We start from the raw sequence: 937424 nt of genomic DNA, 5'->3' as shown, positions 1-937424 counted from the left end.
TTTTTGCATTTAATTTTTTTTAATTTTTTTTAATTTTAACAATTTATTAGGGGCTCATACAATTCTTATCACAGTTCATACATATACATACATCAATTGTATAAAGCACATCCATACATTCCCTGCCCCAATCATTCTCAAGGCATTTGCTCTCCACTTAAGCCCCTTGCATCAGGTCCTCTTTTTTTTTTCCCCTCCCTCCCTTTTCCTCCCTCCCTCATGTGCCCTTGGTAATTTATACATCGTTATTTTGTCATATCTTGCCCTATCCGGAGTCTCCCTTCCCCCCTTCTCTGCTGTCCCTCTCCCAGGGAAGAGGTCACATGTGGATCCTTGTAATCAGTTCCCCCTTTCCAACCCACTCACCCTCCACTCTCCCAGCATCGTCCCTCACACCCTTGGTCCTGAAGGTATCATCCACCCTGGATTCCCTGTACCTCCAGCCCTCATATGTACCAGTGTACAGCCTCTGTCCTATCCAGGCCTGCAAGGTAGAATTCGGATCATGGTAGTTGGGGGGAGGAAGCATCCAGGATCTGGGGGAAAGCTGTGTTCTTCATCGGTACTACCTCGCACTCTAATTAACCCATCTCCTCTCCTAAACGCCTCTATGAGGGGATCTCCATTGGCTGACACTTGGGCCTTGGGTCTCCACTCTGCACTTCCCCCTTCATTTAATATGGTATATATATACATATATATACACATACATACACACACTTATATTGTTGTTGTTTTTTTTGCATGATGCCTTATACCTGGTCCCTTGGCACCTCGTGATCGCACTGGCCGGTGTGCTTCTTCCATGTGGGCTTTTTTGCTTCTGAGCTAGATGGCCGCTTGTTCACCTTCAAGCCTTTAAGACCCCAGACACTATCTCTTTTGATAGCCGGGCACCATCAGCTTTCTTCACCACATTTGCTTATGCACCCATTTGTCTTCAGTGATCCTATCATGGAGGTGTGCAGTCAATGATATGATTTTTTGTTCTTTGATGCCTGGTAACTGATCCCTTTGGGACCACTCAATCACACAGGCTGGTGTGTTCTTCCATGTGGACTTTGTTGCTTCTGAGCTAGATGGCCGCTTGTTTATCTTCAAGCCTTTAAGACCCCAGTCACTATCTCTTTTGATAGCCGGGCACCATCAGCTTTCTTCACCACATTTACTTGTTCACCCACTTTGGCTCCAGCCGTTGTGTCGGGAGAGTGGGAAATGTTAAGCTTTGTCCATAGATAACCTCAGAGTCAAATTCTAGCACTGGCCATCCAGCTAAGGTTTCCAGAGGGGACAGCGTCGGGGGGTACTGAGAGAGGGTTGGGATGGGAAGTGGCTGGGCCCCTCCACATATGTCTCCTGCCTAAGTCGTAACGTTCACATGAAGAACTTCTACCTCCCAAGATGTTTCGAAAGGTGAGACATTCCAGCAGGTATGTTTGGGGTTAAAGATCATCAGTGACTATTTCTATATTTTTTGCTCTATGTCTTTCTCCTCATGCAGAACGCTGAGAATATGTGATCTATAGTGAATGTGCAGTCATGTTACCCAAAAAGCCAAAGAAACGAATTACATCCCATAGACCTCTCTGACCAGGTCTCTTCTGTTTCCAGCACCTCCCTGAGCGAGAGAGGAAGATCTTTCCAGCAGACGTTTGCCAAATGCTACAGGATGGTTGGGAGTATCCCCAGGAGAGGCTGTCAGCTGCAGGTCAAGTCTGTATAGGCCAGACCATGGACTCTGGTTAATCATCTTTGTTTTTACAGGAATCCATAGGTTATCAATACCGGTTTTCCTGAAGGTTCTAAATAACATGTCATTTTCTACATGTGGCTTAGCGCTTTGTGAGCGCATATGCCTGTTGCTTTAGCACCAAACACAAACACACACTGTCATGGGAAGGTGATGTGCAAACAAAGCAGAGATGCATGTTGGCCCTACTGTCAAAGATTTCCACACCCTTCCTGGGGCCCGTGGTGGTGTACTGAGAGTTACTGCTGTTAAAGGTTGGGGGCGGGGAGTGGGATGGGCACTGAATCAATCAGATGCTATTTTTAGGAACTAAAAATATCTCAAAATCAGCAAACACGGTCAGCTAGTTTTCTTGGTTCCAGCTAGGTAAAGAAAGTCTCTGATGAGGGACAGCATCCTGGACAGCTTCAACTGTAGATTGGGAAGAAACTAGAGCAGGGATTCCCAAGCTAGTCTGCACAGCAGACTCACCCGGGGTGGAGGAGCAGGGACCTGAAAAAAACACTGCTGTCTCTGACCCACAGAGATTGCAGTGCTGTTGGTCTGGAGTGCAGCCTGGGTTTGGAATCTTTAACTGATCCTCTAGCTATCTATCCATGTTCCCGGACCTCATGATTCTCAAGTTTGAGAGCCCCTGAGATACAGTGTTTCTCCTTTTTTGATGGGATGGAGATGGTAGATGGAGGACTGGGAAAACTCAAATGCAGCTCCCTGAGAAAGAACTGTTTCTTCATCACCATCCGCTCACCAACCAGTACAGAGTTGAGCAAAACCTTCCTATGCTGTGTGCCCAGGGAGCCGTGCCTGATCCTTGCCCCGAGAGCCAGGAGGACAGGAGAACTGAGTTCCTCACCAAGCATCTCTCTATGCCCAGAGATAGGGTGGCAACATGGGAAGTGGCATTAGAGGCCAGACTTTGCCATCTTGCTGTCTTTTTTCCACCCAGAGAAGCGCCTGCTGAGAGGCCAGCAGACAAGCTCACTGGAAGTGAACTCTTGAGTCCCCCTACCTACAAATGTCAAAGGACAAAGTGCACCACTGAGGTCGACCCTATTTGCAGAGTAAATCTAGAACCTTCTGATGTGAATCTTTCTCTTCCTTTGGGTTGCTCAATTCTTCTAGAGGAAGAAGTGCTCCATCAAAAATGAATATAAGAGCCTGGGGAGGTGGTGAAGGGGGGGGGGCGGGAAGAGACTAATCTGTATCGCCAAATTTAGTGATCTAGTACTGTTTCGTGAAATGAACTTTCCCTTTGCCACCCCTCCTCCTGGCTGCTTCTATTAGGGATTTTTAATTTCAGAGATTATATTTCTCTTCAAGACCTCTGAGAAACACCAAAGCAGGTGGTACTTGCAAGATGGTATCACTAAGCTTGCTGATCACCATAGACATTCTTGTGCCCATCTCTTCATATGGGTTGAACTTAGACAACTGCCAGCAAGTACACAAAGACAAAAGTTGTCTGTTAAAGATGTTTGGGTTTTGTTTTCTTGGGACTCTTAAGGTTTCCCTCCCCTCCTCTTCCTTCAAAGGTAACATACCAGGGATTTGAGGTTGGAGGGAGGGTACGCAGGATTATGGATGACTGAAGATCCAGGTTAGCCTTCTTCCAAGTCCAGATCATGCAGGGAGGATGGACAAAAGTCAGGAGGTAGAGGACATGGGTTGTAGACTGCTCACATTCAGGTGACCGCTGCATCACCTGTTCCCAAGCCCACTGTGCCTGTGCTCATGACCCTGAGATGACGTACCGCCAACATGACTGTAGTAGGCGGAATAATAGTGACACAAGGATAAACAGACCCCAACTCCTGGGACTGTGTATGTTACCTTGTAAAGAAAAAGACCTTTGCAGATGGTTAGGGATCATCCATGTAGAGTTATCCCGGGAGGGAGTAGGGTAGCAGTGCCTTAAGTTCAAACACAGTGTCCTCACAACAGAAAAGCCAGGAAGACGATGCATATAGAAAAGGAGAAAGCAAATGAAAATGGAAGTAGAAATTGTGGTGAGGCAACCACAAGCAAAGGGATGCTGACAGCCACCAGAGACGGAGAGATGCAAGTGATGAATTCTCCTCTAGACTTCGATTGCAGCCCCACTGACACCTTGATTTCAGCTTCCAGAATCGTGTGCATAAATATGTAGTGTCATAAGCCACCATGTGGGTGGTCATTTAGTGTGGCACAAATGTGCACTTTGGATTTATTATAGAGGTGACCCTGTGCTGGGCATGGGCAGCAGCCAGGAGAGCCAAGGAGTGACAGTCATCAAACCAAGTGTTTCTTTGTACGAATCGCCCTGCAGCTATTTCTATATTTTATCTGAAAGAAACAAAGATAGAAATGCCTCGTTGCCTATAACAAAGGACTCATGTCTGTGTAACCGCAGTGAATGGGCACAATATTGAAATGTTCAGTCCATTTTATCAGAAAGGCTATGATCTGCATGGTCAGCAGTTTGAAACCACCAGCAGCTCCTTGGAAGAAAGACTGGGCTTTCTACTCCCTTAAATAGTTACCGTCTGGGAGACAATGGACAGTATAAGATACGACGTAAGAATAATAATATGTAATTAATCAAGGATTCACAAGGGTGGGAGGATGGGGAGGGAGAGGGGTGGAAAGCTGATACCAAAGGCTCAAGGGGAAAAAAAGGAAACAAGTTTAAAATGGAAATAACTTATGACTTAGCAATCCCTCTACTTTGTTTATTTCAGAGAGAATAAGAGCCGTTACACAAATAGAATTATGCGCACCCATGTTTCTAACACTAATGGATGAATGGAAAAGAAGCTGTTGAACATATACACAATGTGATACAGTGCAGCCTTAAACAATAAAGGTGTGTATTAGAAAAAAACAATAGTTACAGTCTCAAAAACCCACAGAAGTTGGCTATGAGTCAGCATTGAATCAATGGTAGTGAGTTGAGAGTTAATAGGAGAGGAGAGAGACATTGAAAAAAATATAAGCAATAATGGTTGAGAATTTCTCAAATGTGATGGAAGACAGAAATGTGGGTACAAGATGTTCATGAACTCCAAGCAGAATAAATACAAAGAAGAGTCTGCCCAGGCATGTTATAGTCAGACTGCTGAAAGGCAAATATCCCTCTGGGTCCTTGAGGCTCTCTCGCCCCCCACTATCATGACCCCAGTCCTGCCTTTCACTTAGGCCTAGAGCAGAGCAGGTGCACTGGTACAGATAAGAGCTCACAACACAAGAAATCCAGGTCAGATAAACCCCTCAGGAACAGAAATGGGAGTAGCGATACCAGGAGGGTAGGGGCAAGGTGGGGAGAAAAGGAGAAGAAGGGGGAACCAATTGCAATGATTGGCACATAACCAACCACCCGGCACCCCGGGGGACAAACAACAGAAACCATGGGGGAAGGGTGACAGCAGTTGGTGTAAGATATGAAAATAATAATTTATAATTTATCATGAGGTTACAAGGAGGGGAAACAGAGAAGCTGATACCAGGGGCTCAAATAGAAAGTAAATGTTTAGGAAATGATGATGGCAACAGATGTACAAATATGCTTGATACAATTGATGTATGGATTGATATAAGAGCTGTAACAGCCCCCAATAAAATGATCTTTTAATTAAAAAAAGACAGCAAGAGAAAAACACAAGTAGGTTAAAAAGTGAATGGAATAAGATATTCCTATACATGATTAAGCACCAGAAAGTGGGAGTATGTATATTAATAATAGATTTATAAAAATGATTTGCATCTAATTAAAAAATGACTTCCTTTTATCATGAAGGCAAGTTGGATTTTGTCACCAGCCTTTACTGCGTTGCCAGATGATTGTGGGGCGCTTACATTTGTCCTATTAATGTGATCCATTATATACTTGATTTTCTAATGTTGAATCATCCCTGCATTCCTGGGATAAAGCCCACTTGATTAGGAAGATAATCCTTGTAATATGCTTCTGGATTCAGTTTCACTCATATGAAATACCTAAGATAGGCAAGTAGAGAGAGAACAGAACTTAATACAGGAGCGCTGGTGGCATAGTGCTTATGAATTGAGTTACAGTCCACAAGATCAGCAGTTTGTAACCACCAGTGGCCCCATGCAAGAAAGACTGGGCTTTCTGCTCCCATTAACAGTTACGGGGATAGTTCCCTATGAGTCGATATCAACTCCATGGCAGTGAGGGAGGGAGGGTCGGGGAAAGGGGATTCACTGTTTAGGGTGCATCACATGCTTGTTTATGGGGATGGAACACGTGGCAGTGACTATTAGGGATGGTTGCACAAAAATGGTTGAGTACGTTGGTTCTACTGAATTGGACACTTAAAAATGATTCATCTGCATTTTCAGTAATAAAAAGGACACTATTTCTTAATGACTCAGAAGGACATGATAATTACAAGTACGCATCGCCCAATAACAAGTTCAAAATACATGAAGTAAAAGTTGAGGGAATTAAAAGGATTAAGTAAGAGATGATACTCAAAGTTAAACTGATGATCTAGTATCCTTCTGTGTTAGTCTGGGTAGACTAGAGAAACAAATCCAGAGACAGACACTCATGTGTGTAAGAGAGAACTGTATATCAAAGAGCATTTATACATTAAGAAAACATCCCAGCCCAGTCCAGGTCAAGACCATAAATCTGATATTGGCCCACATGTCCATTACCAGTCTGTAAATTCCTCGTCAGACTCATGCAGCCATGCAGTGACGCTGAATACAGGAAGATCAGAGAACAGTGGGTGGAAAGTCTTGTGGATCCAGTGGTGATGGAAGCATCTCAGTGCTGGCATGCCACGTGGCTCCTCCAGCTCCTGTACACTGGTTCTGTCAGTGTAGTTCCTTGTGGCTTGTCAATAGGAATGTTGCACAGGGAGACAAGCAGAGAGTATATCTGATCTCCAGTGAGCATTTATGTCCTTCCTGCCTCCAAGTGAGGTCATCAAGTTGCGACCTGATTGAAAGGCTAGACTCTACCCCTTTGCAAGGTGACGCTATCTAACTGCCACATCTTCAGTCAACAATGGATAGGATAATTAGATGAAAAGTCATCAAAGATGTAGAACATTTTAACACTTTAAATCACCTTATAAGAATTGATCATTTGTAATAAATAAATGTTTAAAAAAAGAACTGGTAATTTGGTGAACATTCTACCCCAAAGATGCATGATAGAAGTTGGCAAGACCAATGACTTCATTGTAAAAACATTTCTCTAACAACATAAACAGCGAATATACACGTGGATTCACCAGACAGAATACACAAGAATCAAATTGGCAATATCTGTAGAAAAAGCTAGTGGAGAAGCTCGCTGTCAGCAGCCAAAACAAGTCCAGGGGCCACAGGGGAACAGACTAACAATTGATCATATTCAAGTTCAGGTTGAAACTGAAGAAAATTAAATCAAGTTGATGAGAGTAAAAAAACCAATATAATCTCGAACAACAAATATCTCCCACCTGAATTTAGAAAACACCTCAAGAAGAGATACCATACAGGGAACACGAATGACAGAAGACCTGGTGAACTGTGGGAGGACATCAAGAACATTCGGTGTGCCAAAAGTAAAATGTATTAAAAAGACAGGAGACCGAAAGGTTGAAGTGGACGTCAGAAAAGACTCTGAAACTTGTGCTTGGACATTGAGCTTTAAAGCAACTGGAAGAAATTATGAAATGAAAGAAGTGAATAGGAAATGTCAGCGGTTAGTGCAAGAAGGAAATGTAGAGCAGTAGAATGTAGCGCGGGAAGACCTGGAGTTGGAAAACCAAAGGGGAAGGACTCACTTAGCATCGCTCAGGCTGAAAGAATTGAAGGGGAAAAATCAAGCCTTCAACTGAAATATTGAGGGAGACCATAGATAAAATATTGAAACATGCAGGAAGCCTCAAATTAACATGGAAGGAACACACAGAGTTGCTGTTCCAAAATATAATTAGTCCACACTCAAACATTTAAAGAAATCACATACGATCAAAAACCAGTGCTATTAAAGGAAGGAACTCAAGCTTAGCAAAAGAAAGAAAAACCAAGGTCCAGGGATTGGCAGGATGCCAAGTGAAATGGTGTAACAATCCGAGGAAGCATTGGGAGCGCTCCCTCAACTGTCCCTAGAAAATTCAAAGACAGCTACCTGGTCAGCTAACTAGAAGAGATCCATATTCGTACCCATTCCAAAGAAAGCTGACCCAACAGAATGTATAGATTATTGACCACTATCCGTAATACCCATGTAATGAAGTTTTGCTGAAGCTCATTCATGAATGGTTGAAACAGTGCATTGACAGGGAGCTGCCAAAAATTCAAGCTGGACTCAGAAGAGGATGTGGCATGAAGACTGTGACTGCTGATGTCAGGTGAGTCTTGGCTGAACACAGAGGATACCAGAAACATACTAATGTGTCTTTGAATAACTATGTATTTGTGTGGATCATGACAAACTATAGTTAATATTGGGAAGAACGGGAATTCCAGAACATTTTACTATACTCGTGGGAAAACTGTCCATGGACCAAGAGGCAGTGGTTGGAACAGAACTAGGGAATATGGTATGGTGTCAATCCACAACGGTGTCTATCAGGGTTATATCCTTCTATTGGGAGCTTGTACAACTAACTCATCACAATCCATCCATCCATCCATATGTCAAGCACATCTGTGCATATGTTGCCATCATCATTCTCAAAACATTTCCATTCTACTTGGGCCCTAGGTATCAGCTCTTCATTTTGCCCCTCCTCCCAGACCCCCCTCTGACAATTTATAAATTATTATCATTTTGTCATGTCTTACACTGTCTGACATCTCCTTTCACCCACCTTGCTGTTGTCCATCCCCCAGGGAGGGGGTTATATGTAGACCCTTGTGATCAGTTACCCCTTTCTAAGCCACCTTCCCTCCACCCTCCCAATAGCACCCCTCTCACTACCGGTTCTGAGGGGTCATCTGTCCTGGATTCCCTGTGTTTCCAGTTATTATCTGTAGCGGTGTACATCCTCTGATCTAGCCAAATTTGTAAGGTAGAATTGGAATCATGATAGTGGGGAGAAGGAATCATTCAAGAACTACAGGAAAGTTATATGTTTCATCATTGCTACACTGGACTCTGACTGGCTCCCCCCACCCCCTACTAAAAGGGGATGTCTGGTTGCCTACAGATGGATTTGGGTCTCCACTCCACACTCTCCTCATTCACACTAATATGATTTTTTTTGTTCTTGGATGCCTGATACCTGATCCCTTTGACACCTCGTGATTACACAGGCTGGTGTGCTTCTTCCTTGTGGGCTTTGTTGCTTCTGAGCTAGATAGCCACTTGTTTATCTTCAAGCTTTTAAGGACCCCAGACGCTATATCTTTTCATAGCCAGGCATGATCAGTTTTCTTCACCACACTTCCTTATGCACACATTTGTCTTCAGTGATCGTGCCAGGAAGGTGAGTATCATGAATGCTAGTTTAATAGAACTAAGTATTCTTGCATTGAGGGAGTACTTGAGGTCCAATGTCCATCTGCTACCTTAATACTAAATCTATAAATATATGCACTTAGATCTATTTCCCCACCATATACATATATATTTACATGTGTACATGCCTGTATTTAGCCCTCTGAAATGCCCTTTGCCTCCTAGTTCTTTCCTCCATTTCCTTTTACTTTCCTCTTGTTCTACTATCATACTCAGCCTCATTTGGGTTTCAGTAATTCCTCTCGGGTACATTGCCCTTTATCAAGCCCTACCAGACCTCCCTACACGCCCCCTCGCCACCAATTTTGGATCACTTGTTGTTCCCTTGTCCCTGGGTTTGTTATCCCCCTGGAACTGCTGGCCCAGATGTTTCCTCCTCCAGATTGTTTATCCTGCCTATCTTATCTAGATAGACTTGCAGAGATAATGATATGTATAAAAACAAGACAGAGCAAAATAAAAGGACAAAAGAAAACGAAACAACAAAACTCAATGACCCCCCAAAAATAAAAGCCTATAAATAGCTCAAGGTCTATTTGTTGACCTTTATGAGTGTGTTCCGTTCAAGTCTGATGGGGTGCCACACCCTGGCCCCAAAGCCTATTTGGTACTCCCTCAGGACTTCCTTGCTCTGTTCCCCTTGCTGTTCTGTTGCACGCCCTTAATGTTTTGCCTCAGTGTGGTGTGGTCAGATCAGGTTCAATTCCTACAATGTGTCTCCAGTTTTATCCCCCATAGAACTGTGGGTCAGTGAGGAATGTCATGTCTCACAGTGGAGCCAGCTCTCTGGTTCTCTCTGTGGATTGGCTGCTCTGAGCAGGGATATCATCCTCAAGGCTCCGTGGGCCAGGTTGTGGTCCACTCTCTCTTCCTCCCCCTTCATTTGCTTCCGTGTGCTCTGATCAGACATGCCCCTCTCCTGAGCTGTAGCTTCAGTGCTGTCCTCTGAAGTAAATTCTTCTAGAGGAGGGACGGCTGTCCATGTAGTTGGGATTGGGGTCAGCTGCTCAGACCTCTCTCTTGGTTCCTTGCTTCATGCCGGTATGTTGCATTCACCTCTTGGAGCACCGGTTGAAGTCTGGTCCCTCTTTCCCTATAGAGATATAAACAATACCCTCCCCTTGGGTGGGTTAGTGCCCTGTTCCCCCACTACTCATTTCTTTTTTCTCCCCCCCCTCTTTTTAATTGACTACCATATGTATCCCTGGAATTGGTCTGCCCCTGCCATACTACCTGGACCTCACCCCAGGAATGTTTGTATACAGTAGCTTTTTCCCTATGCCTCTTTTGCAATTTTTTTTTAAAGTTTACTTCAGGGGACTCATGTTGTACTTGTCCTTTTGTGCTTAGCTTATTTCACTTAGCATAATTTCCACCAGTTCTTCCCATGCGGCGATGTGCTTCATGCATGCATCACTGATTTTTAACAATGCGAAGTACTCCATTGTATGTATGTACAATTTTTTAATCCACTCGTCTGTTGATGGAAATTTGGGTTGTTTCCAATTCCTTGCAATTGTGAACTGTGCCGTGATAAACATTGAAGCACAGATGTCTGACCATAGTTTGTTTCTTGCCTCTTCTGTGTATATTCCAGTAGGGGGGGTTGCTGGGTCATATGGTAGCTCAATTTCCACCTGTTTTAGATATTGCCGACTTGGTTTCCATAATGGCTATACATACCTACAGGTCCACCAGCAGTGGATGAGAGTTCCTATCTCACCACAGGCACTCCAACACACATTGCTTTCTGATTTTTTTAATTGGGTTATCTATGAGGGTGTTAAGTAGTATCTTATTGTTTAATTTGCATTTTTCTTATGGCTAATGATAGGAAACATTTTCTCATATGTTTATTGGCCATTTGGATTTCTGCCCCCATGAAACTTCTTTTGAGGTCCTTTGCCCACCTTCTCAGTGGAAAAGTAGGTTTTTTTTTGTTTTTGGAAGATAGCAGAAGATTGTAGGTTTTAGTAATAAGACCTTTCTCTGATGTATCATTTCTAAAGATGCTTTATCAGTTCGTGGGCTGTCTTATTGCTCTCTTGGTGAATTCTTTCAATGTACACAGGTGCTTTATTTTCAGTATATTCCACTTGTCAATGTGTGACTCATCTGTATTTGTATCCTTGCCTATTTCTGATAGCCTGTGTATTTATTCCCTGAGCCAAAGTTCTCAGGTTTGTCCCAATTCCCTCATTGATGGCCCTAATAGTTGGGGGATTTCTGTCAAGGCCTGTGATCCACCTTGAGTTTCTTCTTGTGCATGGAGTGAGATAGGATCTTGCTTCATTTTTCTGCAGGTATATATTCATTTTTCCCAGCACCACTTGAACAGAGCATCTGCTTCCCATTTGATATTTTTTGGGCCATTATCAAAGATAGTTGTCTGTAGACTGATGCTTTTACTTCTGAATTTTCAGTTCCTTTCCATTGGTTGGAGCATCTGTCTTCATACCAATACCATGTGGTTTTGATCACTGTGGCTGTATGATATGTGCTAAAGTCAGGTAAAGCAATCACTCCCACTGTGTCCTTCTTCTTGAGGAGTTCTCTGCTAATTCTGGACTTCTTCCCTCTCTATATGAAGTTGATAATCAGTTGTTCCATATCTTTGAAGAAAGATGAGAGTAATTCTATGGGGATTGCAGTGAACTTATATAGTACCTTAGGCAGAATTGACATCTTTACTATATTGAGTCTTCTAATCCATGAGCAGGGGATATTCTTCCATTTGTTGAGGTCACTCTTGGTTTCTTATAATAGTGCTCTGTAGTTTTCCCTTTATAGATCTTTTGTTCTTTTAGTCGGGTCTATCCCTAGATATTTCAGTTTGTGCTTGGCTATTGTGAAGGGTACCACCTTTTTGATCTCCTCTTCTGTGGTTTTATCCATTGTGTATAGCAGTCTGATAGACTTCTGTTTGTTGATCTTGTATCCTGCCACTCTGCCACATTCCTCTATTGCTTCCAGTATTCCCCTTGTGGAGCTTTGGTGATTTGCCATATATAAAGTCATATCATCTGCGAATAATGATAGTTTCACCTCTTTCTTCCCCAGGCGAACATTTTTGATGTCTTTTCTTTGTCTTATGCTGTTAGCTAAAACCTCCAGTACAATGTTAAATAAGAGTGGGGACAAGGGCATCCTTGTCTGGTCCCCTTTTTTCAGTGGGATTGTGTTAGTGTTTTCTCCATTGATTACCATGTTGGCTGTTGGTTTTTCCTATATAGCTTGTATTATCTTGAGGAATCTTCCTTCCATTCCTATCTTCTTGAGTGTCTTAAACAGGAATTGGTGTTGGATGTTGTCCAATGCTCTTTCCGCATCTATCAATATTATTATATGGTTCTTACAGTTTTTCATGTCAATGTGGCGAATGATACTAATGGTCTTTCCTATGTTGAACCATCCCTGCATCCCTGGTATGAATCCCACTTGGTCATGGTGAATTATTTGTTTTATATATTTTTTGCATTATATTGGTCAGTATTTTGTTAAGGATTTTTGCATCCATGTTCATTAGGGATATGGGTCTCAATTCTTGTGGGATCCTTTTCCAGTTTTGGTATCAGAGTTATACTAGCTTCATAGAAGGAGTTTGGTAGTTTGCCGTCTTTTTCTATGTTCTGGAAGAATTTGTGTAGGATTGGTATCAGTTCTCCCCTGAATGCTTGGTAGAATTATCCTGTAAAGCCATCTGGTCAAGAATTATCCTGTAATGCCATCTGGTCCAGAGGAATTTTTTGTTGGTGTTCCCTTGATAACCTTGTCTATTTCTTCTGCTGCTATGGGTCTGTTGAGATTCTTGATGTCCATCAGGGAAAGTCTAGGGAGGGATTGTTTTTCTTATAACTTATGCAGGTCTTCCAAGTTCTTCAATTCATTGGAATACATTCCTTTGTAGTACTGTGAAACTATCCTTTTGATTTCATTAGGGTCTGTTGTAATGTCCCCTCTTTCATCCCTCATCCTTGCTATTGAAATTTGTTCCCTCATTTCTTTGGTGAAGTTTGCCAGCGGTCTGTCAATTCTGTTTATCCTTTTGAAGAAAAAGCTTTTAGCAAAATTAATTTTTCCTTAGTTTTCTTATTTTACCTCTTCTGAAATTTAGCCCTGATTTTTATTATTTCTTTTCTTTTGCTATTAGTAGGATTGTCCTGTTGCCTCTTCTCTAGTTGCTCAATTTTGTGCCAGCATATCAATCATGTCTCTCTTCCTTTTTCATGTGTGCATGTATTGCTATGAAACTTCCTCTGGTAACTGCCTTTGCTGTGTCCCAAAAGTTTTGGTATGTTGCGTTCTCATTCTCATTGGTTTCTAGAAAATTCCTAATTTCATCTGTGATCTGGGCCAGTACACACTCTTTTTGCAATAAAGTTATTCATCATCCAATTGCTTTCTCTTGTTTTCCCCTTCCTTTTCTTGATTTCCAGCCTTATGGCACAGTGCTCAGACAGAGAGGTCTGCGTGACATCAATGTGCTTAAACTTATGCAGGGTTATGTCGTCCTTAAGTTTTTCTATTTCCCTTTGGTGTATGGCCTTTATCTCCTCCATCATTTCATCCTTTTACTGTATTGTTTCCCTCATAGCTTGTATGACTCCAAGCAGCATTCTGAAAATGTCTTTCTGTGGCAGATCAATGTCTGATTCCTCTATGCACGTTGTTAGGTTCAGGACATCTTCTGACATTACCCTTTGTTTCTCCTGTTTTTTCCTTTGAGGTCATTGCAGCTTGTTGCTGTTTGTGTTGCATTGTTTTAGAGGAGCCAGATGCCATTTTCCAGGAAGTCGAAGAGCACTGGCTCTCTCTGGGAGATTTGTAGGAGAGTGTCTTCGAACTGTCTGTAGCTAATTGCACTATGGAATTGGCCTACCACTTTATCCTCCTGTGGCTTCACTATATCCCCCGTGATCCAGGATTCTGTTATTTCAAGGGCATGTTGGATGGTCGTCTCAGAGGATGCTGGTTGTGGACCCATGAGGATGGTGCTGTACTGGGTGATCTCACAAGAAGCTGTGATAGTGTGGCCCATGACAGCTTGGTTTGCCACAGATATGGTGCAGGGGTGCCTGCTGAAATGGGAGTGCCACAGAAGGCTGGTGGGTTTTACACTTTAGTGTAGAGCACCATGGATGGTGGGTGGAATTGCCCTGATCAGGTAGATCACCGTGGAGGTTGGGCAGAGGTTTCTGCAGCAGCATGGAAAGTTGGTGAGTGTTGACTGAGCTGCCTTTGGCCATGTCGGGCACTATGGCAGGTGGGAGGAAGTTCCCTCAGTCACGTGGGACCACAGAAGATGGTTAGGAGCACCCCTACCCATGCAGGCAGGATTTCCCCTGAAGAAGGTGAGTGGGATATCCCCTACCATGTGTTAAGCACTGCAGAGCACAGACAGGTAGAATCTCCCTAGGAAGAAAGTGGGTGGGATTTTCCCCAGAAGAAAATGGGCAAGATTTCCCCTGGTGAAGGGTGGGTGGGCTTTCCACAGCTTTGGGTTACACTGCATAGGATTGAGCTCTCCCAGCTGGTTGGAGGGCAGGCATAAATGCCCTAGACTAAGGGGATGGTCTGGAGATGGGCAATGGTGTGTGAGAGAAAAGGGAAGAAAGAGAAAAAGAAACTAAGCCTGCTGAGACTGTGGGGGACACAGAGAAGAGAGGTAAACAAAAGTAACTGTACAACTGAGTCCTGATCCCTGAAGGTGGGACTGGAGGGTTTTAAACCCTGCCCCGATGTGGCAGCATGCTGTGGCCGTGTTGAGATAATGCCCCTGCACCCGCTCCAAATGATCCCAGCTCCGGAGGAGACAGTGGCATGTCTAAGGTCAAATGCTAGCCACCGTCACTGTGGTAAGCCAAAAGCCCCCAGCTCCTCAAAACCTAGTGGATCTGTTCCACTTTTCTTTATGATGCTCCTCCTGTGACCTGGCAGTGTGTAATTTCCTTCGCAGTAACTCTCCCGTGCTGATTTCGGCAGAGTGCCTCTGGTGTGTTACTCTGTCACCATCTTCCCAGAAGTCCCTCTCACCATCTTCCCGGAAGTCCCTTGGGTTATGTCCGTTCACTATACGAATTCAATCTGTATGCGGAGCAAATAATTCAAGAAGCTGGACTATACAAAGAATGCAGCCACAGAATTGGAGACTTACTAACAACCTGCACTATACAGACGACACAACCTTGCTTCTTAAAAGCAAGGAGGATGTGACGCACTTACTGATTGTAAATAAAAGGGTGCTGCCTTTAGTATGGATTTCAAACCAATGTAAATAAAACCAAATTCATCCCTACTGTACCAATCAACAACATCATGATAAATGGAGAAAAGATCTAAGTTGTCAAAGATTTCATTTTGCTTGGACCCACAATCAATGCTCATGGAGACAGTCAAGGAATCAAATGATCTATTTGGGTGAATTTGTTGCACAAGACCTCTTTCATTTGTTGAATATCAAGGATGTCACTTTGAGGACAAAGGTACATCTGACCCATGCCACGGTATTTTCAGTAACCTCATATGCATGCAAAAGTTTGACAATGAATAGGAAGACCAAAGAATAATTGATGCCTTTTAATTATGATATTGGAAAAGAATGTTGAAATAAAAAACAAATCTGTCTTGGAAGAAGTGCAACCAGAATGCTCCTTAGAAGTGAGGATGGCCAGACTTCACCTCACACAATCTAGTCCTGTTAGCCGTAGAGATATCATGGAGATAGACATCATGTTGAGTAAACTAGTGGGTCAGTGAAAAAGACCCTCAATGATATGGAGCAACACAAGGGCTGCAACAATAGGCTCAAATATAAAAACAATGGCAAGGAGGGTGCAGGACTGGCAGTGTTTTGTTCTGTTGAACTTAGGGTCAATGTGAAACAGAAACAATTCAATGGTTTAACAACATTTTACTCCCAAAAGTAGAGTACACATTTTCTCCCCAAGAATGCACATCATATAGTTACCCAAATAGATCATACTCTAGTCTATAAAACAAAGTCTCATAAAAGTCTAAGAGATTGAACTGATATAAATCATATTCTTCAAACACACTAAATTAAATTAAAAATCAATAATAAAATAACTAAGAGAACTTAACTATTTGGAAATTAAATGACACATTGCTACATGATCATTGGAACAAAGAAAAAAATCACATAAGAAATTAGAAAATATTTTAAATTGAATGCTAATGAAAATATAAAACATCAAAAGTTGTGGCATATACTTAAAACTAGTCTTAGAGAAAATTTAAGTGTTAAATGGTTATATTAAAAAGAAAAAAGGGAAAGTAAAACAGAACATTAAGCCAGAAGAAAGGAAATAGAAAATTAGAGCAAAATTCAGTGATATGGAAAACAAAAATAGTACAGAAAATCAATATAACAGAAGAGTTTCTTATGTGAAAAAAATCTGTAATCCTTTAACCATGTTCATGAAGAAAGAATATAAACGACTGAAGTAAAATTTTAGTTTATTTGCAGATGTGATTATGTTTTAGAAAACCTTAAGGAATCGACTACTAGAAATAAGCTACTAGAACTAAAAGTGAAGGTAGCAAGGTTATATGATACAGGTTCTTCCCTCTCTCGGGGGAAAACACGTATTTATGTATATTAGCAACTAAAATGGAGAAAATTAAAATTTTAATTCAACTCCATCTCCAAGAATACTTTAAAAATACTTAGGAATACATTTAGCAAAATAAAACTTGTACCCTAAAGAAATACAAAACATTTCATAGGTTGGAAAATTCAATATTGTTAAAATGCTATGGTTCTCTTAATTGATCTCTTGATTCCAAGATCCTAATCAAATCTTAATTTTTGAAGAAATTGATGATCTGATTAAAAAATTTATTTGGAAAGTCTAAGGACCTAGCAGAGCCAATCGATTTTTAAAAAGGACGAAGATGGAACACAGAGCCCAAACTACTGAAATCTCAGAAGAAAGTAAACAGGATAAAATATTTGAAACATTGGCTTAGGAAAATATATCCAAATAGGACACAAAAGGCACTAGCCATAAAAGGAAAAAAATGGACTTCATCAAGATGAAAAGAAGACAGACATAAAGTCAAACACACAAAAATTCATGACTGCGTTTGTATGAAGTACTCATAAAGGCTTACTGTTGCCTATGACAGTAAAAGGCACAAGGAAAACTTCTTGGACTAAAGCAACTGGTCTGTAATTTGTGGTGGATACATGACTGTATACAACTGCCAAAATTCATTAAAGTGGACACTCAAAACAAGTGAATTTAATTGCATGTAAATAACACCTGAATATAGCAACAATAAAGGCAAAATAAAATGCTTTCAGATAAAGAAAATTAAAACGGCATCTCCTGCCGATCTGCGCTGTGAGAAATGCTAGGAGAAGTTCCCTTCAGGCGAAAGGGAAATGATATCAGATGAAAGCTCAGATTCCCGGACAGGTGAAAAGAACTCAGAATGATAAATAGCAACTGAACTTTAAAAGACTTGTTTTCCCTCTCAATTTCTTTATGCTGTACAGAACAGTAAAGCCAAAGTATGAGATTGTTTACTGAGCTGTATAATGTATGTAAACTAATATACATGACAGGCATATAAAGGCAGGCGTATGGGTAGTCCTACACTTGTGTATTTTCCAGAAGTGGTACAAGAGTAACTTTAAATGACAGAGGACAGTTAAGTTGTTCCCTATAGCAACTTATAAAATATAAAGAATTATTACTTAAAAACCTATAAATAAAGGAAAAGAAAATCTTTTAAAAATAATCAAAATTAAGATCGGAGGGTGAAAAGAATAAGGATATAGATAAATCATGTAAAGAATAAGAGTATAGATAAATCATAATTGTCTAATTATTTGAGTTGTTAATTTTTGGAATTGCATGATACATGGAGATGCTTATTCTACTATATATATATATGACTTTCATTGGTCCTTCTGTTCCAATTATTGTATGTGTTGCTAGACTTAAAAGATTGAATTTAAAAGACTGTTCTCCATGTAGTAACAGTACAACCACCCAAACCCATAAGGCAGCAAATTTCAGACTCAGCATCATTTTCACCACTGGGATCAATGAAGAATGTCTGGAATCATTGCTAGCACGTCTTATTTAGTGGGTTTGGAGGGCAATCTCTGTTGGGACAGTGGTGAAGAACCCCACCAGGGGACAGATAGGGCACACTATTAAGGTTAGTCTTCGAACCTGTATGGGGTGGTTCCACTCTGGCTTATAGGGTCACTGGGTCGGAATTGAATTGGCGGCAGTGGGTTTGGTTTGGGTTGGTTGGAGGGCAATCTGGCATACCAGCCCAGTGATATTGGCACATGGTCAAGTTTGGGAAGCTGATTTTAGGAACAGAGTCTATGGAACACCATGTGTAAGCTTTTTGTCTCCTGTGGCTTGCTTATGTCCCGTTCTAGGATTCAAGCAGCGTGACTGCACCATGAGGCACTCTGTCTCTGTTCTCATAGCGGGACTCCAGCAGTCTTTCTCCAGGGCAGTGGATTGACAGTAGATCCCACTGCCAGAGTGAATTGTTTTAGTGTTAAAACATAACCCCCCTGAGAAAGTGTTCTTCGCTAACTACAGATCGCCTGAAGCAAGTCTTTTGCCTGAAGCACTCCCTGCCCCCTTTGCCAGGGCCAGCTCCATGGGCTGCGATACCTGCAATCACACAGGGCCCAAGGGGAGGAGGTCCCACACTCAGTTTAGTGCTCCTCTGTCCTGAACGTCTGGCTAATTTTGCCTAGAAACTTGTGTTCAGTGAGGCAGGCTGTGTGTGACCATGGAGTATATACAGGAGGAGAGAGGCGCAGTGTGCCCACCACTCCTTGCCCATTGACGTCGAGCCTTCCGGATGATGTCTGTGAGCAGAGTGCCAGTGGACCCGCAATGCAGGCGAATACGGCAAGATTCAAAGGGAGCAGGGTCAAGTGAATGAAGCACATCTACAGCAGAGTGCATGACGATATGGAGAGCCCGGGAAGCCGTGATATCCGATTGAAACCAGAATTGTTTCCAGTGCAAAACAGCCAATGGTATTCTGAGAAACAAGAGCAAGGGAAGAATCTCAGCATATCCAGATTCCTCTCCTGTTTCTGTTGTGGACTAGGACTGACTTAGAAGTAAATCAGGGGGCTCTACAGATGGGGGACATAGGGGGAGGGTTTCTGCCACATTGGAAAATGACATGATTTATACAATCCGGCACCCTCTGCCTGCTAAGGACCTAGATGGCATGCCTGCTGGCCTGGGAGCTATCAGAGGTCAGGAAACCTGACCCAGGAGTCCAGGCCAGCTCTGATAGTGACAGAGTCAAGGTGCTTGTTCCAGGAATTCTTTTGGGTTGAAAGGGTGGCTGGGGGTAGGTAGGGTGGCTGCTTACGGAAGGAATTTCCACCTGTCCAGGGGTAGCCTGTGACCTGGCACTGCATGTTCTGCTGGTCTGATGAAGGGGAGTCCACACACCTCCAGATGTGGGGGGATTGCTCCTAGCGCCTGATCCACAAGGGCAAGCCCCGAGCCGAGGAAGAGCAGGGCAGGAGGGTGTCATGGGCTTCTAGTTAGACGAGGGTGGGGGCTGACCATTCCTCTGGCTGCCAGGACAACAGTGTGTAAAGCAATGGAGGGCCCACCTTTGCTGTGCCAGGCCACAGCTCATTAGCATAGGTTCCCAAACTTATTTGACAATATTGACCCCTTTCAGACAACAAAATTACAGTCCTCAACATCTCACTGGCAATTAACAACCTTCATGCTAGAGCCCTCAGTCCAGGAAAAAGTGTAAGTCGCTGCTTTTGCAGCCCCGTAGATTGTTCCAGGGTCTCTAAGGGCTAGTATCGTTCACTTTGCGAAACACTGATCCAGATGGAATGTGGCTTACAAATGCTCGAGATGGCCCTGTTGCGTTCGGTTAGAAAACTCACCTTCCATCTCCTTTCTGGCCATTTTTGTTTAGTTACTTTGCCTAGTCAGTGTTCCACCCACTTCTCTATCCTTTCCTCTGAAGCTCAGAGGAAGCACTTCTGTGTGTTCCACTTGTTGTCTTGTGTCTTTATTGTAGAGGGTCTACATTGCGCATCTTACATGATCAGCCATCTTGCCAGAAGTCTCGATCTGACTTCCAAATCCTCTCTGACCCTTAGACTGACTCATCTTAGGGAGCATTCAAATCCTGAATCTCTTCTGGGGTGTTATTGGTTCTCTCTTTAATCTGCTCTGGAAAACTGAACCCATGATTGTTTTGGCAAGTTGGTCCCTAGTTATCCTTTCCTGTCACTCTGATTCCCCTGATGCTCTTGGAGAAATTGGTAGATGGATGTATTCCAGCGTATACTGGTGGATTTGAAGGGATATGCGGTCAGCTAACAGTGACACAAGATACTCAGATCCGAACCCCTGAAACACTTTATATGGTAAGAGAGACTTTGCAGACATGATTAAGATAAGAATCTTGAGCTAGGGAGATTATTTTGTATTATCTGGCTGGCTCTAAATGCAATCATGAGTGTCCTTATATGAAGGAGGGAAAGGGGAATTTGACTACAGAAGGCAATATGGTGATAGAAACCAAGTGATTTGAAGATGCCACATTGATGACTTTGAAGATAGAGGCCACGTGCCAAGGAATGCATGGATTTATGCTGTAGAATCTGAGAAAACTAGGCAATAGAGTCTCCTCTATAGTCCCAAGAAGGGCGTGGCTCTACCAACACCTCAGTTTCAGCCCACTGAAGGGATTCTGAATTTCTGACCTCCAGACATGTAAGAGAATAGACGGGGTTGTTTTAAGTCACCACACGTGTGCCAATTAGTTAGAGCAACTGCAGGAAACAAATACAGATGGCCATGGCAGTTATTTATATGACTCTCCTAGCTCTGAGGTAGTCATTGAACGAATGGTTAAAAATGAGCTCCAAGGTCTTTTGTTTCATCCACAGCCGCCATAGCTTTCAAAAGAGCCAAGGAGACTTTACAGAGTCATCCAGATCTAAGGTTACTTGTAAAAAATGTTGAAGAATTTCATGTGCACTGACCCAAGTTCCTAAAAGAAGAAATCCATTATGAATGTATTTATTGTAGCACTCCGGGTACAACCAGATGAAAACCACACAGCAGGCGAAACTGAGAAAGTTTCTTATAAAGCATTGCTAACTATGATGAAATAAAAGGCAGCTATGTGGTAGACTAGGGCCCAGAGGAAGTCCCAAAGGACAAACTGGGAAGATTCAGACCTTGTCGGTGATGTGGCTCAGCTCACCAGTTGGTAGAGCAGTTTGCTGGTTTGTTCGGGCCAAAGCTGGCCTGCGGTCTCTGGGAAAGCAAGTCAACCTCCTGGCACAATGGCAGGGTAGCAGGCAAGGAGTGTGCATACAGGGTGGGCTGCTCAGTGGCTACACAAAGGCTTGTAGTGGGAGTCAGGGGGCTGGTGGGGACCTTCAGGAATTGGTTTTCAGGGCAAGAGAGCAGCAGAAAGGTTATCACCAGGCCATGGCTGCAGAGTCACCGAGGGCTGTGTTTGGGGCTCATGGTTACAGAAAGTGCCACTGAATGTGCTCTGGCTTACCCCCTAATTTATAGTTGGAAACCATAGGAGCCCCGTGCTTCTGTGATGTGTCTCTTGAGAAAGTTTAATATCATGTCCACATTAAAGGGGAAAAAAGTGGTTTAAAGGAATTTTGTTATATATTAACAGGCTAATTTGGAGTTGACACAATAAATAAATTACACATTTGCATACACATATACTAGGAGACTTCAAAAAACTCATGAAATAATTCCATTAGCAGTCAGCTCCATTTTTTTTTTTTTTTTTTGGCCAGGGACTTTTTGAAGTGCCCCTTGTAAATTCCTGGCCAGTTATTCATAATTAATGCTAAAACATGACTCATAAAGTATGAAAATATTTATGAAAACATAAAAATATGACTATTTTTTCACAGTCTCCTTAAAATGGAAGTGGGGTGGCAACTGCTCCCTGGCCTGAACGAGAACTCTAGCAAGGCAGCATTTAAGGACGTCTCACGATGCTATGACCTCTGTCGCTGGGAGGGGGGCCCGGCACAGACCCCGGGTCCCTCCCTTGCCGCTCCAACGTTTCTGACGTGCTGTACTGGGGAAGTTCATGAAAGATGAGTTCAGGAACCATTCAGCTCATCAAAAATGTCGTTGAAAGTAACAGAAGCAGACTCTTGGAGATCAAGGCAGAAACGTTTATTAGAAGGATGTGGTGAATAGTGTGGGCCAATCGGTAAGGAAACAGGGCTGAACTTCTCAAACCAGCCACTGCCTTGAAAAACAAACAAATTCAGCAGCTGGGCAGGGGATGGTAGCAGATCAAAAGAAATAGGACCAAATGCAATGTATAAATCTTGACTAGATTCTGAGCAAAAAGGGGGGCAGCTATAAAATACACTTTGGGGGGACAATTGGGTAATCCAAATATGAGCCACATACTCTAGGATGGCCTTGTTGATTTTCTTAGACACGATCATATCATAGGAAGATGAAGAGAATCATTCCTTCTTGGGAGACGATGAAGTATTTAGTAAGAAAAACGATGAAACCTGAAAGTTCCAGTAATTCAACTAGAAATGTGTAATAAAAACCACTGCCATCCAGTCAAGCTGGGCTCCTTGTGACTCTGTGGGGCAGAACAGCACTTTATAAGTGCGATTTCTGAGCCTGGAAATCTGGACAGCTTCCAGCAGGAAGCCTGACCCTTCTGGGGCATGGCACGAGGGCTTGAACTACTGACATTTCAGTGAGCAGACTGATGCTTAACCCCCCAGGGCACCGGCTGTATGCCTGTATTTGTGTTGGTGCCTGTATCAGTGAGCGTTGAGTGTGGCGGACAATGTACCCCACCATGGTTGAAGCCAGGTGCCCAATTTATGAGTATTCATTGTACTTAAAAATATATGTACATAAGTGCATTTTTGAGATAAACATAAATAAAGAATTTTCTATTTTAAAAAAGGGTTGAACGGCTCAGAGAACCATGGAGAAGGGTGAAGAACCAGGCTCAGGGGCAATTAATACCTCAAAATGATGCCCCAGACCAGTTCTAAGGAGAATCCTGCCAAGCCTTGACCCCTGGTAGATGCTGCTGCTGCTCCGGGGCCTACGGGTTTCTGCTGATCGTGGCTGTGCTGCTAGAGTCACCCCTTCTATCCAGCTCAGGGGGTTTCCACTTGGCCGACAAATTAGCACCACCTGTGAGTGTTAATGGAGGATGCCGGGACCAGACATCCACCTGCACTGGGTTGAAGTGGGGCCTGGACTTCCCAGGTACTTCCAGTATGCAGAAAGGTCTCCGCCCTCTGGAATATAGAAATAATCCACTTGGAGGAAAACATTCAGGTTTGGTGGCCCGAAGCGCTACCATTACTAAATGAATATTGCTCAATGTGTCAGAACTGAAACAATTAAATTGGAAGGGATGAATGATCTTGTACAGGGAAGGCTAACACAGTCCTGTCATGGTTAAAAAACAAAGCAAACACCACTGAAAGGATCAGGCTCAATTATAAACGGCTAGTGTAATGTAACATAACGGACGGGGGCTGCCATTTTACATACTTCCCAAGGCTGACTTAGACACCAGACTGTACAGCAGATGGCTCAGCTATTCACACGGAGCTCCGTGTTTGGAGCAAATGCAGACGGCATTAGGACCTCAGGGCTTGGAGATTCTAAACGGAGAAAGCAGCCAGCCCATGTGGTCTGCCCCTGCCCACTTGGCCTCCCCCACAGCTCAGGGGGAAACACAAATGTTCCTGAATGTGAATGTACAGCAAAGTCCCATTCCAGAGCCCTGGCTCACCAAAGGTAAACCTTTCTACCTGTTTCCCTCGGTGGGTGGGTGGGGGGTGGTGTGTGTGTGTGTGTCACGTGCGTGGGGGGGGGGGGGGGATGGAAGCCTGTTTTCACTGACTGTCTAGCACTACAGACAGCGATGAAAAAAAAACAACCCAAACCCAAATTTCATAAAGGCTCAAGATGGTTTCAGAGCTGACGTGGAGGTGGAGAACCCCGGGCCTGCTCTCAGCCTTGTGCTGGGTCAGGAGACAGGAAGGCCCTCTGTGGATGAGCAGGGAGAGGCGGTGGAGGCAGGAAGCCCAGCCAATCACTGGAGGCCGGGAGGAAAGCAGGAGCGGCCAGCGAGGGCTGAGATGGACAACTGCGACAGCCTCTGCCCCTGCCCCTGCCTCCTCCTCAACTCTTCGGCCTCCCGCCTCTGGGGCTTCAGCACAAAAAACGGCTGCCCCCATGGAGGGTGGGGCTGAGTACATTCCCTGCGAGGCAGGAGAAAGGGAACCTGGCTCCTGCCCACTGTCGGCGCTCCAGCGTGAGGAACTATATCCCCGCATCCCTGCTTGAAAACCTGAGCAGCGGTCTCTGTACAAGTTCCACGAGATGCGGCGAGCAGCTTCGGAATGATGTTGCATCAAAGATCAGGCCTGTGTGCGCTGGCCCACATCTCTGCGCTGCCGCCCGTGATGGGCGGTCCACGCCAATTCACACTAGAAATGTAGCCAGTGCAACCGGAGAATGAGATTTTTTAATAAAAATGACCACAACCATTTTGACTTCTAGGTCAAAACCAGTAGGTCCTTCAGGGTTCCTCTCTTTCTTTACTAAGAGAAAAGGGGGGGTGGGGGTGGAGGAAAGGGAGAGCGTCCACAGACCCCAGGATTCTCCACGTTTCCGGGGTGGGGTCTGAGGGAAGGGAATGGGGAGGAATCTGGAGATTTCAGTGCGCTCTGTGAGCCCACGGGAGTGAAACGTTGAGGATCTGGGTCCCTCGCTGGGACAGGCGGAGGCCTCTGGCACACACAGAAGCTTGGGCCACCCTCGGGGAGGATGCACGGAGCTCACCAGCCTGGCAGGGAGCTGGAGGTGGAGGGCTTACTTCCGGACACTGCTTCCAGAGCTCAGCGAGGACCTGGAGGTGGAGGCGGTTGGCAGCCCTTTCTGGGCACCAGCAGACAGCACAGGCCCTTTCTTTTTGGGGATGATGGGCTTGTTCTTGCTTCTGAACACTTTGCTGGGATCCAGCTTGTTCACGAAGGAGTCGGTCTCTTCTGCGAGCAGGTCTGTGTTATAGGTGATGGGCTTGTACATGCTGAACCACTGCTGTAGGGCAGAATTGGGAGGGAGAGTCAGGAGTCCAGGGAGGGAGTGTAGGGGAGCCAAAGCAGAGGAGCGGAGATGGGGTGGGGGCCATGACTCAGAGAGACCCGTCTATGAAGAACTGCCTTGCAAAGCTGTTCGCACTGGCTTTGGGTGAGTAATGACAGCGCCGTCAACTCTGGCTCCCTGTCCCTCACACAACCCTCCCCGAAGCCCCACACCTTCCAAAGAATTAGAAACCCACTTCTGAGCCAGTGAACCCTAAGCCTGGCATTGCTGCATCTCCGGTCTCTAGGAGTCAGCAGCCTTTCCATTGTTCTGCCCCCTGCTAAGCCTCAGCCCCTCCCAGGAGGGTTTGGCTGTCTCCTCCCCTGGGGAGCTGTGAGCAGAGCCTGAGCCCAGCTGCCAGGGTTGGCGCTCTCTTCCTTACTGGCTCTTTGGGCAGTGGAGGGCAAAGGACATGCAACCTACTGACCTTTCCCTGACCACAACCTCCCGGAACATTGACCCGTAGCATGTTGTCAGGGTGGGACACTGGAGGAGCATGTATTGATGGGGACTGAGCTCCAAGATCGCGTTTGAAGTGAAAAGAGCAGGAAGGCACAAGGTGAGCCTTCAATGACATTCCTGCGTTAGGCACACGGGACAGGACGACGGTGTGGACGCATGCATGCTGCCTGCTGGGAAGGACGTGGGCCCAAGGCTGCCTTACAGAAGTACAGCAGCAGGTGCAGGTGAGAGCAGGGGGACCAGGGGTTCTCCAGCCTTTCTGCGTGCCCAGGAGGCCCATCTTAAATGATCTCACTGAAGCCCAGCCCCAAATACACTCTCCCAGGTGGTTCTGACGAAAAGCCATGCATGGTCACTTAGCTCGATGGGTGTCATGTGCAGTGGCCCACCTCTGTTGGCATCGGGTGCCTGGCTTATTGAAAATGCAGGTGCTGGGCTCCCCGCAGACCCTCTGAACCAGACAGTGAAGTGGGGAACCTGCAATTTAAGCCTTTCCTCCGATTCCTGACTCAACCCGGTTTGAGACCGCAGGGGTCTTTGCCTTACCTTTGCCTGTGGGCTAATGCCATAGCTGGTGAAGGCATACTGCCACTGGGGCAGGCCCAGGTGAGTGATGAGCAGGCGGTAGTAGGCGGTGAAGGTATCTGTGAGATGATGCCAGTATAGCGCTCGGTCCAGGAACCAGATCTCGGCGTCTTGTGCTGATGCTGAAAGAGCAGACCGAGGAACTAAAGGATGAGGGTGGCAGGACACGTCCCCTCACCAAAACCGAAACTCACGGCCACTGAGTTGATTCCAACTCAGAGATTCCCCCCACCCCGGGGGTTTCCTAGACAGGAGCTCTTTACAGAAGTAGCCAGCGCCACCCTTCTCCTTTCACAGGTGCTCCGGGCAGTTTGAACTGCTGTCCCGGAGGTAACCGCTGGGCCATCAAGCTCCAATGGGGACTCATAGTTTTTTTTTTTTCTTTTCAAAAAAAGGTCCAAGAGTAGAGAGAATGTGAAATAAAATGTAAAAGTCAGCATTTTTCTTCTAACCTCCCCGCTCCATTCTCCCATGGCTACAGCAGCCAGATTCTCTTTCACAGCTTCTCCAGGGACCCCTCTGCGGGCTCTGTCCATTGGGAGGCGCATTCAGGCTATCGGCACCCCTGCCCCAAGCACATACACTGTTGACTCTGCTTTCCTGCCGGAGAACCACTCCGAATGGCCTGGCTTTCATGGAGAGGTCTGTCTCAGTCTGGCCCCAGTCACAAGGCTGGGGGACACCACCTCGGAGGAGCCCGGACCAGCCCCTCCCTGGGCTGGTGAGCGGGAGGGCCTGGGCCCAAGTGTCCTCCTCTCTCAGCTCTCTCCCTCTTCATACATTTTCACTTGTATCCAGCCATTCTGCTAAACCGCCTTCCCGGACGGCCTGCTCTCTTCCCCAGTGTCCACACTCCTCTGCCGGCTTTGGAAAGCTTTTCTAGAAGCAAGCAACTGGTTTTCTGGTTTGCGCTCCTCCGCACTCACCCAACCGACAGCCAGTACTGCACTGTCCCACAGCACCCATTTCCCCCTTTGCTTGGACGCTCCCTTCACCCCTCAAATCCCTCACTTTGTATCTCACTGCCACTCATACTGGAGGGCTACTTGGCTAACCACTTCTCCAGCTGAAATGCTCTCTTCTCCTGTGGGGATCATAGGTGGACAGACTATAACCTGCTATCCGTGTCTTCTTTAGGGAGCCCTGGTGGCATAGTGGGTTATAAGTTGGGCTGCAGTTGCAAGGTCCGCAGTTCAAAACCACTACCTGCACCTGGGCAACAGATGGCTTTCCACCCCTGGGAAGAGCTACGGCCACGGCAAGCAAGAGGAGCAGTCCCCTAGGGTTGCTACGAGCCGGACTTGACTTGATAGCACTGAGTTTGTGTCTTCTTAGCCCTCCCAGGCAGAGCTGCTTGAAGAGGCCTGGCCCTGGAGTTTCACAGGCTGTAGGCATGGGGAACAGGCGCTCCAGCCACTGCCCAGTGAGCAAGATCGTTCCCCTTGATTTCCTATCTGAGGGTCTTAGCTTGAAGTCTAGTGATTGAGGCTTTTATGAATTAGCCTCGGGACAGAGCACACGACAGAGAACGGGCTTCCAGAGGCTGATCTACTGCACGAGCCAACTAAGTCTAGACTCTTTCACTGTTTTCAGTTCTTCCTTAACATTATCTTAACCCTGTGCACTATTTGACAGTAACTCACACGTGATAATGGCTTAAAAGGCTCCTGTAAATTGGCTTAGAGGGGGTTCTCAGAGAGGACCAGAGGCCTCTGGGTCTTGGCGGCAGCAGGAACGCTAGCAGCGTCTCAGGCCACAGGTGCCTGTCCTGCAATTTAGGGCTGGTGAGAAGGCGCAGCCACGGCCATACTCAAATGACACGACCAGTAAATAAGTGGGTCTCACCTGGTTTCCCGTGCTTGTAGACAAGGCAAACTTTGCCGTTTCCATTGCAAGAATCCAGCTCAAATATCACACTGCGCGAGTCAAAGTGAGGCTTCTCTGGCTGGTCCTCCCCAGCTGCAAACACACAAGGGAGTGGTAATGTCCAAAGACACTAGTGGAAGCTTGGACTTATCCACCCAGCTTGGCTAAGATGACAATGACAGTTGAGTGGAGAAGGCCACACCTCAGGCATATTTTTACACAGGACTTTCAAATGTTGGCCAAATGATTACTATCCTTGACATGCCTGGTTTGCACCTGTGAGCGAGGCCTCCTGTCTGGGCTACCTCAGGGACAGTGGCACTTGAAGAACCAACCAAACGCTTTGGCATTGACACTATCAAGGAGGAGTAATCTGAATGGCTTGATGCCGACATAATTTTTTGTTGTTGCTATTTCTCAGACAACTGTTTTCCCCTCACTTACAGTGTTTTAAGGTCTTCTGATTAGAATCTACATTTCCTAATAGGTATATTTATAATATTTCACCATAGTGTTATAGAATGCTAAGTCTGGTTCAGTTGACAATACCTATTTAGAAACCAAGTCTCATGGAAAAAGTTTTTCTGTAATAATAGTATGAGGGTCACATGAGAGAATTTACAAACCTAAGAGAGATTAGAAATTTCATAAAAATATTTTTATTAATTTATATCTGTCCATAAATTTAAAAACAAAAATAAACTAACATCGAGTTAATTACAACTCATAAGACCTTCTAGGGCAAAGTTGAACTGCCCCTGTTCGTTTCCAGGTCTATAAACCTTCACGGGAGTTGAAAGCCTTATTTTCTCTTCCATGGAGCAGCTGGTGGTTTTGAACTGCTAACCTTATAGTTAGCAGCCCCAAGAGTAGCCCACTACACCACCAAAGTGCTATATATCTGGGTATATACATATTCTATATACATGCGTGAATATTCCTATTCCTAATTTACATTTAAATTCCATCTTCAAGATTGCTTACTGTAGAATGGGGCATCTTTGATTTATCCTAACAATATATTTGCACATTTCTTTGGGTTTCCTACAGAGATAACGATACCAACTGTAAATAAGGACTTCGCCTGCGTGTTGGTTCATCCTAGAAAGCATTGAGTGCAGAGGGTGCCAGAAATGCCTTTCACCGGCCTTGGCTCCGTGGGACAAGAGGGCGCCTGGCCTTAGCTCCGTTCTCTGTTGAGGTTGGCTTGTTACCCAGTCAATTTTTACGCGTCCAGCCTCAAGGGCACGAAGACTCAGCTCAACAACTCCTGTAAGTTTTAGGGGTTAGAGCGCTTCAGCACAAACATCTGAGGCCAAGGTGACCTTCTGTCCCTAGATCTCAGCGTGCTGGCTCTCCCAAGGGTTCACCACTTTGAAGCGCTGCTCCTGGACCGTCTGGTGCGAGTCCCCAATCGCTCGTCCAGGAAAGGGAGGTAAACCTCCAATCACTTCTCTCCACCAGGACTTCAATGAACCCCCAAGGCCTTAGTGTGGGAGGCGGTGCTGGCTGTCTACTCAGCAGTACTTACCACCCCACACCGCCCCCGCTAGTTAGGCACTGGCACAGCTCAAAATGCCGCCCTCCTCAGACTCGCGTGACGCTGTCCCGTTTCGGCCAAGGGGAAGCAAGCAGAAGTTTGGGGGAGGGTTATCTGAGAAAACGATTGTTTTCTTTACAAAACGGGTAGTCTAAGAGGCACTTTTTGTTGCTATTGTCCTTAGGCATTTATTCTTTTTCCCTGCTGGGAACCTATGCTGGCGTGTGGAGGGCGAGCCCACACCCCTCAGCTGTAGGGATGAAAACCATTCCAAAGGCTGTGTACTGGAAGCCGGGGGACCCTCACTGACTACCGCCAAGCAGCTCGTTAGCCCTAGACTTCTTGGTATGAGAAGAAACTCTCCTGTTAAGTTTAGAAACGTCTCACTAGGGTTCTGCTTTATGCATTCAAACCTGCTTCTGACAGACGTCCTCCTCACGTCTACTCATCTGCTCATGGGTCTTAGCAGCCACTTGGCTTATGAGCCATTTTACTCAGACGTGGCAAACATGCAGGGAAGATTCAGATTACCATGTTCCCTGAGTGCTCTTCTTAATGTAAGGCTGAGGGCAGCTGTATCGAAAACATTTCTTCTTACACCAAGTATTCATGACATGCCTGTTATATGCCAGGTACGGATCAGAGTGCTGGGAACAAAAGAGACCAAGTGCCAAATCCTGGCATTTTTAATTCACAAAAATATTCTTTGTTGATAGAGGCTAGTCTTTGTTTACGCTTGCGGTCCTAAGAAGGCAGGAAGGGGGTGATTTTGGTTTGGAGGCATATATTACAATGTCTCCAGGAGTCTTGCAGGGCTGCATGTTAGGCTGCTAACCACAAAGTCAGCAGATGGAATCCACTAGCCCCTCGGCAGGAGAAAGAGGCTTTCTACTCCTGGAAGGCTGACAACCTGGTAAACCCGCAGGGGTAGGCCTATGCTATCCTTTGGGTCACAGTGGTCGGAATCGACTCCCTGGCAGTGGGTTATTACAGTGCCCTGTGCCTCCCTGTAGTTCTCCCTGGGGGAAACAGGAAGCAAGCAGGATGACTTCGAAGCCAAAGCAGAAGTGGCTCTACATACCGTCGTCGATGTCATCCTCCAGGTCTGCAAGGGTCGGTGCGCTGGGGAGTGAATACATGGAAGACTGGTTGAGTTGGGTCAGTTTGGAGATGCTGTTAATTACCATGCTGCCCAGTGGAATGACGTTCTCTGTGGGAACATTGAACATAATGAGCGACAAGGAGCAACAGCCCATTACAGTACTCGGCACCAGGGCTTCAACTGGAGTCATGTAAAGCCCCACGGTTGTGTCGTCTTTGGAATAAGGAATCAGATGAAAAGTAAAAATAAGAGCGTTACTGCATTACAGGCCCAAAGTACTAACTTTTCATGAGAAGAAAAGGGGGGAGCATCTGGGTCACTGGTGAGCATCCCCAATGCAGGTGTTAGGGTGGAATGCTGGGAAATCTAAGCAAGGGCCTTTGTTTGGGAAAGGATGTAAAACTACTGCCCCTCCCTGCCTCCTTTGCTTCACCAGCATTCTGCAGTGATGCTTTCCCCAGGAGCAGTGCTGGTGTTAGGCACCACCAAGCCACTGTTGACTCTCCCGGACGCCGTGTGGTGTTCCGGGCTGCAATCGTTACAGAGGCAGCAGGCCCGGGACTTCTCTCATGGAGCTGTTGAGTGGGTTCTAACTGCCAACCTTTCCGTGATTAGCCAAGTGCCTGTTAAAAGATTCCCCAATGCAAAATACTTGTCATTCCTTTTAATCCATGCAGAGAGCAAGACAGCCTTCTTGTTTGGTTCCAGTCTTCTGTAATTAGAGTGTAAAGAAGGCAGAGTGCACATGTCTTATCTTGCAATGTAGGGCAAAGGACGTAGGCTGGTATCCAACACTTAGAAAAAAACAGTAGTGGTCGAAGGCAGGAATGCCTTCAACATATATACACATACACACATTTTTATATGGTACATATAGCACGTCTAACAAGAAAAGACCACTTAGCAGGTAAACATCAGAAACTGCCTCTGCTGCCTTTTCTGTTACTGACTTAAGTGATTCTCTAAAGAATGGGCTACGAAGACTGGGGTTGGGAAAATCACATCAGAGAAAGTACTGTTATTATGAACAGGGACTCATTCACAAAATCTTCATGAAACACTTTCCCTCTGAGGCAGGCTTAGGGAAGGGCTAGACTGCCCCCTTGAGGTGGGCAAGGTAGCCTCTGACAGTCAGCGTGGTCTCTGTCTGCTCGCGCTCCCCCAAAGGCCACGTTACAGATGATAAGGACAGTGTCAGGGTCACGGAGGAAACGACTGTAAGCTCAAAGCTGGCTACAGGTTCCTGGTTAAGCAATAAAAAGTGCCTCTGGTTGATGCTGTAAGATTGAGAAAGGCAGGCTTGGGGAATTAAAGAAAAACGGACCCCATCTTAGAGGCTTGAAGATAAATAAGTGGCCATCTACTTGAAAGCCACAAAGCCCACATGGAAAAGCACACCAGTCTGTGTGATCATGAGGTGTCAATGGGACCAGGTATCAGTCATCAAAAAATCATATTGATGTGAATGAGGCGGAAGGTGGAGTGGAGACCAAAGCCCATCTGTAGTCAATTGGACATCCCCCTTCAGAAGGGTCACAAGGAAGAGACGCAGTCAGGGTACAGTATAGCACCAACAAAACACCCAAGTTTCTTCTACTTCTTTAATGTTCACCCCCATACCTACTATCATGACCCCAATTCTACCTTACAAATCCAGCTAAACCAGAGGATGTACACTGGTACAGATAATAGCTCGTAACACAGGGAATTCAGGACAGATAAGCCCCTCAGGACCAATAATGAGAATAGAGATACCAGGAGGGTAAAGGAAAGGTGGGAGGAATAAGGGGGAACTGATAGAAATGATCAACATACAACCCCCTCCCAGGGGTCAGAGAACAGAAAGTGGGTGAAGGGAGACAGTGGTCAGTGTAAGACATGAAAAAAAGTCAATTATCAAGGGCTCAAGAGAGAGGATGGGGGAGGGAGATAAAAAATGAGCTGATACCAAGGGCTCAAGTTGAGAGAAAATGTTTTGAAAATGATGGCAACATATGTACAAATGTGCTTGACACAATATATGTAGGTATGGATTGTGATTAAGAGCTGTAAGAGCCCTCAGTGATTAAAAAAAGAAGAAAAATGGACCTCAGATGTACAGGCAGGAGGCAGAGGCCAAGTGGGGGGCACTCTGTTCTGTAGAAGTGCTGGGCAGTGGAAGTCACGTCTTCCTCGCCCCAGCAGTGGGAGGTGCAAGTGGCTTCCCAAAGATCAAACTAGATCTAGGGATGTGGTTGGAATCCAGAAACAATAAAGGTCTCTGGAGGGCTGAGAGATTTGTGCCAGGCACGGGGTTTCGTCCAGAGGCTAGAGAAGGGTTTCCTGGCTTATGAAATTTGACATATACCTTACATAAATGTGCAGGGCTGCCTTTCATGTCTACATAGTATCTGCAGTCTCTGACCTGTACGATGTAAGTTCCCACACCCACCACCAGGTGTTTGCTCTGAGGCGGAGACCTTGGAACAGGTAAGTTTGATGGAGGTGAATGATTACTGCTATCTTCCACCCTCACCCAATAGACAGCCTGTGCACTGTGCTTCAGGAAGTACCAGTCAGACTGGCACGAGATGAGAGCAGTGGTGGAGTGAAATGCTGGCGGTACTTGTTCGCTCTGGGAGATGATCGAAGCTGGAACACTGCGCTTCAGGCACACCCACGGGAACCATCCAGACCCACTGGCTCGCATGTGGGAAAGGCCCCCAGAGTCGTCTCAGGAAACCTCCCAGGCAGGGACACACTCCCCTTCAGCAGGGGGCAGACTCACCATCCAGCCTCACACTCCAGGTCATGTGGAAGCCATTGGTCATCAGGTAAAAATTCTTCAGATCCTCTGGCAATATACAGTTATTTTTCTGCAATCACAAGGCAGCTGAGTGTTAAATCAGGGCTGGGACAGATTGCTTACCATGTTTCAGATCTGGGCACTCGGAAGACTAAGAAACAATGCTGCAGAGTGAGGTGAACAAAGCAGAGTCCCTCGTTCGGTCTTGTTTCTGCCCCAGCAGACAAGGGCGACCAGTGTCTGTCTGCTCTGTCCTGATGCCTCAGTGGTGAGCGAGTGGAGAAAGCTCAGGAGGGACTGGCTGAGGAGGAGGTTGAGGGGAGATGGAGAGAGAGAGAGAGACATCCCAAGCAAAGTTTTAGAATGCTAGAGCAAAGAAATTATAGTCAGGTTTCATTTTAGATCCAGGCTCATAAATTGTTTTCTGAAACAAATTAGTGGAAAAATGAGAACATTTTAAAAGTAGGGCGTATGCACTTCTAGAACATTTAATGTAATTAGCCTGTCTCAGTAGATGGGGCAGTGCTTTAAAAGCAACCAAAAAACAAGATACATGAAAACATTCATATGGATAATCCACGCTGGTGGTGGAGAGAACAAAGGAATATGTTAATGTTCTTTCAGAAAGTATGAAGAGCAAGCGGAAATTCTAATTAAACAGCCTTCATGTCTGTGACCAGTCTTCTTCAGCCAATCAAGCCACTAGTGTGCTCCGAAGTCCGAGTTCTCCCTTCCCTTTCCTGGGTCCCTTATGGCAACTTGTTGACGTCGTTACAGAGCAGCGGTTCTTCATCTTCCCAACGCCGTAACCCTTTGTGGTGACCCTTCCCCCAACCATAACATTATTTTTGTTGCCACTTCCTAACTGTAATTTTGATACTGTTATGAATCGGGCGACCCCTGTGAAGGTTCATTCGACCCCCAAAGGGGACGCTCCTCTACCCACAGGTTGGTAACCGCTGTTACAGAGGCAAAGGGGCCACATGTTAATAAGTCTGCCAGAACTTGTGGCTTTGGCAACATGACCCTAACCTCTGTTTATGCCAGGTTTCAATAGCTCACACTGTCAGTCAGTTTTAGGTACCAATACGTTCAGTATCTCAGGATGATCTGAGTTCACATCTGCACTCTGCCACTATCGCTTACCCTGTCAGAGAACACTGGGAATATAAAACATGGTCAAAGGGGATGGAAGGCCGTGGGGACCTACCAGTCTCCATCTGACCAGTAAGCATCTTCTCTTCTGTACGTTTGACTTGTGCTCTACATTGCTCTCTTCCAGAAAGATTTGGTTTAAGGCTTAAAGATGCTCTCAGTGCAATCGTTTCAGGAGTTCATCCAGCCTCCACGGGTTTTGGGAGGAGGAGAGAAGACCAGGATATCATTCTGATTTGATACCACAGCATTTTCAAGAACCATCAATGAGAAGATAGTCAAGCTCACAGGCTAACCAGTAGGATTTTTTGTTGTTGTTACTAAATGGACAACAGTTATCATCTTACAGAAACAATGTTTTAATTTCCTAGATCTGAAAACTAGACAATATGGTGTTTGATTCTCTGGCTCCTTGGATGAAATTTTATTTTCTAGGTGTTTAGTTACTGAAATTTATTTTAGTTACTGAAATTTAGCTTGCCTTAATTACTTCCCTGGCTGAGTTCTCTGTGATTTCAGAAAGGAGACATATGCGCATGCTGAAGGCTTTCTTCTGCACTAGGAACTCTGGGCACAAGAAGGCTGTAGTACTGGTCTGACAAGGTTCTTGGTCCTTCTCTGACCTCAGACCAGCATCTACTCTGTGATTTTGGTCACTAGTGCCATCTAGTGGTACAGACGTGGAAGCTATTGCTTAACACCTGTGTGTGTGCGTGTGTGTTTCATAAGGGAAACTGTTTATTGATTCAATAAATGTGTGAAACCACTGACAGTTTTTTAGGAAAATAAATGTTTTTCATTTGTCTTTTTATAATGTCATTGAGAACATTCATATATATACACCAATCCCCCAATTTCTACACGGACAACTCAGTGAGACTGAGGACATTCTTCAAGTTGGGCCATCATTCTTAGCCTCCTTCTCTGAGTCGTTCCTCTCCTGTTAACGTAAACTCAATGGTCCCCAAGGTTCCTATCTAAACTCTCTGTTTATTGCTATCAATCCGATCCCAGTACAGATTTTAAAAGAGCCTGATGCTCAAGGCAGACACTCTTTACTGCTTAAGCTAAACTATTGCTTGATTTTAAAAAGACGTCTGTGTGTGTGTGTGTGTGTGTGTGTATGGGTCCCACCCCTCAAAAAACAAACAAACCAGGATGTGATGTGAGGGGGATAGTGCATTTGGAGTTCATTCCACCTGGTCAATGTTAATCAAACTTTCGATTGAGAGGTTCTGAAAAGGTAGCATACTAATATGCAACAAAAGCCTGGTTTGTAGCAGATGGGGGACTGGTTTTGCCATGACAATGTACCTACTCACACAGCCGGCTCAGTGTGCCAGTTTTGAGCAAACACCAGCGCCTCTCTTGCCCCATATACCTGACCCACCTGACCTTGCTTTGTGTGACTTCCTTTTGTTTCCCCAATGAAGGACATGAAAGGACAGTGATTTGAGATGTAGAAGAGGTGAAAAACAAAACAAAAAAAACAACAATGGGGAGGTGCTGTCAGTTATCCAAACAGATGAGTTTGAAAAAGTTTCCAAGGGTGAGGTTCAGTTAGTATAGAAGGGGCCAGGCCAAATTCAGGGATACATATGATAGCCAACTAAAAAGGAGGGGGGAAAAAGAAGAAATAAATGGGTAGCGGGGGAACGGGCACTAACCCACCCAAAGGAAGGATATTATTTATGTCTCCAAAGGGAAAGAGGGACCAGACTTCAACCTGGTGATCCAAGATGTAAATGCAACATACCATCATGGAGTAGGGAACCAGTAGAGAGGTCTGAGGGGCCGGCCCCAATACCAACTACGTGGACAGCCTTCCCTCCCTCGAGAAGAATTTATTTCAGAAGACAACATTGAAGCTATAGCTCAGGGAGAGGGACATTTCTGATTAGAGCACGCGGGAGCAAATGAAGGGGGAAGGAGAGTGGAGCACATCCTGGCCCACCAAGCTTTGAGGATGATATCCCTGCTCAGAGCAGACCATATGGCCGGTCCCTCTATGAGACATGACATCCCTCACTGACCTATAGCCCTACAGGGGACAACACTGGAGACACAGTGTGGGAATTGCGCCCAGTCTGACCCCACAAAACCGAGGGAAAATACCAAGGGTGTGCAACAGAACAGCAGGGGAGTAGTGCAAGGAAGTCCTGAGGGAGTACCAAAAATAGACTTTGGGGTCAGGGTGTGGCACCCCATCAGATTCAACCAGAAAACACTCCTAAAGGTCAACAAACAGACCTTGAACTATTTACATGCTTTTCTTTGTTTTGTTTTCTTTTGTTTCTTTGTTTTTGTTCATATTATTATCTCTGCAGGTCTATCTAGGTAAGATGGGCTGTATAAACAATCTAGAGGAGAAAACAGTGGAACTGATGGTTCCGGGTGGACATGGGAAAGGGGGAGGTGGGAGAAAGGAAGTGATGTTAACCAACCCAGGGACAAGGGAACAAACAACAAGTGATCCAAAATCACTGGCGAGGAGGGTGTAAGAGGCCTGGTAGGGCAATGTAACTGAGAGGGATTACTGCAACCCAAATGAAGGCTAAGCATTACAGTGGGACAAGAGGAAAGTAAAAGGAAACAGACAAAAGAACTAGGAGGCAAAGGGCATTTCTAGAGGTCTAAATACAAGCATGTCCATATGTAAGTACATCTGTATATGATCATGGGGAAATAGATCTATGTGCATATATTTATAGGTTTAGTATTATGGTAGCAGATGGACATTTGGCCTCCACTCAAGTACTCCCTCAATGCAAGAACACTTTGTTCTATCAAACTGGCATTCCACGATGCTCACCTTCCCGACATTATCGCCCAAAACAAATGGGTGCATAAGAAATGCGGTGAAGAAAGCTGACGGTAGTGGCTATCAAAAGATACAGCATCTGGGGTCTTAAATGCTTGAAGTGAAATATGCAGCCATCTAGCAGAGAAGCAACAAGCACACACGGAAGCAGCACACTAGCTTGTGTGATCATGAGGTTGAAGGGATCAGGCATCAAAGAACAAAAAATCATATTGTGAATGAGGGGCAGTACGAGTGGAGACCCAAAGCCCATCTGTAGGCAACTGGACATCCCCTTACAGAAGGGTTGTGGGGAGGAGAGGAGCCAGTCTGGGTACAGTGTAGCAATGATGAAACATACAACTTTCTTCTAGTTCTTAAATGCTCCCCTCCCCACCCCCACTATCATGATCCCAATTCTACCTTACAAATCTGGCTAGACTAGAGCATGTACACTGGTACAGATAGGAACTGGAAACACAGGGAATCCAGTACAGATGAGCCCCTTAGGACCAGTGGTGAGAGTGGTGATACTAGGAGGGTGGAAGGAAGGTGGAGTAGAAAGGGGGAACCGATTACAAGGATCTACATATAACCCCCTCCCTGGAAACAGGAAAGTGGATGAAGGGAGATGTCTGACAGTATAAGACATGACAAAATAATTTATAAATGATCAAGGGTTCATGAGGGAGGTGGGCGGAGAGGGAGCGGAAAAATGAGGAGTTGATACCAAGGGCTCAAGTAGAAAGCAAATGTTTTGAGAATGATGAGGGCAACAAATGCACAAATGTGCTTGACACAATGGATGTATGGATTGTGATAAGAGTTGTATGAGCCCCCAATTAAATGATTAAAAAAATGCTTCCAAGAATAGAATCACAGATTTGACAAATGTATTAAGTGTAATGGAGGAGTACTTTGAAGGTGATATGTTTTTTTTGTCACAAAATTTAAATACATAGTTTTTGGGGGAAAATCTGGTTTTGGGGGGTATGCTCCCTCAAATATATGCTTTTATTGTGAATTAGGTGAAGGTTTATGGAGAAAACCATAGTTTTACATTCAACAATTCATACACATATTTTTTCACTTTATGTGGTTAATTGTCTCCATGAGCAACTGGCTCTTTTGCCATGAGTCCAGAAGAACTAGATGGTTTGAGTTTAAAAACTTCTCATTGCGAATTGGGTGAAAGCTTACAGAGCAGGTACAGTTTTACAATTTACAATTCATAGGCATTTTGTTTCATCTCATTCACGGCAAGCCTCTCAATGGAACATCACTTATAACTTCCATTTCCTGTTGCCATTCCTTCTTGCCTCATTCTTCTGAGGTTTGGACTTAGGTAAATGCTACCCCTTTGATCTCAAAGTTCATTCTTCTAGGGTGTGCACACTTCACTGCCTCTTGCTCCCTCTCTCTGCCACACGGCTCCTTTTCCTTTGAGGGGCCACTTGAGCAGGGAGGGGTCTCCGCGGTAGATGCAGGACTGTTGGCAAACAGGGCATGATGGGCTGAACTGTATTCCCCTCAAATATGTGTTGGAACCCTAATCCCTACACCCAAGGGAATAATCATATTCAGAGCAGCGTTTTTTGTGTGATGCTAACAGGGCCACAGCAGTGCAGGGCTTGTCTGAAAGCTAATCACTTCCAAGTTGTAAGGAGCAGGATAATTGTAGGAAAGACAGATGCCACCTGAAAACCGCCAAGGAACTGAGGAATGTTGGAGATACAAAAGTTGGAAGAGACAGGGTCTTCCCCAGAACAGAGAGCCCCCCTCCTTAGCTGGCTCCCTGAATTCAAATGTCTAGCTTCCTGAACGGCGAGCAGAAGTTTCTTTCTTTCAAGTCACTCACTTGCGGTATTTGTGACAGAGCAGCAATAGGCAACTGAGACGGGGATTCGGAGCGTGACAGTGGATGTGTACGTGCTGGTCCATGCTGGGCGGGCTCTTGGTGAGCACAGCTGGATACGCGACCACTCAGGAAGCCCATCGGGAACAAGAGCAAACCTTACTGGAGGCGTGGGGCAATGTGGACACCTTAATCTGCTAGAAATCCCCGCAGGCAGGACCTCAGTGGAGTGGAGAAAAACCTGGGTGGCCTTTGGAAGCATTAGAGGAGCAGAGCCCTCCAGAAGATTCGCTAAGGGCAGTCTGGAAAGCCCTATGGAGGGAGCTGGATGGCCTGGTCCACTGGAACCTTTTGTGGAGCTGAGGGAGGTTTGGTACCCTGCAGTCAGAGCTGACTTGATTAAGACAGCATACTCTGCCCCAAATTTGTTCTCAACACAAAATAGTAGCCTCCCTCCATAAATCCATGATTACAAGAACAAAAAAGGATAAATACTGGCTTGTGTGGGGTACCACATGTCTTGATGCAGCTCCGTGTATGGCAGACGCTCAGACAACTCCCAGAGCAGCAGGGCCCCAGGCTTAGCGAGGTACTGGGATGTTACAGTCAGGGGAATTAGAAGTCTTCGTACCTGAAGCCTTTCTGCTTCAAGAGCCTGTGGGTGAGATCACGTGACTTTCAGGAGTGAGGCAAAGAGGTGCTTGTGGGAAAGAAGCTGGGTGACCCTGGGGAAGTTCTCCCCTTTCCGGCATTCGTTGTTTTTTAAATCGAACCCGCTCGCTATTGGTTCCCCAAGTCCTCGGATATGTAGTAAGTGTCCATTATGGAGGAAATATGAAGCAGGGCACTGGAAAACCAGGAATGACACAGACGCAGGAGACTGATGATGTCCATCCACCTTCCTCCTCTATCTCCTTGACAGACTGCTGATTCTGTCTCTGATGGAAACGTGTCCAGCACAATACTTGTTCTCCGAGCCTTGCCTGCCAACCAGTGCTGGGCTTTAGAATGCACACAGGAGTCCAGTGAAGGGGCTCCTAGGAAACTTGACTTTCCTGTTCAAAGGTGACAGATGCGGCTGGCAACACCCCTCACCTCTTCCTCCTGCCTGTTGCAGTCCTTTGCTGCCGTGCAGGAAAAGCCCCGGAGAGTTGGGATGGTGGTTTGGGGGTGGGGGAGGACGAGGGAGGAGGAGGGGGTCTGGGCTGATCAAACAACTGCAGCAACCTTCTACTACCTGAGTTGTTATGCGAGAAAACATAATTCCTATTTGTTTAAGCTATTGTTGGTTTAATATTGTATTTCTTTAAGCCAAACATATTCCTAACTTCTACAACCGACAAATGAGGACATGACAAGCGCTGTGGAGTTGCCAGGGCAACAGCAACTGGGAAGCACTTGTCAGGTCTAAGGAAATCGGCTGTGCTTTAGACTCCAGGGAAAGAGAAGGCTAGGTAGCGAGATGGTTAACTGAGAAAGGCAGGGAGATGTGAAGTGAGAGGGCTACTGTTTGGCAAACGAAGAGTGATCTGCTGAGTTTGAATGGAATGGACAAAGAGAGCCTGCAGACGGCTGGAGGGTGGCTGGCTGGGAAGTGAAGGAAAGGGAGGAAGGGGCACACTGTAGGCCACTGAGCCTGGATGGCCCACCACCTGCTTTTGTATAGAAAGGTTAATTGGTCAACGCCCACTCCTTTCAGTATTCTCCATGGCTGATTCCAGTGCTACATTAGTAGATACATAAATCCTGCAACACAGCCCATAATGCTGAAAATACTTACTATATGGCTCCTTAAAAACAGGTTTGCCAAGTCCTGAGTGAGATGCTTTGTTTTCTTTTTAAACATGTGTGACTGTGCAGAGGACAGAGGGACTGACACAAGGCCGGAGGGCTGTTTGATTTTCATCTTAAAGAGAACGGAAAGGCTTGGGCATTTTTAAGATCTTTGGGGACGCTGCCAGGATAGAGGGAGGGATTGAAACCAAGGAGAGAGAGAGGGCTTGCCATTGGAGGAGAAGGCAGAGAGAGATTAGAGGCTGGGGTTGGGAAGTCACAGGTGACCCGGTGTCTGCAGGCTGATTGCTCCTCCCAGGGAAGCTGATGATGCTTCATGCCAGGCAGGAGAGGGGCAGCTCTGCAGTGAAGTTCAGGACCTGCTTTCTGCAACAGGGAGACAAAGCCGGCTGAAGAGAGAGGCGATATTCTGGCAAATCATTTGGTCTCTGTGGGCCGTCGTTTTACCATCAGTAAAATGAATTTTTATCTGGGGACTAGAGTGTCTAACCAACCCAGAATTGCAAAGCACTCTGCAACTATAAAATGTCACGGAAATGCTTAATAATAATACAATTCTCCTGGCAGTGGGCGCTGTGGGAATTTAGAGGCAGATGCTTCCGTGGTTCCTGAAAGATGAAAAGCATTGTGTAGACATTAGATAACACTAACTACCATTATTACAAAAGGCACCGTGCACATGAATCACATAACTGCACGAAACAAGGCGGAGTGAAACGGCTTTTGAAAGAACAACAACAAAAAGGATGGGATACATTAAGAAATAGGATGAGATTGTTCCCTTTTTCTCTGAACCTCAAGGGGCCGCAGCAGGTATATATGGCCATTTAGGTTTTCAACCATTTCTTCCCGGACTCGCTCCAGTCACAGAGCATTACATTAGAGCGGACGAGTCCGCTGACAACACTGATTCCAAACCACTTATTTTCCAGATGGTGAACAGGAGGCTCGGAGAAGTTCTGTTGTGAGTCAAGGGCCCAGAGCTGGCATTCAGACTCCCCTCCTAGCGGTATGGTGCTGCCGCCCCCCTCATCCCCTCCTACTATCCTGTTAACAAGCTTCCCAGAGCGCTGTCTTTGCCAGGGGGCCGAAGCAGGGGCAGTGGGCCTCTGTGGGCTGACTCCCTAGTGGTGAACTAGCTCGGCGACTCAAGGAAAGGGGGGCAGCTTGAGCATACCCAATGCGCCCCAGAAGCTGTGTGCACTTAACAAGCAAGGCAAACCTGGGTTACTTGTGCTTACTCACTAAGGTATAGTGAACAGTTTCTTTTGTTTGTTTTGTTTTTAAAAAGGATAAGATTTTATTGAGGTTTTTTTCCGGCTGAAAGTTTACATAATGAATCAGGTTTTCATTAGACCCTTTCCCGTTTCCCAGTGGTTAGAGCACTCAGCTGCTCACAAAAATGTCAGTGGTTCAAACCCACCAACCACTGGCCTCTGTCGCGATTGACAGCCTTGCAAACCCGATGGGGCAGTTCCACTCTACCCTATAGGGTCACTGGGAGTCAGAACTGACTCAATGACAGTAGGTTTGGTTTTATGCTTTAGCAGGACAGTTTCTATACAGATTGTTCAGGAGACATTACACAGATACATTTTACAGAGTGCGATGACATTCTCTTTAACTGCATTCCAGTTCTGTTTTGAGAACTTTAGTTTCCCTGGCCCCTTATTTTCTCATCTTTGATTTAGAGTTATTATTACTATTATTGTTTTTTGACAGAGTATCATAGGCTTGGGGAATACCCTTACTTTGGTGTGTCAGTCAGTTATTTGGTTAAGAGATCACCTCAGAGGGATCGTTTTAGTTCAAGGTATAAAGAGTCTATCACGGTGACAGTCTCAGGAGTTCCCGAGTCTCAACTGTCCATTCGTCTGGAATTTCAAAGAACTTGAGTTCACTCTGCGTCTCTGCTGTGGCACTGGGTGCCGTACAGCTCTGCTGGCTTCAGGGCAGTCGCGGCGGTGGCTTGTGTGGGCTGTCAGCTCTACAGACAAGCGTCTCCTCTTTGGGGCCTTGGTTGACCCTTTCACTGTGCTCTCAGTGAGTAGAGACCAGTAACGGCATCACAGATGGCTGCTTGCAAGCTCTTTATCTATTTATTTTGCTATTATCAAGGAGGAGTTCCTTTTACTTGGGTCCGTGATCAATGCTCCTCTTCCGTGGAGACCGGAACCAGGGAGAGCGACAGTTCCATTCTTTTGGCTTCTGCCTTTTTTCCAACCTCACAGGACCTTCCTATAGAGCCAACTCCTCTTTTCCAATCTGCAGTCCCTGGCGGGGTCAGAGTACTCAGTAAGCATGGTAAGCACGGGCTTACTTGTGCTTTTATGCACTAATTGGAAGCGAACAATTTCATGTGGAATTATTAGATTAGTAAATCAGTACAAGTAAGCCTGTTCTTACCTCAATTATTGGGTAAATAGGTGTATCCTGGATTTCATATACAGAAAATCATGCAAAACAAAGAAGTACAACAACGACAACAACACAATAAAAGAAAGTTTCAGTCTAAAAGAGAGCAGAATATATTAGAAGCTGAAACAACTTTACAATGAGTCGCAAGGGAGATCAAATGACAATGTGTTCCATTTGAATCTTACCACCTGTGCCACAATCGACACTACAATGCCCTCTGTCTGACAGCAAGGCTACGTACGTTCCTGGACTGTGGTCGCAGGGCTGACCACAGGCTTCGTCCGAGTGGGGGCCCTGCAGATGCAGTTTGGACTTCTGCCGTCATCCGTAGCCTCCCGCAAACCCAGTGTTCACGTTACGATCTGATACCATTCCCTCTTTCAGATTTGGATTGTATTTTTTACAATCCTTGGATCACTAGACTGGCGTGTTTTTTGTATGTGGATACTGCATTTAGATGGCCCCAGATGTCATTCTTTCCCCGGGTCAGTTATCACCTGGTTTCTTCACCACACTTTGCGACTGCTCCCATATCTTTAGTGCTCTCTTCATGAGTGCGAGTACCGACTAGGCCCACTCACAAGACATTCTTCACCACAAGCATCTTCCCTTGGTGCAAGTGCAGATTTTAAGTCACTGAAAAAATTTCAAGCCTTTTCTTGCAGTAAAGTAAGGCTGAATAAGAACCATATGCACCCGTTCCAACTAATCTATGCATTTGACTTAAAGACTCACTTAGCAACGGACTTTGTTCACAGCTTGTACACACCATCACTCTGCCCCCATCTTCTGTGTTTTGTACATTAGCATTCAAGCATCTCACAGGTATTCAGAAAACCCATACCTACCAACTGCTCATATGTAAAAAAAATAGTGGTCCCTAACACTGGGAGCCCTAGTAGCACAGTGGTTATGCAGTGGGCTGCTATCCTCAAGGTCAAGTAGTTTGAAACCACCAGCTGCTCTTAGGGAGGCAGGCGAATATTTCTACTCTAAAGAGTTACAACCTCGGGAACCTACAGCGGCAGTTCTTCCCTGTCCTCTAGGGTCTCTATGAGTCAGGGTAGACTCCAGAGCAGTGAGTCTGGAGCGTTTTGGAGATCCTGATACTGTTTGCACTTCAGAGATGGCATATGCTACTACCCTTGGATTTGAGATATTTCAAGTAAAGGACTCAGGAAAATGGTAATCAATGTATCTCATTATACTGGGTGTTTCACACAGATATGCCCCTCAGTGGGTATATCTGAAGAAAATGTCCCAGTAATTGTCCCAAGTACTAAAAAATTTCTCTTCACTCATGCATTCTTATTAATCCTTTCAAACCTCTAATGGCTATTTATCCAGCTCTAGCAGACATTCTCCTCTTGTGAATCTACTCTGAAGGACAACCCAATGTTACAGTGCCTAGTTCTGTGAGCTTAATAATCTCAGGGAGATCCGATGCAGGCACTAGCCCAGACAAGCAGCCGTGGAAGGTATACTCACAATGAATAAACTACAGTATAATAAATAAAGGCACAAGGTTCATGGCTTCTCCTGAAAGAGTGCTAAAGAATATGCAGTACAAGACACCAAGGTAAAATATGCCTCTGAAATTACTTCACTAATTAAGAGCCATAATAGGACAAGGCATTCTGTCCCCTGTACCTCCCACCCACCCATGTCTAAGGCTTGGGTTTCAAGCAAGGGATGCTCAGTGTCTTTAGCAGACAGGGAACTACCAGGAGCCAACTCTCTGAAGGTCGTGAGACAGTTCTCTCTGACCTAAAGTCTATAAACCAGATGAGGAAGGATGTCTGAAACCATCTGTTTTCTCTCAATGTCACTTCTAATAAAGCCAACAAGGCCAGAGTAGCTCCAGAAACAGACTCGTTCTAGATCAGCCGATGAGAGAGTTCAACAAATAGGCACTGTCTGGAAATCCCTTTTGTTGTTATAGGCTGTGAGGGTTAACGGAGTCGGGGCTGAAGTGAGCCCGAGAGAAAAGTGGTGCTGAGCCAAGGTCCAGGAGAGAACCCCCACTACAGCTGGAGGAGCTGTTGGCCCGCCAGGGAGGGAGAGGATGGCAGGAAGGACATGTGCACACATTCCTGGACTGGCTGCTGAGGGCAAGAATGCCTCAGTGTTGCCCTCCGATCGAGAGGTTGTGTGACAGGCTCAGAAACAGGTAGCTCTGAGTTCAAATTCAGATTCTGCTACTTGGCAGCTATGTGACCCAGGGCAACTCACTTAACTTCACCGAGCCTCAATTTCTTCATCTACATCACAGAAATAGAAATTACTGTGTAACTATAACTTTGTTATAATTATTACTTTGTAGGATTAAATTAAGTAAATTATTCCATACACATTAGCAGGCACTCATTGACTAGCAGCGTAATTTCCTTTTTTGGGGGGTTCTTTATTTTTTTAATCATTTTATTGGGGGCTCGTACAATTCTTATCACAATCCATACATCCGTCCATTGTGTCAAGAACATATGTACATTTGTTGCCATCACCATTCTCAAAACATTTGCTTTCTACTTGAGCCCTTAATATCTGCTGCTCATTTTCCCCCTCTAGCAGGGTAATTTCTTGTCCCCTACTCAAATCTATTTGCCACTCAGGAGCCACTGAAATTTTCCCTTGCCAGCTCTTTGCTTAAAACACCCCAAGGAAAGGATGAGTCAGCTAGGGTGCAGTACAGCACCGATAAAACCAACAGTCCTCTAGTTCCTTAATGCTTCCTTCCCCCCACAATCATGACCCCAGTTCTTCATTACAAGTTCGGCTAGACCAGAGCATGCACCCTGGTACAGATATGAGCTCTCGACACAAGCAATTCAGGACAGACAAACCCCTAAGGAACTGTAATGAGAGTAGCAATATCATGGGGATAAGGGAAAGGCGGGGTAGAAGGGGGAACCAATCGCAATGATTGATGCATAACTCCCCCCGCAAGGGGGACGGACAACAGAAATGTGGGTGAAGGGAGACAGCGGATGGTCTAAGATATGAAAATAATAATAATTTATCAAGGGTTCACGAGGGTGAGGGAGGGAGGGAAAAAAGAGCTGATACCAAGGCTCAAATAGAAAGAAAATGTTTTGAAAATGATGATAGCAACAAACGTGCAAAAGTGCTTGATACAATTGATAAATGGATTGTTATAAGTGCTGTAAGAGGCCCTAATAAAATGATCAATAAAAAAACAAAAACCATCCCCATGGTTCCCCTTTGCTCTTAAGTTGATCCACCGAGTCCTGCATGGTCCTTACTGACCCTTCTTTGCTCTTCTGCCAAGTGACCTTGCTTACATGCTTGGAACAATGCTCATTCTTCCTGTCTCAGGGTCTCTGCTACACAAGCTGAAAGTCCCCTTTCCCCAGACCTCTTCTGCCTGCCTCACAACTTCGCATGACCTCTTTGAGACATTTCCTAGAACCAGGCTAGGGCTCCTGACATTCTTCCTTTTCCTTTCTCAGTCCTCGGTCGGGTCTCTAATTCCTCTTGTAATGGTTTGGGGTAGTAATGCCAGGAGCTAAGCAATGTGTCTTTTGGGATTACCCACAATGCCTAGGGCTCACCACCAAGCATGGCACATCTTACAGCTTAACACTTTTGTTGAATAAATGAATGACAGTTCAGGGGAGGACTGGGAAGCACTAGCTAGTGAGCAGGTAAATTCATCCCTGTAATAAATATTTTGCTAAGCATTACTTTTAATATTTTTTATCTTCCTTGCTGTATTTTTACCTTTGTGATATACAACTTTGAATGTCTCCCGGTCCTCATGCCATAGTGGGGCTTAAAGAAGATGCTTCAGGTGAGAGAAATGGTAAGTAGACTGGACAGTAACAGAGAGAAGAGTGCACTCTACGGTGGGGGCACACCGGGCCTTAGATAAGAACAGGTTTCCTGCCCTCCTCTGTGCTCTTTTGGGGGTATTTAAGCTGTTGGCAGTTGAGAACCCCACAGAAAACACTTACTTGTTCCCATGAAGAAATCATATGACGTTCAGCAGGCAACTTCTCTCTGATGGCCACCTCTGTCACTCCTGGGGAAGATTCTGGAGAAGGACAAAGAGTGTGAGTAAAATTGCACTGAGCTGTGCCGGAGCCAAGCCATGGTATTTTCAATCGCCTCCTATGCGTGTGAAAAGAGGACACTGAATAGGGAAGATGGAGAAAAGGGGATACATTTGACTTATGATGTTGGCAAAGACTATGGAAATTAACATGGACTTCCAGAAAGACAAACATATAGGTGTTGGAAGAAGAGCAGCCAGAACGTTCCTTACAAAGAAAGAAGGTGAGGCTTTGTCTCAAGAACTTTAGTGGACATTTTGTAAGGAGAGACCAAATTCAATCCAATCCAATCCAATCCAACCCAACCCAACCCAACCCACTGTAAAGTTGCTCTGACTCACAGCAACCCTACAGGACATGGAGAATTGCCCATGTGGGATCCCCAAACTGTAACCCATTACAGGAATAGAAAACCTCATCTTATTCCCAAGGAGCAGCTGATGGTTTCAAACTGCTGGGGCTTGTAGTTTGCGGCCCAATGTGTTATGTACTATCAGTCCCTTGAAGACGACGTCATGATTTGTAAAGTACAAGGTCAGCTAAAAACAGGCGGATCTTCAATGAGATGGCTTGACAGAATGGCTGCAAGAGCAGGTTCAAATTTGACAATCGTGGGGATGGCGTAGAACTGGGTAGTGTTTCCTTCCATATTACATAAGGTTATGGGTCAGAACCAGCTCATGACACCTAAAAATAATAGCAGCAAGAGGTGCAATTTGCCTTCTCTCCTACATTTGTACACTAGAACCTGGAAACTTGTTGATGAGACAACTCCTAGGGTGAACGCAGCAAGGACTAGTTGGACCTTCGGTGGTACTTGAGTCCATAATTTAGGACCTAATAGAAAGGGCACCAGCACAAAGTGCTCTATACTCAGTTGTCTTTCAACCATTTCGCTTGTCGAACAAAGAACAGAGATTCTAGGTTGCTCGTAGTTTTTAGACGGCACTTGTCAGCTTAATCTATACACTTATGACTCGGTGAAAAGTAAAAAGGAACAGCACCTTTTAACAATGCAGTCTGATTTATATACATATATATATACACATACATGACACGACACCAGAGGTGGATTTCAGTTCGAGGTTGAGGATATCTCAGGGCAGTCGTTTGGGAGTCTAGTCTCTAGTGGTATAAGCCTGGATATCTTATTAGGAAGGTGAGGTTCTGGACCTTATTTTTCTCCCAGTCTATTAGAACTCACTGAATGTGGTTCTGACTAGACAGTTAGTCGTGGTATTGGGCACAATTTAGGTGTTGTTTATATTCAGAAAGAGCTCAATGGATTCCATGGACTCAGGACCGATTTAACAACTGTAATATTCTCTTCTTGCCTTATCTAGCCCTGTTGTTCTTTTAAAAATCATTTTATTGGGGGGTTGTTCAACTCTTATCAGAATCGATACACACATCCATTGTGGAATAGCATCTTTTACAGACATAAAACTGGCTTTCTTTCTTTTTTCTAAACTACATTCTTCATGATGATTCGCTCTAAGATTCTCAGAATTTTACTCGAGGCTAATGTAGAAGATGGATTCCACGAAAAACATATCAGAGTGAAATCAAGCCATGTTTCTAATTGCCACTCAAAACAGGTGTGAATTCCAGACAATCTGGTCTTTCCTTAAGGAGTTGTGCTCTATCATTTACTCTGAGGTAAACAAGAATCCAGCTGAGGGGTAATACAACATGCTTCAATACTTCCTCCCACATTCTTCATTTGTCTGCGGTTACCTGGATCCAAGATTTTGAAATCCTTAATATAAGGCTTGGAATTGTCATAAAAGTCCATCCACGCTACCCCTTTGTCACATCACTAAGTTTAATTTCCATCGCCATTACTAAATTCCAAGCCACAATCAACCGACAGCTTGGATGAGATCATAACCACAAACCCTTCCTGCTTTGGTCTACCCTTAGCAAATTCCCCCCCTTGAGCTTTCCTATCGGACCTTGCCTGTCCTTACTTTGGTCTGGAAAAAAGGCCTTATGATGCCTGCTTGGTTTTATTTTCTTCCACGTCACAGTCTAAGCCCATGCTTCAAGGTGTCAGCTTTCTCCCTATCTCCATCCCTCACTGCCCCACAGAACCAAGTCTGTACTCACCTTTAATTACGCTGCATCTAGGAATTAGAGACCTCTAACATGGGTCCCTGAGTGTATGCATCGCAAACTGTCCTCCAAGTTGTCAGCTCAGATTTTGGGATACAGCAACAGCTTCAAACGGGAGGTAGGACTTCTGTATTCTACTCATTTCAGTCTTGCTTTATGGATTCACTCGCTCTGTGACTGTGGGTAGGTCTTGATGCCCCTTTCCCGTCAGTGGGATGGGAATAGTAACAGTACTACATACCTTGCTAATGGAAATGCAGAAAGTACATTTTGTTGAGAACTTCTGCTTCTAAGGGATATTGGGCTGTAACGTTCTGTTTGGGGAATGCCTTTGCCTCATTTTGGTGTCAGGGTTAATCTCACTTCATAAAATGATTTGCTGTTGTGTAGCGTTCTCTATATGCTAAAAGAGTTTATTTCCTAGTAGTGTTTTATCGGTTTCTTTCCATAAGTCTTTTGTTTTTACTGGTTAGGCTTATTTCTAAGTATTCAATCTCTTATACGGCTCTTGTAAATGTAGCTTTCTTAATCTCTTTTATAGAGCTGTCTTCCTTGGATACAGGAATTTCCTTTCCCTTCTATTCCGATTTTGCTGAGAGTTCTTATGTCTTTACTGACATGATATAGTTTTTTCCTTTTGTTTTATTTACATGGTAGATTACATTGGGTTATTTTTTCTAATGTTGAACCATCCTTGCCTACCTGGTATGATATATTCCTTTTGTGATTTTTTTTAAATTCCACTGGGTAGGATTTTGTTGAGGATTGTTACATCTGTGTTCATAGCAGATTCTGATCTGTAGTTTCCTATCTTGGTAATATCTTTGCCTGTTTTTAATTTATTTGGGTTATGCTTGCTTCTGGAATAGTTTGAGTAGAATTGTGTCAATTTTTCTATGTTTGGCATAATTCCCTGGTTAAGGTGATTTTTTTAATGACCTGATCTATTTCGTCTTTTGTTTAGGGTCTGTTGAGGTTTCTAAATCAGTCTATGTTAGTTTAGGTAAGTCGTATGCTTCTAGAAATTTGTCGATTTCTTCAAGGTTTTCAAATTTGTCAGAGTGGTCCACCATCATTTTGTTATCTTTATAATTTTACTCGGCTCTATTGTGATTTCATTCAACTAGTTTCCTTTTTTGTTATGTTATGGGAAAGTACGGTGAAAGCATACCATGTCATATACCTTTTCTGATTTGAAAGCATTCAGTACCCACCTTGTTTTGCCTGATTGCATCGTGGCCCACGTACAAGTTCTGCAGGAGCACAATTAAGGGTTCTGGGACTCCCATTCCTCACAATGTTGTCCATAGTTGTGATCCACAGTTGAATGCCATTGCATAGTCACAAAACACAGGTACACATCTTTCTGATGTCAACAATAATCTCTCATTTTATGTCATACGTGGAATCTGGGTTGAATTCCTAGCAGTTCCTTGTGGATGTACCGCTAAAACCAGTTTTTAAAATTATCCTTTGCAAAATATTACTTGTGTGTGATATTACTGATATTGTTCCACAATTTCTGCATTTTGGCAGCTCACTTTCCTTTGGAAAAGGCATGAATTTGGATTTCTTCTGTTTGTCAGGTAGCTGTCTTGCAAAAATCTGTGCACTCATAGGTGAGTACGTGCAGCACTGTGTCTGCTGGTGGAAATCTTTCATTGGTGGTGGCAGTTCCTGGAGTCTTGTTTTACGCCCCTGGCTTCAGTGCAGTGCAGACTCCTTCCTTCAGGACCGTCAGTTCTTGATCATGCTACTCTTGCAATGGCTGCATGGCTAACAATTCTTGTTGATACCGTGACTCTGTGTGCTCCTTCCTACTTTGGATACTTCCTGTGCGGTTCAATATTTTGGCTTTAGAATCCTTCAACCTTGGACTTTGCATCTGTTCCCTGGCTCTTCGAGTTTAAGAAAGGCCAGCTCATGATCTCCCTTTTGGTCTTCTAACCCCGGTGGTTGTATAGCTACTTCCTTGTTACCGTATGGTATATGCTTGTGTATAAGCTGAGTTTTTCAGCACATTTTTAGTATCATTTTTAGGGGCTCGTACAACTCTTATCACAATCCATACATCCATCCATTGTTCAGCACATTTTTGATGCAGTTTTTGTGCCTTGGCTGATATTCGGGCCAGCGTATACTTGAGAATATACAGTACTTTGTCACCTCCAACTGCTCTTTGAAATCCTGTTTTGCCTGTTTATTTCATTTCTTCCTTTGGTTTGTGTCTCTGTGTTCAAGAGTAAGTTTCAGAATCTCTTCTGACAGTAAACTGGCCTTCCCTTTCCTTTAATGATAATTATGGCTTTATGATTTTTGATGTCCGTGATGCCGCATCTCCTCATCCTGTGATCTGTGGCTAGTAATATTCACATCTATTCTTCAGAGGGTCTCTAAATTCAGGTGGGATATTCTACAGGTCAGATCTTGGCTGTCATGAAATTTTTTTTTTATGTTTTTTATCCTCAACTTGAATTTGCATCTGAGCAATTGATAATCTGTTCCCAGTTGGCTGCGGGGCTTGTTCTTACTGATGATACTGGGTATCGATGGCATATCTCTCCATAGATGTAGTCAATTTGGTTTGTACATATTCTATCTGGCAAGATTACATATATAGTTAATTTCCTTTTATGATATTGGAAAAAGGTATTCACAATAAATAAGTGGTTGATCTTATAAATTCTATTATGCAATCTCTGGAGTCATCTATATGACTAATGCATATTTTCTAATTGCTGATCTTTTTATGTTTACAATTTTCACATTTCATTCACAAGTAGTTATTAATATATCTTGAGCAAATGTTTGATCAATTTCAGAATGTAGAAATTAGTAATTGTCTTCATCTTTGGCATTAGTGGTGGGCACATACATTTGAATAATAGTCATATTAATTGATTTTGCTTGTAGTAGGGGTATGGATATTAGATTACCATTGACGGCATTATACTTCAGTTTAAATCATGAAATGTTCCTTTTCACAATGAACACAACACCATTCTGCTTCAGTTTGTCATTCTGGGCATATCAGACCAAGTTGTCCACTTCAACATGGCAAATTTCAATTTCAGCTCACAAATGACTAGCATTATCAATATTTATGCATCCCACTTCATGTTTTATGACTTCTAATTTTCCTAGATTCATAGATAATACAATTCATATTGAGTAATGGATATTTATAGCTGTTTCTTCTCATTTTGAGTCATGTCACATCAGCAAATGAAGGTCCTCAAAGCCAAAATATTAAGGTTCATAGGAGCCAGAATATGACCTTGATTTTACCCCACCTGAATTCCAAGAAGATCTCAAGAATAGATTCGCTGCACTAAAGACCTTATAAGCTGTCGTAGGCTTTCAAGAACATCAGCCATAAAGCAAAAGGCCATTAAAAGATGGGAAAGAGAGAAAAGATCAAAGTGGATGTCAGAAGAGACTCAAATTTGCCCTTGATCCAATAGCTAAAGCCCATGGAAGAAATGATGAAGTCAAAGAGCTGAACAGAAAATTTCAAAAGGCAGCTGAAGAAGACAAAAAACATTGATGTAGCATGTGTTAGTCTGGGTACTTTAGAGAAACAAATCCACAGAAACTCAGGTATAGAGAATTTTTAACATATAAGTGTGCATCAAGAAAACATCCCAACCCAGTGCTGCCCAAACCCACCAAGTCCAACATTAACCCATTAACCCATTTGTCCAACATCAGTTCACAAAGTCCTTCTCCATCTCACAAAGCAGACACAACGATGCTGACTACAGGAGGAAAGCTGAGTCAGTGAAAGTTGAAGCATCTCAGCGCTGGCAGGGATCTCCACACGGGTGCTCCAGCACCCAGGGCTGCATCAGGGTAGGTCCATGTGGCTTCTTCTTGGGGATGTCTTGCAGGAAGTCAGACTTGCAAGCTGAAGCAGGGAACTGCTAAGACAGTTGTACCCTGGTGTAACCATCACAAAGCTAGAGACCCGAGAACTAGAAAGGCGAGGCTCACTGAGCCATTTAGCCCTCTGCCCTTCAATTAATCCCGCATGTGTTTATTGGCCAGGTTGGCACAATAAACTAACTTATAGGAAGATGAGAAGAGCACATGCCGTCATGTGTCAAAAGAACTACTTGACAACCTAACATGTAAAAAGCATGTGACCGAGAACTAATGGAACTGAGGAAGAAGTTCAAGCTTCACTGAAAGCATTAGCCAAAAACAAGGCTCCATGTATTGATGAAATACCAAATGAAATGTTTCAACAAGCAGATGAAGCACTTTAAACACTCATCTGGCTATGCCAAGAAATTTGGAAGACAGCTACTTGGCCAACTGACTGGAAGAGATCCATACTGTGTCCATTCCAAAGAAAGGTGGCCCAACAGAATGCTCAAACTCCAGAACAATATCATCAATATCATATACAAATAAAATTTTGCTGAAGATCATCCAACAATGGTTGCAGCAGTAGATTGACAGGATGCTGCAAGAGGTTTAGGCCAGGCTCAAAAGTGGATGAGGAATAAGGGAGGTCATTGCTGATGCCAGACAGATCTTGGCTGAGAGCAAAGAATACCAGAAAGATGCTTGCTTGTGTTTTATTGACTATGCCAAGGCATTCTACTGTATGGACCACAACAAACCATAGCCTTGGGAAGAATGGGAATTCCAGAACACCTAACTGTGCTTGTACAGAACCTGTGGATCCATCAAGAGGCAGCTGTGTGAACAGAACAAGGGAAGACTACATGGTATAAAATCAGGAACGGTGTGCCTTAGCGTTGTATCATCTCACCATACTAATTCAATCTGTATGCTGAGCAAATCATCAGAGAAGCTGGATTATATGAAGAATGTGGCCTCAAGGTTGGAGGAAGGCTTACCACCTGCTATATGCAAATAACACAACCTTGCTTGCTGAAAGTGAGGAGGACCTGAAGCACTTGCTATGAAAATCAAGAATTGTATCCTTCAGTATGGATTACAACTCAATGTAAACAAGACCAAATCCTTACAACTGGATCAATGGGTAACATTATCGTGGATGGGAAAGGCTTGGCTTGCCAAAGCTTTCATCTTGCTTAGATCCACAATCCATACTCATAGAAACAGCCGTCAAGAGATCAGACAATGCATCGCATTGGGTAAATCTGCTGCACAAGACCTTTTTAAAGTGTTGAAAAGCAAGGTTGCTTTGAAGACGAAGGGGCATCTGCCAACTCATGGTGTTTTCAATAACCTTATATGCACGTGAATTGTGGTCACTGATTGAATAAGGAAGACCAAAGAAGAACTTATGCGTTTGCATTATGGTGCGGGCTAAGAATATCTATAGTACCACGGACTGCTGAGAGAATAAACAAATCTGTCCAGGAGGTTCCTCAGAAGCAAGGATGGTGATGTGTTGTCAGGAGAGACCAGTCCCTGGAGAAGGATGTCATGCTTGGTAAAGTAGAGGGGCAGCAAAAAAGAGGGAGACAAAATGGCCCGGCACCGTGGCTGCGACAACGGGCTCAATAACTGTGAGGATGTCACAAAACAGGGTGGCATTTCGTTCTGTCGTGCATAGGGTTGGTACGAGTGGGGAGCGACTCGAGGACACCTAAAACCAACAGCACCCCCAGGTCAGCAGCTCAGACTCAGCAGTGGATCAGCAAGAGAAAGATGATGCAGGGGCCATGGTAACGATTTAGCATCTCAGAAACCAGCGCAAGTCGTTCTACTCTGTCCTGTACGGTCACCTTGGCATCAACAGTGGCAGTGGGCTGGGCTTGGGGTTTGTTTCTCTGAATAAAGTGACACACGCACAAGCACATACACACACACACACACACACACACACACACACACACACATTGAAGGGTCCAGGAGAAGTTAATTTCAGGAAAAATAAGCTAAAACAGAGATCGGTAAACTGCGACTCTCGAGCTATATGTAGCTTTTTCGGTACATACATGTGGCTCTAAGTAAAACTGAAAATAGTTAAGCATATTTTTGGCTCTCAAATACTTCTTAAGTTGTTGAGAGGGGCAAGTTTGCCGACCCCTGATCTAGAAACTTGCGAAGGCCTTTGAGCCAAGTGAAAATAGGATCAGAAACACAGATGAAAGCACATCATGGAGGGAGTTGTGAGCTAGGACACAGAATTTGAATTTTACCACAAATGTTGGAAAGACATCCTTTTGGCCTGCTTCCAGGGCCACTGCTGCTGCCTTCTGTTTATCAGGATAACCCCCTATTTGGCTTTCAAAAGCTAGTATCCTTCCACTGGGAAACCTTTGATTCCTCAGGTAAGATCAATCCCCTTTTCTGTGAAACCTTTGAGTAGGAACAGATGAATGGTCTCCTTTCTTGGAGCCCTGGTGCCACAGTGGCTACAGCACTGGGTTGCTAACCACAAGGTCAGCAGTTCGAAACCACCAGCCAATCCGGAGAGGGGCAAGGTTTTCTACTTCCTAGAGTTCCAATCTCGGAAACCCACAGGGGCAATTCTACCTTGTCTTAAGGGTCACTGAGTCGGAATGAGGTCAATGGCAGTGAGGTTGGAGTTGTGGCCTCCTTTCACACGTTGTGAGTTGCCATTGCATTGATTCTGATTCAAGTGGACCCATGGTGTGTCAGGGTAAGGCTCTGCTTCATCCGGGTTTCGGGGCTAGGGCCTTTTAGGAGCAGCCAGCCAGGCCTGTCTTCCGAGGTGCCCGTGGGACTTTGTGCACCACCTTTCCTGCCGTCCATTGCTGTGGAGTCCATACTGACTCATTAGGACAGAGTAAAATGGCTCCTTAGGGTTCCCAAGGCTGTAAATCTCTATGGAAGCAGACTGTCGCATCTTTCGCCCTGCTGGTGGGCTTCACTGCTGAGCTTTATGTTAGCAGCCCACTGTGCACAAGGCACCTAAGTGCCGCCGTTAGAGGAACCTAGCATTTTCACTCAGACGGTCTTTTCCATCAGTGCACGCCCTGCGTCTAGCATAGCGATGAGTGCTAACCAAATGTTCCAGAAGGGGAAGACAGTCTGGGGGGCCAACCTGGGCTCTTGTGGATCAGGTCAGGGGCGGCGCACAGAGGCCCGTGGCAGGTGCTGATCTGGGAAGCTAGCTAGCAACACCTGAGGCCGGGCCGGGGTTTCCAGGGCACGCCTCTCCGGAGACCCCACCTCCCATCTGTCAGGGGCTGCTGTCCCTCCTTGGCTTGTGTTCGCCCCTCCTTCCTGGGCCCCGTGGTGGGTCCTCGAGAAGGGCTTTTGGGCTTCCCGAGTAACCTCCTCTGGGGCCGTGTGCCCGGTGCACCCAGGTGCTCCTGTGTCCTAACAACGGAAGTCACCTTAGCGACGGCCACGCGTCTGTCCGGTCCAGCGCGGCGCCGCTCCCCGCGCTCCCGTCCTCTCCCGCAAGCCGCCCCGCCCCACTCACCTAGGATGCGGGTGATGCCCAGGGTCAGCTTCTCCAGGTGCGGCTTGGGGGACTTCTCGTCCATGGCTCGCGCCCCCGAGCCGCGCGCGGCCGGGAGAGCGGCGGGCAGCGGCGGGGAGAGGCGGACGGGCCCCCGCCTCGGGGCCTCGGCCGTCAACTTCGCGGCATGCCGGGAGCTGTAGTTCTCGGCGCCTGCGAGCGCGGCGGCCCAGAGATGCGGCTCGCAGGCCGCTCGGGGGGCGCTCGCTCGCTCGGCCTCCCGTTCCCGCGGGGCCCACCACGGCTCCACAGCGCGCCGTCGCGACGCGCCGGTCCCGGCGCCGCCAGCGTCCCGCCCCGCCGGAGGCGGCGGCCGCGCAGGCGGGGGCGGGTCTCCGCGGCGGGCGGCCAATGGGGGCCGAGCCTGCAGGCCGGGGCGGGACGGCCCCGGGGCGACGCGCAGAGTGGCGGTTGTTTCAAGATGGCGGACGTGGCGGGCCCCTCCCGTCCGAGCTCCGCCGCGTTCTGGAGCCGGGACTGTATCCTTGGGCCGCCCGCCCGCCCAGGGGCGCAGGCGCCCTCCCCGCTTGGGCGAGGGGCGTGGGGCGGGGTGGGGCCGAGTGCTGGGGGGAAGCCCCGCGCTAGCCTCGGGACGGGCGCGGCCCCGGCCGGCTTCCGCGTAGGTGCGGGGCTGGCCCCGTGCTGAGGTGTTGGGTAGGTGGCCGAGAACGGGATGTTGTCGCCGGGCGGGGCTTTCCAGGTGTGGGGACACAGCACAGAGGTTGCCCAGGCCCACACGATGATGGTGAGCTCCACAAAGGTGGCCGATCGTCCGTGGCCCCGCTTGGGCTGGAGGGTTGGGGGGCTCTCTGCTCCTGGCGATCCTCCTAACTGAGCCTGTGCGGAGCGAGATTAAGGGCAAGGATGGTGGCTGTCTGGACAGGACCCTTGAACTTTGGACTGGACAGGTAGCCTTTCTGCCTTGGGTTAGGAGTGGCCTTTGCCTACACTGCTAACAGCAAGCCCGGATCTCGTTGGGCTTTTAGTGGCCTGTCAGGGATGCTCTATTTCCTTCATGGATTTTTTCGGGGAGGTGTTGGGCTTGGCGATAAGGGCCCAGGGGTACTGGCTACAGCATAGGATAAGAATCTCTGTACCTGGAAGGTAGTGGTCACTTGCACATAGATTGTGTTGCACCGCTGGCAGGGATTGCCGTTCTTAGAGTGGAGAAGCTACAGCGACGGAATGTAGCCTGTGAGAACACTCCAAGTTCAAGTCCTAGGAGGAAATGTTCGCGTGATAGCAGTGGTTCTCTCTCTAGATAGAGGCGAACTGTCCCCATCTGAGCTAGTTTGATTCAGATCACTTTGTAAATTGTAGAGAGACGTTACATGAGCAAGGAGGCTAAGCAGTATCTTGAGAGGTATTGCTGTTACTCTTGGCAGAGAGCTTCTATGCGCGTTCTACTCCAGCCTCAGGGAAAGCTACAGAACTGTCTGATCAATTCCTCTTCAGTTACTAATATGCAAACGTCATTAGCTGGAGAGGGGGACCTTTTCCCCCCCTTCTGCATCTGGGTTTCTGTTATGCACGTAGTTACCACTTGTATATATGATACGTTGGTGAGATCAAATGTGATCACTGTGGATGAGAACAGCTCTAGTGATCTGCATGCAGTTACCGATGTTATTCCTTAACCTTGTTAGTAATGCAAAGGGAGTATGTGCACCGAGAACACCTGAGCTGGAGTAAGAAGCTGGGAACATGGTTTGAGCCGTTTCTCATAAAACTGCCTCTCCCTGCTGATAGGCTTTTGTGGTGGAGGAGAGACTGGAAGATTTTTAGCTTACTGTGTGATTCATTAATCATTTCTGTAACCACTTACATGGTTTTGGCGATTACTCTTAAACTTGCTCTTATAAGCAGTGGAATTCTTCTGATATAGATTAAATTAAGCATCCTCAAACTACAGCCCATGGGCCACATGCAGCCCACCGAGGACATTTATCCAGCCCGCCAGGTGTTTTTGACCCGTTTGTTTTTTTACTTCAAAATAAGATATGTGCAGTGTGCATAGGAATTTGTTCATCTTTTTTTTTTTTAACTACACTCCGGCCCTCCAACGGTCTGAGGGACAGTGAACTGGCTCCCTTTTAAAAAGTGTGAGGCCCCCTGGATTAACTGGTGTACACAAGGCAGTCGTCTGCAGTGGAACTGAGTAAGTTAATAAACAGGTGTGCGGACTGCACGTAAGCTCCTGGTGAGAGGAGCCTTGTGCTGGCAGCGTTTTTGCTGTTGTACAGTCTCTCCCTATTTGTTATGGACGTTATATATTCCCACTTATCTCTTACCGTTTCCCTTACTCTTAACATTAATGTAACCCATACATCTTCCCTTTGAAAGTGAGGGAAATGGTGGCGATTACATCCTACAAAAATTCAGATGTATGAAAGGACTTACAAGGTTACTCATCAACCTTGGCCTTCCCAGCCTGTTTTACATAATGACCACAATGACTAACACCCAGTCTCATACGCTTATATTTCATTTAAATCTCTATAAGGCATGAAACCAATGTCAAACGCAAACTCCAGATTTCTTATTGAATGTTTTCTTAAAAGCACAATGATAGTTAGGAATTGTTTGGATTTAGTCCTGTGTTATTGGATCTTTATTTACTTACCACATTGATGCCTCCCCAGACTCCCTAAGAGCCTTTTAATAAAACTTCCAATAGAAAAAAATATCAAAAAGTATGTGCCTGTAATTTGAAAGATTTTTCAGTGTTTTGCTGAAATAATTGGAGAAGTGTGATTAAGACTTTCCAACTGTAGACGTTTTGATCACGTGGGGACAGATCATACGTCCTTGGGAGCTCTGCGCCTCCTTGCAAGTATGATTCAGTAGCGCTGTTTTGCAGAAAGTCTGCCTTAACACTTAAAGCGGAGCCAGTGACTATACCGTGCTTTCACTGTGTGGCTTAGATGTAGACGGCTTTTCCCCCTTCATGGTAGTTCCAGAAGAAGACAATTCTTTTCTTTTAAAAATTATTTTATTGGTAACTCTTGCAGATAAAACATTCCATAGTTCAATTGCATCAAGCAGTGGTGTACAGTTGCAACCGCAATCAGTTTTAAAACAGTTTCTTTTAAGAAGACAGTTCTTTTACACTGTCCAGCATTGATTGCATAACTGCACTCAGTGTATTTGTAACTTGATATTGACAAGGATGAATTACAGTGGACCTAGGGAAAACATTGGCATAGCCGTTGAGTTTTCCATTAAAATGGAGACACGTAAATGTTAAAATGACACTTGCATGCCCTCACGTCTCTTCTAACTGGTGGAATCACTATTCCATGTAGGGCAGAGTAGAGCTGTCCCGTGGCATTACTTAGGCTGTGTTCTTGCCTGATGCATTTTGCCCTGTCTCTTTTCCCTTGGAACAACTTGTGAGTTCAAACCGGCCTGGCGACCTTTTGGTTAGCAGCCCATTGCTTTGTACTCAAAATAATAGACTAGGCTGGAAAGTTACTATGATCAATAACAGCTACGTGTGCATGTGTTATTGAAGTGTTTAAACTCAAGGTTAGAATGGGGTACAATACCAATAAAAACCAAACCAAACAAAAACAAAACAAAAAAACCCCTCGCTGCCATACAGGCAATTCCAACTCTTCGTGATCCTCTAGGACACGGCAGAACTGCCCCTGCGACTTTCTCAGACTAGAAATCTATAAGGGAGGAGAAAGCATCATCTTGGTTCTTTCTCCCAGTCAGCAACTGTTGACTTCGAGCTGCTGACCTTGCAGTAAATAGCCCAATGTATAACCCACTAAGCCACCAGGGCTCCCGTAGACTAGGGTAGAGAGAGTAGAGTGTACAGTAGAGTAGAGTAGGCATAATTAAGTTCATTTCCTTCAGATCTTGGTGATCTGGAGTAGAGATGCTTTCTACTACATCTTGCCTAGGCAGTTTCTAATCACTTTAACTCTGGGGATTTGGATAGAGTGGTTTCAGCACTAAGGATGCTCTCAAGCTTGCTGTATGAGGGAGCTTCAAAACATTTGTGAGAAATTCCATTATGCTTCAATTTCATTTTTCCATCAACTCTTAAGCTCCATCATCTTCTGCTTACTAAAGCATGTCCAAAGAAATCCAAGTAAAGCGAAGATGGGATATGGAACCTACTAATAGGCTTGTTAGACACTGGATATATATTGTATATCTTTAACTTTCCCATAAAACAGACTTTTTTGGGAAACTATGTTTGAAGAAGGTAAATATTTGGGTTCTTATGGTAATGAGATAAAGATAGATGGCCACTGATGGATAGATTGAATGTAGACAACTTCACATATATTTAGTCTTCTCGTTTTTTTAAAATTAACTCCATTTTTATATAGTTTTGTATTTGAAAAGAAATTTGGCGTGGATGTAGATAGAAGTCAGATGCTTTGACTGCATATTGTTAGTGGTATAATGAGAGAAAACTCACACCGGAAGTTGTTGGACAATGCCTCATAAAATTAAATGTCAAGAATATTTTTTCTTAGCTGGTGTACTATAGATCGTGCTTGTACAAATACTCATCCTCTTGGTGCTTACATTTTAGTGAGATGAGATGAATCTTGGGATCAGTAATATAAGTCTAATGGTTGTAGGTGCTACAGAGAAAAATAAAGATGGAAAAGGGTTATTATTGTCGGGGACAGATAGAGGCTCAAGGGCAAGTTGGTAGCAAGGAGAATTTTGCAATTTGAAGTACATAAATGGGTAGGAAGTAAAAACCTTAATCAAACGACAGATGACTTAGAGGTGAGTATTGTAAGTTGTGAAGATATCTGAGTAAAGAGCTTTCTGGATAAAATAAATCCGAAGTGCAAAGCTCGGGTAAAGGAGCTTACACAATTCATTAGCAATAATTAGGAAGTGTAGACTGAGTACGGCAAGAGTGACAGAAAATGAGGTGAAGGAGACATCACGGTATAGTGAGAGGTAAGGTCTCAAGCCTGAAGACATTTTTATATTCTTTGATTTTTAATCTCAGTAAGAGAAATCCTTGGATTGGTGTAAGCAGAGAGGTGACATGGTTTGACATATGTTTTTAAATGATAATTTAGGCCCCCGTATTAGGATGGGCTGTAGCGGCTTCTGTGTGGAAACCAAGCAGTTAAGAGGTTAGTGCCATGGTATTGATGAGAGCAGATGGGAACTGAAATCAGGAGGTAGTGTTGCTGGTGGTGAGACATGATTCAGCAGTAGGTAGAGTTGAGGGGAGACCCAGTAAGAGTTTCAGGAAGTACAATATAAGCCAAGCAGGACTCGAAGTAACTTTGTTTTTTGACGATTGTTTTAGATTTTTCTCCCTTGGATGCTTTTTCCCACTTGTGTATTGCTAACACATAATTAAACGTCAGCTTTGGTGGTGTCTTGGTTTAGGTCTGGACTATGAACTGCAAGGTCAGCGGTTCAAACCCACCAGCTGCTCCAGGAGGGAAGATGAGGCTATTTGCTCCATCAAGACTTAGTCTTGGAATCCCTAGCTAGGGTTGCTATGACTTGGAATTACTCCATGGCAGTGGGTTTGTTCTTAGTTTTATTTTTTTTACTGCATGTGCAAGGCCTCGTACTGGTTCCGAAGGGACATTAAAAAAAAATCCGTTTTTGTTGTGGAGGGGCCTGCACCCATTTGTTGTCTAAAACCTTGCTTTGTTTGCGTGTCACAGACTTTAGAAACGCTCCCTCTGCTATCAGTTTTTGTGAAGGATGGAGTCTAAGGGTTTTTTGTTGTTGTTGTTGTTGCTGTTTATTTACTTGCCTCTTATGCTCCCAAAACTTTGTAAGCTCTATGCTAATGTTTGAGAGGGAATTGAAAGTTTAAAGTCATCAGGTTTCAGCATAAACTTTTGGAGCTGTGAGAGTGAGGCTGTTGAGAACTATTAGATAGCAGCTGGCAGCTCAGACCATGAAGTCTTAATATTCCTAAACTCCTGATAGGAATTCTAGGTATTTCCAATAAACATTCCCTGAAAAGACTCTCCATTATTCGGCAGATGGAGAGGGAAGTCAAACTTTGCCATTTTAAACATGTTAACAAATCACTAGATTGCTCCAGGAAGAAAATTGCAAGTAATTGCTTTGTAAAATATTGGAAAACAGAATGTGACTTGGTTATGTCTGGGCTTCTAAGCACAAGGTCAGCTGTTTGAAACCAAGGTCAGTCGCTCTGCTGGAGATAGACAAGGCTTTCTACTCCAGTAAAGAGTTAGAGGGGAAGTCCTACCCTGTGACTATGAGTTAGAATTTACTCGATGACAGTGAATTTTTTATTTTATTTTTTTCCTTTTGGGGAAAGAACATTACATTTTGTAATTTTCAGGATCATTTGGGAAAAAAATAGATACTTTCTTCCTGATTGTATAATGGAAACTCATCGAATTGTGGACATTAGTGCATTTAGGTATATTGTAGTTTTAAATAAAAAATTTTGGGGGGAAAGAAAGCTATCTTTCTTGTTATGTTGATCTTTTTCAATAGAAGTGTCATGATTTGACCATTTCTAAATTTCTTGTTGAAATTAAAAAGAGTTCTTTTGTCTTAGATATCTGCTACTTTTAAAATAGCAGGGCTTCTTGGGACATTTGTGAAGGCACTTTGGAAGAATAAAAAGTGCCTTTGTGCTTGCGTGATTGACTTGCCCTCAAACGGTGTTCTTCAAAGTGAAAGCCCATCTTGAAATTACTCATGGTTCATGCCTAAAATAACCTCTCCAATACTCAACCGACTGGAGGCTTAGCTCCTGCTTACAAAAGGAGAGGAAAAGGAACCTCATAGAAACATGTAGATGCCCAGATTGTAGGACGCCTCACTTAGGAATAAGATTGAATAGACATGTTGTGGAATAAGGCCTTCTTCCGTAAAGTTTATCAAATTTTTATAGAACATGTAAGAACAGATTTACAACGGTGTGATTTTTCTCTCATTAAACAATCGTGTGTGTGTATATATATATATATATATATATATACATAATAATGAACTTTAAAAGAATAATGTTACATTTAAATCACTTCTTTTATTCTATAGTTTTTGTTGTGCAAACAGGAACCCTGGTGACAAAGTGGTTAAAAAAGTTAGCTGCTAACCAAAAGATTGGTAGTTCAAACCCACCAGCCACTCTGTGGCAGTCCACTTCTGTGACGAGTAGCCGCCATGGAAACGCCAGCAGGCAGTCTGTTCCATCCTTTAGGGTTACTGTGAGTTGGATTCGATTCTCTAGCAGTGGGTTTGGCTCTTTCCTGGTCTTGTTCTTGAAAGGTCAAATGGAGTGACAAATCATAGCAGAAGTTGAGAATTCTACAGCAGCATCTGAATTTTGGATAATCTTTTGTATTATTTTCCTTGATGTCCTCCTGCACAGTCTCTGATGAAGAACAATCGGTAGTGTATGTTCCAGGTATGATTTTTTAAAGTGCTAATTGGTAAACTTCCTTTGTTCCTTTGTGTTGGGAGAAGACTCAGACATTTGGACAACTTTGCTTGTGTAACTAGAGGTGGAAGAATTCACCAGGAGCTGAAGTGTGTTTTTGGAGTATTTAGCATCTCCCTATTAAGGGTTCAAGTACTGGCTCATCTTTGGAGCATGCTGGGCAAGTCAGCTTTTGATGGACTTGTATATTTTATTCATGTATTATAGACAAGAGACTCTTTTATTCTTAATATAATGAAAAACAGCTCAAATTTAACACTTCAGAGCAAAGTGTGAAAACCTCCTGATACAGGGTTAATTGGTTGTTACGAGATGAGTAGTAAAATCCAACTTTTGAAGGCAGTCAAATGATGGGAAGAATAAACTCCGTACTTAGCCCAGAATTAAGGCATCCATGCCATGTTGTTATTTATTGGTTCTACTGGGACTCATGAATGTTCACACAACCTTTAGAAACCTTTCAGTGGAATCTTAACCTGTTTCTTTAAAGTCTTTCTTAAGAAAGCTTTAAAAGGACATCCATAAAGTCATAGTCTTCTTCCCCATCACTTCCCATGAAGCAGAGGCTATCAAGGAAGAGGCTGAGGGGGGAGAATGAGAAGGTATGAACTGGAATTTTGTTTGATGGCCATCACTAGGAATTACTGCAGTAGGAAATGACAGATCAAGACACAAGTCGATGAGTCCAAAGGCTGATGTGAAATGTAAGCCTTCTAAGGCGACTGCCTCTTCCATCTCCATGGAGTCTTTCAAAGGTGCAGGAGATTCACTTGATCAACAGGTGAGTAATTTCTTTTTTCTTATTCTCCAGTCTTCTACATTTCCCCTCCCATCTGAGCAGTAACTGCTACAAAGGTAGAAGAACCCTTGAAAGTACCTTGGATGATCTGCCAGCCTTTAACAGATGCTGCTGTTCGGTGCCATTGAGTAGTTCCTACTCCATGAGTGTGTGAACCAGGGCAGGAGACAGTGCCTGGCCCTGCGCCATTCTGACAGTCCCTGAGGTGGCAGGTGTCCACAGGCACAGACAGCCTCATCTTTCTCCTGCGGAGGGGTGGGTGGGTTTAAACCACTGACCTTGTGGCTAGCAGCCCAGTGGTGATCTGACAGTGCCATCCAGGCTCCTTGGTTTAACATGCAGTACCTGTCACATTCTAGTGCTTCAGTGTACTGGAGGGTACAGTGGAGGGGCAGCGAAAGAGAGGAAGGCCCTCCATGAGATGGACTGACACAGTGGCTGCAACGCAGGACGGTGGTATTTCATTCTATTGTGCCCAGGGTCGCTGTGGGACGCAACTGACTCGATGACACACCTAACAACAACAACAACAACAATTGTCTGACTGATAGATATTTGTGAAAAGGGGTTAATGGGTATGACGACCCTTCCTGGCATGAAGTCAACACTAGATCTGTTAGATATCATTATTATTGCCCTTTGATTTAGTGTTCTTTTAGATCAGCGGTTCTCAACCTGTGGGTCGTGACTCCATTGGGGGTTAAACGACCCTTTCAGAGAATTCACCTGATTCATGACAGTAGCAAGATTACAGTGATGAAGTTGCCACGAAAATAATGTTATGGTTGGGGGGTCACCACCCCATGAGGAACTGTATGAAAGGGTCGTAGCATTAGGAAGGTGGAGAACCACTGTTTCAGATGAATTTGAGAATATTTATAATACTTCGAATACCGCTGGCTGCCAGCCTTCATATCCCCCTAAGTAGCAGGTCCTGAATTATGGCTCAGTTCCGTGTATGAGGCATTGTTCACGGACAGTGCTGTCTCTGAGTTCCTTCTGTGAACTTCTCTGTGTCAGGTTCATAATGTCTGCTTGGGAACAGTTCTTTAGACTGTTTCAAGTTCACAGTAAATCTAAATAAAATTGTTACATAGTATCTTACCAGATGAAAGCTATCAAATAAATTTCACCTTCTGAACTTATTCAGTGGAGCCCTGGGGGTGCTTAAGCATTGGGCTGTTATTCGCAGGGTTGCCAGTTAAAAACCAGCAGCATCTCTTCAGGAGAAAGACGGAGTTTGTACTCCCACAAACAGTTTCGATCTTGGAAAAGCCCAGGGGTCTCTATCCGTCAGCAGTCTCTATCCGTCAATGGCAGTGAGAGAGTGAGTACTTATTTTAAGAGGCTTCTTGGAAAAACTTAGAACTTGTTTTTGGTAAAAGTTAACCAAAAGGCCTTATGTTTTCTTTTTCAGAATTGCCTCAAGGAAGGAATAAAGAGTGCATCATTGAAGGATTTATGTCTTGAAGACAAAAGGCGCATTGCAAACTTAATTAAAGAACTGGCCAGGTGAGATGAAAGCTTATATGAAATGCATTATTTTGTGAAAGAGATCACTCTTTGGTGATGTTATTGATATTATGGAAGCAGAAACTCTTAGGAAAGAAGATATTCTGTGACACTAAAAAAAGTAGAACAAGAGAAAGAACACAAAAAGAAACATGAGAAGCAAACTACTCTCCGGTTAATAATTTCTCATTTATTTAGCACCCTAAATTGTTTGGTGGAAATCTTTGCAGCAGTCATCTATCAGGAGGGAAAAATCTTAAAACGTAGTTTTACTCTTAAAAAAATCATTTTATTAGGGTCTCATACAGCTCGTATCACAATCCATACATACATCAATTGTGTAAAGCACATTTGTACATTCGTTGCCCTCATCATTCTCAAAACATTTGCTCTCCACTTAAGCCCCTGACATCAGCTCCTCATTTTCCCCCTCTCTCCCTGCTCCCCACTCCCTCATGAACCCTTGATAATTCATAAATTATTATTTTGTCACATCTTGCCCTGTCCCATGTCTCCCTTCCCCGACTTTTCTGTTGTCTGTCCTCCAGGGAGGACGTCACATGTAGATCCTTGTAATCGGTTCCCCCTTTCCACTCCACCCTCCCAATATTGCCACTCACACCAATGGTCCCGAGGGGATCATCTGCCCTGGATTCCCTGTGCTTCCATTCCCATCCGTACCAGTGTCCATCCTGAGACTTTCACAGTTTCAGTTTGTGTTAGGCCGATGATCCATTTGGGTTATTTTCACGTCTGGTATGAGAGATGGATCTTGCCTTATTCTTTTTGTATCTGGGGATTCGGTTATCCTAGAACCTGTAGTTGAAGAGATGATTCTTTCCACACTGAGTGGACTTGGCATCCTTGTTGAAAATCTATTGGCCATGGTCTAAGGAGTTATATGCAGTCTCTCATTGCTATTCCATTGATCTATATGTCTCTCCTTCTACCAGTACCACACTGTTTTGATTTGTGTAGTTGTAGTGCAGTGAATTACTTGATATGGCCCTGGTAGTATAATCTTTGTAAATTCTGTCAAGTGATGCTTTGTTGTTGTTGTTGTTGGGTGCGATTGAGCCAACCCTATATGCAACAGAATGAAGCACTGCTCTGTCCTGTGCCATCCTCACAGTGGTTATGTTTGCACCCGTTGTTGCAGCTACCATTCCAATCTGTGACCTTGAAAATCATCCTTTTCGCTAAACATCTGTGTTATGAAGCATGATGTCCTTTTCAGGGACTGGTCTTTCCTGATTACATGTCACTGTTTTAGGACTAGGTGGTGAATAATAAGCACTCAGTAAGAGAGCTGCTGATAGGTAAGTGTGTGCAGTTAATTACAAGGCCAGTGGTTCAAACTCACCAGTGGCTCCTCCAGAGAAAGATAAGGCTGTCCTGATGCCATAAAGATTTACAGCCTCAGAACCCTGCATAGGATAATTTTGAGTCTCGAAATTGTGTGTGTGTGTGTGTGTGTGTGTGTGTGTGTGTGTGCCTCTTATATAACTTTGGTTAAATTGTTAAAACTAAGAAATTAAATAAAATTGATTTGGATTTTTCTAGTTTTTCCAACTCTTACATTATTCTGTTCCAGGATCAAATTCCGTATATCCCATTGTGGTTAGTTGTCATGTCTGTCCTCCAAATCTGTGACAATTTTTTAGTCTTTCTTGGCTGTTCATGACCTTGAATCTGTTGGAAAATTCTATCATTTTGTAGAATATTCCTCACTTACTTGGAGTCTTATATTTTGCTTTACATTAACCCTTTTTTGTGTGTGGAAGCTGAAAACAAAAGAGAAAGAGTCAATGAAAACTCAACTTCATTCATTTTTTTTTTTTGGTAAAGGATATTTAGATTTATTTCCTTGTCTGAAAAAAGCACATTGGCATGTAAAATAACACCTGCGTCTGTTGGGTTCTTCCTACCTAGCCTACAATATGGATTTTTTTTAATGAGTAGATTTTTTAGTAATTCTTGAGCTATGAGAAAGTATTAATAGATGATTGTAAAGTTGTTTGTATTCATGTCTGCTGACCAGACGCAGGAAGATTGAAGAATGTGTCCATTCTGATAAAGATCATACTAAATGGGGGAAGGTATTTGAAGAGCTAGAAAAGTGTATGTATTTTCAATAGTGAATTTTTTTATATACTGAAGACTTTTAGCTGTTCTGCAGATCCACTTGCATTCCTTTGGAGCAGAAAGTCCCTGAGTGCCTGGCATCCACAGCATGTTTCAGAAGACTGTAATATCCAATAGCTCTCAGCACACCTCCCCAAACAGGTAGCATGCTTTTCAGTTGCAGGGTAATAAGCTAAGTGAAGGCAAAGTAACAACCCAGAGTACTTTTTAAGATGTTGCTTCTGAGGTATAAAGTATAAAATGTAGCTTTGACTTTAGCCACGGGAGGTGGGTAAATTTTATGTGTACCCAAATGGTAAGAGTGGCTTACCTGTACCCAGGAGGGATCCATTCAGGAGGCCCTCGCTACTCAGTATCTTTAGTAGTACCCATTAAAAAAAACAACAAACTCACTGCCATCAAGTTGATGCTGACTCATAGCAACCCTGTTTGACAGGGTAGAACTACCCCTATGAGTTTCCCAAATGAATAACTCTTTTCGGGGGTCAAAGGTCCCATCTTTGTTCCACCGAGCAGCTGTTGGTTTATCACTCTAGCCTTGCAGACCACAGGCCAATGCATAACCACTGTGCCACCAGGGCTCCTAGGTATGAAGAAATAAAACAGATGTCCTTACAGTTGATGATTCTAAATGGCAATAAATATGAAAAAAAATGATATTGAATTGCTTAATATGGCCTTCCCAGTTATTCACAATCCTGTCAGTCCCAACGAATGATTGGGTGGGAGTGCAAATATGGTGCGTGGGGCCTGTCATAGAGAGTGGACAGCCTGTTAATAATGCAAATAGGGATCATGGAACCTGGCTATGCACAGAGGTGCTCAGAGAACCATTGTAGTTGTCTGCTAGGTTTAAAAAGAGGACCAATTCCAGAGTAGAGATGGATTTCACTACTACTAAGAAGAGGAGCCTCGTGTGGACGGTGTCCTTTGGACTCAGGGTCACTGTGCTGGGAACCAGCTTGACACAGGAAACAGCTATCACACCAGAGAAGGCACTACATTCGAAGTTGGAACACTGGCAGAAAGATGGAAGCAGCAGAACCAGGTTATTGGTGCCAGATGATAGTTGGCTTCCCGATCCACAAAGTAAAGTGGCTACAGCGGGTATGCCCACCCATGGGGCGATAGAACCAAGTGCCTTTGCACAGGAGGCTGCCTGGTGGACCTGGGCACCTCTAGGCACTTGACTGTGGAGCTTTGTAACATTTGCTAGAGCTGAATAGAGTTTAGGTTATACTTGAGACCTGTCCACAGAGCCCCGTTCTCGGAGGGCTGAGAGGAGTCTGTCCTCATTTGGAGGTGGGGGCGGGGGCAGGGGGAACGCGGTGCATGTTGAGGAGAGCTTGTTCCCGGGGTCTAAGAGGAGCCCTACATGGCTGAGGAGCTGAGCGCAGCCCTGCCCTGAAGAAGGGAGATTTTGCTTACATGCTTCCTCATCCTGGTACTGTGGTTCGGTATGGTCTGTCCGTTCTGTGTGGCCATTTCACAAATTCTGGAACCCAGCAGAGTCAGAGAGTGCTACAGGGGGTGGATGGTGACAGAGATGGTCAAGAGGCCGGAGAGGGGAGCGGTGCCTGCCCTCCACGCCTCAGGAGTCGGCCTTGTGCTGGTGCTGCTCCTGAGGCTTTCGGGGCTGAGCTGAGGAAGCCTGATGCGACCATGCCATTTTAGAAGACTTGCTAAGTTCGAAAGTGGATTTATTCAAACAAGATGAAAGACAGTAGTGACAACCCATTATAAGATGCTTGAAAATAAAGACAGAGAAGACATATATTTCAGAGTAACACTTACTGGTGAAGCTTCAGATGGAAAAACAACACAGGTTCTACCCCGAATGTAAGCCAGCAACACAGGCACTCTTAATAATCGATAAATACCTCGTTGGTAACTTGTGATATGTTCCAGGAACTCTCTTCATTTTTCTTAACTACACTATTAGGAAGAATTAAAATTTACAAGTCAATGGAGAATAGACACCACAAGGTAAATTGGGAGTATTGTAAATGACTCAGTGTGTGGAAGGAGAATGCTGAAGGACAGTGTGCGGTATGGGTTCCAGGTGACAGAAAGGGCTTTCCTGAGGTGTCCAGCATTGATTTACATTTGCAGAAGGAAAAATGGAGCACCGATGGATTTTTCTAAGAGATGCTTGGATCGAGAAATTCTTTTTGTTCAAGATTGTAGAATTTAATGACCTCAGAAAGTTGATTACAGTGAGCTTAATGAATAGTTGGCATGGATGGGAAAGGTAGCATCGTTCACAGGGACATGAAAAATGAGTGGCTTTGAAGGACATTGTCATTTACCCCAAGCGGTGGTGATAGATCTCCATATGCGCGTTTGCGCTGTTCTACTGAGAGTTTTTTTTTCAGATGTAAAGCGGTACCACAGACAGAATAATGCACAGACCATGTAAACTTGGTTTTTAAGGGGGTGGGGGGAAGCTTCCAAGTAACCTTGGCCACTGTTGTAGTTTTTGATGTATACAAGCCAAGTTCCAAGAAACTGGGCAAACCTCCACTATTTCATGTCCTGCGCCCAAACTGTCAAATACTGCATGGTTCCCCTGTGGATTCATGCATACTAACTCACTGCAAACCAGTGGTCTTTTCTAGGAGCAGATCTCTGATTTTTCCCAAAGGACAGTTTGCTCTCTCTCGGTGACATTACTCAGAAGAAAAATAGAAAGTGCAGCAGCATTAGTTTGCCAATGTAAAATGAGTAGATAATTATTATTTTATATTTATTCTGCTCTTTTATTTTGTTGAATGAATTGTAACTTATTCTCCTAATTAAATGTGTTTTGCAGTACACTAGGAAAGCTAGACTTTAATTTTTCATTGACTCAGAATTTTGACTTCTCATTAGAAGCCTTTGTAGATGTGTGGGGTTGGGGCTGTAGGGACATACACAGTAGTCTTTTAATGGCACACACAGAAAGTTTCAAGAAAAGATAAGGAACTTTTAATTTGCCTTAGGTGGAAAGGCATTCTCCGAATGTCAGTGGAGTTTGAAACTGCAGGAAGGTTAGTATGCTGAAATACATTTTCAGCTGGTCTCTTGTGAGCTGTATAATTCAAGGAATATATATAATTTAGTTACTAGTGTGCACACAAAAGAACAAACAAATCTGTCTTGGAAAAGGTATAGCCAGAATGCTCCTTGGAGGCTAGGATGGTGAGATTTTGTCTCATCTATTTTGGCCATGTTGTTAGGAGAAGGACATTGTGCTTGGTAAGTAGAGGGCCACAACAAAAGGAAGGCCCTAGCCAAGAAGGATTGACACAGTGGTTGCAACAGTGGACTCAAACATAAGAACAATTGTGAGGCTGGTAAAGGCTAGCCATATTTCATTCTGTTGTGTAGTTGGTTGCTGTGAGTTGGAACCGACTGGACGACATCTAGTAACAACAACAGTGTGCACTCAGTAACTAATCCTTCATGTGGTGCTGGCCAGACCCTATCTCCTGATAGAAAGCACTTTTTCTCTAGCAGTTTTTTCTTCTCTTCTGCCTAGCAGTGGAAACATAGAGTGCCATAAAGGTGTCGGCAATGCCCTCTGAGCTAGCTGGATCTGCTCAGAATGAACTTGGGCCACAGTGTGGTTATGAAAAGCGAAGGACCATCACCACGGTGGGGCATACCATTTGAAGCATAGGCAGTAGCTGTTGGGTCTTTCTGCGGTGGTTTTATATTGGTGGGTTTTTCTGCCCATGGACAGGGTGTTATGCTGATTAGTCTCTTTCCTAGTGACTATTGAGCAGTAGGAAAGTGCAGTCCACTCAGCTTTCTTAGACCGGGCATAAACAGGAGGAAAGTAGAATCATTCATTGACAGGAAGGGTGAAGAGCAATCTTTTTATGAAGTGTTAAAATAAAAACTCCATATAAGAGTATTTATTTAGGTTGCTGCCTCAAAATCAGAACTGTTGCTTGAATAATGACATTTTAGATTTGCGGATTCTCAGGTTAGTGAGAAACAACCCTTTCACAGGGGTTGCCCGATTCATAACAGTAGCAAAATTACAGTTATGAAATAGCAACAAAAAATTTTATGGTTGGGAGGTTACCACAATGTGAGGAACTGAATTAAAGGGTCACGGCATGAGGAAGGTTGAGGACCACTGATCTAAGACATAGTGAAGGTAACCAAATCATGTTGAGTAATTATTCATACTAGCTCTAGCAGAGGCCAAGACATTGCATCTTTACTGTTTAATATACTCTCTTTCCCTCTTTTAACTTATCATAATTCTATAACACTGCTGGGATAGAGGCATCTGACATCCTCTGACTTCACAAGGTGAGCCGGAAATTACTGTCCGTATCAGCCCAGGACTGATTCCTAGTCAGCGGTCAGCCTTACTGCTCTCTCTCTCCAGCCTTTTTACCAGCATCGACATCACACACTCTGCTTCTTTGGTAAATTTGCTGCAGTGCCCTCCCAGAACTCACAAACCACACTCACACTGAGTGAGGCAGAGCAGGGAAGTAGCAGCCACCATTCACATTGAAAATGACTCTGGGTATTTTGTCAATCAGAATAGCTTCTTAATATTGGCCACAAACACCTTGTTTGTTCAGCACCACCCTACCATTTGGTACTTACAAAGCTATGCTTAGAAAGACCATGTAAAAGCAATCAACTGCACTTCGTGTTACAATTACACAAATATATCTTTGTGTTAACAATTAAAAAATAAAACTGCAGGTAAAATATAATTCTTTGGCACTCTCCCTGCTGGCCCTGGGTGTAGGTGGGGCTTGGTGTACAACTTGGGTGTATGTGGGGCTTGCTTTTATAACTTCTAGTTTTGAAGTAATTTTAGAATTATGGAAAAAACTACAAAAAATTCTATAAACAAGAGGCTTCAAAAAGTTTGTGGAGAAATGGCATTAAAGGATTATAGAATTTTCCAGGCTTTTTGAAGCCCCCTCTTATTTTCACACAACTTTTCTTACTGTTAACATTTGCATGTCCAAGAAACTAACATTGGTTTAACATTATTAACTAAACTGTGGACTTCATTCAGGGTTCATGTATGACATTCCACTAGTGTTATTTTTCTGATCCAAGATCTAATTCAGGATCCAATATAGTCTTCCTTGGCCCTGTCACCATAGGCTTTCCAATACATCATGGTCCTTCAGCCTTTCAGTGAATGACCTTGACTCTTGTGCAGAATACTGATCAGTTCGTTTACAGGCTGTCCTTCAGCATGGGTTTCTGTGATTGTCTCTTGATTATATTTAGGTTATGCATTTTTTTCCTAAGATAGTATAGAAGTGAAGTCTTTTCAGTTTGTCATACCAGGGGCTATGTAATACCCGTATAGTTGACCACTGAATAATGTGGGTTTGAATTTCATGAACCCATTCACTTATATTCGGATTTTTAATCTGTTGCTTGAGGTCAAGTGTTGCAGGTAACCAGCTACAATGTTATGTGATGCTAATCATCTCCACATGACCAGGTCATCTCCACACTATACATGGCTCACGTTATGTTGTTCAAGAATCAACCGTAGTTATACATGGAGTTTGACTGTATGGGGATCGCTAATTCTCACGTTGTTCAAGGGTCAGCTGTATATCTTTTTACTGACAATATCAACTTGGCCGCCTCATTAAGGGACTTTCTGAATTTTCTCCACTTAAAACTCCAGGAAGAACAAAAACAAATGCATCAGTCTTAGAAGAAATATAAGGGGAATGGACCTCATAAACGAGGATGGCAATACTTTGGAAATGTCATCATAAAGGATATCGTGTTAGGTTTAAACTCAAGTGAAACCCACTGCTATCAACTTATAGCCACCCTAGATAGGGTTTTCAAGGTTGCAAATCCTTATGGGAGCAGTTTGCCTCATTTTTTTTTCTCCCACAGAGTAACTGGTGGTTTTGAACTACTGACTTTGTAGTTAGTTTAGTACTTACTGAGAGCATTGCCAGAGCTCTCTCTATTTGGTAGGTTCATGAAAATGAAAACCCTCAGTGACATGAACTGACACAGTAGACTCGAGTGGGCTCCAACCTGACAGACCAGCTTACATGCAGTCAGGCGCTCTACTGTGCAGTCGTTTCCCTTCTTTATTTAATAAATGCCTTGGCTTTATGGATTATAATATTTTATTGCCAAAATTGTTCATTTGGGAAATTAGGAGCTGTTTAATTATGGCCACTGTGACATTTCACAGTGTCCTTGCCTTTCTAATTCTCTCTCTTCATTTTCCTTTCTTTGCCAAAGAACATATTTAATATTTTTAAGCCATTAGGTAAAATATTAGATGTGAAGTTCTAGTAAGTGGCTCTTATTGGAGTATTGAAGTTCTTTTTTATTCATACTTTATTGAAGGTTTTTATGATGAATAATTGTGGAATATTTTCAGATACTTTTTCTGCATTTCTTTCAATGATCTGCGTCTACTTAGGTGGTTTTGTCTATGATCCAATTGATTGTTAGATGTAAACCATCTTTGCATTCCTATAATAAATCCCAGTTGATCATGGAATACAATTTTTTTTTGAATTTTCTGGACTTGATTTGCTAGGTGAGGATATTTGTACTAGCATTCCTAGAGACCTTTTGGGACATGTATTGCTATGTCAATGATTTCCTAAACTACCTGTATCCCTTTAACTCACTGTCGACTCAATTCAGATGAATAGTGACCCAATAGGACAGGGTTCAAAGGCTGTGATCTTTATGGAAGCAGATTGTCACACCTTTCTTGCCCAGAGGGGCTGTTGGGTTTGAATTGCTGACTTTTGGTTAGCAGGAGAGGAGCGTGCTTAGCCGCTGCACCACCAGATTCCCTTTGTGCCCCTCGAGGCAGTGCGTTTAACGAACATTATGAATGGAATTTTGACATGACACCCCCTGCTCCCCTTTCCTCTTAAAAAAAAAAGAAAAGAAACTTGACATCCTTTATCACTAGGACCTATGACTCTTGCCTTATTTGGAAAGATTCTTTGCAAATATAATTAGTTAAACTAACACCAGGTCATACTGGACCTCTCTGGGCATCATCTGCGGCCCTACCACCCACCTCTGACAGCTTTTAGATATGAATTCGTCTTGTGAACATTTTTGAAAAATACTTTGAGAAGTTAAATTAAGCGGTGTCACCAGGGAGGGGTTGTCTCTCTTAGGGGCTTGCCTGGGTGTGTCGTTGATGGAGATTACTGTAATTGGGGACAGTACGGGGGGCCTCATGGTCTTGAGTCATGCCCTAACTGCCTTGGTTGGAAGGTCCTGGACCAATCTTGTAAGACCTTCTATATAACATATTGTACGTGTCCCAAACATGGGCCTGCTTTGTCCTCTCTACTCCTACCTGTAACTGTGATGTATTGATTTGCCACTCATTATGAATTTGTGACATGTTCCTTTGTTCTATGCCTTATTTAACTCGTGTCCTGACTAAATTATCTATGCCATTATGACTTCATGCTAATGGTAACCCTCAACAGCATGTTATATCTGTGCCTTTGCATTCTTTTTGTCCCCTTTAGGAATTAATAAATATCCCCCTTAAGTTATATATATATATATATATATATATATATATATATATATATATATATATATGCTGACGGTTATGTCTTTCTTATATTATAAATAGGCTTTTGTTTCTCAAACAAAAATTTACTGATAGACCAACAGTGTTATACAATACCCTTCTGTTCAGTTTTAACCTTTATCCCTATTCCTTTTTTTCTTATTTTGTAAACTTTGAATGAGAGAATTAGGCCTTTTAATGTTAGTTTTGATCTAAGAGTGCTTTAATGAAGAATGTAGATGGTGATGTCCTTTTTTTTTGGTTGGACGTAAACAAGAATGATTTTGGTGAGACAATCGCCAAATTATGAATATCCAATTTACACATAACTCATACTTGCTCTGTAATGTTATATAATGTTCTTTTTCGAAACAATTGACCCAAGCTCCAACTACAGCAAATTCATTACTATCACCTTCACTTCCTACACTTTTCAGTGACTGCGTGGCCAACTCACTGCCATCAAGTCCTTTCTTCCTCAGAGCGACACTAAATATGCACCTGTTCAAGTGTACCTACACAATCTTAACGACAGGAAGGATGGTTTGTAGCCCCGGTAGTACTGCCTGTTGATGGCAAATCTTGAAGTGGCTTTCATAGATGGCCTGCATTTCACTCACTCACTGCCATCTAGTTGGTGCGGACTCATAGCAACCCTATAGGGCAGAGGAGACCTGCCTCTGTTTCCAAGACCAACTCTTTACAGGAGTAGAAAGCCCTTTCTGATGGAGCAGATGATGTTTTTGAATGGCTGACGTAGCAGTTCCCAAGCCAACAACATGTAACTGCTAAGCTTCAGGGCCCCTACCAGCTAGCTGCCCGAGAAAAATGAGGCTATCTGTTCTGATAAGGATTGACAGCCTCAGAAACCCATGCCCTATGAGTCTGAGTTAACTCTATGGCAGTGGCTTTGGGGTTTTTGTTATTAATAAGTAGGAAGTTAAGAGATTGCATTCCAGGAGCAGAAATACTCAGGATACAATTCATTGTGCAGGACAGACTCTTTTCAGTTGTCTTCTCTATGGTCCTCCGGCCACTTAGCCAGTGTCTGCCTTGCTGTGACAGAGTTACAGAACTCTTGGAGCACTGTTGATAAATGCCCACAGGGCACTCCAATCCACTAGAAGTCTCAGCCAAAAGGCCCTAGGCTCAGCCATTGCTTCAGCAAGCATAGCTCCCCATATAAGTGCCTGGAGGCACCCCCTCCCGCAATCAAACCTTAAGGCACTCAGCTTCCTTCCACTCCGTTGGTGTTGCAGCTTTCTGTCTCCTGCATCTTGGAGGCTCACCATACAGGGGTCCCCTGGCTCTTCTCTCATGATCTGAAGATCCCACCCATCCCAGCTGTGAGAATGGCTCATTTTATACTAAGTAGATGGCAAAATGGACTGATCCCCTCTTTAGAGTTCCAAGTTTTTCCCATTACAACTGTTTCACCAGTCACTCACAGTTGACTCATATAATATATCAGCATTTCCTCCCACTTTCTCTTATCCAGACCCAGTAGAATCATTTCCTTTGGTGGGAGTTATACAAAGTCGGTGGCTAGAACAACTGTATCAAGCACATCACTGTACCGGAGGAGTTTACTGTTAACTAAGTATTTATGTCGCTGGAACATTACTTAGTGATTAAAAACTATTTGGAGGGCCCTTTAAGAATGAGGATGACACTACAGAGAACCATTTTCAATTTCCTTTTGGTTATTCCATAACTGAATACATCTGCTATGGTTGTTTTTGCCTATGGCAGGCATCCAATACATATTTTAATAAATTCATGAAAACAGAATGTTCCTTATCTGCTTATGGAGTTTCCTCTTTAGATCCTCCTTAAGTTTTGCCAGTCTAAACGGGGCTGAGTGTTGCTACATATTTCCCCACCTGGTCAGCGTTTATTCTCTCCTCAGGGCAGGCCTCACTTATTTCATCATTGCTTTCAAGTGTTTACAGATCTTGCTCTCCTTTGATTTGCATTGTCTATTTTTATACCCACTTTTATGTGTTTTTCCTTTTGCTGTATTTCTCTTAACTACTATGGCTATAGGTTTTGTTTCAAGTTTTGGTATTATATGTCTTATACCCTAATCAGACATTTGATAAATTTCTATGATCCTCATATTTCTAAAGGAGTAGACAAACCGAACTCCCGCTCACTGCCTCCAAGTAGATTCCAACTCAACTCACAGCAGCCCCTATGAAACAGAATCGACCTGCCCGTGTGCCTTCCCAAGGCTGCGAATCTCGATGTGAGTAGAAAACCTCATCTCTCTCCCTTAGAGCTGCTGGTGGTTTTGAACTAATGACCTTGACGTTAGCAGCCCAACGCTTAGTCCACTACCCCACCAGGGCTCCTTACTGGAACCTACAGGATGTTTGTATTATACATTGTTAGGGAAAGTATGGAACTCCAGAGCTTGTGAGGATTTTAAATGTCTAGTGTAACCTTTTCCTTTACAGGTAGGAGCAGTGATGTTCAGAGGGGTAAGCAGACTTTGTCAAGCCCAGCAAGTGCACTGGTCTTCCGAGTCCCAGTTTGGGGCTTCACTTGAGCTGGAGCAGTTTCTTTACAGAAGTGTTTTAGAAGCTGGTTAGAGACCAAAAATAAAAACATTGAAATGTTTGACATTTGAGGCAGAGTAGGATGACAGAAAGATAGTAAGTAGTGCAGGTGTCTTGAGAGAAATAGCGAGAAACGGCAAGAGATAGGGCCAAAGGAAGCAGACTAACCTATAGCAGAGTATAAATTGGTGGATGTGTGTTTCTGTTTAGTTGTTCTGGCGCCTGCTAGTTCTATCAGTGTTAAGATTACCCTCCGGAAGGCAGGAGGCAAGTCTCATTCATGGACCTTGTAATATACGAAGCTTGAAATGTCGGGCACAGGGAAATGATTTGAATGTAGCTCCATTGTACGAGCACTACTATGTACCATGTGCTTTTACACAGAGTATTTTAAAAACAGAATGTATTCTGTTCAAAAGCCTGCAACTGCATTAATGCCTGTATGCCTCCCAGAGGGCCAGTGGTGGAGGAAAGCCTCTGGGATTTCTCCTAGTCAGAAGCAACTCTGGTAGAGCTCACAGAAAAGGTTAGGTAGTGTTCCCTGTGACTGTCACGGCATATGTTCTTGTGTGATCATATAGATGTAGTAGTTACATAATGGGTGTCAACTTGAGACTATTAAGAGTGAAGGGGTAGAGTCTAGCCTGTCAATCAGGTCGCTGCCAATGAGGCCTCTCTGTGGGCCTGGCCTTCTCCTGAGGATTCTGGGAGCTCCTGTCTTCCTCCCTGGAGGTGGGACACACACTTGCTGTGACACATTCCTGTTGACAAGCCACATGAAGTGATGCTGATGGCAGCCAGAGCCTTGAAGTTGGAGGAGCCATGCAGAGACCCACGCCAGCGCTAAGATACTTCCACCGCCTCTGGATCCATAGACTTTCCATCCACTGACCTGTGATCTTCCTATACTTGGTGTCATTGCATGTGTTGCATGAGTCTGAAGAGGAATTTATGGACTGGTATCAGACATATGGGCTAATATTGGACTTACTGACTTAATCTGGACTGAGCTGGGATGTTTTCTTAATATACAATTACTCTTTTATATAAAGCTCTTTTTTATACACTTGAGTGTCTATGAATTTGTTTCTCTAGTCCACGCTAACATATTATGGTACCGGAAACGGGGTACTAGAGAAACAAATCATAGAAATGGAGAATCGATGCTTATTTGTTTGCTGCCTCGTGGTAGTTTTTCTTCTTTGGCTAGCTAGAGGTCAGATGTGGCCAGGCAGTTCACTGGGTAGTTTTCTGGAAAGAATATGGGAAGTTAAGGTTTTGAGTATTTTGTTTGGTTGTTGTCTTTGGTTATTCCTGTTTGAAATGGCAAAAATGAATATGATTACTGTATATTTGGAGTTCAGTGGATGAAATTGCTCCTTGAATTTCTCAGAGCTGCTGAGTGAAAATGGCTGAGAGAAGGTCAAAATGGCTGACCCAAATCCTGCCGCTGGCTTGTTTCAGCGAGGTCTAAGGCCATATTTTATATCAGTGGAATAGTTTAGATAAGGATTAAGATAAATATGGATACTTAGAGAGCTAAGTACCAGTAACAAAGATGTAGGGCGCCCTGATGGCATAGCTGGATCAAGCACTGGGCTGCTAGCCGCAGTTCAAACCCAGCAGCTGCTCTGGGAGAAAGATGAGGCTCTCTGGCCTGTAGAGATTTACCGCCTCAGAAATCCACAGGTCATTTCTACTCTGAGATGCTGTAAACTGTTAGCCGGGGGATTTTGGTTTTAACAAAGACAAGAAACGTTAAGATCTCTATTCAGAGTTGCATGAAAAATCAAGATTGTTCTGAAATATGCTCTGGCAACTTTAAAAATAAGGTCTGCTGTTGTCATTTACCAGAACCCTGCTGGGGTAGTAGGCTCAGAGTGCTGCTAACTGCAAGGCCAGTAGTTGAAAACCCCTAGCGCCGCACGGGAGAAAGATGGGACCTTCTGCTCCCATCAGAGCGTTCCTCTCGGAAACCCACCGGACTCTTCTTCCTGGTCCTGGGTCATTAGGAGCGGAAATTGACTCAGTGGCTTTGAGTTCGGATTTTTCGTTTGGTGTTTGTTTACCCTTTGAAGATTTTTTTCCTTTGGGTTCTTTTGATGGGATTGAGTAGAACTGTTTTTCAGAGTTCAAACGGCAGTGACAATACTTTTGAGGTTATTTTAAATTTGTATAATACATTTATAAAGGATAAATACGGTGCAAACTTTCCGTTACGTTAGCAGCATTTTTTTCCCTCCCAAGTCCAATTATTCACATGCTGTTGAGAAGTGAAGGGTCAGGAAGATGTGAATGGGGAGACCCAGATGCTATTTATTTCACTGGCAGAATCCAAGTAAAAGTGTGAGAGAAAAAAATAAAAGTCTAAGTAAAAATGAATGGGTTATGCCTGTTTGAATAATAGGGAAAAATCCTCTTCTAAAAATTGGAATATTTGTCTTCCTGGCATTTTAATTGGGCACCTGTGTCCTACGTTGAACTTGAGATTTTGGTTTTTGTTGAAATCATTTTATTGGCGGCTCTAATGGCTATGGTAACACTCCATACATCAATTGTATCAAGTACGTTTGTACGTATGTTGCCATCGTCATTTTCTAAACATTTACTTTCTCTTTGAGCCCGTGATGAACTTTACATTTTTAAGACACTTCTGATGATGCATGTTTTAGGTGAAGAAGGATTGCCTTATGGAAGATTTTTTAAAAAGGACGAGGAAAGAATTTAAGTGGCAGAGACGTCTAGAAGATGTCCAGTTTGGGTAAAGGCGCCTTTTCTCTTACACTGGCGCACTGTTGGTGGTGCTTGAGCCCCTTCTCTTTCTTTCAGAGTCAGCGAGGAAAAGGAAGTGACGGAAGAACGCCTCAAGGCTGAGCAGGAGGCCTTTGAGAAGAAGATCAGGCAGCTGGAAGAACAGAACGAGCTGATCATCCGAGAAAGGGAAGATATCCTTTTTGAAAGTCCTCTTTCTTTTCTGACTCCCTCGTGGAGAAAATGTAAACGCCAGAGAAATTATTGTTCTAATTTATAACGGAATAAATCTGCATGTGCTGCCATTTCTAGGCAATCAGAACGACACTTACCAGCATGCGCTGCCGCCTCCTTTGTGCTCGATGTGCCACCCAGCTGTGCTGCTGCTGCTTTTATGCTGTGGAGCAGATATTTGTCAACTAGAAAAGACAGCAAGGAATTTGGGCATTAAAATGTAGCCTTGGAACGTTATTAAACTCTGTTCCACTGCTGTAATTGTTCCCGAAACCTTTTCATATCTGGTGTTCTTGCTTGTGCAAACTTGAGCACTTCCAGGGCATTCTACTAGGAAACCACACACAGAGCCCTTTGTAACTTAGAGATGTTATCATTGAAAAATGTTCACAGTACAGACCATTCCCATGGAGCGTTTAGAGAATGAGAGGGTATTGTGGTTTGTACTCATTGGGTATGATTTCAAATAAGTATATTGCTGAACTTTCTATTGAATGGGTCGAGTGAGGGAAGGGATATTTTATATTGTGACATTGATATTGAAGTGACTGTTTCTAAAGATAGGGTATGGGTCAGCCACCCACACTCTTCTGTAAATGCTTAGAGGAATCATTGACTTTATTGTCAGTATGACTATTAATTATTTGAAATATTCTGCAAGGGTTAAAATGATCAGGCATCGATAGTAGCTACCTTTGTGTCAAGGGAAGCAAAGCATAAAAATAAATTAATTCACTTGGAAAGAAGTCCAAAACACAATAAAAAGTGAATTCTGCATTTATCTTTTCTTAGCTGCTAGCGGTGCATGATAGGAAATTGATATAACCTAAATTCTCAGGCTGGATTTTCTATGTAGGACATGATTGATTGTCTCCAAATTCTAAAGGAATAGTTGTTCATTTATTTCTTTCTCTTTACCACTGGACACTTTGCCATTCCCACACCGGCAGCTGGCAATCTGCTCCCTTGAAGATTACCATCTAGAAAACCCAGCGGAGCAGTTCCACTGGGCAACACCTAACGATGAAAGCTCGGTAACTCGTCTGTCATCTACCTGGCCTTGTCTGCCCTCTCTGACTCAGCAACCTTAGCTTCTCTGCCTGTGTGGTTCTTCTTGCTCTCTTTCTCTCTGGGTTGAAGTAATGTTTCAAACTGTGGTCGGCTACTTTTGTTCTTCACTGCACACAGAGTGGTGATTTGGACCACTTGCATTTTCAAGAAAAGGAAGGTAGAAATGCTCTCACTTGGAACAGGAATCTCAATTTTGAGGGTCTTTTTTCGCCTCATGGAACAGTAACTCTGCATGTAGGTGGCACCTAGAGTTGGTTCTGTGCTTAACGTTTTCAGGGCTGACGCCTCTCCAGGACTCTTGTTTTTGCTAAAGGTTGTCAGATGGCTGCTACAATTCTGGACACTACATTTGCACTAGGGCAAAATGAACAGAGCAAGAGGTCACAGCCGTTGCTTCTCCACTACCACATAGAAAATCAAATCCCAATTCTCTGATACCAGACTGTACGAGTCAATCAAATCCAACAATGATCGCCATCATTTCTGATCCCCTCTCTCTTCTTCTGACACTGACCGGCATGCAGCACTTCTTCCTCCCATGCCACTGGGAGCTAAGACAGACCTTCCAGGCTTCCAGCTCAGGACCAGTACCAAGATAGAGTCCCCAAGAGAGCAGTACTCCTCTCAGGGTACCAGCTATAAGATCAAGGGTCCCTAGGGCTCCCCTTCAACCTGGACAAGTTTGACATTCGATAATTTACTAGAACAACTAACAGTTCTAGAAAGGCCTATGTTTACAGGTATATTATGACTGAAAGGAAACACATGAAGAGAGGCATTGGATAGCCAAACCAAATTCACTGCCATTGAGTCGATGCCAACTCATAGCTACCCTGTAGGCCAGAGTAGAACTGCCCCTGTAAGTTTCCAAGACCAACTATATATGGGAGTAGAAGGCCCTTTCTCCCACTGGGTAGGGTAGGTCCCCATAAGAGGTGTATTACCATCTGTGCGTCTTGATCTATTTCACGAAGCTCGTGGAGTGTTAAAGTCCAGAGCCTTTATTGGGAGGTGGAGGGAGTCTATTATGTCATTCAAACTCTACTTCTTTAACCCTGAGGTCTGTAGATTTCCCTGTGGGAGTTTGATTTCATGATAGGTTTTTCTGGCTCAGTCAGCCTTCCCCCAGTGTGAGTCTTAAATCCTTAAGTGTGATCTGCAGTGGTCATCAAAGACACTGTAACCATTGGAGAAAGTCCCAGGGTTTGGAGGTGGTCTCTCAGGAACCCAGGACAAAGCCCCAATTCTTTCAGTTAACGCTACACCCTCCTTTCTGAACTATGTAAAGATTCTCTCAAAATTTCACCCTTTATAGTATTTCATTTCGTAGTTATTGCCTTCACGTTATTCCAGGGCCCCCTTGAGCAGTGATCAGGGTTGAGAACATTAGAGAGAAGCTTGTCCATCTTTTACATTGGAAGGCAGCACAGGAGAAAGGGGGCGGGGGAATGGAATCAGCCTCCAAGTCTGTCACCTGGGTAGGACACAGGATTGGCGTTTTAGCTAATGAAGATGTGGTATTTTGGCTTTCCTGGCATAAAAGATACGTATTTCCATCCATTGGAATTTGTGGTGAGCTGGGAAAAAGAGGAAGTAGGTAATTTTAGAAACTCTGGCCTCTGTTCGAATGTGATGAATTGTGGCATGATTTGATCATATGCTTAGCAAAAATAGATAACTCTCTGGTAACCAAACCCAAACCTACTGACATCAAGTCGTTCTGACTCATAGTGACCCTTTGTAGGGTTTCATTGACTAAATCTTTTCAGGAGCATCTTTCTCTTTCGGAGCAGCTGGTAAGTTTGCACCACCGGTCTTGCTGTCAGTGGCCCAACAGTGGACTCTTGAATTTAACAGTCAAAACTGCCCATGTCTGTGAGTGGTTTCTTTCATCAGGCTAACTGTTTAAAATGCCCCAGATGACTTAATGACTGTGTTTCACAGTATTCCCTTGATTTAGCTCAGAGGTCAGTAAATTGCTGCCTTGGAGGCAAATCCCGCTCTGCCATATTTGTTTATGTCTTGTTCCTGGCTGCCTTTGTGCCCCAGCTGTCAAGTGGAGTAGCTGCAGTAGAAATCCTGTTTTCCCACGTACATCATGTGACACACCCCTATTTTGCATATGGTAGAGTGTTTCTGCCTTGAGTATTTGTTCTTATTGTGATTAGACCATTTTTGAAAATGGAAATGATGTAGTTAGTATGGTTGGGTTTCCACCTCTTATATACCTTTGTTCTGATATGCTTATTATTTTAGAGATATCTTTAATCACCAGTAGATAATTGTGTCAATAGAGCTCTATTGTCAAAGAAGAAAGGAAGTAATGATTTTAAAAAAATGATACCCATGTTTTTTACTCCAAATCGATTGTTCAGGTGCAAATCTCCTGTACAGAATAAACCTGTCAAAGGTTAATACAGATGATTTTACAGAACATAAAACTCAGAAACATAAAACAAGGACATAATTTAAAACAATATAAATTTAACTACAGATACATTTATCTGTCATACGTGAATGATTCAAACTCTTTCATATACGTGAAATTGGATAATTTTAGATCACTTTAAAATCTGCTTCAGATGGAGGTGCTGTCTTCATGAATTCTGATTTTTGTCACTTTAAAGTTATGTTGTACCAAATTTATGGATTTTTTTGTTTTAAAACTCCCAATAACATGATTTATTAATCATCTATGAAAACACAGACCAGTATCTTTGTCAAAAGAAAGAAAAAGAGATTTTATATATCTCTGGTAAGATCAAGCTCTTGAAGGATTTGTTCTTAAAGTAAATTGGGAATTTATTATGGAAACATCAGAATTCTGGCAATTTTCCGTCTTTGACTGAAAGAAAGTTTATTTCCTGGACACTTATTTATGTAAATGAATATTCCATATTCAAAGCCAACCTGTCTGACATACCTAGTAGAATTTCCCCTCTCGCAGAATATATGGGATAGGAGAGGTCCATCTGAAGTTTAAAGAGAAATATGTGTCCAAAATGAAAAATCATGGTAGGGTATAACTATTAGAAAAGTTGGTTTATACTTGAGCTACTTCTATTTCTAGAGCACATGTCTCAGGGGGAAGATGGTATCAGGAGTTTCAGAGGAAAAGTATAGTCCAGTGACTAGAGAAGAACCCTGGTGGATTAAGGGTTACTCGTTGGTTGGTTGATAACCCACAAAGTCAGCAGTTCGAAACCACCAGCTACTCAGTGAGCGAAAGATGAAGCTCTCTACTCCCATGAAGCGTTATAGTCTCGGAAACCCACAGGGGCAGTTCTACCCTGTCCTCCAGGGTCACTACGTGTCAGTATTGACTCGCCTGCACAAAGTAGTAGTTATTAGAAGTGACGACTAAGTGGTTGTCACTGGCATAGCAAAAAACAAAACTGAAAAAACATGGTGGGTTTGGAGCCCAAATCTCGGCATTAGCACTAACACCAGCTCTCTGACTTTAGGAAGGTACTGAACTTCTCTACATCCTTTTAAACTTTATTTGTAATATGTGGATAATTATGTCTTTATTACGGGTCTGTCAAAACGGAGGCTTCACATTTTGTGTGTAACGAAGCGGCAATGTAACGAATCAGAGCAGGTTCCATTTGTGTGTTGAGATGGTTGAGGTAAAAGGTGACGCTCTTCTGATGCTCATCCTGTGCCTTTTTCACGGGCTTTTAATGGTCCGTCTCCGCTCTCTGTGGTTGAGACTCAGTGCTTTGAAGCAGGTTAGAAGTGCTTTAGTTGACATCCGTGGGCCCTTTGGATGGGTAGTCATTTTAGAAACCACTCTAGGGGGCAAGTGTTTCAAAGGATGCAACCTCAATCCTTTTAAAGAGTAGGATGAGCCAAAGGTCTCAGTATGACTGCTGAAAATGAGTTAGAGACAAGGCAGAAGAATGTAATTACTCGAAGAAACCATTGGTTCTGAATAACAATTCTGCTTCAAAGGGTATTCCGAATTCTCTGTCTACCTGTACATCACTGCTATTAAAGGCCAGACTGAGAGATGATGCCAACATTATCTGTTAGTCTAAAAAAGGGTAATACAGTACTGCAGGCCTGTCATCATCATTGCCAGCATAGCGTCTAACAATAAAACTGGATTACTTCACGGTTCTTGAGGACCAAGTCCAAGTCAACTTGTCAGACTCGTCATGTTCTCTCCAAAGTGTCTAGAAAGCCCTGTCTGGTTTCTCCAGGCTTTACTTGGTTGGAGATGTATCTTCATACGGCTGCCCTGCCTTTGCCAGGTTGCCTGTGTCCCTTCTCTTTTAGAGACACCACTCAGATCAGGAAACACCTACTCTAGTTGCTGTGCGGTCGCTGTGAGTCAGAATCGATTCAATGACAATGAAAGTGGTTGGTTTGTGTTTTTAGTTCTGCCAGTGTACCCTCCTGTTAATTTCAGTGATAACAAGGCCACCTTCACAGGTACTGGACGCTAAGACTTCACCATTTCTCTCTGGGGGATACAATTAAATCCCGAATAGATCAGACCATACTGGAGGAAGTACTCTTATAATTGAGAGGATAGAATGGGGTGAGAGGGAGGCATCTGGGGGAGTAGAAATAAATTTGAGAAAGGAAATAACTTTCAAGTGAAAAGATTTCTGCTTTTGAATTAATCTTATTAACCTTTTGTAAGAAAAAGCAGGAGATTCTGTAATCTTGGGAATAATTATAGGAAAATGAAAAAATCTGAGCTTAGAATGAGTATGATTGGCGGGGGAGAATGGCGATGGGTGGATACTTGTTGGACAGAGGTAGTGGGAATACTACTGTAACAAACTACTATGCTGCCAAACACGTTCTCACTCCCCTCCCCGAACTTTAAATTTTACTGAAGTACAGAGTAAGCTTTGCATTTTTCACATAAGAAAATATTGGCCAGCCTCAGATACTTTATAGGAAAATTAGCACTTTAAAAACAAACACATATAAATCTATAGCTGGCTTTGTGACCAGTGGTGAAAAATAACTATTAATATTATCAAATCCTAACAAAATAGTAAGTAGATTTGCTACACATTTTGCATATTCAAATACCTTGTTGCTCTTAATCAGTGGTTCTAAACCTTCCTAATGCCGCAACCCTTTCATACAGTTCCTCATGTTGTGGTGCCCCCAACCATTAAATTATTTTTGTTGCTACTTCATAACTGTAATTGTCATATAAATATCTGATATTCAGGATGTATTTTCATCATTACAAATTGAACATAATTCAAGCATTGTGATTAATCACAAAACAGTATGTAATTATATATTGTGAAATATTTACTTCTAATGACAAATTAAGTTTTGTCTTGAAGCATGGTGTAGCATGGGTAACAGTCTTCACACTGAGTACTCATATGGGCTTATCTGCATGTGGTCAGACACGCCTGGAGTTGATAGAGGAGTGGTTTCTCATTTCTATGAGTCTTAGGCGACCCTTGTGAAAGGGTCATTCAACCCTCAAAGGGGCTGTGATCCCCAAGTTGAGAACCGCTGATCTTGATGGATCTTGGTATTTATGTTCAGAATAAATATTGGATTGTACCTTTTCTTTAGGATTCTAAATAGAAATAATTTAGTGATAGAATATATTCTGTGGTACTTGGATAAAGGCCATGTATTCTATTTAAGAAGCCACAAACAATGTTGTGTTACTGATCTAATGATGATCTTTAATACTGGAGAAATTGTAATGACTAGAGGTCATTTTGTTTGTTCTGTGAAGTTATCTAAAGTTAGCTGGCTTTTAGATCAGCTTGCATATTGTTCTTACAGAAATATTTCCATAGTAATTAATGACAAATGTTTGGAAAAAGAAAAGTTATGGAAAAATGTATCAGTATATTATTAATTAAGTAGATTTGCAGACCTTCTTTTCTAATTGGTCTTCGTGTAGAAACTTCATTGAAAATGCTTCCACCCGGGGTGACCCTGCTGGCATATGACTTACCGTCATTATAGCAACAGGCAAGGAAGGGAAGTGTGACCAGCTGACAGCTGACAGCGAGGTGATGGCTAGAAGGGTAGGCTTGGCTTTCTAAATCTTGGTGTGTTTTCAGTATTATTCTGTGATCACTTTCCCTGGTCTTTATTCTTTTGGTTGAGTGTTAGTGCGTTTTTAGAAAATAATTTTTTGGCACTATTCCATATTGTTGTTTAATGAGGTTCATCTTTAGTTTTATTTCTTTGACATGCTGAAGCCTCTGCCTGTGGAAACTCAGCCTTCTGAGAGCAAATGTTTTATATTGAATGACACTGGCCTTCAAACATATGTGACTTAGGACATCTACATTAGCCCTTGTAGGAGCTCTAGTGGCATAGTGGGTTACATGTTGGACTGCTAACCACACTCAAGTCGTTCAAAACCAGCAGCCACTGCACATGGGAAAGGCTGGGCTTTTCTCCTCCTGTAGAGTTGCAGTCCCAGAATTCCATCGCGGCAGTTCGGCCCTGCCTTATAGGGTCACTAGACGTCAGAATCAACTCAAAACTAGCCCTAATAGAGACGTTTTTAAATTTTTCATCTTTTGACACTTGTTAAATGTTGTGGCCAAAAGGACTTTGTTTTTGTAAGTTGCCTTGGAACTGATTCTGATTCATGGTGCCCTCAGGTGTACAGAGTGGGACTGTTCCCTAGAGGGTTTGTTTTGATCATTTTATTGGGGGCTCATACAACTCTTACCACAATTCATACATCCATCCATTGTGTCAAGCACATTTATACATTTTTTATCATCATCATTTACAAAACATTTTCCTTCTACTTGAGCCCTTGGTAGCAGCTCCTCATTTTCCCCCACCCTCTCTCAAAAACTCTTTATAATTTATAAATTATTATTTTTCATGTCTTACACTGTCCGATGTCTGCCTTTACCCACTTTTCTGTGTCCGTTCCCCAGGGAGGGGGTTATATGTAGATCATGGTGATTCATTCCCTCTTTTTCGCCCACATTTCCCTTACCCTCCTGGTATTGTACTCTCATTATTGGTCCTGAGGGGTTTATCTGTTCTGGATTCCCTGTGTATCCAGCTCTTATCTGTACCCGTGTATATCCTCTGGTTTAGCCGGATTTGTAAGGTAGAATTGGGATCAGGATAGTTGGGGGGGGAGGAAGCATTAAAGAACTAGCGGAAAGTTGTATGTTTCATCGGTGCTATACGGCATCCTGACTTGCTTGTCTTCTCCCCACAACTCTTCTGTAAGGGGATGTCCAGTTGCCTAAAGATGGGCTTTGGGTCTCCACTCCACACTCCTCCTCATCCACAATGATGTGATTTTTTGTTCGTTGATGCCTGATACCTGATCCCATTGAAACCCGGTGATAACACAGGCTGGCATGCTTCTTCCAGGTAGGCTTTGTTCCTTCTCAGCTAGATGGCCGCTTGTTTATCTTCAGGTCTTTAAGACTCCAGCCACTATATCTTTTGACAGGCAGGCACCATCAGCTTTCTTCACCACATTTGCTTACACACCTGCTTTGTTTTTAGTGACCGTGTTGGGAAGGTGAGCATCATAGAATGCCAGGTTAATAGAACAAAGTGTTCTTGCTTTGAGGGAGTACTTGAGTAGAGGCCCAATGTCCATCTGCTACCTTAATACTAAACCTATAAATATATGTACATAGATCTATTTCCCCATCATCATATATAATTATATTTACATGTGTTCATGCCTGTATTTAGCCCTCTATAAATGCCCTTTGCCTCCTAGTTCTTTCCTTTATTTCCTTTTACTTTCCTCTTGTCCCACTATCATGTTCAACCTCCATTTGGTTTCAGTAATTCCTCTTGGTTATATTACCCTTGATTAAAGCCTACCAGGCCTCGTACACCCTCTTCTCCGTTGATTTTAGATCACTCATTGGTCCTTGGTCCCTGAGTTTGTTAACATCCACTTCATTCCCCTCCCCCATCTCCCCTATCCCCCCAGAACCATCTGTCCCGTTGTTTTCTTCTAGACAGACATGCAGAGATTATAATATGCACAAAAACAAGATAGAGCAAAACAAAGCAACAAAAGGAAACAAAACAGCAAAATGACAAAAAGAAGCCTAGAAATAGTTCAACGTCTCTTTGTTGACCTTTAGGAGTATGTTCCAGTTGAGTCTGATGGGGTGTCACACCCTGGCCCCAAAGTCTATTTTTGGTATTCCCTTGCTTCTGTGTGTTTCCCCTTGGTGTGGTGGGTCCAGGTCAGGCACAATTCCCACACTGTGTCTCCAGTGTTGTCCCCCATAGCACTGTGGGTCAGTGAGGGATGTCATGTCTTATAGTGGGGCTGGCCATATGGTCCTCTCTGCTTTGGCTGCTTTGAGCAGGGATATCACTCAGAGCAAGGCTTGGTGGACCAGGATGTGCTCCACTCTCTCTTCCTCTCCCTTCATGTGCTCTGATCAGACATGCCCCTCTCCCTGAGCTGTACCTTCAGTGTTGCCCTCTGAAGTGAATTCTTCTGGGAGGTGAGGGGGCTGTCCACGTAGTTGGGATTGGGGTCAGCTCCTCAGACCTCTCTTTTGGTTCCCTGCTTCATGCCAGTATGTTGCATTCACGTTTTGGGTTGAAGTCTGGTCCCTCTTTCCTTGTGGAGATATAAACAGCAGCCTCCCCTTGGGTGGGTTAGTTCCCTGTTTCTCCGCTACCTTTGTCTAGTTTTTCACCATCCTTTTTAGTTGGCTACCATATGTATCCCTGGATTTGGTCCTTGCCCCTGTCATACTACCTGGACCTTACCCCAGGAAACTATGTATATAGTAACTGTTTCCCTATGTCTCTTTTGCATTTTTAAGCTTACCTCAGTGGACTCATATTGTACTTGTCCTTTTGTGCTTGGCTTACTTCGTTTAGCATAATTTCCTCCAGTTCTTCCCATGCAGCAATGTTGTTCATGTGTTCATCACTGCATTTTAGGGATGCATGGTACTCCATTGTATGTATGTACCACATTTTTTTCCATCCGTTCGCCTGTTGATGGAAATTTGGTTTCAAACTCTTTGCAGTTGTGAAGTGTGCTGTGATGAACATTGGAGCACAGATGTCTGGCCATAGTTTGTTTCTTGCCTCTTCAGGTATATGTCCAGCAGGGGGACTGCTTGATCGTATGGTAGTTCAATTTCCATCTGTTTTAGATATCGCCAAATTGATTTCCATAGTGGCTGTACATACTTACAGGTCCACTAAGCAGTGGATGAGAGTTCCTATCTCACCACAGCTCCTCCAACACTTGTTGGTTTCTGATATTTTGAATTGGGCTATCTTTGAGGGCGTTAGGTGGTACCTCATAGTTGTTTTAATTTGCATTTCTCTTATGGCTAATGATCGGGAACATTTTCTCATATGTTTATTGCCCATTCAGATTTCTGCCCTTGTGAAACTTCTGTTCAGGTCCTTTGCCCACCTCCTCAGGGGGCAATTAGTTTTCTTCTTTTTGGAAGCTAGCAGAGTATTATAGATTTCAGTAATAAGGCCTTTATCTCATGTGTCTTTGCTAAAGATGTTTTCCCAGTTCATGGGCTGTCTTATTGCTCTTTTGGTGAACTCTTTCTATGTACACAGGTGTTTTATCTTCACCATATTCCACTTGTCAATTTGTGACTCATCTGCATTTGTGTCCTTCCCTATTTCTGATAGCCTAAATATTCCCTGCGCCAAAGTTCTCAGGTTGGTCCCTATTCTCTCATTGATGGCCCTAATAGTTGGGGGTTTCCCCTCAAGGTCTGTGATTTACCTTTCAGTTTATTCTTGTGTATGGAGTGAGATAAGGGTCTTACTTCATTTTTCTACAGGTAGATATCTGTGTTTTTTCAGCACCACTTGTTGAAGAGGGCATCTGCTTCCCATTTGGTATTTTTGGGCCCCTTATCAAAGATCAGTTGTCTGTATGCTGTTGATTTTATTTCTGAGTTTTCAATTCTTTTCCATTGTTCTGAGTATCTGTCATTATACCAATGCCACACTGTTTTGACCACTGTGGCTGTATAGTAGGTGCTAAAGTCATGTAAAGCAAGCCCTCCCACTCTATCCTTCTTGAAAACGTCTTTTCTAAAGTCTAATCCTGTACTTTTCCCTCTCCATATGAAATTGGTCATCAGTTTTTCTAATTCTCTGAAGAAAGATGATGGTAATTATATTGGGTTCTCTTTATCCTTTCAAAGAACCAGCTTTAGCACCATTGATTTTTTTTCCATAGTTTTCTTATTTGCCCTCTCCTGAATCTCAGCACTAATTTTTATTATTTCTTTTCTTTTGCTGTTAGTACAATTGCCCTGTTGACTCTGTTGTAGTTGTAGATTTTGTGCCAGCATATCAATCATAAGTCTCCCTTTTTCATATCTGCATGTATTGCTATAAAACTTCCTCTGATAACTGCCTTTGCTGTGCCCCATAAGTTTTAGTATGTCGTGTTCTCATTCTCGCGGGTTTCTAGAAAGTTCCTAATCGCATCTCTGATCTGGGGCAGTACACACTGCATTTCCAAAAGAGAATTATTCATCCTCCAATTGTTTGCTCTTCTTTTCTTCATCTTCCTTTTGTTGATTTCCAGCCTCCTGGCTCAGTGGTCAGAGAGAGATCTCTGTATTATGTCAATGTGCTTAAATTTATGCAGATTTGCCTTAGACCCCAGCATGTGGTCTGTCTTCAAATATGTGCCATGTGGGCTTGAAAAGAATGTGAATTCATTTGTATTTGGGTGGAGAGCTCTGTAAATGTCTATCAGGCCATATTGTCTACTTGTAGTGCTTAGAACTGTAGCCTCCTTGTTGAGTTTCTTTCCCGTGATCTATCTTTCCCAGAGAGCAGTGTGTTGAAGTTACCTACTATAATTGTGGAAGCTGTGCTTTTTTCCCCATCTTTTTGAGTGTTTGATTGAAGTATTTAATGGGTCTCTTGTTCAGGGAATATATGTTTAAAATTCTTAGTGGTTCTTTTTCTACCGTTCCCTCGAGCATTATATAGTGACCCTCCTAATCTCTTTTTATGGTTTGCACTATGAGATCAATTTTATCTGAGATTAGGATTGCAACCCCTGCTTTTATTTTGAATTGCTGTTTGCTTGTTATGTTTTTCTCCAGCCTTTGATTCTCAGCCTATTTTTGTCTGTAATCTTGAGATGTGTCTCCGGTAGGCAGCAGATTGACTGGTTGTGTTTTCTATGCCTGTCTGCTAGCCTCAGCCTTTTAATGCCTAAGTTCATTCCATTGATACTTAGGGTTATTACATCCATCTGTGGACTCTGTGATGTCATCTTATACCTTTTGTGTTGGGTGTTTTCCTACCGCCATTTCTTATCAGTGTGTTGTACCTGTGTATGTGTGTGTGTGCTTCATTCTTGACTTCTTTCCAGCCCTTAAGCCAATGCGATCTTGGCGGCTGTTTTCTCTTTGTTGACTTCTGGGTGAGATTGTTCTATGTGATGGTCTCTTATTTTGCTGTGTGAGTGCTGTTCTTCTGTCCATACTTGATCATCAAGGATCTTTTGTCGGACTGGGCTTCTTCTAACGTATTCTTTGTTTTTGTTTTTTTCTTGTCTGGGAAGACTCTTACTTCTCCATCTATCTTGATAGATAAGTTGGCTGGATAGAGTATTCTTGGGTTTGTGTTATTTTCCTTCAGTATTTGCAATATGTTACCCCACTCTCTCCTCTTCATAGTGTCTGCTGATAGGTCTGAGCATATTCTTACTTGGGAACCTTTATATGTGACTGCTTGTTTTTCCCTAGCTGCTCTCGTGATTTTCTCCTTTTCCTCAAAGTTAGATAGTTTAACTATTATGTGCCTTGGTGACTTCTTGGGATTCAGTCTATTTGGTGTTCTTTCAGCCTCCTGAATGGTTGCCTGGCTTCCATTCACTAAGCTGGAAAAGTTTTCCTCCAAGAATTCTCTCACTATTTTGATATCTTTGTTAGGTCTTCCTCCGATAATCTAATTATTCTGATGTTGTTCCTCTTCATAGCATCAAACATAGCTCTTAGGTTTTCTTCAGCTTCTCTGATGATCTTACTAGGTTTTTTAAAATGTTTGTTAAAGTCTGCTTGGCTGTCCTCCAGCAGGTGAAGATTCAGGTCAGTGGAAACATGGCAGAGTGCAGACAGCTCAGGTTGGCTTCCAGGGTCAGCAGCCCACATGGGGCTACCCTGGAGGCAGACACAGAGTTCCAGCAAGGAGGAAGGTGAAGGACAAGAGAAAAAAGTTTGCACTTTCTGTCATGTTTCCAAGGAGGCATCACCAGGCCACACCACCTGATTCATAGGTTGAACTCCACTCCCTGTGCTTTCATACAGATTCAAGTTGTCATAAGTCTAACTACTATACCTGTCCTGTTCCTAACCGTAAGTAGAAAACTTTTAATTTTTATTGAATATAATATTAGCTTTGGGGTTTTTTATTATTTTTCCCATGGTGAGAAATCTTTGTGTTTCTAGTTTGCTGAGTGTTTTTAATAATGAGCAGACATTTGGATTTTGTCAAATGCCTTTTCGGCATCAATTGAGATGATCATGTGATTATTTTTTCCCTATTGTTCTATCTAAAGATGCAACTTGAATTCTGTAATTAAATCTCAGCAGAATAAGCCTTGTCTGTGTGGAATCCAGTTTAACCATTACCTCCCCATTGTTCTATGAATGTGAGATAAATTCTACTTGGTCAAGATATACAGACCTTATACTGTGCTAATATCTGCTGGATTCAATTTACTAATATGTTGTTGAAGATAAAAATCAACAGTTTACTCCAAGATGCTCTAAGCAGTCGCAGCCTTTAAATGCTCTTGCACACTTATCCCACATGACTTCATAGACCAAACTAGCAGGACCGTTTAGTCAATGTTTCAGGTAGCCCTCAGATCAGAAAACACACACACACACACACACACACACACACACACACACTTTCCACACACTTCCTTCTGGTGTCCATAGAGTCACTGTGAGTCAGAACCAACTCAACAGCACCTGACAATAAAGGCTGTTGTGCTTTCTCCCACAGTCAAAGATCAGTCTCTTCCCCCCACCCCCAAGATCAGACACTCCCCCTCCCCACCCCACCCCACTCTCCTGTGTCTTATTGGTGCAGCATTTAGTTGGCTAAGCCACTTATGGGGCCAAGGGGAGGACACAGTTGGTAGAAAACTAAAGTTTTCCTATATTTTAAATGCTACCTATTTTTTTTTGTACTTAGCAGTTGTTCAGTCGCTGCAACTATATTACAAAATCTTCTGAAAATTTAGTCTACTAATGTCCCAGTTGCTGCAACTATATTACAGAGTCTTCTGAAAATTTAGTCGACTAATGGCCGGTAGTTTTTCATGGCGACCCTGTGAGGAGGCAGGGGTATGGAACTACTCATAGGCTCTGCTCCTGGGAATTCATTTTTTTTTAATCCCTTGTGTAAAAAAAGCTCAACAGAATGAAATGGGGGCATACAAGAAGGGGGAGGAATTCTACTTTAATTTTTAAAAATTCTCAGTGATAGTTCTGCATTGGTAAGTGGTGCTGAATCTGTGTAGCCTCATTTAAAATCACTTGTAAAGTTTTAACAGTTTATATAAAGAAATAGGCTTTGAATAAATCAGCCTCATAATCATTGTTCGTCAAAGTTCATTAGTTGTTTACCTTTTACCTTACTGATCTTGTTTAAATGGTTATTCTGACATAATTCCTTCAGCTAAATTCATTTGCCATACTACAGTGTGGTGTTCTTTTAGATTTGAAGAATATACTGAATGACTTTATTATTAATCAGTAGCAAATTTGTCCTAGTGTTCATAACCTTAGAATGGCCTTCACTTATGAATAGCTAAGTGATTCAGATGGTAATACTCTCAGTTAAATTTGAATAAGAAATAGCATTTTCTTTTCCGTATAGTTATGCCCGAGATAATGGTATTTTCGAGGTCTGTAATTTTTCAGGATATGTAAATCTAGCTATGGTATAGTCATAATAAGCAGAAGTAAACATAATATCTGAATTGAATCAGTTCTATAGATAAGATAGGAGCACTAGTGGCATAGTGGTTATGATTTGGGCTTCTAAACACTAGGTCAGCAGTTTGAAAATACTAGCCACCTTTAGGGAGCAAGATGAGGTTTTCTGCTCCCTTAAAGATGTGCCATTTCAGAAACCCACAGAGTCAGCTCTTTTCTGTCTTACAGGTTTACTAAGAGTTGGAATCGACTCAATGGCTGTAGGTTTGTTGTTGTTTTATTTTACAGGAAAGATGGTGAAGACTGACACCTTTTCCTCCCAATTTTACTATCTTTTGTTAGAATAGAAATGCCAGGTTGCTGAGCATCTCATTTTCCTCAGGATAGAGTGCCTTCCGTAAAGACTGTCTCAAGCAGCCTTTAGTCCCGTGGCCTAGAAAAACAGACTATCTAAATATCTTAATTGTATTCCACCGGTCAGTTCTTCAAGTAATTGTTAGGAGCTGTTTTATTTTTCTAGCCATACCTGTAAGGACTCTTTCCACACAAAAGCTGGTTGTAAACCCAGGAAAAGGTACTAAGAGGTTCCTCAGTAGCTTCGTGGATGAGCAGCAGCATAGCGCTGATTCCCAGAGGGCAGAGATTGCCCCTGTCCTGCCTTCCCACTTCTGCCTCCTTCTGCTGCAAGTTGTCCATGTGGTACACATTCCTGCTCTGACCCTAACCACGGGGAGCTCGGGCAGAGCTCACACATTACGAGAATACCATCCTGGGATTTGTAGATTCATTGGAACAACTCTGAACTGACAAGAGATGTTCTGCTTATAATTACTGTTTTGTGTTTCTAGAGAATACAAATCATGATCCTTATAAGGAAGAGCTGCACGGGCAGCGAGGTATAGGAAGATTCTCATTGCAGGTGGGACTGCTGTAGGTGTGTCAGCGCAACACTGCACCTTCACTCTTTTTGGGCTGACCAGAGACTTCCTGAACCTTCCTGTCCTGGGCTCTTTATTGGGCAGTCCTGTAGGATAGATTACATCCTGCCTCCCACAGCCAGGTGATATGATCAGCCTCCCTGGTGAGTCTTTTCTGTTCTGACCAGCCCCTGCTCCCCAACACAAATCTTTAGACGTGTCCTGGAAATCCAAGATCAAGAGTTACTCACTGAAGCCAAGGACAAAGGCGACCCTACTTTTGGTAAAACTAGACCATTTACCTCACTCTAGAGGTCAAGGAGCAAAAGAAGATAATAAAGGGAGGAAGGTAAGATCGACAAAAGAAGTTGAAAATCATAATTGTCTTAGTGAGAAATTTGCACTAGAAAAATTTTGACATAGAGAAGGGAGCCTATGGTATGGTGACTGAAAACTTTGACTCCCATTGAGTCAATTCTGACTCATAGTGATCCTATAGAGCAGAGTAGACTGGCCACACAGGATTCACATAATATAAAATACAATTATGAGGCTTTATTATAGAACTTAATAGGTTACCACAAGCCAGGATCAGAAAACGTTAAGGATACCATCTTAGGTCCACATAACCACCTCTTTTCATCCAGCAGCCAAGCCTCTGGTTCTTAGCCTCTTAGCCACCCAGCCCCTTGGTGTCTGCCTTTGGGAACCAGGAAGCCCACCTGCTGCTCTGTTTCGTAATCTTACAGTGTTGGTGCTGGTCCTCTCCTTTATCTCATGGTCTTCTTGCCTCCACCTCTGGTCTTGGTGTGGCTAGGCGTCTGCTAACCCTGAAACTTCAGGCAGGGAGTTCAATCAATCATGCCTGCTGGGTAGCTCTTCTTCCTTGATGGTTCCAGGGATTATCACTCTCTGCTTCTGCGATGGCTCTATTAGACTCAGGAATGACAACCCAAACCGACCCATCCCATCTATGGGTGACGCCCTTTTTACGGAGTTTCACTTTTCATCATTTGATGAGAGTTAACAGGCATGGGCAGAAGAGCCAGATTAGGACATTTCACTTCACCACAGGGGGTTTCAAATATATCCACGGGAAAATGGAATTGAAAGATAGTGGAATTCACAAACCTTTTGATTTATGTTTCAAATACTGTCTCCTGTTTTTAATGTTATCTTCTACTTGAAGTACTTTTGTTTCCGTTTTCCCTTCAGAGTGCTCATTCCCTTTTTCTTCCCCAATGAAACTTGTTCTGTAGTTTTTGAAGATACAACATAGGTAGTTTTTAAAATCTGAGGTGAAAGTACCATAAAATTAGCCATTTAGTACATTCCCAGGATTATGCAATTACCACCTCTATCTAGTTCCAAACATGTCGTCTTCCCCAAAGGATACCCCAATCCTATTAAACAGTTGCCCCTCTCTTCCCTTCCCACCCATGCCCTGTCAACCACCAATCAACATTCTCCCTCTGTGAAACAATGTAATGTTTGAAACAAAAGGTTCGTTTGGTTATGCGAGAAAGCATTAAGAGTGTTGAGGAGTTGTAAGTAAGCGTGTTGGTGAGAGAAGTCAGCTTAGGAACCCCACCATCTTACCCTGATCCGACAAGGTATAGAACTCAAGGTAAAGAGTGCAGAAGCATCACTGAAAATTCTAGGATTCGTTGGAACCTATTTAATAATGACTTCTTATGCGTCTGTGTTAGTACTGTCTTACTTTGTGTGTATTAAAAAAATGCCGAAATAACAGTAATTAAAACAAGGTGTGTGTTTATTTCTGTTTCACTTAAAAAAAGTCCAGGTGTCAGCAATGAAACAGCTGTCCTGACTCCATAGGTTTTATGACCCCAAGTTTTCTTCTTCTTTTTTTTAATCTTGCCATTTAAGGCTCCAACTATAGTATAAGAATGAGTTCATTAATTTTAAAATTAGTTCTAAATTTGGTTTTAACTTCATTTTTCAATTGTTCATTATAAAATTAGAATTCATCTTTGTATATTGATATTTTGCTCTGAATTTCTTAAATTCATATTAGTTCTAGTAGTTGTCTTAGAGATTCTTAAGATTTTATATGCAAACAATTGGGTCATCAGTAAATGAAAACAATTTTATTTTTTCTAATCTTTATGCTTTTCGTCTTCCTTTTTCTTAACATAGTGCTCTGGCTAGGACTTCTAGGAGGTTACTGAGTAGAAATTATAAGAGACATTTCCTTTCTTCTGTCTTCGGGGGAAATGTCTATTTTTCATCCTTAGATTAGATGTTAGCTTTCCACTTTTGGCATTTGTCTTTTATTCCTAGTTTGAATGAGCATTTTATTCACAGCTCTTTCCATCCTATTTATATTTACGTATTGTCCTTGGATGACACGACTGGTTTGCATTGACTCATCTAAAGGGTGGTGGTTCAAACCCATTCAACAGTGCCACAGAAGAAAGACCTGGCGATCTGCCCTTAAAGATTATAGTCAAGAAAATCCTATGGAAAATTTCTACTCAGAAACATGGAGTATTGCCATGAGTTAAAATTTGCTACAGGCAATGGATTTTCCCCCCCTACAAGGCATAATTTCTATTTAGTGCACTATTGTATACTTAGGATTTAGTACAGTACCTCAGTTAATATTTGTTGCATATGAATATTTAAACCCAAGTTAACTGATCAGAGACTATCTGATTCTTAAGAGAAAGCTTGGACTTTTTTGTTGGGGTTGCGTAATCAGGACACTCTACTACCCCCTGGAGATGGTATACCTAAATTGCAGTAATAGCTTCTTGGGAGATGAATAAATATTTAAGACCTAAACCTGCGAAACTGCTGAACTAAAGTGACAGTTACAATTTTCCAAGTAAATATATACTCATTATATGTAACAAGATTGTGTCAGACAGTTAGCAAATATTTTTCACATTTATTGGGTGCTAAAGTGTTTTTCTGTTTCCTGGATGCTAGAACCGGGCGAAGGGTCAGGGAAAGTACATAAATTAAAGAAATAGAATATATTGTGTATGTTGACAGGAGTAAGAACAGAGGGATTTTTTGTATTTGAATCCCTGCTTCATCAGCATTTCCTTGTCGTTAGGTGCCAACTAAATCGAAATTTGAAACAACAAGGATTTTTTGGCTTCTTAATATCTTGTGCTAAATATTGCAGTGAACATATTGCAGTGAAACCCAGCTTGTTGCCAAGAATAAAATTTAACTGTTGTTCTTAAAAACCCAATCCTTGGCTCCACAGAATTTGCCGAAACATAGAATTAGAGTGAGATTTATCTGTTGTACCCAACAGCCTCTTGGAATGAAACCATCCACCTTCTGTCATTGTGGTTGACCAGTAGGTCAGTCCCGATGAGCAGCAGCTCTGGAGGACCAAGTGGTGCTGTTCCATTTCCTAGGCTCTAACCTTTAAGGGAGATCCCCAGCATATCAGGGTTATACATTGACTGCTCATTGCTAGCTGCTCTGCAGTAGAAAGATGAGGCTTTTACTCGCATAAAGAATTACAGTCTCCTAGACCCACACAGACAGTTCTACCCTGCCTTTAGAGGCGGCTCTGCATCGGCATCCACTCATGGCAGTGAGTTTGTTTTTGTGTGAGTTTGTAATCTTTATGGGAGCAGATAGTCTATTCTCTCACTGATCTACAGGTAGGCTTGAACTGCTAACCTTTTGGGCTAGCTGCCAGAGCTTCACCATGGTCTACCTGGTGCGCCTTCCTGTTAAGATTACCCCTTGGTATTTTTGTTAGCTGCCTTTTAAATAATAAACCATTTTACCAAGGACATGCTAATATGAGTCTTAAAAATCATAATTCAAATATTAAAAATTCCTTATTGATGTAAAAATTACCAATGTTGGTAATTTTACCTACAGGTTGGCTCCTCTTAGGTTCAAAATGCCCTTGGGTGTGAGGGTTGGGAGTTACTGCTATCTTGTGGATAAGTTCCCTACTAGGCCCTATGATGGTAATACCCCTAGATTTTGTCTTTAAAGAAAACTGCTGAGAGGCAATAATTTTTTTTGTATGTGTCCCATTTTCATTAATGCATGGTAATTGATGGAGTTGCAGTGACTTGTAGCAGTAATGAGTTCTAAACATAATAATGCACTCTTTTCTAATAAGTGAGCACTGCTGGGGTTTAAAAGCATACTAAATCAGTTGCTTTAGTATGAATTTATTAGTTTTTTTCAGCATTAGCTTTAATAGTAGTTATTTACATAAGCGTACATCCCATTAACCGCCATCAGGGCTGGAAAACATGCTGAACTGTTCATATTTTCATATAATTATTGAACATAATGGTTTCATTTGCATTTCTAAACAGTGATGTTTCTGTCAGCCTTGGAAATAGTGTCTTTACGCAGTCCCTATTTCACATCCACTTATTTGACATCGTTAAATTTTATGCTAATGGGCTTCCCTAGAATATCATCAGTAGGACAGATGCTTGTGCTTTAATATACAAATCAGGGATGCTTTTCCATCCCCCAAATGGCGAAGGAAATAAAATAAATAAATAAGTCTGCACTTTGGCTACAGAGCCTGTCTTCCTAGAGATAGGTTTCTGAGAGAAACTTTACGGGTTAAATGTTATAATCTGGTCGTCTTCTAAAGACCCTGCATTATGTGGCTGAAGTACTCAGCTGCTCACAAAAAGGGACAGCGGTACAAGCCCACCGATTGCTCTGTGGGAGAAAGCTGTGGCAATCTGCTTCCATAGACACTGAAGCCTTGGAAACCCTGCGGGGCAGTTCTGCTTCGTACTGTATGGTTATGAGAATCGACTTGACTGTAGTGGGTTTGGTTTCTGGTATCTACTTGACTATAGAGTTAGTTTTGTCATCTGCAATGAGGAAATAAGTGTTCGTAAAGATCTAGTTGCTTATGAATATTTAAATTTCTGCTCTTGAATTGTTGATCTTGTAGTGCAAGTGTTTAGTGCCTTTGAATATATCAGACCAAAGTGTTAGTTCTGAGAGCATTCTCTCTAAATTTTTTTTTCCCTTCAGTCTTATAACCTGGAGTAGTATAGCTCAGGATACAAGTTATGCTAACACTCTCGGGGTGTCTTAGCTGTCTGTGTGCGTTTAGAAAATGCTCCATGTAAAAGTGTAGGTCACCAAGGGGAGTGCAGCAGGGGAGGCAGTGAGCATCTCACATGAGGTAGAAAGCAGTGTTTGGGAAGGGCAGGTTGTATGTGAACCCTAGTCTTTTGGGTATCTGCGTGTACTGTCAGTGAGGTTTTTCCAGCAAAGGTGGATGCTTTGAGCACACTATCAATTGGATGGAAAATTTTAAACAAGAGCAATCCACTGAAAAATTGCTCTGAGTTGATCCAAGCCTTACAGTTGTTGAGCAGGGTGAGCATGAAGCCACACCATTTTTTTGGTCTTCATGGGCCCCTTCTTTTATTCTGTTCTGACTGCTGCAAGCAGATTTTGCTGTTGACTTTGTAGACCTGCAGTGCCTGAGCTGACTCTGCACAGTTCAGAAGGCGTGCTTGGCAAGTCTAGTGAGCACAGGGCAAAGCAGCAGCTTTAAAAGGAGCGCTCCAAACCACTTGCTGAAACTATGCTGGAACTGAGAAAGCCTGCAACTCATAGAGCATACAAGGAATTTTTGGATAGAGAGTCATATGATTTCCCAGGTCTTGCAGTTTCCACGAGAACGTATGTTCTTTGGGGAATTGTCAGGGCAGACATAAAGTCAAGTTATGAAGAAACTACCATAGACGTGGAGGCCCCTAGCTATCCAATGTCACTGTCCAGTAGGTTTTTCATGGCATTTTTGTATGATCTTGTAAAGGAGTCTGAGAGTAGTACTTCTCAAGATAGCTGGGCCGTTTGAACTCTTCTCTTGAGACTATTGATCATGCTCTTCTGTCTTAGGGGGAAAAAAATAGCCTTCATTGTTGTCCGGCATCGAATATGAAAGTAAAAACCATGCTGAAAATCTAACCACAGTCACATACATAGCAATATCTTCAACTAGTCATAAAACTATTACAATTACATTTTTCAACCATAGTTTTTTTGAGTGGGGGCAGTTTGATACAAAACTAGAAAAACTTATTGTCTGTCACCAAAAACTACCACTTAATATGCAATATAACAGCATATGCAGAAGGGATTTAATAGAAATGAAAAGTCCATTTATCTATTCAGTATTAAAATGCCATGAAAATTAAGCAGACAGGCTCCCCATTAATATCATTTTTTGATTTAGAACTTTACCACCTTCCAAGAGGCAAAAAAGGGAAGCATGTTTTAAATATAAAGTGGCTGGTGTACAATTCCTGGCTTCAGAGGATAAACTAGACCAACCCACCACTGTTGAGTCTCTACAGGCACATAGCAAATCTGCAGGACAGGGTAGAACTGCCCCACAGGATTCCAAAGGCTGTGATCATTACAGAAGCAGGCTGCCAGATCTTCCTCCTGAAAGATGGGTTTGAACAGCTGACCTTTTGGCTGGCAGTCAGGTGCTTTCATCAGGGCTTTCTCAGAGGGTAAGCCCACCAAGGGGTGCTGATTCTGACTCATCGCGGTCTTATAGGGCAGAGTAGAATGCCATAGGGTTTCCGAGACTAAATTTTTATGGAAGCAGACGGCCTCATCTTTGTCCTACAGAGTAGACTCAAACTGTCAACCTCGCGTATCAAGGGGCATGCTAAACTGACCACCTGAGTCAGTTTTTACTAGATGGATCCATTCCCCTCAAGCCCACCCAATCCATACTGCTTGGAAAGAAGTCCTGATGGAGCAGTTATGCTACCTCTTTGAGGGCAGAATAGCTACTTAAATTATTTGGAATGCTTCACAGAAGTTTGTCTGTTTCCTCTATTTATATCATACAGACTCACGGATTCTTCTATCTTAGGTTGTAATTCCAATCCTAATTTTTGTGTTGCTCAAATGGTTCCATCCTTGGCCATTGCAAGGAGTGGCATAGTGGTTACTGGTTACGCTAACTGCAAAGTCAGCCGTTTGAAACCATCAGCTGCTCTGAGGGAGGGCGAAGGATGGGACATTCTACTCCCATAGGTACCGTCTCACACACTCACAGGGGTGGTTTCCTACGAGTCAGCATCGACTCCAGCGTCAGTTTTGACCGTTGGGAGCTTTTCCAGTTGACAGCTGGGTCCCTTTGACATACTCCACAGTGCTATGGTATGTTTTTGTTTTCTTCTGAGTACTTCCTTACTTTCTGACACTATAAAATGCTCTCTAGGTTCATCTTGTATAGTTTCTGCCCCGGCCCTAGAATTGGCAATTTTTTTTTAAATTACTTCTTTTATTGGAGAAATGATATTAACTTAGATTTGAGCTGTAGATACCATTTCTACTGGGCATCATTGTTTGTAAGACACTTTTCAGCTGGCAGAGCAAAGAAGCATAAATTCATAACTAACCCATGCGTACATACATATCTATAAATATTTGTGTGTTATCCATTTCGGTCTGTATTACTACACAGATCTCTCTTGTCCTTTGTCCCCTGCTTAGCTATAACTGTCTCTCTAACGGTGATCTGCCCCCATCGGGTGACATTCATTTCCTTATCCCTTTCTCCTGAATGTGGTTTTAGAGTGGCGAACTCACACCTCCATGGGAAAGAACTTTATCCACGAGGGTTCCTCGCTCGTTTCTTTTGTATTTCATCTTAGAGCTCTGCCCCATGACATTGTTTCCTGCCTTTGTAATACGCTTAGTCTTTTTGCAGTCTGTATTGCATCTGGGATCCCTCACCCTCCTAAGCTATTCTTTTTAATTTCACACATTAAGGTTTACTCTTTGTGTTGTAAGGTTATATGCATTTTGGTGAATGATCCATCATTGGAGTATCATAAAGAATAATTCCACCGACTGAAAAATTCCTTAGTGCTTCATTTATGCAACACACTCTTCACCCCACATTTAGGCCATTACTGGTTTATCATAACCTATATAGTTTTGGGTTTTTCAGAATGTCACATAAATTGAATCATAGTACCATATTTTTATACATATTTTATAACTTTTGACACATTTTCATAAACACTGTGATGTCAGGTATATATATATATATAGAGTGCTTTTAAAATATTAGTGTGTTGTATCTTTAAAAATACCTCCTGGGGGGAGGGAGCAGTTAGAAAGCCGCCTTAGGAGGTTCATGTTAAAAAAATAATTAAAATAAATTAAAAAGAAGGTTCATGTTATTTTTCCATAGATATGGTATATACCCTTTCCATACTGTTAATATGAATAAAATTGGAATAATAGAGTATGGGAATGTAACTGAGTTTGTTTCTTCAGTTATAGTAATCTTAACTAATTGAATAAAAGCAGCATTTTTTTCCCTCTTTCATGGAACACTTTAAGGGGGGTTATAAACTATAGTTGCTTCCTTTTACATGCTCAGTTTGTCATGTCTTAAGTTTAACCAGACAATTTACTTAGGGGAGGCAGTTTTGAGAAATTAATTTATTTTCACTTATTTTAAAAAATCTTATTAGTTGTTGATTATCCAAAGCCCATAAATTTTTTTATTCCGAATTTTGATATTTTGACTAATATTTGGGAGATTTTGTGTCAGGTATGAATCTCCTTATATGGGAATGGAAGGCTACCTTCTAGCTGTGTAAATCCAGAATGTCTAGTGAGTATTAATTTATATACCAAAAAAATTTACCATTTGTATTAGGGTATTATATGTAAATTGAACAGTTCTCCCATTTAAAAATATATAGTGTGGTGGCATAGACTTTATTTATAGTATAAGTTTACAAAATAATAGCTCTTCTCAATCCAAGTGTTTTTATCTATCTCAGCTTAGTAGGGACCGAGTTGAGCTAGTCAGTTTTGTGGTAGATTGTGTCATGAGCCCCAGGTTTTGCCTCTTCCTGTGGCCACTTTCCATGTGACTTGACAAATACACATATTAATCTTTCTGTTAACTTTTGGTGTGTTGTAACATACTTTGTTCAAATACACATTAAGTAGTAATGAATGTTGTGTGCTATCAAGTCAGTTTGACTCATAGTGATATCCTGTAAGACGGAGTAGAATTGTTCCATTGGGTTTCCTAGGCTGTTAAGTCTTTCTGGGAACAGATTGCTGGGCCCTTTCTCCTTTGGATCCACTGGTGGGTTTGAAATGCCAAATTTTCAGTTGGCAGTGAAGCACTTTACTGTGACACCATGGCTCAGTGAAAAATTGTGTTCTACTTTTGAGCCTGGCTTTAAAAGAAATGTCCTGGGTGTACTATACAATATCAGTATCCCAGAAAACCCACCTTATGGCTACTTCCCATCACAAACACTCCTTACGGTAGCTTTCGTGATTTATAAACTATCAATTATCTTTTGCTCCAGTATCACATTGCTTGTTTTCTATATTGTAAATATGATTATTGATATATGTTAACATCTTATGTGCTATTTAAGTCATATTTTAAAAATTTCTTTTGTTAATCTTCTCTTGGATGAAGTTTGTTTTATTATTTCATCATTCTCTATTAATTGAACAGAGTTTTTGATGGGGAAAAGGTTTTATTGTTTATGTAATAGAGATATCTTAGAAGAGCAGGATAGGCTTCCTTCCAAGCAGGTGTGAACTGGCTTGAGAAAGCAAAGCAAAGAAACTTACCTGGGTTCTTAATGTGATTAGTTGGTGGGGGAGGGTGAGGAATTGTCACATGAGCTGGGAAGGGCTTGCATGGTTTGAATTTTTACCAATGTGTGGTATAAGCAAAAGAGGGCACGGTGGGGCTTAAAAGTTGTGTCCATGTGTGAACCAAGAAATTACATTTACCTTTTCTTATTGCTGCATTTTAATTCATACTGTATTTTGACATCATTCTTAGGCCTTTGGAGAGTCAGTATTAAGGCAACCTTGTTTTATGCAAACTACATAATTTCTATTTCCATTGTTCTTCATTCCTTATTGGTTATCCATTTCCCACACCCACATGCACATATTTGATCCTTAATCGTTTCTTCAACTTTTAACAGCAATAGGAAGACACATGAAGCCTAAGTGCGTTCACATGTTTCTCTCTCCTTTCTTCTGTTGATACTCCAATTATGCCTCTCTTGCCTCTTCAACTAGATTCTACCTGTCTCTAATCTTTTCTGTAGCTCTCCCACGCTTTCTTAGTTTGCATGTTATCTACTGGCTGTCTCCTGTATACTAATGTGTTTATTCTATGAAATCCTTCTAATCAGTTTGAAATTTGATGCATTGCAATTTTTTAATTCTGGGACTTCCATGTAATATTATTTTGCAGATTCTAGTTGTTGGGTGAACTTGACCATCATTCTTTCTGTTTTCTTTACCTTTTCCTCTATTATATTTTTTACAAACACATTTTGTATTATTTTAATATTCTTATCGGGTCATTCTAATATCTGTATCAACTCTGTTTATGCATTTTATATAATTCTCTCATGATTTTCATTCATGTGGGCCTGTTTTTTGAATTGAATAAAAATATTGTATATAAACATTTAATAGAAGTTTACTCCAGAAAAAGTTACTCTTTCCTCTGCTAGGTCAATAAAAGTGGAGTCCATATGGTACAGTGGTTAAAGTTCTTGACTGCTCACTGAAAGGTCAGTGGTTCAAACCTATTTCCAACTCCATAGGGGAAAGATAAAGCAGTGGTCTTCTGTTAAGATTATACAGCCTTGGAAACCCTGTACGGTGTTTCCAAACTCTGTTCTACAGGATTGCTATGAGTCAGAATCAACGCAAAGGAAGTTAGTTATGAGTAGGTCAATAAAGTAGTGTGTATTATTAGTCTGGGTAGACTAGAGAAACAAATCCATAAACACTCATGTGTAAGAAAAAGATTTATATACAAGGGCAATTGAATATTCAGAAAACATCCCAGCCAGTCCAGATCAAGTCCATAAATCTGATATTAGCCCATATGTCTGATACTAGTTGTGTTAGTCTGGGTACTTTAGAGAAACGAATCCACAGAAACTCATATATAAGAGAGAGTTTTATATAAAGGGTAAGTGCCCATCAAGAAAACACCAACCTAGTGCTGCCCAAGCCCACAAGTCCAACATTAACCCATTAACCCTTATGTCTGACACCAATCCACAAAGTCCTCCTCCATCTCACAAAACACACACTATGATGCCGACTGCAGGAGGAAAACTGAATCAGTGAACGTGTAAGCATCTCAGCACTGGTAGGGGTCTCCATACGGCTGCTCCAGCACCCAGGGCTGCATCAGGGTAAGTTCTTATGGCTTTTCTTCAGGGATGTCTTGCAGGAAGGGAGCCTTGCCAGCTGAAGCAGGGACCTGGCTAAGGCAGCTGCACCCTGGTCTGACCATCACAAAGCAAGAGACCCGAGAACTAAAAAGGTGAGGCTCACTGAGCCATTTATCCCTCCGCCCTTCTATTAACCCCACATGTGTTTATCAGCCAAGTTGGCACAGTAAACTAACTACATCACTAGTCTATAAAATCCTCTTCAGATTCACAAAATAAATGGAATGACACCAAATGCAGGAAGATCACAGGCCAGTGGGTGCTAAGCCTTTTGGATCCAGTGGTGGTAGAAGCATCTCAGCGCTGGCAGGACTCTCCATGTGGCTTCTCCAGTTCCCAGGGCACGGGGTCTATCAGCATAGTGTCATGTGTCTTGTCAGTAGAGCCTCTCTTAGGGAAAGGGTCTTGTCAGTAGAGAGTCTCCTAGGGAATTAGTGAGCAGAGAGAGAGAAAGTCTCCTGCCTCCAAGAAGGAATACAGGATTTTCCAGAATTCTCAGGAGATAACCATGCTACACAGAGGCCTCATTGGCTATGATCCGATTAGACTCCACCCCTTCACTTGTAATCGTCTCAGATTGACACCAGATTATATAACTACCACATGCTGTCTGCCAAACTAAATATAATCACAACTATGTTAAGTGTGGGCTGTGTTAAAACCCAGTTAAGGTTCATACAAAGCTGTGTAGTTTAGTGACTGACAAAAGCGGGAAAAAAAACTATAATTGTATTAAGTGCAAGACCATGTTTCTGTAAGCCATATATACTTGGCTTTTTTCCCTAAGCCTTTGCTTTCCTCCTCTGTGCCATGTGGATCTGAAACAGATCCTACTTCCTAGGGCTATTGAGAAGGTGGGTGACTTCAAAAAAGTGCCTGTCCAGTGCTTAGCACAGTGCTGAGGCTCCCAGCCTCTGATCTCATCATTATAGTGTCTCTCTGTTCTGCCTCCTTTTTGTAAGGACCCCTGTGATTCTATCGGGTCCAGCAAAAAATCCACGGTGATTGTTTCATCTCAAGATTCTTAATTACATCTATAGACATTCTTGTTATATAACATTCATAAGTTCTGAGAATTAGGATGTGAGCACCATAGAGCAGTGGGTCTCAACCTTCCTCACATGCTGCCACCCTTTCATACAGTTCCTCATGTGCTGGTGAGCCCCCAACCATAACATTTTTGTTGCTACTTCATCACTGTCATTTTGCTACTGTTATGAATTGGGTGACCACTGGGAAAGGGTCATTCTACCCCAAAGGTGAGAACCACAGGTTGAGAATCGCTGTCATAGAGGAAGAGGCGACAATATTATCACTAGTACTGCTCATGTTTTTTAGAGAGTTAGAGAGAATTCTAAGCGTGCTTCGAATAATACTTTCTATGTATGATTGTAGTCAAATTGAGCCGTTGCGGTTATTATTCAATAAGGCAATAAATGTGTATTGGATGTATTTTAGCAACTACATTGGTATTTAACACAATGGGAATGACTTCTCTGCACATATGTACCTCTAATCCAGATCAAAGGGTATCTTTCTCATTTCTATGGATTCACATTCACTAATTAAATTATTTTATAAGGTACTTAGGTCCATGCGTTTTATTTGTTGAACTGCATTTTAAGCTCTTGAGCAATGGATCACCTCTCCATTTCACTTTCTATTTGCTTCATCTATTATTGAACTCAATAGGATAGATACTCATTGACTCACATTTTTCTACCTCATTTAAAATCCATTTTAATATTCTGTAGGCTCATTTAATGTGATTTCCCCCCAAAATTATGAGGTAATATAAAAATACTGCCAAATATACTAAAGCTTTTTATTGGTGTTTCAAATCAGTCCTAGTTTGAAACATCTGTCAGGTTTTTTGTTTTCAATTTTGTGTCTTTGTTCTTTCGTACTGATTACCACTTTGGGAAATGTGTATATTTCTGTGTGTGTGTGTATTTTCTCATTGCTTTACCAAATACAATTTTTTAGCATGTAGTACATTTAATTTTATATCAAGGTAATAAAGGATTATTTGGTAATAGATGTTCACTGTACTAATGAGAGCTATGTGACAGTTTCCACTGGTCACCTAGCCGTATGTTGTACTCTGGTGCCTGTGCATTGCTGTGATGCTGGAAACAATTCCACCTGCAGTAGTATTTCAAGCAGCAGCAGAGCCACTCCAGATGTACAGATTTCTCTCACGTTAGACTGGGGAAGAGCTGCCTCCTCAACGTGGAGTTGAAGGGAATGATAATGGTGTGGATAGAGCAGAGCTTTCAAGACCTTTATTTGCCAACGTGTTAGGACTGAAAATCTGAAGAGACAGTTGCAAACATCCATTAATAATCAGAATGTGGGATGATTAAAACATGAATCTAAGGAAATTAGAAATTGTATAAAATGAAATGGAATATTGAACATATATTTTAGATCTTTATTAGCTGAAATGGGCTGGTATTGGACATTGAGTCAGAAATCATATAGTGGACTATGCCGAGAATAACATACTGAAGAAGAGTAAAATCACATTTATCATGAAAAATGATCCTGAATTACAATGGTGTCGTGATAGAATAATATCCATATACCTAAAAGCAAGACCAGTTACTATAACTATTATTCACATTTACATACCAGCCATTAATGCCAAAGATAAAGAAATTGAAGATTTGTACCCACTTTTGGAGTCTGAAATTGATCAAACATGCGATCAAGATGCATTGATAATTCCTGGTAATTGAAAGGCAATAGGTAGAAGCAAAGAAAAAGGATTGGTAATTGAAGAATATGACCTTGGTGATACCAGTGATACTGGCGATCTCGTGATAGAATTTTGCAAGCCTAATGGCTTATTGGAAATACTTTTTCTTCTTGAACAGTATTATTGGCACATAATCCACATATCATACAATTCAATAGTTCAGCCATATCAAGAAGAGTTGCATAATCATTACCACAATTGAAAATACCTTTTGTCAACAACATAAATGGTGACTATATACAGGAACCGTATTACCTGGAGTAGTAACCAACTTGACGACATCTGTAAAAAGGTGATAGAGAAGCTCCATCAGCAGTCAGAATAAGGCCAGAGGTGACGGGCCAGGGAGCACACTGTCAATTGCTTATACGCATTTTGAAATTTAAAAAATTCAAGTCCACAGTAGCCAAAATATGTCCTTGCCTATATTGCACCTGAATTTAGAGTCAATCTGAAGAATAAATTTCATTGTTCAACACTAAAGACTGAAGATCAGAGAAGTTTTGAGGAAATAAAGATAAGTTCAAAAATGGATGTCAGAAAAGACAGATATTTGCTCTTAAATGTAGAATAGCTAAAATGAAAAGGCATCAAATGAAGGCGCTGAATAGAAGATTTTAATATTAAATTGACACATGCAAAGATCTAGAGGAAGAAAGTCCCCCCAAAATTATACTGCTGTTCTCAAGCTAAAAGAACTGAAGAAATCAAAATCAAAAACCCCTGAAGTCTCAAATTATAAATATTAAAGAAGTCGATGGCAAAATATTGAACAAAATAGTGTAGTATTAAAACGGTGTAAGGAATGCATAGTCACTGTACCAAAAAGAAATGTCCAACATTCAGCCATTTCAGGAGGTATCAAATAATTAAGGACTGATGATACCGAAGGAAGAAGTTCAATGAGAAAGTTACAAAACAAATGAGCAAAGTATAGTTAAAAACAAAATAGTAAATACACAGAATTCAAATGAGGCACCAGAAGTGAGAAGCGAAATAACAGACAACAGAAACAGACATTCAAAGGCTTCCTATTTTGGAATTACCCATCACAGAGTAAGAAACAGCTGTATGTAAGACTCTTTCCTGGAAGAAGTACAGCCCACAAGTGCTTTGGGTATATGTTCAAGAAGGGCCAGGTTTTGGAAAGGACTTCATGCTTGTTAGAGTAAAGGGCTGGTGAAATAGAGGACGGCCCTCGAAGAGATGGCCACAGTAGCTGCAACACTGAGCTCAAACAGAAACTGAGGACGGTGCAGGACTGGGGAATACTGTCAGTCAGAACCGACTCGATGTCACCTAACTACAGCACTGAAAGGTGAACGTCACAAGAAAACTAATGTTTTATAGTCGTATAAAGTATTTGATTGTTCAAGTAGATTTGAAGTCCAAATAAACACATATAAAAGACAATAACTGAAATTTAAAATTTTAACGGGTGGTTATAACATAATAGATTAGACAAAGATGAAGAGAGAAACAGTACATTACAAGTCATATCTGAAAAGTTAAGTAGCATGCAGAGAGAAAACAACAGATACTATTAAAAAGCAAAACAGATGAAGAGACCTGAAGGATAGAATGAAGTGATCTAAGATACATCTCTTAGAGTTTCCTGAGGAGAAGAATGAAAGAAAGAAAGGGGCAATGGCAGTGTATGAAGAAATTAATAGCGAAGAACGTTTCACTAGCAAGGAACCACAAAGCTACACTTCCAGGGTGACAGATGAATCCCAAGCAGAGTAAAGAGACTGAAACTTACACCTAGAATCATTGTAAGGAAACCACAGGGGGCAAAAGAGATAAAGATCTTAGAGGCAGCCAGAGCTGACAAAGACATATTACTGTGGAAGGACCGACAATTATGTTGACAGATGGCTCTACATGAGCAAAAATGCAAGCCAGAAGATAGTGAAATGACAAATTCATTATACTGGAAAAGTAACTGCTTAAAAAAATGTAACTGCTTAAAAATGTAAAATGCTTAAATTTAGCATATTAAGAATGAAGATAAAATAAAAACATTTTTAGACAAACTCAAGTGGCCGTAATTGAACACCAGATTATATAAAAGGAAATCTTAATATACTTGAACAGACGACACCTGGTATCAAGTAGGTCTATAGTGCAAAAAAAAAAAAAAAAACCCAAACTATTTTGTTCTGTATTTAAAAAGTGCTGTAATTCAAATACACAACAATGACAGCATATAAACTAGAGAACAGTTAATAGGACTAATCTGCTTTGTAGGAGAATGACATTTAGATTTAGAGTATTGATATATTAAATATGGACGTGAAAATTTCTTGAGTAATCAGACCAAAAAATACATATTTAAAAACAAACTTCACAACTTTTCCAGGTAAAAAATATTTTAAAATATGAACAATGTGGTATAGGTAATTATAAGCAATTACTAAAGAATTTTAAAATATGACCCAAAATATCTTCTACTAGTATCAGTTAATGAAGATTCATTTCCTTATATTGGGAAGATTTAGCTTGAGGGAAAAGGAAAGTATGATAACATGAAAAAAGATGAAATAATAATTTATAAATTATCAAAGGTTCATTAGGGAGGCGGGTGCAGGGAGGGAGGGAAAAATGAACTGATACCAAAGGCTTAAGTAGAAAGCAAATGTTTTGAGAATGATGAGGGCAACAGATGTACAAATGCGCTTGACATACAATGGATGGATGTATGGATTGTGATAAGAGTTGTATGAGCCCCCAATAAAATGATTTTTTGGAAAAAGAAGCAACAACCTCCATAAATAAAAACAAATGTGTGAGCCAGAGAAGACTTATTTTAGGATAAGATTGGCCATATCACATGAAGTCTAATGCAAACATAAATTAAATTGCCAGTTTGTTCATAAATAAGAATAAGGCAATAAAGCATTTGAAACCGTACAAAGCTGCCTTTCATGCCTTATATGTACTAAGTAACCATTTGTAGATAATGGGAACGATTATAATTGGTAATTATCAATATGGCAAGGATTGCCATATACACACTAACTAGTCTTTGCAGTAAAATTAGAACTCAGAGGAAACAATACATAAGTGAATTATTTGAGTCATGAAAACACAATCTATATTTTTCTAATCAATTAAACCCATGTACTTACATGTTTACATGAAATTTATCTTAATTTTACTAATAAAAAACAATTGCTTATTTAGTATCAAAGTGTCTTGTGGTAAATTGGGGGGAAAAACAAAACAGAGCTTCAGGAATAGTAAGCGCCAGATCCAAGCTGAGTTGGTGACTCACTAATTGACCCTGGGCTGTTTACATAACCTCTCTGAACCTCTGTTTCCTTGAGTTTTAAAAAAGAATGAGTATAATAGGGGCTTACCCCCCCCTCAACTACCATGATCCGAATTCTACCTTGCAAGTCTGGATAGAGCAGAGGTTGTACACTGGTGCAGATAGGAGCTGGAGGCACAGGGAATCCAGGGTGGATGATACCTTCAGGACCAGGGGTGTGAGGGGCGATGCTGGGAGAGTAGAGGTTGAGTGGGTTGGAAAGGGGGAACCGATTACAAGGATCTACATGTGACCTCCTCCCTGGGGAATGGACAACAGAAAAGGGGGTGAAGGGAAATGCCGGATAGGGCAAGATATGACAAAATAATAATCTATAAATTATCAAGGGCTCATGAAGGAGGAGGGAGCAGGGAGGGAGGGAAAAACAAAAAAGAGGACCTGATGCAAAGGGCTTAAGTGTAGCGCAAATGCTTTGAAAATGATTAGGGCAAAGAATATACAGATGTGCTTTATACAATTGATGTATGTATATGTATGGATTGTGATGAGTTATATGAGCCCCTAATAAAATGTTTAAAAAAATAGGGGCTTACCATCAATTTCCATGCAGCTCATTTATTCTTGGCATTACAGGTAATTTTGATACGTGGCTATAGAAAGAGCCGTACTGTATTCTGTTTCTCAGTCCCATCGAGATGATTCCAACTCACAGTGACGCGATGGGACTGGGTAAAACTGCCCCTGTGAGTGTCCTAGACTGTAATTCTTTTCAGAAGTAGAGCTGCTAGTGCTTGCCAGGCGCAGCCCAAGGCTTAACCACTGTGCACCCAGCGCTCTCTGAGATAACCAACACAGAGGTCATTAAACATACTAACCACTAGCCTGAAAAAACATACAAGGAGTCACTTTTTTTTAATAATAAACATAAAGTCAGAATTTCTCAAGTCAGTGAATACCAAACTAAGAAGCTTTGCTTGAATTTTGCAGCACTGTTTCCAAGAGATGATAATAATAACATGCAACTTAATTATTTTCCTTATTAAATCACCACATGCAGTTAGGTGCCATCTGGTCAGTTCCATCTCATAACAACTGTATTTCCAATGGAACAGAACGTGGCCTGATCATGTGTTCTCAACAGTGAGGTCAAACAATTTCTGTTTGACTCCGTCGTTGCAGCCACTGTGCCAGTCAGTCACCTTGAAGGTCTTCCTTTGTCTCTGACCCGCAGCTTTAGCGAGCATGAATATTCTGCATGAAGAACTTGTTCTGCCCGCTAGCATGTCTTCACTTAGAAGTCGCGTTCTGGCGATACTTCTTCCAAAGCACAGTAGTTCATTCTTCTGGCAGTCCATGGTTTATTTGATATTATTTGCCAACATCATGATTCGAAGGCATGAGTTCTTTGGTCTGTCTTATTGTCCAGGTTTTATATGCATCTGGGGTGATTCAGTTAGGTACACCTGAGCCTTCAAAGAGAATCTTGCTATTTAACACTTTAAAGTGATCTTTTGCAGTAGGTTCACCCAATCACCTGATTTCTTGACTACTGCTTCCGTGGCTGTTGATTGTGGATCCAAGTAAAATGAAATTTTTGACAATTTGCATCTGTTCTCCATTTATCATGATTGGTTCTGTTGCAAACATTTTTGTTTCATGTTGAGGTGTAATGGATCCTGAAGATTAGTCTTTGAGCTTCATCAGTAGGTGCTTCAAGGCCTCTTTCCATTCAGCAAGCCAAGTTAGTATATCACTTGCATATTGCAAGTTATTAATGAGTTGTCATGTAGTACAGCCTCTTGGATTATTTGCTTAGCAAACCAATGAAAGAAGTGTGGTAAAAGGATACAACCTCGAGGCACACCTCTTTCATTTTAAACCACTCAATATCCTCTTGGTTTAATTGAACAACTGCCTCTTGGTCTCTGTGATGGTGTGGTAATAATTTCTTTTATAAGAATTAATGCCAATTCACTAGCCCAAGGAATTGGAGGTTGACTTAAGTCCCAAATATCCAACTCTTCCAAGATACTAGTCTGCTCCATTCCCGCCCCCTCCTCCACTTTGGTTTCTTCCCTTACATTTCTATGTTCAGTGAATCACTGCAGAAACTCACAAGAAAAATGAGGAAATATCTCTCGTGGTAGGTGCTGTTCAGTCCAAAATGCTCAGGCAGGGGGTCAGTCATATGCTGAGTCCAGAAGACCCACTTCTGGTTCTTGCTGGTGATGAGATCACATGCCCTGCTTCTCAGAGGACTCATTTTATATGCAGCTGGCAAGCATTACAGGGAATCCTATTCACAATTACACACAAATCCTATCAGTATCTTCCCCCACCTTCTTTCTAGACCCTCAGGAAAAGGTCATTTGGTGAGAATTACATTGAATATCAATGGTACAATAAACATATTACTCTTCACCAATCCAATAAGCATATAACTCTTCACCCAAATAGAATAACCTATTCTCCATCCCTGGGCTGCATCTTATTTATGCACATATAACTGGAGCCTCTGGCAGGATGTTTCCAGTATGCGTTACCTCCTATTAATCTTAATCAGTCAGTCTTTTCCCAAGTCACTCCAGAAGCAGTTTTCCTCCTCTCAGCTGCAGCATATCATTCCTTACAGCCTTTACAAGCAACAGTAACCAAGATAACCATTAAAGAGTGTGGCCCGATTCACCTCCTCTACTAAAGTCAGATCATTATGCATCCTATTCTTATTCATGAGTAGATAATGCCCACCAAAATAGGACTATAACCACAGGCATATGAAATGCAGAATTATAATATATCACATAAGGGATTATGACTGGAAGGGCCATGTTAATTGTGTATAACTCAATTGATTTCATGTGAGTATAATTCAGTGTTTTAGAATTCCCACTTTTCACATGTTATCCATAGTTTTGTTATATTCGACTCAGTCTATGCCAAGATTCACCTGACCTCAGCAATGATAGCCCTTGTTCCATGTCCTCTTTTGAGTTGGGCTTGGATTTCTGTCACCTCCCTGAGATGGGTTGCTGCCACTGTTTTTGAGTTACCTTCAGTTAAATTCTACTTGCATGTGATATTAATGAAATTGTTCAATAATTTCACATTATGTTGGATCACATTTCTTTGGAATAAGCATGAATATGAATCTCTTCCAGTAGATTGACCAGGTAGCTATTTTCCAATTTGCTTGGTTATAGACGAGCTAATGGTTAAAACATCTCCTTCGGTATTCTGTCAATTAGTGGAGACATTTTTCACTGGGGCGTTCAGTGCAGCTTGAACCTTCTCGTTCAATACCATGGATTCTGGATCATCTACTAACTCCTGAACTGGTTGAACTTGCTTATGATATATGCCCTTTACAAAAGCTCTGCTTTCTTCTTGATCATAGAGGTAGTCTCCTGTTTTTCTATCGAAATTTTTGACTGTTTGGTTTTATTTTGTATCTGCCTTGTATGATGGTGAGGGTAGGAATTGAGGTGAAAAAGAAAAATCCACCCCCCATTATAACTACCTAGTTGCCTAAATCCATTTGTTGAAAGAGTTTTCTTTACCTATCATTACTGAATTGTCTTTCATGAAAATGACTACTTCTGGGTTGTGTGTACTATATTTCTCTATTTTTTTATTTCTCTATTCTTATACAGTATTTGATTATTGTAGCTAATAATCTCAAAAGTCACGAGATGTAATTCTTAGTTCTTTACTGTAATTATTTAGACTATTTCAGGTCCTTTGCATTTTAGTATCAGCTTATCCGTTTCTAGAATTCTGACTGGGAAACTATCAAATCTATAAATTAATTTGCAGAGAATTCACAATTTAATAATATGATGTCTTCCGATCCCGGAGAATGTTACATCTCTCTATATATTTAGAATTTAATTTTTCCTTCATAGTATTTAGGTATTTTCATTGCAGAAATTTTGCTTGTCTGTTGTTAACTTTATAAGAGTTTGGGGTTTTTGACACTATTGTACATGGAAATTTCTAACAATCTTTCATTTTCCCCTTAACTCCCAGCACATGCCAATTCACTCACTCACTGTTTCCGATCCTGTTTCCAGGGGTAGAAAGGAGCAGTTGGTGGTTAGGAACTACGAACATGTAACTACTACACCACTAGGGCTACAACTTGTAAATAGCAGCAGTTTTATTGCTTCCTTTCCAATCAGTTTACTTTTAATTGTTTCATGGCTTATTTTATTAGTAGGGCCTTCAGACATTCTTACTTTTGCCAATATCTTTCCTTTTTTTAATAATTTTACTGGGGGCTCATACAACTCTTACCACAATACATACATCCATCCATTGTGTGAGCACATTCATACATTTGTTGCCATCATCATTCTCAAAATATTTTCTTTCTAATTGAGCCCTTGGTATCAGCTCCTCATTTTCTTCCTCTCCTTACCCCACCCTCCCTCCTTCATGAACCCTTGATAATTTATAATTTTTTTTCATGTCTTACATTGTTCAGTGTCTCCCTTCACCCACTCTTCTGTTGTCTACCCCCAGGGAGAGGGTTATATGTAGGTCATTGTGATCCGTTCCCTCTTTCTTCCCTACCTTCCCCTCCTGGTATTACTTCTCTCATTATTGGTGCGGAGGGGTTTATCTGTCCTGGATTCCCTGTGATTTTAGCTCTTATTTATACCAGTGGACATCCTCTGGTCTAGCCAGATTTGTAAGGTAGAATTGGGATCATGATAGTGGAGGGGAGGAAGCATTAAAGAACTAGAGGAAATGTGTATGTTTCATTGGTGCTATACTGCATCCTGACTGGATCATCTCCTCCTTGGGGCCCTTCTGTAAGGGGATGTCCAGTTGCCTACAGATGGGCTTTGGGTCTCTACTCTGCCCTCCACCTCATTCATAATGATATGATTTTTTTTGTTCTTTGATGCCTGATACCTGTTCCTATCGACACCTCATGATCACACAGGCTGGTGTGCTTCTTCCATGTGGACTTTGTTGCTTTTCAGGTAGATGGCCGCTTGTTTATCTTCAAGTCTTTAAGATCCCAGATGCTATATCTTTTGACAGCTGGGCACCATCAGCTTTCTTCACCACATTTGCTTATGCACTCACTTTGTCTTCAGTGATCTTGTTGGGAAGGTGAGCATTATGGAATACTCACTATCTTTATCATTACGTTAAATGGAGTTCTTCTGATTGTCTTTTATATCTTTATTAATATCCCCACTTTTGTTTCTGATATTGGTAATATAGTGTTTTCTGTCTCATCGGTTCTACAGTTTATCAATTTTATCTTTAAAATACACAATATTTGGCATTCTTAGTTTTCCCTCATGTCTGATTTCTCTTAGTTTATACTTTTTATTATTTTTTTCCTTCCATTTACCTGGGGGTTAATTTTCTCTTTTTCATAAGATGGAAATTGAGGTAATTATTTTTAAGCCTTTATTCATTGTTAACATAAGTATTTAAAGAAATAAATATCATTTAAGCATATCAGCAATTTCTTTGACATATGAGTTATTTAGAAGACTTGTTTTACTGATTTTATTCTTCTTTTATTTCTAATTTAATTCCTTTGTGCTTAGGTGATGCACTAGCTATAATTTTGCCCTTTTAAAATTTATTGAGACTTGTATTATATATAGTCCAGTATGTATTTTATCTCAGTGAATAGTCTATGTGAACTTGAAAAGAATGTGTATTTCACAGTTGATAGAGGCAGTGCATACTTAATATTAATGGTATGTTCTCCTGTCATTGAAGCAATAGTAATTTATAAAATTTAAGTAAAAAAATTGCCTAAAGATGTACACTGATACAGATAGGAACTGGAAACACAGGGAATCCAGGACAGATGATCCCTTCAGGACTAGTGATGAGAGTGACGATACCAGGGTGGAGGCAAGGTGGGCTAGAAAGAGGGAACTGATTATAAGGATCTACATATAACCTCCTCCCTGGGGGACAGACAACAGAAAAATAGGTGAAGGGAGACGTCAGACAGTGTAAGATATGACAAAATACTAATAATTTATAAATTATCAAGGGTTCATGAGGGAGAGGGCAGTGGGGAGGGAAGGAAAAAAATGAACTGATACCAAGGGCTCAAGTAGAAAGCAGATGTTTTGAGAATGATGAGGGCAACAAATGTACAAATGTGCTTGGCACAATGGATGTATTTGTGAATTGTGATAAGAGTTGTACAAACCCCTAATAAAATGATTTTTTAATTGCCTAATGTTAGAAGTAAAGTATAATAGAGGTCAGTATGGAAATCAGTGCACTAGAAAGCAGAAAAACTGAGAAATCAATGAAATGAAATCATCCTGATTCTTTGAGATGATCCCTAAACTTTAGAAAACTCTATACTGATCAGGCAAAAAGGAGAGAAGACAAATTACCAAATCAATAAAAAAAAAAAGAGGTGCTATGTCTACACATATTGAAACAGGAATAGAGGACCATTACGAACAATTTTACGTATGCATTTTGGCAATGTGCATCAAAGGGACTGATTTCTTGAAAGACAGAAATTACTAACTCTTTTACTCAAGAAGCAATAGATAACTTTAATGGTGTTATCTCAAAGAAATAGAAATTGTCATTAAAACACTCCCGCAACTATGTATTTCCCACATGAGTGCCCCGCCCCACCAAAAAACCCCTTCCACCAAGAAAACCCCAGATCCAGATAGCGTGGTTGGTGAATGGTAGTTGCTCACTAGAGAGTCTCACTAGTGAATTTAATCAGTCTAGGACTTTTAGTGGGGGTCACCCACACGGTTACCGAAAACTGCACCCCTAATAGGTTAGCATAAATCTCATTGTTTGCACAACTGTCTACATAAATAGATAGCATTATTGAAAGCTCCAGGCGTATGAAAACACTCATCACATCATGCCAAGAAATCCAAAGGGATTCAGAAAGAAAAAGCTACTACAGAACCTTCTGGTAACATGTAAGATTGAGCAAATCAGACTTGCTCAGTCAACGCTTTTGCATACCATCCTATGCATACTCGTTTTGAAAATAGAGAAAGATGGAATATTTCACAGCTCATTACCATAATTACCCTGATACAAAAACCTTACAAGCAGGATTAGAACAAGAGGAGACCCCTTGAGGAGCCTGAGTGACACAATGGTGGCCATAGAAGACTTCATCAATGTAGGGAATGATTGTGAGGATGGCCGAGGACCGAGCAGTGTTTCATTCTATTGTACAAAGGATCCAGACACAAGGTCACCTAACAACAACAACAACAAATTGCAGTGTTGTAAGTAAATGTGAACCATGCTCATGTCTCTTGTTTCTTGTGAATACTCATATCGGTCTCCTGGATAAGCATGGATGCAGGCCAATGACTTAGGATGTTTCTGTGGATAAGATAAATTAGTTTGGGACATGTTCAGTTTGACTTTAACATAGGTCTTCCACAAGGTTCCTGTTTACAAAGGCAGAGATTTGCCCATAACAAAATAAAAGGGAAGATGTTTGTTAATTGCAGTATGTAAATATCATACATACTCGAGTATAAGCCAATCTCAATATCAGCGCAGGCACCTAATTTTACCACAAACACTGCTTAAAAATGTTCTGAAAAACTCAGTTTATGCATGAGTATACACAGTAAACATTTTACAAACAATTTCTGAATGCCTGCTGTATTATGCTCTGGGAACAGGAAGCAGGTAAACACTAGGAGACCTGATCCATGGCCTCCTAAACCACGTGGAGAAAATGAATGAGTCAAGATATTTGTCTTATAGTGTAATATGTCCTTCACCAGAGATGTTTGCCATGTAACAGTTGAGAGAGCAGACTGTGTGGATCAAGGAGAAACCCCTAGAAGAATCTTAAAGCACAGAAAGGCCAATCAAATAAAGAAAGCAAGGAAGGGAATCCAGATAAAAGGCAAAGAATATGAAAAACCAAGGCACCCTGTGGAGATTGCTGGATTGGCAGAGACTACTGGCATAACCCCTTTCACGCTGTCTTATCGTTGTTTCCACTTCATAATAAGCAGTAAGTTTCTTCTTACAAGATTGTGATGTTTGCTTTGTAGCATTCATAACTTTCACACATAGCAGACACTCAGCAAATGCTTGTTGTAAGATTGGCCACAATATAATAAATAGTGCCATTTTCTATTGCATAGGTATTGTAAGAATTGACAGGAGCAGAGAAGGCTTTGAGTGAAAGGTAATTCTTGAGTTATAACTTGAAAGATGAATTAAAATTAATATGTCAGCAAGTGTGAAATAAAAAAGGGAGGGGCAGTCTGTACAGAGGGACATGTACCAAGATGTAAAGCACACAGAGCTGAACACTTTAATATGGCAGCTGCTAGCTATGTGTTACAATGTAAGAGTCATTAAAGGACACATTTTAAGCACCCAATTACTCCGATTTGGCTAGTGCCTACTGTATCATGCAATGCAGTTATAGAACATGTACATCATCCACAGAATGTTCTAACACAGTGCTGTCATAATGTGTTTAGAAAGCTTCAAGAGGCTGATTTGATGAGAATGTAGATTTTGAGAGCATGATGTCAGGGAAAGTTGCAAGGAAGGACATGGTGTTGGAAAGGTAAGCTTAGTCTAAGTCATTAAGTATCTTAAATGGCAAAGATGCTTAGGCTGACTCTTGGGAGGATTCAAGCTGGGTGGAGTGGAGGATGTTTGGTTTGGATGCTGAAGATGGGACTGATGAATTGATCTGATTTGTGTTTTAAAAGACTCTATTACAGGATAGAAAATAGATTGACAGTGGGAAATCAGTGTTTGAAAGCTCACTTTGTAGTCGATCAATTGTCCAGATGACAGAGATGCCAACCAGAGACAAGAAGACTAGAAGGGAAACGGATTTGATAGCTTTTTGGATAAGGTAGAATACATTCGGAGGCTTTGTTATTGGGCCACAGAGAATCTTGGATGCCTTGTTGTGCGATACTGTCTTAGTTACCTACCGATGCTGTAACAAAAATACCGTACGTGGACGACTTTAATAAATGTATTCCCTCACAGTTTAGGAGGCCAGATGGCCACATTCAGAGTGCTGGCTATCAGGGCAGGATTTCTTCCGCTGATGGCTCTAGGAAAGGTCGTTGTCTCCTTTAGACATTTGTGGCAGGTGTCCTCTGTATTGAGTTTGTCGTGTTATGATGGCTCGTGGATAGCTGTGATGCTGGAAGCTATGCCACTGACACTTGAAATATGAGCTGGGTCACCCAAAGTGAACAGCAGAGCTACCAGACCAAACACAGACTAGGAAGAAGGAATAGGCTGTGGATACTTCTGAGGAAGTATCTACCGAACACTGTGCATGTACAGAATCGAAACATTGTCAGATACTGAAAGCCTCAAGGAAAGAAGCAGAACACTCAGAGACATTGTCAGAAGATGAGCCACCTTAAGTCTGAAAGCACTCATCATGTGACTGAGGAAGAGCTGCCTTCTCAAAGTAGAATTGACCTTTGAGACCTTCATTTGCTGGTGAGGCCACTCAAAATGAGAAAACAAAAACAACTGCAAAGATCAATTAATAATGGGAACTTGGAATGTATGCCTATGAATCTAGGAAAATTTGAAGCCTTAAAAAATGAAACGTAAGAAAAGTCGACTTTCTAGGCTTTAGTGAACTGAAATGAACTGGCCTTGGCCATTTTGACTTAGAAAATCATAATGGTCCACCATGGCGGGAATGACAGACTCAAGAGGAATGGTGTTGCGTTTATCATCAAAGAGGACATTTCAAGATCCATCTTGAAGAATATTTCTAGCTGTGATAGGATATCTTTCCACATACAAGGAAATCCAGTCAATAAAACTATTATTCAAATGTATACAGCAGCTGACCAACATCTTCAGAATGAAACGAATCAAGCACGCCGTCAAAATGATGATTACGGGCTATTGGAATGCAAAACTTGGAAACAAAGATGAAACTAACAATAGTTGGAAAATATGTCTTTGTGATAGAAACGGCCATCACATGATAGAATTTGCAAAGCCAACGACTTGGTCATAGCAAACACCTTTCTTCAGCAACACAAACAGTGACTATACACAGGGACTTCTCTGGATGGAATGCACAGAAATGAAATTTGCTACATCTGTGGGAAGACACAATGGAAAAGCTCAATAGCCGACTGGAACATACCACAGACCATCAATTGCTCATATGTAAGTTTAGGGTAAAACTGAAGAAAATGAAAAGTCCACAAGAGCCCAAATAGGACCAGGAGTCTACCTCACCTGAATATCCAGAACATCCCAAGAACAGATTTGATGCAGTGAAGACCTGATGAACTGTGGGAGGACATCAAGAACATCACTCATGAAGAAAACAAAAGGCTATTAAAAAGACATGAAAGAAAGAAAAGATCGAAGTGGATATCAGAAGAGACTCTGAAACTTGCTATTAATCATAGCAAGTTAATCCTAGAGTAGCTAAAGCAAATGGAAGAAATGATTAACTCAAATAGCTGAATAGAAAATGTCAGAGGGCAGCTGGAGAAGACAAAGCCAAATATTATAATAAAATGAGCAAGGACCTAGAATTAGAAAAACAAAAGGGAAGAGCATGCTTATCATATCGTAAACTGAGAGAACTCAAGAAAAAAATTCAAGCCTCAAGTTGCAATCTAAAAAGATTCTACGGGAAGAATAATGAATAATCCAGGAAGTCTTAAGACAATATGGAAAGAATACAGAGTCACTTTACCCAAAAGAATTTGTTGCCATGCCACCATTTCAGGAGGTAGCATATGAACCAGAACCAGTGGTGTTGAAGGAAGAATTTCAAGCAGCATTGAAAATGTTATCCAAAAACACGGCTCCAGGAATTGGAATTCCAATTGAAATGTTTCAGCAAACTGATGAAGCACTGGGAGCATGCACTCATCTGTGCCAGGGAATTTGCAAGAGAGCTAGTTGACCAACTGACTGGAAGCGAGCTATATTTGTACCCATTCCAAAGAAAGGTGACCCAACAGAATGCTCAAAGTCTAGAGCAGTATCATTAATAATTCATGCAAGTGAAATTCTGCAGATCATCTAACAAGGGCTGTAGCAGTAGATTGACAGGATGATGCAAAAGGTTCAAACCAGATTAGAAGAGGATGTGGAACAAGGGATATCATGCTCATGTCAGAGGGATGTTGGCTAAACGCAAGGAATACCAGGATATTGTTTGCTTGATTATGCAAAGGCATTCGACTGTGCAGATTATAACAAATTGGATAGCCTGGCGAAGATTTGAAATTCCAGAACACTTCATTGTACTCATGTGGAGCTTGTACATGGATCAAGAGGCAGTTGTGCAAACAGAACAAGGGAATACTGCATGGTTTAAAATCAGGAAAGGTGTGTAGTTAGGGTTTTACCCTCTCACCATACTGATTCAGTCTGTATGCTGAGCAAATAATCAAAGAAGGTGGAATATGTGAAGAAGAATGTGGCATCAGGAATGGAAGGAGTCTTATTAACTCCTGCAGTGTGCTGGTGACACAACCTTGGGTACTGAAAGTGAGGGGGATTTGAAAACACTTGGTGATGAAGATCAAGGATTGCAGACTACAGTGTGAGTTACAACTCACTGTAGAGAGGACCAAAGTCATCACCGCTGTACCAATAGGTAACATCTTGCCTAATGGACAAAAGGTTTAAATTGGCAAGTATTTTGTCTTGTTTGGATCCACAATTAATGCTCATGGAAGCAGCAGTCAAGATATCAAACAATGCATTGCATTGGGAAAATCTGCATAAAACTTCTTTAAATTATTGAAAAGCAAGGATGTTGCTTTGAGGACTGAGGGGTACCTGACCCAATCCATGGTATTATGAGTCGCCTCATGTGCGCGTGAAAGTTGGGCCTTGACTAAGGAAGACTAAAGAAGGATCGATGCCTTTGAATTTCAGTGCTGGTGAAGAGTATTGAAGAAGGTATCATGGGCTGCCAAAAGAACAAACAAATCTATCTTGGAAGAAGTACAGCCAGAATGCGCTTGGAGGCAAGGATGGTGAGCCTTCATCCCATATACTTTGGAAATGTCAGAAGAGACCGATCCTTGGAGGACCGTGCTGGGCAAAGTAGAAGGGCAGCAAAAAGTGGAAGGCCCTCGACAAAATGGATTGACAGTGGCTACAAAATGGGCTCAAACATAAGAGCAACTGTAAAGCTGGCACAGGACCAGACATTGTATCTCTCTGTTTTACATAGGTGGTTGTGAGTCGGAAGGGACTCAATGTCCCTAACAAGAACAGTAGCAACAGTTTCCTTTGGAGACCCCCAGATGTCTTAGTATCAGTCTTCCCTTGGTTCTAGGAGGTTCACAATGCAGAGGCCTGTGTCCAGAGGACATTCCTGGCTCTTCTCTCGATGGTGATAGGACCTTCTTTCTCTACCCCTCTCTCCTTTCTCTAGTAAAATCAAAGGTGTCTCAGGCCATACCCTAGGGAAACTCACCTTACCTACATCGTGTGCTGTGATGGCATTAAAGGTGTTGCATCCCACTCCCACTCTAATCCTTATATTTGTTTAGTACATCAGGTCACATCATAGGGGATAATTATGCAACTGCGGCATTATCTCATTACATAACTGCCAGCCAACTGAGAAGCATGGTCCAGCCAAATTGACATAAATTAAATGGAGGACACCGATCAACCCATAACAAAGGGAACAACACATTCCATAAAGAAGAAAGGATAGCTTGAATTTTAGCCACTGTACATGTGGAATAGTCCAAGTTTAATCCATTTGAAAGTCTGGAACTACGACTTCAATTCCGTATCAGGTGCTACTGAAAGCATCAGAGTTTCGTTGGCTTTCGAAGCTTTGAGTTTGAGCTTCAAACTGTGGTTGTCCTAGGAGAACATACAGTATAAAAAGAGATAAGAGCCAAGGACAGACCCCCAACGTTGGCTGGCTGGAAAGTGATAGAGCCAGAGAACTGGGAGTAGCGAGAGCACAGGGTCGAGGCGGTATCGGGGACTTTACATGCTGAGCTGTTTGAACGCACCGGCCTCTCCTCACGAGAACGCAAAGGTGTTCTGCTCCCATGGCCATTTACAGCCTTGAGAACCCAGAGGGTCAGTTGCACTGTGTCCTCGTAGGGGCACTGTTGGGTACACACTGAGAGACGCGTGCGATGAGCTGGAGGAAAAGGGAGCGTGCTGCTGAAGAGAACCGAGGATAACATTTCAGGGCGGGTTACTGGTACAAAAAGGTCTCAGAAGAGAACGTAAAACATATATTGGGGTTTCTTGAACAGGAAGTCATTGAGGAACTTTAAGAAAAGCAACATGTTGAATTACCAAGGAGAGTCAGACGTTGAAGTCGAGGTGAGTTTGTGAAGGTTCATTGTGAGTAAGTACCCAAACTGATAGGCCCTTCACAGCTTGTAATTTGCCTTCCTTTGTAAGAGAATCATACGCCATAGTGGTTTAATTATTATAAAGATTAAGTGAGGGAAAACTTTGTAAGCTCTAAAGTGTTTTATAAATATATAATGTTATTACTTTTATGTGGAATCTGTATTTAATTTAAGGAGAGGAAATAGGAAGGAGGCTTCTAGGTAAAGACAGAAGACATAACGACATATGTGATTAGAAAACTCGGTGTTCCAGAGAACTCAATGGAATTAAAAGCATGAAGCAGAGGTATGCACCAAGTAAGACATAGGGCGGGGCTGAGTGTCGAGAAAGGGAATATTAGTATTCTGCAGAACACTTATCAGATACTTTGTCCTGGGCAGATCTAGAGTACTCTAAAATCTGAAGGTTTCCTTTTGTAAATATTGTAAAAACAGATCATTGCCTCTTAGACCTATTCACAATACTAGCATTAATTACAATTTAAGCTACTTTAATTTTTTTTCCTTTTTTAAAAAGATTTATATATTTCTTCATAACCCTAACTCATAATTCAAACTCATAACCCTAACCTAAGCATGAGGAAAAAACAGACAAACTCAAATTGAGAGATTTCCTCCAAAAACACGTGGCCACCACTGCTCCACGCCATCAAAGGCGGCATGCCAAACAAGGAAGGCTGGCAGGCTCCCCTTCTAGACACTAAGGAGTCACGATGGGCTAATGAAATGTGGTTACCTGCGCAGATGTCCAGCCAGAAAGAAAACTTTGATGGAAAAATTAGGAAACCCCAAATGAAATATAGAGTTCCGTCACAGAAATGTAGCAGTGTTGATTTCTCATGTGTGATAAATATACCATGATGATGTAAGATGTTTTAAATATACCCACTGCTCACGAACATGATTAAGTGCCCCAAACCAAGATGTTATACGAAATCACTAACTCAAAAAAAGTGGTGTTTGATTTGTGTACTTAATCTATATACCAGTATACCTGGGGTCTCATCAAAATTCCTCAAGCAAAAGGGTTGCAAGTGGATACATTTAAAAAGACCTGCTGTGTGACAGGGTGGGCTTGAGAGCAACGGGGGATGGGAAAGGCGGGTGGAAATGAAAGTTACTGAGTGCAAGATAGGCAGAGTTGGATGCAGAGGCCCTGACTGGAGGCAGGTGTGGTGGCTACCAGCGCCTGCTGTGTGTGTGCAGCCAAGCTTCTGTGCGGTCAGTCGAGTGACACAACACCGACACGTGTGACCAAACACCCTGGGCTCATGGATGTTTGATTTTGAATTACTTTTTGGTCATTATGCACTCAGAAACCTTTTCCTGTTGCCAACTTTTTCACAACCCCCACATTCAGTTGCACAGTGGCACATGGGATCTTGAACCAGCTCTGTGTTGACCGCCATCCCTCTGTGACCTGGTTGTTCCTAGAACCTCTGGTATATGGTTGGTGGTGGCCATGGAGGGGCCTCGGGGCCGAATCAAGGGTCCAGATCATTAGAGACATTAACCTGAGAGTTTTTTCAGAGTTGTCTTAACTGTAAAATCTTAGATAATAAGGTAGTCTACAAATAAAGAACAGTGTACTCTCTGCAGCTTTACTGTAAGTCAACAATTATTCCAGAACAAAATACTTACTAAAAATAAATTAATCATATTGCTGTTCTCTTGAGAATATGCCTTCTGTGAGCAGACCTTTTGAAAATAGTAAGTTTTTCGTTGATGGGACTGTTTTCACTTTAAGGAAGAGAAAGGGAAGACGCAATTCCCAATGGGAGGGCCTTTCCAAGTATCAGTAGGTACCCTGCAGCACAAAACCAAATGTGCTAAAACCCAAAAAAACCAAATGTGCTTATTTATAACCCACCCTGTTGTTAATACCAATAGTACAGTTCAAATAAATGGAGTACAGTTAGAAGCCCATGGTTGATGTTGCCTGGCCGTATTTGTCTAACTTAAACGGAATTGTTTAAATAGGGCTAACCTTCACTGCCAGCCTCTTAGTGAGATAGGATGTTTCTTTTTGCCATTATTTCAGAGTTGGCTTTTTGTGATGGGGGGTCGGGGAGTGGGGGCATGGAGATGGTGGTGGTGGAGGTGGTGGTGGTCTAATTATTGCCCTGCTGAGTTGAAGACACAGGTCTTGACTCTTGGGGGAATAAAGTGAAACCGTATAGGAAACCAGGACTGCAGTGTCACACTGCTAGGATTTGAATCTCTCTCCCACTGTTATCTGAGCTACCCTAAACAATTTTCAATACCTTTTTGTATCTCAGTTTCCTCACCTATCATTTCTTATATTAATGAATTGTACCCCTTAGGATTATGACACTCAGAAGCAATGTTTGGCATGTAATCAATCCTCAGTAACTGCTTGTTAGAAGCTCTGATGGCACAGTGGGTGACATACTAGACAGCTAACCTTAGAGTCAGCAGTTCAAACCATCTGCTCCCCTTAAGATGTATACCCTCAGAAACCCAAAGCGGCAGTTTGATTCCGCTCTATAGGGTTGCTGTGAGTTGGAATCCACTAAATGGCCTTGAGTTGTTGTGTTTTTTTTTTCAGCTTTAGAAGTATTCATTATACGAGTTTTTCTTTTGTTTTGGAATTACCAAAAGCCTTGTAACCACCCCACCCCACACCCCCATCATACTTCTACGTGTCCCTCCATTGTCTCCTAACTTACAGAGTTTCTAAAAATGGGGGTGGGGTAGTTCTCACCTTGTTCCTCGGCGTGTAGTGTTGCCCTTTTTTACCCCTTGAGATCGTCAAGATTTTCTCTTTAGCTTTGGTTTTCAGTGTTTTACTATATGGGTTAAGGATATGTTTATATCCTGCTTGGAGCTCTTAGAGATTTCTAGAATTTGTTGACTTTCATTAATTTTTTGAAATTCTCGACTATTGGCTGTTCAGCTATTACTTCTGCCCCTGTTTCTCTTATCTCTTTCTGGGATACTAATTATACATTTGTTAAACACATCTGACATACTTTTTATTTCCTCTGTTTCATTTTAGATCATTTCTATTACTTTATTGATTATAATAAATGTCCTGATACAAATACATCTTCATTTCTTGGGATTGCATTGTTTTAAAAAAATTCAGATATTTTCATCTTTTTTTTTTTGCTCATTAGTTGATTGGTTTTAATTTTTTATATAGTTTCTCTTTGCTCAAATTCTCCATTGGCTTGTGTCATGCATATGTATGACTTTTCACGGAATCCTTTAACATAATTATCTTCTAGTTCCTATGTGCTTATATTACTATCTGGGCAATATCTGGCTCTGGTTTTATTAACTATGTCGTCACTTTAATATTGGTGGGCTTTTGGGTTTGCTGCTTTTGTTTGCCTTGCTCCCCTGGTTCGTATTATTTTAATTTGATGCTTTCCAGTCGGTGTCAGAACAGTAAAGGCTGAGGTAATCGGACTTGCAGTCACAATACCACATCTGATATTGTGTAAAACGTGCGCTTAGTCACTCTGGGTAGTTGCCGAGGTGAGCTTGGATTTTATCATCATTGTGTTTCCCTGTGTGCACCAGACTTCAGATCCTCTAGTGAGGGCCCTAGAGTAATGGCAAGTTTCCCCAGTGTTTAGCACTAGTAAAGTTTAGTTCTTAAACACCAGTGTTTAACCCCTGCGTGTCGATAGGACAGGAATATCTCCTGATTTTTAAAAAATTGTTAGCAGATTCTGTGAAGGGATTGGAAGTGGGTGGAGTTTTTATATGGTAGACACCCCTGATAAGCTAGTGAGGTATCTTCTCTCTGTGTCTGATTCTTCTCAAGACTTCTAAGCCTTCTCACAAGCACACACTCAACCTTTAAAATTTTATTAAATAGTTCGGCTTTTGGGTTCTTTTAAAATAATGCTTTTTGGGCTGGCCCTCCCCTCCTTTGGGCTCTGTCGGAGGTAAAAAAGTGTTGCCATCCTTTGGAACTCATTCTACTGGCTGCTTTGTGTGGGAGAAAGAGATGGTAGTCTGCTTCCAGGAAGACTGTCAGCCTCGGAAGCCCCCGAGACATTTCTCCTCTGCTCACAGGGTCACTCTGAGTCCACAAAGACTCAGCGGCCATATGCTTTTTTAAAAAAATTTAAATCATTTTATTGGGGGCTCGTACAATTCTTATCACAATCCATACATACATCCATTGTGTCAAGAACATATGTACATTTGTTGCCATCATCATTCTCAAAAATTTTGCCTTCTACTTGAGCCTTAATATCTGCTACTCATTTTCCCCTCCCTCCCCACTCCCCCCTATCTCGTGAACCCATCATCGTCATTCATATATTATTATTTTGTCATATATTACACTGTCCGACGTCTCCCCCTGCCCTCTTCTCTGCTGTCCCTCCCCCAGGGATGAGGCTATATGTAGATTCCTGTAATCAGTTCCCCTTTTCTACCCCACATTTTCTCCACCCTCCAGGCATCGCCGCTCTCATCACTAGTTCTGGAGGAGTCATCTGTCCTGGTTTCTCTGTGTTTCCAGTTGCTATCTGTACCAATGTACATCCTCTGGTCTAGCCAGATTTGCAAGGTAGTATTGGGATCATGATAGTGAGGGGAGGAAGTATTCAAGAACTAGAGGAAAGTTATATGTTTCATCATTGCTACCCTGCACTCTGCCTGGTTCATCTCCTCCCTACAACCCCTCAGCAAGGGGTGTCCGGTTGGCTACCATTGGGCTTTGAGTATCCACTCTGCACTCACCCACCTTTTCAATGATATGATTTTATGTTCCTTGATGCTTAATACCTGATCCCTTCGACAGCTCCGTGGTCACACAGGCTGGTGTGTTTCTTCCATGTGGGCTTTGTTGCTTCTGAGCTGTATGGCCATTTGTTTATCTTCGAGCATTTAAGACCCCAGACACTATATTTTTTTTATAGCTGGACACCATCTGCTTTCTTCACCACATTTGCTTATGCACACGTTTGGCTTCATTGATTGTATCAGGGAGGTGGGCATCCACTGATATGGTTTTTAGCTCTTTGATGTCTGATAACTGGTCCCTTCTGCACCTTGTGGTCAGACAGGCTCGTTTGCTTCTTCCATGTGGGCTTTGATGCTTCTCAGCTAGATGGCCACTGTTTATCTTCAAGCTTTTAAGACCCTAGACACTATGTCTTTTGATAGCTGGGCACCATTAGCTTTCTTCACCACATTTGCTTATGCACACATTTGTCTTCAGTGGTTGTATCAGGAAGGTGAGCACACACTGATACGGTTTTTAGCTCTTTGATGTCTGACAACTGTTCTCTTCTACACCTCGTGTTCAGCCAAGCTGGTGTGCTTCTTCCATGTGAGCGTTGATGCTTCTCAGCTAGATGACCTCTTGTTTATCTTCAAGCCTTTAAGACCCCAGATGCTATATCTTTTGATAGCCGGGCACTGTCAGCTTTCTTCACCACATTTGCTTATGCACACATTTTTCTTCAGTGGTCGTGTCGGGAAGGTGTGCATCATGGAATGCCAATTTATTAGAACAAAGTATTCTTGCAATGAGTAAGTGCTTTAGAGGAAGCCCAATGTCGGCAGTATGCTTTTTGATTGGTTGTTGTACAACATCCGTTCCCTGATGGACTACCCACAAGAACGCTCTATTTTACAGATTCTTTCTCTTTGTTAGTGTACAAACAACATTCTTTTTTTCTTTTTCTTGAGGCTTTGTATATTCTAAGTAGGGCTGACCTCCCTTACTCATGGTGCCTTTTACAGACTAAGGACTAACATTTCTGGTTTTGAATTGCACAAATAGTGGAATCTTAAAATGAAATACATAGAGGCTGAGCTGACTGGATGGTAGCACAAGTTTTAATATGCACCCGAGCACTACACCGCGTTATTTTGAAGTGTGCTGCCATTGTAATGAGGTTGTTATACATTACAATGCCTTGACTGTCACATTGGAAGACCGGCTATCTTATCATTGTGCATCCAGTTACAAAATCTGCTTCATGCAGTGATGTTTTATCCTTTAATTAAGCCAGGTAAAGCAGTGACCACTTCATTTTGTATTTATTCTTCTATTTGAAATAGAATATGAAGAGCTAGCCATTAAAAAGAATCTGAATATTATGGCATAACATCAGTTCTACGGTGATTCCTAATAACTATGATTATTAAAGTAAAAGGCAAACAAACAAAAACCTTTGTCTCCAAGCATAGACTCCTTTGTCACAGTTGGAAGTTTCACTCCCCGCTGGCTTTATGTGTATGTTACTTAGTAGATTCTCCCATTGGGGACGCAGATTCCAAAGTTAAGGCAGTCATTAGGACTGTCACCATGGATTTCTCTTATTTCTACACAGTATCTGTCAAATGAAAAACAAATGAGCCAACTCCTGAGTAACGAGGTGTCTTGTCAAGAACCCAGGTTTGCAAGGAGCCAGAGGTCTGCTAGTTCTAGTTGACCTCGTCTGCTGATAGCTCGCCCTTCCACATAGTTGAAGGGTTTTTCCCCTCTGAGGTATAGAATTTGTGAAATATTAATTTATTTGGCTTTTTATTTTTTAAAACTGCAATCAAGTGATCCATAAAGAACTGTTCTTTCCTTTAGGGAATGTATGTCATGATGTAAATTTGTGAAATTGTCCCTGGTTGGCTATTTAATTTTTAGAAAAATTTTAGTTGTGTTCTTTTTAAATGGATCAGTTCACAGAGGCTTTTTACATACTTCCTAAGAGAGTGTTCTTGCATCATAAAGAATTCTACCTTGCATATTATATCACACACAAAAAGTAGAATGTATAATTGAACAAAATGAGTTATAAAATATTTAGCATGCTTACACGTAAATGTCGCATTCCTATTTTCTGTCTGTGACTCTTCTAGTTCTATCAGCTGACATTATGTTTCCCAAGGAAAACAGAGGCAAACATATAAAGGGAGCAAAAGAAGTGTTCATTTAAATGATCCCTGGTGGCATAGTGGTCACGCTTTCAGCTGCTTACTGCAAGGTCTGTAGTTCGAAACTACCAGCCCCTCTGATGGACAAAGACAGGGCTATTCCCCTAAAGAGTTAGAGTCGTGGAGGCTGACAGGGCCAGTTATACCTTGTCCTACAGGGTATCGGGCTGCCATGAGTCAACATTGACTCATCATAATGAGTTTGTTTGTTTGTTTGTGGTGCACTTATTTTCCTTGTGGTATAGTGTATTAATCAACCTCACAAATCACCAGTCTTTTAATTTGCATTAGGAAAAATTGGAGGTTTTATCTAAATATATATTTCCTTAGCTGACATAATTGCCTTAGCCCTGAGAGAGAAATGAGATGCATTAGTCACCGTGAGAGGGCAGCTAACTGTTATTGTGAGGCATCTGTAAACAAGCAACAATAATACTGGAGACACAAAACTGACGTGCCTCTACGTTTACCAGCCCTCTTGTTTATAGACTCAGGCGAAGAGACCTACTTATGATGATCCTGGAACTGGTTGCTCATCCACTTGTTCTCGGTGTCTGCTCTGGGGTCTCCAGCGCTCCAGGGCCAGCGGTTTATGTGGGCTCGGCGTGTTTTTCACGCTGTTGTCCTTCCTCAAAAGGAAGACCGACTTTTAGATTTAAACTAGTAAGTAACAGGAACTCAGAGCAAAATTGAGGGTACTGGAGTTTTTTTAAAAATCAGAAAGGGATATCTATATACATTTTTTAGGTTGACCAGTTTTTCATGATTTTTTTAGAGTGGAAATGAAGGAAAATGATACATTGATTCTCTTCCTAATTGTGAATTTTTTTAACTTTTCAAAATTGTCTGTATCTGTATGTCCCAGTCATTTGGATTTGATAGGACTTTTGACTAAGTCCCACCATTTCCCTTCTCTGCCACTGTTGTTCAAGTTTCCACCCACAATTCGGGACACCTTCTTCCTGCCTTTGGGAGCCCTATTGGTATAGTGGTTCAGTGTTGACAAGGCTGTGATCCACATGGAGCAGTGCAAACCCACCAGCGTCTTTGAGGGAGGGAGAAAGACTGGGCCTTCTATTCCTGAAAACAGTTACAGTCTCAGAAATGCAGAGGGGTCACTGTGAGACAGAACTGGCTGGATGGTATTGAGTTAGAATTTATTTTAAAGTTTTGTTCCTCCCTTTCAAGACCCTGGCTACCAGCCACTCGGACAGAGAAAGGAGAGGCTTTGTGCTATAAAAAATTAGAGTTTTGGAAATCCACATGGGGCAATTCTCTCCTGTCCTGCTATGTTGCAGGCTTGCTATGTGTTGGAACCAATGGCAGTGAGTCTTTTGGTTTGGGATGGTACAAATACTTAACATGCTACCTCCTGAGAGGATCGCAGCTGGAGTCTACCTGGAAGTCCCTCAGAAGAAAGGCCTGGTGTTCTACTTATGAAAATCCTGTGGAGCACAGTTCCACTCTGACACACGGAGTCTTTTATGAGTTAGAGCCAATCAATGGCAACTGGTTACGGTATTTTGTCTTTTTCTCCTCCTCTTTACCAAAAGTCAGAGGAACGCAGACAGTACATTCCTAAATATCCAGCCCTGTAGACACGCTCTGGATCACTCAAATATTCAAGGTCAGTTTCCCTGCCAGCTGCTCATGATTTTTTCTAGCGTAGATTCCTCACCCGATGCTTTGTGTGTACCTGGGTTACATCGCTCAGAGCAGTAGGACTTTCTCCTGTGAGGCGCATTCTCAAGCCACCCAGTGTTCACCCCAGCCAGGGTTGCCTTCCTGGTGGATGAGTGGTATGCTAACACTTGGTGGCAGAGACGTTTTTGTTTTCAAGTGATTTTTCCCTTTCTGGCCAGGATGGAGAACGCTGCCTTGTTTGTCTCCCGCGTGGGTCAGAAAGCGGAGGCACGGGAAGGCCAAGGGACGGGGACAGAATTACAGAAAGCACCAGAAGACAGTGTTGTCATTTACAGCGGTTTTCTATTCAGGCGGACATCACTTGATCAGGGTTAATTCCAAAAAAGCGCTGCCAACGCAGTTCTTAGTTCCTGCCTCCTGGTTTCTCTTCTTCCCGTGCCTGGGGTGTCATACGTATTTTGGATCTCATAAGTGTTTGAAATTTTGAGTGGGTGGTAGACTTCATGGAAGTAAAAAATGGCAAAATTGCTGAGTGTCCCTCTCTGTTTCTCCTCGCCTTCTCTGCCCGCCCTTCATCTTCTCATGAAGGTGAGAAAAACAGCTTTTAAAACAACAAACAAAAACAGAGAGAGAAAAAGAAAATGGGTACTTTGGATTCCTGAGTTAGGTGACTATTTGAAATGCATGATATTTTAGATGTAAGCCCTGGGGACTTAGGGAAGGTATGGCTTCACCTACTGTGCCCGGTATTTCCCGTCTTCTGTCTCAGAAAATGGATGGGTGAATGCTATAATGATTTATAGTTTTTAAATCCTGAGGTTAGAAGAGAGTGTAAGGTTGACAATTCTTAGTCTTTGGTATTTACTGTGAAGAGTGTAAGTTTACGTACATTTCCTCAGCTATCAAATATTTGGCTGTATCACATTAACTTTATCATAGAGCATATGTCCCCTAAAGGGACCTACCCACTGTCCTGGAGTTGATCCGGACTCAGAGACCCTAGGTGACAGACTAGAAGTGCTTCTCCGTGTTTCTGAGACTGCGACTAAAGCTTACTTGAGCAGGCAGCCTTGACTTGCTCCTGTGGAGGGCTGATAGATTTGAGCTGAGCTCCAGCCTCGCGGCTCGTAACGCAAAGCTTAGTCCACAGTGTCACCAGTCTCCTGATTAGGAGACTGAGTCTTTGACTTACTAAAGCTTCAGTGTTTCTACATGGTGACCTCTAGAACGTCGACTGTGTTAGCTTTGTATTTGAGAGAGTTGCTTTGATTAGTGCATCCCTATCCAGATCCCGCCCTCTGGTTTTCCCTCGGAGAATCTCCAAGATGCACCGTGTCTAGCTTTCGAGAGAAACTTATGAAGCATGCTAAAAGACAAAACAGCAAGCACAAACCCACAGGGGAAGCAAGAGAAGCAGGCTTCAGATGTGGCGGGGATCCTAGGATACGGACTCCCCTGGAAAGAACAGTGGAGTAACATCAACCGAGAGGTTGCAACTCTAGAAAGAATCAAGGGAATGCTTCAAAAATAACAAAAAGCTCTCGCAGAAGTTAAATGCCATCGTTTAAAAGTTGTAAGGGGGGGGGGTCATGTGATTTTTAAAATTTGACCTGGTCCCAAAAGTTTCCCAGAGAAGAAATTCCCTTTTCCCCCAAATGTTCTGTCAATTTTTGTAGCCCTCGCCTCCCCCCAATCACATTAGAACTTAGCCTGCAGATCCATGGTTAATGGACATTGGCCCAATTTCTAAGAAAAGGGGGTAATAGATTTAAGTATCTATTTCTCTGTATTTTCCTTCTGCGGTGCCTTGTGTTTATTTCCCCTAACGGACACTTACTTTCTTATAGTCTATGCCTTTATATTACCATCTTTGTGAGCTTATTTTTTACTCTCCGGAAGAAAATGAAATTAAATGTAATAAGGAGGAAGCTTTAGGAGCAAAAGCATACCTCATGGTATCAGACAGAAAGGCTTGTCAATGAATGTGTGCTTTCATTTCAGTCTTGGTCCAAGGCAGTTAGTTCTCAAAGGGCTAATTGCCTTAAAGTCCCACAGAGTGGTTTCAGAAAAAGCACCCCTTTTAGAGGGGTTGGGGTAGGAGGGGGTGGCCCAAGTGATTCTCACTCATCTTTTCCTTGATTCATTTCCCCTGGAAATCCCAGGGGAGGTACAGTCATCGTTTTCTAGTTCCCTGTTAGTCCAGAGCTGGGGTTGACAAACTACTTCCACAGTTTAATTCCAGGTCACTGCTTCTTGTTATAAATAAGGTTCTATAGAAACATAGCCTTGCTTACTTGCTTATAGGTTGTTCTTGGCTACTTTTATGCTATGGCAATAGAGTTGAGTCCTCAGAGACAATATGACTTGCAAATCCTAAAATGCCATCTGGCCTTTCCAGAAGATTACCATCATTTGAGTGGAAGTCACCCAATCAGAGGGAGATCTCTGTGTTGATGCTTTAAAAGTTGATTGATTGATTGATTTTTGATACTTTTATGAATCTAGCACAATGGTTTGTTTTCCTTTTCCTGCCTTGCTGATTCTGATCTCTCATAGAGGTGTCCAGAAGTTATTCATGAGATGGAAGATTTCACTTCAGGACTTTGTGTCCTATCTTTCTGAGGAAAGCAGAAATTTCTTAGTTCTGGTAAAATAAGAACAGGGTTTTTTTTGTTGTTGTTTTATGGTCACAGTTTTGGTTTTAACTTTTATTAAACCATTCCCCTGATCATAGAACAATCCTTTATTTTGCTCTTCTCCTGCCCTATTCGCCTTCCCTTTTGCCAAGACCGGGGTCACTTAGTGATAGCAGCGAAGCTGCACCTCTTTTAATGAGGCCTTTCAGCTTACATCTTGAGGAGCCAGAGCACCTTCCCTGGGTTGGGTTGGTTTGGTTGGGTGTGATCTGATAGAAGTCGTGGTCGTATTGTTTTGTTGATACTATTGGGTATGTTTGCAGGAGGGATTCGTGTTTCCTTGGGATTCCAGTCTAGTACTTCGTACACCACCACGCTTGTCAAAAGCCAGGTCTTGGAGGGGAGGAGATAGTCCTGCACATGGTGGAGTTTCTTGTCTTGAGAAAACAGCCTTCTGACTTGATGTACGTATTTTTGCACACATCTTAGGAAGTTGGGAGTCCTAGATGGCACAAATGATTAAGTTTTCAACTATGAACCAAAATATTGGCTGTAAGCATTGATCTTGAGGTGCCTCTGCAGAGAGGCCTTCTGATGTGTGTGTAAAGCAGTGGTTCTCGACCTTCCTCATGCCAAGACCCTTTACAGTTCCTCATGTGGTGGTGACCCCCAACTAGACAATTATTTTCATTGCTACTTCTTAACTGTCATTTTGCTACTGTTATGAATCGTAATTTAAATATCTGATATGCAGGTTGTATTTTCATTGTCACAAATGGAACATAATTAAAACATAGTGATTAATCACAAAACAATATATAATTATATAATGTGAGAGATTTATGTGTTTTCCAGTGGTCTTAGGCCACCTTGTGAAAGGGTCGTTCGATCCCCAAAGGGGTCGTGACCCACAGGTTGAGAACCGCTGGTCTTGAGCCACAGCTTTGCAGAGAGCACAACGCACAGTTCTGCTCTGCAACACGCGGGGTTGGCGTGGGCCTGCGATGAGTCAGAATGGTCTGCAGCTGTTTGGAGGGAGATAACCTGAAGGAACAGGGTCACTCTGTGAGAAATCCTGGGTGGGTGGTGTTTAAAATGATGGCGGCCTACATGTACTAACCGGGCTGTAATGGTCTTCAAGGAGCGCTGTTGGCCGCATGCAGTGCTTATTTATCCCTCATTAGCGGAAGGAAGTGCCCAGAAAGGTGTACCATTCTGCATCTGCAGTGATTTAGACCCTCATGGGGCAGTTCTGTTCTGCCCTACAGGATTGCTGTGTGTTAGATTTGACACAGTGGCATGGGCTGGGGATAAAGGTATCCAGAGAAACTCTCTGTGAAAATAATCCGATCCCAACAAAGCATATAAAGATGCCATGTGTTAAACCTTTTTTCCCCCTTAGGAGTTTTAATTCACTGTAGCCACAACACTCAGTTTGGCGATGTGTTTATTTGTAACTGAAGAAGAAAATCTTAAGTTTGCGTTTCTTTTAAAGGCATCTTGGTGGCACAGGTATTCTTACTAGGCTGCTAACCCAAAGGTTGGTGGTCTAGTCTGCCCTGTAAGGTGGCTGTGACTTGGAATCAGCTGGGCAGCAACGATGGATGTTTCTCTAATTAATGAAGTATGTCCCAGGCATGTGACAGTTTGGGCTTTTCTTGTATAAATGTCTGCTGTTTCTCACATATATGAGAATGTGTGTGTATGTGTAGATTTAAGTAATTATTTATATATAAAGGGGCTTCAAAAAGTTCATGGAAATTCCAATATTTCCCCCAAAACTTTATGTGAAGCTCCCTCGAACACGAAGCTATTCTTTTAGAAAGTAATATTTAGCTGCATTTAGTCATTTTTATCCCAGATCGCTTACACATAATATTTTGATGCTTTTTTAGCCACTGTGTTCCAAACAGTATAGTGTAACATGCTTATGAAAAAAACAGTTAATTTTAAAAAGCATTCTAGTTAATTCTCTGGTAAAATAAATAAATCATTATAACGGTGACAGGAAAGTTGCTCTCCTCTGCCAGGTACACAGAGACCGGCTGGGGTTTCTCACCCAGGTCCTCAGACCTGAGCGTGTATGTCAGTGACTACCTGGGCCGCTTGACAAAGAGCAGAGTCTGCCACCCACTGGCAGTGAGCCCAGGGCTTTGCTTTGCTTACACATGACCAGGTGACAGCCAGTGCCACCCTTTCAGACTGCCTGCTTGCTGGTGAGTGTTTTGAGTTTTTCTCTGTGGGGGGCAGAGTGGTACTGAGGAAGACTCAACCCAATCTAGACAGACTGCTAGTGTTACGGTCTGCGCTGACAAGGAAGAGATGCAGTTTACCAAGCCTGCTGTCGTAAAGCATCAGATGCAAGCCGGTGGGTCTGACTTTAGATGAAGTCAGACACATGGACCCCTACGAGACCCTGCACTCGTCTTGAGTGAGAGCAGCTCTTTGGACTTTGGTGTTTTGTCTTGAACTTACTCTCTCCTGAAAAGATTGCTTGCTTTTTATTGTGAAACTTTTTGGCCAATTCAGGTTTTGAATACAGAATGTACCCCAAACAAGGAGTTAGCCCGTTTTCTGAGCCAAGTGGGCTTTTATTTACTTAGGCTTCTGGAAAGAGCTTGATGGTCACGTTAGTGCAGAGACACAAATGACTTGGTCTAATAGTTTGATTGACAGTGGTTTTGACTATATATATTTAGGTCTTTATTTTCATTCTATTTGTTATAGCTGTTCTACTGTAATGAGCATGTGTTCGTAAAAAGCTCTGCTTTATGCAGAGTGGTGGAGCCCTGCTGGCGCAGTGGTTACTCTCTGGTCCGCAAGATTCGAAGTTTGAAACCACTAGCCGCTCCGCCCAGAGGCTGCTCTCCCCTGCCCTACGGGGTTGCTGTGCGTCCCTGTCACGTCAGTGGCAGCGAGAAAGGGGCGTGCAGAATGGTACACAGACACCTCCCCCAGGACTTGTGAGTTTACTCAGTTGAGAGGTCACAGCACTCAAAAAGGTCATCAGGGAAGCGTCGACAAAAAGAAAAGACAGGAACCTAAGACAACAGCAGCCGTTTTATACATACTGCATAGTGCAGAAAGAATAAGCAGTGCAGTAAATCCAGCACATTATTACCTTGATAAATCCAGAAGTGGTCTTGTGGGCGTGGACATCAAGAGGTTTGCAGCTTGCGAGTTACTGTGAAGTGGAGGGAGGAGAATTGTCAGAAGGCGGATGGTAGCCTGCAGCAGCATGTGGCTCTGAGCCCACAGCAAACGGTAGATGTTTGAAATGCACAGGCCCGCTTGCATTTTGTGTATTTCTGCACAGCAGGGGTCAGATGGGTACAATTTCCTGCAGGTGCCTTGTGTTGCATGTGTAAAATCCATGTTATGCTGAAATTGCTTCTGAATATATCAACTCCATATACTTGTATATATGTTTTCAAACAATTATAGCAGAACTGACTACAGGTATTCATCACCAACTCTATACTGCAGTCTGGGGTATAGGGTGCTGTATGAGTTGAACATTTTATGATCACCATATTATATATAGGCCATCCCTATATAATCCGTAGTTAAATCGATTTAAAATCTATTATTTAAAACCTTGCGGGAGCCTGCCAGACCATGCCTGCGAGCTGTATCTCCTGGCTACAGGAGGTCGTCCTTGTCAGGGGGACAGCTGGGCTATACAGGGGTTGTTACAGTGGGCAGGAAGAGGAGGCGGGGTGATGCAAGTAGCCACAGGGACTGGCGCTGGGTGCTGCCACCTTCTTGGTAAATTTGCTTTCCTAATAATGGTTAGCTCCTGTTTGCAGTCGGCCAGATCCAGGAGTCCATGGACTCCCTCCCAGGACCCTCCCACCAGCACCTGCAGCAGGGGGTGAATGAAGGCTGGAGCAGGGAACAAAGTGAAGGAGGTGGCACAGAGGGGCTCTGGGATGAGCTCTGGAGCTCCACTGCTGCTTCACACTGAGGGTTTCGTTTCTTTAAACCATTCCCCAAACCCTACTACCATTAAGTTGATTTCAACTTATAGTGACATGAGAGGACAAAACTAAAACTGTCCCTTTGGGTTTCTGAGACTTTATATCTTTCTGTAAACAGACTGCCTCATCTTTCTCCTATAGAGCGGCTGGTGCGTTCAAACTGCCGACCTCACAGTTAGCCCACTGTGCCCTCAGTGGTCCCCTAAAGAACCTCTCGGGGAGAGTCATAAATAAAAGTAGAGCGTCTTTACCAAGAGTACCTTAAGAGAACAGGGCAAATAGGCACCAGGTGTCATGTACCTGAATATGAAATGCCCCACTTTGGTGAAGGCCTGGCTTTTATATTTTATTGCAATTCAGTTCCACGGGCACCAGGGGGAGTAGTAGGTTCATGTTTCACCGCAGCACTGACCAGTGCTTTTCGTAGGTTTGCAGCTGCACATATGGTAGATTATGATCATTTTATGGTTACAGTTATAAGCAATTTGGTAGAAAATGACAGCTAAATCATGCAGTGTTATTTTATTTGTTTTAATTTTGCAATCTAAATATATAAAAAAATAATGAGAAAACAAAACCCAGAATAATTTTTACTAGTAGGAGTAAAATCTCAATTATAAGCTAGTAGTAAACACCAAAGGGGCAGATGTTTTCATTGAACAAAATATAGTAAAATGCCATTAATATTTCAAAAAATGTGAAACCCTTCCTGTGGCTTAGTCTTGTACCACCCAGTAGAGCCTGTGTTTCACTTTTAATCAATCTCGTGTGTATAATAGACATTGGAGCAATCACTGAGAGACTGTGTCTGTATTCTGGGGAGGGAATGTGTTTAACTAAATTATCATGACTTCAATTACTTATTAAAAGGGAGATTTAGCTGGTAATTGCATTGATACATACATAAATTTTTAAAATCTCTACCATTTCTTAGAAACAGAACATTACCCAAACTTTACCCCAGGAACCAGCTCTAGAAATGATGCCAAATGATTTACTTCCCAAAGCTCTATCAGAGTTTGGTCCATTGCTATGTAGACTGCTCCCTACGTGCAGGCATCATGGCCCATTGGCATCTTTACAGAAACCCATTTGTTTGCGTCAAGAGAGCCAACACTGTACCAGAGCAAAGAGCGTGGGGAGTGCCTGCTTCGGTTGGAGCTAGTATAGTCAAAGCGAATGTCAGATACGGAGGCCTAAGGGTATGTCAGATAAGGGTAAGCAGTGCACCACTAACAATCAGGTGGGAGGTTCAAACCCACCAACTGCCTCAGAAACCCTAAAGTAGAAAGATGAAGCTTTCTACTCCTATAAAGAATTGCAGTCTTGGAAGCTCACAGGGGCAGTTGTGCCCTGTCCTCTAGGATCACTGTGAGTTGGCATTGGATCGATGGCAGTAAGTTTGGTTTGGAGTTTGGAGTACACTGTATTTTTTGGTTTTTATATTTATTAAATTTACACCTATATATATGTGTGTATATATATATATATACATATATATATATCTCCTTAGATATTTCCTTGGCTTGCTCAGTATTCCTACCTGCCGATGCCCATGCAGTGATCTGCATCTCTTAAAACCCAGGCTGTCATTCTGTGTGGCCTGTGCATTTCAGAGCCATCACCTGAACTGGGGAGAGAGACAGATGCACTGCTTCATTGTTAACATCTCCAATCCAGCAAAGTGATGTAGCCTCTATAATCTTAATTCTGCTAATATATATAAATCATATCAGTGGTTTTGACCTATTTAGGGAGTTATTCACTAATGTTCATTGCTTTGAAATTATTTTTGAACAATTACTGCAAAAATAGCATAGATGGGACCAGAAAACGATTCATATGGGTGTTGGAAAACTGAATTTTAGAGTTAACATTACTATAATCTTGTTCATGCCAGTTAGGAGAAAATGAAGAAATTTTACCTTGATGGATAACATGCTGCTTAATCTTATTCAATGTGATTTCTTCATTATTGTGTATAGGTAGCCCTAACTAAATTCATTTGTATTATACCATATGCTATTTTGGATTCACTTCAAAGGGTAATCAAGTCAGAAACTAATCATGTGATATTTTTCTATAATAAAGTAAATTTCATGTTTCCTTCTAATTAAATTAGTATGCATTAGTATATATATGTCTATATGTGTATGTGTGTGTGTGATACAATGTCATCTTTCAACAAAATTATGCTAATGGTCTAAATAGAATCAGGTTGTTAAATGAAGCCTTACTTTTTGTTAGGTAAGTGTGAGAAACCAACATTTTGTTTTCAGAATACTGAAAATGGTTGGAGAAATGGGAGGTTTAAAAGTTGTCTCACCTACATTTGCTTAGGAGTTTTTTTCACCAACAGTTTGTCCACTGCACAGTGCCCAGCATACGGACAGTGGTCCCATTTGCAGCATGGGCCTGTTAACAACCGTCACATCACGCTGTTTTCCTTGAATAACTACAGAGTGGAGATTTGGAAATCATGAGCCTATCCGTTATATTTGAACTATGGTAGACTATAAGATTACGGGGGTTTGGCGGGATGGAAACAGATAAAGTACAGGGGCATTATCTTGGGGAATTTCTACGTTAATTAGATGGATTCAGAAAGGGACCACCACTTCCTGTCACTTTGTCCTGCTGTGGTGGCCTGCATGATGCTGGGGGACTAGAAGCGCTGCCACTGAAAATCCACATACCAGTCGGATCACTCATCTCAAACCAAGTGAAGCTCACTGCCATCAAGTCGATGCTGACTCATAGCGACACTATCGGACAGGGTAGAACTGCCTCTGAGTTTCTGAAGCTGTGAACTCTTTATGGGAGTAGAAAGTTTCACCTTTCTCCTACAGAATTGCTGGTGGATTTGAACTCCCTACCCTGCATTTAGCAGCTGAACACATAACCACTGTGCCGCCATGGCTCCTAGGTTCACTCACAGTGGACAGGTTTTCTGCTTCCAGACTAAGATTGATGAGAAAGACAAGCCTAGTGATCTGCTTCCAAAACTTAGCCCATGGGAACCTTCTGGATCACAATGGAATGTTGCCGCGTGGAATGCCGGAAGTGGAACCCCTTGGTGGGAAGGCATCCTCAACAGTGGATGTACATCATGGAGATTTCAAAAAGCTTGTGAGGAATCCCAGTATATCTTTTCTTCGGAACATGGGCAGTCCTGGTCTGTTGTACATAACAATGGGGACGTACCCCATACCAGAGGGAGAGACCCTTTGAAGTCAAGGAGGGAAGATGAAACTAGAAATCACCGTGTTGCATTTACCACTGGGCAGATTGGAGGAGACTTGGCAAAAACATAGTGTATCCTTAGTGGAGGCACAGCCAAACTGTCCTGGGTCACACACCTACGTTAGAAAAGAGGAAGAAAGAAATGAGTATGGATTAGTGGTTACAGAGTTGGAGCAGTGGTGGGAAAAGAGAGGAGGACTTGGCTTTGTCTGGAGCCTTGGTGGTGTCGTGGGTTACCCGTTGGGCTGCTAACCTTAAGGTCAACAGCGGCTCCACTGTAGAAAGAGGAGCCTTTCCCCTCCGGTAAAGAGGCACAGTCTGGGCAACCCACAGGGCCAGTGCCGCTCCTTTTCTATTGTGTGACTGAGTCAGAATCAACTTGATGGCAGTGGGTTGGGTTTGGTTTGCTTGGTCTGCACTTCATTGGAGCGTCCAGGAAGGAATTAGAAGCTGTGATCTTGAGAGAGAGAAAAGGACGGGATGATATCCCGAATGATGTAGATGAGGAAGAACACAGGAATGTAGGTGAGGTTTCCTTAAGAACACCGGTCACCTCCACTCAGGACTGCTGGAATGGCTGTCCACTCAGCCTCCTGCAGCTGGCATGCCCCAGGAGGGAGGGGCACCCCAGCACAGGGAATGGGATCGGACGCCCAGGTTCCCCAGAGGCCTCCACTGGTATTCTGGGGAGGAGGGAGGTGGAAGAGGGCCTCCTCCTTCAGAAGGTCTTCCGCCCGCTCAGTTTTCCGTGCTAGCGCCTTGAGGAGAGCTGGGCGTGAAGGGACACCTCTTTAGGGGGCAAGGCACAGCTAGCTCTCCTGGCCCCCCTCCTTCCCTAATAGCCTCGTGCTTACTCCAGAGTCAAACATATGAGGCACAAACACTCGGCAGTTCATTGCTCTGATGCTCCGCAGGCCCCAACGCTTGTAGTCAGCCCGCCTTCTCGCCACCTCTGAGAGTTGCCTTAGGTTTGTGTCATGCCCCGGTGCCATAGTGGGTATGCGTTGGGCTGCTAACTGCAAGGCCAGCAGTTTGAAACCACCTGGGCTCGCTTTTTACTCCCACAGAGAGTTGCCATTTCGGAAACTCACAGGCGCGGTTGTATCCTGTCGTACAGGCTCACTACGTCAGCAGCGACTCTATGGCAGTGAGTGAGTGTGTTTGCCTTATGTAGGATGCCATGGGAGAAATAGGAAAAAGTGCGATTTAGTCTGCCTTATCGGGAATCAGAGATTCCCTGGTAATGTTTTTTGTTGATGTTCTGTTCATGTTTTCTGATTCCATTTTCTGAACCCAGCCTGCTGTGTTTAGATGCTTCACATCTGTTCAAAAGAGAACGTTTTCTCTTTTCCCAGTACAGAAACTGGTAAATTGATTTTGTTGTGACTTAATTTTAAAAACAACTTTCCATAAGATGCAGGCCACATGTGTCAAGTTTAAGTAGAATGGCTTAAAACATTCACAGCAATAGAGAGAAAAAATTTGTTGGTTTTTTTTTTGACTGAACAGAAAGTAGTGGTTTTCACTATTCCATTCATTATACTTGGATTTTGTAATAGGTCCGATTCTGCTTTCAGGGATGCAGGCTAAAGAACCTCGGCTTCGGCTTGCTCTGTTCAATGTTGTCTCATATGTGTGTAGTGGTCAATAGCGTTCAAACAGGCCACTGTAACCCGGCTCCCCGATTTTAATCATGCGCTCAAACGTCCCTCTCCTGAGTGTTGGCCTCCTCCCCTGGGGCATTCCTTGAGTTGGGGGTCAGGCAGATCATCTGACCCGTGACCAGTTTCTTTAATATCCATCTGCTAACTAGTCCAAATAAGCTCAATGATATTAAAAGCCAGTGAAGTGAAGTTGTTCATAAAATGCTTTATTACCTCCAGTCTGCAGCATTTGCTGAGTCTAGATCATAAACCTCTACATAGGAGTTACTTAATTTTTCTCTGAGCCATAATTTACATTTGTGAGCGATAACGACAGTCAGCTATCGCGTCCGTCATTTTCAAAGATCTAAGAGATGAGGTTTTTCTACTACTTCTCTGTTCGCAGCTTAACCTCAAAGTGTTTGATGTGATGCCATTGTATAAGAGCGTTCGTTCCTTTAAAACAGAAGAGAACTCGCCATTTCATTTACCTCTGAGGACAATTTTATGGGCACTTCTAGTTTTACTTAGAATTATTAATATTGGGTCATATTTTCTTACTGCAATGTGCTGCAATTCCTCAAAGCCATGGCTATTGGTCTGCCATCGTGAAACTGAATTTAGGAATTATAATGTGAACGTCTGCTTACAGTCTGTGCTTGGGTAATGGAGAGGGTGACTCTCTACTTGAAGGAAGAAGAGAGAAAATCTAGTAGTTTTGGGGGTTTTTCTCATTAACTCACACCTCAATATAGACTTTCAAGCCCTGCAGGTAATATTTGGGAATTGGTGTTATTTTACTGGTCTGCCACAATACAAATGTCATGCTGCTCTAAAATCTACAATACGGCTTCCTTCAAGAAAGAAAATGGGTTACTTTGCGTCCCCTCTCATATATATATATATTTAGTATGCTATTTTGGAAAAGTAAAGCTGTTGGGCAGAGGAACAAAAGCCAAAACTCACTGCCATCGAGCTGATGCTGACTCACAGTGACCCTGTAGAAAAGGGTAGAACTGCCCCTGTAGGCTTCCGAGACGGTTGATGGCAGCAGAAAGCCCTGTCTTTCTCCCGCAGAGTGGCTGGTGGTTTCAAACTATTGGCCTTGCAGTTACCAGTCCAATGCCAGAAGAAGGGGCAAGACATAGTCTAAGGATAGACCAAGGACAGGAAGCAAGGAGCACAGTAAGAAGTTACTCTTCAACACACAGGAGGACAGTGGGCATCAAATACATGGGAAAGGGTCTGGTACTTGGATACCAAACCAACTTTTTCTTCCTGTCTGGTTGATTATGATTCATAGTGGCCCTGTGTTACAGAGCAGGACTGCTCCATAAAGTTTTCATAACCATAATTTATTTAAAATTTTAATGGTAAATTTGGGGTGGCTTATATTTCAAATCAACTACTTATCAACCCTTAACCCTTCACCTGCTCCTTGATTTCTCTTCTCCCTTTTGTGGACTACTGTCTTCCACGGCGCCTAAGTTGACAGCTCAACGTGACTATGATTTTTACAGAAGAAAATCACCAGGTCTTTTTTCAGAGGTCCCAGTAGGTGTGTTCAAACCTCCAACTGCTGGGTTAGTAATCAAGAGCAAAAACTAGCCAGAAGGTCAGTGGTTCAAACCCATGGGAGGAAAATGTGACCATCTGTATCAGTAAAACTCTGCAGCCTTACAAATCCGGCTAGACCAGGGGATGTGCACTGGCACAGATAGGAACTAGAAACACAGGGAATCCAGGACAGATAAACCCCTCAGGACCAGTAACGAGAGTGGCTTTACCAGTAGGGGAAGGGGAAGGTGAGGTAGAAAAGGGGAACTGATCCCAATGATCTATATATAATCTCCCTGGGGGCTAGACAACAGAAAAGTGGGTGAAGTGAGACATCGGACAGTGAAAGACATGACAAATTAATAATAATTCATAAATTATCAAGGGTTTGTGAGGGAGTGAGGGGAGGGAGGGGAAAAAATAAGGTGCTGATACCAAGGGTTCAATTAGAAAGAAAATATTTTGAGAATGATGATGGCAACAAATATGCTTGACACAATGGATGGATGTATGGATGGATGTATGGATGGATGTATGGATGGATGTATGGATGGATGGATGGATGGATGGATGGATGGATTGCGATAAGAGTTGTATGAGCCCCTGATAAAATGATTTTTTTAAAAAGTGCAGCCTTGGAAACCCGATGGGGCAGCTGTGCACTGCAGGGTTAGTGTGAGGTGGCATCGAGTCGAGGCAGAGTCTCTTGGTTGCAGAGACCTCACTTGGTAGCTGCGCACAGGCAGACCAGCATCATGGACGTGACGAGCAAGCATGTTACAGATAGAGAAACTCCACCTCAAGCCTATGGAGTTGGAGCCTCCTTTCTAACAAGCTCCAGAGATTTTGTGCCTGTTACCCTTTAACAAACACTGGTCTAGCAGTTCTCGTGGTAAAAGCCTGCATGGTTTCTCCCTAAGATCAAGAACACGATGTCCTCCTTCATCACTTCTCTGTTCAATGTGGCACTCGACATTCTAACCAGGATAGTAGAACAAAGGGGTTTGCGGAGACATCCAGATTGGGAAGAAAGAAGTAAGATCACCTGTATTTCACATGGCATGATCTTGTACATAGACAATCCTAAGAAATTCACCTAAGAAAAACAACTATTACAACAAATAAATGAGGCCCGCAAGTTGCAGGATTAGAGATTAGCATGCAAAAATAAATTGTATTTATTTGGTGAGCAATTGGAAAATGAGATTAAGAAAATAATTGCCCTCACAATGCTATTTAAAAAAATTTAAACTTAAAAATATATTTATCAAAATAAGTATAAAAACTTGTACTATGAAAACTACAACACGTGGCCCAAAGACATTGTAAAAGATCAAAATAAATGGGGAAACGCTCTGTGTCCATAGATTGAGAGACTTAATGGCATAAAATGAAAATACTTCCCAAACCAATCAACAAAGTCAACACATTTCCAATCCAAGCTGACTGACTTCTTTATAGTAACTGACAAGGTGACTGACTGTAGAATTCATATGGGGTTGCAAGGATGCCCAGATAGCTAACACAGTGCTGAAAAAAAGGAAAACTAAAGTAGGCAGGCTTACCCTGAGCAGCGGTGGGAAAAGAGATTGATTTTTAAAAATTATTATAATACAACAGTAACCAAGACAGCAGGAAAATACTTGAACTAAAATGAGAAGTGAACTCACACATTTATGGTCAATAATCTATGGTCTATAATTTTTTAAAGAATATCATGACTACTCCATGAGGAATGAATACTCTTCTCAGCAAATTATACTGGGACAACTAAACCAGACGGAAAGAGCTAAGTGGGATTCTTTCCTCACACCATATAAAAAATTAGCTGAAAATTGATCAGAGAACTAAATGTGGAACAAAAATGATAGAACTCTTAAAAGAAAACATGGGGTAAATTTCTGACTTTGGATTTGGAATTTTGAGATAGGAAACCAAAAGCACAAACAACAAAAGAAAAGGGGGGGAGAAATTGGATATCAAAATTGGAAGAAAAAACCCTGTTATGCTTCGATTATACTGTCAAAAAAGTAGAAGAGGCAGCTCACAGAATACAAGATAACATTTGAAAATAATGTATGAGCTATCCTAATCATGAATATATTTTAAAACCCTCTTTCATCACTGCCATCTGAGTCGATTCCTCTTCCTACCAACCCTGCACAGGGTTTCTGAGATTGCCGGTGACTGGGCCAGAGAGCCTCGTCTCTGTCCAGCAGAATAACTGGTGGCTCTGAACTGCCATCTTGTGTTTAGTAGGTCAGCACCTAACACCACAGCACCACAAAGCAATTTAAAGATGGGCAAAGGACCTAAAAGGACCTTTGAAGACATGCAAGTGACCCATTGGCAAAGGACGGATTTTTAAAATCATTGGTCAGGGAAATACAAATGTGATCCAATTCACACCTACTATGATGGTTAGAATAAATATGTCAGTAAGCATTGCCAAAGACTTGGAGAAATCAGAACCTTCAGACACTGCTGGCTATAAAATGATGCAGCCATTTTGGAAATAGTCTAACCATTCCCTAAAAATTGACATGTGAAGTGACCACAATTTCACACGTGTGCTCAGAAGACATGAAACCACATGTCTACATAGAAACTTGTACAAAAGTATTCCTCGCAACATTATTCTTAACAGATCCCAAATGTCCATTAGTAGACTAAGGGACACAATGTCACATATCCATGTAATGGAATATTCTTTGGCCATGAAAAGGAATGCTAAACCATGGTTGAACCTTGAAAACGTTAAACTAAATGAAATACCCACCTACCCTCTGAGTCGATTCCAACGAATTGTGACCCTATGAACAGAACAGCCCTTTTGGGTGTTGGAGACCTTGGATCTTTATGGGAGGAGACAGCCTCATCTTACTCCCACAGAGTGACTGGTGGGTTCTAACAGCTGACCTTGGGGTTAAGTGCTCGATGCTGCTCAAACCTGCCATACCTATACCGCTAGCCACAAAATGCCATGTACAATGTGATTGCAGTCATGTGAGAGCCCCCGATGGGGAAATGTGTAGAAATGGATTGACACAGTGACTGGAACAATGGGCTCAAACATACCCATTGGGAGGATGATGCAGTGTTTACGTCTGTTGGACAGAGGGTTGCTCTTGAGTCTGGACCAACTGAAAGACACCTAGCAACCACAGGAGGATAGAAAGCGGATCAGTGAGTGAATGGGATTGGGCAGTGAAGGGGAGGGAGCGCCGTGAAACAGCTGAAGGACACAGGGTTTCTTTTCACGGGGATGGAAGTGTTGTTTACTTGATTCGGTGATGGTTGCACACATCTGTAACAGATGAAAAATCACTCACGTGTGCACTTGGATTGGCTGAGTTGCACATATGTGAACTATAGCTCAGTAAACTTATTTCAATATAACGGAAGCAAACATTGGGCTCCCTGGTAGGGTATCGTGGTGTAAATTGTTAACCATTTTACATTATGCATTCCGTATCTGTGAAACGAGAAACACTCCTACGACCTCACAGGTTTGACTTTGTTTTCCTGAGAATTACGGCTACTTGAACCCCTCGGACATGCCGCAGCTCCACATTAGGCAGCAGTTACACTGAGCTGTCTTCAGGTACCTCATCCAGCTACCTGTTCTTGTGATCCAAACTCACTGCCGTTAAGTCAGTGCCAACTCATAGCGACTCATCTCCCCCAGAGGGGCTGGTGGTTTCGAACGGCTGACCATGTGGATCGCAGCCCAACCGTAACCACTACACCGCCAGGGCTCCCTGTGTTGCTGGTGAGAGATGCATTTAATTGTGAGATAGGTACTGGTGGATGGTGTCTGGGTCTTATAAGAGAACTCTCATGAGGAATTTGAAGAAGAGAGAATGGCAGATCCACAAAGGACAGAGCGGAAAGACCCATATGAGGACAGCGTAATGTGTCTGGCTTACTTCGTTTGGAAAGGAGATTAAGGGACCCTTTAAACTCAGGTTCCATTTCCACTCAGACGTGAATAGGCTTCCACAGCAGCACAAACCGCTCAAGTCGGAAAACAGGGTATAGAGAGTGGGAGGTATCTTAGGTACTGAGACGGCTAGCTCGTGACAGCTTTGTTTTAAAGATGAGCACACTTCTCCCGCTCTCTTGGAAAGTGTGAGGGAGCAGAATAAGGTGACTTCTCTCTGAGAAGCTTTCTGGCCGGCGTGCCTCGTGGCAGGAGCAGGCCGACCCCTGTTTGGGAGGGTTAGCTCCGCTTCATGAGGCGTTAGCTGCCCAGCTTTACTTCTCAGCCTCCCCGGCGCTAAGGAGACCAATGTTCAGACCATTTGTGGTGATCTGTATTGTCGGGAATTTACCCTTTTTGAAATTGGAAATTTTCACGTGTTAATAACTGTTAGGCAGTTTCACCTTAACAAGTAACTTCTTGTGATGGGAAAGAGCGGGGGGAGCTGGGATAACACTTTTTTGCTTCGACGTCAGTCCCGTTCCTTGAACGCAAAAGAAGCTAAACTTATTTAAAGCAGCTTTTCCAAATTCGGGGGTGCAAGGGGTCTTCTTTCAGTCCAGCTGCAACATAGCACTTTTTAAGCAAATTATAAATGTTTAATAAGATTAGAAGTAGGAAAAGATGCCTGACTTAGTAATAGAAACATTTTTGGTAACAACTTATTCGGTAACAGCTGCCATGAATGCTTGGGAAACGTCTATCCTCTTGCAGTATGCGACGAAAAAGAATTTACAAGGAGAAAAGAAAACTGCTCTCTAGGACTTGGGTAACCTACTTTTTAGAATGTCTGCATATGAACGTGTAGATTCGTGTCCTTACATTAAAAGTGGGATTACATTTTAAAAAGTGGGATACATTAAAAGTGGGAACTGTCTTGTGGGGTTTTGTTTTGTTTTCTCCTCCCTCCAAAAAGCCACAAGGTCTCACGATCTGAGCCAAACACAGAAGCTAACACAGTTTGGCTCCAAGTCTGAGGCTGCCCCAGCTTATTCTGTGACTGCCAGGAATAGGGAGGCACAGTGATGTTTCGAAAATTGCAAAGAGCCTATGAAAGCCTGACTAAGTATCTTTCCTGGGCTCATTTTTTGGCTGGTGTTTGTATGAGCAGAATTAGTACAGTTCAGAAGGTCCTGAGTGGGACATTTAACCCTTGTTTCCACTTATGCATCTCAAGATGTCATTTCCCCAGTAGATTTCTTTAATCGGGAAACTGGAAAAGTGTGGACTTGCCCAGACTTTGCCACGAATCTCTCTTTTGATTAAACGGGAAAAGTTCAGATTTATGTCAATAGGTTGTAGTCGAACACCGATGGCTACTTTCGCATGAATGTGGGGGCACTCGTGTGCAATCTTGGTCTCATACAGCTCACTGGCTCATCTTGGAATCCGCTTTCTTTTCCCCACAGCCCATTTGCAGCTTCTTCTGTTACGTTGTTGTTGCTGTGAGGTACCCATGGAGTTGGTTCCAACTCATTCAGACCTTAGTTACAACAGACCAAATCCCTGCCCAGTCCTGCGCCGTCTTCACAGTTGTTGCTGGGCTTGAGCCCTTTGTGGCTGCCACTGCCCATCGTCTTGCTGAGGGACCTCCTCGTTTTTGCCGACCCTCTTCTTTACCAAGCGGAGCGTTCCATGCTTGTGCTTCGTCCAGGACTACAGCCACCGTTCTATCTTGTGATGGTTTCGGTAGAGTCTAGACCTCAGATTCTTCGTTTTCTTCTGAGGAGATGCGCACGCTTTCACAAAAGGAGGTGATTGTGAGGTGATGAAGGTAACATGATTAGAAACCACGCTTGCTTTAACATAGGAGAATATTGTGAGATTAGAACATTTAAAAATGTTTTAGGAATTTAGTTTCAGAAGTCTTCTTAGTTAGTTAAGAGCAGCCCTTGTAGCGATGGTCCATTTCGATTACAGTTCCAAAGCTAGCATGACGTTATATAAGGACTCCTTCATTGCTATTTCTACATTCATCCTTCTAACATATATAAGGTACCTGCTGGATGCTAGAGAGAATCTAAGATGAATAGAGGATGCTATCTGGGACCACACAGGCCACGTCACGGGGTGATGATGTGATCAAATAATTTTACCTATTTGATATTTACTACAATAAAAGTGCTCAACTCTGCCTCGGATATCAGTGAAAGCCTGGCGAAGAAATGACAGGAAAGGGCTTTGTAGGGATTTCCTCGGATTAGGTGCAGACAGAACATAAGCATAATAAGCAATAAATACTATATATTTATATATTCATATCTCTATACATATATCACTGGATACATAGAGATATATGGGTATATGCATCTCTATCCATCTATATTATCTATCTAAGGATGGGCTTTCTAATTCTGTAAAGAGGCAGTTCTACATTGTCCTAAAGCATCGCCATGAGTCAATGTCAACGCAATGGCAGTGAGTTTGGTTTTTGGCTTGCTGTATATAAGGTGTAGGTGTTCAGAGTGAAGGGACAGCCTGTCATCGTGAAAATCTTTGAGTTCTGTATTTCCCTGTGAGTCTTGTGACTACTGGATTGCATTAGCACTTGAGCCAGATGGTCCTCTGTTTTCCTTCCAGGATGCCTTGAGCAAAGCATCTCATTCATGAAGCTTCTCCCACAAAGAGAAAGAAAAGTCACTGCCATCAAGTTGATGCCAACTCGTAGCCCACTACCCTCTAGGACAGGGTAGAACTGCTCGTGCGGGTTTTTGAGACTTTAACTCTTTCTGGGAGTAGAAAACCTCTTTCTCCCTGGGAGGGCCTGGTGTGTTCAAACTGCTGGCCCTAGGAGCCCAATATGTAACCACTATGCCACCAGGACTCCTTCCCACACTGGTGAAAACGGGATGACTTTTCATCTCCCAAGTTAAATGTTGGAGGAAGCAGTGGGCACCTAAGTCACATCAAGCATGTGTCCTGGCTAGGGCCACCATTAGCCTCCTCAATGCCAAAGCCCTCAACTCCCAGTCCTTCACTGCATGGCCTCTCTACAGCATTGGGCGCAGTCGGCTCCATCATCTTTCTAAAGCTCCTTTCTTGTCTTCTTCAACATCGGTGTCTTCCTGGTTCTCCTTCCTTCTCTCGAACTGTTAACTGCCATCTCTGTCGATTCTTTTTCTCTACCAGCCCTTTGCATGCTGTTGCTACATTTGGCTCTGTTCCCCTCTCAGTTTCAACATTGTTTTATTGGGCCTTAGTTAAAAGTTTGCAAATGAAAAGAGGTTGTTTGAATGTGTCAGCACTGCTCTCTCCACTTCCGCCCTGGAGTCCCTATTTCTGTCTGCCAGCCTCCCTGCCCCTTTCTGTCGACTTGGTTTTGTTTTGTGCCAACTTGCCGTGTTGGAGGTTCTGAGGAACATGTTCTTCACGGGTGTATGGTTCAGTTGACAGACCTGCTTATTGTTTGGCTGTAAACTACCCAGGCGTGGGTTCCATTTTGAGTGTGTAGGGGATCTAAGAAGAGCCATAGTCTCAAAGGTTCCATCAGTCGCTATCAGAACAATACATCTAGTCTTTCTTATGCACTTGAACTTTGTTCTACATTTTTCTCTCACTTTGCCTGGGACCTTCTATTATGATTGTGGTTCGATTGGTCATTAGTGGAAGCTGGGCATCATCTAGTTCTTGTGGTATCAGGTTGATGGAGGTGGTGGTTCATGCGGTCCATTAATCTTTTGGACTAATTATTTCCTTGGGTTTGGGGGTTTCTTCACTCATCTATACTCTGGAGGGGAAGAGACTAATACTTGTATCTTAGATGGCCGCTCATAAGCAGTTAACGCCTGACTCATTGCCTTTCAAGGTCTTCCCGTGCCGTGGTCATGCTCTGCTGACTTCCCTCTAGTGTTTTCTCCAGGAGACATCCCCTGGTTCCTCAGTCATGTGTGTCCCTTCGGAAAGTGCGCCCGCAGCACTCGGAAATGTCCCGTCAGGCTCTCGGCATTCATTACAAACGTGCTGGATTGCCTGCCATCTTTTTTGGACAGTAAGTTCCCTGTGGGAGGCAGAACTGGCTTTGTCTATCATTGTATGTCTAGCATGTAGCATTGTAGCAGATGTTAGGTACTTAACAGCGTTGGTGAACCCATTTGTTGAATGAACAAATGAATTAATGAAATCCACACACTCCTGGGTAATTTCTTCCCTTGTGTGCTGTGTTTATTCTTAAATCTCCTGCCACTCAGACTTTTTTCTGAATTCTAGGCCAGGTATTCCAATGTCCCTTGTTGGCCATCCTCACATTCCCGTGTGTCCAAAGCTGCCCGCTCCCCAACCTTTTTTAGTTTGCATGTCTTGCTTATTGTTATGTCTTTTGTCAACCAAGTCATAAGCCTCTCGTTGCCATTGAGTGGATGCTGATTCCTAGTGCCCCTCTAGGAAAGTGGAGAACTGCCCCTGTGAGTTTCCAAGACTGTAACAGCCCAGTGCTATGCTACCAAGACTCCATAGTCATAAGTCTAGTGTTTTTAAGTCTTCCCTTTCAACAAACCACAATATTTGTCACCACTAATACCTCAGGTTAGGCCTCTCTTGTCTGCTCCTAACTGGTTACTTTGATCCACCCATCATACTCCTACCAAAGGGATCTTTATTAAATACAAATTGGCTGTAAGACACCAATGGGTTAGATAAGAACAAAATCTAAACAACTTAGTAGTGTCATATTCAAGATCTGACCCCTGTTCATCTTGGCAGCCTTAGCTCTCCTTCTGCCCCGTGTGTAAGAGGTTCGTTAACCACCTCTTGCTGGGCTACTTCCACGCTCTTACCCAGCATACTGGTTTCACTTCTCTGTCGCTTTGCTCGCAGCCTAGGCACAGCCTGCCCGCCTACCAGATGCTGATGTACTTGGTTGTTAAGACTCATCTTTGGAGAATTTCCTTACCCCCTCCACTCCCCTGTTCTGGGCAAACTGACCACAAACTTCCACTTTATTATTATTTTTTATCTCCACGGTAATCTGTATACAGATGTCTCAGCCTACACTACCCTCATTTGTTCAAATCCCTCTCTAAGCCTGGTAATGTCTTTTTAAAAATAGAAGATAGTATTTCTTATCTCATTTTTATTTTTAGTTGCCCTGTAAGGTATGAGGTGGGCAATAGTATCCCCACTTTGCAGAGGAGGACGTCAGAGAACTTTATTGCTCAAAGTTATGTCTTTATTAGGTATGTGAGTTAGGATTTGAGCAAAGAATGTTTGGCACCAAAGTCTGCGCTTAAATCTAGTAAAGGGGAGCCCTGGTAGCTTAGTGGTTACTCACAGCGCTGTTAACTGCAAGGTCGGCAGTTTGAAATCACCAGCTGCCTTGAGTAAGAACGATGAGGCTTTCCACTCCCAAAAGGAGTTAAAGTCTCAGAAACCCACAGAGGCAGTTCGACCCTGTCCTGTAAGGGTCAATATGAGTTGGCATCGACTCTGTGGCAGTGAGTGCGTAAGTGAGTGAGACCTGTAAAAATTTATTAAACGACTGGATGGAATCTTTATAGGCCTTTTTTGTTTGACCTTTTTGCTGCCTTGGATGTACCTCATCTTGGTTCAAAAGACAAGTTTCTGTTAGTGTATCATCACATCATAGTTTGTCACTGATCAAGGAGACGTGGAGGTATAGGGAACTCTCAGGAGTCTGACAGGTGCTGGAAGTAGGAATATGAGAAGAGAATAAGTCATAACAAAGACAAATCCTGTATCATCATTAAAAAGTTTCTTTTCCAACGTTTTATGGACATCTTAAGTAGATAGTAAGTTGACAGAGTTGTATAGTGAGTCACCCTCTTCATCTACATTCCTCTGTTTTTAAGATTTTGCTGTATTTGTTTTGCCTCATTTCCATCAGCTATTTAAGGTAATCTATCAGATGTTTAGGTTCTGATGTCATCTTGTTTAGTACTAATTTGTATTTTGTTGTTATCAAGACATCTTTTTTGGATAGAGATTATGATGACTGATATTTTTCACAGATCATACATTATGGTTGGGCAGTGTTATATAGAATAATATTGTGTGTTAGATGTATGACATGCCTTGGTACATACCTTTCTTTAGATTCAATTTTTTATATTTTTTGTTCAAATGACCAGGATTGAGTTAAAAATAACTTCTCTTTTCTTGTAACCCCTCTCCCCAACCAATAAATGAAAACACTCTATTCACATTTTCTTATGATAAATCTTTCTAGGTAGATTGTTGAAGTCTCATTGAGCTAGGGAAGAAGGGAGTGCTCACACACACACGTGTGTGTGTGTGTGTGGTGTGTTTAGAATCTGGTGAATTAAGAAAAACATTAAAAAATTGAAAAAGATAGGTCTACTTTTTTCATATTCTTCCACATAGCATGTGTTTAAGTGAATTTGTCTATAATTTATCTTCAAATGCTGATGATATTTAACTGTTGGGCTTTATAATTGTGGTGTTTTTTTGCAGGTTAAGTTCATATTGTATGTCCAGGGTAATATGTTCACCTGCTATAAACATTACTGCTTCTGGTAAGAGCTAGAATAAAACATTATTTTTATATATTTCATAACTGGCGGATACTCTTGGGCCCACCACAAATCACTCCTGTCTTTTGGAGCTTGCTGACAAAAGGCATAAAAATTAAAAAATGAGCTAGTCTGACACAGGCGAGGTGGAATCTGAAAACTTATTAGCTTATTTAGACCGCATTTATGTCGTTGTCGTTGTTGTTTTCTGTTATGATGCTAAGTATGCAAACATACTCTTCTCATTAATTATTTTCTGAGCTAAGTCATATGTCCTTATACAGAGAACCACCTCCTCTTTCTTTTTTTTAGGGTGGGTGAGTGAGAGAGTGAGGTAGTGAGTGAGAGAGTGAGTGAGAGAGTGAGTGAGAGAGTGAGTGAGTGAGAGGGTGGGTGAGTGAGAGTGAGTGAGAGTGAGGTAGTGAGTGAGTGAGTGAGAGGGTGGGTGAGAGTGAGGTAGTGAGTGAGAGAGTGAGTGAGTGAGTGAGTGAGTGAGAGGGTGGGTGAGTGAGAGTGAGTGAGAGTGAGTGAGTGAGAGTGAGGTAGTGAGTGAGAGAGTGAGTGAGTGAGAGGGTGGGTGAGTGAGAGGGTGGGTGAGTGAGATAGTGAGGTAGTGAGTGAGAGAGTGAGTGAGTGAGTGAGTGAGTGAGTGAGAGGGTGAGTGAGAGTGAGTGAAATAGTGAGTCAGTGAGAGGGTGAGTTAGAGAGTCTCCACCTTCTCTTTCTATAAGCTACTTCTGGCTGGTGTGTGCGTGCGTGCGTTCTCGTGTGTGTGTGTGTGTGTGTGCATGGTTTATGATGAGAATGATGAGGAAATAGGTACTTTTGTAGTCATGATTGGCAAAACGTTTTAGAACAGTTATCTGTCCAGAAGCAGGTTCTGAAAATGTTAAAGAATACTGAAACCAGTCACCATTTCCAAGCCTTCATCAGGAAGACTTGTTTTAAAAGTATTTATACAGAATAATCTATTGAGCAGTAATTCTTGTACTGACAGCATATATAATTTAATAAAATATATAAGGACAACAATTAGAAATTCTCTGAAGGACATTAGGAACTGGGGATGAAATTACTACAAGAAAAGGTAAAGACTAAAACTCTCTCTTGAATGGAATATCTGTTTTTCAGTCTTGTGACCTACATACCTATGTGATCTTCACATTGAGCAATTTGCAAATTTGGAGGAGATACGAGAGGACACCTGAGGGTAGCTTGTCAAGTCTTAATCCTTAAAACTGTAAAAACAACAAGGAGGTATATGGGCCGAATGTACCCTGATGATGGCTTTATTAATGAAGCAGCGACTAAACTAATCGTACACCAAACAAAACCAACAAGACAGAAGCCTAATATTAACCCTTTTATGGCTAATATCGTTAGGCCTTTCTATGTGGATTAAGCAGCAATGATTCTTACGAGACAGGCAGCATCACATCATCCAGTGTTTGTTTTTAGTTAGCATAGCCATTCTATTGAGATGTAATTCACACATGATTATATTCATCCTTTGAAAGTTTATAAATTAATAGTTTTCAGTACAGTCATTAACTTGTGAACTATTACTACTGTCTAATTCTAGGACATTTTTATTACTTTCCCCTCCCCCAGAACAAAATTACCATCACACCAAACCGACTCTACACCCATTAAGTACTCTACATTCCTACTCCTTCCTCCTCTTCAGCCTCTGACTTCCTTTAAGCTGCTTTTTTTTCTTTGTGGATTTACCAATTCTCAATATTTTTTATACATGAAATCATGCAATATGTGATTTTATATCTGGCTTTTTGCACTTTGCATGTTTTCAAGGCCTATCCATGTAATTGTAATAGCATATATATAGATCACGCACACACACACACACCACGTACACACACGAGGGGGTTGTGTTGAGCGGAGCAGAGCTTTCACAGTAGCATTTTTCTCTTTAGGCGACTGAGCGTCGAGCAACTCACTCTGAGTTAGTGCACTCAGTGGCGTCACCTGGGAAGGTTCTCTTTGGTCACAGTGAATCTTTTGTGAAAGCAGTTCACTCAAACCTTGTTTTTTGTGATGGCCAATTTAATAGAATAGCATGCAGCTGTGAAATTTTGTTACCTATTTGGGGAAAATGCCACAGAAACTGTTGTGATGTTGAACACAGTTTACAAGGACAGCACTGTGGGGAAAATTTGAATGTATGAGTGGTTTTCTCATTTTGAAAAAGGTCAAATGTCAAGATGACAAACCTCGTTCTAAAGGTCCGTCAACTTCCCGAATGGTTGAAAATGTTGATTCAGTGCATTCGGAGTTTATTCCATCAGGTCAGACTGTTAATCAAGATTTCTATTTAGAGATTCTGAAAAGATTGTATAACCGTGTATGACAAAAAAGGCTGTTTTGTGGCAGACTGGGTACTGGTTTTGTCACCACAACAATGCACCTGCTCATGCAGCCATCACAGTGCACCAGTTTTTGGCAAAACCAGCATGCCTGTCTTGCCCCATGCCTCTTATTTACCTGACCTTGCTCCGTGTGACTTCTTTTTGTTTCCACAACTGCAGAGGCACATGAAAGGGCAGTGATTTGATGATGCAGAAGAGGTGAAGAATAAACCGAGAGGGGTGCTGTCAGCCAACCCAACAGATGTGTTTGACAAATGTTTCCATGAATGGAATCACAGACTTGATAAATGTATTAGGTGTAACGGAGAGTACTTTGAAGGTGATAAGGTTGTTTTTGTAAAAAAATTGAAATACATAACTTTGAAAAAAATCTTTTTTGGGGGGATGCAACCCCCTCGTATATATCACAGTTTATCCATTCATCTGATGATAGATACTTGGTTGTTTCTACCTTTGTACTATAGTAAATAATTCTGTAATGAACATTTGTATACAAGTAAGTACCTGTTTAGATACCTCAATTCTTACATTCAATTCTTTTTGGATATATACCTATGAGTGGAATTAGGAGGGGTCTTATCAGTAGTTCGAACCCATCAGCAACTCCATCCAAGAAAATGAGACTTTCTACTCCTGTCAAGTTCTAATCTCAGAAAGCCACAGGGGCAGTTCTGTCTGCCCTCCATGGTCACTATGCATCTGAATCAACTCCAGGGCATTGTGAATGATAATTCTATTGATTCATGGTCATTCAACGTCAGGTATCTTTTTATGCATGAGGGTTTCAATTTACTCACAAGCACTTGTTATTTGCCTTTAAAAAAGGAAAAACATCAACCCAGTAAGTGGGCAGTGGTAGGTGTCTCACAGTGGTTTTGATTTGTATTTTTTCTAATGCTGCTGAGCATCCTTGCACATTTCATGTGCTTATTGGTCATGTGTATCTTCTTTGGAGAAAGGTGTGTTCAGATCCTTTGCTCATTGTCCAGTGGAGTTTGTCTGTTACTGAGCTGTGGGAGTTCTTGATATATTCCGGGTATTGAACTCTTACTTCATATGGGGTTACCCAATATTCCGTTTTGTAGGTCATCTTTTCACCGGCGTGACCATGTCCCTTCCTTTGATGCACTAAAGTTGTGTTTTCACTTTGATGACATTTATTTTTCTTTGGATCATCATGATTTTAGTGTCATATCCAAGATCACTGTCGAATACAGTTCGCAAGATTTGTCCCTTTTCTACTACGAGTTATGATTTTAGCTCTTATGCTTAGGTCCTTGATCTCTTCTGAGTTCACTTGGAAAGTCAAATGGTCCTTGTGTTTGTCTGTATGTGAGAGAAATGTCGAGTGTAGGTCAGATGACCGTTGCTTCTGTGTGTGTGAATTCGTTTTCCTGCCTCCTCCTGCATGCATGGCTTTGTGCTCCTTTGAAGGCTGCATCCTTCTCTGCTCTCTCACTAGGAAGGGTTCCACTTGCCTCTTGATGTGGCTTATGAGAAACTGAAAAAGCATGACTACTGATGGATACTGTGAATCCCTTTTTGAAGTATTTTTTCCCTTAATTTGCCTCCTCACCTCTTCAGCTGCAGTATAGAGAATGCCAAGAACTCTTAAGCCTCTATCAGAAATACCTCTCGGAACAGCAGGAGAAGCTCACCATGTCTCTCTCAGAACTTGGGGCAGCGAAAATGCAGGAGCAACAGGTAAGCATCTGGAGTCCTCACTGGTCTTCATTGCAGCCTCACGACGTGAGACGTTGTCATCTTTTCCTTTCATTGTCTCGCAGTGTGGACTGTTCTTTTAAAACCAGTCAATGCAGCCTGTGATTGAGTTGCTGTCTCTGCCTTCCCACTTTGCTCTTCCTTCTCCTGTTCCTGGGGCCCAGAAGTCAGGAGCAATTACTGGAAGCCAGCTGGGGGTTAGTGAGAAGGGCTGGTCTTTGAAAGCACAGCAGGGAAGTGAAGAGAACCCAGTGCTCTGCTGCCTGATGAAGACAATCAGACAAGCTGCTTGATACTCAGAGTCCTTATCGACAACATTCGTACGCCGTTCCTCACTAACATTTACAGCTCTAGAATCATAAAAGTGAAAATTGGCATGTTTCACATGATTATATGAGTGTATATATGTGCTAATCACATATATTATCCAATGGCATTCATTAGACAAATGCACAAAACACCCACCATTTGCGCTATAAAGTAAGCTCAGAAGACATCGTATGCCCCCTAGGAACTGATATTTGATGTCTTTTTCATACCGATATGAATTTAAATCTTTAAATAGATTAAGATAAGCCCCCTATCTGATGACATTGTGGGGTGGACTTGGGAGGTGGGGGGTGGGCACCTGAGAAGTTGAATCAAAGTGATTCATATCCTCACCTTTGAAATGGTATCAAGTTCTTAAAATCAGACTTGAGGAGTTCTTAAAACCTTTCTAAAGGAGTCCCGGTGGTGCACTGGTTAAATGCTCAGCACTTAGCAAAAAGGTCGGTGGTTCAAACCCACCAGCCACTCCACTAGCGAAAGATGTCGCAGCTGCTTTCATGAAGATGCACAGCCTTGGAAACACTGTGGGATAGTCCTAATCTGATCTGTCAGTTTGGTAAGAGTTGTACTTGCCAGCAGCAGGCTGGGGTTTTGCGCCAGAGTGGGGTTATCCAAAGAGTGCTGTTCTTCAACTTAGAGACAACTGCCTCAGGAGGGCTGGCCCAGGGAACTACAGTTTAAACTTCAAGTTTGCACTCGGTGAAAATACTTTTCATGTCATAATACTTTTCTGAAGTCATAAATGGCCAAAATGTGAACTGGATGAATTGAACATTGTTAGCTATATTGTAATTTGAGATACTTCCTTTTGTTTTGTTCCCTGGGAAGCCACACTGGGAAGTGAAAGGGAATCAGGTAGCGGCTTACTTTGATTGTTGATAGGCATTTACCTTAGACTTAGATTCAGTGACCCAGAAAGAGGTCAGTTAGTTTTTAATTCAGCCCTCACCCATTGCTCTTTGGAGCAGACTAGAGAAAATGGTCACTTGAATTGAAGGTCATGGTTTTGACATTTGTTTTTTGCATTTCTACTTTCTCCCTCTGCATGACTTCGCGCCTTCTAGAGAGGGCACAGATGGAAGGGCACCCCAGTTTGCAAGAGTATGGCAACTGAGCAGGTGGGGCCTTTTAACTGCCTGTGAAAACACCAGCTTTCAACCTTACGGCTGCAGACTTGAGAATCAAGAGATGGTCACTAGGGGACTCGATGGACATGTCAGAGCAGGAGGCCCAGTGTTCTATCTACTTCTGACATTGGGCAAAAGAAACTTCCTTAGGTGTTAATGTGTTCTATGTTTAAACCAGTGATTTCTTTTGGAGTTTTTACCAGAGCCTCTCTTAGCCTTAAGCCTAAGGGATCAAACTTAAAAAAAAAAAAAGAAGAAGAAGCAAGTATTAGAATAAAATCATTGGCAAGTGTATGGAAAGAGTATCCCCTCAAAAGGAAGAGTATGTTGCAATTTTCATTTTGACTCAATCCTGAGAAACATTTGAAACCATGTTTTCAGAAAGTACCTTATCTTCATTGAGCATGAAACTGAGAGTTGATTGCCACTTGTAAGGACCACAAAGAAGGAAAACAAATTCCACCTTGTGTGCACAATAGCGGAGCGGTCCTCCTCCTCCTCCAGTTGTCTTTGTGACACGGTGCTCTAAGCTGAGCGAAGGTAAGCACCTCTCCTCTTTCCCGCTGAGGACTGGCTCAGTTCTGCTGATGTGAAGTCAGACCTGAGTGGACACTGAGCTGACTCTCTCTTCCCTCCTCCATCGACCCTGTGGTGCAGTGCCCTCTGCGTGCTCCCACAGGACCTGTGCCCATCCATCTCTGGCTGAGTGCCTGTCCTGCTAGTTTGGAATCATTGTTTATGCACACGTTTCCCTCATCAGGCTTTTGTGAGAGCGGGAATCAGCCTTGCTCTTCTGACCTGGTGTCAAACACCTGGTGTGTCATAAACTTTCCCACTTTTCCCATAATGACTTGCCCCGTGTTTCTTAATGTAGGTCTTGGTTACAGGCTGGCTGGATCCCCCAAATATGTTCAAGATAAGTCAGTACTAAGTACATGTTTCCATGACTCTTGGGGGTTTCTGTCACTTTTCTCAACGGTTTTATTAAAAGATGTTTTTGTAAGTGCTTACGGCTGCAGAATTTGGGGGCTACTTTCAATTCTGTGGCTATTCCTTTGTTTGTTGTTGTCTGGTAAAGTCTCACATTTAGATGTAATGATAAATCTCCTTACCACTTTAATTCTAATTTTATGTGTTTTAATATGTCGTTGATGTATAGTATGTGTTTTAGCTCCCAAAATACTGTTATTTTCAAGTTGTGGAAACAACGCTTCTATAAGAAGCTCTAGATGTTGTTGGCTGTCCGGAACTTCACTAATCCTATTCAGAAATATTCTAATTGACAAACAAAACCAAAGAGAGTGTCGTGCTCTTTGGATACCTGTAATATGTCTGTCTCTAATCGACACCTAAACTCACAGAAGAGAAGGTGTGGGCTTGCATAGGAGTGGCCGTGTTAGGCATGCAAGTCGAAGGAAAAGGCACCATTATATCAGATACCAACTTAACTGTCATTAGCCTTTTCATACTGAGCCTGGTGTTGGGGGCCGCACTGTCCTTGGCCTAAACCTACAAACAAGGGCTCGTACCTTCTGCTCCCCACGAATGGCCCTGAGAGTCAACAAGTTTTCTTAGAGAAGGAAGGCCTAGGCAGTGCACGCCTCTCCTCTCAACGAAGCCAGCGGGCTGCGGAGTTTGAACCCTGCATCCTACCAAGGTGCAACAGGGGGCTATCCAGACTCTTTCAATTCGGGGGAAAGGTGGGCTTTTCTTGGGATACGCTGGGCTATGTTAATAGGGTGCACAGGCAGTTGTTCTCTAAGATGAATTTTACTTGGAATTCTGGCATAAGAGGGCAGAACTTCCGAGGCGTGGTGCACCTGCTCGCTGTGGGCCATGGAGGGCAGGCCCCTTTCTTGGTGTCTGCTGGCACAGGGCTGGGCCTGGGTTTTCTGCAAAATGAGTTTAGAGGAACCTGAGACAGGATGCCTGTTTGCCCCAGGATGTGGGTTTTGGTGCTGCTGTGTAGTTATGGCAGCTCTGCTTGCTTGTAATTTTTATGATTTATTTCTCAAGGGATCTTGGGACCCCTCTGATGATTTAATGGGGGTCTTGAGGTCCCTTCCTGTTTCAAGTCTGCAGTCTGCGGTGTTCCTTCTAGTCCAGTATGTGCATATGCATGATGTGTTGGCTTAGTGTTTCAATGAGCTGTCAGCCCTCCCTGCGAGAGGATTGATTATGTATCCTTCCTTCCTGGTTGCCACGGGATCCTGGGCTTTCCTGTCAGAGCAGTTTGTTTCTCTACCACATTAACTTCAGATGGCTTGGCCAAATCACAGGTTCGGCTCAGTGCTCAGAGATGGCCTGCCATACGCGCCATGTGAGCTTCACAGCCGTTTCTTGCTCTGCCGCTTCCCTTTACTGTGGTAAAGGCATCTCCCAAATCGGAAACTTTGGTTGTGGAAAACCACAGAGATTTTGCGTCATTTGCTCCAGCTAATCTAAACGCTCCAATGAAATTTAAATCTGGACAAGGCCATCTCCACCCTCCACCTTTCAAAAAAAAAAAAAACTCCATTCACACATTTAAGAATATGCCCCCATAGCATATACTTTCCTCGGTGTTCGTTCTCAAATGTATACTTGTTGTTGTGAAGATCAGATGAAATTACGTATGAAACAAGATCTACTGATTGCACTAACAAGCAGGCCTTGGAATTTAGAGGCTTTCTCATTGGAGAATTCATGTTTTTTTCTATCCTTTTAGCACACTCTTGTTCCCACGTCGCTTGCACACACACGTGACTTAAAACATTCTTTAAGCATATGTTTCTCGGGGATCAAACTTACAGAATGTCAAAGTCTGGCAAATCCTCTTTTCAAAACAATGCTAAAACTAGACAAGTTTGTCAAAAGCAACAAGTTTAAGATACTGGGAATTGACCAAAGGCATTCAACAAATTGGAAAACATCAATTCAAGAACAACAGCCGAGTCTCAGGTAAGCACAGATAGTTTAGTCTGTGGTGTTTTAGCCTAGGGTTGCTTCCATCCCCTCACCTGTCTGTAGTCATGTTAGTTCCACCAACAAAGAGAAAGCTATAAAGTGGAGCTTCACGGCCCAACAGCAATCATTTTATGTGGAGCAGAGTACAGGGACCACCCTGCCTCTGAGCTTGGTTTAAGACAGTCGAGGTCTTGGCAGCCAACCAACTGGGATAGTGAAGATAACAACTGGCCTGCCCGTGCCATGTGGCTGGTGCAAGCATCGCGTAAGCAGGCTAATCAGACATTTAACAGAGAGCATGGAGGAATGTGGAAACCATGGTAGTAGGCCTTGGTGTGTTTCCACATACTTCCAGGAGGTTTTTATGGATGCTCAGGGCTCCCCACACATGTGAGAGGAGCCAGAGAGTGCTCTGGGTACCTACACAACCCGGTGTAATGTGAGCCCTGGTGCACATGGAAATGGGAAGAGAGAGGGGCGCTGACGGAAAGTAAAAGCTAGAGGAAATGAGTGAGCTTTCAGAACTTTATGTCGTCCAACCAACAAACTCTTCTTGAATCAGCAGAGTGAAAGGTTTACAGGTCCATGTGTTTGAGCACTATTGCTGTTCAAATATCAACTTCCGAATAAACTGTACTGGTGCAGAATCCACATTCATTTATTATTTATTATAGCCAAAATTATTTATTACTATAAGAAAGTATTTCAGATATCAACATAGTGCTTCTAAAAAACAGGGAAGGGTTAACTGAGTATTTCAGATGTTAGACTTCCAAAGGTATCTGTCAAAGCAGACATTATAACTATATTCAAAGAATTAATGAAATAATTTTAAAGAATTAGATTAAAGTATGACAGCACTAATTCATCAGACAGAATCAATAGAGATATAAATTATTTTTAAAAACCTCATTCAAATTCTGGTGTAACTATGCTGTGAATGAAGTGAAAAATTTAGTAGTGGGTCTCAACAGAAGATTGGAGATTACATGTTTGAGTTTGTAGAAGCACCAATATATTTGTAGCGAGATCAACAAGGTTTATCCAACCTGAAATATATGGAAAACATCAGCAGACTCTTAGATACCTATGAGAGATCATCAGGTCTACCAGAAAAACATGCAATGATACAATAGGACCTCCAGAAGGAGGGGAGACAGGAGGGGAGAGGGGCAGAAAAATCATTTAAAGAAATAATCCCTGACAACTTCCCAAAGTTAATGGGAAACATAAATCTGCAGATCTATAGAAGCTGAACAAATTCAAAGAAGGAAAAATACAAAAGGATTAACAGCTAAGTGCGACATAGTCAACTTATTTAAAACATCAAATCTGGAGAACAGTGAAGGAAATGCTTCAAAAATGATACGATGAGCATTGACTTCTCATCAGAAACTGTCAACGCCGGAGTCAGTGGGGTGACATGTTCACAGACATAAAGGGAAAACGCATCTAGCAGTCAAGCAAAAACGGTTCTCGAAAGTGAAGGTTACATGTGCACACTTATGTTCGGCAGCATATTCACAAGAGCAAAATAATGGAAGGAAACCGTTCCGTGCCCTTCAGCAGATGAATGATGAGCAAGATGGTGGTGGTGCACAGGATAGAATCCTACACAGTCACAGAGAACATACATGATGGATCTGAAGAACTAATGCTAACTAAAAGGCGTCAGCCCCATAAAGACAAATACTGTGTGATCCCCTTTTATTAGGAAACAAGAATATATGTAGTAGACATGACACAGAAAGCATGAGAAACAAGACAAAAGAGATCATTGAACTCTAGCAAATCAAAAACTTTTGTGTAACAAATGACTTCATCAGGAAAGTGAAAAGATAACCTTCAAATTGGTAGAAAACTTTGGGAATTACGTATATCAAAAGAATTCGATACCCAAAATATATTTAAAAATATCTTCTACAATAAAAAGACAAATAACCCCACCCCAATTTTTTTTGGTAAAGGATTGATAGACATTTCATCAAAGAATACAAATGTCCAAAAAGCACATGACAAGATGTCCAGCATCATTAGTCATTAAGGGTAGGCACATAAAACCACAATGAGAGATTGTTTGACCCACACTAAGACGACTTTTTTTTTTAAGGAAGGAAACAACAGTGTTGACAAGGATGTGGATTGATTGGAACACTCATTCATGGTTGGCAGAATTGTAGGGAACAAGTTTGGTGAATCCCCAAAAAGTGAAACATAGAGTTAGAACATGTCATCCACCAATTTCACTGTTGGGTATAGACTCAAAAGAATAGGATGCAGGAATACGGACATATGTCCACCAGTGTTCATGGAAGTGCTTCACAAGCAATAGAAGGTAAACATTCTCTAACTGTCCTTCGACAGATAAAGGAACAAAAAGCGGTCGGAACAATATGGAGCATTACTCGGCCATAGAGAGAAATGAGGTCGTGATACAGGCCGCAGCCCTGAGGGACTTTTGGACCGCTCTGGTTAAGTGCCCTGCAGGCACTCCAATGTGTGGACTCCACGTGTTCCAGAAGGAAATATTGCTCACGTTTGTGTGTCTGAGCCAATTGCAGCCACTGTGTCAGTCTTATCTCACTTAAGGTTTCTCTCTCTTTCTCTCCTCTCTGTATTTGTTTATTTTGGGTTAACTCTACTTTTCCAAGCATGATATGTTTGCTTTACCACGGGTCCTTCCTAATGACACAGCACAAGTAAGCAAGATGAAGTCTCACCACCCTTGCTTCTAAAGAACATTTTGTCTATATTTTATGTAAAACATTGTGCTAAGTGAAACAGATCAGTCACAAGAGGACAAAACTTGTATGTATGTATGTAGAATAGGCAACTGTATAAAGACCCAAGTGTGCCAGTGTTACCGGGCGAAGTGTGCCAGTATTACCGGGCCAAGTGTGCCAGTGTTACCGGGCCAAGTGTGCCAGTGTTACCGGGCCAAGTGTGCCAGTGTTACCGGGCCAAGTGTGCCAGTGTTACCGGGCCAAGTGTGCCAGTGTTACCGGGCCAAGTGTGCCAGTGTTACCGGGCCAAGTGTGCCAGTGTTACCGGGCTCGGGTGTTTTGTTATGTTGGTCATAGCGTCACTATGAATCAAAATTAACTCAATGGAACCGGAAAGCATTTAATTCATGGAATGAGACGGTCAGTTATCTCTCTTTTGAGCTGTATTAGCTATCTACTATTATGTAACAAACTACCACAGATTTTAACAACTGAAAAGAGTGAGGGAGGGTCAGGAATCCAAGCGGGTTCCTCTGCTTCAGTAAAATTACAGGCAAGAGTCTAGGTTCCCGCATAAAGACTTGACTCAGGTGAGGATCCACTTCCATGCTCACGTCATTGGGAGAATTCAGTTCCTTGTGGACTAGTAAACTGTAGCCTAGACTCCTAGGTGGTACTGGCTGTTGACCACCCTTAGTTTCTTGCCAGATGGGCCTCTCTATCATGGCTGCTTATTTAGTCAAAACTTGTAAAAACAAAAGGCAGTGGAAAACACTAGGAAGACAAGTGAATGTTTTCTGTAACCTAATCATGGAAATAACACCTCTTCTTGTATTCTGTTTGTTACAGCAAGTGGGTCCTTCCTACATGCAAAGGGAGAGATTTGCACAGAGTAGGTGAACTCCAGGAGACGAGTCTCACTGGGGGGCTGTGACTGACAGGAGTAGAAATCAAGCAAATTGTATGTCACAGTGATATTTTAGCACTTGGAAATTCATGATGTCTCAGGATTCTTAAGACACTATACTTAGTTTTGTGGAAATTTCCTTCTGTAGATGTTTGAAATCTGGCTGCCATTTGAATACATGAATTTGGTCTTACAGATGCTTCCATGGTCCCATTGGGTTTAAAAAATATATTGCTTTTCAGTGCTCAGTGCTTCTATGAATTATTTCCTCGTGGCTTTTTATTTAATCAGACAGATACTCAAATTATTATAGACCAATTGCTGCCCATATGATAAAGGAAATCAGGCATTTTTCTCGAAAGTGAAGCATACTGTCTTCATATCCTCAAGTCAGGCTCCATTGAATGCAAATAGATAATTATTTCGTGGCACCTTATAAGTATCATGATAATTGAAAACCAAATCAACATTTAGCATTAATTTATTCTTTCTTAATGTTAATTATTTTAACTTGGTAATTGGGTCTCAGTTCACAGTTTTACATTCCAGTTTCACATTCCACTAATATTTTTGAAATAAAAAAAATCTATTTCTTTGGTAAATCTAATTATTACTACCCAGTTATTGACTTGAAGAAATTTCTCAACTGGTAGTCTAATATTCAAAATAAAATGTATATAAAGTGAGAATTTAATTATTATTAATAACACTTTACTATATGATTGGGACTCAACAATTAATTTATGTTCATAGTCATTCTTGTTGGGATCAAGGCCATTTGCCTGTGTGTACTTGACTATTTGTCATCGGTTCTCAGTCCTAGGCCTCTGGGCGCTTATTGTATTTATTTATTTCCAGTCAATTTTGCCTTTCAGGCTGTGCTCTAGTGATCATAGGGCATCATGTGGTGAGAAAGCGATTCTGGCACTAAAAGGTTGTCTGAGCCACAGTGTGAACTAATTTTCTCTGGCAAAGTCCCGAGTTGATAGCATTTCAGTATGGTTAGCATTGTGACTCTTGGGTTTCCACTGGTGTGCAAGTGTTCACAGTAGTACTGGATTGTGCAGTTAGCATCAACACACTGAAATAAAAAATCTGACTGCAACAGAAAAAAATAGCTTTCCCCCCCATATAACATCGATGCAGTCACTGCTACACTATTTTTCAAGGACCTACCTAGGTACCAACTAAAAGACGTCCTAAATACATATTTCTCCCCATTTCTGGTGGAAATACTCATGTTCACTTTTATTTTGAGGGGGTGCCATTTTATTGAAGGCTCTTCCAATTCTTATAACAATCCATACATCAGTTGTATCAGGCTCATGCGTACGACATACGTTGCCATCATTCTTTTCTAGACTATCACTTTCTATTGAGCCCTTGGGATCAGCTCCTCTTTTTCCCCTTCTACCCCCTCCAACCCTCATGACCCCTTGATAGATTATAAATTGTTATTATTTTCATGTCTCACACCAACCACTATCTCCCTTCCCCCATGGTTTCCATTGTTCTTTCCCCTGGGGGGGAGGGGGGTGTGGTTGCGTGTAGATCATTATTCACATTTTGACCATTACTGACAAAGCAATTTGAATAGTATCCTTCAGATAACAGGTAATACCTAGAAAATGTAATATGTATTTTACTGTGTTTTCTATTTGTGGAATCAAAACTTCTCATGCCTTATCTCCCTTCAACAGCCTGTTGTTAATTAAACTCCAGACACTTCTGCAATCTGGTGTTTATAGTCCTTATTATATAGTCCCACCCACTACCTGCCAGCTGGTTGTCCTGTGGTGGCTTGCGTATTGTTACAGTGTCAAAAACGGTGCCACTAGTTTTTCAGCTATCAGCAGGGTCACCCACCCCTGGAGGACAGGTTTCAGCAGTTTCCAAACAAAGACAGACTAGGAAGAAAGTCCTGGCAATCAGTATCCAAACTTAAGACAATGGAAACCTAAGTATAACAACAGAACACTGTCCAATAAAGTTCTGGGTGATTAACTCCTTAGGTTGGAAGGCACGTTCAAAATAGAATTGACCTGCGGGACCTTTATGTGCTGAAAAGCTATAATCCAAAAGGAAAAGTGGCAGCTACAAAATCAACCAACACCGCAAAAAACCAAACTCACTGCCATTGAGTCCATGCTGACTCACGCGAGCCTACAGCATGGGGTAGAGCTGACCCTGTGAGTTTCCGAAACTGTGACTCTTTATTGCGCTGGTTCTCAACCTTCCTGATGCTGTGGCCCTTTCATACAGTTCCTCATGTGGTGGTGACCCCCAAACATAAATTTTTTTTCGTTGCTACTTCATAACTGTAATTTTGCTACTGTTATGAATGGGCAACTCTTGTGAAAGCATCATTCGACCCCCAAAGGAGTCACCACCCACAGGTTGAGAACCGCGGCTTCTGGGACTAGAAAGCCCACACATCCATTAATAGTAAGATGCACTAAAACAACGCACTGCTTCTAGTCAGTTCCTACTCATGGCAACGCAATAGAGGGTTCCCAAGTCTGCAAAGCCTTGGAAAAGCAGACAGTCTCATCTTTCTTCCACAGAGTAGCTTGGGAATTTGAATTGCCAGCCTTGCAGTTAGCACCATCAGGGCTTCTTAATGGAATGTACTACTCAAGGAAATTTGGAAGGCATCAAAAAGGAAATGGAACATTCTGGCTTCAATATTGCAGATATGGATATTTTGAGCCGAGTTGCAGCTTGAATCCCATCAAATGGTCTGCTATGTCAGGAACAACAAAATGAAGAGAAATGGGTTTGCGCCATCATTAAACAAACAAACAAACAAAACGTTTAAAGCTCTATCCTAAATCACAACAGTTAAACCCAAACTCACAGCCATTGAGCTGATGTCAACTCATAGCAACCTGTAGGACAGGGAGGGTAGAACTGCGGCCATGAGTTTCCAAGACTGTAATTCTTTACGGGAATAGAAAGCCCCATCTTTCTCCCATGGAGTGGCTGGCTGGTGGCTTCAAATGGTTAACCTTATAGTTAACAGCCCAATGCATAACCACTATGCCACCAGGGCTCCTAAAATAATTAAAAAGATTTACCAAATAACACAAAAACTACTTCTGGAGATAAACCCTAAAGAACTGAGAATCTGTTAATTAAAAAAAACATGTACACTAATGTTCATAATAGCAGCATTCATAATACCTAAATGGTAGAAACAACCCAAATGTCCATCACTTTATGAATGTATAAACAGAGCCTGGTATGCCCATACAGTGGTATATTCAGCCACAAAAATGAAGTCTGACCCATGCTACAATATGGATGCACCATGAAAACATCTAATTTGGAATAAACTATACACTAATGACTACATATTCGATGGTTCCAGCCCTATGAAATATTCAAAATACTCAAGCACATACATATAAAAAGTAATGTTTTTATGCCAGATACTAGGAACATGGAAGAATAGAGAATGACTGAAAATGGACATGGGCATGGGATTTCTTTTGTGGGCAATGAAATATTCTGTTATTTAAATAGTGGCCCTAGCTACACAATTTTGTGAATATGGCAATGAACCCTGCATTCCATGACTTTAAATGGCGAATATTATATTTTGTGGATTATGTGTCCATAAAATGCTTTAAGGGAAAAACTAAGCACATGGAGAGCCGTTCTCAAGATAGCTTTATTGTGATAGCCCTCAATGTCCCTGGTCGCTTGTTTTGCTTTTAAAACCCCATCTCCTGGCCCAATCTCACTTATTATGTTAACATCATGAAGAGTCTGCACCTTTAAAAAAATATTACTGGTTTCCTATTTATCAAAGACAAGACTCTTCTTTCCGAAATGTTTGAGCAGCATTATGATGTCTGTGTGGCTGAATCCCAGTATGATGAAGATTAATAAGGAGTAGCTCTGCTTCTGTGATTTAAAGATTGTTTGAATCACTACCTAGATTTAATTGATTTTAGATAGTGCAGAGGGGAAGATCTGTGAAAAAATATGAATTCTTTCCTGGGAAGATGGGTACAGTGAAATGAATTAAGTCACTACCTTTAATCAGCATCTATTCAAGGTTAATATCATACAATTCCCTGGGTTTTATTATTGTTTTAAGTGTGGAACTTTTTTTAAACAATAAATTCATTACCTTGACGTTGAATAGAAGTTTGTTTACCTTCCATTAACTCATATACAGCAGATTTACTTATGAAGTAAATATTGAAATGGGCTTTAAAATAGAATCACATAGACATTAATCTTTGGGCAGCAGTTGTTCAAAGCAAGGGAGGTGGTTGTCTCTATAATAGGTTTCCTCTTTGGTGATAATAGGAATGATTTGAATTAAAATATTAAATATTATCTAAGAAACAACATTTTTCACATTTTCTCCAGATGTACCCTAGTGCCGTTGCTGTTTCAGGAAGCCTTATGCAGCGACACCAAAGGGCTCTGCATTCAAGATAATCAGGCCTGGCCTAATTACACAGTGCCTTTATCATTGCTATATCCAATAGTCCATGATTCCAATTCATCTGCTAAGCACACGGCAGATGCAGTTGCAGGACTGTTGTTATTTCTAAAATTTTGATAGGACTTATCATAAGGAGGCGTTTTTGACACATGCCACTTTGCTGGTTTTTTTATTCGCTCAGTGTCTTACCCCCTCTGCCCTTTCTGCTGTACAGGCTCTGAATGAAAGGAGCTGTCCGACGAAATCTTTCCCTCCCCTTCTCCCAGCTAAGACCATTCTTCTCTTTGCTGTCATTAGCCTGCACTGTTAGTCTCATTTTCTAGTTACTTCACAAACAGTTCCACTAGCTTAAGTCTTTCCCAGTCCAGTGAAGAGGCATTTCCCTCTCCCACCAGCCATAAGCACATCGTCACCACTTGCCTTTAAAAAAATGTTTGGCTTCTTGTTCAGTTCTTCATCTACTGCAACCTGGTGTCTATCTCCTCTCCCTTGGGGTCTCCATTCTCAGCAAGGTCATTTGGGCTCCCATTGCTAAGGCGAATGGACACCTTTCAGGTTGTAGGGCTTCCTCCTCAGCAGGACTGCACCCTTGCTGTCGCGGCTCCTGAAGCTTTCAGAAGCACTATGTTAGGCTTCTCTAGAGAGATAAAAACCAGATTGCTAATAATTATATATGTATTTAGGTAGATAGATAAATAGATAACAAGAAATAAACAGTTAATGGCTCAGTGCAACTCACTCCTGTGAGACGCATTCCCTCAAGTCTTGAGGGCCGCCGGGCAGTCCTCTGTAGAGCCATTCAGGCTATCTGGGCACAGGCAGCAAACAGCAAGGCAGGTCACCAACAGTCAGCCAGATGATAGGGTCCGGCAGTCCCCAGCTCAAGAGTTGTTTTTTCCAAGAGTGTTGTGAAGCAGGTCTTGAAGGAACCTCAAATTACAGTGACACAGTCCACGGAATAGGTGTCCCACAGGTAGTGTAGCTTGCAAATTGAGGCACAGAACAAGCAAGGCAGCCGCACACTGGTCTGGTGGTCAAAGAGCCAGAGAAGAAAGGAGAGGCTCACCGAGCCATTTATCTCTGCGCCCTTCAGTTAACCCCACATGGCCATGTTGGCACAGTAAACATTAACTATCTCAAGCAGCCTCAAGTGTCCTTCAGCCACAACTGAAGGCTTGTTTTAAGCAGTTTACATATTTGACCTTACTTCCCCTCTCGACACCCCCCCACAAATATATGAGACATGTAATCATGATGATGGGGTTCAAATCCATCCCAAATAACTTTAAGTCATGTTCCTTCATCGATATGTGATTGCCAATCACTCGGCTGTGGTTTCTCAGCTGCAAACCCACCTTTCGGTGCTCTGCTCCCCGGAGATGGGGCTCTGGAGCCCTCATTTCCAGTTTCCCACTCGGTGCTCTGTGTGGCACTGCCTGTAGCGTGCACTCCAGGCGCTGGCAGGGCTGCAGGAAGGGGGAAGCACATGACCCTCCCTGTCCACTCTGGTTTCTGTGAGCATCCCCCCCCCCCCGCCCCACGGGTGTGCCTTCATTCTGGCAGTGGCTGCTCCGTCTCTTGGCTGAGATGGATTTGCAAATCCAGCCTGGAAATGGCCCTCTCAGAGAGAAGAGACTGGCTCAGGAGTCTGCCTTCCAGTCACCCCGGTGTTTCTCAAAGTGGCAATGGCAACCCCGGGAGCCACTGCGGTCATCTGTGGAGGCTGCAAAAGCTTTATCCTGGGTTATGGACTATAAGACTAGGTTTTTCATTTGCGGGACAGAAAAGCAGAATTTCTTTTTTAAAACGGGGTTGGTAGTAAGGCCAAGTAAGTGTTTGGAGACTTCCTATAAGCTTCAGACAAGCAGGGCATTTTGCTCTCTTTTTATCAAAAGCATTTTATTGGGAGTTAATACAGATATATCATTCCATCGATCAATCACATCAAGCAGCATTATACAATTGCTACTACAATCAGTTTCAAAACATTATCTTTCTTCCAGAACTCCTTGACATCAGCTCCCTTTTACCAGCCCCTACCCCCCAACACTACTCAGAAATCCTAATTTCTAGCTGTCTATATAGGTTCACCAGTCCTGGGTTTCATATACTAAAAAACAGAAACGTATAACAAAAATTCAAGAGGGTGGCCCCTGATGGCAAAACACATCTGAGATAAACTGCAATGTGAACAAACAAATAAAAAATATGGAAAATGTTGTAAACCGGATCAGGCCTCACGTGCATCAGGGGGCAGATCAATTGACAAGATTTTAACCCTTCAAGTCAGGTTTATCATTTTGATCCTTTATAGTCATCTCTCCAGTGCACTCTGTTTGCTAACCAGTTTCTTCCCATCCCTCTGCTATGGAGAGAGGGAAATCACCGGAGGCTTATTTCCTATGTAGAGCCCACAAATGGATCTTGGGCTCCCACTGCCATCCATAGCCTTCTGCAAACTGGATTCTCACAATTTACCCTCTGATACTAATCCGTCCTTCGACTTAAGATGATGTGATTTACAGTCCTTCGATGACTAATGATGGTGTGCTTCTTCCATGTAGTTGACCTATATCTTAGATGGCTGCTTGTTTAGAGACAAGCCTTTAAGACCCCAGGCACTATTTTATCTGATAGCCTGGCACCATCTAATTTCTTCACTGCACTTTGCTATAGCACCTATATTTCCTGTTTTCCCTTCCTGAAGGGGCAATGATGTAAGAACGAATTGTTCTTATATTGGATTAGCATTTAGTGCGAACCCAAAGCCCATTCCTGTGTCTATGTTTTTTGTTTTAAATCTGCCTTTAGCTGCCTTTCAAAACCTTCCTATGAATTTATGGTGCAGAGTGTTAGCAATCATCCCCCTGGAGCATAATGATACTCCATTAATATTGCCTTCGATTAGCCTCTGGTACTAATTTTTTTAAGGATAAAATAATAATACAATAAAATGATTTTAAAATATAAAAATACAAATAATAAGTAAGAAAGAAAAGACCACCAACAACATTTTAAACGGGAAGAAATTTTTGTCATGAAACAAGCAAGAAATACTTGCACGTAGAACAAATTCAGGTTGGGTTGAGAAAGGGAGGTAGAGCCGTGGCCTTCTGGGCCCTTCTCCAGATGTCTGCATCTTTTTTTAAAATCATTTTATTGGGACTTGTACAACTCTTATCACAATCCAGACATCCATCCATTGTATCAAACACATTTGTACATTTGTTGCCCTCATCATTCTCAAAACATTTGCTTTCTACTTTAGTCCTTGGTATTAGCTCTTCATTTTGTCCCCACCTCCCCGCTATCCCCCCCCTTTCACAGACCCTTGATAATTTATAAATTATTATTATTTTGTCATGTCCGACGTCTCCCCTCACCCACCTTTCTGTTGTCCTTCCTTCCCCCAGGGAGGAGCTTATATGTGGATCCTTGTAATTGGTTCCCCCTTTCTCCCCCACCTTCCCTCTACCCTCCTGGTATCGCTACTCTTACCACTGGTTCTGAAGAGATCATCTGCCCTGGATTCCCTATGCTTCCAGTTCCTGTTTGTAGCACATCCTCTGGTCTAGCCGGATTTGTAAGGTAGAATTGGGAGGGATATGCTAGTTGGGGGCGGGAGGGATGTCTGCATCTTTAAATGCCCCCCTTCCTTTGCTGCCTGAGCACTCCCGCCTGTAGTTGCAGCCTAAGTGATTTAATGGGGTGCTCTTCTTACCTTGACATGCAGTTAACAATTCTTTATTTAAAATGCTCTTGGTTAAAATAATCGATGTGGTTTCTTGATCATTCTCAAAATCTGACCAGTATGCATACCCACATATGCTTTCAATGGTACTTGTTATAAAATCCATTATACCGTATATACTCGAATATAAACCGACCCGAGTATAAGCCGAGGTCCCTAATTATTACCTGGGAAACCAGAAAAACTGATTGACTCGAGTATAAGCCTAGGATGGGAAATGCAGGATGTGAATTAACACAGAGACCAGCAGGGAGAGACGGAGCGCAGCCACAGACACATCCTTACCAGTTCAGCTGCCGGCATAAGTGAATCTCTATGGGTGCTTCTGTGAATTGGGACCATCCACGTCAGAGGACGGCTCTGATTGGTTAAATGTGAGTAAACAAATATTCAAAGCCCTGCAGTGTCAGCGGGGCTTTGAATAAACAGCGGAGGAACGTCAATCACCCTAAATGTTATACCTCGCTGGGGTACCACTGATCCGTGTATAAGCCGAACCCCAGTTCCTGGTGGAGCTGTGCGTAAGCACTCGGCTGCTAACTGAAAGGTCTGTGGCCTGAACCGCCAGCCACCGTAAGGGAGAAAGATGTAGCGCTCTGCTTCTAGAATGGCCTTGGAAACCCTGGGGTCCTACAGTCACGATGGGTTGGAAGACTCGTAATGACAGTGGTTTCATAAGGTTGTGTGTTTTTCATAGTTTATTCTTTTTACTCTATAAGCATCTGACAATACTTGTATATGGCATTTAGTAAATGTACATTGAATGCACCCTGAAGAAATATTATTCATCTTTTTCTTCTTCTCCTTTGGGTTTCTCATTCCATGTTCAAACTACAAATACCAAGAATTTAGATTTAATAGGCTGGGAATAGTCCAGCTTTCAAAGTACAATCCTCCCGCTCCTAATTATATGTATTTATATATGTATGTGTGTGTGGGTATACACACACACATACACACACATATATAATACGACATTTTGTGTGAGGAAGAAAAGAACATGAGAAACATGTGTACATCTACTTACAAAAGGAGACGTAGAAACGATAATCCAGAAAATGTTGGTTCCCTACAAGAGATAGGGTGAAAGGATATGAGAAAGAGTAACACCTAAGCATACTTTTTCTGTATAATTTTGACAGTTGAAACCTTTTAATATTCAAGCTATAAAATAAAGTCATTAAAAATGGTGGAAATAAATAGAAAACTGAAGGCAAAACTGCTTTAAAGTTGATTTTGACTTAGTGACCCTATAGACAAAGGAAGCTAACTTTATTTGGAATATCTCACCACACTGAAGGGAACAAAAAATGAATCCATGTAATTTCGTATCTTAAGTATGCAATGCTGCTATAAAGAACTGTCCATTTGGGTGACTTTAATGAGTGTAGCTTTATTTTCTCACAGTGTAGAGAGCTGGGTGTCCCTATTTAGGGTGCCATCTCTAGGAGAGGGTTCTGGCCGAGTATAGGGGAGAGGCCTTGTCTCTCGTCAGCTTCTGTTCCTTGCTTCCGCGGTGTGCATCCCGTGGCACTACATCCCTTCCTCCCCCATCTCTGCTTGCGCCTCTGGGCCTGATCTGATCGTTTGAGCTCAAAAGGTAATTGGCCTAACACTCCACCTAAATCCTACACCACGAATATCCAGAAAGCCCATTCTCAAATGAGATTGCCACCATGGCAGAAGGGTTTGGATTTATAGTACATATTTTTGGAGGACACAGCTCACTCCCTAACACTTGTGAGCATAGTGTTTGGCTGTGTACTTGTTGGCTGCTGCCCTAGTGTTGCTTCTGACTCAGGGAACACGGAAGGAAACACTGCCGGCCTGGGCCGTCCCACGCTGGTTTCCATGTCGGAGTCCATTGTCTTGTCGAGGGCCTCCTCCTTTGTCGCTGTGCTTTCATTTTACCAGTCCTGGTGGCCCCCTGAGACGGATCTCCCCTGACAACATGTCCAAAGTACGTGAAACACAGTCTTGCCAGCCTTTCCTCTAAGAAATATTCTGACTGTACTTTTCCCAAGACACACTCGTTTGTCACTTTGGCAGTCTGTGGTACTTTCAATAGTCTTAGGCAGTACCATAATTCAAACACATTGATTCTTCTTCAGTCTTCCTTATGGATTCAGTGTCCACCTTTCACATGCATATGAGGTGATTGAAACCACCCTGGCTTGGGTCAGATGCACCTGCATCCCCAAAGCAACCTCCTGGCTTTGCAACCCTTCAAAGAGTCTCGTGCGGCAGGCTTACCCAGCGCAACACATCTCTCGATCCCTGCACAGCTTTCTCCATGAGCGTCGGTGCCAGTGTGAAGAATTTCATTTTCTCTGCATTGAATTGGAACCCACAGCGAAGGCTGCAGTCCTTGATCAGCAGCAGCAGCAAGGCTGTGTCGTCTGCATATCTCAGGCTGTTAATAAGCCTCCTCCAATCCCGCTCCACATTCTTCCTATCCTCCACCTTCTCTGTTAGTGCATAACAAGCTGCCTCACAGTTTAGGGACTTAAAACAACAAATGTTTGTCGTCCAGCAAGATGCCATGAGATGGATGTAGGTGTAGCTTGCTGAGCGCTTCTGGCGTCAGGCCTCTCATGAAATTACACTCCAGCTGTTGACCAGGGCTGGTCTCAGGGAAAGCACTCAGGAAGGACCGACTCCCGAGCTCTTGCACGTGACATTTGGCAGAATTTGGTTTTTCAACATGCGGCTGGAGTTTGGGGAGAAAGGGGCCAATGTAATGAAGGAATACCATTGAAAAGGGAGCGAACCCATCAAAAGTCAGGCAGATCATTTTGTGCTGCTTTTGTGAGCCACAAATCCACTTGGCCTCCTGGTGACCCCCATTCAGTGAGTCTCAGGAGCAAACGGGGCTTTGTTTGTGGGGAAATGGGAAGAAAGGGTGGTGTGATTGGTTTGTAGAACCTCCTTTTTTCTAGGATGAATTTTTAAGAAGGGGACACATTTTCACTCAGACTGAGAGTGCGCCAAATCTCTGGAGCATGGGGACGGGGATTTCCCTGAACATTATTTAACTAGCATTTTATTCTGATCACTGGAAACAAGTCACTCCCTGCCAGTGAGTCGATTCCTACTCATAGAGACACTATAGATCAGGGTAGAAATGACCTGTTAATTTCTGAGACTGAACTTTTTACAGGAATAGAAAGCCTCATCTTTCTCTCGAAAACTGGCTGGTGGTTTCGAAAGACTGTTTTTGTGGTTAGCAGCTCAACCTGTAACCACTGTGCCACCACGGACATGTAGTTCAGCTAATTATTATGGGGCAAACAATGGGCATTTGGAGAGTCTGGCTGCCCTTTCTGTAGATAATACTGCTGGATGTCCCCTTTGTTTGCCTAAGCCACCAAAGGGAAGTTCTTTTCAGTAAGCCTTTCCAGAACACAAAGAGTAGGGCAATTTCCTAACTCAATTTTCAGAGTCACTGGGCTCAGGTAAAATTCAACATGGTCAGTTTCCACATTGAGAATTTCAAGAGACATATGTGTTCATGGCTGGCCATATTAAATCAGGCGTGACATACATTTGAAAACACACTGTCAGTGTTGTTAGAAACCATTTGTTTCACTGCCATAAATAAATTCCATTAAGATAGCATTAAAAATTAATTTTCTGAATAACAAACCAACTTAATGAAAAATCTCAATAGATACAAAGTAAAAGAAAACTATTGCTTGAGTTTTACAGATTATAACTTTAACCATCTAAAAAGCTCAGTGTAACTGTATAGCTTTTGTTGAATGATTTCGCTATGATTAGAGGGCCATGATGGATGCAGGGGAGTAGAAGGGAGCAGAGGAGAGGGAGACTTTGTGGCATATGGATGGATAAGAAAACAATGCAAGATAGTCTCCTCTAAATGCCAGTGGAGTGGCATCTTAAGTCTCTTTTTGTCAAACTGGTGAATAGTTTTGATGTTATCAAAGGTTCCTTCCAGCTCTCACTTTTGTGAGGCTAAACCCTAAGAATAATGCCGAGCTTCAGGAAATCTCTGACAGTTGGAGCCCTTCAGCTTAATTTAGGATTTGGACTTTGATGTTCAACTTGTGTTGTTAGGTGATCTTAATCTCCCAAGCCATATGAGTGATTTCTGTTTGCTAAATGAATGGATTTCATTTCAAATGGTGTACTGATTAAAAGAAAGCTCTGATCAGCACTCTCAGGAGTGTGGTGTCTTCCTGGTTATGTACAACTTTTTAGCAGTTGTGCTGTTTCATCATCAAAATATAAAAATATGTACTACTTATGGTGGTGACAAAAGGATAAACATAGTGATAATGTGCATGTCTTTCCAAATGTAACACTGATTTGCACTCTTGGGTAGATAGGGCAATTTGTTCTAAGCTCTTGCACTTGATATCACTGAAGATCATTCAGTTATATTAGGAAAAACCCCCGCCATTGATTCATTTCCAATTTGTAGCAGTCTCTATGACTGTGACAGTTGTGAGGATGGTGTAGGACCAGGCAGTGTTTTGATCGGTTGTGCATAAGGGTCACTGAGCTGGAACCTACCCAATGGTCTTGGGAACCCCAAATCGCTCAATTTCCAGTTTCAGAGATTCATTTCATCCATTGCTTTAAAAGTTATAAAGTGGCATACTCGTGCCAGTTAGGGATCCCCTTCTATGAGAGAGTAGCAAGATTAAGTAGCAGGAGCAGTATTTGGAGAGAAACAGTCAGTCTGTCAGGCAGGCTGGCTTCAATGAACATTTATTTCATGTCTCCAGACCAGCAAAAATGTTTAGGCCTACACATTTTCAAGGTGGAAGGGATAAACTTAGGCATCTTTTGAGAACTCGGGCTATGGGTAGGAATCAACTCTCAGGAGGAAAGCAGGTACTTAGCATAAACCATATTGTTTGTACAAACTGTTTAGGCACAGTGATGCACGCTTACCAGTGAGGGACTTGTGAGAATGCTCCGGAATTCTATATCCCCATGTGCCAGCCAGGGTCAGGCTCACAAGCAGGCATTTCTCGGGCTAACAGTCAAATGCCTGCTGTGCTGGCCACACACGGACACATCCTCAATAAGCATTCGGAATTGGAACTTTCATCCTGCTTTTAACTTGCATTTGTACTAATCATTGATGGAAATATGGCATACTCTACTGCCCTTTGCCTTTTGCAGCCATTTCTGTATTTGGAAAGCTTAGACACCAAATTGTCTTTGTCTTAAACCTCAACATGATTTCTTTTTGGAATTGTTTTGTCTTGCTGCAATCAGAGTTTGGTCCTGTAGTTGCATCTGCGCCTTCTAACTACCGATTCCTTCTCCCTCAGCGCGACAGACTAGCACTGCCTCAGAAGACGATCACATGAATACCTATCTATGTGCCTTTTGAGACTCAGACCTTAGACGTCAAGCGTCAGCATCTTAGTGCTGAAAAATGCTTATGTCTGTCACAGATAAAAACTGTAGGTATTAACACGGAAGATTGTGGAATAAATTGGGCTTTTAAATCAGGTCTAAATCAATGTCAACTCATGCTTTTCAAGTTATTTAAGAATAAAGAAAGTGTCTTATTCTGCAGGTGGACTCACAGTGACAGCCATTTGGTTGAAAATAATAGGCGAGAGATATGGAAGTGATGTTATTATGGAAGTGCACAGAATAGGAAGTAGATGATGCTAAAAGGAATAGAGACTGACAGAGAAATAAGACAGTGTAACCATAAGAACTCCAAATATATAGTATTCTCCATATGCTAGAAGGCCACGGAATTTCTTGTTTTTGTTTTAATCATTTTATTGGGGGCTTATATAACTCTTATCATAATCCATACGTACATCAATTGTGTAAAGCACATTTGTACATTCGTTACCCTCATCATTCTCGAAACATTTGTTCTCCACATAAGACCCTGGCATCAGCTCCTCATTTTCCCCCTCCCTCCCCACTCCCCCTTCCCTCATGAACCCTTAATAATCTATAAATTATTATTTTGTCATATCTTACACTGTCCGACGTCTCCCTTCACCCACTTTTCTGTTGTCCATCCCCCAGGGAGGAGGTTATGTAAATCCCTGTAATCGGTTCCCCTTTTCTACCCTACCCCCACCTCCACCCTTCCAGTATCGCCACTCTCACCACTGGTCCTAAAGGGATCATCTGTCCTGGATTCCCTGTGTTTCCAGTTCCTATCTGTACCAGTGTACATCCTCTGGTCTAGCCAGATTTGTAAGGTAGAATTGGGATCAAGATAGTTGGGGGTGGGAGGTCGGCAGCATTTAGGAACTAGAGGAAAGTTGTATGTTTCATTGTTGCTACACTGCACCCTAACTGACTCATCTCCTCCCCAGGACCCTTCCGTAACGGGATGTCCAGTTGCCTACAGATGGGCTTTGGGTCCCCACTCTGCACTCACCCTCATTCACAGTGATATGATTTTTTGTTCTTTGTTGCCTGTTATCTGATCCCTTCAACACCTCGTGGTCACACAGGCAGGAGGTACTTGTCTCGTGTGGGCTTTGTTGCTTCTGAGCTAGATGGCCACGTGTTTACCTTAAAGCCTTTAAGACCCCGGATGCTATATCTTTTGATAGTTGCACACCATCAGCTTTCTTCACCACATTTGCTTATTCACCAGCTTTGTCTTCAGCGGTTGTGTCGGAAGGGTGGGAGTTCACTGTTTTGATTGGACTTATTCTTTGAAGGCATTGCCAAATAAGTATTGGACTTCTAGGTGCTAGCTCAGCAGTCCATACCCAGCAGGTTTTCTGCTGGAGAAGGATGAGGCTGTCTGCCCCTCTAAAGATGTACAGTCTCAGAAACCCTACATCAGGTCACGATGAGTCAGAATCAGCTCTTGACAATGGGATTTGGTGAACAAGACTAAGACAAGTTATTGCTGAGAAACCTTGTCTGTAGCCCTCCACCAATCAGAGATGTGTTAGATACATCTAAACACATTTTTGAATGATACCATATGTGTATGAACTAAAGCTGTATTGGCTATACTTTTGATTTACCCTAGTACATGAAACAAAAATTTTTAACTTCAGAGAAACAGCCAAATCCACAATTATAGTTGGAGATTGTAAAACCAAGGAAAATCATTACATTTATAGGACACTTGGAAAACAATGTCAACTTAGAGTAATTGACGTGCTCACTATTGGTGACAGCAGCTCGAGTAGCTGTTAGAGAAAAGGAATCTGATCTGAAGTGAATAAACTCACAAAGAAAACTTCAGGCTCAGTTGGCGTTTTTTGTCAATTCAATGGTAGCTTAAAAAAGAAATAAAACCAATTTCTCCAGAATTTTTAAGAAGAGTAAATACGTCCCACCTCCTTCTATGAGGCCAGCACCACATTGATATCAAAACCAACATCAAGAAAAGAAAAACTAATACCGTTCATAAGCGTACATACTGAAACCCTAAACAAAACATCTCATCGGAGCCAGTCACGTAACATTCTAGATGATAACATTGCCATTCTTTATAGTAGGGTTTATCTTATCCCAGGAACACAGGTCTGATTGAATATTAAAATATCCATCAAGATAATTAGCCATATTAATACACTAACAAAAGAAAAAAAATTTTAAGTGGCATGGAGTTTTTATTTCTTTATTGGATTCTCTCTTTCTTTTCTTTTATTTCTTTCCTTTTTAAAATCATTTTATTGGGGGCTCATACAACTCTTATCACAATCCGTACATCCATCCATTGTGTCAAGCACATATGTAATTTGTTGCCATCATCATGCTCAAAACATTTGCCTTTTACTTGAGCCCTTAACATCGGCTGCTCATTTCCCCCTCCCTCACCACTCTCCTTTATGGCATAAACCTTTCATAATTCATAAATGATTATATTTTGTCATATGTTACACTGTCTGACATCTCCGCTCCCCTCTTGTCTGCTGTCCTTCCCCCAGGGAGGAGGCTATACGTAGATTCTTATAATCAGTTCCCTCTTTCCACCTCACATTCCCTCCACCCTCCAGGCATTGCCACTCTCACCACTGGTCCTGAAGGAGTCATCTGTCCTGGATTCCCTGTATTTCCTGTTGCTATCTGTACCAGTGTACATCCTCTGGTCTAGCCAGATTTGTAAGGTAGAATTGGGATCATAATACTGGGGGTGGGGTGAAGCATTTAAGAACTAGAGGAAAGTTATATGTTTCATCGTTGCTACCCTGCACCCTGACTGGCTCATCTCCTCCCCACAACCCCTCAGTAAGGTGGTGTCCGGTAAAAAGAAAAATCTTATAACCATCTATCTCAGTAGGGCCAAATAAACATTTGAGAAACACAACATTTGTTCCTGACCAAAATTCTCAGCAAACTGAAAATAGAGGTTACTTCTTTCCTTAAGCTGGTAAAGGACATCTATAAAACAAAATCTACAGTACACATCATACTTAGAGGTGAAAGGCTGAATGTTTTGACTCTAAGGTCAAGAGCAAGATGTGAACGTGTTTCCTCCCTGCTTCTAGTCAACATTGTACTGGAGTTGTACGGCAGTGTAATAGGGCAAGAAACAGATGAAAGGCATCCAGAATGAAAAGTAAAGTGTAAAACTTCACATATTCATAAACAGCTGACTATCCACTTGGAAAATTTGATGGGATATACAAAAATGCTGCTAGAAGTGATAAGTGAGTTTTGCAGAAATGCAGGAAATGACACCAGTGTAAAAAAGTCTATTGTATTTCTATATACTAGCAATCAACAATTTGAAGTAGGAAATTAAAAACAACACCATTTTAAATAACATTGTAGGATATGAAATGCTTAGGAATAAGTGTAACTGTCAAAGAGCCATGCCCTAAAAAGTACAAAACATTGCTCAGTAAAGTGAAAGAAGACCCACGGAGTTGGAGTCTGAGTGGTTCTGAGTTGCGCTGTGATCCTCAAGGCCTGCAGTTGGGAAGCACCAGCCGCTCCATGGGAGACACGCAGCGCTTTCTACTCCCTCAGAAACTGCTGATACATAGATCAAGTCTCAAAAGAAGTAAGTTCAGGTTTAAAAAAAAAAATCCCTACTGCATACTACATGGCTGCATTAACATAAAACTTTAGAAAAAGGAGCCAAAAACAAGCTCACTGCATGGAGTCCATGCTGACTCCTTGCGAACCCCTGTGAGTTTACTAGATTATAACTGTTTATGGGAGCAGACAGCCAGTCTTTCTCCTGGAGAAAAAAAAAGAAAAGACAAGCTGTTTATATAATAACAGAAAGTCCATTAGTGATTGCCTGTTGGACAGGTGTGTGGTGGGACGGAGGAGCCGGAGGAAGAGACGACAAAGGGACTGAGGTGACTTTGGGGATTGCCAATATGGCTCTTGCCCTGAGTTTAGTGACTCTTTCATATGTGCACTTTATTGTGTGACATTTATACTTCAACACAGTTTTTTCAATTACATACATGATTTTCCTTTAAAGTGGTATATGCCTGGTCTTATCGGGAACAGAACACATTCTCCTGCTCTCCTTCAGCGCTTTCCCCAAGTAACATATTTAACAGTACATGATATATTTAATACTCAGAAAGGAAACTCGTAAGCAGTTAGTATAGCCATTACCCTAACAACTAAATATCCCTGACAGAGTGGGAATGTTCCCATTTTAATTTCTTTTCAATGGCGTGCTGCATAGATGCTGTCAGTCTTTGTATTTTCAGACGGGCAGAAATTTGAATGAATTTTACATATAAGAGCAATCAACTCTGATGGCAGGAGGCTAAGTTTCAGTTCTGAAAATAAATTTTATGTGAATCTTTTCTCTATATAATTTGACTTTCAAATGTTTTTTAATGTGCTATCTTTATATAAACGAATACAGATTGAAGAAGCAGCTATTCAGATTCCAACTCTTTCTACCACATATGTGAACAAGCTACAGCTAATATTGTACAAACTTCATTGTTTTGCTCTGCCATAAACCACACCCTCTGACAAATACAGACAGTCATCAGCGTGACTTGGAAATAGGAAACAGTTATGTCCTACGATACAGTTCATGATTCTTAAATATTGTGTGAGGAGCTTGTAAGTGACCATTTAGTAAGCTATGACATTCCCCTTCCTTCAACTTTTTTTGAGAGTATTGATTTATAATTAGTCTTTCCCTAGAGCTTGCTGTTGGATAAATAGTATCTCTTTCTGTGCATTCCTTAAGAATGCCTTCTAAAGACCAGTTAAGAATGTTGACTCTGGAGTCAGCTTGCCTGGGTTCCCATCTCAGCTCTACCACTTACAGGGGCAGGTTGCTTAACTTCATTAAGCTTCAGCGTCCTCATCTTTTAAGTGGGGAATTCTTAATGATTATGTGTGGTATTTGTAGTTTCAACCCACAGGACATCCAGGACATTATAATGGAAATACCTCATAAGGTATCTGTCAGGATGCACTGAGTTAATGGTTTTTAGCAAATAGAATAGTGCCTAGCATGTAGTCAATGGTGTTTAACGATTAGCTTTCTTTATTGTTGGCATTTTTACTATTGTTATTATCAACTGTGAATAAGTTCAGGTGAAAAATCTAAAATAGGGTCTGTTTGAGACACTCTTATGTTGTTATTCTTTTACATTGGTAACATTCAACCTAAAGCACTATGTCAATTTAGAGATTATCAAACTTGGTTTCCATGGTTGCCATTCATGACGTACTGTGTTATTTCCAAAATTTGGGCCTTTGGAAATAAAATGGAAATCGGTGAGTAAAGGGTTTCTTGTTCTCCTGAGAATAAAACTTGGTAGCCACCACCGTCCATGTGGTTTAAAAGCATGGGGCAAGTGGCAGTGAATCAGTGGAGTGCTGTGTTTGATGCATCACGCGGGTTCCCCAGAACTGCTGGGTGTTTTAGTGGGCGAATCTGGAGGAACTCTTACAAACCCATAACCCCAATTTTTAAAATATTCTTTCTGCTTTTATTTCCATCTAAATATGACTCTTTGGTTTCTTTAAATCGTTATGAAGAGATATTCAGCCTCAGGCTGGGGAATTAGTATTTAGTCATTGTGTATGAAAAGACTAAAGATAAGGGATATCTTTTTGAATGGTTTCTTATTAGCATATTACTTTTTAAGATGCTTTATCATTTCTTTGTTATTGGAAAACTTATACAGTCTAATCTTAGAAAGCTCAGGCAACTTAGAAATATATGATGTGTAAAGTCCAAATCCTCTGAATTTTCCTTCCTAAGCAAGAACTATTAACTTTAATATATATTGCTCCAACTTTTTCGTATGTATTCTAAGACTGTAATTTTAAGAAAACTTGGCTAACACTATACTTATAATTTTTAAAACTTCATTTTAAAATTAATAATATGTATCATATATCTTCTATAGAAATATATGTATATAGTATACTAAAGATACATTTTAATGCCTATATAGTATCTTAAGGAGTCTTGGTAGCACATGATGAAATAAACGCTATACTTCGATTCCTCTATAGTTCAAATCCACCCATTGGTTCATATGGAGAATGACCTAGCAGAGCAGGTCTGCTCTGTCCCACAGGTCACTATGATTCAAACGTGCATTTGACACCACCTAACAACAGCATATGAGAATCAATGTGTGGATGTATCCTAATTCATATTATGAATCCTTTAGTAATAAATATTTCAGTGTTTCTTAACTTGGGGGATCACAAAGAATGCTGCAGTGAATTTCTTTATACATATATGTGTTCCAGGAGCATCAACTTTATTTAAAGTGGTCCAACCACATTGGGCCTCCACTCAAGCACTTACTCAATGCAAGAACACATTGTTCTATTAAATTGGCAGTCCAGGATGCACACCTTCCCAACACGATTGCTGAAGAAAAATGTGCATAAGCAAACGTGGTGAAGAAAACTGACGGTGCCCGGCTATCAAAAGATACAGTGTCTAGGGTTTTAAAGGCTTGAAGATAAACAAGCGGCCATCTAGCTGAGAAGCATCAAAGCCCACATGGAAGAAGTACACCAGCCTGTCTAACCATGAGGTGTAGAAGAGACCAGTTATCAGACATCAAAAAACTAAAAATCTTATCAGTGGGTGCCCACCTTCCTGATATGATCACTGAAGACAAACGCGTGCATAAGAAAATGTGGTGAAGAAAGTTGATGGTGCCCGGCTATCAAAAGATATAGTGTCTGGGGTCTTAAAGGCTCGAAGATAAACAAGTGGCCATCTAGTTCAGAGGCAACAAAGCCCACATGGAAGAAACACACTAGCCTGTGTGACCATGAGCTGTTGAAGGGATCAAGTATCAAGGAACAAAAAAATCACATAATTGTAAATGTGGGTGAGTGCAGAGCGTAGACTCAAAGCCCATTGGTAGGCAACTGGACAGCCCCTTACTGAAGGGTTGTGGGGAGGAGATGAGTCAGTCAGGGTGCAGGGGTGCAGGGTAGCAACGATGAAACATATAACTCCTCTAGTTCTTAAATGCTTCCTCCCCCCACCCCCACCCCCCACTATCATGATCTCAATTCTACCTTACAAAACTGGCTAGAACAGAGGATGTACATTGGTACAGATAGCAACTGGAAACACGGGGAATCCAGGACAGATGACTCCTTCAGGACCAGTGGTGAGAGTGGTGATACCTAGAGGGTGGAGGGAATGTGGGATATTAAGGGGGAACTGATTACAAGAATCTACGTATAGCCTCCTCCCTGGGGGAAGGACAGCAGACAAGAGGGCGGGGGGAGACGTCAGATAGTGTAACATATTACAAAATAATAATCATTTATGAATTATGAAGGGTTCATGAGGGAGGGGGGAGTGGGGAGGGAAGGGGAAAATAAGCAGCCGATGTTAAGGGCTCAAGTAGAAGGCAAATGTTTTGAGCATGATGATGTCAACAAATTACATATGTGCTTGACACAATGGATGTATGTATGAATTGTGATAAGAATTGTATGAGCCCCCAATAAAATGATTTATAAATAAATAAATAAAGTGGTCCAACCAAACCTACTACCATCAAGTTGATTCTGACTCATAGGAACCCGATAAGAAAAAGTAGAATTGCCCATTTGGTTTTCTGAAGTTGTAAATCTTTATAGGAACAGAAGGCCTCATCTTTTCCCCATGGAGATACTGCTTAGTTCGAACTGCTCACCTTGTGGTTAGCAGTCTAGTGTGTAACCCATTACTGCCATCAATGTCAGGGTCCTCTCTCTTTATAGCAGATGTTGGCAGTGGGAGTGCCAGTCTTTGCTTTGCACTCAATCAGTATCTGCTAATCTAATCACATCCTATTTCTGCAGTGGCAAATATTACATGTTTTACATGTTGTTTGGTGACTTCCTGTTTTCAGAATAAATCTGTAGACAAAGCACAAAAGATCCCATCGTAGTTTCTAAAAAGAAGGACAGAACAATTAGACGCTGTTAAACATTGGGAAGTTGGCAGAGAGGAGAGCAGGACGAAAGAGGCTGGGTCCTGGTCTCCTCCTTTCACAAAATGTCTAGGGGAGGGCATCAAGTCGATTTTACAATTATTACTCAAACCAAAGATGAAAATATCACTAAGAAAATACTTAGTTGAAATTCTACATCTTTCATAGTAAAGAAAATATCAGATTTCACTTTATAGCGAAATCTAGAACCATAAGTGAAGAAATACAAATTATTTAAAGTTGTGGAGGTTACACCAGAAACATTAAAATCAGAAATCAAGAAAAGGTTTTACCTAAGAAGGGAAATTGAGAGGGGAGACAGAAACTTTTATTGTTTATTCTATTTCTTTCTGTTGTGAGAGTCCTTAGCTGATGTAACTGCTTAAGGTTCTAGGATGCTAATCATACCGCCCAAAATACCATGTTTAAAACAAATTTCTCGGTTTGTAACACGATAGACAAGCATTTTTACAAATCCGTTTTAAAGTTAATGAAACAATTTCCTCTGTGAATGTCTTCCAGTGCTGTGAGTTTGTTATCTTGCTATTGAGTGGCATTGAGGTGAGAAGGTTTACAGCACTCTTCATGCTCCAGTCAGGCGCATCAGGCCCGTGGCCGAGTGCCTGGCACAGAGGAAATTTTCAGTAAAGGGTACCTATTGTTAACACAATTTTGTAATTATCCACAACAGAACTAAAAAGATTGATGGCTGGCTGAGTAATAGTAAAAGAGCTAATGACATTTGACTTAGGCAATATGCTTACATTCTATCTGCTTTATTGATTTCTGGAGATCAGCTTCTTTGAAAAGAAATTTTAAAATAGCACCAACTCTCTTGACCTTTTCAATGATAAATATTGTCTTCTATTTGGCATGTTATTTAATCCTAAGGAAAGGATACTTATAGATCTCTAACAAGACAGTCAAGCTGCTTTGAATCTGCATGTCCTTGTGACTCTGATATTTCCAAGTGGGGCCTCAAACATGGTCTACTCTGGCAAATAGCACTTGAGTTTTAACCAGTAGGGTCCAAACAGCTGGCTGCCCATGTTTGTCAGATTTCTGCTCTCCACAAACAGCTCCTCCCTGGCATGATTATAGTCATAAATGATCATGTGTCCAGAAGGCATGAGGTGATTGAGAGGTTCGCATCACTCATTCGTCAACTTTTGTTTCTTTGAGGGTGGTTCTTTTTTAAATCAATGTATTTTTTATTGTGGACTAGCGGAGGGGCGTCCACATTTCAGACATCAACTGAGGGAGTCTAACACATCAACTCTGCATTCAGCAGTGCAAACCGCTCTGTCCCACTGGTTTCTCTCTTCCTCTTATGGAATTCCCCCTGCACCCCTTATCACCCAAGTCCATTACGTCGTTGTCTTCTTCCCACCTCTGCCCTCCCTCCTTTGGGAACCTCCAGAACCTATAAGCCTTGGTTCGGGTTTTTAGCCTCATAGTAGCGGTCTCATATAACATTTGTCCTTTTGTGATTGACTAGCTTCTCTCAGCATAATGTTTTCCAGTGCTCTACATGTCATGAGGTGTTTCCTGGTTTCATCAGTTTTGTTTGTTTGTTTTAGTGATGTGTAGTATTATGTTGTATGTTCATAGCCAAACTTCTTTTTTTCATTTTTCATAAATCATTTTATCGAGGGCTCTTACAGCTCTGTAACAACCCACACATCATTTGTATCAAGCACATTTGTACATCATCATTTTCAAAACCTTTTCTTTATGCTTCAGCCCTTGGTATCAGCTCTTCTTTTTTCCCTCCCTCTCCCATGCTTCTTATTAGCTCCTCATTAGCCCTTAATAAATTATAAATTATTATAATTTTCATATCTTCACTATCCCCCTTCACCCACATTCTGTTTTTCTTCCCCTTGGGGCAGGGTGGGGGGATTTATACATCCATAATTGCGATCAGCTCTCCCTTCCTCTGACGTTCCCCCTACCCTCATGTTATTGCTACACCCATTACTGTTCCTGAGGGGGTTGTCTGTCTTGGATTCCCTGTGTTGAAAATTCTTTATCTGTACCAGTGTACATGCTCCCATCTAGCTGGATTTGTAAGGTAGAACTGGGGTCATGATAGTTGGGTAGGTGGGGGAACATTAAAGAGCTAGAAGAATCTTGGGTGTTTTGTTGGTGCTATACTGCACCCTGGCTGACTCATCCCTTCCATGTGACCTTCTGTGAAGGGATGTCCAGCTATCTATACATGGGCATTGGGTCTCTACTCTGAACCTCCTCATTTACATCGATATGACTGTTTTGGGTCATCTGATACTTGATACCTGATGGAGTCAACACCTCATGATCACACAGGTTCATCTACTTCTACCATGTGGGCTTTGTTGCTTCCCTCCTAGATGGACACTTGTTTAACTTCAATCCTTTAAGACTCCAGGCACTATATCTTTTAATAGCTGGGCACCATCAGCTTTCTTCACCACATTTGCTTATCCACCCATTTTGTCTACTGTGATCATATCCGGAAGGTATCATGGAATGCCAGTTTAATAGAACAAAGTGTTCCTGCATTATGCGTATACTTGAGTGAAGGTCCAATGTCCATCTGCTACCTTAATATTTTCATATTAATTTTTAATATACCATATTTTATATCCTAGTTCTTTCCTCTGTTTCCTTTTACTTTCCTCCTGTCCCACTTTCATGACTGACTTTCATTCGGCTCTCAGTAATTCTTCTAGTAATTCAGCTCTCAGTAATTCCTCTAGACCAAATTGCACTTGATCAAACCCCACCAGGCATTCTGTGCTCTCTTTGCCATCACTTTTAGATCTATTGTTGTTCCCTTGTCCCTGGGTTTGTTGGCTCCCTTTCCCTCACCTCCTCCTCTCCCATGTCCCTGCCAGAAACATCAGTCCATTATTTTCTCCCCAGGATTGTTACCCTGCCTATATTATATAGATAGACATAAAAATAGGAAAAATTTAAATTATAAATAGTTCTAGGTGTTTCTGCTGACCCTTATGAATGTCTTCTGATCAGGTCTAATGAGGTGCCAAACCGTGCCCCCTGAGTCAGGAATCTTTTTTCACATACCCAAACTGCTTTACCCATTCTTCTACTAAAAAGCACTTAGGCTGCTTCCAACTTCTTGCCACTGTGAATTGTGCTTTTGTATATCAACTCAAGGTCACTATTGTGCTACGTGCTTACTGAAAGAACTCGCCAACATACAAGTGAGCAAAGTACCACAAGAATTAAATGAATAAGTGAAAACAATGAAATCATAAGAAAACATACTGATGTTAAAACACTAGGACTTCAGAGTGCATATGACTTTCGGTGTCATAACTATTTGGAAATTCTTAAGATTTCAATGATATGGAACATAAATGGGAGAGGAATCAATTTGATGAGAAACAAAATCAGACTGGATTTTATAAAGTAAAAATAGCCATAATGCTTAGCTAACTGAAGTCATTGAATGTTATAATGGTTCTTGGATTTTAGCAAGGAGCCCTGTTGGCATATTAGTTGTATGTTGGGCCATGCTTAGTTAGAAACCACCAGCCACTCCTGAAGAAAACAATGAGCTTTTCACTTCTGTCAAGAGTTACAGGTTTGAAAAGCCAAGAGAGCAGTTCTACCCTGTCCTATAGGGTCACAATGAGTCAGGATGGACGTGGGAGCCGTGAGTTCAGACTTTTTAGTTTGGGGTTTTAGAAAGATCATATGAAAAAAAATCGGGAAGGAAGAACTCCTAGCCAAGATGGAATAATCCCACAATAGACCACTCTTGGTTAGAACTAAAAATTGGACCAAAACCAAACCAAACAAAGCTGCTACTAAAACTTAAAAGCAGATAGATGAATGGAGTCAAAGCTGGAAGGGGCAATTAGTGTGGGGGAAGATTTTATAGGGTTTCTCTCTCTTTTCTCTTGTCTTTGCCCCAACTGGGCAGCACATGCTGAAGGCAACAAAAACTCTGACTGTGGTAACTATCACTCTGATTAAAATCTCATTTTTTTTTCTTGGCCAATGGGACCAAGACCAAGAAAGTTCATGTTTTCCAAAATATATCTTTCCCAGCCACATAATTCCCAAGCTGCAGTAGCTGTGTAAGCAGCTAACACTCTTAAGAAAAACCTCATATTCCTTACCAAAGAAATCAGGATAAGAGCCTTGTAGCCTGGAAGGAGTGGCCAAAATCCCAAAGAAGAGAAATCTGGAGAAGTGGATCCCTTAATATTGCATATCACAGCACAAGGACCAGGGATCTGGATATATAAGGCAGACCCAAAGCAGCATGGCAAAACTTTTATTTTTTTTTATTTTAACAATTTATTGGGGCTGATACAATTCTTTTCACAGTTCATACATATACATACATCAATTGTATAAAGCACATCTGTACAGTCTTTGCCCTAATCATTTTTTTCTCTTTTCTTCTTTTACATTTTATTAGGGACTCATACAACTCTTACCACAATCCATACATATACATACATCAATTGTATAAAGCACATCCATACATTCCCTGCCCCAATCATTCTCAAGGCATTTGCTCTCCACTTAAGCCCCTTGCATTAGGTCCTCTTCCCCCCCCCCCCCCCCGGGCAAAACTTTTAAGAACTGTCCTATATTGGAGCTACCTCTGAAAGATGGGGAGAAAGATCTTGCTGGTGGAATTTAAGTTGATCTGACTGCTTGCTCAACAAAGGCACACTCCTCAAAGGATTACAGCAGGACATGGGTGCACAGTGTATAAAACACAACACCTCCCATGTCCAGGGTCGTATGCTCCGCACAAAACAAAACGCGGGAAAATAAAACCAATTGTCAAGGACAAGGACAGTCAACAAAGGCCAACCCTAAGGTCACCCATAATTTGGGATGATTGAAGACTTACTTCAGAGCAGTTCTTATGACCATTTTACACAGCATAAAGATAAACATGCTTTAAATGTATAGAAAGATAGAAGTTCTCAGAAAGGAAACAGAAATTAAAGACAATAATAAAATGGAAATATTAAAAATAATATCTGAGGGGAAAATTAACTGAGTAGACTCAAGGACAGACCCAAGATCATGAGTTTAAAGAACAGAACACAATTGGCATGACAACGAAGTACAATAATGACAATAAATTGCTAGGAGAGAATGCTACTTGCCTACCTATTACCCACGTGACTCTTCTTCTGTCTTAACTGAATGTAAATCTTATTGAAAATAGTAGTGTCCTCACCTAAATTATGTTACCAAGACTCCTTTGCAGATAGGGTGACAAAAAGATACAATTCTGGCCAGTGACAAAGAAAGGGGAAGTTCCTACATGGCACTTGTAAGAAATCTCCAGAGAACAGTGGGTAGAGGGAAGGGTGTGGAGCAAGCTCACTACCATGGGATCCTTGGTCCTCTGTCTGTGGTTTTTTTTCCCCCTCAGCCAGTAACAATTATCACCTGTCTCCACCCCCAGGGAAAATTTAGCAGCATCTGCAGACATTTCGGGCTGCCGCAACTCGGAGTTGCTACTGGCGTTTGGTGGGTAAAGACCAGGGAAGTTGCAAAATATCCCACCATGCATTGGGCAGCCTCCACAACAAAGAATGGCTTGAGAAGCTGAGAAACCTGCTCTGTGGCCCTGACCTTAAGATGCTGACTGACCTTGTGAGAACAACTGAGGAACTGAGGAACATGGAAGGCTCCAAGCTTGAGGGCGCTGTTGCGCTGTTACAGCACCCCACAGCGCGAACTCGCAGACTCCTCACGATATAAAGAAGACAACAGGCCTACTCTGTGTAAAATCCATTGCCATCCAGTCACTTTTGACTCTGCACGCCTGTATGGGACAGAGTAGGACTGACCCTTAGGATTTCCGAGACTAAGTCTTTGCAGAGAGCAAACAGCCTCATTTTTCTCCGTGGTGCTCAGCAGGCAATACTTAAGCCCACAGCATACCAGAGCTCCTTTATTTCAGTCAGTCCTAATCTGTAGTGTTGTTTCTGTATTTTCTGCTTTTAAACGCGTGCTGCAAACATTGTTTAATGACATCTGTTTTTTGCAAGATTACAGAACAAACTTCTTAATATCCAGAGTACCACCCATAAACTAAGAAATAGAAGAACTTTCCAGAAGGGCAAAAAATACTGTAGAACCACAACAGCTTCCAAGAGAAAGGGATATCAGCCACAAGCAAATAATCCAGCTCATCTAGAATTTGGCAAATAGTAGTAAAACATAACCTTGGCTGTGAAACTAAACTTCTCCCTCCCAAGGGTGTATGAAATCACTGCCTTTCTGGAAGGCATGTCACACTAGCAGCTTCCAGTGATCACTGGCTAGAAACGGGGTGTTCATGCCTGCACTCCTCCGAGTACAGACACACCCACAGAAGGCTTCAGGTGGGCTTCAGGGAGAAGTACTTCAGGTATAAGCACCAAGCTTATGTACGTTACGTTCTCTGCTCACCTGCCCCACAAAAAATAAACTTTAACTTCATAAGTTATTTTAGAATTTGCTATTTTATTTTAAAGTATACAAACAATGAGGTTACAGGGAATTGCCACAAAGCTGAATGGGCTAGGCATCCTCTCACAGATTTTAATTATTCTTACAGTTTTTCCTAATTGAAGACTCGCAACAACCATTTTAAGTAAACTGAAGCAACTCTTTCATCTTCCTTGCAAGCTCCAGGCCCCAAACAAAGCGTGAAGCTGGGTAGTGCACTGTTTAATTTTCAAATTGGATTTTGATTATGCTTTATGATAACTTTTTATTTTTATCAAGTTGCATCTCAACCTTCTGTTTGGACTCAAGAAGATTTATGGCAAATGATCTGGGTGCTTATTTGGACGCACAGGGGCAATAAATCAGTTTACCATTTCAATAAAATGTTATTAATAGAACACATTATTCTGTTCAATATTATGTTATCTTTAAAATTAAGCAGAACATTAGTGGCAACAAAACTAGTTTCAATCAATAAATTCCTGTAATGAAACCTATTGTATGAGAAACTTTTCTTTTTAAGGAAGAAAAACGCCCTTAGTTTAAACTACCAGGTTCTAACACTAGCGATGGTATTTCACAATATTTGTTAGGGTTTCTTTGTGTTTATTTTGTTGTTAAGAAGATGATTTCTTAAAAGTTTTCTTGTAGCAGATAGAGCCTGAATGTGCCTTGAATTTAAAAAAAACAAAAACATTTCTATTAGAACCAGAAGAATTTAGTTGGCATTTGACCATTCGACCTGACAGGGACCCAAATATAAGGCTCGTTGAAATTGGGATTGGCAAGGATTTTGAGAAAGTCAGGGCTGCTTCCCACAAGGATTGGCAATTTCTCTTTGGATCTTCTAGAATGTCTGGCTGAATTTCTTAATCGTTTGATATTTCAACCTGTATAATTCTGAGCATTCAGTGGTATTTAGGCCCTTCATCACGTGTCATATATTCCCCTTGAAATTCAAGACTATGTCTAAAAACAAAAACAAAACCCAAGATGACTGAAGTCACAGGCTGGACCTGCAGTCTTTGGAGACGCCCAACTGGTCACTTTGGAAAAGGAAAGCCCGGCAGCTCATTTGTTTCTGTGATGGTGCAGATAGCAAAATGGCTCTGGGGAAGGCTGCAATTTAATAGCTACGACCTTGAATGGAAAGGATTTTTCAAAGGTTTAAGTTAAAAACTTAAAAAAGTTTATTTCCGAAATACTTGGACATTGCTATGGTTTCTTGTTGTCATGGAAGCAGAATGAACATGGAGACTTGTCAAGAGTTCCAGTTTGCCCTCTCTTCTACCATTCCGTATGCATGCTGGTTTGCCCTCATTCAATGCTGATGTTGTTATTTTGTATGTTAAAATGAAAAATATTAAAAATCTAAGCTGTTGTAAACGTTATTGCCTTAAAGCAGGGTTGCTCTCCATGGTCCGTCAGTCATCTCCCATGGTTGTGCATATTATACTACAATGCTCATACAAAACAGCTGACCCCAAATCTCATTAAGTACCCTTAATGACCGTTTAGAAGCAGTCATACTTGATCTTTTTGTATTTAAAAATCTTTTTATTTTCATAGTAAAATATATATAAAACCTTCATTTTGACCATGTTTGTGTATGCGTTCAGTGGCGTTAAATGCATCCACAACGTATGGCCTTTACTACCGTCTGTTTCTAAAACATTTACATTGGCCACGCTTTAACTCTAGACCCGTTAAACACTAACTCCCATCTCCTATCACTCCCCAGCCCCTGATAACCTCTCAACAGCTTTCTGTCTTTATGGATGTGATGATTCTAGATCTTGACTGTACTGGGATAAAATTGGACCCTTGTTCTGTCTTCTCAATAATACCAAAACATGGGTATGCCCTGTTTTGTAACTTTTTGCTTGCAAGTCTGCTCAGAAATCTCTGAGAAAGAAACACTTGGTCAAATTACTTTCTGGGGCAAAACATAGTATTTGATGAATTTTGCATCCATGTTCTTGAGGAATATAGTTTATGGTTTCCTTGTAATGTCTTGTGTTGGTGCTGGTATTAGGATATTAGCCACATAAATGGATTCCTATATTTTGAAAAATGATTTTTCTACCTCATGCTTTTGAGAGAACCTGTCAGTGATGCCATTTGAACCTGAGTTTAATTGTTTTTCTACTAAAGGTTTTTAATTGCAAAATCAATTTGTTTAATTGACATAGAGCTATCAAGGTGTTTACTTGATCAGTTTTGGTAATTTCTGTCTTTCAAATAATTTGTTCATTTTATGTAGGCTGTCAAATGTATCTGCATAAAGCTGTTTGTTGTAATTTGATCTTGTGTTTTCTGTTCACTAATTCTATTGCTTAGTGGTATCTCTCATTCCTGATACTGGTAGTTTATGTCTTCTCTCTTGAACTCTCTCCAGATATTTTAATCAATTCTATTGATCTTTTCAAAGGAACAGCTTTTAAGTTCATTGCACCTTTGTCTTTTTTTTAAAAAAACTCAATTCATTTCTGGTCTAATCTTTATTTCTCTTCTCTTTGCTTTGAAGGTAGTTTTCTCTTTTTGTTGTTTCTTAATATAAATCTAATGTTGATTTAAGATATTCTTTTTGGTAGATATGTTGAAAGCTATACATTTTCCTCAGCACACTGCTTTAACTGCATTTGTTGTATTCTGATATACAGTGTGTTGATATTTGTTCATTTCAAAATACTTCATAATTTCTATTTCTACCCATGAGTTATTTAGTGATTTATGTTGCTCAATCCTAAAATATATGGTTAATCACCAAATGTCTTTACACTGTTGATTTCTAATTCAATTCTTTGACTTAAGACCAATTATTTTTAATTGATTGAGATTATTTTTTGACTCTGCATATGGCTTATCTTGATAGTTGTTTCATGTAAATTAGGTGGAGTTTTTAAAATTGCTCTCAAAATATAGTTAGTACCAAACTTGACAATTCAACATTTTTCACATATAGCATTCAGTTAGATTAATTCTATCAATCAAGGTGCACAACTTTCACCAATGTCCTCTTTCAAATTTTTCATGTCTATGAGCAACAACAAAAAAATCAATGCTTCCTAATAATACCTTTTTTCCTTTCTGTTCACCTTCCTTTTGTCTCTTTAAAGATACTGTGGCCTAGATTTCTGGCTTCCATAGTTTTTGTTTGTTTTCTTCCATAGTTTCCGATGGGAAGTCAGTTATAATCATTTTCTTTGTTTTCTGTGTGTATTTTGCTTTTAGTATTATTATTATTAAGGTTCCCTTATCACTCAAAAGCTGTTGGGAGCCGATAGCCATTAAGACCTTGGCCTCAGACACGTAGCAGAAACTTGGCCGCTTTGTAACAGCAAGGCTTTGTTTCCTGCCCAACTTCGCCCCCACATTCCAAGCTACTGTAGCATGAGCAGTTCCGATAACTGACCTTGTTGCCATTAGTCAAAGTACTGAGCACCCCTTGAACTGCAGATATACCATATTAGGAACATAGTGATAAGTTCACCCGTACCTCACCACGATGTCTTTGAGTACTGTTGCGCACCTTTTGTACCTTATTGGGAACATGTGACTGATTGGTTGTTGTACAGTGTGCGGTTGTTACACAATGTGCTTCATTGGAATATGTGCCTCCCACTTCCTTCTCTGTTGTGAATATATACCCAGAGTTTTGGCAAAATAAACGGGCTTGATCAGCACTTGTCTTGCCCCATGTCTCTCTTTCTTTTTCCCATCCAGGTTCGTTGCCCCTCCGGGTCACTGCGAGACCCTAACAAAAAGCTTAACTAAGTGCCATCAATTTGATTCCTACTCACGGTTACACCAAAGGGCAGAGTAGGTGGGTTTCCGAAACTCTTCCTCCTTACAGGAGTAGAAAGCCTCTTTTTTCCCCCTTCCCTTAATTAATTTATTAATTTTCTGTCTTTCTTTCTGGAAAAGTAGTTGCATTGGTATATACTTCACACACCATGCACTTTAACTGTTCATATGAAGAGCTTCTTCTCATTTTCATTGTTGTTAGCTCCCATTTCCCCCACAACCTCCCCTGCCATAACCTTAGGTAATTATTAATCCAGTTCCTGTCTATAAATTTACCTGTCGTGGATTTCATATGCAGAAAAATATGCAAAAACAAAGAGGAAGTAAATGAACAAAACCCCATCAATAATGACAAAACACAACAGAGAAAAACCCGTAATGGAAAAGAAAGCATAAAGTATTCAAAATTGAAACTACTTTAAAATTGGTCAAAAGGGAGATCAAATGATACAAAGTTGTATCATTTGCACTTTAACCTAGCTACATATACCATAATCAATTTACTGTGCTCTCTGTCTGACAACAAAGCTAATCACACTCCTGGCCAGAGGCCCTGGTGGTCTCGTGGGTTGGGCTGTGATCCACATGTTCAGCAGTTCAAACCACCAAGAGCTCCACAAGAGAATGACTGGGCTTTCCACTCCTGTAAATGGTTACAGCCTTGGAAACCTGCAGTGGAGGTCACAATGAGTCCGCAGTGACTTGATGGCACTGATTTTGGTTTGGTTTTGTACTATGGTCAGAGAGGATTCACCGGAGACTTGATTCTTGTGGGCCCACTGAATGAATTTTGGGAATCCACTGTCTTCCATAGCCTGCTGCAAACTAGTTGTTCATAATTTAACCTCTGATACTGTTCCCTCGTTTGGATTTGAATTTTATTATGATGGTCTAGTCTGCTATGATAGGCTAGTCCGCTTCTTCCATGTGGATTTAATTGATGCCTCACTTAGATAGCTGCTTGTTTGAAAATAACCTTTAAGATCCCAGACACTGTTTTTTCTGATAGATAGCAGGCACCATCTGGTTTCTTCACTCCACTTTGAAAAGCCTCATCTTACATCCCCAGAGCAGCTGGTAAATTCAAACTGCTGACCTTGCGGTTAGCAGCACAAAGTTTAACTCGTGACGCTAGAGGAGCTCCATATCTCTATCAAGAGCCTCACTTACTTCATGATATTGTGTCCTTGTATCACCTTCTTTGTATTTATTCTACTTCTGTCTTGTTGAGCTCTTTCAGCCAATTTGGTGTTGGCCATTTTTTTCAGGTTATTTTTCTGTCCCTCCTCCCACCCCATATTATTTTCTGTTGCAATTATAAAAGATGGTTTTATATTTTAATGAAGTTACTAATAATCTGCTTTTTGTTTGTTTTAGTATTTTTTCTTTACCTGCTTCATTTGGGATTATTTTTCAAGCTTATCTTCATGATCAATGATCTGTCTTTCTTAGGAAGGTATCTAATCTGCTACTAATCTGCTAGATTGAAATTTTCAGTTTAGATGTTTCTGTTCTCTATAACTCCCAGGTTTAAAAAATATGTAATTTGAATTTATCTCCATGTTTTCCAGTTTAACCTTGAACATTCTTAAAATATTGCATGTTAGAGCTCTTGTCTAATAATTCTATCATCTCTGTCATATCTGTGTCTCTACTGCAGAATCCCTCCCCTCCCCTTCCCCACCTCCCACCCAGGGGTTACATTTTTCCATTTCTTCATTTATATAGTAATTTTGTAGACATTCATTTTCCATTGTTCAGTGTTGCTGTTCATGTTTGTTCTGACCAGGAATGAAAGGGCCCCTTTGATCCTTTCAAAGCCTGCTCTTCAGCTGTTTATAGAGTGAGTCTAGTTTAGACTTTAGGGGTACTTTGCCATACACCTACAGGGAACTCTTTTGTGATCCATCTTGACTCTCTGTATTCGGGCAAACCTCTCCTCTCATGCTCTGTCATTATCCCTGACTCTGGTCTATGTAGAGTTAACCACACCTAGTCACTTCATATTCTCTGTTCTTCTCCTTATCTTTTCCTGTCTGTGGTAGTTACATAATCTGTTGTCAATTTGAGACTTAAGAGTCAAGGGGTGGAGTTTAGCCTGTCAATCAGCTTGCAGCTTGATGACCTCGTTTGGAGGCGCTAAGGAGATAAATAGCTTGCTGGAGGTGGGACACCGGCTCACTCATTCTCGCGGACAAGACACATGGAGCTACGCTAGAGCCCCAGAGCTAAAGGAGCCAGATGGAGACCCCTGCCACAGCTGAGATGCTTACACCACCACTGGATCCATAAGACTTTCTACCCACTGGCCTGTGATCTTTCTTCCTTCACGCAGTGTCATTGCATTGCTGCATATCTCTGAAGAAGAATGTAGAGACTAGTAATAGACATATGTGCTAATATCAGATTTGTGGACTTAACCTGGACTAAGCTGGAAGGTTTTCTTAATGTACAGTTGCTCTTTGATATAAAGTTCTCTCATACACGTGAGTGTCTATGAATTTGTTTCTCCAGTCAACCCAGACTCACACACCATCTGAAAAATGAATTTAAGGAGGAAATAGGAGAAAGGGAATGGGGAACCAACAAACTCAGGGACAAGGGAACAAGGGATCTAAAACTGGTGGTGAGGAGGGTGTGGAATGCCGAGAGGAATTACTGCAGACATAATTACTATATATTATATTATGCTATGTTGTATAACGGAATTATTGGCCAGTGAGTGCTATTGGGTAGCACCAGAATAATAATCTCTACAAAAAGAAGATTAAGTGGGTAGCACCAGGAAAATCTATCTACGCGTCTTTTGAGTAATTTTCTTGTGCTTGTATCCTTTACTGATTCTAAGTACCATTGGCTTTAGATGCGTGTTGTGCTTCATTTTGTACCCAGTGAAGATGTGCTCACCACTGCTACCCAGAGCCTGGGCAGGATTTTGTTCTGTCGCTGTGTACATAAGGCTGCTGTGAATCAGAACTGACTCTAGACACCTGAAAAAACAACACCTGCTGCAAAAGATAGCCTTTGTCTCCTTTTCTCTATACAACTAGTTAGCTTTTTTCCCTTTCCTGTTCATTAAATAATTAAATTCCTCTTATACTTTTGCTTGCTTCCTCTTGCTGATGTTAAAAAGGGAAAAGAATGTTTTTATGTTTCCTTGGAGCAATTGCAATCATACATCTATGTGGAAGTAGTTTGAATTAGTACTGATATTACAAGTTTCGGAGACAAATTTAAAATCCCATAAAAATTATTTAAATCTTCACAGCTCTGCATTTGTCTTACTCAATCTTTAGTTTTCTTTCTTTCAGATTGAATGACCAGACCTAAAAAGAAAGATACTGTCTTAAATTCTTCCTTATTTTAGTTCTCCAAGGCAATAATTGTGTTTTATTTATTCATTCATTCGGTCACTCATTTTTTTTATCTTGGTGAGTGCCACGTAGTTCCAAAGATGTGAGACTTCAGCATTGTTAAAGCAGGGATTACACTAGGGCAAAGAGAAGCAAGGGACAGTTAGCAATTTTGACAATAAGCCTATTCATAAACACTTGGTAATCGAAAGTTTATAATTGGTTTAACATCTTCTATTGATCTTTTCTTTTCTCTCATTTTCTTGAAGTTAACAACCCAACACCTGGATTTTTCCGTCCTTAGTGACAACATAAACCATAGAGGTCATCAAACTCAAGTCCCTATTTTACAAATGGCCAAACTAAGAATTCTCGAGTTGCAGAACATCTAACAAGGTCTTTGGAACTCAATTCCAAATGCACTATCCATTATTCCATGTCATCTATTAATTTTGTGACAACTAAACAATTCTCATCTTTCAGGAAATCCAGTAATGATTAAAGAATAGGAGGTTTTACCTTTTATGCGTATGGTATTTACTGCTAACCCTAAGGTAAGTAATTCAAACCCACCAGCTCTTCCTGGGAAAGGAGGTGAGGCTGTCTGTTGCCATAGAAACAGGCACTGTTGGAAACTCTTCATGGGAGTTCTGGGAGTTGGAATCAACCTGATAGTACTGGGTTGTTTTTTAGTGGGTAGGATGAACGTAAGGGAGGGGTCCTGATGGTGCAGTGGTTAAGTGTTTGGATGCTAACCAAAAGGTCGGCAGTTCGAACCCACCAGCTGCTCTGTGGAAGAACGATTTATAGCTTCAGAAGCCCTGTGGAGGGAGTTCTTCTCTCTCGTACAGGTCGCTATGAGTTGGAATCGACTCGCTGGCAACAGGTTTGCTTTGTTTGGGGCTTGGTGTGCATATCCTAGGAGCTGGTGTGGCATTTGGCATCTGTTGCCAGCAGTCTGTCATTTACACATTTTTGTGTGCCTTCTGTGAGTCTGTATTCTTTTAAACCTCATGCTTATTGACTTTAATGCCTTTTAGATTCAATATTCCTAAGTTGTGCTACAATCCCTATGGGAACTAGAATAAGTTATTAGAGCTCTCTGCGAGCGTGGCTGACTGCTACATTCTGGTGTTTTCGCTTCCACTGATGGCCTCCAGCCTCAGCTGCTGAGCACTGGAGGAGCTGAAACCTCTGGGGCCCATTAGATTTAACTTGTTTACTGCATTGATATCTATATGTTAAATGACAAGAGAGTTCAGGTTATTGAATAATTTAAAAGTCAGTACTAATTGGTGTCATATGACCTGGAAAAGGCCATAGATGACGCCAGGAGCATGCTGTGAATTTCCTATAAATAATTCATAAATTAAATGATTCATTTGCCTGGATGTCTTGCTAAACGCAGAAGTTTGTGCATTATAACTGATGATATAACACCTGAAAGTATTTAGCTCCTAATACTGGGAGGTAATCTACCTTGATGATCTTCTGGCAAAATCTGCCAGTATAGGAGAGTTAATTGCACTGGGGAGATTGCACATTTACTTGGGATGCATCTTTGGCAAACCACGCAGTGCAGCTGTTGTATTTCGTAGGTTCTGTCGGCCTCACAACTGGCCTGTGTGTGCCCTGTGCTACGAGTGCCACTTATTGTCTTTGTGGCTTATTTCACATTCGCGCCAAATGCTCTAGGGGATGGAATGACCAGCCCCCCACATAGTAGTTTAGGTTTGGAAATATTTATCTGTGTCTCGAACTACTGATTCCTCAATGAAATAGAGATGAGAGGAAGGCATTTTTAGCGTATCAGATGGAAATTTTCATTTTTATAAGACTGTTAGTGGAGATATGAGGATTGTTAACAAATGGGATGTTTGCCAGGATAGGAAATGATTATTTTTCATTAGAGAAACAGATACCAGGAAGACCTATCAGTGCCGTTGACTGAGCCTGGTACTCAGATGGATTAGAAATGACTTCTTCCTTCTCATCCAGTTAATAATAGCCTGTTGCAAGAAATAAGTACTGCATCACCAGAAGCACAGTAAAACATTTAAAAGAAAGAATTACTCTACTTTAGTTCACCTGTCTCCCCTGTGGCTTTTGATCAGAGAAGTTTGCCAGGCCTCCAAAAATCGTTTGCAAACACCTAAAGAACACCACTGTTTCCTTGTCTGTGGTGCCTCAAAAGTAACATTGCACACCTCTGTTTCTTTGTACTGTATGAGACCACAGGGAACCGCAGATTACTGTGGGATGTGATTTTTGTGCGTGGGCTCATACTTTCAGATGTGTGCATGTTTGCCTATGCTTATACAGATATGTACGTGTGCAAGACTGTGCCATGTATGTTTGTAATGTAGACATTTTGGTTTCTAATAAATACCATATCCATTTTAGTCGTACATTTTAATTATGTCATATTTTAAAAGTTGGAAAACCTTCTTCCAACTCAGAAATTGTCTAACCTTCAGTTTCAGAAAAACTCTCCTATGCCCAAGCTAAGCCTCTCACAGTTCTTTTGAAACTCTGTTCTTTTTCCTATTGGTGTTTTTCATCTGATCATTACCTTGCTTTTGTGCTGTGGATCCCGTAGCATGGCATACCGAAGATTTCTTTGGTTTCATTTCTACCTCTTCTGACGTGTAAAGATCGAGCCAAGGAGGTGGTGCCTTTCATATAAGACAAATCATAATATGCCACTGGTGTGGGGAGTTCAACGGTTTCACCATCGATTGTTTTCCTGCCTACATTTTTGTTGTTTTGAAATTTGAACAGTTTTTTTTATTCCTAGGTGTATTTCTCTGCTTCCTTTTATGATAAATAGGATTCTGTTGATTTCTGATGAAGCACTCTATGTGAGTCATTTTCATCCCGTAGGACACATGTAAATAGATAGCGCATTTCAAGTGAATCTGTTCACTCTGTGTGTGGCGTGTGTATCGACCTTGTACACTCATGGAATCCTCCCATTGGGAAACACCCCATGCCGTCATCACGTTCGCTTGGCGCACACTGCGGGGTAGAGCAGCCACTGCAGACTTGTGCACGCCGTGAGCTGAAGAGTGGCTTCTGCCTGTCTGAATGTCATGAGGTGAAAATGATAGGAAACTCACCCTGTAGTGTCCATAAATAAACTGAACATTTTATTTTTGGACATACTTGTTCATTTATATATTCTTTGTTGCTTTTAGTCTATAAATGCAGAATTTAGTAGTTAGAACGAAGACCTCAGCCTGCAAAGCCTAAAACGTTTACTGGCTGGCCCTTGTGCCAGACCCCTGCTTTATCTTTATGAAACAAACAAGCTAGAGGTGCATGCACGTTTATAGCGAAATCCTCCAAAGCGTGTCAAGTGAAAGAAATAAGACACAAAAGAATATATATCGTATGGCTGCAAATATATGCTGTGAAATCCAACCTAACTCTAGTATTGATATTTAAGCAGGCAAGTATTGAAACAAAGAAGGCTCCATGTCAAGATCAAGGTCAGGATTGTGGTTCCATTTGACAGGAGAGAGGAAATGGGTAGTGAAGATGAGGGGGCGTGGAGGGCCTTCTGCCCTGTTTCTTGGAGGGTCGTTATGTAGATCGTTTGTGGAATTGTTCGTTTTGTTTTGTGTACTTTCCTATGTGTGAATCTACATGAAAGAAATGAAAGCAAAGGCAGCCTGGCTTCATGAGGGATTCTGATTTGGAGTGCAGCAAGCATACCCCACCTCCCACATGAACTGCTCACGTGGCCGTGGGAAAGCTGGGCTGCTTCATGGGCCCCAGTTTCTCGAGTTCATGTAACTTCCTTACAGGGTTGTTGTCACAAGTAGATGTTGGATATGTAAAAAGTGCAGTAGCTAAAGTGGTAGTGTGTTCTAGGGGTGCACGGAGCAGTCAGAGTCACTGAAGGTAGCCATGGAGAGTCAAGTTCTCTCCTCAGAAATAATTTGAATAAAGGTCTTTCCTGGCCTTCATTTTTCATTTCATTTTACTTTGAATTGTTAAATTCTTGGTTTCCAAGTGACCAGTCGGAAAAACAGAGATAACCATATGACCCAATAGGCATTGTTGAGCATCACTACATACTAGAGAAATGCACATTAAAACCACGATGAGATTTTGCTGCACACCATACAGAACGGCTAAAAATAAAAACATCGATGCTACCAAATGTTGGACTAGCTGTGGAACAACTAGGATTCTTGTGCTTTGCTGTAAAATGATATGATGACTTTGGAAAACTTCGCTGCAGCTTATACTGAAAATTAAAAATCGGCCTAATTTGTGATCCAGAGAAGTAAGTTCATGTCTACGAAGAGACTTGCACAAGAATATTCATACTAGCCCTAAACTGGAAACAGCCATCTGTATCAGTTACGAGAGTGGATAAACAAAGTGTGATATATTCATGCACTGAGCTGCTACGTAGTGATCAAAAAGAACACAATTTTGATACATGAAGAAACCTAGAAGGAGCCCAAAAATCCTGCTGTGAACTAAAGAATCCAGGTCCAAGAACAACATAGTAATTTTAATCCATTTATGTGACGTTCAAGACATGCAAAGCTCATGTGTGGTTCTAGAAGTCAGACTAATGGTTACCCCTGAAGTGTGAGGAGTTGGGATTGGCCGGAAAAGGTAGGACCGGAAGGCCTTTCTGGAGTGATAGACAGTCTGCCAGTTGAGATAGGTGATGTTCTCTCTCTCTCTCAACTCAACGGCAGTTATACAACCCACTGCCTCGAGTCCACTTCAACTCACTGCGACCCTCTCAGACAGAGTAGAACTGTCCCTGGGGCTTTCCAAAACTGTGCATTTCTTAAGAAGCAGCCTGTTACATCTGTACCAACCGAGTGCTTGAACCTGCGTGCCACCAAGGCTCCTGGTGATTATGTGGGTCTAGAGCAATGCAGACATTCCTCAAGCTGTACCCCTAAGACCAGTGCATTTTATTGTATGTAAATCGTGCATCAATTTTTAAAACAACTCTTGCTTTTTCATTTAGGGTTATCCGTCTGAAAAACTCATATTAAAATCCATTTGCTAGAAGCAGCAGTTTGGGATTTGTGCTGTTAGTTTAAACCTTAGTTGGAGAAGCTCTGTCTGTAAATATCGCACAGGAAGCGTGGAGCAGCTCCAGAAAGGAAAGCACAGCTCATTCATTCAGGCCTGTGGTGACTTCCATTTGTCTCAGAGGCAATATCTATTTTCTCTCCCACTAATGAAAGAATCTCACTCCTTACATTCAAACTCTCAAAGACATACTCATTGCCATCCAGTTGATTCTGACTCAGTGACCCTCTTGGACAGAAGAGAACTACCCCTTTAGGTTTCTGAGGCTTTAAATCTTTTCAAAAGTTTACAGCTCGTCTGTCTCCAGCTGAACAACGGAGGTTCAAGCCACTCACCTAGTGATGAGTATTTCAGTGCATAGCCATTATGCCACCAAAACAAAACAGCCCACTGCCCTGGGGTCCAGGGTGACTAACGGCAACCCCACAGGACAGGGGAGAACTGCCCCAAGAGACAGTAACTGCGTACAGCGGAGAAAGCCCTTTCTACCAAGGAGGGACTGGTGGTTTCGATGGACCTTGTGGACCTCAGCCCAGTGAATAACCACGACACCACCAGGGCTCTCTAAAACAGACTCCAGCAGGAAGTTTTCTGTTGGTCCTCTTTCTTAGCAACAATGATTCAACCTAATCATAGATGCTAATATTCTTTTTCTCTAGTTTCTGTAACATTCAACCTAACATGAATTTTTCTGTTCAGCTGATACAGTCAGCATGTCTGACGAGAATGTGCTACGTACAAGACAATGGTAACAGTAATGCTGTTGTTCTTGTTGCTAGCTGTCATCTAGTTGGTTCCAACCCACAGTGACCCCTGTGCACAATGGAAAGAAACATTGACCAATCTTGCATCATCTTCACAGTTGTTCTTGGGTTTTGAGCCCATCCTTGCAGCCTCTGTGTCAATCCATCTCGATGAGAGCCTTCCTCCTTTTCAGTAACCTTCTACTTTACCATACCTGATAGGGACCATTCTGTTCATGCTCAGGTTGCATTGGGTACTGTCTGAAGCACTTAGTATGTAGTAGCTCATTTAATCATCGCAACCACCTTAAGAGGCTTGTAAGATGTTAGTGCAAGATTGACAGCTTGGGGGTGAAGTAGAAAGAAATGGAACCTCTCTCTATATATATATTTCCCAAGCAATACAACTCTGACCCAATCTGCCAGCTCTACCTTAGCAAAGTAGAGATAGTTAATTGAACTCCTCCTTAGATGATAGTTCGGAGATAATCTGTTGTAATCAAGCATGCTTCTTGACAAACCACCTCCATGACCGCCACCACAAAGATGATTGAATAAACCTGACTTCGTTGTTTATAAATGGCGCCCTTGTAAACTGGCGTCCATGATAACTGCCAGCCTTTCTCTGTACCATATTCAATTGTAAAGCACATCCCACTTTTAGTCCTCCTTGAGACCCTCGTACATGCTTACTATTTTTATACTAGTAACATATGGGTTTGAAAATATGTGATTAAAAATAGAAAAACACATGGAATCTTAACAATGTGGTGAGACAGTTGGTTTCTTGTTATTTTCTATGTCTGTGTCAGCAAATTTAGGGCATCTTTTGCATACTGAACACTGATATTATTAACCAGCTACATCAAAAAACAAACAAAAATCCCCCTGGGTTTTGCATTCATACCCAATGAACTCATCTTTCATTTTTCACAGTCCATTGTTTGCAGACTTGAGGGAAGCTATTTGCTCAAAAGTTCAGGAGAAATAAGACTCTCCAACGAGTTAGCCTTCCAAGACCAAGGTTGACAGTAAAGCAGATGGAGACGTTCCATGACATAGACCAGCGGTTCTTAATGTGTGGCCCCATCAGCAGATGTGGCATCACCTGGGAACCTGTTAGAAATGTAAAACCTCCTGCTCTGCTCCAGCCCAACTGAATTGGAAACTCTGGAGAGGAGGCCCAGCAATTCATTTTTCACAAGCCCTCCAGGTGATGCTGATCATTGGTAGAGACGATGCTTTGCTCTGCATGGTAGAACAGTGTTGACGCTAAAGTGCGGGAGTGGGCTCTCTGTATTGGCCTGTAAATGGTCATTTGCAGCTGCTTCCTATCTGGGAGGGTGTTCTGGTGGCCTAGTGGTTTACTTGTTTTGAGCTGGTAATTATAAGGTCGGCAGTTCAAACCCACCAGCCCTTCCTCTGGAGAAAAAATAAAGCTGTCTGCTCCTATGATGACTTACAATCTTGAAAATTTAGGAGAACCGTTTGACTCTATCCTATAGAGCCACTGTGAGTTGGGATCAACTGGATGGTAATTGGTAGTTGGTCTTCTGTGAGGCCTATCAGATTTTAATCACTTGAACAGCCTAATTTAAAAATCACATGTAGATTACAGCTGGAATGAAATGTGCTTTATAGTTAAATAACTGTTTTTGATTAGTATTTTAATTGAAAGTTGTTGGTTCTGTGTTCTGTAAAGATATTTATAAAAAACTCAGCTAAGATCGTCCAGTCACAGCATCCTTTTCAGTATAAGGTAAAATCTTTTACACCACAGCTCCTGCTGTGTAATGGCCAATCAAAAGGTATTTAAGGGGAGTGAATGGATTTCTTGGCTTCCTATGCAAAATGAACCATTTTGAGGCATTACCATTTAATGCTTTTGCCTTTTTAAAATCGTTTTATTAGGGGCTCATGCAACTCTTATCACAATCCATACATACATCAAGTGTGTAAAGCACATGTGTACATTCATTGCCCTCATCATTCTCAAAATATTTGATCTCCACCCAAGCCCCTGGCATCAGGTCCTCATTCTTCCCCTCCCTCGCCGCTCCCCCCTCTTTCACGAACCCTTGATAATTTATAAATTACTATTTTGTCATATCTTGCCATGTCTGACGTCTCCCTTCACCCACTTTTCTGCTTTCCGTCCCCCAGGGAGGAGGTCACATGTAGATTCTTGTAATTGGTTCCCTCTTTCCAACTCACCCTCCCTCTACGTTCCCAGTATCACCACTCACACCACTGGTCCTGAAGGGATCATCCGCCGTGGATTCCCTGTGTTTCCAGTTCCTATTTGTACCAGTGTACATCTGGTCTAGCCAGACTTGCAAGGTCGAATTGGGATCATGATAGTCAGGTGGGGGGCGTGGGGAGGAAGCATTTAGGAATTAGAGGAAAATTGTATGTTTTATTGTTGCTACATCACACCTTATCTGGCTCATCTCCTCCCCGAGACCCCTATGCAAGGGGATCTCCAGTGGCCTACAAATGGGCTTTGGGTCTCCACTCCGCACCCCCACCCCCATTCACTATGGTAAGATTTTTTTGTTCTGATGATGCCTGATACCTGATCCCTTCAACACTCGTGATCACACAGGCTTGTGTGCTTCTTCCATGTGGGCTTTGTTGCTTCTGAACTAGATGGCCACTTGTTTACTTACCTTCAAGCCTTTAAGACCCCAGAGGCCATAGCTTTTGCCTTTTTTTAAAATTGATTTTATGTAACCCTCATTATTGGCAACTCCTGAAATCACCAAAGATCTTGCTTACGCAGCATGTTACTTGTTTTTATCTCATCCTTCTTTGGATTTACAGAAAGCAGGGCTTAGAACTGGTTCATTCATACAACTCTACCCCAGAGCTACTGAGTCAAATCTACATATCACTAAGATCCCATCATGATTCTTAATGTGCTCAAATGTAGATTCTGATTCAGCAGCTCTGGGGTAGATGTGCATGCACAAGTCTCAGCACAGGGTTGACCAGGAGCCCTGATGGAACTGTAGGAGGTTTGAAAACTGACTTAGCTCAATGGTATATGTCTGTTTAGCTGTGTGAGTAAACGGTTTATTATTAAGGAGACATACCATTTGTTTATTAAAAATGTATTACTGACAAGCGCCCTGGTGGCATGACGGTTACACAATGGGTCATGAACCACAATGTCAGCAGTTTGAAACCACCAGGCACTCTAAGGGAGAAAGACAGGGCTTTCTACTCCCATAAAGAGTTAGTCTTGGAAACTCACAGGAGCATTTCTGTCCTGTCCTATAGAGTTTCCATGAGTCTGAATTGACTCCATGGTGATAAGTTTGGGGGGGGGGGGGGATGTATTACTGATGTCTGAAAAGTCAAAAGAATTTTGTTATATTGTATACTTATTTGACAAGTGGTCTTGTGATTCCTTTTAGGTATCCAGTAGGAAGAGTGCACTCCAATCTTCATCTATGGAACTGGATGGGTCCTATTTGAGCGTAGTCAGACCACAAATGTGTTATCAAGCCAAGCAAAGGCCAAAGTCTGCAAACCAGCCTTCAGCTTCAGAATTCCAGTTGGAGTTTAGGAATAATTCTGTAAAACCAGCAGCCATACATCATCCCAACGAAGGTTTGGACAGGATGCCATCAGAGATCAGAACCTTTAATCATTCGTCTCCAGGAAGAAAACCAGTTGATGTCCCTGCAGAGAAAGCTACACCAGAAGAGGTAAAGATGAAAGAATGTCCAGACATTCAACTCCCATTGAGTAAATGTTGTGGCCACAAACTTTCTGAAAATGCAGATCATGTTCCTGAGAGCAAACAGGGCTATCCTGCAAACATGGCACCTCAGTGTCCCAGGACACACTCAGCATCGTGTGGTTACTGTGGGCTTTCCTGGCCATCTTTGCTGCATGGTCCAGAGGCACTGCATCCCAGTGAAACTGATGTCAGAAAGCGACTCTCAGAAGACAGAAGGCAGCAACTTATGCTTCAGAAAATGGAGCTGGAAATTGAAAAGGAGCGCCTTCAGCATCTGTTGGCCCAGCAGGAGACAAAGCTTCTCCTCAAACAGCAGCAGCTTCACCAGTCTCGACTGGATTACAACTGGTGAGTCTCACCTGATCTTTCCGCAATGGCCGCACCTGGGCACAGAGGGCAGTGACAGCTGGCGGGTTGCTAGAGCTTCCTTGGGGTCCTGGCTGCTCAAGCTGTTGACCAACAATGGCCAATGAGCAAATTCTGCCCTCTTAGGAGGCCTTATCTTCCAAAATGCCAGCTTAGAATAATCTACTACCGAATAGGCCAGTGTCGCTTTTGGCAAATTCCAAAAATGACATCTTAAAATGATACTGCCATTCCCAAAACTGATTTGCTTTTCAGAGTTATTGTACAGCATATCGAGCATTAAGTTAAATCCGGAGTTTTCAGGGTGTCAAATCAGATTGTGACGAAGATGGTTAGATGTCATTTTCCCATAATTATTCATCATAACATAAGAAATGAGGGAAGACTTTGAGCATCAGCCTTCTCTGCTCATGAAGCATAACATTATTAACCAACTCATAAATATCTCCATATTTAGACTGTTTTTCTTAACAGTTCCTCCATTGGAACTGTTTCCAATGCTAAATTGATGGTTTCTACAAGGAATTGCTTAGCTCCTCCTGCCCTCTCTTCCTTGGTCCAACCTGCCATTTCCCTTTTGTGCACTTTTTACCACAGATAGTCCCTGGTCTAGGAATGAGAACCATGTCTGCGCATGTCTTGATGCTGAATTCGTCAGTACGTCGGAGCAGGCGCAGAACATTCTTCTTTTCACTTGAATGAAAGAAAAGGCTCCTTTTCATTGATTTTCAATGATTTTCAGACTTCCTGTGCAGCTAGTGCTGGAAGATGTTGTTTCGAGTCGAGGTTGGATCAAAGGAATGTGTGTGAATTATTCCTAAATCAGGGGTTAGTAACCATGGGTCTTCCCGTATAGACACGCTCCCCAAACAGACGTGTGTTTTGTTCTTTTATTTCTTGGAGTGAATTTTGTTCCATCGTTAGAATCTGTCTACTAATTTTTAGGTTCTAATTTCTTTGTAAGTTTCATGTTGACATTTTTTCCCTTCTGTGTAACTAGCATGCCCCTTTTTCTGGAGCCAGAAGTGATCTTCCTGTGTGTCTTCCTTTATGTTTGCACATGAGATAAGTGAAAATGAAGTCTTTCATGACAGGGTTGTGCACAGAGGTCAAGGTGGTTTCTTTTGATGACCCTAGTTGCTAGTGCTCCGGATAATGACAGGCTCTCCTGAGACCACCACTCAGTAAACATTTATTGAATGCCTCTGATCTCTGGGGAATGTTTCTAGGTGCTTAGGATAGGAAAAGGAATCGAATGTGGCCTTATTGGAGGAGGGAACAGTCTATCAAGGGAGAATGGATAATGTTAAAATCACTAATGTGTGCACTGTTACAGCATCTACCTTCAAATAATGCTAGTAGCCGTCATAGAGATCCTCCTTTCTATTATCCTAGCTTAGTTGAGAGAGCTGGAAAACACAGCATTTGAACAAATTTTGTGTACATATAGAAACTGCAAAAAATGTAATCAGATGTATAGATATATAATAGATGCACAGGGAAGAGTACAGAAGGGTTACATGTACCTTCCTTGGTATCCCTCAGTGGCCAGTCTTATGTAACCAGAATTCAATATCAAACCCGGTAGATTGACGTTGATACAATGTGTCTATGCCATTTTAACCACCACCACAACCATAAGCAGAAGCATTTCATCACCATGAAGATCTCCCTTCGCATACCTCACTTGCCATACCCACCCGCCCTCTCTGAACTTCTGCAAATTATTAATTTTTATCCATCTCTGTGATTTTGTCATTTTGAAAATGTTATATAAATGGGATTGTACAGTGTGTGACCTTTCAAGATGGGCTTTTTTTTCACTTAGCATAATGCCCTAGAGATCCATGTGGATTGTTGCATATATAATGCCTTCTGATTGCTGAGGAGATTCCATAATATGACTACCAGCTTCACCATTTGGTTAACCATTCTCTTCATGAGGAACAGCGTTATGTTTCCAGCTTTAGTCCATTACAAATGAGGCTACGATGCATGTCTGGGGTATAGGTATTTGGGTGGTCTGAAATCTTCTAGGTGCTTGCCATGAAAGCTGTGGGTGAAGCTAGTCTGCTTTCTAGACCTATGGTAAGTCTATTATTTAGTTATTTTGCTGACTAAACATATGTTTAGTTTATAAGCAACAATGTATGCATGATAAGGATTTCATATAAATATTGAAGAGATACCTTGGGCCTTGGTTTTCTCTTTTTCTACTATCCTTTTCTGGTATTGCTATCAAGGCAATAACAACAACATCCCAAACTCTTATCTCCTATCGAGTCAATTCTGACTCATAGTGACCCTATAGGACAGGGTAAAACCGCCCCTGGGAGTTTCCAGGACTGTAAATCTTGACAGGAGTAGAAAGCCCGGTCATTCTCTGGAGGAATGACTGGGGGTTTGAACTTCTGACCTGTGGATCGCAACACAGTGTATCATCCCTATGCCACCAGGACTTCTCCATCAAGGTTGTGTGCCATCAAATAGATGGGGAGGGGAGGTATTCCTTCCACTGTAATTTACTGGAGGAGATGGTGTTGAATTGGTTAATTCTAATTCTTTAAAATCATTTGGTAGAATGCCCTAGTGAAACTTTCTGGGTCTGAATTCTTTTGGGGGAGTTTTTAAATTATGAATTCAATTTTTTAATTATCATTATAAGCCCCACAAACCCACTGCCATTGAGTCAATTCTGACTCATAGTGACCCTTGGTAGAGTTTCCAAACCTTTAAATCTTTATAGGAGTAGACAGCTTCATCTTCATCCTTAGAAGTCCTGGTGGTACGGTGGGGTAACCATTGGGCTGCTAACCTCAAGGTTGGAAGTTCAAACCCATTATCCACTCTGTGGGAGAAAGAGGAGTCCGTCTGTACCTGTGAAGATTTACAGTCACTGTGAGTCAGAATCAAACTGAGGAGATAATATTTGTTACAGGGAGGCTCAAATTATCTACTTGAAAATGAGTACGTTGGGTAGCTTTATGCTTTTAGAGGGATTGCTTCATCTAGTTCATCAAACATATGAGGGGGTGGATACCCCCCCCAAAAAAACCGGAATGTTTTTTTTCTTCAAATCTATGTATTTAATATTTTTTTACAAAACAACCATATCACCTTCAAAGTGCTCTCCATTACATTTGTCAAATCCGCGATTCCATTCTTGGAAACATTTTTCAAACTCATCTGTTTGGTTAGCTGACAGCACCTCCCTCATTTTTTTTTCTTCACCTCCTTAGTGTCATCCAATCACTGTCCTTTCATGTCCCTCTTCATTTGCATAAACAAAAAGAAGCGAGGTCAGGTGAGTGAGGTGTGTGGAACAAAAGAGGCATGATGGTTTTTGCTGAAAACTGGAGCACTGAGAAGGCTGCACGAGCAGGTGCTTTGTCGTGGTGGCAGATCCAGCCCCGCCTTCCACAAATCAGGCTTCTTTTGTCGCCCACTGTTATGCAGTCTTTTCAGAACCTCTAAATAGAAAGTTTGATTAACAGTCTGACCCGGTGGAATGAACTCCAAATGCACTATGAGTCAACATTTTCATCTGTTCAGGAAGTTGATGGACATCCAGTACAAGATTTGTCATCAATCGACTTTTCACCTTCTTTGAAATGAGAAAACCACTTACACACTTGAGTTTGTCCCACAGTGCTTTTGTAAGCTGTGTGCAAAATCACAACAGATTCTGCAGCACTTTCCTGAGCAGGAAACAAATTTTCACAGCCGAATTCTGTTCTCTCAAATCAGCCATCATAAAAAGCAACGTTCTAGAGAAATTGCTTTCACACACACACAAAAAAAAATCACTGTGACCAGAGAGAAACTTCCCAGCTGACACCACTGGGTTCACTAACTCAGAGCGAGTTGCTAAATGCTCACATCGTGGGAAAAAAAGTGTACTGCAAAAGCCTCGCCCAGCCGAGCTTTTTCCCTTTTTTGAGGGGGTGCCCCTCATTGTTCTTGGTGTAGTTCTTAACTTTGTGATTGATACTGCAATTCAGGGTTTGCAGTTGTATCCCCTGTCTTATTCGTGATATTGGTAACTTACGTCTTGTTTTTTTGTTTGTCAGTTTTGCTACAGGTTTGCTCTCCTAACTATCTTTTCAAACAACTATATTGTTGTTACATTGCTTTTTTTCTAATACGTTTTGTTTGCAGTTTCATTGGTTTCTGCTAATTTCTTTCCTTTGGTTTGAATTAATCTTGCTCTTTTTTCTAATTTCTTAGGATGGAAGTATAATTTCTTGGTTTGTAACTTTCCTTTTTTCATGGAAGCATTTAGTACTTTAAATTTATATCTTTTATGTGCCTGTCATATTTTAATTTTCATTCTGATCAATATATTTTCATGTCCCTGTGAAATGTCTTCATTGCTATAGGTTACTTAAAAGTGTTGTTTCTTATAGTTGTTAGGTACTATCGAATTGTGTATCACTCATAGCTACCCTATACACAGCACAAAGGAACACTTCACACTAGTGTACCATCCACTCTGTGTTAGGCTGGGTGGACTAGAGAAACAAATCCAGAGACACACATATGTGCAAGAAAGAGCTTCATTTCAAGAAATAATTATATATCAAGAAAACATCCCAGCCCAGTCCAACCTCAAGGTCATAAGTCTGATCCTAGTCTCTAAGTCTCTCTTCAGACTCACGCAGCCACATGCAGGAAGATCACTGGTCTGGGGGTGCAACGTTGTGTGGCTTCAATGGCAGCCACAATGAAAGCACCACAGGGCTCTGGCAACAACCAGGGTCAGTCATCAGGAAGAGAAGGCAGAGGGAGAAGGGAGGTTCCCAAGGCCTTCCTTATGAGAAGGCCACGCCCACAAGGAAGCACCATCAGACTGAGAAATGATTGATAGTTTGAATACCACCCCTACATTTTTATTTATTTTTTAAAATCCTAAACTATTTGTTTTAAAATCGTTTTATTAGGGACTCATACAACTCTTTTCACAATCCATACATACATCATTTGTGTCCAGCACATTTGTACATATGTTGCCATCATCATTCTCTGAACACCCACTCTCCACCCGAGCCCCTGGCATCAGCTCCTCATTTTCTCCCCCCTCCCCCAAGCCCTTGATAATTTATAAATAATTATTATTTTATCATATCTTGAACCATTTGACATCTTCCTCACCCAGTTCTCCGCTGTCCTTCCTCCAGGGAGGAGGTTATATGTAGACCTTGTCATCTGTTTCCCATTTCTCCCTCACCCTCCCTCCACCTTCCCAATATTGCCACTCTCACCACTGTTCCTGAGGGGTTCATCTGTCCTGGATTCCCCATATTTCCAGTTCCTGTCCATGCCAGTGTACATCTCCAGGTCCAGCCAGTTATGTAAGGTAGAAATGGGATCATGATAGTGGGGGAGAGGAAGCATTCAAGAACCAGAGCAAAATTGTATGTTTCATCATTGCTACACTACACTCTGACTGGTTCGTCATTTCCCCACAACCCTTCTGCAAGGGGATGTCCAATTTCCCCCAATTGGGCCCTGGGTTCCCACTCTGCACTTCCCCTCATTCACAATGCTATGATTTTTTTTTTTTTGTCTTTGATGCCTGATACCTGATCCCTTCGATGCCTTGTCATCTCACAGGCTGGTGTGCATTTTCCATGTGGGCTTTGTTGTTTTTCAGTTAGATGGCCCCTTTTTTATTTCCAGCCTATGTGACCCCAGATTCTATACATTTTGACAACTGGGCACCATCAGCTTTCTTCGCCATACCCATGCACCCGCTCTGTCTTCGGCATTCACGTCAGGGTAGGCTGGTGTGCTTCTTCCTTGTGGGCTTTGTTGTTTCTTAGTTAGATGGCTGCCTGAATGTCTTAAAGCCTTTAAGACCCCTGATGTCATATCACTTGATAGCTGGGGACCATCAGCTTTGTTCACAGCTTTTGCTTATGAACCCACTTTGTCCTCAGTGATCTAGTCCGGACAGGCCAGTATGCTTCTTTCATGTGGGTTTTGTTGTCTCTAAGCTACATGGCTGCTTGTTTATCTTCAGGTCTTTAAGACTTCAGGTGCTATATCTTTTGGTAGCCAGGCATCATCAGCTTTCTTCACCACATTTGCCTGTGCACCCATTGTTATCAGTGATGGTGCCAGGCAGGTGAGCATCTCAGACTGCTGAATTGTTAGAACAAAGTGTTCTTGTCATATATAAATATATTTACATCTATGTATGTCTGTATTTAAATCTCTATGACTACCCTTTGCTTCCTAGTTCTTTCCTGTTTCTTTGTACCTTCCTCTTGTCCCACTATCATGTTCTGCCTTCATTACAGTTTTAGGAATTCCTTTTGGTCCCACCCCTACATTTTTATATATCTTCTAGTTGACATGAAATTATGTAACTACCCCACACACCATCATATTGAAACCGTTGCTTCAGCCACCGTGTCAATCTAGCAGGTCTTTTTTGCTGACCTTTTACTTTGCCAAACATGATGTCCTGCTTCAGAGACATCCAAATGAGGTCATTGTAAACACCATGGTTTAGGTCAGGTGCACTTTAGTGCTCAAAGCGCCATTCTTGCTCTTCAACTCTTAAAGAGATCTTAAGCGATATATCTTCCCTAGGCAACATACATTGTTTGGTTTCTCAACTGCTGCCTTCATAAGACGGATCCACATAAAATGAAATCCTTAACAACTTCAATCTTTTCTCCAGATTTGGTTGCCTTTACATTGAGTTGCAGCCCATACTGAAGGCTGCAGTCTTTGATTTCCATGAGCAAGTACTTCAAGTCCTCTTCACTTTCAGCAACCAAGTTCGTGTCATCTGCACATGAGAGACTCTTATTAAGTGGTCTTCAAATCCTGGTACCACACTCTTCTTCATAGAGACCAGTGTCTTGGGTTATTTTCTCAACAAATAGATTGACTAAGAATGATGAAAGGCTACAATCCTGACACACCACTTGTCTGATTTTAAACTGTGCACTATCCCCATGTTCTGTTCAAAGGACTGCCTCTCAGCCTATGTACAGGTTCTGCATGAACACAATGAAGTATTCTGAAATTCCCATTTTTCTCGAAGGGATCCATGGTTTGTTATAATCCACACAGTTAAATACTATGCATAGTGAATAAAACACATGTAAATATCTTTCTTGTATTCTCTTCTTTCAGCCAAGCTATCTCTGGTGTCAGCAATGATCCTTTGTTCAATGTCCCCTTCTGAATCCATGTTGAATTTCTGATAGTTCTCTGAAGATGTACTCTTGTAGCTATTGTTGAATAATATTTAGCAAAATTATATTTGCTTGTGACAGTAATGATGACATTTGATAATTCTCACAGTTTGGGGATCACCTTTTTTAAATGGTGCACATGTGAATCTTTCCAGTTGGTTAGGCAGGTAGCTATCTTCCACATCGATAGGCATAGATGTATAAGTGACTTAGTGCTTCATTCAGCTTGTTGATGTATTGATTCTTTCCCATTTTTCCATTTTATTATTGAGCTAATCCATTGAGTTTGCGTATTTTGATTATTAAATGTTTTCAGTTATTGTCTCCAAACTTAAAATTACATTTGGTTCTTCTTCATGTCTTTTATTTGCTAAGCCTTTATTTTCTTTCTTCATTTTTTTCTTTTTCATTTTTTTCAGGGTGTTCAGAAATACTCATTGAAGCATTTTTACGGTGGCTGCTTTTTGAATCATTGTCAGTTAATTCTAACATTTCTGCTATCTTGGTGACCATCTGTTGATTATCCTTTCTTAGTCAAGTTGACGCACTGCTACTTCTTGGTATAATAAACAGTTTTCAACTGCATCCTGGATATTTTGGGTATTATAGTGTGAAACGCTGGATCTTATTCTAATCTGTTTAACAGGCCTTCCCTGATCCCATGCCAGCAGGGAGTTTAGAGGTGCACTGTTATAACCCAGGCAAAATAGAAATCGAGGCGCCCAGTGGACCGTTGCTGAGGGGGATTGAGGAGTTGAGCCATGCTTTTTCCTGTGATGTTAGACTTAAACACAGCAGTTTGTAACCAAACAGTTTCTGTTTCGCTAGGCTGCTGCTCTCTGGTTCTTAACAAGACAGCGCAGACTTTCACCTCTGCATGGGTGGGCCACGTGAGGCAAACACAAACTCCAGGAAACTCACTATGGTAGTGGTTCCCGGACCCCACCTTGTCTTCTCTCTCCATTGTAGAGTCTCCTTGAATTTGGTTAGCGTGTTGTAATGCCCAGCATTTGGGGCTGCACTTAGTGAGGGAAATGTACTTTACCTACAGGTACTTTACCTTCTCCCAGAACTGGACGTCCCTGGAGAGTTTAATAAATACTAAAGAGCAAATGATTGTGTAAAAGTTAAGCAGGTTAAATGATTCCTAGGTTTTATGAGGAAACCGCCCCCCCCACCCACACACACACAAAATTTTACCTAATAATTTTTTTAATTTAATTGGACTTTTGTAGATTAGAGAAAATTTTGTTAAACAATTACTAGAACAGTCTACATTATGAGTATGGTTTGCCTGTTTTCTAGCAAGACCCTTAACATTTGTCATACTTTCTAAACTCCAATATATATATATATACCATGTCCCAGAAAACTCTCGCCTATCATCTAAACTCTTTCTTGGGCAGAGATCTCTTTGATACTAGTTGTTAAAGTAGATTGTTTCTTAGTTGTGTGCAAAGTACGTACGCAGGCAAATGTTCATCCTTGCCTTTCATGCCATCTCTTGGATAGATTCCTTAGATGAGTTCTGTTGGTTCCTAGTTCACCCAGTGTTGGTTCCTAGTATCCCAGTGTTGTACTTTGGGACTTTCCCCATCTTGTTGCGTAGCCCTTGTTTTCCAAATACACACAAACCATCAAATGCTAACTATCCCTCTGTGACAATGACCACCTTTAGGCTGATTTCTGATGCTTCCCTCATCAGAAAGGGGTCTTTGTGGCTGTGGGTATCCGCAATCACAGTTCCTCATTTTGTCAATCCTGGAAGATACCCGTAGGCCTGATAATAAAAAATTTACCCCAATCAAGAAGGGAAAAAAATCTCTATGAAATGTCTCTATATACAGAGAGATTCAAGACATTTTTAATTGAACGGCATTCACTTCTTGTTCTCCTGCTTACTTCTCTCATGTTAACTATGGTGTGGTGATACAACCAGGGCCTGATCAGTCTCACAATTCCTATTTTCAGGCTGAAAGGTGCCCTACTCTATGGCCTAGTTTTTAGGTTTGTGTAATTTTGTCACTTATGAATTAGCAGAAATTCAATCCTCTGCACGTTAGTGTCATATACTGAGTATATCTGTTGCAAGTTAATCCTCCTAAATTCGTAGCTTTACATAATCTAGGATCACCTCTCCACCCTTATGCTCCAATTTTCTACAGGAAAAAAATTTTTTTTTCCTGAGAGTAAGTTTTTCTCCTTAGAAATCTTCCCATTGTGTAATTTGTAGCTTTTCCAACTGCACCTTCTCCTGGGACTTAAATATCTTTGCTCTCCTTTTCCATTCATGTACACTCCACCTATTCATGACAGCCAGGCCAAATTCCACTACTTGAGAATTTGTTTTTAGTTTTCTATGATAATTCCAACATACATCAATCACTTTCTCACCCAACGCTATTTTTAGTTCTAGAATCCACACTTAATTACCACATGATTGTATAATGTGTAATAATTCGGAATTCAGTTCTGTTATTCTTGTTTCCACAAACACTGATGATACGTCCTGCTCTGTGCAGAACTATGTGGGAGGAGTATTGAGATGAGCAAGACTTGATTCTTTTTCTCAGGAGTTTATTATACTCGTATAATCTCAGTCTCTGATTTCTACACAATTTGAGCTTTTATATATCATTCCTGAACTTGCCATTTAAACTGCCCACTTCAATTAAATTAATGAATTTAGTAATATGTTCTATATACAAGACTTTGTTTATGCTGCTCAGGAGGTTTGGGGAAACACACTGCGAAGGCAATCTGTAATTGAATCCCAGATGAGTTGTACAGAATTATTATAGTCGTTCAGAATTTGTGGATGAGCCTGTCTTTTGGAATAAATTTGGTATGACATTAAGATTTACTTTAATTGTGATTAACAATTCATGCTGACACCTTGATATTAAATGATGATCAATAAGGGCTTTCAAAAGGATGCCGTCTCTGTGAGTCCTTTCAAGATTGATCGGAGAGGATTGATTTAGATTGCTATTCATCACTGTGCCAAGGACCACCTGAAACCCTCTTTGGGGCAAAGCAGTGTATATGAAATGAATAAAAGTCAAGGCTATCTATAAAGACTGGCTTTGGTCTCTAATTTTCACAGTATGCTCTAATTACACTGGGATGGTACTGCCTTTACCACTTAAAAAATGCATCACCTTGGATGAGTTATGTGCTTCTCCCTCGCTTTCCTTCTCTGGAAAATGGTGTAGGTAGGTGATTGTCAGGAGCAATGGGATCACAATTGTCAACTGCAGTGATTAAACGATAGCCCCTGTTGTTGTCATTACTACGGCTGCTTCCGAGGTTCCTGAGACTGCTTCTGTTGCCACTTCCATTTCATCCTTATAGTGGCCTCATTGTAATGCTGCTTGTCCGAATCGACCTGCCAACCTGTGTATGCCCAAGTATCATTGTTAAACTGCAAATTCGAAAAGAAAGAAAAAGCAAACAAAACACACTCCCCTCCTGTCCGTTCCAGTTCCCAGGAGCCCTCTAGGACGGCATAGACCTGCTCGTTGGGTTGTCTGAGGGAGTAACCTCTACAGGGCAGACAGCCGCCTTTACCGCTCTGACCTTGACGTTAACAGCCCATCACTTAACGCCCTGGCCTTGTATAGTTAGTTGCATTTGTAGGACTAGTGTCTAAAAAATGTCTTATGACAATGATGAAAATGTCCACAGTATGTTAAAAATGTTTTTATTTCTGCAATTTGCTTTCATAGTCAAAAGATGCAGTTGGTGTTTTTTTAATGCTCCAATAACACTATTTGTTATTTTTAATCATTTTATTGGAAGTTCTTACAGATATTATAAGTCCATAACTCAATAAGATCAATCATAATTGTACAATTGCTACCACCATCAGTTTCAAAACATTTTCCTTTGTCTTGAATTCTTTGATATCAGCTCCCCTTTATCCCCTCCCACCCCCACCTGGGGACCCTGGGGAACCCTTAATATATGTATATATTGCCGTATCTTACACCATCCAGTGTATCCATTCACCGGCAATTCTGTTATTCCTTCCTCGTGAGTGGGTTATGCCATCATGGTTGTTATCAGTGCCCCTTCCCCCACCCCACTTCCTATACCCTCAGGGGGTTATTATTCCCCTGACCGTTTCTGAAGGGTTATTTACCATATATACTCGTGTATAAACCAAGTTTTTTTAGCACATTTTTAATGCAGTTTTTGTAAAATTAAGTGCCTCGGCAGATATGTGGGTCGGCTTATACTCGAGTAGATACAGTAGCTTGTCTTTTGTGCGTTGAACAATCTCAATTATACAAATGAACATAAGCAGGTTTAACAAGATTGATTAAGTTAAACAAGGACCATAATAGTAGGGGGAGGCACTATGAAAGAAACATATAGTCATGTGGTTCATCAGTGCTATACCGCACCCTAGATTTATCATGCCTTCCATGTGGCCCTTCTCTGAGGGACTGTCCAATTATCTTATAGATGGGTTTTGGGTCTCCACTTTGTCCACGCTCCTTCGCATCAATTTGATTGCTTGGTTTTGAACTTCTGATACCTATTCTCATTGGCACCTCATGATCACACAGGCTGGTGTGACTTTGTTGCCTCCCTGCTAGATGGCCGCTTGTTTAACTTTAAGATTCCAGATGCTATATAGCTTTTAATAGCCAGGCACCATCAGCTTTCTTCACCACATTTACTTATGCACCCATTTTGTCTTCAGCAATCGTGTCAGGAAGGTGAGTATAATGCCGCATTATTAGAACAAAGTGTTCTTGTACTGAGGTAAGATATAGTAGAGCCCCAAGCCCATCTGCTTCCTTGTTGCATTTACATGTATATACATATATAGACAAACACACCTATCTTTATATTTTTGGATGTTTACATATACCTATCTATATTTATACCTATATATAATTTTTACTTTTTTCTTTCTTCCTGCTTCACTATCATGTTTACCCATCATTCACTTCTCAGTAATTCCTCTCATATACATTTCAAATGATCAAAAACAGCCATCACCATCAATTTTAGAACCCTAGTTATTCCCATATCCCTGTCATTATTGACTCACCACTCACTGCCCTCTACATCCTCCCTTCAACCCCCCTAACCATCGGTCCCATTGCGGTCTCCTTGGGGTGGCTTTTCCTACCTATCTTACATTGATACAATATAAGATATTGTATTATATCTCATAATACAATAAAAATAAAACATAATCAAGTAATTGTTTTTAAGACCGTACAAATAGTTCCAAATCTATCAGTCCAATCTCCTTTTCCTTCAGCGTTCCATATCATGGTACCCCCTTCCCTAACAGCACTCACACCCTTTTAGTCCTCAGCATTCGTAACTGAAAGGTGCGCCTCCTGCAGTCCCCATTGCTCTCCCTGCAGTCAGGGGTGAAGCCGTCTTGTGCCCACCCCGTTACACCTTTAGACTTATAGTGTGGACCCCTGTGAGTCGCCTCAACCACTCAGATGAGATGCCAAGTACTGACCCCTGAGTCAGAAGTCTACAATCAGGATTCCTCAGGGACTTTGTGTCTTTGCTCCCATTGCTGGTCTACTACACTCCCCTCTTGATTGGCCCTCCAAAAGATGCAGTTTCAACAGATAACTACAGAACATACTTTTACAGATAAACACAGAACAGTAAACAGAACCACAGAACATGCTTTAACAGAGAACCTACTAAGCTGCAGGAATGGACAGTGAGTGTCACATATTTGATGCTGTAGTCACGGTTAGGTGCCACTGAGTTGGTTCCAGTGTACAACAGAACAACATATTGTCCAGGACCGTGCTAGCCTCACCGCCACTGTCATGCCTGAGCCTTGGTTGCATGCACTGTATTCAGTGCCCTCATGGAAGGCCTTCCTCGCTTACACGAACCCTCTGTTTTACCAGGCATGAAGCCCTTCTCTAGGGCTGAGCCCTCTTGACACGTCGAAGTATATGAGGTGAAGTCTCACCCCCGCGCTTCTAAGTAGCATTCCAGACAGATTGGTTCGTTCGTCTGCCAGCCCGTGCTATGCTCAGTATCCTTTGCCAACACTTTAACTCAAAGGCATTTTTCTTCTGTCTTCCTCATCCAGTGCCCCGCTTTCACATGCAGATGAAGTGATGGAAAATACCGTGATTTGGGTCAGACAGCAAACACTTTAGCCTTTTTAGCAGATTTTCCAGTCTCATCTGTCATTTGATTTCTTGATTGCCACTTCCCTAGTTGTTGATAGTGGATCCAAGTAAATTGAAAAATTTAACAGCTTCAATCTTGTCTCTGCATATCATGATGCTGCATATTGGTCCGATTGTGAGGATTTTTGTTTTATGTGGAAGAGTAATTCCTATGGAAGGGTCTAGCCTATACATTAGCAAGCGCTTCAAGTCCTCCTGGCTTTCAGGAAGCAAGCTTGCTATCATGTGCATAGCTCAATGGCGTCTCAGTCTTCCCCCAATCCGGACGCCACATTCTCTCCATAGAGTCCAGCTGCTTGGATTATGTGCTCAGCGTACAGATTGGATAACTGCAGTGAAAGGATGCAGTCCTGACACACCGCTGTCCTGACTTTAAGCCATCCAGGACCCCTGTGTGCTATTTAAATGCCTGCCCTGGGGTCTGTGTAGAGGTTCCACATGAACACTATGAAGTGTTCTAGGATTCCTACTCTCTGCAATTTTGTTCATATTTATTTTCATTCATGCAGTCAGAAGTTTTTGTAGAAAAACAAGATCTTTATGGAATCATCTGCTTTCAACCAAAATTCATCTCTATCAATCATGATAGCAGTCACTCCATGTCCTATTCTGAATCTGGCTTGAATTTTTGCCACTTACCTTTTGATATATTGCTGCAATTGTTTTAAAATTATATTCAGTAAAATTTTACTTGCGTGTGATATTAATGATATTGCCTCATAGTTTTTGCAATCGGTTAAGTTACCTTTCTCTGGAATGGGCACAAATATGGCTTTCCTCCAGAAGGTTGGGCATACCTGTGTTAGTGCTTCCAGCATTGCACCATGTGTTGACACACCTCAGTTGGTACTCCATCACGTCCTGTATCTTCTTCACCAATGTTTTCAGTGAGATTTGGACTTCTTCCCCAAATGCCATAGGTTCTTGATCACATTCTATTTCCTGAAATGGCTGAATGTCAACAAGTTCTTTGTGGTACAAGATCCATGTGTTTCTTTCATTTTTCGTTGGGTGCTTTCTGCATCATTTGCTATTTGCCCATAGACTGCTGCAATATTACAATTCAAGATTTGTTGTTGTCTTCATTCCATTGAGCTTGATGTCACTATAAAACTATACTTTGTCTTATCGAGTTGACCTCTGAACTTACCTGTTCATTTCTTTTACTTCATGATTTCTTCCATTTACTTTAGCTGCACTACATTCAAATGCAAAGTTCAGAATCTCTCCTGGCATCTATTTCGATCTTTTCTTTTTCCTCCCCGTCTTTTTAATGAATTTTTTTTCGTTCTCGATGTATAATATTCTTTATGTCATCCCACTTATGTTCAGTGTATCAAATATCTTCTTAAGATGGTCTCTAAATTCAGGAAGGATATACTTAAGGGCATACTTTGGCATATGCGGACATGTTCTTTTTGTCTCTCGGCTTCGATGTGATTTGCATTGGAACAATTGATGGTGTGTTCTGCAGTCAGTCCTGGCCTTATTCTGACAGAAGAGGTGGAGCTTTCCCGTAGCCTCTTTTCACAAATACAGTTGACTTGGTTCCTGTGGTTTTACTCCAGAGTTCCACATGAACAGCTGCTGTTTATGTTGTTACAAAGAGGTGTTTGCAACGACTAAGTCCTTGGTATTCTATCATGTGATCTCCAGCATCATTTCTGTCACCAAGGCCATTCTTTCCAGCTACGAATCCTTCTTTGTTTCCAAATTTTCATTCCAGGTACCAGTAATGATCAAAGCATCTTGGTTGCATGTTTGATCGGTTTTGGAGTACAGAAGTAGTTTTCAATTTTGGCATTAGTGGCTGGTGCATACATTTTAATATTAGTCTCGTGATTAATACTCGGACTTTTCGCAGACTCCTTGTCATGCTAACACCTTCAATTCCCCTTCTCGGCATGTGTGCTGGGTCGGGCTAAATCAGGAGCCCTGTTGGTGTGGTTACTCATTGAGCTGCTAACTGAAGTGTCAGCAGTTTGAAACCACCAGCCGCTTCACGGGAGAGAGAAGAGACTTCCTACCCCAGTAGAGCTCCACTCTCAGAAGCCCACAGCAACCGTTCCATTCTGCCTTACAGGGTCGCCTTGAGTTGGAATCAACTCAATAGCAGTGAGTTTGGGTTTGTTTGTTTGTTTTGTTTTGTTTTGTTTTTATGGCTCAAATAGTGTTGACATGTAGAATATCTTCTAGTTCTTTTAGGGGAGTTATCTGTTGTTCTGAGGAAATAATGTTAGCCAGGGAGTTATTGCACCAGTTCATCTAAATTATCAGTATGAGACCTGGGTACTTGCCAGATTGGATAGGGTCAGTGATACATTGTGTTGCTAGAATTCCCATGTATATTCTGGTGATCAAAATATATGTGCTTAGCAATTGATATGGACACACTTGACATATTCAGAATTACAGATATCTTGGGTGTTCCTACATTCTCCTTAGGTACCTATAATTTTGTATATTTAAATTATATTCTAACCTACCCAATCTTCTCCTGCTTCCCAAATATGTCATAAAAAACCTATTGCCATTGAGTTGTTTCTGACTCATAGCAACCCTGTAGGATGGAGTAGAGCAATTTCGTAGGGTTTTCAAATCTGTAGATCAGACCGCCACATCTTTGTCCCATGGAGCAGCTGGTGGGTTTGAACCACGGACCTTTGGTGAGTAGTCAAACTTTTCATCACTCCATCACCAGGCTTTCTTTCCCTAGATAATGCCCATTTAAATTCCTATGACCCCAATTTGTGTTTACTTGCCTTTGGGAATTTCCAATTTATTTTTGACAGATTGAGTTTTCATTTGAAAATAAGTCACAGCAGTCTAGCTGGAAGAATATGGCCATCCAAAAGCTACCATTTAGCCTGTTAGCTTCTAGCACATGCAAAATTCTCAAAATTTACTTTTACAGGTTAAAAACGCAAGCTATGTTTAAACCTGGAGAAGTGGCTGTTGATGAAGAACTCACAAAACCTCGAAAACAAAGTCTGGAAACGAATGGAAGTGACTCTGGACCAAGGTAAATGTTTTAAAAGTACAAATTATAAAAATGAAATGAGATCTAAAAATAAGCATAAAGAATAAAATAAAAATAATTTATAATTCTACCACTCAGAGATGGTGCTTTAAGCCTTTTCCCCTATCTTTCTTTGTCTGATACTGTATTCTATATTAATAATTGGGATCAGATTATACATAATTTGGATTTTTGTTTTTCCACTATATCCTTTTTTCTGATGTCATTAAATACTTTATGACATTATATTAATTAACTAAATCAACAAATATTTGTGTGGCCACTATGCCCCAAGATTTATCTATCAGCCTATTGTTGGATAATACAGAGTTTTATAGAGTATGTTTTGAAGAAATGTTTTACTTTATCTCTACCTATTTCCTTGCTATAAATTTCTTACATGCAATTACTAGCTCAAGTAATACATGGATCCTTTCATGATTCTTGATTCATATTGTCAAATTGCTTTCCATAAAAGTTGAATTAATTTGTACCCCGCAAACAATGTTTGAGATGACTCGTTTTAAACCATTTGGGAAATTTTTAGTCATTATTTTATGAAATGTTTTGTTTGAATCTAGACTAAATTTTATTGAATGTAGACAGGGATGTGATTCACAGCTATTTCACCTGAATGGCAAACCTCTTCCTTTATTCTATTGAACAGCAATAGCAGATCCGCAACCTCTAAGACAAAGAAATATCCTGCCTTGCAGTTGGGATGGGATAAGTATGAGGAAAATATGGTCAGAGATCTGTCAAACATCAAAAGCACATTGAGGGCAGCGCACAAACATGTCGCCTAGGTTGATGAGAGCAGCACAGATGTTTGGAAGAACCCATGGTTTACGCAGCTGCTAAATGTCTGCATGACAACCTTAGTGTTTCGAAAACCATCTAACACATTCCTCTGCTTTACATGACAGGCCTGCAAGAATCATTTCCTCCCAAAAATAATCCTTTCTGTGTTGCTTTTAGTTTTTTGTTGTGAACTGGGTGAACGTTCAGAGAGCAAAGTGGTTTTCCATTCAACAAGTCATACGCATTTGAATTGTGGCGTGGATTGTAAGCCCCACGTAGAACAGCCTTCTCTCTACATCCTCCCTGTGCATGCAGGCTTCAGTTGTCCTTCTTTCCTGCCGTTTCTGCCCTTTGTCTCTGGCAGGTGCTGCTCGGTTCATCTTGTATGGTTGCATCCCTCCCTGATGCTATTGTTCCTGATAGCCCTGTCCATTGTTGAAGCACCTCAGGCTAGAGAGTGTCTAAGAGCCATAGACTTAAGGGTTCCACCTGTCTCTATTCAACCAAGAAACCTAGTTTGGTGGTTTTTAGTGATACTGCATTTTAGGTGGCACCATTTAAAGTGATGTGTCTGACCCAAAGCTTTCGTCCACGTAGTATCATCTCTAGGATAGCTTGGAAGGAGAGAACACTAACTCATTAATGAGGAGCCCATAGAATGACAGACTGGTTTGAAAAACAGAATAGTATTAATCATCATAGCAAGGAGGAATGCTGGGATAAGATTGCCAATTTACTTATTGAAATTGCTCATACCATAAGGCAGCAAAATTATAACTTATGGGTTATTATCTATCTGACCAGAAAGTTCTTGGCACCTCTAAAAAGTCAACAATCATTTACATTCCTATTGGTCTCTTACAACTCAGTATTGAGTCAGTTGAAAATATCCTAATCCAGAGTCAAAACAGGAATAAAGGGGCTTCAAAATTTTTGTGAAATGGCAACCAGTGTACAAATGTGCTTGACACAATAGATGTATGTATGGGTTGTGCTAAGAATTGTACGAGCCCCCAGTAAAATTATTTTTTTAATTTGTGCGAAAAAATATGAAATATAATGAAAATTTCTCCAGAACTTCATGGAGCCCCCTATGTTTCAGGGATTGTTGTGTTGGTTCCAACTCACAGAAATCCTAGGTACAAACAGAACGAACCCTGCCTGGTCCTGTACCATCCTCAAAATAACCCAAGCCCAGAGTCACAGCCACTGCCTCACTTTGCCTCCTCGACATCCTTCCTCTTTCTCACCGCCTCTCCAAGCATGATGTCCTCCTCCAGGGACTGGTTTCTCCTGTTAGCGTGCTCAAAGCATGGGAGATGAAGTCTTCCCATGATCCCTCACGGGGCATTTCTTCCAGGACACATCTGTTTGTTCTTTTGGCAGCCCATGGTACTTCCAGTATTCTTCACCAGCACCATGATTCAAACAGCTATTCTTTCACCGCCTGCCTTATTCATTGTCTAACTTTCATGCGCATATGAGATGATTGAAAACACCGTGGCTTGGGTCAGATGCATCTTAGTCTGCAAAGTGACATCCTTGCTTTCCAATACTTTCAAGAGATTTTGTGCAGATTTTCCCAATGTGGTGCATCATTTGCGTTCTTGACTGTTGCTTCCGTGAGCATTGCTTTGTGGATGCAAGGAACATGAAATTCTTGACAACCTCAGTCTTTTCTCTGTTTAATATGATGTTGTCTATTGGTTCAGTTGTGAGGATTTTGGTTTTCTTAACAGTAAGTTAAGGTTGAGTCTTTGAACTTCATCAGCAGGTACTTCAAATGTTCTATGATTTCAACAAGTCAGTTATGACATATGCTCATGGCAGATTATTAATTAGCCTTCCTCTGATCCTAATGCCCCATTCTTCTTCATGTAGCTCAGCTGCTCGGATGATTTGCTCAAACTGTGTAAGTATGACAAGACAACCCTGACAGGTACCGTTCCTGAGTTTAGACTACGTACTGTTCCCGTACCCTGTTGCACAACAGCCACCGGTCTGTGTACAAGTTCTTAATGAACATAATGAAGTGTCCTGGACTTCCCATTCTTCTCAGGGATATGCATAGTTCGTTATGATCTACACAATTGATGCCTTTGCCTAGTCAATGAAACACAAATACACATCTTTCTGGTATTCTCTGCCTTTCGCCAATATCTGTCCAAGGTCAGCAATGAAATTCCTCCTTCCATGTCTTCTGATTCCAAGTGGCTCTGCCTCCTACCATGTTCTGCATTGGGTGGTGATGTTCTAGAATTAACATGTTATTTTTTGTTACAGTTTCTGTGTTTCTGCTGAGATTTTTGATTTCTTTATTCATTACAAGCATATTTTCCTTTATATTAATAATAATATTAACTGCTTTAAAATCCTTGCCTGCTAATCCTAATACCTGGGTCTTCTAGGGGTTGGTCTCCTTTGACTGAATTTTCTCTGGAGTGTAGGCCCTGTTTTCTCTTTTCCAATGTGTTTCGTTAGTAATTTTGGATTATATCTTGATCATTGTAAATGACTCTGGAATTCTGTTGTATTTCTCTTAGAGGCGTTGATTTGATTTTCTTTGAGTTAGTGGACAGTTAGCATGACCGCACTTCAGCTCTAAGCATATTTCCCTAGAGCAGTGGTTCTCAACCTTCCTAATGCCACAGCCCTTTCTACAGTTCCTCATGTTGTGGTGACGCCCAACCATAAAACTATTTTTATTGCTACTTCATTACAGTCATTTTGCTACTGGGCGACCCTGTAAAGGGTTGAGAACCGCTGCCCTAGAGCAAGCTGCAGTGGAAGGAAAGCCTGTGAGGCCCTCCCCTCAGCTTTGCTGGGCTGCCTGCACTGCGCTGTCCATGGTAGCCCAGGGATCAGCCAGAGAACCGGCCAGAAGTGTTGCATAGTGTTCCCATCCCTGCCTCTTTCTTTTCCAGCTGCCTTGGTCACCCAGAAGGCTGGGGCTTGTAGCTAGCCAGACTGCTGGTTTTTACCAGAGTATCCCCTGCCCCACACGGCAATGGCCGGGGCTTGCTCTAAGGTTAAAACTTCTGTTATAGTTTCTTTGTTGGGGGGCGGGGGGGGGGTAATGGAAACCCTCCCAGTGCTATTGTCCTCTTTCAAGTGCCAACTCTGGCTCTTCCAGAGCTTACAGTTGTTACCTGACCTGTGGGAGGGCTGGTCCTAAAGGAAGGCATTATAAGAAGCAGAAGATTTTTTTTTCCCATCTCACTTTTGCCATAATTTCCTTTTTAACTTAAATTGTATGACTAAGGAAATCAAGCAGTGCATAATTGAAAAAGTCAGTGAGTTCTACAAGGACTCAAAAAATTGCAGCCTCCTGTATAACCACTTCCAGTATCCATTTAGCTTTAAAGACACACAGCTTTGACTGTTCTGGATGTTTCCTCATTTAACTGTTTTATCTAATAGCCACAGTTCTGAAGATCAAGCTATCCAGGCATTGTAGTTTGGCTTCTCCTTGTGGAAGTTGGAGATTTCCTTCTCCTACATAACGGCAACGGGGCTTCAAAAAGCCGATGGAAATACAATAAAAAGATACTGGAATCTGCTTATGAACTCTTTGAAACCCCTCCTCTTTGTTTTGTCCCTCTTTCTTTCCCTTAGTCCCTTGCTCCCTTTCTACACCCACCCCTTCATCTCTTCCTTCCTTCTCCAACGCCCTCGATCACACACACACACACACACACACACACACACACACACTTCCTCCGTCTGCCCTGTCATTAGGGAGCCCTGCTGGGACAGTGGCTAAGTGCTTGCCTATTAACCAAAGGGTCAGCAGTACCAACCCACCAGCTGATCCGCAGGAGAACGTAGTGGCGCTCTGCTTCCATAATAATTATAGTGTAGCCATATTGTAATCTGTTTACAATTAGACTGCTAATACTTAAATCATCAACTAAGCCATGTACCACACTGTTATTATATTTATTATTTTCCCTACAGTTTATAAATATTTTCATTGCCAAAAAATACTTTATTCTCCAGTAGTGGTCCCTTTTTAAATACAAGAGCCCAGTCTCATTTTATATATATATAGTATTTTTCTTAATTATGAGAATATTAATAGTTTTTAAAGCTTCTTGTATTTTCTAGTGCACTCTGTATCCTCCAACTGTAAGTTTCGTTTTTCCAAAAATTTTTCATGTTCCATTTTTATTTAAAAGTCAAACATTTTTAACCCTAAGTCTACCCTAACCCTCATCTAATCCTAACTAACTCTAAGTCTAAACCTAACCCTGACCCGAACCCTACATCTAATCCTAACCATTAATTTAAATAAAAAAGTCAAACTTTTAAAAATTAGAAGCTCTCAATATACATGAACAGGGGTTGTCAGCTGATGGCTGTTACCATGGGATATTCATGTAGAAATCCAATTGTTTTGCTTTAGGAATTCTTTCTTGTCGGTATTTATGGGTCTTTTCTCTTAGGGTGATCAGTTTCCTTAAAAATAATTCTTCTGCCTTAGTTGGAAGAAGTATTTGGTCCTTGTTTAAGCTTGGCTCCCTTTGTAGGGAGCCCAGAGGAGGGAAGAGGAAAAGGGTCCATTATTTATTATGTTGCTTTTTATTTAATCTCTCTTTTGGGAGCTTCTATAGGAGCTCTGGTAGTGCAGTGGTTACACTTTGGGCTACGATCTGCATCTTCCAACAGCTCCTCAGGAGAAAGACTTGGCTTTCTACTTCTGTAAATAGTCACAGTTACCTGCAGTGATCGCTAGGAGTCCGTCAGCATTGACTCGCTGACAGTGAATTTGGGGTTTTTTGTTTGTGCCAAATTTCTATTATCTTTTAATTCCATATTCCCACAAACTTTCTGAGGCCCCTCACATACCTCCTGTAACTTATCCAGTACTTCCTCCATTATTTCACAGCCAAGTTGTTTTAAAAATATATCATTACCATCAAGCAATACTGTAATAAGCATGCCAATTCTTGTTCATATGGTTTAGCACTTTGGGTTCTTTAGAATAAATTTTTCAAAATGAAATTTCTAGGTCAAATATATTAGAAATTATAATAGGCCATTCCAACTTTCTTTCCTGAAAGGTTGTGGCAATTCATACTTGCCCTTGTAATTGATGAGAATTTTTGTCCCTGCTGGTTCAGATGGGTGTAATGAATGTTGTAGAGAGCAGAAATCCAGACATAAAGATGGTCTTGCTTTAAAGCAATAGGTGCATCATGGCATGCATGCCCTAAATTTAAATAGTGGTGACAAAAAATAAGGTAAAACTGCACTGCTTCAGCAAAAGAAGCCGCTTTTTTCCTTGTGTCTCTATTAAGACCATAGAACCTTTGTGGTAGTTAATATGCATTATAGGAGTTGAAAGAAACCCCGGACAACTGCTTCTGATGTCTCGCAGCCAGCCATTGTTAAACCAAGAATTCTCACTCAACAGCCTTTAAACTATTTAATCTAATGTGAGCCTACCAGAGGTAAGAGACAGTGGGCACTGAGTTCATCTGTCTCCGTTACTCGCATGCCTGTGGAAATGTGCTGTCTGCACTAACCACAGAAAGAGGGAGGGGGAACACTTCAGCCTAAACAGCCTTTGTAGAACTGTTTCAATAATAATGCCTGCTGATTTTAGAAAATATAATCAAGAATTATTCTGGGAAATGACCCTCCTCCTACCTTGCAGGCTCTTTGATTTTGCCAAAAGAATTCTCTGGGTAAAATTTAATGTTAAGCTAAATTTTGTTTATTTTGAAATTGACATGATCTTAGTATTAAAAATTCTGTGTATTTAAAAGATTAAACTTACTCAAGTGAGGCATTAAGAATTTGGAACTAAAATAAATGAGATAATGAGGAAGTGAAAAACATATTTTTTATAATTAACAGCTCATTTTGAGTTAATTATATACAATTACCAAAATCTAATTGCAATTTATTTTCTATTATCTGTGGAAAGAATCGCAGGCAAGGGAGCTCACATTGCTGCCTTCCTGCATAAATGCTATAGAATGAGAATAAATACTATGTGAGGCCATAACGACAAAGAAGAGCAAACAGCAGGCCACAGCTGAGCCAAACCATTGGAAGATAATTATCACATGAAAGATGGTAATGACTTAAAAAGTCACAGGCAACTCTGATTGCTTATAGGCCCTATGGTTTGTTGTGGTGTTTTTTTTTTTTAGTTAGTTTATTTTTTGGTAATAATGCCTATATTTTAATATTAGTTTTATAATTTTTATAATTCTGCTGAGTCGTAGAACTTGGATTATATATGTGTTCCCATATAATACTGGAAAAAATTTAATGTTTTTTGAACATTGTTATGAATTGAATTGTGGTCCTCCCTCAATTATGTGTGGATGTGTGTTATAATTCCCACCCTCTGTGCCTGTGGTTATAATCTCATTTGGGAATGGGTTGTCCTTGTTATGTTAATGGGACATAATTTGGAATGTGGTCTATCTCAAGTCCAGTCAATCACTCATGGAGTAATGCAGTTATACAGACAGTTCCCAGCGCTGCAGAATAGAGACCGCTAAACACACCCACGAAGAGATTAAGAAAGGGCTTTTGTAAGAGGTAATAGTTGAAATAAGCCCTAGAAGATTTTGATTGATCAGGGGTACCTCTTGCTTGGGTGAATGGGCAGACGAATGTTTTATTTGTTCATTCATTCCAGGTAGAAAAAAAGGTTGTCAGAGTCTGAGTGAAAAGGAAGGAAAACATATTGTGTGTGGGGCACGGCAGTTAATGCTATTTTAGCGGGGCCAGAGAATAAAAGAAGAGGCTACTAAAGGGGAAATAAGCTTACATGATGAAAGATGAAAAGTTTTGACCCTATGTGATAAAGGAATAGAAAGAGGGGGAAAAAGGCAGGGAAAACAAACTAATGGATTTTTATGACAATGATTGATTTGGTTTGAACGACCACTGGAATTAGAGTCAATACTGCTAGGGGTTAATCTTTCCAGTATATACCTCAGTTTCTTTCATATTTAACTTTTGATGATGATTATATTGGCAGGACTTTCAGGGAAAACTATATAGCATAAATAGTTAAAAGGATCTAATTCTGGAGAAATTAAAGTTAGAGATTTGGATTTGGGAATTTTCTGCTTTGGGACTGCACCTGTGAGAATGAGCATTAATTTCTGAGAAAAATGTGGAGAGAGAGAAATTTAAATAGAGTCTTGAAATGCCTACGTGTGGGAATCTGAAAGACTCAGGGCGAGAGACCATGTGAAAAGTTGACAACAAAGTGGGCTGGTGCCGAGTCATGGAAATGAAGGAAGAGAAGCAGAAATGGTACTTTGAAAAGAAATGTGTTTGAGGGAGGATAAATTTAAGGCTAGAAATGACCTCAATTTTATTACTCTGGGGAGGTGACTTGGAGAGAAAGAAACTGCAGAAAATAAATAATTGATGAAGCGCAGTCCTAGAAAATGTAGCGGGATCAATTCCATTCACTTGGCAAATTCTTGGCTGTCTGCTCTGGCTTCTCTTTCTCTGCTTGCACCGGTACCCTTCCTTCTTCTTTCTACACCTTGTCCCTATTTGACCTCACCTACCACCCGTCTACTGATGACTCCCAGCTTCAGGCTGCAGGCCTGACCCTGTTCCGAACCACTAGGCTTATGGACTTCGTCATCTACAGTGACATTCCCCACTGGGCTGACAGACATCTCACAGGTTACAAAGGTAAACCAGATCCTGTTGTCCTTTTCCTCTGCCCACCTTAAGCTCCTCTCCCCAGCCTTCCTCGGTTAAACATCACCAGCTGCTCACGCCAAAAAAAACAAAGTCCTCAATTTCTTCCATAAGCTAATTTTTTTCATTATGTTCTACCTCCAAAATACAAAGGAGTACCTCCCCCCACCTGAAAGGAAAAAAAAAGCTGGGGGGAAGCTCCAGTGGGCCAAAATGTCATAGTCCACATTTTCCCCCGCTACACTAGCATTGAGCAGCTCACTCTGAGTTGGTGCCCCCAGTGGAGTCGCCTGGGAAGGTTCTCTCTGGTCACAGTGAATTTTTTCATGAAAGCAGTTTCTCTTGAAGCTCAGGTTTTTTGGTTGTGTTTTTGTTTTTGTGTGTGTGTGGTGGCTGATTTAAGAAAACAGGGTGTGGCTGTGAAATTTTGCTTCCTGCTCAGGAAAAATGCTGAAGAAACTGCTGTGATGTTGAACACAGCTTATAAGGACAGCGCTATGGGGAAAAACTTGTGTACAAGTGGTCTTCTCATTTCAGAAAAGGTGAAATGTCATGTTGATTCATGACAAACCTCGTTTTAGACGTCTGTTAACTTTTGGAAGTTCATTCCACCAGGTCAGACTGTTAATCAAGCTTCCTATTTAGAAGTTCTGAAAAAATAGCCTAGCAGTTTGTGACCAAAAAATGGCCTGATTTTTGGGCAGACTGGGGACTGGTTTTGCCACCACAACAATGCATGTGCTCACACAGCCATCTCAGTTTGCAAGTTTTGGGGGGGAAAACCCAGCATGCCTCTGTTGTCCCGTGCACCATACTCACCTGACCTCGCTCCATGCGACTTTTTTTTGTTTCCTCAAATAAAGAGGGACATGAAAGGACAGTGCTTTGACGGCATAAAAGAGGTGAAGAAAAGATGAGGGAGATGCTGTTAGCCATTCAAACAGATGAGTTTGAAAACGTTTCCAAGAATGGAACTGCAGATTTGACAAATGTATTAAGTGTAATGGAGAGTACTTTGAAGGTGGTAAGGTTGTTTTGTAAAAAAAAAAAATTTAAATATATATATCCCTCCTATCCTAGCCCATCATCAGCCCTTACTTGGCCTTCTGCAGAGGTTTCCTAAGATTTATACTATTTTTCCTTACTCTCCTAGAATCAACTTTCCATAGCAGCTAGAAAGATCATTTCAAAAATATCAATCAGATTTCTTGCCTAGAACTCTTCAAAGATTTCTCCATGCACATGGAATTAAATCTAAACTCCTTGCTTGTCACAGAAAGTTCTTCATGATTTGTCTTACTTACCACATCACAGACTGTTCTTTCCCAATACGTTAGTGCCTCCAGCCCCCATTGTACTTGCAATTTAAACTCTTCTAACTTAATTCTTCACTTTCTTCCTCGCCTCCTATTTCAGCTTCATTAGATTTCTTTCAGTATCTAATCCATGCTGCTCATAGCTGCCTGGAACATTCTTAAGCCTACTCTTCCTGGGATTATCTCCTTTAGATAAGAATTTAAGCGTCATCCCCTAAGAAGGCACTTTCCTCATCACCTGACCTAAAGCGTTTGCCTCCCACTGTTTTCTGTCCGGTATTCAATAGTCCCATGCAGCATTACCCACGCTAAGCTTTGTGAGTGCAAGGGACTTGACAGACTTGTTCACCATTGCGTCTTCAACACAGTTGGCACAAAGAAGTAGTGTGGAATAAATTATAAAAAATTGTTATCTCCACAATAAAGTATGAAGGGGAAATCATCTACTAAGAAAAAGACAGTAAGATAATAACTGGAAGATGGGTGAGATTCCTAGAAGAGTAAGCGTGTCTAGCCCATACATATATGGAATCATCTCATAAGTTATCAATGAAAAATGAAAATTCAAACATGTTTAATAAAAACATTGGCAAAGTTGCAATTTTTAATAATATCAAGTGAAAACACGAGTGTGAAGAAACAGGTACTTTTTTTTTCTTTTCAGAAAGCCAGTCTTTTAATTTCAAAAAAGCTGTGCCACACATTTCTACCGGGTGCCGATGGTCACCTGCCATACTTGCATGAGGTTATCTGTGTAACCTGCAAACAGAGTCTGGCCATCAGCAGACCAGGCCAGAGAGGTGCACTGGGGTGGTTCGGCCTTGCTGCTGGTGCTGATCACTTCTTGCTTCAGCTCATCAACAATGATCTTGCCCTCCAAGTCCCAGATCTTGATGCTGGGGCCAGTGGCAGCACAGAGCCAGTAGCGGTTGGGACTGAAGCACAGGGCGTTGATAATGTCTCCTCCATCGAGGGTATAAAGGTGCTTGCCTTCATTGAGATCCCACAGCATGGCCTGGCCATCCTTGCCTCCAGAAGCACAGAGGGATCCATCCGGAGAGACCGTCACAGTGTTCAGGTAGCCTGTGTGGCCGATGTGGTTCGTTTTCAGGTACTTTTATGTTCTACACGACATAGGAAAGTGGCTAGAGATACTTTGGAGGTCAATGTGGCAGTATCATAGCTATTGTCAGTTATCGATAATAATTGGCACAGCAAGTTCACTTCTTATCATTATCCCCTGAAATCTCCTGACTCCCTTTCCTTTATCTCCTCTTTGCAACCCAGATAGGCTTTTGGATTGGTCTAAACAAGAGAGAGTTTCTCCAGTGTCTCTTTCAACTGTCTTTAATATCACGACTAGTTAGCATGGCTGGGGGTCATCGTTATCTGACTTACGCACGCTAGAAATGCTCGCTAAAATGTCAGTGTGAGTTCAGAGACATCGCAGTATGTGCGGAGCATTGCCACCGTGAAACAAAGAGAGGAAGTTAATGCGGAGATAGCACGTAGCTCTGATACTAGACAACTTTGCAGGGATTGAGGAAGTGACTTTGCTGTCCTTTCTGAGGTTCTTTTGAGCTGTAAGGTAAAAGGATGTTTTCTCTAAATGGCTTTCTTCTAGACCCACATTTTAGCCTTTTAAAATCCTTTACCTTTTTAATAAACATAAAACTCTTTTCTTAAGCTTGGATGACCCTATGATCCAGCAATTCCGCTTCTTGGTAGGAGACATGAAGACATACATTCACGCAGAGACCTAGGTGGTCGTGGCAGCTCACAGCGTTCATTTTAGTCACTCCCTTCGTTGTAAGCAGTAAAAGGGGATGGTGCGCACACAACAACAGAAATGTTCAGCAACTGGCAAATGTAGCAATGAAAAGAAAGGACTGATGCATGCCACCACAGGGATGAAAATATCCTAACTCAAAGAAGCTGGTCCTCGAAGAGCCTCTGCTGCGCAGCTGTGTTGACACGAAACATCCAGAAAAGACACGCCTATCCAGCACATTAGTGGTTGCCTGCTGCTAGAGACAGAAATGAGGATTGACTGAGACTGGACAGAAGGCTTCCTGTGGAAATGGTGAAATGTTCTAAAATTAGATTGTGATGATAGTTAAACAACATGCTAAAGTTTAGGGGGTTTTGGTTTTGTTTTTAAAATCATTTTATTGGGGGCTCATACAGCTCTTATCACAATCCATTATATCCATCCATTGTGTCAAGCACATTTGTACTTATGTTGCCATCATCATTTTCAAACATTTTCTTTCTACTTGAGCCCTTGGTATCAGCTCTTTTTCTTTTCTCCCTTCCCTCATGAACCCTTGATAATTTATAACTTATTTTTCCGTGTCTTACACTGACCAGTGTGTCCCTTTACCCACTTTTCTGTTGTCTGTCCCCCTGGGTGGGAGTTATATGTTGATCATTGTGATTGGTTCCCCCTTCTTCCCTCACCTTCCCTTTACCCTCCTGGTATCACTACTCTCATTATTGGTCCTGAGGGCTTTATCTGTCCTAAAGTTATTTTTTTTAATTAAAATAAGTATATAAATTTACCCAAAAAAGAATAACTTAACATGAGTGACTTTTACAGTAAATAAATTACATTTCACTGTAACCTTTAAAAATCAACCTTTGTTTTTTGTGTAGTTCAAAATTTAAAATAAATAGTAAAAACAGAAGAAATTATACAAAGTTTTGCTTGCTTTCATACAACCCCATCCTTTGCCACTTCCTGTGCAATGGGAAATGTCCTAAAATTAGATTGTGATGATAGTTAACATGCTAAAGTTTTTTGGTTTGTTTGTTGTTGTTATGTTTGTTCTTTTGACAGGCCATGGTACTTTCCATCTTCTCCAGTACCATGATTCAAATGCATTGATTACTCTTCAGTCTTGTATTCAGTGTTCAACTTCCACAAGATGTGACTGAAAACACTATTATGTTGCTCTTAACACTCTTGTGTCAGTCTGGGTAGACTAGAGAAACAAATTCATAGACATACTCATATGTGATAAGAAAGACTTTATAATAGAAGAGCAATTGAATATGGAGAAAACATCCCAGCCCAGTCCAGATCAAGTCCATAAGTCAGATACTAGCCCATATGTCCGATACCAATCTATAAAGTCCTCTTCAGACTCACCAAACACATGCAAAGATGCTGATTGCAGGACAATCACAGTCCAGTGGGTGCAAAGTCTTGTGGATTCAGTGGCAGTAGAAGCATCTCAGCACTGCCAGGGGTCTCCACAAGGCTCCTCCAGTTCTCAGGGAACAGGTTTTATCAGTACAGTGCCATGTATCTTGTCAGTAGAGTGTCTTTCAGTAGTGAGTCTTGAATCTTGTCAGTAGCGTCTCCAAGGGAATGAGCAGAGAGAAAATGTCTACTGCCTCCAAGGAGAAAATACAGGAATACCCAGAATCCTCAGGGAAAGGCCAGGCCCACAAAGAGGCTTCGTTGGCTGTATCCTGATTGACGGGTTAGAATCCACCCCTACACTCTTAATCCTCTGAAGTCCCAAATTGACACCAGATTATGTAACTACCACACTTTATAGAGGAATCTCGTGCAGTAGATTTACTCACTTCACTGCGTCCTTTGATCTCTTAACTGCTGCTTCCATGAGCATTGATTATGGATCCAAGCAAGATGGCCAATATAGATAGAACCTTAAGAAAAGTAGGAGTATTCAAACACTATTTGTGAGACCTATGTATGTCTTATGCTTTTATAAGTTATGTGTAACCAAGACATTTTTAAAAGACAAATAACTAGTTGTAAGTTTACATCTTTTCATTGTCAGGGAGTTGGTTAGCGTAATAATCTAGTGCCTAGTCTCTCCATGTCTCAGGTTGGCCGGCTGTAATCCGCAGCAGCAGAGCTGTATTCTTACAGTCCCTGCTTGCCCACCTCCCTTCCCTGCCTTCCAACGTGCCACACGCTGCTTTTAAAATTAGCCAGTTTTCTGGGGATGTCAGCTAAGTAGATGATTTTAACAATCTATAGTTAATTGGCTGAAACATTCGGCTACTAGGAGCTCTCCCAAGCTGTTGCCTTCATCTGCTTTCTTTTTTTAGCAGACTGACATCAATTTGATGGCAGTGAGCTTTGCATGATGCTCACGCAGGGAAGAGAAGCGCAGAGCCCACTCCTGTCTGGTGCAGCAGCATACCCTTAGACCAGGGAGCTGGCGGCATGGCTGTGTGTCGGGCCGTTAACCAAGAGGTCAGCACTTTTAAACCACCAGTTGCTCTGAGGGAGAAGGACAGCTTTTTGCTCCCATAGAGAGTTAGAGTCCTGCAGGCTCCCAGGGGCACTGTGCGTCAGCATCAACTCAAGAAGGGAATGAGAACCCTTGGAATTGGCAACTTGCTTAGTAATACCTACATGTTCTTGAGTCAGGATAATTTTGAAATTCAAGTTTGTCACCTTGGCCTATACTGAGTGTGTTTAGGATAAATATTTTGTACAATAGCGTCATAGGTTTTTCATGGTGTGTGATTCTGTCTGGCTGTCTAATGTTTCCCCTGGGTCTGATTTATGTGAAAGTGGACAGAGGGACAGTATGCAGTGTGTATGTGTGGGGGGGAGGGGTGGGCACGCTAAGGCTCATTATCTATAAAAATTGGGGAATTTTCTAAAGAGCATGGGTGCTAGCCACTGGTTAAATACAAGGTGTTGGCTAATAAATTGAATAAATATTTATACTTGACCTGCTGCACTCAAATGGTCAGATTAGTCTACTTCTCAGCCTTTGCTCTAACCTACTTACATAAATCTTTGTGACAGTAATTTTCTTCCCAACCAGCAATATTAGTGGGATTGGGGGATAGGAAAGGAAGTAGGAAGTTTCGTTGCCACTTGAATCGGCTAGCTTTCTTTAGCCTTGCTCCCAGGTTTACGTGGGATGAATGCAATTTGACTTTTTTTTTAAGACAATAACTACCTGTCCTACTCCAATCTAAACCATATGGGTTCTTGTCACAATATGGAGCAGAAGTGGCATCTTGGATAGTGCACATTATTTCCCAGGAGATAGAGAAAAACAGCAAGCGTTGGCAACATAAGAAAATTGCCCTAGAGGTGTCAGCTGGTTAGAAAGTTTCACTTATTTTCGAGCATTTTTTAGCAGGACCCTATAAACGGATGAGCCTGAAGCCCACAACTGCAGACTGAGTTGTCACATGAACTCTATGGTAGGACCCGAAGGACTATTTCTAGATAATTGTGAGCCAAATGATAAAACACATCTTGAACCTCTTTCTCCCTCCTTCTACAAGTATGTGAGAATTTTCCATGAAAGGACTCATGAACATCTTTCTGCATCATATTTACACAATTGAAATATTGGCACACCAGGTATTTTGCAACGGGACATGGACATAAGCATCAAGGCAAGATGGGTGGAAGCCAAAAGCATTTGACCAGAAAACATCTCAAGACACTTATGAGCCTGTGAGTAGGTGGAGGCAGCATGACGAAGAGCATGATTATTAAGTCAATTGATTTGTTCTTGTTTTCAGAAGTTTTTTATGATAGGATATAAAAAATGTAGGTGCCTTAAATTGCTTTTTATTTTTGATAGTCATAGCTCCCATTTGCTTTCCTAACCAGCTTTTTTTTAATACTGACCTTTGGGTTCAGGACAATGAATACACCAATAAACACAGTGCATTCTCTAATTCAGAAAAGTTCTAGGATGTAGGAGCTTTCTTCATGGCAGAAAGTTAGCTGGAGTTTGATTTGAAGATAAGATAAGAAGAAGAAACTGTTTCTGCGCATGCTTGTTTGTTTGTTTTTTGTTTTTGTCAGAATGGGTCTGAGTCTGGTGAAGAATTTGGCTGGCCCATGATGGTTTGTGGAGGTAGATACCTCTCTCAGGAGAAGTGACCATTAGATAGATGTGAAATAGTGCTAATGCTGATCATCCCACAGGGAAAATGTTATATTGAACTCGTGTGGTTTTTCATCTTGCTCCTGTGGTAGGATTGATTTTTTTGTTGTTGTTGCATTGCTTGTATGAGGTAGTACTTCCCCTTTAAGGATCGTACAAGCTTTAATCCTTCAACCTTGAATCTGAGTCCTGGCTCTTTGATGGGAAGGATTCTTTGTTATATCACATGATGTGGTCTAGTATTGTATCAGACAGGGTCCATCCAGAGCAATAGAAGCATTAGGAGGTAAATATTAAGAGACTTGGCTTGTGGTGGGGCTGGCTACAAACTCTGAGGCCCATAGAGCAAGCTGTCGGGAAGGACAGGCTGAGTCAGGCAAAAACTGCTGTCCACAGGGGAGTTTTTTTCTTCAGGGAAACTGAAGCTCCCCTTTTACTGCTTTTAATGAAATTGCATCAAGCTCATCCACATTATCTAGGATCATAGACTTTATTTTAGGTGCCGTAAATTGTTTTTACACATCCACAAGCCATCTTCACAGCAGTAGTTAAATTAGTGTTTGATTTGTCAACTAGGGACTCAATATCACAGTCCGACTCTTAGATTAAGCCATACCTAATCGCCAAATAAAAACAATAAAGCCATTACTTCCAACTAGCAGCTGTCCTGGGTCCATCTGAAGAGGATGGTGGTGTTCACTCTTCTTTTTGAGAATCCTGACTTCAATACTGTGGTATAAAGTTAACAATTATTCATTCATCCTATGCTCTACAATAAAGGGATAAGAATTGGAAAAAAATATACCTCGTAAACCTGTATACAAACATTCTTAACAAAAATAATGAAGAAATACTTGAAGAATAATGAAGAAATACTTAACAAAAATAATGAAGAAAAACCATCATCGTCCTTATTCCTGCAATTGCTTGTGTTGAGATAGTGAGGTTTACAGCTATCCTCGTCCACCACCCACTCTGTATCCCCTTTGCCATCAGACAGAGCCCTCCCTGGTGGAGGTTCTCTGTCCCGTGGGGTAACCCACACCTTCATTCCTGGGCAGTCAGTCACCCGAATTTGATGGCTTTAATCAGCAGGACATAGGAGCACTAGGAGACAGCCTAGAGCAGGGGCCTCACACTTTTTAAACGGGGCCAGTTCACTGTCCCTCAGACCTATTGGAGGGCCAGACGATAGTTTTAAAAAAAACTACTATGAACAAATTTCTATGCACACTTCACATATCTTATTTGAAAGTGAAAAAACAAACAGGCCAAAAACACCTGGTGCGCCGGATAAATGTCCTAGATAAGTGGCCCACGGGCCGTAGTTTGAGGACGACTGGCCTAGAGAATCACAGAATCTCCTGTGTTCCAGACGTATCCTTTCTTATATCCATTGCATCATAGCCATGTATTTTACCCCTTGGTGATTTGGATCAATTACCCCAGCCAGGGCAGTAACACCCTTCTTTGCCTATTGATTCAGAGTAAAAGAACCCAAAAGTGGCCAGGTCTCAACAGTCTTACCTTATAGTTCAGTGCAATCATAGTGCCTCCTGGTCGAAGCACTTTCCCCTTTGGAACAAAAACCTCTAGCCCAACAGAGTCTAATGTGATGGGGAAGACAACCAAAGAGTCTACTAGTTGGTCACTAGGGGTAACTGTGATTGGAGCCAATGCCATTTCACCTCTTGGTTGCTGGACCCATGAGCCTGGCTGTGGGAGAAATAACACCATATATTAGATGTTGACTTCAAGGATATAAATGGCATATTTATCTTGGAAATAAAGTTGTTAAGACTGAATGATAAATGGACACGTATGTTTGGACAGCATTATTATTTGAAGTGGCAAAAGCAAACAAAACACTTGAACTCAAATTTCTATCACCAGGGGAGTGATTGTATAAATTATGGTATATTCATTACATATGATATTATTCAACCATAATGTAAGACAATTAGTTCTTGTTTATGTAGGTGATAAGCCAAAAATGCAAGATACCATACACTATACTGTAAAAAATAATTTTGTGATTAAAAGCATGTGTTGCATATAGAAATAGGTGTATATACACATATATAAGGAGAATGATGTGGGTCAATAGTCTGTCAGTATTGATTTGGGGAGTTGGAGAAGGGGAAGCAAAAGTAGAGTTCGCATAATAATGATAGCTTTATCGTATGATCCAGTTTGTCTTTATGTATGTTTTGTTGTCTAAATTGTGATTGTTGTTAAGTGGTTTCAATTCATAGCAACCCTAGCCATCCGAGTGGAACTTCCCCACAGAGTGTTCTCGGCTCTACTCTTTATGGAAGCACCACACTAGGTCTTTCTCTGGTGGGTCTGCCAACCTGATGGGTGGCAGCCAACCACAGGTTAGCCCTGAACTCTTAGCAATTGTGTCACCAGGATTCCGTGTGTGTGTGTGTGTGTGTGTGTGTGTGTGTAAAGGGAAATATGCAAGAGCCCCATCTACTCTCTGTGGATACATTTGGCCAGTGAGACTTCAGGTAATGTCTAGGTTTTTCCTCTAAGAGTTTCCTGTACTTTTTTATGTTTAATATGTACTATTTGTATCCTCTGAAAACATTTAACTTAATTTCATTTTTTAAATGAATGTTTAGAATAAAGAAAAAGTGAGTACCAAATATTAAACAGCCTGCGGCATCATTTTAAACAACCAAAGGAATGTAACATGTAATATAATAAAGCCTGTTCAGGGGGACTAGGTTGAAAAGATGGAATTACACTTTCTTCTCTTTGTAGTGGGTTTCACGTTGGTTTGCCAACCACAATATCAGCAGTTCTAAACCACCAACTTCTCTGCAGGAAAAGATGAGGCTTTCTATTCCTAGAATGATTTACAGTCTCAGAAACTCACAAGGGCAGTTCTGCTCTGTCCCAATGGCAGTAAGTTTGTTTGCTTTTATTCTGTTTTTGATGGTGAATAATATTTACATAATCCTAGCATGGTAAATAGTGTTTTGGGTTTTCAGGTTTTGGAATCAGTCTACAGACAAACACAGACGGTAATTATAGTTAAAGGATAGGGAGTCGTTGTTATGAATGCCAGTCATGTGTGGTTGATAGCATAGCTGACGGAAAGCCAGACGTGGAAGAAGGCCTTGCTGAGAAGTACCAGCTAGGATCCCAAGAGCAAAGCCAAACTCATGCCATCAAGTCAATTGTGACAAATAGAGACCCTATAGGACAGAGGACAACAGCAACCTTTTTGAGTTTCCCGAACTTCAACTCTTTATGGGAGCTGACAGCCTTATCTTTCTCCCCAAGAGTGATTAGTGAGTTTGAACCTCTGACCTTGTGGTTAGCAGCTCAATGCGTAGCCCACTACGCCACGAAGGTTCCTCCAAGAAAGTATAGAAGTACTAATTTCTTCTTCCCATCTGGTGGAGAACCAAATAATTAACTGAAGTGAATGAGCCAAGAAGTAAATTGTTCATCCTGACTATCTTAAGTACTGCTAAGAGAAGGCACGCAGACACCACCAATTGCTGGAGAAGGACATCACACCTGGTAGAGTTCTGGTCAACTGAAATGAAGGAAACCTTCCACCAAGGGTTTGAACCCAGCAGCTGCAACAATGGCCTCAAACAGAGGAAGCATTATAAAGACGGAGCAAACGTGGAAAATGTTTCATTTTGGTATCTATCAGGATTGTCACCGTGACTCAGAGCTGACTCCGTGACAACTGGGCATGACATCTGGACAACTAATAGGAGAGAATTTAAATAATAAGTGAAATATGATACGAGGAAAAATAATGTGGGACCAACTCCATAGAGCTGATTAGACCAGAAACAGAGATTTGTGCACAACACGGAGCATTAAAGTGAAACCATCAGAAGAGCTCACAGCAAAATAGAAATGGAGACAACTGAGCAAGAGGCAGGAAAGCTTTACTTTTCTTTAATATCGCGTGTGTTACATTTCTCTTTTTACCCAAATGGACACGATACTTTTTAGAAACTGATTTGCCACCAAAAACAGATGGTTAACCTAATTTCAGGGGTTATTGTTCTGTTTTGTTTACAAAGATTCTAAACTAAAAGATTGGAGGAATATACTAGAAAAATATTGATTTTACAAAAGGCATTTGGGAAAGGTCTTTTTTGGCCTTCTTATGGACAAGACAAAAGAGACATGTACTTTCTCACCGTAGAATGAGAGGGCATCTTCCCTGGAGTTCTCTGACCCCGAAGATGCTTACAGGGATATTTTTCTAGGTGGCCTGCTACAGAGCCAGCTTGAAAGATTGGAGAGCTTTTTCTTCCATCTTGACTTAGGCATCATAACCCAGTATGGTTTTATCAAGCAATTAGTAATAATAAATTCATATAAAATGTAATACTTTACAGTTTATAAAGCACCATAATTTAATCACTACATTAAGTATTTGAAATGATATAGGTTCCATACAGTCCCTTGTAAGAGCTATGGGAACTGAAATCTATGTGATAGGAGAAATCATAGAAGGACTCAAGAACATTTAGCCCCAGACCCGCTCAATCCCAATTTCTGTGAATAAGGCCCAGAAATTTCTTTTGATAAAAACTATCCAGGTGATTCTGCTAATGTCTAGTTTGGGGTCAACTTATAAGATCTTTTGTATGCTCAGGTTGTGTGTATGTTGTGTGAAATAATTTCAAAAACCTTCGTGTCCTGCTATAATGTAATGGACCCCGTAAACACTTTGTTATAATGCCATTGATATTCTCTGTAGCAAGTAATTTTTGCATATTTTATGGCCATTGGAGGGTCAAAATAGTAGCAGAGTTGCCCATTCAGGACCACAGCAGATGTCTGCCAAAGATGGTTCAGTAATGTCGTCTGCAGTCGACCTCTGAACCATGGCTTTTGATCCTTTCATGCTGTGGTTTCAGTGCCTTTGAGCAATGAGAGAGGAGCCCGCATCTCTAAATGAAGGAAATAATAGAGCTAATATGCTGCCGTGGTTGCTTTGCCATGGATCGGTGGTTGTTGTGTATGTAGATTTAGCAGGCCCTGCTCCTCCCTCTCCCTTCTCTCTCACATGCAATCCAGCATAACTAGCATTGAGGCTTTTGATGGAGCACACGTTACACAGGCACAGAAGCCCTCTTACTAAACAGCCTAGCTCAACAGAGACCAATTGCAAATTGCACAATTTAAAAATGATGGTCCATTTGGTAACTATATAATAATGCCAACAGCGACAAATGCACATGAGCAAAGCATACCAAGGACCATTGTCATTAAAATTAAAAGGAGCCATGGTGGCACTGTGGTTAGGCATGGAGCAGCTCTCTGCAAGGGCAATGGTTCAGATTCGCCAGACATGCCACTGTTTGCTCCCCTGAAGACTTACAGCCCCCGTAACCTTACATAGGATGCTGTAAGTTAGAATGGACTTAATGTCGGTGGGGTGTAACGTTAAGGTAGCATGACTGATTTCTCTTCACCTAGCCCACTGTAGTAATTACAGGCGTCCATTCCATCTTACTTGCTTGCCCAGGGCTCTTCAGGCTGTTGGAAAGCTCTGGGTCCGTGGGTGCCAGGGCATGGGCCACACAGACTACGAGACACCCCTGATTTAATAGCTCCACATTGACGCTTCTCATTGTAGCCCCTTTTCAGTGTGGGTTTTAAATCCTCTCGAGAATGCTATTTTTTCTTTGCCCAGTTTTCTTTTTTACATTCGCATTTACCTTCAGTGGATGATGATTCATTGAATATAACCCATTGGCATTAATATATATATATGTGTGTGTGTGTGTGTGTGTGTATAGGCATTTTAAAATTGCTTTTCATGTCCCCAGAGTTGTCGGTGGTTGTGAGCCAGTCCAGAGGCACCTGTGGTGGACATTGGAGAGTAGTGTGTGCATATTCTTAGCCACATATTGTGTATGAAAATACCAAGAGGCCATGTAGCTTGCTGGGAGTCCTAGACTTTCTATAGAGTGTTCGTTGATTATAATGGAAATTTTACCAGGCTTGCTGTCCGTACTTCATAAAATAATGGGGAAAGGCCTAGAGTTAAGGAGCCTTGGTGGCATAGCAGTTATGCATTAGGCTGCTAACCACAAGGTCAGAAGTTCGAAACTACCGGTTGCTCCATGGGGGGAAAATGAGCCTTTCTGATCTGGAAAGTTACAGTTTGGGAAACCCACAGGGAGGAGTCCACCCTGTTCTAGAGGGTCTCTGAAACATTGTCGACTGGATAGCAGTGATTTTTTTCAGGGTAAGCTTCTCGATAACCATTTTCTATTGTTTACTTGGTCATCAGACCCTAAAACACATCCAGAAAATAGATCTTTTTCCTTCTTTTTAGATGATACTGGTCGATCAGGTGGTTCATACAAGTTTTGTGAAAGGGCAGGAGGGAATGGCCAATTGAAACTCGTAGTAAATTTTCAAGGCGCATCTTTGCAAGTAAGTTCACTTTCCTTCAAAAGGAGGGAAATAAGCATCCCCTTCTTATGAACAACATAGTCTGAGACAAAAACCCAAACTCAACTGCCATTGAGTCTATTTCGACCTATAGTGACCCTGTCACCCGGTAAGCTAGAGTCTCTGAGGCTGTAAACCTCTACCTGAGCAGAAAACCTCATCTTGCAACCTGCGGACCTTGCGTTAGAGACCAGCATGTAAGCCCCCATGCCCCCAGGCCTCCTTATCGTCTGACATAGGGACGGTCAATGATATTTTTGAAGTTTGTCACAAACTTGTGGAGAAAGGAGGAGGGCTCTTTCTCACCCATTTTATTGTTAGTGGCAAGAGCTTGAAAACTTTCTGCCTTACCCACTGAAACCTAGGTGCATCCTTCCGTGACATGAATATTCATAGCAACTTTCTTTACAATAGCCCAAACCCGGAAACTACATAAATATTCAATAGGTACACAAAAAATGGTGCCATACCCATGCAATCAAATACTGCCCAGCAATGAAAAGGAGCAAACCTTTGATACATTCGGCAACTTAGATGCATCTCCGAGATACTGTGCCGTATGAAAGAAAGGCTCTCAAACAAGACAAACCCAGACGAAAAACACTGCATCCTGCTTGCTTCCACTGATCTGACATTCCTGAGAAGACAAAACGACAGTGCTGGAGTCCTTCACGGTGGCTCATTGTCTGCCTTTGGTGGAAACCGTGACAGTGAGTGGTTGTGATTTCTGTGGAGTCGTGTTGTGCTGTGGACCAAGGCATCTGTCAGTCTGAGCTCAGTGTGGTAGCTCGGAGGTGGAGGAGCATTCGAATGTACAGGAGGGGTTTTGTTTGTTTTGAGGTGATGCACCTATTACGTATTTTGATTATGGTGATGGTTAGACAAATCTATGTTAAGGAGCCCTAGGGGTAGTTAAGCAATCAGTTGCTAGCCAAAAGGTCACCAATTCGAACCCACCAGTCACTCTTTGGAAGATGTGGCATTCTGTTTCTGTCAATTGTTCTAGGGCCGTCTACAGAATTGCCATGAGTTTTGAAGGCAGTGGTTTGTTGCTTAGTTGCCATGCAGGCGGTCCCAACTCATGCAGACCCCATGTGTGCACGTGCAATCTGTTTCCTAGGGTTTTCAAGGATCGCCATGTCTGTCTGAGCCTCTCGTTGGGTTCGAACCACCATCCTTTCAGCTAGTAAACAAGAGCTTAATTTCTAGTCTGTCCATACCAGTCTGTACAGATGCTCAAATCCATAGAATTAAACACACCAGAAGTAATTCGTTTTACTGCATGCTTATTTTGAAAACAAATTTTAAATGGCATGGACATTTTCTTCTGCCATTGATTATCTGACATCTTCCATATTGATGCTTATTTTCCAAAGGGCATGCTGGTGATTATTTCTAAGAAGTCATCTTATGCTATAGAGCACTGGTCCTCAGTTACTTTGATCTCAGAACCCCTTTCCACTCTTAATTAGTGAAGGCCCCAAATAATGTTTCTTTATGTAGGTACTCCCTATTCATATTGATTGTACTTGAAACTGGACCCCCCCTGGTTGCCCAGTGGGTAAACACTCAGCTGCTACCTAAAAGGTCAGTGGTTTGAACATGGGAGAAAGTTATGACAGTCTGCTTCCAGAAATATCATGCCTTGGAAACCCTATAGAGCAGTTACACTCTGTTCTTCAGGGTCTCTTAATTGACACTGGCTTTGATGTTAGAAATTAAAACAAAAATTTTAAATGTTCCTTTAAAGTTAATAAATCCATCTCACCTTAATAGAAAATGTGTGTGAAAAATGTCATTCCTGTATAGGTTTGTAAATGTCCTGCGTGCCTGACTTAATAGAAGACAGCTGGAGGAGTCTCATTTGTTTCTGCATTCACTGTGTTATGATACCATGTCATGTACCTTCTGAACAATGTTACTCTACACTCATGTGAGAATGAGAGTGAAAAAGACAAGTACCATCTTAGCATTGTTATGAAGATACTCCAACAGCCTTACACCACACTTTAAGAAGCACTAGTTTAAGGAAGCTCCTTAAACTGGCCACTATGGAATGGTTTTGACAAACCCAATGGATTTGCAGGTCTTTGCCACCTTAGATTAACCTTGGTTCCAAAATTTTGAATTATATTCCCAGTTTGCAGATATTGTTTTGTTTTGTTTGGCATACTATAAACATATCCTTAACATGCATTTCTCAATTTGCACCCAGTCGTTGATAAGTGTAAAAAGAAATGACAAGGATGCTGTGTCTGACCTCTTCCACCAATACAACGGGGAAGGAGAATCTCCTTCATCCGCATCAGCACCCCCCACCCCGCCCCCGGCACCCTGCTTTTCCGCTGGAGTCCACAGGCACTGCCACAGCCACACACACCTCAAAGGCAGTATTCATATCATTAGACCTTGCTGTTTAATAAGGAAGAGGTTACACATGCTCAAGCTCTAATTATTCAGACAGGACAACCTCTTATCAGCTGTTCCCACAGGCAAGCCCCTCTGGCTTTTGGCTTCTTGGACTTTGCACTGCTCATGCCATGTTACAAAGCTCTTTTAGGGTTGCCAGTAAATGCCCAAGGCACACGCCACTTTACCATAAACCTCAGCCCCAAAGCACTCAACTCTAGTGCCATATAGCTCAGCAAACTTAACTCCCCAAACTAAGTGTCTACCTCACTCAACAAGCCAAACTCCTGCCTGAAAGCACTAGTTTTGCCTTGCTCTGTGGGCATTAAAGCCCACTGTTCGTTCTGTGCTTGGTTCTTGGTGCTTTTGCTGCTGCCCAACTGGTACCCAAACCGTCCCCTGTATCAGCTCGATCTGGCAGAAATCTTGGGAATCCAACAGATACATGCCACGCCTGGCTCTTCTTTCTTGCTGCTAGTAAATTCCCCACTTCCTGCTTCTAGGTGGTTCTTTTTTTTTTTTTAATTTTTTTATTTGAACAATTTATTGGGGCTGATACAATTCTTTTCACAGTTCATACATATACATACATCAATTGTATAAAGCACATCTGTACAGTCTTTGCCCTAATCATTTTTTTCTCTTTTCTTCTTTTACATTTTATTAGGGACTCAAACAACTCTTACCACAATCCATACATATACATACATCAATTGTATAAAGCACATCCATACATTCCCTGCCCCAATCATTCTCAAAGCATTTGCTCTCCACTTAAGCCCCTTGCATCAGGTCCTCTTTCCCCCCCCCTCCCTCCCCATTCCCCCCTCCCTCATATGCCCTTGGTAATTTATACATCGTTATTTTGTCATATCTTGCCCTATCCAGGGTCTCCCTTCCCCCCTTCTCTGCTGTCCCTCTCCCAGGGAAGAGGTCACATGTGGATCCTTGTAATCAGTTCCCCCTTTCCAACCCACTCACCCTCCACTCTCCCAGCATCGTCCCTCACACCCTTGGTCCTGAAGGTATCATCCACCCTGGATTCCCTGTACCTCCAACCCTCATATGTACCAGTGTACAGCCTCTGTCCTATCCAGCCCTGCAAGGTAGAATTCTGATCATGGTAGTTGGGGGGAGGAAGCATCCAGGATCTGGGGGAAAGCTGTGTTCTTCATCGATACTACCTCACACCCTAATTAACCCATCTCCTCTCCTAAACCCCTCTATGAGGGGATCTCCATTGGCCAACACTTGGGCCTTGGGTCTCCACTCTGCCCTTCCCCCTTCATTTAATATGATATATATATACATATATACACATACATATATACATATACACATATATACACATACATACACACACTTATATCTTTTTTTTTTTTTGCATGATGCCTTATACCTGGTCCCTTGGGCACCTCATGATCGCACTGGCCGGTGTGCTTCTTCCATGTGGGCTTATTTGCTTCTGAGCTAGATGGCCGCTTGTTCACCTTCAAGCCTTTAAGACCCCAGACACTATCTCTTTTGATAGCCGGGCACCATCAGCTTTCTTCACCACATTTGCTTATGCACCCATTTGTCTTCAGCGATCCTATCATGGAGGTGTGCAGTCAATGATATGATTTTTTGTTCTTTGATGCCTGGTAACTGATCCCTTTGGGACCACTCGATCACACAGGCTGGTGTGTTCTTCCATGTGGACTTTGTTGCTTCTGAGCTAGATGGCCGCTTGTTTATCTTCAAGCCTTTAAGACCCCAGTCACTATCTCTTTTGATAGCCGGGCACCATCAGCTTTCTTCACCACATTTACTTGTTCACCCACTTTGGCTCCAGCCGTTGTGTTGGGAGAGTGAGCATCATAGAGTTCCAATTTAATAAAAGAAGGTATTCATGCATTGAGGGAGTGTTTGAGTAGAGGCCCAAGGTCCTTCTGCCTAGGTGGTTCATTTTATACACAGCCAGGATGACAATCACAATTAACAACCTTGTTCACAATCACTCACAACTGAATCTTATCAGTGCCTTCTCCCACCTTTTTTTCTATGCCAGACCCATCAGGAAAAGGTTGTTCCATGGGAGTAACAGACTGTAGTTAGAAGAGCCACATTAAATAATTGCAGTAAGTGTATGTTTTGATTAAATTAAAATAATATGGATTTCAGAGAACATTATAGACCTAATCATGACTATACTGGTCTCTAACACAAGGAAAGGATTGATAGCATTTAACCAACTCAGAGTTCTGCGTTCTAATCACACAAATGCCCTCTAGCTATAACAGTTTTATTCAGTAGAAATAGATTCAACCTGTCCTATGTGTACCTCTCCATAAAAGACATTGGGACTCAAAGAAGAGTAGGGCATAGTTCTGTTGTTGTGTTTTATTTCAATTATTATAGAAGAATCTTCATACTTTTATTGATGCCTGTTTGTCTTAGTTTGAGAAGCCTAGTGGCTTAGTGGTTACACACTAGGCTAACTGCTAGCCGTGCTGAGGGAGAAAGACCAGGCATTCAACTCCCTTAAAGAGTTACCATTTCGGAAACGCAGGGGGTGGTTTGATCCTGCCCTACAGGATCAGCCTCCACTCAGTGGCAGTGAGTTTTGCTTGATCTTAGTTTATTTTGGACAAACATCATCATCCTCCCATAACAAACTCATTCAAAAACTGAAGCACACATTAGTTGGCTGAAAGAGCCCACCTTCTTGTTGAAGACGTGGATTCTGGAGCCACTGCTGGAAATAAATCAGCTGTCTGGTGACAGGGACAGCACAGTGCTGTTTTTCTCACCATTTCATCATGACTCCCGCCATTTTCTCAGCTCTGACTCTCCCTCCCTTGCTTCCTCCTCTCTGTAGGATAGAAACAAAAATGTAACTGATAGAACTCTAGCTACATTCTGTTGGCAAAGAGCAAATTAAAACCTAGTGACATCTTCAAGTAGGAAGTGGGCCTTTACTCAAAAATGAAGTCCACTCTCTTCTAATTTTATGTCGAGGGTCACATTCTTGTGTGAAGCAAGAATCTCTCCCTGGAGTTCTTTTTAACATAAAGATCCCAAATCCAAATTCAATCAGTGCCTCATTCACACTCTGCTGTTTTCCCACCAGGCTCACTACATCCATTAACTCTTCTCTGACATCCGTAGTGCTCTTTCTGACTCTCATGCCCCTCCTCTGCCTGTCAGTACACTCCAGGACCCTTGTTTAAAACAAACAAAAAACAACCTTCCTATACGAGTTGTCATTGAACCACTGCCTTGTCTTTTTCCTTTTGTCTAAACTTTTTTTAAGAGAACATAATTTGCATTCTCAATGTTCATTTCCTCACCTTCCATTTATCCCTAATCTGCTACATCACTCAATTAAAACCGTGCTACAAAAGCCACCAATATCTCCTCCTCATTCTAATATTCTTTTCAGACCTCATCTTCTCAGCAAGTGACCTAGCTGACCTGCCTGATACTGTTCATCCCATGATACTGCGCCTCGCTCTCCTCTTACCTTGCTTTGCGGGTGATCTCCCTGTGGACTTTGCTCCCCCTTCTCCAAAGTAGTTCAGTGCTTCCTGAGCCTGAGCCTTCTGTTCAACTATTGACAATCCCTTGTCTTCCTCTTCTCAATGGACGTCTTTCTGTAGGAGATTTAATCCACTCCTATGACTTTAGATCATATCTTGCTGATACTTTAACATCTTTATCTCACATCTCAGCTTTTTCCTCCTGAAGCCCAACCTGCCATTGCAGCTGCACGATATATTATCAAGACCAAATGGCTTCCTCACAGCCACGGAGTCAGTGCTGACTCATAGCGACCCCTGTGGGTTTCTGTGACTGTTTACAGGAGTAGAAAGGCCAGTCTCCAGAGGAGCCCACTGTGTAACCACTACACCATCAGGTCCCTCAAATTAAACTCACCCAGCTCCAATCTAGGTCTCTCTATGACCCCACACTCGCTGCACCAAAATGACCAACTTTCTCTAAAATCCTCAGCAATTGTACATACCATCCATCCATTCAGCCAACCTATTGCCAAACACCTACTACGTGCCGGATATTGTACTAAGCCTTTGAAATGTCTTGTTGACAATATGCACAGCAAAACATACACCGGTTTACTTGCTTCTACATACACAGTTCAGTGACACCGATTCTATTCTTCAAATTATGCACCCATTCTCACACACCTCTTCGGAGGAACTCACATTTACATGATGTTTCTGTGCCGGGGCCACTGGGTGGTACAAATGGTTTTCTCTTTGCTGCTAAACAAGAGGATGGTGCTTTAATACTTCTGAGAGATTACAACTATTGAAGCTATCGACTGCAGCTCAGACTGTAGACCCTGAAATACGTAGGAGCCCTAGGAACCAGATTCCACTCCATAGCAGCAGGTTCGTTTGAGATTTCATCTGCTAGAGGTCTTCTTCGAGGAACCCTGAAGGCATAGTGCTTACACGTTGGGCTGCTAACTGCAAGGTCAGCAGCTTGAAACCACCAGCTGCTCCTCCCGAGAAAGCCGGAGCTTTCTACTCCAGTAGCGTTACAGTCTCAGAAATTCACAGGGGAAGTTCTACCCTGCCCTACAGGGTCGCCGTAAGACAGAATTGACTTTGTGGCAGTGAGTTCGTTTTGGTTTTTTGGTTATTTTTTTAAAAAATCTTTTTATTGGGGCTCATAAGGCTCTTATACATCAATTGAGCAAAGCACCCTTATACATTCGTTGCACTCGTCATTCTCATAACTCACCTTCCGCTTGGGTTTCGTTTTGTTTTTTCATAGGCCCTTTTCTATGCATCTTACATGGTTAACTCATTCAGTCTTCACCGCAACTCTGTGAGTTACGGTCTATGCTATTATTACCCTCGGAGAGGTTAAGTAACTTAAAGAATTGCGTCTCTCAGAACTTAGAAATAACCTGTGCGGTATCCAGGTATTCTCTCTGACCTCACGGCTAATAACCTTAAGCACGATGCTGTTCTGACTGCCCTCGAAAGTGGCTGTTGTCCTTTAGGACCAGTGTTTGACCCGACACACCTATGGAATTTGGCATACTCCCATAATTCTCCACTAGGATAACACTTCTTTTGGAGTGCCTGTTGCATAATAACTAATGAGGAATTATTTCTTGTTACTGACTATCCTTACCTCACCCGCTTCATACACCTCAGTGACCTCGTCTCAGTTTTCTGATGCCCTTTCTCGTTTTGGTTGCTCTCTGCTAGTGCTGCTGGCTCCACTAGGGACAGGTTGTTTCCAGGACTGTCTCTTCCTGTTCCCTGTAAAGACTCAGAGGGTGCTCACTTATTCCTTTGTTTACTTTCCGTTTCCAAGCACAGAGCAGATACATAGTAGCCTCTCAGGTAATATCTAATGGTGAATGTGTTAGACCTGTGGACCATTGTAATCCTCAGGATTTTCCTTGATTGATTCTTATCAGTCAATCGCCAGGCCTTTCTTCGGATTTGTCTTACTATGGATGTTTCTCTGAAGTCCGTTAAGCATTGTAGCACTCCGTCACCCTCCACTGACAGCCGTGAGATACATTGGCCAGAAATTAAACCCATGTATCTCACATGGGAGGCAAGACTTCTACCACTGACCCTTAAATATGTGGAAGCCAGGTTTGTGTTGATGATTTTGGAGTGAGGAAATCGAAAGATCTGACAGTATATGAAATCTTCCATGTATTAAATTTTTTTCTCTTTAAGCTCTTGTCTCAGACTATCTTGTGCATTGACAGATCCATCTCTAGGAATATGGAAATTGAATTGAGATGTTGAGAAATTTCTTTTTTGTTGCTCAAGTTCTGAGCAGCATGGCTGTGTGACAGACATCTGGTTTCATATTCAGTGATGGACAAGTATGCACAGAATTGTTAACGTGAAACTAGCATAGCACAAGAAACCATTCTTTCTTTGTAGCAGGTGGAATTGAAGCACTCGCTTTGGGCTGTTATTAGACCTTCTTTAGTTACTTGAGTCATTTAGCACATCTCTGGATCTATAATATTCCACTTACAGACCAAGCAGGCCATTTTTGCTAGATTGATTCATTGACATGAATGGCTAAAGCAAATTAAATCCCATCATCACATCCCTACATTAATTTTAAAATGAATGTAGTTGATGTTAAATGGACATTTGTTTTTATTGTCTCAAAAATTGGACTTTTCCTCCACTAAAGCAGAATAATGCATCGGTGTGATGCTCTAACTTGAACAGTACATAAAGATTAGTAAATAAGGCCCCATTAGAAATACTTATAATGTAAGTAACATGAGTCCCAGTAGCATTTCTAATGTCCATTAATGCTTATTCTGAGGATTAGAGCTCATTTTACTGAGCCATTTAGTCAAACCGTGTGATTATTTAGAAAGTTAATTCATGCATACTGAAATGGAGCTTAAGTAATGCAGAAGGTAGGAGGTAAAACTCTATGGAGACGATAGTCCTTTTTGTTATTTAATGATCAGCCATAATTAACTTGCAAATTTGAAATAATTAGAACAAATTAAAGGTATTTAACTTTGCCTCCCTAAAGAAAAATTCAAATTGCAGCAAATGCAGCTTTAAATTATTCACGTCTCAGAGGTCCAGGCTAGATTTTTTTTTATAATGCCTTTTCTATGATGAGAATACCAATCTGCTTTTTGTCAGAAGGCATCCTATCAAGTAATTGTTCTTTGTGTTTAATAAATGACAGCTATTCTTCTTTGTAAAAGTATTCCAGCCTCCCAAGACTACATCAGCATTTCCTTGGCATTTTAATTCAATAAAACAAAAGGTTAATGTTTTTCTACTTTTTAAGGAATGCAAATACAAGTGGTATTCAATTGGTCCTGAATGACATTTAAAATTTGCCATTCAAACTCAGACAGACTATATCGCGATATGAGATTTGGGCAAAATAGAAAAGTTCAAGGTGCTTTGGATTGCTAGAATTTCAGTGAATTTGAAAAATGGAATATGTTTGTCCTTTCTCCACCCTATAATCAGGGACACTCAAAATTCCCCATTTAGTAGTTTATGATATTATAATGTGGATACATTTCATTTCATTATAACCTTAGCAACTTACGGGTGACTTACATGTGTATAATATTGCAGTTCTGGATGCCCTCGGCTTACCGGACACACACCCTTTGTTTTACTCTCCAGATTTTGATCATGTTACTGTCATGTAACAGTGCCAATGGATGTGAAATAAGAATAACCAAAAACTATTCTTAATAACTCCATGCAGCTGTGTGAATGCTACTGTTCTCTATTGATCACAGCCCCTCAATGAGATTTCTACACATTTTGTCTCGGCTGTGTGAAGTGATCAGAAAGATGGTCTGACAATTAGATGTTTACTTTATAGCACAAAGCACTGTGAATGGTGCAAAATACAGGCCAGTAAATATTTGATCAGTTTATTAACTGGGCTGATATCGTTGGGAAATCATTTATATAGTTACTAATTTTCATATAGCTCAACATATCTAAAAGGTTATTTGGTGAAGTTTGTCTTCTACTATTTTTGAACCAACTTTATTGAAATGTGTCAAATATCTATTCACATTTTAAAATTATTTTTAATTGGGAAAAAAATCCAATTAGTGAATAAAAACTCTTTGTTTATTTTGGATACAAAAGCATCATTAGACATGTACTGTGAATATTTTCTCCAACTGTGTGACTTGACTTTCTTTCCTTAATGGAGTTTATAAAGAACAGGAATTTTTAATATTGATAGAAGTTTACCAAGATATTCTACTGTATTTTCCTCTGGAAGTTTTACAGTATTGGCTTTTAAATTTAAGTCTATGGTCCACTTAGAATTCATTTTGGGTGAGTTATGAATTAAGGATCATGGCTCATTCTATTTCCGTTCAGATACTCAGTTATTTAAGCACCATTTATTGAAACATCTTTTGTTTTTCATTGAATTACCTTATGCTTTTTCAAAAATCAAATGAGTGTGTGCACACACATACACACACACACTCTCTTTCTTAAGGACTTCTATTCCATTAATCTGTATGTCCAGTCTTCTATGAATGCCATTAAATCTGAATTACTTCATTTTAGTCTAAATCTTCTAGCTTTGTTTTCCTTATTAAAAACTATTGCAGCTACTCTACATTCTTTATATTTTATATTCATTTTATCAATTTCTATTAAAGAAATGGAATTCTTATTGAATCAATTTAGAGAAAATTAATTTCTTTTAAATGTGGGGTGCTTCAATCCATGAACATGGTATATCCCTGCACAAGAGAATGAAACAGTGCTGGGTCTTATACCGTCCTGTTATGTTTGAGCTCATTGTTACAGTCATTGTATCAATCCATCTTGTCCGGAGTCCGCATCTCTTTTCCTGACCCCTCCTTTACTGGTCTCTCCTAGTAATATGTCCAAAGTATGTGAGCCATCCTCACTTCTAAGGAGCATTCTGGCTCTAAATTCTTCTAAGACAGATTAGTTTGTTCATCTGTTGAGCTATCTCACTGCCATTGTTTCTGAATCCAGGGTCGGCGTGGAACTGCCCTGTGAGTTTCTGAGACTGTAACTCTTTATGGGAGTAAAAAGCCTTGTGTTTCTCCCACGGAGCAGCTGGTGTCTTTCAAGTGCTGACCGTGAAGTTAGCGGCATAAAACATAACCACCATATCACCAGAGCTCCTTGACCAGCCCATAATTGCAGTACATCAGTTCTTCCCCAGTCTTCCTCATTTATTGTCTAGCTTTTGACGTGGCACAACGGAGCCTTCAGCAGGCATACCTTTGTCTTCAAAGTGACATTTTCACTTGAACATTTTAAAAGAGGTGTTGAGCAGCAGATTTGCCCAAAGCAAACCTTCATTTGGCCCCTTACTCCTTCCATGAGCTCTGATTGTGGGTACAAGTAGAATGAAATCCTCGACAATTTTCATCTTTTCTCCGTTTATCATGATGTTGTTTATTGACCCAGTTGTTAGGACCTTTTTCTTTACGTTAACTTGTAATCCATAGTAAAGATTGTAGCCTTTGATTTTCATCAGCAAATAGCTCTACTGCTCCTGATTATCATCTGCTCTCACAAGTTGCTAGTGAACCTTCCTCCAGTCCTGATGCCATGTTCTTCTTTGTATAGTTCAACGTCTCAGATGATTTACTGTGCATGTAGATTAAGTATGGTGAAAAGACACAACCCTGACACAACTTTACCTGATGCAAGCAATATCCCCTTGCTTTGTTCAAGCGACTCTCTCTTGATCTAAGCACAGGACCTGCATGAACACACTGAAGCCTTCTGGGATTCCCAGTCTTCCCAAGGTTATCTGTCCACAGTTTATTATGGTCCACATTGCTTGATGAATGCCTCTGTGGCGTCAAGAAGACACACGCAAACGTCCTCTGGCATTCTCTGCTTTGAGACAAGACCATCTGATGTCAGCAATGTTGTCCCCGTTCCAAATTCTCCTCTGCACCTCACTTGAATATTTGGCACTTCCTTGTAGTTCTACTGCCACAACCATTTTTAAATTCTCTCCAGCAAACTGTTACTTCCCTACACTGTCGATGACCGTGTTCAATAATGTCCTTACTCCGTTCCTTGGACGGGATACAGACAGGATGTCTTCCATATGCAGCGCGTATTCACTTGGCCAGAAACCTTTTAGATTTCCTAGGAGACACTAGCAAGTGTTTTCAGTACTGTATCCGTTTATTGAAACTTTTCAACTGGTATTCCATTAATTCTGGGAGCTTTTCACTGTTTTTAATAAGTCACTGGTCTTGCAAAATTCGATGTAGCATCCTTTCTGTCACCAAGGCCATATTTCCCAGCTACTTTTCCTTCGTCTTTGTTTCCAATTTACACATTCCAGTCACTACCTAATTATCAATACATCTTGATTGCATGTTTGGTCAGATTTAGACCAAGGAAGTTGGTAGCATTCCTCAATTTTGTCGTTGGCTATTGTGGCTGGTTCGTAAATTTGATTCATCGTTGTATTGACTGGTCTTCCTTTTGCATATAGATAGTACTCTATCACTGACAGCAGTATACATAAAGAGAGATCACAAAATCTTCTCTTTGATAATGAATACTACACCATTTCTCTTCAATCTGTCATTCTTAGCATAATCAATCATATAATTTTCTGATTCAAAGCATCCAATACCAGTTCATTTCAACTCACAAATGCCTAGGATATTGATCTTAATGCCTTCTATTTCATTTTAGACAATTTGCAATTCCTAGATTCCTATTTCACGCATTCCCTATTTCTGTCACTAATGTATGTTTGCACCTGTTTCTACTCATTTCATGCCTTGCCACATTATCACTGGAAAGTCTCAGAAGCTTTGCTCCACCCACATCAATACAGTGGAATCAACTTTGAAGAGGCAACTCTTTCCAGTCATGTCACTGCAGAGATGTGTTGACTCAAGCAACTTAGTGCAGTGTGTGTGTCAGGAGAGGCAGGGTAGTTGCAAGCAATATGGATAGAAGATTGTTTTCATACTACTGAACTTAATCAGATAGGCTAGATAAACAATATGGAGATGAAAACAACAGGACCGACAGTTCTTGGGGGACATGGGCGAGGGGGAGGTGGGGGAAAGGCAGTGGTGTTAACAAACCCAGGGACAAGGGAACAAGTGATCCAAATTGGTGGTGAGGAGGGTGTGAGATGCCTGGTAGGGCATGATCAAGGGTAATGTAACCAAGAAGAATCACTGAAACCCAAATGAAGACTGAGCATGATAGTGGGACAAGAGGAAAGTCAAAGGAAATAGAGGAAAGAGCTAGGAGGCATCTAAATAAAGGCATGGACATATGTAAATATATTTATGAGGATGGTGAAGTAGATCTATGTGCCTATATTTATAGGTTTAGTATTAAGGTAGCAGATGGACATTTGGCCTCCACTCAAGTACTCCCTAAATGCAAGAATACTTGGTTCTCTTAAATTGACATTCTATGATGCTCACCTTCCCAACACAATTGCTGAAGACAAAGCGGGTGACTAAGCAAATGTGGTGAAGAAAGCCTATGGTGTCCGGCTATCAAAAGATATAGCATCTGGGGTCTTAAAGGCTTGAAGGTAAACAAGCAGCCATCTAGCTCAGAAGCAACAAAGCCCACATGGAAGAAGCACACCAGCCTGTGTGATCACGAGATTTTGAAGGCTTCAGATATCAGGCATCATCAGAGCAAAAAATCATATCATTGTGAAGGAGGTGGCTAGTGCAGAGTGGAAATCCAAAGCACTTTTGTAGGCCACTAGACATCCCCTTACGGAAGGATCATGGGGAGGAGACAAACCAGTCAGGGTGTGATGTAGCAACAATGAAATATACAACTTTCCTCTAGTTCCTAAATGTCCACCACCACCCCCCTCCCCACTATCATGATCCCAATTCGACCTTACAAATCTGGCTAGACCAGAGGATGTCCACTGGTACAGGTAGGAACTGGAAACACAGGGAATCCAGGACAGATGATCCCTTCAGGACCAGTGGTGAGAGTGGCAATACTTCAAGGGTGGAAGGGAGGGTGGGGTAGAAAGGGGGAACTGATTATAAGGATCTACATATAACCTCCTCCCTGGGGGACGGACAACAGAAAAGTGGGTGAAGGGAGATGTCAGACAGTACAAGATGTGACAAAATAATAATTTATAAATTATCAAGCATTCATGTGGGAGAGGGGAATGGGGAGGGAGGGAAAAGTATGAGGAGCTGATGCCAGGGGCTTAGGTGGAGAGCAAATGTTTTGAGAATGATGAGGGCAATGAATGTACAAATGTGCTTTACACAATTGATGTATGCATGGATTGTGATAAGAGTTGTATGCATCCCTAATAAAATGATTTTAAAAAAAAAAGAAAAGTGTGGGCTTTTAAAGAAAGATTTTTTTCACTTTGGGGGAAATATGTGGAAATGTAAAAAACCTACAATGAATGCTGTAGTCTGAGTTTAGAATTGGCGATATCGGTGTCAACTCATGGTTTTCAGTATAGATAGGTTAGTTAGGCAGGCAGACAGAGATAGATCCATATATACCAGTAATTCTCAACCTTCCTAATGCCATGACCTTTTAATGTCCCCAACCATAAAATTATTTTCGTGGCTACTTCATAAGTGTAATTTTGCTACTGTTATGAATCGTAATGTAAATATATAATATGTAGGATGTATTTCATTGTTACAAATTGAACATAATTAAACAATTAAAGCATAGTGAATAACCACTAAACAATATGTAATTATTTATTGTGAAATATTTCTGTGTTTTCTTTTTTTATTTTTTTTAACATTTTATTAGGGGCTCATACAACTCTTATCACAATCCATACATATACATACATCAATTTTATAAAGCACATCCATACGTTCCTTGCCCTAATCATTTTCAAAGCATTTGCTCTCCACTTAAGCCCTTCACATCAGGTCCTCTTTTTTTCCCCCTCCCTCCCCGCTCCCCCCTCCCTCATGAGCCCTTGATAATTTATAGATTGTTATTTTTATCATATCTTGTCCTATCTGGAGTCTCCCTTTCCCCCCTTCTCTGCCGTCCCTCTCCCAGGGAGGAGGTCACATGTGGATCCTTGTAATCAGTTCCCCCATTCCAACCCACTCACCCTCCACTCTCCCAGCATCGCCCTTTCTGTGTTTTCTGATGGGCTTAGGCAACCCCTGTGAAAGGGTCATTCGACCCACAGGCTGAGAATTGCTGATCTAAGGCCTTATTAGCATAGTGGTTACAAATTGGGCTGCTAACTGCAAGGTCAGCAGTTCAAAATCACCAAGTGCTCAGAGGGAGAAAGAGCTTTCTACTCCTATAAAGAATTACTTTTCAGAAACCCGCAAGGGAGGTTCTGCCCTGCCCTACAGGGTTGCTACGAGTTGGCATCGGCTCAATGGCAGTGGGCTTGTGCTTTGAGGCCCTTTAAATGAGGGGATGAGTGATAGAGAAAGGATAACAATCGCCCAGGCCCTGCCCAGGCCTAGTCATTGGAGTTCTGCAAGTGAGTAAGACGCCATCCATTTAAAAGAAAACTGGTATTGAGGCATTTGGTTTCACTATTTTGTCTCTCTCAACTCTCACCCCACCCCTAAAATCAAGTCAGTCAAGTAAAATATAAATAAAAGTTTCATAGTAATTGATCCAATTCTTCCTAAGTACCTCAAACTACACTTAATTTTCCCAACCTTGTTTTCTGCAATGCTTGTTGCTTGTGTTGTTGTTTTTGGTCTTATCAAGTCGGTTTTCAGCTCACTGTAAATTTAAGTGACTTGGTAGCGCTTCCCCATAGGGTCTTTTAGGCTGTAATCTTGGCAGAAGTAGGCCCCAGGTCTCTCCCAAGGGACCTGTTGGCTAGGTTTGATTTTCCAACCTATCTTATGGCAGCCATGCACTGAATCATTTTACGAGCGAGTCATTTTTGACTCCTCTCCCTCATTTTACACAGCCAAACTCTCAGCAGACACTGCACATTTGAAATGCTAAATAATTTTGTAATGGTCCATTCCTTTCCATTCTACAACTGCTGCCCTAGTTCAGACTTTCATCGTGTGTTTTTCACCAGAGCTGCAGCCTTCCAACTTACCCACCTACGTTTTTAGCCCCAGATAACAAAACAAAAGCATCTTTGTTGCAATAAATTAATCCAGTGACATCCACAAATCAGTTGGTTAGTGCGGTAAGATCCTCCAGCACAGGCTCCACTCGGCTGCTCTGGAGAGCTCCACCTCTGTCACTATCAGCTCTGATCTTCTCTCTTGATGGTGACTTTTGTCACCTCCTTGGCTTTCTGTTCCCGGGATTGTCTGTCTCCAATCACGGCCATGGCTGTCTCCAGGTTGGAACTCTGGATCTCCTTCTCCTCCGTACAGTGCGCTGCACCGCTATCATGCTTCCGAGGCTTTTCGGGGGGCCCTCTGGACCACTAGTGTCAGTTTCCCACTGCAGTCCCACATCCCCCTCTGTAGCCATAGCGATCCCAGCGCACAGCCGCTCTCTCATCCATCTACTTACAGTTCGTTCTCTAAATGGATCCAGACTTTTTTTCAAAGTTCACCCTGGACCATGTCCTCTTTTTTCTTAGAGCCTGTCCATGACTTTAGTATGTGGCATTATGACCATATAAGGTGGTATTATGACCATATAGCTCCTAATTTCTATTTCTTCTGCTTTTAAATAATCATTTTATTGGGAGCTCATACAGCTCTTACCACAATCCATCCATACATACATCCACTGCGTCAAGCGCATTTGCACTCTTTTCATAGGCTGTGCAACTTTTAGTTTGTATTGATCAATTTTGATAGGAGCAACTATTACTACTCATTCCGGCCAAACTAACCAGGAACTCAGGGGCTTTGATGAGTTGTGTGATGGGAATCCTGCTCACGGAATTGAGTAATGCTCTATTCGCTTCTTCTTGTTTAGAGTTTGATCCTCCTTCTTTTACACTAACAAATCAAAGCAAACCCAGTCCCATTGAGGGCTTCCCCTCAGTGTGGCCCTACAGGATAGCGCAGCACTGGCCGGGGGCCTCCAGAGCCAGCCTTCTCCGCAGAAGCAGACAGCCTCATTTTGGTCCCACACAGTCTCAGACATATTCATGTTTAGAATCTTCTTTTAGAGTAGTTCCATCTACCAGTTCCCAGTCTTGCTTCTTAACTTCAGTTTGCACTTTGCTTTGGGTCCTGGGGAAAGCCAAAGTGCCATGAGTCTGTGAAGAACTGAACTGGGAAACAAGAGCCTGGTGTCATCATGAGGGCTACAGACAAGACTATTTCTTCTTGAAATGATGATGAGATGTAGAGGAATTTTGTTAGGGAGAGGGTAAAACATGTGGACAAGTGTTCGATTCCATCCTTACCTTGTTGACATTTTAAAGAAATTATGTGAGGACAGAGTTCACTTCCACCATATGCACGATTGCACGATCCCTTATATACATCAGGTATACAATAAATACTGTCATGACTGAAAATGAGAACCAGAAATGGATCTTAAGGTAAATTTGTGGCATTTTAGTCCCCAGTGCTCATTTTTGTTTGGTGCCTGGAACACGTTTGAGAGCTCTACGTGTTGTTTTAGCTTCTTTTTGGTACTTATGTTCTGGTTCTTCCTTTGACTTGGTGACTTCATTAGCAATTTCATAGATCTGAGTCTCATCTCCCCACTCCAACTGTAAGCTTATGAAGATCAACACCCTCTCTTCTCTCCATCTACTGTGACAGGACACACAGTAGACCATCAGGATATTGTTTAAATCATACCTTAATAAGCAAGAAGAACAAGAAGACTAGAACTCTTACTAGAGTGGATTGCATTTCGATCCATGCTGAATGTAAGCTCTTGTGTGTGATCTGTATCTCCTCGCATGCTCTCATTCACGTTTGTCCTTTTCAGTTTGTTGAAGTCAACGCAGGATGGCTGGCTGCTTGGGACATCACCATCCATCAAAATGTTCCAAGAGTCCACTAGCAGTGGAGAGCCCAGGAGAGGGAAGAAAACGGTTGGGTTTCAGCCAGAGACGGGTGATGAGGGCCTGTGGACTTGTCCAAAGAAGGACACATGCAGACCCCAAAGAGGTAAGCTGGGGGAGGAAAATGAGATGTTCTCGGGGCAGGTCACTGTGGGTAGCCACGGCTCCATGGGCTCCAGATGATTTCCCACAACCCTCCTCATGGACTACATTGTTGACACACTGGCACGTGCCTGCAAGGCCACAGATAAAGCCTCTCCTGGGTCAGTAGATTGCATGTGTTTCTCTGAGAATACTGATATGAAACAATCCCATTTGCCCTTCTTTCTGTAATCAGTGAACCGTTAGAATTATTTAGCCATGTGTATGGTCCTAGACACAAAATAATAGCAGTCAGAAAGGGCAAAACATTGAACATAAACTCCTCCTAGGAAAGTAAACCCAAGCATCTACACTCCATCCTTAATTAACATGAAATATGGGGGACGATTGAGCAAACCCACGTGTGGCTCCACATGGTGCCTACAGCACCACCTCACGAGCCTTAGCTATTCCCTGGTAGTCTTCTAAACGTCAGCAACGCTTCCTATGTTGTAGCCAGCTGCTTTGAAAGAAGTCAATTATAGATAACGTGTGACATGTTGAGCGAAGCAGTCAGCTCTCATTGTGTCTCCCAGTTGTTCCAGAGTGGCTGTTGGCTTAATCTAGTCCAGCAACCCTCTGAGCAGCGCTGGGAAAAAGAGCTATCCAGGACACCGCAGAGCGAAGCTGGTCCCCAGGCCTCTTCTGCCAGCACCTCTTTTCCCCCATCCATACCATTTTCTTTTTTGCCTTCTTTTCCCACATCATCCCACCGCTGATGTGGAAGCAACCTACGTTTTAGAGCCGTTCTAGGCTAGTCATTCTGACACGTAATAGTTGAGAAGAGGGCAGTGTGCTGTGAGACCTCGCAGGTCCTGTCTCTCCCTTTCTTAGTCACCTGCTGCCACCTCTGTCATGGTTTTTGTTTGTTTGTTTTTGCTATTAATTCTGATGGGTGTTGAAATGGTCGATCCTCTTCTGGATAATTGTGGTAGTTGCAAACTCTGGTGTCAATTTGAAAGGATGACAAGTGAAGGGGTGGAGTCTGGCCTGTCAATCAAGATATAACCAATGAGGCCTCTGTGTGGGCATGGCTTTCTCCTGAGAATTCTGCGAAATCCAGGATTTCCTCCTTGGAGGAAGAAGACACACTTCTCTCTAGGCTCACTCCCTGCAAGATATCCCTAAGGAGAAGTCACGTGGACCTACCCTGATGCAGCCAGAACCCTGGACCTGGGGAAGCCACGTGGAAACCCCTGCCCGCTCTGAGATGCTTCCAGTGCCACTGGATTGAAAGACTTTCTACCCACAGGCCTGTGATCATCCTGCATTTGGCATCATGGCATGTGTTCTGTGAGTCTGAAGAAGACTTTATAGATTGGGATCGGACATATGGGCTGATATTGGACTTATGGGCTTGGGCTGGACTGGGTTGGGATACTTTCTTACTGTGCAATTACCCTTTATATAAAACTCTTTCTTATACTCATTTGAGTTTCTATGGATTTGTTTCTCTTGTCTACCTGGACTAACACAATAATAGAGAGATGGCTAATTAGTCTGAGCTTCCGAAAGGAGTGGATCAACAATGTGAAACAAAAGCGCAAGTACATATAGTTGGACGGAAGGCAGAAGGTCTACAGACCTCCATTGCTTTAGGCCAACCTAGGAGCTTCTTTTCAGACTCACAATCTTCAAGTCGATGCTGACTCATAGGGCCCCTACAGGACAGGGTAGAACTGCCCATGGGTGTCCGAGGCTGTAACTCTTCATGGACATAGACAGCCTCTTCTTTCTCCTCAGCAGTGGCTGGTGGTTTTGAATTGCTGACCTTTCGGTTAGCAGCCCAAAACAGAATGCCAACACCATTGGGGTTCTTTTGTTTAGACTAGGCCACCACAAATAGAAATGAAATTGATGAGACATACTGTATGGGATCGGTCATCTTCCCTTTGTTTGTTAGTAGCCCTGCAGAGATAGACAACTCTGACTTCCGCTCCCTCGATCCTTAGTCATTGTGCTGTGGTTCCAACGCAAAGCATAATTTTAACGTAGTCTTCTGCTACCTTGTCAACAGATTTGTGTTATGCGTCAACTCAAAATAAAATGGGAAAGGGGGGGGGAGATAGGGCGTAATAGCAAAAGGACAAATAACTTGTGTTATTGGTTAAGACCACCACAACATTAGAAAGCAGCGATTGAAAAGGCGTTTTGGGAAAGGTGTCATCAGGCCAGCCCCTGCTAGAGTGGAGGTTAATCTCTCCTGACCCAGCTACAGGAGCTGGGAGCCTAGAAGGGCTGTGTCCCCCAAAAATCAATTTCTAATTTGAAACAAAATCATTTTTGACTAACAGGGGTTCAGAACCCATTACTTTTTGCTGTGTAGTCTGCTGACATTTCAGCACTTTCTGTTGTGCACAATGCATCCTAATCGTCATTTTATAATGTTGCTCTACCAATCAATTTACCCAGAGAAAGCTGTTACAGTTCTGCCAAGTTTCCAGAAACAGTTTTCACTCGTGATTTTATTTTTCCCTGAGCCCTGACTGCCCCCCCCCGCCACTTTTTTTTTTTAACAAAGGTTGGTGGTTGTCATGTTCCAAGAAAATGAAATGTTTTTGTTGTTTTAAGAGAATTGTTGTTTTAAGGTAGTCCCCGGAAGGCTTAGCTTTCTTGTCTGCCCATGAGAAAAGCTGTCTTGCATTCCTCTCTTCCGTTTTAGTTAAGAACCATGAACAACCTTATGGTCTACCTGATACTGGAAGGAGCTGAGGCTGCCCCTTTGGACCAATCTGTCCCGATAGTACTGGTGTGCGTGAAATACAGGACAGGGCAAAGGGACTGCGTTGGCATTTACTATAGCACCCATCCAAATGTGAGAAATAAACTTTTCAAGGTGTGCTGCGTTGGCTTGGCCGCCCTGCTTATCATAAAGGCAATGACCTAGGACGAATTGCTTAAGTTACACTGCTTGCTTTACTGCTTCCTTAATTGCCTTACCCCTTTAATGTGTCTGATTGGTGTTTGGATATACGTTTCTTCTCTGTTGACCCTTTGTTTCCTTTGTTGTTGTCCTTCAGTCGTGAGTACTGTATAGGCCATTTCCTGCAGGGCCATTAGTCTTTATTATCCATCTCTCTCCCCTTTCCCCGCTCCCATCCTCCTCCTCGCCATCCTGTTCACTCTACTGAAGGTAAGCACATAAAAAATTAAAACAACAGCAGCAACAACCAACCCTCCTGGTGCTGCGTGTCTCAAGAGACACTGTGCAAGCAAAGTATGCACAGTATTTTCAGAATGAGGAGGAGGCTTCCAAAAGTTTGTGGACAAATGTAAGGAAAAGATATGGAATTTTCCCACAAACTTTTTGAAGCCCTCTTGTACACTTTAAGAAATGAGGAGTGTTATATTTTTCTTGTTCTTACTGAGCTGTGTGGCACTGTGAAGACATTACCTGGAAAGGCTCCACTTGGGTCAAGACCTTTCTAAGGAAAGGTGTACATCTGGACAGACTTTGTCTGCATCTCCTCCCTAAGGACCAGCACTCTTAGCATTCTCTCCTGGCTCACCTAGCACGGTCCCTTCCTAAGCAATCTCTGATTCTTTTTCCTAAGATCCCTCCGAGGTGGGGTCCCCCACCCTTATGTTCAATGGCTTAGCAAAGGCCACAGAACACTAAAATGTTAGACCCTAGGGCTCAGCGCCGCGCTGTCCATTCCTAGGTCAGGGTGCAAAACCTTTCCAAAACACCTTATTACATGAAACCCTCCAGTTTGTTCTGCTTCCATGTACTCTAAAACTTGGAGGCACACTAAATTTCATGTCGAGGACCTAGAGTGCTTTGGATATACCTTATATTGTCCATGAACTTCACTTTGTCCCTCTTTTTTTTTTTTATTGAGGGGAGGAGGTGTGTTTTGTTTATAAACCTTTACTATGAATCGGTTGAAGAGTTTACAGCATGGATCATCAGTTTTACATTCAGCAATTCATATGTATGAGGGGGTACCACACACATACCAAAAAAAACCCCAGAAAACAGCTCTGCTGGTTGGAGTTTTCATAGAACAGTTTTTTTCCCCGCTAGGTGAGTATCAAGCAACTCCTTCTGAGTTAGTGCACCCAGTGGCATCACCTGGGAAGGTTCTCTCTTGTCACAGTGAAACTTTTCATAAAAGCAGTTTAACTGGAACCTAGGTTTTTGGTATGTGATGGCCAATTTAAGAGAACATCATGCAGCTGTGAAATTGTCAACAAAGTTAATGGAAGAGGCCATCGTCACTGCACCCCCCAAAAGATCAAAGATCAAGATGATGCTCATTTGTTTTTTAGATGTGAGGGGGATAGTGCATTCAGAGTTCATTCCATGAGGTCAGACTGTTAATGAAGCTTTCTATTTAGAGGTTCTGAAAAGATCGCATGACTGTGTGCAACCTAAAGGGCCTGAGTTGTGGCCAATGGGGACTGGTTTTGCCACCACGGCAATGCTCCTGCTTACAGAGCCATCTCAGTGTGTCAATTTTTGGCAAAAAACAGCATACTTTTCTTTCCCCACGCACGTTACACACCTGACCTCGCTCCATCCGACTTCTTGTTTCTGCGAATGCAGAGGGACATGAAAAGACAGCGATTTGAAGACATATAAAAGCTGAAGAAAAAACAAGGAAGGTGCTGTCATCCAAACAGATGAGTTTGAAAATGTTTTCAAGAATGGAATCTCAGATGTGACAAATGTATTAAGTGTAGTGGAGAGTACTTTGAAGGTAATGCGGTGGTTAAATAGTCTGTTGTCAATTTGAGATTTAAGAGGGAAGGGGTGGAGTTCAGCCCATCAATCAGGTCTCAGCTTGATGACCTCATTTGGAGGTGCTAAGGAGATAAATAGCTCGCTGGAGGCGAGACACACACACTCCCTGACAACAAGCCTGATAGAGTTTCACTGATGCAGCCAGAGCCCTGGGTGCTGGAGGGGCCACGTAGAGACCCCTGCCCATGCTGAGATGCTTCTTCTGTTGCCACTGGGTCCACAAGACTTTCTACCTACTGTCCTGTGATATTCCTGCATTCGGCATTATTGCATGGCTGTGTGAGTCTAAAGAGGAATTTATGGACTAGTGGTGGGCATGTGGGCTAGTATTGGACTTATGGACTTGATCTGGACTGGGCTGGGATGTTTTCTTAACATTCCATGTACAATTACTCTGTATGTAAAGCTCTTTCCTGTACACATATGAATGTCGCCGGATTTGTTTCTCTAGTCAACACAGACTAACACAGGTGATAAGGTTGTTTTGTAAAAAGATGTAAATACATAGGTTTGAAAAAAATTCCAGGTTTTGGAGGGTACCCCACGTATATATTCCTGGTTACAATTCCCTTCCACACCTTTTACCCTATAGGTCCATCTAAGCATCTACTCGTAGATCACAGCGAGTACAGGATTGTGATGTAACAGTATTTAGTACAGAAATTAAATCCTTAATATAACATACATGTAAAATGTTATTGAAGAGAATCCCAAAAATGGCTGCAGCAGTCCGTCAACAGAGAGCTGCAAGAAATTCAAATCCAGTTCAGAAGAGAGCGTGGAATAAGCGATATCGTTGGTGATGTGAGATGAATCTTGCCTAAAAGCAGAGACTACTAGAAAGATGTTTACTTGTATTTTACTGATTATGCAGAGGCATTCAGGTGTGTGAGTTACAACAAACTATGGATACCATTGCAAAGAAGAAGGATTCTAGAATACTTCATTGTGCTCATTTGGAATGATTGGCATTGAGGCTTCATGAGCACTTGAGCCATCAAGTTGAGGAAAATGAACGTTTTAACAATCTTGAGCCTTTCATAATTTGGCATATTCTGCTTGGTTAGTCTTTCATTTCCCTCCGCAGTGTTGTGTACTTCCCAGGATAGAGGTTTTGTACATCTTTCATGAAATTTCAGAGTCAGTATTTCCTGCCCTTTGACTTGGCTCTGACTCATCGCTACCTCACGTACAAGCGAATCAGACACTGACCTTGCGTCCTGCTCACAATCATTGCTGTGTTTGTGCTCCTTGTTGCAGCCACGGTGTGAATGCATCCTAGTCAAAGTCTTTCTTTTTCCTCTCTTTTTCTCTGCTGGCCGTCTATTTTACCAAGCCCTCGTAGCAGTGGGGAAGCCCTAGGTGCTATCCGGTCACTATAAGTTGGCAGTGGGTCATAAGGTTGAAAATTTAATAGCAAAAGTAGACTTCATGCTTTGGTTTCTCTTTGGATCGGGGAAATTGTCTTTCACCTTGATCGTGACTTTTTTTTTTATTATAAATGCCTTTTGTCAGTATAAGAACCTTCCTTTAGTTTGCTGGGAGTTTTTCTCATAAATGGTGCTGAATTTCATGAAATCTTTATGCCACGTGAAATAAGTCACTAACAGGTAAATGCTGTATGATCATGCATACAGTAGGCAAATGTGTAGAGACCAATGTTTCATTGGTTACCGGGAGTGGAGTCTTTGCTTATTGGGCACTGAGCCTTGGGGGGTCATTTAGAAGCAGATAATGGTGCTGCCTACAAAGTGCGGTAAATGGCATGAATGTCACTGAATTGTACTTGTAATGAGTGTTGAGTTGGCAACTACACGATACGTTTTTTTTTTACATTAAAAGTGAAACAAGGCATTTTCAAATAAACAACCTTCACCACATACCATAAACAAGTTTATTTAGCTGAAAGTGGATCAGCAACCTAACTGTAAGATCAGGATCATAAAGTCTTAGAACCAAGAAATTAGATGAAATCTCCAGAACTCGGATTTGGCAAGGATTAATGGTTAATTATCACCACTTTAATCTGTTCAAAGGCACTAAGAACATGTATTGTCTTTGTGTGGATGTGTGTATCTATGAATGTAAGTATATCGAAGCATCTAATTCTATGTATATACATAACTATAATTGTTGGTAATATTAAATCAAAGTTTATAGAAGAAACCAATCCAATTAAAAGCTAATTGTAGGTTTCTCTGGAGGTGTAATAAGGAAAGAAGCTAGAGAACTGAGAAATCGAGTAATTAAACTTGCTCGGTGCCGTGGAGAAATCACTATCAACCTTTACGGAGCCCCCTGTCCCTTGAGAATCTGATGGACGTCTGCGGCCTTCCCCCAGAACCTGAATGCCCATGTTGTGCCTACAATTCTAAGGCAGCCATACTCTCCTGGCATCCACCTGTGGGTTTTATGGGAGTCCCTGCGCCCTCTGTTGAGAATTCCCTCTTTAATGGTCCCCATCAAATGTTAGCTGTCTCCCAAACTTTTGACAAAAGAATCAAAGCAGAAAAATTAAGATAGACTGTCTAATGTTCCTGTCTGCTGGGATAGTGACTGATTTGTGCCCGTATGTGCCAGGCCCTTCACCCCTCACACCTCCCTACCACCAGGTCCATTCTAACTCATGGCGACCCGGTGACCCTACAGGGCAGCAGAGAACTGCTCCTGTGAGTTTCCAAGACCGAAACTCTATGGGAGTGGAAAGCCCTGTCTCTTTCTCTCTGAGCTGACTGGCAGTTTTGAACTGCTTACCTTGAAGTTAGCAGCCCAACGCGTAACCACTACACCACCAGGGCTCCCATCTTACAGCCAGCCAGTCGCAAAGCTTTTTGCACACCGCCAAGTTCTGCTTGCCCGTTTAAATCTCCCGTTGCGCCACTCAGTACTCTCTCCAGACAGCTATGCTAGTCGTCTCAATTCCAGACTCTACGCAATTCGAAACTCTGCCACAAGAGTAACCTCTCCAGAGACCAAGCTGGCTTTCTTTTCTGTTGTTTAATTTTATCTTTGAGGCCATGTAGCATGATGGTTAAGAGTTTACAATACAGAGACATATCCAGACTTGCACTGCATTCAAAACCAGCCCAGCTCCGAGCTGTGTGAGACCGGACATGCTGCTTGGCCGTTTCAAACTGCCTACTTCCATGTCTATAAAATGAGGACTATGATGTAATTTAAGGATGTTTGTAAGGGTTAATGAGATCATGCATATAGAGTGACTGAAAGTGATTAGCCAGGTACCAGTACATAGTGATGATCCATAAATATTTCCTAAATAAATGAAATGTTTAGCCTTGAGCTTAATTTAATGCTTCTGTTAATGTACTTCTCTCTGTCCTCATTTTATGATCCTTATTCCTTATCAGAATTCCACCTTGTACATTGTCTTTCCAAATCCTATAATCAGATATGATCTCTCCCACTTCTTAATTCCTCAGACGTTCACTATGACAGTGCAGTAGAATGGTGAAAACTCAGATCAGATTGTGTGGTCACAAACACTGACTCCATCGTTACCAGCATCCTGACCTTGGGGAGGTCATGGAGTCTTCTACGGCTTATTTTCCTTATCTATAATTAAAAGCATATAAACAGTATCTATTGCAATGACTTTTTATGATGATAAAAATAATTAACCTCAAGAAAAGGTAAAACTGTAGTGATCCCCAGGAGATGGGTAGGAGCAGCCCCAGACACAGAGTCAGGATTGCCTGCAGCTGAGGTGGAGGGAACTCTGGGAGGGAAATCTAGAAGAGTCCAAAATGCAATTGTAAGAATAGATGAAAACATTTTCAAAATCTGATCATGAGTCCATAGCTGTGTAAATATACAACTATTTCTCAAACTGTACTCTAAATGGGTTAATTATACCTCAATTAAACTGCTTGTTTTTTAAAGAATTTGTATATATAATATTATGTATGTAATACATAATATTGTATATTATATACATATAATATATACATAAAATACCTGGAACTTATTATTTTTTTTACTGACTTGTTAAAAGTGTCCTGTCAAAAGTGATTTTCACACTAATCAATAAAAAAAATAACAAATGGTGGTGAGGTTTTGGGGAGACTGGAGCTCTTATACCCTGTTGGTGGAAACACAACGTGGTGCAACCATTATGGAAACAGTGTGGCGCTTCTTCAAGAAGCTAGAAATAGAAGTGCTATATGATGTAGCCATCATACTCCTAGGTGTATATATGTATCCCAAAGAAATAAGAGCCATAACACCCATGCTTATTATCATATATTTACAAAGGCAAAAGGATGGAAACCACCCAAATGCCCATCCACAGCGGGGTGGGTCTATACACTGTGGTATGTGCGCACGATGTAATAATAAGCAATGATAAAGATCAGCAGCAAATCCACGAAACAACTCACAACATGGATGAATTTGGAGGATGTCGTGCTGAATGAAATAAGTGAAACAAAAGGACAAATATTTTACGAGACCACTATTATAAAACAAATCAAGAAATTATCTACTTTCAGGGGGAAATTATTTGATTGGTAGAGGAAGAATTACTAACTAGATAGAATATACTCGTTAGTAATGGTGAAGGGAAAGGCAATGAATAAAATAGTGTCGTGGAGGAGGGTCAGCACAACATGACCAAGGCAAAGAAGACCCTGCAAGAAACAAGGGTGAAGGATAATGGCCATAACAGAGACAAACAGTGATTCACAAGTGGATACATAGGTAGATAGGGATGCTGAAGATTGTGTTAGTCCAGGTAGACTAGAGAAACAAATTCATGGACTCTGATATGTATATGAGAAGGAGCTTTACATACAAGAGCAACTGAATATTGAGAAAACATCCCAGCCCAGTCCAGATCAAGTCCTTAAGTCCAATATTAGCCCATATGTCTGATACCAGTCTATAACTTCCTCTTCAAACTCACAAAACACAATGATGCTGAATGCAGGAAGATCACAGGCCAGTGAATGGATAGTCTTGTGGATCCAGTAATGGTAGAAGCATCTCAGTGCTGGCCTTTGTCGCCATGTGTGCTTAACCCACTGTACCACCAGGGATTCATAACAAAACTTGGCGGGCTCATTGAGAGATGTTGTCTGTAGCTACCCAGGGATTGCAGAGCTGTGTTAAACATGTTTGTTTGTAATAATTGTTCAGATAGGAACTGTAGCCCTAGTAGCAATGTTTTTTACTTTGTATAGCTTTTGAGTTCTATCTCATATTTTCCTCCGATTCTATCAGGCACCATCTAGTTCTTCCAGAGGTCATAGGTAGATGAGGCCATGGGTGCTGGCTCCTAGTCCTGTAGACTACTTTCCTATCGCAGTCTCTGGGTCCCTCTTTCCCTCTTGGTCTAGACTAGTAGAGATCAGTTATGGTGTCTTAGATGGCCGCTCACAAAAGTTTAGCACTCCACACAGCACGGACCACCCTGGGGTGTAGAGTATACACTCTGTGAACAATATTATGCCAATTCTCTGGGTTGTCCCATAAGACCTAGGTGTGATCCTAAGCTTTTACAGTCAGAAAACCATTCTCATGAGGTGCTTAGTTATATCTTAGTAGCATCTTCCACTGTGCCCTATGGCTTTGTATTAGTCTAGGTACTTTAGAGAAACAGATCCACAGAAAGTCATATATAAGAGAGAGTTTTATATAAAGGTTAAGTGCCCATCAAGAAAACATCCCAACCCAGTGCTGCCCAAGCCCACAAGTCCAACATTAACCCATATGTCCGACACCAATCCACAAAGTCTTCCTCCATCTCACAAAACAAACGCAATGACGCCAACTGCAGGAGGAAAGCTGAGTCAGTGAATGTGTAAGCATCTCAGGGCTGGCAGGGATCTCCACACAGCTGCTCCAGGACCCAGGGCTGCATCAGGGTAAGGCCATGTGGCTTCTCCATGGGGATGTCTTACAGGAAGGTAGCCTTGCCAGCTGAAGCAGGGAACTGACTAAGGCAGCTGCACCCTGCTCCGACCATCAGAAAGCAAAAGACCCGAGAACTAGCAAGGCGAGGCTTACTGAGCCATTTATCTCTCTACCCTTCAATTAACCCCACATGTGTTTATCGGCCAGCTTGGCACAATAAACTAACTACTTCAGCTTGCCTTTGAAGTTTGGAGATCCTATAATCACTAGTAATCCCAGAATAGAGTTTTTCATTTTCTTTTATTGGTTGCCAAAATTATTTCCTTTTTATGGTTCATACAGGCGCAATGACAGGAATTAGAAAAGATGCATCCACATCACCTATACCAACAGGAGGACAAAAGGCACTTGGAATTGTGAGCACATCGTCATTCCAACCAGACACCTCCCGGTAAGCCTCGTGAACTCCTCCTTAGTTTCATGTTCTCCATATGAGATCGTTTTCTGAGGTTTATTTATTAAGCATAGGGGAAAATCTTGAGAACTCCTAATAGCCCTATTCAAGAGAGTGGACTTTCTTTGAAGCATGTAGATGTGACCAGATTGAACTACATAGAGCCCTTTTCTTTATACATAAACTCATGGCCATCGAGTCTATTCTGACTCACGGAGACTCTCTATGACAGAGTAGAGCTGTGGATTTCACCTGCAAATCTTTAAGGGAGTGGAAAGCCTCATTTTCCCCCAAAGAGTGGCTGGTAGGTTTGAACTGCTGACCCTGTGGTTAATAGCCCAATGTGTAACCTACTTCGCCACCAGGGTGCCTCACATGTATACATAAGTTGTTCTGAGTTGTTCGTGGAGAGTGACGAAGATTCCCATGGAAATGAATAAATTTTGTCTTTCATCAGGAAATCCTCTTAGCCTTCAAAAATCTTCTAGGCCCATCCCAATTTTTCATAGAATGGTTATGTACTTGGACCCCAAGTTTAACTAACTACACTAATTGATCTCCAGAACTATAGTCACTCTCGCGTAGCAGTTAAAAGACTGTCAGCATTTCATTACCTCAGAGACATCTTGAGAGGTTCATCATGTAATCAGCCTCTTCTGGAGTCAGGGAAAGAACTATGTTCGCTAAGTTTTCCCATATCCAGCACGTTCCTGCCCATCTATGCACTTGAATAGCAATACTCAAAGGCTAGTGTTATCGTCCCTTGGGGGTATGATTAATGGTGACCTCTTAGCATCTTCTCCAATGACTGGCTTTGCAAGTGAACCATGTCTAAAGTGCTCATCTCAAGTCTGATGATTGTAAAGATGTATGCTAGCCTTTCTTCTTTGGACTTGGGGTAGCTTCAGAATCAGGGAAAACAACCTCCACCTCAGAATGACTGAGCCGCAGAAGCCGGCCCAGGCGTTCTAAAGCCAGTGTGCTTTCCAGCCCTGGTTCTTCATTTTGTGCCTTTAATTCTGGATCTGAGATGGGGAATTAGTCCTATCACAGAGGATAATAGTAATGACTGCCATCTAGTAAGCATCTACGATGTGCCCAGCTACGGCTTTGAAAACCCAATGGGGAAGAGAGGTTCTGTCCTGTAGGGTCCCTGTGAGCTAGAATCACTGCGATGGCAGTGGGTGTGTTTCGGTGGGAGTGCGGGGGTGGGGGTGGGGATGTGCCTAGCACTGTGCCGAGCCATTGTGTGTCACAGCCCTGTGAGGTGGTACTACCGTCACCCCGTTTTAAAATGTAGGAAGCAAAGTCTCAAGTATATGGAGCGATTTGAGTTTGTGTTTCAGGCGCCAAAGCATCTTACCTATCATACTAGGCAACCAGTGACAACCCTCCCCATGTTCAAGGTCATTCGCATTCAAAAGAAACATTAACTGAGAGCTACCCCGTTCCTCCGCCAATCCTCCTTTTTGATCTTTTTATTTTTTTAAATGTTGTGATCAGTGGCGGCATTTCGCCGGTGTCCCACAATGAGTAGTGTTTCTAAAGAGCTGGGGGCAGGGGTGGAGTGGTTAGCCACGCGTGCTCCGGGAGGGCCCATCCCAGCTTACCTTTCTTCATTCATTGAGAGGAGATAAATGGGATTTTCCGCCATAACCGTGCTTTTCCCTATTGTGGAAGATTAAAATGAAAATTTTAATACTATCTTAATGTGTTTTTGATGGTTGCATTTCAGTTTACAGATAAGCGTAAAAAAGAATAAAATGTTTTCCTAGCAAGGGTTTTGTAGGCCATCCGCTGCACACGTTTTCTGAATAGACCGTATCAACTTGGTGAGTTCTACAAGCCCAGGTTCAAACTGCTGTGGAGCTTCTTGTTTACCGCCTGATTCTTACTGAGCCGGGGACTGCAGATCAGCTGAGTCTGGATGATCGGGCACTTCTTGAGGAATGAGCGCTCGGCTAAGGAGAACCGGGCACAGCGCATCAGCTTGGCCTTACAAACGCACAGTGGCCGACGAGCCAGCTGGTCTGCGAGCTGCAGAGCTGGAAAGAAGGCCGCGACTTTGCCAATCAGTTAGTGGGAAGGTGCAGTGGTTGCGTTCCAGATTTCCGAATCAGGATGATCTGAATTCTTTGCATTTCAAAGTGTAGAAAAGGCATTTTTTTATAGACTACTTTTCAGTTCCTCGCAAACTCTCAGCGCAAGACAAGAGGTCTGTTCGCCATTCCTACAAACTGCTGAAGGCACCAAGGAGAACCAGAGCCCCTCCCTTTCACTCCGAGGTCCCACAGCTATTTCCAAGACTCGGGAACAGGGTGGGGCTTCATCAATGCTTTAGGGGGACAGGGATTTTTTGGTACCAACCCCTGAAGAGTTCTGTAGCCTCCCACATGCGTGTGGTGATAGGCCTGGGCGGGGCCAGCCCTCTTTCTCATTCATTGTTCCCTCTGCTGGCTGTCAGGGCAACGTGGAATTTTCATTCCCCATACAAGATGGGAAAAGTTGTGGCTGAAAATGTTAACATTTGCATTTTTATTTGTTGATTTATTTAAAGGACAGCCTCTCCTACAGCAATCCATCACTTGGTGACACCCCAAATATGAATAATGTATTGTAGACTTGCGGTTACAATGTGTAATAAGCGCTGGAGACAGTAAAGGAATGCTAACTATGTTGCAAATGTAATATTTATCGACTCATAAAGTTTATTGCTTGCGAGGTTCAATAATACTGACCATAGGACATTAATATCACTTATCCTGGTTTTCGCTGGGCACCTTTGTATGTAGAAATATTCATCTCTCTCAGACGAACAAAATAAATACATAGTTTACAGCACAAGCAAGGAGGGCGTGATAGCTGCCTGGGCTAAGAGCTGCAGTGCTTCCTGCTTTCCATTCCCCGTCTGGCCCAGCGCTGATCACACAACTCTGAGCTGCTCAAGCGTAAGAGCTGTGGTCCTCAGGGCCAGGTAGCTGAGCTCAGTGGTTTCGGCTTGGCTGGGATAGGTGACATCCCACCAACCTCTGCCCCAGAAAGAGGACGGGAGGGCCTTTCTCCCTCATCTGCTGGCGCCTGGGTAGCCCTGTGAGCCTTGGCTCTGAAAGGATGCAGAAAGACCTTGCAGTTCCACGTGATCCGTGAAGCCAGAACTGAGTGAGTCGCCATGTGATTGTCAAGTGAATTAGGTAGGAGCACAAATGTCACCGATCATTAACCCTCTTGTGCTTTCCGTAATTCCATGTGTCCATCGCCAACAAGAACGTTCATGCCGTAAATAGCTGACACCCAGAGCAAAAGCAGTAATGCTAATTAGCAACCATCAGCTGTAATTGTCTTCCCTATTAAGGTGGAGAATTATGTATTTCTTTGTTATAAATAACCTTTCTAATTGTACTTGATGTATGCCAATTTAATCAAAAAGTATACTTGCAACAGGCAGATATTTGCATTTTTGTAGCATTGGATCGCCCCCATTTTTTTAACTTGGGAAAAAGTCTATTAGAGCTGCATATGTTGGTGTCCTTCCCTATTCATGTATGAACGTTTGATATATCTTATATTGAAACGAAGACAGTGCCTTCTGCGATCGTGCAATGCGACAGATATCTTGTCACTGGCTTTGGTTGATGGTCAAGTTTCTGCCTCTCAGTCATATGGTGACACAAAGCCGATTATTCCAACAGAGGCATGCAGCAAGGGGATGACGCTCTCTATCCTCAGAGTGAAAGGGCGCTAACTCCTAGGAACACTTCATCTGATGTCCTTCCCTTTCCTGGGGCAAACTATGAAGAGACCAAGAGCAAGCTAGTCAAGCCATGCCCAGTGAGTGGATTTGGGGCTGTGGAGCTTTGCCAGGCTTATTTCTCAGAATACCGTTAACTTTCTACGCTAGCTCGCTTTCCCAGAACGATTGTTTCCCACATCCAGAGTTCAGAAGGAAAAAAAAAAGAAGACAACAACAACAAACCAATAGCAACTAAAATAATTAGCCCTCTCTGGGGAAATTTACAGCTTCCTCCAGTCTGTTTGGAGCTCAGACCTCTCTATACATATGCATGTGGCTCTACAGATTAAACCAGAGTGCCCTTGGATAATCCCATCTTTTCCTAAAAGCACCCTCTCCCTGTTTTTTCCACAAAAGTGCCCTCTTCCCCTCCATGTCATCTGACTTCACTGACCGTTGTCTCAGGCAGTGCCCTGCGCTCCTCTACCCTGTGCCGAGACGGGCGCACTGGATGAGCTGAAATGGATGAGAGCCAGCGCTTTCTGTTGGGCCTTTAGGTTTCACTGACAGGTATGAACAGATAAACACAATAATTTATGAATAAGATGTGTATCTGTACCCATTCCAAAGAAAGATGATCCAACAGAATGCATAAATTACAGATCGGTGTCACATGGAAGTAAAACTTTGCTAAAGTCATCCAGCAATTGTTGCAGCAGTGCATTGACAGGAAGCTGCCAACGATATACACTGGACAAAGAAAAGTCTGTGGGACAAGGATGTCATTGCTTGATGTCAGATGGATCTTGGCTCAAAGCAGAGAATATCAGAAAGAGGTTTACTGGTGTTTTGTTGCTATGCAAAGGCATTCATTCACCAGCGTGGATCATAGCATACTTCAGAAAGCTTTAGAACGGGAATCCCAGAACACCTTATTGTGCTCGTGTGGAATTTATACATGGATCAAGAGGCGGTTGTGTGAACAGAGCAAGAGACTACTGCATGCTTTAAAATAAAAAAAGGTGTGTGTCAGGATTGTAGCCTCTCGCCATATTTGTTCAGCCTATAAGCTGAGCAAATAATCGGGGAAGCTGGATTATAGGAAGAGTGGCATCAGAATTGGAGGAAGGCTTATTAACAACTTGACATGTGCAGATGGCACAACCTTGCGTGCTGAAAGTAAGGAGGAGTTGAAGCACTTGCTGATCAAGATCAAGGATGGTAGCCTTCAGTGTGGATGACAGCTCAATGTCAAGAAGACCCAAACCCTCACAACTGGACCAATAGGCAGCGTCATGATAAACAGAGAAAAGATTGAAGTTGTCAAGGATTTGGTCTTGCTTGGATCCACAATTAATGTTCATGGAAGCAGCAGTCAAGAAATCAAAAGACGCATTGAATTGAGTAAATATGCTGCCCACGATCTCTTTAAGGTGTTGCATTGCAAAATAAATATGTTAATTTAAGAATAAAAGCACACCTGACCCAAACCACAGTGCTTATATTCGCCTCCATGAAAGTTGGACATTGAATAAGGAAGACCAGAGAAGAACAAATGCCTTTGCCTTGTGGTTCTGGCAAAGAATATTGAAAGTACCATGGACTGCCAATAGAACAAACCCCTGTCCTGGAAGAAGTCCAGCCAGAATGCTCCTTAAAGCAAGGATGGTGAGACTTTGTCTCACATACTTTGGGTATAGTATCAGGAGAGACCAGTCCCTGGAAAAGAACATTATGATTGGTGAACTAGGGGGGCAGCGGAAGAAAAGAAAATTTTAAAGGAAGATCTTTACTAAGATGGGTTGGCACCGTGGCCTTTACAATAGACTCAAATTCCAGAACAATTGTGAGGAAGTCATAGGGCGGGACAGTATTTTGTTCTGTTTTTCACAGGGTTGCTGTGAGTTAGAAATGACTTGGCGGCACTTAACAACAGCAAGATGTGTTCTGCTCACTAAGGAGCCCTGGTGGTGCTGTGGGGTGAGCTTCGGTCAGCTAACTGCAATCTCAGCGGCTTAAACCTACCGACTGCTCCAAAGGAGTCAAGACTCACGGCCTCAGAAACCCTCTAAGTGTCACAAATGACTTAAAACCGACTCCGTGGCACTGGATTTTGGTTTGGCCCCCTCCAGAACCAGGGGCCACTGTGCCAAGCTGAAACCACAGCTGTGGCTTCACTGCCGCTGCTCACCTGGGTGAGCCGGAGCCGGAGCCGGCAACAAGCACTCACAAAGCTTCCCCAGCCTTCTGACAAACTTAAACTTGGTTGAGATGAACCTCCGACTGTTCACCAGATTTATGACACAGCTCGTTCTAGCCATTTCTATGAGTTCTGTTACTGTTTCTGCACGTTTCTCTGGGGGGTAGCAACACAGAACTTCTTACTACTGTACCGTCTGCTCTCCGGGGTCCTATAGCCCACTTGTAACAAGTTCCATAGTTTTCTCCATGTGGTATTTTCATTTCATAGTAAAGGAGATACAGTCCTCCTAAAAAATTATAACAGTTACTTTCTTTTTATCATCATTTTCCTTTATTCCTTATGAGGAAATTCACTTTATCATTTTACATTATCTGAAACATTTTAAGAGTTTAGCCACATTTGGGGCTGTCAACTTATGAAATTCTTTTGCAAAAAGTAGAGAAGCATATTAATATTGTTGTTTTCATTAGCCTTGAGATTTCTAGATCTGTGTTCTCAGTAAAACATCATGGCTGTGACTTTTCAGAGAATCTGAAAGGAATATGCTACTTGGTCCAAGTTGGGCAACTGGCCGATGCATTGCTTGTTAACTAACAAGTCTTACATGGGTTTCCTTCTTCGTCGTGGCTGCATGCTAAACATGACTGCTACTAAGATCGAAAGCTCTCTGTCTGCTTGCATGGCACGCATCCATAAATGCTTACAAAAGTCAAGACAAAGACATGTACATGCAAATATATATAGGAGGATGGGGAAATACATCTATGTGTCTATATTTATAGGTTAAGTATTAAGGTGGCGGAAGGACCTTGGGCCTCTACTCAAACACTCCCTCAATGCATGAATACCTTCTTTTATTAAATTGGAACTCTATGATGCTCACTCTCCTGACACAACGGCTGGAGCCAAAGTGGGTGAACAAGTAAATGTGGTGAAGAAAGCTGATGGTGCCTGGCTATCAAAAGAGGAGATAGTGACTGGGGTCTTAAAGGCTTGAAGATAAACAAGCGGCCATCTAGCTCAGAAGCAACAAAGTCCACATGGAAGAACACACCAGCCTGTGTGATCAAGTGGTACCGAAGGGATCAGTTACCAGGCATCAAAGAACAAAAAATCATATCATTGACTGCACACCTCCATGATAGGATCGCTGAAGACAAATGGGTGCATAAGCAAATGTGGTGAAGAAAGCTGATGGTGCCCGGCTATCAAAAGAGATAGTGTCTGGGGTCTTAAAGGCTTGAAGGTGAACAAGCGGCCATCTAGCTCAGAAGCAAAAAAGCCCACGTGGAAGAAGCACACCGGCCAGTGCGATCACGAGGTGCCAAGGGACCAGGTATAAGGCATCATGCAAAAAAAAAAGATATAAGTGTGTGTATGTATGTGTATATGTGTGTATATGTATATATATATGTATATATATATGTATATATACCATATTAAATGAAGGGGGAAGTGCAGAGTGGAGACCCAAGGCCCAAGTGTCGGCCAATGGAGATCCCCTCATAGAGGGGTTTAGGAGAGGAGATGGGTTAATTAGGGTACGAGGTAGTACCGATGAAGAACACAGCTTTCCCCCAGATCCTGGATGCTTCCTCCCCCAAACTACCATGATCCAAATTCTACCTTGCAGGGCTGGATAGGGCAGAGGCTGTACACTGGTACATATGAGAGCTGGAGGTACAGGGAATCCAGGGTTGATGACACCTTCAGGACCAAGGGTGTGAGGGACGATGCTGGGAGAGTGGAGGGTGAGTGGGTTGGAAAGGAGGAACTGATTACAAGGGGATCCACATGTGACCTCTTCCCTGGGAGAGGGACAGCAGAGAAGGGGGGGAAGAGAGACTCCAGATAGGGCAAGATATGACAAAATAACGATGTATAAATTACCAAGGGCACATGAGGGAGGGGGGAAAGGGGAGGGAGGGGGAAAAAAAAGAGGACCTGATGCAAGGGGCTTAAGTGGAGAGCAAATGCTTTGAGAATGATTGGGGCAGGGAATGTATGGATGTGCTTTATACAATTGATGTATGTATATGTATGGATTGTGATAAGAGTTGTATGAGTCCCTAATAAAATGTAAAAAAAGAAAAGAGGAGAAAAAAATGATTAGGGCAAAGACTGTACAGATGTGCTTTATACAATTGATGTATGTATATGTATGAACTGTGATAAGAATTGTATGAGCCCCAATAAATTGTTTTTAAAAAAAAGTCAACTAAGAGGCGGGCAAGGGAAGATTGCTAACTATTATAAATGGGACACTGCTTTAGCCTTTGAAAGAGCTGGAACCCATGTAGGGGCATAGCCTTAGGCTCTGCCTGTCACGAGTTGTGATGCCCAGAACCAAGGAAAACCAGAGCCAATCACTACCGCTAAGAAGAAGGCTAACTCAGGACCAGCACACCAAAGTAGAAACCAGGTATGCATTATATGTAGTTACTTGTCTTGTACAAACCTGTACACCACTGTGTGTATCTTAATATGCATACAAGTCCATCCTTTCTCATTTTGAAAATTAACACAAGTCCACAAGAGCCAAAATATGGCCTTGACTGTATCCCACCTGAATTTAGAGACATCTCAAGAACAGATCAGACACATTAAGCAGAATGACAGAAGACCAGATGAGTTGTGGAAGGACATCGATAGCATCACGTGTAAAGAAAGCAAAAAGCCATTAAAAAGACAGGACGGCGGGGAGGGGGGGTGTCGGGGGGGAGACCAAAATGGATGTCCCAAGAGACTGAAACTTGCTTTCAGACATAAGGTAGCGAGAACAGAAGGAATGAAGACGGAAAAGAGCTAAACAGCAAAGTGCAAAAGGCAGCTTGAGGAAAAGAAAATAAAGCATCATAATACAAAAACAACCAAACTGGAGTTAGAAAATCAAAAGGGAAGAGCGTGCCCAGCCTGCGCCAGCCTGAAAGAACAGAAGAAGAAGGAAAATGAAGTAATAAAGTCAGGAGGTGCAACGCTGAAAGTTTCTATAAGCAAAATCGTGAATAATGTAGGGAACATTAATTGACGGTGAAAGGTCAAACAAGCAGCCATCTAAGTGAGGCATCACCTAAGTCCACATGGAGGAAGCACACCGTCCTCCATGTATCAAGATGTGATACAAGGATTGCAAATTATATAATCAAAATATAAAGGAAGGAATGACATCAAAACTTAAATTGTGAACACCTGATTTGCAGAAAGCTATGGATGACAGCAGAGTCAGTATGGAAGGCCTAATAGGTCCCTACGTGACACCAATGGTTTACATTCAAGCACTAGCCTACCTAAAGGTGGGTAGTTCAAACCCATCTAGTGGCACTTCAGAGGAAAGGCCTGGTGATCCACCCTAAAGATTTGTTTTGTTGGTGTTGTTAGCTGCTATCTAATCAGTTCTGATTCACAGGGACTTTAGGGAAAAGAGAGCAAAATATTGTCTGGTCCTTTGCCATCCTCAGTCTTAAAGCCAGGAACATCATATGGAGCCGATCTCTTTGTAACAAACAGGGTGTGGTCAGGGGTTGGATTGGATTTGCTGGCAACAGGTTTGTTTGTATATATGGCATGCCAGGGGTAGAAAACCATGCCAGTCCCTGCTGAGGGAAGGGATGTTAAGTTTGTTCTTGGTGAGAGCCGCCTCTGGCCTCCACCTTGGGAGAAATGCCCCTTATTGACATCAATGCGGTCACATCCTTGGCATTTGGCCTGATGAAAGCTGGGGGCATCCTGCCATGGCCCCCCGTCCCACACTTGTTTCTGAATGCACTGTTTGGAGCCCTCTGTGGACTCTTATGAGGGTGGTTTTAAAGGTTCCTCGTCCGTGTGCCCCCCGGTATACTTATGCGGAGGGGCTGTGTCAGCTCGCTCGGAGGGAGAGTCCTCACCAACCGTCCCTCTGTGCCTACTGGCTCCACATTCCAACTCAGATTACGTTTCCCGTTGGCAAACCTACAGCCAGCTCCTGGGGTGGAAGAACCAGATTCTGGTCAAAGGTGAGACGGTGTTTCCTGCCAGGAGTAGGAGGCAGCCGTAGTCCACAGCACTGGCTTACAAATGAACAAGCCAACTGCAGGAGAACAAAGAGCTAGGGGCTCTGAGCACCCCGGACTGCAGAAGGGTCATGTGCTTTTGTGCACACTGGTGGCCGGTGTCAGCTGGGAGGCCTGCTTCCTTTACTCCTGCTCTAGGTGCGACTAGAACTCAGGGTCACTTAACCACTGCATGCGCTAATTATTTTACTTCTTCCTTTGGAGACTTGATATTGTGTATGTTTGTGTGTGTGTGTGTGTGTGTGTGTGTGTACACAGCAAAGTGTACTGATGTATGCAATCTTTTGATAGCTGATACCATCAGCTTTCTCCACCACATTTGCTTATGCACCCATTTTTCTTCAGCAATCATGTCGGGAAGGTGTGCATCCTGGAATGCCAATTTAATAGAACGTGTTCTTGCATTGAGTAAGTACCTGAGTGGAGGCCCAATGTCCATCTGCTGCCTTAATACTAAACCTATAAATATATGCACATAGATCTATTTCCCCACCCTCCTATATAAATATATTTACATGTAAGTACTGTAATGGGCTTTAATGAACGACTTCAAATTTCCCTTCAGCCTTTGATTCCCAAGCCAAGTTTCAATAGCTGATTGAGATGAATTGACTGTGACATGGACACCCAGCACACTCTTTCCCCATTATATCAGCTGTAATACCTTTTTTAGAGGGCTGTGTACAGGAGCTAGGGGGAGTCTATTAAAAATTGGTTTGCTAGTGAATTGCCATTTCTTTGGCAGTAGTAACAAGCCCATTGCAAGAGTTATATGTTAAAGGTAACATTTAAATAGAATGTTATATATATTTAGGATGTTAATGTAGCCCTGGAAGCCACCATATAAGAAGCCCTGCTTGCACAATGGTGAAGGGTTCCACTGTGAGTCAGGAGGTTGGAGGCTTGACTCACCAGCACCTCCGTGTGAGAAGAGAGCTGGCAGTCTGCTCCCATAGATTCCAGCCTAGCAAACACGATAGGGCAGTTCTACCCTGTCACGTGGGATCACTGTGAGTCAGAATCGACTGAAGGACACACACCCACACAGTAACAACCCACTTTTTACCTTAGCTACACATTGACGGATACTTTAGTATTTAGCGTATTTCCTTCCAATCCTTGTTTTTCGATGAAATACAGATTTCAGTCAGTCATGTCCTGCTTACTTACCTTTCTTTAGATTGTGTTTTTCTGGACTGTGAGGTATCTGGAAGGTAAAAAGGCAAAACCTCTTCCTCGTGTTCACCCAGCTACAACCCAGTAGCAGACGTGGCTGGGCGCGAAGTATGCGAAATGAAGTGGCCTAGACGGCCCTGTTGTCCAGGTTGATTGTAGGAATGAGAAAGCACTGCTTTCTCCCATAACTTACCTAAGAATTATGCAATGTAACCAGAGCGAAGTTTTCCCCAGAACTGGGATTCAGTGGTATCTTCCCGGTCAGCAGGAAGGGGGACAAGGGTGTTTCCTAGGAAGTGCCACTCAATGACCCGCTGTCAGATCTACAGGCAGCTTTGGCAACCATGGCTTCACCGTTCTGGGCAGCTGGAGGGTTACCTGAGGAAAAAGTTATTTTCTCCTCTGTGCCTCTCTGAGAGACCAAAAGGGTGTTGGGTTTTCACCTTAGCATAACCCATCGGCCCATTTCTTTTCCCTCCAACCTGCTATTTATCACTGATTTTGACGCAGAAAAGGGAGGTTTTGCATCCATCCCACTCTTAGATGCCCCGCTTTTTGAATTCTCTGAGGAGCCGCAAGTGCCCAGCCCAGGGTGATGCCTGAGCCCAAGCACACCTCTTGGTGCACCTAGAGTGCAGTCTCCTGACCCGCCACTGAAGTATGGGAGGGAAGCTCTGTCTTTGTCCACGTCCTAGTTTCTTTCACACATGATGTTGCCCTCAAACTGCATCGCCTTTTTGGTAACCAGCCTGTGCTCGAATGAAAGAATCTCAGATCTCCCACCAACTCCCATCTCTTCTTGCTGACAAGTCTAGCCACCCTGAAGGCTGCCTTTTGCATGTCTAAAGGTGGCGAGGTCTGTGCTGTGCTCGGAGTGAAGGTGGCAGGTCTGGGACCCGTGGGATGAGAAATGGTGGGGAGAGGGGAGGGTGCTTCTCTTTCCTGCTGGGTGACTGCTTAGTAGGTTCATGTAAAGGTTATAAAGTCCATCTATCCCAAATTGTCTTTCTCTTTGCAAGCACAAACTGTCATAAACCAGAGCTCCACCATTCCGTTTTGTAATCTTAAATCTCAAACAATGCATGGATGAATTATTTATGTTGTAGAATGTGTTTTCAATAATGGGTAGCATAAAATGAAATGAATGCATATCTATACGTGCCCTGCACTTTGTGGAGTGCAGGATCCTAAGCAGGGTGGTAACCTAGCATCGTTGTGGCCTGGGAGGATTTACAAGGCAAGCACTGCTTGGTTTGCGTTTCTGCATTATGGCCTCTGGCAGCCAGCTTACCACGGTCAGGTAACATCCTGACTCTCATCGGTTCCACAGTGCCTTTCTCTCGATGCAATCAAGGCTGAGAGCTATCCACTTCACTTGTCATTCTGGCTTCAAGCCATCCTTAATTAGACTGTAATTCACAATTAGTAGAAAGTTGCAGTTCTATAGAAATCAGAATATTTTATTTTTCAATGACCATTATCTAACATAATTTCACAAAATGATTAAGATACTAGAAAATAATGGTGCTATCTTAATTTTTTCCAATACTTAAGTTTTCCATTACTTAAAAGAAAAGGTTGGGGGTTAGCGGTGGCAACTTTTAAAAATCTATGTGCAGCTCCTAATACGATGGCAAAATGAAAAAAATTACTCTTGAATATTTTCATCTTTATAGCTGTACTAATCATCAAATTTGCTTCCCATATCAAAATCTCTGAGGTTAAGCACACTGCTTGCATAATAATAGTCTTTTACCAGAAATCTCAAACAACAACAAAAAGCCAGGAAACAATATCTCCTGACTAGTGGTCATTGTTGAAGAAAGGACCCGGCGATTTACAGGAGACTGTGTAAGGAGGCCGGGTGTCATGGTAATGATTCATTGGCTAATATAACCACAAGGTAACTGATTTGAACCCAACAGTTGCCCCACTGGAGAGGCCCCATGCTCTTGTGACGATTTTTTTGAACATTTTTATTAGCATTTCATCCATATGTCATACAATTCAATAGTTTAGTCAGACCATTCGTCTAATTATTTTTTTTAATTTTAGCAAAAATATACACAACAAAATATTCTCCAATTCAGCAACTTCTACATGTATACTTTAGTGCCGTTGAATTTGTGTTGTACAATCATTATTGACATCCTTTTCCAAATTATTCTACCACCATTAACATGAACTCAAAGCCCTCTAAGAGAATAGTCTTCCTCCTTCACTTATGGTGTGTTAGTATGGGGTGACGAGAGAAACAAATTCAGGACACTCACATATGTGTAAGAAATTGCTTTATATCAAAGAGTAATCGTATGTTAGGAAACCATTCCAGCCCAGTCCAGATCAAGTCTGTAAGTCTAATATTAGCCCATATGTCGGAATTCTTCTTCAGACTCACACAACACATGCAATGACACCCAATGTAGGAAGATCACAGGCCAGTGGGTGGAAAGTCTTGTGGATCCAGTGATAGTGGAAGCATCTCGGCACTCAGCACTGGCATGGGTCTCCACATGGATCCTCTAGCTCCAGGGGGCTTGTCAACAGGAATGTGTCGCAGGGAGACTGAAGACAGGAGTTCCCAGAATCCTCAGGAGAAGACATGCCTCATTGGCTATGACCTGATTGATGGGCTAGACTCCACCCCTTTGCAAGTTGACAGATTATGTAACTGCCACCCGCAGTAACCATATGTCAAGTTTGGTTTCTTTTCTGTCGCTTTTAGGAGACTGTTGTTAGTTGTATATGGATAATGTGTGGTATACTTTGGAGTGGAAATAAAATGGGATTGCAAAGAGGTAATGAGAGGATCAAAATCGTATAAATCAGGCTGAAGAATTGGAAAGATGTATAGAGAGCCAGAGATTTTCTTACATCATAGCAACATGATCAGATTTGCCACTTAGAAAGTGGGTTGGGGAGGAATGAGCTAGAGACAGGGAAACAGGCATGGCCTTTGTTGGGGTGCAGGGGGATCAGGTGAGGAAGTGCTGAATTATAAATTTAGTAATCTTCAGTGCAGACGAAGAAGAGAAGAACTAGAAATTGATGAAATCACTGATCTCGTTAAAGAGTAGGAGAAGACAAAACAGCTCCTGTTTCTGGGGGACTGGAATTGTAGCAAAGGCACTTGCCAACATAGAGTGATTGGCTCCTTGCTACGATTTCAGCTTCTCGCGGGTTGGATTGAGGTGTCTCTCAAGTAGCTGAGTGGAAATGGCCTGGTGCTTGCTTGTTTATTTTTGAAGAGGGCAGCAAGGCCATCTTAACCCATGGGAAGGGGAGTGGTTTAGAGCAGATGATAAGAAAGGGAAATATGATCCTGATATCATAACTATATACTGATATATTTTTGTTAAAAAGTGGTTTATAAAAACCCTATGTATAGTATCATCTTGTATAGAAGAGTAAGAATAATGGATGGATAGATAATACTTTTCAGGAGAGCAAAACGGCTGACTAGAGAACTGTTCCCTTTGCCAACGAATGTAAAGTTGACGCCTGTGACCTGTTTTGGATCTGCTCGGTGTGCATCTCTTCTGCACCTTTGCTTTGTTGTTTTATTTGATTTCACTAAGTTGCCCAATCTGTTAGTCACAGAAATGCAGGCACCGGGATTCATCCACTCTTAAGATTTTGTCAGATTTGGGGACAGGGGACAAAAGAAGCTGGTGTGTGTGTGTGTGTGTGTGTGTGTGTGTGTGTGTGTTTCAACACTATCAAAAGAGTAATTAGAATGATAGACCATGAAACTCAAGTTGAGTAAGGGCTAAAGACTGAGAAGAAGATATTCTGTCAGTGGTCCCACCAGGGTAGATTTTGATGGTCTTGTTCACTAATTTGTTCCCAGTTCTTCGAGCAATGACTATTTGAATTAATTGTCTGATGAGGCCACAGGGACTAGTTTTTTTTTATAGGGACTAGTTTAACAAATAGCTTGAAAGGTAGGATTCGGGGTTCAAGTGGAAATGGGACATTTGAATTGTTGATTTCAGAAGAGAAGCAACTTTAATTGATAACAAGTTCTAAGCTTTGCCTTTGGGAAAGGTTTGTGCCAACATCTTTGAAGTTTGAGATGGTCAAAAAACACAAGTCAGTGTTTAGGTTGAGTGTTGCTCATATGGTATTGACGTTAGCAGAGATGATGGTAGGAGTTGGAGAGGAAGACTGTGACCAGGTATTAGCACTTTCAGTGATTGTAAGGATGGAAACACATGGCGGGCTACATGACAGGATCCTTAAAGTTTAATAGGAGTTTAATGAGAGATTAGATAAATACTAGTCAAGAAGCAAAAAATGGAGCAACGGTGCTTTTGATGCCACTTCTTGGCCTGAGATATATAAGGTATGTTGGATATAAACCATTTCTATAAGAGGAATATAGGAGAAGCATTGGCCTCAGGAAAAATCCAGGTTTTAGCTAACCCAAGAAGATGGAGAGAGTACTCTGCAGAACATGCAGAGTATGCCTTGAACCACGAACTCCAGGGCTGGGAAGTAAAAGGAAAATATATAATAGCAATCGCCATACTTTGCCAACCCACAATGAATTAGAGTAGGGAGTACAATTTAAACATTAACTGATTGAAAAAAGAGAAATGGTTGATTTAATATCAAAAGAATTTTGGACCTAATGTAAGTACTCTTTAATAATACATCATAACCAATTGTGATTTGTGCCAGCTATACAAGGATGCTTCAACATTAGAACAATTGATGTAATCCATCACATAAAGAAGACGAAAAGAACTACATGATTATACCAATTGATACAGAAAATTCAACACCCATTCCTGATTTTTTTTAAAAAGTCAACAGAGTATAAATAAAAGGAAAATTCCTCAACAGTATAAAGAGTTATATATATATTTATATCCACAGCCAACATTACTCTCAACAGAGAGAAAGCATTACTCTTGCAAATAGGAACTAGACAAGGATGCTCTTTATTAAATATTGTGCTGGAGTCTTAACCAGAGCTATCATGTAAGAAAGGAAGATTCTACATCCTGCTTTGCTAAGTAGCAGGTGGTGTCTTTAAAGCTCATAGCAGCCAGCTAAGGTGCAACTATTGGTCTCTCCCTGTCCAGGGGAAAGAAGAGAGATGACATGTGAAAGACCAATGGACTAATGGACCATGCAAATGTCGGTCTCCACAATCCTGAGACCAGAAGCACTAGATGGTGCCCAGCTACTACTGCCTACTGCTCTGCAAAGGTTTACCGTGGAAGTCCTGGTTAGAGTAGGAGGAAAATGTGGAACAGAAGTTAAAATCATAAAAAGCTATCAGACTTACTGGTCGGATGGAGACTGGTGTAACCCACAGGACATTGGCTTTGAGATCTGGAACTGAACCCATACTTGGGTTACAAAAGTCTGCCATTTGAGATAAAAAAGGACAGCATTTACCTGAGGACGTGGTACAAAGGGCTAGGAAAGGAAACAGGAAATACCAGGAAGAAGTCGGATACACGATGATACATGGAGAGGATTGTAATAGATGAGTGAAGCCAAAATGCACATGAACTATTGCTGCTCTTTAACCATCACCTAATTCATAATGAAAACTTTAAGAGAGAGAGAAAGAAAGACTATTACCTGTCAAAAAATAAAAAACTACCTATGGATGAAGACATGCTATGGGATCATTCAGTAATTTAACAAATATTTAGTATTGACCCAATTCCAGATACCATTCTCCATGGGTTGCATAACTGTCGAGAGAGGTAGATAATAAAAAAACCAAGTATGTAATGTACTTTATGGGTTTTGAGTGATTAAAGAAAATAAAATGCCCCAAACACAAAGCAGGACTGTGGGTGATAGCTGTGTGTGATAGAGCAGCTAGGGAGCCTCTTTGAAGAAGCAGCGACATTAATGGATTGAGGGAACAGATAAAATCCGAGAGAAGGGCATCCTACACACCAGAGGATACCCATACATGCAAAGGGGAAGAAGTAGACATCAAGAGGAACAACATTTGGGATGGTCGTGGTGATGAGGAACTATGTTGGTGGAGCAGGATTTGGCAAAATTAAATAACAGTTGTATTTGGGGAGATTGGAGATGTCTATCACACATCCAAATGAAGTTATCAGGTAGCAGTAGGGCATGTGAATCTAAAACTCAGTGACAAGGTTGATGTTGGCATTCAGACATTTGGAAGTCATTGACAAATGAAGGTTATTAAAAGCCATGAGAAGAAAGGAGGATCTCATGGGGAAAATGTTTTGGAAATGATGATGGCAACATATGTACAAATATGCTTGATACAATTAATATATGGAATGTTATAAGAGCTGTAAGAGCCCCCAATAAGATGATTTTTTTAAAGCCATTAGAAGGGATGATATGAGAGGTAAGGACTGAGCCCTGGGGCCTTCTATCATGACAAGAACAGAGAAGAGGAGAGCTTTTTTTAAATATTTTATTAGGGGCTCATACAACTCTTATCACAATCCATACATATACATACATCAATTGTATAAAGCACATCCATACATTCTTTGCCCTAATCATTTTCAAAGCATTTGCTCTCCACTTAAGCCCTTTGCATCAGGTCCTCTTATTTTTCCCCTCCCTCCCCGCTCCCCCATGCCTCATGAGCCCTTGATAATTTATAGATTGTTATTTTGTCATATCTTGCCCTATCTGGAGTCTCCCTTCCCCCCCTTCTCTGCCGTCCATCTCCCAGGGAAGAGGTCACATGTGGATCCTTGAAATCAGTTCCCCCTTTCCAACCCACTCACCCTCCACTCTCCCAGCATCGCCCCTCACACCCCTGGTCCTGAAGGTATCATCCACCCTGGATTCCCTGTGCCTCCAGCTCCCATATGCACCAGTGAACAACCTCTGCCCTATCCAGCCCTGCAAGGTAGAATTCGGATCATGGTAGTTGGCGGGAGGAAGCATCCAGGATCTGGGGGAAAGCTGACATCTGGAAGAGGAGAGTTTTAATGACACAGCAGGACACCTTGGTAGAGGTCTACTAAGATGGCAAAAGCTGGAAAAGGAGCGCAGAAAAGGAACCCTTCACCAACCTGGTTCTGTTCTCCTGTGCCGCTTGGGGATGGGTTCCCTGAAATCATTCTTTCCCTGGCCTCGTGCTCATAAGCTCAGATGCCACATCAGAAGAGCCCCGTATGCACAGGGCCACGTCAAATCATCAGAGACTCCATCCACCGTGGGTTTTGTTTGTCTCAATATCTTGCTATCTCGGAGGCAAGCACAACTGCTGAAAGAACTCAAGGCGAACAGAAGGACGCTGCTGCTGGCTCACAGAGCCCTTGCAGTGCAGTGGTGAAGCCGCTGGCTGCCAAGGGAAAGAGGGCTGGATAGAACCCACCAGCTACGACATGGGAAGAAGACCAGGCATGTCTTGCTTGTCAAGATTATAGGCTTGAAAACCCGGTCCCATGGCCGTGCTGTGAGTTGGAATCAACTTGATATCCCCTAAAAGCAGCCAGGCCCAAACTGCTTTCTGGATGAGACTGACAAGTAGACCAGAGAAGCCTTCCACATGTAACTGCTTTCTAATGACGCTATTACAGTCAGCCTGTGTGCTATTACAGTCAGCCCATGAATATGGGCTCTGCTGAGGTACAGAAGCCAGAAAGGCCAACACAGTTCCTGCCTGTGGCCCAAACACTGGCTGAGTTTTTCAAGGGATGGTGTTTTATGCATGAGACTAACTTGAGGGTCCCCGTAAGTTATTTGAATACCAAGCAGCCCCAGGCAGGGTCAGGGTACTCTAGATCAACTTTATAGCCTGCTGTCACGCATCACCTCAGCACAGCAAGAACACACTCTGATAAACACTGCTCTTTGGTGGTATTGATACAAAAATCCCATAGCAACTAAGTTTTTTGGTTTTTTTTTTGCTTTTGCTTTAACACTTACATAATTCTGGCACAAAACTGGATGGCTTCTCAGGCTTTCATTTTTAAAGTACTTGTTGCTGTTTGGTTGCTTCGTAATTTAAAGTATGTGGTCCTTCTGGAGAGCAGAAGTGCGGTGAAACTTAGATGAACTGATTGAATCAAATTAGATGTGAGGTGCAAGGACAGTCTGAGGCCCTGCCCACCACAGACCTTCCTCCCAGGGTCATCCAGAAGAGGGGGGAGCTTCTAGAGGAAGGGCATTTTTATGTCAGCAGCCAAACCAGGAAGATAAGCAGTTGTGCTTTCCCATAGTTTAATCTGTTAAGAGGAAAAGATAGCCAGGTTGATTAAGAATATGTTCACACTGAGTTACAATTATGTATATATTTCATTTGAAATAACTGAGGTATGGATAAAGTCCATAGAAAAATAATAATTTTTCTAGCATGTAAAGGTGTGAAATCTATTTAAAATGCAGCCAAATAACTGTAAGATTTGTTTTTGTTGTTGTTTTTGAGGAGCTGAGTGAAACAAAACAATGAGAGGACAGCCTCATTTTCTTAAACGTTGACTCCCAGGTTCTGCCAGAACCTCTATTCCATGTTCAATGGCCGTGAGCACTCAATATTGCTGATTTGACAGCTCATCATGTTATGTATTTCAAATAAAATATAGTCGGAAACATAAACCATTTCCTTCCTCTACGTTAGTTGCACCGTATTATCTTGCTGGCAGATTGAAGTGGTGCTGGTATGAGAAGCCACGAGGAGGCTCTGCTGCTCATGTGCTCTCTGACTCGTCAGATCACCCACAAACACCTCCCTGGACCTAAGTTGCCTCATTTAGAATAAGAGACCCATCCCGTTATTTGTGAAGACTCATTCCTCAAGGAGTAGGAATCCCTTGTGTTTGTCAGTATCCGGTAGCCCTTTCCTTCAGGAGACACGGCTGGTTCTGTCCAATCAGCTCTAAGAAGTGCTGTGTCATGTCCAGGCTGGAGACACGCACAGTTCTTAAGTCACTCTCTCCTGCCAAGGCAGAGGTGCACGTAGTCCAAGGAGGACAGCCAGCCTCCGCCTGTGTCTACTGCAAGTATGTGGCCTAAGCAGGGAAGAAATCTGAGTCGGGTTAATCCACTGGAATTTTGACATTAACTCGTTACAGCTGCATAACTTAACTTACCCTGATCTGCTGTTCTCTGATTTTGTGAGCCAATATTTCCATTTTATAAAGATTTTTAAAATTACATTGTGTGTAATTAAGGGGTCTGTAAGGAATTTGAGGTCTACACTTTTTTCCAAAGAAGCAAATAAATGGCTATGATTCAGTTAGCCTTGAAACACAAATGCTTAGCATTACTCTACAGTTTTGTTTGCCTCTCTAAATGATCAATTTCTGATTGCTATTTATTTGGTTCTACTTTTTAAAACAGAAAGTAAGAAAGTATTGGATTCATGTAGTCATTCAAAATATAGTCAGAATCTCTCCCTAGCTATTTTAAGCATGAAGTTGGATTCTGAAAAACATAGATTTACATAGCGCTATGTATACATATTTGTAAGTTGAGTATTAAGGTAGCAGATGGACATTGGGCCTCTACTCAGTACTCACTCAACACAAGAACACTTTGTTCTATTAACCTGGCATTCCATGGTGCTCACCTTCCCGACACAATCACTGAAGACAAAGTGGGTGCATAAGCAAATGTGGTGAAAAAAGTTGATGGTTCCCAGCAATCAAATGATAGAGTATCTGGGGTCTTAAAGGCTTGAAGATAAATAAGCAGCCATCTAGCTGAGAAGCAAGAAAAAACCCACATGGAAGAAGGACACTATCCTGTGTGATCACCTGGTGTCGATGGGATCAGGTATCAGGTTTCAAAGAACAAAAAATCATATCATTGTGAATGAGGGGTTGTGAGGAGTGGATACCCAAAGCCCATCTGTAGGCAACCAGACATCCCCTTACAGAAGGGTCGCGGGGAAGAGACGAGCTAGTCAGAGTGCAGTGTAGCAATGATGAAACATACAACTTTCCTCTAGTTCTTTAATGCTTCCTCCCCTCACCTCCCACCCCGCCACTATCATGACCCCAATTTTACCTTACAAATCTAGCTAGACCAGAGCATGTACACAGGTACAGATAAGAGCTGGAAACACAGGGAATCCAGGACAGATAAACCCCTTAGGACTAATATTGAGAGTAGCCATTACCATGAGGGGAAGAGGTAGGTGGGGGAGATAGGGGGAACAGACCCAGGGGGATGGAAAACAGAAAAGTGGGTAAAGGAAGACATCGGTCAGTGTAAGACATGAAAAACACCATAATAATTTATCAATTATCAGGGATTCATAAGGGTGGGAGGGAGGCAGAAAAAAATGAGAAGCTGATGCCAAGGGCTCAAATAGAAAGAAAATTGTCTTGAGAATGATGATGGCAACAAATGTACAAATGTGCTTGACACAATGGATGGGTGTATGGATTATGATAAGAGTTGTACACGCCCCCAATAAAATGATTTTTTAAAATTCCATATATACTTCAGTATAAGCAGACACAAATATCAGCTGAGGCACCTAATTTTACCACAAAAACTGCATTAAAATATGCTGAAACACTCGGCTTATGCACTAGTACATACTGTAGGTTTTCCTTTGCTTCTGAGTCTTTAAAAATGTGAACCATCTGTAGGAAGAGACGTGTACTGCAAGCTTGCCACAGGTCCTCCAGGAAGGCTCAAACCGAGCCAATTCCTGGAGCTTGAAGCACACTCTTGGATGCAGTCTAAGCACTAGCGATTGGCTTATTACTTAAACAAAGCTATTTTGGTTGCACACCAAAACCATTGTTGAGAGTGGCAGAGATAATGGTACTGAAGCATCGCCTTAGCGCTATGAGAATCGAAGCTGCAAAATGGTAGAAGAGGCCAAGGCGTGTGCGTGCCTTCAGTGGTAGTCTGGTCTCCCCAGGGACGTGAGTCAATTACTTAATTTGCAGGACAAATGCAAATTAACAATATGAGGCCCCATTCCAAAGGCAGGTGGGGGGAAGTGCATTCAGTAAATGGCGTGGTGGCCATATCAGACCTTCGCTGGGTTCCCTGGGTCAGACATGTCTCTGTGCTCTGTCTCTCTTTGCCTATTCTGACACCAACCGTCCCTCCCACTGTGTGGGGTTCAGTAATTCACTGCAGTGGTCACCCAGCCTCACAGCCAGTACTCATGAGTAAGGAGTTTCAGTAGGGCAGTTAACAGGCAAGGAAACAGTCACGGGTTGTCAAGCATCAGCTCTCCTCACCCAGCAACCAAGTCTCTCCCTGGTCCTCAGCCTCGCAGTCTCATGGTCCCCTGGCCTCTGCCCTCACCATCCCACAATCTCTGCACGGCCCCTTTTGCTTGGTGCCGTGATCTCTGTGCCTCAGTCTGCGGTGCCTCTGTCTCGGGCTCTGCCACTTCAGACAGAGACCCAGAACGTGCTCTTCCAATGGGCCTGGGCTTTTCTCTCTCTGTCAGAGGCCTGGGTTTGATGGAGGTGTGGTTTTGTCTTTTAGCAGGCTGTCTCCCCCAGGAAACAAAGGGTGTGACTTGATTCATGCCCTCCACTAAAGCTAAGTCTTACTCCCACCCTAAGATGACCATCAGTATAACAGAGAGCACCCTCCAAAAATGAGATTACAGTCACGGGCGTGGAGGTGAGCATTGCAATACATCTCATGAGGAACTATGGCTAGAAGGACCATGTGAGTCGACTGCTTCTCAGGGCAGTTACAGGTGCTATAGCACAAAGCTTCTTCCTGTAAAAGCAGTAAGTTAACTTATAAAGTATGACATGAATACCAATATAAAACTAAAAATTGCCAAACACAAACTGAAATCTCTAGAGATATACCTGACTCAAAAAACAAAAGATTTGTATGAGGGGAAACGACAGAACACTATTACAAGAAACCAAGAGTGACCTCAACAAATGGAAGAATATCCCACGCTCGTGGATTGAAAAATTCAGTATAGTAAAGATATCAGTTCTGCCTAAGGCAGTATATAAGTTTAATGTTATCCCGATATGAACACCATCATCCTTCTTTAAAGAATTGGAAAAATTAATAACCAACTTCATATGTACAGGGAAGAAGCTCAGAATTAGCAGAGAACTCCTCAAGAAGAAGGACAAAGTGGGAGGGCTTGCTCTACCTGACTTTAGCATGTACTATACGGCCACAGTGGTCAAAACAGTGTGGTACTGGTATAACGACAGATATTCAGACCAATGGAAAAGAACTGAAGACCCAGAAGTAAAAACATTAGCATACAGGCAACTGATCTTTGATAAGGGCCCCAAAGATATTGAATGGTAAGCAGATGACCTCTTCAATAAGTTGTACTGGAAAAAAATGGATATCTACCTGCAGAAAAATGAAGCAAGACCCTTACCTCACTCCATGCACAAGAATAAACTCAAGTGGGATCACAGACCTTGAGGTAAAACCCCAAACAATTAGGGCCATTAATGAGGGAATTAGGACAAACCTGAGAGCCTTGGCACAGGGAATACATAGGCTATTGGAAATAGGGAAGGACACAAATACAGAGGAGTCACAAATTGACAAGTGGGATATATACTGAAGATAAATCACCTGTGTACATCGAAAGAATTCACAAAGAGAGTAATAAGAGAGCCCACAGACTGGGAAAACATCTTTAGCAATGACACATCAGACCTTATTACTAAAATCTACAATACTTTGCAAGCTTATAATAAGAAAAAATTTAACTGCCCACTGTAGAGGTGGGCAAAGGACCTGAACAGAAGTTTCACAGGGGCAGAAATCTGAATGGCCAATAAACATATGAGAAAATGTTCCTGATCATTAGCCATAAGAAAAATGCTCATTAAAACAGCTATGAGATACCACCTAACACCCTCAAAGATAGCCCAGTTCAAAAAGTCAGAAAGTAGCAAGTGTTGGAGAGGCTGGGAGGGAGACAGGAACTCTCGTCCACTGCTGGTGGACTTGTAGGTACTCACAGCCATCAATTTGGAAATCAAGTTAGCGCTATCTAAAACAGATGGAGATTGAGCTACCACATGACCAAGCTATTTCTCTACTGGGCATGTACTCAGAAGAGGCAAGAAACAAACCACAGCCAGACATCTGTGCTCCAGTGTTCATCGTGGCACAGTTCACAATTGCAAGGAATTGGAAACAACCCAAATTTCCATCAACAGATGAATGGATAAAAAAACTGTGGTACATACATACAGTGGAGTACTATGCATCCCTAAAAAATAGTGGTGCGTGCATGAAGCACATCTCCACATGGGAAGAACTGGAGGAAATCATGCTGCATGAACTAAGTCAAGCACAAAAGGACAAGAACAACATGAGTCCAGTGAGATACGCTTAATAATTTTTAAACAAAAAACGGGGCATAGGGAAAAAGCTACTATATACATACATCCCTGGAGTGAGGTCCAGCAACTATGGCAGGGGCCAAACCCAATCCAGGGATACATACAGCAGTCAACTAAATAAGGGGGGGAAAGAAAGAGGGGAAGAAGAAAAAAGACGGGGGGGGTTGGAGCTAGGTTCTAATCCACCCAAGGAGGGAGAGTATTGTTTATATCTCCACAGGAGAAGGAGAGAGAGACCAGGTTTTAACCCAATGTACCAAGAAATGTGTACAACATACCGGCATGTACCAGGGAACCAATAGAGAGGTCTGTGGGGTCAGCCCAGTCACAACTATGTGGAAACCTCCCTCCCCACTCAGAAGAATTCACTTCAGAGGACAGCACTGGGACTATAGCTTGGGGACAGGGGTGTGTCAGATTAGAGCACAAGGGAGAAACACAAAGGGATGGAGAGGGAGAAGAGGATATCCTGGCCCACCAAGCCCCTAGGACCATGTTGCTGCTCAGAACAGACAATGCACGGGGAGGACCATAGTGCTGGCCCCACCACGGTACAGAGCATCCCTCACTGAACCATGATGCTGCAGGGACAGCACTGGAGACAGTGCGGGAATAGTGTGCCATCTGGCCCCATCACGCTGGGGCGAGGCACTGAAGGCGGCAGAGCAGCAGGGGGCACAGAGTGATGAAACCCCTGGGGAATACCAAAAATAGACGGGAGACAGAGTGTGGCACCCCATGACTTGACTGGAAAACACTCATAAAGGCCAACAAACAGACCTTGAACTATTTTATAGGCTTTTCCATTTTTGTCAGTGGCTTTCTTTTTTATTATTGTTATTTTGGTTTTGTTTTTAGTTGTTATTGTTTTGTTGGTTTTGACTTCCTTTGTTGTTTTATTTGGCTTTGCCTGATTTTTGCACTTATTAATGTATCTGCATGTCTATCTAGATAAGATAGGTGGAATAAATAATTCAGAGATGAAAAGAATGGGACCAATGGTTCCAAGTGGAGTTTGGGGGGATATAGGAGAAGGGGAGATGAGAGAAAGGAAGTGGGTGGAGACCAACCCAGGAACAAGGGAACAAGGGAAATAAAATCAATGGAAGGCAGGTCATAGGATGCTCAATCAAGGGCAATGTAGCAGCGAGGAGTTACTAAACCTGAATGAAGGCCCAACATAATGGTGGGACAAGAGGGAAGTAAAAAGAAAATAGAGGATCTGAATTCTTCCTTGCAAGTCTGGATAGAGCAGAGGTTGTACACTGGTTCATGTAGGAGCTGGAGGCACAGGGAATCCAGGGTGGATGATACCTTCAGGACCAGGGGTGTGAGGGGTGATACTGGGAGAGTAGAGGGTGAGTGGGTTGGAAAGGGGGAACTGATTACAAGGATCTACATGTGACCTCCTCCCTGGAGGATGGACAACAGAGAAGGGGGTGAAGGGAGACGCCGGATAGGGCAAGATATGACAAAATAATAATCTATAAATTATCAAGGGCTCATGAGGGAGGGGGGAGCGGGGAGGGAGGGGGTAAAAGAGGACCTGATGCAAAGGGCTTAAGTGGAGAGCAAATGCTTTGGAAATGATTAGGGCAAAGAATGTATGGATGTACTTTATACAATTGATGTATGTATATGTATGGATTGTGATAAGAGTTGTATGAGCCCCTAATAAACGTTTAAAAGAAAATAGAGGAAAGAACCAGGAGGCAAAGGACATTTATAGAGGCCTAAATATGGGCATGTAAATATATATATATAACGTGAGGGGAATAGAATGATATATTCATATTTATATGTTAAGAAGTAAGGTTGCAGATGAACATTGGGCCTCAACTCAAGTACTCCCTTAACACAAGAACACTTTGTTTTAACAATCCAGCATTCTGTGATGCTTACCTTCCCAACATCATTATTGAAGACAAAATGGGTGCATAAGCAAATGTGGTGAAGAAAACTGATGGTGTCCGACTCTCAAAAGATATAGTGTCTAGGGTCTTAAAGGCTTGAAGATAAACAAGCAGCCATCCATCTCAAAAGCAACAAAGCCCACATGGAAGAAGCACACCAGCCTGTGTGTTCATGAGGTGTTAATGGGGTCAGGCATCTAAGACCCAGAATAAAACCATACCCAAGGTGAATGGGGGGTGGAGGGGGGGGAGTGGAGTAGAGTGGAAACCCAGTGCCCATCTGTAGACAATTGGACATCCCCTCACAGAGAGGTCACAGGGAAGAGATGAATCAGTTAGGTATGGCACCAGTGAAACACACAACTTTCCTCTAGCTCTTTGGTGCTTCCTTCCCCCCACTATCATGATATCAATTCTACCTTATAAATCGGATTAGACCAGAGCATGCACACTGACTGCTACAGAGAAGAGCCTGCAACACAACACAAGGAATCCAGGATAGATAAGCCCTTCAGAGCCAAGGAGGAGAGTAGAGATAGCAGGGGGAGAAAGGGGGAATCAATCACAATGATTTACATATAACCCCCTCCCAGAGGGATGAACAGCCAAAGAGTGGGTGAGGGGCAATGGCCACGATGTAGGAAAAAATAATCTGTAACTTTTCAAGGGTTTGTGAGGGAGGGCGGGCAGAGGAGGGAGGGGGAAGAAATGGGGAGCTGATAGCAGGGGCTCAAGTGGGAAGAGAATTCTTTGAAAATGATGATGGCGGCATATGTGCAAATTTGCGTGACACATTGGAGGAATGTATGGATTGTGATAAGAGATGTAAGAGCCCCCAATAAAAGTATTTTTAAAAAACTAAAAATCACTAAAAATTCTAGTTTTGGTGTCATAATTTCATCTAACACAATAAAGAATGATACTTTGTGAATGAGGTGACTGAATCAGATTTGTTATAACTCATCTTTATTCAGTTCCATTTATAAGATCATCAAAATTTGTACTTTTACAACTCTGTTTGAAATAACAGTTAAATCAACATTAGTTGCTCCTGGCAAATGAGCTAGCAATTAATTTTTATTAATTTTTAATTTTGAAAAGGATCTGATGCAAATGCCCCTTAGAGATTGACAATACTGGGATAAACTTCTGATAAATTGTTTCAAAACATAAATTTTAGTACATCTCAAGCTGATGGTTCTTGCAGAGCAATCTTTTTAGAAAGATTTAACTCTGCATACAAATTAATTTCCTGTAAGTCTGAATTCAACTTGAAAGTTATACAGTATCAATCAAATGTAGATTGTGGAGGTTTTGCATTAACCAGGAAATGACTTAATGTTTGGTTATCATTCAAAATACCTGTTAATGCATTCTATAAAGATACCTTCAATTACAAGGAAAATTAATTTTAAAGAAAAATTAATTTCAAAATTGTTTACCTAATTAGTACTAGACTCATTGGAAACTTTGTATGAAAATTGTATTCTTTTCCATCAAATGTAATGCCTTTACATTTACTTTCTCTATTTCTAAACCTGTGGATATTGTTTAGTGATGTTGCAGCAATTTTTAAAACCTTACAATACCCCTGTGACTGTGTCTATTTAGGAACTCATCTAAACACATCTGGTACCAATATAGTCATCAATTTCCTCTGTAGTACATTCTCTAAATTTGCCATGTCATTGTTGTGTCCTTTCACATCTATTCCAACCCATAGAAACCCTACATGACAGAATAAAACACCCCCCCACACACATAATTTTTGTGCCACATCAGACTTTTAATAATCCCTATACCTCATAGTTTATAGTTTGCAAGATCTAAGCATGGCGCCTGCTAACACCTCACCACTGAGAGGGAGGGTATACAGACCTGCCAAGCCAGTGGGTACCATTAAACACGTATAGTGCCGTCAGTACAGTTCCAGTGCACTGTAATAATCATAATCGGGAATGTCAGACACGAGATGGTAAGCTGCTTGAGGGCAGGGACCTTATTTATACCCCACAAGGGTCCTTAGTAATGGAGGATAAATGAAAGGGAAAATCTGGTATAAATCTGCTTTCTTGGGTTGGGAAGAGCCTTTGGGCACTTAACAGCAGAAGAGGGCAGTAAGATCACAGAAGATACGTGTGCTATATCGAAAAGTGTGGTGAAGAAATCAGGATATCAGAAAGAGCAGCATATGGGGTCTCAAAGGCGTATCTTTCTTATTTTTAATCACTTTATCGGAGGCTTGTGTAACTCTTATTGCAACCTATGCATCCATCCATTGTGTCATGCACATGTGTATATTTGTTGCCATCATCATTTTCAAAACGTTTTCTTCTTGAGCCCTTGGTATCAGCTCCTCATTTCCCCCCCTCCCTCCCTGCTCCCCTCCCTCATGAACCCTTGCTAATTTATAGATTTTTTTTTTTCATGTCTTACACTGACCGATGTCTTCCTTTACCCACTTTTCTGTTGTCCATCCCCCTGGGAGGGGTTCTTATATAGATCATTGTGTTCAGTTCTCCCTTCCCTCCCCCCCCCCACCGATCCCTTCCCCTCTTGGTATGGCTACCCTCAATATTAGTCCTGAGGGGGTTATCTATCCTAGATTTTCTGTGTGTCCAGCTCTTACCTGTACTTGTGTACATGTTCTGGTTTAGCCAGATTTGGAAGGGATCATGATAGTGAGGGGAGGAAGCACTAAAGAACTAGAGGAAAGTTATATATTTCATCGGTGCTATACTGCTCCCTGACTGGCCCGTCTCCTCCCTGTGACCAGTCTGTAAGAGGATGTCCAGTTGTCTACAGATGGCCTTTGGGTCTCCACTCCGCACTCCCCCTCATTCACAATGATAAGATTTTTTGTTCTGGGTCAAAGGCTTGTCTTAAAACAAGCAGCCATCTGAGCCAAGTGTGAGCTAAATCCACATGGAAGAAGCACACTGGCCATTGTGATTCAAGGGTTGTAAATGATAAAACCTAAACCCGAAGGACGGAATAGTATTAGAACTTAAATTCTGAACACCCAGTTTGCAGAGGCTAGAATGACAGTGCAAGCCCAAAATCCATTTGCTGAGTCCTCGTGGATGAAGCCCCTGGTGAATCACCTCTGACCATTGACCAGGGATGGAAGAGCCTTTCTATCAGACAGTGTGCACAGGGGAGTGGAATATTGCAGACATAGTTATGTTAAAATTTTAATATCATTTGATGTCCTTTTTGACCATTTTTAATTTGTTCTAGTCTTTAGTATTTTCCATTTTCTTTTTGATGAAGTTGTTCTCTGTTTTGTTTTGTTACTGTTGAGGATTTTGTTTTGCGTGGCTTGGATGTTTTTCTGTATGTGAAATCCAGGTTGGGTAAATCTATAGGGACAGTAACTAGATTAGTGGTTTCTTGGGAGTATCAAAGGGGAAGTTGGAGAGAAATGGGGAGCTCATAGCAATGAATATAAGAAAGAAGAAACTAATAAAATGGATTTTCATGTTGATTGAAAAACTCTTTTTAATATATTTGAACCGTTAAATTGTATATTGTATAAATTATGTCAATAAAACTGCTTTAAAGAAGAAATAAAAAAGGAAGTATGAAAGAAAGCAAATTTAAATATTATTATACAGTTCCCAGCACCCTATTCCAGATATTCAATGCTCTAAGACTCCAGTTTTGAAGTCAGTTAGAGCAGGGATAGGAAACATGGTATGTGTTCAGATGAGGCATACATAGGTCTCTACCTGTGAGCGTAAAAAACACACTATGCTGTGTAATTTTTACAATGACTGATATGCAGTGTTCAGACAGTGTCTTCCCAGGGGAATACGGTATCCCATCTACGAGTAGACCAAGCTCTACTCCCACCAATCCTTTATTGCTAGACATCCCAAGTGCTTTCTTTTTCCAAGGTGGCAGTGAGCAACCTTGTGTTTAGATCTTCGTGTACAGAGAGAAGTGTTTCTGTATGATAAATTCCCAGAAGTAGAATCCATGAGTCAGAGATGTACACTCCTAACATTTTGATACACCCTGTCCAGTTTGTCCTCCCAGAGTGCTCTTACCTGTTGACATGCCCATCCGTGTCCCTGTCTTCCCAGCCGCGTGCCGTCACTGTGCTGTTTTCACAGCATTTGTCAACTTTCCCCTTTCCCTGGGAGAGGCCAATTTAGCTCTCCATTTCCTCCATGGCCAGTGATTACAGTAAGCAGCTGTGCATCTCTTAGTCGGTGATTGGTATTGCTGTGCTGTTCCTGCTTCCTCCTGTGCCCTGCTCATTTCTCACGGTCTGGAATAGATCCTGGGTCATCAGTGAGCCCAGCAGTTTTTGAGAGTACTTCTAATCCGTTCATTCCTGACCCAGGAAGAAAGCACAGCTGGCCCAGCTCTGAGGTGCTTAGAGCAGAGGCAGAGGGGGAGGAGGAAGCAACGTTAGAGTCGTTACTGTTATCAGTATATGTCCCCTGCACAGGCTTGAAAGGAATGATAGGGTGCAGCAGGAGAGAATAGCTTCTGGGCTGGCAGTAGCGGCTTTGTTCTCAAGTCCTGGGGTTCACCTTTCCTACAGCTCCCCTAGGAGACCACAGTCTGGCCTCGAGCGGCCCGTCTCCCCCGGACTTCTCTGAGTCTCTGATCCTTGTCTCTCTGGGTTGTGTGTGTTACAGGTATGAGACATCGTTGTTGGATCTGGTCCAATCCTTGAGCCCAAAGTCTGCTCCCAAACCCCAGCCACGTCCCTCCCGAGAAGTGGGTGCCTGGGATCACAGTGTCCTCCAGCTCGGTCCTCTCCAACAGACCCGCAGCAGGATGGGGCCAGGCAGGAGCCCTGAAGACCTGGAGGAGAATCAGATTCTGGAAGATATATTTTTCATTTGACAATGAAGCGCGTGCTGCAAACTTTCCACAGGAAATGTTTAGATTTCTTTGTATACTGATCGATCATTTTAATGATTTGATTGCCAAGAAATATGTCTCTCCTTATGGGACTTAGCTCACTCGAATCCTGTTATCTGTTTCATTCTAACCCGTGGCGTGTGTGTGTGTGTGTGTGTGTGTGTGTGTGTGTGTGTGTGTGTGTGTGTGTGTGTAGGGGGTTGTGGGGAGAGGATGACCTCTTTTCCTCGAATCCTGTTATCTGTTTAATTCTATCCCGTGTGTGTGTGTATGTGTGTGTAGGAGGTTGTGGGGAGAGGATGACATCTTTTCCATGCCAAGCAGAGTAAAAAGTAAACATAAGACATTTCGCCTGGCAAGAAGCCCTTGCGTGTTCAGCCTCATTCGAAGAGCATTTCCTTGCCAATCTCCTGCTGGACAGGGTTGGCTCTCTTTGGTACATAAGAGGGGTATAAGGTAAGCCTTTCTGCTAAGCGCTCTCTAATTTAGATGCTGTCCCTTTGTAAATTAACAATTTCAGAAAAACAGACCCTTGAGCATTCTCCGCTCTGTTCCCACGCCGCAGACTTCTACCTAAGTGTAACCACTGTAATGTGAAGCTGTAGTCAGTGCCTCTTCATAACAACACGGAGGGCCAATTGTGAGGTGAGTCTCAGAAGTCATCAGCCTGGTAGCTGCCCGTCTTGTGACCAGAAGGAGCAGTGGGGACTCAGCCAAACCCCTGAAACAGACTCTACATTGCCCTGGAGAAACCAGGGGGAATACCGGCCTGAAAGTGTCTCCCACTGTGTTAGTCTGTATACATTAGAGATACAAATCCACAGAAACGCATATGTTTTATATAAAGAGTGAGTGCACATCAAGAAAACATCCCAACCCAGGGCTGCCAAGCCCACAAGTCCAACATTAACCCTTATGTCCAACACCAATCCGCAAAGTCCTCCTCCATCTCACAAAACACACACAATGATGCCAACTGCAGGAGGAAAGCTGAGTAAGTGACTGTGTAAGCATCTTAGCGCTGGCAGGGGTCTCCACACGGCTGCTCCAGCACCCAGGGCTGCATCAGGGTAGGTCCATGCCACTTCTCCTCAGGGATGCCTCTCAGAAGTGAGCCTTGTCAGCTGAAGCAGGAAACTGGCTAAGGCAGCTGCACCCTGGTCCGACCATCACAAAGCAAGAGACCCAAAAAACTAGCAAGGCGAGGCTTACTGAGCCATTTATCCCTCAGCCCTTCAATTAACCCCACATGTGTTTATCGGCCAGATTGGCACAATAAACTTTAACTAACTTACCCACCAATGTTCATGTGACTACTTCACCAATTTCTCAGGAGAAATAAGGACAATCTCTGGTTTTTTTTTGTTGACTGCGCTGTCTTTTCTTGATCCTCCCACTGCATGCACTCCTGTGAACGTCTCATGGTTGTGTTTGGCAAGGATGCCACTATGGGGAGAATCATACTTGCTGATGCCGGCAGAAAGCCTGTCACAGTCCCAGGCCCCAAGGCCCCAGGCTCTGCCCCACCACCCAAAGCAAGGACCTCCCTCCTGTCTCATTGGACCTCATTTTGACTCAAGGAACACCCCCAGAAGAACTTGGAGACCTTTTCTGCTCTGTGCTCCTGCTTGTCAAAGCTCTTTCATGAAATGGGTCCTCGGTAGGTTCTAGTGGCCTCCCAGGTCAAGTGATGAGCCTGGGACAGCCCGTGAGTGTAAAACGTTGCACAATTGGCTGTGAAGGCGGGGAATGTGCCTCTAGATACAGCCCTATCTGGAGGGTGTTCCTGTCTTTTCCCCTACCCCACCCCCAGGGCCAGACACCAAGGACGGCCTGTTCTCAGGAAGCCACATGGCCCCCCAAGTTCTTACAGTAACATTATTTGAATCTAGAGAACCCCCACTGACCAACCTCATTAGCCGGAGAGATCCAAATCCCATGTTTGGACTGCTCGTGTCTTTTCATGATGGCCCTGTTACCTCCAGCCAGCCTTCCTTCAGTTTGGTCGAAAACACTTTGCAGGCTATATATACGATGGGGTACCCAAAGAAAACCGATTTTTTTTTCTCTCCAAAGCTATGTATTATTTTTTTTACAAAACAACCTTATCACCTTCAAAGTACTCTCCATTACACTTAATACGTTCGTCAAATCTGCCATCCCATTCTGGAAACCATTTTTCAGACTCCTCTGGATAGCTGACAGCACCTCCCTCGTCTCTTTCCTCGCCTCTTCTCTGTCCTCAAATTACTGTAATGCTCGCTTGCTTCTTCCCCTCCTTACACGCGGGACAATTTTATTAGGTCTGGGAGGGGAGGTTGGGACTTTCCCGGACATAGGGTGTTCCTGGAGACACCCTCATTGACGTCCCCACGGAAGGCAGGCAGTGTAGTGCCCGCCAGGCAGCCTGCAGGAGGGCGGTGCGCCCTAGGCACTGCGGGGCCCCTTGGAGAGCGGGGCCTGGCGCTGGGCCTCCACGTCGATGGTGGGGAAGCGGCGGCTGGACCTGCGCACGCACAGGCTCACCATTGCGGCCCACCAGGAACTTCTCGAGGTTCCAACTGACGTCGTTGCGGCACCCGGGCGGCCAGGCGATCAGCTTGGGGTCGGTCCTGAGAGCGGTGGCATCATCGCTGGGCGCCCGGAGGGCCTCCCGGAGGAAGGCAAAGAGCGGGCATGCATTGGCGCCGTGCACCTTGCGCATCTCAAACAGGCAGAAGTTGGAATCGAACCCGCCGCCCCAGGTCGGACGTGCTTGAAGGAATTCAGAATCTCTTCGTTCTTGGCGTTCTCCTGATGCCCAAACTGGTTGCACCGGGAAACCTGGCAGGACCAGGCCCCGGGGGCAGAGGCCCAGCTGCACGTCGTTCATCTGGGTGTAGTCCTGGACCGCGGTGCCGCGGAGCGCCGCCACGTTCTCCATGAGCAGCAGCTGGCCCTGCAGCGAGGCCGGGCTCACGGGCTGCCCGCCGGCCCAGCACAGGACGCGGGGACCCGAGAGGTGGACAGACGTCGGCAAGAAGGAGAGCACTTCTCGGGAGGGACGCCTTTTATGTAGCCCTTAGCGGTCCCGCCCCATCCGGTGGACCTCGCCCCTCCTCCGCTGGGGCAAATCACTGTGATTTCACGCCCCTCTTCATTCTCGGAAAAGAAAAGAAGTCACGCGGCGAGGTCAGGTGAGTCAGGTGTGGGGGGCAAGAAAGGCATGCTGGTTTTTGTCCAAAACTAGGGCGCTGAGATGGCTGTGAAAGCACTGTCGTGGTGACGAAACCAGTCCCCGCTGCCACAAACCAGGCCTTTTTTTGTCGCACGCTATTACACAATCTTTTCAGAACCTCTAAATAGAAAGCTTGATTAACAGTCTGACCTGGTGGAACAAACTCCAAATGCACTATCCCCCTCACATCAAAAAGACCAAGTGAGCATCCTCCATCTTTGATTTTATTTGACACTTTTTTTAGATGAGGTGACAATGGATCTTCCACTGACTTGATTGATGTTTGCTTGCAGGATGGTAACAACAGCACCATGTCTTGTCACCAGTAATGACCTTGGAAAAGTCTGGGTCCCTTTGGAGCTGTTCTTTCAATGCACAGCATGTTCCCACTCGATGCTTTTTCCTGATCAGAACCCAAGGAGACACACATTTCACAGCGACCCTTCTCATTCTGTAATCTTCTGTTAAAATTTCCTGAACCGAGCTCCAAGATAGGCCAGATAATTCCCCCAACAATGGTCTATTGTTGGTCTTCAAGCACAAGTGCATGGATTTTGTAGACATTTCCATCCATTCAGGAAGTTGACAGGCGTCCAGAATGAGGATTGTCATCCGTCAACATTTCACCTTTTTCGAAATAGGAAAACCTCTCGTACACTTGAGTTTTTTCCATGGCATTGTCTTTGTAAGCTGTGTTCAACGTCACATTTTCTGCAGCATTTTTCCTTGAACAGGAAACAAAATCTCACAGCTCACGCTGTTCTCTTAAATTGGCCATCACACACACACAAAAACGAGGTTTGAACGAAACTGCTTTTATGCAAAAATTCAGTGACCAGAGAAGACCTTCCCAGGTGACACCACTGAATGCACTAAGAGCGAGTTGCTTGATGTTTGCCTAACAGGAAAAATGTGTACTATCATATAATATATATATATAATATATATATATAATATATATATATATAAACACACACACGTGTGTGTGTGTGTGTGTGTGAAGTTCACCCTGTGAGTGTCACAATCAGTCTCATCCCGCTTCTGGGGTAAGGAACTTTCATTAGTGCACTGAAAATGTGTGTGTGTAGTGGGGAGGGTTGGGGGGGATGGGACCCCTCAGCTATTTTCATCATTAAAGTTAGAATCCTAGAACTATCTGTTCCTCAGCCCAGGTGTCATGAGCGCCTTGGTGGCATAATGGGTTACAAGTTGGCCAACCACCAGGCACTTCCTGGGAGAAAGAGCAGACTTCCTAGTCCTCTGAAGGAGGAGTCCTCAGGGTGTAGTGAGGGACAGGTGGGGGTGCTAACCGCCAAGGGAGAACGTTTGAAACATCAGGGGAGAGAGAAAAGAAAGATAAGTTCCAGTCTCAGAAACCCGTGGGGGCAGGTTTTTTTGTCTTATCAGGATACTAGGAGTCAGAATCGACTCGATCGCAGTGAATTTGGTTGGTTGGTTCTCTGAAGTGTCAGGACCGTCTTCAGTGCACCTCTCCTGATGCTCATGCCCACCCCCGCCCATTGTGGACATCAGTATCCTACTGTGCCCCAGTGACGGGCTTCGGTGGTTCCGTTGTTTGTTTTCCTTTAAAGAACCATAAGCCAGGTCCCAGCTAAAGGATGTTTTTTGTTTTGGGGGTGGGTGGGTGTCCCTATCACATATCAGAATGGAATTTAATTGTTTCCTGAGCAACCCCTGGATGGGCAACAATTTGGAAAAACAATATTTCCTGGCAGAGCATCAGTCAGCCTATTTTAATTACTCACACTGCTTTCTGTCCCCCACTGCTTTGTCTGCCCCCCGCCCCCCCCCCCGGGGCATTCTGTGACTACTGGGGCAGTTGAATATGACCTTGTGTATAGCCTGGCATCTTCATTATTAGTTGAGCAGTGGATGTTAACATTTTAAACTATGTTTTCCTGTTCAATGAATGGACTTTATTCCGTCTTATCCCACCCAGGGAGAGGCTGCGTCTCCTCTCTGTGAGCTTCTGCCAGCAGGGAGTGGTTGGGACATGCTGGTCACGCCAGCCTCCAGGTGTGTCCCAAAGCAGGACTGGACGCACCTCTCCGAGGGCAACTGCAAATAGGGCCGCAACACTCTCCACCCTGCTAGCGCCCAGTGGGTGAGGGAAAGACCCGTCAGTGCTTGCCAAACGGAAAAGGACAAGGCGCGGCCCAGCGAAGCAGCGAAGCGCTCCCAATGCTCTTCTGTCCAGGCAGTTCCACTGCTCACGGCCCTCTGTCGTGTTTTCAGGGCTGCAAATCTCGACTGGAACAAATAGCCTCCCCTTCCCCCCACTGAGCGAGCAACCGGTGGGTTTGAACCACTCACTTTGTGGCTAGCAGTCCAAGTCGGGTCCAAAAGCTTGATTTCAGCAAACCATTTACAGTTAATCAAGGAGGAGCTGTTACTGTCACCCATCCAGAGAACACACCTCCAACCTGACAGGATTGGTGGGGTGACAAAGGTCACAGGAAGGTAGGAGCGCGCTTTCCTCACTGGGTCTTGTTCAAGCGCTGTTGGTGTGAGAGATTTGGAAACGGGACAGGCCTCGAGACAGGCGACTGGCTGAAGTCTGCCATCAGGGAGGTGGAGGCTACAGGAGATCCCGCCCAGGTCACGTTTCCTCCTCCGCTCTACGTGTTTCCCATGGGGGAAGATGTGTGTATGTACGTGACATGGTTAGTTAGTAAATTCTCTTCTTGGCTACTTGCCCCATGTGGTTTTGATATCAATCATCCTTTTATGTCTCTCAACAAATTGGTGGGGCATAGCTTGAAAACCAGAACAGAACCCCGGCTCTCAAAATGTTAGTTCCCTCAGCTCCTGGTCAAACACCAGGATTCTGTGAGAGCGGCCAGGAGGAAGGAGAAGGTGGGTCGCATCCCCGGAGGGGTTCCTGGTGCAACTCTGCTTCCTTGCCCTCACATGGACACCAAGCCTCCATTAGGTTGTGTGGATTCTGGAATGGAAGATTCTGTCTGGGGCCGCTTCTGAGTCCCTGTCCTTGTTGCTGCTCAGCAAAGAAGTATCTTCGACCTTTGAGACCGGAAAATGGTGCGATCCAGTGGGCTTTATTTCAGTGCTGGCAGAACACACACAAAAGTTTGAGTTCCTGAAATCCCCAGCTCGGAGACCAGCCCTGTAGATTGAGCTAAGTCAGAGACCCTGTGCTTCCTCCTCCCCATCAAGCCAGCCTGGTGCCTGCACGTGGACTGTGAAGCCGCCCGCCCCTCCCAGAGGGATGGCGAGCGTAGAATCATCACATCCCGCTCCCACATGGACAATGAGCTGGGGAAAGTTTGCCCTGGTTTCCACGAGGTCCCCAGGCCTTTCTCACTGTCGCCCCTCACTGCCTCGATCTGATCTAGTGTTCCAAGATGAGCACTTCTTTTGAGACTCTCAATTAGAATGGAGCATCCGACCACCATCTCTCAAAAGTGAGCCCTCACAGACCCTTGGGTCAAGGTGAGCAAAACTGCATCCTGGGGGACGTGTCAGGTCAGGAACTCCTGAGCAGTTCCTCCTTCTGAAGCGTCTTTCTGCCCATAGAGATGAAGCCACACGAAGGCACCATCCCCCAGGAAACGAGGCACGTGTCGCCAACTGACATCATGGCATGACTATCTTCTCCAAGGACTGCAAGCGCTGTTAGCCCCTGCTAAGTTGTCTTCTAGAAGACAATGGCCAAATGAGGGGAGGGCTGTCTTTAGTCAAGTGGAGGAAGCGGGAGCAGAGGTAAATCCATTGGCTGCTAATTGGAGTTCAGTCGGAATGACTTCGCCATTTGTTATCAGCGAGTCCAGCAATACTCACTTGCCAAAGATTCGTTTTCGGGTCTTCATTGGTGCTCTTGGCCGGTGTGTGCGAGTTCCTCTCCTGGGCCCAGCACGTGTTAGATGTGAACAACTCGAGCCGTGGAGCCAAGTAGTGCTGGGTGTAAAACTCACAATACTGTTTCCTAGCTGAGTGACCGTAGGCAAATATTCCCACGGAACCTAGCTTTCTCTACCTGTAAAATGAGGAAGATGTATATCTCAGTCATCCCGTGAGATATTATATATTATATAATAGAATGTATATAATCTCTCACGGGATGACTGCGAGCTTGGAATTCGAGGAGCTGCGTGTGTATGTGAAGGACCAAGTACAGCATCTGGTTGCGGGCGCTCCGACACGCATGCGTTCCACTCATGGCGGTCATGACTATTAGGTGTTCATCAGTGAACGCGCAGACATTTTAAATTAGGAGACTTTTATTAAAACAGAACACCACGAGCTATTACCGAGCATAGTATTTTCTAGTGAATGGTATGAGAATATAAATACTACGATCCCCAGAGAGGGCACTGCTGGACTGAGCTCACTTGAGCTCTCTGGGAGGAGAAGGAAGAGCAGGCGTGTGGCGTGGGCTTTGGAGCTGACTCTGCAGGGGAGAATGCGAGTGGGGCCAGGCAGGAGTTGAGTTTTCATTGATAGGAAAGCTGAAGATGTGTTTTGAAAAGATGGCGAGGGAGATCACGGCTAACATGGGAGGCATTAGAAATACACTGAGCAAAGTATTTCCAAACGCTGAAGAATGCTAAATCTCAGGCTCTGGGGTTTTAGTCTGCCAGCAATGAAAAGCTATTAAAGATTTGGAATGGTTTGTTTAGAAATATCCGGAAGCCATGACGAGCCCTCAGTAGAGGGATCAGTTAAAGAAGGGAAGGAAATATTCATTGACTACTGGGTGTTAGGCAGGGTCCTTAGATACATCATTTCAGTCACCATAGCAACCGTAAGATGTGAATGTCATCACCCTCATTTTCTAATGATGCTGACTCATAGCGACCCTATCGAGCAGGGTAGAACTGGCCCTGTGGTTTTCGGAGACTGTCATTCTTTATGGGAGTAGAAAGCTCTGTCGTTCTCCCTAGAGCTGGCTGGTGGTTTTGAACTGCCAATCTTGCGAATTGCAGTCCAAGTCATAACCACTACACCACCAAGGATCCTTCTTGAAGATACAGTAGTGTCCTTTTCCCAGCCTCCTGTGAGCTTTCTTAGCCTTCTCTGCATCCCTTATCACAACCCTGTGCTGGAAATGCAAACCCCTCAGGTTCCTCCCGTGAAGCCCACGATGCCCAGAATAAGACGCCAGTCTTATTTCTCACCAGTTTCCCAGCTTCTTGTTGCTACCGACCAACTGGGTGGATAAATGGGTGTAGAGGGAGGAAGGCAGGGTGGGGGGATGAAATGAAAGCAGTTCCCCTGGCCCCTCTGCAGGCTGTTGGCCGCTCTCTCAACACCCTAGAGAGGGAGAGGCCGTGCTGAGAGGACTTGGCTGTCTCCACTACCCTCTCTCCAGTGCTTCCCAGTGACTAGCCTTTTCTTTCCCAAAGAAACCTGAGAGTTGTCACTTCTCTGCTTTAAACTCCAGGGGACTGGATGGCTTACAGAGCAAGGATCACAGCCCTCAGTGTCCCGGCCTCCCCACTGGCGTCCATGCCCCTGTCTGCCTCCACCCGTCTGCTCCCCTCTGCAGTTTTCCAGCTCTCCTCGGACTCTCAGACGGTGTGTGCTGCCAGTGTGACTGTTTTGGCTCCCCCTTTTTGATCGTTGCTATGACCTTGCCAGAAGTTGTCAGTGTGAAGTGTACTTCATCCACCCATCATGTAGCAGCGTCATTGTGTACGCATTCCTTCCAAGCTCTTGTCGTAGTCTAGAAAGTCTTTGCAAACAGCCCACCTCAAATCCGCACCGCACATTTTGTCTTGAAGTCACACCTGAAGCCCGGAAGGCATTTTAAATTTTGTTTTTGTGTTTTTCAGCCTTACCATTTATGAGCTGTATAACCATTAGCAAGTTACTTACACCCTGTGAGTCTCCAATGTAAATATTTATGAAATTATTTGTACCAGTGGAGGTGATCACATCTGCCTTTACAGGTCTGGCATGTGAAACACCGACCGAGTTCTGGCCACTAGCCCAGGGGATAGCCCGGATGGCATGCCCATAAGGCTAGACAGGGCGCCCAGTGGAGCCAAAGGGCCTTCTTGGGGGGCCCAGGGGGGGAGGGTTCCTCAGAACCTGGAGGACCCAGAGGCCCAGAAGTACAGAGCAATAGCCATGGATGTGAAATAGATGCCCCGGCTCTCTTTGAGGCCCAACAAGCCTTCCAGGCTGGCTCGCTCCCCGACTCTCCTCTGCAGGTCACAGCTCTGCACCCTGCAGGGACCACTCAAGACCACAGCCACGAAGAAAACAGCAAGGATGCCCAGGCCTATGTGTGTGTGTGGTCCCTCACCTGCCCGACTCCGGTACACCTGTGGTTTTTCCAGAGATTCCAACAGGTGCCCCTGCCCACAGTCCTGACTTGTACCTGCTTCATCCACTGCGCGTCCTGAGTGAGCGAGCAGGCTCCCGGTGGCCGCTGGGTCAGAGGGGATGATGGACCTCGTGGATCCTTTTCCCCGGCTGGTGGTGATTTAAGCTAGGTTGGATTTCTTCAAGAGTGGAAACGGTAAACTGTGTACATTTGCTATGTTTTCCAGGGACAGTTATTTATAGAGGGGCATTTTTAACTCAAGTGCTAGAAGTGTTAAATCATGATAATAAATTCATGCTATTCAGACTTTCTTACATTGTAATAAATTTTTTTCTAAGCATCAATGAGGAGATCCATGATTCCTCTAATACACCATTATGTATTTCTTTTCAGAATGACACTGCTCACTATATCAAGTTGGAGAATAATAGGAGATTTACTGCCTTAGAGAAAGAGGGGACGTTGAGTCGCATGCAGTCTGAAGGGAGCTGGGAGCAGCAATCCCAAGCAGAACCCTCCCTGCCCCCCCCCCTTTCTGCATCTCACCCTGATGGGGATGGGGCGGGCTGAGGCAGGGCAGCCCCAGGGGGAGGAGCTGGTGGGAGTTGCAGCCTCTACCACTCTCACTGGGGACCAAGGTTCCCAGGGGGCAGCCTGTTTCATCCTGTCCAAGGGGAGAGGGGGAAGCTGCGACTCTGTTTAGAAATGGAAGCTGTGTCTTCCTTGAAGTGAAATGCCTGCCAAAAAGCCAATCTGGGGCGAAAGCGTCCCAACACAAGCAAACACAGAGAGCGCCCCTCGAGGAGATCGACTGACCTGGCTTTCACGTGGACACCCCTAGGTGTCTAGGACGCTAACCTTTTCTTTTCTCTTAAGTTAGAATTGCTTTTTAAAAATTTAGTTTTATTGACTAGTAATTCACGTACAGTGCCATGGCTACATGCTGGGCTGATAACCTCTGACTTAGCCCTTTGAAACCACCAGCCAGCCCAAGGGAGAAAGATGGGCTTTCCACCTCCTGAAGAGTTACAGTCTCGGAAATGCACAGGGGCTGCCACTTCTACGCTGTTGTCTGGGGTTGCTAGGAGACGGCAGTGACTTGATGGCAGTAAATGAGATTGCCTTCAACCCCTCCTGCATAACCCTCTCAAGAAACAAAACACCCACTGCCATTGAGTTATTTCTGACTCCCAGAGACCCTGCAGGACAGGGGGGAGCTGCCCTGTGGTTTCTGAGACTGTAGCTCTGTCTGGGGGCAGACAGCCTCATCTTTCTTCTGAGGAGCGTCTGCTGGTTTCATACTGTTGACCTGACAGCCGAAGCCCCACTGCAGTCACCACTGCACCAAGAGGGTTTCTCTGGTTGCTCTAAGGGACTCTTGATCTGATGACTGTGGATTACCTCCCCAGGGCTTCATTTAAATAACAATGAAAACAAAACACAGGGGAAAAAAACAACACCCAAGCCACTGGGGATTCAGAGGTGGGGGGAGGATGGAGGGAGCGGGGAGACAGTAATGAGTGCAAGAAGGAAGAAAGATGTTCTAGAACTGACTGGACTGATGCACATACAAATCTTTTTTTTCAATCATTTTTTTGGAGGGACATACAACCCTTTAACATGTCTGAACTATGGAAGTGTAAGATATTTGAATTATAGCTCAATGGAACTACTTTTTTTTAATTCAAGCCAAGTGAAATCAGAAGAAAATAGAAACTGGAACAAATTAAAAATAGATCAGAAGGGAAAACAATATGTTAAATTTGAACCAAACGCTGTCTGCAGCAATACACTTCCCTGTGCACTCTGAGAAGGACAGCTGCACCCCGGTCAGTGACCCGAGGGGAGTCGGTGGAGATGTCATCATGAGAACCACCCACCTCTTCAATGGCAGCTGAGCACCTCACCACTGGGCTCCCGGAGAAGCCCAGAGAGCAGACCGCCCTCTCCTATCACCTGTCTTCTCACCTCACTCTTCCCTGGGAAGTTGGTCCTGGACCAGCGGATCAATAGCTTCCAGCAGACTCTCAGACGAGTCTGATCAAAAAGTTCAGAAGCCCTTTGTCTAGGTGATCTGGCCACCAGGTACCAGAAGTGCTAGGACTCCACGCCCAGCTTCCCATGGCCGGTCACTGGAGTCAGACTGCCTGGTCAGGGGAGGGGCGCCAGGGGAAACCAGTGGTGATGTGGTAGCAGAACCCTTGCTTTCCACGGAGGACACCTGGCTTTTTACGGAGCCTTGGCAGCACAGGGTTAAATCGCTTGCCTGCCAACCATTGGCCAGCCTTTGAACCCACTAACTCCCCTGTGGGAGAAAGGAGTGGCAGCTGGCGTCCTTCAACATCACAGCCTTGGACATCCTAGGAGGCAAGTCTACTCTGTTCTACAGGAGCAAAAATAAGCAAACGCACTGTCAGTCAGTAGGTCCTGACTCCCAGGCACCCTGTGCAGGGCTGTGAGGCTGTACATCTTCCCAGGAGCAGACAGACTCCTCTTTCTCCCTCGGAGCACCTGGTCGGCTTGAACCACTGACCTTGAGGTTGGCAATCCAATGCTTCCCTGGCAGCACCACCAGAGCCGCTCCCTGGGGCCACTGTGGATGGAAATGGACTCGGCTTGCAGAGGTGTGGTTGGTTTGGATGTGGGTAAAGTCTCCCAGGCACTGGGGGGAGGGCTTTCATGAGAATATTCCTAGCAGATGTGATACTCTAGATGGGCCTAGGCCTGGAAGGCAGGATGTCCAGGAACAATATGTTCAGAGGCATGGAGACAGGGAACCCCAAAGTCAATGGTTCTCAACCTTCCTAATGCCTTGACCCTTTCATATAGTTCCTCATGTGGTGGTGACCCCCCAACTGTAAAATTATTTTCATTGCTACTACATAACTGTCATTTTGCTACTGTTGTGAATTTGGTGACCCCTGTGAAAGGGTCGTTTGACCCCCAAAGGGGCCGTGTCCCAGAGGTTGAGAACCGCTGCGCAAGGTGAACTCAGGACAGCCTTACATGCTAAGCTCACAGGGCCCAGTTTACAGCGGACATAATCCTGCTCTGACACTTGCTAGCTGAGGAACATTGTACAAACCCCATCACCAGTCCAATCTCGGGCTCTGTCTGTCAGCGCGTAAGCACACCTGCCTCGTCTGGCTGACAGTGGACGTGGGGATTGGATGAAAGGATGCTCACGCACCTGCTGGGAAAACAGCTGCGACGCATTTCATACGTCGCAGGTGCTTGTGTGTTGCTTGAGGGCTGTCAAGGGGCAGTGAGCCCCTAAAGCAAGGCAAGCTGGGGATTCCTGGGCAGCCATGCAAAGGGGGACCTGCCAGCCTCCGGCCACTGTTGTTCACTGCTGCACCCCAAGACCTCAGGCAGGGCTTCTGGCTCCCTTCTTAGCCTCCGTGGGGACTCCCATACCGTATCATGCCGACAGTTTCAGGGCGATATTTCCCTCTGCTCCCACCAACCTGGGCTGGCTCCTGGAGGAGGGGACTGACTCCTGGCTCCATCATCCCTCCTCTGGGACAAGCACCTGCATTCTCGGGGCACCTTGGAATGCCTGGCAGACACAGCCAAGAGTTGTCCCAGGGCAGAGTTGTCAAGTTGTTCATACTGGTACTTGTAGGTCACTCACAACCCTCCCGAGGGGCCCACCCCCAGGCCCCACCCACACGCTCCCCTTTCTCCTCCCCCTCCCCCTCCCTGCACTCTTCCTTTCCCACCTCTAGTTCGCCCTGTCCCTTCAGAACCAAGTAAGCAACGATGTGGTCCTCTTGTTTGGTGAGTGAGGAGAGCTCCTGGGCGGAGGCGGGAGGGGCAGTGGGAAGTTCCCAGTGTCTGAGCCTGTCTTCGCTGAGAGATTTCTCAGTGGAGGTGCAGAGGAGGTCCCTGCGATGCGCGCCCTGGGCAGGTGGCTCCCAGGCCCCTGCCCACATGATGCCCCCAGATAATGTTCAAACTGGCCACAGAGGACTTTTTTTTTTTTTACATTTTATTTTGAAGTCGGACTTACAGAAAACTTTCAGCAGGAATACAGAGAATTCCCATATACCCTTGCCCGTGACCCTACCCAAACGCCCCCACTCTGCTTTTCTCCACACCTATCTCCCTCCGAAATACCAAAGAGGACATTGCAGGCATACTGTCCCTCCTCCCCCAAAGAGTTGAGCATCTGTTTCCTATGACCCAGGACACTCTCTCGCAGAACCACGGTGCGGTGGTCCAAATGAGGGAAGTAAGGTCCTGCACTACTGCTCTCTCGCCGGACAGACCTATAGACCTCGTTTAAATTTGTCAGTGGTCCCATTAATAGCCTATAGAGCAATAGGGAGAGGGGGAGTGCGGGGTGGGGGGTGGAGAGAGCCATTTTGGCTTGGGAGCCGACCCAGGATCGCAAGCTGCATGGACTTGCTGTTTCTCTTCAGCTGGGGACAAACCATCTGTTTTGTAGAATGCTCCCCAATTTGGATTTGTCTGACATTTCCTCCTGATGAGATTCAGGTTGTGCATTCTCAGCAGGGCCAGGTGCGGTCCCAGGAGGAGCCCAGGTGGTGTCCTGGTTATGTATTGGGCTGCTAACTACAAGGTCAGCAGTTAGAAACCACCAGGAACAGTTCACAGTCTTATGCAATAACAACGATAATATAGAATTGATCAAGAGTTCATGAGGGGAGGGGAGGGAGGGGGGAAAGAGGAGCCAATACCAAGGGCTCAAGTAGAAAGAAAATGTTTTGGACGTGTTGATGGCAACTTGTGTGCAAGTGTGCTTAATACATCTGAATGATGGAGTGTCATAAGATTTGTAAGAGCCCTGCCAAGAAAATTATTAACAAATAAATAAGAGTTCAGTCTCAAAACTCCACAGGGGCAGTTCTACTCTGTCCTAAGGGGTCACTATGGGTCAGAACCAACTCCATGACAGTGACTTTGGTTTTGGGTTTCAATGTTATCTCCACTGTGAAGTTACTCATTCTCCATTTTTAATTTATAAGCACATTGAGGGGGAGATGCTTTGAGACTATGTAAATATTGTTTCTCATCAAACTGTTCGTTCACTTGCTAACTCCTACATCCATGGATTGTCTGACATGGTCCATTTAAATCTGACATTGTCTAATGGGCCTCTGCCTCTCCTCCTTGCCCAGCTGTTTTAGGACCCTCAGCTTGGGAGGTGCCACACACAGCAGCAGTGTGGAAGCCGGAGCCCCCACGCAAGGGCAACAGAGAGTCAGAATATCGGTGGTCAGCCTGGGCTCAAGCCCTAAACTGGCATGAAGGATAGGGAGAATTGGAATGGTCAGAGATCCGGAATGCCAGCTGTCCATCTTTAAAGACACAAGAGACCCTGCCCAATTGCCGGTCCTCTCAGGGCAACCCAAGCAATTGGAAGGGGGCGGGGAGACTAGAACTCCAGGCTTTCATCCAACCTCTGTACAGAGCCAGGACAAAGGGGTCCAGGCCTCAGTGGGGGCTCATGTGAGGCGTGAGGAGCCCCTAATCTCTCTGGCGTTGAGTTCAATGTTCTTGTTATTATTGAGTAAAGGGTCTACCTGGAGTATAGGGGAGCCCAGGGGCCTCTGAGGTCACCCAACATTCAGGACAGACAGCAAGTGCCCTCTGCCCAGAGTCCAGGGCAGAACCAAATGGAGGCGTAAAGCCCTCTGGGGTGCTCTCTTCTCCAGTGCTGGGCCAAGGGTCAAGGCCTGTTCTCCCACTGCCCTCTGACCTCTCCGAGGCTCCGCCCAGCTCTGAGCAGAGGACTGGGGGACCAGGACACCTGCTCGCTCTGCAGAAGAGGCAACAGGTCCAGTTTGGGAGGTCTGTATCTTCCCAGACAGCTCTGCCCCACTCTGAGCTGTGGTTAGACTGCAGGTGACTCCAGGCAGCAGAGAGGCTTTGTGGGGAAGAGCCCACAGGTGGGCATCGCCCTCACAATATACTGTGGACGGGCCTGGGCCCTGACAGCAAACGCAAATCAAGCCTCAGGTCTGGCCCTGTCCCTGTGACTTGGGGGTTGCTGGAAAAATTCCTGGGGTAGACAGTGTCTGGGTCATCAGCAAGTGGATTCTTTATACACAGGCTGTGTCTCCCCGGCCTATTCCCTGACTCCCCAAGATACCTTAAGGAGCCCTGGTAACATCGTGATTGTGTACTGGGCTGCTAACCACAAGGTCAGCCGTTTGAAACCACCAGCAGCAGCTCCCCGGGACTAAGACAGGCTTTCTCTACCCATCATCAAGAGTGACAGTGCCTGAACCCCAAACCCTGTCCCACAGGGTTGCTATGAGTTCACATCGCCTCGATGGCAGTGACTTTGGTTTGGCTCTTTGGTAAGATACCTGGTAATGCTTTCAAAGGGCCAGGGTGCTCTGTCCCTCCAGAGCCCCCTCCCTTGGGGCTTATGAAACCCTGGTCACCATGCAACCACCTCCCCTCTCCAATCTGGGCCACTTGCCTTCCAGGGTGGCTCCCCTGGCTCCTGCCCAGTTCTGCCCTGCCATTGTCTGGGACAGTCAGGGACCCTGGTACAGGAGAGCCAGAGGAACTGGCTCTGAGTGTCAGTCCCGTGACTTTCCAGCAGTGTGATCTTGGCCAAGTTACTCACCTTCTCCAAGCCTCTGATTGGTCCTTCCCCACAGGAAGTTGGCAGCAGCTTGCAGAGTCCCTTCCAGATTGTGCCCCATACCCATAACCCGCCCCACGCTGGGCCTAGAGCCTGACTAGGTGTGTGTTTTCTCTCCAGTCCCCATCCTTAGCACGGGGCTAGCACTTGGTGTTGCTACCTTGATAGTGGCCGAGCAGGCCAGGGAATAAAGAACCCTGGTGGTGTCATGGTTATGTGTTGGGCTGTGATCCATATGGTTGGCGGTTCGAAGCCAGCAGCAGCTTGGAGGGCGAAAGACTGGGCTTTCTACTCCCGTAAACAGTCACAGTTTCATAACCCCACAGGGGGTTATTATAAGTCAGCATGGACTCAGATGGTAGCTGAGATCCCAAGTGGTTTCCATTTAAGAAGCAGAACCAGCTGAGGTCCGTGCCTGACTGCTCTTTCCTACTAGTAGAGGCCTAGAGATGGCAGCCATGGTCTTGAGCAAGACTGGTGTGCTGAGAGGTTTGGGGCAGGCTGGTTGCCCACCCGGTGGGCCTCCTTGGCTCTCTAGAGGAAAACAGGTGCAGGAGAGCCCCTAGCATGTCCACATGTGGCCTTCATCGCTCCCTCCACCCTCATGCTCACAGTCCCCAGGCGGACCTCAGGGGGTTGAGGGAGAAGGTAGGGACACAGATGGACTACAGTGGGGGCGCTGAAGACCAGAGGTATCTTCGCACCTCAGAGGGTCCCAGAGGCCCCTAAAACGTCCCTTTCATTCTGAATAGTGGAGAACCACTTGCTCTGACCTTAGGAACTCTGCTTAGTGTTTTCCCAGAGTTCCACGTGCTTACACAGCACAAATGCACTGGAGCTTCAGGTGGCTGCACGACTTAATTAATAAATAGTATGCATTTCCACTGTGTTGCGCCTCCTTTTTAACACGAAACACTAACGGGATCTGTGGGTGTTCCCTGAGGCCCCCTCCGTGGTCTGCCTGCGGCCTGTGCTCCCCAGGTGGAGCTGTCCCAGCTAAGGAGCTGCTATGTCAGTGGCCATCCCCTCGCCTTTAAGAACCCCCACTCCAGCCACAAGAGCAAGGACAGTAAGGAGGCGGCTCGGTACATGGAATGACTGCGAGCAGGCAGACCGGAGACTTGGGGCCTGGCGCAGAGGACAAACAACTAAGCAGAGACTTTCACAGGAGAGGGAGGCGGGGTGCAGACAAATGAATCTTCATTTGGGGGTGATCTAAGCAAGGGATTTAACTTCGCTTAGCCTCTGTTTCCTCACGGATAACATGGGGGCAGCAGCACTGACATCACTGCGTTGGCCTGAACACAGAATGAGATTACGGCCTCTGCACACGACTAGCTATTGCTCGTGCTCCCCAGCGTGGGGCGGGCCGCCTGGTGAGGGCGCTCTCCACGGTCAGCGCCCACCCCTCAGGGAGAGACCAGGGGCAGCTGAGGGAGCCTGGGGGCCACGTCACTGCCAGCTCTGGGTCTCCAGACTGGCCATGAGGATGACATCGGAGCTGTCACACCACACACCCCAGGTCAACCAGAGACTGGGGATGCTGGCTGCCTCTAGAGAGAGGCAGGGTGACGAGTCGGGGCTGGGGTGGCAGGGGTGGGGGGAGAGCCTTTGGTTAGTTAACTGTCCCATACTTTCTGAATTCTTAAATGGGCAAAAATTCACCTGTTCAAAAACAATATTTTTTTAATGTAATGGCCGAGACCAAATGAGTATGCAGCCTGCGGCCAGATGAACCAGAAGAAGTAGGCTGGGGGTGTGAGCAGCCAGGGTGGCCCTGAGAAGGTCCTGAGGGTAAGAGAGGGGCAAGAAAGAGGAATGGGTATGGGTGGACCAGCTTCAACTCGAAGCCCAGCAAGCAACCAGGAGTAGGCAGGGACAGAATCCGTGTGCCTCATCATGACAGGAATTCTCTTCGAGTGTCCCTGGCGGGGTCGGCTTAATAAAAAATGATTTTGTCTGGTGTCAAGTTCAAGTTTGCTTCCATTGAGCTGTGGAAAGGACCACCATCTGAACTACTCATTCTTAGTATCTGTACAGTACAGTGAGAATGTAGACCTCGGAGAACTCTTGGGGCCAAATGTGCTTGTGTCCCGTTTCCTTCTCAGGAATGTGTATTATCAACCCCATTTCAGAGATCAGAAACTGAGGCTAGGGGTCAAGTAAGTTTCCCAAAAGTAGCATGGTCATTTTCACTCTGCTTTGCTAGTCTGCACCTTCCTCCTGGCCAGGGCAATGCCTGGCTATAGACCTCTACTAAAGTAGAACGGGGATGCCCCAGGAAGGGAAAGCTGAGGGGGTAAGGAAAGGCCTGGGGGCTGAGGCTGGTTGTCTGGCCTTCCACAGCTGCACTAGTCAGGCCTTGGGCATCTGAGGGTTAAAGACCTGCCGCTGGCCAGGGATGTGGGGCAGCGGAATATGGATAACCTAACAGAAGACCTGAAGGGAGAATCCCTTAGAAAGCCCGTGGTATTGGCAGCAGGGAGAAGAATGCAATCTATACAGTAAAGTGAAATGCCTATAAGGCATCTAGAGAGGCACATCTCTGGGAAGGGAGTCCGGTGAAACACATTCCCCAGGTACTGTTGCTTAACGAGCATTTCCAGAGCACCTGTTCAGAACGTGCCTCCGCAGTCTGTAGTTTGTTCTTCCCTCCCCCTCCCCGAAGTCACCCACGCAAGCAGGCAGGGGATCCACATTTAGAGAACGTTGGGCGCCAGGAACGGAGAGCCTGTCGATGGTGGCACGTCACCAGGAGCTTCTCTTGCTTACAAGGAGGTGACTTTCCTTTGAGAAAATCATCAGTTGCCCTCTGCGGCCACGTCTGACACTACCACCTGGCCCAGACTGGACGAGGTTCCTGAAATCACTGCCCAGACGGCCTCTACCCACCTTCTTAGGTGGGTAAGCAGAGTCAGAGAATGCTCGTTCACTGGGGTCTACTTCCCAGCTGCCCCTGTCAACATCCTGCTGCGTGAGCCCCGCTTGGTAGATGTAGATGGTGTATGTAGATGGGGCGGTGGGAGGGTAATGATCCTGCTCAGAACACCAAGGCAAGTCAGATCTTTATAAAAACCCAGGAGGTGGGCGTTGGCACATGAAAGGACTCAATGAACATACTGAGTATATGAAGATTCTTTTCCTCTTAGCATTATAGAGGGAGCATGGGAGAAGGAAGGAACGGGCAGACGGATGGGAGAAGAGGGGGTGGCGGAGCTCAAGGGGTGTGTAGACAGTGCTGGAGGGGCGTCTGCCCTGGGGAAGACTGTGACACAGAGGCCAGGGTGGCAGTGCCCCCACAGCAGTAGGCCACAGCCAGCCTCTCAGGACATAACGCAGCATTGAAAATGTCGGGGGTGCTGAGGTGTTTATTGATGAATTGGACTTTATCTCAGGGAGTTATTAGATATCAAAGCTGGATGGAGGGTACCCCGGGGTTCATGACGCAAGTATTTTTACTTTGGGTTACGCGCGAAAGAAGCCATTTATAACAATAAGCAAACACTTTATTCCAAAGGGGCGCTCCGAGGAGACCACACACTCTGAGTGGAATATTAGCAGAGCAGCCTAAACCATAGAAAGGGAGGCAGACATTAATGAGAACCGTGCCTTGGATGGTCTTACAAAACACTGCAAATCAGGGGGTTTCTTAAGCAGGGGATAGCGGGTGAGCTTTGAGGGTCCCTGAGCGCCCCTCCTTTAATTGGCTGACAAGTGACCAGACACTTTTCAGCAAGGACTCTGACTTGACTGGCAGAGGTTAGTCAATGATACTCCCTTCAATGTGCCGTGCATCCATTAGAGACGCGGTGCGGGGCTTCTTTTACAGAACTGGCACATTCACCTGTGGCCTGTGTTTTCAGCTCCCTTCTCCTTCCATCCCAAGGTTGCTAGCCAGCTGGCCTTGCCACCCCACTTCTTGGTGGCAGTACCCCTGGCGACTTGCTCCACCTTCTGTGGGGGGTAGGCAGAGCGTGTCCCAGAGAGAAGCAGTCATACTGATGAGGTGGACACAGAGACAGAACAAAGGCTTGGGGAAGTCCGCCGGGGATCTTTCTAGGAGGCTCCTTGGGGTTACCCCTTCTAGAGTCTCCTCCCTGGGGTCTGAGAGAGTAACAGAAGGTGTCCCAGCCCCCACTCCCAGAAGTTTCACTGTCTTTAAGTTGAAAAATGTCCAAGAGATGATGTTTTTTGAGTGTTCAAGAGACAAAACCTAGAGGCTTCATTCAATCCCAGAAAAAAAAACTCCTTAGAAAACCTTTCCACCCTGAGTCAGGGTGCCTAACCCCCAGTTTGAATGGAGTCCCGTCATTTAAAGCTAACTCATCCAACATGTCTGGTTCCCTGGAAGGGATGGAACCGGGGTCACCTGGCTCACAGGCCCTAATGCTTCTCACCCACCTTGGTGGGTGGGCAAGAGGCTTCTTTTAGGTGGGAGTGAGGGTTTTATCAGCCCCCCTCACTCAGAACCATCTCCAGACATAAGGGACTGCTGAAAGGCCAGCCCTCATTGGCTGGTCTGTGGAGGTCCTTTCTCCTCGGACCATGGTTTCACACAGGAACATGGGACTGACCCTGTGGCACTGGGAAGTCCAAGAGCGGGAGGACAGAGCTGGGCCGGGGGTCGCTCAGTACTGTGCTCCACCAGTTCCCCTGGGGAGACCACGCCCACTCTTCCACAGAAGAACAGGGCAGACAAGTGACAGAGGACTAAGGCTTTGGGTTCCAGATGCTCTGCTCTTCTCCCACCTAAAATCACACCGCGTTCCCCACCCTGCACTTCGGGACACGGAGACCTGCTGGGAGTCTGCCATTCCTAGACCAGGGCCCAAAGCTAAAGGCCAGGGTGGGGCTGCAGGTGTCCTGGGACAGAGAAACACAGTTGGTGTCCGGTGGTGGTTACATAATCTGTCATCAATTTGAGAGGCTTCAGAGCGAAGGGGTGAGTTTAGCCTGTCAATCAGTTGGCAGATTGATGACCTCATTTGGAGGCGTTAAGGAGATAAATAGCTCGCCAAAGGCAGGACACAGGCTCACTCCCTGGGAGACATTGCAGCTGACAGGACACATGGGAGCTAAGCTAGTGCCCTGAGCTGGAGGGACCAGGTGGAGACCCCTGCCAGCACTGAGATGCTTACACCGCCACTGGATCCACAAGACTTTCCACCCACTGGCCTTTGATCTTCCTGTATTCGGCATCAGTGCATGGGTTTTGTGAGTCTGGAGAGGACTTTATAGATTGGTATCAGACACATGGGCTAATATCAGACTTATGGACTTGAGCTGTACTGGGCTGTTTTCTTAATGTACAATTTCTCTTTATATAACGCTCTTTCTTATACACATATGAATGTGCCTATGAACTTGTTTCTCTACTCTACCTAAACTAACATAGTATGTGTCTGTTTGGACATTCACCTCCACCCTTTCAAGTCTCATGTCTACCCCCTCCACCACCCACCACCTACACACACACACACACACACACACACACACACACACACACACACACACACACCCTCATTCCAAAGCTGCTCCAGCTCCAGGGTTTGGGCATCTTTCTCCACACCTCTCTCCCTCATCGGTGTGTGGAATGAGCAACACTCCAGGTAGCTCCTCAGAGCAGGATCGCAGCTTCTCCTTTGTTACATCACCTCAGCCTCCAAACCTTGACTCCGAGGGCACCCTCAGAATTTCTCCATCCATGCCAATGGGGGACGGAGGACAGGAGCAGGGGCAGTCCTGTGCTGGCTGGCATGTGGGGTTTGCCCCTCCTCCTTCTTTCCATCTTGTGCTCTCTTCCCTCAACTACCTCCATCCTCCCCAGTCCCAGCTCTGCCTTCACACCAGGTGGCCCGGGCTTGCTCCTGTCAGGAAGGAAAGGGGGACTGTCTGTTGGAGCTGAGCATAGGGCCATCCCTGCCCAGGAGCCCCAAAGCATGGGCCCGCACAGGGGCTTTCAGAGACGCACTGAGCCAGAGAATAGGGAGGATGAGGATCTCCTTGTACTCCCCCCCACCCCATGACTTTCCAGAAAGAGGCTGAGAACAAGGGCCCCTTCGGAGGAGACAGGTTCCATGGAGAGAAGGCCCAGTGGTCCTTTCCCACGAGGTCGAGGAGGCCCTGTGAGAGGCACACACCACTGAAGAAGACGCCGTGTTTGGATGTTTGTTTTGTTTGTTTTAAACTGTGCTTTATTTAGGGCTAAGCTGGAGAAAGCGTCATCCAATAGTTACAGAAGGTTACAAGGAGTTTTAGGGTGTTGGGTGTGGAAAGAGCAGTTGAATTGAACTGCAGCTGTTTTTGTGTTTTGTTTTTTACATTTGGACATCCTAAAAGGAGGAGTCAAGAGGGGGAAAAAATCAAAATCAAAACATGATTCTAATAAACCAACAAAAGAGTCGGACAGAAAGGAAAAGCAGGAGGCCTGCCAGGAACCCAAGGTCAGTCCTTCTAAAGCAATTGTAAAAGCGGGGAAAGGAGCCCCGGGCCCCTCAGCCTCCAGGGGACCCCAGCCACCAGTGTGCGGCATCAAGGCAGGTGCCAAAGCAAGTCTTCCCAACGGTGCAAATAAACTATAAATAAATATGTCATACTTTAAAATATATGTGTTCTTAAATAATTCAGTGTTTTTCAGATTCTGAGTTTTTTTAAGCAATGTCTTTTTTTAACTGCTCTAAAGTCATTTACCAAAGATAAATATCGTGCTTTCATTAAATAGTTTTCCTTGTTTTTTTTCTCTATCATTACAATTAAAAGTCCTACAAAATATGCAAATTTATTTACAGAAAAACAGAGCCGGCATCATTTAAACATCCCTGTTTTTCAAAATTCCTTGTAAACAGTTTCAGAAATTCTTCAAAGATTGTTATCTCTCTCTCTCTCTCTTGTTAAGGTTTTTGTGTTTGTGTGTGTGTTATTTTGAGATGAAAGTTCCCAGTTCTCCCTTGCCCGTAAAGTCTCTGGAGCAAGCAGGTTAGGCCAGTGAAGCAGGAGAGTCAGCGAGCGCAGCTCCGGAGCGGAGCCAGAGGCAAGGGCGGCGGGCTGGCGGGCGAGGCGGAGGCGGCAGAGAAGTCCAGGCGGGCAGGCGGCCCCGCGCTGCCAATGGCCGGGCCTCCACTGGAGATGGGCAGCCAGGAGCCCGCAGGTCTGGGGGAGTCCGGCCTGGCCTCGGGGGACAACGGAGGCTGACAGCACTCGCAGGGAGAAGGGATTGATGCTCAGTCTAAACGCTACGAAAGTACAGTCCTACAACATCTGGGATTTTAGCAGGAACGCTAACTTCTATAGGTTTTTTTTTCCTTTTTTTGAATTTTTTTTTTTTTTGCTGTCCTCTAATTTTCTTCTATTATATAGGTATTTTTAAACTTTTTTTTTCCTTTTTAAAATTCTGTACAACTATTGTGGATTTAACAGGGGGAAAGAGTTAGAAGCATTTACAGACTTTTCACAACAATGATCTTGCCTTGGGAATCCCTTTTTTCCCCTCGTTGTCTTCCTCATACTTGACGGTTAATGAGTTTCCCGTATTTGTGTTGCATGTTTGTGTGTCTGCTTTCCCCAGACAGTCACTAAGATTCCGTTCATCTTAAGAGCTCCATCCAGACATATAATACAGAAAACCATAGGAAAGTGTCATTGATTGGATGAGGGTAATCAAAGTATCAAAGAACTAGGATCTTGCTGATTTAAAAGCATTGAAGCATTGTTCCCCCCCTCTTTTTTTCTTTTTCTTTTTTGTGTTTTTTTTTTGTTTTTTGTTTTATTACATTTTTCATAGAATCACTCACAGCTGTTTCAAGAACAGCCCGGAGGCAGGAAGGAGGTCCACCCTCCGCTCCCCCTCTGTTTGACATAGAGCTACACATCTGCAATAAAAAGTTTGGTCCTTTGGTCCCTAAATAGCTAAAGGAATGACAGAGATGTTCAGCGGCAGCCTCCTGGCCGCACCCTGGGGACCAGGCCCCGCCACACCGCTCGCCCCAGCCTGCCTCCAGGCGCCCATGGGCTGGAAAAGCCCCAGGGATCGGTAAGCGGAGTCTCTTCCCAGTTCCCAGCCCTTCAGCCTCACCTTCAGGTTTCATGTTGTTTTTTGTTTTTTTTGTCTTTAAAGTTGCCTTTTTTCTTTATTTTTTTTTCGTGTGTGTGTTTATTTTTGTTTTCTTGTTTTTCTTCATCATCTTCGTCTTTAAGTCATATGTGTGGTTCTCCAAACACGTGCCATCGGAACTCCATAGACGCTATGCTTTCCTTGAAGAAATGTTACAGTCACAGAGAATGTCTGGAGTCTTCAGCTTGATTGATATTGGCTGATATGTCAAAGGTGTCATCCAACAGTTCTCATTTATAAATATGTATAGAGAGAGGTTTGTTTTTTTATGTAGCCCGTTCAGCATCCTGCCCTAAAATGAAGAAAATCGGGGCTGATTAAGCCAAGAGAGGCACTATGAAATGCATCCAAACACCAAAAGAAGCCTACCTGGGGGTGGGGGGGGGATTCTGGGGGATGGTGAGAGGGAGGGAGAGAGACCGGTATGATAATTAGTCACGATCATGATAAATTAAAAAGGAAATGTACTCTTCCATTTGGAGTAAGAAACCATTGGGCAGCCTAGTGGCGATGGTGGTGAGGCTTTAGTTGTCGGGAGAGGGTTCTCCATTTGGGGTTTGGATTAGGGGGCAGCTGTATCTAAGGAGAGAATTTGGGACCGTGGGGTAGGAATTTAGAATTGACTTATCTATGAGGGGCCTAGCCCAGATACAATATGTATACAGAAGCCTAGCAAACAAGAGAGCAAAAATCTAGTAGCCCAGCCCACTCCCCCCACCCCACTCCACCCCCACCCCCCGTTGGAAGAAGGGACCAAAGCAAGATGCGATCCGGACATGAATTTTGTAGAACCCTTGCCCACCTTCCAGCCGACCACTTCTTTCCCGAGGTCAGGAACTATTTGCGAGGCTATGTATACATATGTATATCTGGATATATGTGTAGAATATAATTACCTGCACATATGTGGACATACATTGAAATGTGTGTATGTATATGCATATATATACATATATACACACGCACACACATCATAGTTTTGTTGTACATGCCAAGGAATCTAGGAACAATTCAGAATTTCAAGGGCATGTGGATGGGAGCACCTAGCAGAAGGTAGAGCAGACTGAATGATCCAACTTCGAGAAAGGGGACTCAGCCAGTTCTCTTGGTTTGTTTTGGAATGGTGGCTTTACTTTTTACGACAAGAAAAAAAATCATGATCTGACTAGAATCAGAAGGAGAATGCTTAATCACTGTGAATTAACAAATGAGACTCGTCTCCATTCTAGCAAGCAGCTTCCACTTATACATGGGGTGACTGGTTACATCAAGAAAGTTAAAACTGCAAGGCCCCCAGTTGAGGGGACAACGTCATGCGTATACCAATCCATGCTGGCAGGTTTTTCACACTGTTGATTCAACAAACAGCAAACCGTACACAGCAGTCTAAACAATTACAACACCAAATAAAATAATAATCAAATTAAAAAACACTTGTCAAGGACCCTTTTTCAGTTGTAAACAAAAAGGTGCATTTGGCTTTTGTCAGTACTGTTTGTTTGTTTGTTTGTTTTCCAAACCAACCAAAAAAAGAAAAGAAAAACCCTCCCAAGGCCCAGCCCCTCCCCCCTCCCTGCCCACCTTTAATTTAGCAAAAGTGGTTATAATACAAACCTTACAATTGTTACTGGGCTCTCTCTCAGAGGCCTCTGGCTTGGTATGCTAGGATATATATATATTTTTTTTTTTGGTTTAGAATTTTTCCCATTCTGTTACTGTATATATTTCAGGTTGTTTTGGGTTTTGTTTTGGCTTTGTGTATATGTAAATATACACACTTTGGTTTTCTTTTTCCTTTTGGAGTGAGATTTAAAATAGCCTAACTGAAAAAAGACCAGACCTAGGAAAGTGTCAATTGAAAAAGGCCCCCAAATTTCTAGAAAAAAAATAAAATCACAATATTTTCAAGTGCAAGTAAATCAACCACGCATAGATATTTTTAAGATGTTTTCCTTATTTTAAATAAACATAATAATCATAATAATGGTTTTTGCACAGTTAAATAATCCCAAGGTTGATAATTCAGGAATTCATCTTTACTTTTACTGATTTATTTTTTGTTCTTTTGTTTCGTTTTTTTCTCTACGTGACATCTAGAGAAGCATAAAAAAACGCGGAACAAGAAAAACCAAACAACAGAAAGGAAGACCACTGCAAGCACCAAGAACGAAACGAAAGTGAGCACAGCAACAAAGGTCGTGGCAGCACGAGGGGCAAGAGAATGCACGTGTGATCATGACTGGCCAATCATCAACGGAGACAACATCCAAGAGAAAACGCTCCAATCACAGACCTCCACGAAACTTGACGGCAAGTGTCATGCAACCGATTCTTAGCCTTGTTACATGACGCCATCATGTCACACTGTGAACTTTGAGTTGATTTGAACTTACGGATGGGGGACTGTTTCTCCACTCTCATGTGATTACGTGAACTTTATTCCTAGCTCAGCGCGAGACTGTGGTGGATTTGACTGGCCCTGGTTGGGTTGTTGGAATTTGATTGAATGACAAAAGAAGAAAAGATTTATATATATATATTTATATATGTCTAGAGAGAGAGAGGGGTGGGGGGACAAGAGAGTGTGGGGAGGGGGGACGAGGACCAGGTGGGGCGGGGAGGAGGGGAGTGTGGGAGGGCAGGGAGAGCGGGGTCGAGGGTCAAGAAGGGCAAGGAAGAAGTTAAAACAAAATTAAAAGGGAAAATATTTATACAGCACCAGACCACAGCATCGATCTCAAAGCTCCGATGAAAGAACAGCAGTCAAATCATAAGAAAACTGAAAAGAACTCAAAAGGATGGAGGACGTCGCAGACAGCGGACATGGTCACATCAATACGCACACGCACACGTACACGCACGGTTGTTGATGCAGACACATGGTGCGCCGTGAACAGCAGCAGAACCTCACACGGGGACGCTAAGGGCATCCATCATGCGTAAGGGGGGAGAGGATCGGGGCATGGGTGGTTTGGTGAGGGCGCCTGAAAAAAATCAGACAGCCCCTCAAACCACCTTGGCCAGCAAGCAAGCTGTCCGGTGGTCTATCCACCCTGGACGTTGCTCTCCCCGAGGTGCGCAGCGCCCGCCTCCCGCCTTCTGCGCTTCTGCCTGGGGCCAGCAGAGGGAGACTGTTAGGTGCCCGGACTGGCTGGATAGGTCAGAGGCAGGCAGAGGTGATTGGGGACATCGGTGGGCGCCATCGGCTGCTGGATGTCCTCCGGCCCCATGGCTCCCACTTCGGCCACCAGCCCTACAGCAATTGTCTCAGTGTCAGAGCACCCACCGTGACAGCCGCCGCTGGCATCTCCCTTTCACTGGACCTCAGCCTCTTTGCCTCAGAACCGGAAGAAAGTCGCTGGGTTTCCGGTTGGAATGCTAGCAACACACTTCAGCACTAGGGACTCCCTGTCACAATTCCCTCCCGTCCTTAGCGTGGCTCCCAGGGTGGCCCACGCGGCCCACGGAGAAGCCCCTAGAAGGCTCCAGGGCTCTGGTCCATTAGAGGCCCAGGCAGGCATTATAGGGAGAGCTGGAGACTGTGGTCCTCGATCTTGTCCCTGCTGCTGTCCTGTGGCTCTGTGACCCCTTACTCCTTACTTCCTCTGCTCCTCACTATCTTGCACCTGGCAGGCCCCCTCTCAAAGGCTCCGGCCTCCAGAGGAGGGTGGGTCTGAGTTCTCGTCGGTCAACCAGCACCATAATTTTGCCTTTCCACCTCCTTACCATTGCAGTGGCCCCTGCCCTGTCGCTAGGGTGTGGGGGACCCCACCTGACCCCCTCTTCAAGGCTCTCCCGTGCAGTGGGGCTGTCTGGAGGCCTGCCAAAGCAGCGGGATGCCACACTGCGCAGACTCCGACTCTGGACCAAGGCTCTGTACCCTCTGGTGACTGAGGAACCCGAACCCAGTCTCACGGGTGGCAGAGTTCCCCAGTTCTCGGGCTGCCCTGACAGACCAGGCCGCCACATCCTTACAACCCAGGTTCCTTCATCCAGGCCTTGGCTCACCACATACCCACCATCCTGAAAAGCCCCTGCTGCACCTCCAAAGCCTCCCCCAAGCCCTCAGACCCACCCACGATGTGCGACTGCCAGGACCCCCCATGGGAGTGAGAGAAGGGACTGAAAACAGGAGAGCAGAGGTAGCCCACAACTCCAGGGACCCTCTCCGCCCACCCCTCAGCCCCTGGCCTAGCCACCTCACTGGTGTGTCTGCTCCCTACCATACCTCCTACCCCCCAATTGCTTCCTCTCCCAGCCTGTCTGCTGTCCCTTGATGTCCGGGCCCCAGGCCGGGCCCTGGACATCCAAACCTGAACTGCACCCGGCCCTCCTTCCACCGCAGCTCAGTCGAGAGTCCTTTTTCCCACGCAGTCCTTTTTCCCACGCCTTCCTATACTCGGCCCAGATGCTCAGACTCACTGGGGCCTCAGTGGGAGCTCAGGTGGGGCCTCTCTTCAATAGGAGCAGCTGCACCTAGGCCTGCAGGGTCCACCCTCCCAGGCACCCTCTGGCTGAGCCTTTGAGACCAGCCCCCGCCTGGCAGTGAGGTCTCTGCCCAGCCAGGGGAGACTCTCATCAGGTCTGGGAAGTCCCGCCCCTCCATGCTCCTTATAGCTGAGCCAGTGCACATGGCAGCATGTGAGAAACAGCGAGGCTCCAGCCAGTATGGGCCAGTCCCAAAGCACCTGTATCTGGGGAGCTCAGGCCACACGCTGGACAAGGGCCCACCTAAAGCCCCAGCCCAGGGCCCAGGAGAGGCAGGGCTCCTGCTGCCATGGCCCAGTTCTCCAGCCCCTCAGGGCCTCAGCAGGGAGCTCCAGGCCAGCCTCCAAGCTGGGCAGGGGCTGGTGGGGGATTCTGAGCACTCTCCGCCTTCCTCTCTAAGCTAGCTGGTAGAGCTTTTCTTGCAATAGCACAAGGCAACATGCCCGAGCAGCCATAGGCGTGGCAGTAAGGGGGAGACAGGAACCATTTTCCCCTAACCCCTCTGCTCTGGGACCCTGACTGCCCTAGACTGTGGTACACCTGGAGTCCCTACTTCAAGCCCACCCCAGACAATCTCTAACACCACCCGGGTCCTTCCAAGCACCTGCAACTAAGGCCCAGCATGCTTTCAGCTGCCCTCTGTGTCGGTCCCTCCCTTGCTGGCAGCCAGACAACAGTCAGCTCTCACTGCTGTCCCCAAGCCTGCCTTGAGAAGACCCCTGGTCTTTTCTTAGGACCCTCCTGCTATTAAGGCTTCTGAGAATCCTGAGATGGGAAGCCTGGAAGCACCATCTGTTAAAATACCATCCGGACAAAGGAATGCTGAGAGATTACAGGTCAGCCTTGTTGCCGGAGTTCTGTCGCACTGTAGTGGCTATTATTTTAAACAACTGCTTAGGAGGTAGGTGACTCCAAAGATGTGCGCCGTCCTGACAAATCCCCTCCTGCTCTCAGCCCCCCCCCCCCCACCGTCTGAGGGTGAGAGTGGGCCTGGGGGTGGAGTCTAGCATGCCCCTTCCTGGAAGGGCTCACCCACAATGCTTGCCTGCACTATCTGATAGGACAGACACTTCGTTTCTCTGTGCTCTCTCTGGGAATAAGAATACAGCCTGCTTCCTAGGCTGTTCCCCATAAGATCGGTGCCTGGTGTAGTTTTCACCCTTCTGAAAAGACTCTGGATTCTGCAGTGGATGAAAACTTTGTACTTGAAACCACTCCTCCCAATACCCACCCAATGGTGATTGACAGCGGGTGCCGCCCTGCCGGCTAGTTCTTTCTTTATGTCAGGAAGGGCAACCATCCACTCTATCCCTTCATCCAGGAATGTCTTCTACCCAGAGGTTCTAACCTGGCTTGTGCTCTCGAGTTGCACGGGGATGCAGGAGGCTAAGGTGGACTGGGACAGTGGAGGGACAGTGCGTGGGGGCCTGAGCTGGAAGGGTTTGGCAGTAAGGTGAGCCTGGAGGAGGGGACAGCAGTTGGGAGAGGGGCAGGAAAAAAAAAGGCGAAAGGTGGGCTTGCTGCACCTGTGCCCCCAGACCCCTAGGAAGTCACTTCACCCAAGACACTTGTCCTGGAAGAGTGGCTGACTCTGTGTGTGTGTGTGTGTGTGTGTGTGTGTGTGTGTGGTGTGTGTGTCCTGGGCAGGGTACAGCTGAGCAGGACACGGTGACCACTTCCCACCCTCCATGGCCCACGTGAAGTAGGCAGACTGCAGGATAGGTCCGCACCCCTGTCTTGTGGGCCATCCTGTTATTTGGGCTGGAGAAAGACGGGCTTTCTACTCCAGTCCAGAGTTACAGTCTCAGAAGCCCACAGCGGCACTCCCATTATTCTGCCCTGTCCTGTAGGGAGGCTGTGAACTGGCTTCAACCCACTGGGGAGAGTTTTTGTTTGTTTGTTGTAATGGTACCTGGGAGAGTGGGGTACAGCGCCTCTTAAGGAGTCCTTCCCTTCTCTCCTGGATGGTTCATTGGAGGGGCAGGGGAGAGGTATGTAAAGGCCACCAGCCCTCCTGACCCGGAGAAGACCCCAACAGGCAGGCAGCTCGCACCCTCCTCCGCAGCGCCTGCTCCGTGCCAGGGTTTTCTGCCAGCAGAGACCAGGCGGCGTAGGTCGGGGGCGCCCTCTTTTCCCTGAGGTCGCTCTCTCATTCCTGACTCTCTCTCCGGAGTCCACCCCTGGGGCCTCAGGACCCTGCGGCAGGCAGATTACCGTGCCCACGGAGGCAGGAGGGACCCTAGCTGGGCGCCGGTCCAGAGGCACCGGGCCAGGGGCAGTGGGGAAGACGAGCGCAGCGGGTCCAAGGCTCAAGCGAGGGAGGTCTGGCCCACGGAGGCCGAGGAGGCGGCAGCGGCGGCGGGTCCGTCCGGTGTCCCCTCCCGATCCCCAGCCCGGCCGCACCAGGTTACCTGTGCGAGTCTGGTCTCCCCCGGGGGACGCTCCCGCCGGCGCTCAGTACGGGCGATTGGCGTCTTTGGGCCGCTTCAGCTGCACCTTGAGCCTCTTCATGCCGATCTGGAAGCCGTTCATGGCCTGGATGGCGGTCTGCGCGCTGGCCGGGTTGTCGAAGCTCACGAAGCCTGGCGAGACACGAAGGACGAGGGCCTGGGTTTCCACGGGGCCAGCCCGGGGCCGGGCAGGGAGTGGGGATGGGGTGGGGTGGAGGTCGGCGGGGCCGCGGGGCGGGGCCGGGACCGCGGAGGTCCCGCCCCTCGGGGCTCCGCCCCCCGCCGCCGGCCCCGCCTCCGCGCCCCGCGGGGCCGCGTGCCCGCGCCCCCCTTCAGCCCGCGTGCATTGAGCCCTCCCGGGGCGGGCGTGTCCGAGACCCGGCTGCCTGGCCACACCTCGCCGGTGGCCGGCTCCACTCGCCAGGGCGCCCACTCCCCCAGGTGAGCTCCCGCGGTGTGGCGGGGCTGGGAGAGGCGCCCACCCCCCCGCCCGCCCCGGCCGGCCCCGGCCCCTCTCAGCCCTCTGCTGCGGCTCGGAAAGGAAGGACACACCTGCGGGTGGAGGAGCTTATTGGACACTGTCCTCCCTGACAGGAGGGGGCCTGGCAGCGGGAGGGCACAGGGTGCCGGCCTGGGGAGAGAGAGGAGTGCGAGGGGCACGGAGGGGAGGCATCGCCACGGAGAACGGCTCCACCGGCGTTTCTGGCCGCCCGCCCTCGCGAGGCGAGTCCTCGCCACCCTCCCCGCCCCGGCTCCCGATCCTCTAGCCAAGGCTGCTCCCGGCCAGGCTCCTGGGTGGCCACGGGAACATCCGGGCAGACTCACCCCCTAGTAACCGTCCACCTGGCCCCCAGGGTGGCGCCCTGGTTACAGACAGAAGGTCTGCACTGGGAACCCACCAGACCCTCCTGTGGGAGCAAGCAGTAGGAGTCTGCTGCCCTGAAGAATGACAGTCTTAGGAAACCCCATGGAGGCAGTTGTACCCTGTCCTGCAGGGTCCCTGCGGGCTCGAATCCACCACTGGGCGGTGGTGGGTTTGGTTTGGTTTTGCACCCAGGGACTGTGGGCACCAGCCATGCCCTAGCTTATCCAAGCACCAGCAGATGGGTCCCCAGGAGGCCCTCCCAGCATGTAGTCACAGGGACAGTCATGATGAGTTCTGTGCGGGAAAGACGGGCTTGAGAATCGTCTGCGTGCCAGGCACCGCGGGAGGACTTCTCTCCCCCAATGTCCAGGAGGGGACACAGAACCACCCATGTCTCCCAGTCACCTTCTGCAACAAGCGGCTCCCACGTGGGGATGGCTCAGCACCCCCACTCCACCCCAAGTTAGCTTTTGGGCTCTTGTGTGCATCTGCTTGTATACCAGAGATACCTGTTCCATCAGCACCCCCCAAACTGGCCCAGATAATGGCTCCTTGCAAAAGGGTTTTCTGTGGGTCAGTTTACAGGGACAGCTCAAGGCAGCGGGAGGGTCCTGGGAAAATTTCCTTCTCTGCTCTACACACACACACACACACCACCACCACCACCACCACCACCACCACCACCACCACCACCACCACCACCACCACCCCTCCATACTTCTGGAAGCCTGCCACAAGCTGCCCGGTAAATTAACTTTTGTCATTCTGTATGACCGTGCATTTTCTCCAAGGCATTTCACTGGCAGAGAACTTTCTCCTCTGCCAACCGGACTTAGAGCCTGAAAACTGCATGAGCCTAAGCTTGGCTAGGCTCACGGGCCAACCTGCAAACATGCCTCTGTTCAGGGGTTCGTCCCCAAACCGTCACGGGATAGTGCTGGCACCAGATCCCGTGAGAAGCAGAGGTTATTTTCTTGGTTCATTGTCTGAGGCTCTTGGGCCAGCTTGTGACTTCTCCCCTGTCCCCACTTGGTGGCCTTTGGTCACCTCTGTTTATGCACGGCAGGGGTTGGGGGTGGGGGGAGGCTGAGAGCCCACACATGTGTATGTATGTGGCCGTATGTGCACATGGGTGGGTGGAGAGATTGTCCAGAGCCCAATGTGGGGCAATAGGACCAAGCTCTATATGCATCATCTCTGTATCAAAATCAACAGCAGTGCTTTAGGATGAGGATTATCTGTAGTTGAAGATGAGGCTTCCCTCACTTTGCACCTCCTTCCTTCATCCCATCCTGGTCCCTCAGACCTGGCTCACTGACCGAAGCCACGTCTGAGTTGTGCACTCAGTCTGCCCAGGCTGAGGTGGCCTTGAGGGTGGGTGACATGCAGTACCACCGCTCCTGCTGACTCACCCACCTCTACCTCACCACCTGGGCGAGGGGAGAGCTCTCATGGGAGAAAGCTCGCTGGGGCCCGTGGCCCTGTCTGAGGGGGTCCTTAGAAAGAGATCGCTGTGTGGTGAGGAAGAGGACGGGAGAGTGAGAAGGCCAAGGACAGGCCCAGCCTGTGCAGAGGGGCGTGGAAGGCCAGGGCGGGGACTTCCCTTCTGCACCCAGTGCTGCTTGTTAAGTGGCGAGCAGTCAGGGCAGGGATGCCCTCTTCCTCCACAGGGATGTTGGGGTGTCTCTCTCCCACCCCTCTCCATGGGCAGGGCTTAGTACACCATCTCCCATGTGTCCAGTTTCCCAAGCTGTCTTCTTGCGTCTCCCAGAGCCCCTCAGTCCATGCCTGCTCACCCTGAGGAAGTCATGTCTCCCAGAACGGGGGCAGCAGTGGTGGTCTGGTGGCCGCAGCCCTTAACCCCGGGGGCCTCCTCCCCAGGAAATCCTGAGGGATCGTTTATGCTTATTACGGAGCAAGCTTGGGGTTGACTTTAACTTAGGACCCTTTTGGGGAGAGGCAAAGGCGGTGCCTCCTTTTGGGGGAACCAGTAGTGAACATTAGCCCTTCCTGAGCCCAAGTCCCTCACAGACCCCCCATCTGACATCACCCTCATGGCAGCCCTCAGAGAACTAGAGTTGACGTGTGCAGAGAGAATTGCTTAAGAACCTGAAGAGGCTAAGCGGGGTCTTGCCAAGAGTTGGGTCCTGTTGAACCGAGAGTCACTATGAATCTGAACTGAACCAATAGCCTCTACCTGCACCACCAAGAAGAGCACAGTTGCGGCTTGGGCGCAGGCTGGAAGGAGACGCCTTGGCGACACTGGGCTGCCGTCCTGCCTGCCAGGAGCAGCACAGCAGTCCCAGCATCCCTGCCTGGGAACACGGGGCGGGGGGGGGGGGGGGGGTTCTCTACGCATGCGCGGCAGGTTTCTTCCGATTTATTCAAAGGTTTGACTTTTTTTTTAAACCAGATGCAACTGATTCCCAGTCGGCTGTGTCTACATCAGCGATTGTAATTCGTGTGGACAAAATAGCCAATGGGTGGATGCCAGCTTGTTGCTTTTGGTTTATCCAAACCTCAGACCAAGGCCATGCTCTGGGCACTGAGGCGGTGCCCGTGAAGTCCCACGCGTTCCCCTTGCCAGCCGCTGGAGACAAGACACCGGGGCAGAAGGGTCTTCCCTTCGGTGGGGTACGATACACTTTGAAACCTCAAGCCCTTCGTGTTCTGGAGAGCTGGTCTCCATGCTGGAACCCCCTTCACCCCGTCTCCCTGATACTTCTACACGCCTGCCCTGCTGCTGAAAGTTCCTACTCTGTCCTCAGTGTCCCAGGATCTGAGGGTCCTCAAGCCTTGGTGACTCATAAGTGGCTCTGGAGGAGGTAGTGGGAGGGTGGCTGGGGTAGGATGAACCAGAGAAGAGCGGAGAGGCTGGCATGCAGAGGAGTCAGGCTTCTGGGAGGACCCTGCCACTTCCTGGCGACGAACCCAAAGGCCAGGCCACCCATCAACTGCAAACACTAGCTCAACAGTGGGTCCCTTTTGGGTAGCAGTGTATTCCCAATGTTGCATGGGACAGACTCACCCCGACAAAGGATGCCCGGCTTCTCTGAGATTCACCAGTCACTTGAGCAGCCAGTGTTTTATCCAGATGGCCAGTATTAACCGGGCCCTCCCAAATCCTCCCAAAGTGGGAAAAGAGTGTGGATGGCCAAACCTTTACCTTTTGCAATTAAACGATCTCTCAAAGCTAATGAGAAGGAACTGGACTTTCTTTCGCTGGCAATACCCCACCACCACCACCAGTGGCGCCCAGGGCACCTGCCAGACCTGCCTCCCTCTCCCATCGAATTCAACCAGTGACCCAGGTGGGTTTCCAGGAAACTATGCTCACACGGTTCCTCTCCATTCAAAATCCTCCCACCTCTACGCACAGCCTGCCCCGCTGACAGAAGCCTCCAAATCCGAATGGCCACCCTCCTCTCAACAAATGCCCCTTGAGCCCTCCCTCCTCCCTTCTTCACCACCCTCCTGCCTCCAACATTTGTTGTCCCCAAGCCTCATCCTCTCTGCTCCACCTCCCTGGGGCATGCTCCACCTCCCTGGTGTCTATTTCCATCATCTGCCTGTCTCTGACATCACTCCGTGGTGCCATGTGGGTGTCTCTGCTGCTGCCGTGTGCATCTTAGCTCAGCTCAGACCTAGGCTTCCTGGCTGCTCAGCAAGGCCCAGCTCTGGTGGCCTGAGGGAGTGAGTGGGGAGAAGGGTTCACTGGGTGGCAGGAGGGGAGCAAAGAGCAGGGAGACAGAAGAGGGGAGGCGCAGGCAGGAAAGAGAGGTGGATAGAGATGGCTAGTGGGCAGGCAGGGTGGGGACCTCACTGGGCCTGAGCACCCCCACCCCCTACTCTAAGGGCACTCTAGGCTCTTACCTGGGGCTCTGATTGGCTCTGTGACTAGGGATAGATCCTGCTAAGGCCCTGCTAACTGCCCCACTCATGCTTGCCTAGAAAGAAGGTGTCCGCTCTTCTGTTTCACTGGGCTGGCAGGGGAAATCTATTCCTGGGCCTGGGGCCTGGGTGGTGAGGGACAGGGCAGGGGTGGCAGGGGAAGCCAAGAAGCTGAAAGAACTGAAGAGAGAAGGTGGCAGTGAGTGGAGGCGGGGGGTGGGGGGTGGCACCTGTGGAGAGGGGTGGTGTGAAGGAGCAGGTTAAAAGAACTCGGACACTGGAAACGGGTGTGAGCACCACCCTGTCCTAGGTGAAGCTAATTGGTTTGTTATCTTTACCCACCAAAGCATTTACTTTGGTTAGTCGCCCGATCCACAAACACTTTCGAGGAGATGACATTACCGAAAGGGAGGAACATCTGCATCAGCTCAGCGTCCCCAAACTCCTGGGGCAGATGGTAGATGAACAGGTTACAGCCCTCGGGCCCTGCGGTGGGGGGAGGGGGTGGGCAGGGGAGGAGGGGATGGCGGGGTGGGGGTGGGGGGGAGAGAGAGACAGAGGAGAGGTGAGCGAGTTAGGCAGCGGCAGCAGGGAGGGGTGGGGGGGCAAGGTTAGGAGGGAGGGTCTCATCCAAGATCGGAGGGCGGCCCAGGAAGGGTATGGGGTGCTGACCCCATGTCTGAGCTCTGGTCTCTGCTCTGCCCCTTGTGCAAGTCACTGGCCCTCTCTGTGCTTCAGTTGCCTGCTGTGTAAAGTCAATGAGTCTGGTAATGGGGGAGAGGGGCCTGGCAACTCTGGGGCTCCAGGGGTAGAGTTGATGCGAGGGTGGGGGGAGCATGCCAAGGGGTGCCCAGCCATGGCCCCAGAGATGAAGTGCTCAGGAAAGGGAGAGGCCAGTAGGCCTGCAGGAGAGGCTGCCTGTCCAGCCTCCTCCTGCTGGGTTCCTGGCCAGACATAGCCATGGCCTGGGCCAGGCCGGGGGTGGGGGTTGGGGGTGAGGGTTGGCGACGATGACCACTTCAGCTTCCCAAGGGCCTCAGCTTAGATTCTGGAATCCCCCTTGGGTAGTGCTTATCCACTGCGTCCAATCTGGCCCCCACAGTGGCCCCTCCTCTGCCTCACCCTCAACCCTTGTCTTGAGCATCCAGACCAAAATTCACCACGCAGCCTGCCAGCAGGCTGGGTGTGCAGTGATTAGCGACTGTCCCTGTGAGCCGTGTTACATAAAAGCTCCGCCCGTCTTGTTACAGTGGCCCTGACCATTCTATCAGACGTGCCAGCACTTACTCCTTACCACGACCTGGTGAGGCAAGAAGTCTTCACTGAGGAGGAAACTTGGGCCCAAAGAGGTTAAGTCACCGGCCCAAGGTCACACAGCTGGTGAGTGAGTGGTGGGGCCCAGGTCTGAAGCCAGAATGTGCCCCAGTCGTCTTCTCTCTCTACTCCACCTGCACCCCCATCCCAATGCTCAGCTCCCTCAGCACCGGGGCCTTAGCCTTTCTGAAATTTCCAGCTGGCCAATGACTGACCTTCCTCTTTTTACAGTGTCGGGAGACTCCAGAGATCTTTGCAGGTTTCATTGCCTGCTGCTTCCTGAGGTCTTAATGCTTTAAATGTCACCTTTGAAAGCGGCCTGCTTCTGTTCAATGCTCGGTGCCCATCTGTGGCGGGTCTGGGGTGTAAGAGTCGTGCTGATGGGAGCTGGGTTCGCAAGCTGAGCTTCTGAGCCCAGCAGCGGCTTATAGGTAATGTCTGAACGGCACCGTCACAGGCTGCTACAGGGCTTTCCTGGCCTGGACCAATGAGGCTGCTTCTGAAGGAATGTGCCCCGATATTCTTCCACTTCCTCCCTGCCCCTCCCTCCATCTACCACCATCCCTTGAGGCCCACAGTAGACCCCTCTCACCCCCATAGTTCACCCTGCCTGGCCTACCTCTCTAGAAGTGCTATCCCCACCCTGCCAGCTGACGACACAAGTGAGCCTGGTACTTGCTTCCAGGGGATGCTGGGGGCCGGCACCCAGTGCTCTGATGGCCCTGCCTTTACCAGTCCCCTCCAACCCTGCCAGGTCCTCTCTGGCAGCAAGCCCTCCATGGTACGAGGTAGAGGGAGTCCCCTCGGTCAGGACCCAGCTGTGAGGCCCAATCCAAGTTGCACCTCCTTCAGGAGACCCATCAGATGCCCCCACACACCTTCTGGAAGTCCCTTCTGGGGCTCCCTGAGTCTGCCGCCCACACTGTATCTCGAGGCTCACATCTGGGAGGTTCTTCTCTCCACCCAGACTGGTGCTTGCTGCCCACTCATTTCTGCCCACCCAAGCCAGGCATGTGCCTCCCCTCCTAGGGCTCTGTGACTACCCCCCACCTGCTCCCCTCCATGCTGACACCTGCCCAGGCTCAGGTCCTGCATGCTTCTGCAATTCTCCCTTCTCCAGTCGCTCACCCCCCCCCCCCAACCTCAACCACACACGTTCTAGAACTCGCAGATGGTATGACTGGGCGGTCTGGAGGAATCAGCTGGTCCCACCCAGCCTTCGGGACTTCAGGGACAGAATGGTGACTCGTCTTATGTCACGCTGTTGCCTTGGCAGAGCCAAGACCAGCCATCCCCAAGGGTAGGCAGAACCTTGGGAGATTCAGACAAAGAAAGTCCAGTGTGGCTGTGGATGTAGCTGCTGCTGTGTGGGGTGGAGATGAGCATGACACAGAAGCAGACTGTTGGCAGCACTGGGAGAGACCAGCCTTTTCCCTCCTCCTTGCCTCCTCTGGCGGCTTCAACCCGCCTCTCAGACTGTGCCCCCCACCCCCCTCACCCTCCCCGGGGCTCACCTCACACTTGCCAGCTGCCAAGCCTTTGCTCTGGCCCTTCTACCTGCCTGGGTTATCCCTCTCCTCCTCCAAAGCCTACCCAAGCCCTCATGAACACCAGGGACCCTTGACTGGCCCACACACACAGTGCGGCCCACACAGCAAGAGTTTGGCCCTTCCCTTCCGGGGGCGAACTCCCTCCCAGAGTAGAGGCTGAGGGGGCTCACATGGCCTGGTCTGAGGAGCAGGGATGCAGCAGAGAACATGCGAGAAAGAATTCAGAGTCAGATGTTGAGATCCAGGATGTTGGCCAGAGGGGCTGTTGCATTGTCTGTCGTCAGGCAAAGCAGGGAGCTGACTCCAGATTGAGGGTGGGTCAGCCAGAAGCCAGTGGGGGACAGCAGTGCAGGGCATGGGGGCCAGCGCTCTGTGGCGCTGCTCTGACTAATTGGGGCCGGAAGGCTTGTTGGACAGGGGAAGCCCTGGGAGGAGCCTTGGGCAAAGCCATCCACACTGGGCCAGAGGCTCCACTGCGCACCCTTGTGGGTTCCGGTGGCTCGGGTTGGCCAAAGGCAAAGGTCTCAGGAGGTGATACATGCAAAGTTGGGGGCCCTACGTCATGTACCACTGTGGAGGAGTGGTGGTTAGGTGAAGGTGAGCTGCCCACAGGGAGACATGCACAGAGCATTCCTAGTTGAAGCCTGGGCAGCCGCTGTGGCAGTTGAGCCCTCACACCCTCCATCCGGCTCCTTGTTCTATAGAGCAGGGGCTGGAAGGCAACCAGGGTGGAGCGAATGGTCCAGGGTCATGTAGAGGAGGTGACAGAGCTGAGACCGGCTCAGATGTGTTGATGACGAAGCCCAGGTTCTCAGACCTCCACTTTTGTGGCCTGTCCTCACAACCTGCTCATTCTGGGACTAACTTTCAGCCCACCACTCCAAGATGGCTTGCTGCCCGGGCTGTGACATGGGGCCACTGCAACTCCCTAGCCAAGTAGGCTACTGGAGGAGCTGCAGGGGGACCCTTCTGATGGCACCCTGCCAGCATCTCTGCCCCTCTCACTGAGCTCTCCCGGGGTAGCTCTGCGGACCCCTGCGGGTGGAGGCATAGCCATCCTCCTGACCACAGGGCAGCAGTTTGAATCCACCAGCCACTGGGGTTGGGGTGGGGGGGGGAGGAAAGGAGGCTTTCTACTCCTGTAGAGTTATAGCCGCAGACAGCCACAGGGGCAGCTCTACCCTGTCCTCGAGGGCCGCTGTGAGTCTGTCAATGGCAGTGACTTTGGTTTGGTCCTCATGTGGGAGAATGCTGGGTGTCAGGAGCTCTGGGAGGCCCCAGTCAGCCCCAGCCCCTGCATGGACCTTTCAGGAACTTCCCCATGGAGGCTTGCTTGGGGCATCCTGTGCCCTCTGCTCTACCTGCCCGTTGTCCTCACTGGGAGTTCCAGCGGCCTCTCCTGGCTACCCAAAGGAAACAGTGACTCCTGGCAGGCAGGACCAACTCTAGCCCACCCTGCCCCCAGCCCGGAGCATTCCTCCCCCTCCCCCTTCTGGCCATCGACCAACCCCTGTTCATCACAGAGGGAGTGGTGCTCTGGACCCCCACCACGCAGTCTGTGCACTGTCCCTTCTCAAAGGCCATAGCCAGCAGATCTGGTGCCACCAAATCCATCACCACCCTCTCAGAGTCTGGTCTCTCCCAGCTGTACTCTCGGTACCCTGGGCACAGTTTCAAGTCAGACCCCCAAGGTGAGGCCTTTCTCTTCTCCATAGGAATGCCTCTGGGCAGGGACAGAGCCTCCACTGGCTGACACCAGCCTGTCCTGACAGGTTCTTGGAGAAAACCTTGCTCGAGAACACCCAGCCTTCTGGAGACTCCGCGTTCTTATAAGTTGTTGTTGTTGTTGTTTTGCCAACATCCCCCACCCCCACCCCAGCAAGAGAGATCCTGTCTGTGGTCTATGTCACCAGCCAGTGGGGGATTCGGGAGGGGTCAGGTGTGACCCTGCAGCCAGCCCCCTGAGCTGCCCACCATGCCATCCCCAGGAGGAGCCCCTCCACACTGGGACAGTGCGCTGCATCTCACAGCCCTCACCACGCACAGGGTGGCACTTTGTGACAGAGAGGCCTGAGCCAAGGGCCAGGCCAGTAGCCTCTGGGAGGAGGGAGCAGGGAGTGGGGAAGGGCAGCTCACCTTCTCTCTGCTGCTGCGGAATCATTGGCGGTGGCTGAGGAAAGGCCTGGCTTATCTGACCATAGGCAGCAGGGTAGGCGGCTGCTGGAGGCCCAAAGGCAGGAGGCAGGAGCAAGGTGCAGGTGAGTTGGTGACCACACGGTGGAGGCAAGAAGAAAGAGAGTGTCAGTGAGAGCAGCCACATGGGAAGGGCATCTCTGAGCAGCTGGGGAAGGAGGAGGTAACCCTTCTTCCAGATGCTGTCTAGTGAAGCAGGGGCAGCCGAGTGCACACGCATGTATGCCCCCATGCTCATGTGCATGGGGCAGGTATGCTTGCATGTATGTGTGTGTATGTGTGACATGTGTGCACACGTGTATGCCCGAGTTTGTGCGTGTGGGAGATGTGTGCGTGCATGCATAGACTATGCATATGTTTGTGTCATAGGTGCACACGTGTGCATGCCCCTGTGCTGGAATGTGGGACATGTGTGCATGCATGCATATACTGTGCATATGTGTATGTCATGCGTGCAAAAATGTAGGCCCTGGTGCCTGAATGTGAGGGACATGTGTGCATGCATACACTGTGTGTGTCATGTGTGGATGCATGTATGTCCATGTGCTTGAACATGTGGGACATGTATACCTGCATGTATACACTGCATAAGTATGATATGTGTGCACACATGTATGCACCTGCGCTTGCACATGTGGGGCAGGTGTGCATGCATGTATACATTGTGCATATGTGTGCACACATGTATTCACCTGAGCTTGCATGTGCAGGATAGGTATGCATGTGTATATATAATATTTATGTGTGTCATGTGTGCACACGTGTGCTCCTATGCTTACATGTGTAGGACATATGTGCATTCATTGATACACTATGCATGTGTCATGTGTGTATGCATGAACACACTGCATAAATATGTCATGTGTATATGCATCTGTGTATATGCGTGTCAGACGTGTGCGCATTTGGAGGGGGAAGGTGGTTTTAATCTGAAATGGGACAATAGATGGATGACCCACAATGACATCATCAAAGCCATCACAGTATCCTGGACAAGTCACTCCAATTAAATGCTTGTCCCTATCTCTGGGCCAAGCTGAATGGGACTGGGCTTGGGGTGGGAGCTGGAAGCCACCTAAGTCATGAATTTGGCTTGCAGGGAGCCTGCAAGAGCATGAGTGGAATAGAGGACTGAGTCAAACAAACCTGACATTGTCCATTTCCCATCAGGAAGAGTCAGAGGTGGGACGTGCCCAGCCCCCTCCCCAGCCTGGCCAGACTCCCCAAAGGGCAGGGTGTGAGGTTGAGCTGGGGGAGAGAGGCAGACAGCTGAGAACACTTTTCCTAGTATCTTGGCTCACAGAAGCCAGCTCCACCCCAAGACCCCACCCTGACAGGCAGCCCTCAGCGGTGACTCTGCTGAGCCTTCCAAGCACCACGAGGAAGGACCTGAGCTGGTCCAACAGCAAGGCACTTGCTGGGTGAGGATGACTAGAACATGTTGCTCCTCCCAGGGTGTGAGCTGGTGACAGTGTCATGAACCCTTCCATTCACTGACCAAGCCACCAGCTAGGTCCCGGCCACTCTCGCTCTCCTCACCTCCTCCTTTCCTACCTCTGGCCGCTATGCCCCGCCTCTTCCCTATGCCCAGTCACCCTGCCATCCTGCTGCCTGGGTGTGGCTGGGGTGGAGTGCCCACTGGCTTCTATGCTTCCTGAGCCAGTGACTGTGGACTGTGGTGGGCATCAGGCCCGGCTCTCCACCCCTCAGCACCCCCTGCGGCTACGTGGCCTGGTGCTCCGTCTGAACCACGGGCACCTGGGGATGCCAGCTGTAGCTGCCAAGGCAAGTGGCCACAGTGCCCTCGTCCGAAGTCCTCACCCGCACCTTGGTTACCCTGCCAATTCGGGTGGGTAACCACAACCCCAAGGCAAGGTGGCCTACAGAGAGGGGCCTCTGCCCCTACAGCCCCTCCCCCCACAGCAGCTCCCTACCACTCCCCACCCCATCATGTAGTACTGGGCCCAGGCTGGGGATGTGAGGGGGCACCGGGGTCCGAGGAGTGGGGAGAAGGGAGGCTGGTGGATACTAACGACCTGCATATTGCTGCACTCCAGCGTAGGCCTGCTGCAGGGGGTCCGCGGCGGTGGGGCTCTGTGCTGCAAGGAATAGGGGGCAGACGTCAGTGGTGCCCGTCCAGCCCTACCCCCTACCATGTCCAGCCACCTGGGAGTCTGTGCTGGGGCAGGCGTCTGACCTAAGGACCCACAGCACCTGGACCTAGATGCTGTTGGCCTCCCCTCCCTTCCCCAGCTGGGCCCCTCACTAGGTGGAGTGTTGTCCACCCAGGTGGGATCTGAGTGGGGGCGGGTCATGCAGAAGTCTACGAAGGGTGGGAGAGGGCAGATTCAAGAGAAGGTGTAACCTTGAGGAGCCCTGCTCCAGAGAAGGACTTGGGGAAAAGGGGATGCGCTCATCCTCTGGGGTGCTTAGCAGTGTCAGAAGTAGTGGCTACAGGGCCAGCCTTAAGGACCTGGCTGAGTGAGAGATGGGGCCTGAGAAAACCGTGCCTTGCCCTCTAGCCTCCTGCTCAAAGGGGAATCCTCCAGCCCTAGGATGTTTGCCAGGGCATGGCTGACCCTCAGCAGGGACCAAGGGCACAGCCACTCAGACTGGACCACTTCGTTCAGCTCTTGAATCACGTGTCTACTATAGCCAAGAACAAGGGGGAGATCCTTGGGCTAACTCCTCAGCACAGCATGGAAAGGGCAGGAGCATGTGGCGTAGGCCAGAGGTGACTCAGCCAGTGATGACCTTGGGACTGAAGGTTGGGGACACATGCTCACCCACGGGAAGCCCCAGGCCCAGTGACCTTGGGGCAACCTTGGGGATAACACAGGGAGGAGGAGAACCCCACGTGGCGCCCCACACCATCAAGCTAACAGGCCTGGGAGCCATTAGATGAGGACAAATTCCCTAACATCCCCCTGAGCTCTTCTTCCTGGCTGTGTCCGGGAACTTCCTTTAGATCATGACCGTGGGAATGGCAGGTTCTATAGAGCCTGAGACACAGAGGGGTGCAGAGCCAGGGGCTCTCAGGCACAGTGCGGTGATGGTGGGACTTGCCTCAGCCAGCCTATCAGCTCTCTGAAGGCAAGGACAATCTGGGTGGTCTTCTTGGTCTCCCCAGCTGTTCTCCCCGCCCCCCCACTCCAAACAGAACCAAATGAAAACTGGAAATAAGGGTCCTTTTCTCTAGACCCACAGTGTGGTGCCCTCATGCAGGACATAACCTGCAGAATTTAGATGGGGCAGCCCACCCCCCACCATGCCAGGAGCACAGTAAGTGCTCAGTAAACACGTGCGACCAAACATGGGGCATGGGTGTTTTCTGTTGGTCTTTGTCTTAGGTGAGAGCTACCCCACAGGGTGACATGTGGCAGTAGGGGTCAGACTGTGCACTCAAGGGTGACCCCAATGGGCACCTGGGAAGCCCGGAGAGGCTCCCTGAGGCTGGGATGTGTAGGGAAGCACTTCTGAGCCCCTCTCTCCCCTGCTTAACGACCTCCATTAGTTACTGCCAAGGAGCGAGCGCATACTTTGAAGGATCTCGCTCATTACAGTGGCTCCAAACTCCGCTTTTAAAGATGGGAAATTAATTTTTTTAATGTACTACTTTTCTCCTTCCCTTCCCTCCATCCCTCCCCCCTGCTCTGGCAGGGAATTGTTTATGGGAGGTGGCAGATTGTTACAAATGGGGGAGAGAAACATTTCCAAACTCCACCACCAGGGAAATAGCTCACAGATGCTGCTGGGGGCGGGGCAGGAACAGGTTTGTCAAGATCCAGGGATCCAGACGGGTTTGTGGGCAGGCAGGAGTGGGAAATGCAGCCACCCAGATGTGCTGGGGGCTCTTCATTCCCAGTCTAGGAACCTGAGAATAGCGAGGTTCCTCCCACCTCCAGCTTGCTAACCCCCTTCCCTGCTGCCTGAAGGCTACAGCCTGAAGCAATGCCCAGATCCTTGTCACCCCAGCACCCTGCGTTCCAGGCTCCTCTGCCCTCTGCTCTGTGGATTGAGGGATAGATTGGGGGTGGGGGGGGCGGAGCCCTGGGATGGGAGCAAGGGTAACTCCAAGCTATGTGGGAAACCAAGAAACAGGATGAAAATGTAAGTGGCCAAAATCTCTACATTCAATCATGGCAGTGTGAGTTAGAGATGGCTCCCAATACACATTCTCCAGACTGATCATTATGCTCACAAGAGCCCCCACTAAAGTGCTGCTTTAACGATGTCTCCTACTCCTAAAACTCACAGGAGTGCTACAACCTCGTCCTCTTCTCTCCAGGAAGCAGGGTTACAGTTGTCACACCCCAGTGACACTGGCCCTTCTTAATGAACTTTATCAGGAGCCCTGGTGTCTTAGTGGGTTGCATGAGTTGAGCTGATAACCCCCAGGTCTGCAGTTCAAAACCCGCCAGCCATCTCTCAGGAGAAAGATGAGGCTTTCTGCTCTGGTAAAGATGCACAGCCTGGGAAACGGAAAGGGGACAATTCTGTCTTTCCTACAAGGTCACTTGGAGTTACCTAGCATCCTTCCCTGATGTCAACCAGCTTGCAGGTCAATGGAGTAGCTGCTTCCATTCCACTACTGTTGTCACCACTTGTGAAGCGCTGAGTTTGAGAGGAGTGAAGCCCTCCCAGCTACGGCTGCCTAGAGCTTCCTGCTCAGGGGAATGGGCAAACTTGGGATCTGGCCAAGGTGCTGACTCTGTCCGCTGTCCTAAGCACGGTTTTGTGTGCAACGGAAAAAGACCAGGCTTTCTATTCCCACAAACAGTTCCAGCCTTGGAAACGCAGGAGCTGTTCTACCCTGTCCTATAGGGTCACCATGATTTGGAATGAACTCGATGGCAATTAGTTTTTTTGGCTAGGTCTGTACTAGCCGAACTGCCAAGCAATGCTTGTCCACTCCCCTCCCCCTTTCCTATTTACCTGTAAACCTGAGTGTTCTTTTTGTTTCTGTTTCCTGATGTCTTACAGGAAAAATCTATGCTCTGATAATTTGCAGTTGATCGTCTCTATAAAGAGTCCCGGAGGCACAGTGGTGAAAGTGCTCTGCTGGAAGTTCAGCTGCTCCCTGGCAGAGAGGTGTGGCAGTCTGTCCCCGCGGAGGTAGCAGACTTAGAAGCCACACAGGGCAGTTCTACTCTGTCCTACCAGGTTGCTATGGGCCAGAAGAAAACAGCAAAAGGTTTGGTGTCGTTGGTATGGGTGGCACGAATGGTTAAGTGCTTGATCACAAACCAAAAGGTTTATGGCTCAAACCAACATAGAAGCACTTGGTAGAGAAGCCTGGCAACCCTCTTTCAGCAGGTCACAATCTTGAAAGCCCCACAGGGCAATTCTATGGGGTCACTCAGAGCGAGACTCGACTTGACAGCACCTAACAACATCAATGACAACAGCCTCTCTCTCTCTCTGAGGGCATCTCAGCAACAAGGTTCTTCCTCAACCATCAGACTGACACCCTTCTGCAGTTGGGGTTTGCTCATTTCTCTCCAATTGTGGGCTCCCTGGGGCTTTCAGGAGACTTGCTCACCCTGATCGCAGAGCATGGGCAGAGGCCACACCCTTCCTGTTTTACCGGCGAGGGAAGGGGCCGCCGGACGAGAGTGTGCTGCCTGGGAAAGCTGGGCTGCTCGTGCTTACCTGGGTAAGGGTGGATGCCGTTGGCAAACACAGCTTCAGCAGCAGGCTGTCCATTGGCCTGTGGGGGGAGGCCGGTGAAGCCGTTCACCCCGATGGGGGATGGGATGCTAGGCACAGCTGGTGCAGTGATGCCCGGAGGGGTGCTGCCACCTGGTTTCAGGGGTGAGGAAAGGTGGAGGACCGGGAAGACAAGCATGGCAAAGATTAGGAAAGAGTTCAATGGAGCTCCGCTCTGCTGACCCCTATCCCCCAGGGACAGACTCAGACCTCACACACCTGTCCTGAGAGCCATGCCTCTAGTTATTCCCCTGCTTGGAGTGACTTTGCCCAGCCCAGTACTAGCCATGATTTCCAACAGAGACCAAGTGCCCCCTACCCCATGAGGGCTTCCCTGACCGCTGACCACTCATTGACAATGCCCTTGACTTTGGCCACATTGGCTCCTCCTTTAGTACCTTGCAAGGCCAGCAGCTTGAAACCACTAGCCACTTCTTGGGAGAAAGATGGAGCTTTCTATTCTCACAAAGAATCACAGTCTCAGAAATGCACAGGAGCTGTTCGACCCTGTCCTAATAGGTCACTATGAGTCAGAAGCCACTCAGTGACTCTAAGTTTTCTTTTACCTTAGATTACTACTTCATTCTCAAAAACAAAGCTATTGACAGAGGTTCACAAATGCGAATGAGCACCATATTGAAGTGAGAGCGTGAGGACATGTGATAAACTTGGCAATGATAGAAACACCAGCAGCAAGGAAAACAGTCCTGGTGTGTGAGTGGTGTGTGTGGCACGTGTTGACCGAAACAGCCTGCCCTGAAGCAACACTGTAACCAAGTAATAATGACAGGCTGACCAGAGCTGTTTAGGAAGTTCACAGAGTAGACTGGCACAGTGTTTTGGCCTCTTAGGTATATCAATACATGTAAGCTAGGCTTACACAAAAGGCCTTTGTTACTATAACTAATAACCAGAATATCTTTATTCTAAAAAATAGCAACACGGGAGACAAGTTTGATAAGCAGCCATGCCATCTTGGTGTTGCCCCCTTCCCCCTGCAGGGTCACCTGGTGCAGTCTGCACTCCTCATGGCTCCTTGAGATGCCACTGGCTGGGCCATGGACTGAACAGGGCCACAGACTGGGCAGGAGCGTTTTCCCTGCAGACCTCAGGGTGGAGGGTTTTCATGTCAGTGTCTCTTCAAATATCTACCATTCAGACGGGTGGAGAGGAACACCAACGTGGAATTCTTGGCGCCCTGAAATCATGTTATTTGCTTTAGGGAGCCCACATCCCTAGTGATCAAAACATGGATAAGATAAACTGTCTGAGGGACAAGGTCAACTTAGGCCCAGACACCATGGACTCTGGCCCACAGACCAAAAACTCAAATAAACGCACTGCCATCAAGTTGATTCTGACTCATAGCAACCTTAGAAGGCAGGGTAGAATGGTACACACACACACATGTGAGTTTCCGGGATTATTAACTCCTTACAGGAGTAGAAAACCCCATCTTTTGCCTGAGGAGCTGCTGGTGGTTTCAAACTGCTGACCTTTCGGATGGTCAGCCCAACACCCCACACTCTCCCACCGGGGTATTATGCTACCCAAAGACAGCAACTGTCGATGGCTGACCAAAAGGCCTGATTTGGGCCCAACTGCTCTGGGCCAGGCTCTGTGCCGGCCCGGCCTGCTCACCTGAGGTTGGGGTCATGGGTGCGGCCGCCAGGCCATTCATGTTGAGGGCCGCCATCTGCTGCATCTGGGCGGCGGCAAAGGCAGCCATGGGGTTCAGGTAGCCGCCCTGCGCGACGGAGGCCATCAGCGCCGCTTGCTGCTGCATCAGCTGGGGCAAAGGGAGTGGGAAAAATATCACGTGCTTCCAGGGGACCACCCTCCCCACCAGGGGTTCGGCTCCCAGACACCAGCTTCCCAGGCTCTGAACTCAGGGCTCCGGACCTGCACCTGCCCCAGTCCCACAGAGCCCTGACCCCTGCCCTCTTCCAGCCCACGTATCTACTGCTAGTAGACAACACTTCCCTGCAGGGATGACTGGATTTGAAAGGCTGGCCCCAGGGTATCTAAAGTCTGCTGTTTGTGGGGATGCAAAAGTCAAATCTCTTAAGGTGAGCTGGACCAGCCCCTGCGGGGTGAAGTGGTCATGGATTTCTGACCCAAACTGTCCTAGCCTGGAGTTATGCTAGGAAGAAGGGAGAGGAGATTTAGGGATGTCGACTCTGGACGCCCTTGAGAGCCTCACAAAGGTGGGTGTGTGGAGGCTGGGGACAGTTGTTGAAAGTGGCCAAGGCTGAATAGGTGAGGTGAGCTTGTCTTTGTAGGGCCAGAACCCTGATTTGGCTCAGGGCCACACACACCTGAGCCGGTTGTGAACACAACTCTGAGAGGCGGCTTAGGGGAGAGGCTGGCAGAGTGGGGCCCCTGTCGAAGAGAGAAGACGGTGGACTGGCTAGGGAACTGCAGGGACATCGTGAGCATGAAGGTTTGGGGGCAACTTCACAAAACTGTGGCCAGAAGTGACCAGGGGGTGGAGGATGCCGTTCCATGAGTGGGGGCTGGCTGGTGACAAGAGAATGTCTCTCTAGTCCCCCCACCCCCCTGTGTGACTTTCTAGGGCTCAGGAGTGAGCTGGCACAAGGTCAGGGGGCTCAAGGTGATCCCCCTGGCTGCCATCTGGTCCCTCACTTCCTTAAGAACCTGAACAGCAACCCACCTGTTCCAGACAGCCACCCTCTGGACCCACTTTCTTATGCACCCACTTTCCCTCCCTGACCTCATTCCTGGCCCCATAGCACTGTAGGCACAAAAGCAGTATCTGTTGGGTGCAACTAGATCTCCCAGCCCCCAAGGGCTCCCTGGAGTGTGGGCTTGAGGACTGCCATCCCTCCTGCCCGCCAGCCCGTGGTGCCCACACTTACTGCCTGCGCGTAGGCGCCATAGGCTCCAAACGGGATCGCCATGGGGTTGAACATGCCCATCTGGCCAGCCATCTGCTGCATTCGCCGCATTGTGCGCTCCTTGTCCGTGTCTGCGAACTTGACCACCAGACTAGACGAGGCTCCCTGTGGCCGAGGGGAGGGCACAGTGAGGCCCAACGCTCCTGGGCACCTAAGCACTACCAGCCCCTGCTGTCAGTGCCCCAAGCTAGGGCCCACCCAGCCCAATTCACAGATAAGGGGCAGGGGTGGGGAGGGTTGGCACCCCAGAGGAATGCAGGGTCTTAGCCCCATGATGTAGCGTTTGCCATCTGGTGGACCTGGACCTTGTCAGTGCGTTAACATTTCTGGGGCTCAATGCCCTTATCTGACAGTCTCCAGGGGGCTGTGAGGGCCTGCCCCTCGCCCTGCCCCCTCCCGCGTTGGGCCCAGGCCCAGGTAGCAGGCACTCACCGGCATGGTCTGGCTGCCATGCAGAGCGTTGATGGCCGCCTGCGCCTCAGCGTGGGAGGAGTACTTCACAAAGGCGCACCCTGGGGGGACGGGAGAGGCTGAGCCCAAGGCCCTCCAGGGCGGGAGGGGCAGAGGAGGGGGTGAAGAGAGAGACGCCAAGAGACAGAGACAGAGAGATAGAGCTTGACAGAACATCAAAAATGCCTGAAAGCCTCCCTGGGCTGGGGGAACCCTCTTGGTGCACAGGGGATGGGCCTTTCTCCGGGTCCCCGCCCCGCCCCACGCACCCTTGCTGTTCCCATCGGGCCCGCGCAGGATGGTGCACTCCTCAATGTTGCCGAAGGCCTCGAAGAGGCGGCGCACGTCGTCCTCCGACTGCTGCTTGTTGAGCATGCCCACGAAGAGTTTTCTATCTTCTGGAACAAAATTAGGAGATGCTTACCCGGGCGGGGGGCCCGGGGCGGGCGGGGGCAGGCCCGGGGAGAAGAGAGGGAGAGCTGGGGGGAGGGCGGGGTGATAGGCGGAGCAGGAGGGGCAGGCGGGCAGGCGAGAGGGAGGTGGGTAGAGGGAGGGCAACAGGGAGCCGGAATGCAGCGCCCAGCCCTCTGGCCTCCTCCTGTCCCAAGAGAGCAGGCAGGCTGGTGACTAGGCGGGTAGGCACTGGTCCCAGCAACCCCGTACTTCCTTTCCTCTCTCCTCTGAAAGAGCTGGCACTAGCAGCTGTCTTCTGCAGCCACCTCCCCACAGGTGCCTAGATCAGCTCACTGCCTACCTTGGGCGAGCCTGGTACCCAGGGCCTTTGCCAGGCTGCCAGAGCTGGCCAGTGTGCCCCACCCACCCCCAGCACAAAGCCAGCCCCTTTGCGCTTCCTCTAGGTCTCAGCTGAAATACTCCCTCCTTACCAAGGCCCCTCCCTCTCTCCAGCTCTACTCTCCCCCACTGCTGCTTTGCCAGTCTGTCTACCCTCACCCCCCTTGGGTTTGGGCCCCAAGGTAGAGACTGGGTCTCGGGGTAGAAAAGGCCTCTGCAGAAGCAGCAGTGACCAGCACAGAAACAAGACAGAAACAAACCCGGTGGCAGAGTTGATGCCAACTCATTGTGACACTACATAGGGTTTCCTACCAAACCAAATCCACTGCCATTGAGTTGATGCCAACTCATAGTAACCCTGTAGCACGGGGTACACCTGCCCCGGGGACCTCTGAGGCTGTGACTTTCCACAGGTGTAGGAAGACTCATCTTTTTTCCTCAGAACAACTGCTGGAGTCAAACTGATGACCTTGCAGTTAGAAGCCCAACCAGACTGTAAATCTCTCCCCAAGCAGGTGGCATCATTCTCCCCGGGAGCAGCTTGATGAGTTTGAACCGCTGACCCTGTGGTTGGCAGTCCAAGGCTTATAGAGAGCATGACCAGAGCTCCTGGCACATAGTAGGCCCTCAGTGCAGAGCAGTGATTGGATGGCTTGTGTGTAAATGAGGGCACACCACATTTGGGTCTCAAAAGCTCTAACTTTACTTGAATAACCCCTTTCAGCCCCCCCCCCTTCTTCCCCACGCACGCGCACACACACACACACACACACACACACACACACCTTTGTTCTTGTCGCAAATTTTAGCTCAAGGCCACTCCTGGGAGCCTCTTCCAGAAGGCTGAGCTCGCTCCACTGCTCCCAGGCGCCACCCAGTGTTGCACACAGTACATCACACACCCGGGCTAGGCTCTGTGATTGGGACTGAGCGACTGGCAGATGCACTCACTGTGAGCTCCAGGGGTCAGGGACCTCACACGGTGTTTTTGACTCCTTCCTCCGGGAAAGGTGGCTCTTGTTCCCGCCTCTTCAAGCCACAGGGTGCTAGTGACTGCTCCAACCACCAGTGGCAGAAATGACGCCTTGGGCGACCCCAGTGAGGTCTTAATGGGGTGAGCTTCCACAGGGCTTTCTTTAGGGAATGCTCCCCTGGGGAGGGCAGCCCTGATGGTCTGGCATAGTGTGTGCCCCCTGGGTTGCTAACCCTAGAGGCAGTTTGAAGCCACCAGCCGCTTTCAGGGAGAAAGAGGAAGCTTGGAAAGATGAGCAGTCTTGAAAACCCACAGGGAAAGTTCTACTCTGTCCCATATGGTCACTTTGAGTGACTATTGACTCTGTGGCTGGAAGCTCTGGAGAGGAGTCCCTGGAGGTACCAGGCTGTGCACCATAGCAACCTGGAAGAAAGGCCTGCCAACCTAGGGCTCAGAATATAAGCCCTCAGAGCCCCATGGAGCAAAGCTCTCTGCCATTGGTGGGCCATGCTCTGGAGCCCCACCGCCTGCCCCTGACAGGCTGCTTCCCCAGCTCCCATGGCTACGGGCACAACCCATCTCATTTCCAGAGCCTCAGACTTGCCCACAGGGCTTTCTTACTCTCAGTTCTTGGGCTGGGGAGCAGGAACTGGGGAGCCATAGGATAGGGAGAAAGACGGGGTAAAGTTGGATCGAGGTTGAGGCCAGATGGGAGGAAGGAGTTCAGGAGTCAGGGGCAAGAACTAAGAATGAAAAAGAGGAGAGATGGATGGAAGGACAGAACAGAGAAAGGGAGCCTTGGGACTTTGCCACCCTGCTCCAGGAAGCAACAACTCCTAACTTGAAATTAACCCCGAGATTTCAGTCCCCAGAGCCAAACTGCCATTAAGTCCATTCTGACTCATAGTGACCATATAGGACAGAACAGAACTGACCCTTTGGCTTTCAGAGACTTAAATTCTTTCATCTTTGGGAACAGAGTTTCCTCATTCTCTGTTGGAGCGACCAGTAGACTTTGTGGTCAGCTGCCCAATATGTAGCCTACCAGGACACCAGGGTTCATTAGAGGCTTGGCAGAGTACAATACAGTCATTTAAACTTTTCTCTGCAGCCCAGGGCCTACCTGTACCCGACACCTCCCCACTCCCTTGAACAAATGGGATTTCCAGAAAGACAAAGAAGTGGAAATACCCCCTGCTTTAAAACTCCACTTCCTCCTTGGGAGAGAGAAAGGCTTCCTCCGCCCGCCTGCGTCTGATTTAAATGCAGGGACCACAGCTTGGCGTTCTCTTCTCCTGACGTCTGAATATATTCCTTTATTATCATTGTGACAGCTTTCTGATTGCATTAAAATTCATCCACACGTGCCTTTCTATCCCGCCACTTCCCTTTGGCAGTCCTTTATTCTTTCCTTTTTTTTTTTTTTGTTCTCCCTCTAGTTCATACTCTCCATCGCCTGAATCTCCCTTTATGGGGCAGTTCTCAGTTTGGGATCTGGACACTTCCTTCTTGGGGTCTAAGTGTATAACTGGCCAGGCTCCTCTACCTGCGTGCCATGGTTTCCTTAGGGACTTACACCAGACTGACCTTTCCAGAAGGCTGCCCTGAAACGAAGAAACCTGGCCCTGGACCCACTTCCTCCAGGAAGTATTCTTGGATTGCCCCCATTTAACTCAAATGTCTGAGCCCTGGTGTCGTCATGGTTACACGTTGGGCTCAGCAGTTTGAAACCACCAGTAGGTCTGAAGGAGAAAGACAAGGTTTTCTACTCCTGTGAAGAGTTAGTCTTGGAAGTCCACAGGGGGCCCTGTCCTAAAGAGTCCCTATGAGTTTCCCCCCTTAGAATTCTCAAATATGGGCACATTGCACTTCACAAATATTGTGGGGTTTAAACTAATCGAAGGTTTGTAGCAACCTCACATTCTGCGGGTCGACTGGTGTAATTTTTCCAACATCGTGTGCTCGCTTTGTGTCCCTGCCATATTTTAGTCATTCTCATACTTCTAGTCTTTTCAAAATTCCAGTGCACAATTACTAGACTACTAAACCAAATCATTACAGAAGCCAGCTTATAGGAAGAAGACAGTGGCATCAGGATGGCAGGGAGGCTTCTTAACACCCTGTCATAATGCAGAGGACACAACCTGGCTGGCTGAGAGTGAGGAGCACTAGAAACTCTTGCTGACGAAGACCAAGCATTGCAGCCTTCAGTGTGGATTACAATTCATTGTCGAGAAGAAAGCTTTCACCACTGGACCAATAGTTAACATCATCATAAACAGAGAAAAGATTGAAGTCAAGGATCTCCACAATCCATGCTCATGGAAGCAGCAGTCACGTGATCACACAATGCATTGCATCGGGCAAATCCGCTACACAACCCCCTTTAAAGTGTTGAAAAGCAAGGATGTTGCTTTGAGGACTGAGGCATGCCTGACTCAAGCCCTGATATTTTCTTCGCCTCACATGCCTGTGAAAGTTGGACACGGAATAAGGAAGCCCACGAAGAACGAATGAGTCTCAATTATGGTGCTGGCGAAGAGCACTGACAGGACCATGGACTGCCAAAGGAGCCCGAGTGGCCCAGTGGTTGGTTAAATGTTGGCCTGCGATCTGCAAGGTCAGCAGTTTGAAACCAGCAGGCAAACCGTGGGAGCAAGATGGGGATTTCTACTCCAGTAAACAGTTATTATCTCAGAAACTCACAAAGGGAGTTCTGCCCTGTCTTATAGGGTCACTATGAGTCAGCACTGACTCGATGGCAATGAGGTTTTGGTTTTATGCCCTATCCAAAAAATAAAAAAATCTTGGAGGATTTGGCAAAAAAATCATAGATACAAACCAGTCTTGGCAGAAGTACAGCCAGAATGCTCCTTAGAAACTAGGATGGTGAAAGACTTTGCTTTTCCACAGGGCCTCTGCTCCCCACCCTCCCGCCCCAACACACATGCTCTTATTCCTCTCCTCTGGGGAATCCATTTCACTTCTCTCCTTTTTAGCCCCCATTTCATTTTCTAGAACCCCAATCTAGCTCTGATGCCCCAGAAAGCAGGCGAGGTGGGGGTTCTTATGCAGAGGCGTGGTGGAAGGTGGCTGCTGGTTCCTTGGCTGGAGTCAAGGTTCTCCAGCCTCCAGCTCCCTTGCTCCATCTAGAAAGATTTGCATTTCCAAAGTGAACCCAGAAAGCGAAGCTCTGGGTGGGGGAATCCTAAGGGAGCTTCGAAGGGGATAGTTTAGCCCCTGCGCCTTTGGGTTCCAGATAGGAATACTTTGCTGGACAGGCAGGGCAAGTGGGTCCCAGGGGAGGAGGAAGAGGTCAGTGGCAGCTGAGCCAATTGGCTTGCCCGAAGCCAGCGCCCAGGCCCTAATGCTCAAATTCCAGTTTAATTTTCAAAATTTGATTCGCTCATTACCATCGGCATTAAACAATATTTCCTGCTTAAGGATAGACGGCTGCTGGGCCACAGTGAAGAGTGCTCAGATGGTTAATGCCTTTTATTGCTGCAATCTACTTTTACTAGGCTCTGCCCTCCAGCTGCAGGGGGAGGGGGCCCTGAGCTGGGGAACCCTGAGCAGGGAGCTGGGGCTGCAAAGGGCTGTCTGTGGTTGGCTTTTCAAAGGGGGCCTTGGGTGCTCCCAGGCAGCAGTTTGGAGTGTGGGGAAAAGACATTTACAAAGACCCAGGTGGAAGCCATTTCTCTGCTCTGAAGCCTTTGGCCCTGTGAGTTGGCAGGACAGGGCAGGAACCCAGAGACTTGGGAACTCCAAGAGACTTGGGAATGCCAAAGCCTGCCCTCAAAGGCCATCTCTGGAGAGGGGCCGAGCTGGGGCACTCCCTGAAGAACTGGAGAGGTGTCTTTGAGGGTGTTTGTTCACTGGGTGCCCCAGCCCCCTCGCAGTGTGCCCCCATGGATCTCAGGACCACCCTCCCTGCAGGTGATGTTGGGGCCTGAGGGTCCCCTGGCAGGGACTCTGAGGGCAGGGACTTCACTCCTGGGTCGGAGTGGGGCAGGGCCACCCCAGACTTACAGGAGGGAGCTGGTGGGTGGGTGGATCCACCAGGTAGTAGTGAGGCTACTGTCAACTCCGAGTTTTACAACGGATGGGTCGTGCACCCTTGGGTAACTCTCTGGGCCTCAGTTTCTTCCTCTGTAAAATGGGGAGGCTAAGAGCACCCACCCACCCTGGAGCATTTGTGAGGATGAACTGTGTTGAGGTGGGTGAGGCATTTCACACGGTGCTGGGTCAGAATACGTGCTCCCTGGGGATGCAGGGGTTAAGCCCTAGGCTGCCAACTGGCCTCCCTCGGCTGTAGGAACCACTCAGCGGCTCTGTGACAGAAAGGCCTGGTGATTGGTGCCCATACACACTACCTTGTGGGGCAGTCCTCTGGCTGCAGGGTCACTGTGCACTACAATGGACAGCATCTAACAAGAACAACAGGACTGTCACAACCTCTACTACTCCTCACTCCTAAAGGGAAGCAAAGCCTGGTGGCCTTGTGGGTTACACCCTGGGCTGCCAACCACATAATCAAAACCTGCCAGCTGCTCCACAGGAGAAAGATGAGGCTCTCCTCTCATTTTCTTTGAAAATGCCCATGGCAGTTCTACCCTGTCCTGTAGGGCCACGGTGGGCAGTGTTTCAGGGACCAGGCAGCTGTGCCAGTCTCCTCCAGGAAGCTATCCTGGGCTCCACTGGGCATAACTCAGGCCAGTCCAGCACCCAAGGCACCCAAGGGACAGCAGAGAAACCTGACACACCTGAATCTGTGCAGTATCCGGTTGCCTGATCAAGCCCCTGGCCTCCTCTCCTCCTCTTTGCCAGCCCCAGGAGGCCAGCAGGTAGGCTGAGGACCTCCCTGAAAGTACGGGCGGCCATGGCTGCCCAGAGTCAGGGTGCGTGAGGGCCAGTCTCCAGCCTGGGCTTAGCTTGGGTCCCTCCACAGCTGCTTAGTTCAGTAACTGCATCGCCTGGCAGGGGGCCTCTGGAGGGCACTCAAAGAGAGTGCTCCCCTTCCTCCCCCCTCCCCCTCAGAGTGACACTAGTGAGACAGAACTGTAGCTGGGGAAGGAGGGGCGGGTGCCTTCTGAGGATAAAAGCCTTCCTGCCTGAAAGAGACACCAAACCAGATCAAAGTAGCATGGGGAGCTGGGGGGAGGCTGTGTGCAGACTTCGAGGGGGCTGCAGCTCCACCAGGATGCAAATGAGGACCCTCTGCCTCTGGCCCTTGGGGAAGTGGGGCCAGACCTTGAAGTGCCAGCTTCCCTGGGGACCAGCGCTGTTTGATGTGGGAGATGGGGGGAGGCCTCTGATGCAGCTGGGGAAAGAAGGGGTCTCACTTGCATTTCTTTAGCTGCTCTGCCTTCTAAGCACTTCCTGGTCCGGCCTCTCTCTTCCTTTCCCTGCGGCCTCACCAGCTCTTCTCTCAGCTTCCACACTGGCCTCTGCTGTCTGCTCTCCACACGGTTAACACCCCATGGGGCCTGTTTGCCCCCCAAGCCACCCAGGGCCCTTGTAGTAGTCACCTACTCTGGTGTCAATTTAAGGATTAAGAGTGTAGGGGTGGAGTCTAGGCTGTCAATCTGGAGATAGCCAATGGGTATGGCCTCCTGAGAATTCTGGGAAATCTGGAACTTCCTCCTTGGAGGCTGAAGACACCTCTCTCTCTCTGCTACTTCCTGGGACGCATTGCAGCTGACAAGACCTCTGAAGCTGGAAGAGCCATATAGAGACCCCTGCCAGCGCTGAGATGCTTACAATGCCACTGGATCCAAAGACTTTCCACCCACTGGCCTGTGATCGTCCTGCATTCAGCGTAATTGCATGTGTTTCATGAGTCTGAAGAGGACCTTATAGATTGCTATCGGAAATATGGGCTAATATCAGACTTATGAACTTGATCTGGACTGGGCTGGGATGTTCGCTCAATGTTCAATTGCTCTTATATATAAATCTCTTTCTTATACACACACGTGCATCCATAGATTAGTTTAGTATACCCAGACTAACACCCCCCCACCCCCTCTCTCTGAGAGCAAGCCCAAGTCTTTGAGGCGCTCCTGGCTCCCACAACTCATGGCTCCTCGACTCCACCTGCTCTCACTCTCCCTCAACCCCTCCATCCCTACAGGACCGGGCCAATGGGCGTTGGCACTCACCGTGCCTGCTCCCTGGGACACTGTCCCAGATTTCTGCGCACACCATTCCCTCACCTCTTTGGAGTCCCTCCTGGGATGTTGCCCCGTAGTAAAGTTTTCTGATCACACAAGTTGGAATGATAACCCCTTACCCCCGCACCTCCACAGCCTGCATCACTGTATCTACTTTGTTCAGTTCTCCATTCAACTTCACCCTCTCTCGCACAGAGGCAGGCTAGTATCCCCTTACTCATTGCTGAATGCCCAGGGCCTCACAGTGCTTGGCACCAGGGACCCTTGGTTGACAGGAATAAACGAAGTCAAGGCTCAGTGAGTGGGGACCAGGAGCTGAGCTCTGGGAATCCTCCTGAAGTTGAAGGCCAACATCCCCTGGAAGTGAGTGGGCATCAGCCACAGTGAGGGTCTAGTGCAGTGGTTCTCAACCTGTGGGTCGCGACCCCTTTGGGGGTTGAACGACCCTTTCACAGGGGTCTCCGCATTCATAACAGTAGAAAATGACAGTTATGGAGTAGCAGCAAAAATAATCTTATGGTTGGAGGATCACCACAACATAAGGAACTGTATGAAAGGGCCGCGGCATGAGGAAGGTCTAGTGGGTTCCTGGGCAGGGCTTGCCAGGTGGAGAGGCAAGGAACAAACTTTTCAGGACAGCTTGTGCAAAAACAGGGAGGGATGAAAAGCACCCTATGAGCAAACAGTAGCGAGCTCAGACAGACAGGCAGACGGGGACACACACACACACACACACACACACACACACACAATCTAAATGCCTCCCTCAAATTGCCCTCGCTGGCCTCTGCCCACTGAAAGCTTGGCCCAGGCTAGAGAAGCTGAGTCAAGTCTCCTTGCCCATTCCCCCTGCCTACCGTGGCCTAGCCCCCTCCTTCATAGCATCTCTGTGCCCTGGAGGCATAATGGTTATGCGTTGGGCTGTGATCCCCAAAGTCAGCAGTTCAAAACCACCAGCTGCTCTGAGGGAGAACAACCAGGCTTTCTACTCCAGTAAACAGTTACACTCTCACAAACTCACAGGGGCAGGGCTGCCCTGCCCCATAGGGTGACACTGCTCCTCATCTAAAACAAAGTGATGGCCATCGAGTCAATTCTGACTCAGAGTAACCCTGTCGGACAGGGTAGAACGGCCCCACTGGGTTTCTCAGATTGTAACTCTTTACAGGAGTAGAAAGCCCCATCTCTCTCCTGAGGAGCTGCTGGTGGTTTCAAACTGCTGGCCTTTCAGATCGCAGCTCATGCATAACCACTACACCACAAGGGCTCCTATGAATCAGCATCAACTTGATGGCGGTGACTCTGAATAGGCTTTAGCATAGTGCAAACATAACTTTGATAAGCACCAGGAAAGAAGAGCATTCATGTGGCTAGGTTTATTCTGGCATTCTGGGAGTGGACCTGCAATATCTCCAGGGGCTGCGTCTGTCTAGCCACACACAATAATAGGAATCATAATAGTTCTCGCTTTTTCAGCAGTTGGTGTGATCAGGTGCTGAGGTAAGCATGCTTGTCACAGGTATCATGGGCACTTTATTCTTCCACCTGAGAGCCCAGCAGGACCAGAGAAGAACCCACCAAACTGAAATAACTGACCGCCATGGAGGCGATGCTGACTCATTGGGACCCTATAGAACTGCCCCTGTGAATTTCTGAGACTGTAACTATAAACGGGAGTAGAAAGCCTCAATTTTTCTCCCAAGGAGCAGCCAGTGGCTTTGAACGCTGACCAAGTTGTTAGCAGCCCAATATGCAACCCACTGTGCCACTGGGCTTCTTGAAGAATTCACAGGTGCTGTGAACTAGGGGTGAGGAAACTGAGGCACAGAGAAGGTAGGTATCTTTCCCAAGGACACACACCCAGTCACTGGTGACAGCAGGGGCACCCCTTGGTCATGATACCTTCCTGGGGTTCTCAGGTCCCCTCTCCTCTTGATCCCTCCATTTCGGTGTGAACCACTGAGAAATGCCTATTAACTGCCCTGCTTTGACAGGGCCAGACCTCGGGGGTTCAGAGCTGGGAAGGTGAGCAGGTGGGGTAGACAGCAGGTCACCTCCATCCCTGCTTCCCTAGGTGCTGCCTGTGAGGCCAGCTGTCCTGAACATCCCAGGACCCCATCCCCTCTCCTGGGGATGCTGGCCTGCAGTATCAACTCACCTGCCATCTCAGGACCCAGGTGTGCTGCTGAGAAGGTCTCTCCACGCCCTCAGGGAACAGGTGGGAAAACAACTCATCTTGGAGGCCCACCTGAAACCCAGGGGACCCTCCCTCCCTGAACTCTTGACAGGTGAGGGGCAGAGGTGGGGCTCTGAGCCTGGGGCTTCAGAATAGCCTGAGGGGTGGAGACACCAGGCCACCAGGCCTCTCTGCTTTCTTCTCCGACTTGCCAACCTGGCCCTCTGGAGTCTGCAGCCCAATGGCTCCAAGGAGAGTCAATTTTTGTTGGGACAGCGGCAGCGGCGGCACAGCCTGTCTCTCCAGGTAGTTGATTATACTTGTGATCGGCTACATTATCCTGACCGGGCGCGTGGCGCGTGCAGCAGACGGCCCCGGCGTTCTGTGGGAACTCACGGCAGTCACACCCTGTTGTCTAAAAGGGTCTCCTCTGGCGTCTGGCAGGCACACTGCTGGCTCACCCATCACAGGGTAACTTAGAGCACAACGGCACCTTTCTTCCTTCTTGTCATGCAGGAGCATACAGGTGGCCAGCTTGTCCTCAGCATTCAAGGAGACACACAAAGCAGGCCTGTGTTCCCAAGAGTGGAGGAAGTGTCTGCTGTCGGCAGCAGGGGTAGGGGGTCCACAGGGCAGGAGGGGACACTGAGGAAAACTGTTAGAAAATGCCTCAGTGACAGGGCGAAGAGCCCACTCGAGGTGGCTGCAAATGCTGGGGAAGAAATGAAAACCCCACTGATGGCCACTCGTCGCTATCAACTGGGGACCAGGGGCCTGCAAGCAAGTGGTTAGCACTGCCCTGAGACCGCCATCTCACACGGGGGCCACAGAAGAGCTTCTAGCCCAGGTTGGCCCGCGCAGCGACTCTTCAGGACCAGAGATGCCTTTGGAGGTGGGGCCAAGGGGCTCGGGGGAATCTCTTGACAGTTTTAACACTGAGGGTGGGCTTTGCTTCTTGTGGGATGATGGGGGACCGCCCTCCCTGTGGCCCAGTAGCGGTAGCTTGTCTTCCTTTGGGGATACACGCACTTCACAGTCAACGTCACTTGTCTAACGCAGGAGGCAGAGGGACCAGGCTGGGGCTGCATCTCCTAAGCCCATCCTTCAGCCCTGAATGCTGTGGTGACCCTGGATGGTACTGGGGTCTCCAAAGGCCATCAGGCTAGCCTCCTCTGACCTGGGCCGGGTTGGGAATGATGCTCCCTAGGCAGAGCCCATGGGCATCCAGCTCGGACCCACAGAGGCAGCCCAGCCTGCTGTGTGAGGGCAGAGAAGGTCCTTTCCTATGGGGATCCTTAGACCTTATCAGAGCCCACCTTCCAGGACAGCCTTCCAGGTCAGCAAGTGTGCTGGAATTTGTGTGATAACGTTTCTCACCTCCAGCTGTGAGTGAGTATCATTGGGCTTTCTAAAGCACAGGTACCCAGGCCTGTACCTCCAACACACACAGACTCGATGGGCTGGGCTGGAGGGTGACCACACGTGGCTTTGTTTGCTTGTTTGTTGGAGAGCTGCTACTCAAGAGATTCCTGGCCAGGCTCCTCCAGGCAGCTCCTGACTGCCTCTCCCCAGACACTGCACCCCTGCAGGAAGACCTCCCTCACGCTGCAGGGCTGGGGGCCTATGAGGGCTGAGAGGACATGCATCATCCACCTTCTGTACCCTGGCACCCAAGTCTGGGCATCCTCTCCCATCACTCCCAGGAGTCACCTGTGTGTGATACAAAAACATTTTGCCCCAGGTTGTCTCCTGCTTGCTAGCTCATTGTATGATCAGCTGCTTAGAAGTTTTCTCCCTGAAGGTATTCAGCCATCCAGAGCAGTCAGACTATTGTCTGTCCCACCTTCGGTGAGGCGCACACCCTACTGATGGTGTCCCTGGAGAGCCCAGAGAAAAGGTCAAGCCCACTCAAAAGGACTAAGGTTAGGCTGCCATCCTGAATCTAGGATCCACCCATCTTGTGGCACATACACCCCTAGATCGTCCCCCACCCACTGCTGTATTGCCTATGGTACAACCCCTTCCTATGACGTATGTGGTTACCTGCAATCAGGGGGACTTGTGTGCCCCTAAGAATATATAAGCCTTGATTAGAAATATATTCCCTCTCCTCCTCCTCCTGCTCTCTGTGCGGACCTGACTGCTGAGATCATGGCCGTCCCGGAAGTGAGCGTGATACCATGAAATATGTCTGACCCCTTTATTTTATCTTCTCTCCTACTTTCCGTATTCTCTCCTCTCCCTATTCTCCATGACTTCACTGTAATCTGTATATAGTCTCGCCGTACAATTGTGCCTACAGACCCCACGATGTTGTTAGGGGCCGGTTTACTCTCACACACCTGTAAAGATAGATTGTGGGGAGGATGGGAGGTGAGGTGAGGTGGGGGTGGGACACTAATGGCCGTGCAAGCCTCTCCCTCCCTCAAAATGGGGGTCCTCTGTCCTCTCTAGTTTCCTTTGTTTCACTCCTTGCTCCGCCCCCCCTAGCCCACCTGGACTCCCTGCTGTTCCCCTTCCCCAAGGAACTCGCTGGGTCCCCAAGCTTAAGTACACACTGTTAACTCCGGATGCAATATGGATTTAGATAGACAACAGAGAGATGGATGGTGACAGACATGATTAATAGATGTCAGATACTCTGATTACCCACCATTCATCTGTCAATCTGTTGTACTGTGGTGGCTTCATGTAGCTGGGGAGCTGGAAGCAATGCCACCAGAGTTTAAATACTGGCAGGGTCACCCACGGTGGGCAGGTCTCAGTGGCGCTTCCAGACTACGACAGGCTGGAAAGAAGGCCCTGGTGACCAGTGGAGACTGCCTGGATAGCAGGGGAATATTGTCTGATCCAGGGCAGGAAGACGAGGCCCTCAGATTAGAAGTACTCAAACGATGACTAAAGAAGTTGGCCCCCTCAGTGAAGTGGGTGGAGTAAAGCTCCCAGGACCCTCATGTGCTGATGGGGCCTGACTCAACATTGAGGAAAGAAACAGCTGCAAACACCCACCAGTGATCAGAATATAGAACGCACAAGTGTGAATCAATAGAAATTGGAAGTCTTCAAGAAAGAAACAGATTACTTGAAGATCAATATCGTAGGCATTAATGTGCTGAAATGGACTGGTCCTGGCCATTTTGAATAGCAAAGTCATGGGGTCTACTATGCCGGAAGAGACAAAACTGAAGAGAAACACCCATTGTCAAAATGAACATTTCAAGATGTATCCTGAAAGCCAGCACTGTCGAGGATTGAATAATATGCATATTATCCAATTATCTGTATGCTGGCAAGAAAGTCCAGTTAATAAGTCTAACACTTAAATTTATGAACCAACCACTGATTGCTAATGATAAAGAAATTGAAGTTTTTACAACCAACTTCGAAGTATACAACTGATCAAACATGTAATCAGGATGCATTGATAATAATTGGTGATTGAAATGAAAAACTTGGAAACAAAGAAGAATCAGTTATTCAGAAATATGGCCTTGACGGTCGACACAGGAGATTGCATGATGGAATTTTGTAAGAGTTAACAACTTATTGATTGGAAAGACCTCTTTCAACAGCGTACACATGGACCCCGTCTGATGGAATTCAAATTAAAGAGGAGAATTCATTGTCAACTCAACTACATCTGTAGAAAGTCAGTATCATTAATCAGATCAAGGTCAAGGTTTCAACTGTAGAACAAATCATCAATTGGCTGTATGCAGTTCAAATTAAAGTTGAAGAAAGTTAAAACCAGCCCAGAAGAGTCAAAGTACACCCAGAATGTATCTCACTTAAGATTAGAAAACCATGTGGGGAGGAGATGAGCCAGTCAGGGTGCAGGGTAGTAATGCTGAAACATATTACTTTCCTCTAGTTTTTAAATGTTTCTCCCCCCCGCCCACTATTATGACCCCAATTCTACCTTACAAATCTGGCTAGTCCAGAGGATATACACTGCTACAGATCACAACAGGAAACACAGGGAATCCAGGGCAGATGACTCCTTCAGGATCAGTGGTGAGAGTGGCGATGCCTCGAGGCTGGAGAGAATGTGGGGTAGAAAGGGGAACTGATTACAAGAATCTACGTATAGCCTCCTCCCTGGGGGATAGACAGCAGAGAAGAAGACGGGGGGAGACGTCAGACAGTGTAACATATGACAAAATAATAATTTATGAATGATGAAGGGTTAAGAGGGAGGGGGCAATGGGGAATGAGGGGGAAAATGAGCAGCCGATATTAAGGGCTCAAGTAGAAGGCAAATGTTTTGAGAATGATGATGGCAACAGATGTACCTATGTTCTTGACACAATGAATGTATGTGTGGATTGTGATAAGAATTTTATGAGCCCCCAATAAAATGATTAAAAAAAAGATTAGAAAAACCATCTCAAGAATAAGGTTAGCACATTAAATACTAATCACTGAAGACCGGAATTGCTGCGGGAGGACATCATGAAGAAAGCAAAAGATCATTTTAAAATAAATAAATAAAAGTAAAGGAGGAAAGAGAAAGACCAAACTGGATGTCACAAGAGACCCTGAAACTTGCTGCATCAATGTAAAATAGCCAACGTGAAAGGAGAAGTGATTAATTGAAATGAAAGAGCGGACTGGAAGACTTTGAAGGGCAGCTTGGGAAGACAAGGCATTGTAATCAAGTATGCAAAGATTTGAAGTTTCAAAAAACAAAAAGGAAAAACATTTCAGCATTTCTTAAGGTGAAAGAAATGAAAGAAAAAAAGCCCAATAAATCTTGATTTGCAATAATGAAGGATTCTATGGGCAAAACAGGGTTCCGGGGTAGTATATTGCGTTATGCATCACGCTGTAAACCACACGGTCAGCAGTGTGAAATCACCAGCTACGTCCCTGGGGAAAGATGAGACTTGTACTTTCATTAAGAGTTATGGTCTCAGAAACCCACAGGGGCAGGTCTGGTCTGTCCTGTAGGGTCATAATGAAATACAGTTGATTCAATGGCAGTGAGTTGTTTTTTTTTTATGGTCAAAATATTGAAGGACGTGCCAGAAGAAGCTTCAAGAACACATGGGTGTACCAGAAAGCATGAAGCCATTTCCGGCAGTAGCATCAGATGAAGAACCAATGGTACTGAAGGAAGAAGTCCAGGCTGCACTGAAGGCATTGGAACAAGGTTCAGGAATTGAGAGAGATGTAAGCCAAGAAAGTTGGAAGACAGCTGCCTGGTCAACTGACTGGAAGAAAGTCAGATCTCTCTGTGCCCATTCCAGAGAAAGATGATCCAACAGATGATGGACATGACTGATATCATGATGATCACATGGCAGGTAAAATTCTGCTGAAGATAATTCAACAATGGCTACAGCAGCACACTGACAGAGAGCTGCCTGAATTTCAAACTGAGTCAGAAGAGGACGTGAAATGAAGGACATCATTGCTGACATCAGACCGATTGGGTGGAAATCAGGGAACACCAGACAGGTATTCACCTGTGTCCTATCGGCTATACAAAGGCATTGGCTGTATTACCAGAAAGGATGGGTAACACCGCGAAGAACAGGAATTCCAGGACAGCTAACTGTGCTCATGTGGAGCCTGTACACAGAGCAAGGACACGGTTCTCAGAAGAACAAGATCTAGCTGCAACCAACTTCCCTTCCAGCTCCACCTTCCCTGCGCCTCCACCTTTTCTGGTGGGTTTGGGGTAAGCTGAGGCCACAGCTGGGCCGGCTTTCTGTGGACACCGGGCACTGACCTCTGATCTGTCCCTGAGCTCATAGGTGGGCTGAGGTTATGTCCCGTGCCTCCACTGTACCTGAAGATAAGGAAGCCGGCCTCCCACTTGCTCCCAGTGCATGCTCTTTGAAACCGGGTCCACACTGCTCTGTGCCATAAAGCAGGCTGGTAGACTGCACAGAGGTCTCTTGGCATGCAGCAGATTCAACCTGGTAGAGGGCAGGTGTCTGCCCTATGCAGACATCCATCCATCCATCCCTCGGGCAGGGGCCATGCCCTTACTGGACACATGGGAAAGCTGATTCATTCTGAGCCTTCACCACTTACCAGGCACTGCTTGGAGTACTTCCATTTTTTGAGGCAGGTGCTGGTCTCAGCCCCACCCCCCCTTTACAGATGTGGAAACTGAGGCACAGAGAAATTTGGTGACTCCTCGGGGGCCACAGAACCAATGAGCAGCAGAGTCAGGATTGGAACCCCAGAGGTCTGGCTCCTGAGCTTTCTGCATCCTGTGGGATGCGCACCCGTCTTGCTCGGCAGCTGGGATGGTGGGTGGATGTGAGGCCCCCTTGAGCTCCAGTGGGCATGTGGCTTGGGACTAGACGGGATTGCCCGATTTGCAGGACATTCTTTCTGATGACTAATGAGGCGGTGGTGGGGTTGTCAGCTTCCACAAGGGACCAGGCTGTTTTGAAGGGTGGCGGCTTATCAACGGGTGGTATGTGACTGGCATTGCTAATGACAGCTGAGCATGGTCTTGCCATCTAAGGGGACCTGGAGCCTTTCAGATTGGCAATCCTTGGTTTCCGGGGGGTTCAATGTACGGAATCCGCCATGCTTCAGATACCCACATGCCAGCCCCAGATGGGCCCAGCCAGGCAGCAGACCAGGGTCAAGGAACTGTTTGGGGAGATAAAAGAGATAGACTGGGTTCTGGAGTAAACGTGCTTCTAAATTAGCATCTCAGGTGCCCCCACAGGCCGGGGTGTCTCAGCTGTGAAAGAGGAGAGCGGAATGGGGTAGGGGGCTCCCAGGAGGGGGCCCGGGGCCTGTCAGAGGCAGCAGCACACTGTGGGCTCAGTGTGGAACTCATCGTGGTTGTGCACCCGGGATTCTCAGACCACAGGCCGCATCACCTCCGGTCTCTGGAAAAAGTTGGTGGGGCCGGGGGTGGCACAAATAAACAAACAAAAAACCTCCCTGCATTGGGTGGATTCTTCCTCATAATGACCCTAATGGACAAGTCCTGTGGGTTTCCAAGATTAGATTATAGGAGTAGAAAGCCTCATCTTTTTCTGAAGACCGGCTGATGGTTTTGAACTGCTGATCTTGTGGCTGGCAGCCCAACGTGTAACCACTATGCCACCAGGGCTCTTCAGGTGCTGGTTAGGAAGTGGGCATAAGGCTGGAAAGCTAGGGGTGGGCTCAGAGGAGAGAATGACAGACCCTTAGCCCACAGGCCTGGATGTAGAAGCCAGAGAATTGACGTTGGAGAAGCAAGCATTGACCCTCCCTCTCACCTGCAGGCCTCAAAGAGAGTGACTAAGAGTGGGTGACAAGTCCCCTGCCCTGATGGCCAGCTCAGTGCCAGCAGGGAATGTGCACACATTCTGTCCACTCCCCACTACCATGAGTATATGCCCATCTGACAGATCAGTTCAAAGAGGCTCAGAGAGGCTGTGTCACAGGCCCAAGCTCACACAGGCACTAAGTGGTACAGGCAGGACTGGAACCAGATACCTTGCACAGCTGTACTATACCTCCTGTGTCAGCAAACGGACTGACTTCGGCCTAGCGGATTTTGCCAGGCAACATCCCTGCCATCCCAAACCCAAGCCAGCCCGTTGCTTGGAGCCAATTCCGACTCAGAGTGAGCCTGTGAGACAGGGTAGAACTGCCCTGTAGGGTTCCCAGGCTGTAATCTTTATGGAATCCCACTGAGGCAGCCTGCTCCTGGGAGAGGCTGGTGGGCTCGAGCCACCAAACTTTCTGCTTACAGCTGAACATTTCACCCCTGCACCGCCAAGGTTCCTTAAGATGATCAAAGGGCCCAGAGCAGTATTTGGGCAAGGGAAGTGGAGGAGGCAGGAGGAGGGGAAGGAGTAGAGAGGCCAGAGGAGGAAGCTGGGGGTGGGGGTGGGGGCAGGGAGAGTGAGTTTGGGATCAGGAAGATGGGCTGAGATGGAGCTTGGGGGAGGGAGATTCAAGGCATCTGTAGTAAGAACAGAGTCATGTCCAGTGAGGCAGGTGTGTATGGGCAGCTGCAGCCCCGACAACGAGCCCTACCTCCACCTCTAGGCTAGCGTGAGGTGGAGGAGGCTGAAGAGGCTGGTAGGGGAGAACAGGAAGGGAGAACAGGTCCAGATAAGTGGCTCAGTCTGGGCCTCCTTGGTGGCTCCGGGGGTTTCCCTCCCAGCCCATGAGGGGCCAGGGCAGTGGTGACCTGGGCAGCCCAGGACCTCAAGTCTGCTTTGCTGACTGCCTCAGAAGCACTCCATTCACCTGACTCTTTTCCCAACGTGTGTAGCCGCTGTTGAGATATTTGAAAACCACAGATCCATTTGAAAACACCTCTGAGTTCAAGGTAACTTCTCCCCCCACCCCCATTTTGCATTCTCTTAAACAATGAATTCTCAAAGTAAAACATCTGTCAAACGGGGATGCTGATGAATTTTTGATGTTAAACGGGGCTCCTTAACCTTGAGAAGTCAGAGACTTAGGATGCAAGGTGGGCAGTGAAGGCTCAAGGCAGGGAAGCGCTGCCTGCCTACTCCCATCTCCCCATCTGCGGGGGTGGGCAAGCGGTGGGGGGCGAGAAGGGGTGCCCTAGGGCTTGCATCCAGAGACCTAGGCCTGCCATTTGCCCTCCCCCAGGCTAATCCACGAGGCCAAGACAGTAATCACTAGGACAGAGAGCTGGCTTTACAAAAGAGGTTTCATCTGAGGCTTGCCCAATGTTGGTGCAAATGATGAGTGCAGCTGAGAGGCTGGAAGTTGAAGTCCACTCAGAAAGGAAGCGCACTGGCCCACATCCGAACCTCGGCCATTGGAAACCTCTCGGAGCTGACTCTGACACACAACACGGGGTTGGCCTCAGTCTGAATTGACCGGATGGCAATTGGGCCTCTCGGATAGATCGCCTAGTCCCTCATAGCCTCACGGCAAGGCCCTGGAGTCACGTGGCTCCCTTGAACTCGGCGTTGCTTCTAAAGCGCACGTGGTGGGTAATGTGCTGAGTAGGTCTTTCAAGGACATGCTCAAACCAAACTCACTGCCATCGGGCGATGCTGACTCACAGCAAGCCCAGGGCAGGGTAGAACTGCCCTTGTGAGTTTCAGAGACGGACTGTTTCAAGGCCGGTCTTTCTCCCGAGGAATGCCTGGTGGCTCCGAATTGCGGACTTTGCAGTTAGCAGCCCACTGTGTACCCACAAGGCCACCAGGGCTCTGTTTGAGGGCAGGCACCCTTGAATAAAGCCCTTCAGAACCTGATGCTGAGGGGAGGGAGGCTTATTGATGGTGCTATCTGAGACCCAAGGGCAGATGGGAGGTGGAGATAGTTTGGACCTGGGGGCCTTTCCCTCAGGTTCCCACGTGTGAAAACCCACCCATTCTGCCTCGGGCAGGGATTATGTTTGGAGAACAGCCTCACTGACAGAGAACTTCCTGTCTGAGGCCCAGGTTCCACCTCTGCGTGCCCGGAAGTGACCCACACACGCCAAGGCTGGGAGTACTTAGCACAGTTCTTGACGTGGAGGCAGTTGCCATGGTTATTAGTGGCACCTAATGATATTTGCATAGATTAACAGACTTCAATGCAATCCCGGATGCCGCGACCTCGGGACCATAATGAAGAAATCCATTATGGAATCATCAAGTAACTAAGTCAATACAGTAATAATTTGATCCCGTATTAGCAATAATTTCATCTCCGGCTGCAAGGCAATTTCACAGAGCACACCGATTCTGGACAGTTTTATAAATCTCACCTTTGTTTGAGATAATTAATGAACAAAATAAAAATATACTGCTCTGGCATTTTATACAATAAATTAGTCATTAGTCTAAGCTGGCAGGCTGTAATAAAACTCCGGAAGACGGGTGTGCTAGGACTTTGAGTCCCTTCAAGTGGCCTGTACCCCTCTTGCTGGCCAATCCCAGGGGCTGTCGGGGTGGACAGCCAGGCCAGCACATCCCCAGGAAGCCTGGTTGGGATGATGGGACCAAGGGCTGGTGGCTGAGACCCCGCCACACTGGTGTCTCTGGGGTTTGAGCTGAGGCTCCCTCCCCAGCAGGGGTGGGCTCCCGGAAGAAGCTGGTGTTTACGAGGTTCTCTAATGGAGAAGGATGCGGTGCTCCCTGAAACATGCAGCATCATTCCTGCCTGGGAGCGAGTCTCCTTCCGGCAATAGTTAGGGTCACGGCTTCCTCCAATTCTCCAAGAGCGCCAACCTCCAGAGGATTTTGTCATGGAGGGAGGGGCTACAGAAAATCATCCACTCACCCTACCAACTGTCCAAGAGCCCCTATCCCCCCCAGCCTTGACACCCCCCCCCCACCCCTGACACACACCACACACTTTCACAGTTTCTAGAATGCTGGCAAGCCTCTGGGGTTCAGAAGGGAAGCGGTTGGGATGTGGGTGGAGAGTGAGGGCAGGCACATGGGGGCTCCGAACCCTGCACCTGGAGCAGGACTCTCACTGGGCAGGTGTCTCTGGAGACTCCACCCCACAACACCTGCAGGTCGTGAGAGAATTTAAAAGCCGGCGTGTATGACTTTCTCCCCCTCCACCCCGCTCAAAGGTCTTGGTGAAAGTGTCCCACGGGAAAGTACCAGAGACAAAGGCCATGGAGCCGCCCAGCCCTAAGCTGCATTGCGCCCCTCTTCCATTTGCCCCCACTCGGGGACACAGTGTCTGTGCACGGGGCACCCGCTTCCCAAAGCCACAAAGCCAGTCACCTGCCTCTGGGTGCAGCTCGCTCTGGATGAGCGTGTCAGTCACCAAGTCCTAGGAGACCCTCACTCCCCCACAAAGGTTTCTCACCGTTTAGACGAGTTTATTCTAAAAATGCTGCCAGGACTGTCTTCAAGATTATGAAGCTGCCAGTGTTGGAACCTAGCTTCTTCTAAAAATGGGGCCCTTGTCAGTTTCTGGGCTCACAAGGAAGCAGATGTGACCCCTACAGCTCTCAGGGTCCTGGATCCCTCTGGCCTGGAGCTGAAAGCTAATGTCTGGAGCCAGGGTGGGTCCCGTGGCCCCCCTCAGAGCTGTGTTCTCATGCCCGACTTGTCGCTGCACCCTCCATCCTGCAGACCCGTCTCTTGGCTGGGGAGGAGAGATGTGCGGTAGAAAGCAAACCTGTCTGTCCTCTCTGGGGCATCAGTCTGCTCTCCAAGCAGATGTGACTGGCGGTTCTCAGGGCAGGAGGCCATCCCAAGCAAGCCTAGTCCGGTCCGGTCCGGCCCTGTCCTGCTGGACCAAGGAGATGGGAAAGAGTCCGGCTTCCACTTCGTTGGCTCTGGTTTGGATACAAGGAGCGGTAGTTCCTTGCCCTGTGCCTGAGCTTCGTTCAGGGGTGGTTGCCAGGAAGGCAGCAGGTTCTGGGTATTCGGGCTCAGCCAGTCCCCGATCTCTGCTGGAGGGGAACCCTGGCAGCAGGGAGGGAGAGACAGCGGAGGGACTGGGATAAGGATCATGGATTCTTCCCCTTCCTTTTTGTTGTCACCAGTCATGGGGCCGATCGTCTGCGACATGTCATACGTGGACGAGGGCACCGGGGAGGCCCTGGCCACCTGCCTCGGTGCCCTTGAACCCTACTATGAGAACACCGTCATTTAGAAGTAAGCATTGATACCCCAAGAGTCAGCTTTCCAAGTTTCTATCTCTGTCTCTGCCTGGTCAAGCCCTAACACCCTAACAGGGATTCGTTGGCCAGCTTATGTGCTGCCCAGATTGTAGCTGCTCAGAGCCCTTGCCAAGGGTGGGGCTCATACCCCCTGTGCAAGAAGGAGGGGTGCTCTCAGGCAGCTGACTCATCCTAGTCCATGTGGGACCCGTCTCCCTCTCAAGTCTACATTTCTCTGAGCATTGTTGCAGAGAAATGCATAACCCCCTGTGTGCCTTCGGACCTCTCATCAAGATGAACACATCCCCTCGCCCCGGAAAGCATTCCGGGACCCCACCTGTCAACATCCCAGCCCCCTCCAAGGGGCCCCTCTGCTCTGCTGTTCCCAGCATAGGTGGTTGTAGATTTTTACCCGCTCTAGGCATTTCTACACAATGTACTTGCTCATGCCTGGCTTCTTTGGCTCCGCATCGTGTCCGAGGCTTGCCCACCACATTGTCCTGGCTAACCACATTTTGGTGCGTTGCCCTAGTTTGCTTCTGCCACCCATTTCAGAATGGCCTCTGTGTGGGTACACACACACTCACACTGGGGCGTGTCACAGAGCAGCCAAAAAAGACATGCGCACACACACACACACACACACACACACCGATGTGTGATGCCCTGCTTGCCACCCCCCTCTCCCCCCACCGGGGACACATTTGACTGTGGAGTGTGTGTGTGTGTGTGTGTGTGTGTGTGTGTGTGTGAGAGAGAGAGAGAGAGAGAGAGAGAGAGAGAGAGAGAGAGAGAGAGAGAGAGAGAGAGAGAGAGAGAGAGAACAAGCAACAAGCTGAGAAAGGCCACCCAGGTGGAGAGGCCGTGGCCCTGATCTCCCCGGACAGGCTGCTGAGACAGGAAAGGATGCCAAGACTCTGCTGTGAAGTGGCCCTGCTCTTGGTGCAGGTGCTGTCTGTCTGCTGTCGATGAGACCACTGGCCCCCAACCCCACAAGGAATAGGCTGTGAAGGGCTCAAGTGGCTGTCGTGTCATCGGGGAGTGATGGGGAACAGGAACCAAGTGTCTGCAGCCCACTGGTGGCCACAGCCTGGCTCTGATGGCCCCTGAGAGTCCATCCCAAATCATAGCGGCCCTGTAGTCAGTGTTGAACTGCCCTTGTGGGTTTCCCAAGACTGTAGCTCTTTGTGGGTATAGAAAACCCTGTCTTAGTGCCGTGGAGATAGTAGTGGTTTCGAACCACTGACCTTTTGGTTAACAGCCCGACGTGATGCATAACTGCTATATCAGAGGCATAATTTCTCCCTGCACCCTCCTTAGCACCTTCTCCCCCCCCCCCAGCTTATGCTAACAGAGCCTTTTCTTTCATTCCCTTTCCAAGCAAACCCCTCCCCCAACCATGCCCCCCAGCTTGCATTCGTCAACACTCAGGGAGCTGCCTGGGGACACAGACACCATTATCACCCAAGAGACATCTGCCTCCATGTGGGGGCTGGAGTGGGAGCCTGCCCCACACTGGGCTAAGGGGTCTGCTCCTCTCAGCTCCACGAATGGGCTGTGGATTTCAGCTGTCTGCTGGAGGCCAGGGGCCACGGGACCCCCAGGGACGGACGATGACTGAGCCTGTGTCTCAGTTGAGGAGCATCTTGAGGGTGTGTGACAAACGGTCCAGCGATGCACAGACACGCAGTCTTCTTATCCTCAGGACAACGGCCAGCACCTCCTACCTGTCCCTGGCTTCCAGCTCACCCACTTCCCATTATCTGCCCCGCACGGCAACCAGAGCATGACAGACCAGCCACCACCACCAGAACGAGTCCAAATGCTTTACAGCCGTTCTATAGGATCCTCCACCACACACTGCTCTCCCCTTACCCCTTCTCCTCTCCTCCCACAGAGGGTCCTTAACCTGGAAGTACCAGGAGGATAGGCATTTTTTCTCAGCAGCTCCTGCAGGGTCTGGCAGGCATGTGTGCTCCTGGGATATTACAATGGGGGGAAGGAATGGATGGAAGGCTTCTCTTGGCTCCCCAAGGGGGTCTGTGGCTAAGGACCACTGGGCATGACCAGACAAGTAGGGGTGTTGGTTGAGGCATCCGGAGCAGGCATCCTCCTCCATTGCCCCATGGCCCTGGGCAAACAGACAGACAGAGGCCACCATCAGCTGGGCACACAGTGGGAAAGGGAAGAGGATTGAGGATCATGAACCACAAAGGAGGAGGATGGTGCCCGGCTATCAAAAGATAGAGAGTCTGGGGTCTTAAAGGCTTGAAGTTAAACAAGCAGCCATCTAGCAGGGAAGCAAATAAGCCCACATGGAAGAAGCACACCTGCCTTTGCGATCATGAGGTGTCCATGGGAGCAAGTATCAGGTATCAAAAGATCCCAAACAAACAATTATATGGAAGTGAAAGAGGGGTGTTGGAGTGGAGACTCAAAGCCCATCTGTAGGAAATTGACAGTCCCCTACAGAAGGGTTACAAGGAAGGGACAATTCAACCAGGGTGAAGTAATGCACCGACAAAACACACATCATTCCTCCAGTTCCTGAATGCTTCCCCCACACCCCCACTATCATGGCCCAGGTCTACCTTACAAATCCGGCTAGACCGGAGTACACACATTGATAGAGAAAAGAGCTCTCAACACATGGAATCCAGGACAGATAAAACCCTCAGGCACAGTAGTGGGATTAGTGATATCATGAGGATAGTGGGATGGTGGGGGTGGGTGTAGGAGGGGGAGTAAGGGGGACCCCATAATAAGGTTGGATATACAGCCTATCCCCAGGGGTACAAATAACATAAATGTGGGTGAAGGGAGACAACAGACAGTGTAAGAAACAAAAAATCAACAATAATATGGAATTGGTCAAGGATTCAGGAGGTGGGAGGGGAGGGAGGGAGGAAAAAAGGAGTTGATACCAAGGGCTCAAGTAGAAGGAAAATATTTTGGAAATGTTGATGGCAACATATGTACAAGTGTGCTTAATACAATTGAATGATAGATTGTTATAAGATTTGTAAGAGCCCCCTAATAAAATGATTAATTAAAAAAAAAAAAAAGAAGAGGGAGGCTCCCAGGACCCCAAGAGCACCAAAAGAGAGAGCCACTGGGCACCCCACCTGGACCCAGCCAGGGGGACAATGAGGAGGGAGGAAGAGGAGACATTTGGGGCTCTGGGTAGGTCCCCCCTCCCCGTTGTGAGGATTGAGGAGGGGAGCACAGCACTCAGCCTTGGCTGCTGGTGGAAGGGAGGGCGGGCTGGTGGCTCCCTTGCTCTTACGTGCCACTGAATGTTCACAGCACAGTATTCACAGATATGTTTCCATGGCCAAGGAGGCTTCAAAGGGACTCTCACAGGTCTGTGTTCTCAAAGGCGCTTCTCTGGCTGATTGCCTGGAAGCTGGCCAGGCTGAATGAGTCACATTTCAGGCCTGTACTGCAGCTCTGGTGCCAGGCCCAGGCTGGAGAGCTGACCTTACCCCCACCCCAAACCCCCCACCCCGCAATCCAACCCCAACTGTCCTGTCTGTCTCCTCACCACAGGGTCCTCCAGTTTTGGGGATGAGAGCTCCCCCTTCACCAGGTAGCCTTCCCTGCTTCCCCTGCCCTTCCCTGGTGGTGGCCTCTGCCTGGGCAGGGCTGGTAGGGGTAATCCCGGTCTGGCAGTAATGCCCATCTTTTCTCCTCCCCTCTCTTCCAAAGTCTAGTGCTTTCTCATAGGCTTGCCCCCTCTGGCTCCCTGACCCAGTCCTTTCCTGAGCTTCTCTCTGGGCCGGACCCTGAGCAAGGGGGCAAGACATGGGGGAATAGACAGAGCCCCTGCCGGCATGGAGTCCCCCTACTCTTGGGGAGAGACAGGCAACAAGTAACAAATGATGAAGGCAAGATGGGGCGGGGGTGGCGGGTATGTGCCTTGAGGGACTGCTGGAGGGGGACTTGGGAAACAGCCGGACTGAGCACAGGATAGAGTTAGGGGTGTGGGCCAGAGCTAGGGGCTCCGAGGTGAAGTCAGGGCTGGGAGCCAGAGACTGCAGAGGTTGGGGGTGGGGTGGGGTGTCAAGGGCCTTGAAGTAAGGGGAAGTCTGGGCCAGGAAGTGAGAACCTCAGCAGGACCAGAGTGAAGCAGGTGCCTGTGGAGAGACAGAGAGACAAGCCAGGCCCTGTGCAGAACGGACTGCTGGGAGCAGAGTGGGGTGGGGTGGGGGTGGGGATGGGGGGCAGGGAAGTGGAAAGGCAAGTGGGATGGGGCAGTGGGTGAGGAAGGAGGCTGTGGAGGACCTGCTGCCAGGGCTGGTGAGATGGATGTGGGAGTGGGGCTGGAGAAGAATCCAGTATGACCTCCCCACTTGGGCCCAGGACCCCCTGAAGGTGCTCTCCTAGCACCTGGTCTTTACACAGTGCACCTACCTCTCTATCACCCAGAAACAGGAATGGTCAGGGTGGAGGCTTCAAGTGTCAACCAGCACTCCCAGGGACGTAGCCTGATACAGCCTTCCAGTCTTTGGAAGTGGCCCATTCAGCAGCAAGGCTGGGGGAGTGAATGATGGACAGACATGTTCCCTTCTCCAGACGCCCGTGGGCAGCAACGCCTGGATGGTGTGCTCTTGCTGGCCCTCCCAGAACATGGCCCAAAGCCTTGTCCACGGCCACGGAGCCCATAGGAGAGCGTAGGGATGCGGCGAGTCTGCTAATGGTTCGCTGAGCGGCTCTATCTCTATTAGAAATGATTTAAGTCACCAGCACTTAATTGATGTTATAAATATGATATTGATGGTGAGGTTTGGGAAACGCTGTGTTCGCTCTTGGCGATACATCAGGGAGCAGAGATGTTTCAGTACCAGAACAAACCTTCTACCTTGGCACTGCTCCGCTAGCCTGCCACCACTGCCAGGCCCTCCTGCCTGCCCTGGGTCTGGCTCGGGGGTGGAGGAGGGAAGGGGGCTGTGTGAGGAGGGGAGCTGGCCTGTAGGAGCTGTTGTTCCTCCCTCCCCTCCCCGACCGCCCCCCTCGCCCTCCATCACCCCTTGAGGCACAAACACAGGAGATATGGGGAATGAAGAGGCTGGGGGGAAGGTGCGGTCTGGGTTCCATGGAATTTTTGAATGTTAAAGGCCTTATTTGTAAAGTGGGCATGTGATATTATCAGTCCAGGTATCCGAACCATCCCCTCCTCTACTGTGGACAATGAACTTCTCTGAAGATGGACACACACCGCAGGTGAATCTCATCAGACCTCTTCATATGCACAATTCCTAAGCAACCCCTGCCCATCCTGTCCTTATAATGGGGGCAGTCGAGGCCAGCCTGAGGCAGTACAGACAGTCACTCAAAGGGAAAGCCAAGCCAGACAAACCAAACCAGATGCACGGCCATCGAATTGATGGCAACACATAATGACCCAGGAGGACAGACTAGAACTGCCCCTGTGAGTTTCCAAGAATGCAATTCTTTATAGGAATAGAAAGCCCCACCTTTCTCCCAAAGGAAAGGCTGGTGGATTCGAACTGCTGACTTTGGGGCTAGCAGCCCGATACATAACCGCTATGTCACCAGGATTCCTTTCCAAGGGGATAGAAGCTAGAAAAACATTCTAGATGTTTAGGAATAGAACAGCAAGCTAATTTGGGATGTATTAATCCAGTGGACCATTGATGCCTTTGAATTGCAGTGCTGGCAAAAAATATTAAGTGAACCATAGGCTGAGAGAAGAATGAACACATTTGTTTTGGGAAGACAAGCACCACCAGAATGCCCCTTGGAGGCAAGGATGACGAGACTTCGTCCATGTACTTTGCACATGTTGTCAGGTGGGACCGGTCCCTGGAGAAGGACATCCTGCTTGGTAAAGTAGGTCAACAAACAAGAGGAGGTCCCTGGGCAAGGAAGACTGAGCGTGTGGCTGTGACCATGGGCTCAGACCCTGCACTAATTGCGTGCACAGCGCAGGACAGGGTAGTGTTCTTTCTGTTTTCAGGAGGCTGCCATGGGCCAGAACCACTGATGACCCTGCACAACAGCCCAGTGCGCGTAGGTGGGTCTCATTCTGCGAGAGAAGCTGGGACTGGGCTGAGAGAGGTAAGGCCCAGATGGCTGCTGGCATCCCACACCCTGCTACTCTTTGCCCTGCCTGCCCCTCCCTCTTCCCCCTCTCTGCAGCAGCCTCCTTATTTCTGACGGGGTGCCTGCGTGTTGGCCCCGGCCCTTCTCAGGACTCTCAGGCAGTGGCGAGGATTCCACAACCTGGATTTGGGCTCAAAGCCGGGCCATGGATGGGGTTTGGTTGCCCCCACCCTGAGCTCTGTGGGCCTCCCTTCTTCTCCATGCCCTGAACTCCTTTGTGTGGAAGGCACAGAGTCCTCAGAGCTTACATCTCAAAAACTCCAAAGGGCTGGCTACCTGTGTGGCTTCTTAGCACCCTGGAGCTGGACTGGCCTTGGCTGAGTGAGATGGGTGATTCCAGAGCATGGACACTCCGAAAACTCAGGTGATCCAAAGAGCCGAAAATCCTCACGTCATGTCCGTGTGACTTTGGAATGGGTGCTGACTATTTTTAACAAACACGCACGTGCTATGGAATTGGGTTCCCTTCAAGAAAAGCCCAGAGAACGCACTGGAAGGACTCTCTGATGCCCAGTGGTCACTTCTGTCCAGTAAAGATGGGCAGACTACCACCCCCAACCCTTTGATCCTCTCCTGCTGCTGGAAGTGTTCAAATCCTCAGTGGAGGGGGAGAGCAGCGGCCATGCCTTAGACCCTCAAAATACCCACCAACTGGGGACCAGAAGGTCGTGCCCTACTTCCATCCCGGCATCATCAGTGCAGGCCCCTTCCCAGATGGGACAAGCTCACGGCCTCTCAGAGGCTTCTCTGATGTGGCCTTCTACAGGGGAAGGACTGAATACTAAGGCAGGAGAGACAAGTCACTGACCAGAGATGGCATCTGAGGACATTGTGGTAACCCTGGCTGTGCCAGACTCCTTCTGAGGGCAGGCTGGCTGGAGAGGGCTGGGAGGGAAAGAGAAGCACAGAGGAGGGAGAGGGCTTCTAGGGAGTCAACAACCTTGGCTGATAACCAAATGGTGGAAGCACTGGGAAGAAAGGCCTGGTGATCTTCTGAAAACACGAGTCACTGGAAAACCCCTATGGAGCTCTGTTCTGCTCTGTCTCCCCCGGGCGTCACAAATCGGAGCAACTCCAGGACCACTGGTGTGTGGGCTGGCTTGCTTGGCTGTGAAGGCGGCTGCACAGGCCGGGCACCAGACACACCCTGACAACCGTCACTTGGAAGGAGCCTGAGCAAGGCCCCCAAGCTGGCAGAAGGGCTGCCGCTGTGCCAGGGGTCTCAGCACGATGCCAGCCCCCAAGGCGGGGCTGCAGAGGGGGCATCTGGGAGGGCAGTGCCTGGGGACTGGCAGTGTCCTTGCCCTGCCAGGCAGGGTGTCTCCTCCCCCTACCCCCCCTCCTCCATTCTCCCTCTTTCCGGGAGAGATTAACATTGAAATCCCTACGGAAGCCTCCTTCCTCCTCCCCCCCAGCCTTCACTCCCCTCCCAAAAAGGAAAACAGTCCTTGGAAATGAAAAATGGTGCTCAGTGAAGGGTTTAAAGACATTTTGAATTTAAAATATATTTTAAAGGTCATTTTCAGCAGTAATTATGTTATAATGGTGGGGCTCTTAGCGAGAGGCAGTGTCCCACAGTAACATCCGTCCGAATGGGAAGCATAGAGAGCTAGGGTCTCCGGGGCCCACAAAGTGGGAGGGTAGGGGTGGCAGAAGAGGGCACAACACATCCTGTCCTCCCTTATTCAAGAGCCAAGGGTTCCCAGGAAGAAGAAAGTACAGGCTCAACATGGCTCCCACACAGAAAGGCCTCCCCTAGGCTTGAGGGGTTATTGAACCTTTGTGAGGGGGCACAAGCCCAAGGAAGTCTGGCCACTTGTCCTTTTTGCTTCCAAACATTCTGCCAGTAGGCCCCCATCTATACCCAGTCCCAGAGAAGGGCTCCCCATTCTCTAGCTCTGCCCTCCCCGGGGTGCCTGAGGGAGCAACTTGTACCTCTGCCCCCACCTACTGGGTCATTGTGGTCCAACAGGCTAAAGTCATGAAAACACTAGCTGTGGGCTGCTAACCACAGGTCAGTGGTTCAAATCCACCAGCCGCTGTACCGGAGAAGGAAGAGGCTTTCTGCCCTCGTCAAGATGGACAGCCCCAGCAACTGACCAGGGCACTCCTCCATGCTTCAAGTCATTACGGGTGGGACTCGTCTCGATGGCAGTGAGTTGGGAGGTGTCTCTCGAGGTTAAACCTCCATGTTTTCTCTCCTATATCCCGGATTTCAGGGTTCACTTTCTTCCCTCTGGGGGCCTCGCCCACTTTGCTGCCTCCCAGCTTGCTTCCCTAAGGCACCAAACACACGGTCTCACACACCCAAGGCAAGCCAAACTCATAGCCAGCGAGTGGATGCCAACCCACAGTGAGCCTATCGGAGAGGGTAGGGCTGCCCCTGTGGGTGTCTGAGACTGCAACTCTCCATGGGAGGAGAAAGCCTTGTCTCTCTCCAGAGGAGTGGCTGGCAGCCCAACGCATAGCCACTTTGCCACCTGGGCTCTGTGGTCACCCCTACCCCCGAGCCCTGGTGGTGCTGTGGATTAGGTTAGAGTGCCAAGGTCAGAGGTGGCTCAAAAGCCCCTCTGCGGCTGTCAGGATTCACGGTGAAGGAAGCCCCCCAGAGGGCACTTGGAGTTGAATGGCAGTGCGGCTGGTTTTGCCAATCACTTGGTGCACCGTGGGTACCCGCTGGGCTGCAGGGGGAGGGGGTGTCCCAGCCCAGCCCCCTTTGATGGAGAGAGATGGGATGGTGGCTTCCTGCGCAGTCCTGCAAGAGCTCTGTGGCCCAGGCCCAGGGGACTGTGTGAAGGCAGGAGACAGGCTCCCAGGCTGATAGGGAGAACAGGCAGCGAACAGATGGCGGGGCTTAGGGAGCGAGGGAAGAGGGTCCCTTCGGCAAGCATTGGTGGGGTGTGAGTGGATGGAGACACAAAAACACCAGCAAGGGAAATAAAGGCAGGGCTACAACCTGGAACCTGTCCCAAGCTACAGGCAATGCCAGTCCAACCTGGGAGAGGGGGCAAGCCTGCCCCCACAGGCTTCCAACCCATCCCCAAACGCCAACTGGGAGGAGCGCAGGCTGAGGGGTGGGTCCGGGGTTGGTGGTGGTCCTGAGCAGAAGTGGAATCCCCAGTGGGAGACAGCGACAGCGAGGTGTGATGGGGGTGGGGGTGGCCGAACTCCCTGCCTTACGTCCTGGTGAGGATGGAGGAGAGAGGAAAGGGCAAACTATAAAAATATCCAGGAGAAGTGCGGCGCCTGGCCCCAGTGTTATTAAACTAAGGCATTTTATAAAGCCCGAACCATTAATAACAGGCTGCCTCCACGTCGGGGTAATTTATTCAAATTGCGGGTCCGGGACGAAGGAGCAGATGTTTCAGAGCTGCTGGTGTCACGGAATGAGTTCTGAGAGGAGGGGGCGGCGACACTCTCGTGGAGGGCGGGGCGAACGCCCCTTTGCCACCCTAACCAGCGCCCCGCATTCCCGGTGATACCGTGTGAGCTGACCTCGCCCCTGGCAGCCACTGGGGTCCTCATCCAGGGCAGCTAAGTGAGGCCAACAAGGGCCAGGACATTTGCTAGGGGGTGGGGGTCCGGTAGGCCAGTCCCTCTGCCTGGACCGCCACTGCTTCCGGTCTCAGAGAGGTGGGGTCCTAGTAAGGTAGTCCCTGAATCCCGCAGCATGCACTGGAAGTCAGGGCACTGGGTTTCTTGCCAGATTCACAAGGCTGATGACTCTAGCAAGTTAGCCCCCGGGCCTCAGGGCCTCATCTGTACAATGGAGCAAAGGCACCCAAGCCCTGGGGAGGAAGAGAGGAGTGATGGAGGGAAAGGACATGTGGTTTCTTGTACTGCACCTTGTGTCATGCATTCTGGTCAACTGAGGGCTGTGCTTGGAAGCCACATTCTCCCGTCTTTCCACTGGTTCTGCCCCAGACTGCCACCAGATGGGCAGCCCCTGTGGTCGAGACCCTTTACACCACGCTGTCCCTGTGATGGCTGCCTATGGGGCAGAGACTGAGTGGGGAGTGTGTACCTAGTAGGACTGTAGTGGCTGTCCAGTCCCCTGGGTCGTGGCCACCTTAGATCTTAATGGGAAGTCAGGCCTCAGGCTCAGACAGAACCTGGCCAGAATTTCCAGGGGACTCACTGCCATCGAGTAGATGCCAACTCATTAACAACCCTGTAGGGCAGGGTAGAACTGGCCTTGTGTGTTTCAGAGACTTTAACTGTATAAGAATAGAAAGCCTCATATTTCTCCCTGGGAGAAACTGGTGGTTTCGAACAGCTGACCTTGCAGTTAGCAGCCCAATGCATAACCACTATGCCACTAGAGCTCTTTGGGGATGGGGAGGGGGTGTGGGGGGGGGGAGGAGAGAAGACCACTTAGCTGATGTCTTCATGGCTCTGAGGCCCCGTCATCCCCTGACTTGGAGAGACTTGCTTTGATGGCAGTCCTGTCCTTTTAAATTTCCACGGAGAAGGAGCTGGGTGTCCCCCAACTCACATTTCTTCCAATTCAGGATGGAAAAAGAGCAATCATCTTCTTCTCAAGCTCTTATGCAAATCTAAATGCCAGCTTATTGAGTGGGTTTGAGGTGGGACTCAGTCACATCCAGGACACCCTATAATCGCTACCTCCCCCACCTTGGGCACCCATCCTGATGTCATGCCCATTAGTGATGCGGATGCTTTGGTGGCCCCATGGCATGTTGTGGCAGGTGGCAGGTGGACAAAAGGGCAACAGTCTAGGCATGCCCCCACTGAAGGCAGACACACATCTGCCCATGGGTCTGGCCCAGAAGAGGAGACGTCACAGTGCCCTTTGGTCCCCCAGCAGCCCTGCTTTTAAATGGCAGCTCTGGAAAGGTCTTAGGGATGCTGCCGCCTGCTGAGCAGTTCAGCTTCAGTGCATCTCTCAGATGGGCAGGGCCCAGGTGCAGGGCAGAGAGGCCTCCTTTGCTGTGGCCATGGTCTGGCCTGAGGCCACCCTGGACGTGAGGGCGAACCTAGGGGCTGACTGTCTAAAACCCGGGTTCAAACTGAGGGGCCATTAAGGCCTTGCCCAGGAAAGATTGGTGTGGAGTGGGGGCTCAGCCAGGGTGACAGGGTGCGGGAAGTTGATGGCAACAGGGTGCTCCTCCTCACCCACTCCTGGTCCTTCCGTGCCCCTTGCCCACTTGGTTGGGAGGGTCCTTGAGCCTTGCTGGGCCTCTGTTCCCAGTCACTGGAACCTGCTCACAGCTCAAGGTTCATTTCAAATGAAGGAGAGAGCCCGGCCCCACACTCACGGGGCAATCAGCGTGCTCCGTGATGAATGGAGCCCGTGTCACTCAGTGAAAATGAATATTTCTTTGCGATAATGGCCAGATGGTAGCAACTCTCCGATCCAAATTAAAACATGCATGATAAATGCCAGGAAAACAGAGGAAGACAAAACCCCAACCTGGAGTGAATTCTCTCTATAAATCTTCCCCCACCCCCTCCAGCTCTCAACCCCTCCCCCCAGCCGCTCTGCTAATAGCCATTAAATTATTAAGATGAGCCGCTGCAAGGAGAATGCCAATGTCAGTGCATGGGCCCTGTGGCCCACCTCTGCCCCCTGCCTGGGGGCCTGGCTTTGGGGGCTGTGGGGGGAGCAGAGACCAAGGAGGAGGCTGCTTTCTGGGCTCTCGGGAGAGCTGGGATGACGGAGAGTTGCAGCTGGGACAGCTGGGTGAGTGGCCGGCCTCAATGGGGGGAGGCTGCTGGAGCCTGGTGCTTCTGGCCTCAGTAAGAACGTGTCTCTGCAGAGACCAGAGATGCGCACCCACTGCGAGACTTTAGGGATCAGAGGCAGCGTGGAGTTCTGAGCCGGGGTGGGGGTGAGGCAATGGAGAACAGCTGGGGCAAGCATTGCAGGGGGGCGGGGGTAGGGTGTTAGAGGGGTGTACCCTAGGAGGGCCTGAATGGTGGCTTCTTCCTAGTTGTAAGTGTCAGAGAGGGCAGGCCCAGGATGGGCAGAAAAGGGGTTTGATTTCTTTATGGGCTCTTGAATTGTGGTCTAGTTCTCATGCCTAGGGTAGAACTCATGCCTTCTGTACGAGAGAAAGATGGGACTTTCTACTCCCGCAAAGAGCTAATGTCTCAGAAAACCGCCAAGGCAGTTCTACACTGTGCGACAGAGTTTCTGGGAGTCGGCATCGACTCAATGACAGAGTGCTTTGTTTGCATGGGAGACGTGGCTTTGATTCCTGGCCAATGCGACTCAAGTCCGGCTACCATGCTTATACGTCATGGAGGCTTATGGATTGCTACACTGTGGAACCGGTCTCATCATCGGAACTTCCAGACTAACAGGGACCAGGAAGAAAGGACTGGTGATCTCCTACCACTCAGACACACAGACGGTGCTCATGTGTTGGGGTCAACTCTATAGCCCAAGGCTGCCTAGACTTACCCCTGTCCTCCCTGATCCCCACTCCTCCTCCTATGGTCCTTCTCTGTAGGGGAGCAGTCTTGCCGGGGTTCCAGCACCCCCCAAACACCAACCTCCCCTGGACTCCTACCACCTTCGGCCAATCTTCCCGTCCTTAGCCTGGCAGCCCATGGCTCCCGGTTCTTTGTCTCATTTTCTCCTTGAATCCCTCTCCCAAGCCAACTTGCTTCTTCATTTTCCGGTGTGCCACCAGGCCTGCGTACCCTTGTCTGGCCAGGACCCCCACAGTGTGCAATCCCCTCCAACACCAACAAGTTCCCTGCCTGGGTCCTCTCTGGCTGCCTGGCTGGCTCCACAGATTTCTCCCTGCTCTCTCTGTGATGCCTGGGCCTGCGCTGCCCCCCGCAGCTCCTGGGATGCGCAATGCTGCAAACTGATCTTCCTGAGAAGACTGGGAGGTTCTCTGTAGCTCAGAGCTCAGCCTAGGCTTGAAGGGGCTTCCCAGAGCCCCATGCCCCGGTCTTTCACAGCCTGCCCGCTCTCCAGAGGCAGGCAGGTACAGCCTAGAACCGCCGCATTTGGACTTTTACATCCAAATCTCCCTGGACATAGGGGCCGGCGACTTGGTGTTAGAGTGTGGTGCCCATAGTGTTGAGATGAGGCGCTCTTGTCCCTCACCTGGCTCCAAAAGAAAGCCTGTGTGGGTCTCCATGAAGCCTCATTGCCAGGCTCCAGACAGATGCATGCGAACTTTCTCCCCTGCACTTTCCACACTCAGGTGGGCCACAGATAGGCCTCATCCTGCCGTTGACTTGGCTCCCACCTGGAAAATCCTGCTGCTGACAGGGGTGAGGGGTAGGAGGATCTGAGAGCCAAGTCCGAAGGCATGGCCCAGTCTCATCTTTTGGGGATCTTGTGGTTGGCACTGAGGCCAGGAGAACTTCCTCTGGAAGTTGGCACCAAGCAAAACCCACAAGAAAGAAGACAGCATGGTTGGGTGATGTGCCCCAGGTGGGGCTGGAGGCTGAATCCTGCCTGGGTAGTCTTCCCTCCAGAAAGGGGGACACTGCCTGCCTGGCCTTGCAGGGCCGCTAGAGACCTTACAAGTTGGAGGCTCTGGAAGACGAATGGGAGGGTCCAGGCCTGGCTGGCTACATCATCTTCCTCGCCGAGCCCTGTGCTATGGCTATGAGCCGTAGCAGTTACAGTGCCCAGGCTGTTTCCGATCAGGAAGACAGGCCGGAGCATAAACAGAGAGGCAAGACGCGGGTGTGGGCCTGGCCGACTTGCTCGGAAGGATGGAAGGGATACACTCACCCAGACGCAGACGCTGTGTGCATGAGTGCATGTGTGCCTGCATGGGCACACAGAGAAGTGGTGTGCTCACCAGGCCACACGTTCCATGTCGTCCTATTCCAGAACACGGATCCCCCCTCTCCAGCCAAACCACCGCCTCAACATGATTTTTTTAAACCCCAGGGTGCCACACATTTGAATGGCTTGCCTCTATTTTCACGTCTTTGCCTGTAATAGCCCAGATCCTTCCTCTCATAAATGTCTCATCCCCACCATTGCTACATCCAGGAAACCTTCCTTGGCTGGCCCTGCCCTGGAAATTCACAGGCATCTGAGAGCTCAGAAGGAGCCCTGGTAGCTTATGGGGCTACCCATTAAACTGCTAAAGACAAAGTCAGTGCTTCGAACCCACCTGCTTTCCCACCGGGGAAAGAGGAACCTGCCTACTCCCATAAAGATGTAGTCTTGGAAGCCCCAAAGGGTCTGTTCTGCCTTCAGGGTCGCTCTGAGTGGGAAGCAACTCAATGGGGTGGGACACAGCTCTGACAAGGGGCCCTGGAGGTCAAGCCTGTTAGCTCAAAAGGTCAGCAGTCCAAACCCACCAGGCGTTCCACCACAGATGGGAGATGTGACACTGTGCTTCCAAATTACTCAGAGTACATGTTGGGAACTCCAAGGGGGCTGGTTCTATTCTGCCTTACTGGGTTGCTGTGGGCTGGAAACAACTCACCAGCAAGGGGATGCAGCTCTGGCCTTGGCTCACTGCCATTGAGTCGATTCTGAGCCCTGGCGGTGTAGTGGTTCTGCTTTGGACTGCTAACTGCAAGACCTGCAGTTTGCAACTACCAGTTGCCCCATGTGAGAAAGATGAGGCTTTGTAATCCCATCAAGAGGTAAAGGGTTACAGTCTCAGAAACCGACGGGGGGGGGGCCTGGGGGGGGCAGGTCGACTCTTTCCTGCTGTACGCCATGAGTCAGCTGAATGGCCAGTGTGCAGTTCAGGGAAGAATGGAAGGGAAAGATCATGGAATTGTTCGCGAAACTTTTGGTCCCCCTTGTGTCTGCACTCTGTTTATCACACCTGGTCAGGGGCCCTTAGTTGGTTCACCTGGTCTCTTTTCCCGCCGACTGGGCTCAAGTGATGACGTAAGTCCCACGAGAGCTATCAGTTGCGAAAGTCCACAGTTCACCCAAGTGCTCCACTTCTGACAGCTTGGGCAGGTCGCTGTCCCCTCCGATGTAGAAGGGTGACTACACCAGGGGGCGAGGAAGCAGGTAAGAGGGACCAGGAGCCAGATACTATCCCCAATGGTCTCTCTGGTCCTGCCCCCTCCCCCCATCTGGTCTACCATGCCTAGACTTAAGCCCCAAGCCCCCTTCAATCATGTCATTCCCTGACCCCAAGGCTTTAGGCAGCTTCCCTGTTGCCTAAAGGCCCCTTCTAGACAACAGGGTTGCCCTATTTTGTCCTCCCCCAAAAGCAGACCCCTAATTCTAGCCTCTGAGGGCTTTCGAACCTCTGTGTGCCCCACCCTTCCTTGTTCCCACCCTCCTCCTCTCCCAGGACCAAGCAGGTGTTTGTTAGTGTTCTGATTGCTCAGGGTTCACGCTGTTTCCAACCCTCAGGGGTCAGAAAGGCACACAGACCCCCCTCTTTTCCTCCTTGCATAGGGACCACCCTGACACTGGGACCACTCTCTCATCATGCCCCCTACCAAGGCAGCAGGCATCCTTTTCTTCAATGCCCCCACGCGCCTGGGACGTGACTCCTGGAGTGTAAGCAATGGGGTGGGACCATGTTCCCTCTCCGGGGCCATTCCCAGTCCTGTCATCAGTGCCTTCAGCCCGAGTGTGTGGTGCACGCACACGCACACACACACATCGCACACACACAGCGGCTTTAAATATCATCCACGAGCCCATTTGCAATGATTAATATCCCATTTCCCCTGAAACAATCCTTTGCTAAATTAGCCGGGGCCAGAGGGAATTTGGCTAGGAGCCTGAGTCTCAACTTAACTTTCCGAATGGATTTAAAAAAAAAAAAACCAAACCCACAAACAAAATGCAGATCAATCAACACCCCCTCCCCCAGCAGAAAAACCTAAAGTCCATTTAAGCTCAGCAGGTTTGCAGTTAATTATATTTTCGCACCTATGGCAGGAGCTGCAGTCCTATTTATAATGCCTGTCTGTCCCACTGGAGCCTCCCTCTGCCAGGCCCTCCCTAGGGACACTTTCCCAGCAGCCACAAGCCCTTCCATCCTTGCTGCCACAGCCCCCTTGGGAGCAGGCGTTTCGGTTCAGCTGTGTACACCGGAGGAGGCCTTCTGGATTGTTGGAAGTTCTTTTTAAAGGGGCTTTGGAAAGAGGAGGCAAGAAAGAGTCTTTTAGGTTTGAAGCCGGAAGGAACAGGGACTATTTAAAGTATCACCTCACGACACCTCATCCCTTGGGCTAGCTGGAATGATCTGCTCATCCTGGACCATGACTGAGGAACCTAATAGATGGAAATGGGTTGGAGTGTGGTCAGATTACTGGTAGAACTACCTGATCATCAGGGAAGCAGAGTTCTGCGTGGGCAACTGGGGCCCTTTTCCCAGAGTGCCCCCTGAGCACTTGGCTTCTATGGGCTCACTTAAGTTTTAACTTGAGCTTCCCAAGCTGAGCACTGCAATGCTTGGTCTTAAACGCAACCTCGTTGCAACTGAGTGGATGCGGACTCTCAGGGGCCCCAGAGGACAGGGTAGAATTGCCCTTGTGGTTGTCTGAGGCTGTAACTGTTTATGACGGGGGAAGCTCCACCTTTCTTCAGAGGAGCGGCTGGTGGGTTGGAACTGCTGACCTTTCAGACTGCAGCCCAGCTCATAATCACTGTGCCACCACGGATCCTTAAAGAAGAGCCCCCAATGCTGGGATTCAGGTGCACGCCAGGTGGTGTTAAGGAAAGCATTACAATGCACAGGAAGTTCAGGTGAAAATAAGACAGGCCTGGTGGAAGAAACAGGCATTCCAAGGCGGGGAGAGGGGGGTCTACGGGACGCTGAGAGAGGCTGTTGAGCTGTTATTCTTGATAGTTTTTAAACAGGAGCTGACTTATCTCAGGGGGGTGGCTGCACAGCTCCTAGGGGCCTCTATTTCCTCACTCTAGGGCCCTCCTTCCTGCTCCAGGACCACCACCACCACCACCACCCCCCGCAAGAATCCCACTGTGGGAAGGGTTGCGGACCTTCTGGGAAGGGGAATGTGGGAGAGTGGTGACCTCACAGTCCCTCTGAAGGGGATGTGTGGCACAAGGAGGGGGCTTGCTCCCCAAACGTACACATGGTGTGCATGTGCACTCATGGCACTAAGCTGCTGCTGTATGGCGACCCACCCATGCTGGGGTGGAACTGTGCTCTAGGAGCTTCGCCAGCTGCGTGTGCAGTGCCCACCTTCCAGGGTCTTCTGTGGACCCGTGGAATGAACAGGGGCAGGGCGAGGATGCAGACCCTCTAAGGCACAGAGCCCTTTAGATTCAGTCCCTGGGCACCTCATGGCAGGATCTCGAGGGGCTGGGCTGGGCTCATCTGCTCACCCTGCACTCTCCCAGGATGGGCTGGACCCCAGGGCAGGTGGACTGATGCTCCACAGGGAAGGGATGAGGTGACGGTGATAGGGCTCTTACTGTGGGACCTGACTGCTGGACCCTCGGTTTCACAGTGGCTGAGTCTATCCCTCAGCTCCAGGACAACACACAAGACCTCCACAGTCCAGTAGCCTCCTGCCTGCATCTCAGGGGGCTGGCTGTGCAAGGACCTTTCTTCCTATTTGCACGTTTCCTGGCCCTTTAGTTTTGCATTTCTATGGACTACCCAGGCACCCCCCCCCCCAAACACCTGCTTTCTTTGTCCAGAACTCACTCCTTGTAAAGCAAGCTCCTGAGTGTGAAAGTGGAAACTTGCGTATTTTGCATGTTCAAAAAGTGGAACCAGCCTGTGTGTACATTTCAGGCAAACCCTCCAAAGCACTGGCCTAGTGCAAGGGACCAAGTCGCTGGAGAAGCCTGGAAGTGAGAAGCCGAGCATCAGAAGGTCACCTGTAGACCCCATGAGCCTGGGACCCACAGGGACCACTACAGCACCCGGAGCGTCCTCAATCCTCACCCCCCATATTCCCCCCGACCCCCACCCCACCCCCTGCCCCACTTGATCTCCCAACAACCCATTGAAGCTTTCCTTGCCAGCCAGTTGTCTGTGTCTGTTTAGAAATAAAATAATGCTCGGAGGAGAGATGAGGAACTTAATAGGATTTAAAGAGCTGCAGGAACCGATGGGGCTACAGATGGCGGCGGGGGCCGGGAGGACGTGAGCAGCCGCCGTTTTATGGCGGGAAACATGGCCTCCGGGAGGGCCTCGGAGCCGCCTTGCACGCATCGCATCCAACCTCATTAGCTGGCCCAGCAGGGCGCCCCTGCCGCGTGTGTGCGCGGGCCACAGCGAGGGGGAGCCGGGCGCCCTGACGCCGCTGCCATGAATCGGACTGGGGGAGCCGCGCAGGGCTGCGCTGCGCTGCCCAGCGCAGTGACTGGCAAGCGCCTGCCTGCAGGACCAGCGGCTGCAGTCAGAATGAGTCACAGCCTTTGCACCTGCCCCCAACCTTGCTCCTGGCCTTTCCTCTTCCAGCCCAAGCAGCAGGGGCGAGGGATGAGGGGCCCACAGGGAGACGGGAAAGCTGGGAGTGGGTGGCGCTGGTCCCTGGGGCCCGGGCTGAGGAAGTGGAGGAGGGAAGAGCGAGAGTCTGCAACCGGTATATCAATGCAGGTTTTTCTGGAAGGCCCAGCAGCCTAGGGCAGGGCTGCAGAAAGGGGGGTCCTCTACCTACTCCCCCCTGGGGAGTGCCACTGCCCATCCCAGGCCCCTTCAAGGGAGGAGCCCCGGGGCCTCTCCCACCAAGGGAGCAGACCTGGGGTCTGCTTCCACCTGACATCCTGGGTGTGATTTTCATCTGTCCCCTAGGCCTCTTTCCAGCAGGGCCCACTTCTCAGTGCTAGGACCCCAGCTCCAGCTGGGCCTCACTAGTCATTGCACAGGTTGGCTGGTGACCAGCACTGTGGCCTCCCTGTGTGATCAACCTGGTGCTGTTTGGGAAAAGTGTGTGTGTGTGTGTGTGTGTGTGTGTGTGTTAGGGCAGGGTCCACCTGGCTTTACTTCTTACACAGGTGGCTGAAGAGAGACTCAGAAACTGTGTGAGACGGTGCTGAGGTGGGTAGAGGCAGATGGGGAGGTACACTGGGGTCCCTGCTCTTCCAAGCCATTCCACTTTCCCAGCTTTCTCTAGCCTACCTGGTCGCCCCCCCTGCCAGGTGGCCACCCATCTGTACCCCATCTCCTTCTGTTCTGCCCACTGACAAACCATAAAACCAAACCCATTGTCATCAAGTCCATGCTGACTCATAGCAACCCTACAGGACGGGGTAGAATTGCCCCAGGAGTCCCCAAGACTGTAACTCTTCAAGGGAGTAGATGGCCCTGTCTTTTTCCAGTGGAGCCGCTGGTGGTTTCAAACTGCTGACCCTGTAAGTCACAGCCCAATGTGTGAGTGTGAAATCCAGCACATGTAGCTGCGGGTGTTACTGTGAGCTCTGTGTGTGTGTATGTGTGTGTGTGCGCGTTTTCTCTCTCTCTCTCGTCTGCTTTTATTAGTTCACACTTCTAACGGGTGGATGGGAATGGTGGGAAGTGGGGTGGTTTCTGATGATGGGAGTCTGGGGCCTCCCTGGAGTTCGGGATAACAGCGCATGTCTGTGTGTGTGTGTGTGTGTGTGTGTGCGCAGGAAGAGCATGCTGCTAATGTCTGCTATATTGGACTCGGGTCCCAGCCACTTGTCCCTTCCTTAAAACCCCTGTCTGGCTGATGACCTGCTTGCACCCGGTGGGCAGGGAGGGCACCTGCCCCAGCCTAGGGGTTCCTGGGCACTCCACTACCTGACTCCCTGCAAGGAGCCCCAACAACCTGGCAGCAGGAGCCTGGCCAGTGGAAGGAACTGGTTCTGCCTTCTGGTTGCCTGTCTTAGACCTGTGAGGAGGGTGATGGGTCAGGGCTGCCGGGAAGCACAGTTGTGGGCAAGGGGCTGCAGCAGCCATGAGCCCATGTTGGGTGGGTGCTCATGGCCAGCCGGCTCTCTGGGATAGAGTGTGTTAAAATGAGTGCCTTGGGGGAGGCGCCCCTACCTTTGAGATGGTCAACAGGATGGTGGGTGCCTGCTACCTCTGTCCACTAGCCCTTGGTTAATGAATTGGTGTGCTGGTTTGCAGGTGACTCGGATCTGAATACAATTTGTTCCAGTGTGCTTGGGGTGGGCAAGCTCTACTGTACAGGGCTGGCCCCTCGTGAAGCCTTCTCACTCCTGATTTTCTTCCCGTGCCCGCCAGAACCCTGGCTCTTGGGGTTATTTTCCTTTGTGCCCAGGGACAGTCACTGTCGGGCCACCCTCTCTCTACGTGCCTTCAGTTCTGAATTGTGCACCCTGCGCAGATAGGTGCTACCCACCCTAACCCTTATGCCTACGGCTCTAATCCCACTGGAGAAGAGTGCTTATGTCACTGAGGTCACATCCGTAGGGTGTCTCTCAAACGGATCACACTTGAACTAGAGCAGAGTAGACTGGACCATAGGACTACAGACATGCGGGTGCAGGGGGTTTGGTGAGCAGCAGAGACCCCAATCTCTGGAGACCTAGCTGTGGACCAGTCTACACGCCCGACAACTCCCAGGGCAACTGGCAGAGCAGCGGAGAATTCCTGCTAGAGCAGAGAGAGAGCCTTTCCACTTGCTAGCTGTGTGGTCTTAAACAAGTTCCCTAACCTCTCTGTGCCTTGGTTTGTATATTACGTGGGGCTGGCAATGCCTCTGTTGTTTGTGGGTACCATTGAGTCGGTTGCCACAGTGACCCTAGGCACCACAGCGGGAAACACTGCACAGTCCTGTGCCATCCTTGCCATTGTTTCTATGCCCGTAGGCACGGTGTCAGTTCACCTAATTGAGGGCCACCTCTGGTGGTCGCATGGATCAAATCTATCTGAAGATGGTCCCCAGGAGCCCTGGCAGCATAGCGGTTCTGCCTTGGACGGCTCACCCAAAGGTCGGCAGTTTGAAACCACCAGCAAACCCACACAGGCAGTTCTACATCTACTCTGTCCCAGAGGGTTGCTTTGAGTCAGGATCAACTCGCTGGTAGTGAGTTTGACCAGTACTCTGGAGACAGTAGTTCCCTGGACTTTCTGGAGAGAGGTTTCATCCAACCCACAAAGGAATCCTCTCTCCTTGTGCTATTTGTGAACAATGCACTCAGAGGGTCCATGCCCCATATCCTTAGCATCTTTGGGGTCCCATTCACCTCAGGAGCAAAGCTCTGTAGCTGGGATGGGGAGAGGGGCAAGGGGAACTCCCTCTACTTAGGGGCCACTTCCTTTTCCCTGCCTCCTCCTTCCTTTTTCATCTGTGTCCCCAAGTCTTCCCAACTCCATCTCCTCTACCCACCTTCCTCAAGTCCTCCCTCCTTCTGCCCCCTCCCTACCCCCTCGCCCTCATCATACTCTGCACCCTCTAATTCCATTCCCATTCTCTCTCCCTGCTCCCCGTTTCTTTACTTTTTTTGGGGGGGATGATCGCCTCTCTTCTCTGTCCCCCTCTCTCTCGAAGGATTTAATGGATATTAAATTATTTTAAACCGACTTTCTTTCTTCTTTTTTTAATAGCTTGGCAATAGTGCTGACTTTGTATCCTCTCCCGGTTTAATATTGAATATGCAATTAATAGATAGATGTTTAGGTTTGGCTCCCTTTCCCGCCTTTCCACTGCAGGGAAAAGAAAAGAGCTGATTAATCTGGTTTGGGTCAGGTGTCAGCGGTGGGAGATAGATGGGAGAAAGCAGATGAGGTTAGCAACTTGAAATCAGGGAGCTACTGGATCAGAGGCAGGGGAAGGGAGAAAGGGGTTTGAGTTAGGGCACAGGCAGGGCTAGCTAGGTATTTCTGGAACTTTCTGCAGCTCTACTCTGGGATGAAGAAAACCAGTTGAACTCTGACCTTTCCGCTCCCACCATGGGGCATCTGCCTGCTCCCCTCAGAGGGCTCCATCCTTCCAGGCTCCCCCCGCTGGTTCTTCAGGGACGGGATCAGTTCTTCCTTCAAGGCTGGCTCTTAGGAGCCACCTTATGTGAGGCCTCTGCCAGCCTCTCTGGGACCAAGGTTGACACGTATTGCCTGGGGAGACCCACATGTAGCCAGAGCTGAGATGACTGGGGCCGGGGCTCAGCTCTGTGACCTCGCAATGCTTTGGGACTGGGATCCCCAAGCCACGTGTCAGCTCCTCCAAGCTCTGGAGCCCCTGAGTAGGAGGCCTGGGTGAGGCCGTGTGAGGACAGCCTCCTGTCGCTGCCAGGAGCTGGTGTCTGAGGACTCCGCACCACAGCTGGTTGCTTGTCTGCAGCCATTTTCGCCAAGAACCTGGAACTCTCAGCAGATGACCGGGGACAAACAAGGTGCTGTGGCCCACCAAGGAGACAGGCCAGCTTGTCAGTCATGCCTACACCCTGCACATAAGGATGTATGGAACCCTAAAAAGGGGGGTTGATCAGTGTTGACATTCTACCAGGCTCAAAATGAGACACCCAGAGGCAGAAGGGTGGGTGGGGGCATGGGGGGTGAGTTCACCACCTCCATGAAAGAAGAGTCAGGAGAGGAACAGCCTTTGGAACTGGGGTCCCTGCGTTGAGAACCTCTGAGATCTAGGAGCAAAAGAGAGAGCTATAGCACCAGAGGTGGCGAGAGATGGAGAGAAGTCCCTGAGATAAATGGTGGCATCCAGGGTGACAGAACCAGGAGACCTGTCAGAGCTGGGGCTTCCTCTGGGCAGGGGACTTCCTGGTGGAGGGCAACGCTTCTAGGTACTTTTCAGTGGAGTGAAAAATGCCAGCTCATGGATCGGGAGACCTGAGCATCTTCAGAACGAAGTTACTGTAACGTTTTCCTAAGCAGGGCAGCGGCTAGGCTGGCCAAGGGTAAGGTCGGCCTGTGGTCACGGCCAACAGGCTGTCCTGATTAAAAAACTACACCCTGAGTAGTTCCTGATCTTGAATTGTAACCTGTCTTCTAATAAGCCCATATCAACACGTATGGTTTGTAAGTTCTGTGTGACCATTGTAGTGGATTTAGTGAGCCTAAGAGAGAAATAGGGAGTATTGTGGGAGCAGCGGTGGATCACTCCATAAACCAGGTAAGCACTGGCTTACCTGTGCTTCCTTACTAACCTGTAGTGGCCGCTTTCATGTGCTTCTCACCCCATCCTGCATATGAGAGACTGCTCACTACAGACACCATGTGAAAGGCACGCTCGATTTCCTCACAACCGTGCGGGTGGCAGCAGGCTGGCATCCCTCCTTCCCCGCTGCCCTCTGGGGTGTCCTTCTTTCAGGCAGCTGTTCTGCCAATGGCCTGGCTTAGCCCTTGTAACGGAGTGGGCCCCTTGCTGGTGAAGAGGACAGAGACTTCCCTCAGGGCCCCTTAACCTGTAAGGAGGAGCCAGCCCCTGGGATGGGGGCAGTTGGTGGTCTGCAGAGTCCGAAGCCCTGTGTTGTGAAGGTGAGGGGCCATCCCTGAGAAAGGACAGGGCTGCCATCTCACCCTGGCCCCAGGTAGGCTGCTCAGACCAGAGACCTGCAAATGCCCCGCCCCCTGGGAGGGGGCCTGGTATGCTCTCTCCCACAGGGGTGGGGGCAGGGCTCTGCATCACCAGGGTGGCTGAGCTGCAGGAGGGCCCAGAAACCTGGCCTAGAAGCTTGGATTTTTGTCAGAGGGCCCTCTAGAGGAAGCTGGGTCCAGGCTTGGCCTGGGGGCTCAGGGAGCCCCTGGAAGCTGGGGGTGGGGTGAGTGGTCCAGTCAGAAGGCACCGGGCCAGGAGGATGTCCCCTGGGTACAGGGCTGCCCCTGATTTGACACTTGCTCTCCTCTTCCAGAGCCATGCCTTTGAGACAAGGCCATCCTCTCACAGGCTTCCCTGGCCCGCTCAGGTAGGTTTCACATGCTGGGAGCAGCATTGTGGGGTGAGCCTGGGTCTCCCTGTGCGTCTACCACACGGGCCTTGTCCCAAAGGCCAGCTTTGCCCCCTCACTCCTGTGAGCCATACTTCCCAAATTTGCCCCGTTCTGGCCTGACCCTCCCTCCCACTATGTGAAAGAAAGCACAGTTTGGTGCTCCTTGGTGACGATGCAGTGGTGGGGGGTAGAGGGGAGGCACCCTTGGGGGCAGCCGAAGACCCCAGAACATAACTGGCCCTTATTCAGTTACAGCAAGAAGCCCTCCCCATTCCCTTACCTTCATGCTGCCCCACCAATCTCAGAGATGGAAGCCTAAACCTGGTCCCCATGATCCTTCTCCACCTGCCAGGTGGCCTGAGGCAGCAGCAGGAGGAGGCAGGAGGGTGGGGACGCTGCCCCTCGGTGGGGTGGGGCGAGAGCAGGAGGAAGAGGAGGAGGAGGGGAGGGAAGGGGCGGGGCAGAGACAAGTGGGCCCTCACGTGAAGGGGGCTGGCGCAGGCAGCTACTACCTCCTCGGCTCTCGCTGTCCGCTGGCTTCACCTGGATGGGCCGGTTCATCTGCAACAGAGCAGAGGGCAGCGTTAGAGCTGGGCTGGGGGAGGGGAGGCAGGCACCCAGCACGCATAAGAACACAAGTGCAAGCGCAGGCCCCACCCACAGGCTCACTGAAGCCCAGTCCTCCCCTCTAATGTGTGGTACCCATGGCCCCATTATGCCAGAGACCCCGTAGCACCTCTTAGCACCTTCCAGGACCTCCTGCGGGCCGGTCATATCAGAATCCGGGGCTGGCGGAAAGGAGTTGTCCCTCTGGCTCTCCAATGTAGTGAGGGTCTCATTGCCCACAGCTGACCCAGGGCCCGACCCTGCTTCACTGGAGACAACCGCTCCAGGCCAAGGCTTGGGAGCAAGTCCCAGCTTGCAGACATGGCCCGTGGACCCCAGGAGGTGGCTGAGGCTCTGTGGCTTTCGACTGCAGCCAAGGATGTCACTTGTCATGGCGTGGAGCTGGGCACAACCACAGGCTCTTGGCAGGGCCTGACTCCAGGTGCTGTGGGCCACGGGCCCTGCAATTCCCCGTTCAGGCCACTAGGGGCCTCTGGATTGTGCATCAGGCCCTTCTTCCATCCCCGCCACACCAGGGTGGGCTCTCCAGCAGGAAGCTCCAAGACAATTCAAACAGTAAAGAACACAGGAATCATTCCAAGGGACTCACACTTCTGATCTTTACTGCCTGTCAGGCTTGTTCCTCACTGCTGATCTCATCCGAACTTCCCTCTCCAACACAAACCCTGAGACGTCAGCGTGGTTGGCACCCAAGCCCCCCATTTTATAGATGGAGAAGCCGAGGCACAGAGGAGTCCCTGAGCTTTCCAAGGCCAAATGGCGACAACCTGGGCCTCAGGGCTCCCAGGGTGGGCACTTTCAGCCTCCAGGTAGCTGGCCCCACCAATTCCCCACAGGTCAGGGCCAGGCCAGTCAGTGATGAATATCCCCAGGCCTCCTGGTTTGGGATTCAAAGTGAGTTGGGGCTATGTTGAGACAACTGGATGGTGCATGTCCATGACTCAGCAAGGTGAAGGTGACCCCAGGGAAGGGCAGAGCCACTGCCTCCAAGGACAGAGGCAGGAGGCAGACACGGCTGACAAGAAAAGAGATGCAGGTGGTGCAGACAGTGACACTGGGAGGCCAGCCCGTGGGGGGTGGGGGTGGAAGGGTGTCAAAAGGCACCGTCTGCCAGGGAGGCACACTTGGCATCCCTTACAGAGTGGAGAGAAAGGTGTTTTGACCCCAAGATCCCCCACCCAGGGGCAACTGTCCCTTCACAGAGACTCCGAAGATAGGGAGAAGAATGGAGGGGTGGGGGCACTGTGAAGTCCTGCTTCATTGAGCGGACCCTGGTTCTTCACAGACTACCTTTTATTCAGCCCCGAGGGAAAGGTCCAAAAAGCCTCTGGCCGTGGGACTAATGACAGAGGGGAACCAGGCCACCCTGGATTTCCTGTTCAGTGCAGACCCTTGTCTAGACTATCCCCGCGCCTGAAACAGTGCCCCCTCACTCCAGACAGGCTCAGGGCCCAGGGGTCTTCCAAATCTCCTGCCAGATTCTCCTGATCCAGACAGGCCCAGGGCAGCCCTGGACCTGACCCAACTCGGGCGATGGCCCTCTCTTGGGTGGCGCATGTCTGCCTTTCCCGGTGTGTCCAGGTGTGATTCCCATGACGCCGTGAGAAGTGGCAGGGCTGGGAGCCAGCCAGGCTGGGGAGGGAGGCACTGGGCAGGCGGAACAGAGGACAGCAGGTTTGCCTTTGCGGATCTGGACTCATTTGAACTCGGCTGTCTGAAAGAACGGCGCAAGGAAGCGTGTGCGGGGAGCATGTCCATTCTGACCAGGGGGGTGAGGCCCCTGTCAGGCTCCAGTTTCTCTGCCTGTGAGCGCCTGCCCTCCACCCTCCTCTTGACAGCATCCCATCCAGCTTTTGAGGCGGGTCCACGAGGAGAGGGCCTTCAGGGGCTTCTCCCTTGTCCATTAGGCACCTCGGAGAGACACAGTTGGGCTGCGAACTGACTTCCGAGGTAGGACACGGAGTACTCCACCCCTGGCCCCCAAAGAGCATCCTACACTCTTTAGGACACGAGCAGCTGCCATGGGCATTATATGGCTGGCTTGTCATCGCTTTCCCCCGCGTGATTAATGTGAATAGATTATTATCTTTATTTTCAGCCAAGAAAATGGAGTTTCAGAGGGTAAGAAACTAGCTCCCAATCACACAGGTGATAAATAGTCATGTCAAGGCTGCAACCCAGGCCTTGCGACACCTGCCTACATGTTCAGAGATGCTGAGAACCAAGAGGGATGGGGGGGTGGGGCTGGCGGCCAGGGTGGGATGAGGTGGGGGAATGGTCCCGGGAAGCCAGGGCAGGGCAGGAAGGGGCGTGTGGGGGAGGAAGCAGCAGGGTAGTGAGGGATTCAGTCTTAGTGTACAGTGAGGAGCAGGCCTAGCTGTGTGGCATAAACTGAGGGTCTAGTGTGGAAAGGAGGGAGGGAGCAGGGTCTCGAAGGTCTTGGAGATCTGGGGAGACCCCTCTTCCTTCCAGGGATGCTGGAGGAAAAGGCAAGGACCACCATCTCCAGTAACCCCAGTCTTCATGGCCTCTCTTTCTGCTTAGGCTTGATGTGCCCAGGGACTGGCAGGGGCTGGAAATAGAGCTCTTTCTGATGAGATGAGCCCCATTTTCCAGGTGGGGACATTAGAAGAAGGTAAATGAAGGTACCCTGAGCATGTGGTCTCAGGTGGTCAGCCATTGCCCATGTCCTTGCCTGCTAGTACTTGTGACTCACTTAGACTCGAGTGAGCCCCCCTCTGGCCATGCTGCCAGCCCCCAGCAGTATGCTTAGAGACCCCTGCACCATGGTGGGGGAGGGGCCGCTCCTCACACAGGAGCCTCTCCAACTGTACTGAGCATCCGGATGACTGAGATCTCGGGGTCTTCCCCGGCCACCCATGTACTCTCAGCCACCCACAGGGTACCCCAGCTGGCAGGGCAGAACTCAGTTAAATTGGTTCTCCAGACCCAGGGCTACTGGGCCATTGCTGATGTCCCACAGGCTCTCCGGTGGAAGCGGGCTGTCACTGAAGAGAAGCAGGGTCAGCCTGTCCTTTCTCCATTCTTTGCAGAAAGGGAGTGTTGAGTTGGGAGGCTATAAAAGCTGGAGCCGGTCTGCCCAGGCCTGTGCCTTAGTGGCAGTCACCCTCCCTGGTTAAAGCATTTCCCTTTCTGTTCAGGACTCTGGGCCCTGTCCAGCCTCACCAAGCTCTGGTTCTGCCTTGAGGACAGAGTGAAGCAGCCAGTCCTGGTCAGAGGAGACCATGGTGGGCCACGGAGAACAAGGAGGTCTGGAGGGCGAGTGCAGAGAGATTAGAGGAGGAGCCGGGGCGGAAAGAGGAGCCAAAAATAGTCGAGAAGGCCTAATTGTCAACACCTGGCCCTCCTTCTTGAAGCACCATGGTGGATCAGCGAGTTGGGTGCTGGGCTGCTAAACCCAAGGCTGCTGGTTCAAACCCATCAGCTGCTCTGAACTAGGAATATGAGGCTGTCTGTTCCCATAAATATTTATAGTCTCAGAAACCTGGAGGAGCAGGTCTACTTCAACTTGATGGCAGTGGCAGGATGGTGGAGACTCCCCGCCACTTCCTTCTTTTCTTTCGCTTTTTATCGAGCATCAGCTGAAGGTTTACGGAGCAGGTGGTGCGTTTACTTTCAACAGTGCATCCACATTTTGTTTCCACCGCCCCACTGCACACCGCTCTACATACCAGTGTTCATTGCACCTCCTCACTGGGTCCTGTGGCCATTCCTCCTTTCTTGACCCTTGGTGCCTAATCCTTCTGTAAATGCTGCCCTTTGGATCTTAAATGGTTGATTATTCTTTTTCGTTTTCCCCCTTGACACTTAAAAATTTATTTTAAAGACAAGCTTATTTATTACTTAAAAGACAGTATTATATGAAACTCAATGAGAATATACATCCTATCAAGAATTATTATTGACAAACATTATCCTATCGAAAAACCCAAAGCCAAGTAGATATTATTCAGGTAGAAAATATGTGGGTTTTTTTAAATAGTTGATTATTCTAACGTGGAGGTGAGTTCAGTTCCAGGCCTGATGTGGAATGGCCACTGTCTGTGTCTCTGTCTGACCAGTAATCTCTTTTATCATCGCTTTTATGATCTTTGGATTCTGCTCCACATTTTCCTCCCACTCACTCAGGACCTTCTAATGCGATCCTTTCTAGAGCAGGAGGGGTGGCAGCTGGGCCCCATCACCATAGTGTGGAGCCTGCGGTCCATCTGTCCATTGGACTCACTGTTCCCATGTGCCTGCTGTGTTTTGTCAATCTTTCCTCTGTATGGGGAGAGACTGGTAGTGGCACCTGAGATTTTAAGGTTGCGGTCCCTACTCACCAAATTTGGATGTAGACCTTGCTTTGTGAACTAGGTTATGCCATTGGCCCTCGGTGCCCTCGACACTCTGGGTGGGCGCTCTTCCTGTAATTGTGTCCCCTTGGACATGACTGTTGCCACAGGGGGTCCTCTGCTGCTTGGACTACAGGGTGCTCTTCGTAAGTGGCTACTGGGTGTTCAAAAAACTAGAGCCCACTTCATGGTCCCTCCTCTTTCCTCTGTCCCTTGTGCCTCTCTGCCAGTTGGGGGCCACTTGACTTGTGTCTCTGGGAACCTGGGCTGAGATGTGGGTGCCCACCTTGCTGTGTTTCATCAGCATCTTATGGAGGACCTGTGGCCTCCAGTTGCCCAGGTCCAAGCTGCCTGTCACCTAGGAGGGATCTTGTGGAGTCAGGGCTCTCTGCCTGGGTTGGGGACAGCTGCCTGGAGACATCACTCACACTATGGGCTGTGTTGTTGCTTTGAGTGGGCGGAATGATGGGGGTGGGGGTGGGTGTGAGGATGAGTCCCCGCCCGGGACTTGGTAGTCCTGGGCTCCTTCTAGGCTAGCCTCTATGGCTGAGGACAGGCAGGCAGTATGGACGCCTTCCGCAGCAGCCCCTTTAGCTCAGGCTCAGCCTCCCCTCCCCCTCCCGCTGCCACTTTTTGCATCAACACATATCCATGCATTAAACAAGACATTCCATTAATTTCTTCATCATCATAACTTAAGCTGGGACATACCCTTTAAATATTCATTCAGCTATGAAAACTGGGCATTAAAATTTTAATAATGTCAAGCTCATTTGAACCAGTCTCCTTGGGGACGATTACGATACAATTAGAATAAATACTTGGATTGAGCCGGTTGGAGGCATCACCTGTCCAGCGTGGCTCCCCAGGGAGGAAGGAGAGGCCCGTGGCTGGTGGGCAGACAGACTGACAGGCCAGGGAGGAAGGAGAGGCCCGTGGCTGGTGGGCAGACAGACTGACAGGCCAGCCGGTTCTCTCTGCATCTTCCTCCCGCTCCCCTGCTCCACGCTGGCAATCCCCTCTCCCACAGGCCTCGGCTCTGGGGCCATGCTGTAGCGGCGCTGCCCCCTACCCAGCGGGCTGGCCGTGATTGGTCCTATCGGTTCCAGTTGCTCCTCTCTTACCGGCCTGAGCGGAGGTCACTGGGCTTACTCCCGCCTCTAGGGTCTCTTCTCCCCTTTGTAAGTTGGAGATGGGCATCCTACCTGAATAGGACCTGGGGGACGGGGGGGGGGGGGGGGAGGAAGAGGACTGGCTACGGTGGTCCCTGAGGGGAGGGGGCTACCTTCTCCTGGCTGTCCCTGCTTAATAGCTGGTTACATGAGCGTTATTGAGGATAGAGCCCCGGAAGCTCCTCACTGCCCTGACATCTGCCTATGTAAGTGGTGGCAAGAGCCTAGGATGGACGTCCCTTCATCATTACCGAGCTGCTGGTGACAAGCTCATGGCCCCAGGCTCATGCTGCCCCCTGACTTCTGCACCTGAACCCCCTGCTGTGTGTCACAGAGCCCAGCGTGCTGACCCAGTGCCAGAAACAAAGGGTACGGCTTTCTCTGTGGCCATCCAATCCCCCTCTTCCTCTAAGATCTAGGCTTGGAGGCAGTGAGGGTTGGTACTATGTGGGGTCACCCCACTGAAACCGGGTACTACTCCTGATCCCGGCCCCTGTGGAAGGAACCTTGGTGGTGCCCTGGTGAAGCATTTGGCTGCGAACCTCACGGTCGGTGCTTTGGATTCGCCGGCTGCTCTGTGGGGCAAGGATGTGACACTCAGCTTAGATAAAAAGGGGCAGCCTTGGAAATCCCGTGGACAGTTCTGCTTGGACCTCTCTGGTCCATCGGAGTCTGTGTCCCCTCCAGGACAAAGGGTGTCAGGTGAGTCGCTTGTGGTGGTCTTCCCATGAGGGGAGGGTTAGGGCTTTGCTTGTTACACCAATAGGCTCATATCAACTCAAAGTGTGTCTTTTCTACTCCTAAAATGTATTTTGTTGCTGCAGAGAATAGTCATACACCAGTGCAAATAGTCCCCCCGGCCCGAATTCAGGACCACTGCGTGGGAACACCATCTCACCTGCCTTTTCTGAATCGTTCTTCCTTGCAAACAAAACCTCGCTGGTCCCCACAAACCCACAGCTCAGTCTGAGTCCCCTTCATAGCAACTCTTAAAGGAGCGCAATGCCGGAGGCAGGCCTTTCCCCACTAGTTCAGCTAAACTACTGTGCCGTTGGGCTCTGAGATGACCTGAAGGGAGATTGTTGGTTGAAAGTTTAAAGGTGCTCTCAGGACAACAGTTTCAGGTACCGATCCACCCTCTGTGATTCCAGAAGTCTGAGGCCAAAAATGGTGAGATTCTGTTCTGCAATTTCCCCCTTTTGATCAAGATTCTTCTATGGAATCTTTGAGTCAAATATTCAGTAATGGGAGCTAGGTACCATCCAGTTCTTCTGGTCTCATGCAAAGGCATTTGTTCGAGGAGGGAATCAGCCAGCCCGCCCTGCCTCTCCTCCCTCTGCTGCTCCCGGGGAATGGAGACCTATCTCATCACTCGCTGTGCCTGGGATTGGAGGCACATGTATGTATTAAAACCAGACACTTTAGAGATTTTCAAAGGGCAGATCAGGCACAGAAGCAAGGACATGCCCAAGGGGAAGATGATGCCTCTATGACGTCATCAAGGAACCACAGAAGAGAAGGAGCGAAGAGGAGGGCCTTCCGCTAGAGTCCAGAGACAAAGTCTTCCCAGAAGTGCCAATCAGGTTTCCAGCCTCCTCCAGGTGCAAGGATGAATTTCTGTTTGCTGAAGCTGCCCACGGGTGGTCCTTCTGTTCCCAGCACTGGATCACTGCGACAGGGCCTGCCTCCTCCATAAGGCTTCCCGATGATTTCAGTCCCACCGCTATGTCCAGGGCCCTAGTAGTGTAGTGGTTGCACGTTGGGCTTTGATCCGCAGGGTTGGCAGTTTAAAACCACCAGCCTACCCCTAGGAGAAAGACAGGGACTTCTACTCCTGTAGAGAGTGATAGTCTCAGAATCTTCCAGAGGCAGTTCTACCCTGGTCTGTAGGGCTATTATGAATTAGAATTGACTCAGTGGCCCCATTTGGTTTTAAGTTTTGGGTCACACAGGAAGGACCCCAAGTGAGTGTACTCTCTTGTGTGTGTGTGTGTGTGTGTGTGTGTGGTATGTGTGTGTGTGAGAGAGAGAGAGAGAAAGAGAGAGAAGACACACACACATTTGTTTGTCAAGAATGACTAGGAACCAGGCTTCTTCCTTATGGGGACCCCCACCCCAGGCCCTAGCTCAAGGAGGAACTTCCCCGGAGCGTGGCAGTAGGTGCTTGCTAAAGTTCGGCTTGTCTGACATTACATACACCGTGAGTGAATCCACGTGGCTCATCAAACCACGGAAAGGAGGGAGTGGAGGGCAGGCCCCGGGCAGAGGCTGAGCACAGCAGGAGGCAGCCATGCTAGCCTGCCCCGGCTCCTTGCTGGGGACCTGGATGGACAGGTGGGGAGTTCTTCAGAGGGCTGCCACCTGACCTCAAAGCAGAGGGTCCTGGCTGGCCTTTTCTGGGATACCTGAGCCCCTAGCCCCCTTGCTCGCTGGTATGCTTCTCCTCTGGGAATGTGTTCATCCTTATTTGTCTGAACGGGCAGGGCCGGCTGGGAGCTCAGGCCAAGTGGGGTGTCCCCAGGAGAGTATCCCTGCTCACCCACCCTTGGATGCGATTGGTGGGAACTGGGCTTCAGCTCATGGTGCACGGGATGCTCTGCTCTTTCCTCCCAGAATGCAGCACGCAGCATGATCCCCCGTCAGGGCTGCTCATGGCCATGGTGGCAGGGCAGCCCCCGCCCCCTTCACAGCAGCCTGCTCTAGCAAGAAGGAGATTAAGCCCAGGAAAACACTGGGGCCCTGTTCAAAAGGCAAGGGAAGAAGTGCCCTTGAAGCGAAAGGAACAGAAAGCAGTTTCTTTCTTCCACGGCTTCTCTCTTGACTTGTCATGGCGCTTTTTCTTTTCTTTTTTCCATTTCATGTATTTTAAGTAAAGAAGAATTGAAAATTTAAATGATCAGCATGGGTCTCGCTCATCTCTATACTGGGCAGCGGTGGTTTTAAATGCAAATACCAGAGCACCCTACGCTTCCATGGAGTCACCTGAATGACACCATTCATCCTTTGTGTTTCCCCCCTGGAGGGGGCTGGTCAGAGAGATGAAGTTGGGTCCACGCAGCATAGACACAGGACGCAGGAGGGTGGCGGAGGGAGAGAGAGACTCCCAGGCACATACACTCCTGAAATGAGCTCCCTCAGACCCGTTGGCACTCACAGGGTGAATTTGGGCCCTTCCAGGTTCCTGAAGTCCCCATGGCAGGGATGGGGTGGCTGCTGAGTCACCTCTCAGTGGCCTGAGTGAACATGTCACATGCCTGCTGAGGGCGTGATCTCAGGACATCAAACCAGCCATGGTTCCTTCCCTCAGCCCCAATGCCCAAATGCTCCAAACCAGTATGGACCAGAAACTTAAGGGCATCGTCTACTCTGCCCTAGCTCCAGCTCCTGGGTGGACAGGGTGGGTGAGACCCTCATCCCTTATCCCTGCTGACAGTTGGCCTCCATGGGCTTGCTGGCCCTGCAGAGCACTGCTGGTCTGGGAGGGTCCACCCAAGATACTACTGGGTGCATGGTCTGACCTCATACCTTCCCCATGCCCATGCCCAGGCCACTGCTGGCTGTTGTGGGGCAGGAGGAGCTGGGGGAGGCCGGCCCAAGTCCTGGGAATACACTCCACTGTCTCACTGGACTCCAATGATGAGTCCCAAATTCTAAGATAATTAGTCAAGAGGGCGACCTGCAGAGCACCGAAGCCCAAAGGGCAAGGGGCTCATGAGTGGATGCAGTGGTGGGAGTTCCTAGAGGCCAGCCAGGAGTGTGGCACCCACCAGAGTGACTCTTGTCCAGTCCCCAAATCCTCCTCCATCCAGCCAAGTAAGTGGTGATGTTCTCCCTCCAGATTAGTGCATTGTGGCCCAGAGAGACATCCAGAGAGTGCCAACCGTGATTGCTAAAATATGTAGATCCACAGCCCATGGAAATGCAAACCTCCCAGGTAAGATTTTGTTCAAGAATCTGGCTGCTTCTTGCACACTCATCGATTGGGTCAGGGCACAAACCAGCTTGCAGATCTGTCAGCTCCTCACTCCTCTCCTCACTCAGACCCCAGCTGGAGAGGTCATTGGGGTGGGAGGCGGCTAGCTGGCTCCTTGGGCAAGGTTTGAGGTTACCCCTGGTCACTCCTAGTCCCCACCCTGGCTGCAAGGCCCACTCCCTTTGCACTCTTCAACTCATCCCTCACTTCCTTTCCTACTTGCTAAGAAGTAAAGCCCCACACCCAGGCTTTGTCTCCTCCAGGCAGCCCTCCCTGATTGCATCTTCTCGGGGATACTTGTCACTTTGTGTGACATCCTCTCCAGACCCAGTCTGCTCTAACGTGGTGTAGGGAAAATACAGCATAAACAACTGACACTCTTAAGGATATTCCCACCTCCACTTCAGCATGGGCGTGCTCCTGGTTTCGATTGTGAAAAGGGGCAGACTCAGAGGATGCTAGGCATGCAACCTGGTGCATTGTGGGTAAGCTGTGAAGCACATGGGCACGGTAATAAAACCAGCTGCTGTCTAGCTGACATTGACTGATGGCAATAGTACACCAGTGCCCATACGGGTGTCAAGGGCTGGTTTCTGGGAAGCAGATCACCAACCCTTTCTTCTGTGGCAGCTCTGGGTGGACCCAAACCTGCGGGCGAGGCTGCATCACCTGGGGCCCCCTACAGGGTCAAAGGTGATGTTTATCCATCCTTCTCTGCTCTAGGCCTAGCGCTGACTGCACCTCTGGCTTGGTCCATCGAGGCAAAACCCAAACCCAATGAGGCACCGTGAGCACACTGAGCGGAGGGGGCACCTCAAGGTGGTCATTCCAGCACAGGAGTAAATCACCCAGACCTAGAGGAAGGGCCAGCTAGTGGGGTGTGAGAGGGTGGGGTCAGTTGCAAGAGAATGACTGGCTCGACTGGCCAGGTAGGGTGGCGAGGATGGAGAGAACTCTTTGGGAACAGTGGGGGGTCAGAGCATGGGCAGTGGGGTTCCAGGTGGATTTTCAGCAGAGATCTCCTTCCACTCAAGCTGTGTTCAGAGGGGACACCCAGGAGCCAGTCACATGCAGAAGGGTGGGGCCAGGAAAGCAGGAGGAAGGGCCAGATCAGGTGACAGAGGCCTAGGCCAATGCTTCACTCCAAAACCACCGGCAGGGTGGGACCCTGGAGACCAGGGTCCTCAGACATCCTTCCGGTCTGGGACTAAACTCAACCTGCCACCTCCATCTCCGGCTAAACAACAGGCCAACCAGGGGGACCAGGGACACCAGTGAGGAAGGCACAGCCATCAGCCCTGGAGATCTCAAGGGCAGCCTTTATCCAAGGATGAAGTTCAACAGGGTTAGGAAACAGAGGGGGATGGGGTGGGAATAGAAACTGAAACCCCAGAAGGAGGCGGGATCAGCGGTGTTAGGTTGCAGCAATCGAACTCAGTGCTTTGCAACCGAAAGTGTAGGGACTGGTGGGTGGAAAACGGCCCCCTCTATGAACCTTCAACCAATTCATCAGGAAGGCTAAAGCACAAACACACACAACACAAACACCCCCCACCCCTCCCAAACAAACAACCAAAGAAGGGCCAGCACCATCATGGTGCCCGTCACCATGGCCCTAACCATTAAGCACCCAACCCCCCAAGGACAGGTTGGCAGCTGGAACCCTCCCCAGGGGGACTCCTGAGAGAAGACAGGTGTGGCCATCGCACAACCCTGAACACCCACGAGGGCAGTTTTGCCCTGCACACAAGGAGTATCCCAGGGACGTCTACTCCAAGGGCAGCTAACCTGGCCAGCACCGAGGTGAAGGACAGCTCCCCAGCTTGGTTTTTCACCCATGGTTCCAGACTGGCTTCTAGCCTGGAATTTTTTTCTTGAGTCTCAGGAAGGGGTCTGGGGGGAGGCAGTCAGATGTTAGCAGTCTAAATGTTGTCCAGCCTGGGCATGAAGGGGACTCTGTCTGCATAGGCAGTGGGGGATGCGGTGTAGGGAGGGGGGTGTCTCAGTCCTGGTCCCCTCTGCTGCATACATGCTTGCTGGTCCAGGAGCTGACAACCAGCCCTCACAGTTGCTATGCAACAGGCTGCTCCTGCTCTGTGGTGTCCAAGGAGCAGCCGCACACTCAGAGCCCATTGGCTGGGGGTGCTGGGCTGTGCGTGGCGCTTCCCCCTGCTCTCCTTCCTCTTTCCCATCCCTTTCAGAGCCCCCAGACTCCTTTGTCTTTGGAACCCATCTTTGTCTGCAGTCTGATTTTCCCTCGCCCAAAGGAGCAGGGATGAAGTGCAGGAGGGGGCTGGGTTGGCACAAAGGACCTCCCCTCAGAGAGTCATCTTTTCTCTCTTTCCCTCGCTCCCCACCCCCGCCTGCTCTCTGCTTCAGTAGGGTCAAGCGTGGGGGCTGTCCCTGTGGGTAAATGCTTTCAAGGGGCTGGGGCTGGTAAGGTGGGTGAGGCACAAAGAGACATTGGATTGGAGGGGCCTCCGGGGTGGGAGAAGGTGAACTTGATGGCACGGATGGGAGCCAGCTGCGCTTGGGTTGACGCCTCTTCCCACACTCCCCAGTCAGGGTACCTGCTTTCTGGTCCCAGGCCCCTCGTCCATCCCTCCCAACGACGCACTAGGGCAGCACCGTAAGGGTAGGATGCTACTCTCAGTCTTAATTAAGATCCGCTGCCGTGGAAACCAAGCTAATTAGCCTGCATGGCCAGCCCAGGTCACTCACCTTCCTCAGGGCGGGGGGCTGTGCCGTGCCAGGTTACCCAATAAGCAAGGTAAGCACGGGCTTAGTTATGCTTACATACTCATCTGCAGCCAACAATTTCACTTTTTGCCTTCCCCACTACATCAAAGATTCTGCTCCCAGGGATGACTGGCAGCTGTCTCTCTCTCAACCCACGGCACTTTCCTACCGAGTCAAAGCCTCTTATCAACTTGACAATCCTTGACAGGGGCCGAGGGCCCAGGGAGCAAGGTAAGCACTGTGAAACTGTTCACAACAGATTAGTAAGTAAGCACAAGTAAGCCTATGCTTACCTTATTTAGTGGATAATCCAACCCTGAGGGGGTGTGCGGTTGGATTTTAAATCAACAGTGCATAATCTGGGGGGGGGCGGCGGTGGGGAGACCAAAAACCAAAACCAGCCCTGATGTAGTGAGGGGTGTGTGTAGGACTGGAGGACTAGAGTTCAGTCCAAGCTCTTCCATGGATTCCCTCGAGTGATATGGGCCCAAAGAGAAATTCGTAAAGGTCTTGGTAGCATCGTGAGTTAGGAGCTGACGCCTCAGTCCAAGTTCCGCAGTTTGCTGACCAGCTGCTCCAAGGCAGGAAGAGCAAGACAGGTACAGTCTCAGAAACCCACGGGGCCATCTGCCCTGCCCTCCAGAGGAGCTTGCATGGAGTCAATAGCAGTGACTGGGCTTCCCCTTCAAGTGTGAGGAGAGACCGGGGTGATCGTGTGCTAGGTCAGGTGCAGCTCCTACCCAACGGCCTTGGAGCTGGGACCCAAACCCCCTGCCATTGAGCGCGCTGGGCCCTGCTCTAGTCATGGATGTGCTGCTGCCCCCCCCCGGAAGGACTGGCCTGTCCTCAAGGTGCCCTCAACCAGGCTCCAGAGGACCTTCTGCCTGGCCGCAGCAACAACCATGCCTTCTGTGCCCAGAGCAGGGGAACCCAACTCCCCACACTCTTAACTCAAATGGGGGGGCACCTCTACATTTGCTCCCACCCTTGGGAGGAATGACAGGGCAGGGCATCTGAATCCACATTGGCCAGCTCTGGTGACAAGAAAGGAGGTGCCGCCTCCAGCCACGTCCAAACCCCCTCATGGGCTAGAACACAAGCTTCCCAGGGCAGGTCTGGCCTTCTCCCAGGGCTGGCCAGTCTCAGCATTTGAGTCACAGTGCAGGCCCAAGATTTGGCTTTCCTCCATGTCCAACATCCTCCAGAACGCTCCCTCCCAAGACCAGCGCCTGGCCCCTTCACCTTGGGAATGTCTGCACTTGCCCAGGTCCACAGATGATCCTCTGAGAATGAGGGTCACCTTTGATCTCAACACCACCCCCCCAAACAAGCTGACTGAATGCTCCCCACCAAGAAGGGGAGTCTCCTGGTCCATGACGGACTCAGGGACCTTTTTGACTTCCGTCAGAGCTCTGAGTCCCCCACCACCCAGGACAGGCCCCTGGAATGTGGACCCTGAGTCCCTGGACCAGGAGAGGGGGGCCTACATCCCCTTATCCCCTGTTCCCACCCCTCCTTCTTCCTTTCTCACAGGGCCCTAGGTTTTCAGTCCTCCCCCTTCCCCCACCACCACCCTGGCCTGGGGGACAGGGTGCTGTCAGACCTGTTCAAGATGTAAACAAAGCAAGTAAACAAGTAAATGACAAATCTGAAGGAAACTGGCGGTGCTGGCCAGGCGTCCACCTGAGTTATCCTCCAAACAGCACGGACATTTGCTTTTCAGAATGGGTTTTGTTCTTTAATCTCTCCCTCCCTTCCTCCTCTCGCCCTCCCCCTGCCCCTGGCTCCCCATTTCCGACTAGGAGGCCGGCCGGGCCACATCTGTGTTCCTGGCATGAATGAACACTGCTCCCTAGCCTCCAACAGGCTCAGTCACGGAGCAGGTTACGTCCCAGACAACAGCCGCACACCGCCATCAATTAACCGTCTCTGGGTAGCGTCGATGATACGCACTGATCACCACCCTCCTCCTGGAACACGCCGGGGTCCCTGGGCCATGGGCATGCCCGACTGGGGTGCCTGTGTGCTTTGGATGAGGACGTGGCCAGGCATGAGTGACTATTCATGGGAGCGTGTGCTGAGTGTGTACATTGTGTGTGTGTGAGTGCATGGGTGGCTGATGTGTGCGTGTGCCATGTGTGTGTTGTGTCGTCGTGGAGGTCAGGTGGTAGAACACAGTTTGTCCTCAGTGCTTGGCATACCTGGGACCCCGACCCGCCAGTCCTCTCTTGCTCCCTCTGAGCATCCCGTGCTGCGGTTAGCCCCTCACCTCTTTCTCTCTCCCGACGCCTCCGGCCCTTGTCTTCCTCTGCGTGGGAGCACCACCGGCCTGTGTGGGAACACCGCACTGGTTGTCCCTGACACAGGCTCTGCATGTCTCTCCACCATTGCCCCCTGCCTGCTCCACAGATCCACGTGGCCTCTAGCCCAGGCGTCCCTGGCCACCACCCAGTGGCTAGACTCATACCTTCCACAGCCAACACCTTTGCTTTCCTAGGTTAGAGTGTGTCCCTGTTCCAAGTCCCCCATTCCTTTTGCCTGGGTCCCCAGAGTGAGCTGGGCTGCCCTCTCACCCAGACTCCCCTCCATTCTTGCACCCCAGGAGGACATGCCCCCACCCCTGACTCCCATCATCCCCAGAACTCCCATGCTGGGGGTAAGCTCACGCCCCCAGACCCCTTGGAATCTTTCTGGGAGCTGCCCACCCCTTCCTGGGAGCTTTCAAGTGCCCAGCACTGCCTCCCGCCCAAACCTAGTGTCTGGATCCTTTCCCTAGGGGCCTCCGGTGACCCACTCCCCACCAGTGCTTTAGCGGCGGTGTGGCATCACTGTCGTCTTGGGAGGGAGTGTGTCCCCCGGGGCCCTGGGCCGGGGGTGTGCGTGCGTGTGTACGTGGATGGCTGTGCCTCCCCAGGCGAGGCAGCCACCAGCCGATCCTCTCCGTAAAGGTTAATTAAGAATCTGAAGCTGGCCGGCGTGGCGCGGCCGGGGATGGCGGCCGCCGCGTCTCTCCAGACCATTAAACACTAATTAGGTTTGGAAAGTCTATCGTGCTCCGAGGTCTCGTCAAGGCGGGCGCTGGCCCCGAGGTGCCCTTCGAAATGCCAGCGCTGACACCCCGACCCCCTGGCTGACCCGTCAGGCTGGCCTCGTGCCCCGGCCTGCCGGCCGCATCCCGCACTATTTCTCTCCATCTCATTGTCTCTCCCTGCCTGCCTTCCACTTGTCTGTCACAGGCCTACAATCTGTCTGTCTGCTGCCCCTCGAAGCCCTCCTTCTACCTTCAGACCTCTCTGTCCTGGGAATGCCCCTTCTGGCTCTATGCCTTCTAGGGGTCTAGAAACCACCGATTAGAGGGGGCAGACATGGCCTGGAGGCTGGCAACAGACTGACCTGTGTGTGTCCAGAACAGAAGGGAGCAGGAGGCACCCCAGGCTTGGAGAGAGGAATGTGGGTGGAGAGAATGGGGAGGCTGCCCCCAGCAGGTCCCCTGAGACTTCCCAGGTTGTCCCCTCAGCAGATTCCCTCTTGTCATTCCCTCCTCTCCCTGCGGCCCAGTGTCCCGGTCAGCCTGCAGGTGCTGCCTTATTGAAGCGATGCCTTGTTTTGAGAAGGAGCCCTGGTGTCGCAGGGGGTTAGGTTTTGTGCTGCTGACTACAAGGTCGGTGGTTCGAGTCCACCAGCTGCTCCTTGGGAGAACAAGAAGGCTGTCTGCTGTTGTAAAGACTGTCAGTCTCAGAAATGCTGTCCACAGTTTTACTCAGTCTCACAGGGTCACTCTGAATTGCTGTGGCGGTTACATAATCTGTCAGTTTGTGAAAGGGTAGAGTCTAGCCTGTCACTCAGATCACAGCCAATGAGGCCTCTGTGTGGGCATGGTCTTCTCAGGATTCTGGGAACTGCAATCTTCCTCCCTGGAGGTGGGACACAGACCCTCCTTGCGAGACATTCCTGTTGATAAGCCACATGGCATTATGCTGATGAAGCCAGAGACCTGGAGCTGGCAAAGCTACGTGGAGACTCCTGCCAGTTCTGTGATGCTTCCACCACCACTGGATCTGCAAGGCTTTCCGCCCACTGGCGTGTGATCTTCTTGCATTCGGCGTCAGTGCATGTGTTACATGAGTCTGGAGAGGAATTTATAGATTGGTATTGGACATGGACTAACATCGGACTTATGGACTTGATCTGGACTGGGCTAGGATGTTTTCTTAATATATAATTACTCTTCTATATAAAGCTCTTTCCTGTACACATGAGCGCCTATGAATTTGTTTCTCTAGTCTATCCAGACTGACACAATTGCCAAACTCAAGCTCACTGCCATCGAGTCAGTCCTGACTCGTGGCGACCCTCTCAGGCCTTGTAGAACTGCCCTCGTGGGATTCTGAGACTACTCTTATGGGAACATAAAGGCTCATCTTTGTCTGTGGGGGTGCTGGTGGTTCTGAACCCCTACCCTCTCAGTTAGCAGCCAACGGGTAACCACAGCGGCTTCCTAAGGGCTTAAGAGGACGGGCCTGTGAGGAGGCGACCTCAGGGCCAGTTGCTTTAACCTCCGGATGGACAGTGTCATCCGGGTGGGGGTGGGATGTCACTTTAGCAGTCACATTTCTGTTACCCACCCCTCCCCCTCTCAAGCACAGATCAGAAGGGATTTGTCTTTTGTGACAGAAGCATGCTCATCTCCAAATTCCCCTGCAAGAATGATCGCTGGGCTTCCTCAGGGTCCCCTGGCCATGGGGCCAGGTGGACAGTCTGTGGCTGTGCCCTTGTGACACCCTGTGAAGCAGAGACGACTTTCCCCCTGGGACTCCCTCCTAGGCCCATATTCTACCCGCCGCCGTCAAAGTGAAAATCCACCACCCACTGCCACTTCACAACTGCCACCGAGACCATTATCACCCGGGCTGTCATGTGGGCCCGCTGCTGCGGACCCAGCTCCCTAGATGTGGATTTACTCCCCCCACTTTGGGTGAGACGCTCTCCTATAGAAGCCTGGGAAAGGAGTGGGCAGCGTCTCACCATTTGGGCCCCCACATCCTCTGACAAGCAGGGCAGAATGGGGCCTGCGTGGGCACAGGAGACAGCCCAACTTTACAAGCACCAAGTATTATGATTGCATTGATTCCCATCATAAATCATATTTCCTATCTTCTGCCTCTCTCTCCCGGTGCCCAAGTTAAGCCTTGGTATTTTCTTTAGCTGCCGCCACTGCTGGGCCTGGAGATGATATTAGGATAATGATGATAAATTTTACCCGGATGCTACGCCACTCCCTCCATGTGGGGAACAGGAGAGCCTGCCCCCTCCCCCCAGTGAGTCCAGTTATGGGAAAGAGGGGCTGCCCCTCGGCCTGGGTTCGGAGGGTCCTTGGCATGTGGATAGGACGGTGCATTTGTGGGAGCAGGTATGTGTGCACCGTGACACACCTGCATGTATCTGTGCATCTAGTCATGTGTATACGAAGACCTGGAGGATTTCTCCCCGAAGTGCATTCTGTATGGCCACATGGTCAACCCCATGGTGACCAGCATGGTCGGCGGGTGAATACACAGGGGCAGGGGGCCAAGGGGAAAGGCCCACCCTGAGCTTCCCATAGGCCACTGCCACTCTTGGGATGCCCAGCGCCTTGGGACTCTGGGCCTCATTGTTTTGCTAAATGTATTACACCATATTAAAAATCCCCTCCCAGAAGCCTGTTGCCACGGGCCGGATGCCCACTCAAGGTGACCCCATGCATTCCATAGGACAACACGGTGCTACCAGAAAGGGCTCTAGACACCAGCAAGGCCCTGGCTCCAACTGCGGCTCTGCCTCTTTCAGGCCACAGAGCCTCAAACGGGCTGCCGGACTCTGCTGAGCCATAGCTTCTTCACCAAATACAGGGAATTGTAACGCCTACCACAGAGGAGCCGACCAGCTCCCACAGAGCAGCTGACAATGCCGGCCACAGATTCCCCATGCTGCCGGACTCAAAGCCTACCTCCCCCAGGAAGTTGGCCAGGATTACCTCTACCCCTGTGGGCCAGGGATCACCCAGTCCACAGTCTCCTTGCTGGGGGTCTCCCCACAGGCAGGTGTCTGCAGGTTGCATTGTCGGGGGAGTACACACACACACACACACACACACACACACCTTGGAGGAGGAGAATGAAGGGACATTAGAGTCATCCTGGGTCCCGCCGGCTTTCTCCTCTGCACAGGAGTTGGGAGTGGGTGACAATAGCTCTACATTCATGCATAAGCGTGTGCGCGAGCACACACACACACATGCACACACACACACCCCACGCATGTGACAGCCTCTCATTAATCTAAGCGGCCACAGTCGGGACCGAAAGTCCCTGCCTGTCTGATTTTTGCTGTTCGGACCCAGATGGGCAGGGACCTTGCCTGCACGAGGCGGGAAAGAGGCGGGAAAGCCTCGGGCAGTTAGTCCCTAGGAACTGCTTTCTGGGAGTGAAGACCCTGGGTCAGCCCGGCAGCGACTCCAACCCATGCTCTGAAACTGCATTCCCCAACCTGGCCAGGAGGGAGAAGTCCTTGTGTCCCCCCACCTCCACCCTAGGGAGCACAGACCAGAGTTCAGAGTTCAGGTGAGGGGGCCTGAGGTCCCGGCTGTGTGGCCCTGGGTGAGGGAGATCACAGCTTTCCTGGGAACTGGCATGCCCTCCTATGAGCCACAGGGCCCTCAAGAGGGCGCGTTGAATTTTGTCAACTCCTGCTGTGGGCTGTCCTCCATGCTGGGCTATCCAATCGGCCCCCCAGTGTCCCCTCCTTGTGGTGGGGGTGGGTCCTGTGGCGGGTGTGCATCTGTGAGTTTCCTCAGGAAGGGGGCAGGCGCCATCCTGGTGCAGAAGGCGGAGGGAGGCCCGGGAAACGTGGGCACCTGTCTGATGCAGGGGAGCATGAGGCTGGGTGCACAGGGTGCACAGTCGGACTCAAGGCTGGGGAAGGCCGCATTCATTCAGAGCCCACCCAAGTGCGCCCTGGATGCCGGCGGGAGGGCCAGTGGCACTGGGCTGCGGACAAGCTGATCTCCTCACTGGCCAGTCCACTCAGGATGAGCAGCACCGGTGCCAATGGAAATGCCACCAACCACGTGCCTGCTGGAGCCTTCAGGGCGGGGGATTGGGGTCTCTGTGTGCCTTCGTGTCAACCCCCAGCCTTCGCAGAGGCAGCATGTATGTGCGCGGGGGCTCCCACTCACTTGAGCATTCCATCCAAAATGCCCCCTCACCCAAAAGACCACCCTCACTGCCATAGACTTGACCGCGACTTATCACATCCCAAAAGCACAGAGGAGAACCGCCCCCATAGGGTTTCTCACGCGACACACTCGACTTTTGCCCAAGGAATGGCTGATGGGTACAAACCACTGACTTTTGGGGTGGCCGTCATGCGCTTTAACCACTGCATCACCAGCCTCCTCTAATGCTTCAAGAAGCTGGGGCCACAGGAGGTTGCAGCGTTCTCAGTAAGCACCAGATGGCGCTCCCGTGCAGCCTAAGGGTTGGGAGCTGGGAGGTGTGTGTCTGGCGCTTTGTGTTCAGCTGTCCAAGCTGGGGGTGGGGAGTGTGTGTGTGTGTGTGTGTGTGTGTGTGTGTGTGACACACGGGGAGTCAGCGTGGTGAGTCAGCCTCCTTATGGCCATGCCCACAACTCCCCACTCTGGGGGATATGTGCGCAAACGGGCAGATGAGTGTATGTTAGAGCAGGCACACCCAGCTTCTCACACCTTCACTTGCTTCCTCTCTGCCCTCCTTCACCCGCTTTCTGGGAGTGGCAACCAAGCCATCCTTCAAAGGCTTCTCAGAGGCCCCTCCTCTGGGAAGCCCTCTAGATCTCCCCAGTACCAGCCCCTTAGTCCCCAGTTCTTCCCACCCTGCAGGATGACAGATCCACACTATTTCGAAGTTGTCTGCCTGAGATGATTCATTCATGAATCTTCCAGAGAGGCCGAGTCTTGCCAGGAGAGGGACGTGGGCAGCACGAACAACTCACTAAGGAGCTTAGCACCTACCCCTGCCCTACGCTCCGAAGGAAGGACTGCAGGAGGCTGCTGCCCCTTGGAACAGAGGACCCTGGGTCCCTGAAGGTCTGGCAGGCTGTGGCTGAGCAGTTACCTGGTGAGGTAGGACCGAGGCAAAGGACCAGGGGGTAGAAAGAAGAGCCGGCATTAAACAGGGGCTCTTCAGTGTTGTGTCTATCCAAAAGTGGGCCATCTGCTCTCCTGGCAGGTGAGGGGAGGTGAGAGGTGGCTGTACCTTGGCTGCAGCAGGAGAAACTACAGCTAGACTCTGGGAGAACTCGGCCTCTCCAAGTGGATGCAGGGAGCGGTGCTGGCTGGGGGTTAATAGCAGTCACGGCCCTGGTGCGCACCTGCATGGCTTTCTGCTATTTGTCATTGTGTCTCGCTGTTGCGGCCCTCACCTTGCATGACCCATTGGCAAAGGGCTTTCAGAGGAGGGCAGACAGAGGCTGGGGACCTGAAGACAGGCGCTGTCACCATGCCTATTTGAAAGATGAGGAAAGCATAATTCTAGAAAGAGGGAACTTGCCCTGAGCCTAACCCTGGATGGCCAGGAGGCCAACTGAGGCGGGCCAGCCTTGCAACCCCGGCTTTCACCCGCTAGGGGCGCACCAAGGAGCCTGTCAGCACTATGCTTAAGCGCTAGGTGGCTAACCTAAAGCTTGGCCGGTTCAAAGCCATTCACTGCTCCTGGAGAGAAAACCCTGGCAGCCTGCTCCAGTACAGAGGACAGCTTCAGGCACCCTACCACACAGCATCTCAGGTGCTGGCATCAACTGGAGGCACCCCCACCATCCACGGGGTACACGCAGGACTCACGTGCTCCATCTGGAGACTTTCAGAAGGAGATGAGCCCTCCTGATACCAGCAACTCTCATAGCTTCCCCATCCCACAGGAGGATGGGGGCTTTTGTAGGCTTTCCTGCCAACACCATCCTGAGAGAGGAGACTGGGTCTGCACCCCCCTGGGACTGGCCTCCCCTCCCTGGCCCGAAAAATGAGCTGCACAGGAGAAAGAAGGCCGGCTCTTCTGGTTTTAATGAAATAGTCCCACAGAGACAGAGTGGGTGCAGGACTAGGCGAAGTCAGCCGACAGCCTGGGCAGAGAGAAGGGAGGGAAGGAGGGTGGCAGGGGCAGCTGGGAGCCAAGGGCACAGCATAGGGTCACACTGGGTCTGGAGGGTGTGACCGGACAGGCAGGGCTAGCTCCCTCTGAGCCCCAGAGGGCCTGGCCTCCAACCTCTGCCCCAGCGACCAATGAGGGAGTGATGCTCAGGAGAGATTTAGGGGGACTCCTGCAGGTATCTGTTTGAAGATATTTGGGCCAGACTTTCCTGCTGTGTGGAAGGGTGGGCTGGAGTCTAGGGGAGGAATTTTGGGGAGTGGGCTGGGTAGTGCAGAAGCATGGAGGGTGGAAACTATGGGTGGGCACCCACAAACTCCCTTTGAGTACCTGCCTTGGGGACTTGGCTTTTCTGGGGCAGGCGACCTGCTGCTGCAGACTGGAGGAGAAGGGACAGCTCAGGGGAGGAACCATGGGCAGAGATGCCAGGGGCAGAGATGCAGGCCTCCACCCCAACTTTCATCCACATCACTGGCTCCCAGCCCCTGCCGGCAGGGTGCTCACTCTGCCCACTCAGCGCCTCAGCGAGGATGGCTGCCCGGGGGCGCTGCGGCTCCCAGCATGCGCCTGACCCTCTGCGCCCCCAGGAGTTCTGTCCCAGTTCCTGAAGTGGCAGCTGGGCAGGTTACACACGTTTAATTACTAGTAATTAAAAAACTGATTACTCCAAATGGCGTCTTCCTGGGGAGAGGCACGCTGTGCCCGTCCTCCTGGCTGCACGGAGGCCACCTCTGGAGGCTAGGGGCCGGGGCAGATCACAGTCTCTGCCTGCACGGAGGGAACCAGAGCCGCGCCCCCCACAGCCTCCAACTGGCTCCCCAGGACCTGACATCCCATCATCAGAGCGGGTGACCCACACTAGGTCACAGCCCCCTCCTCATATGCTCAGGGGGGCAGTGTCCACAGTGGAGGAGGCCAGAGAGGACTGGGCTCCGATTCCCGGCTGAGAGAAGGCAGGGAGTGGGCGTGGAGAGGGAAAGGGCCTGGAGGACTGACCAGTGTCATAAATAACTTGTTCCGTCGTGATGTGACTGAGTTTTCGTGGGCACCATCTGTGTCCAGGCTCAGTCCAGGGGAGGCTCGGCTGTCTCTCAGGGCTGGCCTGGTGGGGCAGGAATTGGGTTGTGGTCCTTGGGTTAGCGCTCTGTTCAAGGCAGGGGCATCCTGAGGTCAAAGTCTCCATGGCGTCCATTGGGGCTAGGCCTGGCTTAGAAGAGCAGGAAAGTGGGACGTGGCCGAGGGAGTGAGTCTCAGAGGGGCCGCTTGCTCTCTACTCCTCCAGGGCTCTGACCCCTTGCCTGGCCCTTCGGCCTCAGTCCCCATCTCTATCCAACTCAGCCTCTTGGCCCCCTCACCCCCTCCTCTGTACAGAAGTCACTGTTATCTGTCACTCAAAGCCCATCTGAGTCTCATTTCCTGGGGGTGCAGTGGTGAGGTGACACTCCTGTCACAGTGCCCATGCACAAGTCCCCGCTCAGTTCCTTCCTCCTCACATTGACCTTTGTGGCTTCCCTTGGCAAACAAGGCCACCAAGGGCCATCCTTGTTTCATTCATTCATTCATTCATTCATTCATTCATTCACACACACGCCTCCTTTACCTCTCTCTCTCCTCTTCAGCCTCACACACTCTGTACTGCCTTATTGTCACATACCCTCTCCAGAGACCCCTGCCCCTCTGAGAGGAGACTCTTAGCGCAGAGTTTGGAGGCTGGCATGGGGACTGAAGTCATCTGTGCCAGGAAAGAGGTGGCAGGGCACACCACTGGGTGACAGAACTAGGCCTGGCTGTGCTGACCTGGCTGGCAGATGCACCTTTCTCTCCAAGGTGGAAAGAGCCAGGTACCAGGTGTGCAGGTGGGCTGCGAGCCCCGGAGCAGTGCAGGGGGTTAGCCAGCTAACCGGGGGGGTTAGAGGTTGGAGAGACAGCCAGTCACTGAAAATCCCAGGAAGCCCAGGTCTGCAGGGACACTGCCGGGTCACCACAAGATGGAGGTGATTTAATGAGAGCTAGGACCCTTAAAAAGGGTGCTCGTGGGGCATGAAAGGAGCGCTGGGCAGAGCTGGCTGTGTTGTGGGAGGGCAGGGGGTGGGTGAGGAGAAGCAGAGGTCAGAGCTGCTTAGAGGTCAAGTCAGAACATGCAGAGCCAGGTGGGGGGTGGTTTCTGTTCCCCTGAGGGGTCTTACTCTCCCAGTCTGTTCTAGGCTTGAGACCAGGGGCCACCTGGGAGGGGGCTGTTAACATCGGAAAGCAAGAGCGGCCCTGCCATGTCCGAGAGGTGGGCAGTGTGTTGGGTGGGTTAGAGGCAACTGGAGCACCAGCCAAGTCCTGGGCTCCCTTCTACAGGAAGGCGTCAGCAGGAGAGGCCCATCCCAAGGATGAATGAAGATGCGCTCACTCTCAGTGGGACCCGGGAGAAGGCTGGGCGCGAGGTGAGCAGCTAAGGCCCAGGTAGGGGCCACAGGCATGAGTGACTGAGACTTGCTTGAGGGTGGCTGATTCCATTGATTCTGAAGGACAGAGTCTGCCAGCAGCGTGTCTGCCAGCAGCGTGAGGCGGAGAAGGGCACTTGGCCAGAGCTCCAGCAAGTATAAAACCAGACCTGTGTGCCCAGTGGAGCTGAGCATGGAGTTGGGGGGTAATGGGGGGAGGTCTGCACACAGTGGGGGGCTGCTGTTGTCCAGAGCTTGTGGGGATGGGGGGCCAGGGGCTGCAGGGTAAGGCAGGAGGCTGGTGAGGGTGGGGTATAAGGAGGGACCCAGGTGAGGTGGCCTTGTATGTCAAGTCCAGGTGGGAGGACTTGGTCTCCCCCCTCCACCCCCCACTCCATGGGCAGTCACTGTGACGTACATGATGTGACTGAATTTGACTTTTTAGTGAGACCCCTGGGATAGGTGAGAGAACAGTGGGATCTGGCAAGATGACCAAAGATGACAGGCCAGGCAGAGGGACACAGAGGGGTTCCTCTGTGCTAGAGAGGCTGACTGAGGAGCGAGAATTGATAGAATTTAGCATCCAGTTAGGCAGCACCCTGGTAGCAGTGTGAGCTGAGTGTTGGATTACTAACAGCCAGATTGGCAGTTCAAGCCCACCAGCCACGCCAAGAGGGAAAGAGGAGGCTGTCTGTCTCTTGAAGAGTGAAGTCTCAGACACCCTGAGGACCAGCTCTACTCTGTGTGAAGCTGCCCTGCAGGCAGTGAGCGGACTGGGTGGGTTAGGTAGATGACAGGTACCCCATCTTGGTCTTGTCCCTAGGAGCTGTCCATACGGGAGGTGAGCTGAGGTCCAGGGGGATGGGTTGCAAAACTCCAAGTGCCATCTGACAGACCCTAAGGAGACCACGTCGGTCACCTGTGGGCCACACAGCCCCGGGATGAGGCAGCCCGGGAGGAGGCAGCCCAGGACTGCGCATAGGAACACAACCACGCAAGTCCAGGAAGCCCAGGAGGTCAGGTTCCAAACAATGCTGCTTTTGGCTTTCGGACTTCCTGACATGCCCGTTTCTGAGCGGCTCCTTCTGGGGACACTGGCTGGCTCACCTGGGCAGGCAAACCTGCTCGCCTGTGAAGGGCTTTCTGCTCCCCTTCCATGCAGCTTGAAGCCCTCACTATCCAGTCACACCCACTGCCCAACTCCAGGCAGGTCCCGCTGGGACCTGCTGTTGATCTGCTCACTGTCCCCTCTGGCCCCCCCCCAGGAGCGTCCCCCCCCCCCAGAGAACGTTTCCCCAAGGCCTACAAGGTGACCCAGAGCTCCCGGCCGGTCACATCCATTACCCAGCTCCCTCCTCCTTCTTACAAGGTTTTATTTTTGGCCAGGTAATTAGCAGAGCTCTTCTCATTAATATTATATTTAAAGAAGAAAAGGTTGGGGGGGGAGGGGGAGGGCTGGGAGGGAGGGGCTTGCGTCTGCCAGTAATTGCCTTGACAGCCAGGATCCTGGTACAGTAGTAGTCTACTTTAAGTGGCCCAATTAGCATAAGAAACGGCTCGCCAAAAGTTCTGAAGGCATCGTGTTGATTAATGCAATTTATCTTGCAAACCAGCAGCAGACAGCTGAATCGCTGCTAATGATTATGATATACATTTATACACATTATGGACAGCCAGCCTTCTCTCCAAAAAAGGGGCTCCTCTCCTCCAGCTTTGGCCCTGGCACCTCCCCACCAGGCAGGAGGAACTAGGGATAGCTCCGCCCACCAAGCCCCACCTGCCTTTTCTCACTGATCTTAGATGCCCTGGCCAGCAGTGTGAAATCACCAGTACTCCCACAAAGAGTTAGCTTTAGAAACCCGCAGGGGCAGTCCTACCCTGTCCGATAGGGTGTCTGTGAGTTGGCATGGACTCGATGGCAGTGAGTTAGTTTGTTGTTTTTGAAACGACAGAGCTGGCTTTACCAGCTCCATGTCAGTTGTGTGAGTGTGTGTGTGTGTGTGTGTGTGTGCGCGCCTGTGCACTTCTGTCCATGCTCACGCTGGTTTCCCTCTGCTGTGTGTGCACATGGGCAACACACAGAGATGATTTGTGAATCTATCTGGGAGAGAGAGAAGTGGAGCCTGCCGGTTGGAGGATGCTCAAAGCCCCGAAGGTCAGCTGTTTGAATCCTCCAGGAGCCATGGAGAGAAAGATGAGGCTGACTGCCCCCAGAAAGATGGACAGTCTGGGACACCCTAGGGAGCAGTTCTTCACTGTTCTATCGGGATTGCTGCCCACTGGGGTTAACACCAGCCAGGACAATGGCTCCTTAAAGCTAGAAGGTCCCGTGGAGGGCTCGGAGTGGGGAGATAGGGGTAGGGACCCTCTGAAGAGCCAGTAGACCTTGGCTCCCAGACGTAGCCGACAGTGTCTCTCTCCACCAGTCCAGGGTCTGCTCACTGACCTCCTGAGGCTCTCCTGTAGTCTGGTGCAGAAGGCAAGAAGAGCAGCCCCACTCTCTTCCATCAAAGTCCGCTGACCAATGGGCAGCAACCCCCAAAGGGGCCATCAAAGCCATGCCACTGAATTTGGGCTGTTTAATGGGGAGATCAAGTGTGGCACTCATCCACTTTAAAAATGAAAAACAGGGAACATAAGACCTGATTTAATAAAGGCACCAAATAATGGAATATTCTTCTGCTCTGTGTTGTGGTAATTGAAGGAGAGCAGCCGAAGAGAGGGAGACAGCTGAAAGAAGAAAAATTGTTGGGATGGGGATGAGAGAGAATGACAAAATATGAGAGAGAGTGAGAGAGAGAGAGAGAACGAGAATGAAAGAGAGAATGAGAGAGAGGTTCAAGTCACCTGCTAGAGAGAGAGAAAGAGGAAAAGGAACCGCCAAGGTGTGCAGAGAAAAAGGAGGGAGCAGAGGGCTAGCTACTATGAGACACTAAAAGACAGAGGCCAGGTCCCTGGGACATGCAGGGGAGCCCGGGGTCTGAAGAGACCATACCAGGCAACCATGAACCTGTACAAAACCAGGTGCACCATAGAGGAGGGCTGGGGTGGGGTCCGTGGAGCCTCCAAGTGGTAGAAACAGTGGGTTGAGCCTCAAACCCCTCCAGCCACCCAACTGCCATTGTGTTCATTCTGACGCACAGTGACAGAATGGCCCCTGTGAGCTTTCATGGGAGCAGAAAGCCTCCTCTTTCTCTCAAGGAGCTGGCTGGGGGTTTTGAATTGCTAACCTGGCGGTTAGCAGCCCAGTACGTAACCCACTACCCCACCAGGACACCTTGAAGGAGCGCCTGAGTGAGCTGCTCTGCCCTAGTCACGAAGACCCGAGGGGATCCCTCTGCTCTGTGCGCGTGGGGAGGCTGTGACCGGCACTGACTGGATGTACTAGATTGGTTTGGGTGTGGAGGTGTCCGTGAGGCTTCCCCAGAGGACCTGCGTTTGGCCAGGCTGACAAAGGCTAATAGCCTCCAGGTGGCGCAGAGGCAGAGAGCAGTGAGAGAGTGTGCCATGGGACAGAATTGGCCTCCTGAGCAGGGACAGACAGACAGTGGCTGGGTTGGGCTGACTTGACAGGAAGGTGGATGGGTGTAGATCTTGGCTGAGCTTGGGTGGGGCTGTACTGGACAACCCAGGAGACAGGCAAGCTTGGGGTCCAGCCCTCTGCACTGGGCTGCTGGAGCTGGCGCTGACTCAGTCCACAGTTTCCTAATGGGCTGTAAGCTCCTGGAGGGCACACAGTGTGCCTGTCCCACTCTCTGTGACCGACACATAGTAGGAGCCACAGAGGTGGACCTTTCATTCCAGGAGTCCGAAGGGGCCCCGAGTACAGAAGGCCTCACCCGGTTTACACTGTCCTGTGCAGAAGGGAAGGACGTGGGGTGGGGGGAGCAGGAGGATAAGCAAGCCAGTGGAGCAAACCCACCAGTCTGCCCCTTTGAAGGGTCACTGCCTGGGAGACCCTCTATGAGTAGGAATGGGTGGCACTGGGTTTGGGGCCCTGGTGCCTGAGCGGTTAGGTCTTGGGCTGTGACGTGCAAGTTGAGCGGTTTGAAACCACCAGTGGCTCCACAGGGAGAAAGACGGGGCTTTCTAGCCCCCTCAAGAGTTACAGCCCTGGAGGGAAAATCAGGAGCTGATACCAAGGGCTCAGGTCAAAAGACAGTGCTTTGAAAATGATGATGGCACCATATCTACAGATGTGCTTGATACAATTGATGTATGGATTGTTACAAGAGCTGTAAGAGCCCCATAAAGTGATTTATTAAAAAAAAAAACAAATGAAATGAAATTCTATCCCTTCCCCAAAAGAGTTACAGCCCCTGGAAGCCGCAGGGGGAGTTCTGCCTTGTGCCAGACTGAGTCGACGGCAGGGAGCCTGACGCCTTTGAGGGGCGGGTCATTGGTTGTGTGCAGAGGGTAGTGCTGTGGACTGGACAGCACCCCCGAAAAGTGCATGGAGCTGCTGCCAGGAGTAAAGTGATTTAGACTCTAGTGTGAATGACTTCAGAGAGGACGACACCCTCCCAGATATGTCAATCAAGTCATGGACAGGTTAGCACAATTAGCCTGCTTATTTCACCATCACAGCCTTACTGGGCTCCAAGAGTGTGTCCTGGAGGTGGGGAGATGTAGCTGGAGTGGGAGCAGGCTGGCCCTCCCTAGTCTGGCATTTTCTCCTAAGGATGAGTTAAGTGGCTTTTAAAGCCTTGGCTCCCATCTCAATGGAGAGACCCCACTCTGAGACCCCCCAGCCATTAGCTGCTCTGTTGCTGCTCCTGCTGAGGCAGGGGCGGGGGGGGGGGCTGGGGCTGGGACAGGGTGAGGACTCCTTCCTTTGTCTCAGGCACCTGGAAGCTTCGGAGGGTGGGCAGCATGCACCCTTGTGTCCAGGAGGAGCACCGAGGCCCGGCCGCAGCGTCCAGAGCCCAGCTGGGCATGCGCTCTCAGAACAGACTGGCCTGGTCTGTCCATCTCAGAGACATGAAAGGCTGTCCTCTTGGTACCTGGCTGACTGTCCTCATCCTTGGTGAAATGAGCAGAGATTCTGGGCACAGCTGGGACGGAACAGGCATCAAGCCCTCCAAGAGGGATAGAAGGCCGGACCACCACCCTCTGGCCCTTCTCCCCACCTTGACCGCCCCACGGGCCAGAAAAGATTTTCAGTTGGCCATCTTCTTAGCAGGTGCCTCTGGCCAGCAGCCAGGCAGAGGGCTCCAGCACCCAGGTTTGTTTGTTCGTGCTCCTCCTCCTCCTCCTTAGGCCAAATGGCATTTAAATGTTAATCAAGTCGGAGAGACCCAGCACTCCCCAGCACCAAACAAAGGTCAAGCCCAGCCTGCTAGGCGGTTTCTGAGATTGGCATCTTTTCTGGTCCTGCTTGCAGGACCTCAGGGCGGCCCACCCCAGGGTCATCCATAGGCCTAACCCTGCATCCTCCTCCTTCCCTCCTGACCACCTGTCACCTACACTCTGAGCTGCCTCCCTCCCCAGGCCTCTCTGCAGTCCACTCCAAGTTGCTCCGTCAAAGCCCAGCCCTGGGGGACCCAGGAGCCAATGCCCGGGAAGGGTCAAGCATGCAGTAGGCTCTCTCTAGTCCCTCAGTTCCTCTGGAGGTCCTCTGATTCTCTGGGAGAGATGCTCCTCCCTGCCTCTTCCTCTCCACAGGCTTGTCTCAGGCACGCCCTGCTCTGGCTGCAGGACAGATGCCCCTGCCCACAGCTCCGGCCCTCCCAGTGGCCTGCGGATGCACACGGGTGGGTGTGGGTGTGGCTGCGGGATGGGGTTTGGGCGAGGAGGATGCTTAGGAAATGCTGAGTAAGGGCGGGGACCCAGTGCCTCAAAACCGTAAGCAAAGCCCCTAGTCCTCTCCCAGCAGAAGGAGGGAGGGACCTTCCCACCCAGGCGGCATTTTCATGCACAGAAATAGATCACTGCCCAGGACACCAGCTGGAGCACGGAGGAACGTCCTCTCAGGCGTCCGGACGGAACACAGAGAAGGAAGAACAGACGCAATTTCCCACCAGAGAGCTTCTCTTCCGTGGAAGCCAACCCCACGGCCTCCTCGGAGGAGGAGCTGATTCCAGCGCGGAATGACACAGAGGCAGAGGACAGCGTGGAACTGCCCTGGGGGTTTCTGAGACTGTCAGGCTTCATGGGAGAAGAAAGCCCCGTCTTTCTCCCGCAGTGCTGGCCTGGAGGTTAGCAGCTCACTACACCACCAGGGCTCCTCATGGGACTCCTAACACTCATTTAGGTGCCATTCCCACGGTGTTGGTGCGCTGGGTCCCTAGCTGACAAGGGTTTGGGGCTGGGACCTGTGAAGGCTGGTCACACTCCAACTCGCCCTCCCGGCCATTGAACCCATTCGTGCTCACTGAAGGCAGAGAGCTGCCCCTGCAGAGTCTCCTCTGTCTCCATCAGAGTGATTGGTGGGTTTGGCCCGTCGACCTGTGATCAGTGATCCAGTTTGTGAGCCATCTCACCACTGATGCTCCTTTGTGAGAACTGGCAGGTTTAGCTTGGTGGTTCTCCACTTTCCTAATGCCATGACCCTTTCATACAGTTCCTCATGTGGTGGTGAGGCCCCCCTCCCCAACCATAACATTATTTTCATGGCTACTTCATCACTGTCATTTTGCTGCTGTGATGAATCGGGTGACCCCTGTGAAAGGGTCGTTTGACCCACAAAGGGGTTGAGACCCCCAGGTTGAGAACCGCTATGGTAGGAGGTGGTCACAGCACCCACCAGTGCAGCAGCTCAGCTGCCGGCAATCAGCCATTGTTGCTCTCAATTCTGACCACTGTGCACACCGTGTGTGTGATGGAGCAGAACTGTGCTCCCGAAAGGTATTCCTCTTTATGGAAACAGGTCGTCAGGCCTTTGCTTCCACAGGGCAGCATGGTGAGTTTGAACTGCCAGCCTTTAGATTTAGCTGTTGAACGCCACCCAGCCAATGTACAGGGAGGGTAATGGAAATGCAGCCAGATTTGGTTATTGAAAAACTCAAAAGCCAGGCTCACTGCCATCAAGTCGATCCCAATTCATAGTGACCTGATAGGCTTTAGGGGGTTAGAAAACCTCACCTCTTTTTCCCCACGGAGCAGCTGGTGGTTTTGAACTGCTGACCTTATGGTAAGCAGCCTGACGCATCACCACTACGTATGTCACCAGGGATCCTTATTGTTGAAAGAGTGTGGGTTATCAGCTAAAAGGTGCCCGGGGGTGTCGTGGTTAAGGGTGAGGGATTTGAACCCAGCAGCTGCTCTGCGGGAGAAAGATGTTACCTCTGCTTGTGTAAAGATTTCCTTGGGGACTGATAGTGGTCACTATCAGCTGGAGTCACCTTGACGGCACTGAGTTTGGGTTTTCTCTCTTGGACAGGGGAAAATGGATGCACTTGAACTACGGCGCAGGTGAAGAATATTAAAAGTCCTACAGACTGCCAAAAGAAGGAGCAGATCTGTCTTGGAAGACGAGCAGCCAGAATGCTCCTTAGAAGCTGGGACGGCAAGACTTTATCGCGTCAAGAGAGATGAATCCCTGGAGAAGGACAGCGTGCTGGGAAAGTGGAGGGGCAGGGGGCAGGGGGAGGCCCTGGACAGATGGAGGACAAAGGATTGACAGAGTGGCTGCCGCAACAGGCTCCAACCCAAGAACGGCTGGACCCAGCGAGGCTTCGTTCTGTTGTCCTCGGGGTCGTGGTGAGTCGGAGCAGATTCCATGGCCCCAGACCACAACCATCAGCCGTCTGGGCTGATTCCACCAAGGTTTTTCAGTACCCAAGACTTGGGCTGGACCTCAGACCCACGCACCTCACAGTGCTGGAGAAGTGCCCTCTCCACCTCTCCTGGCCTTGGGTCAGGCCCCAGCTGGCCCACCTTTGTCTGTTGGATACCAAGGTCAGGCCGGGAACAGAGTGGTGAAGCAGAAGATCTGGGTTGATCAAGACTCCAGCGTGGCGACTCTGGGTCTCAGGCTTTTCTTGGGGCAACACCGGACACCAGTTCCCAGTGTCCACCCAGGCCACAGAAGGGGTGGCCAGTACCTCTTGGCACAATCATTTCTGCTCAGGCCTAAGGAATTTAGTTCAGGACAAGAATTGGACTACTGACCACCAGCTCTCCATAGACTTCCTAGGGACGATGAGCAAAGCCTGCATGGAGGGCGCCATGTGAAAACGGTGCAATTGGGACCAAGGGCCCCTCACGCCGGGGCTGGTTTGCATCTGGCACAGGCTCTCAGACGAGGCGAGTGGGAGGTCCAGCAAAGGAAACACGTTCTCACACTGGACAGTGGCCATTGCTGTCTCCTCTTGTCCTCTGATATCTGGAATGTTCTATGCAGTGACCTCATTATGTCCACTTCGCTAAGCCACGCCTCTCGGCCTGAGCAGAGTGGCTCTGGGTTGGAGCAACAGTGGGTTGATACAGAACTCTGCTAATAGCACAAGCACCAGCCGGATCAGGCCTTTTATTATTATTATTATTAATTATTATACTACTTATGATACCCACAGCAATGCCCGGCAATGGCCAGCCTTCTGGACTCAGGCTCTCTGAGGCTTCCAAACACCTACTCCGAGTCCCACTGACGGTCCTGGCAGCATGACAAGAAGACCCGCTTTCATGCAAACAAAGAAATGAGGCCCACACTGGTAGGTTGGGGCCCGGCCCTTCAACTAGTCCTCTCCAGCTCCACTGGGACCCAAGCTTGGTTCCCATGGAGATGGTAGCCATTCACAATGTGAAGCTGCTTATCCAGAAGGAGCCCCCATGGTGCTCTGGGTTGGCTGTCGGGCTACTCTCCGAAGAGTCGGTGGTTCAAACCTCCCTGCTGCTCTGCAGGAGGAAGGTAAGGCGGGCTGATCCTGGGAAGATTTACAATCTCAGAAATCTAGAGTCACTATAAATTGGAAAGTACTTGATGGCAGTGCACTTGGTTTGACTTTGGCTATGATGGGCTAGGGCTTACAGTTGACATGCTGGGCTGCTAACTGAAAGGATGACATGTGAGTCTGTCCTCAGAAGAAAGCTCTGACAATCCTCTTCCCAAAATGTGGTCACTGAAAACCTATGGAGTGCAGGATCAAGTCAACAGCAAGAGGGTCTGCACGCTTATTCCCACCAGGAGGCTGGGCTTGGAGAGGAACCAATCCCAGGCCTTCTGGATCCCTGGACCTCTGTCCTTCCCACAGACCTGTTAGCCTGTAGGCACCTCACTCCCCCACCCTCCTTTCTCCATCTCCCAGTGCCCCGGAGCTCCTCAGGGGTGGGAGTGCTCCACCCTGCGATCCCATTTCAGAGGCATTTACAGACACCTTATTGAAAAGGCTATGCTCCCAGAGACCCAGAAGCAGGGGGCAGGGATCCTGGCTTTCAGAAGCATTAGCCTGGCTGTCCAGGGAAGGGGAGAGAGAGGCAGTGGGGGCAGTGTGTGGCTTTGATGGATCTTTGCAGACAGAAGCAAGGAGGGGGAGACGGGTCTCAGGTGGTGGTGGGGGGCATCCTGGAGGAGGTGGGACTAAGAGATGGAGAGGATGGGGCAGGTGGACAGGAGGGGGTGGGAGTGGGGAAGTGTGGGGGCGGGGGAATGACTGTACCTGGACCAGGGGTGAGGCAGGGCCTGGAGGCTACTCTGAGTACTGGGGGGCTGCCGAGGGTCCTAAGTGTGGGTGGCAGATGACGGACCCTCTGTCTGTGTAAGACGAGGGTTGTCACATCCGGCCTCAGAGGGCTGGTGCCCACTTAGGGCCAGGGGCACTGTGTTCCAGGGACCCGGGAGGCAGAGGAGGGTGAATGTAAATCACATCAGGGAGACTGTGCCGCCCCCCTCCCCGAAGAAAGGGAAGGCGAGCACGAGTGACATTTGGAGCCGTAATACCTTAAAGTCAATATCATTACCTCTGATATTTACTGTCAGCTCGTGGCACCAGCCAAGTGGGAAAGTTCATCCATCTCTCCTTACGCCAACCTCGTCGCCACGCGGCCCCCCTCCCCCTGCTCGCTGTACCTTTGTGCGACTCCACTTAATTGTCCCTCGGTGCTCCTAGCCCCCACTCGCCCAGCCCAGCTTCCAAGGGCCGGGGAGGGGAGGGTGGGCTGGGTGAGTGGTGGAGCCAGCACGGAAGGGGGTGGGGCCTGGGATCTCTGAGGTGCAGGTGGGGGGCGCAGCAGCTTGACCATAACAGAGCACCTTGCAGCTCCTCACAAAGCCTCTGATCACAACGATCAACACATAACCACCCCCTCACCCCACAAGGGATGAACAACAGAAACCATAGGGGGAGGGAGACAGACAGCAGTCGTTGTGAGATACGAAATAATAATCATTTATCATTTATCAAAGGGTTACGAGGGGAGACGGAGGGAAAAAGAGGAGCTGATACCAAGGCCTCAATAGAAAGAAAATGTCTGGAAACAAATGATGGCAACATAGGTACAAATGTGCCTGATACAATTGATGGATGGATTGTTATGAGTTGGAAGAGCCCCCAATAAAATGATCTTTTAATTAAAAATAAGTAGAAATGGAAAAAAAAAAAAAGCCCTGCTCACTGCCATTGAGCCCCTTCTGACTCTTAGCGACCCGACAAGACAGGCAGGAACTGCCCCCCTGGAGTTTTCTGAGACTGTCGCTGTTCACAGGGGTAGAAAGCCCTGTCTTCTCCCCAGAGAATGCAGGCTCGGGACATTTGGGCCTCAGGGACTCCATGTGGGGACACGTACCCTAGACTGTACAACCCAGGATCCAGGCGTCCATCCACGCATCCATACATCATTCCACCAGGTGAGAGCCCCATCTTCCCCTGGCTCCCACGCCCACTTGGGGATTCTGATTTTCCTCTTGTGCACAATGCAGCCGCGTCCGGCCATGGGCCCCACCTGTCCTCCCCTCCACCTTGCCACTTTCGCTGCTCCCGCCCCCAGCTCCAAGATGCGGCCAGGTCCTCATGCTTACAGACCCTTCCCTTAGAGTCCTGGCTGCTTGTCCAACCCTTGGGTCTTGAGCCTTCACCCCTCCTCCGCCCCCCACCTCCCCACGCAGTGACATAGCACAAAGCAGGCTGCTGGCTGCCCATGGGAGGGTGGTGGGAGGAGCCTTCTCCTTGGTTCCAGGCTGGCCTAGACTTCCACCACGCTTGCCAAGGCCACTCCACCCTCCTGGCCACTGCAGTCGCTGACCATCCATTCTCCCAGGGGCCTGGTTTGACTTCAAATTCAATGTTCCGCCATCGAACTTCCTCCTTTCTGGTGCTGGCAGCCAGCCTCTGTCCTTGAAGCTGGCCACATCATTTTCTCCCCCCAGTCTAAGGCAGGGTTCAGGGCCACCTTAATGTGGAGGGGCAGGCAGTCGCAGCACCCTCCTACCCACCCCAAGTGTGTGTACACAGGCCTGTCTGGTTGGCTTTGCCCTGGGAGCTGCCATGTTCCCTCTCGGGGAACTGCCCACCGGTCCCTGCAGGTGCCTGGGTACTATGGCTGTGCAGCTGTCCGTGAACATGAGCAGGTGCTGTGAGGACCTGGGCAGGCTGCTAGGCGGCCCTGTTTTTTGTGGGTGGACGTGCTAGTCCATGGGAAATTCCGACTTCACAGTTGTCTATCTGCCTTCTGCTTGCTTGGGCAGGTCTGAGGGAGTTTCTAATATGGGGAGGGAAGAGAAAGGCAGACTGGGTGACAGATTAGGCTCAGCAGAAGTACATTTAGTGAGGTTTCCTGCAAACTCAAACTCTCAGCCACTGAGTCATTCCAACTCCTGCCAGCCCTATAGGACAGAGGAGCATGGCCCCTGTGGGTTTCCTAGGCTATACATCTTCACACAGGAGAAGACGGCCTTGGCTCTTTCTCCAGGAGGGGCTGGTGGTTTCAAACTGCTGACTTTGAGGTTAGCAGCCTAATTAATATTCCACTACACCACCAGGGCTCCCTAAATGGGCCCTCTCACTGCCATCGAGTCAATGCTGACTCCTGGCGACCCTACAGGACCGAATAGAACTGCCCTTGTGGGTTTCTGAGGCTGTAACTCTTTATAGAAGTGGAAAGCTCCATCTTTCTCCCAAGGAGCAGAGAGTGGTTTAGAACTGCTGAGTTTGTGGTTAACGGTCCAACTCGTAACCACTAACCCCATCAGGGCTCCGGATGCATCCACAGGAGGTGAGAATGCCTCTCTTCCACACAGTCCCTCCACGCTATGAGCCCCCTTCCCTCTTCTGAAGCCTCTACCTGGGGGTGCAAACACCCAGATGTACAATGGTCTCCCCAGAATACTGCAGTGCATGACTGAGCCTCAGAGTCTGGTGGGACTGAAGCCCTCGCCCAGTCATTGCCCAAGGGCCATGCTGCTCCCCAGACGCCAGGCCTCAGGAGACACTGGTCAGAGAAGGAACAGGGCCCTGCATAAGCCCATAGGAGGCATAGGTGTGGATGCTGCTCAGCAAGAACCGGACACCGTGTGGGATCTGCAGAATCAGGAGCACGATATCGTGGGACATTTTGGTCAACTGGCACCACCTACCATATTTCTACAGACATAGCATACACCTGCATTTGTTTGTCTGTCAAGATTACCCCTCCCCCCATGAGATATGATTGCAGGTTGCTCTGCTAATTTCTTTTAGATAGCCAGCAGGTGAGGAGGAGAGGTGGCAGAGCAGCACGTGTGAGATGCCTCACCGGAGCACAGTGAGGCTGGCAAACAAGTGCAGAAGGTGAGCACCACGTGGGTAAAAAATACAGTAGTTCAAGAGAAAAATTAAAAAAAAATTTATATATATATATATGGTCGCTCATAGAGTTATGTTCTACACGCCAGTCTGGGTTCTTAACCACTTGTGAGGGAGCAGTCATCTAAGATACAACCATCGGTCTCTTCTTCCCTGGGGTAAGGGAAGCAGAAGCAAACCACAGGCTCTAGAAATGAGTCTGTAGGAGGAATCATCTACAGAAATGGTCTCCACTCCCTGGAGACCAGAAGCACTAGACGGTGCCCGGCTATCACGAGCATCCTTTCTGATCAGGGCCATGGCATTTGAACCCTGGGGAGTGGGGGAGTCAGGGCAACAGGGAACAGAAACTCACATACCCGAGAAAGAGATAAGGAAAGAGGTCCGTGTGACTGGTCAGAGAACCATCTGAAGCAATTGTCCAGAGATGTTCTTCAAACCTTAAACCCCAAACAACCTGGCAGCAGTGCAACAGGCTGGTCCCACGAAATAACTAATACGACCCCTCAGTACGGTGTTCCTTAAAAAACGTCACCTCCACAGGAGCCAGCCATCCACAATTGATTTCACACAGAGCAGAGGGCTGTAAAGGGGCAAGGAGGGCGTTGTGCAGGGTCCGTGACAACGAAGCCCCTTAACCAGATGGGCTGACCGCGTGGCGTGACAATGGACATAAGAGAGCCGCAGTGAGGACAGCGCAGGACCGGCCAGCAGTGTGCTGGTGTCAGAAGTTCCTGTGACTGGAAGGGACGCGATGGGCCCCTGACAAGACAACACGCATCACAGGACACTGCTCACTACAGTGGCTGCCAGTTTGCAGACACACAGCCTCCACAGTGCGCACTACACACAACACGCTCAGACACGTCAGTGATTGTGAAGATGGCTCAGGACCCCGCGGGGCTCCATGTGGCTGTGTGAGGAGTCACACGTAGTTGGAGCCAATTCAAGGGCAACTCAGAACAGCCCACGAATGACCGTTCTCCCAGTTTGACCTCCCCCGGGCTTCATAGTATTGGGTTCTACTCACATGACATAGATGCAAAATCTCCTTCTGCCCTAGCCCGTCCAAAGACCCCCAGGTTTCACCCAGCCTCGCAGCGGGTCCCAGAGCTGGTTGGGAGAGGACTCTGCTGAATGGGACTCCTAGCTGTCACACTTCGGTAATGCAGCCTCGGGTCTCAGGACAGCCATGTTATGCTGGAAACGCATGCTGATCTGACCAGACAAGCACCTCCTTCCGGAGTCATTGCAGCTCGTAAGTCACATCCTCTCCTTTCTGCGTGTCTGCGGTTAGTGTCTGGGCCCCCAGAGGCGAGGCCCACCATTTCTCCTCCATCATTAAACTCTATCTTGTTAGATTACAGAGATCGCTTTGCTCTGTTGAGATCCATCTTTCCTTCCTTTATTTATTTGTATTCTGACTCTGTTAACCAGCCAAGGGGTCCCTTCGGGGAGTGAGGTGCACCGGATGGAAGCCCTGGTGTTTTCACTGCATCCCGTGCATGCGAAAGTCGCACAGCGACTAAGGAAGACGGACAGAGAAGGCATGTCTTTGAATCACGGCACTGGCAGAGAATACGGAACACACCGGGGACGGCCAGGAGGAGGAACCAACCTGGCTTGGCACAAGTAGAGCCACCATGCTCCTTGGAAGAGGATGGCAAGACTCCCCCGACGTCGGATGTGCTATGAAGACGGGTAAGGAGAGCGGCATCGTGCTCGGCAAAGCAGAGCGTCAGGGACAAAGAGGGAGCCCCTCCAGGCTGTGATGACACAGTGGCTGCAACAACGGGCACCCACGTAGCGACGGTTGTGGCGGACCGTGCAGAATGTCGCAATGTTTTGCATATGTCTTCAGCTTCTATGTTGTGTAGGCTGTATGTGAATATAAGGCAGGACAGGCGAGAGGGCACCTGTACATCTGTCATCGAATGGCTGTACTATTCCTCTCAACTACAGGTCATCGGAAAATTCAGTCAGGTGGCTGTGGGGCATGGCAGGGTCAAGGGCAGAGGCAGCTCTTGGTCGGGAGATACCTCCCTGAGTGGACCCCCACCCGCTTGCCAGTAAAACCCTGGGAAGAGGTGTCTGGCAGCTACATGCCAATCTGATGATTCCATCATTCACAAGCTTGTTCTCCATTTGTCTACAAGATCCGTATGAGAAACTTATGGGGTGGGGGAAGTGGGGGTCAGAGAAGGCTGCAAGTCAAGTGGTCTGACTTCTTGGAAGTTTCCTGTAGATCCCAAAGACCCTGCCCCACCATCTATTCTAGAAGGGGCCATTGGGGCCAAGGGGCCATCTTGGCACGCAAGCCCATGTTTCCTTCTTTCTGCTTTCATGTGCAGTGGGACTTTGGTCAACAATGAAACAAACACACAAGTGTTAAAAGTAGCTAATAAACTCCAAATCAACCAACCCATTGAAGTCGATGCTGTCTCAGGGGAAGTCGATGCCTTACGGAGGAGACCTGCTCCACTGACTTTTCCTGGTTGTCATCTTTTTAGGAACATTTATAGTTTTTCTTCTGAGGGTCCTCTGGGTGGACTAGAACCGACAATCTTTAGGTTAGTAGCTGAGCGCAACACATTTGTGCCACTTATGGGCCTAAGTGGCTAAGAGGACCTTAGATAGGAAAGCGTTCTTTGGTGGGCAGGGTCTTCCTGGGTCAGGTGTGTGAGTTGCTGTGGTGTGAGGAGGCCAGGGACGAGGGAGGAGACAGGGGCTGAGGACAGCAGACTCTCAGTACATTAACATTTCCTCCCTCTTCACCTCATGCCCACCCGACCAGGAAGTTCCACAGGTTCGTTTTACACGTGGGGACTCCAGGATGGCCTGGGAGAATGTGTCCAGTTGGCTCCCCGTGGCGAGTTTAAGGCAGAGCCAATGGCCTCCCTGCTCTGATCCTCATTATGTGTCACCATGGGCCCCCACAACTGAGTCTCTGAGGGGACTTACCCTTCTCCCCACTGGCTCCTAGACCCACCTGGTTGGTCCAAGCCGGTCACTGAAAGGGGTCTCTCTCAGGCCCGTGTGGAGCGGAGGACTGAGCTCTCACACCGACCCACCCATGCTACGAAGGGGAGCAACAGCTTGACAATGGCCCCTTGACCTTCCTCAGAAGAGAGACCAGCACTGGAGAACGAGGGTTGACTAGCATTCCCAGTGAGGAGCAGACTCCAGACTCACCCATGCAGCTTAACCACAACTGTGAGCAGGGCACGTAGAACACTCATCCCACGAGTGAGCTCATGGAGATACGGGATAAGCCTGTGCTCAGGGCCAGCCAGCCCCGGAGCCAGGTACACCCCAACCCCTCCCTGCGGAGGTCAGACAGTGGTTCCCCCAGGAAGGGAAGGGGACCTCACTGGGGGGACCCCAGTGGGATCCATCAGCAAAGCAGAGGGGAGCTGGGAGGGCACTGAGCCACCAGGTGAATGAAGATGAGCTCTGCTGGGGGCTGCGAGGGGCTCAGCTGGGCAGGTGAAGGAGCCACCACCACCACCATGCCTGAGAGCTTCCCCGTGGGCTCCCTCCCAGATGGCTCATGATCTAGAGCCTCCCGGTTAAAGACACACTTCAATGAAACAATAATATTGGGACTGATGAGCCACCACACACCAGCCCTCGCCAAGTGAGAAATGTGAGCCAAGGCTGGAGGAGGAGGGTGATGGCCTGGGAGTGCTCCATCACCCAAGTCTGCAGTCACCCACGCACAGGAGGGATGGTTCTGCCACAGCCTCCCCCCCCATCTCAACTGTCCATCATCTCCCTGCAGGCTCCAGCCGCAATCCCCAGGCCAGCCCCTCATGACTCCACAAGACTAACTTCTAGGGGTGGATGGTCCCACGGTGAGCCCCCTGTCCAACCAGCCTGCGGCCTGGCTGTCCACACACCGGAAAAGGGCAGGTCCTCCTGGGTCTGTGCCCACCAGGCCACTTCGACATCCCTTCCTGCCAGTCCGAGGGGTGCAAACAGTCAATGTGCTCAGCTGCTAATAACAAGGCTGAAGATTCAAGACCTCCCAGAGGTGTCGCAGAAGCAAGGCCTGGTGACCAAGTTCTAAAAAGTCAGTCACTGGAAACCCTACCGGGTACAGCTTACTCTGATACACAGGCGCACGGTTGGTGAGTCAGAAACAACTCACCAAACCCAAACCCTCTGCCATCGAGTTTATCCCTACATATTGCGAGCTTTCTGGGACAGAGCAGAAGTGTCCTTTAGGGCTTCTGAGCCCATCTATCTCTCAGGGAGCAGACAACTGCATTGCTTGCCTGGGAACAGCTGGTGGGTTTGAATCACCAACCCCGAGGTTAGCTGCCCCAATGCTATCCCACAACCCCACCAGGGCTCTTCATTGACTCTACAGCCACTCCCCCGCCCCCAGGGGAGCTCTGGGCGTCTCAGGGGACTGTCCCCAATGAACTCTGCCACAGAAAGGCCTTCTTTGCAAGGCCACCCTGTCCCCACTTGCCTGGGTTCTTCCCCTGGCAGGGCGGGAAGAATAGAAGTGCCCACGAGGGAAGGACGTATACACAAGGTCAAGTTGAACTCTCCTCTCCTCTCTGCTTTGTACTGGCTCTGCAGCTCCGGACCAGTGGCCCTGCCTCTCTGAGTTTCGGCCCTCTCCTCTGTAAACGGGGGCGGCGGGTACTGTCAGTTGGGTGTAAGGGTGCTTTCTGCTCCAGGTGTGAGGGCACTCTGGCCGTTGGCTGGGGATGCACCTGTCTGGGTGAGCAGTGTGTCTGTAGTGTGTGGAGCTGCTGGGTGTGTGAGGCCTGTCTTCAGGTGTGTGAATCAGGTGACCAGCTTCAGTTATCCAATGACCAGTCCAGGCTCATACAGGTGAGCAGGCCCTGGAAGGGGGTGGGGGGTGGGGGGGTGGGGGAGCAGAACTGGCTATAGCCCATGTGTGTGTATGTGTGTGTGCACACGCGCGGTGTGTGACCTCCAGAACCTCCTTGCCGCAGATTATAAATATTTATACAGATATCTGCCATAAATCTGCCCACTTGGCAAACAAATGAATTGCGAAGGTAACTTTGGGGGGGCTTTACAAAAGGCCTCATTGATGGGGTGAAGAACACTGAAGGAAATGAGCTGGAACGGGACAAAGCCGGCTGGGCGGCTCTTGGATCTGGCCCGGGGCCATGTGGTTGGGTCACCTCGGACCTGTGCTCACCCAGTGGAGCCAAGACCGCCCCCTCCCCGGCCCTTGCCCCAGACTGAACTTGGTGACTTAGCACAGGGCAGATATGCAGACCACCTGGTCAGTGACGACCCTGTTTGATGAGCTTGATCCCTTTCCATGCCTCTGCAGAGAGGGAAACTGAGGCACAGGGTGGACAAGTGCAGGATGCAAAGCCACATGTGGGTGACTGCTACCCCCTCGGGGTCTGGGAGAGGGGGCTAGATGGCCCCGTTTGTGAGACATGGCTAGGACTAGGGTCAAGTTCCTTTATTCTCTCAGCCCCAAAACCCTGTTTCTGATGACCCTCTACTGCCCCAGGTCCCACACTCCGTCCTGGGAGCCACTGCTCCACTTGGATCCCTCCCTGGTTGCTTCTTTAATTGGGTCCACAAGAACTTTATTACTGGTAGCTAGTTGCTTTGCTTTCCCTGTAACAAATTATCCTAACGATGTGACCCGGGACCAGATGTTAATTGCGATGGAAAGTGATCAATTTCCTTTACTGAGCACAAGCTCCTGGGCAGGTTAGGCACGAGCAGAGGTGGGGTTCTTAATGAGGACGGCCCGAAGCATCCATCCCAGCTGCCAAAGGGGGCCTCACACTGCCCCCCTCCACTCCACCTCCTCCTCCCCAAGCCCTCACCCCTTCCCCTGCAGGGACAGTGCAAAAGCAACCCTTTCAGTCTCTCTGGACTTCCCACTGCTCCAACCCCTGTCTCCCTTGAAGTCACTAACCCCAGGAGCTCTTGGGGCTCAGGGCTCATTGCTGGCAAATGAAGAGCCCCAAAGCAAACTCACTGCATAGAGTCTCTCCGGCTGTACATCTTGATAGAAGCAGACAGACTCATCTTTCTCCCATGAAGCTGCGGGTGGGTGAGAACTGCCAACCTTGAGGCTAGAAGCAAAACACCTACCCCACGTGGCCACCAGGCACATAAGGCTTCTACTCTGACCCCTGTGGCCTCCCTGGCTCCAGCCCACCCAGCCACCTCCAGGTACCTGCTCCCACTACGTTCATGCCCACCACTTGCTTTCTCCTGCCGGGCTGCCTCTGCCCAATTTCCAGCAGTCCCTCCCATTCCTCTGGCCTGAGGGCTCCCCTGCCCACTGCACTGTGCTCCCCAGGAAGGCAGTGCGAGGACTTGGTGGCAATAGAGCCCCTCTCTCCTGATTGGCACAAATAGTTTGGGCTCAACTACTAATCCAGGCGGTTCAAACTGGCTCAGCTGTGCTGAGGAAGAGAGGCCTGGCGATTTGCTTCTGCACCGACTACAGCCAAGAGAACCTTAGGAAGCAGCACAGGAGGCTATTGGGAGTTGGAGCTGATTCCATGCCCTTTGTTTTGTTCTATTTGTTTGTTTAAGGTCTGGTTCCATCAAGACACATCGCCCTCGGGTGCTTGGGGCTCCGGGCTGGAGAAAAAGAATCCTGGGGACTGGTCCAGCTTTGATGGAAGATGGCCAAGGTCAGCCCAAGGTCCCTGCAAAGTGGCCGCGGTGCACACCTGGCTCACCTTTAGGGAGGCAGGCCATTCTTCCTCAGGTGGTGAGAGTGTGGCACAGCTCATGTTGGACAAGTCCCGGGGGGTGGCCTTGAGGGGGACTCTTTAGGGGCGCTGTGCCCCAACACAAAGCGGAGCAGACTGCCCCCTCACCACCCCTTGGGTCGCTGGTGCTGCAAATCCTCCTGTCAATTCCGATCCGCAGCAGCGCCTATGACAGAGGAGGACCGGAAGCTTCACGGGAGCAGACTGCCAGGCCTGACTCCTTCGGAGCCACAGAGGGGCTCAAACCTCCAGTTAACAGCAGAGGGCTTAACTGATGCCCCACCGGGGTCCTTCCCCTCCTGGGCAACCTGGGTTTCTATCCTGAGGATAATTTTTCTGCAGGAGGAGGGAGGAAAGAAGGTGGAAATGACAGCCAGGGAGAGAAATGCACCAGAAAGACAAGGACTCCACATGGAGCAGAGTGAGGAGGAGTGGAGGAGGCCAATGTTGTCCCGGGATGTGTGTGGGCTGTGGCGGTGACCCTGCCAGCGGAGGGACACCCTTTTGTAGGACCTCCATGCAGGCAGCGTACCATGGCACCGTTCAAGCTTCTCTGCCCATTGAAGTTCTTGGTGCCGTGTCTCCCCAGATTTATGACTGTTTCAGAAGTATTCCTGTAGCCTTCTGCAAGCCCCACTACCGTGTCTCAAGATACCTACGAGGCTGCCCTCTGTACCCATTCACTTTGTGAACTTTCAGCTGCACTCCGGCCACAGTCCCGGGATTTCACACACGCACAGGGCGGGCCATTGCTTTTTGCTTTGTTCGGCAGGTGTTGTCAAACTTCCGGGCGTTTTCGCTCCAAGGTTGCGGTGGTTATTATTTGTGAGCCGCTATCAATAACTTCTTGGGAGGGTGAAGCAGTAATTAAAGGAAGAGAAGGAGAAAACCAATAAAAGGCTTCCACCCAGCCCTTAGTAAATGTTAGACTCCTTGGCACTAGGCCGATGCTAATTAGTAATTAATTAATTAGTGAATACTGATGTAACTAATAGAGGAGCCCTGGTAGTGTAGTGGTAACACGCAGGGAGGTTAACCAGAAGGGCAGCAGTTCAAAGCCACTAGCCGCCCCGAGGGAGAAAGATAGGGCTTTGTACTTTTGTAAAGAGTTACAGTCTCAGAAACCCACCGGGGCAGCTCTACCCTGTCCTATCCGGTGCCTGGGAGCTAGAGTTGACTCGATGGCACTGAGTTTGGTTTGGGTTGTAACCCCTAATGTTGTAATCTAATGTAGAAACATTTTACAAAAGCAATTCTGTGGCTAGCATTCATCTACCCTAAGAAAGATACATTGAAACCACTTACAGCTATAGCTGTCTCATAGTATTCTATGCTTCGAGCGGACAGTGACCCTTCCAAAGGGTTCTGCAGGGTCTGGTGCGGGAGGAGGTCCAAAGGGAAGGCGTTACCACTGTGCTGGGTGGTACCAGCCCCGGCAACACAGCCAGGGGAGGAGGGTGAAGAGAACAGGGGGGCTGGGACAACGGAAGGAGCAGAGAGGGAGCCCAGCGGCATTATCGGGTAAGGGAGTTCTGCGGGAAAAAGGCCAGGCTATTCTTCTTCCATAAGGATCTACAGCCTCAGAAATCCTGGCTAGGGCCTCTAGGAGTCAGAGTCATAGAAGCCCTGGTGGCCCAGTGGTCAAGCCTTGGGGCTGCTAACTGCAGGGCCCAAAAGCCGTCGAGAGCTACAGCTTTGGAAAGCCACATGGGCAGTTCTACCCTGTCCTACAGGGTCGGCCTGATGGCAGTGAGTTTGGGTGTTGAGTTTATGAGTCAGAATGGACTAGGTACTTGTTCCCCCCATCCCAGCCCCAACCTCCAGGGTCGGGGAGGGGAGAAAGGTGCTCTCAAGGGAAAACAAGTCTCCTGGGGGTGGGGTGGGGGGTAGGTAGAAGGGGAAGGGGTCTGTGGCTCTCTTCTGGCCTGACCTGAAGATGACAGATGCCAGCCCTCCTGGAGCCACCCACACCCGTTTCTGGTCCAGTTGACCAGCTCAGGGACAAGGTGGGCTGTGAAGTCACAGGAAATGGGGAGAGGGAGCCAAGGTAGAGGCCATGAGGAACACACACAGACCCCACTGGGAAAGACAAGTGGGTTCAGAGGGGAACAGTCACTTCCTGTCTCTGGGTCCTCAGGGGGTGTGGGGACCCTTGCTTGAGAAGGTGCAAGGTTGGGGTTCTGGACCGGGGAAGGGAGAAAGATGGGTGTGTGCAGAGCAGAGGAAGGGGAGAAGCAGGGGGCAGAGAAAGGGAAGAGGGAGGGAAAAATAGAGGAAGGACCCCTAAGGCAGGGAGAGTTGGGGGTCCTCAAAGGGTGATGGACCCCTCCATCCTGGCTAAGGGCAGGCTGAGTTCTGGAGCCTTGCTGGGAGGGGCAAAGAGTGGTCTTCTTGTTCCCGCTTTGAGCAATGGGAGAGGTCAGCTCCCGCTCACTCTATGCCCCCTCCCCAGGGCAAAGTAGGCATGAGAGCGAACCCACCCACCCATCCTCCCAGCGCCCCTGCCTTGGGCACAGGCTGGGGGAGAAGAAGGCCCTGCTGGCATGTCTGGCTTCTCAGGTTGCTGACGGCTGTCCGACCCGCCCTGGCCCTGCCAGTCTGGTCAGCTGGACAGGAGGGGAACACACAGGGTCGCTGGGAGGGAGCAGGCATGTGAAGGCCTCTGGGGTGGCCAAGGACAAATTCCCCCGACTTGACAATTTCCCTGTGAGTCTACAATTCTATTAAATAGGATAATGGATTTTAAAATGCCCCGAAAAGCAGAGCGCTGTAAGAGGACGGCTTCGCTGTTATTAACAACCCCATCCTCCCCGCGCCGGGAGGAGATAAATCAGGCCGCACTCGCAGCCAGCAAGTCCCTGGGAAGCACTCGTGGCTGCGAAATAAACACATATATATTATCAACCCCAAATTAAAGCAAAATAGCACTTGGGGGTAGACCATGCTTGGATGTGTTTTAAAGGGTTTTATTAAAACTCGCCAATGGCAGGGGAATGGGTTGGGAGAAGCAGGCCGAGTTTCACATAGTAGGGCCTGCCCAGTTCTGACCAGGGTGAGAGCAGGTGACAGGTACCCACTCTGGGGACAGCAGAGGGTAGAGTCCCAAAAGATCCAACAGGCTCGCAGACGAAGACCTTGAATGAGCGAGGTCTTGTGCCAATCTTCCCCTTGGCTCCCCGTGCCCAGGCGGGACGCCCTAAGTGTTCACTTTCAGAAGCAATTGTGTAGAGGGGTGGGTGGAAGGATTGGATGGCAGGCCCTATGAGGCTCGGCCTATCTTTCTTATCTTCTCTCTCTCTGGCCCCGGGTGGCTTTTATTGTTACTCCAACTTCTCTCATCCATGCCCTGGAAATACGTGGGAGCTGAGATGAGGTGGCCATCCTAAAAGAGGCCGTGGGTATGATTTTTTTCCCTCTCGTACCTCATTAAGCTTAGCTTCCAATTACGTGTTAATGATGCTGGCTGCCTTTCGTAGGCTGGAGTTTCTGCAGTGTCTTTACATTTAATCACCTCCATCATGGCCAACTCTGGCACCGCAAATAAGAGGCCATAAGAAAGAAAAATAAAAAAATTTAAAATACAGTTCTTTGGTCCTGAATGAATGCGCAAGAACTGGGGTCCCAGTAAGACCAGACCTCTCTTTCCAAGTCCTCCCATCCTAGAGACATTCTAAGAAATTATGAGAACAGTTTCTAGTACTTCACACTGGGTTCTCTATGCTTCTTTGCTCACAACTTCCCTAGGAGGGATGAGGGTCAGACTCGGGAAAGGACTTCCCACCGGCGCTGGGGCACAGGTAAGACTAGCAAGGGTTCTTTTGAGAGATCTGCTGAGAGTGAAATGTGAAAGATCTTCCTGCTCCTGTCTCCCCCTTGGGTGCTTGGTGCAGATGCAAGAGAGACGCAAGTCTGGAGGTCTTTTGCCCCCTGGACCTGCCCTCCCCTCACTAGGTGGATGAGTTCCAGGGCACCATTGATTCAGGGTCTGATCTCACACCCGCGGCTACAAATTGAATGGTGCAGCCGACCTCACATATGTATTGCAAATCTTAAGCCCTGTGACAGGTTTCTCATCCACTTGGTTACAACTATGGGAAGGTGTGGGTGGAGTCCAGCCTCTCACTCAGGACACAGCCTACTGAAGTCTCCTTGGGAATGTGGTCTGTTTAGAAGAGATTATATGGAGAACTGGTCTTTCTGTAACCCCATTGTCTTCCTGCTCCCTTGGATCCTGCCTCTGGCTTCTGGGGCTGGTGGCTCACAAAGTCTGACCCCCCCCCAACCCCCACTGGGAGCTGCCAGCACCTGCCATGTTACTGTTGAGCTTAAATCCATGCGACCCTGCACCTACCTGCCTACGATCTCCCAGCCTCCCCTTCCCCTTTCTGCATGAGTGTGGAAGGGCCTCCAGTTCATTTGACCCATGAACTTGAGTTGGACTGAGCTGGGCTGCTTTCTTGATATATATATTTTTTAAAAGATCATTTTATTGGGGGCTCTTACAACAATCCATACATCAATTGTATCAAGTATCTTTCTACACATGTTGCCATCATCATTTCCTAAACATTTACTTTCTATTTAGTCTTTGGTATCAGCTCCTTTCCCCTCCCTCGTGAACCCTTGGTAAATTATAAAATATTATTTTCATATCTTATACTGACCACTGTCTCCCTTCACCCACGTTTCTGTTGTTTGTCCTCCTCCGGATGGGGCGGGGTGGTGGGGATATGCATCGATCATTGCGAGTGGTTCCCTCTTCCTCCTTTTCTTCCCCCACCTTCCCCTTCCCCTCCTGGTTAATTTACTTCCTCGATGGACACTATGTTCTCATACATACGAGTGTCGATGGTTCTGTTTCTGTAGACACCTCGGCCTGAAACACTCCTGTACCATGGAGCACCTCTGAGAAGCACTCAACACCACCAGCCTTGGAAGACGGATCTGATGACCTACTTCTGGAAGATCTCAAAACTAAAACTCAAACTCCCCGCCATCGAGCCCCTTCCAGTGCACAGCGCCAAGTCCTACAGGGACAGAGCAGAGCTGCCATTTGGGGTTTGGCTGTGAATCTCTAGAGGAGCAGAAAGCCCCATCTTTGTCCCTCAAAACGGCTGGTGGTTTTGAACGGCTGACCTTATGGTTAGTAGTTCACCGAGTAAGCCGCCACGGCTTTGAAAATCCAGGAGAACCCGCCGGAGGTTGTCATGAGCTGGCGTGGATTCACTCAGTGGCAGCAAACCGCGACATCTATTTTCATCTGTGGGCGTAACCCCGGGTGAGTGTGTGGGGTGCAGCTTCAACCAAACACGTTTGAGCCGTGAGCAGCACAGCGAAGGCGCAGAAGACAGCAAGCACACGTGTCTCCGAGGAGCGCAAGGCGCCACATCGGATGCATGAGGCACTTTCCCACAGTGGGCAGAGAGAGCTTCTAGCCCCCTAAACTGTGAGACGAGGAACGTGTGTCCATTAAAGTCACCCACTTGTGGCTTTTCTCAGGGAGCAGCCCCGGGAGACTCAGACAACCTCATTGCTCACGGGGCTATATTGAGCTGGAGCCAGAACTTGAGGTTCCTCTAAGCTAGTGACTTGGGCCTCCCACCTCCTCGGCCCTCTCTCCATCTCCCACCCTCTCCTAAAGCAGGACTGAATCTAAGGAGCTGCACCCCTCACCCCCAACCCCTGCTGTGGTTCATTTGAGAGGCAGAGACAGCAGCGGCCTTGTCCGTATCGTCTTCTCATTTCACTGCCCGACATTCTTCCTCTCCTCTGGGAATGACAGTGAAGGTCTTGGTTAAAATGCAGGACCTGCCTCTCAAACCCTATCCAAGGGTACCTCTGACACCCCTACTTTGCCCACCTCTGGGGAAACCTCTGCCTTCCTCAGTGCTTGGGGGATGCTAAAGTCTCCCCTCCTGCTCCCCAGGTTCAATGTCTGTGTGGCATCTCTCCCTATTCCCATACCATCCTTGCTCAATGTCCAACCCAACGCTCATGTCCTCCTCTCGTCTCTGGCTCCTTTCACTCTTCTGGAAATCATGTATTCCTCACCCATCCATTCATCCATCCATTATTCATCTACCCATCATCCACCCACCCATCCATCTACCCACCCGCCCATCCATCATCCATCCATCCACTCCAATACTGGCAACTGCCAGTGCTGAGGGCCTCTTCGATGCCAGACCCCATATGGGTGCTGACGCAAGGTTCTGTCTGGTCGCCGGAGAGCCACACCGGGGTAAAGAAGAGATACGATCAGGCAATTATGTCACTCAGTCAGGAAAAGCACCTCTCAAACAATAGCTCTGGAGGACAACTGGAGGATGAGACTCCCCCCACCCCCCACCTCCCACTGTCTGGGCTCAGCTCACTTCTCCGGGCTCCCTGCTCTGAGATCCAGGGATGCTTAATTGTATCACACGGTATGGGGGTCAAGAGGCAGGTGGATTCCCTTTAGTGCAAGGACCAAACACTCCATCATGCCTGTAGTCCTCTGTCATTCTGCTGGGGGCCGGATGTCCTAAAGGCATGGGGGGGGGGTACCCTTACTTTCTCCCTTCCTCTAGCCACTGACCAGAGTAGGACTTGGACCTGGGGTATTTCGTCTGGGCTCAGAGGACATTTTCATGGCTGATTCTCTGATGAGGTGACCCTCATGCACCTCCTTGCCTTCTGCAGCCCCAGTCCTCCCTCCTGCTTGAGCCAGTGCCCACATATTCACAGAATTCATAACTCTCTGTTCTGTTCAACAAGGGGAGGGGGGGACACGGCCTCCAGGAGTCTGATAAGGGAGGCATTTGTGCACCCCCTCCTCCCCCGGTGTCACCAAGATGATATGGGCTCCAGGGATTGGTCTCACCGCAAATCTCATGGTCCTTAAAATGCCCAGCGAAGGAAGGAGACAGCAATGAATGCGTACTCAGCTCCTGCCCTGGTGCTCACAGTGCTTTGCCCACCAGGGGCCTGAGGGGGCCCTCCGGCTGTGTAGCTGAGGCAGCTGGCCCAGGGCCACAGGGTAGGGTAGCAGCATTCAAGCCCACAGCCGCCCCCACTTTAAAACCCACTCCCATTTGCTACCCAGGCAATGCTGTTGTGACCCATCTCTGTGAGAGGAAAAAGAAGTGCGCTTCCTAGGGGGCGTGGCGGCTGGGTTTAAGAAGGAGCTGGCCAGAACTCCGCCCCGCCCTCCCCCTGCCCCTTCCATCCGGGCCTGGGCAGAGAGGCCGGCACCCCTGGGCCCAATGCTCTCTCGAGGTCCAGGCCTATGCACACATGCGCACACGTGCCGCAGCGCTGAGTAGCGCCCAGTCCACCAAGGAGACCGATCCAGCTGCCTGATCTCCGCAACGTAAGGGAAGTCTCTATAGTAAACGTGTGAGCACTTTGCTCCTAGAAAACTCAGTCTGGGGCCATTCAGTCCACAGACAGCGTTCGTCACCATCCCCCATCCCCCATCACTTCCCCAATCGTGAGTGCCAGGACCTCGACGCGTGGGCGTTTGGTGACCCAAAGAGAGGGTCACTGAAAACGGAGGAGGGTCGCCTTCAAGGGAAGAATGGATGGACAGTCACAAGGGACTCCCACGCACCGAGGACGGGAGATGGCAGGGCTGGACAGCCTCTCATTCGGCTCCCCAGGAAGGAGTCCACTGGCTGCCCCAAACATTAGCGCTGTGCGGACCAGTCCCGCAGGAATGCACGGGGGCCTTGTGATTCTCCTTACAGTCATCAGAGCGGAGTGGCTTCGATGCTACTCAGAAGGGAGAAGAGGTGATCAGCGGAAGGCCAGGCCAGGTGGAGCGACCGTCTTGGAGAGCAAGGCTCCTGACCGGGGAACACAGCAGCCGAGGGCAGGCAGGGCAAGAAAGGGCCCTGTCCTTGGGGGCATATTGGACTGCAGCTCGCTGCAGAAAGACGGACTCTGGTCAGGAGGGAAACCTGTGTGCGAGGGTTTGAGACGGCAGCCAAGATCAGGGCCCGGGAATGTGTCTTAGTCTGTCGTTGGCGCCAAAGAGTTCAAACTGAAGTGTGCAGGTTGGGTCCCTGGCAGGAGGCGATCCTCTGCCAGCTGAAATCTCTGATCCGTACGACTCTCTTTCCAGATGGTTCATGTATAATACAGCAGCCTGCACCACACAGCCCAGGAGTGCTTCCTTCCCCGCCAATGCCACGTGGCACCTGCAAGGCACCCCCACCCCCCTTCCCAGAGCCCCTTAGCATCCTTTATCTCTTCGTGCAAAGTAGGGAACTCCCTGCACACCCAAACCCTCTCCCACCGAGTCCACTCTAACTCATAGCTGCCCCAGAGAAGGTTGTACAGGGACGGACAGCCTCATCTTTCTCCAGGGGAGTGGCAGGAGTGTTTGAACCACTGACGTTGGGGTTAGCAGCAGTCCGATGCTTACCGGACAGCACCACTAGGGGGAGCTGCGGGCGAATCTCCTTTTACAGCAGAGATGTCCAGCATATGTACCGACAGCAACCAGCAACCAAGTCAGCCTCTAGACCCCCCCACCCCCACCCAGTCTCCTGCTATTAGAGCGCCTGCCTCTCAAGCCCTCTTCCTTCCTCAGGATCTCTGAAAAGAATAACTTTTCCCTGAGACCCCCCCTGAGCCTGCCCTGCCTGGGGGTCTAGGAGGGTTCTCTTCATCAAGCAGCCCTTCCAGGGTTTCCCCCACTGCACCCCCACCCCCTGCCCACTCTGAACACTCCTCCAGGGCTCTGAGCTTGCCCCACTTTACCTCCTTGCTCACTTTCTGGCCAGGGAGGGATAGTTAAGAGGGTGGGGGTGGGGCTTGGTAAGAGAGATGGATGGATGGATGGATTGGTGGGAGGAAATGGTGCAGGATGGGTAATGGGAAGAGAACAGGAGATGCCTCCCGTCTTGTGAGCTTGCCTATGGAGTGGGGGAAGGGAGCCTCTCTGTCCTTCTTGAGATGCTAAATGCTGTCACAAAACATTTATTAATATGCAAATTCTAAGTGGCAATCTGGACCCAGTCGGGTTGTGCTAATTTGCACATTAATATCTGTCTTCAGGCTGGCCTCAGCTCTGTCGAGGGGGGGTTGGTGGGGCTGGGCATAGGGATGTGGGGGGAAGATGCAGGTAGGGTGGACAAGGGGCTGTGGCCAGTCCTGATGGAGGTTGACAGGGACAAAGGCCAGTGGATAGTGGAGGGGCTGGAAGCTCTACTGCTCAGCTGGTGCTGTCCGAGATGGGTCCTGGCTGCTGCCTTCTGGCTCCTTCTGGGGTTCTGAGGTCCCAGAGAGGGATGGGGTATCTTCTGGGTCAGGGCACACTGCAGGGGCCAGAGGCAGAGGGGCGAGAGCTGGAGGAACAAGTGGGGCACACCTCAGGGCACTTCTGCTGGGCAGAGTGGACCCTGCCACCCCAGTCACACATGTGGTGTAACAGCTCTCTCTTCGGGGAACAGAATGCTGAACAACCCCTCCTATCGCAAGCTCAGCAGTTCAAATCCACCAGCCGCTCCACCGCCACTGAAAATGGATGAAGCTGTCTGCTCCTGTAAAGATTTACAGCCTTGGAAACCCTGTGGTGCAGTTCCCATCCTCTGTCCTACGGGGGCCGCTATGAGTCTGAATTGACTTGATGACAGTAGGTACCCGAATCAGGGATGGTCCTCTAGAGGCCACCCATGTGATAGGAACTCCTCTCTCTGGCTGTCCTCAGTGGCCTCATATGTCCCCCGTAAAGTCACTACTGAGTCTAGTCCATATGTCTAGTTCGGAATGCTGGGCCAGCCCCATTCGAAGTTGCTCTCCCTTTGTCCTTGATACACTTTTATTTATTTAAAAAGGCCCCTTGTCATGGGTCCAGCGAGTTGTTGGTAGTTAGATTATTATCGCGATCCAGTTCATCGGATGGGCCAGTAGCCAACTGCGCCTCTCATGCCTTTTCTCCAACTTCACGACCCACACGTGACCATTTACGGACTGCTGTATTCTCATAAGGGGCCCTGGTGGCATGGTGGTTATGAGTCGGGCTGCTAGCCTCAAGGTCAGCAGTTTGAAACCAACAGCCACCCCATAGGAAAACGAGGAGGCTTTCTACTCCCGCAAGAGAGTTCATCTTGGAGATCCACAAGGGGCAGTTCTACCCTGTCCTGCAGGGTCACAAGTCAGGGTTGACTCGATGGCAGGTGTTCTCATCTAACTATTTTTGAAACTCGGCCTCGTGTAGCAAGTGAGCTTTCCTTGGCATCCCGTCCAGAACATTTTTTTTATGACACACTGTCTGACACACACACACACACACACACACACACACACACACTTTTGCATGTTTTTCTAAGAGTTTCACGCATCAATCTTATTTCTCCAGCTCCATGAGGCCCGCTCTCCCCCTCTGTACCCTTCAGAGACTGGCCGTATTGCACATGTTCAATTAAGTAGTGTCAAATTTCCCAAGTATTTTTTACCCTTAACACATTTTAAGTTCATACCGGCCTTATAATCATAAATGTGTTATTTCTACATGCTACCCTCATAGTACTGAAGTGTGATATTTATTGTTACTGCTTAAGTTTAAATGTGGGGGTTCAGCCAGTCAAAATACACTGAACTTGCAATTCTGGATACAGCCACCAGGTGGTAGTGGTGTGTCTTAGTAGGTCCCTGGGCATCCTTTCCCAGACAACCTGTTCAGTCATCTTCCTTACTTCAATAACATTCTTGTTTTCCTGCTTTTCTGTTCGAGGCATATGGCCCCTCCTTCAAACAGTTGTTGCTTTTGTGGGACAGACAGATGTACAAAAAGACGTGTGCTGAACATAGCCAGGTGCTGTGGACGTGTAGGGAAGGGAATAATCAGCTCAAGGAAGGGAGGCCTTCACATAGGCAGTGACCCCAGAGAAGGTGAGGAGGGAGAAAGCAGGCGTTTGCCAGGAGTGTGGGTGCCCGCATCCAGGAAGCCGTCCTCTGTGGAGAGGACGCGGAATGTAGAAAGGAGCAGAGATAATGACACGGGAGGGTGCTATGCGTGGAGTTGAGGTGAGGAGCCCTGGTGTCATAGTGGTCATGCACGGGGCTGCTAGCCCTGAGGTCAGCAGTTCAAAACCACCAGCTGCTCTGCAGGAGAAAGACAAGGTACAGTCGCAGGAGCCCACAGGGGGGCAGTTCTAGCCTGTTCTATAGGGTCGCTAGGAGTTGCCATCGACTCGATGGAAATAAGACAAATGGCAGTCCACGCGGCTGGGACCCTGATGTGGGCATTCCCCCACCACCCTGGGGCGGGGAAAACAAATGTTCTCTAAAGCTAGCCACTTGCAATAATTTGATTACAGCGGCACTAGGTGGTACAGCGAGCTGATGAGCGACGTAGTGGCTATGTGTGGGGCTGCTAACTGCAAGGTCAGTAGTTCAAAGCCGCCAGCCACTCTGCGAGAGAAAGATGAGGCTTTTTATTCTCGTCTTGGACACTCACAGGGACAGTTCTCTCCTGTCCTCTAGGGTTGCTGTGAGTTGGCATCGACTTGAGGACCATGTGTCCAGAAGGAGGAAGGGGCTTGGTGACTGGAGGGGTGGCTGGTGAGGCAGTCTGGACTCAGGTGACAAGGAGCTGTCCTGTTCTGGGGGCGGCTCAGATGATGACACCATTAACCGAGAGCAAGCACAGACACTGCCCCACTAATTAGCCTTAGAAAAAAAGTCAAAATAGAACTTTTGATTGAATTAAATGAACTCGAACACAGCACCATTAAACAGGAGATTGGAAAGTCTTATAAACCAAGCCTATCAAGAAGGGGGAAGGAAAAAACCCAATACTCCCAACAATAAACTCCACCAGGGTCTACTTGAGTCTCTTTCTCAATAATCTTGAGCTGTTATGGTCCTCTAGGAGTTCTCTTTTCCTACAGTGTTTCCCCTCTAGGGCTTCCAAGAGGAAAACCCTGAACTGGGCGCTTACCTCCTCCACAGACACTGGAGCTATGTTCTCTGCAGTCTCTTCGCATGAGACGGCTCCACTGGCTCCTACGGGACAGGCTTGCCGCCCCCTCGCTCCTCTGAAGCAGCAGCACCAGCAGAAACTGGTGGGAACTGATGGGCCGTGCCTCCCATGCATCAGAGAGACACGCTCAGGGCCACGTCTGCCTGCACCCAGGGCCCTCCGAGCCAGGTTGGTGGCAGAGGGGAGGGGAGGAGAGGCCGGTGAGAATTGCTAGGCCCTGGCTTTAGCCCAAGACACAGATTTTAGCAACTGAAGGGAGATCATTCACGTGCCCCTGAGCCTTTGAGTTGGCATGACTTCTTGCCAGAGGTGGCTTGCCTGCCCTCCGACTGGTTTCCACTTGGCTGGCAGTCATGGGGATGGGGATACCAGGCGGAGGAGGGTCTGGCCAGCTGAGCCCCACAGAGACATGGAACTACTATCTGTGGGTCAGCCCCTGCACTCTCCCCTTGAACCTGCCCCTGGGTGCTGGCTGACCCCCTGGCTCTCTCCTCTCTTCCTCCCCCTCTTCCTTACTGTCTTTGCTTACAGCTCCTCTGCCTCCTCAGGACCTGGGCTGAACTGGCCCCGACGCCACCCACGCTCCATTCACCCCTTACCTGCCCACTGCTTCAGCCCCTCTTGGTGTCTAATGAGCTCAAAGCAGCAACGAACACCCTCTTAGATCTGTAGCTGTAATTCATTAGCATAATGGGCCTTCCTATGAGCACTTATTGCAATAAATGCGAATGAGAGGGCGGGGCGGGGGAGTCTCTCTTATGAAGGAGTAAGGGGACCCAGCCTAAACAGATACACATTGCAGGCTCTTCTAGACATGTCCTCACTTCCCCCTCCCTCTGGTCACCCACCTTCTCCAATGCCTCTCACCCCAAACACCTCTTGGCCTGAAGAACCTTAGCTCTCACCAGTCTAGGCCCTTCCAAGGCTGGCCTCTGGGGGCAGTCACATTGGGCAGCAGGGTTCCCACTGGCCAGTCCACAGGGATGGCCTGTGCTGCCTGTGGGCCCTTCCCGAGGCCCTCACCCCGCCACCCAAAACTCCCTTCTGCCAGAGATGGGGAGGAAGTTGCCGCCCCCCCCCCGCCCCCGAGTTCCCAGCAGCCAGTTTAAAGTGGAAACAAAAAATGGTGGGGCACAAGCTGGAGAGTTGGAGGGCACTGTTTCTTGTGCAGCTGTGACAGGGACAGAGACCAGGTGGGGGGAGGGGGGTGTCCCTCAAACTGAGCGCCCCAATGTCTCTTTCTAGAGACCTCAGACTTCTTCTGGGCCTCTCCAGGTTCAACTGCCCCCCACCCCATCTCCATTCCCATCCCCACCCCTCCCCCAGCCCACTCCACCTCCACCTCCATCTAGCCGGCCGCAGACATGTTGAGTTCCTGGAATTTATGGGGAGACTTTATGACAATGGAAATATTTTTTTAATTGAGGTTTGCACCACCATTACACTGCTAATTTAATTATTCCCTCGATTTCATCCATCACCATCGGATCCTGGGGAAGCCAGGAGCTTGGCTTTTTGACTAGAAAGAACCACCACAGTGACTGCCAGTGAGGGCGGCAGGCGGGGTGGGGCTGCGACGGGCCCACGAGGGAGAGACTCTCAGCAGAGGACTCCCTTACACACAGACCCACCCACTCTTGATCGGGTCACCTCCCAGAAACCTGCATGCCATTCTCTGTCAGGGGACGGCTCTCTCTCACACAACACCCCCCCACCATCCAGTCTACTTGGGAAATACTCCACCCCACCCCACCTAGCCTGTGGCTCAGGGCAGTGAAGCCACCCTGTCCTAACACAGGCCTGTGGCCACTCTTCTGGCCAAGGACAAAGACAGTCTGGCCCCCGGTGCTCACCCCCACTTCGCGAATCCTCCAGGAGGGCGTCTCCTGTCCAGCACTCAGGGTCTAGAGAGCACTGCCCTTACCCAGGAATGCAGAGTAGCAGCTCCCAACCAGCCAGCCTATGAGCCAGGGTGGGGGTGGGGGTGGGGTTGGCGGGACACTGCCCCTTGGTGCCTCCCAACCTGCTGACCCAGGAAGAGACACTTGTGCCTCTGCCTCCTGTGGATGTGGGTGCACGTGGATGTCACCCTCCCTTCTGTGCACATGTGGGTGGATGTGGATGTCACCCCTTCTCCTGTGCATGTGGGTGCACGTGGCTGTCACCCCTCCTCCTGTGCATGTGGGTGCTTGTGGATGTCACCCCTCTCCCTGTGCATGTGGGTGCACGTGGCTGTCACCCCTCCTCCTGTGTATGTGGGTGCATGTGGGTATCAGTGGGGTCACTTGGGTGTACCAGCTTGTCCACTGGAGCCTTCTCCATCTGTCGCATCCCATTTCCTAGAGCCCTTGGCAGGAGAGGCTTGAGTGGCGGGCTCCTTCCCGGCCCTTGAGCCCCATCCCACCCAGGCCTGTCCCTGCTGGTGGCTCGCAGCCCAGGGCTGGCACCTGCTTCCTAAGGGTTTTGTGTTCCAGGAGCTTCTCACCACCTAGAGGGAGGCTTTTTAAAAAATGGCATTATGGTTGAAGCGGTGTCCCCACAAAACCCACATTGGAATACTAACCCTTGCGCCTGGGGATGACATTTTGTTTGGAAATGAGGCTTTCTTTGTTAACTAGACCCCTTAACCCAAGTAGAGTGGGTTCTAAATCTAATCACTTCTGAGTTAAAAAATAACAATAATAAGCAGATGAGACACAGAGATAAAAACACATGGGAGATGGGAGTGGGGAAAAGGATGGGCACACGGGGGGTGGTGGTGGTAGTGGCATGAGCCCAAGAACCAAGGAAAGGCAGGGTCTACCCACAATGGCTTGAATCCATATCAACTGCCAAGACCCTGACTTGGACTTGCAGCCTGTGAGGACATGCATGCTTGTCCTTGAAAGTCCCTCACGGGCAGTGTTTCCGCGGACACAGCCTGAGGTTTATGACGGGGTCCTGGAGTTCCCTCTGTTCTCTGCTGGTCATGCAAGTTGAGCTAGTTGGTGGCCATCCAACTGCCAGTGGGAGTGAAAGCACCTAGTATGTGCTGGGGTGGGGTGGGGTGGGGGCAGGAGCAAGGTGGGTGCAGAGGGCACAGCAGAAGTCTCTGGGATCCTCACTCAATACTGAAGGAACCCGAACCCTGAGTGGGAAGGAGCCGGGCCAGGCCAGAGGAACGGGCTTCCGCAGAGTGAGGGCTGGCGGAGGGGGTGGGGGCTGCGGCGGAGCCTAAGCCTGGTGGCAGCACTGCCATTAGTCATCATGAAAGCTCCAGGTGTCTGATGCTGGTCTGGCAGACCCCTGACCCAGCCTGATCAATCCTAATGGGATGGAGCAGAGGGGCCGCTGCCGGAGGGAGCAGGCCACCCATCCTCCCTGATGTCCCCGTCCTTGTAACTTTGTCAGCTGTCAAAGCAGCCCAGGGGGTGGGAGGCTGCCCACTTGGGTCACATCTGGTCTCCGCTGGCCTGCTCTGGCTGCCCTCAGAGAAGGGCCGTCGGGAGGAGAGGGCTGAAGGACCCGGTGGGTGCCCTAAGGGATCCCTGCAAATGGCCAAGGGCAAAAGCAGGAAGGAAGCCAACGAGAGAGACAGAGAGAGAGGCCTCTGAACGCAAATTCATGGTGTCTGAGACACCATACCTTCCCTTAACCACCTAGGACATATGGACACATGGCCACATCTGCAGACACTTCCTGAAGACACGCACATCCCCGTCCCTCTAGCTCACGGGGTCCCTCCTTCTCAGAGGGGTGCAATGCTCGTTCACGTCTCTGCTACTGCTGTGATCCCTCTATACTCTGTCTCCCCAACAAGACCACTAGTTTCCTGTGGGTGGGCTCTCCACTGTTAGTCTCTGATGCCCCAACTCCTAGCATAGTGACTGGATGGATGCTAGAAATTGATGGATGGATGGATGGATGGATGGAAAGATGGATGGATGGATGGAAAGATGGATGGGTAGGTAGACAGGTAGGTAGGTAGATGGATGGATGGATGGATGGATAGATGCATGGGTAGGTAGCTAGATAGGTAGCTAGAGATAGAGAGGTAGAAGGATGGATGGATAGGTAGATGGGTAGTAGGGAGAGAGAGCACTGCTGAGTCAGTCAACAGCCTCCTGGCGACCTCACAGACAAGATCTTCAGGATCATTGGTAAGCTCAAGTTCATTATTGCAACCACTGTGGATTTTGAGAGCCTTCCACGCCGAGGCCTCATGCAACATGCAAGCCATGTCCCCAGGGTTTCCTCGGCTAATCTTCAGGGGCAGATTGCCAGGACTTTCTTTCTAGTCTGTCTTAGTCGGGAAAATCCACTACCAAGGGTGCATAGCTACTGGCACGTGAAATACTTGTGGTTTTGTTCCCAGCATCTGAGCAACACACCAGCCACCTCAGCACGACAGACTGACACAGTTGTACAGTGAGTGAGCTGACTTCTGAGTGCCCCCTGGGCCCTCATGGACCCAGAAGGGCCAGGCACACCGGAGGGGTTTGAAAGGGGGCTGGTTTACTGATTGTCAGGAGAAGAGGGCAGGACACCGAGGGGTGGGAGGCTGGGGGTGGGACTGAGGGGAATTGGGGAGAAGGAGCCACTGGGTTGGGGTGGGGGTCCCTCTGGATCAGAGGCTGGACTGAGTGGGCTGAGCTGCTTAGAAGCAGGAAGCTGGAGGTGGGCCCATCTTAACTCACCTTGAGAACTCAGGCCTAAGGCACAATTAGTCCCACGGTGGCCTTCAGCTTGGAGAGTGGGGAGCAGGCAAGGCTAGGTGCTGATGCCTGCAACTGGGTCCCAGGACTGGATTTGGTGGTGGTTGGGGGTGGGGGAGGGGTGGGGGTGGAGCAATGGGTCCCAGGGGCTGAGAGCCCCTGAACCCTACTTGAAGCAGGCTTCCTTGAAGGTGATGTCCCTTCACATGCCCTTAGCTGCTCATTCTGGGGTATCGGCGGGGAGTCTGTCCCCAGAATAGGATGGTCCTAGGGGGTTTGAGAACAGCAGTTGTTCCTATACCTACAAGAAGACCCCATCCATGCTGCCTGCCTACCCACCCACGCCCCAGGGCACCTACAGACTAGTGCTTCCTACAAAGGAAGGGACCAGCACTGCCCGTCATCCCCAGCTCTGCTGCCCGGCCCTGGGGCTGCAATAGGCTGTCTATTTTGCTGGAAGGGCAGCCATGGAAAGTGTTGCTAAAATTCTCACATTCATTAGCACCTAAGAGCTCCGATGGCGCTCTGGGATCAGCATTGAACTGCTAGTGCAAGGTCGATGGTTCAAAGCCACCCTGGGAGAAAGAAGAGGCTGTCTGCTCCTGTAGATTTGTAGTCTTGGAAAGCCACCACGAGTTGGAATCGGCTCGGGGCTGTGGATTATGGACACAGATGCCAGCGCTGTGGGGAAGCATGTGATGCTCCCATGTTGGATCTGACCACAGACCAGCCCGACAAGCTCAGAGCTCAGAGCTGAGAGGAGATGAGGGGCGGGGGAGGGGGCGCGTGCACAGGGCAGGCCCAGGTCAGGTCTGTCTGTCTTAAGACAACAGGCTGCCTCCTGCATTCTGGGAGCTCCATTGTGCTCACAGAGGAACTAGAGATGTTACTCAGCGGGTGTCAGGACAACCCTCCTTAATGGACCATTTCCCAAGAGATCCTCTCCCCCAGAGCACTAGACCTGAATACTGAAAAATCCGTCCTGCCGAACTTCAAATGCAGACAGATGTTGCTTACTATAGTGGAGCTCTCTTTCTCTCTCTCCAACCCCCCACTTCTTTCTTTCTCTCTCTCTCTCTCTCTCTCTCTCTCTCTCTCTCTCTCTCTCTCTCTCTCTCTCTCTCTCTCACACACACACACACACACACACACACATACACACACACACACACACACACACACACACACTCTCACGCTGCATTCTCTGCTTGGATCAGCGAGCAGGGCCACTCTTGTGGTATTTGCAGAAGAAGGTGCGTGATGAAGGAAAGTGTGAATTAGGAGAGGTAAGGAGGAAGGGGCAGAAAGGGAACAGGCCCCCTTGGGTCACTGAGCAGGTTTCAGGGACCCTTCAGTCTTGGCTCAGGGGGGCTTTTCTACCACCTCATCTCAAAGAGTGCTCCCCTTTCTGCCCAGTCACCTGCTTCATTCCTCCTCGGTACACATAACCTCCTGACTACTGACATCTGCTCACTGGTGGTTCATCTCCCCCACCTCCTCTCCCCCTGCTCCATGTCATGCCCCCAGAGTAGACCTGTTATCTATTTCCTGCCCCAGAGCCCAGCACCTGGTTTGGCACCAGGCAGACACTCAAGCACTAATGCGGACTAAAGCTCTGGGTTGGAGGGTACAGAATGGCGACCTGGGAAGACCCTGGTGCTGTACCACTGTCACTGGTGTGGGTGTGGGTAGGGGGAGCCAAGGGGGTCCTCTGTGGAACAACTCTGGGAAGAAGGGGTTACCTTTGTGGGATGATCCCAGAACAGAAGTTTGCCTGACCATCAGCCCTTAAGTTAAAAAGTACCAGCCTCATAGTCAATGAGGTGACTGACTCATAGAGACATTACAAGGACAGGGTAAAAACTGCCCCTTTGGGTTTCCAAGGATGTAAGTCTTCACTGGAGGAGAAAATCTCATTTTTCTCTTGTGGAGCGGCCAGTGGGTTTGAACTGCTGACCTTGTGGTAACATGTAATCCACTGTGCCAATGATGTCCCTGGGCCCCCTCAAAGCCACTCAGAACCATGGTAATCTGAGCTGGTACAAAGTCAAAGCCAAACTCACTGCCACCCAATGTTTTTCTTTTTTGTTGTTGTTTAACAGAATTTATTACTTTGTTATCAGTGATTATCAATGGATTTTTTTCTGGTCCCCAACAAAGGACAGAAAATAAGCAGGAGATACATCTCCAACTATTTTTTTCAAAAATCATTTTATTGGGGCTCATACAGCTCTTATCGCAATCCACACATACATCAGTTGTGTAAAGCACCCTTATACGTTTGTTGTCCTCATCATTCTCAAAACTCGCTTCCCGCTTGAGTTCCTGGAATCAGCTCCCCATTTTCCTTTTCCCCCTGCCCCTCCCTCATGAATCCTTGATAATTTATAAATTATTATTTTATTTTATCTTACACTGCCCCGCGTCTCCCTTCACCCACTTTTCTGTTGCCCATCCCCCAGGGATGGGGGGAGGAAGCATTTAAGAACTAGAGGAAGGTTGTGAGTTTCATTATTGCTACACTGAACCCTGAGTGACTCATCTCTTTCCCACTACCCCTCTGCAAGGATGTCCAGTTGTCTGCAGATGGGCATTGGGTCCCCATGATGTGCTCCCCTCATTCACGATGATATGATTTTCCCCCTGCCCACCCGCCCTTTGGTGCTTGAAACCTGGTCCCCTTGGCCCTTCATGATCACACATGTTGGTGTGCTGCTTCCATGTGAGCTTTGCTGCTTCTGAGATAGATGGCTGTTTGTTTACTTTCAAGCCTTTACGTCCCCAGAAGTGATACCTCTCGATAGCTGGGCACCATCAGCCTTCCTCACCATACTTACTTATGCACACGTTCGTCTTCAGTGTTCCTGTGGGGAAGGTGATCACACAATGATGGTTTTTGTTCTTTGGTGTCTGCTACCTGATCCCTTCAACACCTTGTGATCACAAAGGCTTGTGTGCTTCTTCTCTGTGGGCTTTGTTGCTTCCGAGATATATGGCTGCTTGTTTGCCTTCAAGCCTTTAAGACCCCAGACACTATATCTTTTGATAGCTGGGCACCATCAGCTTTCTTCACCACGTTTGCTTATGGACACGTCTGTCTTCAGCAATCATGTCGGGAAGGTGGGTATCATGGAATGACCATTTAGCTGAGTAAGGTGCTCTTGTATTAAGGGAATGCGTGCGAGGAGGTCCAATGTCTACCTGCTATCCTACTATTAAACCTATAAATATATGCACATAGTTCTATTTCCCCCATAATCATAAATATATTTACATTTGTACATGTCTGTATTTAGGCTTCTATGTATGCCCTTTGTCTACTACTTCTTTCCTCTATTTCCCTACACTTTCCTCCTGTCCCACTACCATGTTCAGCCTTTATTCTGGTTTCAGTAATTCCTCTCAGTTACCTTGCCCTTGGTCACTCCGTACCAGTCTTCCCTTCCCCTCCCTGCCACTGGTTTTGAACCACTCGTTCCCTTGTCCCTGGCCACCCAATGTTTTGACTCATAGTGACTCTATAGGACAGAGTAGAACTGCCCCTGTGGGCCGCAAAGCCTCCTCACTGCCATCTAGTTTATGCTACCTCAGTGACCCTAGAAGACCGGGGAGACTTGTCCCTCTGAGGTCCTGAGACTGTACCTCTGTATGGAAGTAGAAAGGCCCATCATTTTCCGGCTGTAAATCCTTACAGGAGTAGAAAGTCTCATCTTTTCCCTGGGGAGCAGCTGGTGGTTTCAAACTGCTGACCTTGTGGTGTAACTCACTACACCACATGATTTCTTTTCCAGGGTTTATTAGGTCTGCACCAAAAACTGCTTTGAAGAAGGAGTTTTCATGGGAATCTGACAAACTGACTACCTGGAGCCCAATTTTCACCATGAGGAAGGGTGGGGGAGGGGCACCTTGATGAGGAAATGGCTGGATCTTGCTGTGGGGCTCTCTGGACCCTGGGCCAGGTCAGTGTGACACACTGGGCGTGGGCCCATGGCCCAGGGCCCAGGAGCAGGGCATTAGCAGCAGTAGCAGGTGCCAGGGGGCAAGTCTAGTTGAGGCAATGGGTGAGTGATGTGGTCAGGGGGTGGAGCCAGAGGGGCGGGTGTCCTGTGGGAGGAAGTCAATTTGGGAGTTAGGCCTCCCTACCCCAGGCCGGAGACCTAGATCTGTCCTGTAAAGAGTGTGTCTTTCTAGAAAGATTCTTTGCCCGCATAGCCAACCTTGTCCCCTCTCCCCCACCTCAGCAGATTGGGGGAAGGGAGACACACTAAGGAGCTGCAAACGCTTAGCATCAGTGAAATTAAATAAGTGATTTTCTCTTCCATGACTTTTTTTTTTTTTTGGGTTCTGTCATTTTTTCAAGCCACACTAACAATTGCAACTGCAAGGACCAGGGGAAAAAACAGGCAAAGAACACCCCACCTCCCCTGCGCGCAGCGCCAGCGGCCGGCTCTGGGATTTGCATGACAAAAGCACTCGACAAACAACAACAAATTGCCAGCTTGTCGGGGGCCGCGGGGTGCGCGCGACAAGTGGCGCGCTCCTCGGGGCGGCGCTCGGCTCCCCGCGTGGGGCTCGCGGCGGCAGCTGCTCCGGGAGGCAGCGGCCCGGGCGGGGGCGGGGAGCGGGCGCAGCCGGCCTCGATGCCAACGCAGCCGTGACCGACCGCGGCCGGCGCCGCCGCCCACTCGGGACCAGGAGCGAGCGGCGGGACGCGGGGTCGGCGGTCACTGCACCCATGGGCTCACTGCGGTCCAGCGCACCCCCCTGGTGGGCGAGTCCGCTCCAGCCCCTCAAGGCCCTGTGTCCAGCCCGAAGGCCCGGGGTGGGGTGGGGTCCAGGCGCCTGCCCTCCCTGCCTAGATCGGCGCCGACCGGCTCCCCCACGTGAGGCCCGGGCAGATGGCTGGCCAGAGCTAAATTGATTCATAATGATTTGTGTCTCTCCCCTGCCCGGCAACGGGTAACTTTTCATTAGACACACAGATGTCTTAATAACGCGATGCCAAGGCCCTCCCACGGCAGCGTGCATCCACTCCAGGATAGACAGATGTTGAGGTGGGGGTGGGTGAGGGGCTGTGAGCCCAGGGGAGGATGCCCACCACCCCAGTCTAGCAGGGTTCACCACCTCCCTGCCCAGGCCTGTGTAGCCCCCAACCTGCGCTTTCTCTGGTGGGTGGGCCCCCACTTCCAGTCTCTGGGCAAGGGTGGCTGGGGCTAAGCTGGCCTTCTGTGCCTCTCTATCTCTCCTAGGACAGCCAGGACCCCCCTCTTTTCTCCTTTACCCAGGAAGCCCTGGAATGCCTTGCAAACAGTGTGCCTGGAAATCTCCAGTCTGCGTTTGTTCACCCTCCTGCCTCCCCAATGCCAACCCCAAACCCCCTTTCCTGTGGAGAACAGCTCTGTGGCGCTTTGGCTCTGCCGATAGCCTTCTCTCTCTTCCTGGGCCTGGCACACTCTCTCTGCACCTAAACATGCCCTCACCTTACCACCTCCTCTGGAATGCCCACTCTCTCCTGATCAGGAGGAGCGAGCAGGGGAGGAGCAGGACCACCCATCTACCACTGCCCCGGCCCTCAGCAGTCCGGTTGCACCTCTAGGTACCATGTGCCACCCACAGCTCTAAGCTGCATGCTTTTTGTGTGCTTCCTCCACCCGCTTACTCGTTCATCCCTTCATGCAGTGGGCGACTCTTGTGCCCACCATGGTCTGGGCTGGGGGCCAAATATGCTCACTTCTCTCTGCCATTTCCTGTGAGCTAGATTGTCTGCACCCTGCACATAGCTGTGCCCACCCCTTCCTTGTTGCCCGCCCTAGTGGACCCCTATGGGGAGAATGAGTGACCGACTGTGTCTTGGTCTCTCCCATGGGTAAGTCATCATGTAGAGAGGGCTACTTTCTCTCTGGTCGAGTCTAGTTACTGTGGGCTTGATGGGAGCTCATGCTGACCTCATGCCTGTACAAAGACAGCTGGGTGGCACCGGGTTTCCAGTGGCTGGCTCTTTCAGAAGTAGACTGCTAGGCCTTTCTTCTGAGGCGCCTCGGCTTGGGCGCGAACCTGCAACATTGCAGTCAGTCCCCAAACGCATTAACTGTGTGCTGCCGAGCCAGTCCTGTCCTAGGACAACTCCTTCCAAAAGCCAACCTCCCTGCGGGCTGTCAGTGAGGGGTGGGTGCTAGGATTCCCATCTCAGTGTGACTGCATCACCTGGAGCTCTGGTGCCTGAGGGCCAGGTTCTCACCATTGGTGGGGACTCTGCCGGCCAACCCAGGTGCCTTGGTGGGTATCTGGAGTGAGAAGCCAAGGTTCCAACAATGACACACTGGAACCATACCCAGTTCTGATGGCCTACCTCCTCCTCCCCTCCAGAAGTGCTCCCATGAGACAAGTCCAAGGCTGGCATCAGGGTCTCTGCCTTTGAAGCTTTCCATGGGTCATGATGCCAAGTGTGAATGAACACTCAGGCCTAAAATGCAAGGCCTTCTAGTCCCACTGCCGCCTGCACCCATCTCGACTCAGGTCCTTGTGGCCTGCTCTCTTCAGAGGTGCAGGCAACTGCATCTCACTCTTCTTCAGGAGCTTGCTCCTCAGAGTCCTGCCTGGTGATACTGGCCGTGGGCTCTTGTCTAGCTAGACAAAACAGCCCCTAGTTCCTGGCCAGTCCTCTCAAGGGGACCATGCTCCCAGTGCAGCCTCTGACGCTGCCTTCTCACACTTCCCCGGTGACCCAGCAGAGGTACAGCTGGATGAACTTGTGGCAGAGCCTTGGGGTCCTGGTGGCATGCACTCAGCTGCTAACTACAAGGTCAGCAGTTTGAACCTAACTGCAGCTCTGCAGGAGAAAGATGAGGCCGCTTATTCCTACAACGCTTCCAAGTCTCACAACCCTAAAGGACCAGTTCTACCCCGTCCCACAGGGTGGCATGACAGTAGACTTGATGGCCTGAGTGGGTGAGTGAGAAGGAAGCCTTGCACCAGGCTGACACTCCTCCCCCACACTCTGACCGGACACCCCCACCGCGACACCTCACCTCTGAGTCTCTATGCAGCCCCATCACACCCGCTGGCCCCACTGCCCTGACAGCTCCGAGGACGCATCTTAAGGAAGGTCTTGTTACAAGCTGGGTGATTCCAATTCCTGTCCATGAAGGTAAGCCTAGAGCATGCCACAGCAGAGTGGGTATGATTTGGTTCAGGAAAGGATTGCCGCTGGCCGGCTCCGACTCCTGGCGACGCCCCCTACGACAGAAGGGAACAGCGCCCGATCCTGTGCCGCCCTCCCCGTCGCTGCGGAGTGTGAGCTCAATGTTGCTGCCACAGTGTCGGTCCACCTCAGGGAGGGTCTTCCTCACGTTTCCACCGACCCTCCATTTCATGCGGCGTGATGTCCTTCTGTAGGAGCCAGGCCCCCGGGGCCGTGTGCAAAGCGAGTGGGAGGAAGTCCCGCCAGCCTCGCTCCTCAGGAGCATTCTGGCTGTGCCGTTTCCAAGACAGACGCGGTCCTTGGAATGTACCAGGGCAGTGGCTGGTGTGGTCAATGTTCCTTGCCAACCCGTCACCCAAACACACCAGTTCTCCTTCACGCTTCCTCATTCATCGTCCAGCTTTCCAGGCGTAGGAGTCGACTGGCAGGAGCCTGACTTGGGACAGGTGCCCTTCGCCCGCAAGGTGACATCTTCCCTTTGGAGCACTTGGAAAAGGATTAAAAACACATTGAAGCCAAATGGCGGGTGAGTTGCCTGGAAAGGCGCTGGTGGAGTGGGCAGCAGCGACGGGTGTGCCTTGTGTCGTTGCTCCAGTCACTCTGGCCTGGCATGAGCACACAGCGGGTGTTCCGTAAACACCGGGAAGAAAAACCCAGCCGCCCCTCTGGCATGACGGCTCGCTAAAGGACTACTAACACAAAGGGTTGTATCCGCCAGGCTGCACCACGGAAGAAGGGCCTGGCTGACCACTTCTGTAGAGAGTATGGCCTGGAAAACCCTGTGCCACAAGCCTCCTCTGCAACACACAGGGCTGCCACCAGCCGGGCTGCCACCAACCGGACTGGCCAGGTGGCAATGTCTTAGCTTTGGCTCCGGTCTTGCTAGAGACGTTGGGGCTGGATGGACTCAGGGCTGCACTGTGCCATGGCTGGGGTCAGTCTGGGACAAGAGAGGAGGGTCCTTTCCCTAGCTCCTTGCGGGGCCAGGCCCGTCGTCACCCCAGCCTCCTCACTGGCAGCGCGGCCAACCCACCAAGCGCACCCCTCCCAGACAAGCCTCTTGGAGGAAGCCAAGAACCTATCCTTCCCTCCTCCTCCAGCACCTCCCGGCAAGCCCGCCCGCCCGTGCAGGTCCTTTGTCTTTCTTAATTAAAGTAGCAAGAGCCAGGATTCCGTCTCCAAAGGTGCAGCCTCGCTGGGGATGTCTTCATTTCTGCCCTGCCACCCGGGTGCCCGCCTGTGCTGGCAGCTGAACACTGGACCTCACTCATGGGGCCCAGGAGGAGGGGCGCTCCGCCACATGCCTCCCCTTGCCTCTGTCTCTCTGCATCCTCTCAAGCCCCTGACCCTCCCCCTCTGATCCCCCACCGTCTCCCCCAACACACACATACACACTCCTCAACCTTGAGGTCCTGCTGTTATCCAAGATGCTCAGGCCACACAGCTGCTTTGCACATCTTGCTTGGGTCTCTCCCTGCCCCCCTAGGACCTTCAGTGGCACCCCCCTTGACTCCAAGAGCCCCCGTGTATTGGTGGACCTGTCATTCATTTCAGGAGACCTCCTGGCCCCTGTGGTGGAATAGTTAACACGCTCAATCCCAGACGGAGAGGCTGGGGGTGATGCTGCAGCCTGGCTGGGGCAGAACTGGCCTGGAGCCCCAGCAGGGACCCTCAACCTTCCAGCCTTTGTTTTCTTTTCCCCTCTGCAGATTCTGGGGATCAGTGTACTGAGCCCTGGGGAGACCAGGAAGGTGGGTAGGGGCTGTACAGGTCCTGGGCCCCTCTAGGCTCACTTCTGTAGAGCTGCCCAGGTTGATCAAGCCACACTCCAGTAGACCCTTTGTTGACAGCCAGTTTTCCTCAGGGGTGTTGAGCTGAGCTGGGGCTCAAACCCTGGGTTCCACCCATGCCAGGATGTGTATCTCTTACGATCCAAGGTCGGCTCTCCCCTCTGAAGCAGGTGCTTATTCCTGCCCTCTCTGCTGATGGCAGGGGTTGTGTTCTCCCTCCTGCCCGCCCCCTGCTCCCACCTAAGGCCCGGGCCAGGCAGCAGGCTGTAAAGGGGCTCTGGGCCCATCCGGAGTGTGAAGGGCAGGTGCTTCAGGGAGGACACTGGTGGTGGGTGAGGGGCCTAAGCTGCCAGGACTGCTGCTGGCAGGGAGAGGAGAGGGGGGAGGGAGGGAGGGAAGGATTGCTTTTATGGCCTCTGAGGCCTGTCTCTGGTCCCTTTTAATAACAGTCCTGGCCAGAGCCCTCCCTCCACTGAAGTTCTGGATTTTAGAGGTTAGAAGGGAGAGAGGGCTGGGCAATAAGAGGGCCAGGGTAATAGTGACAACCCAGAACGCCTGTATTTCAGATGACAACCTTCGGCTAGAAGGAGTTCCCCTCTGCTGCTGCGCCAACTCACACAGCTTGGCTCTGCAATGTGAGGGCTCCTAAGCTGGCCTGCTGTGGGTCTTGGTGAGATCCTGCCTTGGGGAGCTGACCTGGTGTAGGTCTTGGGGAGAACCTGCCCCAGGGAGGTGACCTGCTGTGGGTCTTGGGGAGATCTTGCCCTGGGGCCACCTAGAGGAGACCTCTTGTGGCCTGGGATGGGGTGGGGGAGCAACCACTGACTCCCCAGATGTGGAGAAGCAGAAGGCTTGAACCAGCTCTCTCTCCTTCTCCCTCCATCCTCATGGTCCTTAGGGATTCTCCTGAGGAGACTAGTAGGTGGAGAAAGGATCAGAACCCCCCCCCCCCCTAATGCCTCTAGACAAAGTCCCTGGGCTTTGTCTCCAAGAAGTGGGCCTTTTGCTACCCTGAGCCAGGTGACCTCGGGCAGATCCTTGCTCTACAATGGTGAGTGACAATGGTGAGTGAGAGCGTACGTCATGCCGTCCATCCCCATCCTTCCTGACTGAGGGGCCTAGAGGATGCCAAAGGGTGCTCCGTCAAGCTTGGCACTTTCTCCCTCTGTGAGACAGGCCTGCCCACCATTGATCCCTGATTATCCACCAGGCACTGGGCTTAAAAGGAGCCCAGATGGCACAGAGGGTAAAGTGCTCTGCTGCTAATCCAAAGGTGGGTGGTTTGAATGTACTCGACACTCTGTGGGGGGAGGGTCGGAATAGACTTGGAGAGCTGCTCCCGGCAAGATTTCAGTCTCAAAAATGCTATGGGTTAACTGTCAGGACAGCCCCATCCCTGGAGAAGGGCGTTGTGCTTGTCAAAGTAGAGGGGCAGCGACAAAGAGGAAGGCCCCAGACAAGAGGGAGTGACGCACAGTGGCTGCAACAAGGCCTGCAAATGTGATGGGGCAGGACTGGGTAGGCCGGGTTAGGTTCTGGTGTCCCCAGGGTGGCCGTGAGTCAGATCAGACTTGATAGCACCTAACAACAATGGGTTAATTCTGGGCTGTCAAATGGGGGCCCCAGGAATCAGAATACACTTGACAGCACATGATACTAATAACACAACCGCCGTGACAAGTGACGGGGCTCCCCCACGGCTGTCTTCATCTGGGAAGGCTTGTGGGTTACACCAAGGTGGGGGCAGGGCTTGGGAGAAGGGCTTTTGTTGACCGACTCAACAACAGGAGGGCTTGTGGTCACCCCATAACGCTGACTCATGGGGAGCCTTATTTTCTTGTTCTTTTTCTAAACCTTTCAAAAAGAGCCAATTGGTTTCCCTGTCAACAATTCATGCACCGTTTGTTCAGGGACGTTGACTGCAGGTCCCACAACGGAGCAGCAGGCTTCCCACATCTCCAGCTGTCCTTCTTTCTTATCCCTCCCTGCTTTCTGAGTGCTCTCACCGCTATCCAGTCCGTTCAGACGCACTGAGACCCTACAGGACAAACTGGGACAGGCCCCGTGGGTTTCTGAGACTCTTAACGTCGAAAGCCCCGTCTATCTCCCGCGAGCAGCTGGTGGGTTCAAACTGCTGTGGATGGTTCTGATGAGTATGTACGCCTCTCACTAGTATTATTATTTGCTGCATGGACCTGTTCATTGTTTGGCTAAAAGTGGAGCCACAGCAGTGAGGGCACTTCTAGTCCCGAGGGAGAACTTAAAGACTCCCATTTCGGGTCCCACCAGTCTCTGCCAAGTCAGTGAGCCTGGTTCTTTTTTTTTTTTTCTCAAGATGTTGAGTTTATCCTACCCAGGATCAACTTATGCTGTGATCCCTTTCAGCAGCGTCAGCAGTGGTTAGCCAGGCACCATCTAGTTCTTCTGACCTCAGGACTGCAGAATGTGCGGTTCATATGGTCCATTAGTCCTTGGACTATTCGTTTCCTCATTCTTCTTTGCTATGTATGGATGGGGAGAGGCCAACACCCATACCTTGGATGACTGACCACTTGCAAGCTTTAAAGACCCGTCCCTACTCCCATGGTGCCCTTGTGTGTAACAGGATGAAACATGGCCCCATCCCGCACCTTCTTCATGATGGGTGGTAGGTGGGAGCTCACTGCTGGAGCTCTTGGGTCCACCCATCGCATCAAGGGTGGAATGATCCTCTGCTTTGCCAAATACGGTGTTTCTTTCCCGATGGGGCTTCACCTGCCTGGCTTCTCATGAGCATCCCAGTTCTATTTCTCCCAGAACCGGGATTGGGAATTCTGACTCAGCTGGTGTTTCAGTTGCCACAGTGTGTGATGGAGCAAGTTCCCATTTACAGTGGCCCTAAAGGACGGAGCAGGACTGCCCCGTACACCAACCTTGCAGTCTTTAAGGGGGCAGTTTGCCTGGTCTCTTGTCCCGTGGAGCTGCTCGTGGGTTCAAATGCCAACCTTTAGATTCACAGCCACACACTCAGCTAGGTGTCCCTGGGCTCCCAGACTCATCTTGAAGGCCTCCAAATAAAGAAACAAGAACCCAGGGACTCACCCACCAGCTATTTCCCCCCCACCCAGATTCCGTTTGTACTGGAGCCCTGGATGCACATGACCTAGCTCAGAATCCCGGAGGCAGACAGGCAGGCAGGCAGGCAGGCAGGCAGGACTTGTTCCACCCACTTGGCAGGTGAGGCTAGTGTGGTCCTGACTTCTGGGGAAACTTGCCCCTCGACCTGTCAGCATGACCTGGACAAACCAGGGATGCTTCCTTGGCTTCAGTCCCCAGCAGCAGGCACTCCACAGGCTGCCTCTCTCTCTTGTGTGCCCTGACCCTTTGCTTTTAAGCTGAGCAGGTGACTTCCGCTGTCTGAGAGCAGTTGGGGGAGGAGACGCCAAAGGAAATGCAAACAGAGGTGCACCTGGGTTCAAGAATGTTCCCAAAGACACACTTTGGTTGCTTTCAGGGTTTTTCAACAAAGAATACTTCACACACAACAGGTTGTAGTTCAGGAGAGGGGACGCACTTGTCATGAGCGTCACACACCACACATGTCCCGACGTATGCCTTGAACAAACCCCTTCTTCTTCCAGTGGGTCAAGCACCCAGCCTTGGCTTCTCAAATCAGAATCCCCATTTTCGGTTGCCCTGTCCACCTGGATTTGGAAAGGCGACTTGAACAGAGTGATCCCAGTCCTGGGATGGACACGGTTCACTGGCAGATATAGATTCTTAAGATTTGACTGGTGTCTATTTTACTGTTCTGAGCAGATGATGTTCTTTGTTTATGAGTGAAATTAGGCCAAATCCAACTTTTCCACAGATGGAGAAGCCTGAATTATTTATCAGAGGCTCATGAATTTGGTTCTGGCAAATGGCAGGGCCCAGGGCGGCTGTTTTGTGTTTCACCATAGGAACAGCTTGATCCCAGCAGGTCCTGGGCCTTCCTGACTCGGTGCTGGGCCTGGCAGGGGTCCCCAGGGCTAGGTAGGTGGTGTGGACCTTTCCTTACTACTTCTGCTGGGCTCCGTACCAGTTCCTAGAAAACCACAGGGTAGGGGGCTCCGGCTACCTGGCGGATGCTTGGGACTGCCCATGGACTTTCCTGCTGGACCCCTGAATGATGACAGCGGGCCTTCCTCACGCAGAAAAGGAAGTGATAACAATGGACAAGATGCTCATCGCAACCTCCCTTCTCCCATCAGGCCAGTCTCCCCTTTACAACGCAAGTGCAGCATCAGTTGGTGAGACCTTTTGTGGAGCTGGCTGTACCTGACAGCTCAGCATGTGATGTGCCGTAAGCACCCGCTCAGGTGACGTCCTGCTTCTGACGGCTGGAGAGAGCTCAAACTCAGAGAGGGGTCGCTTAGAGTGGGAGCCCAGCCTTTGCTAAGATGCATTGTTAGGTGTTTTAACAGAATTCCGTGGGGTTTCCAGGCAAAGAAAGATTAGCAAGAGGGGCCTGGCAATTTGCTTCCCTGATGCACCACTAGGAAGCAAATTGTCTGATCAGCATCAGGCAGCATGCGCTTCTGTGGTGCTTGGGCTCTCCATGAGTTGGGGTCCACTGGACGGCAGGTAGCAATGAAGGACTTGCCCATGGACTTGTTCCTTTAGTCCTCAGAACATCCTTTTAGCCAGTTTTGCAGCCAGTGAACCCAGGTGCAGGGGCATTGTACTAGTGAGCAGCGGCTCTAAGCTCAGTCCCCCACACCCTAAGGCTCCTGCACACCAGCCATGGGCCAGGAAGCGGGCAGTCTCAAATGGTACTTGTGGTTGAGGGGGAGATGGGGAGGAGGCCTCCAGCATCCTTCCTGTAGCTCCCGAATTTGCCCTGCGGCTCAGCGTGAGGTTGCTACAGGGTCTACAGGTGGTGTCTGATTGGGCAGATGGACACAGGGCCCTGTGAGTTCCTGACAAACTCACTCACCTCCCAAAGGCCTCTGGGAGCTACTCAGCCCAATGAAGAGCAAGATATGACCCGGGGTCGACAGTGTCTCTCCCTACCCCTCATGGTCATCCGATGCATAGTGACCCTATAGAACAGGGAAGGGCTGCCCCCATGGGATTCCGAGACTGTAAATCTATCCTGGAGTAGAAAGCCTTCTTTTTGCTCCTGGGGAGTGCCTGGTGGCCCAGTGTGTGACCTCTACACCACCTGGGTTCCACGCCTGAGTCAGAACCCACGTCTTGCTGGCTTTTCTGGTGTATTGTTACTTGGGGGGACTCACTGTAGCTTTTTTGGCCTTGACCTCCCCAGCTCAGTCCCCAGAAATCTCCAACTGGTGTCTCTGGGTGCCTTGGGTTTCTATTCCAGGGGGCTGTTACATGCAGGGAGGGCGGCTCAGAGGGGCCCAGCCTCAGGCTCCTGAGGTTGATGAAGAGATAATTTGGTGGGAATGAGGCAGGAGGCTGCTGAGGGGGCGTCTTTAAGTGTTTGGTTTGAACCGTTTTAATTTGCGTTCAAGTTTAATTACCATCCATCTGTAAGGTTGCCCACGTGGGAGACGAAGCCTTGGAGCCCCAAGGATGCTCAATCCTGCTTTTAAACACCCCTGCCACTGTACTCGCCTCGAACACCAGCTCCCAGCCCACCTTGGGGTGGGGGGGCTTCAAGATCAAATGGTGCCCAAGTCTGGCACTTCCCCATCAGGGGTCACAAGATCCACACCCTGGCCCCCACTCTCCTTCCTTCCTGTTCCGAGTGACAGTCTCCCCACCATCTCTCTCTCTCTTTTTTTTTTTTTACCAGAACAAGTCATTTGATTTGTTTATTATTCAAAGAAGCTTCATTTGTATTTATGTAGCTTTCTGAGTGCCTTCAACACGTTCACCACGATGTTCTGCTTCTAAATAAGGAGAGTGCGCTTGGTCCTGTCTGGACCACGCTGAGCACACGAGGCGCGATCCCAGGCCCTGCTGAGATGTTCTTACTTTGGACAACCTCATGCAAGCTCTAGGTCTCTCAGCATGGACCCCTCGAAGTCGGCCTGGGGACATGGCACTTGCAGCGTGGGGTGCTTTACCAACTCTCCTTGTATAAAGCTAAGCAATTCTATGACACTGGCTTTAGGACAGCCTCATCTTGTGAGAGGCTGTATTGTAGGGTGGCCTACGGTGTTTGAATCCGACCCAGACCCATTTTGAATGCCTCTCTGTACACCGTGTCCCCGGAGAGGAAGAAGCCCCCCCTTCTCCATACTTCTGGCTCAGAGGTGGCATAGGGCATGCCTTTGTGTGGGGAGGGGGTTGAGTGGGTGGGGTCCTATAATTCTTTGTTTCAGTCAAGAGCAAGGATGGAGAGGGAGAAGTAAGGAGTAAAGATAATCCATAAGTAACATAAATACATAGAAGTTGCAGTCAAATTGAACTTCTAATACTCAAAATGATCCTCCTTTCTCCTTAACAGAGCACCAACGTTGAGTCAGTGCTGCCTCCTGGCCACCCAGCCCTATGCACTACAGGTTCCCAAACTCATTTTGTCTACGTCCCACTTCTCAGGGGAAAAAAATATTACTCCCTGTCCCCGCCCCCCTGCTCCAGCAATTAAAACCTCTTGTGTGTTAGCACGTCACCCAGGATAAAGTGTAGGTATCTGCTTCTGCACCGGCTGGCTGCCTGGATCATCCCAGCGCCCCCTGCAGGTGGCGGGAGGGCAGTATTGCTCACTTCGGGGAAACACTGCTCCCTCCCAGGGCTGTCCCTTTTGCGCTGGGCAGCCTGGCTTTTTCCTCCTTAGGGCCCAGCTGGAGCCTCTTCCGAGCAGCCCTCCATGCTGCTCCAGGGACAATGGCAACGCTCCATCCGGCACAGAAGGCATGGTGGCCTCTGCTTGGGCTGGGGGGTGAGAGCGTCAAGATGGAGGAAGGCAGAGAGGGCAGCCAGGGGCAGGGGTGGGAGGTGGTGTCAGGAGGGCAGGGAGGAAGGACGGTGGAGAGATACTGGGCTGAGACAGTCAGGGAGGCAGGGAGAGAGAGGAGCTGGCAGAGGCAGAGAGAAGAGTGAGTGAGCATGGAGGACAGGGGAGGAATAGGGGGGGTGACCCAGCCAGTAGTGCTTATTGGACTAAATACAGTCCTGGGACAGCAAATAATTCGGTCCTGAGTCAGCAAATTTCACCCATAATTTCTTAAGCATCTGTCAGGCCATTGCTTCCCGCCCCCCCCCACTCCCCCCCCCCCCCAGCCGCTTCAAAGGAGCAGCCGCTTCAAAGGGAGCTGGGAGCGAAAGCCTCATTTAGCAAATGAGGGGAATGTTTAAAAATAACGCAAGGAGTCACCCTCCATGAAGATGGCGCCCACCCCCTCGCCTGCTGCGCTTGTCCTCCACCCCTCCCCCAGCTCCGGGAGGCCCACAGCAAGGGCCACAGTGCTCGTGTGCTTGTGTGTGACATGGTGTGACCACAGGGCAGGCGTTGGGGGTGTCACATGGGTGTCAGTTCGCTGTGCAGGTGTACAGCGAGGTATGGGGCAAGGCCTGGTCATGAGTGCAGCCCTGTAGAGGGACAAGCCTGTGACAGGCTGGCCGTGAGGACAGAGGGACACAGGCTATGGCATATAACTGACACCTGTCAGCGGTGTTTCCATAAGCATCCGTTCACAGGGTGTGTGGCAGACCCTTGCGAGTATGTGCAAGACAGGCGCCAAGGCAGGGAGAGAACAGAGGGGGTCCTCTCGGGAAGCAGGCCACCCTCCTCCGTCCTCTCCGCTGATTTGTATCTGTATCTGACTGGAGCTCTGGTGACTGGCCTCACCCTGGCCTCGCCCCCTGCCATGAGGCCGTCTGTCTGGGAGGCAGAACGCTCCCTTGGCAGCTGGCTGGCCCAGAGCCAATGACGTTCACTGGCAGTGGGATCCCGACCACTGTCCAGAGATCCCCTTTCCCTCCCACGCCTGGCAAGGCCTTCTCACCCTCATCTGTTTCCTCCTCTGCACAGCGCCCGAGCAGGCCCCACCCATCCCAGTCTACAGGCAAGAGAACCCCAGAGGGAGGGCCAGGTGCGGCTCAGGGACGCCACTCAATCCAACAAGTCTGCTCATCCCAGGAGGATCCGGGAGGTACACTGAGCAGATTGCAATGGATGAGGTGAAATAAAACATGTAGACATCATCGAATGTTGAACTGATCACTGCTCTGTACACCTTCACCTAATACTTGGTAAGAAGTTCACATGCACACCAGCAAAAAGATGAAGTCATACGCAAGTCAGGTACATTTAACCCACTAGTGGCATTGTGGGATCAGCACTGGGCTGCTCACTGCAAGGTTATAGGTTTAAACCCACCACCTGCTGCTTGGGAGCAAGAGGAGGCTGTCTGCTCCCTTGAAGACTGAGTCTCAGAAACCATGTGGAGGTTGCTACCAGCCAGAATCACCTCGGTGCCAGGGGGCTGTGATCCTGATACAAAGAGGGGAGCGATGGGGTGCAGCCACCAGCCAAGGGCACTTGTTCTGGTCAATGAGGAGCCAGCAAGGATCTTTCTGCGAGACTGCAGATGGAGCGCAACCCCGCCGGGGTGTTCATTTCTACAGCTGTGAGAGGCTACTACATTTCTGTGACTCTACCCATCCTGGTCTATGACCTTCTGTGACAGTCGCTCCAGGAAAAGGACACCCAGACAAGGGGCAAGAGGAGACAGGAAGGAGCTTTGGCCGGAATGGAGACCCTAGCCCCTGCCTGATGGGGTCTCCATAGCCTCAGGGATGGAGGGCACACAGGGGGTCCTGGGGAGGCTTGGGTCCTCCTCCAGCCCCTTGGCTCACACCTGCTGCTGCCTGAAGGCACCCCTGTCCATGTGACCCAACCGTTTCCAGCCCTCTCAGCCCACACAGGTGAGCTCAGCGCACTGAGACGGCGAGAAGCAGGACAGAGCCAGGCATGCCTTCTGGCTCAGGCCAGGGAGGCGTCCATTGACCTTCTATGAGTACCCCCTTGTCCAGCCTAACTTGGGGGTTAAGCATTGTCTGTTCATTACATTATACTTCCCCTCTCTCAGCACTTCCATTCATTGGGCCTGCCTCTACCCCCATCCCTCATTGAAATGTCTTTTCTAGGACTGTCCCCCAAATGAACCTTCCTTGCAAGGCCTCCTCAGGCCCTCAGCCCTCAGCTCGGGGCTCGACTCTGGGGCCTGTACATCACGCCTTCCTGGGTTCCTCGACTGCCCCGGTCCGATGGCAGCCATTCCTCACAGGACAAGTTTTTTGGATCCTTCCTTTACTTCACCACCCCGGCCTTCTCCTTGTCCACAGGATGTCTCATCTTTGTACGGCATTGTCTGCTGGCCCCATGGGACTTGGCCTTTCTGAGTGCAAGGGTGTCCTCAGAGATGGTGGTGTCCCCGCTGCCCGCTCCACCCCAGTCCCACCCTCGTTCGGCCATCCGCACACAAGAGCAGTCCACCCACCAAGCCAGCTCACCGCAGGGGAGTCCCTGTCCATTCCTCCAGAGGCCAAGGCAGCTCAGGGGCCTGCAGACCAGTGTTTACTCTGCCTTTCCGCTGAAAGGGGCTCCACCCTGGAGGAAGGAGGCCCAGCCACCCCTCCGTGTTATAAAACAGGGGGGGGGCTTGGCTCTTAGGACCATTGTTTTCTTCAGCTATCAACTGAATATGGGAGGTGAACATGGGTGGGGCGAGGGGGCCCCTTAAGACAACTCCCAGCTTTAAGGGACCGTGTCTGTGGTCTTCCTTGGAAGAAGCAGACAGACTGACAGATGCTCACTCTCCCCATTAGCGCAAAGACTGGAGGTGGTGGGTGCCTGACGTGAACGCTTGAGAGAGAGAGAGAGAGAGAGAGAGAGAGAGAGAGAGAGAGAGAGAGAGAAGTTCTCATGTACAGTACTGACGGAGTTCCTTCCTGCTTCACCCCCCCCCCCATCTGTCCCTGTCCTTCCCCTTCACACATCATTTCCATCACGTCGGGCCAGGCTCCGAGTAGGGTGGAGGGGCTGGTCTGGCTCCCCTCCAGCAGGAGTGGAAAAATCCATCACGCACCTAACATATATTTTAAAATAACTTACACGCATAACACCCCCACGCTCCCATTTCTGCGCCTCAGATCTGATTATCTGCAGCGTGCACGCTCTCTCTTTTTTAATAAAAAATTGCTATAAATCTTTTTGTCACAGAAGATAGAAGATGCAGGTCTGCTGGGGAAGCTGCCTCGCTGCGTTGTTTGCTTGGCTCTTTGGTGCCCTGCTCTCTCTCTCTCTCTTCAGGAAAAAGCTCAAGCTGAAGTTCACCAAAGACTAGGAGTAAAGGAAAGCTGTCCCCGGTTGGCATCCAAGGTGGGAAATGAGTTAGCAGGTGCGGAGATGCCGAACCTGCCTCTAGAGCCACCTCACACCTCTGCCTGACACCTAGTCGGAGTTTGTTGGGTGGGCCCGCTAAAAACCCCCCTGAAAGCTCATTCAAACACCCTCTCTTGTTGGAAAGAATCCTGGGCCTCACCTTTGCTTCTGAATGCTTTCCTTATCTGCTTGTGCCGGGCTGCTCAGCGTGTGCCTTGTGAGCCTCTTGGGAATGGATGGAAAAGGGGATGGACTCTTGGACTGTGAGTGACCTTGTCTGTACACGGTACAAGGATGCACACAGTAAACAACGTACACAGATGACAACTTGGAAGCTGGCTGCTTGCTGGGAAATTGTTGTCCCAACACATGTGACCTGTTACCCAGGCCAAAAGGGACATGGAAGAAAGAAAAGATTCCCTCCGATCAAAGCTGAAGAAAGGGAAAAGCACTCAAGTTACCTAGGGAATGTGGCCCTGGGAGGACCTGGTCCTCCAGGCACTGAATACACTGCCCTGGGATCAACTGAGAGAAGGGGGGCTGGATAGGGAAGATGCCAGGCATGTGTTTTGAGGAAAATCCAGAAAAAGGGGTCATTTGGAATAGGGATGATCAGGGATGGGCATGTTTGAAGGAGATCAATCTGAACAGAATTAAAATTTGAGAGAGCTGCCCGCCCATCCACCCACCCACCCTCTCACTCATCCATCCACCCACTCACTCATCCATCCACCCACTCATCCATCCACCCACTCATCCATCCAACCATCCATCCATCCATCCATCCATCCATCCATCCATCCATCCATCCATCCATCCATCCATCCATCCTGTCAAGCTTCATTTAGATGGCTGGACATGACTTAGTAAAAAGAATATCAACCTCAGGGTCAGATAGAGCTTCCCTTTACTAGTCTTTGGATCTGGCCAGTTCCCTTACAGCTCCGTGCCTCAGTTTCCACACCTGCCACCCTGGGGTGATACTGTTGCCTTCAGAGTTGCTATGGGGACTAGAGGCACAGCACTCATTGTGCTGCGTACACGGGGCGCTCAGGAGACGTCATCCCCAACTGCTACTCTGCGGAGGGGCCTCTGGGTGTTTGCTCCAGTTCCTGCCAGGCCCTTTTTAGAACAAGGCGAAGATTCTGCCAGCGCAGCATAAGTGAGCAAGACACAGTGCTTCACAGCCATTCCACGTGCCCATGACCTCGCGGGCTGACGCAGGAGGGGGCATAGTTTATTTGTTCTTAATAAAGTCCAGTAGTAGGGGAGCTTATGAATCACAGTATAGCAAAAGAATGGATGGATACTAGATAAGTATATCCGTGTGTATATGCGTGCGTGCACGTGTGTGTAATATATATATTATACACACATACATACATACATACACACAAACACAGGCACACATTTATTGGGATTTCCGGCCCTACTACCATAATTAATCTGGTTCAAAGCCTGCAGCCTGGTTCAATACATTAAGCAAAATGGCAAGCCTTTATGCCTGGTTCCCTCCTCCGGCTCCCTGCCTTGTGCCGTTCTCCAGGACAACACCAGGCACATGCCACAGTAGATTCCATTTTGGTCCTGTTCTGATAAGCAGGAGATTAAATAATGAATGAGATTCCCATTAGCCCTTTTTTTGGGGTGTGTGTGTGTGGCATATTTCAGGCAACCTTTTCCTTTTTTAATCAAATCTCAAATCGGCTCTCTACAGCAGAATATTTTTACATTGATTTGAAAGAAAAGGATTTTTTTTTTTTTAAGGCCTGGTTAAACTGACATCCCGGTGTGTATGGCCACGTGGCCTGGGCTGAAGGCAGGTGAGGGAGGAGCAGTACACGGGCCCAGCTGGAGGGCAGCACGTGGAACTCAGAAGAGATCTGTCTTTTCTCTGGCAAGTTACCCACCTTCCTCTCACCGATCCCTCTCCTCTCTCCCGGTCCGGGGGCTTCTGCTCTTAGACTAATGGGCTCAGGGAGAAACACGGCTCCTTTGTTCGTATGAGTAATCAGGACTGCTCATTAAAATGTTAGCCCGTTCATGATAACAATAATTTGCCAGGTGCCTGTCCTTCAGGAAGCCGGCTTTATCGTGGCGTTGACAAGGACCCCGAGCCCTATCTGAACCCTTTCAGAGGACCGACTGTCTCAGGGGCCAGCCTCCCATTTCCTTCGGACATAGCCTGTCCACACTCCATCTCCACCCAGGCTTGCTGCTCAGGCATCTTTAGGGAAGGCCCTTCTCAAGGGAAAACCCAAGGCATGGGGTACCTTTCAGGGACTTGGTGGTGAGAGGAGGCGGCGTGGAGCCTCGGCACAGGTTTTGGCACACTTGGAGACTGCGCTGCCCTATGGCTTCTTTCGGAGGTCCACTTAGTGCTATTTCCTCAGTCCTTGGCTGTGGAGTCAGCGTTTGGACAACCCAAGTGCCAGGCTGCTCAACCTGGTGGCCCTTTCCAGAGCATCCATGACTGCCCTTTGTTGAGTCCTGGCCCCCAGGATGCTCAACACCTGCAGTATGAACGGGCAAGGTGTCCACGTTGCTGTCATTGTCCACACTTAAGGGCCGAGGCGCCTGCGGCTGAGCCACTGTGTACAGGTCACAGCTGAGCCATACCGGAACTAGACCCAGGCCCACACAGACCTGGGACATACTCTTCCCCCACACTCGGGCCTCTCCTCGTATTTGGTGACCAGGCCCCACAGGCTAGCTAATCATGCTGTGAAAGACTTGCCTGCTTCCTGCTCCGGGTGTAGAATGTCTTCTGTCCCCTTCTTACCTGCCCCGTTGCCAGCCCTGGACCCAGGGTGGGGCTCTGGGCCTGTCCTGGTTGGAGTGGACTAAGGGGAGGTTAACTGGTGCCAAGAGGCATTTGGAAGTCTTTGCAGCCATATCTGATGCCAGGGTTCCCCCATCCGTGTTTTTTATGACCTCTCCTAGACTCTAGACAGTAGGAGAGGGGGTCCGCCCAAGTCATCATAGACACCTGTCCCCAGTGGGGTTGGCTACATGGCTCCAGGGGTGGCCTCAGGCGGGTGGGGCTGGGGGCCTGTCCTGCCGGCATGCTTCAGATAGCCGAAGAGTGGTCATGCAGAAGAAGCCTGGAGCCTGACCTACATATGGCATGTGCTGGGGCGGCATGGCTCTCCCTGGCGATTTGATTTCCCACATGAATACACACTTTCCCACTGGCTCTCAGAGTGGACTGGACCAGAACCGGTACGGGGTTGGGGCCTCTTGCCCCTGGCTGATCACTCTGGCTTGGCAGGGAGCTTTTCCTGAGAATCAGGGCAGACATGTGTGTGTGTGTGTGTGTGTGTGTGTGCACGCGCGCACTCCCCTACAGAAGTGACAGATACACTGATCTCCAGTGAGAGCACACGGGGTGCTGGGGGCACACACGGAGTGTTAGAGGACTGTTCTGGGAGCGGGGCTGACGTTCCCTCAATCAGGGCCACCTGGGCTGGGAACACCCCTCGCTGGAAGCAAGGTCTTTGCAAGGAGCTGAAATCTGTCTTTTCATCCCTTGGGGACCATGGGCTGCCCTGGCCTCCGTGGTGACCTTTCCAGAAGGCACTCTCTGATACTTTCAAAAAGAGCACCGGGCTGACCCAGCTCCGACATTCTGAAAACCTAGAGTGGGCACTGTGTGGGGAAGGCTTTCCGGTGGAGCTGGTTGGAGGGGGGGTGGGGGCAGAGATGGCAAAGCTAGGGGGTCCGGGTGGACACAACCTGAGTTGTGATGTCTTTCCAATGTCAAGGTCCCCAACCCCAGTCAGCCGGAGCTCATGACAAAGAGAAGGAAGGGAGGGTGGAACAAGTAGCAGGAACCTGGGGTTTGGGACCTAGCACAGAGTGTGGCTCAGTTTACAGAGAAGTTTCCGGGTCTGCCCTGTCCACACCCAACCACCTTGTACTCACTGGGCCTCCTGAGGACCAGCGTCTCCTTTACAAAGGGAGCTTTCCTACATGGGCACGTGGGCAGGGGGCCAAGAGAGAGGCTCAGGCCCGCTGATCTTGGGGACGAGACAGGCCAACCGGAAGGTTGGAGGAAGCGCCATTCTCAGGTGCTGACTGGACAGCGTGGCCGCCACGCCCGGGCGAATCTCTGTGAGGTCCTCGGAGATCGTGGCATGTGAAGGACAGAAAGAGGAGATAAGAGGAGCGAGCCATGGACCCACGCCGGCCTCCTGAGCAGCCCAGGCTGACACAATCTCTGGCTCGTGTTCCAGGTCCAATGAATCTACTCTCCCCTGGCTCCTTCCTTCTCCTGCTCCTGAAGACAAGGAGAGGAGAGTGTGCCCTTTTGGCGGATGCCTCTGCTGAATTATTTGAGAGACGAGGCTCCACAGGGACGTTTAAAGGGCCAGAGGCCCAGGCCTCCATTTCTGGAACTTGAGGCTTGGGGCTGCCGGCAGGGTGGGCCCCTTTGTGCTACTAGGACCTGAGACTGATGAACGGAGGAGAGGATCTGAAGTCACACCTGGGTGCCGCAGCATGCCTTGGGCTTCTTTCCATCCCTGCATGGGCCGGTAGGGTGAACAGCACGCTCTCATGTGTGATATGAAAGGGTGGAGGTTCAAACCCACCTCTCGGATCTATGGAAGAAGGACCTGGTGGTCGGCTTCCATAAAGAGTACAGCCAAGAAACCGGATGGTACAGTTCCACTCGGTGACACATGGGGTGACCAGAGATCAACCAAGAGCAAGTCTTTCTTTCACTCCTCTGGGTGTACGGGTGGGCGCTGTGTCCTGGATGTACTGATGGGCACGGTTTTGACAAGTGTGTACATCAGGGGGCTATGAAGGCGGTGTGCAAAGCGCACCAGGTGTGTCCAGCAAGGCATCTGGTGTACAGGTGTGTGTGCGGGCTGTCTGAGTCAGAGTGAGTGTGTGAGTGAGCTGCCCACACTCCTGCATGTGGAGATGAGAGGAGAGCGTGTGAGGGGCCCAGAGATGGGCAGGCGCCGAAGCAGCCCCAGTCAGGGCTTCGTGAAGTGGTTGGCCTCATGGTCTGATGGCTGCCCAAATGTCCAACTGTCCTGCCCTTACTCCTGGTACAGAGACAGGGGCACAGGCTGCTTTCCCAGAAACAGGAGTCAAATTGACCACGGTTAAAGAGCAGAGTCCTGGCATTTATTGTGAGTTCAGAAATTTGGAAGAAGGGGGAAGACTTCCTTTATGTGTGAGCTCTCTGAGTGTCTCGTGTGTGCATGGGCCTTCCACCTTGCCGTTACCTCCCCCGTCCTTAGTCAGAGCTGCCGTCTCACACAATACTGGTGGATGGATGGATGGATGGATGGATGGATGGATGCCACTTCTTTGATCACACTCCGCTCTCTTTGGGCATTGACTGTACTTAGAAGACTGCGTGAGCTTGAGAGAACTAGCGGTGGCATATCGCCACGATCCCTGGTCCTTGATTTCGTGTGTGTGTGTGTGTGTGTGTGTGTGTGTGTGTGTGTATGTGTGTGAATGGATGTTCAGCTTTGTCTGAGTCATCTATAAGAGACCAGGTCATGGGACATGTGCCCATGAGGATGTCTGCTGCTCCCATGCTCCCTCTCCAGCCCTCCTGATGGATGAAGAACAGGAGGCATTGGTTGGCATTCCTATTTCAGATGCCTGTGGGGGTGGGGGGAGAGGGGTGGATGGGGAGAGCAACAGTTCAGTACTGACCGACTAACTAGGAGGTTAGCCCTATCTACCCGCTTAGAGGCCCCTCAGAAGGCAGACCTGAAAACTCGACGTCTTGTAGCCCTCCTGGGGCAGTTCTGGTCTGCACAACATGAGTGCCCACCCCCTAACAGCCATACACTCTCACTGAGCCCACCACATCCAGCCATGAAGTGAGAGTCCCCAGAACAGCTCTCTCCAGGGGTCAGAGGTGAGCAGTAGATCATTATGTATTGTTTTTTGGTTAATTTGCTCACTCATCAATTCATTTACTCACTAATTCATCCCCATGCTACTGATGAACCACGTATGTTGCTAGATGCCATTGAGTCGGCTCCGATCCACAAAGACCTTCTCCACAACAGAAGGAAACCCTGCACCAGCCTCACAGTGCTGCCTATGCCTGAGCCCATGATGCTGCCACTGTGCCCATCCCTCGCCTGTGCTCCCTCCTCTTTGTCACCGCCCTTCTACCATAGCAAACAGGATGTCTCTCTCCAGGGACCGGTCTCTCCTGACAATATGTCCAAAGTGTGTAAGATGAACTCTTGCCCTCCTCGCCTCTGATGAGCACTCTGGGCGTACTGCTAACACAGATCGGTTTAGCAGTCCATGGTACTTTCGACATTCTTCTCCAGCACCCAGTTCACATGCATCCATTCTTCCGTGGTCCTTCTTATTCAATGACCAACTTTCACATGCAGATGATGCAATGGAGAATACCATGGCTCGGCCCAGGCGCACCTTAGGTCCTCAACGTAACATCCTCACTCTTCCCTCAATACTCTAAAGAGGTCTTGTGCAGCAGGAGCCATGAAAACCTTCTGCTTAGCCGAATGCTAGGTGGTGATTAAAAGAGAAAAAACACATCAAATATTGAGTTGATGTGCGGGCTTTCGATGCGGCTCTGTAAAACTCATCCACCAAATGTGTACTGAGCACCGCCTCTGTGCTAGCTGCTGAGGGTGCAGATTCGGCATCTTTAGTCACAGAAGGTGAAGGCCGACAGGGGCACCTGTGAGTGGCACGGTTATAAATTGGAGGGTGATACAGAAGGGTCCCGGCGGGGCGGGGGGGTCATGGAGACACAGCTTATAATTCCAATCAGAGTGGGACCTCCTGGTGCACGGGAGGCATTTCCCTCTTGCTGTCACCTCCTAGAGAACCCCTGGCTGGCGCAAGCGGTTAAACACTGGACTACTAACTGAAAGGAAGGCAGTTCGAGGCCACCTCGAGGCATCTTAGAAGTAATGTTTAGCAAGTGATCTGCAAATCCAGGTTGACCCTGAACACTTTGGCGTCACCGTGACTTGGAGTCGACTTGGCAGCAACAGAGAATGTGACAACATTACCTCTGTAGCCCATAGTTTGGAGTACTCATGGATGGATGGATGGATGGATGGGTAGGTGGACAGACGAATGTCAGTCATTTCATTACACTCCAATCCCAGGGATTTAGAGAAAGGGCTTAGGTCACTGGGTCAGAACTCAGCGCAGATCAGGAGCAAGGACACACCTGGTGCACCCGCGCCTCAAACCAGGCTGTGGGGCTGGTGGGCAAAGGGGCTCGCCTCCCAGCCCAGGCTGTGCACACACATTACGGGCTCGCTCCTCAATCATGCCTTTTCCAGCTAGCTGCTCCTGTCACAGCACATCTTGTTAGCCCTGGAGGCTCAATGAAATGGAAATTCATGTTTAAATTTAAAAACAACATATTGACCCTGGGAGCCAGCGATGTCTACATTTTTAATAACTTACTCAGGATGAAGGCTCGCGTGAGCATGCATGTGTCTTCGTGTCTGTGCGTCTGTGTGCGTTCGGGTGCATGCGGCGTGTGTATTTTCGGGGGTGCATTTGGCGTTACTGTGCATGGGTATGTGCACGTGCTCTCTGAGGATCGGCATTGCCTCTGGAGCGTTTCAGCTTGTGGGTCAGGGCGCACTGTGGGTGTGTGGCAAAGGCTTTGTTTGATTGGGGTGTGTTTGTGTAGAGGAGCAGGGGGCAGGGAGATGTAACAGTGGAGGCAGCAAAGTCTGTTTCTGACCCTGCATGTCCCGCCACTCCCATGGTCTCTGTTTGGGGGTGGGGGGGTTCTCATTCTGTCTTCCTTCCTCAGTCTGAGACCTCACCCAGTTGATGTCATGCGTGAGCTGTGAGGGCAATGCCAGGACACTAAGGCTGGCAGGCTCCTCAGAGAGCCCCTACCCTCTTCTGATATCAACCTCTTAGAGTCAATACCAACCTCTCAGGACAAGCCTTTTCTTCTCAGTCACATCCAACAGTTTCTCAGAGCCTGCTCCTGCTCGCTAAGGGACACTCTGGTGTGCAGGAAGAGCAGCATTTGGTTGTGTGGCCACCCAGGGTCTGGCCCTGTCTCTAATCAGCTATAGTGTCAATCTAGTTATGTTTACCTTCTCCGCCTCAGATATCTTTTGGGGGGCGAGGGGCCACACTGACGCCCCCCGAGGCTCCATCTTATATTTGGTGATTTTATAATCTCCACTCTAGAACCCAACATGACTCCTGTCAACCTCTTTCAAACATACTCAGTGCGGGCCTGTCCCCATGGCTTCTCACCCTGCTGCAGTGGACAGAGATTGACATCAAGACTAGTGTGAGGCAAGGGTTCCCCAAGTGCTTGCACACTGACAGAAGGCCGTCGGTCTCGAGTTTCTTATTTTCCTATCTACTCATCCAACTTCCTTGCATCTGTCCGCCTGTCTGCCCATTTAGCCATCTATCCGTCCATCCATCCATCCACCCATCCATTCACGCACCCACCCATGGATTCAGGTGTATAAAAATTGTCTTTCTTCCTTACTATGCTCAAAGACATAGAAGACAGCTTTCATTCTTGAAATTCTTGGAGCCTACCAAGGAAGATAGTCAAGAACAGTGTCAGGGGCCAAAGTTCTCTGAGGAGAATTTGGAAGAAGAGAGGCAAGACCGGGAACGATTTCCTGAGCAAAGTGGTAGTTAAACTGAGCCCAGGGCGTAGTTGAACTGAGCCCACGGACCCACAAGGGCCAGGCTGAGGATAAGGAGGCCCTCTTCAGCCCCGGGGATGTGTGCGGTATGCTTGGAGAATCACCAGCCACCTGACTTGAGTGGGATACTCTGGACAAGTAGGAGGGAAGTGGTGGAGAAAATCCAGCAGAATGACTGGCTATTAGTTCCCGCTGCCGCTGCAATCGTCCCCTGGCTTACCAGTTCCCTTTCTGAGATGGGAAACTTGGTCTGTCTGGGATGGCTCAATGTCTGGCTGAAAGCCACACAGCATGTTTGTGGCAAAGCAGGGGCCATGACCCACGTCTCTGGACTCTTTGACCTAAAGTCTTCTTCTTCCTCAGTGATGACATGAGGAGCCAACATGGTTGTTGTTCAGACTTATTTTTTAAACTTCAAGAGAAGTGGGAAAGGGCCTGCAAGCACTTTGTTTCTATTACCTATTGAAATTTGACATAATTCGTTGGCAGTTCCCCCTTAATATTCTGCTGTATATAGAGGCTGACGATGTCTACCATCGAATGTGACAGTTGGGAAGATTAAAAAGAAGAGCTAAACTTGCGGCAGTTGGAGATGAGGAAAAGCAGCACATTTATGAATAATTTTAGCTGAATCCTCACAACACGACACTCCCTGGACAGAACACATTTATTATCTTATTCACCATGACTACTGCAATATTAGTGATTTGTTACTGAATCAATTATTAACTCATACAGGAGGACGAAGCTCGGTCACTTAACTCTGCTCTGTACCTTGGGCCCCGAGTGGGACAGGGTGGGGGAAGTAGCCCAGTTTAACCTTGTTTGGTCCCTTCTAGAAGGTGGCAAAGCAGCAAGTAGGAGTGATAGGTGTGAGTGACAAGTCTGGATGGGAGACTTCACACAAAACCACAGACACCTAATATACCAGAATATGGAGTCCAGCAGCCTGTTCAACCAATTGAAGCCATCTGTCCATCCGTCCATCCATCCATCCATCCATCCATCCATCCATCCATCCATCCATTTCCTTTCACTTTAGGTATCAGACTCACAGAATTTGCTTTTGTTCCCAGTATATCTTCCTCCAACACCATGCAGATCCTGCCAACTATCAGAGACCAAGTGAACTCACCCACCTGCTCCGCTGCTCTTCAACGGCTTATCCTGGAACTCCCAACCTTGGGGGCAGAGTCACACCTGATCGTATATCATTTTCAAGTGAGTGAGTGTCTTATCTCCTTAGCTCAAGATCCCCCTTAGCTCAAGTATGAACTCTTACATTACGTCATCTAATCTGTTCCTCAAAACAGAAGATGCTGGAGACCCCCCCCCCCTTCTTCCCAAGACTCAATGAATCAGACCTGTTGGGGGCTGATGTCTTGGAATCAGCCTTTGTACAGAGGGACAAAGGATACCGTGCTACATCCACTTCAACACTCTCCCTGTATAAGTCCAGGGCCAGGTCTCCAAGTGAAGCCATGGGGCTGTGGGGCCCCACGGTGGTCCTCTGTCTCTTTTTGTTCACTTGGCACATTCCCTGTAGCATCTGCCTTGCACTGGGGAGGCAGCTCTGACCTCGGAGGGCTCACTGTTTTGAACTCAGGTGACTAAGAAGCAAGGCAGTGCCTGGGACGGCAGGGCCTCCTTGGGGACAGGCTAGGGGAACAAAGGGGTAGTTGGAGGAAAGGGCAGGGAAAGAGAGAGTTTGGGATCCTTTCATGGAGCTGCCAGAGTAGGCTGTCGGTGGCTGTGTGGGCTGGACGGTCGTGCATCTATTTCAATTCACAAGGGAAGGGAAGGGATACCCAGAGGAGAGAAGGCAGGCAGGCTGGGAGTGAGGAAAGGAGACGGTAAGGGGGGGGGGGCGGAGTGAAAGAAACATCAAAGAGAAACGAAAGAAGGAGGGAGGGAGGAGGGAAACCAGGAACATAACGGGAAAGAAACGAAGAAAAAAAAGTCAGAAGTCTCCTCGTGGCATGCGAGGCTGCCCATAGATCTTGGTGAGCCTGCAAAGTCGCAGCTTTCTTGGTGTAGTTTATGGACAGAGAACTTGCTGACGGGGCTCGGAGGGAAGCAGGCGGCAGGTGGGGAGCTGAGTCTGGGGGTAAACATGAGTGTTCATCAGGAGTGGCCCAGCCAGGAGTGAGGAGGAGGGCCTGGGCTGCTAGCCCTGACCACCCTGACCACCCTGCCCGAGACTGCAACTCGTTTGTAGTGGGTGGCCCAGCATCATTACACTGGATTTCCTCCGCCTAGCCACCCCTCCCACACACCGAGGTCTCAGACTTGACCCGTGAAATCTCTCCCGACCGCAGGTTCAAGAGCACTTGGTGCCATCTTCCCAGGGCCCCATCACAGCGCAAATGAAGACCCCACACTTGACTTAAAGGTGCCAACTCATGTCAGGGGCCTGCAGAGCTGGTCCTGCAGTGACCTTGCTTAGTGTCTGGCCAGTAGCTGGAACCCTCTCACAGGAAAATGTCCTTTTCCAGAGCCCATCTGAAGCAGTAGGAGAGAAACCAAGGCAGGAGCAGAGGGTGGCAGGGCCAGAGTCTGAGCCAAGTTGCAACCATTTCCTGACCCTCTTCGCCCCACCCAGACATCCTGCACCTGCTGTCAATCCTCTGGTAAAGACCATTCATTCACAGCCAAGCCCTATCTATGGTCTAGAGCGGCTGGGGATGAAATGTCACTCGTCCACAATGCGTCATTTGGCTGGTCATGGTCTGAAGGGCATATGGGGACCAATAGAGCCCCAGGGTCTTGAACCCCTGGTTCCTAACTGGCAAAGCTGGAACCTGCCATTTCCTTCACCTGTCACCAAGCACGGGCATCAGAGTTATTTACCTCTCTTTCAAGGCACACGTGGTCCGGGGTCCAGACTTGTGTCCCCTCCCTGCCGAGCAGAAGCTCAGAAGGTACCTTGTCGTGCAGTTGGGGGAAGGTGAGTTGTCCCGTGCCCAGCTCTGCTGGCAGGAATTACCGCTGGATAAATAAACCAGAGGGGAAACAGCGTCTAAAAATCGAATTACTGGGTGGCGTGGAGGTTTCAACCTTGGTCAAGTACAGGCAGGTCTGATTTACACGTCATAAAACCCCGGCATTCAGCATGTCCCGCAGTTCACTGATGGTGAGTGGCATCCAGGAGGCAAGGTGAACTCTTCCTTGGGGTGTTCTGCTCCCCCCAGAACCCCGAGGACAGGTTCTTCCAGACCTGAACTCCTCTCCCCACCCTCTGCCCTCCAAGCTGTGGAGTCACAGGAACTTCAAAGTCACAGAGGGAGACCTTGGACACCATCCGGCTCCACCCCAGAGAGAGCAGTGACAAGGGAACCAGGAGAGGGGGTGCTGTTCAAAGTCCAGCCGCTGTAGGACCCGGGCCAACTTGCCTGGCCTTCTCTTGTCCCTCTTTCCATCCATCTATATCCTGCCTGCCTCGGAGGACTGCCGAGGACAGTAAAACACAGATGTTGTTGTTAGGTGCCACCAAGTCAGTGGTGACCCCTAGCGACGCAATGCACAGCAGAACGAGACACTGCACAGTCCTGTGCCAGCCCCACAATCGTTGCCATGCCTGGCCCATCGCAGTAGCTGCTGTGTCAGTCCACCTCATGGAGGACCTGCCTCTTGTTCACTGTCCCTCCACTTGACCAAGCATGCTGTCCTTCTCCAGGGACGGCTCTCTCCTGACAACATGTGCAAAGTATGTAAGATGAAGTCTCACCCTCCTATAGACACACATATATGCATCTACACACACGCACACACTTATATACGAGTACACATGTAGCTCGTACATATATATCCTACCTATACCAATACATCTACATTGTAAAGCATCCCTCAAACTGGAAGGTGATTATTGTCCATTCTTTCTAAGGAAATTAAAGCTGTCTGTCAGTCGGTCCTGCTGTGGTGGCTTGCATGCCACTGGAAGTTCTGAGGCTGGTATTTCAAACACCAGCAGGGCTGCCTAGGATGGCCAGGGGTCAGTGGTGCTTACAGACCATGACAGACTAACAAGGCAGGTCAAGGCGATGCACTTGTGAAAATTAGAAGTGAAACCCTGTGGCCTGTCCCCAGAGACAGTCTGCCATAGTGCTGGGCAGTGGCAGAAGTGGGAAGAGCAGGAGCTTTGGTGGCGTGGTATGATGCGTTGGGCTGATAATCACCAGGTCAGCGGTTCAAAACCATCAGATGCTGCCGGGGAGAAAGATAAGGCTTCCTTTTCCTGTCAAGATTGAGTCTCTAACTCTGAGGAGTAGTTCCACTGTGTCCTCTAGGGCCGCTATGAGCCAGAATGGACTGGAGGGCAGTGGGTAGGGACAGCAGCTCTTGAAGGTGACACAGGCCCGGAGAACGTTTCCTTCTGTTGCTCACACTCAGTGAATCTAGAATATTTGCTGACTTTCCATGCTGTTCCGGCGCCCAGCACAGGGCTGGTGCACACAGTAGGTGTGCTGCAGAGGGCAAGAGGGCCGGGACCTACTGGACTCCATTGACAAATCTGTAGCTCGAGGTTCAGAAGAGCGCTCAAGGCAGGGCAGACCCCGCCTTCCCCTAGGGCGGCACGGGCTGAGTCCTCATTCCTGCCAGAGCCATGCACCCAGGAAGGGCTCCATCAATGCTACAGAACATATAGGTTAATTGCTAATCAATATTGGGTTCTCTTGCCTATGTTTGATTACATGGGTTTATAAATGAAATGCACTTTTAAGTGATGAAACTGCAGTTTCTTAAAAGGATTCCGTAAGTGTCTTTGGGACACAATTCAGGAAAGATGTACTACGGAGGGGGGTGGCTGGTCCTTCTGGAATCTTCTACTCAGGGGGTTGCCGGCACTCTTCCGAGTCAGCAAAAGAGGTGGAGAAGACAGAGAGGGTCAGGGGTGTGTCCCAGAGCAGGGGCAGCCGTGCGGGGCTGCTGGGAGCTAGAATGGGGCTGGCCGGAGAATGAGCACCCTGGAGGAAAGGGCAGGGAAAGAGAGAGCTTGGGATCCTTTCATGGAGCTGCCAGCATTGGATGTTGGTGGCTGTGTGGGCTTCATGGTCACGGGGGCGATTCCAGTTCCCAGCGCGCCTATAGGGCAGGGTGTAACTGCTTTGTGGGTTTCCGGGACTGGAATTCTTCATGAGCGTAGAAAGCCTCATCTTGCTCTGGAGGAGTGACAGGTGGTTTTGAACTGCTGGCGCTGCGTTAGGAGCCCAAGGCGTAACCAACCCATCATGCTGTCTGGGTTCCTGTCACCGTGGAATCCATAATAATGTTTGTGCCTAGAGCACTTAGAGAGGCCCCCTTAAAAAACAAATAGCTTCTTGTGACTTGAGTGACATGTACAGGGCAGATCGTCCATTTTACATCCAATGTTGTACGTGCACACGCCCTTTGTCACTGCAGTCCCCTCACTGTCCTCCCATCACGACGCCACTTCCTCCCTGTCTGTGTTCCCTGCTTCTGCTCCTCCTTCTTCCCCAACCCCCTGAACTGGCTCCCCGGGTAAACACCGCCCAATGCTCTGACACAACTGATTGCTCTAACCCGGGAGGGAGCTGAGCCCCGCACAGACCTGCCTGGTGGCCATGCGAGGGCCATGGTGCTTCTCTCTCCGCACGAAGCCTGGTCTCTTTCTGAGTTCTGCTGCAGTGTCCCCCACTCTGTCCAGGACCTTGCAAGGAGGTCCTTTCCAAAGCAGCTGCAGTGGGCACCATCTGATTTTCCTGGTCTCAGGGTGTGAAGGATGGATTGTTGGACCCTCGGCTGTTCTTGCCCACCAACTAACTAACTAGCCGTCCATTGGATGTGCTGAGGTGGCGTGCGTGCCGCTCTGTTGCTGGGAAAGATGCCGCTGGCACTGCAAGTCCTAGCGGGGTCACCCAGTGGTGCTTTCAGCGAAGCTGCAGTAGAAAGGAAGGCCTGGGGTCTCTTTCCTTCAGTAGATGTGTGAGAACCTGATGGGTCACGGTCTGCTTTCGAGTTAGGAGGTGAGTCTCCTGAGTTGGAAGCCACGCCAAAGGCGCAGCGGCTGCAACCCTGGGCTGCACTCGGCCCAGGGTCCTGAAGAGGGTGTGGTGCCCAGCCAGGGTTTGTTCTGTTAAGGGCAGGCTGGCCCGGAGTCAGAGCAGACTCAACTCAGCACCCTGCAGCAAGGTCATGACGTCATGCCGACCGCCCCCCACCCCAACCCCACCCCAGCCGGTTATTGGGGACAACCTTGACAATAATAACACCTTCTGGAAAACCTTCAGGTACAACGATGGAGCACCCAGGGGAAGAGGGGTCCACTCTACACGAGTGTGTGTCCCCATCTGTGTGGTTGGTGTTCCTAAAGGGTTGCTTAAAGGACAAAACAACACTTCTGCCAGGGGCTCATGGCCCATCTGTTCCTCCCCACAAGCCCCTTTGGCCTCAGGTGGTGGCAATATCACAGCCGAGATCTGGGGAGGCACCAAGCCCGGCCCGTGTGGGCAGGAGCATCACCCTCTGCAGGAGACACACTAAACAGCCACTCCGGGGATCTGGCAGCTTCGCTGAGCCATCCTGTGGGCCATCTGCTCGCCTTTACCCAGCAACACAGTGATCCCCAAGCTTTGGGCACCCTGGTTTGGAGAAGTGGGGATAGGGAGGAGAGCTGGAGACCCTCAGCCCTGCCCTTGCCTGCAAGAGGCCCACGGGGCATGTTGGGAAGGGCACTGGCCCTCACAATAGCCAGAGTCACACAGCTCATTGGTGCCCCTGCCCAGTGACTGCGGCTGCCAAGAGTGGCAGTGCCATGCGGTCTGATGGTTAGGGGGCAGACTGCACCAAGCCAAACTGTAGGCCATGCCCAGGGCCCAGCCCCACCTCCTCCTAGGCTCGGGACTCCTGCTGCCTTGGTTTCCTTATCTGTTGGACAGAGCTGGCAGCGCTTTCCTGGGAGAGCTGTGAGGAGTGAATGAGAGAGTAAGGACTGAGCACTTGGGATGGCACGTGTCTGCTGAAGGCTGCCTGTGAACTGGCAGCCCAGGAAAGTTCTGTGTAGGAGGTGGCACCTGAACTGGAAGACAAGGATGGAAAGTAGAAGGAACTGTGTGAGCCTAAGTGTGGAGGTGGGATGTGTGCTAGGACACTGGGGTGGGGGTGGGTGGGGTGGGTGCTACACATCCGTCTCCAGGCTGTGAGGACACTTGATCACTGGGCCTGGCAGGGCTGCCCTCGGGGAACCCCAGCTCCGGGAGACTGGAGACCAGGCACATAGGGATTCTCCTCGAGCCAGGGAACTTCAGCACATGGGTCGACCCGTGGGTGTCCTGAGTCCCAAGAAGAGTGCTTTCTGAGTACCTACAGGCAGCCATGCACGCTCACCAGTGTCTAGGAAAAGTGCACCTGCACGGCCTTCTGATAGGTCAGAGCTGCCCGGCCCCTGGAGTCCTGATTCCTGGGCCACCTGCCAGCCTGGATGGGTCGGGGCTTTCCTGTGAGGAGCTTGATGCCTCTTGAGAACTTGACTGAACCTGGGACATTAGAAGTCTCCAAGCCAGGGATTAATTCTCCCTGTTCCTTGACCTTTTTCCTTTTCCACCATGTGACCTAAGCATAGCACAGGGTCTGTTGGAGCTTCAGTCCCCACCATCCTGTCTTTGGCCCCCACTAACCTCTATCCCAGTCTTCTCAGGGCCCAGAGAAACCACCTTTTACCAAGAATCTTGAAGCCCAGGGCTGGGAGGCAGTGGGCAGGTGTAATCCCCAACCCAGTTCATGGGAGAAGAAACTAAGGCTCGGCTGAGTTGAATATAAAGCAGGTCACAGGCTAGTCTCCCAGCTCCATGCCCCCAGCCCCTAGCTGTCACTGAGTCAATCCTAACTCACGAGGACCCTACAGATGTCCTTGACCTCTGCCGCTCCATGGTGTTCTCCAGGGCTATGGTCTTTCGGAAGTGGGTCACCAGGACTTGCTGATGAGGTGTCCCTGGAACCGCCAACCTTACAGTTAGTAAGTAGCAGAGCAAGATGCCTTCAAAAGTCAAACTCACTGTCATCGAGTTGATGCTGAACCCCTGAGGTGGGGCAAACTGGTCCCCGCTGGGTCTCCAGGCTTGCAACTCTTTGTGGGAGTTGAAAGCCTCATCTTTCTTGAGAAGAACAGCTAGGGGTTTCCAACTGCTGACCTTGCAATTACCAGCCCCACAAGTAACCCGTACACACGAGAACTTCCTCCAAGAAGACAAGAATCAGCAACCACAAAAACCCTAACCGCCGTCAAGCCAAGCCCCCGCAGTGACCCCTGTTAGGACAGGGGCAGAGCTGTCCCTGTGAATTTCTGAGCCTGTAATGCCTGGCAGTAGAAAGGCTCATCTTTCTCCCGAGGATTGGCTTATGGTTTCAAACTGGCATAACCACTGCTATGCCCGGGCTCCTTCCATAACACCAACAACTCCCTGCTACCCAGTTAATGGGAACTCATAGCGACCCACTGTGGGGCTGTAGAAAGCTGTCAGGACTGTAGCAGCAGCACTGCAGAAAGCTTAGTCTTTCTCCTGAGGAAGCTGCTGGTGGTTCTGAACTGCCGACAGCCTTCGGAGCTCAGCCCGACGCTTAACCGCTGCACCGCCAGGCCTCCCTAGGCTCCGTTTCTTCCTGCTCTGATCTCTGGTCCAGGACACCTGTCTCTTCTAGTCTGCCTTCTCCATCCACTCCCCTCTGCTAGGCAGGCCTGGTCTTAGGGCCCATGCGGGTTCTGTGGCCTCATTAAATACAGCGAGGCATCTTCCCTGCCACCCCGAACCCACATCAGCTTTCCTCCGGCACCACGTCAGCACACGGCACACGCATCTCTGCCGTGATCCCTGGGGTCCAACTGCAGCTCGTGCTCTGATTCATGCTGCCCACTGTGTCATACGTGTGAGTCATGTCTCTCCAGTCAGACAGTGCACACTGCCGCCGTGGCCAGGCGCTCCCCTTGCGCTGAGCCCCTGTGAGTGAGGAATGGACTGCAGACTCAGACTAGGGAGTGGGGGTGGGCGGGGATGGAACTCGACCTTTGCCCTCTCTGGGAAGAAGGGGCCTGTGGAACAAACGCATGGTCGGCCAGTCATAGGTCAGCTGTAAGCCACTGGGTATGATGCTGGGCCGATCACAGAGCATGCGGGTTCATGCCTGCTGCCTGCTGCTCCCCACGGAGGGCCTCACTCACACCTCTCTGGCCAGCCCAGCCAGTCTGGAGTGCCAGCACAGACAGAGTTCTGGACCCCCTGCCCTGCAGAAGTCTTTTGTTCAACCTCCAGTCCGTGGGGGTCTGTCCTGGATTGAACTGTGTCTCCCCTAAGTAGGTGCCGACTAGCCGAGGCCGCCGTTCCCAGTACGGTGTGTGACCTGATGCAATTAGCGTCCAGTTCATGCGTGGCACATTTTAACCTCCGGGCCTGATAAACACTGCGCTGCTAACAGCAAGTGAGGCAGTCCGCACCCACCGGCACCTTGGTGGGGGGCGGACAAAGCTGTCTGCTCCTGTAAAGACTTGGAAACCCAGGATCAGCTTGCTACGCGTTAGAAGCACTTGGTGGCGGTGGGATTGGGTTGCTTGTATAGGTTCATAAGGCAGGGTGAGAGTGGGGGTATGGAGCTCTGGTGGCGTAGTGGTAAAGCGTTGGCCCAGATCTGAATGGTTAGCAGTTTGAAACCACCAGCAGCTCTGAGGGGGAAAAACTGGACTCTTTCCACTCCTATCAAGTTACAGTCTCGAACCCCACAGGGGGTCACTGTGCATCTGCCTTGGCTTGACGGCAGTGAGAAGGCGTGGGGCAGATCCCAAGTCAAAGCCTTACATGTCACACATCACTGAAGCTCCACACTCACTCACACCCTAGTTTCAAAAAAACCCCAAACTCCAAACTCACTGCCATCTGATTGATTCTGACTCAGAGCGACCCTGTAGGACAAGCGGGACTGCCCTGGTGGGTTCCTGAGACTGCAACACTTCACGGGAGTAGAAAGCCTGTCTTTCTCCTGCTCTTGCTGAGAGGCTGGTGCTTTTGACTCGCTGACCTTGTGGGTAGCCGGCCAACCTTAACCACTACGCCACACCCTGTTGAAGACATGCTTTCTAGCCTACGAGCTATGTGAGAGAGGAGAGAGGGCAGGCTCTTCTCACAAAGAACTTCAACTATGTCCCTTGGACCTGGGGCCCCTGCGCCCAGAACCTCCTAGGCCCAGGGAAAGCGCTATGCCGAAGCATGTGGAGAGCCCCAAGGAGTGCAGAGCCCACAGAGTTCGGTCTTAGGAGCCTCCGCTGTGCAGAAATGAAGGCCTGTGTGTGTGTGTGTGTGTGTGTGTGTGTGTGTGTGTGTGTGTGCTATTTTGGTCACAGCAGCGCTGAGACAAAGCCTACCTCCTCCTCTTGCCCTCGTAGGCATTGCTTTGTTGTCACCTTGTGGGCCACACACAGTGGGGACACTGAGTCTGGGGACACGGGAAGTTACCAAGGTCCCTGTCGTTTGAGAGTGGCACCGTGTGGGGAGGGATGAGGCAGTGTCGATCCTGGGGCCTGTTTCTTTGTCCCTGCTCTGCCGGGCCTCCCAGAACCTGTCTCTCCGTCTCTCCTCTGGCTTTTTGACTCCAAGTCTCTGATCTCTGAAGGCAAAGCCAGGAGCCAACGGGAGAGGGAGAGAGGAGTCAGTTGGGAGCTGAGCCTGGAGGGGGAGGGCGTGGCTGTACTTGGAGCGGAATGTGTGTGCTGAACTTGAGAATGTGTGTGCTGGGTGTGTGGGCGTGAGAGTGCATGTGTGTGTGTGTGATTGAGAAGGAGAGAATCTGTGCTAGATCTGGGGGTGGGCGTGAGAGTGTGGGGTGGTGGTGCATGGCCCCCGCTGTTGTGCAGCTGACCTGGTGACCTTCCTGAGCAGAGTGAAGCACTGTTTTCTTCTGCAGGGACTACCCCCCCCCCCGGTCTCGGTGGAGAAGGGCCATACAGCACCCCTTGCCTATTCTTCCGTGGATCTGACCCACAGCTGCGCCTGCATTTACTTCTGAAGTGAGGACAGCTCACCCCAAACTTCTCCCCAGTCTCTGCAGATGACCATCGCTCATCCATCCACTGCTCCCTAAATATTATGCCGGGCTTCTGGCTGGAAAGGATTCCCCTCTCCATCCTCCCCCCACCACCCTGGACCATGGAGTTCATCCTTCTCGGACCTCATTTTTCTCCCCAGAGCCACTGGTGGATTTGATTACCCACCTCATGGTTCTCAGCCCCACACCTAACCCACCTTGACACCAGAGCCTCACACAAATGTGCATAAACACACCTGTGTACACACATGGGCATACCCATTCATTCATGTGGGTGTACACACACGTGCATGCATGTTCCTGCACAGTCACACCCATGTGCACACGAGCTGACTGACTGATCAGCCTGAGTTGGTGAAATACCCCGAGGTCCTGCTAAGAGCTCCAGAAGGGGTGGGGCCTGGAGGCAAACCGGGGTGTGTTCCCTCCTTGGCCCATCAGGGTCCAACTGGGCTGAGGAGTTCATTCCTGTGGAGCCCACAGCGCCGAGGATTCCACCAAGAACCCTCGGGTCTCACCAACTCCTCCAGTGACTGGCGTTCATGGGGAAAGGCGTCCTGTGGGGACAGATGGGTGGGGGCACTACTGGGGAAGGTGGGGGTTGAAGAGGAGCCAGAGATGGTTCGCAGTGGAGTGAGGGGAAGGGTATGGGGTGGAAGGCAGCGGAGCCTAATGGAGCCCCTTTGACTTCATCCTTAGAAGAAAGGGGATGGCTCCTCCCAAGTGTCCCCCCCACCCCACTGTGACAGGCACAGGTTGGTTTGCACTGCTGGGTTGGTCAGCTTTTCTCCCCTCCTTCAAGCCATAGGGGTAAACTCTGGGGTGGAAAGAAGGTGAAGCCAGTCTAGTGAGAAACCAGGACAGCTGATGTACCCAGTGTCCTGGTTCCATCTACGCCCAGTACATGCGCTCCTCCTCGGCCCTCAGCCTGGGCCGTGGGACTCAGCTCCACATCAGGAGAGCACCTTTGGGAGACTCACCCATCATGCATCATGCCCCACCTCTTCCACCTCCGAAAGACCCAAATGCTGGAGCGGCCAGTCCCGGCTATCCCCCCGCCCCCATGCTCTAGGACACTGCCCTTGCTCCACCCTCTGGAGTGCTGGGCAGAGCCCTTTCTCTGAGAAGCCCGCAGGACAGATGCTTCCTGGCTACTGAGACAACGACCCCTCCCTCCACACACACTTTGCTCTACGGCTGGGCTTCCTCTACGAGTCTGACATGTTGGTCGCTCCCTCAGCCCAGGATCGAGCTGCTCTGGGATTTACAACTAGCGGACACTTAGCGCTGGGCACTGCCCTGAGGGTCAGTCAAGACAAAATGCACAGCCGGGACACAGCGTGGGGGCCACGAAGTACAGCCCCATGTTGCCTTGGGTTATTCCCGGGCTGCTCACCACAAGGCCAGCAGTTCGAAGGAGCAAGCCGAGGCTTTCTACTCCTGTAAAGAGACACAGTCTTGGACACCCACAGAGGCAGTTCGTCTCTGTCTGATAGGGGCGCTGTGGACAGAGTGGACTCGGAGGCCACAGGCTTGGTTTGGAATTTGTCCTGGGGAGGTGGGCAATCCAGAAGGGCAGGGTGCTCAGAAGGGAGGGAAGGATGCAAGGGCTTTCTGGCAGAAAGGGTCCTGGGGTTAGTGACCATGTGGAGGGAGCTGGAGGGAGGGGCTGTGGCCTTCCACCCAGAAGCCTTGCAGAACCAGCCTGGCTTGTCCCAGAGGAGGTCTTGGCCTGGCTCTAGACCCAAGCCCCTCTGCCTCAGGTGCTCTGCGTCTCCGTCAGCATGAGCCAGCCACACTCCCCAAGCTGTCCTAGGGGCGCGAGAAATTTCCCTGCGCCTGGGGTTGGGTTTCCCAGGGGCTCAACCCCCTCTGCCTGTGGCTGCACTGAGGGCCGCTCTCTCCAGGGAACACAGCTGCGCAGCCAGATGGTGGCGAACACTGCCCTTCACCCAGCTGTGACTGATCCTGCCCTGCTTTCTCTCCCACCTCCTCGCTTTAGACATCCTGCCCCTCACCCTGGGCCTGCTATCTTCGGGCACTGCTCCTGCTGTTCCTGCACCTGGAAACTGTCCTCCCTCACCCACAGGGTTCTCAGCCTACTGTCCTCTCCTGGAAGTGTCCTGTGTCCACTGCAGTCCCCAGGGCAGGCTCTCAAGCCCATGTGAGCATCTTGGGATGCCCGGTGACATTCTCTCGTGTCGAGGGGCCCAGGGATGTGTGTGTGTGGCTCAGGAGGAAGGAGACACCATATTCAACTTGTTTTTCCTTCTGCCATGTGCAAAACTGGGTGATTCTGTGGACACTCAGCCATCCTGCTGCGCCTGCGTGCTGACAGTGCGCCCATCCCCACCACCACCCCTCACTCCTGCAGAGGAAGTTGGGGGGTGTGTGGGGCTGAGAATGCTGTGTGCAAGGCTAGGAAAGACTCTCCTGTGAAGAAGGATGAGGCCCAGACTCCGCCCGGGGTCTGTCTGTCTGCCGGCCCTCCAGCTCTCTGTGTGGAGTCCCAGGATTAAGTGATGAGTCAGTCAGTGACACTAGTTAGTGGCTGTGACAAGCCTCGGAGAGAGACAGTGGGGTCACACCGAGAACCTTGTTGCTGGCCACATGGGGGCTGAGCTGTGAGCAGGCCACCAGAGGAGGAAACCACACCCATGACCTAGGCTGTGGACCACACAGCTGCAGGAAACCACAGCGGACAGGCTGGCAGTCCCCTGTCTGTCCAGAGCGCAAGGAGCCAGGACAGGGCAGGCTGACGACACCCCCCCCCCCCGTAGAGTGACCCCACATTCAGGGGTCCTGGATGCTGGGGAAGAGGCTGTGGAGTGCGCCGGGCTGTGCTGGGGCGGCCGGTCACATGGACTTGTTTCCTTGAGCGTCTCATTAGGAGACGCAGAAAACAATTTGCCAGGCAGTGTGGCATCGCTGCCACCACGTGCGGCGTGCTGCACATTAAATTCATTATTTTAACAGGTCAGTGCCTCTGACAGATAGTCATTTGTGGGAGATGAGCACCGCTGCCGCTTTAATCCCAGTGGATTACTCTGCTCTCCCGAAAGCGATACCAGCGATTTGCGGAGACTTTAATCCCCCTTACTTCAGACTGTGGACTGGGGGGGAGGGTGCTGCCGGCCTGTGTGCAGCCCACCACCCTGCACTGCCCAGGCTGAGGGCAGTAGCCAGGCCTGTGGGGGACCTGAGCTAGCACACCCTAGGTGACACCCTTGTTGGAGTCTGGGAAGGAGATCATCCATCCCCTGGACGTCCTTCCGCTGTCAGCTGGAAGCCAGGCTGGCCTGCTCCCACCGGAGGGGACTGGCCAGACACTCAGAATGCAGGATCATTTTTCTTTAAAGGTCTCCACAGCCCTGGAGGGAAACAGCACAGGAGCCATGTTGGTGAGCGACGGGGGAGCCCTTCCCAAAGGGCACCTCCAAGTTAGGCATCAGACTCCAAAACCGGGCTCGTGTGGGGGCTGCCTTTGGGATTTGCCTTGCAGGCAGGTTCAGAGCCTTCCCAGGAGTGCTGAAGTCCCCAGCGAGCTGTCCGGGGAGCTGAACACCTTCCAGGGGTGTCTCTCTCTGTTACACGGAAGCCAGCCTGAGCCTGGCCCTCAAAGCCCTCTCCTGCCTCCAGAGACCCTCATTGGCCTGGCCTCTCCCTCCCTGCAGCTCCTCCCCTGGCCTGGGCCCTGGCCCCAACCCACCTCATGCGCTTTTGCCTTTAGTTTCCCTTAGTATGGCCTTCTCTGGCCTCCCTCCCTTCTCCAGGGTCTTGGTCACTAGCTCTGGCTGTCCACCTGCAGGCTCTCTTCTGCCCTGGCCATCTCCTCTCTGTGTGTCTGCCCCCTGGGATCCAGGGAGGGGGAAACCTGAGCTTCCCAGTCCTGCAGGGCTCTCAGCATGGATGAGGCGGTCAGGGCTGGCATAGGTCAAAGTCCCACAATGCAATGCTTTGCTTTCCTCCTGGCCCCTTGGTGTGTGCCCACTCAGACTCCATTGGCCGGCCGGACTCCCAGGGAGGTGGTCTGCGTGCGCTCAGGTGTACCCGTGCGCCTCCGCCCTGCGCAAGGCTTCGCCCATCCAGGAGCATGTCCAGCCTGTTCCGGGGGCAGTGGCTACCTGTCCGGTGAATGAGTAATTAATTGGTGGGTGATAAAGCAATTAGCCCTAGAGCTTTCGAAAATAATGAATGAGGGTCCTGTAGATGTCAATATTTGAAAATACTAATTTAAGGCCTATTAGCTGAAACAAATTTTAATTAAACAGGGAATGATCAGGCTGATGAGAGGAAATGAAAACATTTGGCCGGTGGCTGAGAACAACGGGAAGGGGAGGGCGGGGGGGCTGGACTGGCCCTGGTGTTTGCATCTGACTGGGTGATGAGCCACAGGTGGTCCAGGAGAGGTCTGGGAAAGCAGGGGATGCTGCCTTGCTGCTCTGGTCTGTGAGCTCTGATGGGGGCCTCCACGGCTGTTCTCAAGTGGACCAGAGTGGACAGAAAGGGGCACTGGGTGGTGGTAGCTAAGCTGGGTGCTCTTCCTGATTGAGGGTAACCGTGAGCATGGCTGCTGCCTCCCAGTGGGTGTGGTGGCTACCACATGGCTTGGCTCCCCTGACTTATTGGCTTACCATAGGTTTCCCAGAATTACACCAAAACAACTCAGCACGCCCAAGCAATGAGACAGATTTTGGTTATAGCTCATCCCCTTGGGAAAGGTGTAGGTATCTGTTTTCTGCAGCCCCCTCGAGTCACTCTAGGAGCCCTGCTGGCACAGTAGTTATCCATTGGGACTGCTTACCACAAGGTCAGCAGTTTGAACCGACCAGCTGCTTTGTGGGAGAAAGACTTGGCTTTCTACTTCCGTGAAGAGTGACAGGCTCAGAAACCCAGAGGGGGACAGTTCCGCCCTGTCCTGTAGGGTCACTGCGAGTTAGACTGGGCTCGATGGCAGTGAGTTTGGCTTTTGAGTTTGGGGTCCTTCTAGAGCTCGTCCACCCCCCACCAGAGGGCAGTACCACCCACTTGGGAAATGCTGGCCTATGGCGGCACCCTGACCGGCTGGGACGGAGCTCAAGCCTCCACGGGAGCTTTGCCAGCTTGTGTAGAGTCAGTGGGACATGGAATCCTTTGTGAGGACTCAGTACTTTAGTCTCCCCTAAGCCCATCTCCCACAGCAACAAAACGCAGGCCACACACCTTCGGGCTCCTTCCCGCTCCTGTGACGCCACCTGCAAGGCTCTGAAAGCTGTCACCTTTCCTCTGAAGCATCTTTGGGGTGGCTTTGCACTGCCAACCATTCAGGGCGTCGTTGAGCGCTTCACTGCTGGTGTCACCCAGAGGTTCCCCCCCACTTCCTGCAATAGTGCCACCGAGGTCCCTAACGTCTCCGTTATGGGTGTCTAGATAGAGTTTTGTGGAGCGAGAGTGTCTGGAAGGGACTCTGAAAGGAGTTTCCAAATGTGTTTTGAGCAGCAGCAACGCTGTAAGAAGGCGTGTGCCTGAGTGCGCCACCCTTCCCCACCACCCCCCGCCAGCTGAGTCTCATCAACCCCAGCATCTATGGTGGTGGAGACCATGTTGACATCATGTTCTGTCCCCACAGTACGCACCCACCACGTGTTTGCTGACTTCAGCTGAGCTTGGTGTGGAGGGCAGTGATGGTGTCTTCATACATGTGAGTCTTCAGAGCCCAGGGTGGTAGCTCTCGGCAAATTTGTCCTTGGGGAGGCATGTACGTGTGTGCTACCACCAGCCGGAGGCCAGATTGTGTCACAGTCCTGTAGACTTTCTTGGTGATGCTCCAGGGTAACCTCACGACACGGTCGTGAGTCCCTGTTCCTGGGGAGGTCAGGAATACCATCGTTCTTTTGACTGCTGGCTTTATACAAGGCGATATGGCTGTTGCTGGCACGTGGGCCAGGTGTTTGCTGTGAAATGTTACTTTCTCCCCTGCCACCTGCACGGTGTGACTCCTGACAATATGCTTTCCAAGGAGGACACACACGTCCACACTTCCTTCTTCCACACTCTCCAGCAAACCTTCTCTTGTAACAGGGACCCTCCAGAGGAGGAGTCTGAGGGCTGGGAGGGGAAGTGTCTGTGGGTGCATGTAAGTCTTCGTTTGCATGAGTGCTGGTGTGTGTCTTTATGCATCTGTGAGTGGGTGCGTTTTTGTGTTTGTGTGCCTTTGTATAGCTCTATGTGTATTGTGCATACTTGTATATGTGGACCTGCGCTTCTTTGTGCTTATGTGTTTGTGTACATGTGTAGGTCTGCATATGTTTTTGCTAATTGGAGAACTTCAAACCATTCGTGGAAAAATTCTATGATCTTCTCATTACATTTTTCCACGGACCTTTTGAAACTCCTTCGTATTTTGTGTGCATTGGGTGTGTGCGCCTGCTGGAGTGTGATGGAGAGGTAGTAGAATCTCCTGGGGGCGCCTGCTTCCATGCTGGGGCCTCAGCTCTAGCAGCGAGGGGCCAGAACTCCAGCTCACGCCAGGGACCGATTGCTCGCTTATTTATTTATGACCCATCACGTTCCCAAACTGATTGGAGGTGGATATCTTGGTTAGCCCGAGGCTCCCCTTTGGCCATACAAGGAGATGCTTCTCTTTGGCTTATTTCAGGAACCGGGAAGAACCAGCACCTCCTCTCTGGACCAGGCCTCTATTGAAGAAGCTGCCCCTGGCGCTCCTCCCTCCCTCAGATTCACGAGTGAACTCTCACAGGCCATTCCTGTCTCATCACTGGCCTGAGGCCCACCCTGCCCAGTCCCCTTCTTTCTCCAGATGCTGCAACCAAAGTCCAGGCTCACTGGGTCTTCCCACTGACACCGACCTATGGGGTCAGCTCAGGACGATCCTCCTTGAGGACTGTGAGGCTCGCCTACCTACTCTTGCTCCATCACCCTCCTCGCTGGAGCGGGATCTTGAGCTGGGATGCTGGCTGCAGCCACCCAGGCCTAAGTTCCACCTGGCTTTCGCTTTCTGGGCAGGAACCATAGGGCCCCCCTCACCCCCAAATTTCTGCAGGGCTGGGGAGCAAACACTGTCAGTGTCGGTGGAGCTAAAAGTTGCGTAATAACCTGGGACCCCTTGGAAACATCCCATCTCAACACAGAGACTGATTAAATAGCAACAACCCCCACCGACTTCCATGTGGGAGGCTTGGAACTCCAACACACTCAAGCCTGTGACCACTTTAAACATCACCTGCTCAAACCCCGCCCTGAGCCAGAGAGAAAACTGTGGTGGAGGGCTTCGTTTGCAAACAGAAAGCATGCCCTGTCCAATCTAGAACCGTTCCTGGGTGGGGGAGGATTACCTGAGGTGTTCAGGAAAGCACCAAGCCCCTGTCCAGGGGCCCGCCTCCTGTCTCCCAGCGCCTCCCGGCCCTCTATCTCCTCTTGGTAGATACGATGCTCATGTGCCAGGGCACCTCCAGAGCTCACCCCATGTGGGGGCCCTGCCTATGCTGCACTATTGGGCCACTGCCCTCACAGCCCCCCTGGGGGACCCCTTCTGGTGAGCTCCTGCCCATGGTGCCCCTCCAGAATGCTGCCTTCCTAGCTCTGCCCACAGGGAGCCCCTCTCCCCCTCTCTAGGGTGTTGCTTTCCTGGGCCCTGTCCTAGGGAGGGGTGTCACAACATCTCCTCACCCTGTGGGACCTTGGCAAGGAGCTGGCGCTAGCAGCTCTCACTTGGACTGAAGCTGGGGGCAGGAGCTTTTTATAGCTGCAGGTGTCTCTGGGTAAGGCTGCCTCCCTGCACATGCCCTCCCTGTGCCCACTTCCTCCCTTCACCCAGGCTCTGGGGAGCAGAACCCAGGGGCCTGCCTGCAGCTGGTGCTGGCGTGGGTCCTGGGATGAGTGAAGGGGGCACAGGGAGGAAAGGACTCTAGAGCCCACTCGGTGTGGGTGTGTTTGTCCCATGGGTGTCTTAAATGGGACTTGCCAGGAGCCCTCCCAGGTCTCTCTGCCCTCTGCCGGCTCCCTCCCTTCCCTGGCAGCCATCACCTGTCAGACCCTTCCCCATCCACTAGGTGTCCAACAAAGGTGGGCCAGTTGCTGGTCCAAAAACTAATCACAGAAGGAGAGCTGCCTTTCCTGGGGGCCTGTGCACACCCATCTTATTTTCATATGCTCCTTCTCCTTGGCAGCCCCATTCTCTCCCTTAGCTGAACCCGTCACTGTCATAAGATGAAATGATTAAACTTCCCTGACAGGTGAGTACAGCACTTCTTATTCATCCAAGTGCCATCTTGTTAATGCTCCCATCCCATATCGGCTGGGCTGTCTGGGCAGGTACCATCATGCCCAGTCTACAGATGAGCAAACTAACGCCCTGGGAAATGGACGGCTGGTCCACACTCACATAATTAGGCCTCTTGAGTCCTGGACTTCCGTTCTGGGGGAAAGCTGCCAAAGCATGAAATAGGTTCCCCTCACCCTACCCCCACTTTGAATAATTAAATTGTCCCTGGTGGCAGCGAGGAGGGGCCAGCAAGATTTCTGTCTCTTGCTGTCTCTGGGCCTGGCCGAGAGGAGGAGATGAGGTCAGGCAGCTGAACTCACTGCACCTGGGGCCCAGTTAGACCACCTCTGCTGCACCCAAACCTCCAGGCTGAGCAAAGACAGCCAGTCCGGTTGATGTGGCCCAGGAAACAGAACTCCTGTTATTGGAACAACAGACAGGGAGGGGCCATCGTGAAGCTCATCTGCCTGTGTGGGTCATCAAAGGTGTCCCAAGGGGGGTGTGCAGGTCCAAGGGGAAGCCAGATAAGACAGGCAATTACACTTTGAAGCATCACAAATATGAAAGGTGTCTAACAGAGGCAGGCATGTTGCTGTAATCAACATCTATTCATCCTCAAATTGTCACCACTCCCTCCCCCCTGCAACTTAGAGGTTGCCCCTGAGCCCTCGTTGCCCTTGCTAAGCCTCGGAGGTGGGTGGGGGTGTAATAGGCTCCAGAGGGCCTCCTGATGAGCCCCCACTTAGGAGATTTCCCCTCTGCCTTCACACACCCTACTTGGACTCCTAGGGAGGAACAGGGTGTGTGTGTGTGTGTGTGTGTGTGTGTGTGTGTGTGTGTACATGTGGGGGAGAGGAACAAGGATCTCCTTCTCCTGCACTTGTTGGAAAAGACCAACTAAGAGAACAAACCAGAAGAGACATGGTGGCAGCATACACTTCCCCTTCACTTCTGAAATAACAACTAAGGCAGGGGAGGCCCACACTGAAACCCTGCAAAGCCGACCCCACCAGCAGAGCGACAGCAAAGCCAGCATGTCTGAATGAAAGGGGACATTAGGGTGGAGGCCAGGCAGGGAAGAGCAAGGCCTATTCCCTCTCGCTCACAGCATGCAGTGAAAATGTATGAGTCAACAACTTCACATTTCCATTTTCTCTCCGAGAATCCGAGGAACCTTGAGTGTGACAGGGTTGCTGGTAATATGACAGCCAGGCACCTAGGAATCTCCTAGGATTCCCCCATGGCCAGTGGCTCATATGGTTTTATACCCAGCTCAATGTTCCCATCTTTGAGGAAGCCTTCTTGGGTCAACCCCCGTGCCCCTCGCAGTAATTTTACGATGTGCTCTTTGTGTTCTGCCTTTTTGGTTTGCTTCTATTAGAAGCCAGCTTGGAAGTATTGACTGCCAAGTTCCTTTCTACCACCTATCTCCTGTCTCAATCCAGGCACACACACACACACACGTCTGACTTCAGTGAGCATACAATTCTGTCGGGGAGAAGTGAAGCTGCACGTAAAATCTGAAACACAAGCCATAGAAAGTAAATGACTAATACCAGAGTTAACTAAAAGTTCAGAATAAAAGGAGAGGTGCTGTTGGGGGCCATACACGATTAGCTGCCTGATGAGGGATACAGACAACAAGGCCTTGGGTTACTCTGTGGAGGAAGCCCCACGGGAGGCTGCAGGGCTTATGGAAAGCTGGTTTCTGGCATCTGCAGTCTATTAACTGTAGTTGTTGTTATAACTGAGGTTGGACTTCCAAGGACAGAATCCATCCATTGTCCTGAAGCCTGGAATGAATCCAGCTACTTATCTGGGGGCGGGGGCTGACACTCATCCCGTGTGTGTTATGGCTTCTATCTCCATGGGCAGAAGTTGATAGAATTCAGGGCTCTTCCCAGCACCCTTTCAGCCCATAGGAGCAAAGTCAGCCTGAAGTCAAGCTGGGTGCCAAGATGGAAGTGCACCCATCTGCATATTGGTGCCCATCTCCCCAGTGAGCTGCAGAACCAGGAGCCTGGACCTCTGAGAACTGCATGATGGTAGGACTTACAGATGCCGGGCTGCTGATGCTAAGAGGTCATAGCTGTCATCGATAAATACCTACCAAGGCCAGTCTGTCCCATGGCCTTCTGAAGGGAAGGGGAGGGAAGGGGAGGGAGTGGAAGGGAAGAGCCAGGGAGAGGAGCAGAGGGAAGAGAGGAGATTCTCCACTTGCCAAAGTCTCTCCTCTAATGCCTAGTGTGGGACCCTGCTCCTCAGTCTACCTTCTGGAGAAGCTTTCCCCCTCTGCTCCTCGTCAGAGCCCAAGGTGAGCTTGGAAAACAACTGCCTTGCTCCTTTGTCACTTCCCATTGACTTCCGCAGAAGAGCGGAAGCTGGAGGGGTGGAGGAAGCTTCAGGTTTCTGCTGAATCCCTCCAAATCCCTGGGGGGTGGGGCGGTGGGGCGGGGAGATTGGATAGTGGAAGTACCCTCCCCACACCTCTTCGCTTCTCTCTGGGTCTCCCCTTGGCTTTCCTTCTAGGGCTGAGAGGGGTGCTTGCCCTCCCCACATCCCTCATCTTAGCACATGGCTTAGCTGAGACCAAGTGGAGTTTTCCCATCTGGGTTTCCCTCCCACAACCAAGAGAAGGACATGAGCATCCAGAAGTCACGGGGCTGCACGTTTCACAAGTGGACGAGGGCTGTTTGTGTGCCTGGGTTTATGTGCCCACGGGGTCTCTGGCTCGTTGTGGGTCTGGACCAACAAGACCCTTAGGTGTTCCTGTGAAGGCACCATGGGGTGAAGGCAGGGGGCAGAATTCCTGAGAATGCTTTCTGAGCCCCACATGACCCATCCACACCCCTTTCTGCAGTTTGCAAGGGCTTGTCCTGCACCCCCCGACCTCTGCTCCCATGTCCTCCCTCCAGCCCCAGAAACCAGCATGGCATGGCCTCCGAGTGTCTGTCTCTCTCATTCTGGGAAGGTCTCCCATCCTGAAATTTCTCTGCCGAGCCAATGGGAGACGATTGACAGGCTTGAACTTAACACACAATAAAACTCTTCTCAGCTCAGGATTTCAGCAACACCCACGTATCCAGGCTCTCCCGATGATTCACCCGTTCAGGTGCCTCCACTTGGCCCCCCACCTCATCACACACCTACCAAGTCACAGGCTCTGCCTCGCTAGGAGCAGAGGGTTTACATTCTTCTGGGTGGGCCAAAACCAACACTCCTGGCCCCAGAACTAGCCCAGCGTAGGGACTCATCCAGAGGAGCAGGCCAGGAGGATCCTGGCTCCCCAGGCAGAGTCTGCAGAAAGGGAAGTCTCCCAGCAACGGGACCAAGGGATGGAGCCATGGAAGGGGCGGGGCCACGCAGGGCACGGTGGGTCCAGGTGGACGCTCCAGGACTCCCAGGGCAGGCCCACACGCCTCTTGCGTGGGCTGGGCTGGGCAGGGCGGGAGAGGCGGAGGCGGAAGCTGCAGGAGTGACTTCACATCTTTGTTGCTGTGGCTGCTGGTCTGAAAATAGTCCTCTCTCTCTCGGGCAGGCTGGCTCAGGGTGTGAAAGTTCCTCTCCTGGGGAACGGCAGGGAGGAAAATGCCCGACAGGCACGCCGGCTTCACCAAAGAAAGCCAGCTTCACAGCCCCCAGCCCGCCCACCCGCCATTCGCCCACAAGTTCTTCGTGCTGTAGCCATGGACTGTCTTCGGGTAGCTCAAGCTTCCTGCCTACAATGGGGTGCTGAGAGGAAAGTGCTCCCATGTCCACTCTAGGGCTCCAGCACCCCTGAAATACCATCTTTAGTTTATAGACGCCCTCCCCACCTTTCAGGCTCAGCAGAAGAACACACAGAATGTCTGACCTCAGCCCCTCTGGAAGCATTCCAGAATTCCCATTGGATGAGTGGGGGCCCCCAGCAGGGAGGCTGTGAAGGGTCTCAGCTTTCTCATGCGCCTGGGCTCCTGTCTGCCTGATGCAAAAGACAGTGCCCCCCTGGGCTTCTGGAAGCACAAGCCCACCCACTCCCAGCCCCAGGAGTGAGGGGGTGGTGGTGGCTGTTGGCGGGCACTTCCCCTCCCCCCCCCCCCCCCCGCTGGCTCTGTTCTGGGGGCGGGCATCCAGTGATGGAGCCGTGTGACCAAGGTAACTTAGTCTATTCCCAGCACGGTTCCCAACCTTCATTTCCACCCGAAAGAACACCAGATAATTAAGTCTCTCTCAGGCCTCCTCAGTATAATGCAGATTAATTTATTATTTAAATCTGAATGGAATATTAGCTCATTGTCTTAATAGTTCTGATAAATGCTGGGGGGAGGGGACACCAGATGGAAACTCTCCCACCGGCCTCCTCTCCAGTCAGGCTGGGAAGACCACCTGGGCCTGGGGAGTAGCTGATGGCATAGAGCCGAGGGGCCAGGCTGGAGGACATGGGTGCTGGGACGCTGGATGGGGACATCTCCGTTGCTGGCGCTCTGAACGCAGACTTTGAGTTGGCTTCTGGGGGCCCCATCTACACCCTACCTTACACACAAGGAAGAGAAGACAGGCTGGGAAGTGGCAGGAATCAGAGAGCAGCGGGATGGGAGGGGGCGGGGGGGGGCGGCAAGGAGATGCTCAGTGACGCTTTCCATGGGGCACCCTGCTGGTGGGACCCTGGGGCTTTCCGTGGGGCACCCTGCTGGTGGGACCCTGGGGACAGAGATGGGCTCACAGATGGTGGGGCTGAGGTGAACACCTCCTCCCAGCCGTCAATCTGCCTTGCTCAAGAATGGTTCTGGGGATGAAGACATTTCAAAGGCTCCAAGGAGCACTTGTGATGGGTTAGCTGAGGGGAGAGGAAGATCCTCTGGGTGTCAGCTGGGCACATGGACCCCACAGCTATGGGAGGTGCCAACGCCCCAACCCTTCTCCACCTTTACCCCTTCCTGAACCTGAGTGGACCAAAGAAAGGCCTAGGAACCTCCCCTGATGCACCGCCCCCTCCTCCCACTGACTTCTTCCATTTCTTGACAGAGACTCCTCAGACTCTTGGTCCCCACAGGCAGGGACAGGTCCTAGTGGCTTGTGTGTCAAAAGCAGAACACAGGCATGGCAAGGGACCTGCGAACCTTCGGGCCAAGTGGCCCACTGGACAGATGTGGAGACTGAGTTCCTGTGCAGAGTGGGCTGGCTGCAGAGGGAATGATGTTCTGGTGTTGTGAACGTCACCGACGTACGGACGGAGGGGCATTGTGGGTGTTTGGCAGGGAAGGAAGGGGGGCGCAGAGAGATGACTTCCTGTGGGCCTGTGCCCAGGGTGCTGACAGAGTACTGGGACTCAACCACAGACATACCAGACATGTCCTAAGCAGCACTCCACCCCCCCCCCACCGGATCCCCAGGCCAGAGGGACAGGGCCAACAACCAGCCTCTCAATGCCATGTGTCCCCCATGGTGTCTGAAAGGTCCCTGGCTGCAGAACGCAGGGCTGGGAAGGTGGTGAATCCCCCCAGCAAAAATGCATGGGCCACCTCGTGTGGCTGTGGTGTCTTCACCCCACCCCACCATGCAGCTGGCAATTAATTTCCCCTATAAATGAAACACCTTTCATATCACTTTATCTGGAGAGGCTGAATTGACAGCAGCGGGTGTAATTTATACGTACTTTTTACCCATCTGTTAGCATTCAGGCTTCAGGCTGCTGGCGTGGTTTTTTTTACCCCCTTCAATTCGCTCCCCAAATTGAACGGATTAGGTTAGGATTAGGTGAGTGTTTTAACCAGGTATTCAGAAAGATGGATGGCACACTCTCCAGACGGAGAATGCCCAGGGGAGGCCCCGGCACAGTGTGGCCAGGTGGGGCTCAGTGATCTGGGAAATTGCCTCTACTCGAGGGCCCAGCAGCCACTTCGGTGGGATCCGTGAGCTGCCAAGAGCCTCGGGGACTCTCCAGGCCCGCCCCTCACTTCACAGACGACAAAACCGGGGCTCGGAGGAGGAGCAGTGTGCGGCAGCTGGCCAGAAGTGAGGGTGACTCCGTTTGGCTCTGGGGGTGCTGACGGAGGGGGCAGAAACAGGATCAGGGAGTCCCCGGCTGACCAGGAGACAGTCCCTTCGACACCCTGGTCTCCATAGGAGTAGAGTGGTGTAGTGGTGATGCGTTGGGCCTCGATCGGTGTGGCCAGCAGTTTGAAACCACTGGGAGAAAGCCTGGGCTTCCCATTCCCGTACGCAGTAACAATCTCAGAAATCCTCAGTGGGTCACTGTGGGTCAGCGTTGACTGAATGGTAGGGCCAGGCCAGGTGGCCTTTGTCTGAGCACACGCGTCTGTGTGTAGGCAGCCCCCGAGAGCCGTGCCAATGCCCTATCCTGTGACCAGTGTGCACGCTCCTCAGTTTCTCGTGTTGTGTGCCATGTTCTCCCAAGGACTATGCCTTCCTGACCACGGCAAGGGTCTTGGGGGCTGGGGACGTGTTGGGCGCGCCCGACTTCCTGGTTCAGTCCATCTCCATCTCTGCCCACGCCCGTCAACCCTCTCCCCAGTGCCCCCCACCAGCTCAGCAGGGGGGGATAAAACTGGAGCCCTCCATGCTGGTCTTGGGGGCAGGGCTTTGCTGGTGTGCCAGACAGGGTCCTGTCGGAGCCAGGACCTCCTAGCCATGAGGTGGCATCGGGCAAGTCTACATCTCAAGATCTGGGAAACCTTTTCACGTGCTCACTCATTCAGCACCGTCTATTAAGTGTCGACTGGGTGTACAGCTCGGGGCCCAGCCAGCCCTGGGAGATGTTGCCCTTTTGGTCCCAGACCATGCCCATAGAGTACCTGTTCTGGTTCCCCAGTGCACGGAAACGCTTCGTGTGTGCTGTAGTTTCTACTGATGAGTGTGCAGGAGCACTGTGGAAAACCTGGAAAGGTTTGAGCGTTAGGGAAGCCAGGGGTGCCTTGAGCATACGCCGTTGGAACCAACATAGGGGTCTCCACACACCTTCCCCTTGTACAAAACTCACAACAAAGGGATACGCTGGGAAATGAAGTGTGCTGGCACTGGGTTTCCAGGATGCAGAAGGCAGGCCTGGGACCCGGGCCTGGGGGGGCCCGCAGACCTTTGCTCCGGGGAACAGCCCGTCTGTGGGCACTCAAGGCCACAGCAAGGTGTCCATTAGCGCTGCCTCCTTCTCCACCTCCCTCTTGCCCAGGCTGGGCTCTGGAGCCATTAACAGCAGCGCGACTCTGTTAGCGGCAGTCAGAGAGTTCTGTATTAATGCAGGGGCCTGAGGAGATTTGGCCATTAAATGTTACATTAGACCCAAGGTGTCCTGTACACGCTCCCGGTGGAGTTTTCCAGGCAGCCTTGTCTGGGGGGCCTCGGTGAGGGGGAACGTGCTGTAACTAATAACCAGGTGGGGAGATTGAGGGGGGGCGCGCCAGGCTGCCATCTCCCCCTGGAGCTCCGAGGACAGAGGAGCGCACTCCCTGCGAAGGGCAGGCATGTCCTCACCTCCCTCTCCCACCAGGCCTGGCCTCTCCCTATGGGGGGCGGCGGTGGGGGGGGAGGAGGGGCATCCAGTTTGTCCTGGCCCAGCGGGTCACAACCACAGCTCACCTTGCGCTGTTGGCGCTGCAGGGCAGCCCTGCTCGCCCTTCACCTGCCTTCCTGGGAGTCCTTCCTCCTTCTCAGACCAGATATCCTGAGTTTTAGCTCCAAGAATATCATCCCCGGAGTGATGTGAAAGACAGAGGAGCTGCTGCTCCCTTGCCAGGGCAGAGGGGAGCCCCATGGGAAATAAGGAGCGGGTGGCGTTGGCCATTTCAGAGACATGGACTGGGTCCTCTGGGGCAGGTGATCACTGCTAAGAGTGGCCAAGAAGGCAGAGAGGTGGCATTGCTTAGGGTCCTCTGGTCTTTCATGTAAACTTCGGTCCTCGCCCACTGCCTCACTCACCCGGCCACCTACCTATTCCACTCAAGCCAAACAAAACCTGATTTGCTGCCGGCGGCTCAATTCCGACCCATAGTGGCCCTACTGAGCAAGGGGCTGCCCCCGTGGGCTTCTGAGGTTGTGACCCCTTAGGGGCATAGAAAGCCCCATCTTTTTCCCGTGGACCAGTTGGTGGTTTCGAACTGATGACCTTGCTGTCAGCAGGCCACCAGTTAACCCACCTGCCTCTGGCCCATCTAAGTACCCCACAACCTGACTGCTGGGACACTTAACTTCCCACAAGCCTTCGTGTCTCGTGTCCCCTTCTGGGTTCTGGGCCTAGCCACGCACCGTCTAGTCTAGCCCTTTGTTTCTCTGTTGCAGGTGGAGATAAGAATTCTCCCTGGGTCCTTCTTGAGCATGCTCAAAGGGTCGGATGGACCCGAAAATGATTTTTAAAGCCGTGTGAAGAATACAAACACCCGATGATAGCTGCGTCATTGTTGTTGTCAACATTGCTGCCACCATGACCATGTCTGCTGCTGCTGAAAGCTAAACCCTTCCTGACCTGAGCTTATTTTCAGACTGCCTCCTCTCTTGGACCTGTGTCTGGGCACATCCCCCAGAAAGGCTGGGGAGGGCTCCTTTTCAGGTGTATCCCCCACCCCAGGGGGTGGGGCAGAATATGGCCCCCCTCCCAGGCCCACCCACTTTCCTAGTGGTTTCAGGGGCTCCATAGAAGAGCTGACTCCTTTCTGACGCCCAGATCAAGTCAGGAAGGGGCTGCGGAGCAGACCTGCGGAGCCCTGAGTGCATTAAGGGCCAGCCTCGGTGCGAGGAGACCGCAGACAGATGTGGATGTGTTTGTGTTTTCCAAGGGTAAGGCTTTGAAAACAGCACAAACAAAATAAAATGAAACACAAAAAACCCAGCTAATTGTTCAAATGGGAAGATATTATTTACAGTAATGGGGCAATTAGGAAGGAGAGGGCAGAAGGCACCACAGTGGTGTGGCCAGGGGAGCCCCTTGAAGCCTGTGGATGGGCCATGTGGCAGTCAAGGGACCTGTTATGCCCCTTGCCTTGTGGCCATCCTCAATCACAAGGGGCGAGCCGCAGGGAACAGGAGAATCCTCTCCTAGCTGAATCCACCAGTCACCGCCCCTTCCACCCCTGGACATTCTACTCTTTAAAGGCCAGTTCAGTCCCCTCCTCCAGGAGACCCTCTGGTCTCCCTCCCCTGAGTGCCCCTGCTTCTCTGATTCTGAACCACAAGAACCTTGATCCTAAGGTGCTAGGATTTTAGGATCTGGGGATTCTCCCAGGGCTCCCTGGGGGCCCTTCCCGGCTGTGGAGGCATGCATGGAAGGGGAACAAGGGGATGGCAAGACTGGGCAGCGGGAGCTCAGCTGAAGGCAGCCATTTTCACCGACCAGCATGGTCTCGGTGGGGCCTGGGGCCTCTGCCCTCGCATTCGCCCTTCCTGGCCTCCTGGTCTGCCCAGGAAGAAAGAGTCTACACTCAACGTTCACCCAGGCCTCCCATCGCAGGATGATTCTAGCCAGCCATCTGAGAAAACTTCAAACAAACAAGGAAATCCTGGAGCTCAGAGAAACAAAACAAAACAAACAAACAAAAAACCCACCCTCTCTTTGCAGCAGAAACAGACCCCTGTATGTAAATCAAGTGCTGGAGGGGCCCGAAGGCCCTTCCGAAGGGTTAGGTGTCTCGACCTCAGAAAGGAGGTTGGACGGTGGCTGGGGTGAGGGTCGCCCACATGCCCACGCTACTGTTGCTGATGGGGCTTGACCCCAGCAGCACCATGGGCCTGAGAGACTGATGAGGACTTGGAGGGGGGGTGCAGGGGACCAGGAGCAGACTCCTTTTAGCCACCAGGGCGAAAACCGGAGGACACAGGTCACAGTGCGCTTCTTTGGCGGACATTCGGACCTTTGTTTAGGAGTGGCTGGCCAACTAGCAGCACAGATGTGTGTGAGGGACGGTGTGTGTGTGTGTGTGTGTGTGTGTGTGTGTGTGAGAGAGAGAGAGAGAGAGAGAGAGAGAGAGAGAGAGAGAGAGAGAGAGCTGTCCGAGGAGGGAGCCCACCAGAAGCCTGGTAGCCCTTCCTCCCTCCACGGGACTTGCACAGGCATCCGCAGCCTCCCCCTCTCCACTCTCCAAGCACTGTCCTCTTTTCCTGCCTGGCAACTGCTACAGCCACCCCCCGTACCCCCGTTCCCGTCTGAGTAGGAGGGTACGTGTACACCCAACCGGCCCACCCTGCCTCTCTGGGTGTCCACTTCCCCAGCACAGGGTGGGGTCCTCCAAGGCAGCTGCAGTCATATGCAGTTTAGGGTGTGGCTCTGCTTCCCGGGTGGGGTGGGGGGGCTCTCATCTTCCCAGGTGCAAGGTCCAGGCAGGCAGAAGGGAGCACTCCAGACCCCACTGTGGCTTTGCACTCCTTCGGTCCAGGGGACCTGGACTTCCCATGAGGGATGCCCTCCTCCATGGTGGAGCTCAGCTGTGGGACCTCAGAGTGGGCAACCCCCCCCCCCCACCGTCTGTTTCAGTCCCCGCCCCAGAGCTCTTTTCTCTCCTGCTTATAGAAGTCTGGGACCCTCAGGTCCAAGAGGCAGACCAAACAGGCGAGGGAGGGGCTCCCAACCACACACTGGTTCTGCAGCAACCCCCCTACCCAACACACACACACACACACTCACTCACTCCAGCCTTGGCACACTGCCTTTCTCTAGAGCAGCAGTGCTCAAAATGGGGGTCTCAACCCCTTTGGGGGGTCGAATGACCCTTTCGCAGAGGTCGCCCGATTCATCACAGTAGCAAAATGACAGTGACGAAGTAGCAACGAAAATAATTTTATGGTTGGGGGGTCACCACCACATGAGGAACTGTATTAAAGGTCGTGGCATGAGGAAGGTGGAGAACCACTGCAAGAGGCTCCGGCAGACTGAGGCTCTTCCATAATCTGGTGGGTGGAGGATTTGGGGGAGGCCTCCAGGTGGAGGGCCGGTGACCCCAGGGGGCTGGGCCACAGCCTTCACCACAGCAGCAGGAGGCATTAACCCTGGCCAGCCTGGGAGGAGGCCTGACACCCCCCTCTTCACGGGTATGGGAGAGTGGAGTGCAGATGCCCACGGCCTGGCTCCCTCCCTCTCTCCACACTAGGGGGTCTGCTGACTTGGAATTCCTAGGCTCATTCTGTACTCAGGAACAGTCTCTTTGGGGGTCCAGTTCATTTAATCTTTACCCATTTAAGTAGTCACCACTCTGGTATAGGGCCTAGTCATATGTCAGTCCCACCAGTCCTCCCTGGGCACAGTGTGCGTGCCTCGCCCTAACCGAGATGCTGGAGACAGAAGGCTCTTGAGGACTGATTCAGGCGCCCTGGTGGTGCCAGGTTAGGTCTTTGGCTGCTAGCGGATGAAAAGTTCCAGCCAACAACACAGCGCCTGTACCCCCAGGGCTCATCATGATTTGCACTGCCTGGTCTGAAATCTCTACTCAGCCCTGCACTGGCCCTGTGTCCTAGGGCCAGTGACTCAACCTCTCCCTGCCTCAATGCCCTCGTCTGTAAAACGGGTCACAGTGCCGATTAAGTGAGTTCAACACACGCAGAGTGTCCAGAGCCTATTATACTGTCAGCTATCCTGTGTGGGACTCTGGGAGATACCATGAGCCAGCCCATCCTGACCCCACAGTCCTGCCACTGTGCTGGGAGGGAGGGGCATTCAGTCAGGAGCTCGGCTGGAAGGTTGGACGGACTCTGGAGAGAGGCCACCTTGGGGAGTGGGGTAGGCAGAGGGAAGCTCATGGCCTGCCAGTCCTTCGGGGTGCTGGAGTCTGTTCATGGCGAGGTCACTTATGAATATTAAATTCTTTGCTCCAGGCTCCAAAGATTCCCACTGCCCTGCTCTAGCCCAAAGCCAAGGTTACAGCTTTAATAAACAAAGCAGCCCTTCTCCCGGAGGAACGTGCTCACTCGTGCTCTGTCTCTCGCTCACTCTCAGACACACTCGCACATCCTCCCAAACACAGACGCCCCTCACATACACACACTCTCTCTCACACGCACACACGCGCACACACGCGTGCACCCTGTGTCAGGGCAGAAAGGATGATGAGGTGATGAGCAAAGCGCCGGCGGTAGGCTGAGGAGGACAGCTCCCACACCCTAGAGTGACGGGGGCCGAGGGGCTGCTTCTCCATCCAGACCCTCTATGGCCAATCCTTAGCTCCTGGCCACACAAGCTCTGGACAAGGCCTTCCAAGTGGTCCCCCTCACTGCCGCCACCCCTCCTTTCCTTCCCCGAGCAAGGCTCTGAGAGACACCAGTGTGGCCCAAACATAGGGGAGCTACCAGGAGAGGGTGCTGTTGGCACATCCTGGGTGGGACCAGGCTCTGTGGGTTTGAGCACTGCAGTGGGCCAGGCACACAGCGAGCCTGGCTTCAGGTGCAGAGAGGGACCTGGGCCAGGCATGTCCCGTAGGGGAGGGGGGGGGGAGACGCACAATTCTAATTTTAGTGCACTTGTTAAAAATGCAGTAAGCCTGAGGAGGGAGCCAGGAACCTGTCTTTTCACTAGCACCTCCAGTGGACTCTGATCTGACTGGCCTGCAGGGCAGACTGAGGCAGGTTGAGGGAGAGACATGCTCCCTTGCCATCCCTGTGTCCCCAAGACTGAGGCCCCAGAGGGGATAGGGGCCAGTCTGAGCCCGTGGTGCTGCCCTGCCTGCCTCGGGGAGCATGGTGGGAGAGCTCGCTTTCTCCACGCAGGTCCAAAAGGGGTCAGAGGTGTTTGGGGAGGTCGGCTCCGGAGGTGAGTTCGGGTCTGGGGTCTAGCAACCACGGGGCTCCTTTCCAAATTGGTGGGTAACTCAGTCTCACGGCCTCATGCGGTGGTGCTGCCTCCAGACCGCTCGGGCTGAGGAACAAGGGCACAATGATTAAGATGATTAAGCAAAGGAGAGGGCTGGTGGGGGCTGGGGGAGGGGGGAGCAGGCCTAAGGAGGCACGCACACAGCAGGGAGGGAGAAAGCCCGGCAGAGGGGCAGGGCCATAGAAAAGGGCAGCAGACGTCACAGAACCGAACTTGGAAAGGAGACCAGGGAGAAACAGGAGGCAGGGGTGCGTCTGATTCATTTTGTCTCCCACGGAGCTTCCCCCCCACAGAAGCTGAAAGGGAAGGGCTGCTGGGGAGACTCAGCAGAAGGACAGACGGACAGAGGCAGCGGGGATGCCTAGACGCTTTACATTGTGTGTCAGTCTGTCTCTGGATCTTTCTTTCCACTGCCACTAGCTCCACCACCACCTCCACCATCAGTACCACCACCTCTACCACTGCTACCACCACCACCTCCACCTCCAGCATTACTACCACCTCCACCCCCCACCATGATGACCTGTCCCCGAGAGTCTACCATATGCCCGGCACTGTGTGTGCACCAGAGCTGACCCTCCTAATCCCTCTTCCCAGGAGTCCTGGTGGTGCGGTGGGTTAGGCACGCTGCAGTGAACTCAAGGGCTCACACTCCCCACTACTCTGTGGGAGGAAGAGGTGACAGCCGGCTGCCTTAGAGACCCGCCGTCTCGGAAGCACACCGAGCCTGCTCTGCAGAGCTGCTGAGAGGCAGAATGGGTGTGACGAGGGCGCGTTTGGTGGGAACCACCTTCCAGCAGGCGGTTTCCTCTCTGCACCTAGCCAGGAAAGCAGAGGCCCGGGCTCAGCGCGGGGAGGACGAAGGCTCTGCCAGGTCTGTAGCACTCTCCTACCCCAGCCTGTTGCCAGTGCTCGGGAGAAAACGCTGACCACACAAGCTCTCTCTGCTTCAGCAGGAAGAGACCAACCTGCTTGGTGAGGCTCTGTCCAGGTGGGCTCAACTAGAGTGTGTGTGTACATGCTTGCATGTATGTATGCTTGCGCGTATGCATGCGTGTATGCATGGTCATGACAGAGTCGGGAACAATACACGCCCTCCAGCTGTCCCTCACGCTCTGAACCTGCATCGTCTATTAGGTCAGGGGCCCATGCAGGAACTGAATCCATTAGGAGAGCAAGGCCAACCTAGGCCGATGATCAGGCTGGCGGGCTAGCCACTTCCTGTCCACTCCTCCCCGGCACCCTTTACCCTGGAAGGGCTGCGACTGCGTGGCAGCGGCCAGCTGTCCAGGACCACTGCCTGGGGGACGTGGGTGAGGAGCCCACGGGGTGCTGGGAGTTACCATTAGGAACCGAAGACTTCTCACTGCCTCCAGATACAGGTGGTGGGTGCCCATGTCCAGTGTCCCTGTGTGAGGGAAGGCTTGTCACCGAGGGATGGTTTGGGTGTGGTAATGAGGCAGGAAGCTCTGCCTCTGGTATTTTAAATACCAGCAGTCACCCGTAGTGGGTGGGATCGATTGCCGGACCAAGACAAACGTGAGCAATAAAGGCCTGGTGATTACTCGATGACAACCTTCCAGCTCACGACAGAACACTGAGCCAATACCAGAACACAAGCCTTTTACACTGGAAGGAGCTCCAGAGACAGTGGCCGAGACAAGAGTACCAACGGCCCAGGAGGTCTGCTTTGTTCTGTTGTCCACAGGGCTGCCATTGGTCACACCCGCTGGGCGGTAGCTCGCCCTGACAACACTAGTTCGGTGTGGAGCTCTCTGCTAGCCTGGGGAGGCCAGGGTGTCACCCGGGGACAAGCTCCCTGAGCCAACATGACTGAGCATTTCCTAGGCGCTCGACCCTGTGGCCGGCACACCACACACCGCTTTCCTGTGCCCTCAAGGAGCTTCCAGTAAAGGGAAGCGTGGCAAGGACACACGTGGCAAGGACACACTCCCTCGCACACTCACACACTCCTCGTTACCCAAAGTCCTTCACTGAGCGCCAGCAGTGCGTGCTAAGTGCAGAGGGGAGAAAATGCAGTCCAACCCTACTGGAGCACTGTAAGTGGGGCGAACAAAAAGAATTCAGTCTCATGAAAGGCGGTTCCCATTATTGAGAGTCTAAGAGAGTAAAGGAATCGGTCCTCGGGCGGTGCAAACAGTTAATTGGATGAGTGGTTACTGGAAAAGTTGATAGTTTGAGGCCGAGCAGAGGCACTTAGGAAGCATGGCTTCGAGGGTGGCTTTCTAAAACTCAGCAACTGAACACCCGACTGAACACAGCTCTGCGCCGTTAGTTGGTGTTGCCTTGACAGTGACTGGTTTAATGGAATAACCCAAGGGGCGCGGGGGGGGCGGGGCGGAGGCCTGTGGAGCCATCAGACAGGGACTCTGGAGCTCCAGAGCCAGGGTACCAGACCACTACATTGCCCCAGCATGCAGGATGGAGAAGCCTCGCCCGATGATAAGCCACACCCTCACTGGTCAGCAGTTTGAAATAGCCAGCTGCTCTGTGGCAGAAAAGAGGAGGCGTTATACTTTTGTAAAGAGTTAAATCTTGGAAACCCACAGGACAGTCCCACCCTGCCCTGTGGGCTCACCAGGAGTCTGGTGGTGTCCGTAAGTCGCCCTGGTCGCCCTGTTGGGCTGCTAACCGGGTAGGTCGATGGCTGAAGGAGCAGCAGGTCCGCTATCCGCTCCCTTAAAGTCACGGCTTTAGGAATTCTATGCTGGGACACCATGTGTTGGAATTGACTTGATGGCAATGGGTTTGGGTTTGCTGGTGTTGGTATCACCATTCGTCTGCTTCCTGCTGGCCTCAGGGAGAGCCCCTTATCACCAGAGGCCTTGGGTGGCACGTGAGCGTGTGGCCTGGGAGGAGGCCATCAGGATTGTGTGTTTCCCCTGTGGGAGGTCACCGGCTCCTGGGAGTTGGCTGAGGGCCAAGGAAAGACTCCCCGCTCTCGAAACGTCATTGGTGCTCTGTGCTGTGGTTCTGACCTGCCTCGAACCACACCGACGGTCCCAGCAGCAGAATCAGCTGGGAGACTGTGTGTCCCTCCCAGTCCTGCCCGCGAGGACTCCTTAGCAGCAGGGTCTGGTCCTCAGTGCCCCAGGCAGGGAGCTGCCCAGTTACGGGGCATTTGTTAGCAGGGTGGGGGTGGCCACTGTCCCCCACACCCCCTTCCCTCTTGCTCAGGCTCCTGGCCTCCCACGGGGCTCTAGCATCTGGGAGGCTGGCGGGAACTGCCACGAGCCTGCTCTGCCTCCCAGCCACTCTGCCCGCCTTCAAGGGCACTGCCAGGAATAGACACGGCCACCCTGCCACCTGCCTGGCCCTGGCAGCCTCCGAGTGCCCTTTCTCAGACTTTCCTCGCGTTTCTCAAGGAGCCCCGAGCCCCGCCTGCCTACCTGGTTCCTCAGGGGGGAGAGCTCAGCCTGGCACTTGAACCTGGCTCTTCAGGGGCTGCCAGGGCCCCCTTCCCGAGGCACAACCCACAGCAGTTGCACACATCTCAGGCCACCAGTCAGTGCGCTGACCCCTCGAAGGCCTGACAAATCCCAGCGATGACCCGACAGGAGGCCTCAGTCACAGAAGGGGCCCCTGGACCTTAGAAGGGTGCCGGAAGGTTGAGGGGATTTGCTCAGGGTCCTGGCTAGACTGTGGCAGAACCAGACCGCCAGCTCCCACTCCTCCACCCAGCTCAGCAGACCAGCGTCCAAGGGAAGGATGGCTTCAGGGGTGGCGGCCAGGGGGCTCTGAACCATTCGGGGCAGGTGGGGCTCAGGCTCTGAGATAGGAGGCAGGATGAGGCCTCAAGATATAAGGATGCGTTGGTTGCTGTGGGGTGAGCGTGAGTGAGTAGGTGGGCCTGGGGCCCGGGAGACCTAGGGTGGTACAAAGGAAGGCTGGCCACGACTGTGTGGCGCACTGGGCCTGACCTCCACTCTGCTGCCAGGCTGGGGCCGGCCGAGGGGCCCTGAGCAAGCCAGTGGACAGCAGCCCTTGGTTGCCTCCATCCATTCCTTCAGGCATGTCCACGCAGCTCTGCTCTGGCGTTGGAGGCAGCAGCCAACACAGTTCTGGCCAGGGGCACGGTCCAGTGGAGGGAGACGGCAGCAAACACTCAAGGGGAGGCTGCAAGGCCAGATGGAGATGCAGACAGCAAAGCACAGAGAAGAGGCTGGCCCGAGGGCCGAGGGCCTGCTCCTTTGTTTAAAACGACCAGGGAAGGTCTCCGCAAGCCGGTGACAGTTGAGCAGGGGCCTGAAGGAAAGAAGTGAGTGGGCCAAGAGAGCAGCTGAAAGAGATTCCCAGGCAGGGAGAAGAGTAAGGCCCAAGGCCTTGAGGCAGGAAGGGGCTGGGCAGTCTATAGGAGGACCTACTTGATGACAGCCACTGGAGGGAGGGGTATATCAGCTCAGCCAGCCCGTGCTTCAGCATGGCTCCAGCCCCCAGACACCGGCAGAGATGGCAGGGGTCCTGCCCTTTGCTGGGTGGAGAGCAGAGCCAGCCAGCAGGCCCAGGCCCCAAAGACACAGTTGATCAAGTTTGAAGCCCCACCGGGAAAGGAGCCAACCGAGTTCTTAATGTTTAAACTTGAGGTGTGTCCCTAATTAATTTAATGGGAAGTCTTAAATTTTTTCGTTTTTCTCTTGCTAACAGCCCGTCTCCATTTGTTATCCTGCACCCATGTCCTGCCCCCCTCAGTCTGGTGACCAGAGGAAGTGGGTCCCTAAGAAGAAAAGTCACTCTGAGTCCAGGGCAGAGGTGGAGAGAGTGACAGCAGGACAGGGGTGGGGGGATGGGGGCGGGTTGAGCAGTCCTCAGAGCAGCCTGGTGGGGGGAAACACCCAGGAGGGCTTCCTGGAGGAAGAGGCCTATGAGTGGTCAGGTGCAGGACAAGCATTCCAGGCAGAAAGAGGGAGAATGAGGAGGTTGGAGAGCGTATGCGTGAGTGTGTAGGTGGGCAAGGGTATGTGCATGTGGGTGTGTGTTGAGAGGAGGGGTTGGGTACTATGGCGGGAGCATGCACACATTCACACACGAGTGTGGGAAAACGGGAGGGGGGTGAGGTGTGGTAATGTACTTTACACCTCTACAGTCAGCTTGGAGAGCATTCGTCCTTTTCCCGGTACAGTGAGTTACGGGAACTCACCAGCTACCCCGAGGGCGGCAGGACTTCTGTGGATAAGTCCTACTCCACCTTACAGGCTCCCTATGAGTCAGAATCCACTGGACCTCGGTGGGGGTGGGTTTGGGTTGGGTTTGGGTTTCCCTGCCTCTTTGGGAATGCCTCTGTCTCTCCTCGTCAGTGTCTCCTTCTCTCTCTGCCCTGTCTCTGTGTTCCTCTCTGGGCCCTGGTCTCCGCCTCTCTCAGTTTCTCTGTTTATTCGGTTCTCTCCTTCCCCTCACTCCCCTCCCCTCCCCCTTAGCTCTTTCTCTCAGAACAGGAAGAGGTTGGAGCAGGCCTGCGACATCCCCCCCCTGCCTCCCCTCCCCACTCCACTCCTCCCCTCCCCTCGCCAGCCCCAGGATTTTTCTCTCCTCCTTATTCAAGGCAGATAAAGTGCACGCAGCTGCTCCCAGCTGAAAGGGGCCTTAATGGCACCCCCGTTGCCATGGCGATCCCTGATGATCTCCGTGGATGGAATGATGCCCTCCAATCTCCCTGCTGGGGCCTCGGGGGCTGTGCAGCCCTGCTGGCCCCCTGAGCTGACCACACGTGGCCCCTCTGGCTTGGCAGCAGCAGCTGAAGCAGGCGGTGGCTCAGGGCCGCAGGAAGGCTCCCAGTGCCTTGCCCCACCCCACACCCACGCGCCTGCTGTCACTGTCTGTAGGGCCGCCCTGAAGATCACTTCGTGGGACGTTCTCAGTCCTGGGTGATCGGGAACGCTTTTCCGGCCCTGAGAAAGCACTCCTCTGTGAACAGAAGAGATTCGGGTCAGAGGCTGCACTCTGGGTGGGCACCGCCCCCTTCCCTGTGACCCTACCATGAGTGGATGTGGATGTGGGACCCTTTTGTCAACACACAGAAGCTCCCCCCACTTTTGTTGTACTTCTAATCTGAAGTGGGGGTGGGGTGAGGGGTGAAGGGGGTTCTGGAAGTGGGAAGGCACCAAGACCCCTTCCAGGTGTCAAGGTTCTGCAAAGGGCCATCAGCAGCATCAGGCTGCCCATCAGGAGCTGATAAGGCAGAGGCTGCTCTGCCCGGCATGTGTATCATGGAAGGAGAGACTCAGAGGTGGAAATCCCAGTGCAGACAGGTTCCTGGAATGCACAGGTGGTCCCACAGTGGTCCAGGATGTGAGCTAGACACAGGGAGAGGTGTGTGTGTGTGTGTGTGTGTGTGTGTGTGTGTGTGTGATGCCGTCTCGTGCACACTGGCCTGCATCCTTGCCTGATGCTCTCCCAGCAAGGGCCCCTCCCCTGGAATCTGAGCCAGGGCACATCAGAGTGTGTGTTTACAGCTCAGTGGCTCCTGACAGGGGTCTCTGTGAGGGCAGTCGTACTTAGCGCCCCAGTCATCACACCCAGAGGAGCCATCAGACACCAAGTGGGACAGCTCTGCGCAGCCAGCAAAGACCTCCACTCCCTCTTGTGGGCTGCAGCCCAGCCCAGCCCAGAACTTTCTCTCTCAGGCCTGGGATGGAGTGGATTTCTGCGCCCCTGGGTGGATCTCAAGGATGATCCCAGGGCCCTGGCCCCTTGGCGCATCACTCCCTTTTCTTGGCATCTCAGGCACTCTCTTGCCCAACACCCTAGGGAAGTCTCTGTCCTACAACCTGGTTCCGGCGTCAGGGCTTGGTCCAGCCTCCTGCATGCAGGGCCCACAGGGGAAAACCCAGAACCGCCCTGCCCTCCTCCAGGGATGACATCACCTTGAGCCAGGTCCCCCTGAGCCCCACTTGGCAGTTTAATAGAACCAACAGCAGTGGGAGCAATGACTTACTGTCTATTAAGAGGCCACTACCTACCAGGCGCCACAACGTGGCTTTACGTGGCTTGCTCATGCCCTCCAAGGTCAGACTGTCATGGTTGCCCATACGGGGCAGAGATGACACCTGTCCAAGACCCCTCGTGTCTCAGTGGCCCAGTGTGTGGAAGGTGCCCTGCCCCAGGGCCTGGAGAGCTGTCTCTGTCCCTGAGGGTGCAGGCTCCAGTGCCGCCTACCTGTGGGGAAGAGCTGGGGCTACCATGTTGCCTTAAATGTCCCGTGGGATTCAGAGTAGCTATTTCTGGGGAAGGCTTTCTACACGAGGGGCTGTGCCCCTGTCAGACTGCCAGTGCTACTGTTTTCCCAAGTCCACAGCCCCGGAAGCCATGCCCCCTCTCATACAAGCTCATGTTTAATAGGCTCTCCATACTGTGTGCCAAAAATAAGTCAAGGGATGAACAAGCGAACGCGTCTTGTCTGGATTTCCAGCACCTCCTTGATGTCTCTCTCCTCAATTCCAAAATGTTGTCCACATTCATCTCCCCCACCCAACAGCCAGGCCTGAGGTCCCGGCATGACCTGTGTGGGGCCCTACTGCATCCCATTCCTCCTAGTCCCCTCAGCTCCGACGAGTCTTCCACACAGAGCCTACGGTGTAAAGTCCTCCTCTGACACAGCCATGCTAGCTCGCCTTCTAGAGCATCTCAGACCCTTCGGGGAGAGCTGGCTCCAACTCCCCTCTGGCACCATGCCCTACAGTTTCCCAAACACAATTCCTCCCTTCAGTCTTGGCTCTCGCTGGCTCCTGACCTGTCCTCTTTCATTTTTCTGCCTATAAACTCACCCAAACCGGGCTTAACACAATCCTATAGGACCCAGCAAAACTGTCCTATCAGGTTTCTGAGACTAGAAATCTTCACGGGAGCAAATGGCCTCCGCTTTCTCCCATGGAGTCACTGCTGGGTTTGAACCACCCACCTTTAGGTTATCAACAGTGTTTCTTGCCTTTAGAAACATTATTCTGCTTAGGATTCAGCTGACTTATCCCTCTCTCCAGGAAGCCTCCCCTTGGCACCCACAGGCCCTGCGCTCAGTTCCCTTATAGAAAACTGACTGCATTAGGGAGCATGTCATCACTACTTGCTGAATAAAGAAAGGAAGGCAGGGAGGCAGGTCAGAGCAAACAGGGGGCTCCTTCTCCCTCAGGCCACTAGTGTTCCTGAATGTTCTCTAGTGAAGCCACGCTCAGGCCCGAGCCTCTGGAGAAGACGGGAATTCCAGTTGGAGACGGTATCTCCCTAGGGATCCTCCCTCGAGCTGTGTGGATAACTGGTCCATGGGGAGCCTCCTGTCAGTGATGGTCCTGGGCAAAAACTTCCACCAGAGATTCAAAGTCTCGGGGGCGATCTCAAGGCATGGGGCTGGTTTGGAAGCTGACACTAGGTTTGGGAAAGATTACGATGGAAAGAGAAACTGGGAGCTCTGAGAGAGGTCATGTCAGGTGGCAGGCACCTCAGGGGCCTGCCACAGCCGTGGGATTGACAATGTCTATGGGATGGGTGTCCATCCCAATGAGACTGACTGTGTGGAGATACGGGTGGGCTGGGTGCAGACAGGACCATGGACAGCAGCCTGTAAATGGAGATGGTGAAGGGGTCTCTGGGCTCTGTGAAGGATTAAGCATGAGCTCTAAACTAAAAGGTCGGTCATTCAAATCCATCCAGAGGTACCCAAGAAGAAAGATCTGACAACTGATGTCCAAGAGAGCAGCCAGTGGCAAACCTATGGGACTGCAATTCTCCAAGACTCACAGGGCAGCCGTGTTGGAATTGGCTCATAGGCAGCTGCTTCGGTACTTTGGTTTGATTACATGGTCAATTGGACCCTCTGCACTACCATTTCTTCTAGAACCAATAAAGACAAACAAGGAAGTGTATTTGTCCAGCAGGAATCACACACTTCCTGAAGGCGGGGGTGTTTCCCCGTTTCCTCCTTCCATCTTCTGTTTAGCGAAGCCAGGTGGTCCTGGCTCAGGCCAACGTGTGGCCTTGCCTGGAGTTGGGCAGGGGAGCCCTTTAAAGCTGATCTCCAAAGGGCCAGCCTTCACTCGCTCTCCCTGCCTCTCTACCAGGCACACTTCCCCTCCATTCACCCGTCTTGCCAACCCAAACCTGGTCTCCACACAGCCTGTCATGTTCAAACTCAAAAACCCACTGCCAGCAAATTGATTTCAAGTCATAGCGACCCTACAAGGCAGAGGAGAACTCTCCCCTGTGAGTTTCCAAGATTAAAATGCTTCATGGGAGTACAAAGTCTCATCTTTCTCCCTTGGAAGGAGCGAGCGGCTGGTGATTTTGAACTGTTGACCTTGTGGTTAGCAGTCCAACTTGTAACCACCAGGGATCCTGCCTATCATGTTAGGAAAGTGGATGTTAGAATCCAGGAAAAGAACATAACGGGGAATAGCTTTGCAAAGATGTATCCTTGGGGAAGCCGAAGAGCAAATCACTCTGTTTTGCATTCCAGCAGGCGGGAAGCAGCGTCCGGGGCCCTGAGAGGTGCCGGCAGGTCCTTTAGGGCGGATCTCTGAGAATCTCCCTGGACTCTGGGCCCTGAGACAGGTGGGCTCCACTTTAGGAGCCCAGAGGGCCAAGAAGGTTAGCCCAACTCCTGAGGATCCCAGCCAGACTTCCAGGTTCACCTGCTGACTCAGGCTTGGGTACACAGATCCCAGCAAGCCCTCTGCCCATCTCCCTCCTGTTCTCTGAGCACCCGCCTCAGACCACTGGACCCCCAATGTCTCTCCAGGAGCCCCATTTCAGCATCTCCGGCTTCCTCTGTGACAAGAGCTCCTTGCAGGCAGAGATGGGGCGGTGCCCTCTGCTCTGGTCTCACTCATGGCTCTGGCGACGCCCAGCACCTGAAAGCACTGGCTACAGCTGCACTGCTACAAACTCCCTGCCACCGAGGAGGCAATGCAGACTCCTAACAACTCCATGAACAGGTGGAACTGCGCCTGTGGAGTGGCTGGTGGTTTCCAAAGGCGGGCCTTGCAGTTAGCAGCTCAATAGGTGCTCCACTATGCCACCTGGGCTCCTGAGTGGATATGATATGATGGAGGAAATCCCTGGTGGTGCAAACAGGTAAGGGATTCAGTTGCTAACTGTAAGGCTGCAAGTTTGAGTCCACCTAAAGGCACCTTAGGAGAAAGGCCTAGTGATCTACTAGTCAGACATTAATCCCTGGAAACCATAGATAGCCCCGCTCTACTCAGATACACCCGGGATGGTCGTGAGTTGAAATCTACCTGATGGCAATATTTTCCTAACAATAGACACCCATGAAGATGCGAATGTCCATCAGGATCAGGACAAAGTGAAACATACTTCCCTCTCAGTAGCATGTTTTGTTTAATTACCTGTCTCCACTGGGGACTGGTAGCACACTACTATATATATATATATATCTCACATGATTAACCTTGGGAATTAAAGAGTCAACTAGACACACTGTTTCCACTGTACCCAGCTCAGGAAACAGGTTCGGGATGTGCCAAGGCATTTAATGAGACAGCTAACTAACAGCCAGCGCCCATCACCTCGCTGTGGCCGGTGGCTGCGCTGGCTGAGAGGTCACAGGCCCCGCCCTGTTCCCTGCACACCCCATGCAGGGTCAAACCACGCCAGACCTACTGGGGAGTCCTTCTCCAGGACTTCCCACGGTTTGCAATGTTGCGTGGCATTTGGGGGGTAAAATCCACAAGTCTTTATGTACGTTTCTGTCCTTCTTGGCTGAAAATCTCTGAATTGTTTTTGGTGTTTGTTACACTTAGAAGTTTGCATTTCTTTGAAACAACATGTGGTTTTGCTCAGTGGTTGGACTTAGGGCATCCGGAGGGGATGGAGTGCTGGGAGGCTGTGGGTGCCTCTGTTCCACCTGCTCAAACTTTCCCACAGCAGTCCTCTCAGCCTGGCCCGGGCCTGTCGGCTCCAGGGCATGGGCTTGGCTGCTCTCTTCCTTGGTCAGGGGGCTTTAGCATGAACGTGTTCCGAGGGCCCTTTGGGTGCAAACTCCCCTCTCAAACTTTCAGTGTCTCTGCCCTCCCACTCCCTGTCTTCTTCAGTTTCCATGGCTGGCCCTTCCCACCCACCTGCATCTCAGCACACCCCCACCCCACCCCACCAGGCTCTGCTCAAAGTGCAGCAGTTCAGGGAGGACAAGGTCTTAGTTCTCCTGGGTAGAAAGGGGCCCCAGGGCCCCATTTTTGAGCAGGCAGGAATCACAGGCCCTGGTGGAAAGGAACTCTGTCCCCCACTTGGGCCAATCCCTGTAGCAGAATCAGACTGACTGCAATCTTGGGTTTCAGGCCCAGTGGGTGTATGAGTGTGGCCAGGACCCCGCAGGAGGTGGGATCTAGGAAAATGATCCGGTATCTGCCCCTCGGAGTCATGGCCCCAGCTGCATCCAGGAACAGAGGAGAATGGGCCAGGACCTCCCTCAGCCTCTAAAGCAGCAGTTCTCAACCTGTGGATCAGGACCCCTTTGGGGGTTGAACAACCCTTTCACGATTCATAACAGTAGCAAAATGACAGTCATGAAGTAGCAACAAAAATAATTTTATGGTTTCTGGGTCACCACAACACGAGGAACTGTATGAAAGGGTCTCGGCATTCAGAGGGTTAAGAACCACTGCTAAAGGGCACTCTCGGTGGCCACTCCCCGCGGAGCTCTCTCCCTGTTTTCAGCAGGGTGTGCAGAGGTTGCTGGAAGGAAAGGGCTCCACCAGCAGCCTTCGCAGGCTGCTGCTGAACGCTGAATCCTGGGAGTTAATAGGCGCCACACAAAGCCCTTGGTTTGCTCCTGAGATCAAGGGTCAGCCTGAATAAGTCATTAATTAACCAAGCAAGGCTTCCTGCTATTGACAAGGGCTGGGAGTTCAGCCTGGGAGCAGACCTCACATTCCGCAGCCCGAAGACCATCCTCGTCATCACCCCACACCCAGCAGCCAGGGAGCTGGCAAGAGGGCCCTGCTCCATGCTTTGATCCCAACCTTCCCAGGAGGCTTTGGCCTGGCGGCTATGTGGACAGTGACCCTTCGGCTCTGAAGTCTGACCCACAAGTTGTCTTCCTGCCTCCCTCCCTCCTCCTCCTCCTCCAGCCCTCACAGATGTACTGTCTGATGCTCCCAGGAGCCAGGCTAAGCTCCCACGTACCTCCCAAGGCTGCTATCTGCTCTCCAGTGTCTGTCACCAGGGATAGGACGCCAGAAGCGGATTCACACCGGGGTGTTAGGCTGAGGGTGTTGGAAGAGTGGGTGGTGGGCAGGCTGTGATTTTCATAAGGGTCATGCTTCAGTAGTGTATGCTCTAATGGTAGGATTTCCGGCATCGGAGATGGGCCAGACAATAGGGTATTTTGAGCAAGGAGCTCTTCCCAGCGGGGCCCTTCTCTGTGGGTGGCAGAGGCTGCCCCATCCACACTAGGCTCTCTCTCCTCCCATTAAAACTCGCTGCTCTCAAATTCTGACTCAGAGTGCCCCCAACAGGAGAGTAGACCTGCCCTTGACATCCCTGAGATGGCGAATTGTGACTGGGGCAGGAAGCCTCACCTTGCCCTGGAGGAGCGGCTGTGTGTTTGAACTGCTGGCCTCGTGGTTAGCAGCCCCACGAAGGCTCTTCCTTCTCCCGTGAGTGCCCTGCTTCTTCCCTGCAGACACGTATGAGCAACAAAGCATCTGCTCTGGGCAGCCCTTCCCCCTCCCCCAAAGAACAAATTCCTCCCTCTGAGAATGTCCTTTGTCCTAAGCAGATGCCTCCTGAGTGAGACATCTCCTCGGAGCGTGTCCTCGCTCCCTAGTGATGCTCTACGTGAAGTCCTGTGAGTAGCCGGCTCCCGCAGACGGGGATTCATTTCCTCACAGTCCAGGAGGCCAAATAGGCAGATGGCATGCCCGTGCTTGCCGTAAGTGAGGGGGACTCGAGGCACTTGCTGATGAAGATCAGGGACTGCTGCCTTCGGGACGGATTCCAACTCAGGGTCAAGAAAACCCCAATCCGCACAAGCAGACCAGGAGGTTACATTGTGATCAATGGAGAAAAGGTTGGTGTTGGCAAGGAGTGTGTCTTGCTTGGATCCACAGCCAACGCTCATGGAAGCAGCAGCCGTCAGGAGATTAAAGGACGCGTGTCATGGGGTCAACCGGCTGCACAAGCCCTATTTAAAGTGAAAAACAACGGTGTGTGACCATGCTGTGTGACTCTGAGGACTCAGGCACGGCTGACCCAAGCCACGGTAATCCCCACTGCCTGCTATGCATGAGAAAGTTGGACACTGGATAAGGGGGGCTGAAGAAGAATCCATGCATTTAAATTACAGTGCTGGTGAGCTACATCGAAAGTACCACGGACGGGAAAAAAGAACAAACATCTGTCTTGGAAGAAATACAGACAGAATGCTCCTTAGAGACAAAGATGGTGAGACTTTGTCTCAAGTATGTTGGACATGTTGTCAGGAGAGTCCAGTCCCTGGAGCAGGGCATCATACTTGGGAAATAGAGGGGTGGTGGAAATGAGGAGAGCCCACGACAAGATGGATCGAGACGGTGGCTGCAACAATGGCCTGAAACACAGGGACAATTGCGAGGGTGCTGAAGGACCAGGCAGTGCTTTGTCCTGCAGTCTGTAGGAGCACTCTGGGGAGGAACGGAGTCAATGGCGCCTGACAACAACAGGGGCTGGAAGTTTGAATTCAGGGCGTTGGTTCTAGGGGAAGGTGTTCTCTCTGATTTGACTCTGGATGGAGGTCCTTACTTCCTCTGAGTTTCTGATCCTGGACAATTTTCACCTGGCTTGGCATCTCCCCGTGCACCCCACTCCCCCCTATCTTGGCCTTGCTTGTTTGTTTAATCTCTTTTTATCTCAAAAGATATTGACTCAACTCTCACCCTACACTAATCCTGCCACATTAACATCACAAAGACAACCCATTCCCAAATGGGATTGTAATCACAGGCACAGAGATTAAGGTGTACAACACGTCTTTCTGGAGCACACAATTTAATCCACAACATTCTACCCTTCTCACCAAAAGACCCCCCCAAACCCACTGCCAAGTCAATTCTGACTCATAGAGACCCTATAGGTCAGGGTAGAACTGCCCCATGTGGGTCTCTGAGTCTGCCAATCTTAATGGAGTAGAAAGCCTCATCGTTCTCCTGCCCAGCAGCTAGTAGATTTGGATGGCGGATCTTGTGGTTAGGAACCTGAGGCATAACCCCCTATATTGTTTTCACCCCATCACATCATCTGAAAGAGTCTTAGATCTCATTCTGTGAATCATCTTCATCAACTCTGGGTGCGACTTTAGGCATAGTCTATCTGGGGACAAATTTCTCCTTCGTTTTGTGAAATCATGAAATCTAGATGTCAAATTATGCACTTCCAAAGGACACATGGAGGAGCAGGCAAAGGTAGACCTTTTCATTACAAATGAGAGAAACTGGAGGAAAAGGGGTAACGTGGACCCAGCAAATCCAGAGCCCAGCAGGGCACATTGCGTCAGCTCTCAAGACTTGAAGAGAATCCTCCATTCTTTCAGACCATCTGGGCAATGCCTTTGCTCTCCAGACTCTGTGTGTTGGTCGCACCTTCTGGATTGTGGGCAGAGAAGCCAGTCTCCTGAACTAGCAATTCTTCTCCCTTGCCCTTGGGTATCCCCATTCTCCTAGCCCTTCTGGGTGGCAACTCCACTCCCTGGACCATAGTAGACCCCTTTCTTTTGCCACCTGGGCATGGAACCCCCGATTCCACCAAAACCAGGTTGATGGGTTTGAAACCTAGGAGGCTGTGCATCCACCCTTTGAGGCCAAGAGGGCTTTGCTTCGGGCGTTCCTCCCAGCAGCTCCGCTGCTCTCTGAGCAGCCCCAAAGACTGTCCTTTCCTGTTCTGGGAGAGCTATCAATGCAGCCCCTTTGCTTGCTTCTGTGTGTAGAATTCCAAGAGGTGGACGGTTTCTGCCTTAGGTTCATTCTTGGTCCGTCTCGGTCCTTTTCAGTCTAAGCTGATAGACTTTCTGCTGTGGCCATTGGTTAAGATCCATGAGCCACAAACTCGATCTCTTGAACAAAAGATCATGTTCCCATGTCCTTGGTGAACAGAGCTTTCTGGATCTTTACGTTCTGTTTTCAGGTTTCACGGTTCGTTTTCAAGCCCATGTCTTTCCTCTCCCATTTTGCAGGTAGCAACAAGAAGAAGCTGGGGGGCTCCCTTTAAGATGTTGCTTAGAAATCGCCTCAGCCAGATAGCCAATTTTGTCACTTTCAAGCTGTACCTTCCACTGAACACCTGAGTATGTATGTAGTTCAGGTGAGGGCTTTGCCCCTGCCTAGAAAACACGGTCCTTCTCCCCCAGTCCAGCCACGTGCTCTCCGTTATCTTCGACAGCTTCGCCGGGATCACCCTGAACAGTCACCGTTTCAGTAGCTTTCCGTGGCTGATGCCACCTGCCTTCTGTAAGTCAAGAGAGGTTTCCTCCAAACCTTTCCTCATTTATTTCTGAGCCCTCACTAGATTTTCATTTGATGCCCACAATTCTACCAACTGCCTCTTCAAGGCAATTTAGACCTTTACTATCGGGTACCTTAAAATCAATCCAGCCTCCACCAACTTCTCAACTCCAAAAGGGTTTCTAGAATGTAGGTGACGATGAGATCAGCACCACGCTCTTGGTGCCAAATTCTGCCTTAGGTATTTACCTACTTACTGCTGTGACAACAGAAACACCACAGACAGGTGATTTTAACAAATGATTTTCTCACAGTTGAGGAGGCTAGAAGTCAGAATACTGGAGGCCAGCTCTAGGGAAAGGCTTCCTGTCTCTGTCGGTTCTGGAGAAAGGCCCTTGTCTCTTCTGAGCGTCCGTTCTGGGTAATCTTCACGTGGCATCGCTCTTCCATCATCTCTGCTTCCTAGCTTGCTTGAGATAGATATATCCATACATATACATATGTATTCAATATATGTATTCAAAAGGCAAGAACTCAAAATAAACCCAAACACTTATCTGACCTCATCAGCATAAAACAGACACCCCATTCCCAAATGCAATTATAAACGCAGGCCTCGAGGTTAGGATTCACAACATAGATTCAATCCACAACAGAGGATATTGGAGAGAGGATCTTATCATTCCCACCCACCCCATCCCCTGTGGGTCTACGCTGAAGGAGAAATGCATTGACCAGTTGTTGCATCTCTGGACGGAGACGGTCTTCCATCTGCTCTTTCTGGGATTCGAACCCAGATGTGTTACAGTTGGTAGTACCTCTGCTATTATGAGTTCATCATGCCGACTGACATCTGTGGAGCCTGTTGACGCCTTGCAGAACCAGTCATTTCTTGCGGGCTTCTCTATGGCTTTGGAGCCCTGCGGCTGTGTGTAGAATCCGTCACTTGCAGAACAAGGCCCTGGACGCAGAGCTCCTCGCTATCTGCAACGCTTGCTTCCACTTGTAGAGTTGCTGGCATTTGCAGAGCCCGACGCTGGCTGCAGAACGCATGGCCGCTGAAGCTATGACGCTGCCTGTGCTGAGCCTGGGAAGCCTGCTGTCTGCAGGGCTGTTCTTGCAGCTCTTGAAAGCCTGTTGCTGTTTCTGGAATCTATTATCTTCAGCAGATGTTGGCACTGTGGGCTGGGCTCATCAGCACCCACTAAGCTTGTGGCTGGCTGCAGGGCCTGACTTTTCTTGCAGCACCGTCATTGCGTGCAAAGCTCATCTTGGTCGGGGAACCTGTGACTATTTACAGCGTCGTCTGACATTGCTTGTAGGATTCGTCCGTGCCGGCGGCCCTGAGACGCTTACTGGTTCTCTCTCCTTTTGCTGGACTGCTTGGTGGTGAACGATCCAGAACATAGGGCCGTGCTACTGGGTTTTGAAATGCTCTCTTGAACTTTTGGGGCTTTGGCTCCCCCCTCCACCCCCATGCAGCTGCCAAGGTCACCCATCTCATTTCCATCTGGGTATATTCCCATGAGGGTGACTCAATGCCCAGACGCAGTTCCTCTTCCTCCCAGCACTATGGTCTCTGTAACGAAGTCTCCCGTATTCTCGACTTAGCACTCTTGAACATCCAGCCAGGTCTCCAGCGTCTCCTCACCCTTGGCTCAACAAGATCTTACATCCGTATTCACTCTCTTTAACATGGAGAGCTAATGTTTTCACATTCCCAATCAGCTATAGAGGTCACGAACATGACATTCTGCCAGTGAGAATTGTGAAAATGAGAAATAGACACAGGCAGGGGTGTTTATGTCACCTGTGGGCTAGATTCCGTGTCCCTGAAGTCATATGACATTGGCCTTGGAGCTGGAAGGATTCCAGGCCATCTTCACTCAGTCCCGTCTGGTTGGGTGGCCTGCACTCATGCAATCTGGGCACTTACTGTGCAAGGTTGTCCTTGGCTATGATTGGCTCACCTGGCCCTGGTCACCTTGGGACACACTTAGCACTCAGACTGCACCAACTCAGGAGCTCAGTGCTGAGCGCTTGTGCGGGGACACAATCTCCTCAACACCCGTGTCCCCGGAAGACAGATTTGTTGCCTCTGTAAGACTTTCCCAAAAAACCAGAAGGAAGATCAAATAGCAATTTCCAGAAACTTCTTACAAAAACCCAGCAGTTGAAATTCCAAATGGTCCGTCAGCACTGGTTGAAAGGGATAGGGTAGGAGACCTGATCCTGATGTCACCGCCTTCTTTGGGAATTTTCCTAAGCGTTACCAGTGCGCTGGGCTCACCGTGTCTGGACACAAATGGGTCCTTGTAGTGATCTTAAGTGTTTTTGCTCACAGTGAGTCTGCCACAGGAAAACTGAAGGCAGGAACTAATCACTTACTTTATAAGGAGTTCTTCAAATATCTCCCCGGCCGCATTTCAAAAGGAACGTGCTTCCCTGTAGTCCCACTGAGGAGTGCTGGGGCCTTACACTAAATAGGGGGCCGGGGGCTCCTGAACCGCCTCCTGTCTGGGACACCCGCAGAGCACTGCAAGCTGAGGCCCCAATTAAACACCTTGCCTGGGCCAACATATCCCAGTCACAAGATCTGAGCCTTCCCCTTCTCTTTATGCTGCTGCGCCTTGGCATGACCAAGGTTCAGCTTGTGGTGCAGCGAGCCCACCGCGCACGCACGCACGCATGTGAAGCAAGCACTTTCCTTCCTTTACACCCCCGTTCTCCGTCCTTTGTTCTTGGAAGAAATCGAGCTCCGGATGCGTTTCACTGTTGGCTTTGTCCACAGGGCCCGAGGCAAGCACCGCTGCTCAGGAGATAATTCAGAGTGCTAATGGCATACAGATGCATGCTAATTCATGTGCACACACACAAATTAGGCTGCAATTATCACAGGAACTATTTGCTAATGCTGGTTACCATTTCAACCATTACTCAGCGTTGGTTACCACAGACGTCTGGTCAAGATGGCTCGGCTCGAGGCCTGCCTCTCAGGCAGCCTTGGAAACGGATGGAACCTGGCACCACGATCAAGGAACAGCCGCGCTTTCCTTGGACGTGGGAGGTGGGTCTTCCAAGGTTTTCTGTGAGGAATGGAACAAGCCTGCTAAAAAACGATACTCAGATCCCACCAGGGGGAAGGAGAAGCCAGGACCAAATGCTTTTTGTGGGAATGAGTCTGATGCGTGGAGGACGAAGTGTGTCACGCACATGGTATGCCCATTCCCCTCCACACTCCTTCCCTGGATGTGTTCCCGGGGGCTCTGGGGACTGTGTGTCTCCAAAGAAGGAGAGGCAGGCTGGCACTCCAGCAGTGGCTTTCAAGGCAAGCACCACCTCACAGAGGCGCCCCAGCTAACGCAGTCTGGGAGGTGAGTTCGATGCCAGGGGCAGGGCTCGAGCTTCGTGGTCAAAGATGGGGATTTTTAGGATAGGCGAGAGAAAGGGCAGACGGGACCCAAGTCTTAGCACTAGCTTCTGTTCAATGGCAGCTCCACCAAGGAAGAGGTCATCCTGCACAATTTGTGGGTAAGGAGTCCGAGGTGCAAGGCAGCTAAGAGATTAGCTTCAAGGTCATATGGCCATCTGGTTGGCCCAGCTTAGGAACTTAGTGCCTCTGGCTGTTGGAGAGGGCCCTCGGAAGGGTAGCCATGACTAAGAAGTGGCTGAGGAGGGTGAGCCTGGGACAGAGCTTCTGGGAGGCTGAGTCCGCCGTGCCCATGGGGAGGTGCGGCCCTGTGATGTTTGGTTCACACCATGGGAACAGAGCAGACAGGGCAGCAGGCTGCGCTTGCGCTGTAGGCCTTGTGGACGGACTTCCACAGTGCTCAGAGCGGAACGGATTGGAGAGCAGAGGGTGTTCCGGAGTTGCCTCTTCATCCACTTGACTTCTTCATCCTGAATGGCTGCTCCGGCTTTTCCTGAGGTCCCAGGCAGGGGTTAGGAAAATTGAGGGTCACCGGTCTAGGGATGCCAGAGACACCAGAGACAGGTTTTGCCTGGCTTCCCTTCAAGCAGAAAGCTGCAGTCCCACTGCTGGTCTTTGGCGTCACCTCTCCTCGCCCCACCCTCCCCTCTGGCCCCTGGAAGTCTTCCTGACTGCTGGACTTGTCCGGAGGATTCTGCCAAGCCCTGCCCTCTGAGCTGCTCGCCACGTGAGCCCCTGGCCACCAGAGACTTGGGTTTGCAGCAAGGCTGTGGATGTCCTCGAGCCCAAGTGGCAGGCACTGGCATCCACGCACCTGTGCTGAGGTGGGCACTGCTCTGCCCATGTGTTGGGAGGAAGAGGCGGGACTGCTGGAGGTGTTCCCCAGGCCTCTTAGGAGAGCCGAGGCAGTTCTCATGAATAGGCTGGAAGACTTGGGATACACCTTGTGTACAAACCAAGTTCTTCGGTCAGCCAGCACTCTGGGGAACGACACCGGGGGTGGGGTGGAAGCAGGGCCAGCCCTCAGGGAGAAAGCTGGTTCCCCAGGAGACACAGTCGATAGCCCATCTGTGAGTCCAGGATTCCTTTGAACTTGTTGGTTCTGACAGGACTGAAGTCATGAATTCATTACTGCAATAAAAACCGAAAATACAAATCCTCTTGTTTAAAAAATATTAGAAATTCCAAGATGCTCCTTGCAGATCAGCAAACCAAGCATGGAGCCATTGGGAGTGCTGGCTGGATGTGACTCTGGGGAACTCAGATCCAGCGGAGTGGAGGGACCTGGTGGTCAGGGACAGCTCTTGTCTTTGTGGACCACATTGGGTACTTCACAAAGAAAGAACCTTTCAAACTTTGAATTTCCTGATCTAGAATGTTCTGAGAGCTATCCTTCCGGGTTCTCGGAGGAGGGGGTCTGAAATCCATGAGGTCTAAACAGCCGCCCTGGGTCGCAGAGGATTCAGTGCTGGAAGCAGAGAGAGACGGAATTGGACCAGAGCTCCAGGGTGTGGTGGTCCTTCTTCCTCCAGGCGCTGCCTGTCACTGTTCCTTTCTTCACCCCTGTACACCAGGTCACTAAGACCAGTCTGAGGCCCCTTCCTGAGAGTGGGGATGTCCTCTCTAATTTCTCAGCCCCCTCTCTGACCTCCCTGCTCAGGGCTCCTCAGAGACCACGACGGGGTCAGTTCACGTGACCCCATCCACCTCTGTCCTGCTAGACATCCACTGAGCATTATTACCAAACTGGCACATCCTACCTCCATGGGCAGCTCTCCACCCTGACCCCACAACCCAGTGGGAAATTTTACAACCAGACTCCTGCCTCCAAGCAGATCATCCAGGGGCAACTGAAGAGGCCACCGTGTTTACATCACGGTGTCTTCCCCCAACCCATCCACCTCTGCCACCTCAGACCCTCTGGGCCCCTCCTCCTGACCCCAAACTCTGGATACCCTTCCTGACAGGCCCCCGGCAGCCCTGTGGTGTCTTTACAGAAATGCTGCTCAGCAGAACAAACCCAATCAGATGAACATTAAGGGCAGAGCTGCGAGCTCCCACGTTGTCAGTATATAATTAGCTCCATGCACAGACCTCTTGAAAGCAAGCACTGGGCGCACAGGCTGGCGAGCAAGTGAGACAATGAGCTCTTGTGAGGAGGAAGAGGGTGAGCAGAGGAGGGGTGGGGTTTGATGGAGGGGGGTCTGGGCCAAGAGAAGTGCAGATCACGTTCATGCAGCAAAACTCTGCTCAGCTGGCCTTAGCCCAGGGTTCCCCAAGGCCCTGCCAATGCCCAGACCAGGGGCACCCCCAGGGTGGGGTGTGCCACCGTCCAGGCTCAAGGATTCTCTATGGAAGATCTCTCCAGGCTCCTGGCTGGGGCTGAATGAGAAGCGCTGACTGCACTGAGACTCTTGGGTAGATGCCAGAGTTTTGTCCGTCTCTGCCCAATGACTCAGGGTGCTTGGGGCAGTCTTGTGTTGGGGGCATAGAGGTGTGCTCTATGGGCTGGCTGAGATTCCGTGATGCCTGAGGGCAAGCATCTCACAGATGGAGAGTGGAGAAGCCCCTGTGGCAGCTTGCCCTGGCTGTTTAATACAGAGCTGGGATCAGCATCCTCTCCTAGGCTTTTATACCCAGCTCTCTTGGTCCACACCAACCCAGAGACCTTGTCCACTGTGTACGAAACCCTGACAGGACATCCTCCATACAACTCGGCTGCCCCCATGGGTGGACTGGTTTCCATAGACCTGTCCTGGTCTGCCCAGGCCCTTCAGGACACTGAGCAAGCCCTGTCTCCCTCAGAAACCTCCTTCTGTCCCTGAGACAAAGCCTTGAACACCTCTCCCCGCTCTGTCCCTTATGCCTCAGAGGACCTGCATCATAGGGTGATTCACCATGAGTCTCTGGTGGTGGCCATGCCACCTTCCCACATCACATCCTGCACCTCCCCTGGGCCTGCCCTGCCTCTGTCTCACTAGACCCAACAAGAATCGGCGAAGGTCACTGAGTGAAGGGTGCCCTGACATGGGAAGGTGGCCTATGGTGGCTGGGGCACACACAGCACTGAGTGAGAGATGGAGTCAGCCCTGCCGTAGTGGCGGCTGTTTTCTCTCCCCTTACCTTGGCTGATTCTCCAGCTCTGTTCCCTTCCTGGCCTGCCTACAAAGGCTAGGACAACCAGCTTCCCTCGAGTGGATTCCGACTCCCGGCACCCCCGTGGCTGTGCTCCAAAGGTGGAGTTTTCAGAAGTAGGTGGCCAGGCCTCCCCTCTGTGGCACTGCTGATCTTTCCTTTTAGTGGTGAGTGTGTTACTTCCCAGAAAAAACAGTGTAATGGGGTACCAATACCTGGCCGCCTCTCCCTCTTGTCCTGGGCAGGTCTCTTCCCCTCCACAGACCTCACCTAGGCTCCTCCTGACATAACAATACTGCCGCCCCTCTTTCCTCCCCCTCCACATACACACACATTCCCCAAGGCTGTGTGAAGACCAGTGACTTCAGAGGCTTCGTAAAAGCCCTTTACAAAGGCGAGGGTTTCCCCACAGTGCAGGTGTCTGGAGGCATCCAGCTCATCCACACACATAGGCATTACAGCTGAGCAGGGGCTAGTGCTCCCCATGCCGCGGGATCCAGCCTCAGGCTGTGGTGGGTGGTCGGAGTTGCTGGGTCTTGGGCCTGGGCTCTGGGAGAAGCTGTGGCCTGCCCAGAGTGCATGAGTGAGTGAACTGCTTACTGGGAGGTGTGCTGTCATGATTGCCTATTATATATTATTTATTTAGTCTTCATTTACAATTGCATGATTGCCAGGGATCTTAGAGCTATGGGGACAGAAACATGCTGCCCAATCCTCAATAAGGAACACTTTTCCTGCCATAAATAAGCAAAATATCCAATCAACCACCCATCAAACTGCCTGGCCCTGGCACCAACAGAATGTCACTAATGAGACACAATACACATTAGCTTAATGCTCTACCAGGGGATGAGGGCTAGCCTGAGTGCCAGCTTGGGTCACAGCAGAGGAGACACCGGAGGGGTGGGGCTCAGCATGTGATGCCATCAGGTCCTCCTCTCCACCCCACCACTACCAGGGATTGGTGGCTGTCTCGGTGCGGTCACCAATCCTTTGCAGTTCAGTGCAGCAGACAGAACCGGTCATGCCCACTATGTACCGGGCCTGGGCAGGGTGCCACAGCCTATGTAGGATGCTGCAGAGAGCCCCACCATGGGCACAGGGTGGTGGGCAGGGTGAGCACAGGCTCTGAAAGCAGAGAGACAGGGATCTGGGCTGACCCAGGGGGCTGGAAGAGGCCTGCCAGCAGCCAGTCACATAAGTTTGGGCTTTGCTTGTTAGCACTGGGGAACCACAGAGGATCCTGGTGCTCTGGGTCGAGCAGTCAGGCAGAGCTGAAGGCCACAGTGGACCCAGTGTAGCTAGGCTTCTTCCCAAACTCGCTTTACAGCCTCTCTTCCCAGGTTGGCCGGGACCAGGCTCCAAGAGCGGCCAGCTGGGCCCATCCTGCGCCCCTGTGCTTTATCACTGCCAGCTGCTTTGAGCCGTGCCGGAGCCCACAGCCCTCCCCAGCAGAGTGGAGTTTCCCGGAGCTAAGACGGATGTCTGCAGGCCAGAGCTGAGCTGCTCTGCAGGAAGGGGAGGACGAGTCAGAAGGAATAAACACCCATCACATTACTAGGAGTTGGGGAGAAGCAAGGGGCTGAAGCCAGGAGTCTCCAGATGGTGTTTAGTGAAACGACAGTTTGATGCTTCAGAGGAAGAATGGAACTGTGGTCTATTGGGGGTGGGGGTGGGGGGTGGGCACAGGGAGCCTCTTGTGAGGCAGGCATGTTGTCACACTGAACCTTTGCCTCCCAGAGCCCATTTCCTGGTCCAGCAGGGAGCGTGAGCTGCCACCTCCTCCAAGGGGTGCCATGACGCATTTTTGGTCCTAATGGTCTGGTGCACACCCACCCACCCACCCACCCATACCTTCTAGGTAGCAGCTACTGAGAAGCTTCCAGACTAGTCTGAGTGCCAGTGCTTGGCCACAAGGATGGGTAAGGCCCAGCCCCTGGTCTTAGAGAGTGCAGAGAAGAGGAGCAGGTCAGGGGCACATGAGATGTGCTTTGGCGCCCCGCACAGGGCCCAGGTACTCTGGGGACCACAGGAACAGGCATCTTATCCCGCTCCCTGGGGAAGGGGGTGTCTGAGCCGAATGTGGCACATGACCCAGGCTGGCCTGGCAAAAGGAGCACACAGCAGCTGCAGGAGAAGGAAATGGGCGAGGCCTGCCAGGGCTGGGCCACGAGCTGCAATGGTCGGATGGCCAGGGCCATGGTGCAGTGTCAGTCTGGGTGTCCGAATGGGGTGGGGAGGGCAGGGGCTAGGTCATCGTCAAGAAATGGATGCTCCTGTACTGGGGTACAGCCAGGTAAGGGCTCTCCGAAAGGTGTGCGGACCCTGGTCCTGTCCACACACTGTATCATCGGGGGCTCAGAAAGCTGCTGCAGGCACAGATTCTCCACACACACAGACACCCCACCCCAACCCTGACCCTGGCAGGCTGTGAATCAAATGAGACGCCAACCCACAGTCACCGAGTCAGGGCCAAGGCTGGTTCCCACGTGTTTCAGACCAGATCGGCTCCACTGACTTTCCTGCCCATGACTGCCGGGGCTGCAGGGTGAATGCAGCATGCCAATGTGCAGGTTGGTGGGTGGAACATACATCTATGGCACCACCCAGGGGCTTGGCTGCCGACTGGCTGTTGTGGTCTGTGAGTGGGTTCTGACTCATGGCAGCCCCGTGTGTGCAGGGCAGGGCTAGGGCGGGGGCCTTGCGCCCACTCTTCCTCGGGATGAACCAGAGCCCTCTTCGGGGGTGTCCTGGTGCCCCTCCTGGAGTCCTCAGCAGCTTTCCATGTGCTTCTCCAGGGGAGGGGCTGACATCTTGGACTGGTGGTGGGGAGGGCAGGGGGCCCCGAGGGGGTAGGAGGCCATTTCTCTCAGATGCACAGGCACCTGCTCCTGCACAGTCCCAGAGCGCAGCTGGAGTCATGCAAATGGAGAGACCTGTGGGCCCGGGTCTGAAGCAGACGGTGACTTTGTCTGTGAGGACTCTGGCATGGTCAGTCTGGCAGGTTCCGAGGTTGCTGCCCACCAGGCTGGAGGGAAGGGGCCTCAAAGGTTGACGTTGGGTGGAGTTCGTGGGGCGCAGGCCCAGGAGGGGTGTGGGCAGACAGACAAAGGAGAGGTCTGGAATGGAGAGTTAAGGAGGAGGGGCCATCCTGTTTGTTCTGTTTCCATTCCCCCCACCCAGTCACCCAGCTGCCAAGGTGCAGACAGATGCTGTGATTAGCATTTTAATGCATTTCAAAGGACCTTGTCCAAACGGCTCTGGAAATCAGAAATGAAGAGTTGATCTTTAGCTGTCCCTGCAGAGCCAAGGCGTTCTCTTTCACGTCCAGAGCAGCCGGAGATGGGGAGCGATCCAGTCTGTGTGTTTGTGCGCCCACGTGGGGACGGCGTGTGCATGGGTGTCTGCACGTGCACCTGTCGTCCTGGGTGTGTTTACGTGCACGCAGGCATCTGCTTATGCACACACACCTTTGTGCAGACAGATGTATGTGCCAGGAATTGTGTGTGTGTGTGTGTGTGTTTGAATGTCGGGTGAGTGCATGGAGCTGCGTCTCTGTGTGCATTCTGCGTGTACACTTGGCGTGTGCACTGTGTGTGTGCATTATTCTCCACATGCCTTTGCAAGTGTGCTTTCCATCAGGCTCGTCCATGTGGAAGAGCGAGCCGGCACGGGCGGAAAGCAGGTCAGTGCCGAGGGGCGTGCATTTCCCGTGGCTTTGCCTACTCCTGTGATCCCACGGCCCATCCAGTTACAACAGAACAGCCTAACCAGGCTTTTGAGCCAGGTGGAATAAAGTTGTGGGGTTCCAACTCCACTCCACTGGCACAGCGTTGGTTTCTCAGGCACTGCCCTCAGAAACTGCTGCAGCCTGGGTGTGTGGGGCACCAGCAGCATCTACGGCAGTGGTTCTCAACCTTCCTAATGCAATGACCCTTTAACACAGTTCCTCAGGTGTGGTGACACCCCAACCATAACATTATTTTCGTTGCTACTTCATCACTGTCATTTTGCTACTGTTATGAATCGGGTGACTCCTGTGCAAGGCTCGTTTGACCCCCAAAGGGGTCGCGACCCACGGGTTGAGAACTGCTGGTCTACGGGGTTCAGGGCAGAGGAAGGGAGAGGGCGCTTACAGGAAGTGCTGGTGGCATGAGCTGCTCTCTTCTCCTCCAGTCTGTGACCGCAGTCCCACTCCAGGCTGGACACCCTAAGCCTGCACAGGGGAGTCCCTTCTAAGTGTGGCACTCAACACAGGGGACGATGAAACGGCCACTTTTCTTCCATGGGGGAAACTCACCCACTGCCACTGAATCAACTGTGGCTCACAGCCACCCTGTAAGCTTCCTATAGGCAGCCCTTGTTGAGTTTCTGAGACTATAATTCTTCAGGGGAGTAGAAAGCCCCATCTTTCTCCCTCAGAGCGGCTGGTGGCTTTAAACTGCTAACCTTGTAGTCCACAGCCCAACCTGTAACTAATATTGGACAGAGGGGGAGGCACCTGCTAACTACCTAAGGCGACAGCGGCTTTTAAGACCCTGGGCAACATCCCTGGCTCCCGTGGAGTCCCGGGCCAATGCAAACTCCGTATCTTTAACCCTGGTAAGACCAACTCAACCCTTCGTGTCATGCAGGGGCCCCTCAGAACTGCTCTCCACTCAGTTGATCAGCACAGACAGTGACGAGGCCGTGTGTGTGTGTGGGGGGGGGGGGAGGCGCGTTTATTGCTGGAAGGGGTGGGGAGAGAGGCAAACAGATCCATGCGAATTTGTTTAATGTAAATACATCCTCTATTTATCTTTGTCTGTTAATAAATTCGTGCATTATTAGAAAATCCCTCACACCAGCAGACCTGCTGCGCTAGATCAGCTCGCTTTAAGAGATTTCCTGTTGGCAGGACTCAAAGCCCACACCTGCAGCCGGCCCAGGCACAAGGATTTAACTAAACGCCGCAGATAATTAGATCAGTTAACCCTGCAAATTAAAACAAGCACATCGCATTAGTTCGGTTTATCCTAAAAGAAAATATTAAGTTCCCCAAGATAAATCGCTTAAAAAGAACAGAGGACGCGGGCGCGCACCATCTTCCCAGAAGCTGTGGGCAGGAACTGGGGTGGTGGGTGTGGGCATGCAGCAGGCAGGTGGGTATCAGGCCTGGCTCCCTCCATCCACGGATAGGCAATGGGACGGGTGCTCCCTACGTTCTAACAGGATGAGATGAGGAACCAGGCCCTACTGGCTGCCGCTGTGCGTGACTCCTGCTCACCGCGCCTAACTGCCTCGGAGGGTTTCCTAGGATGAAGTCGTGAAAGAACAGAAACTGGTGGATTTCAACTTGGACACTTCCGGTGAGAGGAAGGGTCCCAATAAGATGGATTCACGGGTCGCTGCGACCATGAAGTCAGACATAAGAATGATGGTAGGGCTTGCCCCGGCCCGGGCAGGGTTTGGATCTATTGTGCACAGGGTCTCTGTGAGTCAGAGAGAACTGGGTATTGCTAGGAAGCAGAACAAGTCTCAGCAGAGCTTCCAGGCTGAGGCAAGCTGGCAATCAATGACTGAGGACTAGACAGTGATGACCCTCTAGAGCACCGTGGTCCAACCTACAACCGGTCAGGGGATGGGCAGTGTCTCGGTCCACTGTGTCCAGGTTGGCCATGAGTCGGCACCAACTCGATGTCGGCTCACGACAATGAGGAAGTCAGAAAAGGGAGTTATTTAGATTTCAGGATAGGTTAGGTTTTGCATAATCTCTAGTGCAAAAAAAAAAGTTCAGCAAATAAATAACGTAGACAAAATTCTGTCTGTAGGAGTATGTCACCCACCTCTGAGCACAGTGTTCGCAAGCGGCTTAGCAGCCCTCTCTGGCGCTCCGTTGCTGTGCTAATTACATGTGCTCTGTGTCTGTTCATTAAAGCAGGTTTGGCAGGACATTAACTAGGAAACACTGCCGGATTGTCTACTCAGAAGCAATAACGCCGCACTGAGCACACCCCATAACACGATGCTAATGAGACTGGGTATCCTCCCCAGGTCTTCTGAATTAGGGAGATTTTGCCCAGGTTTATGCACTTCAGAACCTCTCCAGTCAAGGCCACCACACTCCAAATGAGAAGGGTCCTCCTGGGCATCTCAGCAGAGCTGTGGGCCCCTTCTCCCTGTCTGTGGACCTTCGCGCTCACAGACCGTTGCTAGGAGCGGCAGTGAGCGCCGCTGAGGGCCTCTGCCTCTCTCTGGCTCTCCGGGCCTCTGCCTCTCTCTGGCTCTCCGGGCCTCAGGAGGGAAATGAGCAGAAGAGGGTCCTCTTCATGGTCAGTCTCTCCCAGCCCCCGAGGAACTGCTGTTTCCTGACAGGGAGGGGCAGAGCATGCCAGGCTCTTGGAGCTGGGGGCTCTGCAATCAGGATGAAGAGATTCTTGGGTACACCCAGTTTCCTAGCATGTGTGCATGTGCGTGTGCAAGGAGAGAGAGGAGGGTTGAGCCTCGCCTTGGTCTCTCTTTGCATTTGTTACAGAGCTCAGTGACCAGGAATGGCTTGGAAGTGGCTGTGCTGCGCAGCAGGTGGTTAGGAGGCTCCCAGCACTTCACTTCGTAGGCTGCAGTCACCCTGCCACCCACCCCCTGCCTCCCCACAGCGGTGGAACAGGTCCTCCCTAGGGTGGGGATTAAACACGCTCCCCTCCCCAGTCTCAGGGCCCATGTCACATCTGGACACTGGCCGGGGCAGTGTCTGGACAACCTGGTGAATAAGCTTCACCAGCCACTGCTCCTGAGTCCACCTGAGGTGGCTCCCAAGGAAGGAGGCTCAGCAAGGCTCTCCAGCCTGCCCCAGTGCCCTTTCCTGGTGCTACCTCCCTGCTTCTGGCCTCTTGTCAGGACTGGCACACCCTCCACTCTACACAGTGGCAAGGCTGCCACTCCCTTACTTCAGAAGCTTCAATGGCTTCTATGTACCCAAAGCCAAGAGACTGAGCTCCTCAGTGGGGGTTTTAAAGTCTCCCCCCCTGCCCCCCTCCCCAGACCTTACTTGTCATGCCCACCCCCTGTCTGAGGTCCCTGAATGCCAGTCAGTACTGCCGGACACACAAACACTATGGCTTCCTGCCTTTATCTCCCATGGTCCCTCTCACCTCCAGGCCCCTCCTGTCCCTCAAGGGACACTGTCCCCAGGCCCAGCGCAGTTCTGGCTCCTAGAAGACACTCAGCTAACAGTCACCACCTCGAAGGGCTCTCACACCCCTCAGAGCCGGGAACTGCCGCCAGAAGGATCGATCCATTGCCCTCTAATTGCCTGGCATGTACATCTTTTCTCCTCTGCAGGAGGCAAGGCCCCTCGGGCCAGCAAGGGCCTCACCTTCTTGTCACTGCCACCTGACAAGCAGCACTCAGTGCAGGGCTGCACTGCTGGTGGTTGCTCCAGATGCATGCACGCACTCACGCACGCACTGCCAAATGGAGTGAAGCCCTTATCCTCTCCCAGACCCAGAGCCATTCCAGCTGCCTGGTGCCGGCTGCCAGGAATGCAGGGAGAGACGAGACGGGTGCAGGTTCACGGCAGAGCCCCTGCTTTCCTGGCCTTGAAGGCTCCCTGGACCACTGAGATAATGGGGTATCCTAGACACAGACCTGCTCCTGTCCTCACTGGCTTGGTGTTTCAATATCCTGGGTGCCCCATAATCAGATTTCAGGGGGTGCAGCCCTTTTGTCGTGGGAAGGGGCTGGGTGAACCAGGGCTGGGGAGGGATGGAGGCAAGTTCCCTGTGGGAATTTTTCAAACCATTAACCAACCAACCAACCAACCAACCAATAAGCAAGCCTGCTGCCACTGGACCAGTTTAGACCCATAGTGACCCTCCACTGGGTCTCCGAAATGGTAAACTGTTAGAAGAGCAGACAGCCTCATCTTTCTCCTGGGGAGCAGCTGGTGGGTTTGAACTGCTGCCCTTGTGGTCAGCAGCCTGACCCACAGCTCTACCATGCTTCTTTGCAAACCCCTAGGATACACTCACTGACGAGCCCACATGCGGTGTGGCACTTGCTATTGTGAACCACCTCTCCCAGCACGGCTGGGCATTGGCAGGGCAGGACGAGAGGCCTCTAGAGACATTCCAAGCCCTCAACTCCCAGGGCAGCTTTACTTCCGTGGGATATGCTGCTCTCTCCCTGAGAGACCAGTCCTGTGCTGGTCATGGAGTGGGGGTGGGAAAGTGGAGGTGGGGCTGCTACTGTGTCCTCCAGTCCTAAGCAGCCAGAGGGACCCTTGGGGGGCCAGCAGGCAGAGTTTTCCTTTGTCACAGGTCTGAATGGCACTCCGTGCTGTGCACCCTGCATGTCCTGAGATCTGGAAATAGGGGCAGGGTGCGTAGACTTTTCACCTCCCGGGTGGAACCTCTGAGTCCAGTTCCTGACCAGGAACCCATAGTCGGTACCCTTCTGTCAGCGGAGATAGAGGAACTTCCGTGAAGCTGAGCCAGTTTTGTGGGACTAAGACAGGCTAGAAAGACAGACCTTGTGACCAATCAGCTTACAAAAAGCCTGCCACGGAAAGCCGCCTGGACCACACGGTCTGGTGTGGCTCTGGGCCCCGGCAGCATCTGGTCATGTTGTACGCAGGATGACTGTGGGTCAGGACTGACTTGGGGACAGCAAGCAATCATGGTGCTGGCAAGGAATGCTGAACGTGCCAGGGACGGCCAGAAGAACAGACAGATCTGTCTGGGAAGAAGTACAGCCAGGATGCTCCTTAGAGGCAAGGATGGCAAGACTTCCTCTTAGATGCTTTGGAAATGGAATTCGGGCAGACCGGTCCCAGGAGAAGGCCATCAAGCTTGGTGAAGCAGAGGAGTAGTGAACAGGAGGAGAAGCAACCATGAGGAAGGCTGTTGACCAGACGATGGGCCCGCTGGCTGCCACAACAGGCTCATGTGTAGGACCCTTGTGAGGACGGCGCAGGGCCGGCCGGGCCGTGCTCCCTCTGCTTGTAACTGGGGTTGCTGTGAGCCAGAGCCAGCTCCTCTGCGCCTGACAAGTGCAGCAATGACATCTGTATCCAGCCCCTGGATCCAGGGCGAGGGGCTCACGGGCATGCCAAGGCTGAGATGAGGAAACCAGGAGGGCAGTAATCTGCCTGAGGATGCCCAGCTCAGCATGGTGGATCTGGAGCTAGAGCCCCGGCTAGCTGAACTTGGGGCCTGGGCCAAAAGTGGCATGATGGGTGTGGCCTCCAAGCCCCAAGGGTCGTCAGAGAAGGGCAGAGCAGTCTGGAGGTGGTCCTCCAGCACAGCGGCTGCAGGGGACAGGGCAGTGGGGCGTGGCAGAGGCACAGGACAGAGTTGAGAAAGCAGCAACAGCACTGGTAGAGTCAGGAGCCCTCAGCGCACGCCCTAGATGTGAACTGGCCCATGGTAGGGACTGCCACACTGCCCCTTGAACTCAGACTGTGGATTGCTCTTGGCCAGAGCCTTGCCATCTTGGGGGAGGGGGGGGCACCTAACAATGCTGGCAGGGGGTGCTCCTCATGCTGCTGCTGGCAGTGACCCAGAAGGGCTTCGGGAGCAGAGGGCGGCATGGGTTCACCCTGGAGACCCCTGCGGACCCCTGTCTGGCTCCCAGTCCAGCAGGGTGCATTTCCCTTCCTCCCGCAGGGTTGGTGCATAGTCCACACCTCTTACTAAGCCCATCCCAACCAACCAGGGCACAAACACACAAACACCCACGCCAAACACACTGCCACCACATCCCGTGACTCTGACTCAGAGCCACCCTACAGGGCAGTGGGGAACGATCCCTGTGAGTTTCTGAGTCTGCGAATCCTTACGGGGGCAGAAAGCCTCATCTTTCTCCGGAGGAACGTGGGATTGAACTACTGACCTGGGGGCGAGCAAGCCAACATGCAACCCACCAGAGAAAGCAAGGCCAACTAAACTCATGGCCATCGAGTCAGTCCCAGCTGGTAGTGAAAACAGAGGAGCCATCAACGCTGTCCCTGAGTGCCCCCCAATACCTGCCATGGTCCATTTATCATCTCCCAGGTTGTCCTAGGGATCTCCAACACCGACCAGGGTTGGGGGTGGGGGATGGCTAATTCTCTGTCCCAGGGCTCTTTGATTCTTTGATCACTAACCATGCACAGAGGCACAGAAAGGGATACAGATGAGAAGGAATTTGGTCCCTAAGGGCCTGACTTCCCCCCACCCCCACCTCACATTTCCCAAGTGAGGTCAGGAGCCAAGTCAGGAGTGGGGGGAGCCTTGAGACACAGTAGAACTGCCCCATCTTCACCCAAGCACATCACCTGACCTCTCTCCCGCAGCACTGCTGGGTTGGTTTGACCCACCAGCCTGGCCCTAACAGCAGGGCGCTTGACTAATGGTGGCACTAGGGTGGCTTCCGGGGGTGTGCATTGGTCCCTGATCTGAGCTATAGGGAAACAGTGCCTGGGGGGTGACAGGCCTCAGAGGGTACAGGATGGGGCCTGGAGATGGGCCATGGGGCCCTCTATAGACAGGCTTTAGCGCCCCGCCCTCCTCTGCTGGCTGTGGAATCTCAGAGAAGGGGAGATGGGTCTGGGCTTGGACAGGGGGAGGGAGAGAGCTCTAGAGGAGGGCAGGGGCCATGGGAAAAGTCTTGAAGCACAGAGAGTGCTTGGATGAGTGGGTGTCCCGGGGCCTGAGGCTATGCCTGAGGGCATGGTGGGCTCTGCCAGCTAGCAGACCATCCGCTGGGCTACCTGGAAGGGGCCCCAGGGTGAGGGAAAGAGGAGATCATCGGCTTCCTGGCCCTCTAACCACATCCTCTCATTCTCATTTCTCTCTTCCCAAAGCCTTCCCCCAACCCTGCCTCGTTGCCAGGCCGATTTCCTCTCTGATACCACCTCTTCCTACAGGGGCTCCTGGGCTCACTCTAGCTCACAGCCACCTCCCTCTCTGACTTATAGCAGGACACACAGCCCTGGGCCTGCATGTGGCAGCCTTACATGCTTCCTGCTGTCCTCTGATTATTTCCACTGTACTTGGCACAAGACCCGACGGTGACGGTTGTCTGCGTTCATAATGATGCCTGAGCTGTAGTACATTAACACATACACAGGGTCTGCCCTCAAGTCGGTTGGAAGCCCTGGTGGGTCTGAGCAGAACCGTGCCCCCAAGAGTTCCAGGGGCTGGGTTTTCAGGAATGGAGCACCAGGCCCTTCCCCCGAGGTGCGCCTGGGTGGACAGGGCCCATGAACCCTCTGGGTTAGCAGCCGAGCTGGCTAAAGATCTCCATCACACCAGACTCGCCCCTCTGATTTCCACCATTGAAACGGAGACATGCCTAAGAGGCTAGGTGGCTTGTCCCTAGGGTGCACCCCCCCTCCACCCAAACAGGCTGTGTTTTCCAAAGGGGATCTGGCACAGAGATGGGCACACCAGGCTCAGAGTTAAACACACTTCTTGCCTTTCGCCGGCCCCTGGGACACGGGGAGGATGCCTCCTGCTTGGTGCCTCCTGGTGGTCGCACTGAGAATGCACCACAGGTGCCTTCGAACAAGTGAGCATTGGAACTCCCGTGCTCTGGGGTCCTGACAAAGACCTCCTGCCCTTGGAAGACGGTTTCACCTAAGAAATGGAAGACGGAGAACCAGAATCCCCTCTGCCACAACCCAGATGTAGGTCTCCTTCTCTGGGCACATGGACACTGGCCTTGGTCCATCGCAGGAACCTCACTCCCACCAGACTGCTCCTGCACAGCCAGCATCCCAGATGCTTGGCCCTCTGCTCTCCCACACATGCCCTCTAGCGAGAACCTTTCCAGCCCTAAAACACCCCCCGGAAGGGCAGAAGTGCACACAGACAGTCATTCGGTGTCCCAACCCCCGGTTCTGGCACGGGGTCCACGATCCCCTTCGTAGGCCCCCGTGGACTTGAGAAGCCATTGCCCAGTGACACCTCCAGCTCTCTCTCTGGAAGACACGCACCTCATGCTCACATCCCTGGGGAGAGTCCCCTCACTTCCATGAGCTCCTACACAGACCCTCACTCCAGGCCAGCACCCAGTGCCCAGGGTACTCCCTTTGTGCACCACACTCTCAAGGTGAATGAAGGGTGCGGCTGGAAATGTTCTAGAGGGGGCACAGAGGTGGGTGATGAGGGTGGGCAAGGGCACTCCGAAATGGCTCTGCTGTATCCTGGGGTGGGATGGGGGGGTGTCTCCAGGCCAGGGAGGTGGGCGGGTGGAGAGAGAATCACCCACCCCCATCTGCTCCCCTCCCTCCCTCCCTCCTTACCACCCTTGCTCTGAACCAGTTCTAGGCTCCTGAGCAGGGAGAGGGCAGCAGGAGAGCCTGGGACTCCATGATGCGAAAACTCATTTCCAAAGCAAACGCTGGCAGATGGGCAGCGCGGAGTGTGGAGCCAGGGGTGCTGAGAGTCTTTGTGGAAGAGGTGATGTTGGATCTGGGTCTCCAAGGAGGGCGAGAAATCCCCCCCTCCCGGGAATGCAAGGGAAAGGAGACTGAGTTCCTCAGCTTGGGAGCATCTGTGGCGGGAGCAGGAGTCAGTTCCTGACGGAATTGTGGGGGGCATGGGGAGGAGGAAGGCTTTACATCGGCATGGCTCTTCATCCCTAATGACGCTCTGGGCTGTCTTGTGAAGATGAAGACCACGGTGGGTGAGTGGGGGGGGGGTGGTCAGAGGAGTGACAGTCTGGGGGCAGGTAGGCCGCCATGATGTGGGCTCATTCAGGACCTTGCACTCGTATCCTTTCTCACCTCGTCTCCTGGCACTGCCTTTTCTCCCCAAGGTTGGCACCTATAGATACTTCCTTCATCTTGAGCTGCCTTACATCCCACAAACCAGATTATAAGCCTTACTCATTGTTGTCCAATGCCAGGCCCCGAACCCACGCCCCCAACACACTCAAAGCTCTGCCCTGGGGAAGGGGACCTGTAAGTAATGCTGATCCAGTTGATGGCGACCTGGAGCCGAACCACACCTGGGCCAGTGCTTCAGCAAACTGGGCAATGTCGGCCTGGCTTCCTTTGATGGAGACCTGGCTCGGGGGCTGAGGGCAGGGCGACCTGGCCATCTGGCCAGTCTGCCTGTGGGAGAAACATGCGTGACCTGTGCTGCCTTCTCCTTGTCACCAATTGTGTCAGACACTACCTTTCTTGTTCTCTGCCCCTCCCCCTCTCCTGAGGCTCCTTGCACTCCAGTTCCTGACAGCCAGCCCCGGCTTGTATGTCCCTGGTGGTACACTGATGCCCTTTGAGTTGGGCAGGGTGTCTGCGGGCACTCAGTGAAGGTTTCCTATGGAGCACAGACATGGCAGCTGGGGTTCTGTGTTGGGGAGCTGCTGAGGGAGATGTGGCTTCTAGGGGAATTGAGAGTCACCCCAGGGCAGTAGGAGAGGGGGAGGGGAGAGGAGGGTGGCAGTCCAGGAGGGAGGGGCAGTGTGTGGGCAAAGTCGGTGGGCGGGGGGGGGGGGAGGAGGCCAGGGCGGGCTTCAAGGGGTTTCATGGGAAACAGAGAGAAGACGAAAGCCAAGGGCATGGGGCTGGGGCCAGGGTGCCAAAAAGAGGGGTAGCCCAGGGGTCTCAGTCTCTGGATTTGAGGCGCTGTTATGGAAGCATGGTGCACCCTCATGCATAATGTGAGCAGCATAGGGGTCCTGACAGCATCTGCTGAGGTTCAGGGTCACAGAAGCTGTAGAGTGGCTGGACTGGAGTGTTTGGACTCAACAGATGCCTGCCAGTGCTGTCAGGACGGGGACTCTTTGGCAGGGATGGTCTGCAGAGGTGCTCAGAGTCATAGGGTGGGGGTGGGGACTTTGGAGCCAGAGGCGCTGGTCCCAGCTCTGTGATGAGCACACTCTCACCTCATCTACCTGGGATCCCAGTGAGCCCACAACAACAGGGAGAGAGCTGAGCGGGAGGTGGGATGGCCCCCTAGCAGCCTTTGGGTCCGATCTATCTTGGGGTGGGAGTGGGGCCTCTGCCAACTCAAAGGGTCTTTCTTTCCTGCCGGGAGGTGGCTCTGTGAACCCTGCAGCCCATGGGCCTCAGTCTGGAGACCATGTGAGCACCGTGTACCCTTCAAGAGGTCTTCCCCTGCCACCACTGTGAGGACCTCTGAGCTTGTTCCCCCAACACATGAGAACCAGCAGTGAGTGAGTGTGTGTGTGTGTGTGTGTGTGTGTGTGTGTGTGAGAGAGAGAGAGAGAGAGACCAGGAGAGAGAGAAACCAGGAGAGAGAGATAAAGAGAAAGGGGAGCCAGGAAAGGGGAGGGGGAGAAAGAGAGAGCAAGAGAGATAAACTAAGAGAGAGAGAGAGAGAGAGCAGGAGAGAGAGAGAAATGAGCTGTCCCAGGGCCTCACTGCTCTGTCTTTCCCCCTGACCTGTGATCTCTTTGGCCCTAGCAGAGCTGTGGTCTACCTGGCTGGTCCCACTGGCGTTTGGGACCAGACAGCTCTTTGTGCATTGTGGGATATCCAGCAGCAACTCTAGCCTCGCCATATGAGATTCTCATTGTCCCCACTGGTGACACCCCAAATTGTCTCTGGACATTGTCAGCTGTGCCCTGGAGAGCAAAACCATATAAAACCTCCCCTTAAACGGACAGGTGGGTGGTTCTGCTTAGGGGATATGCTGGGGAAATAAAGGCAGGTCAGTCTGCTTCCCAAAGGGGCCAGGCTAGTGGATGCAAAGAAGATGCTGGTGGGCCTTCCACAGCCACAACGCAAACATTCTTGATGACCCCTGACATGGACAAGCCATTGGGCTGCTCCAGCTGACAGGGGAGCAGGGCAGGGGAACAAGGGCGTGGGGCTCTGGCCCATGGCCCCTGACCTGAAGTCCAGACAGATGGTGGGAGTGACTGGCAAGAGGTACAGGTGATGATTGGATCCAGCCTCACTGTGTAGAGACAAAAACCAGGTGCCTGGTCCCCAGGACAGACATGCAGAAACACATTCCACACTTAAACTGAAAGGCTTTGATCGTACCAATCACTCGAAGTTGCAAAACTTCCCCGAAGACTCCCCAGCCTCCGTACATGCTAACTACATCCATCATAAATTCGTCGTTAGTTTCTGTTATCACATCTCTGTCTCTGGGGACCCCTGTCCTGTCAGCATGTGCCCTTTATAATTTATTCATCTCATTCTTGCCTGCATCCTTGCGACTTATCATTCATCTTTACAGTTGTACATGAAATTAGATGGATCCGTCCGTGGCTGGGCTGTCAGGGCAGGAGATGGGCCTTGTCAGGGAAATCCCCGTGAGCGGGCAGAGGTCTCAGGGTAGAGGCGGGTGGAGGACAGAGGTGGGAGGGGCAGGTGAGCACAGCGAGAAGTAGGAAAACTGAGAGGGACCCAAGGCAGGTACAGACACATAAAGGAGAGAGAGAGAAAGAAAGGGGATAGCAGGAGGGAGAGACAGCCTGCTGGAGAGACAGAGACATACACAGAGTGAGACAGCCTGCCACCGAGAGAGACATATACAGAGTGAGACACCCTGCCACCGAGGGACAGCCTGCCACAGAGAGAGACATACACAGAGTGAGACACCCTGCCACAGCGAGACACCCTGCCAGAGAGAGAGACATACACAGAGTGAGACACCCTGCCACAGAGACACCCTGCCACAGAGAGACACCTTGCCACAGAGAGAGACACCCTGTCACAAAGAGAGACATGTTACCACAGAGAGACACCTCACCACAGAGACATCCTGCCATGGAGAGATATGCTGCCACATAGAGACACCCTGCCACAAAGAGACATCCCGAGAGAGAGAGAGACACCCTGCCACAGGGAGACAGAGACCCTGAGACAGAAAAACTCCTGGGACAGAGAGACACCCCTGGAGCAGAGACCCCTTGCTACAGAGAGACTCCCTGGGGAAGAGACCCCCCTGCTACAGAGAGAACCCGTGGGGCAGAGAAGTTCCCTGGGGCAGAGAGACCCCTGGGGCAGGTGTTGAGAATCCCTGTTGTGAGCTGTGCCCTGCCATCCCCAGAGAAGTCTTGTCGAATCTCCATGGCAATGGCCTGTCCTGTGGTGCCAGTGACCTGAGTGGCGAGTATGACGGTGGGGACTTCGCATGTCTGCCAGGCTGACATGACGGGGTGGGGGCACGAGGCGGCCAGGGATGAGTGTTCGTTTGCTTTGTATTCTAGGGTTGCCGGAGAGAGGATGAGAAAGCCAATCTTTAACTAGTGAGTTGGAACTTTAATGTTTACCAAGCAGCTGCAGCTCCCACTCCCGCCCCCCCCCCATCACCCCTTCTCTGCCAGCTCCCTCTCCTCCCCTCTCTCCTCTCTGGTCCTTCTGCTCAGGCTCCCAGGGTGCCTGCTGACTGGACCCAGTAGGCTGGGTGGGCCCCAACCTGCCTCCACAAATCCCTTAACTGCTGGCTGGGGAGCAAAGTCCTACCCCTGGCTTCCTCCCAGGTGCCTCTCTCTGTCTAATCCCTGAGCTTCCCCAGAAGACTCACACTCACCGCCACTGGGTGGACCCCCACTCCTAGTGGCCCTATAGGACAGGGTAGGAACTGCCCCTGTGAGTTCCCGAGGCTGTAACTCTTCTGCAAACACCCTTTCTCCTGTGGAGCTGGCTGCTGCTTTTGAACTGCTGACCTTGCAATCAGCAGCCCAGCCTGTAACCACTACACCACCAGGGCTCCTTTCTCCAGAAGACAGTTCTCAGCAAACTGGCGAAGACTGAGGAGCTGGGATGGAGCATCTGGGACCGAGTCTAGGGAGTGGAGCTCTTTGGCGAGGCCTCTGTGCACACAGGCTTAGGTCCCGGAGAGGCCTGGGTGGGCTTCTCCTGCCCTGCCCCAGGCTCCTGCCCTGCCAAGTGAATAGCTCACAGCCCTGCCTGTCACCAGTGCCTGGGCCCCAGGCTGTTTTTCAGACCAGTGATCTCATCGGACACACCTGTTCCCTGCTGGTTGTATCCTGCACAGAACTGCTGGTGCCTTGCATGTTAACAATACCAATCACACAAACAACAACTGGAAATGTAATGATAATGGACACACAGGAAGAACACATGATTAGTGGACAATATAATGAACCGCCATCATAATTATTGTACAATTGTCCATGCGAGCCCATTGACCACAACAAGTGCCATCTCGTCTTGTTGTTGATATGCCCTTGTGGCTTCCTTCTCCGACTGGACTGGCAGCTCCAAGAGGGAGGGGAGCTGTGTCTCTCTTTCCTCTGTGTTTGCCACCTGACACAGAACCTGAATCAGTCAGGAGTGAGAGACAGCCCCATGCTGAACAATCAGCACTTCTACCCAGGTCATTGGGAAAAAAAGGGGGCATGGGCTGGAAAGGGACAGGGGACTGGGGGAAAGAGTGGGCTCAAGAGTATGTGGCAGTAGAATTAAGAGTATGCTAGGGAGGGAGAAAAGATGAGAGAGAGAGGAGAGAAGAGAGGGGACTGAGGCCACGACAGGGACAAGAGTGCTCTGTTTAGGTGTTGGCAGAAGACAAAGCTTCAAAAGGACCCTGATGAGGCGTCATCCCATCCTACTGAAATCAGCCCACGCTCTGCGATAATAATTCACGCGTGGCCACGGCTCAGAGATGACACCTTCTGCTGCTGAGGGGCTTAGACTAGACTGGTTCCTGGAGACACTGAACTCTGTAAGAACAGTCACTGTGGGCCTGACTTCTGAGATTCTGCTCAACCCAAGAGGGCTGCCAGAGCCCTTCCTCAGTCTCCAAGTGAAGGCATATCAGGGCTCTCTCTTGCTTTGTCTCTGTGGTTGTCATTGTTGGTGGTTAGTGGTGAGGTGGCGGCCGCGTGAGTGTGTGCGTGTGTGTGCGTGTGTGACCACAATGGATTTTTCCTCGCCAGCAGCAGGATGCCAGCTCTGTAACTTGCTTGGAAACAGATTAGGCTGCCTGTACTATCTTCTCCCCTATTTCTTTCCTCTGTGAGCAAGTGGAGGGCTGATGTTAATGGATTGATTTTAATGGATTTTGAAGTCTGGAAAAGTGCCTAAATTGCTGAGGTTACCAGTTTTCCAGGTTCTTTTTTCAATTTTATTCTCCTTAGTCAGACATCCAGTGTGCTGGATGGGCACCAAGTGTGGTCACCCAGACAGAAGAGGTCTCCCACTCGCCTCCCCCCGCCATCCCTTTTAAATGGGTAGCTCTGAGGACCCCCTCGGCTGACGGGTCTGACAGTACACTACTTGATCCTGAGACCACATCAGCTAGTAACACCCTGTTTTGGATCTTAAAGAGAACCAACCCAAATCATAACAGCTGTTCTGCTCTGTGTCGCCACGTGACTCCACTCCAGAGCAACACCTTCTTTGATCCCTTGTTTCTTACTTGTCTCCCTGTGCATTTCCGCAGCAAGAACATCCCCCGTGAACCCTGACTGCGTGTATCACCAAGAAATCATGGTTCACATCGCAGAGAATGGAAATTTCAAAACACTTATTGGTGCTGATATGGAATTCGTACATAGACCAAGAGTCACTCAGACAGAAACCGCACAGCTAATGCAAGATTTCCAATCAGTCAAGGTCTGCATTAGGGCTGTATCCTTTCACCATTCTTATTGGATCTATATGTGGAGCAGATATTCCGAGGAGCCGAATGATAGGAAGAACGTGGCATCAGGATTAGACGTAGCCTCATTAACGACCCATGAAATGCAGATGGTGCCGCTTGCATGTTGAAAGCAAGGGGCCCTTGAAGCATTTACAGATGAAGCTCAAAGACGAAAACTTCTGTAGGGGTTGCAGCTCAACATAAAGTCAACAAAAATCCTCACCATTGGACCGATAAACAATACTGTGGTAGGCCTAGGGAAGATCAAAACTATAAGGATTTAAATGTATTTGGATCCACAGTCAACACCCATGGAGGCTGGAGTCAAGAGAAAGAACAAGGCATTGCACTGGTGACTCTGCTGCTGAAGACCTAGCTAACATGCTGAAAAGGCTCACCCAAGCCATGGCCTTTTCAATCACCTCCGATGTATAGAAAAGCTGGATAATGAATAACGGAGACTGAAGAAGGACTGATGGACTGGGGTGTGAGGCTGGTGAAGAATGTGGAATGTTCCACGGCTTTCCAGAAGGACGAGCGCTCTGTCTTGGGAGCAGTACGGTAGGACTACATGGCTATGTGGAAGGTTTGCCTCTCAGGCACTTGGCTCCTGCTCTCAGGAGGGACCAGTCCCTGGGGAAGGACGTCACGCTTGGGAAGGTAGAGAGCCGCCAGAAAACTGAAGACCCTCCAGGAGATGCACTGACAAAGCCGACGCCACAGCTGAGCTCAGCAGAGTAACGCTCATGAGGATGGTGTGGGATCAGATGGTGTTCCATTCTGCCATACAGAGTTACTATGCGTCAGAATTGACCACCGCTACTATGGATCTGTCCCTCATCCCTAATCCCTCACCCTGTGAGCTGTGCCCAACCTGAGAACTATGTGAGGCGAGATTTGTGGCCATGGGTCTCCCTTTGAAGAAAGGACGGTGTCCCTGTCACAGCGAGAGGACGCGGGGCTGTTTATTCCCCCTGCCCAGTATTTGGTCTCTAGCACTCCTTGAGATAAACATCTCCCCACACAATGTATATTTCATGTTTGCATTTCCCCCTCCCCCCCAAACTTGCCCAACATGTCTTTGTGATTCCAGAAAAATGCCACTGGATCTCCCAGTCTGAAGGATTAGCACAGATTATGGGGAACAGTGTTAATTATCGGTGGAAGGGGGGCTGGCGCCTCGCTTCAATGTGCTCCTGATTTCCCCTGGGCCTTTCTGCCTGGTAATAAGCCTTCTTTAATCTGGCAGGCCCCTGGGTGAAATCAGCACCACGGACAGTGATATTGATTGCTTCTGAGAAACCATCACCGCTGCTCAACCAAATTACCTTTGATATGTGACCTTTAATGTAATTACTGCAACATCAAAGTATTTCTATAAATTATTAAAGAACTAATACACTCCATCATTTAGCTATTCTATTCTATGTAAAATAAACAACCACAAGTTAACGTTAGATCCGGACAATCCACACTAGGCTACAGAAAGTCTCTTTCCTAGTAGTCCCTGGCCTCTCCCTCTCTCCCTCCTGAAAATCCTTAACCTCCCCCTCCCATCTCCTCCCTTTCGGTTTTCCCATCCGACGCCCCGCTTTCTGCCACTGGGAAACTCTCCAGCAATCTCTCTCAAGCCTAGGGACTAAAGGCCTCCCTTAAACAATGCGGTGTGCTTCTATCCCCTTTGGGTGGCTTTAAAATCTCTACCTCAATCCCCCCGCCCCGCCCTTCCTCGGAAGTGCTATAAACACTTTATTAATCAGCACAACCCTTTCGCAGAAGCCTTTGATTATCTTACAATGTGGCTTTATGCTTCACACGCGACGTGGAGCGACGGGAAGCATATTTCTGCCATTTTACAGAGGGCACCCAGAAAGTAATTACTATAATATATGTGCACATGTAGCCGCGCCACTAAAAACTTCATCGGGGGGAGGGCCACCCCGCCAGCACTGAGTCTCCACGCAGAATGCGGGCCGCGGCGGCGGCAGGATTTCCATCTATTTGCATCGTGGGTCTGTGTTGAAGAGGACACACTCCTGGTCCCGGTGCGTTTGCCATCACCGATAGCAGCGCGCAGTACAAAGGCTGGTCTAACGCGGGGCAGCTTACAGCCCCGCGCCCCTCTTGTAAACACGCCACGAAGGGTCTCAGATGCCACAAAGAACATTGCCCTCGCCGGGTCTACGGGGTTAGCCTTTCCCGCGGCGGGGAGGGAAGGTGAGCATGTCGCTCCGTTGGGGATAATGCAGACGTGCGCGGGGAGTGCGCACGGGCGCCTCCCCCCCACCCCTTGTCCATCCATGGCCAGCCGCGCCCCCGCCCCGCCCCGCCCGGGCCCCGTTTCTCCTCCTGTCCTCCGCGGGCCGCCTCCACGCGCTGACCCCGCGGGAGAGCGCGCGCAGACCCTTGACCCGGAGAACACTTCTTCTTTTATGGTGATGAACTGGCCTCGATAATAGCCAGGGCTGAGATCACACCCAGTTAGGGGGGCCGTAAATAATTCTCTGCTCCCCCTCGCCGAAGCTATAAAGCAGGGCCGAGGCGCGATCGTTTATCAAAGCCCAGGGCTGGCTCCTTAAATAAACCGCGGTGATCTCACTCGCGCCGCCGGCGCCGAGCCCGGCTGGGAGGCGCCCCCGCCCTCGGACCAGCGCGGGCGGGGCCGCGGCCACACGCGGGCCCCGCGGCCTGCGGAGCACAGCCAGGTCCCCGCCCGGGAAGCGGGGAGCGGGGGCGGACCGACCCTCCGCCGGGAGTCCGTCGGGCCTGGACGGCGGGGGGTCTGGGGAGTCGGCTGGGCTAGGCGTCCCCGCGCGCCCCGCGGCCGGCGCGGCGCCGCTGGGCTCGGCCCAGGTCCCCCGCCGGCCCCGCGTGGACGAGCGAGTGCGAGCGCCGGCGGCCTTGCCCACCGCCCCCTGCCGGCGCGTGTCGGCGCTGCGCCGCGGCGGGCGCCACTTACCCCGGGCAGGGTCTTCTGCTCGTGCAGCGCGCTCTGGGCCTTCAGCGCCGACTCACGCTCGCAGTAGGTGAGGAAGGCGCAGCCTGCGGAGGGAAGCAAGCGTGGAGAAGGGTCAGTGGGCGCCCCCGGCCCTGCCCTGCCCCGCCGCCCACCCGCCCCTCTCCTCACCCCTTCTCTCCGCTGCACTCTGCTCGTCCGCAGCTCTCCTGCCTCCCTGTTTTCCTGGCGGTCCGCCGCCGAGTGCGCCTCCCGCTCCCGTTCTGTTTTGCTCCCTCCAGGGAGTCTCCCCAGAGCATCTTTCCCCCACCACGTCCCCTTCTCCCCCTCGAATCCCCCCTGGCCCTGGGCCCCGGTGACTTCTCACCCTTTTGCCTTCCTTCAATCTTTGTGTGGTCTGATTCAGCTCCAGCCTTTGTACCACCCCCCACCCCAGCCAGGGGAATCAGTCCCCTCCACCCCTAGGACCTCTAGCCACACTTGACAGTGAACTCTTGTCTTCCTTCCCCAACCCCCTAGGGATGCTGGCAGCTATGGCTTCAGAAACCACAAAGGGACCTGCCCAGCTTTCCAAATGAAGGAGGCCCCCAGGCCAGGCTGCCTGGGAGAAAGGAGAAGGATGTCCACGTGCCCCAGGCCACAGCCCCTGTTGTCACGTGGGCCCTTCACATCCGTCCTAGTCAAAAGTAACCAGGCTGGACCTGGGGCACACTGCGCATGCCCTGGGTGACCCAGGCTGTCCTGTCCCCTGTCCAGCCTGGTCTCTTTCCCTCACTGCGAGCTGAGGGTTGACCGAGGGGCCACCAGACCCTGCTCCCTGGCAGAGCGCTGCTGGCAGGGCTAGGCCATGGCCTCCTCACTGGGAAACCCTGCTTTCACAGGACACTAGCCCTGCCACAAAGGGTGCCTTCCTGCCTCTGCCTGTAGGCAGGCACAGAGACAAGACCAAAGAGCTGTTTGGAAATGAGTGCATCTTACGGGACTCCCCTCTAGTGGCCAGCATTGAGGGCTCCCTCCTCTGTGGGTGTGACTGGCCAGGATTTGGCCTGCAGGCCTGGACCATAGAGAAAGTTGGCATCTTACTGGGGTTACCAGCAGGCAGAGTCTGGGTTACCTCTGACATTCCAAAACCACCCATGCCTCCAGGGAATGCGCTATGAAGAACCCATCCTCCTGTGCCCCCCTGGTTCGTGTCCACTGCTCCCCAACAACCTGCACTCACCACCGCCCCCCATTCCTTTGCTCTCATCACCAACTCCACCTTCCCCTATAACTGTTTCTCCCATTTTCACTGTTCAAGAATCTAGTTAGTTCTAGCTATCCAAGCCAGCCAGTCCTCCTTGACTGGCCTGTCTACCCATCTGGACTACCCACAGCTGGCCATGTGGTTGTGCTCATGGCCATTTGGCTCAAGTTTCCCTAGTGTCCACCTCTGGGAGCCAAGCTCTGTGACACAGTGACTCAGGGGCCCCATTCCTCCCACCTGGCAGTGCCTACTCCAGCCCCAGTGACCAGGCTCACACCGGCCTTTTGTTGGGGGCACACAGAGCGCTCCCAGAGTCCTCTGCAGTACCTGAACCCATCCACCACCCACCAGGATTCCTCCTCTACCAATGGCCCTGCCTCCTTCTTTGGGCTGTAGGGTGGAAATGGGCAGGAAAGGGAGACAGACCCTTCCATTCCTTGTTCTTGTTTGGTCTTCCCTACCTCGGCTGGGCGGAGCTGTGAGTAGCTCTCTCCCACTCAGTCTCATCCATTCCTGCCAGACTCCGGATTACCCTCCTCCCTCCTCCTTCCTGGTCACTGGCAGACTATTATTGATGGAGACATCGGGGACTGAAATGAATAGCGGTCAGAGGCCACTGTGACGTGCTCCCTCGTGCTGCTGCCTGCCTCTCCGGGGGCGTCTTTCCTCCCACCCCTGGCTGGCCTTGTCCTTTGCCTGCGCCTGCCTGCCTGAAGCTGGGAGGGAGGCGGGCACTGACTTGGCTGCAAGCAGGAGAGCTGGCTAGGGACAAGGTCAGGGGCAGGTTTGAGAGGGAGGGGGAGGAGGGAAGGCAATGACTACATTGTCTCCCTGGGCCAGGATAACAAGGATTTGAGAGAGAAAAGAAATCTGTTACTTTTGTCTAGCTTCCAGGAATTTCTGCCACCGTCTTGTGAAAGACCTCACAGCTTCTTGTGAACCCACCTGAAGTTTGGGATGACCACTCCCTGCCTCCCCCAGGCCTGTGCCGCCTGCACCTGCCATCCTCACTGCCTGAGCTCAGCAGCTCCCCCCTCTCCCCCATTCTCATTCACCGGAGCCCACAAGGAGTCACTCTGCTAGAAGTTCATTCTACGGTTGTCCCCTCTGCCCAGGACGCTTCCCCTCATCCCCTTACCCCAGCACATGCTCTCTCTCTCTCTCAGACCTCTTGTCTTGGATATTTTCATGCCTGGTACTTATCCCTCCCTGACCTGTTATGTCTTTGTTGATGGCCCATCTCCCCATGCCCAGATGAGGTCAGGAACCTGGCTTTGTTCTATTTCTGCTGGGTTCTCGGAGCCCAGAGCGGTGGCAGCAGCTTGCACACACTTGCTGGGATCACTGAATGCCTGAAGTCTCTGGCTGATTTGGGGGGATCAAAGGGGAAGTGCTCAGAGGCTGCGGCTGGACGCCACTGACCGAGGGTCCCCAGACATGGAAGCGCTCTGGCCCTCCATGGCGGTGGTGGAGCGGAGGTTGTGCCTGAGGGCTGATGAACAGGAGGGTGCTGAGTAGGCTCTCATCCCAAAGGCTTCCTGTACCCTGTTCTTCTAGTGCCCGAGGGTGCTGTTAGCACCATCCCCCTGGGCCAGAGGGCTCTCTCTCTCAGGTTGACCGTCCTCAGGACAGTGACATGGACTCCTCAGAGAGCTTTGCTTGGAGGACCCTGGATGACATGAGTGGTTCACTGTGTACGTCATCAGTTTTCTCACCTGTAGAGTGGGAACAGGAATCCCCACCTCTGCAGCTGGGGGAAACCGGACTAGCGGACCCATGAAAAGCCCTCCCTGCAGAGTTCAGGGAGCTCAGGGCGCAATGCAAAACAGGGTGTGTACATGCCATTCACTCTTGTGAAGCTGGAGGGGAGGACAGAGCTTTGTTGCCTTGTTTCGCCCCTCAGCCCTGCTCAGAGAGGAAGACAGGCCTCTCATGGGGACCCACTATTGCAGACCCACCCCAAGCCCTTTGCAAAGAATCGCTTCAGTTGGCCTCGCCATAAACCCATTACTAATAGCTGACTACAGGGTGCAGGTGAGGGGCCCAGACCTGCTCCCTCACTGTGGGCAAAGTCCCGTCTAGGGATGGGGGGCCCAGGGTAGCTTCAGAAGGAGGGTGTGATTGTGTCCTTTGGGGTAAAGGCTGAGGTGGGGCTCAGCACAGCCAGAGGGTGGCCAGGCAGCACCCATTAGTCACTCACTGAGGATCCATGTGGACCCCCACCCCAGAAGACAAGCTTTTACTTCCTGTTGCTCCTTGCTGTGCCTCATGGGAGGGAACTGAGGAGTGGGCTTTGAGCTGTGAGGGTCAGCTGAGGGAATGGTGGGTGTATCTGCTTCTGCCCAACAGTCACCAAATGTGCCAGACTCACTTTCCCTCTGAGGCACTGGGTGTCACCAGAGACACACCTGGGGAGGCCCTCCCTCCCTGGCAGGCTTGTGCTTCCAGGAACCCTGAAGGATGTGTTTGTCTGCCGGTGTGTGAACCTGTGTGTGTGCGCCTGCCCCCATGGGGGTACATACATGCGCGCCTGCATGTATGTGTGCCTGGGAACAGAGATCTATTTTTGTGCCTGATTGTGGGCTGTGTATGTGTATGTTGGTGGGTGGGTGTGTGTGTGGGGGGGTGCACGTGGGTATTAGAAGTCTAAGTCACTGATCGAGTCCAACCTAGAGCAGAGAGCCCATGAGAATAACGGAAAAAGACAGGCCCAGCACACGTGTCTTTTGGGGGCATTTTGGCATTAAGGCCAGGTTGGTAAGAACTTACGTGGCAGCAAACAGACACGGCGTAGTGATTATGACCATGATGATGACCATTTACATTCTGCTCATTCTCTGCCAGATGCTGACCTAAGAGCACGTAGCCCATGTCCCCTTTGGATCGTTGCAGTAGAGCAGGCAGGTGGGCGCAGGTAAGTCCAGGAAGGGGTGTACCCCGGATTTGAACTTAGGCTTTCTGACATCAGCTCCCATCTACTAGACTGGCGACCGTGAGCAAGCGACACCTGCTGAAGCCCGTGCTAAAGCATGGCTTTGTTCCCCCCCCCCCCAATTCCTGTTGTGGAAATCTAAAGACTACAGTGTTCCATAAGCCTTTAATGAAAGCACACACCAGGTGGTGGGTCGGTGATGATTTCCAATGGGCGACACCTTTGCTTCCTCCAGGAGCACCTCAGGGTGGCCTGTGAAGCCCCTGCACTTAGGGTGGACAAAGCTAGAGGTCCCGAGCATCTCTGGGATTGTCCAACATCCCTAGAAGCCCTCAGAGGACAGCTACTCTGTCTGGAGTACGATTTTTTCCTTCCCATTTTAAGTACTAATGTGCCTCTAATTGGAATGCAAAAGATAGACTTATTTGTGCCAGTCCAGAAAATGAGCACACTTTCTAACCCATTGGTCCTCGCCAAATTATTCTGATGGACACAGTGCAGAGGACAGTGGGCTAGGCCACAGCTCCCAGCCTGAGGCGCCTTCTCCTGTCCCTGAGAAAGGCCTCAGCTGTTGACTACAGAGCCCTGGTGGCACAGTGAGTTATACATTGGGCTGCTAACTACAGGGTCCACAGTTCGAACCCCAAAGCCATTCTGAGAAGGATGAAGCTGTCTGCTCCTACAAAGACCTGAAGTCCCAGAGATCTCAAGGGGCTGGTCTCTGTCCTGCAGAGTGGTCACTATGAGTTGGAGTCGGCTTGATGGCCGGAAGTACGGGTAGTCTGCCGAGTAGAAGCAAGGACGATGAGAGCTTGTCCCATCAGGAGGGACCAGTCCCCGGAGAAGGACATCGTGCTTGGTGGAAGGTCAAAAGAGAAGAAAGAAAACCCTCCAGGAAATGGACTCACCCAGTGACGGCCACGGTGGGAGCCGTCGTGAGGACGGGGCGGGAGCGGGCTGTGCAGCCTTCCGAGGCACCTGCAGGGGCTGTGGTTGGAAGCGGCTCACTGGCACTGAACACCAGACATCTGTGGGTGGGTTACCACCGGGGAGGAACGGGATGGTCCCTGGCTCTGGGAGCACTCCCATTCCAGTGGGTTTTCCATGAGTGGCCCTAGTCAACCTCCACCCCCAGGGGCTGGGGGATGTGAAGAATCCCCATGCAGGCTTCACAAAGAAAAGCTTGCAGATACAACAGGAACAGAAGTGCAGGGAAGCAGGCTCTGGACGCTGGATGGTAGGTGACTCCAGGGCCGAGAATGAAGAAGGCTTATCCCCACCTGGCTCCCTTGCTGGGGGTTTTGCTCTGTCCTGGGCACTGTGGCCCATGGGGGCAAACCTCCAGCATTCTCCCTGTGGGGATGAGGTTCTCTCAAGCAATCACCCCAGAGCAGGACCAGGCGATGGAGACAAGGCTAGCCTAGGGCTCTGTACCAGAAGATGCGAGGACGCCGGAGAGGGGAGAATCCTTTGTGCGGGTTGGGGTGGGGCTGGGGGCACATAAATCTGTCCGTTTCTTTGGTTCCAGCCATTCCCCAGTGTGTACAGACGCCACGGCCCCCCAAGCCCTTGTCCTCACAAAGGAGAGAGCCAGGACTCCGGTGGCTGTTTCTAAGAGCAAAACCCTGAAAACCACCTACATGCTTTTCAGAGCAGAACTGAAACAAGCAAACAACATGGCAGTGGAATACTCTACAGCATTTAAAAAATATAACAGTCCTGAGTGCACCAGCAGGGAAAGACACCGTGGGGGGCCTGTGGGTGGGAATGAGCCAGGTGTGAAAGTAGTACATGTCATGTGCCTACAAGGAAGGCACGTGCCTATACGCCCAACCAGTCCCTACACTGTATCCACTCCTCTGTTTCACAGTGCAGGGTCTGGAAGGGGCCAAGACAAGGTGAAAAGTGTGTGTGTGTGTGTGTGTGTGTGTGTGTGTGTGTGTGTGTGTGTGTGTGTGAGAGAGAGAGAGAGAGAGAGAGAGAGAGAGAGAGAGAGAGAGAGAGAGAGAGAGAGAATGTCTTGGATGACTTTCATTTTTTTGTTTTGTTTGACACATTTAGAATCAAAATGTATTCATACATCACTTGCATAATTAAGTATAAAGGGGGAAAATCTGCTAAGAGGAGGATGGACTGCTGAAAAGAGGGTGGGTGAGAATCGAGGAGCCAGACAGGAAGTAGGACCCACAGCCTGTTTGGAGGAAGCAGACAAAGATTCATGGGCATCATCTCCCCGAGGGAAATGATTGGGGTGGGCTTGCTATGGCCCTTTTTCAGCTGCCCCAGGCCATGGTGGGTGGAGTCCACCCTGGGAGCTGGGGCAGGTTCTCCCTGGCCAGCAAGTTGTCAGTGGCATTGGTCTGTAGCCCCATTGCACTGTGTTCTGGAGGCTGGCATTTGACGATGGAATTCAGGATGGAGCGGGCAGTCTTGCCCTCTCCACCCTCCAGTCTCCTCCAGCCCCTTCCAGCTGGGCCACTCTGGTGGTCACATCAGAGATGAGGAGCTACAGAAGTGACTGGGAAGCCCTGCAGGGAGTGATGGGCACACCCCTGAGGGCCTCCCTTCTCCCTGGTCAAGTCCAGCACCACCTTACCACCACCCCCTTGAAGGATCAGCCTTTCTAACCCACCACTGCCTGGAATGGATAACACCCCCTCTACTCACAGGACTCTTTGGAGGCCCTGAACTCTCAGGCAGGGAGATCCCAGAGAACCTATGCAGGCAGGGGAAGGTTGTCCTTCCAAGAGAGGGGGTGTCGCAGAGAGGGAGGGAAGAAATGGGGGCACAAGTGCAGGGAGAAAGGTCTGGCTAGGAATGGCAGGGGACAGCCTGTGGGGAGTCAGGCAGCATGGGAGGGGTAGGAGAAGGTGGACGCCCTTCTATGCAGAGAGAAGCGTGTGGAAGGTGGTAAAGGGGTATGGCTGATTCGCCAGAAGGTGGCCTGGTGCCCTCTCCCACGTTGGGGGGGAGGGCGCACAGTGCAGCAGAATTAATTGCATGGAGATAGCAGTCATTTACAAAGCCCCCGTGTGTGGGGATAAAAGGCCCTTGTCGTTGTGAAGTGAAGGAAGTACAATTTCCTGCCCGACCCGGCACAGAGCTGAAGCCTGGGGTGTAATCATCACGGGAGGGAAGGCTCCAAATGCTGCCTCCTCCCACCTGGCCTGGCCTGGGCTTCCTGCTAATTGAATTACAGAATTAGTCAGGGGAAGGTGGCCTGAGCATAGGGAGAGGTGGACTTACACACACACAGAGAGAGAGAAAGAGAGAGAGAGAAAGAGAGAGAGAGAGAGAGAGAGAGAGAGAGAGAGAGAGAGAGAGAGAGAGAGAGAGAGAGAGAGAGAGAGAATGAGAGACAGCGGGACTCCAGTTTGCTGTTTTAGGGGGCTCAGGGAGATCCCTTTGCTTAAATCATCCACCCTTCACCCATCAAGGTCCCCCCAGTGCCCCCCTCTGAGCCTCATGCCTCAGCAAGTCCCACTCCTGGTGGTACAGGAGAATCACCCGGGGCTGGGGTTAGGGAGCAGGTGTTAGCCCTGCAGACGAGAAGTGGAACCAGGACCCTGATGTGGTTGGGGGCAGAGAGGAGCGGGAAAAGAGAAAGCATTTCAGATTCCCTGGAAGGAGACTTCACTCTCATCTCCCCACAGCCTCGATCCTTGCCAGGTGCCTCCTCCATGATGGTCCTTCCTTCATGGCCCCCCTCCTGGGGCCACTCCCAAATGAAGACCTGCCCACTGCCTGGTCCCAGAGGCCTCCTTGTCCATGCACTCAGGAGGCAGAGGCAGAGGGCATGGCTGTGGTCCACCTCCACTGCCCTTTTTTCTACCTGCCCAGCCATGGCCTGGCCCTTCTTGCCCCATGCCCTTTCCTGGCCAACCCAGCCCTCCAGTCCTTTCCCCTGGGACCTCAGTTCCTCTCTGCTCCCATGAGTATTCCCTGTGGGAATACTGCTAAACAACAGCCCCAGGAGTTCTCCCTTCTCCCTAGGACAGGAGCAGCAAGTTCCCACCCACAGAGAAGGATGCCACCGGCCGGCCTCCTCTGTTCCCACCCACGCTGCGGGAAAACTCAAGCTGAAGAACAAGCACCCTTCTCTCCGATGTTGTAGCCCACACATCCTTCTAGGAGTGGGAAAGCCTCCCCTCCTCCAGGAAGCCCTCCTTGACTACATCTCGGGGATTGTCCCTCCCATCTGACCAGCAAAACACCCTTCTCTGTCTACCTTGCATTTCCCCAGTGAAAACATCGTATTATAGGAGTTGCTAGTTGTGGCCCCTTCTCCTCCTGGGCACATATGTCACTGAATGCAGTGAGGGCTAGGCTCTACTCTGCCTCTGGCTGGGTGACAGTGAGCCGAAAGGTCCTGGAGAAATGAGAAGCTGCAGGGCGAAGTGGGGAGTGTGTGGTGGGGAAGGCGCGGTGTCAGGTCTGAGGAAGTCAGCACATTGGCTTTGGCCCCTGGTGGCAGGAGCCATCTGTCTTCGTCCAAGGAGGCGGCAGCCTAGCGGGGTGGGAGTATGGGGACCCGAAAGGGAAGATGGATGGTAACATGAGCCCATGAATCAGGGCCCCTTGTTGCTCTCATCTTCTGGTGCCGGACCCCCTTCCACTGCTCGCCACTTCCTTCCGGACTCTCCTCGCTCTCCATCGGGGTGGGGGACACATGGAGCCTTTGAAAAGGATGGGTATGTTTCCTCCGAGTGCCACCTGCCCACTGTGACAGCGCCTAAGCCTGTCCCTGCCTTCTCTCAACTCTTGCTGACCTCTTCATCCACCTGGCATCGATGGGCAGGATGGCTCTCCCTGTTCACGCCCAGGCTATGGCCCCGGGCCAGCCTTCTTTCTCTCCTTTGTGCTGAGCAGGGGCCAGGAAAGTGCAGGCCACAGGGTCTGGTGTGGGCTCTTGAGCGGGAGCAGGGGGCCCATGAGGGCTAAAGGACACTGGTTGTTTTCCAAGTCTCTCTCATTGCCAGCAGCGTTGGCCAACAGCCCTGCGCTGGACAGTTTCATGTCAGTGCAGCCCTGAGATACAGAACGTGACGTGGATGTGACACAGCCCTGCTCTTCCGCTTTCTCCAGCCCACAAGGCCATGGAGGTGGGAGCTGCCCAGGGGGAGGGGGAGGCCTTTCTGATTCGGGGAGTCCATTGGATGAGGACAACCTGGCTCTGGCTCTGGTGCCCACCTCTGCGAATGCTGGTTCTCACAGCCCGTGGGTCTGCACCTGCGCCCTCCTCTGCATCCATGGCTCCTGCAGGCCCCCACGGTAGCTAGGGGGTAGTCTTGGTTATGTCTGAAGTGGGCCGCCCCAGCATCATGGCTACACCTCAGAATAGGCAAGGCAGGGGGCTGTCAGCATTTCACGGCTCAGGTGCTTGGGACAAGGCAGAATTGCATGACTTGGCTGCCAAGGTAAAGGAACATCTGAGGTCTCCTGATAGCTGGCTTGTGACATCAACTCCTGGCACCTCCTCAACCTTGCCCAACCCCATGGAGGTGGCCCTGGGCAGTAGCAGAGGGCAGCGTGAGTGCTGACCCTCCTCAGGGAGGTGTCCCTCTCTCATTGCTGCCCAGGCTCTACTTGGGGCAAGGGGATCTGGACTCAGACTGCATGTGTACCTCTGGACCCCCTATCCCATGAGTGCCCCCTCAAATGCCACGGTGGCCCTCCAGTGCGCAGTGACCCCTGCAGAGGGCTCCCACTGAACAGTCAGGCTGGATTTTAAATGCATCTGGGGCACTTGCTATTCATACAAATGCCAGGGTGAATCTGCTGCTGGAGCCAAGGACCTGAACTATGTGCCTTTCTAATGACTTGGGTCAGGGAAGTTCTGAGGACAGCGTGGCCCTGCCAAGAAGCGAGCCCTGTCTCCGTGGGATGGGGCAGTGCTCAGGGAGCTCCGCAGGGGGAGGGGCTCTCCAAACTCCCTTGGAAACCAACCTCCTCTCAAACTACAAGTGGTGCTCATCAGACAGGTCCTCTGATGACAGACAGGCCTGTGGGTCTCTGCAGGTCTGGGGAGAAATGCCGTTCCCCTCCTACAGGCAGCCTGCCAGCCTTGCTCCAGCCAGGGGCTTCCTCTTCCCCACCTGGTGATCCCAAACCCAGAGCTTCACCGACTGACTGCAGCCACACTGCTGGGAGGTTGGGGTCCACCCTGCAGTACTCAGTTGCTCCAGGGTGGGTAGGTGGGTGGGGGGCTTCCTTCTATCCTGAAACTCAATCTCCCTCCCAGGATGTCTCTGTGGAGTGGTCTCTTCTCTCCCAGGGAGGATGTAGGGGCATCCCACATGAAAGAAGGGGTCACCCCAGTGAGCCAGTGAACAATGGGAAGTCCTTTGTAGTCCCTTAGGGACAGCCTTCCGTCTGTGTCCCCTTGCTGACCACCCTCTGCCCAGGGCCCATGATCTGCCCTCGTCCCTACTCTAGCTGCCTTCCCTGCACTGGGGCTTCTCCCAGGATCCTTCCTGCCTCTGAGCCCAGTTCAAGTCACATTTCCTCTAAGTTAACACCTCTCCGCCCCCTATGCCAGCTTCATAGCACCCCAAGTCAAGAATCTGAACCGCTGCACAGAGTGCAGGTCCTGGGATGTGCTGGCTGTGGAACCGTGGCTCTCCAAATGGACCCCAGCTCATGCCTGAAACTGGGCCTCATCTCCCACAGCCCCTGCCAAACCACCAGGATGAGGGGCTCATCAGGTGGGACCCGATCCCCCAGGTCTTTGTTTGCTGGGAGCACTGCAGACCTGCCAGGTGAACTGAATTCACTTTGCCTCTCTTCTCTGGCTCTTAATTCCCTTCCAGAATGACACCACCAGGTGCAGAATTGAAACACACCAGCCAAGAACCATCAACTCCAGCACCCGAGACAGGCCAGGGTGGAAAGACCAGCAGCCAGCAGCCCTATCTTACAGGACCAGTGTTTGGAAAATGTGGTTTTCTTCTGAAAAGTGGAAAAACAACCTTGCGCAGCCCTGGCAGGCCAGGGTCCAGCTCTCTGTGGCGGCCGTCTTTCCTCAGCCTGGCCATTGACGCTAGTCCACTGCCTGGGTTGGGGGCTTTCCCCAGCATCAGTAAGACAGGTACTGTCACAAACCTTCAACCATATTTACCTCGAGGGCTGCTATAAAGGAGGAGTCAGCAATTGTGCCTGGGAGGTGGCCTTGGTGAGTCACTTCCCCAGCCCCCTCTGAGCTCAGGGAGGGCTATCATTCAAACTGCTCGGGACCATGGCAGCCTTGGCTTTCCAAGGAGGGTTGGCTGGCCCTGCCCAGCCTGGGAAGGGCCAAAGCCACTGGGAAGCCCATCTTTCAGCCATGGGTGATCCACAGGGAGTGACTGGAGGTGGCAGCTGGCAAAGTTGAGTGTGACTTGTGGTGGGGACGGGACAGACTCAAGTTGGAATGACAGGGCCTAATGTCCAGCTCCACTTTTCAGAGACTCAGTCACAAGCCCACAGCCTTCTGCAAGAAGGAGTGGCCAGCCTACTACTCAGACCCCACAAGCCACGTGACCGGAATCGACAGTTCAGTCATCTGGGGCTGGAGTGAAAAGTTCCATCCATCCATCCATCCATCCATCCATCCATCCATCCATCCATCCATCCATCCATCCATCCATCCATCCATCATCTGCTTCACAAACATTTACTAATAGCCCATAACTGATCAGATACTAGACACACAGCTCTCTGGCTTAAAGGAAGCACTGGGCAAAGACATGTCCTTGGCCGGTGGATCAGTGTGCCAAAAGAGCACCTACCAAACTGGGCTTTGTGCGGGGCCCATCAGGGACACACAACCGAGAACCACACTCAGTTCACTGGTTCTTGGCTTGATGTTGGTCAGGGTTCGGAGCAGTACTTTCTTTGTGTTCCTCATTTCATTCACCAACTCGACACCAAGAGCAGTCCTGCGAACAGCCCGTCTACAGGCAAGGACAGCAAGCAGAAGATTTGTCCGAGGTCCTGTAGCCTGGCCCGTGGCAGAGGGAGGACAAGAGCTGCGCTGCCTGGAGGAGGAGGCGGAGCAAGCTGGCTTGGTGGAAGGACTCTGTGCGGACCCGATGTACTGGGGAAAGGGCCCTGCAAGTTCCTGGCAGAGGGTGAGAGGCCGCAGGGTGGACAGGGGAAGAGGGAAGACTAGAGCCATTCAGAAGGGCAGGAGACGGTGAGAGTGGGTTCCAACAGCATCCTCTTCAGACCTCCGCCTAGGTATCTTCCTCTGGCTTCCTCTTGTGTCTCTCTCCTCCTAGCTGGTCCTTCTATTTGCCTCCTTCCTTCCTTCCCTCCCTCTCTTCTTTCTTTTACTCTCTTTCATCCATTCTTTCCCCCCCCCCCTTCCCCATCAGTTTCCTTTCATTTCACGACTGGAACTCCACAGTCTCTCCTCTCAGTCTGCTCCATCCTCCTCATCCCGACTGCTCCCGGTGGCACCATTTCCCCTGCTCATCAGCAACAGTGGCACCTGACCCAGCTGCTCCCGGAAAGGCACTGAACCCTGGGCTTACCTGTGAAAGGGGGTGCTGGCACTTGCCTCTGGGACTCAGGGCCACTGAACAGAGTGCCCCAGGCATAGCTATTGGGCGGGGTTCATCCTCACTGTGCCTACACTCCTCAGTAGTCACAGCGTGGTGTGACTGACGCTGCTGCTTCCACACAGTGTGGAAAATGGCTTTGGCATTCAGACTGTCTGATAGTGTCTGCTTCTCCTTAACATATCCTAAACACGTTCCTTGACTATGCTGTGTCCCGAGAGTGCCCCATCTCTTCATAAGGATCAGGGACCCCGGGTGGGGCGGGCACAGACCAGGACGTGGTGCGTTTGTATTGCAAGTCTAAGATGCAAGTGTTTTGTTTACTTCTTGGATCTAATATGCTAATGACAGGAGGTGGTAATGAGCTTGCAGGGACCTGGGTGACAAGGAGCTGGCTTCATGTTTCCCAAAGAGGCACCTCAGTGTCAGGAAGGGGGAGGGGGTTGGAGAGCAGGGGAAGGCAGAGAGAGAGAGAGAGAGAGAGAGAGAGAGAGAGAGAGAGAGAGAGAGAGAGAGAGAGAGAGAGAGAGAGAGAGAAGCTAAAGGGTTAGAGATGGTGTAAGGGGGTAGGGCTTCCCAGGTCGGCAAGCAGAGCTGGAAGCAGGTGGCATCATGACAGGGCAGCCTGAGAGGGGTGGGGAGTCCCCATGAAGCTGGGCATGGTAGAGAATGAGGAATAACCCTGCGTACCTGCTCCTGGTCCCAGGAAACACAGGGTGGGCCAAGGACACAGGCTTGATGTAGGAAGGTTGGCTGGAGACTTCCCAGCAAGGTCCTGCAGGGGAAATGCCAGCCAGCATCTCTCCAGACCTCCCTGGACCTCGGCTTCTCTTTCTGTCCAGTGGAGCTGCTTAGCCCAAGCCCCCTCGGAGCCTGTGCCCCAGCCTGCAAGCCGGTCCTAGCACACAAGGTGTTCTCAGCATGTCTGCCCCTTGGTGGGGGAGTGAGGGGCGGGCAGAGGCTAGGCATGACTGTTTCACAGAGGGGGATAGGATTTGATTATCCAGATGGCAGGCAGCAAGCAAATACCCAAGACCAGGCAAGGACCAGAACCCAGCACCCCGCCTCCTGGGAGGAGAGAGGAGTGCTTGTCAGAGAGGAGGAGGGGCTCACAGATACTGGGTGGTCAGCGTGGGAGGATTCAGGCAGGTGAACTGTGTCAGCAGTGAGTCCACCAACAGCCAGGGGAGGGTCTCACCAGCTTTGCACCACGTGAAGGGGAAGGACAGAGAGCAGTTCCCTGTGAGGAGGTTGAAGCAAGGGAGAGGAGAGGAGGAGGGGGCAGAGGAGGGAGGAGGGGCCAGCATCCCCTTGTCATGTCTCCTCCCAGGCTACTGGGACCCCTGTGTGAGGCTGAGGCCAGGTGCCCATTTGCCTGGCTTTATACTCTAGGCTTGTGGCATGTGGGGCTGACCTCCGGGTTCCCAGGGAGACCATAAACTGGATTGTAGCCACAAGGTCGGGCTAGCTGGGTCCGCGGTTAGGGAGAACTGAGGGTGGGGTGGCCAGGGTAAGACAGCAGGGGGATCCTCAACATCACGGGAAGGGCCCTTCAGCATGGAAGTGTGGCAAGATGGTAGGCTGCCAGTGGACCTGGGGCGCAAGGGCAGGACAGGGTTCGTCTGGCGAATCTCTGAACTTTCCTGGGCCTTGACTTCCTTGTGTCTCAAACCCTTGCCCTGGGAATCAGATGGATGCTGGTATGCTCCAGAGGGAAGACTCCATGTTCTGGGCTTTAACTCCAGGCCTCCTGCTCCTCTTCCAGCCCTAAGGTGCAGGGGACAAGGGGTGCTCCCCACCCCAGGGGGCCTCTCTGTTTCACTGACTGTGTTCAGGGCAGCTGCACTTGGCCAAGCCCCAGCCTGGGAGAGAGGGACAGTGGAAGGGTGGGGGACAGAGGGGACAGAAAAAGCCATGCCAGGTGGGGTGCACTCCAGTGACCAAACAGGACTCTCAGGTTTTTAGGGGAGGCCAAGCATGGGTTTAGGGGTGAGTGGGGAGCTCTCATGGGGGCAGCAAGTTGAATCTGGGGCCTTTAAGTAGGCTCCAGGGAGAAGGGGAGGTCATTTGGGGGGAACGTGGGGGGCCCAGGAGGAGCTGCAGCTATTTGCACTCAGAGGGTGGGCTCTTCAGAAGCACAGTCAAGGGTGATCAGGGCTGGGGTCGGCCACCCTTCCTCCCTGCCCCACCCCTCCTTTTTCTCTTTCCTCACTTGCCAAGTGTGTTTTGGGGAGCAGAGTAGGGGGAGCTGGGGGCACAACCCACAGGCCCAGGGGGGCGTGGCGTCTGCAGGCTCCTTGGTTTCAGCAGTTCAGGCCGCCTCAGTGCCCAGGACCAGCACCCCTCCTACTCCTCCACCCTGCCACCCAGGCCTCCAGGCCGTGAGCCCCGGCTAGGCCTGCGGTCTATATATAGCGCGGAGCCGCTCACTCCGGAATTGGATTTGATGTAGCCCTCTGGACTCGGCTAACTTTTGGGGAGTCGTTTTCTTGGGAGCCTGCCAGTCCAATTCCTCCCTCATGAACACTAATTACCGCACAGACCTTGTCCATGAAATCGGCGCTGAAGCCATTTCCATCCAGGCGGCTCTCCAAGACGAAATTCTTCTACTGGGAGCCGACATCCGCAAATAAACCTACCATCTACTTAGCAACCCAGAGCCAGCGCAGGCTGGGGGAGAGGAGGGGGGCAGGGCGCTCAGAGGGGGAGGGGTGAGAGGAGGAAAGGGCTCCCAGTCTTTGCTTCCTTGTGCTCTTTTTTCAGAAAGGGTGTAATCATCTCTGGTGTCTCACAAGACAGTGCACCCAGGAGGAGGGCCTGCCCCCCCATACAGGCCAGCTCCTGCTCTGCTTGCCTGAGCTTGGCTATGCCCCCACTGCCTTCTGGGCAGCCCCTGCCCTCTGTGGGGTAGGAAGCTCCTAGTCTCTCCTGGCCCTTGCCCAGCAGGGTGGCTTCTCTCTCTCCTCTCTGCAGGATGCATTCCCACCCTCGCCACTGCCCAGGAAACAGCCTGGTGGCCGGTGGCCGTGGGGTCACACCATTCCCTCCCTCTCCAGTCTGCCACCTCGCCACTACCCAGGAAACAGCCCGGTGGCCAGTGGCCGTGGGGTCACACCACTCCCTCCCTCCCCAGTCTGCCACCGCCTCAGTGTCCATAGTGTTCACTGTGTGAGACACTCTGCCCTAGACCCAGGCCCTGTGCTGAGCACCACCACAGACCTGCCAGTCATTGGCCACCACCTCTAATTAGCAGAGGGTAAGACGGAGGCTCCAAGAGGTCGGGCAGCCTGCTCCAAGCCCCTCACTTTTGGCAAGAGGCAGGGTTGGCTGAGGACCAGATGCTGCGTGCTGTCATCCTTGGCCCCATTTCTCCCACCGCGATGGTGATGGGCAGTTAGGGTGCCTGCTTCCCCTCTGCCCTGGTGCCAGGGTCAGCCCCATGTGGGGCTCTGCACATGGCCCTGTTGTAGGGATGTGTGGCCCCAAAGGGCAGAGGAACTTCCGCTATGCGTTATTGAGGGCCAGGGCAGGCCCAGAGAGTCCTGGGCATTCCAGCCCGCAAAGCCCAAATGGCCTTTGTCACCCTCTCTGGGTTTAAGATGGGCGCCCTAGTAGCATGGTGGTTACGTGTTGAGCTGTTAACTGCAAGGCCAGCAGTTTGAAATGACTAGCTGCTTCTTGGGAGAGAGATGAGCTTTCTCCTCTGCAAAAGAGTCACCATTCTAGAAACTGACAGGGGCCACTTCTACCCTGTCCTGTAGGGTGCTACGAGTTAACACCAACTCGATGGCAGTGAGTTTGGGTTTTGTGGAGTTCGTTGGGTCGTGCCCAACCCCTGATCCCTCCCTTGACAGAGCCCGCTCTCTGATCTTGTGCCCAAATGTCTGCCCAGGGATACTTCGTACTGGGAAGGACACTGGCCCGCAACGCATACATTGCCCCCAGCGCAGTCCCGTCCTTCCAACGTTGCTAAAAGGAGCCAGGTACTAGTGCTACTTCTGCCTCTGCTGCTTCCCTCTCTGGTCTCAGTTCCTCCATCCATCAAACAGGGGTGATGGTTCTGGTCCTGCCTCCCTTACCAGAATGGGAACGGAGTGCTCTTGGACATCAGGTCTCCCCCCCGTGGCCTCTGTAACATGGACCCCCGCTCCAGCCTCCCTTGGTCTCTCCTGGCCCTGGCCCAGCCCTGTCTAGGGCAGAGAGGCGAAGCTACAGTGTGCCTCTCAGCTCCTGTAAGACACTAGCAGACTCAGAGAACACTCCCACAGAGGCTGAAGGTGCAGTTTCCAGAGAGCAGCTGTGGGGCAAGGAGGGGCGTCCCCCAAAGAGACCTGGGTTGGAAACCAAGAGAGGGGTTCTCTGCCCTTCCTTCTTTGGGCGCCTGTGACCTTGTGTGTACGATGGGGATGGAGTGGCATGAGCTGATCCACGCGGCCCTGATTCCTAGGTGTTGTGAGCGGTGCTTAAGGAGACAGGCTCACATTTGGCTTGGCTTCTGGGGACAGTGTGACCACTGGTCAGTTGTGTGATCTGGAGTTGGCTTCTTAACCACTTGCTGCCTTGGTTTTTCCTCGTCTGTAAACGGGGAGCCTCGGTGTACCCAGCTCGCGGAGGTGCTGAAGATTCAATCGATGAGAGTACACACGCCAGGTGACTGGCACCGTGCCAGGACCCCTCCAATCAGTGGGAGCTCTTGCTCATGTTCCCGGCCGCCCCGTCTGTTCCAACTCATGCAACAGCACAGAACCCTGCCCGGCGCTGTGCCGGCCTCACAGCTGTCTGAGCCCAGGGTGCTGCAGCCACGTGTCTGTTGAGGGTCCTTTCTCGTTTTCTGCTGACCTTCTGCTCGACCGAGGGTGCTGTCCTATCCCCAGGACTGGCTGCTCCCTCCTGATCACGCATCCAAAGGACGCTTCTCTCTCATGCGGCACAGGGACAAAGCTAGGGATCAAGAGGGGGTCCCTGGGTTGGGGCATGGTGGGCCAGGATCAGATGGACTGCAGCCGCGATCGTCGTGGTGAAGTACCTGCTCTGCTCCAGTGACCTGAGACCTCGGCCCCCATTTCCTCATTGGAGTCCCTTTGACGATTAGCACCCACCGTCCTTTTGTGGTCTTGTGAGAAAAGTGGAGAGCCCAAGGGGCCAGCCTAGGGAACTGTCTGGGCTCCATCTCATTCTGGGTCCTCGGAACAAGTCTGAGGGTTCGGCTGGTATCACAGGTTTCCTTATGAAGGTGGGGGCCGGAACCCCTGCCTACCCAGCCTAGCCGTGGTGGAGAGAGGGTGGCGACTGCAGGCGAAGAGGAGCGAGGGCAAGCCTTGTGGAATGAAGGAAATGCCATGGGGTGTGTAGGGGGGTGTCCAAAATCAGGAGAAGGGGAAGCAGCTGCCAGCAGAAGTAAGAACTGCATCATGGCTGGTGCCAGGCCCTTTCCCGGGTTTAGTCTGGGTGGCTGAGATCCACAGACCTGGTAGCCTGGTGGTTCAAGCTAGCCAAATCATGCCACAGGGCCGGCAAGCAATACGGGGCCCATACATTCTCCCTTCCCACAGCTTTCCTGTTGTCGTGGTCTGTCTCCCCATGTAGATCCCCAACCCTTGTTCTTCACAACATCCCAGCACCCTCAGCAGAGGTCACAGAAAGGACCCCTCCCACCTCCTCCACTGTCTAGCTGCCATTATTGGTAGGTCCACCCTGGCCCCAGTTGGAGACACAGTGGGCTTGAGTAGCACGCAGACTACATTTGACCCAGGGCCAGCGCCCCTTTCCCAGAGGAAACTTCCCAAGGAGACATCCTTGGGGACACAGAAGGCCCGGATGGCAGAAGGTTAGAAAGACTGGCTTTGGCATCAGACAGACCTGGCTCTCTTGAGCTCTACACATCCTGGCTGTGCGATTCCAGGTGAGCTTCTTAGTTTCTCTGTGAGCCCCACTGTGCAAATGACAATGTAGAACGAATGGGCTTTCCAGAGTCTTAGGCCTGTTGGGACCTAGCTGAGGCTCTCAGAGCAGTGTGACACGCCACTCGTGTCACCGCTCCATGCCACGGAGTACAGGGGTCGCGTGGGTGGCCCAGCCTCCCTGCATCCCCCGGGACACAGCAAGTGGCCCCTCCTGGGCTAAGGCGACGCAGTGGACCTGCAGTGCCATTCCCAGCCCAGGCCCACACTCGTTCTCCCCCGCCCCTCTCCACCCCCAGCCCGCCCTCCTGCTCTGTGGGCATTCTCTACTCCTTCTCCAGCGGCGGCTGAGCAGAAAAACAAATCAAAGTTGGCTTCATGTCTTGGAGCCCACGATGCTCCCGCGAAGCAATCCCTTGCTTCCCATTACCCACCCCAATCACTCTTGTATATGGAGTGTGAAATAATTAGCTGTGGCAAAAAATAATTTAGGAAACAAGAAGAAACTAATTGTATAGGCTTGTTTGGGGAAAACACAGCCAACCAACACTCCCCCTGTGCGAGGAGATGTGGACAGACAGATGGACCAGCTCCCTGCCTCCAAGACCCCCACCACCCAGGGACACCCCCAACACCCTCTCCCAGGAACGGTGTCCTCCGCACCTCACTCCTCTAAGGGATGGCTCAAGTGGGCCCAGGGGCGACTTCCCCAGCCATGCTGTCTCTCACCTCACACCATCCTACAAAAGGCAGGGGGAGAGGGACTTGGGTCACCAGAACCCATCTCCAGCTCCATCAGGCGGGTCACCAGTTTGGGTGTCCTCAGTGAACCTGAGTTGGGGCAGGTGCCTGCCAGGCACCCAGGAGGCCTGGAACGTTCCTCCTGCCTAGCTTGTGCCTTCGCCACCCAGACTCCCAGCCCAAACAGACACCCACTGCATATCAGCACACGGCAGGCAGGCAGCGGTAATACAGTGCAGCCTCCCTGGGAGCCGAGCAATGTCCTCCAGGTTTATGGCGCTTCTAACTTTGAGAAGTTTGTTTCCTCCTTGGGCACCTGCCAGCCTCAGAAGCTCCCTCCTAGCCTCCTTGCCATTTGCTCTTTGCTCCTTACTCCAGGGAGGGGGCACTGACTGAGGAAGAGAGGTGACATTCTAGAAGGGATGGTTTCAGCTCCCACCCCACCCCCTCTTCCGACGCAGGACATTAAGGTCTGAAGAAGGAGAAGAGTTCAGTGAGCAGCCAAGGTCACAGCTACCAGGAATCCCCGGGGGGGTTCCCCATGGGAGCCAATGACTTGGTCCAGGGCGCCCTCCACAAGAACTTTGCACCTCAGAGGGAAACTCCCCTCAGACACTTCTCAAGGTCAAGGAGAACCCAAAGTCTCATCAGAATGAGAGCTGGACTTAGGCTGAGAAGACAGCATTCCGTGACTAGAAGGCTCCCCACCATTTCCCCCCTTCCCCAGCACCCTCTCCCGTGGGGGTAGTGTGTTCTAATGTCTCAGGAACGGACTTCTACCACCACTGCATGGTCGTTTTCTCCTACCGGGGTAGCTGGTATGTGGTTGTGACACTTCAAGAGATCTCACTGGTATCTCAGCAGGATCACTCATAGTGGACAGAATTTCCAGAGTAAGGTGAACTAGGTGGAAAGGCATGGTGCTAGACCTCTAAATATTAGGTAATGGGAACCATGCAGATCACAACAGAGCTCTTCTGGCCCCTTAGCTTTCCACAATCATCAGAAGGGATCCATGGAGTCTGTGTTCAGTCAGCAGAGGGCCAGGGAGGTCGAAGGGGACCCTTGGCAGATTGTCCAGTTGGCCAATGGAAGACACGAGCGTGCTGGCAATTCTGAGAATCATGGACCAGGGTTGTACTTAAGGTTGCCATAAGTCAGAATCGATTTGACATTTATCTATCTATCTATCTATCTATCTATCTATCTATCTATCTATCTATCTATCTATCTATCTAATCATCCCTTCATCCATCCACCCACCCACCCATTCATCTAGAACTGACTTACAAGGACACCCTCTGGATTGGAGACCTCACCTTCTTTCTAATAAACTCCTGTCTGCTATCTCTTCGTGCTTCCCTTTTCATCTGGACCACTGCCATCACCACCGAATTTGTCCCCTGGCCTCATGTGTCTCAGCTTCAGGCCACCACCGTGATTGTCCTAAGGCCAGACTCAGATCTTGGCATCACATCCTTGGAAAACCTCTGCGATGCCCTCCTTCCTCCCAAAGGAGCACAGGCTTCTCAGGTGGCCTCCTCCCTATCCTTGCCCTCTGTCACCCGCACCCCCGCTTGCTTAGTCAAATCTCAAAGTTGGAGGAATTACTTACACCTTGGCACATTCGCTGAGGACAGATCTGGGCTCACACTAGCTGTGCCCCCCAGCCCCACCGCATCTGCTGTGTGTTCCCCTGGAGGCACGGTGCCTCCTCGTCCCTCTTAGCCCAGCAGTGTGGAATGCTGATCTCGCAGACACATGGTGAGCAGCCAGGAGGGATCACGGTGATGTGGCAGGGTAACCTGTGCCACCTCATGGCCTTGGAGTCGATTCCCACTTGTAGGGGCCCGAAGGATGGTACAGATATGCTCTTAGGGTTCCCAAGACTGTAAAGCTTTGGTGAGCCGACCGTCTTATCTTTGTTTTCGTAGTGGTCGGTGGTTCAAACCCACCAATTAGCTCAATGCTCAACCCACTGCGCCACCAGAGTGCCTCCATGTGCAATGCGCTCAAGCTCACTGCCCTTGAGGAGAATTCGATGCACAGCAACATGACATGGCAGAAGAGAGCCGTCCCGCTGGGCTCCTGCGGCTGCAGATCTTTAGGGGAGCAGGAAGCCACGTCTCTCTCTCATGAAGCAGCTGATGGTTTCGCACTGCTGACCTTGAGGTGGGCAGCTCATTGTAACCACCAGGGCTCCTACGTATACAGTGGGCGCCATTATTCTGCTCCACACCTGTCTGTCCCCCTGAAAAACCTCCATATACTGTCCTTCCAAGCCACTGTCCCCACCTCCACCCCTACCCACCTCCCTCCCCACCTCCACCCCCACCCACCTCCACCCCCACCCACCTCCCGGTTTGCCAGGTCCCCCTCTACAAAAACCATCTCTAAAGTGCCTTCTCCCCACCCAGACATCACCACCCCTCGCTTCCTAAGGGCTGCCCCTCCTCCCCAGTGTTCCCAGATATGTCTCCGCTGGCCTTCCCTGCACTCTCCCACTTCTTTATCCTCATTTAGCTGAAAGTCAGTGTAGCCAGTGCGGGCTGGGCTCCATCAGGGTGCCCAAGACAGGGGAGGCCATGGGAGCCCAGGAAGATTCCTACTGGGAAGCACGAAGGAGGAAGGGGTGCGCTGGCCCCTTCAGTCTGGAATGAGCGCAAAGGAGAAGCAGGGTGGGGGGGAGTGTTTGTTGGCAGGAGGGCGGCTCCCCAGGGGCAAGCCCCTCTGGGCCCATTTGCTGTGCTAATTGCCTGACAGAATGGCAGGGCAGGGGTCTGGACCTGGGCCCTGGTCTCTGCAGCGGAAGTCTGCAGCAAGGTGGGGGCTGGGTCAAGAGCTAGGGCGGTGCATGTGGCACATCCTCCCCTCCCTGTCTCCCGTCTCCTGCTGGGCTGATGGATGGCACTAGGTAGGCATAGGTAGGGCACGTCTGTGCTCCAGGCTGACAAATGCCACAGGTGCAGCCACAGGGGTTGTGAGCCAGCTGCTCCCATCACATCTGCGCCAGGGCGCTGTTCAAGGTCATGCTGTGAGCTCCAGTGGTCTGGGGGGCTGGGGGTTTAGACACCTCTCACTCCTATTGGCGAGTCCCCCTCACTTCCCCTTCCTGGCTGGGAATGCAGGAACTGGGGATGGGAAGAGAATTCTTTCACCCTGAGCCAAGCCTCTCAATGGTGTATAAGCAGCACAAACCCAGACCCGGGAGGGCATGCTTAGAGACAGCCATCCGCACGGAGCCTCAGCACACCTGTCCCTCGGTACCTCTCCTGAGACTTCTGTTGACCTAGCCCTGACTCCACGCCATCTTCCCTCACAGCCCCATCTCTGTGGCTCCGGAACAACACAGGTTGGACTCAAGGGCTCAGACGCAAGACTCCAGTGTGTCTCCCCCACCCTAATTCAGTAGAAAAATGGATCTAGTGGCTAAAATGTCATCATTTTTATATTCCCCTCCAATTAAAAAAAAAGCAGCACCTGCAACCACTTGTCTAGTGTGCAGCAGATTCTGGATGATGCTGATTTCAAATGGAATGAAGGATTTAGATGGTGTGTGTTTTATCCAGAGCACCACGGAGCTGGGACACCCAGACACCAGACGCCCTGGCCATGAGCCAGAGCCTTCTGTGGCGTGGTGGCAAATTCTAGTCACTGGTTGCTGTGTATCCGGCACCTCCAGTTGGTTGGCCCAAGACCTGATGTATGTGAACCTTAACTGTCACCTATAAAACGGTCACGGACTTTTCCAGACAAGGCCCTCCTAGGATGGACAAGGATTTGACTCTGAGTGTCCACGGAGTTCATCTGAATCAAGTCGGAGCCCTTGAGACAGACAATGGGCTTGGAAATTTACTGATAATATCAAAGCCTCAGAGGGAAATTAACACAATGAAAAACAACAAAACAGAACAAAAACATTACCACCACCCCATCTCTCTGGCCATCATCTCTCTTTACAGAAAACCTCCTCGTGACCTTAAACGGAACAGAAGTTTCCCGCAACGGGCTGAGTGCCCAGATCATGCTCTGTAATGATTTCAGACAGATAGAGCGTGAGATCCTCGTGTGTTTGAAGCCCATAGTCTCTCCTTCAGGCTTCATCATCCTTTCCACAGGTGTGCGTCCGGTGCCCTCCGCAAGCAGGTGTGGTGCTGGGGCCCGGTCCCTGCCGAGTCCAGGTGAGCAGCGCGGTGACAGATATCCCTGTGGCCAGGCTGGCTCTTCCCTACCTCTAGGTGCCCTGCTCACGACTCTGGCCCCTCACTGTCAGCCTCTAGGATCCCCTGAGCTGCTCATCAGACCCAGCTCCGCTTGGCCCTTCTGGACACGACTCCGTGAGTCCAGCTTTCCTCCCCAAACTCCGCGGTGATGCCTTGGTTTAGCACGCCCGTTGACCATGCCCTCCCCTCACACGGCCATCAGTTATCTCAGTGGAAGTCTGCCAGAGATGCAACCCCCCAGAGGGCAGAGGCCAGTTTGATTCATCTTTGGGTCTACCTCAAAGAGCCCTGGTGGTCTAGTGGTTACACATTAAGCTGGTAACTGCAAGGGTCAGCAGTTCGAAGCCACCAGCCACTCCTGGGGAGGAAGACTGGGCTTTCTATCCCTGTGAGGAGTTACAGTCTTGGAAACCCATAGGGGGCAGTCCTATCCTGCCCTATAGTGTTCCCTATAGGGTAGTCGTGAGCCAGCACTGACAGGAAGGCTGTGAGGTTAGAGTTTTTTGAGCACCCACCTCAATCTTTGTTGTGTTCTGTTGAGTAGATTCCACATCATGGCGACCCTATGGGCGGCCCTAGGACAGAGTAGACTGGCCCACAGGGGTTTCCTAGTAGATTGTCAGGTCATTTCTCCTGAGGAGCTACTGGGGCGGGGGGGAGGGGGGGCTTGAATGGCCAACCTCACAGTCAGCACCAGCTGCGACAGGAATATGTGCACGGGATGCAGAATCAGAACTGGCCCCTGAGACGTTACTGGGCGACTCTCTCTGCTCCCTGGCTCGCTCTCACTCTCTCAAATCCAGAGGGAACACAACTTCAGCATCTCCACCCACTTTATAAATACTTTGACAAATGGTTTCTCTCCTGCCATGCTTACCCCAAACAGGGGCATCTGTCATTTTGGAAGCAACTGTTTACAGCCCTTCGACCTTTAATGCCGAGTCAGCACCTGGGGGCGGGGCGGGGAGGGGGCAGCGGGGGAGACTGCAGTTCACCAGGCCCAGAAGTTAGAAAAAAAAGAGAAAGAACGAAAGAAAAAAGAAAGGCAGGTGGGGAAAAAACTCCACACAACTCGCAGAGTAATTGCCGTCTCCTTGGCAACGGAGCAGCTCCTGCTTCCTTCCCTCCTGGCTCAGGCTCCGAGGTGAGAGGCAGCTGAGGCCCCTGGGAGCAGGGAGGGGTTCCACCCCGCCTGTGGCATTTGGGAAGACCAGCTTTCAAGTCCCTCCTCAGCCAACTTTACAGCTTCCTGTTCGTTCGTCCGTCTCCCACTACAGCCACCTTTCCAGGGTCCAGGCTGGAAGAGCTGGGCATTGGTGTGGCCGGGCCACACTCCCAGGGCCTGTCTGAAAGCCCCTGCCTCTGGGGTGGCTGCTGTCTCCTCTCCTACGCTTCTTCCCACTCCTTTTCCCGTTTCTCCCTCTCTTTCTGCTCTTCTTCCTCGGCCCCACTCTCGCTTCACCAGGCATTTTCTTCCTCCTTCTTCTGCTGCACCGCCTTCTCGTCGACTCTCCCCAATTTCCTCTTCCTCCACATCCCTCCCCTTCCTCTTGCTCCTTCTGTCCATCTTTCTGCTCAACCTTCCTCTTTAATTCTTCACCTCTTCTTGTCTCCTATCCGCTTTGGCCTTCTGCTGTTTCCTCCCCGCCTCCTCTTCCCCACTCCCCCTCCTCCTCTCTTCCTTTGTCCTGGTAGGAACCACCCAGCTCCTTATACATTGGGGAGGCCTGGTGGGGGTTCATGGGCACAGCAGACCCTGGAAAAAGGGAGCAAGCTGCCTTCCTCCCTCAAAGACTGAGATGCTTTCCACCCACCAACCACCTGAACAAGCCAGGTGCGGTCCTGCTGCAGAGTCAGAGAATGGAACAAGAGGCTGCCCTTCTACCTCCCATTGTGCCTCCCTTCCCCCTGCAAGGATGAGCTCTGGTCTCCCCCTCCACCAGCTCTCACAGCCCGCTGCGAGGCCCTCTCCTCTGCGAGGCCCTCTCCTCTAGTCATGCCTGTCCCCGTTGTCATGGGTACATGATGGGCAGCTCACCATGAGGTTTGACACAACCAGACGAAGCTTCCTACTATTGTGAAGAGTTAGAGAGTCTCAAAAACTAGCTTGCTCCTATCCTCAACTCAATGGCAGGGAGTTTTGTTTTTTCATCACCTCGGAGGTGGGGATGCCCTCTGAGACATGGTGTCAGGAGCTGAGGGGGGGAGCAGGCCTGGTCTTACAGGATTCTCTAGGGCCTGGTCAGGGTCCACCACCCATTGCCCATTGAAGACACCCGGGAGAGCTTCCTTGGATCTCAGTGACACTTTGGAAAGAGAAAGATTCAGTCCCAATGTGCAGGGATGTAGGCCATTCTGACTGAACACATGAGCTCCTCTGATTTTGTACTCATTGTGGCCCTTCTGCAGCCTTCCAAGGACTTTCCCGTCCTTTCTCTCGGGTTTATCCAGCCTGTATTTTCAGACCAAGTTCTCACGCCCACTCCTCTATGGACAGGCTCAAAAGCATGCAGTGACGGCGGTTACACCACTTTCTGATTGGTTCCTGGGGAGCTATGTTTGTCTCCCCTTTGTTTCTGCGTATGTGTCCCAACATAGAGTGACAGTGGGCAGCTTTAAGTCCACCAAACACCAGGACACACTGAAGACAAACTCCTAGAATCATATGACAACCATCTCTCTGGTTTCCCACACCTCTGGTGACGCTCCTTCTGTCATTTCCCGCCCTGAATCCACAGGAACGAAGCCCTGAGTGTTGGACTAACTGAAAGGCTGGGGGTTTGAACCTGGTAGTTGATCCAGGGGAGAAGGATGAGGCACTGTGCTCCCATGAGATCTCACAACTTCGGAAACCCTAGCAAACAGTTGGACTCCATCCTGCAGTGCTGTGAAGTCAGGATCAGCTCAATCGCTGTGGAGTCCCTCTTGGTTTTCCCAAGCCCATCTCAAATGCCCAGAGGCGTTGTGCTATCCTGCTCTGGGGACCAAGGTCATCTCCAACTTCAAGGATCCTTAAATGTGGGGCTCCTTCCCCACTGTCTCGCAGTATAGCCACAGTGTAACAGCAACTCTGGCGTCCCACGGACAAAGCCAGGTTTGCCAGCCTGGGCTCTGTACCTGCCTGATGAATTAGGTCCTGTCCCATCACCAGCAAAGGCTTATTGAGCACCAACTGGAACCCTGGTGGTGTAGTGGTTACACATTGGGCTGCTAATGGCAAACTCAACAGTTCAAAACCACCAGTTTCTCTTCCAGAGAAAGATGAGGCTTTCCAGTGCTGGAAAGAGTGAGAGGCTCTGAAACTCCCAAAGACAGCTCTGCCGTGTCCTGTGCACATTCTATGAGCCAGACTGGACTAGATGGCAGTGAGGTTCTGAGGTTTACGGCAGCCATCATACTGGCTGCTAAAGACGGGAAGGGAGGCTTCTTCCAGGGGTTCCCAAGCTGAGCTAGAGTGTCTGCCTGAGTAGTAAGGCCAGACAGAAACATCGCACCAGGCATCAGAGACAGGAGAAGCCACCTTGGTCATGCGTCATAAAGCCGCCCCCTTGAGCTCCAGGTCCCAAGCCCCACTGAGGCTCCAGTGGTAAACAAGTGGCTGAAGAGAAGCAAAGGGAATTAGAATTTTTAAAACCTTCCGGTGGTAATAAAATCTAGGGTGTAAAATGGGTTAGGAAATTTATTTTTTCAATATAGGATTCCCCCCACACCGCACCCCCCAAGTCTGCCTACCTCCCTCTCTTCTGAAAATCCACATATCTATTCTGCTTCAGGTCGGGGCTCCTTTAAGTGGTTTATTAAAAAAATCATTTACTGTGGGCTTTTCAGTTCAACTTTAACTGGACCGGGTGGAAATTAAAAAAAGGATATTTTAAAAATAAATTATATAAATTACAGCCCTAATTATAAAGGAACTTTTAAAAATGTATCTAAGCATTAAAAGAAAATCTTTTTATTTTTATTTTTTTTAAGCGCCCCATTTCCCAGCCCCATCGAGGGAGCATAATTTAGAGACTTTTAACAAATCCTCAGCCTTTGGAGGAAGCCGACTCTCCAGGCCCATTTGCCTGTGTCTCTTTCTGCGTGCTATTATTATTTGATAACTTTGGGCTTAAATCTGCATGAGAGCCAATTATCTCTCTTTGTCATCAAGCAGGCTTGCTGTTCGGCAGTGGTTTTTATAGTACAGTAAAAGCCTCCAGAGCCGGGGGAGAGGTGGGTTTGCGGTTCGGATTACACTCCATCTCAGTACTTCCACCCGCATGACTTCTCCTTATTCCCTTCAGCTGTTGTTGTCTGTTTGTTTTGTTATTTTCACCATTCCCCCCAGGGGCAACAAGCGTCCCTCTGTCTGTCCCCCAGCTATTTCCCAGCCTCTTTCTGCTCCCCACGCCTGGTCAGCAGCCGGGCCACCCTCGGGAGGGGCCTCCCTTGAGGAGTCTAGCCTATCCAGGCCTCTCTGGCTCCTGTCGGTGGCACCTACCATGGACGAACTGAAAGGTTGGCTCTTCAAACCCACCCTGCGGCTTCCAGGGAGAAAGAAGATGCCACCTGTTTGCATGAGGATGACCACCTCTGGGGGCAGGTCTAGCTTGCCACACCGACTCACACAGACGCAGTGACACCATTTCTTGCGGATGGGACTTCCTGAACAGAAGTGACCGTGATGGGCATTTCCTGCCCATGCGCCTGTAGGCTTGGAGAGCAGGGACCTAGCTCCCTTTCTTCTCTGAGAGTCGGAGTGGCATGGACCCTGCAGTGCTGTAAGGGGAGACATAGCAGACCCACCGGGGAGAAGTAAGGCAGGTAGTGCTGGTGAACTGAGGACGTCAGTGGTGGGGTGCTGCCCTTCAGCCTGGGGCATGGAGCCCACTGAGTGTGGGCCTGGGCTAATGCTGCTGCTGCTGTTTCTCCTCCGAGAAGATGGGGCAGGTGGTGACTAGAAGGGGCAGGAGAAGGCTCATGAAGGTGTTTGAGGATAGCAGACAGGTGATGCAAACTTGCCCCGAGTAGGACAAAGGCCAGGCATTCCAAAGGGAGGGGACAGTGGGAGCAAAGGCAGGAGCCCAGGCTGGAGGAGGCTAATGAGCCCAATACCTTCACTGCTGTGTTCTCAGCATCTTCGAGAATGAATGAATGATGAGTGAATGACTCAACAATGAGGGCATGAGGGAAAGGAGTGGAGGTGTTTGAGATGGGTTGGGAGGACCTTGGGTGTCAGGAAGGAGCCTCTCAAAGGCTGGCAGCGCTAGCCCTGGAGCAGACCGAGGGAAAAACACCTGGTGTCCTCCTTCCATCAGGTTGACAGCCAAGGAGACCCTGCAGGGCACATCTTCCTTGTCACCTAGGATCTCGGGGAACGGAAATGGACTGGGCCCACCTAACCACAACATGCAGCTAGATCTTTTCGGCTCTCGATGGTCAACCACCTCTTCTAGCAAAAATAAAAATAAAATAAAGACCGACGTCCCAACAGCCCCAACAGAGATCCCACCAGATGTATCCTGCTCCCTCTGGACCAGGCTGCCTCCCACCCCCACCCCCAGTCCCGGTCTCCCTTCTGGGACAACACACACACTGTTCCCTTGACTGGACCACCCCTCCTACCGCCTTTAGGCCGCACTTCCTCCTGGCATTTCTTTCTACCCCAAAGTCCAAGTGAGGTCCTGTTCTTACTCCAGTCCTTAGGAACACTTGTATCCTCAGGCATCTCAAGCCTGGCCCTCATGTGCAGTTACTTCGTCCGAGGACTTCTCAGATGACTGTTGCCAGCTGGCAGAATTAACTGCACCTGTACTCCGGACCAGGTACTCACTCAGAATGGTATGTAAACTCTGGTGGAGGATCAGGTGGATGATGACGGGTCCCCCAAGGAGAAAAGCCAAGGCCATGGAAGAAAGGTCTGACTCCTTTCCACGAAACGACGGACTATGCAGTAGTCATGACTGCGCAAGGCGAGCCCCAGGGGTGGAGTGGTCATGAGTTGGGTTGCTAACTTCGATGCTAGTAGTTCAAAACCACCAGCTGCTCTGGGTCGGGGACAGATGAGGTATTCGACTTCTGTAAAGCGTTACAGTCTTGGAAACCCACAGGGACAGTTCTGCCCTGTCGAATAGGGTCACCATGCGTCAGAATGGGCTCGATGGCAGCGAGTTTATTTATGCTTGACTAGGAATGGCCCTGGTGTAGTGGTTAAAAGCATGACTGCTAACCAGAGAGCCAGTGGTTTGAACCCACCAGCTGCTCTCTAAGAGAAAGATGTGGCAGCCTGTCTTCGTAGTGGTTTACCAGCTTGGAACCTGTTTCTGGGCAGTTCAACTCTGTCCGAGAGAGTTGCCATGCATTGGAATTCACTTGATGGCAGTGAGTTTGGACTGTGAAGAGTCCCTGGGTGATGCACATGTAAGGTTACAGGTTCGACTTCCCCTCCAGTTAATCCTGGCAATCCACTTCCACTAAAAACCCTTATGGAGCCTAGTTCTACTCTGACCTGTTGGGGTCACCCACAGCCAGATTCACGGGTGTCCTGTTGTGGCTGGACTTGGAAGATGGCTTCACTCACAGCTGGGGAGGGACACAGACTCCCAGATTCCTGCCTAATGGTTATTTAGCTCCCTGTAGACCAGAAAATCAGCACCTGGGCCACCAAGCTGGAATTCTCCCTTCTCATTTAGCCTCTTGATCCAGCTTCCCTCCCTGGGAATTGTAGCAGACAGAGTAGGCTGTCTGCAGGCTCCATGCAAGGCTAGGCAGTCCGAGAGGCATTCTCATTCTCGTGCACCCCCCCCCCTCCCAACACACACAGCATTCCAATGGGCATTTGCCTGAGTGACTCTCCAGGCCCCCTGCTGTCTCTTGCCCTCCCCCCCCCCTTCCTGGTGAGCTGTGAATGATGGGGGCATGTCAAATTGCCTGCCTTTTGCCTGGGTTGGAAAGGTTGGAGTTCACTTGTTCAGGACCCTGTTTCCTTTGCCCTGCTCTGAGGGTGCCCGAGGTCTGGGGCTCAGACCACTAAAGGGCCAGGTATTTGTATTTGGGACTGAGGTGGAGGGGCACTCTGGCTGGAGGGTACTCCTCTTAGTCCGAGGGTAGCCAGCACGCAGCTGCCTTGCCATCCAATGTGAGGCAGCGGATAATGGCACAGTCTTTCGGCAGGTCGGGTGCTGGCAGGAAGGAACGTTCATCCTGGAGTGGCTGCCAGGGGTGGAAGGCAGGCCCCTCCCAGCGACTGACCTTGGAGGCCACGTTCCTCAGCCTTTCCATTTGCAGAGGCAGCCCCTTCACCCACTCCCCCCGGAGGGTCCTGCCTTTAGCACTTAATTGTCATGTCCCAGGAGACCCCTCAGCCCAGGGCCAAATGGGATGACTGCTCACCCTTGTCTGGCATAATCTCAGTCCCCAGGGCAAAGATCCTCAGCTCGACAGTGGGTAGCCTCTCCAGTGCTTCTCTGGCCTCCCTTACTGTCCAGGTCCAGGAATGGCCTCTCGGTGAGTTTTAATGGAGCATGGCTGGCAGCTGGCTCCAGCCAGGCTGGGGTGTGGACCTCCGGTGTCATGGGCCCTCCTGGGGCCGTGAAAGGTCCTGCTGACACTGCTGTGGTCCCGGCACCTACGAAGGTTTCTCTGCACCAGGCCCCAGGGGTTCTCTTAGAGATTTGGGGGATGTGCACAAGATGGAGCGGGCCTGTAACTGGGTGAGTGGCCTGAGAGATCACGGTGGGGCCGTGGGGATAGCCATTCCCTGACTCTGCAGCGCTGGCTGATTCAGGCCGGGTCCTGGGGAGACCTTGTCTGCCTCGGCCCCAGCATCCCCCCACCTTTCTTGGCCACCCAGCCTCCATGTGGCGCCATCACTTTCGGGACCACTGTGGCACCTCTCCCCACTCTCTGCCCAGAAAGCCCTCTCCTTGAGGAGGCCTCTCCCTGGCTTCCCCACTGCTGGCTGGAAGGCAGGCAGGTGGGCGGCAGGCGGGATATTACCCCTAAGATAAATGAAGAAGACGTTCAGCCCTTATTGGATTATAGTTTTTATTGAACTTTATAAATTCCAATTAGCAGACCCCTGGGCCATAAGCGACACACAGCCCGTGGCTCACTTTATGCCTCGATTATGACCCTGTTTATCCTTCCCTGAACGAGAAGTATGAATGGGGGACCGGAGGATTCATAAAAACAGGCATTGGTAACACGGAGGTAAACAGAAGAGGGCAGGGGGAGAGAGCGACTTCAGGATGCCAATGGGGATATCCAAGAGCTCAGGGGCTCAGAGCTTCAGGGGTCCTGGAAAGGCCCCCTCTCCCGTCAGCTCCCTCTGTTGCCACCCCCACCCCCAACCCTATCTCTCCTGCCAGGTTGGAGTTTTGGTTTACTAAGTACACAGCCTTATTTGCCCAGGGGTCTCTCTGCCGCACCCAGCCCTCGGCTCCAGAGCAGAGCCGCTTCAGGGATCTGGGGTGCTCCGTGGCTTATTTTTGTTTCCTGTTGAATTGTGATTTGAGTTGAAGTCTGCAGAGGAAATTGGTTTCCCACCCAACGATTCATACACCTTTTGATGCGTGACATTGATTGCAGTCCGAGAAGTCTCAAAGCCCTCCCACCCCCTCCCTGTGCCTGCTGTTGCCCCTTCAACCTTCTCTCCTGTCCCCTCCTGCCTCTGGGCTCTGCCCCTGGGCCGGTGGTGCCCTCTGGCTCGCCTGTGGTTGTCTGTCCTCATGAGAGTGGCCCTTGCTGGTGCTACAGTCCTCTGTGTGGGCCTGTCCATCCTTCAGCCAGAAGCTGAGCAAAGATCAGCAGTTCCAGGCTTGAAGGGTGTCGAAGGGCCATGGGTTGGGGTGTGGTGGAGGGTGGGGACGGTTAGCCAGTCTCTATGAGACCAGGACGCCTGGTCTTCCGCTTGGGATGTGGACTTGTGTCCGTGTTTTTCTTCCCCTGGAGAGGAGTCTGCTGCGAGCTGTCCTGAGCAGCAGCCCGCAGGGCCTCGATCACTCAAGACTTGATGGAGACCTTTCTGGCTGCATTTCCCAAAGAAGGAGGCATACAAGGAGGGAGTATCCTCCTCTGTTTGTGGGCTTTGCTTGGCCCTGCCTCCCCCTCCTTCGGGTCATCTTGCTCACAGGCATCGGTGGAAGATTAAAAAAAGGGGGGGGTGAGGGTGGAATTCCTCCCATCAGCATTTTGCCATTGTGTAGAGGCACTAACACAGAAGTACCTAAGGAGGCTTTTGTCGTTCGAACAGGATGAAAAATGTTTCAGGTGTTCGGCGGTCGTGGTCCGCCGTGGTATGTAAATAAGATGCTGAGAGCTGCGGGCAGCTGGAGAGCAAGGAGGCCAGGCCAGGTCTGTCCCTCGGGAGACCTGAGCAAGGAGCCTGAGCAGCGAGTGGCATGTCTGCCCGCTGGTCCTTGGCCTGTCCTGGGCTCGGGCCTTGACTCACTTCAGATCAGAATGTTTATCTATTCCAGTGGTCACCGGGACTCAGCCAGGGGTCATGATTTGGGAGGCAGAGAGCTAGCCAACAGCTTGGAGGCGGAATGGACAGGAAGCGGGGGTCAGAGTAGCACTGGTCCACAGGCTCTGATTGCCGGGCGGTAAATGGGGCGTTCTTCCGTGAAGGCCTGCAGAGGACCCCGAGCGAGAAGGCTGAGCTAAGACACAATCACTCCCTTTCCTCCCTGGTGAGAAATTATCAGAAAATTTGAGGCCGGGAGGGCAGTAAGGCCAGCAGGGCTAGGGAGACCTTCCTGCATGAATCTACGCCACTTCCCCCCCCCCCCCCCCCCCGCCACACACCGTGGCTGTGTTCTCCTGCCCCAAGCCCTGGATGTCTACATTGGCTGAGCCTGGACTCAGAACAGGCTTCCCTTTCTTCTTGGCCCTAGTTCCTCCCCTCTGCCCACATCCTGGACCCCTGGGCAGGGTGAGCAGTGTGGATCTGGGTCCCAGAGCAGAGCTGCAGAACCCACGTGAGCAACGTGTGCCTTTGGTAATTTCTGGAACACACTCACAGTAGCTTGCAGGTTAAACCAAAGGGCAAAACCAACCCAGCAGCAGCCCTCCAGCCAGCACCACCTCACGGCTACCCAACCTGGGTCAGAGTAGAACTGTGCTCCGCCGGGGTTCCGAAGGCCCATGTTGGGGAAGCAGATAACCTGGTCTTTCTTTCAAGGTGCCTCTGGGTGGTCCTGCAAATGTTTAGCTTAGCAGTCCAGCCCGTTAGCGGAGGGAAGGAGGGTACGTCTTCATGTTCCTGTTCTAGGGACACAGAATGCAAGCGTGGCTGGCCAGGCACTGCCCCTGGTCACACGTGTCATGGCCGAGCAATGAAAAGAGCAGGCCGTGGAGTTGGTCTAGAGGCCTCGGGTGACTGCTGACCCAGCTTGTGGAGGGCAACAGGCTCGGTTGACTGTGTAAAAATATGGTTTGGTTTGGGTTTGGGTTTGGTAAGAGGGGTAATGGGAGGTGAGGGCCAAGCTGGGTGCTTAGAGACTACCTGCGCTCCCTGCTCAGCCCCTGTAATGAAGAACCCATCTCAAACACTCGAGCTAGGCTTCCTCCCAGCTCCTCAGTCATTTGGGGGATTCGTCCTTCCCACCCAGAGGGAACAGCCTTGCGAAGGCAGGGGCTTCTGGGCAGCTGCCGATCCCTCTCAGACCGCTACTCAGCCCCTGCTTTAAGTGGCAGAACTGCCATGGTAGAGCCAGGGGTGTCAGTGAGCAGAGAAGTGAGTCTGAGGGGACCTTTAGAGCTACTACCTCTGGGGAGGCTCAGGCTGGGGGTGAGCCTCAGGGAAGCCCTTGCGATACTGCCAAGTCCCTGAGCCCTTCTGAGGTCCAGCAGACAGGGCCCTTTGCAACAGAAGTGATGGGTGCAGGAACTTTCGCTGCACCTGGGGTGTGTGTGTGTGTGTGTGTGTGTGTGTGTGTGTGTGTCTGTGTGTGTGTGTTGGGGTGGGTGATGGGAGCGTGTCCCTTAGACCTGGGGCTCTTCCATGAGGATGCTCTGTGGCACTGACAGCCATGAGCACATCATGCCAAGCAGAGCAGGTGGCAGGGCCTGGACTCCAGGGCCACCTCTGCCACCTCCTCACAGTGACTGGGACCTGTCTTGTCCAGCCCTCGTGTCCTCACAGCCAAGTGAAGGAATCAGCACGGCTGATCCCTAAGGCCTGGCCCCAAACCCACAGATTCCTTCTCCAGGAACAATGACATTTCCAGTGCAAACACACAGCACATCCTAGGGAGAACTGTGGAGGGTCTTTGTGTCCCCGCCCCCCAATGCAGCCCTGGCCCCAAACACACACTCATTTCCCTCCTCTGGCCCCTCTAATAGATCATACAGGATGGATTACATTAATTTTCTATAAACTATATCAACTTGAGTGACATGTCCTTAAGGGTTGGCTGATTGATATCTACAATGCGGTCTTATAATCTAAAATCATATTAATATTAATATTAAAGATTTTCTGTCCTTTACGCGCACCATTAAATCTGGAGTATAAGGTGAAATTGACAACATACATTTTGACAGCTTATCTATAATAAATATGCAAATCTCGATGCCCACATGTCATCCCAGATGCACCGCAGCTCTCTGAAGATCGGAGCGTGCCTGTCTCCGCGTGACATTTTCAGCGGAGGATCAGAGCGCCCGTCCGTCTGGGCGGCAGGGAGAAGCGCTGGCCGTGCCTCTGCCGGCAGTGACCTGGCCTCTTCCGTCTGCCTGTGAACGCCTGTCCTTCATCCTGCCAGGCAGGCGGACCGACTTGAGGAATGACAGACAAACAGCTTCTCTTACTGCCCCCCCCCCTACCCCCAACCCCCGTCGCGGGCACAGCAACACACAGCCCCTACTTTCTCTTTTCAAAGGGACTTTTGCTTTCTTCGCCACCCCACCCTGTTAATGCGAGTGTCCGGGGAGTGGTGGGGAGTAAGGCGGCTGGGAAAGTTGGGGCTCCTGAGAGAGTCTGAGGTCAAAGCCCATTTTAACGCACAACCTACTTGCAGCCTCGGTTTCTGAAAGTGGAGGAGAGAAACGCTGGCCTCCGTGCAGGAGCCAGCACACAGGGCAGTGCCTCAGGAAGGGGCAGCTCTGAAATGCATGTGGCAAGGAGTCCCACCACACACAATGCTTCCTGTCTTGTCTCCCTCCTCCTGACGGTCAGAATGTACAGCTTAGGACAGTGACCCTCTTGGGGGACTGTTCTCCGCTTATGGCCTGAGAGGGTCTTGGTGTCTCAGACCATAAGCTCCAGAGGCCAGAACTACATAGCTCTGTGACCCTTCAGCCAGCCCAGGTCAGCGTTGGAGCCAAGCTGGGAGACGGACCAAGGTTGGAAGTAAGGGACTGATCCCAAGGGGGCAGGTGTCTCCAGGGAGGCCCTGCCAGTCAGACTAGATAGCTCATCCTCTCTCTCCTTTTTCTCCTTCTCCTCTTCCTGTATTGCTGCTTCTTCTTCTTCTTCTTTCTTTCTCTCTCTCTCTCTCTCTCTCTCTCTCTCTCTCTCTCTCTCTCTCTCTCTCTCTCTCTCTCTCTCTGTCTTGGAGGGAGGCAATGAGTGGAGCATAGATATTGGGTTTTCTTCTCATTAATGGGGAAATTGGGAGTATAAGTGGGGGAAGGGACTCAAAGGAATTTTCTGTGGGTGCAGGGAACTCCAATCATCTTGTGTTCCAACCCCCAGCTCCATCTTCTGACAGGGCACGAGACCCTGTCACTGGTGACTGGTGACTTCCACCTCCCCTTCTCTGAGCCCATCCAGATACCATGCATTTGATACCATCCATTGGCCTATGAACAAACTCAAGATGCTGGCATTGTATTCCCGCCTCCCATCCAATCTACCCTCCTCCATAAGGCCACACGCCTAGTCGCTCTTCTTCCTGCACTTGGCAGAACTGTGTATTGTGACACCTGTTCTGCGTTGTTTTCTGGTTGCTGGGATAGTTGGTTTGCTCTGGAAAGCTGGCCAGATGGAGATGGATTTCTGTTTCCCCAAGAGACGTACTGTGTGGCTGGGAGCATACAGACAGGTGGGGATTGGCTGCTCCAGGCCTCTGGGCGAGGTCAGGGGAGGATGTGGGACCACATTGGAGAGGTTCAGATGTTGGACATCTCTTGCCAGATCGGAGGTGACAAGGATCTATCCTCATGCTTCGTCAGGTCTCTTCTAGGGGCACTTGGGACACTCAAGTCTTTGGGGATACTTAGGGAATGCACTCATGCCTCCCGTATTCCCTGGTGCACTGCTCTCGGGGTTGCCATGAGCCGAAGTGGCTGTGATGGCAATCGGACCTCTGGAAGACCCGGCAGCACTAACTGAGAGGCCAATGGTTGAGACAAAGGGGTCGTTCCATGGAAGAGAGAGTGTGGTATCTGTTTCCATAAGGATTTCAACTTTGGAAACCCTCGGGGACTGTCCCATGCTGTTCTATGATTGGGGAGGCCATGGCTTTGACTTTTTATATAGTTAATGTGCCCCTTCCAGTAGGGTTGGCTAGTTCTCCACAGGATTCCATCCCCAGCGGGCAACCGTGGGCTGTGCTGGAGGTTATGGTTGCCAAGGGAACACAGGCCCTGCCCAAGCCTCTCCCTCCTCCTGTGGTCTTCTTGGTGGTACCAAAGAAGTCAGATCAGATGCTATGTGATTGTCTCCGGTCACAGTGCCTGGACTTAGGAAGAGCTGGTCCTCACCCTTGCCTCGGATGAGCCGAATCTGGCTGGGGAGAGACTGCCTTCTCAGGTAAGGGAAGATTGCAAGGTGTTGGTGGGGAGAAGGTGAAGGATATGTTCAGACTGCAGTTGTACCTGTTAGCAGTGTTGATTGGGGGGTGGGGGGGGAGAGGTGGCAGGGTGGGTGGGAAGAGGGGAAATGATGGATTGCCGATGGCTTCAAGTGCCAACCTCGGGAATACAGAATTGATGGTCTTTTACGATCCCTTCTCCCTCTCCCTCCTCATTCATCTCTTCGCTGCCACATCTCCGTCTCCATCAGCCCTTGCTGCCACCTCCTCCTCTTCTTCCTCCTAGATCTCCTGCCTCACAGTTAACCCCAAGATGTCTTGTTTGTTCCCTCACCATCACGGAAGAATGTCTTTCCCTTAACCTTTGAATCCTGTGGCTTTGGGTTGATTTGACATGGCTATCCCTGACACCCAAAGTCGCTCTCACTACTCCTTCACCTGGAGGTACATTCGAGGCCGCAGGGCGTCTGGGCTTTGGAGGCTGCACATTGTGGAGCACTTTGGGAAACATTGATATTAGCCGGGGGCCCATCCCTGGGTGCCCCTACCCACCATGAAAATCGGCTCAGGGCCAATCAATTACCAAGCAGTAAGCAGAGGCGGAGGAGGGTGGCACCGGGTGTTGGGGGCGCATCCCATGCCCCCAACTCCATCCATTCCTAGCAGTGGTCATCACAGTGGCTCAGGGAATGACCCTGAGTTTCAGTGGCCAAGTGGGGCGCTGAGGCCGCTCTGCCCGGTGCAGCTGGAGCTTGTTGTCCACCCCACGAGTGCTGTGTCTGGCCCTGCTGGGGCTGTGGGTGTCCACTGTCTGCGGCTCCGGCCTCTCCCCAGCCTCGCCCTGCAGCCCTCCTTGCTCTCTGTTACCACCTCTGTCTCTTTGCTTGGGGCCTCTGGCTTTCCTGATCACCCCGCAGTCCTCTGTTGTCTGCCTTTCCCTTCTGTGCTGGCCACAGGGCGGCCCCCCGTGTCAGCTCCTCCAGCTTCTCATGCCTGTCCACATCTGTCTTCACACAGTGGCTTAGTGCCTCTGGAAGTCCATTCTGCCTTTTCCTGGTTTGCTTTCTTCTTGGGCAATGGGCCCATATTCCCTGCTGGAAGCCCACCTCTAGACTGGGAAGCGACTAGGGCTCTGTGCTCTGGGCTTTGGGGTGTATGGTGTGATGTGGAGGGGAGTGGCATGTTTGTGTGGGTGACAGTCCCTGCGAATGTCTAGGGCTAGCGGTGTGTGCGAGCACAGGCGAGGGTTAGGCAGACCACGGGTGGACACAAGTAGGGAGTTAATCATACTTCTTCTCTCGGTGTATCCAGCGGACTCTTCTTTAGGGTTAGGGAGAGGAGGGGAGGGAAGGTTGGAGGTGCTGGGTTCATTGGTGAACACTTAAATCGATCAACCCAAACAAACCCCTATCTATTTTCCCTGGAGTCAAATCCCAACTCCCAGAGACCCTTTGGGGTGGAGGAGGCTGCCCCGAGGGTCTCCAAGGCCTTAGGGAAGCAGATGGCCACAGGTGTCTCCTGAGGACTGGCTGGCGGCTTCGAACCACCAGCCTTTCAGTTAGCAGCTGAAAGCGTAACTCCAGTGCCACCGAGGATCACCCAAGTAGGAGGGTAGAGCTAGCAAATTATGCTTTTCTGAAAGAAGGCTCTGGCCTCGGGCACAATAGGAAATAATAGTAGTTTCATTCACAAGTCTACTTGGACACCCAGGCTCCTCGAGCTGAGACCCACCACCCCTTCCTCTACCGCAGAAGAATCAGAACTGGGCCAGGCCAGGACCCGGCCATCTGTGTGTATACCCGTGGGAATGGAATTGGTGCTAAGGGAATTCGAGCACCACTGAGCTGGGCTATCCCAGCATCCTGGGGGCAGGAAATAATCACAGCTTCTTTTTTACCTCTGGAGAAGGAGGCAAAGAAGCAGAGGCCAGATGGTGGCAGGGCAGACACCAGGACTAGCTCCTGCTCTCAGGTGAGGCATGGGTCTGGGGTATTGAAACCGAAAAGGCAAATCTGATGCCAAGTGGGTTCTGACGTATGGCGACCCCATGCACAAGGATCACGGACTAGAACTGCCCCATAGAGCTTCTTGCCAGGTCGTTCTTTCTTCAGTTCGGACTTCCACCTTTCAGGTTAGCAGAGAAGTGTAAATCGCTTGCACTGCCCCAAACCAAACTCGCTGCTATGGAGTTGAAGCCGACTCCGTGTGACCCCAGGGAGTGCTTTACTGCAGAGAATGCATATGCCATGTCTACGGAAGCGACTTGCGTTCGCCTGGCTGAAAGTCTGTCTGTGACATTCAGGACAGGCAAGGTTGTGGATTCTCATGGCTCTCTTAAGGAGGGCTGAGTGCTCAGGAAGGGGATGAGTTGGGATGGAGTCCTCTGGGTGAGAATTCTTCGTGAATGACTTTCTAGTTTTACCACCACTGATGGCGACTTGGTGTGGGTTCACCCTTCGCACCAAATGGCTGCCTCAGGATCTTATCGAGTGCTCTTCAAATGTGGCCTCAAGTCCTCCCTTCCTCATAAGCACATTCACAAAACCTGGAGGGAAGGCATTCAGGGTCTTGGGAATCTCATGGGAGAAGATGAAGACTTTGGGGTCAACTGGATCTAGTTTGAAGCCCAGATCTGCCTCTTGGGCAAGTGACCTACCCTGCTCCTCACCAGGTGGAAAGCCTGGGTTAGCAGAGTCTAAGGCATAGCCACCCCTGGACATTCAATCAGTGTCCTCAGCTGCTAGCCTAATGTTGGAGGTTGCACTCGACTCAAATGCACAGTGGAATCAAGGTCTAGCCATCTGCTTCCTCAAAAGCCGAGATTGTAAGTTCTGTGGACCACAGTAAAACCCTGACACATCTGGGTCTCTATGAGTCAACATTGTCTCAGTGGCAACCACCCCATTCTGTGGGAGCTCTGAGGCAAGCCTCCCCATTTCTCTGGGCCTCGGTTTCCTGATCTCTTGAGTGAGCCCATCGATCCTGGAGCCTCTCCAAGGATAACAAGCCACGGATAATACTATTAACTTATTTAAGCCACAAATAGCACAACATCCATCCAGTAGCCCCTCAACCCACTGCAGTGGGCTTCCCACTACCCTCCACCCCATCTACAGGAAGAAACACTAATCATGCAGAAGAAAGGAGCAAGCCCTGTGCTTTGTAGAACCAACCAGAAACTAGAGACATTGCCCATTGTTCCTGACGTGTCCCTGACCCCCATCACCATCTGTCTAACCTCCAAGACTCCTGTAGGTGGAAGCTGCCTGAGGTGGCCAAAGAGCCTTCTCCAGCACTGGAGAAGCTAGAAAGGAGCTCAAGCCTTGGGAAGTCTATTTCTGAAAGAGCTGAACCCCCAAACTCTGTTATCCTCCATTACCCAGAACTGAGCCAAACTTACCGCCACAGACATAGTCCGCTGAAACTCATTGTAACCCTATGCAGGGTTTTGGAGACAGCCTCCTCTGTCTCCCGAGGAGCAGCTGGTAGGTTTGAACTGGTGACCCCGAGGTTAGCAACATGATAATGCCATCAGGTCTCCTTCCATTAACCAGAAACTAAATGAATTAGACTCCTCTGTTTTCTGAGAATGTGGTTTAGTCAAAACTCATGTGTAGTAAGTCTCCTCCTCTCCCCCCTCTGAACAGTTAATGGGAACTGATGTTTCCACAAAGAAGATGGTATGTAGTGGAGATGATGTGATGGGAACAGGTCTTTACTGACCTGGAACATCCAAACACACTCGGAGACAAACGTGATGTTTCACTCGCTCCAGTCCGAGGTGGGAAAACAAGCAGACTGTGGGGTGGCTGGGCGGAGGGGGAATGCAGGCTGGCTGTCCAGGTTTTGTGTGTGTGTGTGTGGGGGGGTGATCTGGGAACATTGTTGTTGCCAGCCAAATACCACTTCCCTTCCAGACCAGGTCTTCCTCCTCCAGGAAGCTGCTCCCGGCCACAGGCACCTATGGCCCACTCTCCTATGAACCTGTGCTTGTCCATGGACTCAACTGTTCAACATGACTTTGCACTTGACTTTGTGTTGTTATTGGGTACCATCCTGCCAATTCTCACACATTACCAGCCTACAGGATGAAGTGGGACTGTGCCCTGGGGTTTCTTAGGCTGGTTCTTGATAGGAACACATCCCCAGGCCTGTCTCCAGTGGAGTTGTTGGTGGGTTTGAACTGCTGAGCACCTGACCATTGTGCCCCCAGGGCACTTTGCTCTTGACCTCTAAAAACACAAAAACAAACTCACTGCCAGAGAGCCAAGGGCTGGATAGCCTCATCGTTCTCCAGTGGAGCTACTGGTGGGTGGGATCCGTAGGAGCTCAATTTGTAGCCCTGTCTATGCCATCAAGGCTCCTTCTTGTGCTTGACTTTAGACATCCCCAAATGGCTCCTTAAATGTCCTCTGATATGCGTTCCTTTAGGCTAGCTGCCCACTGTGCAAGCCAGAGGGAGCGTGGTAGCCTGAGCCCATTGCTGTTGGCTCTGCCCAGCCCACAGCAACCTCACATGTTACAAAGTATCACTTCTCCATTGGGTGCCATTTTTATGAAAGCCGAGTGCCAGTCTTTCTTCCCTCAGCACCACTGAGTGGGTTCAAGCCCCCAACCTTTAGGTTAGTGGTCAAGGGTAAACTGTTGGTATCACCCAGGGCCCTTTGCAACCTGCTGGGTACTAGATACTTTAAGTCACAGACAGGTAAGCGCTCTAAGGGCCCTTCCAGATTAGCTGGTTTAGATTTCACCCTCCAGATGGGGAGCCCGAGGTCCTGAGAGCAACAGGACATGTGCAAAGCCAATTTGCTCTCCGGGGTGGCCGGGAGGAAGGGGGACACCGGCTGGCTGTCTAGCCTCCTCTGTGTCAGGACCGGAATTGGAACCCACATCTTGGCAGATGTAGCTTATTGTCTGATAATACACAACGTTGTAAGGAGTTTGGAGAAACATGACTTCAAAATCAAGCAGTGAAAGAGCATTTCAATGGGCACAATTTATTCAGAGGCAAATATCGATCCAAATGTGGAAGAGTCCAGTCTGGTGAGGTCCTTCTACTTCTAGAAAGATATTCTGCGATGGGCTTGGGCGTGTGCCGACAGATGTGCCTAAGGAGCTGGGTGTGTGTGGTTCATAGTGAAATGGAACATGCTAGAAACAACCAGGCATAGTGATTGCCTGGGGCTGCTCACCCAACCACCAGCCACTTTGAAAGTGGCAGTTTCAGAAACCCACACGGGCAGCTCTGCCCTGTCCTAAGGGGTTGCTATGAGTTGGCATCTTCTTGATGGCAGGGAGTGATTTTTGAGAAACCACCTATGTGTGTATCAGTGGAGACCTGGCTGGGTAAATGCCTGAATATCTGGACAACCGAACACTTACCGTCTAGCCAGTCTGGCACTTGGAGACCCTGCATATACTGGAGTAGAACGGTGATCCTTGACTGATTTTTCAGAAGTAGACTTCCAGGCATTTCTTCCAAGGGGCCTCTGGGAGGGTTGGAACCTTCAACTTTTCAGTTTGCGGCTGAACACATTGATCACTGCACCACCCAGGAACTTACACCACCCAGACCAAACCAAACCAGAACAAACCAGACCAGACTAGACCAGACCAAACTAGACCAGACCAGGCTAGAGCAACCAGATCAGACTACAGCAGACCAGAACAGACCAAACCAGACCAGACTAGTCCAGACCAAACTAGACCAGACCAGACCAACCAGACCAGACTAGAGCAGATCAGACCAAACCAGACAAGACCATACCAGACTAGAATAGACCAGATCAGACCAAACTAGACCAGACCGCACCAGACTGGACCAAACCAAACCTAATGCCATCAAATTGGTTCCAACTCCTAATGCCTAGTAGAGTGGTTTCCAAGACTAAAACTCTCTAGAAACAGACAGCCTCATCTTTTCCCCTGAAAGCAGCAGTGAATTTGAACCTATGACCTTGTAGCACAACACCTAAACCATAGCACCAAAATTACACCCTCTCCCAAATAAACCCCCCAAAACTTGCTGATGTCGCATTGATACCTACTCATAGGACAGGGAAGAACTGCCTCCGTGGGTTTCTGAAACTGTAACTCTTTACAGGAGTAGAAAACCCTGTTTTTCTCCCACAGAGCTGCTGGTGGTTTTGAACCGCTGACCTTGAGGTTAGCAGCCCAATGCATAACCTCTATGGCTATGCCATCAGGGCTTCTATGAAAGAAAATGACGCCTGTTGGTTCTGATCTGGAGAGGTCTGAGATGCACTGAAAGGGGTGGAGGTGGTCGGCTCTGCAGTGTCAGGAGCATGGGTCAGTGTCCTCAAAGGAGAGTCTGTGTGGTGAGTTTGCAGGTGCGTGCCTGTGCTCAGCATGCTTCTGAAAGAAGACATGGGGAACTGGTGGCTCCGTCTTCACTGGGAGGGAGAGCCACTCTGCCTGCCTAAGGAGGATTTCAGACAAGGGGTGACAAGATAGTGCCCCTTTCCCACGAACTCTAGGAAACCCCCTTGCACACCCCTTCTCATTAACAAACAAACAACAAAAACCCTTGTGCATGTGTTATTTTTTTAGGGGCTCTCGAGCGATCTGCTCCAAATAGAATGGTTTAGTATTGGATTAGGGGCAAGACCCTTGGCTGCTCCGTGCCTCAGAGTGCCCACCTGTTAAATGGGGATGAAGCCTCCTGGCATTTGTGGTTGAGTTCAAGGGGCCTTCAAAGAGCTGGTAGAGAAATGGAATTGGAAGACAACAGAATTTTCCACCAACTCTTTGAAAACCTCTCGTGAATGAGCTAACCCATGGATCTGGCCCAAAGGAAGGATTTGGTGGCCGGTGACTGATTTCTTCTTTGGATCCAGTGAGCCTGCTTGAGTCCTGAAAGGTGGGGGATGTGCCCAGTAAGCAGGACTCAGGGGCTCCTGTCTGTCCACTTGTCTCAAATAAGGTGAGTAGGGGAACTCTGTACTCAAAGGCATGGTCTTTGACCTCAGCAAACTCCAACCTGGGTAATATAGCACACCGTCTCCCCCACCTCCCCAAGAAGGAGATTCGTGGTGGGACCTATAGACCAGGCACATCCACATAGTCAATGCCAACTTCCATGGGGAGAATGGGAAGAGGAATGGGGGCACTGGAACTGGAAAAATACACACAAAGAAAATCCCACCGAGGCAAAGTTTCCTAGCTTCCTAGTGGAAGCCAACAGTTTTGGGATTTGCTTTGCAAACAACTGGTAGATTTCCAGGTAAGCTAGGAAGGAGTTTGCGAGGGAAAACCTGGTATACTTGCTGCCTGAAGGACATGAGAATGGGTTTTATTCCCAGGGTGCCCAGTAACCAGAGACCACCCGCAAAAGCAATAACTTGGGCAGGGATTTGACTTCGCTTGGTTGGTTTCAGGGTCTCCATTTGAAACATGCATCTGCCTGGGCCTCACTGCCTGAGAGTCTCAGCCCATCAGTGCAGGTGGGGTCTGGGGGTGCTGTGACCAGCTGCTGTGGACAGTGCTGTGGGTTTGCAGGCTGGCTACTCCCGGGATGGATGGCAGGGGCCACTGCACAGATTCGCCCAAATACAGGCTACACGACTGCCCCACCAGTGTGTGGTCCCTGAGGACTGCTTGTCCCATTCCATCCCGCAATGCAAACTGGGCACGAGAAGAGGTGCCCAGACTCCCTTCCAGCCTTGGTCCAGCCTTTCTGCTCTTCTCATGAATGCGTTATCATACTTCTTTAATAATAATTCGTAACCCTTAATCTGTACAGATGATCTCTTTTTCATGTAAATGTGCACACACGCACACGCACACACACAATGATGCTTCAAAACGTTTGTGGAGTTGACTCTGAGACCAGAAGAACTAAATGGTGCCCCACGACCAGTACCAGTTTCGTGGAAAGGGATTACATTGGAATGTTCTGGATCACATGGGAGACAAGTAGAACAACACTCAAAGTCATACAAAGACGAGGCCGACTGGTTGGATTGAGACTATGCTCAGCTCCGGGGCTCAATTTTCAGCCAAACAATGGGCAGACCTCTAAGGAAAACACGTAGACTGCCAAAAGAACAAACAGATCTGTCCTGGAAGAAGTACAGCCAGAATGCTCCTTAGAGGTAAGGATGGCAAGACTTTGTCTTACATACGAATTGACATATCAGGAGAGACAAATCCTAGGAGAAGGACATCATTCTTGGTAAAGTGGATGGGGCAGCGAAGAAGAGGCTGACCTTCACGACAAGAGGGATGGACATGGTGGCTGTGACAATGGGCTCAGCAGGCCTGTGCAGTGTTTCCTTCTGCTGTGCAGAGGGTCACTGTGAGTCGGAGCTGACACAACGGTGCCCCCAAACACAAGGAAAACAGTGACTCTGGAGAGTGTGGTTGGATACCTTAGAATCATTAACCATTTCTCAGATCAGAAGGACAGCATTTACACCTGGACCGAGCCCAGCAGGGTTAGGAAGGCAGGTGGAATGGAAGCATGAAGCATGGGGAGGAAGGGGGTAGGTGATGCTGCATACATGGGGGGATTGCAACCTGAGACCTGATGTACCTGTGTTATTGAACTGCAACAGATCGGCTCTGCAAACCTCCAGCTAATCCACTGTACAAAGTTTAAAGGAAAGTTCCATTATCTTTTCCTGCCATTTCCCCACCAACTTGTTGAAGCATCTGTGTAGTCTCCCATGAGTCTACATTTGACAATCACACGGAATTCCCTCCATTGCCCTATCCAATGATTGTGTCCATTTTATAGAAGAGGAAACGGAGGCAGGGAGGTCCAGGAACGTGCCTAAGTTGTTCTGGTTGTCTACCTGCCTCCTCGGTCCCCGCCACCGAGTGCCACTTGGGCATTCTGGAAAAGGATTTTGCACAAACGGCTGGTTCCTCATGCTGAATGCAGGTGGTCTCCAAAGTTGCTGCACCCCCAGAAGATGCATCCCCCACTGCCTGCTGTGAGGAAGGCTTTGAGAACGGGGTCAGCCAGGCGGAGGGGTGGGTTGTGGGCATCACAGTCCTGCTCACCACCCCTCCCCTCTCGTCCAACTTGCCATCAGTGATGGTGGGGGCTGTCACCCAAGGATCCCATTGGCTCTACTCTACATGACCTCGATTGCCCCCCCCCCCCCCTTCCTCCTCCAGCCAGTGGTGTGGTCACCTTCCCAGGAGATAAAACCCGGTGGCTCTGTCCTGACAAGCCCTCTTGGCCCTATCTCTAATCTTCTCTGGGTTTAGGATTAATAGACTTTTTCCTCGTTTGGGATCAATAAGTACAGAGGGGGGGGGGAGAGAGAGAGAGAGAGAGAGAGAGAGAGAGAGAGAGAGAGAGAGAGAGAGAGAGAGAGAGAGAGAGAGAGGATGTCAGCAAGATTGAAAATAAATAAATAAAATAAGGAACCGATAAGAATCTAGTCCAGGTGGCAGGCTCTGATGTTGTCAGTGATGTCTTTTAGCTAGGGTGGGCGTAAGGGTGGGGGCTGCAGGTAAGGGAATGAGTGAGGGTTGGGACAGTCTGTGGGGGCGCAGAGGTGGGCTGGTGTAGGGATGAGGGCCCAGGTTTCAGACTACTTCTTTGCCCAGGACTGTGCGTGAGCATGCATGGGGGTTGGGGGGGGGGGGACTGCCAGTCCCGCTCCCGCAGGTCTGCTGCCACTAGACCTGGGCCTCCTCTGCCTCCCTTCCACCCCCAGCCTGGAGTGTCAGCTGGACTCTCAGCCGCCAACTGTTCCTCCTCACCAAGGCTTCTGGGGGTGCGATCAGATGGGTGTGGGAGGAACCAAATTAGCCCTTCCCCTCTTCTAGCAAGAAACCTTTAGCCCTCTGCAGGCTGAGCCCCGGCTGCCTCATGCCGATCTGCAGCTTGGATTAGCCTTTGATTAATAAAAAATAGGGAAGAAAAACCAATGATTTATTTAATGACAGCAGTTTGCTTTAAAGCCAATGCCTTTAAGAAAGCGGAGGACTTGGGGGGTGGGGGGAGGGAACCAAAAGAAGGTCTTTTGGAGACGAGACGCCTGGGAGTGAGAGGCTTCCTTGGTGGGGGCAAGAAGCCCTGGCATGGGAATGGTCCAACTGTCAGCTGCCAACCGGACGGGGTCCGTTTGGACCGGCCCATCTTCCACCTGGGCCTCAGGAAGAAGGCCTGGCAGTCTGTGCCTCCAGAAACGACAGCTGCGGAGGCTCTCGGGGCAGGTCTGCTCAGTTGCATAGGGGAGGGGGGGGGGAGGGGGGGGCAGGAGCTAGCATCTTGGCGAGACAGCAAGGTGGTGAGGAAGGTTCTCTGGGGCCCCTGGGGAGGCCAGCGCCCTGGTCAGCTCTGACTCCTATGAGGGTGGTGGCTCCAGGAGGGCCGTCCTCCACTTGCTTCCTCCTGGGTCTCTGGGCCAAACGCTGGCCAGCCCGGCTTCTCGGTGTCCTCTGTCACCTGGGTGTGCAGGCCCTGCCTGCTACCAACGGCCCCCACTCCTTGGTCTGGCCTTCATGCCCTTGGCAGCTCCTCTCCCTCCACGTGTCCACCCAAAGGCCTCACCCTTCCCGGGCACCTCGCCGCCGTTACTCAAGCCTCCTCCTCCCTGCGGAGGGCACTTCTGCTGATGTTCGCATTTCACCATCTGATCCATTCATCAAGATCGAAGGACACCCGTGAGGCTCCCCAAGTCAACCCCTCTGGAGACGGTCTTTCTTCTTCTGGGCGGCCCCCGTGCTTTGAACGTGAGCGACCGAGGCAGTGTGGGGAAACGTGGCTTTGCACCGGAGTCCTTTGTAGGGATTTTGCGGGCAGGGATGGCATGGCGGTCACCTCTGGGACCCCTGCCCAGGACGTGCAGCATAACAGATGGAGGGATGGGCGTGAACTTTGGGGATAACTGGTACCCCATTTGCATCAGAAATAGGTTTCAGAGGACAGAACAGACCTTTAAGGAAAACTAAAATAGCCTCTTTGAGGGATAAAGAGGCAATCTGGAGATGTTTGTTCTCAGGCACCCGGGGAAGAGAAGCACATTCGAGTGGATCGTGGAGACTTTCCCTATAAACTCTCTGCTTTATCCGCTCCCTCCCCCCAAATAAAAACAAGACCCGCACAAATCTGGGTGGCATTGTGCTGGATGGCATGGCATTGGGTGGCTGCCCAAAAGGAACGTAGCATTTTGTCTGCGGAAATAACTCTCTTCCCCTCTTGACCATTCGATTCGACCTTGGTCTTCCCACCTGTCGAGTGGGACAACAGTTGCAGCTGCCTGCGCTCAGAGAGTGGTTACCAAGGTCACGCAGGCGCAGAGGAGAGAGCTGCATGAGGGGGACAGCTCTTTGTACGGGGGCCTGTGTGACGGCCCCACGATGCCATGGTGCTGTGGCCTCCAGGAAGAGGGTACTCCCAAAACAACACAGATGCAAAACCTCTTTTCTTCCCGTCTCCATTTTCTGGAGATGGTTGGTGGAAGCTGAGTGTCCCCACTGAATTATCTAGATTGCTACCATCGTGCCTCTCTGAGTTCACCGGTATGGACACTCGCTTGCAGTGCAGAACCTTCTAGAGAGCTGGCTTGGCCCCTCCAGAGACCTCCCCTTGGGCTTCAGTCAGGTCTACCTCGTTGCTGCTGCTGCTGCAAGGTGTCATGGGGTCGGTCTCGCCCCCAGGTCCCGAGCCATCCCCACAATGGTCCCTGTGCTTGCACCCCTCCCCACCATCACACGGTTCCTTGGGGCAAGTCTCTTTCACCCTGGCAGCTGGCTTTACCTTTCTCCAGACATCTCACAGAGATCACCCAGAGAGCTTTTGTGCCATCCATGGCTGTGAGCTGGGGGTTGCCCTGCCCCAAGAGGCGATGGGATCTGCTGAGTCACACTCAGTGCGGTTGAGTCAATTCTGACTCATAATGACCCTCTAGGGCAGAGTGGACCTGCTCTGGTGGGCTTCTGAGATTTTAAATCATTATGGGAGCAGACAACGTCTTCTTTATCCTACAGAGCGAACGGTGGGCTTGAACCTCTGACTGTGTGGTTAGCAGCTTGCTGCCTAGCCCACTAGGCCACCAGGGCTCTTTGCTGAGTCACACAAAACCGATAAGATGCTTCTGCTGCCAGCACGGCGACCTCTCTTCCCCCCAGTCTCAGCCACAGCCCCCTCCAGTAGAAAAGCAAACTGACTGTGTGTGTGTGTGTGTGTGTGTGTGTGTGTGTGTAGTGGGGGAGGCCTCCTGATTCAGAGGCAGCCCATCATCTGGTAACTCAGGGGGTGACTTCGAGAAAAGCCCAGCACCACAGCCGAGGTCCAGCCCAAACCTGACTCACTGTGACCGCCCAGGACAGAGTACAAGTGCACACCATGACACCCATGGCTGGGGATCTTTACAGAAGCAGACAGCCTCATCTTTCCCCTGTGGGGTGGCTGGTGGGTTCCCAGTGGGTCCTCCAAGGTGGGCATCCAAGCACTTCAACTACTGCAGCCCCAGGCTTTGCAGAAATGGGTTGTATTAAAGGCCACCTAATCACGTGGCAGAAGGATCCTTTCATTTCTAAAAGGGCCCCTTATATGGCTCTCTGATGAGCAAACACAGCACATTTCAAGTAGGATAAATTGTTAAAAAAAAAAAAAAGGAAGACGAGAGAATAACAATTTGCGTCCCCTATTTCGGGAGCAGTTCCTGTGAGCCGCAGCGAGGCCCACCTGTATCTCCTGAAATTGTGTGCAAGTCCCTCTCCTGGAGAAAGAGGGGAGCTGCAGAGGCGGAAAAATGCTGAGGATGGGGACGAGGACAGGCGCGGCCACATCCATCTCTGTCCGACTCGAGGGGCACCCTCCCGATTCCCCATTCATCAGGGGCTGCACTTGGTTTGGTCGGGTAGGCGGCCCATCCGGTCCTCCTGGGCATCTGGTGGTGTAGGCGGGGTTCACACAGAGCCTGCAAGCCTGCCCCCCATCAAGAGTTCTGCTTCTGCAGCCAGGACCGGGCAGCCTGCGGGCAGCTGCTGCCCTCTCATCCCTCACCCACCAGCTCGGGGGCATTGGCAATATTTGCCTTCTGGTGGGGACGTGGCGTTTCCCGTAGTCATATAGTTAAATTAGTTATCTGGATAGGAACCTCGGAGATGATGTATCTAGTTGTCAGTCGTGACTTGGTGCTAATGGCACTACAATTTGGTTACAGTCCCCCATGTCATTAATCACCAGCCCCCCGGGGGCTGTGGGGGACAGGGAGGGTGGGGCTGGCCCTGGCCAAGGGTTGCCCAGCTCCCAGGCTGGGCCTCACCCTTTCCTCCAGGCAGCGTCCCGGTCCAGTCACCGGGCAGGTCGCTGCCTCCCAGTCCCTTCCATCGTCACTGCATTTCCACCGCCACCAACACCGCGCACCTCTATTTATTAGCATCATGCTGCTTATGCTAATAGCAGACCGTACACTATTTCTGAGCATTAACATCTGCTCCAAGCAGCCGACTTTCACTTACAGAAACTGATTTCAGCTCAGTCAAGCAGATAAACAGAGAAATCAAAGCAGGTGGCTGAAAGTGAAGGAGGAATTCTCAATTCCTGCATTCAACCGATGAACTTCACTAAAGCCATAATTAATATTCAGATAACTATATTCCGACACATAGAATAAACAAGATCATTTAAAGGATGCAAAATACATCCCCAGGGCCAGAGGGGAAGGAGAGGGAGGGGCAGCCGGGGGAGGGGAAGCAGGCAGGGCTGAGAACAGGAGTGCACAAGTCTCTGTGCCTGCCAGCCTATTGTCTGCGATGTGGCAGCCAGGAGGGAGGGGCCACCCACCAAGAAGCCCAGGAGCTGGCCATTCCCAGAGCACCTTCCACAGGCCCTCGGATGGCTGGACCCAGGACCCAGGATCCGGGGACCCAGCGGCTGGCCCGCCTGGACCTTTTCCTGCTAGGGGACCTCATGCTGGACTGCCTTCCTGCCTACAGAGAATGGTTCAAAGGTTCCAGAATTAAAAATAGCATCTTTATGATCTGCATGAGGCTGAATACGAATATTCTCTCAAAGCTACCAGGGAGCATCCACCTGACCTGTCTTGTTAGGGACCGTCTGGTCGGTTTTAGCTCAGAGACCTCGTGTGACAGAATATAAACGCACTCTGGGTTGGTTGGTTTGTTTCTGACATGGAACTCGGGTAGTTAAAGTGCTGGGATGGTAACCCACCAGCCGCTCACGTCAGCAAGTCATGCCTGTCAGGTGGCATAGAGAAGACAGCCCTCGACACCCCACGGGCAGTTCCACGCTGGCCTTCAGGGCGGCTGCCAAAAGGGGAGGGCATCCACTCTCCAGCTACGGCTCTGTTTAATTTTGACCCAGGGTTTCCTAGGCTGCTGGCCTTAGAGAGGAGTGGGCCCCTCCATGGGTTGGCACCCCGAACGCGTCGGTTCTCGGCCGAGCACTTAATCCACGCACCACCTGTTCTCCGCACAGCTGCGTTGGGTTTATTTTTTTGTTTTTCCTAGTCGTCGTGGGCGGGGGAAAAGGTGATGGTGGCCACCAGGCAGTGTCAACTCAGAAGGCAATCGTTCTCCAAAGAGCCACATCCGCCCACCGCAGGGTCACAGCTACCCCAGCCCGCTCCCGTGGTCGTGACTCAGGGATGCACAGGGTGAGATCATGGGCCTGACTTGCGTCATGGAGTCAGCATGAAGCGCTCCAGAGTGTCCCGGGTGGAGTCACTGCGTCACAAAGCATTGCTCTGCCCTGTGTGCGCTCCCTCCTGCCGAGGGCCTTCTTGTAGGAGTGTCTGGCATTTAAGAGGAGCTCCTGGGGCTGTCAACAGCCACTGTGCTCAGATGCTAAAGGGGAGGTTGGCGGTTTGAGATCACCTGCAGGTGCCTCTGCAAAAAGGCCTGGCTATCTCTTTCTGAACAAACAAGCGACAATGCCTCCCCCAGCCCCCCAGTCATTGCAAACTCTTTGGAGCACACACTTCTGGCAACACACCAGGTGGTTGCCAGTTGGCCAAGACTGGATGGCAGTTGGTTTGGGTTCTCTGTCTGATGAGCTCTAAGCAGGGAAACAAGTAGCGAGGGGTCTGTGTTTGGGCCCAAAGGTGCCCCGGACTGCGCTAGAGGGTGGGGCAGTCACCAGGACTGAGGGCACAGGGGAGCTGGCTTGGGTCAGCTGGGCTGGCACAGGGGGCCCTGTCTGGATCCAGATTGGTCTTCAGGGCCCGGGAACCGGACTGGCTTCCTGCTAAAAAGGCCCCTTGCCTCACTTTTCCCGCCTCTGGTTGCCAGGGCCCTGTAGCTAAATAAGAACCACAAAATGTTATTGATAACTTTAATTTCCACTTCTGGGAAACATTTATCTCGCTGCCTCCACCCCTGCACATATGTCCTGCTTAGCTCCCTTCCTGGGAGGCTGCTGGTGACAATGCCGGGGGCCCAAAGCTGTGTCCTGGGTGCCGTCAACATGCCTTTGGAACCGCTGGCTGTGTGGTTGAAATTTCCCCTGACGCCTGGAATTTTTTTTTTTTTTTTTTTTTGGTTTCCTTGGAAATGACTCTCTCTGAATCGCAGCTGTTTGTGGTTAGGCTGGGTGGGGTGGAGAGGGGGAGGGCAGTCCCCGGGGAGGTTGGGTCGTGTGTGTGTGTGTGTGTGTGTGTGTGTGTGTAGAAAGCCCCCGCCCCAAGGGGGCGATGGCATGGTTGTGTACAGCCGTGGTCTTCAGGGGACCCTGGACACAGACTTTAAGGACAAAGGTGGGCTGGAATTGGAGCCCCCGGGAAAATGTCCCTCCCTGGAGCCAGCCTCCCTTCTCTGGATTTTCCTGCCACCCCGCAACCTTCCATCCCCGCCCCCAGGGTCATGTCTGAGCCTCCACTACCTTCCTAGCCCTGAGTGAGGTGCCTCCAGCTACAGGTCTTCAGGGACACCTGCGTGGGACTTGTGCCTGCCCCACTCGCCTCACCCGAGTGTCCCCACCTCTGTGTGAAGTCCGAAAGGCAGGCGTTACTCCTTCCAGGTACATCTGCCCGCCCCGGTGAGGCAAGACCTGGGCCGAGCTTCCGTGAGTTAGTGGCCCAGACAGGCAGTTCCACTCCTGACCACCAGCTCAGTAAATCCTCCTCCGGCACAGCCTCCCCTCCCCAGCCCAGCCTGCAGCAGGTACAAGCACCCGAGACCGGGTAACATCCGCCACCTTGCCCAACCACCCTTTTCTCACAAAGTCACAGGCTTCCTCGGTTCTCGGACTGGCCCTGCCATCCCTCACACACACACTCGCGCACAAAATGCTCCACCAGCTTGGGCCACCCCTCTGCACTCGGCGTGGAGAAGGACGCACGTGGCACCTGCAGATGGCCAGGGCTGTGTGCTGCCCGGGGTTCCGGCTGACTGCCCCCCACATGACTCACACACAGCACTGAGGGCTGCGCAGACACATGATGTGGATGGACTGAGAGGCCCAGCTGTGCTGACCTGGGACTGTCCCCCACAACAATGGCCGCTGTTGCCATTCATCACCCTCAGCCTCGGACGACCTTCTGGTCACGCTCGCTTTCCCTTGTGTCTTCCTCCTCAACCTTCACCTTGCCTGCTCTGTGCTCAGTGACACCCCTGCTGCCGTTCCTGTCGCTGAGTCTCCAAAGTGCCACCTGTAAAGCCAGTGCTAGTGGAGCAACGGAGAAAGCAGGGCACTGCCAACCAAACAGTCGGCCATCCCAACCCGCCAGCTGCTCTGTGGGAGAAAGACCTGACCGCCTGCTTCCAGGAAGATTTACAGACGTGGGAACCCCGTGACGCAGCTCTATCCTGTCCTACAGGGTTTCCAGGAGGAGAAATCAGCTCACAGCTCTGGGTTGGGTTTCTTTGGTCTTTTGGGGGTGGGGAGGCTGGTTTTTAAAGATGGTTACCTATCAGGCTTTGATCCTCAATGTCAGTAGTTCAAAACCACCAGCTACTCTATGGGAGAAAGTCAAGGCTTTCCTCCATCCGTGAAGAGCTGCAGTCTCAGAATCTCCTTAGGGCAGGCCCGCCCTGTCCTGGGGGTGGGGGTGGGGGGTTGCTAGGAGTCGGCATGGAGGTTGGTTTCTCCCTATTACTTTTTTAGGGTACAACAGTTAACTGGAAGGCTGGTGGTTCAAACCTCCCGAGTAGCTCCGAGGGAGCAAGGCCTGGAGATACACTCCATCCTAGAAAACCCGATGGGGCAATTCCACTCTGTCACCTGGAGGTCACTCGAAGTCAGAATCAACCAAACGCCCCTGACAAGAACTCAGTTCCCTTGGGACTTGGGGTGTGGGGGGGTTCGATTGGACTGGATGGGCGCTGGCCCGGTGCCCACGGCGAAGGCCTGGGTTTCTTGAGGTGCGTGGTGTCGCTAAGGAGGGGAGGACTTCCGGGAGACCCTGGAGGAGGTCCTTCTGTAGAAGAGCAGCTGACATGCTAACTGTGGACGTCTCTTGCAGCAGGCAGTCCAGCTCCCCAGGGGGGTTATGTAAGAGCGCCCTTCTCTTGTGTCTGCAGAGGGACGTGGCAATCGCAGGTCTTTGGTGGCCGTTTCCGTTTGTGTTCTCCATCCAATCACACACACACACACGCACGCACACACAAGGGGGCCCTTTGTATCTCCCCCACCCCCCCCCCACCCCCCCACCCCCCCCCCCCCCCCCCGCCCCGGCGGCCTGTAGGAAGTAGGCGATGCACCCAGAGGTGAGACCAAATGGGGCATCTCATATGTTTGCCTTTTCTGAAGGGGAACAAAGGAAAGAGAACCCATCCCCCCAACCTCCGTCAGTCAGTCACAGTCAGGTGCAGACAGAAGTGCCACCTGGAAGGCTGTGACCTTTTCCAGAGGGGTCGCGTGATTTTTCTTGACAACCCAGTCTGGCCTCTGTGCGGCCCGATGTCCACACAGCCAACGTCTGAATAGCGCCCCGGTCTGGTGTCCCACGAAGGCTCACCATGGGCGTGGGAATGTGGGGATGTTTGTGCCTGGTGTGTCTGAGGGTACCGGCCCGGAATCCAGAACCAGGCCCGCCCACGCCATGGCCCAGGCTGTGCAGTTGTCATGGTGCCCTCTGCTGGCCACGTCTGAAAGCACAGCCTGCCTTCTCTCCTGTGTGTGGGTGGGACCTTCCAAAGGGCCTGTGAGGACAGTTTGGGCTGGCTGAGGGTGGGCTTCCCGACCCCTTATCCTAGAGGATGTCCTGGTTTCTCCCCCTGTGTCCTTATGTGTGTGTGTGTGGGGGGGGGGGGGCGGAGGTTCCTGCTATCTACTGTGTGCAAAGAGCTCCTTCCTCTTTTTTCTCCCCATGGTGGAAGGGCCTCATACCTGGATCTACTTTACCAGCTGTGTAGCCTTGGGCAAGCTGCCTAATGTCTCCAGACCCCTCACACAGTTCTCTGTTTGCACACAGCACTTGCCCACCTCAGAATGTCCACCTCACCATTGGCTGCCGAGGCCTTGGGCCATTTTATCAGGGTCCCAACTGCTCGAGGGAAGAGGTATCTTAATTTTTCCTCCTTTTACGAGGCCCCCTCCACCTCCCCGTCCCAGCACCACAAACACTGTCTTCACACAGAACATGCACGCACGCCGGCAGACAGCTGTGGAAGTGCTGTGTGTTAAAATGGCCACCCAGCCCAGAAATTCCCCGGGGCACCTCCCTTGCTGGATCCTTCCCCTTCCACCCCCTTGTCACTTGTGAGTTGGCCTCATCACCCAGGTGAGACTTGTGATCCTAGAGGGCGAGGCGTGAGGGAATGACTGTGCTGGTGTTTGGGGTGACTGAATATAGAAGCAATTTGGAGATTGTAAACCCACCACCCACGTGGTCCTTTCTCTCGCCCTCACCAAGCAGTACATCTCTCAGGGCAAGGCAGGAGGATGGAGGCTGTAAATAAGTCTCTGCACTTCTACCCGCCCTCCCCTTCCTTCTCCTCTGGCACCTCTGCTCATCTGCACGCCCTCCTCCGACACTGACACCGTCTTCGCCCCCTACCCCCCGCCGCACCCCACTTCCTTGTCAGCAGCCCTGGCCCTGCCTCCCTCACTAAAAGACAGCCTCGGGGAGACCAGCTTCGAGTCTCACCACAGCCCTCGACCCAAAGCCGCAAACACACAGGCTCCTGGAAGGGACAATAATAGCTCACATTTATTAATAGCTCGAATGCACCGGGAGCCACGCCGAGTGCCTCACACAACGCTATCTCACGGAAGGCTCTGAACATCCCTCTCAGATGTTGGGGCTATTATTGCTGTTTTGTAAAGGAGAAAGCTGAGGCCCAGAGAAGGTCCGCCACTTGCCCCTGGGCACACAGCTAGAGGGTGGACAAGGCAACACTGGAAACAGAAAGACTCATTCCACTGCTGGGCCTGCAATGCGACTCCAGACTGGAGGGCAAGTGCATTCGTAACCCACACTTGCTTGCATGAGCTTGCATGTGCTCACACGCACATATACACAACCAACCACATGCTGGCCTGAATGCACATGTGAGCATTCCACAAGTGTGAGTATGTGCACATATAATGTTAGCTGGGCCTTAAAGTCACCGCCGTGGAGTCAATGCTGACTCATAATGACCCCCTGTAGGTTTCTGCGACTGCAACTATAGATGGGAATAGAAAATCCAGTCTTCCTTCAACGGAGCTGCTGTTGGTTTCGAACTGCCGACCCTGAGGACTGAAGCCCAACGTGTAACAGGACTCCTGGTGTCAACATTTCAGAACATCGAGATCTAATAGAACTCTCTGCCATTTAGGGGAAAAAGAGTCGTCCCCATCCCCCCAACTCGCTGTCACAGTTGATGGCAGCTCCTAGAGACCGTATAGGGCAGGGTAAGACGGCCCTGTGGGATCCTGTGACGGTTTCTGTCTCTCTCCCTCCGAGCAGCTGGTGGATTTGAACTGCTCCCCTTGCCGACTGCAGCCCAACCTGTGCATGACTGCTATGGCACCAGGGTCCCTTGCCATGTAGGAAGAGTATTCTACCTGTACTGTCTGTCACGTTCGAAGAGTATGCTACCTGTACTGTCTGTCTCCTATGGGACAGTCACTTATCTCTGGGAAGCCACTGAGTACTTGAAATGGGGCTGCTGCAGCCAAAGAAGTAAAGATTTAATGACAAATCAAATGAAATTTTAATGATGAATGAACTTGAATGTGGAGAGTCACATGTGGCATGGGGGCGGGGGTGGGGGGAGCCAGCCTCATGGGGTTGTCATGAAGATAAGTGAAGTGGTGCTGGCAGGGAGGGTCACTAGAGATGACATATTCTTAGCAGACCCTATTGATGACCTGCATGCACCTGTGTAGGTGTGCACAGCTACCCCTGCCCCTGTGCAAACTCCTGTCCAGCCTCATGAGAGCAGTCCTTGGACCAGAGCATCTTTCTGGGGGTGAGAAGAAGTGTTGGCTCTGGAGAGTCCCTGGAAAGCTGTTTGGGGCAGGAGGGGCCCGAGTGGAAACCGAGTTGCGTCCAATCAGCCAAATGGGGTGGGAGTGGGGAGGGCTCTGACCTGAAGGAACCTTTGGCCTGCGGGCTCCCTTGCCCGTCCCCAAGCCTCCTGGTGTCCTCCCAGGTGTCCTGGATGAATTATTTCATCTCTAATTTGTAAGTAAAACATCAGCTTCTCTCCTTGTGTGTTGCTTTTATTAGTTTCTTACTTGAAAGGAGGGAAAAAAGGGCCAGCAGTCTGCCGCAGGCATTTGGTGGTGGCTCTGGGGGCCACGCCAAGGCTCCTGAAGGGCTCCACTCTTGCTGCATTCCAGAGAAGCGGGCTGGGGTGGGCCTCTCGCCGGGGGGCAGGCAGGGCTGTGTGTGACCACAAGGACACTGGGTGTGAGCAGGTAGGTCCGCTAGGCCTTAGCAGCAGCAGCAGCAGCAGCAGCAGGGCGGGAGGGGGGAGCTGGGCGACCTACATCTCTGCTTGAATCCGGCTGACTCACCCCTGGACAGCAGTTCCCGCTCTCCCGCCTGGATGGAATGCAACCTTGGCATCCTGGGAACAGAGACACTCCAAGAAAGGGCACCAGCAGTGCGCCCAGAACAAGCTGGAGGGGCTGAAACTGCAGCATGAGGGATTTAGGTGGGAGCTGGAGAAGGACAGACGGAGGCACAGTTCTGTGAGGTGGTGCTGGGGGACTTGCCTTGGGGACAGCGGTTTCCTTTGCTGAGACACTAATGATACACAGGGGGGTTTTCTGTGTCTGGAGTTGATGACTGCCTGCCTAGAGGCAGGGTGGGGTGGTGGGAGTGGAGGAAGCGGACTCCCAGCATGCTTTGTTTGAGCCTTCATGCACGTGTGATCTGAGAGTCTGTATCCGAGCAGGCTGTGACCTAATTGATGCCCAGTCCACATTGAAGAAGAACAATCATCACATCTCGGAAAGCCTTGTTTAATTTGTTCTATTATAAATGACTTTAAATACCATTACAAGCTGATGCCTCTCAAAGCGGTTCCTCCAGCCCCGATCTTCGCTCCAAGCTCCAGAATCATAAATCTACCTGTCTTCTCAACACCCTACCTGCACGGCTAACCAGCAGCCCCTGCACGCCGTGGCCAGTACAGAGTTGTGATCACCGTCCCTGCCATGCGCTCCTTCTCCGTAAATGACACCACTTGCCGCTGATGGATCCCATCACCCTTGGCTTCCTGGTTCCCTCTTGCTTCACATTGACGAGTCCTGGGACCCTGATATACCCCAACATATCCCGGTGTCCTCCTTTCTTGCCTGCCCTGCCCCCATATCTGTCCTTCCACAATCCCTTCTTCTTCTGCAGCCACGATAGAGCACCCTGCCTTCTGATGTTTCTCATGATCCTTGGGGTAATTCAGAAGGGCCCCCCGCTCCCTCCCACAGCTCACGCCTCTTGATCTCAGAGTCTGACACAACCTGTCCCTACCAACTTCACCCCTTCTCTCTCTCCCCCACCCCACGCCAAAGGTGCCCCTGCCACAATGGCCTTTTGCCTGCCCCTTGGACACACAAGGTCCATTGCTGATCCAGGGCCTTTGCACTTGCCATTCCCTTTGCCCCAGTTGCTCTCCCTCCATCTCTTGGTGTTATTTACATCGTGGTGTAACTGTCAGCTGCACGGGAAAGCCCTTCCCACTCCTGCAGGACAGATCTGCCTCCCTGCGTCATGGCATGTTTCAACTCTCAGCACAGAATTTACTACGTGGATTGTAATTTTTATTTCCTAGGGAGCTTATCTCCCGCTCAGTCCATGGTGTTATCTCCAGCAGCTAGACCCGTGCCTGGCACAGATGGGGTGGTCAAAACCGATTTGTGACTGACTGAATTATTTCATCTGGATCGTGTTTGTCTGAGCAGACTCTTGGCCTAGGGTAGAAGTGTGAGCTCCTGAATGTGCTTCCTGGACTGGCTCTTGTGTATGAATTGCAAGACTAATTAAACTCATACATATTTGTGGAAATGCAAATATAATTTTATTTACCAATGACTGTAATAAAGGTAAATGCTCCTTCCTTAAACAAACAATTCACTTTGGGAATAGAGCTGTAAACAGAAGCAATAAATAAACACTCATTATTGAGTGCTTACTGTGCACCCCCTGAACTTCGTGAGTTGGCTTCTCTGATCTTCTCTCAAAGGCGGCATGGATGTGTGAAGGTGCAGACGCTGCTCAGGGAAGAGGGGGTCCCCAGATAAGGACTGAGTCCATGGAGTGTGGAAGGTGACGCAGGCCCGATGTGGGCCGGCTACACGATTGGCTCAGGATGGAGCTGCTGCGATCAGATGGTTTCCATTGGTTGGGTTTTGTAAATAGATCATCAAGCCTTTCTTCCTAGACTAGGCTTCAAGTGTCGAAGCTCCGGTGAAACCCGTCCAACAAACATCATAGCAAGAGACAAGCCAGGACTGACAGACGGGTAGGGACTGCGAATGAGGTGCGCTGGTCACAAATCGAACCCCAATGTCTTGCATAGAAGGAAGATTGCATCTCTGGACCACTGTGTCCTCCCAGATAAGAGGAAACTCCAAAGGCACTACCAGCCGGTCTATTCCGACTGTCCGTGACCCTACTGGACAGAGTGGGTTTCTGAGACTCGAACTTTCATGGGAGTAGAAAGCTACAACTTTTCTCCCGCAGACTGGCTGGTGGTCTCGAACTGCCGACCTTACGGTTAGCAGTCCTCTCAGAAGCTCTGTGTGACTTCCTGACTCTGCCGTTTCCTTCTGTGTGACCGGGAAGAAGCATCAACGCTCTGTCGAGCTGGTTTCCTCATCCCGCAAACAGAGCCAGTGATCGGACCCTTCTCCCTGGGAAAGCCAGGAGCAGTGAACGAGAGAGCTCAGGAGCACGCTGAGTGTCATGCTGAGCACATGGTGATGATGAATGCACGCTAATGATTCATATCTTGTCATTATGATTGTTATTACCATGATCCAAGCCTGTTCAAGATGGTTCTACACATTTTCGTTTAACTGCCACATGAGCCCACGAAGTCAGTGTCATTATTTGTTCTTCCTGATTTACAGACGAGGCACTTTGAGCTCAAGGATAAAATGCTGGCTCTTGAGCCTTAAAACTCAGGTCTCTGTGTGCATTTCTGTCTGCCCTTGTTTTTGGTTAGAACCTAGTGCTAAGGTGGGGGCTAACCCTCCCAGGTGATTTTCATTCTAACTCAGACCAACCTCTAAATCGCACACCTGAAGCACTACATGCACTCTGTATCTTTGGTGACTTCCAGTCACTGCTCACATCATCTCAAGTACATCCGCATTCCCAGCGACCCGAATCACGGAAGACTTAACATCTGATGATGTAACGTTTGCAACATGGGCTTGGTTATAGATTGTCAAGCAGGAAGGGTTTCCACAGTCCCCACCCCCAAACCACTGCCACTGAGCTGATTCAGATAGCAACCCTGTTCCCAAGGCTTCATGACATTTTGGGGGCTGGGGGAGGGAGCAGAACAGCCTCATCTTCCTCCCGTGGAGTGACTGGTGGCTTTGAACCACCAACTTTGTCTATCACTTAACCCACAGCACTCTCGGGGTTCCTTAGGAAGGGTTCTTAGTCAGGGGATCGATTTCGGCCCCATTCCCGGATGGAAAAATAGAGATGGATGAGGAGGGAGCATTTGGGCAGCATCCTGGAGGAGGGACAGCTCAGCCTTTGGGGAGGGGGGAGAGGAGAGGCCTTGGTTGGGGAAGTAGAAGGAGAGACCAGGCCACGTAGGAGAGGCTGCTGGAGCAGAGACGCAGAGATGGGGGAGCGCAGAGATGGGGGAGCGTGGAGAGGGCCTGAGGGCGTGGAGGCTTTCAGCTGCTCTTTCATTGTTCCAGGGCTACAGTGTATTGCAGGCTTCTGTGCTCCAGGCACCGTGCCATGTCTTCTGCCTGGAAGACTGCATTTCACACTCAGGAGAAACTCCTTCAAGCAGTTTGTGTGAGGGGCTTTCAAGACGTCCCTGGGAAAAGTCTGTTGTCTTTTATTTCGGTTTTTCCACACCCTTCCAGAGCCCCCTGGTATATCACCATTTGCTAGACAAGGAAACAGGTCCCTTCCCACCCCCCAGGAGGTAAAATGAATCGCCCAAGGTCACAGAGCTTGTCAGTGGGGATGCTGGGGTTTGCCTTCAGCTCTGTCTGACTCAGCAGCCCTCCTGTCTGCCTCCCCACACCTCCCCTTGGCTCGAGGCTTAGAAGGCTTGAGGAGCTGTGCGTGGATGGGGGATGACCAACAGAACTGGGCACCGAGACCACGTAAATGGAGTCCTTGCCCATTGCATGACCAACGGGCTGAGTTGTGTGCACGTATCTAAGTGAGGGTTCGCTCAGGGCCATTTCCTGCGGCCTGGGGAGGGATGCGTGATGACAGTCGTGGAGGTTAGGGTGGAAGCAGATGGTCCCAGAGATGTGGGAGGCCCCTGGCCTGGAGTAGAGAGCTGAGTGCTGGGGCTGGTGGGCAGGGCCCAGAAGGGGACACCCTTGGAAGCAGGAAGAGTCCACACCACTCTGATAACCTGGGCTGGTCTGGCACTGCCTTGCAAGGGGGACTGGGGACCAAGGATGCCACAGGGCTGCAAGAGGGTCTTGATTGGGTACCAGGTGACTTGACATGTATTGTGGACACCTTAGGCCATTACACAGCTGTAGGTTGTTTGGCCTCATCTTCAGGATGTCTCAGGTCTGGGGCAGAGGCCAGGAGTTCTACCTGTCTCCAGAGTCTTAAGGGATTCTGATCCCGAGGCCCCCAAAAGGACCAGTGTCAGGCCTACAGGCCCAGGCAGACATGGTAAGTGCTGGAGGAGACATTTCAGAAGGCCACTGTGGCGTGTTATTGGGGGCCTTCATGGTGGGGCCTCCACTGGAGTGCGGGGGTGCTGCTAGGTTTGTGTCTGAGAGCCCAGGGCTCCCAGGGGCTGGGGTTGCCCATCCTACCACCAGCATGGACCTCAATGAGGAAAGGCTGAAGGGAGAGGTGAGTGCGTGGTGTGAGGCACAGAGAGGACCGGCCCTCCGTGTCTGCACCCAAAGTGGTGGGATCCAGTCTCCAAGTGGTACAGGGGTGAGGCAGAGAGACTGCCAATCAGCAGCTAGTCATGCAGGCTAGACCCGGACAGAAGGACAGATCCAGGGGAGCAGAAATGCCTTCGGCCAGAGAGGAATTCCCAGAGGTGCATCCCCACCTTCCTTTACAGGGTCTCCCCCTCAGGAAACGGATTCCAAGTGCTGCCTCGGAATACCACCTGTTCTCACCCAGGGGGACCGTGGGGAGGGGTCTCTCCCCAAGGAGCTGCTGATGCCCATCTCTCTCTCTGCCCCATCCTCCCTTATCTCTCTGCCCCACTCTCCCTTATCTCTCTGCTGGTACACACACACACACACACACACACACACACACACACACCACTGTTTTCTATGGGAGACGGTGCTCAGGGCCACCTGCTGGGGCGTTAGGCGCCCTGGCCCCCTCCTTCCGGTCTCCTGGGGACTCTGTGGGCAGAATGTGAGAAAGCGTCACAGATGGCCCTGCCACACAGCCAGGAAGCACAGAGGTCTCTGGAGGATACCGTCTGACTTCAACTCCCTCTGACGTGGCTGCTCATGATGGCGCGTGGAGTGTGGGATCCTCCTCTCCTACCTGCCCCCCCCCACCTTCCCCACCCAGGCCCCCTTACCACGGGCGGTTGGAAAAGACCCCTGCATTTGCCTAGGGCCCCAGGTTCGCCCGTGAGAGGACTCAGGCCCCTCTTTTCTGCTGTTTTTCACATGCACTTGTTAGAAACTCTAGTCATAGATGTACACACAATCTGTCACCTAAAAATTGGCCCATCCAACCCGCTGCAGCCCACACAGGCCTGTGTGCAGCCAGCACGTAGGAGCCGGCACGGCTGCACATCTCCTCCCCAGGCCCCACTGCTGGCTCCGATTGGGATGTTCTCACATGGAGGTGGCGTGTGTGCACGTGCACAACACACACACACACACACACACACACACACACACACACACTATTGCTCTCATGGCAGCCTCTGGAGGCGCCAAGCCCCTGTGCTCTGCTCAGACCCAGAGTTTCAGGCTGAGGGCCGAGGTGCCCCAGGTCAGAGACGCTCCTGGTTGCTGACTGGGCCCCTGGACCGCAGGTCTCAGCAAGCAGGAGCTCACAGTCCAGCAGGGATGGAGAGAGAGCCCTCTCTGGGGCTCCCTTCTCTTCCCAGAGTCAGGGAAGGAAAGCCCAATGCTCCCTCTCCACCCCCAATGCACACACACATGCCCCCTTGCCACATGAACACGTCAACACACACGTGGTGCTCACACTGCAGAGGCACTGCTCAGACGGCACAGGATACAACACAGACACACAGCTGGCTGCTCACAGACCTGCTGAGACCCAGACCATGACGCCACCAGTGTGGCATGTCCACCACTGGGACAGCCTCCTGTCCAGCACAGAGCTCAAGCCCGTGCACATAGTAGCAGGCAGCCCTGTCTACCCAGGAAAAGGTTCTGCTGTTGTACAGGGGTCACTGTCAGCTTGTGCCCATTTCCCCATCCAGCCTAGCCACCACCCAGCCAATGTCAACTCACAGCCACCCGACAGAGGGCTTCTGAGACTGCCAGTCTTTACCTGGGCTGACAGGATCACCTTTCTCTCTGCCTGGATAGTTGGAAGATTTGAACCACTGAATTTGGGGTGATCAGTTCACTGCTTAACCCACTGAACCTCCAAGGTTGCTTAGGAACCCTTAGGATCTTATTTTAAAGAAAACTATTGGTCTCTCAATCCTGGATGAACTCTGCTCAATGTGTGTGTGTCTCCCTTATCTTACTTCTTTGTCATGCTTGGACCCAGTATGGTCCCTGGACAAGCACATCACCCTAGGGCCTGAGAGCAGACTTGGGTGGTCCATACAGCATGGCTGTGTGGAAACACCACCTCTCCATCCAAGCCACAAGGCTGTGTGGAAACATCCCCTGTCGATCAGAACTGCAGAGTGAGGCCGGCTGAGGACCTGGATGTAGTCCTGAGATTTGTCCCCTCGTCCTCCTGAAGCTGCTTCTTCCCACTCACAGAAACGACCTGGTTCTGCTGACAAGCCTGGCCTTACCTGCACGTGGGAGGCCTGTGGCCAATGCATGGGGAGGAGTAGCCCTCAGAAGGCCTGCCCAAAATTTCTCGAGGACCCACCTTTGGCATTGGTCAGAAAGAGCAGACATTTGGCCTGGATCCGGTGGTTTGACGCAGGAGGAAGGGCGCAGAGGGAGTGTTCACAGCCAATACCTTCTGCTTGCTTGTGGGTTTCCACAGAGGACTTGCCCTTAGCCTTGCAGTGGGAAGGGGGCCTGGGATGTGCAGGGGTGAATGAGACAACTTGGGGCCTCTGGCTGAAAGGTGAGCTGAGGGCCCTGTGTCTCCTTTTTCCTCATGTGCTCCCTCGGGCTGTCAATGGCTGAGTGTGACAGCAGGTGACCTGCAGGCCTCTCTTCTCAGGCACCTCCAGAGGGCCTTGCACTCCCGGCCTTTTGGCTGGCAGTGAGATCTCTAACCATTTGCCCCACACAAGGATTTCCCCCTTTTCCCATCCGGCTGGCTTTACTTCTCCTTCTCACTATCTGTGGGCTGCGCTGGGTCTGGGCCCTGTGGTTAGCCACATCTCACCAGTGAGCACCTGTGTCTGTCGGAGTGGACGCACCCCTGTCTGCGCATGCATCTCTATGTGTGTTTCTGCGAGCATGTCCGTGTGCCAACATGCTTTACTGGAGCCCGTGAGAATGTGCACCTGTATGCTTGGGGGCATGCCTTTCCATGTGTGTGTGCGCCACGGAGACACACCCATGGGTCTGTGTGAGTCCCCTCTGTGTGCCTGTACGTGTGTGCACACCTGGATCTGGGTGCATGTTTATGTCCTCAGAGGCCACATAGGAGACGGTATGGAATGATTTAAGAAGATGTCAGGTTGGCCCTCAGCAGGGCTTCACGGTCCCTTCCTCCAAACGCAGAGTGGATTTTTATCGCTCACTTTCACGCGGGGAGCACGTGCTTGGGGAAGAGCATGGGCTATGAGAACAGGACAGGTGTCCGGGCAACTTCTGGCTCGGTGTCTCCCTGGCGTGCCACCTCAATCGAGTTATAGCACCAGGAGCTTCTGTTTCCTTGGCATTGCAAGGTGCATGGTGGCACCCTTGGTGCGGTGTGGTCATGAGGACTGGAGGCCGTGAGAGAAGTGGGGCACCATGTGCTCACCTCGGAGAAGGTGCTTAGCAAAAGGCCTTCCCCATCTACCTGCGAGCCGCCGTGGTTTCCTGGGCATCCTGCTTTCTACAGCCAGCAAGACGGCCAGTGCTGCCCTGTGCTCCATGGCCCCTGGAGGTTTTCATTTTTACACTGAGCTTCCCTTCTATCAGCTCACTTGATCCTCCTGTTGACCCTGAGAGGGAGCTGAGCAGGTGTCGGGCCACCGGGAAGCCAGAGGCAGGGCTGGGCAAGAACCCTGCAGCCACTTCTGGTGCTGGCCATGGTTGCCGCCCTGGCCAGCTGCCTTCTCAGTGAGTGGGGTCAGAGCACGGAACCCTGCTGGATCTGAAGGGTCCCTGGAAGAGGCTGGTCTCCCCTCCTTTCATCCTCCGAACTCTCTGACCCCCTTTGTATATCAGGTGGCTGGACTCGGTCCTTGTGTGGAAATGGAAGTGAGACCCTGGAGCGGTGTGGCCTGTCCGACTCCCCACAAGGCAAACCCCAGCCTCCCTGCCCCGCAAACCGGCTTGGGCATCATGGCTGCAGAGCCCAGAGGCAGAACCCTTAGCCTCACATACACACACACCTCAGTGACAGGATCTGACTCTCAGGGTGGTTTGCTGGTTTCCTGGGATTCAAGCCCCCACAGAGCAGAGCCAGCCACTGGTGATTCGGCAACTGAATTCGCCTCAGGAGAACTGGGTTTGTCTCAGCCAGGCCACTCATTTGCAAGTGGAGGCCGGCTTGTGGCTGTGATGCTAAACAGGTTTCACTGGAGCGTCCGTACGAAGATGGGGTGACAGGAAAGGTCTGCTGCTCTACCTCTGAGAACCGGCCAACAAAAACCCCATGGCTCCCGGCAGGTCAGTCTGCTACAGGTCTTAGGATGGCCCAGGCCTAGGACACACCTGGCTCCATTCTACGGGAGGTTGCCATGAGCCAGAGGCCAACGCTGTGCTGGGAGCTCACAGCATGGCCAGAGGGGAGCAGAGTCAACGAGGCGTAGACAGCCCTGAGTATCCATCCCCAAGGAGAGGCCTAGCACTACAAGTGTACTCCATCTGACATTGAACTTGATGGGGGGGGGCGTGCACTTCATCTGACATTGAATTTGGGGGGGGTGCTGCTGGTGGGGGGACTGGGGGGGGGGAAGGAACAAAGCAGTTTCTTTAAGTCCTTGGTATCTCAGCAGGTTCAGTCCAGGAATCCCTCTACCCCATCACCCTACACGACCCCCGCCCCTGTGACTCAGCCTTGCCCCTTCTCCATCCTGTGCCTCAGCCCTGCTGTGGTGCACCAACAAGATGCGACTAGTTTTGAGTTCTCCTTCAGAATCCCGTCCCCCATTTCCCCCCCTTGCTAAAAAACCACACGCAAACAAAACACACAAACTGTGTCTGGTGGCAGCGGAGCTCAGACAAGAGCCTACAGAACACATTCCAATGCTTACAACTCGGCCGCCGAACTGGAAGACCCTGTATCGTAGACACAAGGCACGTGATTCCACCCCACCCACGAGGCCTGCCATCCGCCGCGTGGCTTGGCTCTCAGTAATGGAAACCCCTTGCACATGGGCACGTTAGGGCTCGGGACTTCGTGCGACACATCACCCAGTTGATGGCATGCAGTGTGCGCCATAGATGCCAGCGCGTCTCAGCATGCACCACAGTCTTGGCAGCAAGAAAAGTAGACTCACCACCGCTCCGCGTAGGGCTGTTTTCGCATCGAAACACAAGCCCCGGGTAAGTGGTCTCCACAGCTGAAGCTGGGAGAGAAAACACACTAAAAACATGAGCCGGTGGGTAAGAGGCCTCCTTCGGCAGACAATGTGGCCCACTGGACGGGACTGGGGTGTCCTCAGAAAGGCACCAACCCCAAGCAAGGGTCTGGGGACTGGAAGCAGCAGGCGGAGGTGGTGTGGCAGGGAGGGCTCTTGGGGGGGGTGGGTGGTGGAAGAGTCCAGCTCGGTGGAGCGTGTTCCCACTCTTGATGAACCAGATGAGGAGCTATAGGGCTTGTGGTGGTCCCCGTGTCTGCCGATTAGCTGAAGATGATATTGATGATGTAATAAAAATTCACTTTGTCTATTAAGTTTCGCCGGGACAATCAGGGAGAGATTAGATAAAAATCAGAGGAAATGAATCATAGAATAGAAGAGGAAAGCCACGGGCCTGTTCCCTGCTCTGGTCCTGGTCAGTTTCCCACCTTCGCCACCCTGCAGTGAGGGGATGCCCCGACTCCAGGACCTAGGTGGGGTGGAGTGGGAGACGTCTCCTGAGCTGGGCTCTCACTCTAGACATGCTCGATGCCGCTTTAAGTTGACGGATCATGTCCAAGAGTTGACTCAGGCTTCAGCACAGCAGGGTCCTCCCAGAGCCTGATGAGCAGCCCACCCCTGTCTGCCAGAGGCCCTCAGCCCTGCCCCAGGGCAAAGATCAGTTTTAGGTCTCAAAGGTCCGAGCTGTCCCCAGGCCTCCCTGCCTCACAGTGTCTCCCTCTGGCCTGGCCTGAGCCTGCAATTCCTTCCCATGATTCAAGATGCTTCTCTGGGTTAAAGAGGCCTGGGGTCTCAAAGGTCCTTGTTAAAAAGACACGTGTCACCAGCGATAGTCACACGCTAATGTCCATTCGCCGCCAGGGGACACATCTGCCTGGTTTGATTTGTCAGATCGGCAAGGGGGAGAACTTGGAAAGGATCAGAAAAGGAGGTCACTTTTGGTTGAGGATGGTTGTCCAGGAATTCTGGGACAGCCTGAGAGCCCTTGGGCCTGGTCTCCTGGCTCAGAGGAGGGAGCATGGAGGAGAATTGGCCCCCTGGAGGGGGGAGGGTGCCGGGAGACCCCACCACAGACTGCTGCACCCCTCCAGCTCCCTGTTTGGGCCTGGGTCCGGGCCCAATCGTACCCTGGGAATACTGGAGACCCAAAGCTCTGTAGAAGTAATGCAGACCCACAAGATGGGAGTTCTTCCCTGAAGAGCAGGCTCCAAGTGCTCCCATCTATTGGGTCCACATTACTGCTCCTTAAGCTGGGATTTTCCTCTAAAGATGTCTGCGTGGGAGCTCACTGAATGGTTCACCTGCAGAAAGTGGGTTGACCAGGAGCCTTCTGGACCAGGTCTGCTGCCGACACTGTGAACACTTGGCCCTGGGATTTGCCTTCAGCTGCATGACCAGTGTCACCCCGAGAACCACCAGTGTCCAGCATCCCTGAGCTAGGGGCAGTTGCAGGGGATGGGGGTGACTAGTATGCCAGAAGATGCCACAGCGTCCCACCGCGTGTTGCCAGGGGACACTCAGCTAAGTGAGCCTGTGGGGCCTATCTGAATGCTTGCCTCGGTGACAGGAAACGGGGCCAGGGGTTTAAATGCTTCACGAGCGATTTCTCAGCCCAAATGGGCTGCGGTGGGAGCAGCAGAAGGACACTGCAGCCCCAAAGCCAGCCAGGACACAGCCCTGTCGGGTTCTGTGTGGTCCCCGCTGCCTCCGAAGTCGCTGCAGGTCCGTGCCGGCCTGGCCCCATTTGCCCTCGGTCAGCCTGCCTGTCAGTGGGTACAGATTGATTTCAAAATTAGAAATTCCTTTGTCCACCAGCCCGCGAATGCGACTTCACTGCAGTGGGGCAAGAAAACAACGAAAAAGGAATAAAACAAAAAAGCAGCCAGCTCTGTCAGTTTCCCGGCCTTCCTGCCAGCCCTGGGTCTGCCCTGGTCCCACCTGCCAGCTCGGGCAGAGGGCCCTCCTCTCTACTGGAAAACCTAGTGCCAAGCCCAGCTGGACAGTAAGTCTCTGCTTCCCCGGGAGAGTTCCTCTTCGGTGGGCTCCCTAACTCCTGCCCAGGATGTCTGCATTGTTTTTTTTTTGTTTTTTTTCATTTGAAGCTTCACTACCTAGTAACACATCTCTGAAGGCTGGGACCCTATTCCATAGGAAGATATAGCATGCCCCCACCCCCTATTAGTCTGAAACACCCCCCTGTGCTCCCATGCTGTGCGCTTATGAAGAGTAGAAGCAAAGGAAGGGAGGGCTGGGGACCAGTGAGTCCCTCCTTGGCCTAAGCTGACCCCCACGGCCCCTGCTAACCCCCGGGGTTACCCCTCCAGATCATGGCCTCTGCTGCGTCCCGGCCTTTTGAATCACTGTCACAGGTGTGCCCAGATCAGAAACACAGAGTTAATGTTTGACTGAGAAACTAGCCGGGGCCTAAGTCAAGGCTTGGCAGGCTCCTCGTGGACAGACCTGGGCATACACGGGAGAGAGAGCATGGGGGTATGTCCCTGTGAGCAGAAGGGAGAACGGACAAGACAGCTGAGACAGATAGGACCTCTCTTCATTCCTCAGCCCAAGGAGACGGATTTCCCAAACCTGCCCCACATGATTACAACCGAACGCCTATCGGGCTTAGAGGGGATGAGTTACTTAGTGAGAGGGGTCATGATTGAGGGCAAAGAGGAGAGAGGTGGTATTAGTTTTCCTTTTTCCATAAGAATGTTTAGGTGGAAACACACAGTCTAAGAGAAAATGAGGATGAAGAAGCCAGTGGTGGTTCTCTGCACGGTACGCTCACTCTCTGATCCTTCACGCTCCCTGCCCACTCATCCCACTGCGTGCAGGCGTGGGCCAGCGTTCGGATCTCGGAATCTCAGCATTCTTGCTTGAGGCCTTCGCATGGCGTCTGGCTCAAGTGGGCATGGAGCTGACCAGCTCCAAAGGGGGTTGAAGAAGCAGGCAGCCAGGCCTTTCTTCTGCGGCCGGTAGTTACCTTTCCACCAACGGTTCGCGCCACCCCACTGCCTCTCCTTGTGGTACCAAATGCCCCATTGCTATCCGGTTGAGGTTGCCTGGTGGCCGTCCTACAGGGCTGAGTAGAGCTGTCACAGAAGGTCTTTGGGACTGTAAATCTTTATGGGAGCAGACTGCCACAGACTCCCCCATCCTCATCAGTGTACTGGTGGGTTTGAACCAGTGATCTTGCAAGGTTGGCATCCCAGTACTTAATCTCTTTGCCACCAGAATGCCTCTACCAGACATAAGGAATGACAAATAAAAGTCATGCTGGGCTGTAGGTGACATGACTGGTGTTTGAGAAGCCACAAGGCTCACGCACAGACAAGAAACAAAAGTGTCCTCTTTGGAATTTTCTGATTTCAGAGTTCTGGTTTGGTTACCCTGTCCGTCCCCGTGGATGTTTTGCAAGGTCTGGGGGACACAGGCCTGACTGACCTGCCTGTTGAGGAGGAACTGCCCAGGACACTCCCATCGTCTGCTATCCAAAGCTCCCACAGTCAGAAGAGTGGACACAGCGGCCACCCTGGTTTTGGGGTGGACTTGGGGGGAACTGTGGAGGGGTTCTATCCCTGGGCTCCTCAGTGGAGTCTCCCTGGCAGCGGCAGGAGCCCGCAGCTTCAGTTTCAGGGGCCCAGCCGACCGAGGCGCGAAGTTCCCCCTCTCGCCATCAGAGGGCAGGCGGCCTCCGGAGGAGAGAGGAGACCCTGCCCCCACACACAGCAGTTTGGGGGCTCCTCCCCAAGGAAGGGAACGGACCTAAGAAGTAGCCCAGCTTCTGGGCTCTCTGTTCTCCCTAGAGTTATCTGGCCCCAGGCCTGGTGGCTGAGGGGGGACACAGGGGCACCTCAACCTTCGGCAGGGGCCAGAATCCACTTTCAGCCACTGCCTGTGACCGAGGCTTTGGGTCCACTTGTGGAGCAGTGTAGAGAATCGGGGACTGCCCTGGCCTAGGTCCGTGACCCCAAGGCAGCCTGTGATCTTTAGGGCAGTGTGTGTGAGAGACTAAGGTACACCTCTGGCCTCTGAGCAAGCCTACTGGGAGAATGGGTGAGGGAGGTCAGGGGTGGACTGGATGGGTCAGTCTGAGAGCTGGATCAGAGCACTCTGCCCCCTGGGAGGCCAGCTCTCCATCCCAGCCACAGGCTGTATTTGCTGGCAGTCTGAACGATCACAAGAACCACCCGCCCACATGTGAGCACCCCATTCCTCACCGGCCAGTCCATTGCCACCGCCCCCATGTGGCCTAGCCTCTGCTTCTGGCTTCCTCTCAATTACCCAGAGGACAGGCTCTTGGAAAGGAGGAAAAGGTGGACCAGAAACAGAAGAGACTTGGCTATCACTGGAAACCACCCCGTCCCCACACATTGGGACACGACTCTTTCCACTCTTTCTTCAGAGGCCCATCCAGGGGTTTCTTACTCAGGGCTGCCCAGAAGGGCTACAGGGACCCACAGCCAGGTCTCTGGAGGGGAAAGGAGGGGGGCGAGTCAGGGGCACAACCCCAAAGGGATTCCAAGGATATGCCTCTCCTTCTCCTCTCACCCACTGCGACTGCAGGTGGACCCAAAGGGTGACTGGATGCATTCTCCCCCATCAGTGAAGCTGTTGGGTCAGAACCCTGAGGCCCCTGCCCTTGCAGGCCCAAGAGCTCAGTCACAGTGGTTGATTTGATTGGGAGCCTATCCTGAAACCCCCTCAGGCCCCCTACCACACACAGTCCATACTGGCATTTCCCGGTGACGGGTTGGGGGGTGGGGTGGAGGGGCTGGCGTGTAGGATCCCCGCACTTAACTAGGGCTGTGGCTTTGTCCCCTCTCATCCCTTAGTGTTGGATCTCCTCACACAGCGGGTGCAAGGAAGCTCCGTGTGCCTCATCCGGTGAGAAGGAGCCAAGCCAAGTATTGACTTGACAGAAAGATATGGCTATGTTGGATGAATAATGGGGACGGATCCTATTTCTTCCTTTTCCTGTTCAGAAAACACGTCTCTTCTGCCCTACCCCGAGGAGGAGCCGGATGGGGAGCTGGTGTTTTAGCGGGTCACCCAGGGACGCCTCCACTCCCCCTTGCTCTCCTCCCAGGAGTTCAAGAACACGAACCCTCAGGGAGCAAGGTCCCCCCCTCGTCCACCACGGCAAGTGCTCCCACCTCGCCATCGCCGTAGCTTCTCAAGCGGTTATTCTTAGAACCAGTCGATATGATTAATTTTACATGGGCATAATTTCCTGCTATCGCCGTGTGGTCCTTCTCCCGGTCTCACCCACCAGCAGAGACGTGATCCCGTTTCTGGTTATATTGGTCAACCAAGATATTGATATTATTAATAATGGATATCTATATGCTGACCTTTGTCCACACAGCTGAATCAACTCCGGGCTGGCTGTCACATTTCTTTAAGAGGTATTGATAAGCCCATTACTGGAAGGGCACATGCAACCGTAGGTGTGTGATTCTCACGCACGTGCAAGCATCCCCTGGGGAAGTCTAGCTTGGTTGGAGGAAGTAGTCTATGTGCACAAGACTGTGTGCAGGCGCCAGCACCCCACTTGGGGTGTGTGTGTGTGCACATACATGCATGGGGGGTATGCAGATGGGTGTGCACGTGCGCCCGTCTTAAACACCGGCTCTTTTAGCACTGATCAAATAGTCAATTAGAGCATTATGGGGAGGCAGCAGAATCAGAGAGTTCCTACAAATACACTATGATGTAGTGTTTGATCTTTGCATGCTTCTTGTCTCCCAGGACCAACGCGAGGAGGCTAGGCTTTATAAGGATATTAGTAGGTGGATGCCTCGTTCTCTCAATTCACCTGCCGGGCAGGAGACAATGCTCCGCAGACAGTCTGGCCGGGACCAGCCATGGCGCGGTGCACTGGTGACCCAGCCGCAGGCCTGACCTTGGGGCCCGCTGCTTTCAGCCTCGGTCTGCTGATCTGCGCAGTGGCCGCACTTGGTCTGGCCTTACCCTCCTCAGAAGGAGCACTGGTCAAGCGGTGGTTAAGTGCCTGGCCGCTAATGAAGGTCAGTGACTGGAGTCCACCACTGCTCCCTGGGAGAAGACGCCTGGCCATCGGCTTCTGTAAAGGTCACAGCATGGAAAGCCACACCGGGCAGTTCTACGCTGTCATATCGGATTGCTAGGGGTTGCAACTGACATGATGAACAGCTCACTGAAGGCCAGAGAGGGCAGGTTGGTGCAGCAGGGCCTCTCCTTGCCTACAGATGCTCCGTGCACCCCACGGCCTTGCTGACTGTAGTGGGCAGTGGAGTGGGGCACGCTGCCAGTCAGAGGGAATGGGTTTGTGTAGCCCCATGGTAGAATGCACACTGTGTGCTGAAGTGTGCGCTCGCTCACTCGTGCGTATGCGCGCGTGTGAGTGTGTGCGAGCGCACGTGTGCATGCCGACCTCAGGGCTACATATCCAGGTAGCTGCTCTCATTTCCACCTGCATGAACAGTGGTGTCGGCGACAGACATATGACACCACCTCTGTCGACTTGGTGCACGGTGATCAGGCCAGCCACGTTCACTTGTCGGGGGTGCCCCCTCACCCACCCCTGTAAAGGGAAGGCAGCTAGCTAGAGCGATCTTTGGATGCTCAGACATAGCGTATGAATAAACCAGACATGGATTAATTAGGTGTGACTGCATCATTAAATTAGAATAATGAACAAACAGCCACGTATGGCATTCAAATCCGCCTAGAACGACGCCACGGGCTGCTTTCAAGTAAGTCACCTGTCAGTTGGTAGGTGTGGTGGTGGGGGGCGCTCTGGCAAGGGAAGAGATAAGTGAATTCCTTAGGTGCCACCTACCCTTGGCAAAGCCCATCCTTCAGTGGGCACCCAGACTCCACGCCAAATCCAAACAATAGCTTGGTCAATACGGCATCATCTATGCATGCTTCAGCTGTGAGCATTTCTCAGAGTGAAATACTATCGTGGGACAGGTGCTCAGGCGGCAGCAGGGAGAAGTTAAGAGGTGTGGGCAGCGGATGTGAAATGTATCGATCCCATTATATTTATGTGGATGCACACAAGTGTACACACACACTCACAGGCACACACCTCACTCACTCACTCACTCACTCACCCCGTTTGCATTTTCTTTAACTCACTTTTTTTCTGCTAGCAATATTCCCCCATTTCATTTGGATAGATCTGGGGGAGACCTGCGCCTTGGTTGTGCCATTGTAGGGCCAGCAGCTGCACGACAGTCCTCTGCCCAGGGCGGACAACACTCCCCTTGCAATCCCAGACCTGGAGCCAGCAGCACCCCAGCCCCCAGAACCTTCTCTGTAACAAAGGGGAGGAAGTCCGCAGCTAAGGGGAACCCTTCGGGAAAACTCACTTGCCTCTGTGGCAAGCTGTGGCATTGGCCTGCAGCCTCGGGGGCTTTGCTCATAAGATCTACTAAGTCTCTCAAAACCTTTGATCTGTAGCCACTCTTAACAAAGGTGATAATTAATTAAAGCAGAGTGTATTGCAATAAAGTAACATCATCTCCATCCGTTTATGCGGAGTTCAGGGCTGGCCTTGGGTAAATCTCGGTCAATTAAACTCCTGTTGGAGGCCCGCTCATTATTAAGCCAACCCTCCCACCCCCACCCTGAGCTTTAATCAATATTTTTGGCAGCCCTGTCCTCACAGAACCAGGGCTAGGTTCACAAGGACACGCGTTTATTTACATCCTGCAGATGGCCACTTCGGATTTGTTCCTGGGCTGAGCTGGGCGACTGGGAATCACTCGGACTGCGGGCTGCAGTCAGCCTGTGCTGAGGAGAGACACAAGGCAGGATAAGAGAATCTGGGTGTGGAGGGAGTGGGAGCCGGGGAACGTGCAGGTAGTGGTCCCGGAAACACCGCCTTCTACTCTTGGCAGGACCCTCGGGCTCCCTTGTGGGCTCTGGTGGGGAGGGTGGGGGCAGGGGCCTGCCCCCCACCCCAGGAGTCACAACGTGGTGGGTGGGGAGACACGAAGCCCAATAACATGTCAACTCTAGAATTCCCTTTCTCCCTCTGTAGTCTTTGTGACCTGACACGTTTTGCTGCATCCTTGGGGGCCCAAGTGGACAAGCTAGTTTCCTCTTCATGCTTCACTTTGGGGTTTGGGTGGGTGGGTATCTTAAAGAGCAAGAAGAAGGAAACGAAGAAGCAGGATGCTGGTCAAAGGGTTACAGCTAAACCGGGGGCCTTGGTTGCTCTCTCCTGTGCTGGGCTGGGCTGGATAGCTTTTATGGTTCTTGGAGATGGTGTGTATTGCAAGATTTGCGAAAAGGCCAAAGCAAAGGGTGAATGTACTCCTCTTGTTATAGAGTATCCAAAGAGGGCAGTGGGATCCCTGTCATACCCTGCTTGGGTTCACGGGAAATTCAGAGCTTGGAGGGGCTGGTTTAACGTGTGTGTGTGTGTGTGTGTGTGTGTGTGTGTGTGTGAACTACAGGAGGAGAAGAGAGCTAAAATGTCAAGGGATGCTTGTGGAGTACCCATTACAGTAGAGGGTGTTGTCTCTGTAGAGAACCAAGCTGATTCTAGATGAAAAAACGGTAAACGGAAATCATGGGTAAGGAGAAGTGGTCAAGCTTTTGAAGGACGATGGGTGTGGGGTGAGGATGGATGCTTCCTAAGTCCTGGACCAATGGGGGTGTGGATCCAGGGCGGCGAAACCAGAGCACACCTCCACACTGGAAGTTGGATCGCTGACACATTCAGTCGCTGAGTTCTGAGGTGGAGCATGTATGCAACCAGAGAACAGCGTCACTCTTCCCAGGGTCTCCCCAGTGGCCTTTCACATGTTGTCTTGGACATGAAACTTTCCCTAGCATCATCTCCCTGTCACTTGCACCTGCCACCTCTACACACACACACACACACACACACACACACACACACACACACACTTATCTCCTCTGGGACCCACAGACACACATAGATTTTTCACACCCTCGCAATAGTCTCTCTGTATGTCGCATGGGATCTCCCTTCCAAGCTCAGGGGTGGCTGCTGCTCCAGCTGCTCCCACCCAGTGCTCTCCGCACTCAGCTGCCATGTTGGCCTCACAACTTTCAGTTCTTTCTGCCCTCCACGTCTAGGCTGTTGGGCTGCATCTTCTGTGGCGTCTCCACTCAAAATCCAGCCCCTCCCGGGCCACGCTGGAAACAGACCATCCTCTGATGGCACGGAGGCATGAGCTGTGTAGCACTGTCCTCAAGCCCATCCGAGGCAAGTGAGAATCTGATGCCAACAAGGGGGTGGCCTTGCTTGAGTTGCTCAAGGGTGGCTGCATCCCTGGGCATCTTTGGAAACGCTCAGAGAACTTTGTGCCCTTGCCTGGGTGGGAGGCACATCTGTAGCACACATTTTTGTAACCGTTTTCCTTTGGGTTGTTTGCAAGCTATGGCTTCATTGGAGAAAAGCTTTTCTTCCTTTCTTTCTCTGTAAAATTGTGTTTTCGAAGCCACACGCGTTCAGCCAGCTGAAGCAGGCAAGGAGGAGAGTGGACGGATGCCAACGGGGTCCTCTCAGCCCAATCTGGAATTCCCATTAAAGGCTAAGGGGGGTGGGGTGGGCTGGTGAGCGTTAACATTTCCCTGTTGAATTGCAGCGGAATCTAGGCCAACCCTGGCTCCCACATGTGTGGGATGCGCTTAGTCACGCCAGCACACGGATGCATATGCGTGCACATGTGCATGTTAATTTCTCTGTTGTGTGTTGATTTTGAGGAAGTCTGTTTAAAAGAGAAATGAAATCACAGGCAACCAGCAGATAATTGCCCATCTCTTACATAAACCAAACATCTTTCAGTGATTTTTGTTCTTTGCTCTTAAGCATAGCATTTATCAGCATTTAGAATTCGGAGGCCCTTTTAATTTTTATTTTCGGTGGCTGTTGCTTTGCTGGGATCTAAATGTGTAAGCATTGCGATTGCTCCTTTTATTTGCTGAAATGTAGGCACTTAAAGAAAAAGATTTTTCTTGTTCTCTCATGGCACTGCCATCCCATTTTCCTCATCTTTTTCACACAAGGCCGGTCTCGCTTCTCAGAATTACAGGTGTAGACCCAGCCATTCAGCCGACTTCTTTCCCAGAACAGAATGAAATTTTTGTTTTTCAAAGTAATTTATTTTCAAAAGTTCATCATATTAAATGAGCCTGATGCCCAAAATGATGCTCCGGCTTTGCTGTCTCTTAGACTTGCTTGACAATGGAAATCAGAGGAGCTCCCCGGTTTTAATCCATCTAGCTACAGGGCAAAACAAAACAAAAGCCAACACAACAAAACCACAATGAGCCATCTTGGCTGAAGTCAAGTGGTGGCCACTGGATGCTCCGAGAATTGTTTCATCGGAACCGCGGATATAAGACATGGGTTTATGAAGATGGTTGCAATTCACCCAACAATTATCACCACCCTTACTTGCAGCTGGCCCTCAAATTGAGGGGCTGCAGCCCTCAAATTGAGGGGCTCCAGGCATTTCCTACTCGGGCTCTGCTGAAACATGATGCTGTACATCGGCTGGTGAATGTGATTTGAAATGAGACACTCTCTTAGGCTAATTCCACCAGAGGTTACATGACTCTGTTCCTACCCTCCTCCTGGATGTTGGAAGAAGTATGAGGGCAGATGTCCTTACAGCAGGCGCCCTCCAGGATGCTGGGACGGTAGCTGGGGAAATCTCAGAACAGTGGCTACCCAAGCACAGATCTCTTCTGACTGGATAACAAGAGGGAATGTGATGTGCACTTGGCTGTTTAGATTAAAATGCATCGCAGGCTCCAGAAGCAAGCACACATCAGTAGTAAAGGCTTCTCAAACCTTTGGGGACATCCCTATGTTTAGATTACATTAATTCATAAATATTATACTAAATACCACTTAAATTGGACTTAAATGAGTTAAAAGATAATGCATTATAATATGGCTGTCCAGAGAGCACTAGTCTTTATGTCTCCCAGTAACTCAGTCTTTGCTGCCTCCTATCCTGCTAGACAAGACCAAAGTTATGAATGGCTGGCTGGCATGCTCGTGTGTGATCTGGTCACGATGCATGTGTGTGCATGTATCTGTGGTTACTGCCTCTGTGTGCTTATTCTCCAGGAGACAAAAAAAAGAAGAAGAAGAAAAGAGAAATAAATGAGAAAAGAGAGAACGGGAGAATTAGACTCGTGGGTGACCTGTTCTCTTTTCCAAGGGAGAAAAAGTCCACAAGATGGGGTCGAATTGGTCCTCAGCTCACTTCTGCTGATACCCTGGGAGGGTGCCTCTCTCCTCTGTGATCAATGGCACAAAGCTTTTCTCTTTGGAGGCTGGAGGAGCGATCTTTCCCAAGTGCTTCAAATGGGAGAGGCTAGAAGGCTCTGAGTTAGGCAAAGGAGTTTGCATGACCTGGGTTTTCTTCTTCGGCTGTTTCTTCAGATGTGAATGGTGGGCCTATTTTCTTCCTTCCTCTCCCTGATTAGCACCCAGACACCCCCCACCTCGATTGCTTTCTAGTCTCTGGGGAGTGGGTTTACCTTTGCCGCAATTACCCTCGTCCACAGCTGCTATTTGCTGCCTCCCCAGACCAACAGCCTTCCCCCACCCCTTTCCTGATATGGTGAGGTTTATTCCACAACACCCCCACTCTCCCCTCCACAGACTCCCAATTTGACTGGAGTAATTGCCTTTTAAGGTTCACTCTACGCATGGCAGGTATTCTATTAACCCTTAGTACCACTTCCTATTTTAGTTGCCTGAAATGGCAGATGGCCAACAAACAGAAACCCACCTGGAATCCCATGCATCTAATTTAGTTGTTACTTGTTTTCCTTTGGTTTTCTTCCTCCTACTTCCTCTTCTTTCGAAACCCATAACATACACATTCAAATTGAATGAGAAACCAGTTTTATCCCAGTGCAATTTTTATTGCAATCACACCCCAATATGATATATTAGGAGTTGGGGACTTGAGAAAAGAAGAGCAAGAACCACACATGTGTCCCGAAGTCAGGCTTCACAAAGGCATGTTTTTTGGGGTTCTTTTTTGTCTCTAGCTTCATGTTGTCACTTTAGAAACAGGAACAATCAGAAGCTAAATGTAACCCTCACTCCTCAAGCCTCATCATGCTTTGGACTTAACAGTAATTAATCACCAATGGCAAGCGAGTAATTTTTTAAGGTGGCCAGAGGCTTATTTGATCAGGATTAGCTAATAAATCAGGCAGCCTCGCCGAAGGAGTTCAAACTCTGCTCGGACTGAATAAACCAGACCTCAGAAACGGTCTCATTTATTCAGCTTCTCCCGGAGCTTCCAGGCATGGCTAGGGACCTTGTGGCTCAACCTTCCCTCTATAAACATCAGAGGGATGGAGAGGCAGGAAGTTTCATGGGAGAGATATATGCTGGGCTTGGAACGGCAAGCTGCTGCGACAATGAGACACTCAGAGTGCAGGAGACAACGGGCCTGCCTGCCAGTGACTGAGCCAGTATAGGGCAGAATTATTTAGAAATTGAAGTTTTGCTTTCCTTGGTATATCTTTGTGTGTGTGTGTCCACATAACAACATTCTTTACTTTTCTGTTGCAAATGATAATGCTGTTTCTTTCCTACAATACTAGAGAGTCCACATTAGACCACAAGCAAAGATGCTATCAGCAAGGGTTTATGAAAAGAAACCAAAGAAGCCTGTTAAAGTTTACCTTCATTTGAAACAAAGAAAGAAATCAAGTGCCTTAATACGGAACAAATAGGAAAAAAAATCCCAGTTCTTCACAACCGACTTTTTTCTTGGGTGGTTTCTGAATTTATTTATTTTTAACTTTGAAATCTGAAAGAACCAACCACTAGCAGGGGCAAAGGACCTCACTTCTTCTATCTTTTAAGTATTATTACTAAACACTGGGTGCAGAGTCGAATGACACAGGTTTGACACAAACCTTGATTAGCTTCTAGAGGGCTTGACTAGAAAGAGGAAAAACTACAACGCTATGGTTGACTTGAGAAGGGGGAGGGAAGAAAACCATCGAATGTGATTTTGAAGACTGCTTCCCCACTCCCCCTCTCCAATAGCTCTCCTGAATAGACAGACATTTTGGATGAGGGCTGGCTTCTCTCGCCATTACAGCCCCCACCCTCACCCCACCCCAGAAAATCTAGTAGATTTCCATTCCGTTTGGGGTTGTATTTTTTTTGTTTTTTTGCTACTCAACATGCCATTAACTTTCAGATTTACTCCTCAGCTGGCAAGCTGGAAGATACTGAAGCCAATAAAAACTGCTCTGTGGGACTTCAACTATGAAGAGTTGGGAGCTCTGTTTAGTATTCGGATGAAGGGAGGGCCAGGGGAGGAGGGAGGTTGTGATGGTGAAAACCTTTGCTGTTTAGAGAGCCAGCCAGCGCCGGCTCTGCACCTAATGTGCTGGAGGATCAGCTGTGTTCATAGCCCATTTGTGGCCAAGGATGAGGTTGCTGTGTGTGTATGTGTATTTCATCTTTAAAACCACCAGCTCCAACAGAGCATCTTTGGCGGCTTTCCACGCTACTGTTTATTAAAAAAAACGGAACGTCCATACGCATTCCCTACAACTTCCTTAGCCCGGTGCTCCTTCCCTGCCTGTCGATCAATCTCTCTCAGAAAGCATTTAACTTGCCCACACAGCTCCAGCACCGATTAATCCCCACTGCACATCCTATACAGTACTGTTAGGAGCAGAGCACTGGGCTAATTTCGTCACCCACCAGCCCCCCACACACGTTCTACAACCGAACACATTTGGGGCTCTGCCTCAAAGATAATAAAACAAGGAGAAAACAGGAAGGCTGCAGACAATTCCCATGATCACTTTCCTAAAAAGTTGCTGGGTTTTAATTCTTTGATTATTCGGTCCTCCCCTCCCCCAAGCACTCACTATCAATGATTGCTTCGAGCAAGAGAGAGAATGTACTATAAAGCTCTCTGCATGGGGAGTTTGGGATAAATTAAGGTCTACCCTTCACAAAACGCACACACGAAATCTCTGATTTCCTGGGAAGTGGACCAGCCAGGATTTCTCGACACCCCCCTCCCGCCCCCTCCACCCAGGGGATGGCTGGTGCCTTGATAATTCTTGCTTTAGGCTTCCTTCCTTCAAACAGTGCGCCCCAGCCCTCCCCCACCACAACCAGATGATTGGGGAACACAGATCGACAGGGAGAGTTTACTGTTAAATTGATAGCGAAATGAAAAATATCCCTTTGAATTTGTCACCTCTGTCCCTTTCGGACGGCTATGCGCCCGCTCCTCTGGCCCAGAGCAGAGGCGGAGGAAAGCATCGCCTATTAGTATTTTCAGCACCACGGCGATGGACAGCACCCTCGGTCCCTGGCCCGGAGCGCCAGCGGATCCGCTCAGTGTCCCAGCTCGGCCGGCCAGTGCAGCCTTCCCCATCCCAAGGCTTTAAGTCGCGGTCTCCACAAAACCCAAGCCCACTTTTGCCTCGATCCTCTTTCTCTCTCTCCCTTCATCTTCTGCGCCCATTACTCTCCCCAAGGCACCGCTTCTATCAGCTCTTCGCCCAAAACACAACCTTGCCCCCCGCGAGCAGCTCCCCACGCACCCCAGCGCTCGGCTCCGCTGCCCGCGCGCCTCCCTCCTCAGGGCCCGCCCGAGGCTACCTCTCGCGCCGTCTCCCGCTCGCCCGTCGCCCGCCCGCCCGCTCCCTTCTCCTCGGCAAAGTTGGGTGGGAAAGGTGCACTCACCTTTGTGCATGCCTGTGAACCTGTCCTTCAGGACCGTGAGCTCGTAGATCTTGCCGAACTCCTCGAAGAGGGGCTTGAGGTCCTTCTCATCCAGGTTGCGGGGGATCTGCCCAATGAACAGCTTGATGGCATCGTGGTCCTTCATGGGAATGGTCGACGGGTTCCCCGGGCTGTGGCTTAATCCGTTCATGTGCCCGGCGCTGCCCGGGCTGCTGCCGAGCCCGTTGGTACTGAGGCTCGCGTTGTCAGCCTGTCCGTTTGCTAACGTGGCCATCTTTATATACATAGAGAAAATCTTCTTTCCTTTTATTCTTGCTCGCTCGCACTCTCTCGCTCCTCTCCCTCGCTCGCTCGCTCGCGCTCACACACGCACACGCATACACACACTCGGGTTCTCTCCCCCTCGGTTTCTCTACACCTCGCTCTTCTCTCTCTCTCTCTCTCTCTCTCTCTCTCTCTCTCTCTCTCTCTCTCTCTCTCTCTCTCTCTCTCTCTCTCTCTCTCTCTCTCCTCTCTTCTCTTCTCTCGCTCGCGATCGCGCGCTCTCTCCTCTCTACCCCCCTGCTCTCCCTCTCCTCTCCTCTCTCTTTCTCTCTCTCTCTCTTCCTAGGTCTGATCTGATTTTTTTTTTTTACATTGAACAGACAGGATCTCTGTCCTTTCCGTTTAAACAGGCTGGACTGGTTCAAGTTCCCAGCCAGACCAGGGGTGGGGGCGGCGAGTGTGCGCGCACGGAGGCGGGGGGCGCGGGGCCGTGAGAGGGCGCGACAGGGGCTCCCACGCGGCGGCGGGCGGAGGCCGGGGGCAGGGCGGGCGTGGGGCGGCGCCGGCCCGCCGCGCCTCCCCCGTCGGCGGCCCCGCCGCGCCGCGGTGGTACAGTCCGAGACGGCCCCCGGCTATAAATAGCGCCAGGCGCATGGCTCTTCGGGAGGCGCTGAGATTCCGGGCCCGGCGGCCGCGGGGAGCGGCTGCCTGTTAGGAACCCGGCTGCCCGCCTCCTCTCTTTGCCTTTCGGGGCTTCTTTTTGCAATAGCAGCAGGTGCAACTTTCCCCCCCACCCCTGTATTTTAAAAATAGTGGTTTTCCTTTTCGTGTGGGGCTGGAGGGGGGCGTTTTCCTCTGAGCCGCGCTCTATCGGGGCGCCGAGCGGGCGAAGCCCTGGCAGGAAAGGCGGGCGGGGCGGCGGCGCAGGCGGCGGCGGAGGTGGCAGGGGCGCGTTGCTCTCCCATCTGGCTCCACTTATTTATTTGTTTAGACTCGACAAGGCGAGCCGCTTTGGGGGGAGTCCGCCCAGCGATCCGAGTGCGCATTGATCAGTGTCGGGCGAGAAAAAAAAAGCGACATAAATATATATTATGTGGATAAATCTATAGACAAGAGCCCTCGCTCGCTTGCTCTCTATCTCTGTCTCTTTCTGCTTTTTTCCTCCTCGCCACCCCATGCTACCAGCCCAGCCCCAAGTCTTCGCCCTCCCTCCCGGCAGCCACCGCCACGAGAGCCACCTGGGTGGACCAGGCTGGGGAGCGGGGGATTGGGTGTTGAGCTTGCCGGGCGCGACCCTCGGCCCAGCCCGCCCTCGAAGGCGGGAGGTGGGTGTTCCCATCCCGGCCGGCCTGCCTCCCTCTCTCGGGAACCCAGCGCAGCGGAGGGACCCGCCAGCGGCGGGGCGGGGAGCGCGGGAGTCCCGGCCACCGCGCCTGCTGGGGAGGGAGGAAGGCGCTGGGTGCGGTGGCCTCAGAGCCAGCGCGGGAGACCAGCGAGCAGCTTGTTTTGCTTTACTGGTTCAAATGGATTTCTTTTTTCTTCTTCTTCGTCTTAATCCACCGCCCAAGCTATAAAGAGCCCGAATCTTGATCTGGGCTGCCATCGGACCTGGACTCGCGCAGCGTGCGGGGTGCGTTGGTAGCGACCCCAACCCCAGAGGTGCCAGGCGGGAATCATGTCGGCAGGCGAGAACCCTCCTTAGTTCCGGCGGTCTCTCTCTCGGACTCCGCCGAGGTCCCCGCCTGGCAGGCGAGGACCAAGCGGTGCTACGTGGGAGAGGGAGTGGCTGGCGCGGGAGTCGGCGAAGGCTGGTGGGGAACTTGGGGTGGGGAAGCCAATTTTCATTTTAATGGCATCTACCTCCATCCCAGACTCTCTCGCATTTGCTTTTTCAGGGCGACCTCTATTCGGCTTCAGAAACCTGGCAAATTAAAAGAATTCGCCCGATCCCCCTCGGGCTGCCAAGGGCTGAGCTGCCGGCCCACTCTGGCGGGGCCGGTCAGCTACTTTTGGGGTTTAGGGTTTCTGTTTTCCCGCCTCCGCATGACATGACAGTATTAGACCGTGTTTACATGTTTATTTAAATAAGCCCGACCCCAGATGCCCGAAAAGCCATGCCAAACCCGTTTGGGAAAGCCACTGGGTAGCTCTCCTGGTGGTGGCAGTGCTGGAGGCCCGGGACTGGAGGTCCAGAGCCTGAGCGGAGCCCGCCAGGGAAGCCACTCTGGGGCCCCAAACCAGACAGCGAGTACAATGCTGGGAATGCAGAACTTCATACTTTCTTGTTAGCTTCTCCTGGCTTGGCTTGATGGAATTCATGTGTAAGTACAATTGATTCATAACTCGGTTCACGGGTTTATATTGTCCAGGGTTTACACGATGCCATAAAAAAATCACCCAAGTTGATGAAATCCACCAGAAACACACCTAAGAGCCCCTTGGCTGTATGGTATGTGTTTGGCATGCCTATCAAGTGTGGTGTTCGGTGGGCACGTCCCAGTAGGCACTTGTGTGTGTGGAAAGGAAATGAATGTAGTCTCTGGCCTGTTGTTGCTTCGGTGGCTGCAGGTGAGGATGTGCAACAGACTCCGTTTGTATCCACCTTCTTTGTGTATGAAGGTGTGTGTGTGTGTGTGTGTGTGTGTGTGTGAGAGAGAGAGAGAGAGAGAGAGAGAGAGAGAGAGAGAGAGAGAGAGAGAGAGAGAGAGAGAGAGAGAGAGAGAGAGCTTACACTAGCTCCTGCGCCCTTAGCTGAGACTTCACTAGTACCCATCTACAGAAGCCAGGAGCATAGTCCAAAATACCTCCTCAGACATCATCCTGGGAGCCTGGTGCTTGGCTCCCAGATCCCACTGCTAAGAGGAGAGTTTCAAAGGGTCACTCCTACTTGAAATCTTTCCCCATTCACTGCTCCCCCAAAGAAAGGAAGTGATGGCAATGGAAAGTGAAGGAAGTGAGCACCCCCTCCCCCCAGAGGGGAACAGGGACCAGACAAGCTCCCCTTCTGCCTGCCACCCCTCCAGCCACTCCCAGGTCCCAGTCAATTATTCACAGGTGTTCAATTATTCATATTATTATTAATAATAATAGTCAATACATAAGAGAAAGCAGTCCCTAAACAGGGGGTTGGGGAATGGGGTGGTTAAGGAAAGGGGCATCCATTATTTCAGACACCTACAAAAGCTTCAGACAGTGTCAGGTCTACTTGCTGTTCAAAGCTGCAGACAGTGTCAGGTCTACTTGCTGTTCTACTGCTCCGAGCCCCCGTGGCCCCTCCCTGGGGTTTTCCACGTGTGGACCCAGAGAGCTCCTAGCCCCTTAGAGGAAGAGCCCTCCCTTTCCCTCTCTTCCACCTGACCATGGCCTGGCTCAGATGTGGGCTCTCTCCTCTCTGGGGTAACAGGTCCCTCCACTCAGTTGTTCAGCTTTCTGGTAGATGTACAATCAAATGCCACCCCTCCCCCAGCTTGCCAGGGCAGAAGCAGTCAGATCACCAGGCCCTGTCATAACTGAGCTTCCCTGTATAAACAGCAGCACAGACAGCCACGCCAAGGCAGGGATCTCTTAAAGGCACAGAGCTGCGGTGGCGAGGCTCACACCGCTTGGACACTGCCTGAGTGTTAGGGATCAAACAATACAGCTGATGCCAGGCAAGAGCAGGACCCCAGAGAAAATGGTATAGGTTGCCTCTTTGGTATTCTTGCCCTTGATATTCTAGGAAGACTTGTGTTTAAAAAAAAATTCTCTTTTTCATCTTAGATCATCAAAGAGAAAATGTAATTAGGGAGAGATGGGGGCAAAGTATTACCCACTGTGACATTTAAACAGATTTAAAAGTTTTTCTTCAAGTGCCACTTGATGGCCTTAATTATTCCATCCACAAAGAAGGAAAAGCCAGTAAATGCAAGAGGGAGCTGGGGCGGCTGCTTTTCATCCTTTGGGTGCTGATTCATCTTTGGGGTGTCAGGAAGACCTTTGTGTGTGGATCTTGGGTGAGGTCTAAGTATTCAGACCTTGTCTCTGTCCCTGCCTCACTTGCTTCCATGACCTCAGCTTCTTCCCTGAGGGGCACCGACTGCACCCCAAGTGACAGTCTTAGCTATAAGCACCCACCCTCAGACCCGTCCTGCTCCCTCGCTTTTGAATCTTCTCATCCCCCATATGATTGGATCGTGACCTCTTGAAGGGCTGGGACACTGTCATCTATCCCCTCCCCCCTTCCTCTTCCACCCCTCCTAAACTCGGGTTAGCACACGGGAGATGCACAAGATGGAACTTAGAGACACAGATGGCTGGGGGTGGGGTGGGGGGTAGGGTGAGGTGGACTAGACCAACACGTGAGAGACTTACCTGAAGCCCACAGATTAGGGGGCTCCATGGCCCAAGGCATGGCACTCTTCCAGAAGTGGATCCAGAGCCAGTGGTGAGACCCCAGCCTGGAACACACACAAGTAGCTTTAGGTTGCTGGGTGTAAAAGCATCACCACTCAGCCCTCTTTGCACCCCTTCGGCCCCTTTCGACATCTGAATCAGCAGGGAAAGGTGAGGACCGACGAAGAACTCACAGCCTATCTAGGTGGGGTGACAGAATTCTTGACAGTGGAGAACCCAAAAGGCAAAATATCGTTAAAAGTGGGTGAAAGGGGAGAAGGTATGCCACAAGAGGGAGAAACCCAAGGGGGCTGAGAGGATTGGGCAAGCTCTTGGGTTTTGATAGGTGGCCTGAGGTATATGGTACAAAAATTGATTATCTGGAATGTAAGCCTCCCCCCCTTACCTAATTCACAATGAAATGATTAATCATAATACCATAATAAGAAGTCTTCCTGGCCTGACTGGTTCCACACCTGATAAAACCACACCACTCAGTGGTGACTGGGGTGATCCGCAAAGGGCAGGAACCTTGAGTTACGACGAGGGAGTGTGAAGGAGGCCCATGGGGTGTTAGGTCACCAGAGAGCCTGGTGGGAGCCTGGACTCCAGATGAAGACGGAGAGAAGCTGCTGGTTCTCCAAGGTTATGTGGAGACCAAGGTGAAAACGGTGCTCTGGACTGCATGGAGCACCCCTTTCTGGGAGGGCAGACCTCTAGTCTTCAGAGGGTCATGCTCAGCTGCCTAGGCCTGCTGGTGCAAGTGGGGGGGAGGAGGGGTGATGAATTTGCTCTCTGTGGTGAGTACCCACTCTGGGTAGAGAAGACCGACGAGCCCAGCCACCACCCAAGGGTCAGGGTGAAAGGTGCAGGCTGCCTGCACCCCCTCTAAGAGCTAATCTGGGGCAGAGTGGATGGGAACCTGGGGGTTTGAGAGGAGGAGTCTAAGTCTGAGGCAAGAGTTGGGGTGGCCAGGCCAGCAGTGGGTGATAGCTCACACCGGGCCCAGTGGGATGGTGAGACAAAGAAGGCTCCTGCAGAGGACTTCTGGGTGGGAATAGCTTGCTTGGGGGACGGAGAACCTTGACAGAGCATTGAAAGTCTCTACCTGGTCTTCTCCAGGTCCAGAGCGCCACTGTCCTTGGCTATTTTGGGAAAGTTTCTTGGTATAAAGAACAATAATTAGGGTGGAAATGAGGAGAGTGGCTCCTGCCTTCTTTCAGTTAACATCAGCACTCTTCTGCCACCCACCGTTGACAATGGAAGACCCAGCAGGGGAGCCAGCAGCCTCCCAGAAAGACGGGAGGGAGGATGTTCTGGGTTTGGGAGACCCAGGGGCTCCCCAGGAGTGACTGGCCATTTCCAAGTGCTCATCAAGCTGCAGGACTGGTAGGGAGGGGTGTCTGGGCAGTTTTCTTGTTGCCTGAGCCTAGAAGCACTCTGCGGTGGTCTTGGGGACCCTTCTCCTCTCCTGGGCACTGGTGGGAGGCTTTGAGGTGATTCAGCCTGGGTCGGCATGCCTTGGCCTCCCTGCTACCATTTCAGCCTTGATGCCTGCTGAGACTTCCCCCCACTTTCCCTGAGGATGAGCAGGAAGCAGAGAGGCAGCCAGAGAGGCAGGATAAAGGGACAAGGGAGTCAAAGCCAGGGGACTCCTGCTGCGGGCAGCGAGAGCCATTGTCCATCTTTCCTCTGGCCTCTGCTTTCTCCTGCCTGACAGATATTCTCTGTCCCATCTCCGCTCCTCCTGCACGTCACACCCAAGGAGAGAGCTGTGTGTCCATGAGGTTGACTTAACAGTGTTCATGTAAAGAACAACCCCGCCCCCCCACACACCCCAAACTACTAAGGTATGGGAGCGGGCGGAGCGTGAGAATGGGCTATAGTTGGGTGTCAGTAGATTGGATGAACTCCTTTGTCCCGGAACAGTGAAGACTCCTTTTGTTGTTGATTTTAGAGGCAGCAGGGTCAATTCTGACTCACGGTGAACTCACATGTTACCTGGTAAAACTGCCATGGGCCTTGCTTGGTTGTAATCTGAACGGAAGCAGATTATCAGCCACCCCCAGAAATGCGCCACCTCCTTCCTGCCTGTGTGTCGTTGGGTGGGGTTGAACCGTGAACCTTTAGGTCGACATCTTCCTCCACCAAAGTGCTCATTATTGAGAGGAAACCTAGTTTGGACTGCTTTCAGTGCAAAAGAGGCAGGTGTTCATGGCAAAGGTCATGGCTGGCAGTGGCTATTGGCTGGAGCCTGATTTCTTCCTCAGTTTGCGGCCTGCCTCTCTCACTTAGGAGTCATGTGACCTGGGGCAGGCTCCTTCATCTCCGTGTGGCTTCATTCCCTCATTTGTAAAATAGGGAGAGAAACAGAACCCACCCCATAGAGCTGTTGCGAGGATTAAATGAGTAAATGCAGGTAAAGCACTTAGATCAATGCCTAACCAGCCAATATTATCGGAGCATCACTAACAGGCCACTGGGGAAGCACTGGCGGGCTGAGGGGCTGGCAGAAGCCCCTCCCACCAATACGGAGACGGAGCACAGCCCCTGGGCAGGGCCTTTTCTGGTGCCCTGAGCCTGGCAGGAAGTGAGGGTCCTACCATGCTGCAAGACTGCTTCTCAGGGGAACCCTGGGGAAGGACGCCATAGGAGAGGCCTGGCTCTTGCTCACAGGCCTTCTGGGAGCTCTGCCCCTGGTGCCTGGTGGCGGGCACTCCGGCCCCTAGCTTTTTACCTGAGAGGTGTTGCAGCAGCAAGTCCTTTTAATGGTGATGTTTTCCTAATTAGTTTTTAATTATGTTAATTTATTGTACATGAGCCCTGAGGTTTTCAGACACTGGGATCATTTAAAAAACGGAAACGGTACGTAGTGTTTCTCGTACACACTATACCGCGGGTGCATGTCTCTTTGGCATGGCCACGCTTGCTCCGAGAACTCCATAGAACCGACAGGTTGCACTTGGCCTCTCTAACTTGGACACCCTCCCCAGCTTCTCCCAGTTCAGCATGGACGCCTTCAGCTGCTGCCAGGTCCCCAGCTCAAGGCCTACAGGGTGTACAGGTGACTTGGAGAGCAAGGTGCCTGCCTAGGGGTGAGGCTCCAATGGAGTGGGGCCACAGGAGGTAGAGCCTGCACACACGACATCGACATCGGTCAGGCCAGGCCTTCCCAGGGTTGCTACCTGGGGACCTCTGCCTCACCCACCTGTGTGAGTCCCTCTCTCCCCACCAACCCCAGCCTACTCACCCAGGAGCTGGTGCTGTTGAAAGCTTAAGGAGGGGGCCGTGGCAATGGAGGCCAGTGAGAGGGAGGAGAAGGGGGGGAAGAGGCCCGGGCAGGCTCCGGAAGCACTGAAGGCTGTTGGCATGCGTGCCAAAGGATGCCGACAGCCACTGGGGGGTTTCAACCCGACTGACCTATAGGAAGAGTTTCACCAAATGCTGCAAGAATGGAACAAAGAAGGAAAGATGGGCCAGCAGGGAGGACCCTACAACCCCCTTATGCCCTGCCATCTGCCTGTGCCTGCTGTCCTGAGGGCTAGCGCACCACATCAGGCCTTAAAACGCACTAACAACTTCCAAACATTGCTTCGGCTTTCAAAGGATGCAAGTTAGTTCCTATTGCTGCTATTGGACACCACTGAATTGGCCCGATCGGTGAGGGGGCCTCGGGCAGGAGAACGCTGGCTCAGGAAAAAGGAAGAGGGAAGAACTCGTGGCTTCTAAATTGTGGTTTTGGCATAGGATACTATGTAGATCTGGGCAGCTAGAAGAATGAGCAGAGCTGTCTGGTCAGTAGTGTAGTAAGGACACACTCAGAAGTGGGGATGGCTGGTGAGACTTCAGACTTCATCCCTCTTACTTTGGGCCTGCTAGCAGGAGGGCCCTGCTGGAGGAGGCCGTCAAGCTTGGTAAAGTGAGCGTTGTCAAGATGGCCTGACACAGTGGCTGCCCCCTATGGGCTCAAATTTAGTTTGTGAGGATCGTCCAGGAACGGGCAACGTTCAGTCTTTTATATAAGATGGAATTCCTTCGAGTCAGAGCTCAATCAGTGACTCACTGACATTAGGGGTCCCCTATACAATCTGTGTTGGAGGGATCATATGCTGGGCCGCAATGAAGGGATCATATTCTGGGCCACAGCTGGAAACCACCAGCAGCTCCGGAAGGAAGGCTGGGCGTTCCAGTTCCGTGAACAGTGACAGTGTCAGAAACCCGCAGGGGTCGCTGTGAGTCCGCAGGGACTCCGTGTCAGAGTGTTTGGTCTTGGCATGGAGGGTGTTTGTTGACGGGGTTTGGGAAGTCAGTTGCCAGACCTTTCTTCCTAGTCCACCGTTGCCGGGAGCACTGCTGAAACCTGTCGAGCAGCATAGCTGCCCCTCCATCTGCACTGTGGCTGGATGCAAAGCACTGGCTGGGAGGCCTGAACTCAGAGTCGGAGTCTTCCACAGGGAAGGCGAGCCTTCCCTCCTGAGGCGCTACTGCCCCCTTGCTCCCATCGGGAGTATGCACCTCACGGCCGAGGAAATAGGCCTGTAAAGAAAGCACAGCCCCTCCCTCTCTCACACACATAATTTCCAGATGGCAGTCTCCTTGCAGTAAGTTTGAAGTCTTTTGAATTATGGATGTATAGTTAGACGTATAAATTCTGCTATGTTATTAAACAGACATATCAATTGAAATTTTGTTCAAGGAGCACACTGTAAAGAGCACCCTCTGCACCTCCAAGGGGGCATTTATTTCCTTAAACATCGTATGACACGTTCCACACACACCACCCACTGCCACCGAGTCAATTCCGATTCATAGTGACCCTTGATAGGGTTTTCAAGACCACGAATATTTACAGGAGCAGACAGCTTCATCTTGCTCCCTTGGAGGAGCTACTGGGGGTTGAACTGCCATCCTTGGTGTTAGAAATCCAGTGTTTAACCCACAGGGCCATAATGGATATATTTCAGAAAACCAGCCCCTCTGCCATCAAGCCGATTCTGACTCACAGCAAACCTGCATGTTGGGTTTTTGAGGCTGTAAGTCTTTCTGTGAGCAGATGGCCTCTCTTTCTCCCGTAGAGCACTTGTTGAGTTTGAGTCATTGGCGTCACGTATGTATGCATAATATACATATGTACAATATATGCATGCACACATTCATTGAACGTGTGTGGTCGATGTAGTCAGACAGATCTTTAACTTACCAGCCGGACACACACTTCTCAGAGCTTCAGTTTCTCCCCTGCAACCTGGGGATGATCATAGGATTGTTGTGAAGACTAAACGAAGCAATGTGCACTTAGTGCCGCCCCCCACCCCCGTAGTAGGTGCTTCATAACTGAATGCTGTGATTCATGCAAGTGGATCCCTCGTGGTGTAGTGGTTATGTGTTGGACTGCGATCTGCATGGTCAGCAGTTCAAAACCACCAGCAGCTCTGTGGAAGAAAGACTGGGCTTTCTATTCCTGTCAATAGTTATACTCTAGGAAACCCACAGGGCATCACTATGTGTCAGCACTGACTCAATGGCAGTACATGTTTGAGTTTATGAGTCTTACAAATGTCCTCCTCAAAATGTAAAGCAAATCTTCCCTCCCCAGCATTGGTATAAGCTGTAGCAGAAAGCAACCTTTGGAGCAGGTGTGTTGGAGCGCAGGAGGACAGTTGGACTTTCTCCAGAGTGGTCCTCCGGGGGTGGGGAGTGGGCGGCTGAGAAGGATACACAGAGGGCCCAGTTTCAACCCCTTCCACAGAGCAGATGAATGGTGTCTCCAGTTGTGTGTGAGGGAATCTAGGGTGTAGAAGCTCTTGCTGGGGACAGGCCCCTGAGCTTCTCCTAACCTGGCAACTCAGTGATGCCCACCTGTATTTAGCACAGAGGGATCTGGCACCCCTCCCCCCACTGCCAACACACTAACCACACACGGGAGACTCCCACACAGGCCCTTGGAGGTGGGCAAGCTGCTGTGACTCATTCCTTGGCTCCATGCCCTCTCGCTGAGTCACCATGCAATCGATCCCTTCTGAGCCAGGTTTCTGCTCTGATGTGACCCAGCGCCGGGCCGTCAGACCAGGCATCATGTAAACTGGGGCTGGGCGGACTGCTAGGAGAGTCCTTCCCAGGAGGGAGGGGCAGGCTGGCAAGACCTGAGGATCGTAACCAGCCTCGTCATTGAGCTTCCTGGATATCTTCGGACTGCTGAGGTCCGAGGAGTCTCGCTGGCCCAGTACCCACCAAAGTACTGGTGCCAGCTCCAAAGTAGTGGCCTCTTTGGCGTCCCAAATGGGGCAAGGTCACCTCAGTAAAAGTTGAGACATGAAGGGGTGCTTTGGCCTCTGGGCATCTCCTGTGAAGGTGGCTTCTGTGATGGGGTACTTTCTCCTTCCCGAAAAAGGAGCCCTGGGCTTGGAGGAGCAGAGACTAAGACGTGGGAAGAGGGCAGGGTTGGAGATGTACAAGGGCGTGCCCATTGACATTGTACGGAGCAGTGTCACCCCATGGGGCTCAGCCCCGGTAGGAACGCCCAGGACTTCTTGGTGCCCTTGGGCAGGTGATCCCCCGCCCTGGAGCTCCTTCCCTGATTTGTGTGCTGGGGGTGGATCATCCTCCTTGCTCTGTTCAGAGGCGATGGCAGAATTGCTTCTCCATGGAGAGTGTGCTGATGCCATAAATCAGCTTTCCCTACCCCCACCCCTGCTCTGCCCTCTTTGGGGGCTGTCCTAGCCCCAGAGCAGCCCCAAGAATCGGAGAGTGGCCTGGTTCTCACATCCGTCCTCTCTTCCTGATTATTTCTCCCAATCACACTTAATAGCTGCCTAGCTTTTGGCTGTAGCCTGGTATATAATAACCTGCAATTATTGTCCACTTAAGCTGTCCCCAGGGCCTTGTCTGTTGCTGCTGCCTGGGCCCACACGGTCGGTCTGATGATTTTCCTGTCAGATTCATGGCCAATGGGAAGAAAGCTGGTGACAGGGCTGACTGGCAGCGCGCTCCTCCATGTCCACCTCCCAGCACGTGGTCCTCAGGGATCAGGCCCCCGAGGATGCCGCCTTCAGCCACACCTTGCCAGCCTGGTGGCCCCCTTCTTTCTACAGCCTGGCCTTCTGGGCTATCTACCCTTTGCCTGCCCTCTGCCTCTTGCCATATCCCCTCTCCCCCCGCCCCCCACCAACCCATGACCCCTCATTTCAGCTTCTTCCCTTGTGCCCTCTCTCCTTGGTCCCTTACTGGCTCCCATTGTTGTTGTGAACTGCTGGGAAGCTAGTCCAATCAATATACCCTGGGACCTACCTACACTGCTCAATCCTACCCGCTCCAGGAAGGAGCCTTGGAATCCATGACTGGTTGTGGACCACACCACTGTGATTCATAGGGTCTCCACAGACCACCAGCCCATTTTCCTAGCCCGTCTTCATCTAGATTCCAGAAGCATGCCCGAAACCTGTTCAGCCTCAGCGCAATATGCAAGCCTCTGCTGGCCAATGGGGAGTGGCTAGGCTTGAGGGGCATTGGCCAGAAATCAAGCCTGGGTCTTTTGTATGAAAGGTGAGAATTCTTTCCACTGTCCCCCGTTTTACCAGCTGCTCAGAGAGGCCAGCCCTTTGCAGGCTTAATTCTTCTTCTCAGCATCCTTAGAAGCGGTTAGGCATCTTTCCCAGGGCGATCTGTCCAAGAGGTGGAACCAAGATGTCAAACCAGGCCAACGGATCCCCAAGCGCATGCCATTGCGTTTTAGGCTGTTATGTCTTGTTCCTTCATAGCACATCCAACTTGGCCTCGGTGGCTGAACTCAGTGCCACCTCCTGGAAAGCCTCCCTCCTGTTTCCAGCCTCACAGTCTCCTCTACTCTGAGCCCACACAGCCCACGAGTCTAAGTCAGGTGCCCCTGGTCCTCCGAGGGCTCCCAGGGGGACTACTTTTCTGTGATACCTCCATATCCTCTGTTGAATTCTTCTTTTGGGACCTATCAGCAGAAGGAGCCTCCTTTGGCCCCAGGTGGGAAGGAACCTGAAGGTTCACCTGCTACACCTTCTCTTCATCAACCTTGCAAGCATTCAAGGCCACACCTGTGGCACACTAACAGATGGTTTCACGGACGTTGCCCACCCCTTCACTGCCCTCTTGATTCATAATGCAGCTCGGTGTGAGGCTGACCTCCTCCCCTTCCAAACGCCGCCTCCCACAACCTGGTCCTGAGCCCTATCAAGGGCACCTCCTGGCTGTGATGGTGGCGATGGTGGTAAGAGCAGGTCCGTAGGCTGTGAGAAGGCATTGGTGCTTGGTGGCACAGTGGGTTGGTTATGCATTGCTGCTCTGTGAGAGAAATATGGGACAGCCTACTCCTGTAAAGATTTAAAGTCTCATGCATCTACCTTGTCCTATCCTGTCCTTCTAGGGTCGCTGTGAGTAGGAATTGAGTGGATGGCAGCGAGTGAGCGAGAGAATGTGCAGGTCTCGCTCTCCCACCAGGAGACAGGATGGCAGAGACGGAGAGCATCGCCATTTCTGAGCCACCACCTGCATGTAAGTGCTAAACGACCAGAGGCTACAAAGGGTGTCCGGTCTCCACTCAGGACCTAGGGGTGCAGGATGAGAAATCCTTTCTGGGAGTGGCTCGGTGTGCGGTAGGGAGTGAGTGTGGGGAGGGGTTGGGGTTTGGAGACACCAGATGCTCCAACCCCCTATGGAGTAGGGTCAGGAGCCTCTTACACCCTCAGGGGAGCCAAGAGCTGGAAGAAGTCCCTTTGGATGCTGTGAGGAGGACCTGGCTGCTGCAGTCTTACTGAAGGTACCTTCAGAGAGGGGGTGGGGGTCAGGGTGAAGTTTCTTGGGTCTACCCACCCATTCAGGTCCTGAGTCTCCTCCTCCTCCCTGGTCTCTCCTCCTCCTGGGGCCTCCTTTGCAGGGATGTTCCACACAGGCACTCACTGACCCTTTCAGGAATTTGTCTTGGAAATGGATTTGCAGCCAGAAGGCTTTGATGGAAAACAGATTTGGGGTAGCCCGAGGCCTTCTTTGGCCCCTCAAATCTTGCCCTTTGTTTCTAGGCTGGCCTGAAGGTCAACTGCCCTGGGGGTTGTCCAGGGATGCAGGAACACTTCCCTGATAATGGCCAGGAGGAAGCAGAGCTTCTCTTCTGGACCTCAAACCAGTTGATTCTGTGCCCACATGCCCTTCCTGCTCCGGCCTCAGGCCCCTTGGCTCCCCGCCTAGTCCCTCGGGTTGAAACGCCTCTGTTGCTGGGTTTTTGGACTTTGCCCTAGGCCCTCCCAGGAAGGGGCTGAGAAGGGCACCTCAAGTGAGGACAGGTGCTCGCAGCCGGTGCTCCAGCTGCACCTGCGACTGTGCCCAATTGGAGGGCTTCTCCTGAAGAGGGACAAAACCTAGCAGGGGTCAGTTTTCTCTACTCTCCGGTGTGCGTGTTAAGCACAGTGTCCCCTTATGCAGGGCAGGGATGGCAGATGTCACACCTGCTAGGGAAGGCCAAAGTCTGTTTGTAGGCAGGGCAGTCCTCCCTGGTCAGAGGTTCTGTCCCCTCCCCTCTGGTTCAGAGGGCATCTGAGGTGGAGGGGACGCTTACACTGTCTGTGGTGGTGTGAGCGGTGTGGGTGGTGGTGGTGGGGCTTGGGTTGTTCTTGAGTGGTTGTTTGGGTCCTTAATGAACCCTTTTGGGCAGCAACAGCCTGGCATGTGGAGCAGAGAAGGGAGAGGAGAGGAGAATAAATCAGTTTAAGCCCAACCCATCTTTCCATATCACCCTGTTGCCCAGAGCCACCTGAATCAGAAAGGGAGACCAATCCCTCGGCTCTCATGTTCACTTGAAAAATTGCTTTTTGCTTTGCTCTGGAGAGAGAGGCAGTGGGGGAGGGCGCTGGTACAGTAAGAGGAACCCTGTGTGTCTCTGGTCTTCATTGTCCCCAGATGAGGGAAGGCTTCTGTGGTCTATCTCCTGGTCCCTCCCTGGCCCCAGGGAGGCCGCAGCAGGAAGTGGGACTGGTCTGGCAGCTTTGTCAGCCCAGCCCCCACTGGGCCTGGCACAGGGAATATGGTCAATCAGCGGGCATTGAGAAAACAGGGCAGCCCCAGCCAGCCGAGAGTCAGCTTTGGCAGACTCATCCCCAGACACTCCTAACACAAAGCCCCAACCCTGTCCCTTTGGGTGGCTTTTCAGCGAGTTTGGATCCACAGAAGAGTAAATCTTTAGCTACCTGGAAAGCTTGACAATCGAAACGGATTCATTTATCAAATATGTTGTCTCGTTGAGATTAAGTATTTACCAGTATGCAGAGGAAGTGTAAGCATCAATTGATCGGACACGTGTCAGTGTGTAGACAGGTGCTCTAACCAGCTTCATCACTTTATTGACACACCTGTCAATGTAGCAGCCGCCCTCCTGTGTGTTTGTGTACTCGCCTGCCTGCGTGAACACGTGTGCATGCATTTCAGCCACGAGGTACACACTTGTGTGCACACATCTTCCTCAATGGAGTTTATAATATTTTCTCTGTGCAGCTAGTGCTTTTGGCCTCTGGGGGTGCTCTCTATATACAGATTCAGAATTTGGGAAACAGGATTTTCATACAGAAAGGAACCTTAGGCACCTTCCAATCCACTTTCCTCATTTTATATACCAGGCAGTTCACTTTCAGGGAGGGAGTGACTCTTTCCGGGGTCAGATAAAGAACCCATCTCTCTCTCTCTCTCTCTCTCTCTCTCTCTCTCTCTCTCTCTCTCTCTCTCTCTCTCTCTCTCTCTCTCTCTCTCTGACATTCATGCACACCTAGATAGGCATACCTGCACACATGCTTTCTATGGTAATAACTGGTTCCTTGTTTTTCAGAATCCTACCTCCCCCCACCCCTGCCACTTGACTTGTTTCCTTCTCTCCATCAGTCTGTCTGTCTCAATCTCCTCCCCACTCCCTACTCTGTCCCTGAGCCAGGTGCGGAGGATGGCACAGGCAGCAGATGCTGGCTCCCAGGAGGGCTGTCTCAGCAGCTGGCTGGCGAGCCCACGGAATGCTGGGGGAAGTGGAGGCACAGCACATTCTGTTTCCCTATTAGTCAGGAGCCTAACGGGGAGATGCCTGCAGTCCTTGGAGAGGAGGCAAAGGGGACAGGGGACGGAGGATGGGCCGGCCCACTGTGATGTAGTCCTTCTGTAGTCCAGTCCCTGGCTCCCTCTGGGAGCTGACGTTCTCTTAAGGAAGGGAATGAGATGTCTCTTTGGCATTCTTCCTTGCAAACCTCTCCAGCCAGAACCATGAGCCCGCCCATCATGTCAGGTCCCTATGTAGGGAAGGTGTCCCTGGCTACCTGCTTCCTCTCTGAGACGCATAGGTAACTGTACCCCTCCCCTAGGTCTGGCCAGGCCCCACCTCCACCAAATCTCCATATCCTGCTACTCAAGTTTGCGTCACTCTGCTAAACAACAGACAGCGTGAAGACTCCTCTTTCGACAGGCTTTATTTTCCATAGAGACCTAGCATCTCAGATTTGGGATGACTCCTAGAGGCCATCCCTTCACGCCCGCAATCCTGGCAGTGCTCCATTCTTCTGGAACCCAACCTGCAGCAGTTGGGACTCAGCCTGCCCCGTGGCGGTCAATGCCTTAAAACAAGCCCGGGGCAGGCATTTCTCCTGCGGTGCTCCCATCACGCACCTCCCTTCACCCGAAGTCTCCAAATGAGAGGCCTCCCCTTGCTGCTCTGCTTCTCCTGTCCTCCTATGTTCTCAGGTAGGCCTGCTGTCCTGTCGACCTTTGCAGAATCATTATCACTCCGGTCACCCGTGACTTTCGAATGGTCAAACCCAACCGCCACTTTTCAGTCTCTGTCTTAAGACTATGAGCCACTTTCTCAGTCTGTTCCTCAGTCGGGCCCTCGTTCTCTTTGGGACCTGAGGTGTTGGGTTTACATGGGGCGTTTTAGGCTCCTTGGGTCACCACCTTGTTGCACATGATAGTAATTCCACTTTATCATACCTTGACGGCACATTTGAGATGCCCAGCCCTCCCTACCATCCTGAACTTCAGCCCCCTATTTACAACTTCTAGAAGTTTCTGTCACATGAGTCTGAGGTTTCTCTCTTCCCATGAGAACCTGGATCTCTTTTCTTGTTGGCCAATGGCACCATCATTTTCCCAGTCAGCTAAGTCACAATGTGAAACCTATTCCAGGGGATCCCCTTGGTCACTGAGTCCGGGTAATTAGACCATATGTTCCCCTCCTCCCCACAGCCCTCATTCCCTGTCACTTGTTAGAGTCTTCAAATGATCTCTCTGCCATTGGTCATGTCTTCTCAGACGCTTATACACTGCATTCTGCTGATAGAAAGAACTTTCTAGAACATAGATTTGATCATGTCAATTCCTTCCTTGAAAGTCTCTGGTCGCTCCCCATGACTTCCAGAATAGAGCCCAGTCTTCTTGACTTTGTATTCACCCTGACCAATCTCCTTCTTTCTTAAGGCACGTCTTCTGTCACCTCCTCTCCCGCCTGTCCTCAGTAGGTCAGGGAGCCCTGGTGTCTCTGTGGGGTGACTTTAGGCTCCCCAGCCACTCTGAGGGAGAAGGCTGAGGCTATGTGCTCCCATACAATGTAGCGTTTGAGGTACTCAAAAGAGCCGTTCTCCTCTGTCCCCAAGAATTAGAACCAACTGGATGGCAGTGTTTGCTTGTTTGTTTGTTTGTTTGTTTTTAATCGGCATAGCAGACAGTTGGTGTACCACTCTAATCCTTATTCTTATCCTCATCTTTTACTCACTCACACTATCAACCAATCGTACATGCTCCAAGTGTCTCTGACCTCAGGGTCTGTGGGTAAACGGGTCCTTTTATTGGGGTAATTGCTTCTTCTGTCCTTTTCCAGCTAACTGTTGCTCCATTTACATCTCTGCTAACATGTTCCTGGCTCCGGGAAGCCTTCCTGACTGGGCCCTTATTGTTTGGGGCCCTGGAATCATTTATCAGCTCATAGTGATTGCATGGGGGCGGAGTAGAATGGTCCCATAGAATTTTCTAGGCTTTACAGATATGATCGCCATGCCTTTCTTTTGTGGAGCCATTGACTGGCTCGGATGGTTAGCAGTTGGCCGTCAAGAGTTTAGTATGCATTGCTCCAACAGGCTCCCTTTCCTACAGATGAAAACAGCCCGTTGTGCAGGCTATGCTGATTCTTTCCTTTTTTAAAATTAAAAAAAAACCATTTTATTGGGGGCTCGTACAACTCTTACACAAGCCATCCTTCCATCCATTGTGTCAAGCACATTTGTACATTTCTCTGTTTCTTTGTAGCGATTTTACTGATTATCATTACTTAAGTCCTTATTGATGCTCTCCTCCCATCCCAGTAGACTGTGTCTTAGGGACATGGCTCTGTTTATTTTGTTTAAGTCTTTATACCCAGGGCCTGGCACCTAGTGTGTACACAGTAAATGTCAGGGGTTTGACAGGGAAACTGAAAAAAAAAAAAACCCCACACGCAAACTCATTATCACTGAGTCGATGCTGACTCATAGTGACCCTGAGTGGGAGTAGAAAGCTCAGTCTTTCTCCCTCAGTGCAGCTGGTGGTTTGGAACTGCTGACTGTGCTGATTGCAGCCCCTATACCACCAGCGCTCCCGGGTGCCCGGAGAACCTTGATGTAGGGCCTGGAGCCTGTAACGGAGCCATGGGGTTCTGAAGCTTCTCCCCTCCATGGTGGTGGCTCCATCAAATTTTGGGTTTCCACGGAGAGTGGTAGGGGGGCAGCATGCAGGGTCGGATGGAAGCAGATGGCATTAGGGACCAGGGGATTGACAGGAGCACTGGCATAAAGTTTGAAGGGTGGAATTGAATGACTTTACCACTCCCATCCCATATGCTTCTGATGGAGAGTCCAGGAGACGGAGTCCATTCTTGTATAATTGAAAACGAACAGAATCTAGTCATGGGCTTATAATAAGCTCAGCACATCATTGTGAAATGACCTTACCTTATTATTAGAAGGTTTTCTTGTGCATCCTGCCCTTTTAAAATCTGTTCTGCTTTATTTCGATCCTCGGTTGCTGTCTCCTCTTCTTCCAAGGGCTGAATCCAGAAGGAAACGTGCTCTGTTTGGAATCATGTGCATCTCTGATGGATATCATTGTTCTCTACAACACAATGTTGTTCTCAGATCTCTTGCCTGGAGGCTGGGAGGAGTCTGAAAAATGGTCTTTCCAGGGTTCTGCAGCTGTGACAGACTAAGTTGGTAGCTGTCTTGTCTGTCTCTCATCCTAGCGATGGGAAACACCCCTCCCCCCACCCCCCGTTCCGTCTCCTCTGACCCATGCTTTCCAGCACAGAGACGAACAATCTGCTTTTCCACTCTTTGTTCGACTGGGTTCTGCCCCACCTCTCCACAGCAATCTTATAAATCATTGATGAGAATATTTCTATTTTTGTCCCAAATATCCTAGCCAAGAAAGCCTTATGAATACTTTCCAAATCAAGTTCTGGCATGGCACGGTGCCTCCTTGTGGATGGCCAGCCCATTTCATTGTTTTTCTACTTCTTGGCTTGGCCACCAATGGCAGCAATGCCAACCGTCAGCATGAGAGTTGGGGAGAGGGCTGGCTGGTCCTGATGAAAGGAGGGCCCTTTCTGAACTCTCGGGCAGGAACTCCTTCCTTCCTTCTCCCCCTCTTAAACCTTGCAGTGCTGCACGCAGTGCTGTGGTGAGTGATGTGGTATTCTCAGGAACGTTCCCTCCTGCCCCTCCTGCCTCTGAAGAACTGCCCCTCCCTCCAACTCCCCATCCATGCTGGGTGTAGGCATTCAAATCGCTTAAAGGTGAACTTACCCTTGAGGGTAAAGTGAGAACGAAAAGCACAGCCATCACCATTGGTCCATCCCCAAACTCCACTGGTTTGGAGGAAGGACTCACAAAATATTTGTTGGCTGGATGAATTGGTGAAATGATGAATAAGTGAAAGGGGTAAAAAACTAGATGCCCCCCACACTCTGTCTTCTTCTCCTGAGACCCACCTGGACCTGACCCTCTAAGAAGTTAATAACCATCGGGTTTTCTCAAGGATGCTTATAAAGGAGCCCTGGTGATGCTGTGGCCTCAGCATTGAGCGGCTAACTGCAAGGTCAGCGATTCAGACCCACCAGTTGCTCAGTGGGAGACACAATGAGAACTTCGGTTTCTATAAAGATTTAGTCTCACACACCCTGGGACCATTTCAACTCTGCCCTATAGGGTGCCAATTAGTTGGAATTGACTAGACAGCAGTGGTTTGGGTTTGGATTATTATTTCTTACTGAGAATGGATAGAAGTCCTGCTTGTGCAGAGCGTAAGTGCTCACATGCCGACTGAAAGGTTGGTAGCTCAGATCCACCCGGCAGCCCTCCAGGAAGTAGACTGTGTGGTCTGCTCTTGTAGCGATTACCGCTTAGAAAACCAGGGAGGCTGTTGTGTTCTGTCACATGGCAAACAGCCACCACCACCACTGAGAAAGGATGGTGGTCATAACACAGTTTTCCCAGTGACCTGCAGGTTGTTTGTATTTCCCCTAGCATTCCTGTTACGAATTTGCATTAACTTTCACTCGCTTAAGTAATTCTCAGGTTGGTTCTTTCATAAGTCTGGTATTCCCGATCAGAGTGGGAACACCTGGAGGCCAGGAGCCATGTCCATGGATCCTGTAGCCCAGCTATACATGTGGATGCAGGAGACACCTAACAAATGGTTGTCAAGTAACCCAGTGAGTGGACGGTCTCCAGCTTGGCACCTCCTTTTCCTTTTAGCATTAAAGAAACCAAACCCACTGCCATGAAAGTTGATACTGACTCACAGTGACCTTATATAGCACAGGTGCCCAAATTTCTTTGTCCTACCACTCTTGCGCAGAAAAAAAAAGATGCTGCACCCTCCTGGCAATTAAAAACCTTTTACTATATAATCCAGGGTAAAGTGTAGATATCGGCTTTTGCAGTGCCCCCCTGGATCATTTCTGTGCCTCTACCCAGGGGATGTTATAGCCTACTTTGGGAAAGCCTGCTACATGGGGTTTCTGGGGCTGAAAATCTTTACTGGAACTCATGGTCTCATCTAAGCCCAAGTGGGAATGAACAGTATATTTTCCGTCCTCTTTGTTATTGTTTTCATAGTCTTTCTCTGGTGGCAGGCACCCTGGTGACACTGTCAGGTAAACATTGAGCTGCTAACCGCAAAGCCAACCGTTCAAACCCACTAGCTGCTCAGCTGGATAAAAAAGGTAAATCTATCTGATCAGGTCAATATTGGCAGCTGTGGAATCTCTTTATGGGGCCACTACGAGTTGGAATTGACTCAGTGGTTTGGCGTATCTGACAGCACAAGGGTGTTATGGGTTTATATCTTTTATTTACTTGTGTAGATATGCAACAGGAAACAATTAGGTAACTTCAAATCATCCAGGAAACCGGATGATTTTAATATCTTTGTAAAAAAATTATACTCAGAGAATGCACTGCTTAGCATTTTGCTGATCGATTACGCACCATTCGTTTTTGTTGTGGTTTATATGCCAATGGGGAATGACAACCCAGCAACCCTAACACGGCCCCCCTCCAACCCAACCAGCCCCAATTGGTGCATACCACCCTGAATGATGGGACCAGTGCTGTGGTACCACACCCTGCTCTCAGGAAGCTGATGGTCCCAAGGTAGACAGATGCATGTTTGTGGTTCAAGTCCGACTCACTTGTCTGTGCCACGTCATTTAGAGGGATTGATGGCTGGAGATGTCATTGCCAGTGAAGTAGAGGCCACAGGAGTGAAGAGGAACTTCTGTAAGATAGAGCGGCACACGGACGGATTCCAACACACATGCAGTGTGATGGGAACACAGGAGCAGGTAGCATTTTGTTCTGTTGCACACTGTGAGTCAGCAATGACTTTCTGGCACCCATCCATCCATCTATTCCTATCTGTTATACAAAAGGATTTTTTTTTGGGGGGGGATGTTAGTGTGAATGTTTTCCCATTAAATGAAATCAGATTTTTGATAGCCCACAGTAGTTGAGAGTAAAGCTCTGGAGTAGATGGTCAAGGTTTGGTTCTTGAATCTTCCACAGCCAACAACATGGCTTGCAGGATCCTCATCAGTGGGGCTGGCATAAGCATTGTCTACTTCCCGGACTGAGATCACTTCCCGGACTGAGATCACACACGCCCCTGCTAACTACAGCACCTGGGGTACAGGGAATACTCCAATGGGCAGTCAGGGAAATGGACACTATTTAATGCAACCGCACTATCATTACTATCTCTTGGATCACTGGGCCCCCCCCAGCTATGACTTCTTATCTGGTTTCTGATAGTCTCCTGCACCAAATCATGCCCATGTTGACAAATTGACACGGGGGAAATTATCAGTGAGGGATAAAGGTTTTATGACTAATACGCTAGGTGCACTGGGTGAAAACTTGGAATACACAATAAGACATGTGCCCTGTCCACGGAGATTTTTCTACCTGAGGGTGGGGTGGTGGTGGGTGGGAGGGATAGAGGTATCTATCTACACAGATCACCATAGAACCGGTGTCAGGCGATGACAGGGTGACTGCAAGGCTGTGGAGCAGCCTAGCCTGCCTTTGAGCCAAGCCAAGGAGGAGGAGTCTACCGGGCAGACAAGGGAGGTACACTCCGGGCTGGAGAACTCGGTGTGTGTGGAAACTGCAGGAAAGCCAGACTGGGGTTTTTCATGGGCGTTGTCTAGCACCTTGTCAAATAATGGAAGCGAAGGCTGTGGGGCAGGTGGGCTGGGCGGTGTTTTGATGGGCTTTCCTGGTGCTCTTCCACTCACCCCTGGAGTAGTACCACTTGTTTCCATAGCTGATCTTTACAATTAAACTACGTACACTTTATTTCCTGGTAGGAAACTTAAAGTAAATTCAAACGCACTGCCATCGGGCCAATTCTAATCCTGCGGGTTTCTGAGACGGTAACCTAGTACCCAACTAGAAGAGTCCTTTTTCTCCTGCACCCCCCGGCTACCATTTCAAAGGGTGGACCTTGAGGTTAGCAGACAAGCAGGCACCTACTGCGACACCAGGGCTCCTGGTATGAAACTGAAAAAAAGTAAAGAAAGGCTTCCGTTTTAACAGGCTTATAGCCATCATCTTGATTTCTTTACTCTCCAGAAGGGTTTTAGTGTCAACGTTTTTTGGCTTCGTCACCTCAGTCCCATCTCCTGCCCGTGGGGGATGAAGGATGACCCACTTGCTCACCAGTTGCCCTGAGGGACCTCTGGCAGCTCCTTCCCACATCCACCATCTACCTGAGCTCTCTGAGGGCCAGGGTGCTCCTGATGGGCTACTGCAGGGCGGTGGGCCAGCCCCGGAAAGTGGCCATCTGCAAAGTGCTCGAGGAAGTGGGGAGTCCCCGGGTGGGACTAGCCAAAGGGCTAGACATGTGCGTCTACCTGAGGCACCTTGAAAGAGAGACCTGATGTTCTATTTCTGACAAAGCAAACAAAAACCACCCCCAAAGCAATGCTGACTCATAGGGACCCCGTTGGTCAGGGTACAACTGCCCCTGTGGATTTCAGAGACTGTAACGCCTTTTTTTGAAAAAAATCATTTTATTGGGGGCTCATACAACTCTTATCACGATCCATACATCGATTGAATCAGGCCTGTTTGTACACATGCTGCCTTCATTCTTTTCTAGACATTTACTTTCTATTGAGCCCTTGGTATCAGCTCCTCTTTTTTCCCCCTCCCTCCCTCCCTCCCCCCCACCCTCATAACCCCCTGATAGAGTTTATATTGTTAATATTTTCATCTCTCACACCGACCACTGTCTCCTTTCCCCCATGTTTTCTGTTGTTCTTCCCCCTGGAGAGGGGTGTATGGTTATGTGTCGATCATTGCGATCGGTCCCCCCTTTCTCCTTTCCTTCCCCCCTCTTCCCCTTACCCTTCTGGTATCACGATTCCCACTCCTGCTCCCAGCTTCTGTGTGTCGTGCGCTCCCATCTCTTAGCTATACTTGCGAACAGCTTCTGGGCTAGGGACTGGAACTTTTATGGAATAAAATCCCTCTGCTTTCTCCCAGGGAGCATCAGGTGGTAGCAGCCCACGGGGTCACCCCTTCATTTCCAGGGCTCCCAGTCATTGAAAACCCAGTGGTCACGGTTCTAATCTGCATCACCGCCAGGGGGAGGCCTCCTGGTGGTAACAGTTTTACTGGAAGGGCCAGCCCAGGGCAGGCATTACAGACTCTGCTGGATTCCAGAACTGCTGGAGTGTTACAACAACCTGCCCTCGCACCATTTGCAAGGAACGCTGGTTCAGCATTAGGCCTTGGCTGCCTTCTGGGCCTATGAGTAGGTTTTACAAAAGATCCTCATCTGGCTCTGTTCTGTTTCCGCTAAACGCCAGAGGACTGGTGTGGGTGTGGGTGTGGGTGGGGGCGGCGCTATTGATGTGTGCTCACTGCTGAGTGACTGAGCCCGTTACTTTCTTCACCATGGCTTTCAAGGACCCATGTGCTCAGAGCCTGCTGACCCTCTGGTGCCACTTCTCCCTCTCCCGGCTCACGCCCTTGGCCTCTTTGCTGTCTTTCTCCAACGGGATTCCTTTGAGCTCAAGCTTCTGCCTCCACCTGCGATGACCCCCTGCTCCCATCTCAGGGGGCTCAGTCTTTGAGATGCTGGCCCAGGTTCAAACCTCTGGGGGAAACTTCCTTGCTCTCTGTGGCCCCCTACCTTTTCAGAGCGCAGAACCGGAGCCTTTATGAGCATTTACGGATCTGAGAACTCAGATGAGTAACTGGCTTCTGCTTTACACTTTTGAACATAGCAGCTTCCGACACAGATTCCCAAGTTCCTAATGGTGAAGACTTGGGGCAATTTGTCTTCTCTGAAATGTCCAGCCCAGCCAGGGGAGTTTACAGAAGTGGTTGTTGATGTGCGTGCTGGCCGCTGTTGACTGGTGTAGACTCAGAGCAGTCCAATGTGGCAGCGAAGATCTGCCCCATAGGGTTTTCTTGGCTGCAGTCTTTAGGAAAGCAGATTCCAAGTCTTTTCTCCCATGGAGTGGCTGGGTGGGTTTGAACTGCCCACAATTTGCAAAGCAGCGCCTGCGTAAGGGCGGCTGTGTTTGTTGTTGTTTTTGTTGTTAGGCTCCATCGAGCCCTGTCTGACACATAGACACCTGAGGGACAACAAAGGAAGCACCATTTGGTCACACCTGCATCACCCCCATGGTCACTGCTGTGTTTCCCCCCATTGCTGCAGCTCCTGGGACATCGTCTTGCTGAGAGACTTCCTCTTGGCTTTGGCTGGCCCTCTACTTGACCAACCATCAGGGGTTTCTCCAGGGAGCAGCCCCCCTGGTAACACGCTCAAGTACATGAGGCTACATCTTGTTGTCCTCATTTCTAGGGAACATTTTGGCTGTACGTCTTCCGTTTTCTTTTTTTCTAAAATCATTTTATTAGGGGCTCATACAACTCTGACCACCATCCATCCATACATCAGTTGTGTAAAGTACATCTGTACATTCATTGCCTTATCATTCTCAAAACATTTGCTCTCCACCTAAGCCCCTGGCATCAGCTCCTCATTCCTCCCCCCTTCCCTCTCCCCCCTCCCTCATGAACCCTTGATAATTTATAGATTATTACTTTGTCATATCTTTCACTGTCCGCCGTCTCCCTTCACCCACCTTTTGGCTGTATGTCTTCCAAGACAGATTTGTTTATTCTTTTGTCCACCATGGTCTACTTAATATTCTTCAACCAAGCCATAATTCAAAGGCATCCATTCCCTTTTGGATTTACTTCCTGCCTTGTCCAGGTTCTAGATGCACAGGGGGTGACTGAAAATAACATCACCCGAGTCGAGTCAAGCACACTGTAATCCTCAAAGTGACGGGCTTGGCTTTTGACACCATAAAGAAATGTCTTCCTTTTGGTCGACCTTGTTGATTTGCTCAGTGTGACGCATCACTGGGTGTCGTGGCGGCGGTTTCATTGGGTGTTCATTAGGCTTCAGAAGAAGCGACATCCTCGACCCTTTCAAGGCTTTCTTCGTTTATCATGAGGCTCTTTTCTGGTCTGGTTGCGAGGAGTTGTGTGTTCTTATGTGGAACTGTAATCCATGTTGAAGGCTATCGGTTTTTATCTTTTTCCGTGAGGGCTTCAAGTCCTCTTGAAGTCTGTGAACCATAATTTGCTAAGCCACACGCAGCCTTTGCATAGACAAGAAACCGCAAGTCATCATCTTTCTGATGTCCGCTGCTTTCAGCCAAGATCGAGCTGACGTCAACAACGATGCTCCTTGTTCCATGGCCTTCTCAGAATTAGGCTTAGTCTAAAAAGGCAACCGTTTGGGGGTCTTTGGTATTAATGGTTGATAATTTTTGCATTATGCTCCCTTACTTTTCTTTAGAATGGGCACAAAACCAGTCTCTTTCAGGTGGCTAACCAAGTGGCTGTGCTCCAGATGGCTTGGCATAGATCAGTAAGAGCCTCCACTATTGCAGTTGAGGTCAGTTAGCACGGATCATCAGTAAATCCCTCTGATTTGTCCCGATCCTTCAAAGGAAACAGTGGCATTTTCAGGAAATCAAATGTTAGCTTCCAAGGGTTGAGTTGAAGGGCTTTCTCATTGCCATGGAGTCAATGCTGACCCGCAGTGACCTCCCGTGGGTTTATAAGACTGTCACTGTTTATGGGCGTGGAAAGCCCAGTCTGTCTGTCTCCCTAGGAGCTGCAGGTGGTTTCAAACTGGCGAACACGAGGATCACAGCCCAGTGGGTAGCCACTGCACCACCAGGAAGGGCTTTAGGGCATACAGTTTCTATTTTCTCAACTTCAGGTAGGGGTCTGTCTAAACCCCTAGATAAAGCCTCAGCTGACCCTTGCTGGTGGTCTCTGTGGGCTGCCCAATCTAGGATGTCACTTAGCCAAACTGTGGGACTCTTATACTGACCACCATATGCTTCTTCCGGTGCAGGTCCAGTGAGCAGCTGCAGCCGAGGTTCTGTGGGGAGATCCCCGAAGCAGAGGCTCCATTCCAGTCTTTGGAAGCTTGAGATACGATTTGCATCCCAAGGGTAGTGCTGGGACGGAGGCATTAGCATTGGGATGGGGAGGTTTGGGCAGACAGTGATCCAGGAAGCACCACTGCAAAACGGGGAGAGGATTAGTGGGCCAGGCATGCCTGACTTTGGGTCCTGTCTCTGGAATCGATTCCTTTGCAAACCTTTTTCTCTGGACCTCTGTTTTCTTCTTCATCACATGGGGGCCCCCACTATCGTAGTGGGCCACAGGGTCGAAGGATGATTCTGAAACCCACAAGTGGGAAAATGTATTGAGGAGTTTGAGAAAAAAGTGTGGAAAAGGTGAGCCATTTGCATAGCGTGGCAGTGACATAATCTACTCTCAACCTGAGGAAGCAGTGGCGTCCAGCCTGTGAATTAGGTCGCAGCGTGATGACCTCATTTGGAGGTGCGATGGAGATAAATAGCTCACTGGAGGCCAGACACACACTCTCTCCACTTCATCTTCCTGTGGAAGTCACATGGAGCCACACTGAGACCTGTGAGAGCCCTGGGGATGCTTCCTCCACCACTGGATCCACAAGACTTTGCACCCACTGGCCTCTTTTCTTTCTACATTTTGCATCATTGCATGTACTGCGTGAGTCGGAAGAGGGGTTTATGGACTAGTATTGGATTTATGGACTTGATCTGGCCTGGGCTGGGATATTTTCTTAATATACAATTCTCTTTGACACACAGCTCTTTCTTTCACGTACCTGAGTGTCTCTGGATTTGTTTCTCTAGTCAACCTGGACTAACACACAGAGTCAATACTGCCTCACGACAACATGCACGTCATTTACCACCAGCTTGATCACTCTTGTCTGCAGATTGCTTGGTGGGTGTGTTGTATTCTTATTTAAAGCTTTCTGATGGTATTTTAAGCTATGGAGTTAGCATGTGGCTCATGCATTGTTGTAACTTGTCTCTGTAGTGGTTGCACAGAGCAAGACCTCTTCTCTGAATGTGAGTGTGTGTGTGCGCATGGGAGAAAGCCACCCATATTGACCCAGGGGCTGCTCCTGGCTGAAAAGGAACCTGGGGGTAGTTGTAATACAAAACCAGACTTGTGGCGCTTGAACTATGAACAGGGCTGTCTCAGTGGACTTGGACTTGTCAACCAGCAGAGAGTTCAATTGCTGAAAACCAAACAAAAACTCTGTGCTGTCTAGTCGATGCCCACTCCTAATGACCCTACAGGTCAGGGTAGACCTGCCACTATGAACTTCCAAGGCAGCTCTTTAAGGAAGTAGACGTCTCATCTTTCTCCCGAGGAGTGGCTGGTGGTTTCGAACTGCTGAACTTGGGGTTAGCAGCCCGGTGTGTAACCACTATACCACCAGCGCTCCTAGGTGTTCATTCTTAAATACCACATTGCGCGCTGGTGGACCTGTGTTCCTCAGTTCAGAACCTAGGGCTGGAGGGGAGGCAGAGGGCCTACAGAAGGGTCTGCATTTGGAATTCATTCCACTAGGAATCTGATCAAAGATGCGTTAGCAGAGGGTAGCAGTTCTCAACCTGTGGGTCGTGACCCCTTTGGGGGCTGAACAACCCTTTCACAGAGGTCTCCCAATTCATAACAGTGGCAAAATTTTACAGTTATGAGGAGCAACAAAAATAACTTTATGGTTTTGGGGGGGTCACCACAACACGAGGAACCTTAGTAAAGGGTCACGGCACTAGGAAGATTGAGAACCACTGGCATTGTGGGATTTCAGGCCCATTTCTGTGCTTTTCTGCTTAAAATACTTAAAATTAGTATCGTTTTTGAAACTGTATTGCTTTAGCAGACTTAACTAATTAATTAAGTGCTCTGGCCCACAGGCAGACTTAACATTTGAATTTGTAGCTAACTCTTAGAAAGAAGATCTGGCCCTACCGTGCCCTTATTCCAGGATGACGTCTGTTGTCTGGGGCTGAGCAAAGAGAGGCCACGTGCCCTTAGAAACACTAGCTGCATTCTCGCTGTAGACCACCTGCCTTGGCTTCTCTGATGCCTTGAGTTTACAGGCCTGAGGTGGTCAGCTTCCCTGGAGGGTCTCTTAGAGGGCGCTTACTTTGTCAGGCTACAGAGGTTATGTGCGCCCTAGTGAATTGCAGTCACAGCTTTCTAACGATCTCAAGTCCTCACAGTGGAATGTCCAAGTCTGGTTATGGTCCAGATACCAATGGGATTGGGCAGAGAGGAGAGTATGGATGCAGTTGGCTGGTATCAGGGAAGCATCCAACAGGAGTTGAGTTTTAAAGGTTGGTTCTGATGGTAGTTTGTGGGGATCCTAGGCCAATCCTGAACTGCAGTTCCCTAGGAGATAGGACCTGCTCACAAGAGTGGTCCATCTTTGCAGGCCAGTATCCTCACTGTGCTCACGTGGAACCCTGGACCTGGACCAAGAGGCAGTTGTGCTAACAGAACAGTGGGGATCCTGCATGGTTTAAAATCAGGAAAGTTGTGCGCCAGGGTGGTATTTTCTCACCATACTTACTCAGTCTGTATGTTCAGCAAATGATATGAGGAGCTACACTATAGGAAGCAGAATGCAGCATTTGGATCAGAGGAAAGCTTATTACACACCTTCGCTATGCAGAGTTATCAGCCTTCCTTGCTGAAAACGAGAAAGACTTGAAGCACATGCTGATGAAGTTCAAAGATTTCGGCCTTCACTAGGGATTATGACTCATAAAGAACTCTAAAATCCCCACACCTGGACCAAGAGGTGATCTTATAATAAATGGAGAAGGACTGAAGTTGTCCAGGACTTCATCTTGCTTGGGTTCACAATCAATGCTGACGGCGGAAGCAGTCAAGAGATAAACGACGCATTGCATTGGGTAAATCTGCTGCACAAGACCTCTTAGCGGGTCGCAAAGCAAGGATGTTACTATGACGATTAGCATGCACCCAATTCACACCATGTTATTTTCAATCACCTCATATGTATGTGATAGGTGGATATCAAATAGAGGATGCTGGAGAAGAACAATCCCGTGTGAATTATGGTTCTGGCGAGGAATATAGAAAGTACCATGGGCTGCTTACACAACACACAAACCTGTCCTGGCAGAAGTACAGCCAGAACGCTCCTTAGAGCAAGGGCGGTGAGACTCAACTCATGTAATGTGAACAGGTTGTTGGGAAAGACCAGTTCCTGGCGAAGGACATCGTGTTTTCTAAAGTAGAAGGGCAGAGAAAAAGAAGAAGCCCCTTAACACGATGGACGGGCACAATGACAGAAACGTGAGCACAATTGTGCGGATGGGATGGGCCAGGGGAGTGTCTTGTTCTGCTGTTGTTGTTGTTGTTTCTGTGAGTTGGAACCAACTCCAAGGAATCCAACAACAACAACAACAACAACGGGCATTCTCTAGATGTTGTTTTCCTAGAATATGACATTTGGAAATAGAGTTAATCCTGTGTAAAACAATTTCCCAGTACTATTGCCACTTAACATTTTTATGAATGTAAACACTTGTTATAGATTAGGTTCCTCACAAATATGTGTTGTAAAATCTATCCTGTAAGCCTGTGGTGATCATTTATGACCCCACTTGGGCCTGGGTTATCTTTGCCATGTGAATGAGGCAGTAGCGTGTATTCTGGGTCAAGCTCTTTTGAGATGTAAAGGAGATGAAAGAGGAGAGTAGGGCATAGACGGGGTAAGAGTGATACCAAGACACACGGAGAGCTCCAGGGAACCAGGGAAAAGAAACGGACAAGACCGGGATTTTCCTCCAGAACTGGCAGAGAGAAAGCCTCCCCTTAGCGCAGGTTCCCAAGTTGGAACTTACAGCTTCAGAACCGCGAGAGGATACAGTTCTGTATGCTGACGCCACCCTCCCGTGGCATTTATGGCATAGTAAGTAGCACTAGGATAACTAAGGCAACACTTATGAATTATACATCGAAGCCAATATATGCAGACGGCTGCGAAGACCAAGAGCAACAAAGCACACGTTTTTGGTAGTAGATGAAGAGGTCTCCGTCGCATAAGCTGTACATTTTCTAGAACACACCATGCATTTGGGATGCTCAGGGAACCCAACCAGAAGGTATCCTAAGGCAGCTCAGAAGCTCCATGGAAATGCATCGCCTTGATTTCCATTGAGCAAAGTGGTTAAACCATTCTGCAAAACTCCCCGTGCATCGGTTATGCTGTCTCCAGCTGTGCTCTGAGTCACATCGTACTAAGCATTGCATTTCTCTCTCCTGGCTTAGATTTAAATCTCACAACCACCCGGGAAGTGAGCTGTATCATCTTGAGAAATCAGGCCACAGAGACGGGCCTATGCTGACTTGTTTAACCCTTCATCTCCAAGGATGGGATGTCACAGCAGATCCATCCCCAAGAATTTGCCGTGGTAGGCTTTCTCCTGGAAAAGCTGTGAGTTTAAGCGAAGGAGAGCCTGTGTGGCAGACGCCCTGTCTTGCAAAGGGACTTTTGTGTATACATGTGACTTTTGATGTGCATCCACATGGGACTCTCTCTCTGTGGGTGTGGTGGCCACACTTGGATGTGTGTGATTGTGATGAGCATGTGCATGTGCTTTCATTTACGAATAGGCAATGGATATTCCTGTGCATGTGTGAATGAGAGTGTGAGTGTGTGTGGATGTGTGTCCCAGGAAAATACTTCTTTCATAAAATAAAAGCCAGACTATTCAAAGTGTGTGCGGATGGACTGTTTGGAAACGGATGGCGAGAATTCCTTTCCTTATTGCCCGATCTTTGGGTAGTATCCATCTAAATTGACTCTGGACTTGGCCATGTTATTTTCTTTGGTCCATGGGATCATTTGAAAATGTGATGCCAACAGCAACCTGAAAAGCAATCGCATGTTGAAGTTATCTCTTCCTATTATTCTTGAGAATTCCCAACCTCTATTGTGTCAGTAAATCCAGGGAAGTCTGCTAGAGACATGAAGCCCACTCAGGACAGTCAGCAACAACTGCAAGGCATGTGAGGGAGGCCAACTTTTACCAAGAAACCCCATATGAGGGAGGCCAGGGCCGACCAGCAGAGGAACTGCTCTGTGGAGCCCAGCCCAGATTACCCATCCACAGACTCATGATTAATAATAATGATTGTTGTTAAATCACTAAGTTTGGGGCAATTTATTACATAGAGAAAGCTAGCTGCTGATAGTTGTTAAATGTTATGGAACTTGTGTCCCTCCCAAAAGATATTGAGGTAGGTAGTTGATTGTGCCAACCTGGCCAATAAACACATGTGGGATTAATTGAAGGGCGGAGGGATAAATGGCTCGGTGAGCCTTGGCGTTCTAGTTCTCCGTTCTCTTGCTTTGTGATGGTCGGACCAGGGTGCAGCTGCCTTAGCAGTTCCCTGCTTCAGCTGGCAAGGCTGACTTCCTGCAAGACATCCCCAAGGAGAAGCCATATGGACCTACCCCGATGCAGCCCTGGGTGCTGGAGCAGCCGTGTGGAGACCCCTGCCAGCGCTGAGATGCTTACACGTTCACTGACTTGGCTTTCCTCCTGCAGTCGGTGTCATTGCATCTGCTTTGTGAGATGGAGGAGGACTTTGTGGATTGGTGTTGGACATATGGGTTAATGTTGGACTTGTGGGCTTGGACAGCACTGGGTTGGGATGTTTTCTTGAAGCTCACTTAACCTATATATAAAACTCTCTCTTATACATGAGTTTCTGTGGATGTGTTTCTCTAAACTACCCAGACTAATACAGATATTATCAAGTCTTACCTGGGACCAATGTATATAATCACATTGAAAGTAGTGTTTTTGCAGCTAGAATTAGTGTGATCGACATGAAGCTGTATTGGTGTGGGATGGATTCTAATCCAATATGACTGGTGCCCATCTTAAAAGAGGAAAAGAGCCACAGAACCGGGCACTCGAGAAGAACATCATGTAAAGACAGAGGCAGAGGTTGGAAATATGCTGTCATGAGCCAGGGAATGACTGGGATGCTGGAGCCACCAGGAGCAAGGAAAGTGACATGGGCTAGATTGTCCCTCAGACAAAACCAACACTGCCCAAACCTCTGGAACTGGGAGAGAACAAATGTATGTTGTCTTAAGGCATCCCGTTTGCGGTACGTGGTTCTTTCATGTCTGAAAAACACAGTAGTCGAGAGAAAACATCTCGCTACTGGAGGAGGGGTGTTGATTGGTGTGGATTTGTGGTCATGTATCACAGGAAGATATGTTTTTCCTTAAACATCACTAACCATCCTGCTGTTATTTGTTGAGTTTGAGAACATAAATGTTAGCTCTTCTAGACGAACCAATCATGAGTTCTCACACAAAAAAACACACTGATATTTGGAGCCAAGTGTAGACCTAGGATGACAGGCAGGAGACAGGGAGGCGAAGGGAAACAAACCCGGAGAGGCTACGGCACGGCATCATCTGCTTTAGAAGCTACAGCTTGCTCTCTGGAGTTACAGGATTCATCTCATCCGGGCTCCCAGCCTGTCTCTGTGGGGCGGGCATCACTTCAGCGTCTAGTACCCAGGAGCTCACCCCAGGCATCGTGACTTCTTGAAGAACAGCTCCTGTGAAACGCAGCTCCGAGAGAAACACAATTCTTTTCCCTGCCTGAGGCCTGCCTTTCAGGAACCTGCCACCTCTTTGGATAATTGACTGGAGGTATGATTGGCCCTCTCAAGGGAGACCCCGTGCACATGGAGGACAAGACCTATACCCTCTAGACCACACCAGGCTATGGGGGTATAATGATGTTCCCCTTCTCAGTTGCTTTTCTGGCATCCCGTGGCAGAGGTTGTATGTGCGTGTGTGTGTGTGTGTGTGTGTGTGTGTGTGTGTGTGTGAGAGAGAGAGAGAGAGAGAGAGAGAGAGAGAGAGAGAGAGAGAGAGAGAGAGAGAGCGAATATAAATGAAAGAATATTAGAAGTCAGAATGCATGACTCTGGAATTCCGGCTCCTGTCCCTCTTTACAAGAAACCCCCTACGTGACGTGATTTAGGAAGTTTAGGGCAGAAGCTAACCTGCTGTTAATATACTTTGAGTCTGAAAGATGTTTTATGTCTAAGACTCTTCTCTAAAAGCTCAGGAATACTCACACCCACCTTTGTTATCAGTTAACACCTAAATGGGAAACTGCAGAGGTAAGGCAGAGGCTAGATGCTTTCGGGCTGTTAGGAAATTCTGATGGATGATGTGTGGGTACCAAGTACTTATTACCTTTCATACTTTAGATTATATGCGGGCCTGGGCCTGCCTAGCGGTTGTAGGAATAAATACATCTCATACATCGCTTGAAAGTGCATGGTACATCAATTAGGTCAAAGACTTCATATGACATCCCCAATTTTTGGTCAATTTCAGAACACTATGACTGTGTGTTGGACTGTTAACTCCAAGGTCAGCAGTTCAAAACCACCAGCATGAAAACAATTCCTGGAGAAGGATATCATGCTGGATAAAGTAGAGGGTCATGGAAAAGGAAGAAGCTCCTTAGTGGGATGGATCAACCCTGTGGCTACATTGGGCTAAAACCTACCAGTTCTGAGGATGAGACACAGAATGGGGTGATGTTTTGTTCTGTTGCACACAGGGTGACTGAGTTGGGACTGACTCGGTCTCACCTAACAACAACAGTAGCCACGTCTTGAATTGAGACCTTGACCTGCAGGTTTATATTACCATTGGCCCCATTTTCTAGATAGAAAAACTGAGGTTCTTAACTGCAAAGTTCAAATGTCTCTCAGGGTTGCTTGGTAAGAGTCAGAACTCAAACTTGAAATTTCTTCTTAAAATTTTTATTTGGAACTAGTTTTACTACAAAGAAAGCTGCAGAGATCCATGTAAAATGCGCCCATGTACCCACCCCTCAATTTTTTTATCACATCTGAACATTCTGCCACACACGTGCTTTGTAAGCCATGTTCCTTGTTTTAAGTTGGGATATTCACCTTCTATAACTTTTTATGTAGCGATTCCTTCTGGAGTCTAGTTATTAATTCTGGGATTTTAATTTTATTTAGATGTAATCAAATGTTCATTGTTAGACTTTTTACTTTCTATTTTAGAATGAGCATATTTTATTGAGTTATAGTTCTAAAAATCCATCCATTTTTATAAAACACTACTGTTGCATTATGTTAGCCACTCAATAATAAATGGAAAAGCGATTCATAATTTAAAAAATACTTTTATTGGGGCCTCTGACATCTCTTATCAAAATCCATACATTCCTCCTGTGTGTTGGGCACATTTGCACATATACAGACTTATTACTCTTATGTAGGATTTTGTGTGTGTGTATGTGTGTGTGCACGAGTGCGTGGTTAGTGATATGTGGCGTATTTTTAAATTTTTCCCTTGCTGTCACATGATCAGCTCTTCTCTTGTCTTTAGTGGGTTTCTTCTACTGAGATTTTAAATTTACCAGAAATTTAATGCTTGTGAGTGGAAAGAGGTAGGCTCTACTTCCAATTTTCCTAAGTGGAAAGCGCCCATGACAGACAGCACATTTCAATCACCAAGTCAACCTTCACCCTTGTTTGTAATCTATTTCTGTGCTGTATCAAACCTCTCTCTTTCTAAGCTCTATAGTCTGCCCTATAGTTGTACTCATCTATGTTGGGGATCGAATTATGTTCTCTTAAAATATGAATTGTAATGCTGTTCCTATAGATGTCATCTCATTTGGAAACAGACTTTTCTTTGTTATCCAATGACGTAATACTAATGTAGGGGGAGGGGTCCTAAACCTTATCACTTCTGGGTTATGAAAAGAAGAGATTAAACACAAAGACAACCACTTACTGGGGAAGACACATCCCATGTGAGGATCTCCAAGAAGCTAGGAATGCCCAGGTCAACTGACTAGGAAGGCATCAACCTAGCTGAGGCCTTGCTTTGGATTCTTAGCCTTTACAACTTTGAGAACATACATTCTGTTCTTTAAAGTCACACACTTACATTTATGTTAGAGCAGCACTACCTAGCTGATGGTTACTTGTTTTATTACACAGTTTAACATGGGCAGGTATAAAAGTGATGTGAGGATGGTGTCTGACCACCTCTGCTACACAAGGGGCAAGGAGGGGCATCACCATCAGCCTTAGCCTCAGACCAACGCTGGTTTCTATGAGGCAGGGATTATACATTCCTCCAGCCTCTTTTCTCCTCTGCCAGTTCTGATACCAACTGTACCGCCCACAGCACGCCACATGTCAGCTGGGCTTGGTAACTCAATGCAATGGTCACACAGAACTCACACACTCTTCTCATGATTATGTGCTTTATTAGGGAAGTTAACAGGTTTAGAAATACTCAGGACAGAGTTCTTTCAGTCAGGACAACCTCTTCTCAGATACACCCTGTGTTAGTCCGGGTGGACTAGAGAAACAAGTTCATAGACACATTCATATGTGTATAAGAAAAAGCTTTATATACAAGAGCAATTGAACATTGAGAAAATATCCTAGCCCGCTCCAGATCCAGTCCATAAGTCTGATATTAGCCCATATGTCCAATACCAATCTATAAAGTCCTCTTCAGCCTAATGAAACACATGCAATGATGCCAAATACAGGAAGATCACAGACCTGTGGGTGGGAAGTCTTGTGGATCCAATGGCGTTATAAGCATCTTAGCCCTTGCAGGAGTCTCCATGATGTTCCTTCAGCACCCAGGGCTGCATCTGGGTAAGTTCATGTGACTTCTCCTCAGAAATGTCTTATAGGGCATGAGCAGAGAGAGACTGTGTCTCCTGCCTCCAAAGAAGAAATACCACACTTCCCAGAATCCTCAGGGGAAGACTATTCCCACACAAAAGCCTCATTGGCTACACAATGATTGACAGGCCATACTCCACCCCATTACTCATCTTCTTCTGAAATTGACAACATATTATATAACTGCCACACACCGACAGGCATGTCTCTCCCAGTCATATGACTTCTTGTCCTCTGTCCTGCTTTGGCAATATTACAAAACTTTAATGCTGGCAATGCATACCCCAAAGGTACCCCGTTAGAAGCTGTGTTAGTCTGAGTACTTTAGAGAAACAAATCCATAGAAACTCATGTATAAGAGATATTTTTATATAAAGGTTAAGTGCACATCAAGAAAATATCCCTACCCAGTGCTGCCCAAGCCCACAAGTCCAACATTAACCAATTAACCCATATGTCCAACACCAGTTCACAAAGACCTCCTCCATCTCACAAAACACGCACGATGATGCCGTCTGCAGGAGGAAAGCCAAATCAGTGAATGTGTAAGCATCTAAGGGTTGTCAGGGGTCTCCACATGGCTGCTCCAGCACCCAGGACTGCATTGGGGTAGGCCATGTACCTTCTCCTTGGGGATGTCTTGCAGGAAGTGAGCCTTGCCAGCTGAAGCAGGGACCTGGCTAAGGCAACTACACAGTGGTCTGACCATCACAAAGCAAGAGACCCAAGAACTCGAAAGGCAAGGCTCACTGAGCCATTTATCTCTCTGCCCTTCAATTAACCCCACATGTGTTTATCGACCAGGTTGGGACAATAAACTTTAACTCAGAAGCCTCATCCAGAAGGCACTTATTTCTCTCTCTCTGTGACTCAGCTAACCTAGCTCTCCCAAGTAAGTGCCTGGAGGTGCCCTATTCCGAAAGCAAGGTCTTGTCTGAAGGCCCAAGCTTTATTAGCTCAGTGGGCCACACTCTAGATTGTTCTCTGGGTCTTTGTGCTGCTGCTGCTCTGCCTTCCACTTGTACTTTGTTCCCTGGACCTCAAGGTCCAAAAAATGCACCTTCCTCTTGGCTCTTCTTCCTCAATGACCATAAGATCCCCACATCTGCTGTTGAGATAATCGCTTGTTTTATGCCCAGCAGGATGGAAAAGTTGACCAATTTAGAAGTTCCAATTTTTAGAATCACAATTAAATCTGTTAATCCCTCACAACTGAATCGTGCAATCCTATCAGCAGCTCCTCCACCTTTTCTTACCCAGATCCATCTGGTTGCTGGGAGTTACAGACGATAGCTAGAAGAACCATCTCAGGTAATTTACCGAATCACAGCAGAGAACATCCCCTCATGTTAGTCTTCAATTTTGTTCTTATTTATTCTGACCTCTTCCAAATGCATCAGCTTGTGGAGCTCGATTGGTGGTGGAGGGAGGGCTTTTGGAATTCGGACTGGAATTGAATTTACTTAATTTATTAGTAACATTTTAACACACTTTTCTATAAAGTTTTTAGTCACTTTATAATTTTCCTTGTTATTGTAAATGTTTCCTTTCTCTCAGTTGTTTCTTTAAACTGATGTGCTTAAAAAAAGAAGATAATCTTTACAGAAGCATTGGTAAACTTTCTTATTCTAATAGTACTCTCAGTTTTCTACAAATATATTTCTACCACTATATTACTGCAAATAAGACTCGCTTTGAGACATACTTTCCAATTTTATAGGCCAAACCTCTGAGACCCAGAACTCCAGAGGACTGCCTGGTTTTTCTAGTTCTTTTATTTGGGTCTTTCTAATCATTGCCTATTGAGCATCCTACTTCACGTTAGCTCCGAGTTTTCCTGCTCTGATAGGCTTTTGCCTTACACAGGTTCCAGAGAGTTTATTGAACTTCATTCTTTTAATCTTGTTATTACTTGGCTAGGACACCGAGTACAAAGAGTTCTTGTGAGCCCATTGAGAAAGTCCTATGGCAGTTCTCTTTTACTTAGTTTTCTATATTTCTTTCATAAAAACAGTTGGCCTCATTTTAACAAATGGCACTCATTTTATGTCTGTGTTCACAAAAGTGATTTATCATTTTATTATTTGTATTGTCCTTGTCACATATAGGCACCAATAAAATGAGTTAGGCAACAGTTTCTTGTCCCCCCCCCCCCTTTTCAACTTTTTTGTACAAGATGTGGATTGTCTGTTTTTAGTTTGTTGTGTTTTTTTTAATAGATTTGTTCAAAGTTACCTTTACCGGAGATTTATTTCCTGTGTAGTTCTACCAATGAACCTTGGGCTCCCACCGTCTATCCACTGCCTTCTGCAACCCAGATTCTTGACTTTAGGCTCTGATACTAATCCCTTCCTTCCACTTTGGATTATATGCTTCACAATCCTTTGGTGACTGATGATGGTGTCCTTTTTCCATGTGCATTTAGTTGACATCTCACTTAGAGACAAGCTTTTAAGATGCCAGATGCTGCTTTATCTGATAGCTGGGTACCATCTAATTTCTTCACCACACTTAGCAGATTCCCTCTAGGATGCATACTGGGCCTGATTTGGTTTCCAAAATCATATGCATTTGGGACTTGTATTGTTTTGTTTGGTTTTTGATTGGGCATATTAGGGGGTACCTAGGGAGTATTATGTCATTTGAGGTCACCCTCTTTAAGTTGCAGTATATGTTTTTTGTTTCTGTTTTTGGTGTATGCAAACCAGGACCAATGATTCTATAGAGTCAGCAAGTGGAATAAAGGTTTGGGGGGAGGGAGACACAGAGGTGGTGGGTGAAGGGATGATGAAGTCAAGGGGTTCATATAGAAAAATAATGTTTGGAAACTGGTTGTGGTAGCAAATGAACAATTCAGCTGGACATGATTGAGCTATGTAATCATTTGATATATGTATTAATCCCAATTAATGTTTAAGAAGTTACCTTTAAAACTCTGCATCTGATTCATTTGGGGGATGAAGAATTAGATAACTCCATCTATGTATGGAATATCAGTTTACTCTGCCCTCTGGTCATTCATAGTTTTCCTTTAAAAATGCTTCATTTCATATAATGATGTGATTGCCTCCAGTAGTGGGCATATTTTGAGACTCTTGCTCTGGGGTGACTTTGTAGTACCATAGATTCAGGTCAGATCTGTTTCATGGTCTTTGCCGTTTCTCTAATCTCTGTGCATCCCAAGTTTGTCTGCCCCTGGCAGCAGGCTGCTGCTTTTCCTACGTCTCCTTTCACTCACAGGAGAGCACGACTTCAGCTGGCTTCAAGCAGTGATGCTTATGCAGGTCTACTCTCTAACCTGAGGTTCCTCTGGTCCGTGTGAACCTGTAGTAACCGAATTTCAGGGCTACAGCTCCTGTTTCCACGTCTGGGGCCCAGAATCCTTTGATTTCCCATCCTTTATCTGATTCACAGAAATTTCTATCTTATTTTTGAGCTTCATTGTGGTTTTATTGGTTTTATTTTTTAAGAACTTTTCAGAAGAGAGGCTGGTTAGAAGTGTGAAGTCACTGAGTCCTCTTGATTGGAAGTTCTCCAGCACCCTACTTTTAACATGAAACTGTACTCTCTTTTTAATTAGGAGCCCCGATGACATGGTGGTTACCAGTTAGGCTAATTGCAACATCAGCAGTTGGAAACCACCAGCAGCTCTAAGGAAGAACAGTGAAACCTGTAAAGAGTTACACTCTTGGGTACCCACAGGGGCAATTCTATCCTGTCCCATAGGGTCACTATGAATCTGCATTGCTGCCATGGCAGTGACTTTGATGTTTGTTCATCTCTTTATCGACCCTATAGGACAAATTAGACTTGTCCCTATGAGTTTCTGAGCTTGTAACCCTTTATTGACCTTGTCTTTCTCCCCTGGAGTGGCTGGTGGTTTTGAACTGCTGACCTTGTGGTTGGCAGCCCAGTCATGGTTTTAGTCACTAGCTATTTATCTAGCTCCTGGGTTCAAAGGGTTTGGGGTTTGGCTAGTAATCAAAAGATTGGTCGTTTGAATTCACCTACTGGCTTTGTGGAAGAATGGCCTGAGAACCTACAGCCATTGGAAATCTCATGGCTTCTATTCTCACACACATGCATGGGATCACCATGGATCACAGTGAACTCAATGGCCATGCTGTTTTCTTTTCTTCTTTGGTAGTCATCTGCCCCCCAGAAGTGATGACATGTTGGCCATTTTCTGCTCCTGGATTGAAGTCAATGGAATCAGTTTTGCTGTGAGGATCCTCCTTTCTGCCTACAACCTGAAAAAGAGAGCCCATGAAATTGGTCTAAAAGATCTGCAGATGTCAGGAGGCCACAGACTCCTCCTCAGCCCTAGTTTGCCTCTGTGAAGAAATGGAGGTTCCTGGATATTTAAAAAATAATAATCATAAAGATTGCACACTCATTTCTCTATTGAATGGAAGATATGGGACTAGCACCTCTGGGCAAGATGGTTTCCCCACAAGATCAGTGGTTGTCAGTTTTGATAATACATTCCGAATATCTGGAGATCTTTACAGCACACGGATACCCAGGCTGAAGCAGATGAATGGAGTTAGAATCTCCAAGATTGGAGTCCAGGCATCTGACTTGTTTCCAAGCTCCCAAGCACAGAGGGGACTGAGCACACCTGTCTGGGCGATGGCCTGTCTCTTGCGTAAGTCTTTCTTCACCGCTGGTGCTTTTCTTTCTAGTGGAAACCTTTACCCCACATGTCAGCTAGGGGCGACAGGTTCTTCCTTCTCCTTCTGTTTGTCTATTCCTCTAGGTCCTATTTTGGGGAATGATTAAAAATTTCAACACAGGATTGTTTAATTTTGTGGTTGCTTTTGGATCACCATCCTAACAATACTAAATTGCTTTCAATTGACTACTTAAAACACAGCTCACGTTTCTGTGTGTGGAAGACACAAGCATATGCACATGCAGGCCTATGCACACGTGCATATCCGCAATGCACAGCAACGGGACCTGAATGCTTAACAATCACAGAGCACTTTTTAGGAGGATGGGGATGTTGCTGTTGTTGTCAGGTGCTATGGAGTCATTTTTGACCCACAGCAACGCCATGTCACAAGGCAGATCTGCTCCATAGAGTTTTCAAGGCTATCATTTTTACCAGAGCAGACTGCCGATCGTTTGTTGGGCTGGGTTTGAACCGCTACCCTTTTGGTTAGCAGCTGAGTGCTCAGCCATTGAGTTACTCTTCAGTTCTCGACAAGCTCCTGTCCTCTTGTCGCTGTGTATAAGATCTTCTTTTGCCTTGCATATGTGTGTGTTATGATGTCGTAAATGTCACAGGAACTAGACATGGTCCCAGCTTGCATATTCCTCTGGGTGGCTTTTCCTGCTTATCTGATCACTTTTCGGAATTTTGTGCTCACCATTCCCTATAAAGCACAGTTTCATTATATATATGCATTATATGTGCATCTCTAAGACCACATTGCTTGGTCGTCTATTTTTAAAATTTTAGGGAAGGAAATTATGTTGCTTGGAATCTCCTGGAAAAACTCACCCCCCAAGATACCATATTGCCAGGAATCAATATCCGTGTTCTGTATAGTAGCAGTTCCTTAGCTTTGTGTGCTTCACAATATTGCAGGGTTTGCATACACCGACTTCATTTGTCCATTTGGGCTAGTTTCAGATTGTTTCCTTCCTGAAATGTGGATACTTTTGTACACCTCTCCCAGTGCACACATTTGAGAGCTTATTTGGAAACAACACCAAGAAACAGAATTTAGGAGTCGTAGTTGCATATAATGCCTGGTGGTGTGGTGGTCATGCTTTGCGCTGCAAGCTGAAAGGTCAGCAGTTTTACACCACTAGCTCAGCAGGAGAGAGATGAAGCTTTCCACTCCTGTGAAGAATTACAATCTTGGAAACTTCCAGAGGAGGCTCTACCCCACCCTAAAGAGCCGCTACATGTTGGCATTGACTCGATGGCAGTCAGAGGCCATAGGACTGTTGACCTATGTAAGATAATGACAAAGACTTTTCCAACATGGCCCTACCAGTGTTTCTCTTCCCCAGCAGTCATATGCATTCATATCGTCTCTAACACTGAGCAATTTCCATTTCCTTATCTTCCCCCTAATCAAATGGATAGGAAAAGCATGCCCGTGTTCATTTCCCTCAAAGATGTTCATGTGTGCCTTTTCTGTGGAATGTTCGTTCATAGTGGTTCTTTGCATGTTCTTGATTCTGATCCTTGCTTGGCTGTGTGTTGCAAATGGATTTTCTCAATTTGGGATTTGTCGTTTCCTCTATTGAATGTGTGTGATCACACGTGGACACCTTCTTTTCTTCTTCAACCACTTCCTTCTACTGATCAGCAGCTGTCCCCCAAAACCACGACGGACTTTTGACCCACTGCTGGGCTCTCTGCATTTGGATTTCCTCGAAATTCAAGGGATAGTTGGTTCAACATGCAGCAGCGGCCCTCTGATATTGCCCAGGTATTTATGGGCACGTTGATGGAGGCGATCTGAGACCCAGGCTTGTGACTTGTTGGTGGAAGAAGCATTTTCTGGGCAGAGGAACCACCATCTCTCAACCCATCATTTAGTGGGCAACTGAAATATGTTCAGGATTCCCGGCTGATAGAACTCTTCTAAAATACAATTCCCCAGAAAGCTTTCATTTTTCTCCAAGTAGTAAAACTCCCACTTCCTGATCGTTATACAGATAGGTTTTGTTGTCATAATGCGTTCTCTGTGTGCTGCTTTGCAATCCGAGTTCTCGCCACTCAATGGATCCATCATTGAGCAGCACATTACAGCAAACACGTATCCGTTTGCCTCTATTATTGTCATAATCAAAAGGCGGGGCTACATTGAAACATTTGCTTCATGCATGCATATCTGTTATCCGAAGGGCCCTTTAACCTAAATGGTGTGCTTTCTGTAATGTCTCTGGTTAATGAATGGGTCTGTGAGGGCCTCAGAGCGGTGCAATGTGGGAAGAATGCTATAATTTTTTTTTCAACATGCAGAAATTCTGAATACGAGAAAATGCATGCCAAATTTTATTGCTTCTAAATCTGAATAATTGTATTTCTGGGCTGTGCATCTGGGTAGATAATAAAGCCACAAAACAATTTAATGAAACATATAAAAAATAAAATGACATTACTAAATATTATAATACGAAGAAACTATTTTTTGCATATTGTCACCTAATCTTTCAACCATATAGCAACAAATAATGCAACCATAATTGAAAGTTTTATTATCCATCTGAGTAAATTGAGCTCAAATTTACCTTGTTCTCGTTAGTTGGTGGGCAAGCCCATTGGGGTTACTGACAGGATTTCATTTTCTTGGTGGTTAATTTTTTTTCTTTCTTTCTATGGAATCTAAAAGTGGTCAATAAATAGCCCTGCTGCTTAATCGATTCTGAACCCAGCTCTTCAGAAAGGCACTCCTCGGCCCAGTGACCCGTGCTGGCAATCAGCTTGGTCTGCCGCATTTCAGAAACAGGTTGCCCGTGCCCACCATGAGCCTGCCCGATCCTGAAGTCCTGCAAGCACACCGAGATGCCTCCGTGTTCCCTCTGCTTGCTGCTATGTGCCTTGCCTCCCCATTCTACTCTCCATTCCACCCTAGAGCGTGATGCTCCATTTGACACAAGGTACATTCTGTGAGGTTTCTGGACTGGAGGGTGAGAACACATCGAACAGGGTAAGTCTACCCAAATCATGTGTCATCCTATTTTTAAAAAATGCCCACACACAGCCTCTGTGGTTGTGTGGTGGGGGGAGGCTGAGGCATCTTGAGAAACCAGGGTCTTTGTGAGACCCAGCCCTGGAATGCTGGGACCGAGGCCCTTGTGTGCTCTGGGGGCAGGCAGCAGTGCCTGGGGGTGGCATTGGAAAGGAGGACACCTCCTTCCAGTGCACCTGAAGGGTCGTGGGGCAAGTCTCGTGATTTCAGGAGCCATTTTCAGTGGGGCTGATGATCCCCAGTCCAGCCTTTTCCTGGAGGCTCTGCTTGGGGGAATCCAGATATTTCCTTTTTTTTCCTCCTTCCACCAAACTGGGCTTCCAATCAGCTGTCGGCTGTGGTGGAGGTGCCCTTGTGTTCCCTTCTCCTCTGGCTCCCAAAGCTATCCTTCACCAGGGCCTTTGCACTGTTCCTGTGTCTGAATGCCTGCGTCTCCCGACCTCTTCCTCACTCCGTGTGTCAGAAAGCATTCCAGCTATGAGGTCAGTGGCACAAATCTTGTCGATGTTCTCACAGAGAATGATGAAGCTGTCTGGTCCTGGAAAGACGCGCCACCTGAAAAATTCTGTACAGGGTTGCTATGAGCCAGAATTGACTGGATGCCCATGGGCGTCACTGGGTTAGGAAACTGGCATAAATGGCTGCATGATATCCTGCGCTTCATCCTAGGGAAGTTGCACACAGTTTGGGTCATCTGTGTTATGAAAAGCAAAGTTATCATTTTGATTTGAAAGTTGGACACTGGGTAAGGAAGACTAAAGAAGAACTGATACATTTTAATTACGGTGTTGCTGAGGAATATTGGAAAGACTGAAGCTGTCAAGAAGTTCACCTTGCTTGGATTTACAATCTGTGCCCATGGAAACAGCAGTCAAGAGATGCCCATGGCATTGGGGACATCTGCTGCGCATGACCTCTTGAAAGTCTTGAAATATTGAAAGTACCCTGGACTGCCAAGAGAACGAACTAATCTGTCCGGGAAGAAGTACAGCCAGAATGCTCCTTAGAAGCAAGGATGGTGAGACTTCACCTCATGTATTTTGGGGATATTATCTGGAGAGGCCAGGCCCTGGAAAAGGACCTTATGCTTTATAAAGTAGAGGGGCAGGGAAAAGGAGGACAGTCCTCAGCAGGGTGGATTGATGTAGTGGCTGCAATAATGAGCTCAACCATAGCCACGAGTCCGAAGATGACGCCGGGCTGGGCAGTGTTTCATCCTGTTATACACACCGGGTCACTATGAGTTGGGACTAACTCAATGGCACTTACGAAAACCTCACATCTCCTCTGTCCCTGTGGTGAGACCACGGCCTCTTCCTCAGGAAAAGTTGACTTGTTCCTCACTGTATCCGCAGTGTGTAGCACATGTTTGGGGTAGAGGGCTTTCAGGAAGGACTCGGTGAGGCACAGCTTTGGGGAGGAAATGTGCCATTTCCCGAGGTAAAGGAGGCCAAAGAGACTTGAAAGCAGGGATGCACACAAGCAGGCGGCATCCCTGGGTTGTCAACATGGCCCACATGCTTGGTTGCTCCCAGGAAGGCTGTAGGGTTGTGTCCGTCCAGAAGTGTCTCAGACAAAAGGACTGGCTATGTTCTGCTTCGAAACCATCAGCCACGGAAAACTATGTGCAACACAACTGAACTCGCACACACTCAGGCTGACCATAAATTGGAGCCCCTGTGAACAGCTGTCGACTCCATGGACATTGGGAAACAGATGGGAGGGAGCCGATTGATTATTGCCAAACCCGGTGTCATCAAGTCTATTCTGACTCACAGTGACTCTCGATTGTGCTTTCAGAGCTATCAATCTTTAGGGGAGTAGACAGCCTCATCTTTCTTCTATAAAGCAGCCGATGGGCTTGAACCACTGACTTCTGGGTTAGTATAGTCTAATGATTACCTGACAACACCACCAGGCCAGTCCCCATAAGGGCTTCATAAATTCCACACAGTCAAATCATGTGCTGTTGATCGAGCCCCTACAACATTTTTCTTCTAGTGGATGATACTGTGATGGGCGCAAAATAAGGGCAACGATCACCTTTTGCCAATTAATTGACTCAGGGAGCATCAGAATTCTCAGAGACTACAATGGATGTTATAGAAAGAATATAGTAAATGGTGAAGAGCTATGGACTCAAAGGCCAAGTGCAGGTGGAAGTGGTTTGACAAAGTGCAGTGAGTCTGGGTCCAGTGCTGTGGTAGGTGGTCCTTCCAACAATGGCGACCGGAAGCTTGGAATGGGAGCCCAGACCACACACGAGACTGAAACTGCCCTGCTCTGCCCACCAGGGTCTTCTTGAAACTGTCTATTGGGGGAGCTGGCAGCTACTTTTCAAGGTCAAAACTCCTCAGGATCCAGTCCTCTCATGGAAGCTAGGACCCAAGACCCAAGAAGGGAAAGCAATATTGTACTGTTGTTTAGGAAGCTGCTAGTATGTGGTGGGCACAAGATAGGCTTTTTGAATGACTGTCTTGTTTCTTCCCAATGATGTTCAAGGCAACAGCTCCAGTAGACAGATGAGTAATTGAAGGGTTAGAAGTTGTAAACTTGATCCAGTTCACAGAGAGGGATACTGTTGGAAAGAGTTTGACTGTAAAAAAAACCCAAAAAAACTGCAGGAGGCGTTTGGGACTTAATGTAATCAGTCTGGAATTGAAGTTGTATAAAAATTATAGTTTTTGAAATTAGAGAATGCTTCTAAAATGACTTTTACAAAGCCTTCGGTTGCATCATTAACGTTGTAAAAATCAGGTAAGAAAATATCTCCTGCTCCCCTGCTGGCTGCTCCGTGCTCCACTCAGCACCCTGTGAACTGTGAGAGTGCAAGGTGTGAGTCGCGCAGAGGCCGAGCAATCCCGATCTGGGAGCGCATTTATTTTCCCACAGGATTTTAGACTCCAGGATAGCTTGGATTGAGTTCTGTTCTCCTCACTGCTATATCCCTAGAGCCAAAAGTTTGGTACACAGTAGGTATTCTATAAATAGTGATGGATGAATGAATGGATCACTGGATGTTCACTTACAAGAAACAGTGCTGAGAACGGGCGCAAAATAGAATGCAATCCAGCTTTAGAATGTGCTGCCTGGGTCCTAATTCCAAAGAAATATAATTTATGAAGGAGGCTTCAAGGAAGAGGTGGAACTGGAATTGGAGAGGCTTGAGCAAAACGGAGGGGGCAGAGAGGATGCAGACTGCAACGAGCAAGTGGAGCCTCTGAGATGAAGTGACAAGACAATGGTTTTAAGCCCAGGGAGCCTGACTCTAGAGTCCCTAGGCAGCACAATAGGTTAATGTGCAGTTACTCATGGAAAGGTTGGTGGTTCAAGTCCACACAAAGGTGCCTCGGAAGAGAAACCTGTCAATCTGCTTCCAGAAGGTCACAACCATGAAAACACGGTAGAAGGCATCTATGTGTGGTCTAAGACCTATGTTACCACCATGAGTTGAAACCAGTGTGAAGACAATTGGAACTGGGCTTTGGTTCAAGAGCTCTCTGACTCTGGAACAATTGACAGAGTGGGCAGGCTGAGCTGTTTCAGTGGCAGGAGAGGGGACCCAAAGTGGAATGTTGTCAGACTTCCACATAACTTCCATCTCAGCAGATCTAGATTGGTTTCATTTTCACCTCTTAGGAAGGGGAGGGGGCAACGTTCCGTGGCACCCCAGCCATTCTCTGAGTAGATGAGCGTGAATGAGGTGACCCACGTGGGAATTCCTAGGTGATGTGTAGCCCATAAAGTCAGAGAGCCTTTCCATACCAGCAAGTGGTGAAAAAATAAAGGGCATTTCCAAGAGTAGTATCATACAACTTGATTTTGCATAGAGAATTCAGACAGGCGGTTTCTGCAGACTTAAATAATCCCAGGATGAAAGGTACTATATAAATGCAAAGTATTATTATTATTATCCAGTGGTAGAAAAGAAGGGCATTTCCAAGAATGTTTCAGTACAAGACAATTTTACTTTGCACAGAGAGTTCAAGGGAAAAAGCTTTATTTTATAGACTTAAATAATATCGTTATGGAGCTATAGTAAAATAAATAATACAGATATGGTGTTAAAATAAATAATACAGTTAGGAGGCTTAAATAAATAATGGTTCTAGGGAGAAGAGAAATTTAGAGTCCTGGGAGAAGCGGACATGGGGAGATGCAATTTTGAATTATAAGCGGTGGAGGGTTGAGATCCAAAGAAGCCTAAAATATTCAGCATGTGTCTACACTGACCCCCAAACAGCATAGAACAGCTCATTAGGGAATTGATCTCTAACAGCATTTTTTCTGTCTTAGTAACAGAGCTTTCCCACGGTTCCAATGACTCTGAAGACAGTATCAAAACTTTTGGTTGTAAAGTTAAAATAATTACTGTTGTCATCTCACGGTGTTTACACAAAACACCATTCCCTTCTCCCTCCCCTCATCCTTGTCCCTTCAGCTGCTCCTCTGTTCCGTTGTCCATTGATAGAAAAACCTTCCACATTTTCTTCAAAATTCAGAGTCCCATCCTTGGAAACAGCCCACCTCATTCTGCAGCAGCTCCCCTCCCCCACACAAAGGACTGGAGGACCTTCTTGTGATTCGTCCTCAACCGGAAGGTGGGAGGACCCCACTGTCTCTGTGGCTGAGGTCCTGGGCCATGGAGAGGGGAGTCTTGTTCAGGGCTGTCTGTGTTCTGGGAACTCTTGTCGCGGGTATAGCTTGCCCATCCTCCATCCGGCTGCACGTCTTCATGCCAAAGGACCATTGTATTTACAGAGGTCAACGAAAAGGAAGCTTTCTTTTTCACAAGATAGAATACGGTCCCTGTGGTCTTTTCCAGCCCAGCTCCTGTGGTCCATTTCAGTCAAAGTGCTCATCCTGTCACTTATCAAGATTTTCTCTTTTAAAAAATATTTTACTGGGGGTTCATACAACTCTTATCGCAATCCATCCATCCATCCATGTGTCAAGCACCTTTGTACATTTTACCAGGTGGGTTTTACTCAGAAAGTAGACACCATCCCAAGTACCGATGGTCATGGAGTCAATTCGGACTCATGGAGGATTCCATGTGTGGCTGTCTGGAACTGTGCTCCCTAGGAATTTCATTGGCTGCTTTGGGGGAGTATCTGAGAAAACTCTGGGTGAACTCAACTCTTCAACCTTCCAGTCAGCAAAGGAGCACGCTGGACCCTTTGGGACACTCCAGACCTAGGAGACCCCAGAAACTAGGAATTGAAATCCTACTTCTCTTGCCTGTTCCTGGCCACCTTGCCCGGGTCGAGGCACATGCTACTTGGTCAGTGGAGAATGATTGTTTTGCAGAGGGTGGGTAGCTCTAGCTAGGAGAGGGGCTGGGGAGAGGGAGGGATTAGAGATTGAAGAAACTACAGCCCTAGTTCTCCCTCATCCTAACAGATGCTGTGACGCTCTCTTGAGGCCCCTCCTTGGTACCTGAGTTTAGCTATCTTCTTCAACAACCCTACTGGGAGGGAGTACGGAAAAGTCCTGAGGCCAGGGGGTGAGGGGTGGGGGGACTGTTTCTCTGGAGGCCTGGAGCTCACCGGTTGGATGTGAAGTCAGGTAACTTTGAAGGGGAAAGGAAAAACACAAACAAACAAACAAAACCCGAAAGGCAGGGAAAATATAAATAAAAAAGAATGCAAAGTTTTATTGTCAACTGCTGCTGTCACCTCCTGGAACTACAGTCGTATCTAAGAAATATGTGACACACTAATAGGAAGTAATTTACCCAAGGATGTTTTTGTGCCTGGAATTGCCTTCCCCGCTCGGCTGTGGGAACTTTTCGAGTGTATATGCATGAGAGAGCCTGCGCGGTACTTCAGAAACTTCCCAATTTGTGCACAATGTGACTTTTATAAGGCCATTAAACTCATCTCAGGGAAAAGTGCGCTGGAAAACAATGATACATGGGGTCTCCAGGAGGCTGTGCAGGCAGACAGAAATGGCAAAATTATAGCTCAACCCTCTTGGCAAAAGTGACTTTGAGGTGGCTGAGCCTCTTCTTGCCACGCCTGGTGCCCACCCAAGGTACCTTCCCCGCCCCCTCCTCAAGGTGAGTGGTGCAGCCCCCACTGAGGTTCTGCTGGGGGCTGTGGACACTGTTCTATTTTATCATCTGCTAGTTAAGGGAGTGGTGGAACCCCTGGGTGTTACAAATGGTTAAGATGCTTAGCTGTTCACTGAAAGGTCCCAGGTCCAAGTCCACACAGAGACACCTCAGAACACAGGGCTGGTGATCTACTTCCCCCAAACCAGCCGCTAAAAGCCCTCTAGCGCCCAGTTGGACTCTGGAAGTCATGGGCTTGCCGTGAGTTGGTGGGCTCAGGGACTACTGGGACTCTGTCATGGACACTTGGGGACCTCAGATTGGGATGGGGATTATGAGCAACCCCCCCCCCCACAAGGTGTGGTTCTAAGCCTGGGGCAACCACTGAGGCGTGTTGAGCTGACGGGCACGCGCTGTAGTCACAGACAGGGAAAGCCCAACACCTCACCAGCTGTAGGAACCGAGAGAAAAGAGGCCAGAGAAGGAGGGACCAAAGGGAAGCGAGGCATTAGGAAAGAGGAAGGAGGGAGGGAGGGAAAGCGGAATAAAGGGAGAGGGGAGAAAATGTAGGGAGGGTCGTGGGGCAGGCGAGAAAGTGGGAGGAGAGGCATCACAAGAGCCTGGGTACCATCGGCAGAGAAACAGGCAAACACGGAGGCCGAAGATGAGGAAAAGAAGCAGGAGGTTGTGCTGCTTACGTTTCTCCTCGAGAGTCTTCATGGGCTTGTTCTGTCCACCTGGGTGGGGCCCCAGAGAGAATATAGAAACTGTGAAATTAATAATAGTGTCAAAGATAAGAGACTGTACTGCCAAGGCTGGCGGTGCCCCTGGGGGTAACAGGGGACCTCGTCTCCTCCTGGTTTTACATCCTTCGCTGCCACTCCTGTTACAGAGCCTGAGCTCTGACCCGGGCTCTTCTGTTGCACGCTGTCCCCGCCTAGGACAGGGGACAGTCCAGTCTTGGACCCCTGGTGATAAGACGTTCTCTCTGAGCTGGACCACAGGAGGGTCGGGACTGAGGCGGAGGTTCTGCAAGATGAGCAGTCATGAGTCCGAGATGGGTGGTGGGGCTGGCAGGGCCAGGGTGAGGATTTGTCTCTCCAGCTTCATCGCTTGGGCAGGGACCGAGGCCCAGGGTGCTCACTGGGTGTGGGTGTCTGGGCGAGGACAGGGGGAGAGAAAGAAGCAGGGTGGCTTTAATTTATACTCTGCCCAGCATACCTCTCCCTGTGTCCTAGCTTGGGGAAAAAAAGAGAAACGAGTCCTTTATCAATATTTAATAAATTGAAATGACAAATAATCCATTTAATAAATTATTAACTAAGAAAATTACTGAAAACTGAAATATCAAACAATCATGAGCAAATGCTCAAAGCAGCGTGCTTATTAATCACTGAGTCCTGTTGTAGCCGTGCTGATGCTGGGGGTTGACCAGCCCCAGCCCCGGCTCCTCCCTCTGCTAAGATGGTCAGGGCATCTGGGCCTGGCACCTCTGCAGTGGGCAGGCAGGTGGATGATTGGCTCCCCTTTGCCTCTGGTAGAGTCAGAGGCAATGAGTTGTCTCTTTAACCCTTGAGCCTGCAGCTCTGGGGCTGGTGGTCCCAGTCTGTGATTCTTTGGTTGACACAAAGATGAAGTCTCCAGATTCCTCCCTCCTGGTGCTAGGAGAGGACTAAGAATCCTTCCACGAGCAGGGTGAGTTCCTTCCATGAAGAACCACACCTCCAGGAGAGAGGCGAAGCGTGTATATGTACGCCGCCTGTTTACCTGTGTGCATGTGCTTCTGTGCGTGTGTGTGTGTGTGTATCAGATGATGTCTACAGAAAGGCTCACTCAACCTCCGGTCCATGCGCAGGGGGAGCAGCAGCCTCAGAGACCCGAACGTGAGCTGACAGGCGGTGGCCCCGGAGGAGGGTCAAAAACAGACCAGAGAAGGGGGGTCTGGCTGCGCTTCTCAGAACCACTGTACTCCAGGGCTGTTCGACCAGCGACCTTTAAGTCACTTCTGTCTCTTGGGGACACATGTGTGCAGAGTAGAATGGTTTTCTACAGGGTGCTCCAGACGGCTGGGTTGGCTTTGTAAAGAATCACTAGGGGTTTGCTGGGAGGACCTTGGGATGGGTTCAAATGGCCAGCCTTCCGTTTAGCGGTGGAGCAAGCTGACCATTTAGCACACCCAGGCTGGAGCATCTGCTGGAAGGCATGGGATCCAGGTTTAATTCACACCCAGGACAGGAGCCTGAAGTCTCTGACCAGAGGCCGGGCTTCCAGACAGCCACCCTTTCTAAGCTTCCCACTGACCCTAGAGTCACATCCCTCCTCCTCTCACCAGACTCCGGCTTTTTCCCAGATGGCCCTGCCCCCTCTCTCCAGAGCATTGAGAGAGGAAGGTGGAGCTGGCACAGCCCCTGCTGCTCTGGCACTGGCCAGTGGTGAGGGAGAACCCGCCTCACTTTCCCCTGGGGAGCTTGCTTTCTCTAGAAACTAGGAGAAAGCCTCACCAGGCATCCTGCCTCCCCACCCCACCCCACCCAACCTCCTGCCCCCACCCAGGAAGCAGGCCTCTCAGTTCATAATCCTGCTGGCCTGGTGGGGTTGGCCCAGCGGCCTCCCCATGCCCTACTTCCTTTATCTGTGAAATGGGGATAATCAGAAATAAACAGGGTCATTTGATGACTGGGGTGGAAGCAGCCCCGTTATAGAAATACAACGCGGCAGTTTGGAGCAACAGACGCTAGGCTCCAAGATGGTGCTGCACTGGGTATTTTTAGGTAGGAGGGGAGGGAAGGGTGGCTTATAAATGTTTGTTGCATTAAAAAGGGGGGGAAAGCTCTAGTTTGCATTGTGCGGAACGGAGCAAGTATCATTTGTTTCTAGAGCAATTCTGTGGGAATGAATTAGTTTACATTGAGTATGTGACGGTTCAGAGAAAGGGATATTCACCTAATTTGCATTTTCTTTGAACTGAAATAAATTCTTGCAGGGTTTGCACGAGTTGAGCCAACTGGGTGTGATGGGAGCAGACCTGAGGGAAGGGAGGCCGGGCCCCTGGGCTTGGGTGGCTTAACAACTTGACCAGGGAGTGGAGATGTCCAGGCTCCTTCCACATCAGGAGGACTGATTTTGTGGGAGGCTGTAGACCCTCTCCGGGTCTGAGGAAAACACTGTGCCCACCACCCATGCCACTGGGTGTGGATATCCACTGACGCTCTGAGCCTTCTGGCTGGTCTCGGACCCTGGGGTTGATGCTGGCCCCATGGGAGCCGGTGACTTTGGTCTCGGGGGTCCCACGAAGAGATCATAGCCCAGATTGGTCAGAGCCCAACTTCCGAGGCTCCTCCTCTTTGTGGAAATGAAATTTAGGTGTGCACAAGGGCGAGCCCAAGAGAAGTCCCTATACGAGCTATGAGCTGGGGGACTTGCGTTTGCCAGCCTACGTGGACAGAGTGCCCAGCTGTGTCACCTGAAAACTGTCATCCCTTCCTCCTCACTTCATCCCACCATGGCTGAAATTGTGCGGGGATCGATGAAGAGCGTTCCCAGAGCGTGAGGGGTGCCATTGTCTGTGTCCCTTCAACCCACTCACTGGCCCAGCCCCCAGGCACTTCCTATCAGAGTGCAGAAAGAACCACATCGGGCCGAGCTAGCCAGCGAGCCAGCCAGAAGGCGGGTGGTGAGGCGCGCTGGTTTGACACCCCCATGAAGAGGGTGTTGGTCAGGGCTGGGTGATTTGTGGGTCAAGGTAGCTTATACGTGGACAGCAGAGGTCTAGTGCAGATGGACACCAGAGGCAAAGGCAAGTGGAGGAGAAATGAAAAGGACCAGTAGTCAGAGGCATGTGCCTGGAGCGTGGACATGCGTGGGGATGCGTGGGAGGGCAGGTAGGGAGGGCACAGAGGGAAGAGAACGAAGAAAATAATCTTGCCTCCCATCATCTAAACCCCCGAAACAAACCTCTCTGCCAGCCAGTCAATTCCAACATAGGATAGGGTTCTCCAAATTGTAAATATTTGCATAGCAAATAGCCTCCTCTTTCTCCTGAGAAGCAGCTGATGAGTTTGAACTGCAGACCCCGTGGTTGGCAGTCCAATGCTTACCTGACAGCCCTACCCAGGCTTCTTGCTCACCAAATCAAACAAAGAAACAAAACCCCCACACTCACCATCGTCATCATTTTATTCTGAGGACAGTAGAACTTGACCTAATTAGCAGCAAGTGGCCCATGTGAACTCTCTTTGATTGGAAAGGTGGCCTGGTTAGTGTGGAGGTTCTGAGTGGGGCTGCTAAGCAAAAGGTCCACAGTTCAAAACCACCCGCTGCTCCTCTGGAGGAAGACGGGGCTTTCTACTTCTGTAAAGAATTAGAGTTTCAAAAACTCAGGGGCAGTTCTGTCCTGTCCTATGAGGTCTCTATGAGTTAGCATTGGCTTGATGGCAGTGAGTTGTTTTTTTTTTAATTGGATAGAGACAACCATGAGAAAACTAGTTGATGAGCAGAAATTTAATTTTAAAAAAAGCAAACACAAAAACAAAACAACTTTGCAGGCGAGTCCTTCTCATATAGTTTCGGTGCTTAAAACTCACTAGTCGGATTTTGTCCATCTCAAGGTAAAGGTCAAACCTCTTGCCATCATATACAACTCCCATTCTACTTGACCTGAGATAATTAAATGTCTTGCTTTCATCTGGAGTGTATCTCGCTCTCTTTTGTGTCCTTCCAAATCCTTGTTTCTGCTGCTCTGTCTGCGTGGATCCTCTTCACTCTCTCCTCATGGATGTCATGACTTTGGGGCACACCAGGTTCAGGATCCTGTGTCTACATCAGATTTTCCATAGGAGGGGAAGGCAGTGATCAAACAGCCAGTGGTCCCGGCCCTGGGCACTGTTACATCCCTGTGCTCTCACGCTGGTAAATGCATCTTGCATGCATGAATCAGTACAGAATGGTAAGTGGAAGACACAGGGCCAGTCTCTCTCTTCATCTCACGCGTCACGTAATTTAATGAGTACATTTACCACATAAAACGTGACCTGTGTCTGCTAACCCTCTCCCCTCTGTAAGTAGGGGTGCTAACTGTTCATTGGTCCCTTCGTGAGGAGGAAGTGATTTAACATGCCTAGAAGGCCGCACCTGCCACTCACGAAGTGTTCATTGGCTGCTAGGCATTATGTTAGACAAATAGCAAAGAGTGCTCAAAGTCGGGGCTACCCTGGAAACAAGAAACTTCACTTCCCTCATTGGCTTAGCATCACCACTAGCAACTAGTTAGAGAATATGCTTCCAGCAAGCAGTGTGCAGGGGGGAGGGGTGGGCACAGGCTGGCTGCTCCGGCAAGCAGTCTGACTCAGACCTGGGAGCAGGAATCAGACTTTGGGGGTCACAAGGATCCACCCCCTAAGACTGCCAGGGTTGCCGTATCTGTGGGTTGAAAGTGGAGAAATGGTAATCAGGCCCGGGTGGGGGAAACCCTGGCAGAGCCTGTGCCAATCTCTGGCTAGGTTTTACTTAAGTTTGGGGAAGGAATCCATGCTGGGTAAATGAGGTAATGAATGTGCAAGTGCTTTGAAAACTGCAAAGTGCTATACAAATGTGAAGCATTATTGCCCTCATCTATTTCTCCTCTCTGTGCTCCCAGGGTTTCCTAATAAGAGTTCCTTTTGAAAGTCCTCGCCTGGTTTAGATTAAGTAACAGGAAAGGGTGTGTGCCGCACAGCAGGCAGGGGGTCCTCTGCACCCTGAGCACAGCCGCAGCCCTGGGCATGCTGGTGGTAGGGGCTGAATGGAAAGGCTGAGATCTTGTGGGCCATTTCCCAGGTCCCGCGGCCATCCTGGAGTTGCTCAGATCATTCCAGAGAGCGAGAAGGCCTGTGCGGAGATGGGTGAGAAGAAAGGTCCTGGTGAGGAAATGTGGAACGTGATGGATTTTTGAAAATATTCCTAATCCCTAAGGCTATGCTTCCCGCACACTCCCTCAAGCCAAGGCAAATCACTCCCAGCTGCCTTGTGCTGGGGACACCGACTGGCCTGAGAAGAAGGGGAGAGCTTTGAGCCTTAATATCTGTGATTATCTCAGCAGCACGGATTCACCAGGCTGATTGATTTGCTTCTACCAGCGCCCAGCATGCTCCAGGGCCTCCTTCCCCACCTCAAAGCCATGGTTACCAGGCAAGCACAGGGGTGCGTGGAAACCCGCAGCTCTGTTTCAGCAAGTCCCAGTTAGCCTGGGCAGAGGAACCAATGAGCAGGATCCAGTTCCCAGGCACCTGTGCTTGAGTTTTAGAGTAAACTCAACGGGCTTGTTTGCATATGCTGCCAGCAGAGAGAACAGCACCTTCTAGAGCAGTTGGCCTCAGCCCTCAATGCCACGACCCTTTAGTACTGTTCCTCATGTTGTGCTGAGCCCCAACCACCAGAAATATGTGTTTTCTGATGGCCTTAGGCAACCCCTATGAAAGGGCTGTTTGACCCTCCCCCCCAAAGGGCCATGACCCACAGGTTGAGAACCATTGATCTAGAGAGAGTCTCAGGAAACCACAACCTCATATCCCTCATTAGGGTGTGAGCATTCAACGTTGGTGATTGAGTGGATAATCAACATGTGATTCTTCATGAGAGTTATGTGTACTTCAGTCCCCGGGATCTGTCTAACCTTCAGATTTCTCAAATAGCTGAGCTGGAAATGGCATATTGGTCTTAAGCCATGAAGTTTATGCGTGAAGCAAGGCATATATTCCCATCTCTCTTTTGTTCAGTGGTCCTTACCCAAATCCCTAGTATAGTTCTTGGTCCATAAACATGTTTGCTCCATGAGTGAATAAATACATGCACAAGGATTACCATCCCAGTGCAACGTTCAGGTGTCTCAATGAGACAGCATTAAGGCAGATTATGGGCCCATTTGATTTCCATGTGATTAGCCATTAGCTTGCTAAAATAAAAAAGGATGTGATTTGGAGAGGCTGCAAGGGTGTGAAGTTCAGGGGAGGTGATTGAAGAATGACACAGACTGGGGTCCGAGGTAGGGAATCAGCAGAGCAGGCTCTGCGGACTGAAAAAAAATGTTCATTTAATTTTAAAGTTTTCATAGATGTTAATATTTCACCTCTTAAGTCCCTTGTTTTGCTCAAGATGTTTCTGTGTTTTCTGAAATCACATCCATTTTTTCCTTCAAGGACGATTTTAAAATGGCACTTAGAAGAGCTGGGATTGGAAGTCATCTTCTAAGTCGCCGTCTGCTTCCGCCGTCCATCTACTACAGTAGGAGTCAATGAACAACCACTGTTCATCTTCTAAGTCATCATCTGCTTCCACGGTTGTCAAGCTTTAAAGCATCCGCACACCACACGAGAAAGTCCAGGGATGACAGCTGTCCACACACCACCACAAACCTACAATCTTAGGTTTTCCAAGAGCAGCACTCATTCATCCTGGCAGCACCGTTGAGTAAGTGTTGAACTATGAACCACGCGTTGATGGCTCACCCTTACCCGTCGCTCCTAGGAGGAAGAGGAGCTATTTGCTCCCTAAAAATCAAGAGCACCAGAAACCCTGTGTAGGGTTGCTATGAATTAGATGGATTAGGTGACATCAGTAAGAGGAGGGTGCAGGGGATTGAGTTTACAAAGCTCTCCAGGTGCTGTTATTACCTTAAGGCAGTGGTTCTCCACCTGTAGGTCATGACCCCTTTGGGGGGGGGGGGTCAAATGACGTGTTCACAGGGGTCGCCTGATTCATATCAGTAGCAAAATTATAGTTATGAAGTAGCAACAAAAATAATTTTCTGGTTGGGGGCGATCACCGTACCATGAGGAACTGTGTTAAAGGGTCGTGGCATTAGGAAGGCTGAGAATCACTGCTTTAAGGGATGGAGGACAGCTAGCATAGTCTCCCATTTCACTCAGTCCACCGAGCACATTCCAGCTGAAAAATCATTCCTCACTTATATGGCAACTGGCCAGTACTTTCAAATGTTCTTGTGAGACGTGATTGCCAAGCATTCACCTAACTTCTGATGTTACAATTTCTGGAGGCTCTTAAAGTATGTCCCTAGTTTGGACTCTATATTTCATGCCCCTCTGGTCAGGGGAGAGGGCACAGGGACCCTTGTGTTGTCCACACAGCATAACTATTTGTCCTGGTGTATGGGTTGATGATGTGCCAAATGGGGCAGTGGTGGTTTAGTAACAGAATTCTAGCCATCTATGTGGGACACCAAGGAGCCCTAGTGGCATAGTGGTTTAAGTGTTGGGCTGCTAAGCCTAAAGGGGGAGGGTCAAGTTTACCAGTTGCTCAGTGGAAGAAAGATGAGGCTGTTTGTTCCCATAAAGATTTATAGTCTCAGAGACCCCAAGGAGCAGTATACTCATTCTGTTCTGCAGAGTCACTATGAGTTGGAGTCAACTCAACCAGTGAGGCTGGCTAGGTTTGGTTGGATGAGAGACACCCAGGTATATGCCGTCCCCTCCACTGTCTCTCAGTGGATGCTGAATCGGTTTCAAAAGAACTTCCAGACTAAGATGGACTAGGAAGAAACACCTAGTGATCCACTTCTGAAACTCAGCCAGTGAAAATCTAAAGATCACAATGGTCTGATTCCAATCAGATGCCTGGGAGAGTGTAGGACCCTGGGCAGCTGACCCAGCATTGCTCCTGGGCCACTGTGAATGACAGGTGGAGTCAGACTCCACAGAAGCTAAAACAACCACATGCTGTTGATGGCATGGGACACAGCCTGGGGGAGTTGGGGCAGAGATGGGAGGAAAGGCAGGGCATAGAGCTTTGGAGAGAAGAGGCTCCTGGAGAAGGGAGACCTGGACATGTGAGAAACAATGTAACCCAGGCCTAATTTTGTTCTTTCAATTACTTATTGTCGCTCATTCACCAACCGTCTAATGAAAGCCTAGAGTGTGCTGGGAATTGCAAACACTGCTGTCCACAAGCTAGCACAGTTGCTGTCTTGTGGAGCTTGTATTCCAGGGGAGAAGTAGCGATAATTACTACATTAATAAATAAATAAAACTCACAGATATTGAGTTGAAGCTAATTCATAGCAACTATATATAGAGCTTCAGAAACTGTAAATCTTTCTTGGTTTTAAAAAATATCATTTTATTGGGGGCTCTTACAGCTCTTATAACATTCCATACATCAATTGTATCAAGTATATTTGTACATATACTGCCATCATCATTTTCTATAGATTTACTTTCTACTTCAGCCCTTGCCATCAGCTCTTTTTCTCCCCTCTTCCCCTTGCCCCCCATGATCCCTTGATAAATTATAACTATTTCATATCTTATACTGACCGCTTTCTCCCTAAACCCACCTTTTGATTGTTCATCCCCCTCAGAGTGGGGGTAGGGGTTATGCACTGATCATTGCCCTCTGTTACCCCTTCCTCCCTTTCTCCCCCATCTTCCCCCTACCTTTCTGGTATCACTCCCATTTCTATTCCTTAGGGGTTTATCTGACCAGGATTCCATGTGTCGTGAGCTCTTATCTGTACCAGTGTACATGCTCCAGTCTAGCCAGAACTGAAAGGCAGGAATGGGGTCTTGATGGTGGGGGTGAGGAAGCCTCAAAGAACCAGAGGGGTAGTGTGTGAGACACTGTACATACTTATGGTAGCAGACAAGCTCACCTGCCTCCTGTGGAGCGGCTGGTGGGTTTGAACTGCCAGCCCTGAAGTTAGCTGCTTAACATGTGACCCACAATGCCACTGGTGGTCCTTACATGAATGCAGAAATGACATTTATGCAGATTTTAGAAAGATAGCAGTGAACATCTCTGAGTGTGAATGAGGGTTTGAGCAGAGAAAGCAAGAAACGACTTTTCATATAATTTTGCCCCACCTGTCCCCACACTGAGGAGCCCTGCGGCATAGCGGCTTTCATGTGGGCCTGAAACTTCCATGTCAACAGTTTGAAACCAGCAGCTAATCCTTGGGAGAAAGATGAATCTTTCTATTCCCATAAACATGTACAGCCTCAGAAATCCACTGGGGCAGTTCTCCTCTGCTTGCTAAGGTTGCCAAAAGTCAGAAAGGACTCAATGGTAGTGTTTTATGTTTGAGTGTGTGTTAGGCTGTGTTCTCTACAGAAGCAAAAACCAGCGACTTTTGTGTGGATGTATATATAAAAAAAGAGATTTCTATAAAAAAATGGCTTACCTAGTTGTAGAAGTGGGTCAGTCCAGTCTGGTTCAAGCCCGTGGCTCAGATGTAAGCTGAAGGCTTCTCCTGACTCTTGTAGGTGCACGGACTGATCAACAGGAAGAAGGAGATGAAACAGGAAACCCACAGGCTGATGGATGCCAAGTTTGTGTTAGCCCAGGTAGGCTAGAGAAAGAAAACTTATAGACACTCATGTGTGTAAGAAAGAGCTTTATATTCAAGAGCAATTGAACATTGAGAAAACATCCCAACCCAGTCCAGATCAAGTCCATAAGCCTGATATTAGCCCATATGTCCGATATCAAACTATAAAGTCCTCTTCAGACTCACGCAACACATGCAATGATGCAGAATACAGGAAGATCATAAGCCAGTGGGTGGTAAGTAGTGTGGATCCAGTGGCATGTAAGCATCTCAGTGCTGGCAGGGGTCTCCACATGACTTCTCCAGCTCAGGGTACTAGCCTAGCTCCATGTGTCTTGTCAGCTACAATGTCTCCTAGGGAGTGAGTGTATTGTCCTGTACCAATGAGCTATTTATGTGGTTAGTGCCTCCAAATGCGGTCATCAAATTAGGACCTGATTAACAGGCTAAACTCCACCCCTTCACTCGTAAGTCTCAAATCGACAACAAATTATGTAACTACCCCAAAGTGAAATGAATTTGAGATCAGCAGAACGAACCCAAGAGTGGCACTCCGATGATGGCTCCAGGGATTGCAGGCAATACCAGAGGCCTCTGAACCGGAATCAGGATCCAAATCTAGCAGCAGAAGCCTGCTAGCTTTCATACACTGTCAGTTTATACCTAGAGTAGGCCACCTCCCGAATGGTGGTGCAGTGGTTCTGCACTGGGTTGAGAATAGCGAGGTCAGCAGTTCTAACCCCTCAGCCACACCTCTGAAGAAAGATGAGACTTTCTGTTTCTGTACAGAACCACAGTCTCAGACACACACAGGGGGAGTTCTACCCTGCCCTGGTGGGTCACCATGAGTCGGAATTGACCCAATGTCAAGGAGAGATTCTCTCTACAACTGCTTGGCTGCTTCACAGAAGATCCCATCTGGGAGCTGACCACACTGTTAGGCCATTTCATGGGAGAATCCTGGCCCACCCAAGTGGACATAGAACCTATCACTAAAGTTCCATATTGAAGGGGTGGAAGGGACCCTCGACCTTCTGTGATGCACTGGTGAATTATCCTCTGTCCTGTCCAGAAGCCCCCCACCCATGGTCCCCTCTATCATATTTAGTGTTAACATTGAGTACTAGCCTGGTCACTTCTGGAGCATGCTTTTATGAGTTGGGGTGCAGGGCACCTGCCTTCAGATTCTGACCCCAGCCCTCTCCTTTCTCTACTCAATACCCCTCCCTTCCTGGTCTCTCTTTAGCTCCCAGCAGGCTGCCTCTGTTCCTTTTTTTCTGTTTAATTTTCTTTATTATAATCAAGCTTCAATGAACTCTTCTTTGTAAAATGACTGTATTAGGCAAAAGTTGGTGTGGGATCCAATAAAACGTCAGATGATATTGAGCATACGTCAGGCAAAGCCTGCAGCCCAATAAGTTATTATGTGTAAATGCTACAACTTTATTTTGAGGAGAATACATGTGTACTATCAAGCTGTTTTATGGATGCGCAGCGTGATGTATTACAGCACGTGGGTCTGTCACAACAAGATAAACTCAGATATAATAATCTGTGGATATTTAGGCCTCAGCAATTTGTTATCCAAAGACTGCTCTAAAAATGATCATTCCTTCCATTTCCATGATCCCTCTTGTCCCCTCCCCAGTAGAAGTCTATCTCTAAAGATCTGGCATTAGATGCCGGGGGCCCCTTCTCGCTTGAGTCCCCTTCCAGTCACTCAAGAGCAAGCAACAGAAAGTTGTGTTTGCCATCTAAGCCACAGCAGCTCCACGTTGGTCCACAGTGGGCAGGCATCAGGGCTGGGAACGAGAGCTGCCACCCTAGAACAGCCTCTGCTTTATGAAAGCAAAGCAAAGCAATATGAAAACAAAAATCACCATGATTTGTTTAGCACAGAAAGCAGTTTGGGTAAAAAACGGACTACATCAGCAACAATAGTCTACAGATCATCCCCGAGCCACTTGTTGCTGAAAAATGACTGGGTGGAATTCCTCAGCCCCTTTGCTAAGAACCATTTGGTAGTGCCACCAAGAGTTGCTTGAATGAACTCAATCAAGCTTCAGCCCTTCCTCTCAGTTGAATCCAGTGACTTCCTCTGAGCTCCTCCAGTCTCCAGGGCCATTCTTGTTCTTGAGTGTTCTCTTGGCCTCCTGTCCGAATGATGATGTCACTTTGCTCCATTATATTACACAGGGATAGCGAGCAACCAAGGTGCAATGGCAGGGGCTTCTAGATCTGGAGGGCAAAGCCTGCGCCAGCACTCTGCCTCTGCCTCCCCCTGGTGTTGAACCCCGGGCACAGCAGATCCTCTGAGTTGCTGTCCAGCTCCTGAACCGTACGACACTAGTTCTATTCCCCTCACAGGGCAGTTGTGGGAAGTGATTAAGATACGGAACATCTTGTAGACTGTGCAATTGTATTCAGGACATATGCATGACATCACTAAGACACTTCAGCCACTGAAGGTGCAAAGTATGGTTACCTCTGTTTTATTTTCCTGATCCTCACCGAAGACTTCCAGCGTCCTTATTATCAACAGATGTCCTTCCATCTGTATGCGCAAGTGCCATGAATGCAGGCTTCGTCCAAATGGAACGTTCTTTGCTTCCAGATCCCAAAGGAGGGAGAGAGAAAATGTAAATACCATCTTCCCAGGGCACTGCTACCTGGGAGTGCAGTGCTCTTGCTTCATCCTGGTCCTCAGGGTCTGTGTGGTATCTGGCCTCTGCTGATGTCCTTACACCCCATCTGTACCGTCAGCCAATCCTGGACTTTCCCATGCAGTCACCCATGCCCACGTGCCGCCAAACTGTCTCCCCTAAGCATTTCTCCAGAAAGTCTGGGTCCTGGGGCATTCCCAGTGTCCACCATGTTTTGTACCAGACTCACCTTGTCCCCACGAGCTGTATGGCTGATCCCACTTCACCAGGGCTGCTCCTACCCTCCTAAAAGCCATTCTGTAGTGAGCAGCCAAGGAATTCAGAAGTCACTCCAAATTTAACCAAACCAAGCATGGCACAGCTGCTTGACATGGAGGGAGGCCGAGGTGATTGGTGGTTAGACTCCCTTTGTTTAATTGAGGGCAGAATGAAGCAAACCACTGAGGATGTTGGGAAGCGTATTTTAATCACCTGGAGGAAAAACTTCCTCCCCCTGGGCACTGTCCAGAAGGAGACTGTGTTTTAAGTGATGGTTTATCTGTCATTCATGTGAGCTACCACTCCCATTGCTGAAGAGTCAAAACTGACAGAAGAGGCTTTTTCAATCAAGCTGAAGCCCATCAATTTTTCTTTATTAGGCCCAGCCATTGGTCCTAATTTTAGATTCTGGAGCGGCATCAAATAAAGCTAATCACTCTTGCACATTTTACAAGAGGGGCTTGTAAATGAGCTTCTAATTGGTGGAATTTCAGGCATGATTATGAAGTGCAATGAAGAATTGCAGGCCAGTAGGGAGATATTTGGGGGGCAGCATGGTTTTTCCGGAGCCCTTAAATCATGCCGTGGAGCTGACCAGCTACTGCCCTCGGTTGAATGAACGAATGAGAAATTCATTTTAACGTGCGATTGTTAAAGACCCCTTTGGTAGAACTAAGTGGCATTGGCAGTGCTTGAGATGTTGCCTCTGAACCTTTGCTAGCTGCCCTGTCTCCGGTCTAGAGCCCTGAGTTTGGAAATGGACCCCTGTCTCCTATTGTTGACTTGTTTGAAAATCTTTGCGGAAAGAATGCAAGCTGTATGGTAAGCAGGGCCAGGTGTAGAGTCCCTGAATGACTGGAACCCTCCCTGTGCTCGGCTGCTATGGGGAAGCTTTGAGGTTTAGGCTCAGCCAGAGGCACTTTGGAAGACAGGGCTGGTGGGGTGTTTCCAAACAATCAGTCCCTGGAAAGTCTATGGAGCATGGCAACTTGTTGTTTTTTGTCGTTGTTATTTTTAGTGTGTATGGCATTCAAAAATTTCAAGAGATGGGAGTTGTTAAAGATTCATTTTATTTGGGTCGTGGAAGCAGTAATGACTCAATCAAGTAAGGTGTTGCCTTACTCGAACGTCTTGTGGATTCAGTGGCAGTGGGAGCATCTTAGTGTTGGCATGTGTCTCCATGTGTCTCTTCCAGCTCCAAATGTCTGGCTGCCATCAGCATAGCGCCATGTAGCTTGTCAACAGGAATGTCTCGCAGGGAGTGTGTGTCCTGCCTCCAGGGAACTGCTTATCTCCTTTGTGCCTCCAAATGAGGTCAACAAGCTGTGACCTGATTGACAGGCTAAACTCCGCCCCAACACTCTTAATAGTCTCAAATTGACAACAGATTATGTAACTGCCACAGAGAAGATGACCAGTACTATTGAAAACAGCCTAGAGGTTAAATCAGTCGACTTCAACCAACCTTCAAAATGTTTCACTCTCACAGTGCTTGTGGACTCCAGCTTGTGGGAAATTTATGGGAGAAGGGAAGCTGAGCGGATGTGCAGAGACTGCACCTTGTTCTCCCACGAGCATTGCTGGCTTATGCTCACTTGTCCGTCGAAAGGTTCTGAGTATATTTTGCAGAAAAAGAGGACTGATGACATCAGCCATCAGAAATGATTGGCAGGAGACAAGAGGGATTCTTAAATGTATGAAAGTAAAACAGACACTTTATTTAAGGAAAAGGCAAGTTGGAAGAAAAAAAATCCCAATAAATAACTCAGTACAGCTGGCTTAAGCACTTTAAAGCCAGTGTCTGTGATAAGCAATGAAAACATTAATATAAAATGCTTCACCATAAATGAGTACAATTCAGGCTGATGTATTGCAGCTGAGCTGGCTGTCGGACGGCAAGCTTTTAAAGTGATGTTTACAATCCGTATGTTTTTCTTTGGTAACTGGAAGGAGACAGAAATGGCTAAAAGCCTTGCCAAGGTGAGGCTCTGAGCCTCAGTGGGTGGGAACTCTGCCAGCCTGGTTGGCCTTTCTCTACGGCCTCATCCATCTCAGTGCCAGACAAAGCAGTTAGGAAACCTGAGAGCTGGGTGGAGACAGTCCTAAGTAGAGAGCTGGAGTCATGTCTGACTGACTGGGAGGTCTGGACAGTGTTGGTCAGTCCTCCGGGTTCTGTGTCTCCTCAGATACTGCTAGAAGTCACAGAGGAGGTCTCCCAGGCGCCTGGAGCCCACTGCCTCCATGACCTTCTTCTCTGGTTTGGAGTCTCATGACAGCGTTGCCCACCAAACTCCTCGTCACCTAAGTACATTCAAACCTAGGCTCTCTCGTTCACATCGGATAATTCTGAATTTGTAAAATGGAGAGGGAAATGTTGCCTATTTTGGGATCTCAATGTTGTTGTGGAAGAATGAGAGAGAACAATATGACAGAATGTAAAGAAACCTTCTTTTTAGTGTATGGGTGTTATGGATTGAATTTTGTTACTCCAAAACGTGTTGTAAATCCTAATTCCTATACCTTTGGTTATAATCCTATTAGGAGGTTGTTGTAAGGTGTGCCTTTTAATAAATGTTTTTATTGACCTCCAATTCATATATCATGCAATTAAATGGTTTAATCCTATTAAAAGAATTTTATAATCATCACTACAATCATTTTCTTCTTTCTTGCACTCATTTTTAGTTCTTTGAACTCCACAGCATCCCCTGCCATCACCCTAAGAAACCATTGATCCAGTTATTGCTTCTATAGAACTATATGAAGAAAAACATAACAAAAAAACAAGTCAAACCAACCAACAATAACAAAATAAAACAGAAAAAACTCAATAGAAAAGAAAGCCGAAAATATTAAAAACTAGAACAAATTTACAACGGGTCAAAAGTGAGAACAAATGACCAGATATTAAAATTCAATCTAATGACATATGAACTAATATCCTTTCCATAGCACTCTGCTTGATAGCAAGGCTATTTACGTCCGTGGTCTATGGACAGACAGAATTCACCAGAGCCCAAATTCATATGGGGACTTGGCTTGCAAGTAAATTTTGGGCTGTCATATATAGCCTTTGTCGTGGTCATCGTTATGCAAAGTAGGGACTCTGAATTTAAACTCAAATATCATTCCCTCCTCTGTTCTTGGATTTAATTATTTACAATCCTAGGATCACACAGGCTGGCATCCTTCTTCCACTCCTTGTCTGTCAGTTTGTCATGCTATGGTCCATGTGCTTCTTCTGTGTGAACTTAACTGACACCTCCCTTAGATGGCTGCTTGTTTTAAGACAAAGCTTTAAGATCTCAGACACTATTTTCACTGATAACTGGATACCATCAGATTCCTTCGGCACATTTTGCTATAGCACCTACATCTTCAGTGATCTCTTCATGAGAGCAAAAGTTGAGTAGGGCTATGTCATAAGAAATAATTGATCTTAGATTAAGGCCAAGGTTAAGTTGGAGATCAAAATTCATTAAATATTTATGGTTTTTATATGTTCCTGTTCACTTTAAAGGTATCATTATTTTATTGGTGAACATTATAAATAATTCATGAGGGGTATATGGTAATTCGATTGATAGTTAATTCTATTAATTTAGCCAATGGCATAGAATTTAATATATTGTTGAGAAAAGGAAAGCATACATGTATGGGACAGATTTTTAGACTAAAATGCATGGATTGCAAAACCTTCAATAATGTTCATGCACAAATACTCATTCACAAATTCATCCTGGACTAAGACCTCTCATTAAAAAGCAAAAACATGTGAAAATAGCAAATATCTGGTAGTTGCCATTTATCAGGCATCCTCAGATCAAGTGATTTAAATCAAACTCCAATGACCTCCAAGTCCACAACCTTGGGAGAGTAGTCATCTGATTCTTCTTACAGTAGGGTATTTCAGCCTTAAATCCAAGAGAATATTACAGTTCCTTTAATCTGCTAAAGATGTATTAAGGTAAAGTTAAGTTTGCTCAGTGGGATTTCCAATATGGATCCTTCTGGTATGGCCTATGAAGGTTGTTGTGCACCTTGAAAGAACAGTCTAAAGTCACAGTTGTCTAGACTACACTGCCTGGGTCACCAAGAAATGGACAGAAAATAGGCCAAAAGTGTCCAGTTAGGAACATAATACTGGGTGTATTCTTTCATCTGGGGTTCTATATGAGGGAGTACCCTAAAGAACCTGGAATTAATTTTTTCAAAGCTATTTATTTACTTATCTATTTATTTATTTATTTTTACAGAACAACCTTATCACCTTCAAAGTACTCTCTATAACGTTTCTCAATATCTTTGTCAGCTCTGCAATTCCATTCTTGGAAACATTTCTCAAATTCATCTGTTTGCATGGCTGACAGGACCTCCCTTGTGTTTTTTCCTTCATCTCTTTTACATTGTCAAATCACTGTCCTTTCATGTTCTTCTTCATTCATGGACACAAAAAGAAGCTACATGGAGTGTGGTCAGGTGAATAGGGTGTGTAGGGCAAGAGAGGCATGCTGGGCTCTTTGGGTTTTTTTTTTTTTTACCAAAAACTGGGGCACTGAGATGGCTGCATCAGCAGGAGCATTGTTATGGTGGCAAAACCAGTCCCCTGTCTTCCACAAATCAGGCCTTTGTTGTTGCAAACTTTTCACAATCTTTTCAGGATCCTTAAATAGAAAGTTTGATTAACAGTCTGGCCTGGTGGAACAAACTCGAAATGCACTATGAGCCAACATTTTGTCCATTCAGGAAGTTGATGGACATCCAGAATGAGGTTTGTTATCAATCAACATTTCATCTTTTTTGAAATGAGAAAACCACTCATATAATTGAGTTTTTCCCGTAACATTGTCCTTGTAAGCTGTATTCAACATCCCAACAGTTTCTGTGGCATTTTTCCCAAGCAGGAAACAAAATTTCACAGCTGCACGCTGTTCTCTTAAATAGGCCATCACAAAAAATGAGGTTTGAGTGAAACTGCTTTTATGAAAAATTCACTGTGACCAGAGAGAACCTTCCCAGGGGATGCCACTGGGTGCACTAAATCAGAGCGAGTTGTTCAATGCTTGTCTAGTGGGAAAAATGCATACTATGAAAACTCTGCTCCGCCCGGTGCAATTCTTGGTTTTATTGGAGGGTGGGTAACCCCTAGTGTAAGTCATGTTGAGCATTTTCCCCAGTGTCAGGTTGACCCACCTGGCTCACCCACCAACAGAAGTGAAATCACCTTCTCTGAAACAGATGTCCCCCTCTCCTTTGGACTTGAAGTTTCATTAAGGTTCACTAAGCACCTTTGCAGGAATGTTGTTGATTGGGATGGCTGTAGAACAATGTCACATGGCAGGAACTGACTGGCCTTCCTCTCCCTTCAATATAAGCAACTGACCCCAGGTGAGATGAGGCCTCCTCTGTTTAAATGGTTATCAATGGTTTAATATTTAAACCAATGTCTAAGTGGTGTCAAGCTATGGAACTTAGGGTTGAGGGAACATATGCTTCATGAGCCTTAAGCAGGTATACCACCCTGTTGCTTCAGAGACTGGATTACATTACATGACTTGAGAACTGGTGCCTACCTTTGTCTAGGTGTTTACCCTTACAATAGTGGTCTCATACAATATTTGTCTTCTTGTGGTTGACTAACTTTCTTACCATAATGTTTTTCAGGTCTATCCAAGTCATAAGGTGTTTTGGGTTGTTTCTATTGTGTGCATGCACTAGAGTTTATTTATTCTTCTATTTATGGGTATTTGGGCTGTTATCAGTTTCTTGATAGTGTGAACTGTGCAGCAATGAACAAGGGAGAACATATGTAAGTTAGTGCCATGTCTCTATGGTGGGTCACATGGCATGTCTGTTCTGAGTATTTTTGTTGTTGTTGTTGTTAGGTGCTGCTGAGTCTGTGTTAACTCATAGCAATCCCATGGACAACAGAACGGAAATGAAACACTGCCCAGTCCTGTGCCAGTCTCCCAATAGTTCCTATGTCTGAGCTCATCCAGTCAACCACTGTATCCATCCATCTTATCGAAAGCCTTCCTCTTTTTCTCTGCCCCTCTACTTTACTGAGTATGATGTACTTTTCCAGGGACTGGGCACTCCTGACAACGTATGGTTGTACCCAGTTGTTTTTTGGCAACATTTTATCACTTTCCATAATGGTTGTACATGTTGACAAGCCCACCAGCAGTGCATAAGAGCTCCAATCTCGCTGAACCCTCTCCAGCATTTGTTGTTTTCTTTTGTTAAATTGAGTTATCACTGTGGGTTGTAGGGAGTGTCTTAAGTCAATTTCTTTTGACATGGGCATGATCAAGGGGAATAACCAAGAGGAATTGCTGAAACCCTGGTGGGGACTGAGCATGATAGTGGGACAGGAGGAAAGTCAAAGGAAATAGAGGAAAGAACTGGGAGGCAAAGGGCATTTATAGAGGTCTAGATAAAGACATGTATATATGTAAATATATTTATGTATTAGGATGGGGAAATCTATGTGCATATATTTTTAGGTTTAGTATTAAGGTAGCAGAAGGACATTGGGCCTCCACTCAAGTACTCCGTCAATGCAAGAATAATTTCTTCTATTAAATTGGCATTCTGTGATGCTCACCCTCCCAACACAACTGCTGAAGACAAAGAGGGTGAATAAGCAAATGTGAAGAAAGCTGATGGTGCCCAGCTAACCAAAGTTATAGAATCTGGTGTCTTAAAGGCTTGAAAGTAAACAAGCAACCATCTCTCTCAGAAGCAACAAAGCCCACATGGGAGAAGCACACCAGCCTGTGTGATAACTGAAGGAATCAGTTATCAGGCATCAAAGAACAAAAAAATCACATCACTGTGTGCTCACCTGCCTGACATGATCACTGAAGACAAATATGAACACATAAGCAAATGTGTCGAAGAAAGCTGATGGTGTCTGGCTATCAAAAGATATAGCATCTGGGGTCTTAAAGGCTTGAAGGTAAATAAGTGGCCATCTAGCTCAGAAGCAGCAAAGCCCACATGGAAGAAGCACACCAGCCTGTGCGATCATGAGGTGTTGACGGGAACAAAAAATCTTACCATAGTGAATGAGGGGGGGGAGTGAAGAGTGGAGACCCAAAGCCCATTTGTAGGCCATTTGTAGACCAATAGACACCCCCTTACAGAAGGGTCTCGGGAAGGAGATGAGCCAGTCAGGGTGCAGTGTAGCAATGATGAAATATAGAACTTTCCTCTAGTTCTTAAATGCTACTTCTCCCCCCCCCCCCCCACTATCATGATCCCAATTCTACCTTGAAAGTCTGGCTAGACCAGAGGATGTACACTGGTACAGGTAGGAATGGGAAACACAGGGAATCCAGAGAGGATGATCTCTTCAGGACCAATAGTGAGAGTGGCGATACTGGGAGCATAGAGGGTGGGTGGGTTGGAAAAGGGGGAACCTATTACAAGGATCTGCATGTGACCTCCTGGGCGGGCAACAGAAAAGTGGGTGAAGGAAGCCACCGGACAGGGCAATTTATAACAAAATAATAATTTATAAATTATCAAGGGTTCATGAAGGAGGGGAGAGTGGGGAGGGAGGGGGAAAATGAGGACCTGATTCCAGAGGCTTAAGTGGAGAGCAAATGTTTTGAGAATGATGAGGGCAATGAATGTACAAATATGCTTTACACAATTGATGTATGTATGGATTGTGATAAGAGTTGTATGAACCCCTAATAAAATGATTTTTTAAAAAAAGGAAAGTACAGGGGAATGATAGATGCCATGCCAAAAGCGATCATCCAAGAATCAAGGAACAAGAGCCTACAGAGAGAAATATTTCCCCTAGAGCCCCATTCCTGCATTGGGAATCCCGGCCTTCTAAATGGCTTGAAAAGACGTTTCAGTTTCCCAAAGCTCACTTGTGCCATTTCTAGTATAACAGCATCAGATAACTAAGACAATGAGTCATCCTATAAAGGTCTTCAAATGGACATTCTTTATTACTCCTGAATAATAATAATAACAATGAGAGCAACTGGTATCTAAGATTGCCCCTCTTGGGAGCACCTTCAAGGTGCTGGTGGGATCTGTGTCCTTGTGGATGGTGTTCTCATGTTTTTTAGAGACCTTTTCATGGTCACACTAGGCCTCAGGGCTCCACGAGCATTCTGATTCTTCCCTATTGGAAATACACATTTATCTCTCTCAGGTTTCTGGCAGCCATGACTAACTGGGGATTTCGAGAAGTCAGCCCCCTCTCACCACTTATCATCGTTGTCTGGGATGGTTAAGGTTGTGTGTCCACTAGGCTGGGCCATGATTCTCAGGGTTTGGAAGCTATTATGTAATTTGGTAGCTATGCACTGATGTAGTCAATTCCAGTTTGCCATCCTTTCTACAATGCAATCACTTCCGTGATGAGATCTTACATAATGCAATCACTTCCGTGATGAGATCTGCTGTGACTAGTCGATCCGTTGAAAGGGTGGTTTCTCTGGAATGTGGTCTGCATTCAAGAAATGTGGACCTTTGGCACAGCTCTGGGGTTTGACTCACTCTGGGGCCTGCATCTGGCTCATCATTTTGTGACCTACAGTTCTTGGGAGTTGAGCCAGTAACCTCCTAGATTGCCTGCTGATCTTAGGACCTCCAGTGTCTGATCCAGCCTCCTGCTGTCCTATCTGTTGATCTTGAATCTGTCAGTCTCTGCCTTTTAGAAAACAGCAGCTTGCTGTCCAACCTGCTTATCTTGGGTTTATCAGCCCCATGCAACTGTATGAGTCTGAAGAAGCCTCCAGCCTGATGTCTGACTCATGGACTTGAGACTCCATGTCCCTGAGATAAAAATATTTCTCTAAGTATGCACAAAAGCATCGCTGGTTTTGCTTCCCTAGAGAACCCAGACTAAGAAACTGTTATTGAAATAAATTATAGGGTCACCTGCGTGTCGTAACTCTCAGTCATTACAGGGACATGAGCAAAATCTTATAGATGTTTTAAGATATCCAAGAATTGTATAGAGTTCTTGGTGGCAGTCACTGTCTTGTGGTTCTTGAGTTTCCCCTGAATGGTGAGGTCAAAGAGTTCTCAAGAAGGTCGCTCAGGGCTGCTCTGGTTTTGCGTGGAGTCTTACTGACAGCCCTCAAAGACTTGAAAATTAAAAGAGCCTGCTCGAATTCTAAGCCCTGTATGTGTGCCAGCTGAGGCCACACAGGTCTCAGCCCCACATCAGGTGAGCAAAGGAAGTCTTTTTCTGGACCCCACATATCCTCTTCTTGGATTCCTATGCCCACGTAGCCTCTTCTTGGATTCCTATACTGTTTCCTATGAGCTTTCTGATGCTTTGCAACAAATTGAAAAGTTAAGATATAATAATTATTTATAAACTATCAAGGGACCAGGGGTGGGATCGGGGAGGGAGGGGGATGGGAGGAAAAAAAGGGAAACCGAGCTGATTCCAGGAACCCAAGTGGAAGGTGAATTATGAGAGTGACGAGTGCAATGAATGTATAAGGGTGCTTTGCTCAATTGATGTATGTACAGATTGTGATAAGAGCCTTATGAGCCCCAATAAAAAGATTAAAAAAAAAAGAAAATGATTAGGGCAAAGAACGTATGGATGTGCTTTATACAATTGATGTATGTATATGTATATGTATGGATTGTGATAAGAGTTGTATGAGCCCCTAATAAAATGTAAATAAATAAATAAATAAACTAAAAAAAACAACAACACATTTGTACAATTCTGTAGTCCAGAAATCTGGGCTGAAAACCAGGGCTGTGTTCTTTTGAAGACCCTAGGACAGAATTACCTTTTTTAAAAAAAAAACTCTTATCAACTTCTAGATGCTGTTCCTATTCCCTGGCTTGTGGCCCTTTCACCCATCTTCAAAGCCAGCAATGATCAGCAAGTCTTTCTCATGTCTTCCCACTCTGGCCCTAACAGTTCTGGGTTTCTCTTCCATCTTTCACGAAAGCCCCATGGTTTCACTGAACCCGTTCCAGATCATCTAGATTAATCTCTGTGTTAGGCAGGATTCTCTAGAGAAGCAAGACCAGGACACTTATGATTGTAAGCATGTAAAAGGATTAGCTTATATAGCAAGAAGGAATATATGAACAAATCAGTCCATAGAGCAGTACAGAGAGCTCAGTCCAACTCACTTTCATGGGACAGTTCATCTACTGATGGTCCTTCCAACTCCCATTGTCACTAGGCCAAGGTCAAGGACGCAGACCGTAGGATGAGGGAGCGGTGAGGGCAGCAGAGGCTCATAGGACAGCAGAGGCAGCCTCACGGAGAGAAGTGGCCGGAGGGAGGTATGGTGTCTGGATGGGTGGAAAGATGAGCAGACTCTCCTCGGGGACAGCAGACACGGCAAGGTGGGGCAGTGCCATGGTGTGGAACAGCAGGCCACAGCGAAATGGTCCACCCCGGTCCCCAGTTGACTCTGCCAGTTGGAGCAGAGAGCTCCACAGGCGCACCGCTCACAGGTGGAGGCAGGACAGCACAATCAGGCAGCGCATTGGGGGTGGGGTGGGGTGGGGGTGGCCTCCAGAGAGCCATTTCTCTCGGTCACACCTCCAAGGGAAGTCATCGAGTTGTGACTGATTGACAAGCTAAACCCCATCCATATCTTCTTACAGGCGCCATGTTGGAACAAAAACACCAAGAATAACACTCTATTTTAGGTCCTCATTAGAACCCTTAAGTAATCTTTGGCACGTAGTTTAATATATTCACAGGTTCAGGAGATTGGAGTGTGTACATTTTTAGAGGTCCCGTGTTCTTTGTACCACTTACTTGCTCCTTGAACTTCTCCCATTCCTGTTGATGCAGAAGGGACCTTGGTGGCACAGTGGGTTAAGTGCTGGGCCGCTCACTGAAGAGCTAATGGGTCACTGCCCCAGCCTCTCCAAGGGAGAAAGAGGACGCCGTGTGCCCCAGGAACAATGTACGGTGCCAGCCAATGAGCAGATCGACTCTGTCCCACAGAACTGCTTTGAATCAGAATGAACTAGGTGGCAGAGGGTTTAAAATTTATTTTTTAGTTTTCTGACATAGAAAGGGACAGCTGGAGCCTGCATCCACCTTCAGATAAAAGCGATTTCCTCACCTGTGGCTTCTAGGTGAAACGATCTGACCTACGTTTCTTCTGAAACTCCCATGGTAGCTGGGTGTCCTTGTCTGGAAGCCTTTGCCCCGCCAGCAGCCAGAAGCCTTTTGGGGCATCCAAGGCCTTTGGCCCCACGTCAACCTGAGTGTTGTGGCACGTGGCGTGGCTGAGTGGCCAGTGTGCCCCGAGGGGGACAAAGGGCCAAGTGACAGGCTCCACTGATCCCTGTGGGAAGTTGAGGATGACAAACGGTGATTTGCAATCTAGAATCATTGGTACAATCATGTATAAGTCATTTAGAAGATGGAAAGAGAAGGCTAATTTTGCCAATCACCGATCACAAGGAAAGCCCATTGTGCCCAGCCAAGCGACTCTGGGACAATGTTTTGGATCCACCATTAAGTCACTTTGAACAACCCACTTCATTTCTTTGAGCCACCATTTCCCCACTTTCTTTCTGTTTTTCAAATCAAATTTACTTTGGTGAAAGTATCCAGAGCATAGCCTGGACTCCTTCAACAGATTCTAGACCTGCACTCCAGTGCGATTGGTTCTGGTCTGCACTTGGTGTCAATAATCTCAGCATGTCTGCTTCAATCATTTGACTGTCACCAATTTACACTCACTGCCCCAGTAACCTTCTCAACTGGGCTTCAGCGTTGCTGGTGTCCACTTGGGCTCCTAACTATAAGGAAATCTGCCAAAGCTGAAAGCTCTGCGAAATGGAAACCTGCCAAACCAGGAAAGTGCAGCATTTCCCGCTGATGGAGCTCAGAAAGCTCTAGTGAGGAGGCCGGGCAAGCACGCTCCACCCACGGAAGCCCGGCTTTCACTGTGGGAGACTTTCATGGAGTGCAGAGAACACATTCTTTACGAATTGAGCGAAGCTATTGTTGAGTTTAAAGATGACCTCCAGGGTATAGTTTTGGCTAAAAGTTCACAGTTATCTCGGGGTACTAGATTTGTGGGCTCCTCCAGTCTTGATGGGCTGAAAGAGTCTGGAAACTTAAAGAAATTGAAGTTCAGATCTATCTGTTGTTTTTTTTTTTCATTGAGCCTCAATTCTTGTTTGTGTCCTTAAAAGGAGAAAACCTGATTGGAAGAGTGAGGGGAAAAAAAGTTTGACATGTATAATTGATATTGAATTCCCTATACCTTTCAGCCCCACTTCCCTCTCCCTTCCTTTATTACCCAGTTTTTGCACTCATCTCCCATGTTTCTTGTCATCCTTATGTTCTTTGTAAGCGGCATGGTCATCTTATGTTACTACATTCAGACCACCCCCCTTACACACACACACACACACACACACACACACTAAACAGTCATGGTGGAGTGGTGGGAATCCCTTAGACTCCCGGAGCCCAGGCTGGTCTTACCCCAGAAAGAAGCTATGCCCACAGGAGAAATGAATTTTGCACCTAGATCTAGGCAGTAGGGAAGGCTCAGGCAGAAGAATTTATGGCTGGAGCAGGGGACCATGTCTGGGTCTAGAATGGTCTGAGTTCCTCACTCCCACAGAATGTCTCCTTTCCCAACTTTGTTCTCATCTTCCATTGGGGCTGGTGAGGGGCTGAGCAGCAACAAGGAGCATGTCTATCTACTGTATCATGTGTGTCAAACATATGCATGGTTGGTGGCTGAAGCCCCCAGCAATTACTTCTGGACTGAAATCAGTCAACATGACCCTCTATCCTTCCCAGAAAAATGCCCCTAGGAAGTGGCTGGCGGGCTTAGCTTGTCCACACTCCTGGTTTCCAGACCCCAATGATAAATGTGGACTGAACAGAGGTATCATGTGGAAATGCCTTAAACCACTCTCAGGGACGGTGTTTGCATTAGTGGTAATCAATCCATAACTACAGTCCCTTCTTTTTGTCTGTTGGATGACTTGAAAAAGTTTCATCTTGCTCTGGTGTAAATTTGCTTAAATGTATCAGTGGCCTTCTTCCTCCCCTACTTTACCCCCCACCCCCTTGCTTTCCTTTCTCCTAATCCTCATCCCCACCCCTGCCCCATAGCTCCTCTCAAGGGACTGGAGGGAGTGGTAAGACTGCCCGGTGAGACCTGGAAAATCAAGGAAGTCCCATGGGGACCTAGAGAGGGTCCAGCTCAGTTCCCGAGTAATGGGTCCAGTTGCTAACGGAAAGGTTGAAGGTTTGGTTCCACCCAGAAACACTTTGGAAGAAAGCCCTGGTGATGGCGTCTGCAAAGTCAGCCATTGGAAATCCCGTGGAGCCCAGGTCCACACGGGCCCACACGGGGTTGTCATGGGTTGAGGTTTTCCTATTCCTTGAACACATGATTAACATCCATGGAAGCTGAAGTTAAGAAACCAAACAATGGATCTCATTGGGCAGACCTGCTGTAAAAAGTGAAGGTATTACTTGGAGGACTAAGGTGCTACTGACTCATGCCAGGGTATTTTCAATCACTTCATAGATTTAGGAAAGTTTGTCAATGATTAGGAGAGACTGGAGAAGAATTGGTGCATTTGAATTATGATGCTTTTGACGTTTATTGAAAGTACCATGACCCCTGACATTCAGGTAGACTGCTGCCTCAGGCCATGATCTCTTCCTCACTGGGCTCAGAGTTTGCCTTCATGATGAGTTCTCCATGGGACAGCCTTAGGAACTCTGGTGGCACCATGGATTAGGCACCAAGCTGCTAATCTAAAATACAGTGGTTCAAAGTCAACCTCTCTCTACTCCCATCAAGATTTGGAGTCCTGGGCACCCTGTGTGGGGCAGTTCTCTGTTCTACAGGGTCACTGAGAGTTGGAATAGACTCAACAGCAGTGGGCTGACCATACTGTTTACAAATGCCGTGATTGTCCACCCTTGTCTCTTTATCCCCCATATTTCTCTTACACACACACACACACACACACACACACACACCCTCTGAAATCCCCAACCCTCTTAACTGGCTTTATGTTTTATTTTTTCCTACCATATAATGCTTTCCAGAATACCGTACAATTTACATATTGATTATTGTGTTAGTTTGGGTTGACTAGAGAAACAAATTCATAGACACTTATATGTGTATAAGAAAAAGTTTTATATAAAGAGTGATAGTATATTAAGGAAGCATCCCAGCCCAGTCCAGATGACATTCATAAATCCAATATTAGCCCATATGTCTATACCAGTCTATAAATTCCTCTTCAGACTCACACAATACATGCAATGATGCTGAATGCAGGAAGATCACAGGATTGGGTGGAAAGTCTTGTGGATCCAGTGGTGGTGGAAGCATCTCAGCACTGACAGGGGTCTCCACGTGGCCCCTGAAGCTCCAGGGCTCTGGTTCCATCAGTGTAGCTCTATGTGGCTTGCCTCCAGGGAGGAGGACAGGATTCCCAGAATCCTCAGGAGAAGGCCATGCCCACACAGAGGCATTGACTATGACCTGATTGAATCCACCCCTTCTTTAAGTTGACAGGAGATTATGTGACTGCCACAGGTATTTTTCATTGATTACATGTCTGCTCACTGGAATGTCAGTTGCCTGGTGACAGGCGCCTTTTTTGACTTGTCCACCTAGGATAGCATGGCCCAGAGTTGACATCAGTAGGATTATAGTATGGGAAGGTATGTGGATCCAATTCCCCTTGATGAACTCAGTGATAGTTAAGTGACACTGAATTTTTTCTCCCACTTTGGTTTTGTCTCTTGCCAAGGGAGAGTGGAACTTGGAGAGCTAGAGGACGAGGCTTTGGTTATGAAATCACTTTCCCTTCTCTAGTGCGGCGCTACAGGCTGGAGGTGGAAAGAGTTTAGGGAAGTGGTGTGGATGAGTTATCTACGTTATGGGTCATAAATAATGAAAGAAATGGACTTGGTGTCTCCAAATACTATTTATAGCTGCCCTTCGTTGAATAGGTGGCTTCCGGCTAAATGCTAAAACCAGGAGGAAAAAAAAACCCAAACAAAGCTTGAAATTTAAAATATAAAAAACAAAAAACTCAGTCAGGAACCAACGAAAAATCCCTTGCTAGAGTGTTTAAGGGATATCCAGTATGAAGGGAGCGTGTGCTGGCAAGCTCCTGAGGGGCACTCACACTGACACGAACGCCTGCACCTTTGTCTTCTCTGACATGGTCTAGTTATTTGTTTTGTTTCTCACCCAAGGATGCAGTTAGGGACTGTGCCAGTTACATAATCTCCTGCCAACTTGTGAAGGGGTGGAGTCTAGCCCATCAATCAGGTTGCAGCTTGATGACCTCATTTAGAGGCAAGAAGGAGATAAATCTGGTCTCACTGGAGACCAGACACACTCTGTTTCACCTCTCTGCAAGACATTCCTGTTAGCAAGCCACATGGAGCTAGGCTCATGGCAGCTAGAGGCTTGGAGCTGGAGGAATCCCGTGGAGACTCTGGCCAGTACTAAGATGCTTCCATCACCACTGGATCCAAATGACTTTCCACCCACTGGCCTGTGATCTGCCTGTGATCTCAGCATCATTGCATGTGTTCTCTGAGTCTGAAGAAAAATTTACATACTGCTATTGGATATGTGGGCTAATATCGGACTTATGGACTGGGCTGTGATGTTTTTTTAATTATAATTACTCTTTAACATAAAGTTCTTTCTTACACACAAATGAACATCTCTGAAATTGTTTCACTAGTGTACCCAGACTAACACAGGGAAGATGGTCAGATTTTCTCCTACGTTGACCTTGAATCATTTGTTTCTTCTTGGATGTGTCTGAGGCTGTGCTAACGCTAAAAGTACTTTTAAGACACGAAACTTAGTCTTAAGCCCTCTGATACCACTCTGTAGGATTCTTTCCTCTTCTCTGCTAGTACCAAGGACCTGCCTTAGCCCATCACTCACTCTCCCTGAAGGACAGGTGTAGTGGATGACAATGTCTGATTTTCTGCTTTACATATACATTGTAGGGAAGACATTCCTTGAACTGTTAGTGTACAAAATGTTGAAGAAAATGTGGAGAGTTAGGAACCTCAATTTCAAAATAAGTACTTCTGGGCTCTTCAGAGAAGGGATTTTGGAACTTGGGACACACAGAATCCATTTCTGAGAACTTGGTGTGATCCTGTGACCACATCCACAGCAGCAGGGGTGGGATGTGCAGGGGAGGAGAAGTCCCTAGGTCAGAAGTCTGTCTGTACTCTCCCATAGAAATGTACTGAGTGTAGGGTACTATTAGTGCAGGGTTATACTCCAGTGCACTGGGCGTCAACAGGCTCCGTGGGCTGCCTGAGGACCGTACCACCACGCACAACATGGTTTCTAAGGGAAAATGCATCTTGAGTACCCAAAAAACTGACATATACGCAAACGTTTGGAACAGAGCCTGCTCTTCAGCCAGCGATTGCTTTAATACCACATTTGCAGCTAAATTATATACATGGGCCTATTTTTAAGACACATGCCTATTTCCAAGACTTCCAGCTTATGTAACAATGGCAATTGAAAAAAGCAAAAAAAGGAGCGAAGTGGAAACTCTATGTTTGGTGGGGAAGGGGGAAGAGGTAAACACCCACTGTGTAGAACACAATCAATTCTGCTTTGAGGGAGAACAGAAAAGAGAATGCCTTTGATATTTTGTTTGTGCGGCCCACCCCACACAGGGTTTCCTTGAATCAGTCCCACACCCACACAACGATGGAGACAAACAATGGGATCCTATAGTAGTAGAGAAGGTTTTGTTAAGTCAAAAGGTCAAGGTATGACCCAAGCCTGCATCTCACATGGTTTTTCCCAAGGTGTGAAGCATGTTTTGGCTTCTGTCTCCAGGATCTATGGGCTTACAAAATGGGCCCCCAATTCCAGATCTGGATTCCCTGGCTCTGAACGTGAGACCTACCAACACTGACCATGGCTTTGCCCGGGACTGTGCTTTGGCCGCCCTTTTTCAGAGTTCACAGCTACTCAAGGTCAGTCCCCATATTCACCAACCCAGCGTTAAAATTCTCTTAGTCTTTGGGGAATCAATCTGCATTCACTTCATTTAACTTCAAGTGACTCAATTTAACCCTTCCATTACCAGATTAAATTAATTCCTTTCAATTTAACGACTTTTGGTCAAACCAGCTGAAAACCGTTGAGGGGAGATTGGCATTCAATACCACGAACATTTATTTAACCGCTGGAGTAGTCGGCAGTTCAAAGCCACCTGCAACTCCTCTGGAGAACATCTGGGCTTTCTACTCCAATCAGCAGCTACAATCTCAGAAACCCATAGGGGTCGCTATGAATCAGCATTGACTCCATGGCAGCGAGAGAGTGAACTGGAGCTATATCCTTCACGACGGGAAGTCACGAAGCTGGCTCAGTTGGCCTTTGGGTTGACAGAGAGCTGTGGGATGAATATTTTCCGCTTCTCCAACTGTGTGTATTTTATTCAGAGACTACCCATGTTTTCTAGACAAAAATAACTAATGTAGATGCTGTTGTTTTCAATTGTGGATTTAAGAAGCAGAGTTTTAACTCTGATTCATGCCTCATGTTTGAAATAGAGTGGTTTATGTCTCATAATACCTCAACAGACAGATATGAAAGGCAAATGGGTAGAATCGGTACCTGAGTTCTCGAAGAAAGTTGGCCTCTCCCTGGGTTACTCTTAGACTGGTATCTCTACCATTCCCTTCACTTCAGTGAGGAGTGTGCATACATATGCAGGTGGGGGGGGGGAGCTGGACAGGGTGTGTAAATAGATGAGTAGGATGGGCAGTTATGCAACTCTGAGATACAAGAGTTGTGTGCTCATAATAGGATAGAGAGGAAAGTAGAGAGTTAGGTGTGAATACTTACATCCCTGGGATGAAAGAGTCCCAGTGGGATGGTGAGAACACTAGACTTTCAGTTAGGACAGCAGTTCTCAACCTGTGGGTCACGACCCCTTAGGCGGGTCAAATGACCCTTTCACAGGGGTCGCCTGATTAATTATAGTAGCAAAATTACAGTTATGAAGTAGCAAGAAAAATAATTTTATGGGGAGAAGATGAGCCAGTCAGGTTTCCGGGAATCAATATGACATGTACAATTTTCTTCTAGTTCTTAAATACTTCCTCCACCCACTATTCTACCTTACAAATCCGGCTAGACCAGAGGATGTACAGTGGTACAGATAGGAAGTGGAAACGCAGGGAATCCAGGACAGATGATCCCTTCAGGACCACTGATTACAAGGGTCTACATATACCCTCCTCCCTGGGTGATGGACAACAGAAAAGTGGGTGAAGGGAGACGTCAGACAGTGTAAGATATGACAAAATAATATTTTATAACTTCAAGGGTTCATTACGGAGGGGGAGTGGGGAGGGAAGGGGAAAATGAGGGGCTAGTATTAAGGGCTCAAGTAGAAAGAAAACCTTTTGAGAATGATGATGGCAACAAATATGCAAATGTGCTTGATGCAATGGATTGCGATAAGAATTGTAGATCCACCAATAAAATGATTTTAAAAAAAGAAAATTTTATGGTTGGGGGGTCATCATAACATGAGGAACTGTGTGAGGAAGGTTGAGAACCATTGAGTTAGGAGATCGCCGTTCTGATTCTTGTTTTATTCCAAATGAGCAGATGGTTTGCTCTGTCTGGGCTAGCTGGTCTTTAATGTGTCTTTTCAGTATTTCATTCTCTGAGGGGGGGGAAATGAGCTTGCTGTTTCCCTGGCCTCAGCTCCTGCTGGCCCCAGCAAGTTGGTTGGAGCCAGTGTTGCTTTCAGCTTGCCACTCTTCTGCTTCTGCAGAAATCCTGACTCTGGCAGGTTAGCTTTGACGTGAGCCAGTTGGGTCAGAAATGGATTGTGTACTTGTAATGCTAGGATGTCATTGTTATGTTTCCTTCGATGCTAGTATCCCAATTTCTGCCATCTGCACCCTCATATTAGTGTCATGCTCTGTACTAATCACTTTTCTTTTTACAATCTCTTTGCATTTTCCAATAGTGATATAGGAAGGTCCTCTCCCTATTTTTCAGAAGAATAGGCTGGATTCTAGTATACAGACAACTGATCATAGAGCACATTCCTTTAAGCCTGTGCGATACATTTCTTAGGACTGATTTTCTGTTGCCATTTGTTACCTATTAGTGCCATTCTTGGGAAGGAACAGACTCTGTCTTGAAGCCCAGATCACATGTATTGGGTCCTATCTCCCTGGCAAGTTTCTGGCTGGAATTGGTGATCCAAGACCCTGTTTCTTGTATCCTCAGCTGATGACTAGATTCTGGTTTAGAATGAACCAGGTAGCCTATGCCTGATGCTATCCTTACCTGAATTTGATGACACATGTTACCTGATTTGTCTACCCGCCTCTTTTTGCATCATCTGAACTTTTACTTCTAGGGACTTAGCTAATGACTTCCTGGAGCTGAGGTGAACTTTATAACAATTCTTTGGGCTCATTGGTCACTGATTCCTGGTTGGTCCCCTAGTTGGTACCTGGAGCTGAGGTAGACTTTAGCACAGCTCTTTGGGACCATTGACCCCGATTCCTGGTTGTCCCAATAGTTCTGGTGATTTATTTAGTCTTTCTCTAGCTTTCTCCCCTATTCCACCTGCCTTTGCTACCTAGTGATGGGCAATATTGCCACTGACAAAGTTTATTTGAAGAAGTCATTTGACATCTGGAGCTGGTGGGAAAGAACACAGTGCAACACAGTGATCCCACCCCAGATTGGAAGTGACCCTAGGGTCAAGCTAGCAGGGATTATTGAAAGGATTGCTTGGCAGAGCTTCATAAGTAAACCTTTGAGCTTACCCATATACTTATCTTTGCCTACATTTAATGCTTCACTCTCAGAGAGCTCTTGAGCACAGAGCCACAGGAAGATCTTCCCACAGAGTCAGCCCAGCCTTAGTCTGCCTCTGTTCCTCGCAGGATTTGCCAGTTTTCCATCTAGATTAGCCTCCTTTCATTGATGATTCATGGGCCCAGAATCTTTTTTTTATTTTTATGATGTAATACATTTCATGTACACCTTTATTAAGTGAACATTTACTTCATATACAAAATAGTCTTACTATGTTTAATTACACATGCTCAAAGAGGACAAGGAAATTGCATAAAAATAATCAATAACAGTAGTTTTTCAAGAATATATATTCTTTTTTTGTTTTGTTTTTTAACGTTTTATTAGGGGCTCATACAACTCTTATCACAGTCCATACATATACATACATCAATTGTATAAAGCACATCTGTACAGTCTTTGCCCTAATCATTTTCTTTTCTTTCTTTCTTTCTTTTTTTCCCTTTTCTTTTTTTACATTTTATTAGGGACTCATACAACTCTTATCACAGTCCATACATATACATACATCAATTGTATAAAGCACATCCATACATTCCCTGCCCCAATCATTCTCAAAGCATTTGCTCTCCACTTAAGCCCTTTGCATCAGGTCCTCTTTTTTTTCCCCTCCCTCCCCTCTCCCCCCTCCCTCATGTGCCCTTGGTAATTTTTACATCGTTACTTTGTCATAGCTTGCCCTATCCGGAGTCTCCCTTTCCCCCCTTCTCTGCCGTCCCTCTCCCAGGGAGGAGGTCACATGCGGATCCTTGTAATCAGTTCCCCCGTTCCAACCCACTCAACCTCTTTACAGGAGCTTTTTAATTTTATTTTTAAACGTTTTGAGGTTATTTTAAGAAGCCAGTCTCATTTGAAAGAAGCAGTTCTACTGTGAACTTGTGCTACTTCCAGGGATGTGGATATGTACAGAGGAGGGCCGATTACTCCCTCTTCACCATTACCTTGAGGACATCATTGCTCCTTCACCTGGGCTGTAGTTCTTTACCTGTCCCCAAACCTTGAGACTCACTGGACACACAGACTTCTGCTTATGATAACACCATTGACTCAACTGGGTGAAGTGAGGATGACGTGAAAGAAAGCCAGGACTCGTCAGCGGGCTAAGTGGGGATAGCGCTGGGTGAGGTGAGATTAGATCTGTCTAACATAATGACTAACTGTCACATATCTTTCGGGGTTAAGACTCTGAAGATCAACCACTGAGTGTCAATATTATCTTGTAGTAATGACATTGTATAATTGTCAGCTATTTCCATTTTAGTGTAAATTAACTTTAAGGTGATTCAGCTACCAAAGACATAGATCTTTACGTATCTGAAGAATTATTTGATTAGTCTAAAATAATCCATTTGCTCACTTTTTGATTTACTCATTGGGGAAATGAGCTATACTCCCTGCTATTATCTAGTCACTTTTGACTCATAGTCACCTTATTGCTAAGGCTGTAGCTCTTGACACCTGCAGATAACCTCAACTTCCCCCCCGCCACCCACCCCGTGGAATGACTGGTAAGTTTGAAATGGCAACCTTGTAGTTAATAGCCCAGTACTGACCTAATAGTGCCACCAGAGTTTGTATACATTTTTTTGTCATTAGATAACATCTAGTTGGTTCCAACTCATAATGCTCCTGTGTATGATATAGACACATATATAACAGTGTAGTCAGTCCTATGCAGGGGAATCAAGAGAAGGAGAAGGCCTTGTCCCTGAGAAACAAGTTGGGGATCTAAGAATTCCCCAGAGGAAATGATGGAGAACGATAGTGATCAATTACACGTAGAAGCAGAACATGTATGATAGCTATAGATTCACACTGATGTCGAATGAGTCATGTTTAGGTGGAGTCAAGGTTAGCCAAGTTGTATGAAATAGCTGCGATCTGTACTGGAGCTTTACCCCTGAGGTCAAAGTGAGTTCACATCCAAATGAAGAACATAGACTAAACATTGCAGGAAGAGAAAAGGGGCGTTCTGCAGACAGCCGTGTTAAGTGGAGGGAAGCATTGGTTGCTTGTCCCTGTGATGGAGCAGCCAAGGGAAGGTTAGATGTCCCTGCTCTTTCCCTACTTCCTTGGTTCTTTCCATTTCTGGTTTGAGTTTTCTGGTTCCCATTCACTCACCACATGTGTGGGTAGGCAAAAATGCTCTGCTTACACATACCCCCCCCCCAACACTAAACCAAACCAAACCAAAACAAAAACACAACCAAGCCCATTGTGTGCATTCCAATCCATGGCAACCCTGTCTGACAGGGTAGAAATGCCGCTGGGAATTCACCAGACTGCCAACTGTAACTCATCATTTTTCCCAACTGTAACTCTTTAGAGGAGTAGAAAGTCCTATCTTTTCTCCTGAAGAGTGACTGGCAGTTTTGAATGGCCGACTGTGTGGTTAGCAGCTCAATGTACTACGTGACTAGGGCTCCAGGCCACGTAGGAGGCCCTTAATCAATGTGTCATAAGGAAGAATGAAACAAAGAAAATCCAAAGGACAAACACTTCCTTTTAATCCCTGGGGAATGCTTTCTCTCTCTCTCTCTCTCTCTCTCTCTCTCTCTCTCTCTCTCTCTCTCTCTCTCTCTCTCTCTCTCTCTCTCTCTCTCTTTCTGACTCTCGCCCAGGCTCACTGCCATTAGGGCACCTGCGGTCGTGACTTACTCTGCCCTGGCTCAAGGCTGCAGGACAACCAAGCCAAGCAGATAGCACCCTTCCCCTCGGAGAGCTGAAACTATTAAGTTCATCTTCTGAGCAAGGGGGATTTCCTCAGGAAAGAAGACATTTGCGATTTAGTTTATGATAAAATTCCTTACCCCCATGGGCATAGAACGCTGGCTTACTTAATGAGTGCCAATGGTCTGGCCTTTTGTCGGGTTATATCCTTGAGAGGGTGAGCCGTGTGAGAAATTGTGGACCAGTTTGTAGTTCTTTCTCTTCATGTGGCCCCTTCCTTCCGCCCTGCCCAAGACAAGGCTGAGGATGGGTTCTCCAGTGCCGCACAGCTGTCAAAGTCTCCTTTGGGAAGTCAGGGGCTGAGTCCCCTGGATTTCCATAGGTCAAAGTTTCTCGCTGTCTTTTCACACCTCAGTTTGGAAGTTAGTGTGCAGTCACTCAGTTTTACGGGTGGCCTCAGGGAGCCTCAGAGGACATTGATGGAGCTCGCCTTGGCACCCAACCAACCCTGCAGCTCAGCACAGTTCCGACACCTGGGACAGGAGCTGGGGCCTGGGATCAATGCAAAATCGCACTCATGATCTGATTTCTCGGCTTTCTTTCTGTTTTTCCCAACCAGGAAGACAGAGTATTTAGCATTCTATCACATCCCCAAGGCATTCAGTCAATTGCCCTTTCCCTGTGCACTGCCAATGCTTAGGTCTTTTTACTGTGCACCAAATGGCAAGGCTCATGGTCTAGACTGACTGTCGTCACTGCTTTTGGGGCCATTGGATGGAGCAAGAGCACTTCCCATAGGCCATGATGATGATGACAACTGTGCCGATTCATGAGTTTGCTTGTTTTACGGAGAATAAAGTAGGTCATACTGAACGAAGGGACAATTTAAGAACTCAGTAAACATCTAGTGGGACACAAGACTGAAATTAGCAGGCACAAGGGTCTGTGTTGGAGAAACAAGGACCACATGCAGACCCAGCCCAGGAAAGGAGGGCAGCGTTGGACAAATGTGTGACAGAAGGTGCCCAGGTAAATGGGAACGCTCTCTGAAACAGAATGGTGCACTGAGCCCAAACCAGGAGAGCCGGGAAGAAAGGGATAGCTAAACTGTGCTCTCACTGAAGAAATTTTGCTAGAGGAGCCCTGCCCAACCATGCCAAACGGTTTTGGTCTTGAGTCTAAAATTATTATTACTTTTTCAAATGAGGCATTTATTTATATGTACACATGACATCCTAGATTTTCCCTGTGTGCTTTTCCCTTGCTTCTTTGTGGTCCTGGATGCCAGGGGAAGCCGGCCCCAGTACAGTGAATCTCAACTTATGAGATGGGAGCAGAGACTCCTGGCTCATTTTTCAGATCTCTGAGCTGCACATCAAATCTGGGGTTGATTACTCCACACTTTTTAATCTGCCTGTGAGGGTCACAAGACTTTTTAGCTGCATGTTTCCCCCATTTCTCAGCATTAATGATGCTCTTAAGAGGGTCTTGACCTGTGTCAACCATGTAATGGAAAGACGCTAAGTCTCAACTCTGGTTATGACAGCACTATTCCAGGGAAGACTTCAGTTTCCATGTCCCCAAGGAGGGAGGACTGTGGTTGAATCAGGGCTAGTGTGTAGGATTTCTGAGCAAGGCTGGGTCCAGTCTCCCCAAGTCCTTTCCTGAATACAACATAGCGCCCTGCTTCCCATCTGGCATAGTTTCTGCCCCACTGGGCCCCACTCACCTCCTCTCTCTCCTATGAAATACCTCTTACTGGCTGCAGTCTGGCTCCGTTGCCCTTTGCCCATTCTTTCCCTCCTCTCCTACAGTCAAGCTCAACATTACAGGGACTTTAGCTCAGAGGTTCTCAACCTATGGATTGCGGCCCCTTTGGGGCCCGAACAACCCTTTCACAGGTGTCGCCCAATTCATAACAATAGCAAAATTACAGTCATGAAGTAGCAACAAAAGTCATTTTATGGCGGGGGGTCACCACAACATGAGGAACTGTATTAAAGGGCCATGGCATTAGGAAGGTTGAGAACCACTGCCTTAGCTGCATTGCTGGGTATTCTGACAGGGGCTCTGGTCTTCTCACTGTGCTTCTCATTGGCCTCTTGTGGCACATCCCCTGCTGATGATCTTGGAGTGAGCCAAACATAATTTGGTCCTCTATGTCCTATTTGCTCATTAATAATGTGAGCTTGTCTCCTCCCTCCACCACTCATCCACTTCTTAACAGTCACTCGTTTCTCATGACAGTTGTTGATAATTCACCCCTTTTCTTTCTGTAATTTGCAGCATGCTTACTCCAAAACCGAACTCACTGCCTTGGAGTCCATGCTGACTCACAGTGACCCTGTAGGACAGGGGAGAAATGCTCCTGTGGGTTTCTGTGACTATAACTGTTGATGGGGGTAGAAAGCCTCATCTTTCTCCCTCAGAGTGGCTGGTGGTTTCAAACTGCTGACCTGGTGGTGAGCAGCCCAACGCATAACCACTAAGCCACCAGGTGTTGATTATTTCCAAGCTGCCTTTCTGGATTAGGCTGACCTGACTGGTCCCCTTGGGTGCAAAATTGGTTTTATCTGTGTACCATGCTTCCAATTCCCATTGTACAATCTTTCTGTTTGTTATATAGCTCTTCTGATGAAATTACCCATTTGATACTTTTCTGTTTTTAACATGTCTGAAGACTTCTCTAGGAAGAGGGTGGATTTCTCAGGATGAAGTCTTTAGGGCAATAAAAACCCAAAGCTGCCCAAGGAGGAAATGAAATAGAGGCCAACAGGGATTGGTCTACTTTGTCGAAATTCTAGAGGGAGATATGGGATGTGAACAAAGTGGCTAGCACCGGGCGAGATGCCTCTGAGCCAAGTGGCTGCAGAATCAGAGAGCAAAGATGGACAGTCTGGGGGCAGAAGTGGAGCAAGGAAGACACCTGAGGCCCTTGTTCAGCAGAGAATGAAAATGGGGGCCTAGAGCTTTGCATGATTCCTGGGTGTGGGTCCTGAGCTCTGGGTACAGGGCTGGGCTTGATTGCTCAAGGGTGGTGGTGACTGTTCAAGTCGGGGGACTTTAGCAGTGGGGAGAAGGACAGGACTGGATCCCACAGTGACGGCATGTCCCCTAAACCCCGGCCTCTCTGCACTGCACGCCATCCCTCTCCCATCCCACTCCGGACTCCTGAGTCATGGAGTCAGTGCCCGTGCACATCCCTCTCTCCGGTTGTGGCTTCCCAGTCCCTCCAGAGTGTGTCCTGGAGGGACACTGGGTATGAGTGCACTTTTCGCTGCACTCTCTGTGGTGTGTAGGGCAGGGGTGGGGAGAGAAAGAGAAAGAATCTCAGGAAATGTGTATATTTATCCTGGCCTGGCCTTAAGAAAACAAGCCACTAATCCATCAAAAATGAATTTTAGTTTGGATAACATTAGCATTTACGGCGACTCTCTTCTCTTGTATTGATTCTCTGTGGGTTGAAATGGAAACAATTTTAGAAATGTAGTCTTAGGTTCCTTTGATCTGCGTGGCTCTGGGAGGAAAAGGCTATTGTCACTCGGGCTAGTAACCACAGGAACACGGTTCTGAAGCGCCTCGCTGGAAAGTGAATTCTCGGAGTCAGTCCTGGCCATGCCTCTGGGGAAGGTGTTTCGTAAAAATTTATGCTTTCTCTTTCTTTTCAGGGAGTTACCAGGCAGAGCAAGGCCATTTGAGGAGGAAAACCTAGCACGCAGAATTGTGGACTCTAGGGAAGCGAGGTTTCAGCACGGGGTAGGGTCCTAATTGTCTTTGGCGTGTTGGGGATAGGGCTCTTTGTGCAGTGTGACTTTGGAAGGCCAAGGGATGGCTCTGTCTCCCACCACCCAAACTCAATACCTAATTAGCGCTCTGCCATGAGAACTGTTAAGAGACATATTGTGTCCTTGAGGTTAGACATTGGAGACATCTGCCTCTCATCATGAACTATTCGTTTGTCAAGTGAGCATTAATCTTTTCCCTGGGCCCTGGTTTGTGGAGACGAGGGTAAGTTTGGTGGAGGGTGGAGAAGGAGAGGGGTCAGTGGCCTGGGCGCAGCGTGGGACCGAGGGACCAGAGTGGAGTCAGCAAAGAGCAGTGAGGGGTTAAGAAGCATGAGTGTGCTAGCTCAATGCAGGGAGACGGACGACCTCCAAAAAGGAGCTGGGGCGCAGCCGATGGAGGTCACATTAGTCTTTAGATCTAATTAGACTAATCAGATTGGGCTGAGCTTCCTAAAGACTCAATATGTGAAGCCCTGTGTGCAGACCCTTTGACCACAGGAAAGGAAGGGAAACTATACAATGAAGCAAACACACCGACAAAAACCAGTGTGTGGAGGAGGCATACCCTCCGCCGGGGTTCTAAGGCTATGATATTTCATAAGCAGATCATCAGATCTTTCTTTGAAGGCAAAAACAAACACCTCACTGCCATCGAGTTGAGGGCGATTCATAGCGAACTCCCCAGATGAGTTTCCGAGAGCGTAACTCTGTCCAGGAGCAGGGGAGTGCAAACCCTGTTTCTACCTCCCGAGACTCCTGAAGGCTCCTAGGAAAGAAAGGTCAATCCCAGCCTATACGACACAGTGCAGGACAGACTAGAATTTCTCCAGAGGATTTCCAAGGCTCTAGTCTTTATGTAAACAGACTCCAGACCCCGGAGCCTTTCTCCTGCAGAGTTGAACTTGGATATCTTTTGGTTAACAGCTAAGTACTTAACCACCGAGCTCCCTTAACCACCCAGTTCCTTGGAATGGAAGGTCCACACCAACCACCCAACTCCCATGGAATCGGTTCTGACGGACAGTGACATGATCAGGCTGGATAGAAGCTGTCCCCTCGGGTTCCTGAAGCTGTAAATCTTTACAGGAAGGGTTAGTCTCCTCTTTCTCCCAAGGAGCAGATGGCAGGGTCAAACTGCTGACCTTGTGGTCAGTAAGTAACCCACTAGACCACCAGGGTTCCTCAGAAGGGAAGGTCCCCAAACTAAACCAAATAGGTCAATTCTGGCTCTCTGTGACAGAGTAAAAGTGCCCCTGTGGGTTTCCCAGAGTAGATTTTTATCAGCATAGGAAACCTCCCCGTTTTTTTTTTTTTTTTTTTCTGTAGAGGGCTGGTGGTTTCAAACTGCTGACCTTGCAGTAAGCAGCCCGACATGTCCCCACTGCCCTGTAAGGGGTTGTGGGAAAGGATGCTGGGAGGTCATAAACCCCCTGAGGAATGCACTGGGAATGGAAGACAGGACCTTTGCCTCTCAGAGCTGGCCTTTTTGCTTCTGGAGGCTGGCAGAGCTCTGGTGGGTATTTGCATAAACACGGCCTCTATTTGCATAGTGTGGGCCCAGTTTGTAAAGTCCTCCGAGGAGCATTCTGTCCTGTGGCCTTTTTTGTTTTCCACCTGAGGTTTGTCACTTCACACTGCTCTGCCTTTACACCCGCCTGCTTGTGCTGACCTAGATCTGGGGGCCAGCGGGGGTGGAGGGCGGGGAGGAGGCTCCAGAGGGAGGGTAGATGGCCCTATCTTTCTGAACACTCAGGCTCAGAGTCATTCCCCCCCCACCCCCCCGGAGAAGGGCCTTCCTCCTCTTCTGCTCACCAGAACTTCGATGTCCAGAGCGGCACCCTCCCTTGTCCTATAAATGCTGGTTTCCCACCATGGTGATTTTGAGCTCCTTTGGCCACCTGCATTTGGGCGCAGGCTGTCCCTGGGGCAAGGAGACATTCAGAAACAGGCCTAGGGACATAAGTAGAGGTTGCTTTCCTGAGTCCCCATGAGCGCTACGGGGGAGTTGACATCTCCTGCTAGGTTGTTCAGGCTTTTTAGGGCAAAAGAGCAGCCACTCAGTTTACGTCAAGTGAGATCCTATCAGGCCAAGCCAGATCTGAGGACAGGGAAAATCGAGAGAGCAGGGCCAGGCAGAGGCTAAGTGGTGCTTGACCTTCTCCAGCAGGAGCACACAGTCTGCTGGTTCTCTCATTAATGACCAGCCACCTCCCCCACCACCCTATCTACTTTCAGAGTTTTGTTTATTGTAGCTTCTGCTCACGTGGGCCAACCCTCTCTGGATTGACTGCTTTTGGTGTGATTTCTGTGGCTTCATTTTCTATGGGCTCACTTTCTAAACTTTTTCCAGTAGAGAAAATCGCATCACCATTTCCCCCTATTTGGCTTCAATGAAGGAAAAGGCTCCTTCCAAGGCTGGAGGGCGGCGGGACACTGATGTATTCTGAGTCAAGCCCTCTCTCCCGAGCTGAGCCAACCAGCTGTCACAGATGATGGGGAAGAAGATTTTGGTAAAACCACAGGGACTCACATGGGAAGGGCCCTAGACAAGGACAGTGATGGAGGCCACGGTGGGTCATTCTGAGAGGAGCCAGAGCTGGCGCATGCCTAGGTGTTATGCTGAGAAAATCTTAGATGTCCCTCAGCATCTAACACTATGCCCTTCTATGGAATTGTCCATCTGTCCTACTGGCTGAGGACTTTCAATGTCTAGTGCCATTTCTAGCACATGCTCACGATCCGATGATGATTTGTGAGACATGGGTGTGTGTTGCCTAGATGATGGCAGAACACCCTTTCATTCACTTAGATCATAAGCCATCCGTAAGTTTTTCATGGCTAATTCCTCAGAAGTGGACAGCCCGTTCCTTCATCGTCTGTTCTTAGTTTGGAACCTATCACTCTGGGTTTCCCTCCTGATAGTTGAAATTCCAGTCTTTGAAAAAGGACCTCATGCTTGATACATGAGGGGGACGGTGAAAAAGAGGAAGGCCCTCAACAGGATGGAGTGGCACAGGGACTTCCCCATGGACTCAAACATAAGAGCCATCGTGCTGCAGCCTGCTGTACAGAGGCTTGCTATGAACTGGAGCGGACCCAATGGCGCCGAACAACGACGACAGATCGTAAGCCAGGTTGGCGGTAGGCGGAGCCCACCCAGGGGCTCCGCCAGAGGAAAAGCTAGATCTCGGTTCCTGGGAGACTGCTGCTGCCTGGGAAACTCCATGGGGCAGCTCAGCTCTGTCCACGTGGTCGCCAACCGTCAGCATCTACTGGAGAGCACACAAAACCACAAAGACATGATAGAATATGAGCACATGTAGCAAATGAATCCTATATTAAAAAAGTCTCTTGTTAATGCCTCAGGATCAGACACACAGTAGGAGATTATTAAATGCGTACCAATCGATTGGTAATTAAGCAGTGTTTAAGGCAGCCCTCCAAGTGGGGTCGTCAGTGGATTTTAGGTTAGCTTGTTCAGGAGTCAATAATTAGATCTTAGAGTGTAAAATCTAGACAGATGGGGAAAGGGACCCAAAGAGCAAAACAAGTCTTATTCCAGGGGCCTCGTGAGCAAAGCATTGACTCAGGTGACTCCAAGACGCAAAAAGCATTCTATCTCATTAACTTGAGTACCACTCATTTACAGTGCGTGTCACTCACACCCACAGAACTTTGGGGTTTTTTTGGGGGGGTACACTTTTGCTCTTTGAAAAATGCATCTGTAAAGTCAGTGGGAAGTGTCACAGTGAAGCAGGGGCTCGCACAGACTGTTGGCTGCAACAGTCTACAAAAATCCCTCCTTTACAGTTCTTTACCCCTGGTGAGACTCAGGACCCGTCTGTGCGAGTCCATCATGGCCCTTAGCACGACTCATTGTCAACATCCTGCAGCATGGAAGCCCGTGAGGACAAGGCTCAGGTCTCGTTTCTCTGTATCACCGGCTCAGAGCCTGCCTAAATCAATGTTTGCTTAGTGAATGAACAGAAGCAGTCTTTATGTAAAAACAAACAATCTGTTCATTATAAATAGCTATTATCCTAGGAATAAAGTCTTATAATTTTTAGCTAAGTCCTAGATAACTTCATCTCCTTGCTTGACTATTATAACTACACAGAAAATGTTAAAAAGCCAACTTGATAATATTAGAGCTATTTGCTTCTGCATAGTTAATCTACTGGTGACTAGATGTTTGTTCATCTTAAGTTTCATGTCCTTACAACTGTGTGTACCGGGATCCCAGATCATAAAGAAGAACATGAGTGAATGCTTGAGGGAAGGACTATATTCCATACAGCATCTCTCTTGGTGACAGGCTGTCCTGTCAAGCCACCTCCTTTTGAAGTCAAGTTGCCTCCTGATGGGACAGGGTTTGGAGAGAGAAGCTGTCACAGGATTTGGTGGGCTAGACAGATAGGTTAATGCTGGAACCCAGGGCCATAGAAAGACCCTGAGGGTGGGGTGGGGGACGGCAAAACTAAGGATGGGGTAGGCATTGGGAGACATCTTTCTGAAGGTACTATGGGATTTGTGAGTGCCAGATATGGACAGTGCCCAAATCGGTTGACTAGATAATTTGAACCAAGCATATGCTTGGGTAATGAGAAAAGCTAATTAAGAATAATAAGAATTTTTGCTTGAAAGTATTGAAAAGCTTAAAAAAAGTAGTGAAGAATTGCTCAGGAGAAGATCTATCCAGAGATGCAAGCCCTGGGCAATGACGCTCACTTAGATTTGGACTCCAGAAGACGGTGTCACTGGAATAGGGGTGATCACATTGTAAACGAGCCCTCTCAGGACAGCAGGAGAGCCTGAGTCACCACATGGCAGTGAAAAACTCAGCATCTGAAATTGGTTAAGGTAACGCAGGATTGTTATACTTCCCAGGTGTCTGGCAAAAGCAAGTGAGAAAGATAATGACATTCTCATTCTCAAATGATATTTAAAATCTTTCAGACATCTTGGCATAACATCAAAGATAACCAGACACATCGAGGAGAAAACAACACGAGCAAAACTTGCTCAAAACAAGACCCATAGAGCCTCCAGTTCTGGAGTAGTTCAAGCACAAAGTTTAAAATAACTGAATTTACCCGTCAAGGAATTAAATGCAAGATGGGCATTTTAGCAGAGAACAAGAAACTATCAAATTGAGAAAACAGATTTAGAAGGTGTTAGCTACATAGAATTTTTAGGAATTAAAAACATATTACACCTGCATAGGAGGAGGAAGCCCCCAAAAGAAAAAAATGGAAAAAAATTTTTAAGTTACATATTTAAATTTTATTTAAAAAACAACCTTATCACCTTCAAAGTACTCTCCGTTACACATTTATGCATTCAAAGTACTGTCCATAATACATTTGTCAATCCTGCTATTCCATTCTTAGAAACATCTTTCAAACTCATCTGTTTGGATGGCTGGCAGCTCCTCCCTCATTTTTTTCTTCACTTCTTCTATGTCATCAAATCACTGTCCTGTTATGTCCCTCTTTATTCGAGGAAAGAAAAAGAAGTTGCATGGAGCGAGGTCAAGTGGTTAAGGTGCATGGGGCAAGAGAAGCATGCTGGTTTTTTTTGGCCCAAAACTGGCATACTGAGATGTGGCCCATCTGCCACAAATCGGGCCTTTTGTCGCACACTGTTAGGAGATATTTTCAGAATCTCTAAATAGAAAGTTTGATCAACAGTTTTATCAACCTGGTGGAACAAACTCCAAATGCACTATCCCCCTAACATCAAAAACAAATGAGCATAGTTTTTTTTTTGGGGGGGGGGTGTATAAAAAGTTGATCACAACTTAGACATAGCTGAAGAGAGGATTATTAAACTGGAATATTGGTCAGAAGAAAATATTCAGGATCAACTTCAGATATATAATGGTAAAACAAGTGAAAACAAAGCAAAGTCAGAAAAAAGAGTATGAGACATAAAATAAATAGTAAGTTGTTTTTACCATCTATTTCATTGAAATCTGTTTTCCAGAGCAGACTTTATACCTGAAGAATTTCCAACAACATTAGAAGACATTCAGCTCCAAATTGTAAGTTCTATGAACAATTAGCAAGAACACTGAAAGGAAGTCACAGAGAACCCCTAATTTAAAATTTCCAAAAACCAGAAACCATAGAACCTTTAAAAGGTAGCCATAAGTAAAAGATAGATTTCCTTAAAAGTTGTAGCACTTTGACCTCTGAGTCATTTCTCACACAAAAAATAAAGTCAAAAGATAATAAGATATTGTTTTTAATGGGCTAATAAAAATGACTGCTCATCTACAATTTTGTCTCCTGAAAAATTTTTATTTGGGAATAAAAGTAAAAAAATGGACATGTTCAAACAAGCGAAAGATAATTTTATCAGCAGTTTGAAATAAAGTAAAAATCTTAACAGTACACTTCTCGTGAAGTAAATGGTCTTCAGTGGAAGTCTGAGTATGCATGAAAGATTGAAACCAAAGGTACTATAAAACCTAAAACTATAAAGATGATCAAGAAAAAATTAGGGACAAGCTTAGGGGCCCTAATACATGACATAAATACACTATCAATCACAACTAAAACACACATACAAATGATGGAAGACAGACTAGCTGCCAGTCAAACCAATATCACTGTAATTTGAGTCTATTCCACCTCCTAGTGATTCTATGATTGAGACCTCAAAAGATTTCACCCAAAGAGTAACAAGACAACAAGTTTTGACAGGAAAAACTTTCTTGCAAAGATATCTGAAAGGCACCTAATCTAAAAAATTTATAGAAAATTTCAACATCTGAAAAAGAAAATAGCAAGTAATCCAATTTTAAAATGGGCAGAAGACATACACAGACATTTCACCAAGGGACACAGTTAAGCAGCCAACAAAATACATGGAGAAATGCTCTTGGCCACGAGTCACTAAGAAGATGGAAATCAGAACAGCTACATCATCTGACCCCACAGTAGTAGCAAATTTAAAAATAAAACAAAGCAAATAAAACCAAAAGATAGTCAATGCTCATAAAAGTGTAGAGAGACAGGAGCTCTCATACATTACCGGTGCAATTGTAAAGTGGTACAACACCTGTGGAAAACAGGATATAGTACTACCTAAGAAAATTGGAAATAAAAATTACATATGACCCAGCAATTCAATTACTTGGTATGTGGCCTAGAGAAATAAGAGCCAGGATATTAATAAATATATTCACGTCTATATTCATTGCAGCATTGTTATTGTTTGCAATAGCAAACAGATGGAAACAATCTCAATGCCTGTCAATAGAAGAATGGATAAAAAAATTATGGTACATCCACACAAAGAAATACTATGCAATACTGAAGAATAATGATGAGTCTGCAAAATACCTCTTAGCACTGATGAACCTGGAGGACATTATGTTGTGTGGGAAAAAAATCACCAAAGAACACTTATTATTTGAGACTACTATTTTAAAAAATCAACCATGTTTTTTTACACACACTCAAAACCTTCTTTGGTGGTTACCAGGGGTGGAGGTCAGAGGATGGGGTAAAATGCCAGCTCCCATGTGCACACATGTGGACTTGGGTAAAGCAGAATGCAATACTCAACAAGGGAAGATTCAGCCAAAAGTGAAGGTAAAGTAAGACACGGAGAGAAGTACAATAGTTAAAGGCAACAGAGGTAACACTTTTATAATCCAATCTCAGATAACATTCCTGGCAATACTCCACGAGCAGATATACATAGACAGACGTGTAAACTGACCAGGTATGGGAAGGAGAATGGAAATCTACCTAGCAACACATACAAGTTTAACAAAGGATATTTTTACAAATGTGTTTACCAAGGCTGTAAATATATCCATGGATATAATAGAACATACAGGAGGAAATGTTATGAAACCTTCTTAGCCATCATCAAACACCTTAAAGGAGTGAGTTGCTGGGTCCGGGGTTTCAGGACCATAGTCTAAGGGCACACTTAGGTCAACTGTCATTACCGAGTCTCTAAACACAATGTCCAACATCCTGTGTTAGTGCGGAAAATAAAAATGAATTGAGAAATACAGCAAAGAACCCAAATAGACAAGAACATATAGGAAAAAATGCCCACTTTAGAAAAAGAACAAATGAAAATTAATAAGCATCTATTTTTAAAAAGTTAGAAAGTGTCAAAATAAGCACAGATGAAGCAAAAATAATGAAGCTAAAAATAAGCATACAAATGGAAGTGCAGAAGTCAGTCCTTTGAAAAGAATAGTAAGATTGATAACCTAGTGAGACTGGTCGCGAGTGAAATTAATGTCATCTGCATATGAAGGACTCATAAAAGAAGAAAAAATATATTACAAAGAACTCTACACCCTAAATTTGAAAATCTACTTGAAATGGATACATTTCTAAAGACTATAGCCTACTAACATAACAAGATGAAATAAAACATTTGAAGAGAGCTATTAGTAATGAAGAATTTTAATTTTTGCCCAAAAAACTTTGAGAAACCAGGTGCTTCAGTTGCACATTGAATCAAACATTAAAAAGAGAACAATGCCTGTTTAAGTAAACTCTTTCATAGATGAGGAACTTCTTTATGGGGCCAGCAGAAACTGATGGTAAAACTCGCAAAGAAAGAAAGGACACTTACAGGCCAGGCCCACTGAAAAATGTAGGCAGAAGTCTTAAACAAGATAGCATCCAACCTATCTAGACAAATATGGAAGAACATCATAACCTCTGAGTTGAGTTTATTCTGTGGATAGAGTTGGTTTATTTTTGTAAACTAACCATTAGTCTAAAAAAGTAGAAATGATGTGATTATTTCAATACACCCAGAAACAGTGCTGATAAAATTTACCAGAAAATACAACTTTTTATCAAACTAGGAATATAAGTGAACTTTCCTGTGATAAAAGAATTCTATAACAATTCTCCCTTCAGTACTATTTTCTTAATGCATATAATACGCTCTGTGTTTTTGTCAACGAGCATGGGCTGCGCACATGACTTTATAAGTATCCAATGCCATTTTCACCCTGATCCTCACTTAAACTACCATTGCTGATCACATGAGGACTTCACGTATGATCTTTCTATTGCTTGAAATTAATCAATGAATTAATGGAAAGAATTCATAATTCCTTCACTGGGCTGTTATCCCATTAGATCTAAGAGTTCTTGAAAAGAGCTTCTACCTGTATTATACAGGTATGATTAAAAGTAATATTTGGGCTGTCTTTACCCACATAAGCAGAAGATTAAAGAAAATGAAGAGAGTAAAAGATATTGACCAAAACAATATGACTTACCTGCAATATTTGACTTACCTGTAATGTGGGAGGATGAATGAATAAGGTCTAAATTCACCTCCAGAAATGTGCGACATGCAGAGAACATGCATAGATAGATACAGTGTGCTAACACTGCTTTGCTTAACTTCATGCTTTCTGTGCATGGGGGCATTATTTACATGTGTTGTAAAAACACAAGTTAATACTTGGGCAGAAATATAGACATATTTAATTTTGCAATCCTGCTTATGATCAAGATGTCCACTCTCACCATTTCTAGTGAACACTTTCTTTGATGTCCTAGCTAGTCCAGCAGGACATGTGGAAAAATAAACATGACTAGAATTGAAAACGAAGACATAAAATTGTCAATGTTTATAGATTACATTAGTATGCACAAAACAATTTCCAAATAAATCTACAGATGAACTTTTAAAATCAACACGTGTGTTTATCAAGATTTTTGGAAACATGGTCAATATATAAAAATCAGTTAAATTTGAAATGCAGGCCTAGGCAATTAGAAAATAAAATTTAAAAATACATGACTTCTGATAGCATTTAAAATATATACATAAAAATTCTTAGGAATAAATCTAACCAAAGATGGGCCAGTGGCAATCATGCTAAGATACCCAAGATACTCTTAAATAACGTGGATGAGAGGATTTATTCTACTAAGAATTAGAATTTCTTTTAAAGCAACAAAACCAAAATGGCTAATATTGTGGCAACAGTAGATTAAAATCAAACCAGTGAGATAGAAAAGAGACCTATGCATGTATGGACACTTGAGTAATAACAAATGTGGAGCCATATTTTCGTGGACATAGAATTATCTTTTCTGCAAATTCTAATGGAACAAAAAGAAGTCCACCTAGTTTAAAAGAAAAGGCCTCAAAAAAGTTTCTTGGCCTCATCTAAGACAATTGAAATACATCAATTAATACATGAATTATGTATATGAATGTAAGTGGCAAAAAAATAGAGTGATAGACGATAACTAAATATAAATAAATAGCCCCAAACTCACTGCCGTCGAGTCAATACTGACTCAGAGTGGCCCTATAGGACAGGGTAGAACTGCCCTGTGAGTTTCTGAGACTGCAACTCTTTGGAAGAATAGAAAGCCCCATCTTTCTCCCTTGGAGTTTCTGGTGGTTTTGAACAGCCGATCTCTCAGATTGCAGCTCACTGTGCAGCCACTACTCATTTTTATTGCCATCAAGTCAAAAATTATGTACAGAAGAAAACATTGGAAAATACCTGCATGATCTTAGAATCAGGAAAAAATTTAAAAATAGCAAACCAACCCAACCCACTAGGAAAATAAGACTTTATTTTCAAATTTTGAACTTCTGTCTATTAAAAGCAGTCATGAAGGGAGTGAAAATGCCACTTTAAGATTGGGAGAACACCTTTATTCCCCATCAAATCAATAAAGTCTAGCTTCCACAATGAAAAAGAACTCTTCAAACAATGAAGGCAAAGGCGGTTCCGTAGAACAATGGGGGGACGACTTGGCAGACGAGCCACAAAAAGAAAGCATATCCACATGCGGGTGTCCACAGTCATTCATCAGCAGTAAGGAGGGATTTGCAAACTGAAAAAACAATGTAACAACACAATGGATAATTTTAAACCATTCTGAATAATAAGTTTTGGCAAAGATATAGAAAATATATGGCCTTTCATACATTACAGGCAAGATTATATAGTGGTGCATCTATGTTGAAAAGAACTTATCTGATTTTTTTCAAAACTAGTGATATTTAGATTTAGTCATTTTACATTCAAATATAAGCCAAAAGAAATAATGCGCATGTACACAAAGAGACTATTCACACTTGTCTCATTCTAGAAACAGCCCAAAATGCCCATTATCTGTAGAACAGCTACATAAAATTCATACAGTGGTATACTATAACACAAAAATAAAATAAATGAACTACTGCGATATGCAAACATGAACAGATTTCACAAGTTTAATATTAAACAAATGACTCCAAAAATGAAGAGTACATGGTATGAGTCCTTTAATTTAAGGAACCACTTCCATGTTGTTTTTCATTGATAATGTTTTGGGGTATCATCAAATTCATTCCAACTCCTGCTGACACACTCTACAACAGAATGACACCTCATCACCCATTCCTGGGCTGCCCTCGCAGTCATCGCATCGCCATGCTGGAGCCTAATTTGCAGCCATGGTCTCAACGCATCCTCTGGAGGTCTTCTATTTTGCCGACCCTCTACTTGAACAAGTATAAGGTTCTTCTCCCGGGCCTGGACCATCCTGATTGCAAGTCTACAGTATGTGAGAGGAAATCTTGCCAATCTCACTTCTAAGAAGTATTCTGGCTCGTCTTATTTATTCCAAGACAGATTTATTCTTTCTGGAAGTCCATGGTGTATTCAACATTCTTCGCCAACCCTGTGGTTCACATGCATGAACTCTTCATATGTGTCCGGTTCATACAAAATGATTGGAACTACCATGACTTAGGTCAAGCATACCTGTTTCCTCAAAGTGACACCTTTGCTGTTTAACATTGGTAAGAGGTTTTGCAAAAGCAGATTTGCTCAATGCAATTTGTTCCTTAATTTCTTGATTATGATTTCCATGGGTGTTGCTTGTGGATCCAAGTCAAATGAAATCCTTGACAATTTCTATGTTTTTTCTACTTATCATGATTTTGCTTATTGATCCAGTTGAAGAGTTGTCTTTGATGTTGAAGTGTCATCCATATTACAGACTGTAATTTCTGAATTAGGAAGTGCTGTCAACCCTCTTCACATTCATTAAGTATGGTTGTCTCACCCGCATACAGATAGATTGTTCAAGAGTCCTTTTCTATCCTGATGTAGCTTGCTTCTTACTATTGTCAAGCTTTTTGGATTGTCTGCTCAGCATACAAATTGAACGCATGGTGAAAACATACAGTCCTGGCACACAGATTTCTTCATATTAAACTGTGAAATATCCCCTTGTTCTGCTCAAACATCTGCCTTTTGGTCTAAGCACAGGTTCTGTGTGAACACAACTAAGTGTTTTGAAATTCCCAGGGAGGAGGAAAAATGAGGAGCTGATACTAGGGGCTTACATGGAGAGCAAATGTCTTGAGAATGATGAGGGCAATCAATGTACAAATGTGCTTTATACAATTGATGTATGTATGGATTGTGATAAGAGGTGTATGAGTCCCCAATAAAATGATTTTTTAAATTACTGTATTTTGTTCATTCACGCTGCCCTTTGGAATCTTGTTCCACTCTTTTACTTCATTATTGCTTCCATTCACTTTAGCTACTCTACCTTGAAGAGCAAGTTTCAGAGCCTCTTCTGACATCCATTTGTTATTCTTCTTATTATATTTTAGTTTTTCTTTTAATGACCTCTGTGTTTCTTCAGGCTTGATATAATCCTGCAACTTCTCTGGTCTTCAAACAGTAGTGTCTAATGTGCCAAATCTGTCCCTGACCTGCTCTCCAAGTTTACATGATATGTACCCGTGGTCATACTTTGGCTCTCATGGCCTTGTTTTAATTTTCTTCAGCTTCAACTTGAACTTGATGAGCAATTGATGGTTTATTCCTCAGTGTGTGTCCACCATTGTTCCAACTAATGATGTATATTGAGCTTTTCCATCGTCACCTCCCACAGAAGTCATTCATTTTATTCGTCTGCCTGACAGCTGGTGTGGTCCATGTATATGGCTGCCATTTACATTGTTGAAATAATGAATTTCAGATGAATAGTTCTTGGAAAGTTCTGTCAGGGCGTCTTCATTTTCTTTTCTGCCACAAAGGCCATACTTTTCAACTACTAAATCCTTTTTCTTATTTCCAACTTTCTCCTTCCAATCACCAGTACTTATCAATGCATCTTGATTACATGTTTGATCAATTTTAGACAGCAGACATTGATAAAAACAACCAATTTTCACTTTTGGCTCCAGTGTTTGCTGAATATTTGAATAAGAGTCATATTAACTAGTCTTCCTTGTAAAAATATGGATAGTACTCTATTACTGGCAGAATTGTGCTTCACATGTTCATTTTTGACAATGAATATGAAGCTATTCTTCAACTTTTTATTTCTGGCAAAATAAACCATATGATTATGTTTAGGATTGAAAATTAAATGCAAAAAAATTAAAAGAACTTAAAGTGAGTACCATAAAGATCATGACAATGGTTGTATTTTGTAGATAAAACTCAGTTATCAAATTGACTCGGATTCATATCGACCTTGCAGGACTGATAGAATTGCTCCTGTGGGTTTCCAAGGCTGTAATTCTTTATGAGAATAGAAAGCCTCATCTTTCTCCTATGCTACCGATGGTGTTTTGAACTGCTGACCCTCTGGTTAGCAGCCAACACACAACCCACTATGCTTCGGTGGGTAAGAGGTGGGCAGTTAGAGCACTTTCGAGATGTTGGAAACTTTTTTTTTCTTGACTTAATAGTTTTCTTGACTAATAGGTAATGAGTATATATGTGCTCAATTTAATAATTTATTAAGTTCTACAGTTACATTTCTGTACTTTTCTGTATATGTGGTATGATTTTACACAAAAAAACAAACAATAAAAAAGGTGACTGGCAAATCAAAGTGAAACAATACTTCCTTCTAGCTCCTCTACTTACCCTTCTTTTCCTTTATTCCTGCTTCTCTTTTTCTTCCTCTCTCTTCTCCTCTTCCTTATTTTTCCTGAGGATTGTCAGGTTTAAGTCCTAGACTTTTATATAAAAACAACATAAATGTCTTCTCTTAAAGATTTCTTAAACGTTGTTTTATCATTTAATTCTCTCTCTTTCCTCCTATCTGTCCCCTCCCTCCCCCCCACCCCCCAAAAAAAGTATATTAGGAGATCAATGTCAAGTGGCTACAATTGAGGGAACTCATTCATCAGGCTTGGCTGATGTCCTCAGACTTCATTCCATTCCATTGTCTCTGCCACTTGGACAATGATGGCAGGTGAGACTGGGGATTGGGTCCCTGAAGAGAGTAAATAAACTCTGGCTGGTATTTAAAATAATCTCTTATTCATGATGATACTCTGTGCTGAATAGTTAGTGAACTCAAGCATGATACCGACTTGTAGACTTAGATTTAGATACATAAGGTATAATGTTGAGAATAGCAAAACAGTATCCTTGACCCAGGATTGGAAAATAAAGGCAGATAAATTCTATACTTCTTTCAGAACCTGACATTTCCAACTGTGGTAGTCACCTAATCTGGTGTCAATTTAAGGGTTAAGAGTGTAGGGGGGTCCTAGGTTGTCAATCTGGAGATAGCCAATGAGACTTCTGTGTGGGTATGGCCTTCTCCTGAGAATTCTGGGAAATCTGGTACTTCCTCCTTGGAGTCAGAAGACACTTCTCTCTCTCCGCTACTCCCTGTGAGACCTTGCAGAAGACAAGACACATGGACGCAACCAGACCTCAGAAACCGGAGAAGCCGCAGAGAGACCCCTGCCAGCAATGAGGTGCTTACAATGCCACTGGATCCAAAGACTTTCTACCCACTGGCTTGTGATCGTCCTGCATTTGGCTTCATTGCATGTGTTTCATGAGTCTGAAGAGGACTTTATATATTGATATCATACATACGGGCTGATATCAGACTTATGGCCATGGACTGGACTGGGTTAGAATGTTCAATTGAACATGTTTCTCAATGTTCAATTCCTCTTGTATACAAACCTCTTCCTTATAAGCATGAGTGTTTATGAATTTATTTCTTTAGTCTACTCAGACTAACACACCAACCCAATCTGAAACTCTTTCAAAATTTATTACCTTTTTTAAATTTAATACTTTTTCCTCTCTATCCTGAAAATTCCTAGAAGGAGGTACCAGGGATACATTCAGTTCCTGGAACCTCTATGTGAACTAGTTCATCAAACTGTCCTCCCTCTGTGCTCTCTGAGCACAAGTCTGTTGTTCTAGTTATGCTGAGAAGCAGATGCCCAAACAGGATTAAACGTGCAACCATTTTGCTAGGGAAATCTGCTGTGGAAGCAAAAGGGAGAAAGCTAGGGAAAGTTGGAGAACTGTCAACCATGATGTATATTTGACTCTAAGTAAAAGATACAGGGTGAGGGGGAAGTGTTCCCATCTAGGCGAAGTGTTCCCATCTAGGGTCAACACTGAACAACTAAAACCTTGTCTGTCCATCCCCACTCTGAAGCACGTTGCGCCTTATCTGATTTTCAATATTTTCTGGTTTTGTTTTTTTCTTTTAAAAAATCATTTTATTGGGGGGCTTGTACAACTCATCACAATCCATACATCCATCCATTGTGTCAAGCACATTTGTACATTTGTTGCCATCATCATTCTCAAAACATTTGCTTTTTACTTGAGCCCTTGGTATCAGCTCTGCATTTCCCTCCTCCCTCCCTACTCCCCTCCCCCATGTACTGCTGATGATTTATAAATTATTATTATTTTGTCATATCTTACACTGTCTGACATTCCCCTTTACCCACTTTTCTGTTTTCCACCCTCTAGGGAGGAGGTTATATGTAAATCCTGGTAATTGGTTCCCCCTTTCTACCCTACCTTCCCTTCCCCCTCCTGGTATTGCTACTCTCATTATTGAGTCTCATTATTGAGTCTCATTATTGGGGTTTATCTGTCCTGAATTCCCTGTATTTCAAGTTCTTATCTGTACCAGTGTACATCCTCTGGTCTAGCCAGATTTGTAATATAGAATTGGGATCATGATAGTGGAAGGGAGGAAGCATTAAAGAACTAGAGGAAAGTTGTATTTTTCATTGTTGCTACACTGCACCCTGACTGGCTTGTCTCCTCCCTGATTCCCTTCTGTAAAGGGATGGCCAGTTGCCTATAGATGGGCTTGGGTCTCACTCCACGCTCCTCCTCATTCATTATCTTAGATGTATTTTGTCATTAAGGGTAGTCCTCTTGAATTTTCATTATTTTTCTTTTGCATATGAAACTCAGGATCGATGGACCTATAGAGACAATCAGTAGAATAAGGTTTCCTGGGGGTATAGTGGCTAAAGGGGGTAAAGGGGAGCTTGATATCAAGGAGTTTAAGATGGAAGAACGTGTTTTGATACTGACTGTGCTAGCAATTGTACAATGCTTCTTGATGTGATTGAACTATGCAATGATATGATATCTGTATTATCTCCCAATAAAATAATTTTTAAAGTGGTCAACAAAGCCAGCAGGATATCTCTGCGCCCCAAAGTCTAAGACATAGGGCTCCCATGTCTCCTAGGGGTTCGTTCTACCTTAGTTTCCCTGCTATAGTCCATTTATGATGGGGCATAGGCAATTCTGTGCTTTAAGAACAAGAAGTCCAGGTGTGAATATCCACTCTGCTTTCTTCTTAGCTCTCTGAGCCAGCCCCATGTCTATTCCGTTTTGGATGTCAAGCATTTCCCCATACACTTCTCACCTGGTTGTCTGTCTGGAGCACTTCGGAGGCCCGGAGGATGGCATCCTGTGGCCCGGAAGACGGCTTCTCTCCACAGTGCCATCGAGCGCACAGGCGCCTCCTGATCCTCTGGAGACTCACCCTCAGCATGCTCTCCTGAAATGTCCGAACCCAAGCTCATCATCCCCAGATCTGACCTGGAGAACTTTCAGTTTGAGCACAAAGGTCTGCATTGTTCTCTAGGCTTTTTCTTTTCCCCTCCCTTTCTTCTTCTTTTTAAAACTCTGTGTGTTGTTCTTTGGATCACCAGAGAGAGTTCCTAGGTGTTGGCTCTTTTACCTCTGCCCCGTCCACCATCCAGCGCAGGATAAAGCCTCTTTTACTTGGAGAAACACTTGAGAACAATCAACAGAAAAACAAACAAACACCAAAATCCACAGAAACCTGGGTTTCAAGATCAGAACTAATGCTCATGTTTGGATACTGCTTCTCTGGGGCAATTACATTGCCATTAGCAGCAAGAGAAATCTCAGGACCATAAGTTAGTTCTAGGGGAAGGTGGTAGCTTGTTCAATATGAGGCGCTTTAGAGCAGGTGGACTCAGCAGGCAGTGAGCTCTAAGAAAGATGGGACTTGACACTTGGGGCTACAGCTGTACTATGATGAGTCCTCATCAGAAGGTGGGGATTTTTATTCCTCCCAACACATATTTACTCAGCATAGCATTCTCAAAACCTTTGGGAGTATGTATTAGACAAACAAAACAAAGCCAACTCTACATAGAGAGTAACGAGTCTCTGCAGAAGATGTGACATGGATGCCTTAAACAATAGCTTAAAATTTAAATAAAAGTTCAAGGTAATTATATAACTGATATGCATCAGAGCACATAATTAATTGATGAATTAAGCAATAGACAAGATTGATGGTTCAAACCCACCAGATGCTCTGTGGGATGAGAGGAGGCTGTTTGCAGTTTATAGTCTCAAAAACCCTAAGAAACAATTGGCTTCAAATCAGTGCGATGGCAGTGATTGCTGTTTTCTTGAATTTAAAAATAATATATAAAAATAAAATTGAGTACACAATTAATTAACTTAAAGTCAGTCAGTATGATTTGTTCCATCGAAAGAGAAAACATTTCAGGGTGGAAAAATCCAAGACACAAGTGTGCTGAATCTTTATAAATGAAAGAGAAGGAGAAAATTCCAGAGGGGTGAAATTCATTAGCAAAACAAGGATGTGAGAATGTGTAAACAAACTTAGGGAATATTCAGAAATGATCTGAAGGGTATGCTTGTGTGCAGAATAAAGTCACAGATATCTATAGGACCCTCACTTATCTGACTTCAACATATCTTTTTGAAGAATTGCTATGACATCGGGTAAACATGCATGGATTCGAAGCCAGAGGTCTGAATTCGAATCCTTCTCCACTACTTGCTAGCAGTGTGACCTCAAATAAGACATTTAATCTCTCTGAGTCCCTATTTCCCATCTGTAAAATCAAAACCTGCATTGTAGGGCTTTTGTGAGGATCCAAAGAAAGAACATTTGTGAAAGCTCTCAACACACAGCTGGTAACAAATGCTGGTCATTATTTTTTGGCCTCTTTAATACACACAGTGCCTTTCCCATTTTCTGGATACCCAACGACGCATCATTCCTGTATCATTTATTTTGACCTGTTTGCTCTGCCTCTTATAGTTACTTCCATGCTTCATGATTTCGAAAGAGCTTCTTAATTAAATCATAAGCTCACTGTGGGCAAAACTCTTGTCACAGATGTTCATCTAAATGCCAAGAATATTTGGGTATTTACTTGGTGCTTGGAAATGAATTCAACAATTGCTTTCTCTATCCAGGAGAACGGAAACAATCAGAAAAAGTTCCCTGGGGATGACAATGTCAGATTGGCAACGAATGACAGGAGGTGTTTCACAGGGTGGGTTCCCAGTGAAGAGAGTGATGTAAATATAGTGGCAGTTAAACAAAAAAATCAATACATTTTATTGTTCAGGATATCTGATTACCCTAAGAAATTCAACCAGGCTCCGTCATCATTTATCACCCTGGTACCTGTGAGAAAAACCCAAAGAACTGAAACAGAAGAAGAAAGCATCTCTCCAGCAGCTGGACAGCAGTTTTTGGGGGGATAGGAGAAATAACCAATCTTTGGGACTCAGCCAAACATCCCCCTCTGTTTGGGATTGACCAATCTCTAGAAATACACAGGTCTAAACCTTTATGCACTGCGTTTCTCCTGATTATGTGTCTTTGAAGGAAAACAAAATCTATCTGTTCTGATCTGTTTACATTGAAGCCATCAAACAAGCTGCCGGCATGTTCTTTGCCTAGCTAATTTCTCCATATTCTCAGGAAATTCTGATATTGCGTTCTTTTTGGTATCCTGGTGCTTACATTTTGTCTTAACAGGAAACCCTGGGAGCGCAGAGAATGACTGCAGTCACTCCAAACCTGCCAACCTCTTCCCTCCCCTCAAAGAGTTTTCTTAGCTTTGAGTCTGCCCCGTTTGCAAAGACAACAAAGCCAAAGGCATCCCCCAAGGTCTCTGATGGCTTGGCCTGAGGGAGGGCCCAGGAGAGGGAGAGAAGGGCTTCAGGGGTAGTTTGGCCAAGAGTCTAATTATGGGGCAAAGAGAGTGATGCAAGTTATAATTCCAGAGACCGTGTGACCTTGGCCAAAAATGGCTTTTCTGTTCTCAGTTCTGCAAAATGTGGTAGGAAAATGATGACCTTGCAATTTGGGACCCATCTTTTAGAGATGGCTTGTGTGGTTGATGTGCGGTTTATGACTTTAAGAAATAAAAATATCACAGTAAGAAATTATGAGTTTTCCAGAAACTCAAGGGGCAGCCTTTATGCCTTAGTGTCTTCTAAATAGCCCATCAGTAGTGTTGAGTGTGGTCAATGTTGAATTGTCTATTATCACTTTTTCTTAGACTTGGTAAGATATGCAGCTTGGGTCTGTGGCCCAATTCCTGAGTGAGATTGATCCACAAGGGACTGGATTTTTAATTATTGAGTCACCCTGCCTCTCTGCTCAATAGATACACGTAGGCAGGCAAGGCAGGGTATTTGTACCCCTAACTAAATGTTGTTAGCTGCCATTGAATTGGCTCTGACTCGTGACAAGACGACCTTAAGCAGTACCTTGCCCAGTTGTGCACTATGTTCGTGACTATTGGCATGTTTGAGCCTATTGATGAAGCTGTTAAGGCAACCCAGCTCACTGACGTTTTCTTCATTTTTATTGACCCTCCACTTTAACAAACATGTAAAATGGTGTCCTTTTGAAGTCATAGTCTTTCCTTCGATAGGTCCAAAACAAGTGACCCAAAATGTAGCCAGCCTGACTTTAAAGGAACATTCTGTTGCATTGCTTCTGAGATAGATTTGCTCATTTTCTTCGCAGTCCGTTGTGCATCCGGTACTCTTCACCCCTACAAGAATGCAGATGCGGTCATCCTTTAATGGTCCTCATTCATCTTCAGCTGTTATATGCACATGAAGCCACTGAAAGACCATCACTGGGTGTACGGCCATCAAAGTGACACCCTTCACTTCTTAAAATGTATAAGATTTATGCCTCAGATTTTCCAAATGCATTGTGTCATTTGATTTCTTGAATGCTGCTTCCGTGGATCTTATTGATCCATAGCTAATGTCCCACTGCAGAAACATGCTACGCTTTCTAGACGTGAACGCTGAAAAGGAACTTGGAAGATGACAATCTTCCTTTTTCTTTTAAAGATGGGAAAACCGGGTCTGCAGGGGGAAGCACACACTAGGCATTTGTTTTATGCCAGTCCTGTGCTAAGGGATCACATTGAGCAGTATTATAGGAAAGCGATTTGCCCCCACTTTGCAGATAAAGCAGTGGAGGCGCAAAATAAGCCAACCATTGGGTCTACTGAAATCACTGTGAGCAAGGTGAACTAGAATTGGACTTCAGTTCTGATTAGCTTCCAAGGTCAATTGACACTTGGCTAAGGCTAGCTTTTGAGAGCCTAAAACACAGTCCTGGATCTCCCAGATAAAGGATGTTTTGTGATGTAGAAGTTGGATTGACCTTTCTCCATTCATCCAGTTTCTAGGCCCTCTCTTTTGTTTCCTGTCCCACAGTTCTGGGTTCTGGGGGATTAATCAAAGGATTGGTTGCCTAGTGATAAAAAGAGTGAAAGTAAGGAAAGAGATTGGACTGAATAGAGGATGGAGTTTTAAGCACGACTAACCTCATCAGGACTCTTTAGTCTTTAGCGATGAGACAGAAATAAGATGCGCTTATGGTTGCCATGAAGGATGGGAAAGAGGCATTAACAGGGCCTGTGGGGAAATGGAGATTGAGGAAAACACATTGCTTTCTGTCTGTGCCCCATGAGTTCTGGCTGGTCAACGGGCTGATTGTCCTTCACTGTCTGGCTGTCCATTGATCACATGGAGGGAATAGAAAGATGGAGTGTGTCCTCAGATAAGCTTTCTTCTCTTCTCCTCTTTAGAGCATTTTGCTTGTATCTGCATTTCCTGGCTTTGGCCAGAAGAAAAATTCCAGATACTGCCAGGTCGGCTCTTCTTCCCAGATGAGCTACTCAGCACTAGAATGGCCCCAGCCTGGCCAGAGAGGGGGCTCTCGGGGAAGGGAAAGCGAGGAGCAGTATGCCCATGTCAGGTTGAGAGAGGGGCAAGCATGTTAAGGAAAGGAGGAGGAAGAAATGCTGTAAAGGGAAGACGGAAGGGGTGGAAAGGACAGGAAGAAAGGAAAGGAGTGGGGGAGGGGAGGAAAGGCACAGAGTGTAAAGGAGAGAAAGGGCTGGGGGCTAGACTTGGGTTATGGGGTCAGAGCTGGAGCGTCTTCCTCCCAGGCCTGCTGCCCAGCCGGCTGCTGGAACATCTGCCTCCTGGTGGGGGTGTTTCCAAATGGAGCTGCCTCTTCCCAGGGTTTCAGGCCCATGCATCTCTGTGCCTGCCCAGATAGCCCCTCCCACAGAGCTTGCTTTTCCTCTTACTAATCAGCCACTTGTGCCCAAACAGCTAAATCAGCTCTGGACATGGGCAGTGGGCGAGCAGTTGGAGAACCCCTGGGGTCAGCCAGTGGAAGAAGCATTTGTTATTGGGCATTATGACTTGAGCTGCTCGGGCAAGGGTGACGGCTCACAGCAATGCTATCCAGAGTCCCCCTGAATAACTCGGGGGTCACAGAAAGAGCACTCGAATGAGAATCAGGGCTTGAGGCACAGAGTCTCCATGTGGTCTTGGCAAGCTGCCTAGCTTCTCTGAGTGTCAAGTCAATTATCGGTAGAATAAGGGGATTGGACCTCTTCATGATGAGTTGGGGAAAATATATTTTGTACAATCTTATTTTAGTGTTCAGTTCTCTGTAGTTCCTGAACTTGGATAAAGAGATCAGCTGGAAGTTGAAGGCATTCTCCTCTCCTCATTCCCTTTGTCTTTCTGGGGTATCTCAAGCCTGTGATGGCGTCTGACCAGAGGGTTTGGTTAACGGTGTCCATCCTGAGGGAGCCTACCAGATGGTTATGGGTATCAGAGCCAACCTTCTGTCTGGGGAGTAGAACACAACGGCCCTACAGTCTCCCTGCCTTCTTCGATGTCCTGTTGACTTAGGCTCTCCCAGGATCTCCCATCATTGAAGGGCACCCACAGGCAACTTCTTCATTCTGCCACTCAGCTGACCTACAATTAGCCTCCCTGAAGCTGCCATTCAACCTGGAAGATTCTAACTACGAATGAGATGAAATCAGGTTTGGGTTAAGTGTTTCCCTGGGAAATTAATTTGTAGAGGTCACTCCTCCCTTCCCTCTGGTTGACTGCTCTTATGGCTCTTTCTTTCCCTCCTCTTGCCTCTTTATTTTCTCTGACTTGATGGAAGGGGCATCTTGGAAAACTGGGCCTTCAGGAGCCACCGCATATGTCTTCACTTCTATTGGAAGGGGAAGGGACTTGGAGGATCCATTCAGCCTCATGGTGGTGAGACCAGGAGCCTGAAACGAAGGTGTGATGTGACACCTTGATTTTAGGCCAGTGGGGACTGCCAACTCAGCTCAGCTCCGGCGGTCGGATCTTGTACGAGAGATCCCATCATTTATTTTCCACGGTTGACCACAGTCACGCAAGTGTAGTCATCACTAGAGCCCCAGAGGCCCTTTCCTCTGTCTGTGGGAGGCCTGTCCTTCGCTGCCACAGGCTTTCGGGTCTCACTTAACCAAGATTACCACATGGCACAAGTGACTGGATGAAGGTTCAGTGTCTGTCTCACCTGGGGAATGGAGAGATCCTACGAGTACTTCTGGTCTCCTTATGTGCATGGTGGCAGATTTATGTGACCCCTTGTCATCATTAGCAGTCTCTGACCTGGTCTGACCAAAGCACTCCACCAATCAAGGGGTAGCCCCTGAAGACCACACGACTGAGGGGAGGTTAGAATCTTGAAGAAGCTCAAGAAGAAGATCCCTAGAGAAGAGATCGCTATGTAGGATTTTCCATGCCTAGTGGGTAGCACAGATTGAGACGTAATTGTTGTTGGTGTAGAGTAGATTTGAGAAACAAATTCATTGTTTCAACAAATTGTTGTTGGTATTAGTTCGAGTATATTTGAAAAACAAATTCATTGACACTCATATATGCATAAGAAAGGACTTTCTATCAAAGAGCAATTGTATATTAAGAAACATCCCAGCCCAGTCCAGATCAAATCCATAAGTTCGATACTAGCCCATACGTCTGATACTAGTCCCTAATTTCCTCTTTAGATTCACGCAGTCATGCAATGATGCCGAATGCAGGAAGATCATAGACAGTGGGTGGAATATCTTGTAGATCTGTTGGCAGTGGAAGCATCTCAGTGCTGGTGTGAATCTCCATGTGGCTCCTACAGCTCCTGGACTCTGGTTCCATCAATGTGTCTCCATGTGGCTTGTCAACAGGAATACAAAGCAGAGAGTGTGTTTGTCCCACCTCCAGGGAGGAAGAAAAAGAGTTCCCAGAACCCTCAAGAGAAGGCCAGACCCACACAGAGGTCTCATTGGCTCTGACCTGATGGGCAGGTTAGACTCCACCCCTTCACTCCAGTTGACCAGAGATTATGTCACTGCCATCGTGGATTCCATCTCATAGTGCACTCTATGTACAGCAGACCAAAACACGTAGTTATTTCAGTTTAAGATTTGCTAAGCGTGTTCATTCTTTGGTTGTCTCACTCTAGGTCATTGCATGTTACTTTGTTTTATTGAATTTCCCTTTGAAATTTTCTTCTCAACTATTTGACTTCATCATTTATTCTATTTGCCTTGCCTACTCTATGATTAGGGGAAGTTTCAGGGTCTCTTCTTCTTCTTCTTTTTTTAAAAATCATTTTATTAGGGGCTCATACAACTCTTTTTGCAATCTACACATACATCATTTGTGTCCAGCACATTTGTACATATGTTGCCATCATCATTCTCAAAGCACCCATTCTCCACCTGAGCCCCTGGCATCAGCTCCTCATTTTCTCCTCCCTCCCCACTCCCCCCTTCCCCTGAACCCTTGATAATTTATAATTATTATTTTATCATATCTTACACCATCCGACGTCTTCCTCACCCAGTTCTCTGCTGTCCATCCTCCAGGGAGGAGGTCACATGTAGACCTTGTCATCTGTTTCCCGTTTCTCCCTCACCCTCCCTCCACCTTCCCGATATTGCCACTCTCACCACTGTTCCTGAGGGGCTCATCTGTCCTGGATTCCCCATATTTCCAGTTCCTGTCCATGCCAGTATACATCTCCTGGTCCAGCCGGTTATGTAAGGTAGAATTGGGATCATGATAGTGGGAGGGAGGAAGCATTCAAGAACCAGAGGAAAATTGTATGTTTCATTATTGCTACACTACACTCTGATTGGTATGTCATCTCCCCACAACCCTTCTGCAAGGGGATGCCCAATTTCCCCCAGATGGGCCCTGGGTCCCCACTCTGCACTCCCCTCATTCACAATGCTATGATTTTTTTCTTTGATGCCTGATACTTGATCCCTTTGATGCCTTGTCATTTCACAGGCTGGTGTGCATTTTCCATGTGGGCTTTGTTGTTTTTCAGTTAGATGGCCCCTTGTTTATCTTCCAGCATATGGGATCCCAGATTCTATGTATTTTGAAAACTGAGCACCATCAGCTTTCTTCACTGCACTTGCCCATGCACCCACTTTGTCTTCAGCATTCGTGTCGGGGTAGGCTGGTGTGCTTTTTCCTTGTGAGCTTTGTTGCTTCTTAGTTAGAAGGCCACCTGATTGTCTTCAAGCCTTTAAGACCCCTGATGCTGTATCATTTGATAGTCGGGCACCATCAGCTTTGTGCGCAGCTTTTCTTATGCACCCATTTTGTCCTCAGTGATCTAGTCAGGACAGGCTGATATGCTTCTTTCATGTGGGTTTTGTTGTCTCTCAGCTAGATGGCTGCTTGTTTATCTTCAGGTCTTTAAGACTTCAGGTGCTATGTCTTTTGGTAGCTTCAGAGTCTCTTATGACATCCACTTTGATCTGCCTTTCTGCCCTGCCTTTTTCGTGACCTCTTGTTTTCTTCCTGTTTGTTCTTGATGCCACAGCTCGTCAGCTTTCCAATAATTATTGTTGAATGCATCGAATCTATTCTTGATATGTTCTTGAAATCCAGGTGGGATATCTTTACGACCCTATTTCAGGTCTCATGGATTTGTTTTAATTTTCTTCGGCTTCTACCTGAACTTGAATATGAGCAATTAATCATCTGCTCCACAGTCACCCCCTGGCTTGGTTTTAGCTGCTGATATTGAGCTTCTTCCTCATCTTTCCCCCCAACATGTAGTCAGTTTTATCTCTGTGTATTCCATCTGGAGAAGGCTATCTGTATAATAAACTTTTGTGTTGTTGGGAAAGAGGTATTTGCCATGAAGAACCAGTTGGTCTTGCCAAACTTCTATCATAGGATCTCTAACTTCATACCTTTCACCAAGACCCTATTTTCAACTCTTGTTCCTTCCTATCTGTTTCCAATTTTTGAATTTCAACTGCCAATAATTATTAATGAATTTGATTGTATTATTTGACTCATTTCAGACTGAAAACATTGGTAGAATTCTTCAATTTCTTCCTCACAACTTTAGTGGTTGGTGCATACATTTGAAGAATAGTTATATTGGTTGGATTTCCTTAGATGCAGATAGATGTAATCCTATCACAGAGAGCATTATCCTTCAAGATAGATCTTGAAATATCCTTTATGATGTTGAACACAATGCCATTCCCCTTGAATGTGCAATGCCTGGCATAGTAAACCATATGATTTTCTGATACAAAATGGCCACTATAAATCCATTTCAGCTCATGAATACCTAAAATATTGTTCTTTATTCTGTCCATTTCGTTTTTAATGCCTAACATTTTCTAGACACATGCTTTTTACATCCCAAATTCCGATTATTAACTGATGTTTCCAGCAGTTTCCTCTCGTTTTAGGTTGTGCCTCATCAGCAAATGAAGGCCCTGCAGGGTCTGTTCCCACTGGCTTGACTCCATCTACGTCATTCTGGTTGAATGACTTTGAGATGGCACCTCTACCTGCCACATTTTAAGTGCTTTCAACCTGAGGGTCTCATCTTCTGGCATTATCCCTGATGCCATTCTGCTCCTGTTCATGCGGTTTTCACTAACCGGCAGTGTTTTTATGCTTTCCCCAGGGTTTTCAGTGGCTAATTTCTCTGCAGTGGACAGCCAATTTCTTTTTTCATGTTGTGTGTTCTTAGACTGGAGGTTCTTTGGAAACCCATTCACTTTGGGTGACTCAGCTGGTATTTGAAACACAGTGACATCATCTTCAGCAGATCAACACATAAGCCACCACAGTATGACAAAATGACAAGTGGTGGATGTAATTAGATCCCATAAACATGTTTATATGTTTCGATGGAATATAAATGCCAAAATGGGACTACAAGGCAGGAACAAGGTTGCGTTTGTTGAACATCTTCTTGATAATTAATAACAATTCTCCAAGGTAAGCATTACTGTCTCCCTTTTATAGACGAGGAGCTCAGGGCTCAGAGCAATTATTAAAACAGTCTAAGCTTACACAGAAAGCCAATGGCAGAGCAGAGGTTGTACATCTCCACGATTTAGCATGAGTGACCTAGGATGGGCCACCATGCATTTGTCCAGACTAGCTCTCCTTGCTCCAGTTGACCCATGGTTGCAAAGTCAAATACTTATGACTATTTATAGTCATCTTGAGACACAGCTCCTTTGGGGAGGTCTACTTGCCTCCAGTTCTTTCTGCTTACACTCTTTCCTCTCCAAGTGCTGTCTTTGAACCTTGACATCCTGTAAACAATAACCAAGTGAACGTATTCTCCATGTGGGACATCTTCCTCTTTCTGAACAAGGAGTTCCTCCTGGTCCCGACAGGGCCAGCTGTGGCCTGCTTCCTTGACACCTCTTGGCACAGTCTTGACTGAATTCCCAATTTACTTCCTGAGCGACTAGCATTGTGACCCCAAGGCGCATTTCCTGGGCTCCTGTGGGACCTGAACTAGCGTTCTCTGGAGGCAACGGCAGAGACGTTGCTAAGTTTGGGGAATGCTCCTCTGCCTGAGGACAGCAGAGGGTAAAGGAAGAGCCCAAATCCTCAGATGGCCCTCAGGTTGCCACAGGCCAGTGCCAGGTTCCTGTCCTTAGCCCAACACCCCTATCCTCAGTCGAGGCTTCCTATGACTTGTGGTCTTTCCTTCCTTTACCGTTATCCATGTCAGCCACGCTTCCTTGGGACATGGCACTGAGATAGAATGGAGTCACATCCATTGAATTCACTTTTATCCTATGTGTGGATGCCCACAAACACCCTCTTAGAGACCACTGGCTTCCCAGACACGAGAACATATCCCCTTTCTTGCAAGCCTGGTTCGTGGACCCACCAAGTGGGTCTTCCACCCACTGTTGGGTTCCCTTGATTCCTCTGGATACTGTGCCCCTCTTCTCTGAGCAGCCAGGCACGGGAACGCCTCCCCCCAATCAGGCATCATTGTCACATGAAGCTGAACCACAGTCTCCAAGCAAGGACCGCTGCTACTATTACCACCTCCTCCAGGTCCCCAGAGACTCCAGGGAGTCGATGGGAGGATGAGGGAGGATGTGGCACGACCCCTCTGAGTCACATGCTTATTGTGGGGTCCCAAACAGAAATACCTGTGCTGTTGCATTTTTGGTAAAGTGATTCTTACTGGCTTTTACTGGTAGCCCTCTTTTCCATTCGAACTCAGACACAGCTGGGCTGGGAGTCACAGATGAGGGATTCTGTGATGTTAGGCTGTTCACAGAATGGCCTTTCACCTTGAGCCACTTTGTTCCTGGACCAAGCTTGGCTGTCAGACTCCCGCTTAGTTTAACATGTTCTCAGCTCCAGACTTGGTCAGCCTCTCATGAAACAACCATCAAGTTCACCTACTTGGTCTCTAGCCCTGGCTTACTCCCAAGAGCTGCAATGGGTAATCTGATACTCAAACCCCATATTTCTCTTGTTTTTTTCCTTCATAGTCTTTCTTCCTCTGCACCTTTCCAACTGCCTGGAGAGCCTCTTTCCTCTGCTCCAACCCCCTCACTCCCACTTCTCCTTCAAAGCCCAGAAGAACTCACACTTCCTGAAGAAGTTTCCTTCGATGAGTCTGTCCTGTACTCTCTCTCCCACATTGTTTTGCCCATATGACCCCGTGACCATGTTGCCCTCCAATGGCTCTCCTGGTGTCTCTGATGCCCTTTAATGTCTGGGGGCCATGCCACTGGCTTCTCTGGCATGGATCCCTTGGGCGCTGCTCAGCAGACCTTGGATACCTGCGTCTAAAAGAAAGGACATAGGTGATGTGGGGCTGGAAGGTCCCAGTGGTCCACCTGTCTCCAATGATTAGCTCCTTGTTTTGTGCTGCCCTCAAATTAGGGCTCAGTATGAGAATTAGCAAGTTCTGCTTGCATACCACGCTCCATTCGATCCTGCCCTCAGTCACACACCGGCTCGCGGTCCTGCAAGCAGTTAGTGCCTCCAGTCTCTTCCAGGTGGTGCCTCCCCACCTCTGAGGAGGGAGATTTAGATATATGGATTTTGGCAAAGGTTTCAAACTGGCAATAAATAACAAAAAATTCAGCACACCATTCTGCATATTTTATAACACAGTCTAATAAAGAAATAATCCAAGATGGCACCTGCTAAGAAAACTTAGTTTATTGAAATATGACTGTAATATAGAAAAGATGGCTAATGCATTAGGCTGCGAGATATTAATGCCCCAGACTTCGGCTGGGGTGTTTAAAAGAAGTCTCTCATGTATTTTATTTTATTAGGAGCCATATCATTAGCTATTAAAGACATTTTGAGTGAGAGAGAGAAGAAAAGAGATTTGGACTATTTGAAAAAAAACAAAAACAAACCCACCGCCACTCAACCTGCCTTTCTCTACAGATGAAACAAACAATCCAAAAGGGGGAAAAAAAACGGGAGGTTTTTTCACATTTTTTTCCCCGGCATGGATATTAGGACAGTATATTAAATTCCCCCAAAAGGAGGCCCTAGCACTATTTACATAATAATGTCTCCACTGTGGTTGTGACAGATGGGCTTCACTGACGCAGACATACTGTTAGGGGCTTAGCAATAGATTAAAAAACAAACAAACCCAACACCACAATACTGTGTAACATAATAAAAGTGTATTGCAATGTACATCATAAGTTGTGGCCAAGGTTAAATTTGCAGTCCAAGTATGAAAGTCGTATTCCATTATACAAAATAGATGTTACATGGAAAAGCATTAAAGAGGAGTTGACTCAACCATTTATTTTTAGTTTAAATTTTATTCTATTTTCCTTGACTCTATTTATGCAATATTTTTAATCATATGAAATGACATCGATTCGTGCCCCCCTGCCCCACCTCAGAGTGAGGGGCAGCTGGGATCTTCCAGTTTCCCAGCCTGCTTGCTTCCAGGGATCCCTGAGGGGTTGCTCCCTTCGGAAAGGTCTGTTGGTGTCTTTCTTTTTTACTGTTCCTTTTTTTTTTTTTTGCTTCTGAGGTGGGGGGGTGGGGGTAGGGGAAGGGAAGCTTCCTTCAGAGCTTCTTATTAAAGCTGAGAGCAGGAGTAGCCTCTGAAGGTGGTGTTCTTCGGCTTATATAGCATTTCTGAAGACAAATTATAGCTCCAGGGCGTTTCCACACTCCATCTAGAAGGTTCATGGACAGCAGAGCTGACACTGATGTAAGCAGGTTGGGAACAGAAAGGTGACCCTGTTTTTCCTTCGGAACTTGACTATTAATTTTAGCTCAATGGTCCTGTGGCCCAGAACTCACCCCATTTCTGGTAATATGCTCTCTCTCCAAGTTGCTTGGTGAAGGGGTGCTCACTTCACCAGGTGAGGGAGTCATTTATGGGGTAGACTATCTGCAGGAGACATTTTATTCTTCTCCACTGTCCTTATCTCCCTTAAGTACTCTCTGTGTGCCCCCAAACCCCCTTCAGTGACCATAGAAGGGAAGCTATTTAATAACTTGCATAGGATTATTTGCACAAATAGCTCTCCTTGTACCTCATTGATTTATACGTAAAACAGGGAACTCTCTTGGTTCCTACCTCTCGTGGGGTGTTGTTAGGGTGCCATGAGATGATATAAGGTGCTAGACGAGCCCCTCAGTTTGGGGAGCAATATAAGTATAACTAGGGAAGAGCCTACCTCTTCAAAGTAAATTTGTGGGTAGAACAAAGCTTTCAGAACCTTCTTTTGCTAAAAATGAGAAGACACAGTTGAAAATGTCCATTAATACCCAAAACACGGAATGTATGAATGATGAAGCTAGGAAATTGTAAATTATCCAAAATGAAGAGAATTCATAAACTTGATATCCTAGGCACTGAAAAGGATTAGTAAGTGGCCATTTTGAGTCAAACAATTATAGGACTATTATCCTGGAAATTAAAAATTCCACAGAAATGACATAATATTCATCATCAAAAAGAGTATTTCAAGATTTATCTTGGAGTAGAAAGTTGTATGTGATTGGATAAGAACTGTATGCCTACAAAGAAAACCAGAAATAAAATTACCATTCAAAGTTTTGCACCAACCCTAAAGCCAGTGATGATGAAATGGAAAGCTTCTACCAGGTTCTTCAATCTGAAATTGATCCAACATAGAGTCAAGATGCACTGAAAATTACTGGTGATTACAATTCAAAAGTTGGAGACGGAGAGGAACGAGCCAAACCCCAAAGCAAACAAGCTCACTGTCTCGAGTCTGTTCTGACTCACAGTCACCCCGTAGGACCGGGTGTAACGGGCCCTCTGGGTTTCCGAGACTGTAACTCTATGGGCGTAAAAACCTTGCGTGGTAGTTATATAATTTTGTGTCAACTCAAAGATATGAAAGCGTGGGGGTGGCGTCTAGCCTGTCAATCAGGTCACAGCCTGATGCTGCCTTCTTTTGGGTATAACCTCCTCATAAGGAGGGTCCTGGAGACCTGCCCCTCTCTCCCTTGCCTTCACCTTCCTGTTGATGCCATGTGGAGACATGTGCGAGCCCTGGAGATGTGTCCATTGCCATTACTTTGCACCCACAGGCTGGTGATCTTCCTCTATTTTGCATCATTGCTTTTGGGTGCATGAACCTGGAGAGGGATTTATGGACTAGTATCAGACTATGGACTAGTATCAGACTTTATGGACTTGAACTGGACCGGGCTGGGATGTTTTCCTAATATACATTACTTCTTGACATACAGCTCTTTCTTACACATATATGAGTGTCACTGGATTTGTTTCTCTAGTCAACCCTGCCTAACATACCTTGTCTTTCTCATAGAGCATGTGGTGGTTTTGAACTTTTGACTTTTCAGTTAGTAGCCCAATGAAGAAAATATGGCCTTAGTGATAGAAGTAAAGCTGGAGCTCATTTGACGGAAATTTGCAAGATTAATGATGTCTTCAATTAAATACTTTTTTGACAACCTAAATGATGGACATACACTTGGCCCTCACCAGATGGAACACACAGGAACCACATGGACTATCTGTGGCTTAGATGACCAAATAAATCAAGCCAAAGGCAGGCTGCGAAATAGACCACCAATTCAGGTTGAAGCTGAACAAAATTAAAACAAGATCATGAGATTGAAAATCTGACCCTAAGCATATCCCACCTGAATTTAGAGACCATCTGACGAACACACTGGAAGTATTAAACACAAATAACTGAAGCACTCAAGAACAGATCCGTTGTGGAACAATGTCAAGAACATCATGCGCGAAGAAAGCAAAATGTCATCCAAAGGCTAGAAAAGAAGGAAGTCTGAATTTCATGTCAGAAGATCTGAAGCTTGCTCCTGAGCATCGAGAAGCTGAAGTAAATGGAAGCATTGATGAAGTAAAAGAGCTGAGCAGAAAACTTCAGAGCAGACTGAGAAGATAAAGGGAAAGGAAAATATTATAAAGAAATATTCAAAGACCCAGAGTGGAAACCAAAAGGAAAGACCATATTCAACACATCTGACGCTCAAAGAACCGAAAAAAAAATACCCAAGCCACAAGATGAAATATTGACGGAATCTATATGCAAAATATTTAATGATGCAGGAAGAATCAAAAGGAGATGGAAAGATCGCAGTCACTGAATCAAAAGGGACAAGTCAACACCAAGCATCTCAAGTGGCAGCAGGTGATCAAGAATGGACACATGTGAACGAAGAAGCCCAAGCTAGTTGAAGCTATTGGTGGAAAATACGATGCCAGGACTGGCTGGAAGACCAAAACGAAAACCTGCAAACAAACGGATACAGTGCTGAAAGCACTTTTCAGTCTCTGGAAAAAAATTTGGATGATAGTTGCTTGGCCAACTGACTGGAAGAAATACATATTTGTGACCAATCAAAAAATAAAAAAGGCGCTGACCCAACAGGATGCATAAATTATGAAACAGTATCATTAATAGTCAATGAAGCTTCGTCAAAGATGGTCACAGGACTACATTGACAAAGAGCTGCCAGCAATTCAATCCGATTTCAAAGAAGGTATGACAAGATATTATTGTTGATATCAGATAGATCTTGGTTGAGCACAGAAAATCAGAAAGATATTTACTTGTGTTTTATTGACTATGCAAAGACATTTGACAGTATGTGGGTCATAACAAACTATGCATAACCTTGTAGAGTATGGGTATTCCAGGACACTTAATTATGCCCATGAGGAACCTCTACACAGACCAATAGATAATCATTGGAATAGAACAGGAGATATTGCATGGCTTTTACAATGAAGGATGGTGCTTGTCAGGGTTGTGTACATTTACCATACTCATTCAATCTGTATACTGAGTAGATTTTCTGAGAAGACGGACACCATGGGTAAGAACACAGCATCACGATGGGAAGAAGGTCCATTAATGACCTGAAATACGCAAATAACCTTGCTTACCGAAAGCCAACAGAAGTTGGAGCACTTACTACTGAAAACAGAATTGTAGTCTTTGGTGTGGATTACACATCAATGTAAAGAAAACAGAAAAACATCCTCATCCTTGGATCAATAGTGAACATGATGGTAAAAGAAGAGAAAATGAAAATGATCAAGAATTTCATTCTACTTGGATACACAGTGAATCAAAACAGCAGTCATGAAACAGAAGGATGCATTATGCAGGCCCGTCAGATGTCAGATGCACGGGGCATCTTTAAAACATTAACGAGCAAAGATGTCACTTGGAGGTCTCAAGTTCACATGACCCAAGCCATGGTATTTTCAATCTCCTCATATGCATATGAAAGCTTCACAATAAAGAACTGGTGCATTTGGATTATGGTGTTGTGAAAGAATATTGAAATTACCATGGACGGCAAGAAAATCAAACCCGTCTGTCTTAGAGGAAACACAGTCAAAATGCTCCTTAGAAGTGAAGATGGTGAGGCATTGGCTCATGTACTTTGACCATGTTATTAGGAGAGACGAGTATTGGGAGAAGGGCATCATGCTTGGTAAAGTTGAAGGACAGTGAGAAAGAGGAAGACCCCCAATGCAATAGAATGACACAGCGACTGCAACAATTGTGAGGTTGGCAGCATTTCTTTCTGTTGCGCTTAGAGCCGCGGTGAGTCGGGGCCAACTTGATGACATCCAACAACAACACCAGCAGCAGCAACAACAGTAACAAAGAGATCTAGGAGTCTCCCCTAACCTTTTACATGTGAAAATGGAGGGGTGGGGAGGCCAAAGGGTAGAAGAGGTGACACTGTCAAAGTTCTACAGCTCAATAGTGACAGAGCTAGACCCAAGCTGTAGCTACTAGCTGATGCCCAGCCCCTCTCCTCTGCCATGACTTCCAGGGCTGGGGGGCTGGGTCAGACAGAACAATGACCAGGAAAAGAAATCAGGATGATTTCGAAGCTCTCTGATCAATAGCTATGCACTGCTGTCTTGAGTGGTTATTTTTGGTAAGTGATCTTTCTAGCTACAAAGTCTTCCATCCGTGCTGTTGCTAGCTACTGAGTCAGCCTTGGCTCATGTCAATCCCATGCATGACAGAACAAGCTGCTGCCCAGGCCTGTGCCACAACTTTGCCCTGTTGAGACTGTACTGTTATGATTTATAGGGTTCTCACTGTCTCATTCTGGGGAACAGGTCAACAGGCCTTTCTTTCTGTCTAGTCTCGATGGACACTCCATTGACCCCTGTTCAACATCACAGCAAGACATAAGTCTCCACTGGCAATGAGTGGTAGCTCCCTGTGAGAGCACTGGCCAGGAATCGAAGCTGGGTCTTCTGCATGGAGACAGATTTCTACCAGCCAATAACCACTGCTCCTCAGTGAGGAGAGCATTGTGTTCAGCTGCATGGATAGGGTTCCACATAATACTCAGTAGGACTAATTTTACTCACAGGTGACTCATAACTATTTATTGATTCTCCATTTAGTTGACTTTCAACTCACTCAAGTTAGTATGATAACATGATTTATAGTAATCAGCAAGGCCTTGTAGAAGTTGACAGGGATGAGCAAAGGTAGGAGAGGCAGGGGCAGAAGGCATGCACTTAGCTGGTTCACCCTTAGTGAGAGACTGGTAATGGCAAGGTGGCAACATTTGAGTTGTTTGGGGATCAGGGTTGTACACAAGGACAGAGTGGGATCTTCAGCTTGAACGCAGACCTGTGAGAACATGCTTAGGGGAACCTGCATCTCTCAGCATTGCTGGGCCTTTTGTGCAGGACTTTTAGGAACTGAGATGTTAGAATGAAGTTCTGGGGAGGCTAAGTATGTTGTTCAGTGCCATCAAGTTGGTTCTGACACATAAGGACAGTACAACAGAACTCAGCATTGACTGGTCCGGCACCACCCTCACAATTGTTCTTGTTGAAGCCCATCGATGTAGCTGCTTGTATAAATTCATCTTGTCCAGGGTTTCCTCTTTTTCCCTGCCCTATTACTGCACCAAGCATCATGTTCCTCTCCAGGGACTGGTCTCTTCTGATAACACATCCAAATTCGTGAGACAAGGTCTGGCTATCCTTGCCTGTGAGGGGCTCTCTGGATGTGCTTCTTCCCAGACAGATTTGTTTGTTCTTTTGATTGTCCAGGGTACAATACTCTTGACCAGCACCTTAGTTCAAACCCACAGATTATTCTTTGGTCTTCTTTATTCAATGCTCAATTCAACGTTCAACTTTTTAAGAAATAAATCATTTTATCGGGGGATCATACAACTCACAATCCGTACATCCATCCATTGTGTCAAGCACATTTGTACATTTGTTGGCATCATCATTCTCAAGACATTTTCTTTCTCTTTGAGCCCTTGGTATCAACTCCTCATTTTTTTTCTCTCCCTCCCCCACCCTCCCTCCCTGATGAACCCTTGATAATTTACAAATTATTATTTTTCTATGTCTTACGCTGTCTGATGTCTCCCTTCACCCACTTTTCTGTTGTCTGTCCCACAGGGAGGAAGTTATATGTAGATCATTGTGATTGGTTCCCTCTTTCTCCCCCTCCTTCCCCTTCCTCTCCTGATATTTTTTTTCTCATTATTGGTCTTGAGGGGTATATCTACCCTAGATTCCCTGTGTTTCCAGCTCTCATCTGTACCAGTGTACATCCTCTGAGCTAGCTGGATTTGTAAGGTAGGATTGGGGTCACGATAGTGGGGAGTGGGGAGAGGAAGCATTAAAGAACTAGAGGAAAGTTGTATGTTTCATCGGTGCTGTACTGCACCCTGATTGGCTCATCTCCTTGTGACTCTTCTGTAAGGGGATTTCCAGTTGCCTACAGATGGGATTTGCGTCTCCACTCTGTAATCCCCCTCATCCACAATGATATGATTTTTTGTTCTTTGATGCCTGATACCTGATCCTATCAATTCCTGGTGATCACACAGGCTGATATGCTCTTCATGTGGGCTCTGTTGCTTCTCAGCTAGATGACCGCTTGTTTATCCTCGAGCCTTTAAGACTCCAGACGCTATATCTTTTGATAGCGGGCACCATCAGCTTTCTTGACCATATTTGTGCTTTGTCTTTATGTTGGGCAGTGATTATGTTGGGCAGGTGAGCATCATGGAATGCCAGTTTAATAGAACAAAGTGTTCTTGCATTGAGGGAGTACTTGAGTGGAGGCCCAATGTCCACCTGCTACCTTAATAATAAACCTATAAATGTATGCACATAAAACTATTTCCCCATTGTCATATAAAATATATTTATAGATGTACATTTCTGTATTTAGACTTTATAAATGCCTTTTGCCTCCTAGTTCTTTCCTCTATTTGCTTTTACTTTCCTCTTGTCCCACTATCATGTTCAGCCTTCATTTGGGTTTCAGTAATTCCTCCCGGTTACATTGCCCTTGATCAAGCCCTAACAGGCCTCCTGCATGCTCCTCACCATCCATTTTAGACCACTAGTTGTTCCTTTGTCCCTAGGGTTGTTAACACCCACTTCCTTTCTCCTGCCTCCCGCTCTCCCACGTCACACCAGAACCATCAGTCCTGTTGTGTTCTCCTCCGGATTGTTTCTCCCTCCTATCTTATTTAGACAGACCTGCAGAGATAAAAATATGCACACATAAAGCAAGACAGCAAAACAAGTGAACAAAAGAACACTTTCAATGTTCAACTTTCACACATGCATATAAAGTAATTAAAAATGCCATGACTGGGTCAGCACACCTCAGTCCTCTAAGTACTATCCTTGTTTTTCAACATTTTAAAGAGGCCTTGTGCGGCAGATTTACCCAATGCAATGCATCATTTGATCTCTCAACTGCTGCACCCATGAGCACTGATTGTGCATTTAAGTAAAATGAAGTCCTTGACCACTTCAATCTTTTCTCCATTATGACGTTACCCATTTGTAAGGATTTTTGTCTTCTTTACATTGAGTTGTAATACAACTGGAGGCTGCAATCCTTGATCTTCAATGATTCCAGTCCTCATTTTCAGCAGCAAGGTTGTGCCATCTGTATATTGCAGGCTGTTAATAAGCCTTCCTTTGATCCTGATGCTACATTCTTCTTCATACAGCCCAGCTTCTCTGTTTATTTGCTCAGCAGACAATTTGAACAAGTAAAGTGAAAGGTAGCCACATGGTCTAGGTGTGGTCACTGCTGATCTCATGGTGTAGGACGAAGTGTTCAACTGAAAGCAGGGTCTTCTTTATGATTGCACACTGGTAGGTGTAGTAACCACGTAGACCCCCTCAGGCAAAGATGGATTGTGGAGACATACTTGGGACTCTGCGTAAATTGAGCCTCTTTCCATGGTTGGTTTGGGAGGTTTGTATTGTGCTCTTAAAGGGATGTAGTTTTTCCTTGCAAACAGCCAATTCAGGCTCTCGATTCCTCCTTAATTAAATAACATTTATCTTGGATTAATGAATCCTCGATTCTAGTATCCTTTCATTTTGGTTTAAGCCAGCAACCTCTTAGAAGACACTGGAGATTCAGTGGAGAGCGTAGCCTCTCAGTGGCCCTTGCAAGGATGGAGATTTTCAGTACTTGAAATTAGGAGCTTCCTTTCGGTCAAGGACAAGATATACTGAAATGCAGTGGCCTTAGAGAGGCTCTCAACCTAGATGGTGAGCCTGGCTCAGGAAATTCAGTCTGGACTCAGCTGGGGATGCTGCTAGTTTCTCAGGTGGAGCTGACTATCATCAATGATTGAGAATAGGATTGAATTCTTAGTGTTTCAGATAGGAGGGCCTCAGGCCTAATCTCAGCTGACGGAGTTAGCTGACAGCTACTAAAACACTCTGTCGTCTAAACTAGCACTGTGCAATAGAAATAGAATGTGTGCTATACAGGTTGACCATCGTTCATCATTTTAAATTTGCTAGCAGCCACATAAAGTGCAAAAGAGTAGGTGAATTGATTTTATTGGTATTTTTTACTTAATTCAATATATCCAATATGTCACATTTCAATACATGATTATTCTTTCAAAAATTGAGAGATTTTATGTTCTCTCTCTCTTTTTTAGTACCAGGTCTTTGAAATCCAACGTGTGTTTAAACTTTCAGCATGTCTCAGTTGGGCTCAATCATTTTTCAAGTCCTTAATAGTGACCATATTGGACAGCACATTATGGAATGTTCTGTCTCTTTTAAAATTTTGCCTTTTTGGTGGACTAAGGGATTTTACTTGTTTAGATTCAAATACCCTTTGAAGGGTTCTGATTTGAATCCCTTATCAACTTTTAACAGCAGTGATCAAATATCTCAGTTCTTTCCAACATGACTGGAGTAGAAATACAACCAAGCATTTTGGGGTTTTAGCTACTAAAACAGCTGGAGGGCATTGAGCTATGGGAGGATGAACAGGAGGAATCTGGGGTGTGTGTGAGAGACATCAAGGACCATTGCCAGTGGCTGTGTGCAGTTGGGGGGTGAGTGACGACTGGGATTCTTTCCCTTGATTTCCTAGTCGGGTTAGCTGCTTCTCCCTTGTTGTGAGTAAATCATGAATCCCTCAGCACCTCACTTTGCTTATCTGTAGAATGAGGATATAATGGTTTTACTCGATGTCCACAAAGACGTACGACGTATCTCCAATTGCACAGGAAGTGGCTTCATACAAACCCCACACTGCTCAATGTGTAGAAATGATGGCTTATCTTGCAGCCTTTCAGTTTTTCTGCTATCAAAGGTAAATTCAACGAGTGTCCAGGTCTATGTCAAGGGCTCTGGTAGGAGGAAGGTATCAAAGAGAAAAGCACATGGTCTCCATTGCAGTGACATCCTGCCAAGGACTAAGGAGCTTCAACATTTTCTCTGCCCTAGGAGCCCAGTACCCTGACCATGTCGCCTCCGGTTCCTCCTCTGAATCTCTTCTGCCCTGACAAAAGGAAACTGATCTATCTCGTGATCAATCTATTTATCTAATACTATTCCAATTTCTAGTGGGAATTGTTTTATTGGGCATAAAATTTGGGTAGGAGGCACTTCAATAAACTCAATACAAGCTTCATAGTTTAAAAGTTAATTACTTTTGGCAGTCAAATCTTGATCACAAATTCTGGTCTAACCATCTGAGATAAAGCCTGGCAAAAGCTGGTCAAGACGGATTCTTTGTCCCAGCTTTGCTCCCACTTCCTTACGGTAGACTGACCCTTCAGCACCACATCACAGAAACCACCCGTCAATGGCAACCAGACCCAAGAATGGCCCCGAGGGTTCTGGGGAAATCATGTTGGAGATGAGAAATCATTCGGCAGCAGAACGCTGTGACTTGTTTTGTTCTTTGCCCTGTCTGGAAATCAGGACTTCAAAGGTGGAGGTGGGTTCCAGGGTATCTCCAAGCTTGGAGAGTCTATCAGTTTGCAGTCATGTGGTCTAATTGTGCTGCTGGAAGTCTTGCCGCTGGTATGTCTAAGAGCTGTGGGCTCACCCTTGGTGAACAAGGTTCAGTCAGTCTTGCAGTCTAAGGCAGACTAGGAGGACAAACCTGGTAGCTTACTTCCAAAAGTTAGTCAAGGAAAACTCTATGGATCACCATATAACATTTTTTAACACCTTGGCTTTGGACATATTATCGAAAGGGCTCAGTCTCTAGAGGAGGACATTCTACCTGGGGAAGTATAGGGCACCGGTGAGGGAGAGGGAGACCCCCTCTTAGATGTATTGGCTCTATTGCCACAGGGGACTTGAACATGCTGCCCATTTTGAGGATGACACAGGACCAGGGGGTCTTTCATTGTTTGTAGCTGAAGTCATCATAGGTCAGAGTTGACTTGATGGCAGCTATCTATTTGGAAAACATTTCACCTCACTCTCAAAACAACATTATAATTGTTGATATCCATCAAGTGCACAAACCTTGTTATCCTGGCATTGAACCAAGTCACCGAATTTAAGTGGAGAATAATGGGATGGCTTGAATCGATGGAAAATTGAGTGGAAATCACAGGCTAGATTAGAATGCTCTTCAACATTTCCCCCTTCTCTCCTTTTAGGCAAGGTGATAAATGCTTCTCATGCTGAAGTGGGATGGCCTGATGGCATGTCCTCTGCAAAGGACGTACATTTGTAAGGAAGCCTCCGCAGTGGTGGAGATCTGGACTTGGAGCAGGCAGGAGGACCACAGGAGGAGGCGGCTGGGCTGGAGCGGTCTCTAGTACTTGTGAAGCTTCTCTGTGCTTGGGGTCTGGGCTGAGGGCTGTTCGCGCATCTCCTTCCTCTGCCAGGCCTCCTTCCGCTACCCTTTCCTGTCTGGTTTCTTTGTTTTCTTTTCAGGACTCTCAGTTGCTAGGCAACTCTAGTCTGGAGCGGAGGTTCTCAGTGTGGTGAGCAGCTTACACTGGGGGACAGAGGGTTTGATGGAGTCTATGATTACAGGTGTCTGTGCAGAAAGGAAGACGATGGCAGCAACCTGCACTTCTTCCCCTGGTCACCTTCCAGAGACAGAGGAAATGAGAGGTAAGAAGAGCATCATACTCCCCTTCTTGTTCTATTGAACTCGCTGCCAAGCCTTTTTTCCTGGGAGGCCCCCGCATTGCCCTAATGGCCCAGTCTCCTGATGCCTCACTCAGACCCATGATGGGGCCCTTCAGGCCTCACCAGAGCTGCTTTCAGCTGTTCTCCGGTAGGGCGCAGCATCCTTACCTGGGCAGGCTTCCCTGCTGAAGAAGGGCCTGGCGGAGGGAAGCAGAGGGAAAGGCCCTTCTGGATCCGGACCTGGAGCAGAGGGAGCTCGATTGGGATGTTTCCATTGTTCACTAGGGACTCTTGGTAAAGCATGTCTGTTTCTGGTTGACCTGCCCTTGCGTCCAGCTCTGGGGTCCTGACTAATGGTGGCAGAGTGGGAAACGATTGCGTGTGGCACTCCGAGGTCAACATTATATGTCAGAAGTGCAAGTATCATCTGCATCCTTACCTCTTTCAGGCAGTGCCCATTCTCAGTGACGGGGAGTCCAAAAGCAAGGAGATGTTCCAATTCTTTGACCGCCCAGAACTTATATTCTTACGACCTTAGACAGCCCATCAAACTGTGTGCAGGGGGCAGTGGATTATTGAATGTAGCTCTTCTAGTCAAACCCTCCAAATCCCCCCTCCCCCCCCCATGACCTTTTCCAGCATGGGTCTGGTAAGAAGGTGGAGGAACATACTGATAGGATTCACTTGTGAGTTATTATGGACCGGATTCTCTGGACTTTCATCCTGTTATGTATAAAATGAGCCCTCTGAGAAGCAAAAGGAGGGATCTTATTTCCAGTATGGGTCAGGAATGGAGCATATTCTCTGGACCTGAGATCCCTGGGTAGTGAATCTCCTGGATCCAGAAGACAGCTATAACATCCAAGGAGTAGTAGCAGAAAGAAGAGCCAGAATGTGGATCAGAGTGATGAACTTCCCAACTCAGTGAGTAAGTAAAGCTGAATGCTTTGTGCATAAGGCTGGTTCTTGGAGTGGGGTGTCTCTGGGTGCTTAACTGGGGATGTTGGGCCTGATGACTTATGGAAATGGAGCAGAGACTTGCTGGAGTGAGGTGCCCTGGGCACTTAATTCAGGGAGCTGCGTTTGCTGACCCATGGAGCTTGAGCTAAATGCCTTTGGGATGAGGCTTACAGCGGAGTGGTATGCCCTTTGGACATTTATTAGCAGAGTTGAAAGAACTTTGTAACATGTCTTGATACACAGTTCAACCCTGAACATTTTTCACTGGTATTACAACTTGTTAACTTCTCTAATAAACCCTTTAAACATGAATTTTGTCTGAGTTTGGGGTAGCCACTGCAATGGATGTTAGAACTTAGAGATCAGTAAAATAACTCCAAACTCACTGCCATCGAGTCAATATTGACTCACAGTGACCCTAAGGGACAGGCTAGAACTGACCTGGTGAGTTTACAAGACTGTAACTGTTTATGGGAGTACAAGACCCCTTCTCTCTTCCACAGAGCAGCTGGTGGTTTTGAACTGTGGACCTTGTGGATCCAAACTCAAAGTGTAACCACTACACAACCAGAGATCACGTAGAGAACATTAATTCAGGCACCACCCATTTGACAGCTAAATAATGTTACTTCTGTATCTGATTTGTTTATTGGAAGGTATTGCCCTTGCTGAGTAGGTTTGTTTGTATCTTTTACATGATTGGAGTCTTGGGAGCATCAAGAATCCATCACTATGACATTTTCAAGTCTAGCTCAAATAGTCTTGGTGGCACAGGTGTTCCTACAAGGGGGCTAGCATCTGTTGTGTGAGTAGCATCTTGGGTGTGAGGGGATGAATCAATGGTTCACCTGGTTGAAAGTTGCTGCAGTCAGTCCAATAGGCCTTTAGGAAGACAAGTGATGTAGGTTTGGCCAATCAGAGACTAATGATAATCTAGGGCAGGGCACATGCCCCAAGATTGGCCCATCTGAGTCGAGCCCTGCCCTTTGGGATGAGGAAGTTCTTTTTCTGCTGAGATTGCCAAACTGGTGGGCTATGAGCCCAGAACTGCCCTGGGCAGTCTTTGCCATCCTTGAAGAGAATGCAGCCAACCTAGAGAAAATCAGAGCCAGGCAGAGAAGTGAGCCAGCCAGCTGGGCCTAAAGTGGGTACACCTTAGGCCCTTGAATTCCATAAGCCAATCATGTCTGTATTTTATTATGATGATGATGCACACCTCATCCAGGGTTGTTTATTACTTGGACACAGTGGGTTTCTCCATCCATGTATCTTCTTTGTAGCTCTTCATTGCCCTGTGTCCAGGGATGTCCCCCCTGCCGCTGTGTCCCCCTTAGCCAGGGCTCCAAGCTTCAGACCAGGGGCCATCTGCCTTCTATTTTCCATGAAAACACGCTTGCATTATGCTTCATCTCTTCCAGGCCCTGCTCTCCGCCAGGGCTTATTTTGTTACTTGATTCCAGAGGATTGGTGGTTCAAGGGTGTCCAGGCTACTCAAAATTTTGCGTGCTATTTCAGCATTCAACCTGCGGTCCTTCATCCCTTAATCCATGGAACTGGGTCCCGAATGGTGGAAGTTCAAACCCTGTAGCAAGCTGCCCGCGAGCTCATTTCATAACATGTTCCTTCCTGTGACTTTCGTGGTGTGGTTACATGTTCAGCTCCTCTGCTTTTTCTGTGGCCAAGGGTCAGCTCTCCCGGTTAACAGTGAGATTCTTGGGTTCCCTCCTCTGAGAAGTCACTTCTTCCTCATAGCTCAAAGGAAGGAGGGACGGAGGGTCAGAAAGAAAAGATTGTTGGAAACAGGAGTCCCCATGAGCATTTCTGTCCCGGAGTATGTTTGATTACCCAGTCACCTCTTGACACTCAGTCACCCTCTGGAAAATGGAGTTATTGAATACGTCGATCCTCACATTCCCCTCCGGCTCTGATGTCTCTGGGTGAGGTGTCTGCGACCCCGAGTGACCCGTGGGCTACTCTGTCTCTATAGCACTGAAGGGACACTTTCCAAACACATCTCTTCAGAGTTCACCATCTTTTCATCATGTTCTTGCTTCTTGGGCTGGTTTTGGGCCCATTTGGGGACTTCCATTCAAGCCACACATGACGCTGGGTGGGATGGGTTAGGAATTTAGCTTCAGGTGTTGGGATGTCTGGGATTAAGCCCAAAGACACCAAAGTCCAGATAATGGAGACCCCAAAAAGAGGTACATTACTACACCAGGGCTGCTTACCCATCTGCAAAATGGGTCACCCCTCCCTCTGTTCTGTACCCATAAAGCCGGTCATGGTTTAAAGGCACATTACATTTAAAATATGCAGCAAAAGTCTATAAACATATCAGAGGGGAGACGTTGGATTATAGTAGGCGCTTAGCTTCTGCCACACCCCGAGAAGGAGTTCGTGCAAAGGAAACTCTGTCCCCCTCAATGGAGGTGAATGAAAACCCAGAGAGTGGGGTGGGTCAGCTCATCCTCACGCAAGCCGGTCCCCTGCACCGCCCCATGACCTGCGAGCAGAGCAGGAGGTCCTCCTCCCAGGTGCCTCCTTGGTTTGTTCTCTCTCATTTCCAGGTTAGAGATTTGAATCAGATATGAGGCAAATGCTTAGGCAAGGAAAAATGTTTCGCCAGCTTGCTCCGCAGGGAAAGCGAGTCCGTGATGTGATATGAAGCCGAAAATAGCGTGCCTTAGGAAAGACCCGATCAGCCGAGGACTGTTTGTGGCGGAGGTGTGGGGCCGGCTCCAGGAAGGTGGGAGATGGGAGGAGGATGCCATGTCCCAGTCTCCTTGTCCTGCTGAGCGCAGACGCTCTGGGCTGGGATTTGGAATCATGTCACAAGAAAGGGGTCCCTCAGCAAGGGCTGTTTAGCAAGGTTTCCCTGCTGGGGTCTGTGGAACATCCTGACACAGTCCAGGGCTTGAACAAGGGCCAAGGATTTATCCCGAAACAGCAAGCCTCATACAAAGACGACACTGAATTTAGAACAGATGAAAGGTACTTTGAGGGAGTTCAAAGAACGGGCACCCGCTCCCGGATGGCTGCTTGCTGGATATTTTGAGAGGCGACTGGGCCTTGCTTTCCCTCCCAGCTCCTCCCAGGGGTCTTTTTTTCAACACGGTTTCTCTGCATTAGTAGATTCCCGGGGCTCCTGGGCTTTGTAGTCTTAATATGGAAATTCCTGCGGCAATGGGAACAGACCTCTCCCAGTTGGGGCTTAGCGAGGCCATCCTTCCGATGATGTTAACGGAGATGATGAAGTGGCGCTCATGATGGCGGGGGTGAGAGGAGCGAGGCCAGCCTGACTGCGTGATGGGAAAGACGGCGCACGTGGTACCCGGCGAGGATGGCGATGTGAGGATGACAATGATGACAATGAACTCAGTGTTAGCCCTTTGTGAAGGAACAACTCGTAACCGCAAGTGCGGGATATCACTGGCAGAAAAAGACAAAGAGCCAACCCACCTCGGGGGAAGTGAAAAGGGAATACTTTCTATCTGTGCTTAGTTCTGTCCACGTCAATCCTTGGTTGTCAAGGACACAACCACCATGTCTTTGGCCTTCTGGTGGGTTAGCTGGTGAGCCCAGAACAATATATATTGAGCTACAGATCAAACCGATATTAGTGGCTGCAAATTAATCATTGATTTCCTTTTTCCTTTCTTTTTGTAAACTTGTTACTATGAATTAGGCAGAAGTGTATAGGACAGATTGTAGTTATAAATGCAACAATTCATACTCATTATGTTTCAGCTGATCTCCTGCAACCCCCTGATGTACCATGGCTTATTCATTTCCTGTGTCCATTCTTTCTTAACCTCCTGACTGTGTCCTTGGGTAAACGCAGACTTCGTGTTCTTAAATAGATTATTGTAACATAGATGCGGATGAGTGCAGTTTCAGATATGAAGGGTGACTAAGGGCTACTGTCTTGGGCTCCTATTAGTCTTTATCAGGCCCATACGCCTGATATCTTTATGATCTTGAGTTTTATTTCACAATTTCTCCCACTTTATTTGGACTTCCTAACATGACCCTCCTCAAAGCAGTTGGGATCGGGAACTGGGCACCAGCTAGTCCTTGTGGTCTCATGGTCATGGAGACTGCTCTTTGTGTGGTCCATTGGCATAATTGTTTTCAAGTATCTTGATTTTTACCACACTTATTTCCTTTAGGCTGGGACACACCAGTGATTATACCTTAGAGTGCTGCCCATGAGCCTTTAAGACTCTAGCTGGAGTAGGATGTAGAACCTTGTCTTTCCAAATGATGTTATGTCAATTGACCTCAGTGTCCCCTCAGACCATTGTCCTGATTCCCCAGGCCTGGAAATTTCACCCATCCCTGCAAGGTGGTTGGTTATGTCTCAGAGGCATTCATAACTTTGCCTCATGTATGCTTCGCAACATTTATGTGTGTGTGTGTACAAAAAAAGGCAAACACAAATATCCAACGATCCCTTCTCTATCAAATCTATATGCAGTTGTGGGCATACTCTTACCATCACATTGATATCTTCTACAGTGTATGGTTAATACAGAAGACTCCAAACATGTTCATTTTTTGGCTTTGGACAACATGTGAGTTAAAATGAAATAAAGTCAATCATCAGCCCCACTGCCTTATAATAAATAGTATTTCATAAAAAGCTGTGTTTGGGATTATTGGTTCCCATCACTCAACTCTGACTCAGGACAATGTGGCTTATGATGTGACAGTGTTGCTTGACTGATCCTGTTCCATCATCACAATAATTGTGCTCAGATCCATTGTGACCAGGGCGTATTTTGAGTGCCTGTCAATCTAGCTTACTCGTCTTCTATCATTAGGTTGGACAATACTCTATTATGATTCATAAGATTTTCATTGGCTGATTTTCAGCTATTATTTGTCCAGTCTTTCTTCCTAGTCCGTCTTAGTCTAGAAGTCCTGCTGAAACCTGCCAATCATGGATTATCCAGCTATTATTTCAAATATCAGTGGCATAACTTCCAGCATCATATTATAATAAACAGATGGATGGTAAGTGCCTAGAACATGCCCTTCTATTTCTGCCCTTGAGTTACTATATATTCACTTTTCTGCATCACTGGGTCTGATTGGGGAGATGACATTAAGGCAAGGAGATGTTGAGGCCCATCTGATGCCGGATGCAGGGACCTCCACGAGCATAGGGCAAATTCAGGGTCTCTGAGGCTCTGTCAGAGAGGAAAATGACATTTGCCCCAAATCAAAATCAAAGTCACTGCCAACAAGTTAATTCTGACTTATAGTGATCCTGTAGAACTGAGCAGAACTGCCACTGTGGAGTTTTAAGATTAAATTTTATGGGAGTAGAAAGACTCATCTTTCTCCTGCAGAGTGGTTGATGGTTTTGAACTCTGGTCCTTGTGGGTAGCAGCCAAGCACATAACCCACAAGGGCTCCTTACACGAGTCCCAGGGAATTCTAATTATAGTGATTTCAAAATAAATAAAAAATAAAAAACAGATGATGAACCAAATGTAACCAATGATGATCAAGCAAAGAGGTCTTCTGGTAGCATCAACCAATTTGGGTGAAATTGTCAAATGGAAGCTTGATTTCAGAGTTCTTGAAATTTGATTTGGGCAAGATGGGCCATTAGAAACTCCCTGGAGTGCAGTTCCACTCTGCTTTCTGAGGGTATCATGATGGAGAATTGACTCCAGGGCAAATGTTGACTGTTTAGACTAAGGCAGACTAGGAAGAAAGACCTGGCCCCAAATTACCCAAGGAAAACTTTAAGGATCATAGCAAAGCATGATCATATTTGCTTGCCTTGGACATATCATCAGACAACTCCTTTGCTGGAGGGTTAGTTAAATAGAGGGCCAGCTGAGGATGAAGGAGATTCTTTTTTTTTTTTTTTTACATTTTATCAGGAGCTCATACAACTCTTATCACAATCCATACATATACATACATCAATTGTATAAAGCACATCCGTACATTCTTTGCCCTAATCATTTTCAAAGCATTTGCTCTCCACTTAAGCCCTTTGCATCAGGGCCTCTTTTTTCCCCCCTCCCTCGCCGCTCCCCCCTGAGGGAGATTCTTGATGAGATGGACGATCCTAGTAACCATCAGGATGGCCTTGAACATACTGACAGTTGTTTGCATGATATGATCCAGCGCAGTGCTCCATTCTGTTGCACATAGTTTGCATGAGTTAGCATCAACTCAACCATAGCTAACAACAATACAACACACTTCCTCCCTGCCCCCCCACCCCTGTAATGTTTCCTCTTGTTGCATGTCACATTACTTACAAACCCTTATCTCAGTTGTCCACAATGACCCTGCCGATAACCTCATGAACACATTTGCTCTGGGATGCTAGGGCAGAATCACAGTAGGGCTACTCCTGATCACCTGTCACGCTGTCAAGGGCTCTCCCTTTCACTTTTTTCATCTCCTGTGGTGCATTAATTCTAATAACTTCTAATTCCTATGGAGGATTCCTGGGGACTTGGTCGTTAAGCACTTCGCTCCTCACTGAAATGTTGGTGGTTCTACCTCACCAGCCACTCCATGAGAGAAAGATATGGCAGTCTGCTTCCACCCAGATTGGAAGCCTTGAGAACTCTGCCAGACATTTCCACTCCATTCAATAAAAGACACCAGTTGGGATTGATTTGACAACAATGAGTTTGGGTTGGCTGTTATGAACAAAAAAATACAAAGCACCTATGATCCCATTAATAAGGTGAAAAGGTTTAAGATTTTTGTCTATGAGGTCTGTTTTCTTCTAAGCAGGTGCATCTTAAAATCTAAGTAGGATGTTTTTGTATATACAGTTTGGTGTTTAACTCAGTTATTGGGAACATGTCCCATTCATTAAATATCACTGAATACAATGATTTTAAAAGCTCAAGGATTTATTATACATATGTATCATCACTTAAAAAAATAACCTCATTGGTGAACACTCCCTTCCCTTTTAATGAAAGAATCTTGGCAAGAATCTGCTTACCCCATGAGGGGATCTGAGACGGTGGGTGAGCACAGGGATCGTGTGTGTTCTGTAAATAACACCACAGAGGGCTCGTCACGCACCAGTGCAATTGCAAGAGTGACTTTCTGAAGGAGGGGTTGGTCTGCTCTTTGGAGTCATGGCTCCCCAGTTTGCACCCATATTGACCGAGATTCTGGAGATGGCAGCAGTCTGCTGACTTGCTGGTTGTTAAAACAGAGCTGCCTTTTCTTGGAAGTGGTTGCTTCTTGAGAAGAAGACAAGCCAGAGTCTGTCCATTTCTTCATAAGTCCTCTTGTTTTATGGGCTCATCTTTTTCACTCCGTACAACTTTCCTGCACACTAGATAGCTAGAGGTGTAATTGAAAGGAGTTCTGCAGAAGGAAACATAAAGTTCAGAATTACATATATAAAAAGGATTTGCTTTGCTGGTTCTCTTAGGACAGGGAGTTATTAAGAAGACTCATTAGCAACCATAGGCTTGGAACGAAGGTATACAGGGCGGTTAGAACTCTCATTCATTTGTTTGTTTAACAATGACACATAGATGAAATTTTAGACGTCCAAGAGTTTAAGGACACAGTGTTCCAGAGAAGAGATCTGTGAGACAGAAAAGAAAAAAAATGAAAAAAGGAAGTGTAGATAAGTCTTAAGAATCAAGAGTTGCATAATAGATCACCCTGGCTTTGAAGATGGCTGTATTGTGGACACTCCTGCCAGAGTGAGAGTCCCTATTAAAATGCACATTTGTCAATACTGATTGATGTTGGTCATGAAGGAAAGCTTTCTATCTGAGAAACCAAAATCAGACTTTGGACTTTACTCTGATTTTTCTTGGCAATTATATGGTTAGCTTTTTTTCTCTATCATTTCTTTACCAGCTGGGTTCCTTTTGCTATGGTACTGGTATTGTAATTTAATCTATTGCCTGTTTTTTATTTTTCCCTATTGATGTTTTTCTTCTTATTGATTAGTAATTCCTTTTCATACACTAGTTATCTTCTGTTTAGTATATACAATGCAAATATTTTCCCCCTTCATTGGGCTTTTTGTTTTTAACTTTGTGTATGATGTGGTTTAGCTGTAAGAGTGTTTTCTAGCTTTTGTGTTGTCAAATCTCATCTTCATATTTATGCTTTTATATAGAAAATACCTATGCATATATAAAAGATATATGTGTATTCAAGAGTGCATATATTTATATGTGTGCTTTTATGCATCAAGGGTTTGAGCCAAAAACACAAGAGATTACTTTTACCTTGCTTTTTCCTGTGTGTGTGTATATGTGTCTGTGTGTAATATACCCATATTTTGTCTTGAGTGAATTTGAACTCTATTTTAAAGTATGTTCTGAGAAAGACTTTCCTATCAATTGTTTTCCAGGTATTTACTCAGATGCTTGATGGCTGGGTTTAGCTCAGTCGAGGGAGAGGTCTGGCATCCTGAATGGGAGAAACAGCATGAGGAGAGCCTGCTGAAAGTAGAGGGTGGCACACAGGTGGTAAGGGAGGCAGAGCTGCAGGGCTGACCACCCTGCGCTTTCGGGGACCTTGGATGCCAGGCAAAGAGGCAAAGGGGGTTTTCTTTTAAGCATTGAGAAGCACCACAGGGTCTGGAATAGGGGATTATTGTTCCTGTTCCTTGACCTCTCTTATGGGCTTGCGAGGAGCCAGCTGCTCTGGTAGATCTACATGTTATTATTGTTGTTGTGAGCCACGGAGTGGATTCTGACCCACAGCAAACCTTTCAAACAGAGTAGAACTTCTCTGTGGCATTGCCAGGACTATCAATCTTGACGGAAGCAACGTGTCTCATCTTCCTTCCACCGGGAAGCTAATGGGCTCCCCTGCCAACCGTTCAGTTAGCAGCTGAGCATTTGACACTTAAGATTTCATTCCATTCTCCCCCATCCCTCTGCAACACCTTTACTCCAGGTGCCATCCTTGAGCCTATGTGAAGTTAGTTTCCCTGGGGCGTGGCCTGTATCACTGTGTACTGCACAAGAGCACGAAGGAGAGAGGAGGGACCTAATTACCACCAACAAAGAAAAGCCAGGGGTGGACTTCATAGATCCAGGGGAAGATTGATGGCAATGAGCTCCAAGGAATGCTGGACTCACAGATGCTGAAAGGTGACAGGAACTTTCTTCCCCATTCAACAGAGAAAGCAAGCTGTCCTCTCAAACTGGATTCAAACATGTAGCCTCCTAAACGGTGAGAAGATAAATTCATGTTGGTTGAAGTCATCCACTTGGGTTACTTATATTATAGCAGTGCTAGAAAATTAAAACAAGTCTCAATATTATTATTTATTTCATTGATCCATCTCTTGAAGGAATCAAGTGTGATTAAGGTTCTCTTCTCTTTTTCAAGGGATGGGATTGTATCTTCATCCATAAGAATTAATGAATGAAATATACAATATGCACATATGTCTGTACCAAGGTGTGCTAGACAGGGTTCTCTGAGAAACAAAACCAGGACACATATGATTATATATAGATATAGATGGATAGATATAGAGAGATATAGCACAAAGGAATGCAACAGCTAATTAGTCTACACAACAGTACAGAGGGCTCAGTTCAACTCACTTCCATGGAAAAGTTAATATACTGTAAGTCCTTCAACTCATAAGGGTTGCTGGGTTCAAGGTCCAGGAAGCAGACACCTGAGTCTTCCCTTGGGCAATGTTGGCAGTCCAGTCAGGGGCAGCAAACATCAGGATGTGTCACCATTAATCAGCAGCTCAGGATCTCAGTGAAGTAGGCCTGGATGAGATATAGAATTCAAGCAATGCAAGATTACAGGATCCTCCAGCCCAAACAATGTATACACCAATAGCAGAGCAAAGTAGGACTTGAAGGGACCTCAAGCTCTAGCAACACAATCCATGGGTTGACTGTTCCAAAGGTAGTGTGGTTCACAGTTGAGGCAGAGAATTAGCTAAAGCAGCCACATGTTCTCTGATCACCAGAGAGCAAGAGAGAGAGAGGGGAGGGCCTTGCCAAGCCATTTATAAAGTGTTAGTCCAGGTAGACTAGAGAAACAAATCTAGGGAGACTCAGATGTGTATAAGAATGAGCTTTATATACAAGAGCAATTGAATATTGAGAAAACATCCAAGCCCAGTCCAGATCAAGCCCATAAGTCCAATATTAGCCCATATATTCAATACCAATCTATAGTCATCTTCAGACTCAGGAAACACGTGCAATGATGCGGACTGCAGGAAGATTACAGGCCAGTGGGTGGAAACTCTTGTGGATCCAGTGGTGGTAGAGGCATCTAAGCCCTGGCAGGGGTCTCCACATGGCTCCTTCAGCTCCAGGGCTCTAGTGTAGATGCATGTGTCTTGCCAGCAAGCTTGTCTGAGGAGAGAGTGTCTGTCCTACCTCCAGTGAGCTTTTTATCTCCTTAGCACCTCCAAATGAGGTTATCAAGCAGCAACCTGAAGGACAGTCTAAACTCCACCCCTTCACTCTTTTGTTGTCAAGTCTCAAAATGACAACAGATGATGTAACTACCACTCAAGGGTTGCTAGGGTTCCAACGATGCAGGAGCAGAACCTGCCCTCAAAGAGATGATAGTTGAGTTGAAGAAGTAGCCTGCTCACCTGTTAGCCATCATATAACATGGAAAGTGCAACCATTCCTACCTGAGGCATTGTGGTTGCTCAATACTGTCCAGTTGATGCTGAAAAACAGTGGCCCTTTACATAAAACAGAACACTGCCTGCTCCTGTGCAATCCTTACAATCATTTCTGTTCTCAGTTGTTACAATATTGTGTCAGTATATCTCACTGAGAGTTGTTGTCTTTTTCAAACAAGTAAAAGAGGGACTTGTCCCTCTTGATAACATGTTCAAAATCCCTGAGATGGACCATGTCTCACTCTTCCCATTTTCAAGGAACATTCTGATGGCATGCCCTCTAAGATATCTTTGGTTGTTTTTTTCTGGAAGCAAATGATGGATTCAATGTTCTTTGCCAACACCCTAATTTAACTACATGTACTCTTCTTTGGTCTTCCTTATTCATGGTCTAGCTTTCACATGCATATGAGATGGTTAAAAAAACAAACAAACAAACAAACAAACAAACAAACAAAACCACATGTTTAAGGCAAGGTAGGTTCCTGCCATCTCAGCAATTGGACAAGGAAGGTTCTGTGCATTCCTGCCTCCTTGCAAATAGGCTTCAGCTGTTCTCTGTGTCCCCCTCATCTCACTGATCCAGATAGGATCCTACCTTCTGTATTCCCAGGCAAGGAAGGCCACAGGAATCCCCACAATCTGACCAGGCAGGCTCAGGATACCTCAGTGTACCTGACAGAGACAGTCAGGGTCACTCCCATCTTTAGGCAAAGGCCTGACTGTCCCCATCCTCAGTCGTGGTATCCTTATTAGTGGAGGGAATTGTATGAGAGCTTAAATTTTGAACACCTGGTTTACAGAAGGCTGTGCATGACAGTGAATCCATTTGTAGAATCCCCACATGGATTAAGCTTCTACTGAACTCCCTCAGTGGAGGGATTACTGCTCAGGGATGTGAGTATGCTTGCCCTCAGACAGAGTGCATTGGAAAGTAGATTATTGCAGCTATAGTAGGTTGAAAATTTAACATATTATAATTTGCTTTCTTTTATGACCTATTTTTAATCTCCTCTAGTTCTTATTACCTTCTGCTTTTTTTGGATTGATGTTTTTTCTGTGTTTCATTTTGTTATTGTTTGGTGTGGTTATTGTTTATGTGGATTCTAGGATAGATAATCCATAGTGACAGTAACTAAATTAATAGTTCTTTAGGATTATGGTAGGTGAGTTTGGGTGTTAATTTGTGTGTTAATCCTACATTAACCCATATGTCCAACAACAATCCACAGTCATCCTCCATCTCACAAAACAGATACAATGATGCCAACTGCAGTAGGAAAGCTGAGTCAGTGAGTGTGTAAACATCTCAGCACTGGCAGGGGTCTCCAAACCGTTGCTCCAGCACCCAGGGCTGCATTGGGGTAGGTCCATGTGGCTTCTCCTTGGGGATGTCTTGTGGGAAGTAAGCCTTGCCAGCTGAAGCAGGGAACTGGTTAAGGCAGCTGCACCCTGGTCTGACCATCACAAAACAAGAGACCCGAGAACTGCAAATGTGAGCCTCACGAGTCAGTTATCCCTCTGCCCTTCAATTAACCCCACATGTGTTTTTCAGCCAGGTTGGCATAATAAAGTAACTACCCCAGTCCACTCTGTGTTAGTCTGGGTACTTTACAGAAACTAATCCACAGACACTCATATACAAGAGAGAGTTTTATATAAAGGTTAAGGGCATATCAAAAAACATTCCAACACAGTGCTGCCCAAGCCCACAAGTTCAACATTAACTCATTAACCTATATGTCCAACACCAATCCAGAAAGTCGTCCCCCATCTGACAAAGCAGACACAATGACGCTGACTGCGGGAGGAAAGCTGAGTCAGTGAATGTGTAAGCATCTCAGCACTGGCAGCGGTCTCCACATGGCTGCTCCAGCACCCAGGGCTGCATCGGGGTAGGTCCATGTGGCTTCTCCTCAGGGATATCTTCAGGAAGTCATCCTTGCCAGATGAAGCAGGGAACTAGCTAACGCAGCTGCACCCTGATCCAACCATCAGAAAGCAAGAGATCCAAGAAGTAGAAAGGCGAGGCTCACTGAGCCCTATAACCCTCCGCCCGTCTATTAATCTCACTTATGTTTATCAGCCAGGCTGGCACAATAAACTAACTACCTCAATCCACCCCTTGCCAACCTGGCACCTGTACATAATTCTTCAGCTTCACGATTGGAATTCAGTAACACCTACACCTTAATCCTATAATCCTGTGAATATGCTCCCCCACCTATGAAATTTTGTAAGCCAACCACTTCATGCCTTTAGTCCCCCAATTTGGAGTATCCAATTTATATACTGCCCACTTACATCAACCCAGTTCTCTGAGAAGACAATAATATTTTTTGACATGAAGAGTTTTCATTCTAGTTGGAACCTTGTGAAGTCTGCATCCATAAGCAAAGTCAAATCCATAAAGTCAGCAACAATATGCACCAGTTCACAGGCTCAAAAACCCCCAGATGGTCGGGTTCTGGTCAACTCATTGTGGGCTGCATCACTCAGCCTCCACACGGTGCCCATTGGTCGCCTTGCCTTTAGACCATGGGCTCTCACCAATACTCAACAAGCCTAGCCCACTCATGCTAGGTCATGGATTTTAGACCAGTCAACCTGCTCTCATCTTCTCCATTTTCCCCTGTAAATTAAGTCCACAGGTGTCAGTGGCCAAATTCAACCTGTCTCTTTCTTGCTGCATTTCTCCCACTTCCACTCAACAAGTAAATCCAGGTGGTCACCTGCTAGAAAGCATTTCAGCCTGCTCACAGGTTCCCTTTAACATTCAGTCCCAGAGAGGAGTTTTCTTCATGGTCCAAGATTTTCCCCCCAGTTTCTGACAAAGACTATTGGTTCTTGAGTACTCCAAAGCACTGGGTGGGGTATATCTTTTCAAAGCTTTCTATGCAGGCATGGCCTAAACCCATCTAAAGATCATATTTTAATGGCTGAAGCAAGAGGGCTTACAAACTATCTATTTTCATACTTTCCATATTTTTCCCAGAAATAACTGAGTAAAGTGTGACTTTATCTGATCTCTGGCTAAACAAAGAAAAACTACCATAAGGGAGAGGTCAAACAAACATCTACTCTCCATCCTATGATTTTTTTTCTCCAGTATCCCACTCCTGATACCATAATGTATTAGTCTGGGTACTTTAGAGAAATAAATCCATCAGAAACTCATGTGTAAGAGAGAGTTTTATATAGAGGTTAAGTGTGCATCAAGATAACATCCCAGCCCAGTGCAGCCCAAGCCCACAAATCCAACATTAACCCATATATCCAACAACAATCCACAATGTCCTCCTCCATCTCACAAAACAGATGCAATGATGCCGACTGCAGGAGGAAAGTTGAGTCAGCAGGCGTGTAAGCATCTCAGCACTGGCAGGGGTCCCCACACGGTTGCTCCAGCACCGAGGGCTGCATTGGTGTAGGTTCATAAGGTTTGTCCTTGGGGATGTCTTACAGGAAGTAAGCCTTGCCAGCTAAAGCAGGGAGCTGGCTAAGGCAGTTGCACCCTGGTCTGACCATCACAAAGCAAGAGACCTGAGAACTAGAAAGGTGAGGCTCACTGAGTCATTATCACTCCCTCTGGCCTTCAATTTATCGGCTAGTTTGGTGCACTAAACTAACTACCTTAATTGGGAACTAATAATAATGAGTGCAAGAATGAAGAAAATGTTCCAGAATTGATTATGGTGATAGTTGCACAATTCTTTTTGTGTGTGTGTGAGATGAACTTGTCCGCCAAAAGACTCCAAGTTTATTTCACTTTTACTTTTCCTCTCTCTCTCTCTCTCTCCCTTCTTTGTAGCTACTTAAACTACAATTTAGGTTTGATAGATATGGAATCTGGAGAGATATTAAAAAAATAGACTATAGATATTTACATAATCCACCTCAAATGAATTCAACAATAACATGTTCAACCTTCTCTCTATATGGTTCTATTTATTTCTCTTTTTAAAATACATTTCAACCATTCAATTGTGTGTTATGTGAATTATATGCCATTAACAACTCTTATTAAATTATATGTCAATACAGCTCTCACTGTCCTTATTCCATCTGTATGCTGAACAAATAATTAGAGAAGCTGGATTATATGAAGATGACTGTGGTCTCAAGATTGGAGGAAGGCTTATTAGCAACCTGCAATATGGAAATGACATAATCTTGCTTGCTGAAAGGGACAAGATGACTTGAAATACTTGCTGATGAAGATCAAGGGCTACAGCCCACATTATGGATTATGACCCAGTGCAAAGAAGATCAAAATCCTCACCACTGGACCAAGATCAATGGAGAAAAGGTCATGGTTGTCGAGAAGGTCAGCTTTCTTAGATCCACAATCAATGCTCATGGACGACGAAGTGAGGCGATCAGACGGTGGGTTGCAGTCTGTAAATCTGCTGCCCAAGACCTCTTTAGTGTTTTGACAAGAAGGATGTTACTTTGAATACGAAGGTGCACTTGATTGAAGCCATGGTCTTCTTCATGACCTCATATGCATGTGAAAGTTGGACAGTGACTAAGGAAGGAAGGCTGAGGAAGAATCAGTGCTTTCAAGTAGTGGTGCCGGTGAAGAACCTGGAAAGTAGTACCGTGGACTGGCGAAAGGACAAAACGGATCTTCCTCGGAAGAATGATGTCCAGAGAGCTGGCTTCGAGGCAAGGATGCCATGACTTTGTTCTACATGCTTTGGACATATTGTCAGAGACCAGACCCTGGAGAAGGCCATTATGCTTGTGAAAGTGGAGAGGCAGCAACAAAGAGGAAGGCTCCCGATGAGATGGCTGCTATCTTGGCTGCAACTATAGGTTCAGGCATAGGAACAATGAGGATGGCGCAGGACCAGGGTTGGTAACAGTCGGAATCAACTCTGTGCCACCTAACAAGTACTGGTTTTTTTTAAAAAGTAAAAAGGCAACCTACAAAATTAAAAATGAAAACAAGAAAACAAATCATGCCTTGAGTCAGGTGGTCCTTCATGCACAAAGTGATGTCTCTGCTCCTCAGTGCTTTAAGGAGGTTTTGGGCAGCAGGCTTGTTCAATGCAATATGTCATTCTGTTTCTTAACAGCTGCTTCCATGGGGATTGATTGTGGATCCAAGAAAAATGGAATTCTTGAAAACTTCAGTCATTTCTCCATTTATCATGATATTTCCCATTTGTTAAAATTGTAAGGATTTTTTAATTTTTATTTTATTATTTTTTTTTTAGGATTTTTTTAATATTGAGGGATAATCCATATAGAGGGTTACAGACCTTGATTTTAATCAGTAATTGGCTTCAGCAAGTAAGGTGGTGCAGTATGCACATTGGAAATTGTTCACGAGTGTTTCTCTAATCCCAGTGCTGTATTCTTCTTCTTATAGCCCAGTTTCTTGGATTATTTGCTTGGCATACACATGAATAAGTATGTCAAAAGGATACAATTTGGATATACATGATTTCTGATCAGAAAGCACACAGTATCCCCTCACTCAGTTTGAATGGTTGCCTCTTGGCCTATGCACAGGTTCCTTATGAGCACAATCAAGTGTTCTGGAATTATGGTTCTTTGCAATTTATTTAATAATTCATGGTGATTCACACAATTTAATGTCTTTGCGTAGTAGATCAGATACAGGTACACAACTTTCTGGTACTTTCTGCTTTCAGCGAAGGTCCATCTGGCATCAGCAATGTTCTCCTTCACTCCATAGCTTCTTCTGGGGCTGTGCATTTCTGAAGTTGTAGCTTGAATTCCTCGCAATTCCCTGCTGATGTACAGCTGCAACCACTCCTTCACCTTTAGCGAAAACTCACTTGTGTGTGATATTAATGACATCCTTTGATAATTTCCTCACTCTGGTGGATAAGCTTTCTGGGGAATGGGGGATCAGTGTGGATCTGCTCCAGTTGGTTGGCAAGGTAGCTGTCTCCCAAAGATCTTGGCATTGACTCATAAGTGCTTTCAGAGCCACAGCCATTGGCTGAAACATCTCATTGGTATTCCATTAATTCCCAGAGAACTTACTTTTAGCCAATATCTTCAGTGCACTTTGAACATTTTAATTTTGATTTTATACTCCAACAATGGTTGAAGATTGAGCAATTATTTTTGGTAGAGTGACTGTATTCTTTCCATATTTTCTGATGCTTCTTTTATTGGTTAATCTTTTTCCCATACCATCCTTCAATATTACAACGTGAATCTTGATTATTTTTTTAAACTCGTTCAGCTGGATAAATGGCAAGTGTTTGGTTCTCAGTGGATCTCCAAGTCCCTTCTAATACATCGTGTTGTCTTCCTGAGTCACGGTTTGGAAGCTTTTGTTCAGCTCTTTGACTTCTTTCAACCATTGCTTTCGCGATCGTACAATGTAGAGCAAGTTTCAGAGTCTCTTCAGACATCCATTTTTTCCCCTTCCCCGCCCCCCATCTTTTTAACGACCCCTTGCTTTCTGTTCTGTGACACTGTTGACATCATCCCACAAGCTTGGCTTGTATCTAGTCATTTGTATTCAGTGTTTCAAATCTGTACTTGAAAGGTCTCTGAATTCAGAGAGGGCTGCATTTGACTCCCATGAACTTGTTTTATTTTCTTCAGATTTAACTTGAACTTGCATATGAACACTTGATAGTCTTTTCTGTCACTGGTCCTTAGCCTTGTTCTGACAGATGATATTAACTGTCTCCACAGTCTTTCCAAAAATGTAGTTAATCTTATGCCTGTGTATCTCATCTGGCAAGATCCACAAATGCACTTGTTATTTATATTGTGCCGAGTAGGTATTTGCACTGAATTCATTGGCAATGAATTTCCTGGTCTTGCAAAATTCTATCATGAAGTTGCTGACATAATTTCTATCATCAAGGTAATATTTCCCAACTACTGAACCTTCCTTTTGTTTCCAAGTTTCTCATTCCAATTACCAATAATTATCATGCAATTACCAGTAATTATCATGCATCTTGATTGCATGATTTTTCAATTGAAGATTGCATAACTTGGTAAAAGTCTTTAATTTCTTCTGTGGTTGGTATAAATTTGAATCATAGTTGTATTGACTGGTTTTCATTGTAGGTGTCTGGAGATTATTCTCTCACTGACAGAACTGCATTTGAGGATACATCTTGAAATGCTCTCTTTGACAATGAATATGACACCATTCATCTTCAATTGGTCATTCTTCATATAGTAGACCATATGACTATCTGATTTAATATGGCCAATACTCATTCATTTCAGCCCACAAATGCCTAGGATATTGGCTTTTATGTGTTCCATTTAATTTTTGATGAATTCCAATTGTCCTATGTGCATACATTATACATTCCACATTCCAATTATTAATGAATATTTGCAGCTGTTTCTTCTAATTTTTGATCATGCCACATCTTCAAGTGAAGCTCCATTTCTCTATTCCTGGCAGTAAGGGGCCTCTTCTTTGGGGGCAGTGGTTGTTGGAGGGCATTTCAGCCTGAGGAGTTTATCTTCTGGAGCTAAGTCAGACAGAATTTTGCTGCTATTCATTAAGTTGTAACTACTAATTTTTAAAAAGAAGTAGATTACCATATATACTTGATTATAAGCTGACCCAAATATCAGCTAAGACACCTAATTTTAACCACAAAAATTGCATAAAAACTGTGCTGAAAGCACGCCAATATCATTGTCCTCTGAGGGGTATGTCTAAAGGAACTCAACCTCTGCCTGGCCAAGGAGTTCACTCGAGGAGGATCCTTGAATAGAGCGCTATCTGGGAAGAGGATCCCATCAGACATCCTCGTCAACTGGGCGGTGTAGATTGCCAGAGGGCTGAACTACCTGCATGATGAAGCAATTGTCTCATCATCCACCGGGACCATAAGTCCAGCAACAGAGCTGGGAGCCCAAGAGGATGTCCTTGTTTTGGAGTAGCTTGGAACACCAGGAGACTGATGATTGACACCGGACTTGGTCCACTGTGAAGACGCTCAAATCCTCAGCCCTAGAAGCAGGTTGAGATGTTGAGATGGAGTAGAGGAGGGTCCCAGGCAGTGGTGGATATTACAACAAACACCCTATTCAGCAGATTCCCATGACAGCTTGCAACTTGGAAATGCTTGGTTTTTAACTGATCAGATAATGTGACAGGAGTAAATATTACTTGAAAAGGGGGGAACATGTGCTGAAAAACTCAGCTTATACACAAGGATCTACGGTACCTTCTTTGTCATCTGTCTTAAGTTTGGAAGCTCCTTCTAGTCTTGGTCTAGAAGCTCCAGGGAAATATAGTCACCACAGATAGTCCTGCTGGCATTTAAAATGTCATTGGCATAGCACATAGTATCCGCAACAGCAAGCCTCTACAGTGTGACAAAGTGGCAGAACAGCTGTGGAAACCAGGCACAGTTAACAGGTCAGAGAATCATTTGGGAGGGCCAAGAGCAGTCAGGATTATGAACTAATAACTCATTTCCAAGTAGGATCATGAAGGGGCAGATAAGAAACTCTCATTCTCTATTTTCCAGCTCTGTGACCTGTCTTCCTTCAGGTACCAGTGCCTACCATGGCTTCTGCCCACCCTGCCCCACCCCCCAGCCTTGGAAGCAGTTGACTCTTCCATCCCCCTCCCCCATAGAACCAGCTCCCTTGTTGTCTTTCTTTATGCATCTAGCATGTCCTCATGAAGAGGACAAAAGCTGGGGAATAAGAAATCAGCTGCCGCTCGGTACACAGAACGTGCACCTTTCTTTCACAAGAATGACGAAATGGATGCTGCTTTTATTCTCCACCCAGGTGCAAATGGAAGTCCTAACTCTATTTCAAAGTCTTCCCTATGAACTCACATTGTATTGATCTTCCACAGTCTTGTGTTTACGGCCCCAGTTTGGCCTTGTGGTTCTTACTAGCTGAATGTGTTAGTCTTGGTACTTTAGAGAAACAAATCCACAGAAACTATATATATATATATATATATATGAGAGTTTGATGTAAAGGCTAAGTGCATATCAAGAAAACATCCCAACCCAGTGCTGCCCAAACCCACAAGACCAGCATTAACCCATATATCTGACACCAATCCACAACATCCTCCTCCATCACACAAAACACACACTATGATGCCAACTGCAGGAGGAAAGCCAAATCAGTGAACATGTAAGCATCACAGTGCTGACAGGGGCCTCCACATGGCTGCTCCAGCACCCAGGGCTGCATTTGTAAGTCCATGCGGCTTCTCCTTGGGGATGTCTTGCAGGAAGTGGGCCTTGCCACCTGAAACAGGGAACTGGATAAGGCAGCTGCACCCTGGTCTGACCATCAGAAAGCAAGAGACCTGAGAACTCAAAGGCGAGGCTCACCTAGCCATTTATCTCATTGCCCTTCAATTAACCCCACATGTGTTTATAGGCCAGGTTGGCACAATAAGCTAACTAACTCACTAAGCAATCATCAATACGCTGAGATCTGTATGAACACCCTACAAAATGTCCACTGAGCCTGGTACAGGGTCTCAGAGAGTAGGAGATAAGATTCTTCATGCTTAACAGATGCGGGGTTTGAATCCGAGCCCTTTGAGATCTTAGCTGCCCATTCCAAGCTGGTGACCTTTGATACATTTCCGAGTGCCAGTGAGTGAATCTTGGAAAGTGGAATAAGTCATAGCATTTGTGTCACAGGGATGTTGGAAGGATGATGCTAGGCCATAGGGTGGGGTAAATGCAGAAGGAGAGCAGTCCTAGCTCCCAGTGGTATGCATTTTCTCATAGAGAAGGGCCACCCATATCTCTTGCAGGGTTGCTTCATTGGGGTGCCCCCCACGAGCCTCTTCCATCTGGTGACAGGGTGGGTACAGGCTGATGAATCCAACCTCTGTGTGATCACTTGAAGCCTCTTCCCAGGTGGTGTGACAATTGGTGGTTTAGAATTGTCAGCCTGGATCTCTCCAACGTGGCCGTAGTTCTGTTTTCAGCTGTGCATTGACCCCCTGGTGCACTTGGCTCACTGTGTGGTGTGTGCTAGTTTTCCTTGTCTGTGGCGCTTACTAGACTGTGAGCTGTGTGAGGAAGGATGGGCTCATTTTATGTCCTCAGCATTCCCCGGACACAACACAGAGCCTGGCACATGTAAAGATTCAATGGAATGTCATTGGGTGAATGGCTTAGGGATGTATGTAGACATGATAAAGGAGTGGTACCGAACACATTGTTAATTCCTGTATTGTTTTAATTTACCTCAACGCCACTACAATTTTATGAATGAAACACTGTCATGTCCACCTTCTTAATAGAGACCTGGACGCCTCTAACTAGTGCAGCAGTTAACATGCCCAGCTGCCAAGTGAAAGTCAGCTAAAAATGGACCTTGGAAGCAAGGCTTTTAAGTCTTCTCCCCGCAGCGGCTACTGGGAACTCCCTGGAGCACAGTTTGCTCTAACACCCATGGAGGAGCCCCGAGTAGGGATCCCCTGGGTGTCAATAGTGGGGGGCGGGGAGTGGAAGAAGAGAAACAGAGTTAGAAAGGTTAGCCCATCCATCCATGCTCAAAGACTATCCTACGCTCCTTCTCCACTCATTGGCTCCCCTCATCCTTAGAAATCACACCTCTCATTTTGATTATTCACTTATTAACCACGTGCCAACAGGCACGTCACAAACTCCTATAAAGAAACAAGCTCGCGCTCACTATGGCTTGCTTCGCGGACTCAGTCATGTTTTCATATTTGAGGGCTTTCCACATGTCTCATCATGGTATTGCTGGAGTGAAGCCTGACAACAGCTGGTCTGCGTTTTAACCTGGAGGCGCTGTAACTGATCATCTGAGGCCCTCTTCCGCTGCCCAGCAAAGATGTGCCTTGGGGGCTGGGGAGTATTTTCTTGTAAGGGGACAGGGTGGCATTTCACCTAGAAACTAGGCTAGAAATGGTCGAATTAGTGTCAGTCCTTCACCTGGAAGCTGGTCCATATCCTTGGGACCTTGACAGAAGTTCTCATCAGCACTATCATCTTTGTGCAAGCTCTCCATTTCCTTTGAGTACACCCTTCCCCTCACCAGCCCCATTCTCTCTGTGTTTTCTCCTCTTTCTGGTATGTTTCTATCTGCATAGCTCAGATTTAAGGGTGCAATCAGCTTTATATTTATGAAAGTATGAACAACACATATTCAATCGTTTTAAAATGTGTTTCGAATATTCCCAATAATGTATGATGTAAAAGAGCAGGAGAAGCAGGGAGGGGATTGCTGGTGCTGCCGGTGGTGGGTGTGCTCGGCCTAAACTGAGAAGGTTGAGTTGGAGCATGGCTCCACTGATCCCAGTGGTGTGGTCTTGTGTGAGTTGCGTACATTGCTCACGTGATGGAGAATAAAGTAGGCTGGTGGAGTGAGGCTGGGTTTGGTGGAGGGGCCTCCATTCCACATGACTCTGTCTTTCCCAGCCTGACCATGTTATCCCGAGAAGGCTTGCAGAAGTACACGAAGACCGGAGACTGAGGAAGGGCCTAGATTTGGAGCTTGGTATTAACATTTCTATTTCATTTCACTGGCCTCAAATAAGTCACATGGCCTCCTGCACATAGTTAAGGTGAGAGGGAGTGGATTTCTCTCACTATAAGGCCACCCACTAGTTTAGATGGAATAGGTGGGTTGAGGAACAATATTGGATCCAATAATGAGTTTTATTACACTACCTTACTGAAATACTACTGTGTGCAGACTTTATGTGTGGTTTATGGGTTGCATTTCAAAAGCAATGTGTAACTGGAAGCTACCCTAGCTGTTCTTATAATTATTGTGGGTAAGAAATTCAGGTATTTGTTGTACAAAGCATTAGCCCTGGTCTTACTGAAGTGATGGAAGCAAGCTGTGTTTAAAGGGAAGTTTGTTCATTCAACCAATGTTTACTGAGAACTGATGCATCTGGCATTGTCTTAGGTACTTGGTGGACACTGACCATGAGAACAAAGCAAGATTCCTACCCTTGTGAAGCTTATATGCCAGCAGGAGGTCGCACACATGAAAACCATAAGAAAATGTGAATGATATCATGTAGAAGGAAATAAGAGCATGGGACATGATGGTGCAGCACAGGACTGAATATGGTGGTTGATGTGGAGAAAATGAGAGATGCCATTAAAAGGAAATGATGGAGAGAGTTCAGGAGACCTTGCAGAGGTACCCTGGAGTGAAGACCCTATTGTAGGGTATAGAGTGTGCTTGAGGAACTCCAAGGAGGACCATGTGACTGGGTAGGAGGAGCAAGTGGAAGAAAAACAAGAGTCAAGATGAGAGATGTCTTGGATGAGTCTTGTAGATGGAATGACATGATGTGTGGCATAATTTCTATGTCAGATGACATGAAACTTATTTTGAAGTACATAGCACTGTGGTTAAGAATACCTCTGAGAGACAGAGTAGGCTATAAGAGTAAATCAGAAAAGACATCACTGAGTGCAGGGCGTGACAATGGAGGTGGTGGGAGATTTCATATTTGAACACGGTTTGCAGGTGGAGCTAATAGAGTCTACTAGCAGATTAGAGCTGGGATGACAGGAAAATAAGAGTCAAGGATGACTCCAAGTTTTCTGTCCTGAATGAGTGAAACAGAAAAGGTTGACTTCATTAGAGTTGAACTGGAGCAGGAAATAGTCCAATCACCCCATTGTCATTGAGTTGATTCTGATCTATAGTGACCCTACAGGACAGGGTAGAGCTGTTACCTAGGGAGATTTACAGGAGCAGACAGGCTCCTCTTTTCCCCAGGTAGTGGCTGGTGGGTTCAAACTGCTGACCTGTTGGTTAGCAGCCTAATATGTACTCAACTGCTAAATGCTCCATTTTGGACTTTGTTGAGTTTGAGAGGTCACAGGTCGATGTGTAAAAAAAATCCCAAGTGGTGCTGTGGGTTAGCCCTGCTAGCATTGGGCTGCTAACCTTGAAGTTAATGGTTTAAACCCATATCAGTTACTCTGTGGGGGAAAGAGGATGGTGTCTCTCATGTGAAGCTTTATAGCCCCAGAAAACATACGGAGTGGTTCTACTCTGTCATATAGGGTCACTGTGAGTCAGAATCAACTCAATGCTAGTGGATTTAGTTTAGGCGTTTAGACATTTGGGTTGAGATAGTCATGTAACTCGTTAGATATATAGTTTTTTCAGGGATAAAATCTAGGTCTGAGAGATAAACCGGAACTCAGGAGAATGTCTATCAAAAAATTCCTCTGACATTTAGAGGATATGGATTCCTGGCATGTGGACAAATGGTGCTGGTACGTCAAGAATGACAAGGATTGGTGTGATCATTCGTTTTTTGTGTGTGCCAACCTGGCCAATCGGAACATGTGGGATTAATTAGGTCATGGTTTGATTGGAGGGCAAAGAGATAAATGGCTCTGCAAGACCCCAAACCCTCTCTTATTCTCTGGTGATCAGAGCGTGCTGAAGTGTGTTGCTGCTTTAGCTAGTTCTCTGCCTCAATTTGTGAGCTACACTACCTGTGGGACAAGCCAACCCATGAATCTTGTCGCTAGAGCTTGAGGCTGTTGAGTTCTGTGGCCTTGCACTGCTTGCATTCAATATCCCATCTTCGTTAAGCCTGCATTATTGGTGACACACCCTGCTGTTTGCTGCAGATTCTGCTTGCCTTGCTCGAGGGAGGTCTCTGCTGTCTGCTTCCTTGACCTCTGACCTGGCAGCCCCCGTGAGTGAAAAAACGTCCAGTATAATAATTATCCCATGGAAGTGAGTTGAAGTGAATCCTTTGTACTGCTGTGTGGACTAATGAGCTGTTATATTCCTTCTTGTAGTATAAACTTATACATATATGTGTACACGTGACCTGGTTTAGTTTCTCTAGAGAGCCCTGCCAAACACAATTGGAGAATAGATTCAGCCATCTATGAAGTTGCTAGACATCACTGTAAGAACAATCTTCATGGGAGGTATGGGTGAACGATGAACAAGAGTGAGGGTAAGAGAGAAAGAAGAGGAGGAATTGGAGAAGGGCTAGACGATTCTTTGGGGGAGGTGTGTTGCATTGGAAAACAAAGAAATGGGCTAATAAGGGGAAAAGTGAGGTCGAGAGAGTATTATTTGCATGGCAGACATAATAGCATGCTTCTATGCTGTTGGTAATAACCCAGCGGAGGATGAATAGCCAATAAAGCAGCAGAGAATAGGAGAAGGGCAGTGAGACGGAAACCACGGAAAGAACCACGCAGGCTTTTCCGGCTTTTACCCCTGGTATTGCTTACCCGATAGGGATATTCATTACATTAGTACAAGTCTCTTCTGTCCAATTATTGCATTCAATCCCATTGGTCTCCTTAGGTCCATCATTAGCCTTCGTGTTTTCTCGGTTGTTGTGTATTATCTCTCCACTCCGGGCATCATAGTACCAGGTCATTTAAAAAATTTTCTAAATATGAAACGTTGAACCATTTCCTGTGCCTTCCTTTCTTGCACAGGCAGGAAATCTAAAAACGCATTGGGCTCCCTGACTTTAGCCCATGAGGTAACATGGAAAAACTCTGATATCTGCAAAAGAAAAGTCAAGCCCAGATCCAGGCAAACAGACCGGGGCTGCAGCTTTGGACTTCTCAAAGAGTAGAGACTTATTAACTGGGGTAAAGGGGAATGCAATATGTAGTAAGAGGGGGCATCCAGCAACAACCCATCAAGACAAAAGCAGACACTTGGAGGGAAGTAGGAGTTGAAGGCAACAAGTAACTATTATTATTATTACACATGTGATCATGCAGTGAGAGTGGTAGCAATCTTCAAATGGATACATAGATAGATACTCAAGCCAAACAAGGGCTGGAGGTGAATGGGAATGTACTTTTGAGTGTGTGTGTGTGTGTGTGTGTGTGTGTGTGTCTGAAGACATATTTACATATGCATGTATATCTACTGCAACATAGAGTGTGCAAGGACCAAAGTTATAAAAACTTCTTAGCTGTAGTGCTGCAGGAGAGGATGAGGCACTGGACCTAGGGACTTAGGACCATAATCTTGGGCAATGCTGTGGGCAATTGGCATGACAGAGCTGTGTTAGCCAGGCTGATGAGGGAAATAAATCCAGAGGCCCTCATTTGTGTCTAACAGAGAACTTTATATCAAAGAGCAAGTGCATATTAGGAAAACATTCCAGCCCAGTCCAGATCAAGTCCATAAGTCCAATATTACTCCATACGTCTAATACCAGTCTATAAATTCCTTTTCAGACTCACACAACACATTCAAGAAGATCACAGGCCTACCAGTGGCAGTAGAAGTATCTTGGTGCTGGCGTGGGTCTCCACAGGGCTCCTCCAGCTCCAAGGCTCTTGCTGCCATCAGCATAGCTCCATGTGGCTTGTCAACAGGAAGACGAAGCAGAGAGAGAGAGTGTGTGGGTCTTACCTCCAGTAAATAGCTCCAGTGAGCTATTTATTTCCCTAGCGCCTCCAAATGAGGTCATCATGCTGTGACCTGATTGACAGGGTAAAATCCCAGCCCATTCACTCTTAATAATCTCAAATTGCCACCAGATTATATAACTACCACAATAGCCCACGCAGACAGTGTTCTGTATCCTACCTTGTTAAATGGCAGCTGGGCGCTTAACTGCTTGTGAGTGGCCATCTAAGGTGCTGCTACGGGTCTCGCTCCATGTGGAGGACAGAAGAGTGAAGGGTCTCAAAGATGCATGGAAACAATTCATTCAGAGGCCTGATGGGACACGTGAACCCGTAGTCTATGGGCCCGAGACCAGAAGAAACTAAATGGTATTTGCTGACCGCTGCTGACCTCATTAGGAAGTTTTAGCTAAAGTGTTGGAAAAATGTGGAACAAAACTCGAAATCATAAGACAGATCAGATGACTGTCTGCTAGAGACGGGTGGAATCCTCAGATGCGAGCCTGGAGTCAAGCTCACTCCTGTGGTTGAACTTCCAGGCAAACAACAGAGAGGCCTTTAAGGTGAACTGCAACACCAGGGTCACCGGGAAGCAGGCACTCATTTGATCCATAGGAGTTTAAAATGGGTAATAGTCAGAAGGCAGGAAAGGACAGGAATGAGGGACAAAAGGAAATGATAAAAACAGGGAGGAAACGGGAAGTGTGCTGCTACCTTATGGGAATTGCAACCGATGTTACAAAGTCTTGTATTTGAAGGATACAATGTATTTAAATGTAGCAAGCCAGGGAGGAGCGAGAGAAACATGCACCCGCAGCACACGGCCTCACTCGGAAGCCTCCTTGTCCCCAATATAATTTTGAACTGTTCTCTGTGTCATGTCCCCTCCACCCCATGTTAGCCTGTGCTGGTCGTGAGCTGTCTGAACCCTAAGACTACACTTGGCAATTCACTGATGATGGGGGAGGATCATGGTCAGATAGGAGCAAAGCCTGTGGCACTGGAAGAGGTTCAGACTTCCTCTTCAAGTCAGCTGGTGTTATGAGTTGTTTGGTCTTCAAGTCTATGTTCAAGGCTTAATCTCCAGTACCTATGATCTTATTTAGCAATTGGATCTTTGCACAGAGTGGACAATATTGAGGTCGAAATGTAACCTGGCCGATGCCCTTATAAGAAGTGAAGAGGCCCAGACAGATAAACCTAGAGGGGAGGCGATCATGTGAAGACAGATGTAGGGATTGGAGTTTTGCTCGCACAAGTCAAGGAAATTCTGGAATAGCAGAAGCTGTGAGAGACCCAAAGGCTCCTCCTTTAGCATCTTTGGAGCAAGTCTAGTAATAGTGACACCGGGGTCTCAGACGTCTAGCTTCGAGAACTGAGAGGCAGTAAAGATCTGTTACTTTAAGCCTCCTTTGTGGACCTGTGTTGTGGCATCCCTAGGGAGCTAATGCAGCCGGGGAAAAGGACAGGGCTGCTCTGATGTGGAGGTTTGATCACACCACCGAAAATCCCAAATCTATGATCTCCCTTGTCCATTTGGGTATTGGAGGCCACTTTTTTCTCCTCCACACGAGTCAGCTCATTCCCAGAGCAGTGTGGTGAGCCTCCCTGAGGGGTTGTGAGCTCTCCGCTCCTGGACGGTCTCCAGCATTGTGGTGCATGCTCTCTGAGTTCTCTGCAGCGCTCACTACACAGCTGCTTCTTACTTGCCCCGAGTCTGTGGCTGCTTTCTGCACCGCAGGGATGCACCCCCATGGCCTTGGTTCAGGGTCTGGGGGACAGAAGAGAGATGGAGGGAACACTGCCAGAAGCAAAGTTGAAGTCGTTTACTGGTCACTTCCATGGCCCAGTTGATCCCAGCTGTGGCCTAGGTAAGAGACCTCCAGTGTGATCTTGTTTCCGGTCTCCCCCAGTTGAGTATCTTCTTCTCTTCATCTCCCTTTTCAATGCCATCGTTCAATGCTGTCCGATGCCTGCATTCTTACCATAGAAGCCTACGATTGTCTTTATGATTAAAATGTGTCCGCCCCCAAACATGTATATGAGATGTGCTTACTTACATTAGGAGAGCCCAGTCCCTGGCAAAGGGCATCAGACTTGGTGAAAGGTAGAAAGTCAGTTGGCACAAGGAGCCCCAACAGAACCAGTGTGAGGCTGATGAAGCACCGGGCACTGTGTCCCTGTGTTGTACACAGGTTGCTGTGAGTTAGAACAATGTCACCAAGGATCCATGCACAACACTTGCCCCTCGCTCCCCTCCCCCAGGGTGATACACAACAGAAACATGGGTTAGGGAGACAGTGGTTGGTGTAAGATATGAAAATAGTAATAATTTATAATTTATCAAGGGGTCACGAGGATGGGGGGAGGAGCTGATACCAAGGGCTCAAATAGAAAGCAAATGTTTAGAAAATGTTGATGGTAACCTATCTACAAATATGCTTGATACAATTGATGTATAGATTGCTATAAAAGCTGTAAGAGCCCCAAATAAAATGATTTATTTAAAAAAAGAACAGACTTCACCACCACCCCCCCCCCCAAAAAGGGGGGAGACAGATGTGGTATTATTAGCCAGCACTTGTGGGAGTGACTCGTTGACAAGACTGGATCCTGGAATCAGACTTGGGGTGAAGGTGGGGACACTGAGAAGAGAAAAAGCAAGGAGAGATGGGGAGCCCAGAAACAAGCGAGTGGGATTGATACCAAAGACCTTCTTCCTCCTTATCATTCGGCAGGGCAGGGGGCGGGCACTGGTCCCGCACACTTGTTGCTCCCCTAGTTTCCAGCTCCTCTCACCCAGAAGCTCTGGATAGGGCCTTCGGCACCGCGCGGTATCCTGCTCAGTCAACTGGCATTGCAAAACCACATTCTAACAGCATGTTCCCCAAATGTAGTCCCTTAATCCACTCCCAGAATATATAATGCTTTGCACCCAACAGATGGATGAAAAGCTTAAATCTTCTGTTTGTTAGGAAACCAACCAGAAACCAAAAATACAAACACATGCACCATTGCAGGTGTGAGTACACGGTGGGGGCGAGGGTAAAGGCTGGAAGATGCTATAGAAGGAACTCAGAGATGGTTTTCATTGGAAAGAAGAAAATGGGTAGAGCATGGGGGGCGGGGCAGGGCATCCTCTGACATCTGAAGGGACAACCCGCTGCTGAATTTAAATCCCTCACAGATCCTTTGATTCACCAGGTAGCTGTGTGCAGTCCTGGGTGGGTTCCAAACACAGCTCAGAATCTTCCAGCGCAGGGCCAGCAGGGGCCCAGCCATGGAAGCCAAGCTCTGCCCTGGTAAATGGAGAGATTGTGCCCATACCCAGCACTGGATTCCAAACCACATGCTTGATTCCAGACAGTCGGAGGCTTGCTGACTGCTCCTGTTGGAGTCCCAGGGGCTTGAGAATCCCCCTTTTTCATGATTTTGGGCTCCCGAATTTCCATCCTGGAGAAGATAATGTCTGCAGTCCCCCTTGTCCATAAAATCTGCTGAAATCTCAGGCAATGTGTAAATGGCGATGGCTCTTCTGAGAGCCGCGGGGGCAGGGGCATGGAGAGAGAGAGAAGGCCCCAGACATTCTGGGTGGAGGGCGGGGAGGGGGGTTGTTTCTGGGGAGCTCCCCAGGGGATCAAATCATTTGGAAAGAAGAGAAGATCTCCGGGGTCCCTGAGAAATTCAAGAATTCTCCCCCACTGTCTTATTTCCTTTTCATCATTGAAAAATTGCTTGGAATGCAATAAAAACAAGGTGTTCTAATTAAACAGATTTGTTTACATATTGTGGCACAAAAAGCTAATTCAATCTGATATACTGTACAATGCCGCTGCACTTTTTCTCCTTCCCTTTATATAAAACTTCCCATTTTTAAACAGTATTGTACTTAAGCATCTTAAACAGTGTCCTTGATTAAAAGGAGCAATTCCTACCTCCCGCAGTTTTCCAAGGGCTGTGTCAAGAGGGAGCGGAAGAGAGGGGTTGTGGGTCAGGGAGGGCCCTTCGGCTACTTCCCTTGACTTTTCTTGCCATTCAATGTCCGGGCGCCATTCATGTCTGGGAGCCTGTGCTGTACTTTCTGACCGGAGCCTTAGATGAGCTTTTCACTGTGACCAAAGCAGAGGCAGACCAGTGGTGGGTGGCCAAAGACCTGACCTTGTGTCAGAGAAAGACAGGGCGGGGTCCACCAGTACAAGTCTGGCTGGAAGAGGGCTGACCCAGCACGCCAGGGGAGTCAGTACGGTGCCCTAGAGGGAGCTCACAGAGACAGCGAGGGCTCAAAATGAGGAGAGACACAACCCGGTGATGTCTGTGATTATAGAACAGTTTGCAAGAACCATTGATAGGCTTTCAATGATTCCAGAACCAATTCCCTACCACAGAATGGTCCAGGATGACCCTCTACCATCCCTGTTTTTGTGGGAGTCAGGGGTGGGGGGGGTGATGTGGGAGCAGAAGTCAAGCCAGCAGCACCCCAGGCTTCTCTAGAAGGAAGCTTTGCTTGAGACAAGGGGTTTGGATGGCTTCTTACCACTCCTTCATTTCCACAGCTGGAAGTAGGGACCCAGGTTTCTTAATCCCCAACTCTCCCATGTCGTGGACTGTCAATTTGTGGAAACGTACGTTATCAGCAGTGCTTTCACCCACTCTCTGGATACCGCCATGTTTTATTCTGAAACCCTTCCTGGGAAAGCTTCTTCCACACATGTGTTCTCATTAAATGTAACAGATCCTTTGGGCCATGTGGCCGGTGGTCTCCATGTGGTCATTATTTTCAGGTTTATGACCAGGTTGGTATTACTCAGTCTGCATTTGATACAATTTGGCTCCAGAACTGGTCTGTGCATCCTGTGTGGTTCTGGACAAACGATGACAGCCCGACAGCTCCTAAGGACATCTTCACAAGTGGGCTTATTAAGGGTGACCTTTCTTTCTACCTCCCATCTTCCTTTGCTTACAGCCTTCATTTGTTCAAACTCCGCGTACTCAGCTTAAAGTCCTCTGGTGACTTAAACAGGACCGAGGCAGGAATGTTGACTGGGAAAATGGGCTGTAATTGGGTGCTACTTTGAAAGCTGGGGAGAGCAAGCCCTTATTCCTTCCTTCCTTGAAGGGGACTCAGCACTGCCTCCCCCTCTGTGTCTCTCAGAAACTATCCTCTCTGCTTGTTTTTGGAATGTCTGTAGGACTTCGACGTCTTGGCACAACCTAGCAATGTTTTCTGTACACATTAAAAAACTAATTAAAATGCTTATATTCCTCCTTTCCCTTCTGCACAACCATGACCTCATCAGAAGAAGGTCTGGATTCCCCCCTCCCCCCTAGTATTTCTCCTAGGACTTGATAAAATGTAAGTACTTAAAAAATACCGATTTATGGATGGATGAATTACTATATTAGCAAGGTCAGGGCAGAGGGGCATGGGCTGAGAGTTCAACTTCAAGTTCAAAGATGGCATTCAAACCTGGTTCTCTCTTTCCAGAGAGCTGTGTCACCTTGGCCATTACATTGCAAGCTCAGATTTTTAACTTTCAAAATTGGGATAATAATAGAAGTTACTTTACCTCTCCACATGTCATTTTCATTATAAGGAAAAAAGATAGTTCTGGCAAGGACTTTGTGAGGATTCTGTAAATTCTTATATAAGAAAGCTTCTTACTCATGTATTTGAATTAAACCTGGAAGTAATTTTGCAGTCCCAATATCTAAAAGCTATATATTGATTTAAAATATAAAAATGACATGTATTTTCCATAGTAGTAATATGGTAAATATACATAGTGAGGTAGTTTATTGTGCCAACTTGGCTGATAAACACATATGGGGTTAATTGAAGGGTGGAGGGATAAATGGCTCTGTGAGCCTCGCCTTTGTAGTTCTTGGGTCTCTTGTTTTGTGATGGTTGGATCAGGGTGCGGCTGCCTTAGCCAGTTCCCTGCTTCAGCTGGCAAGGCTCACTTCCTGCAAGATATTCCTGAGGAGAAGCTGCATGGCCCTACCCCGATGCAGCCCCGGGTGCTGGAGCAGCTGTGTGGAGATCCCTTCCAGTTCTGAGACTCTTACACATTCACTGACTCGACTTTTCTCCCGCAGTCAGCATCATTGCATCTGCTTTGTGAGATCGAGGAGGACTTTGTGGATTGGTGTTGGACATATGGATTAATGGGTGAATGTTGGACTTGTGGGTTTGGGAAACACTGGGTTGGGATGTTTACTTGATGTGCACTTAACCTTTATATAAAACTCTCTCTTATACATGAGATTCTGTCAATTTGTTTCTCTAAGGTATCCAGACTAACACACATAATTTGTATATTTTTAATCAATAGTAAATGGGAGAATGATGGGGTTTTCTACTCCCATAAAGAGTTACTGGCTCAGAAATGACCAGGGCCATCCTTCTCTGTCCTACACAGTTCTATGCAGTGGCATCGAGTATGGCAGTGAGTTGCTTCTTTTTAATAGTAGTAAGATGTTGTTTGTGTTCAGTGTTTATGTAGATGAGCTTTATGAGTAGCTTTCTATTGAATTTTAGGGAATAAGCACCAATCATCCCGCTTAACAACCTGACATATGCAGAGGACACAATCTTGTGGGCTGAAGTGAGGAGGACTTGGGGCGCTTGCTGAAGAATTTCACAGCCTGCAGCCTTCAGTCTGGATAATGAGTGTTTGTCAGGAAAATCCAAATCCTCACCACTGGACCCATAGATGACATCAGGATCAATGGAGACAAGGCTGAAGTTGTCAAGGAGTGTGCCTTGCTTGGAGCCACTACCAATGCTCATGGACGCAGAGGTCAAGAGATTAGACGGCACATTGCATTGGGTAAAACTGCTGCACAAGACCTCTTTCTCATTGCCCTTGAGTTGATGCCCATTTGTAACGACCCCAGAGGACAGGGTAGAATTGTTCCTGTGGGTTTCTAAAACTGTAACTCTTTAAGGGAGTAGAAAGCCCCATCTTTGCCTCTTGGAGTGGCTGGTGGGTTCAAAGTGCTGACCATTCAGTTAGTAGCCCAACTCTCCTCCATGGAAGCAGACCTACAAGACCTCTTTGAAATGGTGCGTAGCAAAGCTGGTACTTTGAGGACTAAGGTAGGCCTGCCCCAAGCCATGGTGTTGTCAATCATCTCATATACATGTGCAGTTAGTTGGACATAGAATAAGGAAGACCGAAGAAGAATCAATGCATGTGAAATTTGACACCTAACAACAACAGACACCGTCTCATTTAATACAAGAACAAGCTAGAGATTAAGGAACTTGTTCAAAGACATAGAGTGAGAAAATGAGAGTTCAACTTTATACTGAGAGTGCAGACCACAGAGTGGTTTCCTGGTTCTTAGTCGTGTGACTTGTCTCCGTGGGGCCCAGAGCTTTCAGTCAGCAGTATTCTTTCTAGAAAGTGACAAGTCGACTTCCAAATTGGAGGTATATTGTTTGCCTTTTCCATGCCAAGGAGAGCGGAGGCTTCTCTGGGACTTTCCTCCAGAGGTAATAGGGCTGGGCAGTGTGGACAGGTAAGAGGAAGAGGGAGAAAGACATCCTCCTCTTGGTATTGTCTCACGCTCAACATTAGGCATCAGTACAGACTGAACACCGTTCTTAGAGGAAGACTAGGAAGGAAAGAGCCTGTTTGGCATTCACAATCTGAGGAAGGGGCTTGAGGAGGTTATTAGGAAGAAGAACACATGAATTCACTGCACCCCCAAAACCACTGCCATTGTCTTGAGGTCCTCAAAGGACTGTCCTGTAAGGGTTTCAAGGCTGCGAATATTTACAGACACAGACTGCCACCTCTTGCCCCCCCCCCCCTGGCAGAGTTGCTGGTGGCTTTGACTCATCAACCGTGAATTATCAGCCAAGCACTATAATCACTGGGTCACCTTACTTATCATGCACATATCTGTCTTACCCAATGACCTGGCTGCTCTAATTTAAATCTTACCAGCTAGTTCTGGATATAAATGGTGATTCAAAACAATACTTTATGGTTAGTGTGGTTCTGTGGATTGGCTTGGCTCTGCCAGGCAGTTCTTGGTTAGAGTCTGTCTTACTCAACTTGAGGAAAGGGGTGGAGTCTAGCCTGTCAATCAGGTCACCGCAGCTTGATGACCTCATTTGGAGGTGCAATGGAGATAAATAGCCCATTGTCGGCACACCCAGACTCTGCTTTGTCTTCCTGCTGACAAGACACATGGAGCTAAGTTAGAGCCCTGGAGCTGGAGGAGTCACGTGGAGATCCCTGCTGGCATTGAGATGCTTCCACTCTCATTGGATCCACAAGACTTTCCACCCACTGGCCTGTGATCCTCCTGCATTCAGTGTCATTGCATGTGCTTCGTGAATCTGAAGAGGAATTTATGGACTAGTATTGGACTTATCGGCTGATATCAGACTTATGGACTTGATCTGGACTAGGCTGGAATGTTTTCTCAATATACAATTTATCTTTCATATAAAACTCTTTCTTATGCACATATGAGTGTCTGTGAATTTGTTTCTTTAGTCAACCTGGACAAACACAATAGCCAAATGAGAGCTTGACTAGGCTGAATGTTCAGGATGGCATCATTTCTTATATACAGGTCTGCACATCAGTGGGGATGGCTAGAATAGTGAAGTACTGTCAGGCCATGGATTTTTCCTGCACACACAGCCTCTCTATGTAGCTAGGTTGGGCTTTCCTGTAGCATGCCAATTTCAAGGTTGTTGGATTTCCTTAACGGTGTCTAGTTCCCTCCTGAGTGTTTCAAGAGTCCTGGGCAGAGGTCACACAGCATAACATTTTATAGGCAACGTTGGTCTACAATGAATTCTTAAAGCAGTTGAAGTTCAAGAGGAGAGATCTACAGAATGATGTGAGTTCCAGGAGGTATGGTTCATTGTGGTATAGTGGTTGCATGTTGGGCTGCTAACCATGGGGTCAGCAGTTCGAAACCACCAGTCTCTCTTCAGGAGAAAGATGAGTTTCTCTACTCCCAGAAAGAGTGACAGTCTCGGAAATGCACAGGGGCAGCTCTATCCTGCCCTCTAGGGAGGCTGTGAGTCAGAGCAGGCTCCGTGGCAGTGCGAGTTTACGGCTCATGTGGAGCCAGTTTGAAGGATCAGTTCTCTAGCATGTTACCAGTTATGTGAGCATGAACAAATTATAAAGCACCTGGCCCTCAGTTTCTTCATCTGTAGAAGGGGAGTGGAAATTATAAGATATTACATCTCAAGATTATTGTACATATTAACAGGTTCATGTTCATAGTGGTTATATAACTAAGGGTTCAGCCAAGGTAGCCCTTTTTGCTTATCCCTCTCCTTGATCTAGTCCTTTGATTTCTCAACATAGTAGTATGTATGCGGCTTTCTTCTCAGTCCAACTGTAAGCTGCTTGAGGTCAAGGTTGTCTTACACATCTTTAAATTTCTTTTAGTCGTCTTCAATAAATGTCTGTGGAAAGAAACGGTGGGGGTGGGTGGGAGGGAAATGTAAGGGAGCTGTTGACCGTGAAAACAAGATTGGACATCTTAATAACATTGTGTGAATTCAGCATACCACTCAAGATCCTGGAGATCCAACCTTTGCCCCTTTGGAAAAAAAAAACCCAAATAAGTTACCTCGGATTACAAGGGGGTATTATTAATCTAGTTAATGGACTACACTGTTTTTATGAGGACTTTAGCCCATTAATTGTTTCCATGCAAATGGATGCTGTTAATTACAAATTAATCTTATCTTTTTGTTAAGGCAGGGCCATGAGGACCTCTACTTGGCAGGACTTGTTGGCACTTGATATGAATCAATGCATATACTTGAAAGTAATAAAACTGCCTTTCTTTATGGATAGTTAATAAATCAGATCTTCATTAATGCAGATAGGCCAGACCCCCTGCTTGTCTAATTTAATGAGGTTCTAATTCATTACTATGATTCATGCATCTCCCTGGGGAGAGTGGCCAGCAGGGCAGGGCACATAGTAGGCAGTTAATAAATCCTGTATTCCCAGGCTCTTTGCACAGTAGGAAACTGTCCATTAGTCCTACACCCCATCATACAGCATCCTTTAAGTCCTCTCAGGCTCAGTCCCATATCCCAGATGGTCATAGAGGTCCAGAGGGAGGAGCTAGATAGAACCTTCTAACACAGCTTATCTCTTGGGCGCCATACCTGTGCTAGAACTTTAAGTTTCTCAAATAGCGAAAATCAAGGTGGAGTGTTCGAAGTACTGATCGGGTCAGTGTGGTGGGTTTTCGTGTGTAGACTCTGTAAATGGCTGAGGTGGTCAGAGGAGAAGCCCTCTTTGCTCTCTTCCCTTTGCGGACTACCTGAGCGTGAGCAATGAGCCCCCAGCTGAGGCTGGGACACACATTTTTCAAGGGGCCCCATTAGCGATCCATTCCCCAGTGATATTTCTAAACTGGTCCTCAGCCTGCATCTCCTCCCAGGCAGGTTGTTCTTTATAGCAGCCTCGCTACTCCTCATCATGTTTATTGCCAGTGGGGGACTGATCCTCCACCTGCCTCCCTCCAGGTACTGCGGATCTCTGGAGCAAAGCTCTGGCTTGCTCTGTTTAAGGTCCATGTAAAGACCAAAGAGGGTAGGGAGCCTGCCTGCCTGCCCCTTTCCATTCTTCTCACCCACCCAGTGCACCAAGCCAGAGGGAAGGCCCACCCACACGGGTGGGCTGTGCATGGATGGGCAGTGCGGGGGAAACATGGCTTCTGGGTCATGGTTGGGAGCCAGCAGCATGATGAAACACTTCCCTCCATGCCGCCGAATTCATTTCTCTAAAGTTCCACTGTGCACAGGACCATTTGTTTCCACATTGTTTTTATTAAACAAGAAAGGCGAGCTTTATTACTGCGCAAATGAAAGCAGCCGGCAAAGACAGATACTTTCCAGATTCTTATTAATCTCCAAGAGTTATGGGGCCTCTGAAGTCCCACAGAAATTAACATACTCCACAGAATTCTCTCAGCCAGTCACCAGGGCTTGCTCCTCTCCCCTGTGGGCTGTCATCAGGGACCTGACCCGTATAGCTGGTGAGATGAGGATCTCTGTATGTCCATCCAGGGAAGCTACCTTCCTGTCCTCTCAGGTGACCCCACCCCCTCCTGGGTGGTGTGTGTGCCAAGCTCATGTGCATTGCATGCACATGGATTTATTTGCACAGAGATTTGGGGGGCATTTTATGGCAATATGAATTTAGAGGTCATTCAAAGCACTTCCACATACAATTAAACAGGTGTGGCTTATTTACGATGGTAGTATCGGAGAGTGTTGACATCTCTGAGAGTGTAGCCAGAGGCCTTTATGAATCTCACATGCAGCAAAAGCACAGCCATGTGCATTTCCTCTCTCTGCAAATGCAGAACAGTGGTTGCTCATTCATTCCACGAATATCTACCAGCAGCTTCCATGTGCTGGACACAGTGCCTCACTCCCTCAAGAAGCTCTAAGTACACTAGGAACGCCTACGAAGGCCTGCATGAGTTCACAACAGAAGATCTGTCGTAAGGGTTTAAAGCTATCTGCTCTGTTACGAACAGACTATCAGGGACAGAGCAGAAGAAGCCAACCAATTAGGAGACATAACAGATGAGCTACACTTGAAGAATATAAGATATATTAATAAGGGCCTAAGTAGCACCTGCGTAGCACAAATGGTTAAGTGTTCTGCAACCGATGGAATGGTTGGCACTTCAAATCCACCCAGAGGCAGATTGAAAGAAACGCCTGGACATCTCTCTTTGACATCTGACCTAATGACATAGGTCAGTCACTAAACCCGATGGAGGCCAGCTCTATAGTAACCATGGTAGGTCACTATGGTCAGAATTAACTCAAGGGCAATTGGATTTTTGGGGGGGGGGGAAATCATATGCAGGTATCAATGACACATGTAGGTTGAGATCATCTAAGCTAGCTTAGACTTAGACATTTCTGGATGCTCAAAAGGAATGACTTCACGGTGAAACACACGCGACTTGGTCCCAGAGAGGACAGACTAAGGCACTTGTTCTAAGACAGGGGCAGAAGCTGCTTCCAAGGCTTCGAAGGCTTCCCAGAGGAAGTCTATCCCATCAGTAGTCATGGAGAGAGACCAGCAACCAGTCGACTCAGAAGTGGCAGGTGAGCTTTCTCCAGATGTGGAGTCTCCAAGCCAGTGTCTTGAGCCCAGCAGAAGGAGGCTGCCCTGGGTAGGCAAGAATTTCTCATATTTCCTTATGCATGGGCCTTGTCCTTTCTCCTGACCCGAGAGAGCATGGCAGGCTGTAAGCTCTCTGAAGTCCAAAGGGCTTATGCCCTTCCAACTTGGATTTGTACTGTGAGACTCTAGAGCTGCTCTGTCTTTATCCCTAGCACTCCAAATAAAGAGGCTTTGTCCACAGCCTCCAATGGTTCTCCATCTCCCTGTGACTGGGACGGGAGACTAATGTGGCGTTTTTCAGGCTCACTTCTTTGTCCTGTAAGGCCACCTTCCTTCAGTTTCATTCCTTCCACAAAGGCATGTCTCCATTAGTCCATCTATTACTTTGGTCAAAGACTTGGAAGCGTGTTTGTCAAGCGCTGTCTCCCAGCTAGGAAGGAGGCCATAAGAGCTTCTCCATGCGGAGTACCTTGGGGTCTCGTTTGAAGAGAGGTTCCCAGAATAGGAGGGCACTTGGGTGATGCAAATCTGGAGAGGATTCATGGTGTGTATGGTGAGCAGGAGGGCGTGCGCATGGTCCCTTGGCAGCACCCAGGTTTCCATGGGCATCCTCCAACCAAACTCATGGAAAGTCAAACTCCCTGTCATCAAGTGGATGCTGCCCATAGTCACCCTATTGGGCAGGGTAGAATGGCCTCTGTATGTTTCTAGACTCAGACTCTTCATGGGAGTAGAAAGCCCCATCTTTCTCCCTCGGAGCGGCTGACAGTTGCTAACTGCTGGCCGTGAAGGTCACAGCCCAAGGCATAACCACTGTGCCACCCCAAACAAGGATGATTCCCCAAATTACTGAAGATGGATGACCTGAGACACCAGGTTCTCTCATTTCTGCTTTTAGCTCATTCCCAACCTCTCTGAGCACTGGGCAGCAATCATCCCATGGGTCACTTAGCTGGCTAAGAGTGGCTATCCACCGATGATATTTACACATGCAGCCTGACATTTCCTCCGCAGTGACTCAATTCTTTATTTATTTTTATTTACTGTATGTAGCCACACACACCGCCCCCCCCCCACCCTCAATGCCACTCTGGAGCTACAAGTGTGTGCCGCCCAGCTGGCCCTGCCGGCGGTTTCTTTCCCTCTGTGTTGGTTATTTTCCCGGCTTCTTTGTTCTTCTCTTTTTCCTGTTCCCCAAATGGAGTATCCTGTCCTCGTGTAGCATGATTCAGGAAATGGGTGCCCTGAAGACTCCCTTTTGCCTTGGGTACATGCTACTTCCTAGTGCTGAGAAATGCATGAATGGGGCCCCAGTCCTCACAGGCATGGTGGTGGTTCCAGGAACGATGTCTTATCTTCTGTGCAGGTTCCATTCCTGGCCAAACACCACCTGCGCCGCCACCAGCCATCTGTCAGTGGCGACCTGTGTGTTACTCTGAGGCCAAGCAGGTTTCTTGGGAGCCTCTAGATTCGGGTGGAACAGTAGGAAGAAAGCTCTGATGATTTCTTTCTTACAAGCAACCAACGAAACCCTATGGATCCCAATGGTCCAACACATCGCCAGGCCTGGGGATGGTGTAAGACTAGGCAGCATTTCATTTCCTTGTCCTTGACGTTGCCATGAGTCAAGGCCACCTGGATGTCAGCTTGCAGCAGCAGCAACTGCCATTGATCAGACAGGAGACAGCACTTAAGAAAAGGTCAGAGGCAGGAGGACTCATTCTTCCTCCATGAAAAGCGAAGAGGGTAGGAGGCTCTTTGGCACACAGGGGAGTCTCCCATCCAGGTCACCATTCTACTTCTTCAACCTTTCTCTAAGACTCCTAGCACGGGATTACTGAACGGGAGAGAATCTGTCAAACCAGCTGAGCCTAGCTAGGTTCAGAACCTGTGGGTTGAAGTGTGAATTTCATATTTACGCTTCTAAGAACAGAACACATTGCTGCTTCTCTTAGTTTCAACTGCCATCTAATTACGCGAAGAACCATGTTATATCTCGCCAATCCAGCACCCCAGTACCGAAAAGCAAACCCATGGCTCATGCATCCATTGGGACTCATAACAGGGATGAAAATCAAATGAAGTAATGTGTTCCTGCAGTGTGAAAATCTTTTAATATAAATAAACACTGGCATGTATATATGCGCACAGACTGACATGGATGTGGTAAGATTTCTAGTCAGATAGCCTGTGTCGTTATTAACACTGGTTCCTCTTGCCCCTGTGCGGTTGCCATTCCCCACAGTTGGAAGACCCTTCCCCTTCCTCATGACCCTGACATGTTGATCTGCATCCTTCCTCAAGGATTGTCTGAACTTCTTTTACCTTGGAAAGGTTTTTCTCCCACCACAACGCTTCCTTTCTCAGAATGTGATCATGACCACGAGGGAGAATGACTTTGAGGGAGGGAAGGAGGGAGGGAGTGTTCCCTCCCAGCCTGGCCCTGGACTCTTCTTGTCTGACTAGCCACTGAAATTGTCAGTTATAGTGAATGTGAGCACTGGTGGAGTGGTCTTTCTAAAATGTGTAGGGGACACTATTTTTACACAATGTCCTGCCGTGTCCAAGGGTGGGGAAGTGCCTGTGGAAAGAGGACAGAGACGGAAAGTTGCCTCTTGGGTGCAGATGAAGAGAGTGTAGGATTTCTACTGTGGGCATGTGTGTTGGGTGCCATCGAGGCGGTGCAAACTGATGGCGACCAGATGTACAAGAGCTGGAAACACTGCCTCGTGTTGCATCAGCCTCACAATTGATTTGTCTGAGCCTGAGGACCTGCTGCTAAGAAAAGAAGAACCAAACAATGCAACACTCCAGGTGCTATCAGCTTGATGGACTCATGTGGACCCAATTGTGTCCAAGAAGAGCTGTACTCTAGAGTTTTCAGTGGCTGATTTTTCAGAAATGAATTGCCTGGCTTGTCTTGTAAGATGCCTCTGAGTGGACTCAAACCCTCCGCCTTTAGGTTAGCAGCTGAGAATGGTATCTGATTCTACCTTCTAAATAATCCTCTAATAAAGGATGACAGAGTGGCAGGTGGCACTCACACCTCTGTCCTGAGCTCTGAGGAGGGGTAGAATCCATTGTCCAGGTAGAATCCAATTGCTCCCCCTCCTGCTGGAGACAAGCAGTGGTAGATTGGAAGCCCAGAACTGCCCTAGCCTGTCAGGCACTTTTAAGAGGTGTTTCTTGGTGGCTTAAGAAACAGTAGCTCAGAAAACAGAAGTCTGAGCAGAATGGGTGTGTGATGTCTCACCAGGTGGGCGTTGGTGTTGTGCGCTAGGTGACTGGAACCCATGCAGTTGCTCCATGAGAGAAAGATCTGCTGGTTTGCTCCTGCAGAAATGGCAGCCTAGAAAACCCCAGGGGTCAATCCCACTCTGTGTACTCTACAGCTCCTGTAATTCCTAGCATGGAGCCTTGTCTCCGGTCAACATCTGAGTAACAGGGCTTACCAATTGGGGTCCCACGATGATAAAGACTCTGTGGAGTCCTCTCTTACTGGCTTTGGTCACTGGGACGTCTTGGGATTGGCACAGAGGCCTGCTGTGATGGGCTCAAATCAGGACTTCTCAGTTTCAGCTTTCTGTGGAATTTTCCTCATGGAGGATGAATGCAGCTTCAAGAAAACAAATGTTCTTTGGGCCCCCCTTGCATTTGCTGTCGGACATCCCGTCACTTGAAACCCCGAGTGAAGATGTGTTTTCTCAGCTACAGAGATGTTGTCTTATGGGAGACATTGCCCACAATAGCAGTCCAGGAAGCCCAGGGATATGATTTAGAAGCAATTCGCCAGGTCAGAGACATCGTTAAATCAGAAATGTGGCCAGGGGGAAGGAGGGGAATCTGGATCCGTTCCTTATTTTGTCCACAAATCAAGGAAGGGCACGGTAAACTTTCTCACTTTCAACTTCTCCCGAAACGATGACCATAAACAATGAGAAATGCTAAAAACTAATTAAACAGCCACCCTAAATCAACAAAAAGGGGTAAATTGAATTTTAAGTAACGTTTGCTCCTGTGAAATGTGCGTGGGGCTGCAGGAGGGGAATGCCTTTCTCCTGGTCTGAGGGCTTCCCTGATGCTGACTAATCTGTAAGTCAAGTCTGACTTGATCTGCCTGTTCCTCTGATCTCAGCAAGCCTCTGTTCTGGCTGAGTCCTCCCTTCAGTGTCCCATCATCACCATCACCATCACCATCATCACCATCACCATCACCATCATCACCATCACCATCATCACCATCACCATCATCATCATCACCATCATCACCATCACCATCATCATCACCATCATCACCATCATCACCATCATCATCACCATAACCATCATCGCCATCACCATCATCACCATCACCACCATCATCATTATTGTCACCACGTCTGCCTTCCAGCCATTCCTCCAACTGAAAAGTTTGTCTCTTTCATGCCGCTTTTCTACATCCCACTCACCCTTGCAGTCCTCTCAATGACCACGTGTGTCATGAGGTCCAAAGGAGCCCTGGTGGTGCAGCGATGACAACGTGAACTGCCACCCTAAAAGTCAGCATTTAGAAACCACCAGCATCTCCTCGGGAGACATATGGAGTTCTTTGCACCCATGAAGGGTTTCAGTCTTGGAACCTCTCAGGTGCCATTCTACCCGGATCTGTGGGGTCCTTGGGCATTGGCTTCAACTCCACAGCAGTGAGTGTGGAGTTTGGAGAGTAGTTATCCAACATTCCTGTTTCTTACTGGACACGTCAGTGAATGTTCCGCTTGCTGGTCACCTTTGACATCCTGCTTCAGGAAAGTTATTCAGTTCTTATCAATTTCCAAGTCGGCTCCCTCATGCTGATCAGGAAAGGTGGGGTTATACAGGAGAACCCCCCCCAAAACTAAACCCTCTGTCTTTGAGCACTACTCATTGAAGTCCTGTGCAAGGTTTCATACATAGACTGTACAGGAGCAGACAGCCTCATCCCCTCCCCTCACCCGCTGCCCCTGGAGTGGCTGGTAGGCTTGAACCACTGGCCTTTTAGTTAGGACCCAGAGTCTAATCGACAGTACCACCAGGGCTCCAAAAGATCCCGCAAATCCAGTGGCCAAACAGTACAAAGTTTTCATGGTGTTTTGCTCATAGAAATCCGGTTCCTGGTCGGGGCTACTCTCCAAGCAACTGTGGTAACTCAAAAATCCAAGTCACGGGAGTCTCCTCTATCCAGAAAGCGTATTCTTGGGTATCCAGGGCTCTCGTGGCTCCTGTCACAAGAAGTCAGGTCCCTTTTCTGTCTCATAAAGCACTCAATGAAATATGAGCAAAAACAATAGCCTTCTAAAGTGGCACTTACTATTTTTGTCCATTTTTCGGAAGCCCACCATTTGCAAGGCGGTTGAACAGTGCATGTGTCCAGGTGTCTGCAAGGAGCAGCGTGGATACTGAGGACGCCAATGCAGATAGTGCGAATGACATCTCCAACCAGGGAATTGCTTTATCGAGGCAGTTTGGATGTCTTACATTTCTTAGTATCTCCCATATTTTAGGTCAAACAGATTCCCAGTAAACGTTCCCCGAATCCATAACAGCACTCAGAAAGGATTAACTGATGTGAGGCCCAAACAGAGCAGGAAAAAGATTAGTAATTTCAGGTCTGGGACACGGGAAATGATGATTCATTCATTCATTCATTCAGAACAGATTTATTGAGTGCCTTCTTTGGGGGTGGGGGGTCCCAATCACTGTTCTAAATGCTTTTGAATGATGTTTGGATCCCTGTCTTTATAGAGCATATATTCCAGAGAGGGAAACAGAATAAATAATAAGTATAACAGATAAACGAAGCAGCATGATAGAATGGATAGGTTGTGGAAATGAAAAGAAAAATACAACCGACGAAAGGATGTAGACTGTGAAGGATGAGGTGACAGTGACTTTAAATAGGGTGTTCAGGGAAGGCTTCATTGCAGTGACAATGGAAAAGAAACAAATAAGTAGTTAGCCATGCATGTACTTGGAGGACGAGAGAAAACTCCCCATGTGAAAGTCTTTTCAGGTGAGGCGTGTTTGAAGAATAGCGAAGAGGGCCAGCATGGCTGGTGTGTGCTCATGTGAGCCAGCTGAGTTCAGACAGGTGATGGGGGTCAGGTCACACGGGGCTTGTCGGCCATTACAAACCTTTGGTTTTTCTTCTGAGTGAAAGGGGGAGCCATGGAAAGGTGCTGGACATGATCCGTGTTGGAAATTGATTGTAGGGAGCAAGGGTATAAGCTGGGAGATCAGTTCGGAGGTTAGAACAATAATTCAGGAGAGAGATGATTCTGCTGGACTGGGCTGCCAGCAGGACAGGTGTGCTTTATAGATACATACATACATACGTAAGTGTGTTAGCTTGTGTTCTCTAAGAAAACGAATGAGCTAACGAACCAGCTGGGCTGTGCCCTGTTGGGTTTTCAAGGTTATAACCTTTCTGACACAGACAGGTCTTTCTTCGAAGGCACCTGGGTTTGGGTTTGGAAAGCCAACAATTATGTTAGTAGTTGAGGGCTTAGCTGTTTGTACCGCCTGGAGTCTCGCTCTTTTGTATACTCCGTTGGTGTATATATTACTATATAATGTAAAATTTAGATTTGCCTTGTTTACAATGAAGGTTTATTTCTTCAACCTAATTGTGGCAGTTGCATGATTTCCTGTCAACTTGTGAAAGGGTGTAGTCTAGCCTGTTAATCAGGCCAGAGTCCATGAGACCTCTGTGTGGGCATGGCCTTCTCCTGAGGATTCTGGGAACGCCTGCATTCCTCCTTGGAGACAGGAGACTCGATCTGCTTCTTTTCCACCTGCCAAGCCACATGGAGAACCGTGATGGAACCAGAGCCCTGGAGCTGGAGGAGCCACGTGGAGACCCACACCAGCACTGAGATGCTCCCAACGCTACTGCATCCACGAGACTTTCCACCCTCTGGCCTGTGAGCTTCCTGCATTCAGCATCGCTGCATGTGCTGCGTGAGTCTGAAGAGGACATTATCGACTGGCATCAGACATATGGGCTAATAATATTGGAGTTATGGACTTGATCTGGACTGGGCTAGGATGTTTTCTTAATGTATACAATACTCTTTGATGTAAAGTTCTCTGTTATGCCTATGAGTGTCTATGGATTTGTCTCTCTAGTCTACCCAAACTAACACACTAATCAGAATCCTTTTTGTTTACCTTTTTTTTTTACTGAACTGTACCATGCATACTATTATAGAACAGGAATGATAAAGTCAGGGGGGCTGGTACTATTGTCATATCATATGGCACCTTTTTGGGGACCACTCCTGGTGCAGGGAAGAGTGACATGGAGACTGCCTAGAGCCTCCGAGACCCAGTTCCATTTGTAGTGGGGATTTTAGGAGCGGGTTTTTCCCCTCCCAGCCCCACATGCACTGGCATCACAAGATCTTAGAGAGAGAAACTAATCGACAGAGGAGTCCAATTGGTGGTGAGATGGCTCCAGCGTAATCCCTGCTCTCATTGAAGCCGAGCGCGGCTCCTAATAAAACTCACAGTTGTTGTGGGGAAGGGAGATGGGGCTCCAGTCTCTCCAGCCCGCTGAGCTACCACCTGCTCCCAGCAGGCCCTGTATGGTTAATCCCCCGAGTATCATTGCTTCTTTCCCAGACTGCCTTTCCTCTCTGGGAAGAAAATAACCATGGTCGGTGAGATAAGCCAACGTCTCTCTCCCTGTTCCATCAGAGCCTCATGACTACTGCCTGTGTCAGACTACCAGTGGTCCCCAATGTGACAACCTCCCTGTGTTTGCAGAGAATAACTCCCATTCGTTCACATTTCATGTCTCAGGCCTGCCAACACGAGGCCTGTGTTCTTTCTCTGGGCCAGACCTCAAGCTTATTTTTATGTGCTGTTTATTGTCCTCTGATGATGATTGCTGAATGTAAGAGACCAAGGCTGGTGAAGAGGGTTTCATGATCCCTAATTTTCTATTAGATACAGTCAAGAACTCCCTGCGTCTTACTGGCTTGGCTCCTCCTCTGCTTGAATAGGCACTACTTGGTCTTCCTACTGTGTTCCCAGCAAGTTTGCACTCATATGTGGCCCGGGCTGTTCTATGCAGTGCTTGAAATTCTGTCAAGGAAGGCTTGTATGTTTGTTGCTGAGATGCTAAACAGGCTTCAGCAGAGCAAAGATGAACTAGGAAGAGAGATCTGGTGATCTGTTTCTGATAGTGAGCCAGTGGACAAAACCTCTTGATGACAGTGGTCGGATCTGCAACGGATTGGGCAATTTCTTGTGCTATAGTGCTTGGGGTCGCTACGGGGCAAGGGTCCACTTGATGGCCGCTAACAACAGTGGCAAATCAGATGATCCACAGAGTATCCCGTGTCTGATTAGCATACTGCAAATATCCCTCCCCCCCCCCCTCCACCCACCCAGGCGGTTTCTTTGTCTTTGCTAATTGTGCGGAAAGTACTCCATTTTCCAACCACACTCTGTCCCTTTGCCCTTTAATGTTCTACTTGCTGACCTGGGATGCTGATCCCCACAATCTGAGCCCTCCAGGTGCCCTTGCCCTCTGCTCTCTTGTTGCGTCCAACCGATGGGAGATCCCAGTGGGTTATTGGGGATGGGAGGAGAGCATGGTCATGGTGTTCTTTGTGCAGCAAGGCAGTCGTGGTTTTAGTTACATATGTGTGTGTATATACATGTATGTCCCTGGGTGTGGATTTAGACCTAAATAAGCAAGCAAGCAAGCTAACCAGCTGCACTGCGTCTATTCCGGGGACTCCTGGGAAGCCCATGGGTGTCAGAGTAAAACGGTGCTCCACAGGGTTACAGTGATTCTGGCTGGACTTTCTCTACTCCTGTAGCTTCCAGCCATTCTGGCTGGGCTTGCTTCCAGGGCTTTAGCTCCATTGGCTCCTGGAAACATGGGTGTTTTTCCCCCTTCCCTTGCCACAGCCTTCCAGGCTTTGCCGAACTAGTCTCTGGGTGCCTTCATATCTCCTGTCGACTTCTTTACACCTGCTTGTAGTCCCATCATCATTTTTTTTTTTGTTTTGTTTTGAAATCCCAGCTTGGCTGCTTTCCGTTTCGTGCTGGGCCCTGTTGGCCCACCAATGCACGGTTCTCCCTGCAAACAGGCTGGGGTTGACTCTAGTGGTGGTGGGCTTTCCCTATCTCAGCTCACAGGCTTCTGATGCCCCCGCCCCTTTGTGCTGGACCATTTGGTTAGGTGACTGTCACACTCATGAAGGAGTGTTGTTGGCTTGAGGCAGTGGTGAGGATATGAGACCAGAGGTGTGTCCACGGCCTCAGGGCTGTGCACAGACTGGCCCAGGGCAAAAGAAACGATAGTAATGATGATCGTGAAAAATGTTCATTATTATTCTTTGAACAACTAAGAGGTGCCAGGCACTGGAGTATAGACTGTATGCAAATTCTCTTCCAATTCTCCTGCACTGGCAATGTCAATATTAGGACATCCCTTTCACAGGCGTGAAACTGGAAACCCAAGACACTGAGCCACTTGCTGTGGACAGTGATTGAAAGCCAGGTCTCCCTGGCTCCACACATGCTTGTTCTCTCCGCTCAGCCACACTGACCCATGGGATCAGGAATCTGACCCAAGGCTTCAACGAAATGCAGTGCAAACTGCTCGTGGTAGAAAGTCAAAGCTGGGGAAAGGTCCGAGTGTGGACTGGAGGGGGCACGGAAGATTTCCTTAAGGAAGCAAGACTGGACTCCTCAAAGCAAAGGAATTGGAATGTGTGGCCCCCAACCAAAAACAAAGCCCAAAGCAGAAAATGAAACAAACTCACTGCCACTGAGTGGATCCCCATGCATCGCATCTCTGTGGCCGTCAGTCTCTTGAGAGCAGACAGCCTCATTTTTCTTCCTGTAAGTGGCTGGTGGGTTTGCTCTGCCAACCAATCAGCTAAACCCACTGGGGCTTCTTAAACTATGTGATGACAGAGACAAAGAGAGGCTTTGCCACTGCAGAAAACCTTCTAAGAAACAGCTATGACTCTATTGGTGCTAGAAGCCTCACTGTGATTGCTCTTGCCTTTGGAGTCGAGTTTTCTGTCCCCCACCAGTCACACTGCGGACCCCCTGCAGATTCCCCAGTATCATCCAGTGACCTGCCACACCCAGAAATATGCCCACCTGGGCCAGGCTCTTTTACTTGCATCACATACCCTTCGACTCCACCTCCCCTCCCTATGGGCTTGTGAGATAAGGGTATCTATCTAGTGTTCCCCACTTCAAAATAAAATCATTCTCTTTTTTATACTCAAACCAAACCCATTGCCATCTGGTCCATTCTGACTCCTAGTGACTCTAGAGACAGAGCATAACTGAATCTGTGCATTTCTGAGGCTGTCACACTTTACAGGAGTAGAAAGCCTTGTTGTTCTCCCATGGAGCCTCGGTGGTTTCAAACTGCTGACCTGGTGGTGAGCCCAGTGGAGCCCCCAGGGCTTCCTTACACTCTTACAGAACATGTAAAATTATCACTCCCCCATCCCTCCAAACTTCTTTTCCTGTTTACTTCACTAGTCTGTGAGCATGACCCGCATTCATTTTTGTGGCATTTTAGTGCCTTCTACAGGGGATGGCACAGCAGAAAGTTCATAAGTATTTGTTAATAAGTAAGTGAATGATTGAATAGTTGGATTGGCAGGTGTAAGAGTGTCAGAGGGTTGACTCACTCATGCCTGTCTAGCAATTCTTTCAGTGTGAGCGATGGTCAAGTACATCCAATCCCCTACAGACAGATGCTGATTACACTACAGACCAGCTGAACAAAACCCCCAGGATCAGCCTAGGAGTTTCCATATTTGATAAGCATCCTCCCTCCCCCACATACACTCCCAGTCATATCTGATGGACTTTAAAACTCAAAAAACAATAGCCTTCGCCCATGCAATGTCTGGGTACACAATCCTTGCCCTCCACAAGTGATCAAAATGAATTCACTCAATGGTGAAATGATGACCTTCCACTACGAAGGCTGCGGGAAGGAGGTTAAGGAAAGGGGCTGCGTCTTCCAGCATCATTCACTGTTTTCATGTCCAGTCATTCCTATACACTTTGTGAGATTGTTTTTTTCCCAAGTCAAGGCATTTATTAAAATACTCGAAACCTGCAGAAGAGACTTACAGGGGAGATATGCTATAGACAGTAAAGTGCTTTCCAAACTTACAAAATAAATGACTTTTGTAAAGCTGTTAGTTTTTTCAAGAATTGGTGTGTGTTTCTTGGGGAAAAGGTCTGGTTTGGTGAGTGTGTACATTCATGTGGTTTTACCAGCTCTTTCTGGTCCCACCTTTCATGGGTACGGGCGTAGTGTTGAGCCAAGTCCAAGTCTCAAAATCCACACTGGCATCTGTAACAGAGGAGCGTGGGATACTCACCGGAGCCAGTTAGGCATATACAGGGCTCTTTTATTCTTAGTTCAAATCTAGCGTTCGTACTGGGACTGCCGTTCCAGGTTCCGTATTGACACTTTGGCGGGGGAGGGGTTGGGTTGGAATGGTCACAGGTGCACAATGCATGATGCGTGCCTCTGAAAACCGTGGAAGCCAGTCTTCAGGAGGAGGACATTTGTGATTGGGAGGTTGGAACTTCAAGTCCACCCAGAGGCTAGAAAGAAAGGCCTGGAGATCGAGTTCCGAAGATCAGCCATTGAAAACCACAAAGGACAGGGTTCGGCTCCATGGCAACGGGAATCCCGCCCCCCCCTCCTCCCATTGAGAAACTGTGCGAAGTCCAACACAACTTCTTCCTAAGCTGCCGCGGCTCTCTACTGCTCAGTGTCCGGCAGCATGCAGACCTGCATCAGGAGTTCCACTTGGCCTTATTTTATTAGTTTTTTTTCTTTTGAGCAACTTAAGACTTGGATACATCAGATAAAACCAATTTGGAGGATGGAGTGGAGGAAGAATCATAACCCACACTTGAAAAATAAATAGTTCACATGATCTTGGGCTGTAGCAGAACCCAGAGAACATTGTTTGTATACTTAAAAAAATTCCAGGTGTTTCATAATTGACCGTTTGATACAAAACGACACACTCAGTTTGATACAAAATGACGTGTTTAATGTGCAATTTGTGGCTCCTGATGCTGAGGTCCACAGGAAGGGCTAAACGTGAATTCAAATCCAGGATGGGTCCTTTAACCTTCAAATCGCTTTTCTCCTTGTCTAAGATGTGGCGGCAGCACACAATGCTTACTTCTTAAAGCCTTTGGAAAGAAGCATGCCTTTCTACCCGGGCTTCTGAAGCAGGGCGGGGGGGGGGGGGGACGACGACGAGGAATCCCCTCAATCCTCTGTCTGTGGACTCTAAGCTCCTTCCTCCTCTCCCCCAGAGCCCTGTTCTCATAAGACCTACATTTAAAATTTAAATTGGTTTTCCTCTTCTTTTGCATGCATCTTGGCTGGAGTAGAGGGTTTGAGCAGGAGACAGAGACACCCTATCTCAGGTCGGGGATGGGGAGCCAGCAAGCAGTGGATGAAGACTTGTCTTTGGTTCGAGCACAAGGATTCCCCTATGGTTCGTCCATGGATCCCCCTGGGCAAGTCCTGGATCCTTGAGGCATCACAGTTCTAAGATGGGTTGGGGGGGCGGGGAATGATTATCCAATTAGTATCACTCATGTGCCTTCAATAGGATATCAATATGAAAATCAACTGGAATGAGAACTATGAAAGCACCTTTGAATTTGAAAATGCCGTGATGCAGAAATGCACTTCTGAGGCTTGAAAACGTCCTCTGACTGTGGCTTGCATCCTGTGCTGTGAGGACGCCCAATGAATGGCAGCCTGGGACCACCGTATACGTGTATTTTAATGCTCTCCTTGCTTTCTTAGGACATGCATTAGCCCAGCAGGCATGGCTCTGTCTCCGTGAATGAGTGTTATTGAAATGTTTGCCCTATCACTCATCCCCAATGTTTGTGTGAATACTATCTAGTCATTTAGGCATTTCATCTGTACAAGTCAGCAATTCATGTATTGTGGTCTGAAAATCCAGCCTATATTTCTATAATTTCCTTTTCTTAATAGCGTTTTAAATTCTATCCCATTGGCTGAATTAAGGGCACTATCGATATATTCACCTTTGGTCCCATTGGGGATAAATCATGTGGATAGTTTATACTGTTCTCTATCACAAAATGATAAGTGACCTAGAGACATATATAAACCATAAATAAATAAATGGATGTTTTAGCTCAAACTTACTTCTAGCAGCCTGAATCCAAGAACAGTTAGTTCTTATGATTTGGTTCTACTCAATGCTCACCCTTTGTGGCGAGATCACTGAAGATATGGGCGCTATAACAAAGTGTGGTGAAGAAACTAGAAGATGCCTAGCTATCAGTAAAACAGCTCTGGGGTCTTAAAGGATTGGTTTCAAACAAGCAGCCGTCTACATGCCAATGCAAGAGGCATGCCAGCCTATGTGATCCTGGATGGTAAAGAACAAAATCCAAAGACAAAGGATGACGTGGTAGAACCGTTGTTATTCCAAACACCCGGTTTGCCGAAGGCTACAGACGACAGTGGAAGCCAGAAATCTATTTGCAGGGCCCCCACCTGGTTTAAGTCTCTGGTGAAGCCCCTCTGACCACAGGCCAGGGATGGAATAGCCTTGCTCTCAGAGAGCCAGAGAGCAAGCTTTGTAAAGTCGCTTATGGCAGATGAAATCAGGTTAAAATGTAACACCTGATCACATGATCTCTTTTGACTCATTTTAAAGCTATTTCAGTGGTTAATATTTTCTGCTTTCTTCTCCTTTCTGAGGTCTATCTGTTTTGTTTTGTCTTTTTCTGTGGGTGGTGTTGGTTGTGTATGATTTTGAGGGTAGGTAAATCTACAGCAACAGTCCCTGGATGAATAATTCCCTGGGGGCATGGCAAGGGAGGTTGGGGGAAACGAATAAGTGAAAGAAGGACATGTTCTGAGATGGGTTGTGACGCTGATGGGTACAACTCTCCTTCGTATGACTAAGCTGTATGGTCTGTGAATTATATGCTAATGAAACTGTTAAAAAAAGAACATGTCCTTCGACCTTCTGATTTTTCAGATTATACTTTTCTCCCAAATGTGAGGTAGATCTCGGGTGGGGATGGCAGGGAAGGACTTGGTGTCTCAGGAGGGATTTCAAGGGGCTGACTCACTGATGTAAATGCTAAGAGGAAGCGGCGTCACCTGCTCTGCCCAGTATTTTCTCAGTGTTTCTGTTTTATAAAGTGCCCATTCCATGTCTGCCTGTTTCCCCTGTTTCTTTGGAGCTAAGTGAGCCTACATAAATCTTGGGATCTTCTTTGAATGGTGCTTTGAAAACATTCACTCCTGACTGGAAATCCTCACTGGAGTTGCAGCTTACACACCTCTTGCACTCCTGTCACACCTCCTGAGCTCCTCATCCATTCACTCACTGCCACCAAGCCACTTCCTGCCCAGAGCAACCTGAAGGACGCAAGCTTGCTCCCTAGGGTTTCGGAGACTGCAAGTCTGTACAGGGGCAGCCGGCCCGTCTTTCGCCCTCCAGGTGGCTGGGAGGTTTGAACTGCTGACTTTGTGGCTAGCACAGCCCAAAATGTAACCCACGGTGCCCTCGGGGTTCCTCCGTCAGCTCTTCTTGGTTCCCAAATCACTCCTTCAGTATAGCTTTACTCTTGCACCCAGGCTGCCCGCCGGTTGTGTCCAGCGCAGGACAGACTCAGGCAGAAAGGGTCCGTGCACATTGTCTTGCAGATGAAGTGTGACCCTTTTCCGGGCTCACACAGTTCCTGCGAACGGAGTTCTTCGCACTGCCATTGCTTTCTGTTGAGTGGATTCCGCCTCATGGCATGTGGAGAGTAAAACGGCCTGGAGGGCTGTTTCATGCTGCAGCCTCTGAGTCGGCACTTTCTTTCAAGGCACCTCTGCGTGGTCTTGAACCGCCAACCTTCCAGCTAGTAGTAGTCCTGCTACCTAGCGACTCCTGGAATTCTCAGTCGCACTTTGTCATCCTCCATTCAGTTCAGAGTGGTCAAGTTAAGTACCTGTGAAGATCTCGTCCTACTTCTGCGCCGAGCAGCAACGTCAGTTCCATTGTATTGCTGTCTTGGTCATCCTTGGCCCCTCTTGTTCTTTTCCCCTCTGTTGGCCTCACACATGGCACAAGGCCAGATTCTATTCCACCAAACGTGCACAACAATAGATATGATTGTCAGCCTCCCTGCGGCTGGCCAGGTTTTTATGAAATTAGACATATTTGTCTTGATGTTTAGGAGCGAGCATGAAATTCAAATCTGTGTGTTGGCATTCCACGGGCTGGGCCTTTAATATTCAATGACATAACTTCATTGCAGTTTTGACAACACTATATAGAAGTTGTGCTTACCATTGAAAATTAAAGCCACTGAAAGCGTTGACAACAGCAAAATTGTGAATGCTTCCCGGCTCCTGAAGTGATTGCTATTCCAGTTTGTCTAGAAGTGCTTATTGTGTTTGTAATACCGTCAGTTCCACTTAAAGACAACTTGAAGTCGATGCTGTACAGGTAAGTACCAAAGAAATCTGTTTCTTCTTTCCTCCCTCCTCTCCTCCGGCTTCTTTCCCACCCCCACCCTCCCCTCACGGTTTTGCTAGGGAGGCTCGGTTTGTGTTTGGTAATAGAGTTCCCATTTCCGTCAACTTCTGAGGCAATTGACTGCATTTCTCTTAAAAGTTCTCAACTTAACTGTGCTTTACTCCTCCCCCCCCCGCCCCGTTCCTCTTTCTTTTTTCTTTCCTGTTACTCATTTTCCTTTTATTTTTTTCTCTTCTTCTCCCACAAGAGTATCAGGAAAATGGAGTGTTAGTGAGTTACTGCGCAAATCCCCAGTGCCTTCAATCATCTCCTCTTGTGTATGCAGCAAAACTGCGGGGGGAACTTGGAGGGGTGAAGTACCGTGACACTCAGGCTCCGACAATGGGCTGGAGCATCAACAAGCATGTCCATGGCATAGGTCTGGGCAGTGTTTGATTCTGCTACACCTACGAGTGGTCAGTAGCTAGACTTGACTCGAAGGCAAGTAAAAACAATGACAACAACAACAACATCTCTGGAATTCAAGCCAAGGGCAGGTTGAGGCTGTTCTATTAATTGTGACTTCTGATTGAGTCGTTATCGTGTTGAAAAAGGTGAAAAAAATCTACAAAGTAATTATTTAGTCATAACTAGCTTTGCTCTTGGTGCTGCTGGTGGTGAGATATGACCTTCGATGACTGTGAGAGCCTCTTAGGTTGGTTGCTTGGCTTAGTCTTAGAAACAGATCTCCCTTTTGTCAGAAACTGAAGAGGAGAGTTTTATCAGAAAACATTCTTAATATAAGCCTTTCATCCTCCAGCAGGCTGAGACCCTTAGAATATCAAATTCAGATGCAAATAGCAGAGCTGGACAGATTGGGGTATTGAAAACAGTGATCCCAGAGAGATCCCCGTGGCTCACGGAGAGGCTAATACCTTCAGGGAGTATTCAGCAGGTGATCGGAACTCTGAAATTACCCGCATCGGCAGTTCTTGGTATCCCAAACTGGGGATAGCTCTGAAGCTCCTATCAACTGGTTTCATGAACAGATTCTGACTGTTATTAACTTTCCCGCAAACCTGCTAAACCAAAGGAGGTTTCCTACTATGGCCCCCAAGCACCCTTCTCTATTCCCAAGAGAAGCCACCCTTGGAGGTAGGGATCAAGAACTTCCCTGCCAGGGCAGAGCACTTGGGAATGATTAGAAAGCTGAGGAAGCGGGGCGCACACCTCAGAATGATGCACTCCTTTGCACACTCCTCATCCCCGAGAGTTGGTGTTGTCTTTTCTGGTGCTTGACTTTCAGGAGGACCATGTCGGAAAAGGAAGCCTTGCACGCTCATCACTGTCTGAGGAGGCCCTGGCACCTAGAGATACCGAATTTGTAACTCTTTCAGCAGCCCATTGAAGCTTTAATGAATTACTAATATCAAATGAATTCCAATGAATTAGGGAACATGACTGGATTTTGTAATTTTATTAGATATTTAAAGTAGAGAATTTTTTTGGTTGTTTGCCTTTTGTCAGCTTTCTTAGTCAGCCCATATCTGGATCATCCGCCATTCTGCACTGACCATGCATAAGACCCAGATGCCTTCCTTTGGGCAGGTTGCAGACTTGGGGTGAGCCTTGGGGATCATTTCCTGAGTTTCCATGATTCTTTCCCTAGTATGCAACTTCTCTTATTATCAAGGTCACCTTTAATTTTAAAGATCTCATTTTTCAAAAATTGAGTGCTTGTCCAGGACTTGAAAACACGGCATTGAAATTTTGAACTTTAATGACTTGGACACGATTAAAACACAACTTTATTTTTGCTTCTGAACATTGTTGAAACTGAGCTGCAGTCATTTTCCCAATGCTTGTTAGATTTCATGGTTTCTCTGCCTACATTGAGATACTAGACAGGCCTGTAGCCATTATTGTGGGCCACAAACACAATCTAGAGCCAATGATTAGCATCTGGGAGTTGTTCAAATTCTGAACTGGATTTGGAATCCCTGCTTGGGTTTAAACTGCTTTAGTTTAGAGGGCTAAGCTTGGAAAAGGCTCAGCATCCCTTTGTCGTTTCTCATTCCAGGGTTCCTACCTGCCCGTCTTCCTGACTTGCTCATTGGTTGCTGTAAAGCAGGGGTGTCAAACTGGCACCCTGAGGCAATTTTTTTGTGTGGCTGCGATGCTCTGAAATAAAATGAAACTGTAAAAAAATTGTCATGAAGAAAATAGCACTTAGGGGAGATCGAGGCAATACCATACACACAATTCCCTCGTTAACCCTTTAACTAATGAAGATGAGTAGACACGTGGCCCAGTGCCTTTCCTGGGGGTCTGCGGACGTGTATAAACATGCTTACTCAGTTCTGGTGACATTTGGAAGCAATATGGCTGCCACTCTCAGTGTCACGCAATGTAAACAGATCCCAATAGCGAAAAGGTTAAAAAAGAGCGCTCTGGGTTGTGCTGTTATGAATCATACCTAGCGGCAGCACTAGTTAACATTTTTAGAGGGAAGCCACTACCATTGTGCATCACGTTTGTCAGCTGTCCAACATGTTGTGTTTTTTATTAGTTACTTTGTTATATATTCGAGTCACAACATAAGAGGTAAGTGAAAGCTAGTAGGAGGAAAGCACTGGCAAGTTTTGGGTAAAAAAGAATAATTTTAGTTTTGCAAATACATTAAATAAAATAAATGTTTAAATAAAAGGAAGTATATAGTGTTTTAATTATCCTATCCATATTCCTGAATCCTCACTGCAAAATATAAATTTAACAGCATTTGTAAATGTGATGTGGCCCATGTGAATTTTGCCGGTTGTACCAAATGACGCACGTTTTAATTGAGTTTGACTGCCCTGCTGTAAAGGATCTCCCCAAGTAGCCGGACGTGAGGAAGGAAGGGGGGAAAGGCTGGGAGAAAATCTGCTTGGCTGGGTGATATGCTGATTTCTGGCATTTAAGGGATCTTTTTCCCTCTGTCTCCAGGGTACTTTCATGTGTCCTCAGAGATTCCCTGCTGAATTCCTCTTTCTTGAGGTTTTCATGACCCATGTGTGACCCAGATTGGATCCAACAGACACTTAGGATATCTTGCTTTGCCTTGGGAATCCAGTGTTGCTCCTTCCAGTCCTGTTGAGAGTCTGCTTTTGCTAGAGGCAGTCCCATTGTCTAGAATGCATGAAACCACCAAAAAGCCTCCATTTGCCTGGTCCACATCTAGTCCAGGAGGGAGAGCCAATCGCAGGGAAACATTCCTTACCACTGGGTCAACTGGTCAACTCTGCTCTCACTCTGCTGATTTCCAACTAGGATCAAATTCCAGGTTCTAATCTCCTTTAACCTTCTCAGGTGTGAATCAGGTGGTAGGTTTCTCTGTCTTTTTAGTGCAGAAATACATTCCAAGTTTCTGCAAGTGGTCCTATTGGTCTTTATTAGGCCTGGGGAGAGGAGATAGCATCTTTTCCATTCACTCCAAAATTTTTACGTAAGGGGGTAAAGAGTGGTGGGTTACAAAGCTTCCGTTTCTCTCTAAATTCTGTATAAAGGAATATTGTTGAAGATAAAATAGGAGTGTGCTAGTCTATCATTTTCTTGCTCACCCAAACCCAAACTGACTGCTATCTAGTCAATTCTGATGGGACCAACTGCCCCTGTGGGTTCTATTCTGTCAAAGAGTAGAGCCTTTGCATTCTCTCTGAGAACAGTTGGTGGTTTCGAACTGCTGAGTTCTTGGCAAGCAGCCCAGCACACAACCTCTACGCCACCAGGGCTCTTTCCTGCTCACTAGGGGCAGCAAAAAGAAAGAAAAAATAAAAAGCAGCGGAAGAGCTGTTGCAAGTCATGTAACACAAGTTTCACCAAGAGTACAGGCCAACACCGCAGTTCTTTATGCGTTGAGTGAATGCTCGGAAGGGGTGCTGGGGGAGAGTCACCTCTGTGCAGTTCCAAAGTCGTCCATTTTAGCCTTGTTGGGATCTACTACTCTTCTATTTGAAACCCAAGATTTACGCATTCGGGGATGATGAGTCAACCTCCAAGGAGTCTCTTGGCTGAAGATAACTGGTTGAGGAAATACACCCAGGGTCCAGACAGTTCCTGGACGGATGAGCTGACGACGGGAAAATGCACCACTTACAGTAAGCATGGCCTGGCAACCCCCACGCGCTTGGGCCAATTCCAGAGGCTTGCTGAGACACTCCGGACACGGAGGAAGAGGAGGTAACTTGGACCAATAGCACTCACTTTGCAGAAGCACACGGACACCCACTTGTTTATTTGCTCTCAATCATCTCTCTGTAGGAAGGGGCTTCAACAGTTCATGGTAAGTGGAGTGAAAAGATAATGGAATTTTGCCATGCACATTTTGAACCTCCTCATAAAGATAGTCCTGCACATGTTTGTACATTTGTGTGTTTGTGTGTGTATATATATATGGATACATATACACACACACACAAAACTGATGATCTACTCCCATAACTGGAGCACTTCTATCCTGTCACCTGTCACATTGGGTCATTATGGCTTGAAATAGACTCAAATGGCACCTAACAACACTGACAAAAACACATCTGTATTTACATCATGTACCATATTATTTAAGATCCCAGCACTGTGAGAGACAATCAGTTCTACAGTTGTTTAAGGGATGAGCAACACATGCCAAGTAACTATATGACAGGAAAGGAGGGCCAAAGGCCAGCTGAATGTGTGTGAGCGCCTGGTCAGTTCGGCTCAAGAGCGAGCCCTCTTTGCCCTGAGAGTCCAGGCAAAGTTCTCAAGAAGAGGGGATTGATTATGTCTTACCCTGGACATGTCATCAGCTCACCAGGTGCTGACTTCCTGGCTGGGCTGAGTATGACCTCTGGGCCACCTGAATGCACAGTTGTTCATTGTAGCCAGTGCTGGTAAACATTGTGCCAGGGCCCCAACCATTTACTCGGTTGTTTACCACGTGCCTCAACAAGATGGCTCAACACAGTGGCTGCCACAATGGACTCAAACATCATCATTGTGAAGATGGGGCAGCACCAAGCTGGCTTTCATTTTGCTGTGGGCATGCTCCCCGTCAGAAGCAACTCGACAGCAACTAACAACAACAGAAGAGTCCAGTAGTTCAAGGATTTCCAAGCCACGCTTACTAAGTACCCAGGACATTTCCTGGCACGTACCAGGACTGTCCTTAAACATCCATGGGTTGACTGAATGAGAATGTTGGGGTCATGTTACTGCAGGATGCCTCTGGCTTTGAGCCTGACTGCAATGGAGTCCCAGCGACTCTGTTGGGAGGACGAAGTCCAAGCTTCTGGGGCGGTGGGTGCCTTCATAGAACTCTCATGCTCTAAATATTTCCCTCCTCTTTTCTACCCTTTTTGCAATTGTTGGCGTGGCATCTCCCTTGGGGAATTTGTTTGACCGCTTCTCTCCCACTGGAGGAAAATGAGTGTTATTTGTTTTTTCACTCCCACCAAGCTGCCAGTAGGGGGACTTAGACTGCAGGCAGCTTTGGGGATAAGAGTGACAGCGAACTCACAGCTTCCCACAGCTTCCGGTCTTTATTGCTAGAAAGTTTCTCTTGATGAATATGCTGCGGAGCTCTAGCCGGCACGTTGGGTCCTCATCTCCATTTCCAGCTCTGCTGGGTAACGCTTCCCACTGACCTCTTTTCTGGCTTCACTCATGTGCCCAAGGCCACAGTCAGGGCTGAACAGGAACTTCTTCATCAGTTACAGACCTCTCCTCTCACACAGGATCCTCCTGCTTCTTGTCCTTTGGGATCAGCCAGGGGCATTTTAGGGTAACTGGAGGACCTTTTCCATGGGGTATCCATTCACTAGTTTTTTTGTTGAAAGAAATGATGTGCTGTCATCCAAATGGCTGGGCACCTCTGACCACCTAGAGGGCCTTCAGCATGGGGTTCTTGAACTGCGCAGGTTCTTGAACTTTCCCCGCTAGGTGACTTCACAGTACGTACTGGGACTGAGCACAGCCAAACACAGGCCTCCAGACTGGACACAACCTCCTCTTCACCCTCCACCAGTCTGTGAGGCTTCAGAGGTTACAGCCTGATTCTGCTTAATTCCTAACCTCCCATGGCTCCCAATTTAGGGCTCGCCTATGGGGTCCAGCCACTCAATTAGGGCAGGCATTAGAGGCGCTGGCTGCTTTTACAGTGTGTTGTGGGAGGTAGCTGTCTGTCCCCAATCCATGATGGCCTCATTCAGGATTAAAAAAAAAAAATCAGATGGCCCCTTGGTTGCTAGTTAATTCCATGGCAAATGTTAGGTAACATTGATCCGAGAGTGACAGACGTGGAGAGATGCCATTAATGTATTGAGGGTAAGTGAGAGGGGGCAGTTAGAGAAGGGTCCCAGGCTGGAGCAAAGGGAAGCTAAGGGTGGAAAGTCATAAATAAATGTTCCTAGTTTTGAAAAAATAATTGCCTTTAACCTTGAGGTCCATCCATGTCCCCTTTCCAGAGTTTTAAATCACCTGCTCTAATTTTCTAATAATATGAATATCCACCATTTATTGAGCACTTACCCCTTGAGACAAAAGAGCCCTGATGGTGCTGTTTGGTAAGCATTGCACTGCTAACTGCAAGGTCGATGGTTCAAATGCACCAGGTGGTCCCGGAGACAAAAATGAGCCTACAGCCTCCAAGACACGATACAGTGTTGTTTGGAGTTAGAATGGACTCAATGACAAGGATTTACATCCTTGAAACAGATAGACTATAGATAATTAAAATATAAGCATATTTTTCATTTACAAGTGAATGAATGGAGACTCAGGGATCTTCCAATCATCTTCCTGAGGTGGAACAGCCAATGGGCGATGCCGCTGGTATTAGATGTAAATGTGACCTCAACGCTGTTGCTCTTCTGCACCAGTCACTGGCCTCTTTCTCTCCGTTCTGAACTTGGTATTGACATTAATTTTAAGCTAGGTCGAGAATACGGATTTTTCAAGACCATTCATTTGCTTCAGTTAAAATCCAAGAAAGGAGAGCGGGGTGAAGGCCAAGAAATGGTCCAGAATCCCTTTTGCTGAAGACCCACTCTGATTCTGTTCGCTCTTTCCTCTCCCTCCTCTTCTTGGCAGCTGTCGCGTCTGTTCTCTGCCTCTAATATATTATGCTGATATTTTATTACCAAACAATTACATGCACTAATTTGAAAAGGAAGCGAGCAGGAAATTGCAATAAGAGTAAGAGCAATGTTCTTTTGTTTCTCCCCTTTATGCATTTGAAAGATGGTTTGTCCTTCCTGCAAAGCAGACTTTCCTCCTCTTCCGTGGTTCTTCACAGCCTTCTTGTTAACAACTGATCAGAAAGCAGACTCATAATTAGGTTCCTGAACATAGAGGAGCTGTCTCCAGGATGAAGTGCAGCAGGGGCGGCGCGGGATGCTACCACGGAGTCCACCGCCAGGCCGCCCAGGGAAGCACCAGACCGGGTGCTTGCTCCCAGTCACACATTTTTCACCTTCCCAGGCTCCCTTTTATTTACCTTGGTGGTCATCTAGGCAGAGGGATTTGTGGTACTTCCTTCTCAGCCATTGTTTTCTATGTGACCTTGGCAGACTTTCCTTCCCCATGGACTTTGGCTTTGGATTTGGCCACAGTCTTGCTTTCGCTAGTGGGATAGGAATAGATGGGTTGGAGACCTCATTGTCTGAGCAGAACCTATAAATGTGCTGGTATGATTTTGCTGCACTTCCTGTGAAGAGCACTCTGGGAGGCAGCTCCTCCTTGAAGAGCCGGCGTGATTACAGAGAGCAGAAACTCCCTGCGGACTCCTGATGGATGTGTGTCAAGACCAAGGAATGAACATTTCACTGCTTTAAGCCACAGGGATTTGGAACTCACTCTCTTTTATTCATTGATTTATAGAACCGTGCTGCTCATCGTGACTGGTAGATCTGTGATCTCATTGGACTCTCGTTGTATCCGTGGGGGAGAGGAGGCTGATCCACATCATGGTGTGAGGTTCAGAACCTGTGGGATAAAGCCAAAGGGCCCGTGGAAGGATGCTTTTCTGTCATGGCTGGCTATGCAGGCTTAGCCGAGGTGGCGCAGTCGGCTGGTTATGTGTTGTCAGCAACTCGGAACCACCAGTCGCTTCATGAGAGAAAGATGAGGTTTTTGTCTCCCATAAAGACTTCCAGTCTAAGGACCCTCGTGCACAGTTCTACGCTGTCCTCTAGGGCTGCTATCAGTTGGAGCCACTTTGATGGCAGTGGGTTTGGGTTGGGTCGTAGTGATGCCTGCTTTGGAAGGTGCTGAGCATCAGAGTCAATATACGCCAGTGATCCTTGCTTATTTCCAATGTCATATAAACATCTCATTAAAGATGGTAGTTTTCTAAAACTGTTGTTATTTTAAAATCCTTTTCCAACGTTGCCTTCATCAAATCTGAGTGCTGAAGTTAAACTGATGGTGGAGACTCACACAGAGCTGGTGCTTCAGTCACCAGACCCAGGGCTTCCTTCTCCTTAGACTACTGCTCACTGAGCTCACCTTTGGCACAGGGCTAGGCGTCTGCAGGGAGAGGTGTCCGGGTGTCATTCCGCCACTTAATGCAAGGCCTGCTTATCCAGATGAGCTACATAACAGGGCTAGCCGCAAAGAAATAATGCGTTTACCTGAGAGCACACCATGTCGTGCTGTTCTGACTTTGGGTACTTAGGAATCACTGAGTGTCTTATTACAATGCAGAATGCCTGCTCCCACTCCTAGACTTCCTGCTTTAATGTGCATCCCACATAATTAGAGGAAGTAGAGCACAACGGGCTTTGACATCAGGCTCCCTGGGTTCAAATACCTCCTCGGGTACCTACCAATTAATTGTGAAATCTTGGGGGCAAATTATCTAACCTTTCTGTGCCTCAGTTTCTCCAACTTTGGAGTGGGGGTGCTCATACGAATAGCTCTCTTACTTGTCATAGTGAGCATTAGCTAAGTTAAGGTGTACAGCACCCATGACCATTAGCAAAGCTCTTCACAAATGTTTCCTATTAGTGTCCTGGTACAGCGGCTCTGAGAATCACTAGTCCAAAATGATCCTAAGGAATTGTCTAGACAACCTCTTCCTCTCCAGTCCTACCTGGATACCTTCCTGGATTTCTTAAGATAACGACCCCTACATTTGCAGAGACTCTAGGGGGAGTGTGTGAGGAGTATATTTGGGGCAAGCAGTCCATTATAGTGACTCTTAATTTGGTGTATGCTGCCTCCTTCTGCTTGCCTAGGCAAAAGTTTGCCTCTGGTAGACGACCCTCATTAGTAGACTTGGGGAACCAACTCTAGTTGACGGGTGGGCAGCAATCCAGAGAAGTGTTGGCCTGAGGCTCGAATGAGAGTTGAACTAATCTCAATGGCAACATTTCACTTGAAGCTTTCACCCTGTGCCAGCTGCCTCATTTTGCCCCTTGCAAATCATTGGACACGAAAGACCATAAGAGTCACGTTTAGGAGAAGAGAGGCTTTCTTTCCTTCTAAAACAACATTTCTTTGAATAATTCATGTTCAATTTAGGAGGATTACATATGATGCTATAGCCTACTCCAGGGAGAGCTACAGGTGAGAATCTGGCTGCTCAGGTGAAGCCACGGCCAGGCTGCTGGGAGCCCTCCATGAGGTGCATTGGCTTCTGGGTCGTTGGTGCTCGCTGCTGCCCCGGCCAGTGCAGGCTGTCCACATGTTCACCCTTTTCCAGGTCTGCCCCTTCCCTCCTCCTCTGGAGTCCCCTCCTCAAATCATCCCCATCACCCCTTTCATTGCCAAACTTTAATTTTGCCAATCTAAGCCCTGTAAAGCGGTGCAGATTTTTGTTGTTTTAATGTGAAACTTCCTGATTCCTAATGAAGTTGAACTGCTTCTGTGTATATTTATTAGCTGTTTGTATATTCTTGTTTGTGTTCCTGTGCTCTTGTGTTCTGTTCTGATTCTTGATCTGTTGTTTTATTTATTTTCTTTTTGTGGTGGTTGTTCATTTGATTTGGGTGAAAATTTAGAGAACAAATTGGGTTTCCATTCAACAACTCATACACTTCTTGTTTTGTGACACTGGTAGCCGGTGTCACAATGGAGCAGCGGTCTTCCCACTTCCTCCCTGTCGTGGTGCTGCTCTCCATGTGCCTTCTCTTTTCTGGTCTGTTCAGTCTTATCCTTGGGAAAATGCTGCTCTTTTAATGTGATATGGTTGATTTTTCTAAGGAATGTGTTCCTTCCTCGTATTATAGGCATGTTTGTTATTAAAAAATGATGATGGTTAAGAATTGAGGCTAAGAATTGAGCCATCGGGTGGGTTTAGTTGCAGGTCTGAAGAGTTATCTAAGGGCCATTATCTAGGATGGTCCACCCATCTCCATAGACCAGTGAGCTCATTTCTCTAAGATTCTGTGTTTTGAGCTGTGCCTTTCTCTACTCTATGGCAGACCTCTATTCAGAGAGGCTGACAATGGTAACTGGGCACCATCTAGTCTTTCTGCTCTCAGAGTCATGGAGGCTGAAGCCCACACGGTCCTTTAGTGCATTAGATGAGTTGTTTCCATGTGTCTTTCATTTTCTTCATTCTTCTTTTTATCTACAGGGAGAGACCAACAGCTGTACCTTAGGTGTCCGCTCCAAAGCTTTCAAGAGTCAAATCGAGTCACTTTTCTTTAATTTGGCTATTTTAGGAGTTGTTTACATTGCTTGAATACTGATATTTTCTGTCTTATTTGTTGATAACTTTTTCCTATCCATTTCTTTTATTTTTTTCAATCTGACATGGAGTCTTTGGGTGGTACCGTTAACATATCTAGCTGCTCACTTAAAGACTGGCTGTGGTCGGTACAGTACATTCAGAGGCATGTAAGAATTTTGGCAATCTGTTTCTGAAAATGAAGCCACTGGAAAAAATCCTGTGGATGACAGAAGGCCATTGTCTCACTCCATTGCTTTAGACTTGTTATCAGGAGGGTCCAATCACGAGAGGAGGGTCCACGGAGATGAGAGCTCCGTGGTGAGGGAGCTTGGTGAAGCACGGTAGTAGCAACAATGAACGCAAGCACATTGGCAATTGTAAGGATAGTGCAAGACTGGTAAAAGGTTTTGTTGGGGTTCCTGCAGGCTGCACACTGACTTACCACAGCCCAGAGGGAGGCTCCTGAAGGGAAAAGCTGTCTCATTTAGAAATTGAAATCTCTGAGCATTCTTGAGGGCCAAGGAGGCAGGGACCGATGGAGAATCCTGCAAGGACAACGAAGTCACAGTCTTCGCAGCTCTGTTCACATGGAATCCACTTTGAACATGGTTCCTCTCTAGCACCTGAGAGGGTTTCTTAGGAAATCCGACCCAACACCTCCATCTCCTCTAGGACGACACTGGTCCAAACTATATTTATTTTTCTTTCCAGCAGGAAGGCTTTAGGAGCCTGGGAGCACAACCTTTTATCCATTTCTACCTTAGCCCTGACAAAGGGTCACTGCCAGGAGGCGGGGGAAAGGAAGGGTGGGCAGCTGAGAGGAAAAGCTCTTTCTGGTACCACCTTGTCACTATCGCCCCACCCCTCTCCCTCACCTGTAAGGCCTGGGAAGTCTGCCTCCACCTTTCCATCTCTCCCCAAAGAGCCATGAACCACACACTTAGCAATGCAGAGAGATGGCTCCAGGCACCCTCAGCATTTATTATAAATCACCGAGACAGGAAAGCTATGAGTCCCCACCTGCAGAATCACTGAAGCACCAGCTGTGAGCCTATCTTACCGGAACACAGTTTCCCTGCTGCCTCCATGCTTTGTGGAGCTTGGGGTGGGGGAGTGTGGTGGCTGGTCCATAGGAGCTGTTTTCTGGGGCATTCTTCCTGAGTCCTGGGGAAAATTTTTTTAAATATCATGTTTATGCCAAGACACTCTTAAATGCTGGCATTTCCCCATCTTTCTTGAAAAAGTCTCACCTTGAAATGATCCTCTTCCTCTTCCTCGTCATGTCCCGTGGTGTTTGCATGTTCAGGCCTGCCTCATAACAATTTTTTATTCTGATCATCTATCCATGAGTAGATTTCAAACTCCTTAAGAGACGCACTGGTCTTCCTTGTGGGAGATCAGTAAAGAGTATTTCATTTCTCTCAACCCAGGTACAGGGAATAAGATCAATCTTGTTTTTCCGTTTGAACCCTTTCTTCTCAAATAAACGGACCGCCTCTTCCTCCTCTGAGTGCAACACAACCGCTCTGGTCTCTGCCCTTGTGTTCACACAGGGCTCCCACCTGGGAGGCTTTCTTTTCTCTGTCTGATCAGCCATTGGAGCCTTCTGAAGTGGTGATCCCAGCAACCCTGCCACATTCATTTTAACGACCCGTCACATGTGACAAACCAGTAGGGAGGGCAGAAGAGGCCCTTCCAGGGGTTTGTTCCATTCTTTCTCCCTTGACTCTAGAGCTGAGCCTGTGTTGTCCAAGTCACGGGGGAGGTTAGGCAGAGCTGTTCGCCAGGCAGGCCTGGCTTCTGGTCTAGACCAGCCTTGCTGCCCTCTGCTCTTCAGAACAAATCCAATCAGCATCTGGCAGGAACACCCTCCAGATGGCCCCCCACGTGCACATATGCTGCTCACAAGGGGTGGGGGAGGGTCCTTGGGCCCATCCCATAAGCACGTCAGCCCTAATCAGGTTACTGGACTAACTAGTGCATCCTACTGGCTCTGTCACATCTTGGTGGGCAGTTTCTGATCAGAACTCTCAAATTCCTTCTCCCTAACCTCATATCACATGGGATCATGCAGAATCTATCATCTGGATTTAATGGAACATTGTTGAATTAAGCAAAGGTTGTAGCTGCATCAGTGGGGGAGGTTTTCTCCTGGGTAAGTCTTGGCCTTGTTGACTATTGTCATACATGTGGGGAACCTTAAGGTCCCAGGGCAAAGCCACCCCATTACCAGGCACAATACTTTCAATTCAATTTCAAATTGATTTAGGAGATAAGGTTGCCTGGGACTGAAATTGGGAAGGGGAAGGTGATCCTAGATAGACTTCAGAGGTCTGAGTCTCCCTGGCTTTTCTCTCTTGGCAGTGGAGCAGATGAGCATCTCCGTGTGCTTAAGTCCCTGGGTAGAGGCAGCTAGGGGCACCTTCTGAACCCTAGGCTTCAGCCTCTCAAGCATCATCAGCCCCATGTGCATACTTGCTATGCTTCCATGTTTCATAGCAAGTAACCCAATCAACCACCCAAACAAACAAACAAACAAGCAAACTCACTGTCATTGAGTCAATCCTGATGCAGACTGGCCCTGCTATGGGCTTCTGAGACAGTCACTATTAAAGGGAGTAGAAAGCAGTCTTTCTCCTGAATTGCTGCTGGTCGTTTCAATCTACCGACCATGCGGATCGCAGCCCAATGCGTAACCACTACACCACCAGGGCTCCTATCAAGTCAACCGAGACCTGGAATACCTGGCAAGATCCTGGTGAGGGGGCAGTCAGAAGGAGAAGGTTCTGAAAATGGGGAGGGCAGAGGGAAGGGAGAACTGAGGGAGGAAAGCGGGGGACCTCGAGGGCCATGGAGCACTTGGGAAACAAGAAGAAGAGTACGTGAAAGAGAAGGAAGGGTGGCTTCTGTTCTGGGTCCTTCTCTGGTGCTGACTTGGTCATGTGGAGGGGGTACCAGGAGGGAGCCCTGTATTTCTGTTGGTCTCTGCAATGCTAATGCTTGTGGCCCGGAAGGCACAAGGACCTCAGAAAGGAGGAGGAAGAGCTTCCGTTCTCAGTGCTGTGAGGTGCTACGTGTCTCAGCAAAGGCTTCAGGAAAGTGGGAAAATGGCTTTTTGATGCTGAGGCTGTATAAACAGGCTTCCCAGGACAGACATATTTTAATGCGATGTTAAAAGATGAAGAGGGGTGGGAGTAAGCTAAGATGTTTCCAGACCTAACTGCTGCTTCCTCTGGAAAGCCCACTGGGTAGAAGCGGTCCCTTTCAAGGAATCAGCCAATGTGGGCCCTGAGGGCCGAGGGGTAGGTTGGAGGAGGAGCAAGTGAGAGAGGGGTGACAGAAGGACCTTCTGATTAACTAGGTCTTCTGTGAATTGAGTCCATGGGGACATTCCAGGTAAGAAGACAGACTTCCTCACCCAAACCACCAAACCCACTGCCATCCAGGTGCTTCTGACTCGTGGCGACCCGCTAGGGCAAGTAGAACTCCCCCCGGGGGTGGTGGTGGGGTGGTGGGCTGAGGCTGTACATCTTTACAGGAATAGAAAGAGTCTTCCTTCTCCCTTGGAGTGCTGGTGGTTTTGAACTGCTTAGCTTGTGGTTAGCAGCCCAGTGCATACCCCACGATGTCACCAGGGCAGGGTTTGACTGTTGATTTGGTTTACATAACCTGTTCACACTGCTCTTGGAGAGCACAGTTGGTGGGTGCCAAGGCCAAGGGTTGCCAGCAAGGCCTCTCTGTGCCAAGCTGGAGCAACTACTCAGCATCTGTCTGCCCATTGGCCTGAGTGCTTTACTCCCTTGACTTCAACATTATACTTTGGGTTAAGTATCACCCTCTTTTAGTCTAATTTTCCTTCCCATTTTTTTTCTTTCTGCGTAGACTTCTGGTTCACTCTCACGCCGTAATGGCCGTTGCCACAGGGCCCACAGTGTGCCTTATGTCAAACTTGACGATTACATGGACTCAATTAGGGCTTTCAAGTGTGGGGGTTGCAGTGTCGCTGCACTAGCCCTCTCACCTTTAAGGACAGGTAGAATCTCTTCCTTAAGCATCCAATTCCCAGGCCCACCCAGCCCAAGAGTACATTGAAAGTCAGCCCCAACCTTCCTTCACCAGGACCAATGGCAGCTCCTCTGGGAGAGCTCGCTTAGTGTGGCTAAAGGGTTGGATTTCTATTCATCCTTGATAGAAAGGATGGAAAAGAAGCATAGATGCACATAAACACACTAGAGCTCCTTGAGACCGAAGGAGGAGCAGTAGGGCAGGCAGTGGTGGGCTGAATGAGGGCGATGAGCGTGCACTGCCGAAAGTGTGAACACAGCTGTCTGGGAAGAAGTACAACCTGTATGCTGCTTAGAACAGAGCCAAGTGAGACTTTGTACTTTAGACATGTGACCAGGAGGGCTCGGTCCCTGGATTAGGAGATCATCGTTGATAAGGTAGAGGGTCCAGAAAATGAGGAAGACCCTCTGAGCCATGTACTGACACCGTGGCTGCAACAATGGGCTCAATCAGCAAGGACTGTGCGGCCGTTTCCAGAGGGTCTCTCTGAATCAGAACGGACTGCATGACACCCGGAACAGCAATGGCACGGAGAAGATGCTGGCGCAGTTCCGTCCGGTAGAGCACTCCACGGAGGAAGCTTGTCAGCAACTGGTTGGTTATCTTGTGGGACAGGCAGTTCAATGTGGGGTGCGCTGGTGAGCAACCCAAGAGTCCCCGAGATCTTGCTGTCCAATGGCAAGCACTGCTCTTGGCAGGCTCTGTGAGTTCAGGTCTCTCCTCCTCAGAGTCAACCTGTGAGGCAGGAACGATTATTCTCTTGTTCCCAGATGAGTAAGTGGAGTCCAAGAGAGGCATGCCATCACGATGGTAGAGGTTATGGATTTGGAGATCTTATACTCTGCTTCAGAGAAGGAAATATTGCTTCTCTGTAAAGAGTGGGGCAGTGCAAGGGTGGGCAGTGGGAATCACTGAAGAATCTGCCAGGCAGCTGATTTCACAAGCTCAGCCCTCGGGCATGGGGCTAATGCAATGTGGGGCTGTCTCTTCTGAGAGAAGTCAGGATCTGAATTGGTGTAAACCATAGCCTGGAGTAGTTAAATATAAGGGGAGGGGGTGACTGACACAGGGGTTCATACAGGAATAAGCAAATAGGGAGTGACCAGAGTCAAACTGGAAGGTTCTTAGGGCTCAGGTCTGGTTACAGGAGAATCCCAGCAGCTTGGGATGGAACAGCTGGAGTGCTCCCTCTTCAGGCACCATATTGCCTAACTTGGAAGAGCAAGACCAAACACCAGCCGCACAATGCTCATCATGGGAACCACCTGAATAGGAGAACAGAAACACATGGAAGCCAACCAGCCTTATCTAATGTCCAGACTAGCTGGGTTCCCTTAAGGCAAATATGTTTCCTTTAGGCCCACCGTGTTTCTTTTAGGCCATACGACGGAAGCCTGTGTTTGTTTCCAAGGTTGTGTTATATGATGGGAAAAGTTCTCTGGAGAAAAATTCTGGGGCTCATTAAACAGTGGGTAGAAGAGGAGCAGAGAATGAGGGAGGGAAGTGAAGAGAAAGTTATAGCAGGGTGGTGTTTTCTTTTCCTGTAGGAAAGAACCTAAAATAATTGCATCTCCTGTTTGAAACATTTTTATTTTCCACACTTCACTCCTGTTTAATGCCAAGAAATGGGTTTGGAGTGTGCAATCTTGGGGGGCACTTCTTCCCTGGAAATAAAGTGCTGTGCCCCAAAGATTTTTCAGATTTGGAAGAGGATGTGTAGGAACCGAAGTTTAGTTACAGTGGCAGAGGGAATGAAGCTTGGAAAACACTACGTACTTAGGATTTTCTGGTGGGTCAATTCCTTGGTTTCCCATTGAATGTGACTGGAGAAACCGGGGAATGCCTGCCACCAATCACTCAAGCCTTTAGCTGCTGAGACCTGGGAGTTGACGTGAAGTGAAACCGCTTGACGGGGCTTTCCATCCACAGTTCTGTGACTCAGTGACTGGGTGGGACAGAGCAACTCAGGTAGAGTACTTTAATTCCAGGATTAGCCGGCTTTGCCACTCTTCTGTATATGAGACCCATCTCAGAAGCAGGAACGTTGAACGTGGAGACTACGTAGAAAGAACAGACTGCTGTAGAACGCATGTGCGATCCTGTCTGAAGCGGCAGAGGCACCAGAGGCTGCCTCGATGAATCCAAAGACCATGAGGCTGTCGGGCAGAGTGGCCACCAGGCTCCCGATTTACAGAACAAGGCCAAGGAAAGGGTGCTATGTGGCTGAGAGGCTGAGGATCAGAGAGAGACACATGCTGGCTCTCCTGTGGATCGAGAACTCTGTTATCAATGCTTTCTGATCCTGGCTGTAGTCACACGGTAACTTGCATAATACCACGACCCCACCCCACCCCCCACCCCTGCTTCAAATTGTGAATATTTTATATGTGGCCATTGCAACCAATGATTGAACTCAGCAGAGACGTAGAGGGCTGTCAGAGTCACAGTGGGCAGCAGAATATGGTAAAAGAAGGAGAAAGGGTGGTGGTAGGTCTGATACCTACCTTGTGGCCGTTGACCTTGGGTTGGTGTTTAACTGGAATCGCCTTTTTTTGGGTAGTCAAAGGAGGTCAGATGTGGCCCCCCACACCATTTTCTCAGGAACTGTTTCTCATTTATTTGTTAGATTGTGTGTTTGTAGAAAGGAAATCATGCCCGATCTTTTGAGTCGTCTGCCCTTCTCTGTAGCAGTCCTTCCACCAAGCCACAGCTTTCTTTTAAGGGACTAATGCTCTTATTCTCTCCTAAGAGTCCTTAACCAAACCACCTCATAAAACACTTCATAGCAAATTCACCCTCAAGTCTAAGCAGCACATAATGGCGTTGTTATTCAATCTCATGGACATTGATATTTTCACAAAGGTTTTGGCCCATGAACCAAGAATGGCCTGCTTGGTAGAATTTCAGGCATTGGTCACAGGGTGGTAGGGATGATTATTTTGGGCAGCCTGGTTTTCCTCAAGCTCTTTGTATAATACAATCGTTTAAAATTTAAAATAAAAACGTTCTCTCAAAAATGCCCTCTAAGCCTTCTCCCTCCATTATTTTTTTTGTCAAAATTGGCCCCAAGGGGCCTTGCTATTTTGGAAGGACTTTGATCACTCTGTCTTCACTGATGGGGATAGAAAGAAAGGGTAGAAGGATGCTGGAGGAACAGTTCTGAAGAGTCAATCTCATTAATTTTTCACAGGGATGGAAGTTTCCTAAACTCTGTCCTGTGATACAAGCAGCTGAGCCTGGAGGGAGGGAGGGCGCCCAGCCAAGTACCATCTGAGATGCGGAGCATTGGAGAGTGTTCGTGAGCTCCAGTCTCCGGAGGCTGGGGAGGAACGAATAGAGAGAGGGCTGAGGGAGTTGGGGTTGCGGTGATTCGGGGTCCTTTGCAAGCAGAAATTACTCTGCTCCTTCTGTACATGGAGGTGTCAGCTCTCACCTTCAGAAGGACGTTACATGTACTTTGTGGGAAACAGAACGGGGAGAGTGTGTATGCAGACAAATTCTCTACGCTCATACGTTCATGAGTCTGGGAGGCCAGGACTCCCGTAGAGGAAGACCTTTACATTCATAAGTTGGAGATGCATCCCAGTCACATTCTCCTAAGTAAAAGCTGTTTCCCATAATTCCTGCCCCCCACCCCATAATAATGCCAATTTTAAAGTGCTGTTTGCAAGCACACGCATCACTTACTATGCTCTTGAAGGTGAACTGCTTGCAGGCTATCAGCCCAAAGGCTATCTGCCATCAAAAGCAGTCAGACCATCTAACCCTGAGTATGGCCCACTCCCTTCTGGAAAGGATTATAGGTGGTTCCTCTAGAGAGGAGCTCAGGGGCACAGCTGCAGTCTTACCTCTAGAACCCGCTCATCTTGTTACGTATGTACCTTCCTGTCGTATGTATATGCCTCTATACCTCCCTTTCCTATTGTGCGTATAGCCCTAGCTAATCCCCCTCATGATACTTGTATGCCTGTAAAATAACCCCTTCCTGTTATGGATGAGCTTCCCGGGGCTTGCACGCCCAAGATGATAGAAGTCTGTGATAGACTGCTTTACTCCCTCATTCTGATTCCGACCTCCATCAGAAGAGGTGAGCCCTTGGATGCTTTGTCTTATCTGATGTCTCTTTAATTTACCCCTGAATTACATAACTGCCCCCTTAAACCCATTCCCTCCCTTGTTTGTGGAGGCTGGTCCCCACAGTACTAGATAGACGTTTCAAATCAATCATGAAGGGGATTAAAGATCATATATTACCTGTTGATTCGAGCCCAGCTACCCATTAAAATCACTCGGTACTGTTTAATAACTGATGCTTGGATACCCAACCTTTGAGATACTGACCAATTAAGTATGGTGGATCCCAGAGTTAGCTACATTGTTAACACTCTTCAGGAGATTTCAACATGGGGCTAGTATTCTTAAATACACCCTGAATGTACAGAAAAAGAAGCTAATTGCTAGAGAAGTTGAATGACTTGTCCAAGATCAGAAAATAAATGTGGACTAAAGCACCAACTCATTGCTTTAGACTCCATTTGGATTCACCTCCATCCTGTATGCTCCAAATTAACACTGAGCTCCACGGAGTCTTCTCAGCTATGATCTTTATGGGAGCCGCTCACCGGGCCACACGACAGGGCGATTGGGTGGCATCACACTGCTGGGCTTTTGGTTAGCTACTGATTATAAATCATTTGCATGGCCAAGCGACTTATAGTTCACTGAAATTCTTGTTGTAGAGTTTGTGAGTGCCCAGATCCTCCCCTCGGACTGACGTACTCTTTCCAAAGCTTCTGGGAATATTGGTACATGGAGGCAGATTTCCTCTAGAGAGTGTTGAAGATGGTTATCTTTGAAGACCCCTTCCACCTCCATAACTTCTTGTGGTGGCTGTAGCATAGTTCAGCTTCTCCTGCTGCCCAATCCCATTTCTCCCAGGTCCCCATCATCCTCCATCTCCTGGCTGTTCCTTTCTGTGTTTATAGTTCTTTCAAGAGCATGTATTGAGTGCTCACCATATCGGGGTCTTTGGTAAGTGTCCAGAGGTGAAGAGAAACAAGACTTAACCCTAAATCCTACTGAAGCTGCTCGTCATCGAGTATAGGTGCCTGGTGGCCATAGTTGTCTGTAACAGACGCCTGTCTGAGTGACTGTCAGATCAGTCTGATGAAGGCAGCATGAGCGGACCCTGAGGGGCTGTTGCTGCTTTGACCAGAGGAATTGGATCTATATCTTCTTCATACTCTGTCTAGGGCGGTTGAGTGCATTTTCCACAGTGGGTTCATATGCTCAGCTCCACAGTTTTGACTCTTCTCTCGTGGTATGCTTCCGGGTTGGTTCCGACTCACCACTGCGCTGTGTGCAGCAGAATTGAGCACCCTAGGCTCAGGCACCGTTCTCACAATATCTGAGGCCAGTGTGGCAGTCATGGTGCTGCTCCATCTTCTTGAGGCTTTTCCTCTTTTTCGCGGACCCCTTCATTGATCAAGCTTATTGACCTTTTCCGGGACTTCTCTCTCCCGACAACATGTCCAAAGTATGTGGGACAAAGCCTCACCGCCCTCACCACTGCTTCTAAGGAGCATTCTGGCTGTACTTCTCCCCAGAGAGATTTGTTTGTGGTGCTGGCAGCCTGTGGTCATTTTTATATTCTTTGCCAACGCCAGAATTCAAATGCATCAGTTTTCCTTTGGTCTTCCTCATTTATTGTCCCACTTCCATCTGCATCTGTGGAAATGGAAAACTCCATGACTTGGGTTGGGCACATTCTCATTCTTGAAGTGACATCGTGGGTCTTCAACACTTCTAAGAGATCTCTTTAAAGTGCTGCCTTTCCTAGCTCTGCTTAGTGCACTCTGGGCAATGAATGTCATCACTGGTGACTCTAGGAACAAGGCGAAGCATCTATCAAGGGGCTGCCAATTATTTATGGTAAAATTTAATTTTCCCACAAACCTTAGGAAGCTTCTTTGTATGTGTGAGAGGTCAATTTGGAGGTCCCATTTGTTTCTCCACCTTCCTTCCATGAAGGCCATTCCCTTAAGGGGTGAGAAACGTCTGGGTTGCAGGTGGAATACAGCCAGTTGAATCATCCATACCACCAACCAACATCACACACCTCACCCAAAGAAGCAGCTGCACTCCGCCTTAGTGATGAATTCATTAAACGTTAGACAGCGTGGCCATCTAACGATGGTTTCAATACCCTGTTAGGAGCAAAGTTTTCCCAGCCCCACTTTTCAGTTCCCTATCACTTGTCTGTCGTTTGGCCATACTGTGATGACTTGTGTATTGTTCTAAAACTGAAGGTTATGCTATTGGTCTTTTAAATAACAGTAGGGTCACCAAATGTGAAAAGGTTTTAACAGGGCTTTCAGACCAGAACAGACTCTGAAGAAGCAATCAGCTGTGCACTTCAGAGGAATTAGCCACTGAAAACCCCATGGAGAGCATTAAAGCGCTGTCGGTTACTGAAAACCTGATGAAAGAAGCAGAACATTGGCAGGGATAGTGCTGGGAGATGAGCCCCTCACGTGCAAGTCACTGAAATTGTAGCTGAAGAAGAGGTGCCTTCTCAACATAGAGTCAACCACAATGACTTGCGTCGAGTAAAGCCTTTGGGAGGAAAGTCTTTAGGACCTCCATTTGTTGATGGGATATACAGCTCACAATGAGCTGCCACAGTACAAATATCAACTAATAATGGGAATTTGGAATTTACTAAGTATGAATCTAGGAAATTGGAAGTCATTAAAGTGAAATGGAGCACATAAAGATAATCTAGAAGTGAGTGGAAATGGAATGGAATTGGCCACGTTGAGTCAGAAAATCCCATGGTTTACACAATGAAGTGCAATAGCATTGTGTTCATCATCCCAGAGGACATTTCGAGATTCACCTTGAAGGACAATGCTGTCTGTGATAGGATAAGGTCTCTCCACATGCAAGGAAATCCAATCAATATAAATATTATTCAAATTTATGCACCAACCACTAAAGCTAGTGCACCATCAGCAAGACCTTTGAGTTCTCCTCGCTTTCAGCAGCCAGGTTGTGCCATCTGCATGTTGCTGCTTGCGCATAAGCTGCCCTTCAGTCTTGATGCCTCATTATTCTCCATCGAGTCTAGCTTTTGTGATTACTTGCTCAGCATACAGACAGTAAGTGTAGTGAAAGGATACGCCCTGATGCACATTTCTCCTGATTTTAAATCATGCCGCTTTCCCTTGTTTTATTTGCACCGCTGCCTATTTATCCACGTACAGGTTTTGCATGAGCACAATAAAGTGTTCTGGAATTCCCACTCTTTCGAGGCTGCTCCTAGTTGGTTATAAGCCAAATACCTTTGCATAGTCTATAAAAAACAAGCAAACATCTTTTGGGTCTTCTCTGCTTTCAGCCAAGGTCCATATGATATCAGCAATGACATTTCTTATTTCATGTGTCCTTTGGGATTGAGCTTGAACTTCCGGGAGGTCCCTGACAATGTCCCGGTGCAACCATTGTTAGATGATCTTTAATGGAATTCTTCTTGCCTGTGATGTTAAGATATTGTGCCACCATTGGAGTGTTTTTGGAATGGCTCTTTCAGTCACTTGTAGCTGTCTTCCAAATTTCCAGTCACAGAGCAGTGATTTTTTCCAGTATTTCATCAGTTTGGATTCACACTCAATCTCATGGAAGCCTTAGTCAAGAGGGCAGGTGATGTGTTGCATTGAGGCATCTGCTGCAAAAGACCCCTTTAAGGTGTGGAAAATCAAGCTGTTACCTTGATGACAAAGATTGCCAGATTCAAACCTTAGTACTTTCAATTGCCTCATATGTGGAAGTTGGATATTGAATAAGAAAGACTGAAGAAAAATTAATGCATTTGAACTATGGTGTTGGCAAAGAACATGGACAGTACCATGGGCTTCACAAAGAACAATCAGACATGTCTTGGAAGAAGTACAACCAGCATGCGCCTTAGAAGCAAGAAGAGTGAGATTTTTGCCTCAAGTACTTGGTCATGTTATCAGGAGAAACCAGTCCCCGGGGAAGGACATTATGCATAGTAAAGTGGACAGCACTTTAACCGAGACTAAAAGAAGTAAAGGAAAACATTTAGCCTTGAAGTGGCAAACTGAAAAATTATATGGACAAAATATTGAATAATGCAGGAAGCATTAAAACAAGATGAAAGCATACATAGAATCACTGTACAAAAAAAGAACTAGTCTACATTCCACCATTTCAGGAGGTAGCATGGGATCAACCAAAGGTACTGAAGGAAGAAGTCCAAGCTACTCTGAATGCATCAGCCAAAATCCAGACTCCAAGAATTGATGGAAAACCAATTGAAATGCTTCAACAAGCTAATGAGAGCAGTAGACACTCACGAGTCTATGCCAAGTAATTTGGAGGGGGGCCCCTTGGCTGAATGACTGGAAGAGCATCTACATTTGTACCCATTCCAAAGAAAGGTGATAGAACAGAATGCTCAATACCAGAACCATATCATTGATCACCAACAAGAGTTGGAGCTGTATATTGAAAGAGAGCTGCCAGAGGTTCCGGTCAGATTCAGAAGAGGATGTGGGACAAGGACTATCATTGCTGTTATCAGACAGATCTTGGTTGAAAGCAGAGAATATCAGACAGATGTTTGCTTGTGTTTCATTGGCTATGCAAAGGCATTCAACTGTGTGGATCCTGAAAAACCTACAGGTTAGTTTCCCCTCAAGGATAGGCCTCTTTCATGTGCTCATGCAGAACCCGTATCTGGATCGAGAGTCGCTTGTGCCAACAGCACAAGGGAGCAATGCGTGATTTCAAACCAGAAGGGTGTGTGTCAGGCTTGTCACCTCTCACCATGCTGATTTAGACTGAAGGCTGGGTAAGTAATCAGAGACCCTGGACTGCCTGAAAAGAGTACAGCATCAGGGTTCAAGGAAGGCTTATTATTAGCCTGTGCTGTGCAGATGACACAACTTTGCTTGCTGAAAATAAAAAGGACTTCAAACATTTACTGATGAAGATCCAGGATTGCAGTCTTCAGTATGGTTGACAACTCAGTGGAAACAAAACCAAAATCTCACGGCCGGGCCAAGAGGTAACATCATGATACGTGAAGGGAAGATTGAGGTTGCCTGTGTATCATCTTGCTTGGATCCACAATCAACGCTCCTGGAAGCATCAGCCAAGAGATCAAACGAAGCATTGCTTTTAGCTAGATCTGCTGCACAAGACCTCTTTACAGTGTTGAAAAGCAAGGAGGTTGCTTTGAGAACTAAAGTAAATCTGACTCAAGCCTTGGTATTTTCAATACACATTTGAAAGTTAGGCACTGAATAAGGAAGGTCAAAGAAAAATCGATGTATTTGAATTATGGCCCTGAAACATTCTATTTCAAAGAATATTGGAAGCACCACGGTCTGTAGGCATGCTCTGTAGAGGCAAGCATGGCAAGGCTTTGTCTTACATCCTGGACTTATCAGGAGAATAGTCTCTGGAGAAGGTCCAGGTCATTGGGAAAGGAGAGGGGCATCGCAAAAGAGAAAGATCCTTGACAAGTGGGATGGACACACGGAGCTTAAACACACGAACAACTGTGAGGTTGGCCCAGGACCCAGGGGTCCATGGTTTAGTTGTACGCAGGGGCACTCGATGCACCTAACGATGACAACAGCCACTTCTGGTCTTATGCCATCACCCAGAATAAACCCGAAGTCAGCTTACAGACAGACACTTCCTGGAAGAGGCATTAGATGCAGGCATTCATTAAGGATATTAATACTTGTGTCAATGTGCCATCTTCCCAGGTAGGCTTGTCTTCCACATGTATCTTCAAAGATAGAAGGGAATGCAGGTATCAAGCACAAGGAGGCAAGGTTTAGGATCATCCAAGTCTTAGAAGGAGTACAGACAATAGAGTAAAACTCTGGCTAATGCACATTCATGAAACCCAGTTATGGGGCACGATGACAAGTGTCTGTCTGCACTGGCTGAAAAGGGGACTGTCTACCAGCATAGTACTTAGGAGTAGAGGTGCATCACTTCACTAACCTGACTATCTGGTGCCTCCTACAGAATATCCATTGGAACTGGTCCAGGCAGGGACCACATGAAACAGAAATAAACACTTCCATCTTTGAGCTGCCCCGTATGAAGTGGGACAATAGGAACACCATGAGCATTGTCTCAGGTCTGGCAGGAGAAGGCAAATAGTCTTTACCCTTGGGAAGTCCCACACCTCCTGGTCTACTTTGAGAGATGGGGGTTTCTCCATTGGCAGTATGTAGGGCATACATGCATCTTTAAAATGTATAAGAACAAATACAAATGAGGAATTGCCATGTGGAAATGGCTATAGCAGAATAGCTGGAGCCAGGGGCTGGGGGGAAGAGAGGTGGGGATGAGAGTAGGACGTCAAGACTAAGTAGAGTGAGGCCATCAGCTCCAGGCAAAGGCAGTGGCAATGAGAGGGTAATGTACTACAGCTACTCGTGGGCTGGAAAGACAGTACCCTTACTTACTAGAGGAATGCCAGGCTGAACGTGAACACTATACAGTTGAGTAGTATGTCTGAAAGCATGACAATTATTCAGGGGACAGATCTGAAAGGTCTGTGATAGCACAACCTGGGTTTTTCAAGTTTATGATTTATAAATATGATTATGCATGTGTGCATTTGTACTATGTGCATATTTTCACATGTATGTGCACATACTTTGGGGGCTTTCCATTACATTAGGGAGGATCCCTGGTGACATAGCAGGTTACACTTTGGGCTGCTAAGCATAAGGTCAGCAGTTCAAAACCACCAACCACGCCGCTGGAGAAAGAAGAGGCATTCCACTACAGTCAAGATTTGCCATCTCAGAAGCTCACAGGGGGCGTCCTAAAGGGACACCATGAGCTGGAATTGACTCAGCGTCAGTGAAATTTATTGTTGCTTTGTTGGTTTTGCATTGGGATGAGACTAACAATGCCAATTCACAATCCATCCAATCCATTCTTTCTCTTTCCAGACCGCTTTCCATTTAACCAAGGTGGTCATCCCCCTATCCCTTGTGTCTCTTGGGCAGACTTCCCCAGGGTTAAGGACATTCAAGAAAAAGTTTCTTCTCCTGGCAAGTTGCCTGATCCCAGATCCAGTTCTGGGTCCTGTCTTGCTTCTAGGACTGCAGATGTAAAGCGTTTTAGCAGCTAGCAAGTGTTAGGGACTCTGCACATGCCTGTGATTTGTACAAGTTGAAACCCAGTTCCTTGTCAGGAGAGACTTTAATTTTTTTTTTAAATAAGAAGACTCTACATAACTCTATTGAACACACTTTTAGAACCAGGTGGGAAGGAAGGTTGGGAAAATAGACACCTCTGCTTACCGGGAGACTGGGAGATGACCTTAATTAAGAAATCACCTTAATTTGGGGCAGAGAGGGGCTTATAAAAAGTTGGCCGAGGAGAGTGGAGTTTAACTGTAGATCTAATTTCCTGAATCCTGGGGTTAAAGACTCCCGGTGGCACTTTCCCCATCAAGTCAACTGCAGTTAAAAGAGAGGGTTTGCTCCAGGACAGTGCAGTGTGGGGGTGGAGGTCTGGTTCTGCCAGTGGACAAGGAGACCTGGGCTCTAGATAGCCCTCTTGGTGGCCTTTGGCTAGTGGCACTGTGGAAGGAGGAAGCAATAGCTCTGTATTCTCAGACCTGATTTTAGAGGACGTAAGGTGTCTGGAGCCCCGGGAGACAATGAAGTGTGACAGACACTTTCAGCCTGCTTCATCCTATCTACATACAGCCTTGGGCTTTGACCCTCATGGTCCACAACAAGCGGACAATGATTTGATCACTCTATAACCCACCTCAACTACTTTCCACCTGCCTCCAGGAAGTCTCACTTCTTCTGCCCTACTTTAAGACTTTACTCATATTCTATATCCACTTAGAATGCCCTTAACGGTTCTACATTGATCCAAATTCCACCCAGTCTCCAAGACTTGCCAGAAACCATTTCCTCCACAAAGTTTTTCATGATTATTTCAGCCCACAGTTCTCTTCTTTTTCCTCTGACACCCCCTTTTCAAATCACCTAGACATTGCAGCCTTGTTCATCTGCACCTTATGTTTATTTGGTTGTATTTCTTAGATATTAATCATATCTAAGTTCTTAAAGCTTTATGAAGAGCTTCAAAAAGTTACATTATCATTTAATTCCATTTTTTTCCATAAACTTTTTGAACTCCCCCCCCACTGCCTTATAATTCCTTGTCAAAAGTACAAGAAATTTCCATGAGGCAATATCTGATCAGAATCTCTTTGGTTCCCATCATACGTGGCCTCTTCTGATTCTTCTCCACAACTGAAGGAAACTTGCTCTTGCTCGAGGGCTCTTGTTTTTCTTGGCGCCCTTGATCCTGGACTTGCCTGAGTCTCCTCTAGCTTTGGAGGGGTGCAGGGCAGAGATTCTCCTCTCACCTTTGCCAGCTCATCCACTTTCATGTTGGAATGCCTGGGCTATCGCCTGGACCCTTTAGTTACTTTTCCTCAGGGAATTTCTTGTCTTATTTCTCATCCTAACTCTATGCCAAAGAATTCAAAATTCATGTGTAGGTGTATTAGTCTGGGTTGACTAGAGAAACAAATTCATAGACATTCATATGTGTGCAAGAGAGAACTTTATATCAAGAGAAATTTTACATTAAGAAAACATCCCAGCCCAGTCCAGGCCAAGTCCATAAGTCAGATTTTAGCCCATATGTCTGATACCAGTCTATAATTTCCTCTTCAGACTCTTGCAACACATGTCATGACACTGAATGCAGGAAGATCATAGGCCAGTTGGTGGAAAGTCTTGTTAATCCAGTGGCAGTGGAAGCATCTCAGCGTTGGCAGGGGTTTCCATGTGGCTCCTCCGGGTCCAGGACTCTAGTGTAGCTCCATTTGTCTTGTAAAAGGAATATCTTGCAGGGAGTGAGTGTGTGTCCTGCCTCCAGCAAGCTATTTATCTCCTTAGCACCTCCAAATGAGGTCATCAAGCTGCTACCTGATTGAAAGGCTAAACTCCACCCCTTCACTCTTAATAGTCTCAAATTGACTACAGATTATGTAACTGCCACAGTAAGCCTGCCTTTCCTGTGATCTGAGACTCCAATTACCTAAAGAAATCTCAGATTTAAAACGTTCTAAAAGGAAGCTCTGGTTTTCTCTACTGAGTTGTTTCCTTCAACTCTTAGGTAACTTAGAAAATGACCCACTATATATCTTATTGCTTAAGTCAAGAGCATTTTGACTCTATTTTATTTCTTTTCTTTATTCCCTGGACATATTGTGTTGACAAATCTTACTAATTTTGCCTAATGCACAGATTATACACGCTCCTAATTTTTCTTTCTCTATTCAGATGCCATAGCGATTACTCTTTGGGCCGCTAAGTGAAAGGTTAGAAGTTCAAAAGCATCAGCCACTCTGTGGGTTAAAGATGAGGTTTTTAATTCCCATCGAGAGTTGTAGTCTCAGAAGCCCACAGGGCAGTTCTGTCCTGTCCCATAGTTCATTCCGAGTCCACCTGGCCATTGAGTGAGTACATTAACTCTGATACAATGAGGGTTGTTTTGAGTCAAAGTTTCCATGAAAAGTAAAAGGCAATTAACTTTTTGATGACTCATATGTTTGAATATTAAAGAGAGGGACTGTATATGGTGTCTATGATTTTGGGTATAACTCACAAGCAATTGGAAATTTATGTCCAGGGACTTTGTCTATCCCTCCCAGCCTGGTGGAGAGCCAGTGTTGTATCGAGGATTGAGCACCAAGGCAGGGCTCCAGGGTGGTGAGCATTAGTCTGGCTTTGGCACAGATGAGTTACAATCTGTTGGGGAAAGTCACTGGCTGCAGGTCTTGCTGTTTATCCATTTATAAGAGGAACTTTTTAATTGCAGCCCTCTGGCCTTATGAGATTATTGAAAAGATGAAAGAGATAGCAAAGATACATACATACAATATACATGCATATACACGATACATATAAGAGACATACATAGTATTTTATATGTGTGTGTAAAGAGAGAGAGAATATGGGCTGTCACTTCTCATTTCATTTTTTACTCACTTGACCATCAACTATTTCAGAGTAAGGCACTGGACCGGCTAGAGCGAGGCTATAAGAAGTGATGGGGTGATGTATTGTCCATTGCCCTTACCTGCCTGGTAGGGTTGATGCACACGTATGACGCTGACTCAGAGGTGCCATGTAACATACAAGAGATGTAACAGAAGTGGGGCTTACGATCTAAGTTATAAGGACTGAACTTTGGGGAGATGGCACTGTGAACAAGCCAGACCTAACCAAATCATTTCCTCGGGGTCTACAAGAATGCCCAACCCAGCAGGCTGAGAAAGGGGCGAGGATCACTTCCAGTCAAATCATGCCCCTTTACTTTTTCAGAGTCTCCTCAATGGTGCAGCTTGTATGGGCTTGAACACACAGGCCCCAAGCATCTGGAACAAATATTTCTCCTCTTCCAAGGACTTTTAAATCCACATAGACTAAGAAAAGAAAGGAGGAGAAAAACAAACAGCCATTTGTTTCCTTATGCTGCTGTTAATTGATTCACTTCGAGTTTTCCTGCCTTAGCTCAATGGAGGCTCAGTCTTGTCCTTCCCTTGGGAGGCTGGCCAGAGTCAGACTGTTAGGAGTGTCTCTGGGCTCTTGGATCGGCACTTGCCTAGAGCTACTATTTCCAGTAGGCGAAATCTTTTGCTCCAATTAGCACCATCTCTGCTGCAGCCCAATTCCCTCCACCTTTATCTCCCTGACTTGAGCTCCCAGCGCTTGAGACAGGCAGGAACCCTCTGGGAGTTGCTGAGGGAAGACCAGCCAGGAAGGAGATGGCTGCGGGGGCTTCTGACAGGGGATCCTCAACGACATCTTCATCCATTGCCGACAGAAAGGGCAAGCACCCCTGAATTCTCCCCATCACAGATTAGAAGGGCCTTTGACAAGGAGTAAAAGAGCCTGCAGAATAGGAAGGATCATGTTTCTGGTTGAAAAAGAAATGTGAATATCATTTCTTTTCTATGTAAAGAAAAACTTTTAAAAATAAGTGCTGTTGTTGTGGGAAAAATATGTGGCCATCTGCTTCTATAAAGACGCAGAGCTCTGCTGGGCTCTGCGGTTGGGCTCTGTTCTATGGGGTGGCCATGAGTTGGAATCAGCTCAATGGCATTGGGTCTGGGATTGTTGTCAGCTGCTGGTGAATGAGCTTCTGACTTGTAGTAACCCAGGCACCCTGGCCTTGGACTCCTGTGAAAAAGGGGTTTCCTTGGCTGGCTTTGGGAAGTCGATTGTCAGACCTTCCTTTGGAATCTGTCTTCATCTGGGAACTTTCCTGACAGGTAAGGTGGTGCCTGTGCAGGAAGCACATTGCCAAGGAACAGAGTCAATGGAAGACAGAACCCACCCCTGTGCCTAACACCCATTATCCCCATAGACATCCTGTAAGACAAGGGTAGACCTGCTCCCTAGAGTTTCTGAGGCTGTGATCTTGGACAGAAGCAGGTTACTCTAGCTGTCATCTGCAGAGCACCTGGGGATTACAACCACCGACCTTGTGGTGAGCAGCCATCTGCTTAAGCAGTCCATCACCGCAGCTCCTTGCTGCCGATTGGCTGTGGAGTCGGTTCCAACTGCTGGTTCAGAGCAGCTATAAGTCCACAGAGCAACACTCCACCCTGTCATGCACTATGCTCACAATCATTATATACTTGAGCCCATTGGCGCAGCCATTGTGTTAGTCCAGTTTTTTATCTTCCACTCTTTCCCTGATCCTCTGCTCTGCTGAGCATCCTGCTATTCTCCAAGGACCGGTCTTTCCTGATAACACGTCCAAAGAAGGTGCGATGAGGTTGAACCCTTCTTGCTTCCAAGCCAAGGAACCCGCCTTCACCGGCATCATAACTTCCATGCTCCCATTCTTTTGGGTCTCCTTTGTATTGTCCAGGTTCTGTACGCTTATGAAATGACTGAAATACCTGTCTTGGGTCAGGCATACCTTAGTCCTCAAAGTGACATCTTTTTTTTCTTAACACCTTATAAAATCTTTGGTAGCACCCCCCCCATGTCATATGTCCTTTGAATTATTGACTGCTGCCCCCATGGGGGTTGCTTGTGGATCCAGGTACAAGGAAGTCCTTGACCCCATCCATAGTTTCGGTTTATCATGAGGTTGTTTATCTGTCCCGCTGTGATCGTTGGCTTTCTTTATGTCGAGGTGTAATCCATGTGGCGGGCTTGAGTCTTTGACCTTCACTTGTAAGCCCTTCACGCCCTTTTCACTTTTAGCAAGCAAGGTTGTGTCCCCGCATCTCCCAGGTTGTTCACGAGCCTTCCTCCATGTCCGATGCCCCATTCTCCTTCATCTAGTCTAGCATCTCAGGTGACCTGCTTAGTGTCCAGATGGCATATACACAGTGAGAGGATGTAGCTCTGACCCACAATTTTTTTTTACTTTTAAGCCAAACAGTGTCCTTTCATTTTGTTCAAATAACTGTCTCTTAGCTAATGTCCAGGTTAAGCTCACTGAAGTGTTATGGAATCCCCATTCTTTGCAATGGTATCCAGATTTTGTTATGATCCACACGGTTGAATGCCTTCGCAAGGGCACACAGGGAACGTCTTTTGGATATTCTCTGTGTCCAGCCAAGACCCATTTGACAGGCTTACTAACTGGCCCTCACACTGGTCTACAATTTCTATCACAAACCTTGGCATCAGATGTGCTTGGTAATTCAGGATTGTTCAGCTTTCCCAAAGGTAACATGCTAAACATCATTTATAAAGCAAACCCCACTAGCAACTGAGGCAATTTATTAACCAAATACACTAATAGTTCTGCAGCGAAAATTGTGATTATTAGCACTAAGAGGAGATGAATAGAGATAGAAAGTCTCATGTCAGCTTAGGTCAGGTTTTGAAGAATTGCGCTTTTAGTGTCCATCTGTAATATTCACCTACACCATTTCTGGAACATTAACTATTTGAAAATCGGTGTGTTAAGTACCTTAAATACATGATCCCATTTGGACCACGTAGCACACCCATGAGATAGAAATCACCCTCACCTCCATTTCGCAGATGAGGAAAAGGAAGCTGACGCGGTTAAATATCCTGTCCAAGGTGCATGACTCTTGTGTGGAAGGAGTTTACATAGGAATTCAAATTCAGCTTGGCCTGCTTCTGGGGCGGCACTACCCTGCCATTTGGTGCAAGTGGCGAAGGACAGGATGCACACAGATGTGACTTCACAGCGAGCTTTCTCCTGGAAGATGTGCGCGTGCGCACATGCTTGGGCAGATGTGGCTGTGCTTGCTCAAAGGTGTGTGTGTGTGTGTGTGTGTGTGTGTGTGTGTGTGTGTGTGTGTGAATGCGTGCACGCCATATCAGAATTTGTATATTGGGATGTCTTCTTGCTTGGGATGGGCAGCTTGCAGTTATGCTGCCGAATGCTCTCACGTACGTTGTCTCCTCTCCCCTGGGTCCCATCATGCCTGCAACAGGGAGAGTGGCACTTGCCAGTGGTCTTGTTTTCTCATGGTCTGCAGGCCAGGGGAGAGGGGGCTGGCTTAGACAGGGGTCATTTGCATGGGAGGTGAATCCTTCTGAGGAGAACTTGGAGATGGAGACCATCTGGGTGCATGTTCCTTGTGGGATGTTATCCAAGGTCAAGGTACAGTCGCCTGGTGGCTCCTCTGTGCGATCAGTGAACTTCATCTTGGCCCATTTATCTTGGAGGAGCCAGTTCTCTGGGTCCATGAAAGAAATGCAGGTTTTCTCAGCGGGTCCGAGGAGAAGCTCCTCAGGTCTTAGAAGGAAGAGGGAAAGATGGAAACCTTGCTAAAAATCTGGGTTCCAATGTGGTCTGTGCACTGAGTACAAAAGGTTTGCACCTGATGACCAATCCCAAGTTTGGTGGTTTGAACTCACCCAGTGGCACTTCCAAAGAAAGGCCAGGCAATCAGCATTGGTAAAGACTGCAGCCAATGGAATCCGAGGAGCACGGTCCCACTCCATCACACATTCGGTTGCCAGGAGTCAGAATCCATGGGACTCTGATGCCTCCCCAGGCTGGGTTTGGCTGTACTGGGCATCTAGCCGTGTCCTGCACTAACAGGAAAGGGTGGTGTAGAAATGTTTTCTGTTGTCCTGCACTAGAAAATTACCCCAACCGGCAGCAAAAGCATCCACGCCTGGGCCAGCAGGGCTGAGTACGGGCTGGAGTTCAGAGTTTAGTTCTTGGGGCAGTCCCAGGTACAGGAAGATAATCCTCAATAGGTCAAGGAAGGGGAAAAAAGGAACGCATTCAAATTGCATGGGGCTCGCTTCCGTCTTTGTTCTCGATGAACTCCTGACTGACTCTTCCAGAAAGGGGGCAGGCAAAAGGGATGGCATCTTATTGGGTGTCTAATGTGTTAGGTGCTTCGCTAGTTGCTTTATATGCATTATTTATTTATTCCTGAGAGCTCTCTCTGAGGCAGGTATTTTATCTCCATTTTAAAGAAGCTCATCGAGGTGAGGTAGTTTCTCGCAGGTCATCCTGCCAGTGGGCAGGAAAGCAAGGATTTGAACCCATGCATTTTCCATGACACCACACCGCCTGTGCTAGACAGGGTTCTCTAGAGAGACAAAACCAGGTTGCTAGTACTTTTTTTCTATATATTTATAAAGATATATATAACACAAGACATGAACTGTCAATTATATACAGATATATAATACAAGAAGTGAACAGTTAAATTATAAAGCAGTACAAATGGCGCAGTGCAACTCACTCCCCTAAGAGGGTTGTGAGACACTAGCAGTCCTTTTAGTCTTGAGGGCCATCAGTTCCTCCCCTGTAGAGAGAGCTAGGCTATATATATATACCCAGGCAGCAAACAGCAAGGCCGGTCACCACCTGTCGGTCCCCAGCTCCAGAGATGTACTTTCCAATCATGTGGGTTTACAGGGACCTCAACTGACAGCGACACAGTCTATAGGCTAGGCGTCCCACAGGTAGTGTACCCTTTAAATTGAGCCACAGAACAAGCAAGGCAGCCGCACCCTGGTCCGATGATTAAAGAGCGAGAGACAAGAAAGGTGAGGCTCACCGAGCCATTTATCTCTCTGCCCTTCAATTAATCCCACTTGTGTTTATCGGCCAGGCTGGCACAAGAAACTATCGCACCGCCTCTGAGGTGTCTCACCTCTCTGAATGCTCCAACTGCAGCGCAAACATTAAACGCCAGGACGACGTTATTTTGGACATTTCTTTTTAAGTATTTCCTTTAATATGATGAAAATTGCAAATGCAGGAGATCAGATGCCATAGTTTGAGTTTTTTAGAGTTGTAGGCTAAGCTCTTTCCTGCATAGTCTCTCTCAATTTTCTCACCTGGGAGGCACAGAGGTGGGCATACTAAACTCAGACCCGCCACCAACCAATCCATGGCAGGCCAGAGCAGCCCTATGGGACAGAGCAGAATCGCCCCTGTGGGTTTCTGAGACTGTAATTCTTCACAGGAGTAGGAAGCTCCGGAAGGGGGCTTTCTTCTGAGTGGTAGCTAGGGGTGGTGGGGTTAGCAACCCAAGTGCCACCATTATGCCACCAGGGCACCCTGACGTCAGCATAGATGCGGCCCAAGACCTTTTCTCTTCTGCCTGCACTGGGCTGTGACCCTGAGAGCAGCTTTGTCTTCTTGATGAGTTTCCTTGGACTACGTGGCATCGACACACACCGTTATTTTTAGGCGTCTTCTAGTAAGTTGGGACTGACAGTGACCCTGGGTTCAACACTCTTGGTCCTGCACCAGCCTCATGATCCCTGCCTGTTTGAACTCGTTGTTGCAGCCACTGCGTCAATTCATCTGGTTAAGGCTCTTTCTCCTTTTCACGGGCTGTTTCTATTTTACTAGGCATGGCGTCCTTATTCTAGAAATGGTCTCTTCCGATAACATATCCAAAGAACATGAGACGAAGTCTCACCATCCTCACTGATAAAACACATCCTGGCTGTTCTTCTTCCAAGAGAAATAAATTAATTTTTTTCCTGGCAGGTCATAGCATATTCCATAGGCTTTGCCAAGACTGCAAGTTAAAGGTATAGCTCCTTCTTCTGTCTTCCTTATTCACTGCCTCACTTTCTCATGCCTGCTTGGTGGTTGAAGGCACCCTGACTTGGGTCAGGCGCATCTGCATCCTAAAAGGAACACCTTTGCAGTTTAACACTTTCAAAAGGTGTTTGAGGACAGACTTACCCAATGCGATGTGTTGTTTGATTTCTTGACTGATGCTTCTCTGAGCCTTGATTGTGGATCCAAGTCAACTGAAATCCTTGGCAATGGCATCTCCCCAGCCCCCACTGTTTATCCTAATGTTGCTTAGTAATCCAGTTGTGACTGTTTTTGTTTTATGCTGAGTTGTAATTCATCTCCTAAGTGTTCCAAGTCCTTTTCCCTGTTAGCAAGCAAGGTTGGGTCATCTGTCTGTCACAGATTTTGAATGACTCTTCCTCCCATTTGATGCTGGATGACCCTTCATAGTCCAGTTTCTCAGATTATTTTCTCCAGGGACAGATCAAGTAAAGATGGTGAAAAGACACAAACCTAACTCAGAACTTTCCTGATTTTTAAACCTCCGCTGGCCCCCTGTTCTGTTAACAGGGCCGCCTCTTGGTCTATGTCTAGGCTCCACATGAGCACAATGATGTGGTCCGGAATTCCCATTCTTCACAATGCAACTCACCATTGCAACGCTTTCCACGTGGTTGAATGCCTGTGTATTGTCCGTGAAACACAAATTCTCTGTTTTCACCCAACATCCACGGGACATCCGCAAAGGGATCCCTTATTTAGAGATCTTGTTTGAATGCCATTTGGATTTCTGGCAATTTCTTGTTGATGTACTTTTGCAACAATTGTTCAGTTATCTACAGCAAAAAAAAAAACACTTGTTGTGGTATTAGTGATAATGTTGGCAATTTCTACATTCGGTTAGATCACTTTTCTTTGGGATGGGTACAAATAGGATTCCTTTTCAGTAAGTCAGCCAAGCAGATGTCTTCCAAGTTTCTTGGCATAGACACATGGGTGTTTCCAGCATCACATGCATTTACTGAAACATTTTAATGGCTATTATGTCCGTTCCTGGAGACTTCATCCTTTAGGAGATTTGGTTCTTGATCCCATGGTTCCTTCTGGAATGGTTGAACACCAAGCAATTATTTCTTGGTACGGTGACCCTCTGCATTCCTCTCATCTTCTTTAGCGGCTGTGGCACAGGGCGGGACACGTGGGAGCCTTGGCGGATGGACTCAAATTCAAACTCACTGCCACCTAGTTGATTAAAGCTCAATCAGACTTGATTGGACAGGCCAGAGCTTCCCCTTCATGGGTTGGGATGGTACCTTCTGATGGGAGTAGAAAGCCTCATCTTTCTAACAGGGAACAGCTGGTGATCTTACACAGTTAGTGGTCTAACATGTAACCCACTACACCTCCAATGCTCCTTGTGACCTATGTTCTAGGTCCTTAATGGAGTTAAAACTCATTGTCATCAAGTCAGTTCCCACTTACAGTGACTCTATAGGATGAAGTAGAATTGTCTTGTAGGGTTTCCAAGTCTGGCGTCTTTATGGAATCAAATGGCTACATTTTTCTTCCTTGGAGTAGGGGGTAGGCTTGAACCTCTCTGACCTTTTGGTTGACAGTCAAGTGCTTAATCACTTGGACCACCAAGGCCCTTTCTATATAGTTAGCATTGCTAATATGCTGGCATTTCTTACTAGTAAATGATAAAATCCAAATACTTCAAACAAAACCTGGCCAAGCGTTGCTAACATTTCTTATTTTTATTAGTTGCCTTTCACTTGGTTCTGACTCAAGCGTTAAGCCCTTATGAAGCATTTTGCATTTCTCTATGAAACTGGGGTGGGCATGGAGTGGATCGCTATTGTGTCCAGTGACTTACTTATTTAACCACTGCAGTAAAAAGGGACTTATGGATTCTCTAATCTTGTTGAAAACCACCCACAAACACATTGTCATCAGCATCAATTTTCCAATGCATTATTGATTCTAAGAGGCATTAATTTCAAAACAAACAATGGTTTTCTTTGGTAATTTCCATATTGCAGATACAACTGCCAGTTTTGCTGACTGGCTTCCTGTCAGATACTACTGACTGAATATGGGAAGAAAGAGAATTTATGTTTCAGGCATCTTTCTTGAGCTGAACTGGGAGAATGGGTACAGGGAATTATAGATGGGAGACTTATTAGCGATATTCCCTGCCCTACTTTGCCCAAACGTGATATAAAATTTTTATACCCATGGTGCCTGATTCCCTTCCAATAATGTGATTTAAATTGTTTCCTTGTTTCACCAACAGACACACAAATTCCATTCCCTTGTGGTCTCGGTTTCTTTCTCTTATTATTGACAAGATCACTGTCTATCAATGCTGTTGTGACAGGGTTTGTCTGTGACGCATTTATCTGATCATTCATCAGATATGTACAATGAATTTGGGTGCAAATGTGAATAATGAGTGTCAAGTCTGAGATGGTACCTTAGTGAATGGCCACTGGGTGGAATGGGGGCAAATCTGGTTTAATGAAGGAAGAGTGAACAGGACATCCATCCTGTCCATGCCCACTGATTTGGAAATTCGTCACCCTTTTGCTCCTGCCTTGGCCATCCACTTCTCAGTTTGTCTTCTTCCTGACCCCTAATTTTATTTCCTTGCAGATCCCAGATATATGTATTGCATCAAAGTGGTGTCTTCTAAGCTTAGACAAGACACCCTGACTTAAAAGCACCTCAAATCAGACCTTCCCACAGAAGGATCTACCATGTCTTCTGTGCTACTATTTCTGCCTCTCCCCACTTTATGTGAATGAAACCTGTAGGTTGCACCATCTAGTTTTCCCCTACATCTGCATCTGATCCATTAACAGGCCTGGACTTCTAAAGATCTCCTTTTTTAATAGTAATCTAAAACTTAGCACATTTTTCAAAATTAAACTCCAACATATGTGTAAAAAAATCCTCCATACACATTTGGCATGGTGGCTATTTTTTACCAATTAGACATGCCCTGTAAAGACCACCCAGATTTAAAAAATAAAAGGACTTTACTATCGAAAACATTTTATTTTTTCCATCTCTCAGTCACTACCCTCAAAATGTAACCATTCTCCTGACTTCCAACATCATTGATCATCTTGCCTAATGTGGCCGTTTGTAAAAGTAGACCCCATGCAATGTGCTCTTTCTTTTGTGCGTGGTTTCTCTCACTCATGGAGTCTCTGGGTGATGCCAGTGGTTAAGTTCTTGGCTCTTAGCCAAGAAGTGCCAGAAGCATATCAGAAGAAAGGCCTGGTGGTCTGCTTCTGAAAGATCAGCTCCGTGGAGGAGCCTATTGTTTGAAACACAGACGTTGGAATAGACTCCAAGCAAATGAGTTTTCTTTTTTGTAACCCAATGACTTTCTGTCTTGTGTCCAATGACTTTCTAAGATAAGCTTAAAAAATACATTTATTGGGGGCTTGTGCAGCTCTTATCATAATCCATACATCCGTCCACTGGGTCAAGCACATTTGTACATATGTTGCCATCATCATTTTCAAGTCATTTACTTTCTACTAGGGCCCTTGGTGTCAGCTCCTAATTTTTTCCTCCCTCCCCGACCCTCTCTCCCTCATAAACCCTTGATAACTTATTAGTATTATTTTTTAATGTCCTACAGTAGACTGATGTCTCCCTTCACCCACTTTTTCTGTTGTCCATTCTCCTGGAAGGGGGTTATATGTACATCATTGTGATCAGTTTGCCTTTTCTCCCCCCACCTCCCCCTTCCCCTCCTGGGACACCATCAGTTTTCTTCACCACATTTGCTTATGCAAATGCAACCATTTTGTCTTTCGTGGTTGTGCCGGGAAGATGAATATCATGGAATGCCAGGTTATCAGAAGGGAGGAAGGACTGAGGGTGCCCGTATTTAGACCTCTATAAGTGCCCTTTGCTTCCTAGTTCCTCCTCTATTTCCCTTTACTTTCCTCTTGTCCTGCTATAAGATAACCTTTAAGGGTTGTGAGCGATGATGCACCCTCAGCCATTCCTCACTTCTCAGCGACACATGTTTGTCTTCATAGAAGCAAACGAAGCCCCCAAACAGTTTTTGGTAAGTCAACTCTGAGTCACGGTGATCACCAAATGGAATGGTGCTCCATAGAGTTTTCAATGGATGGCTTTTCCAGAAGTAGATTTCTGGGACCCCCCTCTCCCTGCCAAAGTACCACTGAGTGGCTTTCAACCTCCAATCTTTGGGTTAGCAGCCAAGGCACGTTCAGCATCTGTACCTCCCACAGATTCCTTTACCCTCAGAGCAAGGCCATTTTGCTGTAAAATCTGTATCTTCACAAGGCCCTTTGAAGGCAGGCAGGCAGGATAAAGTTAGACAGGGGAAGTTTCCTTTCATGGGTGAAGTCCATCCCTGTAAGATGGGAGGGTGCCGATAAGAAATGTGAGATACTTTGGAAGGAATCAGGCGGTGAAGACGCAGGGAAGAGTCACAGTGAAACTTCTTCCATTTTCTACTTGGTGACCTTCATTGTGGTTTTGAAAGGAAAGCCATGCTTCAATTAATCACAGACAGCAGAGTCGATATGATGGGAGCAGAGACAATGATGTGATCAAATGCCAAGAAATGACTGACAGCTGAAAAAATATCCTGTGAGCCAAAGCAATTTCTCTTGGCTTCTAACTTTATTCATCCAAAGAATAACATTTCATTGCAGTTTTATCAATGGAATGCAATTCCACCCAGATCATTCTGTCGATGACAAGAAACAACATCAAATCATTTTGTCCACACGAATAAATCAATCGATTATTATTTTCTTCCATTTGGGATCCAAGCAAGAGGACCAACTATTTTGAGCAAAATAAAGATGAGGAAAAACGATCTGGAAGTTGACAAACCCAGGTGGGTAAATGCAATTTATGCCTTTTTTTTTTTGACACATCCTGGTATGAGAAGGGCTAAATAGTTTTTAAAGCAGAGGTGAGTTGTAATAACAGACATATTGGAAATAATGCATTAATTTAGTATTCCTTGCAGGCCCAACATTTCTAGTTCCCCACCTTTGTTACTGACTTCTCCTTACAAGAATTTCATCCCCCTTCTTGAAGTGGATACTCAAGGTTTTAGAAAAATTAAATCCTGAGGGTTTATAAAATCTAACAGGGGAGGCACTGACCCTCACTGGCAAGCTTGTGTGGAGACTTGCGGATTATGAATTCAGGGCCTCTTTCCAGTTCTGCATTTCCTCTTGCTGCCCTTGAAAGCTCTCGCGGTGGCGTTCTTCTTGCAAGTCCACTCCTAGGAGGCTCTGGGTGAGAGGGAGACACCCCCCTCCCCCCGGGATCTTAAGCAGAGTAGTTTATTCTCTGGGGCTGAGCCAGGTCAACTTTGCCCCTTGTTCTCATTCCTTGGGCCCAGTACTTTTAATTAATTGCTCAGTCCCATTCATAGCTGTTTCCCCAAGGTCCCATCTGCCATGTCAGAAGAGGTTCTGATGTCTGAAACGCACTCCTTTTCCTTCACCAGGACCACCACGGGGTAAGGCAATTTCTCTATGTCAGAAGCACAGACGCAAATGGTCTAATTACAGCCCTCTCCCTGATGCTATGACCTTTTCACCACTGCCAGGAAAAGAGTCATCCTTGTATCTCAATTGTGATCTATCTTCCTATGGGAGACCAGGACTCTTTCTAACCCAGAGAAAGAAAATAAAAGAAATAAATAAAAGGCAACTTAAATCTTCCGTGGAGAATTGAGCTTCCTGCACGAGCCTGAACTGTACTTCAAAGTTCTGGGAGTTGGAAACTGTGTCCCATATTTGTGTCCCACCTGCCTGAAACGAAGTGAGGCTTTATTTAGGTGTCTTTGTGAGGATAAAAATGGAGCTGATTGTGTGTGGATGCAGCATTATTTAAGACATAAGTGGGGGTTCAAGAGAATTTTACTCTCAGCCAAGTGCTTAACCTAAATAAAGATACGGTTGCAAACAATGACTATTTATAAAATGACACCCGTCCCCCCCCCCCCGATATTAAAAGCAACACTTGTTCTTTAAATTTGAAAACAAGCAAATGCTCAGAACGATATAAGAGGAAAACAAGGCACATCTACATTTTCATCATTTGGCTCACATTTGGTACGCTTCACCACTGTCTTTCATTTATCCTTCTTGTTTTAGAAATTTGAGTTCAGCTTCATGCTGTACATAATATAGCTACCTATCATGCTTTTGTCCTTACTATACTTTATCATGAATATGTTTGCCAAATTTTTGGAAGGATTTTCTAAGCCTTGATGCTTTGAAAGCACGCAGGTTGTGTTCTTTGTCAATTCTTAGAATTAAAAACAGATAGCACTTGTGGCCATACACATATTTCCAGAAACACTCTTTGGAAATATGGAAAAAACGTTGATTTTAATATTTCATCAAAGAGTTTTGATGCCCGTTGCTATATTATGTTCCGGAATGGTTGGGCCAATTTGTTCTCTCATTGTCACTGTCTGGAGGTACTTTATTAATAGTGAAGAATATTATTTAGGAAAAGTAGTATAATAACCAGATAAGTAAAAGGAAATCCTATTGGTTGAATTTGCCTGGAATACTCAATCCTTTCCCATCATTATGAGTAGTCCTCATTTTTGGTTTTCCTTTTGTGAATTACTTGTGCACCTTCTTTATCCATTTCCTATTGAAATATTAATGGTTTTGTTCTTTTGTAGATCTCTGATATGCTCATCAATATTTCCCACCATATTTGCTTTCGCTTAAAAATTAGTGACCTCTCTCCCCACCCCATAAGGAAGTTTTATATGTCTGTGTTTTCAATTCTAACTTGAATTTTCTCTCACAATTTCTTCTTTTGCTTTTAGGTTTAAATTAGACTTTAAAGTATGTTTTCTTTTCCCCTTCTCCCTCTTCCTCCCTCGTTTCTTCCTTTCTTATTAGACAGCAGTACATTTAGAGGATGGTGGACATTAGAAATCCCTCCAAATATGTAATCAGCTATCTAAAAAGTTTATTAAATATGCTGTTCTTCTTCCTTTGATCTTAAACATGATTTTGAACAAGTGATAACATTTCATTTGTACTAGGGTCTATTTCTGAATTTTTTCTGTGTAATTGATGCATTTGATAGTTTTTAAAATCCATTTATAATAAGTCCAAATGTTCTTCACAGTATTATAGTTCAGAGATAAAGAAAAAAATTTACAAAGTTTTTTATTTATGTATAGAGATGTCTGTATTCAGGATCTCTAGCACCACATTATTTTATAATGTTGCAATTTTACTGTCTGGCGAATCAGTTTCTTTTTACTACTCTTTTTTTTTTCCTTTTGGAGGGGGTATTACTTATTTATTTTTCCAGATGAAATTTGCCATTTTGATTAAAGTTAAATAAAACTTCCTTTTGAAAGAAATTACATAATTAGCACATTTCCTTTTAAAAATATGATTTCTTCCTACTCTGAAATACTGTTTGTGTTCTTAATTTGTTCAGGATTTCGTTTGCCTCTCAGTACAGTATGATAGATTTATTTATTAATGGTAATTCCTATGCATTGATAATATGTATTTCTAGGTATATTTAATACTAGATGTCGTTTGAGAAAAGCTTTATGGGGTGTGTGTAGGCTTGATGTCCACTTCCTTAATGATCTTAGTATTTAGAGTTATTCTTATTAAATTTCCCCTTGCATTTTTCATATGCTTGCATAAATAAAAGGGCTCCCCCAAAGTCCATTGTCTTTAAATTCCACTTTTCCACAAACTTTTGGAAGCTTCTTCATGGACACGTGTGTGTGTGAGAGGGACTTTCTTTTTTCTCTCTCTCGCGCTTTGTTGCCTTGGCTAGAACTTCAGCGATATTATTGGGAAAGCACCCTTTCAATTATCCTTGGTATTATTGCTCATGCTAATGCCAACTACCCCAGTGCTTCATTTCTTCAAAAAGATCCACTGCTGTTTTGAGATCGCTTGTTTTTGTTTTCTTTTAGATTAAGAAAAAATGATTTGTTCTTAAGTATTTGCAATTTGAAATAGTAATTATCTTGAAATTGATATATTGATTGATTTCTGAAATAAAATCATACTTAACTTTCTGAAGTCACCTCGATCTAATATTGTATGCATTCAGTATGGCGATGATTTTCATTCACACTGGTATTTTATATGGATTTTACACGGCACTTTCAGCAAAGGAGCTCTATAGGTGCACGTGCCCACTATGTGCGTGCTTGTGGGTGAGGAATGTATGTAAGGGTGTGCTTGCTCCATCAAGGCTGGGCACCAAAGTTACGAAACGCTAACAGAATATTTTCCATGAAAAAATGCTTTGCTATATTTTATTTTGAACTTTATATATAGAACTTGCCTGTTTCTTGAGTATTTAAAAAAAAACGTAGATAAAATCTTGTTTTGAGGTACTAGTAGTCAATTCCTAAGGAGCCCTGGTGGCTTAGTGGTTAAGTTGGGCTGCTGACTCCAAAGTCAGCAGTTAGAGACTACGAGCCACCTTCCCGGGGTTTGAAGAGGCTTTCTACTCCTGTAAAGATTTACAGTGTCTTGAACCCACCGGGGCTGTTCCAACTTGCCCCATACCTATCGCGTCACTAGCCTGCTAAGTCCTAAGGGCAGTGGGGATTTTTCGTTTCTGTTTATTTGATCTTTACTCCTGGTCACTAGCCTGCTAAGTCCTAAGGGCAGTGGGGATTTTTCGTTTCTGTTTAGTTGATCTTTACTCCTGGCCCCCTGTGCGACAGACGGAAGAGGTGAACAAAAAACCAGAGGGAGGTGGGGACACCCATCCAAACAGGTAAGTTTAAAGAATGTTTCCAAGAATGGACTCGCAGATTCAATGAATATGTTGAGTGTAATAGAGAGTACTTTAAAGGTGATAAGGTTGTTTTGCAAAAAAAATTTTTTTAAATACATAATAGGGTTGAAAAAAATTCCAGTTTTTTGGGGGTACCCCCATACATACAAACCCTGCTTATTGATATGTGTAGCATTCTACTTCTAATAGTTTGTTTTTGTGTCTTTTTAGTATTTTTAGTTATGCTGGCTTAATGTCTTTTTATTTCACTTTTTTTCAAAGGTACATTTTTTGGATGTATCGACACTCTCACTTCTAACCCATTATTAAAAATAAACAACTTTTTATTGTGAATTGGGTGAGGATGTACAGAGCAGACCACCAGGTTTACATTCAATAATTCATACAAAATTTGTTTCAATTCACCCACTGTAATCCCCTTAGGGTACCATCACTCATTCTGATTTCTCCCTGTATTTCCTGTTTCCCATTCCTTCATCTTATCGACCCCCCTGAAAACTGCCATTAGGTAATTACTGCCCTGTTGGTCTTCAATGGTCAGTTACTCCACTGCAGGGGTCAGTTCAGCTCCAAACCTGAAGGGTCACTGAGGGTTATAATCTTGGGACTCCCGCCTGCTTCTATCCAGCCAGCAAGCTTGGTTTCTTATTATTTGGTCTAACTCATGATGTTTTTTTAAATGAAAAATTCTTTTCTATCTTTCTGGGGGACATTTTCTTCGTAACGATTTAAGTTGGCTGTGCTGTGCATTTATTTTCATAGCTCATATTTTATTTTATAGGCATTTAATGCTTCAGATTTACCACTGAGTAACATTTTGGTTGTATCATAAAATTTTCATTTGACCCCAGTTTAACTTATGAATACCTTTTAAACTTCCAAGTGTTTGCATTTTGTTGCTACTTCTTTATATTCATCTGCAAAATTTCTCCATTTCGCAGTTCATTCAGATTTTATTATGGCTTAATATATAATATATTTTTATAATATTTCGTGTGTCGTTGCAAAGATGCAGTATTCCCAGTTGATAGTGCATAGCTTTTGACCCAAGCAGAAACTTAGTTTTAAAACCATAATAAATAAAAGTTAAAGAAAGAAGAGCATATGACTATTTGTATCCCTGTTGGGGGAGGGGAGTGGTGTGGCCTTTGGCAGACAGAATGTTCAAGGTCAGCCCTGTGGCTTCGACAAGGGTCAAGCCTAGAAAAAGGTTGAAATTTTCCTGATGAGACAGACTAGAGCTCTGCTAAGCATGAAAGTGAATCGCAGAAGCAGGACAAGAGAGAGGCAACCAGGCAGATAGAGGGTACCCTCGGGGCTGACCTGTGCCTGGCACCTCCGGAGGTGGTGCATTTATTGGCAAGGATGATTTGTTCTCCGCTTGCTCTCTGGAAATTCTTAGTACATTCTTGCTAAAGGCTATCTGTAGCCTGCTGCTGTTGGGCCTGGGACTTGAGAGAAAGGTCTCTTTTAGGCTCATGCCAATTGGGAAGCAGGAGGAAGGTTGTCGCCTAAGACAGGGCAGACCTGATGGGCACACAACTAAACAGACCCTCTCCGGGGCCAACTACAACAAAGATGGGAGCAGATCCAGTGGAGGACTACAGGGGCTCAATGTTTAATATCCATGAGGGGTGAGGAGCTACTGAGAGAGGTTGTAAGGAATATCAAGAAGGCACTTGAGGTAATTATTACCTGCATGGGTAATTACCTGAAGTCATAAATTGAATTTTATTTTAGACTAGACCAGTGGGATTCGATGATATTTATGTCTGAAAAAAATTAAGTGAACATTATTAATTTTATTATTTATAATCTTCCTTTTCTGACAACATGAAAAGTCAAAAGCTGGGAGAAATGTATGCATGTTTCCATAATCAATTCACTGGTTCTTAATTCTTTCTTGATGTTCAGAGATTTTGTTCTAAATGTTCTGCTGCTAGAAGGCGAGATGGGAAGCTCTGATGGCAGAGAGTTCGCACACTGTGATGCCAGCCGCAAGGTCAGCAGTTCAAAAGCACCAGCCACCCTGAGGGAGGAAGGTGAGACCTTCTCTTCCCAGAGAGAGTCGTAGTCGTGGAAATCCGGAGGGACAGTTCTACTCTGCCCTACAGTGTCACCATGCATCAGACTTGACTGGATGGCAGTAAGTGAACCAGTGCTCATGTAAGATGGTGATGTGGTTTCCATCCTTAATCAACCTAAAACACCCCTCTTGTCCCATTTATTTCCTTGTTGGCAATTCCCACCACTGTTTTCTTTGTGAGCATACATCTTTGCTAAGCTTCTAGCTTGTATCCAGTTGGCCTTGTTTGAGTCATATCCCATGTATTTTTTATATTGGCCAAATGGGGAGTCTGCCGATTAGTGTGGGAGTTAATTAAGTTGGTAGTTATTTCATAGCCGATATGTGCAGTGGACATTGATGCTTCCTGCCTAGCTGCTGTTCTTCCTGCTGAGCCCATATATTTCCAGGAATCCAGTCCCTATGCAAATCGAGACACCTTGATTGGTCTCACTGTCATTCTATACTTTGCCAGGGATTGGTCCAAGGATGGGCAAGCTACTCAACTCTGGCCAATACAATGAGATTGGAAATGATCAGGGGTTTAATGTGAGCTAATGTCTTTGTTGCTATGGGAACCCCAGGAAAAGCCAGTCTCTTCCTCTGCCTGGATGTTGTGTAGCTATTTGTTTTGTCCTTAAGGAAGAAGTCCTCACAGGAATGGCAGAACAAAGGGTTGGGAAGAACAGATCCAGGCTCTTAAAGGCATCCTAGCTAAACCTACTGCCTTGGGCTGCCTTACTCTGGTACCGAGTGGAGAAACGTGGATCGCTCTTCATTGTTTCTTAAGCCAGTTTGAATCAGGGTTTCAGCTACTTGTAACCCAGAGGATCTAACCAACAAGGGCATTTGCTTTTACTCTTATTATCTTTATTTTATTATCTGTCTTTGTATGTTTTAGTTTTCTGTCACTTACATGGGTTGCTGCGAGTTGGCCCTGAGTTGTGAGTGTGAGGTACTAAGTCTGCATCTGGCTGTTAATTCTACTGAAATTTGGAGAGCTTATATATCTATTGAGCCTATATTTTTAGAACTATCAAAGCCAATATTAATAATGATAATTGTGATAGTTTTACTGCAGCTAATATTTATTGAGCTCTTAATGTGTGCCAGGCACTGTGGTAAACAATGAATGTATGCTCCTTTATTGAGTGCTCACGGCAGGAAATGGAGACACAGGAAGTTTAAGTAACTTGCCCAAATGAAGCCGAGGTTGTTGAGGATCTACTCCGGGAACAAGAAAGGAATGTACTTTTACTGCATGCCTGCCGTTAGTTCTCCAGTCCCGTCTGTTTTGTGGGGTGGGGGACATTGAGGGGTGAGGGGGGAGTTATTAGACTTTCATAACCATCATGTAAATAATTCATTATTATTACTGTGTGTATATTCTCTCAATTAAAAAGGATTCTCAGGTATCAGGCATCAAAGAACAAAAAATCATATCATTGTAAATGAGGGGGAATGCAGAGTGGAGGCCCAAAGCCCATCTGTTGGCAACTGGACACCCCCTTACAGAAGGATCTTTGGAAGGAGACAAGCCGGTCAGGGTCCAGGGTAGCAAAGATGAAACATACAACTTTCCTCTAATTCTTAAATGCTTCTCCTCCCCCCACCCCAATCATGATCCCAATTCTACCTTTCAAATCTGGCTAGACCAGAGGATGTACACTGGTACAGATAGGAACTGGAAACACAGGGAATCCAGGACAGATGATCCCTTCAGTACCAGTGATGAAAGTGGCGATACCTGGAGAGTGGAGGGAAAGTGGGGTGTAAAGGGGGAACCGATTACAAGGATCTACTTATTACCTCCTCCTTCGGGGACAACAACAGAAAAGTGGGTGAAGGGAGATGTCGGACAGTGTAAGATATGACAAAATAATAATTTATAAATTATCAAGGGTTCATGAGGGAGGGGGGAGCAGGGAAGGAGGGGGAAAATGAGGAGCTGATATCAAGGGCTCAAGCAGAAAGCAAATGTTTAGAGAATGGTGATGGCAACAAATGTACAAATGTGCTTGACACACTGGATGGATGGATGGGTCGTGATAAGCGTTGTATGAGCCAGCAATAAAACGATTTTAAATAAATTGCTGCAATATAAAAACAAAGCATAAAAAGGAAGTTCATTTTGTTCTGTACCACATTTCTTGCAACCACTTAGACTTGGTTCTCCATTTAAATGGATTTGATACTAACCACCATCTCATTTGAAAGCCCTGTTTTTACTTCTAAATAATGGAATGCAGGTGCTGGATGAGCCGATATGATTTGTTTCGGTATGCTTGAAATGATGGACAGTTTCATTCATGAGCTACATGGCTTTCATGGAGTTTTCACACAATGACCACGTGGCTGGTCATAGCATTAGCAAGGCCATTCATTTCCCTGAAAAGTCTATGTATTGCTCTTATGTAGTCTTCTATGTAGGAAAAGTTTGATCTAGCTCTTTAATTGTCCCTCTTGCAAGCTTGCCAATCATTTCTACCTGGAGGCTGTTCATGTTGTTGTTTCTTTTTGTGTTTTTCTTTATAGTTAATTTTAATTATGCAAGAAATCCCTGAAAAGTACCCCTTTTTCAATATGAAGGTCAAATTTCTTTTTACCCCCTGTCTTCAACTCAAGCCTTGTCCCCAGGGGGAGGTACTAGTTGACACTTTGTGTGAATCCTTCTAGGAAGTGTTCTATGCATGTACCTGGCTGCATTTGTCACTGTGGACAGCACACCGTCCTGTTCTGGAGAAAGGATAGTCTGGCAATGCATGTTGAAGGCTTCCGGAAGGATGTAGTGTGAGGGTGAAAGCAACTTGGCCACCGAAGCAAAGCGAACCCTCCCTGCAGCAGTGTGTCCAGCGAGTTAGACTGTGGACCTCGGATTCAAGATTTATGCTGCAGGAAAGAGCCAGGCAATCATTTTTAGGCCTGTGGTCTGTTCTCCTTGTCAGATTCACCTATCAAATTCATTCCCACCTCGCTTCTGTGGTCACGTGGAGATTCTCCCCGGATTCTGACTAGGGGTAACTATTAGTTTTCCATCGTTTTCTTGTTTTCTCAGGCGGCGTTAGTGAGACACTGGCAAAAGCCACGTCGCCGACTTAGGAAAAGGCCATGCTTGGGATAACTCTGGTCAAGTATTTCAACTAATGGCCAGATTTCCTGGAACCCCAGGAAAGAACAGCTTCAAGAACAAGCCTGTGGCCAGTGCACCTCTAATCTCTTGATGGCACATGAGGGAGGCCTCTTTCCATGAGGAGCCAGCATATCAGATGAGGGTGTAGCCTGAACACGGAGCTGCAGGGAAGGGGGCTCATTCCCTGGCCTCTCCCTGGGTGGAGCCACAAATAAATGGCTCACAAACTTTCTTTGTCAAGTAAAGTCCTCGACCTAGATCCTTCAGGAGTCCATAAAACGTGTTCCCCCAGGGATTCAATTCAGTAAAAGTGGGTTTTTGCTCTCCTAACTTCTGAAGACCATGTGGAGCTCCAAAGCACTGCACCAAGCTTCTGTCACCCAGGCCATCTAAAAGGCTGCGCTCTAGCAGCTCCCTGTGGGCCCTAGAAGCGCCGAAGACAGCGTAGACCACTCCTTTCACGTGGCACGCATTCTGCTGTTGTTGATGTCTACACCAAGGGGACAGCCGAGCAGATCAGAGGAAACATATTCTCCTGACCTTGCTTTCTGCAATCTCTGCTCCCGACCTGTACCCGGTCCCATCCTGCTTCTTTCCTCAGAGGACTCCTTACACTCGGGAAGGGTGTGGCTCATGCATCCTTGCTTACCAACCCCTCCTGTGGAGTGTAACTCACTGGGGGCAGAGGCTTTGTGTGTTTATCTGCGGCAGAGCTTAGCCAAGGTCATGGCTAGCCCCAAAGAAAGGATTCAGCCAGCATGCATTTAAGTGATTGAATTCCTCTTGGTGGAAGTTTGGACACTGGAGTCCCTTGGGGTGAAAGAAAGACCCTAGTGCTAGGAAAGCGTCTTCTGGACCCTGCATGTCATCAAGTCTGGTGCATGTGGCCCTGGGCGGAGCTTCTCTTTCTCCCTCCCTAAGAGAGGGTGGCTGTGTGCTGAACAAAGGCCAAGAAATAAACAGAGCACGGGCCATTTGGATGCAAATCACAAGTTGCACAAATAAGGTGGGAGAAATGGTGATTTGATAATAACTTATGAAAAAAATAGTCTTTGGGTTGATTCATTGTGAACTGTGAGAACAGCTGTTAAAACCGTACTATTAATGGCATATTATGTCTATTAATACAAGTAAAAACATCCCTTGAGGCCATCATTTACTTTGCAATGACCACGTGCCAGCACCGTCCTTAATGCTTTACACGCGTGACCTCAACTCCTAACAACCTCTTATTATTCCTATTCTATGGATGAAGAAACCAAGGTTTAGATCGCTTTACTCATGCCAGGGCATGGAGCTACAATCTGTTGGCACCAAGTAGATGTGATTATGAAAGCTATTATTCTTAACCACCGTATGACCTTACTTCTCCGGACAGACCTGAATATCCCTAGGGATCAGCCCCAGTTCTGGGAGGCGCATTTCAAGACCTACAACCATAAACAGGCCAATGGCATAGAAAAGGGCAAGGAAACTGCAGGGTGTGCAGGATATTCAAAGAGATGTCCAGCACGGAGGATCAATGGCTGGGGGTGGGGCTGGGGGTGAGGAATGAAAGGGTGTCTAAGTGGGAGAGCGCAGACCCGTCCTGCCTGCTCCAAATGGCAGAAACGGATCGGCAGATGGGAGTACCGAGAAGCAGATTTCAGCCTGACACAAGAACCAACTTGCTGAAGACATGAGGCGTGGGCTGCGGCTCGGCTCTTGAACCCGGCCCCTCCACCCACCAAGCCTGGAGACCCATCTGTCAAAGACGCTGGATTTCAAGACGTTCCTTCCACTCCCAGGAGTCCGGGGTTGTCTATATAGTTTTAAATTTTACTGAAATGAAAGATAAAGACACTTGCAACTTACTTGCGGTGAATCGTTTCTTTCCTAGTTTCTTTAGCTTCAGCCTGTAATTCTTCCACACGGACCCTAACGGGGCACCTTTGAAGAGAGAAAGGGGATTTCTATTTATTCTGGGCTGGGGTCCTCTTTAGAAACAGCAATTCATGCGAGGCATTCTTGGGTACAATGCATTTCACAGAATCTTTCACAGGTATTTATTTTGTGTACAGTCCCAAGGAAAGTGCTCATTTTTAACCAGTCCAGACCTAAAGTAGCACAAATGGTCAAGTGCTGAACTATGAAAAGAAACATTGGCAGTTTGAAACCGCCCAGAGGTGCCTTGAAAGGAAGGCCTGTGGGGTGGCTTCTAAGAGGACACAGCCCTTGAAAACAGGATGAGCTTTTCTGCTGAGCACACATGGGGGCACCAGGAATTGACTTGACAGCCGCTAACAACCACCACTGTGCCTACTCCACAACCACCACTGCCCCTCCTCCACACCTCTTGAATCTTCTCCAAGTAAAGACCTTGCCCTGCCATGCTTCTGGCGGCTCCTTCAACTCCCCCACCCCTAAGTTTACATAGACATCACGCAGAGAGGAGTCACTGTGTTTGTGGACCCACCAGCCCCAAAGAGCAGTGGTGAAAGCCGACGTGTATGCATGACGTGGCTCGAAGACAGCATGGTTGCACGTCTTCCCTAGAGAAAGTTAGCTTATGGACAGAGTGCTACAGATGACACCTGCTGTGTGTGGTTGGACAAGGTGTTCCCAAAAAAGATGGAGCCCTGGGCTAAGATTTGAAGAGCCTGAGTTCCTCACATGGCGCTTCCATGGTCCTAAATCTCACCATTAACTTAGGATAATTCATTCACTGGGGCAAGCATTCCCAGAGACATTCCCCTAGAAGGGACTCACCTGAGCGTGGAAAGACCTGGACTCTTGCGTCATCATCAGAAAGAGGCCCCTCCTTCAGGAGGTAGTAGTAGTTGGTACACTAAGGAGCTCGGGTGGCATTATGGGCTAGGACCCATTACCAGGTCAATGATTCAAATCCATCAGCTGCCCCACAGGTGCGCGATAGGACTTTGTGCTTGTGGAAAGATGTCTAGCTTCAGAAACCGAAAGGAGGCTAGTTAGGTTGTGTCCTGTAGGGTCTGACTGTGAGTCAGAAAGAACTTAATGCCGATGAGTTGGGGAAACACTAAGCTAGGACTTATACGTTTATCCTATTTAATACTCATAAGGACACAGATGTTATATGCCATTACTACTTTATTTCACATATGAAGAAACGGAGGCTTAGAACTTTTCATACTTTTCCAAGTTCATGGAGTGAGTAGATAAGCAGATTTCGCTTGGAAGCTGTAGTCTTAGCTAGATGTAACACTCTTATTGACAGTCTCTAAAGGTAATAATTATCCAAGTGTCAGAGTTTGGAGATAGTTGCTATCTAAGAACTATGTGTAGGGAGTAAAGAGTCCAGGGGCAGGGGCGGGGAGCATGCTTTTTGAGAATTACCCACAATCCTAACCGTAGGTAAATTATTTAACCAGAATTTATATGGGATGGTTAATGTGAGTCTTCCTTTCTGGCATGGTGAAGTCACCATTAACATTTTATTATTTCCTTCAAAGTCAGTCGAAAGTACCTATCAGGAATGAACGACTGACTGACTAAACCAGCTAGATTCTTCTTTTTTTTCCTTTTTTTCTTCCTTCCGTTCTCATCTTTCTTTTACCTCTTCCCTCCCTCCTTTCTTTTCTTCCTTCCCTGTTTCCTCCCTCTCACCTCTTGCTCTCCCTTCCTCCCTTCACATGTATCCTTGTCTTTCTGGGCCTGTACCTGGCACTGGGCTATACACAGGGGACATGAAGTTAAGTTCGTCCCTGTCTTTAGGGACCTCATAGCTGGTAAAACAGATGAAAAAATAATTACTTTTCAGCATGGCAATGGTTATGAAGGAGCAGATTTTCTAAACTGGTGTTTCAGAGAACACTCTTTGGCAGAATTTTAAGTAAGTGTGCCATGAACAAAAGTATTTTGAGTCAAAATAAATTTAAGAAATGTTGGATTAAATACAGTCAAGCAAGTTTTTATTTTTAAATTGGAAAAAAGAATTTGTAGCCTTTAAAATGCAATGTGGATTGTTAGTCTCCTTGAAAGGTACAGAATATATTCCCCAGACTTATTTGACCTCAGAATGCCACTTTTTTTCCCTAGAAACACAAGAAAATATTTGTCCTTCCAATTATCCATTCTTTTATATAACTTTTCTTTTATCTGTCTATCTTTCTATCCATCTATCAATCATCCATCCACCTCTCTCTCTATTCATTCCATCCTTCAGGTTTCCTGAATATTCACTATCTGCCAGACGCAGGGTTGTATACTCGGGGTCCAGTAGGAAACAAGTCTGTGGGATGGATGTGTGTCCTAGTGTGGAAGACGAACATTAAGCAAGCTAAGCCCAATGCAAGAAATACCCGGGGTTCTAAAATGAGAATATAACAGAGTGATCCATTTGAGAAAGTGGGAAAAGGCATTTAAAGCAAGTGCCTTGAGGAAGAGAATGAGCCAGATTTGCAAAGAGCAAGAGAAAAAAGTGATCCAGGAAGAGGAAATAGTAAGTGCCAAGACCCTGGAATGCAGAGCGGCTTGCCAAGCTCGAGGAATTGACTTTGCTCCAGGCACGCAGGTCGATTCAAGGCAGGAACCAGAACTTGATACTTTTTCCCCTCCCAAATTATAATCTTAGCATCGTGATATCACAGAGTTTGAAGAGAATCTCGCATCCCATCTCCCAAATTCCTATCTAAGAGATCCTGTCTTCTGGGGTACAGCTGTTTGCCCCAGTTACTCTCCTTAGAGGGTTTCTACCATTAGATGATAAGAGCTCTGGGGACAAAGTGGGTTACACGGTGAGCTGTTAGCCACAAGGTCTGTGGTTCGCTCCCACCAGCTACTTCACGGGGCTGTTCCCCTCCCCTTAGGGTCTCCATGAATCAGATTTGACTTAAAGGCAGTGAGTTTTTGCCCCCTTGAGATGGGAGGTTCACACCAGCCTCAGAATGGAAGGAGTAAGAGTATTGCCTGTGCCATTATTTTTCCTTCATATACAATTAAAAACCCTGACAGTTGAGCAGGACACTGTGATTTTATGGAGAAAACTACTCTCAGAGGTCAGCCTTACCCCCACCCAAGGAGCCATTGGCTAGTACCCTTCACTGCCTCCTAGAAATGAGGGACGGCAAGGCTGAAGGTGGAAATTGATGAAGAAACTAGTTGGTTACCCTTCAGTCAGTGGCCAAGGAGGAAAACGAAGGTAACCCTGGCTCTTGCAGCCTGAGTGCCCTGTTTCCAAAGCTTTTATCTTTCAATTCTCCTCGCAAGATTAAGCATTCCCAAACATCACTTTTATGGTCTCTGCCCTGGTTCAAGGAGGTACCATGGATCTTCTTTACTGTCAAATCCACTGAAAACCTCTCTGCTAGACATTCAGCACTATTCATTATTATTAGCAATCCCACCTCCACCTCCCCCCCGCCCCCCTCAAATCTTCTTCCCCTTCTCTCTCTCTCTCTCTCTCTCTCAATTTGTTGCACCATGCTACTGAATCTGCAAAAGAGTAAGAAAACAGCTCGGTCATTCAGGCTTTGGAAGGACAGGCTTAGCTATGATCTTTTCTCACCCATTTGCTGGCTGCCTGACTATATCTGACAGACCTCCAGCTTCTTCCTGCTCATTAATGGATAGTAATAAGCCTTGTCCCATAGGGTAGTTGCTATCTCCTCCCACTGTCACGGTGTCTTCCCACCATGTGCTAAGAAAGCCCCCCTCTTCTGCAACACAGTTCTTCCATCTTACGTGCTCTCTGCTTGGGTCTCAGCTCTTGGAAGACAACGAGAGTCTCTGTTGCTATCCCTTCCTCGTTCGGACTGAGAATGAAAGTCCTTGGCTCCCATTTGTTCCCTATCTCTGGCTTTCTGCCATCTTCAGGCATTGCTTCCAAGTAATCCAGCCTGGTGAGAGGCTTAAGCTCCGGCTTGTTGTGGAGGGAGAGTGCACAGGCAATTCTCTGCCGTCTGATCTTGGTAAGCTGGGACAGCTCGAGTCTGGCTCCAGCTCTCGCTCTCATTTTCACTGAGTCACAAACCCTGCTTGGGTTGGCTGCAGAAGATACTTTGAGGGTTTCTGATCTTTATTTCCACATGCTCTGGTGATTCTTACATATGCGTAACTTGAGTTCTTTGGCTGGCCATGCCTTATAAACTCCTGACTAACTGCGACCTGAACTAATTCTAATGGAAGATGGAGGAGACTGGTAGTTACATGACCTGGTGTTAACTTGCGAAGGGGTGGAGCTTAGCCTGCCGATCAGCGCACAACTTGACCTCATCTGCAGGCACCATGGAGATAAATAGCTCACTGGAGGCCAGATACATACAGACTCTCTGCTTCATCTTCCTGCTGATGAGACACATGGAGCTATGGTCATGGCAGCCAGAGTCCTGCAGCCAAAGGAGCCCCCTGGACACCCACACCAGCACTCTGAGATGCTTCTGCCACCACTGGATCCACAAGAAGTTCCACCCATTAGCCAGTGATCTTCCTGCATTCTGCATTATCGCATGTGTTGTGTGAGTCTGAAGAGGAATTTACAGATTTGTATCAGACATATGAGCTAATATCGGACTTGTTCTGGACTGGGTTGGGATGTTTTCTTAATATACAGTTACTCTTTGATATAAAACTCTCTCTTACACACACATGAGTGTCTCTGGATTTGTTTCTCTAGACAACCCAGACTGACACAAGGAGTATGTTTAGAATCCACGTGTTAGCAGCCTATCTCAGTTCTCACCACCTCCCTCACCTCATTCCACCAGTCTTATTATTAAAAAAACATATAAATAATCTGTAGATCATTCTTTCATTGTAGATGTTGGAAGTTCAAATAGAGCTTGGGGTGGGATGTGGATAGATCGGGCCTTTTTCTCGGTGTTGCTTTGCTTGTGGCTGGGGAAGAAGTTGAGTAGGGAGTTCTCCTGATGCTCACACCTCCTGTCAAGATTGCTGCATGCCCTGGATGACAATGTGCTCACAGCTCCACTTCTAGGCTCCAGCAGAGATACAGGTTAATGGCCACCACATTAACCAGGGGCATTTCCAGTGTCCCTTGGACCACAGAGCAAGGTTATTTGGTGCTTATAATGACACCTGGCCACACTCATCCAAAAAGACACTCTCTTCTAAAGTGTCTCTAATTCTGGACTATTGTCTGTGCCAGGGCTCTTTGAAGGTGTGAAATGATGTATTTTGAGAAGCTTTGTAGAATGAGAAGTCCAAAGGTTGTGGTCGTCTTCCCTCTCAATTTTCAGAGATCACTGAGATCTGATTAATCTGCATTGACTTCCCCTCACCCTTATTCTTCCTGGTCCTGTATATGACGATGTCTGACCAAGATGATACTTTGATATCTGATTCTACCACCATCACCAAACTCATTACACAACCCAGCTTCTCAGCTGTGTTGCTCAGCATACAGATTGAATAAGGACGGTGAGAGGGTATCACCTTGATGCATGATTTTAAAGTGTGCAGGATTCTCTTGCTCTTTTTGACCAACTGCCTTTAGATTCATGTGCATGTTTTGCATGAGCCCAATAAAGTGTCCTGGGATCCATATTCTTCTCAAGGTTAACCGTAGTTTGTAATGAGCACGCAAATGCCTCTGCATAGTCAATACAACCCCAGTGAACATCTTTCTGCTCTTCTGTTTCCAGTCGGCGTTCACCTGACATCAGTAATGATATCCATTGTTCCCAAACCTCTTCTGAGTCTGGACTGAGTTTCTGACAACTTCCTGTCCATGTACTGCTGCTACTGTTTTTGAATGATCCGTAGCAAAATATTACTTGCATTGATATTAAAGATAATTGTTATCTTGATATTGTTGATATTGCACAATGATTCTTGACTTCTGTTGGGGCGTTCTTTACAATGGGTACACAGATGGATCTCTCTCAGTCAGTAGGCTAAGTGGCGTCTTTCAAATTTGTTGGCATTTCTAGTGCTTCATAAGCTTGCGGAAACATTTTGGTTAGAATTCCATCTTGATTTTCCTTAATGCCTTCAATGTAGCTTGTACTTCTTTCTTCAGTCCCCTGGGCTCTTGATCTTATGCTACCTCTGGAAATGACTGAATGTCAGTTGGTTGTTCTTGGTACCGGGGCTATGCATACCGTCCATTATCTTTTGATGCCCATAGCATCTGATAATACTGCAACTTGGGGCTTGGTTTTTTTTGTTGGTTTCTTTCAGCTTCAGGTATGCTGAATGTATTCTTTTTTTTTTAATTCTCGGCTTGGTACATTTCATTATAAAATGTTTCTTTGTCTCCTCAAGCCACGCTTCTGGTCTGCTTTTTTGTTTGTTTCCTCTCTGTCCCGTGGCTCGCCTGCAGTCAAGAGCACGCGGCAGAGCCTCTTTGGACTGTCACTTTGATCATTGCTTTCGTTCCTGTCTTTAAAACACCCCGTATGATGCTCTTGATGCCATCCTGTAACCTATAACCCCCTCTCATTAATGTTCAAGGAGTCCATCTATGGTTGAGATGTTCGGGAAATTCTGGAGGGAAGTCAAGGTCCAATTTCAGTTCTTATGGACTTGCTTTACATTTCTTCAACTTAAAAGCCTAAATCATGCTTATTTAATAAATCTCTCTCTCTCTCTCCCTCTCTCACCTCCTCCACCCCCACATGCACACCAGAATCCAGGGTTTGGTGGTTGTTGGTTCTGTGCATGTGGTGGTTTAAGGGTGTTTGTAGAAATATCTTGATCCCTGTGTCTTTTCCTCATGATCTTAGAACTCGTGCAGCTCCAGACACAATGTGTGTGTTCCAGGACAAAGCAGAAAAGAGAAAAAGGATGTTTTATGTAACATTTCTAGCAGATTTTCGAATGTCTTGTATTTCATTGGTTACAGCTCTTACAGAGAATCACCTCTAGTAGCAAGGGATGTCAGAAACTCTTCTCTACAGCTGAATGAATTTCCTTCCTGAATTAAACCAGGTTAAGTTTTGTATCTAAAATACAGAGATTCTGTTGGAATAAATAAACACACTAAAACTAGAAATGATTTAGAGACTAAAATCTTCACAAAATCCCTTATCTACATATATGTTCACATTTCTCCAAATGCTTATGTATATAAAATAGGAAGATGCTCTTTCTAATAGGCAAAAGAGTTGGCTTTCAAACTTACTCAGGCACCTTGGAAGGCAGGCCAGGAAAATCTGCTTTCAGAACATGAACAGTCTTGGAAACTCTGTGGAGTACGTCTACGCTGCGCCTGTGGGATTGTCCCGAGCTGGAACCAGTTCCCCAGGACCAAAGCAGGAAGGGCGATGACACATGCAAAGGACTTCCACAAGGGCCTGGGAAAGTCCATTCTCTTTCCTTATCCTTTACCACACATTTTTGAAGCTCCTGATAAATGTATGCAGTTTTAATTTGTGTATTCATAGGTACATGTGCGCATATATAGGTATATCTACAAAGCACACTTGCACAAAGTGGAACGTATTCTTTTTCTCAGTTGGATCCAAATAACTCGTGCACTTTGCAATTAGTCGAGATGTCTCTTTGCCTCTCCTAATCTGCTTCCCCTCGGTCTCTGCTGTGCTGGCAGCCTCTCTTCTCTTGCTGGTGAAGGAACGATGGCTTGCCAACTAGCATTCCCTAAAAGCTGGGCCATGCTCACTATTAATGCACCAATATAATTTGTCTCACAAAAGGGAAGTTCTGGTGATAGATGAGAGAAATCCTCAGTCCAGCCACAAACGATGCCACCAGGTATAGCTTCTGCCATCTGCCAAGTGGTGATTGAATGCTGCTTTGCTGTCCAATGCTGCTCATGCCTTGTTTTTGTCATGATCACTCTACCTTTCACTGTCTCCTGACCTATGGTCACGGCACCAAAGATGAACTCAAATGACCTGTGTATGCATATTAAGCACTTAAAATTCCAGGTTTGGGGCAGGCTCCTGATGTCCCTGCCCCCTTTTGGTCTGATTATGGTCATAGGATTCACATAGACTGGAGCCAGAGTTAGTAACAAGGGCCATTAATATGGGGCTGTAGAAGCTCTGGTGGTAGAGTGGTGTAGTGTGCGCCTACTAACCACAAGGTCAGTAGTTCGAAAATATTGGATGTTCAGAGGGAGAAACGCGGGGCTTTCTACCACTGTAAATAGTGACAGGCTTAGAAGCTCCAAGGGACAGTGTTACCCTATTCTATAGGGTTGCTATATGTCAGCATTGACATGATGACAGTCAGTTGGTTTGGGGTGTCATTGCTTATGGAGCTGAGAGAAAATAAACCCGAGGCTTCATCAGAAGGATAGGAAGAGCATCGAGACAGAGTCCCATCCTGGACAGCAAGCACATTACTCTTTAAATGCGGCCTTGAGAAGAGGGTCTGACTTTTCTCAGAGCAGCTTGTTCATTCCCGAGTGTTGGATATTTTAAAGCATTTTACATGATTATTTTTGAGTAAGAGAGCACAAAACAGCATCTTCAGCAACTTTCTATTGCCTTCAGAAGAGTTCCGCTGAAACTTTTTGGCTACCATTCAAGTCTCTGCCCGTCACACCCCAGCCTGTTTAGACAGCCACATCTCCCTCTCTGCTGCTGGAATCCTATCCAGTCAGCCGGAGCCCACAGCTGCTCTTTGAATGGCTACGGGCTTCCCCATTTGCATGTTGATCTCTACTCCTGAAATGCCCATCCCACAACCCTCCCTGTGACGATTCTATCCAGAATGCAGGACGATCACTCTTAGGTTAAACAGGAACTATAAAGAAGACACAGCTTTCACTTACGTGAATCATTCAGGAGACGCAATTTTAGAGGGACCAAAGTTCATTAGTGGTTTGTTTAGATACACCGAGGGTCTGTCATTTTTGGTCATCAAAAAGTTGGGGAGCAGCTACAGCTGATTGCTATGCAACATGACATAGGCAGTCAATGTCACTGAATTATATAAGTGAAGATGTTGAAATGGATGCTTTTAAAAATATGTAACAATAGCAGCAGAACATTGTCTGGTATAATGTCGGAAGATGAGCCTCTCATGTTGGAAAGAACTCAAAATATAACTGAGAAGGAGTGCTCAGAAAGAGTGATTCCTCGGTGGGCACAGGGCGCTAACCCACCCAAGGGGAGGGTATTGTTTATATCTCCACAGGGAAAGAGGGACCAGCCTTCAACTCAGTGCACCAAGGTGTGAATGCAACATTCCAGCGTGGAGTAGGGAACCAGTGGAGAGATCTGGCCCCAGTCCCAAATACTAAGCAGACGCCTGCCCCTACCCCCAGAAGAATGTATTTCAAAGGACTGCATTGACTCTGCAGATCTGGGAGAGGGGCATATCTGATCAGAGCACAGGGGAGCAGATGAAGGGGAAGTAGGAGAGAGTAAAGCACATCCTGGCCCACCAGGCCTTGAAGACGATGACCCCAATTAGAACAGCCAGTCCACAGAGAGGACCACATGGCCAGCCCCACTATGAGACATGATGCCCCTCACTGACCCATGGCCCTGTGGGGGACATCACCAGAGACACAGTATGGAAATTGCGCCCAATTTGATTCTGTCACACCGAGGCAAAGCACTGGGGGAGTGCAGTGAAACAACAAGGGAATGGAGAGGCAAGGTGCCCAGGGAATGCTGAAGGTGGACTTTGGGGCCAGGGCATGGTGCCCCAAAAGAGTGGACTGGAAAACACTCCTAAAGGCCAACAAACGATCCTTGAACTAACTACAAGCTTTTCTTTCTGGTTGTGTTTTGTTTAGTTCTTTGTCAGTGGTTTATTGTTGTTTTGTTGTATATTGTTGTTTGGTTTTGCTCTGTCTTGTTTTTGTGTATGTTATTATCTCAGCATGTCTGCCTAAATAAGATAGGCTGGATGAACAATCTGGAGGAGAAAACAATGGGACCGACAGTTCCAGGGGGACATGGGATAGGGAGAGCTGGGGGGAAAGGAAGTGGTGTTAACAAACCCAGGGACAAGGGAACAACAAGTGACCCAAATTAGTGGTGAGGTGGATGTGGGAGGCCGGGTAGGTTATGATCAAGGGTAATGTAACCAAGAGGAATCACTGAAACCAAAGTGGGGACTGAGCATGATAGTGGGACAAGAGAAAGTCAAGGGAAATAGAGGAAAGAGCTGGGAGGCAAAGGGCATTTATAGAGGTCTATATAAAGACATGTACATATGCAAATATATTTATCTATGAGGATGGGGAAATAAATCTATGTGCCTATATTTGTAGGTTTAGTATTAAGGTAGCAGAAGGACATTGGGCCTCCACTCAAGTACTCCTTCAATGCAAGAACACTTTCTTCTATTAAATTGGCATTATGTGATGCTCACCTTCCCGACACAACTGTTGAAGACAAAGCAGGTGAATAAACAAATGTGGTGAAGAAAGCTGATGGTGCCCGGCTATCAAAAGATATAGCGTCTGGGGTCTTAAAAGCTTGAGGGTAAACAAGCGGCTATCTAGCTCAGAAGTAACAAAACCCACATGGAAGAACACACTAGTCTGTGTGATCACGAGATGCCAAAGGGATCAGTTATTAGTCATCAAAGAACAAAAATCATATCACACCTCCATGATACAATCACTGAAAACAAATGGGTGCATAAGCAAATGTGGCAAAGAAAGCTGATGGTGCCCGGCTATCAAAAGATATAGTGTCTGGGGTCTTAAAGGCTTGAAGGCAAACAAGTGGCCATCTAGCTCAGAAGCAACAAAGCCCACATGGAAGAAGCACACCAGCCTGTGTGATCACAAGGTAAAGGAATCAGGTATCAGGCATCATCAGAACAACAACAACAAAAAATCTTACCATAGTGAATGAGGTGGGGAGTGCTGAGTGAAGACCCAAAGCCCATTTGTCTGCCCCTGGAGATCCCCTTGCAGAGGCGTCTAGGGGAGGAGACAAGCCAGACAGGGTGTGATGTAGCAACAATGAAAAATACAACTTTTCTCTAGTTTCTAAATGCTTCCTCCCTCCCCTAGACCCCACTATCATGATCCAAATTCTACCTTGCAAGTCTGGCTAGATCAGAGGATGTACACTGGTACAGATAGGAACTGGAGACACAGGGAATCCAGGGCGGATGATACCTTCAGGACCAGGGGTGTGAGTGGCGATACTAGGAGGGTAGAGGGAGAGTGGGTTGGAAAGAGGGAACCGATTACATGGATCTGCATGTGACCTCCTCCCTGGGGGACAGACAACAGAAAATTGGTTGAAGGGAGACGTTGGACAAGGCAAGAAATGACAAAATAATTTATAAATTATCAAGGGCTCATGAGGGAGGGGGGAGTAGGGAGGGAGGGAAAAATGAGGAACTGATTCCAGGGGCTTTAGTGGAGAACAAATGTTTTGAGAATAATGAGGGCAATGAATGTACAGATGTGCTTTACACAACTGATGTATGCATGGATTGTGATAAGAGTTGTATGAGCTCCTAATAAAACGATTAAAAAACAGAGTGCTTCCTCAGCATTTAGTCGATCTTAATGACGTGACTACATGGACCATCATTCAAAATCAGAAGAAATACCTGCAAACATCCACTGTTAAATGGATCATGGAATGTACACTGTATGAATCTAGAAAACTTGAAACTTGTCAAAATTACATGGAAGACTTGAACATAGATAGCCAAGGCATTGGTGAGCTGAAATAAGTTGGTATTTACCATTTAATATTGGATAGTCATTTGGTCCACTATGCCAAGAATGACAAATTGAAGGTGAATGGTATTGTATTCATCATCGAAAAGAATATTTCAAGATCTACATGGAAATAAAACACTTTTAGTGACAAGTATAATACTCATACTTTTACAAGGAAGATCAGTTGATACTACTATTTGTTACATTTATGCATCAATCCCTCATGCCAAAGAGCAAGAAGTTGGAGATTTTTGTCGTCTTCTACAGTGTGAAATTGGTTCAGCAGGTAAGTACATTTCCTTGAGGTAACTCTGTCTGGATATACTCATATATAAACTCCACTTGTTTTACTTTGCTACATAACCTGGACTTAGACATCTTGGTATTTTCAATCACTTTTTATGCAGGGAATTGCTGGCTAGTGAATAAGAAAGCTCGAACAAGAATGGATAATTTTAAATTATGGCATTGAAGATTATTGAAAGCACCGTAGACTGCCAAAAGAATAAACTACTCTACCTTGGAAGAAGAAGAACCAGACAGGTGAGAGTTCACCTCACGTATTTTGGATATATAATCAAGGAGTGTCAGGCCCAGGGGGCCATATTGATTGCTAAAGGAGAGAGTTATCAAAACAAGAGGAAGACCTTCAATGATATGAACTACTTCAGTGACAACACTGGATTCCATCATCGTCATGCTCATGAGGTTCCTGCAGGACAAGACACTGTGGATTCTCCTGAAGATCCATGGCTGCGTTGGTTGGATCTGACTCGATGATACCTAACGAAAATGCCACTTTCCACAATGGAAAACCAATGAAGTTCAAGAAGAGCAGCAGGAGTTGGGATCAAGTTGAATGCAAAGCAAGGGAACCACCTGATCCAATTGATCTTGAATTTGGGCTGCAGGGTTCCAGAAGGCATAGAGAGCTGGACGAGGAGGAGAGCGGGAAGAGACCTCTTTCCAACAGGTACCTTCAGCACAGCTCAACCCCTGGGAGAGGAAAGCCCAATAAAGCGTGTTGAGTCAACTTGTACGTGCTCATTTCCCAATATCACTTTCAGATTTAATCATAGAAAACGTTTGTTTTGGTTTGAATTTCTGTAGTTTGTGGAAATCATTTTCTCTCCCAAACTAGGTCATTTGAATTATCTGCTGATAGTTCAAATCTGTAGATAATTTGCTTTTACTCACATTCCTAAGAACTAATTACCTGTACATATAAAATGATGAAATCTCATTATATTTTCTTTTAAAAATCTGACATGCATTTAATTACATTAGCCAATTATTACTGTACATGCTGAGGATTTGCTATTGACCATCTCCTGTTGGAATATTTACTGCACAGATGTGTTACTTTAATTAAACAAATGTGATTACACACATATCAATTTTTATTTGGTTTCAAAGCCCAGAATCTAAAAGTGACGCAGTTGGCAGCATTGTGGGTTATGGTGCTGGTTCCCAGGAATGGAGTGAGAGGCATGCCACAGGGAATCTTGAGTACCTGAAATTTTGCGTGGGAAGCTTCCTCCACAAGTGAGTTTTGGCCACTGAGTGAACCCACAAAGGGAAGACATAAACCAGCTTTGAATCTTCTGAACACACTTTCAGCTTGGCTTTGCTTTATCAGGACTGTGTGGACAGAACTTACAGGAATGCTATCGGCTAGTTATCAGAGAGTGGGAATGGCCTGGCGTTGGTGCTAGTGTAAACAGGGCAGCTGCGTTTGTTTTTAAATTTAGGGTTGCAGTGGGACAGTGGTATTCTTCCTGACATACCCTGCACTAGACTGTAGTCTCAAGCTCTGAGGTTAGCATCAAGAAGGATGAACATCTAGTGTCTCGTTCCATTTCGGCAGCTTTGAGTAATGATGTGAAGAGCTATAGAAAGATCTGAGTATGACTTATTAAGTGGCAAAATGTAAAATTCTCCACAATCCCTAGTGCAATGATTGGCACTTATCACACTCCTAGGACACAGTCTTAGGTACTAATAAAGACACTATAGTCCATTCATTTAATCAATGCATCCTTATCAAGCACTCTGTATGTTTGCTGTTGGTTGAAACAAAAATGAAATTGGGAATTCTGTTCATGCAGAGGTTAGACTGGAGGTTGTCTTTTTCCTTGCACATGAGAAGTTGCTATGTTGGTTTTCAGGTGGTCTCAGTTTCAACTGCAATGACAGGGCACCCAAAGTATCAGTCGGTTAAAAATCTTACTTACAAAACCTTCTCAAGATCAGGATGCAGGCAGCAAGGACAAAGTGGGAAGGCGACGAGATGAGGCCCGCAGGATTGTCAACTCGATCCTTAGAACTCATTGTTAGAGACGGAGAGGGGATTTCTCCGAGGGAGCAGGATCCTGTGTTTTAAAAAGATGGGGCTCCCAAGTTTCTAAGTAACACTAAGCTGGACACTGAGAGGAGGCAGGACAGCTATTTTGTGTCACTTTTAGCCACTGGTTGTGGTAGTATCCTCACCTAAACCCACCTCCTAGCATTGCTACAAGGCTGATGTGTGTGGGAGATCTGTGGTGGCCGATATTTAGTAGAGTGGTTCTCAACCCATGGGTCATGACCCCTTTGGGACTCGAATGACCCTTTCACAGGGGTCACCTAAGACCATAGGAAAACACATATTTCCGATGGTCTCAGGAACTGAGACACCGCTCTTCTATCTGTCTCCAAGCAGGTCCACCCACGTGCAGATAGGCCCACATAGGAGTACCAGGCATGAAGACTGTTACCCATTCTACACCATGCTTCAAGACAAATTTTCATTTGTCATTAGAAATCAATATTTCACAGTATATAATTACATATTGTTTTTGTGATTAATCACTATGCTTTAATTATCTTTAATCTGTAATAATGAAAATACATCCTGCCTATCAGATATTTACATGATGACTCATAACAGGAGCAAAATTACAGTGATGAGTAGCAACGAAAATCGTTTTATGGTTGGGGGCCACCATAACATGAGGATCTGTACAAAAGGGTGGCAGCATGAGGAGGGTTGAGAACCACTGGTTTAGTAGGTTCTCAGACATGACTGGCGAAGAAAGGCAGATGACCGAGTTGGGAAAGGTTGGTTCGTGGAAAACATTGCTCTCAGTCACTACTTTGCCTGTGCTGTTCTCCCTTTCAGTGGCTTGCATACCACTGGCAAGCCTTTCCTCAAGAGGAAAGTCTGTGGTGAATCTGTAGCAAAGTTTTAAAGAGCTTCCAGGTTACCAATTTGGTTCTTTAGAACTGACTTGCTAAAAAATTTTCAGCTATTTAGTGACAAAGCTAAGAACTGTGCTGATTAGGTTTTGTGTCAACTTGGCTTCTCCAGGCTTCTCAGTGGTTTGGCAGTTAATACCTAGTAATCCCCCAAGATTTGATCTGACATAATGTCATCACATCCAACCAGTTATAAGGAGATTAGGGTATGACAAAAAACACTTACTCAAGTCACAGTCTTGATGCAGCCAAATGAAAAGAAGTTTTCTCTGCAATGTGGCCTGCTTCTTCTATAAGTAGATTTTGTGGGAAAGCTTGGCTTTTTGCTGGGTTTGGATCCTGCATTTGGCTTTTGACCTCTGGTTCTTTGGACTCAGCCAATAACCTCCTGAGTTGCCTGCCCTGTTTTCAGTCACCTCTGCAGCCACAAGTTGACCCTGAATCTTGAATCTTCCTGCTGATCTTGAATTCATCAGCTCCCTTATTTAGTTGAGTCAGGAGAAGACTCCAGGTGAACATTTCACCCACAAACTTGGAACCTACCTGGATTTGGACTTGTCTGCTAATACAGCCGTGAGAGTCATTTTCTTGATATAAATTTCTTTCTCTATATACAATATAAATGTCACTGGTTTTTGCTTCTCTAATGAAGATCATCCAAAAACACAAAATCTAACTTTCAATGGAAGCAAAGCCAGGTATTCGTACTTCAACTTAAATGCTCCTAACATTTAACTAAGGGAAATGAATAATCCAAACTAATAGTGACATTTCTGACCTCTGAAGTCAGAGTATGAAAGGACTGAAATATCGCCACTGTATTAGTTCTGTAGGACTGCTATAACACAGTGCCACAAATTGGGTGACTTTCCAGAAAATTAATTTATTGTCACTGTTTCAGAGCAATCTGCTTTTAAAAATACTGGCCAGTGAAAACCTTGTGAAGAACAGCAGGACATTCTCTGATCGAGTACTGAAAGATGAGCCCTTTGGGGTGAAAAGCCTTCAAAACAGGGTGGGGAAGAGCTGTCTCCTCAAAGTAGATTTGATTTTAATAACACGAATGAAGACCTTCATTAGCTGATCTCCCCTGGTTGAAAATGAGAAGGAACCACTCTAAATTTCCATTAAGACAGAACATGGAATGTGCACAATATGGATATAGAACAATTTGCTTGTAAAATAGAATACGTGGAGAAGGACTAGTGAGTGGAGGTGGACTGTATTGGCCATTTTGAACTGGACAATCATAAGCTTTATTGTTATAGAATGGTAAATGGAAGAAGAATAGCATAGTCACTGCTCAAAACACATTTCAACATCTGTTTGGATGTACAAAGCTATAGTAATGATATTCACATGCCCACAAAAGACCAGTTAACATAGATATTATTCAACTTCATACACCAACCATTAATCAAAAATTTTAAAAAGTTTTTTATTTAAAATTTTTAAATGCATGAAATCAAGATGCATTGATTATTACTGGAGATGGAAGCACAATATTTGGAAATAAAAAAGGATTAGTAACTGCAAAATGTGGCTTTGCCAGTAAAAATGATAGCAGAGATCACATGATAGAAATCATGTCAGTGATCACATGATAGAATAACACCAATGACCTATTCATTGGGAAAACAGCCCATTTAAATAAAAACAAATAAGCATAAATGGCTATACTTGTGGGGAAGCTCAATATCATCTGTATTGAGAACAAGGCCAGGGACTACAGTGGAACAGACCACAAATTGCTAGTATGCAAGTTCATGTTGAAGCTGAAAATATTTAAAGCAAGTCCATAAGATCTAGAGTATGACCTGGCATAGATCCCGTGAAAATTTAGAGACCATCTCTACAATGTAGTGAATTATTTAGGGTTCATGTAACCGTCATTAATCTGTATGACTCTCATCGGATGACTTTTCCTTGACAGGTCTGGACAAGAAGGTGGAGAAGATGCAAAGTGGATGATAGAATTCAGCTCTGAATGATTGTTGACATGGTGAATTTTGATTGCCATCCTGCTGAGTATAAAGCACGGCATGACAATAGCAGAGGGTAGGTTCTCAAAACTAGCAAGAGAGTAGAGCCAGGTGTGGAGAGCATCCTTTGGACCCTACATCTAGTTTGCCTCTCTCTACCTGATCTCCAGTTCTTGGGACTTGATTTGTGGCCTATTACTTGACCTGGTTTCACCAGCTCCTACAGTCATGGATGAGAAGGATCCCATATATATATATATATATATATATATATAAACTTACCAGCACTCACCACTATGAAGCACATTTTCCTTCACATTATGAGTTCTGTGTGGTCACTGAGTGAATCACAGAACTCGGACACCAGGGGATATTCTGAAGGGAGGAGTTGTGCTTGATATCAGTGATGACGGAGTGGTCTGGCATATTTGAAGAGATGGACATTTGGTATATCTTTAAACTCCACCGTTTGGAACTACGCTTGTACTAATTTCTCTAAAAGGAATTATTTCTACAATCTCAAGAATAAATCTGATGCATTGCACACAGATGACCAAAGACTTCACAAATGTGAAATGACATCAAGGATGACTATCTAATACAAAGAGAGCAAATCATTATTAAAAACAGAGGAAACAATGAAACAACCAATATTCATGTCAGAAGAGGCTCAGAAACTTGCTTATGGATGTGCAGTAGTGGAAGTGAATGTAACAAGTTACAAAATAAAAGAATGGAACAGATTTCAATCGCTTGCTCAGGCAGACAAGTACAGTATTATAAAGAGATGTTCAGAGACCTGGAGTTAGAAAACCAAATGAGAAGAACTCACTCCACATTCATTTCTGAAGCTAAAAGGATTGGAGAAAAAAATTGAGCCTAGTGTTGAAATATTAAAGGATTACATGGACAAAACATGAGAGACTTGGGAAGTATCAAAAGAAGATGGAAGGAACACATGAAGTCACTGTACTAAAAAGAACTGGTTGACATCCAGCTGCTTCAGGAGGTAGCATATGATCAAGAAGGAATGATAGTAAAGGAATAAGTGCAAGTTGCTCTGAAAGTATTGGTAAGAAACAAGCCTTCAGAATTTGAAAAAATACCAACTGAGCTGTTTCAGCAAACAGATGCAATGCTGCGAACTCCTACTCTTCCTATGCCAAAAACTTTGAAAGACAACTACCTGTTCAACCGGGTTTTTTGTGTCCTTTCCAAAGAATGGTGATCCAAGAGAATGTAGAAATTAGGAAACAAGATCATAAGTATCATATGTAAGTGAAAGCATGCTACTCATAATCAAACAATTGTAGCTGTGTACTGGCAAGGTTCTGCTGGGAAAGTGAGGTGTATTCAGAGACAACAGAGTAAAGGATATCACTGCTGAAGTTAACTGGACTTGGCTAAAAGCATAGAATATCAGAAAGATTTTTTATCTGTTTTATTGAATATCCCAAACCATTAAACTTTGTAGATCATAATAAGTTATGGAAACATTGCAAAGAATAGAAATGTCAGAAGACCTATTGTGCTCATGTAGAACTTGTATATAGACAAGAGACAACCATTGGAACAGAACAAGAGATACTGTGTAGTTTAAGATGTAGAGAGGTGTGCAGAAAGCTTGTATCTTTTCACCATATTTATTGAATTCATATGCTAAGGGAATAATATGGAAAACTGGACACTGTGAGAAGCAAGGCAGAATCAGGACTGGAGGAAGACTCATTAACAACTTGAGACATGCAGATAATACAAACCTCACTTTGAGAAAACTAAGATTTGAAGCAGTTCCTGATAAAGATCCAAGAATACTTTTCAGTATGGATTATACCTCAACATCAAGAAAAACACGCACACAAACAAATAGACAAACAACTGGACCAGTGATCAATATCATGATAGATGGAGAAAAGATAGACGTTCTCAAACATGTTATTTTACTTGACTTCACAACCAAGCCTATGAGAGCAGGAGTCAAAGAATCAAATCACATATTATATTGGGCAGATCTGCTGAGGTGCACCTGACCCACCTCGTGGTATTTCCAATTGTATTACATGCATGTGGAGGCTAGGAAATGAATTTGGAAGAGGCAGAAGAGAAATGGGTGCTTTTGAAATTATGGTGATGGTGGAGAATATGAAGCCTACCACAGACTATCAGAAGAATGAAGACATCTGTCTTGAAGGAAGTACAGCCAGGAAACTTTTAAGAAGTGATAATGTAGAGACTTCATCTCAGGTATTATGGACATGTAATCAGGAGGGGTCCGTTCTTGAGGGACGTCAGACTTGTTAGGGTTTCAGGGATCAAGATCAAGGTTCAAACAGTGGCTGCCACCGTGGGCTCAGGAAGCAGTGATGGTGACAATGAGTTGTCCCAGGCCGTGTTTTGCTGTGTTTTACAAAGGCTTGCTCTGTTTTGAAACCTATTTAAGGCTACCTAACAACAGGTCCAAATTTAGGGCATCATCCAGGCCATGTTCTTTCTAGATGTTGGAGAAGAACATCTCTTTTTGTCTCCCCATTACTGGAAGCGCCAGAGATCCCTTAGCTTGTCGCTACAGTTTAACTCTTTCATCAGAAAGCCTCATCCCTCTGTTTGACTCACTGGGTTTCTTTTTCTCTTTTGTAAAAATACCCCTTCCTAAGAGAGGAGCCAGTCAGGGTGCAGTGAAACATACACCTTTCCGCTAATTCCTTAATGCTTCCTCCCCCACACTATCATGACCTCAGTTCTACCTTACGAATCTGACTAGACCAGAACATGTGCACTGCTACAGATAGAGCCCAAAACACAGGGAATCCAGGACAGAGAAACCCCTCAGGAGAGATTTTGAGAGTAGTGATACCAGGAGGGGAAGGGGAAGGTGGGGGTGAGTGGGGGAACCAATCACAATGATATACCTATAACCCCCTCCCAGGGGGATGAACAATAGAAAAGTGGGTGCAGGGAGACAGTGGAAATATGAAAATATGAAAATAATTATTCATGATTTATCAAGGGTTCATGAGGGCAGGAGGGAGGGTAGGGAAAAGTGAGGAGCTGATTATCAAAGACTCAAGTAGAGGGAAATGCTTTGAAAATGATGATGGCAGCATATGTACAAGTCTGCTGATGCAATGGATGAATGTATAGATTGCGATAAGTGCTATAAGAGCCCCCAGGCCCCCAGTAGACGTATTTAATAATAAAAAATACCACTTCCATTAGATTAGGACCCACTCTAATATGGTATGCCTTCTTTTAAGTGATACTGACTTCAAACAAGGTCATGCTCACAAGTATCAAGGGTTTTTTGGGGGGTGTGGGGTTGAGACACAGTTCATTCTATAATACCCACTTTTCTGGTAGCTTTCCGATTGTTTATATAAGGTCATCATTTTTTCCCATGGATTGCACCGGAATTACCCAGCCCATGTTACTTGATAATATTGTTCCCCTGACCTAATGAGGGCTGAGACAGTTTGCCCGAGGCTTCTAGTCCCCTCTCCATTGTCTCCTGGTGCCATAGAAATACTGTAATTTTCTAAATGCTCCCTGAAGGAAACATGCATAGGAGGCACTTTAGTTTTGGTCGGCAAACTGCGGCTCTCTGTCGCACGTGGCTCTTCCGGTATGTACATGTGCTTCTGATGTAAAATTAAACAATCTTTGAGGATATTATTCTAAGAGATCATGGTGATTTCATTTGTTTTTAAAATGTATTTATGGCTCTCCAATAACTTAAATTATTTGGAAGGACAGGATCCGCTCTCCTGTCTCAAAAGTTAGCCTACCCACAGGTCAGTTCATGAACCATAGCTTCGCTCTTGATAATGACCTCAGTGTATCCTCCTATTTGAGCATCTGTTTTCTCATCAGCAAAATGGATACAATTCCTAGCTTGCAGTTTTACTGTGTTCTTGACACAGTCCCCTGTGCATCTGAAATGCCATACAGCCGTGGTAAGGGTCATTTGAAGGCATTACTAGGTTTGTATTTGTGGTTCTATGTATTAACGTAGAGGTAGTGTAAAACATTTGGCTTTGGACTGCTCTGATCATCTGGTAAGTTGAGTCAGGAGATGCCTTAGCGAATTCTTATTCTTATTCTGGCCTTATCTCAAGTTGCTTTTTGTCAATGGACCAAAGTTGCATTTCATCAGCGGAGGATCTGGAGTGGCCGGCAAGACTGGAATTAGTTCCTCCTACAGGGAGCCCAGGGTTCAGCCCTGCCCCCCACCCGCTCACCCTGCGCCTCACCGGCTGCAGATCTCATCTTTTTGCCAGGGCCAATTATAATTAAGACCAGATTTGTAGGGAGAAGCACGCGTGCATACATCGCCAACCCTTAGAATCGCTTACCCGAAAATGACTTCCCTCCTCCTTCTGCTCCAGTTCCCCAGCCCTACCAAGAGTGGGGGCGGGGATGGCATGAAGCAAAGGGGTTTGGTGTGTGTGTGTGTGTGTGTGTGTGTGTGTGTGTGTGTGTGTGTGTGTGTGTGTGGTGTGTGTGGTGTGTTGATTCAAGGCGATCCTGGAGCAGCTGCACACGCAGGCAGTCACCCTGCACCTTGCCAGCTCACCTCTCCAGTTGGGTCCACAGCACCAAGTCCCTTGAGCAGGACCAAGTCAGAGGCCCTCAGGCTCTTGGCCTCTCCCTCACTGGGGCAGGCCAGTGAGGGTTGAACCCAGCAATGGGGTGTGTGTGTGTGGGGGGGGTGAGGGCTGGGATGCTGGCCCACTGTACCTCATTATGTATTCCTTCATTGTTTCCTATGCAAATTAAGTTAATGAGAATTAGGAACATAATGGAGCCCATTCACCGTTCTAGTCGCTGGAAAATGGGTTTGACTACCAATTTTCCATTACAGCTGTTTTGTAATTACCGTGGAATACTCTGAATTCTAATGGAGATGCTCGCTGCCTGACAGCCTCTCCACTTTTTTTTTAAATGAAGGTTGAAAAAAAAAAAACACCCCAAAACAAAATAAAAAGAAGGGGAAGTGGGAAGGAAAAGGGAATCCAAACCCTCTAACAACAAAAACAACTCCTTTCAGAGTGCCCAGGGTTTGGCTTCCACTGTGAAGAACTTCACAATTTCGGGAAGAACCTAGAGCATTTCTAAAATTCTATCTGTGCAGCTTCCTGACCTTCGCTGGGGCTGCGTTAGTGACCAGGTAGGAACAGAGACACCCCTAGTTTGGGAAGTAAAACAGAGTTGGGGGATCAAACTTGGTTAGGGGATGGCCTTTGAAGTGGGACCAGGGCAGCCCAGGGCTGGCATGCACTGAATGTTGCCTGAGTAGACTCCCTCCTTCACCTCATAGTAAACTGGGAACACTTAAGCTAATGGAATATCCTTTGATATAGAAATCCCTCGTTTTGCACCACCAAAGACCCTATGAGAAAGAAGATGCCAAGCAGTCCATGGTTTGCCAAGAGTCCAAATGACTGGAGCACAGGCTGTGAGGAGGTCAGGGCGAGGATGTCGACAGTGAGCGCTGAGGAGCTAGAACGCAGAAGCAGTTGTGTAACGCTACCTTTACATCGGTAATATTTCATTTGTTCAACTTCTTAAGCAGGAAAAACAAGAAGAGGTACAGTTTAGAGAGGGATCGTGGCTGCGGTGTGGAGAAGTGTTGGGGGCTTGGCTGTCTTGGATGGGGAGGCTTGGTTAGAAGATGCTTGCACTGCGTGTCCGGAGCTACGGCAATTGTACACTGCCCACATGAGGGGTGGAGAAGGCTTGAACTAAAGAGGGATGGGGGATGTTGAGGAAAGTCAGAGACGTTAAAGAGGTAAGTTGTATAGATGTGCACGGAAGAACAGTAGGATACATTAAGAAGGGCCCCTCCTTAGGTTATTGGGTAGGGCAATTTATCAAGATAATTGAACTATTAAGAGAGAGAATTTAGGGACCGTCTAATATGTGGCGGGTACTACTCTTAAGTGCTTGCCTATAGAGCTTTTGATGTTTGTAGGAGCTGTTCAGTGGGATGATATTATTATTTTTAGATATTATTATTAGAAGTGGTGGTTATTATTACTTCCCATTGAGTTGACTCTGACTCACGGCAACCTCATGTTAACGTGAAATGCTCCCTGTTCTCACACCATTCTCATGATCATTGGCATGTTTCCATTTTTAGGATCATCTCAAGCAATAGTCTGAGCTCCATGGGGTTTGGACTGGCTTGTGTCTGGAAGCAAATTGCCAGGCCATTGTTCCTAGTATGTCAGTGTCCGCAACCTTTGTGCCCTGGGAGACAGTCGGAGTTTCCTAGCACTGTGTAACAGACAGGCCGTAACTTAACACAGGAGATTCCTTTTCTCCCGTTTTGTGAGGCTTGCCATCTCAATTTGGGGAACCGACAGTGGAGGAAGACTCTCCCTGTCTCTTCTGGCTCTGGGGCCAGGGCTTGGGTTCCTGGATTTGCTTCCTTGTTCCTTGGAGATCTCTTTGTGGCTCGGTATCCAGCTTTCCCATCTGGATCTGCTGGAGCTCTTGCTTGCTTAATCATGCCTATGTCTCAAAAGAAACAGACCTAAACCACACACTACACTAAGTCTACCTTATTAACATAACAAAGCCCCGTTCACAAATGAGATGATAACATAGGCATAGAGGTTAAGATATGCAACACACACACATTATAAATCATTTTACCGTTTTACTGGGGCTCTTACAGCTTTTATAACAATCCATAAATGAATTGAATCAAGCGCTTTTGTACATATGTTGCCATCATTATTTTCAAAACATTTTCTTTCTACTTGAACCTATGGTATCAGCTTCTCTTTTCCCCCTCCCTCCCCTACCCTCTCACCTTCATGAACCCTTGATAAATTAAAAATTATTATTATTTTCCTATCTTACACCATCCACTGTCTCCCTTCACCCACGTTTCTGTTGTTCTCCCCCCTGGGGGACGGGGGTTAATACAACGATCATTGTGATCAGTTCTTGAATTCTCCCCCTTCTCCCCGCACCTTCCCCCTACCCTCATGGTATCGCTACTCCTATTATTGGTCCCAAGAGGTTTATCTGTCCTGGATTCCGTGTGTTCAGAGTTCTTATCTGTACCAGCGCACATGCTCCGATCTACCTGGATTTGTAAGGCAGACCTGGGGGCATGATAGTGGGGGTGGGTGGGAGGAAGCATTAAAGAACTAGAGGAATGATGTGTGTTTTTGCAGTGCTATACTGCACCCTGGCTGGCTTATCCCTTCCCTGTGACCCTTCTGCAACACCTATTCTTATGTGACCTGATTTAACAGTGACCCTGGTAGTATTTGGAAAAGCAGTGACAGACTTCCAGCATTCCTCTGTCAGTGGTGACTTGCATGCTCTTTGGTGCTAAGCAGCGCAGTTTCACCAGGAAGACAGAATAGCAATAAAGTCCTGGCAATCAACTTCCCAAAATCAGACACCGAGAACTCTACAAATCACCAAGATCAAAACTGTAAACCGATCATGAGCACGATGTAAGGGCAGACGTATAATAATTCTGAGGGAGCTGACTTGGCAGCCATGAACAGCACCATGTATTAAAAGATGTGCTATAAGGAATTGGCATATGCAACCGAATGTTGAAATTGGAGGTCCTAGGACAGGAAGATCATAAGTAACGGGAGCCCAGAAGCACACATTGACATTCCAAGACGATGGATGGGCTGAGACGTGTGTTCATGCTTCTTGTTTCTGATCTGGGTGACAAGGTTATCCTGCAAAGGCTGGGGCCCTCTGTCATGGACCTGAACACATACACTTGGTCCAGGAGTCAGAGACACTGAAGGATGATCCAGGGTAAGGTAGAGAAATAGCGATTCCAGCTGCTGCTTCATGCTTTTGAGACCAATCAGCACTTTTCCAAGAACATATCTAACCTACTAAATGGCTGCTGCGTCCCTTCTGCCACTGCCTCTCCCAGTCTCCCAAAACTCTCCTTCTGAACCCCCTCCCCAGAAGCAGACAAGAGAGATTCTGGGAAATGTAGCTCAGCTGAGCCAAGTTGACACACAACAGACAAAGCTATCACTCCTATGCTCCAGTCCCACCAACTACAGTTTGCTGAACATCCTTTTCATGACTGCACTTTTTCTGGAATGAAAAAGATGTTCCCATCTCTGCCCCAACCTGTGTCTCAGCTTAAATAATACCACTGCTGTGACCAGAGTCCTGGTGGTGCAGTGGTTCCTCTTTGGGCTGAGATGTGCAAAATCGGTAGTTCAAAACCACCAGCAGCTCTAAGGGAGAAAGATGGAGCTTTCTAGTCTCATAAATAGTTACAGTTTCTTGATGGCAGTGAGTTTGGTTTTTAGTTTCTATGACCAATCTCACTACAGTTGCACAGTATCTTTCTTGATCGTGCTAGTTCACATGGATCAATTCTATGTATTTATGTGTGAATCTTCCTTACTGGACTATAAGCTCTTTAAGGGCAGGTGATATGCTCCGTTTCCCCTTAGATCCCTACAAATTAATGCCTAGCACATCTCAAAACTCACTACATTGAGTGGATTTTGATGCATAGCCACCCTATAGGATAGAATGCACCTGCCCCCGTGGGTTTCTAAGACTGCGTCTTTATGGAAGGAGAAAGCCTCATGTTCCTCCCGAGGCTTTGAACTGCTAACATAATGATGAGCAGCCTAACACACAGCCCCCTCATCACTGGGGCTCCTGCCAGACACAGAGTAGAGGCTCAATAAATGTCCAGTGAATGAAAGACATCTTCAGTCCGTGTTGGGAAAAATAGATTGTCATCTCATTGTGAAGGCACTGTGAAGGTGGATCATACAAGTCCCTCATTTGTAATAGGTCCTTCTGGAAGCTCTGTAAAGACTACCTCTTCCAGCGCACGCCCACTGAGGGCGCCTCTGCCTTCCTCGTCAGTGCTGTCAAAGCCTTCATGCTGGAATGATCGAGGCTATGAGAGAAAGTAAACTCCCAGACAGCACTCGCCCTCTGTTTTCAACGCTCAGGAACGAGATGCATGGAGGGAATTCTTTCTGTGAGAGAGCAGGCTCGGGATCCTCGTGCACAGGATTCTCCAGGAGGCGGTGATTGAGCACTCTGCAAGCTGGGTACATTGTAGTCATGGAGTCTGCTGTCCGTGGGCCTGAGGGTGATCGCTTGACCCAGAGCACATCCAGGGTAGTGCTGAAGTCAGGCGCAGAGCCAGATAAATGAGGCATTTCCCTTCCCTTTTTTCATCCAACACACAGTCACCGAGGACTTACAACTTCTGCTTCCCGTACGCTTAAGTGCTAGGGATGTGGTGGGAGTTAAAAGGATGTGTGGAAGGCTTAGACTGGTGCTTGGTGCCTGGAAACGCAGCCCAGGTTTGCCGTCCTCACTCTCATGGAGGGAGGGGCCCAGGAGGCACACATGGCTATGTACTCACGACTGGTTTCACGGTGGGGGTTCACATCTCCCTTTCTGTGCTGACAATCCTCTTCCATAAAACGACTGCCTGGAAAACCCTCCTCTCCCCTCATGGTGGCCACGAATCCCGACTGATGTGCTAGCCAGCCGGCGATACCGATGGCGATGATTAAGGGTGACCTGCGGTTCTCCATTGTGCTTTCTCTTCGTAGAGAACGTGGTTCTTACCCGACCTCTTCCTCAGTCTCCGAGTATTTGGTTGGCGTCTATGAGGTGTCATCGGACTAATGCTTGACTAATTGCTATTCAATTTATTCTACACTGATGTGCCAGAGGCTGTGTTACCTGCTTTGGTTTTACAAAAGTTATGATTAGAGTGTTAGTCTGGGTAGACTAGAGAAACAAATCCAGGGAGACACATATGTGTATAAGAAAGAGCTTTATGTACAAGAGCAATTGAATATTGAGAAAACATCCCAGCCTAGGCCTGATCAAGTCCATATGTCCAATATTAGCCTATATGTCCAATACCGATCTATCAAGTCCTTTTCAGACTAATGAAACACATGCAATAATGCCAAATGCAGAAAGATCACAGGCCAGTGGGTTGGAAGTCTTGTGCATGCAGAGGCATTGTAACCATCTCAGTGCTGGCAGGGGTCGCCATGAGTTTCCTCTAGCTCAGGGAACGGGCTGCCATCAGCCTGTCTCCATGTGTCTTCTCCACAGGGATACTGTGCAGGGAGTGAGTCAAGAAGGTGTCCACCACATCCAAGGAGGAAATACAGGAGTTCCGTGAATACTCAGGAGAAGGCCATGCCCACACAGAGGCTTCTGTGTGAGCTATCACCTGGCTGTCAGGCCAGACTCCACCCCTTCATTCTTCATCCTCTCAAATTGACAAACGATTACATAGCTCCCAAAGTAGATTGAGCAGAAGATAGCAGAAAAACACATCTGGGATTGGTCTATCACATAAAAGGCATTGGTAGATGCCAGCCAAGTCTTGCCTGGTGGTTCCAACATGTAATCAGATTCCCAGAACTTTTTCTAACATTCTAAAATCAGTAACTTGAAGGGAGGCAAGGGGTTGTAGTATTAAAAACTGGAGTATATTGACTTTGAATAAAAATGGGGCTCTGTTCCTAAGAAAAAGAGGAGCATAAGTACTGAGTGGTGCCGTACCTTCTCCTACCTGAGCATCTATCCTGAAGCTAAAAGGTGACCTCTTCTCAGGATTCCAACATTCTCTTATGAAGCCAGAATAAAGTACTAGGTGTCATTAGGCATTGGGAAGGTAAAATCCCATCTCAAACATGACATACAGGAGGAGGCCAGATGGACAGGAGATGAATGATCAGATCAGTCACTGGGACTCTGACAGACTGGCATAATGGTGGCCCAGTGATGAAGTCTGAAGCTTGTCCTCTAGTGCTTAGAGAGAAGAGATTAGCTAGACCTGGTATTTCTGTTTCCCCCAGCCCCAGGGAGAACTGAGGGAGAACATTTCAGCTCTGTGTCAGGAGGGAGACAGATGTCAGTTTGCAAAGGAAGGAAGCAGAGGGCCAGTGGTCACCTCTCGCCAGGATCTAATTCACACTCAGGGAACATTTGATCCTCTGGGCTCTGAGGGAAGTTTAATTGAAATGCAAAAACCAAAGGTCAAAACCATGTAAAATTTAAAGGCCATTTTTACTATTTGACAAGGAACAAATTGTAACTTTATATTGCTTTTAGATGCAATTTTGTTCAGTGAAATTAGATTATACTCAACTAAAGCACCTTCTTTAGAGCTTTTAGATTAAATATTAGAACTTATTAGAAGGACCTTGATTTCGTCAGTAAATACCAAGGAAAATATTTGGTGGGGAATGCAGCTGCCTAATTTGCACTAATACAAACGAGAACTATTAAGCTTAGCTGATTAGCATATTCATATATACTGTAGTCCCCGTGTATTTAAAATAGATTCTGCTAGATTCTGATTACAAACTCAGTATATGTACAATACCGTGAACGAGGGCTTCAGCGACAGAGTGTGCCGTTGACTGAGGGGGCAGGCGGGGATAGAGTGAAACTATTGGCATGGGACCACATGCAAGGCCAGTTGCCACAAGACAGATATCAGACATGCCTCCACCCTTTGTCCCTTATGGACTGTTCTGACACCAAGCATCCCATCCGTGGGTCCGATGATCAGTGCAATGGCCCTGCAGAACTCATAGAATACTCATGATCATGGGGGTCTCAGGGAGAAGCTAACGGGCGCCCACAAGCTAGGGTCAGAAAGCATTAATCCCACAGAAATCCCTCTTCTTAGCTAGTAACCAAACCTCTTTCTCTTTTGTTCAGCCTCTCAGCCTCCTGGTCCCTTAGCTTCAGCCTTTGTGGACCAGAAAGTCCCACCTGCCGCTCCATGTCAGTAGCTCGCCACCTCAGGAATGCAGGCCCTCTGGTCTGCCTTGGGGTGGCTCCTTGACTCCGTCTCGTGGTCTCTGTGTCATGGCTCTAGTGTCTCTGGCCTCTGCCACTTTAGGTGTGAATTGTAAACACGCTCCACTGGTGTTTCTCCTTCCTTCATGGGCCCCAGAATTCTCTCTTCCTGCCTCTACGATGGTCCTCTTACAGACAGAGGATGACAACCTAAACAGGCCAATCGCTTCTACTAGTGTTTCATATGTTCAATTTGCATAGTCCCAACCAATCATTTGATGGAGTTACAGAGACCTGGGGACCAAACCAAACTCAAACACATTGCCATTGGGTTGATTCATAATGACCCGATAAGTCAGGGTAGAATGCCTCTGTGGGTTTCTGAGATCTTTTTTTAAAAATAGGAGTAGAAAGTTGGTGGTTTTGAACTGCTGGTGGTGAAACTGAGTCCCAACACTAACTGTGATGCCACCAGGACTCCCTGAGACATGGATAGAAGAGCTGCCCGAAGAAATTTCACTTCACCTCACAGAGAAATGGCATTTTTGAACAGACCACTGGCTTCAGGATTGTTTCTACAGCCTGGTGCCATGCCGAGCCAGCCTGCTCTGAAAGTGCCAGCAGATGAGTCCCAGCTTGCCAAACTTGGGACTGATCATCTAGATTCCCAGGTGACTCCATGAGCTGATCCTTTCCTTGCTAACAGAGTTGCTCCTACAAGGAACGTGCTTCTTAATGTGGGTGTTGGGAACAGGCAGTGACGGGGGCAGGTAGCAATCAAGGCATTTCGGTTCTTGCTCCCATACAGTTTAAAGATGACTGCCAAGCGACAACCCCTAGCACCGAGTAGCTTTACAGCGCACCCGAGGAGGAGAAGGGCAGGGCAGAGACAAGCAAAAGAATGGCCCCTGGGGGTGGCTGAAGGGGCCATTTGAATGTGGACCTTTACGAATGGATTGGATTCTGGAGGTCACTCTGTGGGAACCAAGGAAGAACAAGAGGAAGAAACCCCGGAGGAGTGGAGAGTGTGGAGCATGTGTGGTAGGCACCAGCCATCGTCATGGCTCAGGGATAGAATGTTCTCCTTGCAGAGGAGAGACCAGGTATGACCCCCAGACTACGTGACTCGGGCACGGCCACCACTTGTCTGTTGATGGAGGCCTGTGGGTTGTCATGGAGCTGAATAGGTTTTAGTGGAGCTTCCAGACTCGGAAGGAAGACCTGGTGACAGACTCCTGAAAATCAGCCAGGGAGAACCCCATGGATCACCAGGATCTGGGCTGAAACCAACCACAGGGTGGCATCAGACCAGACAGTACTCCTTCATTTTGCCTACGTGGACATGAATTGGGGGACAACGCTAAGGCATCTGACATTGCACTTGTCATTCACAGCTAGCTACAGGATGGTCTGTTTCTAGCTCTTGGGCGCTCTCCAAAGCTGGTGTCTGTATCATATTTGGGAAAGGGTTTGTCTCCTCACAAACATTTTGTATAAACTCATTTTTCCTTTCCAAAGCACATTCATAATCTCTCCTTGGCATACATTATAATCCTATGGTGATTTGGTTTTACATATGATAGAGCTTTTAGGATTTCTGTCCTTTTAACCCTTCCCCCAGCACCCAGTAACATAACATTTGAATTATTACACTTAAATATATCCACTAATTCAGTCGAAAAACAAACTCACTGCCATTGAGTCATAGCAACTCATGCTGACTCATAGAGACCCCCTCCACCCTCCCCCAATGTGGGTTTCAGAGACTGAAATGGTTTATGGGAGTGAAAAGCCCAGCCTCTCTCCCACGGAGCTGCTTGTGGTTTCAAGCTGCTGGCCAGGTGCATACCCCCTTTAACTATTCAAAGTCCCTGGTTGTATAACCCTCCCTCCGATAAGCTTGTATAATCTAGTCCGGATCCCCTGTTCCCTCCATCTTTCTCTCCCCGTTCTTAGACATACTGGACCCCAGACTGGGTCTTCAGCCTTTACTTAGAACATTCAATCAAGGGCAGGGCATTTATGGGAAGTTGCATGAGTTAATTAGTTTATTGTGCCAACCTGGCCAATAAACACAAGTGGGTTAATTGAAGGGCAGAGGGAGAAATGGTTTGGTGAACCTTGCCTTTCTAGTCTCTTGCTTTGTGGCGGTCACACCAGGGTGCAGCTGCCTTAGCACTTCCCTGCTTCAGCTTGCAAGGCTGACTTCCTGCAAGACACCCCCAAGGACCTACCTTGATGCAGCCTTGGGTGTTGGGGCAGCCGTGTGGAGACCCCCGCCAGCACTGAGAAGCTTACACATTCACTGACTTGGTTTTCCTCCTGCAGTAGGCATTTTTGCTCATGTTTTATGAGATGAAGGAGGACTTTGTGGATTGTTGTTGGACATATGTGTTAATGTTGGATTTGTGGGCTTGGGCATCACTGGGTTGGGATGTTTTCTTGATGCACACTTAACCTTTATATGAAACTCTCTCTTATACATGAGTTTCTGTGGATTTGTTTCTCTAAAGTATCCAGACTAATGCATTAAGGCAGATACTCTGTGAAATGCCTAACCTCCCTCTTCCACAACCTGGGGTTTCCCCTGGAGTTCAGAAACCACGAAACCACGGCAGACCTGCAGTGCGGCTGCAGTGGAAGCTGCGGTGACTTGGACAGTCATCATGGGGCCAGTTCCCCTTTCTCTCCTTTTTTTATTATCATTCCTGCCTCCGCCCCAATCCCCAACATATGGTGCCTTCGATGCTTGGAGCAGCGTGCCCGCAAGAAGGGGCGCTTTGCATTGCTGCTTTCCCAAGCACATCTCTTTGACATCCCCTGTTTCCAAGGCCATGGATTCAAATGAATGTGGTTGTTTGGTGAGTGATTCATATGCATAAGTGGACTAAGGTCTATGACTTACCAATAATGTAGTTGCTGCTGTCTAGTTGAGGCTGAGTCACAGCAACTTTACACATCTACATGAGCCATGGTCCAGCCCTTTGCCACCTCCCTGATTTTGTGTGTTCGAATCCCCTGTCGTTATTGTGTCACTTCGTCTACTGTGGAGTTCCTTTGGTTTTGCTAACCTTACACACCCCGATGCCTTTTCCTAGCAATTGACTTTTCCTGCTGGCATGTCTAAAGTAAGTGATCCAAAGTCTTCTTCTGCCTCCCCTTTCCACTGGCCAGCTTTTGCCTGAAGAATGAGGTCGTAGTACCTTAAGATGGAAAGGTCAGCACCCTCTGGCAGGACAGCATCTTAGGGGAGGCGGGTGCGGACATTGAGACTTCTTTGCCAGTGTGCTAGTCCAGACTCCAGAACTGTAATGCAAACGTGTGATGGGCAAATGCTTCTGGAGACAGCGGGTGCTATTGGAGACCCGTGGGAGCAGAGAAGACTGCAGCTCAAGGTCTGTTTCAAGCTGTTGCCTATTCTCCCTGTGGTTCAGTTGATGGAACTTTCCCCATTTTCCCAGTGCTAACATTTGGAATCACAGGAGAATTTCGGTCCGCAGAAACACGATTGTGGTTGTTAGAGGCCCTCGGATGGGTCCTGATCTATAGTGGTCCAGTGCACAGCAGATCAAAACACTTCACCATCCTCACGATACTGCCATGTTTGAGCCCATTTTTGCCACCACGGTGTCAATTCATCTCGCCGCAGGTCTTCCTAATTTTCATGGCATCTCCACCTTCTCCAAGATGAGTCTCTCCTTTTCTTGCTTCTCAGGAGCAGCCAGAGTTGTTTGTCCTTCTGGCCCTCCATGGTGCTTTCAATATTCTTTGCCTGCGCCTTAATCCAAATGTGTTGGTTTCCATACAGTAACTTTCTCAGGCATAGGAGATGTACAGAGGTCTCCTGCAGCAGACTTGCCCCCTGCAGAGCATCCATGGATGTCTTGATGGCATCTTCCATGCGCACTGATTGTGGATCTAAATAAGGGGAAATCCTTCACCGCTTCAATCTTGTCTCTGTTTCTCATGATGTTACCTGTGACCTATTGGTCCCATTGTGTGGACTTTGGTTTTCTTGACACTGAGTTGCTGTCCATCCTGAAAGCTGCAGTCATTGATCTCCCTCAGCAAGTGCTTCAAGCCCGACTGGTTTTCAGCAAGCAAGATAGTGTCATTTGCATATTGCAGGCTGGTGATAAACCTTCCTCTGGTCCTGATGCTGTATTCTTTTCCATTTAGTCCAGCTCTTTGATCATGTGTTCATGATGCAGACTAAATAAATATGGTGAAAGGATACAACCTTGATGCAAACTCACCTTTCTTAAGTTGAAACCACTCAGTATCACCTTGTTCTGTTTGAACAACTGCCTCTTGATTCATGTGCGGGTTCTGGATGGGCAAAACGAACCACTGTCGCTATTACTGTCTTCTAAAATGAAAGAATCTGAGGTCCCAAGAACTCCTGAGCCTTTTGAAGGTGAAGCAGTCCAAACCAAATAGTCGGGGCCTCAGACCATCATGGACCTGAGTTGCTGACAACAAATCCAAGTGTTGATTTAGTTTCCATTCCCTCGAGATGCCCCCCCCTTCCTGTGTGCATTAGTCCTTAATAGAACATGTTCTTAACGTGAAAAGCAGAGAGTTAAAAGCTTCCCTTTTGTGATTATTTTTTAACTTGGTCATTTCATCATTCATCTTCTAAGAAGTAATTATTGAGCACGTACCATGTGAGAGGAACTGTTCTAGGCAGGGGAGAAGGTGCCATGAGAAGAAAGACCACCTCACTGGGCTTAGGAAGCCGATATTCTAGCAAAGACAGAATCAAGACAAGATGTAACTTCCAGGTAAGGATGCGCTTCAGCAAAGGGTTGTAGAAGGTAAAGGAAAGGGGAAGGGCCAGGCTGTTATCCAGTGAGATGTGTGGGGTGCACATTATTTGTGAGCAGCTAAGATGACATTTGAGTAAAGATTTGAAGGAAATGAGGAATGGGACATAAGCTACCCGGGCAAAAAATGTTCTAAGTAGAGACTGAAGATCCATCCAGGGGTCCAATATGTCCAAGAGAAGGGTAAGGAGAAGGGTGGAGGAACAGGGCATCAGGTCTAGATAGTACAAGTTCATCACCAGGAGGACGACTTATTCTTTATTACATAATCGGGGACTTTTGAGAGTTTAAGGGGGATAAGATTATCAGGATAAGAGTAAATAAATAACTGATTCTAGGATAGACTGGGCATCATGTGACTATTCCCTGAACCAGCTAGCAAGAGTCCCAGGTGAGGAGTCTGGGAAGTTTTAATTCTGGGCAAGAACATGTTCACATCCAACAGGATCTTTGTGGTTGCTGTGGGAGCAATCATCTGAGAAGGGGCAAGGGTAGAAATGAGAGTCAGAGATGATTTCTTATCAAGAAAGGAGCTGACCTGACTTGGACTCCGTGGGGGATGTGGAGGTTAGAAGGCATGACTATTTCAGGGGCTTCTTGAAAAGAATGACTGGAAGATTGGCTGGAGGGTCTGAGCAGAAGGGAAAGTTAGGGATGACCCCAGAGCCTGAGCATCTAGAAGACAGAATTGCCTTTATTGAGATGGATGAAGACAGTTGGGGAATTATGGTTTGAAGAGAAATTAACAGTTGGCTTTATCCAGGTTCCCTTTGATGTTTTACTTGGCACCCAAGCAGAGGTGATGTAAGGAACTGGAAAATCAGGATAGATACAATGTGTGATAGTTACATAACTTTGTGTCAACTTGAGACTATTAAGAGTGAAGGGTGGAGTGTAGCCTGTCAGTCAGGTCGCAGCTGATGACCTCATTTGGAGGCACTAAAGAGATTAAAAACCTCACTGGAGACCAGATACACAGTCTGCTTCATCATCCTGCTGATGAGACACATAGAGCTACGCTAATGGAACCAGAACCCTGGAGGTGGAGGAGCCATGTGGAGACCCACACCAACACTGAGATGTTTTCACCGCCACTTGATCCACAAGACTTTCCACCCACTGTCCTGTGATCTTCCTGCATTTAGCATCATTTCATGTGCTGTGTGAACCTGAAGAGGAATTTATAGACTGGTATCAGACATATGGGCTAATATCGGACTTATGGACTTGATATGGATTGGGCAGGGATGTTTTCTTAATATATAATTACTTGTTATATAAAGCTCTTTCTTATACACACGAGTGTCGATAAATTTGTTTCTCTAATCTAACCAGACTTACACACAAAGTCCAAAAATATTGCTGTTGGACACTGTTTCATACATACATGGGTTTATTCCAAATAACACATGTTTGAGTTCATCTCTACCACCAGTGGATGACTGCATACAAGTTCCCTCAATAATACAGTTCTCTTAGTCTGGTCTGGTAAGGGTCAGCATGGGATGTGAGTAGAGGGGCTGAGGTGTGAGAAAATGGCCTTAGCCTCCATTTCTTAGGAAGCAGGAACCAAGGGGATGGAACTGGCCACTGACTTCATACCCCAAGGAGAACACTCCCTATTTTGGAAGGTGCAGTTGTGCCTCCTGAGAGCGGATTGCAATTGCACCCATAGAGTGTACCTGGTGGACTGTGAATTTGTGTGGCGAGGCTAGCCAGTCATCCGTTAGTGAGAAGTGGACGTGGTACCACTTTCAGGAATGAAGGAGCAGATGGAAATGAAGCTGGGGCTCTGGGGACACCAAGACGCACACTGGAAAGCACACATCAAGCATCATGGTTGGCACTTTGATATAAAGCACATAGAACTTGGGGGCCAAGTTCTTGAATCAGATCCAGTTCTGGCAGCTTCCCTGGTTGGCTTCTGGGCTATTTGGTGCTGATGTCTCTAAAATGTGGTTCCTCCCTTCCCTGTCTCATCTGGGTTTCTGTGAGAGATGAATGAGCTGAATTTTGCTAAAAAACACTTATGTAGACCTAGTTCATTATAAAGATAGAATGCATTCATTTTCTTCTTCATCCTTATAATGTTTATGTTGAACTGAAATTGATGTGAGCTTTCTTTTCTAGGAGGGGCGGCAAGGAAGCGGAGGAGTCGTGGCTGGCTGGGTGGGTGCTCGGGAGTCACAGAGGAAACAAAGGGAAGGTGACTCCAACTTTATCATGTAACTGCGAACGCCAGCGAGGCGGGTGTCATGAGGACCGGACTTGCTATTTGGATATAGCTTTATGCTTAACAATGGGATCCTTGACACATTATTCCATTCGAGAAGATCAGCCCTCATCTGCCTTTCCAGGCATCTGCTGATGGAAATCACAGTGGGGTCCAAAGGCAGAATCGCTTCCTCAGCAGACATCCACTTCATTCTCCATGCAGAAGCGGATTGCCTAGAAACTGCAATGTCCCTCATTCCTTCAGGATCCCACTGGAGGCTGGGAATCTGGCCCTACCCACCCTCCCTTGTAGACACACAACTTGGGGAAATACAGCCTGTGTGGTCAGCTATCCCTCAGTGCCATCAAGCACATGCCCAGTACAGGGCTACTTGCCTGACACATGTCCCCAAATGTTTCCTCCCTTCAGACCATGAGTTTTTAGTTAGAGGACAATACCTAGTCCTGTGTGGCCTCTGCCACTAGTTCGACCCACAGTCTCCAGTATCTAACTTCAGGGTCACTACGGCATTAAAGAGCCAAGATGGGGCTGAGTAAGGGTTGTTTGGGACAAGGCTGTCAGCTTGCACAGGGAAGTGACAATGGCTTTTTGAGCAGGGAGAAGGGCTCAGTCCTCTATCCTGTCTGGGGCTTGGTTCAGTCTGAGTCCTGAAAGAGAAGGTCAAAAGGGTTCTTTTCACTTGGGGCTCCCAAGAAGGGTATAGCATGGGCTAAGGTCACTTTTTGCTGACATTCACCTTGGCCCAATGTCAGCTTTGCCAGGCCCTGGCTTTCAGATGTTGTTGCGGGAGTGGGGCAGGAGCACCCTCAAGCCAAGTGTCCCTAGATGCAAGGCGCTCATTTGCCTTTGAGCCTTCTTGGCTCACAGCCAGAAGGAGACCTGGTAGCACAGTGGTTAAAAATGGACACGATGTGCAAGGTTAGCAGTTCAAAACCACCAGCAGCTCAGTGGGTGAAAGATGCTGTATTCAACGCCCATAAACAGTTACAGTCTGGACGATTCACAGGGGACAGCTCTGCCCAGACCTGTGGGTTCGGTGTTAGTGTTGCAAGGGCTCCCCAGCCCCAGAGCTGGCCTGCCTTTGGTGCTTGGTTCCGCATGGCCTCACCACATATCCAGGGGTCACATTCGCTGTGGCAAGCGCTCAAGGTCACAGGCCTGTCTCCCTGACCCCACTTCCCTGTGCCCTAGCTCCTGGCAGGTGCCTGGCTCAAGGTTCAGCTCAGGGCTGATGGAACCCTTCCGGGAAAGTGGGGCCGTTCCACCGCACCTGGAAGCAGGTGGGTGATAGGTGGTTATTTTGAAGGTCTATCGGCTTTACTAAGCCTTTCGAAGTCCTCTCATGGAGCTACCCAACTTCCCTGCCTTGGACCAGCGACTCCCAGGCCTTTCTTTGCTCAGGGAGCTGGGAATGGCTGAATCAGGAGACGCTCTGCTCACTTTCCCAGATGCGGCCACCGGGGGGCAGCGGAGCACACTCGCAGGCTGCGCTGCTTGCAGTTTCGGGCTGGGCCAGGTCCAAGAAGTCTCCCGGGCAGGGGCACCCAGGAGGGGAGCCCCTTCCAGCCTCAGCACCGCACCCTTCTCAGACACAGGAGGGCGGCGTGTTGGATTCATACCAGGAAGCTTTTACCTTTGGGCAGAAACTGCTAGCCCTTCTGAACCTGACCATGCCGTTGTGCCGGGCAGCCCCTCACTTTTCTCTTGCATGAAGAGAGCCCACGGGATTCAATAAGTAAACTGAAGCCAGAAAGCCCAGAAAGTGAACATGCACTCACCTCTGCACTGCAAGAGTCTGTCCTCAAAATCAGTCAATGCCTTGAAGAGACAGGGCGGCAGATGCCTGAGTCCCATCCAAGTCTCTTTCAGGCTCACTGCTATAGATTCAGTGCTGTATCATACACACCCCTGTGGGTTTCTGAGACTGAAACTGTTCACGGGAGTGGAAAGCCCAGTCTTTCTCCCTCGGAGCTGCTGGCGGTTTTGAACTGCCAACCATGCGGATCTCAGCCTAAGGCGCATAACCATGATACCACCCAGGCTTTCTTTCTCTATATCTATCTCTCTCTCTATCTCTCTCTCTCTCTATCTATCTATCTATCTATCTATCTATCTATCTATCTATCTATCTATCTATCTATCTATCTATCTTCTATCTGTCTATTTATCTATATCCAGAGGGGGGGAAGGGAGGTGGTGTGGCCTTACCTGAAAACTGTATTTTTTAATATGCTATCAGGTGATTCTGGCAAACATACTGAAGAGAAAGCTGCACTTTTGCGCCTGAACGTAATCAGATTGTAAATAAAGCGATTTTTCTTCTTTTGCCTCCTGTCACCACCCCTCCAGCTCAGCTCTGGCTTCCAGGCACCCAAGACAACCTCCCTTGGTGTCAACTGCTCCCCTCTGAAAATCTCCTTCTAGCCCGGAATTTCTCTGCAGCACACCCGACCCCACCCGTGCCCACCTCTGACAGCGCTGACACTCAGCTGCCCTTAACCGCCCTGCCTTCCAAGTGACAACAAGTTAATCTGATTTAAAAAATCGATTCTAGTGGGATTAAGACAGCAAGTTGCCCCAATAACTAGCCAGTCCCTGGTATCATGGGAATGTAAAGTGGGGCTTTCTGGGTATAACATCAGAGCCTCAGCTTTTAATCCAGAAGGTCGACAATAAAAATGGGAATTTCAAAGAAAAAAAGAGAAAGAGCCATGCTGAAATGTGGAGGGGCCAGGGATTGCCTATATTGTGGGGGCAGGTAGTACCTGTCTCAAAGTTTTGTTTTGTTGTAAAGAACACATATTCGCTTTTATTTTTCATAACAAAGATAATTTACACATGTGTAAACTATCCAAGCAATATAGAAAATTATAAAGAGAAAATTGAAAATACAGCAATCCCTATCACCAGCTGGTTTAAGATTTCAGAGAACATCTGTCCAGACATCTCTGTATGAATATGACAATGATTAACAATTGCTAACCTTTGTTGAGCACCTGTTATTTTCCAGATATTTCCCATGCACTCTGTCATATAATTCTTAGATGGATCCTTCTGTTTTCCTCTTTTATTTTTACTAAGGATAAAGAAATGAGAGCAAGAATAGCTGAAGGACTCGTTCAGGGTGAAATACTATGTGACAAGGCAATGAACCAAGTTAGGTCTTACTCACCTCTGCTAGGGCTTCACACGCAGGCACTGCATGCCACTCACCCCACCCCATACTCATGCACAGAGCCGCAGATCAGATGCAAGCAGAACTCACACTCCGTTCATGTACAAACTGTGCTGATGCACACACAGGTCACGCACCTAGCCCCTCCCCTGAACTCCCACACATACACTGCAAATACAGACAGAATTCCTGTGAACACACATACAGATGTGATCGTGCTGAAGATACACATGCATTCCACACACACAGAGGCATAGGCCCACATAGGCGTTTCTGAAATCCGCTAAAAACATTAGATATGTACATAGAGCTTTGATCCTTTTAGAAATGTGTCAAATTCTATTCCCTAGTTCTATCATTGTGTATATCATTAAACCCTGTTTGTGGCTTTCTGGACTTAGGAAAAACACTTGAATTACAAAAAATAGATATGACTAAAAATTACTGGGTTTTCTTTATGTGTCTGGTACGTGCATTAAATCATCTAATCATCGACAGAAGATCGTATGCACAAGCCCATTTTGCAGTGGCAAAAGCTGAGGCTCTGGTGGGTTATGCGTTGGGCTGCTAATCCAAAGGTCAGCAATTCAAACCACTAGCCACTTATTGGGAGAAAGGACAGGCTTTCTACTCCCATCAAGTGTTATAATCTCAGAAAACCCACAGGGGCAGTTCTACCCTGTCTTACAGGGTCACTAAATTGAAATCGACTCGATGGCAGTAAGTTTTAGGGGGGAAGTGGACGGGGGAGCCCTGGTGGCAGAGTGGATTTCATTTTGAGCTGCTAACCACAAAGTCAGCAGTTTGATACCACCAGGCACGCTGAGGGAGAAAGATGAGGCTTTCTTCTCCTGTGAAGATTTACTGTCTTGGAAACACCCAGGAGCAGTTCTGCTCTGTCTGCAGGCATGCTGGGGTTGGAAATCCCTAGATGGTAGTGAGTGTGGTGTCACGTGTTTGAGAAGTGGCATGGCCGAGAACTGAAGCTTGGAAGTTTGTCTCTATGCCTGGCCACACTATAAGCTAAACTTCCGTGAAGAGCCATGACCATATGAGTCCCATGGGGAAGTGAAATTCCCAGAAGAGAGAGAAATTCCAGGTCTGAGAGTATGGACAATCTCCTCCATTTTATACACATTTATGGCCTGGCCTTCAGAGAATGTACCAATATGTTCAGCCCTTACACTCATGTCAATGCTTCCAGGAATGTCATTGACAATGTTTTTATCTTTCTTTTATTTTCTCAAATGAATTGATGTATTTATGACACAAAGATCCCTTAGGAAGTCAGGTTTTGACTGGTGTGGTCAATAATGGGGGAAGACCTCAACGTTGAGGGCTGAGGATGATTACATTGTATTAGTATATATATTTGTAATATATATATATTTTCAGGCTGATTCTTAATAAATGGACAGCCTAGTTCTTTTTTAGAGTCTGGTCTTAGTCTGGAGGCTCTGTTGAAACCTGTTCACTTTGGGTGACCTTGCTGGTATTTGAAATACCAGTGACATAACTCCCAGTATCACAGCAACACACAAGCCATCACAGTGTGACAAACTAACAGGCAAGTGCTGACAAAGAATCGTGAAAGTCCCATCGAGGGCTAAAAGAACAAGCAAATCTGTCTTGGAAGAAGTACAGCCAGAATGATCCTTAGAGGGAAGAATGTCGAGAATTCTTCTCACGTACTTTGGACATACTGTCAGAAGAACACGGTCCTTGGAGAAGGACATCATGGCTGGTAAAACAGAGAGGCAGCAAACAAGAAGAAGGCCCTTGGCAAGACGACCCAACCGCTGCAATAACGGGCACACGGATGGCACACGACTGGGCAGTGTTTCGTTCTGTTGTGCTTCGAGTCTCTAAGAGTAGGAACCGACTGGACAGCACATAACAACAAATATTTTTACACACACACACACACACACACACACACACAGAGCTTCACTAGCTAAAGTGAGGCTCTCAGCAATTTCGTGGCTTCTAATCAGTTGGAGTGAATGGAGAAGGTTCTCAAAGCTTGCTGAGCAAGATGGCACTCTGTCTCGAGGCTCAATGATCACAAGCTTTCCCTCCTGTGAGTTCAGAAAAAGCATCTTCAGAAGAAATTCAGAAGGGATATTCTGAGAGGCACTCTGGGGCCCACCTACACAAGGATACATAGAAGGTGCCATAAGATGCACTTTCAAAAGCCTATTGGCAGCCACCTTGGGTTCTGTGCTGATGCCTAAGCCCTGTCTGCTTCTAAAGCCCCCGGTAAAGCAGGCATTCACCACGGAGCATCAGACTGTGCATATTTTTGTTTTTCAGGCTGATCTGGTCACTAGTAGAGGATCCTGACTTGTAGCATGTGTTAGGGCTGGACCTCACCAATGCAACTGCTTGTTGCCTTATACCTGGTCGTTTTTTCCAGGTTTGCATTTTAGTGGATCATGATGGAGATAAAAATGCCCTGTATCATCCACTCCTCCAGCCCCTCAACACTTCTTCAATAGCTCCCCACACTCATCCTCCCCTGTCCTCCTCTCCACTCGGCAACCTCTTCAACGCTGCTGCAAGCCCCCAGAGTGGGGCAGCGGAGCAGCTGCTGACATTCAGTCAGCTAGTGGAGACCTGACACAGCATCAAAGTGGCCGTTTTTTCCTTTCTTAATGTGCACTGTTCTGTTGTTATTATGAAATCCTGCTTTTTTGTTTGTTTGTTTGCCCAGAGATTGTGTTTCCATCTTCTGTTATAAATTTAGTTCCAAGTGAACTTCTTTGGTGTAGCAGAAAGAGAGAAAGGAAAGAAAATTCTACAGAGAAAAGATTCCTTCTAGAATCAGGGCAGTCGAAGATTTCCATTAAAAAGAAAAGAAAAAACCCCAAAAGAACCTTTTTTATACCAAGATATGGGACTACAGAAAAGAAGTTGAATGCAGCTGAAAAGCATTCTTTGATTGTGTGAAAGAATCTGTAAAGGGATTAAAGAAAAGAAGGCAGAAGCAATAAATAAATAGTTGGATAATTCAGCTATTGCGATATGGAATTAGTCTATATTGACCCAATATCCCTCTCTT

General features: G+C 47.8%; 3 protein-coding genes and 1 pseudogene across 7 annotated transcripts; 1 reads left to right on the top strand and 3 right to left on the bottom strand.

The window, feature by feature from the left end:
• Positions 1 to 24761: 24761 nt before the first annotated feature.
• On the bottom strand, positions 24762 to 57663 carry TPGS2 (tubulin polyglutamylase complex subunit 2). The gene is made up of 7 exons (XM_075532529.1): positions 57346 to 57663; positions 47736 to 47815; positions 33722 to 33809; positions 30934 to 31062; positions 28292 to 28405; positions 26408 to 26568; positions 24762 to 25354 (listed from the first exon to the last, which is right to left on the bottom strand). The coding sequence occupies exons 1-7, from the start codon at positions 57407 to 57409 to the stop codon at positions 25127 to 25129; spliced, it is 864 nt and encodes a 287-aa protein (XP_075388644.1). The 5' UTR covers positions 57410 to 57663; the 3' UTR covers positions 24762 to 25126.
• Positions 57664 to 57771: 108 nt separating this feature from the next.
• Positions 57772 to 318533, top strand: KIAA1328 (KIAA1328 ortholog). Of its 3 annotated transcripts, XM_075532526.1 has the most exons (12): positions 57772 to 57863; positions 64748 to 64783; positions 65455 to 65597; positions 66808 to 66942; positions 67033 to 67127; positions 82227 to 82342; positions 165028 to 165155; positions 217668 to 218344; positions 234682 to 234789; positions 274753 to 274934; positions 285930 to 286038; positions 317057 to 318533. In XM_075532526.1, the coding sequence occupies exons 1-12, from the start codon at positions 57806 to 57808 to the stop codon at positions 317265 to 317267; spliced, it is 1998 nt and encodes a 665-aa protein (XP_075388641.1). In that variant the 5' UTR covers positions 57772 to 57805; the 3' UTR covers positions 317268 to 318533. The 3 variants fall into 3 exon arrangements, with proteins under 3 accessions (XP_075388641.1, XP_075388642.1, XP_075388643.1); XM_075532527.1 differs by lacking the exon at positions 66808 to 66942 and having other exon boundaries at positions 57775 to 57863; XM_075532528.1 differs by lacking the exons at positions 57772 to 57863; positions 64748 to 64783 and adding an exon at positions 57977 to 58129.
• A 1179-nt stretch (positions 318534 to 319712) lies between these two features.
• LOC142428116 (glutathione peroxidase 1-like) lies at positions 319713 to 321175 on the bottom strand (annotated as a pseudogene).
• Positions 321176 to 339685: 18510 nt separating this feature from the next.
• Positions 339686 to 659887, bottom strand: CELF4 (CUGBP Elav-like family member 4). 3 transcript variants are annotated; one of them, XM_075533266.1, is made up of 13 exons: positions 659602 to 659887; positions 577121 to 577203; positions 413434 to 413512; positions 367642 to 367770; positions 367355 to 367434; positions 366884 to 367027; positions 365646 to 365793; positions 363948 to 364097; positions 360332 to 360394; positions 358239 to 358322; positions 353641 to 353724; positions 348444 to 348614; positions 339686 to 341836 (listed from the first exon to the last, which is right to left on the bottom strand). In XM_075533266.1, exons 1-12 carry the CDS (start codon positions 659885 to 659887, stop codon positions 348487 to 348489), a joined length of 1458 nt encoding a protein of 485 aa, XP_075389381.1. In that variant the 3' UTR covers positions 339686 to 341836; positions 348444 to 348486. The 3 variants fall into 3 exon arrangements, with proteins under 3 accessions (XP_075389381.1, XP_075389377.1, XP_075389378.1); XM_075533262.1 differs by lacking the exon at positions 339686 to 341836 and adding an exon at positions 349035 to 349113 and having other exon boundaries at positions 348440 to 348614; positions 360329 to 360394; positions 367642 to 367767; XM_075533263.1 differs by lacking the exon at positions 339686 to 341836 and adding an exon at positions 349035 to 349113 and having other exon boundaries at positions 348440 to 348614; positions 358239 to 358319; positions 365646 to 365784; ... (1 more) ...; positions 367642 to 367767; positions 413464 to 413512.
• Positions 659888 to 937424: the final 277537 nt, after the last annotated feature.

The sequence above is a fragment of the Tenrec ecaudatus genome, chromosome 15 (assembly GCF_050624435.1).
Source record: "Tenrec ecaudatus isolate mTenEca1 chromosome 15, mTenEca1.hap1, whole genome shotgun sequence".
Classification (NCBI taxonomy): Eukaryota; Metazoa; Chordata; class Mammalia; order Afrosoricida; family Tenrecidae; genus Tenrec; species Tenrec ecaudatus.
This window is presented reverse-complemented; position numbering and strand designations above follow the sequence as displayed.

Coding starts and splice junctions, on each gene's coding strand:
- TPGS2 (XM_075532529.1), bottom strand. CDS start 57,409: ATGGACGAGAAGTCCCCCAAGCCGCACCTGGAGAAGCTGACCCTGGGC. Junction 33,810..47,735: donor TGATTTCTTCATGGGAACAA/GTAAGTGTTTTC, acceptor TTGTGATTGCAG/AAAAATAACTGTATATTGCC. Junction 26,569..28,291: donor CTACAAGCACGGGAAACCAG/GTGAGACCCACT, acceptor CTGCTCTTTCAG/CATCAGCACAAGACGCCGAG.
- KIAA1328 (XM_075532526.1), top strand. CDS start 57,806: ATGGCGGACGTGGCGGGCCCCTCCCGTCCGAGCTCCGCCGCGTTCTGG. Junction 57,864..64,747: donor CGCGTTCTGGAGCCGGGACT/GTATCCTTGGGC, acceptor CCTCCTGCACAG/TCTCTGATGAAGAACAATCG. Junction 65,598..66,807: donor GAGATTCACTTGATCAACAG/GTGAGTAATTTC, acceptor TGTTATTCGCAG/GGTTGCCAGTTAAAAACCAG.
- CELF4 (XM_075533262.1), bottom strand. CDS start 659,887: ATGTATATAAAGATGGCCACGTTAGCAAACGGACAGGCTGACAACGCG. Junction 577,204..659,601: donor GTTCACAGGCATGCACAAAG/GTGAGTGCACCT, acceptor TTCCCTCCGCAG/GCTGCGCCTTCCTCACCTAC. Junction 349,114..353,640: donor GCAGATGTTCCTCCCTTTCG/GTAATGTCATCT, acceptor CTCTCTCCCCAG/GCCGGCACCCTGTGCCCTCC.